The sequence below is a fragment of the Hyperolius riggenbachi genome, chromosome 10 (assembly GCF_040937935.1).
Source record: "Hyperolius riggenbachi isolate aHypRig1 chromosome 10, aHypRig1.pri, whole genome shotgun sequence".
NCBI lineage: Eukaryota > Metazoa > Chordata > Amphibia > Anura > Hyperoliidae > Hyperolius > Hyperolius riggenbachi.
Genome location: NC_090655.1, coordinates 63,639,294 through 64,694,924, shown reverse-complemented (window position 1 = coordinate 64,694,924; position 1,055,631 = coordinate 63,639,294). Strand labels below are relative to the sequence as shown.

The 1,055,631-nt window shown below is 44.3% G+C and overlaps 2 protein-coding genes and 1 long non-coding RNA gene across 47 annotated transcripts in view; 1 reads left to right on the top strand and 2 right to left on the bottom strand.

Moving 5' to 3' along the window:
• Window positions 1-11,730, bottom strand: part of HABP2 (hyaluronan binding protein 2) — a 211,766-nt gene extending 200,036 nt beyond the window's left edge. For all 5 annotated transcript variants that reach the window (XM_068257889.1, XM_068257891.1, XM_068257893.1 and 2 more), the window contains exon 1: window positions 11,680-11,730. The gene's annotated coding sequence lies outside the window, so the exon portion shown is untranslated. The remainder of the gene's footprint in view (window positions 1-11,679) is intronic.
• An 81,630-nt stretch (window positions 11,731-93,360) lies between these two features.
• TCF7L2 (transcription factor 7 like 2) lies at window positions 93,361-867,938 on the bottom strand. Of its 41 annotated transcripts, XM_068255158.1 has the most exons (18): window positions 832,944-834,057; window positions 830,627-830,693; window positions 830,360-830,487; window positions 719,654-719,710; window positions 657,770-657,871; window positions 558,247-558,379; window positions 553,864-553,966; window positions 548,354-548,440; window positions 527,672-527,812; window positions 524,938-525,097; window positions 523,373-523,492; window positions 519,976-520,024; window positions 519,364-519,414; window positions 512,644-512,716; window positions 488,374-488,443; window positions 266,385-266,497; window positions 102,985-103,100; window positions 93,361-93,554 (listed from the first exon to the last, which is right to left on the bottom strand). In XM_068255158.1, the coding sequence occupies exons 1-17, from the start codon at window positions 833,130-833,132 to the stop codon at window positions 102,986-102,988; spliced, it is 1,758 nt and encodes a 585-aa protein (XP_068111259.1). In that variant the 5' UTR covers window positions 833,133-834,057; the 3' UTR covers window positions 93,361-93,554; window position 102,985. The 41 variants fall into 41 exon arrangements, with proteins under 41 accessions (XP_068111259.1, XP_068111265.1, XP_068111268.1 ...); XM_068255164.1 differs by lacking the exon at window positions 266,385-266,497 and having other exon boundaries at window positions 93,365-93,554; window positions 488,388-488,443; window positions 832,944-834,055; XM_068255161.1 differs by lacking the exons at window positions 93,361-93,554; window positions 102,985-103,100; window positions 266,385-266,497 and adding exons at window positions 365,506-365,565; window positions 384,029-384,125 and having other exon boundaries at window positions 488,388-488,443; window positions 832,944-834,056.
• LOC137533888 (uncharacterized) lies at window positions 759,386-765,104 on the top strand. The gene is made up of 3 exons (XR_011024245.1): window positions 759,386-759,553; window positions 760,177-760,227; window positions 765,053-765,104. It is a non-coding gene; the product is annotated as an uncharacterized lncRNA (long non-coding RNA).
• Window positions 867,939-1,055,631: the final 187,693 nt, after the last annotated feature.

Genomic DNA, 1,055,631 nt, shown 5'->3' with positions numbered 1-1,055,631 from the left:
AGATAAGAAAAGGAGATACATGGCACTGACTGCAAGTCAGATAACTAGAGACTAAGGTGTTGGGGGCCCTGGGGTGCCTCTTAGTCCAATAGCAATCAGTGTGTGATGGCTGGGGTGGGAGGGATGGGGGGAGCGCACTTTGGTGTCTCAGCATTGGGTGCTGGAGGACCTTGTCCCGGCTCTGAGTGCATCTGCCCTGGGCTTCAGTCTGACTACGGCAGACCACCGGCTCCCGCTGGCCGTACATTGCCCAGGACAAGTTGGAACACAGCCTAAAGGCTCATACACACATCAGACCATAGTCTTTGGAAAATGAAAGATCACAGACCCCCTTCTATGTAGTATGAGAGCCATACCTACACAGTCTATTCTATGGAGCTGAACTCCCCATCAGACAGAAATCTTTGCAAGATGCTGGACACAAAGATGCTGTAGACATTCAAAAGATCAGTATCTGCAAAATACTGTTCCTGCAAAAGATCCGTTCCTGCAACATGCATTCATAGTCTATGATATCTGCAGATCTCATACACACCTTGTTTAACAGACATTCATCTGCAGATCAGATCCACCAGGATGGATTTTCAGATCTGCAGATAATTGTCAGGGCACTATCTGCATGGAGTTTGTATGTTCCTCCTCGTGTCTGCGTGGGTGTCCTCCGGGCACTCCGGTTTCCTCCCACATCCCAAAAACATACAGATTAGTTTAAAGTGGCTTCCCCCTGAAGCCCTAGACTATGTATGATACATACACTACAGGATACATATAGACATTTGACTATGGTGGGGATTACAGCAAAAACTCCTCTGAGGGACAGTAAAGTGACAAGACAATATAATGTACAGCGCTGTGGAAGATGTCAGCGCTGTACATTATATTGTGCTGAATGCCTAATGTGTCCTGACATTTGTAGTACATGCAGTGTTATTGTGTTATTAGAAGAGTGTGTGTGTGTGTGTGTGTGTGTGTGTGTGTGTGTGTGTGTGTGTGTGTGTGTGTGTGTGTGTGTGTGTGTGTGTGTGTGTGTGTGTGTGTGTGTGTGTGTGTGTGTGTGTGTGTGTGTGTGTGTGTGTGTGTGTGTGTGTGTGTGTGTGTGTGTGTGTGTGTGTGTGTGTGTGTGTGTGTGTGTGTGTGTGTGTGTGTGTGTGTGTGTGTGTGTGTGTGTGTGTGTGTGTGTGTGTGTGTGTGTGTGTGTGTGTGTGTGTGTGTGTGTGTGTGTGTGTGTGTGTGTGTGTGTGTGTGTGTGTGTGTGTGTGTGTGTGTGTGTGTGTGTGTGTGTGTGTGTGTGTGTGTGTGTGTGTGTGTGTGTGTGTGTGTGTGTGTGTGTGTGTGTGTGTGTGTGTGTGTGTGTGTGTGTGTGTGTGTGTGTGTGTGTGTGTGTGTGTGTGTGTGTGTGTGTGTGTGTGTGTGTGTGTGTGTGTGTGTGTGTGTGTGTGTGTGTGTGTGTGTGTGTGTGTGTGTGTGTGTGTGTGTGTGTGTGTGTGTGTGTGTGTGTGTGTGTGTGTGTGTGTGTGTGTGTGTGTGTGTGTGTGTGTGTGTGTGTGTGTGTGTGTGTGTGTGTGTGTGTGTGTGTGTGTGTGTGTGTGTGTGTGTGTGTGTGTGTGTGTGTGTGTGTGTGTGTGTGTGTGTGTGTGTGTGTGTTTTCAGCGAAACTTGGTTTTACAGATCCCTTACTACCTGGAAAGATATATGTTCTGGGGTAATGAGTTAACTGTAAAGAAATGATATTAAATAATATATGTTTAACTTTTTTTTTTGGGTGAACTTTTCCTCATTACTGCCACTAGGAGCAATATATCCCCCCGAGCAATATGTGAGGCAGTTCATATTTACTGAGACATCACAGGTCGTATTTGAGCTCTCCCTATATATCAGGATCACTGAGTACTGTATGTAATCCTAATTTCATGTGCACTAACAGTCACTTCTTGAAGGATAAACCTGCGAGAGTATTCCCTTTGTCAGATCCTGAGAACATGGATGGATTGAACTTTTATAATGTTTGTCTACATAATGTAACACCACAGTCTGAATGTAAGGATATAAACAGGGATGAGGAGTAACGGAGGAAGAATCATTAAGGTGCCTATTCGTTATTTAGGGTGCCAAGGTCAATACAGAGTTCTGTTTGCCTTGTATTAAACATAACACAAAAAGCAAACATGTGGAAAAATATTCGGTAGGGTGAAAGAATACCGCGATTCAAACAGTAATGCTCTGTTCCCACTAGAGCAGAGAACAGACAGTACACAATTAATTTTTTCTCTTGAGTTACATGGTCACATAGTTGTTTGGGTTGAAAAAAGACATACGTCCATCGAGTTCAACCAGAAAACACCAGCTTGCTCCCTCATATAGCCCTGTTGATCCAGAGGAAAGCGAAAAACCCTTACAAGGCATGGTCCAATTAGCCCCAAAAGGGAAAAAAATTCCTTCCCGACTCCAGATGGCAATTGTGAGAAAACGCGGAAAAGCCGCCGCGAGAACTCATAGTAAGGCGGCTAATTCCGCGTCCACCATGGCAGCTTGCGCACGTGGGCCTGCGTCCACCAGCCTGACGGAGCGCGGAGAAACCGCCGCATGCCCAGTGAACAAGGCGGCGGATTCCGCGTCCGACGCGGCGGTTTGCACGCATGGGCCTCCCACTAGCAGTGAGGCTGAACGCGGGGAAACCGCCGCATGCTCTGACAGCGGTGCGGCTGGCCCCGCGTTCAAACCAGCAGATACATTGCAACACATGTCTGGTGTGGCTGGGACTGATAGTCCACACAGGTTCAGAAGGACGCGCACGCGCGTTGAGAGGCAGAGCCTTTATGACAGTCAGAAGGGTGTCAGCTGATCCAGCCGGTCAGCTGACAATTCTACCAGGTTTCATTGGTCCAGCATTTAGGGGAGGCGCAGGAGAGCGCTGGTGTATATATACTGGGTGCTGGTCATTTCTCTGGTGTCTGGCGTTGCGATCACTACGTGGTAGCACTCAGACCTTGTCAGTATCTGTGATATTATCTGTTATTACTTCACACTAGTTCCAGGGTGTTGATGATCAAGGAACTCACACCCAAGACTAGGGAACTGTATTACCATTCTGTTATCACTTCAGACTAGTTCCAGGGTGTTGATGATCAAGGAACTCACACCCAAGACTAGGGAACTGTATTACCACTCTGTTATATTTCTGTTATGATCGCTTCTGCAGCGTTTACTGCTGACTGCACTGGTATTGCAAACCAAGCAGTTCTAATGTCATTACATGCATTTGCTTGCATAGTTTGGTTTGCACTTAAACTAGTTGCTGATTCCATCTGCAGTCGCTCTGAAGTTTATGACAGTTTAATATGCTTTTGTGTAAACAAACATTGTCTGCTGCAGTGGAGGGGCGGTCCCTTTCCTGCAGGCTGCATATCATTGTCTGCCTTTTCCTGCTATCAGCCTGTGATTAATTACCATTCACTTGTGTGGGAATCTGCAGGTCTGCTCCCATTGGATGACCTCAGTATAAAGAACTGCTTCCTGCAATGCCTCATGGGCTATCATAGTTTCAGACTCTATCTGTTACTCTGCTCGTGCCCCACCTCGTTCCTGGTCCGTGTGGACTGCGCTGACTCCTGCGAAGGGGTCAGCGAGTCCTCCTAGTTCTGCTCTTGTTCTAGAAGTTGCTACTTGCTTGTCTTGTGTCATATATTGGTTCATCGCCAATATATACGCATACTTGCGCATTTTGTTATTTTCCTTGTATTCGTGTTACGTTAATATATCAGTGTCGCTGATATATACGTACACGAACTGTTTATTTCCTGTGTTCAGCTAGTCAGTTTTCCAGCACGTTTTGGTAGTTTGCGCGTATCGTGAACACCCGTGCTGAGCTAGTTATCCTGTTCCTGGTCCTGTTTGTGGATTGCGTTCATCTCTGCGAAGAGATAGCGAATCCTTCTGAGTCCTGTTCCCTGTATTACTTCAGTCTTAGTCAGAGTTCCTGCTTATGTCATATATCGGTTCATTGCCAATATATACATATGTTAGTCAGACGTTACGAATAGTTTCATTGATAGCTGTAATTGTAATACGCTAGGAAAACATACTTATTGTATATTTATCTGTGTTACGTTCATCTATCTCGATCCTGCTATTTCCTGTCTCTCCTGTCCTGTCTTTGTGAGGCACGCCATCGCCGCAACGCATTGGCTGCCTCATTCCAGTCTGTCTGGTTTTGGACGCTTGCTGTCGCTAAGTAATCGCTAGCTAGCAAGCGTTCATTCTGTCTACCTGTCCTGATCTCCTCAGTCCTGGTTTATGCGCTCAGCGCTACCTTGCGCTGAGACGTTATTACGAAAGTGTTTGTGGCTGTTCAGATCTGCACCGGCTCTGTGCACCACAATCTCCTATTGGAGTCAGTCCTCTCCTCCACTAAACTGGGGATATCCTGATCCCTTGTGCTGGTGTGTGTACCTCCTTCACGTCAGCTTATGTGTTGTATGCTGACTGTGGAGATTACACCCCCAAGCTTAACATTATGATAGCCCTGTTACCAATCCCCATTGTGGGGGGGGTTCCCAGCAAAAATGACACTGTTTGTTATGGTTCCTGTTCCTTTAAGAAATTTGAGAAGCTCAATTCTGAAACAGAAAATGAGTTTTTTTCTGAATGTGCCAGGTTCCTGGCCAATCCTGAGCTCCAGGCTACTCCTGTTTCAACGTGGGCCCCCCAGCTAGTTTATGTTTTATTTAAGGGAAGATTGTTTCAGTGGGCCTACGATGTCTTGGATCATACCAATTTAAAAGAAAGACCATTGGAATTTCTAGCGTTTGTGATCCATAACTGGCTGCGCAAAACCGATTTGCCTAGCCCTTTTGATAAGCTCCTGGCAGCTTGTCAATCAGCTGCTCCTTCTACTGCCTACAAAAATAATCAACAAGCAGATAATTGTTCTGATAACTTTTCTTCTGCTAAGGCAGCAGGGTCTAAAGCCAAACGTAAACGCTCCAAAAGAAAAGCGTTACAATCAGCGGAGTCGTTGCCCTTGGCGACTGCGCATCAGATCTGTAATGAGACTCCACCATTAGCAGATAATGAAATTCAGTCACCATTCAGGGGAGTCAAATGGACCTATGAAACTACTAATGAACTTTCATTGCTAGCCAGGGAAAATAAAGGTTCTTGTTTAAATGAATTATCTGAATATGATTATGAAGATATATTACAGAGTATTGAACAGATCAATTTATTCGTGCAGCAAGGGAAATTTGCATACACTACAGTTCAATACTTGCTACAGGTATTGGAGATCCTTAGGAATAAGAAATCGGCCAATCACCTGCTAAATAACCCAATGTATGTTTCTGCCACTAACACATTTGCAAACTATGATCAGCCGGAATGCTCAGCTGTTAAATATGCATGGGATCCTCCATTTGAGAAAGGAGAGATGGAAGCTCTGGTCTATGAATGGAAGAAAGATGCAAGTTCATTTTGTCAGTTTTACAGTGCAAAAAGTGAATTAGTATTGAATGCATGCATTAAGTCTGCTTATAACCTAATAAAAACTGGTGTGTGTGGGTATGACTTTGTGGCTCCATTGATCGATGTGTGGAGAATGATTCTGGACGATTTTTATGCAATTCAATCAGTTGATACCAGGGAAGACACACTGTCAAGTGGAGATTGTTCCACTTCCTCAGTTCCTGAGGACTCGCCTGCTTCAGCACCTTTGGCTGATTCAGCGAGTGATTCTGAGCTCCTTTTGTGTGAAATTGAAGTTCCTGTAATTCCACCCTGTACCATGGATAACTCAGTGTTACTTCCCAGTAAGACAGAAATTACTAATACTTCCTTAATCTTGCCCTGCACAAATTTCTCAGCAGAGGACCCAGAGGTCCTGCTGACTTTCGAGTCCAGCCTAGCCAGTACTCATGACTCTTTGTTTAGTGAAACAGACACCAGAAAAATCTTGCCTGTCTCTGCAAACACTTCTGCAGAAATTACCTGTGTTAATAAAGTTCAACTCCTGTCTGATCCAGCAGATGCCAATAGATGCACTACATCAGTTTCCGAGTCCCAGCAATCCTGTCTAGTAAACTCAGAACCCCAGCATCTGAATTTTCCAATTTTACAAATGAATGGTGATTCAGATGTGCAAACATTGTGTCTTGATCTTCCTGTTTCTACACCTCGCTCTAGTTTCGTGAATAGCTCAGAGCATCTGCTATGTGAACCTGAAATCGCAGAATTATTACCTTGTTCAGAAAATTTTCCAATAAATTTGCCCTGTACCATGAATTGTGCAGTAGATCTCTCCAATGAAACTCAGGTCACAGAATCATTATGCTGTCCAGCAGGTGCTTCCATGGTTTTGCCCTGCAATATGGACTGTTCAGTGATCCTGTCCAGTGAAGCTGTGGTCGCAGAGTCTTATGCTTCACCCAGTACTTTGGATACTTTAAACCCTTTAGCAGAGGAGGCTGAAGCACTGCTTACCTCAGTTGGTGTTGCAGTAATATTCACTTGTCTAGCAGCTGTTTTGGAATTACAGTCTGCTCTAATAAAACTTGATGAATTTCTGCCCAGCGAAGCAGAAGCCATTGAAATATTGTCCTCGTCAGCAAGTGTGTTAGATACCTTGCCCTGTACACAGTCTGATTTAACCAATGTTGTTGAGTCCCTCTCCAGTGTTGTAACAGCCGAGGAACTCCAGCCCTGTCCTCTGAATGTTTCAAAAGTCTTGCCCTGTAACATGGATAATTCTGACTCGCTGGGAAAAATAATAGAAATCTCAGAATTTCAGTCCGGGTTAATGAGTGTTTCTGAAACCCAGCCCTGTATCCTGGAAAATTCTGGTTCTCTGGCCGGTGTGGCAGAAGTTCCAGAGCCCCCTTCCTGTCCAGTGAGTTACTCAGTTTTGCCTAGTTCAGTGGGGATTGCTGCAATATTGACTTGTTTTGCAGCCCTTCATGAGCTCCAGTCCAGTGTATTTGATGAGTCTCTGTCTAGTCCAGAAGAAGCTATGGGAACCCTGTCTAGTTCAGTGCATACATCAGAAGATTTGCCCTGTCTTGTAAATGCCCCTGAACATGATTTGTTAATAACCCTGCTGGAATCAGCGACATCTAAGTCTGATCCTGCAGTTTTTAGTGAGAATCCAGTAACTATGAAGTCTAGTCATGATGAATTTTTTTTGCCCAGTTCTGGTTTCGGTCCTGTCTTGACTGACTTTGAGGTTCGCAGTTCCTTGACATGCCCAGAGGTTTCTCTTGTGCCGGTGTGCCCAGATGTGCTTCGTATGCCAGACTGCCCAGATGTGTCTGTGTTAGCGTGCTCACGTGCTTCCCTAGTGGAGACATGTTCTGATGTTGCCGGTTGGCCTGCATGCCCGGAGATGGTTCTGGTCCCTAAAAGCCCTGATCTTGATGTTTGTCCTTGTGACCCTGACTCTGGAGTTGCCCTGGGTTCCATAGGGGTTCTTGATAGTTCTCCATGTGAGCCTAAGGGGCGTTCTGACCTGTGGGGATCTCTTTGGAGCTTCCAAGTGTTCTGGGAGATCTCTGAGGAAACTTGTCCTGGTACCTTGGACTGGTTCAACGGTGGGTTTTGTGTTGGTAGGGACAGTTCCGGTGGGCATTGCAAAGGCTTTGGCGTTTTTGGACAGTCCTTGGAAGGCGGTGGGTATCGCGCAGAGAGTTTCTTGGGGTTGTTTTCTGGAAGTCGTGGTTCTGATGGGTGTCACACTGAGGCTTGTAGTGCTGACGGGCATGGTTCGGTAGGTTCTGGTTCCAATTGGTCTAGTTTTGGTGAGACTGATTCGGGAATTTGGTTTTGTCGGACGGATCCGACCTTCATGAATTTTCAGTCAGATCAGTTTGCTGGATTTCCCACTTCTGATTTTTTGGTTTGGGTGGTTCAGGAGAAATATGTCAGTTTTCATAGGCGTCCAGAGGCCGCGTTTAAGGGAGGGGGTACTGTTATGATCGCTTCTGCAGCGTTTACTGCTGACTGCACTGGTATTGCAAACCAAGCAGTTCTAATGTCATTACATGCATTTGCTTGCATAGTTTGGTTTGCACTTAAACTAGTTGCTGATTCCATCTGCAGTCGCTCTGAAGTTTATGACAGTTTAATATGCTTTTGTGTAAACAAACATTGTCTGCTGCAGTGGAGGGGCGGTCCCTTTCCTGCAGGCTGCATATCATTGTCTGCCTTTTCCTGCTATCAGCCTGTGATTAATTACCATTCACTTGTGTGGGAATCTGCAGGTCTGCTCCCATTGGATGACCTCAGTATAAAGAACTGCTTCCTGCAATGCCTCATGGGCTATCATAGTTTCAGACTCTATCTGTTACTCTGCTCGTGCCCCACCTCGTTCCTGGTCCGTGTGGACTGCGCTGACTCCTGCGAAGGGGTCAGCGAGTCCTCCTAGTTCTGCTCTTGTTCTAGAAGTTGCTACTTGCTTGTCTTGTGTCATATATTGGTTCATCGCCAATATATACGCATACTTGCGCATTTTGTTATTTTCCTTGTATTCGTGTTACGTTAATATATCAGTGTCGCTGATATATACGTACACGAACTGTTTATTTCCTGTGTTCAGCTAGTCAGTTTTCCAGCACGTTTTGGTAGTTTGCGCGTATCGTGAACACCCGTGCTGAGCTAGTTATCCTGTTCCTGGTCCTGTTTGTGGATTGCGTTCATCTCTGCGAAGAGATAGCGAATCCTTCTGAGTCCTGTTCCCTGTATTACTTCAGTCTTAGTCAGAGTTCCTGCTTATGTCATATATCGGTTCATTGCCAATATATACATATGTTAGTCAGACGTTACGAATAGTTTCATTGATAGCTGTAATTGTAATACGCTAGGAAAACATACTTATTGTATATTTATCTGTGTTACGTTCATCTATCTCGATCCTGCTATTTCCTGTCTCTCCTGTCCTGTCTTTGTGAGGCACGCCATCGCCGCAACGCATTGGCTGCCTCATTCCAGTCTGTCTGGTTTTGGACGCTTGCTGTCGCTAAGTAATCGCTAGCTAGCAAGCGTTCATTCTGTCTACCTGTCCTGATCTCCTCAGTCCTGGTTTATGCGCTCAGCGCTACCTTGCGCTGAGACGTTATTACGAAAGTGTTTGTGGCTGTTCAGATCTGCACCGGCTCTGTGCACCACAATCTCCTATTGGAGTCAGTCCTCTCCTCCACTAAACTGGGGATATCCTGATCCCTTGTGCTGGTGTGTGTACCTCCTTCACGTCAGCTTATGTGTTGTATGCTGACTGTGGAGATTACACCCCCAAGCTTAACAATTTCAGACTAGTTCCAGGGTGTTGATGATCAAGGAACTCACACCCAAGACTAGGGAACTGTATTACCATTCTGTTATATATCAGACTAGTTCCAGGGTGTTGATGATCATGGAGCTCACACCTAAGATTAGGCATTGTTATTATCTGTTATGACTTTCTGCTTTCCTGACCACTCTCTTGATCTCTGATTTGGCACTTCGCTATATCTGATACTCTGTCGCTGAACCCTGCTTGTCTTAAAGATTCTGTATCTGTCTCCTGTCTCTGTATCTAAGCTGTTTGTCTGTTACCGACCTGGCCTGTCCGACCTCGAGAACTATCTTCCCCGTTGGGAGATAGTTCATAGACCTGTCAGTGACACTTCACCATTGGTGTCACTCACACTCTGGTCCTTCCCATTCTCAGCCTGGCTCTGCCCCTTGGGGAGCATCAGACCATTGGAAGGAACCTGTTCTCTGAGCAGTATCTCGTACTGCCTGGCACCCTCTATACGGGTGCTCTCCTCAAAGTATTACTGTTGCACCAAACACTCATATTACTCAGGTGTCCAGAGGTTAGAGATATATCTGATTATCGGTGATACTGCAGATCATCAATAATCGGGTATATATCTGTATTTTCGGTGATACTGCAGATCACCGGTAATCAGATCCTTTACACCGATCGTTACAGCAATCAGATAAAATCCCTGGATCAACATCACTGGGCATTACCTAGTAATTATAGCCATGGATGTCTTTCAATTCAAGGAAAGCATCTAAGCCCCCTTTAAATGCAGATATAGAATTTGCCATAACTACTTCCTGTGGCAATGCATTCCACATGTTAATCACTCTTACTGTAAAGAACCCTTTCCTAAATAAATGGATGAAATGTTTTTCCTCCATGCACAGATCATCTCCTCTAGTCCTTTGTGAAGGCCTAGGGACAAAAAGCTCATCCGCCAAGCTATTATATTGCCCTCTGATGTATTTATACATGTTAATTAGATCCCCTCTAAGGTGTCTTTTCCCTAAACTAATTAAACCCAGTTTATCTAACCTTTCTTGGTAAGTGAGACCTTCCATCCCTCGTATCAATTTTGTTGCTGGTCTCTGCACCTGCTCTAAAACTGCAATATCTTTCCTGTAATGTGGTGTTCAGAACTGAATTCCATATTCTAGATGTGGCCACTACTAGAGAGGTTAAACAGGGGCAATATTATGCTAGCATCTCGAGTTTATATTTCCCTTTTAATGCATCCCAAAATTGTATTAACTTTAGCTGCAGCGGCTTGGCATTGAGTGCGATTATTTAACTTGTTATCTCCTAGCAGATCATTTTTATACTCTTTTTAAAATAACTTTTAAGCATTTTACAAATAAAAAGTACCTAAAAGTTGGTGAAAAAGTACTATCAAAATTATTTGGACTATTGTCTTGTCTGCTGATGGATAAAAAGGCATATCATGACAAGGCATAAAAAAAAATAAAAAAAATTACCAAGCTGAAAATTCAGGAGAAAAAGTGAATTGCATTTGGGCCTAGGGGAATAGTTTTCTCCTAGGTGATATTTTCACAACTTGTAAATAAAATGCCCTTAACCACCAATCAGCTAACAAATACTCAAAATAATTTTGACAGTACTTTTTCACCTACTTTTTGATATTTTTTCATTGCAAAGTGCTTAAGGCCCCGTTCACACTGCACGCGTTTCCAGCCGCGTTTTGGAATCGTGTGCAGGTGGCCGACACGCACAACATCAGACAGTGCATAGAGTGCACTGTCTGATGTTCACACTGCATGCGTTCCGGACCTGTGCGGGCCGGGAACGCATGCTGCACGCATTTTTTGTAAAAACGCATGGCTGTCCCATTCACTTTTCAGTGATTAGATCAGGCATGCAACGCACACAAACGCGGATGGCTTGCGTTCGTACGCGTTGCGTTCCGCACGCATGGCCATCCGCGTTTGTGATGTGAACGGGGCCTAAACGTTATTTTAAATCGGAGAAGAAAAATTATCTCTTAGGAGAAAACCCAGGAGAAAAAGTGAATTGCATATGGCCCTATGTGTCCAATCATATGATTACAACCACTATGCCATGCCGCAATGTAGTTATCCACAATCCATTTTTTTCTGCAAGCCTGTCCACAAAAATTGCCCCTCGTGCCGCTAATTGGGCATCTCCGAGCACCCAAATTTACCTTCATAGCCGCATATCATGGCTTTGCGGAAGAGAGGGGGTTATCTTAAAGAGAAACGCCGACCAAGAATTGAACTTTATCCCACTCAGTAGCTGATACCCCTTTGTACATGAGAAATCTATTCCTTTTCACAAACAGACCATCGGGGGTGCTGTATGGCTAATATTGTGGTGAAACCCCTCCCACAAGAAACAAGAAAAGTACGTACTTTTGGTAGTTTCCGGTCTGTGAACCTTGCTGCATTGTGGGAAATAGCTGTCTCCAACGGTTTCCAACTGCAAAAAAAGCATGCAGCAGCTACATCACCTGCCAACAGTAAAAATGTCACCATGTAATAAATGTCAAAATGTAAATCAGGGACTTAAAAGATTTTACAATGGGCAAACACTGACTAAATAATTTACACATAATTATTGTAAAAATGAAGCACTTTTTTATTACATTATTTTCTCTGGAGTTCCTGTTTAAAGGTTATGTCCTTGGAAAATAAAAAAAACAAGATCTACTTACCCGGGGCTTTATCCGGCCCCTGGCAGCTGATGTGTCCCGGTGTCCCCCTCCGTTACAGATGCCGACTTCACCAGGCGAGCGCGCAGCTGTGCCAGTGGCATCTGCAACGGAGGGGATCCCGAGCAATGGGAGTCACCCATGTGAACTGGCACTAAACAAGACGCCCCCGGGAAGCCCTTGTGAACCGGCCCTAAAACAGTAACAAGTAATAGTAGGTTATTGGACTTCAGACTGACCATGGCGATACCTGCACAGTCTCATTACTGTGACTGGAGATACACTAACTTTGCTTTACTTGTTAGGATGAGAAGAAAAAACATCCTTAAACTTTTTTTTTACATAAACTTAGCATATAAAACACGATGGTGTCGCACTGTGCGGATCTGGCAGCTGTACAGCCTGACTGACTGATAATTAACGAATGATAACAATGCCTCTTGTCTTCAGCTTACAAAACAAATGCTAAGGAAGCGTATTCCCTGTGGAGGCTGAAGTTTGTACAATTCATAGAAAGTTTTATATGCAGGTAAAAGTATTCTTGCAGTTTATTCTGAGTAACGAATGCCACACAGTTTAAAGAGGAACTCCAGTGAAAATAATGTAATAAAAAAGTGCTTCATTTTTACAATAATTATGTATAAATTATTTAGTCAGTGTTTGTCCATTGTAAAATCTTTTAAATCCCTTATTTATATTCTGACATTTATCACATGGTGACATTTTTACTGCTGGCAAGTAGCTGCTGTATGCTGTTTTGGCAGTTGGAAACAACTGTAAACAGCTATTTCCCACAAGGCAACAAGGTTCACAGGAAACTGCCAGAAATACCTCGATACTCAGAGCTTCTTGTGGGAGGGTTTTTCACCACAATATCAGTCATACAGCGCCCCTGATGGTCTGTTTGTGAAAAGGAATAGATTTCTCATGTAAAAGGGGGTATCAGCTACTGATTGGGATTAAGTTCAATTCTTGGTCGGAGTTTCTCTTTAAGTTGGAATGGATCAAATTTCAAGCAAATGCAATTATTTTGAATTGAGTTGACCAGAAATGTATTATTCATCTGTTTGTGCTGAGTCTACTTCGAGGGCAGAATTAGGTAAGCCATGTACAAGGCATGACAACTGGCGTGTATTGGCACCCAATCCCCCAGGCAACATTGCACATCTAGGCTGAACAGAAGCGGCACTAGCCTTCAGAAAAGTGATGTGTTCTGTTGCTATGCGGTTTTGGAGCGTCACATGGTAGGTGGCGAGAACAATGCTCTTGGCCGGCAATCTGTATATCAATACACTAGCCTGATCGCTGGCTGAGGGCGTAGTGAGGAGCATTGGGAGCCACTGCACACGTGGGATTCTCGACAGAGGTGATTGGTATACACCAGCTTGGCCAAGTTTTATCAAGCATGTGTAGGGGGTTTTAAAAATACAATTGGGTCAAGGACTAGACTTGTAGTTTTGTGTTCTGTTGAGCAATATTCAAGCCTTGCAGGGTGGCAGTTTCTACTAAATTTGATAATGCTAAATTGGTTTTTGGAGGGTGTAGCGTAGCAATGCTATACATTATTTGCTCTAGCGGTGGTCGATGCAGTTAAATGAGGAGAGAAGCGTGGACCCAACTGCTGCAGGAGCAGGTAAAATACTGGCGTACGTACAAAAAGGGCGTCCGGACAAAAAAAGGGCGCAGGGTGTAAACGCTAATTAATAATTAATCATTAATAGCGTTTATAAAAATAGTGTGCTATATTTCGTTTACAAATAATGTTTTACAAAATTATAAATCATTAAATAATGTTTATGAAATCGGCAATTGTGAAAACGTTAATCTTCCCTGTTTCAAAAGTTAAACTTATAATTACGTTTATTAAAAAAACAATAATATATGTTTAATTGTTATAATTGTATAATATTGTGAATAACCTTAACCACTTAATATTTACAGTACAGTATATCTACTCCCCTAAAAACTTCATCTAAGCCTCAGGGGAGTAGATATTCGTAACTCTGCTACAATCGCCGCTGTGCGTGCTCTCACGTGCTCATGCACTAGTTCTCACTGCTACATGTTAGCCTGGAGATCAATGAATGGGAACGCAGTTCCCATTCATTTTTCTAGTTCCCAGTGTCCATGATCGCGCATCAATTAGATGCCTGCGGTCATTTGTAAACACTGTAAGTTACACTTACACGCATTAGTTCCTGTTTGTGTACTAAAAGCATGCGCAGGAAGCTAATAACTGAGGACATCTTGTGGCCAAAGAGTAAAATTACACCTACAATCATTTACTTTAATAAAGAGACCTACACATAATTTAAAATTAACCCCTTACCTCCCACTCTCTCCCATAAATGTCCAAATAAAACTTTTGCATTTAAAAAAATAATAAAAGAAAGTAATAAAAACAAAACGACAAATACTTACCTTAGGGACTGAACTTTTTTATATGTATGTCAGGAGGGTATATTACTGTTATTTTTTTTTTTTAAATTATGGGCTTGTAAATAGTGATGGAGGCAGAACTGAAAACCTGCACCTTTATTTCCAAATAAAATATTGGCGCCATACATTGTGATAGCAAGATAATTTAAATAGTGTAATAACCAGGACAAATGGGCAAATAAAATACGTGGGTTTAAATTATGGAAGCATGTATTATTTTAAAACTGTAATGGCTGAAAACTGAGAAATAATGATTTTTTAATTTTTTTTTCTTAATATTCCCATTAAAATGCATTTAGAAAAAAATAATTCTTAGCAAAAGGTACCACCCAAAGAAAGCCTAATTAGTGGCAGAAAAAACAAGATACAGATCATTTTGTTGTGATAAGTAGTGGTAATGTTATTGGCAAATGATTGGGAGGAGCGCTGAAATGTGAAAATTGCTCTGGTCCATAAGGTAAAAATACACTCAGGGCTTAAGTGGTTAATTTATGGTTTTTTCTTATAATAAAATCTGAAAATATTCTTTATAACGATGATATAAATATAACTACGTTCGTAATAAGTGTTATAAAGCATTAGTAAGTATTACTAAAATTTTACTAAAACTATACCTAAGCCTACTCTTACACAGAACCTTCCCTGTACCTATCCCTAACCCCTAGACCCCCCTGATGGTGCCTAAACCTAAGACCCCCCTGATGGTGCCTAAACCTAAGACCCCCCTGGTGGTGCCTACACCTAAGACCCCCCTGATGGTGCCTAAACCTAAGACCCCCCTGGTGGTGCCTAAACCTAAGACCGCCCTGGTGGTGCCTAACCCTAAGACCCCCCTGGTGGTGCCTAACCCTAAGACCCCCCCTGGTGGTGCCTAAACCTAAGACCCCCCTGGTGGTGCCTAAACCTAAGACCCCCCTGGTGGTGCCTAAACCTAAGACCCCCCTGATTGTGCCTAAACCTAAGACCCCCCTGATGGTGCCTAAACCTAAGACCCCCCTGATGGTGCCTAAACCTAAGACCCCCCTGGTGGTGCCTAACCCTAAGACCCCCCTGGTGGTGCCTAACCCTAAGACCCCCCTGGTGGTGCCTAAACCAAAGACCCCCCTGATGGTGCCTAAACCTAAGACCCCCCTGATGGTGCCTAAACCTAAGACCCCCCTTTATTATGTGGATAATAATGTTTTACTAATGGTGGCTGCAAAAAATATTTTGCAATTTACGTTACGTACTGATCGCTTTATTTTGTGAATAATAATGTTTTGCAAACAGTAAGGGATAAAACTTTAAATAATGTTTTAATTAGTTAAATAAGATAAATATGTTTAGTATTTTTATAAACGTTATTTGGCACGGGTGCATATTATAGAAACGTAAATCACCACAAGCACACTTATAAATCATTAAAAATCTCCGGGCGCCGTTTGTAAACGTTATTTATGTCCGGCGCCCTTTTTTCCTGCTCGGCGCCCATTAAACGTTATTTATTATGAGAGTGAATGGCGGCGCCCTTTTTGTCCACTAGCTGCCTTTTTTCCCAGCTCCAAAATACTGTGCTCTGCTGCTACTCTGCCATTTGAGTTACAGAGCAGCATTGGAGAGGAATGGAAAAGTCTTCATCAGTTCAGAAATGGAAAAAAAGATGATACACAAGGAAGAGAAACCAGATTATTTGGCCAGTTTTGAAAGTGCAATCTAGAAATCAATTGTAGCAAAACTATTCTTCTTAAAATGACAAAAACAGCGTGTTTAACAATCGTATATAGCTTGTATTCGTTTTCATGACAAAAGCATTCCTTCCACCTCACAAATGGCTTCTTTAAGTGGCAAAAACCATCTGCAACACCCAATTCCATCTTTACAGCCACCGAAATATGCAGAAGAGAGGTCATAATTATTATTTACCGTCTCGTATTTATAGAATGCTAACCTGTCACGAAAAGCCTCAGGGTACATAGATCCATTTCAAATGTCTTGAGAAAACAGGGCTTTATGCATATAGAAAAATAAGTAGCCTGCATTGTTTTTAATGTGACTGTTGCTGGGAAATACTGTCCAACTGGGACTCGAGAAAAGACTGGCAAAGTAAACCAGACTTGTTTGGGAATATAAATGTTTTCTGGAAGTTAGGTCCATTCTTCTCTGGGATTCCATAATGGGACAAGTCTAAGAAGGTCGATATATAACTTCTAAATCACATAATGCTCAGGCTGGGTGGTCCAATAAACAGTACTGGAAACTCACAGCACTTTCAAGGCACTTATTTATCAATTCCATTACCAGCATTCCTGGGGATCTCGTCTCTGTTTCTATTAAAACCTCCCTGAGTGATTCACAGGATTGTTTTTGGAGATGGAGAAAATACAAGTTGAGAACAGAACAAGAATATTCAAAGAATATGTATTCATGTTAAAGGGGCACTGTAAAATGTAAAACACATGTGTACACGCATATGTATAAGATGCACATTTGCCTAAGAGTAAAATGCACTGTAAATCACTTACTTTCTAGGTAGGTGTCGCTCACAGTAAGTGTTTTTAATCTGATAGTTAAAAAAAAATGCCGACAGGTTTTGGACCAGTCCATTTCCTCATGGGGGATCCTCAGCGGTTTCTTTATTCTGAAAAGCCCTTACTGTTATTTTTAAATCTACTAGGAGTATCTTATTTTTTATACAATAAGTCTAATTTTAAACTCTAGATCCAATTCTATACTGCAATCATTTGATAGTTAACGAGTTATGTGATTTATATTCTTAAAGTACCTCTGTTTTGTGTTAGTGAGTTGTTTATCCCATAATTCACACGTTTTACTTTGATATTGCAGTTAACAGCAGTCCTTTGTTAGTTTGTGACTGTTATGGCACTTTTGTACTTTCCCACGGTTCAATGGTTTGAATACTTTTTACAGATGTGCCTTATATTTTTTGAAAATCGTGGTTTTTGTAAGATGTTACGTACGCCATACAGGAGTAGTATCAATTTAATTGAGAAACAACCACATTAAAGGACCAGTATCGTAAAAAAAAGTAGGCAGAACCGACAGACTTTGGGCCAGTCCATCTCCTCATGGGGGATTCTCAGGTTTTTCTTTAGTTTTCATCAGCATGTCCTGAACATTTTCATTTCCTAATCAATGTGTCTGTTAGAATTTTCTGTAGTGTTACAACAATGCAAACAATTGATAACTATGTTTTGTATGATTTACTTGTATTTTTTGAAAAAACAAATAACTTAGAGGTCACTGACACTAAAAGTAATTTACTCAGAATTTTACTCTGGAACAAATGTAGACAAAACAAGAAACAGAACATTTATATTGTGCTTTTCTCCTGGCGGACTCAAAGTGCGAGAGCTGCAGCCACTAAGGTGCGCTCAGCAATTAGTGTTAGGGAGTCTTGCCCAAGGTTTCCTTACTGAATAGGTGCTGGCTTACTGAGCAGGAAGAGCCAAGATTCAAACCCAGGTCCCCTGTGTCAGAGGCAGAGCCCTTCACCAGTACACCTATCCAGCCCCGTACATTTTATATGCACGTATACATATATATTTTGCAGTTTTCGTCCTAGTGGCCCGGCAAAGCTACTTAACTTCTTTGCAACCACCTCACGCCACTTGGTAAGTCCTGGGGGTGGAGATTAGCAGGAAACGCGCGCACATGCGTGATCGTTCCCTGCCAAGACACGGAGCTCCGCGATCAGCCTGCCAGCCCGCGATCACTGTTAAGGAAAAGAAAAGGCATTTTTATTTTGTACAGCGCGGCAATCTAGATGTGGCTTACGCACTTACGCTGCCAGATGTCCTGGCAGCCTAGCCTTCGCCCTCCATGAACCTACAAACACCCGCCAGACCACACCACTTCCCTTGCCCATTACAGCTAGTGGTGCCCCTTAGTATCAGGTAGCCAGAGGTACCCTCAGTGTTAAGTAGCTAGTGGTGTCCCCGACTGAAGGGAGATCTTGTCAGTGGAATGCCTAGGAGGTGGGTGAGTAACCTCTCAATTACGCTCTCATCAGGACTCTGCATAGGGAAAGAGAGAGAGTCACTAGGAGGGGGGAGTGAGCTGTCTTTCCATCATCAGACGCCTGTAGGCACGTGCCTATAGTGCCTTATAGTAAATCCGGCCCTGGACAAGATTCCTTTGGGTGCTAAGTTGTATGGCCTTGCAGAGAACTGTTAAAGCTGTTAAAGAGTGTGAATTGTAAAAAATGGCCTGGTCACTAGGGGGTGTAAGCCTGTGGTCTTCAAGAGGATATACTCACACTAGATATTTGCTATGCAAGACAGTCTATCGTGGTTGTTTCGGTTACAAATCTAGCATGAAAACCGGGGTGCCATCATATCTAGGGATGGATCAAGAAAGGGAAGTCCGCACAGTTGTCTCCAATATCAAAAGTGTATCAAAATAATAATTTATTCAGGACGTATCCACAACCATCAGAAAGCAATCGACTAACATGTTTCGGACACCAGGTCCTTAATCATAGTTGTTGAACAGCTTAACAAGTGAGGTTTAAAAAGAAAAGAAAGGGGGATGGAGCAGTGGAGGGCAGGACAAGGCCACTCCCACCAATAGGCGGGAGAAGGGGAAAAAAGCCTCCCTCATGCCTCTACACATACCCCATAATAAAAAAGCATATTAAAAACCACACATGATCTAAAAAAGGAGCAAAATACATGTATGAGGAGTGCATTAGCAGATGTAGCTCTTAAGCGAAAACAGTAGAAATTCAAATAAAGAATATATGTACATATGACATGTAACAAACATGACAACATGTAAACAAAAAGATCACTATCAATACAAAATCATATTACATTGCACCAATTATCCAGTGACCAAAGCCAAATCCCACCTGGCGTTCATTCCCTTCGGAAATCTAGTCCCAAGACGAAAAATCCAGTATGCCTCCCTCTTTCGTATCATGGCATCTAGGTCTCCTCCCCTCTTGGGCAAAGAAACCTTCTCTATGCCCTGAAAAGAGAAACCCGACATGTCACCACCATGTGTGATACGATAATGTCTAGCGACATTGGAGATATTTTGGGTAGACCAATTGGCACCCAAAAAATGCTCCGAAATTCTAGCCCTGAGTGTCCTAGTGGTGCAACCAACATATTGGAGAGAGCAAATCCGACATGTAACCAAATAAATAACATTCCTGGAGTTGCAGTTAATAAAATGCTTGATGGTGGATCTAAACCCATTGGACAGGGACTCAACGACCTTAGTTCTAGTGTGTAGTTCGCAATAGTTGCAGGTCGGGGTTGCACACCTATATGATCCCTTAACCGCTAGCCATGTAGAGGAGTCAGTCGATGAACTAAACAGCGTTGGGGACAGCAAATTGCCAAGGGTAGGGGCACGTCTACTTACAAAGGCAACGCCCTCCCGAATAAAAGGCCGCAATTCGTCATCACCCTCCAATATTGGTAAATATTTGTTAATGATGCGCTTGACATCCTGAAATTCGGAGCTATAGGTGGTGACGAATGCAGGCCTCCCATCAGGATCCCGGCAAGTGGCTTTGGCCCTTATCAATTGGTCTCTAAACATAGAAGCTGCCCGCTGTTTGCCCCTCTCAATGGTCCACCTAGGGTACCCTCTATCCAAAAGGCGCTTTTCCACTAGCTCAAACTCACATTTGGTGGTTGAATCTTCCGAGCAATTCCGGCGTGCCCTGATGAATTCGCCCACCGGAATTGCCCGGATGGTATGTGTGGGATGGCAACTGGTTGCCTGTAGCGTGGAGTTACCAGCACAGGACTTCCTGTACGTCTTTGTATGGACAATGCCCAGAGTCGGGTTACCCACCAGGGTCAGGTCCAAATAGTCAATCGATGTGGGATGCCATTGATGGGTGAACTGTAAGTTACACCGATTGTCATTAAGATGAGCTATAAATGGCTCCACTGAACCCGAGTCACCCCTCCATACCACCAGGATATCATCTATGAATCTCCCGTACCACGCAACCTGCTCAAGATGGCGCCCCCCACCCCCAAAGATGTGGAACTCCTCCCACCAACCCATGTAAAGATTGGCTAATGAGGGCGAGAATTTAGCCCCCATGGAGGCCCCACACCTCTGGAGGTAGAAGGCACCATCGAACATAAAATAATTGCGGGTCAGGAGATATTCAGTGGCAGCACAGATGAAAACACGGAGGTCAGAGGAGTAGCTGGAGTATCTGGCAAGATGGTATTGGAGGGCAGTCAGTGCCAAATGGTGGGGAATGCAAGAATACAAGGCTCTAACATCTATGGTGAGCCAGCTATAGTCAGACACCCAACTGAAACTCTCCATGCTAGCCAGCAGATGTTTAGAATCCTTAAGATATCCCGGTAACCTCCTAACCAGGGGTTGTAGCATGGAGTCCACCCAATCGCTGAGGCGCTCCCCCAGAGAGCCGATGCCCGCAACAATCGGTCTGCCCTCGGGAGGAGCGCCCGCCTTGTGTATTTTAGGGAGGTGATGGAAAACTGGGACCACAGGCCGGGTTACCCCCAAATAATCAGCAAGTTTGTGGTCTAAAACTCCAAGGCTCCTACCATAACTGAGAAGACTAAAGAGCTGTGTCTGATAGTCCTGTGTCGGGTTCCCTGGCAACCTAATGTACGTGAGGGGGTCCTCGACCTGTCTAGAGGCCTCTGCCCTGTAGTCCTCAGCATCCAAGATAACTACCGCCCCTCCCTTGTCAGCATTCCGTATAACCACATTGCTATTGTCCCGAAGATCTCTTAAAGCTAAGGACTCAGCCCTAGTTAAATTTGACCTCAGTCTAGTGGGGACACTGTCAGCCAATCTAACTAACTCCCTCTCCACAGATTCCTGAAAAATCTCAACGGGAGATGATCTAGCAGTCAAAGGATAAAAATCTGGATTTCTAATCCTGACAGGCTCTACATCGTCTAGGGAAACAAGACTGTCGCCATCGGACATCAAAAAATCTAGAGTCCAGCGGGCGCATGTGTCCTGAAAACTCCCTATATCAGGCAATTCGGCCTTGATGTGGCTGCTACTCTCACAACGCTCACTGTTGGATTTGAAATGTTTCTTAAGTAAAACAGATCTAATAAATTTGTTAACATCTAATAACGTGTTGAAGATGTCGAAATGGAAAGTAGGAGAGAAAGATAGTCCTCTAGATAGAAGAGACAGTTCTGACTCTGAAAAGGTGTGGCTAGACAAGTTGACAACATTGGTGGGTAAAGAATTCTGACAAAGTGGAGAACTACCTCTGGTTCGATGTTTTATGCCCGCCCTCCGTGTCCTCCTCCTCCTTTCAGTTTCTTGTGGGTGGACTTGTTCCCCTTGAAGTAAGAGGGGTTGTGCGTCAAGTTTTTTGAGGGCTCTGGACGGGGGCTTATAACCTGTTGTTCTAGGCGGGGCTTATGCTCTGTGGGCCTAACAGTAAAGTTGGAGGTGCTGCCCGTAAGGTTCGGGCGGACACCCACAGGATCTCTGTCATCCGAGAACCCTACCCTCCTCCTATTCCTAGAGCGTGACCTCCTAGTATTGTTGCTAGGAGACCTATGTGTGGCCTCCCACCTTCCCCATTCATACACCTTATCATGTTTGTAATCGTTAGTATCACGCACATATTTGACCCTTTTAGTTTCTGCAATCATAGCTTCCAATTTGGATATATTATTACACAGCCTATCATGCAAAGAGTCATATTGTTCCAACGTGTTAAATTTGCTTAGATCCGACCTCAGTTCAGTAATCTTAAGTCGAATATCAACGAGTTTGTTTTCTTCGTATTTAATAATCAGCCTCATGAGTTTCAACGAACAGTCCGTGAGAATGGTGTTCCACTCCACCACAAACTCATCAGAATAGACCGTGGTGGGAATTTTCTTGATGCGCAGACCACGAGGAATTATCCCCTCAGCTACGTATTGTTTGAGAGTGGACAAATCCCACCAGACCTTAGTCTCACGATTCAAGAGGTTTTCTAGTTCCAAGAAGGCAGTTCTCAGTCCAACCTCAGGTTGAATATCACAGGCAACTGTCCTTTTGGAGAAAACTGCAGCAAATTTGTTATATCTATCCAAGTTGGAATCTAACTCTTGTATGGGGACAATATGTTGTTCATAATCAGAAAAAAGATTCTGCTGTTCCTGTAGTTCCTGGATGGCAATTTCCAGGGGATTAGGCTCAGAAGCAGGACCGGTGTAGGATGTGGAAAGGGGAGGTCGCCCCATATTAGTAGAAGAACTAACAGAACTCGGGAGCTGGGAATCTCCATGGATGTCAGGGGCAGGGATCACATTGTCAAGTGGGTGTTGGGAAATAGGCATAGAGTCCTGGACCCGATACTGGAGATCAGACTGGGTAATAGGAAAATGTAATGAGAGACGTTTTACCTCCTTAGACGCTCTGATCCCCCTGTTCAGGTCTTCAAGTAGACCCTTCACCAGATCCCTGCAATGTGGACGTAGAGCATCATCTGGCTGAGGCAGGTCGATAGATGGTGCAGCCGCTGCGCCCTTAGTTCTCGGGCGTGCACCTAGATCCATGCTGTGACGTTCAAGGCTCTCAGCCGTCAAGCGCTGACCAACTTCCGCAATAGTGACCTCTGACGTCACATCCGTCTCACCTCCCGCAGTATCCCGGCATAGTGTGTCCCTGCGCTGTGGCACCAAGGGGATCCCCGCACCTCCAGCATATGTCAGGCCTCTCCGGAGACCATCGCCAACTTTCCCAAACGACTGTGGGGCAGGCGCAACAGCACCACCGGGCATCAAATCCACAACATATTTCCCAACACCCACTTGACAATGTGATCCCTGCCCCTGACATCCATGGAGATTCCCAGCTCCCGAGTTCTGTTAGTTCTTCTACTAATATGGGGCGACCTCCCCTTTCCACATCCTACACCGGTCCTGCTTCTGAGCCTAATCCCCTGGAAATTGCCATCCAGGAACTACAGGAACAGCAGAATCTTTTTTCTGATTATGAACAACATATTGTCCCCATACAAGAGTTAGATTCCAACTTGGATAGATATAACAAATTTGCTGCAGTTTTCTCCAAAAGGACAGTTGCCTGTGATATTCAACCTGAGGTTGGACTGAGAACTGCCTTCTTGGAACTAGAAAACCTCTTGAATCGTGAGACTAAGGTCTGGTGGGATTTGTCCACTCTCAAACAATACGTAGCTGAGGGGATAATTCCTCGTGGTCTGCGCATCAAGAAAATTCCCACCACGGTCTATTCTGATGAGTTTGTGGTGGAGTGGAACACCATTCTCACGGACTGTTCGTTGAAACTCATGAGGCTGATTATTAAATACGAAGAAAACAAACTCGTTGATATTCGACTTAAGATTACTGAACTGAGGTCGGATCTAAGCAAATTTAACACGTTGGAACAATATGACTCTTTGCATGATAGGCTGTGTAATAATATATCCAAATTGGAAGCTATGATTGCAGAAACTAAAAGGGTCAAATATGTGCGTGATACTAACGATTACAAACATGATAAGGTGTATGAATGGGGAAGGTGGGAGGCCACACATAGGTCTCCTAGCAACAATACTAGGAGGTCACGCTCTAGGAATAGGAGGAGAGTAGGGTTCTCGGATGACAGAGATCCTGTGGGTGTCCGCCCGAACCTTACGGGCAGCACCTCCAACTTTACTGTTAGGCCCACAGAGCATAAGCCCCGCCTAGAACAACAGGTTATAAGCCCCCGTCCAGAGCCCTCAAAAAACTTGACGCACAACCCCTCTTACTTCAAGGGGAACAAGTCCACCCACAAGAAACTGAAAGGAGGAGGAGGACACGGAGGGCGGGCATAAAACATCGAACCAGAGGTAGTTCTCCACTTTGTCAGAATTCTTTACCCACCAATGTTGTCAACTTGTCTAGCCACACCTTTTCAGAGTCAGAACTGTCTCTTCTATCTAGAGGACTATCTTTCTCTCCTACTTTCCATTTCGACATCTTCAACACGTTATTAGATGTTAACAAATTTATTAGATCTGTTTTACTTAAGAAACATTTCAAATCCAACAGTGAGCGTTGTGAGAGTAGCAGCCACATCAAGGCCGAATTGCCTGATATAGGGAGTTTTCAGGACACATGCGCCCGCTGGACTCTAGATTTTTTGATGTCCGATGGCGACAGTCTTGTTTCCCTAGACGATGTAGAGCCTGTCAGGATTAGAAATCCAGATTTTTATCCTTTGACTGCTAGATCATCTCCCGTTGAGATTTTTCAGGAATCTGTGGAGAGGGAGTTAGTTAGATTGGCTGACAGTGTCCCCACTAGACTGAGGTCAAATTTAACTAGGGCTGAGTCCTTAGCTTTAAGAGATCTTCGGGACAATAGCAATGTGGTTATACGGAATGCTGACAAGGGAGGGGCGGTAGTTATCTTGGATGCTGAGGACTACAGGGCAGAGGCCTCTAGACAGGTCGAGGACCCCCTCACGTACATTAGGTTGCCAGGGAACCCGACACAGGACTATCAGACACAGCTCTTTAGTCTTCTCAGTTATGGTAGGAGCCTTGGAGTTTTAGACCACAAACTTGCTGATTATTTGGGGGTAACCCGGCCTGTGGTCCCAGTTTTCCATCACCTCCCTAAAATACACAAGGCGGGCGCTCCTCCCGAGGGCAGACCGATTGTTGCGGGCATCGGCTCTCTGGGGGAGCGCCTCAGCGATTGGGTGGACTCCATGCTACAACCCCTGGTTAGGAGGTTACCGGGATATCTTAAGGATTCTAAACATCTGCTGGCTAGCATGGAGAGTTTCAGTTGGGTGTCTGACTATAGCTGGCTCACCATAGATGTTAGAGCCTTGTATTCTTGCATTCCCCACCATTTGGCACTGACTGCCCTCCAATACCATCTTGCCAGATACTCCAGCTACTCCTCTGACCTCCGTGTTTTCATCTGTGCTGCCACTGAATATCTCCTGACCCGCAATTATTTTATGTTCGATGGTGCCTTCTACCTCCAGAGGTGTGGGGCCTCCATGGGGGCTAAATTCTCGCCCTCATTAGCCAATCTTTACATGGGTTGGTGGGAGGAGTTCCACATCTTTGGGGGTGGGGGGCGCCATCTTGAGCAGGTTGCGTGGTACGGGAGATTCATAGATGATATCCTGGTGGTATGGAGGGGTGACTCGGGTTCAGTGGAGCCATTTATAGCTCATCTTAATGACAATCGGTGTAACTTACAGTTCACCCATCAATGGCATCCCACATCGATTGACTATTTGGACCTGACCCTGGTGGGTAACCCGACTCTGGGCATTGTCCATACAAAGACGTACAGGAAGTCCTGTGCTGGTAACTCCACGCTACAGGCAACCAGTTGCCATCCCACACATACCATCCGGGCAATTCCGGTGGGCGAATTCATCAGGGCACGCCGGAATTGCTCGGAAGATTCAACCACCAAATGTGAGTTTGAGCTAGTGGAAAAGCGCCTTTTGGATAGAGGGTACCCTAGGTGGACCATTGAGAGGGGCAAACAGCGGGCAGCTTCTATGTTTAGAGACCAATTGATAAGGGCCAAAGCCACTTGCCGGGATCCTGATGGGAGGCCTGCATTCGTCACCACCTATAGCTCCGAATTTCAGGATGTCAAGCGCATCATTAACAAATATTTACCAATATTGGAGGGTGATGACGAATTGCGGCCTTTTATTCGGGAGGGCGTTGCCTTTGTAAGTAGACGTGCCCCTACCCTTGGCAATTTGCTGTCCCCAACGCTGTTTAGTTCATCGACTGACTCCTCTACATGGCTAGCGGTTAAGGGATCATATAGGTGTGCAACCCCGACCTGCAACTATTGCGAACTACACACTAGAACTAAGGTCGTTGAGTCCCTGTCCAATGGGTTTAGATCCACCATCAAGCATTTTATTAACTGCAACTCCAGGAATGTTATTTATTTGGTTACATGTCGGATTTGCTCTCTCCAATATGTTGGTTGCACCACTAGGACACTCAGGGCTAGAATTTCGGAGCATTTTTTGGGTGCCAATTGGTCTACCCAAAATATCTCCAATGTCGCTAGACATTATCGTATCACACATGGTGGTGACATGTCGGGTTTCTCTTTTCAGGGCATAGAGAAGGTTTCTTTGCCCAAGAGGGGAGGAGACCTAGATGCCATGATACGAAAGAGGGAGGCATACTGGATTTTTCGTCTTGGGACTAGATTTCCGAAGGGAATGAACGCCAGGTGGGATTTGGCTTTGGTCACTGGATAATTGGTGCAATGTAATATGATTTTGTATTGATAGTGATCTTTTTGTTTACATGTTGTCATGTTTGTTACATGTCATATGTACATATATTCTTTATTTGAATTTCTACTGTTTTCGCTTAAGAGCTACATCTGCTAATGCACTCCTCATACATGTATTTTGCTCCTTTTTTAGATCATGTGTGGTTTTTAATATGCTTTTTTATTATGGGGTATGTGTAGAGGCATGAGGGAGGCTTTTTTCCCCTTCTCCCGCCTATTGGTGGGAGTGGCCTTGTCCTGCCCTCCACTGCTCCATCCCCCTTTCTTTTCTTTTTAAACCTCACTTGTTAAGCTGTTCAACAACTATGATTAAGGACCTGGTGTCCGAAACATGTTAGTCGATTGCTTTCTGATGGTTGTGGATACGTCCTGAATAAATTATTATTTTGATACACTTTTGATATTGGAGACAACTGTGCGGACTTCCCTTTCTTGATCTGTCTACATTGGGCACGGCTGCCTGTGTTCCTGCACTGTCTACCATAGTGCGGTTGAGCGGTATATCCTACTGTTTTCATATCTAGGGATGGTCAGTGAGATGAAAATTGTTCTGAATCGATGCAGCTTTATGCAAATTTTCAGTGCAAATTTATGCAGCCTGAAAATGGATCAATGTAATTCCACCTCTGCAGCAGTTGATTTGCAAGCTGCATAAATAATAAAAACACTGTTAATAATGTTTAATATAGGAAGTATTAGCACACAAAAGTCTGAAAAAATGTGTTTATGGAGACAAAACACATCAAGTTTCTTTTCACAAATCGGTCCCTACCATAACCCTGTACCATGCATAACATTGCAAGGAGACAGTGGGCATGATTCACAAAGCTTTTTCACCTGTTTTCACCTTATTTATGTTACATTTTTAAGCTCCCAAAGAGCAAAAATATAATATAATTAAGGTAAGAAAGGTTATATTGAAATTGTAATAATCAGGCACATCTTACTTTGAGTGATTATTTTGCTTGTAAATGTGCTGAAAGGTTATTTTTTATCAATTAGGTTAAATAAGACATTTATGACAAGTATTGTGAATAGAGCCCATTGTCTACATTATTGGGAACATACATTTCTTAAAGGGACTCTGCAGTGAGGAGGATATGGGCCCTTATTTAACATTTTTTCCTAAGTTTTTTTCCTAGATAATTTTTCAGCTTTAGTTTAAAAAGAAAAGAAAAAGACTTTTCAGCACTCACTTAAAAAGTACCAAAAATTATGTACTGAATTTTTTTGGACTAGAAGACTGACTTTTTTTCTCCCAAAAGTGGAGAAAAAAAGTCAGTGTGTCATAGTCCAAATGCAGGGAGTTCCTGACGTGTGAATGTCTGCTAATACGAACCTCTAGCATCTTATAGTCCAAAAAATACAGTAAAAATGTACTGTCAGAATTATTCTTCTATAGTATCTTCTTTCTTGCTGGTGGCTTAATCAGGAATTGTAGTGAAAATAACATAATGAATAAAATTGATTAATTTTTACAATGTTCATTTAAAGGGACCCCGAGCGGTGCCTGAAATTAAAAGATTACACTTACCTGGGACTTCTTCCAGCTCATCGTAGGCGGCGAGGTCCTCCGGCGTCCTCCTGGCTCCTCCCCTTGTGCCTCCGCCAGCCCCCGTTACTGGCGACACCCAGGCCAGGTGTCGTGCTGGCTCTCCCTGGTTCCGCGCATGCACAGACTTGTCACGCCGGCCGCCATGATGACGCGAAGCGGCCAGCGTCATTAACCAGGAAGAGCCAGCACGACACCCGGCCCAGATGTCGCTGGTAACGGGGGCTGGCAGAGTCACAAGGAGAGGAGCCAGGAGGACCCTGGGAGACCTCGCCGTCTACGGTGAGCTAGAAAAAGCCACAGGTAAGTGTAATCTTTTAATTTCAGGCACTGCTCAGGATCCATTTAAACTTTATTTAGCCAGTGTTTGTCCCATTGTAAAATGTTTCCTCTCCCTGATTTACATTCTGAAATTTATCACTGGTGGTGACATCTTTAGTCCTGCCAGGTGATCTGTACAGAATGTTCGTTACTGAGAGTTTTATGCACAGAGGGAGATATTGCTTGCTTAACAGTTGGAAAAAGCAGTTATTTCCCACAATGCGACGAGGTTCACAGACAACAAACTGTCATGGCATTCACACGGTGGGGGGAGTTTCACTACAATATCAGACATGCAGACTCTCCTGACTCTCCGATGAGCTATTTGAGAAAAGGTAAAGATTTCTCATGGGAAAGCTATAGCTACTGATTGCAATGAAGTTCAAGCCTTGGTTATAGTTCCTCCTTAAAAGGTGTTATTTATTTTTAAACAATACCTAAACAACAGTTACCCCAATTCTGCTTTTCCTATAAGCTACAAAATATGCCTGCTAATTTCCTGTGGAAACCCTACTGTTTCCATGGAAATTCAGATGGAGCAGAAATCATCAACTCTGCTCATTCCTTATAAAGCCAAGTAGAAGAAAACAAACAAAACAAAACTGGATGACCCTGCAGTAAAACCACCTACATGCCTACATACTCAGTTTTATTCCTGTTTTCCTAATGGATCCAAGCAACTGCAGTTCTCCAGGCCTGCAGTATCGCTGTGTTCTCTGATGGTCCTCATCCCAGGAAAATCTTCCTAAACCAGACCCATTATATTATTTCCTTGTAAACAGATTGAAGCAATAGAAAGGTATCATGGCTCAAGGCCTGTATATCATGTTAATCTACCATCGCTGCTCCTTCGCTCATCACTGCCGCCTAATATACTAAACAGAGAGAAGGCCCAGAGGGGCGACAGCGCCAGCGCGGGACACCTCTCCAGCCGCCAGGCCCTTATCTCGCCACCACGGAAGCTGCTGTAACAAGATTTGTTTTTTCAAGCGCACAGATGTTGATTTGAAATATTAATAGCCCGTCTTTATCAGGACTTTGCCTGGGAAAAGTAATTTCTGCCTCGTCGCTCTCCCTCTCAGCTATCTCTCATCCCCACCAAGGAGGATTTTAGTTATAGAGGGAAAAAAAAAACTTCCATGTCATTCCTCAATTAGCCTAGAGCGAAAACAAGTGCTTTATGTAGATGTGCTTTACTAATGGCTGCTGTGTGTCCGGGGTACTCGAGTAAACATCAGTGAAACATCTGTAGCCCGAGGTACAGCCATTCCTTGTCCGCACCAGCGAGAGTGGGGGAGGAAGAGATGGAGACAATTTACTCTTCAATCGGTGGTGCTGAAGAAGAATGGGCTCAATTTACAAAACAAATGTCACGCAATTTCAAATTATTACAGCACTTCAGCAACCACTTTAAGAGCATCTCCACTTACCTCAGAAAAAGCAACCCTTATCTCGAGCTTGGTCACCTCCTCTCACTCCAGGACTTCTCACAAGCGTCACCTTATCCTTTGGATCTCTCTTCCACAGCCTGTCAGTCATGCTCTGAGCTTCAAGGCTTTCAAATGCACTCGCAAAACACACCTGGTCAGACAAGCCTATAATTGCCTAAAGGTAGCATTGGAGGCTCACTTCCTCATCCGCTAACCCTGTGTCTCCTCTAATGGCTCCAACACACTACCATCTAGACTGTAAGCTCGCAAGCGCAGGGACCTAGTGTTTCTTATTCTGCTGTAATTTATCATATGAACATGTACCAGTATTGGAGATATCTCAAACCACACATCAGCTATGTATACAATTGTATTGCTGTTTGTCCTGATGGTACAGAGTTTCAAACTTCTCATGTATCTATTGCTCACCGCCATTGAAGATGTTGGCACTGTGTAAATACAAAATAATATTCATCCAGGTATTTTTAAAAGTATTTTAACCAGTGGCGTACCTAGAGCATTGCTTGGGCAAAACTTGAAAGGAGGGGCAGACCCCCACCTCTCTCACCTTCTACAGCAGACAGGAGCAGTGGGCGGGGTATTACTCATCTGCTTCCCGCATTCCAGGCGCTGGGGCGCAGCAGATGAGTCTGGCCCCCCTACCCGCCACTGTCCCCACTGCCCAACCTTTTTTCACTGCTTCACCTTCCTTCTCGTGGCCTCTGTGGGAGGCCTGGGTGACACCCCTCCTGTCTGTCACCCGGTGAGCCACTCCCCCTGGCACTTAATGCCAGGAACGCTGCTGATTTTAACAAGCCCTAACACATAGACATACCTGTTTACTTCCATGGCTACATCTCTGAGGCTTTGCATATGTTTCACTGTAAAAGCTACATGGCTCTCAGCTGATACTGAGACTGGAGTGATTACTTCCCACTGCTGCATATGCAGCTCCAACATCCTTAAAGTCTGCAGAATCCCTTCTCTGGTGCTGGTTTTTTTATACAGGTGCAGGTGGAATGGAACTCAAATAAAGGAGATTCCATTAACCTCCTGGGTGATAATCCCGAGCTGAGCTCTGGGTAAGCCGCCGCGGAGGATTTCTCAGCTGCTGGTGGGCCGATTTCCACACTTTTTGCTTTGTTACACGCAGCTAGCACTTTGCTAGCTGCGTGTACAAGCCGATCACCGCCGCTCCGCGCCGATTTGCCGCTGCTCCGCGCCGATTCGCCGCTACCCACCGCGTTAGAGGCCCCCCAAGACCCCTGTGCGCAGCCTGGCCAATCACCGCCAGGCTGCGCTAAGGGGTGGTTCGGGACTCCCCCAGACACCATGACATCATCCTGATCATCGCCATGGCAACGGGAGAAGCCAAACAGGAAATCCCGTTTTGAACGGGATTGCCTGTTTGCTCTGATCGCCGGAGGCGATCGGAAGGGGTGGGGGATGCCGCTGCACAGCGGCTATCATGTAGTTAGCGCTAGGCATGTAGCTAGTTTTGCATTGTCCACTTTTGATGAGCCTGTGTGAACCATAACCTTAGCTTCCTGTTCTTATTTGACAGGTTTGGCACTGGCTGTGGTCTTCGGCTGCTTTAACCCATCTGCTTAAATGTTCGTTGAGTTGCAACTTGCGTGTTCAGAGATGATATTCTACATACCTTGGTTGGAACATGTGGTTATTTGAGCTACTGTTTTTTTTTCTGTCTTCTTGAAGCAGTCTGCTCATTTTCCTCAGACTCTGAGATCAAAAGGCATTATTGTCCACACAATTGCTGCTCGCTGGATATTTTGGTATTTGAAGATCATTCTCTGCAAATTCTAGAGATGCTATAGTGTGAAAATCCCAGTAGGTCAGCAGTTTTTGAAATACTCAGTCCAGCACTTCTGACACCAACAACCATGCCATATTTCAAGTCATTTACATCCCCTTTCTTCCCTCATTCTGATGCACTGTTTGAACTTCGGCAGCTTGGCTTTACCATATCTAAACGCCTAAATGCATTGAGTTGAGTTGATGCCATGCGATTAGCTGCTTAGCTTTTTGTGTTAACAAGCAGCTGAGCAGGTGTACCTAATAACGCTGCCAGCGAGTGTATGTTTTTCAGATTTTTTTTTCGACTAAAACAGAATAACCCTGTAAATGAAAAAGTCAACACAAGCCAGTAGCTGTTTCACCTTCAACCAGCAGGTGAACAAAAAAAAATCAGGCAGCAACTGAAGCTGATTGAAAGTTTAATTTGAATTTATGAGAGATAAAAGTAGAACTGTAAACAATCTTTCTTTTCTTTTTTCTAAACGTGTATTCTTATTTCAAAACATGATTAAAATTAGTTTATGCAACTCTTTGATGCACAGAGAAGAAAGTTATTAAATGCTAGCTCTGAAAATGCTAGTGATATGTTTCTTTTTTTTTTGGGGGGGGGGTTAACTCTGGGACACTACTTCAAAAAGGGGTTTAGGGGTAAATCCACGACTTACCGGACTTATGGGTCACTTAAGGACATGCGTAAAGAAAATGTCCTGGTGTCTCCATTAAGCCGGGTGCATTTGTGGCTAGATGATTTATGGCAACCATTAAAATAAACTTAAGATGGGGGGGGACAATTTTTATTTTAATGCATAGGCAAAACAGAAGCGCCAGAAGGATAAAAACTGCTAAAAAGTTTAAAAATAGAGGAGGTCATGGTGGACACAAGATACTGTTGATATTTTTCAACAAAAATATGTATTTACATACTCCAGAAAGTGCAACGTTTCGCAGGAATATCCTGCTTCCTCAGGCTAGGAGCATATACAGTGGGATGCAAAAGTTTGGGCAACCTTGGTAATCGTCAAGATTTTCCTATATAAATCATTGGTTGTTAGTATAAAAAATGTCAGTTAAATATATTATATAGGAGACACACACAGTGATATTTGAGAAGTGAAATGAAGTTTATTGGATTTACAGAAAGTGTGCAATAATTGTTTAAACAAAATTAGGCAGGTACATTTGGGCGCCACAAAAAAAATAAATTAAATCAATATTTAGTAGATTCTCCTTTTGCAGAAATTACAGCCTTAAACACTTCCATGTAGGTTCCAATGAGAGTCTGGATTCTGGTTGAAGGTATTTTGGGCCATTCCTCTTTACAAAATATCTCTAGTTCATTCAGGTCTGATGGCTTCCGAGCATGGAAAGCTCAGCTTTAAGTCACACGACAGATTTTCAATTATATTCAGGTTTGGGGACTGAGATGATCATTCCAGAACGTTGTACTTGTTCCTTTGCATGAATGCCTTAGTGGATTTTGAGCAGTGTTTAGGGTCTTTGCCTTGTTGAAAGATCCAGCCCCGTCACGATCACAAGATTTCCAGTCCCTGCACTGGCCACACAGCCTCACAACATGATGGAACCACCACACGCTATATTGTTCTTAAATGTATTCACAGTTTCAATAGATCAGAAAAAATCTCCAATAAAATACTCACTCATTCGTACCACACATACAATTAACTTGAAGGGCCCTTCAGTTTTCTTAATTTACATATCTCCGCCCAAAAAGGTTTTCAAAAATAAAAAGTGATAAAAATTGTATATGAAAAATAATCAATAAAATGTCCTTTTCCACTTTCTTCAAAGTCAAAAACATCAATAGTTCCTTTAGCAACAACTGCTCTTTACTGTCAACGTTATGAATGCAGTGTTCTCAGTAAAAGTTATCAGTCTTAAACTCATGTGTCCGTGCATCCGCAGTATACTTTCCTTACAGAAGGAAAAGAAGGGACGCCGAGAGCCCAATAGAGTGTAGTAAGTTGGGTGATGGGTAAATGGAAAAGTATATGATAGATATACTCACAATTCAGAGTTACCAATTAGGCAACCACTGAGAAGGCACGTGAGGAGATTAGGCCTGTCCTGACTCAGGATTAAGATGTCGCTCTCTGTAGATTAGGAGAAGAAAGGGAATTCAACCCCTCCACCAGGGGTGGATGCTGATATAGTAAGGAGAACAGAGGCACCAACAGAATAAAATATATCTAAAAACTTTAAAATTCCTCGGTAGGCGGTGGTGGACTCATCTCCCCGAAGCAGACATGATACTGCCAGTTTTAGTACAAACAAATTTATTTATATACTTCAACATACAGCGCAACGCGTTTCACGGGTATATTCCTGCTTCTTCAGGCAAGAACGAGTACACACAGTGCAGTCTTAAGGTCACGATAAGCGCCTCTGTCTCAGAGCTTACCAAGCCATTTTGAGTTCCAATAATTAGTTCTAAAGTTTTAGGAATCAATAAACTGACAAGAGTGCCCAAATTTATGCACCTGCCTAATTTTATTTAAACACTTATTGCACACTTTCTGAAAATCCAATAAACTTCATTTCACTTCTCATATCACTGTGTGTATCTCCTATATGATATATTTAACTGACATTTTTAATCGTAACAACCAACGATTTATACAGGAAAATCATGACGATTAACAAGGTTGCCCAAACTTTCGCATCCCACTGTATCTATATATGTGAGTGCAGTGTAAGTAAAGTACAACCAACTGCTGCGATAGGGTTTCTCCCCCAGCATGTACCACAGGGGCAATATAATGAACTAACATATCTGTATAGGATATGTATTTGTAGCTTTGGTGAACATTTTAATCAGATTGCTATAAATAAAATTGCGCGCAAACAAACCCTAAAAGTGAAAAGGGTGGGGTGATAGGGACTTAATGCCTGCACTATAAACCCTAAGGCCTCGTTCACATCTGCTGCGCTGAAAAACGTGTTAAAGCGCATGGTAAAAAACGCATGCGCTTGTGCGCGCTTTAGTCCGCGTTTCTATGCGTTGCGCTGCGCTTCTTTAAAGCACGTTTTGCTTACTGTAGCAGCAGCAGTTGTCAATAAAACTTTGTTTTTGTATGTAAATGTATTTTTTTCTCCAATTACGGGTAAAAAACGCATGCGCTTCTATGCGCTTGTACGCGCTTCTATGCGCTAAAAAAGCGGACCCATTCACTTGCATTGCTGTGCGCTTTACAGCTCAGCGCACAGAAATGCATGCAACCCTACGTTTCTGTAACGCTGCTCAGCGCAGCGCATAGATGTGAACCAGCTACATTTAGTTACATGGAAAAATGAATACCTTGCTGATCGCACAGGGCAGTGCGCTGTGGAAAGCGCACAGAAACGGCCCTGATGTGAACGAGGCCTAAAAGTGACCCTGTGGGGGGAGAGGGGGAATATGCATGATAGATCAATTCTGCAGACTGCTAACTAAACCTTAAAAGTGACCCTGTAGTGGGTTGATATAGGCTTCAAGTTCACCCTGCATGGATATCCCCAGCACCCCCCCCCCCTCCACCCACCCACCCACTACAGGGTCACTTTTATGGTTTATACAGCAGGCTTCAAGTCCTCACCCCCTGTCACTTTTATCTAGGGGGAAAATGACCCGCAAAATGCTGTTTGGTGAGTCAGGGCCCCTAGGGTGCATTTCTGTTTTCCTTGTGTCCTGTGCAAGAGTTCAGGTCAACTTTAAAGAATATCCCAGATTTCTGTCATCTTCTCTAGACCAAAAACTCAGCACTGAGGATATGACAAAGGGCATTCGCCTCACCCTCACAAATAATTTCTTTATTTTCTAATGTCATGTAGCCTATAGGGACAGCACCATAGTGTGCAGACTTGTTCATAGCTGACAGAGGAGAGATTTGTCAACACTGTACAGAGGAACTGTTTTCCATTACTGCAGAGACAATATTTGTTACATGGACTGAAGGAAAGGTTAATCTGAACAAAATTCACTAGCAATTTAACATATCTAACTTCTGTCTTATGTCATATGTACTACTGCCAATGCCATGTGAACTACCATTATTATTATTATATGGGTATGAAAATCATTGTATTTGGCTAATAAAGTGGATTCTGATTCTTAATGGTACACTCAGGGGCGTAGCAATAGGGGGTGCAGAGGTAGCGACCGCATCGGGGCCCTTGGGCCAGAGGGGCCCCGAAGGGCTCTCCCTCATCTACATTATTACCTCTCTATTGGTCCTGTGCTCATAATAATCATTTCTATAGATGCTGTGAATAGTAGTAATCACTAACAAACTGTTTCCCAGCCTCTTCTTGCACCTCTGACACTGTAGTTGCCATTGGCAGGTTTTGGCATGCCGTATCAATTGTTATGTATAGAGTGCTTGGGGGGCCCCATGTAAAACTTGCATCGGGGCCCACAGCTCCTTAGCTACGCCACTGGGTACACTTTGGGTGTAGCAGCAGTATCCTCCCATTCCATGTGCAGCCCCCTCATCCATATGAAATATCCATGCACAGCATTCCCTCTGTTTCATGTACAGCTTCCTTGTGCAGCAGCTCCCCACTTCTGTGTGTTATTCCCCATTTGCAAGCTTTCTTTGCAATTTGCAGCCTCCTCTTCAATATCCAGCCGCGCAAGGCCTGAGCCTTTGTGTCTTTTTCAGAAGACCGACCCTGGGGGCGTGTCAGCATAAAATACTTACCTGATCCAAAGTAATACGGTCACGGTTGATCCTCCACCCCCCTCCTAGAGACACAGTTGCCGGCATGTTTCCAAACTCTGCCAAAGCTCTACCTCTGCATGCATAGCTGAGGACTGCCCCCAGCTTAGCAGTCACCTATTAGGAGGGCAGTGCGATCACATGCCAAGAGGAGGTCGATCAGGTAAGTATAACCCTGATTCCCCCACAGACCTGCATCATTAAGACAGAGGCTGACATGACAAGTTTTATATTTTACTTTAGGTAGACTTTAAAAAGTCTCCAAAGACCTCGTTCCCCCCTTGACTGCACTGTACGGTTCCAAAATCAGTACTGCTGCATTTTCAAAACATTACCACTTTTAAGAAATCTATCAAGAAACAAAATATGACAGTTTCATCATCTTTACGTATTTTTTAAAGCCAGATTTCAGAGTAACAGCCACTAGAATTTTCTAGGAAGCAAGGCCGGATTTATATTTTTTTCTACCCCTAGGCCAACTTTTTTGCAGCTCCCCTTCCTTGTGCAACACCCCACTCCTTATCTTTGTGCAGCCCCATCTTCCATGTCTAACCTTCATGTACAGTAGCCTCCTCCTTCAGTTATATACAGATCCCCTGTGCAGTAGCTCTGTATTTCCATATGTTGCTCCTTATTTGCAGCTTCCATATTCCATCTGCAGCCTCTGCTTTCATATGCAGCAAATCCCTCTTCCATGTCTAGCCGCCCCACGGTCAGCTGCCGCCCAAAGCCCGGGCCCTTGTGGCCTTTCCGGCCCTGCTAGAAAGTGTTTGAGATAGCTGACCCCACACCGCTAATAACAGGTCTGCTTTAAAATGTGCTAAATACTTTTGCAAACAATTAGCTGCATTCTTATAAACGCGGGTATTTTGAGTTGGTCTGAGCGCCGCTTTAAATGAACACTGCACCCGCCACGCATTCCTTGAGCGAGCCTTTAATTCGGCGTCACCCCTGGAGAATTTAGTTTGGGGGAAGTTTTGATAACCTGTGCGGTCCTCCAGGCCGCCACTTTCAAACAGACAGAAGAACTCCGCGGCGGCCCTTCAATCGCCTGCTTCCTTTTTATTTCCATTCCCTTAAAACCCCTTTTTCTTAGTGAAAAGCCGGCGACAGCTGAGATCAAGCAGGGGAGACGATGTTGTCTCAAAAGTTTAGATAATATAAAAAGGGGAATTTTTCATTCCTTTCTGTTCTTCCCCGGTGTGCGGCTGTGATTACCATCAAATGCTCGGCGCCTGAGATTTTTGTCAAGCTTAAATAGATTTATCCCAGCCACACTTCTTTGTGTGCTAACAATGTGCGCGGCGGCCTGGTCGGTCGCATTGTTAAATGGAAGAACAGCTCGCTGCTTGCCGCAAAGGCTTCTGTGTTTGCTGTGAATGCTGGAGCTGAGGAAAGGCTTCTGCGATCTCTGCGTGCATTGTAATGTGATATGCGGAGGGGGGGGAGAGTTAAACGCACATTGGACAGTAGGAGAAGTCCGAGGAGACAGGACGGCAAAATGTCACCGTATGGATAAATTGTGTAACCCCTTCACTGCCCAGAAGGCGAACGCCGTTATTGTGTATTGTCTACGCTGTGACAACATGTCGGCCGGGAACTTAATCCCCTTCTCTACCTGTGTGCCCCCATGATGGTCTCATAGCCTCAATAAAGGCGTAGATTTGTAAGCATTTGTAAGATTGTAAATGAACTATTTCATAGAGAACCGAAAAAAAAAAATGTCATAGGTTCCCAGCAAAGTACATCTAGCAAGCAGCCGAGATAAGCCATCACTCAAGCAGGGGGGCAGGGCTTAACAAAACAAAGCAATGTCTATCTCCCTTAAAGTGATTTTGAGATGAGAGTGATATGGTGGCTGCCATATTTGTTTCCTTTTAAACGATACCAGTTGCCTGGCAGTCCTGCTGATCTATTTGTCTGCAGTGGTGACTGAAGTAAACCAGAAACAAGCAGGCAACTAATCTCGTCAGTTTTGACAATATGGTCAGAAACATCTGATCTGCTGTATGGTTGTTCAGGGTCTATGACTGAATTATTGAAGTATTGGAGGCAGAGGATCAGCAACACAGCCAGGCAACTGGTATTTCTTAACAGAAAAATAAATATGAAAGCCTCCATAAAGCGCTCACCTCAGGTTCACTTTAATGCCTACAGTACATGACTAAAGGAGGGGTGTTTCTGGCTGACTGGGTATGAGCAAGGCAGAAGTCAGTTGCTGAGGATACCAGAACTGGTGGAGCAAGTTTTTTTGCAAAACTTTTTTAAAACAAAGTTCAAAAATCCATCTTAGGGCTGGTGCACCCCAAAAGCAGTTCTGAGCATTTTTTAAAACACTTGCGCTTTAAAAATCGGTCAGCTAATGTATTAGAATGGGATGTAGTACACCAGAGCGATTCATTTTTTACCCAAACGCAAACTCAGGTCCTGCAGCATTTCTGCTGACTTCTGAGGTGATTCAGCCACAATGTTAAGTATAGGAAAGTGGAAAATTGCTCTGAAAAGCGCTAAATCAGAGCGGTTTTCCAAGTGTTTTTGTATAAAGATCGCTAGGCATGATTAGAAAATCGCTAGGCATGTGCTTAGTGTCGCCTAGAAAAATCACTTCAAAAAGCACTGAGCGTTTGCTAGAGCTTTTTGGTGTGCACTAGCCCTAAAAAGTGTGTTAGCTAAAGCCACACCTAATAGTTACATTATAGCATACCATAACTTAAAGGATCAGAATTGCAAAAACAAAATTAAACTTTAAAATACATACATATAAAATGTTCATTTCTCCCAGAAAAAAAATGCACTGTATATTACCTTTTTCCTAAGATGTTGTCACTTACAGTTGGTATCAAAAAGTTGACTGAACTGACAGACTTTGGACTAGTCCACACCTCACAGTAGATTTTTAGTATTATCTTTATTCTTTATCTGTCAGATTTGCATTATTTATTGTAAGTGGCAGCAACATAAGAAAAAAAGTAATATATAGTTCATTTTACTTTGGGAGAAATGTACATTTATATGTATGTATTTGAAATTTTACACTCTATTGCAATAGATGTCCTAGCTGCAGTGGTGGCTCCAGGAATCTTTTTAGGGGGTGCTATGCAGGTGCTGGACCAATTTTCACCGCGGCAAAACAATGGGCGTGGTCATGACCCCATGAGGGCGGGGCTAACTGTAATTTAAAGTGAACCCAGGGTGAGAGTGATATGGAGGCTGCCATATTTATTTCCTTTTAAACAATTCTAGTTGCCTGGCAACCCTGCTGATCTATTTGGCTGCAGTAGTGAACTGAATTACACCAGAAACAAGCATGCAGCTAATCTTGTCAGTTCTGACAATATTGTCAGAAACCCCTGACCTGCTGCATGCTTGTTCAGGGTCTATGGTTGAAAGAATTAGAGGCAGAGGACCAACACTGCAGCCAGGCAGCTGGTATTGCTTAAAAGGAGATAAATATGGCAGCCTCAATATTATTCTCACCTCGGGTTCCCTTTAAAAGTGCAACGCAAAGACAGAGGGCCCAAGTTTTGGTGACCCTTTCCCCAGAAAATTCACATAATTGTGCAGGTTTATTCAAAAAGATACACGTAATGTAAGCAGATTTGAACAAAAAACACGTTCAATAACCCCAATATGCACAATCGTTATCAGATATGACCCCAATATGCACAATCGTTATCAGATATGATCCCAATATGCACAATAGTTATCAGATATAACCCCAATATGCACAATCGTTAGCAGATATGACCACAATATGCACAATCCTCAGCTCCTGTCCCGACCTCCTCCTGCCCCGACCTCCTTGTGGCGCGCAGCTCCCACGATCCTCTTCCTTCATGTGACTTCCTGCCTGCAGCCTGCATTACCCGGCGAGCAGGGCTACGGGAAAATGGTCGCCCGAAGCCCTGCACTGCAGACTCCAAGTCTGCAGAGCAGGGCTTTCGGGCGGCCATCTTACCGTAGCCCTGCTCTGCTGCTTCGGGCTGTCGCTGTGAACTGACTCAGCGTCTCTTAGACGCCTGAAGTCAGTTCACGCCAGGGGGTGCTTTGGGGGTGCTTGGACAATTCTAGGGGGTGCTTGAGCACCCCCTTGGACCCCCCTGGCGCCACCCATGCCTAGCTGAGTAGGAAAGAAGTGAGCAGGTAGTTGTAGATTGCTGAGGATCTAAAAAATGGTGCAGCAGGTATCTTTCATTTTCCTTTGCAAAGAAGATAAAAAAAAATTGCCAGGATGTTACAAGGCTGTCACAACTGGAGTTTGGTTTGGCAACTCCCTCTGGTGGTTACACATGGTAAATATGTGACCTTGTATTTGTCACAATTACAACATTTATGCAATAATACTGAATATAAATAAAAATAAATTACTTTCAGGAGATATTCACACATTCACACCAGTCCTAGCACTAGTCTTCACCTTTCCCCTGCCATTAACACACTAACAGTAACTGCAAATATTTCCATGTTCATGCAGGATTGTGTAAATTTTGTATGCAAATATATGCAGCTTGAAAATAGACCAATCAAGTCCCGCCAAGGTTTAAATTGATCCCAGCACTAACCCCCCTCCCCCTCCCCTGCTCCCAACACTAGCCAATCCCTCTCCCCTGCTCCCAAAACTAGCCCCTCCCTCTCCCCTGCTCCCAACACTAGCCAATCCCTCTCCCCTGCTCCCAACACTAGCCAATCCCTCTCCCCTGCTCCCAACACTAGCCACCCCTCTCCCCTGCTCCCAACACTAGCCAATCCCTCTCCCCTGCTCCCAATACTAGCCCCTCCCTCTCCCCTGCTCCCAATACTAGCCCCTCCCTCTCCCCTGCTCCCAATACTAGCCCCTCCCTCTCCCCTGCTCCCAACACTAGCCAATCCCTCTCCCCTGCTCCCAACACTAGCCACCCCTCTCCCCTGCTCCCAACACTAGCCAACCCCCTCCCCTGCTCCCAACTCTAGCCAATCCCTCTCTCCTTCTCCCAACACTAGCCAACCCATCTCTCCTGATCCCCAAACTAGCCAACCCCTCTTCTCCTGCTCCCAACACTAGCCAACCCCTCTCTCCTGCTCCCAAAACTAGCCAATCCCTCTCCCCTGCTCCCAACACTAGCCACCCCTCTCCCCTGCTCCCAACACTAGCCAACCCATCTCTCCTGATCCCAAAACTAGCCAACCCCTCTTCTCCTGCTCCCAACACTAGCCAACCCATCTCTCCTGATCCCCAAACTAGCCAACCCCTCTTCTCCTGCTCCCAACACTAGCCAACCCCTCTCTCCTGCTCCCAAAACTAGCCAATCCCTCTCCCCTGCCCCAAACACTAGCCAAACCCTCACCCCTGCTCACAACACTAGCCAACCCCTCTCCCCTGCTCCCGAAACTAGCCAACCCCTCTCCCCTGCTCACAACACTAGCCAACCCCTCTCCCCTGCTCACAACACTAGCCAACCCCTCTCCCCTGCTCACAATAATAGCCAACCCCTCTCCCCTGCTCACAACACTAGCCAACCCCTCTCTCCTGCTCCCAACACTAGCCAACCCCTCTCTCCTGCTCCCAAAACTAGCCAACCCCTCTCCCCTGCTCCCAACACTAGCCAACCCATCTCTCCTGATCCCAACACTAGCCAACCCCTCTTCTCCTGCTCCCAAAACTAGCCAACCCCTCACTTCTGCTCCCAACACTAGCCAACCCCTCTCCATAGCTTTCAACACTAGCCAACCCATCTCCCCTGCTCCCAACACTAGCCCCTCCCCCTCCCCTGCTCCCAACACTAGCCACCCCCTCTCCCCTGCTCCCAACTCTAGCCAACCCACCTCCTCTGCTCCCAACTCTAGCCAACCCACCTCCCCTGCTCCCACCTCTAGCCAACCCACCTCCCCTGCTCCCAACTCTAGCCAACCCATCTCCCCTGCTCCCAACATTAGCCCCTCCCTTCTTCCAAGCTCCCAAATCTAGCCAACCCTTCTCCCCTGCTCCCAACTCTAGCCACCCCCTCCCCCCAGCTCCTAACTCTAGCCATCCCCTCTCCCCTGCTCCGAAGGCCCAATACAAAAAAAGTATGCTTAACAATCAACCTTTACCGCTAGACTAAAGTAACCTAAAGCAGTACATTAATTTAACTCTAAAACTAACTATACTAATCCTATTACTGACCTAACTGTTAAACATCCAAAACTATAAAAGTTGTTGTTTGAGTCGGAGTTCTTTCTAAAATCCAGCCTGTGAATATCTGTGGCAATTTCTTTTCCAGGGACTTTGGCTTAATGAGATGCCAAATAGGCTGGCGGTCCAAGTTGTGGGGAACATTGTGATTCTGCTATTAATAAAAGATATGTTTGTTTTAGAAGGAACAGATGGAATACTGAATAATTAGTCGACAATTAAGGACGCTAGGAGGGAAACTAGTCACGTAGCGCGGGTGACCTGCAACCCTCTAATTAATGTAATCATATGTCATTCGCTAATGTAACTGAATTAAGCGCACAGGCGAGAGGAAACAGGTAATGGCAATCTGTGGAGAGGAAGAGATATTAAAGGGGATTCCTGTATCTTCTAAAATTTTCAGCAGAGTTTATTATACCTTGTGGTAAAACTGAGGTGCTGCATTTTTACACTTACACTGGATCCACATCTGTGACCCCAAATAAACCATCACCGCTTGTTTAGAGACCCATACCCAAATATTGCATTACTGCTGTTAGGTTTAACCACTTGAGGACTGCAGTGTTAAAGACCAGGCCATTTTTTTTACTAATTGGGCCACTGCAGCTTTAAGGCCTACCTGCAGTGCCGCACAACTCAGCACACAAGTGATTCCCCCCCCCTGCCCTTTTCTCCCCACCAACAGAGCTCTCTGTTGGTGGGGTCTGAACGCTCCCCAGTTATTTTATTAATTTTTGAATAAATGTCCTTATTTGTTTATTTATTTTATATGTCCCCCTCCCTCCCCCCACCAGCCAATCAACGTGATTGGCTGTCATAGGCTTCAGCCTAGGACCCATGAGAAACTGCTAATTAGCAGAGACAATAAAACTAACTCTACTATGTAAATGTTTAACCACTTAAGGACTGCAGTCATAAAACCCCTTAAGGACCAGAGCCGTTTTTTCCATTCAGACTACTGCAGCTTTAATGGTTTATTGCTCGGTCATACAACCTACCACCTAAATGAATTTTACCTCCTTTTCTTGTCACTAATACAGCTTTCTTTTGGTGCTATTTGATTGCTGCTGCGAGTTTTACTTTTTATTATATTCATCAAAAAAGACATGAATTTTGTCAAAAAAATTACTTTTTTACTTTCTGTGCTGACATTTTTCAAATAAAGTAAAATTTCCTATACATTTGAGGGCAAAAGTTATTCTGCTACATGTCTTTGATAAAAAAAAAACATTCGGTGTATATTTATTGGTTTGGGTAAAAGTTATAGCGTTTACAAACTATGGTGCAAAAAGTGAATTTTCCCATTTTGAAGCATCTCCTACTTTTCTGAGCACCTGTCATGTTCCAGGATAGTATAAATACCCCCAAATGACCCCATTTTGGAAAGAAGACATCCCAAAGTATTCACTGAGAGGCATGGTGAGTTCATAGAAGATTTCATTTTTTGTCACAAGTTAGCGGAAAATGACACTTTGTGACAAAAAAAAAAAAAGGGAAAAAAAAGTTTCCATTTCTTCTAACTTGCGACAAAAAAAAAATGAAATCTGCCACGGACTCACCATGCCCCTCTCTGAATACCTTGAACTGTCTACTTTCCAAAATGGGGTCATTTGTGGGGTGTGTTTACTGTCCTGGCATTTTGGGGGGTGCTAAATTGTAAGCTTCCCTGTAAAGCCTAAAGGTGCTCATTGGACTTAGGGCCCCTTAGCGCAGTTAGGCTGCAAAAAAGTGCCACACATGTGGTATTGCCGTACTCAGTAGAAGTAGTATAATGTGTTTTGGGGTGTATTTTTACACATACCCATGCTAGGTGGGAGAACTATCTCTGTAAATGACAATTTTTTGATTTTTTTTTTACACACAATTGTCCATTTACAGAGATATTTCTCCCACTCAGCATGGGTAGGTGTAAAAATACACCATAAAACACATTATACTACTGCACTTTTTTGCACCCTAAAGCAGCCCATACACTCAGGCGATTTTCTGGCCGACCGATCGATCGATCGATCAATCGATTGCAAATCGGTTGGCCAATCGACCGATCGACGGCCGATTTCGATCGATTTCGATGGATTTCTATCGAACTTGCAGGGTGGAAAATTTAGGTCGATCTGATGAGATTGCTTATCAGTTTGCATTGGCCTTAATGGAAATCTGATGGCAAAAAAATGCCATCAGATCGAATTTCAATAGATTTCAAACTGAAATCTATTGGAATTCTATCCTGGTAAAAAATGTTCTAAAAACGCATCAGATAGATCATCAGATGCATTTCTTATCTATCTGCTGCCAATATGACGAGTGTATGGGCACCTTAACTGTGCTAAGGGGCCCAAAGTCCAATGAGTACCTTTAGGATTTCACAGGTCAATTTTGCGACATTTGGTTTCAAGATTACTCCTCACGGTTTAGGGCCCCTAAAATGCCAGGGCAGTATAGGAACCCCACAAATGACCCCATTTTAGAAAGAAGACACCCCAAGGTATTCCGTTAGGCATATGGGGAGTTCATAGAAGATTTTATTTTTTGTCACAAGTAAGCGGAAATTGATTTTAATTGTTTTTTTTCACAAAGTGTCATTTTCCGCTAACTTGTGACAAAAAATAAAATCTTCTATATACTCACCTTATTCCTAACGGAATACCTTGGGGTGTCTTCTTTCTAAAATGGGGTCATTTGTGGGGTTCCTATACTGCCCTGGCATTTTAGGGGCCCTAAACTGTGAAGAGTAGTCTTGAAACCAAATGTCGCAAAATGACCTGTGAAATCCTAAAGGTACTCATTGGACTTTGGGCTCCTTAGCGCAGTTAGGGTGCAAAAAAGTGCCACACTCAGGAGAAGTAGTATAATGTGTTTTGGGGTGTATTTTTACACATACCCATGCTGAGTGGGAGAAATATCTCTGTAAATGGACAATTGTGTGTAAAAAAAATTCAAAAAATTGTCATTTACAGAGATCTTTCTCCCACCCAGCATGGGTATGTGTAAAAATACACCCAAAACACATTATACTACTTCTCCTGAGTACGGCAATACCACATGTGTGGCACTTTTTTGCAACCTAGGTGCGCTAAGGGGCCTAATGTCCTATTCACAGGTCATTTTGAGGCATTTGGATTCTAGACTACTCCTCACGGTTTAGGGCCCCTAAAATGCCAGGGCAGTATAGGAACCCCACAAGTGACCCCATTTTAGAAAGAAGACACCCCAAGGTATTCTGTTAGGAGTGTGGTGAGTTCATAGAAGATTTTTTTTTTTGTCACAAGTTAGCAGAAATTGACACTTTGTGAAAAAAAACCCAATACAAATCAATTTCCGCTAACTTGTGACAAAAAATAAAATCTTCTATGAACTCGTCATACACCTAACAGAATACCTTGGGGTGTCTTTTTTCTAAAAAGGGGTCACTTGTTGAGTTCCTATACTGCCCTGGCATTTTACGGGCCCAAAACCCTGAGTAGTCTGGAAACCAAATGTCTCAAAATTACTGTTCAGGGGTATAAGCATCTGCAAATTTTGATGGCAGGTGGTCTATGAGGGGGCGAATTTTGTGGAACCGGTCATAAGCAGGGTGGCCTCTTACATGACAGGTTGTATTGGGCCTGATCTGATGGATAGGAGTGCTAGGGGGGTGACAGGAGGTGATTGATGGGTGTCTCAGGGGGTGGTAAGAGGGGAAAATAGATGCAATCAATGCACTGGGGAGGTGATCGGAAGGGGGTCTGAGGGGGATCTGAGGGTTTGGCCGAGTAATCAGGAGCCCACACGGGGCAAATTAGGGCCTGCTTTGATGGGTAGGTGTGTTAGGGGGTGCCAGGTGGTGACAGGAGGTGATTGATGGGTGTCTCAAGGTGTGATTAGTGGGGGGAATAGATGCAAGCAATGCACTGGCGAGGTGATCAGGGCTGGGGTCTGAGGGCGTTCTGAGGGTGTGGGCGGGTGATTGGGTGCCCTAGGGGCAGATAGGGATCTAATCTGATGGGTAGCAGTGACAGGGGCTGATTGATGGGTGATCAGTGGGTGATTAGATGGCAGAACAGATGTAAACAATGCACTTTGGAGGTGATCTGAGGGTAGGTCTGGGGCAACCTGATGGTGTGGGTGGGTGATCAGATTGCCGCAAGGGGCAGGTTAGGGGCTGATTGATGGGTGGCAGTGACAGGGGGTGATTGATGGGTGGCAGTGACAGGGGGTGATTGATGGGTGATTGATAGGTGATTGACAGGTGATTGACAGGTGATCAGTGGGTTATTACAGGGAAGAACAGATGTAAATATTGCACTGGCGAATTGATAAGGGGGGGTCTGAGGGCAATCTGAGCATGTGGGCGGGTGATTGGGTGCCCGCAAGGGGCAGATAGGGGTCTAATCTGATGGGTAGCAGTGACAGGGGGTGATTGATGGGTAATTAGTGGGTGTTTAGGGTAGAGAACAGATGTAAACACTGCACTTGGGAGGTGATCTGACGTCGGATCTGCGGGCGATCTATTGGTGTGGGTGGGTGATCAGATTGCCCGCAAGGGGCAGGTTAGGAGCTGATTGATGGGTGGCAGTGACAGGGGGTGATTGATGGGTGGCAGTGACAGGGGGTGATTGACAGGTGATCAGTGGGTTATTACAGGGAAGAACGGATGTAAATAATGCACTGGCGAATTGATAAGGGGGGGTCTGAGGGCAATCTGAGCGCGTGGGCGGGTGATTGGGTGCCCGCAAGGGGCAGATTAGGGTCTAATCTGATGGGTAACAGTGACAGGTGGTGATAGGGGGTGATTGATGGGAGATTGATGGGTAATTAGTGGGTGTTTAGAGTAGAGAACAGATGTAAACACTGCACTTGGGAGGTGATTTGATGTCGGATCTGCAGGCGATCTATTGGTGTGGGTGGGTGATCAGATTGCCCGCAAGGGGCAGGTTAGGGGCTGATTGATGGGTGGCAGTGACAGGGGGTGATTGATGGGTGATTGACGGGTGATTGACAGGTGATCAGGGGGGATAGATGCATACAGTACACAGGGGGGGGGAGGGGGGGGTCTGGAGGGGGGGGGGTCTGGAAAGAATCTGAGGGGTGGGGGGGTGATCAGGTGTACCCAGGGGGCAGTTTAGGGACTAAAAAAAAATAGCGTTGACAGATAGTGACAGGGAGTGATTGATGGGTGATTAGGGGGGTGATTGTGTGCAAACAGTGGTCTGGGGGGTGGGCAGGGGGGGTCTGAGGGGTGCTGTGGGTGATCAGGGGGCAGGGGGGGGGCAGATCAGTGTGTTTGGGTGCAGACTAGGGTGGCTGCAGCCTGCCCTGGTGGTCCCTCGGACACTGGGACCACCAGGGCAGGAGGGAGCCTGTATAATACACTTTGTAAACATTACAAAGCGTATTATACGCTTCCTATCCGGCGATCGTCGGGTTAACAACCCGCCGGCGCTTCCGATTGGCCGGCGGGTTGATGTCGCGGGTGGGCGGAGCCTATTGCCGGCGCACGATCCCCGGCAAAACAGTGCCCCCAGGACCTGACGCCATTCTGCGTTACGTGGTCCTGGGGCTGCCACTTTGCCGCCGCCAATATGAAGTAGGCGGTCGGCAAGTGGTTAAACATAAAATAAAACCATAGGATATCTAAAGGTGGCCACTAACAGTCCAATTTCTAGCGAAAAATCATTTGAGCGATCAGAAATGCTTATCGGATTGGTTGAAAATCTCAGTTGATGGGCACAATCGATTATGAACGATTTTTTAAAAAATCGTCCGACTGGATTTTTGTCAAACCAAAATTTGGATTTTCTTGCTGGTTGTGATTGATAGGAAGCAAAGATTGGTTCGTTGATGGTATAGTGAACGATTTTTCGTCCGATCAGAATTTCTGACCGCGCGAACGTTTTTTCACTAGAAATTGGACAGTTAGTGGCCACCTTTAGAAAAAGACATTTTAGGAGTAGGAGGACAGATACAATTGTTAATCTCTTTAGTTTATTTTCACCTCGGCTTTCCATTAAAGGGTACTTACTTATTACACGAGAATGCCAGTGACTGTAATATTATAGATGTCTCTTGCAAGAGTCTGTCATACTGAAGATCACAGCTAACTTCTAACAGACTGCCTAGATCAGCCGCTCTAATCTCATCACACTGATAGACTTTTCATAACTACAACAAACTGGTATAAATGGTCCGCAAGTTATAGGAGGCTGCTAAAAATGGTAGCTAAAGTGCTATAGTAAGGCTGCTATAGTGACTTCTCAAATGTCTGTATTCCAATTTACAACAAAGTGCTGTTTCAAATGGCTAGTGCTCTTCAGCGATTTTCTGATCGCAAGTGATTCAAAAAGTGGTTTCACTATGTCATTCTATAACCGTTTTTACACTAGAGTGATTTGTTTTACTTAAAGGATATATTAGCTGAATAACATAATAGCAGATCTACTTACCTGGGGCTTCCTCCAGCCCCTAGAAGCCTATGTGTCCCTCACCGCAGCTCCACTCTTAGCCAGTCTCCTGGGGTCCACTTCGTGGAGGTTGCTGACCTGGCCAGGACGGTGGTTTCTGTGCATGTTGGAGCGTGGAGACATGCCGCACATGGTCCCGTCCCAGAAGGGTTCTGTGCAGGAGCGTCCATGAGCTCTTACAGGAGCCACCAACTGTTACTGTATTAAACCAACACTTATCTGCACTATACCCAAAGTAATGTGTGCTTGGGCAGTGAAAATAACTGACCACAACAACCAAAGAGGATACCAGCCCTTAAAATACAAATGATTTATTAAATAGTCAATAACACTACTATATATGTTTAAAAACAATTAAAATTGCAGTATGCACCATACCGGAATAATATATGCAATATATGATATGCAGTGATAATATCATGAAACAATAAACCTCCAATTCATAAAGGATTAATGATCTATATATGTATTGACCATCAGGATGTTCAATATTGAGCTATCCTGGGTCTAAACCCAGGTTCTTGTATCAGAGCTATTAAAGTGCACTAGAAGAAATAAATATAGGTTAAAGTGAATATAATGCAATCAAGAGTGGAACATCCACAAGACAACCTATTAAAGAATAATAGTGAATATAACCCTATAGCATAGGGATAATAAGTGAGATCAGACGTGATATATAGGTGGACAACACAGAGTAATGTAGCAGAGATACTTAGCCAGGCCAGGATTGATGAAATCAAGGGTATGGTGCCAAAGAGAAGCCCCCGGTTGACTGCCCCACCGGTATCGCGGCCGTCACACCGCTTTTTCGGAGAGCGGGGGGATCTGCCGAGATACTGCAATTTTAATTGTTTTTAAACATATATAGTAGTGTTATTGACTATTTAATAAATCATTTGTATTTTTGCTTATATGTGGTGTAGTGCTATCTATTAAGGGCTGTATCCTCTTTGGTTGTTGTCAACTGTTACTGTAGGTGCCATTGCAAGGCCACAAAACATTGCAAGTGACAGCTGCTAAGTTGCAAGAGACTGGCCAAGTTATAATATAGTTATACACTGCTGCTAAGGCGATAGCTAGAGAGGCTCTCAGTAAGAAGATTGATGATTGGGATTGCATTGATTCCAAGAGATTTGTGGAAATGGCTGTTTACAATAGATTACTCCAGATAGCTGTAATAGTTACCATAGACGTCAAGGAACACGTACATGAATCTGCTAGAGATGGCTGCCAACATTACTAAGGATAGCTGCCAAACTTACAAGAGCCTGCTCGGAACAGGTAATAATTCCTTTTTTTTGTATAGTGCTTTTCTCCTGTCGGACTCAAAGCGATTGTGAGGCAGCCACTAAAGCGCACTCAGTAGGCAGTAGCAGTGTTAAAGAGTCTGACTTACTGAACAGGCAGAGCCGAGATTCGAACCCAGGTCTCCTGTGTCAGAGGCGGAGCCCTTAAAGAGAACCTGTACTGAGTAAAATTATTTAAAAAAAACACACGAGGTAACTTCAAATGGACATTACATAGTTACCTTGCTATCAGTTCCTCTCAGAAGCTCACCATTTTCTTCTGACAGTGATCGCTTCGAGTTCTGACAACATTTTGTCAGATCTGAAATATATCAGTTGCTGTCAGTTATATCTGAGAGGACAACTGATGTGCCAAGTAATGTCTATGTTTCCCTATGGCTCAAGTGGGCGATATGACAGTTTAACAGTGTGCTGACCAGAAAGCTGTTATGGGGTAATGGCCATTTTCAAAATGGAGGACAGAGAATTCCCTTGATCACAGTGGACAAACAGGACATGGGAAAGGAGAAAGAGATTGAGGAGTAGACTACAAGGGAGGTAAGTATGACCTGTGTATGTTTATTTCACTTTTAATTTTCAGTTCAGGTTTTCTTTAACAAGCTACAAGAATCTGCTTGCTAGCGAAAGTTGCTATTACAAGAGCTTGATTGGGATTGCTGCCATTGTTACAAGAGGCGTGCATGAAAAAAGGGCACAGTGAAAAAAGGGCCCGACATGATAACGATATGGCGCCAGTTATTAATGAAATCTGATAATGATAAACATCGTTGTCAAGCTTTGTTAACAATAAATACCGTTGTAAAAACAGATGAGAAATAACAACGAAAAGATATTAACATTAAATATCATTACGTTAATCAACAATACAGCTCAACCCAACCCTACTCTCACACAGAACCCTCCCCTAGTGGTGCCTTAAACTAACCACTCCCCTGGTGGCGCCTAACCCTAACTACCCCCACCCCCGGTGGTGTCTATTATCCCTAACCACCCGAAGTGGTGCCTTCCTCTAACCACCCCCCTGGTGGTGCCTATCCCTAACCATCCTCCGGTGTTGCCCAAAACCAACCGCCGCCCGGGTGGTGCATAACCCTAACCACTTCCGCTGGTGCTGCCCAACCCTAACCACTCCCACTGCAGAAACACCCTTTTACACATAGTAACGATAATATCTTTGATAATGTAAAATCTGTACATATAATCAAAACAATTTGACAAAAACTATAACGTTGCAAGCTTCTAAAATGATAACATACTTCAAAAACTATAATGTTCTAATTTTATTAACAATATGTATTGCGGCACACTTTTTTCTGCTTTTTTCGCCGTATTAACAATAATTGCATTAAAGTCTATTGCGTCAACCCTCAGCCGGCACCCTTTTTTCCTGCTACCATCTGTTTGGGATAGCGGTTAGGCCTCTTTTCCACAAACAACTAAACTGTTCGTTTGTCGAGCAGTCCAGCCACCCAGCTGCCAAGTACATGCAGCAATGGCAATGCCGGGTAACACTGGCGGCACCTGACACTCGGTGGCACTGTCTAGCAGTTGAAAAATGTCTCATGTTGTGTCTAAGCAGGGCATTTGCCATGCTCGGATGCAACTACATGGTAGGACACCTGTACACCGTCCATTCTCACCAAATGAGGTTGCTTTGTGGGTAACTAACCATAATGGCATGTGGAAAAAATCCATCTCCAATCGGATAAGTCAGATGTTCTCTTGGTCACACTCTCAGAAAAAAGTGGTTGGGATTAGTATGGTACAAACCAAAGCCCTACCCCTCCCAGCGAGGAGTTGAACAATGTGGGGGAAGGGGGAAACAGTCACCCAGGGGAGGATAAAAAAAAAATCAAAACAATCTAAAACTATGAACAAGAAGTGGCTTATCTCAAGGATGACTCAATCAGGTAATCTGAAAATGTTTTTAATGACACTATGGTGTCGCATTTTGCGGGAATCAGTGCCCACTTCCCTTTGGCAAATATTCCATGCCTACTGAAATGAACAGCCGAGTTGTACTGTTGCAAAAAAGCGTCCCCTGGGCCAGAGCAGGATCACCCACCAGGCAATCTAGGCAGATGGAGCCTAGTGGGTGTCAAGGGGGACCAGCTGGCACCTTCTCTGACCTCGCTCCACATCAGCTTACCAAAAGGACCTCAAGGGGGTGCCAAATCTACTACCTTGCCCATTGCATCTTAATCCATCTCAGCCAGAGCCGGTTTAAGCAACAATGGGGCCCCAGGGCAAAATAAACCCGGGGGGCCCCCCAACATATACCCCGGAACAAAAATGGGCATTAGGGGACCTTTTTTGCAGCTGGTATAGTCAGGGTGTGAAGTCCCAATCGGACAGAGCTCCACATTCTGGCTATCCCAGCCTGCATGGGGGACAAGGGGTTAAAAAGTTTCAGGAGGGGGGACCCGACATAATTTAAAAAAAAAAAAAATTCCCACACTTTAAACATAACAAAAAATTGGGAAAATAGGAAAAAATGCCAGGGATCTTCATGCAGCCATATTGCGGTTGTATAGCGATCCCTGGCCAAAGCGCTGCGGCTGCGTATAGACCCCCTGGAAACCCCGTCAGGAAATTTATTGCGCTTTCGTTTGATGCATGTAAAATTACACTACCATTAGGTTTGCTACTAAAAGTTACATTTGCCGCATTTAAAAGTATACTTTTTTCCTTCGAAACTTTAAAATCGATTTTCTCAAAAACTATAAGGTCTTTTTGAAAAATTGTTTTTTCCGCTTATTCCTAATGATCTCCTTAGCATATCCTGCACATTTAGGGTTTCTAGCATTTAGGGTGGATTTGCTATTAACCATTAAAGTCGGCAGGTTTTTAAATGTGTATTTTTTTTCCTTTGAAACTTTAAAATCGATTTTCTCAAAAACTATAAGGCCGATTTGAATTTTTTTTTCCTCTCGTAGCCACTGGGGGCCCCTACAAGCTCTGGGGCCCTGGGGCAGCTGCCTCCTTTGCCTCTATGGTAGTGCCAGCTCTGATCTCAGCCCTGGGCGCCTCTCCCCCCCACACCTAGTATAAAGTGAGGTTTAACAAATGTATGTTGCTATTGGTGAGGTCCTTTGCATCACTTACGCACTTATGGTTGGTGCATTTCAAGAAAACCACAAATAAAATACATAAAGGGGTCTGACGCAGAACAATTGTTTAAATATGGAGAACCCCTTTAATTCAACTTCCCTTGGGGCACACACAGAGTAAATGGTCACAAGGTAGTCAGTGCAGACATCCTCAGCAGAAAGTAAATAGCTGACTCTATCACACATAGCATTTAATCAATGGGAACAACAAAGCTCTGGGCTTGAAGTAGCAGTCGGTGCGGCAATCCTGCTGCGTGAAGCCGACCAGCAGATCCATCGATAACCCGACTCCTCCTAACACCAGAGTTTAAAACGCGGCCTTCTGCCCCTGGCGCAGCACAAACTCCCCCAGCTCTTCCGCCCAGCATTCCTCTGAAGGCTAGGAAACTCAGTAAGGCAGCTGCACAGATGAGGGATGTTGTGCGGAGAGAGAGAGAGGGGGGGGAAAAAAGGTATTGATTAAGTGTTCAATAAAAGGTCAGCGCTCCCTTTGAGGGTCAGCGCTGCCCTAGCATATTCCAGATCCATAGCTCAAGCTCTATTTGCTGGGCCGCTTGTACCTGGGGATAAACACACAATGCAAATGACCTAATCATCATCATCATCATTAGTGCAGAGCCACAAAAGCAAACGAGAAACCTGCCAATCTGACATCTCTTCTAATCGCGCAGAAATGTCAGGGTGACTTTTTTTTTCCTTACTCTGTTAATTGAATTGGTTAATTAGGTCCCAAAGGCCTAGCTAACTAATTACGAGTTCCTGCAACAGACAGTCTTCTGCTCTGACGCAGAGGCGGCTAAAACGAACGAACAAAAATAGCCAAAGCGCAGCTTTGTGTTCCTTTCCGTAGACTGAGCTGTAGATTGTTTTTAGCCTTCCTTTTTTTTCTGACCTGCCACATGTTCCCGCTTCCTTGATGTGTTGTTGTATTAATGTAAAAAAAAAATACGATGGGGAAAAAAATAAATTCCCAAATCTAAGGGATTTTTTTCCCTACACGGAGCATCTGCTGTGAGGCAGTACCAAATCATTAATTTTGTGCCAATTAGCAGAAATAAATATATAAAAAGCAGGAATTAGTTGGAAGTAGGGAATTGCATCGTTATGTGGCGCCTTTGCTGAAATGTTCGTAAAGTTTACAGACTTTTTTTTCTGGGACGCTGCCTTTCCGAGCGCGTAAAGGGGAGATGTAGTGTGTGCAGATTTGGAATTTTATCGCCTGGCTCTAGTTGTTATCAGATTAGGTGAAGTTGAGGTGTATAAGGGTTAAACTTTAACCATTAAAGGACCACTACAGCGAAAAAAGTAAGCAGTTAAAATCTGAGAGAATCCACAGGTTTAGGACTAGTCCATCTCCTTATGGGGTACTCTGAGGCTAGATTCACAGTAGGACGTTGTGTTGTGATGCGATGTTAAAGTCATAACAAAATTGCAAATAGGGATGCTAGCTGGATTCAGCGGAATTCTTAATTCCGCGATTCCGGCCGGAAATAGGTCAATTCTAATTCCGGAGGTCTGAACGGAATTGCTAAACCTGTTAAACGGAATTTCCGCAGAATAGAAAAATCCTCCTCCCCTCCCTCCTCCCCTCCTCCTCCCCCCCCCCCCCCCTCCTCCTCCTCCTCATGGAGAACTTTAGATTATCACATTTGCAGTATATCCTTACAGAAGCATTTTGTGATCTTTCAATACGGTAGTGCATATGTGCTAACAAATAATACAATCATTTTTTGTCCAATGTTACCACTATGTAACATGAGGAACTATGTACAGTACCCATTCAAAGTATATTCACTCAGTTTACCCTTCTACAACAAAGATTTAGTAAAACTGGACAAAAAAAAAGGATTGCATCATTAGTGGGCAGATTTATACATGTTCTAGATGAGGTGCATCCAAAGTGTAGATACTCTGGGAAATAGCTACCAAATATCCAATGCAGGGCCTGCAGTCTGGAAGCCTTTAAACACACATCAGAGACAACAATGTTTTCATTCTTTTTAGACTGAGGCAGGGGCATAACTACAGGGGAGCAAACTGTGAGGGTGCACCAACTACTAACCTTCCCTTCCTCCAATAAAGGGATCCATCCTTCAGATCAGGTGTTTGTGGCTACACATGTTATGGGTATGAAGATTATGATGGCCACTCTTGTTTAGTGATACAAGAAAAGAGGGGAACAGCACCCACAAAATAGGAGGAGCGTGCCATGACTACTGGTCTCTATGTCCTAAGACCACAATCCTGAAGAGAAGGAGCTACTCAGTGCCGCCAATCTTCTCTTCACACTTGCTAAGTGACCCTTGCAAGGTGGACCCTGAGGCCATGAGGTCAAGGGTAGACAAGGGAAAGGGTGTGTACATGGGGGGGGGGGGGGAATCAAAGTTTTTCTGGAGTATTTGCTAGGGGATCCCATGATTTGTAGTTCTGATCCTGCTCTGAGGGACAGGGAGTAGATCCTATGTAGGAGTTGAGCTGAAACGATCATTTCGGTTGTCTGCACTCTGCCTTTTCTGAAGGTTTCAGCTCATGCTCACCTCTTTTTATTTTGTCAGCGTTTAAGTCCCTATCCCAAGCTAACATGAAAGGTTATTTGTGTCATCCGGGAAGCTGAATTACAATGGAATCGAGCCAGAACAGCCAGGGGCGCAACTACAGATCATGTTGCCTCCCTGAAAATCTTTCATGGGGCCTCCCTGTCCTAGGTTACTGGCACTCCCCTATCTTTGCAATGGTCAGTCATCTCCCAACAGGTATCAGAGGGCCAGACTTCCTCCTTCCTTCCTCCACCAGGACACCCATTCCGATTTCCCCTGGCTGTGGCCACTCATCCTCTCTTTAATAGACCCATAGATCAGTGCACTTGCAGTGCTTAGAATAGCTCTTCCAATGTTGTGTCCCTGCTGCGCTCTCCCACAGCTGCCACTAGTTTTTCTCTACCTCCCTCTTGGTCTTCCACACGTAGCGTGCAAGGAAACTTGCACCGAGAGGAGGCAGAGGAGAACTAGTGGGGAAGGATGGAAGGAGGAAGTCTAGGCCCTCCTCTCTGCCAGGCCCCATGCAATTGTGGCAGCCACTTCCCCTTCGTTACGCCACTAAGGACAGCATCCATTTCCAGGGAAGCAGTTTGGGAAATAATTCGGAACCATGAATCACGTCTTCTTTGGCATCCAAATTCCCTAGAATTCAGTCCAATTGAGTATCTGTGAGATGTGCTGCAAAAATAATTCCAATCATCGGAGGCCTCACAACTTGAAGGACATAAAGGATCTTCTGCTAACATCTTGGTGCCAGATTCCACAAGACGCCTTCATAGTTCTTTTGGGGTCCTTTAAACCAATCTACAATAGAATCTCGGTTATCCTGCATGGATGGGGATTGGCTGATGCCGGATAAGTGGGCTTTCTGGTTGCTTCAGACCCTGTATTAAAAGTAGACCTGGCTAATACAGTCCTATACCACACTCTATATACATACAATGAACTCTGTATTAAATGGTAAACTACTGTAATTAAAAGTATATTAACCTTGGGAGAGCCATGGAACCCAGTCTGCACAGCAGAGCCCACAGCAGAGCCCTAAGATGTTGGCCTTCACCACTGTGAGTACTACTGTGATTTGGGCTGGTTGGTTGAGAATGCTGGTTAGTTGAGTTCTCGATATCCAGGACTCTACTGTATATACTGGGTGTAATCAAATACTACACTGCACGGGGCTCCTGGGATTGCGGTGTCTTTTTGTATTTTCCTGACCTACTCCACACACCTCCTTATATCTCAACACTGACTTTCCAGTGGCCTCAGTACAGTCTTTACACTGGGCTCCCCCTCTAGCAATGTATGTACAGTGGGATGCGAAAGTTTGGGCAACCTTGTTAATCGTCATGATTTTCCTGTATAAATCGTTGGTCGTTATGATAAAAAATGTCAGTTAAATTTATCATATAGGAGATACACACAGTGGTAGTTGAGAAGTGAAATGAAGTTTATTGGGTTTACAGAAAGTTTGCAATATTTGTTTAAACAAAATTAGGCAGGTGTATATATCTGGGCACCACAAAAAGAAATGAAATCAATATTTAGTAGATCCTCCTTTTGCAGAAATTACAGCCTCTAAACGCTTCCTGTAGGTTCCAATGAGAGTCTGGATTCCGGTTGAAGGTATTTTGGACCATTCCTCTTTACAAAACATCTCTAGTTCATTCAGGTCTGATGACTTCCGAACATGGACAGCTCTCTTTAACTCACACCACAGATTTTCAATTAAATTCAGGTCTGAGGACTGAGATGGCCATTCGAGAACGTTGTACTTGTTCCTCTGTATGAATGCCTTAGTGGATTTTGAGCTGTGTTTAGGGTCGTTGTCTTGTTGAAAGATCCAGCCCCGTCACAGCTTCAGCTTTGTTACTGATTCCTGGACATTGGTCTCCAGAATCTGCTGAAACTGAGTGCATTATCAAAATCAAAGTGCAGCACTTGAGTGGAGACCACAGAAAGTGCTTTCAATGCACCTTCTTATGTCCTTGCACTTTGCACTCTGCGCAAGTCTGCAACGCACGATGGTGGAGAGACCCTAAAATGTACCCAGGGCTGGGTCAAAGCAGGGGGGGGGGGGGGCGGGGGGCGCCGTTTTGAGTCTCTGCCTCTGTTGCTGGAAAACCTTGTCCCGGCACTGCCTATATGATATATTTAACTGACATTTTTTATCGGAACAACCAACGATTTATACAGGAAAATCATGCCGATTAACAAGGTTGCCCAAACTTTCGCATCCCACTGTATAATAAGTGCATGACATAGAACTACAGATTGGATTTCCAAGGACAGCCAATGTGTCAGAGAACTGTAAGCAGAGGAAAATTAATGGTTTGTTAATGATTACCATTATTCAAAGCACATACAGAGGTGACATAACACAACACCACCACTAATAAAGAGCTAATGTAGTAGGAGGGCCCCATATGGGCCCTTCGGGCTCAAAGTCCCTGGTGCAGTCACAACCCCTGCTTCTCCTATTGCAACACCACTGCTTTTGAACTGATAACTATCCTATCACTAACTTTCACCTATATTCTCCTCAACTCTCCATAAAACCCTCAAATGTTCTATTCCAATAGCTCAAGTCACCTTCCCCCAAAGAACAACAGTTTATGCCCCAAATATTAAAAAAAAAAAAGTCTTGGTATCATATTGACTCAGACTCTTGCTGTGTGCTTTTTGGCTACAGGAAGGCTCCTTGCCAACATCCCTCAGCAGCCTGCCTCAGAACTACTCCCCCCATCAGTCGTCTGCACCAATGGGAGATGATCTACTGTCAGGTGACTCACACATCATCTTCCCAGAAGGAAATGCACCTCCACCTGAGAAGACCAGAAGCAGCATGAGTCAAGTAGGAAATACTGCTAACATTTGTACAGCGTTTTTCTCTCCAGTTCAAAGTGCTTGAGAGCTGCAGCCAGTAGGGGCGCGCTCAGTAGGCCACCCTGCAGTGTTAGGGAGTCTTGCCAATAACTGCTTACTGAATAGGTACTGACTCCAGCCCTGGTCTCCTATGTCAAAGGTGACGCTTTTAACTAGTCCAGAAGAATGAACATAGCAATGCTGTCACGGCAACAAGCAGTGTTTCACCGCCAATCAGAATGTGATCAGGAGAGCTCAGTGCCCTAGTGCTGCAGTTACCCCTGTATTTACCTGCTTTAGATAACACCATACTTTCTCATGCTGTCAGCTTTGCACACATTTCTCTTAATCTCCTTGGTCTACCCTGCCTCCCTTATCCATTCACTTTCCTTCCCTGCTGAGATCATATTAATTTTGCATTTTATCTTTTCTTTGTACCTTGCGTCTCTGCCCCTTTTCCACCTTCCTGCTGTTTTTCCTTAAATACACACTTGGCAAATCAAAAGCGGAGTACAGTGATTATTGTGAAGGAAATGTATAGCGTTTTTCTCATATTTTAAAGGAAACATATTGTGATTGTTTTCAACATAGTAATTATCTATATTATCTATAGCTCCACCTGCTGGGCGTTGGACTGGTAGAGTCACGGGCCGGCCTTCAAGACAACCCTATACACATTTGCAATACTCCTCACTATCACTGGAACTTCCTCTGCGGACGATTTGGGTTTGTGTTTGGGTGGGTGGGAAGGGGGCAATGCAACCTTTGAGTTAGTGCTTAACCCTCTGGGGACCGGCAGCCTAACCCCCCTTAAGGACCAGAGCATTTTTTCACATGGGGGAGCACATTTAGATAGCCAGGCAGCATTTTCCCCAGTATAGATAGCTATGCATGTGTGTCCCCAGTATAAATAGGTGTCCCCTGTATAGCCAGCAGCCATTACTCACCTCACAGGCTCCAGCGATGAGCAGCTCTACTCCCCTCCGCTCTGCCCGGCATCCCTGCTGCTAAATTCCAGGTCCCAGCTTGATGACGTCATTCTGTGATTACTATGATCGGCCGGTGATCGTAGTGATCACGTGATCAGGAGCCAACCGCTATGGCTCCTGATTAGTGTTCAGGAAGATGCCAGCTGTCAGATGACAACGGAGTGATAAAAGCAGGTGGCGTAAATCCTATGCTGCATCAGGTTTAGGCAGCCACAAGTGGGGTCAGGTGTAGGATTTAGGCTCAGCGGTCCCCAGGAGGTTAAACAGAGCAATGTTTGTGGTGGTCTGTGGTCTTGTATTATTTTATGCCTGCATTTTGACCTCCTTGTACACAGAATATTGAAGGAAACCTGAGGTGAAAGGAATATGGAGGCTGCTATATTTATTTCCTTATAAACAATGCACATTGCCTGGCTTTCCTGCTGAGCCTCTGCCTCTTATACTTTTAGCCATAGACCCTGAACCAGCATGCAGATCAGGTGGCAGCCTACATATTCCCCTCACTTCATGTTCCTTTTTAGACGGTGCATTTGCAGGTCACAGCGAAACGTATGTCAAGCTGTGTTGTATTCAGCCCACTGAACCATTACTATGCTTTCAGCATTATTAAACAATCTTTTGTTTATTATTTTACTTTGTATTCCTGTTACAAATTAGGTTTTAAGATGACTCTGCTGAGACCCCGATACGATTTATCACATATACACACACAGTACACAGTATACAGTGCCGCCCATAATTATTCATACCCCTGGCAAATTTTGACTTAAAGTTACTTTTATTCAACCAGTAAGTAATATTATGATGGGAAATGACATAGGTGTCTCCCAAAAGATAATAAGACAATGTACAAGGAGCCCTGAGGTGGTCATTAGCAATTAGGCATGCCAGGAAGTCACATCCAGCCAGTATCCTTAATCCACAATTTCCACACTTTTCCTCCCTTTCCATTGGGCAGAACAAACTACTTGGCAAATAAACAAACAGCATTTTATAGCAAAAAAAGATGTATAAACCATCCACAATGACCATTTTGTTTACACTGTTTTTATTGGGAAAACCAAAAATAGAATAGAACAAAGCATAAGATAATACAGCCGAAGTCACCAAATACAAAGTGCAGTTGATCAACGATGACACAGCGGTCATCAGGCACAGGAAAAGAAGAGGGGTCAACAGTTCCTATATACCAGATACAAACGTATCTATTATTAACAAAGTTCACAGATCGGCTTTGTCAACCTCAGAAAACGTACTATTGCCGGGAGGCCTAATACAAATAAAAGTGAAGGAAAACTGCTAATCTGAGATGCTAGTCTGACAGAAACAGGTTCCGGTTAATTGAAGTGGGTTCCCGAATGTAAATAGATGATGAAATTAAACCTTCTTTACAGGGGTGTAGCTAGAAAGCAGCAGTCCCTGCGATTGCAGGGGGGGGGGGGGGGTGCTGGACAGAGCTGTGGGGGCCCCCCTAACTACTAACCTTCCCCTCCTCTGATACAGGGGTCTGTTCTGCAGATCAGGTGTTTTTGTGGCTACACTTGTTATGGGAATGAAGCTCATGATAACCACACTTTTTTATGGCCCTTGTGAGATGGCCCCCAAGGCCATGAAGCAGAGGCAAGGGGAGGGGTGTGAACATTGGGGGTAGGCCCATGAAAGTCTCGCTGGAGGGTCCCATGGGTTGTACACCACTGCTACTATTCCCATTATGATCACGAGATCGCGAGAACGGTACTTAAATCACACAATTCTACTAAAATAAGGATAAAAGCACAAGCAGATATAAGCAGAAGAGTGTGTGCAGAAACAGCATTACAATAGTAAGAGGCATCCCGACATCCCTTTAGATGTGCATCTTTTGTTATACTGTTTGTTGTACTGCCTCTGCTCGCTTTGAATCTGTCCATTAGTCTTTAGTAACAATTTATTTAATTGCCACAGCTTTGATGAACTTTCAGGAGACATTACACATGCCCTGCTTAGGCGATTTCCCTACCAGCTCCTCTGCATCGTCAAACAGGAACCTAAGAGGTTAAACTGCCGAAGGGAGGCAAGGGAAGCCTCTTTTGTTCTGTGATTTCTATGCTCAGAAAAGCTAGACCTGCTGGAGAAGCCTGCAGGTCCTATCAAAATGCATCATCAGGACTTGCAGGAGACGGGGCTGTTTCTATTGGCTTCTGCTCCTGTCAGTCATAGGTAATCGTCTCTGCTTCTGTAAGTTCTGTGAGCCTCGCACTGATTCCGCATGGATTCCAACTGAGGAGAACTGCCGGTAATAGAACTGTGTTTTACCACATGCTGTAACCTTGATGAATTGACATTTATTGACATGTGTTGAGGTATTTACCGCACAAGTCAGTAACTTATCACACTGCTCGTTAATTTCAGCTTTTCATGCAGTAACAACCTTGATGAATTGGCATTTTCCTAAGTGCTCAGTAAAATCAGCCGTTTTCAGCAATATCGAATACGGTAATGTTTGATGAATTGACACCATAATCCATTCCCTTGGAACGGTGCAGCATGCAACCAATCTTCTCCGCACGATTACAGGGAATAGATGCTCCGTAGCATATGACCCAATATGAAAGGAATAAAAAGTATTTAAACCAATCTAAGTGTAGATATAGATAGATTAGATTTATAGATTTGAAATACAGAGCTCATTTAGTTACATAAAAAAAAAATCTCCGCAACTTGTCTGATGATCATTCATAAAAATAAAAAAAGCTTACATCCAGAGCCAACACCACATGGACCTGAATGATTATACCAACGTTTTGTGCAGGAGCCTAACAATAGACCCTGCAAGGGATGCCTCTGCAGGGGGGCCCAGAAGCCACAGGGGGCCTGTGGGGGGGTTTGAGAGACTGACAGCTAAGGGCACGGAGAGAAAACAAAAAAATTCTGCTCTCCACCATTGTTATATTGACTGCATGTGTCCACCACACAGATACGGACTCATACGCACTTTGGAATTTATACACTGTCCCTGCTCCCTAGGGTTCGTAAAAAAAATCTGTCTCTCACTGCTGCAAAGTTCTGATGACTTCATGTACAACCTTAAAAACAAAGGAGTCACATTTTGAAAAAAAGTTGTAGACTTTCTCTTTTCAGCAAAGGATTCCTAGATTCTTATCACACACTCACAGGCTAATGACCTTATGGCCTCTAATTACTTTTACAACACAGTGGAGTGGAGATTGATGTCTTACTGTTGCTGCTTCATTGAGAGCTTGTTGTCTCAATTAAATCCAAGATCTTGTTATAACAGTATCAATCAGTGACATTCTGAATGTTTTGACAAAGTTAGAATGAAAACTATATCTTATGTTCAGCATGTCATTGTTGTTCCTCCATATAGGATGTGCTCTCATGTAGTAAAATAATACAGCTGTGTGTGTATGTAAGTACTGGGAACAGAGCTGCAATGAGGGACTTGTCGGCTGCAAGGGGCTGGAGGAAGCCCCGAAAAGTAGATCTGGGGGTAGCATAGATTGCCTGACATTTCCTTTAAGTCTAAGTGTTTTTATCTGCATGGGGAAAACACATTGGTCCTCAGTTTTCCTGTGCAGAAAGCGAGGGGGGTGGGGGCCCCTTCCAAAGTTTTGCAGGGGGCCCAGTGATGTCTAGTTACGCCCCTGGTTTTGGGCATAAACAACATCAGTGGCATCACCTCCTCACCCAACTGGTTTCGCAAATTGCTTCCTCAGGGGTGCGGGGAGGTACCACCACCAGTGAGATTTTATAATCTTACCTATTGAGTCTGCCGTCTCAGTTGGCATCTCTGATGCATGGGGCAATGCTCCACCCCCAGCCACCTGACCGACGCTATAGAACTGTGGTAGAAAACGTGCTTAACCAGCAGGTTCGGTTTGTAAGCGCCAACTATAAAGTTAAAATAGAAAGAAGAAAGAGTACATTAACATAACAGAACCATGGAATGTAGACAAACTAATTTATAGAGTTGTAACATAAGATCAAATCGATACAGTCAAGAGTTCTGGCTTAGAGATTCTGTGTCAGAACAATGGCCATTTTGGATTGACATCATTGCAGGTCTGTAGTAGGCTAAATGTCTGAGGACAATGAAAGACACTCAGTTGGAGGCACCCTGTATTTTACACGCACACGCATATGTATATGTATGTATGTATGTATGTATGTATGTATGTATGTATGTATGTATGTATGTATGTATGTATATATGTGTGTGTGTGTGTGTGTGTGTGTGTGTGTGTGTGTGTGTGTGTGTGTGTGTGTGTGTGTGTGTGTGTGTGTGTGTGTGTGTGTGTGTGTGTGTGTGTGTGTGTGTGTCAGTCATGCACTATAACACTGTGTAGCTTAGATTTGATAAACCCTAAGGGGTCCCTTATTGCAAACCTACGAGTTTTGAATAAATCCAAGAAGTGCGACCGACCAGAACTTGCCAAGCAGACCTGGAATACCAAAGGGGAACGGTTGTTTCTCCCGTAGGCTGTAACGGTGGTTGCAGGTCTTTGCAACCCACCCTTGTGAGTATAATATTTATATTTTTTACTATACCAACTTGTATAATCATTCTGCACCATTGGGCTCCTGGTCTCTCTCATATAGATACATGGAGGCACCTTTCAAGCACCAGGAATCACACCAGATCAGAGGACAATAAAGTGCACCGGCCTTCTTGCTAGTAAAATAGCACCAGGTGGGGGTACAAGTGCAGCAACAAATCTTATACCATGCAAATTTCTACCTACCCAGGAAGTGGACAGTAAGCCAATCAAACCCCAATGCTGCCTATGCTTTCACTGGCTGGTTACCAAGTAATTAGAAGCTTTCATTGGCTAAATTGAATTCCCTCCTTGGGTCAGCGATTTGCATACTAGGACATTTTTAGCTCATTACTTAGTCATTTTAAAACAAATAAATAAAATCGATATCTTATACAATGTTGATTTTATATTTAGAACCATAATAACTTTAAAAAAAATTAAACACTACTATACTGCTATTGGTTGCTGCCAAAGCCCCCCTCTGTGGAACACAATATTTTTTTGTAGATGCTCCAGCACAGAATGGATGAAAATAACCACAAAATGGCTCTTGTCATTTATATTTTCATGTTTTGATTCTCTTATTAACTGCTCAAGTTTGCCACGTTATAAAAGAAGAGAAATAAAGTTCCTCCAAAGTTTTGCCTGTGGCTGTTGAGCGTACATCGAAGACAGAGTATTGACACAACACCTGCAGAGTCCGCGCCAGCTATCGATAACTGGTGACACCGCGGCTCCGAGTTCAAACGCTGGTAGAAGGCTTTCATGTTGGTAAACAGTATTGATCTGCATAATCAACTCGCCATTAGGACGACGGATTAAATGAGGACGAAAAGAGAACATTTGGGAGATTAAATCCGGAAACAGTTAATTAAAGGAATGCCACAATCCAAGACTGTAAGCATCCAATTAGTGGCATGATGCAAAGATTGAGGCAAACTATTTTTTTTTTTTAATACTCTAAAGGGAATTAAGAAGGGAAAAAAAAAAAGTCTCATTGTATTCTGAAAAAGGTTTTCTACAACATGATTTTTTTTTCCTTTTATATCTTTAAGGACAAAGTAACCTCCGCGGGTCTATATTGCACAAAACAAGCCTCTACCGCCTCAAGAGCGGTTATCCTGTTCTCTAAAATGAATCATTTTATACTTCGTTTAAAATGTGAACAATAACAGAAAGAAAAGGAACAAATGAAAAGAAAAAGAAGAAAAAAAAAGGGAAAAAAAGCTGTGATAGGTCATTAAAGGCGATCACCATTGGATAATACATTTTGGGGGAATGATATTCTGTATACAAAATCATGCTTCCCTTTGTTAGGCTATACTTTACTTATAGCATCATATGGAATTAAATACGGGTACTACTCCTTCATTGTCAATACTACTATGCATGCCATTTTGTAGGTTCCCAGACTCCCCGTATGCAGAGCAGGTTCATTAGGCAACCTAGGCAGGTACCTGGGGCCTAGTGGGTGTTAAGGGGCCCACCAGCACGTATATATAATTAAGCCACCAGGAAAATTGGGTGATAAACAGCTCACACTGCTCCTGCAAAAGTCCCGGTCGTGTTAATTACCACGATGGTGGGGGACTAGAGGATGACGTGGGAAGCCTCTATAGGATCCAGAGACTTCCCTCTTCTTAAGTATTTACTTTTTTACCCAAGCTTTGGGTCGGGTACTCTTTAAAGAAGAACCTCAGCCAAATTTTTGTTTTAGGTCAGTGTCAGATAGAACATCTGTCAGCAGTGGAGTAGCTAAGGAGCTGTGGGCCCCGATGCAAGTTTTACATTGGGCCCCCCAAGCACTCTATACATAACAATTGATACGGTGCACCAAAATCTGCCAATGGCAACTACAGTATTAGAGGTGCAAGAAGGGGATGGGGAACAGTTTGTTAATGATTACCACTATTCAAAATATCTACAATATAGAAGTGGTTATTATGAGCACAGGACCAATAGAGAGCTAATACTGTAGTTGAGGGAGGGTACTTCGGGGCCCCGATGCGGTCGCTACCTCTGCACCCCTTATTGCTACGCCCCTGTCTGTCAGAATAGTACAGCTGTCTGGCTTTCAACTAGGAATATTTCTGCTCACTTCTTGCCCCCTACTGAATGGGTCACTAGGGCCTGACGTAGCACTAGGCTAGAGGCACCGGTGAGCTCATACTGTGGATGTCACGGATTCTTGTATCTATGCTCACCATCCTGGAATCGTGCTGATATCACCACTCTGGGAGTACAGAGAGATAAATGGGCAGCCTGGATGGGACAAGCCATCCTGCCCACCCATCTAGTTATCTGTGTTCCCTCACAAGGATGCTAACTTACATTTAAACACAGAGCTGGATGGCAGCTCTTTAAATGCTTTGAGGGTGGTGATCTTAGCATGGCTCCAGGTTGGTGAATACGGGCACGCCAGGCAGTGGAATGGGGAGAGATGATGGCAGGCCTACGTGCGTCGGGATTTGTGGTGTTGGAGGAGGGTGGAGTTTAGCGTGCCAGGACTTCTGTACATGTAGGCTCCCAAGATACAACTCACAGGTGCACAAAAGAGCAATGGATACAGTGGAAAAGGGCCCCAAGGCTTCCAGTTCTGACTAGATCTAGTTGGAACTGGAAGGGATCATTGTTAGAAAAAAGGGTGAGCTTCTGAGAGGAACTGACAGTGAGGAAAGTATGCAATATCTATTTACAAGTATATCACATGTTTATTTTAACCACTTTATGACATGCTGACTTATGAAAACGTCCTGTTTGAGCCGGTTAACGTCTCCAGGTCGTTTTAATAAGTCGCTCGCTCCCCCCGTCGATCTGCCCCCCCCCCCGCCGCCGTTAACCGTCGGGACACTGCGATCTGTGATTGGGGAAGAGGATCGAGCGGTCCTCTACCCAATCACAATGCCTGGAATGAATGGACATGACCCCGATCAGCGGCCATGTCCATTCATAAAACAGGAAACAGTCATAGTTTAGTCAAATGTAAAAAAAAATAAAAAAGTGAACACTTCCTATAAAACAGGAGCGTGCAGGCGCATACTGTACATAAACATACACCTATTACATATTAATACAATTGATAACTTAAATCAGTTAAAAAATTTACATAAATAGTTGCCTTAGGGACTCCGCTTTTTTTAATCTATATTTTATAAGGGGAATATTACTATTACTTTACTACATACGGGCTTGAAATTAGGGACCGGACAAAAAAAAAAATTGAAAACAACACCTATATTTCCAAATAATATATTGTCGCCATACATTGTGATAGGGACATAATTTAAACGGTTTAATAATCGGGACAAGTAGGCAAATACAATGTGTGGGTCTATCCACAGGAGAACGTTTTATTTTAAACCTATAATGGCCAAAACTGAGAAATAATGATTTTTTTTTATTTCATTTTCCCGTTAAAATGCATTTAGGATAAAAAAATTCTTAGCAAAATGTACTACCAACAGAAAGCCTAACTGGTGGCGAAAAAAACAAGGTATAGATCATTTTGTTGTGATAAGTAGTAATAAAGTTATTGGGGAATAAAAGGGAGGAGCAGTGACAGGTGAAAATTGCTCGTCCGTTAGGGTAAAAACCCCTATAGGGTGAAGTGGTTAAATAATTTTACTCAGTTTATATAAAAAAAACCTCAGAAATAAAAAAAACAAAGTATTCATATCAAAATAAAAGTTGACACAAAAGAAATAGTTTGTTCATGAGTTTTGCTAAACTTTTAGCCCCGCATGAAGCCTTTTTATGATTACATGAAACGTGTTTGAAGGCTGGAGAGCAGGACGGCGACTTTGGCCTTCGGTCAGCTACACACACCTCCAGAGCCTTCTCTTCTTCCAATCCCATGATGCACTACAGATGTTCCGATAATAAATTTAATAAACTCTTTTCCCCCAGTGATGCGCCGGAGTCCAGAAGATTGCACAGATTCTTCCACTGAACTACAACTGCTCAGTATGCGCTCACACTGCGCCCCTGTGTCATCCGCAGCACCCACCACCAAGCCCTGCCAAGAGCACTTCCACTAAACTGGAACAGATTAGCGCTTAGCTGTGGAAACACATCTGATAACATTAAAGAGCTTGGAGTCAGTCCAGGAACAGATGTTGCTGAATATAATACATTAATAAGAGATTGCAAAGCGATGCATTCTGAGTCTGGGATATGTCACAGGCCTTCCCTGCCAGCTGCTCTGTACTCTGCGCTTTCCTTAAAGAGGACCTCCCGCTACAATGACATTTCATAAGCTTCAATGGAACGTTAGGATTGCAAAAACTGTAGTATTATTTTGTCCAAAATACAGATTTTTAGCAGATTCGACCAAAAGACAAATTTCTCTCTGATCTAATCTGATTGGAGAGACATCTGTCAGCTGCCCATAACACCGCAGGCAATTTCAGACAGAAATCTCCGCATGTGCCACCTAGCCGCTGTTCCCTAGTGTATAAATGTGCAGTGTGCGTTTACACATTACCTGTCATGTGTCGCAGTGCCCATCCGTATTCTGAATCCACCGCTCTGCCATTAGCCCCATACACGCCACTGGCGCAACGCATATGTGGCATTACACACATGGCTGGCGTGCACACATGTGGGTAACAGCGCCGGGGTTTCCTAGCGTTCGTCACTCATCCCCATATCACTCACGGTTATTGTCGCACACCCTATCAAACAAGTTGGCATCTACAAACTTGGTCGCATCATCGATTGGGCATGCACTTGGGCAACGATTTTCATCTGATTTATTATAATAATCGTATTGGATGGTCGATCGGCCAAGTAGCCTGATGTGTAGATTTAAACATAAAATAAAACTGTGGAATACCTCAAAAAGTAATTTTTTAAGGAGAACAAAGATTGAGACAATCGTTTATTTCATTAGTTTATTTTCACCTCAGGTGTCCTTTAAAAGGAAATAAATATGGTAGCCTCCATATCCCTCTCACTTCAGTTGTCCTTTAATCAGTGCAGGGGTCAGTGTCACTATGGCCTTGAATATCGACCTATCTATATGCATGCGCCTACTAATGTTACCTATGCTCAGACTGTCTCTTACATCAGCCACGTCACTTTCGTCACAGCCTCTGTTACCTGCGGTGCCAGGCTGCTCCATGCTGCCCCGACTCTTTCACTACCGCAGCAATACACTTGACCTCCACTATGGCACTCCAACTGGACGCCCAAGTGAAAGTGCATGACACCAGCCTGCCCCCTCTCTCCTCCTGCGCTAACCCTGCACTTTGAACAGCCTCCTAGTGACTCTGATTCCAGGGAAAGATCAAGGGCGGTAGCATGATGTTAACCAGATTCCCCCTTTCATCTGAATGTATCTTGTGACACGGCAGTGGCTGGTAGACACGCCATTCGGAGAGAGGGAGAGGGAGCCGGCTTTGCATTCAGAGAGGAGAACGCATACCTGCGGCTGACAGTCTTGTCAAAGGAAGATGAAGAGCAATCGCGCTGGCTTTTGTGTCACTGAAAGGAGATGCGATCTCCCACAGACATCACATGAGGAACAATGGGCCTCCGCTTTGAATTGTGCATACAGAGTGGCACACCAGCCTGCATGAGGCTGTCACTAGATATTTATAAAGTAAACTGCAAACCAAACAAATCACTCATTAGGGTCCCGAGTTAAGGGGGATAATAGACAAATAACTTTTAGGTACACAAATAAAGCCTAATGCCCACCCTCCCCTACAACTCCAAAATATTCCTGCTGATCTGCCTTGCATGCAGTAAGATGAAGACAAATATACACTTACAGTACACCTGTCATACAAAAGACAGAAGTCTGTCAGTGGTCCGGAGTGGTCACGTGTTCTGCACAGCACCCCAGGAGTAGTCACGGGCTCTGCACAGCACCCCGGGAGTGGTCACAGGCTCTGCACAGCACCCCAGGAGTAGTCACAGGCTCTGCACAGCACCCCAGGAGTGGTCACAGGCTCTGCACAGCACCCCGGGAGTGGTCACAGGCTCTGCACAGCACCCCAGGAGTAGTCACAGGCTCTGCACAGCACCCCAGGAGTGGTCACAGGCTCTGCACAGCACCCCGGGAGTGGTCACAGGCTCTGCACAGCACCCCAGGAGTGGTCACAGGCTCTGCACAGCACCCCAGGAGTAGTCACAGGCTCTGCACAGCACCCCAGGAGTAGTCACAGGCTCTGCACAGCACCCCAGGAGTAGTCACAGGCTCTGCACAGCACCCCAGGAGTGGTCACAGGCTCTGCACAGCACCCCAGGAGTGGTCACAGGCTCTGCACAGCACCCCAGGAGTGGTCACAGGCTCTGCACAGCACCCCAGGAGTGGTCACAGGCTCTGCACAGCACCCCAGGAGTGGTCACAGGCTCTGCACAGCACCCCAGGAGTAGTCACAGGCTCTGCACAGCTCCCAGGGAGTGGTCACAGGCTGTGCTCAGCACCCCAGGAGTGGTCACATGCTCTGCAAAGTACCCCAGGAGTGGTCACATGCTGTGCTCAGCACCCCAGGAGTGGTCACATGCTGTGCAAAGCACCCCAGGAGTGGTCACAGGCTCTTCACAGCACCCCGGGAGTGGTCACATGCTCTGCACAGCGCCCCAGGAGTGGTCACATGCTCTGCACAGCACCCAGAAGTGGTCACATGCTCTGCACAGCACCCCAGGAGTGGTCACATGCTCTGCACAGCGCCCCAGGAGTGGTCACAGGCTCTGCACAGCAACCCAGGAGTGGTCACATGCTCTGCCCAGCACCCCAGGAGTGCACAGCACCCCAGGGGTGGTCACATGCTGTGCACAGCACCTTAGGAGTGGTCACATGCTCTGCACAGCGCCCCAGCCACAGGCTCTGCACCAGTTTTAAATTTAGGTTAGGTCACTTGCCCGGAGGTTTGCCTCACCGTGGCGCAAGTGTCTAGTATAATATACTTTGCATGCAAACCATATTGGAAGCTAAAGTTCCTCCTAGTTTAATAAATGTTAGCACTTGTCTTGGATGCAGGGCATGCATTTTTCAGTCTAGCAGAGGCGGTGTATGCCTGTGCGATTAACCATTCAATTGCAGCTTGTGTTTAGGGACGCGCAGCCTTTCCCCCCACTTTTTCTTCATTTTGTAATAAGTTTATGATTTTTCTGCGATTTTTCGCTTAAAAAAGTAATTTTTTTTCTTTAAAAGATAATTTGCTATAAACTCATAAACAGCAATTCAGGCACACATTTCTGGCAATTTTGGCAAAAACTACACCAGGGCCCATATGCAATTCACTTTTTCACCTGAGTTTTCTCCTAGGAGAAAATTTTTCAAATTCGATTTAAAATAACTTTTTAGCACTTTACAATGGAAAAAGTACCAAGAAGTAGGTGAAAACGTACTATCAAAATTATTTTGAGTATTTGCTTGCTTGTTGCTGGTTTAAAAGGGATTTTATTTACAAGTTGTGAAAATATCACCCAGGAGAAAACTCAGGTGAAAAAGGGAATTGCATATGGCCCCAGTTGAGAACAACTGATACAAAAAAAGAAAGACACCCATGCAGTATAATAATTAATGTATGGCACAATAAAATAATATGTTCAGAATAGTTTTTACTCATTCCTTATGTTTTCTGGAAGAGATAAGACAATTACCAAAATCATTTGATGAGCAAATAGGACCCTCCCCTGTTCAACTGGTGTACGGTGGTAGCGCCTTGTATGGTATGGTGTTGTACCGCACTCACTAAAAATTTCCTGGTACACAAAGAAAGGTCCCCACCAGGTGAAAAAGACAGGGGTAGAACAATAACTAGGGAGGAAAAAAGGTACCTGCAGAGATGAAAAAACAAACAAACCTGAAAAGTGATAAAAATGAAGGAAGGAAGAGAGCTTATCTCCTAAATAAAACATGGCCTGCAATGTATAAGTAGCAAGCAGGACTTCCATTGTACTTTATTCAAGAGTTACCTACTGCTTAGGGTTAAAGCATATCTATTTCAGTAAAATATATAATACAATATAGCACTTCCTAATAATAATAAAATGATGATAGTATCCATTCAGTCGTGTCCGACTCTTGGTGATTCTATGGGTTAGCTCTTTCCACGCTGTCCGATCTTGTACCATTTCTGCCAGTTGCCTTAAGCTCAATCCTGTGTCAGCTTTGATGGTATCAAGCCAACGCGTTCTCTGGTGGCCTTGTCGCCTTTTGCCACTGATCAGTCCTAGCATTAGGTCTTTCTCTAAGGAATTTGATCGCATTACGTGGCTGAAATATATGAGTCTGAGTCTGGTGATCTTGCCTTCCAGTGACATGTCTGGTCTTATACGTTCCAATACTTCTTTGTTCGTCATTCTTGTTGTCCAAGGAATGCGAAGCAACTGTCGCCAGCACCACAACTTGAAGGAGTCGATTTTTCTTCTATCTGCTTTTCTTAGGGTCCAACTTTTGCAGCCATACATGGTTATGGGGAAAACAATGACATGAACCAGTCTACATTTGGTCGTAATGCTAATGTCTTTGCTTTTCCATACTTGGTTCATGCTGACCATCGCATTTCTGCCGAGGGTTATCTGACATTTTATTTCATGACTAAAATCACCATTTCGATCGATCAAGAGACGAGGAAGGTGAATTTCTGCACACACTCAATCTTTTCATTGTCAACTGCTATCTTGATATTGCCGTCACCTACTGTTCTCATGATCTTGGTCTTTTTGATATTCAGGTGGAGGCCGAACTTTGCACTTTCATCTTTGATTCGATTAATCAGATGCTGCAGACCATCCTCCGTTTCTGAGAGAAGAGTTGTGTCATCAGCATACCGAAGGTTACTGATGTTTCGTCCACCAATTTTCACGCCAATTCTTTTTCCTCGAGATCCAATTTTCTCATGATCACTTCGGCGTAAAGATTAAACAGGAAGGGGGGCTAGGATACAACCTTGCCTCACACCTTTACCAATTTTTAACCAATCCGTGTCTCCTTAGGGTGTTCGCACTGTGGCTTCTTGGCCGTCATATAGTGATCTTATCAGCTTAACCAGATAGTAAATAAAAAAATTATAGTTGCACAAAAGGGATATATATATATATATATATATATATATATATATATATATATATATATATACAGTGGAGGAAATAATTATTTGACCCCTCACTGATTTTGTAAGTTTGTCCAATGACAAAGAAATGAAAAGTCTCAGAACAGTATCATTTCAATGGTAGGTTTATTTTAACAGTGGCAGATAGCACATCAAAAGGAAAATCGAAAAAATAACCTTAAATAAAAGATAGCAACTGATTTGCATTTCATTGAGTGAAATAAGTTCTTGAACCCTCTAACAATAAAAGACTTAATACTTAGTGGAAAAACCCTTGTTTGCAAGCACAGAGGTCAAACGTTTCTTGTAATTGATGACCAAGTTTGCACACATTTTAGGAGGAATGTTGGTCCACTCCTCTTTGCAGATCATCTCTAAATCCCTAAGGTTTCGAGGCTGTCTCTGTGCAACTCTGAGCTTGAGCTCCCTCCATAGGTTTTCTATTGGATTAAGGTCTGGAGACTGACTAGGCCACTCCATGACCTTAATGTGCTTCTTCTTGAGCCACTCCTTTGTTGCCTTTGCTGTATGTTTTGGGTCATTGTCGTGCTGGAACACCCATCCACGACCCATTTTCAGTTTCCTGGCAGAGGGAAGGAGGTTGTCGTTCAGGATTTCACGATACATGGCTCCGTCCATTTTCCCGTAATGCGATTAAGTTGTCCTGTGCCCTTAGCAGAAAAACACCCCCAAAGCAAAATGTTTCCACCCCCATGCTTGACGGTGGGGACAGTGTTTTGGGGGTCATAGGCAGCATTTTTCTTCCTCCAAACACAGCGAGTTGAGTTAATGCCAAAGAGCTCTATTTTGGTCTCATCAGACCACAGCACCTTCTCCCAGTCACTCACAGAATCATTCAGATGTTCATTGGCAAACTTCATACGGGCCTGCACATGTGCCTTCTTGAGCAGGGGGACCTTGCGAGCCCTGCAGGATTTTAATCCATTGCGGTGTAATGTGTTTCCAATAGTTTTCTTGGTGACTGTGGTCCCTGCTAATTTGAGGTCATTCACTAACTCCTCCCGTATAGTTAAAGGATGCTTTTTCACCTTTCTCAGAACCATTGACACCCCACGAGGTGAGATATTGCATGGAGCCCCAGAGCGAGGTCGATTGATGGTCATTTTGTGCTCCTTCCATTTTCGAACAATCGCACCAACAGTTGTCACCTTCTCTCCCAGCTTCTTGCTAATGGTTTTGTAGCCCATTCCAGCCTTGTGCAGGTCTACAATTTTGTCTCTGACATCCTTGGACAGCTCTTTGGTCTTTCCAATGTTGGAGAGTTTGGAGTCTGCTTGATTGATTGATTCTGTGGACAGGTGTCTTTTATACAGGTGACTAGTTAAGACAGGTGTCCTTAATGAGGGTGACTAATTGAGTAGAAGTGTCTAACCACTCTGTGGGAGCCAGAACTCTTAATGGTTGGTAGGGGTTCAAAAACTTATTTCACTCAATGAAATGCAAATCAGTTGCTATCTTTTATTTAAGGTTATTTTTTCGATTTTCCTTTTGATGTGCTATCTGCCACTGTTAAAATAAACCTACCATTGAAATGATACTGTTCTGAGACTTTTCATTTCTTTGTCATTGGACAAACTTACAAAATCAGTGAGGGGTCAAATAATTATTTCCTCCACTGTATATATATATATATATACACTGTATATATGTATTTCAGCACAAAAAGTTACCCCCTCGGCCCCTCGGCCTATATGCGAGTCAGTGGAGCGGGACGGATAAAGGAACAGGTTTTGTTACTGGCAGAGGAGTGTAAGGATCTTGCACTAGTAATCCTGCTCTTGCCAGCTGGCTTCCTGCTGTTTCTGTGCCTCCATCCCCTGCAGCATGGTGTGCAGAGTGCGCTGCTTAAGACTACCTGTGTCCTCTGACTTGTGGAGCAGAGCGTGCAAGCAATGTGTCAGCGTTGCAATGATCAGGGATTCTACCTGTGTGTTCATATCTGTGACACCATATAGTGGGGTCCTGAGACACAGCTGTATCATTCTTTGAGCACATCTGGCTATGGGTAGATGGGATGAATTGTGCTGGGGGCACATCTGGCTTCTGAGGAGGGGGCTATACTGGGGACGGGGCTTATATGTGAGTCAACCACTTTTCCCTGGTGTCTGAGGTAAAAGTGGGTACCTTGGCTTATGCGTGGGTCGGCTTATATGCGTATATATATAATATATATATATATATATATATATATATATATATATATATATATATATATATATATATATATATATATTACTAATAAAATCATATTATAATGTTAGAATGCAAAGATTGTAAGCTCGCAAGGGCAGGGTCATCCTCCTAATGTTTACTGTTTTGTAACAATATTTGTGCTGCTTGGAACTCTGTTGTGCATTTTGTTAGTGTATCTATGTTCCCCTTGTCGTCTTATTGTGCTTTGTAAAGCGCTGTGGAATATGTTGGCGCTATATAAATAATAATAAAAAAAAATAATATTATTATTAATAATAATAGTAATAATAATAAAGATGCACCCAGTGTAAGTGAAACTAGATAACACCAGTAACATGAGAAAGAGGAGGCTTATTTCAAGAATGACACGTTAAAAGTATAAAAAATAGACTTATTACACTAAAGGGCTCAAAGCCCTGCGGTAATTGTGGCTGGCTCTGAACATTAGCCTGAGGAAGTCTATTGTACGAAACCCAGATCTGGGGGGTGGGTCCCAACTTGGCTACACCAAGTTAGTAAGCCCCATTTTTTTTTTATTTTTTTTTTACAAAGTGAGATCACAACCCAAAGAGCCTGGTGCACCCGAATGGAGATTTTTACCATGTGCTACAATGGTTGGTTGCCCATTTTGTGATTATCCTATCTATTGTCTACTACCAACATCCTGAACTGCTAATGCTACATTATTTGAGCTCCCTGTGTCTCTGTGTTTCTTCTCAAGTTGCTGAGTCATCTTATCTCTCAAAGTTATATTAATCAGGACCTGGTACTTTGATTGGCATCAAGTCCTGGGACCGGCTACTGCAGGAGATCGCGCACAGGCTGCGTGCGCATCTCCTGCTTGATAGGCGGAGCTCCGCCTTCAGTCTCCCAGCAGTGATCGCCGCTTGGAGACTGCTAGATGGCGAAACCACTGTCTTTTAACATGGTACAGCGCTGCGATTCACAGCATTGCTGTACTGGGGCCAGCCATGTGGCACAAGAAAGCGATCGGCAGTAATAGGCTGAAGCCTATCACAGCCGATCGCTGTGATAGGCTGGCCAGGAAAATTAAAGCAAAAATACGTTTATTTATTAAAGAAAAAAAAAGAACAAATATTTGTGAAAATAAATAAACAAACATCTGGGGGGCGATCAGATCCCACCAACAGCAAGCTTTGTTGGTGGGGAGAAAAGAGGGGGGGGGGGAAATCACTTGTGTGTTGTGCGGCCCTGCAGCTTGGCCTTAAAGCTGCAGTGGCTCATTTCAGTAAAAATGGCCTGGTTCTTTAGAGGGGTTCAGCACTGTGGTCATCAAGTGGTTAACTTGCATATATTTGGATTTGGCACAGGATAGTTGGATGTCGGGATTTCAGCGATGCTGTTGCCGGTCATTACTCACCTCTCTATATCACTGCATGCAGGGCATTCACACCCCCCCCCCCCCCCCCAAAAAAAAAGAAACCCAGCTCCATTCACAGCAGATTATTAAAATACCATCAATAAAGCATAGATTGTTGTTCCATACATCCATTGATATAAATGTGAGCCTCAGAGCCAACATCAAGACCAATATCTGACTTCGGTTCCTACATAAACACATGCTATACAAAGAGTGCATCAGCACATCTACAGTGGGACACATATCAGAACAGTCAAAAGACGAAAAGAGTAAAGCCAACTAGGTTGCCCACTTCTGGCCACACAATTATTAACCGAGAGTAATAAATGGCCTAACCAATACACTGTTGCTGCCCTTTATAGATGTGTCCCTCGAAACTGCTTCCTGAGTTGAATATCACGTTCTTTTAGTTGAACCTTATACCTCCTCAGGGGTGCTGCTTGGCCAAGGCAAACCAAGCAAAAATCAGGGGGAAAATATATATATATATATACTAAACCTGGTGTGTCCATGTTCTAGGAGCGTCTTGTAAATGTTCTCCGCCATTGTCCTCCTATGTTCACTATGTGTCCCCTTCTGCCCCCCCCCCCCCCCCGTGTGGTCCTCAAGTCCCCGTGTCCACTCCTGCCCCCGTGTGGTCCTCCTGACCCCATGTGTCCCCTCCTGTCCTGTGTGTGTCCCGTTCAGCCCATCTATGTGGTCCTCAAGTCCCTGTGTCCCCTCCTATGTGTGTCTGTGTCCCCTCCTGATCCCCTATGTGTGTGTCGTGCCCCATTTAGCCCCCATGTTGTCCTCTCTGTGTCCGCTCTAGCCCCCCCCCCCCATGTCTCCTCTCCAGCCCTCTTCCCCCCATATTTCCGCTCCAGCCCTCTCCCCGCTTGTCTCAACTCCAGCCCCATCCCCCCCTCCCCGCATGTCTCTGCTCCAGCCCCCCTCCCCCCCCCCCCATGTCTCCACTCCCCCGGGTAACAATAACTGCAGAGCGACTCACCTCCCTACAGATTCCAGCTCTGGGTGGTCCTCTCCGCCTCCATCTTGTCAGCGCTACCCCTGTAAAAGATTCATTAGTGGCAATTCTTTTAAAGGGTTGGCGCTGACAAGATGGAGGCGGAGAGGACCACCCAGCTCTGGAATCCATAGGGAGGTGAGTCGCTCTGCAGTTATTGTTACGGGGGGGGGGGGGAGCAGGGGCCGGCAGACCACATAGGGGGACAAGGCAGGTAGTCCCCAACGTAGTGGCAAGTCGGCGGGTTTGTATCGACGGGCGTTTTTAAGTCAGGGATTCCCTGCCTTTGGAATATAAGACAGGGACTTTTTCTCCCCATTTTTTGGTGAGAAAAAGTGCGTCGTATATTCCGAAAAATACGGTAGTTTTTTCCTGCTTCCAGATGCTGCTTCACAGCAGAACACTCCCTGCTGCCATTCGCTGGTTCCCGATCACGTGCCCAGCATGGGGTTCAGGGACCAAGGGAGCCCATGCTATCATTTTTGCACAGGGGTCCTATTAAGTCTAGTTACGCCCCTGCTTTAGATGTCTATCTATACTGAGGGACACATTGGCTACCTATACAGGAGGTTGCTACCAATGCTGGGGGTGGCAATCTATATCAGGGGTGGCAACCTATGCTGGGGAAACACCTTGGCTACCTACAGTATACTGGAGGTGGCTACCTACACTGGGTGGTACACCTTTGTCTACCTACCTTTACTGGAGGTCTACCGTGGAGAGGACACATCTTTGGCTGCCTATTATTATTATTACATACAGGGACTCTAAATGGGGAGGCCACAAATTCGTTGCTGCTTGGGGCCACTAACACATTAGCAGCATCCCTGTACCTCCTTATCCGTTCTAAGAATAACATAAAAAAAAGCCTGTTCCAAGCAGCTGTTTGGAAAGAAGCATTTGTCTATCAATAATACATCAATGTAAACTGCCCACAAATGGACAACAAAGATGAAAAACCTGCTTTGAGACTATAGCTTGCTTTTCTCTTGGTCTGTTTAAAAGGTTTGCTGAAAATAAAAAACTTCCACTTTCAGAACAAAAGAGGGAACCCCCTGCCCACTCTTGGAAATAAAGTCACGACCAGTAGCTCAGTTCAAGTGAATATCTTATTGTGTAGCTTTGCTGATATCAAGACTGCAAAAGTGATTGAAGGAGATACAAAGGGAGGACAAGTGTGAGACCATTCTCAAGACAAAGGTGTCCACATTATTTCACATAAGTATAATGTGAAGATACGTAGCAAGACTACAACACTCAAGCTCTCTGTGCCATAAACAAAAGGCCATCTATGTTATCCCATCCTGCATAATTCTTGTTCGATTCTAACCAAGATGTTTCAAAAATAGAACACAGTATGATAGTACATGTCTATGTATGAAAAGGTGATTCATGTATGAATGTCCTACTTCAGCACACCACATGTTCACATATAAGAGGAGGAGGAGTGTCAATTCTCTTCATCAGGGGTGTAACTAGATGGTAGCAACACATGCAATCACAGGGGGGCCAAGAGTGGTAGGGGGCCCCAACCACCAACAGTCTCTTACTGGGGACTATACTTCAGATTAGGAATTTTTGTGGCTTTTTGTGGCTACACTTGTTGTGGGTGTAATGATCCTGATGGCCACACTTGTTTTATGACCCTTGTGAGATGGGCCCCCAGGCTGTGGAGGGCACCAAGGGGAGGCAAGGGAAGGGGTGTGAACATTGGGGCCCCATCAGTTTCACTGGGGGGATGGGGGGGGGAGAACATAAATTGTAGTAGTTGCACCAATGCTCTACATACAGGTGTAGTTACATTCATAGCCACACCAATCAGTTGTTTTGCTAACAGCATTGCCAATCTCCTGCAAGGCTGCCTTTCCTCAGTGCGATATTCTTAGAATCCAATTAAATACAATAGATTTCTAAGGCCAGGATGTACACAACAGAGCATGCAGTGAAGGTTTGTGAAATTGTGAGGGTGGCCCAGGTTGCTTCATTGAGAAGATGAGCAGCCCCACGATCAATGATAATTGGAGGGTGGAGAAGCCCAAAAATTATAAATAAAATAAATCAGCTTAAATTAGAGACATAATAGGAAATTAAAAAAAAACTAATCTAGTGTAGTATTTCTGTATTAAATTAGTGTAAGTAATCAAAGAAATGAGCACTTACACTCTTCTGGTTGCCCAACCTGCAATTGGTATAATCAAATGTGAGGAAGTACTGTCCTCACTCAGCCTTTCAGGTACAGGTCACTTCTCCAAAAGACAAAAATACATTTTTGGGGGGGATTTTGAAAACCCTAAAATCTAAAATTTCTGTGCCCTCCCCCACCCCAAACAGGGTGGAAACACATTTAGGAGCTCCTAAAAGGCAATATGAGCTGGATACAGCTTTGGACATTTACCTGAAGAAGTGGATTCAGGCCACAAAACACATTGTTTTTGTCCTTAACTGCTTCCCCACTGCTGCATTATGTATCTACGCCTCTCTGGACTTCACTTTCAAACCAGGTGCATAGATACACATATCGTTTTCAAACCAGGTGCATAGATACACATTTCGTTTAATAAGCAGCACTCGCGCATGCAGGTCCATCTGCTTGCGCCCGCGACCCCCACCTGTGGCAGAGTACTGATCGGTGGATGGGAACAAGTGTTCCCAAAGAGAAATCAAATTGCCTGTAACAAATGATCACTGGCATCAGCGAGATGCCTATGATCAAAGTGTAAGTAAAAATACACAGAAACACATTACTTTGTGTACAATTTAGTACACAGCCACGTATGAGGGACATCTAGTGGACAAAATATAAAAATACAGGCATACTACACAAAAATTACATAAATAAATAAAATCTCCCTTAATTATTAATCCTCTATTCCCATCTCCCCAATATTATCAACATAGAACACTTGTAAAAAATTACAGCATTAAAAAAATAATAATACATAAATAGTTACCTTAGGGTAGTATGTAAGTCATTACTGTATATTACTGTTATTTTTGCAAATAAGGGCTCAAAATTATTAATATAGTATAAAGAAACACAAAATGGAAAAAACACCTTTATTTCCAAACATAATATTGTCATCATACATTGTACTAGGGACATACTTGAAACATTTTAATAACCAGGAGAAATGGGCAAAATAAAATGAGTGGGCTTTATCTATTATAGCAGGTTTTATTTAAAAACTATAAAAGCATAAATGTAAGAATTTTTTTTTTTTTTTTTTACTTTTTTCTTATTCTTCCCTTTAAAATGCATTTAAAATAAAACAATTCTTAGCAAAACGTACCACTCGAAGAAAGCCTAATTTGTGGAAAATAAAACAATGTATAGATAATTTAGCTGTGATAAGTAGTGATAAAGTTATTGGCGAATAAATAGGAGGAGTGTGAACTGTGAAAATTGCTTTGTTGTTTTTTTATAAGGAAAAACCCTAATTTAGTGGGGAATTAAATTTGCATGAAAGCTGGAATTATTTGCATCTCATTCATCATCTTTACTGGGCAGGATGTGTTTTTTGACAGAACTTTAAAATATAGCGACTTTATTGTTGAAGAAAAATTAGCTTACAGGGCCCTTTCACACTTCAGATATTCACTGTTGACTGCAAACTGAAATTATTTTTAAGACATAGGATCCGATTCAATTAACTTTTTATCCCAGGAGATAATTTTCCATCTTCTGTTTAAAATAACTTTTGAACTTTTGCAATCTGCAATTAAAAAATTATTGAAAAGTAGGTGAAAAGGTACTGTCAAATTATTCTGCGTATTTTATTGCTTGCTGGTGGCTTAAAAGCATTTTATTGATGGTGCAAAAATATTGCCTAGGAGAAAACTAAGGGCCCATTCAAACTAGGAAGTACTTTGAAATGCATTAACATGCATGAATAATCCTCATGAATTGGTCAGTGAATTTGTGTGCATTTCCACACATTTCTAGCAAGAAGTTTTGAATCAGGATGATACCATTTATTGGCTAACTTAAAAGAAAAGCAGAAAGCTTTTGGCAATGAAGCCTTCGTCAGACTGATTCCCAAATAATGACAAACTATAGAAGAACACAGCTTATATACAGTACATTGGATATTGAAAAGGAGATACTGTACATTCTACTGCAATCAATGTTATTGGATAGTTGGATCAAGAGAGTCCCTCAGAGATGCTAAGTAATTTACTACAAAAATTGAGAAGACCACTTGTCTACTTGAACACCACATTCTACAAATTCAGTGTGGTAAGGAGACATCGTAACTCGTTCAAACATAACTAGGTAAGGCTACATACAATGTCTGTTATAGGCTAAAGCAAATTGTAGAATTTAAAAACCTTCTTACCTGTAACTAGACATCCAATGACATTTATTGAAGTACAGTGTATCTTGTTTTCAATGTCCAATGTATATATGCTGTGTACTATATTTTGACTGTATTCACGAATCAGACTGACGAAGGCTTCATTGCCGAAAGTTTACTCCTTTTCTTCTAAGTTAGTCAATAAATGATGGTATCATCCTGATTCAAAACTTCTTGCTTTTACTGATGACTAACACGGTACTAACACTCTACTGCCTTGCACATTTCTATGAGTTTCTATGTGTTTTACTTCATTGTCAAACCACTGTGAAGTGACATAGAAGGTTTATCTGCATAATCCATGTGCTTAAACTCATATAGCATGCATTTCTAGGAGTTTGAATCACTCCCGATTGAGTTGAAATGCACAGCAGCTCAGTGTTGTAGTGTGAATGATAAAATGAAAGTCTATTGACTTTCATGTTACCATGTTCTGGGCCTAGTGTTGGGCGAACATCTAGATGTTCGGGTTCGGGCCGAACAGGCCGAACATGGCCGCGATGTTCGGGTGTTCGAGCCGAACTCCGAACATAATGGAAGTCAATGGGGACCCGAACTTTTGTGTTTTTTAAAGCCTCCTTACATGCTACATACCCCAAATTTACAGGGTATGTGCACCTTGGGAGTGGGTACAAGAGGGAAATTTTTTTTAGCAAAAAGAGCTTATAGTTTTTGAGAAAATCAATTTTAAAGTTTCAAAGGGAAAACTGTCTTTTAAATGCGGGAAATGTCTGTTTTCTTTGCACAGGTAACATGTTTTTTGTCGGCATGCAGTCATAAATGTAATACAGATGAAAGGTTCCAGGAAAAGGGACCGGTAACGCTAACCCAGGAGCAGCACACGTGATGGAACAGGAGGAGGGCGGCGCAGGAGGAGAAGGCCACGCTTTGAGACACAACAACCCAGGCCTTGCATGCGGACAAGAAGCATGCGGATAGCAATTTGCTTTTTGTCGGCATGCAGTCATAAATGTAATACAGATGAGAGGTTCCAGGAAAAGGGACCGGTAACACTAACCCAGCAGCAGCACACGTGATGGAACAGGAGGAGGGCGGCGCAGGAGGAGAAGGCCACGCTTTGAGACACAACAACCCAGGCCTTGCATGAGGACAAGAAGCGTGCGGATAGCAATTTGCTTTTTGTCAGCATGCAGTCATAAATGTAATACAGATGAGAGGTTCCAGGAAAAGGGACCGGTAACGCTAACCAAGCAGCAGTACACGTGATGAAACAGGAGGAGGGCGGCGCAGGAGGAGAAGGCCACGCTTTGAGACACAACAACCCAGGCCTTGCATGCGGAAAAGTTCCCAGCAGAGACACAGAGTGGCAGTAAACACAATGCTATATAGTGTGGGTGAGCGGTGTACTACTGTTCCCAGCAGCAACACAGAGCACAATGCTATACAGTGGTGGGTGAGCGGTGTACTACTATTCCCAGCAGCGACACAGAGCACAATGCTATACAGTGGTGGGTGAGCGGTGTACTACTGTTCCCAGCAGCGACAGAGAGCGCAATGCTATACAGTGGTGGGTGAGCGGTGTACTACTGTTCCCAGCAGCGACACAGAGCACAATGCTATACAGTGGTGGGTGAGCGGTGTACTACTATTCCCAGCAGCGACACAGAGCACAATGCTATACAGTGGTGGGTGAGCGGTGTACTACTATTCCCAGCAGCGACACAGAGCACAATGCTATACAGTGGTGGGTGGGTGAGCGCCGCGGTGTACTACTGTTCCCAGCAGCGACACAGAGCACAATGCTATACAGTGGTGGGTGAGCGGTGTACTACTGTTCCCAGCAGAGACACAGAGTGGCAGTAAACACAATGCTATACAGTGGTGGGTGAGCTGTGTACTACTATTCCCAGCAGCGACACAGAGCACAATGCTATACAGGGTGAGCGGTGTACTACTGTTCTCAGCAGAGACACAGAGTGGCAGTAAACACAATGCTATATAGTCTGGGTGAGCGGTGTACTACTGTTCCCAGCAGCGACACAATGACTGGGGGGACCCTGGCTAGCCTGGCTGGAGAGAGAACTACCCTGCCTGCCTACCCAAAGCTAAACCCACAGACAAATGGCGGAGAAATGACGTGGATCGGGTATTCATTTACCCGAACCACGTGACCCGTTCGGCCAATCACAGCGCTAGCCGAACGTTCGGGGAACGTTCGGCCATGCGCTCTTAGTTCGGCCATATGGCCGAACAGTTTGGCCGAACACCATCAGGTGTTCGGCCGAACTCGAACATCACCCGAACAGGGTGATGTTCTGCAGAACCCGAACAGTGGCGAACACTGTTCGCCCAACACTAGTTCTGGCGACCGACGCAAGCAAATCCTACACCGCACTTGTGACTGCCTAACGGCCTGCTCTTTCCGTTCCCGCCACGATCGTGTACACCCAAGAAGGGAGATTAAGCTGTTATTTGGCAGCTGACATCTCCCCTCACTGATCAGGAGCTATGGCGATTGGCTCCTGATCACGTGATCACTACAATCGTAAGCCGAGCATAGTGATCACTGTTGAGCAGCAGAGATAGGAGGGGAAGAAGAGGATGGAACTCACCTTCCTAACATTCCCCCGGCTATCGTTGCATACCGCCGCTCTGCCCAGCATCCTGACTTGCTCTGACGTTAATGTTGGGTCCTAGTTTGATGACGTCATCAAGCCAGGACCTGGAGCGTCAGTGTGAGCAGAGATGCAGGTCAGAGCAGAGGGGGTTAGAGCTGCTCATCGTAGGACCCTGAAACTGAGTTAAGGCTGCTGGCAATACTGGGGACACTGATGCCTAGCTAGCTATACTGGGGATATGGCTGCCTTGCTATCTAAACATGCCCCCCCCCCCCCCCCCCCAATGTAAAATGCTCTGGTCCTTAAGGGGGTTCGGCAACTGGTCCCCAGAAGGTCAACGTACACTATGTGCAGTGCATCAGAACTCACTGCAACTCACATAGTGCGAATGAGCCCTAAGAGAAAAAGTGAATTGGATTAGGCCCATTATGTTACAAAATAGTATGTGATGCTCTGACGTGTTAAAACATTTTTTTGTTTTTGTAACAAAGTTTGAATATCACTTTAAATCTTAACATGGAGCCCAAAGGCACACCATTACATTAAAATGGGATTAAAAATAATAAAGCAAAAATTAAAGTGTTGTCAAAAAATGCCTAGATGTAGAACAAGATCAGAAGTTCATTTTCACAAACATTTCTGTATACGTTACGGCCAGAACCCAAAGTCTGGCCACCAAGGGTTCTGGCCGGCCAAAATGCGAAGTGGCCATCTTTCTGTGACTAATGTCAGAAATAACTTGATTCCAGCGGCTCCGGCTCCTCTCCTTGTTCCCCTTGCTGACTCTGACTCCTCCCCCTGCCCCCTCCTATAACCCCTGGCAGGTATCCCTACCCACCATCTATCTCCCCTCCGGAGTCGTTAGTCGCCGCAGAGAAGCACGTGGAGGAGCAGGCAGCGAGAATGCTGCTGACATTGCTTCTGCCAGCACCCATTCTGCAGTGCCTACGTATAGGAATGAAAGTTGGCACGAATCCCTGCTTCTCTCCGTACTTCCCTGCCGACTGCTGAGAGGAGGGGATAGGGGGAGGAACTGGAGCTGCTGGAATCAAGTCATTTCTGACATTGGCCACTGTAATCCGTCCACTTCGCATTTTGGCTGGCCAGAACACGAAGTGGCCAGACTTTGGGTTCTGGCTATAACATACACAACAAAAGTGACTATAAAGCACCAAATGAAATACACCTTGTCTGGCAGCTGCGATGATTTCATGTGTAGTTTCAGAGTCCATCCAATCCCTCTTCATTGCCGCAATGCAATCTGGCATTTGACAGCATATCTGTAGCAGAGAGCTGCTGGATAGGACAAGTTCAGTTTCAACTGCTATCCATTGCACTGGTCTCTTTCACATGGGCGACCGAAGGTGGTAATTCGCTGCCTGTCCACTGCTCCTGTGCACCATTCGGGCACTTGCTAAAGCTCGACAGGGGCTACAAATGCTGTCATTCAGCTAAATGTAACTGCAACTAAAACTGCACTCTAAACTGCCCGACAAGTGTGCAGTCCTTTGAAATAAACACAACAAAAGTAACACATTGTGTAAATTGTGAGAACATCCCTTAATAAGGCCCCGTTCACACTTGTAAACGAAAATCATGATTGCGATCTTGCATTAATTTTTCCAGTGATTTTTTGGCGATTGCAATTTGAGTTTGCGACGCAATCACCGGAAAAATGCTGCATGCAGCCCTTCTGCGACCAGTGATAATTGCAAATGTGACGTAATCATTGCAGTGAGAGTAACCCCATAAGATTACTTGTGCAGTGCTTGTGCAGCTGGTCATCAGCAAAGTGAAAATCGTGGGAGAAAAGCACCAGAGTTTGAAAAGGGCCCTAACACACAACAGCCCCTACCTCTATTTTTCCACGCCTACAATCTAACTCAGTGCTTTAGGGATACTGCAAGGCATCACAACGCCCCATGAGCACAAGCTCTCAGAAAGGCTCCAGCATGTTAAAATACATATACCTTATATATTTGCATATAAGCCTAATTTTACAGCACAAAAAATGAGCCGAAAATGTACCCCCTTGGCTTATATGCGAGTGAGTGGAGAAGGACGGATGGTGGAGCAGGTTTTGTTACTGGAGCATTGAAGCATAAGGATCGTGAACTAGTGATCCTGCTCTTGCCAGCTGGGTCCCTGCGGTGTCCATGCCCCCCATCCCCTGCAGCATTGTGTGCAGAGTGCACTGCTCAAGACTATTTGTGTCCCCTGGCTTGTGGAACAGAGCGTGCAAGCAAAGTGTCCACCCTGCAATGATTATGGATTCTTCCTGTGTGGCAATCGCTATGTCTCATATATATTATACCATACAGTGGAGTCTTGTTACACAGCTGTATCATCCTTGAGTCACATCTGGCTATGGGGAGAGGGGCTGACTTGTACTGGGGGCACATCTGGCTACTGTGAAGGGGGTTATAATGGGGAGGGTGTTTAACCAATTCAGCCCACGGAGATTTTTCACCTTATGCATCAGAGCAATTTTCACCTCCCATTCATTCGCTAATAACTTTATCACTACTTATCACAATTTATTGATCTATATCTTGTTTTTTCCGACACTAATTAGGCTTTCTTTGGATGGTACATTTTGCTAAGAATTATTTTTTTATAAATGCATTTTAACAGGAATATTAAGAAAAAATTGAAAAAAACAATTTCTCGGCCATTATAGCTTTAAAATTATACATGCTACCATAATTAAAACCTATGTATTTTATTTCCCCATTTGCCTCGGTTATTACACCATTTAAATTTTGTCCCTATCACAATGTATTGCGCCAATATTTTATTTGGAAATAAAGGTGCATTTTTTCAGTTTTGCGTCCATCACTATTTACAAGCTTATAATTTAAAAATTGTTCATAATATACCCCCTTCACATGCATATTTAAAAAGTTTAGACCCTTAGGTAACGATTTATGTTTTTTATTTTTTATTTTTTATTGTAATTTTTTTTTCATTAAAAATTTTATTTGGGTACATTTTTGGTGTTGGGAAATAAACAGTTAATTTTTAATGTTAGAATATGTGTAAAATGATGTGTAAAATGTTTTTAGATGTAGTTTTACTATTTGACCACAAGATGGCCACCTTGAGGCTTTTTTTCTCCTTGTGCTTCTCGCTAACCGGAAGCACAAGGCGGATGGGGAAACTTTTTTGTGCAGAAAGACTGAAGCCTCTAGTAAGAGAGCTTCGGTTTTTCTGTTGGGGACACGGATCGGTGATTGGGAACCATGTTCCCGTTCACTGATCCCAGGGCTACCGGGGGACAGCACAGGGGCACGCGGGAGCGCGCCGAAGCACGGCACCGCAGCAGAGCAGCCGCCTGGACATGAGGATCACATCCGGACGGCTGAAATGGTTATACACTTTTTTCTGGTTTGTGAGGGAAGAGTAGATACCTCGGCTTATATGCGAGTATGTACGGTAGGTGTTTTAGTTTCCACTCCGCTATACCTTATATGGGGGGTAAAGGGTTTACTGTCAAATATTCAGGAAAGCACTGGTTTAACCCCCACTATTGACTTGGTTCATTGTGCCTGTGTGAGTGTGACTGGCTAAGTCACAAATATCATTGGTTTCCAGGTGGGAAGTAGGAAAGCAGGTGGGCCTATCTTATTCTTTTCTCACACTAATCTTTCCTATGTATTTCCAAAACTAAACTATTCCCTAACTACACCTAACACTAACCTCCCCATCTATACCCAACACTAACCTCCCTACCTACACCTAACACTAATGCACTCTCCTACCAACACCTAACTCTAAACGTTCCCATCTATGCCTTACACTAGCCTCCCTACCTCCACCTAACACTATTGCACCCCCCAACACCTAACTCTAACACCGCTACTAGCCAGTGTTCTTGCCGCTACTATTATTTCTATCCCTGCTGCGAAACAGTTTGGCTACTCAGGTAACCAAACTCCAATGCTGCCCTAAGTGCAGTTTTACCCACTACAGAGTTCTGCAACAATGTAGCAGAACTCCACAGCTGCTATAATGCTGAGTACCATCACTACAAAGTTCTTCTACAATGTAATGGAACTTCCCCCTCCGCTATTTACTTGGTCGCGACCAGTGGCCAATTTACTGGCTATAGCCAGTAATTCTGTGATTTAACATGGACACCTATTTTTTTCAGCCGCATATTGCACTCAAATGACCTGCTTCGTGTAGAACTAGGGAAAACTGATCAATCATTCCAGCCTCTTGTTTGAATAATTGTCACTGATGAGATGGGAGTCTTCATTTGTCTGGTGAGCTCCAACTGTGAAAAGTTTGAGCTCCACAGTTCTAGAATGTTTCACTGCTATTATAAGTTCACTAAAGTTGACTGTATTCGTAACAGTGCATCTTCTTTTAGGGCCAAATAGGTGTCTAGTTGAAGCTACCTGATTTTATCTTTGGATAAAGAATGAGAACCAGACTATAACAAAAGGATTTTTTTTTTCTTTAATTTCTTAACCTGTGGAAACCGTTCCCGAAATACTTTACTGTACAACGGAACTCTAGGAAAATACTATATGAAATACAAAATCTCCTTCTGGAGGCCTAGTGGCCTTTCTTGACCCTTCCAATGGTTCCCCCTTTACAAAGATGAAATCGAAGGAAGTGCAGACTTTGTGTTTTGCTTAACGCGATCGGAATAAGAGAGAGAAAGGGGAAAAAAAGACTTTCTATGTAACCCCGAGGGGCCGGATAATGTGCAGCATAATTCATGACAGATATTAACCGCGATTCTTTCTCCATCAACTCCTTGGATTTACAGAAAGTTTGCTGATCGAGATTCTTTGCTCCTTTCCAGCGGAAAAAAAAAAAAGACTTTTGTGTCTTGTATCACACGAGGTTGACAGGAGCTCGGCGTTAGGTAGTAGTCCGCCACGGGGCTGCTTGCTTCTTGTGCTTTGTGAAGGCAGTCTTCGTGCCCTGTATTGGAACAGTCTGCGCGCCTCTGTTCTCTATCAAAGGAGGCATTGTTACAATGGCTTTTTTCTTCTAAAAAGCAGAGTTGAGTACTTTCTCTCTCTCCTTTTTTAACATGATCTGAGCCTTTTAAGGAAGAAAATGTTTTTTTTTTCTTCTTCATCTTCTTCAAACGGGCAAAATTGCTCTTTAGCAGAAATTAAACAAAAAGAGGTGCAGGGGGAAAGGTACTGGTGGCCCGGGCGTCCCTGTGAGTGATAAAATGTCACGTACAGAAAGGGAACCGTGTTCTGAGGAGACGCGGCACAACAAAAGGTCCTCTGCCATATTCCCATTTCCACACCTCCAGAATTTTTTGTGTTGAAAATAGGTTACGCACTGCCGTCCCGCTCCCCCCTCCCCCACAAGCCTTTTTCATTTCTGTTTAGTACCTGAAGAGTTTAAGGAGAAACATGTACCGTGGAAACACAAGCCGCAACAAGTCACATTGGGACTGATGCTTTAAAGAAGAAAAAAAGGAATTGCCCTAGAAGGCAGCTGTGTGCCGGCGCTTTTTTTTTATTAATGGATCTGAGCTCTCAAAATGAAAAGATAAAATCTGATCTTGTGTAAAGTGACCCTGTAGCGACAGGATATGATGGCTGCACAACATGACCAACCACACAACAAGTTGTTGTAAAAACACACACGCCAGCCAACCAAACAACCAACTCATTTAAAGAGACTTTCAAAAGTCTCTTTAAAAATCAGTTTTTAGATCTTATTTCTGTTAAGGATCTATGCCCAACCTAAAATGCCGCTATCCCGCGGCTGAATGAGGGTTTTATCACCCTCAAATCCCAAGGGCAGGAATGGGGGAGCATTTCCTGGAGGAGGCAGAGCTTTCTGCAGTAGCTCTGCCTCTCCTCGCATCAATCCCCGCTGATCGCCGCCCCCACGCCCCCCCTCCCTCTCAGTCTTCTTTCACTGAGAGGGGTGGGGGAGAGGCGGAGATCCACGGTGGAGTGACGCAAATGGAGGCAGAGCTACAACGGTAAGCTCTGTCTCCCTAGGCAGCAAAATCTACGACCAAGAAAGTCGTGGATTTTTACCCTAGGATTTGAGGGTGATAAATCCCTTGTCCAGTCGCAGGATATCAACGTTTTAGGTTGGGCATAGATCCTTAACATAAATAAGAGCTAAAAACTGTTTTTTTAAGAGGATTCAGAGTCTCTTTAAATACGATGCACACAAGCTAAATGACAAACTGCACAACATGTCTGCATTCAAAAACAACAAAGTTGTTCAAAAGACTTGTACACACATCCCAACCTGCCTGATAGTTGGTCAGATTGATCCACCGGTTGGATCTGACAAACATCCCGGTTTCAGTTAGTCAACTGGTTGTTTCTCAGCCGTACACATGCCCAACTTATCTTCCAACAGACATGTTTGGAAGATAGTTGGACAGATTGTTGGTGTGTATGAGCCTTTACTGTCCAGTTGAGCTTTTTGGCTTCAGAAGTGTCTGAACCCCACACCTGAAATAAGCAAGCATGCATTCAGTGTAGTCACACCTTGGTCAGAACACCTGATCTGTGTCCTCGTTCCGGGTCGGTGCGGTGGTGCAAATGGCTCTTATTCAATTCACTTTATCTCCTAAGTTTTCTCTTAGGTGAAGTTTTCTGACCTTATCAATAAAATGCTTTTTAAAGCAACAGCAAACAAGAAACTGCTCAACATGATTTTGACAGTACTTTCATTTTTTGATACTTTTTCAGTTGCAGAGCGCTGAAAAGTTATTTTAAGCAGAAGATGAAAAAATTATTTCATAGGAGAAAACTTAAAATAAAAAGTAAAATGAATACAGGCCAATGCCTGCAGATTTCAGGTGCTGAATACAACAACAGGGGGAAGAATAGTTTTATGGCCAAGGGGACATACATACACCCAATTTTGACTGGCCAATGATTGGATTAATTTATCATTTTCACCTAGTATGAGGGCCAATCAATTCTGCATACTGCATTGAGAAAAGAATGGCTCATCAGCACCACCTTGTTGTATAAATGTATAACAATATTTATTAGGTCAGCAAAATCAAACATATATAAAACTACTTAAAATGTTGTTAAATCATATCCTCCCCGATACATAAAAGCAAGTAAGGATCTCTATATAATTATGTACTTTGTATAGGTTCAATATTCAACCCACTTGCTTGTATTAGGGCTACAGAATGATATAATTTTCCATTAAACCTTTTGCCGACCGCATCACGCCAATGGGCGTGGCCGCAACCCCAGGACCGCCTAACGCCGATCAGCGTAAGGTCCTGCGGGCCTGTTTTGCAGGAGAACACGTGCGATAATGCACGCGCATCTCCGCTTGGTAGGCGGAGCTCTGCCCCACTTTAGTCTCCCCGCTAGGAGACTGTTAGACGGCAGAACCGATCAATGATGCATTACGTTTCAATGGGGCCCCAGGCAAGGTAGTAGCATGGGAGACGGGACAGAGAAAGAGGGAGTTGGGCCCCCTGGCACCCATTAGGCCCCAGGCACCTGCCTAGGTTGCCTCATGGATGATCCTGCTCAGATGCGATCATAAATACATTAGTCCTTGTATCATTTTTTTTTAATCCTTTTTAACTATTTTATCTTTTTTTAGAATTCTCCTTTACCCCATTAGTCTATACTCACCGTAGTGTTCATTTGCAGTCTTTTTTTTTGGGGGGGGGGGGGGGGGGGGTATGAATATCTCAGAAGAATGGAATTTTAAAAATGGTCTTACTGGCTACAAAAATAGAAGATCTTAAAATGATAGTGATATGATAAAGTGCAATATGTTTAGCACAGCACTCGGGAAAGGCCAGCCAGACCACTTCAAGTGTTATGTGAACAAACATTAAGGCAGTATTCACAGTGTGAACTGCAGTGGAGACTGGTCATAGAACTGTATGGGCAGTGAGTGGACAAGCAGAATGATTCTGCAACGCAACTGAGCACTGTGAACTAGCCCTAAATCCAATAGTTTTGTGCTGCTTAGTGTGCTCTTCACCGCACCCCACCATCATCAACTGGGTAAAGAACAGACATGCCCAATCAATATTTAATCATATATCAATCAACAAAATCCTAGTTTTCAATTGGCTCATTAGATTTGAGCAATAGAAAAGAACGGAGACGGCACACCAATGGCTCAGCAAACAACTGTATTGAGTATGCAGAGGCACAGACACGACATGTTTCGGGCGTAGCCCTTCCTCAGGTGTGCCCCACCCTACATCAGTGACACCTTTATACCCCACCCACAGGAAACCACCTGACCATAAATCTGGTCACATGGTGGACAACCATCATAGTGCAAATAGTAAACAATATACAAACAAATTCATCACAATCCTTACATTAATTGTCCATTAGTCCACATTTGGGGAACTACACCAAACGGTGTCTACCCCAGAAAATCACTGAGGAAATAGTTACCCCGACAACTAAATTCAAAATAGATTACAATACCATTCTTGACACATTCAGTTTTCAGATTTCAAAATCTTTTCTTAGGGCAGTCATATATAAAGCCTGTAAGAGAGAACATATTAAAGAAAACTCTTGAGGCTTACGTTTTTATTAAGACCTTTTGGTTAAATGCAATCAAATTTCTTCATCCACCTAGCCTCGCATTGCAAAAGGATTTTTTTCCTATCACCTCCTCTAGACAGGGCTGGTACATCCTCAATTACAAACCATCGCAATTGGGATGCACTGTGGCGACATTCTAGAAAATGCCTTGACACAGATGTCTCATAACTCTTTTTCCCTTTTGCAAAGTTCACAATATTTCTTTTATGTTCTTGTATTCGGGTTTTCACCTCTCTCTCTGTCTTACTGATATATATCTTGCCACAGGAACATTTGAAGCCATACACCATGTATGTACTTAAGCAAGTGTATCTACCTTTAACCAAGACCTTTTCACCTGTGAATGGGTGGGAAATACTGTTGCCTTTAATAATACCACTGCAGCAGTTACAGCTTAAAGGGAACCTTAACTGAACGGGGGGTATAGAGTTTTACTTACCTGGGGCTATTACCAGCCCCCTGCAGCAGTCCTGTGCCCTCGGCGCCGCTCTGGAATCCTCTGGTCCCCCACTGTCACTTAGTTTCGTTTTTGACGACTCACCAGTCGCCGGCCGCCATGCGTATTATTGGACGCATTCACCAATGCAATTAGCGCTATTGCGGACCGCAACGCGTACAAAAATACGCGTGCGGAATGCGGCAACGCGTATTTTTGTACGCGTTGCGGTCCGCAATAGCGCTAATTGCATTGGTGAATGCACAGGACTGCTGCAGGGGGCTGGCAATAGCCCCAGGTAAGTAAAACTCTATACCCCCCGTTCAGTTAAGGTTCCCTTAAAGCATGGTACAGTGCCTCTCCTCTGTTTAGGTACACTAACCTTAGGTTTAACGGCAACATCATTAGATTTGAGGTTTAATGAATCTTTTGTCTAATCTTTTAAAAACATTGCGTAGTGTATGTTTACTTTAATATTGTACACAACTTTACATAGAATTGCTTCACAGCTATGAGCCTATGGCTAGTAAATGGTACCAAGAAGAGAATTTTATTCTGAAAACTGACACAACTGCATCTATAAGATCAGACCGGTTTATTTATTTATTTGCCCTATGAGGGAGAATTTACCACTTATTCTAGAGGGATTTTACTCTTCACGTTCCTCCACATCAGAACCGCTGGAGTTTGTGAAATGCTGAACATGATACATTTGTGTCTTATGAGCTTAGAGAAATGCATATTGTGTGATTTATTTTCCCAACAATAAGACTTGGAAAGACTAGTCAGATATGTACACTTAGATTCACGGATGATATCTCAGGGCTGTTTCACTCTCAACTTGGGACAACCAAAGTAAATCTGATTTCCTGATTCCCCGTCCCCAGACTCCCCACATGCCCTCTTTTAGTCCAAAGTTCCAGCTAACCTAGCCCTAAACTCACTGCTTACTTTATAAATCCCCCTCCCATTCTCCTGCATTTATGCCTAACCTCTGACCACTACTTGTCCACCACCAAGGCTGGAAGTACACTTTTTGTGCCCCTAGGCCAACTTTCTTGCAGCTCCCCTTCCATGTTCAGCACTCCCCTCCTATTCCTTGTGCAGCCCCCTCTTCCATATGTAACATCCATGTCTAGCACCCCCTCTCCTATTTCTTGGGTAGCCCCCTCTCCCATATGTAACATCCATGTGCAGCACCCCCCTCCTATTCCTTGGGCAGCCCAGTCTTCTACTGTATGTGTAACCTTCATGTACAGCAGCCTCCTTTGATTATATACAAATCCCTTGGGCTGCAGCTCCCTATTTCTATCTGTTGCTCCTTATTTGCAACCTCTGTAGTCCATTTGCAGCAACGCCTCTTCCATGTCCAGCCGCCCCTCAGCTAGCTTCCGTCCAAGGCCCGGGCCTTGGTGGCCTTTCCAGAAATCCAGCCCAGTCCACCACATGTATATATATATATATATATATATATATATATATATATATATATATATATATATATATATATATATATATATATATATATATATATATATATATATACATACATACATTATGTTAGATGAAGTTGTTGTACCTTTCCTCATCTTTGCTTATCTGTATTTTCCTGCAGAAATTGCTCAAGATTTATATAATGATGGTGTTTAGGTGCTTTGGCCCATAGACCGCACTCCTGTGTGGTATGGCTACTGGACTTAGTTACTATGGTTACAGTGTGGTTACTGTTATTTCACTTTTCCATTGTCCAGCAAAGGCCAGCATAACAACAACAAACTGACATCTAGCCATTGGCATTCATAGTTATCTCTCTCTCCTGCACCACTGCCCAGCCAATGGGGAATTTACAGCTGTCAGTCACTACAAGGGCTGCTAGGAAGTTCAATCTCAAACAAAAAGCTTTACCAGGAGAGGGCATCAATCCACCCCTGTAACCTTTCTTCTAGGAGATCGCAAAATGGTTACAATGATGCAATCAGAATATGCAAAACTGATTATTTATCTGCACTTTTTTTAAGTGACCCTTAAGGGACAGAAATATATGGGGGGGGGGGGGGGGGATTCCTGGAGTTCCTCAGCATAGCTAAACCAAAGCTAAAGTTAGGTAGGTCTGTGGTGGACTGGGCTGGAGCTGAGCGTCCCACTTACCCCTTCCCTCTCCCAAATCCTTAAAGTGGACCCAAATTAAAAATACAAGATTTCAGAAATAAAATCTATTTTTTAAATTATAATAATAAATAGCAGCCTTTTTTCAGCTGCATGATGACAAATATAAAATATTTTACATTTATTGAAGGAACCCCTCCCTTCCTTTCATATTGCCGGGACAGAATCCGGCAAACTTGTGGAGTAGATGGTGTCTGGCAATGGAGGAATTGCTAATGGCTGCCCCCAGTATAACCCTAGCTATGAAAAGAGAAGGCTGAAAAGCATGCACTGAAATGATTATAGGTTTGAAGGAGTGTTTATTTATCTTTGTATGTGTCAGAGTGGTGCAACTAAATATTTTTAATTTAAAAAATGTTTGGTTTGGGTCCGCTTTAACCTTTAAAATAGCTTGTAACTTAGAGGAACTCCAGAGAAAATAATGTAATAAAAGTGCTTCATTTTTACAATGATTATGTATAAATGATTTAGACAGTGTTTGCCCATTGTAAAGTCTTTTAAATCCCTGATTCACATTCTGACATTTATAACATGGTGACATTTTTACTGTTGGCAGGTGAATTAGCTGCTGCTTGCTGTTTTGGCAGTTGGAAACAGCTGTAAAAAGCTATTTCCCACAATGCAGCAAGGTTCACAGACAGGAAACTGCCAGAAGTACCACAGTACTCAGAGTTTCTTGTGGGAGGGGTTTCACCACAATATCAGCCATACAGCACCCCCTGATGGTCTGTTTGTGAAAAGGAATAGAGTTCTCATTTAAAAGGGGGTATCGGCTACTGATTGGGATAAAGTTCAATTCTTGGTCGCAGTTTCTCTTTAAGTCCACTCTACAGTCTCTGAATTTGTCTGTGATTTATTAACCACCTTATCATTTAATACTCCCAAAAGACCTTAGACACTTTAGACAAGACAAAGAATTTCACTCATTGCTAGTATACAAGAAACAGAACATTGATTATGCTCTTTTCTCCTGGCGGAGTCGAAGCGCCAGAGGGCACGCTTTGTAGGCAGTAGCAGTTTTAGGGAGTCGTGCCCAAGGTCTCCTCACTAAATAGATGCTGGCTTACTGAACAGGAAGAGCCTGTTAGCAATAGGGAATCGCAAGTGCTGTGCAATAAAAGCAACATTGTTGCCTTTTTTCCCTACTGCTGCGGAAAACTACACAATGCTCCCAGTGCACGGTTATTGTGCATTGGGAAGCATTATGTGCATTTTGCATTATATTATCATTATGTGCAAGGCAAAAACACCGTGAAGTTTGCCGAGTGTGCTCCTAGCATTCTGAATGAGCAAACAGTGAATTTGCTTCTGTGCACATTTAAAAACACAACATTACCACAAATAACAAAGAAAACCTTTTAGAAAAAGCACCACTCCAGATATTTGAAAACATTATATAAATGATCTTTATTACAACATGATCCATAATTCAATATGAGTGACACTCATGATAATTCAAAAAAATATTAAAACCATTTAAAAGCTCAGCATATGCACAGTGGGTCGTTGTGTTTTAATACGTCATTAAAGTGGCAACGTGTCTGCTTTGAGAGGTAACGCACTGCAAGCAGTGAGTTACCACAACGCAACATTTTTTAACACGATTTTAACGTCACACTGTGAACGTCACATAGGATTATCATTGCAGTGTGGTAAGCTGCGTTATAAGACTTTATAACACAGCTCCGCAACGTGGCACTGTGAATGTGACTTCATAACATTCCTTTGCCAATAAATAATAATAGCAACCACAAAATATTCTGAATACGTATACATTTACTACACAGTTTTTAATGCACCAAACCCTACAGGCTTAATAATGAGCTTCCAGGATGGCTTAACCAGAGTTCAGTACCCTGCAATAAAGTGTAATATAATACAAGTGAACATATGCAAAAGTAACGCTCAATTAATGCAAAAATATGTGACCTTAAAATGAAGCTCAATAAATACAAAAATATGTGACCTTAAAAATGATGCTCAATGAATGCAAAAATATGTGACCTTAAAATGAAGCTCAATAAATACAAAAATATGTGACCTTAAAAATGATGCTCAATGAATGCAAAAATATGTGACTTTAAAAGGAATACAGTGAAAAAATACCATATGCTTCCATAACAATCAAATGCAAAAGTGCTCATGCTATGAGAATAAATATTAACAATTACAGTAATTAATTGCCTATGAACACCACCAAAGTTATGATAACAACCTCTGAAGTAACATGCAAGCAGACTATAGAGATAAAAGTGCACAAGTACTGTAGAGAATAGTGTAAAAGATACTTAGCTCAGCATGGACGAATGGTAAAGCAGGGCAGCTTGGCAAAGGAGAGACAGACAATCCCCTAAGGATAGACCTCACTAGTATCGCGGGCGTTACCCTTCTTTTTTAAAGGAGAGAGGACCTGTCCCAAGGTATTGCAGGTGATGCGGACACCTCCTCTTTTGCTTACAATGCAGCCACCTTACTAAAGGATTTAAATCTATATTTTTCTTTTTGTATGCATTGTTCAAATATTTAATTGCATAATAAATAGTGGGCTATATTGATTTGGGCAAAGAGACCACGTTCGCAGTGATGTATTGCGGTGCGGCATAAAAACCATTCTGTAGCGCAGCTCACCGCACTGCAATGCGCCACCAATACAACGTTCACAGTGGGATGGGTACATTGTGGTACAACGGAGTGCGGCACACTGCTAAGCCCATGTGTTAACTGCTACAGTAAGGCATACTTTTCAATGACCGTATGCTTCACTGTATGTGAAGATACACGGATAACGCATGGCAATGCTTTCGGGATCTATTGTGTTTATCGCAAATTTATCAGAAGAGTGAATATCCACCTTTAAAAAAAAGAACTAATAAAAAATGTGTTTGTATATTTTAACTGTTGATCTATGAAGCCCCAGCCTCCTCATTGACTAGCAGCTACTTACTCATACCCAGTCAACCTGACACACTCACCAACACAGACTTTTAAGAGCCTAATAAGAAGTTTACATAGTAAGGGTTCTCTCCTTTCCCTGCTTCTTGGCTGCAACAACTTAGTGATCTTCCAGACACATAGTGAAGTCCTCAGCATTAGAAATGTGTATTTGGGGTGAAGAGGAAGGTACAGGTACTTAGGAAAAGTGTCTGGGGAGGCAAAATCTGCACGTATTTTGAGAATGTGTGGCACTCAGTTTGTTTTTTCCAATTTCACGTGAGAGAAAAATAGGCTTTCAAGCCACAAGCGTCGAAAGAGTTGGAAGTTCTACAATGCTTTCTGAGGAAATGGAGAGTATGCATGCAGCATTCAAAAGGAGGAGAGGTCATTAGGGATCACCTCAGGAGGATAGGTCATTAGGGATCACCTCAGGAGAAAAAAGATCATTAGGGATCACCTCAGGAGGACAGGTCATTAGAGATCACCTTAGAGGGACAGGCCATTAGGGATCATTTCAGGAGAACATATCATTAGGGATCACTTCAGGAGGACAGGTCATCAGCACTGACCTCAGCAGCGGCACTAGAATTTTTCAGCCACACAAAATGGAATGAACAGAATGCGAATCACTGGCATTGTTGTCCATCTCCCGGAGTAGAATTCTGCATGCCTGACCAAACCCAGCCACTGCACACAGCCAGACTAAGACAAATGCTCTGCAACCTTTTGGGAGGAAGAGAAATTAGTATTAATGGCCTCCTCGGCTGCTTTTCAGGGGAGAGGAGACAGGAGGTGACATCTGAAGTAAATTTCATGTTCTTCTTTATGAGGAAATATGAGCCCAGACGAGTTTGCTACTTTGTCTTGTGAGACATAAATTAAAGACTTTGTCTAATTGCCTATCTCAGAATGAATGTGTGTTTACACTTTCCTTCAACAAGACTTCCTAAATAGACTTTAAAGTGTTCCTGCTGAATATTTAATCACAGCTAAAAGGTAAGTAAGGCTGCAGTTTCCAGCACCTCCGCAGCACTGAAAGCTGAGCTGCAGTGGGTTCTCAAATTCCTCTGTATTTCTTGACTCAAAGTCCAGCCATACTCGCCCCCAACCCAACCCAACCATAGTCTTCCTGCTCAACGGACCTTATGTACAACTCTCCTTCACCAGCAGTAGGTGGATCCAGTGGTAGGGTAGTCCCGAAGCTGGATCGGTGACTAGTGTTGCATTTACATAATTGGTGCATCAAAACCAATGGTACCCAAACTACATTGGTGCTCAACCATGATAAAATCTCATTGCTGAAGCTGCAGGTGCCAGAACCGCATCTCTGCTCTGTGATTATGGCACAGGTTTCTTAGCACCAGTTTTGGCATTGGACTTCATTAGGAAAGGATTTGGCTTTTCTTTTCACTTTGGGGTTGGGGGATACAAATTGGGTACAATGTGGTGAAGGTGGTGTGTAGCAGTTGGCTGATGGTGTAATGGTTAAGGGCTCTGCCTCTGACACAGGAGACCAGGGTTCGAATCTCGGCTCTGCCTGTTCAGTAAGCCAGCACTAATTCAGTAGGAGACCTTTGGCAAGTCTCCCTTACACTGCTACTGCCAATAGAGCGCGCCCTAGTGGCTGCTGCTCTGCTCTGGCGCTTTGAGTCCGCAAGGAGAAAAGCGCAATATAAATGTTATTTGTCTTGTCTTGTCTTGTCTTATTCATATTTGCTAGGGAGTCGCAATAGTTTTTAATGTTATAAACGTGTGTGTGTGTGTGTGTGTGTGTGTGTGTGTGTGTGTGTGTGTGTGTGTGTGTGTGTGTGTGTTCTCTCTGAAGGAAGGTGTGCAAGAATATTGCATGGAGAGGCTTTAACAGTAAGGAACTAAAGGGTAACAACTGATGGGGTTGGGTGGAGTGGAGGTTTCTAAGACATGGGCCCATATGCAATTTACTTTTTCTCCTGAATTATCTCATAGGAGATAATTTTCATAGTCTCTTTAAAATAACTTTTAACCATTTTATAATTGAAAAGTTACTCTTAAGTAGGTGAAAAAGTATAAGCCATAACTATTTTGAGTATTTTCTTGCTTGCTGCTGGTTTAAAAAGCATTGTATTATATTTTATATTTTATTACAGCAAGGTGTGAATATTTTACCTATTGCATATGGGCCCTGGAGTGAGAAGTCAGAGGCTTGAGGAAGCTGCCTCAGACCCGCGAAACGCGATGCCTGTGATATCACTAAATAAAATCTTTTGTTGTTACAAAGATTTTGTCATCATTGAGGTAAGCTACCTCATTACCTTTTAAACTGTTTTTAAAAGCTTTTTTCACATACCAGGGCACCTCTTTTACCAAAATAGTGCCTGGAGTGAGAAGAATATTTTGAATTGGGTGCTATTTTGAGAGAAACTGGACTATGGAAGGATTGTATTTTATCATGAAAAAGGGGAGGTGGCAAAATATGGTTGAGATGGGTGAGGGGGAGTAATTTAACTGTTGGCTTTTATGAACAATTCACAGCACAATGCAATGCACTTACAGCTCTGGCAATAAAACAATCCCTTACTATGCGCATTGCACAGCACGGTGGCGTAGTGGTTCGCACTCTTGCCTTGCAGCGATTGGTCCCTGGTTGAAATTCCAGCCAAGGCACTATCTGCACGGAGTTTATATGTTCTTCCCATGTCTGTGTGGGTTTCCTCTGGGCGCTCTGGTTTCCTCCCACTCCCCAAAAATATACAGATAAATTATATGGCCTTCCCTTAAAACGGCATTAGACTATGATACATACACTACACAATACATATATCGACGTAGGACTATGGTGGGGATTAGAGTGTGAGCCCCACTGAGGGACAGTTAAATTATAAGACTATACGCTCTGAACAGCGCTGCGGAAGACGTCGTCTCTATATACAAACTAAATAATAATAATAACAATACTACATGTGAACTCACATCCCATACAATTGTATGGGCATGTTCTCATCTCTGTATCTTGCAGAGAAGTGAACATGCCCATACGACTGTATAGGCAGTCAGCTCATATGCAGTATTATTAGCAAACACAACACGCACAGTGTGGATGTACCGTTGGAAGTCGGGCCCCTCCCACTGCTCAGGGCCTCACTGCAACTGCAGGGTCTGCTCCTCCTATAGTTCCGCCTCTTCAGGCTGGTAAAACATCTACATTAGATCATTTTGAAAGTAAAGGTTCAGCTTTTTGCCAAACACATATCTGTTGCTGAGTCTAATAACCAGCGTTGAAATGGGTTGTACATGAACTTGAAGTACCCAAATTTATTATCTAGCTAGGATAATAGTGAATGCATCCCCAGTCATGTATAAGCTGATTGTGACAGAGTATAATTGGAGGACCCGTCTCTGCTTCTACAATGTGAGCAGAATGACTGCCCTGTTGGGCTGCTATTTATTCCTAGAACACAACATAGATGCCACACAGCTTCCCAAACAAATTACAATTCACAGCTGGAGACAAAGGCAGCAACTGTATCTTAATTACTCTCATTAAATTGGTGTTAAATAGGCCTGTGCTCCTCTGATAACAACTGGCTGATTAAGCAGTAACCCGCTCCTCTCAGCACAGCCCGCTGGTTTAATTGGGTGGCCGAGGAATCCCACAGGCTGACAGGGAATTCCATCCACTAAAGATTACCACTTAAAGGGTGACTCCACCTGCAACAGATATCTCTGTGTTATAACTACAGACATCTTAACGAGGAACTGTAGACAAAATAACATATTTATAAAACTGCTTACTTTTTATTTATTTTACAATATTAGATTATAAATGCACAGTGGCGTAGTGGTTAGCACTCTCACCTTACGGCGCTGGTCCCCAGTTCACACCCCAGCCTAGGCACTTTCTGTACAGAGTCTGTATGTTCTTCCTGCATCTGTGTGGGTTTCCTTCAGGCACCCCGTGTTCCTCCCACATCCTAAAAACATACAAATAAATGAATTGGCTTCCCCTAAATTGGCCCTAGACCATGATACATACACTACACGATATATACATAGACATATTACTAAGGTAGGGATTAGATTGTAAGCTCCTCTGAGGGACAGTTAAGTGGCAAGACAATATATTCTGTACTGTCAACACTATATTAATACTAAATAATAATAATAAATAATAATAATAATAATAATAGACAGTGTTTGTCCATCACAAAATATTTATTCTCCCCAATTTATTTTTGAACAAAACTTATCACAGGTGGCAACACTTTTACTCCTGCCAGGTGCAGCTCTGTGGAATTTCCTGACAGGTCTAAAGCCAGTAGAAAAGATCGCTTCTGGTTTCCCAGCATGCTCGGGGAGGGGGGGGGGATGCCACTCAATCATCATGGGAGGGAAGGGTTACAAACCAATGTACAGCAATATATAACTATAGGAAGTGTTTCTGATTCTGAAACCAGGGTATTTAATGTAAAAGTGGTTATGATGAATACATTTACTGCATTCTACTATATGTTGTTACAGTTCTTCTTTATAGTGTTACCGTATTTCTACCTGTGTGTTTACAATAAAATGATGCTCTGATTAACTATACTTACATTACTGATTAACCAGTCATCCAGATAGACAGCGCTGTGGGCTATCTGTATGCTGAAACACTTCCCGTATTAGAGCGGCAGGTGCGCGTGCATGTCCGCCATTACCCAGGCGGCTTTTCCGTAGCGGTGATTGGGGAAGGGAACGAAGGGTTCTCCAAACTAATTGCAGTGCCTGGAGTGAATGGACATGACCCCGATCAGGGGCCATGTCCAGTCATAATGTCGCAACGTATGTAAAGTAAAAAAAAAAATAATGTATATATATATATATACACATACATACATATATATATATATATACATATATATATATATATATATATATATATATATATATATATATATATATATATATATATATATATATACACACACACACACACACACACACACACACACACACACACACACACACACACACACACACACACACACACACACTTCCTGATAAACCAGAAAAGTAAAATTGCATACACCAAACATTTTTAATAATTAAAATACTACAATGAATCCCTTCCAAAGGCTCCTCCTCTCCACCTCAGTTACCAAACAATCACGTTAAAAAACAAAACAAAACATTAATATTCATCTTAGGGACTCAACTTTTTTTTGTTTTTTGTTTTTTTACATGTATGCCATCATATTACTGCTATATAAGTACATAAGGGCTTGCAATTGACCAGACATAATTCCCCCCCCCCTCCCCCCAAGAAAAAAAGAAACAGAAAAAAACACCTTTACTTCCAAATATTATATTGCCCCCATACAATGTACTAGGAACGTAATTTAACCACTTCACCACTGAGGGGTTTTACCTCTTGAGCACCAGAGCGATTTTCACCCTTCAGCGCCCCTTCCATTCATTCGTCTATAACTTTATCATTACTTATCGCAATGAAATGAACTATATCTTGTCTTTTCCGCCACCAATTAGGCTTTCTTTAGGTGGGACATTATGCCAAGAATTATTTTATTCTAAATGTGTTTTAATGGGAAAATAGGAAACATGTGGGAAAAAAATTAATTATTTTTCAGTTTTCGGCCATTATAGTTTTTAAATAATGCATGCTACTGTAATTAAAACCCATTAAATTTATTTGCCCTTTTGTCCTGGTTATAAAACCATTTAAATTATGTCCCTATCACAATGTTTGGCGCTCGGACGCTCGCAGGAAGTAGTAGGAGGCTGTGAGTGTTTTGTTTTTTTTCACAGTGATCGCGCTGCCCATCGGAGAGCAGAGGATCATTGTGGGGCTTAGATCAACGAACGGGAATGGATTTTCCTGTTCATTGATCTCCAGGCGAGCGGGCGGCGGCGTGTTTACTAGCGGCGGGCGAAGTGTTTACGAGCGGGAGCGCGGGCAGCGACGGGAGCGCGGAAAGTACGGATTTCTCTGTCCCTGGGGGTTAAAGGATGGAAAAAGGGACGGAGAAATTCGTACGGGTGGGGGTAAAGTGGTTAAATGTTGTGATAGCCGGGACTAATGGGTTTTTTACAGTAGCACTGTTTATTTTAAAACTACAGAGGATGAAATTGGAGAAATAGTGTATTTTTTCTTTTTTTTTTTCTTGTTTTGCCTATAAAATGAATAGAAAATGAACAAGTATCACCCACAAAAAGCCTAATTTGTGGCAAACAAAAACTCCAACAAGATATAGATCATTCACATGTGAGAAGCAGTGATAAAGTTATGGCCAAATGAATGGAAGGAGCGCTGATGGGTAAAAATGGCTTTTGGCATTAAGATAAAATGGGCTGTAGGCTGAAGTGGTTAAAGGTCTCTGGTAAAAAGTAAAAGCTTGCACCATCATTGGCCACAATTCACTAAGATCATGCTGGTGATAATAAGGAGAGTGAAAACTTATGACCGCACATCGATGTGTATTTGAAGTGTTAAAAGGCTTGCCTTGTGATAAGTTTTCACAGTGAGAGTGTTATTTTATCATTCTAGTCCTTAAAGAGAAACTCCAAGCTAGAATTGAACTTTATCCCAATCAGTAGCTGATACCCCCTTATACATGAGAAATATAATGATTTTCACAAACAGACCATCAGGGGGCGCTGTATGACTGATTTTGTGCTGAAATCCCTCCCACAAGAAGCTCTGAGTACCGCGGTACTGTGGGCAAACTGCCACAATGTAACAATGTTCACAGACAGGAATTAGCTGTTTACAGCTGTCTCTAACAACCAAAACAGCTAGGAGCAGCTACATAACCTGCCCACAGTAAAAATGTCACCATGTAATAAATGTCAGAATGTAAATCGGGGAGAGGAAAGATTTTACAATCAGCAAACACTGACTAAATCATTTATACATAATTATGGTAAAAATGAAGCACTTTTTTTACTACATTATTTTCACTGGAGTTCCTCTTTAAGTTATTACCTCTGTAGTTATTTTCACACACAGTAAATAGGGAGGGGAGGAGCACACGCAGACAGAATGTAGCTCCACCCCTTCTGCTGCCTCCCCTGCCACTGAGATTACAGCCAGCCTGCAGCTTGTGTATGGCAGCCAGAGAAGGTGTGTGAAGGTGTGTGTGTAGGTGTGTGTGTAGGTGTGTAGGTGTGTGTGTAGGTGTGTAGGTGTGTAGGTGTGTGTGTGTGTGTTCATACGCTTGATGTCTCTCTTCTCCTCCCTCTCTGTGTACCTGATGTGTGTATTTCTCTCTATACAGAGTCCCCTTCTGCATAAAATGCTAAAAAAAAAAAAAAAAAAAAAAAAAAGCAAACAGCACAGAATCCTCCGTTTTACATTGCAGTCTCTAGTAACACTCCTCTTAACAGCTGAGGCCAGGTGATAATTCTTCACACACTTTATTTTATTTATATAGCACTGACATATTACACAACGCTGTACAGAGTATATTTATTTATTTTATTTATTTATTGTATTTATAAAGCGCCAACATATTACGCAGCGCTGAACATTAATTTAGGTTACAGACAATATTTAGGGGTGACATACAGCAATATGACAATACAGGAATACAAGAAAACCAGATCACACAGCACAGTATTAGTACAAGGTAATGCTTAGTCAGTCACTGGATGGGAGCATGGAGATTAGGCAAGTTAGGTTCACTCAGATGCCTAGCATGGGTGCACAGTAATGGAGGTGCATGATCAGGTTGGACACAAAAGGAGGAGGACCCTGCCCAAAGGCTTACAATCTAAAGGAAGAGGTAGGGACACGAGAGGTAGGAGACCAGAGTTCAGCTGTGGGTTTAGAGCACTTGTGAGGGGTAGTAGGCCAGAGTGAAAAGGTGAGTTTTGAGGGCTTTCTTGAAGATGTTGAAGGAGGGGGCTGCCCTAATGGGTGGAGGTAGGGAGTTCCACAGTGTTGGAGCAGCTCTTGAGAAGTCCTGGAGGTGTGCATGGGACTGGGTGATGCGGGGGGCGGTTAGGCGAAGTTCATTGGAAGAGCGGAGTGAGCGGCTAGGTGTGTACCTCTGAGTAAGATCAGAAATGTAGGTTGGACAGGTTTTGTGGACAGATTTGTAGGTCAGACACAGTATCTTGAATCTGATTCTGGACTGGATAGGAAGCCAGTGGAGGGATTCTAGGAGGGGATCTGCCGTGGTGGAGCGATGGGAGCAGTGGATAATTCTGGCTGCCGCATTCATGATGGACTGCAGTGGGGCTGTTCGGGTCATAGGGAGACCAGACAGCAGGGCATTGCAGTAGTCAAGGCGGGAAATTATGAGGGCATGGATGAGGAGTTTGGTGGTGGCAGAGGTCAGGAAAGGGCGAATCTTACAGATGTTACGAAGGTGGAAGTTGCAGAACTTTGTAAGGTTTTGGATGTGGGAAGTGAAGGAGAGTGCGGAGTCCAGGGTGACACCCAGACAGCGGGCTTGAGAGGTAGGGCGAATATGGTCTGTCTATATTGTCAAGGTTTGCATGAGGTAAACTGCTTAGTGAATACTAAATGATTAACAGCATGGTGAGAATAGCAAAACAGGACAGGATAGTTATTAAAGAAAGGAGATATGCTTAGTGAATTCTGGCCATTGTTTGTATGACAAAAAATAGTCATCACCAGCCTATTTACTGTACTTCGTGTGTATTGAAGTGCTGGTATAATCAAATCTACAGCTTATACTGTATGTCATGAAGTCAATAGGCTTATATTTTAGAGAAAGGAATAACATAAAGAAATGCAGTCATATTGCATTATTGATGAGGGTCCTGTTTTAAGCTCACTTAACTTCAAGTACACTAACCCTTTATAATGCAAAAATGCATTATACACTTCATTCTACTGATGTTTACAATAAAGTGTCCAAAAGGTTTAGGCCTTATTAATGGATTACTGCATGATAGAAAATTATCTATTTGTACTTATAAAGCATTAGCGTGTATCTGAAATGACATGTGAAATGATGAGATAAACACATACAAATAAATAGTTTAAAGTCCCTTTCTGTTTTCCAGTACTGCAATAGTTAAAAAAAACTTGAGATTTATCTATGCATAAAAACAGCTTGTCCAATTGAGTTGGTATTCCTAAAGTAAATAGAAGGTACACACCTGATATCGGTCAGGGTAAAGGGAGATATTGAACTTTTACTGCATGAAAGTTCAAATGGTCATTACGTCTGTATCTTTTTAAGCTTAAAAGGCAGAGTGTGGATTCTTAACAAGCACTGTGACAATCTGATGGAATCTTAAAAATAAAGCTATAAAACTGAAAATAAAAATATGAGAATCTTTTCTACATTGCTAATGTTCTATTAATCATCTGTGCTACACATACAATTCCTTATCTCATAACTTTATTTTCACTTCAGATTCACTTTAAGGAGAAGATTTATTCTGATTTAACCCTCAACTACATGAGCAGAAAAGTATCTCTAAACAGGTACCAGACCCGGATTTACATCACAGGAGACTATAAGCACAGATGTTTTGGCACCCTAGACTCCGCCCTCCGCTAATTCACAAACCCCCATCAAACCACACTGCAAGTGTGCTGGCCGGCCCGGCTTTAACCTCTCCCCTACTTCCCATGCCCATCTAAGGTAGCCACGGATGTCCCTTAGTATTAGAAAGCCAGAGGTACCCTGAATATTAATAAGTTTGAGGTACCCCCAAGTATTAGGATGCCACAGGCTGAAGGGAGATCTGGTCAGTGGAATGCAGAGAGCCGGATAAGTAACCTCTCATTTACACTCTGCTCGGGACTCTGCATAGGGAAGCAGCGATGTCCTCTACGTGACGCAGGCATGCAACGTCACATCAGTACGTCCATGCCTGCGAGGAGGGAGAAGGCGCTCAGGTGGATCGTATGGCGGCCAGAATGATTCGTGACTGCACGCATCTCGGTAAGAAGACAGATGTCATGCATGTCACGGTCGGACAAACTTTAATAATACTAATTAAAGCAGTGTGTGTGTGTACAGTGTGTGTGTTTGAAACTGGACTGTCGACTAGGGGGCCCCCTTGTTGTTCTTTGCCCCAGGGCCCCATTTCACCTAGAACCGGCCGTGAACTGTTCAGTACAAGCTGAAAAGTCTGTGGAGGACAGGCGTATGGAAGGAGCAAAGACCCCCAACATAAAACTCTGAAGTCCGTATTGTTCATCTGAATACGGCATTTTCAACGCTAGTAAAAACTTATTAGATAGCACTGGCTACTCATGACCTCTTTCTCAATGTTTATCTTGCACTTCAGGTACATCAAAAAAAAAAAAAATACAATAAGATAAAAGAAAAAAAAAATCACTCATTGAACTCACCCCTATATGTGAAAATTCCCCCGCCCTGCATTCACACAGAAAAAGTGTTGGGAGATTTGGGTGCCGGTTGAAGCCGAAAAATAGCTCACCCTGCTATTGCAAATTTCCCAGCGGCTTTAATGACTATTCCCCCTCCAGGCCGATGCAAGAATAGCTTTTAGGAGTATAAGTTCACTTTGCTAGACTAGTAGACAGGGCAGGGCCGGGGCAGAGGTGAGAGAGGCTCCAGCCTCAGGGCGCAGTGTAGGAGGGGGCGCAAAACTCGCTCAGCTATCATTCCTCTATTGTGTTTAAAGCAGAGAGAAATAAGAAAAGGGGATACATGGCAGTGACTGCAAGCCAGATAACTAGAGATGAAGGTGTTTGGGGGGTGGGGGGGGTTGGGAGCCCTGGGGCACATCTTAGTCTAATAGCAATCAGTGTGTGACGGCTGGGGAGGGAGGGAGGGGTGGAGGGGCACACTTTGGTGTCTCAGCCTTTAGCGCTGGAGGACCTTGGCAAAACTCTGCTAGCAGACAAAGATTTCTGCCAACTGTTCCCCTCCAAAAAGCTACAAAAAAAAAGAAAAAAAAAGCACCTGAAACCACTTCGTGTGAGGATGTTTGTATAAAGAAAATGTTTAACACAGTACTGCAGCTTCTAATTATTTTAATAAAGGAAAGCTAAAAAATTTTTTATTTTTTTTTTAAATCAGTAATGTTGGTTTAGAGTAATCCACTGGTCGTCTTTATTTTTATATGATTCTTTAATCAAAGCGTGTGTGTGTGTCTACACATTCTAGAAATAGATTTTTGTGTGTGTTTATTTTATATTTTATTATTATTTACTTATTTCTTGTAGTGCATCAGATTAAATCTACTTACACGTATCACTGCAGAGCCATAAAAAAAATCCAAGTTCTAATTTTAGAACATTGGGCCAGTGCCCATGCAGGTGCAATGCACATATGCGCACAAAAACAAAGAAGACAATGGCATGCATACCAGTGTAGTGCAGAGTAATGTTAGTTGATGCACATGCACAGCTGTGGAATTCTGTAGGAGTGAATATTTGGAACATAACAGATATGAGTGATAATCAAGAGAAGTAACATAAGGTTTATTGATGACCGAAATGGTTTGAAATGAAGTATCTAAATTCTCCTTGCTGGGATGTAGTAAAGAAAACATCAGGGCAGCAATCAGGGGGGTACAAGAGGGACAGTAGTATGGGGCCCAGGAAGGGTCTGGGGCCCAAACAGTGGCAGTGCCACTCAAGCCTCTGCTGGCAATTCTACCATGGCAAACAGGAGTTGTGTGGTCAGCTCCCTCTTCCCTGTTGTGCGATCGGTGAACACGCATCAATGCAGGGGGAGGGTGTTATGGATGTCAGGCAAGTTGCTATGACTCTACCCCACATACCGTGGTTCTGCCCCCACACAATCTACCTATCAGATTGTTATTTGGCGTGAGGTGGGGGCCCTGTAGGTTTGCTAAGTACGGGGCCCTGAAATTTCTGATGGCAGCCCTGAGCAAGCTTAATGTGCTGCTGCTTCTTTGCCCAGTACCAAGGTAATCAGTGTATGTATGGATGCAAGTGTACTAAGACAGCTACGGTAAATTCATATTACAGGTTACCTTGAAAACAAATTACTTTACATTGTTAGGTTAATAGGCTTCACGTTGGCCCACACCATAGTGGCTTCTCTGAGGGACAATTAGTGACATAAATTATTCAGCGTATTCTGGAAAGTGTTGTGGAGTATCTCAGCACTATATAAAAGCATAATAATAATAATATTAATAGGGATTAGATGTGTGAGCTCCTATGAGGACAGTCAATGACATGACTATTGACCCTGGGAAGTGCTGTAGAACATGTCAGAGGTATATAAATATATAGTAATGATGGTATCTTAGCAGATCAGGCATCTCACATGTACACATTTATGCAGGGGCTTTTCAAGGTGAAATGGGGCCTTGGAGCAAAAAAAAAAAAAAGAACAAGGGGTCCCCCATCCCCTCACAGTATTCCTAGTGGTTGTGGCCCAGTGATCCCCTGAATCCCCCCCCCCCCCCCCCCAAGAATTTAAATTCCAAGCAGGCAGCCTAATGGATCCCTCAAACCCACCACCCCCACAGTAATGTTTTTAGTAGTGGGTGGCAAGCAGAGCAGACAGCCCCCTCTCTCTCCCCTAGCACCATGCAGAGCAGGGCAGCAAATCAGATCCAGGCAGCTAGTCAGCTAATTAGGTGAAGAGGTACTGCCTCTGCATGTGAAGCATGAGGTCATGAATTCAACTCCCTGGCCAGACAAAAATTCAGGCAGTCGCGTGCTCCAACCAATTAGTAGCTGTATATTCATACACACATTAAAACAAGTAGACAAACTAAACTCATGTTTGCTATCTATCCTAGCAATGTTTAGGGCTGAAATGAAGGAAATGTTTATCTCTCAAAAAAAGTAAAGTTCAACTTAAAGGTCAGCTGCATCTTTAATAAAGGAGGATTCTTCCCTAGAAGGTTCCACCACACTAAAGCAACAGGAGTCATGTGATTGCATGCACACAAAAAATAAACAAAAAACATAAATTAAAAAAGCTATTTTGAGGATATCTTCTTATGAGTACTTTGACATCTGATGTGTAAGTATATGTGTTATGCTAGCACCGCTAAGTAGAGGTCACAGTGTCCCTTAAAGCGGTATCGTCACCATAAAAATCAAATTTCAACAGCAACTGGTCTGAGTGTATTAAGTGATAGAGATGCTAATCATGCATTCAAAACTTTCAAAACTTTTTCTGTTATTATTTGGAGTTATCACATACTTAAGGAGCACTGGCCCTTTAGTAGTCGTGCCAAAGAATTGCATGCTGGGGGTTCTTTTTATCTATAATATATTCCTCCTCTTCCCTTTATTTCCCTGTCTGCTGCTTATCTGAAACCTGATCCCCTACTCACTTGTGTTTACAAGCAAGGCTGAGGCGACTCAGCCTTAACTGTGGGCAAAAGACATGGCCCCCATCAGGAACAGAATTCTCATCATCTGTATAACATTCACTGAAATCAAAACGTGGACAGTATAATACATGTGTTATGTAAGTAGATCAAGTATTTATCTACTTATATATGTGGTTTTTTTTTACTGGCATAGTATGGCTGATCCTACTGCTTTAAAGAGCCTATTCAGTATTTAGTATTATTCAGTATAAGTTACAAGTTCATTGTATCATCTTGTCATGTAAAGGTATAATTACCTGCCGTCTGTGTTCCTCCCAAATATCTCCTGGAACCCCGTATCTGACGGATTCCGCACCACTGAAGAAACGCCATGGTGTTTTCTCTACTCGAGAAATAAAACACCATGGCATTTTTCCTGCAGTGGGAAGGGCTACATCCCGGAAGTTGGTAGACATGAGGTTTCGGAAGGGATTGGGGAGGAACAGAGCCGGCATGTAATTATAACTTTACATGGCAAGAAGACAGAATTAATGTTTTACTTACACTGAATAGGCACTTTAAACCAGCTCTCAGTCCCTTTATTTCAGTTCTGTACATTGCCAGGATACTATATGCAGGGCCAGGCCAAGGCAGAGGCGAGAGAGGCTCCAGCCTGAGGGTGCAGTGTAGGAGGGGGCGCACAACTCACTCAGCTATCATTCCCCTATTGCAGTGATGGCTAACCTTGGCACTCCAGCTGTGGTGGAACTACAAGTCCCATGAAGCATTGCAATACTCTGATAGCTCTAAGCATAACTCGGAGAGGCAGACATGATGGGATTTGTAGTTTTGTCACAGCTGGAGTGCCAAGGTTAGCCATCACTGCCCTATTGTGTTTGACGCGGAGAGAAATAAGAAAAGGGGACTGCAAGCCAGATAACTAGAGATTAAGGTATTGGGGGCCCTGGGGTGCCTCTAAGTCTAATAGCAATTGGTGTGTGTCGGCTGGGGTGGGAGGGTTGGAGGGGCGCACTTTGGTGTCTCAGCCTTGGGTGCTGAAGGACCTTGTCCCAGTTCTGACTATCTGCATGGAGTTTGTATGACCTACCTGTGCTTTACTGGGTTCCTCAGGTTTCCACCTATACCCTTAAAACATGCAGGGTCAGTGCTAACTGTTCCCTAAGAGCAAACTGGGCAATCGCTCAGCACCCTAAACTCCTTAGGCCCCCAAAAGTCAGTGACTACAAAGATTGTAAGTGTAAATTGTTAGAGACCCCACATTTTTTCCCAAACTCTTATTTTACCCCCCAAAAAGTAATTGGTTAATTAAATAGTTCTCCAAAACTGGCAAAGACTGTGGTAGGGAGGGACATCTTATTGATTGTGAGCCAATCACGGTCCCCGTAAACAACATCTGTTAAAGTGACAGAGGATTATGCTTTTTAAATAAAAAAAAAATGAAAAAACCCCCACAAAAAGCATCAAAACAATAGAAAACCAAGGAAAACAGCAAAAGTAATATAGAATCATTATCAATGGATTTTTTTGCTAGAAAGTTGAACATATTTTTGCGGAAAGGAAATCGGGATATCAACATTTTCACTCATCACTACTTATCAGGGGCGTAACTACAGGGGATCAGCCACCGCAGGGGGGCCAAGGGGTGTAAGGGCGCCCCAACTACTACTTTACTCCCTCCAATAAAGGGGTCCTCCTCCAGATCAGGTGTTTCTGTAACTACACTTGTTATAAGTGTGGAGAGTATGGGGGCCACACTTCTTTTATGACCCCTGCAAGATGGACCCCCAGGCAGTGAGGGCCAACAGGGGTAGGAGAAGAAAAGGGTGTATATACTGGGGGGGGGGGGGCATATGAAAGTTTTGCTGGGGGTGGTCACTGGTCACATCACATGATTTGTAGTTAAGCCCCTGCTAGGTACAACACTAAGGAAATAATGTTAGTGCTATATAAATGGATAATAAAAATAAATCATTTATCTACGCTCCATGACTTCTCTATGTGTGTCCCAGCTTTCAGCAGCAGATGGCGATAGAGTATAAAGAAACTATGCAGGCAGGGCGCGCAGAACGCGCAGCAAGAATGTTCCTGTCACTGATCTATACATTCATTGCTGCCTATTTAGTGTTTGCAAGGAGAAGTAAAATAATTGTCGAGCAGAAGGAGTCTAACCGGCTTCATCTGGTACAACAAAAGACAGGATCCTTCAGCGCTCTAGAGGAGCAGAACAGCGGCTCAATTAACAATAAGAAATACCAGCTTTCACTTTTAGCAGAGGGTAGCTGGAATTAGCCCGAGTTCCAGAGATTCATCTTCCCCAAACACCAAAACCGCATATCAGAATCTCACAGAGTAAAATTCTCCTCTCTCTGCCCTGGCTGTTAGCTGTGTAGTACTGTCACAAATCATGAGCATTAGCTTAGCGTTCTGCAACTTGTACTGTTAAAAAGTACACCAAGCCATTTCTAATATCAGTCCATAAAAGTAAACCCGCCACTCCATTCACCAAACTACAGACTCGTACACATGGGGGAAAAATCGTTACACTCATCAAAAGCAAAAATGTCGCATTAGTGGAACAATAAATGAATGTTCCAAAATGGTGATCGGGCATTCTGAATGACTGACCTAACGGGTCACAATTGGCAGGCAATCGTTCATCGTCAGCAGCGTGCAAAGTGCTAGGAGTGATCTCTACAAAATGTTTCCCACAAAGTCTATGGTACCTTGCCTAGATCCACCATCGTTTAACAATCCTGTTGGTTAACAATTGTTTGGCATTCTTTCTGATGTCGTTCACATCGCTTGACGTCTACTGTATTAGATCGTGGAACGGTTGCTTATTGGTTGTTTCACACGATTTAATCTTGCGATTTGTATGTAGCTTAAAGAGAACCCAAGGTGGGTTCTAAGAATCCAGTTAGCATACAGAGGCTGGTTCTGCATACAATGACCAGCCTCTGTTGCTATACCGTCTCCCCCAGTCTCCCCCCTGCGCTCTGCTGTGCTCCATAAATCAATTGCCGTGCTGGCGACGGCTGTTTACATATGAAGTGTCAGTCTGCCACTCCCCCGCCTCCTCCATTGCGCCGGTCTCCGCCCGCGTTCCTTCCGTCCCCGCTGATTGGAGGGAAGGGACGCGGGGGCGGGGACCGGCGCTATGAAGGAGGCAGGGGAGTGTCAGACTGACTCTTCAAATGTAAACAGCCGGCTGGCGATTGATTTATGGGGCATAGCAGAGCGCAGCGGGGAGACTGGGGGAGACGGTATAGCAACAGAGGCTGGTCATTGTATGCAGAACCAGCCTCTGTATGCTAATTGGATGCTTAGATACCACCTCGGGTTCTCTTTAAAGCAAGCCTGAAGCAAAAATAAACTTATGAGATAATGAGTCGTATGTGTAGTACAAATAAAAAATAGAACATTAGTAGCAAAGAGAGGAGTCTCCTACTGTTTTCCAGTACAGGAAGGAGTTAACTTCAATTATCTATGCAAAAAAGAACTTCTCTGAGCTCTTTGACCCACTGGGTCCACTAAAGTCGGGTTTTCTGAAGTTACTGCACCTCAACAGCCAAGAAACAGCGAGAGAAAGCATGTGACTGTGATGCTGGGAATACACCATACTTTTTTTTCATCAGATAGATGGTTTGATAGATCATTTCCGACTCGTCCGATCGTATTTTCGATCGTTTTTCTGATCGATTTCACATAGAAGTGAATGGAAATAGATAAGAAAAGATAAGAGAATCTAATCGGAAATCGATCGGAAAATCGAACCAGAATACAATCAGACGGAAAATCGACCGAAAAAAACGCATTGTGTATTCCCAGCATGAAAAAGTACACCAAGCCATTTCTAATAGCAGACCATACAGCTTGTGATAAAGTCTTATGCTGGGAATACACAATGAGATTTTTCAGCAGATCTACTGTCTGATTGATTTTCTTATTTTTCTAATTAATTTCCATTCACTTCTATGAGATATTTTCGATCGTTTTTCTATTCGATTTCTCATAAGATCGAATCTGACGGACATTACAGGGAGTGCAGAATTAATAGGCAAATGAGTATTTTGACCACATCATCCTCTTTATGCATGTTGTCTTACTCCAAGCTGTATAGGCTCGAAAGCCTACTACCAATTAAGCATATTAGGTGATGTGCATCTCTGTAATGAGAAGGGGTGTGGTCTAATGACATCAACACCCTATATCAGGTGTGCATAATTATTAGGCAACTTCCTTTCCTTTGGCAAAATGGGTCAAAAGAAGGACTTGACAGGCTCAGAAAAGTCAAAAATAGTGAGATATCTTGCAGAGGGATGCAGCACTCTTAAGATTGCAAAGCTTCTGAAGCGTGATCATCGAACAATCAAGCGTTTCATTCAAAATAGTCAACAGGGTCGCAAGAAACGTGTGGAAAAACCAAGGCGCAAAATAACTGCCCATGAACTGAGAAAAGTCAAGCGTGCAGCTGCCAAGATGCCACCAGTTTTGCCATATTTCAGAGCTGCAACATCACTGGAGTGCCCAAAAGCACAAGGTGTGCAATACTCAGAGACATGGCCAAGGTAAGAAAGGCTGAAAGACAACCACCACTGAACAAGACACACAAGCTGAAACGTCAAGACTGGGCCAAGAAATATCTTAAGACTGATTTTTCTAAGGTTTTATGGACTGACAAAATAAGAGTGAGTCTTGATGGGCCAGATGGATGGGCCCGTGGCTGGATTGGTAAAGAGCAGAGAGCTCCAGTCCAACTCAGACGCCAGCAAGGTGGAGGTGGTGTACTGGTTTGGGCTGGTATCATCAAGCTCAACTCCCAGTCCTACTGCCAGTTTCTGGAAGACACCTTCTTCAAGCAGTGGTACAGGAAGAAGTCTGCATCCTTCAAGAAAAACATGATTTTCATGCAGGACAATGCTCCATCACATGCGTCCAAATACTCCACAGCGTGGCTGGCAAGAAAGGGTATAAAAGAAGAAATACTAATGACATGGCCTCCTTGTTCACCTGATCTGAATCCCATTGAGAACCTGTGGTCCATCATAAAATGTGAGATTTACAAGGAGGAAAAACAGTACACCTCTCTGAACAGTGTCTGGGAGGCTGTGGTGGCTGCTACACGCAATGTTGATGGTGAACAGATCAAAACACTGACAGAATCCATGGATGGCAGGCTTTTGAGTGTCCTTGCAAAGAAAGGTGGCTATATTGGTCACTGATTTGTTTTTGTTTTGTTTTTGAATGTCAGAAATATATATTTGTGAATGTTGAGATGTTATATTGGTTTCACTGGTAAAAATAAATACTGTACATTCCTGCGTATAAGACTACTTTTTAACCCTTGAAAATCTTCTGAAAAGTTGGGGGTCGTCTTATCCGCCGGGTGTCATTGTTGCCGGGTGATACGCCCTATCCTGTTACCGCCTCTCAGATCTCCCTGCTGAGGGAGTGCAATCTATTCTTTCATACCGCTCTGATAAACAGGTAGGCAAGGAGCAAGGCTTGGTGTACAGAGGCGCCAGAGTAGAATGAAAACATTTAAAAACCGTCTAAAAGAGGGGGTTGTTCAGGTGGACTTACCTCCCTTTGAAAATATAAAACTCAATTGAGTCACAATATATCAATACAAAAATTATTTTTTTGAACTCCACTTAGTGCAACGCGTTTTCACAGGTGTGGTCCCGCCTCATCAGGCAAACAGGAGTATAACTCAATGGGTCTAAATGCAGAAGTGAGCCTCTGTCTCTGCATTTAGACCCATTGAGTTATACTCCTGTTTGCTTGATGAGGCGGGACCACACCTGCGAAACGCGTTGCACTAAGTGGAGTTCAATAAAAAAAAATTTGTATTGATATATTGTGACTCAATTGAGTTTTATATTTTCGAGGGAGGTAAGTCCACCTGAACATCCCCCTCTTTTAGACGGTTTTTAAACGTTTTTATTCTACTCTGGCGTCTCTGTACACCAAGCCTTGCTTAAATCTCGATTCCACCCTCGGTGGAGGGGTGCTACCCTGTTTCCTATCTACAGGGAGCGACATCTTAAAAACCTGAGTGGGGTCAGGTTCTAATACTCCCCTCCTGCACTTGAAGTGGTTGCCTATGGGTGACCCATGTTTGTGAGTATATCTAAATATTTTGCTTTTAACCACAACCAACTTAACAATACTACACCATATTGGGCTCTCGATTTCTCTTTGTTCTTTCAAGCAGGTAGACAAGGAGAGCTGACCAGTCTACTTAAGGAGAGTTGACCAATGCAATAAGTCAATTGACTATATACTGTTATATACTGGGTAACACATACAGTACAGCACCAGTATCTGTTCATACATAGCACCAGTACATGATTTTTTTTATTTTTATTTTAATTTGGTGTGCGTTGGAAGAGGGGTAGTCTTATACTGTGAGTATATCCTAAACTCTATATTTTAACTGGAAAAGTTGGGAGGTCGTCTTATACGCCCAGTCGTCTTATACGCCGGAATATACGGTAATTGAAATGGGTATATATTTGTTTTTTGTTAAGTTGCCTAATAATTATGCACAGTAATAGTCACCTGCACACACAGATATCCCCCTAAAATAGCTAAAACTAACAACAAACTAAAAACTACTTTCAAAAATATTCAGCTTTGATATTAATGAGTTTTTTTGGGTTCATTGAGAACATGGTTGTTGTTCAATAATAAAATTATTCCTCAAAAATACAACTTGTCTAATAATTCTGCACTCCCTCTATCTATCGAAACATCTATCTGCCAAAAAATCTAATGGTTTATTCCCAGCATTACTGCAGGAAAGTTCAAAGGGTAATTATTTCTGCTTTGTGTTGTTGTTTTAAAGACAGAGTGTGCTTTTAAAACTGCAACTGTAACAGAATGATGCAATGTAAAAAAAAAAAAAAAAAAAAAAAAAGCTATATAACAAAATAAAAATGAGACTTTTTTCTTTGCTACTAATCCGTACTACACATAAAACTCATTGGCCTCAATTCACTAAACTTATCTCCTGTCTTTAATAACTCTTCTAGAGTTATCACCATGGTGATAAGGCATGTGGTATTCAGGAAACATTTTACCTCAGGCAAACCTAAAGTTAACTCTTCTGTCTTTAAGTTAACTCTTCAATCCTTAAAATAACTCCAGAGTTAAAGGCAGGCTGTTTATTAACTGCGTGTGAAAATAACTACAGAGGAGGTAAATTAACTACAGAGGAGGTAAATTAACTACAGAGGAGGTAAATTAACTACAGGAGAGGTAACTTAAGGAATGAAGAGATAAAATAACTCTCTCACTGTGTGGAGGTAAGTTATCTCTTGCCTTATTATCTCCAGCATGATCTTAGTGAATTGAGACCATAATCTTATAGGTTTTTTTCAGCTTTAGATTTGCTTTAAAGGTCTGAAGTATACAGGTGTGAATAGGTGATTTGTTTTGTTTTTTTGTTGTGCTATACATATTGATTTTTGTTTTGCTTGTGGTGAACACCATAGAAAAGAAGAGAGAGAATTGGGGAAACTTTCTCAGACACTTCACTTTTGGTATTGGTCTACACTTTTTAGCCACATCAGTTCAAATCATTGGCTTTTTGTTTAACAACTTTCCATCCTTTCCATCACAGTGCTTTTCTTCATACAATGTGTTTTCTCTACTCTTCAAGCCTAGTCTACCAGCGAGAAATACAAGAAAATATGACAAAAGAACCACCACTTTCATAATATTCATGTTTTTTAATGTTGATACACACAGAATTATTTTATTCAATTCAACAGCCAAATGAAATATGTAACACCAACAGTTCCTATGACAATTCTGAATGTTCACTCAAAGCTCATACAATTCTATGGACCTATTCACAGTTCCTATGACAATTCTGAATGTTCACTCAATGCTCATACAATTGTACGGACCTATTCACAGTATAAGGTTGTAACTAATCAAGTTATTCTAACTCGCTCCGTGTATGCTCTGAAAGTCTACGTCCAGTCTCCAATCCCGTAATCATTCTAACGCCTGCGTTGTGCAACTGACCACGGTAAATCCAGCCTTAGCATAACAACCAATAACAATCAGCTATGGGTGGCAAGAAACTGTCAAGAGTTCTCAGGGACAAAGTTGTGGGCAGGCATAAGTCAGGAGACGGCTACAAAAATTTTGCAAGGCTTTATCAACCTCGTCTAGCAGCACAGTAAAGTCTAGAATTATGAAGTGGAAAGTGTTTGAATACTGCTAGGTCCTTTCCTACAGTAGACAATTCAATCAAATTGGATGGAAGAGCAAGGCGGAAACTGGTCAGAGAGGCTACTAAGAGGCTCATGACAGCTTTGACACAGTTAGAGGGGTTTATGGCAAAATGTGGTTGTTGTGTGCACGTGACAATCTTATAAGTACTCCATACATGTGACTTGTGTGGAAGGGTTAAAAAAAAAAATCCTCAAAAAAGCAGTAGACAAGACACAGAATATTTATATCATACTTTTCTCGCGGACTCAAAGCACCAGAGCTGCAGCCACTAGGGCACACTCAGTAGGCAGGAGCAGTGTTAGGGTGTATCGCCTAAGGTTTCCTTACTGAATAGGTGCTGGCTTACTGAGGAGAAAGAGCAGAGATTCAAACCCAGGTCTCCTGTGACAGAGGCAGAGCCCTTAACCAGTACACTATCCAGCAGGGCCAGGCCAAGGCATAGGCTGGAGAGGCTCCAGCCTCAGGGCGCCGTGTAGGAGGGTGCGCACAATTCATTCAGCTGTCATTCCTAATTGTGTTTGAAGCATAAAGAAATAAGAAAAGGGGATACATAGCAGTGACTGCAAGCCAGATAACTAGATATTAAGGTGTTGGGGAGGTTGTGGGCCCTGTGGCCCTCTTAGTCTAATAGCAATCAGTGTGTGACAGCTTAGGTGGGAGGGATGGAGGGGCGCACTTTGGTGTCTCAGCCTTGGGTGCTGAAGGACCTTGTCCCAGCTCTGCTATCCAGCCACATTAAAGAGAGTCTGAAGCGAGAATAGATCTCGCTTCAGACCTCATAGCTAGCAGGGGCATGCGTGCCCCTGCTAAAACGCCGCTATAGCGCGACTTAACGGGGGTCCCTGTCCCCCCAAACCCCCTCCGTGCAGCGGGGGAGCGCTTCCTGGTTGGGGCAGGGCTAACCGCCGCAGCCCTGCCCCATGCGCGTCTGTCAGACGCGTATCTCCGCCTCTCCCCCGCCCCTCTCAGTCTTCCTTCACTGAGAGGGGCGGGGGAGAGGCGGCGATGCGCGTCTGAAAGACGCGCTGGGAGGCAGGGCTGCAGCCGTTAGCCCTGCCTCCAGGAAGAGTTTTCCCTACGACCATTTTACGACCAACTTTTGTGGGGGGTGGGTTGGGGGTGAAGGGACCCCCGTTAAGCCGCGGGATAGCGGCGTTTTAGCAGGGGCACACGTGCCCCTGCTATATATAAGACCTGAAGCGAGATTTAGTCTCGCTTCAGTGTCTCTTTAAGTCCCAACTGAGCCTTACCTAAATGCACACTGAAGATTCTGATGCCAGAAGTAAACAGGTTTTATCGTCAAACTATTAGGACTAAACAGTATTGCCGATAAACAAACAAACAAAAGAAACCACACCACAATCCAAAGAACACAATGTCTACGGTAAAGCATGGTGGTTGTAGAGTCCCGTTGTCGGGGTTTTCCTCTGCTGCAGGAACTGGGCCACTTGGCAAGATAGAAGGATGAATGGATGGTGCAAAATACTATCATACTTTTGAAGAAAATCTGCTGGCTAGTGATGCTCAAATACCCCTTTTTAAAATTCGAGTTTGGTCGAATTCGAATAGTAAATTATTCGAGGTCAGTCGAATATTCGAGTCGAATAATTTTTACTATTCGATTCGACCTCGGACTTCGAGCTCACTATTCGAGTCGGTATTCGAGCTCACTATTCGAGCTGACTATTCGAATTGGCCTTAAATAGCTTCCAACACTTGTTTTGAGGGTGAATGATGCAAGAAACATCTTTTTTTCCAAGTAACAACAGCAAGTAATTATGTGGGGATGTTCCTTTAAAAAAAAATGTGGAAAGAGAAGTTGTGTCCTTAATTTTGTTCAGTAGTGTTACTGTATATACTTGTTCTTCTTCTTCTTTATCTTTCTTCTTCTTCTTCTAGATCTTCTTCTTCTATATCTTCTTCTTCTTCTTCTATATTGTCTTCTTCATCATCTTCTTCTTCTTCATCTTCTTCATCTTCTTCTTCTTCTTCATCTTCATCTTCTTCTTCTTCTTCATCTTCTTCTTCTTCTTCATCTTCATCTTCATCTTCTTCTTCTTCTTCTTCATCTTCTTCTTCTTCTTCTTCTTCTTCTTCTTCTTCTTCTTCATCATCTTCTTCATCATCTTCTTCATCATCTTCTTCATCTTCTTCTTCTTCATCTTCTTCTTCTTCATCTTCTTCTTCTTCTTCTTCTTCTTCTTCTTCATCTTCTTCATCATCTTCTTCATCTTCTTCTTCTTCATCTTCTTCTTCTTCTTCATCTTCTTCTTCTTCTTCATCTTCTTCTTCTTCTTCTTCATCTTCTTCTTCTTCTTCATCTTCTTCTTCTTTTTCATCTTCTTCTTCATCATCTTCTTCATCTTCTTCTTCATCTTCATCTTCATCTTCATCTTCTCCTTCTCCTTCTTTTTCAATATCGTCTTCTTCTTCTTCACGTATTTCTCTTTTCAATTTTTTTTTTAAAGAAATGCAGCTATTTTTGAGCGTAACAAATAGCTGGTGGGCGCACGCATGTTGGAAGCGCCATTGTATGTGCTCCCTGGCAGTGGAAACACAAAGACAGCAGGAGGTAAATTCAGCAGCAGGAGGAGGAGGATGAGTGTGTGGCAGCAGGCAGTCAATGAGGCAGGCAGCTCGCCGTGACATAATAGCCCTGGTACCTAGCGGTGATACCAGGGCTGTAAATAAACACAACAGGAGGTCCCAGACAGCGGTCGTGCAGCCCACATTGTGTCCAATACACAACTGGGACAACACAGTTTTCAACCCGGGCACCTCAGAAAAATTAAACCTTTTTTTTTTTTTAATGGTTTGTTTGGTTTTGGTTTTGCAACCAATATAGCTATTGTTTGACGTAATAGCTGGTGGCAGAGTGGCAGCAGAAGGTAATTCTGTGTACCCTGGCAGTGGGAAACACAGACAGACAGCAACAGCAGCAGGAGGAATGGAGGAGTAATGTGAGCAGCTATTGTTTGACGTAATAGCTGGTGGCAGAGTGGCAGCAGAAGGTAAATCATCTGTGTAGTGTACCCTGGCAGTGGGAAACACAGACAGACAGCAGCAGCAGCAGCAGGAGGAGGTATGGAGGAGTAGTGTGAGTGTGGCAGCAGGTAGGCAGCGTGACATAATAGCCCTGGTACCTAGCGGTGATACCAGGGCTGTAAATAAACACAACAGGAGGTCCCAGACAGCGGTCGTGCAGCCCACATTGTGTCCAATACACAACTGGGACAACACAGTTTTCAACCCGGGCACCTCAGAAAAATTAAACCTTTTTTTTTTTTTTATGGTTTTTTGGTTTTTGGTTTTGCAACCAATATAGCTATTGTTTGACGTAATAGCTGGTGGCAGAGTGGCAGCAGAAGAAGGTAATTCTGTGTACCCTGGCAGTGGGAAACACAGACAGACAGCAGAAGGGCAGTACACAGCAGCCCACTGTAGGTGTAAAATGTGTGGCTGCAGGCGACGTAATAGTCAAAGTGAACCAGGCTGGCTTAGTGAGCAGGAGCCAGGAGGTGGTAAAGGGTGGTAAGGCACATTAACGATGGTTCCGGCAGCCAGTTCATGTCCCCCTCTCGCCGACAACAGGGGCCAGGAACTCGCCTTCCACCCACGCCTGGTTCATCTTGAGAAACGTCAGTCTGTCCACAGACTTGTGAGACAGACGTGAGCGTTTCTCGGTGACCACGCCACCAGCTGCACTGAAGCAGCGCTCGGACAGCACGCTGGAAGGGGGGCAGGACAGCACTTCCAGGGCGTACTGCGCCAGCTCGCTCCAGATCTCCATGCGCTTGACCCAATACTCCATGGGATCAACAGGGGCATCGCTGTCAAGCCCGCTGTACGACCCCATGTAGTCAGCCACCATGCGGGTCAGGCGCTGGCTGTGACCGGAGGAGGATGCTGCTGCATGCATCTCCTCTCTAGTCACTGCTGCCGGAGCCTCTACAGTCCTGTAGAGCTCGTGGCTGAGAGACAGCAGGTCTGTGGGGCGCTTGCTGCTGCTGGATGCAGGCACCTGCTGCTGCCTCTGTGCTGGCTGCTGGACAGTGGGGGTGGAAGGCTGGGGGAAGGCTTCCTCCAAGCGCTCAACAAGGGCCTGCTGCAAGCTCCTTATTTGTTGCGCTGGGTCTCCTCCTGCAGGCGGCAGGAACTGGCTCAACTTCCCCTTGAGGCGTGGGTCCAACATCATGCTGATCCAGATGTCCTCCCTCTACTTCATCTGGATCACCCTGGGGTCCCTGCGCAGGCACGTCAGCATGTGCGCTGCCATTGGGAAGAGGCGGGCCACGTCTGCTGGCACATCGACGTCAGTGCTGTCCTCATCCTCCTCCTCTGCCGCCTCATCCTCTCTCCACCCCCGCACCAACTCAGCTGCGCTGTGCTGATCCCCCTCATCAGCAGCCAGGTCAGGGACCTCCACCAAGTCCTCCTCCTCCTCCCCCTCAGAGGTGGACTGCGCAGCTGGTTGCCGCTCCTGCTGGTCCAAGGCTGCCGCTCCCTGTTCCAGCAAAGCATCGAGGGCCCTGTTCAGCAGAGAAACCAGGGGCACCCACTCGCAGACCATAGCATGGTCCCTGCTCACCATGTTTGTGGCCTGCAGGAAGGGAGCCAGCACAAAGCACACCTGCTGCATGTGCCTCCAGTCATCATCGGGGACGATGGACGGGATGTTGCTGGTCTTGTCCCTTCTCTGAGCTGCGGAAACAGTGGCCAGGGCAAGGTACTGTTTGACAGCGTGCCTCTGTTCAACCAGACGCTCCAACATCGCCAGGGTGGAGTTCCAGCGAGTCGGAACGTCAAGGATCAGCCGATGGCGTGGCAGATCCAGCTCCTTTTGCACGTCTTCCAGGCTCGCACAGGCTGCAGCCGAGCGCCGGAAGTGACGCACAACATTCCTTGCCGTTTCCAGCAGTTCGCCCATCCCCTGGTAGGTGCGCAGGAACTTCTGCACCACCAGGTTCAGCACGTGGGCAAGACAGGGGATGTGGGTCAGGTTTCCCCTGTCTATTGCGGCAACCAGATTGGCCCCATTGTCGGCCACCACCTCTCCAACTCTGAGGCCTCTGGGGGTCAGCCAAATCCTCTCCTGCTCCTGGAGTTTGGCCAACACATGGGTTGCCGTCAGCTTGGTCTTCCCAAGGCTGACCAAGTGCAGCAGCGCTTGGCAGTGGCGGGCCTTCACGCTGCTGCTGAGGCGGGGGGTTTGGCCAGGTGTGCCGGAGGATGGCAGAGGATCGGAGGAACCTGCTGCAGTTCCCCTGACCCTGCGGGGTGGCACCACCCACTGTGTTGCTGCTGCTGCTGTGCCCGCTGCTGCTCTCCCATCCTCACCCCCTTCCACCAAGCTGACCCAGTGGACAGTGAAGGACAGGTAGCGGCCTGTCCCGAAGCGGCTGCTCCAGGAGTCCATGGTGACGTGGACCCTTTCACCAACCGCGTGCTCCAGCCCTCGCTCCACATTGGCCATCACAAAGCGGTGCAGTGCAGGAATGGCCTTGCGGGCAAAGAAGTGTCTGCTGGGGAGCTGCCAGTCTGGGGCTGCGCAAGCAAGCAGCGCACGAATGTCGCTCCCCTCCTGCACGAGCGTGTACGGCAGGAGTTGGGAGCACATGGCCCGTGCCAGCAAGCCGTTCAGCTGCCGCACGCGACGGCTGCTGGGAGGCAGAGCCCTAACCACCCCCTGGAAGGACTCGCTCAAAAGGCTCTGGCGTGGCCTTTTGCTGACACGGGAATCAGCAGACACAGCAGAGGAGGCCACTGAGGACTGGCTGCCAGAACAGGCCTCAGTGTCAGCGGCAGGAGTTGCAGAGGGGGGAGGAGCAGTGCGTTTCCGCACTCCTGCTGGTGCTGCTGGAGGAGCAGGAGGGCGGGTGGCTGCTGTTGCTGCTGCTGCTGCTGAAGGCTGTGCAGTGATGGGTGTGGTGCCACTGCCAGCAGCAGATGCCTTCAGCCTCTGGAACTCCTCATGCTGGTGGAAATGTTTAGCCGCAAGGTGGTTGATGAGCGAGCTGGTGCTGAACTTTAAGGGGTCTGCACCTCTGCTCAACTTCCGCTGACAGTGGTTGCAAGTGGCGTACTTGCTGTACACAGTGGGCATGGTGAAAAACCGCCAGATTGGTGACAGAAACTTCCCCCTACGGCATGGAAGCGCTGCTGCCTGTCTCCCTGTGGTGGTTGGGGGGGGGGGCTTGGGTGCGGCTGGTGGTGGTACTGGCTGATGCTGCTGCTGCTGCTGCTGAGCCTGAGACACCAGCAGGCTGTGGGACGCTGCCAATGCTTGCAATGATGCGCCTCCTTGCAAGGCCCACAAGCGCATCCTCCTCCTCCTCCTCAGAGCTGCTGAGGACGACATCCCCTGGAGGTGGTGGCACCCAGTCTCTGTCTGTCACCGGGTCATCATCATCATGCCCCTCCTGAAACATGTCCTGCTGGGATGATGACCCCCCAAACTCCTCTCCTGATGCATGGATGGGACGCTTGACTGTCGCCACAGTCTTGCTGTCCAATCCCTCCTCCCCCAAAGTGCCCATCAGCATCTCCTCCTCAAAATCGCCAACAACAGCAGACAATACCCTGATGGTGCCTGGGGTAAAAAGACTGCTGAGTGACAGGTCGGCGACTGATGGTGAACTGGCCTCCTCCCCAGGCCCTGCTGGGCGGCTGCTGCGAACAGGGGTGGTGGTGGTGGTGGTGGTGGTGAGGGTGGAGGCCTCGGATGCAGAGCTGATGGCGGGCTGCTCATCCTCCGTCATGAGTTGCACCACAGTGTCTGCATCCTTTTCCTCAATGGGACGTTTCCGACCCGGCTGGAGGAAAATGGGAGCAGGTGCTACACGCTGCTGCTGCTGTGTCTCTGCAGCGTGAGTTGCAGATGCTCCTGCTGGGCGGCGCCCAAGGCGTCCACGGCCAGTGGCTATGGGAGGAATGTTAGCCACTGACGCTGCTGCTGCTGCTGCGGAACTGTGCATGGTGGCGCGCCCGTGGCCGCGGCTTGCCACAATGCTGCTCCCTCTCCTCCTGATTCCCTTGCTGCCCTTCCCCTTGCCCAAACCGCGCTGGCTGCCACTTCCAGACATCTTAAATGTTTTGGGCGTATAGACAAAAGTTTTGTAAAAGGGCGGGTGAAAAGTGGGGTACTTTAATGGAGTGGGTTGGTTGGTGAGGTGACTGAGTGAGTGTCCCCTAGTACAGTAAGTAAGTAGTAACAGTCAGGAAGTACAACTAGCAGTTACAATAATCAGTAGTAATCACAAGTAAATTTAGTGTGTGTACACTCAGACAGTGAGTGCACGCACGCAGGAGCTAGTAGCCTATGGACAGTGACTGAGTGTCCTAGACTCCTAGTACAGTAAGAGTAAGTAGTAACAGTAAGTACAACTAACTAATTACGATAATCAATCAGCGATCAGAAGGAAATGGAGTGTGGGTGTGTGTACACTCAGACAGTGAGTGCACGCACGCAGGAGCTAGTAGCCTATGAACACAGTGACTGAGTGTCCTAGACTCCTAGTACAGTAAGAGTAAGTAGTAACAGTAAGTAGAACTAACTAATTACAATAATCAATCAGCGATCAGAAGGAAATTGAGTGTGGGTGTGTGTACACTCAGACAGTGAGTGCACGCACGCAGGAGCTAGTAGCCTATGAACACAGTGACTGAGTGTCCTAGACTCCTAGTGCAGTAAGAGTAAGTAGTAACAGTAAGTAGAACTAACTAATTACAATAATCAATCAGCGATCAGAAGGAAATAGAGTGTGGGTGGTGTGTGTACACTCAGACAGTGAGTGACCGCACGCAGGAGCTAGTAGCCTATGGACAGTGACTGAGTGTCCTAGACTCCTAGTACAGTAAGAGTAAGTAGTAACAGTAAGTAGAACTAACTAATTACAATAATCAATCAGCGATCAGAAGGAAATGGAGTGTGGGTGTGTGTACACTCAGACAGTGAGTGCACGCACGCAGGAGCTAGTAGCCTATGAACACAGTGACTGAGTGTCCTAGACTCCTAGTACAGTAAGAGGAAGTAGTAACAGTAAGTAGAACTAACTAATTACAATAATCAATCAGCGATCAGAAGGAAATGGAGTGTGGGTGTGTGTACACTCAGACAGTGAGTGCACGCACGCAGGAGCTAGTAGCCTATGAACACAGTGACTGAGTGTCCTAGACTCCTAGTACAGTAAGAGTAAGTAGTAACAGTAAGTAGAACTAACTAATTACAATAATCAATCAGCGATCAGAAGGAAATGGAGTGTGGGTGTGTGTACACTCAGACAGTGAGTGCACGCACGCAGGAGCTAGTAGCCTATGAACACAGTGACTGAGTGTCCTAGACTCCTAGTACAGTAAGAGTAAGTAGTAACAGTAAGTAGAACTAACTAATTACAATAATCAATCAGCGATCAGAAGGAAATAGAGTGTGGGTGGTGTGTGTACACTCAGACAGTGAGTGACCGCACGCAGGAGCTAGTAGCCTATGGACAGTGACTGAGTGTCCTAGACTCCTAGTACAGTAAGAGTAAGTAGTAACAGTAAGTACAACTAACTAATTACGATAATCAATCAGCGATCAGAAGGAAATGGAGTGTGGGTGTGTGTACACTCAGACAGTGAGTGCACGCACGCAGGAGCTAGTAGCCTATGAACACAGTGACTGAGTGTCCTAGACTCCTAGTACAGTAAGAGTAAGTAGTAACAGTAAGTAGAACTAACTAATTACAATAATCAATCAGCGATCAGAAGGAAATGGAGTGTGGGTGTGTGTACACTCAGACAGTGAGTGCACGCACGCAGGAGCTAGTAGCCTATGAACACAGTGACTGAGTGTCCTAGACTCCTAGTACAGTAAGAGTAAGTAGTAACAGTAAGTAGAACTAACTAATTACAATAATCAATCAGCGATCAGAAGGAAATGGAGTGTGGGTGTGTGTACACTCAGACAGTGAGTGCACGCACGCAGGAGCTAGTAGCCTATGAACACAGTGACTGAGTGTCCTAGACTCCTAGTACAGTAAGAGTAAGTAGTAACAGTAAGTAGAACTAACTAATTACAATAATCAATCAGCGATCAGAAGGAAATAGAGTGTGGGTGGTGTGTGTACACTCAGACAGTGAGTGCACGCACGCAGGAGCTAGTAGCCTATGGACAGTGACTGAGTGTCCTAGACTCCTAGTACAGTAAGAGTAAGTAGTAACAGTAAGTACAACTAACTAATTACGATAATCAATCAGCGATCAGAAGGAAATGGAGTGTGGGTGTGTGTACACTCAGACAGTGAGTGCACGCACGCAGGAGCTAGTAGCCTATGGACAGTGACTGAGTGTCCTAGACTCCTAGTACAGTAAGAGTAAGTAGTAACAGTAAGTACAACTAACTAATTACGATAATCAATCAGCGATCAGAAGGAAATAGAGTGTGTGTTGTGTGTGTACACTCAGACAGTGAGTGCAGTGCGCACACGCAGGAGCTAGTAGCCTATATGAACAGTGACAGTGAGTGTCCCTACGGGTACAGTAAGAGTAAGTAGTAAGTAAGTACAACTAACTAACAATAATCTATCAGTAATCAGAAGGAAATAGAGTGTGTGTACACACAGACAGTGAGTGAGTGCACACACGCAGGAGCTAGCTAGTAGCCTATAAACAGTGACAGTCAGTGAGTGTCCTACTCCTAGTACAGTATAACTACAATACTATTAGTAAAGGACAGCAGAAATACTGGTATAGATGAGAGAAATAAACAGAGGACAGCTGCCCACAGAGGCAAGGCCCCCCTGAGGCCTAAACCTGTAAGCTTGCAGCAGCTGCCTGTCTCTAATGTAACACACAAGCTACTAACTAAAATACAATGTCTATCTAACTAACAACAATATAGGTGTATATGGCAGGTGTAGGTGAGCAAAAACGCTAGGTAAATGATCACAATAGAGCACTTGCTAAGCCAAAGCACAAAGGAGCAACTCTCTCTCTGTACAAGTCTCAGGCAAGCATGGAGAAACGGAACATGGCGGCCGCTATTTATAGGGTAGGGGCTGGCCAGGGTCCCCCTCTGTGATTGGCTGCCGTCAGAGGGCCTGGGAGCCCTCTGATTGGCTCTAAGGACATCAATCTGGGCTATGACGCTATTCGAGCTCGGTACCGAGCTCGAATAGCGCCGGGTTGCTCGAATAGTGAATGGGCTATTCGAGTGTCGAATACCGAGCTCGAATAGCTGAAAAAGAGCTCGAATATTCGAGCTACTCGAATATTCGAGCTCTGCTGAGCACCACTGCTGCTGGCCTTTATCAGAATGTTGTCAGTGGGAAGAAGGTCCACCTTACAACAGAACGATAACTTTAAGCACACAGTGAAATTGAAAAAGGTGAATGTGCTTGTGTGGTCTAGTCAGGGACCAGACTTAAGCCCTAGTTGGAGCTGGAACAGTTCAGTAAGGAAGAGTGGGGAAACTCTTGCGCAGCCTAGAAGTACAATGATAGAGAAGTGTTTCAACAGACTCAAGGCTCCGATTAAAGTGAACCCAAGCTGGCTACAAATAAAAAAAGTTTCATACCTAAGAAGAAGAGGAAAGCCTCTGGATACCATAGAGGCTTCCCTTGACCTCCATGACAATGCTCACTGGGACCCTCCAGAACATTGGGGCTACACTCCTTCTCTGGCATAAGGCATTCCATACTTCAGGGGTTCCGCCCTCAGCATTGGGGGACCGGAAGAAGGTGTGGGAAGCCTTGGTGGGATCCAGAGGCTTTCCACTTCTAAGGTAAGTATGTTTTTTTGTACCAGAAGTTCACCTTGGGTACACTTAAAAAACAAATGGAGGTTGCACAAAATCAGGTGAGTGACCCTCTATCCATGCCAGTGATTGTTGTTTTTTTTTCTTAACTGTTATTTTTTTTTTCACTTGGCTGGTATGAGTGGCATTGAGTAAATATTGCTGGACATTTTTTGAGGGGGGTGTGCACCTATTCATTTCAAACTGTAGAGCCACAATATGTGAATATTTTAAAGGATTTGATTCAGGGGTGTAACTAGTCATCACCGGGCCCCCCTGCGAAAATTTTGATGGGGCCCCCCCACCTCCCTTGCTTTCTGCACAGGAAAACTGAGCATCAATGTGTTTTCCCCATGGAGATAAAAACACTTAGACTGAGGCTGCATTTCCACTTGTGCGGTGCGAATCGCCGCAGAAAAAATTTGCATGCGGATGCGAAATTCGCATGCGGGTCCATGCGAATTTTCATGGATGATGATGCATGCGAATTTAACCATGGCACTGCTGGTGTGCTTTTCCATTGTTTCTATGCGAATTCGCACGAAAATTCGCATGAAAATTTGCATACCCGAACTTCATGCGAATTTCCTATTAAATACATTGTATGTGATTCGCATAGCGGTATGCGGCATGCGAATTCTGATGGCTCTGCCATGCGAATTTTTTCTGCACAGAAAAACGCAAAGGAATCCTGACAAGTGGAAACAGTCCCATTCACTTGTATTGCTATGCGAATTTGCATGCGAAAAACGCATGCGAATTCGCGATAGTGGAAATGAGCCCTTAAAGGAAATGTCAGGCAATCTATGCTACCCCCAGATCTACTTACCCGGGGCTTCCTCCAGCCCCTTGCAGCTCTGCTCTCAGTACATACATACACACACAGCCGTATGATTTTACTACATGAGAGCACATGCTACTGTATATGGAGGAACAACAATGACATGCTGAACATAAGATATAGTATTCACTGTAACTCTGGCAAAACATTCAGAATGTCACTGATTGATACTCTTATTACGGGATCTTGGACTCAGTATGAGACAACAAGCTCTGAATGAGGCAGCAACAGTCAGACATCAATCTTACCCACTCTGCTGTGTTGTAAACGTAATTAGACACCATAAGGTCATTGGCCTGTGTGCGATAAGAATCTAGGAATCTCTTTGGAGTGATTGCTGAATAGGGACCGTCTACAACTTCTTTTTAATCTGTGACTCCTTTGTTTGTAAGGTTGTACATGAAGTCATCAGAAGTTTTCTGTAGTGTAAGACAGATGTTTTTTACGAACCCTAGGGAGCAGGGACAGTGTACAAATTCCAAACTGTGTATGATTCCTTATCTGTGTGGTGGACACATGCAGTCAATATAACAATGGTGCGAGAGCAGAATATGTTTTTTCTCTCCATGCCCTTAGTTTGTCAGTCTCTCAAACTTTTCCCCCCACGGGCCCCCTGTGGCTTCTGGGCTCCCCTGCGGAGGCATCCCTTGCAGGGTCTATTGTTACGCCCCTGAATTGATTCTTTGCTATACCGTATTTGTCCTCTTTCATAAATATGGCAATACAAACTGGCAAACATGGTTTCAAAAACAAAGGGAAAGCATGGCAATTGATGCACAGATCACTCGATTTTAACAAGCCCCATAGAGGATACTTGCTATGCATTATAGTCCACAGTATGTAGTAATACTGAACAGCTTGAAATGATTAAAGTACACCTTGTTTCAGAGGGGGGAAAAGTTTCTCAGATAAGATAGTCCGGAAGGTTGAGCATTTAGTCTAACAATGATCCAAGTCCTATGCAAAACAAAATCGCTAAACAGGAATAGGAAGATGCTACTCTTTGACAGTTAAAGTTGAACTGAAAGGAGAGGGAAACAAAAACAGATTGCATGAGGGGAAGAAGAAGAGGTAAGCAAAAGAGAGAAAATAAAAATGCCTCATGTAGCAGGGGATGAATCATATTTCCTACTGGCACGTAGAGCTAGAAGTTTTCTTTGTTTTATTATTATTATTCCTTTGGTTGAAGACACACCCTTTTTTCTTATCTAGATACCCAAGTTTATCCAGATCACTTAGGAACTGTTTTACCATGAAAATCACTGCAAACTCCCCACAATTTTGCCACGATTCCATATATTCTGAATTCTTGTTCAGGGAGCGATTGTTGTACTCTGAATGAGAATCGCAAATGCAATTGCAGCAATTTTCAGTGTAGTACAGACTGGTTTTCACACACTCCTTTTTTGCGATTTCTCTGCTCTTCCCTAGGCTGCTGTGCTTGACTGATTACAGACCGCATAGCAAGCTAAAATGCTGCAATAATCCCTATTAACCCTATGTATTGCTGACATTGCCATGCCTAATTGTGGACTCCATAAAGGCAGAAAAAAACCAAAACGATAAAAGGCAGCAGAAATTAGACATATTACTCATATTCACATATCCAATTTTGAATGGCCAGTTTTACCACGCAGTGCATTCTGTAAAGAATCGGGTGATTGCTGGTGATCCCTAATAGTAACTGTTAAAGTCCATCTTGGAGCAAAACAAAAAAAAAAAAAGAAAAAACCTGTGAGTAGAGAAGGTGATCCTTCCCACCCTAGGAGGATCTCCCCCAGCCTTTGCTGCTCCATTTTGCATCCAGGATCTCTATCCCAGTCCGGTGGCTAAGAACGTGGTGAGTGTGTGTATTCAGCAGTGTTCACTTGTCCTGCCCCATTTAGCCATCACTCTACTTAGTGGGCACATTGGTTTTTTGTTTTGTTTGTTTTTTAGCAACTTTATCAAGAAAATGCCAAAGATAACAAACAAGTAAAAGTACATCAATACCTTCATTTATCATTAGATAAGTCTAACATTTTTCTTTTTTTTACATTTTGCTTGCAGATCATCTTTAAAGCGGACCTGAATAAAGAACTTTCTCTCTGCTATAAAAGATAAGCAGCAGCATAATAACCTTTACAGAAAAACATTTCTTTGTTACATCTAATACAAATCTTTCAATAGATCTGCAGTGTGTCTACTCCCTGCTTTCACGGAAGCAGACATAGGGCTTGATTCACAAAAGAGTGCCAACTGATAGCACAGCCGTTTTCGCGTGAATTTTCGAGTTTCACGCGATCGCGAATTTTCATGCGCAATAATGGTTTTGCACTCAAACACGATTTTCGTGCACAAACGATATTGGTTTTGCACGAAAATGCGCAATCGCGCGGAACCAGCCATGCTATCAGTTAGCACTCTTTTGCGAACCAAGCCCCTAGTGTTAACATCCTGTGTCTACAAATTAGCTGCTCTGTCGAGGCAGCCAGCTGACACTGCTGAAAGATCAAATTACAGTTGCGAATACTCACAGATGAGGGGGAATTAGACAAGCTAAACTCTCTAAATACATACAGGGTGCATTTCTCTATATTTTGCTTCTGTCCTGTGCAAGAGTTCAGATCCACTTTAAGACTTCATGGTAATATGACGTCACTGATGCATAGCCACAAGTGTGCCATCCTATCTGATTACTGACCCGCCGCTGCTGCTGCACTTACAAGATCCCTCCCTCAAGGACTCTTCCCCTTTAAACAACACGAAGGGTCGGTGCACACCAAGAACCGCTAGCAGATCCGCAAAATGTTAGCAGATTTTGAAACGCTTTTTCTTATTTTTCTATGGCGTTTTGCTAGCGTTTTGTGGATTGCTGCAGCGGATTTCAGTATAGTACATTTCATATATTGTTACAGTAAAGCTGTTACTGAACAGCTTCTGTAACAAAAACGCTGGCAAAACCGCTCTGAACAGGCGTTTTTCAGAGCGGTTTGCGTTTTTCCTATACTTAACATTGAGGGAGAAACGCATCCGAAATCCAAAAAATGCCTCACCTCAGCATTTTTCGTTTCTGCAAAACGCCTCCCGCTCTTAGGGCTGGTGCACACCGAGCGGCTTTTTCAGCATTTCTGCAGCCGCTTGCGGCTGCGGATCCGCTTGGTCAATGTATCTCAATGGGGTGGTGCACACCAGAGCGGGAGGCGCTTTGCAGAAACGAAAAATGCTGAGGTAAGGCATTTTTTGGATTTCGGATGCGTTTCTGCCTCAATGTTAAGTATAGGAAAAACGCAAACCGCTCTGAAAAACGCCTGTTCAGAGCGGTTTTGCCGGCATTTTTGTTACAGAAGCTGTTCAGTAACCGCTTTACTGTAACAATATATGAAATGTACTATTCTGAAATCCGCTGCAGCAATCCACAAAACGCTAGCAAAACGCCATAGAAAAATAAGAAAAAGCGTTTCAAAATCTGCTAACATTTTGCGGATCTGCTAGCGGTTTTTGGTGTGCACCGGCCCTAAGTTCCTCCCGGCTCCGTATCTGTGTGTTCATTTTCCTCTCTTGCTATCATTTGTCAGATAACAAAATAACACAATTCAGGATCATTAAATAATAAATCTGCTTGCTGTGTCGGCAATCTGCGCAACAAAGAAAGCCTGTGATTGTGATGCTATGCATTTATTTTTCATATCACTGGTACTTGGTTGGTTTGCAGGAAATCAGGCTGACTCGTGAGCGTATTTCAGCAGCGCAGGGAAACAAGAGGCTGCTGCTTCTGCTGCTTGTGTTTCCCAGCAGAGCGGTCAGACGGCGCACTACAGAGGCGTTCTGTTACTGGCATGGTTAACAAGTGTTCTGGGTACATTTCGGACTTTTGCTCCTAATATTAGATCAGAAGCCCTTTGCAGCAGCCTGACTGACCACAGGGCCTCTAAATAAAGCACACGGCAACAAGAGATGCTGATGTACTGTACACATTATACGCTTATACCTTGTATCTATATTTCCTAAGATTTTATTTTACTAAAGCTGAACTACTGTTCAAAGAAGATAAATATGAAAGAACCACTTGCATAAAAACATTTTTTATGGTGTATTCTCCACTTGAAAAATAATATTTCCGATGCGTCACTCACACAAAGGCCACCATTTTGTTTACACTAAGAATGCAGTAGCGATGCTCATTTTGGATTCCGCAGACATCGGCGTTTCCGATCCACAAGGGAAATCTTATTTCTGTGGAAATACTGCACTACCACAACTCCGTAATTTTAGCCCGATCACAAGAGAATGCAGAATTTTTCTGTGTTATTCTGATTACCGCGGTAAAATTCTGCATTCTCTGATTGGTCCAGTACTTCCACATCAACTTCAGAATGCAAAAAATGACAAAAATATAAAAAAAAAAGACTCCATGGAAATCGGAAATTTGCAGACCTGGTAATCGGCTTTCAAGGAAATCGGAATTTACGTGGAATCGAAAATAAGCATTTCTGACCATCCCTTATTCAATATTCACTAGAATAGCATGCAGTCTACAGATTTATTAGAGCCTAGTCCCTTTATACACTAGAGACAGAGGGCATCACTGAAAATGCAGCCTATCCCGTCACTAGAGACCAAAGGCATGACTGAGAATGCAGCTAATACATTCACTAGAGACCAGTGGCATCACTGAGAATGCAGCTTATCCATCCACTAGAGACCAATGATATAACTGAGAATGCAGCCTTTCCATTCACTAGAGACCAGTGGCATCACTGAAAATGCAGCCTATCTATTCACTAGAGACCAGTGGCATCACTGTAAATCAGGGGTGCCCACACTTTTTCGGCTCGCAAGCTACTTTAAAATTTGTCGAGTCCAGGAGATCTACCAACATTTAGGTAGCTAGGTATAGGTGCCTTCAGTATAGGTAGATAGGAATAGGTGCCTGAAGTATAGATAGCTAGGTATATCGGCCTTCAGTATAGGTAGCCAGGTATAGTATAGTTAGGTATAGGTGCCTTCAGTAGATAGCTAGGTGTAGTAGGGGCCTTCAGTATAGGTAGCCAGGTATAGTATAGTTAGGTATAGGTGCCTTCAGTAGATAGCTAGGTGTAGTAGGGGCCTTCAGTATAGGAAGCCATGTATAGTATAGTTAGTTATAGGTGCCTTCAGTCAGGGATGCTCGGATGTGCCTCATCCACGAATTCGGCAATCCGCGTGGTTGCAAAAAAAAATCCGCATTCGGCCCCGCCGCATGCGGATTTTCATCCGCCTCCACGCAACCACGCGGATTTTCTGCCGTGAATGGCGTAATCATGCGTGGATTCCCGCCCGGAGGCGGATTTTCTTTTAACGTTAATAACAAAGCCCCCATACATGCTACAATCCCCCAAATTGCATGGATTATCGAGGTGATAAGGGGCAACATAACTTCAACATAAAAAATTCCCCAAAATTTTTTTTTTCTAGAGAAAATGGATTTTAAAGTGAAATCAACACTTTAATTGGGGCTATTAATTGGTAATAAGTGGTTTTAAAAAGGGATATACGCGTTAAGCAGTCAAAGAGGTGAAGGCGAGTTCCAATGGCACTTGGCGGCGAAGGTACCGCTGGAGGAGGATGAGTGGCTGACGCCAAAAAGGCCCCAGAGAGGTTTTTGTAATTTTTTTTTGTTTTTTTTTGCAGCAATTAGCAATGACATCGCAGCAGAGTGGTCAGTGGACACGGGCAGTGTGAACGCAGAGTGCAGTGGTGGTAGCGACTAAGTCAGGAGAAGGACTATGCGGGCGGTCAGTTCAGCAGCACAGAAGGACCACAGCAACATACTGGTAGTAGTAGTAGCAGCACAGCGTCATAGTGCTGGCCAAAAAATTAAATGCACCCGGTGACCCGGGCAGTGATAACGCAGACAGAGTACATTGGTGGTACCGTGGTAGCGACTGAGTCAGGAGGAGGAGGAGGACAAAGCGGGCGTTCAGTTCAGCAGCAGCAGCAGCAGCACAGAAGGACCATGGCAACATACTGGTGGTAGTAGTAGCAGCACAGCGTCATAGTGCTGGCCAAAAAAATTAAATGCACCCGGTGACCCGGGCAGTGTGAACGCAGAGTGCAGCAGCGGGAAGCGACTGAGTCAGGAGGAGGAGGACAATGCGGGCGGTCAGTTCAGCAGCAGCAGCACAGAAGGACCATGCCAACATACTGGTGGTAGTAGTAGCAGCACAGCGTCATAGTGCTGGCCAAAAAAATTAAATGCACCCGGTGACCCGGGCAGTGTGAACGCAGAGTGCAGCAGCGGGAAGCGACTGAGTCAGGAGGAGGAGGACAATGCGGGCGGTCAGTTCAGCAGCAGCAGCACAGAAGGACCATGCCAACATACTGGTGGTAGTAGTAGCAGCACAGCGTCATAGTGCTGGCCAAAAAATTAAATGCACCCAGTGACCCGGGCAGTGTGAACGCAGAGTGCAGCAGCGGGAAGCGACAGTCAGGAGGAGGAGGACAATGCGGGCGGTCAGTTCAGCAGCACAGAAGGACCATGGCAACATACTAGTGGTAGTAGTAGTAGCACAGCGTCATAGTGCTGGCCAAAATATTAAATGCACCCAGTGACCCGGGCAGTGTGAACGCAGAGTGTAGTAGCGACTGAGTCAGGAGGACAAAGCGGGCGGTAAGTTCAGCAGCTCAGAAGGAGGACCATGGCAACTTACTGGTAGTAGTACCATAACACCAAAAAATTAACCAAGGTAGGCACTAGGCAGGTAGTAACTGTCTTTATAAAGGCAGGCATAGTTAACAACAGCACATGCAGCAGCCACTTCATGTCCCCCTGTGTCCGACAATAGGGGCCAGGAACTCACCTTCCACCCAAGCCTGGTTGATTTTCAGGAAGGTGAGTTTGTCCACAGAGGCGTGGGAGAGCCGAGAGCGCTTCTCTGTGACCACGCCACCGGCCGCACTAAAGCATCTCTCTGAGAGGACACTGGAAGGAGGGCAGGATAGGAGTTCCAGGGCGTACTGGGAAAGTTCGCTCCAGATGTCCAGTCTCTTGCCCCAGTACTCCAAGGGGTCCACGGGGCTGTCGGTGTCATTGAGCTCGCTGGATGACCCCATATAGTCAGACACCATGGTGGTCAGTCGTTGCTTGTGCTGGTTGGTGGTGGATGCTGTGGCAGGCACCTCTGTTTTGGGCTGCTGCACTGCATACAGGCTCTTGCTGAGACTCTTCAGGTCTCCGGGGCGCCAGTTGCTGCTGCTGCTGCTGGTGGTTGTTGTTGTGCTGCTAGTGGCAATGGCAGGCACCTCTTGCTGGCTTGGCAGAGCAGTTACAGTGGGGGTGGAAGGCTGGGGGAATGCTTCCAGTAGTCTGCGCACAAGGGCCTCCTTCAACTCCCTTGTGCGTTGCTCGGTGGTGGATGGCGTCATTACCATCCCAGCTTCCCCTTCAGACGGGGATCAAGCATCAAGGTAATCCAGATGTCCTCCCTTGAACACATCTGGATCACCCGGGGGTCCCTGCGAAGGCAGCACAACATGTGCACAGCCATGGGAAACAAGTGGGCCCTGCCAGCAAGATCTTCCTCGTCCTCGCCATTGTCCCATAACGCATGCCTGTCCTCTTCCTGTGCCATGTCGTTGTCCTCCTCAAACCGCCATCCACGTACAACGCCTGCTGCACTCTGCTCCTCCTCCTCCTCCTCATTCAGGTTAGGGACCACCAACTCTTCCACTACCTGCTGTGAGCCCTCCTCTGAGCTGGACTGTGCTGCCATCTGCTCCTGTTCTTCCAACTGCCTCAGGGCTTCATCCCCACGCTCAATTAAATTGTCCATTGCCTGCTCCAGTAGACAAACCAAGGGCACCCACTGGCACACAGAGACCCGCTCCTCACTGACCATCTTGGTTGCCTCCAGGAAGGGACTCAGCACCAAGCATACTTGCTGCATCAGTGTCCACTGAGTGGCAGTAATCATGGGGACTTGCTGGTTGCTGGGGACACTTGGGTCTAGCATGTAGGCCCTAGGAGCCAGCTTGTGCTGACACAGCCGCTCCAACATGGCCAGAGTCGAATTCCAGCGAACTGGCATGTCGATGATCATCCGGTGTTGTGGCCTTCCATATTGCTGCTGTAAGGTGGACAAGAGTGCAGAGGCAGTGGCTGACAGGCGGAAAAAGCGTACCACCGCCCGGGCATCCTGCAGCAGCTCGCTCATCCCCTGGTAGGTAGTGATGGGCGAACACCTGGATGTTCGGGTTCGGGAAAGTTCGCCGAACATGGCCGAGATGTTCGGCATGTTCGGGCCGAACCCCGAACTTCCCGAACATCCCTATTTTGGGGGCCCTATGGGGTCGCAGGCATAAGGGGGGAGCATGCCCCGATCACGGGGGGGGGTCGGAAATTCCCCCCACCCCCTCCGCTAGCGCTCCCCCCTCTGCCCGCTTCCCCATTCAAAAGTTTCAAGAAGTACCTGTATAGCGGATGGCCTGGCAGTGGCACTGTGGAGTGAGGAGGAGGAGGAGTCCGGAGAGTGACGAGTTGAGGGAGGCCGGGCAGCGGGCGTGAGGTCAGAGAAAGGGCGGAACTCGCCCTTTCTCTGACCTCACGCCCGCTGCCCGGCCTCCCTCAACTCGTCACTCTCCGGACTCCTCCTCCTCCTCACTCCACAGTGCCACTGCCAGGCCATCCGCTATACAGGTACTTCTTGAAACTTTTGAATGGGGAAGCGGGCAGAGGGGGGAGCGCTAGCGGAGGGGGTGGGGGGAATTTCCGACCCCCCCCCCGCGATCGGGGCATGCTCCCCCCTTATGCCTGCGACCCCATAGGGGGGCCGTATTGCGGCCTGTTCGGCCGAACAGGGCCCTGTTCGCCCGAACAGGGGCCCTGTTCGGCCCTGTTCGGGGGCATACAGAAGTTCGGGGCGAACCCGAACTTAAAAGGCCGAACACCATGAGGTGTTCGGCCGAACTCGAACATCACCCGAACAGGGTGATGTTCTGCAGAACCCGAACAGTGGCGAACACTGTTCGCCCAACACTACTGGTAGGTGCGCAAGAAGCGCTGCACCACAAGATTGAGCACGTGGGCCAAGCAGGGGATGTGCTGGAGGTTTCCCTGCTGCACTGCTGCCACCAGGTTGGCCCCGTTATCGGCTGCCACATACCCCACTTCCAGGCCTCTGGGGGTCAGCCACCTCCGCTCCTGCTTCCTGAGGGCGGCCAGGACGTTGGTGGTCGTAAGCCTCTCCTTCCCCAGGGTCACCAATTTTAAAAGGGCTTGGCAGTGCCGAGGCTTGGCGCTGCTGCTGCCGAGGCGGGCTTGCTTTCCGGGTGCAGAGGGAGTGTCGTGACAGGACCCTTCTGCATCCCCCCTGATCCCGTGTGGTGGCACCACTAGCTGGGCTGATGCGCTCTTGTCCTCCCTCCCTTCCATCAGTGTCACCCAGTGGGCCGTAAAGGACAGGTAGCGACCTGTCCCAAATCTGCTACTCCACGAGTCCATGGTCACGTGGACCCGCTTGCCCACAGAGTAGTCCAGGGAACGGGCCACGTTTTCCACCGCAAACCTGTGGAGTGCAGGGATCGCGCTCCTGCTGAAATAGTGGCGACTGGGGACTTGCCACTCGGGGATGCCAAATTGGAGCAGCGTCCGCATGGCGCTCCCCTCCTGCACCAGGGAGTAGGGAAGCAGCTGTGATGCCATGGCCCGGGCCAGCAAGCCATTTAGTTTGCGGATCCGCCTGTGGTTTGGAGGCAGAGGCTTGGTCAGACCCTGAAAGGTATCGCTCAGCAGGGTCTGACGACGCTGGGATGCAGGGGAGACAGAGGAGAGAGACGAACACTGGCTGCCAGCCTCAATGTCTGTGTCCTGAGTAGCCGAGGTGGAAGAGCGCTTGCGTGCTACTACTGCTGCTGCTGTGGGGGATTCACGACCCTGAGGGAGGGATGATGCTGCTGCGCTGGTGGGCCTTCTGCTCTCAGGAACCCCTGCCAGCAGTGCCTGCTTCCTCTTAAAGTCCGCATACTCGCGGCAGTGGCGGCTTCTCAGGTGGCCCAGGAGGGATGAGGTACCCATCTTGCTCAGACTTTTCCCACGGCTCAATCTTTTGCTGCATAATCTGCACACCGCATACCTTTTGTCATCAGTACATTCCTCAAAGCAATCCCACACTGGTGACTTTAATTTACTGCGGCCCCCACTAGCAGAAGGTGCAGCGGAACAATGTGTGGTAGTAGTTGCCGGGGGTTGCATGGTGGTGGTGCCGGCTGAAGCAGTGTCCTGTCTACTTCCTCCACGCCCACTGCTGCCGATGCCCCTGCCCCTGCCTGACATATGGCGATATCCTTGTCTAGGCCGAGGTGACTCGTCATCCTGCTCTGCCTCTGACCATTCTTCCACGGACTCAGTAGGCTGCACATAGTTAGGGTCCACAACGTCGTCATCATCAGCAGCATCATCATAATCCAGCTCTTCCTCTGACTCCCCCGCCTCCTCTTCTGTCCCTACATCCCCAGACACAGACCCCTCTTCTTCATCACCAGAACTCAACAACGCTTGTGATTGTGGCCCGATCTCAATCTCTGCCACATTAGTCCCCAGTAAGTCCTGAGCTTCTTGCATCAGCAGGTTCCCAGAAGCCGGACTGAGGGACAGAACGCTGTCATCCTGGGAGGGCTGCTGACCAGTGGGTGCTGGGGTGGATGTCACAACAAGCGTGGGACGTTGGCTGCTGCTGCTGCTTGGAGTGGTGCTCACAGTAGAGGTCTGGGAGGAAGTCATGATGTCCATGAGTACGTCAGGTTCCATTTGCTCAACCACCACACGGGGACCAGAAACTTTAAAATATTTGGACAATGGCGTCCGCTGACTCGGCCCAGGCTTTGCTGCCCCCCTTTCTGCTGCATCACGACCACGTACAGCTGGGCGTCCTCTCCCTGGACGTGGAGCAGTCCCAGAAGTGGCTGAGGCAATTGAACTCCCTTTCCTCTCACCCCGCGAAACCCTGCCAGACATGTTGCTAGTAATGAATCACTGGATGCAGTGGGCACAGTACAAGGTCACTGAAGGATGCACCAGGCACAGTACAACGGCACTGAAGGATGCAGTGGGCACAGTACAAGGTCACTGAAGGATGCAGTGGGCACAGCAGTGGGCACTGGATATACAACTAGGTCACTGAAGGATGCAGTGGGCACAGTACAAGGTCACTGAAGGATGCAGTGGACACAGCAGTGGGCACTGGATATACAACTAGGTCACTGAAGGATGCAGTGGGCACAGTACAAGGTCATTGAAGGATGCAGTGGGCACAGCAGTGGGCACTGGATATACAACTAGGTCACTGAAGGATGCAGTGGGCACAGTACAAGGTCACTGAAGGATGCAGTGGGCACAGCAGTGGGCACTGGATATACAACTAGGTCACTGAAGGATGCAGTGGGCACAGTACAAGGTCACTGAAGGATGCAGTGGGCACAGTACAAGGTCACTGAAGGATGCAGTGGGCACAGCAGTGGGCACTGGATATACAACTAGGTCACTGAAGGATGCAGTGGGCACAGTACAAGGTCACTGAAGGATGCAGTGGGCACAGCAGTGGGCACTGGATATACAACTAGGTCACTGAAGGATGCAGTGGGCACAGCAGTGGGCACTGGATATACAACTAGGTCACTGAAGGATGCAGTGGGCACAGTACAAGGTCACTGAAGGATGCAGTGGGCACAGCAGTGGGCACTGGATATACAACTAGGTCACTGAAGGATGCAGTGGGCACAGTACAAGGTCACTGAAGGATGCAGTGGGCACAGCAGTGGGCACTGGATATACAACTAGGTCACTCAAGGATGCAGTGGGCACAGTACAAGGTCACTGAAGGATGCAGTGGGCACAGCAGTGGGCACTGGATATACAACTAGGTCACTGAAGGATGCAGTGGGCACAGTACAAGGTCACTGAAGGATGCAGTGGGCACAGTACAAGGTCACTGAAGGATGCAGTGGGCACAGCAGTGGGCACTGGATATACAACTAGGTCACTGAAGGATGCAGTGGGCACAGTACAAGGTCACTGAAGGATGCAGTGGGCACTGGATATACAACTAGGTCACTGAAGGATGCAGTGGGCACAGCAGTGGGCACTGGATATACAACTAGGTCACTGAAGGATGCAGTGGTCACAGTACAAGGTCACTGAAGGATGCAGTGGGCACAGCAGTGGGCACTGGATATACAACTAGGTCACTGAAGGATGCAGTGGGCACAGTACAAGGTCACTGAAGGATGCAGTGGGCACAGTACAAGGTCACTGAAGGATGCAGTGGGCACAGCAGTGGGCACTGGATATACAACTAGGTCACTGAAGGATGCAGTGGGCACAGTACAAGGTCACTGAAGGATGCAGTGGGCACAGTACAAGGTCACTGAAGGATGCAGTGGGCACAGCAGTGGGCACTGGATATACAACTAGGCAGGGCCGGGCCGAGGCATAGGCTGGAGAGGCTCCAGCCTCAGGGCGCAGTGTAGGAGGGGGAGCACAATTCATTCAGCTGTCATTCCTAATTGTGTTTGAAGCAGAGAGAAATAAGAAAAGGGGATACATAGCAGTGACTGCAAGCCAGATAACTAGAGATTAAGGTGTTGGGGAGGTTGTGGGCCCTGTGGCGCCTCTTAGTCTAATAGCAAACAGTGTGGGACAGCTGGGATAGGAGGGATGGGGGGGGCGCACTTTGGTGTCTCAGCCTTGGGTGCTGGAGGACCTTGTCCCTGCACTGCAACTAGGTCACTGAAGGATGCAGTGGGCACAGTACAAGGTCACTGAAGGATGCAGTGGGCACAGCAGTAGGCACTGGATATACAACTAGGTCACTGAAGGATGCAGTGGGCACAGTACAAGGTCACTGAAGGATGCAGTGGGCACTGGATATACAACTAGGTCACTGAAGGATGCAGTGGGCACAGTACAAGGTCACTGAAGGATGCAGTGGGCACAGCAGTGGGCACTGGATATACAACTAGGTCACTGAAGGATGCAGTGGGCACAGTACAAGGTCACTGAAGGATGCAGTGGGCACAGCAGTGGGCACTGGATATACAACTAGGTCACTGAAGGATGCAGTGGGCACAGTACAAGGTCACTGAAGGATGCAGTGGGCACAGCAGTGGGCACTGGATATACAACTAGGTCACTGAAGGATGCAGTGGGCACAGTACAAGGTCACTGAAGGATGCAGTGGGCACAGCAGTGGGCACTGGATATACAACTAGGTCACTGAAGGATGCAGTGGGCACAGTACAAGGTCACTGAAGGATGCAGTGGGCACAGCAGTGGGCACTGGATATACAACTAGGTCACTGAAGGATGCAGTGGGCACAGCAGTGGGCACTGGATATACAACTAGGTCACTGAAGGGTGCAGTGGTCACAGTACAAGGTCACTGAAGGATGCAGTGGGCACAGCAGTGGGCACTGGATATACAACTAGGTCACTGAAGGATGCAGTGGGCACAGTACAAGGTCACTGAAGGATGCAGTGGGCACAGCAGTGGGCACTGGATATACAACTAGGTCACTGAAGGATGCAGTGGGCACAGTACAAGGTCACTGAAGGATGCAGTGGGCACAGCAGTGGGCACTGGATATACAACTAGGTCACTGAAGGATGCAGTGGGCACAGTACAAGGTCACTGAAGGATGCAGTGGGCACAGCAGTGGGCACTGGATATACAACTAGGTCACTGAAGGATGCAGTGGGCACAGTACAAGGTCACTGAAGGATGCAGTGGGCACAGCAGTGGGCACTGGATATACAACTAGGTCACTGAAGGATGCAGTGGGCACAGTACAAGGTCACTGAAGGATGCAGTGGGCACAGCAGTGGGCACTGGATATACAACTAGGTCACTGAAGGATGCAGTGGGCACAGTACAAGGTCACTGAAGGATGCAGTGGGCACAGCAGTGGGCACTGGATATACAACTAGGTCACTGAAGGATGCAGTGGGCACAGTACAAGGTCACTGAAGGATGCAGTGGGCACAGCAGTGGGCACTGGATATACAACTAGGTCACTGAAGGATGCAGTGGGCACAGTACAAGGTCACTGAATGATGCAGTGGGCACAGCAGTGGGCACTGGATATACAACTAGGTCACTGAAGGATGCAGTGGGCACAGCAGTGGGCACTGGATATACAACTAGGTCACTGAAGGGTGCAGTGGTCACAGTACAAGGTCACTGAAGGATGCAGTGGGCACAGCAGTGGGCACTGGATATACAACTAGGTCACTGAAGGATGCAGTGGGCACAGTACAAGGTCACTGAAGGATGCAGTGGGCACAGCAGTGGGCACTGGATATACAACTAGGTCACTGAAGGATGCAGTGGGCACAGTACAAGGTCACTGAAGGATGCAGTGGGCACAGCAGTGGGCACTGGATATACAACTAGGTCACTGAAGGATGCAGTGGGCACAGTACAAGGTCACTGAAGGATGCAGTGGGCACAGAAGTGGGCACTGGATATACAACTAGGTCACTGAAGGATGCAGTGGGCACAGTACAAGGTCACTGAAGGATGCAGTGGGCACAGTACAAGGTCACTGAAGGATGCAGTGGGCACAGCAGTGGGCACTGGATATACAACTAGGTCACTGAAGGACGCAGTGGGCACAGTACAAGGTCACTGAAGGATGCAGTGGGCAAAGCAGTGGGCACTGGATATACAACTAGGTCACTGAAGGATGCAGTGGGCACAGCAGTGGGCACTGGATATACAACTAGGTCACTGAAGGATGCAGTGGGCACAGTACAAGGTCACTGAAGGATGCAGTGGGCACAGCAGTGGGCACTGGATATACAACTAGGTCATTGAAGGATGCAGTGGGCACAGTACAAGGTCACTGAAGGATGCAGTGGGCACAGTACAAGGTCACTGAAGGATGCAGTGGGCACAGCAGTGGGCACTGGATATACAACTAGGTCACTGAAGGATGCAGTGGGCACAGTACAAGGTCACTGAAGGATGCAGTGGGCACAGCAGTGGGCACTGGATATACAACTAGGTCACTGAAGGATGCAGTGGGCACACTACAAGGTCACTGAAGGATGCAGTGGGCACAGCAGTGGGCACTGGATATACAACTAGGTCACTGAAGGATGCAGTGGGCACAGTACAAGGTCACTGAAGGATGCAGTGGGCACAGCAGTGGGCACTGGATATACAACTAGGTCACTGAAGGATGCAGTGGGCACACAAGGATGTTACACTGTGTAATGAGATGCTCATATGCCAGCGAGCGGGCACTGGGCATGGCACAAGGTCACTGACAGAATGAATGAACAGCGCTGGCAGAGAGTGGCGGCGCCGGCGGTGTGACTGGCTGCCTGCAAATAGTACAAGTGTATAACTGTCACTGGAATATACAAGTGAACACTGCAGCTGCACTAACCTGCCTGCCTGCACTACACACAGATAATCCCCACTCCCACTACACTGACTACACAACAACAACAACAACAACAACAAATAACATTTGTAAAGCGCTTTTCTCCCGTGGGACTCAAAGCGCATAAGCATGGCTCCGACCATCGTGGTACAGAGGAAGAATTTTATAAATCTGGAAATGCCAGGCTAAACAGGTGGCTTTTCAGTCTGGATTTGAATAGCTCCAGGGATGGTGCTGTCTTTACTGGGTGTGGTAGGGAGTTCCAAAGAGTAGGGGCAGCATGACAGAAGGCTCTGTCTCCAGATTTTTTGAGGTGCACTCTGGGAGTGACCAAGTTTATAGAACTTACTGATCTGAGGTTGTGAGAGGTGTGGTGCAGCTTCAGCAAGTCCTTCATGTATCCAGGGCCCAGATTGTGCAGGGATTTGAATGTCAGCAGTCCAATCTTGAAGAGTATTCTCCATTCTACTGGTAGCCAGTGCAGTGAGCGAAGGATCAGTGTAATGTGACAGTGACGAGGCTGGTTTGTTAGCAATCTGGCAGCAGCATTCTGCACTAATTGCAGGCGACGCAGGTCTTTTTTGGGGAGGCCAGCATAAAGGGCATTGCAGTAGTCCAGCCGTGATGTGATGAAGGCGTGGACTAGGGTTTGAAGATCCTCTGGGGGAATCAGATGTTTAATCTTTGCAATGTTCTTCAGATGAAAGAAGGAAGATTTAACTACAGATGAAATTTGGTTTCTGAAACTCAATTCCCCATCGATTAGTACGCCAAGGCTGCGCACAAGGTTGGAGCTGTTTATGTCTGAATTCCCAATCCTGATTGGTGTTGCTTTAGGATAGAGCTGTTTTGATGGCGAGCACTGGCTTTGGACAAACAGGACCTCAGTTTTGTCAGCATTCAGTTTCAACCAGTTATCATTCATCCATGCCTGAAGCTCAGCTAAGCAAGAGTTTATTTTTGGGGTAGGGTCTGTTCCACCAGGTTTGAAGGACAGGTATAGCTGTGTGTCATCGGCGTAGCAGTGGTACGTCAGGCCATGTCGTTGGATAAGTGTACCGAGTGGCAACATGTAGATTGCAAACAGCAGAGGGGATAGGATTGATCCTTGTGGCACTCCGAATTGTAGAGGTGCAGGTTTGGACATTATAGGTCCTAGGGATACTCTCTGTGTTCTGTCAGTCAGGAATGATCTGAACCACTGGAGGACTGATCCACTGATGCCACAGTACTCCTGCAGTCTGTTAAGCAGGATTTCATGGTCAACTGTATCAAAAGCAGCTGAGAGATCCAACAGGATTAGGATGGAGCATTCCCCTCTGTCCCTTGCCATGAGCAGATCGTTGCAGACTTGGATGAGGGCTGTTTCACAGCTGTGGTGTTTCTTAAAGCCAGATTGTAGAGGGTCCAGGATGTTGTTTACGGACAGCCTGGTTTCAAGTTGCAGATAGACAGCCTTTTCAATAACTTTACCTAAGAAGGGGAGGTTGGAGACAGGTCTGTAGCTGCTCATAGCATCTGGATCCATGGAAGGTTTTTTAAGAAGGGGCTTGATGATTCCTTCTTTTAGAGAGGTAGGAAACCTCCCTGCTTGCAGAGAGCAATTTACTATTTTGTGAAATGCTGGACCAAGCAGGTCAGGGCATTTCAGCATATGTTACATATCAGCATATATGACTACACTGCAGCACTGAACCTGCCTGCACTACACACAGTTAAATAATCACTAGACTCCCACACTCCCACTACACTACACTGACTACAACTAACTACAGCAATCACTCACTGACTAGCTAACTGTGTACAGTATAAGAGCAGTGTTAGCAAAAAAAACGCTTTGTTTTTAACACAATAAATGCACTTGCTCAAACAACAATGGCCTGGAGATAATCCTCTCAGCACCACAGTCTAGCAAGGACAGAGCTTTTCCATCATGGCCGCCGTTTTATATTCAGGAGGGGAGGGCATAGCTCCCCTCCTGTGATTGGTTGCTAGGGCCTGGCTGGGGCCCTCTGATTGGCCTGCAATGTGTCACTTCCGCATAGTTTGACGCATTTCCGCAAACCACGACTTCAGCGCCGGGTTTCACGAGCGTGAATGCGGATTTCTGTCCGCATTCACGCGAAGCCGAAGTAGATTTTCGTGGTTGAAAATCTATTCACGGCTTAGCGTGTCCGAGGCGGAATGCGTCAAAATGGTCGTGAATCCACGCGTAAGCGTGATCATGACCTGGCGGTGAGCACCACTGCCTTCAGTACAGATAGCTAGGTGTAGGGGCCTTCAGTATAGGTAGCCAGGTATTGTGTAGTTAGGTGTAGGTGCCTTCAGGATTGTTAGCCAGGTATAGTGTAGTTAGGTGTAGGGGCCTTCTGTATAGTTAGCCAGGTATAGTGTAGTTAGGTGTAGGTGCCTTCAGTATAGTTAGCCAGGTATAGTGTAGTTAGGTGTAGGTGCCTTCAGTATAGGTAGCCAGGTATAGAGTAGTTAGGTGTAGGGGCCTTCAGTGTACAGGGAGTGCAGAATTATTAGGCAAATAAGTATTTTGACCACATCATCCTCTTTATGCATGTTGTCTTACTCCAAGCTGTAAAGGCTCGAAAGCCTACTACCAATTAAGCATATTAGGTGATGTGCATCTCTGTAATGAGAAGGGGTGTGGCCTAATGACATCAACACCCTATATCAGGTTTGCATAATTATTAGGCAACTTCCTTTCCTTTGTTAAAATGGGTCAAAAGAAGGACTTGACAGGCTCAGATAAGTCAAAAATAGTGAGATATCTTGCAGAAGGATGCAGCACTCTTAAAATTGCAAAGCTTCTGAAGCGTGAACATCGAACAATCAAGCGTTTCATTCAAAATAGTCAACAGGGTCACAAGAAGCGTGTGGAAAAACCAAGGCGCAAAATAACTGCCCATGAACTGAGAAAAGTCAAGCGTGCAGCTGCCAAGATGCCACTTGCCACCAGTTTGGCCATATTTCAGAGCTGCAACATCACTTGCCCAAAAGCACAAGGTGTGCAATACTCAGAGACATGGCCAAGGTAAGAAAGGCTGAAGGACGACCACCACTGAACAAGACACACAAGCTGAAACGTCAAGACCGGGCCAAGAAATATCTCAAGACTGATTTTTCTAAGGTTTTATGGACTGATGAAATGAGAGTGAGTCTTGATGGGCCAGATGGATGGGCCCGTGGCTGGATTGGTAAAGGGCAGAGAGCTCCAGTCCGACTCAGACGCCAGCAAGGTGGAGGTGGAGTACTGGTTTGGGCTGGTACCATCAAAGATGAGCTTGTGTGCCCTTTTCGGGTTGAGGATGGAGTCAAGCTCAACTCCCAGTCCTACTGCCAGTTTCTGGAAGACACCTTCTTCAAGCAGTGGTACAGGAAGAAGTCTGCATCCTTCAAGAAAAACATGATTTTCATGCAGGACAATGCTCCATCACACGCGTCCAAGTACTCCACAGCGTGGCTGGCAAGAAAGGGTATAAAAGAAGAAAAACTAATGACATGGCCTCCTTGTTCACCTGATCTGAACCCCATTGAGAACCTGTCGTCCATCATAAAATGTGAGATTTACAAGGAGGGAAAACAGTACACCTCTCTGAACAGTGTTTGGGAGGCTGTGGTTGCTGCTGCACGCAATGTTGATGGTGAACAGATCAAAACACTGACAGAATCCATGGATGGCAGGCTTTTGAGTGTCCTTGCAAAGAAAGGTGGCTATATTGGTCACCAATTTGTTTTTGTTTTGTTTTTTAATTTCAGAAATGTATATTTGTGAATGTTGAGATGTTATATTGGTTTCACTGGTAAAAATAAATAATTGAAATGGGTATATATTTGTTTTTTGTTAAGTTGCCTAATAATTATGCACAGTAATAGTCACCTGCACACACAGATATCCCCCTTGTCACACTCACCATCCTGGGTTGCTCAGGCGTTCTCGTGCGCGCGTCTCTACACGCGCGGGTGCGCTGGGTCTTATTGCCATCTCTAGTGGTCTGGCGCGCACAGCGTTGTGCGCGCAGCGCGCAGGGTCATGCACCTGCGCAGTGCGCGCAAGAGGATTCGCGCACACGCGCACTCCGCACTGCGCACAGCGCGCATGCGCAGCGCTAATCTTGGCACCAAGACCTGTATTTAAACAAGCCTGCCCTTCCTAGAAGTGCTGTCTGTTCATACAGCTTGTGCCTGAGCAATTACTTGTGATACTCTGTGATTCCTGTTTAGACCTTGGCTTGTGACCCCGACTACGTTTGATTTCTGCCCGTCCTGACCCCTGGCTTATGTTCTTGACTACGATTTCGTCTGCAGCCTGCCTCGACCCTCTGCTTGTCTACGACCTTCCAGATATCCGCCTGCCCCGACCTGTGCCTGCACCTGACTACGCCTTCCAGTTCTCGGCTCTCCACACTGAGTTGTTTCCTGTTCTCCGATCCTCTGTGGAATCATTCCAAGCGCAACCTGGTGGGCACTAGGCAGCGAAGTACCCGCTTCCCCCTCAAGGGGTTGCGGTCCTGCTTCCCCCTCAAGGGGTCGTGGGTGAAGACCCGTGGTCACTTAGATCCTGTGCTTGGGTGGTTCATACCACAGTGGAAAGGTCAACAGCACCTGAACTTCCCCGCAAGCCTAACAGTAACAAACAGCCACGATGGACGGCTCCGGAGAGCGCACCCCGTTTGATGTACTATGTGACCTGGTTCATCAGCTGACAGTTTCTGTACAAGAAGTCCAGAGGGATTGTGCCCAGATCTGTGGACAACTTAATGTCAATCCTGCACCTGTAGCGGCCCCTGCATTATCAGCTCCGGAATTACCCGCTGTTCCTGCTTCTGCTCCTTTGGCTGCTGCGGCCGATGTTGGCTCCCCTGCTCCTGAACCCAAGCTGCCACTACCGGAACGTTTCACTGGTGACAGGAACAAGTTTCGTCTCTTCAAAAGTGCCTGCTCCTTGCATTTCTCCCTGCTGCCTCGGACTTATGCGAGTGAGGAAATTCGGGTGGGAGCCATCATTTCCCTGCTCCAGGGATAACCCCAAGCTTGGGCCCTCAGACTTGTAGAGCAAAGACATGCCTGTCTACAGAATACCGCTACCTTCTTTGAGGCCATGGCAGAGCTTTACGATGACCCCAGTAAGGGAGCCTCTGCTGACGCCGCCTTGCGCGCCCTTCGCCAAGGTCGGAGGTCCGTTGAAGATTACGTTCTGGACTTTCGTAGGTGGTCGGGCGATCTAGACTGGAACGACTCCGTGTTGAAGTCTCAGTTCCGCCTTGGTCTATCTGATGCCATCAAAGATGAACTTGCCCGTATTGGTGTTCCCGATACTCTGAAAGAACTCATTCAAGTGTCTATCCAGATTGACAGGCGATTGAGAGAGAGACGTCAGGAAAGACTTGGATTCAGCCGAAGTCCCTGGCCCCCTTCTTCTGTCTCTCCTCGCACCGTTCCGGCTCCTGCTCCGATTCCCAGTCCCCCACCTTTAGACGAGCCTGAACCGATGCAACTAGGCCTTGCCAGACCGTCATTAACTCCTGAGGAGCGACAGCGTCGTAGAAAGGCAAATCTATGCTTGTACTGTGGAGCATCTGGACATTTCCTGCAAGACTGCCCTGTCCGTCCTTTGAGTAAGCCTGACTCCCTAAATCCCTTTGATATGTCTCTTCCGACTATTTCCACAGCTCACGTACCTCTATCTCTTCTTCTGCAGGGGATTCCAGGAGAGAACCATAAGATTGAAGCAATAATCGATTCTGGCGCCTGTTCCTGTTTCTTTGATTTACAACTTGCCTACAAGCTGAATCTGCCTATACGTGAGAAGAGGAGTCCACTTCTGATTCAGCTTGCTGATGGGTCCTCTATCCACTCGGGACCCATTACATTAGAGACTTTTCCTTTGCTTGTCACCACCTCAGAGGAACATCAGGAATACCTTGTGTTTGACCTCATACCCTCTCCTCTGTTTCCTGCCATTCTGGGAATGCCCTGGCTCAAGAGTCACAATCCTCTCATTGACTGGCTCACTGGGAAGGTCGTCTTCAACTCCTCCTACTGTGCCCGATTCTGTTTTCCGAAGATCGGTCGCCTGCTCTGCCTCAGCTCTGACACCTCTGCAGTCATTCCAGCCGTTTATCATGATTACTTGGATGTGTTTGATAAGAAGAAAGCTGATTCTCTCCCTCCTCATCGTATCTACGACTGTCCAATAGACCTCCAACCTGGAGTGGCCATTCCTTATGGAAGAGTGTATCCCTTGTCTGAACCCGAATCCCAGGTGTTGAAGGACTATATTCAAGAGAATCTTGAGAAGGGTTTTATCAGGCCATCTTCCTCACCAGCAGGTGCCGGAATATTCTTCGTAGAAAAGAAAGACGGGTCTCTCAGGCCCTGCATTGACTACAGAGCATTAAATCAGCTCACAATCAAGGATCGCTACCCTTTGCCCTTGATGCCTGATCTGTTCCAGAGACTACGCTCTGCCAGGGTCTTCACCAAGCTTGACCTCCGAGGAGCCTATAATCTGGTCAGAATCCGAGAAGGGGACGAATGGAAGACCGCCTTCCGATCGCGCTACGGACACTACGAATACATGGTCATGCCGTTCGGCCTCTGCAACGCCCCTGCCACTTTCCAGCGCTTTATCAATGACGTGTTGCGAGACTTCATCGATGATTTCCTGGTTGTCTATTTGGACGATATTCTCATCTTCTCCTCCTGTCTTGAAGAGCACCGAGTGCATGTGAAGAAAGTCCTGGCCCGCCTGCGCACTCACGAGCTCTATGCAAAACCCGAGAAGTGTGAATTTGAACGCGAAAATATCCAGTTTCTTGGCCTTCACATCTCCGCCAAAGGAATTGAAATGGATCCAAAGAAAGTATCTGCTATCCTCAACTGGCCGGTACCCATTGATCGCAAGGCTGTCCAACGATTCATTGGGTTCGCCAATTTCTATCGAAGATTCATTAAAAACTTCTCTAAGATCGTGGCCCCAATTACACACCTGACCAAGATCAACCTCCCATTCAGGTGGACTTCTGAAGCCCAGACTGCTTTCGAGCTACTCAAGTCCCGTTTCACCTCTGCCCCTGTTCTGAAGCATGCAGATCCGTCACAATCCTTTATCGTGGAGGTGGATGCATCCAAAACTGCGTTGGGAGCCATCCTTTCTCAACGTTTTGGTCCTAAGTCCATCCTGCATCCTATAGCTTTCTTTTCCCGGAAACTCAATTCAGCTGAGAGAAATTATGACGTTGCCGACAGAGAACTTCTTGCTATCAAGGCCGCCTTAGAGGAATGGCGTTACCTGTTGGAAGGGTCGTTGCATCCAATTCTTGTCCTGACCGATCACAGGAACTTGGAGTACTTGCGTTCTGCTCGAAGGTTGAGGCCACGTCAGGCTCGCTGGGCCCTATTCTTCTCCCGGTTCAATTTCCACCTGACCTACCGCCCAGGGTCTAAGAACTTGAAAGCTGACGCTCTTTCTCGAATGTTCCCTGAAGAATTGACTATGGAATCTGTTCCAGACACTGTTTTATCTGCCAATCATTTCCTGCTGCTGCAACCCGCTGTTCTGGAGCAGATAAAACAAGCTACTTCTACTCTTGCCACCCAAGAGGTCCCTGCCAATCTGGAGGAAGGTGAAGGTGTTCTTCTTCATCAAGGGAAGGTGTTTATTCCTCCTCAAACTCGCCAGTTAATCCTTGCGTGTTGTCACGACAACAAGTTGACAGGTCATTTTGGAATTACCAAGACCCTGGAGTTACTCCAAAGAGACTTTTGGTGGCCAGAGATGCATAAGGACTGTTCTAACTTTATCCTTTCCCGTGAAGTTTGTGCTAGGTCCAAGAGTCCCAGGTCCAAACCTTGTGGTCTTCTCCAACCTCTACCAGTACCTGAACGTCCTTGGGACAAGATTGCTATGGACTTTGTGGTTGAACTACCTTCCTCAGAAGGGTTCACTGCCATCATGGTGGTGGTGGACCGATTTACTAAAATGGCGCACTTCCTACCTCTGAAAGGGGTACCATCTGCAGCAGTAACTGCCCAAGTCTTCCTGAAAGAAATTGTCCGTCTTCATGGTCTTCCTTCTGAAATAATCTCTGATCGAGGAACTCAGTTCACATCCCGATTCTGGAGGGAACTCTGCAGATTATTGAATATCAACTCTCTCCTCTCCTCTGGTTACCATCCGCAAACTAACGGACAAACTGAAAGGACCAATCAAACGCTAGAACAATATCTTCGTTGCTTTTCGTCCGCTTCTCAAGATAACTGGTCCATCCTCCTGCCGACAGCTGAATTCGCATACAATAACTCGGTCCATTCTGCTATAAAGACCTCTCAGTTTTTTGCCAATTACGCTTTCCATCCCTCCTATTTGCCTGGTCAGATTACAGAATCCAATGTGCCCACTGTTCAAGACAGGATCCTGTTTCTTAATGAAAGTTTCAAGAAATTACAGACTATCCTGTCAGAAGCATAACGGAAAGCTAAGCATTGGGCAGACAAGAAGCGCTCCAAAGGTCCTGACCTCTCTCCTGGTGATCTGGTATGGTTGTCTACCAATAATCTGCGGCTACGTTGCCCCTCCAAAAAGCTGGGACCCAGATTTATTGGGCCATTTCCCATCGAGAAAACAATTAATTCTGTAACCTTTAGATTGACTCTTCCTAGTTCCATGAATATCCATCCGGTGTTTCACGTATCCTGTCTAAAGAAAGTGATGCCTGATCGTTTTAACAGATCTGTCTCTCCTCCTTCTCCTATGTTGATGGATGACCATGAGGAGTATGAAGTGGAGAAGATTTTAGATTGTAAGAAGAAAGGAGGTTCTCTTTACTATTTGGTTAAATGGAAAGGTTATGGAGTGGAAGAGAATTCTTGGGAGCCACTTGAGAATATACATGCTCCAAGGCTTATCAGAAGTTTCCACTCAAAATTCCCTGATAAACCTATGTCAAGGGGCACCCAGAGGTTGCCCGTAGGGGGGGGCATTGTCACACTCACCGTCCTGGGTTGCTCAGGCGTTCTCTAGTGGTCTGGCGCGCACAGCGTTGCGCGCGCAGCACGCAGGGTCATGCACCTGCGCAGTGCGCGCGAGAGGTCCCGCACGCGCGCAAGACGATTCGCGCGCACTCCGCACTGTGCACAGCGCGCATGCGCAGCGCTAATCTTGGCGCCAAGACCTGTATTTAAACAAGCCTGCCCTTCCTAGAAGTGCTGTTTGTTCTTACAGCTTGTGCCTGAGCAATTACTTGTGATACTCTGTGATTCCTGTTTAGACCTTGGCTTGTGACCCCGACTACGTTTGATTTCTGCCCGTCCTGACCCCTGGCTTATGTTCTTGACTACGATTTCGTCTGCAGCCTGCCTCGACCCTCTGCTTGTCTACGACCTTCCAGATATCCGCCTGCCCCGACCTGTGCCTGCACCTGACTACGCCTTCCAGTTCTCGGCTCTCCACACTGAGTTGTTTCCTGTTCTCCGATCCTCTGTGGAATCATTCCAAGCGCAACCTGGTGGGCACTAGGCAGCGAAGTACCCGCTTCCCCCTCAATGGGTTGCGGTCCTGCTTCCCCCTCAAGGGGTCGTGGGTGAAGACCCGTGGTCACTTAGATCCTGTGCTTGGGTGGTTCATACCACAGTGGAAAGGTCAACAGCACCTGAACTTCCCCGCAAGCCTAACACCCCTAAAATAGCTAAAACTAAAAACAAACTAAATACTACTTTCAAAAATATTCAGCTTTGATATTAATGAGTTTTTTGGGTTCATTGAGAACATGGTTGTTGTTCAATAATAAAATTATTCCTTTAAAAATACAACTTGCCTAATAATTCTGCACTCCCTGTAGTTAGCCAGGTATAGTGTAGTTAGGTGTATGGGCCTTCATTATAGTTAGCCAGGTATAGTGTAGTTAGGTGTATGGGCCTTCAGTATAGTTAGCCAGGTATAGTGTAGTTAGGTGTATGGGCCTTCAGTATAATTAGCCAGGTATAGTGTAGTTAGGTGTAGGTGCCTTCAGTATAGTTAGCCAAGCAGTTTTCAAACAGCTAGCCTTTTTAAAAAACGCTCCAGAACCGCTCTGGTGTACACCAGCCCTAACAGAGGAAACTGTGGTCCCATGTATACATCAGCAATTTGGGTTTTAATGGCTGAAAAAAAAATGTAGTGCTCTTTTATACTACAAATGGTTTTGCTGAGTTTTCCAATAGCATGCAAATAACAAAATGCAAGGACATCAGCAAAGTAATGCAAAATCACAGGAACCCTTCTATACTAGTGTGATGCAGTAGTGATGTGTCCAGCAGCTGCAGCAGCAACATTGCATCAAAATCGCACTGCGTTTGCATTTTGCAATTTTCAGTGTAAAAGGGCACTTACTTAGCTCCATTTAGCATTGATTTTGTATTTTTTTGCACTTTGTTGGCAAAATTAAAAATATCAACTTTTTATCCTTTGCATAAGAATAAATTGTTATTTCATTCAGTTTACTAAATGTTTTTGTATTAAAAACTATATTTTTGTTGATCTGTGTCAGTGAGGTACTTCCTGTTTGTTTTTCTATTTTCACATCTATTCTATATACAGGAGACCGCACTGACTTTCTACAACAGTTTGTATTTAGTTACCTTGGGAGCCCTCTACTCCTCCCTGCTGAAAAATAAGCTTTAAAATATGAAACTATTCCAAAAGCTTTAGAAAAGTATCCCATAAAACATGACAATTTAGATGCTAATCTATATGCAGTTATCCTGTCGCCACTAAATGGACACTGAAATTTATGTGGGTCCACCTCTCCCCCCTTCCCTCGGCAGAGCGTGGAGCCATCCTACCAACACTATTTCTACACAAAACAATGCTTTTTTTGGCCTGTGTTTACTCAATTTCCACTGCAGTGTATGATTTAGAAATTTTGCAATATAATTATCAGTTGGCAGCTGGCAATTAAGGATGGACGAACCATTAGGACAGACGTTATTTAGACTGGGTTTTTTTCAAAATGGCAAGCACACAGTGTTCCTGAGGACCTGAGGTTACCTCTTCCTGCCTATCTTTTTGTTAACCTTTACTTCTTAAAGAGCAAAATAAACTCCATGTTGACTGTACATCAGAATCGTTTATTCCCCAAAGACAGGGTCCTGCCCGGAATTGGGTTTGGCAACATTTGTACCTCTAATGCAGAGAGCTTGCTCAGACTCAGCTATAGAATTGCAGGTACTGAAATTCAGGCAGAGGTCAGAGTTCCAAGATCCCTGGCTGCCTGGGTATTACACGTCACTGAAGATGCTGCTCGTTTTAGTGGTGAAATGTCGTCTACAACACACAACCTTGTCCAGGTGAAAAAGCCTTTTTACTTCTTAGGTAAGGAGTTTTGAATCAGGATGATACCATTTATTGGCTAACTTAGAGATGAATAAACAGTGAGCTTTCGGCTTATAAAAAGCCTTCGTCGGACTGGTTCGGAACCAGTCTGATGAAGGCTTTTTATAAGTCGAAAGCTCACTGTTTATTTATTTCTAAGTTAGCCAATAAATGGTATCATCCTGATTCAAAACTCCTTGCTTTTACTGATGGCTAACATGGTACAACACTGACTCCACTGCTTCCTTCTTAGGTACAAGCTACATTAATCTAACATTTGCCCAACCCAGCTACAAAATACCAATGATCGTAAGGCTATCAAAGCACAAGGATGATGCAGAAAGTATAGTAACTTCAGGAAATAGTTTTGACTGAGCTAAACATTTTGTTCACCCTCTCAGATTTCTCATTTTCAGTCAGAGGCATTTTGGGGATTATGCCAGTTCTCACAAACTTTTTGTTCTTGAGAATTTCTCTTTGGAAAACTCAGTTGCATAACCCAAAGATGTATGCAAAAAGTTTAGAGATGCACAGCTAAAAGCAAAAAAATAAACAAACAAAACCCCGTCATCCTTGACAACATGGGGTGCATTAGCATACACGACAGTGACAACTTTCACATTTGGATAGGCACTACAGTATAATTGCTGAACAATATACCGAGGTTATGGAGAAACATATGCTGCCATCCGGGCAAGGTGTTTTTTTCAGGGAAATCCTTGCTTGTTTCAGCAACATCTGCATACTACACGTATTACAACAGTATGACTCCTTAGTAAAAGAGTCTCATAATAAACTGGCCTGACTAAAGCCCATACCTGTCATCCACTTAAAAACATTTGTTGTGTTATGCAATGGAAAATATGGCAAAATAAACCCCCTCCAAACCTTTGAGCAGCAGTGGTGGTTAATGATGTGAAAAGAAGTCCATCTTACATACAAATCATATGCAAATTATAAGCAGCTTGGAATTGGAGCAGGCACATGCACTTTGTTATTGATTGGCTTTACGTCAATCTGCATACAAGCCAGAAATATTTGCATCTCAATGACCATCTCTGTTGAGCAGCTAATATCATATAGTGGGCAAAATCGGGATAAAACTTCACTTTCAAAACTACAGCAATTGGTCCCCTTAGTTCAGACATGTGTACCCCCCCCCCCCCCCCAATGTTAATAACCAAGTGGGCTGGTATTGCTCAAAGAGGAGCCCTTACGACTTTCGTGGGTAGCTGAAGACTGAATTCACCGGCTGTCAGCTGCTCCCTTCCAACCGGCCAGGTGCTTGCTAGTGTTCAGCATACAGGCAGCCCCCTCATGGAGTTGCATCTGAGAATGGTGGATGCTGTCCTCAGAGGTGACAGGAGACTTTTCTTTTTACCACCACATGTCAAACATTACTTGACACTCAGTGTTACCAAGCTCTGCGATTCGGCTGCATATAATTGCAGCCAAATGGCACTTTCGGCTGGCAGCAAGGAGACTGAACTGCCCAACAAGCAGTTTAGCTGGAGTCCATTCATTATTAGTACAGGCCAATTTCGAAAGGGCTAACCCTTTGTGCGATATCCGGCTCAAACTCTGGGTGCCAAAAAAAGAAGAGGAAAAAAAAAAAGAATGAATAGAAAAAATGAACAGACCATTGAAAGCACCCTTATTTGTGGTAATTTATACACTTTTATATGCAATATTTTTGCATGTCACTATTATTAGCATTGTATCAAGCAAAAAAGAAAAAAAGAGAAAACAAACATATTAATCTATTTCATTCCTCTTCTGTCTCCTTCACTCAGCTGGACTCTCTTTTTCCTTCCTTCTCTCAGTTCCCCATGACCTCACTAATGTCTTATGCCCCAGTGAACAGAAAGTCATCCCAACACAGCCTCCTCCAGCCCTCCACCAGTCTCAAGCAATTTGCATCACATCCACCAATAGTGAAGGTGTCACCTCTGCCGCGATGGGACCTCTCTGCAGGTGATCAACATTCAGTAACTGAGCAGGTCAGGCCAGAGACCTTTGCCCAATTCACAATAAGCAATGAATGACCAACTTCCTCTCCTGTGCAAGCATTGCAGCTCGGAGGAACAGTTCAATTGGTGATGCAGTGGAGGTACCTCTGGGACTGGCGTCTGTTCCGTGTCATTCTCAGCGTTATTGCTTGAATTGTGCTGCCTGCCATAGCCTGATGGCTTCCCCCTCCACGCAGGCTGCCCCTAGATGCTTCCAGTCTCCAGGCTTATTCCTCTGGTAGTGCTGAGAGGACATTACATCCATCTGTTTCCAATAAAACAAAGGCACACAGGTCTTCTATAACCTCAACAACATGTATTGTTTTGGACAGTCAGGGGCCCCCAAAACATATCTTTGGTGGCAAAGCAATGACTATACATATCTGAAGTAAGTATGCTGAGAATAAACAGACATGTCCAAAGCTGTCATGATCAGCAAATGCTCAGCCTATGTGAACAGGGAAACCGTATAAGGTTTTGGTGTTTAACCCTCTTAAAGTGAAACTCCGCTATGATTTTATGTCAAGTAAAATTGTCTTTCCATTCCAATTTGCAGAGCTACGAATTGTCAAAAATGATGAAGGGCCCTTTTACACTTAATGCGTTGCTATGCATTGTCATTGCATTGTGTTTTAATGTGTTTTTTTTTTCCTCCATAGCAGTGCATTGTGAAAACGCTTCAGTTTTTCGGCATATAGGGCTTGATTCACTAAACCGTGCTAACTCATATCACGGCCGTGCTAGCATTTTGCGCAATCGCGAATTTCTGCCCCCGATTGCTCAAAAACACGTGCAAAAATGCTAGCGCGGCCATGCTATGAGTAAGCACAGTTTAGTGAATCAAGCCCTTAGTGTGAAAGAGGCCAGACATGGACAAACATTACCTTGCACATCAGTTGTCCTTACAGTTACAACTGACAGCAACTGATACAGTGTAAAAAGACCCTAAGGGCTGGTGCACACCAGAGCTGTTCTGAATTGTTTTTTAAAACGCTTGCAGGGGGAAAACCGCTTGGCTAATGAAAATTCAGTAACAGATTTACTGTAACAATATTTGTAATCTACTACACAAAAACATTCCAAAAAACGCTAGGCATGTTTAGAAAACATGCCTAGAATCGCTCTGAAATCTGCTTCAAAAACCTCTAGTGTTTTGCATATCTGCTAGAGGTTTTTGGTGTGCACTGCACTGGGCTTTCGAGACCATTTTGACTACAATGTTCTTTTAACATGTTTTGACACGTAAATTCCCATTAGAAGGCATGGTATATGGGAGTGTATGGGCTAATTTCTAACACACGCAAATTTTCCATGCATGAAAGAAACGGACAGCATGATTTTCCAGATGCAACTGCATTCCTAGGTGAATATGCGTATAATGTATTCCAATGGGAAATGTATGTGTACTTAGGTGTGTGCATTTTATCGCATGCGATTTTAGGGAAAAAAAGAACATACTATTATATACCATATATATAATATATAAAATTGCTTGGCAGGAGAAAATGCAAGTCATTCAAAAAGGCACAAAAGACAAAAGGAAGTGGATTTATAAAACATGCATTTTTGAGTGCAGGTTTAAAACGAATGCGTTTTCTGGGATTTGAAATCCACAGTGCAGACTGCCTAAAGGCTCATACACACATCAGACCATAGTCTTTGGAAAATGAAAGATCACAGACCAATTTTACCTCCTTCCATGTAGTATGAGAGCCATACCTACACAGTCTATTCTATTGAACTGTACTCCCAATCAGATAAAAATCTTTGCAAGATGCTGCACACAAAGATGCTGTACACATGCAACAGATCAGTATCTGCAAAAGATCTGTTCCTGCAAAAGACCCGTTCCTGCAAAATGCATCCATAGTCTATGATATCTGGAGATCTCATACACACCTTGTTTAACAGACATTCATCTGCAGAACAGATCCACCAGGATGGATTTTCAGATCTGCAGATAAATGTCAGTTAAACAAGGTGTGTATGATGATCTGCAGATCATCATACACACCTTGGAGGCTGCCATATTTATTTTCTTTTAATCAATACAAGTTGCCTGGCAGCCCTGCTGATCCTCTGCCTCTAATACTATTAGCGCGTAAGCGTTCCCCTCACACAGACCACACGGAAGTGCCGGCTCCTGATGAGACACAGAGTCCCATGCATCTTGCAACAACAAGGTCCATCGAGGCCGCAGACCCCCGGAACATGACAGGACCGCCAGACCATCAGACTGTGGTAAGATTCTTGAGTGATCCTGACAGAAATGTGTCAAAATGGAACAAATTCCTCACAATACCGGATTTAGAACTAAGAATCTTAGATGGTAATAATTGTGTAAGACAAGTAATCGTTAGTGAAAAGTGGAATCACACCTACTTATGATATTCAATGCTAAGTATGCATTCAACATTAGCGATATCAGTCCCCCAGACCAGGCTATATAGATTACTGTCCGAAATGTAAACTCAATCAAGCCGATATGTTTCACTGCATATGGAGTTGTCCGGTGATATAAAACTACTGGGATAAGGTATTGAGATATGCCAATAGGAATGGTCATACCACTATACCAAAAGACCCTATGATCTTACTGTTCAACTCGATTCCGAAAGAAGACACCACAGTTAAAATATCTACTTTAATACATGTTTTATTTGTAGCGGCCAGAAAGGTAATATACAACAGATGGATCTATCCTACTCCACCGTCTATTTGGGATTTACAGGAGGAATTAAGGCACTTAATGTTGCTGGAGAAACTGGATGCCAGCCTTAAAGAGGAGCTGTTAGGTATAAGGTCTCAGAGAAAATAAACACATATATCAGTAGCTAAAGATTGGCTGTACTTACATTACATATGCATTTCACTGTCCACGTTTGGATTTCACAGAATTTGTATATAGTATATGCAGAGATAGATGCTCCTGACAGCTCATGGCAGGCTCCATGTTTTTCTGTCAAATGTGTCGTCATGTCCTGCCTGCTTCCTGATCACAGATAAGCTCCTACTTGAACAACACAGTGTGCAGTGAATATTAATGAGCCATGTGGTTAGGAACAATAGCTGATTCCTGCAGAGTACTCTGCCCCGAGATTTATCAGTGCTACACGCTGGACTGATTACAAGCTTCTGTAACGTCTCATTAGCAGCCGAGGGGAGGGCCCCAGAATGCTTTGCAGTTTAGTATGCGGCTTGCGTCCTTATGGGTCTATAACAGACTTGCTGATAAGCACACATCAAAGGTAACTGAGATTTTTATCTTCACTAATAGCTTTTGGGCTTCCTTCTAAACTGTTTAACACAGGAGAATAGAGGTTTAAATTAGCTTCTGCAGCCTGACAGTTACTCTTTAATAAAGAAAATGGCACTAAGAAGTTTTTCACGAAATGGAAACCCTTTATGTTGGATTTCTTTTCTGCTGCAGACCCCTTTAAATACACCACATGGAACTTGAAAGCGCATATATCTGACACTTTAGGACGTTTGGACTTTGGTGTATGACCTACAATCCAGTACATGGGACTAGCAAATACTAATCGGTTTGAGGAGTTAAACAAAATTTCATTTAGTATTAGTAATAGTATGATCAGAGAGTGGTTGGGGAGGGAGGGGGGGGGGTGTATGGGATTGGGGAGCTGTAATGGGTTGGTAGGGATGGGGATTTTGGCACATTAGATAATCTAGTGCCTGTTGCACTGATAAAAACTGCTTGATTGTTATAGTCAGATGTGGAAAATTTGTTTGAAATTTAATAAAAACACGTTTAAAAAACCCAAAAAAGCAAAAACAAAGGCAAGTCAAATAGGTTTCTTCTGAACTCAAGTGCAGCCTTGGTAGAGCACAACGGAACTGTGCATGTGCAAGTAAGGTCAGTGCATGCCCAGTAGAACAAAGCACTCGTTCACAAAGAGGGCTGTATGAGGGGGAGCAGAGCACATATTTCAGGAACCCCTACAACATTAGGACACTGCAGGGGGATCGTGGATGTTCTAAAGTACTGGTGGGGTCCTGGAAAACTGGGATGTACCACGTGGAGACATTACAAAACTGAAATGCCAGTTGTTGAGTATGACCTTCCCTGCATTACAGTTAGATATGCCCATGAGGGATGCCTACATAAGTCAGGCCCTGTGTCACCAACGTTTTCCAGGTGGGACTCTACAAAACCCCCCAAAACTCAGTACAACAGTTGGGCAACTGTCAAAATGCAGCCAACATATTCTTCACCTTTCCTAATAAAGACCAGGACACAGAAAGTAAGCCAGATACAACAGCAGTGAACGCATCACTAGGCCATCGCTCTGATTGCAAAGTGCTAAAAGTGCTAACATTAAACAGATCGGATGAGGGAAAACGAGGAATGTGATGGTTTTACCTTAAATGCCTCTGGAGAAAAGAGTTTCCAAAATGATGAGCTTGCAGGGAACACTGTCATGCTTCAATCACGTTGTGCTGAGCACGTCCCTAGCAGATGGCTCCATCATTTACTCCTTCAGGAGAGTTTTGCAGCTCCAGTACTTTTACGTGGTGTCAGAAACAGGGACGTGCGACTCTCACCAGGACAGGGGAAAATACGGCTTTAGAGTTGACTTCTGGCCCCCTGAGGGAATTATTTACTATACCCCAAGCGGGTGTTTAAAGCGCAAACAGGATCTGTCATAAACGGCAGCCTCTGCTCTCCACAGTGGCGTGGAGGACGTTTATTAGGGAAAGCAGCACACCCGACACTCTTCAGTTATAACACCTAGGACTCTGGGATGTTCATCTCAGTGACACAATCTTGGCAGTGTAGGACTTCAGCATTGCAAGTATCGCTCTGGTCAAAATATTACTTTTCAATTCTGGTTAGCTTGGAAAAGGATAAGAAAGAAAGGGCTTTTTTTTTGTTAGTGTTTTTTTTCATTGCCTGCACTTCCCACTAGAGCAGGGATGTCAAACTCAAATACAAAGTGGACCGAAATTGAACACTGGGACCAAGTTGCAGAACAACCTCAATGTCTTAGTGGCCATCTCCCTCTCTTATACAGTTCCCTGGTGTCTAGTGGCCCGCCTCCCTCCACTACACATTTCCTTGGTGTCTAACGCCTCCTCCCTCCCCTATACAGTTCCCTGGTAGTTAGTGGTCCTCTCTCCCTAAGTGGTCCTCTCTCCCTCACCTGTACAGTTCCCTGGTATTTAGTGGTCTTCTTTCCCTCCCCTATACTGCTCCTTGTAGTCTAGAGGCCCTCCCCCCCCCTATAAAGATCCCTGGCATCTACTGACCCCTCCCTCCAATATACAGCTCCCTGGTGCCTAGTGGTTGCCTCTCACACCCCTAAACAGTTGCCTGGTGAACCCATGTCCCTCCTTAACCTCCTGTGCATTGTTATTTCAATCAGCATGAGACCAAACTGAACCAGTAAAGACCAGTGACCCACTAGGTGGTACCCCACATTGTCCTAATGTGTTCTCTAAAGTATCTAATTCTCCACTGAATTTTATGTTATTTTATCCTGTGTGTTATCTAATGCTGCATAAGCATTGATGGTTTACTGTATGCTTATACTTTAATGCTCATAATAAAGATTCTTTTAAAAAACGAACCCGGTGCCTAGTAACAGCCTCCCTCCCCTGTACAGTTCCCTGATTTCTAGTGCTTTCCCCCTCCCTCCCCCATATGACTTCCCTGGTGATGTAGGGTTTCACCCCCAATATAACTTCCCTTGGTACTCTTGAGTGGGCCAACCGTAATGTGATGTGGGGAAACCACTTGAGGGCTAAATTTGACGTCTATTCCTATTTTCAGTGATCCTGTCACTGTGATAGGAAGTGAACGGAATGAGTTGGAGAAAACACTGACAGATATAAAGACTGCACAGATGTTTTAGCACACGCTAATGATACAAGTGTACCTAAGACCAGAAGAATCTCAGGTACCATATTTACCTGGGGCTTCCTTAAGCCCCCTTAAGACCGCTCATCCTTCGCCGTCTCCCCAGGTGGCTCCCCTGACAGATCTGACAGGTTTTGGACTAGTCCACCTTCTCATGGGGTATTCACAGTATTTCCTCAATTTTTGTGGGGGCTGACTACCTATACTAGGAGAGCCTACCTGGCTAGCCCATACTGGGTGGCAACTTTACCGGGGTGTCTATACTGGCTACCTGGCTACCTATACTGGGGGCACATTTTCCTGGCTACCTATAATGGGGGCACTTATACCTGGCTACCTATACTGGGGGAACCTATAGCTGGCTAACCTATACTGGGAGCACCTATACCGGGCTACTTATACTGGGTGGCAACCATGGGCGTCGCTAGCCATATTCTAGGGGGGGGGGGGGGGCGGGCCCCCAGCATTGTCCTGGGGTGCCCCCAAATTCCAAGGGTTCCCGCTGCCCCCTCCCGGCTGCTGCTTTCCCCCCCTGCTGTCCCCGCTACCAGAAAGCCAGCAGCGTCAGACCTCGATCAGCGGGTGACTAGTTAGAGCAGGCACTGGGACCTAGTGGACACCGCTGATATGTGGAAGTGACATCACTTCCGCATATACAGCGTGGTGCGCCCGCTCTAACTGGTCGGGTCGCCCTCTGATCGAGGTCTGACACGCTGCTGGCTGTCTGTCAGGTGAGGGGGGCGCCTGTCACTCACTACCTAACCTGGGGGTCCCTGTCACTCACTACCTAACCTGGGGGTCCCTGTCACCCACTACCTAACCTGGGGGTCCCTGTCACTCACAACCTAACTTGGCGGTCCAGGTCACTCACTACCTAACCTGGGAGTCCCTGTCACTGACTACCTAACTGGGGGTCCCTGTCACTCACTACCTAACCTGGGGGACCCTTTCACTCACTACTTAACCTGGGGGCCCTGTCACTCACTACCTAACCTGGGGCTCCCTGTCACTCACTACCTAACCTGGAGGGCGCCTGTCACTCACTATCCTGGGGGTCCCTGTCACTCACCAACTAACCTGGGGGGCGCCTGTCACTCACTACCTAACCTGGGGGTCCCTGTCACTCACTACCTAACCTGGGGGTCCCTGTCACTCACTACCTAACCTTGGGGTCCCTGTCGCTCACTACCTAAACTGGAGGGTGCCGGTCTCTACCTAAACTGGGGGCTCCTGTCAATATATACACGGGGGGGTCCCTGTCACTACCTGAACTGGGGGGCACCTGTCACTACATACACTGGGGGGCTCCTGTCACTAAATGAGCTGGGGGGCTCCTGTCACTACCTTAACTGGGGGACTCCTGGTGCTACCTTAACTAAGGGGCACCTGTCTTTACCTAAACTATCCAGGCCAGCAAGCCCAGCATCACCACCAGCCAACCAGTCCAGAATCACTGTCAAAAAGGCCACAGCATCACCACCAGTCAGGCCAGCATTTACTTCAACCAGCCAAGCACGGCTGCATTACCGCCAGCCAACCCAGCCACAACTTCTGCTACAGCATCACCGCCAGCCAGGCCACGGCATCACTGCCAGGCCTTTCAGCTCACACACCATCCCCAATCCAGCCAAAAACAGTATTGCCAGGTACAGCAGCCAGTAGAGGAGAATTCAGAAGCCAAGTGAGAGGTGTCTACCATATTAAGGGGGCATTCTGCCTATTTATGTGAAATGCTGTCTATTTATGTGCCTCATGACTGCTGAATTTGTCTTGTTGGGTGCCTCATGATTTGTTGGGGGCCTCATGATTGCTGAATTTGTCTTGTTGGGGGCCTCATGATTTGCTGGGGGCCTCAAGATTGCTGAATTTGTCTTGTTGGGGGCCTCATGATTGCTGAATTTGTCATGTTGGGGGCCTCATGATTGCTGAATTTGTCTTGTTGGGGGCCTCATGATTGCTGAATTTGTCTTGATAGGGGCCCCATGATTGCTGAATTTGTCTTGTTGGGGGTCACATGATTGCTAACTGCGAGACTATGGGAAAAGATGAATCATCATCATTAATAGCATCAATAGCATTAAACCTACTTTTTTAGCTTTTTAAAACAGAAAATAAAACTGGGAGGTTCTAATAAAAAATGAATACATTTTTCAAGAGTAGGATGGATGAAATTGTTTATCTTTACAGTTTATTTTCAACTTGGATTTTCCATAATGATCATGTATGTGTTAAAACGTTTGTACAGTATTTAGTTTAAATTGCTGTTGCCACTTTGCGATAGATAAGTGACTTATGGGTTGCAGTTTGGGCCTCCAAAAGGTTCGCCACCACTGTCCTAATCTAATGTCCCACCATTGCTAAATTCATGTAAAATTTGTCTCTACCCGTGACCACACCCACATTCTGGTCCATGGCCACACCTATTTTTCAGCGCACAACGCAACCCTCATATTTTTCGGCGAGCTAGCTGCAGTGTGTTGATCTCTGCTGCCTAGAGTATGTACAGTATAAGCTGTCCTCCAGTGCCTGCACTGTGTGCTGATCTACCTCCAGTGTGCACAGTATAAGGTGTTACTCTGTGCCTTTACTGATTGTAAACCAGCTGTATTGTATGCTGATCCCTGCTACTTTCAGTATGTATAGTATTAGCTGTAAAGCCTGGTACACACATACAATTTTGATTAGCCAATTTTAGCTCTGTTCATCAAATTCACTGTCTGTTGGCTTACCCACTTACTGCATGTGGGTGGTAAAATTGGTCAGTGATTGACCAATCAAAATTGTATGTGCGTATACATCTTGTCTCGGTCTCAGTATTGCTGAAAACTGTGGTCATCCTTTGGTCCTCTGTCCAGTTTTTTAACAGCATGTTTTTGGCCTCTTGCACACTGCAAGCAATTCAGATTCAGATTCCGCTTTTTAATCAGTTTTTACCTCCGATTCAGATTCAGATTTGCAGTGTGCAAGGAGCAAACTGAAAATCTGAATCGGAAGTAAAAACAGATTAAAAAGCGGAATCTGAATCTGAATTTCTTGCAGTGTGCAAGAGGCCTTAATGAGTCCAAGTATCTTGATTGGATGATGCCAAATATTTTAAAGTGCTTGGTCAAAAGCCCCATATGACTTCCTAAATTTTGCTTCATAAAAGATTAAATAAAGGCACGACTGCTTATCGATCAGATGTGATATTCAGATCTGTTGCCCGGAGTTGTGCTCAACACTACTTTACCACCACCAGATAGAGTATCTATGCCCCTGTGTTTACACAAATATAAACAAATAATAAACACTTGGTTCTGTTTTTATTTTAAGAACACACTAACTCTGTATCTTGTGGCCAAAAAGTAAAACCATATCCAAATACCCTATTATACACCTTCCCATAGAAAAATGAAATACATTTTCATCATTATTTGTAAAAACCCTTGGAGGTCAAGTGGTTAAATTACAAGGCCATGCTGAAGACACAGCTAACAAGTCTGAACAAAATATTCCACCAGTAGAAAGGGAATTAAGGTAAAACGGTTGTTCATTAATGCAAATAATTCCTTGATTTCCATCACAACCATCTCTAAGCCACACTTGTTAAGCCTCCTCCTAGGCAGCCGGACGGCATGGAAACTTGACTGGTGGGGTCTCCGCAGAAACTTTTCCCACACTAACGATGGTGGCTGAGATGTAAAACAGAGACACAGGCTCAGAACAGCAATGGTTAAAATCAAGACCTGCTCGCCAAGGTAATTTAAGAGCCTTGCAGGCCAAATTACGTGTAATCCTTCCCAAATGGCTGTCAGCCCATAAATATATTTTAATGAGTATTCCAGGGAGCCGAAAGAACGAGCTAAACGCAATGACACAATAACAGCGAAGGATTCCACGCAATTACATCCGTAGCGATGCAAAGAGGACTGGAAAACACAAAGCAAAGGGAAATCACTAAAACCGGCAAACTAAAAAAAAAGTCAATATCACAATGCAGCTCTATAGATTGGCGGTGGGACTGGCCAGCGGTCTGTGGAACGCTAGCGGAGAGAATGGAAAGCATGTTTAGGGGTTAAGCAGAGGAATAAATCAAGGTTTGCAGATGTCATTTAGTTTTTCACCTGTCCCCAGTATCAGAATTACTGGCTTGTGAATGGGAAGCACATGTTGGGCCTCTTGTCTGCGGGACGGTAATGAGGTGAGTTTAACACTCTCCAGCCCGCCTCTGGCAAACTGTCTTAGAATTTTTTTTGCTTCTATTTTTTTGGTTTAAGTTTCCCAAGGAGTAGAAATACTGGCTGTATACTGCATATTGGGGTGAGAACTTCTACACGTTGACTCTTCCAGTGAGCCTCTTGGGAGGAGGCTGTGATTTATGGCCGATCGCCGTGTCCAATGTGATGGATGACATCATTTAGGCTGTTCAGTGAATTCATCTGCAACTTCCAGGGGGTGTTTCTCTGTCTGCAGAGTTGGATGCTACAACTGAAAAAGACTACAATGATAATTGTCTACTTAGTGTCTGGTATAGGAAGGCTATGATGCATTATGGTTAACTGCAGAAGAGAGTAATTGGAAGATGCCCCAGCTCCCCATCCCTTGTCAAATCAACAAGAACTAACCCGTTAAATAAACACTGGAATTCCTTACGCTTTGTGTAGAATGGGGATGGGTTGTAACATTCATTCATTTTTTGTTTTTACTGTCTGTAGACCCGTTATTCATCTCACTTCCTTTAGGGTTGACAAATGGTGACCACCAACACGAGGCCACAAAGATGGGGAAAAAAAGTGGAAAAATATTTGGGGCTTTAACGTTCCCATTCCATTTAAAGTAAGAATTTTCCATGTTGGCATTGACTGTAGTAGATCTACTATTGCCAATAGAGAGGATTCCCCAATGCCGACACAGACAGCAATAAAAAATACTATAAATTTTTCAGCCTTTCCTACTCTTGGCAATAGCATGGTGTGCCCTAAAGGCCTGTTTTTGATGGTGCGATGCGGTGCGCTGTTTTTGACGGTGCAACGCTGGTTTTCAGTCTGAAGCCAGCCTGAGAGTCCTAGAATCAAATCTCATTCAGGACACTTTCTGAATGGAGTTATGGTCCTCCAATGTGTGTGTGGGTTTCCTCTCACAATCTCAAATAGTAGAAATTAGAGGAAGGTTTACTTTGCCCCTCCAAAATTAGCCGTAGAGTGTAATAAAGTCATCAGATGTGCTTGGTGTGCACTAAAGTAAAGCCACTGTTGAAAATGTGTCAGCACTATACAAATGTGTAATGTGTAATAAAACAAAGTTTAGCAGGTGTTAAATACATAAGGAGTACCTACACATCACGATGGTCCTCAGTGTGGTGCGTTGGCCAAGAAAGGCTTAATACCACTACTCTAAAAGAGAAGTCTAGTGGGATAACCTATGGCTTGTCCTATCTCTTTGGTAGAGAAGTCATTATTGTTCTAAACCTGGTACAAAACTCGGCCAGGACACTAAGTGCATGGGTTTTGTATTATTTCCCCATGTTTGCATGAGTTTCCTCCAATATATCAAAACCATACTAATGAGTTCATTGGTTTGCCTCTAAATCGGCCTCAGACTATGTTAGAGACAACAAATATGACAAGTACTAATTCTACTACTACTAATAATAAACCAGAAAGGCGTGTGGCTAGCAGTTTATACTTTAGGCCATTGATACATTAAAGGGTGCCCAGTTAAATTACAGAGAACCCGAATCACACACACTTTTTTTTAAGCCTTAAAGAGACTCTAAAGCGTAATAAATAATTGCTTTTTACCCTATATTCGACATGGGCATGTTTGCCCCTGCTAAAACGCCGCTATCCTGCGGCAGAACGAGGGGTCTTTACCCCCTAAATCCCCCACTGCAAAATCCACAACCAACTTGGTCGTAGATTTTGCTGCTCATGGAGGCAGAGCTAATGGGCGCAGCCCTGCCTCTTAGCGAGTCTATCAGCCGGCGGATCTCCGCCTCTCCCTGCCCCTCTCAGTGAAGGAAGACTGAGAGGGGCGGGGAGAGGCGGCAATCAGTGCTGATAGACGCGCTGAGAGGCAGGGCTGCGGCCGTTAGCCCTGCCTCAAGCAGGAAGCTATCCCCGGACACTACGGAGGGGATTTGGGGGGTAAGGACCCCTCGTTCTGCCGCGGGAGAGCGGCGTTTTAGCAGGGGTAGACATGCCCATGTAGAATATAGGGTAAAAAGTGTTTTTTAATAATGCTTCAGAGTCTCTTTAAGCAACATTCCCCAACCCTGTCCTGAAGGCCCAACAACAGTACATGTTTTGCAGGAAACCACAGACATTCACAGGTGAGGTAATTATTGTGAATTTCCACAAATCATGTACTGTTGGTGGGCCTTGAGGACAGGGTTGGGGAACACTGGTCTGAAGGAACCCACAAGCTCCAACCCCCTTGAAAATTCACTGCAAGGTATGATTTTGCATTATTAACAATTGAAGGAATTTGCAAATTATATCAACCTAAACCTTGGTTTTGCTTTTTGCCTACGTGGAGGTGAAAAATGCAAATAGCTTTTAGGTATTTGCAAGATAATGGAAATTCTCCTTCTGTTTTATAATGACCATCAACACAGATATTTGCAGCAGGAGTGTCTTTATAATTTAACTAGGAACAATTCCAGGGGATGTGTTACTTTACAGAGATTCCTGGGGCTTGACAGATTTGCAGTGTGACTGGTGATTGTAGTTGAGTTAGTACAAGTAGGTCTTGTCATTTACTTGCATGTGAAACTTAATTATAAAGGTCTTTAATTGACAATGAGAAATGTATTGTTCATAATATTAACATTCTCAATTACTTGTAGGTTTCTTGAACACAGTCCTGGCCCAATCTGAGAACGTATTATTTATATAGTGCCATCTACTGTAGCGCTGTACATATTACAAAAACATACAATGAGATCAACACACCATGCAATCAGGACATCCATGTACACAGGTACAAATAAATATAATTCATGTGTAGTTTGAAAACAACACTGGTACATGTTCATTTGGTAAAGTAACAGAAACAAGAAACACTAGGGGGACAATTATAAGATTGTCTGAAAATGTGTGTCTTGTGGAGGGCTTTGAAAATTTCTAGGTTTGGAGCATTACGGAAAGGCTGTGAGAGAGAGAGTTCCAAAAGCGAGGTGACACTCATGAGAAGTCCTAGATGCAAGAGTAAGAGGGGGTGACAAAGCTGGACAACAAGAGGGTGTCATGGAAGGAGCTAAGGCTCCAGGAAGGATGTTATGTGGAGATTCATGAAGAAATGTATGGAGTGGATAGCTTATTTAGAGCTTTAGATGATAGTGCTAGGAGTGTGAACTACATCCTTTGGGTGATTGGCAGCCAATGGAAGGATTGGCACAAGAAGAGCAGGAGGACAGGTGGTTAAGACCAGTGGCAGAGCAGACAAGACAAGACACAGAACATTTATATCATGCTTTTCTCCTGGTAGACTCAAAGCACCAGAGCTGCAGCCACTAGGACGTGCTCTATGGTTAGTAGCAGTGATAGGGAGTCTTGCCCAAGGTCTCATACTGAATAGGTGCTGGCTTACTAAACAGGAAGAGCCGAGATTCAAACCCTGATCTCCTGTCTCAGAGGCAGAGCCCTCAACCATTACACTATCCAGTATGGAGGCTGATTTTTTTTTTCATTTAAAGAGAATCTGTATTGTTAAAATCGCACAAAAGTAAACATACCAGTGCGTTAGGGGACATCTCTTATTACCCTCTGTCACAATTTCGCCGCTCCTCGCCGCATTAAAAGTGGTTAAAAACAGTTTTAAAAAGTTTGTTTATAAACAAACAAAATGGCCACCAAAACAGGAAGTAGGTTGATGTACAGTATGTCCACACATAGAAAATACATTCATACACAAGCAGGCTGTATACATCCTTCCTTTTGTATCTCAAGAGATCATTATACACAGGCAGTGTGCATAGAGGGGCCAGGAGGGGGGAGATGCATCACAGAACCACAACACTGAAGAACTTGGAAGCCTTCCAGACACAGGCCGACAAGTCTGACAAGAGAGAGATAGTTGATTTATTACAGAGACGGTAATAGTATAAAGTGCTGCAGTAAGCCAGAACACATTAGAATAGCTTTTGGAACTTGTAGGATGATAAAAAACAGGATGTAATTTTTGTTACGGAGTCTCTTTAAATACGCTGACCATACGTCCCGCTTTACCCGGGACGCGTCCCTCCTTCAGGGGGCGCTGTCCCAGGCTGCATGAGGTCCCGGGAAACATCCCACTTTTAGCAGCGGGATGTCCTGGCCTCGGGACTCTGGCCACCGTACTGAATGAACTAGCCGCAGCGTCTCATAGACGCTGTGCTAGTTCATTCCCCGCAGCCCCGCTTCAGCAGCCTGCATTGCCCTCCGGCAGGCACAGGCAGAGCAGGGCTACGGGAAGATGGCGTCCAGAGGCGGAGCCCTGTACTGGACACTATTTGTGTCTCCAGTACAGGGCTTCGGGCGCCATCTTCCCGTAGCCCTGCTCTGCCTGTGAGCACGGGAGATTGGAGGATGATCGTCCGGGGGAGCTGCGCGCCAGAGGCGGCCCGGGAGTGAGAGAAGACTTCTGTCAGGTGAGTAAAAGCTTTTTTTTCCAGGTGAAATGTGCCCACATTTTTGTGCTGACAGGTTTGCCCCCATTACGTTTATTTTGTGCTAACATGTTGCCCGCAATGCGTTTATTTTGTGCCGACATGTTGCCCGCAATGCGTTTATTTTGTGCCAACATGTTGCTCGCAATGCATTAATTTTGTGCCGACATGTTGCCCTCAATGCATTTATTTTGTGCTGAAATGTTGCCCGCAATGCGTTTATTTTGTGCTGACATGTTGCCCATTGCGTTTGTTTTGTGGTGTCTGGGGTAACTGTTGCTGCATTTATTATTTAATGGTCATTGTTGGCTATGTTTGCTGCTTTGGGGTTACGGTATACTATTAAATAGCATCATACAGTTTCTGCACACCCATGACGCGAATCCTCGTTTGACCACATCATGGCGTAAACACTGCTTTCTTATGCCTCGCTGTTACATCATTATGTTAGCCCCGCCCATACAATGTCAAGGCCACGCCCATTTTCCGGCGCGTCGCAGCCACCACATTTTTCGACGCGGCAGCCCCAACAAAGGTGGAAAACAACTGGAGCAAATATAAGGGCTGGAACCCACTAGAGCGATTTTGTGCTTTTAGGGAGCAATTGAAACCACTAGCGATTTCCCTACACGCTCAGCTAATGTTAATGGATGGGCTAAATTCCACTGGAGCGATTGCGATTACCAAATCGCAGGACATGCAGCATTTTTCGCGCTAGCGGTTCTGCACTGTAAAGTATATAAACGCTGGCGCAATCGCTCATCAAAACCTGCACAGAACGATTTTGCTAGCTATTTGAAATTACTGCACACTGTAAACAAATTAAAATTAACTGAAAAAGGACCAATCAGAATTAAAAAAGCTAATCGCTAAGCAATCGCTGGCAAAACGCTTACACTTTTTAAAATCGCTACCCAAATCGCCAGAAAACGCTCTTGAACTCGCTTACAAAACGCTAGCAATTGCAATTAGCAATTGCGATTTGTAGTGGGTTCCAGGCCTAAAGCAGTAGCCCAGAGCAGCCAGTCACAATTTTTTTAAACAGCTAACCTCATTGGTGGCACTTAGTAATTACCTCACTTCTGCACAAGCTTTGGTTGTTCCTGTCTTCATACTTCAGGCCCTGCATATCCAACTAGGGAAAATATAGTGTCCATATACAATGACCCGCCAAAACATTACAACCACCTGCTGTATATTGAATAGGTCTGTCTTGTGCCCCTAGACAAGTCCCGTGCTTAGGAGAACCCATGAAGAAGCATGTGATCAGTTTGAGCAGCTGATAGATTTGTAAGGCTCCGATTTGTTGGTCCTGATCATGCGTTAAACCAGGAAGTCATCTCAGAAAATCAGAACTTTACAAATCTATCAGCTGATGAAACTGATCCAATGCTTCTCTGTGAGATAATATCTCCTAAGCATTGCCATCCCTAGCTGTGAGGTGAAGCCTCCATTGATATGACATGTTCTTTCAGCACGCCCATCACATGCTTGACTGAGGAATTTTAAGGCCAATGAAAATGGGATTTATCAGACCTAGCCACCTTCTGCCATTGCTCTCTGGTCCAGTTCTGGTGTTCACCTGCCCATTGCAGGAACTTTTCATTGTGGAGATGGGTTACCATGGGCACAATGATTGGTCTCGCCGTGCATCAATGGAAGCTTTGATGCACCGTGTGACACTTTTATTTAATGGCCGGCATCATGTTTTTTAGCAGTATAAAAGCACAACACTGAAAAAGATGCTGAATAAGTAAATAATATAAATTGCATGCATGTTGTATACAGCTTGGAATTGGACCAGATGTACTTTCTGCCAATTTTGACTGGCCCTATTCTATTTTCTATTAAAGGACAATTGAAGCGAGAGGGATATGGAGGCTGCCATATTTATTTCCTTTTAAACAATACCAGTTGCTTGGCTATCTTGCGAATACTTCAACCTTCTTAAACTATGCCTCACCTTAACCAATAACCTTATCATATACTCACGTTTTGCTGTCCTCCTCCCACCAATGATCTCCTGAAACCATTGAAAGTGGCAATGCCAGGCACCTGACCATGACATGGCACCCAATCCATACACTGTACCTGCAGAGTGATAACTTGGGCACTTGGTGCCAAATCCACCTGCTTCCATGTGACAATATCCTACCCTTTAAAACTCCAGATCCGAGCATGCAAAGTCCCTTTGCATTTCATCTTGTTGTCCCCCCAGACATTATGCAACTTAGGAAAGTTATTTCACTCCACCAAACAAGGATGCGGATATTGTTAAAGGTATTTAAAACATCACATTGAATCAAGGAAAACATCTGACGAGCTCCAACAGCCCACAGTCACATGGATGCTCTCGGCCTGTGAGATAAGCTGTGTTTTCATAATGAGAAAGTAAGGTCACCAGCAGCTATTTAGACAGTATATTGTTTTACACGGAGCCCTCTGCCTGGCCTCGCACAGGGACTGTTTACTTTGTATTAAACTCTAATAGGGTCCAGGTGCGCCGGACACATCGAATAATTTAAACCCGATGGCCCCAAATAGAAGAAGGATAATGTGGTACGTTCCGGGATCTCTGGGTTTAATTTAACGTTCACCTTGGATCCCATTTACATTTATTGCCTTGTTTGTGGGGATTTATTAGGGACTGCGCTGAGCTGCGTTATCGCTTGTAACTGACGGCAACGGGGATGAGAAACATATTTTACAAAAATACTTATTTCATTAGTGCTGTGGGTCGGAAATAGAGCCCAAAATTATGAGAAGCTTATGCAGAAGGGACACAGCCCCAAATTTAAACACAAATTCAGGCAGTATTTCTTTTTACATGCGTTTAACAGAACATTATTTGACAGTGTGTGCATGAAAAAGTTTTGTAAACTTAAAGCAGTTTATGTACAAAAAAACCCTTTTTTTTTTTAAAGGACAATAACGTTATTTTTTATTTACGGTATCTTTTTATTTAGTATGTATATGGCGTTGACGTCTCCTACAGGACCTTACATATATACTTATATAGCCTTCTCACTAATTATGTTTCAGAGGGGCTTACAATTTAATCCCTATCATGGTCATAGGTCCATCATAATCTATTTTCAGGGGAAGCCAAATAACTTATCTGTATATATAGATCCCAACATCTGACCGCCTGCTCACTCCCTCCTCCCAGTCAGTCTGCAGCCATGTCTTCCTTGTAGACACAGACAACGAGGATAGGCTTTTAGTGAGAAAGGAGGTGTGGCTTACGCAGACAAAGCAATTACTGTGCCCTGCATGGATGCCTCTAAACTGGGAGTGTTTCAAACTAACTAGCAGTGAGAAGACACCTGGGGGTTTCTGAGGAGGAAATTAATTGGTGCCTTCCCTCAACTGTTCACATCCTGTGGGAGTTTCCCACTCTTTGGGGTGCTTAGCTGTGGGAGTGACCATTACGCTATTCACTCCTCGCCCTTACATAGCTAAAATCTTAAACCAAACCCCTACAATACACTATTATCCACTCTCCCCCTCGTAAGTAAAACAAAAGCAAAACAAACCATTAACTTCACTTACACTTAACCTCATATCACTTTCACCCCACCCTCAGCTCATGCCTCCACCATACACAGTGTGCGTGTGCCGCTACCCTCCGTTCACCCAAATGGCTTTCCCTCCCAGGTGATCTAATGCCTCCCCCATTGCCGTCATTCCCCGATGTATGCAACTTGCATTATTCAAATATTGCAAAGATCCAGTTTTGTATAATTTCTGAAGAAGAAATTTAATGTTACGAAAGTTTGCAAATAAACAATGTATAGTTAGTCATTAAAGGTATTACATGAAACAACATTTGTTAGTTTGATACCTGCATAATAAAGAGCCCTCATTCTTATGCTGGTAATACACGGTTAGATAGTTTCTTATCAATCGAGCCGCTGATGGCTCGATTGATAATTTCTGACAGGTCCGATCAGCGAGGTGCTCGATTCCCCGCTCGATACCCACGGGCGGACAATGGAAAGGAAACGAGCGGAAGATAAGGAGCGCCCGCGGGGACGAGCGAGGATCGATCCAGGCGCCGGCGGGGACGAGTGGGGATGCGCCGGGACTTCTTCTCAGTTTCTATGCTTTCTGGCTGATGTTTTGCTATCTTTTCAATACTGGTGGTGCTTTCACTCTAGTGGTAGCATGAGACAGTCTACAACCAACACAAGTGGCTCAGGTAGTGTAGCTCATTCAGGATGGCACATCAGTTTGAGCAGTGGCAAGAAGGTTTGCTGTGAACTGCGGTTGATGACCTGAAAGCGGGAACAACAGGCTCTGAGGTCGGGCTCCAATGGCTGCTTAGTTTCCTTTATCACGCTGCAAAGGGGTGGAGCAGAGACTGAAGCCTCAGAGAAGATTGCAATCTACAAATTTAGAGGTCTGAGCTGCAGGAAGCGGCTGGTGTTTCGGGGGCTCCTGACCACACCAGACCACACCAGATACTTTTAAAAGCACTTATTTAACATTAGCTGATCAAGGAGCTTCTACACAGTCAAACAAGCCCTGCACAAGTCTGAGGAAAGATCTGTGCCAGATGTTGGGCTTTATATTGTCATGCCATATCCAAATAAAACACCTCTCTCGACGTTTGGCTGTTTGCAGCCTCTTAGGCTTGTGACAAGTCCTCATTCGTCAGAGAGAAAACAAAGCACAGAAAGACAGAGGCGTCCAAGTCGATCCTGGCCCACTGCCTTCTGTTGTTTTCACATTTTTTGTCTAAACAAGATGATTTGATGACAAAACCAAGAGCCGGAGCTGCTTGCTGCTATTCCAGCGAGAATAGAGAGCAGATGAGCACAGAGGAGGCTTCCGTCCAACATTCCCAGGACTGGAGCGAGAGACAATAATCAGATGCTCTGGAAGGCTCCGGCTCCCCTCACTGCGCCGTTCAGAGACACGCTGCGCCTCTAACACAGTGCAGGCCACTCGACTCTCGGTTGGGGAGGCTACAGGAATTTTTTTCGTATTTTTCGTGGAACTGCACAATATCAGGAGGGTGGAGGAAAAAAAAATGTTCGCACTTTTTAACATGTGGAATCTTAAACAGACACAGTGCAGATACTAATGTCAGAAGTCTAATCTGTTTAATTTGGCCTTGTTTTCGTTATAGGGTGGCCTGGTTTGCAAGTTCACCACATTGAATGGTTTAGCTTATACAGTTTGCTTCTAATGGGAGATGGAACCAGGAAAGGGTCAACAAGAAATGACCTGAAAGTATTTTGGGACTAGAACCAACAGTTCTGCTGCAGGGGGGTAAAATGAAGAACCTTTATATTGAAGAGAAACAGGTGCGTCGCAAATGCAGCAGCCAGTGTTAACAGCACCAGCACATCAGCTCAGGTCCTGAGTGAATGTGCTTACAGCACCAATTACACATAAGCTGCATATGCAGTGTAGTGTGAACCCAGCCTATCTTTTCTTTTGTGGCAAGGTTTAAAACTCTGCATTTTATCAAGCAATTCTCTTATACCCAATTGGTTAGTGTTGGTAGGTACCACTTTGCGTTTCAGTGGGGGTTGTTTGAGTGCGCTTTGCTCTCTATAAAATGTATCTGCTGATCATCGACTAGGAGCTGTACTACAAATTGATGCAGACTCCCAACAGCAGCAGGCTTATCTGGTGATAGGCTCTCTTCAAATGGGGTTTCCGCTCTGACAGTCAGCAGGCTTGTGGGTGAAGCTGGAGGCAGTAGTGACTGACAAGGTGTTGTTTCTTTCTGTGTTAGAAACTTTGTTACAAGTTAGAACTTTGTATTCTTAGTAGAATAAACAGGCCTAACATTCAACATAGGGCCTCATGCAGTAAACGTTAGTAAAACATTACCATTACTAGCGCAGGTTGAGCACCGGTCGCGAACCCATAAGCGATATGCGTGTTATCGTGGTAACTCACTTGGTGCTAATGGGTTAATGGCCGCTGTTCCCCCCCCCCCCCCCCCCCCACGCTAGTAACAGCAAAATTGCTGTGCACTCTCTGCACACCTCAACTTTACCAGATTTTACTGCATCAGGCCCTAAGCCTTGAACACAGATTGAATAATTTCTTATAGAAGGGATTCCTAAGAATCGAGATGAGAGGTTTGAGAAATTAGAGATCCTTTTAGGATCCAAAACTGGAATTCAAAGACCTGGCTGCAGACAGTATCATTGAAGAACTATGAGAATGTCAAACAATTTTCAGTCACAATCTCAGGCTAATGCGTACAGTATGTGTTCTTGCAGACTCGCATATGTGCAAAAAATGTGCTAACCAGGCATTGCACCAAATCTTCAAGAAGACAATGGCCACAATACACAAAGCTCACCCCCTGTCTTTAATAACTATTTTGTGCATTTTTTTTTACTGTTCTCACCATGGTGATAAAGCATGTAGCATTCACTAAGCAATTTACCGTAGGAAAACCTTAAAATTAGGATGCGGTCTTTAAATTAAGGATTTATTTTTAAGGTTAAGGTTTCAATCCTTAAAATAACTATAGAATTCTAAAGTTAAAGGTAGGATGTTCATTTACATAGAGGAATACAAGTGTAAAGTGTGTGAATAGATATCACCTGGCCTGAGCTGTTAAATGGAGTGTTACTACAGACTGCAATGTAAAGTGAAGCATTCGGAGCGGTCTGCTTTATTACACATACACACAAACGGAAATTTACTGAGACACAGAAACACACAGGCTCTCTCTCCCCTTCCTGTCTGAGGACCTGTTTCTACTAGAGCGAATCTGCATGCGTTTCCTGCATACAGATTCGCATTGACAATACAAGTGGATGGGACTGTTTCCACTTGTCAGGATTTCTGAGCATTTTTCTGTGCAGAAAAAATCTGCACGGCAGAGCCTTCAGAAATCGCATACCGCTATGCGACTTACATACAATGTATTTAATACGGAATTCGCATATGGTTTTGGTATGCAAATTTTCATGCAAATTCGCATGGAATCAATGGAAAAGCACACAGGTACTGCCATGGTTAAATTCGCATACATCGTCATCCGTGCGAAATTCGCATGAAATTTGCATACATCCACATGCAAATTTTTACCTCGGTGATTCCCACCGCACAAGTGGAAACGGGTCCTGACAGGCTAGCTGTTATCGTCCTGGCAACAGGAGGAGTGAAGCTACATTCTGTCTGTGTGTGCTCCTCCCCTCCCTACCTACTGCATGTGAGAATAACTATAGATGATAACTGTGATAACTTCTTTAGTGAATTAACACTTAAAATGTCAAATTAACACTTAAAATACCGATCGATGTATGGGAATGAGTTTTCACTTGCCTTATTATCACCAGCATGATGTTAGTGAATTGTGGCCATTATTTTAAATAAATTGTAGGCATGCATGGCAAAGCAAGTGATTGCTGGCAATAGATGTGCAATACTGAATTAGGGCTCAAACCCACTAGCAATGTTTTTTTCCCAGCATTCTGCACTTTGAAAACGTTCTCCCATTCACTTAAAAGAGAATCATAGTGAAATCATGGCAAAATAGACGCAAGCAATTTTACTGTGATGTTGAAATAAATCACTTTAGGTTTCCTTTAAATTTTACCATTTTTTTGCGATAGTGGTCCTTTAAGTACCCGCCAGCCACAATTATCTGTGGATTTAGTAAATCACTTTTAAGGACTTGAAGATGACTTGACTGTAGCAGGGCAGCCTGCCTACTCAGTATTTCCGATTAGAAGTTTGCTGCAATGGTCTGTCCAGGGCCGGTTTAAGCAACAATGGGGCCCCATGGCAAAATAAACCTGGGGGGGGGGGGGGGCCCCAACATATACCCCGGAACAAAAATCGGCATTAGGGAACCTTTTTTGCAGCTGGTATAGTCAGGGTGTGAAGTCCCAATCGGTCGGAGCTCCACATTCTGGCTATCCCAGTCTGCATGGGGGACAAGTTTCAGGAGGGGGGGACCCCACATAATTTTTTTTTTTTTTAAATTTTCACACTCTAAACATAAATTTTTGTTTGGGGAAAATAGGAAAAAATGCCAGGGATCTTCATACAGCCATATTGCGGCTGTATAGCGATCCCTGGCCAAAGCGCTGCGGCTGCGTATAGACCCCCTGGAAACCCCGTCAGGAAATTTATTGTGCTTTCGTATGATGCATGTAAAATTACACTACCGTTAGGTTTGCTACTAAAAGTGACATTTACCGCATTTAAAAGTATACTGTTTTCCTTCGAAACTTAAAAATCGATTTTCTCAAAAACTAGAAGGTCTTTTTGAAAAATAGTTTTTTTCCTCTTATTCCTAATGATCTCCTTAACATATCCTGTCCTGCAAATTTAGGGTTTCTAGCATTTAAGGTGGATTTGCTATTAACCATTAAAGTCGGCAGGTTTTTAAATGTGTATTTTTTTTCCTTTGAAACTTTAAAATCGATTTTCTCAAAAACTATAAGGCCGATTTGAAATTTTTTTCCTCTTGTAGCCACTGGGGGCCCCTACAAGCTCTGGGGTCCTGGGGCAGCTGCCTCCTTTGCCTCTATGGTAGCGCCAGCCCTGGGTCAGTCTCAGTATCAGTACAACAGGAGCAAGAGGATTTTTTTCTTCCTTAAGGTAAGGGGAGCTTTCGCTTTAAGGACAAGTGATGTAAAATTCACAATTCACAAGTGACCACAGAAAGATAGGAAAGGTCGCAGAGAGACGGGAAGACGAAAAACAAAATTCAGACAAAAGGCTGCGCTCGCTGCTGGATCAGACATAAAGGCCGGACACATACAGCCTCATACATAGCAGCTGCATTCAGATGAGGCCGCAGAGCGGAGGAGGGGAGACCCAGGTTATACCCAATGCACATCCATCGTACAGTTCAGAGACGGACACGCTGCAGGATCAAGCGGCATTACACCGCATCCTACAACAGCTTCCAAAGTATTATTGTTCTTCAAAGTCAGACTCAACTCACATCTTGCTTTGTTCTTTCCAAAAAATAAAATCACTGTCCAGACAGAAATAGCAAAAGGGCCTATTTACAAAAGAGCGATACAGACATTTCACCACTTTATTGCTCTTTTTTTGTTATCATTGCTTCTTCCTGTACATAAGAAAATATTTAATAGAATGCGAAGGATTCTTTCTAGAAAACACATTTTATCGGTTCATATTTAATTCACTAAGTTTTCTCGTAAAAGACAATTTTTGCATCTTTTGTTTAAAATAAACTTTTAACCACTTCATACTAATCTGGACAACTATAGTCTCCAGATACTGTAGAAGCTGGTAAAATCTAACTGGAGGTGTATCCACTTTCAGGCTTTGTTCACATCTAAAATCGAAATTGCTGACGGCCATGTTTTGCACGATTTTTTTCCCCTTCCCGGCGCTCCACTGTGCGCTACAATGTTGTGCAAAGCGCTTTTGTAAGCGCTTCTGCAGAGCGATTCTGTGTTTTTCACTTCCTGACGCCAGTCAGGAAGTGAACTCTGACCCAGAAAAGAATAAATACATTGTATTTATTTCTTAAAAACGCGAACGGAATCGCCAGGTTATAGAAAAAAAAAATTAGTTTTGCGTTTTTTCTATACCTTACATTGTAGCAAAATCTCCCCGAAAATTGCCCCGAAAATGGAACAATCACTTTGCTGAGTGGTAAGCGGACACAACGCGCCGATATGAACTATCCCATAAGGATTCATTGCACAAGCGATTTCAAAGCGTTTTTTTTAAATCGCCGGTGTTTAAAATAAGCACAAAATGCCCTAGGTGTGAACAAGCCCTCAGTGTTACTGCAGCAAGTGCACACACATGCACACGACAACCGCTCATTCCCAGCGGCATTTACATGGCAGCGATTGGTGAAGGTGTTCCCTGAATCCCTGAGCCAATCGCAGTGCCTGGAATGAATGGCCATGATCCCGATCGGGGGCCATGTCCATTCATAATAACCAAAGTGAAAAAAAATGAAAGTACAAAAAAAAAAAAAAAAAAAAAAAAAAAAAAAAGGATAGTGTTTGTAGCACCATCTAGTGTTGAAAAATGAAAATTACCAGCTACCAAAAAACACTTGTAAAAAATAAAGAAGTAAAATAAATAAAACAAATATTTGCCTTAGGGACTCAGCTTTTAGTATGTATTTCATGGAGGGTATATTACTGTTATTTTAGTAAATAAGGGATTGTAATTATTGGCCGGGTACAAAGACCCAAAACAGAAATAATACACCTTTATTTCCAAATAATATATCATCGCCATACATTGTATTCGAAAGTTAGAAACATAATTTAACTTCTTCACACAAACTGGACATATATACAGTGGGATGTGAACGTTTGGGCAACCTTGTTGATCTTCATGATTTTCCTGTATAAATCGTTGGTTGTTATGATAAAAAATGTCAGTTAAATATATCACATAGGAGACACACACAGTGATATTTGAGAAGTGCAATGAAGTTTATTGGATTTACAGAAAGTGTGCAATAATTGTTTAAACAAAATTAGGCAGGTGCATAAATTTGGGCACCACAAAAGAAATAAAATCAATATTTAGTAGATCCTCCTTTTGCAGAAATTACAGCCTCTAAACGCTTCCTGTAGGTTCCAATGAGAGTCTGGATTCTGCTTGAATGTATTTTGAACCATTCCTCTTTACATAACCTCTCTAGTTCATTCAGGCTTGATGGCTTCCGAGCATGGACAGCTCTCTTTAACACCACAAATTTTCAATTATACTCAGGTCTGGGGACTGAGATGGCCATTCCAGAATGATGTACTTGTTCCTCTGCATGAATGGCTTAGTGGATTTTGAGCAGTGTTTAGGATCGTTGTCTTGTTGAAAGATCCAGCCACGGCGCAGCTTCAGCTTTGTCACTGATTCCTGGTCTTCAGAATCTGCAGATACGGAGTACAATCCGTGCGTCCCTCATATTTGACAAGATTTCAAGTCCCTGCACTGGCCACACAGACCCACAGCATGAAGGAACCACCAACATATTTTGCTATAGGTAGCAGGTGTTTTTCTTGGAATGCTGTGTTCTTTTTCCTCCATGCATAACGCCCTTGTTATGCCAAAACAATTCAATTTTAGTTTTATCAGTCCACAGCACCTTATTCCAAAATGAAGCTTGCTTGTCCAAATGTGCTTTAGCATACCTCAAACGTCTCTGTTTGTACTGTGGGCAGAGAAAAGGATTCCTCTGCATCACTCTCACATATAGCATCTCTTTGTATGAAGTGCGCCGAATGGTTGAACGATGCACAGTGACTCCATCTCCAGGAAGACGATGTTGTAGGTCTTTTGTGTTGGTCTGTGGGTTGACTCTTGACTGTTCTTACCATTCGTCGCTTCTGTCTATTTGAGATTTTTCTTGGTTTGCCACTTCGAGCCTTAACTTGAACTGAGCCTGTGGTCTTCCATGTCCTCAATATTTTCCTAACTGTGGAAACAGACAGCTGAAATCCCAGAGATAGCTTTCTGTATCCTTCCCCTAAACCATGAGGGTGAACAATCTTGTCTTCAGGTTATTTGAGAGTTGTTTTGCGAACCTCATGTTGCTACTCTTCAGAGAAAATTAAAAGAGGAGGGAAACGTACAATTGACCCCCCCCCCCCCTTAAATACTATTTCTCATAATTGGATACACCTGTGTATGTAGGGCAGGGGTCACTGAGCTTACCAAGCCAATTTGAGTTCCAATAATTAGTTATAAAGGTTTTTGAATCAATAAAATTACAACAGTGCCCAAATTTATGCACCTGCCTAATTTTATTTAACCACTTGACGACCAGTGGATTTTCGTATGATCTGTGCTGCGTGGGCTCTCCAGCCCGCAGCACAGATCAGGATAGAGCCAGGGCGATCAGACTTACCCCCTTTTTTCCCCACTAGGGGGATGTCCTCCTGGGGGGGTCTGATCGCCGCCAGCTTGCTGCACTTTGCGGGGGGGGCTCTTCAAAGCCCCCCTCCGCAGCGTTCTCGGCGCTCCGTCCCTCTTCCTCGCTCTCCCTTCCCCTCTGAGCTGTAGGATAGGCTTCAGCCTATCATATGCCGGTGATCCCCGGCCAATCAGAGGCTGGGGATCGCCGATCTGCCTTACACAGCAGCGCCGTATGATGTAAACAGCGGGAATTTCTTCCCCGCGTGTTTACATTTTGCCGGCGAGCCGCGATCGGCGGCTCTCCGGCTGTTCACGGAGACACCCTCCGTGAACTGACATGGAAAGGCCGCTCGATCTGGTAACCCGCAGACGACCAGTTTATGCCAATCGGCGTTAGCTGGTCGTCAAGAGGTTAAACAATTATTGCGCACTTTCAGTAAATCCAATAAACTTAATTTCACTTCTCAAATATCACTGTGTGTGTCTCTACTATATGATATATTTAACTGACATTTTTTATCGTAACAACCAACGATATATACAGGAAAATCATGAAGATTAACAAGGTTGCCCAAACTTTCGCATCCCACTGTATGTGTGTCCAGTTTGTGCCTCTCCACCACGATTAGGACGTAAAGGCGCGCTTGTCATTTTGCGGTGGTGGCACGTACCTGCCGCACCCGCCACACTTACCCAGCAGACGGGGGGATTGGTGAAGGGGATTGGTGTTCCCCCCCGAGCCAACTGAAGTGTCGATAATGAATGAATGAATGAAGTAAACTCGTTGTTAAAAAAAAAAAAAAAAATTGGAATACTTCCTGGTAACTTCCAGGAGACTTTTTAGCACCATCTAGTGGCCAAATAGTATAAAAGTAAAATAAAAATAAATTTCATTACTATTAAAACCTTAAAGAGAATCTGTATTGTTAAAATCGCACAAAAGTAAACATACCAGTGCGTTAAGGGACATCTCCTATTACCCTCTGTCACAATTTCGCCGCTCCCCGCCGCATTAAAAGTGGTTAAAAACAGTTTTAAAAAGTTTGTTTATAAACAAACAAAATGGCCACCAAAACAGGAAGTAGGTTGATGTACAGTATGTCCACACATAGAAAATACATCCATACACAAGCAGGCTGTATACAGCATTCCTTTTGAATCTCAAGAGATCATTTGTGTGTTTCTTTCCCCCCTGAGGGGGGAGTGCATAGCAGAACCACAACACTGAAGAACTTGGCAGCCTTCCAGACACAGGCTGACAAGTCTGACAAGGGAAAGATACATTGATTTATTACAGAGACTGTGATAGTACAAAGTGCTGCAGTAAGCCAGAACACATTAGAATAGCTTTTGGAACTTGTAGGATGATAAAAAACAGGATGCAATTTTTGTTACGGAGTCTCTTTAAGATATAACGCCTCAGTCTGAAAGTTGGCTTGGCGGAACTGTTAGCTCGCCAGCTGTTTCCATACCAGCTGGTGGACTCTGAGGCCTTTCAAAAATTTGTGGCCATTGGGACACCACAGTGGAATGTACCAGGCCGCAATTATTTCTCAAAAAAGGCAATACCCAAACTATACCATGAAGTTAAAAGGCAAGTGGTGTAATCTCTGGCACACAGCGTTGGGTCAAGGGTCCATCTGACCACGGATGCCAGGTCTGTAAAGCACGGTCAGAGCAGGTACATTACTTACACAGCCCATAGGCCTGCTGCCACCTTCTCCTCCTACATCCTCTTCGCTGTCGTCCTCCTCCTCGGCTGAGTGGAAGTGCTACTCTACTGGTGCTGCAATCTCCTCTCCAGCTACACAGCCACAGCTCCCCAGGGCCTATGCTGCATGCCAGGTACGATGGTGTCACACCATCTTGGACATGTCTTGCCTCAAAGCCGAGAGTCACACTGGAGCAGCTCTCCTGGCTGCTCTGAACAAACAGGTATATCAGTGGCTGACCCCGCACCAACTGGAGATTGGCAACGTGGTGTGTGACAACGGCAGCAATCTCATTTCGGCTTTGAATTTGGGAAAGTTGATACATGTACCCTGCATGGCACATGTGCTGAATCTAATAATTCAGAGATTTGATTGTAAGTAGGCTTACAGGACTTCCTGAAGCAGTCCAGGAAGGTGTGCGGGCATTTCAGGTGGTCCTACACGGCCATGGCATGCTTGGCCGATATTCAGCAAAGAAACAACTTGCCAGTGAGGTGCTTGATTTGCGATAACCCGACTCACTGGAATTCAATGCTCTTGATGTTTAACTGCCTGCTACAACAGGAGAAAGCCGTCAACCAGTATCTGTACAACTACAGTAAAAGGACATGCTCTGGGGAGATGGGGTTGTTCTGGCTGAAGTACTGGGGACTCATGCGAAATGCCTACAGGCTCATGTGACCATTTGAGGAGGTGACAAACATGGTGAGTCGCAGTGAAGGTGCCATCAGCGACTTGATCCCATATGCTTTCTTCCTGGAGTGTGCCATGTGTAGAGTGGTGGATCAAGCTGTGGAGGAGCATGAACAGGAACAGGAGGAAGAGTTGTGGGATCAATTATCAGCAGAACCAGATGTTTCCTCAACACCTGCGGCAGCACAGAGGAGGTGGGAGGAGGAGGAGGAAGAGTCATGTGGGGAAGGTGTTTTTTTTTTGTTTGTTTTTTAGGAGGAGGAGGCACCGCAGCAGGCACCACAGGGGGCTTGTGCTGCTCAACTTTCCCATGGTATTGTTTGTGGCTGGGGGAGGAGGAGAAATTACCTGACATCACTGAGGAAGAGCAAGAGGAGATGGATAGTACGTCTGCATCCAAATTTGTGCAGATGGCGGCTTTCATGCTGTCCAGCCTGTTGAGGGACCCCATATAAAAAACCTAAGGGGAAAGAGCTGTACTGGGTGGCAACACTACTAGACCCCTGGTATAAGCACAAAGTGGCGGAGATGTTACCAACTCACCAGAAGGCAGAAAGGATACAGCACTTGCAGAACAAGCTGGCATGTATACTTTACAGTGCGTTTAAGGGTAATGTCACAGCACAGCGGAATAAAGGTGCCACTACCAGTAATCCTTCTCCCATGTCCACGCAGGCAAGGACAGATGGCTCTAGCGATCTACCCTCCACCAACGCCTCGACTGGCAGGTTGTCTTGCCCTGCCTCAAGCGTCCTGTCAGAAAGGACCTTCAGCGCAGCTGGAGGCATTGTCACTGAGAAGAGAAGTCGCCTAGGTCAAAAAAGTGTTCAGTTTCTCACCTTTATCAAAATGAATGAGGCATAGATCCCGGAGGGCTACTGCCCACCCGAAGACTAAGTCAGTCCCCACACACAGCATCTCTGCCTGCCCGCCGTGTGACTGCTTGTTCCAAGACTAAGTCGGTCCCCAGTCCCCACACAGCATCTCTGCCTGCAGGCCATTTGACTGCCTTCTCCCACACCAAACAGGGTCCAGGACTCCAGGTGGATTCCTGAATTTCTAAGGCCGCTGCTAGCAGCAGCCGCTATAATAATTTTTCTGATGCGTGTACATGCCTGCCTAATTTTTCTGGTTGCACTGCGGCTGCAACAGCAAAACAAAAGGCATGTACATGTGCCAATTCCCCTTCGTGATCGTTACCTTGCCGCAATAAAGGGGCTTGCGTATCACAATGAAGCAATGACCGCCGGCTATATGAAAGTGTTGGGGGCACACCCAAGATAACACAGTAAGTTTGCGTTACACAGTAAGTTTGGTCTGTCAGTGTGAAGCAGTACACTAATTACACTACCTGGTTGATGTATACACATGCAAGATGTTTTAAAGCACTTTATGCCTCCAATTTAGCATGCAATGTGATTACTGCCCTTAAAACGCTGCTGTGCGTCAAATCCTGATTTTTCTCTGGGACTTTTGGCATGTATCCCACTAGCCATGCCCCCCTCCAGGTGTTAGACCCCTTGAAACACCTTTTCCATCACTTTTCTGGCCAGAATTAATGTTTGACGTTTTAAAAGTTCGCCTGCCCATTGAAGTCTATTGCGTTCGCAAAGTTCGCACGAACGCAAACTTTTTTGGAAGTTTGCGTTCGAGGTTAGCGAATCTAAAATCAGAGGTTCAAGCCATCTCTAGTTCTCTAGTCCTTTGTGAAGGCCTAGGGACAAAAAGCTCATCCGTCAAGTTTTTATATTGCCCTCTGATGTATTTATACATGTTAATTAGATCCCTTCTAAGGCGTGTTTTCTCTAGACTAAATAAACCCAGTTTATCTAACCTTTCTTGGTAAGTAAGACCTTCCATCCCTCATATCAGTTTTGTTGCCCATCTCTGCACCTGCTCTAAAAAATCGGCAATATCCTTCCTGAATTCCATATTCCAGATGTGGGGTTACTAGAGAGTAAAACAGGGGCAATATTATGCTAGCATCTCAAGTTTTTATTTCCCTTTTAATGGATCCCAAAATGTTATTAGCTTTAGCAGCGGCTTGGCTTTGAATAGGATTATTTAAATTGTTGTCGATAAGTACTCCTAAGTCCTTCTCCAAGTTTGATGTCCCCATCTGTATCCAGTTTATTTTGTATGGTGCTAGACCATTGGTACGACCAAAATGCATGACTTTACATTTTTCAACATTGAATTTCATCTGCCATCTATGTGTCCATATAGCCATCCTATCCAGATCCTGTTGCAATATGACACTATCTTCCTGAGAGTTGATGATTCTGCACAATTTTGTATCATCTGCAAAAATAGCAACATTGCTTTCTACTGCATCTAGTAGATTATTAATAAAATAAATTAAAGAGCACTGAACCCAGAACAGACCCCCGTGGGACCCCACTGTTAACAGTCTCCTATTTTGAATAAGATCCATTGACCACAACTCTTTGTTTTCTGTCCATCAGCCAGTTCCCTATCCATGCACACAGACTCTTTTCCAGTCCTTGCATCCTCAACTTTTGCACCAGACTTTTGTGGGGAACAGTGTCGAAGGCCTTTGCAAAGTCCAAGTATATCACATCTACAGCATTCCCAATATCCACATTAGCGTTCACTACCTCCTAAAAGCTGAGCATGTTAGTCAAAAAGGACCTGTCTTTAGTAAACCCATGCTGATGCAGAGAAATAAGATTATTTTCTACTATGAAGTCTTGTATAGTATCTCTTAGTAACCCCTCAAAAGTTTGCATACAACTGATGTTCATCACACAACATCTTCCTGCACAAGCCCATAATTCTTCTCAACACTGGTTTTCCCCAACAAGCAATGGCCTCTTCCTTTGTGTTAGTCAGAACCAAGGTTACACCGGTATTGGTGACAAGCACATGAATAGTAGCTTTGCACATACATTTCCCTACTTGTTCTCCACAAGAAACATGATCGTACAACCCAATTTACAAATATATTTTTCATAAAACAATAACATTTCTCAGATTCAAAACTTGATATTTTGTCTTTGTACTATTTTCAATTAAATATAAGGTTTCAATGATATGCAAGTCATACCATTCTGTTTTTATTTACACTGTACAAAGCGCCACAACAGTTCTGCAAATGGGGTCATAGGTGGGGCTGTAAGCTAAAATAGCTTCTGTAACCAGAGCTAATACATTCTTGTACCGGGTTTCTTAACCTTATTTCATTTGGCCATAAAAATTCCCAAGAATTTGAAGCTTGCCATTCTTTCATTCTTTTTATTATTTACAACAAAAGAATCATGTTGTCTGTCAGTTTGAGGTGTCATTACCATGAATATTTAGTGTTTCCATCATTAATGTATAATCCAGTTGTATAGGAGTACATGGAAATGAGTGTTAGCGGGGACTGCAGTGTCTATGTAGCCAAGCCTACATACTAAGAAATTACAAGTATCACAAAGTAGTAGCAGTAGGGTATTGTACCGTGGGTATCTTAAAGCATAGTAGTAGCAGTAGGGTATTGTACCGTGGGTATCTTCAAGCATAATAGTAGCAGTAGGGTATTGTACCGTATTATTCATTTTTAGTTAGCCAATAAATGGTATCATCCTGATATAAAACTTCTTGCAAGTATCACAAAGTCAATGTCTCTTAGGGCGGGTTTCCACTTGCCCCGGCCATCCGTTTCAGAGATGAACGCTGGCTCTCCTGCACTCCGATTACCCATCCAAATCCCTGTAGCCATGCTATACACGGCTATGGGGAATTGGCCGGGTCGGCCAGAACTCTGGACAGGGGACAGGTTGGCCCAGAGCTGTAAGGGGGTCCCATCTACTAACCTATCCTTCCTCCAATAAAGAGGTCTATCCTCCAGATCAGGTGTCCTTGTGGCTACACTTGTATGGGTGTGAAGATTATAAAGTTTGTATGACCCTTGCAAGATGCACCTCAAAACTGTGAGGCTCACCAGGGGTTAGACAAGGGAAAGGTTATAAACATTGAGGGGCCCCAGTCAAAGTTTTGCTGAGGGGCCACATGATTTGTAGTTTCTCCTCTGTTTGCAGTTTGAACTACGGAGGTTCCACCTGGCAGCTTATAGGACTTCAAGAGAACCCAAATGATTAAAGTAAAAAGGCAAGCTACTTACCTATGAAGAGGAAAGCCTCTGGATTGTCCAGAGACTTCCCCCATCCTCCTGGAGACTACCGCTGCTGCCTGGAACCCACCGTAAGATGAGGCCACATTTTTCTTTGTGCACAAATGCGGCTGTACTGTGCCTACACAAGTACAGGTGCGACTGAGAAGTAGCACACAGCGGCTTGACTTATTGCACAGGGACGGCCATACTTTTGCAAGCACTGCATGGTTGCGCCTGTGCTCAGCGGGGAGTGCGACCATGAGAAAAAAAATCTGACAACCTTTTGTCAGATATGTTCCGGGGTCCGCCCCCAGCAACAGTGGTCTCCAGGAGGACGTGCAAAGGCTCTAAAAGATTCAAAGTCTTTCCTCTTCTTGGGTAAGTAGCTAACTTTAATTTATTTTTTAATCCCCTTCAGGTACACTTTAAAGGGTCTGCTGGTAACATCTTGGTAATACCAATATTCTACTCAGAGTGCAAATGACGATAGTAAAATATTGGTAAGAAATACTGATATTTTACTAAAGCTCAACATAGCCCTATTCTCACACTAAACCCCCTTCCTCTACCGCTGCCTAACCATAACCAATCCCCCTCAAGGCAAACCTTATCCACCACTCCCACCATGGCTTGCATGACCCCCCCACACACACACACGCACACACCACTAACTTTAACCTCAGTGCCTCCGGCTCACAAATTTCTAATCAATGCCAATATTTGTATAGGCGCCTATGGCAGCACCCAAACTTCTGCCGCTAGCGGGTGCCCACATTTCCTGTTTTTGGAGGGACGGGTCACAGATGTATTGGTGGCACAAGGGGGATCTAAACAATATTAGTCAGGTGGATTTAACGTTTTGGTTGATCAGTCTATCTCAGCTATCTGACAAGCCTGTTGAAAAAGGATAGTGGTATATTATTTAAATACATATTTAATAAACCCTTTAAGACCTTATTTAACTGCAGACAGCTTCCTTTCAAATATCTCAAAATAATTAGGGAGCGAGGATAATATTTAAGCAGCGCTTAGTGATGGAAATCTTTAGGCATTCTGCCCACATTTCCAGCCTTTCACCGTCTTTAATAATGTAACGCGTGTCTTACTCTTGGCATCGTGTTACAATTGTTCCAAGTTGTCTGACAGAGAATAATCAGGATATGCAAGAAATCTGTTCAGAATAATTTCAGTGCCAAACAGGCTCCCACGTTCTTTTTCTTAACCCAATCTTATCACTGTGGACTTTCTCTGAATGTTGAAAAATGGAGAGGTGTTCAAGAGAGGAGATGTGTAACTAACCAACGCAAGTCCACATCATATTCTCCTATGCAAAGTATAGCTATAGTGGATTTCTCAGAACCAACTTTAAATCAAATCTGTGAGGTGTGCCTCAATAGGCTTTCCTCATCCTCCTCAGACAGACTGTTCCAGTGATGAGACCCCCACAGCACAGCGGCAATGGGCTGTACCACAGACCCACTTGGGCAAGTTGAGCGCGGTCAGATCTAAATTCTCCAGTCCTGTCAATCCTTTACTCTCCCTCCAATGCCCAATCACAACATTTGGATTCTTTTTTTAAAGGAAAAGAAAAACTCAAAAAATGTGTAGAAACGGGTTGGTTCAGATGGTGACAGGAAATTTGGGCGCTTGCTAGGGACGGAAGCGTGGGACCCGCCACAGGTGCCCATTGAAATACTGGCACCGCACACAGCAACAGAGGTTTCCCATCAGGTCCACTCCTATAGGAACTTTCACCTGATGAGGCCACGTAGCTCCTCTGTTCTGATTGGTTGGCGGCTAGACGAGTCTATTCGGGCCGGCGGAGAGGGACGTCCTGCCCTCTGACTGCGCACCCCCATTGGAGAGGATATCTACGTAGCAGACACTTCATAGGTATGTGTGCAGAAGTTTCCCATATGGTCCGCTTGCCTGGACGGAGGGGGAGTGGTCGCCAGAGGCGACAGCTTGAAGTATATATCCTCATTTCAATCCATATTGAAATGAGGATATATAAGACGATGTTAGGTGATTTGTATTTGAGACACAGACATAACTTGACAAAGGAGGTTCGCCTCTGAAACTTATCTTTTATGTCTGTTAGTCTTTATATAAACTAAAAAGAGCATGATACATGGATGCTGCTGGCCTGCAATTTGTTTGATGTTTTACCATTGTCATTTTCACTGTAATAGTAGAATATCGTTAAATTTACCGATATTCTATCTGCTTTTCTGGATGCCCAAATTTCCCTGGCGTTCTTTTTGCATAAACAAATAACCCTGTTCTATAGTATGTGCGTGCGCATAAAGCCTTTTCCTAGGAGTGGTATGTGACTCCCTCCACGTATTGCAATTTGCACCCCAGAACGTATATATATCACATGTTAATACTGGTCTTATGGGGCATCAGGTTCCTAACTCACAAGAACAAATGGTTTTGTAAAAAATTAAATTTTGTTTCTTTGCAAAATAAAACAGTATCGACATTTGTAAATTCCAGGATGATCTACATTTTTTTTTCTTATTTTACAATATAGCCTCATTTGGAGTTTTTGTCATCTTTAATGTCATCTGGACTGTCTAAATAAACAAAAAACAACACTTACTTGGGGCTTCTATCGGCCCCCTGCAGCTGTCACGTCCCACGCTGTCCTCGTAGGAGCCTCCATTGCCCGCTGTCCTCGTAGGAGCCTCCATTGCCCGCTGCCAGTCCCAATCTAATCAGCAGTCTGATTAGACTGCGGTTGCGCGGAGCTTACTGCGCAGGTGTAGTACAAGAAAACTTCGTACTGCACCTGCACAGTAGGAGACGTTGGGCAAGACTCCCTAACACTGCTACTGCCTATAGAGCCTAGTGGCTGCAGCTCTGACGCTTTGAGTCCGCCAGGAGAAAAGCGCGATATAAATGTTCTGTGTTTGTTGTTTGTTGGTAAAGAACAAGCCATTTTTCAATAAATAGGCCACTGCAGCTTTAAGCCCCCCCCCCCCTTTTCTCCCCACCAACAGAGCTTTCTGTTGGTGGGGTCGGATCTTGGCTCCCCCAATTTTTTTTTCTTTTGTAAATATTTTTTTTAAATAAAAACATACATTTTTTTCTTTATTTTATATATCCCCCTCCCTCCCTCTCCCCGTCAGCCAATCACTGTGATTGGCTGTCATAGGCTTCAGCCTATGACAGCGGATCACCTCCAAGTCTACCAGGGGATCAGCCAAGTACATCACTGCCTTAGATCGTAACGCTGTATGGAGTGAATAGACGACGGTTTTGCCGTCTAACAGCCTCCTAGCGCCAATCGCTGCTGGGAGACTAAAGGCGGGGCAAAGCTCCTCCATACCAAACAAAACAGTCCCACAGGACATTACACCAATTGGCGTTAGGCGGTGCTGGGGCTGCCGCCATGTCCACGCCCATCGGCATGACGCGGTTGGCAAGTAGTTAAAATCAGTAATAAATCAAATCCAATTGTTTCTTTACTTCTCATATTCCTGTAATTATGGTTTATCCAAACATCCAATTTCTTCCTTAATCTGTGTTCATATTTTCAATTCATATCCCATTTGGCAAATTTCTAATTTTGCTTGGATCAGAAACATGGCTGCAATTTTTAAAAAATGATAAAAGTTTACATTCCATGGTTAGGTTTTATCTGCAAGGGTGATGACAACTATTCATCATTATGTAGCTGTTTCTGTCAGTTGGTTTTATAAAAAAAAGGGTCTTAGTATTGATTACACTTTCTTGAATAAACACATTTAAAATTACAACATAGCCATAGTTTAGATTTCAAACATGACTGAAAACGAAATATTAATCATATGAATTAAAGCCCAATTTAACCAAAGTTAAAAGAGGCAATATCTACTGAAATCGTGAAGATACACAAGCTCAGAGTACAGAGGTAAAGTGCTGAATAGAATATCAGTTCCATGAGAAATTTTTGCTTGGAAATGAAGCACTCGTTACAGTCATGTCTGGAACCAGGCCGGAATTTACCTCACAGGAGCCTATAGGCACAGAGATCCTGGCACCTTAGACTTCACCCTCCATTAATTTACAAACCCCCGACCATACTGCACTGCAAGTGTGTTGGCTGTCCCAGCTGTCACTTCTCCCTTACCAGTCATACATAGCTACAGGTGCCCCTTAGCATTAAGTAGCCAGAAATATCAACAAAATTAAGTAGCTAGAGGTGCCCCCAAGTATTAGGTAGCTAGAGGTGCCCCTGACTGAAGGTAGATCTCCTCAGTGGAATGCCGAGAGCTGGTTGAGTAACCTCATTTACACTCTCATCAGGACTCTGCATAGGGAAGGAGGGAGGGAGGAGCTCTGGGAAGGGACTGAGAAGCCTTTCCATCATCAGGCGCCTCTAGGCACGTGCCTACAGTGCCTTGTGGTAAATCCGTCCATGTTTGGAACTCTGCTGGTAGGAGGGTAAATCAGGAGTGATCACATAAACGTTGAAGTAGGTAGAAAACAGAAGCCAGACCATCTTTTCCTGTAGAAAGGTTGTTGCATAACGCAGTCACACAGGAAGTGACAAGGAGGTGATGCCTGTAATATTTTGCTGGATCTTGCTAAAGGAGAGGGCAGAGCTTTTATGTGCACCTCCTGGGAAATTTGTGGTCCCAGAACAAATGCTAAAATACGTTAAAAAAAAAAGTGCATTCCTCTCAGAGAAAAATTAATTATTAATTTTTACTATGTTGCTGTCACCTACAGCAGGTAGTAAAAACAATAACAGATCATGGGACACTCAGTGTTACCCTATTCTTTATGAAAACACATCCTGGAAAGGACGTTTACAAAGATGTCCCTACTTTGTAAATTAATAACGGAGAATCCCCCATGAGGACATGGACTAGTTCAAAACCTGTGCATAAAACCGAATATGAATGATGTGGGTGATGAACAGAGTAGGTAAACAAAGACATACAAAGAATTGCCCACGTATAACAAGCTCTTATAATGACTGGTATATAAATTGTCCCTATTCTATATTTATCATCTCTTTCTTTTACAGCTATTACTTATTAATTTAATTATTAAAATGTAAATGAGAAAACTGAAATGTATAAAGGTGCGTACACACATGCGACTATATTCGTTTGAAACGATCGTTACCCGATCATTTTAAACGACAATCGTTTGAAAAAAAGCAGCCAACGACCATGAAGTCTAACGACGGACGAGCTAGATCGTTCAAACCGAATGATCTAGCTTGGCGGATTTTTCCCAACGACGATCGTTTGCAAAAGTAGTACATCATTGGAAACGATCGTTCGTACTAGGCTTGCCATGCGCATTTCACTATTTCTCCATGGAACTTTTCATTTTTATGCGCAAGCGCAATAGTTGCTTTTACGTGATGTAACGTTCGTTCTAACGATCTGATCGTTACACATCTTTTAAAACTAACTTTATTTAGGTTGTTCTTTCATCAATTAAAAGTTCGTTCGTCGTTTACAACGAACGATCGTTGTCGCATGTGTGTACGTAGCTCAAGCTATAGGCTCCAGCAGCTCTGAATATAAACTTGGCTTTTCCGGGACATAAAGGAACAATTTGCATATCAAGGGAGTTCCTTCTTGCTCAGAGGGACAACAGAGTGGTGCATGTGTGATGTCACACAGCGGGAGGAGGAGTTTCTTCAAAGAAGTTGGCTGTCCATCGGGGGAGTTTATCCACTGGACAGAAATCTTGCGAGTTGGGTGTCAGGGGTTGCCATACACACGCAATGATTATCGTTACTTGGCCACCTCAACTGACTTTAGTCAAGTGTGTACAAGCCTCTAGGGTGGTTCCACCAAATAGTGATATTTAGATCACCTTGGGTTTTACAAACGGATGGTTTTTTTCATTTGGAAAGAAAGTAGCCAGAAGTTATGGGCATCAGATCTGCTCTAATAATTTAGGAACCCTGTGTCCTCTTATGACAAGTATTAGCATGAAAATCTACCCAAGAAGTAAATGTCCTTGATTTGTCTATGTGCTTTACAATACGTGGCAGAAAGCAAGTTTCCCTTTAAGAAGAAGCATGCACATAATCTAGAAGTATCTGTACTTTAACTTTTAAGAGTTTTTCACCATAAAACAAACAAAAACAGCTTACTCAGTTATTGTATTGTCGAGAGAGTGATAAGACATTGGAGAGGAAGTGGACACAGGAAAGAAACAGAGTAAAGAAACCTTTTTTTCCGATAATTCAAAATACTGCCTGCATGCATTATTGCTATGCAAATGGTAGTTTTGCTAATGGAGGAGGTATTAAATACATTCATTTATATTCATGATCATTATTAAACATCACCTCTCCTGTTCCTCACCTGCCCACCCACAGTCTATCCATCTACTCCCCATGTCACCTCTCCTACTCTGATCTACTCATCCATCTCTCATTTATTGTTCAACACAGTGGCGTAGCTAAGGAGCTGTGGGCCCCGATGCAAGTCTTACAATGGGGCCCCTCAAGCACTCTATACATAACAATTGATACGGCGCACCAAAACCTGCCAATGGTAACTACAATGTCAGAGGAGCAAGAAGGGGATGGGGAACAGCTTGTTAATGATTACCACTATTCAAAGCTATCTATAGAAGGGATTATTATGAGCACAGGACCAATAGAGAGCTAATACTGTAGTTGAGGGAGGGCCCTTCGGGGCCCCTCTGGCCCAAGGGCCCCGATGCGGTCGCTACCGCTGCACCCCCTATTGCTACGCCCCTGGTTCAACACGTCACTTCTTCTGACATCAACCTATTCACCCACTATTTATCAATACTTTTAACCCCCATATCACCAAGGCTGGTTGGGTAAAATGGGCACAAAGCGCGGCTGGTGTTTTGGGTGCCGCTATAGGCTGCTATGTAATGAGTGGCTATAGTGGTTCTTAGTGTGTAATTGTGGTGCTGGCGTTAGATGATAGTGAAGGTGAACGGCAGCTACTGGTGAAGTGGCAAGGGAGCAGAAATAGGCACTGAGTGGGCAATTTAGGCACAAGGTTCTCGTGCAGGCTCCACATTATTGTAATTTAGCAATGGGGGGGGGAGGGACCGGTGTTAGTGTTAAAGGGACTCCGAGCAGTGCAGAAACTATGGAAAGATGCATATCATTTTAAAGCTCTCTTTCTCCTCTTTCCAATGATATATAAACCACCACCCTACGTCTTTTAGTTTTCGCTATTTTCGCGATTGAAATTGCCGCGACCGCGTCAGAAAGAGGAGAAAGAGAGCTTTAAAATGATATCCATCAAGCCATAGTTATATTGTATTACACAGGCCGACACTTTCCCCAGTGTCAGCAGCTCCATTCTGCTGAATGCAGCTGCTGACTTTGACAAAAAGTCGCCCTGTGTAATACAATATAACTATGGCTTGATGGATATCATTTTAAAGCTCTCTTTCTCCTCTTTCTGACGACACCTAAATCTTCACCCTACGCCTTTTAGTTTTCTCTATTTTCGCGATCGAAATCGCGGCCGCGGCAATTTCAATCGCGAAAATAGCGAAAACTAAAAGGCGTAGGGTGGTGGTTTATATATCATTGGAAAGAGGAGAAAGAGAGCTTTAAAATGATATGCATCTTTCCATAGTTTCTGCACTGCTCGGAGTCCCTTTAAGAGTAGGTGGGGGAGGTTAATGTTAGCCATAGATAGGGAAGGGTTTGTGTGAGTATTAGGTTGCAGAGAGGGATAGTAGAATATCGGTAGAATTACCAATATTCATGTATTAAGGATAGTGGAATATCAGTAAGAGAAGTAATATTCTACTATTGGCATTATCTCATTTACTGGGCACCTTTATAAAATGTACATAGTTATGACTATAGTTCTCTGCTGAAAACCAAACTTAGTTATGCACAGCCCTCCCCGATGCATCAGCAAAAGGATCAGAGTGCTAGAGTATCTCAGCCAGGAATATAGTTCTCTTTTTATCCCACCTGCTGTAAACCACGCTGTTGGCTCTCCTCGCCCCTACATAGCAACAAAATGCATTTTGTGGTTTTAGCCTAGAGATGCATCTGTAGGGCAATCTGACCCAAACTGTCTCCCGAGATATCAAGTCCCGATCCTTGTGAGCAACAATCATCGTGCGTGTATGCAACTTACAGAGGAACTCCAGTAAAAATAAAGTAATAAAAAAGTGCTTCATTTTTACAGTAATTATGTATAAATGATTTAGTCAGTGTTTGCCCATTGTAAATGTTTTCCTCTCCCTGATTTACATTCTGACATTTATCAAATGGTGACATTTTTACTGCTGGCAGGTGATGTCAGTGGAAGGAGATGCTGCTTGCGGGGTTTTTTTTGGCAGTTGGAAACAGCGGTTATTTCCCACAATGCAACAAGGCTCCCACAGTGTAATGTCAGAACCATGGTCCTGGCATCCCACTGTGGGAGGGGTTTCACCACAATATCAGCCATACAGAGCCCCCTGATGATCTATTTGTGAAAAGGAAAAGATTTCTCATGGGAAAGGGGGTATCAGGCAGCTACTGACTGGGCTTCTTGGTTACGATTTCTCTTTAACTCTTACTTAGTCATCCATCCACCTTTCATCTATTCTTCCATTACATTAAACATGTCACCTCTCCTTTTTAAGGTACCACTCCTCAAATTTCCTCCTGAACAAAATGGGCATCCCCAAAGTGAGCTATGCCCTAATCCATCTCACCACCCCACTATATCTACCTTCTTGCTCTCTTTTACTCGGGCAGTTTTTAATCATAGGCATTCCAGGTCATTTCCTGGTGTGCCATTGGTCCTGGGGGCACTATGCCCCTGGATTAAGCCCCACCTCCATGCCCCTAGATTAAGTCACACCCCCAATTGAATCTCCACCTCCCATGTGTGTTAGAACATCTGCTTCTGCTGCACGTGTGCATGTGTAGCAGCAGTAAATTCAGTGTTCTGAAGAGCAGCAGCAGCATCGCCAATTCCAGGAGAGCAGACTTCACAAGGTCTAGACAGTGTAAGTTGCACGCAACCTCCACTGTTTCCCTCTCTGGCACCTCCACCCCTCTGGTGCATCCTTCTGTCCCACTGGCCTCCTTCAGTTCCACTGTGCCTTTTTCTGCCCCCTGCGCATCTGTAAGCGCTGCCAGCGCACGTCAGCGGCGGAATGCCGAGACCCGAGCTGCGGCTCCGACTTCCAGACTTCCTTAAAACGGTGCTGTGCATAAAATCCTGATTTTTCCCTGGGACTTTTGGCGTGTATCCCACTCCGCCATGCCCTCTCCTGTTAGACCCCTTGAAACAATTTTTCCATCACTTTTCTGGCCAGAATTAATGTTTGAAGTTTTGAAAGTTCGCCTGCCCATTGAAGTCTATTGTGGTTCGCAAAGTTCGCACAAACGCAAACTTTTTTGGACGTTCGCGTTCGAGGTTCGCAAACCTAAAATTGGAGGTTCGAGCCATCTCTAGTCCTCTAGTCCTTTGTGAAGGCCTAGAGACAAAAAGCTCATCCGTCAAGTTTTTATATTGCCCTCTGATGTATTTATACATGTTAATTAGATCCCCTCTAAGGCGTATTTTCTCTAGACTAAATAAACCCAGTTTATCTAACCTTTCTTGGTAAGTGAGACCTTCCATCCCACGTATCAATTTTGTTGCCCGTCTCTGCACCTGCTCTAAAATGGCAATATCCTTCCTGTAATGTGGTGCCCAGAACTGAATTCCATATTCCAGATGTGTCCTTACTAGAGAGTAAAACAGGGGCAATATTATGCTAGCATCTCAAGTTTTTATTTCCCTTTAAATGCATCCCAAAATGTTATTAGCTTTAGCTGCAGCGGCTTGGCATTGAATATGATTATTTAACTTGTGTGTGGGTTTTTTTCATTTTTTTATTTGTGGGGGTGACACAGGACTTTCTGACTGGGGTGACAATAAGACTAGAAACGGTCCTGCTTTTACTGACCTTTACCTTCTTCACTCTGCTTCACAACTCTAAAATATTTACCTGCTTGTTCACTTTTTCTGTTCATCTTCAACCATCTTATACAGTGGGTTGCAAAAGTATTCGGCCACCTTGAAGTTTTCCACATTTTGTCACATTACTGCCACAAACATGCATCAATTTTATTGGAATTCCACATGAAAGATCAATACAAAGTGGTGTACATGTGAGAAGTGGAACGAAAATCATACATGATTCCAAACATTTTTTACAAATAAATAACTGCAAAGTGGGGTGTGCGTAATTATTCGGCCCCGAGTCAATACTTTGTAGAACCACCTTTTGCTGCAATTACAGCGGCCAGTCTTTTAGGGAATGTCTCTACCAGCTTTGCACATCTAGAGACTGAAATCCTTGCCCATTCTTCTTTGCAAAACAGCTCCAGCTCAGTCAGATTAGATGGACAGCATTTGTGAACAGCAGTTTTCAGATCTTGCCACAGATTCTCGATTGGATTTAGTTTTGGACTTTGACTGGGCCATTCTAACACATAGATATGTTTTGTTTTAAACCATTCCATTGTTGCCCTGGCTTTATGTTTAGGGTCATTGTCCTGCTGGAAGGTGAACCTCCGCCCCAGTCTCAAGTCTTTTGCAGTCTCCAAGAGGTTTTCTTCCAAGTTTGCCCTGTATTTGGCTCCATCCATCTTCCCATCAACTCTGACCAGCTTCCCTCTCCCTGCTGAAGAGATGCACCCCCCGAGCATGATACTGCTACCACCATATTTGACAGTGGGGATGGTGTGTTCAGAGTGATGTGCAGTGTTAGTTTTCTGCCACACAGCGTTTTGCATTTTGGCCAAAAAGTTCCATTTTGGTCTCATCTGACCAGAGCACTTTCTTCCACATGTTTGCTGTGTCCCCCACATGGCTTGTGGCAAACTGAAAACGGGACTTCTTATGCTTTCTGTTAACAATGGCTTTCTTCTTGCCACTCTTCCATAAAGGCCAACTTTGTACAGTGCATGACTAATAGTTGTCCTATGGACAGAGTCTCCCACCTGAGCTGTAGATCTCTGCAGCTCGTCCAGAGTCACCATGGGCCTCTTGACTGCATTTCTGATCAGCGCTCTCCTTGTTCGGCCTGTGAGTTTAGGTGGACAGCCTTGTCTTGGTAGGTGTACAGTTGTGCCATATTCCTTCCATTTCTGAATGATCACTTGAACAGTGCTCCGTGGGATGTTCAAGGCTTTGGAAATCTTTTTGTAGCCTAAGCCTGTTTTAAAATTTCTCAATAACGTGATTCGTGACCTGTCTTGTGTGTTCTTTGGACTTCACGGTGTTGTTGCTCCCAATATTCTCTTAGACAACCTCTGAGGTCCTCAAAGAGCAGCTGTATTAGTACTGACATTAGCATACACATAGGTGCACACTATTTAGTCATTAGCCCTCATCAGGCAATGTCTATAGGCAACTGACTGCACTCAGATCAAAGGGGCGCCTAACAATTATGCACACACCACTTTGCAGTTATTTATTTCTAAAACATGTTTGGAATCATGTATGATTTTCATTCCACTTCTCATGTGTACACAACTTTGTGTTGGTCTTTCATGTGGAATTCCAATAAAATTGATTCATGTTTGTGGCAGTAATATGACAAAATGTGGAAAACTTCAAGGGGGCCGAATACTTTTGCATCCCACTGTATCCACCTCTCAAACAGCCTAATGCCCCACTATGAGTTCAAACTTCTTTGCATGACCCAACCTAACCATTACCACTGTCTGGTCTGACCTGTTCTGTGGCCAATGGGCATTTATATATTTGTAGTTCCTTAAATTCAAGAATGCCAAAGCAGCACCATTTCTACGACCGGGACGCTGGATTGAGCAGGGGGCGCAGCTGCGGGGAGAGCAGACCTCTATCTCCTTCCTCTCCCAACGTCTGTCACGTTGGTAACAGCGCCCCCTGTGATGACGTGATCGCATGTAAGCACAGCAGGGAGTACTTACCAACGTGACAGATGACAGGAGAGAAAGGAGATAGAGGCTGCAGGGGATCGCATGAGTGAGGTGAGTTGTAACTAAGCTACGTCCGCTCCCACCACCACTACGCCCTTTACCCTGCCGCTGGAGGGAGACACCTATCTAACCTATGCTGGGGGCACCTACCTATCTAAACTATACTGGGGGCACCTACCTATCTAACCTATACTGGGGGCACCTACCTATCTAACCTATACTGGGGGAACCTACCTAGCTAACCTATACTGGGGGCACCTACCTATCTAACCTATACTGGGGGAACCTATCTAACCTATACTGGGGGCAACTATACTGGCTATCTATATTGGAGGCACCTACCTATCTAACCTATACTCGGGGGAACCTACCTATCTCACCTATACTCGGGGCACATACCTATCTAACCTACACTTGGGGCACATACCTATCTAACTTGTACTCAGGGCACCTACCTATCTAACCTATACTGGGGGAACCTACCTATCTAACCTATACTGGGGGAACCTACCTATCTAACCTATACTGGGGCACCTACCTATCTAACCTATACTGCTGGCAACTATATGGGCTACCCTATACTGGGGGCACCTACCTAACTAATCTATACTGGGGGCAACTATGCCTGGCTACCTATATTGGGGGGAACAAGACCTATCTAACCTATGCAAATGGTGGGACACAACAGTAACACATCAGTTCTAACCTCGGTATACAGAGGCGCCAGCGTAGAGTAAAACGTTTTAAAAACCTTTTAAAGAGAGTCTGAAGCGAGAATAAATCTCGCTTCAGACCTCATAGATAGCAGGGGCATATGTGCCCCTGCTAAAACGCCGCTATCCCGCGGCTTAACGGGGGTCCCTTCACCCCCAAATCCCCTCGGTGCAGCGGGGGAGCGCTTCCTGGTTGGGGCAGGGCTAACTGCCACAGCCCTGCCCCACGCACGTCTGTCAGCACGTATCTGCGCCTCTCCCCCGCCCCTCTCAGTCTTCCTTCACTGAGATGGGCGGGGGAGAGGCGGCGATGCGCGTCTGATAGACGGCGCTGAGAGGCAGGGCTGCAGCCGTTAGCCCTGCCTCCAGGAAGATAATTTTACGACCAAATTTGAGACCAACTTTTGCGGGGTGGGTTTGGGGGTGAAGGGACCCCCGTTAAGCCGCGGGATAGCGGCGTTTTATCAGGGGCACACATGCCCCTGCTAACTAAGAGCTCTGAAGCGAGATTTATTCTCGCTTCAGAATCTCTTTAAAAGCAGAGGGGGATGTTAAGGTGGACTCACCTCCCTCTTACAAAAAAAGAAAACTCACTTGAGTCTCGATAAAACAGAATTGACTGATAATTTATTCAACTCCACAAATGCAACGCGTTTCGCGAGCGTGACCTCGCTTCTTCAAGCAAAAATGGGATCACAACTCAGTGGGTCAAGCAAACGGTTTGACAGAGGTGCTCAAACCTATTGCTTGACCCACTGAGTTGTGCTCCCATTTTTGCCTGAAGAAGCGGGGTCACGCCCGCGAAACGCATTGCATTTGTGGAGTTGAATAAATTATGTGTCAAGTCTGTTTTATCGAGACTCAAGTGAGTTTTCTTTTTTTGTAAGAGGGAGGTGAGTCCACCTTAACCACTTGAGGACCACAGTCTTTTCGCCCCTTGAGGACCAGAGCCTTTTTTTTCATTCAGACCACTGCAGCTTTCACGGTTTATTGCTCGGTCATACAACCTACCACCTAAATGAATTTTACCTCCTTTTCTTGTCACTAATACAGCTTTCTTTTGGTGCTATTTGATTGCTGCTGCGAGTTTTACTTTTTATTATATTCATCAAAAAAGACATGAATTTTGTCAAAAAAATGACTTTTTTAACTTTCTGTGCTGACATTTTTCAAATAAAGTTAAATTTCCTATACATTTGAGCGTGAAAGTTATTCTGCTACATGTTTTTGATAATGATAAAAAAAAACATTCAGTGTATGTATATTGGATTGGGTAAAAGTTCTAGCGTTTACAAACTATGGTGCCAAAAGTGAATTTTCCCATTTTGAAGCATCTCTGCCTTTTCTAACCACCTGTCATGTTTCATGAGGTGCTAAAATTCCAGGATAGTATAAATACCCCCCAAATGACCCCATTTTGGAAAGAAGACATCCCAAAGTATTCAGTGAGAGGCATGGTGAGTTCATAGAAGATTTTATTTTTTTGTCACAAGTTAGCGGGAAATGACACTTTGTGACAAGAAAAAAAAAAAAAAAGTTTCCATTTCTTCTAACTTGCGACAAAAAAAAAATGAAATCTGCCACGGACTCACTATGCTCCTCTCTGAATACCTTGAAGTGTCCACTTTCCAAAATGGGGTGATTTGTGGGGTGTGTTCACTGTCCTGGCATTTTGGGGGTGCCTAATTGTAAGCACTCCTGTAAAGCCTAAAGATGCTCATTGGACTTTGGGCCCCTTAGCGCAGTTAGGCTGCAAAAAAGTGCCACACATGTGGTATTGCCGTACTCAGGAGAAGTAGTATAATGTGTTTTGGGGTGTATTTTTACACATACCCATGCTGGGTGGGAGAAATATCTCTGTAAATGACAATTTTTTGATTATGTTTACACACAATTGTCCATTAACAGAGATATTTCTCCCACTCAGCATGGGTATGTGTAAAAATACACCACAAAACACATTATACTACTTCTCCTGAGTACGGCGATACCACATGTGTGGCACTTTTTTGCACCCTAACTGCGCTAAGGAGCCAAAGTCCAATGAGTACCTTTAGGATTTCACAGGTCATTTTGCGACATTTGGTTTCAAGACTACTCCTCACGGTTTAGGGCCCCTAAAATGCCAGGGCAGTATAGGAACCCCACAAATGACCCCATTTTAAAAAGAAGACACCCCAAGGTATTCTGTTAGGTGTATGGTGAGTTCATAGAAGATTATTTTTTTTGTCACAAGTTAGCGGAAATTGATTTTAATTGTGTTTTTTTCACAAAGTGTAATTTTCCGCTAACTTCTATAAACCGTGAGGAGTAGTCTTGAAACCAAATGTCGCAAAATGACCTGTGAAATCCTAAAGGTACTCATTGGACTTTGGGCCCCTTAGCGCACTTAGGGTGCAAAAAAGTGCCACACATGTGGTACCGCCGTACTCAGGAGAAGTAGTATAATGTGTTTTGTGGTGTATTTTTACACATACAGATGCTGGGTGGGAGAAATATCTCTGTAAATGACAATAGTTTTATTTTTTTTTTACACACAATTGTCCATTTACAGAAAGATTTCTCCCACCCAGCATGAGTATGTATAAAAATACACCCCAAAACACATTATACTACTTCTTCTGAGTACGGCGATACCCAGGGCCGGCCCTAGACTATTTGCAACGCTGCAGGAAGTGACGTCAGTGGAGCGCACGCTTGGAACGAGGAAGAGGTGAGTCCTACCCGCCCGTGCCTCTTACACATAGCGGCTGCTTGTATTTAAGGCTGGAGGGGAGCGGAGCACGGGGGACCCAGGCGAGGGAGGGGGGGTCCGACCCCCCTTCCCGCCACTAGGCCCAATACCCCCGTCCTGCCAGCTACCCCTCCAGCTCGGCGGGTGCCGCCCCTGGAATTTTGCCGCCGGAGGCAAAAGTTTCACCCCGCCTCATGAGCGGGCCGGCCCTGGCGATACCACATGTGTGACACTTTTTTGCAACCTAGGTGCGCTAAGGGGCCTAACGTCCTATTCACAGGTCATTTTGAGGCATTTGGATTCTAGACTACTCCTCACGGTTTAGGGCCCCTAAAATGCCAGGGCAGTATAGGAACCCTACAAGTGACCCCATTTTAGAAAGAAGACACCCCAAGGTATTCTGTTAGGAGTATGGTGAGTTCATAGAAGATTTTATTTTTTGTCACAAGTTAGCGGAAAATTACACTTTGTGTAAAAAAAAAACAATACAAATCAATTTCCGCTAACTTGTAACAAAAAATAAAATCTTCTATGAACTCATCATACACCTAACAGAATACCTTGGGGTGTCTTCTTTCTAAAATGGGGTCACTTGTGGGGTTCCTATACTGCCCTGGCATTTTAGGGGCCCTAAACCGTGAGGAGTAGTCTGGAAACCAAATGCCGCAAAATGACCCTTGATTGGACTTTGGGCCCCTTAGCGGAGTTAGGGTGCAAAAAAGTGTCACACATGTGGTATCGCCGTACTCAGGAGAAGTAGTATAATGTGTTTTGTGGTGTATTTTTACATATAACCATGTTGGGAGGGAGAAATATCTCTGTAAATGACACATTTTTGATTTTTTTTTTTTACACACAATTGTCCATTTACAGAGAGATTTCTCCCACCCAACATGGTTATATGTAAAAATACACCACAAAACACATTATACTACTTCTCCTGAGTACGGCGATACCACGTGTGACACTTTTTTGCAGCCTAGGTGCGCTAAGGGGCCTAACGTCCTATTCACAGGTCATTTTGAGGCATTTGTTTTCTAGACTACTCCTCACGGTTTAGGGCCCCTAAAATGCCAGGGCAGTATAGGAACCCCAAAAGTGACCCCATTTTAGAAAGAAGACACCCCAAGGTATTCCTTTAGGTGTATGGCGAGTTCATAGAAGATTTTATTTTTTGTCACAAGTTAATGAAAAATGACACTTAGTGAAAAAAACAATACAAATCAATTTCCGCTAACTTTTGATAAAAAATAAAGTCTTCTATGAACTTGTCATACACCTAACAGAATACCTTGGGGTGTCTTTTTTTCTAAAAAGGGGTCACTTGTGGGGTTCCTATACTGCCCTGGCATTTTACGGGCCCAAAACCGTGAGTAGTCTGGAAACCAAATTTCTCAAAATGACTGTTCAGGGGTATAAGCATCTGCAAATTTTGATGACAGGATGTCTATGAGGGGACACATTTTGTGGAACCGGTCATAAGCAGGGTGGCCTCTTAGATGACAGGTTGTATTGGGCCTGATCTGATGGATAGGAGTGCTAGGGGGGTGACAGGAGGTAATTGATGGGTGTCTCAGGGGGTGGTTAGAGGGGAAAATAGATGCAATCAATGCACTGGGGAGGTGATCGGAAGGGGGTCTGAGGGGGGATCTGAGGGTTTGGTCAAGTGATCAGGAGCCCACACGGGGCAAATTAGGGCCTGATTTGATGGGTAGGTGTGCTAGGGGGTGACAGGTGGTGACAGGAGGTGATTGATGGGTGTCTCAAGGTGTGATTAGAGGGGGGAAATAGATGCAAGCAATGCACTGGCCAGGTGATCAGGGCTGGGGTCTGAGGGCGTTCTGAGGGTGTGGGAGGGTGATTGGGTGCCCTAGGGGCAGATAGGGGTCTAATCTGATGGGTATCAGTGACAGGGGCTGATTGATGGGTGATCAGTGGATGATTAGATGGCAGAACAGATGTAAACAATGCACTTTGGAGGTGATCTGAGGGTAGGTCTGGGGCAATCTGATGGTGTGGGTGGGTGATCAGATTTCCCGCAAGGGGCAGGTTAGGGGCTGATTGATGGGTGGCAGTGACAGGGGGTGATTGACAGGTGATTGACAGGTGATCAGTGGGTTATTACAGGGAAGAACGGATGTAAATAATGCACTGGCGAATTGATAAGGGGGGGGGGGTCTGAGGGCAATCTGAGCATGTGGGCGGGTGATTGGGTTCCCGCAAGGGGCAGATTAGGGTCTAATGTGATGGGTAACAGTGACAGGTGGTGATAGGGGGTGATTGATGGGTGATTGATAGGTAATTAGTGGGTGTTTAGAGTAGAGAACAGATGTAAACACTGCACTTGGGAGGTGATCTGATGTCGGATCTGCGGGCAATCTATTGGTGTGGGTGGGTGATCAGATTGCCCGCAAGGGGCAGGTTAGGGGCTGATTGATGGGTGGCAGTGACAGGGGGTGATTGATGGGTGATTGACAGGTGATTGGCATGTGATCAGGGGGGATAGATGCATACAGTACACGGGGGGGGGGGTCTGGGGAAAACTGGGACCACCAGGGCAGGAGGCAGCCTGTATAATAGGCTTTGTATACATTACAAAGCCTATTATACTATTTACATGCGGCGATCCGGGTGCTAGTAACCTGCCAGCACTTCCGAACGGCCGGCGGGTTACAGTGCGAGGGGGGCGGAGCCAGTTGCCGGCGGCTGATCGCGTCATGAATGACGCGATCGCCGCATAACCACGCCTGCCGCCGCCCTGCGGCGATGGGCGTATTGCGGTCGTTTAGGCCCAGTCTTTGCCGCCGCCCATCGGCTGGGGGCGGTCGGCAAGCGGTTAACATCCCCCTCTGCTTTTAAACGGTTTTTAAAACATTTTACTCTACGCTGGCGCCTCTGTATACCAAGTTTTTGCTGATCTTCTAGTCCACCCTGGGTGGAGGGGTGCATCCCCATCTACTATCTACAGAGAGCGACTTCTTAACCTGAGTGGGGTCAGGTCCTAATGCTCCCCACCTGTATTTAAAGTAGTTGCCTATGGGTAACCCATGTTTGTGAGTATAGATACATAAAATTGTATTGAACTCTTCATTTTACCTGACAATACTGCACCATATTGGGCTCTCGATTCTCTTCTTGTTTTTAAGCATACATCAGTTCTAACCCCTTTCCTATTTTTTATTTTTATATCGGGACTGTAATGGAAATCTTCAGCAGAAATAACATAACAAATAGCCATTGAATCAGAGGCTGTGATCCTCAATGCAAGGCACATGCTTAAATGTTTGAAATCACTTCCACTTCTGAAAGCCGAACAAGTCGCCATGCTACAGATTATTCCGGCTCTGCCGGGTCCTTTGTACGCAGTTCATACAAAGCGCAGATAATGCTGGGACACAGCCTGGCTGATTGGGACCAGGGAAAGGAGAAAGAACTTAAGCTACCTAATTACAGACAGCATCAGCAGAGTTCAGTGTAAGCCAAGCCTGCGTTCTCCAGCCAGCCAAATGTGTTCTGCATTGTGGTTTGGATGGACGATTGGTTAATCTACATCAGTGCTGCTGAACCAAATGTTAACAACACATGGTGGGCAAATGCATTCAAAGGGTTTCTCTGGCCGGTTAGAGGATGGCGGCTGGGCGAATACAGTGGTTTCTCTGATAGCCTCACAAACGCTGCAACAAATCCTCAAAGCACCAGAAGTTATACACAAGACCAACATGCTAGGGAATGAAGCTGCTACACTCTTCTATCTAATGTTCCCATACCTCCCCAACTTTTTAAGTTAACATACCATAGAGGGACACTTTAAGACACGCCTCTAGCCACGCTCAGCAAAATACGTTGTGTTATTCAAACCATGCTGGTCCTGTCTATCATCATTAGTTTTATTTCATAACAACATTTAAAAGTAACAAATGTATTCATTTACAGGATGAGACTACATTTTTGAGTCAATATAAATCATTTTAGGAGAAAAATACATATCTTTACACAGATGTGATCCTGAAAGAGGGACAAATGAGGAAAAAGATGGACAGAGGGAATTGAGTCTCAAAGAGGGACTGTCACTCCAAAAAAGGGACAGTTGGTAGCTATGTGCTTCTCAACCAATGGATATGCATCATAGTGTCATCCATGCCACTGTCTATTGTGCTTCACAGCTATAACCAATAGGCCCCACATGGGATATTATCTGTGCATTGTGGCTAGGTGCTGTAATGAGCCCCTTACTTCAGACTGGAGTTAATTAAGAGTCAGTAACATAGGCTTTGTTAACGCACAGCGCTAAACGAATGTCAAGAATATAGTTCAATAGTTTTCAATAGTTTTCCATTCAACCTGCACCGCAAATACGGCTCTCGATGTCTCACCATCACTGGGTACAATAGATAAAATCATAATCTGGGATTTCAGATTAAAGGCGAGTATACAGGAACTGGGTCTGAAGAAGGCTTGTTATAAGGAAGCTTACTCTTTCAAGTTAGCCAATAAATGGTATCATCCTGATTCAAATTTTCTAGGTTTATTTAAAGAAATAGAATATATCTGCTAAAAAAGAAAAATCTTACGTGTTTCGCAACATCCAAACTTGCTTCCTCAGAGGTAATGCATGAAAAGTAAAATAAATTAAAGTATATACTACACTTAGAGGGGCTTGTACATCTTCAGACCAATTAGAAGAGAGGATTAGAAAAATGTTGGTGTGACATGGTTGGTGTAAGGGCTAATGGGCAAGGTTGAGTCATGAATACTCAAAGTAAACCATCATCAGTAATGGAAGTAAACCGTGTATCCAGTAACAGAATCTTCATTGAAATATAATGAATGGAATACCTGGCAGATCTCCTGTTTTCTTTCAGCTACTATACCCCAATCTTTTGCCGTAGCTCTGAGCTTGGCCCACGTCTTCACCTAGAAACAAGCCCCCATTTGAACAGGACACGGAATAGGTCTCCTGACTTCGGCTACCCACAGGTTTACCGTGCAAGGTGTAGCGGCTGAGGCCGAGAAAACTAGAGTACCACCAAAGCAAACAAGACTATGCAGCTGGGTGATATTAGGTAGTAGAGCAGAATGCTGTTGTGGAGAAGTACACAGATCACACCAGGAGCTATGAACAGGGAAGCAAGATTGTTCAGGGCGACCACAGCTCTGAGCTTCCGATAACCGCCACAATAAACAAAACACAATGGTTGCTCAGTGTGACCGCAGCACTGAGTATCTGATGTTCACCACACTGAGTAACAAAGACAGACAACAGACAGGAAAACGGAATGCTTGCCAGTTAACAAGACACAATGGTTGCTTAGTACAACTGCAGCACTGAGCATCTGATGTCCACCACACTGAGTAACAAGGGCAGACAACAGACAGATGGAATGCTTGCCAATCTAATCGCTGCCCCAGCGATAGCAAACATCCACACTGGCACGGACAAGACAAACAAGTAGGAGCGTAACTAATAGTAACCGCAGCCTATAGTTACTTTCACAGGAACAGGACAAGCAAGAATCCTACCAATCACCAATGCGGTGAAGGAAGTCTCCAAACTGTCAGAATAGGAAAATACTTCACTGTACCCCCGCGGGTGCAGTGTTCATCCAAGCAGACAAAGCAAGGTAATGCAATACAATATTCAAACTTTACACAAGGAACCTAGCAATCAACTATGGCAAAGCTGAATGGTATGACAGGCAAAGTGTGTGAGGAGAAGCAGGCTTTTCTATGGACATCAGCCAATGAGAGCAGACATGCAATTTCCCACACAGCTGAATGGTAATCACGCAATACTGTGTTAGGGCCCATTCACACCGAAAATCTAAGTGATTTTCTGGCGTTTTCCAGCAATTTTTATGAGCGCTTTCCAAGCGATTTTTCATTGTGCAGAAAGCGTTTTTTTCAGTGATTAGGAAGGAGGATTGATTCGCAGGATCAGCTTGCGACAGACCACGCCTTCCAGAGTAGATTCCCCTGCTCAGGGGTTGCAGATGCATTCATCCTGCTGCCCCACTGCCTGCAGCCACAGATCCAGTACCAAAACCACAGGCTCTTTCCTCCATCCCTAAGTGAAGCTTAGATAACCTAGGAACATGTGAAAGGGCAGATTGTTGGCTGTGCACATTCTAAGGATTTTGCCCCACTTACCCATCATATATGCTGACGCTGCGCTCCCAGTTTACATCTCACATGGCAAATCCTCCTGCATTACATACATTTCTCCTTCCAGGGTGAATGCCAGACTACCCTGAAGCAGGAAGCTTTAGGTCTTTAAAAGAACTAACAAGGTCTTAATTTTATAGGGTTGGTGTTCTTTCCTGCTCATGAGGAGAACCCCACCGTCACAGCATTTGTACAGAAAGATTACTGGTGAAAAACACATTTTCCTTGAGGCCCCTTTCACACATCGCATCGCAGTATGCTCTCCCACCGCAGTGGCCACACTACCTGCACTGTGACGCAATGTGGTGGAAGTGGTTACGACAATGTAGAGGGGACGCAGACTCTGAAGACAAGACACAGAACATTATATATCGCGCTTTTCTCCTGGCAGACCCAAAGCGCCACAATTGCAACCACTAGGGTAGAGCTCAGTAGGCAGTAGCACTGTTAGGGAGTCTTGCCCAAAGTCTCCATACTGAATGAGAACCCTGGTCTCCTGTGTCAGAGGCAGAGCCCTTTACCAGTACACTATCCAGCCACCCTCTGCAGTGTGTTGCCGAGCGATACGAGCAATCATGGCAAAATCAGTTCTGCAGAAATTCTCATTTACATGAATGAGAATCGCAAAATCGCAGCAATTTTGCCACAAATGCATTTATGATTCTCTTTGAAGCAAATGAGATTTGCTGCAGAAGCAATTTTGCTGCATTTTCGGTTGCAGTGTGGATTGGCCCTGATGTGGTACAGGCAGGCGCAGCTACCATTTTATTATATAGGATACCTACACACTCACACAATTCTAATACATAGGCCTTCGGTTAAAGGGAAGTAGCAAGATCACAGTTTAAACTGACTTAGGAGTTTAGGAATAAAAAAATATGTTACAGCAGATAGAAATAAAGGTTTCTCAGATATGTGCATTGCTTCGGCGGGGGAACATCTGAGGAAATACATGTATCACTGGTGGTGGGTCAGCCGTGTAGCCAGGAGTGAGAACATTCTGCACTCATCATTAATGTCTTAAGATGTCGAGTTTTTTAGCTTTGCGAGTTTGCCTTTGGCAGTGCTTCTGAGAGTGTGTACAAAGCAGTTTTGCCTTCACCTATCAAGCTCATGGCGCAAAAAGAAAAAAAAGAGAGATAGGAAAAAAAGATGCAATATTGACACATCCTCCTCTACAGCTCCTAGGGTCATTTATCCCGGCTCTGTCTTCTGGCAGGCCGGTTCTGAGCATGTTAATATTTTGTCTGAAGAACGTATTTACTGCCTTGCATGATCTGTTTGTACCCCGATGGGGCATCTTCAGCAACATTCTACTACAGATCAAAGCCGTACCATTGTTAATGACAGACGGGGCCGTGCCTTACTCATCTGGAAATACAACATGTACCAAAACAAAGTTGCAGTAGCTGGAGAAGTGAAAATGTCACCTATGCAACATGAAAACTAAGTTATATTTGATTTGATTTCAACAAGAGTCTGGATGTTATTACGGAATTCTCAACTCAGGCGTGTAAATACAGGAGATCAGTCCCTGCGATTGCAGGAGGGCCCAGAGGTGTGGGAGCCTAAATACCAAATTCCCCTCTCTCCGATACTCCAGATCAGGGCCCATACACAATCAACTTTTTCTCCTGAATGTTCTCCTAGGAGATATTTGCAAGAAATAAAATGCTTTTAAACCACCAGCAAGCAAGAAATTACTGGAAATAATAGGATAGTAACTTTCTGGTATTCTTTCAGTTCCAAGGTGCTGAAAAGTTATTTTACATTTTAAAGATGGAAATTATCTCCTAGGAGAAAATGCAGGAGAAAACGTGAATTGCATATGGGCCCAGGTGTTTTTGAGGCTACACTTGTTATGGGTGTTAAGATCAAGATAACCACATTCGTTTTTACACCCTTGTAAGGCCCAGTGCACACCAAAAAGCTCTAGCATAATCGCAAACGCTCAGCGCTTTTTGAAGTGATTTTTCTAGGCGATTCTAGGCACGTCCCTAGCAATTTTCTAATCATGCCTAGCGATTTTTGGAGCGTTTTGGTGTAGCCTTTTTAATTTTTTTTGTTACAGTAGAGCTGTAAGTGAACAGCTTCTGTTACAAAAACGCAAAATCTCTGATCTAGCGCTTTTCAGAGCGATCTTCCACTTTCCTATTCTTAACATTGCGGCTTAATAGCCTCAAAAATGCTGCAGGACCCGAATTTGCTTTGGGGGAAAAAACGAATCGCTCTGATGTGCTCCATCCCATTAAAATATAAAGCCAAGTGCTTTTCAAAGTGCAAGCGTTTTTTAAAAACGCTCAGAACCGCTCTTGGTGTGCACCAGCTCTAAGATGGGCCCCCAGGCTGTGAGGATCAGCCAAGGGAAAAGTTATGAACATTAAGTGGCAGGGGCGTTCCTAGGGTCCTTGGAGATCAGTGGCACCTGGGGGCACTAGGTGGGGGCTATGTGCGCCGCGGCAAAAAATGGGCATGGTCATGCAGTGAGTGGGCGTAGCAATGGGTGGGGCCAATCATACATTAGATTAGGACAGTGGTGGCGAACTTTTTGGAGGCCCAAACTGCAACCCACAAGTCACTTATCTATCGCAAAGTGGCAACAGCAATTTAAACGAAATACTATACAAACGTTTTAGCACATACATGAACATTATGGAAAATCCAAGTTGAAAAACTGAAAAGATAAACAATTTCATCCATCCTACTCCTGAAAAAAATATTCATTTTTTTAGAACCTCCCAGTTTTATTTTCTGTTTTAAAAAGCTAAAAAAGTAGGTTTAATGCTATTGTCTCATATGATGATGATTCATTTTTTTTTCCATAGTCTCGCAGTTAGCAATCATGTGACCCCCAACAAGACAAATTCAGCAATCATGAGGCCCCTATCAAGACAAATTCAGAAATCATGAGGCCCCCAACAAGACAAATTCAGCAATCATGAGGCCCCCAACAAGACAAAGTCAGCAAGCGTGAGGCCCCCAACAAGACAAATTCAGCAATCATGAGGCCCCCAACAAATCATGAGGCACCCAACAAGACAAATTCATCAATCTTGAGGCCCTCAACAAGACAAATTCAGCAGTCATGAGGCACATAAATAGACAGCATTTCACATAAATAGGCAGAATGCCCCCTTAATATGGTAGACACCTCTCACCTGGCTTCTGAATTCTCCTCTACTGGCTGCTGTACCTGGCAATACTGTTTTTGGCTGGATTGGGGATGATGTGTGAGCTGAAAGGCCTGGCAGTGATGCTGTGGCTTGGCTGGCGGTGATGCTGTGGCCGATGTTGTGGCTGGGTTGGCTGGAAGTGATGCTGGGCTGTGCTTGGCTGGTTGAAGTAAATGCTAGCCTGACTGGTGGTGATGCTGTGGCCTTTTTGATAGTGATTCTGGGCTGGTTGGCTGGTGGTGATGCTGGGCTGGCTGGCCTGGATAGTTTAGGTAGCGACAGGTGCCCCCTAGTTAAGGTAGCGCCAGGAGTACCCCAGTTTAGGTAGTGACAGGAGCCCCCCAGTTCAGTTAGTGACAGGAGCCCCCCAGTGTAGGCAGTGACAGGGACCCCCCAGTTAGGTAGTGACAGGGACCCCCTAGTTAGGTAGTGAGTGACAGGGACCCCCAGTTGGGTAGTGAGTGACAGCAGGGACCCCCAGTTGGGTAGTGAGTGACAGCAGGGACCCCCAGTTGGGTAGTGAGTGACAGCAGGGACCCCCAGTTGGGTAGTGAGTGACAGCAGGGACCCCCAGTTGGGTAGTGAGTGACAGCAGGGACCCCCAGTTGGGTAGTGAGTGACAGCAGGGACCCCCAGTTGGGTAGTGAGTGACAGGAGGAACCCCAGTTGGGTAGTGAGTGACAGCAGGGACCCCAGTTAAATAGTGAGTGACAGCAGGGACCCCCAGTTAAATAGTGAGTGACAGCAGGGACCCCCAGTTAAATAGTGACAGCAGGGACCCCGTTTAGATAGTGAGTGACAGCAGGGACCCCCGTTAGGTAGTGAGTGCCAGGCACGCTCCCCACCCCACCTACCTTGCCGCTTCAGACCTCAGGATCAGCGGGCGACCCGACCAGATACAGCGGGCGCTGGGCACAAATATGCGGAAGGGATGTCACTTCCGCATATCAGCGGTGTCCGCTAGGTCCTAGCGCCCGCTCTATCTGGTCGCCCGGTGCTGATAGAGGTCTGAATGGCAGCGCAGCGGGGACAGCAGGGCAGAGCGGGGCAGCGGCGGCCGGGAGATCCGTGGCACCCCAGGACAGATTGGGGGCACGGGCCCCCCCAAAATAGGGCTAGCGATGCCCCTGTTAAGTGGCCCCATCAAAGTTTTGCTGGGAGGCCCCATGATTTCTAGTTAAGCCCCTCCCAATTAATCCTAAAATTTGTGGATTCTGAGTTTGCATTGAGAAAAATTGCAAAACTGTGCTTTACTGCAAGTATATTTTCACAATCCCCATAAGATTAAATATGGGCATTGCAAACTTGCAAAAATATTTTCACAATAGATTACAATTTCAAAAACCTTCATCCATTACTCAAACATAATTTTGTGCAGCTTTCAGAATTTATCAATTATAATTCAATGAATTCTGACTTTCAATAAAAAATTCAGATGCCAACAGGGCCAGATTTAACATGAGGCACTGTAGGCACGTGCCTACAGGCACCTGCTGATAGAAAGGCGGCTCAATACACTCCCCAAGCACCTCCCTCCTTCCATTATGCAGATTTCTTGATGAGAGTATAAATAAGAGGTTACTCACCAAGCTCTCTGCATTCCACTGACAGGATCTTCCTTCAGTCAGAAGCACCTTGCTATATCTGCTATAGCCCTAGCTATATAATACTGATGTTCCTCTAGCTACCTAATACTTGGGGCACCTCTAGCTACTTAATATTGATGGTACTTCTGGCTACCTAATGCTAAGGGGCACCTGTAGCTACCTATGACGGCCAAGGGACATAAGCAATAAGTGACAGCTGGGACAGCCAGCACACTTGTGAAGCAGTTTGACGGAGGTTTGTAGGTTCATGAAGGGCGAAATCTAGGTTACCAGGACATCTGTGCCTATTGGCTCCTGTGAGGTAAATATGGGCCTGGAAAGTTGGAATTCGGAGCCCCGCTGTCAGGGTTGGAACCCACAAGAGCATTTCTTTGAGCGCTTTACATTGTTAGAGAGTTCCCCCAAAACTTTGTCAATGTAAATGGATGGGACAGATTCCACTAGAGCGATTAGCTAAATCACAATCATAGGACATGCAGCATTTTGGGAGCGTTTCCATTTGAATGAATTGTATAGGAGCAGGAAAATCGCTCCGAAAAATGGCTTGCAAAGCGATATCACAAATTGCTAGCTTTTGTGATGGTGCCTTCTAGTGGGTCCCAGGCCTTATTGCACTGTTGCAGAGCAGTCTGTAGACGCTGCACGCATAATATGCCTTATGTACATACATGAGTCTGGGGTAGAGATGGTGGTCAATAATATGTCAAGTTGATGCAATTCTATGTTAATTTAATGCACATTTCTGTAGCATGGAAATATATAATTCAAATTCATCAGCTTCAGCAGTTGATTACTCTGAATCCAATTCAATACTTTCACATAAAAAATCTTCTTCAGCTTGAAATTATTAGCATTGACCATCTAGGATGCTATTCAGGACTAGCGGTGGTACTTCTCCGTACCTCTGCTAGTCCTGAATGTAAGGAGCAGTCGGCTAATGCCTTGTAGTTTTGACAGGTGATGCGGTTTGACAGGTGATGACCCCATCACTGTTACCCATATGTGGAAGCAAGCTTCTACATGGAAATGAGCTGAGGTAGGATCAGATCAGGCCTGGATTTACCTCACAGGAGCCTATAGACACAGATGTCCAGGCACCTTAGACTTCACCCTCCATGAACCTACAAACCCCCACGAACAGCACCACAAATGTGTTGGCTGGCTAACTGTCACTTCTCCCTTACTTACCTTGCCTGCCATAGGTAGCTACAGGTGCCCCTTAGTACTAGGTATGCAGAAGTACCCTCAGTATTAAGTAGCTAGAGGTGCACTCAGGTATTAGGTAACTAGAGGAACCTCATTATTAAGTAGCTAGAGGTGCCCCTGACTGAAGGGAGATCAGTGGAATGCCGAGAGCAGGGTGAGCAACCTCTCATTTACGCTCTCATCAACTCTCATAGGGAAGAAGGGAGGGGAGTGAGCCGCCTTACCATCATGAGGCGCCTGTAGGCACGTGCCTTATGGTAAATCCAGCTCTGGGTAGGATTCACTATCAATCGCTGCAATTTATAGAATTGAAATTAATCCTACAGTACAGGCAACTGACTCAATTGCCCCAGGGCCTTAGAGGTCATAGGGGTCCCCCCCAAGTGACCACCAGGTACTGAGTTGCAGTGTGTGGTGGGAATGGGACAGGGAAGGCACTAGAAAGTAGCAGCGGCAACCAGCAGGCAGGGCAACGTTGTTTATAAATATATTACCTGTATATCGCCACTGCTGCCAGTCTTGCCTCCTGTTCTAATCCAGTCAGTCGTTACCATGGTTCCCTTCTTCCTTGCACTGTCACATGACACAGCCATGTTACTTCACGTCAGTGCGTGCATGCCTGTGAGGAAGGAAGAGGTGCTGTGCTGTTGCTGAAGGGAGAAGTTTGACAGAACATGGCAAGGGAAGAAGAGTCCTAGGCTGGCTGGAGCATGCCGCTGCATCTTTGGTAAGTGATGCATATGGGGCCCCAATATAGCTAGAACCGGCCCGGCATCCAGTTCAGGCACAATTCTGTTGATTTAGTTGAATATTATTTTAAAAGGTAGCTGGAGGTCACAACACGGGGACAGGATTCATGGATTGGTGTAAAAGGAGTTTCCTTTTAAAAAACGCAGCTTTCTTTTATTTAAAGAGAACCCGAGGTGGGTTCTTAGAATCCTATTAGCACACAGAGGCTGATTCTGCATATAATGCCCAGCCTCTGTTGCTATACTGTCTTCCCCAGTCTCCCCCCTGCGCTCTGCTGTGCACCCCAAACTTATCTGCCGTGCTAGCAACACACAGCGTGTCGCCAGCAGGCTGCTTACATGTGCAGCGTCACTCTCACCGCTCCCCCGCCTCCTGTATTGTGCCGATCCCCGCCCGCGTTCCTTCCGTCCAATCAGCGGGGAGGGAAGGGACGAGGGTGGGGAGCGGCGAGAGTGACGCTGCACATGTAAACAGCCTGCTGGCAATACGCTGTGTGTCGCTAGCATGGCGGTTTAGTTTGGGGGGCACAGCAGAGCGCAGGGGGAAGACTGGGGGAGACAGTATAGCAACAGAGGATGGGCATTACAGGTATATGCAGACCCAGCCTCTGTGTCCGCCACCAATTAGGCTTTCTTTGGGGGGTACATTTTGCTAAGAGCCACTTTAATGTAAATGCATTTTAACAGGAAGAATAAGAAAAAACGGAAAAAATTCATTATTTCTCAGTTTTCAGCCATTCTAGTTTTAAAATAATACATGCCTCCATAATTAAAACTCACGTATTGTATTTGCCCATATGTCCCGGTTATTACACCGTTAAAATTATGTCCCTATCACAATGTATGGCGACAATATTTTATTTGGAAATAAAGGTGCATTTTTTCCGTTTTGCATCTATCACTATTTAAAGTTTAAAATAAAAAAAATATAGAAATATTTCATCTTTACATTGATATTTAAAAAGTTTAGACCCTTAGGTAAATATTTACATGTTTTTTTTTATTGTAATGGTTTTTTTTTTATATATATTAAATATTTTATTTGGGTATTTTTGGGAGGGTGGGATGTAAACCAAAGTTTTTTTAATGTCAATGTGTGTTGATTTTAATTTTTTTTTACTTTTTGTTGTAGTTTTACTTTTTGGCCACAAGAAGGCGGCCATGAGTTTGGTTACATGACGTCACTCTAAGCGTAACACACGCTTAGAGTGACGCATCGAGGAGGGAACGGCCAGAAAAAGCGAAGCTTCCGAGAGAAGCTGTCGCTTTTTCAGCGGGGGAGAGGAATCAGTGATCGGGCACCATAGCCCGATACATTGATTCCGTGGCTACCGAATCCGCGGCCGGGAGTGCGCGTGCAGGATCGGCCGCGGGAGCGCGCATGGTTCCTGGACGTAGTTTCTATGTCCAGGAACCAAAATAGGTTAAGCATGCTTAAAGAGACACTGAAGCGAGAAAAAAAAAAATTATGATATAATGAATTGGTTGTGTAGTATGGGTAATTACTAGAACATTGGTAGCAAAGAAAATATTCTCATTTTTACTTTCAGTTATATAGTGTTTTTTAAAACATTGCATCATTCTCTAATATTTGCAGTTTACACACTACTCAGCATTCCAAATGATTTTACAGAGCAGGACAGTTAACTATTAACCTGTCCTCTGCAGGAAAAAGAAGATACAGTGACTGACAGTTGAGATAACAAGCTTCAGGGCCCGTTTCCACTTGTGCGGTGCGAATCGCCGCGGTAAAAATTCGCATGCGGATGCGAATTTCGCATGCAGGTCTATGTGAATTCTTGCAAATTTTTATGCAAATTCACATGGATGACGATGTATGCGAATTTAACCATGGCAGTGCTGGTATGTTTTTCCATTGTTATTATGCGAATTCGCATGAAAATTCGCATACCAAAACCGCATGCGAATTTCATATTAAATACATAGTATGCGATTCGCATAGCGGTATGCGGCATGCGAATTCTGATGGCTCTGCCATGCGAATTTTTTCTGCACAGAAAACCGCAAAGGAATCCTGACAAGTGGAAACAGTCCCATTCACTTGTATTGCTATGTGAATTTAAATGCGAATTAGCGATAGTGGAAATGGGCCCTCAGAGGACAGAACTCTCTGCGACTTTCAAAGTCGTGGAGCTCAATGGCTCTTTACATAGATAACAACTGGAGTTTCTTAACTGTTACTGCACTGGAAACAATATTAGACTTATGTCTCTGCTCCTAATGTTATTACTTAGCTGTACTACACATACAAATCATTATATCATAAATGTTTTTTTCACTTCAGTGTTTCTTTAATTTAACATAGTGTATCATTAAATGTAAAAGAACAGTGTCTTAACCTGGCTCAGCTTTTAAACTGCCTATATATGGAGATAATTTAATAAGATCATTCCAGCGATCAATCTGAAGCCGCTTTTCAGAAGTTGTGAACTTCTTTCTGAAGATACGATCAAAAGATGAGAACTTCGTTTTCTAGCATGACGGATCAGTAAAACAATTACTTTTTATGCAAAGTCAATCAAATCCTCTTTCCAAGCAGTTCCATACAGTCAGATTCTGTCATCAATCCCATCATGCCATGCTCTTTTAAAAACAAAAGAATGACACCTTTTGGTGTATGGCTAACATTTGTACGCCGATTCCAAAGACGCTCAAACGCTAGCGCTTTTTAAAAGTGCTAGTGTAATGAAACCTTATGGGCCCGTTCTTACTTGGGCGATTTGCACTAATCAGCACAAATCTCCCAAAAACGCGAAACGCAAATGCTTCGCTGGCACCATTTTCAGGCGATTTCCCGGCGATCACGTTACAGTGCTATAGAAGCGCTAAACGCGATCGCGGCAAAATCGCCGCAGTGTTCGCGTAAAAATCACTCCTGCAAAACGCCGGAAAAAATCACCAGCGTTTTGCATTTTGTAAGTGTGAATGGGGCCTTAAAGGACACCAGAAGTGAGAGAAATGTGGAGGCTGCCATATCTATTCCCTTTTTAAAAATGCACATTGCCTGGCTGCTTCTGCTGATCCTCTGCCTCTAATGCGGTTAGCCATAGACCCTGAAAAAGCATGCAGGTCAGATGTTTGTTTCAAGTGTGGCAGGATTTGCCACATGCTTGTTTCAGGTGCTGGGAAATTTGGGCGCAGAGTGAAGCTGAAAAATGGCTCACTCTGTACCTGCAATGGCGTTATTTACTATTCCCCCTCCAGACCGCGATGGACTGTGGGATAAGACGTAATTTGTCTGCCAGCTATAGCTGGTGGCTGAATTGGGAGTTGGAAAAAGCTGTTACTTCCCAGAATGCAGAAGTTCACAGACAGGAAACTGTCAGGACCATGGTCATGACAACACACTGTGGGAGGGTTTTCACCACAATATCAGCTATACAGATCCCCTGATAATCTACTTGAGAAAAGGTAAAGATTTCTGGTGGGAAAGAGATTATCAGCTACTGATTGGCATGAAGTTCAATCCTTGGTTAAAAGGTACTCTTTAACCACTTCACCCCAAAGGGGTTTTTATACCCTAACAGACAAGAGCGATTTTCACCTTTCAGTGATCATCCCTTTCATTTGCCAATAGCTAAATCACAATGAAATGAACTATATCTTGCTTTTTATCACCGCCAATTGGGCTTTTTGGGGTTGATATTTGTTTGCAGTAATTACTTTATTTTCTATGCATTTTAAAGAGAAAAACAATGAAAAATACACTATTTCTCCTATTTCATCGGCTATAGTTTAAATATTATAAACACTGCCACTGTGCATAAAACCCACACATTTTATCTGCCTATTTGTCCTGGTTATCACAAGATTTTAACCTCCTTAGTGGTAACCCCGTGTGTGACACGGTGTAAGCCGCCGGAGGGTGCCGCTCAGGCCCTGCTGGGCCGATTTAAATAATTTTTTTTTTTGCTGAACGCAGCTAGCACTTTGCTAGCTGCGCCAGCACCCCGATCGCCGCCGCCGCGCGCCCGATCGACGCTATCCGGTGCGGCGCGCCCCCCCCCAGACCCCGTGCGCTGCCTGGCCAATCAGTGCCAGGCAGCGCCGAGGGGTGGATCGGGTCTCCCAATGACGTCCCGACGTCGCTGACGTCATCCCGCCCCGTCGCCGTCTTTGAACGGGATTTCCTGATCAGAGATCGCCGAAGGGGGCGGGGGAATGCCACTGAGCAGCGGCTATCATGTAGCGAGCCCTGGGCTCGCTACATGATTTAAAAAAAAAAAAATTAAAAAAAACTGCTGCGCTGCCCCCTGGCGGTATTTTTAATACCGCCAAGGGGGTTAATTAATTATGTCCCTAGTACAAAGTATGGTGACAATATAGTATTTGGAAATAAAGGTGTATTTTTTCTATGTCCCCCCCCCCCACACACACTAATTTCACGTGCACAGGAATGCATGTGCACGCGTGGGGGTGAGCACGTGAACACGCACAGCGGCAGCAGCACTGTTTGACTTATAAAAACGTACTGTTAAGAGGCTCTAGCAGGATGTTTTTAGAAGTCAGCTTGTCATTAAGGGTACGTTTCCACTCGAGCGAATCTGCATGCGTTTCCTGCATGCAGATTCGCTCAACCAATACAAGTGGATGGCGCCGTTTCCACTTGTCAGGAATTCTGTGCGGCTCGCTATGCAGAAAAAATCTGCACAGCAGAGCCGTCAGAATTTGCACGCCGCACACCCGCACGCGAATCATCGGTAATGTAACTAAATAGGAAAACCGCAAGCTCTTTAGTCTTGTGGTTTTCCCGGCGTTTCCACGTGCGATTTCGTCTAAAAACCCATGTCAATGCTCACCGGCATTGACATGGTTAAAATCGCGTCGTTAAAACCGCGGGCGATTCCGCGTGAAAATTCGCATGGAAACGCAAACCGCGAGCAAATCGCGTTGCTCAAGTGGAAACGTACCCTTAGGGCCCTTTTCCACCAGCGCTGAATCGCAAAGTCGCAAACCGCTAGCGATTTTACAATCGCTACGGTTTGCTTTTTAAACATAGGAATCGCGGTAGGTCATTTCCACTACCGCGATTCGTTTTTTACCCGAACGCGCGGCGGAGCGATATTTGCCGCGATTTTGCTATGCAGTGCATAGCATAGCAAAATCGCGGCCGCAAAACGTCGGGGAATCGCCAGTTTTGCGATTCAGCAATCGCTAGCGTTCAGCGTGAACGCTAGCGACTGCAGGTGGAAAAGGGCCCTTAGTGTTTAAAAAGACTGAAGCGAGTCAAAATCCAGGCTTTTAACTTTTATTTAAAGAGACACTTAGGGCTCTTTCACAGTGGGACGTTAAAATTGCAGGTTATAAAATACTTTAACGCAGAGTAACGCACAGCAATGCAAAGTCTGTGCGACATTCACAGTGCACACGTTGCGTTAGTGTGTAACGTTCTTAAAAAGTGCTGCATGCTGTGCTTTTAGCAATGTATATGCTCAGTAATGGGTTTGTTTGTTTTTTTAAAATGTAACGCGTGCGCCGTTTTTGTTCCATCAGCATGCAACGAAAATGGTGCACCAAGAGACACATAACAGTGCAAAATAACATCCAATTTCATAACCTACATGCGCTGCGTTAGGGGCACGCACGTTGTGCGACTTTAACGTTGCATCAAACGCAATGTCCCATTGTGAAAGAGGCCTAAAGGCTAGCTAAAAAAATGAGTTTTACTCACCTGGGGCTTCCACCAGCCCCCTGCAGCTGTCCCGTGCCCACGCAGTCTCGCTCCGATCCTCCGGTCCCCGCCGGCGGCTACTTCCAGTTTCAGCGTCAGGCTGGGAACGCGAGCGATTCTTCGCATTCCAGGCCGCAATAGCAGTAGAATTACTCGCGTTCCCAGCCTGTCAGCGCCTGTCGCCGAAACCGGAAGTTGCTACCGGCAGGGACAGGAGGATCGGAGCGAGACTGCGTGGCCACGGGACAGCTGCAGGGGGCTGGTGGAAGCCCCAGGTGAGTAAAACTCTTTTTTTTAGCTAGCCTTAAGTGACCCTTTAAGTTAAGCAATATAGCTAGTTTATAACTCCCAAATCCCCTATGCTAAATGCGGGGAGCGCTTCCTGATTGAGGCAGAGTTTAGGGTTGTAGCTCTGCCTCTCGTCGCATCAATCCCCGCTGATTGTTGCCTCTCGCCGCCCCTCTCAATCTTCCTTCACTGAGAGGGGCGGGGGGGAGGCGGAGATCCGCGGTGGATTGACGCGAATGGAGGCAGAGCTGCAGCTCAAAATTTAATAATTTTGTGTAAAATGTAATAAAATGAGAGTTTGGCAGCGTTTTGCGGACATTGAGGGGTTAAGTAAAAGTGTACTTCTCTGTGCTGGAAAATGTTCTGTGCGTGTTATATATTCCTTCTAAATCACACACACTGCATGCTGGAAGCCTGGGGCAAAATTACAAACCATATGAAAGGACTTGAAAGTTAAAAAATAAAATCGAAAAAGTTCTGAAGATTTCTCATGTTGTAAGAGGAGTCGACCTGCGGGATGTCAGGGGAACAAATTATTGCAAAACAGGGCAAATTTATTCATGTTGTCTTTTCTTATTTCCAGCACTGGATGAATTTGTCTCCATTTTTCTTGTTAAACTGAGTAGTTTGGCGAGTGTGAATTGGTCTCGCGGATTATTGCTGTGCAGGGCGTGTTGCTATCTCCTATTAAACATGTATACGTTTACCCAGCGTGCGGATGATGGGTGTCAGCAGCGCGCCGACAGCCAAACACCGCGTCTGCAAACTTACAGAAACCAGAGACGCCGGGTGGAATAAAACCAACAGCAACCGGTTACTAAATTCTATAGGAAAGTTATATTAAGCAAATTGGTATAATTAAGACACTTGCTACTATAGCAAATAGCAGTAATGCCTTATCAGAACAGAAAGTAACTGCATGAGGTCATCTACTCGTGTCAAAACGCTACATCCATAAAGCCTCACTTCACCGCTATGGGCAAAATCATGCAAAATATTGCTTGTTGCCGGGTTTGCAGTCAGTTGATCAGAATAATTATTTCAAATTGCATATACCGGTAGTTTATAGTATCTGCAAATATGCCCTACAGAAGTAAGGCCAGCAGCCCTTTTAGAGCAGTGCAAGCGCTTTGTGCAGCATTTTTTTTTGGCAGGATTTGCAAGAATTTGCAAGTTCTGTACCGCACTTGCGATTTGTGTTCTGTTATTTTCTGTGGCTGGAATAAGGTTTATCTACATGCCGGATCCATGTGCCCCGATGTCTGGAGCGTAGCCCCACCCCCTTACAGAAATGGTCACGGACAAGACAAAAAAGCATTTATATTGTTTTTCTCCAGGGCGGCCTTAAAGCGCTTGAGCTGCAGCCACTAGGATGCGTTCTATAGGCAGTAGCAGTGTTAGGGAGTCTAGCCCAAGCACTCCTTACTGACTAGGTGCTGGCTTACCAAACAAGAAGAGCCAAGATTCAAACCCAGGTCTCCTGTGTCAGAGGCAGAGCCCGTAACCAGTACACTATGCAGCCACCATCGCTTCTGTGTAGAGGGGTGCCCCAGAATCCGGAGCACACAAAAATGGAGAGACTCGGCAGGTGGATAAATCTTTATTCAAACCATAATTGCGGCACACAAAACTGCGTTACCGTGAGCTGGAGCACAATTACTCCAAAAATGCGGCAGGACCAGCAATTGTAATTTGGCTAAATTGTAATTGCGGGGTTGGGTTCCCATCCATTGACTTTCGTTTGCAAACTGATTTTTGGAAACCCTGGAGATTGTAGGCGATCCAAAAACGCTGCCAAAAAGTGTGTCCCTGGCCAGAGACATGATGGCTTCAGGCCTGATGCAGTAAAGTTTGGAAAGGTTGCTGCTGTAACCTGTGCACTAATTACCAATCTTTACAAGGGATGATCAATGAGAAGCAAATAATTTCTCCTTGCATTAAATTTTGATTGTAAATTGTATTCAACTTGAAATTGAATCAATCAGAATAACGTTCGGACAGTTTTTTTTTGTGTTCAAGTTCATGCTGCAAAACATTTACATGAAATTTGAATGCAAGGAAAAATTATTTGCACCTAATTGATCATTCCAAATCTTTACTGCAGCTTAAAATGAAACTTTAGCAAAAAAGGGAATACAATAAATTGATACATTGCAAAGTTAAAAAAAGAGAGCTCAAGAAATGATTGATTTTCACCATATAATTTGTTCATATTGTTTGATCCACAATCGCCCTGCACGTTATCAACTTTACTACTTGCAGGCAGGGCCGGCGCTACCATAGAGGCAGAGGAGGCAGCTGCCCCAGGGCCCCAGAGCTTGTTGGGGCCCCCAGTGGCTACAAGAGGAAAAAAAAATTCAAAATCGGCCTTATAGTTTTTGAGAAAATCGATTTTAAAGTTTCAAAGGAAAAAAAATACACATTTAAAAACCTGCCGACTTTAATGGTTAATAGCATATCCACCTTAAATGCTAGAAACCCTAGATTTGCAGGATATGTTAAGGAGAACATTAGGAATAAGAAGAAAAAACAATTTTTCAAAAAGACCTTATAGTTTTTGAGAAAATCGATTTTAAAGTTTCGAAGGAAAAAAGTATACTTTTAAATGCGGTAAATGTCACTTTTAGTAGCAAACCTAACGGTAGTGTAATTTTACATGCATCAAACGAAAGCGCAATAAATTCCCTGACAGGGTTTCCAGGGGGTCCATACGCAGCCGCAGCCCTTTGGCCAGGGATCGCTATACAGCCGCAATATGGCTGTATGAAGATCCCTGGCATTTTTTCCTATTTTCCCAATTTTTTTTCATGCTTAGAGTGTGGGAATTTTTTTTTTTTACAAAATTATGTGGGTTCCCCCCTCCTGAAACTTTTTAACCCCTTGTCCCCCATGCAGGCTGGGATAGCCAGAATGTGGAGCTCCGACCGATTGGGACTTCACATCCTGACTATACCAGCTGCAAAAAAGGTCCCCTAATACCGATTTGTTCCGTGGTATATGTTGGGGGGGCCCCCCAGGTTTATTTTGCCCTGGGGCCCCATTGTTGCTTAAACCGGCCCTGCTTGCAGGCATGAAAAAAAAAACAACTAGATGTCATCAACTGCCATTATGTATAACCACACCCACTAACAATGCGATAGGTTAAAAGGTTTGGGTCTTTTTTTTTAGATATACATATGCACAGAGGGATTTTTTTATTATTATTATTATTTAGTATTTATATAGCGCCGACATATTACGCAGCGCTGTACAGTGTGTGTGTGTATATATATATATATATATATATATATATATATATATATATATATATATATATATATATATATATATACACACATACATATATATATATATATATATATATATATATATATATATATATATATATATATATATATATATATATATATATATATATATATAGTCTTGTCGCTAACTGTCCCTCAAAGGAGCTCACAATCTAATCCCTACCATTGCCATATGTCTATATTATGTAGTGTAAGTACTGTAGTCTAGGGCCAATTTTAGGGGGAGCCAATTAACTTATCCGTATGTTTTTGGATATACTGGTTGTTTGGCAGTTGTAAAAATCTTATTTCCCACAATGCAACAAGGCTCACAGAGAGGAAACTGTCAGGATCTTGGTCATGACATCACACTGTGGGAGAGGTTTCACCACAAAATCAGCCATACAGAGCCCCCTGATGATCTATGTGAGAGAAGGTAAAGATTTCTCATGGGAAAGGGGTATCAGCTACTGATTGGGATGAAGTTCAATTGTACAGATGCCCTTTGGAGAACTTTTTCTCCCACGACAGGTTTACTTCATAGTCTCCATAGACTTGCATGGCCTATGCAGCGGGGAGGAGTCCCGCGGTGCGACGCATCGTGCTAGCGTGCAATGGGCCTTAATCAGGCTAACTCATACAACCCCATTTCCTGATGCAGTGTAAATAAAAATAAATGCAATGATTTTCGGTTCAGGTAAATCTTATATTTAACTGAAACTAGCACAAAGACAACATACCAAAAAATGTCAAAACTGAGAAATATTGATTTTTGAAAAATATGCTAGTTCTGAATTTGATGCCAGCAGCAACACATTTCAAAAACAAAGTTGTGACAGAGGCATGTTTACCACTGCATTGCCTCACCTCTTCCTTTGACAGCTCACTGTAAACATTTTGACACTGAAGAAGCCAATTCCTGTAGTTTTGAAAGTGAAATGATGTCCTATTTCTTGCCCGATATCAGATTTCTGCTGCTTGAGGTCTCTTGCATTACACTTTGCGATTCATAATGCTCCAAGTGTTTTTAATTAATGACAGGTTTGGACTGCTAGCAGTCCTGTGTTTGGCTCCATAGTAGCATTTGGATACTAATCTGTTGCAATACGTGAATGAGGTCTGGAACCCACTAGCGCGTTTTGTTATTTTGAGCGGTTAGGGAGCGCTTTCTCTAAACGCTCTGCCAATGTAAATGGATTTGACAGATTCCACTAGAGCGACTGCGATTAAGGAACTCACAATCGCAGGACATGCAGCAGTTGGGGAGTGTTTCCATTCTAATGAATTGTATAGCAGCAGGGAAATCGCTCCCAAAATGTTATCGCAAATTGCTAGCGATTGGGATAGCGTTTTGCGCTTTGTAGTGGGTTCTGCAGGGTGGCCATTACCTTGTTGTAATAAGCAAGGTGTTATGTCTCACCTGTTCAACAACAAAGCATTTGTCAAGCGATTTTTCTCCTGTAGGACCCAAAGCCCATGAGCTTGTCTCAGATCAGTATGTAGTGATGTGTACAGGGGAAAACTTATGTGATCATAAATGCCAAACTAAACAGGTGGATTTTCAGTTTTGATTTAAACGTGCCCTGGGTTGGAACTGCGTTGATTAAGCTTGGCAAGGCATTCCACAAGGTAGGGACAGCATGACAAAAAGCTCTGGCTTCACACGTTTTTAGTTGGACCAGGGGCGTAACTAGACTTAATAGGGCCCCCCTGCAAAAATGATAGCATGGGGCCCCCTTGGTCCCCGAACCCCATGAAGGTCACATGATTGGGAGCCAACGGATGGCAGCAGAGAGTGTTCTGCTGTGAAGCTGTGTCTAGAAGGAAAAATGACAGATGCTCTCACTATTCGCTACTCTTCATAGCGGGAGGAGGTGGTGGGGATGGCTTTTGTGAGCAAACAGGAGTTTTTTTTGCTAATTGCTGCACATGTGATAGGGAGGAGGAAGAGGGTGCCCAAAAGCCTCTGGGGTCCCCCTGCGATGGCAGGTGTCACAGGTTTGATTGCTACGCCCATGAGTTGGACTCTGGCTGTGGTCAGGTTATTGGGTCCTTTTGATCTGAGGTTGTGAGTCATGTAACACAGTTGCAACAAATCCTTCAGGTATCCAGGGCCCGGGTCGTGTAGGGATTTGAAATGTTAGCATGCCAATTTTGAAAAGGATTCTCCATTTTATGGGTAGCCAGTGTAGTGAGCAAAGGATTGGTGTTCTGTGGCATTGGCGGGGTTGGCTTGTTAACAGCATTCTGTATTAGCTGCAGCTGGTGTGGGTCTTTCTTTGGAAGACCTGCATAAAAGGCATTGCAATAGTCCAGCCATGATGTGATGAAGGCGTGGACTAGAGTTGGAAGATCCCTGGTATCATGGCCCTTCTTGCTATGTAGCAAAAGTAATCTGCACATCTCCATATTCAGTCAGCTCCTCCAGTGCACCCATTGGCAGTAGAGAACAGGTGCCCCCCAACCCCCATGGAATAACATCTGAATTACAGCCATGCTCAGATGTGACATGTCACTGTTCATTGCAGCATGTCAAGTGCTTACATGCGAGTTGTTACAAATGCTTCCATTGAGTTGCATTTACCATAAAAACTCAAAAGTCTAGAAATTTAAGTCTGATTTGTAAAAGCATGAGGGGACGACTTATACAAGGGTCAGACCTACATTTCTGACTTTAAGTCCTGCAAAATGCAGGCTTTATTCTACTATGACAGTTTGTATTACTAAACCCTGCCCCTTCCCACAGTACCACCTCCCATTAGTGTGTCTTCCTGTCAGAGCTGCTGGTACCTGAAGCGTCTGACAGCGTCAGTGCAGACAAGGCAGCCTAGCAGGTTACCTCCATGTGCTGCTGTATAGAGCTCTGCTCAAACAGTATTGTTAAAGGTTTAGTGCTCGTAAAGTGTTATTACATATTCAAAGTGCTACTATTAAAAGTTCCCAAAGTGCAAGGGACGCTTTTGTCTAGAGGTGAACCTCTATATATGTTAAACTCGCACTTGTGCAACCCTTTCCCCTTTTTACACATGCAGTATTATCAGGCTGTTCTGTTGTATTGTTCTGCTGTTACTGGCTGTGATAAATGGTTGCACTTGGGGGCCACAGGGTTCTATGGCTGCTTTTGGGGACTTAAAGAGACTCCGTAACAAAAATTGCATCCTGTTTTTTATCATCCTACATGTTCCAAAAGCTATTCTAATGTGTTCTGGCTAACTGCAGCACTTTCTACTATGACAGTCTCTGTAATAAATCAATGTATCTTTCCCCTGTCAGACTTGTCAGCCTGTATCTGGAAGGCTGCCAAGTTCTTCAGTGTTGTGGTTCTGCTATGAACTCACCCTTTCTGGCCCCTCTATGCACACTGCCTGTGTGTTATTTAGATAAGAGAGAAGAGAGAAGCTGCTCTAATCAGCTGGATAAATCGTCCTCTGAGCTGGCTGGGCTTTCACATAGGGCTGGTGCACACCGAGCGGCTTTTTGGGCGTTTTCAGATCCGCTTGCGGCTGCGGATCTGCTTGGTCAATGTATCTCAATGGGGTGGTGCACACCAGAGCGGGAGGCGTTTTGCAGAAACGAAAAATGCCTGGGTGAGGCATTTTTTGGATTTCGGATGCGTTTCTGCCTCAATGTTAAGTATAGGAAAAACGCAAACCGCTCTGAAAAACGGCACTTCAGAGCGGTTTTGCCGGCGTTTTTGTTACAGAAGCTGTTCAGTAACAGCTTTACTGTAACAATATATGAAATCTACTATACTGAAAACCGCAGCAGCAATCCGCAAAACGCTAGCAAAACGCCTCATAAAAATAAAAAAAAGCGTTTCAAAATCTGCTAGCGTTTTGCGGATCTGCTTGCGGTTTTTGGTGTGCACCAGCCCATACTGAGGAATTACAAACAAGGGCAAAGCTGTTTGCAAGAAGAAAAGAGCAGCCTGAAACTTCAGTGCATGGGGGAAAGAAACACACAAATGATCTCTTGAGATTCAAAAGGAATGCTGTATACAGCCTGCTTATGTATGGATGTATTTTCTATGTGTGGACATACTGTACATCAACCTACTTCCTGTTTTGGTGGCCATTTTGTTTGTTTACAAATAAACTTTTTAAAACTGTTTTTAACCACTTTTAATGCGGCGAGGAGCGGCGAAATTGTGACAGAGGGTAATAGGAGATGTCCCCTAACGCACTGGTATGTTTACTTTTGAGCGATTTTAACAATACAGATTCTCTTTAAGTCCTTAAAGGCACACTTTCAACTTATACTTGAGTCATCAAAAAAAAAAAATCCGCTTAAGAGGATCAAATATTTGGGTCAACATATATTTGACTATATACAATAAATTACTCCCAAATGGTGTTTGTGACTGGCCGCTGAACTCCCCGACAAGCGTGCAGTTCAGCCACCTGTGTGAACAAGGCCTTATTTTGAAATGTTTTGTTTCACTGAAGGGTTACAGGATAAAAGACTATGCAGTACATCAACTTTCCATACATGCAGTCTGTATTTAAAGGGACTCCGAGCACCTCTCATGGGCATACCTTTAAGCCAGACTACTTCCAACAAAGTCATGCTATGACCTCTCCGGAGGAGCCTCTTGCAATGACCATGCGTGTCACTTCCTCTTCCTGCTTCATTCAGTGATGCACTTCTCTAACAGAGTAGACAGTGGTGACCCGCAAATTATAACATAGCCAAAATGGCAGCCGCGATTTTTAAATTGAAATCAAACAAAAACTACTTGGTGTAGAAGGGTACTGGTCGGAGTCTTAGGGCCTGTACACACTGCTGCGCTTGCGCTGCGCTTTTCAAATCGCATGCGCCTTTTAATTGCAAGGTCTTTTGAAAAATAATGAAAATCGTGAAGACCTGTACACACTGGTGCGATGCGCTTTTCCTATTCTCATGAAGGCTTGCGATTTTAAAAGCGCAGCAGTGTGTACAGGCCCTTAAAGGCATACCCATGAGGTACTCGGAGTCCCTTTAAAATGTGAAAATTGACAAAAAATGACTTGCTCTACCTGAAAATGCTTAAAGTTATCTCACATGATGCAATGCATCCACATGAAGTTTGTTTCTGCTACACTCTACAAGTTAAAGGGAACCTGAAATGAGAGGATATGCAGATTGCCTGGCTGTCCTGCTGATCCTCTGCCTTTAATACTTTTAGCCATAGACCCTGAACAAGCATGCAGATCAGATGTTTCTGACAAAAATCTGACAAGGTTAGCTGCATGCTTGTTCCAGGTGTGCGATTCAGACACTACTGACGCCAATGAGATCAGCAAGATAGCCAGGCAGCTGGTCTCCATATCCCCCTCACTTGAACTTCAGGTTCCCTTTAAAACAAGTTGGCAATGGCTCAGTCCAGAGTCTTGGAAGATAGCGGATACACACAGTATAGTAAAGTGAGCAGTAAAACTATTATGCATGAAAGTATTCACATTAAAGAGTAAGTGCTTAGGAGTGTTCTCACCAGTGGTTTCTGGAACACTAAAAATAAGGGCAAAAACTACACTGCGTACAAAGCCTCCATCTGTTCTGCATTAGAGGATGCTGGATTGTAGGTTGTATAAATAAAACTAAATTTGCGCAGAATAAAAAAAGCAGTCTATGGGGAACCTAAAAATAGCAGCGTAGGCCACAAACGCTTAAAGCTCATTCCAGAAATGACATCAGAGGCAAGATGGCTTCTCGCAGGCCCATGGAATCCCAGCGGGAGTTTGTTTGGAAACTGTTTGCTTTCCATAACCTGTACAAGGCAAATATTGTTCTTATTAAGTCGCAGCCACGCCTTTAACACTTTTCCTCCCTGCTCTCCCCGCCGCGGAGGTTACAAGAGAAGCGTTTGCGACTTTGCCACAATAAATATTTACAATGGAGTAATATAAACGGCAAGCTCTGGCCAAGGGCTGGAGTTAGGAAGGGAAACATTGCAACCGCCTTAAAAAACAGCAGCAAGTCGTGCCAAAGGGCCTTGAGTCTACCAAGCAGAGGTTGAAGCAATTTCCTGCCAAATGTTTGGTGTAGAGCGTCTGTAAATACAATGTGACGTTGGGGAGAGCTTAAAGGGGAACATTAACCAAGAAGTAAATTCTCAGTCTACCATACCAATCAGTAGCTGATATCCCCTTTACCACAAGAAATCTTTACCTTTTCTCAAGTAAATAATCAGGGGGGTCTGTATGATTGATAGTGTGGTGAAACCCCTCCTACTGTGTGTGATGTCATGACCAAGGTCCTGACAGTTTGCTGTCTGTGGGCCAGATTTATCAAAACATTACTGACAGTTTTTTCTTCTTAAACTGTTCTAACCAGCATAGGAACTGTTCTGCATGATAATAAGAAACTTCTCAAATCCTATGTAATAGCGGCAGTTTAGCCTGGATTTCTAGAGCTGCACTGCAGTTATGGCCCATACTCACGGGCTACATTTGTGGCCTGTCGCTAGCACACGGGAGCATGTGCGCGACAGGCCGGCGACAGCTCGTCGCCAGGTCCCTCCGCATACACACGGCGGAGGGACCTGGCAACTGATGCGGCGGAAGCTGTCGCTTTTGTTCCTCCCCCCGCGCAAGGTATTCCCTGCTTGTTGCTGTCGCTAGTCCGCATACTCACGCGGACTAGCGACAGTTGCGGCGGCAACTGTCGCCAGGCGATTGACCGCGCCAATTGCCTGGCGACATCAGCAACGAGCGACGGTTCAGGATGTGCACCCGTGCAACGCCTCATACTCACGGGCGACAATTGTAGCTCGTGAGTATGGGCCATAAAGAAAAGTGCAAATCCATCCGTAAACTGCCACAGATTAAGAAGTGCTTAATAGCAGGCTAGGCATGATTTGTGAAGTGCTCCTTCCTCCTGCTACCAGGCGTCTTTGTGAAGCTGTTTTGTGCTTAAAGGACTTCCGAGGCCAAAATTAATAAAATCACACTATACCTTTTTTTTGCAGAATCCACGGAGGACGTCCTGCCCGTCCTCCGCTCTGTTCCGCCATCAATGCACGTCTTATTGTTCCCCTACGGCTCGGCCCGACCCCACCGAACGGGTCGCATGGATGCCACCTCTAATATGGCCGCCGCCTTGCTCCGCGGCTGCGCAGTACGCTTTGTCGCTAGCGCGACTGCGCAGCCTGTGTGCGCCCGCCCGACGTACGCTTGGGGAGCATGCCGAGACCTAGTACGCGGCGGGAGGCGGGCAATAGGCTGCACAGTCGCGCTAGCGACAAAGCGTACTGCGCAGCCGCGGAGCAAGGCGGCGGCCATATTAGAGGTGGCATCCATGCGACCCGTTCGGTGGGGTCGGGCCGAGCCGTAGGGGAACAATAAGACGTGCATTGATGGCGGAACAGAGCGGAGGACGGGCAGGACGTCCTCCGTGGATTCTGCAAAAAAAAAGGTATAGTGTGATTTTATTAATTTTGGCCTCGGAAGTCCTTTAACGCTTCCAGTGCTGGGCATTGATGCAATACAGCAGATGTACTGGTTACCTCAGCAACAGCAATTTCCCTCACACACTGCACTGTCTGAGAGACCTTCCTAGCTCCTTCTATTCCTAAAGGGGCCCATACACCTAACGATTTTCCCGCCGATATACAGCCGTTTCGATCACAGTGATCGAAACGGCTGTGAAATCGCCACGCACACCGCTGACAGAACGATCGATTTCCATCTGAAATCGATCGTTCCCGTCGACCCATCCATGCAGAAGATTTCGCGCCCTCTACTGTTTAAACTTCCCCTGGACAGGAAGTTCAGTAGCCGGAGCCGAAGCGGAGAAAAGACAGCGGGGACTTGCGCCGGCTGGAGCAGGTAATGTATGCAAGGGGGGCGGCAGCTCCACAGATTGTGATCGGTTTCAGGCTGAAATCGATTCACAATCTGTTTGCAGTAAAGGTGGCCATACAATCCCTCTCTGATCAGATTCGATTAGAGAGGGATCTATCTGTTGGTCGAATCTGATGGCAAATCTACCAGTGTATGGCCACCTTAAGAAGGAACCTGCACTATTAGTGATTTCTTAGGATGTCTGAGGCAGTTCTGCACGGATTTCTAAAAACCTACTAATAATTTGTCTCAGACACTCTTGATAAATGTCCCCCCGTGAACCTCGTCGCATTGTGGTAAATAACAGGTTTTTCCAACTGCCAAGCCAACAGTATCTCCCTCTGTGCAAAGAACTCTCAGTAACGAACATTCCGTACAGATCGCCATTTTATTCATTATGTTATTTTCTCTACAGTTCCTCTTTAAAGCAAACTTATACAATGAAGGTCCCAATGAGCACAGTGGCCTCCATCATCCATAAGTGGAAAAAGTGTGAAACCCCCAGGACTCTTCCTAGAGCTGACAGACAATCTGAAATGAGCGATCGGGGGAGAAGGGCCTTACTCCGGGAGAACCTTACAGAAGGACAACCATCTCTGTAGAAATCCACAAATCAGACCTGTACGCTACAGTCCTGGCCAAAAGTTTTGAGACTGTCAAAAATATGAGTTTTCACAAAGTTTGCTGCTACACTGCTTTTAGATCTTTGTTTCAGTTGTCTATGTGATGTACTGAAATATAATTTATAAGCACTTCATACGCTTCAAGGGCTTTTATTGACAATTACATGAGATGTATGCAAAGAGTCAGTATTTGCAGTGTGTTGGCCCTTGTTTTTCAGGACCTCTGCAATCCGACTGGGCATGCTCTCAATCAACTTCTGGGCCAAATCCTGACTGATAGCAACACATTCTTTCATAATCACTTCTTTGAGTTTCTCAGAATTAGTTGGTTTTTGTTTGTCCACCCGCCTCTTGAGGAATGACCACAAGTTCTCAATGGGATTAAGATCTGGGGAGTTTCCAGGCCATGGACCCAAAATTTAAAAGTTTTGGTCCCCGAGCCACTTAGTAATCACTTTTTCCTTATGACACGGTGCTCCATCCTGTTGGAAAATGCATTGTTCCAGATACCCCAAACAATCGGAAAGGGGCTTCATTGGAGAATAGGACTTTGCCCCAGTTCTCAGCAGTCTATTCACCATATTTTCTGCAGAAGATCAATCTGTCCCTGATGTTTTTACGGGAGAGAAGTGGCTTCTTTGCTGCCCTTCTTGACACCAGGCCATCTTCCAAAAGTCTTCGCCTCACTGTGCGTGCAGATGCGCTCACACCTGCCTGCTGCTATTCCTGAGCAACCTCTGCACTGGTTGCACTCCGATCCCACAGCTGAATCCTCTTTAGGAGACGATCCTGGCGCTTGTTGGACTTTCATGGACGCCCAAAAGCCTTCTTAAAGGGAAGATCCGCGCTGCACATAAAAAAAAAACTGCACTTACCTGGGGCTTCTTCCAGCTCCTGGCAGTCGATCTGTGCCCTCGTAGCAGCTCCTCTCCCTCCTGGCGTCCAGCAGTGAAGAAACCGACCTCGCCAGGTCGGCTTCCAGGTCGGTGTCATGTGCGCTCCACGGCGCGGGTCATGTAGTGTACGTGACGTCATCGGGTCTCTACTGCGCAGTCACAGTAGTTCTTTGCATGCGCAGTAGAGACCCGATGACGTCCCTACACCACGTGACCCCCCGCCGTGGAGCACACAGAAGCCGACCCGGAAGCAGACCTGGCGAGGTCGGCTTCTTCACCGCTGGACACCAGGAGGGAGAGGAGCTGCAACGAGGGCACCGATCGACTGCCAGGAGCTGGAAGAAGCCCCAGGTGAGTGCAGTTTTGTTTTTTTTGTTTTTTTTATGTGCAGCGTGAACCTTCCCTTTAAGAAGAAATTAACTTCTTTCCTTGAAGTTCTTGATGATCCTATAAATTGTTGATTTAGGTGCAATCTTAGTAGCCACAATATCCTTGCCTGTGAAGCCATTTTTATGCAATGCAATGATGGCTGCATGCATTTCTTTGTTGGTCACCATGGTTAACAATGGAAGATCAATGATTTCAAGCATCACCCTCCTTTAAACATGTCAAGTCTGCCATTCTAACCCAATCAGCCTGACATAATGATCTCCAGTTTTGTGCTCCTCAACATTCTCACCTGAGTTAACAAGACGATTACTGAAATTATCTCAGCAGGTCCTTCAATGACAGCAATGAAATGCAGTGGAAAGGTTTTTTTTGGGATTCAGTTAATTTTCCTGACAAAAAAGGACTATGCAATTCATCTGAACACTCTTCATAACATTCTGGAGTATATGCAAATTGCTATTACAAAAACGTAAGCACCAACTTTTCTAATTTCCAATATTTTTGACAGTCTCAAAGCTTTTGGCCAGGACTGTAGAGTGGCCAGAAGGAAGTCACTCCTTACTAAAAGGCACATGGCAGCCCACCTGGGAGTTTGCCAAAAAAAAGGCACCTGAAGGACTCTCAGACAATGAGAAACAAACTTCTCTGGTCTGGTGAGACAACGATTGAACTCTTTGGTGTGAATACCAGGTGTCACCTTTGGAGAAAACCAGGCATTGCTCATCACCAGGCCAATAAAATCCCTACAGTGAAGCATGGTGGTGGCAGCATCATGCTGTGGGGATGTTGTTCAGTGACAGGAACTGGGAAATTAGTCAGGATAAAGGGAACGATTACTTCAGCAATGTACAGAGACAGCCTGGATGAAAACCTGACCCAGAGGGTTCTTGAACTAAAGGCTCATACACACATCAGACCATAGTCTTTTGAAAATGAAAGATCACAGACCAATCTTACCACCCTTCATGTAGTATGAGAGCCATACCTACACAGTCTATTCTATGGAGCTAAACTCCACATCAGAAAAAAAATCTTTACAAGATGCTGCACACACAGATGCTGTACAGACACAAAAGACCAGTATTTGCAAAAGATCTGTTCCTGCCAAAAATCCATTCCTGCAAATTGCAATGATATTCTATGAGATCTGCAGATCATCGTACACACATGATTTAACTGACATTCGTCTGCAGATCAGATCCACCAGGATGGATTTTCAGATCTGCGGATGATTGCTTGATCTGCAGATGAATGTCAGTTAAATCATGTGTGTACGATGATCTGCAGATCTCATAGACCAGTGCTGTCCAACTGGCGGCCCGCGGGCCGCATCCGGCCCGCCAGGCCACCTGCTGCGGCCCGCTCGTCTCCCTGGGATGCAGGCATGGCTTGCGCTATGGGCGCCATGCCTGCTCCCTCTTATTGTGTCCCCGCTGGCCTCTCCGGTGTCCCCGCTGGCCTCTCCTATGTCCCCCTGCTGCCGCTGCCTCTCCTATGTCCCCCCGCTGCCGCTGCCTCACAGATCAGACCTCACAGATCGCGGCGACTGATGTAAGTAGAGGGCGCATGGTACCCGCACGGAGTACGTCACATGCGGAAGTGAATCATTAGTCACTACCGCATGTGACGTTCTGCCGCGCGGGTGTCATGCGCGCGCTCTGCTTGCTTCAGTCGCCGCGATCTGTGAGGTCTGATCTGTGAGGCAGCGGCAGCGGGGGGACATAGGAGAGGCAGCGGCAGCAGGGGGACATAGGAGAGGCAGCGGCATCGTCAGCGGGGACACCGGAGAGGCCAGCGGGGACACCGGAGAGGCCAGCGGGGACACCGGAGAGGCCAGCCCCAGAGGTAACGGGCTCGCTACTGGTGGGGGCACCTGTCACTAGATGGGGGGGCTCCTGTCACTATCTAACTGGGGGGGCACCTGTCACTATCTAACTGGGGGGGCTCCTGTCACTATCTAACTGGGGGGGCTCCTGTCACTAACTAACTGGGGGGGCTCCTGTCACTATCTAACTGGGGGGGCTCCTGTCACTAACTGGGGGGGCTCCTGTCACTATCTAACTGGGGGGGCACCTGTCACTATCTAACTGGGGGGGCACCTGTCACTAACTGGGGGGTCACCTGTCACTATCTAACTGGGGGGGCACCTGTCACTAACTAACTGGGGGGGCTCCTGTCACTATCTAACTGGGGGGGCACCTGTCACTATCTAACTGGGGGGGCTCCTGTCACTATCTAACTGGGGGGGCACCTGTCACTAACTGGGGGGGCTCCTGTCACTATCTAACTGGGGGGGCACCTGTCACTATCTAACTGGGGGGGCACCTGTCACTATCTAACTGGGGGGGCACCTGTCACTATCTAACTGGGGGGGCACCTGTCACTATCTAACTGGGGGGGCACCTGTCACTATCTAAGTGGGGGGCACCTGTCACTAAAGGGGCATTCTGCTTATTTATGTGAAATGCTGTCTATTTATGTGCCTCATGACTGCTGAATTTGTCTTGTTGGGGGCCTCATGATTTGTTGGGGGCATCACGATTGCTAAATTTGTCTTGTTGGGGGCCTCAAGATTGCTGAATGTGTCTTGTTGGGGGCCTCATGATTTTTTGGGGGCCTCATGATTGCTAAATTTGTCTTGTTGGGGGCCTCATGATTTGTTGGGGGCCTCATGATTGCTGAATTTGTCTTGTTGGGGGTCACATGATTGCGAACTGTGAGACTATGGAAAAGCTGAATCGTCATCATGAGACAATAGCATTAAACCTACTTTTTTAGCTTTTTAAAACGGAAAATAAAACTGGGAGGTTCTAAAAAAAAAACCACATTTTTCAGGAGTAGGATGGATGAAATTGTTTATCTTCACAGTTTATTTTCAACTTGGATTTTCCATAATGTTCATGTATGAGTTAAAACGTTTGTATGTAGTTTAAATTGCTGTTGCCACTTTGCGATAAGTGACTTTTGGGTTGCAGTTTGGACACTCGGCCTCCAAAAGGTTCACCACCACTATCCTAATCTAATGTCCCACATTGCTAAGTTCATGTAAATTTGTCTCCACCCGTGGCCACACCCGCATTCTGGTCCATGGCCACACCCATTTTTTGGCGCGGCGCGCTATGCGCGCCGCTCAATGGAACCCTCGTGTTTTCTGGCGCGCTATGCGCGCCACACAACTTCACCATTATTTTAAATTGCATTTTGTGAAAAGTGCTGCCAATCTAATTATCCTTTAATTGCATTTTTTCCGGGGGGGGGGGGGCAGCGGCTCTAGCGAGAACCTTCGGCCCTCCACCATGGGGTCTGAAAAAAAAATGGCCCTCCATGCCCATGAAGTTGGACAGCACTGTCATAGACTATCATTGCAATTTGCAGGAATGGATTTTTGGCAGGAACAGATCTTTTGCAGATACTGATCTTTTGTGTCTGTACAGCATCTGTGTGTGCAGCATCTTGCAAAGATTTCTGTCTGATGGGGAGTTCAGCTCCATAGAAAAGACTGTGTAGAGTATGGCTCTCATACTACATGAAGGGTGGTAAGATTGGTCTGTGATCTTTCATTTTCCAAAGACTATAGTCTGATGTGTGTATGAGCCTTAAGACTGGGGTGACGGTTCATCTTTCAGCAGGACAGTGACCCTAAGCACACAGGCAAGATTTCAAAGACGTGGCTTCAAGGCAACTTTGTGAATGTCCTTGAGTGGCCCAGCCAGAGCCCAGACTTGGATTTAAACATTGCTGGAGAAATCTTAAAATGGCTGTGCACCGATGCTTCCCATCCAACTTAAAGAAAACCCTATAACGAAGAAAACCTCCTCGGGGGGGTACTCACCTCCGGTGTGGGAAGCCTCCGGATCCTATTGAGGCTTCCCCCATCTTCTTCGGTCCCACAGCGGCGGCAAAAATGCTCCCGGAACAGCGGCGATGTAACTATTTACCTCCCCGGCTCCAGCGCAGGCGCAGTATCGGCTCTCCGCACGGAGATAGGCAAAAATAGCCGATCTCCGTCGGGCCGGTCTACTGCGCAGGCGTAAGTCTCCTGTGCCTGCGCAGTAGAGCGGACCCAACGGAGATCGGCTATTTTCACCTATCTCTGTGCGGAGAGCCGCAACAGCGCCCCTGCTGGAGCCAGGAGAGGTAAATAAATCAGCGCTTATCAGGCTTGTCGAGGGAGGATTCCCGGACTCTTCGGGGGAGCCAGCGCTGGACTGCCTGCAGCTACAGAAGTGGGGGAAGCCTCATTGGGACCCTGAGGCTTTCCCCTCTTGGGGTGAGTACCGGTGTGACAGTACTGCGCATGCACGGTTTTACCGCGCATGCGCAGTACTGTCACGCTGGACATCGTGATGACACATAGCGGCTGGCGTGATGACGATGAGTGTCATCGTTCAGGAAGTGTTAGCCCGACACTTGGCTCCAGTGTCGCCGGTCGTGATTCTTGTGGAGGGCCCGGGAGAGGAGCCAAGAGGACGCCGGGGCACCTCCCGACCTACGGTGGGCTGGAGAAAGCCCCAGGTAAGTTACGATTTTGTTTTTAACTACTCCTCGGAGTCCCTTTAACCACTTCCGGATTTCTGGTACGTATATACACGCCCCTTTAAAGTTCACATGCAGATCAGGGGCGTGTATATATGTACCGCTCTGTTTTGATACAGTACGGGCGATCGCGCGCGTGCACGCGCGTGCACGAGGGGCCGTCTCGTCGGCCAGCTATTGAGTAACGGGAACTCTGTTCCCGAAAGTCTATTGTGCCCCCAGTAAAGGATGATCGCTGTGAAAGGCAGCAGCAGCGATCATCCACAAAAATAAAAACAAAAAGTGTTTGTATCGATCGCGGGAGCGATCGAGAACGCGCATGCGCGGGCAAGCGTGGCCACAACTCCGGCAGGCTGCTGGTGGACTGTGTTCCCTAAAGCCAGTGAAGGGCGATCCCAGTAAAGAATGATCACAGCCAAAGGCAATGGCTGTGATCAATTACAAAAATAATAAATAAGTGCATAATTGCGCGCGATCGTGCACGAGCACGATCGTGCACGCGCAGGCACATATGGGCACCCGCCGGGCTCTGATTGGTGGATGGGGAACTATGTTCCCTTCAGCCAATCAGAGTGCCCACATAAGTGAGTGATTGCTGCCAAAGCCAATGGCAGTGAACATTCATAAAAAGTTTGTAAACAAGTTACAAACTATCTTTTGCTGTAACAGTTACTGAGATCACTTGTGAGAGAGATCTCAGATAACTGGGCCTGTGTCACAGTGAGTTTTAGATTTGTATAAAAACCCCTGATAAGCCAATTAACCCCTTCCCTTCCGTGCCACTCCAATTACACCTCCATTAACCCCTTCTCTCCCTTGCCACTCTAGTTACGCCTCTCTATTAATTGGGTTTATATACCCTATATATATACCGTAGAGGTATATACAATATATTTTATATATCTACCTAGCTCTATACTTTATATACACACTTTATAGGTTTATATACCCTGTATATACACCGCAGAGGTATATCTGTTATTTACAACCTATTTGGCTTATTGAAAAAAAAAAAAAAAGTTTTATTTTGCTCCCCTACCTGACTAGCCACTTACGTAGCCCCCAAGCACCTATATTGATAAATATGGCAAAGAGGCTTTACACTGCAGAACAGGCAGCCATCATGCTGCAAGATGACAGCAGCAGCAGCAGCGAAGGCGAAGAAATTGAGGAGTCAGATAGTGACTGGCTGCCTTCAGCGGATACAGACTCTCTTTCAGAGAGCGACTCAGAATCTGAATCTGAGTATGATGATGAGCAACAAACACCCCAGCGTGCCATCAGAGAGGGGAGATATGATAGTGACACCGATTCTGCATCAGAAGGGGAATCAGAAAGGGAATCACCAATACCTACCACCAGCCATGAGAACGTCAGAGGTCAGAGGGCTGCCAGGCCAAGGCAGAGCATGCCAGCGAGGGCAGCACAGCTACCCTATGAGCTCAGTCACCCCCAGTGGTCACCCTCTAATATGGATGTCCCTACTCTCCCTCCCTTTGCAGCCAGGAGTGGAATTCTAGTGGACACTGCCAATATGCAGCCAATAGATGTTTGGGGTCTGTTCATGCCAGAGACCTTCCTTCAATATATTTCGAACAGACAAATATATACGCCCACCAAAGCATTGTGGAAAAACCCACCTCACATTTTGCAGCAAACTGGATACCCACAAGTATCCCTGAACTAAAGGTCTTCTTTGGCTTGACCTTCAACATGGGCCTTTGTCATAAACCAGAGCTACACCACTACTGGTCCAAAGACCCCATTCATTGTATGCCCATCTATTCTGCCACCATGCCTAGACGCCGGTACCAAATGTTGCTTACTTGCATGCACTTCGTCAACAATGACGAGCAACTCCTCTCTGACGACCCAGCCTATGACCGGCTATTCAAATTACGGCCCCTCATCAATCATTTTAATAAAACCTTCCAGGAGATCTATATGCCAACACAACAAATTGCAATAGATGAGTCCCTAGTCCCATTCCATGGAAGACTAGGGATCAAGCTATACATACCCAGCAAGCGGTCACGTTATGGAGTGAAGCTCTACAAGCTGTGTGAGAGCGGGAGTGGATACACCTTTTCATTTAAGATCTATGAGGGAAAGGACAGCTTGATCGAACCCACTGGATGCCCTCCCTACATGGGTACTAGTGAAAGAATAGTCCTTGACTTGCTGAACCCTCTGCTCCATCAAGGGTACCACCTGTACGTGCACAATTTTTACAGTAGCGTCCCTTTATTTAAATATTTATTTTCTGCTCAGACACCAGCCTGTGGAACTGTTAGGGCAAACAGGAAAGGCCTGTCACCGCAGGTCCTGAATAAAAAGTTAGCAAGTGGGGAGACCTACAGCAACCGGAATAATGAGCTGCTAGCCCTAAAATTTAAAGACAAAAGGGATGTCTACATTTTGACCACAATCCACTCCGAGGCTACAACACCAGTCTTATCTCGTAAAGTGACCGTCAACAAACCAGTGGCAATTGTGGACTACAATAGATTCATGGGGGCAGTAGATTTGGCCGACCAGGTGCTTGCTCCATACAGGATTGACAGAAAAAGGAAGGCCTGGTATAAAAAAGTGGCATGGTATTTAATGCAGGTTTCCATCCATAATGCCTTTCTCGTCTACAAGAAAGCAGGCAACGGGGGCACTTTCCTCAGATTTCAGGAGCAGGTGATAACATCACTCATATTCCAGTCTGGACAATCTGCCATGAATCCAGACCTACTCGTTTCTGAAGATGTGATCCGACTTCACGCTAGGCATTTTCCTGCCCCACTTCCTCCTACTACATCAAAGCAGCATCCACAAAAACGATGCAAAGTTTGCCGCAGAAACGGAGCAAGAAGGGACACAAGATACCATTGTCCTCAGTGTCCATCAAAAGCAGCACTGTGCCTTGTTCCCTGCTTTGAACTGTATCATACAGTTTTCCGCTATTAGATTTTTCTTTTTGTTTTTTTCTTAACTTTTCACTCTGCAAGAGCTTTTTCTAAGCAGTGGTTAAAGAAAACCACAGCTGTATTAAAGTAAAAGTTTTAGACATACCTGAGGCTTCCTCTAGCCCCCTCCACATGGATTGCTCCCACGACGCCGTCCTCTGCCTTTTCCCTCTTCTGTACCGGGTCCAGTTAGTTAAGCCAGTCATGGCCAGTCGGCACAGGAGAAGTGGCCCCTCTACATAAGTATCCGGCGGCTGCTGGAGAGATACGCAAAGAGCGCACTTCACTCAGACTGGCCGCGACTGGCTGAACTAATGGGGCCTGGTACAGAAATCAGAGAAGACTAAGGATGGCGGCGTGGGAGCGATCTGTGCGCATAGGGCTGGAGGAAGTCCCAGGTATGTATAAAACCTTTACTTTAATACAGCTCTGGTACACTTTAAAGCTCTTGCTAATGTAATACTATATGTGTGTTCTCACTTGAGCAGTGTGATTTTATAAAAATCATCCATAGCACTACATTAGCAAGATCTTTTCAAATCACTCAGCTTTTCAACCAGCATTTAAAAAAGCCTTGCAGTGTGAACCAACCCTTTGGTTTACTTTTTTTTTACTTATTCACTGGACATTTTTTTTACTGGCCTTTACTTAACCTCCCGGATGTGACACCTGGCATGACTGACTGAAATCTGACCACTCGCATGGCTACCAACCACCTTATGACCAATGGCATGGCTACCAACAACCTTATGACCAATGGCATGGCTACCAACCACCGTCTGCCCACTGGCATGGCTTTACTTAACCTTCCGGATGTGACACCTGGCATGACTGACTGGAATCTGACCACTCGCATGGCTACCAACCACCTTATGACCAATGGCACGGCTACCAACCACCTTATGACCACTGGCATGGCTACCAACTACCTTATGACCACTGGAATGGCTACCAACCACCTTATGACTACTGGCATGGCTACCAACTACCTCCTGACCTCTGACATGGCTGCGGAACACACTCTGACCTCTGGGATGGCTGCCGAACACCCTCTGATCTCTGACCACCTTCTGCCTTCCACATGTCTATAGCTTCTTCAATGGTGAGTACCACTGTGTTTGTTTTTATGTTTAGAGACTGTACTCCCATGTAGTATGAAAGCTTGCCTACGCAATCTGTTAGCCTTCGTACTGGATGTGGTAAAAGTGGCCAATCATTGGCCTTGAAAACTCCAATGGTGCTACTTGTGGTTAACAATGTGCTGTGTGCCCAAGAAGCTATCTGACTATGCACATGATATATCATTTTAACTGTGACAAGCAAAAGAATAGAATTTGGGTTATATTATTGTAGAGGCCTATGTCATATGCATTTTTTTTTTTTGCGCCGAAGTGAAAAAAACTGTAAAAAAAATAGCATTTTCAAAGTTATGGCGCAATTTCAGCAAAACCAAATTGGTCCAAATGTTACACAGTATGTATATCTAAGTAGGCCTGGGTGTCTAGTTTTCAGAATGGTGACATTTGTGGCCAGTATTGAATGTTCTGAGACTCCAGGGGCTTTGCTAAGAATGAATGACTATTACTTTTGGTACAAAAAATGGCCTTGAAAACTCCAATGGTGCTACTTGTGCTTAACAATGTGCTGTGTGCCCAAGAAGCTATCTGATTATGTATATAGGGTATCATTTTAACCGTGTGAAACTAGAGAATATAATTTTGTATATATTATGGCTGAGGCATATGTCATACAAATTCTTTTTAGTCACAAACTGAATCAAAATTAGTAAAGTTGTTATTTTCCTATACTGTGTACCAAAATAAAATACTTGTAAAAAACAAAACAAAAGTGACAGAATTGAAAATAGAATGCAAAAAGTTACCTCAGGGACCCTGCTTTATAAATATGTATGCCATGAGGTGTATTACTGTTAATTTTGCAAATAAGAGCTTGTAATAACTGATAGAGTACAATGAGAAAACAAAAAACACAAAATGGAAAAAATGCACCTTTATTTCAAAATAATATATTGTCACCCTACATTGTACTAGGAACATAATTTAAATGTTGGGATAGCCAGGACAAATTAGCAAATAAAATGTGTGAGTTTTACCTATGGTAACATTGTTTATTTTAAAACTATAGCGGATGGAAATTAAGAAATACTGTATTTTTTCATTTTTTTCTCTTTTTCCCTTTAAAATGCATACAAAATAAAGTAATTACTGAAAACAAATACCACCACCAAAAAGCCCAATTGGTGGCAAAAAAAACAAGATATAGATCATTTAGTTGTGATTAGTAGTGATAAAATTATTGTGGAATGAATGGGAGGAGTGCTGACAGGTGACAAATGCTCTGGTTTTTAAGGGAAAAAACCTGTGGTAGGGAAGTGGTTAAATAGGCACGTGTATTTGGCAGGACTTTCTACACAGCAGTATCACTATTACAGCTGTACAGTGATCCCTGAAAAAGCATCGCAACTTGTCATGGGGTTAGTAAGTAACTGCATACTGACCAACAGAGTAAGGCCCCATTCACACTTACAAAACGTGATCGATTCTTGCCAGCATTTTGCAGGAGTGATTTTTCTGCAATTTCACATGGAAAAATCACTGGACACTGCGGCGATTGTGGCGCGATCGCGTTTAGCGCTTCTATAGGACTGAAACGCGATCGCCAGGAAATCGCCTGAAAATGGTGCAGGCGACGCGTTTCGCGTTTTTGGGTGATTTGCTGCGACTAGCGCAAATCACCCAAGTAAGAACAGGCCCATAGAGTTTCATTACACTAGTGCTTTTAAAAAGCGCTAGCGTTTGAGTGTTATGCCGAAATTGCGGCAAAACGCTCTAGTGTGAATGGGCCCTCACTGCATACTGACCAACAGGAAACTCTGTCAGCAATATCACTGTTATTTCTCGGGATATGTGGAAATGTTCAATAACGATGGGTATCTATCTATTATCTGTAATTCATCTGCATTTAAAAAAAAAAGAAAAAAAATACTACAAGGTCTTTTTCAAAAACATTTTCCCTCCTGTTCCCATTATTCTTCTCAGTTCCAGAGGGGTGCCAAGTCTGTTTCCAAAAAGGACGCAGCACTCATGCTGTTGCAGCTTTGCATCTGTATTGCTCTAGCCAGGCCATGCACTGCTATGGGGATTCGGATACATTCTACGGAAATCTGCAGCATGCATTATTTTTTTCCTGCTTGTGCTTCGGATGCAGCTTATTGATTGGTTTCTGCATTTGAAATAGTGTATGGAAACCGGCCCGATTCTGGTCTTATTGTAATGGGCCCTTTGCGTCCCTTGCAACTTTGGCAATAATAGCTATTAACCTCTAAAGTCGATACCATTGACTTCAATGGCATTTGTGATAATGTTTCAGCAAAAATTCGCAGTACCAGCCGGAGTTCGAGGAAATTCTTGCACGACTGCCGGAGACATTCTTGCTCATCCCTAGTTAGCATATCTCCCAATTTTTTGAGATCAGAAAAAGGTACACTCAAGCTACACCCCTGCCACACCTCTAACCACACATACTATAAAGATTTCATAAGAAACATATGTTGTTTTATAATTCTAAACACATTGGTCCTCTCTATTCTAGTTCATTTTCTTTCATATTAACATTTGAAAATAAGAAATGTGTCAATTTAAAGGATAGGAATGAAGTTTAGAGTCAATTAAACATTTTTTCTGATAAGGAATTAGTGTTGGGCGAACAGTGTTCGCCACTGTTCGGGTTCTGCAGAACATCACCCTGTTCGGGTGATGTTCGAGTTCGGCCGAACACCTGACGGTGCTCGGCCAAACCGTTCGGCCATATGGCCGAACTAAGAGCGCATGGCCGAACGTTCCCCGAACGTTCGGCTAGCGCTGTGATTGGCCGAACGGGTCACGTGGTTCGGACCCGAACGCGCTCTGATTGGCCGAACGGTCACGTGGTTCGGGTAAATAAATACCCGAACCACGTCATATCTCCGCCATTTGTCTGTGGGTTTAGCTTTGGGTAGGCAGGCAGGGTAGTTCGCGCTCCAGCCACGCTAGCCAGGGTCCCCCCTGTCATTGTGTCACTGCTGGGAACAGTAGTACACCGCTTGCTCAGCCACACTATATAGCATTCTGTTTACTGCCACTCTGTGTACCTCGCTCAGCCACACTATATAGCATTCTGTTTACTGCCACTCTGTGTCTGCTGGGAATAGTAGTACACCGCTTGCTCAGCCACACTATATAGCATTCTGTTTACTGCCACTCTGTGTACCTCGCTCAGCCACACTATATAGCATTCTGTTTACTGCCACTCTGTGTACCTCGCTCAGCCACACTATATAGCATTCTGTTTACTGCCACTCTGTGTCTGCTGGGAATAGTAGTACACCGCTTGCTCAGCCACACTATATAGCATTCTGTTTACTGCCACTCTGTGTACCTCGCTCAGCCACACTATATAGCATTCTGTTTACTGCCACTCTGTGTCTGCTGGGAATAGTGGTACACCGCTCGCTCAGCCACACTATATAGCATTCTGTTCACTGTTCTGTGTCTGCTTGGAATAGTGGTACACCGCTCGCTCAGCCACACTATATAGCATTCTGTTTACTGTTCTGTGTCTGCTGGGAATAGTGGTACACCGCTCGCTCAGCCACACTATATAGCATTCTGTTTACTGTTCTGTGTCTGCTGGGAATAGTGGTACACCGCTCGCTCATCCACACTATATAGCATTCTGTTCACTGTTCTGTGTCTGCTGGGAATAGTGGTACACCGCCCGCTCAGCCACACTATATAGCATTCTGTTCACTGTTCTGTGTCTGCTGGGAATAGTGGTACACCGCTCGCTCAGCCACACTATATAGCATTCTGTTCACTGTTCTGTGTCTGCTGGGAACAGTAGTACACCGCTCGCTCAGCCAGAGTATATAGCATTGTGTTTACTGCCACTCTGTGTACACCGCTCAGCCAGACTATATACCATTGTTTACTGACACTCTGTGTACACCGCTCAGCCAGACTATATACCATTGTTTACTGACACTCTGTGTACACCGCTCAGCCAGACTATATACCATTGTTTACTGCCACTCTGATTCTGCTGGGAACAGTAGTACACCGCTCGCTCAGCCAGACTATATAGCATTGTGTTTACTGCCACTCTGTGTACACCGCTCAGCCAGACTATATACCATTGTTTACTGACACTCTGTGTACACCGCTCAGCCAGACTATATACCATTGTTTACTGAAACTCTGTGTACACCGCTCAGCCAGACTATATACCATTGTTTACTGCCACTCTGATTCTGCTGGGAACAGTAGTACACCGCTCGCTCAGCCAGACTATATACCATTGTTTACTGACACTATATAGCAGACTATATAGCATTGTGTGTACACCGCTCAGCCAGACTATATACCATTGTTTACTGACACTCTGTGTACACCGCTCAGCCAGACTATATACCATTGTTTACTGCCACTCTGATTCTGCTGGGAACAGTAGTACACCGCTCGCTCAGCCAGACTATATACCATTGTTTACTGACACTCTGTGTACACCGCTCAGCCAGACTATATACCATTGTTTACTGCCACTCTGATTCTGCTGGGAACAGTAGTACACCGCTCGCTCAGCCAGACTATATACCATTGTTTACTGACACTCTGTGTACACCGCTCAGCCAGACTATATACCATTGTTTACTGCCACTCTGATTCTGCTGGGAACAGTAGTACACCGCTCGCTCAGCCAGACTATATACCATTGTTTACTGACACTATATAGCAGACTATATAGCATTGTGTGTACACCGCTCAGCCAGACTATATACCATTGTTTACTGACACTCTGTGTACACCGCTCAGCCAGACTATATACCATTGTTTACTGCCACTCTGATTCTGCTGGGAACAGTAGTACACCGCTCGCTCAGCCAGACTATATACCATTGTTTACTGACACTCTGTGTACACCGCTCAGCCAGACTATATACCATTGTTTACTGCCACTCTGATTCTGCTGGGAACAGTAGTACACCGCTCGCTCAGCCAGACTATATAGCATTGTGTTTACTGCCACTCTGTGTACACCGCTCAGCCACACTATATAGCATTGCGTACTCTGCCAGTCAGTGTGTATATTGCTGGGATCAGTAATACTCCACTCACCGTCAACCACTATATGAGCTCAACATGAGTTCCCCAGAGACCTCCGCTGTGAGCAGCACTCCCAACAACAGCAACAGCCAACGCCCCACGCAAGCTATAACATCCACCCCAGCAGCCAGTGGTCAGCAGCAGCCCTCCCCGGAGGAGAACGTTGTGTCCATCAGTCCGTCGCCAGAGCGATTAATGAGGGCTGCCATTGAGGAGATGATGGGGCCTGATGTGGAGGAGGAGGTCTGGCTCAGGCCAGCATCCCAAGTTAATGTTGAGGACGATGAGGGGTCTGTGTCTGGGGATGTTGGGGTGGCAGAGGTGGTGGGTGGGTCAGACTCAGGAGAAGAGTTGTATGATGAGGATGATGATCGGGACCATCTGTATGTGCCTCAGAGTCCGACCCCGGAAAACATGTTGTATCGTGTGTTTAGGTACTAAAATCTGCGTTCCCTCCCAGTAGTGTTGGGCGAACAGTGTTTGCCACTGTTCGGGTTCTGCAGAACATCACCCTGTTCGGGGTGACTATATAGCAGACTATATAGCATTGTGTTTAATGCCACTCTGTGTACACGGCTCAGCCACACTATATAGCATTGTGTTTACTTCCACTCTGTGTCTGCTGGGAACAGTAGTACACCGCTCACCCGCCACTGTATAGCATTGTGCTCTGTGTCACTGCTGACAATAGTGGTACACCGCTCACCCACCACTGTATAGCATTTCTGTACTGCCACTGTACTGCTGCCAGTCAGCGTGTACTTTAAGGATAAGTGAAATGAGGAAGAAATCCGGTGAAAGAGGGAGGGGCAAGGGAAGAGGTGTTTCCCCTGACGGTTCACGTACAGGCCACAGGGGAGCACCCAAGAAAACCCACTCAATACTGCCCATGTTGTCCAGGACAACAACCCTCACAGATCCAAAAGAACAGGACCAGATAATTACTTGGATGACCTCTCAAGCGTCCAGCAGTGGGTTAAGCAGCACCAGCACATCACGCACGAGGTCCGAGTCCTCAGCCAGTTAAAGTCTGGGCTTTCTTTGAAGACTGCACTGAGGATGTTACCATGGCGATTTGCAAGGTGTGCAAGACCCGCCTGAGCAGGGGGAAAAGTATTAACAACCTCTCCACCACCAGCATGAGCCGCCACATTCTATCCAAACATCCCACTCTGTGGGCAAACGCGGCAGGACAGGGTACCACCAGCAACACTGCCTCCCTTGGGTTCACCAGACTCACCACCAGACCCGCCTCAGCAGCAGCAGTAGCCCAGCCATTGCGTGGTTCACAACATTCACAAACATCAGACGATGCTGACACTGTCACTTTCCGGACTAGTGCTCTTGAGGTCTCCCAGTGTTCATCAAACACAACAACCAACAGCCCTTCGGTGTGCAGCGCTACGGTTGAGTTGTCTGTCTCTGAGATGTTTGAGCACAAGAGGAAATTGCCAGCAAATGACCCCCGGGCCGTGGCAGTAACAGCCAGCCAGCATAGCCAAGCTTCTGGCCTGCGAAATGCTGCCATATCGAGTGGTGGAGACAAACAGCTTCAAGGGCATGATGTCAGTGGCCATCCCACGTTACGTTGTTCCCAGCCGCTACCACTTTGCGCGCTCTGCAGTGCCTGAGTTGCATGAGCACGTGGTCAGCTAAATAACCCGAAGCTTGAAGAATGCCGTTGCCTGCAAGGTTCACCTCACCACTGACACCTGGACGAGTGCGTTCGGCCAGGGTCGATACATCTCCCTTACCGCGCACTGGGTGAACCTTGTGGAGCCTGGCAGCGATTCCTCACCTGCTACGGCGCGGGTGTTGCCCACGCCGCAAACAGCTGGATAACAACAGCAGCACCTACCTCTCTGACTCCTTCTCCTCCAACGCATCTCAAAGCTGTACCTCATCCGGAAATGCTAACCCAGCACCAGCAGCAGTAGGATCGTGGAAGCAGTGCAGCACAGCTGTTGGCATGCGTCAGCAAGCGTTGCTGAAGCTGATCTGCCTTGGGGATAAGCAGCACACAGGGGAGGAAATTTGGAGGGGAATAAAGGAACAGACGGATTTGTGGCTGGCACCGCTGGACCTGAAACCGGGCATGAAGCTAGACACCTGGCACGAACTGGCAATGTACGCAATAGAGGTGCTGGCTTGCCCGGCAGCCAGCGTTATGTCGGAACGCTGTTTCAGTGCTGCCGGAGGCATCATCACAGATCGGCGTATCCGCCTCTCCACAGAAAATGCAGACCGTCTGACTCAAATTAAAATGAATCAATCCTGGATTGGAAACGACTACGCAACACTCCTGGACCCCAACCAAGTAACATGACCGATGAACATCTGGGATGGTTTAGCGTTTCCGGTCCCTGTTTATTGAACCTCTCATCTGTATTACATTTATGACTGCATGGCGGCAAAAAGCATTGCTGCTATATCCGCACGCTTTTTGTCCTCATGCAAGGCCTGGGTTGTTGTGTCTCACAAAGCGTGGCCTTCTCCTCCTGCGCCTCCTCCTGTTCCATCACGTGTGCTGCTGCTGCTGCTGCTGCTGCTGCTGCTGCTGGGTTACCGTTGCCGGTCCCTGTTTATGGAACCTCTTATCTTTATTACATTTATGACTACATGGCGGTACAAAGCATGCTATCCGCACGCTTTTTGTCCTCATGCAAGGCCTGGGTTGTTGTGTCTCACAAAGCGTGGCCTTCTCCTCCTGCGCCTCCTCCTGTTCCATCACGTGTGCTGCTGCTGCTGCTGCTGGGTTACCGTTGCCGCGTGGTCCCTGTTTATGGAACCTCTTATCTTTATTACATTTATGACTACATGGCGGTACAAAGCATGCTATCCGCACGCTTTTTGTCCTCATGCAAGGCCTGGGTTGTTGTGTCTCACAAAGCGTGGCCTTCTCCTCCTGCGCCTCCTCCTGTTCCATCACGTGTGCTGCTGCTGCTGCTGCTGCTGCTGGGTTACCGTTGCCGCGTGGTCCCTGTTTATTGAACCTCTTATCTTTATTACATTTATGACTACATGGCGGTACAAAGCATGCTATCCGCACGCTTTTTGTCCTCATGCAAGGCCTGGGTTGTTGTGTCTCACAAAGCGTGGCCTTCTCCTCCTGCGCCTCCTCCTGTTCCATCACGTGTGCTGCTGCTGCTGCTGCTGCTGGGTTAGCGTTGCCGCGTGGTCCCTGTTTATTGAACCTCTTATCTTTATTACATTTATGACTACATGGCGGTACAAAGCATGCTATCCGCACGCTTTTTGTCCTCATGCAAGGCCTGGGTTGTTGTGTCTCACAAAGCGTGGCCTTCTCCTCCTGCGCCTCCTCCTGTTCCATCACGTGTGCTGCTGCTGGGTTAGCGTTGCCGCGTGGTCCCTGTTTATTGAACCACTTATCTTTATTACATTTATGACTGCATGGTGGTACAAAGCATGCTATCCGCACGCTTCTTGTCCTCATGCAAGGCCTGGGTTGTTGTGTCTCAAAGCGTGGCCTTCTCCTCCTGCGCCACCCTCCTCCTGTTCCATCACGTGTGCTGCTGCTGGGTTAGCATTACCGGTCCCTTTTCCTGGAACCTCTTATATGTATTACATTTATGACTGCATGCCGACAAAAAGCATGTTACCTGTGCAAAGAAAACAGACATTTCCCGCATTTAAAAGACAGTTTTCCCTTTGAAACTTTAAAATCGATTTTCTCAAAAACTATAAGCTCTTTTTGCTAAAAATTTTTTTCCTCTTGTACCCACTCCCAAGGTGCACATACCCTGTAAATTTGGGGTATGTAGCATGTAAGGAGGCTTTACAAACCACAAAAGTTCGGGTCCCCATTGACTTCCATTATGTTCGGAGTTCGGGTCGAACACCCGAACATCGCGGCCATGTTCGGCCTGTTCGGCCCGAACCCGAACATCTAGATGTTCGCCCAACACTATAAGGAATCCTACAAAGTTTTGCAGTCAAAGGCCTCAATTCACTAAGATCATGCTGGAGATAATAAGGCAAGAGAAAACGTATCTCCACACAGTAAGGGCTGGTGCACACCGAGCGGCTTTTTGGGCGTTTTCAGATCCGCTTGCGGCTGCTGATCTGCTTGGTCAATGTATCTCAATGGGGTGGTGCACACCAGAGCGGCAGGCGTTTTGCAGAAACGAAAAATGCCTGGGTGAGGCATTTTTTGGATTTCGGATGCGTTTCTGCCTCAATGTTAAGTATAGGAAAAACGCAAACCGCTCTGAAAAACGCCTGTTCAGAGCGGTTTTGCAGGCGTTTTTGTTACAGAAGCTGTTCAGTAACAGCTTTACTGTAACAATATATGAAATCTACTATACTGAAAACCGCAGCAGCAATCCGCAAAACGCTAGCAAAACGCCTCATAAAAATAAAAAAAAGCGTTTAAAAATCTGCTAGCATTTTGCGGATCTGCTAGCGGGTTTTGGTGTGCACCAGCCCTAAGAGAGTTATCTTATCTCTTCATTCCTTACGTTACCTCTTCTGTAGTTAATTTACCTCCTCTGTAGTTAAGTTACCTCCTCTGTAGTTAAGTTACCTCCTCTGTAGTTATTTTCACACGCAGTTAATGAACAGCCTGTCTTTCACTCTGGAGTTATTTTAAGGATTAAAGAGTTAACTCAAAGACAGAAGAGTTAACTTTAGGTTTGCCTGAGGTAAAATGTTTCCTGAATACTACATGCCTTATCACCATGGTAACAACTCCAGAAGAGTTATTAAAGACAGGAGTTAAGCTTAGTGAATTGAGGCCAATGACTTGTATACAGTCACTATTCCGTTTTCTGCACACCATGGGCTTCATTCACTAAACAGTGATAATTCATATCACGGCTGCGCTAGCGTTTTGCACGCATCTCAAATTTCCGCACGCAATCACGAATTTCTGCATACATTTGTGTGTGAAAATCCACGATTGCATGCGAAACTGCTGGCACGCCCATGATATGAGTTATCACGGTTAAGTGAATTAAGCCCTGTGTGTGTCTGCATGTGTGGAAACATGAACGTTTTATCACAGAAGCTTATGTAATTGATAGAGAAAATGCATTCAGTGCTTCACTGCTGTCAGTTTTTATCTGCATGGGGAAAACACATTCAAGCATGCACTAGCCAATCGAATTACACTGGTTCTTAGGTTACATGTGCAGAAAGTGAGAGGGGGCGGGGGTGTAGAGGGGCCCCATCCAAAGTTTTGCAGTGGGGCCCAGTGATTTCTAGTTACGCCCCTGGTAGCCATTTCGCCTTCACACCGCAGCAGCCATCACTGTCCCTCATTTATTCTATTATATCTCTAGTGCAGAAGCTTCCTCTTCCCCAAGTCCATAGCCGCCGGCCACAATGCAAACGTGCACAGAGCAGACTACCGTGGTCAGACGCTCATCTGATCTTCCTGCATTGCAGCGTTTGCAAGCTTGCAAATGGTGCACCAGTTTAGCCTGCTGATTTGGTGGTCAAAGAGTTCACTTCATGACTGACGTCAGGAAGTGAAAAAACGGAATTGCTCTGTAAAAGCGCTTACAAAAGCGCTTTGCACAAAATCGTACTAAGCAGTAGAGCGCCGGGAGGGGGGGGGGAAAAACGCTAAAAAAAATTGCAAACTTAGGGGCTGCAGCAGTTTGTAGATTTCTGAGGCGTTTCTGCCTCAATGTTAAAGTATAGGTAAGTGGAAAACTGCTCTGGAAAACACTATATCAGAGCGGTTTTGCAGACGTTTTTGTTACAGAAGCTGTTCAGTAACAGCTTTACTATAACAAAATTTGCAATCCGCTACACAAAAATGTTCCAAAAAACGCTAGGCATTTTTAGAAAACCTCCTGAGGGCCCATTCACACTTGCTGATCGCAAAACGCTAGCGATTTTGATTGCAATTTGCGTTTGCGCTTCTATAGCACTAAAACGCAATCGCCGGGAAATCGCCTGAAAATGGAGCAGGCTACGCGTTTGCGTTTAGCGTTTTGGGTGATTACTGCAAATCGCCCAAATGAGAACGTGCCCATAGACTTTTACTACCCTAGCGCCTTGAAAAGCGCTAGCGTTTGAGCGTTTTGCCAAAATCGCCGGCAAAACACTCAAGTGTGAATGGGCCCTACACATGCCTAGAATCACTGAAATCTGCTTCAAAAACCTCTAGCATTTTGCTGATCTGCTAGAGGTTTTGGTGTGCACTGGGTCTCAGGGAGGACAGTATAACAGGTGTGAAGCTATGACACAGGCAAAGTTTATGATGCAGCCTGGATGCAGAAGTGTGTAACAAGGATCAGCTGTTTCACACAGTGGAATGTTCCTGGCATTTTCCTGCCAATAACAAATGCTTACCTGACAGCTGATAAATCAACCCTAAACATGCAGAGGAGAAACATGTATACCAGCTAATGATAAATAAGATAGCAGCTTTGTGATTTAAGGCCTCCTTTCCACAGACTGTTGATAGGCAGTGAAATGCCTCTCAAACTCTCAAAAATGCTCACTGCTGCCTGGTAACTGCCCACTGCTGCCTGGTAACTGCCCACTGCTGCCTGGTAACTGCTTGCTGAGCACACAGCTCAACAGTCCGTGGAAAAGAGGCCTTACCTGCTACTTGTAAGGCCTCGTTCACATCATGACGCTATTCCGTGCACATTTGGAATTGCGTATGATGTGCAACACGCAAGAATGCTGGAAGGGCGTAGACAGCCCTTCTGCTGTTCACATCATAGGCACTGCGCAGCAGTACCATGCGATACGATGCACATGCGTACTGCTGCATGCATACCTTCCGCAAGCGCAACGCTGACCCATTCACTGTAATGAATGGAATCAGCAGCGCAGCAGCACAGATGGCGTGCGATCGTACAAGTTGCGTTCCAATCGCACGGCCTTCTGCACGTCATGATGTGAACGAGGCCTAAGGCCTGGGACCCACTGGCAGCGTTTTTTTATCGCCTGCCTGTCGCCAGAAATCAGCAAAGCACTGCAACAGTAGAACTGTTGCGATCGTGAAGTGATCACAGATCACTGCATGCAGCATTTTGGGAGCGATCGCATCCAAGGCTGCCGAGCCAAATTGCGATAGCTCCGGGAAACGTGAGCGTTCTGTGATTTCCCAGAAAGCTCTAGTAGTGGGGTCCCGGTCCTAAATATGGTTAGTCCATGTAAATACTTAGCATATGTAACACCTTTTTATTTGTCTATATTTACTAGCTGACATGCTGTGTTGGAATAAATGCAGAACATGTTGATTTACAGTCAGAGATGGATAATCCACTAGGCAAACCTAGGCAGCTGCCTAGGGCCAGGAGAGACTCTTGGGGCCTGGTGGATGCTAGTCCCCACCAAATCTTACAAAAAAAAAATAAAAAAAAAATACAGGTGACCATAAGCAGTAGGCAACAATTGCTATCTTGCCTAGGGCCCCATTTCATCTTAACCCCCTTGGCGTTATCATTCTTTCCGGATTTTAGGATCTAAAAGCGGCGCAACTTTTTTGCACCCTTTCAGACCCTAAACCATGGGAAAAAAATCATGCTGCCAGGGAGATCTGCAGCAGTTCCAGCAATCACTCACCTCCCTGGCTCCATCGCTGCAGTTATGCCTCCATCCTCTGGGTGGCTCTGCAACTCTAAAGTGAAATTTCCAGCTGTCGTCATGATGATAGCCGGCGATCTCACTAGGAGGAAGCAGAGCCCCGGAGGAGAGGAAGAAGAATGGTGGCCAAGATCCCACGGGAGGTATGTAGAAAAGCTCGCTGAACGCTACACTCTGCACATAGCCTCCGGCGGCTACTCCGGGCAGAGGTCGGGATTACCGCTCTTAGCTGCGTTTTTACACTCCGACCCTAGCTCGGGATTACCGCCAAGGAGGTTACTCCTTTTCTGTTTACACCAGAGATGGGCTTTCGAGTAGAAGCTTGATTAACCACTTGAGGACCACAGTCTTTTTACCCCTTAAGGACCAGAGCCTTTTTCTCCATTCAGAGCACTGCAGCTTTCACGGTTTATTGTTCGCTCATACAACCTACCACCCAAATGAATTTTACCTCCTTTTCTTGTCACTAATACAGATTTCTTTTGGTGCTATTTGATTGCTGCTGCGAGTTTTAGTTTTTATAATATTCATCAAAAAAGACATGCATTTTGTCAAAAAAAGGATTTTTTTTTTTACTTTCTGTGCTGACATTTTTTAAATAAAGTAAAATTTCTGTACACATTTTTGTCCAAATTTATTGTGCTGTCTTTGATTAAAAAAAAAATCCATTCAGTGTATATTTATTGGTTTGGGTAAAAGTTAGGCCTAGCGCACACCAAAACCGCTAGCAGATCCACAAAACGCTAGCGGTTTTGGGTGCGGATGACAGAGTTTAGTCCCAGTGCACACAGGGCGGATCTTGATGCGATCCGCCGGGTGTTCACCGGCCGCATCAGCATCCGCATGGCTAATGTATCTCTATGGGCTGGTGCACACCGGCGGTTTGAGGTTTTTAGCAAACGCAAACGTACAGCAAGAGGCATCCGCCGGGTGTTCACCGGCCGCATCAGCATCCGCATGGCTAATGTATCTCTATGGGCTGGTGCACACCGGCGGTTTGGGGTTTTTAGCAAACACAAACGTGCAACTTGTGACAAAAAATAAAATCTTCTATGAACTCACCATACTCCTAACGGAATACCTTGGGGTGTCTTCTTTCTAAAATGGGGTCATTTGTGGGGTTCCTATACTGCCCTGGCATTTTAGGGGCCCTAAACCGTGAGGAGTAGTCTTAAAACCAAATGTCGCAAAATGACCTTTGAAATCCTAAAGGTGCTCATTGGACTTTGGGCCCCTTAGCACAGTTAGGCTGCAAAAAAAGTGTCACACGTGGTATCGCCGTACTCAGAAGAAGTAGTATAATGTGTTTTGGGGTGTATTTTTACACATACCCATGCTGGGGGGGAGAAATACCTCTGTAAATGACAATCTTTTTTTTTTTTTATTATTTTTTTTTTTTTACACACAATTGTCCATTTACAGAGAGATTTCTCCCACCCAGCATGGGTATGTGTAAAAATACATCCCAAAACACATTATACTACTTCTTTTGAGTACGGCGATACCACATGTGTGACACTTTTTTGCAACCTAGGTGCGCTAAGGGGCCTAACGTCCTATTCACAGGTCATTTTGAGGCATTTGGATTCTAGACTACTCCTCACGGTTTAGGGCCCCTACAATGCCAGGGCAGTATAGGAACCTCACAAGTGACCCCATTTTAGAAAGAAGACACCCCAAGGTATTCTGTTAGGAGTATGGTGAGTTCATAGAAGAATTTTTTTTTTTGCCACAAGTTAGCGGAAATTGACACTTTGTGGAAAAAAAAACAATACAAATCAATTTCCGCTAACTTGTGACAAAAAATAAAATCTTCTATGAACTCATCATACACCTAACAGAATACCTTGGGGTGTCTTCTTTCTAAAATGGGGTCACTTGTGGGGTTCCTATACTGCCCTGGCATTTTATGGGCCCAAAACCGTGAGTAGTCTGGAAACCAAATGTCTCAAAATGACTGTTCAGGGATATAAGCATCTGCAAATTTTGATGACAGGTGTTCTATGAGGGGGCGAGTTTTGTGGAACCGGTCATAAGCAGGGTGGCCTTTTAGATGACAGGTGGTATTGGGCCTGATATGATGGATAGGAGTGCTGGGGGGGGGGGGGGGTGACAGGAGGCGATTGATGGGTGTCTCAGGGGGTGGTTAGAGGGGAAAATAGATGCAATCAATGCACTGGGGAGGTGATCGTAAGGGGGTCTGAGGGGGATCTGAGGGTTTGGCCGAGTGATCAAGAGCCCACACGGGGGAAAATTAGGGCCTGATCTGATGGGTAGGTGTGCTAGGGGGTGACAGGAGGTGATTGATGGGTGTCTCAAGGTGTGATTAGAGGGGGGAATAGATGCAAGCAATGCACTGGCGAGGTGATCAGGGCTGGGGTCTGAGGGCATTCTGAGGGTGTGGGCGGGTGATTGGGTGCCCTAGGGGCAGATAGGGGTCTAATCTGATGGGTAGCAGTGACAGGTGGTGATTGATGGATGATTGATGGGTAATTAGTGGGTGTTTAGGGTAGAGAACAGATGTAAACAATGCACTTGGGAGGTGATCTGACGGCAGGTTTGCGGGCGATCTGATGGTGTGGGTGGGTGATCAGATTGCCCACAGGGGGCAGGTTAGGGGCTGACTGATGGGTGGCAGTGACAGGTGGTGATTGACAGGTGATCAGGGAGGATAGATGCATACAGTACACAGGGGGGGGGGGGGGGGGTCTGGGGAGAATCTGAGTGGCGGGGGGGCGATCAGGAGTCCCCAGGGTGCAGTTAGGGACCTAATTTAAAAAAATAGCGTTAACAGATAGTGACAGGCAGTGATTGATGGGTGATTGGGTGCAAACAGTGGTCTGGGAGGTGGGCAGGGGGAGGATCTGAGGGGTGCTGTGGGCAATCAGGGGGGGGGGGGGGATCAGTGTGCTTGGGTGCAGACTAGGGTGGCTGCAGCCTGCCCTGGTGGTCCCTCGGACACTGGGACCACCAGGGCAGGAGGCAGCCTGTATAATACACTTTGTATACATTACAAAGTGTATTATACACTTTGTAGCGGCGATCGTGGGGTTAACAACCCGCCGGCGCTTCCGAACGGCCGGCGGGTTGTCAGCGCGGGTGGGCGGAGCCAGTTTCGGGGGAAGCGTGCGTCATCAATGACACGATTGCTCCCCCGGCATGCCGAAAGAACGCAAGAGTGCGATAGTGTGTCCCGCATTCCACGACTCACTACCACACTTCCTCTTTCCAGCTCCTATACCTATGGGACATAGGTCGCGTGCGAGTGGAGTGATACGCATAGGAGCCGACGGACTTCTGGGTAAGGAAAGCCTCGTCTCCCATGCTCACACCTGACTCAAGCTTCATTACAATTTCGAATTCCAGTGGCTTTCTACTCGAAAGCCCATCTCTGGTTTACACTGTATCACAGCATTTAGTCACCATGTAGCGCTTCCCTGTGACACAGACCACCCCTCAACATAATCATCACAATGCTACATTACTTACAAACTGTTTTTTGGTTCTTTTACATATTATGCTAAAACATTTACTACTGGATTGTGGCAGCTGATTGGTTGTTTTGTTAACCGCTCTGCGACCGCCCAACGCAGATTAGTGGCCACAGAGTAGCTCTGTTGTTCCTCCTGGACGCCATATGGCTTCATCTCGTGAGAAGCGAGATTAGACCGGAGCTCACACCAGTGCAAGCTCCCGTCATTGTAACATGCCGCCGCAGTGATCAGCCTGCAATCAGCCTGAAGTAATTTCCTTCCTGTGAGGCTTTCACACAGAAAATGCAGCAGATTCCAACAGAACAACACACACCATACTGTGCATTATCCAGATAACATGCATGTTTATAAGACAGTTAGAGGCAGTAAGGTATTATTTCACTGTATAGCGATAAAGCGATACAATTTTTCATCTCTGTTGCATTCTTATCGCAACACACAGTGTGAACGGTCCCTAACAAAAATCAGGTGTGGAACCAAACAACAGAAACAATTACTCACTGTTTTGATGAGTCTCTGCAGAGGATCTTATATGGTGTGAGGCAGGTATGGCCACTTTGTGGATTGGAATTAGCTCCACCCACTGACATCACAAGACCTACTCTAGATCCTTCCTAGGTAAATACAAAGGTGAGGAGGGAAATATCATAAGCAAAGTTGGCTAGTGTGAGATGCTGCTTGATCTGGCGGTTTGTATGCAACTTGAAATAGACAGTCCAGACAGGCAGAAAAAATATTGATTTCTTTAGCCCAATTCCAGGCTCCATACAAATTAACCCCTCATCGATGATCTTTGATCGTGTGTAAATGAGTGAATCTGGACCAGGTTTTTACTTGTGTAATGCCCACACGTGAATTCGGATGCAATTTAAATGAATAGGGTGCATCCAAATTTGCGCGTGGGGAAAAATGGTCAGCAGCATAATATTGTGTCACACATCTGAGTCCCATAGCTGTGCATGGCATGGCTAGAGGGATTCAGATGCATTCTTGCATTGCACAAGTGCAGGCATTGCGTTTCACAAGACGTATGCCGCCAACCTTGGTGAGTGTAACAAAGTTTGGTACTTATCCGTTAGCCGGGCGCATCCGGCAGGTGGCGCTAATTACTATTCCCCCTCCAGGCCGCCATGGATAGTAGGGAAAGATGTAACTCTGGTGGAGTTTTGTCGCCACCTAGAGGATGCGCCCGGCTAACGGATAAGTACCCAAAGTTTATTTAAGATGTAATTGCTCAGACCCCAAAGTGGGGAAAATCGCTTTTTGAATCAATTTTGCATTGCTTATACTTAGCATTGAGCGCAAATGCACTCAAAATGCTGCATGTCCTGTGATTTCGATTACCCCTAATCGCAATAGCACTAGTGGGGTCCCCACTACACACTTTCATTGGCAAAGCGTTTTTGGGATCCCAAAATGCTGCCAAAATCACCCTAGTGGGTTTCAGCCCTAAGGTCAGGTTCACAGTAGTTTGGTATATAGCCGCTTTGTAAGGTGGTTTGCCACACTGCAATACACCTCCTATCCGACATTCAAAGTGCGGCAGGTGCGTTGCAGTATAACAGCGTGCAGCACTGTAACAAAAAGCAAGGGTTAACATTTACAATGAAGCTCACTGTTCTTTTCATTGACTGTAATGTGAGGAAAACGCGTGACTCGGCTTTCCCAATCCATTGCATTGCGTCTCTTGCTGTGGCAGGGAACGCATCGCAACGGCCACTGTGAACCTGGCCTCAGTGGTAGTCATGATCATAAACATTTAGGCCTAGTTCACATAATAAATCGCTAGCGCAAGCACTGAGTGCTTTTGTGATTGCGATTTTAGAGTGATTAGCGATTTTTATTAAAAGCTTTTGAGTGGCGATTAGTGTTTTTTTTTTTTTTTTTTCCAATCAATCAAAAAGTGAACTCGGTACTTATCCGTTAGCCGGGCTCATCCGGCAGGTGGCGCTAATTACTATTCCCCCTCCAGGCCGCCATGGATAGTAGGGAAAGATGTAACTCTGGTGGAGTTTTGTCGCCACCTAGAGGATGCGCCCGGCTAACGGATAAGTACCGTGAACACTTTGAACTGGGACTTTAATCCTTTTAGGGCCCATTCACACTAGAGCGTTTTGCTGGCGATTTTGGCAAAACTAAAGCGTTAGTGCAATAATACCCTATGGGCCCATTCTTACTTGGGCCATTTGCGTTAATCGACAGCGCAAACGTGTAGCCTGCACCATTTTCAGGTGCTTTCCCGGCGATCATGTTTAGTGCTATAGAATCGCTAATCGTGATTACAGAAAAATTGCTGCAGTGTCCAGTGATTTTTCCACGTTAATCACGGAAAAATCACTCCTGCAAAACGCCGGTGCTAATCGCCGGCATTTTGCGCTTTTAGGTGTGAATGGGGCCTGAATGTTATCTTCAATGTTATATAAAAATGTTATTTTTTTAAAAAAGCACTCCCAAAATGTCTTTTCCAAGCGCTTAGCAGTTTTCATATACCTTGCATTGAAGAGCAAACGCTCAGGAAATGGTGCAGGAGCCGCATTTGTGATTGAAAAGAAAGCTCATCATTCATGTGAGAACACTCACATAAGAAATAATTGCACAGGCGCTTTTAACCTTCCTGGCGGTAAGCCCGAGCTGAGCTCGGGCTATGCCGCCGGAAGGCACCGCTCAGGCCCCGCTGGGCCGAATTGCATAATTTTTTTTTTGCTGCACGCAGCTAGCACTTTGCTAGCTGCGTGCAGTGCCCAATCGCCGCCGCTACCCGCCGATCCGCCGTTATCGTCGCGCCGCAGCCGCCCCCCCCCCCCCCCAGACCCCGTGCGCTGCCTGGCCAATCAGTGCCAGGCAGCTCTATGGGGTGGATCGGAATCCCCTATGACGTCACGACGTCGTTGACGTCGGTGACGTCATCCCGCCCCGTCGCCATGGCGACGGGGGAAGCCCTCCAGGAGATCCCGTTCTTTGAACGGGATCTCCTGATCGCCGGCGGCGATCGGAGGGGCTGGGGGGATGCCGCTGAGCAGCGGCTATCATGTAGCGAGACTTTGTCTCGCTACATGAAAAAAAAAAAAAATTTAAAAAAGATTTGCTGCCCCCTGGCGATTTTTTAGCAAACCGCCAGGAGGGTTAAAGCACTTTGAGGGCTCGTTTCCACTATAGCGAATCCGCATGCGGGCACTGCATGCGGATTCGCATAGTCAATGTAAGTGGATGGGGCTGTTTCTACTTGTGCGGCGGCGGGAGTGTTTTTCGGTGCGGCAGAAATCTGCACAGCAGAGCCGTCAGATTTCGCGTGCGGGAGGAATGCGCGCGAATCGCCGCTAATGCATTTAATAGGGAAATCGCATGCGGCTTTGTCATGCGGATTTCCCCGCGATTTCGCATGGTTTGCTATGGAGCTTTACTAAGGCAGTGACATGGTTAAATTCGCCTGGCTCCTTGCCATGCGAAATCGCGGCTAAATCCGCATGTGGAAACGCAGCCGCATGCGATTTCTTCTGCGGTGGAATCCAGGCGATTCCGCACCGCAACAGTGGAAACGAGCCCTTAAAAATCACCAGCGCTTAAAAAAAATCCAAAAGCCCTGATAGTATGAACAAGCCCTAAGGCAGTGTTCCTTGTGAATTCCACATTCAGTTTTTAACACTATTTTTGTGTTTTGTTCTTTTGCATGTACCATTCATCATTTTGTGCCCTTTAAGCTTTTTTTTTTTTTTTTTCACATTTTCTGTGCATGCTTTTTTAAAAAATATTTTGCACACCAATGAAGTTAATTTACATGAGAATCTAATTAAAAATCGGATGCAGTTTTCCACACACAACTGTAATGTGTAAATGTGATTCATAATGGAAAAAAACAGCACCGTTGCATTTAAAAATGCAGAAAAATCGCAAAATGCACACACAAAAATAAAATGGCACAAACGCAGGTCAAATGTGATGCTAATAAAATGCGTTCTGAGAAAGTGCAGCATGCTGTGCGTTATATGCGGTTTTAGCCGCGTTAGACTGTTTGCACATGCTCAGTTATGTTGGAGGAGGAGGGGAGAGTCCACTAGTGCCCCTAGCCACATGGCTAATTAATATTCACTGCACTGTGTGACGTGCAGTGTTTACTTCCTGGAGCGGCCGCTCTGTGCGGCGATTGGCTGGCGGGACCACGTGATGCGGAGTGTTCCGATCACGTGGTCTCCACAGTCCATATAACAAAAAAAGGTGCACCAAGAGCTGCATAACGCGGCTCTATGTAGCGTCCTCCTTCAACACCACCAGGCGTTGCGTTAGGAGCACGTTATGCGACCTTAACGTCCCCTAAAACGCAACATCTTGGTGTAAAAGAGGCCACAATGTATTTATTCTTAAAAATGCTCACACAATCGCTGCACAAAACGATTTTGTGAACGTTTTGCGTTTACCTATACCTTCCATTGAGGTGCATTCGCCTCAAAAATAGTCCCTGCACTGCCGATCGGAAACGAACCACTCAGATGTGAACACTCTCATAGAGAATCATTGCACAAGCACTTTAAGGGCGATTTTAAAAATCGATGTGCTTAAAAAAAATCTAATAAAAACCGCCCCTAGTGTGAATGAGCCCTCAATGATAAAAAATCATTAACAAACTGTTTCCCATCCACTTCTTGCACCTCTGACACTGTGTTGTCCTTGGCAGGTTTTGGTGCACCATATCAATTGTTATGTATAGAGTGTTTGGGGGGGCCCATGTGAAAGTTGCACCAGGGCCCACAGCTCCTTAGCTATGCCACTGCTGAAATGTTAATTACACAGGAATGGTCATTTCCGAGGACTGAGCTAGAACTGGGGCTAATCAGATTTGGGAGCTGCTGTTTAACCAGCAGCTGGTTGATGAAGTTACTGGTTAATTAATCACCTCCTTGCACCAGCTGCATTTCATCTGTCCATTTCCAAGCTACCTATATTTGCATAGACTTAGCATACCATTCACTGAGGTAATGGGAGACATTATTAAAAAGCACTCAGAAAGCTAATCAATCGCAAGTGCTCAGAAAAGCGCTCAGGCCTGGAACCCACTGCAAAACGCTATCGCTAATCGCAATCACTAGCGTTTTGTATGAGCAGTTTGTAAGCGATTTCATGAGCGTTTTAGGAAGCGATTTTAAATAGTGTAATCATTGGTACTTATCCGTTAGCCGGGCGCATCCGGTAGGTGGCGCTAATTACTATTCCCCCTGCAGGCCGACATGGATAGTAGGGAAAGATGTAACTCTGGTGGAGTTTTGTCGCCACCTAGAGGATGCTCCCGGCTAACGGATACGTACCTAATCAATTTGCCAGCGGTTGTGTAGCGATTAGCGTTTTAAAGTCTGATTGGTCCTTTCAATTTTAATTTTGTTACTGTGTACAGTAACTTTAAAACTCTGGCAAAATGGCTCTGTGCAGGTTTTGATGAGTGATTACGCCAGCGATTATATACTTTACATTGAAGCGCAAACGCTAACAAAATGCTGCATGTCCTGCGTTTGCGATTTTGCTAATCGCAATCGCTTCTGTGGAATTTGCACCATCCATTTACATTGGCAGAGCGTTTAGGGAAATCTCTAGTGATTTATCACGCTCCCTGAACGCTCAAAAAATCGCTCTAGTGGGTTCCAGCCCTTATAGTGTGTCTGAGCCATTACTCAAGCTGCATCAGCCCTTGACATGTGATGAGGTTATTTCTGCTGATGGTGGCCGCACTCAGATGTGACTCAGTTTAGTGGTAGTCTCTCCAGTGCCCATACTAAGCAGTATCAAAACACATGTATACTATTGATTGATTGATAATCGGGGTAAATATGTGTAACGGGCGTCTTGGGTGGTCAAATTGGGAGGTGGTTATTAGGGTTAGGTGTCAGGAAGGGTATTTGTGCAGGGGAAGAGGGGTAGTTAGGCATCAGGTAGGGTATTTGTTGGGGGAGGGGGGGTTGCTGGTTTGAATTAGGCCTCTTTTCCATGGACTATTGAACTGTGTGCTCAGCAATCAGCGACCAGGGCATTTACGAGGCAGCAACAAGCAGTTACCAGGCAGCAGTAAGCAGCTGTGAGAGTTTGAGTCATTTCACTGCCTATCAATAGTCGGTGAATAAAGAGGCCTTAGGGCCCATTTACACTTGCTAAACGCAGAACGCTGGCGGTTTTGCTCAGGCAATTTTTTTTTTTTGATTTTTTTTTTTACGTTGAACGCGAAAAAAATCGCCATTCACACGTGGCGTATTTTTTATTCAATCGCGTTTAGCACTTCTATAGCACTGATCGGTGGGAAATCGCCTGAAAATGGTGCAGGCTACACGTTTGCGTTTGGAGATTTTGCCCAAGTCAGAACGGGCCCATAGGGTATTATTGCACTAGCACTTTAAAAAGCACTAGCGCTTGAGCGCTTTATCGACATCGCCGGCAAAAAGCTCTAGTGTGAATGGGCCCTTAGGCGCCAGGTAGGGGGATTGTGTGATGGGCGGAGGCGTGTTTACGGTTAGGCATCAGGAAGGGTATTGGTGGTGGTGGTGGTGGTGGTGGTGTGGGGGGGGGGGGGGGGGCGGGTTTAGGCATTAGAGTGTTCTGTGTGAGGCCCAGTGCACACCAAAAAGCGCTAGCGTAATCGTAAACACTCATCGCTTTTTGAAGTGATTTTTCTAGGCGATTCTAGGCCTAGTGATTTTGTAATCATGCCTAGCAATTTTTGGCGTGTTTTTGTGTAGCATTTTTTATTTTTTGTTACAGTAGAGCTGGAACTAAACAGCCTCTGTAATAGAAACGCTTGGAAAATCGCTCAGAAATCAGCAAAAATGTTGCAGGACCCAAGTTTGCGTTTGAGGAAAAAACGAATCGCTCTGTTGTGCACCATCCCATTCAAATACTTTAGCCAAGCGCTTTTCAAAGCACAAGCGTTTTTAAAAACGCTCAGAACTTGGTGTGCCCCGGCCCTGAGAGTAGGGTGAGGCTGGGAGCACACATAACATAACATGAAAGGCTGCGTTTTATGTCATGTTTTTATTCTATGTTGTGTGTGTTTTTTGTGCGTTTTTGGTGCATTTGCATTATTTTACCAGGTACTTATCCGTTAGCCGGGCGCATCCGGCAGGTGGCGCTAATTACTATTCCCCCTCCAGGCCGCCATGGATAGTAGGGAAAGATGTAACTCTGGTGGAGTTTTGTCGCCACCTGCCGGATGCGCCCCGGCTAACGGATAAGTACCTTTTACCACAGATGCGTTTTAATGCGTTTGCGGTTCGCATTAAAACCGCGTTTTTCCATTTATGCAAATCACTAGGAAGACAACAGGAAGTGAAAATGCATCACAAAACTATTTTTGGGGAAAAAAACACATATAAAAACACATGGAAAATACATAAAAAACGCATACCATTGTGTTCCAATTGAATTTCATTATGTGCGTTTTTGATGCGTTTTTGCACATTTTGCAACAAAACAAGCGTTTTTGAAAAAACAAGCATATAAAAGCATATGCGTTTTTTCCTGCAGCGCATAAGCTTCCATTAGCAGCAAAAACCACTGCGTTTTCCGCAACGCTAGCATTTCTGCTATGTGTGCACCTAGCCTAAAGGTGCCACACACCATACAATTTTCATGCAATCTGACCGTACAAATTTTATACAATGTTACCAACATTTATGTAGTGTAGCACTTGGTGGTTGATTGTACAGCCAGATTTCATGAAAAATGTATGGTGTGTGGCCACCTTCAGGCCTCGTTCACATCTAAAATCGTAATTGCAAGTGTTTTGCGATTTTGTGCGGTGGTTTTTTTTTCCCTCCCGGCACTCCACTACGCGCTGCGTTTTTGGTAAAAGTTTTTTTTCTAGGCACTTTTCCAGTGCGTTTTTTAATTCCCTCCCTGACATAAGTCAGGAAGTGATCTCTTTGACTCGGAAAAGAATAAATACAATGTATTTATTCTTAAAAAACCGTGAACGCAATCGCTGCATAAAGCTGCACATTCTGTTAGCGTTTGCATTTTTCCTATACCTTCCAACCTTCCATTGAGGCAAAATCACCTCAAAGGTGGTACATGCAGCGCTTTGCTGAGCGGATCATAAACAAACTGTTCAGATATGAACTCTCTCATAGGGAGTCATTGCACAAATGTTTTAGGGCAATTTTGAAAATTGCCTGCGCTTGAAAAAAGGGCAAAAAAACACCCTTAGTGTGAACGAGCCCTTAAAGAGGAACTCTAGTGAAAATAATGTAATAAAAAAGTGCTTAATTTTTACAATAATTATGTATAGATGATTTAGTCAGTGTTTGCCCATTGTAAAAGCTTTCCTCTCCCTGATTTACATTCTGACATTTATCACATGGTGACATTTTTACTGCTGGCAGGTGATGTAGCTGCTGCTTTCTTTTTTTGGCAGTTGTAAGATTTTCCCACAATGCAACATGGTTCACAGACAGGAAACTGCCAGGAGTACCAAAGTCCTTAGAGTTTCTTGTGGGTGGGGTTTCACCCCAATATCAGCCATACAGCGCCCCCTGATGATCCGTTTGTGAAAAAGAATAGATTTCTCATGTAAAAGGAGGTATCGGCTACTGATTGGGATAAAGTTCAATTCTTGGTCACGGATTCTCTTTAAAGAATACCCGAAGTGACTTGTGACACGATGAGCTAGACATGTGTATGTACAGTGCCTAGCACACAAATAACTATGCTGTGTTCCTTTTTTTTCTTTCTCTGTCTGAAAGAGTTAAATATCAGGTATGCAAGTGGCTGACTCAGTCCTGACTCAGACAGGGAGTGACTACAGTGTGTCCCTCACTGATAAGAAATTCCAACTATAAAACACTTTCCTAGCAGAACATGGCATTTGAGAGCAAGAAAGAGTTAAAAGGGGAATTTCTTATCAGTGAGGGTCACACTGTAGTCACTTCCTGTCTGATGCTACGTACACACATGCGACAACGATCGTTCGTTGAGAACGACGAACGAGCTTTTAATTGATGAAAGAACGACCTGAGTAAAGTTAGGCCACATACAGACATCAGACCATAGTCTTTGGAAAATGAAAGATCACAGACCAATCTTACCACCCTTCCTGTAGTATAAGAGCCATACTCTACACAGTCTTTTCTATGGAGCTGAACTCCACATCAGAAAAAAATCATTGCAAGATGCTGCACATGCAGATGCTGTACAGACACAAAAGATGAGTATCTGCAAAAGATCTGTTCCTGCCAAAAATCCATCCCTGCAAATTGCAATGATAGTCTATGAGATCTGCAGATCATCATACACACATGATTTAACTGACATTCATCTGCAGATCAGATCCACCAGGATGGATTTTCAGATCTGCAGATCTGCAGATGAATGTCAGTTAAATCATGTGTGTATGATGATCTGCAGATCTCATAGACTATCATTGCAATTTGCAGGAATGGATTTTTGGCAGGAACAGATCTTTTGCAGATACTGATCTTTTGTGTCTGTACAGCATCTGTGTGTGCAGCATCTTGCCAAGATTTTGTCCTGATGTGGAGTTCAGCTCCATAGAAAAGACTGTGTAGAGTATGGCTCTTATACTACAGGAAGGGTGGTAAGATTGGTCTGTGATCTTTCATTTTCCAAAGACTATGGTCTGATGTCTGTATGTGGCCTTAGTTTTTAAATGTGTGTAACGATCTGATCGTTAGAACAAACGTTACATCACGTAAAGCAACTATTGCACCTGCGCATAAAAATGAGAAGTTTCAGGGAGAAATAGTGAAATGCGCATGTCAAGCCTAGTACGAACGACCGTTTCCAACGATGTACTACTTTTGCAAACGATCGTCGTTGGTTAAAATCCGCCGAGACAGAACTTTCTTTAGTAGCGATTTGGCTCGTTCGTCGTTTGCCTTAATAGTCGGTGGTTTGTTTTTTGTAACGATCGTCGTTGGTAAAGATCGGGGAACGATCGTTACAAACGACTATAGTCGCATGTGTGTACGCACCTTGAGTAAGGACTGAGTCAGCCACTTACATACCTGATATTTAACACTTTCAGAAAGAGAAAAAATAAAGGAACACAGCATAGTTATTTGTGTGCTAGGTACTATACATACACATGTCTATCTCATCATGTCACATGTCACTTTGGGTATCCTTTAACCACTTAACGACCGCCTAACGCCGATAGGTAAGTGGGTTTCCATGGAAACGGGCGCTCGTTCGAGCGGCCGTTCCATGTCAGTTCACGAAGGGTGTCTCTGTGAACAGCCTGCGAGCCTCCGATCGCGGCTCGCAGGCTAATTGTAAACACCCGGGGAAGAAATCCCTGGTGTTTACAGCGTACGGCGCTGCTACCGCAGCTGTGCTGTAAAGGAGATCGGTGATCGCCGGCATCTGATAGGCTGAAGCCTATCAGAGGTGGTACAGGACGGATCGCTGTCTTGTACCGCCCATAGAGAGAAGGGGAGGGAGGGAAGGAGAGGGAGGGCAGGATATCGCTGAGGAGGGGGGCTTTGAGGAGCCCCCCCCCCCCCCCCCCCCGCAAGGCACAAACAGGCGGCGATCAGACCCCCCCAGGACATCCCCCTAGTGGGGAAAAAAGGGGGGGGGGGTCTGATCACCCTGCAGCAAACATGATCTGTGCTGGGGGCTGAAGAGCCCCACCCAGTACAGCGCAGGGAAAAATCCCCTGGTCCTCAAGTGGTTAAAGAGAAACTCCGACCAAGAATTGAACTTTCCCAATCCCAATCAATAGCTGATACCTCCTTTTACATGAGAAATCTATTCCTTTTCACAAACAGACCATCAGGGGGTGCTGTATGACTGATATTGTGGTGAAACCCCTCCCACAAGAAGCTCTGAGTACCGAGGTACTTCTAGCAGTTTCCTGTCTGTGAACCCTGTTGCATTGTGCGAAATAGCTGTTTGCAGCTGCCAAAACAGCAAGCAGCAGCAGCTACATCACTTGCCAGCAGTAAAAATGTCATCATGTAATAAATGTCAGAATATAAATTAGGGGTTTAAAATATTTTACAATGGGCAAACACTGACTAAATCATTTATACATAATTATTGTAAAAATCAAGCACTTTTTAATTACATTATTTTCACTGGAGATCCACGTTAAGCCTCTTTTCCACGGAAAGTTGAACTGTGTGCTCGGCGAGCAGTTACCAGGTAGCAGTGAGCAGTTGTGAGAGTTTGAGAGGGAGGGAGATGCCTCAAACTCTCACAACTGCTCACTGCTGCCTGGTAACTGCTCACTGCTGCTTGATAACTGCTTGCTGAGCACACAGTTCAACCGTCCGTGGAAAAGAGGCTATAGTAAAATATTGCTATTTCATTCTGATACTTTAGGATCCTTCTTTACACTTTAATAGTAGAATATTGGTACATTTACAGATATTTCACTACCTGCTTTCCCAGGCGTTCTTTTATTGCATACACCTTAGGCCTACACACACAGTTGGCTGATGCAGTCATGAGAGCAGCTAATTATGTTGAAATAGCTGTATAAGTACTTGATATTTATAATGTATTGGTATATTATAAAGATTAATGTATGTACTGTAAGCAATATCTCTGTCCTCTTTCTCTCTTAAGTGGTCCCTTTGTAGCCTGAGCTCTTGTCGGTTGGTATAATAATTGGCAATCCAGCTGCAAATTTGCCTAATTCCGCCTTCCTTTTGCTGTAACAAGTGGCCGCAGTGCTGCGCTGTGCAGCATCTGTTTAGAAGTCACTTTCAGTCAGGCCGCTGCCTCTCTCCCCCCTCCTGCTGAGCCCCGACTCTCTGATGCCAGCCGGGCTCTGTGAGCCTCTTGCCATGCCAGCCTCGAGCAGTAAATGAAAGCCCTTCTTTTATCACGCTGCTCTCTTCCTTTCAATTTTTTATTATCTATTAAGGCTCAAGACACTCGCAGCTTAGTCTTCAAAAGCCCTGAATATTAGTCAAAACAGAGCCAGGCGTGTTGCAGCCGTGAAACAGGCCTTCACCGCTACCTGACAGTTCTCGGCCTGCTTAATAATGGAAACCAGAGAGGAGACATTTGCAGCTTTCCCCCATTGGCAGAATTAATAGTTGCGGTGGCCTTTTTACAGTATACAGTATATGGGTGGAAACACACACACTTTACACCAGAGCTTGCAATCTATTTCCTTCAGACAGGGTCATAGCAAGATTACACATGGAAAACCAAGATTTTGCAATAATCTTTAAGGACAGAAATAATTAGGCCTATTACAGACGGATATCTAATTGGCGCGTTCGGCCAATTAGATGTTCGTCCTCGGCCACGCATGCACCTCCCATCGTGCTCCTGTTTTTTGGGAGCGTTTTGCACCTTTGCAGTAGTACTGCGCAAGGCGAATGCGGCAAGGGCATGCTCGCGGCCGAGCCGCGCATGCTCAGAAGACCTTGACTGGCGGGCACTGACCAGATTACCGGCAGTCATAGCGCCAGAACGGAAGGGCCAAGGAGGACGGCGAGGGACTCAGCGCTGCTCGTGGGGCTGGAGGAAGCCCCGGGTAAGTATAAATAAGCGCTAGTGAACCATCTCTGATGCACTTTAAAGGACAGCTGAAGTGAGAGGGATGTGGAGGCTGACATTTATTTCCTTTTAAACAATACCAGTTGCCTGGCAGACCTGCTGATCTATTTGGCTGCAGTAGTGTCTGGATCACACCAGAAACAAGCATGCAGCTAATCTTGTCAGATCTGGCAATAATGTCAGGAACACCTGATCTGCTGCATGCATGTTCAGGGTCTATGGCTAAAAGTATTAGAGGCAGAGGATCATCAGGACAGCCAGGCAACTGGTATTGCTTAAAAGGCAATTAATATGGCAGCCTCCATATTCCTCTCAGTTCAGTTGTCCTTTAAAAATAATGTTGGGTAAAAATGACCTTTAGGGCTCTTTCACAGTGGGACGTTAAAGTTGCACGTTATAAAATACTGTAACGCAGAGTAACGCACAGCAGTGCAAAGTCTGTGTGACATTCACAGTGCACATGTTGCATCAGTGTGTAACGTGTAGCGTTATCAAAAGTGCTCTATGCTGTGCGTTTAGCAATGTATCTGCTGCGTTATGTGTGTTGCATATGCTCCGTATTTTTTTTTTTTTTTTAAATAACGAATGCGCCGTTTTCGTTCCATCAGTATGCAACGAAAACGGCACACCAAGAGACACATAACGCAGTGCAAAAAAACGTCCAATTTCATAACCTACATGCGCTGCGTTAGGGGCACGTTGTGCGACTTTAACGTCGCATCAAACGCAACGTCCCACTGTGAAAGAGGCCTTAAAGGATACATCCACGCTACATAAAAAAATCAAAATCCACTTACCTGGGGCTTCGTCCAGCCCCTGACAAACATCCTGTGCCCTCGCCGCAGCTCTGTGGCTCCCTGTCTCCTCCGCTGCAGAAGCCGACCTCGCCAGGTCGCCTTCTTGTGCATTCCACCACGCGGGTCTCATCTAGCCGACGTCGTCAGATCTATACTGCGCAGGCACAGTTGTTCTGCATCTGCGCAGTACAGACCTGATGACGTCGACCAGAGCACGTGACCCGTGCGGTGGAGCGCACAAGATGCCGACCAGGAAGCCGACCTGATGAGGTCGGCTTCTGCAGCGATGCAGGCCGGGAGCCACCTGAGCTGCGGCGAGGGCACAGGATGGCTGCCAGGGGCTGGAGGAATCCCCAGGTAAGTGGATTTTACATTTTTTATTTAGCTTGGACCTTCCCTTTAAGTGTAGTGGAAGATCAAGAAAAGCTGCATGTTTCAGGATATGTGTGCAGGTGGGACTGGAAGCTGTGAAGCTATATTGGCTATATAGTGGGGTTAATTACAATGACTTTTTCTCCCTCTCGTCCCCCCTTTTTTTTTTTTTTTTGAGTTGTCTCAGTGAACAGATATTGAGTGTGACATGGAAGTGCCGCAGTAATGGCTGCTCTGCGCTGACATGACTCTTCTTGGCCCTTGATGTTTGGGATGTGCGTAGAAGCCTGTCTACCCCCTGGGACAAACTTCCTGGCAAGATAAAATAAAATTAAAAAAAAAAGATTGTCATCATATTTCATAGGAAGAGAAAAGAAGGAGAATTACACTGGGGAAAAAGTTGAGAAGTGAGTGTTGCAATAATTAAAGTCTTGCCTTTGATATCTGGAGCCTAAAGAGGGAAAAGAAAGGTTACCATGTTTACTGTCTGTTAAAGCATTCCAGCGGCGCGGCGATCATGCTGATAATTTGGCTTCAGTCTTCCAGAATTACACCTGGAAGAAGCGCGCAGCCTGGGGAAGCTGTATACTCTCTCTGGGTCAAAGGCCTGATTCACTAAAGCTGGGGTCAGCTGTGACCCTTATGAAAAAATACTCTTCACATTTTTAATTTAAAAAAAAAAAAATGGGCCCACAAATGATCATGTGACCGCACATTGTGTATTTATTAACTCTTCATAATCCAGCACTATGTCCAAATATGACCTAGGCGAGGGTTGCCAGACAATCAGTGAAGGGTGGTAATGGGTGACAAGTAGTTGCTAACAAGCAGTGGCAGGTGGTAGTAGGTGATGAGTAATGACTGACAAGCAGTGATCGGTGATGGTGGTGGGTGACAAGTAGTTGCTGGCAAGCAGTGACAGGTGATAGTGTATGGTAAAGAGTGGTTGACAAGCAATTACAGGTTTTGGTAAGTGATGAGTAGTAACTGGCAAGCAGTGACAGGTTTTGGTAAGTGATGAGTAGTGACTGACAAGCAGTGACAGGTTTTGGTAAGTGATGAGTAGTGACTGCCAAGCAGTGACCGGTTTTGGTAAGTGATGAGTAGTGGCTGGCAAGCAGTGACAGGTTTTGGTAAGTGATGAGTAGTGGCTGACAAGCAGTGACAGCATTTGGTAAGTGATGAATAGTGGCTGGCAAGTAGTGACAGGATTTGGTAAGTGATGAGTAGTGACTGGCAAGCAGTGACAGGATTTGGTAAGTGATATGTAGTGACTGACAAGCAGTGACAGGATTTGGTAAGTGATGAGTAGTGGCTGGCAAGTAATGATCGGTGATGGTGGTGGGTGACAAGTAGTTGCTGGCAAGCAGTGACAGGTGATACTGGGTGGTAAATAGTGGTTGACAAGCAATGACAGGTTTTGGTAAGGGATGAGTAGTGGCTGGCAAGTAGTGACAGGTTTGGTAACTGATGAGTAGTGGCTGGCAAGCAGTGACAGGTTTTGGTAAGTGATGAGTACTGGCTGACAAGCAGTGACAGGATTTGGTAAGTGATGAGTAGTGGCTGACAAGCAGTGACAGCATTTGGTAAGTGATAAGTAGTGGCTGGCAAGTAGTGACAGGATTTGGTAAGTGATGAGTAGTGGCTGGCAAGTAATGACAGGTAGTGGTAAGTGATGAGTAGTGGCTGACAAGTAGTGACAGGATTTGGTAAGTGATGAGTAGTGGCTGACAAGCAGTGACAGGATTTGGTAAGTGGCTGGCAAGCAATGACAGGTTTTGGTAAGTGATGAGTAGTGGCTGACAAGCAGTGACAGGATTTGGTAAGTGATGAGTAGTGGCTGACAAGCAGTGACAGCATTTGGTAAGTGATGAATAGTGGCTGGCAAGTAGTGACAGGATTTGGTAAGTGATGAGTAGTGGCTGGCAAGCAGTGACAGCATTTGGTAAGTGATATGTAGTGACTGACAAGCAGTGACAGGATTTGGTAAGTGATGAGTAGTGGCTGGCAAGCAGGGACAGGTTTTGGTAAGCGATGAGTAGAGGCTGGCAAGTAATGACAGGTAGTGGTAAGTGATGAGTAGTGGCTGGCAAGTAATGATCGGTGATGGTGGTGGGTGACAAGTAGTTGCTGGCAAGCAGTGACAGGTGATACTGGGTGGTAAATAGTGGTTGACAAGCAATGACAGGTTTTGGTAAGTGATGAGTAGTGGCTGGCAAGCAGTGACAGGTTTTGGTAAGTGATGAGTAGTGGCTGGCAAGTAGTGACAGGTTTGGTAAGTGATGAGTAGTGGCTGGCAAGCAGTGACAGGTTTTGGTAAGTGATGAGTACTGGCTGACAAGCAGTGACAGGATTTGGTAAGTGATGAGTAGTGGCTGACAAGCAGTGACAGCATTTGGTAAGTGATAAGTAGTGGCTGGCAAGTAGTGACAGGATTTGGTAAGTGATGAGTAGTGACTGGCAAGCAGTGACAGGATTTGGTAAGTGATGAGTAGTGGCTGGCAAGTAATGACAGGATTTGGTAAGTGATGAGTAGTGGCTGGCAAGCAGTGACAGGATTTGGTAAGTGATGAGTAGTGGCTGACAAGCAGTGACAGGATTTGGTAAGTGATGAGTAGTGGCTGGCAAGCAGTGACAAGATTTGGTAAGTGATGAGTAGAGGCTGGCAAGTAATGACATGTAGTGGTAAGTGATGAGTAGTGGCTGGCAAGCAGTGACAGGTTTTGGTAAGTGATGAGTAGTGGCTGACAAGCAGTGACAGGTTTTGATAAGTGAGTAGTGGCTGGCAAGCAGGGACAGGTTTTGGTAAGTGATGAGTAGTGGCTGGCAAGTAATGATCGGTGATGGTGGTGGGTGACAAGTAGTTGCTGGCAAGCAGTGACAGGTGATACTGGGTGGTAAATAGTGGTTGACAAGCAATGACAGGTTTTGGTAAGTGATGAGTAGTGGCTGGCAAGCAGTGACAGGTTTTGGTAAGTGATGAGTAGTGGCTGACAAGTAGTGACAGGTTTGGTAAGTGATGAGTAGTGGCTGACAAGCAGTGACAGGATTTGGTAAGTGATGAGTAGTGGCTGACAAGCAGTGACAGCATTTGGTAAGTGATAAGTAGTGACAGGATTTGGTAAGTGATGAGTAGTGACTGGCAAGCAGTGACAGGATTTGGTAAGTGATGAGTAGTGGCTGGCAAGTAATGACAGGTAGTGGTAAGTGATGAGTAGTGGCTGGCAAGTAATGACAGGTAGTGGTAAGTGATGAGTAGTGGCTGACAAGCAGTGACAGGATTTGGTAAGTGATGAGTAGTGGCTGGCAAGTAATGACAGGTAGTGGTAAGTGATGAGTAGTGGCTGACAAGTAGTGACAGGATTTGGTAAGTGATGAGTAGTAGCTGGCAAGCAGTGACAGGTTTTGGTAAGTGATGAGTAGTGGCTGCCAAGCAGTGACCGGTTTTGGTAAGTGATGAGTAGTGGCTGACAAGCAGTGACAGCATTTGGTAAGTGATGAATAGTGGCTGGCAAGTAGTGACAGGATTTGGTAAGTGATGAGTAGTGGCTGGCAAGCAGTGACAGCATTTGGTAAGTGATATGTAGTGACTGACAAGCAGTGACAGGATCTGGTAAGTGATGAGTAGTGGCTGGCAAGCAGGGACAGGTTTTGGTAAGAGATGAGTAGAGGCTGGCAAGTAATGACAGGTAGTGGTAAGTGATGAGTAGTGGCTGGCAAGTAATGATCGGTGATGGTGGTGGGTGACAAGTAGTTGCTGGCAAGCAGTGACAGGTGATACTGGGTGGTAAATAGTGGTTGACAAGCAATGACAGGTTTTGGTAAGTGATGAGTAGTGGCTGCCAAGCAGTGACCGGTTTTGGTAAGTGATGAGTAGTGGCTGACAAGCAGTGACAGGATTTGGTAAGTGATGAGTAGTGGCTGGCAAGCAGTGACAGGTTTTGGTAAGTGATGAGTAGTGGCTGACAAGCAGTGACAGGATTTGGTAAGTGATGAGTAGTGGCTGACAAGCAGTGACAGGATTTGGTAAGTGATGAGTAGTGGCTGACAAGCAGTGACAGCATTTGGTAAGTGATAAGTAGTGGCTGGCAAGTAGTGACAGGATTTGGTAAGTGATGAGTAGTGACTGGCAAGCAGTGACAGGATTTGGTAAGTGATGAGTAGTGGCTGGCAAGTAATGACAGGTAGTGGTAAGTGATGAGTAGTGGCTGGCAAGCAGTGACAGGTTTTGGTAAGTGATGAGTAGTGGCTGGCAAGCAGTGACAGGTTTTGGTAAGTGTTGAGTAGTGGCTGGCAAGCAGTGACAGGATTTGGTAAGTGATAAGTAGTGGCTGGTAAGTAGTGACAGGATTTGGTAAGTGATGAGTAGTGGCTGACAAGCAGTGACAGGTTTTGGTAAGTGTTGAGTAGTGGCTGGCAAGTAATGACAGGTAGTGGTAAGTGCTGAGTAGTGGCTGGCAAGTAGTGACAGGTTTTGGTAAGTGTTGAGTAGTGGCTGGCAAGCAGTGACAGGTTTTGGTAAGTGATGAGTAGTGGCTGGCAAGCAGTGAAAGGTTTTGGTAAGTGTTGGGTAGTGGCTGGCAAGCAGTGACAGGTAGTGGTGGGTGACAAGTAGTTGCTGGACAGTTGGTGGTGGATAGTGAGTACTGGACGACAGGCAAGTGACAAGTGGTAGAGGATATCATGTAATGGCTGATGAGCAGTGAGAGGTGGTAGCTGAGGCTAGCTGAGAAGATGGACTAGTCCAAAACCTGACAGATCTGTCACATTTTAACTACCTACTGTAAGTGACAGGAACATAGTAAATTGGTAATTATAGTGCATTTTACTTTGGAAGAAATGTACATGTATATGTAAGTAGTTTAACCACGTCCACAGCACAGATTACTTCCCCTGAAAAACCAGAGAAATGTTCACATTTCACGCTCCTCCCATTGGTTTGCCAATAACTTTATCACGCCAAAATGATCTATGCTTTTTTTCGCCAAAAATTAGGCTTTCTTTGGGTGGTACTTTTTGCTCAGAATTATTTTAATTTCTGTGCATTTTAAAGGAAGTAAGAAGAATAAAAATGAAAAAAAAAATCATTATTTCTCCGTTTTCAGCCATTATAGTGTTGACATACAATGTGCTATGTTAGATAAAACCCACACATTAGGCTTGATTCACTAAAGTGTGATAACTGCTATCACAGCAGTTATCATGGCATCGCGTGAAGGTTTGTGCGCGTAAAGGGTTACTCCGCGTGATAAACAAAGGTTTGCATGTGAAACGCGCACGTGACGCGTGCAAACTTTCGTTTACACGCGATCGTAATCCTTTACGTGCGCAAACCTGCACGTGCGGCAGATCGCGTGATAACTGTTGTGATCGCGGTTATCACGCTTTAGTGAATCAAGCCCATTGTATTAGCTACTATGTCCCAGTTATTACAACATTTAAATTGTGTTCCTAGTACAATGTATTTTATTTGGAAATATTTATAAATATTTTTTTATACTATATCAATAATTACAACCCCTAACTTGTAAAAATAATAGTATAACCCCTCCTTGGTGGTGCATTTCTCTCTGGATCTATGGGTCTAAAAGCGATAAATTTTTTTCAAGAATTTTAGGCCTCCAAGAATTTTAGGCCTCCAATTCTTAAGTCATAACTCACCAAAATATGTCAGAATAAAGGCCTTAAAATAAAAAAATATATATTTTAACAATTTTTTGTTCTAGTCATTTATTATATGCGTGATGCATATAATAAATGACTAGAACAAAAAATGGTTGAAATAATTACATTTATGAATAAGCTTAAAAAATAGTGAAACTGTACAAATAAGGGACCAGACTATATAGTATGTACATACAGTATATATCTAATACACCTCCTGCGTGTGCTATATTTTGAAACGGGGAATGGCACAGAAGGCGACATCACAATTGGGGAAGAAGCATGATTCCTTTAGGACTTTATTCCCTTTGCTATCAGTCTTAGGCGGCAAGCAGCGAGTAGTCAAAATCCAGGCAGAGGTCGGTGCAGGCGGCCAGCAGAAAGTAGTCAAAATCCAGGCAGAGGTCGGTGCAAGCGGCAGAGAGAGATTAGTTAAAATCCAGGCAGTGCAGGCGGCAGGCAGAGAATAATCAAAATGCAGGCAGAGGTCGGTGCAGGCTGCAGGCAGAGAATAGTCAAAATCCAGGCAGAGGTCGGTGCAGGCTGCATGCTTGTAGTGTAGTCAAAATCCAGCAAGGCAGAAGCACCTAGCTCAGAAGCATTTGGGAACCAAATGGCTATATTGTTAACATCCCGTGCTTTCAAATGAGCTTATCTGCCATCTCTGCCATAGCAGTCAGGAGACACAGAGGAGAGATCAAATTACAACTTGTTATTAGAGACAAATGAGGAGAATTTAGACAGGCTAAATTCCATATACAGGCAGGCAGCATTTCTCTCTGTTTATCTTCTATCCTGTGCAGCAGATTGGGGTCCAGATGGGGGGATTAGACAGGCTAAACTCTCTATTTACGTACTGGGTGCATTTCTCTGTTCTCCTTCTGCCCTGTGCAAAAGTTCAGGTCCACTTTAAAATTTTGTGCCGCCCCGCGCATGACGTCCCACAGCTCCACCATCCTGATTGGCCACCGGGATCCTGGAACAAGAGCAAGGTAAAGGGGATCCCGGCGGCCGGGGAGAGAAGCCTGGGTCCCGCTGGCCAGCGCTGATTATGTGTGCGACCCTGGACAACAATGCGCATGGCAGTTTTAGCCACCCCGAGCTGAGCTTGGGCTTACCGCTCTCAGCTCCGTCTCAACACGCAGCCCAAGCTCAGCTCAGGAATACTCAGCTCAGGGGTTAAAAAAGCTGGTGTCTATATTTTTTTTTTTAATGCCGTCAGCTTATTTTTTCCCCAAATGTTTTATTTTGGTAACTATAGAGGAGGGAGGGACAGGGGTTAAAATTAATGGGGGGGGGGGGTATTAATTTATTTATTTTAACATATGTTAGTGTATTTTTATTTTTTGGCTACTAGATGTCTCCTCACTGTAAACTGCGAGATACATGTATCTATGCCCCTGGTGCTGAGGGGAAGTCCAAAGGGGCTGTAGATACATAGTACAGGAGTGCTGTACCGGTTAATTCTTAAAAAAAAATCTAATGATAGTTTTCCTTTAAGGCACCAGAAACAAAACTTAGATCTGCTTTTGTAATCTCATATATTCTCTATGTTATTTCTATGGTGGGGGGAGGGAAGTTAAGGTACAAACATCTTGGAACTGGTTATGCACTTTAAAAGTGGGAAGGCAAAAACAAAACAAAAATGAGCCAGAACATAATTTGGCGATTACCATGTACAATGAAGGGAATTTAAACTGCTTTATCAGCAGGCAAATAAAATAATTATTTCACTACAGAATAATGTCAGGGAAAGACACAAGCAGCCCTGCTGGTATCATTTCACATATGGAGTCTTCCTACAATAGCATAACTGGATTTGTCAGATAGTCTCACTCTGTACAGACGACACACTTTCCACACTGTCACTAAAGTCGTGTTTTCAGTCAACATCGCTCCACGGTTGTCAGTGCCTAAGTGTAATATCCAGGGACACAGCCGCAGAGATGCCCTATCATTTATCATTATCCTCACTGTGCTTATATACAAACAAATATACAATACATTACTTATATACCTCCAAATATGAAAAAGGCCAAAAATAGTGCCCCTAAATATATGTAACCCCAGTTTCTATTTCTTTGTTTTCCTGGACTAGGTGCCTTTTCCTAACTGCAGGAACTGTGCGGTGCCAGTGGATGTTTTTTTTAAGCTACAGTAAGTAATAAAAGAAAGCTTCCCATTTCCGATACAGTAAGGGCACCATGACCAGAAGGAAATTGGAACCCCCCCCCCTCCCCTCCCTTTGAAGACAATCCATGCCATGCACTGATGAGGATCAACCAATCTGAGACAGTTTGTATGCATGGTGGACAACAAAGGATGATTTGCATATTCATCAGTGATGCATCGTGGGAGACATCATATGCTCACTCCAATCTTAATAATCGCAAATACCTTTTGTTTTAAGAAGGCAAACTTTTATTTTGAGGAGTTTACAAAGTGATATAAGCCTGTTGTCTAGGCCGGTGATGTTTTCTGTTGGACAGTAAGCTGTGGAACTAGGGAAGGAAAATGATGAACACTGAGGGCTAGTTCACAGTGCCCAGTGGCCCCTGGTAAACGTACCAGCAGGGAAGCACGTCCCCTGAGGACGGTATAGTGCGAAACTAGTGGGGATGGAGACTGGCGGCACCATTACCTCTTCCCTGCTGGGACTTTTACCGGGAACATTCCGATTGCGGGGTTCCCTGGGTTATAGAGTCCTTCATGTGAGTCCAAGATTCATTTTTATTATGTCTTTCTATGCATATTTTATAATGAAAACAGTCTGCACTTGGAATTTTTTTGTTTTATCCCTCTTTTGCCACATTGATTTTAAATACTTGGAACGGGGGGGCATACACAGTGCACTTGTGTGAGGATGCAATCCTAGAGTGCTCCGTTCCTGTACAGTCTTTTGGAGCAAATTTCTTGTTTCTACACCCGCAAGATCTACCCCCTCAGCCTGCCTTGCCCACGGGGATATGACAAGGAAGTCCAAAAAGCAGAAACAACTCTTCTCAGCCTTTTTCAACTACTATTACCGGATTCATCAAGCGGCTCCACGCTGAACAGGCTAGCATAGCCACCAAGACCCAACCACCTGGCGCCTCCGGCAATAACCGCCCACATTACGAGCCAGCTAGTGCCTCTACTTCCTCGGGCTCCTCGACTACTTCAGCTAAACGACCCTCTGTCTAATGTGGATTGATCCATATATGAAATTGGAGAAGACACCCACTGCAACCAAGAGACCACTCCTAGGGATATTAAGGGACTTCACTTCTGAAACCATATACAGCCTTATAACTCGGGCTGGTAAGCCTTGATTTTTTCCTTACTGGTGGAATGTCACTGAAGTAATCCTGCACACTGGCTGAATTTGTTTAATACCTCAAGCACTGAAGTAATTTGATATCAACATTAAACAATTTGACCTATGGACTAAAAACGCATATAGGCATAATAGCCATTAACCAGGTACTATTGTAATTCATCAAAATGCATCACATAGAAGAGGATATCCTAACACATTTTATATTAAAAAATACCAGCTTCATCAGAGGACATAAATAACTATGTTATATTGTGGACCATGCGGGATGGGATAGCTCAGGGTGCTGAACCCCACTCAGCCCAGGCTCCTAATTCCAGCTACACGAGCCTGCATAGGTGACAAGGGGAAGACTTGGGAGGGGTACCCCAAACTATCTATTCTCTTAAAACATATATAAAACATATATAAAACCCAGGATTCTGTGTATTTTAACCACTTAATCCTATCTGGATGGGCGTCTATTTGAAAAGGGCGCCGGGAAAAAAGGGCTCCTGGTGTAGCCCATATATACCAAATTCGGCTACAAAAATGGCGCCTAGTGTAGCCCATATGCCAACTTCAGGTACAAAGGGCACATGGTGTAGCCCATATATGCCAACTTTGGCTACAAAAAGCACCTGGTTTAGCCCATATGCCAACTTCGGCTACAAAGGGCACATGGTGTAACCCATATATGCCAACGTCGGCTACAAAGGGCACCTGGTGTAGCCCATATATGCCAAATTCAGCTACAAAGGGCACCTGGTATAGCCGAAAAAGCTAGTTTTAGCTTATAAAAAGGATGCTGTTATAGGCAAAATTTGTTGGGCTATAAAAGGGCTCTAGATATAGCTAAGAAAAGTGATTATTATGACCTAACTGCTCCCTACACAGAACCCTTCCCTGATGGTGCCTAACCCAAAGACCCCCCAGGTGGTGCCTAACCCTAAGACTCCCCAGGTAGTGCCAAACCCTAAGACTACCCTGGTGGTGCCTAACCCTAAGACCCCCCCCCCCCCCCCCCGCTTGTGATACCTAATCCTAATCTCCCCTGCATCCTCAAATCAAAAATCTCGGCTGTAAAAGGGTCCCCTTTTGTAGCAGAATCTAAACCCTTGTAGCTGAATAAAAAATATGGGCTACAAAGTGGCGCCCTATTGTAGCCGAAAACCTTGTCGCCGAAAAAAAATATGGGCTACAAAGGGGCGCCCGCTTGTAGCCTATATCAAAACTCGGGCGCCCTTTTCACCACCTTGTAGCCCATATTTGCAGCAATAACATTGATGTCTATGGAGGCGCCCTTTTCATACAGGCAGCTCAGGAGCCCTTTTCAACAGATCCCCTGGACGGATATATCCGTACAGATAGGCTACACTGCTGCTCCTGCCTGGGGCGAGCGCTCGCACTCCCCGCCGCATTACGTTAGCCCAGAGATCATTGAATGGGAAACAAAGTTCCCATTCATTGATCTAAGTCCCGTATGAAAGAACGACACTGTCAGCGAGGCGGCTCCGTCTTTCACAAAGCCCCTACTGTCTCATCCTCGCATCACTTCCATATTGCGTAGTAATACTACGCATTTAGAAGTGAGCTGCGAAGACATCTTGTGGCCAAATAGTAAAATTTCATCTGGAAATAAAAATTTCCAGATAATGACATTTTTTTACTTTTAAAATTAGCCCCTTACCTCCCACTCTCCCTGATAGGTACACAAAATCTTTTTTGTAAGAAAAAAAAATACAGGCTTCCAGTATCCATAGTTTCAGGTGCTGCACATCTCGTATCTTCACAGCATAGACAATTGCCTTCAGATGACACCAAAGATAAAAGTCTAAGGGGGTCAGATTGGGAGACATTGGGGGCCAGCGAAATTGCTACATGATGATGTGTTTCCCTCTTGATGCACTGAAGCTGGCACGTTCCCTGAGTTTTTCCAGCAAGGTGGTGCACCACCACATTATGGGTGTCAGGTCCGAGCATTCCTAGATAAACAGTTTCCTGGAAAGTGGATTTGTCATTGTGGGCCAGTTGAATGGCCCCCAAGGTCTCCCGATCTGACCCCCTTAGACTTTTACCTTTGGGGTCATCTGAAGGCAATTGTCTATGCTGTGAAGATACGAGATGTGCAGCACCTGAAACTACTGATACTGGAAGCCTGTGCTAGTATTTCTTGCTATCAGTGTGTGAAGAGTGAGAGAAGAGGGTTGCATTGACAATCCAACACAATGGGCAGCACATTGAACGCATTGTATAAGTGGTCAGAAACTTGTAAATAACTCATGAAAGAATAAAGTTATGTTAAAACCAAGCACACCATTGTTTTTCTTGTGAAATTCTGTGAAATTCCCAATAAGTTTGATGTGTCACATCATGACCCTCCTCCTATTGAAAAAACAAAAGTTGGATTCAAAATGGCCAACTTCAAAATGGCCGCCATGGTCAGCACCCATCTTGAAAAGTTTCCCCCCCCCCCCTCCCCCCTCACATATACTAATGTGCCACAAACAAGAAGTTAATATCACCAACCATTCCCATTTTATTAAAGCGGAATATAACCCTGCATTTCATCTTTGCTCTAAAAAATTATTTACAGCATATTATATGCAACCAGCATTTTTTTTTACTAGACCAGCATTTGAAGGGTTAAACACAGAGCTTGAAAGTTCAGTGCAGTGAAATGTGGATGCATCCCGAAGTTGTAGATAATGTTATCTTGTGTTTACTTAAATGTGTCAAGTAAGGAATGTGACACATTCTCTGACTGTGGAGAAGCTGCTCAGCACAGACAGAGTCAAAGCATGTCTGCCTTCAATACATAATGAATAAAACCAGTAATTAACCTCCTTAGCGGTATGCCTGACACTGTGTCGGGCATGCCGCTGCAGAGGTTTTCTGGCCGATCGGGACATGCTGGAATCCATTTACTTGTTGAATTGTAACTATTAGATACTAGCTAGCACTATGCTAGCTAGTATTGTCTTCCGGCACCCCTCGATTGCCCGCAATTCCCATAACCCCCCCCCCCCCAACCCCCCCGATCGCTCGCTGGATACATTACCACGCTGGGATCCAGCGATCAAGCAGCCTCCAGCTCGGCTCCGGTCCTCACTATGGGGAGGATCAGGACTGCGCATGACGTCGGTGACGTCAAGACATCATGACGTCATGTACGATCCTCCCCATAGTGAAGATTGGAGCTGAGCGGGGAGGCTGCACCTATCGCAGGATCCAGGCAAGGTAATGTATCAAGCAGGCAATCGGAGGGGGGGATCGGAGAGGTCCGGAGGTGCCGGTACACAATACTAGCTAGCCTAGTGCTAGCTAGTATCTAATAGTTACAATTAAACTAAAAAATTAGCGTGGAGGGGGGACTAATAGTGCAAATCTTCCTGAGCGGCGTAACGCTCAGGAGGTTAATATAACGCAAAGTCAGCTAACAAAGCAAAAAACTGTACTTTTGTGAACCTTTAATTTCTAAATGAACAGTCATACTTATGCACAAATGCAAATATGATAACCGTATGACATATAAAAAGTAGGAAAACTTGTTTTTATTGAATATTATGTCAGGGTTTTAAACCGCTTTAACGTATATCCATATAAATGGCCCACCCTGTATATTAGTGTTATTTTTTAAATTATGGGCTTGTAATAAGTGATGGATGCAAAACTGAAAAAATACATCTTTAATTCCAAATAAAATATATATTGGTGACATACATTGTGATAGGGACATAATTTAAATGGTGTAATAACCGGCATGAATGGGAAAAATAAAATACATGGGTTTTAATTACAGTAGCATATATCATTTTAAAACTATAATGGCCGAAAACTGGGAAATAATGAATTTTTTCCATTTCTTAATCTTCCTGTTAAAATGGATTTATAATAAAATAATTCTTAGCAAAATGTACCACCCAAAGAAAACCTAAATGGTGGTGGAAAAAGAAATATATCGATCATTTAATTGTGATAAGTAGTGATAAAGTTATTGGCGAATGAATGGAAAGTGAAAGTTGCTCGGATGCATAAGGTGAAACGACACTGAAGGCTGAAATGGTTTTTAAACTCAGTAAAATAACATTTTGCTGTGGTACTCTTTAACCAGTTTTTTTTTCCCAACAAGCTTTTTATTGAAAGTTAAAACGGACCTGAACTCAGAACTTCCTCTCTGCTCTAAAAGATTTGCAATGGCATAATAACCTTTTCAGAAAAACATTTCTTTTTTTTACAGCTGATGTAGTTAGAAAGTCTTGTAAAAGTAAAACCTTTTAATGGCTAACTGATTTGCAACAAATCTGCAGTGTGTCTACTTCGTGCTGGGCAGGTCCCAGCACGGTAACCCACTGCAGTGCATTTTTGAGCGACTTGCGCATATACTCTGGAAGTGAGGCATACTTTCAATGGAAAGAATGCTTGACTGATTTAGTCACAGCACAAGGTTGTTTGACTTGTCTGGGCTGTTGTAGTGTTACTGACTAGCAATCACATCGCAATGGCCACTACCAAGTGTAAAAGGGGCCTAAAGGACACCTGAAGTGAGAGGGATATGGTAGCTGCCATATTTATTTCCTTTTAAACAATACCAGTTGCCGTGCTATCCTGCTGATCTCTTTGGTTGCGGTCATGTCTGACTCACACACCTGGAACGAGCATGCAGCTAATCCATTCAGACTTCAGTCAGAAATATCTAATCTTCATGCTTGTTCAGGATCTATGACTAAACGTATTCGAGGCAGAGGATCAGCAGGGCAACCAGAAAATGTGCGTTGATATGAATATGGCAGCCTCCATATCCCTCTTAGTTCAGGTGTCCTTTAAAGGGAAACGTAACTGTCATTAAAAACAAAAAGTTTCACCTACCTGGGGCTTCCCTAAGCCCCCTGCAGCCGTCCCTTACCTGTCCTCGACTATCCTCCGGTCCGGTTTTTGGCCTCGTGTCTCCTTGTACACTGTCGTCACACACGTCCTGCCAGAGCCGGGACAAGGTCCTCCAGCACCCAAGGCTGAGACACCAAAGTGCGCCCCTCCATCCCTGCCACCCGAGCCATCAAACACTGATTGCTATTAGACTAAGAGGCGCCACAAGGCCCACAACCTCCCCAACACCTTAATATCTAGTTATCTGGCTTGCAGTCACTGCCATGTATCCCCTTTTCTTATTTCTTTCTGCTTCAAACACAATTAGGAATGACAGCCGAATGAATTCTTCGCCCCCTCCTACACTGCGCCCTGAGGCTGGAGCCTCTCCAGCCTATACCTCGGCCCGGCCCTGCGTCCTGCACAGGTGCAGTAAGAGAAACCTAGTACTGTGCCTGTGCAGGAGGTGCTTGACGACAGGAACGCGTACAAGGAGAGGTGTGGACAAAATTAACCCGTTGTGGGGGACCAAAGGATAGTCGAGGACCGGCGTGGGACAGAAAGGCTGCAGGGGGGTTGGGGATGGAAAGCCCCAGGTAAGTCAAACTTTTTTTTTAATGACAGTTAAGGTTCCTTTTAAATAGCTTCTACAGAGACATAAGCTATGCATCTGAGTTGCTACATAGACAGGGGTGCAGCTAAGGTTTTTGTGGCCCCAAGCGGACTGTAGCAAGAGGCCCTAAAAATGGGTGTGGCTATCCCGCATAAGTGGGCGTGGCCATGACATGTGGGTGGAGCAGGAGGGCGGATTGGGGCGGGGCTGTTTGCGGGGAAAAAATGGATGTTGGGGTGATTGAGGCGCGCGTAGCGCGCCGAAAGATTGGCGCGGCCATGACATTGTATGGGCGAAGCTTAACCGTAGCACAGCAAATATAGCCAACTATGACCATTAAATAATAAATGCAGCAACAGTTACCCCAGACACCAGAAAATAAAAACGCAATTTGGGCCACATTTCAGCAGAAATCAAACGCAATTAGGGCACATTTTCAGCAGAAATCAAACGCAATTAGGGCACATTTTCAGCCGAAATCAAACGCAATTAGGGCACATTTTCAGCAGAAATCAAACGCAATTAGGGCAGAGTTCAGCAGAAATCAAACGCAATTAGGGCCACATTTTCAGCAGATATCAAACGCATTTAGGGCACAGTTCAGCAGAAATCAATCGCAAATTCGCAATTAGGGCTGCGGCTGCAAAAAGAAAAGAATTTACTCACCTGGCAGGCTGGCACTGGCAGAAGTCTTCTCTCCCTGGTCTCCTCTCCCGGCCGGCTTCTCAGGCGCGCAGTTCCCACGGAGCTCCCTCCCTGGCTTCCTCCTCCAATCTCCCGCGCTGATTCATGCAGGGCTACGGGTCGGGAAGATGGCCACCCGAAGCCCTGTACTGGAGACATAGTCTCCAGAGCAGGGCTTCGGCGGCGGCCATCTTCCTGTAGCCCTGCTCTGCTCTGCCAGCCCGGCGGGGCTGCGGGGAAAAAGTGACGTCACGCCGACGTCACGGAGCCGCCGAGGCCCCTAAGATTGTGAGGCCCCAAGCGACCGCTTGGTTCGCTTTATGCCTCGCGGCGCCCCTGTACATAGATGTAGAAAAACATTTGAATTGAGGTTTTAATTTTCTAGCTTATCAAGCAGTTCATTTAATCTCTCATATTTATTTGATTTTATTAATCTTAACAAAAATAGGAAATTAACATTGCACATATTGGAAATTTAAGTTACAAATAATCAATGAGCAAAAAAGCAAGAGAAGCAAGGTCTGACATTTGATTCATACGGAAAAAAAAACACCAAAAAAAACAAAAAACAAAACAAAGATTATTGGATGATACTAATTACACTCATAGATACTGCAATATCTGTCATGCGTGGTACACACCATGCAATTTCTCTTCAGATAGATGGGTTTAACTGATTATTGCCGACAGGTCCGATCTGATTTCCAACAGTTTTTCCGATTGATTTTCCGATCACTTCTGTACAAAATCGATTAGAAAAATGATCGTAAATTAAATCAGACCTGTCGGAAATGATCAATTCGACCCATCTATTTGATAGGGAATTGCATAATGTGTACCAGGCATAAGATACTGAGCTGTATCGATAGGCGCCTGTGGCATAATTTTATAGCATTATTCATCTTACAAATCAGATAAAACCTTTGAACCTTGCCTAATTTCAAGGCTAAAATCAAAATAAACTTGTAAGAAAATGTGCAGGTGCTTATCCCCTCCAAACTCTAACGTACAGACATGGACCCTCAGCCATGTTCTATGGAAATGTGACATGTTACACACTCTCTAAGAGCTCTCTCAAAGCGCAGGGAAACCAGGACTGAATTTTTCTGCATGGCATAAAAATAAAAAATTCTAATGTATGAATACTGAGAGGCCGAGAAGAAAAAGAATACGGGATTACTTCCTGCAGCTGTGGCTCTATTTATTCTGCCATGGAGAAGACAGAGACGGGTCCCTTCGCCCCGGTGAGCTCATTATCGGTATAACCTGCCCGCTCAGGGACGCTGGCACAGTACCCGCCATCACGCTACATGTTGTTTTTTCGTATCACTAACAATAATTATAGACTTATCGCATTCTAATGCACATCCCTTATTTGCATTATCCGCCAGCCAGACTGAAGAGTGTGCTATGAAGACTGGATTGAGTGGAAAGGGAATGTACAGATTTTATTTCTATACATATTTGTTTTTATTATTCATTCATTAGATCTAGCACTAAATAAATGTGTAGCTGTGGAGGATTTCTTTCATGCAGGTTATGGTTTATTCAAAGAAAAATAAGGAATCTTCAACTAGACAGATTTTATTTTTCCCTTACAGAACCAAAAGAGGTGTCTATCGGAATTTACCTTATTTGTCTTTTGGCTAAATAAATTAGTATTTATTAATTATTTAAGTAAAATAAAAAAAACAGTTACAAAGTGAATATTTACATTTCTTAAGTTCCATGAACTGCATTGACATTTTGTAAATTCTAATGCATGTACTTTAATTCTGCAGTGAATATCTGTACATTTTTAAATTAAAGTTAAATTCCATTTTTAGTAAAAAAAAAAAAAATTTTTGCAAGCCATTTTGTAATTTAATGTTCTTAAAAGTTTTTTTTTTCTTTTTTTTTTAAAAAGAAAGCTCGAGGTGGGCTAAAAAAAAAAAATAGGCTATCTGGTCCATGAGGTTGAGTGGATCAGGTAGCCACAATAACCACCGCTCCCCGCTGCCACACTGGCTCACTTTCACTTTCGTGACCTATAGGTTTACAATTAAATTGTACATACAACATTGAAACTTAAAACACACACATATGATAGCTTTTCCTGCATAAATAAACCTCTAGAATTTTGACTGGGAGGTGGGAGAGCAGTAGCGGGTGTGGCAAGGGAGAGAGAGCTGCCCAATGGCAGCTCTGCAAACCCTATTGGAACACCCCTGGCAGGCGTTTTGAACAGGGAATTCCTCTCCTCAATGTTTACCTCTGAGATAGCGACAAATATTGTCGCTAATCTTGGTAGGCTATAGGGCGGTAGGGGGGGGCAGAGAGCAGCAGTGTGGGGACACAGAGACCTGTTATGAGGCAGAGAACATGCCTCTGTGTCCCATCTGCTCACCTCGGGTTTTCTTTACGCTCATGTGTTTACTTTTAATTGTCTGTTATCTGTTTTGTTTTTCCTTTGCTGAGGTTCTGAAAAAAATCAGTATGACTGTACTTCCTGTGTTAGGTTGATGACAGCACTGAGGTACTGTAATTGGACAGCGGTGAAACGACGGAATAGAGCGGGGACCAGGAAAGTTCTATGGTATCCAGAGTCTTCCCTCCACAGAGGTAAGTATCTAACCTAAAGCAAGTTTCCTCCTTTCAGGTTCCCTTAAAGTTTGAATTTGAAATGATCAATACTGACATTTTTACAATTAATTTTAGTACTAAGCATAAGAAATAGAACAAAAATTAAAACAATAAATAAAAATCATTTCTTGGGTCCAATATCAATGATTGATTTTTCCTTGTAATTTACTAGAAATATTTGAAACAGTCTTTGGCCTGGAACTCACTAGAGCCTTTTTTTGAGCGCTTAGGGAGATCTTTCAATTGCTAGTGTTTCCTAAACGCCCTGCCAATGTAAATGGATTTGACAGATTTCACTACAGCGATGGCGATTAAGAAAATCACAGGACATGCAGCATTTTGGGAACATTTCCATTCTAGTAAATTGTATAGGAGCAAGGAAATCGCTCCCAAAATCGCTTGCAAAACGCTATCACAAATTACTTGCAATTGTGATAGCGTTTTGTGCTTTCTAGTGACTTCCAGACCTTACAACCATAAAGTATTTTTCCTTGATAATTCAAGGATAAGTGCTAACAGGATGTAGCAGCTGGGGTGTGTCTATAAAGAGTGAACAAAAGCTTCTGAGCAGAAGTTTAGAAACGTTATACCCCTCTAGATGTGAGTATTCCATACCCTTGTCAAAGGAAAAACAAACTTCAGAAAAAAAAATATTTTCCTAAAAGCTGTATAAAGAGCCAATCACAACATTACAGATATTTGAAGTTAGAATGTGGACTTGTTGTGTCCACTAATGATGACCTGTTGACATGGTTGCAAAAACAAAACCAATAAGCTCAATAATTTGGAAAAAAATTAAAATTACAGCTAAATTTGGTAAATCTCACAAGGACAAGGCCCTTCTCTTTGTCTATGCTGTGCTTGTACCAAAATAACATTTACTTGTATTGTTTATTATACTAGTAGTTATGTATTCTGTTGGATGTCCCTATTGTAATAGGCATAAGCTATGCATGTAGAGGATCTGAAACCCACTATAACAAACCATCGGCCATAATGAGGCCTGCTCTAAGTGGAACCTGTCCTGTTAAATTACTGTATGGTCTGGGCCACCATGCTGCAGCTCAGTTTCAATGTGTTGGAAATCTTCTTATAGCCTAGGCCATCTTTATGTAGAGCAACAGTTCTTTTTTGAAGTTCTCTGCCATGAGGTGCCATGTTGGACTTCCAGTGACCAGTATAAGAGAGTGCGAGAGCAATGACACAAAAGTTAACACATCTGCTTCCCATTTACACTTGAGACCTTGTAACAACAATGAGCAAAATGACCTCGGGGGAAGGGGGGAGGTCTAATTGGGCAGAATTTTGACATTCTTCACTTAGGGGTGCACTCACTTTTGTTGCCATTGGTTTAGAAATCAACCACTATGCAAGCGCGTGTTGTTTTAAAACGTCCTGTTGGTCCCTATTAACGAACCACAGGACATTTTAACCCCCCCCCCCCCCCCCCCCCCGTTGACATGCTTACCATTGGAACACGCAGAGCCCCGACTGGTGAAAGGCAAGATGGCAGTGAGTGTGAGGACATCTAGTGGTAAAAAAAAAAATACATACAAAAAAGTACACACTATTATTATTATTATTTATTTATAAAGCGCCAACATGTTCTGTGGCGCTGTACAATGTAAGAGAACCAACAAGGGATACATAATGATACAGACAATGATATACATCAAATATAAACACTGATACAACATACAGCACTGCTGATTACAATTTGATTTAACATGATGACTAAAATGTATAAATGTCTAACAGTGTGCAAGCAATTAAATTAATAACAGTCCATGACACAAAAGGGTGAGAGCCCTGCCCTTGCGAGCTTACAATCTAAAGGAATGGGGTGGAAACAAGAGGTGGGGATGTATACAGAATATGTACAGGCAGTGCGTAATTAGGTTATTTAGTGGGTGCATGGCCTAAGGCTCAACACACACCATACAATCTTGGCCGCTCAATCTCACCACTTTCACGTAGCATAAGAGCTTATCCAATCAATCATTCAAGGTATTTTCAATCTCTTGGCCCTTATACTACATAGATTTGGCAAATCTGTACAACCAAGATTGTATGGTGTGTTGAGACTAAGCTAGAGAATATGCTTGTCGGAAAAGGTGGGTTTTGAGGGAGCGTTTAAAGATTTCAAAGGTGGGAGAGTGGCGGATGTGTTGTGGAAGGGCATTCCAGAGGAGGGGTGAGGCACGTGAGAAGTCTTGTACACGTGAGTGTGAGGAGGTAATTGTAGAAGAGGATAGAAGAAGCTCATGTGCAGATCTGAGATTGCGGTTGGGTTGGTATCTGGAGACTAGTGAGGAGATGTACAGGGGAGAGAGATTGTGGAGAGCTTTGTAGGTTAGAGTTAAGAGTTTGAACTGAATCCTTTCATTAATTGGTAGCCAGTGAAGAGCTTGACAGAGAGGGTCAGCAGAGGAAGAGCGAGAGGAGAGATGAATGAGTCGAGCAGCAGAGTTCAGTACAGAATTGAGCGGTGTTAGTCGGTTAGTTGGAAGTCCACCAAGCAATATATTGCAATAGTCCAATCGAGATATAATAAGAGCATGTACTAACATTTTGGTTGTGTCATGGGAGAGAAAAGGTCGGATACGTGCTATGTTTTTCAGTTGGAAATGGCAGGAGCTGGTTAGGGAGTTAATGTGAGGAGTAAATGAGAGAGAAGAATCAAATATTACCCCCAAGCACCGTGCTTTGGGAACTGATGTTATAGACGTGTTGTTAACACTTATTAAAATATCAGGCAAAGGGGTGGACAGGGATACACTACATTTTACACATTACACATTAATTAAAAATAAATTAATACCTCCTTTATAACTCCCCTCCCCCCCCCCCTAGTTACCAAAATAACTTGTGAGAATAAAATGACAGCATTTAAAAAAAAATACATAAATAGTTATGTTATGGACTCCGCTTTTTTACTATGTATGGCATTAAGGTATATTACTGTTATAGTTGCATATATGGGCTTGTAATTAGTAACGGACGCAAAACTGAAAAAAATGCACTTTTATTACCAAATAAAATATTATCACCATACATTGTACTAGGGACATAATTTAAATGTTGTTATAACCAGAACAATTGGGCAAATAAAATATGTGGAGTTTATTCACAGGAGCCCACTTTATTTTAAAATGATAATGGATGAAAGCTGATAAATAATGCATTTTTCCCATTTTTTTTCTTATTATTCCAGTTAAAATGCATTTAGAATAAAATAATTCATAGCAAAATGTACCACCCTAAGAAAACCTTATTGGTGGTGAAAAAAACAAGATATAGATCATTTTGTTGTGACTAGTAGTGATAACGTTATTGGCGAATGAAAGGGAGGAACGCTGACAGATGAAATTTGCTCTGGTCCATTATGGTAAAAACCATTGGGGGTGAAGTGGTTTATGGCTACATATTGAGTTGTGCACTCACTGGATTAGGCCATTAAAATATCAGAAAGCTTGCCCTTGCCAATATTGTACTCTACAGGCTTTGTAATAGAAGTTTCATAATTTTTTTCAGCACTCACTATCCCTAGCCTATTTACTTCTCCTTCCTTATGCCTAACTCTCTCCCTCAAGGAAAAAGCCTATTCCGGTGCCTAGCTCTAAAGGTGGCCACACACGATACAATAAAATGATCCGATTTTACAGCAATTCGATAAAAACGATCAGATCTCCCGAAACAATCGAAAGCTTTTTTTTCATTCGACTGAAAAATCTGATCGGATTTCCCGTTTTCTTAGATTTTTATTGATCCGGAATGCCAGATATTTTTCTTCAATCCTTCTAAAGATTGTATGGTGTGTGTTAGATTGTCAATTTATTAATATACACACCCTAGCAATTTTGTCTGAGTTTACAATCATTTTTATCATAATTGAGGAACAATTGAACATATGTGTGTGGTACATTGGTCATATTTTTGAAATGTTACAATCAGTCAGAAAAATTGATTGCAATTCTTAAATTGAACAGATATTTAAAAAATTGTATGGTGTGTGGCTACCTTAAGGATAAGCAAGCAAACAGTGAAACTGAACCAGCTTCTGTGGAAGCAAGGGACCGGGACATAGAGAGTTAATTTACCTGTCTAAGAAAAGAGTCTCATTGTTTTACAGTACAGGAAGAGTTAATAGCTATTATCTATGCAAAAGAGCTTCTTTGAGCTATTTGAACTAAGAGCTCAGACACACACCTTTTGGCCATCAGAGCTTTCTGAGAGCGCTACCATTGACTTACATCAAAATTGTGGTAAAATCGCTGCAAATCATGCGCTTTACCACGATCACGATTTTATAGTTATTTTAATGTTAGTCAATGGGAGCGCTTTTTAAAAAGCTCTCAGAAAGCTCTGATGGCCAAAAAGCACTCAGAAAAGCGCTTATAGTGTGCCTGAGCCCTAACTTAGTCAAAATCAGTCCAGTTTTCTGAAGAGCTTAAACAGCCATGAAACAGTGAAAGACAGCTTGAGAAACGATTATACAGCAGGGAAGTTCAAATGGTCATTATTTCTTCTTTGTTTTACAGCTAGAAATACAGGGTGTAGATTCTAAATTTAAACTGTGTCAGAATGATGCAATGTTATAAATAAAGCTATATAACTAAAAATAAAAATATGAGACTCTTTTCTTTGCTACTAATGTTCTATTTATTATCCGTACTACACATACAGTTCATTATATCCTAGGTTCTCAACGTGTGGTACGCGTACCCCAGGGGGTACTTCTAATGGTTCCAAGGGGTACTCGGGCTTGATTTACTTAACCAAGAATAACAATTTTAAAGTTTTAGAAAATGATAAAGCTTATTTAAACACCACCACATTAGTGTTTTAGCTGATTAAAAGCAATAGTGAATGCTTAGAAATTGTTTAGAACCAATTATCATGTACTAGGATTAAATATATATTTGTCAAGGGGTACTTGGGATAATGTTTACTATGCTAGGGGGTACTTGGTGAGTACAGGGTTTTAAAAGGGGTACAGACCAATAAAATGTTGAGAAACACTGCATTATATCATAAGTTTGTGTTCTCTACAGATTTGCTATAACTACTGCCATAGTTAGGACATTTGATAGGACATTTACATAAAATGACATAACATAAAAACTGTTTAACCACTATCAAGCACAGTTATAGTTTCAACATCAATACTTCATGAAGAAAGCTCTTTCATATTTGTGTTCATAAAGCATCATCATTATCTGGATCATTAAGGCTGGGTGCACACATACCAGAGACGCTAGCGTAGCATTAAACGCTGCGTTTTATTCAGAAATGTTAGTCTATGGGTTGCAGAAGATGCTGTGTTGCACTTTGTTTTTACAGTATGCGTTTTGCATGCTGGTAGTGTTGCATATTATGCAGAATGGCTGCCAAAAAGCACATAATGAAAGTCTATGGTAACGCATATGCATAGCGTTTTGCATGCATTTTTTTTATGCATTTTTGATTAAAAAAATAAAGATCTCTGATGTTTTTTCCGCTTCCTGTTGTCTTCTTAGTGATTTGCATAAATTTATATAAAAAAGCATACAAAATGCATATGCGTTTTACATTAGCGAACCGCAAACGCATTAAAACGCACACAAAACGCATCTGCGGTAAAAAAACTAACGCAAAAAGCACCAAAAATGCAGGTAAAACGCAATAGAAAATCGCAAACGCACCATCCAAAACTTTTTTCACGCTGAACCCAGCCATAAAGAAAAAAGCAATCTTGCATATATCTTGTATCTATTATAAAGATTATTGACACATTGCAGTGGATCAGTGCTTTAGTAAATCAGGTCCACTGTGTTGCCTTAAGGTGCGTACACTATACGACTATACGACTATAGTCGTTTGAAACGATCATTCCCCAATCGTTTCAAACGACGATCGTTTAAAAAAAAGCAGCCAACGACCATTAAGTCTAACGACAGACGAGTTAGATCGTTAAAAACGAACTATCTAGCTTGGCGGATTTTTTCCAACGACGATCGTTTGCAAAAGTAGTACATCGTTGGAAAACGGTCGTTCGTACTAGGCTTGACATGCGCATTTCGCTATTTCTCCATGGAACTTTTCATTTTTATGCGCAATAGTTGCTTTACGTGATGTAACGTTTTTTCTAACGATCAGATCGTTACATACTTTTAAATACTAACTTTACTTAGGTCGTTCTTTCGTCAATTAAGGGTGGTTTCACAGTGGAACGTTAAAGTCCAACGTTACAGCAGCCAGTAACGCAGCTTAACTCACAGCACTGTAAAATCAATTGTGCTGTTCACAGTGCCCATGTTGTGTTACATAGTAACGCAGCACGTTTAAACAAAGTGCTGCATGCTGTACGTTATACTGGGCTAAGCAGCGTTAGACTGCTTGCACATGCTCAGTAATGTTGGAGGATGAGGTCTCCCCTCCTCCTCAGCTGCCAGCCACATGGCTAATTAATATTCACTGCACTGCAGAGACTCGTGTTGTCCGGATCATGAACGAATCGTTCATTTGATCCGGATCTTTTTTGTGAGTCGAATCATCCGGATCATCACAATGAAAGATTCGGTTCACAGTGGATGTCTGTCTGGAAGAAACAGGAACATACAGAATGTACAGTGCAGGGAAAGTCCTGTCCTGCTAGACATTTCACCCCCAGTCTGCTTCCCTAGTAAAATGATTCAAAAATTCAGTTCAAAGATCCGGATCTTTTCAATGATCCGATTCAAATGATCCGAATCTTTAAAAAGATCCGGACTTCCTATCACTAACCTGGAGCGGCTGCTTTGAGAGCTGCATAACGCAGCTCAATCTGACATCCAACTTCAACACCACCACGCGTTGTGTTAGGGGCACGTTATGCGACCTTAACGTCCCCTTAAAACGCAACGTCTTGGTGTGAAAGTAGCCTCAAAGTTTGTTCGTCGTTCACAATGAACGATCGTTGTCGCATGTGTGTACGTAGCTTTAGGGAGGGGTTACTCTATCCTTATAATATTATTCCTCCGACAGCAACAAGTGAGTATGGGAGCACACTAGGCAGTGCAAAAAACCATGTGTTTTATATTTTTGGTGCGTTTTTTATTTGTATTAGCCTTTCGTGTGTGCCTCTTTCATACATCTTTTTGTGCATTTCATATTTGTGTATTTTTTTATTAATCTCCCTAAGCAGTTGAGTAAAATACTGTAACATATTTAAAAAATCAAAAACGCATGTAAGGGCTGGTGCACACCAAGAGCTCTTCTGAGCGATTTTCAAATCGCCAGCACTTTGCGCTTGGCTAATGTTACCCTATGAGGGTGTTCCCACAGCAGCGTTGTGATTTTTCTAAAATCGCAAACATGTTGCATGTTGCCATATTTTGGAACCATTCAGCTTGAATGAATGAGCAAAAACATTCATTCATTCATTCAAAAATTGCTCTGAACATTGCTTCACAATATCGAAATTGCAAATTGCTAAGCGCTAGCGATTGCTATTGCGATTTTGGTGTGCACTAGCCCTTAAAAGGCATTCCTCTGCATCTCCATTGAGATATGTTATGTGAGGTTTACATACATTTTTGAAAATTATGCAGCAAGTTGTGCGTTTTCAAAAACGCACAATGTAAAACACACCTATAGAAGTGTTTTTACATGCAGCCTCTTTCATTAGCAGTGAAAACACTAGCTTTTTCTGCAGTGCTAACGATTCTGCCTAGTGTGTTCCTAGCCTCAAAATAATTTCTCTAATAAGGAAACAGACAGCATAATTATCATAACAAAGGTGTAAACCATTATATATTAATAATAATTTTGGTTTAGACTGATGGGATACGCTTTTGAATCTCTGTCAGATTGAAAGCTTGCAAGGGCAGGGACCTCCTCCTATTGTTTCTTTTTTCCTTGTAATTTATCAAATAACCATGTACCAATTTTAGTAATATCTCAAACCACACAATAACTATGTATGTATTGTACTTGTATTGCTGGATGTCATGGTCGCACAGTGTCTTGAACTTCTCATATATATATATATATATATATATATATATATATATATATATATATATATATATATATATATATATATGTGTGTGTGTGTGTGTGTGCCCCAATATTTATTTTACTTTTATTATTATTATTTTATTAATCTTAATATTAGAGGTGGGAAATGAGATGCAAATAATTGCAAGTTGATGCAAGATACTGCAAATTTTATATGCAAATGTATGCAGCTTGAAAATGGACCAATCAAATCCAGCAGAGGTGTGAATCCATCAGTCCATTTTCAGGCTGCATGTATTTGCATACAAAATTTGCACAATCCTGTATCAACTCGGAATTATTGGCATCTCACTGACCGTCCATATATTGTTATCAATGTCTGTCTGTGTATGGGATTTCCGGTTGATTCTTGTTATGGGAAGGAAATGAAGGAAATCTTAAAGTAAGGACACAAAAAGAAACAAAAAAACCCCATAGATGTTCTATTTTACAACACTACTTAAAGCCGAATGAAACCCAACATTCAGGCCCCATTCACACTTACAAACTTGCAGGAGTGATGTTTCCACGATTTCACACGGAAAAATCACTGAACACTGCAGCGATTTTGCCACGATCGCGTTTAGCGCTTCTATGAGAATGGTGCAGGCGACGCATTTGCATTTCGTGTTTTTGGCCATTTTAGTAAGTAAGAACGGGCCCATAGGGTTTCATTACACTAGCACTTTTAAAAGCACTAGCGTTTGAGCATTTTGCCGAAATCGTGGTAAAACGCTCTAGTGTGAATGGGCCCTAAGGCTTTGTTCACATCTAAAATCTCAATCGCAGATGCCAGAAATTTACGATTTTGTGGGTGATTTCTTTTTTTCCCCTCCCGGCGCTCGGGTGGGTGCTGCATTTATTTTTATTTTTTTTATGCCCTTTTTCAAAACGCTTTTGCAGAGCCATTCACCTTTTTTCACTTCCTGATGCAAGTCAAGAAGTGAACTCTTTGACCCGGAAATGAATAAATACAATGTATTTATTCATCAAAGCGCTTTTTCTGGGCTCTACCAAGCACTTTTTCAAGCGCTTTGCGACTTTCCCTATACCTTCTATTGAGGAAAAATGCTCAGAAAATGGTACAGGCAGTGCTTTGCTGAGCGGATCGGGAACGAACCGCTCAGATGAGAATACTCTCATAGGGAATCGTTGCACAAGCTTTCTAGGGCGATTGAAAAAAGGGCAAAAACTCCCTAGGAGTGAATACAGGGACAGATCTAGACCAAGTGGCGCCTGGGGCAAGGTCAGGTTTTGGCGCCTAAAGGTCAGGTTTTGGCGCCTAAACTGCCATTCCCCATCCAGATTTTGCTGCCTTTTTAAGAATTCAACAAACTGCGCCTGGGGCAAGAGATCCGCCTAAACCCTCCCCCCCCCCCCCCCCCCCCCCCGAGATCCGTCCCTGTGTGGATCAGCCCTGAACAAGGCAAGTTTTGAAAAAAAAAATGCTGATTAAGAAAATTGCATGGTGTGTACCTAGCATAAAATATCCCACCTCCTCATTCAGAGACATGGGCCCTTATTCAATTCACTTTTTTCATAAGTTTTCTGCAAGAAGATATTATCAAAGCTTGGCAATAAAATTCCATCAAGCCACCAGCAAGCAAGAGAACGCTTAGGATATTTTTGACGGTATTTGCTCACTTACTTATTGGTACTTTTTCAATTGCAAAGTGCTAAAAAGTTATTTTAAACAGAAGATGAAAAATTGAATTGAATAAGTGCCACATTTCTACTAGGGCAAGGATAATGGGAAATGTAGTCAGGCATCTATTATTTTTCCTACCTGGAGGTCACTCCTGATTGACCTACCCAGCAGCCGAATCCACAGCGGAAAAGAAGTACGAAGCACTGCAGTGGCAACACACATTTGACCAAAGAAAAAGGTATTTTGTATCACTTTGCTTCTGTATACTGTTCATATTCACTAAGGCCTGGGGCCCACTAGCAGTGCTTTGCTAAGCCTTTGGGATTTGAAAAGCTCTTGCTAATGTAATGCTATGGGTGATTCTTAGAAAATCACATCCCTCAAATGAGTTCACACACATAGCATTGCATTAGCAATAACTTTTCAAATCACAAGTGCTTAGAAAAGGCTTAGAAAAGACCTGCAAGTGAATTCCAGGCCTATCCTGACTGAAGAACTGTCGTTGTTCAATGCTGGGTATAGCTGGGCCTTTAAAAAAAGTGTTCCTGTTGCTGTTAATGCCTTCATTGTAATGGTGTCACTATATCTCCTGTTCTGTTTAACTCTGTAAATGGAACAGGGAAGTGAGGAGAGGTTTAACCAATCAGAATCTCAACAGTATCCAAAGAAAAACTAAGGTAGTTTGAACTGAACCTATTGTTCTGTTTTAGAAGTTTTAGAAGTTGTCTGTAATGATCGCTGCTGCAGCAGCTATTACTGGAAGTAGTAGTGCTGCAGCTCAGGCAGTTCTGATCTATTTCCATGCAAGCTGCATAGCTTTGTCTGTCTTTCCCTGCTGTCAGCTTGTGACTGATTATCATTCACCTGTGTGGGAATCTGCATGTCTGCTCCCATTGGATGACCTCAGTATAAAGATCTGCTTCCTGCAGGGTTTCCTTGGGTTTTCATAGCTTCAGTGTAAGCCAGTCTTGCTGTCGCTTTAGCCCCCGATCGTGGTTCTTGTTATAAAGATACTTTGCTGGTCTTTGCATCATATATTGGTTCATTGCCAATATATATGCATACCAGCACGTTTATTATTTTCCTTGTATTTGTGTTACGTTAATACATCAGTGTCGCTGATGTATACGTACACGAACTGTTTATATCCTGTGTGCAGTTAGTCAGCTTTCCAGCACGTTTTGGTAGGTTGCGCGTACCGTGACCACCCGTGCTGAGGTAGTTACCCTGCTCCTGGTTCTGTTTGTGGATTGCGTTCATCTCTGCGAAGAGATAACGAATCCTTCTGAATCCTGTTCTGTTACTGTTTGTGGATTGCGTTCATCTCTGCGAAGAGATAACGAATCCTTCTGAATCCTGTCCTGTTACCGTTTGTGGATTGCGTTCATCTCTGCGAAGAGATAGCGAATCCTTCTGAGCCCTGTTCCCTGTTTTGCTCCAGTGTTAGTCAGCGCTCCTGCTTATGTCATATATCGGTTCATTGCCGATATATACATATGTTAGTCAGACGTTACAAATAGTTTCATTGATAGCTGTAATTGTAATACGCTAGGAAAACATACTTATTGTATATTTATCTGTGTTACGTTCATCTATCTTAATCCTGCTATTTTCTGACTGTCCTGTCCTGTCTTTGTGAGGCACGCCATCGCCGCATCGCATTGGCTGCCTCATTCCAGTCTGTCTGGTTTTGGACGCTTGCTGTCGCTAAGTAGCCGCTAGCTAGCAAGCGTTCATTCTGTCTACCTGTCCTGATCTCCTCAGTTCTGGTTTGTGCGCTCAGCGCTACTTTGCGCTGAGACGTTATAACGTAAGCATTGTTTGTGGCTGTCAGATCTGCACCGGCTCTGTGCGCCACAATCTCCTATTGGAGTCAGTCCTCCCCTCCACTATACTAGGGATAGCCTGTTTCCTGGTGCTAGTGTGTGTACCTCCTCCACGCCAGCTCATGCGTTGCATGCTGACTGTGGAGAATACACCACCAAGCCTTACATTATGAAAACCCCATTACCAATCCCCATTGTGGGGGGGATTCCCAGAAAGTATGACACTGTTAATTATGGTTCCTGTTCCTTTAAGAAATTTGAAGAACTTAGCTCTGAAACAGAAAATGAGTTTTTCTCTGAATGTGCCAGATTCCTGACCAATCCTGATCTCCAAGCGACTCCTGTTTCAACCTGGGCACTCCAACTAAGTTATATTTTGTTTAAAGGGGAATTATTCCAGTGGGCATTTGATGTTCTCAATCATTCCGATTTGAAAGATAGACCGCTGGAATTTCTAGCGTTTGTGATCCATAACTGGTTGCGCATAGATCCATTGCCTTTTCCTCTTAATGAACTCCTGGCAGCAGGCCAATCAGCTGCTCCTTCAATTGCTTGCAAGAATGAGCAGCAAGCAGAAAGTGTTAGGCCTGGTGCACACCAAAAACCGCTAGCAGATCCGCAAAATGCTAGCAGATTTTGAAACGCTTTTTCTTATTTTTCTGCAGCGTTTCAGCTAGCGTTTTGCGGTTTTGTGTAGCGTTTTTGGTGTAGTAGATTTCATGTATTGTTACAGTAAAGCTGTTACTGAACAGCTACTGTAACAAAAAACGCCTGGCAAACCGCTCTGAAGTGCCATTTTTCAGAGCGGTTTGCGTTTTTCCTATACTTAACATTGAGGCAGAAACGCATCCGCAATCCAAAATCTGCTGCAGCCCGGGAGTATGCGTTTCTGCAAAACGCCACCCGCTCTGGTGTGCACCACCCCATTGAAATGCATTACCCTAGCAGATCCGCACCCGCAAGCAGATCGCAAACCGCAGCGGAAACGCTCCGGTGTGCACTAGGCCTAACTGATAATTTTCCTGCAGCTTTGAATAAATCACCAGCAAGGTCAAAGGCAAAACGCAAACGTTCTAAGAAACGTGTCCAATCTGCAGAATCGTTATCCTTAGCGACTGAGACCTATAATGAGATTCTGCCATTAACAGATAATGAAATGCAATTGTCTTTCAGGGGAGTTAAATGGACTTATGAAACTACTAATGAACTTTCCTCCCTGGCTAGGGAAAATAAAGATTTTTGTTTAAAAGAATTATCTGAGTATGATTATGATGAGATATTACAGAGTATTGAACAAATCAACTTATTTGTGAACCAAGGGAAGTTTGCATACACTACAGTTCAACACTTGCTACAGGTATTGGAGATTCTTAAGAATAAGGAATCTGCCAATCACCTGCTAATTAACCCTATACATGTGCCTGCCACAATCATATCTGCAGACTGTGATCAGCCTAAATGTTTCGCTGTTAAGTATGCATGGGATCCTCCATTCGAGAGGGGAGAGATGGAAGCCCTGGTCTGTGAATGGAAGAATGATTCAAGTTCATTTTGTCAATTTTACAGTGCAAAAAGTGAAATGGTATTGAACGCATGCATTAAGTCAGCCTATAACCTAATAGAGGCTGGTGTGTGTAGGTATGACTGTGTGGCTCCTTTGATTGATGTGTGGGAACTGATTTTGGATGATTTTTATGTGACTCCGAATTCGCAAATTTGGCGTTCTGACCCGCCTGCTTCAGCACCTTTGGCTGATTCAGCAGGTGATCCGGAGCTCTTTTTGTGTGAAATTGAAGTTCCTGCAATTCCACCCTGTACCATGGATAACTCAGTGTTACTTCCCAGTAAAACAGAAGCCACTGATGCATTCTTAACCTTGCCCTGCGCAAATTTCTCAGCAGAGAATCCAGAGGTCCTGCTGACTTCCGAGTCCAGCCTAGCCAGTACTCATGACTCTTTGTTTAGTGAAACAGACACCAGAAAAATCTTGCCTGTCTCTGCAAACACTTCTGCAGAAATTACCTGTGTTAATAAAGTTCAACTCCTGTCTGATCCAGCAGATGCGCAAACATTGTGTCTTGATCTTCCTGTTTCTACACCTCGCTCTAGTTTCGTGAATAGCTCAGAGCATCTGCTATGTGAACCTGTAATCGCAGAATTATTACCTTGTTCAGAAAATTTTCCAATAAATTTGCCCTGTACCATGAATTGTGCAGTAGATCTCTCCAATGAAACTTAGGTCACAGAATCATTATGCTGTCCAGCAGGTGCTTCCATGGTTTTGCCCTGCAATATGGACTGTTCAGTGATCCTGTCCAGTGAAGCTGTGGTCGCAGAGTCTTATGCTTCACCCAGTATTTTGGATACTTTAAACCCTCTAGCAGAGGAGGCTGAAGCACTGCTTACCTCAGTTGGTGTTGCAGTAATATTCACTTGTCTAGCAGCTGTTTTGGAATTACAGTCTGCTCTAATAAAACTTGATGAATTTCTGCCCAGCAAAGCAGAAGCCATTGAAATATTGTCCTCGTCAGCAAGTGTGTCAGATACCTTGCCCTGTACACAGTCTGATTTAACCAATGTTGTTGAGTCCCTCTCCAGTGTTGTAACAGCCGAGGAACTCCAGCCCTGTCCTCTGAATGTTTCAGAAGTCTTGCCCTGTAACAAGGATAATTCTGATTCTCTGGTCAAAATAATAGAAATCTCAGAATTTCAGTCCGGTCTGATGAGTGTTCCTGAAACCCAGCCCTGTATCCTGAAAGATTCTAGTTCTCTGGCCGCTGTGGCAGAGGTTCCAGAGTCCCCTTCCTGTCCAGGGAATTCCTCAGTTTTGCCTAGTCCAGTGGGGGCTGCTGCAATACTGACTTGTTCTGCAGCGCCTCATGAGCTCCAATCCAGTGTATTAAATGAGTCTCTGTCCAGTCCAGAGGTAGTTGTGGAGTCCCTATCTGGTTCAGTGCATACATCAGAAGATTTGTCCTGTTTTGTTGGTGCCCCTGAATCTGATTTGTTACTGACTTTGCTGGAATCAGCGACATCTAAGTCTGATCCAGCATTCTCGTGTAAAAGTCCAGTGGTTGCGAAGTTTAGTCATGATAATTTTTTTTTGGCCAGTCCTGGTTTTGGTCCTGTCTTGGCCGACCCTGAGGCTCACAGTTCCTTGACATGCCCAGAGGTTTCTCTTGTGCCGGTGTGCCCAGATGTTCTTTGTGTGCCAGAATGCCCAAGTGTGTCTAAGGTGTTAGCGTGCTCTGATGCTTCCTTAGTGGGAACACGTTCTGATGTTGCCAGTCTGCCTGCATGCCCAGAGATGGTTCTGGTCCCTGAAAGCCCTGATATTGATGTTTGTCCTTGTGGCCCTGACTCGGGAATTGCCCTAGGTTCCATAGGGGTTCTTGATAGTTCTCCATGTGAGCCTAAGGGGCGTTCTGACCTATGGGGATCTCTTTGGAGCTTCAGGGTGTTCTGGGAGGTCTCTGAGAAAACCTGTCCTGGTGCCTTGGACTGGTTTAACAGTGGGTTTTGTGTTGGTAAAGACAGTACCGGTGGGCATTGCAAAGGCTTTGGCGTTTCTGAACGGTTCCTGGAAGGCGGGTATCGCTCAGGGAATTTCGGAGGGCTTTCTTCTGGAAATCATGGTTCTGATGGGTGTCACACTGGGGCTTGTGGTACTGATGGGCGTGGTTCTGTAGGTTCTGGTTCTGATGGGTCCAGTCTTGTGGGGACTGATTCTGGAATTCGGTCTTGCCGGGCTGTCCCGGTCATCATGAATTATCAGTCAGACTGTTTTGTTGGGAATTTCGGTTTTGAAAAGCGTCTGGAATCCGCTTTTAAAGGTGGGGGTACTGTAATGATCGCTGCTGCAGCAGCTATTACTGGAAGTAGTAGTGCTGCAGCTCAGGCAGTTCTGATCTATTTCCATGCAAGCTGCATAGCTTTGTCTGTCTTTCCCTGCTGTCAGCTTGTGACTGATTATCATTCACCTGTGTGGGAATCTGCATGTCTGCTCCCATTGGATGACCTCAGTATAAAGATCTGCTTCCTGCAGGGTTTCCTTGGGTTTTCATAGCTTCAGTGTAAGCCAGTCTTGCTGTCGCTTTAGCCCCCGATCGTGGTTCTTGTTATAAAGATACTTTGCTGGTCTTTGCATCATATATTGGTTCATTGCCAATATATATGCATACCAGCACGTTTATTATTTTCCTTGTATTTGTGTTACGTTAATACATCAGTGTCGCTGATGTATACGTACACGAACTGTTTATATCCTGTGTGCAGTTAGTCAGCTTTCCAGCACGTTTTGGTAGGTTGCGCGTACCGTGACCACCCGTGCTGAGGTAGTTACCCTGCTCCTGGTTCTGTTTGTGGATTGCGTTCATCTCTGCGAAGAGATAACGAATCCTTCTGAATCCTGTTCTGTTACTGTTTGTGGATTGCGTTCATCTCTGCGAAGAGATAACGAATCCTTCTGAATCCTGTCCTGTTACCGTTTGTGGATTGCGTTCATCTCTGCGAAGAGATAGCGAATCCTTCTGAGCCCTGTTCCCTGTTTTGCTCCAGTGTTAGTCAGCGCTCCTGCTTATGTCATATATCGGTTCATTGCCGATATATACATATGTTAGTCAGACGTTACAAATAGTTTCATTGATAGCTGTAATTGTAATACGCTAGGAAAACATACTTATTGTATATTTATCTGTGTTACGTTCATCTATCTTAATCCTGCTATTTTCTGAGTGTCCTGTCCTGTCTTTGTGAGGCACGCCATCGCCGCATCGCATTGGCTGCCTCATTCCAGTCTGTCTGGTTTTGGACGCTTGCTGTCGCTAAGTAGCCGCTAGCTAGCAAGCGTTCATTCTGTCTACCTGTCCTGATCTCCTCAGTTCTGGTTTGTGCGCTCAGCGCTACTTTGCGCTGAGACGTTATAACGTAAGCATTGTTTGTGGCTGTCAGATCTGCACCGGCTCTGTGCGCCACAATCTCCTATTGGAGTCAGTCCTCCCCTCCACTATACTAGGGATAGCCTGTTTCCTGGTGCTAGTGTGTGTACCTCCTCCACGCCAGCTCATGCGTTGCATGCTGACTGTGGAGAATACACCACCAAGCCTTACATTGTCCAGTTAAAACTACTTTATTTTCCCTTGGTCTTACAATAACCTGGAATTGAATTGAATCTGACCTCCTTTTCTTGTCCTTAATAAGACACTCTTTTGAAGGACTGTGATCGCTGCTGTGATCCTTTGTTTTTTGTTTGATTAAAAAAACAAGCCTTTTCACTTCCTCCTTCCTCCATCCCCCCTTTGCCGTCTTAAATCGCCATAGTACGGCGATCGGCTCTCTTCCCCGCCTCTTATTGGCATCAGCCTATGAGAGGGCACACATTACGAGCCTCTCTGAGGGACAGCCGAGTGTCCTCCATACAGCGCTGCAGGAGATAGCAGCACTGTAAGAAGGTAAACAAATGTTTTTTTATTCCCCTTTCGGCTAAAAACGGTCTGCTGGCCGCGAATGTGGCTAGCAGGCTGATCACGGAGCTCCGCTTGGTGACGCGGCAGGGAATGATCGTGCATGTGAGCCTCTTCACTGCTAAACTGCAGCTCCAGGACTTGACGCCAATAGGCGTTAGGCTGTCCAGGGGCTGCCAACTGGTGTTAGGCAGTCGCAAGGTAGTTAATTAGTATTTATATAGCTCCGGCATTTTCCACAGCACTAAACAGAGTATATTGTCTTGTCACTTACCGTATTTTTCGGACTATAAGACGCTCCGGACTATAAGACGCACCTAGTTTTAGATGACAGAAAAACAAGGAAAAAAAGATGTATACTGAACCTGGTGCATCCATATTCCAGGAGTGACTTACGGACCTTCCCGCCCAGTTATTGTTCCCTTTGTGCTCCTGTTTCCTCCTGTGTCCTCCATCCCCCTGTGTTCTGTGTTTGTTTCCTCTGTGCCCCTGAGTCCTCTGTCTCTGTCTCCCTGGGTCCTCTGTCTCCTGTGTCCCTTTGTCATACTGCGTCCTCTGTCAGGAGAAATCGTTCAGTGTCTGGCCAACTTAAGTCACTGCTGGGTGACAAGGTACAAGGGTTCATGAGCAAAAAAGTAATGCAAATGCAATTTACAATAAAAACAAGGTGGAAATGATAATTATAACTACAGTACATACAATGTCACAGTTCATAGATCCCTAGGGATAATACAAAGTGCTACAGTGCAATAAATCTGTACAAAAAAGTGCTGATGTGCGGAGTTTCCCTGCAGTCACAAAATGATTAGCTGTGTCAGTGAAAAGTGCACTAATGCCACAAATCCTATGAACTGTAATCCCTGCAAATCACATTTGAAGAGATGCCTGCCTCACAAATGCATAGAAAAATGAGAACGGACACACCAAGGGGCAAAGATTACCTGGTGCATGGAAGCACAGCAGCTCTCAGGTCAAGATGTGAAGTGTGCGTGGATCAAGCTCTATCACTCCATGCGGCATAGGAAGAGGATGACCACAAGCACGAGCGTTGCCACGGGAAAGCCGGTGATGGGATGAGTGGGCGGAACCCGAGCATCGCCGCGGGCAGAAACAATGGAGAGGCCGGTGATGGCAGAGGGTGGGGGGGAAGACAAGCATGCCACGGGAAAGCCGGTGATGGGATGAGTGGGCGGAACCCGAGCATCACCGCGGGCAGAACCAATGGAGAGGCCGGTGATGGCAGAGGGCGGGGGGGAAGACAAGCATGCCCACAAGCCAAACCATTGCCACGGGAAAGCCGGTGAGGGGAAGAGAGTGGGCGGAACCCGAGCATCACCGTGGACCAAACCAATTGAGACGCCGGTGATGGGCAGAGGGCGGGGGAGAAGACAAGCATGCCCGCAAGCCAAACCGTTGAAGAGCCCGGTAATGAAAAGAGGGCGGGTGGAACACGAGGACAGCCGCAGGTCACAACAATGTAGAAGCCGGTGATGGGCGGGCAGAACACGAGCGTGGCACAGCTTGGGAATACATCTGCGTATCAGGTGGTGGGCACTGCCTCAGCCAACCAATCATGGCCGCCCACAGCTCCCTGCTACTGAGGAAGTGCAGTGATTGGCCCCAATGGTCCCGCCCGCGGGACTAGTGCATCCTGTAAGGAGAAGGAGTTAGCTGTGGACGCCCATGATTTGCGGGCTGAGGCAGCGCCCCCCGCCTGATTCGCAGATGCACTCCCAAGCTGTGCTGACGTTTAGGATACAATATTTCCATAACCTGCGGCGTGCAGCATATGGATATGTAGGGTATATCAAAGGAGGAGGGGGTGGGGGACAGCACATCGGATGGGACAGGAGGAAGGAGAATGGGAACAGCGCCAGTGAAAATGTTGTATTCGGACTATAAGACGCACCCACTTTCTCCCCCTACTTTTGGGGGAGAAAAAGTGCGTCTTATAGTCCGAAAAATACGGTAACTGTCCCTCATATTGGCTCATAATCTAATCCCTACCATAGTCATTTGTCTATGAATGTATGTTGTAATTTATGTATCGTAGTATAGGGCCAATTTAGGTGGAAGCCAATTAACTTATCTGTATGCTTTGGGATGTATGAGGAAACCGGGGGGTCTGGAGGAAACCCACACAGAAACGGGGAGAGCATACAAACTCTGTGCTGATAATGCCCTGGCTGGGACTTGAACTGGGGATCCAGCACTGGAAGGCGAGAGTGATAACCATCTTTTCCCCATTCAATCTAAAACTAAATTTTAAGGGGGAAAAAACTAAATTGCCATTTTTAATGACTACATATATTGATTATATGACGATCTTCTTATGTTTAAACCTCCCTGGAATTCAATAAATAATTGTCCTTCACCGCTCTCAGCGAAATAGTCTCACCTTGTTTACAGGATATTACAAGAGACAAACTGCTCATTCAAGATCAGTCTATAGAACCTTCTTTAAGAATGCCGCGTATTATTCCATTACCCTGAAGAAGAAGAATAATTCCTCGCTTCGCCAAATGAAGAACAGCCTGCATTTCAACTGTAAACAAAGCGGTAAACTCTGCACGTTTAGCATCAGTGCTGCGACTTTCAGTGTCCTTATCAATCTCGTGGCGAGGTAGCAGCCCGGCGATGGGGGAAGAAAGGGCCGCATGGCGCACACTGAGATGGAGCGTGTGATCTGTGATGCCATTTATTCAATAACCTTCACACAGCACAAAAGATGAGATGCCTGTTTCATATTTGCATCTCGTACTTTGTTTCAGGTCAAGAATAAAGATCTTCACAGATCTTGCTGGATGTTTGTTTGTGTTTTGCGCGCCGCAGGAAGGTCACGGGGAGACGGGAATAAATTAAAGAGCAGAACAGCAGTTTGGGACTCGACAGGGTAGGAGATGTGACAAATTGCCTCGGTGACATTGGAAGACGCTATTTTCAGGGCACAGCCGAAAGTTAGATGTTTGGGAAACTAAGCTGGTAGAAACGGAAGCTGCAGCACCTGGAGGATCCAGATTATCCGTGAACTATCTACAATAATTATAGCTGGTATTTGAATAAGATGCTGAAATTAAACTCCATGTCCAGAGAAAGTTACTACTAAACCTAGTAATCCCAAAGATCACACACCAACGTCCAGCAAAGGTGGTGGGTGCAAGAGCAAGTAGCCAAAGTCCATACAAGTATCCAAAGAAGGTGCGCACACCACTTTAACAAAGAGGACCCTGTGTGGCCCTGAAACGATCCTCAATTTTACGAGGATAATTGTGTGTGTATATAGTGATGGAGCAATAAAAAGTTAATGTTAAAATGGTGTGCGAACCTTCTTTGGATACTTGTTACTACTAAACCTTTGACCTCCTACCTATTTCCATGGAGTATCAATAACATTATAACAAGTCCATAAATACCTCAATTCAGAAGTGACATGTGGTGGCCTCTGTTGTTCTGTCAAATAACATGACCCCAGGGAGGGAAAATGTCTAATTGGGCAGTATTTTGACATTCTTCACTTAGGGGTGTACTCACTTTTGGTGCCTGGGGTTTACACATTAATGGCTGTATGTTGAGTTATTTTGATGGGGCAGCACATTTATATTGTTATACAAGCTGTCCACTGATTACTTTACAGTATATTGTATTGAAAGTGTCATATATTCAGTGTTGTCCCAGGAAAAGATAGAATAAAATATTTACAAAAAGTTGAGTGGTGTACTCACATTTGTAAGACACTGTACATTGTAGGTATTTCAGCCACCAAATGCACAGGGGCATAACTAGAAATCACTGGGCTCCCCTCTCCCCATAGGCGCTAAATAATCATAATGGGGCAGCGTTTCACTATAAAATAATCGTAATGGGGCAGCGTTTCACTATAAAATAATTGTAATGGGGCAGCGTTTCACCATAAAATAATCGTAATGCAGCAATGTTTCACCAGAAATTAATCATAAAGTGGGCAGCATTTCACCATAAAATAATCGTAAAGTGGGCAGCATTTCACCAGAAATTAATCATAAATTGGGCAGCGTTTCACCAGAAATGAATCGTAAATTGGGCAGCATTTCACCAGAAATTAATCGTAAATTGGGCAGCATTTCACCAGAAATCATAAACTGGGCAGCATTTCACCATAAAATAATCGTAAAGTGGACAGCATTTCACATTTTACCATAAAATAATCGTAAAGTGGGCAGCAGTCACCAGAAAATAATCGTAAAGTGGGCAGCAGTCATCAGAAAATAATCGAAATGTGGGCAGCAGTCATCAGAAAATAATCGTAATCTGGGCAGCAGTCACCAGAAAATGATCTTAAAGTGGGCAGCAGTCACCAGAGAATGATCGTAAAGTGGGCAGCAGTCACCAGAAAATCCTAATGTGGGCAGCAGGCACCAGAAAAAAATGCACCTGTGAAAAAAAAAAAAAAACAATTCACTCACCTGGCAGAAGTCTCCTCTCCCGGCCGGCCTCTTGCATGCAGCTCCCCCGACGATCCTCCAGCAGCCCATCTCCCGCGCTGACAGGCAGAGAGCAGGGCTATGGCAAGATGACGCCCGAAGCCCTGTACTGGAGACACAAATAGTCTCCAGTGCAGGGCTTCGGATGCCATCTTTCTGTAGCCCTGCTCTGCATCCCGGGAGACTGCAGGCTGCAGGGAATGAACTGGTGCGGCGTCTATTAGACGATGCGGCCAGTTCCACACCTGGTTGGGGGGGGCCACAATCGGGGGGCATCAGCGCTCCCCCCCCCCCCCCCCCCGCACACAGCTGGCGGGCCCCCCTGTGGCCGATGGGGTTGCATCCCCAGTACTTACGTCAGTGCAAATGCAGCTTTCCTTGGGCTTAAGGTGAGTACACACATTCAATCTTGATTAGCCAATTTTACCACTTTCATTTAGTATGGGAGCTTAGATACACAATGGGCCTGATCCAATTCACTTTTTCGCGTACATTTTCAATAAGGAGTTTATTTTTCATCTTCTGTTCAAAATAACTATTTAGTGCTGCAATTTATAAAGTACTAAAAAGTAGTGATGGTCAAGTAGATACAAATAACTTTGAGTTGATGCAAACGTATGCTAATTTTTATGCAAATTTGTGCAGCTTGAAAATGAACCAATCGAATTTTACCTCAGCAGGATTTGATTGGTATATTTTCAAGCTGCATACATTTGCACAAAAAATTGCATACATTTGCATCAACTCAAAGTTATTTGCATCTACTTCACCATCACTACTAAAAAGTAGTTCAAAAGGTACTGTCAAAATTATTCTGAGTATTTTCTTGCTTGCTGGCGGCTTAAAAGAAATGTTATGACTAGTTGTGAAAAAATAACCTAGAAGAAAACTCAGGAGAAAAAGTGAATTGCATATGGCCATTTTATTGAAAGATGTGATAATATCACCTAGGAGAAAACTTGGAGAAAAAGTGAATCAGACCGGGCCTACTGATCTTTATTCAATGGGCTTTTTCTCCTCAGTTTTCTCATGGGCATGGACATTTTCGCACCTCTTGTGCCATATGCAATTAACTTTTTCACCTGAGTTATCTCCTAGGAGATAATTTTATATATTCTCTTAAAATACATTTTTTTTAGCATTTTATGATTAAAAAAGGACCCCAAAGTTGGAAAAAAAAGTACTATCAAAATTATTTTGAGCATTTTCTTGCTTGCTAGTGGCTTAAAAATAATTTTATGACAAAGTGTGTAAATATCACCAAGAAGAAAACTGGTACCTTGGCCCATATGCAATTAACTTTTTCTCCTAAAATAACTTTACTCCTAGGTGATATTTTCACAATTTGCCAATAAAATGTCTTTTAACCACTTCAGCCTTCAGTCGTTTTTCACCTTATGCATCCAAGCAATTTCACCTCCCATTTATTCGCCAATAACTTTATCACTAATTATCACAATGAATTGATCTATACCTTGCTTTTTTCCGCCACCAATCAGGCTTTCTTTGGGTGGTACATTTTGCTAAGAATTTTTTTTTCTAAATGCATTTTAACAGGAATACTAAGAAAAAAAAATTGAAAAAATGCATTATTTCTCAGTTTTCGGCCATTATACTTTTAAAATAATACATAGCACCATCATTAAAACCTACGTATTTAATTTGCACATTTGTCCCAGTTATTACAGCATTTAAATTATGTCCCTATCACAATATTTTATTTGGAAATAAAGGTGCATTTTTTTAGTTTTGTGTCCATCACTATTTACAAGCTTATAATTTAAAAAATATTAGTTGTATACCCTCTTCACATGCATATTAAAAAAAAGTGCAGACCCTTAGCTAACTATTGATATTTTGTTTTGTTTTTTTAAATTGTAATTTTTTTTTTTTAGCTAAAAATTTTATTTGGGTATTTTTGGGTGTGGGTCTGTGGGAGGTAAACAGTTAATTTTAAATGTAATTTATTGTGTATTTTTGTAATAAAAAATGTATGTGCATGTAGTTTTACTACAGTGATTTTTTTTTCTGTTTTTCTATCCTGTGAGCGGGCACGCTCGCTTACAGGAAGTACAAGGAGAACATGATTTTTTTTTCAGAAAGACTGTGGCCTCTGAAAAGAAGCTGCCAGTTTTTCTACTGGGGACATAGATAAATGAATGGGAACAATGTCTCTGGGCTAACGGGGGGCAGCACGGGAGCGCGCAGCACTGCAGCAGCAGCAGCTTTTTGGATGTAAAAGTCACGTCCAAAAGGCTAAAATGGTTAAGCCACCAGCAAGCAAGTAAATGCTCAAAATAATTTTGGCAGTGATTATTCACCTACCTTCTGGTACTTTTTCATTGGCAAAGTGCTGAATTATTATTTTAAAGAGAAAATGAAAAATTATCTCATAGGAAATAACTCAGGAGAAAGAGTTATTTGCATATGGTCCCTTATCAATAAAGTGCCCTTTAAGCCACCAGCAAGCAAGAAAATACTCAGAATAATTTTGACAGCACTTTGTCATCAACTTTTTGATACTTTTTTAATTGCAGAGTGCTAAAAAGTTATTTTAAATAGAAGATGAAGAATCATCTCCTTGGAGAAAACTTAGGAGAAAAAGTGAATTGCATAACGGCCAAATCTTTTTGCCCTAATACTACATAAAAATGGTCTATGCATATCTAACAATCATCTGCACATTAATGTCTGTTAAACAAGGTGTTTATGAGGATCTGCAGATATCATAGACTATGAATGTATTTTGCAGGGACGGATCTTTTGCAGGAACTAATCTTTTGCAGATACTGATCTTTTGTATGTATACAGCATCTGTGTGTGCAGCATCTTGCAAAGGTTTTTATCTGACGGGGAGTTCAGCTCAATAGAATAGACTGTGTAGAGTATGGCTCTCATACTACATGGAAGGGGGTAAAATTGGTCTAAGATCTTTCATTAATCTTTCAAGTGTGTACAGAAATCACAGGTGTGCCTTGGCTAGAGTACTAAGGAAATGGTAAATGTATGTATTTGGAAATGGTCAGACCAGTGCTCATTTCCGAAAGGCTGGGAGCACACTCGATTGCGCAGTAAGTGCGGTGCTCACGCTAGTACAACACACGCAATTGGCCCTAGTAAGCACCAAGCCTAAATGAGAAAACTTTCCACCTTTATAATTTAAAGACTCACTGTGGACAATCTAAGGATACTTAAAGTGCACCTGAAGTGAGAGGGGTATGGGGGCTGCCATATTTATTTCCTTTTAAACCATAGTAGTGGTGTAATTGCGCTCTTGACTTTAACAGTTTAAACATCCACCTTTCCCCCCCCCTTCATGGACTCACTCACCAGATGCTGAGGTCTCAATAAGACCAGTATGCGCCTTCGGGATGTATGGCCCCCCGTCACCATGCAATCTCACTGTCCTCCTTATTGGGTGCAAGCTTGATCCGTGCCTGGTCAGGTCCTTATGGTTATAAAGCATGTGGGGAGAAAAACACAGGAAGACCAGCCTCCTATAGTGTAATTCTGATTTATTGATAAAAAGTTTCCAAAGTTAAAAAAACAATAAAATGTGAGCCAGCTCTGGTTGGTAACATGTAGGTTTGAGTGGAGTCAGATCCTGGATGGCCACCATTGACCCTCGTATCCCCTCAATGTAAACCGCCATGCACCGCTCAACAGCTGGGCCCAGCGTCTCGGCGGTGTTGAGCGGTGCACGGCGGTTTACATTGAGGGGATACGAGGGTCAATGGTGGCCACCCAGGATCTGACTCCACTCAAACCTACATGTTACCAACCAGAGCTGGCTCACATTTTATTGGTTTTTTAACTTTGGAAACTTTTTATCAATAAATCAGAATTACACTATAGGAGGCTGGTCTTCCTGTGTTTTTCTCCCCACATGCTTTATAACCATAAGTACCTGACCAGGCACGGATCAAGCTTGCACCCAATAAGGAGGACAGTGAAATCGCATGGTGACGGGGGGCCATACACCCTGAAGGCGCATACTGGTCTTATTGAGACCTCAGCATCTGGTGAGTGAGTCCATGAAGGGGGGGAAAGGTGGATGTTTAAACTGTTAAAGTCAAGAGCGCAATTACACCACTACTATCTATATATTGCTGGCAGTAATCCAGAGACTTAATTGCAGCACTTGACAACTGTCAGTGCAGAATCTATTGACCATTAAAACCAATCAGAACAAGCATACGGACAGTTGTTTTTGATACATGTGAAGCGAGCGCTTTTATCACTTATTTGTTATTACCTTTTAAACCATACCAGATGCCTGGCAGCCCTGCAGATCTTTTTTGGCTGCAATGGTGTCTGAATCACACACCAGACTTCAGACAGAAAAACCTGATCTGCATTCTTATTCCGGGTCTATGGCTAGAAGTACTAGAGGTGCCGCTCAGCGTCCACGCAACAATTAAATCTCTGTGATTTGGGTGCTGGCAATAGCCGGACCCTGAATCATGTCCAGAGATGGAGAAATTAGGTAATCAGTAGGGGGATACATTTTTTTATATTCTCTTAGATTGCCTCATGCAGGGAGAGCCATTAGTAGGACAGTCAGGCAACTGGTATTGTTTAAAAGGAAATAAATATGGCAGCCTCCATATTCTTCTCACATCAGGTGTTCTTTAATTTGGAAAGAGGTGCGCTTTTGTGTTTGTGTTATTTGGTATGAGTGAGGATAGTGTTAGGGCCCTTTTAGACCTAATCAGTTGCTCTCAGTTACAACTGAAAGAAAACTCATTTTAAAGGTAATGCCCATGTTTTCCTATGGCTCATTTCACAATACAGGTAGTCCCCGACTTACGAATGACCCAACGATACAAACGGCATGATTTCAAATTGGACTTGTAGTTTGTGAAAAAAATCAATTTTAAAAAATTCAAAGAAAAAATAGCTTTTAAACTTGTATAAGCAGGTACAGAGGGCAGAGGTGACACAGAGAGGGACACTGGAGGCACAGGGGGGCCACAGAGGAGGTACAGGGGACAGAGATGGCCCAATGTTCCCACTTAAGAACAGATTCAGGTTAAGAACGAACCTACAGTCCCTATCTTCTTCGTTAACTGGGGACTACCTGTATATGTGTTTTAACTGAAAACTATCTCAATGCACTGCTATGGAAAAAACGCATACCAACGTGTACTAACGCGTAAAAGGACCCTAAGTGTCAGTCATGGCTGTATATAAGAAAAAAGTGTGGTTGGTTAATAGTGAAAACTTGGCTGGTTGGATGGGAAGTATAGGTGTTAGTGGGTGAGTTATGAATGCTGCCGGGTCATGTAAAAGGGATAGTTTCTCATCTTAAACCACAATGTTTTAGCTACAGACGATACGTTTCTTTTTTCTCACCCTGAGAAGTATTAAGTCTAAAAACAATGCAAACTAATTAGCTGCTTACTTTTGCACAGGCTATGGACAGAAACTAATCTCTTCTACTGTGTATTCATTGTTGCTGCTGTCTTTCTTTGAGATTTTTTTTTCTTGTGAGGTGTACTAAATTTATGGCAAGTTGACGAGTTTTAAATTCTAAGCTATTTTTATCCTAACACTAATGGGTCCTTTAACTTTAGGCCGACCAGTGAGAGAAATGTACATTATTAAGAGGAAAGTCGCTTACACAGTCTTCTCTTTGCACAGTTGTGCTTGCTATGCTGAAAGTAGAAGCTCTGTGAACATACAACAGACAAATGTACAATTTTCTATCCTCCTTGTTTCCGACTGCAAAAATAAACCTTTAATAATGGCAATCTACCTGGCACGTAGTTTGCAGTAGCCCTGAGCAAGATCCAGGCCCATAAAGTGAAATTAAGTGAGTGTGAAGCAATAAAGAGACTTGGTGGGGAAGATGAAAGGTGTTTGACAGTTTCTGCACAGTGCAGGCACAAGTCAGAGGAGAAGTCACCAAGAACTTCATTCTCAGCTCAGATCAGACTTCTCAAACCCCAGTCACAAGAAATTGCTGAACTCAGGCAGGTTGTGGATGTCCAGCTGTCCCTTCAGGTGCATCGAGGTTTATATTCCTTTACCCGCTGTTCCTGTATCCATCATGCGTTGATGTCACAGTCACTTTGATCAGGAATTTTAAAACAAGACCTTTGTAGGTCCCAATTAATACAGCCACCTAGCAGCGCTCCTGTCTCCAACAGTCCAAGAATCTAAATGTGGGCTTTGGTCAGTTTTAGCTAAAGTGATAGCGGACTTATACTTAAGGCCTCTTCCGCAGGGATGGCTGAACTGCGCGCTTGTCAGCTTGTCACAAGCGCTTCTCGGCTGCAGTTTCATACAGCTGAATGGCAGCATTTGCAGCACCACACGTTGGACACTGTGGTGTTATCCGATGGCAAAAATCACAATTGGTCATAACTGAGCACGGATATGACTTCATAGGGGTGCTGCCTATTCAACGCCCTGCCAAGGACCTATCTGGAGCTTTAAAATCAGCTGACGGGCAGTGAATTCAACGCCTTCAGCCTCCCATGAAAAAGGAGCCTAAATGTTTGAAAAAGGCATTAAAACGGGGTACTGACCAATAATGCAATATAGAGGCATTTTTGATCTTATCGCTATTTAAAACACTGGGGTGTCATCCTCATTATATGCCCCATTGTGGGATTTGTGCTCTTTGAGCTGTCAGCATATTGCAGTGCAATGCATAATGTTGCTAAAAACTGATTATTACCACACCCAAACCATAATATATATATATATATATATATATATATATATATATATATACCAGGGGTCTAGTCCTGGGAAAAGAAGTGAGTGGACTCACTTGGAGAACCCCTGCTCCAAAAAATGGGCGTGGTCAAGCACACCGTGGGCGTGGTCATGGGTGGGGCCAAATATACATGACCTTAGCAGTGATGTAAAAGGTCTGCCGAGGAAGTTTGAGCTCTGCCGTAGTGTATCCCCCAAAATAGATGTAATCTGACAGCATTTCACCAAAAAGTCACATAATCTGGTAGAAGTTCCTCCAAAATACAGATAATATGGAAGTGGTTCCCCCAAAATAGACAATGTGGCAGCAGCAGTTCCACTAACATACACATAATTTGGAAGCAGTTCCCCAAAATACGCGAAACCTGGCAGCGGATCACCTAAAATACACGTAACACCCAAAGGATATATAATCTGGCAGTAGTGGTTCCCCAAACATACACAATCTGGCAGCAGTTCCCCAAAATACACGTAATCTGGCAGCAGCCGTTTCCCTAACATACACATAATCTGGCAGCTGTTCCCCAAAATACATAACAGCGATTCCACAAAAATGCAGATAATCTGACAGCAGTTCCCCCAAAATAGGTACCCCCAGGTAGCCAGGTCTATAGGTGTCCCCAGTATAAGTAGCCATGAGTATAGTAGTCCCCAGTATATGTAGCCAGAGGTATAGTTGCCTAGTATATGTAGCCAGGAGTATATGTGCCCAGTATATGTAGCCAGGGGTATATGTGCCCAGTATATATAGCCAGGGGTATATGTGCCCAGTATGTATAGCCAGGGGTATATGTGCCCAGTATATATAGCCAGGGGTATATATGTCCAGTATATGTAGCCAGGGGTATATGTGCCCAGTATATGTAGGCAGGGGTATATGTGCCCAGTATATGTAGCCAGGGGTATATGTCCCCAGTATATGTAGCCAGGGGTATATATGCCCAGTATATGTAGTCAGGGGTATATATGCCCAGTATATGTAGTCAGGGGTATATGTGCCCAGTATATGTAGGCAGAGGTATATATGCCCAGTATATGTAGCCAGGGGTATATGTGCCCAGTATATGTAGTCAGGGGTATAGTAGTCCCCAGTATATGTAGCCAGGTGTATATGTCCCCAGTATATGTAGCCAGGTGTATATGTCCCCAGTATATGTAGCCAGGTGTATATGTCCCCAGTATATGTAGTCAGGGGTATATGTGCCCAGTATATGTAGTCAGGGGTATATGTGCCCAGTATATGTAGCCAGGTGTATATGTCCCCAGTATATGTAGTCAGGGATATAGTAGTCCCCAGTATATGTGGCCAGGTGTATATGTCCCCAGTATATGTAGCCAGGTGTATATGTCCCCAGTATATGTAGCCAGGTGTATATATCCCCAGTATATGTAGGCAGGTGTATATGTCCCCAGTATATGTAGGCAGGTGTATATGTCCCTAGTATATGTAGCCAGGTGTATATGTCCCCAGTATATGTAGCCAGGTGTATATGTCCCCAGTATATGTAGCCAGGTGTATATGTCCCCAGTATATGTAGCCAGGTGTATATGTCCCCAGTATATGTAGGCAGGGGTATATATGCCCAGTATATGTAGTCAGGGGTATATGTCCCCAGTATATGTAGTCAGGGGTATAGTAGTCCCCAGTATATGTAGCCAGGTGTATATGTCCCCAGTATATGTAGCCAGGTGTATATGTGCCCAGTATATGTAGCCAGGTGTATATGTCCCCAGTATATGTAGCCAGGTGTATATGTCCCCAGTATATGTAGCCAGGGGTATATGTCCCCAGTATATGTAGCCAGGGGTATATGTGCCCAGTATATGTAGGCAGGGGGATATGTGCCCAGGTAGCCAGCAGGACTCGACCCGATATATACGTCCAGTGTAGTTGTGGAGAGTGCACTACCAATCTGTTACTAAATAAGGCACATATGGTATAATTTTAACTGTAACGAGTTGTAGAATACATTGTTTGAAGTTTGTGTTTGAAGCTTGGACCCACTTCACATAAAAAATAGGTAGGGACAAACTCAATCCAAACTCAATCCAAAATAAAAAGTAATTTTCAAAATTATGATCAAACTTGGGAAAGTGTTAGCAAAACTACATGAGACATACATGGTAACATTTTAGCCAGGATAAGTAGTAGAATAGATTTTAGGGTGTTTTAGGGTTGCTGCCCATGTCTTGTGTATTCTTTTTAGTGACTGAATCAAAAGTAATAACATTTTCGCACCTTCTGTACCAAAATAAAAGACTTGTAAAATTAAAACAAAGGGACAGAATATAAAAGAAAATACATATATTGTAAAAACCAGGGTGGATAAGCAAATAACATTTGTGGGAATAACGATTAGTTAGCACTGTTTATTGTAAAGCTATAATGGATGTACATGGAAAAATAGTGTGTTTTTTCTATTTTTTTCCCTTTAAAATGCATAGAAAATTGGGTAATTATTTAACAAAAATATCACCCACTAAAAGCCCAATTTGTCCTGAAAAAACAATGTACGTGTGGATCATTTAGGTGTGATAAGTAGTAATAACATTATTGGCAAATTAATGATATGTGAAAATGTTTTGGGGGCTTAAGTGGTTAAAGAAGAAGATAATATTTTATGAAGATTTAGATAAGACTAGCGGACCCGCGGCATAGCATACGCCGCATAAGAGGGTAGCGGGCAGGAAGGGGGTATTGGGCACAGCGGCGGGGAGGGAGGCTGGACCCCCCCCCCTCCCTCACCTGGGTCCCCCATCTGTGCTCCCCCTCCTGCTTAAGCTCAGCAGCAGCCGCCACCGCTATTAGTAAGAGGCAGCGGGCGGGGATGACTCACCTCTTCCGCGTTCCAGCGTGTGTTCCACTGTCGTCACTTCCTGCAATGCCGCCTACTGTATTGTAAGTGGACGGCATTGCAGGAAGTGAGGACAGTGGAACGCATGCTGGAACGCGGAAGAGGTGAGTCATCCCCGCCCACTGCCTCTTACTAATAGCGCGGCTGCTGCACTTAAGCTAGAGGGGGTGCACAGATGGGGGACCCAGGTGAGGGAGAGGGGTCCAACCCCCCTCCCTGCCGCTGTGCCCAATACCCCCTTCCTGCCCGCTACCCCATCCAGCTCGGCGGCAAGTCTAGGACCACTCCTGGGGGCAGGGCACTACTACTTCTTCTTGCTTGGACCGGCCCCTTCTTCTTGCTTGGACCGGTCCTGGGGGAAGGGCACTACTTCTTTTTGTTTGAAGGTTGATATATAGATTTCAATAGTGAAGAAGAAGGAGATGTAAAGAACAGAGATTTTTTTCATAAAATTTAAAAAATCTGTTTAAATGTGTAAAAAAATATTATTGTGTAGTGTTTTGTTCACTTAATCCTTGATGGTGAATAGTTTGGGCTGAAATAGGATCACATTTACCCAAAGCGGGGGGGGGGGCGGGGGGGGGGAGGTGATATCTGAGGATTTCCTAAATATTACATTTCAAATAATGCTATAAATCAGAATCAATTATTTTGGGCCAAATAAGTTTGCACTTACAATGAATTTGATGTGCCAGCTGCTTAATGGACACAGACAATATCATACAAGGACAGACAGTACAGATGCCCATTAGGTAGATCGCGATCTACCGGTAGATCGCGAAGGCCGTCATGGTAGATCCCGACCCCACTACATTTTCCATGCTGTATATACAAGTGTGCTCCTAAAATTGTACATAAGTAAATCATTTTGACTTGCTAATTTTTTTTAAAGTAGCTCACAAGGCGAAAAAGTGTGGGCACCTCTGAGTTAAATGATGGCACTAGCAAACAGGGTGAGAAGTGTTCTTTTTTCCATTCTGTGCTGTAATCCTAACAGTGTTAACTTTGCTATTTGCGCTGGATCAATTAGTGTAGTACTGTATTAAAGCAAACCTTAAGCACAAAAAAAAAAGCAACCTTATGATATAATGAATTGTATGTGTAGAACGGATAAGGAATAGAACCTTAGTAGCAAAGAAAAAAAAGTCTCATACTTTTATTTTCAGTTATATAGCTTTTTTTTTTTTCTCACCACGGAAGGCATAAGCTGGAAGATGGAGTGGGCAGGGTGACAGGGGTCAGAGGTGATCTTGGTCACTCTCTTTCTTCACCTGCTAGTGTACAAACAATCACACCACCTCTTGGGTCTGCATGTAAGGATAAACCCCCTTGTGCTATGATATAACTGCCCCTCATTGCTAAATACCATTTAATGTTATGAAGCATGTGGGCTGGTATTGCTGGGAATTAAAAGAGATAAAAAGGATTGGAGGGAGGTGGTGTTTATACTAGAAGCCAACGAGCACCAGGACAGGCAGGTAGTCAGTTCTCCTGACTAGGTCCCATGCTAATGGGCGAGGACAGGCCGCAGACAGTTCCTCTGATAAGGCCCCATGCTAATGGGTGAAATGGCTGTAAGGACACAGCAGGCCATGGACACTCCCCATTGTGTTGCCACTCATGTCTCTGCTTAACACCAGCATGCCACCATTGTGTCTGAACACGCAAGTATCTCATAGCCTGAACTTCTCCATGTCTAACCATGCATTCCCATGTTGCTGTCAATTGGTCATATCGTGCATTTGCTGTGCAAGCCTACTGAAGATAGATTCCTGGAATCTCGGAATAGTGTCATTTGAAGGACTGCCAGTAAAGTGGTGTCAATTTTTACCCAATTGTGTGTGCCTGCCTATTTTTTTCCTTCAGTTTCTTTGTTTTTATTTATATAAAAATATATATTTTGCCCCTATATTTGCCTGATGAAGCGGGATAGAACCCGCAAAACGCATTGCATTGTGGAGTACTTCATAAATGTGAATTTATTTTTAATAGATAACTAAGTTTACCACTCCCTCCTTTTTAAATGTTTTTTAAAATGATTTTATTTGTTCAAGATCTTTCGTCATATATCTATTTATATTCCCCACTTTTGGCATGCTCATACACAAATATACACACAATACATGTGCACAGTACATTTCAAGCCCCTTTCACACTAGGATGGTTTTATTGTGGTGCATTACCCTTTTTTACCGCAGGGTGACGCTAGGGCAATGAAAATCGATTGGGCCTTTCACACTATATGCGATGTGATGTGCCAATAGCGTCACATTTAACGCTAGTGATGTGCGGCGGACCAGAAGTCATGTAAGTTTATGACGATTCAGCTTCTTTAAAATGGTTTTCACGTTGGCGTTGCCGCGCGCATGGGTGGAAGCATATTTTTTCAATACACTTCTGCGTAATTCGTATTTCCGCCAAAGGAAGTGAGCGCTACAGAGCCTCACTTCCTGTTTGTCTTTCAGCCAGAAGGGGAAGTACTGTGTATTAATGCGGCAATCCCAAAAGGCTATTTTTAGCATTACGGTGCGATGTGATCATCCAACCATCAATGGTGGTCACCAGTATGGCTGTTACACATGTATTTGATACATGTGCAGCCTGGCCATCATCTTTGGCCTAACACACGTGCTTGCGCTGTTTTCCTATTCATTTCAACATCTGCAGATGCTGCCAGGGATGGCTCCAGAAGTGCAATGTATACTACTTAATCTATGAGCACATGATGTTTTTCTAGCAGAATAATGTTAGAGAATATTTTATTTTGCAACTATATGTGCTTAGCCAAAATTTGTTGATACCTCTTAGTTGCTCCTATGTTTGCCTGATGAAGCAGAATTGCACATGCGAAATGTGTTGAATTGCAGAGCATTCAAATTAAGCAAATTGTTGACCAAAATCAACAGAATCTTGTCTACTTTTGGGAATGTAAGTCCACTACTACCTCCCTTTTTAAATGGAGATTAGCATATTTTATTCTTGTATTGGCGCCCCTGTTCAAATTTAGAAGTGCAATATTGTTCACTTTCGGTATTCCGATTGTGACAGCACAAGACCAGAAATTTCACCGTGCAATCCCTTGGCTCAGTATTTAGGTGGTAAGAGTGACTTTCTATTCGGAAGCTATTACTTATCCCTGTGGAGATTATTGTTTATCTGAATCTACTGAACATTGCTGCTGTGCAGGTGGACTCATTGCCCCCTATGGGGAGTATATTTCCAAGCACTGACATACTGCATAAGAGCTGAGCAACGCTTAGGAGTGAGTGGGCGCCATTGTATGGATGTATGAGTGGACGTGGCTTAGATTAGATAGGCTGCTATCAAGGCTAGAGCATCTTATCGTGGTACCTAGACGCTCCGCAAGTTTTTACTGGTCATTTTATGAAGCTGATTTTTGCATGTAATCAAGCTATGGATTTTTGTCATTTGTGTATTTGTATAATAAACTACTACTATCTGATTTATACATCTTGAGCCCTAGCCAATTTTTCTTATATAATTGCAATATTTGAAGGGTGATGTATAGCAGAATAACGCCTATTCAGGAGTAGTATTGGTAGGCTTATTTTGCTTATCTGTGCAGCCACCATTTTTTAGAGATAGTATTTTTCTTATTTTGATTCAGTATTTAGGGTTGCTGTGATACATCGGTTTTTGCACTAAAGTGGCGTAGCCATTCAAGGTCTTTCATGTTTCCTGTATTCCAGAAAATATTGAGAAGATAGAGTGTGCCCAACATAATTTTCTGCTCTGAATCTCAGCAGTATTCACTTCCCCGATTTGGCAAAAGCCCAAATGAGGCACAAACAGACCTCCGCGGTGATGTTGTCGCCCTGCCTAACATTTAACCTTTACGGAGCACTTTGTCTCTCCGCACAAAGCGGCTGCTGCTTTCTCAGGTACTTCACGACCTCGTAGCATAATGCCAGAGCCCTCAGCCCTTTTCATTTCCTCTGAATGACATCAGCCTCTTTTCTTATTGTTAACTTATGGCCCCATTCATCAAGAATAATGATCTCCACCCTGCAGAAGCCCCCTGGCCGCTTATACGCTGCGGAGCAGAGGATCTGCTTGGGCTGCAGGTGGCCGTCTGGAAAGAAAAGAGCCTCCACAGCAGAGTTCAAGGAGGCTCGCTGCCAAGACAAGACGTTCGACAAACCGAAAGACATCTGTACGTGGTAAAGACAAGACAAGGACTAGAAACGGAGAGGAGTAGGAGGAAGTGCACCCTGGCAGATGAACATCTTTCACGATCCAGAGGGAAAATGCTGAGAGCAGCTCTGCAGTCTCGTCATTGTTGTGTAGGTATATATCATGTCATTGAGCTGCAATCCTCACAGGAAGAGGAATTTTTGAGTCTGCAAATATATTAAGATTTCTGTAAGATGGACCTTGCTGTGAATAAATAATAAAATGGAAAATGTAAGGTTTCAGAACACTGGGCCTATTTGTTAGGAATGTTAGTTTAAAAGCAGTGACATAACTACAATTCATGGGGCCTCCCAGTGAAACTTTGACGCCCCTCAATATTCACACCTCTTCCCTTGCCTCTCCTTGGTGCCCTTCACAGCCTTTCGGCCCATCTTACAAGACCCATAAACAAGTGAGGCCATCTTGATATTAACACCCACAACAAGCATAGCCACAAAACACCTGATCTAAAGTATAGTCCCCTGTATAGAAGGAAGGGAAGGTTAGTAGTTGGGGGCCCACCACAGCTCTGGGCTCCCCTGCAAGCCCATGGGCTAGTCCCCTCTAGTCACACCCCTAAAAGTGTACTTATAGCACTGAGCATTTTATTATGAACAATTGTACACCTGTTTATTCATTCAATTACCTAATCAGCCAAATAAATGCCAGCAGTGCAATTCACAAACTCGTGCAGATACATGTCAGAAAATGTTTTTGGTGCCAATGGGCTTGTTTAGTCTATCTGAAACTGTTGATCACATAGGATTCTCATACACAGCAGTCTCTAGACTTTAAACTCTTCCGAACAAAGGTAGTTGAAATCTACACCCTGTTTACTTTCTGTTATTCCTGCCAGGGCGTAGGCTTCTCTTGCTGTGCAGTCCTGTTGTTCTCGCCATTCACGCCGCTGTAACCCGCTCGCTCAGCTGTCAGACAACTGAGCTCTGTACACCAGTCAGGAGCTAATCAGTGATCACAGCTCCGGTTTTAAGAAAAAAAGTATTTGCTCCTTAAGGGGCCTGAGGTGTCCTGTCTGGAACAGATTAAACAAAATGATGTCACACCAAAAATAAAAAATAACAAAAATAAAAAATCTTGTGAGTGGCAGTTCTACAGGGTGAAACATTTTGGTGATGATAGAGTGGTCAGATGGTTTTGAGCTGACAGAAGGGCTATGGCTTCTCAGACATCTATTCTTTTCAACTGTGGTAGGTAAAATTCTCAGACCATACATAATGTCAACCTATGTTGGGTTCCGTTGCTGTCATCCAAGAACAGAAAACTTAAAGCGGCACTACGGCAAAAAATGTTAAAATTTAAAATATGTGCAAAGATATACAAATAAGAAGTATGTTTTTTCCAGAGTAAAATGAGCCATAAGTCACTTTTCTCCTATGTTGCTGTCAGTTACAGTAGGTAGTAGAAATCCGACAGCAGCGACAGGTTTTGGACTAGCCCATCTCTTCATAGGGGATTCTCAGGGATTTATTTATTTTCAAAAGCACTTAGTGAATGGCAGTTGCTCTGTCCAACTGCCAAAAAACTGTGTAGCAAGCAGGGAAGCTGGCCAGCATCATTGTTTAAATCCTTTTTAGGGAATATCTTTATCTATATATATAATAGAGTAAGTGCCTCAACCTTCGAGCAAGAAGAAGAAGTACTTTGCATGAGAAAATGTATGCGTGCTCAATCACCAAGTTTTAGGCTTCTTTTCCACGGACTGTTGAGCTGTGTGCTCAGCAAGCAGTTACCAGGCAGCAGCAAGCAGTTACCAGGCAGCAGCAAGCAGTTACCAGGCAGCAGTGAGCAGATACCAGGCAGCAACAAGCAGTTTCCAGGCAGCAGCAAGCTGTTACCAGGCAGTAGTGAGCAGTTGTAAGAGTTTGAGAGGCATGTTACTGCCTACCAACTGTCCGTGGAAAAGAGGCCTACCCTAGCAAGTCTGGCTTTGCAAATCTGGCCTAATTGGCTATTCATGAGGCAATGCTCATGCAAATATGCATTTGCTTTTGCATGCCAAACTATGCAGGGTCAAAAAACCAATACTGCAAAGCGGTCTCCCTGCTACATGCCAGTAATGAGCGAAAATGCAAAAATTTGTTTCGATAAATTTTTACCGAATTTTCGCCTAATTTCGTTTTGACAGGCAAATTTTCCATCTAATTTTTTCACGTTAATTTTCGCCTAAGGCCAGTCATTTTCGCATTGCGTATGATTGCGGACATTTTCCACATAAGGGCATTAGCGCCCGCATTCAGAGAAGTTTCTTGCGCATTATTGCGGGCATTTTTCCGTATAAACGTCCGCATAGATTGAATTTCCATGCGGATTATTGTGGACATTTTTCCGCATAAGGGCATAAGCATCCGCATACAATGAATTTTCGATGCTGGTCGAAAACGCAAATATTTCTGAAGATTCTCGTGAAAATTCGCCAAAAAACGAAAACGGGATTTTCGAGGCGAAAATTCGCAAGCAACACTGCTACATGCTACATTAGCACTATCCAGGAGCGCCACGGGGAGGATTCCCAATGCCCCCCTTTTATACAACCGGGGGGACCACAGGGTCCCAGGCTCTCTCACTGCCTGGGAACCACAGCGACACCCCGGAGGGGGAGGCGCAGGCGACCCCCCCAAGCGTGGCCAGCGTCGGGGAGAGCCGTCCACACCCACCTCCCAATATTAAAAATAGGCACTTACCTTAACGTCCATTGCGTTCTGCTACATGCGCATTAACTTGGGGGCACCACATGAGAAAGGAGTGAAGCATGGGTCACCCTGAGCTTTAGAGCTCAGGGCTGGCTCACATACAGCACTCCAGAGGGGGGGGGGGAGGACAGGTGCAGACAACTCACTCCAGGGCTCACACCACCGGAGCAAGCCATCCACCACCTGCCTCCAAAGGATACAAACTGCAAAAAATGCTTTCCATGAGAAAATTAATGCGCATGTAGCAGAACGCAATGGACGTTAAGGTAAGTGCCTGTTTTTAATATTGGGAGGTGGGTGCAGACGGCTCTCCCTGGCGCTGGCCACGCTTGGGGGGGGGGTCGCCTGCGGCACCTAGCCTCCCCCTCCGGGGTGCCGCTGTGGTTCCCGCGGTCCCTCCGGTTGTATAAAAAGGGGGCATTGGGAATCCTCCCTGTGGCGCTCCTGGATAGTGCTAATGTAGCATGTAGCAGTGTTGCTTGCGAATTTTCGCCTGTCATTTTCGCATCGAAAATCCTGTTTTCGTTTTTTGGCGAATTTTCACGAAAATCTTCAGAAATATTTGTGTTTTCGACCAGCATCGAAAATTCATTGTATGCGGATGCTTATGCCCTTATGCGGAAAAATGTCCACAATAATCCGCATGGAAATATAGACTATGAATGTATTTTGTAGCTACTGATCTTTTGCAGGAACGGATCTTTTGCAGATAATGATCTTTTGAATGTGTACAGCAACTTTGTGTGCAGCATCTTGCAAATATTTCTATCTAATGGGGAGTGCAGCTCAATAGAATAGACTGTGTAGGTGTGGCTCTGATACTACATGGAAGGGGGTAAAATTGGTCTGTGATCTTTCATTTTTCCAAAGACTTTTATCTGATGTGTGTACCCACCTTTATTCTTCTTGCTTCAAGGTTGAGGCACGTACTCTATTAGATAGATAGAAGATGCGGCGTATGCTACGACGCGGGACAGCTAGTACAGAATAAAAGCCTTGCTGAGAAACCCCTATGAAGAGATGGACTAGTCCAAAACCAGTCACTTCTGTCAGATTTTTACTACCTACTGTAAGTGACAGCAACATAGGAGAAAAGTAATGTATGGCTAATTTTACTCTGGAAAAAAACGTACTTCTTATTTGTCTATGTTTGCACATATTTTTAATTTTACAAGTTTTTGCCATAGTGCCCCCTTTAAGCTTCAAGGTCTACAAGATCACCAAAACTGCACAGTTGAGCACTGGAAGACAGGAAAGGTGTAGCCTGGTGTAATAGAACGTCATTTTCTGCTGACAGGAGGATCAGAATTTGATACCAACAGGTTGAATCCATAGATCCATCTTGTGTCAGATGTCCAAACTAATGGTGACTTGGGAAGGACAGGAACATTAATTCATAGCATGAATGTGCCCCTAACAAATATGCAGAAATTGTTTGACACTCACAATCACATCAATTTAATGCAGAATATCTAGGGGAATCCATGGTGCAAATAAGTAAAGGCAAAGAGTATAGCCTAACCAATCCGTAAAGACACATATGCCAGATCAGCTACAAATCAGTAATGTAATTATAGGTTATTTTTTGCCCTCTGAAGTGATCTGAGAGTTTCAACTTTGAAATAGGTATCCTAATGCAAAGGAAGTTAGAGATACCTCTAGTTAGGAGAAATAAATAAATGCCAATTCTGATTCCATGGAAATGAAATTGGATTACAGAACTCGGAAACAGTGGACCAATCAGCGAAAGCTGAGTCATCTCGGAAGTATTTGGCCAATCAGAGAATGTAAAAAATGACCATAAAAAAATACTACTCCAAAACCAGAAATCGGAAATCTGCAGAATCGGTAATCAGCATTGTCGGAAATTGGAGTTTCCATGGATTCGGATATTGGCATTTCCGACCATTCCTACTGAGGAGCAAAGAGAGTTTTTGGTTCAGAAATATGGACTGTTCTTTCAGAAGAGGGACGGCTAAGAAGCGTCAGCAGCTAGTGGCTTTCAGTTAAGAGCAAGACTTCCACTTTCTGGTCCTCTGAACATTAGGAGAAACCCTTGCTCACCCCGTCTCACAGTTTACCTGGTGCAATATGTAGGTGGACACCAGTCATGCTGACAAGCCACCCAGCAGTGCATACAGTCAGTCAAATAAAAGAAAAGACATCAAGCTTCTCATACAGGGTGAACCACAAATATCGGTGATTGCATATTTACAAAGGAAACAATGGCCACAAGCATTATTATTTCCTTTTGCATTGTTGGATATATTAACTTTATATCCTTTGCAAAATAATGCACATTGTCAATAAGAAAACCAGAAACAGGCTTCAAAAACTCTCTACACATAAAAATAAAAGATGTAGAAAAGTCAACATGGCATTTTCCACTTTTGTGTCAGTTGTCACAGCCCATTGATTACAGTAAATGGCAGAAAACCACCACCACCAAATCACATCCGCAGTGTGGTTTAAAATCTGAACACTCTAATCTCATCTGGTGAGTAAAGTCCCACTAGAGTGTGTTTAAAGAGACTCTGTAACAAAAAAAAGTTCCCCTGGGGGGAACTCACCTAGGTAGGGAGAAGCCTCTGGATCCTATCGAGGCTTCCCCCGTCCTCCTGTGTACCACGGCGGTCTTGCTGCTCCCTACGGAACGCAAAGCCGACAATCTGTCCGGCTGTGCAATACTTCTCCAGACTCGAGATGTGATTCTGAACAGCTTTAGGCTGGTTTCACAGTGGGACGTTACAGGCGCACGTTAGAGCAGCCTGTAACGCACCCCCACCGCACAGCAATGATAAATCAATGGGCTGTTCACAGTGCCCACGTTGCGTTACACAGTAACGCTTCACGTCTAGACAACGTACTGCATGCAGTACTTTATACGCAGCTAAGCCGCATTAGACTGTATGCACATGCTCAGTACGGGTGTTTTTTTTTATTTTAGGGGCGGAGAGGAGGCAGGGAGAGGCCGCTATGTAGCCAGGCACATGGCTACTTATTATTCACTGCACTTGCAGTGTTTACATCCTGGAGCGGCCGCTGATTGGCTGGCGGGACCACATGATGTGGAGAGCTCCACTCACGTGGTCTCCGCAGCGCCTCCGACAGAGCAGGCGCACCAAGAGCTGCTTGTAACGCGGCTCTTGGCAGCGTCCTGCTCCAACACCACCAGGCGTTGCGTTAGGGGCACTTTATGTGCCCTATAACGTCCCCTAAACGCAACGTCCTGGTGTGGAAGAGGACAAGACAGGTCGGACAGACCGAAACAGCAGGGCTGTCACTGTTACAGATTGCTCATCATGCTGCTTTAATAAAAGAGCTTTATTACAATGGTGCCTACTCCACTGTGGACTGCAGGCTGTGCAATACTTACCTTTTCTGGCTCCAGCGGGGGCGCTGTTGCGGCTCTCCATGGAAAAAGCCAATCTCTGTCGGGTCCACTCTACTACGCAGGCGCAGGAGACTTGTGCCTGCGCAGTAGAGCGGGTCGACAGCGATCGGCTATTTCCGCCAATTTCTGAGCGGAGAGCAATACTGCGCCTGCGCTGGAGCCCGGAAGGTACATATTTACATCCCCACTGTTCAGAGGGGCACAGCAAGACCTCCGCGGGACACAGGAGGATGGGGGAATTCTCGAATAGGATCCAGCAGCTTCCCCCACCCGAGGTGAGTACCCCCAGGGGATTTTTTTTTGTTACAGAGTTTCTTTAAAGGACAACTGAAATGAGAAGAATATGGAGGCTGCCATATGTATTTCCTTTTAAACCATACCAGATGCCTAGCAGCCCTGGTGATCTATTTGGATACAGTAGTGTTTAGATAACACCAGAAACAAGCATGCAGCTAATCTTCTTAGATCTGACAATAATATCAGAAACACCTGATCTGCTGCAAGCTTGTTCAGGGCAGTGCTGGGCCGAAATTACGCATTAGCGTAATTACGCATCGTAATTCACTACAAATGCACCGTAAGCGTTACGTGTAAGGTTACGGTATTACGCGTAATTAATTACACGTAGACCGTAGGTTACGTTATTACGCGTAACAAATTACGCGTAAGACAGTAAACTCCCATTGAAATTACACAGTCTGCCGTAATCGCGTAATATTACGCTCCCGTATAATATAAAAAAGCCGCCGACTTTAAGGGTTAATAGCAAAGCCCCCTTAAGTGCTAAGAGCCTCAGATTTGGAGAATATATTAAGGAGATCAGAAGGAATAAGAGGAAAATTTTTTTTTCAAAAAGACCTTATAGTTTTTGAGAAAATCGATGTTAAAGTTTCAAAGGAAAAATATATACATTTAAAAACCCGCCGACTTTAACGGTTAATAGCAAAGCCTGCTTAAAATGTAGGAACACCAAATTCACAGGGTATATTAAGGGGATCAGTGGGAATAAGAGGGAAATTTTTTTTTCAAAAGGACCTTATAGTTTTTGAGAAAATCGATTTTTAAGTTTCAAGTGCAAAAATGTCTTTTAAATGCGGAAAATGTCAGTTTTTTTTGCACAGGTAATAATAGTGTTTTATTTTCATAGATTCCCCCAAGTGGGAAGAGTTTTACTTACTTCGTTCTGAGTGTGGTAAATATTAAAAAAAACGACGTGGGGTCCCCCCTCCCAGACCTCTTTAACCCCTTGTCCCCCATGCAGACTGGGATAGCCAGAATGCGGAGCACCGGCCGCGTGGGGCTCCGCACCCTGACTATACCAGCCCGCATGGGCCATGGATTGGGGGGTCTCGGAAGGGGAGGGGCAGCCAAGCTTTCCCCTCCCCCTCCGAGCCCTTGTCCAATCCAAGGACAAGGGGCTCTTCTCCACCTCCGATGGGCGGTGGAGGTGGAGGCCGCGATTTCCTGGGGGGGGGTTTCATGGTGGCATCTGGGAGTCCCCTTTAAAAAGGGGTCCCCCAGATGCCCACCCCCCCCTCCCAGGAGAAATGAGTATAGAGGTACTTGTACCCCTTACCCATTTCCTTTAAGAGTAAAAAGTAAATAAACACACAAACACATAGAAAAAGTATTTTAATTGAACAAAAAACATAACCACGAAAAAAGTCCTTTAATATTCTTAATTAACCATTAATACTTACCTGTCCCTTTAAAAGCCAGTTCCCACGCAATATCCTCGGAAATATACTAATCAGTTACAATGTAACAAAGTTGTTACAATGTAACAACTTTGTTACTTTGTAACACCACCGCACCCGACGTCACTCGCCGCTCACCCGCCGGCCGCCGCATACACGCTAAGTCCCCGCCGGCTCCCGCCGTCCACTCCGCCCACACCTGTCACCCATATACATGCTGGCACCCATGGGTGCCAGCATGTATATAGGTGACATGTGGGAGAGGCGGGGAGGGCAGCGGAGCCGGCGGGGACTTAGCGTCCTGCACGGACCGACAGAGCTCTGAGCTATATAGCTCAGAGCTCTCTAAAGCATCTTTGTATTTGGGCTCCAAGGAGCCCCATTGGTCCTTAGCAGACCAATGGGGTTCCTTCTGATTTAAAGGAATCCCATTGGTCTGCTAAGGACCAATGGGGCTCCTTGGAGCCCAAATACAAAGATGCTTTAGAGAGCTCTGAGCTATATAGCTCAGAGCTCTGTCGGGTGTGCAGGACGCTAAGTCCCGCCGGCTCTCGCTGCCCTCCCCGCTTCTCCCACATGTCACCTATATACATGCTGGCACCCATGGGTGCCAGCATGTATATGGGTGACAGGTGTGGGCGGAGTGGACGCCGAGAGCCGGCGGGGACTTAGCGCGTATGCGGCGGCCGGCGGGTGAGCGGCGAGTGACGTCAGGTGCGGTGGTGTTACAAAGTAACAAAGTTGTTACATTGTAACAACTTTGTTACATTGTAACTGATTAGTATATTTCCGAGGATATTGCGTGGGAACTGGCTTTTAAAGGGACAGGTAAGTATTAATGGTTAATTAAGAATATTAAAGGACTTTTTTCGTGGTTATGTTTTTTGTTCAATTAAAATACTTTTTCTATGTGTTTGTGTGTTTATTTACTTTTAACTCTTAAAGGAAATGGGTAAGGGGTACAAGTACCTCTATACTCATTTCTCCTGGGAGGGGGGGTGGGCATCTGGGGGACCCCTTTTTAAAGGGGACTCCCAGATGCCACCATGAACCCCCCCCCCAGGAAATCGCAGCCTCCACCTCCACCGCCCATCGGAGGTGGAGAAGAGCCCCTTGTCCTTGGATTGGACAAGGGCTCGGAGGGGGAGGGGAAAGCTTGGCTGCCCCTCCCCTTCCGAGACCCCCCAATCCATGGACCATGCGGGCTGGTATAGTCAGGGTGCGGAGCCCCACGCGGCCGGTGCTCCGCATTCTGGCTATCCCAGTCTGCATGGGGGACAAGGGGTTAAAGAGGTCTGGGAGGGGGGACCCCACTTCGTTTTTTTTTTTTTATATTTCCCACACTCAGAACGAAGTAAGTAAAACTCTTCCCACTTGGGGGAATCTATGAAAATAAAACACTATTGTTACCTGTGCAAAAAAAACTGACATTTTTCGCATTTAAAAGACATTTTTGCCCTTGAAACTTAAAAATCGATTTTCTCAAAAACTATAAGGTCCTTTTGAAAAAAAAATTTTCCTCTTATTCCCACTGATCCCCTTAATATACCCTGTGAATTTGGTGTTCCTACATTTTAAGCAGGCTTTGCTATTAACCGTTAAAGTCGGCGGGTTTTTAAATGTATATATTTTTCCTTTGAAACTTTAACATCGATTTTCTCAAAAACTATAAGGTCTTTTTGAAAAAAAAAATTTTCCTCTTATTCCTTCTGATCTCCTTAATATATTCTCCAAATTTGAGGCTCTTAGCAATTAAGGGGGCTTTGCTATTAACACTTAAAGTCGGCGGCTACCTAACATTGATCCATGCGTCAACTTTTCCGCTTGGCAGCATGACCTTACGCATTAATTGCTAGTAGGATTTTACGCGTAAGCCTATAACGTAACAAACTGAATTACGGTATTCTTACGCGTAATTGCGTAAGGGCTATGCGTAATTACAGACATGTACCGAAATTGAATGTCTACGCCGTAAGCGTAATTCCGTAATGCGTAATAGCGTAAAATTACGCGTAATGATCCGTAAGCGTAGCTTTTTCCATTACGCCCAGCACTGGTTCAGGGTATATACACTCACCTAAAGGATTATTAGGAACACCATGCTAATACAGTGTTTGACCCCCTTTCACCTTCAGATCTGCCTTAAAGAGGCACTTAAGTGAGAAAAAAAAATTTAGTTTTACTCACCTGGGGCTTACCTCAGCCCCCTGCAGCTGATCGGTGCCCACGATGAGTCGCTCTGATGCTCCGGGTCCCGCCGGCGGCCACTTCCGGTTTTGCCGTCAGGACCCGTCAGGCTGGGGAACGCGGCTGATACTACGTGTTTCCAGCCAAAATAGCACTCCTATGCGGCCATATGTCCGCATAGGGGTGAGTAAAACTCAATTTTTTTTCTCACTTAAGGTTCACTTTAATTCTACATGGCATTGATTCAACAAGGTGCTGAAAGCATTCTTTAGAAATGCTGGCCCATATTGATATAATAGCATCTTGCAGTTGATGGAGATTTGTGGGATGCACATCCAGGGCAACAAGCTCCCGTTCCATCACATTCCAAAGATGCTCTATTGGGTTGAGATCTGGTGACTGTGGGGGCCATTTTAATACAGTGAACTCATTGTCATGTTCAAGAAACCAATTTGAAATGATTCGACCTTTGTGACATGGTGCATTATCCTGCTGGAAGTAGCCATCAGAGGATGGGTACATGGTGCTCATGAAGGGATGGACATGGTCAGAAACAATTATAGGTAGCCCGTGGAATTTAAACGATGCCTAATTGGCAATAAGGGGCCTAAAGTGTGCCAAGAAAACATTCCCCACACCATTACACCACCACCACCAGTCTGCACAGTGGTAACAAGGCATGATGGATCCATGTTCTCATTTTGTTTACGCCAAATTCTGACTCCATCGAGACTCATCAGACCAGGCAACATTTTTCCAGTCTTCAACTGTCCAATTTTGGTGAGCTCGTGCAAATTGTAGCCTCTTTTTCTTATTTGTAGTGGAGATGAGTGGTACCCGGTGGTGTCTTCTGCTGTTGTAGCCCATCCGCCTCAAGGTTGTGCGTGTTGTGGCTTCACAAATGCTTTGCAGCATACCTGGGTTGTAACGAGTGGTTATTGCAGTCAACGTTGGTCTTCTATCAGCTTGAATCAGTCGGCCCATTCTCCTCTGACCTCTAGCATCAACAAGGCATTTTCACCCACAGGACTGCCGCATACTGGATGTTTTTCCCTTTTCACACCATTCCTTGTAAACCCTAGAAATGGTTGTGCGTGAAAATGCCAGTAACTGAGCAGATTGTGAAATACTCAGACCGGTCCAACAACCCTGCCACACTCAAAATTGCTTAAAGGGAACCATAACTGAGAGGGATATGGATGTTTCATTTTAAGCAATACCAGTTGCCTGGCAGTCCTGCTGATCTCTTTGTCTGCAGTAGTAGCTGAATCACACACCTGAAACAAGCATGCAGCTAATCCAGTCTGACTTCAGTCAGATAACCTGATCTGCATGCTTGTTGAGGGGCTGTGGCTAAAAGTATTAGAGACACAGGATCAGCAGGGCTGCCAGGCAACTGGTATTATTTTTAAAGGAAAAATCCATATCCTTCTCAGTTTAGGTTTCCTTTAAATCACCTCTCTTTCCCATTCTGACATTCAGTTTGGAGTCCAGGAGATTGTCTTGACCAGGACCACACCCCTAAATGCATTGAAGCAACTGCCATGTGATTGGTTGATTAGATAATTTCATTAATGAGAAATTGAACAGGTGTTCCTAATAATCCTTTATATGAGTGCAGCTACAAGTATTAGAGGCAGAGGCTCAGCAGGGCTGCCGGGCAACTGGCATTGTTTAAAAAAAAATACACATGGCAGCCTCCATATCTCTCTCATTAAAATTGTCCTTTAATGTCCTTTCATCGGAGGTAAAGGATGAGAAATCACAAACAAAAATATCCTATATAGTCTTCCTATGGGAGCATTCACATTTGTAAAAAAAAACGCAAACACACTGCATGCAGTATTTTCAGAGAGATAATGCTGCAACTCTTGTTCCCCAAACCAAAATGGTGATCACAATCACAGAAAAATCTATTTTCAAAATCACAATCACTAAGTTCTTAGGAAGTGCGTTTTCCAGTGTGAAGTAGGGCTAAAAATACTAAAAAGCCATCAGCTTACTCACAGGCCCCACAAATAAAATATGGTATGATATAAACAATTATGGGTGGTCTCAGTGTCTTACAATCAGACCTGTAGTCCATACACTATTCTTCTTACTACTTAGTGATGTGTAATTAGGACACCCCCCACCTCTGGTAGATGAAATATGATGTTACATCTACCACGGCTTGCCCTGGCCCGTCACAGTTACCTCTTGGGTAATATTACTAGAGCACTGATGACAATCATTCCATTCTAGGCATCTGTATGAAATTAAGCCTAATTAAATGGTTAACATGATAAGTTGTTCCCCAAGGTGCATTGCAATCAGCAGGACACCATCAGAAGACCACATTTATCTCACCATACCTTAGCTAGAGCAAACAACTTTATTAAAAGGACGACTAGACTACAGACAAAATGAGAACTTGAGCTTTCAAAGGCATCCAGTGGACACAGTCTGCTATCCCTGAGCTTTTCATCCAATAATATCCCCCTCCTCCAACCCCTTTCCCCTAATTCCCTATCATGTTGTTGCTGGGAATCTAGTGCTTTAGAAATGTGCAGGGCAGGTATTCTGCTGAATAGCCCACTGATAGCAGATGATTTGCAATAGCAGTTCCACCTTGTAAAATACATTTTTAAATAACCCTAAATGTTTTGCTGAAAAATATAGTCACATGACATGCAGGAAGACTCAGGAGCCTGTCACAGGTACCTACAAACGATAAAGAGGTGTGAGCACAGGCCAGGTATCACCGGACTTATACACTCACCTAAAGGATTATTAGGAACACCTGTTCAATTTCTCATTCATGCAATTATCTAATCAACCAATCACATGACAGTTCCTTCAATGCATTTAGGGGTGTGGTCCTGGTCAAGAAAATCTCCTGAACTCCAAACTGAATGTCAGAATGGGAAAGAAAGGTGATTTAAACAATTTTGAGCGTGGCATGGTTGTTGGTGCCAGAGGGGACGGTCTGAGTATTTCACAATCTGCTCAATTATTGGCATTTTCATGCACAACCATTTCTAGGCTTTACAAAGAATGGTGTGAAAAGGGAAAAACATCCATTATGCAGCAGTCCTGTGGGCAAAAATGTCTTGTTGATGCAAGTGGTCAGAGGAGAATGGGCCAACTGATTCAAGCTGATAAAAGAGCAACGTTGACTGAAATAACCACTCGTTACAGCCCAGGTATGCAGCAAAGCATTTGTGAAGCCACAACACGCACAACCTTGAGGCGGATGGGCTACAACAGCCGAAAACCCCACCGGGTACCACTCATCTCCACTACAAATAGGAAAAAGAGGCTACAATTTGCACGAGCTCACCAAAATTGAACAGTTGAAGACTGGAAAAATGTTGCCTGGTCTGATGAGCCTCGATAGAGTCAGAATTTGGCGTAAACAGAATGAGAACAGGGATCCATCATGCCTTGTTACCACTGTGCAGGCTGGTGGTGGTAGTGTAATGGTGTGGGGGATGTTTTCTTGGCACACTTTAGGCCCGTTAGTACCAATTGGGCATCGTTTAAATGCCACAGGATACCTGAGCATTGTTGCTGACCATGTCCATCCCTTCATGACCACCATGTACCCATCCTCTGATGGCTACTTCCAGCAGGATAATGCACCATGTCACAAAGCTCGAATCATTTCAAATTGGTTTTTTGAACATGACAATGAGTTCACTGTACTAAAATGGCCCCCACAGTCACCAGATCTCAACCCAATAAAACATCTTTGGGATGTGATGGAACGTGAGCTTCGTGCCCTGTATGTGCATCCCACAAATCTCCATCAACTGCAAGATGCTATCCTATCAATATGGGCCAACATTTCTAAAGAATGCTTTCAGCACCTTGTTGAATCAATGCCACGTAGAATTATGGCAGTTCTGAAGGCGAAAGGGAGTCAAACACTGTATTAGTATGGTGTTCCTAATAATCCTTTAGGTGAGTGTATACTGGCTGCTAATTGTCCATTGATTAACCACTTGATGACTGAGGGTTTTTTCCCCCTTGTGGACCAGAGCAATTTTCACCTGTCAGCACTCCTCCCTTTCTTTCGCCAATAACTTAACCACCCTGGCGATCTATTAAGATCGCCAGGGTGGCTGCGGGAGGGTTTTTTTTAAATAAAAAAAAACTATTTCATGCAGCCAACTGAAAGTTGGCTGCATGAAAGCCCACCAGAGGGCGCTCCGGAGGCGTTCTTCTGATCGCCTCCGGCGGCCAAAAGTAACACGGAAGGCCGCAATGAGCGGCCTTCCGTGTTTTGCTTACTTCGTCGCCATGGCGTCAGCGTAAGCCGCCTCCGATCCAGCCCTTAGCGCTGGCCGGAACTATGTGTTCCGGCTGCGCAGGGCTCAGGCGGCTGGGGGGACCCTCTTTCGCCGCTGCTCGCGGCGGATCGCCGCAGAGCGGCGGCGATCAGGCAGCACACGCGGCTGGCAAAGTGCCGGCTGCGTGTGCTGCACTTTATTTCATTAAAATCGGCCCAGCAGGGCCTGAGCGGCACCCTCTGGCGGTAATGGACGAGCTGAGCTCGTCCATACCGCTAAGGTGGTTAATTACTACTAATCACAGTGTAATGATCTATATCTTGTTTTTCTTGCCTTCAATTAGGCATTTTTTGGGAGGTAAAGTATGCCAAGAATTATTTTATCCTAAATGCATTTTAACATGCATAATAAGAAAAAAATTGAAAAAATGCATTATTTTTCAGTTTTTGGCCATTATAGTGTTAAAATAAAACGTTCTACTGTGGATAAAACCCACACATTTTATTTGCCCGTTTGTCCTGGTTATTGCAACATTTAAAAAATTTCCCTAGTACAATGTATGGCGCCAATATTTTATTTGGAAATAAAGGTGCATGTTTTTCAGTTTTGCCTCCATCACCAATCACAAGCCCATAAATTAAAAAATAAATAGTAATATACTACCTTGACATAAATTTTTAAAAAGTTCAGTCCCTAAGGTAACTATATATATATATATATATATATATATATATATATATATATATATATATATATATATATATATATATATATATATATATATATATATATATATATATATATTTATGTAAATTTAAAAGTTTGGGTACTATGGGAGGGTGTGGGAGGGAAATAGTTAATTATAAAAGTCAGTGTGGGGATTTTTATTAAACAAAAATGATTTTTGGTGTAATATACTATTTGGCCACAAGATGTCCTCAGTCATTACTTCCGATTCACGTACGTAAGCACGTGAATCAGAAGTAATGTGCAGCAGTGTAACAACAACAAGATACAATGAATGCCGGCATCTCGTACACGCTGGTATTCATTGAATCGGGGACTTAGATTTATGAATGGGACCTGCGGTCCCATTCATTAACTTCCCCTCTAAGCGGCAGTAACAGCGGTGCACGGGCAAACGGGAGCAAGCATCGGCTGCATGCCGCTGCAGACTTGTATTCACGGCTTAGTGCATCCTGTCAATTTTGCAGGGCCGTGAATATACTGCACGGCGTGCATCAAGTAGTTAATTAAAATGGCACAAAAAATGTATACTGTATAAGCTTGCCAGAATGAGTTGAGTCTAAACTAACTCACTGCTATGCCCTGCAGGAGTTGGCCCACACAAAATTCTTTGCATCTCAACAGGAGTGACGATCAGAAGCAGTTTGGATACAGATAATAATGAGGACAGCCGACATTGGTAATGAAGGGGAAGTGAAACATTCACCCAGCAGGGCACAGGCTGTGCTCATACCTGACACTGTGCTCTACTAAGTTCCCCAGAGCTGCTCCATGCTCTGTACACACACTATTGCTCCATGCTCTCTACACACACTGCTGCTCAATGCTCTGTACACACACTGCTGCTCCATGCTCTGTACACACACTGCTGCTCCATCCAAAGTCAACTGTAGCAGGGAAAGAAAGGGGGCAGTGCTGTGAGCTGCAGGATGCCTGCAGATATCTGGTGTCTCAACTTGTGCCTGTCTCCAGACACTGCACTGCCCTGGTCTGAGGGGGGATTCTGGGCAGCTGTAAAACCCCACCACCTGTATTTTCCTATGATAATCCACCATGTCTATATCATTACTACTATAGCAACAATAAAGAGCTAATGTAGTGACTGAAGGGGAGTTCCATGGGGGCCTTTGCATCACCAGGGGGAGAAGTGTTAGTGGCCACACTTGGTTGGGGGGTGTAAAAGGTCAGATCCTAGAGAAGGAGCCCCTTAAAATTTCCACTGCAGGGGCCTAATAGCTTGTTGAAGCATTTTCTGATCATATATTTCTTACATTGAGTATTTTTATTATCAGTTATATAGTGTTTTTTATAACATTGCATCATTCTCTAATATTTGCAGTTTACACACTACTCAGCATTCTAAATTATTTTACAGAGCAGGCCAGTGAACTATTGACCTGTCCTCTGGAGAGAAAAACAAAATACTGTGAATGACAGTTAAGATAACAAGCTTCATAAGATAGACCTCTCTGCGACTTTGAAAATCATGGAGCTCAATGGCTCTTTTGCATAGATAACAACTGGAGTTTCTTAACTCTTCCTGTACTGGAAACAATATTAGACTTAATATTTATACTAGCTCCTAATTTTTATTTCTTAGCTGTACAACACATACAAATCATTATATCATAGTAATTTTTTTTTTGCTTCAGAGTCTCTTTGAGCCTGTTTAGGACTGTTTTTGCTTGCACTCCCTGTAATTTCCAGTTTGTTCAAACACATTATTAATTAAAGTGGCACTATAGCAAAAAAAAAAATTTAAAATTTAAAATATGTGCAAACATAGATAAATAAGAAGTACATTTTTTCCAGAGAAAAATGAGCCATAAATTACTTTTCTCCTATGTTGCTGTCACTTACAGTGGGTAGTAGAAATCTAACAGAAGCGACAGGTTTTGGGCTAGTCCATCTCTTCATAGGGGATTCTCAGCAAGGCTTTTATTCTTTATAAAGATATTCCCTAAAAAGGATTTAAACAATGATGCTGGCCAGCTTCCCTGCTCGCTACACAGTTTTTTGGCAGTTGGACAGAACAACTGCCATTCACGAAGTACTTTTGAAAATAAATAAATCCCTTAGAATCCCATATGAAGAGAAGAACTAGTCCAAAACCTGTCGCTTCTGTCAGATTTCTACTACCTACTGTAAGTGACAGCAACATAGGAGAAAAGTAATTTATGGCTCATTTTACTCTGGAAAAAATGTACTTATTATTTGTATATGTTTGCACATATTTTAAATTTAATTTTTTTTTCGCCATAGTGCCCCTTTGAATAAGGCATAAATGTCTTAGTTTGTCTGACCACACTGTTAAGACATGAAAGTCGTAAGTGAAATTCAGGTTCCAATTTTTAATAAATATAATAGTAAATTATAATTGTAATAATGGTGATAATATTACAGTCTGGTGTAAAATCTGCTATGTTGAGCAGCAAAACAAACAGAAGTAATGAGCCTATACATTTTTCAGCTCTAACATGTTATCAGCTGCCTTATAAGAGTGTTTTGCCTTCTACTGTATTCTATCCTTTATTCTATCCAGAATGAATTTGACAAGCTGTTTGTTTGCAAATTTGCAAGGATAACAACAACAATATTAACAACAGTTTTTAACACTTCCTTTCCAGGAAAATTAAAAGAGAGTGCAGACTTTCTTAGTTAGACTAACTTAACTTAACACATGTCATTTTAGGTACCTCTTAAAGAGAACCCGAGGTGGGTTTGAAGAATATTATCTGCATACAGAGGCTGGATCTGCCTATACAGCCCAGCCTCTGTTGCTATCCCAAACCCCCCTAAGGTCCCCCTGCACTCTGCAATCCCTCATAAATCACAGCCACGCTGCTGACAAACAGCTTGTCAGAGCTGGCTGTGTTTATCTCTATAGTGTCAGTCTGCTGCTCTCCCCGCCTCCTGCAGAACTCCAGTCCCCGCCTGCATCCCTTCCCTCCCTGCTGATTGGAGGGAAGGGACGGGGGCAGGGACCGGAGCTATGCAGGAGGCGGGGGAGCAGCTGAGACTGACACTACAGATGTAAACACAGCCTCACAGCATGGCTGTGATTTTTGAGGGATTGCAGAGTGCAGGGGGACCTTAGTGGGGTTTGGGATAGCAACAGAGGCTGGGCTGTATAGGCAGATCCAAATACACAATGAGCACACACACGACCTGTCTACCACTTGGAGGATGTTAGTTTCACTAACAATTTGCAATTTGTTAGGTACTTGTCCCTCCCACTGTCGAAGAAGTCTTTCCTCCATGGGAGGGGACCTAACACTAACTAAATTCTACCTATGCATATGCATAGCCTGGGCGCGCTACCAGTAAAATTGAGAATTGCGCAAAAAAAGTGGGATCAGCGCATCACCAGGCCGCCTCTGAATGGCCTCAGCTCAGAGATGCGCTGAGCCCCCCCAGAAACTGCAAACGCACCTTGAACCCAAACAGAGGCTCTGCATATACACCAAAGGAAAACTATTAAGTGGGAGCAGCTGACCAGAAATAAATCAATCATACATAGCAAAGAAATGAACAGCGCTACTTAAAAACAGATGAGTGCCTACCTGCAAAAAAGTGCACACCCCACTCATGGGATTCAAATACACAATGAGCACACACACGACCTGTCTACCACTTGGAGGATGTTAGTTTCACTAACAATTTGCAATTTGTTAGGTACTTGTCCCTCCCACTGTCGAAGAAGTCTTTCCTCCATGGGAGGGGACCTAACACTAACTAAATTCTACCTAAGTACCTAACAAATTGCAAATTGTTAGTGAAACTAACATCCTCCAAGTGGTAGACAGGTCGTGTGTGTGCTCATTGTGTATTTGAATCCCATGAGTGGGGTGTGCACTTTTTTGCAGGTAGGCACTCATCTGTTTTTAAGTAGCGCTGTTCATTTCTTTGCTATGTTTGATTGATTTATTTCTGGTCAGCTGCTCCCACTTAATAGTTTTCCTTTGGTGTATATGCAGAGCCTCTGTTTGGGTTCAAGGTGCGTTTGCAGTTTCTGGGGGGGCTCAGCGCATCTCTGAGCTGAGGCCATTCAGAGGCGGCCTGGTGATGCGCTGATCCCACTTTTTTTGCGCTATAGGCAGATCCAGCCTCTGTATGCAGATAACATTCTTTAAACACACCTCGGGTTCTCTTTAAAGAGAAACCGTAACCAAGGATTGCACATCATCCCAATCAGTAGCTGATCCCCCCTTTTCCCATGAGAAATATTTTCCTTTTCACAAATGGATCATCAGGGGGCTCTGTATGGCTGATATTGTGGTGAAACCCTTCCCACAGTGTGATGTCACATCACACTGTGGGAGCCTAGTTGCCTTGTGGGAAATAATAGCTGTTTCCAACTGCCAAAAAAAGCAAGCAGCATCTCCTACCACTGACATCACCTTCCAGCAGTAAAAATGTCACCATGTGATAAATGTCAGAATGTAAATCAGCGAGAAGAAAGATTTTACAACGGGCAAACATTGACTAAATCATTTATACACAATTATTGTAAAAATGAAGCACATTTTTTATTACATTATTTTCACTGGAGTTCCTCTTTAAGCCCTATCTAGTGAACACAAGGAATCCAGCGCAGGAGATTTGGGCGCAGTTGATGCCACCATAGACAGTAATAGGAAGAAGACGGAGCTGAAGTTACTTTTAAAACACTGTAATTCGGCTGCCAGCAATAGCTAGAAACCAAATTACATCATTCCCCACCATCCAAGTGGACCTGGAGGGGGAATCACGCCACCGGAACTTGTGCAGCAGCAGGATAAGCCATATATCGGCTGTATCCTGCGCCCAAGTCTCCCAGCGGTGATTTCTCTCGTACGCCTATCTAACGGTGTATGACTGTATTAGATAATCTTGGCTATACTAGAGAAAAGTATCCTGATGATTCTGGTTGCCACTGTTCTGGGGAACCATTTGCGACAACTTGATGGGAATGTCTTTATGTTGGGTCATTTGCTCTATGGAAGAAAAATTGCAAATACTACCGCATGTGCCCCCAGAATCATTCAAATCATGAGAGAAAGATGGCAAAAAAACTCATAATTTAAAACTCTCCTTCTTTAGGTAAATAATTTTAACTGCAAAGCAGATGGTTTTGACGCAGAGTTCTGGCCACATGGGGCCGGAGTTGGGCACCACTATAGCAGTAATACTATAGCCCGCGGCCTGTCCTGTTGCTACGACTCGGAAGGTGAATAGTATTTAATGCTGCCTGGGAATTTAAGCAGCAGAAGGATGAGACGTGATTCGGCCCACCCTGCGCCCAACTCACCGGCGGCGTACACATACATATGCTTTTAACTGGCATCTCTCTAAGCACTACTTGAACCATTACATTTTATAGAATTTAATACAGTTTATTGTAAGTGAATAGCAATAAGCAATTTGGTTCTAAAAAGAACAGTAAAATCCTCTATTCTCTCTAATTCTAATGTATTTACTTTTTGCTTCCAGCCATTCTGCTATTTATATTAATTCCCACAAAATATAATTGCTAAAAGCATGCTAAAATGACTTCCTGTGGAACAGGAGGAGAAGAATGTTTTTGTGAAATGCTTTGCATACTTTCTTTTTTTGTTGTAATTGATTCAAGAGGTACGCTTCCCTTCTTTTAGTATTTTATATTAAGCGCCACTTTCACAATGGGAGATTTTGATGTATTACCTTATACAGTTTTGCCTTATAGACCCTGACTCAAAGCTATGCAAACTGGAGTAAAGTTAAAGCAAAAATAAGGAGAGAGCCGAGAGCCCAATATAGTGTAGTACGTTAGTGGCAGTGCAGTGTCTCAACATTATTTTGATATGCACCCCTTTTGAACGTCTGTTCCTGCCTAGTAGGGATGCTGATTCAACTTCCGCAGAACCCAATCACAGAACTCTGAAGCATTGGACCAATCAGAGAATGCAGTCAACCTGGAAGTATTTGGCCAATCATAGAATGCAAAAAATGACCCCCCAAAAAAAGACTCTTTGGAAATCGGAAAACTGAAATCCTTTCAGTGGAATCGAAAATCACCATTTCTGACCATCCCTAAGTACCCCTAGATATAGTACCCTTGATATGGGCAGCACGGTGGCATAGTGGTTAGCGCTCTCACCTTGCAAGCGCTGGGTCCCCGGTTCGAATCCCAGCCAGGTCAACATCTGCAAGGAGTTTGTATGTTCTCCCCGTGTCGGCGTGGGTTTCCTCCGGGCACCCCAGTTTCCTCTCACATCCTAAACACATACAGATAAGTTAATTGCCCCCCCCCCCACCTTCCCCCCAAAAAATTGGCCCTAGACCATACATGCACTACATGATACATACATATCACTATGGTAGGGACTGGATTGTGAGCCCCTAAGGGACAGTTAGTGACAAGACAATACTCTGTACAGCGCTGCGTAATATGTCGGCGCTATATAAATACTTAAATAAATAAAATAAATATAGTAGAGATTATCTCAAGTACCCCTTCATTTATTACAGAGTATTCCTTGACATAGATATATTTAATAGTAGTACACTGTAATTGTCTAGACACAGTTTCCAGGCATCTACTATTGCTTTTAATTAGCTAATATACTAATTGTTATACTTAATCAACTACATCAAGCCTAATTACACCCTGGACCCATCAGAAGTACCCACTGGGGTATACATACCACTGGCTGAGAAACCAGGGGCTTGATTCTTCAATGTATTTTGTGCTGCTCAGCGTGAGATACATTGATGACCGCATTGTAAAAGCAACTCTGCATGGTACCTGCGCTGGCAGCGGCGTAAAGTGCGCTCTTTGACGTCCGCACGCACTTTGCAAAGTACGCACGCTAGTACAGGGCAGCGGCCATGATAGTCAAGTATAGTTGCCCTGCACTAGCGTACATACTTTACAAGTAGCACACGGACATCAAGGAGCGCATGTTACGCTGCCGCCAGTGCCGTACCGTGCAGAGTTACTTTTACATTGCGGTCATCAATGTATCTTGCGCTGAACAGCATGAAATACATTGATGAATCAAGCCCCAGATGTTAGTAGACAGAGGGTGTAAGAAAATGTTGGATGGAAATATACGTACAAGTCAGGGTTACCGCCAAGGTAACCACAGTAAAGGCAAGTCCCCCACTTGTCCCCCCGAATATCCCAACCCCAGGTTAGAAAGTTGCTCTCTTTAGTGAAGATGAAGAAAGGGGTGACACCCCTCCACCAAGGGTGGACAACCGTCAACAAAAACAATGTAACAGAGACACCAACAAGTATAAAATATATTTTTTAAAAATCTGGTTAAAAGAGGAGGCAGTGGTGGACTTACCTTTTCCAATAATGACCATAATAGTCAATTTTAGCGAAGACTTTTGGCGCAGCCGGTGCCTCCATAGGCCAAAATAAAGCGGTTTTCAGACAGTAATTTGGGCACCGTCAAAAAACACCCAAATTACTTGAAAAACAGCATAGTTTGACCGCCAGCAATAGCTGGCAGCCGAATTACCTCTAACCCCTGAGTCCATGGTAGCCTGGAGGGGAAATAGAAATTAATGCCACCAAGACTTTTGCAGGAGCAATCGTGGTTGGGGTGTCTTGGCACCATGGAAAAAAATACAGGAGACAAAAAAGGGAGCCCAATAGTGCAGTATGTCAATAATAGGTGTGTGGAGAAATCAATTGATTGAAAGGGCTACTCACAAAGGAGGGTTGCAAGGGGCAACCGACCACAGGAAGCAGGTGGAGACCATAAACCCGACTCCACTCGGGGTGGTCCTGGACGGACCTGGTTGCGGTCGCTCTCTTAGACGAAAAAGGATGGACAAAACATTAACCATGGTAAAACAACGGGTGTTCTGTCACCACCCCTCGGACAAACATGTACGGGGGTAAAACTATGCACAATAAGGGAAAGAGGCGCCCTGATTTGAATAAAAGCTTTTAAAACCAGTTTAAAAACGAAAAAGAAAAATGAGGTATCTTACCTCAATGACGAAATCTCTGTAAACTTACAAAAGATTTTTATTTGAAATAAAATAAAAATCTTTTGTAAGTTTACAGAGATTTCGTCATTGAGGTAAGATACCTCATTTTTTTCTTTTTCGTTTTTAAACTAGTTTTAAAATCTTTTATTCAAATCAGGGCGCCTCTTTCCCTTATTTTGCAGGAGCAGGATGAGCTTTTTCTCGGCTTTAACCTGCACCCCAGTTTCCTGAGTGCTTGATTTTATGTACACAGGAGAACAAAGGGGAACGAAGGAGAGGTTAGGATATGAAATAGAGGAAAGAAAGGGACAAAAGAGAGGTAAAGCAGAAGAGTAGAAGGGATAGTAGAGATTAGAGATGAGCGTAATGACTTAATTACGATTTCGCGAAATTTCGCGTAATTAGTGTAATTACGATTATGGCCGTAAGTACATAATCGTAATGAAGAAGGATTTCGCGAAATTCCGCGTAAGCGTAATTTTCGCATTACAGTGGGTATCGCGAAATTACGTTTGCCTTGCATGCAACCGTTTGTAAGCGTAGTTACATAACGTAATTTCGCGATAGTTCATATTTCTGTAAGCGTTAATTTTCGCATAGTTTTCGCGTTACGGAATGCTGAGTTGTTTTTTGAGACAAGTTGTACTGTCTACATGTGCTATTTCGCATATAAAATTCGCCATGTAGTGATAATTCGCATCAAAATTCGCCATGCAGACTAAAACGCGAAAAAAATAAGCTAAATTTTGCGAAAATTAAGCGAACCCTTTGGCGAAAATTCGCGAGCAACCCTGTTAACAAGTAATTACGAAATTCGCGAAATTACGAAGAAATGCGAAATTACGTCATGGTTTAACGCGAAATTACGGTATGAACGAAATGCGAAATTACGCGTTGAAAATTACGCTTACGGTATTTTCAATTACGATTTTAATGGCAATTACGCTACCATAATTTTGCATCGTAATAGCAAATTTCGCATGCGTAATTATAGTAACGCGAAATTTCGAAAATTTCGCCTCAACTCTAATAGAGATGAATCAGATGAGAGGAAAAAAGACATAAAGGAAGGGAGAGAGAAAGAGAAATGTTTTACTACCCTGCAGGACACACTATTTTACGTGCAATAGTTTAGTGAATGCAGGGCCGTAACAATAGCCCCTGCAACTGCTGGGGGGCCCGGGGCTGTGGGGGGCCACTCCTCCTCTCTCCCTCTCCTTACCCACATGCAGAGTAGCACAGGTAGTGGAGTAATGTTTACCTGCTTCAGCACTGTGTGTCTCCTCCGTGCATCATAGCTGCACACTTTCTGCTGCCATTCACTGTCTTTCGATCACATGACCAATGCAAGTCACGTGATTGGGAACCGACGAATGGCAGCTGAGAGTGTGCGGCTACGATGCATAGAGGAGACCAGCCGCACTGGAGCAGGTAAATGTTACTATGGTCCCTACACTATTCTGCATGTGTGTCAAAGCAAGGCGTGTGCGTTGGAGGGGGGGGGGGGTCATGTAAGGCAGGAAGAAGATTAGATTTCAGGGGGCCCTGTGGGGCCCCATGGGCTGTTATGTCCCATGGACATCCATGGACATGGATTATTGTATTTATAAAGCAACAACATATTAGGCAGCATACATGCAATGATACAAAGGATGAGAGACGTAACAATGTAATACAACATAGGAGAAAGCTAGACAAGACAAACAGGGTACAGAACAGGGGCGTAACAATAGGCCCTGCAAGGGATGCAGCTATGGGGGGGGCCTTAGGGGGAAATGCCTGAGAGGGGGCCCCTGGCTCTGGGGCCCTCCAGGGCCATTTTTAAGGGCAGGAGGGGGCGCAGTGTAGGAAGGGTGAGCAGCAGGGAGGGGGCCTGACTCCCCCTCTCCCTCACCTGTGATTTCTAGTTACGCCCCTGGTACAAAATACATGCTCATGCGATTTTGGGCTGGTTTGGTAGTTCCAGTGATACAAGTACGAGGCTGTCATAGGAAAGGAGCACACGATCATGTAGAATACACTCGGGAGGACCCTGCCAAAGGAGCCACAACATTATATATAGCATAACGGGCAAGCCAAGTGTATTGCTGTCCTACAAGGAGCGAACCACTCCAACAGATAATTAGAAAATGACTTGAAAATGACTTTATATAACCAGCAAAAGTCACGAGCTGACAACTGGAAAACAAAGGCGAGAGAAACTGTCAGGGTTGATTTTCACCACAGCTTGTTAGTGCAGCGTAAGCAATATGAAGCCACGATCCGAACCCTGCTACATCTTGCCAGTCAAGCACTGTGCAATCCACAGACCTGGCACAAGTACAATGCTGTCAAAAGCCAACCACGGCATCAACGTTTATTTTTTTTCAAATTCCAAAACAAAAAGTTTAAAATCCCCAGCAATTGCTTCTAGCCTGCAGGAGGGATGCAGACAGCCAACTGCCACTTGGGCATGCCCACAGCTGGCATCCCAAGTCACCCCTCTGCATTCCTGCCTATCTACAGCTGTTATCATCCCGCTCTCAAGTGTTGTAAGCACTCATGCTGATCAGGAAGACATCAAAAGACCTGACTTGACTTTATCAGATCCGCACTAATTTTTGCATTTGGAATCAAAAGAGTTTCTCTTTCAAGTGCTGTCATGTTTATCGGAACATTACAGGCAGTTAGGAATCGAACTTCATATAATTAATGAAGACCTAACTTTTTTTTTTCCGTTCAGCTATTTTTTTTTTTCAGCACCTCATGTCAAGGCTGACGAGTAAACGTATTACAGCAGCCAGTGGCGAAACTACAAATCATGGGGGCCCCCAGCAAAACTGAGCTGTATGGGGCCCCAACTTCTAAGCTTCCCTTCCTCCTATACAGGGGACTGTGCTTCAGATCAGGTGTTTTTGTGGCTACACTTGTTATGTTTTATGACCCTTGTGAGATGGGCCCCACCCCAAATGTTGGGAAGGGCACCAAGGGGAGACAATGGAAGGCATGTGAACATGGGGGGCATCAAGGTTTAGCTGGGGGCCCCATCGATTGTAGTTACTCCACCAGAGTGTACATCATAATCTTCACATCCATAACAAGTGTAGCCACAAAAACATCTGATCTGAGGAAGGAACCCTTTATTGGAGAAAGGGAAGGTTAGTAATTGCCCCCCCTCCCCCGCACACACACACAGCTCTGAGCCCCCATGTGGTTGCAGTGGCTGCTCCCCTATAGTTATGCCCCTGCTTACAGCTTCAAACTCCTTCTGCTGTGCACTATCATTCTCCATCCACTCTGCTCCATTCATAATTGTCACATTGCCACTGTCACACTAAAACTGCTAATTCCTTACAAGTACAACACATGCTATAGAAAAGTTGGTTGAGACAATTGGCTCTGCTCAGAATCTAGTGTGTATACATCATTCCCTTAAACGGTACCTGCTGCTTGGATATAGCTAAACAGCATGTCTGTACAGTGCTTATTATTGAAATGTCACTCCAGTGTGTATAGTAAGCTTAATGTGAACCTCCAAATTAAAAATCTACTCAGCAGCACTGAAAAGGCTTGGTGTTTCTTTAACATTTTCACAGCATCAGAACTTTGTTTTTCTTATCAAAGCCTCATTTTTAGCTGCACAGAAGCTAAGCTCCACCTCATCAAATAAAACTGCCCGGGCATTTTACCCCTGATGCTTTGCAAAGCATGATGGAATTTCTGATGTTGTTGTTCTCGTTGCTTAGCAACTGGGAGGGGTGATCAGGACACTGTGTCTCATGCTCCCTGTCACCTCCTTTTAACCAAAAAGATGGCTGCCCTCATGAAATCACAAAAATGTGCCTGTTCTTTTAAAACAGGGTGGGTATGAGATTATATTATCTATCTATTTTAATAAACATAACTAATGTAACTTAATGACAGTATGTTTGTTTAGGCTGAAGTTCCTCTTTAACATTTTAGCAGTGACTCTGGATTATGGCCTAACTCCACCCAAAATACATTTTTAGGTGTAAAGTGAGTGTGGAAAAGGTTATGGTGAAGCAGTGTTATTAAATAACAACAAACCTATTAGCTGTAACTGATAGCATACATGCAATTTTGGAAAACTGCATTCATGCTGGCATTTGCGAAGCTAAGGAGCTATGAGCCCCAGTGCAATATAACACTGGGCCCCCCAAGCACTCTATAAATAACAATAGATAAGGAACATCAAAACCTGCCAAGGACAGCTGCGTTTCAACAGGAGAGGGTAACAGTAATCATAACTGCTATTAAAAGTACACAAGGGGTAATCAGTACTACCATCTAAAGACCAATACATATAATCAATGTCGTTCGATTGGGATCAAGACCCTAATTGGTGGTGGTGGTGAGGGAGGTAGGAACTAGGAGGGAAAGGGTTCAAGTGAAATTTACTAGCGGCTCCACCCAACTCATGTAGGAGTGGTGAAACAGGTACTCTGAACATCTACCATGGCCAATATAGAAAGTGGAACCCCTCCCTGCAAGAATTTTTCACTATACCTGATCCCATGATATGGGTTTATTCTGGGATTCCTAAAATTACAGAGTAGACAAAAACTCTATCAAACCATTTATGGTTCTTAAAGCAACTCTGAAGTGAAAAATTATTCAAAAACAGATACTCTCCAATGAAAAGGGAAGGCTCTGGGTCCTACACAGCACTCCTGTTCTTCTCATGGTCACCTCATTCAGGTGTTGTCTCCCCAGTTAACCGATGGGTCAAATACTGCTTTCTGCCACCTCGAGAGGTTTTGGAAGGCTTCAGGAGTGCGGCGCCGTACTGCGCACATTCGTGCCTATGCAGTATGGAGCCTCCCATCTTTGGGAGCACTCAGCGTCCCAAAGCCTACTGAAACCTTATGTGGCAGCAGATTCAAATGGGGGTGACAGAGCTGGAACGAGGGGACTGTGAGAGAAACAGGAAGGCTCTATAGGACTCAGAGCCCTCCCTTTTCATAGGTAGGTCTGTTTTTTTATTTATTTTTCACTTCGGATTTGCATTAAACCAGTGTTTAACCTCCCCAACCATATGTACTGTAGATACATGTAGCTGTGGGATGCGGGATGCCGCAATTTCTGTCAGGGGGTGGGTCTCTGCTGGTACAGTCCCATGCCACTGAAGAAGAAATAGCAAAAAGAGAGCTGGAGTATGTAATATCATGTCTTTATAAAATCTCCCCCCACACCCCCCCCCCCCTCCACCTCAGGGGCCAAAACATAGTGGACAAACCTTTCCAAAAATGGCAAGCTACAGCCAATGTTGCAGCACGTGACAGACTTATTGCACTGAAGTTCCTACACAGGAGCTATAGCTCAACTGTCAGGTTGCAAAAGATGGATCCTCCATCTTGTAACAGATGTCAGCAAACATGGGCCGACTTCTTTCACGTGGTATGGAAATACCAGCATGTCCACCACCAGTATTGGCTTCAAGTACATGCTGAGCTACAGCGAATATTTGGGATCTCATGTTTTCACCAGAGCCAAAGCTTTTGGGCAACCTTGGGGACAAGCCATCTCTCTATGCAAAAAATGCAGGTCTTTAGAGCCCTGATAGCCTATACCCACAAAATGATAATACCCAGATGAAAGATGGACTCAACCCACACCTCCTAAAAAGGAGGTTGAGTCTCTTATGTGCATAAAGAGCTGACACTCCTAAAACGTGTTTATTTCAAGCGGCATTGTTGCAAAAAATTTAAAAGAAATGGTCTATTCTATAACTTTCTCACTATACCAGTTCTTAAGATACGGGCTTATTCTGGGATTCTTAAAATTACAGAGTAGACACCAACTCTATCAAACCGTATACGGTTCTTAAAGCAATACTGAATTGAAAAATAATTAAAAAAAGCAGATACTTACCTATAGAGAGGGAAGGCTCTGGGCACTATAGAGCCTTCCCATTCCTCTCAGTCACCTTTTTCAAGCACCATCACCCCCGTTAGCAGTATTCCGATGGGTTGAATAGTGCCCTGTGCCACTATGGGAGGCATCGGGAACCCGAGTGCTCCCAAAGACGGGCGGTGCCATACTGCACACGCGCAAACACACACGAGAGTGCATGCTCGCGCCTGTGCAGTATGAAGCCTCATGTCACCTCTTCTGAAAACTGGATGATTAGCTTCTAAAGGTTGTACCAAAATGAACTGACACTATGGATTTTTATTTTTGGGGTAACCAAACCAGGACTTTTTTGGGCCTCTGGGCAACTTAAGATATACAGTATGTGTTATTTTCATTAATGTTGATATGTGTTGTGCTGGCTGCCTGACGTTGCGAAAGCTATTAGCCGCAGTTAAGGGGACCCTGAGCAGACAGCTAAAATTAAAATTTGGACTTACCTGAGGCTTCCTCCTGCCCCCCGTAGCCCGCAAGGTGCCCCAGCGTCCTCTGGGTCTCTTCCACGGTGTCGCTGGTGGCTCCCGCAATCCGGAGACCTTGGCTGAAGTCACACGTGCCCGCCCCTGGCATGTCATCACCACAGTCGCCGTAAGAGCTCTGTGCATGCGCAGTTCAGTCTTTAGAGAGGGCGCCAGATTATCAGACACACCAGAAAAACCACGGCAGGTACCCAGAGGATGCGTGGGCAACGGTGGGCTGGAGGAAGTCCCAGGTAAGTCCAGATTTCCTTTATTTCTAACTGCTCAGGGTCCCTTTAATGTCAATATAGTGTTACAAAAATTCTATCAAATATTTATTTAAAAAAAAAATAGAAAGTTAAGGTACCAGGGGAACAAAGTCAAACATTAGTGGGAGCATGTAATATCATTTTTTTTTTTAGTGAGATCTCATGGTTATGACATCCAAGAGACAAAAAATGTGTTACTGAGCATTGCACAGTAGTAGAGAGGTACTATAAGTGGGACAAAATAGATGGGAATCTAAAGGGGAGCACTGCATAGTAGAAGGGAACCCTAATTAAGCAGCACCATAAGGGAACACAGTGTCAAGGACACCTGTAACGATTTGTGTCAGCAAATAACAGAATTCTGATTATAGGTGATATGCAGTATCACCTATAATGCAGATGTATACCTGATTATATGGTGATCTGCAGAATCACCTATAATACTGGTATATCAGAAGCTGAGGTGACAACTAATATATAGTGATTTGGTGCAACAGTAGTACTGATAGGTTTAACAATACCTCACCAGAGGAGCTGGTGGGTACTAACAATACAGCGTCCCTCACCAGAGTCAAGGGCCCTCTGGTGAGAGTAGAGAGGTCAGACAGATCGGGTTTGGCAACAGACAGACAGATGCAGTACAAAATCGGAAGGCAGAGACTGAAAGGTATAAACAGGCAGAGTCAGCAGCAAGATCAGATGGGCAAAGGTACAGAATCGCTGAGCAGAAGAATAATCAGAACGAGCCAGTCATGCACAAATAATACAAAGTAGTATAACGATTAGAACTATCAAACAATTCCTATCTTGTGCGAAATTTCCGGTTTCCTCCCGGATCAAAGCACACCGGAACTATCTAAGGGTCTGAGCGCTAACACGAAGTATTCGCAACGGCAGACAAGTTGCGAGTGAATCAGCTAGGCTTTTGAAGCAGAGGAGACCCATCAGGCACGCCCCCTCTTATCAGCCAATGAGAAGCGGCGAGCGTCTCCTCTGACGCCAGCCGACCGGCCGGTCAGCTGGCGCACCTCCTCCCCGCATAAAGGTCCTGTCTATGCACACGCGCACGCGACAAAGCAACCCTATGTGCAACAGACAGACCCGTCCTCAGTGTACTAGACGCCTGAGGCACAGATACAATGCTAGACAGGGAGCTGGAGGCAGCCACGGAGGTAGCACTATTCACCGCGGCTGCCTCTCCAACATTTGTTACAACACCAAAGGGGAGTACTGCACATCAGTACAGGCAATATTAAGGCTCCCTGTGCTTGTGAATACAAACCAGTGGCAGCATTTCTTAATAGGATGGGGCAAGGGAAGAGCAACTTTAGATACTGTATTACAATGTGTGGGTAGCAAATCAGTTGGTGCGGAAAGTATCGGCAAATAGGGTTAGATGGTAAGGGGGGGGGTGTTGGGGTCTTAAGGGTTAAGGACCAGCAGCGGGTCTTCAGTGTCAGGTGTGTGTGTGGGGGGGTTGAGGTTAAGAGTCACCAGATGAGCTTTAGGATTAGGCAGCGCTAGGATGGCCCTTAGTATTAGGCACCACCAGTAGAATTTTAGGGTTAGGCTGCGCCAGCGGGGTCCTTAGTGTTAGGCACCACAAGGTGGGATCAGTTAGTGGGGCAGTTGCAGCACTCATGGGCAATGGATGCCTTGTGGGGGTGTCTGCACTGCCCTTCATTTCTTGGGGGTACAAGGAGGCCTACACGCGGCACCCCTGCTGAGATACAAAATATTGCATGGGCCAACTCCTGCAGGAAGAGCAGGTGGATAGTTTAGATCCTGCATATTCTGATGGGCGAATGCAACATGCAAACGCTTTGCCATTATAATTAGTCAGTTGACTTGAGGCAGCCAGTATTTAAGTCAGGAGTTGACTGGTCAGAGCACACCTCCCTTTTTCTTGTGCAGCATACTCTTTTTACTAGAGGCCCTTTTTACATGCATGCAGGTAGGTAGATATGGCACACTTGCAGAGAATGGGTAGGGTGTTTCCGTTTATGCACCCTATAAAATGACTACGTCTCAAATTAGGAGTAGACCGTGCCCACTAATGAAGTTTCCATGCAGGTTATTCAGGAGAGAACTGACAGCAATATTAAATAATTAAATAAATCGCTGGTTTCTAATAAGCCCTACCTCCACCCGAAATATTTTCTGTGCCCCTGTGTACCTCACAGGAACACCTATCCTTAAAATTCTATTACAACTATGAATTTGCTTTGACTTTTTGACTGCCATACAAACCCCCATACTACACTGTTTCCATGGCAAGAGGATAATTATGAAATGCAGGCTTCATCATAGGCAGTGAAAGGATCAATAAAGTTTATACGGTTCTAAACACAAACACTGTAAGATGCAAAACACTTTTTTTTCCTTCTGCAGTTCACTGAACGGGCACACTTTAGCGAGTTCTAAGTATGAAATTGTTTCAATTAATGGACAGAGGAAAACGACCTTCAGCAGAACATCTGCAGAATTATCTCTTAAGGTTAAAAAGTTGAGCAGACTTACAGCCGTTAGATAACTGTGCTGACTCTGAGAGATTAATCCTTCCCTGCTAACATTATTGCAGGTAGAGCTTATTTTTTGCAGCCCTGAGTCAAGGGAAGATGGAATGCAAACAGCTTAATACTATAAAGAACCAGCTATTATAAATCCTTATCAAAATAGATGATTATGCCCAGGCAATGTTTTTACTTAGCTAAAATTCAATACATCACTATACAGAAAGAGCATGTATACCGTTTTAAAATGTCTGTTTTTTTTTTTTTTATTATGGTTACTACTGTTTTTTGCTTTTTTTAATGCGAAACTTCGGCAATGCAAATAATGGCTGCACTTTTTAGGGCTCAATCTGTTGGTTGTATTGGCAAATTTAGTAATTGAGGAAAAACATGGCATAATATTGCTTTAAAAAAATCTTTACAATTACCAGAGACAAGTCTTCAAACTTAATGACTGATAATTAGGTTTCCAGTCATCATTACTGTATATTGCATTGTATATTATTTACAGTATCTTTTCCCATACTACAATAAAACAAGGATCAAACTAGGATCAAAGTAGCATAAAACCTGCCCAGCAGATGACACTGCAAAACATTAATTTGTAATATTTCATATCTTAATAAAACCATGTTGTTAACTTATGTTAGTACTAAACCTAGAATACAAATAACAACAATAAAAAGTTATAGTCAAAATAATAATTACAAAAATGCAGAATCTTTTTGCATCCTTTCCAATTCTGGAATTTTTAATTGCACTTGGTGAAAATGGAGATCGGAGAAGGAAGGCAGAATCTGCAAGCAATTATTAGACATGTAGGACCACAATCACTTCCACTTGTTTTTTCACTTCAGTATTACAGAATCTTTTGCATTCTTTCCCGTTCTGGACTTTTTTAATTGTACTTGGTGAAAATGGAGATTGGAGAAGGAAGGCAGAATCTGCAAACAATTATCAGACATGTAGGACCACAATCACTTCCACTTTTTTTTTACTTCAGTATTTTTAACTGAAAGGCAATTTTGTTTTTATTTATTTCCAATGTAACTACAGCTTATATATTCTCAATATATGAGTATTTGGTAGAAGTTTAACAGTTTGTGCTTGTAGGATGGCAGTAACAATCTTCTTTCAACTTATTTTTATAAGCAGACTTTTTAAATTTAACTCAAAAACTAAAAGAAAAACAAAAAAAAAGTAGAAGGTAAAGGAGGAGGTTAGCCAGTAGTTTCAACCAAATCATTAAAAAAATCTTTCAATTATTTGTTTCACAATTTCAAGTACAGCTAGTTGTAAATTCTTTTTCATTTGTCAAGCTTACCATTCTTTGGAATGAAAAAAAACAAAACATTATGACAATAAATTTAAACATTGGAATTTTATAAAAACTAAAAAATCCACACCAAGTATTGTCTTATTAGGAAATGAAGTTTTGAAGCCAATCATATTTACATTATTCTACTTCCTTGACTGGCATGTCAATCATTGTGCACCTGAAGCTGCTAACGTTGAAAAACAAATAAATTACTTGTTGAAGAAACGTGGATTTGTGCAAGAAATTGTAATTTTTTAATATATTTTCTTTTAATGTTCTGTTGAAATAAGTAAAGAGAAGTTGCATTTGTTGTTAAAAATTAGTCAATCCAGTTGCAACTTATTAAAGTGGCAAACATAAGTTCTTGTTATACTAGGCTCCTCTCCTTAAGGCATGTGTGATTTTGTTTTTATTTGTTTACACATGCTTCATGCTTTATTTTAGTTTGAAAAAAACACAAAATATTACAATTACGGCGTGAATCCATTTTTACAGCTTCCGGAAGTAATTTGTTTTCAACTTTACCAGCTTCTAGGTGCAGTAATGACTGACATGACCTTCAGGAAAATATGACAATTTAAAGATGATAACCTTCACAACGTAATTATCCTAACTAGACAATATTGGTGGGGATTTTTTTTCAGTTAATATGAAGTTCTTATGCTCAAGAGTGTAACCCTCATTCTGCATCTTTATTTATTTATTTATTTTTAAACAAAAATATGCATTTTTAACCACTTCACCCCAAGGTGGTTTTTACCTTAACGGACAAGAGCGATTTTCACCTTTCTGTGCTCATCCCTTTGATTTGCCAATTGTAATGGATAGCGGAGATACCGCCGCAACATCAAGCGGCATGGCGGCTATCTCCGCGTCGCAGCCGAGGGTTTCCGCCGCACAGTTACATGCTGGTGCTTTGCCTGGTCCTTCTACCGCTCATAGACTAAGGGCTACGCGCGCGCCGAGCGACAGGACCTTTATGCATCTAGAAGGGTAGTCAGCTGATCACTCGGTCAGCTGACTCCAGCTATGCTCTGGATTGGCTGAGTGATCAGGGCGGCGCTATAGAGCGCGTTTAGTATATATAGGACCTGACTGTCAGTTGTTCCGCGTCTGCTGTTGCATATGCTACGTGCAGTGGCGTAGCTAAGGAGCTGTGGGCCCCGATGCAAGTTTTACAATGGGGCCCCCCAAGCACTCTATACATAACAATGGATACGGCACACCAAAATCTGTCAATGGCAACTACAGTGTCAGAGGTGCAAGAAGGGGATGGGGAGCAGTTTGTTAATGATTACCAATATTCAAAGCATCTATAGAAGTGATTATTATGAGCACAGGACCAATAGAGAGCTAATACTGTAGTTGAGGAAGGGCCCTTCGGGGCCCCTCTGGCCCAAGGGCCCCGATGCGGTCGCTACCTCTGCAACCCCTATTGCTACGCCCCTGGCTACGTGTTAGCACTCAGACCTAGTCAGATCCCAAAGTGTGCTAGAACCAGCTGGTGCTGGGGATCCACACTTAGCCAGATTCTGTTGATAGCTTAAAGTACTAATTGAATTGTATTATTTGTTATGACCTTCTGCAAGTTTGACTATTCTTCTGCTCTCTGATTCGGTACCTTTGCCTATCTGACAAGTTGCCGACTCTGCCTGAACTACTACTCTGCTTTAGCTTCCTGTCTCTGTACCGTATCTGTCCGTGTGTTGCCGAACCTGCTTGTCTGACTCTTCTGTCCTCACCAGGGAGCTTAGTCCTGGTGAGGGACTCTCAGTTTAGGAATCACCTGCTCCTCAGGTAGATAGCTGCAGTATAGTCTGAATCACATGCTCCGCAGGTTGATAGTTGCACCACAGTCCTAATCACCTGCTCCTCAGGTTGATAGCTGCAGTACAGTCTTAATCACCTGCTCCTCAGGTTGATAGCTGCAGTACAGTCTTAATCACCTGCTCCTCAGGTTGATAGCTGCAGTACAGTCTTAATCACCTGCTCCTCAGGTTGATAGCTGCAGTATAGTCTTAATCACCTGCTCCTCAGGTGACTAGCTAATATAACAATAACAATAATATTTATATAGCGCTTTTCTCCCTGGGGACTCAAAGCGCTGTGACCCTGCATTATGCAGTCTCAAAGGCTAGGGAAAAGAGGTGAGTTTTTAGCCTTTTTTTAAAGCTGTCCAGAGAAGGAGCCTTTCGTACTGATTGTGGAAGTGAGTTCCATAGAGTAGGGGCTGCATAGGAAAAGGCCCGAGCACCAAATGTTAAGTGTATCCTGGGAATAACCAGCTTCATCTTGTTGGCAGAGCGGAGGGTGCGTGGAGGGGCATAAAGTTCCAATAGATCCGCTATGTATTTGGGTCCCATGTGGTGTAGAGCCTTGAATGTCAGCAGGCAGATCTTAAAATTGATTCTCCATTTTACTGGCAACCAGTGAAGAGTTTGCAGTACTGGGGTGATGTGTGAGCTGCGGGGGGCATTGGCTAGGAGTCTGGCTGCAGCATTCTGCTGCAGCTGTAAGGGGCGCAGAACCTTATCTGTAGATCCGATCAAACAGGGCGTTGCAGTAGTCTAGGCGGGAGGATACAAATGCGTGAACCAGGGCAGGTAGGTCTTCAGCTGGGATAAGGTGTTTGATTTTCGCTATATTTCTTAGATGGAAGAAGGAAGACTTGACGACAGCTGATACCTGCTGTCTGAGTTTTAGATTTCCATCCAGGATCACCCCAAGGTTTCGCACAGAGTCTTTATACTGTACAGTATCTCCCCCAATTGCTAGTTTGAGGTGGTGAGCATTTTGAACTTTATCCATCATGTGTGGACCACCTACCACCAACACCTCTGTTTTGTCAGAATTCAGCCTCAGCCAGCTGGTGTTCATCCAATTTTGTAAATCCACTAGACACGCATTTATGGATGCTGAAGGGTCTTGGGTGCCAGGCTTGAAGGACAGATACAGTTGTGTGTCATCTGCATAACAATGGTATCCTAAACCATAGTTCTGGATTATTTTGCCCAGTGGGAGCATGTAGACTGCAAAGAGTAATGGTGATAGTACAGAACCCTGTGGAACTCCATAGGCAAGTGGCACTGGATTAGAGTAGTGTGTGCCCAGACATACTTGCTGTGTCCTGCCAGATAGGAAGGTCTGAAACCAGCTAAGAACAGTACCCCTTAGGCCACAGTAATTCTTCAGTCGCTGGATTAGTATTTCATGGTCCACAGTATCAAATGCTGCTGACAAGTCAAGAAGAATCAGAATTGAGCAATCACCCTTGTCCCTTGCAGTAAGTAGATCATTCATTACTCGGACTAATGCTGTTTCAGTGCTGTCTAAGATCTCCTGCCCCTCAGGGAATCACCTACTGCAGTACAGTCTGAATCACTCGCTCCTCGAGTGATCACTCTACATTGTGTCACCAGGCATCACCCGCTCCTCAGGTGAAACTATCACTATTCCTCTGTGTCTCCAGCCAGCTGGAGTACTGATTACTGTGTTCTTTAGAGCTACCCCCTTCTACCAGCCCCTCTGGGATAGTGGGTATTATTATTATTATTTATTTATAAAGCGCCAACATATTCCGTGGTGCTGTACAATGTAAGAGAACAAACAAGGGATACATAATGATACAGACAATGATATACATCAAATATGAACACTGATACAAGATACAGCACTGCTGATTACAATTTGATTTAACATGATGACTAAAATGTATAAATGTCTAACAGTGTGCAAGCAATTAAATTAATAACATCCCATGACACAAAAGGGTGAGAGCCCTGCCCTTGCGAGCTTACAATCTAAAGGAATGGGGTGGAAACAAGAGGTGGGGAAGTATACAGTATATGTACTGGCAGTACGTAATTAGGTTATTTAGTGGGTGCATGGCCTAAGCTAGAGAATATGCTTGTCGGAAAAGGTGGGTTTTGAGGGAGCGTTTAAAGATTTCAAAGGTGGGAGAGTGGTGGATGTGTTGTGGAAGGGCATTCCAGAGGAGGGGTGAGGCACGTGAGAAGTCTTGTACACGTGAATGTGAGGAGGTAATTGTAGAAGAGGATAGAAGAAGCTCGTGTGCAGATCTGAGATTGTGGTTGGGTTGGTATCTGGAGACAAGTGAGGAGATGTACAGGGGAGAGAGATTGTGGAGAGCTGTGTAGATTAGGGTTAAGAGTTTGAACTGAATCCTCTCATTAATTGGTTTCCAGTGAAGAGCTTGACAGAGAGGTTCAGCAGAGGAAGAGCGAGAGGAGAGATGAATGAGTCGAGCAGCAGAGTTCAGTACAGAATTGAGCGGTGCTAATCGGTTAGTTGGAAGTCCACCAAGCAATATATTGCAATAGTCCAATCGAGATATAATAAGAGCATGTACTAACATTTTGGTTGTGTCATGGGAGAGAAAAGGTCAGATACGTGCTATGTTTTTCAGTTGGAAATGGCAGGAGCTGGTTAGGGAGTTAATGTGAGGAGTAAATGAGAGAGAAGAATCAAATATTACTCCCAAGCACCGTGCTTTGGGAACTGATGTTATAGACGTGTGGTTAACATTTATTGTAATATCATTCAAAGGGGTGGACAGGGATGGTGGAAAGACTATTAGTTCAGTTTTATTCATATTAAGTTTTAAGAAGCGAGAGGACATGAAAGAGGAAATAGCGGACAGGCAGTCGGGAACCCGTGTGAGGAGGGAGTTAAGGTCTGGGGCCGAGAGGTACAGTTGTGTATCATCTGCATATAGGTGGTATTGGAAACCAAATGAGCTGATTAAGTTACCAAGACCGTGCATGTAGAGGGAGAAGAGGAGGGGACCGAGGACAGAGCCTTGAGGTACCCCTACAGACAGAGGATGTTAAGAGGAGGCCTGATCTGAATAAGAGACAGTGAAAGACCTTCCAGAGAGGTAGGAAGATATCCAGGAGAGAGTGAGGTCCTTTACTCCTATAGATGAAAGGATCTGTAGGAGTAGAGTGTGGTCGACAGTGTCGAATGCTGATGACAGATCTAGAAGGATGAGTATGGAATAATAGCCTTTGGATTTAGCTGTGAGGAGATCATTAGCTACTTTGGTGAGGGCTGTTTCTGTGGAGTGGTTTGGCCAGACTGGAACTGATCAAGCAAGGAATTTGCAGATAAATACTGACTTAGTTCAGCATGAATGTGGCGTTCAAATAATTTACATGCAAATGGGAGAAGTGACACTGGGCAGTAGTTAGCAAGTTCGGTGGGGTCTAGACATGTTTTTTTAAGTAGTGGTGTTACAAAAGCCCTCTTGAGTGAGGATGGAAAAATTCCAGTGGAGAGGAATAGGTTAAACAGCGATGTTAGGGCAGGGATGAGGGATGTGGATAGCTGTGGAATGAGATGTGATGGGATAGGATCCAAAGAACAAGTGGTTAGATGGGATTTGGAGATAAGGGAAGAGAGCGAATGTTCGGGGAGTGGTGAGAAACTGGAAAGAGAGCAGTCAACAAGAGGAGTGGAGATGGAGTTTGATGTCTGCGTGGAAAACACACTACGGATTTTTGCAATTTTATCTGTAAAGTATGTTGCAAATTCTTCAGCTGATAAGCATGAAGAAGGAGGAGGAGGTGGTGGACGGAGAAGGGAGTTGAAAGTACTGAACAGGCGCTTTGGATTGTGCAAGTGGGAGGATATGAGGGAGGAAAAGTATGATTGTTTTGCAGAAGAGAGTATCTCTATCAATATTTACTATTGCACCAAACACTATCTTACACCTGTGTGTCCTGTGTCTTGCTATACTTGTATTATAAGTGATTCTGCAGATCATAACATAATCAGGTATAACATCTGTATTAGGTCCGCAGATGATGCAAGTGAAGTTAAAACACCTGATCCCACTTGTTCTGGGTCCACAGATGATGCAAGTGAAGTTAGAAGACATGATCACACTTGTTCTGGGTCCACAGATGATGCAAGTGAAGTTAGAAGACCTGATCCCACTTGTTCTGGGTCCACAGATGATGCAAGTGAAGTTAGAAGACATGATTACACTTGTTCTAGGTCCGCAGATGATGCAAGTGAAGTTAGAACACCTGATCACACTTGTTCTGGGTCCGCAGATGATGCAAGTGAAGTTAGAACACCTGATCACACTAGTTCTGGGTCCGCAGATGATGCAAGTGAAGTTAGAACACCTGATCACACTTGTTCTGGGTCCACACATGATGCAAGTGAAGTTAGAACACCTGATTACACTTGTTCTGGGTCTGCAGATGATGCAAGTGAAGTTAGAAGACATGATCACACTTGTTCTGGGTCCACAGATGATGCAAGTGAAGTTAGAAGACCTGATCCCACTTGTTCTGGGTCCACAGATGATGCAAGTGAAGTTAGAACACCTGATCACACTTGTTCTGGGTCCGCAGATGATGCAAGTGAAGTTAGAACACCTGATCACACTAGTTCTGGGTCCGCAGATGATGCAAGTGAAGTTAGAACACCTGATCACACTTGTTCTGGGTCCACACATGATGCAAGTGAAGTTAGAACACCTGATTACACTTGTTCTGGGTCCGCAGATGATGCAAGTGAAGTTACAACACCTGATCACACTTGTTCTGGGTCCGCAGATGATGCAAGTGAAGTTAGAACACCTGATCACACTTGTTCTGGGTCCGCAGATGATGCAAGTGAAATTAGACAACCTGATCACACTTGTTCTGGGTCCGCAGATGATGCAAGTGAAGTTAGAAGACATGACAACACTTGTTCTGGGTCCGCAGATGATGCAAGTGAAGTTAGAAGACTTGATTACACGTGTTCTGGGTCCACAGATGATGCAAGTGAAGTTAGAACACCTGATCACATTTGTTCTGGGTCCGCAGATGATGCAAGTGAAGTCAGAAGACATGATTACACTTGTTCTGGGTCCACAGATGATGCAAGTGAGGTTAGAAGACATGATCACACTTGTTCTGGGTCCACAGATGATGCAAGTGAAGTTAGAACACCTGATCACACTTGATCTGGGTCCACAGATGATGCAAGTGAAGTTAGAAGACCTGATCCCACTTGTTCTGGGTCAGCAGATGATGCAAGTGAAGTTAGAAGACCTGATCACACTTGTTTTGGGTCCGCAGATGATGCAAGTGAAGTTAGAAGACCTGATCCCACTTGTTCTAGGTCCACAGATGATGCAAGTGAAGTTAGAAGACATGATCACACTTGTTCTGGGTCCGCAGATGATGCAAGTGAAGTTAGAAGACCTGATCACACTTGTTCAGGGTCCGCAGATTATGCAAGTGAAATTAGAAGACCTGATCACACTTGTTCTGGGTCCACAGATGATGCAAGTGAAGTTAGAAGACATGATCACACTTGTTCTGGGTCCGCAGATGATGCAAGTGAAGTTAGAAGACCTGATCACACTTGTTCTGGGTCCGCAGATGATGCAAGTGAAGTTACAACACCTGATCACACTTGTTCTGGGTCCGCAGATAATGCAAGTGAAGTTAGAACACCTGATCACACTTGTTCTGGGTCCACAGATGATGCAAGTGAAGTTACAACACCTGATCACACTTGTTCTGGGTCCACAGATGATGCAAGTGAAGTTAGAACACCTGTTCACACTTGTTCTGGGTCCGCAGATGATGCAAGTGAAGTTACAACACCTGATCACACTTGTTCTGGGTCCGCAGATGATGCAAGTGAAGCTAGACAACCTGATCACACTTGTTCTGGGTCCACAGATGATGCAAGTGAAGTTAGAAGACCTGATCCCACTTGTTCTAGGTCCACAAATGATGCAAGTAAAGTTAGAAGACATGTTCACACTTGTTCTGGGTCCGCAGATGATGCAAGTGAAGTTAGAAAACCTGATCACACTTGTTCTGGGTCCGCAGATGATGCAAGTGAAGTTAGAACACCTGATCACACTTGTTCTAGGTCCACAGATGATGCAAGTGAAGTTAGAAGACATGATCACACTTGTTCTGGGTCCACAGATGATGCAAGTGAAGTTAGAAGACCTGACCACACTTGTTCTGGGTCCGCAGATGATGCAAGTGAAGTTAGAAGACCTGATCACACTTGTTCTGGGTCCACAGATGATGCAAGTGAAGTTAGAAGACATGATCACACTTGTTCTGGGTCCACAGATGATGCAAGTGAAGTTAGAACACCTCTGATCACACTTGTTCTGGGTCCGCAGATGATGCAAGTGAAGTTACAACACCTGATCACACTTGTTCTGGGTCCACAGATGATGCAAGTGAAGTTACAACACCTGATCACACTTGTTCTGGGTCCGCTGATGATGCAAGTGAGGTTAGAACACCTGATCACACTTGTTCTGGGTCCACAGATGATGCAAGTGAAGTTAGACAACCTTATCACACTTGTTCTGGGTCCACAGATGATGCAAGTGAAGTTAGAAGACATGATCACACTTGTTCTGGGTCCGCAGATGATGCAAGTGAAGTCAGAAGACCTGATTACACTTGTTCTGGGTCCACAGATGATGCAAGTGAGGTTAGAACACCTGATCACACTTGTTCTGGGTCCACAGATGATGCAAGTGAAGTTAGAACACCTGATCCTACTAGTTCTGGGTCCAAAAAATAATACAGTACTGGCAGATGATCAGCAGCACCACAGCTGGGCACAGACCACTGTCCAAACCTTTCTGTGTACATTGGACAAACAGCTGAATTTATGAAACTGAACAAGCACACACCTACTGTACATCTAAAAACTTTTTACCGAGTTCAGCTTAAAAACGGGAGTATTAGAATTAAAAAAAAAAAAATTAGGTAAGTCTACCGTTATTAGCGGTAATCTTTTTATTATTATTATTGATAATTATAATAATGCTGGCATGGCTTCCTAGCAGAGCAAGTTCTTACAGTCCTCTGTCTTCATCTCTCTCCCCACCTGTCAAGCTTCTCTTCATCAAGTGTATTTATTATAATCAAACCCTGTCAGCTGTCACCACTTACATCTCTGCTGCCGGTAAATATGTCTTCCCTATCATTAGCCATTCCTTGCAGTCACCTTGGGATTTCTACCTTGTCTGTCTCACTCCAAAACAACTTTTGTTCAGAAGTATTAGGCTCCCACAGAGCTGTGTCAGCTTGGGGCCATTACTCGAGGAAGTGACAGCGGAAACACTGGCCTGTCACTCATTAGAATCTGGCTTTTTCCGAAAATTGATGTAAGCCTGACTTTGCCCCAAAACGAATCATGATTTATTTAATATATTTGCGCCTACAAGTGTCAGCTCATCAGCTTAAAATGTTTCTCCTTTTACTCTATCGAGGCCTGCGCGCAGAGCCTCCTTTGAAGGCTCTTTTTTCGCTCTAAGGCCGAATAATTAAATCGGAGCCGCGTGGAGGTGCCGAGACTCAACACAGTGGCCTTTGGATTACAGAAAGGAGTACAAAGTAGTCGCATTAAAACACAAAGACGCGCTCTGCTTTCTTCATTCATTTATTGGGAGAAATTATGTAATGCGAGGGCTTGTAGGTGGCTGTTGTCAGGCTTGACGGCTAAGACAAAACAGGAGGTTTAATAAGACGGCGCTGTGATCAAAGACGAGCGGGAAGAAGGCTCCCTCTTTCAAGAGTTGCTACTGGTTTTTCAAAGGAGAAGCAACCTACTTTCCAAATGACAATCCTTGTGTCGTTTCCCACAATGGGGATTTGTTAGCTGGTGAATTCAGATACAGCAAGTGCTGGCACAGACAGGCTGTGGGTGCCAGCGCCTGGTTATTCATCGCTACAAAGCTGAGCGCTTTCGCTCCACTCCTGGCTTAAAGGAAGTTTTTACCCTTTTTTGCAGAACAGACGCCTATGTGTGGGCTATGTCGGAATGATTTCACTGTGCTTTTACTAGCAGGAGACTTCAGTCGGTGTACTCACTCACACCAGCAAGTGAGGTTAATTGTCTTTTTAATTGTCTTAAAGGGCCGGTTCGCTTAAAAAGGAATATTACAGTTATGTCTTAAAGGGCCGGTTCGCTTAAAAAGGAATATTACAGTTACAGATAAAGTCTGGTGGGTAGAGTTGTCCGCTGGCACATGAAAGGTCTTGAAGTCGTCATCAGTGACATCTTATTAATGCTATAGTTCTAGACTTTGTCCTATCCCCCATGAGACAGTACCACTACCCATTTTGGGTTCTCCATAGTATAAAGTAAAGTTATGTACACCGGATCAGTGAATAATGGCGCACAGCGCCTATGCATACAAATGGCACCGCATTAAAAAGATACGCTTATCGCTATTTATCGTTAGTACTGCATAATAATGGCGCACAGGGAAAAAAGAAGAAAAACGGCACACAGTAACGTTATTTATCAATAGTGCCGTTCATATGCCAAACAGCAGACGTTATTGTGCACAGTAACGTTATTTATCAATAGCGCCCTACATAAGCCAAACTGCAGAAGTTATTTAACTGCAAAACAGTGAATAGATTTAATGTAACACTGTCAAGGTTAGGGTAAGGCACCACCAGGGGAGATTTAGGGTTAGGCACCTCCAGGGGAGATTTAGGGTTATGCACCACCAGGGAGGTCTTAGGGTTAGGCACCACCAGGGGGGTGCTTAGGGTTAGCCACCACCAGGGGGGTGGTTAGGGTTAGGCACCACCAGGGGGGTGGTTAGGGTTAGGCACCACCAGGGGAGATTTAGGGTTAGGCACCACCAGGGAGATCTTAGGGTTAGGCACCACCAGGGGGGTGCTTAGGGTTAGGCACCTCCAGGGGGGTGGTTAGGGTTAGGCATCACCAGGGGAGATTTAGGGTTAGGCACCACCAGGGGAGATTTAGGGTTAGGCACCACCAGGGAGGTCTTAGGGTTAGGCACCACCAGGGGGGGTGGTTAGGGTTAGGCACCACCAGGGGGTGGTTAGGGTTAGGCACCACCAGGGGGGTGGTTAGGGTTAGGCACCACCAGGGGGGCCCTGAGCTGTTGGGGGCCCCAACAACTAACCTTCCCTTCCTCCGATACAGGGAACTATACTTCTGATTAGATGTTTTTGTGGCTACACTTGTTATGGGTGTGAAGATCCTGATGGCCACACTTGTTTTATGACCCTTGTGAGATGGACCCCAAGGGGCACAAAGTAGAGGCAAAGGAAGTGAACATTTGGGGGCCCTATCAAAGTTTTGTTGGAGGGCCCCATGAATTCAAGTTACGCCTTCGTTTATATTGAGAAGGTTGTGAGAGGATGTATGGGGGATGTCCTGCTGCTTGGACAACAACAGAATAACAATAGCATTTTTTATTCAGGACAATGAAATACTGGCAACCATGCCAACATCATCAGGGGATACGTGTATTTATGGTAGATTTATGCCTGAGGTAATACTGAACAGTTGTCTTGGATAAGACAATGCTTAAAGTGGAACTAAACTCAGAACATTCTCTTTGTTCTAAAACAGGGGTAGGGAACCTATGGCTCGGGAGCCAGATGTGGCTCTTTTGATGGCTACATCAGGCTCACATACAAATCAGTAGGGGTTGATTTACTAAGCTACACTGCTCAAGCAACGCAGTGACAGAGGTGCCTGGCTCTTCTACTGACCACATATGCTATTGCTCCGTTGTTATTGCCTGATGAAGCGGGATCAAACCTGCGAAACGCGTTGCATATTTGGAGTTCATAAATAAAATATATTGACTGTGTTTACTACAGTCGTTGTGTGTCTACTTGGAGGAGGTAAGTCCACCACAACCTCCTCTATTTACCAAGAATTTGGTTTTTAAGCTCATTTAGCTTCCTTTTATCCTTTTGGCGCCTCTGTTCTCCTGCATAATATTGAGTCCACCCTGGGTGGAGGGTTGAACCCCTTTTTCTCATCTACAGAGAGCGACTTCTTATTCCTGAGTGGGGTCAGGAAAATCTCCCCACCTGCCTTTACAGTGGTTGCCTAATGGTAACCCTGGTTTGTGAGTATTAATATTTACTCCATCTAGTAACCATTTACCAGTACATATTACACTATTGGGGCTCTTGGTGTTCCTTGTTTTTACAAAGTAAATCAAATTGCTGATGTTGCTGAAACCCAAGAGAAGCTGATGATGTGTCTGACACTTCCGCTGCCCGGCGGATCAACTGTATACACAGCTCCATAGCAACAGGGACGTGAGCCCTGTGCTGCCCATGCGCACTGTGCCAGTTTGAAACATATTGTATGGCTCTCAGGAAAATACATTTAAAAAATGTGGCATTTACGGCTCTCTCAGCCAAAAAGGTTCCTGACCCCTGTTCTAAAAGATAAGTCACAGCATGATCACATTCATGAAAAAAATGTCTTCCTTACAGTTTCAAGAAATCCTAACAAAAAACCCTGAAGATTAACTTGGTGTCACTTTTGCAGAGGACACTGAAAGGTTAAAGCCTCAGTGTTTACTGTTATGAGACCTGCCTCAGCAGACCTCTCCTGCAGTCTATTCACAGCTGCTGATAAGACAGTTTGATCTGGCTAAACAAACACAGAACACAGTACATTTCTTTGACAACTATTTGTAGAAAAAAGACTTTTCATTATGTGCTGTGCAATAAATCAGGTCCGCTTTAAGGGTTGCTGAACTGATTTCAAAAGCAGTGTGGACTTCTGAAGCATCTCAGTGTGGAATATGCAATGACATCAGGCACTGACTGTCCCTTGTGCACTGTGCATTTTGACAAGCATTGCTAAGTGCATTTCTGAGCCTGATGCACAAAATGCCGGTAAATTTGCTGAATTCACACTGTAGCATCCACTGTACTGCTATGGACAGCCACTCACAGTGATGATCACTGTAATGCTCCCCATATATTGCACTAAGTAGGTCAGCAACCAGAATTGCAGACTGCAGTGTGAGGTCACATTTCACTGCAAAGCACAACCCAGGTGTGAAGAACTACTGCTGATCTCTATACATCTAGTATTTTGCGCATTGGACACTATGGGCCTAATATATTAAAGCATCTTTGGTGATGATATCATAAGAGATCCAAATTTTATTATAAAATACATTTTATTGTTAACCTCCCTAGAGGTATGATTATTTATGGATTTAGGGTCTAAAAGCGGTGCAGTTGTTTCCCAAGTTTGAAGGGCTTGTTCATACTATGAGCGTTTGCGTATTTTTTAAGCGCTGGCGATTTTAGAAATCGCGGTAAAAGCGATTGTGCAATGATTTACTATGAGACTGTTCACATGTGTGTTTCGATTTTATTAAAATTGCAAACACGCTGCATGTACCATTTTCTGAGCGCTTTGGCTCAATTGAAGTTATAGGGAAATCGCAAAGCACTTGAAAAAGCTCTTTGTATTGTGATTTCCTGAGCGCTTTTATGAACAAATACATTGTATTTATTCATTTCCGTCAGGACGTGAAAATCGTAATCGCTCGGCAAAAGCGCTTAGAAAAGGCTTTTCTAAGTGCAAAGCACAGGGGAAACGCTTTAAAAAACGCTCAATAAATCGCTCAGTGCTTGCGATAGCATTGGCAATTTATAATGTGAACAAGGCCTTAGACCCTAAAAACAGGAAAAATAAAACATTTATAACTCACTCAGGCACAAGATTACCGCTCTGAGCTGTGGATTTCCATCACAAACCTGACTCGGGGTTCCCGCTAAGGAAATTAAAGAGGGCCTAAACTCTTTCACAGGAGTGAAGGAAAACACAGATAAACTCACCCTGTGTGTATTTAGAGATAACAGCCTAATGCTCCTTTAGCTAGAAGTAATGAGCTACTATAATTTGAGCTGCCATCTCTGAGCCGAGGTTTGTGAGATTCAGACAGGCTATATGTTAAACACAGGTGGTTAACCATTTCTGTGCTCCCATGAAACCAGGAAGTAACTACTCTGCTGAATCTCAGTAGGAGTTTAGTGGGCTGTAACAAAGAAATGTTTTTCTGTAAAGATAATTATGCTGCTGCTTATTTTTTGGGAGCAGAGAGGAAGTCCTGGGTTAGGTCCGCTTTAAGTAGTAAAAGACTGCAGCCATCATCTTGTTCATATTGAAACATAGTAGGGGTTGCTGAATGGTCAGTAAATTACAATCTCATGCAGGTACCATTTTTTTGTTGTTGTTTCATTTAACAAACTCAGGTTGTCCTGGTTTTAATAAAAAGAAAAAAATAGGTTTATCTTGCAGTGGAAGCTACATGCAGCTGTAGTCACATAGCTCCTAGTTTACAAACCTCTCAGAAGCCCAATTGATGATCTGATATGATGCCTATAAGGTTGGTAAATCCTTTGTTAGACACATGCAAAGCAATTGTGCAACAACTCAAAAAAGGGACTGTAGAGATAACAAAAATTACAAACTGCCTACAACGGTCTACAATGGTCCCCAGACTAATGCTGGGTATACACGGCACGTTTCTGTACTGTGTATCGAACAGCTGATCCGGCCAGCTGATAATATTCAGCTGGCCCGATCATGCCGCTCGACAGCCGCCCGCTCAATCCCCGCCGGCGGACAATGGCAGGGAATCAAGCAGCTGATTAGGAAACGCCGGCGGGGACGAGCGGCAATCGATCCGCGGGGACGCGGCGGGGGTCGATCCGGCGTCCGATTAGCCGCCGGATTGACCCATGTATGCCCAGCATAAGTAGACAAAAGCTCCTGTAACCCTTGTCATCATGGAGGGGGGTGGGAACTAAGGGGGCCTCTGTTAGCAGAGTTAAATGCAGAGCAGCAGTAGCAGAGTGTTCTACATTACCTGCTTCCGGTCCTCCTCACACCTCTGTGGCAGCCAATCACCATGCGGCTCACAATGCCTAGCACGTGATGGGAGCTACATGGTGATTGGCTGAACAGTGCACAGCTACAGTACACAGAAGAGGGGACTGGAGAAGACCTGTCCTGCCGCCGAAAGTAGGTAATGTATATTGCTCCGCTGCCTCCGCTCTGCATTTAACTCTACATTCGATGACTCCCAAGGGAGGGGGGCTTGAGTATGGGGGCTGGGGGCCCAACCAGCAGATCATTGCAGGAGGGGCTGTCAGGTTGTAGTTACACCCCTACCCTAGACGCAAACCCTGACCCAGAAATAGCTGTGCGCAATAAGCAACATTCCCCCTAACATCAAAACGGCAGTAAGCTCAAAAAAAATCTGTCCCCGGGAAACCCCTTGCCACTAAATAACATTGACCATTCCAGATCTTCAAAATCCCTCTCATGGGATGCAATGACAATTGTGCAATAACTTCAATACACATAGAAAAGAAGAATGTGATAAATCCATTCCCAATGTGGAGAGTAACTAGGGATGCTCATTCAGATTTCGTGGAATTAAAATTTCCAAATTTCCGATCGGAACTCGGAAATCGGAAGTGACAGGAAGTGAAAAAACACAATCGCTCTGCAAAACCGCTTGGAAAAGCGGTTCACAAAGAAAACCAGTGCGCAGGTAATTGCCGAGAATCGGAAATAAAAATCAAATCAAAAACCGCCAAACGTGGACGGATACGCGAACCGGATGCAATGTGAACAAGGCCTGAGGGTGTTCCCACAGCTCTGAAATCGCTTCACAAAATTGCTATCGCAAATCGCTAAGCGATTTTGGTGTGCACTGGCCCTTTCATGGACTGTAGACATCATTTACATGTAGGCATTTTCTGAGATCTGAAACATTTCGGAAGGGTTCCTCCACATAAAAAAGACTGTGAAAGTAAAGCTTTATTAACAAGTGGCTACACTCGATACATCCAATTTGTATTTGTTTTTAGGTTGATTTGAGAAAAATGATTGACTGTATGGAAAAATAGTTTAAACATTTTTTTTAAATCAATATAAAAATGTCCAATAAATTCCTGACCAGATGTGACAGAAAATGTAATTTGTTTAAACTATAAAATTGTGCATTCTTATAATACTTTCCCTCCCAAAAAAACAACAAATTAAAAATCAATCTATGTTTGGTCACATTTAAAGAAGAGGTCAATGAAATGACATTGGATTGGGACCTGCATTTTATATAATTTGTAATTTATGCATTTAAAAAATAGACAGCTCTATTTTAAATATTCTTACAAGTATGTTTCTATAGTTAACGCCAGATAGCTGAGTCAGGCCGTCTAGCAAAAATATCTTAGAGTGGTGTGTGAAAAAGTAAATGCCCAGTTTTATTTATTTTATTTTTTAAGGAGGTTACAGACAATATTTTATAATTTGTTTTAAATTTGAGAATAACAATTTGATTTGATTGATTTTAACTTTTGAAACATTGGACCAACGTATTCTACGTGACTTTTTTCTCAATTATGAAAACAATATAAAAACTCTAAAACAATTATTTGGTTCTATAAATCAAGAAATTGACAATCTATATAGACATATTACATCATTCAATTTTCTAGAAAAATTGATCTGAATTCTCCACCACGAAAAAAGGGAAATTTGATCACTAAAAAAATAAAATAAACATTTTGATTTTTATGTACAACTGTTTTTTTTGTTTTTTGTTTTTTAAAGATGAGGCAATTGAATCTTTTTACTGTACTGTGTGTGGCCACTTTAAAGCTGATTATAGATTTGCAGGAGATTCGACCATCAGATAGATTTCTGTCAGATGCCTGTCAAGTCGAATCTGACAGGAATCTATCTGATGTGTGCCACACACTAGAAACAGATTTCCAATAGATTTCAGAATGAAATCTATTGGAAATCTTTTAAAAGTCGATCTAAATTCATTATTGCACCATTAGATCCAATGCAACTCTATGGGTCATCGACCTGCTGCCAGCAGCAGATTGACCTAGATTTTCAATCTTGCCAGATAGATCAAATCGATCAAAACTGATCAAAATCAATCGATTTGCTGATTTGAAAGAATTGATTTCTGATCGATTGACTCTATAGAATCAATTGATCGATCAATGGCTGAAATCGACCAGTGTATGGACCCCTTAAGAGTTTGTTCACACTATGCGTCTTGCATTGTTTTATGTATCCACATATGAGCACACAACTCATACAAATGTATGGACATAAAACAACAAAACGGGAAGAGCACTCCATAGTGTGATACCTTTTAACCACTTGCCGACCGCACGCTTATACCGTGCGTCGGCAAAGTGGCAGCTGGAGGACCAGCGACGCAGTACTGCGTCGCCAGCTGCAGGCTGATTAATCAGGAAGCAGCCGCTCGTGCGAGCGGCTGCTTCCTGTCAATTCACGGCGGGGGGCTCCGTGAATAGCCTGCGGGCCGCCGATGGCGGCTCGCAGGCTAAATGTAAACACAAGCGGAAATAATCCGCTTTGTTTACATTGTACGGCGCTGCTGCGCAGCAGCGCCGTAAGGCAGATCGGCGATCCCCGGCCAATCAGCGGCCGGGGATCGCCGCCATGTGACAGGGGACAGCCTGTCACTGGCTGCACAGGACGGATAGCGTCCTGTGCAGCCCCGATCACCGGGGATGAGCAGGTAGGAGAGGGAGGGGGAGGGAATGTCGCCGCAGAGGGGGGCTTTGAGGTGCCCCCCCCCCGCAACATGCCTGCCCACCGGAGCGATCAGACCCACCCTGCACACCATCCCCATGGGGGGAAAAAAGGGGGGCGATCTGATCGCTCTGCATGAAACCTGATCTGTGCTGGGGGCTGCAGAGCCCACCCAGCACAGATCACAAAAAATAACGCTGGTCCTTAAGGGGGGGTAAAGGGTGGGTCCTCAAGTGGTTAATAAAAGTTAAAACTGTGCAATAAAATTGCACTTACTGGATACATGAGGTAAGCAGGCATTTACTTTGGCATATAGCCCAGAAGCGAACAACCCATCTGAAGAACAACCTGAGGCTGCAGTGGCCAGCGGAAGACGGAAGATGGAAGACTGACTCCAGGTGTCTCCTGTGGGGTAACCATGTACGGGTGACGTCAAGACGCATTTTGGCGTATCCATGGCTTCGTCAGTTAACGTCCCTGCACGCACACTGGACCAATATAAATAGCTAGGGTCAAAGGAATAACTTCCAGGGTCAACCTGGAGTTAACGGGGGTGAGGGGCGGGTGCTTAGCCCAGGGGGAGGAATGGTGTATAAAAAACCTTTTTTATGAACACGGTTCCATCATAAACTGACACAGCCCTAGTGCGGGCTGTCTTGTGCATGAAGGGGAATGGTGTTTACCTGTTTGAAGTGGCAGCGTCTGATGGATGAGCTGGACACGCTGTCCGTGTGTCAGGGAAAAACAGCGCTGGGCGTTGATATAGAAGATAGATCCTGGCTAACCAGAAAAAATAATAAAATAAAAATAATAAAAGAAAAGAAATATAATAAAAAAATAAAATTAAGCTCTTTTCAGATCGCTTTTCACATTATTCTAATATGGCTGTGTAAAGAACATTTCTGGATAACGTGTGTGAAAATAAGCACATTTCATAGCTATTGATGATTTTTTTATGTGCAGAGTGTGAGGCATACACATGTTGCAGGTAATTCTTGATAATTAAGGGGACACTGTGGGGACAATCTCCTTAAGATAGGGTGTCCCCAGGGCCGGATTTACAATAAGGCATTGTAGGCACATGCTTACAGGTGCTTGATGATGGAAAGGCAACTCAATCCCCTCCCCCAGTCCTCCCTCTCTCATTCCCTATTCTGATGAGAGTGTAAATGAGAGGTTACTCACCCAGCTCTCGGCATTCCACTGACAAGATCTCCCTTCAGTCAGGGGCACCTCTAGCTACCTAATATTGAGGTTCCTCTAGCTAGCTAATATTGAGCTTTCTATAGCTACCCAATACTTTGGGGCACCTCTAGCTACTTAATATTGAGGGTACTTCTGGCTACCTAATACTTGTAGCTACCTATGACAGACAAGGGAAGTAAGGGAGAAGTGACAGCTGGGGCAGCCAGCACACTTGCTGTGCAGTTCAGCAGGGATTGTAGATTCATGGAGGGTGAAGTCTAAGATGCCAGGACATCTGTGCCTATAGGCTCCTGGGAGTTAAATCCAGGCCTGGGTGTCCCAGTTGCATCTATTTTATTTTGGCGTGGGTGAATTGGGAGCAGGGTGAGCCGAATGACGGCTCACCCTACTGCCGCTAAAATCCCCGGCGATGTTAAATTATATTCCCCCTCCAAGTCATGGCAGCTCAGAAGGAGAAGTAATTCGAGGTCCGGCAATAATTACCTGTTCGCGGGCCACAGGCTATAGCATTGCTGCTACAGCCACGGCAAACTCAGATGCACTATGCGCCATAGGTTACCCGGTCCCAGTCTTCTCTTTAAATAAAGATTATATGCAGTTATAGAGATAGTCAGGTATACCTATACTGTATAATGAAAGCTTACTTTTTGAATTTTTTAAAGGATACCTGAGGTGACATGTGACATGATGAGATAGACATGGGCATGTACAGTGCCAAGCACACATATAACTGTGCTGTGTTCCTTTTTTTCTTTCTGTGCCTGAAAGAGTGAAACATCAGTTATGTAAGTGGCAGTTCCTGTCTGAGTCAGGACTGGGTCAGACTACAGTCACTGATAAGAAATTACAACTATAAACACTTTCCTAGCAGAAAATGGCTTCTGAGAGCATGAAAGAGATAAAAAGGGTCAATAATTCACAGATTTTAACTCCGGCATACTTCATTGAGCAAAAACAATAAAACTGTAAAAACCTAAAAAGTAGATTTAAATCTAAAATAAAACTGTGGAATATCTTAAAAAGTCCTTTTTAGGAGAAGGAGGATAGATGCAATTGTTTATTTCATTAGTTTATTTTCACCTCGGGTATCCTTTAAGGAGAGCCAATATATGGTCTCATCCTAATTCAAATGTTCTGTCCTGATTAGTAATTGTATGTAATTTATTATCACAGCTTACTTCTCCCAACTCACTGAGTCACATTACTCCACAGTCTTCTGCCTCTTCCTATTTTGCTCCAGTGACTGTATGTATGTTTTTTTTTTAATTGTCTCTCTGATTTTTATTTCGGTCTGCAAAGGCCCTGATCACATGACACATTGCTACAGAGGAACTGTAGCGAAAATAATGTAATGAATAAAATTGCTTTTTTTTTTACAATATTAATTTACCTAATTTACCAATTATTTAGTCAGCGTTTGCCCATAGTAAAATATTTCCTCTCCCTGATTTACATTCTGAAATTTATCAAAGGTGGCGTCATCTTTACTGCTGGCAGGTGATGTCTGTGCATTGAACTCTCAGTAAACAACACATTCAAACAAAGGGAGATACTGCCTGCTTGGCATTTGGAAACAGACAATATTTCCCACAATGCGACAAGGTTCACAGAAAGGAAACTGTCAGGACCATGTCATGATGACATCACATTGTGGGAGGGGTTTCACCACAATATCGGCCATACAGACCTCCCTCTGATGATTTATTTGAGAAAAGGTAAAGATTTCTTGTGGTAAAGGGAGTACCAGCTATTGATTGGGATGAAGTTCAATCCTTGGTTACAGTTCTTCTTTAAAATAGCACCTCCCAAAGGAAATCCCAGGGCTGCTGGTAGAAAATATATAGTTCAGTTATCACTGCTGCTAGCTAGTCACAGTTACAAGACAAGCTACAATAATTATATGGTTAGCCTGGACCTCAAATCAATTACAATGAGAAATATAGGCATTTATGAAATTAATGACTAACAAAACATACTGAATACAGCTTAATGGTATTTTACTTTAGATGGGCTTCCACTGCTGTAATAACCTGCTGTAGCAGCAGTGCTGGCCACAAAGAGTTAATTTGTAAGCAAAATTGTGAGATGTGTGGGGCAGCTCTGCAGGGATGGCCAATGAGATTAAAATAATTCCACCTTTCATTCAAATGTCATGCATATTGCATGCAGCTTGAAATTGGATCAATTAAATCAAATCGAAATTGGATCAATCAAATCGAATTCTTCTTGGTTTTGTTTGGTCCAGTTGCATGAAATTTGAATGCAAGCTGGGATTATTTGCATATCATTAATCATCTCTCTGGCTCTGTGTTCAGCAGTGAGCGCTGCTGCCTAGCTAGGGAACACTCACACTATGTGAATGGATGCTGGGCCACATGACTGGCTTTTCCAAAGGGAATTTTTCTGAAATTGGTGCATCAGATATGGAAATTGTGTAAGTAATGGCACAGACCCCTATTTACCTTTTCCGGCAATGGCATATATGGACGAGTGAACTAGGACTTTAAATTATATTAATAATCACATCTCCCCTCAAAACAATATTTAGTCTTCCAGCCCCTAGAAGTCTGGGGCCCGTATGCAATAAACTTGTTCTCCTAAGTTTTCTCCGAGCAGAATTTGTCATCTTCAATTTAGAATAACTATTCAGCAATTTTCAAAAAAGTACCAAAAAGTATGTGGAAAAGTACTGTCAAAACTATTTTAAGTATTTTCTTGCTTGCTGAGGATTTAAAAGGCATTTTACTGACATGTTTGAAAATATCATTTAGGAGATAACTCAGGAGAAATGATTAATTGCCTTTATTCAATTCACTTTTCTCTCCTACATTTTCTCCTAGGTGATATTTTCACATCGTAAATAAAATGCTCTTTAAGCCACCAGCAAACAAGAAAATACTCAGAATAATAAAAAAAAACCTTTGTACTGCAGAGTGCTGAAAATGTATTCTTAACAGAAGAATCTCCTAAGAGAAAACATAGGAGAAAAAGTTATTCGCATATGGGCCTGTGTGTCCCGCGCTGAAGCTCTCTCTTCTAGGTCCCACTGTTAGTGCCATAGAGGGTCAGCGGCTTCTACACATATGTGCACCTCTCATGATTGTGCTCTCACTGAAAGGTGCATTCTCCACATGTGCAGAAAGGAGCTGAGGAGCACGCCTACATTCAACCACAAACAAAATCCACAAAGACAAAATACTAATACCAGGGGCGTTTCTAGGGTCCTTGGAGATCGGGGGCACCTGTGGGCACCAGGCGGGGAGGTATATGCGGCGCGCACAGCGCGACGCGGCAAAACATGGGCGTGGCTATGCGGTGAGTGGGCGTGGCCATGGGTGGGGCCAAATGTACATGAACTTAGCAGCAGTGTAAGCTACAGATAACGGGCCTGCCCATCAAAATATTGGATGGAGCCCCCTGTCCTTTATTTGGATAATTTACAATCAGTATAGGCATAGATCAAAGATGTATACGCACATACAATTTTGATTGGTCAATCACTGACCCCCAATTTTACCACCCCCGTGCAGTAAGTGGGCCAACAGACAATGAATTTTATGAACAGAGCTAAAATTGGCTAATCAAAATTGTATGTGTGTACCAGGCTTTACAGCTAATACTGTACATACTGAAAGTAGCAGGGATCAGCATACAATATAGCTGGTTTACAATCAGTAAAGGCACAGAGTAACACCTTACACTGTACACACTGGAGGTAAATCCGCACACAGTGCAGGCACTAGAGAACAGCGTATACTGTACATACTGTAGGCAGCAGAATTCAGCACACTGCAGCTAGCATGCCAAAAATATGAGGATCACGTTGTGCGGCGTGCTTATCGTGCCGCACCGAAAAATGGGTGGGCCATGGACCAGAATATAGGTGTGGTAACGGGTGGAGACAAATTTACATGAACCTAGCAATGGTGGGACATTAGATTATGACAGTGGTGGCGAACCTTTTGGAGGCCGAGTGCCCAAACTGCAATCCAAAAGTCACTTATCTATCACAAAGTGGCAACCGCAATTTAAACTAAATACTGTACAAACGTTTTAACTCATACATGAACATTATGGAAAATCCAAGTTGAAAATAAACTGTGAAGATAAACAATTTCATCCATCCTACTCCTGAAAAATGTATTCATTTTTTTAGAACCTCCCAGTTTTATTTTCTGTTTTAAAAAGCTAAAAAAGTAGGTTTAATGCTATTGTCTCATATGATAAGGATTCAGCTTTTCCCATAGTCTCGAATTTAGCAATCATGGGACCCCCAACAAGACAAATTCAGCAATCATGAGGCCCCCAACAAATCATGAGGCCCCCAACAAGACAAATTCAGCAATCATGAGGCCTCCAACAAATCATGAGGCCCCCAACAAGACAAATTCAGCAATCATGAGGCCCCCAACAAATCATGAGGCCCCCAACAAGACAAATTCAGCAATCATGAGGCCCCCAACAAATCATGAGGCCCCCAACAAGACAAATTCAGCAATCTTGAGGCCCCCAACAAATCATAAGGCTCCCAACAAGACAAATTCAGCAGTCATGAGGCACATAAATAGACAGCATTTCACATAAATAGGCAGAATGCCCCCGTAATATGGTAGCCCCCCAAGTTAAGTAGTGAGTTACAGGGACCCCCAGGTTAGCTAGTGAGTGACAGGCGCCTCCAGTTAGGTAGCGAGTGACAGGGACCCCGATAGTGAGTGACAGGGAGCCCCTTCAGGCAGTGAGTGAGTGCCAGGGAGCCCCTTCAGGCAGTGAGTGAGTGCCAGGGAGCCCCTTCAGGCAGTAAGTGAGTGCCATGGAGCCCCTTCAGGCAGTGAGTGAGTGCCAGGGAGCCCCTTCAGGCAGTGGGTGAGTGCCAGGGAGCCCCTTCAGGCAGTGAGTGAGTGCCAGGGAGCCCCTTCAGGCAGTGAGTGAGTGCCAGGGAGCCCCTTCAGGCAGTGAGTGAGTGCCAGGGAGCCCCTTCAGGCAGTGAGTGAGTGCCAGGGGGAGCCCCTTTAGGGAGTGAGTGAGTGCCAGGGGGAGCCCCTTTAGGGAGTGAGTGAGTGCCAGGGAGCCCCTTTAGGGAGTGAGTGAGTGAGTGCCAGGGAGCCCCTTTAGGGAGTGAGTGAGTGCCAGGGGGAGCCCCTTTAGGGAGTGAGTGAGTGCCAGGGAGCCCCTTTAGGGAGTGAGTGAGTGCCAGGGAGAGCCCCTTTAGGGAGTGAGTGAGTGCCAGGGAGCCCCTTTAGGGAGTGAGTGAGTGCCAGGGAGCCCCTTTAGGGAGTGAGTGAGTGCCAGGGAGAGCCCCTTTAGGGAGTGAGTGAGTGCCAGGGAGGCCCTTTAGGGACTGAGTGAGTGCCAGGGAGCCCTTTTAGGGAGTGATTGAGTGCCAGGGAGCCCCTTTAGGGAGTGAGTGAGTGCCAGGGGGAGCCCCTTTAGGGAGTGAGTGAGTGCCAGGGAGCCCCTTTAGGGAGTGAGTGAGTGCCAGGGAGCCCCTTTAGGGAGTGAGTGAGTGCCAGGGAGCCCCTTTAGGGAGTGAGTGAGTGCCAGGGAGCCCCTTTAGGGAGTGAGTGAGTGCCAGGGGGAGCCCCTTTAGGGAGTGAGTGAGTGCCAGGGGGAGCCCCTTTAGGGAGTGAGTGAGTGCCAGGGAGCCCCTTTAGGGAGTGAGTGAGTGCCAGGGAGGCCCCCCCGCCGCCGCCGCTGCTCCCCCCTACCCCCCTTACCTCGTAGCAGACCTCAGGATCAGCGTCGACCCGACCATTAGAGCGGGCGCTGGACGCACCCGCTTGATATGCGGAAGTGATGTCACTTCCGCATATCTGTGCGGGCGCTGGGTCCTAGTGCCCGCATGATTGGTCGCCAGCTCACCGCCTGATGCTGAGGTCTGACTGCGCTGACAGAGGGGGTGAGCGGCGGAGATCTGTGGCACCCCAGGACAGATTGGGGGCACGTGCCCCCCCAAAATAGGGCTAGCGACGCCCCTGACTAATACAGGTAGTCCTCGGTTTACGAACGCCCGACCTATACGAACGACCCGCCGATACGAACGGCCCGATCCATCCTGATGACGTCATTTCCGGCTGGGGGAAGTTTGAAGAAATGGCTTCAAACTTCCACCGAGTGCCCGTGCCTGTCCCTGCAGCCGCACCAGCAGTGTCTGTCCTCCGCTCTCCGCCTCCTGATCCCAATAGCCGCGTACAGCCACCGCTAGATGCAGCATCCACTTGCTTCCTGTGTGTCATGTGACATACAGGTTCCTGTATGTCACATGACATACAGGCAGCGGTGCATGCTGCATCTAGCAGTGCTGTACCTGGCTATTGGGAGGCGGAGAGCAGAGGACAGACAGCATTGGACTTAGGCTGGAAGGTGAGGTAGAGGTGGAGATTGGACAAACGTAGGCACAGGGGGTGAAAAAAGAGGGGGGTACAAAGGCACAAGGGGTAAAAACCAACACAGAGGGTAAAAACTGAGGCAGTGTGTGGGTGGCAGAGGCACGGGGGGTACAAAGCGGTAAAAACAGAGGCACAGAAGGGGTAAAAACAGAGGGGGGACATAGAGGCGCACAGAGGGGGAACAAATGAGCACAGAGAGATAACAAAGGAACTGAAGGGGACAAACAGGCACAGAGAGAGAGACAGAGAGGCACAGGGGGGAACACTGGAGGCAAAGGGGGGCACATAGGATTCAAAGGGGACAGAAATAGCACAGCGTTCCGACTTAAGAATGGATTCAGGTTAAGAACAAACCTACAGTCCCTATCTGGTTCGTTAACCGAGGACTACCTGTATTTTGCAATCTAAAGTACAATAGTCCATCATTAAGAGGTCATTTTCTTGATCTGTCACTTTGAAGATGTTCTACTGTGAGATTTTATGTAATCTTTATTATTTTAGATATCATGGATAAATTCAGCGGCGTAGCATTAGGGGGTGCAGAGGTAGCGACCACATTGGGGGTGCCTCGACCAGAAGGCCCTTCTTCATCTTCATCGTATTATCTTTTTATTGGTGCTATGATGGTAATGAACACCTCTATATGTGCATTGCATAGTGGTAATCCTTAACAAGCTATTTTCTTACTCTGATTGCACCATTCGGACAGAGCAGCTGTCCTTGGTCGGTTTTGGGGCTCCATATTTATTGAGTGCTTGGGGCCCATTTAAAACTCGCACCGGGGCCCCAAGCTTCTTAGTTACGCCACTGGATATGTCATAAGGGGACAGAAAAGCAAGAGTGAGTCTTCTGAATAAAGTGAGGGATGTCAGAAGTAGCAAAACTATCCACAAAATGAGAGGCCAAGTCACGACTGTGATGATAATCTGTCAACAATCTCACCCAGATCCTCCACATCTCAAACTCCTGTAGAGGCTCTTCAAACAAAAAAACAATATTGTCATGATAATTATTAAAAGAAATATGGGTTCTATTAAGCAAATCAAATTCCAGTGTGCTTCATTTGTGAACAAAAACTTAGTAAGAACTCCATGAAACCCGGTATGCTGAAATGACATTTTGAAAAAAATCGTTCAACTATAACAGACAAACCTCTTTCTTTTTTTGAGGACCTAAAGAAACAGTAAATACAAAAGACCACAGCAATGAGATCTGTGCTTCTGAGTGGAAACAAAAAAATAATAGAAGCCTCCCTCAAAGTCAGCTACTGCATTGCAATGCAAGGAGAGGCCCACACAATTGGTGAACACTCAGTAAAACATTGTACTGTGGATATACTGTATGTGAAACTCCATTTGGCTCAAAAGAACCAGAAAAAATAAAAGAATAGCCACTTTCCAATGACACCATAAAAAGAAGAATCACACTTTCTGCGGGTTACATAGTTACATAGTTATTTTGGTTGAAAAAAGACATACGTCCATCGAGTTCAACCAGTACAAAGTACAACTCCAGCCCGTCCCCCACATATCCCTGTTGATCCAGAGGAAGGCGAAAAAACCCCCACAAGGCATGGACCAATTAGCCCCAAAAGGGAAAAATTCCTTCCTGACTCCAGATGGCAATCAGATAAAATCCCTGGATCATCATCATTAGGCATTACCTAGTAATTGTAGCCATGGATGTCTTTCAACGCAAGGAAAGCATCTAAGCCCCCTTTAAATGCAGGTATAGAGTTTGCCATAACGACTTCCTGTGGCAATGCATTCCACATCTTAATCACTCTTACTGTAAAGAACCCTTTCCTAAATAAATGGCTAAAACGTTTTTCCTCCATGCGCAGATCATGTCCTCTAGTCCTTTGAGAAGGCCTAGGGACAAAAAGCTCATCCGCCAAGCTATTATATTGCCCTCTGATGTATTTATACATGTTAATTAGATCTCCTCTAAGGTAGAGTGACCAGATTTTTGTGGGTCCAACCTGGGACGGGGAGGGGGGTGTGGGGGGGGGGGGGGGGGTTCGCCGCGGCGCGCCCCCGCGCCCCCGGTCTTTGGCGCGCAGCGCCAAAGACCGGGGGCGCGGGGGCGCGCCGCGGCGAAAAATGGGCGTGACCATGACATTGTATGGGCGGAGCTAACGTAATGATGTAACAGCGAGGCATAAGAAAGCAGTGTTTACGCCATGATGTGGACAAACGAGACTTTGCATCATGGGTGTGCAGAAACTGTGTGATGCTAATAGTATACCGTAACCACAAAGCAGCAAACATAGCCATCTATGACCATTAAATAATAAATGCAGTAACAGTTACCCCGGACACCAGAAAATAAACGCAATAGGCAGCATGTCAGCACAAAATAACCGCAATGCGGGCAACATGTCAGTATAAAATAAATGCAATGCGGGCAAACATGTCAGTATAAAATAAATGCAATGCGGGCAAACATGTCAGTACAAAATAAACGCAATGCGGGCAAGCATGTCAGTACAAAATAAACGCAACGTGGGCAAACATGTCAGTACAAAATAAACGCAATGCGGGCAACATGTCAGTACAAAATAAACGCAATGCGGGCAAACATTTCACCAGAAAAGAAACGCAATGCGGGCAAACATTTCACCAGGCAAGAAACGCACTGCGGGCAAACATTTCACCAGGCAAGAAACGCACTGCGGGCAAACATTTCACCAGGCAAGAAACGCACTGCGGGCAAACATTTCACCAGGCAAGAAACGCACTGCGGGCAAACATTTCACCAGGCAAGAAACGCACTGCGGGCAAACATTTCACCAGGTAAGAAACGCAATGCGGGCAAACATTTCACCAGAAAGGAAACGCACTGCGGGCAAACATTTCACCAGGCAAGAAACGCACTGCGGGCAAACATTTCACCAGGCAAGAAACGCAATGCGGGCAAACATTTCACCAGGCAAGAAACGCACTGCGGGCAAACATTTCACCAGGCAAGAAACGCAATGCGGGCAAACATTTCACCAGGCAAGAAACGCACTGCGGGCAAACATTTCACCAGGCAAGAAACGCACTGCGGGCAAACATTTCACCAGGCAAGAAACGCACTGCGGGCAAACATTTCACCAGGCAAGAAACGCACTGCGGGCAAACATTTCACCAGGCAAGAAACGCACTGCGGGCAAACATTTCACCAGGCAAGAAACGCACTGCGGGCAAACATTTCACCAGGTAAGAAACGCAATGCGGGCAAACATTTCACCAGAAAGGAAACGCAATGCGGGCAAACATTTCACCAGGCAAGAAACGTAATGCGGGCAAACATTTCACCAGGCAAGAAACGTAATGCGGGCAAACATTTCACCAGGCAGGAAACGTAATGCGGGCAAACATTTCACCAGGCAAGAAACGCAATGCGGGCAAACATTTCACCAGGCAAGAAGCGTAATGCGGGCAAAGTTCACCTGGAAAAGAAAGCATTTACTCACCTGGCAGAAGTCTCCTCTGGCGCGCTGCTCCGTCCCGGGACCGTCTTGTTCCTCCTGCTCTGGTCTCCCGCGTTGACAGGGCTACGGCAAGATGGCGCCCGAAGCCCTGTACTGGAGACACATAGTCTCCAGTACAGGGCTTCGGCAGCCATCTTGCCGTAGCCCTGCTCGCCTGCCGGTGTCGGAGCAGACACCAGAAGAGGAGGCTGGAGCGGGGCTGCAGGCAATGAACTGGCACGGCGTCTATAGACGCCGCTGCCAGTTCATGCGGAGAGAGTGGCCAGAGTCCCGCTGCTGAAAGCGGGATGTTTCCCGGGACCTCATGCTGCCTGGGACAGCGAACCCCGAATCCGGGACACGTCCCGGGCAATCCGGGACGTCTGGTCACTCTATCTAAGGCGTCTTTTCTCTAGACTAAATAAACCCAGTTTATCTAACCTTTCTTGGTAAGCGAGACCTTCCATCCCACGTATCAATTTTGTAGCTCGTCTCTGCACCTGCTCTAAAACTGCAATATCTTTTTTATAATGTGGTGCCCAGAACTGAATTCCATATTCCAGATGTGGCCTTACTAGAGAGTTAAACAGGGGCAATATTATGCTAGCATCTCGAGTTTTTATTTCCCTTTTAATGCATCCCAAAATTTTGTTCGCTTTAGCTGCAGCGGCTTGGCATTGAGTACGATTATTTAACTTTTTGTCGATGAGTACTCCTAAGTCCTTCTCCAAGTTTGATGTCCCCAACTGTATCCCATTTATTTTGTATGGTGCTAGACCATTGGTACGACCAAAATGCATGACTTTACATTTGTCAACATTAACCACTTCCCGACCGCCTAACGCACAGGGGCGGCCGGGAAGTGGAGCCCTGAAGGACCGGCTCACCCACAGAGGCGGCGGTCCTTCTAAGGGCATGGGCGGAGCGATCGCGTCATCCGTGACGCGATCCTCCGCCGGCTACTGTCACCGCTCGCCCGCCGCAACATCCCGCCGGCTATACGGAAGCGCCGGCGGGATGTTAACCCCGCGATCGCCGCATACAAAGTGTATAATACACTTTGTAATGTTTACAAAGTGTATTATACAGGCTGCCTCCTGCCCTGGTGGTCCCAGTGTCCGAGGGACCACCAGGGCAGGCTGCAGCCACCCTAGTCTGCACCCAAGCACACTGATTTCTCCCCCCCCCTGCCCCAGATCGCCCACAGCACCCATCAGACCCCCCCCTGCCCATCCCCCAGACCCCTGTTTGCACCCAATCACCCCCCTAATCACCCATCAATCACTCCCTGTCACTATCTGTCAACGCTATTTTTTTTTTATCCCCCCCCCCTGCTCCCTGCCCCCTCCTGATCACCCCCCACCCCTCAGATTCTCCCCAGACCCCCCCCCCCCCCAGACCACCCCCCCCCTGTTTACTGTATGCATCTATCCCCCTGATCACCTGTCAATCGCCTGTCAATCACCTGTCAATCACCCGTCAATCACCCCCTGTCACTGCCACCCATCAATCAGCCCCTAACCTGCCCCTTGCGGGCAATCTGATCACCCCCCCACACCAATAGATCGCCCGCAGATCCGACATCAGATCACCTCCCAAATCCATTGTTTACATCTATTCTCTCCACTAAACACCCACTAATTACCCATCAATCACCCATCAATCACCCCCTATCACCACCTGTCACTTTTACCTATCAGATCAGACCCTAATCTGCCCCTTGCGGGCACCCAATCACCCGCCCACACGCTCAGATTGCCCTCTGACCCCCCCTTATCAATTTACCAGTGCATTAATTACATCTGTTCTTCCCTGTAATAACCCACTGATCACCTGTCAATCACCTGCCAATCACCTATCACCCATCAATCACCCCCTGTCACCCCCTGTCACTGCCACCCATCAATCAGCCCCTAACCTGCCCCTTGCGGGCAATCTGATCACCCACCCACACCATTCGATCGCCCGCAAACCCGCCGTCAGATTACCTCCCAAATGTATCGTTTACATCTGTTATCTTCTCTAAACACCCACTAATTACCCATCAATCACCCCCTATCACCACCTGTCACTGTTACCTATCAGATCAGACCCTAATCTGCCCCTTGCGGGCACCCAATCACCCGCCCACACGCTCAGATTGCCCTCAGACACCCCCCTCCCTTATCAATTCGCCAGTGCATTAATTACATCTGTCCTTCCCTGTAATAACCCACTGATCACCTGTCAATCACCTGCCAATCACCTATCACCCATCAATCACCCCCTGTCACTGCCACCCAACAATCAGCCCCTAACCTACTAGATCACCACCCAAGCGCAGTGTTTCCATCTATTCTCTACCCTAAACACCCATCTACCCATCTATTCTCTACCCTAAACACCCACTAATTACCCATCAATCACCCCCTGTCACTGCTACCTATCAGATTAGACCCCTATCTGCCCCTAGGCCCCTATCTACAGCATTCCCAATATCCATATTAGCATTCACTACCTCATAAAAGCTGAGCATGTTAGTCAAACAGGACCTGTCTTTAGTAAACCCATGTTGGTGCTGAGAAATAAGATTATTTTCTACTATGAAGTCATGTATAGTATCTCTTAGTAACCCCTCAAATAGTTTGCATACAACTGATGTTAAGCTTACAGGTCTATAATTTCCTGGATCTGATTTTTTGCCCTTCTTAAATAATGGGAAAACGTGGGCTGTACGCCAATCCACTGGGACTCTGCCCGCAAGAGAGTCACAAAAGATAAGATAAAGGGGCTTAGCTATAACTGAACTTAATTCTCTTAGGACCCGAGGATGCATGCCATCCGGGCCAGGTGCCTTGTCTATTTAGTTATCTAAGTTATCTATCTATAAATTTTAATTTATTTAGTATTGCCTTTACTTCTTCCTGCGTTAAGTATTTAATATTATAGTTAGAAGATTGAGATTCTTCTGCCTCTGTAATTTGCAACAGTGCTGTTTCCTTTGTGAAGATAGAAGCAAAGAAAGCATTTAATAACTCTGCCTTACCTTTGTCATCCACCATTGAGTTCCCACCCTCCCTTTAGGATTCCTATACAGTCAACCTTTCTTTTTTTAGAGTTGATGTACTTGTAAAACTTTTTTGGGTTACATTTGATATCCCTAGCGATTTGATTTTCAGCTTCGATCTATGCCAGCCTAATTTCTTTTTTACAATTTTTATTGCACTCCTTATAATTGCTTAGTGCAGCCTCGGTCCCCTCCTGTTTTAGGACCTTATAGGCATTCCTTTTCCTCTTCATTTCATCCCTAACCTTTCTATTCATCCATAGAGGCCTTTTTTTATTCCTAGACATTTTGTTTCCATATGGGATATACATACTACAATATTCATTGAGAATAAGTTTAAAAGCTTGCCATTTCCCTTCAGTGTCCTCCCCTTGTAGTACATTATCCGAGTTCACCAAACTTAGTGCCTGCCTAATTTGATTGAACTTTGCTTTTCTAAAATTCATAGTTTTAGTGGTCCCGCTGCCCCGTGGCCTATCAGTCACCAGATTAAACGTTATCATGTTGTGATCAACATTTCCCAAATGTTCTTGAACCTGCACATTTGATACATTATCTGGTCTATTAGAAATGATCAGATCCAGTAACGCATTCCCCCTAGTTGGTTCCGTTACCATTTGAGTCAAGTAATTGTCCTGTAGTGCTGCCAGAAATCTGCTGCTTTTACCAGAATGGGTAGCCTCAATACCCCAGTCAATGTCTGGAAAGTTGAAGTCGCCCATAATTATGACCTCATTTTTACTTGCAGCTTTTTCAATCTGCTGTAGTAATCGCAGTTCTGCAGCTTCATTAATAAGGGGTGGTCTGTAGCATACCCCAATAAGCAATTGGCAACTTTTATTTCCACCATGAATATTTACCCAAACGGACTCCACATCTTCGCAATCTTCCTCCATCTCATCGTTGAGGACAGCTGTAAAAGAATTCTTAACAAAGAGACAAACCCCTCCACCTTTTTTCCCTGTTCTATCCCTCCTAAACACATTGGGCTCGATTCACAAAGCGGTGATAACCCAGTTATCACGCCTAAAAGACTTTAGGCGTGATAACCTTTGCACCACTGAGGTATCACCAATTTTTGCTCTAACTCGCGCGAAGTTTCCGCGCGTACGCGCGTATGTGCGCGCGCAAAGTCCCATAGGGCTTAATGGGAGCTTCGCGCGAAGCGGGGACGCTGCGCGCGCGCGTGCGTGGTTGCGCGCGCAACACTTTGCGCGCGGAAAATTCGCGCGAGTTGCTTCTTATCATGCCTAAAGTGAGTTTAGGCGTGATAAGGGGCTTTTCACTGGCATGCAAACACTTTGCACCGCTTTGTGAATCAAGCCCATTGTATCCTTTTAAATTAGCTATCCAGTCATGGCTTTCATCCATCCATGTCTCGGTTATTCCCGCAATGTCATAGCCTTTGTCATTCAGAATGAACTCTAGTTTGTCTATTTTATTTGCAAGGCTCCGAGCATTGGTTACCATGCACTTTATATTTTTACCACCACATTTACCAATTTTGTTTACACGAAATGGGCTACTTGAAGTTTTACCAACCTCCTTAATCCTTACACTGTCCCCACCCCCCTCTCCACCCCCCATCATGTTAGGCTCCCACTGTCTCTTGGGTGACATTTTAAATCAGCTCATTGCCAGGCTTAACCTATTAATGGCAAACTGACTTATTAAAACGTCCTGTTTTACCCTGTTAACGGCAACAGGACGTTTTAATAAGTCGCTCGCTCCCGCCGCAGTTACCCGTCGGGTCTCCATGTTCCATGATTGGGGAAAAGGAACAAGCAGTCCCCAATCGCAATGCCTGGAATGAATGGACGTGACCGCGATCCATTCATACTGTAAAACAGGAAGCCGTCACTGTTCAGTAAAATGTAAAAAAACAAAAGTGAACACTTCCTAAACACATACACTTATACACAATATTAATAAAATTAATAACTTACACTTCCAACCTCCCCCCCCTCCCCCTCCCCCCCCCCCCCCCCCCCCCCCAAAAAAAAAACTTTTGTAAAAAATCCTGTGTCCCGATCACCCCTTTCAGCTGCGCGCGCTAGGCTTTAAATCTCATTTTCAAAATTAAAAAGTAAACGAATTTGCACCAAAACAGCAGAAGGAGGACAACAACATGTGAAATCCCATCATGCTTTGCACAGCATCAGGGAAAAAATGTGCGGGCAGATTTCTTCTGTGCAGCTAAAAATGAGGCTTGGATAAGAAAAACAAAGTTCTGAAGCTGTGAAACTGTTAAGCTGTCCATACACTGGCCCGATTTGCGCCCGTTTCGACAGCAGATTCGATTACTGGGATCGAATCTGCTGCCAATCGTTCACGCTAAACGCCCCCCGCCGATCCGATTTCCTCCCGAAATCGGATCGGTCCGTCGATCGCGCCGTGCGGGAAATTACCATCGATCGCCCGCGGGTAGGGAGCGTGTCGTTAGCAGCGGCCGATCCGATCAAGTATACATTACCTGATGCTGGCTCCCGGGCATCTTCTCCACACTGCACCGCTCTGTTCCTGCTTCCATCCCAGCGTACATGAACTTCCTGTGTCACTCTAGTGACCAGGAAGTTCATATAGAGGGCGCTCTATTTGAACTTCCTGGTCACGGAGTGACACAGTGTATGCTGGGATGCGGTGCGGGATGCGTTGCAGCGCGGAGAACAGGACCCGGAGCCAGCTTCAGGTAATGTATCCGGGGTAGGGGGGACAGGCGGCAGGAGCAGCTTAACAGATTGTGATCGGTTTCAGCCTGAAACCGATTCACAATCTGTTTGCAGTAAAGGCAGCCATACGATCCCTCTCTGATCAGATAGGGATCTGTCAGTTGGTCGATCTAATGGCAAATCAACCAGTGTATGGCTACCTTTAAAGAAACACCAAGCCTTTTCAATGCTGCGGAGCAGATTTTTAGTCTGGAGGTTCCCTTTATGCTTTCACTAAGCTCTGTACTAGGATCTGGCCAAGAATGACGGCTAGTACAGGTGTTCCTTTGTGGTAAAGTGTTGGTGCTGTTGTCAGAGGCTCCCACTCCACAGATAGATGTACTAGAACTCCAACAATGGAACTTCAGTGACGCCAACAATAGGAAACCCCCAATCTGACATTTCCTGCAACTACCAAGTGCTCAACAACAGTCAGGGCCGGTTCTAGTAACAATGGGGCCCCAGGGTAAAATTAACTCGGGCCCCCCAACAGATACCCACCGACCAAAAAGCGGCATTAGGAGCCCTTTATTGCAGCCAAATTTCGCTAAGCCGTTTGCCGACCCTCCCTCTCAATCACTTCCCAACTTAACTATGACCCCGGGGGCCCCTGCAGAGTCTTTTGAAGTGTAGTGTCTCACCTGCCCACCAGCACAGGTGAGAAGCTACTCTGTCAAAGACTAAGCAGAGGCACTGGGGAGCAACAGTTAAGATGGGAAGGAAGACACCTTGGGGGCCCCTACAGGCTATGGGGTCCAGGGACGATTGCCCCTTTTGACTATATGGTAGCACCGGCCCTAATAACAGTACAAGGTGACCATCACCACATGAAGCAGAGAACATGATCAGTACTCCGAAAAATCCAAGCTGTAGTAGTACCCACTCTCATGACGGCACAAGGATAAAACAGATCAAAAACTGGAGTGGGCACTATTACAGCTGACTACCATTGCAGTCAATCTACCTTTATGTGCATTTTATGCATGATTTTATTTGTAGGGTCCCTGTTGCACAGGATCCACTATGTGAGAATCTATCTATTGCTTTTAATTTAGTTCTCTAATTTGTTGAATACAATTTTCCTGTGTTTTAAGAACTACTGACTACATTCTCTGCTTTATGTGGAGATGGTCACTTTTGTACTGCTTAGCACTTTGTGGGTGCAGATACATACCTCCCAACTTTTTGAGATGAAAAAGAGGGACACTTAAGCCCCACCCTTGCCACACACCCTAATCACGCCCCTGTCACACCCCTATTCACGCATACGATAAAGATTTCATAAGAAAAATATGTTGTTTTATAATTCAAACGACACTGGTCCTTTCTATCCTAGCTCATTTTCTTTCATATTAACATTTTACAATTAGCAATATATCAATTTAAAGGATGGGAATAAAGTTTAGAGTCAATCAAACACATTTTTTAGTAGATCAATATATATATTTACATAGAAAGAGGGACAAAGTCCTGAAAGAGGGACAAATAAGGAGGAAACAGGGACAGAGGGACAGGGCTCCCAAAAAGGGACTGTCCCTCCGAAAGAGGGGGACAGTTGGGAGCTATGCAGATACTGTCAGACTGGAGGTTTCCTATTGGCTGAAGGTGAATTGTTTGAGGATCTCGACAAAGCCAAGTAAATGTGCAGCTCGTCAAATGTTGGATACTTTCAACATTTTTAACATGGTTATAAAGTACACACCAAAAGTGTGACTGGAATAAATACACCACAGCTTGTTTTGTTTTAGCCAGTGTTGGTACTACTTCCCTCTACACTCGTTTGTAACAATAAAATAAACACAAAATGAGCCCTCAGCGTGGATTATTTCCATCAATGTCATTACAACCAAAGAGTTACTGTCAAAAAAAGGCCTGCGCCATCTGGCCAGGCCTAATGTGGCTTTTGAGTCCTCGCTGTTTTCTGTTCACCCGGGGATATAGTTCAGGGGGAAACAAAAGCCCATTTCACTCCAATGTTATTGTCTTTCTGTCAACTATAGAGCAGCACAAATGTATACACAGCTCCACAAAGGAATTCAAAGCCATTGCAGGTAGGGAAGGAACGGAACCTGTAGGAAGCTTCAAGGTTAAGTGAGCAATAGGGCAGAGCACAAAACAAATATAGGAGAAAAAAAAAGGAGTCTTTCAGTGTTGGGTGAAAGGAAAGGGGCGTCGTGCAGGTGTACTGTAAGTACTTTGCTCTATTATTCACTACCATGCTCTTATGCTCATTCCCCTTTGTCTGAAGGTCTTTGATTGAGGAGACAGTTGCTTTCCAGAAGGAGAGAAAAGAAAGAGGGGTGAAACTGAGTGTAAATGGTTCTATTGGTGAATAAGGATGGCAGCCTCTTAGAAGCACATTGGAAAAGAAAAAGCTAAAAGGCAGAGGAATTGATGGGTGTACTAAGTAACACACGCAAACAATCGCAGACAATGGCTTGAAGCTGCAATCCTGACACAGGTGTAGAAGCGGCCTCACTTGATGCGGCAAAGCTGTGACAGCTCCACATTATGTAACATCCATTTTTCCATTTTAAGTTTCATGTTTTTTATTTGTCGAGCATCGTGACTTCCTAAGATGATGTTTCAGTTCTAAAAGATTATTAATTTTTCTCGGCTTCACATGGCTCTGTGCTAATCCACAAGAAGTCCTTTAGTTTGTCTAATATCAAGTCAGGGATATGGAGGACCACATCTGGAAGAAAGTGCAACATAATTAGAATATGATCACTTGCAGTGGCGTAACTACAATTCATGGGGCTTCTAAATGAAACTTTGATGCCCCTCCCCCCCCTTTCAAAAAAATGTTCATACCCCTTTCCTTGCCCCTACAGCCTTGTGCCATCTCACAAGCACCATAAAACAAGTCTGGCCATCCTGATCTTCACACCCATAACAAGTGTAGCCACAAAAACACCTGATCTGAAGTATTGTCCCCTGTATCGGAGGAAGGGTAGGTTGGTAGTTGGAGCCCTCCACAGCTTTGGGCCCTCCTGCGATCACAGGTGTTGCACCCCTCTAGTTACATCCCTGATTACATGTAGTACCCCGGGCATATTGTGGACTTTTTACATATAGAGAGTATAACAGAATGGTATGGTGATCATGACCAGCAAATCATGTTAAAGGTGTAGTATTCTATGAACAGATTATAGTAGAATTCTGTTATTATCATGTCCTGTGCTTGGGCCTTGTTGGTGATATAGTATCCTACATAACAGTATTGTATTATGGTCCTGTCCAGTGGTTGGGTCCTGTTGAAGATGCAATGCTCTCTAGAGTTTAATAAAATTATTGCACGGCTATGCCCAGTGGCCAGGATATGTTGGGGCTGTAACTTTTTCGATGAATAGGGTGTAATAGAGAATGCTCTTCTCTCTCCCCTTACGTGGAAAGGTACTTTATGGACCCAAAACCTCCTACCTAAAGAGACGAGGCTTAACACAGGCCATGACTAGAGATGGCCTGAACTGTTCGCCGGCGAACGGGAACCGGCGAACTTCCTGGGTTCGCGATCGCGTAGAACCGTGAACTTTTCCAGAAGTTCGATTCGCCCTCATAGTGCATCATTAGGGTCAACTTTGACCCTCTACATCACAGTCAGCAGACACATTGTAGCCAATAAGGCTACACTCCCTCCTGGAGCCCCCCCACCCCCCCTTATAAAAGGCAGGCAGCGTCAGGCATTGGAATCACTCGTGTGCCTGCAGTAATTAGAGAAGGGAGAGCTGCTGCAGACTTCCCAGAGGTGCTTAACTTGAATCCTTGATACTCCTCCCTGTATTGCCTGATGAAGCGGGATTGAGCCTGCGAAACGCGTTGCAATTTTTTGGGAGTTTCTAATAAATGTGTTTGACTGTCTGAATTGCAGTCGTTGTCGTGTCTGCTTGAGGGAGGTAAGACCACCACTTCCTCCTTCATCTTTGCCAATTAAGTTGGTTTTTAAGCTCATTTAATTTAATTTTATACTTTTGGCGCTTCTGTTCATTATATACAATTTCGAGTCCACCCTTGGTGAAGGGTTGCTACCCTTTTTTCCTGTCTACAGAGAGCGACTTCTTAAACCTGAGTGGGGTCAGGACAATCTCCCCACCTGCCTTTACAGTGGTTGCCTGCTGGTGACCCTGACTTGTGAGTATCTAGCAATACGAATTTATTGCCACCTTATCCAGTACGTATTACACTATTGGGGCTCTTGGTGTTCCCTGTTTTTACACCCCAGGGGGGCTCAGCGGTTTGGAAATTTTTTAGTGTGTCTGACGTAGATCAGAGCAATGCCATCTGTTCTCTCTGCCTCCATAAATTGAGCCGTGGAAAGGCCAACACCCACGTAGGGACAACTGCCTTACGAAGGCACATGCTGAAAAGGCACAAACTGCAATGGGAAGACCACCTGAGAAAAAGCAGCACACAGAAGAAAAGCCACCCTCCTTCTCCTCTTCCTCCTTCAGGTGCATGATCTTCAGCCGCTTTCTCCCTTGCACCTTCATAATCACAGCCACCCTCCTCCACTCTGCCTCTCACCTTAAGCGGTTCCTGCTCCTCTGCCCACAGCAGCAGCCAGGTGTCCGTGAGGACAATCTTTGAGCGGAAGAAGCCAATGTCTGCCAGTCACCCCCTTGCCCGGCGTTTGACAGCTGGCTTGGCGGAACTGTTAGCTCGCCAGCTGTTACCATACCAGCTGGTGAACTCTGAGGCCTTCCGAAAATATGTGGCCATTGGAACACCGCAGTGGAAGATGCCAGGCCGCAATTATTTCTCAAAAAGGTGATACCCAAACTGTACCGTGAAGTTGAGAGGCAAGTGGCGTCATCTCTGGTACACAGCATTGGGTCAAGGGTCCATCTGAACACAGATGCCTGGTCTGCCAAGCACGGTCAGGGCAGGTACATTACTTATATAGCCCATTGGGTCAACCTGGTGACTGATGGCAAGCAGGGAGTACGTGGCTGTGCAGCAGAACTTGTGACACCTCCACGGCTTGCAGGCAGGCCTGCTGCCACCTCCTCTCCTCCTGCTACATCCCCTTCGCTGTCGTCCTCCTCCTTGGCTAAGTGGCAGTTCAACTCTACTGGTGCTGCGATCTCCTCTCCAGCTACACAGCCCCAGCTCCCCAGGGCCTATGCTGCATGCCAGGTATGACGGTGTCACGCTATATTAGACATATCTTGTCTCAAAGCAGAGAGTCACACTGGAGCAGCTCTCCTGGCTGCTCTTAACAAACAGGTGGATCAGTGGCTGACCCCGCACCAACTGGAGATCGGCAACGTGGTGTGTGACAATGGCAGCAATCTCATTTCGGCTTTGAATTTGGGAAAGTTGACACATGTACCCTGCATGGCACATGTGCTCAATCTCGTAATTCAGAGATTTGTGTCTAAGTACCCAGGCTTACAGGACGTCCTAAAGCAGTCCAGGAAGGTGTATGGGCATTTCAGGCAGTCTTACACGGCCATGGCACGCTTTGCTGATTTTCAGCGGAGAAACAACTTGCCGGTGAGACGCTTGATTTGCGATAGCCCAACTCGCTGAAATTCGACCCTCCTGATGTTCCACCGCCTGTTACAACAGAAGAAAGACGTCAAACAGTATCTCTACAACTACAGTCAAAGGACACAGTCAGGGGAGATGGGGATGTTCTGGCCGAAGTACTGGACATTGATGGAAAATGCCTGCAGGCTCATGCTGCCATTTGAGGAGGTGACAAACCTGGTGAGTCGCAGTGAAGGCGCCATCAGCTACTTGATCCCATATGCCTTCTTCCTGGAATGTGCCGTGTGTAGAGTGGTGGATCAAGCTGGGGAGGAGCGTGAATAGGAACATGAACGGGAGGGAGAGTTGTGGGATCAATTCTCAGCAGAAGCAGATGATTCCTCAACACCTGCGGCAGCACAGAGGGGGAAAGAGGAGGAGGAGGAAGAGTCGTTTGGGGAAGAGGAGTCAGATGATGAGGAAGGTGTTGTTTTGGAGGAGGAGGATGAGGCGGAAGAACAACCACAGCAGGTGTCGCAGGGGGCTTGTGCTGCTCAACTTTCCCGTGGTATTGTTCGTGGCTGGGGGGAGGAGGAGAACTTAGCTGACATCACTGAGGAAGAGCAAGAGGAGATGGATAGTACTTCTGCATCCAACTTTGTGCAGATGGCGTCTTTCATGCTGTCCAGCCTGTTGAGGGACCCCCGTATAAAAAAACTCAAGGGGAATGAGCGGTACTGGGTAGCCACGCTACTAGACCCTCGGTATAGGCACAAAGTGGCGGAGATGTTTCCAAATCACCAGAAGGCAGAAAGGATGCAGCACTTGCAGAACAAGCTGGCAACTATGCTTTACAATGCGTTTAAGGGTGATGTCACAACACAACGCAATAAAGGTACCGCTGCCAGTAATCCTTCTCCCATGTCCACGCAGGCAAGGACAGGACGCTCCAGCGATCTCATGATGATGTCCAACGCCTCGCCTTAGCGCTTCCGGATACACCCTCCACCAACGCCTCGACCAGCAGGTAGCCGACTACCTGTCCTTAAGTGTGGATGTAGACACTGTGAGCAGCAATGAACCCTTGGACTACTGGGTGCACAGGCTTGACCTGTGGCCAGAGCTGCCCCAATTTGCCATCCAACTTCTGTCTTGCCCTGCCTCAAGCATCCTGTCAGAAAGGACCTTCAGTGCAGCTGGAGGCATTGTCACTGAGAAGAGAAGTCGCCTAAGTCAAAAAAGTGTTCAGTACCTCACCTTTATCAAAATGAATGAGGCATGGATCCCGGAGGGCTTCTGCCTGCCCGAAGACTAAGTCAGTCCAGCATCTCTGCCTGCATGCCGTGTGACTGCCTGCCCCATGAATAAGTCGGTCCCCACAAAGCATCTCTGCCTGCAGGCCGCTTGACTGCCTTCTCCGCCACCACCAACAGGGTCCAGGACTCCAGGCGGATTCCTGAATTTTTAAGGGCGCTATACTAATTTTTCTGGTGCGTGTACATGCCTGCCTAATTTTTCTGGCTGCACTGCGTCTGCAAAAACAAAACAAAAGGCATGTACATGTGTCAATTCCCCTTCGTGATCGTTACCTTGCTGCGGTGAAGGGGCTTTCGTATCACAAGCAATGACCGACGGCTATATGAGTGTCTCGGGGGGTGGCACACCAAAGATAATAAGGTCGTTGTTTCATTGTGGACAGACCAAATTCGATCAGCTGGACAGTCACTGTTGTTCTGTCATTGAGCTACCTCAGCCTGGCGACCATATGGGCTTGAAAACCGATATCGCCTGCACTCTCGTCATGGTGCGCACAAGTCCAGTACGGCCGCCACAACACAAACAGCTGTTTCCGGTGCGTTACACAGTGAGTTTGGTGTGTCAGTGTGAAGCTGTACTCTAATTACACTCCCTGATTGATGTATACACATGCAAGATGTTTTAAAGCACTTTAGGCCTCCAATTTAGCATGCAATGTGATTTCTGCCGTCAAAACGCTCAAAATCCAGATTTTTCCCCAGGACTTTTGGCGTCTATCCCACTCATCCATGCAAAAACTCAGATGTTAGATCCCTTGAAACATCTTTTCCATCACTTTTGTGGCCAACATAAATGTTTCTAGTTTTCAAAGTTCGCCTCCCCATTAAAGTCTATTGCGGTTCGCGAACCGTGAACGCGAACGTTCGCAAAAGTTCGGTTTACGCGAACCGAAAATCGGAGGTTCGGGCCATCTCTAGCCGTGACCTGACAGCCTTCCAATGGTGGCTGACTAACCACAAAGTGTCCCTTCAAAACTTTTTGACTAGAGACATCTGTGCTCGCCCTCTGATTTCCAACAGGAACATTAATTGCCATCGTCTGAGCTGTTCAGGGAAAAGCAAATCTTTCACTACCTGTGAAGCATGGCTGTACCTGGCCAAGAGGTGTTTTCCACCTCCTTCAAAAGTCTCTGTCCTATTGACCCTCTTAGGAAAGGTACACTCTCCATGTTATATTCCTTTTTTAACCTAAAAATTGCTGGAAGTTGGAATTATTTAATTTCCTACCATCCATTGCAGCCTTGAGGGGGAATAGTATTTAAAATCAATGAGAATTGGTGCAGGAGCAGGATAAGCCATACAGGCTGTATCCTGCGCCCAAGTCTCCTGCGCCGATTCCTCTCGTACGCCCAGTGGAAGTATCCAGCTCTCAAACTTAGAATCCTCTTTACGTTTACTCCATAGGGCCTATCTACAACCAATAAATATCCGCAGACTGGACCGAGCATGCTTAGCCTGCTTACTGACACACCATAACCCAGACACTGGCTACTTCCTGCCTCACTGACTGTTACTGTCACAACATAACCCAGACACTGGCTACTTCCTGCACCACCGACTATTACTGTCACAACATAACCTAAACACTGGCTACTTCCTGCACCACAGACTGTTACTGTCACAACATAACCCAGACACTGGCTACTTCCTGCACCACAGACTGTTACTGTCACAACATAACCCAGACACTGGCTACTTCCTGCACCACAGACTGTTACCGTCACAATATAACCCAGAGACTAGCTACTTCGTGCACCACAGAATGTTATTGTCACAACATAACCCAGACACTGGCTACTTTCTGCACCACAAACTGTTACTGTCACAACATAACCCAGACACTGGCTACTTCATGCACCACAAACTGTTACTGTCACAACATAACCTAGACACTGGCTACTTCCTGTACCACAAACTGTTATTGTCACAACCTAACCCAGACACTAGCTACTTATATGCCCCTCTAGAGCCGCTGCAGCCCTACCCAAAGGGGTCTGAAACTGACCCTGCATACTCTTTTGGGGCTGTAATAAAAAATGCAGGGGTCTAATCCTGGGAAAAGAAGTAAGTGGACTCACCTTGAAAAAATGGGCGTGGTCAAGCATAATGTGGGCGTGGTCACGGGTGGGGCCAAATATACATGACCTTAGCAGTGATGTAAAAGGTCTGTCGGGGAAGTTTGAGCTCTGCAGTAGTGTATCCCCCCAAAATAGATGCAATCTGACAGCATTTCACCAAAAAGACACATAATCTGGTAGAAATTCCTCCAAAATACAGATAATATGGCAGTGGTTCCCCCAAAATAGACAATGTGGCAGCAGCAGTTCCCCCAACATACACATAATTTGGAAGCAGTTCCCCCAAATGCGCGAAACCTGGCAGCGGATCACCCAAAATACACGTAACACCCAACATACATATAATCTGGCAGCAGTGGTCCCCCAAACATACATAATCTGGCAGCTGTTCCCCAAAATACGCGTAATCTGGCAGCAGACGTTCCCCTAACATACACATAATCTGGCAGCTGTTCCCCAAAACACATAACAGCGGTTCTACAAAAATGCAGATAATCTGACAGCAGTTCCCCTAAAATAGGTACCCCCAGCATAGGTAGCCAGGTCTATAGGTGTCCCCAGTATAAGTAGCCGTGAGTATAGTAGTCCCAGTATATGTAGCCAGAGGTATATGTGCTTAGTATATGTAGCCAGAGGTATATGTCCCCAGTATATGTAGCCAGGGGTATACGTGCCTAGTATATGTAGCCAGGGGTATATGTGCCAGTATATGTAGTCAGGGGTATATGTCCCAGTATATGTAGCCAGGGGTATATGTGCCCAGTATAAGTAGGCAGGGCAGGTGTATATGTGCCCAGTATATGTAGGTAGGGGTATATGTGCCCCAGTATATGTAACCAGGGATGTATGTGTCCCCAGTATATGTAGCCAAGAGTATATGTGCCCCAGTATATGTAGCCAGGGGTATATGTGCCCCAGTATATGTAGCCAGGGATGTATGTGTCCCCAGTATATGTAGCCAAGGGTATATGTGCCCCAGTATATGTAGCCAGGGCTATATGTGCCCCAGTATATGTAGCCAGGGGTATATGTGCCCCAGTATATGTAGCCAGGGGTATAAGTGCCCCAGTATATGTAGCCAGGGGGTATATGTCCCCATTATATGTAGGCAGGGGTATTTGTGCCCAGTATATGTAGCCAGGGGTATATGTGCCCCAGTATATGTAGCCAGCGGTATATGTGCCCCAGTATATGTAGCCAGGGGTATATGTGCCCTAGTATATGTAGCCAGGGGTATATGTGCCCCAGTATATGTAGCCAGGGATGTATGTGTCCCCAGTATATGTAGCCAGGGCTATATGTGCCCCAGTATATGTAGCCAGGGGTATATGTCCCCAGTATATGTAGCCAGGGGTATATGTGCCCAGTATATGTAGTCAGGGGTATATGTGCCCAGTATATGTAGCCAGGGGTATATGCACCCAGTATATGTAGGCAGGGGTATTTGTGCCCAGTATATGTAGTCAGGGGGTGAATGTCCCCAGTATATGTAGCCAGGGGTATATGTCCCCAGTATATGTAGCCAGGGGGTATATGTGCCCAGTATATGTAGTCAGGGGGTATATGTCCCCAGAATATGTAATTATGTCCCCCCAGCATGAGGGGAGCAGCGGAGTGGAAGGAGAGCTGTGAGCAGCGGTGGGGAGGGTGGACATCTCCCCCCCCCCTCCCTCACCTTGGGGCTCTCCTTCCCTCGCTCTCCCCTCCAGAAGTAATGTGCGGGTAGCCGGCAGCGGGCGGGACTTACCTCTCCTCGTCGTCGGAACACCGGATCTGCGTGCAGCAAGTCTGGTCTGGACCAGACCAGAGCAGCAGCACGCAAATCCGGCGCCGGAACGAGGAGAGGTAAGTCCCGCCCGCTGCCGGCTGCCCGCACATTACTTCTAGAGGGGAGAGCGAGGGAAGGAGAGTCCCAAGGTGAGGGAGGGGGGGGGGGAGATGTCCGCCCTCCCCGACCGCTGCTCACAGCTCTCCTTCCACTCCGCTGCTCCCCTCCACAAATGCCAGGGGGGACGGCGTCCACCCTCGGGAAATAGTAAGTGGACGCCATCCCCCCGCGTCCACGTCTCACTCGACCCCTGAAAAAATGTTATGATATGACTTTAAAGAGAACACGCGACAAGACTCGCGTTCAGAAACACATACTTACCTAAGAAGAGGGAATCTTCTGGATTCTAATGAAGCTGCCGTTGTTGTCCCCTGTTGCCGCTTGTGAACCCTCGAATTGAAAATTAGCATTAACCACCTTTTGTAAAAAATTGTTATAAAAGTGTTCATTGATCCCCTTGGCCTATTTTTTGTAGCACATTCCAGGAAGAATGGATTTGATATAATGTCTAAATCAGCAGTAAAACACTGCAGGGGCACAAGAGGGCCACCCACCTGTCTTTAGCATTACATGGAAACTATTGACACCACTATCAATGAAACAAAGTAGGCATTGTGTCTGTAACAATTCTATGGAATGCAGTGTAGTTCTCAGTGTATTTCTTCAGTTCATCTTGGCTCCAGTAAAGCAGGTGCCATTATCTCCCATCCATATTAGTTTCCTGATTGAGTCTCTAGATACATTGTTTGTCCCCTGCAGTGGAATGTGTACTGAATCTGTCTCTATTATCATTTATTTGTGCCTATTTAGAGTAATCCTGTATCATGTCAGTGATCGCTACTCCAATAGCAGTCTCCATTGTTACTTACAGTGACCCCCGTCACCGGTCACATGCTGTAGAGGCAGGAGCATGTTGTTACTAATAACCTCAAAATCAAAACCGCTGTTCTCTGTTTTCACTGAGTGGAATGCTTTTTTACTAGTGGCTTAGCTAGAGAGTGATGAGTGCCAGCATACGGTTTACACTACCCCCATCACTGTATGTACAATCATGGGCAGAATTGTTGGCACCCCTGAATTATTTTTCCAGTTAATCAAGTATTTCTCACAGAAAAGTATTGCAGTAACACATGTTTTGCTATACGCATGTTTTTTCTCTGTGCGTGTATTGGAACAAAACAAAAAAAAGGAAGGCTAAAAAAAGCAAACTGGACATAATGTCCCATAAAACTCCAAAAATAAACTGGACAAAATGATTGGCACCCTTAACACTTATTTGGTTGCACACCCTTTGGAAAAAAATAACTGAAATCAGTCACTTCCTATAACTATCAATAAGCTTCTTACACCTCTCACCCATAATTTTGGACCACTCTTCCTTTGCAAACAGCTCCAGGTCTCTCTTATTGGAAGGATGCCTTTTCCCAACTGCAATTTTAAGATCTCTCCATAGGTGTTCAATGGGATTTAGATCTGGACCCATTGCTGGCCACTTCAGAACTTTCCAGCACTTTGTTTTCCTCCATTTCTGGGTGCTTTTTGATGTATGTTTGGGGTTATTGTCCTGCTGGAAGACCCAAGATCTCAGGTGCAAACCCAGTTTTCTGACACTGGGCTCTACATTGCGGACCCAAAATCCTTTGGTAATCCTCAGATTTCATGATGCCTTGCACACATTCAAGGCACCCAGTGCCAGAGGCAGCAAAACATCCCCAAAACATCATTGAACCTCCACCATATTTCACCCCATTTCATCTTAATCCTTTCTGGGCCGGATGTGTGGTAGAGGACTGGCAATCAAAAGGATCATTGTACAACAAGATGTAGGTGTGGGGTAAGCAGGATTATGCTAGACAGGCTGTGGTTGGGGCATATAGCAGTCAGAAGGAGACAAGTTGAGGAGCTGGTGTCAAAACAAACATTGATCAGTGAGAAGCCAGTAGACAGGCTGAGGTAAAATGCAGTCACTACAATCTGGTCTGTAACAATGCTAGAGCCTTGCTATAAAAGGGCAGCAATACGTTAAGTAAATGTGTTCCATATACTTACCTGCTCTAAATGTGAGCCAAATGTGTGAGTGCCTCTATAGGTTGCTCCATGTTCTAGTGGTTCAATAAAGTTTACATTATACCATATGATTTTATTCCTTATTGGTAGGGCTGGATTTCTGGAAAGGGCACAAAGGCCCAGGCCTTGGGCGACAGCTGGCCAAGGGGCGGCTGGACATGGAAGAGAGATTGCTGCAGATAGAAGAGATTGCAAATGGAATACAGAGGTTGTAAATAAGGAGCAACACGTGGAAATAGGGAACTGCTGCCCTAGGAACCTGTATAGAACAGAAGGAGGCTGCTGTACATGAATGTTAGACATGGGAGAGGTTGCTAAACAAGGAACTGGAGGAGGTTGCTGCACATGGCAGGGAAGCTGAAAGACAGTTTGCCTAAGGGCAGAAAAAGAATAAATCTGGCCTTGCTCATTGGTAGGAAATTAACTACCATCTGCACTCCTACTTTATCACCTGAAGCTACTCCTAAACTTCATCCTAGGACTCCCCCGTTGAGAAGGAGATTAGTTCATGGCTAAAAATAAACCGTGACCAAGAATTGAATGCCATCCCAATCGGTAGCTGATACCCCCTTTCCCATGAGAAATCTTTCTCAGGGGGCTCTGTATGGCTGATATTGTGTTAAACCCCCCCCCCCCCCCCCCCCCCACAGTGTGATGTCAGGACCATGGTGCTGACATCACACTGTGGGAGCCTTGTTACAATGTGGGAAATAACAGCTGATTCCAACTGCCAAAAAAGCAAGCAGCAGCTACTTCCACTGACATCACCTGCCAGCAGTAAAAATGTCACCATGTGATAAATGTCAGAATGTAAATCAGGGAGAGGAAAGATTTTACAATGGGCAATCACTGAGTAAATCATTTATACATAATTATTGTAAAAATTAAGCACTTTTGTTCATTACGTTATTTTCACTGCAGTTCCTCTTTAAGCTGTATACACATTCTAGATTGGAATTGTTTGAAACAAATGATAAACAACGGATCATCCAATAATTGTTCAAAAAGAACCTCAAATGTATCAATTGCTTCATTGATAAATTAATTTGTGATACTATTTTGGTGAAAATTCACAGAACCCCCCGAAGTTTGAGTAAATTGTTGTGAGTCTGCCAGAGGCATTCCCGCTCATACCTACTCATTACCACAAATGAGATGAATGTTATCTAATATAATAATTGTTCAAAAAGAACCTCAAATGTATCAATTGCTTCATTGATAAATTAATTTGTGATACTATTTTGGTGAAAATTCACGGAACCCCCCGAAGTTTGAGTAAATTGTTGTGAGTCTGCCAGAGGCATTCCCGCTCATACCTACTCATACCTACTCATTACCACAAATGAGATGAATGTTATCTAAAAGTGGGCTATTGTTCAGGCAAACACTAAAATAAAATAATGATAATTCACTGAAAGAAATAAGTCCAAAACACTATGGGCCTGATTCACAAAGCGGTGATAACTCAGTTATCACGCCTAAAAGACTTTAGGCGTGATAACCTTTGCACCAGCAAAGTTATCACCGCTTTGTGCTCTAACTCGCGCGAAGTTCCCGCGCGTACAAGTCCCATAGGGCTTAATGGGCACTTCGCACGAAGCACGATACACTGCGCGCGTAGCGCACCGCGCTACGTGCGCAAAACTTTGCGCGCGGGAGTTTGCGCGAATTCCTTCAGATCACGCCTAAACTAAGTTTAGGCGTGATAAAGGGCTTTTCACAGGCGTGCAAAGTGTTTGCACCGCTTTGTGAATCAGGCCCAATGTATGTTTGCTTATATTATTATTGAGATAAAGGATTCAGAGTAATACTGCATATTTGTATGTAGCAAAATTTTGTGAACCTAAATGAATATAAATTAATTTGGTAAAACAAAAAATACACACTCCGCGCTGACCTGGGAACACACTGAGTGACCCCGCACTGGCTCGCCCCTCTGTTTGCAATAGTAGTTAACACATAAATCAGAGGTTGGCGCTCACAATGCCACCTACCCTCCCACCTCAATTCAATAAAAAGCCATGTTTCCCCTTTAGAAAACAAACATATGCTCAAAGTCCACCTGGCAGTTATACAGTAGGCTAAGATTTAAACCAATTCCAGTTTCAACATCAACAGTCTGTGTGTATAAGAGAGTCCTATCACAATCAATGTTCAATCAGGGATTATTTCTTAAGTTGCTAGCAGACTCAAGATTCCAAAAGACAGTAGCCCGTCACCACACCTCTGTGAGATACACTCACCAGATGCTTAGACCTGCTGATAGGTCAAATGGCACTTTGGGACAGTCACAGGGTCGTCCCTCACCACCTCTGGCAAGATCCACCCGACTTCCGAAAATCCGATATGTTCTATTTCCTCCTCAATGCACCTCAATAAAAATACTCCACATAGCGTAATACTGTTACTTTAATTAAAATTTTAAAATCAGTTGCACTTACAATTTCCACAGTGATAATTCGCACAGAGTAATTTATCCTGCGGGCTCTCCCCCGCCAGGGTGGCCGGCTGGCTTGGGTCTCCCTTCGCCTCTGGTGGACTTCCGACCGCCGCGCGCTCGGTCAGCTTTGCCCTCCTATAGCGTCCCGGGTCCCGCCGTAGCCTCGTGTGTCCAGCTGTCTCTTCCGCGTTAGGCCCCGCCTTACATGTTTCGTCACACCGTGACTCATCAGAAGCCCTGATGAGTCACGGTGTGACGAAACATGTAAGGCGGGGCCTAACGCGGAAGAGACAGCTGGACACACGAGGCTACGGCGGGACCCGGGACGCTATAGGAGGGCAAAGCTGACCGAGCGCGCGGCGGTCGGAAGTCCACCAGAGGCGAAGGGAGACCCAAGCCAGCCGGCCACCCTGGCGGGGGAGAGCCCGCAGGATAAATTACTCTGTGCGAATTATCACTGTGGAAATTGTAAGTGCAACTGATTTTAAAATTTTAATTAAAGTAACAGTATTACGCTATGTGGAGTATTTTTATTGAGGTGCATTGAGGAGGAAATAGAACATATCGGATTTTCGGAAGTCGGGTGGATCTTGCCAGAGGGGGTGAGGGACGACCCTGTGACTGTCCCAAAGTGCCATTTGACCTATCAGCAGGTCTAAGCATCTGGTGAGTGTATCTCACAGAGGTGTGGTGACGGGCTACTGTCTTTTGGAATCTTGAGTCTGCTAGCAACTTAAGAAATAATCCCTGATTGAACATTGATTGTGATAGGACTCTCTTATACACACAGACTGTTGATGTTGAAACTGGAATTGGTTTAAATCTTAGCCTACTGTATAACTGCCAGGTGGACTTTGAGCATATGTTTGTTTTCTAAAGGGGAAACATGGCTTTTTATTGAATTGAGGTGGGAGGGTAGGTGGCATTGTGAGCGCCAACCTCTGATTTATATGTAATAAATTAATTTGGAGTGGAGCATTGGGTGTTTCAATCAAGTCAGTATTAATCAGGTGTGATTTTGGCCAATTTAAAGAAGATAAAGTCAAGTTCTTGCTATCCAAGCCTGATCTTCACGATACACTGGTGTATAACACTACTTTTTAACCGTTGAAAATCATCTGAAAAGTCTTATACGCCGGGTGCCATTGATGCCGGGTGATACGCCCTATCCTGTTACGCACATGTGTGAGATATGAGAGGCAGAGAAGAAGTTAAATAGGATACAAGGATGGGCCAGAAGGGTGAGAGAGGCGTGTTTTATGGGCACAGCGCAATCTATTCTTCCATACCGCTCTGATAAACAGGTAGACAAGGAGAGCTGACCAATCCACTTAAGGAGAGGGAGAGGTGACCAATCCAACCAGTTAATTGCCTATATACTGGGTACCACATACAGTATAGTGTCAGGATCTGTTCATACATAGCATCAGTATATAACTTTTTTTTAATTTTTATTTGGTGTGCATTGGAAGAGGAGTAGTCTTATACAGCGAGTATATCCCAAACTCTATATTTTAACTGGAAAAATTGGGGGGGTCATCTTATACGCCCAGTCGTCTTAAATGCCGGAATAAACGGCATATAGAATGTGTCATGGGTTTATTTCTGAGACCCTCCGAGAAACACTTGTTGGTTTCCATTGGTTTAATGAGCAGAAACTTCAATAATCTGCTGTCATGTGTACAGAGTACAGATGGAAGGAACTCAAAACCACTGTTACCATCCTCACGAATAGTCAACCAAGAACGATCACACCAGGGATAAAGCTATGTATGCACTCAAGATGGAACTCGACCAAGAAGACGTTCGTTGCCACCTTGGCCAAGAGTCCAGAGGGCATTTAAGTGGCTCCAAAGCTGGTTTAAACAGTAATGAACTCCTTAACAAACCCCAACCAGACCACCTGGAAGTCATTGATATATTGTAACCACAACATGCTTGATCTTAAGAAAGGGTTGCTAAGATACCCCCCCAAAAATGATCCTCCCATTCTAACAAGACATTGAAATATGTGAGGGCTACTGGTGTCCCCATACCAATACCAAACGCCTGATGAGATTAAGTGCCAATACATAGGAAAAACCAAAAGTAAGCATTGGCAGATAAACATGTTAAAGCCTGTTGATCTATCATTCCTAGCAGGAATCCTCTGTGTTGCCCACAAGCCCCTTTGGTGAAGTGTGCAACTGTATAAACTAAGGAAATCAGTGAAGACTAGCAGAAAATCACATTGCTATTCAACAATCAAAACATCACCATCAACCCAGGGAGGGTTTCACCTGATATAATTCAGAACTTAATAACATAATGTAAAGGGACACTTAAGCCAGAAATAAAAAAATCAGGTTTACTTGCCTGGGGCTTCTACCAGCCTCCTACAGCTGTCCCATGCCCTTGCAGTCACTCACGGATCCTCCGATCCCCCGCCGCCAGCTTAGTTTCATTTTCGCTGACAGGCCTGGCCATGCCCATGCCCATTTTTCTTTGTGTTCTCATCCACAGTAGCGTCCTGCACCTGGGCAGGACGCTATTGAGGACGGTAACATGAAGAAGGATACGCATGGCCAGGTCTGCGCAGGCGCAGAAAGACCACCGACTCCCTGTCAGCAAAAATGAAACTATCTGGCTGCAGGGGACCAGAGGCCCCGTGAGTGACTGCGAGGGCACAGGACAGCTGGAGGAGGCTGGTAGAAGCCCCAGGTAAGTAAAACTGATTTTTTTATTCCTGGTTTAAGTGTCCCTTTAAGTATTTATACTGTACATTGGTCCAGTTAATGAACCTAGCCCAGAGACAATGGTGTATTATTGTTATTAGGTACATCTTCCAAAGCACTATACAGAGTCTATACTCATGCCACTAACTGTCACTCAGAGGAGTTCACAATCTAATGTCCCTATCACAGCCTGATAAACTACCAATCAACTTATCAGTCTGTTTTTGAGATATGGGGGAACCAAAGTGCCTGGAGGAATCCCATCAAGACACAGGAAGAACATAGTATCTCCATATAGACAGTGTCCTCACCAGGGATCAAAAATGTGATTCCAGCAAGACACTCTGCACCAAGACAAAGAAGATGCTGGTGCTTAAAGGGGATTTAAAGTGTAAGTGGGCAATTTAACTTACCTGGGGCTTCGTTCAGCCCCCTGAAGTCCTCCTGGTTCCTTGCAGTCATTCCACTGGCCCCCTCTGAACATTGCATGTGCGGCCACATGTTTCCTCCGTCACCCTCTTGTGACCGGGAGCATTTTGCACTTGCACAGTAAGTAAAAATTGCAATTAAGCATGTGCAGAAAGCTTCCGGCAATTGGAGTGTGATCGAGGAAGCATACGCAGTGGCCTGCGACAGGCCAAGTGCCCAGATTTTTTTCAGTTTAGGTACCCTTTAAAAATAAAAAAGGAGAATATCTCATCTCACAGCAAAACCTAATGATATATATATATATATATATATATATATATATATATATATATATATATTGTTTTTGGCTGCAAATCTGAAGAACCAAAATTAATTAAACAACTTTTTAACACTGTGGGTATAATGTATTTACATGCCCCCTTGTCTATTTAAATATAAATGTTGTAGAGCATGGGTATGTCTATGTTTTTTGCCAAAGGGCACAAGTTGGGTAGGAAAGTCAGATATTTGGTAGTTTGTTATTTCTCATTTGTTCATTTTTATGTAATTTCTATGATGTTTTTAAGTGGTATGAAACTTAAATCTCATCCATGGTCTAAATCATTAAACACAGCATAAACATAATTTTCAAGTGACTAGAAGGGTTAATATGGAAATTTCTACTTTACTCAAAAGCTAATTGATAGTATTTACATACTAAAATAATGAGATTGACTTGAGCTATACTAAGCAGTGTAACCAATGCAGAATAGCTTTTGCTGTACCTGCAGAGAGTTTTCTCTAGTTTGTTTGCACAATAATTACTTAATTACAAGATAATCTGATAATGTGTCCTATAAACCAGCAATATTATAAATTAGCTGCACTGAAGTGTAAACATGCCTCGGAGTGACATAATATCAGTCTCTTAATGGTTTGTGTTGTTTTTTTGCTGTGTTTAAAGAGGAACGTCAGCCTAAACAAACATACTGTCATTAAGTTACATTAGTTATGTTAATTAAAATAGATAGATAATATAATCTCTTACCCACCCTGTTTTAAAAGAACAGGCAAATTTTTAATTTCATGAGGGCAGCCATCTTTTTGGCTGAAAGGAGGTGACATCGAGCATGAGACACAGTTCCTACTGTCCTGTGTGCTGATCACCCCTCCCAGTTGCTAGGCAACGTGAACACCAACATAGGCAATCCCACCATGCTTTGCACAGCATCAGGGAAAAAAAGCCCGGGCAGTTTTCTTTGATGGGTGGAGCTTAGATAAAAATGCAGCTAAAAATGATGCTTTGGTAAGAAAAACAAAGTTCTGATGCTGTGAAACTGTTAAAGAAACACCAAGCCTTTTCAGTGCTGCTGAGTAGATTTTTAGTCCGGAGGTTCACTTTCATGTTTTAGAGCAAAAATGCAATCTTTGTATTTCTTCTTGTGAATATGACTATTAACATGTTAATAGTCACAAGGCCAACAGATAATAGCACATGTTGAAGAGCCAAGCATATGAAATTTCTCCTGATATGTTCCCTGCCACAGCTGGCACTATACCTACTTGCTATATGTCTTTTATATTCTTGTTGTTTTTTCTTCTTCTTGCGCTTTGTTGCATGAAAGCAGCGACTGCTCAAGGTGATTACACCCTTCTGTAAAGCAATCTATTCTAACCGACGCAATAATAATCTGGATGCCAGATTGCTGTTAATTCATTTCCAGGCTGTGTACTCAGTTGCGCGTGTATTGCAGTTTAGTATTGATGTCTATAGCCTGTGGTATCTTTTACTGTATAAAAAAAATTCTGCTACCTTTTGTTCTGAGAACGCAATTCAGATAATATACAGAAAATATTCAGGTGGGAAAAAGCACACATTTTCTTTCTATTGCACCAATTTTATGCAGCTGAGAGAAGTGACAGAATAACTACTCAGAGTTAACAAAAACATCAAACTTACACTTAAAAAAGTATTAAAATGCTAACATTTTTACTGTTTTACTGTACTATTGATACCAATGAAAAACAACATAACTCAGTTATTGCAACCAGCTTTTCATTCAACCTGCACTGTAAAATAGTGTTTAGATGTTTTCTGAGGTGCTGTAATCGCTCCACACTGCCATCTGTTAACATAGAAGTTTAGCCTGTAGAAGGTAATGTATAGTATATTTTTAAACATATTTGTTTGATTTGGTGTATTGTGTATTGCACAAGACATGGGATGTTAGTTAGAAACAAATAGAACATTACAAAATCTTTTCACTAATTTTGACGTTCCATCCAGTAGGTTTTGTGACCAGAAGGGTGTTTCAATAAAGACTCTAATTTTACAAAAACCAAGTCTCCAGACTTGGCAACTTTAACTAGGCCCTATTATTCTTTATCGAGCTATCTCGTCCTTACTGCAGTGCAGCAAAATGCGGCCTTTCTTGTTCTCGTTTGATACTTACTCTAGCGTTCACTTCTAGGGCTTGAGTCACAAAGCGGTGCTAACCTACTTAGCGCGTCTAAAGTCTTTAGACGTGCTAAGTAGGTTAGCACCGCTTTGTGAATCAAGCCCTAGAAGTGAACCAGGGTGCTAAGTAGGTTAGCACCGGATTTCCCAATCAGATCGCACGCTAACTTTGCGCAAAGTTTTATGCGCGCTAAGTCCCATAGTCTTTAATGGGCACTTCGCACGGAGCGCCCTGCGCTCTGTGCAGTACGCGCGTAAAGGTTTATGCGCGAAAAGCTTGTTTAGATGTGCTAAGGGGGTTTTCCCAGGCGTGCTAACAGTTAGCACCGCTTTGTGAATCAAGCCCCTAGTGTTTACCTCCTGTTACTGTCTCCAAATTGTCTGATATGTATCTGCTATCAACTACCTGTCCTGACTCTGTCTTGATTATTGATAACTTGACCACTGCTTCCTGTCTGCCACTTCTATGGACATGCTCAGTAGACACTAACATGCTTATGGCAATCCACAAACATTTTTTTACAATTTATACAAAAATGTGAACATACTGTACGTTCACATAACTTTTGGAATTTTTCAGAATTTCATAAATTCCGACCTATAAAGAGAACCCAAGGTGGGGTTCTAAGAATGAAATCTGCGCTCAGAGGCTGGGTCTGCTTGTATTGCACAGCCTCTGTTGCTATTTTAATCCCCCCTAAGTTCCCACTGCGCTCCGCTCTCCCCCATAAATAACAGCTTCGCTGCCTTCGCGCAGCGTGTCACAGCGGGCTGTGTTTACTCTTGTCCTGTCACTCTCTGCCACTCACCCGCCTCCTGCATAGCGCCAGTCCCCGCCCGCGTCCCTTCCCTCCAATCAGCGGGGAGGGAAGGGATGCAGGCAGGGACCGGAGCTCAGCAGGAGGCGGGGGAGCATGCAGACTGACAGAACAAAGGTAAACACAGCCCGCACAGCGTGGCTGTGATTTATGGGGGAGAGCAGATAGCGGGGGGAACTTAAAGGGGATTGAAATAGCAACAGAAGCTGAGCAATATAAGCAGACCCAGCCTCTGAGCGCAGATTTCATTATTAGAACCCCACCTTGGGTTCTCTTTAACTCAAAATTGTGAGATTCAAATGCAAAATTTGGAATTTCTGCAAAATTGGTACACTCATCCCTACTTATCCCCTGTCTTTTGTTTGCCTTAACCACCGATTTGTTCTATTTCTACTGTTCCTGTACTACACACCAAGTCCTCCTGCTGTCAACTGTCACTCAGATCACAGAAGTAGGTGACACCAGGGTCCACCTTTCTGATCCATGACACAGAGGTAAAGAGAGATGCGGAAATATAAGCAAATCTGAACCCTCTGCATTCTTCCCTCTGTAGCTAATAAAAACAGCCAGAGCAAAATCCTTGCTGCAGACTTCTGATTGGCCAGTGTAAGGCCTCCGTCACATTGTCCAATACAGATGGCCAAACATTCGCAATGCAACATACGCAATCGCATGCCATTTGCACTCCTGTGTGTTGCTTTGCTGATCCCATTTACTACAGTGAATGGGTCAGAACTGTGCTTTGCCGAAAAATGCATGCAACAGTTCAATAGTGCATTGCACTGCTGTACAGCACATGTAGTCTGAACATCAGACAGTGCAGTCTATGTACTTCTGATGTTCTTGCTGATCGCACACCATACGCATTGCTGAGATGAACATCATTCATTCCAATATATGGATAAATAAAACCAATTAAAAGCACAAAGCCACCTGGGTGTGCAAGGTAAACATTAAAGCACACCTGAACTCAGAACTTCCTCTCTGCTCTAAAAGATAAGCAACAGCATAATAACTTTTAAAGAAAAAATATTTGTTACAGCTGATACAAACCCTGCAATAAATCTGCAGTGGGTCTACTTCCTGCTTTCATAGAAGCAGACATAGGGTTAACATTTTGTGTTTACAAATTAGCTGCTCTGCCGAGGACTGCAGAGATTCCTAAACGAGCACAGCTCAGAGATCAAATAACAGTTGTGATAAGTCACAGATGAGGGGGAATTAGACAGACTAAGGTCTCTAAATACATACAGGGTGGATTTTTCTATGTTTTTCTTCTGTCCTGTGCAAGAGATCAGCTCTACTTTAATTTCAAGCCAAATGCTAGGTTTATATCATGCTCCTGCACTGAAGCCTATATACAGGGAGTGCAGAATTATTAGGCAAGTTGTATTTTTGAGGAATCATTTTATTATTGAACAACAACCATGTTCTCAATGAACCCAAAAAACTCATTAATATCAAAGCTGAATATTTTTAAAAGTAGTTTTTAGTTTGTTTTTAGTTTGAGCTATTTTATGGGGATATCTGTGTGTGCAGATGACTATTACTGTGCATAATTATTAGGCAACGTAACAAAAAACAAATATATACCCATTTCAATTATTTATTTTTACCAGTGAAACCAATATAACATCTCAACATTCACAAATATACATTTCTGACATTCAAAAACAAAACAAAAACAAATCAGTGACCAATATAGCCACCTTTCTTTGCAAGGACACTCAAAAGCCTGCCATCCAAGGATTCAGTCAATGTTTTGATCTGTTCAACATCAACATTGCGTGCAGCAGCAACCACAGCCTCCCAGACACTGTTCAGAGAGGTGTACTGTTTTCCCTCCTTGTAAATCTCACATTTTATGATGGACCACAGGTTCTCAATGGGGTTCAGATCTGGTGAACAATGAGGCCATGTCATTAGTTTCTCTTCTTTTATACCCTTTCTTGACTCCATCCTCAACCCGAAAAGGCCCCACAAGCTCATCTTTGATGATACCAGCCCAAACCAGTACTCCACCTCCACCTTGCTGGCGTCTGAGTCGGACTAGAGCTCTCTGCCCTTTACCAATCCAGCCACAGGCCCATCCATCTGGCCCATCAAGACTCACTCTCATTTCATCAGTCCATAAAACCTTAGAAAAATCAGTCTTGAGATATTTCTTGGCCCAGTCTTGACGTTTCAGCTTGTGTGTCTTGTTCAGTGGTGGTCATCTTTCAGCCTTTCTTACCTTGGCCATGTCTCTGAGTATTGCACACCTTGTGCTTTTGGACACTCCAGTGATGTTGCAGCTCTGAAATATGGCCAAACTGGTGGCAAGTGGCATGTTGGCAGCTGCACGCTCGACTTTTCTCAGTTCATGGGCAGTTATTTTGCGCCTCGGTTTTTCCACACGCTTCTTGCGACGCTGTTGACTATTTTGAATGAAATGCTTGATTGTTCGATGATCACGCTTCAGAAGCTTTGCAATTTTAAGAGTGATGCATCCCTCTGCAAGATATCTCACTATTTTTGACTTTTCTGAGCCTGTCAAGTCCTTCTTTTGACCCATTTTGCCAAAGGAAAGGAAGTTGCCTAATAATTATGCACACCTGATATAGGGTGTTGATTCTCATTACAGAGATGTACATCACCCAATATGCTTAATTGGTAGTAGGCTTTCAAGCCTATACAGCTTGGAGTAAGACAACATGCATAAAGAGGATGATGTGGTCAAAATACTAATTTGCCTAATAATACTGCACTCCCTGTAAAAAAGAGGTACATATTAAAAATATAAAAGTTAGAAGTTCCCTTTCTTCATGATCTACTCTATAGTTTCTGTGCTGCACATTTACAATTTTACATTTTATATTAGCAATCTAAATTGCTTGAGTGTAACTCTCTCTCTTTGTGGTTATTATTGACCTGATGAAGTGGTTTATTTTCTGTGAAACATGTTGTCTTACCCTACTTTGTGCAATTAACTCTTGAAATCTCAATCAAGTTATATTTGATGTTTTGACTGCATTGAAACCCACTGGAAAGGTAAGCCAACCATACCTCATCTTTTAAAACATTTATTAATTATTTTAGCGTTTTTGAACTCCTCTATCTACCAATAGAGTTTTCTCGAACCTCCGATTTTAGGTTCATGAACCTCGAACACGAACTTCCGCAAAAGTTCGAGTTCGTGCAAACTTCGCGAACCGCCATAGACTTCAATGGGCAGGCGAACTTTCAAATCTACAAACACTAATTCTGGCCATTAAAGTGATGGAAAAGATGTTTCAAGGGGTCTAACACCTGGAGGGGGCATGGCGGAGTGGGATACACGCCAAAAGTCCCGGGGAAAAATCCGGATTTGACACACAGCAGGATTTAGGGGCAGAAATCATATTGCATTGCTAAATTTGGAGGCCTAAAGTGCTTTAAAACATCTTGCATGTGTATACATCAATCAGGTAGTGTAATTAGTGTACTGCTTTACACTGGCAGACTAAACTCACTGTGTAACGCAGGGCAAACAGCTGTTTGTGTAGTGACGGCCGTGCTGGACTGGTGCGCACCAGGGCGAGAGTGCAGGCGAGGGTGGTTTATAAGCCCCTATGGTCGGGCTGAGGTAGCTCAATGACAGAACAGTGACTGAGTGTCCAGCTGATCGAATTTGGTCTGTCCACAATGAAGCAACGACCTTATTATCTTCTTGGGTCAGGTGTGCCCCCCAACCCCAACACACTCATTTAGCCGGTCATTGCTTCATTGTGATACGCAAGCCCCTTCACTGTGGCAAGGTAACGATCACGAAGGAGAATTGACACATGTACATGCCTTTTGTTTTGTTGTTGCAGCCGCAGTGGAGCCAGAAAAATTAGGCAGGCATGTACACGCACCAGAAAAATTATTATAGCAGCCACTATAATCCACCTGGAGTCCTGGACCCTGTTGGTGGTGGCAGAGAAGGCAGTCAAGCGGCCTGCAGGCAGAGATGCTGTGTGGGGACTGACTTAGTCTTGGGGCAGGCAGTCACACAGCGTGCAGGCAGAGATCCTGTGTGTTGGGACTGACTTAGTCTTCGGGCAGGCAGTAGCCCTCCGGGATCCATGCCTCATTCATTTTGATAAAGGTGAGGTACTGAACACTTTTGTGACCTAGGTGACTTCTCTTCTCACTGACAATGCCTCCAGCTGCACTGAAGGTCCTTTTTGACAGGACGCTTGAGGCAGGGCAAGCCAGAAGTTGGATGGCAAATTGTGACATCTCTGGCCACAGGTCAAGCCTGTGCACCAAGTAGTCCAGGGGTTTATCGCTGCTCAGAGTGTCTGCATCCACACTTAAGGCCAGGTAGTTGGCAACCTGCCGGTCGAAGCGTTGGTGGAGGGTGGTTTCCGGAATGGCTAAGGCTCAAGAATTGGAATAAAGAATGTCCGCATGTCCGACATCACCAAGAGATCGCTAGAGCGTCCTGTGCTTGCCTGCGTGGACATGGGAGGAGGAGGAAGATGACTGGCAGTGGCACCATTATTCCGTTGTGCTGTGACATCACTCTTAAACGCACTGTAAAGCATACTTGCCAAATAGTGTTTCAAGTGCTGCATCCTTTCAGCCTTGTGGGTATTTGGTAACATCTCTGCCACTTTGTGCTTATACCAAGGGCCTAGTAGTGTTGCCACCCAGTACAGGTCATTGCCCTTGAGTTTTTTCATATGGGGGTCCCTCAACATGCTGGACAGCATGAAAGACGCCATCTGCACAAAGTCGGATGCCGCCGTACTAGCCATCTCGTCGTGCTCTTCCTCAGTGATCTCAGTTAGGTTCTCCTCCTCCTCCCCCCAGCCACGAACAATACCACAGAAAAGGTGAGCAGCACAAGCCCCCTGCGACGCCTGCTGCGGTTGTTCTTCCACCTCCTCCTCAAAAAAAACCCACCTTCCTCATCTGACTCCTCTTCCCCAGATGACTTCTTCTCCTCCTCCCCCCTCCACTGTGATGCCGCAGGTGTTGATGATGCCGCAGGTGATGTTTCCAAAAACTCTTCCTCCTCCTGTTCCTGGTCACGCTCCTCTACAGCTTGATTCGCCACTCTACACACGGAACGCTCAAGGAAGAAAGCATATGGGATCAAGTCGCTGATGGCGCCTTCACTGCGACTTACCAAGTTTGTCAGGCAGGCATTACGCATGAGTGTCCAGTACTTCGGCCATAACATTCCCAGCTCCCCAGAGCATGTCCTTTCACTGTAGTTGTAGAGATGCTGTGTGACGGCTTTCTCCTGTAGTAGCAGGCGGTCAAACATGAGGAGCATTGAATTCCAGCGAGTCGGGCTATCGCAAATCAAGCGCCTCACCGGCAAGTTGTTTCTCCGCTGAATAACGGCCAAGTGCGCCATGGCCATGTAGGACCGCTTGAAATGCCCACATACCTTCCTGGACTGCTTCATGACCTCCTGTAAGCCTGGGTACTTAGACACAAATCTTTGGATTATAAGATTGAGCACATGTGCCACGCAGGGTACGTGTCAACTTTCCCAAACTCAAAGCCGAAATGAGATTGCTGCCGTTGTCACACACCACGTTGCCAATCTCCAGTTGGTGCGGGGTCAGCCACTGACTCACCTGTTTGTTCAGAGCAGCCAGGAGAGCTGCTCCAGTGTGACTCTCGGCTTTGAGGAAAGACATGTCCAAGATGGCGTGACACCGTCATACCTGGTATGCAGTATAGGCCCTGGGGAGCTGGGGGGTGTAGTTGGAGAGGAGATTGCAGCACCAGTAGAGTAGCACTGCCACTCAGCCGAGGAGGAGTACGACGACAGTGAAGAGGATGTAGCAGGAGGAGTAGGGCGAGAAGGACAGGAGGTGGCAGCAGGCCTGTCTGCAAGCCGTGGAGGTGTCACAAATAGATCCGCTGCACAGCCACGTACTCCCTGCTTGCTAGCGGTCACCAGGTTGACCCAATGTGCAGTATAAGTAATGTACCTGCCCTGACCGTGCTTGGCAGACCAGGCATCCGTGGTCAGATGGACCCTTGACCCAATACTGTGTGCCAGAGATGACACCACTTGCCTTTCTACATCACGGTACAGTTTGGGTATAGCCTTTTGAGAAAAGTAATTGCGGCCTGGTATCTTCCACTGCGGTGTCTTAATCACCACAAATCTTCGGAAGGCCTAAGAGTCCACCAACCGGTATGGTAACAGCTGGCGAGATAACAGTTCCGACAAGCCAGCTGTCAGACGCCGGGCAAGGGGGTGACTGACAGACATTGCTTCTTCCGCTCAAAGATTTCCTTCACGGACACCTGGCTGCTGCTGTGGGCAGAGGAGCAGGAACCGCTCAAGGTGAGAGGCGGAGTGGAGGAGGGTGGCTGTGAAGGTGCAAGGGATAAAGCGGCTGAAGATGCTGCAACTGAAGGAGGAAGAGGAGAAGGAAGGTAGCTTTGCTTCTGTGTGCTGCTTTTCCTCAGATGGTCTTCCCATTGCATTTTGTGCTTTTTCATCATGTGCCTGCGTAAGGCAGTTGTCCCTATGCGGGTCTTGGTCTTTCCACGGCTCAATTTTTGGTGGCAGAGAGTACAGATGGCATTGCTCTCATCTGAGGCAGACACACACAAACATTTCCGTAAAATGTGCAGTCACAGGTGCAGTTACAGATATGCATGGACTGGTATTACACAATACAATGTGCAGCTGTCACACACACAGGTCCAGTGACAATGAATGCACTGACTGCTGGTATATAATAAAATGTGCGGTCACCGGTGTAGTTACAGGTATGCACGGACTGGTATTACACAATACAATGTGCAGCTGTCACACACACAGGTCCAGTGAAAATAAAAGCACTGACTGCTGGTATATAATACAATGTGCGGTCACAGGTGCAGTTACAGGTATGCACGGACTGGTATTACACAATACAATGTGCAGCTGTCACACACACAGGTCCAGTGAAAATGAACGCACTGACTGCTGGTTTATAATACAATGTGCGGTCACAGGTGCAGTTACAGGTATGCACGGACTGGTATTACACAATACAATGTACAGCTGTCACACACACAGGTCCAGTGCCAGTGAAAGGTATACACTGAATGTGTTGGGCCTGGCACAGTATAGCAATTAGCAAGGGCCAGCTGCGATACACAGGGCTGTATAATGCAGTGTCAGTGGCACACACACAAAAAAAATCACTTTACAAGAACATTAGCTCTGAAAAGAGCTCTTTTTGTGGTGCTTTGTAACAACAAATATCAGCTAGGAGCAAACTATAAGAGCCTAACTAAGCTTTCCCCATCTCTGCAGCAGGTTCCTCTCCCTTCTCTCACTACAGCAGCAGATAGAGTGAGATCGTGGCCGACGTTGCTGCCTTATATGGGGGGGGGGCTCCAGGAGGGAGTGCAGCCTGATTGGCTGCCATGTGTCTGCTGACTGTGATGTACAGGGTCAAAGTTTAGCCCAATGATGTAGTATAGGGGGGCGGGTCGAACTCGCATAAAGTTCGCATTCGATCGCGAACGCGCGATGTTTGTGCGAATAAGTTCGCGTGCGAACTGTTCGGCACAACTCTATCTACCAATTGTTTCTCACGACACCTCTGTTCAGAGGTTGTATTCTTAGCATAGCTCTCGTCCACAACACCTAATCACCAGAAGTGCAACCTTCAAGGACTCTTGCAAGCCTGAAGGGGGCGGGAATACCTTTGAAAGCCTTATTGGTGGTTGTAGTCCATGTGCAACCTAAATTGCGTGAGTGATTCGCTTGACATATTTTATCCTGGCTGTATAATATACTGCACTATTGGTTCCTGGTATTTTGTCTTTATTGCGTTTTCTCGGTCCACGGATTACCTTGGCCCTTTCCACAATTATATGTTAGAGGTCACTATTGTTTTTTGACTCGAAGGTGGTGCTAGCAGCCTCCACCCACACTTCCCCTTTCACTGTACTTCCTCTACCCTTTTTCCTTGAACTTGACTCTTATCTGTTGTGAACACTTATCTTGTGCTTCCCTAGTTACCCCCATTACTAATAAATTGTACAGTACTGCACAATACCTTGGGCTTTATAAATAAAAGGTAATTATGAAAAATTATATAATAATAATTATAGGTTTGGCAGGAAATAGTGAAAGGTGTAAAAAAACAAAAACAAACAACAAACAACCACAGACAGAAATTTCCCAGGACTAAAATGACATGGTCAACTCAAATGCAGTGTGGTCAGATGAAGTGTAAATATACCATACCACGCTTCTTTTTCAATTTACTTTGCCTGTTATGTCAGCTCTTATTTCCAGAAGCTTCTGACATTCCAGTAAGTAGCCTGTATTTGTTACACTGAAGATAATACTCCAATGTAATAGATCACATACATGACCTTCAAGTCACATCTCATAAAATCTCTTGCGTTTCATCATTTGACTCACCCATCCCTGGAAGGACGGATTGATGAGAGACATTGCTGACTAGGTTTTGTAATGGTCAAAGCAGGACAGGCAGTGGAACCAAAGAAGATTTAAAATCTCCAACTGTTCCCTCAAAACTCATTTTTTCCAATAAGCATACATATTTAAGCCAGGTAGGTAGAAACAAATAGATTTGTACCAGATGATTGGACAGACTACAGAGGGAAACAGGTGGAATGCCATAGATATAGATAGGTAATATAATCTCTTACCCCCACTGTTTTAAAACAGTGCTGTCCAACTTCATGGGCATGGAGGGACATTTTTTTTTCAGACCCCATGGTGGAGGGCCGAAGGTTCTTGCTAGAGCCGCAGCCCCCCCCCCCCCCCCAGGAAAAAAATTGCAATTAAAGGACAATTAGATTGGCAGCACTCTCCACAAAATGCAATGCAATTGGTAGCAGATCCCCACAACATGCAATTCCAGACTGTGGTGAAGTTGTGTGATGCGCGTAGCGCGCCGGAAAACAAGGGTTCCGTTGAGCGTAGGCCGAAAAATGGGTGTGGCCATGGACCAGAATGTGGGTGTGGCCACGTGTGGAGACAAATTTACATGAACTTAGCAATGTGGGACATTAGATTAGGACAGTGGTGGCGAACCTTTTGGAGGCCGAGTGCCCAAACTGCAACCCAAAAGTCACTTATCTATCGCAAAGTGGCAACAGCAATTTAAACTACATACAAACGTTTTAACTCATACATGAACATTATGGAAAATCCAAGTTGAAAATAAACTCTGAAGATAAACAATTTCATCCATCCTACTCCTGAAAAATGTATTTTTTTTTTTAGAACCTCCCAGTTTTATTTTCCGTTTTAAAAAGCTAAAAAAGGTTTAATGCTATTGTCTCATGATGATGATTCAGCTTTTCCATAGTCTCGCAGTTCGCAATCATGTGACCCCCAACAAGACAAATTCAGCAATCATGAGGCCCCCAACAAGACAAATTCAGCAATCATGAGGCCCCCAACAAGGCACATTCAGCAATCATGAGACCCCCAACAAGGCACATTCAGCAATCATGAGGCCCCCAACAAGACAAATTCAGCAATCATGAGGCCCCCAAAAAATCATGAGGCTCCCAACAAGACAAAATCAGCAATCTTGAGGCCCCCAACAAGGCAAATTCAGCAATCCTGATGCCCCCAACAAATGAGGCCCCCAACAAGACAAATTCAGCAATCATGAGGCCCCCAACACAACAAATTCAGCAGTCATGAGGCACATAAATAGAGAGCATTTCACATAAATAGGCAGAATGCCCCTTTAATATGGTAGACACCTCTTACCTGGCTTCTGTATTCTCCTCTACTGGCTGCTGTGCCTGGCTGGCCTGGCAATAGTGTTTTCGGCCAGAGTGGTGATGATGTGTGGGCTGAAAGGCCTTGCGGTGCTGCTGTGGCTGGGGTGGCGGTGATGTTGTGGTGTGGCCGGATGAGGTCGTAACAGGTGTCCCCCCAGTTAGATAGTGACAGGTGTCCCCCCAGTTAGATAGTGACAGGTGTCCCCCCAGTAAGTGACAGGTGCCCCCCCAGTTAGATAGTGACAGGTGCCCCCCCCCCCAGTCACATAGTGACAGGTGTCCCCCCCCCAGTCACATAGTGACAGGTGTCCCCCCCCCCACTTAGATAGTGACAGGTGTCCCCCCAGTTAGATAGTGACAGGTGTCCCCCCAGTTAGATAGTGACAGGTGTCCCCCCAGTTAGATAGTGACAGGTGCCCCCCCCCAGTTATATAGTGACAGGTGCCCCCCCAGTGAGTGACAGGTGCCCCCCAGTTATAGTGACAGGTTCCCCTCCAGTTAGAGTGACAGGTGCCCCCCCAGTTAGATAGTGACAGGTGCCCCCCCAGTTATAGTGACAGGTTCCCCTCCAGTTAGAGTGACAGGTGCCCCCCCAGTTAGAGTGACAGGTGCCCCCCCAGTTAGATAGTGACAGGTGCCCCCCCAGTTAGATAGTGACAGGTGCCCCCCCAGTTAGAGTGACAGGTGCCCCCCCCCCAGTTAGAGTGACAGGTTCCCCCCAGTTAGAGTGACAGGTGCCCCCCCCCCCCCCAGTTAGAGTGGTTAGAGTGACAGGTGCACTGCCCCCCCCAGTTAGATAGTGACAGGTGCCCCCCAGTAAATGACAGGTGCCCCCCCAGTAAGTGACAGGTGTTCCCCCAGTCAGCGTCCATTGCCTCGCTCCTGTGTCCCTGCTGCCTCACAGCTCAGCTCAGACCTCACAGATCGCGGCGACAGAGGAGGCAAACAGAGCGTGCGCATAACACCCGCGCGGCAGAACGTCACATGCGGAAGTGACTGATTTCACTTCCGCATGTGACGTACTCCGTGCGGGTGTTATGCGCGCGCTCTGTTTGCCTCCTGTCGCCGCGATCTGTGAGGTCTGAGCTGAGCTGTGAGGCAGCGGGGACACAGGAGAGGCCACGCAAGAGGGAGCAGGCATGGTGCCCATAGCGCACGCCATGCCTGCATCTCGGGGAGAGGCGCGGGCCGCAACAGGAGGCCTGGAGGGCCGGATGCGGCCCGCGGGCCGCCAGTTGGACAGGGCTGTTTTAAAAGAACAGGCAAATGTTTGATTTCATGATGACAGCCATATTTTTGGTTGAAAGGAGGTGACAGGGAGCATGAGACACAGTTCCAACTGTCATGTGTCCTGAGCACCTCTCCCAGTTGCTAGGCAACATGAATAACAACATAGGAAATCCCATCATGCTCTGCACAGCATCAGGGAAAAAAAGCCTGGGCTTTTTTTTCTTTGATGGGTGGAGCTTAGCTAAAAATGCAGCTAAAAATGATGCTTTGGTAAGAAAAACAAAGTTCTGATGCTGTGAAACTGTTAAAGAAACACAAAGCCTTTTCAGTTCTGCTGAGTAGATTTTTAGTCCGGAGGTTCACTTTAACTACTTTAGGACCAAGCTAATTGAAATCTACTCCCTGTTTTGGTGGTCACCTGGCTGGCAGGGCGTAGATTTCAATCAGCCGCCATTGCGCACATCCGCGGTTTCCATCGTTTCTCACAATCTCGGCGTTGAATCCCCGCCGTCTCTCGCCGCAGCTCACTGGCTCTGCCTGTCTCTATAACGGCAGAGACCTGTGAGTGGGTCAGGGGCAGATTTCATTGGCTCCTGACCCTGTCTATCAACTTAAGCCGCTCCCATTGGCTTGCTTTGATAGGCAGGGTCAGGAGCCAATGAAAGCGGCTCCTGACCCGCTCACAGGAACTCTGCCCTCATAGAGACGGCAGAGTGGGTGGCCCAGGTTCCTGACATGCGGCGGAGACGGCTGAGGTGGGTAAGTGCGGCGATTTGTCATTATCCATTCTGTACCAGCGGTCTCTGGCCCTTATGGGGGCGGAGACCGCTGGTACTTAAGTGGTTAAAGAACTGATTGATTGGCGTGAGTTTTCCATAGATATGATCGCAACTGATTTAGAGATCGGAACTAGGTTGGATCCCTTAATGCTGTGGATCAATTAAATATGATCTTTTCTTTTGATCAGGTGATCCTATTGAAACTACTACAACTTACTAAAAATCACAGTGTAAATAGGCATCTTTATAGATGTCCACTCAAAACCTCATGCCCATTAACTATATAACCCATAAAGTGGCTAATTCACAAAGCTTTTCTGTTGAATTATCTCAACTTTCTTATTAACTCACAATTTACAATTTATCTATCTACTACTTAACTCATGGTTTCTCTCTCCTTATTTGGCTTAACTCATGAGTCATCTCTCATTTTTGTATCTCATGCGTTCGCTCTCCTTACAGTTAACCACTTGATGACCCACCCTTTACCCCCCCTTAAGGACCAGCGCTGTTTTGAGTGATCTGTGCTGGGTGGGCTGTGCAGCCCCCAGCACAGATCAGGGTGCAGGCAGAGAGATCAGATTGCCCCCCTTTTTTCCCCCCTATGGGGATGATGTGCAGGGGGGGTCTGATCTCTCCTGCCTGCCTGGGTGTTGCGGGGGGGCACCTCAAAGCCCCCCTCCGCGGCGAAATCCTCCCCCTCCCTCTCCTACCTGGCCCCCCCGGCGATCGAGGCTGCACAGGACGCTATCCGTCCTGTGCAGCCAGTGACGGGACGTCCCCTGTCACATGGCGGCGATCCCCGGCCGCTGATTGGCCGGGGATCGCCGATCTGCCTTACGGCGCTGCTGCGCAGCAGCGCCGTACAATGTAAACAAAGCGGATTATTTCCGCTTGTGTTTACATTTAGCCTGCGAGCCGCCATCGGCGGCCCGCAGGCTATTCACGGAGCCCCCCGCCGTGATTTGACAGGAAGCAGCCGCTCGCGCGAGCGGCTGCTTCCTAATTAATCAGCCTGCAGCTGGCGACGCAGTACTGCGTCGCTGGTCCTGCAGCTACCACTTTGCCGACGCACGGTATGGGCGTGGCTACCGCAGGAGTGCTCGCGCGGTGTCCCCACGTGTGAACACCAACACACGCCGATCCGGCTCCTAGCAAAGGAGGTGAAAGGAAGCTGCGCTGAGGCCTCAGTAGAAGAGAATCATACACAGTACAGCAGCGGAGACAGCTGAAAACATCCAGTGCACTGCGGACAACGGAAGGGCCCTGTGAGCTGGAGCTCACCAACTACTGTGCGCAAGTATCTTAGGCTGCCAGCCAAACGATAACTCCATGTTGTGGAGGCTCATTTGCTAGTTGTGACCCCCTGTCTGCGTATGCCTTTGCCGGGACTGACTGCAATGCTGACTGTCATGCTATAATTGTAGTGGAATTGGAAGGCCTCATATGGTGCAGCTACTAACCAAACCAGCTATGGGAAGCCAGAAATAGAAGCATTTCACAGTGTGTGTGGTGATCTGGTGGTGGCTGAGGACCAATAGATCGAGGTAGCTGGGCGTTTTCTGCATGAGGCTACGGCTGGGCGACTACACCATGCATAAAACCTGATCTGGTCCCATTTAGAGTTAAGCGCGCATATCCTGGCCAGGTACACTTGTTTTTAAGTTGTGGGGTTTTTTTAACATGTTGTGCGAATTTCATGTAGCTAAGGCTTCTAATTAAACAAGATTTTGTATGTGTATTGAGACAGTAGTCCTTTGTGTTTGATCGTGGACCATAATTGAAATTAGGCTACAGGCTCCTTGCTAATGTGAGTTGCACCTATCTTCATTAAAGGGGCGGCTCTCCATATAATCGTTTTAGCCAATTGTGATAATTTTTGGATGAGACGCCCTTCATGAAGCCTGAAGCCATCAACATGGTTGGATAGATATCCCAGAAGAGAGGGAATGTTCCCCTGTGGATCATGTGTCAACTGTGGGTATGTGGACAGGAGTAGGACATTTACAAACTTTGACGGTTCTAAAACGTTTGAGATAAGAGCCAATATTAATTGCAATTCAACACGTGTAGTGTATGCGATCACATGTCCTTGCAATCTCTTATATATAGGAAAGACAAAAAATTGTTTGAGTAAACGGATTGGAGATCATATTGGAAATATCCGAAATGGCGATCTAGATAGCCCATTGGGCAAACATTTTATGGAACACCATAGGGGGAAACCAGATGGTCTGAGGTTCAAAGGAATTATAAAACAACAAATCCCCTTTCGTGGTGGAGATATAGAAAAAGAACTCTATAAAATCGAGCAGATGTGGATCTATCGTTTGGGGACCCTCATCCCAAGGGGTCTAAATACTGATTTGAACCTAGTATATTTCTTATGACTTTTCAACAGTCAGTGTGGAAGGTGAAGTGTGTGCTTTGATCACATTCATTCCCTGCTTGTGTGCGAAATATAGATGAACCATCCAAATAGATCAACGTACATATGCGACACAATAAGCAAACAAATCACTCTGAAATCTCTGACAAGTGTCTGATAATGAAGCAATGCTTAGGCAGTAATGTGTTTCCTATCAAAATCCAGCCTCCCTCAGTGTTATGTACAGAGTGTACAACAAGTCCCAGCAGTGCTGAGACCAAGTGGGCGTGAGCTGTGAGTAAAAAGTATAATAAGGCAAGAGAACGACCTGCTGCCACTCAACACCTTGAGAAAGCCCCGTGGGCGGGGCGAAACGCGTCGGTGGGCGTGGCTACCGCAGGAGTGCTCGCGCGGTGTCCCCACGTGTGAACACCAACACACGCCGATCCGGCTCCTAGCAAAGGAGGTGAAAGGAAGCTGCGCTGAGGCCTCAGTAGAAGAGAATCATACACAGTACAGCAACGGAGACAGCTGAAAACATCCAGTGCACTGCGGACAACGGAAGGGCCCTGTGAGCTGGAGCTCACCAACTACTGTGCGCAAGTATCTTAGGCTGCCAGCCAAACGATAACGCCATGTTGTGGAGGCTCATTTGCTAGTTGTGACCCCCTGTCTGCGTATGCCTTTGCCGGGACTGACTGCAACGCTGACTGTCATGCTATAATTGTAGTGGAATTGGAAGGCCTCATATGGTGCAGCTACTAACCAAACCAGCTATGGGAAGCCAGAAATAGAAGCATTTCACAGTGTGTGTGGTGATCTGGTGGTGGCTGAGGACCAATAGATCGAGGTAGCTGGGCGTTTTCTGCATGAGGCTACGGCTGGGCGACTACACCATGCATAAAACCTGATCTGGTCCCATTTAGAGTTAAGCGCGCATATCCTGGCCAGGTACACTTGTTTTTAAGTTGTGGGGTTTTTTTAACATGTTGTGCGAATTTCATGTAGCTAAGGCTTCTAATTAAACAAGATTTTGTATGTGTATTGAGACAGTAGTCCTTTGTGTTTGATCGTGGACCATAATTGAAATTAGGCTACAGGCTCCTTGCTAATGTGAGTTGCACCTATCTTCATTAAAGGGGCGGCTCTCCATATAATCGTTTTAGCCGCACGGTATAAGCGTGCGGTCGGCAAGTGGTTAATGTGAACCAACCCAACCCAAGGTGAGAGTGATATAGAGGCTACCATATGTATTTCCTTTTAATTAATACCAGTTGCCTGGCAGTCCTGCAGATCTATTTGGCTGCAGTAGTGTCTGAATAACACCAGAAACGAGCATGCAGCTAATCTTGTCAGTTCTGACAATAATGTCAGAAACACCTGATCTTCTGCATGCTTGTTCAGGGTCTATGGCTAAAAGTATTAGAGGCAGAGGATCAGCAGGACAGCCAGGCGACAGGAATTGCCTAAAAGGAAATAAATATGGCAGCCTCCATATACCTCTCAGACTCAACATCTTAAGGTTTGGATGGAAAGACTTTAGGTACATAAACTGTAATGTAAACTAGATTGTAAATTCAGGCTTTACATCATAATGCTGTCATAATGGCTGTATCTGCAAAGGCTCCTTTCACACTATGTCCGTTGCATCATGGCACAACGGACAATATAATCGCATTAAAATGCCATGCATTTAAATTTCAATGTGGCTTTCCCACTGACATGTTTGCGATCTGATCCATTTTGACAGGATAAGGCACTAAAAGTGTATTACTGGATGACATGTATGGTTCTGGGTGCAGTGCAAGCAAAAGTCTATGGTCTGTATAATATACTGTATGTGTTGCCTCACATTGAAAATGTGTGAGGCGACTTTCCATCATCATTGTGTTGCGATCCTTCTTTTCTGAATTCACAACTCAACGGATATAGTGTAAAAGTGGCCATAGTTTGAGTAGTAATATGTACAAAAGGAGCCCCAGGATACTTACCTCGGGAGAGGGGGGCCTCTGCAACCTATCAATGCTCCCCTTGTCCTCTTCAGCAGAGGGGATCCAGCGCTGGCAGCCCCCGAACAGCACAGACACCAATATTTACAAACTGAGCTCCTGCACAGGTACAGTACAAGCTTCCCCTTGGGCTCCAGCGGAAAAAGTCAAGCCCAATCGGGTCTGCTCTACTGCGCAGTCTTGAGGCACCTGATTGGGCTCCCCTATATCCAGCGGAGCCCGAGGGGAAGCTTGTACTTCACCTGTGCAGGAGCTCAGATTGTAAATATTGTCCACTGCAGCCCGTGGTGTGCCTGCATGCACAGCCAACTAGCTTGTTGGTGGATTTTTGGGGGCCGCTAGCACTAAATCCCCAAAGCTTAAAGAGGAATTTTCGCGAAAATCTTAAAATTTAAAACACAAACAAATAAGAAGTAAATTTCTTTCAGAGTAAAATGAGCCATAAATTACTTTTCTCCAATAAAAAAAGAGACACCGAGAGCAAAAATATAGTGTAGTATGCGGAGGGTAAATGGTATAATAAAAGGTGAGATTATTATACTCACAAACACGGGTCACCGCTAAGGTAACCACTGTAAATGCAGGTGAGGAGATTAGGCCTGTCCTCACTCAGGGTTAAAATGTTGCTCTCTGTAGAAAGGAAGAAAGATAGAGGTCGGTCCCCCTTCCACCAAGGGTGGACGCTTTTGAACTTGTGGGTAAACAGAGGCACCAGCAGGATAAAAACAATAATTAAAGCGGACCCAAACCAAACATTTTTTTAATTAAAAATATTTAGTTGCACCACTCTGACACATACAAAGATAAATAAACACTCCTTCAAGCCTATGATCATTTCAGTGCATACTTTTCACCCTTCTCTTTTCATAACTAGGGTTATACTGGGGGCAGCCATTAGCAATTCCTCTATTGCCAGACCCTACCTACTCCAGCATTTTGCCGGATTCTGTCCCGGCAATATGAAAGGAAGGGAGGGGTTCCTCCAATAAATGTAAAATATTTTATATTTGTCATCATGCAGCTGAAAAAAGGCTGCTATTTATTATGATAATTTAGACAACAGATTTTATTTCTGAAATCGTGTATTTTTAATTTGGGTCCACTTTAAAACCTTTAAAATATGCTGGGAGGCAGTGGTGGACTTACCTCCAAAGAGCAGACTAGACAGCTGTCTGGCAAAAATAAATACTTTATTGGTACCCCAATAGATGGGGTACCTATTGGGGTACCAATAAAGTATTTATTTATTTTTGCCAGACAGTTGTCTAGTCTGCTCTTTGGAGGTAATCCACCACTGCCTCCCAGCATATTTTAAAGGTTTTAATTATTATTATTATCCTGCTGGCGCCTCTGTTTACCCACAAGTACTTTTCTCCTATGTTGCTATCAGTAGGTAGTAGAAATCTGACATTACCGACAGGTTTTGGGTTAGTCCATCTCTTCATGGGGGATTCTCAGCATGGCCTTTATTCTTTATAAAGACATTCCCTGAAAAAAGATTTATACAAAGATGTTGCCCAGCCTCCCTGCGCACTTTTTTGGCAGTTGGATGGAGCAGCTGCCATTCACTAAGTGCCTTTAAAATGAAGAAAACCCTGAAAACCCACCATGAGAAGATGGGCTAATCCAAAACCTGTTGGTAATGTGAGATTTCTACTACTTACTGTAATTGACAGCAACATGGGAGCAAAGTAATTTATGGATCATTTTACTCTGGAAGAAACTTACTTCTTATTTGTATATGTTTACATACATTTTAAATTTTAAGATTTTCTCGATAGAGGTTCTTTAAGAGGACAGGGAAGCCTCAGCAGGATCCAGAGGCTTCTCCCTCTCGAGGTAAGTAACCCCAGGGGCTCTTTTTCTCCTTACGGTATACTTTAAAAATCACTGAACTAGCTGCGTACCGATATTCTAGCAGTTGAAACACTATCATTCAATGAGAGCTTTTGAAAATAATAGAAGGCTTGAAAATCCCCCATGAGAAGATGTCCTTGTCCAAAAAATTGATTGCCTATTGGTGACCCATGTTTGTGAGTATAACAACTATTACTCTTTGTCATTACCCCCTTTGTCAATACATACTACACTATTGGGGCTCTTGGTGTTCCTCTGTTTATCTTGTCCAAAAAATTGTCAGTAGGAAGTTTAGACCTGTCAAATTGAGGATACATCCTTTAATGACAGCTACATAGGAAAAAAGTAATTTACAATGTATTTTATTCTGGCTGGGACAAATGTTTATCTTTTATGGATGGGCGCATACTGTATGTATTGTACAATTTACAATTTCATTACAGTGGTCCTGTAAAAACAACTTGGTTTATAAGCTATCTAATTTCTTCCTTTGGATAACAGTGCAACGGCATCTCCGTCAAGTGTCTTCAGCGCTGCCGAACGTATTCCCTAAGTGATCACTTAGAGGAAAGAGTAACACTGACAACTGCAGCATCCAGTGGCCTTCTCGTTATCTTTTAACCACTTGATATTTGCTTTAAAGCCAACTAATTTAAAAAACTGAACAACGAAAATTCTCAAAGCAGCAAGATCCATCGGTGTAAATTGCAAGTATTACCTTTGGAACCACATTTTTCAGCTAAAAAAATCCCTTGGTGTGGATCTGCTTCCCTGTAGCTGCGGACGATTACCCTGAACAAGGCAAATTATCAAAGCAGCAATGCAAATCAAGTTCCATTTCAAGTAATAACTTTGGAATTAAGTTTCTCCTATCAAAAAGTGTGACTCTGCTTGCCTGCGGCTGTGCATCTATCTGCTGTGCCTGAGTAATTTCCTGTCAGCAGCATGGGTTCTTACAACTGTTCTGTACTTAGTTCCTGTGAGTTACGCAAACAAGATAAACAGAGGAACACCAAGAGCCCCAATAGTGTAGTATGTATTGACAAAGGGGTAATGCCAAAGAGTAATAGTTGTTATACTCACAAACATGGGTCACCAATAGGCAACCACTGTAAAGGCAGGTGGGGAGATTATCCTGACCCCACTCAGGAATAAGAAGTCGCTCTCTGTAGATAGTAGAAAGGGTCGCAACCCTCCACCAAGGGTGGATACAATATAATATAAGAGAAAACAGAGGCTCCAAAAGGATAAAAGGGGTTTTAAAGGAGCTTAAAAGCCAAAACTTGGTAATTAGAGGAGGCAGTGGTGGACTTACCCCCTCCAAGCAGACACAACACGACTGTACATTCAGTCTATTTATTAACGAACTCCAGATAAAACAAAGCAACGTGTTTCACGGGTCAGCGCCCGCTTCCTCAGGCAATAGAAAAAGGAGTTACAGCATCTAGCAAAACAAACGGCACTCAGCGCCTCTGCCTGTGAGTTACGCGTTCCACCTTTTCATGCAAATGGCACATGGTATGTACACTAATGTGGGGAAGCTGGGACATGTAGCACTTGGTGTTCTTCCTACTTTGGTACTTTGTGTATTATTGCTAAAGATGGCCCGAACCTCCGATTTTCGGTTCGCGAACTTCCGCGAAAGTTTAGTTCGAACCGCAATAGATTTCAATGGGGAGGCGAACTTTGAAAACTAGAAACACTTATGCTGGCCAGAAAAGTGATGAAAAAAAAGATGTTTCAAGGGGTCTAACACCTGGAAGGGGGCATGGCGGAGGGGGATAGACACCAAAAGTCCCGGGGAAAAATCTGGATTTGACGCAAAGCAGCATTTTAAGGGCAGAAATCACATTGAATGCTAAATTGCAGGCCTAAAGTGCTTTTAAACATCTGGCATGTGTATACATCAACCAGGGAGTGTAGTTAGAGTTCTGCTTCACACTGACACACCAAACTCACTGTGTAACGCACCGCAAACAGCTGTTTGTGCAGTGAAGGCCGTGCTGGACTGGTGCGCACCATGGCGAGAGTGCAGGCCGTGGCGGTTTTCAAGCCCATATGGTCGCTGAGCTGAGGTAGCTGAATGACAGAACAGTAACTGTCCAGCTGATCAAATTTGGTTTGTCCACAATGAAGCAACGACCTTATTATCGTGGATGTGCCCCCTCCCCCCCCCCGACACACTCATATAGCTGTTGGTCATTGCTTCATTGTGATACACAAGCCCCTTCACCGTGGAAAGGTAATGACCACGGAGGGGTATTGGCACATGTACATGCCTTTTGTTCTGTTGCAGTGCAGCCAGAAAAATTAGGCAGGCATATACACGCACCAGAAAAATTATTATGGCGGCCGTTGCTAGCAGCAGGAATCCACCTGGTGTCCTGGACCCTGTTGGTGGTGGCGGAGAAGGCAGTCAACTGGCCTGTGGGCAGAGATGCTGTGTGGGGACTGACTAAGTCTTGGGGCCGGCAATCACACGGCGTGCAGGCAGAGATGCTGTGTGTGGGGACTGACTTAGTCTTCGGGCAGGCCTGAGTGTGCTTTGCAGACCCGGCATCCTTGGTCAGATGGACCCTTGACCCAATGCTGTGTGCCAGAGATGTCACCACTCGCCTTTCAACATCACGGTACAGTTTAGGTATCGCCTTTTTTGAGAAAAAATTGCGGCCTGTTATCTTCCACTGCGGTGTGTGGCTTTGCTTTTGTGTGCTGCTTTTCCTCAGGTGGTCTTCCCATTGCAGTTTGTGCTTTGTAATCATGTGCCTTCGTTAGGTAGTTGTCCCTACGCGGGCCTTGGTCTTTCCATGGCTCAATTTTTGGTGGCAGAGAGTACAGATGGCATTGATCTCATCTGAGGCAGACACACAAAAAAATTTCCACAACGCTGAGCCCTGGGGTGATGGCACTTTGGTGGTGGCGGCCGACTGAGTGTTAAGTGGGGTGCCAGAATCAGAGCAGGAGGAGGAAGATATGTCACGCTACGTCTTGACAATATTGGGGGTTGATGGCACGTGCCTTCTTCTGAACACTGTACTTTGGTCGAGGGCCGCACAAATCTACGGCAGCGCAATCTCGAACAGACCTGCCAGGCGGCCTGCCTCTGCCTTTTGTTTTGTCGATATTGAGGGGGATGAAGTTAAAGGTATGCAGTGACTTGACTAATACAATGTGCATTCACACAGGACTAGGGTGGGGGACCAGGGGGGGGCACACACATGGACATGCACAGGAGACATGGACATGCACAGGAGGGGGCTGGTAGCTATTCAGCTACCAGCCTTGTTGCTCTGGGTGGTAAAAGTATAACCCCCAAGCATTACAGGGACACAGACACACACACAGGGGGACAGGAGTGGACACAAGGGGACTGGAGGACACACACATAGGACAGGAGGGGACACATGGGGCAGGAGGACCACACAGGGTGGCAGGAAGGGATGACACACACAGGAGGACAGAAAGGGACACATAGTGGACACAGTAGGACAATGGGGGAGAACATGTACAAGACGCTCCTGGAACATGGACGCACCAGGTTTAGTATATACTGTATACATTTTTTTCCCTGATTTCTGCCCTCTAAACCTATGTGCGTCTTATATTCCACAACGTCTTATATTCCGAAAAATATGGTAAAAGCTTGAAATATCTTGCTTTGCATGTAATGAGTCATTTCAGAGAGTTCATATACCGGAATCTGTTTCACCTTTTAAGCTGCATTACTGAAATAAATTAACTTTTGCACGTTATTCGAATTTTTTTGAGTTTCACCTTTAACTACCTAACGACCGAGTCACGCCGATGGGCGTGACCGCGGCGGCAGCTCCAGGACCGCCTGGAGCTGTGGTTTCCCAGGGAACGACCGCGTGATCGTTCCCTGCTGGTTCACGGAGCTCTGCTCCGTGATCAGCCTGCTAACTGCCGATCGCGGCTAACAGGCTGTTTGTAAACAAAAGGGGAAAGAAATCCCCTTTGTTTACATATGTACAGTGGTGATTGGCCGGGGATCGCCGTCCTCTCATAGGCTGATGTCTATGAGAGGCGGAGAACAGGACGGATCGCCGTCCTGTTTAATCCTGAAGGCGGAGGGGATGGAGGAACGAGAGGGATAGGGACGAAGTGAGAGAGAGCCTGTATGAGGCAAAAAAAATAATAATAATCAAGTGCAGCAGCGATATGACACCTCCCGCGGCATGTCCCCTTAGGGACAAAATAGGAGGGGAGTCCGATCGCCATGCTCCTTAGCTGGGCTGTGCGGGAGGCTGAAAAGCCTGCACAGCCCCGTGCAGCAAAAAAGGGCCTGGTCGTTAGGGGGGTTTAAGGCCTAGGTCCTTAAAGAGTAACTGTCAGGCTGCAGAAGCTAATTTAAACCTCTATTCTCCTGTGTTAAACAGTTTAGAAGAAAGCCATAAGCCATTAGTGAAGATAAAAATCTCAGTTACCTTTGATGTGTGCTTATCTTAAAGGCTGTTATAGACCCATAAGGACGCAAGCCGCATACTAAACTGCAAAGCATTCTGGGGCCCTCCCCTCGGCTGCTAATGAGACGTTACAGGAGCTTCTAATCAGTCCAGCCCGTAGCACTGATAAATCTCCGCGGCAGAGTACACTGCAGGAGTCAGCTATTGTTCCTAGCCACATGGCTCATTAATATTCACTGCACACTGTGTTGTTCAAGTAGGAGCTTATCTGTGATCAGGAAGCAGGCAGGACATGACGACACATTTGACAGAAAAACATGGAGCCTGCCATGAGCTGTCAGGAGCATCAATCTCTGCATATACTATATAAAAATTCTGTGAAATCCAAACGTGGACAGTGAAATGCATATGTAATGTAAGTACAGCCAATCTTTAGCTACTGATATATGTGTTTATTTTCTCTGAGACCTTATACCTAACAGCTCCTCTTTAAGTGGTTAAATAAATAAGTGTTTATGTCACGTCTGTAGTATGACAGTCTATGGGATCCAGTGCTCCTCAAAATGCCAATTTCCTATTCTTCAGATTTCTGCTTTCCGATAATTGAATTTCCGATGACCAATTTCTGCAGTGTATTCATTTTTTTTTGTCAATAAAGTTAGTTAAATTAAAAAACAAATATTTGCGGGCGTACGCTATTATGTGGCAACCACAGTAAATTTTTGAATTCTCTAATTAGCCTAATAGTTCCAAGTCTCCTGATTGGCCTAAAATTTCCATAGTATTACGGTTTCTGCACAATACTAATATACTAATACTCTGTTTGGTCCACTGCTTCTGTCTTGTGACTGACCTAAAGTTTCCGAGTCTCTGTAATGCAGTATTTCCGTGGAAAATCAATTTCCGCATTGCCGACTTTTCATCACGGAAAGGTTGATTTCCAATTGAAAGCTCGGAAATTAGAATTATGCAGAAATTGGAAGCTCATCCCTAGTAAATACACAATTTTCGAATATTCATTTTGATTAATGAATGATTCATTTGAATAGTGAAGGTTTCTATCTTTAGCAGCAAAAACTGCAATCATGCACTTTCAGTAACAGAGGATCGGTCATTGGTATGACCCCTTTTCTCAATGGTTGTAATTTGACCACAATGGGCTCTAGTCACAAAGGGCAGTTCGGTAAAATAATTTTGTTCGATAAAATACCTTGTTCGGTATTTTACACGGTTTTTTTTTCCAAATTCTCTAAAGTTTTTCCACATGAGACAGAAGTTCGGTAATTTACCGAAAAGACATGCCTCAATTCACTAAGCCCTGCTCAGTAAGTGTCACTTACCAGGGTGGAGCAGGTCACCGGTAAGGCAGGGTGCTGCATGTATGACTAGGAGTTTTTTCTGCAGTGTATCCCATCATCCCTTTAGATGTGCTGCAGCCACCAGGGGAGCTCTTCTGTATGCCAGAATACAGATTTTCACATCTAAGGCTGCTTTCACAGTTAGACTTTACAGGCGCACGTTAGTGCAGCCTGTAACGCAGCCCCCTGCATAGTAATGAAAAGTCAATGGGCTGTTCACAGTGCCCACATTGCTTTACATTGTAACGCAGCACGTCAAGTTAAAGTGCTGCGTGCTGTACGTTATAAGCGGCTAAGCCCTGTTAGACTGTTTGCACAAGCTCAGTAGTGTTGGAGGAGGAGGTCTCCCCTCCTCCTCGGCCAGCCACATGGCTAATTAATATTCACTGCACGGTGTGACGTGCAGTGTTTACTTCCTGGAGCAGCCGCTCTGTGCGGCGATTGGCTGGCGGGACCACGTGATGCCGCATGCGTCCAAGAGTACGCATCACGGCATCACAGACGCCAGAGTGAGCTGCACAACGCGGCTCAGTCTGACGTCCACATCCAACACCACCAGGCGTTGCGTTAGGGACACGTTATGCGACTATAACGTCCCCTGAAACGCAATGTCCTGGTGGGAAAGTAGCCTAAAGGGATGCAGAAAAGTCCTCAAAAATGTCACCTTCCTCTGCTCTGATACAGTGAAAGACCCACCTGATACCCCATCACATCAAAACAAAATTGAGAAGCAGGGCTGTGTAGCTCTCCCTATTGGCTGCCTGGCTCTTTCTAATGTTGGGCGAACACCTAGATGTTCGGGTTCGCGAACGTTCGCCGAACATCGCCGCGATGTTCGGGTGTTCGCGCCGAACTCCGAACATAATGGAAGTCAATGGGGACCCGAACTTTCATGCTTTGTAAAGCTTCCTTACATGCTACATACCCCAAATTTGCAGGGTATGTGCACCTTGGGAGTGGGTACAAGAGGGAAAAAAATATTTGAAAAAGAGCTTATAGTTTTTGAGAAAATTGATTGTAAAGTTTCAAAGGAAAAACTGTCTTTTAAATGTGGAAAATGTCATGTTTCTTTGCACAGGTAACATGCTTTTTGTCGCCATGCAGTCATAAATGTAATACAGAGAAGAGGTTCCAGGAAAAGGGACCGGTAACGCTAACCCAGCACCAGCAGCAGCACACGTGATGGAACAGGAGGAGGCGCAGGAGGAGAAGGCCACGCTTTCAGGCGCAACTCAGGCCTTGCATGAGGACAAAAAAAATGCGTGCGCAAAGCAATGCAATGAGTAGTTTTCAGGACACAATGGGCTATTCGGAGGAGCTATTCCCACCCCCACAATCTTCTACCTGTGAAAGGTCAATGGAACAGCCACAAATGTTGTGCCCATATTCACAACCTTTTTCTGTGGAAAATGCACCTCGCACTGAAATGCAAGGCGAGGCCGAGGATGAACATGACGTCAACAACTCAACATGACGCAGAATGGGGGCGGAACAGAAAGCTGCTTTCAATGTTTTGAAGGCCTTAATTGCCTCCGGTGGCCAGTTAGATGCATCATTCATCACACCCAAATCCCAGAGCAATGTGTGCAGGAATTTGAATCGCAGGAGGTGTACCGAGATCATCTGGACAAGTGACCAAGTGACAAGTGACCAAGTGACAAGTGACAAAGTGAAAAGTGACAAAGTAAAAAGTGACAAAGTGACCAGTGACAAAGTGACTGACAAAGTGACAAAATGACAAAGTGACAAGTGACAAGTGACAAAATGACAAAGTGACAAAGTGACCAGTGACAAAGTGACAAGTGAGAGGTTGTTCTGGGGAGCTCTACTCCACTGCACACAGTCACATATGAGGAGAGGTCTCGTCGGGACTGCTGATCCTCCTCAGCTTGCTCAAAGCCTTGAGGGTTCCTGAAGATCCTCTGCTTGGAGTTCGCCGGGGTTCAGCTTGGTGTCGGGGTTGGCGGCGTCCTCCTCACTCCAACGTGGCAGATCTTCTGTTGAAGGAAAAAAAAAAAAACATTTTTTAAAGTCCAGTACCGCTTCTGAAGGACTCACCAAGAGATGCAGGAGCGCTTCAATCTAGCGCACCATCGCTCGCTGGGTGAAGTCCCTCCCTACGCGCTGGAATTCTACGCTGCACATGCTAGCACGCTTTTGCGCAGTGCCGAGGCGCATTCCAGCAGCTAGCTACCAAGCTTCTGTGGATCTGATTGGGCCACCATGTTGGATCTCTGCTAAGTCCTCCAAAATTTTAAGCAATCCACGTTGCTTGTGACTGAGCAGTGACAACTCTACAGTCAGCATTACAATACCACTGCTGTGTTTACTGAAGAAATCAATGTTGAAGATGGAAACCGCTGGCATGATGCAAGTGGGGGAATCTGAAGATGAAAACGATCAGCGTGATGATACCAACATCAGGCAACCTGCCTCAGGAAACGCTGGTCCCAGCTATGACAAAGAACAGGACGAGGAACAGCTGGAGTTGGAGCAGGAATTGGATGCCCCCACTGCCGAGGGACAGAGCGGTGCACGTTGGACTTCCACAATTTAGCGGGAATGGACAGCAGAAGAGGAAGAAAGTGATGCTGGTGACGAATATGGTGCATCACAACAATCACAACGCTCACAAGAACATGAAGACAGAGGAGTCTGGCAGGATTCTCTGGCACACATGGCTCAATTCATGCTAGACTGCATTAAACGCGGCCCGCGCATTATTCACTATTCATTATTATTCATTATTCTGGACAACACCAATTACTGGGTTTATACCCAGTTTATACAAACACAATGTTAAAAAACTGATTGAAGAAAGTGTCAGACAGGTCAAAAATGGAACAATTCCAGCAGGCCCTTGAGGATGGAGACTTTAGAGAGGAGATTGACATCCTCCTCCTTCTCTAGCCAGTTGTACGCCGACAGACTGACTTCATCAAACCCAGGAGGACCAGGAGGGCAGCAAAGAACACAAGCTGCTGCTGGTGCCCAAAAGGGAATGGTATTGGCAGTGTCCTTGGAGTGGGAACATTTTCTGACACCCATGCAGCAGCCCACAGAACAGCAATCGGGCAGTTCCACGTCCTCCAACACCAATCGCCTGGAGAAGATGGTCAAGGACTACATGTCAGATGGCGTAGCTGTGTTAAACAATCCATCTGCAGAAAGACGGTGAGTGTGACAGCACAGAAGGACCATGGCAACTCACTCATAGTACCACAGTTTGATAGTGCTGCCCAAAAAATTATATGGATCCGTGGACCCGGGCAGTATTGGGAAGTGGGAACGCAGATTTTAGTACCTAAACACACGATACAACATGTTTTCCGGGGTCGGACTCTGAGGCACATACAGATGGTCCCGATCATCATCCTCATCATACAACTCTTCTCCTGAGTCTGACCCACCCACCACCTCTGCCACCCCAACATCCCCAGACACAGACCCCTCATCGTCCTCAACATTAACTTGGTATGCTGGCCTGAGCCCGACCTCCTTCTCCACATCAGGCCCCATCATCTCCTCAATGGCAGCCCTCCATAATCGCTCTGGCGCCGGACCGATGGACACAACGTTCTCCTCCGGGGAGGGCTGCTGCTGCTGACCACTGGCTGCTGGGGTGGATGTTATAGCTTGCGTGGGGCGTTAGCTGTTGCTGTTGTTGGGAGTGCTGCTCACAGCGGAGGTCTCTGAGGAACTCATGGTGAGCTCATATAGTGGTTGACGTTGAGTGGAGTATTACTGATCCCAGCAATATACACACTGACTGGCAGAGTACACAATGCTATATAGTGTGCTGGGTGAGCGGTGTACACAGAGTGGCAGTAAACACAATGCTATATAGTGTGGCTGAGCGAGCGGTGTACTACTGTTCCCAGCAGACACAGAGTGGCAGTAAACACAATGCTATATAGTGTGGCTGAGCGAGCGGTGTACTACTATTCCCAGCAGCAACACAGAGCACAATGCTATACAGGGTGAGCGGTGTACTACTGTTCCCAGCAGACACACAGAGTGGCAGTAAACACAATGCTATATAGTGTGGGTGAGCGGTGTACTACTATTCCCAGCAGCAACACAGAGCACAATGCTATACAGGGTGAGCGGTGTACTACTGTTCCCAGCAGAAACACAGAGTGGCAGTAGACACAATGCTATGTAGTGTGGGTGAGCGGTGTACCACTATTCCCAGCAGCGACACAGAGCACAATGCTATACAGTGGCGGGTGAGCGGTGTACTACTGTTCCCAGCAGACACAGAGTGGCAGTAAACACAATGCTATATAGTGTGGCTGAGCGAGGTACACAGAGTGGCAGTAAACAGAATGCTATATAGTGTGGCTGAGCGAGCGGTGTACTACTATTCCCAGCAGACACAGAACAGTAAACAGAATGCTATATAGTGTGGCTGAGCGGTGTACCACTATTCCCAGCAGCGACACAGAGCACAATGCTATACAGTGGCGGGTGAGCGGTGTACCACTATTCCCAGCAGCGACACAGAGCACAATGCTATACAGTGGCGGGTGAGCGGTGTACTACTATTTCCAGCAGACACAGAGAGGCAGTAAACAGAATGCTATATAGTGTGGCTGAGCGAGGTACACAGAGTGGCAGTAAACAGAATGCTATATAGTGTGGCTGAGCGAGTGGTGTACTACTATTCCCAGCAGACACAGAACAGTAAACAGAATGCTATATAGTGTGGCTGAGCGGTGTACCACTATTCCCAGCAGCGACACAGAGCACAATGCTATACAGTGGCGGGTGAGCGGTGTACTACTATTCCCAGCAGACACAGAGTGACAGTAAACAGAATGCTATATAGTGTGGCTGAGCGAGGTACACAGAGTGGCAGTAAACAGAATGCTATATAGTGTGGCTGAGCGAGCGGTGTACTACTATTCCCAGCAGACACAGAGTGGCAGTAAACAGAATGCTATATAGTGTGGCTGAGCGAGGTACACAGAGTGGCAGTAAACAGAATGCTATATAGTGTGGCTGAGCGAGCGGTGTACTACTATTCCCAGCAGACACAGAGTGGCAGTAAACAGAATGCTATATAGTGTGGCTGAGCGAGGTACACAGAGTGGCAGTAAACAGAATGCTATATAGTGTGGCTGAGCGAGCGGTGTACTACTGTTCCCAGCAGCGACACACAATGACTGGGGGGACCCTGGCTAGCGTGGCTGGAGCGCGAACTACCCTGCCTGCCTACCCAAAGCTAAACCCACAGACAAATGGCGGAGATATGACGTGGTTCGGGTATTTATTTACCCGAACCACGTGACAGTTCGGCCAATCAGAGCGCGTTCGGGTCCGAACCACGTGACCCGTTCGGCCAATCACAGCGCTAGCCGAACGTTCGGGGAACGTTCGGCCATGCGCTCTTAGTTTGGCCATGTGGCCGAACGGTTTGGCCGAACACCATCAGGTGTTCCGCCGAACTCGAACATCACCCGAACAGGGTGATGTTCTGCAGAACCCGAACAGTGGCGAACACTGTTCGCCCAGCACTAGCTCTTTCCAAAGGCTGTCTGTCAAATCTACAGCACAGAGAGATGTAGAGAGTGAGTTATCAGCTGCTCTGAGCTGGAGAAAAATACTGAACACTTTTGCCCAGCAAACAAAATGCAGAAATGTTTGTAAATTGCAATTTCTTTACATTTTCTGAGGCAGTTACCGCACAAGTCGGTCGGCAATTTACCTCACTAGTTGGTGACTTCAATGTTTAGTGCGGTAATAGGATTAGCGAATTGTAATTTGGGAAGGTGATCAGTAAAATCAGCTGTTTGCAGCATTACCGAATGCAGTAATGCTTTGTGAATAGAGTCCATTGGAGGGGATTCTGGGAGACCAGGTATATTTTGTACTAGCTTCGGAACTCCCAGTAACCAATTCTGCAGAGATCACCTGACAGGACTAAAGATACATTTCAGAATCTAAATGAGGGCAAGGAAAGATTTTGCAATGGGCAAACACTGACTAAATCATTCATATATGAATATTGTAAATCTTTGCTACAGTTCCCATTTAATAACACCTATAGGTGGTTTAGTCCACAGAGGAGGTAAGTATTTCAGAGTAAACCTCCTTTTTTATGATTTATTCTATTTTATTTCCTGGACACCTGCTTAACTTATGTGTGCCCAGAGTTGAGCTTTAATAACCAATATAGAAAGGCCAGTATTATTGGTCTCCTATCCAGCAGTAATATGTTTTTTCCCACAGTTGTAATTCTGACCTCGCTTCACCCGTGAAACCCAATCGAACACGCTAAGTATGGTGCCTGGTAGGGTTCCAATTCCATCGCCAAAAACAGCTTCTGAGTCAGGTGCTTTCCACCATAGCATTAGGATCCGCAGCTGCGAGTATGCTGTGTTTATGGAGATATTGGGGGAAGAAATATGCCATTTGTGGCAGCCTGACCCAAGAAAAGAAACACATTACCTCTCGGATTACTTCTCTCCTGTCTTGGCCGGAGGAAGGGACCATGGCAGAGACCAGCAGCCAAAGCTGGGTCCTACAGAGACCAGTGTGCCTTATAATATATCTGCTGTGTTCTCTTACAGAACAGCCATTGTCTATTCAGCAACGTACACAGATGCCAACATCTGGAAGGATGATCAGTGCCGTCATGAGCAGCACCCATAAGCTGCTGAGCTGTCCCAGCGGTACAGGAAGCTAGCCTGCGAGAGCTTACAGCTGCTAAATTGGGGACAGGAGAGGTATTTACGCACAGGACCTTGAGAGATATGCTTATACTTCAAGAATAGTTTTATCATGAGGCTTCTATCAGATCTGGCATGTGAAATGTAAATACAGCCCACAGTTTCCTGAAGAAAAGTTGAAAAGCAAACAAAAAGTTATCAACGTATCCTGAAATGTTTAAAGAGAGCCTGTAACAAAAAAAATTCCCCTGGGGGTACTCACCTCAGTAGGGGTAAGCCTCAGGGTCCCAATGAGGCTTCGCCCTCCGCTGTAGCTGCAGGCAATCCAGCGCTGGCTCCCCCAAAGTCTCTGGTAGTCCAGGCTTGACAAGCTTGACAAGCTACATTTATTTACCTTCCCTGGCTCCAGCGGGGGCACTGTTGCAGATCTCAGCACGGAGATAGGCGGAAATAGCCGATCTCTGTCGGGTTCGCCCTACTGGGCAGGCGCAGGAGACTTGCGCCTGCCCAGTACTGTGGACCAACAGCGCTCGGCTATTTCCGCGTATCTCCGAGCGAAGAGCCGATACTGCGTCTGCGGCGGAGCCGGGAAGGTAAATATTTACATCCCCGCCATTCGGAGGGCCAGAGCGAGACCGCCGTGGGACACAGGAGCACGGGAGAAGCCTCGATAGGATCCGGAGGCTTCCCCCTACCGAGGTGAGTAACCCCCAGGGGAACTTTTTGTCGTTACAGGTTTTCTTTAACTTGTCTGCATACAGTATACATACAGTAGAGTCCCAGTTATCCAGAACTCAACTAACCAGCAGTATCGACCAACCAGCACAAATTGACGGCAGTACTCACAGTGGCTTTTTGTAGGTTCTGCTGTGCTTAAAGAGGACCTCCCATACAAAAAATAAAAATCAGTCAGCGCTGCTGTAATGAAAAGTTATATTTACTTGTGGTGTCTTGTCCCACAAAGCTGCCCTGATACTCCATATTTTAACCCTTACTGGTAGTATAATCTACTTTTTCCCCTACGCAGATCATGTCCTCTTGTCATTTGTACAAACCTAGAGGTAAAAATCTATTCCACTAGCAATCACAATCACAAACTCCCGCGATTGTGATTTTTCATGAATTTTGTAATGCGATTGCGATTTTTCATTTGCATTGCATTATCTCTCTTAAAATCGCTCCAGAAAGCGATTGCGAATCACCATAGTGGAAAATACTACTCATGATTTCTATGATAAAGTAGCAAACCTACTATCACTAGCGATATGTGATTTTGCGATTCAGCTGTGCAGTGGAAAAAGGCCCTTAGGGCCCATTCACACCAGAAGCGCTTTTCTGAGTGGTTTGCGATTGATTCGCCTTTTTTAAAATTGCTCCCATTGACTTTCATTCTCTCTTTGATGTACAATGGATACCTTTAACCGGAGGCACAGTGAGGAGATACCAAGGACCCGCCAAAGAGTCTGACCAATCCAGCATTTGGTGCTGATTTTTCTTTCTTTCTATTTTGATGAATATATATCACTTTCATTAAAATCACGATAAAAACTGTGTAAAAATCACAGCGATTTCGCAATCATGTACGCGAAACTCATTGCGATTTTCCCGCGATTTTAATGAAACTGAATTGGAGCGATTTTAAAAATGCTAATCAACCGCAAAACGCTCAGAAAAGCGCTTCTAGTTTGAATCGGCCCTTACATGTGTTGAGTTATTTACACCACAAGTCAGTAATTCACCTCTATGCTAGGTAATTTTAGCTTGCCATGCGGTAAAAGCCTTTACGAATTGACATTTTACTTGGTAAAATCTGCCAGGGTCATTATGTTGGAATACAAAGTTGACCATTTGGTAAAATCAACACTTTTCATGCAAGTCAGGAAGCTCTGTTTTGTAGGCCATCTACAGGACATTTTTAACGGGACGCTGACGCGAAAATAAACTTATGATATAATGAATTTTATGTGTAGTACAGCTAAGAATTAGAGCATTAGTAGCAAAGAAATTATTCTTATATTGTTTCCAGTACAGGAGGAGTTAAGAAACTTAAGTTGTTATTTATGCAAAAGAGCTTCTCTGAGCTCTCCGACCCAACTTGCGTTGCTGTTTTCTGTAGCACTTAAAAATCAAAGAAACAGTCAGAGACAGATTTAGATAAGAGTTTTACTGCAGGGAAATTGAAAGGGTCACTGCTTGTTTTATAGTTTAAAATACAGAATGTGGCTTGTATTTGAGATTATGACAGAATGATGCAATGTTATAAAAAAATACCCTATATTACTGAAAATAAAAATACGAGACTATTTTCTTTGCTACTAATGTTCTATTAATTATCCTGACAATGGACTCATGCACATTTAATAGACTTAATGCAAAAGATACCTTTAAAGGCCAACAATGTCAGGAAGCACCTGTGCTCATAATTTATTTTCACAAACAATCGACTTGGGAGACAACAATCAAGTGTGTGTTCTCAGCTTTAGACCTTAGCTTGGGTTGTTTTGAGATCTATGAGTGTATTACATGTCTTGCTCTTGTTGTGTACTTTGTTGGTTAATCACTCCTGAGGAGGGTAGAATTGTCTCCATTTATACACAATCTGTTTGACATTGGATTGATGCAGCTCCAGCTCTTTAGAAATTGTACTAAGATTTTTTCAGTCCAGTGAGCTTTGAGGTTCTCAAAGATCTTAATTCCAGCCATGACATACAGTGAGGGAAAGGAGTATTTGATCCCCTGCTGATTTTGCTCGTTTGCCCTCTGGCCAAGAAATAACCGGTCTATAATTGTAATGGTAGGTTTATCGTAGCTGTCAGAAACAGAATATCAACAAAAGAACCCTCAAGTACCCAGTGTCCCAAAGTCAGAGCTTGATGTATATTGTATTGAGGGAAACAATTAATTGATCCCTTATCAACCAGCAAGATTTTAGGCTCCCAGGAGTCTTCACTGGGAGGGCAAACAAGAAAAATCAGCAGGGGTTCAAATATCTCTTTCCCTCACTGTACTCCCTCTGGCCTCCATTGTGAAGATCAGACATGGATGATGAAGATCTAGTTTAATTTAAACAAAATGGAACAGCTGGAGTCCTTGATGACCACTTTCAAGGGACAGGAAAAGAATGGGCAAATGCTAGTATTTGCAAATATATATAGACAAGACAACACATATGCATGGTCAGAAATTCAGATGGAGTTCCGCATTCTGACAAGCGTTTTTCCGTTTTCCGTGGAATTCCATGGAAATAATGAATCTCGAATTTCTGACTTTCCAAAGAATTTTTTTTTGTCGTTTTTGTAAATAAAGTCTGTTAAATGTAAAAAAAAAAAACAAGACTTTTTTTTGCGAAATCCGCTATTTTTTGTGGATGTACGCTAGTATGCATAATCCGAATTTCCTATTGGCAACCGCAGTACACTCCTGTATTCTCTGATTGCCTCAATACTTCTGAATCTTGAGATTGGCCTAAAAATTCTGTGGTATTCAAATTTCCGCAGTAAAATACTGATTCTCGGATTGGCCCATTCCTTCAGAATCTTGTAATTGGCCTAATGTGGGTAATGTGGTATTAAGCAGAATTACGATTTCCCCAAACCGGTTTCCATCCCGGACAGCAAATTTCCAATCAGAAATCGTAATTCCGTTGAATTCAGAAGCTGATCATCCACAACAACACGTTTTAAAATGGCAACTATCCTTTTCAGACCACATGATTGTCCATGAACCCAAATATCATGAGCTAAACTCTTCTAGCTTTTCTTTGCTTTTCAAAACTTATATACTATATATATATATCTTTGAAACTAGAAATAAAAAGTTATGGAATTTTTTTATTATTATTGTTATTATTTCACATAAACGTGAATAAAACAGAGGGGGATAAAAGGCCTTGTGTAAGTTTAAAGTGGTTTTACCGCAGCCGTTGGCCATTGTCCCTCGTTATCAGAGCAGAGTAATGTTCCGGCCCGGACAGCGCTTGTTCCTAAATTTACGTCTCTGTGTGTGACCATCACAATGGCCGTTTTGTGCCTCTCTCCCTGACACACTGACACCGGTGACACCTCTCCCTCTGTCCCTTTAATGTCTATCACCATCTTGAGAAGATCCCTGCTGACAGATTCTCTTCCAATGCTCAAATAAGGTTCTAACCTGCTCTTCTCTTTCTTTTTCCTCCCTGTTACCTGTAATCTTGATTCTGACTTGCACAAAAGGGTCACAGCGAGAAGCCCACTCCAGAAGACTTTCATGGAGAACAATTGGAAAAAAGCAACCTAGATGGGAGTTAAAAAGCCAGCATTTAAAGGGGGGGGGGGGGGAGTAAAAAAAAAAAGTCTATTAAAATTTAAAGATGCTGCTGATGTGGCCACACATAAGATGTCGAGTTTTTATGTGTCCGCACAATGGAAATACACCGCAGAGTTATATTTGTTACGGGAGGAAGGTAAAATAAAGTTCTTTTCATCCACACAACAGCCGCAATAACAAGCCCTGGACGTACTGTGGGGGATTAGATAATTCTTCAATTGTCGCTGCGCCTGTCACAATACTGCCAACAGGAGTACGGGGCTCTAGGAACGGCTGGCCGGAGAACATGAATGGCCATAGAATCAAAGGGAACATTAACACTGAGATCACAGCCAGAGGAGATGGTGCTGCTGCCTTTTGTCGCCCCCCTCCCCCCCCCCCCTGAAAAAAAATACAGTTAGCTTAATGGCAATGGAATTATTTGGTGATCTGATAATTTCCAATTATCCCTCAGCAACCAACAAGAGTCTATTTTTAAACCCCAACTCCAGGCACTCCTGACCCGCAGAGGTTGGTTCAGCTTTCAGCTACAGAGCTTGTATTTTATCTGAGTAGATGTAGAAGGCCTTCATCAGCTGATATCAAGTAAAGAGTGTGATTAGGAATGCCCTCATTAGCTGAGGCTTTTAGCACAGTCTCACAGAGCTGCAGGCTGCCATCTTCTCAGATGCCTCTGTTTTTATCCCATCTGACCCCTCACAGTCTTAACAGCAAGGTGAGGCAGAGCCAAGCAGGAGCAGCAGCTTTGCCCTTGGTGTGCCCTGGTCAATGCTTTGTTGAATAGTTTCAGGTCAAGGCATCTTATTTAACCACTTGAGGACCAGAGGTTTATAACCTCCTAGTACAATTCAGCACTTAACTTTAAGGGTTTATTGCTCTGCCATACAACTTTGCACCTTAATGATTTTTACCTCCTTTTCTTCCCACTAATAGAGTTTTCTTTTGGTGGGATTTGATTGCTGCTATTAGTAGTTTTTGTTTTTTTTTTATTAAAAAAAAAGACCAAATGTTTTGCCCTAAATTGGCCCTACCCTACGATACATACACTACACTACCCTTACACATATATATGCCTATGGTAGGGATTAGATTGTGAGCCCATCAGAGAGACCGTTAAGTGACAAGGCACTACTCTATGCAGATCTGTGTTAGATGTCAGCGCTATATAAATACATTCAATCTGTTTAATTGAAAAACCAGCCTGACAGCGCTGATCAGCCACTGGCAGGCTGATTGCTTCGGCCGTCTGTTTACAGTGACAGGAGCTCGCGTCTAAATTCGCTCCTACCGAGATGACACCATATGGAGTCCTGGAGGGACAAGAAAGGCACTCTGTGGCCGCCGATCGAGGATCGCAAAGTGGTTAAAGAAAACCTGCAATTAAAAAAAAAAACCCTGGGAAGTATTTATCTTAGGAGGGGGAAGTCTCTGGATCTTAAAGAGGCTTCTCCTGTCCTCCTCCATCACGATCCTGCGCCAGGACCCCTGAACCGCCGAGGACCATAACAATCCTGTGAGAGCCTCGCGCAGCTTTCAGTTGGGCTTATGCAAATAGTTGAGACAGATTGGATCCACTCTGTTCTGCGGGCACCACCGATTGTCACCCCCTTGACCATAACCAAGTTTAGCCAAGTAAAATCCTTTGGGATATGGGGTACACACACTCTTATTATACTTACTAGTTCCTACGCTGTATATTATTATAATCCAAATAGTCTATCATATATTTCAGCTTCGCTTTTGGCCTGATGTCTACAGCCTCCCGTTCTTTCTCTAGGTATGCAAAAAAAAAATGCCTGTTTTAAACAAACAGCTGAAGACAGTGAATTGACCACCTGCCAGCTGCTCTCGTGCACCAGCTGGGTGCATGATAGTGCTCGGTCCCAGCGGTCGGCATGCTGTCCCCAATAGAGTTACATCTCAGCACTGACATGGATGGTGCTACAGCCACTGCCATTTACCTGCACCGGGATGCCGCTCAACAAATTCTCAGTTCAGCTGTCTGTCTGAAAGAAGCCTTCGTCAAGTGGCACCTGCTGCACTACGGGCTCATTATTTCTCAAGAGTGCCAATGCTGCTCTGCTTTCTGGTTGGGGAAGCATACCTGAGCTGCATCTACATCTACATCTTTTGTCCAATTGGGGGGGATGAAGTGAAAGGTATGCACTGACTTGTATAATACAATGTGCTGTCACAGAGATGCAGTGAAAGATACTGACTGCTGGTATAATACAATGTGCAGGCACACAGATGCAGTGAAAGGTATGCACTGACTGGTATAATAATACAATATGCAGTGAAAAGGTATGCACTGACTGCTGGTATAATACAATGTGCAGTCACACAGGTGCAGTGAAAGGTATGCACTGACTGCTGGTATAATACAATGTGCAGTCACACAGGTGCAGTGAAAGGTATGCAGTGACTGCTGCTATAATACAATGTGCAGTCACACAGTGCAGTGAAAGGTATGCACTGACTGGTATAATAATACAATGTGCAGTCACACATGTGCAGGGAAAGTTATTCACTGACTGCTGTTATAATACAATGTGCAGTCACACAGGTGCAGTGAAAGGTATGCAGTGACTGCTGCTATAATACAATGTGCAGTCACACAGGTGCAGTGAAAGGTATGCACTGACTGGTATAATAATACAATGTACAGTCACACAGGTATGCAATGACTGCTGGTGGTATGATACAATGTGCAGTCACACAGGTGCAGTGAAAGGTATGCACTGACTGCTGGTATAATACAATGTGCAGTCACACAGCTGCAGTGAAAGGTATGCACTGAGTGGTACAATAATACAATGTGCAGTCACACAGGTGCAGTGAAAAGGTATGCAGTGACTGCTAGTGGTATGATACAATGTGCAGTCACACAGGTGCAGTGAAAAGGTATGCAGTGACTGCTGGTGGTACGATAAAATGTGCAGTCACACAAGTGCAGTGAAAAGGTATGCTGAATGTGCTGGGCCTGGCACAGTATAGCAATTAGCAAGGGCCAGCTGCAACAGGCAGGGCTGTATATTTAGTGTCAGTGGGTCACAAAAAAAAAACACATCACAAGAACATTAGCTCTCAAAAGAGCTGTTTTGGTGGTGCTTTTCAGCAACTAATATCAGCTAGGAGCAAGCAAACAAGAGCCTAACTAATCTTTCCATATCTCTGCAGCAACCTCTCTCCCTTCTCTCACTAAAACAGCAGCACACAGAGTGAGAACATGGCAGACGCTGCTGCCTTTTATAAGGGTGGGGAGGGGGGCTCCAGGAGAGATTGCAGCCTGATTGGCTGCTATGTGTCTGCTGACTGTGATGTAGAGGGTCAAAGTTTAGCCCAATGATGTGGTATAGGGGGCGGGTCAAATTCGCTAAAGATTTGCGTTTCCCCGCGAATGCGAATCCACGTTGTTCGCATGAATCAGTTTGAATGCAAACTGTTCGGGCCATCTCTACTGGTAGAATGGTCCACACATTGTGAGGATTCTTGTCTGCAGAAAATCACTCTTGCCCAGACCAGTATTGGGCTTAAGAAACTGCCCACTGTTTATCAAGATTTTGCTGATGTTTTTTCTCCACATGCTGCTGATAAACTTCCACCACACAGACCTTATGATTGTGCTATTGAACTCCATTCTGGAACTATGCCCCCCTCGTGGCCGTCTTTATAATATGACCAGTCCTGAAGACAAAGCCGTGAGGGAGTAAATTTTCTTGAATATACATTCAAGAAAATTTGCAAAAAAACTTTATTAGATCTTCCTCCTCTCCAGCTGGTACAGGGTTCTTTTTTATCGAGAAAAAAAAGATGGTGGATTAAGACCCTGCATTGACTATAGAGGATTAAATAAAATTACAGTAAAAAATCGATACCCTTTGCCATTGATTGATGATTTGTTCTCCCAGGTAGCAGAGGCCAAGATCTTTTCCAAGTTAGATCTGAGGGCCGCCTACAATCTTATTCGTATTAAAGAGGGCGATGAGTGGAAAACCGCTTTCAATACTAAAGATGGTCACTACCACAATACAAAAGATGGTCACTACCATCTAGTTATGCCATTTGGTTTGTGCAATGCTCCAGCAGTTTTTCAGGATTTTGTTAATATTTTTCGAGAATTTTTGGGGAGATTTATGGTAATTTATCTCAATGACATATTGATTTACTCCTCTTCTCTAACAGAACGTCGTGATCATGTCAGGAAGGTATTGTCTAAGCTCAGAGAGAATCATTTGTATGCCAAACTTGAGAAATGTGTGTTTGAAACCAATCAAGTTGCCTTTTTAGGTTATGTAATATCTGATACAGGTCTGACCATGGATAATATTAAGGTCTGGGCTGTGATGGATTGGCCTCAGCCAAACAATTTAAAAGCTCTGCAACAATTCCTAGGTTTTGCTGATTTTTACAGAAAATTCATTCAAAACTTTTTTCCAAGGTGGCAATTCTCACTGATTTAACCAAAAAAAGGAGCAGATCCATCCCAATGGGAGTCATCTGCTGTTTTGGCCTTTCAGGAGCTGAAAAAAAAGGCCTTTTGTTCAGCTCCTGTATTGGTTCATCCTGACGTCAGGAAAGCATTTTTGTAGAGGTGGATGCATCCGAGGTTGGTGTAGGGGCAGTGTTATATCAGTATTCTGGCAATCCAGAGAGTTTACATCCATGTGCCTTTTTCTCTCTGAAGTTTTCTCCAGCTGAAAAGGATTATGACATTGGGAATAGAGAACTTCTAGGGGTTAAACTTGCCCTGGAAGAATGGAGGCATTGGTTAGAAGGAGCTAAAAATCCAGTGACTGTCTATACAGATCATAAAAACCATGAATATATTGAAAATGCTCAGAGGTTAAATTCTCGGCAGGCACAGTGGGGCTTTGTCAATTTTATCATCACTTATAAACCCGGTTCAAAAAAATATCAAGGCCGATGCTTTGTCGCATTGTTTTGAAAAGGAAATCTCTGGTATTGATCCTGTTCCTGTGATTCCTAACAAATGTATTCTTGCTGTCTGTGAATTGTCACCTGATCTATGTACTCAGTTGTCTGAAGCCCAGGTTGATTCACCTCAAGGGAAGTGAAAGCCACCAGAGAAACTTTTTGTTCCCCAAACTCTGAGACTCCAAGTGTTAGAACAATTTCATGAAGTTAAGTCAGTGGGTCATCCTGGGGAAAAGAAAACTATTGATTTGTTAAAAATAAATGTCTGGTGGCCTTCCTTGAATAAAGATGCTATTACATTTGTTAAGTCTTGTTCTGTCTGTGCTCGCAGTAAGTTTCTGCGTACTGCTCCTCAGGGTAACTTACTACCACTACCCATTCCTGAGAGACCTTGGACTCTATTGTGGATTTACCACTCTCTCAGGGAAAAACAAACAGTCATCTTGGTAGAAGTGGATAGATTCAGTAAGATTACTCATTTTGTTTCTTTACCCATACTTCCTTCAGTTAAGGAATTAGCAAATATTAGCAGCAAAGAAAATATTCTCATACTTTTATTTTCAGGTATATAGTGTTTTTTCTAACATTGCATCATTCTATAATATGTGCACATTACACAACACTCAGCATTCAAAATGAGTCTTTCAGAGCAGTCTGTGAAGTAATGACCTCTCCTCTAGCAGAGGAAAAGTAAATAGTCCAGGAACAGTTGAGATAATAAAAGTCAGATAACAGCCCTCTCCAAGACTAACTTAGTCGGAGAGCTTAATGGCTTGTTTGCATAGAGATAACAACTGGAGTTTCTCAACTCTTCCTGTACTGGAAACAATTACACTGATGTATCTGATCTTAATGTTTTATTTCTTAGCTGTGCTACACATACAAATCATAATATCATCATTTTTTTTTCGCTTCAGTGTCTCTTTAAGACTGCTGTTAGTAACCCAAAAAATGTTTCAGACTTGCACCGATATGTTGAGAGTTTTCTCCTGGGGTTTCTACTCGACATAGTTTCCTCCGTCAACAATCTGCAGAATTGGGTCCTAAGTTTATTGGTCCATATCCCATTCTGGAGAAAGTTAATGAGGTAACTTACAGACTAAAATTGCCCAGTTCTATGAGAGGTGTTGACTCATTTCATGTTTCATTATTGAAATCTGCTGCCAATTTTGATCCTTCAAATACTCCACCAATTGAAATTGATGGAGAACAAGAATATGATTCTTGATTTGTTCGTAATTCTCTTCAGTTCCTTATTGACTGGAAGGGGTATGGACCAGAGAAAAGATCTTGGGTTACGGCCAAACAATGCTGATCCAGCTGTTAGGGAATTTTATTCCAAACATCCTGATAAACCTAGGTTGGAGTGTCCTGTGTGCACTCCTAGGGGGAGGGGTACTGTAAGGAACTTATCTGTGTCTGGTGCAGATTGCACTGAGAGCCATCCTGAGAACTCCACTTCCGGGTCTCGGCGCTTGTTCCCCGCTGATGACGTGAAGGCTGGGACACAGGCCGCACTTCCTGATAGGCGGAGGATGCGTTCTGAGTATGCCCTCCGCAAAGGTAAACAGTAGTCAGCTGACTGCGGTCAGCTGATCTTACAGCTGACACTTAGGCAGGGTAAACTGCTGTTTGATTGGATGTGCGGAGTGTGGCCGGCCACTGATTGGATGAGAGTTGTATTTAAAAGTTGTGAGTGCTCCCAGTCATCGCCCGTGATAGCATAGCTGTGGCTAGTTGCTGGGTGCGCACTCTGCCTAATGTTGTTATCTGGAATTGACCCTTGGCAATATTGACCATTCTTGTTTGTTGCCTGAACTGACCTTTGCTTGTTACCTGGATACTCTTGTCTGCTGCTTGAACCGATCTTTGCTTGTTACCTGGATACTCTTGCCAGCTGCCTAGACCGTCCTTTGCTTGTTACCTGGATACTCTTGCCTGCTGCCTGGACCGACCTTTGCTTGTTACCTAGATACTCTTGCCAGCTGCCTGGACCGTCTTTTGCCTGTTACCTGGATCCTCTTGCCTGCTGCCTGGACCAACCTTTGCTTGTTACCTGGATACCCTTGCCTGCTGCCTGGACCGACCCTTGCTTGTTACCTGGACATGCTTTATTGCAACCTGGACTGACCCTTGCCTGTCACTTGGATCCTCTGACACACTGCTGCCTGTCACCATTGGGGGCCTCATCCTCATCACCAAGGTATTGCTACAGTTTGACACTTGTGAACTTTTGAACTCTGTTGATCTTTGCCTCAGTGGGGCTCTGGGGGGTTATTGTCCACTCTACTTCAGTCTGTATGCCTTGCACGTTAAGACCTGGGGTAAACGTAGTCAGGAGACAAATAAAGTGTCCTGTTCACACGGGGGCTTGTCTATAGGTGAAGTCCGTGGGCCGAGTCACGGCATTAGATTGGGGCATAAAGATTGATTGTGGACATAACCTGTCAAGCCTTATACAGTATCTTCCTCTGCGCATAGAACTCTCAGTAATAAACAAACATTCCACAGAGATCCCCTGGCAGGACTTAAGATATCACCACCTATGATAAATTTAAGTATGTAAGTCATGGTGAGGAAATACTTTACAATGGGTAAACACTGACTAAACAATTTATAATGAAAAATAAGAAAGCAAATCTGAACTGAAAATTAAAAGTCAAAATAAACATACACACGCCATACATACCTCCCGTGTAGTCTACTTATCAATCTCACCTCTCTCGAGTTGTGTTTGTTCACTGTGGTCAGTGGATATCTCCGTCTTCCATTTTAAAAATGGCAATAACCCTGTTACAGCTTCTGGGTCAGCACACTCTTAAACTGTAACATTGCCCACTTGAGCCATAGGGAAACATGGACATTACCTTGCCCATCAGCTGTCCTTTCAGTTGTAACTGACAACAACTGATATATAACTGACAGCAACTGATATATTTCAGTTCTGACAAAATATTGTCAGAACTGGAAGAAATCATTGTTAGAAGCAAATGGTGAGCTTCTGAAAGGAACTTATGGCGAGGTAAGTATGTAATATTTATTTGCAGGTGCAGTTCAGGTTCCCTTTAAGTCATAAGTACTGCTATCTCTTGAGGCTGACTAACTGCAGCCGTGAATCGGGCATCTCCAATGTCACCTTTCTGCTCCCCTAGCAGCTCTTCATCCCTCCGCTTTGCAGCGTTTTTTCCCTTTGAGAAGGAAGAGATTGTATGTGACAACCCAAGCTGGGCTCATTCCACTTTCTCCTCAATTACCTGCTAATGAAAAAAAGCTGGCAGCATGTGAATGGAGGGAGGCATGAGATCACTTTCCTAGAGGCCTCATTTGTCAGAGGCTCCTGCAACAAGCGGAGCATTATCAGAGGTTTCTATGACCCTTTTCAGGGAGAGGCTGCAGGAACACGGGAGTCGCAGGGGCCTGGAATCCGCTATAGGCCTCTGCTCTCCCCCGGGAATAAGGGTAATGATTATTGGCAAGCCAGGCCGGCTCCAGGACCCCCGATCCTCTCCCTGACTTACTAAGCTAGGAATGTGGCGATAATTTAATATCACAGCTCTGCACGCCTGCTGGAGGTGGTCTGCAAACAGCTTTTATTACCAGTAATAAGTGCGCACAGTTCTCTCTAATCACCGGCATCTGGATCTTCCCAGTCACACTGTGCAGCCATACTTATGAAGTTTCATTAGTTGGAGATTGTTACGCTCGTATAATTTTGTTTGCAGAGATCTGGATTTAAATGAAAGCTTAATTGAAACCAATCTACACATTGTTATTATTCCTTACTCCCTCCCTCCCGTCATGTCACCTAACACTGTGGAAGGCCCTCCACCAGCCTAATCATCCCCTTATACTTACAATAAATAGGCTAGGTCTGTCACCACTCCGCTGCGCGAACGCCCGCCCTGCGCACACGCCCTTTTTGGCCCTGTCCTCCCTCAGCTCTCCACAGTGTCTCTCGTCCCTCCCTGCACATGCGCAGTAGCGCAAAACACGGGACACACACACATAAGGAAGTGCAGGGACGCAGAAACACTTCAACATTATTATATAGGATGAAACCCGCCCAAGAGATGAATTAAGATGTAATGGGGCCCTAGGAAGTAGATTTGGGGCCCTCTGGTGGTCTTTTAGTAAGATGAATCGGAGAGAGGTCAAAGAAGGTGGCAGATGGGCCCCTTGACACCCACTAAGCCCCAAGCACCTGCCTAGGTTGCCTGGTGGATGATCCTACTCTGACCCTCCTCCCATCCTGAAGTACCAAAAATGATATTAAGCCCTTCCCGACCGCCTAAAGCCGATAGGCGACAGGACACCAAAAGGCGTTAAGAGCAGTGGGCAAATGTGGGCGTATCCCCACTTGAGTGATGGAGCAGAGCTCCGTCAACAGTCTGCTAGCGGCGATCGCCACTAACAGACTGCAAAAAACAAACAAAAGAAACAGCAGTTTCTTTCAATTGTACAGCACTGCAATCTAATGCATCACTATACTGGGGAAAGCCCTGTCACTTGGCTGTCTCCTTGGAGGGGAAAAACAAAGGATCGCTCTGATAGGCTGATGCCTATGAGAGACAATCCTGCTGATTGGCTGTCAGGGGAGTGAGGGTGAAAATGAATTAAAAAATAGCGCATTTTTTTCAAAATAAAATACAAATAAATTAATACGAAAAAAACCCTCTGCAGCAGCGATCAGAGCCCACCAACAGAAAGCTCTGTTGGTGGGCAGAAAAGGGGGGATCCATCTGTGTGCTCAGTTGCTTGGCTCTGCAGCAAGCTATTAAAGCTGCAGAGCACTGAATTGTAAAAAATAGCCTGGTCACTGGGGGGGGGGGGGGGGGGGGGGGCGGGGTCCTAGGCTGTAGACCTTAAGTGGTTAAGCTAAGGCTCCATCATCATCTGGGGCCAGTCAACAGGTCCAGCCCGACACAGTCACTTCTGGGAGGGAGCATGATGCACGCGGCAATCATCCCTTCCTCTCATTTCAACTGGAGTGCGTCATGGCTATTGCAACCCCTAACCTTTTCCATTCTCTACAGGGGGACTTTCATCTTATTTAATCCTGAGGAAGCAAGGTAGTTTCTTGCAAAATGCGTTAATTGTAATAATCTGAAATCAATATACACTTTAAAGGGGTATGAAACTCAGCATTTCCTTGTTCTAAAAGATGATTTACAGCATAAAATCTGCTACCACAAAAAATGTGTAGCAGAACAGCATTCAAACAGTTTAACACAGCACTTTGTTCTTCAGTGGAAAGCTCCTTGCTTCAGTGGAAACCGTCTGGCTGCATCCGAAGAGGTGATAACATTATCTTTTGTTTACATTCCTTTGTCAGATACATTTTGTAAACACTGAAACTGAGCTGTATTGAGCTGAGAACGATCACTACATATATTTTAATATATAAATACAGCAGTTATGCAATATGGAGCTGGTAATCAACAACAAGAGCAAGAAGAGTCAGCGCAAAACAACCTGCAATCCTCAACTGCACTAATAAAACATGCATGTATATCCTTAGAAATCAATAATGGCCTCAATTCCCTAAGATCATGCTGGTGATAATAAGGTGAGAGAAAACTTACCTCCACACATCGATCTTGCCTTATTATGGTGCAGAGATAAGTTTTCACAGTGAGAGAGTTATCTTATCACTTCAGTCCTTAAGTTACCTCCTTTGTAGTTATTTTCACATGCAGTTAATTAATAGCCTGCCTTTAACTTTAGAAAGCTGTAGTAATTTTAAGGATTGAAACATTAACTTTAGAGATCTCTCCTTAACTTAAAGACTGAAGAGTTAAGTTTAGGTTTGCCTGAGGTAAATTGTTTAGTGAATGCTACATGCTTTATGTAGTATATCACTGGAAAACACTGGACACAGCTCAGAAACATTATTAAAGTGGTCTGAATCTCTTACATAACATTCATTTTCTACTTTTTATTACTCATAGTTATCATATTTGCTTTTGTGCGCAAGTAATATTGTTTGTCTACAAATTCTAAGTTTCCAAAGTGTAGTATTTTTTTGGCCTGAAAGCTTCTATTGTATTTTATTCCAACTGCTTTTTATTATATATTAAAATCTTCTAATGAGTTGTTCTGAACTGTGTGTGTGCCTGAAGCAGAGACAGCTTCTCAGAAAGTGATTTTTACTTGTTACAGACAAATGTATACATTGGAAAGTAAACAAAGATACTGTTATTTTCAGTTTGGATGCGGATTTGAAGCTGAATAGCTGGACAAAGTGCTTTCTTTAACCATCTCAGTGATGTTCTGCTAAAAAAAAAATTCTGCAGTAGTAGCTTTAAAGCTGCGAGGAATATTTTAGAGCAAAGTAGAAATGCTGACTTTCACACCACTTTAACCCTTTCCACTCATATGTCCCGCATATTATTATTATTTATTGTATTTATAAAGCGCCAACATATTACGCAGCGCTGGAAATTAATTTAGGTTGCATACAATATTTAGCGGAACATCGCAAAATTCCCGTTCCTGTCGTATGTCCCGCTATGCGGGAATTTTTTTCAGCGGCGGTTTGCAGCGCATCTGGCTGCACGAAAAGCCTGATCTCTCTCCCTATACTTAGTGGGCATGTAAAACTACATTCCCACACAGGTGGTACCCCCTCTCCTAAACAGGAAGTGGGCGATCAGCGCTGGCAGGAAGTAGCAGCATCAACTCTGCTTTGTTGTTGCTGATTGTTCCTGCTTTCCTGCATGGCCTTTTTTGCTTTTTCCTGGCAGATTACTTCTGACAGATTCCTGGCTGATCCCTTGCAGGTTTTTTCATACAGATTTCTTGCAGATCCCTTGCAGATCCTGTGCATGTTCCTTCTTGCAGATCCCTTCCGTTTATTCTTTTGAAGATTCCTTGCCATGAAAAATGACAGCGGCTGAGGTGGTACAGCGGATTATGGAGGACAGCAGCACAGAATCAGATGTGCAGGACTCTGGTGATGACAGTGACTATACTTCAATTTCTTCAGATTCACACCATCTAAAATTCTTTATTAAGTATTGCTCTTTAAAAAGTTACATCATCTTAAAAGAATATATGTGGGTATCTGTAAAGTAGATGACGCACAGGCGTTTCGGGCTGCCTCAGTCCTTTTTCAAATCATGACAGACCCACACTGACACACAGAATGTGGGTCTATCATGATTTGAAAAAGGACTGAGGCAGCCCGAAACGCCTCTGCGTCATCTACTTTACAGATACCCACATATATTCCTTTAAGATGATGTAACTTTTTAAAGAGCAATACTTAATAAAGAATTTTAGATGGTGCGAATCTGAACAAATTGAATTGCAGTGTCTTGTGACTCAAAAGACGATTTCAGCACATCTAGTGAAGTCCATTGGTGCGGTGACGATTGTGGATTTTAGACAGTGACTATACTGTCACTGATGATGATGATGATGATTATTGCTACAGTGAAGACACTGATATTGACGAGGCTGATGAAGGTGGGCAAACTGATGAAAGTGGGGAGGGTGATGGTGATCACAGAAAATGGGCAAGCTTCTCTCCTACCAGTGACTGCTTGCTGCAGAATTTTCCCTTTACTGTGTGTAATGCAGGGGTACAACTGCCTGCAGCTAATGTTCCAGAAACTGTCAGTGGGTTTTTTGAGCTTTTTATTTTTTACACCGGCTCTTTTAGAAGAAATTATTAATGAAATAAATGATTATGCCAAAAGGAAGTTAAAAAATAACCCTCCTTCACCCAGATCCATCTGGAGGAGCTGGACTGTTGTTACTATGCAGGAAATAAATAAAGACATACTGTACTTTGGAGTAATTCTTAGGATGGCACTGCAAGAAAGGGGATCTATCCAGGATTTTTTTCTCAACTCGGTGGATAAATTACACCCCCTTTTTTGGAGATATCTTTTCTCGTGAGCGATTTAGTCAGATCCATTGGATGCTACATGTTTCACCACCCATCAGTGGTCCTGAAGGCCCTCAAACTAGGGGTTGGAAGGTCAGGAACTTGACAGAGCATATGAAAGAAAGATGCAGAAGTCTGTTTATACCCCATAGGAATGTAGTGATTGATGAGAGCACAATTAGTTTCAAAGGAAGATCAAAGTACAAGATGTACAATAGTCAGAAACCAACCAAGTGGGACCTACCAGTGCTCTCTATGGCTGATTGTGAGACTGGATACCTCTTTGCGTTTGACTCGTATTATGGATCTGCAACTACGGAAAGCTTGCCAAGGCCAGACTTGCCATTTTCAGCTCGCATTGTCCCTCATCTTTGTACAAATCTGAAACAAGCCACTTGTGGACATGAATACCATTTATTTACAGATCGATTTTATACCACTCACATATTGGCACAAGAGTTACTAAAAGAAAAAAATCACATAACTGGAATGGTCATGCCCAATCGTAAAGGTCTACCAAGTGAAATAAAAAAATTAATACTGAAGAGTTGTGAAGTTCGTGCTTGGAAACTTGACAGCGATGAGATGGTATTGGCATGGAAGGATAAGCGTATTATACACATGCTTAGCACTTTCTACCCTGCTACTACAACAACACAGCAGAGAAGAATGAAAGGTAGAGTGACTGAAAATGTTGAGAACCCCACAGCAGTCGTACAATATACTAAACACATGGGAGCGGTTGACCGATTTGATCATTATAGCAGTAGTTACTCTTTTAACAGGAAGTAACTGAAGTGGTGGAGGAAGACTTTTTTTGGTTGTTGGAGCTGGCAGTAGTGATTAGCTTCATAATTTACAACCAGTTGCATCCACATGAACCAAAGGATCATATCAGCTACTGCAAGAACCTGATTCTTGAGTTGGTTTGCGAACAACGAGCCTCTAGGCCTCAGTGGAGATATGGCCGCCCTTCTTCATTGGACGTGGAGGAGCGTCTAAATGGTATCCAGCATTTTATTGCTTATAATCCCAATCAAAACACCAAAGATTGCACAGTGTGCAGTGACAGGAAGACACCAGGTGGCAGGCGAAAAAAAACACCTATTATTGCAAAAGTTGCTCACGCAGGCCATCATTACACCCAGTAAATTGCTTAAAAATTTGTACCATACTTTGGCCAACTTCTCTGCTACCAGCCAATAGAAGACACCAAACTGTCCAAATAAGGTTGAAATTAAAAGTTAGAATGTGTTCTTTAAAATATGATATACCATGTTACTGTGTTACGTTCCATGTAAGAATGGGAGAGAGAGTAAGAGGGAGAGTGCATTTCTGTAAAAAAAACTCAGAGTAGAAACGACTCCCTTTAGGAAAAAACTCAGAGTGGAAAGGGCTAAAGACAGGAGATAAGCTTAGTGAATTAAAGGCCATGTCCATTGTATATTTTCAGTTGAAAGTGATGGGGACAGAGCAAAGGGTAATATTTTGCATATTCATCAGATTAGATCAACAGAGGAAGCCTAGAAAGAGGGAGAATGCCCCTTTACCTTACAGCTGTTTCTCAGAATTCCTCTGCATCATCGGAGGTACAAATGCAGAAGCAGGGAGGCCCGTATGTCTGCTAAACTCATTACTCTTTTTTAAAGCTCATTCTTTATGCACGGCACATTCATACATGTCTCCCATGCTCTTCCCATAACACACCCACCGCAGCTCCTTCTCTATTCAAATTTCCCGCAATTGTCTCCCAAACTTATTCATGTCACGTGACTCTACTAGGGTGATTGTAAGCTCGCAAGGACAGAGTCCTCCCCCTAGTGTCTCCTATTTTTGCTGTACTTTACCAAATGATCGTGTTCCCATATTGGTGATGTTTCATACCAGACATCAACTATGCATGTATTTGCACTTGCATTGCTGGCTGTCTTGATTGTACAATGTGCTGAACTACTCATGTATCTGTTGCGCCACACAATTGTCTGTTCTGTCCTCTGTACATTGCTGTGGAAGATTTTGGCACTATATAAATAAAATAATAATTATAATAATAACTAAATGAGATTCGTGACTCCAGACCCAGCTGGGAGGTGGTGATGGTGAGAGCCTGTGCAGGCAGATGGGGGAGGAGCAGAGGATCTCTGAGGCTTCTTTCACATTACATGGCGCTTGCATGAGCTTATTTCCTGCAAGCGTTATGATCTGCAGCGTGGATGTCGGGATGTAGCAGATGCAACGCTGATTAACGGTGGTAGTTATATTTCACCCGATGGGAAAACGCAGGCTCCGGACGATTAAAAGCTCCCGGGTGCGTCGAACCGCAATGCTCCAAAGCGCAGCGTCGGATGTGAAAGGTAAAATGAAAGTCTATGGACTTTCATTTTACCTTGGTTAACACAAAGTATTGACTTTGCGTCAAAACGCAAGAAATGAGCTCTGGCGTGAAAGAGCCCTCAGTTGATGCAGAAGGTATTTTCCATTCTTAATTTGCAATAACAGCAATTTTGTTTTTACAAACCTTTATTGTACAATCTTTTAATGAACATGAACATGAACTGCGCTTTGGCTTTAAGAAGAGCTTCAGAAATATACACAATCAATTCTATTTAAAATTATCTGTTTACCTCCCCACTCAAAAAAAAAAACCCCAATAAAATGTTTAATAAAAAAAAAAAAAAATTACAATAAAAAAAACAAACAACATAAATAGTTACCTAATGGTCTGAACTGTTTTAATATGCATGTCAAGAGGGTACATTACTAATATTTTTTAAATTATACGCTTGTAAACAGTGATGGACGCAAATTGAAAAATTGCACCTTTATTTCCAAATAAAATATTGACACCATACATTGTTATAGGGACATTGTAACGATCGGTGTCAGCAACCAGAGAGAGAATCTGATCCTTGGTGATCCGCAGTATCCCCAAGAATACAGATATACCCGATTATTGAGGATCTGCAGAATCGTCAACAATCAGATATGTCTAACCTCTAGACACCTGAGAGAGTGTAATGGCCCATACTCACGAGGGACCTTTGTCGCCTCAACACGCGGCGCGCGTGTGTTGCGGCGACAGGTCGCCCGTGAGTATGGGCCGTCGCACGCGCGCGCACCCCGAACTGTCGCCCGCCGCTCATGTCGCCATGCGATTGAAAGTTTCAATCGCATGGCGACAGTCGCCGCCGCACCTCCCCCGCAACTGTCGCTAGTCCGCGTGAGTACGCGGACTAGCGACAGCAACCTCCATTGTATCAAATGGAGCTTCCGGCGGGGGGAGGAGGAACGTCGGCGACAGCTTCCGCCTCGCCGCTGGTCCCTCTTCCGCGTGTGTACGCGGAGGGACCTGGCGAGAAGCTGTCGCCGGCCTGTCGCCCACACGCTCACGTGTGCTGGCGACAGGCAACATTTGCAGCCCGTGAGTACGGGCCATAAGTGTTTGGTGCAACAGTAACAACTCTGAGTGGGGACCACCAGAGGAGCTGACAGCCTAAGACTCCTGAGGAATTCACCCCTGACAGTGGGTGATATTCCTGTAGCCTGTGGACCCCTGGGCGAGGGACCGAGACTGGGTGCAGGAAGCCCTGCTGCTAATATGCAAGGTATTGCCCTGAACTGGGCTAACGTAACACAGTAATAGCAATACTAGTCTGAGGTGTGAGGTCCGTAGTCACAACACCCTGGAACTAGTCTGGAGTATAACATAAATGATAATATAATTCCCTAGTCTTGGGTGCGAGTTCTGTGATCATCAACACCCTGGAACTAGTCTGGAATATAACACAAAGACAATACAGTTCCCTAATCTTGGGTGTGAGGGCCTTGATCTCAACACCCTGGAACTATGCTAGAGAATACACAGAAGATATACAGTATTCCTAGTCTGGGGTGTGAGGGCCTTGATCTCAACACCCTGGAACTGGTCTAACAAATAAACAGTACAAGGTAATCTGACTCAGTGTGAATTCCCAAGTCCTCTTGGATCAAACACACTGTAAGGATCTGACTATGGTCTGAATGCTTCCACAAAGTGTTTGCAATGGCAGACAGCCAGCAACTGACAAGCAGCAGAATATATAGTAGCTGAACTCTGCTGCCCCGCCCGAGCCAGTCATGAGTCCTGCAGGAATCAGCTGATCTTCCTGATCAGCTGACACTTCCCCTGCTGGTATAAAGGTCCTGAGTTCAGGCCCGCGCGCGCGTAGCTCTTCCATCTGCCTATGTGCACTAACAGACCCAGCCACACCAAGCGCACGCCGCTGCATGCAAACCGCCGCGTTGGACGCGGAAACGGCCGCTTTGCTGTCAGGACATGCGGCGGCCTTTCCGCATCCCACCATACTACCAGACACGTGTCTATGCGTGCAAACCGCCGCGCTGGACGCGGGGTCAGCCGTCTTGCTCTTGACAGACGCGGCGGCTTTTCCGCGTTTTCTCACAAACATATTTTAAATGGTGTAATAACCGGGACAAATGGGCAAATAAAATACGTGGGTTTTAATTATGGTAAGGAAAACAAAAGTTTGCTTTCTTAAAACAGAAAGAATTTGCAATAATTCAGGTTGGAGTGAGCCATGAGCTTGCTGGTTAGTCTGTACCTTTTAATTAAGGTAGCATTAATCTAAAGCTATAATGGCTGAAAACTGAGAAATAATGAATTTTTTTCCATTTTTTCTTAATATTCCTGTTAAAATGCATTTACAAAAAAATAATTCTTAGCAAAATGTACCACCCAAAGAAAGCCTGAGGCTAGATTCACAGTGGGACGTTGCGTTTTGATGCCACGTTAAAGTCGCACCGCAAGCTTACAACGCAACGCGCCCAAAAAGTGGCAACGCAGCGTTACTGTCGCATACAGCAGATACAGTAAAAAATACAGGTGATGAAAAGTATGCTTCCAAGTTATTACTGAGCATGTGCAAACAGTCCAACGCAGCTAATAACGTGTATAACGCACTGCATGCAGTACTTTTACTTAACGTGCAGCGTTAGGCACCAACGCAACGTGTGCACTGTGAACAGGGCATTGATTTTTCATTGCAGTGAGTTATTCTGCGTTAAGTGCTTGGAAGAACAAAGAGAAATCGAGAGCCCAATATGGTGTAGTATTGTTAAGTTGGTTGTGGTTTAAAGCAAAATATTAAGATATACTCACAAACATGGGTTACCCATAGGCAACCACTTCAAATGCAGGTGGGGAGTATTAGAACCTGACCCCACTCAGGTTATTAAGATGTCGCTCTCTGTAGATAGGAAACGGGGTAGCACCCCTCCACCGAGGGTGGAATCAAGATTTCAGCAAGGCTTGGTGTACAGAGGCGCCAGAGTAGAATAAAAATGTTTAAAAACCGTCTAAAAGAGGGGGATGTTCAGGTGGACTTACCTCCCTCAAAAATATAGAACTCAATTGAGTCACAATATATCAATACAAAAAAAGTTTTATTTAACTCCACTTAGTGCAACGCGTTTCGCAGGTGTGGTCCTGCTTCATCAGGCAAACAGGAGTATAACTATAAAACAAACAGAAATATATACAAACATAATGACCCATAGAAATAGCTTAAAGTAAAAGGCGCAGTATAAAAACATGAGAAGACACGGTTAAATTGTAACATTTTTGTTCGCAGTGTAGTAAAACTCGCTCTATGTCTAAAAATCGCATCTAATTAATCATAAAATGTCCACAAGAATCCAAAATGTAGACAAAAGTTAGTAAATCTCCATAATTGTCCATTGATATGTTAAAGTTCATCAGCTTCTAGATTAAAGGATAGTCAGTTTAGTGAGTATAACATATAGTACTATTTTATGGCCCTAGAGCTAACTTGCAAGAAAAATTGCTAACAGTCTATATTGATATAAAAAAAATAAAATTAAAATTTCGACACCTCAGCAAGAGTGACTTACCTCAATGGGTCTAGATGCAGAAGTGAGCGCCTCTGTGTAGATGTATGAGGAGGCTCTGCTTATATAGGGAGTGTAGTTGCACTAATTGATCCTAATGAACCAATCAAAAACTGCCATGTCAGCAAGGTGTGTCAATAGAGGCACACCTGGAAGTGGTCATGAGGCAGGAATGCATACATGGACATTAAGAAAGCACGGTAGCCTAGTGGCTAGCACTCTCGCCCTGCAAGTGCTGGGTCCCTGGTTCTATTCCCAGCCAAGTTAACATCCAGTATTAGTTGTTAAAAATGTTAAAATAAATATCATATTACACTGGAAGAGTATATACATTAACACCATTTTTTTGTGGTAATCAGGTAACAGTGTCACCATCTAGTGGTGAAAGTATATATGATTGCCCAGGTTATGTGCAAATAGCAATGCTGGAAAAATTTTAATAAGTGCTCTGAATTTGATAAAAACAACATAGGAATCAAACACAAGTTAACATAGCAATTATAAAAAATATAAAAATATATAAAAAACAAAACAAAAAAAAAATAAAATATATATATATATATATATATATATATATATATATATATATATATATATATAAAATATTATTAAACAGATTAAATGGGTGGAGTTAAGATCATAAATTTAATAAGTAAAAGAGAGGACCATTAAAATAGTAAAAAAATTGTGAGTACTAAAAATCAGGTTTTTATAGAATTATGTGGGAGGTTGGATCAGAAGATTTTCTCAAGAACCTCATTTAACCCCATGGGTACTAAGGTCTTCAGAATTTGGATCCAGTACATCTCCCTATGCCGCAATGTCTCAAAAGCATTGGTGGTATTGGTGGGTAGGGCTTCTATTAGGGTGATCGTGAACAGGTGGGTTTTTTTTTTGTGATGGGTACCAAAGTGGCGGGACACGCTGTGCAGTGCGTAGTTGTTGATTATATTTCTCTTGTGTTGCCCAATGCGGCTCCTGGTGGTCTGGGTAGTACGTCCGATATATTGTAATTTACACGGGCATGAAATTAGATAGATTACATTCCTTGTTTCACATGTTATAGTCTGTTTTATTGTATACTGGGTATTGGTTATGACTGATTGGAAAGTATCTGTTTGAGTAATGAAGGTGCAAGCCTGGCAACGGGGCTTTTTGCAGGTATAAGATCCTGGGCGTGTGGTAGATTGTCCTGGGGTGGTGGAAGGGGGGTTCTTTAATCTACTGATGTACTGGATCCAAATTCTGAAGACCTTAGTACCCATGGGGTTAAATGAGGTTCTTGAGAAAATCTTCTGATCCAACCTCCCACATAATTCTATAAAAACCTGATTTTTAGTACTCACAATTTTTTTTTACTATTTTAATGGTCCTCTCTTTTACTTATTAAATTTATGATCTTAACTCCACCCATTTAATCTGTTTAATAATATTTTATATATATATATATATATATATATATATATATATATATATATATATATATATATATATTTTTTTTTTTTTTTAATATATATTTTTATAATTTTTATAATTGCTATGTTAACTTGTGTTTGATTCCTATGTTGTTTTTATCAAATTCAGAGCACTTATTAAAATTTTTCCAGCATTGCTATTTGCACATAACCTGGGCAATCATATATACTTTCACCACTAGATGGTGACACTGTTACCTGATTACCACAAAAAAATGGTGTTAATGTATATACTCTTCCAGTGTAATATGATATTTATTTTAACATTTTTAACAACTAATACTGGATGTTAACTTGGCTGGGAATAGAACCAGGGACCCAGCACTTGCAGGGCGAGAGTGCTAGCCACTAGGCTACCGTGCTTTCTTAATGTCCATGTATGCATTCCTGCCTCATGACCACTTCCAGGTGTGCCTCTATTGACACACCTTGCTGACATGGCAGTTTTTGATTGGTTCATTAGGATCAATTAGTGCAACTACACTCCCTATATAAGCAGAGCCTCCTCATACATCTACACAGAGGCGCTCACTTCTGCATCTAGACCCATTGAGGTAAGTCACTTTTGCTGAGGTGTTGAAATTTTAATTTTATTTTTTTTATATCAATATAGACTGTTAGCAATTTTTCTTGCAAGTTAGCTCTAGGGCCATAAAATAGTACTATATGTTATACTCACTAAACTGACTATCCTTTAATCTAGAAGCTGATGAACTTTAACATATCAATGGACAATTATGGAGATTTACTAACTTTTGTTTACATTTTGGATTCTTGTGGACATTTTATGATGAATTAGATGCGATTTTTAGACATAGAGCGAGTTTTACTACACTGCGAACAAAAATGTTACAATTTAACCGTGTCTTCTCATGTTTTTATACTGCGCCTTTTACTTTAAGCTATTTCTATGGGTCATTATGTTTGTATATATTTCTGTTTGTTTTATAGTTATACTCCTGTTTGCCTGATGAAGCAGGACCACACCTGCGAAACGCGTTGTACTAAGTGGAGTTAAATAAAACGTTTTTTTGTATTGATATATTGTGACTCAATTGAGTTCTATATTTTTGAGGGAGGTAAGTCCACCTGAACATCCCCCTCTTTTAGACGGTTTTTAAACATTTTTATTCTACTCTGGCGCCTCTGTACACCAAGCCTTGCTGAAATCTTGATTCCACCCTCGGTGGAGGGGTGCTACCCCGTTTCCTATCTACAGAGAGCGACATCTTAATAACCTGAGTGGGGTCAGGTTCTAATACTCCCCACCTGCATTTGAAGTGGTTGCCTATGGGTAACCCATGTTTGTGAGTATATCTTAATATTTTGCTTTAAACCACAACCAACTTAACAATACTACACCATATTGGGCTCTCGATTTCTCTTTGTTCTTCCAAGCACATTCCTTCCTCTACGTCACACTTGGGTCACGTTAGAGCGACAGATCGATTGCAGTCCCGATATGGAGTTTATAGAAGACCGAGCCATACACAGAAACTGCCTTCTGGCACAGTTCAAAATACACACATCTGTTGATAATACTGATACCCCTGCTGAGCCGGACAACAACCCACCAATCCCTGAAATCGACCTGAAACCTATATTTCAAGAACTAGAAACTTCTCTAAAAGATGAATTCTTTAACTTGGCCGACATTGCCATGCAGCAGACATATATAGAAGAAAAAATATCACCGGATGGCATCAGAATCAAAACTCTCTCCACCTTTCCCAAAGACCTTGTGTACAGTGATGAGTGGTACATTTACCTTGAGGTTTGCACAGGGGGGATGATGGAGAGAATTATTGCTAAAAGAAAGACCATTATTGCTGGCTTACAGCCTATCATCAATAGCCTCAAATCTACTATTGCCCTTCACTCAAAAAGCAAGCAATACCCAGCACTCATGTCCAACCTTGTATCCAAAATTAAAAAATTTGAAATTGAAACAATAGACACAAAGCTTAAAAAATTGAATCGAGATAGGCTGGCCTATGCCGAGCATAGAGAAAGGGAAAGAAAATCCAGGTTCCCCCCAGCCTATCCGACACCTTTACCAGCACCCCCTGCACCTTCACGCCTGCCACCTCTTATGAGTCTCTCAGTCCCGGTACCCCAATCACGGATTTTCCCACCCTACCCACCTCCACATCCAGTACCGCCACCCACATTCCCACCACCCACACAGGCACCAACCACACCAATCCCCCCTCCACCCTCCTACAATCCCCCTAAGTTCAGTTTTGCCCACACCACTATGTTGGAAAAAAACGCTTTTTAAAAAAACACCTATGGTAGACATCCCCACACTGTCCATCAATAATATCTTGCCCTCTGTGGCTCCAACCATCTCAATTCAAGACCGGACTCTACCACCAACCAACCCACCTGTGGTCAAAGCCAAACCTCCAAGGAACCCCAACACCAAAACCAAAAGTAAAAAAGCAGCGGGCCTTAAGCCCACAAAAACATTTTTTAAAATCAATGAACTCCCTATGTACAAATTTCTCAATGGCGCCCCCCCAGCTTCTCTCTCCCAAGGTCACAAACCTACTGGTGGAACAGAAACATGCAACATTCCTCAAGTCCAACATTCAGAGCCCCCTGATGATTTAAGAGCCTCCCAACTGAGCATTTACGACTCACAGACACAAGCCCAGGACAACATGTCCACTCCCCAACCAGCTGTTCCCAGCCCCAACGCTCCTGTTGTGGATACACTCCTTGGGGCGGACATTACTAATGATCAGTTCAATGCAATTCATGAGACCAGCCCCACCTCCGGGGGGGATGAAAATCTTGATACAACCATCACAACCACGGTCTCTTTTTTAGACCTTCCCTCTACCCTCTCCCAGAACTCCCTACTGCTCCCCATGCCCAGCCCCACAGGCAACAGGGTTCTTTTGAAACCGAAGATCACTCTGAAACGCCCCCCCCCCCCCCCCCAAGCCCAGAAAGAGAGGATGCAGGGGCAAAAGGAGAAAAGAGAAACCGATTCTGAACCAAGATTACCCAGCCAATAATATGAAATCTATATTCAATCTGTCCACCCACACGCTCACTTCGCATGAAACTGAACTACTCCAGAAGGGTTTGTCTTTTTGTCCCACCAACAATTCATACATGTCAGAACTTTTTTCTGACTTGAATGCCTATATACGGAAACTGACATTAAAGCGGCATTTTGCCATAAAAAACAATCTGTTCCTGTTCCCGATACAGCCCTTATCATCACTAACAATGAGAACATACCTACCTGTACTCTAGTCCCAGGTGAACTAGCTCTAGAGAAATACATCACTACTCAACTGAAAGGAAAGTCTAGATTCTACCCCACGGCATCCAAAGGCAACTTCATCTCTACATTTTATTCTCTGGTACTTGAGGATCTACAAAAACTGGACCTTGAAACACCCATCCATACTTCCAACCTTAATCGTTTAGAAAACAGAGCCCTCAAAACCCTCCAACACAATCATGACATAATCATCAAACCAGCAGATAAGGGCGGAGGAGTGGTCCTGCTCAATAAATCTGATTACCTAGAAGAATCATTTAGACTACTCAACAATACCGACCATTACACACCCCTCGACTATGACCCTACCCTGGAATATAACAACAAACTAAAAACTTTTATCAATACAGCATACCTCAACGGCATTTTAACTAAAAATGAAAGAGCATTTATCATTAACCAACACCCCAAGATACCGTTTTTCTATTACTTACCTAAAATCCACAAAACACTTAACAAACCACCAGGTCGACCAATCATCTCCGGAATAGAATCAGTTACCAGTAATCTATCTCAGTTCCTAGACAAACACCTACAAACCCACGTACAGACCCTCCCCTCATACTTAAAAGATTCACAACATCTCATCCATCTACTGAAAGATATCAACTGGCAATCCAATTACATATGGTTGACTTGCGATGTGACCTCCTTATATACCAATATACCGCACCCCTTTGGACTTACAGCACTAGAATTCTTTTTAAGGAACAACCCCAACATGCCAACTGCACAACAAGCCTTTTTGATTGGTTGTGCTGAGTTCATATTGAAACATAATACTTTTGCTTTTTCAGATAGATTTTATCATCAACAAACAGGTACAGCTATGGGAAGTTCTTTCGCACCCTCCTATGCCAACTTAGCAATGGGCTATTTAGAGCATTTAAAATTCACCCATAACAACCCCTTCTCTTCCAATATAATTTTCTACCGTCGATACATTGATGACCTGATATTCATTTGGCAAGGCGATCCATCACTCATAACACATTTTGTAGAATTTTTGAATATAAACCCAGCGGGACTACAATTTACCTCCCAATACAGTCACACTTCCATAGAATACCTCGATCTCATCCTGTTTATAGATTCAAATATCATCAAGACCAAAACACACTTCAAGAAAGTCGATGCTAATAATTACATTCATTTTGACAGTCATCATCACCGCCCCTGGACCACCAACACTCCATATAGCCAATACAGACGAATATTTCGCAACTGCACAGACAGGAAAGATTACAACGAACAATCAAAAACACTTACAGAAAAATTCAGAGAACGTCAATATCCACGTAAACTAATCAGAGATGCCAAACAAAGAGCCACCATCCCCAACCCACCATCCACATCACAACCCACCCATGCAACCACCTCCTCTGCCCTCTTTCCAAGATTCATTACAAAATTCAGCTCCCAACATAAGAGCATCAGAACCATACTCAATTCCAGATGGGAAATACTGCTACAGGACCCTTATCTAGGGAAAACCATTCCCAAGAATCCCACATTAACCTTTAGGAGAGCCCCCAACCTCCGAAATTTACTGGCCCCAAGTAGATTAAAGAACCCCCCTTCCACCACCCCAGGACAATCTACCACACGCCCAGGATCTTATACCTGCAAAAAGCCCCGTTGCCAGGCTTGCACCTTCATTACTCAAACAGATACTTTCCAATCAGTCATAACCAATACCCAGTATACAATAAAACAGACTATAACATGTGAAACAAGGAATGTAATCTATCTAATTTCATGCCCGTGTAAATTACAATATATCGGACGTACTACCCAGACCACCAGGAGCCGCATTGGGCAACACAAGAGAAATATAATCAACAACTACGCACTGCACAGCGTGTCCCGCCACTTTGGTACCCATCACAAAAAAAACCCCCACCTGTTCACGATCACCCTAATAGAAGCCCTACCCACCAATACCACCAATGCTTTTGAGACATTGCGGCATAGGGAGATGTACTGGATCCAAATTCTGAAGACCTTAGTACCCATGGGGTTAAATGAGGTTCTTGAGAAAATCTTCTGATCCAACCTCCCACATAATTCTATAAAAACCTGATTTTTAGTACTCACAATTTTTTTACTATTTTAATGGTCCTCTCTTTTACTTATTAAATTTATGATCTTAACTCCACCCATTTAATCTGTTTAATAATATTTTATATATATATATATATATATATATATATATATATATATATGTATATATATTTTTTTTTGTTTTTGTTTTGTTTTTTATATATATTTTTATAATTTTTATAATTGCTATGTTAACTTGTGTTTGATTCCTATGTTGTTTTTATCAAATTCAGAGCACTTATTAAAATTTTTCCAGCATTGCTATTTGCACATAACCTGGGCAATCATATATACTTTCACCACTAGATGGTGACACTGTTACCTGATTACCACAAAAAAATGGTGTTAATATATATACTCTTCCAGTGTAATATGATATTTATTTTAACATTTTTAACAACTAATACTGGATGTTAACTTGGCTGGGAATAGAACCAGGGACCCAGCACTTGCAGGGCGAGAGTGCTAGCCACTAGGCTACCGTGCTTTCTTAATGTCCATGTATGCATTCCTGCCTCATGACCACTTCCAGGTGTGCCTCTATTGACACACCTTGCTGACATGGCAGTTTTTGATTGGTTCATTAGGATCAATTAGTGCAACTACACTCCCTATATAAGCAGAGCCTCCTCATACATCTACACAGAGGCGCTCACTTCTGCATCTAGACCCATTGAGGTAAGTCACTCTTGCTGAGGTGTTGAAATTTTAATTTTATTTTTTTTATATCAATATAGACTGTTAGCAATTTTTCTTGCAAGTTAGCTCTAGGGCCATAAAATAGTACTATATGTTATACTCACTAAACTGACTATCCTTTAATCTAGAAGCTGATGAACTTTAACATATCAATGGACAATTATGGAGATTTACTAACTTTTGTTTACATTTTGGATTCTTGTGGACATTTTATGATGAATTAGATGCGATTTTTAGACATAGAGCGAGTTTTACTACACTGCGAACAAAAATGTTACAATTTAACCGTGTCTTCTCATGTTTTTATACTGCGCCTTTTACTTTAAGCTATTTCTATGGGTCATTATGTTTGTATATATTTCTGTTTGTTTTATAGTTATACTCCTGTTTGCCTGATGAAGCAGGACCACACCTGCGAAACGCGTTGCACTAAGTGGAGTTAAATAAAATGTTTTTTTGTATTGATATATTGTGACTCAATTGAGTTCTATATTTTTGAGGGAGGTAAGTCCACCTGAACATCCCCCTCTTTTAGACGGTTTTTAAACATTTTTATTCTACTCTGGCGCCTCTGTACACCAAGCCTTGCTGAAATATTCTGCGTTAAATGCTGTTTTTACGCGCGACTTTAACGTCCCACTGTGAACTTAGCCTAATTGGTGGCATAAAAAATAAGATATAGATCATTCATTGTGATAAGTAGTGCTAAGTTATTGGCGAATGAATGGGAGGTGAAAGTTGCTCGGATGCATAAGGTGTAACGACACTGAAGGCTGAAGTGGTTAAAAAATGTTTTTTTCTTTTTATACTTTAACGTTATACTATGCTCTGAACTTCCCCTACTAGTCTGGCTTATCTGTGTAGATGTTCTTAAAACGTTATATAATTCTCGCAATGAAAGATACTGTTGCCCATAAACCATGAAATGCTCCTATAGGTGAAATGCCCAAAAATTAGAATATTGTTCAAAAGTTCATTTATTTCAGTAATTCAACTTAAAAGGTGAAACCAATATATGAAATAGACTCATTCCATGCAAAGTGAGACATGTCAAGCCTTTATGTGTAATAATTTTGATGATTATGGCTTATGGGAACCCCAAAGTCAAAATCTAAAACCATTAGGATATTGTGGAAAGGTTCAATATTGTTGGCTCAAAGTGTCAGATTCTTACTGAAATAAATGGACTTTTTGCATGATTAAAATTTTTCGCGTTTTACCTGTATGGGTAAAATATGTGTTGTAATGTTTAGCATATTGGCTATGAGCTCCTTTCTAATTTTGTTTCCTAGACACTTTTTATTGACCTGAAGAAGCAGGGCAACAGTAACGAAACGAGTCATCAAGTGACTAATAAACATTTGTATTATTATTCCACCTATTGGCAATTGTCTGTCATTGAGGTAAGTTATACTTACCTTTTAAACTATTTTAAAGCATTTTATCTCTGCTGGGGTGCCACCTCCAAGTACACTAATCCCAACAAAGGTCGACAAGGTTCTTCAAACAGCAGCAATAGCCAAAGAGAAACTTGGTAGGCAAATTCTAGTACCAATATTTTTTGTTTATGTAAAATGCTGATGATAATGAAAGCGCTATATAAATACATAATAATAGTTTGATTATGGATGACTAAATCTGATTACTGATTGCATAATGAAATAAATGAGCTGGGCCCATTCTACTTGTTAATATAACCATAAATCCAGGTTAATTCCTTGATAATAAACCACCAAATATATTTCCGTGGGCCTATGTGATTGCATGCAATTTAAGTCTTTTTTTTTTCTTTCTGATATTCTCATATTGTTTTCCAGTACAGGAAGAGTTAAAAAAAAATCAGTTATCTATGCAAAAGAGCTTCTCTGAGCTATTCGACCCAACTTGGTTGAATACAGTCCTGTTTTCTGAAGCACTTAAACAGCCAAGAAACAGTGAGAGACAGCTTGTGATAAGGTTTTACTGCAGGAAAGTTCAAAGGGTCATTATTTTTTGTTGTTGTTTTATAACTTAAAAGACAGAGCGTGATTTTAAAACTGCACCTGTGACAGTATGACACAATGTTATAAAAAATAAAATAAAAAAAAAAAAAAAAAGGCTATATAACTGAAAATACAAACATGAAACTCTTTTCTTTGCTGCCCATGTTCTACTCAGTATCCGTACTACACATACAAATGAACCCTGACAGGTGACCATACAGAAATCTGAAAGTTTTTTTTTTTGTTTTTTTTTGCTTGATAGTAAAGCAAACTCTAACCAATATACCATATCTAATAAAACATTTAGTATCTGTATTGTTCCATCTGATTTTTTTTTTCTAAAGAGATATTTACCCCCAAAATTCAGGAAGATTGATTTTTTTCCTGATCGAAGTGATCATTTTTATTTAAAAAGTGTGAATATTAATTGATTTTATAGATTTGTGTTTGGCCACGTTCACAGTGGTGCATAGCGGAGTACCGGGCGCTTTGTAATGGGGCGTACCACACTGCAATGCACCACCTATGCAATGTTCACAGTGCGGTGGGTGCATTGCGGTATTATTATTATTATTATTTATTGTATTTATAAAGCGCCAACATATTACGCAGCACTGGACAATAAATATATACAATGTTACAAGGATGACATACATAGGGTTATACACATAGAACAAAGTTATACATACAAATTTTTACAAAATACATGATCATGCAATATGGGCTGGTTAGGTAGGCCCAGTAATACAAGTACAGGCTGTCATAGGACAGGAGCACATGATCCTGTAGATTACACTAGGGAGTGGAGGACCCTGCCAGAGGCTTACAATCTAAAGGGAGAATCTTTTATTTTGCCAAGCACGACTGGGTCGTGGCCGGAATTGGGCTTGGTATACACAGGGCTGAGTGTAGAAATACGCAAAAATACAACAATCACAACAAATATAAACACAGAGAGTTAAAAACACAGATAGTATAAAGTTCACAGTGCATCATGGACAGGCTTTTACAGGTAAGCCGGCGTGTAGGGGGGAGAATGAGAATGAAAAAGATCAATGGATGGGAGTAGAGTGCATAGCGTTCAGTGAGTTGACGGCAGAGAGGAAGAAGCTGTTCCGGTGCCTTGAGGTCTTGGTGGCAATAGACCGGAATCTCTTGCCCAAGGGGAGCCGACTGAAGAAGCGGCAGCCTGGATGTGAGGGATCACTGGCTATCCTCAAGGCCCTGGAGCGCAGTCTGGAGTTGTAGAGGAGGTCCAGAGGGGGGAGTGGTTTGCCAATGTTTCTCTCCGCTGATCTTATGACACTCTGTAGTTTGTGACTGTCGCCTTAAGAGGAAACGACATACCAGACCAGGATGGAGGTGCAGAGGACAGATTTGATCGTGGCGGAGTAGAAACTTATCAGGAGTTTCTGGGACATACCAAACTTCTTCAGTTGGCGGAAGAAGAATAGTCTCTGTTGGGCTTTTCTCTGGATGGAGGTAGTGTTTGTTTTCCAAGTTAGATCGTTGGAGATGGTAGTGCCCAAAAGGCGTGCACAAGGGACTCTTTCAACTACTGTGTTTGTCAATGCAGATTGGAGGAGGGGGGGGGTGGCGTGCCGACGACCAACTCGACAGATTTTGCGGAGTTGAGGACCAGGCCATTCTCCCTGCACCAGTGGCAGATCCTGTCTACCTGGTTCCCGGTACTCTCGCTCATCATTTTTGGTTATGAGACCCACAATGGTGGTGTCGTCAGCAAATTTGATCACTTTGACAGAGTTTGCTGTGGATCTGCAGTTATTTGTGTAAAGGGAGAATAGAAATTGTGACAGTACACATCCTTGTGGGGCACCTGTGTTGGTGGACCTAGGTTGCGAGAGTATAGTTCCTACCTTCACGACTTGGGATCTGTTCGTGAGGAAGTCAGTGATCCACAGTCGTAGGGTAGGGTGGACTTCGAGCGCAGTAATTTTCTCCTGAAGTATTTGGGGGCTGATAGTGTTGAACACCGAGCTGAGGTCTAGTAGGAGGACCCTGGCGTATGAGCCCGGCCTATCCAGATGGTCATAGACAGACTCCAGGTAGGTGCTTATGGCGTCATCGGTGGACCTGTTTGCTTTGTACGCAAACTGGAGCGGGTCTAGTCAGGCCTCTATGGAGTTTCAGGAGAGGCAGAACCATGCTCTCAAAGGTTTTCATGATGACAGATGTGAGTGCCACAGGCCTGTAGTTGTTGAGGTCGGAGACCCCCTGTTTTTTGGGGACAGGAATGATAGTGGACCTCTTGAAGCACGCGGGGACTCTCCCTTCCTGAAAGGATTTCGTGAAGATAGCAGAGAGGGTGGGGGTGAGCTGCTGTGCACACGTTTTCAGGCAGGCCGGTGACACACCGTCTGGGCCAGAGGCTTTCCTAGAATTTAGTCTTAACAGGTGCCGCAGAACCTCACCCTCATTCACAGGTAGAGGCGCTGGGCTTGGTTGTTGGGCAGCTAGAGCAGAAGAGGAGGCAGTGGGCTCTGGGGGATGTGCAGGTGCCCCCTGGTTCTCAAATCTGCAGTAGAAGTCACTTAGCGAGCTCAATGCTGGGGGTTACGTGCTGAGGGGGTGGCTTGTAGTTAGTGGCGGCCTTAAGCCCCTTCCACACTGCCTGTGAGTCCTTTGAGGAAAGGTTCTGTTCTAGTTTCTCTGCAAAGTTCCTTTTGGCGACTCTAAGTTCCCTGTTTAGGATGTTTTTAGCTCTCCTGCAGTCCTCCTGGTTGCCCGACTTGTATGCTGCTTCTTTGCATCTCCGCAGTTGCCATAGTCTGTTGGAGAACCACGGTTTATCGTTCGGGTAGAGTTTGAAGGTTTTCCTTGGTATGCCGTGGTCCTTGCAAAAACTGTTGTACGAGGCAACGTTGTCCGCCCACTTGTCTAAGGTTGGTGCTTCCAGGGCCTTCCAATCTGTACTGTCGAAGCATGCTTGAAGCTGTAGTTTAGCATCGCTTGACCATACTCTGGTGGACTTAAGGACTGGTTTTGCGGTTTCCAATAATAGGTTGTGGTATGGAGATTAATGCACGTGTTAACAGTAAAAGTGAAGCATACTTTTCATTGACTGTGTGCTTCACTGCACCCAATGCAACAAGTAGATTGCGTGCAACATTGCTCTCCCAATCCGTTGCAATGCAACACCCATTGTGAACGCAGCCTTAGCCCCATTTACACCTAATCAGTTGGTACACATTTTTTTTTCTTCTTCTCCATAGCAGTGCACTATGAAAAATCTTTCAGTTAAGTGTTAACTTAACTAATCTTAAGTGTATAGTGTGAACTGTGCCATAGGAAAACATGGGCATTACTTTGAAAATCAGTTGACCTTTCAGTTATAACTGAGAGCAACTGATTAAGTGTAAATGGGGCCTAGTAGTTTTGTAGATTCTTAGCTGGCTGCAAATTTGATTAAAAAGATAATTTTAATGACTTTAAAAGAAAGACCAGGAAAAGACAAAAACAATAGTTACAGCAATTATATAATAACAGCAGAATTTGCAAAGAACAGGCCTCAGAACTAAATCTTATGGTATGTGACTTCTAAATCCATCAACAACTAACCTTTGACTTCTCACCTTTAACAATTTCTACATTGTCCTGAAGGTTGTGTATCTTCAGTTTCTGTATCAAGCTATTATGAAAAACAGAATCAAATGTTTTTACAGAAATTAAATACTATCACATTACTTTCATTTTCTAACAGTCAGGTGTAAACCTCATCAAACTTAGGCTGCTTACACACTAAGACGTTACAGGCGCACGTTAGTGCAGCCTGTAACGCTCTCCAACGCACAGCAATGTAACGCTGCACGTTCTTAAGAAGGTGCAGCATGCTACGGTGTTAGAGCGGCTTAAGCCGCGTTAGACTGTCTGCACATGCGCAGTCATGTTGGGGAGGAGCGGAGAGCGACCAGGCACATGGCTAATTAATATTCACTGCACGTTGTGAGTGACGTGCAGTGTTTACTTCCTGGAGCGGCCGCTCTGTGCGGCGATTGGCCGGCGGGACCACGTGATGCCGCATGCACACAAGAGTACGCATCACGGACGCCAGAGTGAGCTGCACAACGCGGCTCACTCTGACGTCCACAACGAAGAGCACCAGGCGTCGCGTTAGGTGCACGTTATGCGACCTTAACGTGGCACCTAACGCAACGTCTTAGTGTGCAAGTAGCCTAAATCACTTTAATTAAGCATAAGCTACCTGAAATGAAGCCATGCCGGTTCCATAGATAGATAGATAGATAGATAGATAGATAGATAGATAGATAGATAGATAGATAGATAATGAAAAACATGAAATATTCCAAATAACAGTTTCTGGTTTTAGTGCTCTACCCGCACTTTTACCCAGTAATGTTGTTAGCAGAAGGAAGAGACACTTTACTGCAAAATACAAACACTGCAGCAAAGAAAGACTATTCTTGTACTTGTATCTGAGCACCTACTTATTAATAAAATATATAAAACAAACCTCCCCCTAAAGAAAGTTTGTAATTAGTGTGGGGCATTGGGGGAGGGAGGGGGACCAGGCATTACTTACATTCGAGGGGCTGCTCCCCCCATTTAAACTCTCATGTGCCGCAGGTTGATGTGCACGTGGCAACGTTGAGCATTCCCAGCCACCACACTGCATGCTGGGAGATGTAGTGCTTAGATATGAGTACATCTGACTTTATTTTAATTTTACTATATATTTTCTTTAAATAGGTGCTGAATTGCCTTTTAAAAGCTGCCAGTCCAGCCAGTAGGTAAAACTCTATACAATAGCAAAACTACCATATATACTCGGATACAAGTCGACCTCGTGTATAAGTCGACCCCAAAATTTGACCCGCTTAACCACTTAAGGACCAGGCTGTGTTTTAGAGATCTGTGCTGAGTGGGCTCTGCAGCCCGCAGCACAGATCGTGAATACAGCAGGGCGATCAGACTTCCCTCCCCTTTTTTCCCCACTAGGGGGATGACCTGCTGGGGGGGTCTGATCGCCGCCGCTCTGTGTGGCCGAGCTAGGGGCCTCCTCAAAGCCCCCCTCCGCAGCGTTTTCCGCCCTCCCTACCTTCTCCGCCCTCTCGCTCTGGCTGTGAAGTGCGCAGGACGGATATCCGTATGCCGTATGATGTAAACAGCGGGGATTTCTTCCCCGTGTGTTTACATTTTGCTGGCGAGCCGCGATCGGCGGCTCTCCGGCTGTTCACGGAGACACCCTCCGTGAACTGACATGGAAAGGCCGCCGTTTCCATGGTAGCCCACTTAAGACCTGCTGACGCCTATGGGCGTTAGCTGGTCGTTAAGTGGTTTTAAGCTGATATTTTTCAAAGTTTCAAGTATAAGTCGGCCCACGAAAGTTGATGGCTGCAGGTGGGGACTAGGAGGGTTACTGGTTCTGCACTTGGGAACCAGGAGAAGTAATGTCTGCACTTGGAAACTAGGAGAGGTTAATGGCTATACTGCATAAAGTACTGCAGCCATTAACCCCTCCTGGTCCCCAGGTGCTGCTATTAATACCTCCTGGTTCCCAAGTGAAGATATTTACACCTCCTCCTCCCCAGTTGCAGCCAGCACCTGCCCAACATTGATCCCCTGTGCCCTGTATGGCTGCAGCTGTGTCCTCCCTTCTGTTTGCCTTGTGATTCCTTAGTTTGCCCACCTATAGACCAATCCCCAACTCCTCTCTCTCTCCCTCCCCCGCCCCGAGTGCCCCGTAGGCAGAGTGCACATTGCAGCACAGCAGGCATATGTTCCTAGGGCAGAGTTTCCCCTCAAACCTCCCCTTCCTTCCAAGCCGCTGTGATGTCTGCCTGTCTCTCTAGCTCCAGGTGCCCGCTGCTCTCTCCCTCCTGATGCCCGACTCTCTCTCCGTGTTACTCAATTTGGTGTAAGCAGTGCTGACATACATTACTTAATCCACCGCTGCGCGCTGTGTCCTTTGATCTCCTCTTCGCTGATGCTGGTAAGCGTACTATAGCGTCTCTCCCGCTTCCGGTACCATGTGACCTTGGGAGTCAGGTGGTACCAGAAACGGAAGAGACGTTATAGTACGCTTTCCGGCATCAGCGAAGAGGAGATCAAAGGACACAGCGCGCAGCGGTGGATTAGGTAATGTATGTCAGCCCTGCTTACACCAAATTGAGTAACACAGAGAGAGAGAGGCGGGCATCAGGAGGGAGAGAGCAGCGGGCACCCGGAGCTAGAGACAGGCATGCACCACAGCGGCTGGGAAGCAAGGGAAGGTTTGTAGGGAAACTGGCCATAATTATTAGTAGGAGGAGGCAGGAGGGAGGGAGAGCCAGAGTGGGGGGCAGTTTAGTATAGCATAACTAAGAGAAAGAGGCACCAGACCCCAGCTATAAGTTAGGAAATTTAGGTCTGACTCGACTATAAGTCGCCCCCCCCACACACTTTTACACTGTGAGTCAGTCCTAAATTTCTCGACTTACAGCCGAGTATATACGGTACCTGAGTCACTCAATCCACCAGTGGTATTGGCTAATATAATTTAGAGAGCCAATATACAATCAGCAAGTCAGTAAAATAACCGGCGTATATATCCGTGAGAGAATCCAATGACAAATAAATGCACAAGGAATATCAATAGAATGTCAGATAAAATGTCATAAAACGGCACAAACTATCTGCTTTCTTTCTCAGGATGTACCAAACTGTAGATTTTGCAATTCGTCATATTGTAGCAATATCTGAATGGGTTTTTTCCCCCCTGTTTTTGCAGCTTAAGGATAGCTTCTTTCACCTTCATGGAAACCTCCTTTGACCGCATGTTGTCTGTTCACAGCAAAATTTTCAACATGCAAGCACCGCACCTCAAATCAACTCCAGGCCTTTTATCTGCTTAACCTATAATGACAGAACAATGGACTTGCCCACACCTGCCCATGAAATAGCCTTTGAGTCAATTGTCCGATTACTTTAGAGCCCCTGAAATGAAGGGATTGTGTTAAAAAATGTTTTAGTTGCCTCACATTTTTAATCAATCATTTTGTTTACCCCACTGAATGAAAGTTGAAAGTCTGTAGTTCAACTGTATCTGAGTTGTTTAATTTAAAATTCATTGGGCTTGATTCACAAAGCCGTGCTAACACATAGCACGGCCGCACTATGCTTCACGCACGGTTTATCTCGCATAAAACTTTATGTGCACTATAACGTTTACGTGCGTTCATGCAGCGCAATGCATACTTTTGCACACGTTGTGCCGCATGAATGCGTGCAAATGGTTGTTATAGCGAGCGTAAAGTTTTATGCGCTGTAAACCGAGCGTGAAGCATAGCGGGGCCGTGCTAGGAGTTCGCACGGCTTTGTGAATCAAGCCCATCGTGCTATAATACAGAACCAAAATTAGAAAAAAGTTGTCTCTGTCCAAATATTTATGGACCTAACTGTCTAAAAAGTCCACCCAACTAAGTATATGAAAAGGAGAGGTAAAAAAAAAAACAGCATCCACAGTTGCAAAGAAAAATACCTTAAATTCAATCCTGTCCAGGTTAAGTATGAATGTCAGAGGTCTTAATTCCCTGGCAAATACCTCACAAGTCACTATATAAGAGGAACCCAGTGACCACCATACATCCATTGCAGAATTCCTAACTACTAAGTTTGTGACATTGCAATACCTTGCAGTTGGGAGAGGACACTTATGTACAGCTGTGCTGTAAGCACTCATCATCCTCCTTATATTGTTTAGTACTGTCTGTCAGTGGGGCTTATTGTAGGACTAGATTATTTGCAAGTTCATGACATAACATCAGGCACTGAGCAGCACTGCTGCTTTTCTGTACATTAGTAGCCTGACTACCTTTACCTGTCTATTATCAAACAATTTTAATTTGCTCAAGGTAATATTCTTTATTTAAATAGTCCATCCAGTTATACATGTATTGTCTCACTTCTGAGTTTTTTTTTATTATTTTCTTCAAAGGAACAAAAAAGTCTCTGCAGGCCAGTGGGGAACAGCATATACTTTAATGACCTCTGCACCACTCACTGTACCCTCCACGTTTATGAACAAACACGTGAATCTCTGTTAACTCCAAAGGATCACATAGGCACCAGTAAAATACATATAGGTTTAATTCAGACGTGTAGCAGCAAGTACAGCATTACATATATACATCATATTGTGCATAGGGGCTATTCGGCCAACAATTGTTTCACAATACGCATGCATCATCACGGACCACTGTATAGCTTCCATGGCGGAAAACGGCTCAATGCCATGAAGTGGACATGAATATTTAAAGGTTAGCAAAGCACCCTACTGTCCAGCCTACCTCACTCTGCTTGTAACTGCATACGAGCGTGCAGCACATCCGTGTGCACAAGCTCAAAGTGTGTGCATTAACCATGGTGCGTTCAACTCCAAACCTTGTAACAGCACACAAGTGCCAACACTTACTATGGTAACCGGGATAAACAATCCAGATGATCTGAGGCAGAGTAAGAAAACTGCCATTTTTCTGTCCTAGCTCTGTACAAAACAACAAAGCAGAGTGGGCACCATGGTGACGTAGTGATTAGAACTCTCACCTTGCACCATTGGCTCCCCGGTTCACATCCCAGCCAAGGCATTATCTGCACAGAGTTTGTATGTACCCTCTGTGTCTGCATGAGTTTTCTCTGGGTACTCCAGTTTCCTCCCATGACCAAAAACATACAGGTAAGTTAAATGGCTTCTGTGAGAAAACGCGGAAAAGCCGCCGCGGGTGCTCAGAGCAAGGCGGCTAATTGGGTTGCGCGCGTGGGCCTGCATCTGTTAGCATGACTGAACGCGGAGAAACCGCCGCATGTCCTGAGAACAAGGCGGCGGATTCTGCGTCCCATGCGGCGGGTTGCACGCACAGGCCAACATCTATCGGTATGGCTGAACGCGGAGAAACCGCCGCATGCTCTGATAGCGGTGCGGCTGGTTCCGCGTTCAGCACAGCGGATGGGTTACAACACATGTCTGGTGTGGCTGGGACTGATAGTCCACACAGGTTCAGAAGGACGTGCGCGCGCTGAGAGGCAGAGCTTTTATGACAGCCAGAAGGGAGTCAGCTGACCAAGCCGGTCAGCTGACAATTCCATCAGTTCTCATTGGTCCAGCACTTAGGGGAGGCGCTGAAGAGAGCTATAGTATATATACTGGGTGCTGGTCATTTCTCTGGTGTCTGCCGTTGCGATCACTACGTGGAAGCACTCAGACCTTGTTGTCATTATCTGTGTTATTCTCTAGACCAGTTCCAGGGTGTTGATGACTACGGAGCTCACACCCCAGACTAGGAATACTGTGTATTTTCTGTGTTATACTTCAGACTAGTTCCAGGGTGTTGATGACTACGGAGCTCACACCCAAGATTAGGAATTAGCTTTACCATCCTGTTATACTTCAGACTAGTTCCAGGGTGTTGATGACTACGGAGCTCACACCTAAGATTAGTAATTAGCTTTACCATCCTGTTATACTTCAGACTACTTCCAGGGTGTTGATGATCTAGGAACTCACACCTATAGACTAGACATTGTTGATTATTTGTTATGACCTTCTGCTTTCCTGACCTTTCTTCTGATCTCTGATTTGGTACTTTGCTATATCTGATACTCCGTTGCCAAACCTTGCTCGCCTTAAGACTCTGTATCTGTCTCTTGTCTCTGTATCTGATCTGTCTGTCTGTTGCCGACCTGGCCTGTCCGACCTCGAGAACTATCTCCCCTGTTTTGAGATAGTTCACAGACCTGTCAGTGACACTTCACCATTGGTGTCACTCACACTCTGGTCCTTCCCACTCTCAGCCTGGCTCCGCCCCTTGGGGAGCATTAGGCCATTGGAAGGAACCTGTCCTTTGGGCAGTATCTCCTACTGCCTTGCACCCTCTATACGGGTGCTCTCCTCGAAGTATTACTGTTGCACCAAACACTCATATTACTCAGGTGTCCAGAGGTTAGAGATATATCTGATTATCGGTGATACTGCAGATCATCAATAATCGGGTATATATCTGGATTTTCGGTGATACTGCAGATCACCGATAATCAGATCCTCTCTGTGTTACACCGATCGTTACAGCTTCCCACTAAAATTGCAAAACATACACTACACGATACATACATAGATATATGACTATGGTATAAATTAGATCGTGAGCCCCTCGGAGGGACAGTTAAAGAGGAACTTTAACCAATGATAGAACTTCATTGCAATCAGTAGCTGATAACACCTTTCCCATGAGAAATCTTTACCTTTTCTTGAATAGAAAGGGGGGGGGGGAGGAGGATGGGGGGTGTCTGTACAATTTATATGGTGGTGAAACCCCTCTAACAGTGTGATGTCAGGACCATGGTCCTGACAGTTTCCTCTCTATAAACCTCCATGCATTGTGGGAAATAACAGCTTTTTCCAACTGCCAAGCAAGCAATCTGCCTCTGTGCATAGAACTCGCAGAGCTAAAGATGTCACCACCAGTGATGAATTTCAGAATGTAAATCAGGGAGAGGAAAGATTTTACATTGGGCAAACACTGACTAAATAAACTACAAATCAATATTGTAAACAATAAGCAATTTTATTCATTGTTATTTTTAAAGGACCACTTTTGCGAAAAATTGTAAAATACATGTGAACATATACAAATAAGAAGTATTTTTCTTCCAGAGTAAAATGTGCTATAAATTAATTTTCTACTATCTTGATGTCACTTACGGTAGATAGTAGAAATCTGACAGAACCCACAGGTTTTGGACTAGTGGGGGTTTCTTAGCAAGGCTCTTATTCTTTATAAAGACAATCCCTGAAAAGTATTTATACAATGATGCTGACCAGTCTCCCTGCTTGCTGCACACTGTTCTGGCAGTTGGACTGAGCAACTGCCATTCACTAAGTGCTTTTGAAAATAAACAAAACCCTGAGAATCCCCTTGGAGGAGATGGGCTAGTCGAAAACCTGTCGGTTCTGTCAGAATTCGACTAACTACTGTAAGTGACAGCAACATAGGAGAAAAGTAATTTATAGCTTGTTTTACTCTGGAAGAAACGTACTTCTTATTTGTATGTGTTTACATATATTTTTAATTTGATTTTCATGATAGTGTTCCTTTAAGTGACAAGACAATATACTCTGTACAGCACTGCAGAAGATGTCAGAACTATATAAATACTACACGATATAAGCCAGACGAAGGCTGCAAGGCCGAAAGCTTGCTTATTTGTATTCATTTTTAATGGTATCATCCTGGTTTAAAACTTCTTGCTAATTATTATTAATAATAATAGACAGCTAAATGCCTAAAGCAGTTGTTGCGAGCAGATCATAGATCCAACAACGTATCGAAGAACGTTGATCCCATAGAGTTTTGATATCCAAGACAAACGCTATGGGACCCCTAGGATTCAATGACAAAAGTGCCCTGAAGACCTTGAGTATTGATAATAGAAATGTTCAAAATTACCTGATGTGATGTAATTAATGATGTTATTAGTGATGTAATTAATTCCTGGAGGTTTGAAATTATAGCTAGTTGATTAACTCTAATAGGAATGTGTATATAGAACTTTATCTCTTTTGGGTGTACTGCCAATGACTTGCTGACTTGAGTCTGACTTTCAAGTTAGTGGCTCGGATCTGTTATTCCTTGTTGTGTCTATGAAAAGTTAATGTTACAGCTGATAAATAATAAGTAAACTTAAAGGATACCCGACGTGACATGTGACATGATGAGATGGACATGGGTATGTACAGTGCCTGCCTAGCATACAAATAACTATGCTGTGTTCCTTTTTATCTTTCTCTGCCTGAAAGAGTTAAATATCAGGTATGTAAGTGGCTGACTCAGTCCTGACTCAGACAGGAAATGACTAAAGTGTGACCCTCACTGATAAGAAATCCCAACTATAAAACACTTTCCTAGCAGAAAATGGCTTCTAAGAGCAAGAAAGAGATAAAAAGGGTCAATAGTTCATAGATTTTAGCTCTGGCATACTTCAAGGAATGTGTCATTTAGCAAAAACAAAAAAACAGTTAAAACTTAAAAGGTAGATTTAACCACCCTGGCGTTCTGATAAGATCGCCAGGGAGGCTGCGGGAGGGTTTTTTTTTTAATAAAAAAAAACACTTTCATGCAGCCAACTGAAAGTTGGCTGCATGAAAGCCCACTAGAGGGCGCTCCGGAGGCGTTCTTCCAATCGCCTCCGGCGCCCAGAATAAACAAGGAAGGCCGCAATGAGCGGCCTTCCTTGTTTTGCTTACCTCGTCGCCATAGCGACGAGCGGAGTGACGTCATGGACGTCCTGACGTCAGCCGTCTCCGATCCAGCCCTTAGCGCTGGCCGGAACTTTTTGTTCCGGCTACGCTGGGCTCATGTGGCTGGGGGGACCCTCTTTCGCCGCTGCTCGCGGCGGATCGCCGCAGAGCGGCGGCGATCAGGCAGCACACGCGGCTGGCAAAGTGCCGGCTGCGTGTGCTGCTTTTTACTTGAGCCAAATCGGCCCAGCAGGGCCTGAGCGGCAGGCTCCGGCGGTACTGGACGAGCTGAGCTCGTCCAGACCGCTCAGCTGGTTAAACATAAAATAAAACTGGAATATCTTAAAAAGTCATTTTTAAGAGAAGGAAGATTGATACAATCGTTTATTTCATTTGTTTATTTTTCGCCTCGGGTGTCCTTTAACTTGGTGACCATCCTAGAAGGAAGTAAATTATAAGGTTGATGACACAATATGAGGTGAATAAATGGATCAGCACAGATACAGGAAGGGTGAGGAGGACAAGGATGTTGCACTGCGACTGCATCCCGGGAGATTATGGAGCACAAAAAGCACAGGACCTCTGGCATTCAGGTGTTTTTAAAACCTAGTCTTCTGACCAAACCATGGTCACCTGCAAGATTTGAAAGCAATTGAAATAGGGCAGGAACATTAAAAACCCAGAGTATCACAAGAGTAACCATATGATGGTTCACCACACAGCTAGTTGGACAGCCCACTTTGCCCAGAGGAAAAAGCAGTAAGCTCATCTCAGTTCTCCGCATCTTCCTCCTATAATTACCACGCACAGGAGACCACAGCCAGAAGCAAAGGGCTTGGGTCCAGTGACAAGGAGGAGGAGGTAATCTTATTTGATGGCAAGGAACATGACCCACCAAAAATGTTTGAATGCAGGGACCAGCACAGCAGGAGAAGGAAAGTTGGTACAGTATCAACATCCTGAGAAACAATAGGGTAGACATATAAAGGACTAAATTCATCTGCCTCATCAGTTTTATGTGCATGGTTCTAGGAACCAGCCCTGTACAAGGTCCATTTGGACCAGAGGCACAGGCCAGAGCAACTGACTAACCCAGCTCCCTTTACTGCTGCTCTATCTTCCTCATCACCTGCTTTTCCTATGTGTGCCACTAAAGTATCTTCTACTGAGCAAGTGGCAAATCCTGACATAGTTCTTCGTTTCTCCTTCCAACCAACCATCCACTTGACACAGACTCTTTCCCTCCCCACACACACATTCACACCAAAATAATGAAAGCCCTAGGGTGTGTTTGTGTTTTTGCTTTCTCACGAATTATTTCTTAGGAGACTTGAGGCCTGTCTAAATTGTTTAGACTGCTGAGACTTGGGTAGTTATTTCAGTGTTCTCCCCGGGCTCTTTTAGCCGGGTGCTCCACCCAGCTAGTTTTGGTGAGCACCCGGCTGTCATCGGATCGCTTCCTCTTCTGCTGTAAGCAGAGTTGTGCAGAGAATCACTGGCCCTGCATTCTATCATCTTGCTCCACCCGGCTACTGTTCATGCCACCCGGCTGAAAAACATTTCTAGGGAGAACACTGTATTTGTTAGGAAGAAACCGCCAGAGACTCCCTGCCTCGGTTATGTAAAGACTGCTTTTTTCTTGTGTTTTTTTTTTTTAGGAAGACCCCTCCAAGATAATTTTTTCTTTTCTCTGAAGTTAGGATTACTAATTTTTCAATTTTTTTAGGAAGACTGCTGCCTAAATTTGTAGAAAAACCACACCAAGGACCTTCTGATGCTACTCCGAGGCCTCAGACTACACCAAAAGCATTCAACCTCTGCTCTGAGGAAAGGCTAAATATGTTAAAGGACCACTGTCACGAAAATTTTAAAATATAAAATATGTGTAAACACATACAAATAAGAAGCATGTTTTTGGGCTAGTCCATCTCTTCATGTGGGATTCTCAGCATGGCCTTTATTCTTTATAAAGACACTCCTTAAAAGAGATGTTTTAAAAGATGCTAGCCAGCCTCCATGCTCGCTGCATACTGATTTGGCAGTTGGATGGAGCAAACATGTCGGTTCTGTCAGATTTCTACTACTTACAGCATGTAAGTAATGTATGGCTCATTTTACTCTAGAGGAAACGTACTTCTTATCTGTATATGTTTACATTAATTTTAAATGTTAAGATTTTCGTGACAGTGGTCCATTAACCTCCCGAGCGGTATGCCCGATACTGTGTCGGGCAAGGAATTCTTGCTGAAAGCGGTATGCCCGACAGTATCGGGCATGCCGCTCAGGGGGTTTACCTTGCTACAGGAGCCCCACTGTATAAGTTAGGGGGGATCGGGGGGTGAGGGGCACTATGCCTTACATGACTAATGCTGCAGATAGTGTACAGAAGCCCCTGCACCTAGCTAAATTATACTGTGGGGCTCCTGGTAGCTAGCTAGCCTATACTGGGGGGGCACCTATCTATCCTATACTGGGGGGCACCTATTTATCCTATACTGGGGGGCAGTGGCGAGGCAACGGGCGTGGCCGATTACTGAGCGATTTCATGTTGACATTTATCGGGAAGCAGACTGCGGAGTATGGGCAGCCGACCAATCTCTCTCTAATCAGATTTGATTATATAAAGATCTGTCTCTTGGTCGAATCTGCCCATCATCTTTATTGTATTAGTGCAGGTTGAGCAGCTGCAGCTTGGAAGTATAAATGATCAGAGATTTTGGGGAGTAATTTTGAAATTTAGTTTAGATTTTTTTGTTTCAAGCTTTTATTGGACTAAATGTACACTAGACCCTTTCTTGACACATTTTGTTAAGTTACAGGAAAAAAGGTTATGAAAATTAATTGGATCACTTTTTGCACAGAAATCCAGCAGAAACTGAATGCCAGGGAGGTTAAGAAGACGCCTCTAGGGCCTTCAGTCTCTTCTGTCAATAAAGTGAAGCATGTTCCATTTTTATTGTTCCAGGTAGACAATGTGAGGCCTGGCTAATTCTTTAAGTAAGGACCCTTAAAGCGCACCTGAACTCAGAACTTCATCTCTGCTCTATAAGATAAGAAATAGTATAATAACCTTTAAAGAAAATTACATATCTTTGTTACATCTTACAGAACTACTGCAATAAATCTTCAGTGTCTACTTCCTATTTTCATAAAAGCAGAGAAAGGGTTAACATCCTGTATTTACATATTAGCTGTGTCTGCAGAGATCTGACGAATTTCTGTGCTGACACAACTGAGGTATCAAATTACACATGTGATTACGTGAAGTTGAGTTCTCTCTGTTTTCCTTGTGTCATGTGCAAGAGTTCACGTCTACTTTAAAGGGCTTAGTTTATACTCACTGCCAATGCAGGAATACGATTCTTTTGGGGAAGCATACCAATACACCTCTAAAACAATTTGATAAACAGACACCAGTTGAGGCATACTGCAAGAAAAACTGCCTTTTAAATTGAAAGAAATCTCTTGAACATGTTTTTGGGTTGCTCCTGATACCAACTTATGGTGTTGCTTTTAGGGGTCTCGGAAATGTGCCTTAGTGATTACATAACAGCATGCAGGGACCTCAGTATGTGCTTTGGATTATATCTATGATCCCATATTGTTATCCAAACCACACAAAATGGCCTCTTCTTACTTATGTACACATATTCCCCCTCCGTTGTTAAATGGCCCAGTGTTCCTCATGCCATTTTGGTGCATTTGCCTGCTGTAGTTGCTCTCCTGAGACCCAAGCAATCCACTGGGGGAAAAACAAAATAGTTCACAATTACTGCAAAGAGGGGACATGTGACACAGTGCACATACTAAGTTGCTTTTATTAATCCAGAACTGCATGCTACAGATACTGTACAGCATGAACATGTATTCATTACAAAAAAAATTTTTTTGCATGGTTTTAAAAACCATCTTGAAATTAATCGGAATAAGAGCATAGAACTGAACGGTAACATCACAGCTGTTAGGAAACATTCAAAGTATTCACAAAAATGTTATAGTTATTAATGAGCATCTTAATAAACCAGCGTAAACCAGAGACAGATTTACAATTGAGTCATGTCAAATACAATGGCACTCGATGAACGGATGAACAGTTTCTCTGTTTTGTTCAGTTTTTTGACGTTTTTCTTTTTTTTCTTTTTTACTTTTTTTTTTTCATTTGCAACATCAACATGCCTATTTCTGATTTCATTTTTTTTAACACTTGCTACCTACTTATATGTAGCAAGCAAGCAAAAAAGTGGCAGTCTTTTACCTTCTGAGTAATCTAGCGTACAGGATTTTGGCCCGTAGGGGGGGTGTAATTTGTTTTGTACCTCATTTTTTATTTTAATGCTACCCAGCCACCCTCCTACCAAAAACACCTGTTAAGGATGACAGAAAACTACGTACGAATCTAGCTATGTAACATCACATCAAAACATGAGGAACAAAAATACGGCATCAAAAAACAAAGGGGGGATTCATCACCAGGAATTTTGGCACATCAAATTTTTTTTTTGTTAATTAATGTACAGTCTACAGTCCTATTGGCGCAGGCGCGTCTCCTGTTCCTTGAGTCATTTACAAAGTGCTGTTGTTGAAACAGCGGCGGGTGGATTTCCCATGTGAATTTCAAGTCTTGGTATAATGGCTTTTAAAGCAAAGGTGTCATTTTGTTTGTACAATATTGATCCTTTTTTTAAAATGCAGCTACAAATGTCCATTTGGTGGCAACTGAATTTCATACAGCAAAATGAAAAAAAAATATATAATATATAAATTTATATATAAACTTAAAAACCTTGTACAAATGATATATATATATATAAGATGCTTACACTAAGAAAACAAAAAAAGAAACTTTGTACAATGCATCGAAGAATGGAGAACAGACTTTTTTTTTCTTTTGTTGAAAAGGGACGACATAGAGATAGGACACAAGAGATTTCTAGGTAATAAATACTACTTACTGGTCCAATGGCTCTGAAATAAGTCAACGTACCCACCCAAATTTCCCATGAAGCATCCCTTCCCCCAGTGGGGGGAAAAATATATAAAAAAAAAGGGAAAATCTACCACCGTTGAACAAGGCATATTAACACATTTGTTCATGTTTTTAACCCTTTTGTGTTCTGTACATTTCAACAATAACAAGAACATCACAATAAAAGTTGTTTCACAAGAGGGCACTGCATTCACCGTGCCTGGGAGGGTAAAAATGATTGGTTCAGCAAGCTCGTATGTGATACAAATAATCAAGAACCAACTCCTTATGTAAGGGCTGCTCCGAAATTGCTTGTTTTTTTTGTTTTTGTTTTTTTTTTCCTTGTTTTGTTATTATTCTTTAAATCAGTCTTTTGAAAGTAACCTATCAGAACTACATAACAGTTATTTATTTTTTGTAATTTTCATATATTTATATATATATATATAATTTCCCCCTTCTTCCGATGCTAAAAAGACTTTAACGTTGATGATACAAATTTTTGGCAGAACCTTTAGGCTCATAGAGGCCTGCGCAGTCAAATCGGAAAGGCGGAGATAAAAAGACAGGTCAAATATTGACCAATGAAATTCATAAAACATCTACTAAAGTAGCCGCTTGGCACAAATAAAAAAAGAAATAAAAATCATGGGGGCAAAAAAACAACAACAACAAGATGGACTAATTTTAAAAAAGGCGAGGCAACAGTGCTGGAGTGAACTACTCTAAGGACTTTGTGACGAGGGAAAGGGGCTGAAGTTGCGTTCCAGCCAGGGATCGATGTGAAGGAAGGAAGGACGTTGATGGCTGTGCTGTTGACAAAGAGTATGGCGTTGAAGACGATAATGAACCAGGTTGGTGATTGTGGTCTGTTCCATTCTGACAAATAGTTGACAGATTGCTGGACTTCCGGACTGGGCTTTCTGTCAGAGGTGACTGAGGCATGCACAGCCGTGCCAGGGGGTCAGGCTTCAAAGTTAGAGAGAGAGGTTGTGTTTGTTCAGTATGTGGTGTTGAGTCTCTTGTAGGGGAGTCTAGCATGTTGGGAGAAGAAGGAGGAGAGTCTAGTAAGCTTCCGTCTGAAGAGGGCGGGCTGACGCAGCTGCCTTCACCTTGTATGTAGCGAATGCACTTCTTTTTTCTCCTAGAATAAGGGAAAGAAGGACTTTGTAAGCACCATCCAGGATCACTGTTGAGATTCATCAGAAATGGAAACATAGACAAGGTCAGACTGGGCTCTTAGTGATACACAACGTTCTTTAGTAAATTTTAACTAGCTGAGATTCTCTTTGAATATTAATGTACATACACAACATGTTTGTGTATGTGGTAGATTCCAAAAAAATCTAGATTAAATGGCAGGGACAAATGTGGCTAAAAACAAAATAGTAGCAATTCCTAATTTTTGGTAATTGTGATATCTGATTGGCACTCGGTACAAATACCTATACCTAGTGCAAATACCTATAACCAGTGCAGATTTACTAAGCACTGGCCTATGCTTTAACAGATTGTCAAGAGAGAATTCCTAAAGAAAAGAAAATCCAATTCACAGATCTACAAGCCATCCAAGGTCCATAAATAGGATGCTAATTCTATAAGCAATCAAAGTAGGTTTTATCGAAGTCTTTTAAAAGCCACCTTGTGTGGTAAAGTAAAGTCTTAGTTAGCTCCACAAGGTGATGTTAGTAAGGACCTGTATTCAAATGCCACCTCGTGGTACAGAAAAAACAGCTCCAAAGAGCATCTAGAGAGGTATAAATGATATATCGGTAAATATAAATGCCCTGCTGTTTTCACATTGAAATATCATAGAACTGGATTCTTGGCAGTTTGATTCCAATAAGTTCTTCAATGTTAAGTAAAAAGTGGAACAAAGTTTTAAAACGGGGAACTGTGAAAATGGCTAGCGAATTCAATTTTCTACCTAATTTTTTCTGCAGAGAGCAAGAAGGGGCCCATAACTTGATACCCTGAAAAGTATCGTGTCTGTGTCCACTTTTTTTTACTATATCATGCTGACAGCCTAGTTTACACAGAACAAACAACAAAATGCATAAGCAAAACATATTAGCCAAGTATTTTTTTTTCAAGTCTTGTTAAGATCTTCTCAACTATTACATATTGAGAAAAAGTAACCATTTAGGTCTTTATATTTAGGACTACTCCACAGGTGCCCCTTTGGGACGCAGGAACCTCAAGAGTTAATTTGGACTATTTTAATTTAGTTTTTCATCAAAAGCTTTGATTTTAAGAATTGCACTGGGGACATCTAAAAAGGCCATATGCAGGAAAACAGTACTCATGGGTCTAAAATATGTACTGACATTTTTTTGATTTATCCTTTCCTTTGTTATAGCTTAAAGCAGACATCTGTGCGCATAAAATGTTATATGCTTTAGCTTCAAGCTAAATTGAAGTTAAAATAGAAAATCCAATTTTTTGTGTGGAAAAAATAGTTCAAGCGCTCATGTGACTACAGCTGCTGTTGCTTCCTTTAATTCTGATAGATGGAAATGATGTCATAGTCTAGTGACGTATAAACCTCACAGAGTCAGAGAGGGGGTGTAATCTGGGCCACTGCAGCAGTTTTTATTGAGAAAGAGATCTGAAGTCTAGGAGGAAGCTGTGGTAGCAATCATGTGCTAGTGAATTTAGATGTATTATCATTGTTCATGGAGATACAGTATTTTTTTATTTTAGTTGTGTTTCAAAACTGTGCTGTGGAGTGGATGATGAGGTTTGAAGAGGTATAATAATAATAATTTGAATAATAAATTGAAAGAACCAAATCTTTGCGGTTCCTAGATCTGGTCAACCTTCTCCAAAGTCCTGGCACTATAAATTATGTTTCCTGCAGACCCTAGTTTCAAAATATTACAGATTTTGCATCATGGCTAGTCACAGGACATGGCTATATTGCCACATGTAGGGATATACTAGGAAAGTAAATTGTACTTGCTGATGCCACATACATTGGCCATCAGAGCTGCCTCTATACACAGCCTTCATGAGTGGCAAACTGCATCAAGTTAGGAAGGGATGATTCATATTAACACAGCCAGTGATGTTGTTCATGCAGGACTGAAGTGCTCAAGCAGAGAATGACTTGCGGGATGAAGAGATGAGGTGAAGACATGCACTTATCATACACTATGCAATGTCCAACACAGTTAGTATGAGACAATTAAATGGGTTGTTTGAGGCTTGGATGACTCGTGGGAGGTTTTTGGTCAACGGGGACTCTAGAACTGTACCTGAGCTAAATGCAAGATTAGTAGTAAAGAGAATAGGGGATAACATATATGCATACTTATGAGAATAATATGCTATAGGAAGGCTGAGACATGCATCATTCTAAGCAAATAGCAGCCCTACTCAGTGCTCAGTAATAACCCAACCCTCTCAGTTTTTTTAGGCGTGACGAACAAGACTTTGGCTACAGAAGACTATGCAAAACTTGAGCTTAAAGAGCATATTTTATAATCCCAGCAGGCTTTCCAAACCATGGGCCCTGATAGCCGAAGGGCCACAGGCTGTCTATGCCTTGGATGGAGAATAATTTGAGAAGCTATATTAAATCATGTCATGTGGCATTTAAAATTAAGACTAGACTGCCTTGAAATAGGGTCCGCTTTCTAGCCAATTTTGTAAAAAAAAAAAATGATACTCGGTGCTTACATTAATGACCTCAGGGTTATACACTAAAAATCATGGAACACAAGATGGAGTGACAATGGTAACATACAGAGAGGGAGGAAGCAATACCTACCATCGTTACATTCCAAATTCAAAGACTGCTTGCATCAGAATAAAGAAATAACAGATTTAACCAAAGGATCATTGAGAAGGAAGAGAATGAAAATTTGTAGCCCCTCCACCAAAGTTTATCTCAAGTGACTGACATGTGTTATCTACCTAGAACTATTCAATTACTTATGGTTGAATTACAGTGTGGTTCTGGTGCCTGAAATCTGCATAACTACTGACCACTTACTGACGCTATGCTCTCAATGCAAGGTTCTTATTTTGTTTTCCACATAAGAAAATAATGTTTTCTTAAGTGAGAACTTCACTTAATTCCTAGGCTATCATACAAGTCATGAAGTTTGATTAATATGTTCTCTGCTTTTACAAGGTATGTGCTAACTGGGCAAAATTCAGACTGTGCCCTATGGGGTAAACAAAATCATTTGCAACCCATAACGTAACGTAACGTAATGGTAATGGGGCTCCCAAAGGTTTGCTTAATCATCATGGGTGGATTTTGATAATTCTTGTCCTCCATTTATTACCTGACTGGTAAGTTGCCAAGTTCATCCCTTTGCATCAACATGCAATACCTTCCATAGTACTAAGTCCATCCATAGTACTAAGTCTGGTCATTGTTTAACCCTGGAAGGAACTGGGGGAGTTGTTTTCGCAAATAACAGGTGCAATAGCTCCTGCTATTGGCTGGCAGTAAGACTGCTTGTCTGCTTTTGAAACTGTATTGTACATTTTACCAATTCTTTCCTGAGATCATGCAGGCAAGTCCAACCACCCTCTAATATACTATTAATTCAGGGTTCAGGCTAGTGGGCGTAAATATAGTTTATACAGTTTATACAGTATCTCTATCCTACATGTGTAAGGCCCTTGATAGAGTATACAGACCTATTCACATCTGATACAAACTGGGGATAGAAATGAAGCCTTTTCAAATATGACCTGTGTCTTTGATGGCAATTCTGATTATAACTGTACAGTGAGAGCATCTACCAGAATTGTAGTCAGCCATGCACAAGGACATGCATTTAAGGACAGATGCTTACTATTAAATGGACCGTGTTATTGAGAGAACAGTTCTTGATTATTCAGCAGTTTCTGGGTTAATGCAAATGTTTTTTGTTAAATTTGTTATTTGATTAAATCGCTGTGACTGTGTAATGTTAAGTTCCTCATGGGCGTGGCCTTTCAGAATAGTCTGTAAATTATTGTGGACATGTTCCACCATAAAAGGGCAGAAAATCTTACAGCTGCATTAACTGTAACCCTTAGAAGTTCACTGCAAAATTGGATTTAAAAAAAAATCCTTCACCAAATATCGCAGACTTTTGCATAGTGAAAGTCAAAAGCCCCAGTTCTGAAACCTTCTATTGCAGTCTATTATTATGGGCTGTAATTAGAGTATCCATAAGATTATTTCTAAGTTTATATTAAGCTCTGACTGTCCACTAATGGACCTCTGACTGTCCACTACTGGGCCTCTGACTGTCCACTACTGGACCTCTAACTGTCCACTACTGGACCTCTGACTGTCCACTACTGGACCTCTGACTGTCCACTACTGGACCTCTGACTGTCCACTACTGGTTAATGTGATTAGTGGACCTTGGCAACATGGCTGTTACAACAGAATCAACAACCTGTAAGCATTGTTTACAACCATGGGCTAGCCACGAAAATACTTGGCTATTTTATTTCTTGGTGAACAAAATGAATTTCAGCTCATTATTCAGAAGACGTTAACTGTCTACTAAGCCTACTCTATTTTCAACTTCATGTTTGGCCTAACTTGTTAATGTGCTATTTTAATACAGATTTCATCACCAGGAAAAAAAGGGTATTTTCTGGTCTTAATTATATGAATTAAGAGAAGATCAAAGAAGTCCAACCACCAGGGATTTCTAGAGGAAAGGAAGAAGGAATTTCATTGGTCAGAAGTGGGTGCAATCACAGAGAGGCTCCAGGAAGGACAGAAGGGATGTCATTGTTCCCCAGGGTCCCTGTCATGTTATACCTGCACGGTTTGCACCACAGATTCTGTCTGTCAAGTCCGAATAATGCCCGACACTTCTTTGGAGCATTTGCATCTGTCAGTACAATGTAAACACATAGAAAACACAAGAATATGGTGTATACTGCTCACTGGAAGGAGGCACTAGCTAAGGATACCTACATAACATCCAGTATGATTTTAGTTGGTAATTCCCCCTCCATGCCATTGCCAACACACAGAACATCTAAAAATATCTGTCTTAGGAGTCCATTATATCAAGGCAGGTTGGTGGACTGAGAAAATAAATAATGATCTGGCCTTCTCTATCTCAATATATGTGAAACTCTCAACAGCCAGAGCCCAGAAGCAAACAAGGCTCCCGTTTTATAATGCGTGCCAGTTAGTTGGATCAGGAAAATGTACAAAAGTAGAAATGTGACTGTAAAGAAAGAGAAAGTTGGTGTATACAGTGAAATGTAAAGTCCACATCCAAACTGCTCTGCTCATTAACTGAATAGAAACTGAAAGTGGTGCTAAAATCCTAATGTGTGCAAAAGGTGCTGCTCCCACTCTCGTTCTGCTGCTGGTCACGTGACCAAACGTGCTCCAACAGGCTACATGATCTTAGCTAAAAGAGCATCGTGGGCTGAACTCTAACCTTCTCTTTCAGTTCTTGCATTGGGTCACATAACTGACAGCAGACAGTGCCCACAGCAAATGTTGTTTCAGAAACACTGAACACATTTTTTTTTTTAAAAAGAACACTATCGCAAAAAATGTTAAAATTTAAAGTACATGTAAATCTATACAAATAAAAAGTATGTTTCTTCCAGAGTAAAATGAGCTATAAATTACTTTTCTCCTATGCTGCCGCCACTTACAGTAGTTAAAATAAATCTGATGGAGCTGACAGGTTTTTCACTAGTCCATCTCTACTTTGGGGATTCTGAGTATTTTCATTTATTCTTTACAAAAGTATTCCTGGAAAGGATCTATATAAAGATGCAGGCTGCCCCCTCCCCACACCTGTTGCACACTATTCTGGCAGTTGGACTGAGCAACTGCCATTCACTAAGTGCTTTAAAAACAAAAACAGAGAGTCCCCATGAAAATATGGGCTAGTCCAAAACCTGTCAGCTCTGTCAGATTTCTTCTACCTTCTCTAATTGACAGCAACTTAGTAGAAAAGTAATTTATAGCACATTTTACTCTGGGAGAAATGTACCTTTTAATTACCGTATGTGTTTTCATGTATTTTACATTTTACAACTTTAGTCAATTAGAAGTATTAAGAGGGAAAGATGGACGGGATGCAGTGGTGTAATTTTATTTTAAAGCTGGCAAGTCATAAGTGCCTGAACTAGCAATACTAAGGTTCTGCACCTTCCATAACCCTGAAATTAGTAGCTGTGTATCCATAGAGCACCCTGCTCTCCTCTTTACAAGTACCCTTCAACGTTTCCTTTTTAGAGTTAAACCCTGACTAAACCTGAACCCGAAATAGAATAAGGCAAATTCTCAAAGCAATCCTGTTGTGTAAACTATACCTTTGGATATTAACTTTCAAATCAAAAAATCCATGATGTAGCTAAGCTTGCCTGGAGCTGTGCGCCCATCCATCTGCACTCAGGACTACAGTTCCTGTGGACAACCAACTACTCGCCACCACTTCCAGTGAACTAATAGTCTGTATCTGTACAAAAAGGGCACAGGTTTTCTACTGTCGTGAAGGGATGCTGGGATGTGTTTCCTGCAATTTATCGCTCTTTCTCATGTGGGTGTCCCATGGTTACACTTGAATGGCCCACCCATCAGCTGCCTCTATAAGTGAATAGGATTAAAGCTGCAGTTGAGCCACATCTGGTTCATGACTTGGGTATTCTGACCACCACTTTGCCTCTACTCACTGTTCATATTACTCTGTCTGATAACTGTTAAAATTTGCCTTGTTTAATTCACGGTTTGGTTGGGGGTTTAGGCCTACCCATTCTGACTCTGAACATTGCTTCTTACAGCCCAAGACCCTCCTCAACTGTTTGACATTCCCAGAGATTCCCACTGAGACTCTGCAACTGGACTGTCCAATGGCTGAGGGTCTGTCTTAAAGGGTCAGGAAAAGGCAAGTCGATAAAATTGGTAAAGTTGAGGCCTACTTAAAGGGACACTTAAGTCAAAAAAAAAAAATGAGTTTTACTCACCTGGGGCTTCCAATAGCCCCCTGCAGCTGTCCGGTGCCCTCGCCGTCTCCCTCCGATCCTCCTGGCTCCACCGGCAGCCACTTCCTGTTTCGGTGACAGGAGCTGACAGGCTGGGGACGCGAGTGATTCTTCGCGTTCCTGGCCACAATAGCGCCATCTATACTGCTATAGCATATATCATATACCATATAGCGGCATAGAGGGTGCTAATGTGTCTGGGAACGCGAAGAATCACTCGCGTCCCCAGCCTGTCAGCTCCTGTCACCGAAACAGGAAGTGGCTGCCGCTGGGGCCAGGAGGATCGGAGGGAGACGGCGAGGGCACCGGACAGCTGCAGGGGGCTATTGGAAGCCCTAGGTAAGTCAAACTCATTTTTTTTGTTTGACTTAAGTGTCCCTTTAAACAGTGCCACTGGGGTTGTTCCAGGGGTGCTCAAAAACTCATAAGGATTGCCCTATTAAATGCAGAAGCTACAAAATGCTGCACTCATGCAATTCCTCTAGGTTGGCCTTCTTATATGTATGAAGTTCACCATAAAGTTTCGTGTAAAGTGTCCTTGAGATGTACCGAATAAAAAAGTACTAAACATAAAATATTCTTTGTTTTGAGAAATAAGATGTACATTTTCAGGGTGCAAAGGCACAGCAATGGGGAGGGGGGTGCGGGTCAAATCCCAGTATGGGAGGAGGTAGACAGCACATTACTGTATTATATAAACGCTCACATACATCAGGGCTTGGAACCACCATTCTCTACACCACACAATGCCCACTGATGGAGATGCCTGGCATCATAGCATGCTCGAGAAGTATGATATGAAATGTAGAAGCAGCAGGGAATGACCAATGCTTGAACTGTTAGAAGCCCATCGATCCTCAGATGCCACAAAAAATATATATAGTTATGATTTTTGTGAATCTGCAGTACTTGTGCTCTTTTCTGTAAGATTTATAGGATTGGGGGAGGGGCTGATTTTACTTTCATTGATATGGCAAAGTTTAACATCCAGGTTTGTTAATCAATGTCAGTGACATGTGGATGAGAAGCAGGCAATGAATGATTGTGACTTTGTTCAATACAGAGATGGTTAAAAAGGTCATAAAGACAATAGAACAACAAAGAATGGGAATACGACAAACTGCACCTGGACTTACCCCACATGTTCCAAGCTACACATATGAGTGCAAAATGCACTGGCTGCTTTCTCTGAGTGCTCCACGGGAAGCCCCTAAAACTGGGGCACTCTACATGCAAATACCACCGCTGCCCAGGAAAGCAAAGCTTGCCTCTAAGCCTTCCAAGCCTCTTTATTACGCCATCTCTATGTCGGGAAGCCCCAACAGGCATTATGAGGCTATCAAGAATGACAGTACAAGGCTAAGCCTGGTTTCCTTGGAAAAGTCAGCATTTACACTTTAGGGTGCATGGGGATAAAGACTCCCTGACCCTCTCAGAGGAACCATGCCTACACTGCACACACACACATGCAGCTTAGAAAGTCTGAGGTGATTAAAAGACTAACCTAGACTTCCTTCTGCTCCCTTGAAACAGGATTTTACTTTGATTTTCATTTATTTTTTTGAGAATGTGGGCCAGTGCCACTCACAAAACTATAGCCTACAAATTCCCAGGGAACCAATAGAAATATAGATATGTAACTAGGAAGATCTCAAAATGTTTGCTACCTCCGTGAGCACGACAGTGTCTGATCACTATCCCACTGCAAACACGCTCACGAGTGTGGAATTCAGTGTGTGTAATGGTTTTTACCTTCTAAGGCATGTGGAATCATTGAAGGAATATTCCACCTAAAACTGATCATTCAGTGTTACATGTTGGCATATTATCTCCCCTGGGCACCACAGGAATGGGATCTTCCTGATATAGCACCCCAGAGTGAGCAGGGGCGCCCAAAATTGCAAGGTTCCCACCTTGCAATTTTGGGTGCCCCTGCTCACTCTGGGGTGCTATTGCTCTTCCTCCTGTACTGTTCATAATATAAAATTGAAGAAAAATCAGCAAGGGAACTTGAGACCCTTGTAAAGGCCAAGGTAAATGCGTACCTTTAGTGTGGATAGCACATCTGCTGCATCCTTATGCATCTTGGAGGCTTCATTAGCTAGATATCAATGATTCTGTCCACCCTGGGACGTTCCTGTTGCCTAACTTACAATTTTCTTCGTATTAAAGAATTTTGAAATCCAGCACTGGGAAGGGGAGCTTCTTGTAATTGTCACACGAGCTGTACAGGTCGGAGAACTCATGGCAGAGTTATCTCCACCAGAGTCGCCAAAGAGATACAAGGAACTTCTAGGTCATTTTACTCAACAGCACCTACACTGAAATTTTGGTTTTGGGTGGACCGTAGAACATTAACAGTTCGGCTATCGTATGTACCTGACATCTGGTGATAGTTACCAGCTGGAGTGAGATAGGTCTCATTCCATAACATGATCAGACGCTGCCTAAGACATCCCACACTACAGAGGAAGAGCAAAGGCCAGAGATTTGTTTAGGCCATTTGATGTCTCCACCAATGAGTGGCCACCAACCCTTTGAGGACAACTAGGCGGTTAGCTTCAGGCAAAGAGTGGGGGAAATTACCAAGTAAAAAAAAAATTAAATAAACAATGGTGAAACCAGCCATATCTTTATCCAGAATAACCATACACACCTGCAGGGACCGCACCAGTTATTCTGCTGATCAAGGCCAAAGCGCGCTCGACATTTCTTAGGGGCGCTCAGGTCTGAATGAGTTCAAGAGAGCAGCGAGCAGAAAATAGGAACAGAGGAGAGATAAAAAAATAAAATAAAAAGAAAATCAATGTACTGTTACTAATTGCAAAAAGCGCAGAACTTTAATTGAAAAAAAATCACAGAGTTAAACAAAGTTCATGGAAAGGTAACTGATTGTTGCATATTTTATCTTCTGTTGGCAGATATGTCTAAAGCTGCAGAATCTCCTTTTGTAGAGGTTTTCCACACTTAGAAGACAACCCCTGTTGTATGGCAGTTTTAAAGGTTCGGTCCACCCAAAACTGACAATTTGATTACTAGTGGAGCATGAGGGGTCAGAGTCACCTGCACCTTATACCTTGCGAGGGCAACAGTAACAACCATAGTTTCTGACACTATTTCTGTCCAACTAGGCAGTTTGCATGTCACATCCACATTGGGCATTTCACATTCTTCCCACTTATATATTAAAATATAAGAGGAAAAGTGGAAAGCCATTATTGAACCAGATGAGCAGACCTGAGCACTTAGGTACACAGCTTTTATTTAAGAAGTACTCTAAATACCAGAAGTAGCCAATAAAAAAGTTAATCTTTTCCACACCCAGGAATAGCTAAAATATCAGATTTGGGCGGACTAACCTTTTCAATGAATTTATTGCTATTTGTAGCCCTCTTCTATGCTTTTCAGCCAGGTCTCTTTGTTCTGCAGCAGAAACAACTATATATACTAGCCCGGAATATGGAAAAATGATATTCCTGGCAGTTAGTCAAGACCTCTGCCACGAGCACAGAAGAGCAATCACCTTCCAAGGTAAAAGACAACTCAGTTGGAACGTATATTTTATTTAAAGAGAACAATGGAAGGAGAATAAGACATTTTGGAAGGAATGCTGTAATAGTCACAAGATGGTATGAACTATCCACCAGACTACTGGGTCAGTCCAGGGGTCAGTACTAATTACCGTTAATGGGCATGCTATCATGATTGTCTACTGGCCCCTTTCTTGTTGATCTCAGCCAATCTTTTGGCAAGACCTCTGAGTACCCAACACCACCTACCTGCCCCACCCGCTACAAACTGAACCAATATTTTTGTTCATGTCAAGGAGAGTGTAGTAATAGCAATAATTCTAATGGGGGTACTTGGTTAATTGAGTACCTTAAATTACACCTGAACTGAGAGGGGAATGGAGGCTGCCGTATTTATTTCCTTTTACACAATACCAGTTGCCTGGCTGTCCTGCTGATCTCTTTGGCTACAGTAGTGTCTGAATCACACACCTGAAACAAGCATGTGGCTAATTCAGCCAGACTTCAGTCAGAAACACCTGACTGACATGCTTGCTCAGGGTCTATAGCTAAAAGTAATGGAGGCAGAGGATCAGCAGGTAGGACAGCCAGGCATTGTTTCAAAGGAAATAAATATGTCAGCCTCCATATCAATCTCTTGTCAGGTGTGCATTAAAGATGTAAGAAGACAGAAGGTGATTCAGGACAAGAATTCGCTCATATCTGAAACATCCGTTTTTGGTGGACCGATCCTTTAAAGTCTTCTGAAGATGAAAAAAAACCTTGTTAACTGACTTAAACAATTAGCCATCAAGTAAATATTGTAAAACTGGCTTCTTGTTTTGTAGGTGAACGCCAAAACGTAAACCATTCCTCTTTCTGCGGTGTACAAGACTGGAAAGTGTCTTCCCACCCCCCCAAAACATGGCTTGTTGAATTTATTGTTTGGCCAATCACAGCAAATTTTGTTCAGTTTCTCCAGAATATATAAAGCCTGGAGACAGTGCAGCTTTATGAAATGCTCATCAGTCATGTTTATTTGTAAGATACATCTTGTGTAAAGAAAAAAGACAGAGAAAGAGAGAGATGGAGCGGAGAAGCGAGCAAGCAGCGGGATGGAGGGGTTAGCGTTAGCTATGAGGCATGCCTTTGAAGCAGTACGCTAGCATGATCGGGAGAAGCAAACACAAGTGGAAGATACAGCATGCTGCAGTGGAAACAACTTTCTAAAAGCGATAAAACAGATTAAGGAGGTTTTTCTATGAATTCTTTTTTTTTTTCAACAGTCTTTTCTTTTTTTCTTATTTTGCAGAAAAAGAAATACTGCAAGTCCCATTGGCACAGTTAGTGTCTCGCCAATAAGTCTGGTAAGAGCTCTGAAAACAGACTGTTGTGAAGAAACACATTGTTGTGTAACATACAGACAAATAATTAGGATGCATTATAGAACGTGCTGGAAGCTGAGGCATGGAACTCTTTTTAATGTCGGAAAGATGATAGGAAATAAAAAACAGGAAACATTGGTGTAGCCCTGCACAGGTTCCAGGGTGATGCGTTAAGGATATACCCACAAGGCACTGGGGGAGGCTCGAGTGAAACTGCTCCCCGCCCAGTCCGCGGGGGTATGAATATAGTTCTCCGTCCTCACACAAATGCTCTGGCTTGAAGCGTGTCCTTTTCAACATTACGCATGGCTTGTACAGCACACTTACATGCTACCGACATGCTACATGAAACCTTTTCCCAACATCTTTTTGGTGTCACCAGTCCAGAAGCTGCAAAGCACATTGTACAGACAGACAACAGACTTGGACCTGGTTCCTTAGAGCAAAACTCTGGGTACTCCAGCACAAATACATCTTTGGGGAGAAAAAGTGATACTTACCTCCTCAGAAAAGCTCCCTCTAGACCCCAGGCCTCTTCCTCTTAGCTCAGCAGGTCCCTTCGCTCTGCCACCACTGTGACAGCAGTGAAGGATCTGCAGATGCACTTTCAAAGATTGCCACCAGTCCTGCCCCTTGTAGTACTCAGTCATTATGGTAAAGTAAGTGGATAGCTTTGATTGACAGGACTGCTAGTTGTTTTACATTCCTATGGCTAGAAGTTGTAGGGCAAAGCGATATCAGTGGACACTCACCACAGACCTCATTGCTGTGTGGAGTGAGAGGCGACCTGAAAACTAAAGAGAGCAGGCCTGAGGAAGCGGTACTGGGCAAATGACCATAATGTTTTCTCCATACAGCAAGTGTCTTATTATTGACCTGAGACAGAGATCCTCTCAAGGTTGACAGATCTGTTTAAATGTGGGAACTTCAGGTTTCCATCAAGAAGTCTTGGTAGACTCCAAATTATTCTCTGACCAAGGAGGGAGTCCTCCCAATCTAAAGCCTACACTGAGCTTCTTCTGACTTATCTCATCCACCCCTGCCTATTATGGACAAACCAATGGGAGCACCCTAATTGGGAATAACATTTTTCACTACCTGTTAGAACGCGGAAAGAAAAACAACTTCCAAGTAGAAGAATTCAGACCTTTAGTGAATCTTCCCCTTAGACTGGGGTGCTGCCTAACATAGAAAATAGAATTTGGGACCTGTTCACATTATATATACTGTGTATATGCATGATGACGTTATAAAGCGGTGCACATGATGTCCGACATGCAGGAACATCAGACACTATGTTGAAGTTAATGCACCAGTGCAGTGTATTGATGTGGTGAGATGACACACTGCTTCATGCATTTCTAAGTGCTGTCATAAAGTGATCCATTCAACTTAACCCACCCACGGCCAGAGTCACTGTGCACAGCAGTCCATAGGTCAATACAATGCATGGCCACATGCATAATAGTGTCAGTGTTCCCTTAGAGTATATCGGTGGTACTTGTACGCCTCCTGTGATTGTGTTGGCTTACAATTTATTAAAAATGTCAAGAAGTATTTCTAGTATGCCTAGTTTAGCTCACACTGGTTACACTAAAAACAACTATAAATTTGCCAATACACTATGTGCTGATAAGGTCTGTTTATATGGTATGGCAAGTGTGGTCAAGGAGAATCATTACTAACCATATCAATATTCTTGATGATTAAACAATCTACATGTGGGCAGCTGGATATTTCTTTTGAGACTACTTTTAGAGCAGGACTTCAGCAAAGTTGGAGGACACAAAAAGACATTCAAATGGATGGAGTGACAGATCAAGTGTATCAGGTTGCCCCTTCATCGAAAGCACAGGAGTGTTTTTTATTTAAATGTCTGTAAAGTTAGTTCTATTATAAGGCAATGTTTTGCATAATACTTTTTGTTAAAACTTCATTTGACAAATAAAACAGTTGAATTCAGACATCATAGTCAATTTGTGGGGGTTGCTTCATAAAAGAGACCAGCAACGTAACACGTAAATGGAAGGGGGGGGGGGGGTGTTTGTGGAGAAAGTGAGAGAGCATGTGAGAGACAGCAAAAGAGAGAAAGAGTGTGTGTGTGTTTCTGTATTTGTGTGTGTTTCTGTATTTGCGTGTGTGTCTGTGTGTGCGTGTCATCAAGTTTCGTGAGAGTTAAGACACCAGTTTGTGTAAACTGGCTTCAGAGAAATACAGAGTGATTGAGATGCAGTCTCTTTACTTGGTACAGTCCCCGCCCGGGTAGAAGAGGTTATTTTGAAATATTGATTGATATTATATTTATATTTCGTTGATTTAAAGAAGTCTATTTACCGTATGTTTAACTATCTTACAATTTAAAAATGTGTTCTGTTTAAATCTAATTTGTGGCTTTTAGAACCTTTTCTAACTCTGAACTTCACAATTTTTGAGGGCTAGAATCACAAATTTCAACTGGAGCTTATTCATTTTAACAACATCAAGTTTTTAACTCTATGAAAATTCAACTTCAGGGAAAATATCTTAACTTGAAACCCCGTTTTAACATTTTTATTTCTATTTCCCCATCTGGGACTTCCTGACATGCAGGGAATGGATCTTTCCAGAAATAAAGCTACCAATAAAACCCTTGTAGATAAGAGTAGTATTAGAATCACTAACAAGGTTTTTTATCGCTGTGCATTTTTTCCTGGCACCAGGGCTACCAAGGTTCACATTTAAAGCCATGAAGGTTATTGGAGGTCATTGGAATAGGAAGTCGAGGAAGGTTTCCGCAATATGGCAGAGATAACGAGATAACATTAAAGATCTAACAATTTTGTCCAAAGCTCAAATATCTTTAGGCTTACAGACCTCAGTTTGGGCACAATTTTTATATGCAATCAGTAGAACATTATATTCAAATATTAATGCATGGAGATCCATTTTTTAAAAGTTTGTTTTTCAGTAAAAAAGAAATAAAAATAAGATAATACTTGCTGCCCAAAAATCACAGATCCTGATCTCCTCAGTGATTGGCATCAGCCTACTCCCTCCCATGGGGTCTGAAACAATTCTGTTTTTAGGTACCAAGCACTGCAGAGCAGTGTGATTGGTCTGTCACCTGAAGCCACGCCTCCCTGCTGGCTGATGATACCCCATTGTGGCTGTCAGTAATGTAAGGAGGTGAGGTTTCTAAGTACTGCAATGGTGTTGCTCAGTATCTACAGTATGAATTGGTACAGTGGATATTATTATTTTTTTTTTTGTAGAAACTGCAACTTTTGAAATGATTATGCATAATCAATTTAAAATAATGTTCTTTTAAAGAGAACGCAAAGCGAACCTCCGGAAAGAAAAACATACATACCAAAGAAGTGGGAAGCCTCTGGACACTGTAGAGGTCTACCATGTCCTACTTGCCGCTGCTCGTCGGGAGCCTTTGGAAGATCCGGGCTGCGCTCCTCCTCCTGGTGCACAAGCTGCTTCGGCTTAGTGTGCAGTTGTAGCCGCACTCGTGCAGGCGCAGTGCGGCTGCGCTCGTCCCTGAAGAGGAGCGTGGCCCCGATCTTCAATCCGACAAGTCAGATTCCTACGGGGGGTCCGCAACACAGGACAATATGGGAAGCCTGTACAGGATCTGGAGGCTTCCCTCTTCTTCGGAAAGTATTTGTTTTCTTACCTAAAATTCACTCGGGTACACTGTAAATGCCCATAAAAAATTGTTCTATCCATATAACATATAAATAGGAATCATACTTCTAGGAAAAAAAATATTCAAGGCGCCTTTCACAATGCTACCTTCAGATCTTAATGTTTATTAGATGCAGAGGACATTAATCTATTTAAAAGCAAAGCAGCAGCACCTTATTAATATTTTAGCTATCCTGCTGTAGGCATCTTCAGAGGAATAACACACAGGCAGGCATGCGCCAACATTAGCAAAGTGCCCCTTACCCACAAAAGCAGCCTGTAGCTTGCACACTGATGTGGACCTATAATTAGGATTAGTGTTGGAATTCGAAACCATGTGGTTTGGGACCCAAACAGCCGCGTTCAGCACCATTTCAGCACCGGACAGCAGGATGGGGTTCGTTCCATTTAGCTCTGATACTTTCTCCTCCCAGCTTGGAATCAGGAAGTATCAGAGCTAAATGAAACTCGAACCACATGGTCCCGAATTCGAACACCAACACTACCTATAATTACCACCACTCCCCGGGCTCCACAAAAGCATCAGAGCGCCAGGCTTTCAATGCCTACTCTTCATACAGATCCCGCCCACTGCCAGCAACGCTTGAAGCCAGAGCAGCCATGTTCTAGGACCGTGGAAACCTTTCCTGTTTTAATTCCTTTTCCCATCCTCTCTCGTAAGAAGTGGTTCATGTTAATAATGGCAATAAAATGCATTTTCGGGAAAAATAATACAAAAATAAATAAATAATAAAAGAAGGAAAAAACAAAAAAAACTATAGGAATAAGTCCAAAAAATTGGCTAAGCACCTGTAATCGGAGGAAGTGAAAGGCAAGGATTTAGGTAACATTCGTTGTGTTCTGAAAAAAAAGAACAAATTATACAAAGTCTGGACATAGGAATAATAGAAAAGAGAAATATGTCAGATTGCCTAGGCAGACGTTTCAAACCTCCTTAATATCTGAATCGTGGAGGGGTGTGGACAGGGGAAATTACCCAATAAAAGCATGCAGCAAAGACCCCCGGGGATCAATCCTTGCACACCCACACACAACCGACACACTCATGCGCACACAAGATAAACACCACACAGGCAAGTCATCATTAAACTAATGGCTGGTTGTACATCTCTTATAGCTAAATATTAAAATATAACAAAATACACATAGAATATCTAGCATGGCATGCACATTCATGAAACAAAACAATTCTAAATTTGACTCAAAGTCCAGAATGGAAGTTAAGTGTACTAAGGATAAGTAAAGGGGATCTGTAAGAATCTATTGGGGGTCCAGTAATCACTAATATAAGAGTATTAGAGTCACCGTAGTGACATCAGCAGATTAACACCAGTCCCTGCTACAGTGGTTAGTGGACCCAATGCTATTAGAGAGGGGCGCTACTGTGGGGGTGTTACTTACCGTTACTTTCTCCAGCCTGTTTTTCTCTTTTCCTCTTCTTCTTCTTGCCCTAGAGAACAAGCACAGAAGAGACAGGGGTCTTGAGTAACATTATCAAGAAATGTTAAAGGCAAAATGGCAGCACCATGGAAGATGATGGCACTAAATAAATCATTAATAATAAAAGCTAATTTTTAAAGACTAACTCCAGCACCCTAAGCGAATTTAAGCAATCACAGGTTTCTCACCTCCCCCTGAGACCTTCGTAACACGACAGCCTCACAGAACTTTTCAATGTCTGCTCCTCAACAATAGAGGTACCTACTCTCAACTCCTTATGCTGCTAATCCATTTTTTTGTATTGACCGAAGGAAGTGAGCCATGACCCATGAAACACCTTGTCAATTTTTTGAATAAATATTTTTCCATTTGAACTGGTGGTGTATGTATCTTCTGGACAGGTAAGTGATTACCTCTCGTTTACACGTTATGTTTTAACACCCATCTATTTTGGGCGCCTTCACCCCACCCTTCTACCAGTCAGACCTCTTTTGGAGGTAATAACGTTAGAGTTTTCTGGAAAGTGTATTGACCTACAGAAGAGTGACCGCCCAGTATCCTGCAGGACTAGAAGCACAGAGCACGGGTAGTGAATTCTCCGCAGGCTTATACGGTGGTTGCAGGAACTACAGCTCACCTTTTTGAGCATATGATCATATTTATGTTAGTGCCCCTATACCTAACAATACTGTACCACTGGGCTCCTGATCTCGCTCTACTTCTTGTTTAGGTGCTCTTGGTCCCTAAAAAAACCCACCGAACCCCTTCTTCTGCTCGTCAACTAGGCGTAAAGAAGTGTCACTCATTACCAGTATACACAAATTACTCTTACAGCTGAAGTCTAATCTAAATGTTATTTATGCAATGGATGGTATGAGGAAGGCCTACCAACAAGTTTGCATCATAGTCCAGGTAAGCAAGAAAAACATCTTTATTTTTTATGACTGGTCTCTTAACTACTGCAGCACATTTCAATTTTAATAAGGTAGCCACAAACCTATACTGATTAATTATTTTTTTTTCTTTACATGATGCCATTTACGAGAAAGCACCATGTGTGCATCCAACAGGTGGTTCCTCCATTTACTTCCTGCTGGAAAAGGGGCGGGGTTTTTAGACTGTTGTACAATGTCAAGCACAACACTGGCCTCTGAGTGAAGCTGCTTAAGTTTGTCTCACAAGAACCCACCACTACTCAATAGATAAATCCGCCCCACTACACTTTGCAACATAACTCTAGAAAGCCTGATCCACAGTCATATACTACACAGCCGTTTACTGGTGTCAGAAGTCTAGAGGTCTAGGAGTGGGGGGTTTTATTGAAAACTTTGCAGTCCTAAAAAGACACTGAACAATGATGACAACATAATACATAATTCATATTTTAAGTTTTGCTTCTGCTTGGACTTGGGCCTTAAAGAGAAATTGTATTTTCATTATAAATTCCCATTTAAATTCTCATTTCAATGTGCATCCACGTTGACTTTCCAAAATTGCCATTGAGCTGGAAGAGTTCTATTTTGGAGTACAGATTTTCTAGGAACTTCCACCCTGCTACATGAATAATTAGCAGGAGCCATTGCTTCTTTTAAAAAACATTACAGCAAAGTGACTGTTTTACAGTATATGTCGGTGAACACAAACTAAGCAAGCCAAGGGTTTTCTGTTAACCCATGTAATATATAGAGCAGAAGAACGGACTGTTCCTCTCTTAAAAAAAGGTGGAATTTCCGTTTAAGAGCACTGCAAAAAAACTCACAGGCAGTCTTTGAGGCTGGAGAAGAAAAGACCTGAATCTGTAACTACAAAAAGGGTTCTTCACTGTGAGAGCTGTGGAAATGTGTGATACTCTTCCATCAGAACTGCTTCTAGCAGATACCAAAGATAGGTTGAAAAAGGACCAGATATATTCCTAAAACTACTCAAATGTTCAAAATAGAAAAAATGTTAAAAGAATTTTATGTGATTGCCACGTGGAGCTAAAACTTAAATGTAAAAAAAAAATATCCCTATTAGTACATTGGCCTTCGCTCTCCGAAAGTTTTTGCCCTTGTTCAGCCTGGGGTTATGTCAGCTGAACTCGTCAAATTCTTCCTCTTTCAATTTAACTATACAGCTGTGTAGTCTGTTTTACATCGGCTGAAGCTGGTGGGCATGTCTTTATTTCATCCTAAGCAGCTGTGCTGGCCCAATGTTTCCACGTTTCCTCTTCCTGTGGGACGTGTCGCTGGTGTCATGATGCAAGTGAAGTGTGGTCCTGTGTTAGTCGAGGAGCAGAAATGCAGACATCAAACCAACAAAGGTTGATTCTGGTGATACTTTTAATGACTAACTGGACATGGCTTATTGCAAGCTTTCAAAACATTCGGTTTCTTCTTCTACTGAATTATATCCGTACGGCTCTGATACACTCCTCACAGAAGATCTTAGAGTCAGAGATAATTCTTTAGCTGCCAGATATCAATCGCTAAGGCAAGGCAATTTTCCAGATTTTTGCAAAATGTAAGCCGGGGCACCCAATAAAGAAAAACATGCGGTTTTAACCAGCAAGGTGAAAGGAAATTCTGCATTAGTAAGGCAAACTTATTTGGATATGTAAAACAAGACAGAAAGGTGGAAGTCATGGAACGTTTAGTTCAGATTTACTTCAACTACTGCTTCACTGGGTCAGCAGTTTCAGTATCTAACCAAAAACAAAATATATTATGAAATAGAATTAAAAAAAAGAAAGAAAATAAAACTGCTAAGGGGCATAAGACACAAAAACAAAACGCAAGACACAGTTTCATAAGAAAAAAAAAAAAACGGGCCTCAGGTATAAAACTTATCTAAGCGGGGAAAAGGAGATCTCACCCATAACACCCAATCAAATCCCAGAAAAATGAAAAAAAAACAAAATCTGACTGGTTGGCATGGGTGAAACCTGCTTTTCTTCATATTTATACAAAAGGCTCATCAAGTTGCAGCATTTCAGCAAAGTGCAATAATCTGCCATTAATGTACTTTACTCTCGACACCAACATAAATATATATACAAGACACTTTTGGCGGCTGGGACACTAGAGGGAATTTAGCAAGATAATAATTTGTATTATCTATGACGTGTTAGCAATTGCTCGGAGTCAACCCGTCAAGAGATTCTGCTATTCTCCTGATGTAGTCCGCCTGAAGAATCTGGCAGTGCCACAGTAGGCGGAGCTAGAAGCCTGGCGGAGAATGTGATGGTACGTTTTGGAGGATCACGGGAATATTTTGCGCCTGGCTGTGTCTCAATAAATACCATGCAGTGCTTTGTTCGCTCCAAATGGAAAAAATAATATGCTATTGTGTCTATAAGTGGGGAAAAAATATCACCTACATAGCCACCTACATAGTTATCCCTTGCGGACCAGCCAGGGTAGAGCTGCATGTGCAGCTGTCGCTCCTTCCTCGCCAGCTCGTAGTATTTTGCTTGCTCCTCCCTTGATAGCGCGTGCCACTGTGAGGAAGGAGAAAGAATCATTACATATTGCTAATGCACGTGATCGCAATTGCACTAGAGTTCTTTCAATCTGGAGACCACTGGAGGATGTACGGTAAGCATTCCTTCGCACCAAACCTGGATATGTTAAATATTATCTTCTATAGGGTTATGGAAATAAGCCTTTCACCGGGGTCATTCTAGACTATAGAGAGGACTGCTGCAAGGTTTGGCAGTCATGTAACTGCTCCACATGCAGAATATCCTTTTATAGATCCAGACAATTCCAATACTAACCGTTCAACCATCCTCGCGATTGTCAGATATGTCACAGCCAATAAAACTGCTTGCCACCTACCAGAATGGAATTGTTTACCCTTCCCACCTAACAGAAGATTACTTTATAATCAATCTTGAAAAGGTCACATGTAATCTCATATGATTTACAGCTTGGAAATGCCAGAGCCAATTCACTTTTTCTCCTAGGAGGAAATTTGTCATCTTGTTTAAAGATTACTTTTCGGCAAAAAGCAGGTGAAGTACTGTCAAAATTATTCTGAGCATTTTCTTGTTTGCTGGTGGCTTGAAGGGAGTTATATTGATTACATGTGAAAATATCACCTAGGAGAAAACGTAGGAGAAAAAGTGGATCTGGCCCATATGCAATTGAAAACTTAGGAGAAAAAGTGGATAAGGCCCACTGGCCCATATGCAATTTTCACACCTTGTCAATAAAATGCCTTTTAAACCCCCAGCAAGCAAGAAAACACACAAAATAATTTTGACAGTCCTTTTTCTACCGGTACTACTTTTTTGTTAAAAGCTGAAATGTTATTTTAAAGAAAAAATACACAATACTGTAGATAATAACTCGTCTTTGAAATCCTTCGTTCACTTCCCACTATAAACATTTTCGGCAGGTTACTGATATAATATTATCCCCATGTTTCAATAGGTTTCCTCCCACATCTCACTAAAATATTGTAGATTAATTGGCTTCATCCTAAAAACTGGTCCTTCGGTGTGGTTGAATCATTAGACTGTGACCTCTTCTGAGGGACTCATTTAAATGGTTCAACACCCTCTGTAGAGTAATATAAGATACTGCATATTGTTGCTTTATATAACCCTTAGGAAATAAATAAAAAGGCAGCCTAACCTCCACCCACAAAGAACATATGGTACATATTGTAAAGTTTTAAATTGGGTTTGCTCAGCTGAGTTGTGGATTTTCACCAGGGGACACCAACACTGAAATCTGCCCATCATTGTTTATGCATAGGTCACGGTCACCTTGGACTGTTCCCACCCAATTTGAGATTTTCTTGCTCCTCTGGCTGCATTCTCCATAACAAAAAGTTAAACATCCACCATAACTAAGTGAAACTCCCTGAAGTAGACACAGTAGATATAATTCTGTCTCGTAAAGGAAGGAGATCCGTTTGCCTTGTTAATGGACTTACCCTTCGGCCGAGGATCTGGTTAATGGCTGCACTCTCTTTTAATGTACATTCTGCTACAACTTTTGCTCGCATTTCCTTCATATACAACATAAATGCATTAAGAGGCTTCTTTATGTGAGGTTTCTTCTTTTCTTCTTCCTTTTTGGAGTCTTGGTGTTTTCTGTAAAAGAGAAATAAAAAGAGTTATAATTTTATAAATGAAAGTTTCATTATGTAAAGGGGTATTTTTATATGGATGAATACATGTGCAATGTCTGCAAGAATTAAAGAGGATATCTACATGAAATGAAACAGTGAGGAAAGGAGATCTACATGGATGAAAGAAGTCAGGATGTTTCCTTCACAGATGGAAAAGTGATTAATTTATTAAAAAATATAAGTCTAGGTGAGGATATCCACATACACCAATGACAGAGAGAGATGTCTACATTAGATGACTGGTGGAGGACAACTTCACGGACAGAATTAGAACATACAAATGTGGTTAGAAGACAGTGAAATGTCTACTTAGGGAAAACAGAGGGCGATGTCTATACAGACAGGATGTGGATGGATGAAAGATTAGAAAACTAGGAAGAATGTGCCACCATGGACAGAGGACTACGTGTGAGGTGTAGATGAAAGACTCATAGACATAGATGTATACATGGATGAGGAATGCTTGGATGATGAGTACATGTCCACAAAAACTAGGTGGAAGATATGCACATCATGAACTGATGGCTGGTTGTAGGAATTTTATGTGGACTGGAGACATTGTAAAGTTACCTGGAATACACTAAATGTCTATATTGATAAGATAATTTTAACTTTAGATGAATGGGTGTGGAAATCGATGGAATTATTTGGCAGAAGATTTTTATGTTGCCAATGGATTGTGTAAAGGATGTTTACATGGACAAAGGATGTGAAAGTTGTCTAAATAGGGCTAGAATGGGTGGACGGTTCATGCTTGGATGGTAGCGTGAATAGAGGTGGTGTATATGGTATGAGTATAGTGTGGGACTATCACGCTTGGTATAAGGCGTATATACTGAGGCTCAGATAAGTCGTAGTCGAGAACGTAAGCTACTTTCATACACGTGAGATCAGATAACTACGGTACAGAAAGCTGAGACAAAGGCTAGGTCGTTTAACAGGCTGGGGTCAGTCACGAGATATCAGATGGCTGCGGTACAATAGACTGAGACAAAGGCTAGGTCGGTTAACAGGCTAGGGTCATACACAGGAGATCAGATGGCTGAGCTACAATAGGACTAGGCGAGAGAGTGGTCAGTAAAAGCTGCGGTCGAAACTAAAGTCAGTCAGGCAGTCGCATTAATATACAATAATTGAGTAGTAAAGTTGCATTGAAATACAATAACAAGTTTTATCACAAAGTGACAGAGTGCCCAGCAGACCAGCGTACTGATTGCTATCACGGGCAAGGACTGAATGAGAGACAGGGATTTAAATACCCTAAAGCCCGCCCAAGCCGGCTCCAACCTACAGCAACCAATCAGCACACAGCATCCCGCCTGAGTGTCAGATGAGCAATCATTGCCGATGTCTGGGGCATAAGAGCGTCTCTGAGCCGCGCGTGCCCGCCAGGGATGCAGGGGAAAGGCACAATCCCAGTCACCGCCACAGGAGAAATCGGAAGAGGAAGCTTGCGTCCGTGCTCCGCCATACAAGCCGTCTGAGCCAGCGCTGGAACTGCTGACAGGTGAGTCTCTTACAGGGACATGTCTAAATCAATAAGTGATTCTCAGCTGTCTATATAACTAATTAAAAGCAGTATACAATATCGAAGCCGTGACGTGGCTGCATAGTGCCTAATATCAGCACTGTTGTAGCTGCAATGCTGTAGTCTGCGCCTGCGTACCCGTAATTCGGGTGCCAGCGAATTACGTCTCTCCCCCTGAGTTGCTACGGCTCAGAGGGGGAATAGCATTTTACGTCACCGGAAATATCAGTGGCAGCATGGTAAGCCGTCATTTGGTGAGCCCAACTGACCGGCGGCGTACATATATGTATGCATACAGCAATGGATGTTATCATTATTAAGAATCTAATTGGGAACAAAAGATATCTAAAGGACACAGAAAGCCTGCTTGAAGTCTAAAAGTGTGCACATAGTGCTTTGATTATCGCCTTGCAGGTATCGGAACTCGATCCCCCACATTTTGGGGCCGAGTACCATACTGTTCCTATAGAAGGGGGATGTGGGATGACAGCATGGTGCATGAAGATGCAGCTTCTGGCTGGTGGGATAAGGAGTAGTGTCTTTGTTCAAATTCGGCCAAACACTGCACTTCAGCACCCATGATGGTGGACAGGGCCACTCATGCTGCACTCCACTTAACTCTAATGCTTCCCTCTTCAGCTTGGAAGGAGGTAACATTGGAGGGGACCACAGCCCCGTGAACCTCTCCACTAGCTTAGGTGCTGAAGTGCAGTGGTTAGCATAATGGGGGCTTCTGGTTGCAGGAAACATTCAAACACCAACACTAGTGAGGAGGGGGGAACAATGCTCAGTGATACAACGGGACAGCTGTACACAAGCTAGATTCTCTGCAGAGATGGCCCTATACGGCTGTCTCAGCCAGGAATACTCTCGCCTGTTTACTGGCCTTAAGGCTTCCGGCACAGATCGGAGAATTTCAACTAAGGAATCCTGTTCATTTGCCGATGTACTATTTACAATCAGTTTGTGTTTAGAGATAGCATCGAATATAATAAATTGTAGACTCACGAGCTATGCAGAGATCCCATGTCACTCTGGGAAGATTCCTGTTTGACGGTTGGGTTCACTATGGCGGGATGAGGAATTCCAGTTGTGTGTAAACTGTGATGTGGCGGCACCATGTGTGGAGGGAATCTGGAGGAGAGAAAGCTGTGTAAATTGTCAGAATAAACATGAATGAAAGGGGAGTGCAGTCACAAACATTTCTACAATTTACACTGCAACACATTTCTAGTACATTCTCTGCTCCCCATTGTCACATGACAGCAACATCGGTCCTGACTCTACGGTAAAATGAATCCCACACTATCCCAACCAGGAAAGCAGCAAATCACCACTAAAAGGAGATTCTACTATAATTATAAAAATGTATAGAAATTATAAAAAGTATAGAAATTTAGCATTGTTCATATCATAGGATGTAGGTTTTGCATGAAACAAATAGTAACAAATACTAATAATCTATAAGAAATCCATATCGGCAAGAAAATACATTTGAAAAAAGTTTAATCCCTGTTAATATAATACATTGAAATTATTCAGTCAGTGTTTATGGCTCAACATTATCTAACACAGGAATTTATCTATGGAATTTCTCCTTGAGGAGACTTCAGATAAAATCATGTGATCCTTTTGATCAGGTGATTGCTTTGCAAATCTCTGAGTGGCTGGTCATGACCATGTGATCACGCCTCACATCTGACTTTTGTTTTAGCATACAGAAAAAGCAGAAATAAAACATGAGACAAATCAATCACCTGATTAAATCAATTAGTTGTTTTACCATGAATTCTACTCAGGAAATGTTCTGTAGACCAAACTCATCATCTCTACCCTCCACATTGACATTATTCCTGGACTACTAATTTGTCATGACTGGTCATCTCTCTTGTTTACATACTGGAGTATACAGTACAATACCAGTAAGAATTAAACAAACATAGAAAATATGGCCCAAAACTAAACTGAGTGCAACAAGAAGTGGGTCCCTGCCTCACGCCTATCTAGCCAATAAGTTATACAACCCCCATGCAGACTGACAAACATGGACAATAAACAAAGATTCCAGTGACAACAATTTTTGATTAGTAATTTTCTGTAGTCCTCTTCCTTACATATACTGTAATATTCTTGCTTTCTGACTACCACTGCACGATATTCATACACTTTTGCACAGGTGGCTAATCACAGCAAAAACAAAGCTAATGTAGTGCTAATCATAAAATGCAGCGATTTTGGTTTATTAAAGCAAACTTACGAGATAATGAATTGAATGTGTAGTAGAGCTAAGAAGTAGAACATTAGTAGCAAAGAAAGTAGCCTCCTACGGTTTTCAAGTACAGGAAGAGTTAAAGAGAACCCGAGGTGGGTTTGAAGAATATTATCTGCATACCGAGGCTGGATCTGCCTATACAGCCCAGCCTCTGTTGCTATCCCAAACCCCCCTAAGGTCCTCCTGCACTCTGCAATCCCTCCATAAATCACAGCCACGCTGCTGACAAACAGCTTGTCAGAGCTGGCAGTGTTTATCTCTATAGTGTCAGTCTGCTGCTCTCCCCGCCTCCTGCAGAACTCCAGTCCCCGCCTGCATCCCTTCCCTCCCTGCTGATTGGAGGGAAGGGACGGGGGCAGGGACCGGAGCTATGCAGGAGGCGGGGGAGCAGCTGAGACTGACACTACAGATGTAAACAAAGCCTCACAGCACGGCTGTGATTTATGAGAGATTGCAGAGTGCAGGGGGACCTTAGTGGGGTTTGGGATAGCAACAGAGGCTGGGCTGTATAGGCAGATCCAGCCTCTGTATGCAGATAACATTCTTTAAACACACCTCGGGTTCTCTTTAAGAAACTTCAGTTGTTATCTATGCAAAAGAGCTTCTCTGAGCTGTTCAATTTAATCTTGGGTCGAATACAGTCCTGTTTTCTGAAGAGCTTAAACACCCACGAAACAGTGAGAGACAGCTTGTGATAAGGTTTTACTGCAGGAAAGTTCAAAGGGTCATTTATTTCTGCTCTGTTTTATAGTTTAAAATGCAGAGTGTGGTTTGTGAACTGCAAATATGACTGAATGATGCAGAGTTATACAAAAAAAAAAGCTATATAACTGAAAATAAAAATGAGACTATTTTCTTTGCTACTTATGTTCCATCCATTAGCCATACTACACATACAATTTATTATATCATAAGGGGTTTTTTTTTTGCTTCAGGTTTGCTATAACTGGCAGCTGATTAATCAAACATCGGGTTATCGTCAGCTCTCAAATCTGATTAACTTCTTGCAAAAATTAAGATCAGCCTAGTGCAAAGTCTTCAAGTTAGTATGAAAAAAATAGCCTTTTGGTTATATTCTATTATTATCCCTACTCATTCACAGTAATGATCAAGTCTTCTAGGAGAGTTTCTCACGCGAGGAGAATTCATGAAGATGCATGTGATAGATGTATCAGGTGATTGATTGTAACTTTTCTCATTGGCTGGCTACAACCATGTGTTCATTTCTCCCTCTTGCTTCCTGTGAAGGTTGAACGTGACCAGCCAGTGACAGAAACACAAACTGATCACCTAATAAATTGAGCTGGGCATTCTCAGGAAACTGGTCGTCTCTACTGAGGATGATTTTCCTCTAGTTCAAGTGATCACAACCCCATTGGACATCATTACATGTCCATGGGCTAGTCTGCCCTATAATCTGTACAGTAACCTCAAGACTCATCAGTCTCAGGGAAATAAATGGCTGGTTATCATAGATTTCCGGCTGGTTATCATAGATTTCCGGCTGGTTATCATAGATTTTCCCAGTTGATTGGTCAGGCTGGTACTGAAGGTGTCTATAAGTGATGGTCATGTCTAGGAGAACTCGTGTAGAAGCAGGAGGTCAGTTTGGTCAGCTGATAGATATGTAAGTTTCTGATTTGCTATTCATGATCATGTGCTAAAGCAGGATGTGATCACAGCAAATCAGAGCTTTGCAAATTATCAGCTGATCAAACAAATCACATGCTTTTTATTAGAGACAGCCTCTATTAACGAGTTGGTCCACCTTTAGCTCTGATTACAACCGAAATTCTTATTGGCATGGACTCAACAAGATACTGATACCATTGCTGAGGAATGTTGACCCATGCTGACATAACGGCAGCTCTAAGTTGGGTCCGATTGGAAGGTGGCGTGCTACTCTCCTTTCCCCTCTCTCGTTCACCAGCCACTTTCAATCAGAATAGTCCTTATAGCTTGAAGTTTTTTTTCTCAACTGCCACTCTCTACCACCCGAGATAGTTGGAGAGATGCTAGCACCAGCTCTTCTTGCACCAATGATCATCCCTTGTTCAAAGTCACTTAAATCTTTTGCCTTACCCATTTTGACTTTAACTACGTTGCCCTAAGCTTAGCATCCCTTGTATAGCAACTCTGCATTGTTACATCGCTCTATGTCACTGTAGGACTGGTTTACGAGCAGTGGCTGGATAGCGTACTGGTTAAGGGTTCTGCCTCTGACACAGGAGACTTGGGTTTGAATCTCGGCTTTTCCTATTCAGTAAGTCAGCACCAATTCAGTAAGGAATTCATTGGGCAAGTCTCATTAACACTGCTATCGCCTATTGAGTGCGCTCTTGAGGATGCCTCACAAGTGCTTTGAGTCCGACCGCGGAAAAGCACTATACAAATATAGTAATTATTATTACTTTCAAATAAGAGCTGTCTCTAATTTTTTGGCCACTCAATGTATGTGTAGTGGCCATATCTTCCAAATACAGCATCCTGTCTGTTGCTTGCCAACATAGGTAACACTCATCTTTCACCCTCAATATACTGTGCGTGTGTGTAAGGCTGCAATGGGGACATTACATTGTTAGCCCATTTGGAAGCAAACAATAATTTCAATGAACTGCACTGATAACTCTTTTGCATCAGTGTCACATACAAATAATGTGAATAAAAGCAATGTTATAAGAGTTTCTCTTGCAAAAAGAAAACTACATAAATACCTAACAGGGCCAGGCGTCATTCGTACAAAAAGGCCTCCTGCTACCAAGGACTTTATATTCAAGCTGGCACACAATACACAAAGCAATATAGCATGATCTGACTTTCCGAAGGGTATATAAGTTAATGGTTATTGCTTTGTTTATATAATAGCCATCCTTGGTTGCCATGTAATGATAGAGAGCTAGAACCAAAGTAAATGTTACCTTGGACTTCACTTTTATCAACTATGTTTGCTGCTCTGCAAACAGAAGTGACAACTTCCACACAATCTCTTTATGAGAGATTGAGCGGTTTGCCATACAAAGGTAGATGTGATGAGGGGGGTGGACTGCAGTCAGTATTGCCCAAAGGTAAAGTGGCTGATCTGCCAAAAGGTAAAGTGGCTGATCTGCCAAAAGGTAAAGTGGCTGATCTGCAAAGAAAGCTACAACAAAAGTAATGCGGTTTCTTCCAAGCAACCATTTAGAATTCTTACGGTGAAACCTAATTCGCTGCTCTTTCCACTCTGATTGTTCTGATTGGCTACAGTTTCCACTGCACCTGTTTTTATCAATTATACCTATTCCTGCCTAAATTATCAACACTGGTGCATAGAAAACTGCAGGGAGGGTGGAGTCATTTCCCAGAGTAATTCCTAAATAAATTGTAAAGAAACTAGCACATCTTGGTTCAAAGGTGAAGGCAGGTGTTTCATACAAAGTCCAACATTTAGATCAACTAAAGAGAACCCGAGGTGGGATTTAATTATGTTACTGGGGCACAGAGGCTGATTGTGCACACTAAGACCAGCCTCCGTTGCCCCATGGTGTGCCTCCATGTCCCCCCTGCGCGCCGCTATACCCCCCGCAGTGCTGGCGACACGCAGCGCGTCGCCAGCACAATGTTTACCTAATCGCTGTCAGTCAGCGCCGCTCCCCGCCTCCTCTGCATCGGCGCTACCCGCCCGCGTCACTTCCCTCCTATCAGCGGGAGGGAAGGGACACGGGCGGGTAGCGCCGATGCGGAGGAGGCGGGGGAGCGGCGCTGACAGACAGCGCTTAGGTAAACAATGTGCTGGCGACATGCTGCGTGTCGCCAGCACTGCGGGGGTATAGCGGCGCGCAGGGGGGACATGGAGGCACACCATGGGGCAACGGAGGCTGGTCTTAGTGTGCACAACCAGCCTCTGTGCCCCAGTAACATAATTAAATCCCACCTCGGGTTCTCTTAAGGACCCCTTTCTCAGTGTACACTAGTGACCAGAGAAACATTTTATGGCCACCTCATTTGTACCCTGTTTTAAAATAGGGATTCTTTAACCTCCCTGGCGGTAAGCCCGTGCTGAGCACGGGCTATGCCGCCGGGAGGCACCGCTCAGGCCCCGCTGGGCCGATTTGCATAATTTTTTTTTTGCTACACGCAGCTAGCACTTTGCTAGCTGCGTGTAGCATCTGATCGCCGCCGCTACCCGCCGATCCGCCGCAATTCCTCTCGCCGCGGCCGCCCCCCCCCCCAGACCCCGTGCGCTGCCTGGCCAATCAGTGCCAGGCAGCGCTATGGGGCAGATCGGAGTCCCCTCTGACGTCACGACGTCGATGACGTCGGTGACGTCATCCCGCCCGTCGCCATGGCGACGGGGGAAGCCCTCCAGGAGATCCCGTTCTTTGAACAGGATCTCCTGATCTCCGATCGCCGGAGGCGATCGGAGGGGCTGGGGGGATGCCGCTGAGCAGCGGCTATCATGTAGCGAGACTTTGTCTCGCTACATGAAAAAAAAAAAAAAAAAATTAAAAAAAAAGATTTGCTGCCCCCTGGCGGATTTTTTGCAAACCGCCAGGGGGGTTAAGGGGAGCTGAAGTAATAGGTATACGGAGGCTGCCATATTTATTTCCTTTTAATTAATACCATCAAATCCTCTGCCTCTAATACTATTAGCCATAGCCCCTGAACAAGCATGCAGCAGATCAGGTGTTTCAGACTTTAAAGTCAGAACTGACAAGACTAGCTGCATGCTTGTTTCTGGTGTTATTCAGATATACTGCAGAGAAATAGACCAACAGGGCTGCCAGGCAACTGGTATTGATTAAAAGGAAATAAATATGGCAGCCTCCGTATACCTCTTACTTCAGTTCCCCTTTAAAGTTCATCGTTTAAAGAGACTCCGTAACAAAAATTGCATCCTGTTTTTTATCATCCTACAAGTTCCAAAAGCTATTCTAATGTGTTCTGGCTTACTGCAGCACGTTCTACTATCACCATCTCTGTAATAAATCAACTTATCTCTCTCTTGTCAGACTTGTCAGCCTGTGTCTGGAAGGCTGCCAAGATCTTCAGTGTTGTGGTTCTGTGATGCAACTCCCCCCTCCAGCCCCCTCTCTGCACACTGCCTGTGTATTATTTAGATTAGGGCAGCTTCTCTCTTCTCTCTTATCTTTTACAAGCTGGATAAATCCTCATCTGAGCTGGCTGGGCTTTCACATACTGAGGAATTACATACAGGCAGAGCTGTCTGCACTCTGCAGGAAGAAACAGCCTGACACTTCAGTGGAAGATAGCTGCAGGGGGAAAGAAACACACAAATGATCTCTTGAGATTCAAAAGGAAGGGTGTATACAGCCTGCTTGTGTATGAATGTATTTTCTATGTGTGGACATACTGTACATCAATCTACTTCCTGTTTTGGTGGCCATTTTGTTTGTTTATAAACAAACTTTTTAAAACTGTTTTTAACCACTTTTAATGCGGCGGGGAGCGGCGAAATTGTGACAGAGGGTAATAGATGTCCCCTAACGCACTGGTATGTTTACTTTTGTGCGATTTTAACAATACAGATTCTCTTTAAGAGCTGCTAAGGACACCTTTGTCAAGACATAGTACTAAGCTGATAGTCACATCATGGTAAGCTTCTTTCTTTTATGTTTTGACACAGATAGTATTTGAATCACATCTTGGCATTATTAAGGTATAGGTATAGAAGTGAGTTGATGACCATCATTGGCTGCCCATTAGCTTGCTATGATAAAGTGTTGTTCCCTGACTATATACTGCTGGACTTTGTTTCTGTGTCTCCAATGGACTAAATCTACCTTCCTTCATGAATCCTGGTGTGTTGGTCTCTGTACAAGTTAATTTAGAACTGCCTCATCAAAGTCTTGTGCACTTTAAAGTGAACCTTAAGTGAAAATAAACTGATGTATCTATCTTCCTTCTCATAAAAATTACTTTTAGATATCCCACAGTCAGTCCCGTGTCTCACAGAGCTAAAATATAAGAACATTTGAACTTTTTAATGTATCTCCTGCTCTCAGAAGCCCAGTTCTCTGCTTGGAAAGTGTTGTCTAGCAGTGGTGGCTCACAAAATATTTACGGTTCTGATCATGGTTCTGTACTCTTTAAAGGACTGATAAGAGTCATACTATAAGGACTATAAGAGTCATGTATCCGTTTCATTAAACAGATCAGACCGGATTGGTTGCTCTGATCATTCATTTCCCTTTTGCTTTAGCTTCTTCTACACCTTACTTTGTACATCAGCCTCACTTAAGACGAATTTTTGAAGACGGAAGGACAAAACACACGAGCCACACAAGCTGATGCCCAGGACCACCAATCAATCCTTGGCATTGAATTCTGACTAGCTGCTCCTGGTATCTCCTCTTCTTATCCACTGGTTGTCTTTGAGCCTAACTTCCCTTTAATTATTTTCATTCTGGATTCCATAAAGGTGTTTTCTTTTAGTGATTATGCCTATCTTTTTATTGTACATGTGATGTCTATACCTGGGATGTGGTGCAATGATCAGAATGAAAAATATGACCTCAGCTCGAAGTCTGCACCAACTGAGACACAAGCAAGTTATTTTTTTCCCCCACTAATTACGACACATACAGAGATGCTATTTGGATAGATGGAAATAAGGAACAGCCTTGTGCTCATTACAAAAGGTGAGTTCTGAGTCCCATACACTAACGGTAAACACCCCGAAAACAGCTCATTAGAGGTCCCTGTCTGCTGCTGTGGCTCCGAGCCAGAATATAATGATGAGAGTGAAGTTATTTAGGACAACTAATTTTTTTTTGTTCTGGCTTGTCTCTGGGGCCTCCGCTTCCCTCAGTCTCACTCTGCGCGCTTGTTGACACGCTTCTGTTAAGAGCGTGTCATCTGCCTGCCTTGATTTTATGCACAAGCTGTGGGACGCACGACGTTCGGCAGCCATCCGGCTTTGAATGGCATTGGATTTGTCATTATCCTCTTGCACTTGTAACATTTCATCTATTTCTGCCTGGGTCTCTCTCTCTTTTTTTTTCCGCGTGAGCCCGATGCGCCCACTTTATGGTTTATACATGATGTGGCTCTCTTTGAAGCCAGACGGTTTCAGAGATGCCCTCGTCAGGGAGAACTGCCTTTCACCAATTTAGCATGCTGAGGGCCCCCAAGCTCCAACATCTCAATCGAAAGGGGGTCACCGGGTGGCACCGGCGAGTGTCAGCAAGTGCTGTTTAATTGCCAATCTAGGCATCTCCACGGTGTTTAAAGTATAATGACCCTTCACTTAATTCTGAGAATCTCTGGACCTGGCGCTGCATTGAATGAATATCAAAGACGACGACAGAACAGGGTGCAGAGCCTGCATTTCTATAACTGTCATAAGACTAATGGACCTGTACTTATGTCAGCCCATTATCACAATAATGTATTTAATTTGCTGTATACGCTCTTTAACTAGACACCTTTCATACAGCCGAGTTTGGATGGAAGCCCGAAAAAAAAAAAAAAAAAAAGATCCCAAGGTGGCCCTGCGCTCGCTAATAAGCATGCCAGCAGCCTGCCTCGGCTTTGTTCGCCCTCGTCCATTTGCATTAACCCTACGCTTGCTGACACTCGTAAAGAGGATCTGCCTCTCCATCAAGGAGCTGTCACGGCTGTCAGAATCCTCTGCTGGAATGCAAGGGGCACTGCTCGCCTCGCAGATTTCAGCCCTCGCCCCGTAATAACCTGCAATCATTAGGCTAGATTGTGACATCTTGTTCCTCCAGCGCTTGCCGGGCTGCATGGCCAGGAGTGGCTTTTACGTGACCCTGTCACCAGCCTAGAAGAAAGCTGAGGACAGGCATCAGGGGGTGGCTGAATATGAAGATGTCATAGAGCCACGCTGGCAACACCTGGTCCTCCCGCACTGCTCCAGATACAGGAGCTCAGCTGTGCACCTCTGTTCTGTCTTCTGATTGGACGGGGAGGAGGATGCACCTCTATCGTTTTTTGCTATGACAAATGAAACAAGCGTTCACTCTCCCCTCTCCTAAAATGTCGGGGTTGTTAAGGTACCCATACACTTATTGATTTTGCTATTCGATTCCTGGCAGATTCGATCGATCTGATGGGAATGGATTCCCGCAAATATCCAATCGATCGACTTTTGATCAATTTCAATCAAAAAGCAATCTAAAGTATCAATCGGACAGGATGGGAGATTTAGGACGATTTTAGGCAGGGCAGTAGCATCAGTAGATCCTTCCATTACATCAAACAGTGCAATGCAGGAGTTTAATCGATTTTGAATAGATTCCCCATGGGATTCAATTGAAAATCAGTGTGTAAGGAATTGATTCTTCTCTGCATGCAGGAACCCTATAAATGTGAGAGTACTAGCCAAAAATACTCAGATAAGGTTTATGCCTACACGGGTTACCAACAGACTTTAGGACTGGAACATGTGAGCCAGACTTTTAGGTTATTGATCATAGTAATTGACTGATCAGAATTGCAAAAAACAGCAAACACACATTTGATTACTCCTCCAGTATCTCCTTTGTTGGAAGCAATCTCCTGCAGGTTCCTGCAGTATCGACTGGTTGTTTGCACACTCATACAGCATGTACAGGACCGATCAATATACACAAGTACATTTAATCACTCAGTGACCAATTAAACAATTGGTCTTCAGAAGAATTCACTCTTCAATAAACAAACAATATGATCACATTGATTGGACTGTCTGTCATTTGTGAGTAAATATTGGCTTTAGTGTGCAAGGCCTAAGACTGAAAGGACGCAAACTGATATGGGATATGGAGGCTGCCATATTTAGTTCATATTTAGTACCAGTTGCCTGGCAGTCCTGCTGATCACTGCTGAGCATGAAGCATTTTGCAGGTGATCATGATGTGATTCTCGTTCTCTTGAACAGGAATCACAAATCGCAAAATTTTGTGGAGCAAAATCGCAATCGCTGGGTGATTGTGATTTGTGCTCCAAGTGTGAACCAGCCCTATTACTTTTAACCACAAACTTTAAACAAGCATGCAGATCAGTTGGTTTACTTCAGATCATGAAGTTTTACTGGGTGTGCCTCCTGCTTGCTTTAGGTGTGTCATTCAGACACTACTGCAGCCAAAGAGATCAGCCGGACAGCCGGTCAACTGGTATTATTTAAAAGTAAATAAATATGGCAACCTCCATATCCCTCTCACTTCAGGTGTCCTTGAAGTCTTGAGAAATGTGGTCTATGTAGCTTGGAAAGATGTAATAAATTAATTTTAAAGCTTAATTTCACCCTGTACACCCATCGGAGGCATCCTCTACCCTACTGCATCCTATGTTTCCTCACCTCTTATACTGTAAGCTTGATGGGGAAGGGTATTATTTCTATTCTTCCCCTGCCCCATAATCTTGTAGACTGTAAGCCTAATGGGGCAGTATCCATTTCTACCCCTACTGTTTCCTGTGTTCCCCATCTATTAAGACTGTAAGCCTGATGGGGCAGGGTTTTCTTTCCCAGGGAATAACTACAAGGGAGAAGGGGGGGCAGATATGTAAGGGATTAGTGACATTATTTGTTGTCATCTCGGCGGTAAACACAGGGAGAGGGGTTCCCTGTTTAAAACGCCCGCCAGGGGTGTTCCTGTAGTGTTCCCAGCTCTCTCCCTGGCCGCGCCCCCTGCCGCTCCCCCGCCTCTCTGCACGCTGTGAGAGAATCAATCTCTCCCCCCAGCGTCGTGACCCAGAGGTCTCTAAAGTAAAAGTGGACCAGTGGGCCAGTGTGGCCCACAGGAGCGGCGCTTTTTGCCCGGATCAGATAGCCTACATGTTTTTTACTCTATGAGCCCACCTTGGGCTCTATTTAAGGGACAACATTATATATAACATAATGGGCCATTTGTGCAATTCCCTTTTTCTCTTGAGGTATCTCCTAGGAGAAAATTTTCATCTTCTCTCTTAACTCAATTTTCAGGATTTTACACTTGAAAAAGTACCTACAAGTTGGTAAAAATGTACTATCAAATTTATTTTGAGTATTTTCTTGCTTGCTGGTGGCTTAAAATATATTTTATGACTAGCTGTGAAAATATCACCAAGGAGAAAAGGTGAATTGCATATGAGCCAATATTTGTTAAGTTAGCCACTCAGTCAACCAGTTGAGCAAATGGGACTGATTATTACAATCATCTGAGTATATGCAGCCAGCACCAATGAATGAAAATCTCACTTCTATATACATCACACCTTGCTGCAGTGCAGCAATAACCACAAAGATTCGGGATGGATACTGGATCATCATCATCAAAGGAAATTCCAGCAGAGAGAAGAAAAAAGTTCTTGAAATACATTACTTTGGACAGTTTTACAAAGCCATTTTCAAAGGCTGGTAGAAGCATTAGACAATGTCAACAAAACCACCAATGAATGATAATTTTGGCCAACAGTTTCATGTCTGTGCAGACACCCCTAGTCCTCTACACAAGACCAGATGAACAGCAAATGGGTCAGATGTTTTATCTGGCTGCTTTGCTCTTTACTGCTCCTCCACCCCTTATCTCAATGCAAAGGTGGCCACACTCCATACGGGTCCTTCTAATTTCTTTTCAATGCAAAAATTACAAAACACTTTTCTGATAGTTTGTAACATTTCAAACATCAGACCAATGCATCACACGTGTTAAATTGTTCTCCAGGTTTAAAAAAAATAAAAAAAATAAAAATAAAAGATTGATAACTCTGAAAGAATTAGTTGGGTGTATACATCAACAAATGGACAATCTGCCCTACAGCATTCAAAAGGACGATAAGAAAAATCCACCACTCCTGATCTTTTATTGAAAAAAAAAACAACCCTCAAAAAATAGGAAATTTGCGTGGATTTCTCGAACAAACAAACAAAAAAAAAAGCTTTACATTTTTTGTGCATCTGATAATTTTTTTTTAAACTGGAACATTAAATTGTATCGTGTGTGGCTACATTGAAGGACAATTGAAGCAAGAAGGATATGGAGGTTGCCATATTTATTTCCTTTTTAAGCAATACCAGTTGCCTGGCAGCCCTGCTGATCCTCTGCCTCTGATACTTTTAGCCATAGACCCTGAACAAGCATGCAGCAGATCAGGTGTTTCTGAAATGATTGTCAGATCTGACAAGATTAGCTGCATGCTTGTTTCTGGTGTGATTCAGACACTACTGCAGCCAAATAGATCAACAGGGCTGCCAGGCAACTGGTATTGTTTAAAAGGAAATACATATGGCAGCCCCCATATACCTCTCACGTCAGTTGTCCTTTAAGACAGTAAGTGGAACTTGGGCGAGCACAACAGGCATGTATGTTGCAGACTGCTGAACAGATTGTTGCCTGAAACGATTACGAATGCCTAATCTCTTAAGTCAATTTAACTGGTGAAGCTCAGGGACTCCACTGAACCATAGTGTGATCTAAAGTCTCCAAATAGGGAAGTTGAACCTCAACTAGTGTGCAGGGCCGGTTCTAGGTGAAATGGTGCCCTGGGGCAGAAAAACCCCAAGGGGCCACCTAGATGATAAAAATGATAGGACATGATATGAGAAGCATCTCAGGTACCATACTTACCTGGAGCTTCCTTAAGGCCGCTCGTCCCTCGCAGTCTCCCTGGGTGGCTCCTGTTCCCCTCAATTCGGCCTGAAAGCTTAGCTGAGTCACGCTTTGTCACACATGAACGGCAAAGTGCGACTTGGCCAGACGTTCGGGCCAAATTGAAGGAGACAGGAGCCACCCAGGGAGACGACGGGACGAGCAGCCTCAAGGGACTTAAGGAAGCTCCAGGTAAGTATGGAACTTGAGATGCTTCTTGTCCCAGGAAAACTTTAAAGCATGCTATATAAACCCTAACTGAAAGTGACCTTGTGGAAAAGGGGGGGGGGGGGGGGCTATGTACGCAAGATGAACTGGCAGCGTACCATCTAAACACTAAAAGTGACCATGAAGTGTGTGTGTGTGTGTGTGGTGTGGGGGGGGGGGGGGGGGTGTGACTGGATGAACTTGAAGCCTATCTAACCAGTCCCATCCAGTCCCCCACTACAGGGTCACTTTAAAGTTTAGATAGCAGGCTGCAAGCTCATTTGTCATGTATTTCACAAAATGTTGACATCATTCACCACAATGCTGATTTGCACAATTCAATAATGATATAAAAATGACAGTACAACCATTAATTCAGAAACCTTCTAATTAAGAGATGCCAAGAAAATTCACCTCAAATTAATTTAACAGCATAAGCACAGCAGTATACAATAGGGAGCTGGGAAAAAAGGGCGCATGCCGCTAGTGGACAAAAAGGGCGCCGCCATTCACTCCCATAATAAATAGCGTTTAATGGGCGCCGGGTAGGAAAAAAGGGCGCCGGAGCTAAATAAAGTTTATAAACGGCGCCAGGAGCTAAATAAAGTTTACAAACGGCGCCCGGAGCTGTTTAATGATTTATAACTGAACTTGTGGTGATTTACGTTTATAAAATGCACCCGTGCCGAATAACGTTTATGAAAATACTAAACATATTTATCTTATTTAAATAATTAAAACATTATTTAAAGTTTTATCCCTTACTGTTTGTAAAACATTATTATTCACAAAATAAAGCGATCAGTACGTAACGTAAATTGCAAAATATTTTTTTAATCCACAATTAGTAAAACATAATTATCCACATAATAAAGGGGGGTCTTAGGTTTAGGCACCAACAGGGGGGTCTTAGGTTTAGGCACCAACAGGGGGGTCTTAGGTTTAGGCATTAACAGGGGGGTCTTAGGTTTAGGCATTAACAGGGGGGTCTTAGGTTTAGGCACTAACAGGGGGGTCTTAGGTTTAGGCACTAACAGGGGGGTCTTAGGTTTAGGCACCAACAGGGGGGTCTTAGGTTTAGGCACCAACAGGGGGGTCTTAGGTTTAGGCACCAACAGGGGGGTCTTAGGTTTAGGCACCAACAGGGGGGTCTTAGGTTTAGGCACCAACAGGGGGGTCTTAGGTTTAGGCACCAACAGGGGGGTCTAGGGGTTAGGGGTAGGTACAGGGAGGGTTACTTAGGCACCAACAGGGGGGGTCTTAGGTTTAGGCACCAACAGGGGGGTCTAGGGGTTAGGGGTAGGTACAGGGAGGGTTACTTAGGCACCAACAGGGGGGGTCTTAGGTTTAGGCACCAACAGGGGGGTCTTAGGTTTAGGCACCAACAGGGGAGTCTAGGGGTTAGGGATAGGTACAGGTAGGGTTCTGTGTAAGAGTAGGCTTAGGTATAGTTTTAGTAAAATTTTAGTAATAATTACTAATGTATTACAACACTTATTACGAACGTAGTTATATTTATATCATCTTTATAAACAATATTTTCAGATTTTATTATAAGAACAAACCATAAATGACGGTTATTCACAATAATATACAATTATAACAATTAAACATATATTATTGGTTTTTTTATAAACGTAATTATAAGTTTAACTTTTGAAACAGGGAAGATTAACGTTTTCACAATTTCCGATTTCATAGACATTATTTAATGATTTATAATTTTGTTAAACATTATTTGTAAACGAAATATAGCACACTATATTTATAAACCCTATTAATGATTAATTATTATTTAGAGTTTACACCCCGCGCCCTTTTTGTCCAGGCGCCCTTTTTGTACGTACGCATACAATAGACCCTGCACCAGTGTGCTATTTATACTGTAAAAAAAAGTTAATGCTCTTATGTATTGGTAATTGCCTGACTCACCAGTCAGTCAGGCACATTCCTCCGGCAGCCAGCAGCAGCAACAGTGCTCTCCTTCTACTCTGCTCACAGGCATGGACCCGAGGATGCACTGATGTCCATGCCTGAGTCACATGGGGGGCGGGGCTACAGCTGGCAGGCATGACCACGTGTATTGAAGAGCTGAAGACGCAAGGGAACTATGGAGACCAGGATGCCACCGCTAGGAATAAGGTATGTGTATAGTAGATAGATCGTCCCAGTCTCTCCCTCCCTGGGCCTGCTCGATCTCATCACCGCCCGCACCGGCACCCAGCCCCGGGCATTCAGACCACACACGGAGAATAGCATCCGGCAGCTGCCGCAGACAGTAAGGAGGACATCTTTGGCTGCCAAAGGGGGCTTGGGGCCCCTCAGGGACTCTGGGGCAATTGCCCCCTTTGCCTTAATTGTAGCGCCGGCCCTGCTAGTGTGCTCAAACTTATCCCAAGGTGACATCTCCTCCAAGATTTTGTAAAAGAACACCTAGGGAAACACAGGCCTTCCTAACTTTTCAGTGTGACTTGCAGAATAAAAGCAAGGCAAAATCCAGGCTGCACAACTTTTTGCTAATATATTGGTAAAAAACACCTGGAGGACCTGCCTGTTGGGACGATATAGTCAAAAATGGAAAACGCTGTACAACAGAGATCCCATGCCTAATGTAAAACAAACACACCAGTCCACAAAAAGAACATTATGCCAAAGGTCAAACATAGTAGTAATGGCATGGGGATGCTTTACTGCCTAAGAGCCAGGAAAACATGCCATTACTGAAGGAACAATGGATTCTGCACTTCTATAGGAAAATGTCCAGGGTGAGGGCGAAGTATAACTAGGTTTTCTAGAAAGCCACGAAAACAAACCTCCTTGCTTTATTTTCCTATTTTATCTCCTTTTTATGGATTTTTCTGTCTATACCTTATCTCCAAATTCAAAAAATCACAGCCCTGAGCAGAGGTTTGTGTTAAACTAGCACCTAACCCTGCACATAAATAAGCACATTTGTGTAAGGTGCACATAAGCTGATTGGGCTCTGGCTCCTTTCTTGTTACTAGAAGGCTTTACCCATTTTATTTGCAGTTATGTTGCTTGAAGAGCCTCTAGAGAAGGTCCATTCTCTTCAGGCTCTTCTGTGGAACTAAATTCCTGCTGCCAGGTCCATCTGTATTTATAAATTCAGCTGGTGCTTGTGGCCGGCTGATATGGCTGGCAGTGGCAGAGCCCACCACAAGCTGAAGCTAAGTCTATGAATAGAGGCAGAACCATTAGCGAGAAGCTAGATACTTGTAACAGCATGAAGAGGACCGGCCTCTTCAAAAGCTCTTTAAGCAAGGCAAAGTCTTCTATTATTCGTAATCCATCGTTCCCATCAATGGAGATTATTTACAACCAATCTGAACACAATTTCTGATCGCTCAAACAATTTTTTGATAAATATTGGACCAGATTCAAGATGAAAAAATAACTATAACAAGTAACTTGTCTATATATCTTATCTAAAGTTTAGATAGTTCACACAGCTGCAAACAGCTTCAACAGTATATGATTATTTCTTCCTGTGATACAATGAAGGCAGCCATGTTCTGCTTGTGATCATTACATCATTACAGCTGCTCTGTATCGCCAACCCTCAGCCTGTGAGAACTTCACTCCTCTCTTCTCTCTTCTCCTCCCCTCTGCCTCTAAAATCTCTGGCTAGTAACACCTCCTCCTCCTGCCCGGACTGAGCTCCCATAATCCCTTGCTACATGGGTCTGAGAGTGCTAAGGCACTTGAGGAGCTGTGGGTGAGGCTTGTTTACTTTATAGGAAGTTAGAGTATTAAAACAAAAAAAGTATTTGGCTTGAGGAATGCCCTTTAAACTATATGAAAGGAACACAATTATGCAATGAGTAAAAGTTTATCTCCGATCCGCTTTAAGACAATTTTTAAAATAATCCAGCCCAGGATTACAGAGGGGGTCCCCAGTGCTCTCCACCCTTAGTAAATCGGGGCCATAGTGTCCCAGAGAATGGAGTGTCTGACACTGTCCAAGTGCTTAACTTGATATATCATATAGGAGGGTTCCCTCTCTGGTAGTTGGTATTTTTGGTAGCATTTTGCAGCCTACTCTCAAAGCAGCCATGGTGCCATAGGTCTGCCTTCATCAGCTGTCATGGCTTCCTGACAATTGTGAATGCCTGTGAATGCTAGTGAAGGAGGAGTAGAGGGAGGCTCTGGGTCACTGGGTGGACAGTTGCACAGATGCAAATGTCATGAAATGCCAGATTCTTAGTTAGATTATTAGACAAGACACAGAACATCATATCATGCTTTTCTCCTGGTGGACTCAAAGCCCCAGAGGAGCAGCCACTAGGGTGCGCTCTATAGGCAGTAGCAGTGTTAGGGAGTCTAGCCCAATGACTGCTTAGTGAATAGGTGCTGCTTACAGAACAGGGAAAGCCAATATTCGAACCTTGGTCTCCCTGTGTCATGCCCTTAACCAATACATTATCCAGCCACTTTGTTATTGATTATTACACAGTGCCAACATTTTCTGCTGCATGGTAGAAATAATACATAATCCAAACAGATTACGCAAACAAACAAAACTAATCCAAATGACACACAGTATGGAACACTTTGTACAAAGTCGGGACAGCAAAGGGGATACAGTGAATTCAAATTCAGTTATATTTAGTAGAAAAATGGCAAGAACTACATACAAGAGAACTAACATGCCACAACAAATCTGTCTTCATTCGGAGAATACAACACACCTTCTGTAGGGGACTCACAGTAACTATCAGTAGCACTGACTATCATTCAGTACAATAGATTTTATATGAACTGTATCCTGGGTTGCACGGACACATAGTGGAGGGTTGCTGAAAGGTTGCTGAATTAACTAACACCAAGTCTATTTCAGGGGCATTTACATACCCACATTGCTATTTAAGGGCCGGTTCACACGGACGGCAGGCGGCGTTGGGGCGGCCAGGAAGTCGCGTCGTCCTGTGACGTCCCGTTCGGTGGCGGCGGTACAGAGATCGTCGCGATCGGCGTTTCTCGCCCTCCGCAGGGGGACATGAAGCCGCGCCAGCTAGCCGTCCCTGGACGTTGCATGCGGCTTCTAGGGACGGCCGAAACGATGCGTTAAATCGGGATCAGAACGCCGCGTTTATGCAATCGACGGTAATCGACGGTAACCGCGCAATGCTAAACGCTCCTATTCACTTGAATGGGAGAGTTTAGCCGATGGGTCCCGAACGCTTGACGGTAGACGCCGCCAAGCGTCCGTGTGAACCGGCCCTTAAGCTTTTCAACAATCCTCACTATAATTTAATATAACACAGATGAGAGTTTAACCACCTAACACCAAACATTGGTCTAAAAAAAAAAAATAACATCCAGATTTTGTTTGCCCATCTCCGCTCACCCCCTTAGTTTTACACACAGTACAGCATAGGCTGCTCAGAGGGGTTTCACTGGACCCCACAGACAGCGCTTAGGGAAAAAAATCCACCAAAAGGAATCAGCGAGACCAAGCTTTCAGTTCCAGCTAAAGGCCTTGAGACTTTACATACACACATATTGTGAATTCCAGTTTTTGTAAAGGACACTTTTAAGCAATACCAGTTACCTGGCTATCCTGCTGATCCTCTGCCTCTAATACTTTTAGCCATAGCCCCTGAACACACATGCAGCAGACCAGGTGTTTCTGACATTACTGTCAGATCTGACAACATTAGCTGCATGCTGGTTTCTGATGTGATTCAGACACTGCTGCAGCTAAAGAGATCAGAAGGACTGCCAGGGAACTGGTATTGTTTATCAGGAAATAAATATGGCAGCCTCCATATACCTCTCAGGGCACCTTTAATAAACAAAGGAAAGTGCAGTTATCCTTGTGCCCCAAACAGTTCTCCTTAATCCTAACAGTCACTTCTCACTGTGGGATATATTCACTTAACTGTGGCTAAGTCTTACGCAGTAGAGCAAAATGCAGTACTGTAAAATGTGTTATCATGCTCAACTCATCGTGCATAAGACTTGCTATTCTATATACTGCAGTTAAGTGAATAAACACCTTAATTCCTGCTATGTCTAGAACAGGCAGTGTGGCCTAGCATCACATGGCAGGGGTGGCCTGTCAACACAGTCAACTACATCCCTCCCATTTTAGAATTAGCAGTGAAGTATGCCGGAAGAAAAGGGGGGGGGGGGAGGGCATGGCACATCTGACATTTTGGTCATTTATGAATTTGGCTATAGTGATAGAAGCTCAGGCATATGCCTTATCTCTCTGCTACGTCCACAGATGGGACAATGTCAGTGATTTGATAGGCCAATCTGCCATATGACATCAAGCCACAGTATTCTGTTCTATATATAACACGAACGGGGTGTGAGTAGCAGCTATTGTGATTAAAGGGGGACACCGGACAATGGCACGAGGATAAGGCTGGCTTAACACATAAAAGGTGTCCAGTCCTGTCAGTTTTTGACAGTTAGCATCAGTTTAGTATGAGGTTTCTATGGCTTGGTACACACATAAATCTATACATTTTTCCGGTCCAGTCCTGTCCTGTCTTGTCAGTTTTGTATGAGATTTCTTTGGCTTAGTTCACACATAAAAGGTATACATTTCCGGCCCAGTCTAGTCCCGTCGCATCAGTTTTGTATCAGTTTTCGCTGGGTGTGTTCACACATAAAATGTGTACAGTCACAATCCTGTCGGGGAAAACTGATGCACAACTGACAGGACTAGACTGGACATGTACAGATTTGAGTGTGAACCAACCCTAACTTTACCCATTTTTGTAAGTACAGTCTTTCCATTCAATCCATTTTTATAAGGCACAGAAGGAAAACAGCTTTTACAGTTTCAAATAATTCATACCCATTAAAGTACACCTGAAGTGAGATACACATGGCGGTTGCCATATGTATTTCCTTTAATCAATACTAGTAGCTCGGTAGTCCTGCTGATCTCTTTGGCTGCAGTAATGTATGAAGCACACACCTGAAACAAGCATGCAGCTAATTTAGTCAGACTTCAGTCAGAGACACCTGATTGGCATACTTGTTCAGGGTCCATGGCTAAAATTATAGGAGGCAGAGGGTCTGCAGGACAGCCAGGCAATGCGCACTGTTTAAAAGGGAATAAAAATGCCAGTTTCCGTTTTTCCCTCTCAGTTCAGGTTTTCTTTAAAGAACAACTGTAATGAGAGGGATATGGAGGCTGCCTCGTTTATTTCCTTTTAAGCAATACCATTTGCCTGGCTGTCCTGCTGATCTGTTTGGCTGCAGTAGTGTCTGAATCACAGCAGAAACAAGCATGCAGCTAATCTTGTCAGATCTGACAATGTCAGAAACACCTGATCTGCTGCATGCTTGTTCGGGGTAAAGGCAGAGGATCAGCAGGACAGCCAGGCAACTGGTATTGATTAAAATGAAACAAATATGGCAGCCTCCATATCCCTCTCGCTACAGTTGTCCTTTAAGCCATATGTCAAACCTTTATAAGTATGTAATCTATATGTACACATATAATACATACAAAGTAATCTATAATTACACATATAACAATCCCAATAGGGAGGGCAGAGATGGAATATCGCCATGCAACAATCGTGTTTACTAAAATATCTTAAAAAACTCCAACCCAACAGCAGTAGACTTTGATCAAGAAGAGAGGCATCAACTCACCTTGACATGGAAGCATTGACTGTAAGAGCTGTAGGGTAGGGATGTCGGAAGCCCCCTGTTGTGATTGGGTAAACTGGTTGACCTTGCCTTGTGGAAGGAGAGGAAATAGAGAAGGAAGAAAAGTTTAAAATATATTTATATAAATGAATAGAAAAAATTTCCTGCATTCTCATTTAATCAAGACAAAAATCTTGGGGATTGTACAGCTCAGATCAAAGGAGACAACGTGAGCGCCATAAATCTGACGCGAGCGGCTAATTAAATTTTATAACCTCAGCTTATGTCAATATCGGCCCGCTCCCCAAGCTGGAACGAGGTGTTTTGTTGTGATAATTAAAGGCGAAGCCTTGGCTGCTTTAATGGAGCCATCACACTAATTGAGGGCTACGCTTGTGTAAGAAAACAATAATGAATGGAAATTTATACCAAAATAAAGTGCAGGCAATCAAAGAGCTTCAGCTGCGCTCGGGGTCCCTCTCGCTATTTAGATCTTGGTGAGAAAACATTAAATTAACAGAGCTTAATTTGTAGCCTTTTGTCACCTTAATGAGACTTGACAAGACTTACCGGGGGAGAGTCCCCAAATAGGATTGTGGGGGAACCAATCGACAGTCACCGCTCGTTACAATAATTAATAATTACAACAACTTGCACTGGGGGAAAACTAGAGAAAGACTCCGTCATTGCTGAATAAATTATTAGTCCCAAAACTCGCAAGAAGACATGGGCCACGTTACGTGATCGCGGCTCTGGCAGCTGGGGACAGGCAGGCCGGCGTGCAAGAGATGACTGGATGCTAATGGTGCTTACTTTTCATGTCTGGAAAAATGCAGAGAACTGCCTAGAAGGAGCATGTGTCTGCATATACGCTACACTGCAAAAAAGTTTTAGTTGTGTGTAAATAAGATTACACACTACTTTTCAGGTTGTTACTGCTGTTTGTGTCCCCATCTAGAAACATTTCCTTCACTTCCTGTCCTGACAGGATGCAAGGAAATGTATCCATCAGATAAAGTCTGTAACAGATAAAAGGGGGTGCTAGTCTAGTTTAGGGGACACAGCAGGAAACCTGATAGGGAAATTCAGCTAATGTGATTGGATGGACGGCATCCTCTTGAACTGCTAGGGATCAGATAGGTTGTAGTAAACCTCCCCACACTACTCAGCCAGTCGCAACACTTTGTGTTATAGAGGGTGCTGTGATTGGAGAACTGTTCCCTATGGGGTAACCTGCTGGGGCACCTAAACTACAGTAGACTAGCACATAAAAGGGTTTGTTTTGGTGTTCTTTTAATTTTTTTCTTGTGGGGAGGCGGAGAGCAATGCTGTTCCTCATTTCCTGTCTCTCGGACTATCAAGCTGTATAGGTCCATAGAGGTCTCAGGAACAGGAAGTAAGAGGACATAACTCTGGTGGGAAAACATACAGCACTATAAACCTCAAATCGTTCGTAAGCCATTTTGACAGTACTGATCAATAATATATTATATATATTTGTTGTAAGAAAAATATTTTTTTGTATTTAAAGATCAGGGAAGAGTTACAATATACAGTATGTTTTCCTCTTGAAGATTTACAATCACTTCCTGCTTTTGGTGATTAAAGTGTTAGTGAAATCTCTTCATCAGTAGGGACGCACAGATAGATCTTTCCCCATTCTAAAATGTCCCCTCATTTCCTGCTTGTAAACACTCATGATCAGTCCGGGAAAAGCAGTGAGAAATAGATGGATATACAGGCCCAGGGAGGAGAAACAACTGCATATATACAGGCCCTAACTCGTGCTCCAGTGGCCAAGAGTGTTCTGTGCAGCCAGGCGCAGTAGTTCTGCGCTTATGCAGAATGGTACATGAGCACGATCGTGAGCAGCGCGGACGCGCAGTAGATGCTGACCTGGTGAGATCAGTATCTGTAACTGAGGGGACCCCGGGACAGCAGGAGGAAGCCCTAGGTAAGTAGATCTTGTCAGTATCCTTTAAGTAAATAGAGGTTATGACTGTCAAGCAAAATTGTAAGATACATTTCTCCTGGAATAAAATTAACTATAAATTACTTTTTTTCCTATGTCACTTACAGTAGGTAGTGAACATCTGACAACTCTGACTAGTTTATCTCCTTATGGGGGGATTCTCCATTATTTAATTTCCAAAACCACTTACTGAACTTCATTAGCTCAATTCAACTGCCAAAATAGTGTGCAAATTAGTAGGGATGCTGGCTGACCTCTATCCAGGGAGTGCTTTTGTTTTTTAAAGAATAATGGTTTTACCGCGAATCCCCCATGAGGTGATGGACTAGTCCGAAATCTGTCAGCTTTTTGCTGCCCTACTGTAGGTGAGAGCAACATAGAAAAAGGTGTATTTTACTGTGGGAGAAAACTACATTTGGCAAAGAGTCCTTTGGCAAAGAATTCCTAACACTGCAAGATGGCCTACTAAGTGTGCACTTAGAGGCTGCAGTTCTCAAGTGCTTTGAGTCCAACAGGAGAGAAGCGATGTATGAATGTTAGAATTATTACATGTATGTACTTTACAGTTTTACGTAATAGTGGTACTTTAAGGTTACCGCAGTGGTTACATTAGGGTAAGGACAGTGCGAGGGTCAGAGTAAACAAAACGGATTTGTGCTAGTGTTATTCTAAGTAGTGTTTGTTTACATTTGTCCTTGGTAAAAAGCTATGTGTCTGAATTTTCAGAGTTTAGCTATTGATAAAGGGAAATTATTAACTGATAAATAGAAAACTTGACTTTTTTGACTCAAAACTCTGTCCTGCGCCTTCCTGTCTTCCAGTATTCCAGTGAGACACATGAAAAGCCAATAGCAGTGCTATCATTGGTTTGAAGACAACAGACATGGGAGAAGCTCAACTACATGTCTGAGGAGTCAACCCTCCTCTTCAGCAGGTCCACTACCCACGGGGTACAGCTAGCCCCCGAGTACTTGGCCTATAAGAGTGAGAGGCCCAGTATTTTAAATTTCAGCAGGACCCAAAACATAAAAAAAACAAAAAAACTGCTATGCTAGCGTTAAATTGACCTGTAAAACAACTCAAATTCTCAATCTGTTTTCAAGTTCACTTGCTTAGCAGAAATTTGAATCAACTGCCAATCTCTCTCTTAGCTTTCTATAGTGCGTTCCTGAGTTCCTGTTGTAGCAGCTACAAGTCTGTGCAGTTAGAAATCCCTGACGGTTGCCTTGTGGAAAGTCAGCAGCTACCAAAGCTGGCAATTCTGCTCCTGCATTAAACAATGAAGTGTGGGATTGATTTCCAGCAGAGCTACAAATCATTACCACCAAATCACTTGTGTGCCATGACCCTGATTCTTGTCATGTAAGCTCCTATTTTACATCCAGCTTCTAGAAATTCAACCTCTATGTCAATCACACTAATGAAGTGCTTTCAGCAGACGGCTTCTCCATTCCCTTTGGTTTCTCCATAACCTAACTGTTGGTTTTCCATAACCTAACTGGCTACCCTGTGTGGGTAACCAGACTAATGAAGACACCACTTTTTGATGTGTTACCCACATTTTTCTTTAATCATTTGTTCCGATAACATTATAACTTACATAATACAACCTAAAAAATATATATATATATATTGTATGGGTGAAGAATAGAAAACAAATAAAAAGGTCAAATGAGATAGTTGGTATGTAACAACACTGAAGGGTATCTGATTTTTTGGTAATGTATCATTTGTCGCTTTTCCTATTCAGTCTGTAAGTTTGATTTTTTTTTTTTAAACGAGGTATTTCGATACTTCAAGATATCTGACAGAAAATCCAATGTAAAAATCAGCGCTAGCAATAAAATGGAAATATATACGGGTAATACTGAGACAGGTAGATGTTCAATGACGGTTTCACTTACAGTATTACTATCATCACTCACTGAGATAAAAGACATGCATGTGCTCCAGGCTCAGCATGCATGTTCACTCCCATGGAGCAGAGAGGGGCTCAGGAGACTTGATTAAAAAAAAAACAAAACCAAAAAACAATGATTGGCTAAAATATGCAGTGTGACTGATTGCTGTTTAGCTGGAGATCAAGGGGGGTAAGAGGCACCCAGTGATATGTAAAATTAGGAACAAAAAAATTAGGAACAATAAGAACAACTTGTCAATAAAGACCACTTTATATAGAAATGAAATGTATTGTGCACTGGCAATGGGTTTCGTGGGTATACGCCCACTTCCTCAGGCCAAATAGTAGTACCAAAAACGAGAAAAAGCCAAACAAGAGGCCCCCCTTGTTCACCCATTTTTAGTGTTTGGCACTACTATTTGGCCTGAGGCAGTGAGCTTAGACCTACGAAACGCATTGCCAGAGCTCAATACAATTCATTTCTATATGAAGTTGTCTTTATTGAGGTAAGCCACCCCTTTCATTTTATTTTAGCTGTTCTTAACCTAATTTGACATATCTCTGGGCTTCTCTTACCCCTCTTGTGCTTCTCACCGTCCATCGGAGGAGTGCTCTTGGTCCCACGTGCTGCTGTCACAATCGTTACCGCGTGTTTTTTCTATAATAGAGCGACCGCATCCAGCACCGTCTGGACACCTTAGTGGCGTCAGGGTTGTGAATCCACACCTGCCCTATGTGGTTTTTGGATATCACTATTTTTGCTTTTCTTTAGAGTTTTCCCTTTGGTGACATATTGCTCTATTTGGGTTCCCGTTGTCTCTGTGCTTCCCTTTCTTAAGGTGTACAGTCATTTATCCTCTTCATTTAGCTGGAGATGGCAGGCAAGGCTTTTACAGTCATGTGATCACTGCTAGACCATTATTAATATGATCAAACTGTACATCTGTTTGTAGCTGTTTTGATGTTACTTTGAGGCTTCTAAACTATTCCAAACAAATTACTATTGACCAAGTTTGCTACCATTACTCCCCTCAAACAATCAGCATATTTTTGCTGTACCTCTCTTATTCCTCTCCTGTGTTCTCTCTTCCATATTGAACCCGATTCTATGAATCAGACCTTGCCTGTTCTCACTACAAATAACCATATAAATGACAATAATGAACATTTCTGTATTTTTAGAGTGTGTGCATCACACACTTTAATTCTCTTGAACATAATTGGGTAATGGAAGGGGAACCAATCAAATCTAAATGTTCTCTGTGTATAGCATCAGAGTATTTTAGAATATAGCACAATAAGGCCCAGGGAGGGCTTTAAATCCATTGAATTGAAGCCTCTAGCTGCTTGTTTATTAATTAGCTGCAAACTACAGTAATTGGTTAGGGCTGGATAGGCTAAATTTAAAATTATGCAAATCAGCATGGAAGTTTTTTTTTAATGAATAATTAGTTGAGGTGATTCATTTTTCAACATTGAATCATACTTCACACTGTCTGATGATTATTCAGTGTCTTGTAGTCCATGAAAGCTACACTATATGCAGGAGACCCAAATTTGCAAAAGTTGTTTAAGAGCTTTTCAGTCATAAACAGATTATAAAACAAACAAACAAGCAAAAGAAATACTGGAACTGCTTACTGTGGTACTAACCATCCTAGCGGATGGGGGATCTGTCCTACGGTACCCGGAGATAAAGGGTAATAGGGAGATATATCCGGAGGGTGTGGAGGCCGTGGGATTCCTGACAAAGAAACAAAAACATCTTGTGTTAAAAGCAAAGAATGGAAGGTTAATTGATAGATTCCAGTCCAATAAAACCACCAGCCTCTTATAACTCTTGGAGACTGAAATCATGCGTTTCTGCACCACACCACAGTGAATGTCTTTCCTTATATCATGAAGAATGACATCATGAAATGCATCATGAAGAATGGGGTGAGGATGAAACCATCTTTTTAATGACCATTCCAGTTACTTAGAATAGGGTATTCTGAAAGTCAGATCTCACCACTGGATTCTCCGAGAGTTATAAGAAGTTGACAATGGATTCAAATTGCCAGTAAACCACTGTGGACCGAAGAATCAATTCTGGGTGGTGCTGGTCTTAAAAGCCACACTCCAGAATTTTTTAAACATCTGTATGCCTTCTAACCCAACTGAACCTCAACATAATTATTCTCCCATTTTTCAAACTACCGGCTGTTCCCAAAATATCTGGTGGGAATACAACTTGTGTGGGAGAGTTTCAAAGGGAACTAGGCTGAAGGCCTAAAACTAGACCATCAGCTTAACTGTATTATATACACATTTTTTTTTTTTTACAAATGTATTGGCTAGAGAATTTGAGGTCACTAGACCACTTTGTACTTCCTGTGACTCAGAGCTCTCTATATCAGCTGTCAAGGTGCTGGACAGGGACTTCTCCCCTTGCAAATCCTTAGGAATAATTGGGACAAAGTATTTAAGATATTTTACTTTATTATTATTATTTTTAAATACCTATTAGCAAAATAAAGGTTGGGTCAACACTAAAATAACAACAGGAAACAGCTCACATAAATCTCTTTCCCAAAGAAGATGTTCTCACTATGCACTTATGGCACAAAAATAAGCTATCGACAAACACTAAGCTAACAGGCAAACATAATACAACCATCAAGATTTTTTTGTATTATTTATTTATGCATTAAAATGTTTTTAAATTATTATTATTTTTGCAAAACACAAAAGTCCAGTAACGTATATACTCGCATATAAGCTGACCCGCATATAAGCCGAGGTACCCACTTTTCACCCAGAAACCAGGAAAAAGTGATTGACTCGCGTATAAGCCCCATCCCCAGTATAGCCCCCTCCACAGTAGCCAGGTGTGCCCCCAGTACAAGTTAGCCCCCCTTCCCATAGGCAGATGTGCCCCAAGGATGATACAGCTGTGTCTCAAGGCCCCACTAGATGGCGTCATAGGTGTGATACACAACGATTGCCACACTGAAAGAATCCCCGATCATTGCACTGCTGACACGTTGCTTGCATGCTCCGCTCCACAAGCCAGGGGACACAGGTAGTCCTAAGCAGCGCACTCTGCACATCATGTTGTAGGGGATGGGAGGCACGGACACAGCAGGGAGCCACTAGAAAAACCTGCCAGTAACAAAACCTGCTCCACCATCTGTTCTGTTCCACTGACTCCACTGATAAGCCGAGGGGGTAACTTTTCAGCACATTTTTTGTACTGAAAAATTAGGCTTATATGCGAGTATATACAGTATCTGTTACACCAGCTCACTTACCCTTAGTGACCTACAGCTGCTTTCTAACATGTAGACAGTCTGAAACAATCCTCTTTAAACACACGGGTGAAGAAGAATGAATGTACTGTCATTTGAAGCCACGCCTCCCCTCTGACTCATAACCTATCATTAGGCATGGCTTCACGCTGACTAGAGGGTGGAATGAGCAGACAAATATAGGCTGCTAAGGAGTTATGAACTAGCCAAACACATAATTTCCTTTTTTTTGTAAAAACTACCAATTTTACTACACAACTTTTTCAAGCACAATTGTTTACTTTTTTTAATTATCAAACACATTAAAAAAATGTGCTTAAACTTGGCTTTTAAAGGACAACTGAAGCTAAAGGTATATGGAGGCTGCCATATTTAGTTCCTTTTACAAAATACCAGTTCCCTGGCTGTCCTGCTGAGCTTTCTGGCTGCAGTGGTGTCTGAATCACACACCTTGAACAAGCATGTGGCTAATCTTGACAGATTTTTTTTGTCAGAAACCTCTAAACTGTATGCTTGTTGAGGATCTTTGGGTCTATGGATAAAAGTATTAGAGGCACAGGATCAGCAGGACAGCCAGGCTGCTGGTATTTGTTTAAAATTAATAAAATATGTAAGTCAGTCCTCCTCTAAATAACACACCAAATCATGGCCAAGGGCATAACAAAATGAAATTGCTTGGTGGAACTTTTGGTTATCTTTATTAATTGTCAAGTCAACTTTCATATGGCTGAATAAACCTCCTGATTCCAGGTATGTACTGCACAGAGGAATACATTTCTGCACTGACTCTGAGGCCCATTCTAGTGGGAGCCAATCGGTGTGGCTGTAAATGTGCCATGATGGTGCATGGGCAATGACTCTGTATAGGATCCAGGAACTTTCCAAGAGCCTCGATACAACTCAGAGGCTTACTACATTAGCATTAGCTCAATTTTCTGAATATGGCAGGTTCTGTGAAATGAGCCCCAGCATCTCTATGCTATAATATGCAGAGGCATGAATAGCCAGGCCCAGCTACAGGGTGACTGTGTTCTCCAAAGGGAAAAGGCATACAGCGAGTACTGGGAGGAGACGGCTGCCAGCGCTATGAATAAATGATGAAGATGCACACAAAAGACAGGTGGGAGTGGGTGAAACTAGGACAAAAGCCTGCTAAAAAGCCAATTTGTACAACCTCGCGGCTGGGAAATAAAGGATGGCATGAGAAGCCTTGCAAACAAATCTTTCAAGATGTGACTCCGGTCATAGAAATGGGAAAGTAAATCTTCCACTGTTTCCAGGAAGAAATCCAGCAGCCTATTATTATATTTAACAGTTTTCATCAGATACTGTAATTGTTGTCCAACATCTGCTATGAACACCTCTGTACCATGGCCAGATTTATGCAAAAGCTTTGATTTACAGTGGCTGCTGCTCAAGGGGGCAACTGGAGACAAAAGAGGGGGATACAGCATATAGAAAAGGAGACTGCAAGTGGGAGCGATATGTGGCTGTGGAGACCCTCCACCCAAGAAAGAGGTGCAAGAAGGGGGCTGTTGTACATGGATGTTCTACGCCAAGGATGGGCAAACTTGTGCAGGATGGGGCCGCATTCCTCTGGAATGCAGATCTCTCCCTCCAGAGTTTGTGCGGGAGTAGATGATTGGGTTAAACTCTTCCAATTGCTCTTTCCAGGAGTGATCTCCATGGCAATGGAGGTGTCATGTGACACGCTGGTGCGTAATGATGGCATGTCACATGATGCTGCCACTGCCATGGAGAACACCGCTGGAATGAGCGACTGGGTAAGTTCCTTCTGTTGTTGCTTGTTGCAGGCAACTTTGAAAGGTCAGCGGGAGGGAGAATATGAGGGTCATCTAGCAGAGGGACGACTTTACAACGGGCCACAGTTTGCCCAGGCCTGTTCTACACAGAAGAGGGGGCTACACAGGGAATGGAAGAGTGGCTTCTGATCAAAAAAGGGGTGGTTTCTCTATAGGTGGGGGGGGGGGGGCTGCGAATGGAAGCAGAACCAAAAGAAAAGTACCAGGCACAGTCTCCAGCATAATATCTTTTGCTTGATTTTTGATACTGTCCCTATGAAATGGGCTGAATATGCCTTCATCAGCCATGATTCGCCCAGGAATTCCCACATACGTAGGCTGGGGACAGAATTTTTCATACCACTCAAAAGTTGTCACTTTAAGACCCTTGACATGGCAAGAATAGAAAACTGCTGAATCCTGCCATGTCTCCCTGTATGCTAAAGTAATAAACACTCCAGTGTCTTGGTCTACTGAATTCACCCTTGTTTCTTCATTTCACCCAGTGAGCATGGAGGAAGCACGGCTACAAATGGGTATGTTTGTAAACCCCAAATAGAAATATCAAGTGCCGGCCTATCTTTGGTTCTTTGTTAAATATACAATAGAATGATGCAGAGGTCTTTATGAAGGCCCTACACCTTATATAATTTAGAGACTGCACTATGAGAAACCCAGTGTTGCACCAACAGAGCTTAACAAAAAAAGGGGAACATGGTGGACAAATGTCATCTCTACACAAGGAACCAGCGGGACACTAAACCTATCTGAGAACACCTACAGCTGAAATATAATTTTTGTGTGACAACAAAATTTGCTCCCCATTCCACCTCTTTCAGAAGTGATCAAAATCTCAGCAGTGTCTCTATCGTAGACTGCGGATAAAACTGTATCTGCAACCCAATAAGCAAAGAGATATGGAAGAATCTTACCTGTTTTGGGGTCCACATCTCCCTGTAAGTGTGGAGGGGGATTTCCGGGTGTGAAGTGCTCGTTGCTGTAGGTGATAAGCGGTGTGAGAGGGTGGACATGGTGGGGGTGCTGCACAACTGGCACTTTATTAGACTGCGGAGACACAAAAGACAAGAGGTTTCCTCAAACTCAAATTCTCATGACACAGATTAGGGTAGAAATACATCAATAGAGTTGCACCAAAGTTACAAAAAAAATGCAAAAATGCAGAGAAAGGTCGTAAGGCTAATAAATGACCCAGTAAACATTGACTTCATGTTTAGGTATGTTTTTGCCCTTAGGCAGCAAATAAAAGTTGAAAACAGAATGGGTCATATCACATCAGAGTGAAGATCAAATATACATACATCTACAGCGAGAATTGGCTGTGACTGCAATGATATCAAATCTAATTTAGTAGCTCATCATCAGTAATTCTCAATGTTTTCTTATATGACAGCAAACTTGCCACCAAGCGCTAAGTTACTTTTAAAGCAAATCTGAAGTGAAAATAAACTTATGAGATAATTAACTGTATGTGTACTACAGATAACAAACAGAACATTAGTAGCAAAGAAAAAAGTCTCATGTTGTTTTCCAGTACAGGAAGAGTTATATAGCAAAGTTAATAGTGATATTGGCCTTCCCTATAATATATAACCAATACAATAAAGAAGAACATCAATAGGGAGGGTTTATGGGTCAGTGTATAGATCTAGTGAGTAGATAGTAAAATGTAACATTTATTGAACAATTCTAAAAGTCAGGTACATGCACATCAATAAAACATGGATTCCATGATCATGTCAAGATAAACTGTACAATCAGCTGCCTAACGCACGTTCCACAATAGCATACAGACAAAGCACTATAGGCAGAGGAGTCACTAGGGATGGTGTCACCCGGTGCGGAAACTCATGGTGTCACCGCCTCTTTTACCCCTATGTACCTACAACCTCACCAAGTAGTAACGTTGCTTGTTATAGGGGGATGTAAAGATGATCACCATGTGGCCCTGGTGGCCTCTGAACTCTGTGATCAGCTCAACACGAAGCAGCCAGAAGGGAGAAGAGCAGGAGGGAAAAGTACATTAGGCGATAGCCTGGTCTGTATTTACATAGCCCTCTCCACTCTCCCTTAGCCTGGAGCTTGGTGTCACCCCCTCTGCTGGTGACACCTGGTGCGGTCCGCACCTACAGTAGCCCCCTAGCAACGCCACTGCTATAGTATCCACCCAAATGCTCAGAGTATCCACATAGAGTAGGGTAATACAGTCTGGGAACACAGACAAAGTCCTGTATCCAGATATCGACAATATTCATATTGGCAACCTGCTAAAGACGGTAAACAGCAAGTGTCCATTGGGGTGGCATGTGGCGGGTGTGCAATTTAATTAAAACAATCAGTTGTACCAAAAAATCAAAAGGTTTTTTTTTCTCATTTTTGATCAATAAATCTGATCGAATTTCACATTTTTCTCAATTTTTTGAGATTGGACATGTTGGAAAATTCAGACCAACTTTAAGAATAATTGAATGGTGTGTAATACATTGTCAAATTGTATTATACCGGAACAACTTGTGCATAACTATTCAGCACATACCAAACTTTATTTGCTGTATAAACAACAACAATTTGTTGAATCAACTCACAATAAAAAAAAAAAAAAAAGTAACGTGTGTGGCCACCGCAAGTCTGATGACCTGAGACCATTTTCAACAGTTTTTCAACTAGGAAAGCTGGAGATTTTTCATCAGATTGACTCAAGCCACTTATTTCTAAAGCAATTAAATGATTACTGTGGATTCCCCTTTTCAGATAAACAACTCACTGTGCCAGCCAGCATCACATCTGTGCACCCTGCGAGCATAACCTGTGCCAATCATGTCCAGTCTGGAGAACTTTCCCATTACATATTAGTGGGGAGATCAGGCTACTCAACTGGACTGCTATATGTATGGTTAGCAGTACAAAAACAAAAAGGGTTTGTATTATGCAGTCTTTTATTATCCAGGAGCATTTTATTTGTTTTCTAATCTAACCACTGATAGCTGAATATATCAATAATTGGATGTCTGTAGGGGTGCCAAGCCCAACTCTGAATGAGTGCATGGGAAATACAGAGATTGGCCAAACTGGATTTTCTCATGCGTATTGTTTGAAGCCTCCCCTCTTCATAGTGTACATAGGCTTAGTTGAGTCAATCCATCCTACTTGTACAGTGATCTCTTATAAATAAAACTGGCAATTCACTGTTAAACTATCACTCGATTTTGTTTCCGATCGATATTAAAAATTGAAATGAAATACTAAAATCAATCGAAAGTCAGATCTGCAATTTTGCTTCTACAATCATAGATCTTAATATCAATTGTAATATGTATCATAGTTACGATCATAATAAGAATACATTTTATTCAGTCAAATAAGTTTGCACTTACAAGGAATATGACTTTGCAGAATATCAATAGAAAACAAAAAAATAGAGTGATAATTGAATAGTGTGTGGCCAGCCTAAGATCTAGAGTAGTTATCATGCCTGATACCACTAATCCATTTGTATCTAACTTGGAATGACATCTCAAGGTCGCTCCATCATTAATAAATATTCAGAAAAACTAAATACAATCTGTAAAAAAGGCAATCTGGCACAATGCAAGAAATCTGTTACATGACTCACTACCAGACAACAGCACTAAGGCTTCAAAACAAAACCTATTTAGCTTCACTTCAAGTCTTGTAAACAAAGCAAGTCATTTGGGAACCAGAGAAGTTTTGGCACCACAATAGTGACATTTTAATAGCCGTAAGTAGCAGGTTATAACTGGATCTGAAGTTTTCCACAGGACAGAAGGAAAACAGAGAGAAATGCACCCTGTATGTATTTACAGAGAGTTTAGCCTGTCTAGTTCTCCATCTCCTGTGACTAATCACCACTGTAACTTGATCTCTCAGCTGTGTCAGCTCAGGAATCTCCTCTGCCAAGGCAGAGCTGTTAATTTGTAAATACAGGATGTTTCATTCTTGGAGAAGTATGCCCACTTCCTGTCTGGACAGGAAGTGATGGAAGTTCCAACCGACAGACACGGCTGTGTGAAAAAGTTCAAAAGAGGTCTTCTTAACCACATTATCCACATATAAAATATTGTAGAGCGTGAATCTCTTCAGAGATGTCTCTTTTTCTTTCCTAAGAGCTTGATTTGCTAAACAATTCCAACTATGATACTCTGGGCACTGCAATATCAGAGCATCACTTCATGTGATGCTGCATGGATACACTGATGCAAGGTGTGTTTATTGTAAAACTTTTATCTGTGTTTTACAAAAGTGAAGTTTCTTCACTTTGAACATTTCATGAAACGGAGACGTGTCTGATTTATTATTATTGACTTATATAACACCAGCATGCCCCTTCCCTCTGTTCAGCAGACAATGCATGGCATATACAGAAAATAAACAGCTCAGCTTGTAAACTATACATAGAGATGTAATGGTACCCAAACACCTCAAACACCCCCAATATGGCAAATCTATTCACAGCATTGCACTGTTCAATGAAGTGCAATACTATGGCCTATGGATCCACCTCAGCTCCTGCACCATCCCTGATCAACCGGATTTTTCCACACTGTCCAATCAATACTTTCATTTTATATAAGTTAAATTCAATCAAACATGCTGGTACAACAGATTCTCGTGAGATTTCGATCACTCTGGATCATATGGGAAAATCATTGATGGGTGTGTGGCCTGTTTATAAGGAGCCCAAGGTGAGAGATACATGGAGGCTGCCATATTTATTTCCTTTTAAACAATGCACAATGCCTGGCAGCCCTGCAGATCCTCTGCCTTTAATACTTTTAGCTATACACCCTGAAGAATCATGTTTCATGTGTGTAATGCAGACACTACTGGCCAGAAAGATTAGCAGGACAGCCAGGCAACTGGTATGGTTTAAAATAAATATGGCAGCCTCCATATGTCTCTTGCCTAGGGTTCCTTTTAACCACTTGAGGACCTCAGTGCTAAACCCCCCTAGTGACCAGGCCATTTTTAGTAAAATAGGCCACTGCAGCTTTAAGGCCAAGCTGCAGGGCCGCACAACACAGCACACAAGTGATTCCCCCCTCCCCCTTTTCTCCCCAGCAACAGAGCACTCTGTTGGTGGGGTCTGATCGCTCCCACATGTTTATTTTTTTTTTTATATACAAATATTATCATTGTTTTTTTTTTTTTTTATAAAAAAGTGTGTTTCTTTAAATATTTTCCCTCCCTCCCCACAGCCGGCCAATCATGGTGATCGGCTGTCATAGGCTTCTGCCTATAAGAGCCGATTGCTCTCCAGTGTCCCAGCCGTGTCACACGGCTGTCCCCAGTACAGCATTGCTACAGATCGCAGCGCTGTACAATGTAATGAGACGGCGATTTCACCATCTAACAGTCTCCCGAGCGTCGGCGCCCGCTTAGAGACTGAAGGAGGGGCGGAGCTCCACCCTTGAACAGGAGATGCGCACGCAGCCTGCGCGCGATCTCCTGCACTACGAGCCCCAAGGACTTTACGCCGTTAATATATATATATGTGTATACACACACATTAAACAGCAGTACTGGAAAACACTAAGAGGATCTATAATTCTAAAACTATATCAACTTAAGGAAAAAAAATAAAGTAATTCATTTTGCACTTTGTTTTTCTATCTGGCGACACATTTAACACGCTATACTTTCCAGCATCAGGTCTGCATCACCTCCACTGCACATAAGCTACAATTTAAAGACTAGCTACATAGCGGGAAGTCCACTAAACATATACAGGTATTTAGGTGATAATTAAAGCACAAATTAAGGTATTATTCAAGGTAACTTTTGCATTTCCTGTATTCATAGGGCAGACTTATGCAGGAGGGGTACATTCTTCCCTCTGTCTCAACAAAGGAACAGGAGACCAGACAATGGCCACTCACTCACTACGGACTGACAAAGACAGGGAACCCAACCTCACTTTGTTTCTTCCACCTGACAAGCTTATGCCCTCAATGGTGTGAATAACAGGCCCGAAGCTGTATTCAGATAAGTTAAGTCTTCTCAGGTGGTAAAGACAAAGTGAAAACTAGGGATACCTGTCCTCATGCCCTCATGAACATCTTTAGTGACAGAGGAGGAGCAGTCAAGATATTTAAAGGAACCAGAAGCTAGCAGTATATGGAAGCTGCCATATGTATCTCCTTTTTAACAGTACCAGTTGCCTGGCTGTCCTGCTGATCTCTTTGTTTGCAGTATTGTCTTAATATCCCACCTGAAAGCAGCATGCAGCTAATCCAGTCAGACTTCAGTAAGAAACATCTGATCTGCTGCATGCTTGTTCAGTGTCTATGGCTAAAAGCATTAGAGGCAGAGGATCAGCAGGACTGCTAGACAATGTGCATTGTTTAAAAGGAAATAAATAAGACAGCCTTCATATCCCTCTCAGGTCAGGTTCTCTTTAAAACTGACTTTTAGAGCCCCCTGCTGTGGAGCCAACAGTAAGTACCCTCTCTAAGGCAAAGTACCATTCCCTTGGTTGTAAACCTAACTCTTTTGTCATTGATGCTGTAATGATTTTTTTTTTAAATCTCTTGATTCATTCAAGCAGATGAGTCAGCCACAGTCAGTGTTTACAAGTTTGCATTGAATAACTTTCAAAGGAAAAAAATACAACTTTTTAAGCTATACATTAAAACGGTTATCCCTATTACATACCCAATGCATTGACAATTCATGGTGTTTTCTCATAAATGAGGGCACACAGGTAGCAATGAGCTTCATAAGCAAACTCAGAACAGAAAACTAATGTGTTAAATGGCAGCACAGTGGCTTAGTTTGAATCCCAGCCAGGGCACTATCTGCACAGAATTTCTATGTGCTCCCTGTGTTTGTGCGGGTTTCCCCCGGACACTCTGGTTTCCTCACACATCCCCAAAAACACACAGATAAGTTAACTGGCTTCCCCCTAAATTGGCCCAAGACGATGACACACATATGACTATGGTAGGGATTAGATTGTGAGCTCCTCTGAGGGACAATTAAGTGACAAGACTATATACTCTGTACAGCGCTGCGGAATATGTTGGCGCTATATAAATTCTAGATAATAATGATGTTTATGGAGGGGACTTTGGTATAAAAAATATGAAATAATAAAACTAATAAATATAAACATGCTTTTCCAGTATGTAGTAAACACACTTTGACAAATGTTTATGAAGAGACTTTCAGTACCAGCTGAGACTGGCATCTCCCACATCCTGGTCCCTTCTCGCTGAACGAGGCCGCCTCCTCTCCCCTCCCAGCAATTTTCTGCCACGTTGCCATAAAGGCGATCCATGCTGAGGTACGAGCCCAGCCAACACGCCTCTGACTCCTTGTCATTCACACCCTTTTGTGCTGTAAGTCGGCACAGCGGGGCACCTCGCCTTTCATAACGTCCTTGGCCTGCCCCGTGCAACCTGCGGATTTGTTAGCGTGCACCGTATCTCCTTCTAGGAGTCAGCAGCCCCCTTTATATGAGCAGGATCTAAAGACCTGCCATGTCCACGATATTTTTTCCCCGCTATACAATCATCCTAAAATACTTTTATCACAATGGCGGGAGACTGCTCTGAAGACCAGAGAAGACTACAAGCACCTTTCCTTTGTGCAGAAAACCTTTGCGCAAATACTAAGGCCTAGCGGTTGGCTTTCACTGCAGGCCACGATTTCCCATCATCCCAGGAGCAGACTGCGCCTAAAATCCATATTCCCCAAGGTGGAAATCAACACCACTATTACAAGTAAGAACGTTTAACCAGATTAGGTGGCCGGGCAGATAAAGAGCACTTGTTCAAATGGATGAACGGATTACAAGGCCGATATTGCCTCATTTCCATAAGCAGCTTGTATTAATGCCAGGGGAGAGCATGCCTGCAGAAGAGTTAAATAGCTCTATGTGCTGTTTGCTCTCACTTCTTCTTACCATCAAAATGAATTCTTCTGCCCATTAAAACGCTTGCATTCCTGTTTCAATGTGGAGCCTGGGGTCTCTGGAAAGACTACTTGCCTTATTTACGATACTGTCGCATAGGGCTCCTTGGAATGCAGAGCATATGAAGTTCTAAAAAGTCAAGCCAGCCAAACGATGAAACATAACCACTGGCTTTGTTTTCTATTTATTTTTTTACATACATATGTGGGCGGGACCAACTTAAAGGGGATTTAAAGTGCTGTATTTCCAGTTTTGTATTAATTTGTTTAGTTCCAAAAATAGACCAAAAAATGTTGTTTTTTCCTCTTTTTGTTTAAGGAAAGTTGTTATTGATTACAAATGAGAAGATGAATTATTTTTTTATAGCTCCCCCAACCCAACAAAAATCAATATAATTCCTTCAAAGTTGTAAGGTGGCCATGTACTGGTCGATCTTATTCATCAACATCTAGCCGATGCAATCATTTGATCGGATTTGCTAGAAATCAATGTCACAAATGATTACTGGGAGAACTGAGGACACGGCAGGCAATGCGCACAGATTTTCAAAATTTCATGCGAAAATCAGCGTACATGGTGTCAATTGGATAAATCACTCTCTGATCAGATAATGATCTGAGAGCGATCTATCTGATGACCACATTGACCAGTGTATGGTTAGCTGTGTAATTATGCCTAAAGTTTTAAAAATGCTGATAATGAAACATATATTTAAAATTGTTTAAAAAATGAGTCTCTCATCAATAATACAGTACAGTTACAGGACTGATTTTAGTTCTGTTTTAGGATACTGTCATGTCACAAACTTTGATTACATTAAGAAACAACTCATAACCAGCCCTGAGCTAGAGAACAGAATTATTTAAAAGGTGCTCAAGATGGCAGCCTCCGCAGTTCTCCAATGATAAGTTTACTTTAATATGTATCTCTGGAAAACACGTCAGCTTTCAATGTATATCCCATTATTGCTAGAAATAATTGATTACAGCTTGAAATTTTGATTCACAAATTGCTGCATGACTGTCCTCTTTCCCTGCCTGTCCCTGAATGCATTTCCAGTTTCTCAATAAACACGTTTGTCTATCAAGCTTTTGCTTAGACTGGATCATCCTGCTGGTCACATCACACTGTAGGAGGCTATGTACAGACTGAATCTCTTTGAGAAGACTGTAACAGTGACAGTACGTAGTACACAAAGTGGCCATTGTCTGGGCTCCTGACCAAGTACTTTACTCATCATTTATTTCACATTAGCCAATCCAGGAGCTCACAGACAGATAAAACAACTTCTGTAACTGAATGCCACACAAGTCTAGAAAAATATTCTTGCTCTGAATGGGGCTTTAATGATAACAATGTAGACTAACAGACATGAGTGTGGCAATCAAAATCAAATACGTTAATAATAAGCAATAGTGTTGGTGTTTGAATTCAGCACAGTCGATTCGAAACACCTGAAGGCTGCCAACTGCCGCTACTCAGCTCTGAACGAGCCGACACGGTCAGGAGGAGATCACCTATCAGACCGGAAGGAGGAAGTATCAGCATCACGTGAAATAGAACATGACACTAAGGGCAGTGAACTTCTCCTGAACCTGTCTGCTTGTTCGGTGCTGAACAGCAGCATTTGGGTAGTGTTCAGGTGCTTCAAGTCTCCAACACTAATGAGCAGTGACCAGAGTTTGTGAACCTTATGCCTACATTTGAATATTAATAATATATGGACTCTTAAACTGGAATCCAAATTTTATAGCCTGTCCACACTTTGAATTAACCAAGATTTGATGGCCACTACAACATTTCCATTAGGGAAGAGATGGCTGACCAATAGAAATGGGAGATATTGTCCAAAATCGTTATCATTAGAAAGTGAATCTCTACAGACAATAGTGGGTAGGAGACACCCAAAAATAATAAAACACTTAAAAACTGATGAAAAGAGAGGAAGCGGCTTGCTTACCTCTCTCGATGGAAAGAGCCAAGCGTATGACAGTTTAAGACACTTTTATTGCACAAAAACAGAAAATGCATTTCGCAGGATAGCCCTGCTTCCTCAGGTGACTGAAAACTGCTCCTGATGGCTGCAGTGAACAAGAACAAGTGCTTCTGTATCACTAATTCTCTACAGTCTTTAGATAAACAAAATTCGTACAAACTAGAAGTTATCTGTTGTCAGAGGGAATGTATTAATGATTTAATCCATATATAAACACATATCTGTCTCTACAGAACTAATCCTTATATATTTATTAGATACATATATGTATTAACTTTATTGACTTTTACAAAGCACAAACTATCTTTTAGAAAGCACAAACTACCTACAGCACATTATTGACCATCTAAAGTACAAACAATAACCACCAGTAGCAGGGTTAGGTAGTATGTAATATGAAATGACTGCAAATATCTGAAATCATTCTGCAATACTTCTCTGTCTCGGTCTGCACACCTGCAGCACTTCTTGCCACCATGTACTCTACAGCCTGCTCCTTGTCTATTATTTGTCAATGTGAAATTATTTTACATTTACAAGTATTCGGATAATGAATATTCTCCCTGCCTTTGGCAATCCATCTCACTCTCTCCATCCCTATGCACTGTGATAGATTCCTAGACCCGAACCTTGGCTTTGTATTGCTGAATATGGCTGTACTCCTCTTTCCATGTTTATCTGTGGTCAACCACAATTTATAAACATAAATAATTATCAGCAGTCCCCTAAGGAACCCTGCCAGGAATTACGGTAGCTTAATGTCAACGAGTGGGAAGACTCGTGTCCTATTCCACCACTTAAATTAGTGATGCATATGAACTAGGCCCAATGCTAATGTGTGGTGAATCTCGGTGCTACAGAGGTCTATCCGTCAAATTAACCCTGTCTTCATTGGAAACATTACCATTACATAAAACAAACATAAAATACAACAAAAAGCACTGGGAAAGGGGACAACAAATGTCCTTCCTTTCTGACACAATATCCAAAGATTGGCTTTGGTCTCTCTTGTTTTGAGGATGTCAACAGTTTTTAAAGATTAAGTTAGCTTCATATATAATCCCCAATCAGAAAGGCTAGATTATCTCTCTTTAGGTAGCCATAAATGGGTTGGCTTTCTTTCAATCATCACAGAGCTATCGCTTTTCCCCTTCAAATGATAGCTATCAATCAATTTGTAAAATCTAATTGAGAGAAATGTTGCTTGGCTGGGGTGCAAACTTTGGGCCTGATTCACAAAGCGGTGCTAACAGTTAGCACCCTGGTGAAAAGCCCTTTATCACGCCTAAACTCAGTTTAGGCATGATAAGTTTAGGTGTGATAAGTTTAGGTGTGATAAGTTTAGGCATGATGAGTTTAGGTGTGATAAGTTTAGGCATGATAAGTTTAGGTGTGATAAGTTTAGGCATGATAAGTTTAGGTGTGATAAGTTTAGGCATGATAAGTTTAAGCACCAACTGCGTTAGCACCACAATGCACAGCTGATCAAAAGTTTTGCGCTAGCAAAGTCTGGTGCACTTTGCATAGAGTTTAATGGCGCTGCTTTGCGTGCGGGGCTTTGCACGCTATCTACACTTATCTAAACTTGCATGCCTAAACTTATCACACCTAAACTTATCACACCTAAACTGGCTTTTCACCAGCATGGTGCAATGGTTATCACGCCTAAAGTCTCTAACTGGGTTAGCACCGCTTTGTGAATCGAGCCCTTTGAATCAAACCAGTTAAAATTGAACTGTGCAGGTTTCAGCACCTGATTAAAACTGATCTATAAAATAGGCGATATTGTAGAATGTTGGCAATAAAACAAACAAACAAAACACTTGTGTATGCCAACTTTTAGCCCCCTCACATCCTTACACCTGCCTGCCTTAGGTGACTCTAACAGAACCTTAAAGCACACTTAGGCCCCCTGCACACTGTAAATCCGATTTGCAATTCCAATTTTCCCTGGATGCTATCAATAGAAAAACGCAAAAAAAAAAACCGCAGCATGCAGTAAATGATTAAAAATCGCATCAAAATCGCATGTAGTGTGCAAGAGGCCTTAAAGTGAGAGGGATATGGAGGCTGCCATATTTTAATTCTATTTAAACAACACCAGTTGCCTTGCCGCTAATACTTTTAGCCATAGATGTTTCTGACTGAGATCTTACTAGATTTGCCACATGCTTGTTTCAGGTGTTTGATTCAGACACCACTGCAGCCAAAGAGATCAGCAGGACTGCTGGTATTGGTTAAAAGGAAATAAATATGGCAGCCTCCGTATCCCTCTTAGTTCAGGTGTCCTTTAAAGAGTCATTCAACTTCAGTACAAGACTTCTCTAACATATATAATCACTATACAAGCTATTTTGTAACTGAACGTCATTAAATATCTTTCATCTTCAGTCTTCAGCTCCTATACCTTGCTTGGAACTCTTGCTGGAAACCATGGCAACAGTATACAGCTCGATGTTTAAGATACCCTGAATTCTCTCCTTATCTCGCAAGTTTTCACAAAGCAAGACGTAAGATGTTTCGCTCCCCTTGCACCCCTACGGTTTGGCTGTTTTCATGCAATGAAAACGTCATTCCACTGGGTGGAGGTATCCCTATATTCATGGGGCTGCTGGCATGCATGCTTGTTATAGGAGAGTAATAACTCCCATCTCAGTTACAGATACACCATGTAAGGTAGTTCTCGCAGTGACTCACTGCGAATCACAGAGAGGAGAATTAAGGGCAAACACCAGAGTAATCCCAGGTGTGACATCTTGTTAAAATACTAGAAATGAACAGAAATGATTTGATGAGGATTGATTTTTTCCTTAGGGAAAGTGGAGAGGAGCTTTAAGCTCCCTCTGGCATACCTCTGAGGATCATTTCGGCTATAAGCTTTCACAAGGTGGAAATTCCATCTTGGAAGGTGGTATTATTTATTCCATTCATTTATACAGTGCTAATGCTGTACAACACTGTTTTACAGATTAAACTGGATGAGCTACTCCAGCCTCTGCCAAGGAACAATATCGCCTCCATTATGATCACAACTGTTTCTTATTGGCCAAGTAATTGCTTCTTATTGGCCACATAAATTCACAATTTAGATGAATTAGGCTTGGCAGTTGTTAAATGAACACAGATCTAACGGAATAATCAAATTAAATTATCTAATGGAAAAAAAAAAAAACACGAAAAATTGTACCATGTATGGGCACCTTAACCCTCTTGGCGGTATGAAAAATACCACCAGGGGGCAGCGCAGCAGTTTTTTTTTTTTTAATCATGTAGCGAGCCCAGGGCTCGCTACATGATAGCCGCTGCTCAGCGGCATCCCCCCAGCCCCGCCGATCGCCTCCGGCGATAGGCGATCAGGAAATCCTGTTCAAAGAACGGGATTTCCTGGAGGGCTTCCCCCGTCGCCATGGCGACGGGGCGGGACTCATTGGGAGACCCGATCCACCCCTTGGCGCTGCCTGGCACTGATTGGCCAGGCAGCGCAGGGGTCTGGGGGGGGGGGGGGCCGCGCGCCGCACCGGATAGCGGCGATCGGGCGCGCGGCGGCGGCGATCGGGGTGCTAGCTGCGTCCAGCAAAAAAAAAATTATGAAAATCGGCCCAGCAGGGCCTGAGCGGCCCCCTCCGGCGGCTTACCCCGTGTCACACACGGGGTTACCGCTAAGGAGGTTAAGAGCCGCTCCAACACCTTAAAGGGAACCTTAACTCTAAAAAAAAAACCATGAGTTTTACTTACCTGGGGCATCTACCAGCCCTCTGCATCCATCCTGTGCCCTTGCAGTCACTCATGGCTCCTCCGGTCCCCCTCTGCCAGCTAGTTTCGTTTTTGCCGACTCGGAGTCGGCCGGCCGCCATGCATGCCTTTTTATGCATTCCCGCTGGTGCAGGAAGCTATCGTGGGCAATAACACACCCATTTTTAGGCGTTACAGGTGCAATGCGTAAAAATGTACGCATTGCACCTGTAACGCGTAAAAATGTACTTGTTAATGTCCGCGATAGCTTCCTGCACCAGCGGGAATGCGTAAAAAGGCATGCATGGCGGTTGGCTGACTTCGAGTCAGAAAAAACTAAATAGCTGGCAGCGGGGGACCGGAGGAGCCATGAGTGACTGTGAGGGCACAGGATGGCTGCAGGGGGCTGGTAGATGCCCCAGGTAAGTAAAACTCGTGTTTTTTTTTTTTTTTAGAGTTAAGGTTCCTTTTAATCTCTAGTTATCTGGCTTGCAGTCACTGCCATGTATCCCATTTTCTTATTTCTTTCTGCTTCAAACCCAATAGGGGAATGATAGCTGAGTAAATTGTGTGCACCCTCCTACATTGCTCCATGAGGCTGGAGCCTCTCTCGCCTCTGCCTCAGACCTAGTTGAAGTATTATTTAGTGCTGGAGGGATTAACACGTGCATACAAGCAAGGTTATTTAGGCTGATTACAGCCTACAGATACTGTGGAGTTGAACGTAGGATGACAGCACTGCAAAGAAAGTGTAATAGCCATTTATCCACCAAGCTGCCCAAGAAAGTATCCCCTGCTTATTCTCTAAATGAAACAACCAATTAAAGGAGTATGGATCAACGTGCCTAACAACTGTGTGTCATGATATAAATGCGTGTACATTAAGTTATGGTCATGTTGTCAAATATTCTATTGTATTTTGGTGAATTTTATTTTATTTCACAAGATGCCCATTTCATGATTGAATATGGCGTTTGTTTTATCTGTTATACAGTAAGTGCAGTAGTTAGTGATGCTAAGCCTACCACAGCATTCACACAGGCCTACTAAGATCTTGCCATAGTATAAACTGGAGGTTCCTCCTTAAAAAGTAGGCATTTTTATGTCATTATTTTTTTATTACATTTACCCAATTGTGGCTTATATGATCACCTGCTAAGCACCAAACCCTTGTAGTTCACTGATAAAATAAAATAAACCTAGTCTTACATGGGTCGATAACAGCCCGATAAAGCAAGCTAGTCAAACCCTCCTTGATCACAAATCAATAGTTAAGTGAACAATTGCTTCCACATTGCATTCTCGATCTGAGCTTAGATAGAGCCACTAGTGCTGTCCTGTTCAGTGCAGTGTAGCAAGTGCAACAAAACTTTCAGTTGATAACAATCCCCGAAAATTCTCCCGATTAAACAGAGGGCCACAGACATCCAGTAGATTCAATCAAAGTGACCAAGTTGTCCAGAAACAACAAAAAAGTATGAACAAATCTATTCAGTTGTGTCTTTAATGCATGTTTAACTTAGTATTATGAGACTTTCATATTAACTAAATCTGTAATTATTTTTTCTCCTATCGGTCTAGCATTATCGGCGGTAATCTTGCATTTAGGCACAGCTACTCAATAATGTCACATATAACAGAATTCCCCCCAAAATGATCCCATATGTTTTTTTTTTCAGTACTTCTGGTGATTGATTTACTGAATTCATACTGATTGCGCGACTATATTTAAAGTAGTTATCTGATACAAACAATGAAAACATAATTGGTGATCTGAAAACTTTCTGAAAGTCTTTGCATGCCAGATGGCATCTATCCAGTTCACAAACTGAACTCTATTTACCTGTTTGGCCAGTAAAGCAAAACATGTTTCCAGTACTCTTAACTGGAAATTTCATAAAATTATACCAAGTTCGGTAATATGTCCCAGAAGAGGTGGAAATCCCAATAAGTGATAGATCGTTCTTGATCCTGACTGATGTAGACCTAAGCTATCTTGTGATGAGCAAAGGCTCAGTGGCCAATCCCAGAGTTCTCAGATGTCTGGAAGAGACTTGATCATACTAGAGACAATTGACCAATGCTGAGATGATCAACTGCCACATGCTTCCCACCCAGGGTCTGTGAAGGTTCTCATTTATCCAGAACAGGGTATATCCAAGAGAAAAGGCTGGATTCTTTCATTTTGTATTCTTAAAAGCCTGTATCCACTTTCCAAATGACTATATCAGATCAAAGGAAGAGAAATGCAGACATTTTTCCACACTCCAACATTACTGGACCAGCATTGCATAAGGTTCCTTAAAAGTGTGGACCAAATCTTCACTTATTTGTCCAGCTTTACCTAGGTAAACTCAACTCTACGAAACACTACCAAAATATATACATTGCTGACCATTTCCTCACCTCGCCTATAAGTGATGAAACCCCCAGGCCAACTGCTGAAGACTTCCGAAAACACAAATTGGGTAACAGTCCATCAACTTACAGATTTTGTGTCCACGCATTGTTTGTAAAAGCTATTATTTCACAAACTTGCTTTACATATCTGAAAATTCATTTTTAGAAACCAGGTCTCTCTTTAGCCTGTCGCCATGTTTGTATTTTGGATTATGCTAGGCCGAAGGTTGGTAATTGATTCTCTGGCCATTTCTTGAGAAGTTCAGCAGAATAGTGCATACCGCAAAAGCATGACATTACAAAATACTAGTGATGGTCAGTACAATTACATCTCTGCTCCTAGAGGCCTGAGGCCCCCAAAACTTTCCTGGAATGACACAGAGATTTGGTCCTAGTATTTGGTTGCCTCAGTGGAGGGTGCCCAGTTCTCCCATTTTACTATACAGCTGCCCTACTTAAGTGTATTGTGATATGTTTAGATGGCTACAAATAAAAATAGATTTTTTTTGTCCGTAAAGCATGCCATCACTCAACTTTTCCACCCACTATTCATATACATAACACTCGGATTGAAGCAATGGTGTCAAATGCAATACCAGCTAATTTTTGCTATAATTTCTGATCCATTAAACAATGTGGCCTGGGAACATGACCTTGAAGACAACACGTTGAGGGCGCCAAGGGTATAAGATCAAAGCAGAGCTTCGCAAAAAGCATCTGGTTGAGTGGTTCCGAAGTTAACGGAAGGGGCCAATAATAACTTTGGTACACATTACAGCATTGAAAAGAAAAGTATGAGTTCTAGAAAACATAAAAATGACATCTTGAATGCTCGCAGTAATCCAATCCTGGAGATGGCTCACTGGTATGGGAAGGATGGCAAATCACAGCATCCAATCAACAGCACACAACGGTGGCAGCTGCTGAACCCTGCTTGTTGTCAGTTATTACATTAATATGGGCTTGCTGTACGCAGGAAGACAACAAGAGATACAGCATCTAAATATAACCTCCGCAAATATCCCTGCAGATAATGAGAGCGGTAGCGCTGACATACTGACACGCATTATTTAGAGGCTTCTGTAAAATTCATAGGCACAAGTGCGAAAAGCTAGAGATGGTCCGCAAATATTTATGGCATAGACTTTGACACACTTAGAATGCTTTTCTTGACATTACAATCACATCTCTGGCCTAGACGTGCCTCCCCCTATTTGTGAACAAATGTAAAAAATATCAGGTTAGACCTTTAATGCGATAATGTGTGTCTCACTGCACCCTGAATTTTTTGTTGCCCTGCAATATGTGAATAGGGAATTTTAAATACCTGTACTTCACGTCCTCAAAGAGCTAATTTTAGGTGCTTAAAGGAGGACTCCGGAATGTACTAAAGGAAAGCAGTTGGTTTTACCAAGGATTACAATCTATCTTTCATTACTGCTTCACCCTGGCTTTATAATATGTTTTTAAAATTGCATTTCTGCTATTGAAAATTATGCACATAACAGACTTTAATGCTGAGAATACACCATGAGTTTTTTCGGCTGGATGCATAATTTCCGACGGGTCAAAACTGATTTTGATCTGATCGTTTTTCTGATCGATTTTCTCATAGAAGTGAATGGAAATCAATTAAAAAAACTATCGGAAAGTTAATCTGCCAAAAAACTCATTGTGTATTCCCAGCATAAGAAATGTTATCACATTCATGCTGTCTTAATGATAAGCAGCTACTGCCAGGCATTATGTTGTGCTTAAAGATAACACTATTGCCATTGAAACTGTAACGCAAATAATCGGTATATCTGCTAATCTACTGGCTCATTTAGATAGGGGGGGGGGGGGGGGGGGGGTCGGCCATCTGGCTGAAGAAACTGTTAAAAGAGTCTGAAACTATTTTTGATGAACAAAATGATTTCAAACAGGTATTTACTGCAAACACTATTCCTATTAAATGACCAATCAAATGAAATGATAGTTCTTTTTCAGCAGACCTACAATAGAAAGTGATGTCCTAACTGAGATGCATAGAAAGTGTTTCCAGCACTACTATCTTAGCTTACCATGTATACTTGAATATAGGCTGATCAGAGTATAAACGAGGTTCTTATTTTCAGCTTCAGGTACCAGAACAATTTGTATAAACCTAGGGTACATTTCCAGGTTGCTACTTTTAACATCACCATACCCATATCGTTTCTCTGGTGGTCCATATCCTCATATAGCATTCCCTGGTGTCTAGTGGTCTCCCCTCCCCCTCATACAGCAATCCCTGATGTCTAGTGGTTATCCCAACTCCCCATGCAGAGTACCTGGAGTCTAGTGGTCCCCCTCCCCACACATTGCTCCCTGGTGTCAAGTGGTCCCCTTACTCCTCATACAGCACTCCCTGATGTCTAGTAAACTGGGGTAACCTAAAACACATTGGTTTAGTGCTTAGTAAATACCTCACACGATCTTTTGGTTACTCTTGGGCATTGTAAGTTATGTTATATACTGGTGATACTTGAAACATAAGAATATCAAGCAACAGTTCATTTATTTCAGTAATTAAACTTAAAAGGTGAAGCTCATATATGAAGTAGACTCAATACATGCAAAGCAAGATATTTCAAGCCTTTATTTGTTATAATTTTGATGATTATGGCTTACAGCTTATGAGAACCCCAACATTAAAATCTCAGAGCACTAGAATATTGTGAAAATGTTCAATATTCTAGGCTCAAAGTGTCAGACTCTAATCAGCTAATTCATCCAAAACACCTGCAAGGGGTTCCTATATTAGTTTCACCTTTTAAGTTGAATTACTAACATAAATGGACTTTTGCACAATATTCAAATTTTTCACTAGTATACTCCATTTTAATCATTTTATTTTTTCACAAATGCCTCCTACCGCAGTGGATACAAATGGACTTAACATCGGATAACAGGAGCGGTCCAGCAGACCTGGACTAGTTTTTTTTTTTAAACTGTCTATTATTAGGTGCACAAGGATTGAAACCTTCACCTGGGTTATAGGATTACATAGTGGTGGCTGCTGGAAGGTTAGGAAATTACATGTTGTGATCATGTTATCAATATCATGTACAACAGCCAAAGCAAGAACGTCTTAATAAAGCCTTGCTGTCTCCTATATTTAATGACGACAGGGCCTTGCTGTGGGTGCGGCGTGCAGCTGAAATACCTCAAATAGTGATGATCAGATCTAGAAAAACCCATGGAGAATCATGTGATCAGTTTGATCAGGTGATAGATATGCAAGTCGCTGATTTGCTAGTCATGATCATGTGCTTAAGCAGGTTTTACTCAGAAATTCAGATTAAAGTGGACCTGAACTCTTGCACAGGACAGAAGGAAAACATAGAGACATGCACCCTGTGTGTACTTAGAGTGTTTAGTCGGTCTGATTCCCCCTCATCTGTCTAATCATAAGTTGTAATTTGATCCCTCAGCTGTGTCAGCTGACAGGATGTTAGCAATATGTCTATTTTCATGAAAGCAGGAATTAGAAACATTGGATTTTTATTATAGGATTCAACTGTATCAACTGTAAATAAAGAAATGTTTTTCTTTAAAGGTTATTGTGGTGTTGCATATCTTTTAGAGCAGAAAGGAAGTTCTAAATTCAGGTCCGCTTTAAGGAGGGGCTTTCATTATGCAGTTGGTCAGTTCTGAACATCAGGATTAGAAAAAAGTCATATAGGATAAGCCTGTTTTACAGGGCAGAATGTTAAAAGAATATCCTACCGAGTGCCCCACAGAGTTTGTCCTCATATGTCTTTATTGAGATGGAAATTACAGTCCAGCTGAAATCTATAGGCATAGATATTTTCTTTACAAAATGGCCTCTAATCAGGCCTATGTGATGATGGCCTCAGTCTTCTGACTATATCTGCAGCATTGATATGAATTGCAGTCAGCTAAATGGCCTCTAAAGCAGGCCCGTGTGATGATGACTGAATGTGAATGAGAGTCAGCTCCTAGGTCGGCCTGGGTAGCATACACCTGTCAGTTGCCTGCCTGTTCCCGTCTGTGGTGGAATGTGAGCTCTGGTGTCAGGCTGCCTCTCCCACATTGTCCACCAACTGGGCTGCGGATTATTTTACACAAGTATCGAGTGTCCACCGAGCTGCTGAATATCTGGCAATTACGGCATTTCTAGTAAACAGCTTAACCCTCACAGGGCTGACAGAACAACAATACCTATTAACAATAAACACATAAGAATGATATGGAGTGGGTGGGCTGAGGGGCCTGTCCTGAGATCTTCTCTACAATACTCTGCTGATAACAATATCATAGCTCTGATTCTTGTAGGCAAATCTTTGGAGTCTTCTACTGGGGGCAAATTCCTTTGTCTCTTTTAGGCCAGAGTAGTTGGAACTCCCCATATTAGGTGACCCTAAGATTGATTACACTATGATGCCACTTTCAATGGCAGGAAAGAAGGGGTTGTTAACAACAATAATACTCAAAGTTACTGTCATACTGAATGATGTGCCATCTTGGCTGTTTAAAGGGCACATCGTCTACGTTTCATCTTACTATGCTGTTGGATGAAGGACAGGCTATACACAGCACTTTGGGGAAAGTGTTTTGGGTACCTCATGTTATTATCCACACAAAAAAAATTCACTATACCCAAAAATGTAAAATAACTCAGAAATGCATTTTATGTAAATGAAACGACTTTAACCTGATCTATGACCCCCTCCCCCATTCTAAAAGCAAGCTAAAAAGTGACCTTCAACTTAACTTGACCTTTTAACTTTAACTAAACTAAACCTTAACTAAACTTGACCCTTAACTTAAATCCTTAACTATGTCCAATTTCTTATTCCAACAGAGCAGACCTAACATTAACCTATAGCCCTTACGTTCCAACATTAACACTAATATACTAAAATTACCACAATGAATAATATACAAAAAAATCATGCCAACATCAGAACAAGGCCTGTACCCTCATCATTTATAATTCAAATTCTCACAATGAAATGACTGCAACAAAATTCTAGTAGTGAGAAGAACTGATCTTCTGACCCACCCTCCTGAAAAGAACAAGATGGACGTTGTAAACCAAACATCTCAGGTGATCTGGTCACATGCTCCGGAACAAGAATCTGAATTTGTATCCCAGATTAAAAGGCTATGATATATAGATCCAGGTAGATACCTTATATTGGTCACACGGGGTCCAATTTTTTTAATTTTTTTTTATTATTATTTACAAATTAAGTTAAAAAAAAAGTACTTTTTATATTTCCTTTTGACTGGCATTAAATATATTAAAGGTTTTATACACATTGAAGTTACATGAAGTTGAAATAATAAGTACTGCTAGAGTACCCATTCTGTGTAAAATAACACCAGTTAGGCATTTACAGTGTCGGCATCAGACATTCTGAAGCTATTGGCTTTCCTCTCCACTGCAGTGCTATGTTTAAAAAGTTTCAGAGATCTGATGCTCTGCAGAGATTGTCTGAGAGCATTTTATTCTAGACAGATAGGCTTTGTACGATTCAGATATTTACTAAACTTGGGTTAACCTCCACATCTCCAGCAAGATTTACTAATCTACAAAAATTTGGGCCTGCAATTTAGAGCTTTGCTGGCAGCACATTACACGGATTTCCTATATAATCTGACCTGCAATGTGACCTATGAAGGCAGACGCCGTTGAAATAGATTTAGCAATTCCCATCACTGCTTTCTATAGAGCCCAAATATGGATGAAATGATGGAACACCAGTTTACATTCTTTTAAATGGGGATTTGTCCAAAACTATGAAACGTGGGTTAGACACATGTGACTAGTGCACAACCTTGCTTTAAACTAGAAAACTCCCTGTGCCTTACAATTCAATTTAAAAAAGTGTTAGGCTTTCAATAAGACTGTTGTAAGTAATGTGAATTTAGACAATTGGACTATATTGTGCATGTGTGTGTTGAAAAGACAGTGTGATGCAGTGTGGTCACATAAACATCTAAAACATTAGTAGCATTTCAGAACAGTGACTAAATGAGTATATTTATTTAAATATATATATTTATATATATATTATATAAAAAAAACAGCAATGTGAAAAGAAGCAATTCAAACACAACTCTGTTTGGGCCAGTAGCTCAACACAGAGACTTCAGAAGCTGAACATTTGTCGAGAACTGCAAAGGTGCTAAAACTGCCCTTTTTTGGGTGTCCGGCTTCTAGTCTGTTATACATTAATGTACTCTTTTAAAGTGTACCCGAGGTGACATGTGACATGATTAAGGAGTTGGTTTTAGTTTGTTTATTTTGCTACCTGAAAGAGTTAATTTATAGGCATGTAAGTGGCAGCTTCAGCCTTGCTGGCACTTTGTGTGGAATATAGTAAACCTCAAGAGTTTTCCTGGCAGATAACAACTTCTGAGGGCAGGGGAGAGATAGAAAAAGGTCAATAGTTCATGTATTTTAACTCTGGGACACTTAATAGGCGGCAATTGAGCAAAGACAATAAAACATGCAATCTACTTTTTAAATAATTATAATTAGTTATAACATAAAACCATGGGATATCTAAAAAAAAGGGCATTGTAGGAGCAGGAGGATAAATACAATTGTTTATCTGATCAGTTTATTTTCACCTCAGGTTCACTTTAAGGGTTGCTATTATATTTTATTGTAGCTGGTAAGTGGTCAATTGCTTGTTTTAATTTGTAAGTCATTTTAAAATACAATGGAACCAGGTTTCTGGTGGAAGCATTTTTTTTCTATTTATTGTTTTTGGTGTATTGCTGTATTAAGCCAATTGCAAGACTATGTAACTATGTTTTCAAAAACCCACACTGGGTAATATAGGCTGTGGTGTCTGATGTTATTTATTATATCCCTGCTTTTTTTTGTTGATAAAGGTGCTATTGCCGCCTGTACATAAAGGCCTATGCATGTATTGCAAATGCTGTGCTGATGGCCTGCCACCCCCCTCCCCCAATCTAAAATAATAAAGGATAAAGGGGTGTGGCAAGGGTGGGGCTTGGGCCTAAACATTTTGGTTGTGAAAGGCTCTTTCTCCTCCAATGACAGAAGAGCTGGGACATGTGATTGTTAAGTTAAAGTACAAGCATGTTTACAGGATGGTTCTGGCCTGCATACATTCCTACGTAACAAATTAAATGAAAGTAAACATACCACGAGAACAATATGGCTCCTGCCACAGCTGACCTCCTTCTGTCAGTGCTGGTTTACCTGGCTGTAATTCTATTCTTCTGCCTCAAACACTGCCGCTCACGTGGAACACGCATGACCATCAGAAAACTGCCAAACAAGCGCAGTAACACCTGAGCTGCATAGTTATTCCAAGTGAGCGACACAAATGGCTTTATTATAGCTAGAGGATCAGGATAACAACCGTTCAATCCAGTATGTTCAGGAGGATGTCAGTAACAGCTCCATTCATATTTCTCTAAAGACAGGTTTACTATAAGCCTTTAAAGGGAAGGGATAGGGAGGCTGACATGTTTATTTCTTAATAATGCACATTGCCTGGCTGTCCTGTTGATCCTCTGCGTCTAATACTTTAAGCAACAAATCCTGAACAAGCATGCAGGTCAGATGTCTATGACAAATCTAGACCCTGAACAAGCATGCAGATCAGATGTCTATGACAAATCTAGACCCTGAACAAGCATGCAGATCAGATGTCTATGACAAAGCTGACAAGATTAGCTGCATGCTTGTTTCAGGTGTGTGATTTAAACCCTACAGACCAGAAAGATATGCAGGACTGCCAGGCAACCGGTATTGTGTAAAAGGAAACAAACATGGCAGCTTCCACACGTCTCACACCTCGGCTTCCTTTGCACTATCTAAGTAGATTATTTGTAAGTTAGTAAATATTTTGACTTATCTGTTGTCAGCTTACTAACTTCAGATATACAATTATTTCATACAATTTACTATGTTGCCTTTAACAGCAAGTCCTGCCAAAATGATGTCAATAATTATGACACGCTTGTACCTAATTAATTACCTGCTGTACCTGAACATGTAATTTTAGCCAGATTTCTGGTATGCCAGATGCATGTATATTTTATGTAGACCGACAGGAAATATTAGCAGGTAAATATCCTAATGCTTTTCAGGTTAGAATAAAAAAGCATTATTAAAAAAAAGTTGTAACTTATAAAGTAAAAAGTACTATTCAGGAAAAGAGGACAGTATTAAAATCACTAAAATCTCTAAAAGATGCATCATCCTCAATTAAGTAGCATATAAACATTTTTTGATGGCCATTTAATGATCCATGATGCAATGCAGTTCAAGCTGCATTGGTTTTACCTAACCTTGAGAATCTTAACGGGTAAAACTTGCAAAGGGCATTTTATTACTGATTTTCTCTTTTTTTAATTAAACGCAGTACTTGTACCATAATCAGGCTGAAAGATTAATATTGGGAATTGTAAACATAACAATAAAGAGATGTAAAAAAAGGAGAACTCTTGACACAGAAGTTAGAGGGCTGACCCTGAGATCTAACAGCCTGGGGCATCCCTCAAACCCCTTCTACTTAGTGCTGCAACCTAAGAGTTCCCATATTGGTTTATCTCTCTATCACAGGGTCAACAAAAAATAATTTTATACGTAAAACCAGATAATCCCACTTGTATAGGAGGGATGGACTGAGAACAAAGCAGCTTTTGCTTGCCCAGCAACGGAGCTCAACATGCTGTTGAACAAGCCTGTTTTCTATAGTACAGAAGCAGCATAATAATAAACCATTAACTCCACTCTCCTGAGTCCTGAGCCTCCTGCCAAATCTCACATTGTCTATAGTTAGAGGTGTCAACGCTTCCTATACAGGTATGTCACACTAAACATGCTGCAGCAGACGGGGCTGAAGAGGGATCACTTTGTAGTGAATTAATTATCACGTATAAATTGACATCTGCGTTCCGTGGGCCAGCCATTATTTCCTAATCAATTTGTCACTAGCTACAAGACGGAAACAATTAGACATTGTTGGCCAGTACCCTCTGACCCCTCCTGTCATGCTGCACAACTATTGTTATTTAATAACGGAATATCGCAAAACTTCTTCCAAGGCCCATCAACGGGGAATAGCCAGCGCATGCAGGAGGCTTGTGGGCCTTCAGCTACCAAGACTTGAAATATTAATAAGTAAAATGATAATAATAACACTAAGCATCTGAATAACATAGAGGACTAAGAAGAGTCAAGTACACAGATGACTGATTTTTTTTTTTGAATTGGAACTTGAAATGCCTGTGTTCAAACTGAACCAGGGCCTGTGTAAAGTTGTAATTAACAGGGTCTTCTGCTGTGCTGTACATTTTTTAACCCTGAAATGGCTGGAGCAGCCGAAGGATCCTTTCAAACAATATATACAAACTCTTCACAGAGTAAGTTCCCCAGGCAGTCCTCCGGAACGGTACATCTAGTAAGAACTGTAGTAAGAACTGCAGGTGTCCATACAACGCGCAAAGGGTTAAATTATTTTTAAAGGCGCGGGAGGAGGAGACAGTTATTTACACAAGACAACATACGACCTTAGACGTGGAGGGATAGGTGCTACTTACCCAGCAGCTCAAATTGGCATGCCAGTTGCCCAGTTCTTGTAGCAAAGATAGTCCACAGGCTGGCAAAGTCTTCCGGTCACAAGGTACATCCATTCCAACTAACGCAGCATCGTGCATGTCCATAACAGATGCCTCGTTCTCCCACTTCAGGTCAAGAAAACCTTCCAGACAATTTCACTGCTGACTTACTGTTTCCCCGGCTTGATGTCCAGACTTCTCAGACCATCCGTCTTAATACTCTGCTAAAAATGCTCCGCCGGCCTTGCATGGTAGAGACTGTAAAAAACTGTTGACAGTAATGGGCAACTGTAACTACCTAAATCCACCAGACCCAGCCATGGCAAAATGTGTGTCAAGCTGTCACAAGCTCATATATCTAAACAAAAAATTGTAAACCATCATTAAGTACTCACAAAGATAAATGAGATTTCCCTAAAATAACAGCAAAAATGTAGCAACAACAGACCTGACTGTACAGAGTATTTCAGAAAAAAGAGAAACACAGCTCAGCAGCCTGTACCTAGAATAATATTATCTGGCAATGAGTCAAATGTCCACAAATTTCTAGGGGAACTCATCGGCATAAAGGAAAAAAAAATCAAAGATCTGCTGTCACTGTATCGAGAAGTGACAAGGTTTGTGTGGCCTATTCAGTTTCCTTCTATCTCACCTTCACTCAGCATTAAATATCAGTCTGCCTTTAAACAATGCAGAGGAGAGCTTTTGTTAAACTGGACTCCCAGTGGCCAAACAGCGGCTCTAAGCCCCCTATCCCACACACGAACATCTCTGAACTGCAAATGCTTTCCGGCTGCTAACTGAATAGGCAAGAAAGCTTGCAAGAGGTGCCCTACCTTGCCAAGCAATACATTACTTAAGCCTTTGTGTTAAACCAAGGCCATTAGCTGACGTTGCCTTTAACAGCCTCAGAGTAACGAGAGGAAAAAAAAAAAGAAATAATCAGACTTTAAAAAAAATGAAGAGAAAAAGTAGCAGTAAAGTTTGTGTTCACTTAAATTTGACACATGGAGCCCAATATGAACTCAGGAATGTGATGCATTGTATTAGAAGGCTGCTGGCCACCGGAGAGTGGTGAAAGTCATTGGGCAAGGCAAATGTCAGAGACAGTTAACATTCTCGACCATCTCCATGCTGCTTAGGGTGAAAAGCTTACTGACTTCATTAAATCACACACAAAGCAAAATTATGAACTGCACTCCTAAGTTGACAGCCTTCGTCTGGCCTCCAAGTGTCAGGAAGAAACCATCAAGGCCCGTAATACCAAAACAAAACCCAGCGATTTTGCTTTACAAGGGAACAACAAAAGCAACGAAGCTTCCGCTTGACAAGTTAAAAAGCCCCAAGAACAGAGCAGTTAATTGCCTTTCCCTCCCTCTATTCAGAGCAGCCACCACACTCCAGTGCCTGCTTTTGTAACAGGGGCAATTTCTTAAGTAAACTAAAAGTACTGCCTGCTGATGGACAGTTCCCAATCAGTTTGTAACAATAACCTAAAATAGGGGAACCATATGGGCAGGCAGTCCCAGCTGAGTATTGCTTATGTCAGGGATCCCCAGCAGGGCCACAAAATGAAAACAAAACGAAGGGGGGAAAACAAAATCAAGGTGAATAAATGCATCCAAAAAAGACGGTTCCGTTTTGATCTTGTTCTTGGGACAACGTCTGGAGGCAGTAAGACAATGTTAGTCCCATCATTAGCTGACAGAGCCCCCAATGTACAACGGAGCTGGAAAAAAAATTCCCTTGGTTCTAGAATAATGAATGAATGAATGAAACACCTGCATTCAGTATGGAGATAACAGCCAAATCAAGAGCACCTCTGTGATCATGGAAACATTTCTTTGAAAGACAAAAAAAAGGCAGCGGATAAAACAAAAGCATTCATGAAAATTAAGGTCCAATCATCAGCAAAGTAATCATACGATAAGTCACAGAGAAAATGAATGTAAGCCTAGTAAATATTCCTATTACGGCTGGGAAGAAAGAAAAAAAAGCACAGCTAGAGCAAAGGCAGCGTGCATTTAGAACAGTTGCATAAATATCAACTTTTAAAAGGGAACAAAAAAATAATAAACAGAAAAAGGCACTAAACATTTTAAAAAAGCTTAGCTAGAACCTAAGATGCTTGAAAAACCAATAGCTGAATGTTTGGCATGAAAACACTGATGTTTAGAAAGCAACAACAAAAAAAATAAAAGCTATCCTTACCATTTAAAAGTATTATTTGGGTTGCTTCAATGTGCCTGCTTTGTAGCATGCTGCCGATCAGAGTATTCCACACACCGACATGATGAGTGACTCTAAAGAAGTGAGTGGCTGGATGATCCACTGGAGGGCAGCACCCTACTCTAAACCATTCAGAGCAAGCGAGCAAGCAGCTGATGCAGGCTTCCCAGCACAGATCCTCAGTCGAGATGCTTAAGTTCAGGCATTCAGAGAATTATCGCGGTCGGTAGGGAAGAGTATAATTATTAAGATCTCTTCAATTCAATGACGGTTCTCTAATAAAAGCATCTTCTTTTTTTTCTCTGTTATTCTTTGCCTCTCCTAACCCCCTCCCCAGCTTTCCAATCCTTAGTTCAATGATAAGAACAAAAGCCAATATTTTGCTTCTCGACTTGGCAAATATAATAGGCAAATCCCTTTCTCTATAAAGTTCCTAGGCTAGCAAGGGAGATACTGTTTCTGTCAGGCAGACCTAACAGCAAACAATAACAAGAAAAAGCAAAAAAAAATATTTCCCACCTTCAGTGAGAAATAAGAAAAATACCACTTTAAAAAAAAGCAAAAAAAAAGAAATTCCAAAAACATAAGATTCCTACTTTAAAGGCTAGCAAAAGCCCATGCCAGCGGGCAGCCTCTTTCGCCAAACTAACAAGGATCGGGGAGCCCTTGTCCTGAGCAAATTCTCTCCCAGTTCCGAACGGCAAAATAAAGAAAAAGACTCGCAGAAACTTGAGATTGTCTTCTGTAAAAGCGATGGGCATCCAACTAAACTGCCGCTGCGCCATCAAGCAGAGGGGGGAAAAGAAATGACTATTGATCTTCAAATAGCGATAATTGAAAAGATCAAAAAGATTAAACAAAATCAAAAAATGTGCTGACTTACCATGCTATGCTTTTTTGTAGCAACTTTGTAGAAATTTCGCTCAAAGAAGCTGCATCGGATATGTCAAATTTTTTCGCGGGCTGTGATCGTATTATTTCCGCAGCCCTGCCTTCCAATGCTTCAGAACTTTTCCCCTTCCTCTTTTTTGTTTGTGGTACCTAGGTTTTTTTGCGAAAGACTTTAAAAGCCTTCAGCTCAGCAAACCAGCACAAATTATCTTGCCACCTTGCGCAGCTCTGATGCTTTTGGCCGCTAACTTTCGAAGGGCCTTTACTACTGCATCAAAATTAGCATTGTCAAAGCACTTAATGAATATTAATATTGTATTTGTCATTGGAGCTAGTCCGTTGCTGAACTCCGAGTCATCCATCAGGGACAAGATTAAGAACACAATTATTTCTGACTGACAGGGACCAAATCTGCTAGATTTTTTTTTTTTTTTTTACAATTCGGGGGGGAAAAATACAATATCATCATCTTAAAGGTGTCTCCCAGGGGAGCGGGGACCAGATTAATATGCTTTTAATGAAGTAGAAATCTTTATGTGTGAAGTGCTATGGAATAAACTGAACAATTTCGTTATGGCTGTTTTTCTCTAGATAGTAATAAAAAAAATACTTTTTTTTTCTAAAGACGCCTGGAGTTTTGGTCATGCTGTGTTTTTCTGTGGAGTTTTTTCATGGTAGTATGTGCTTGTTTGCGTATGCGTGTTTGTTTTTTCTTATTATCAGAATCGATTGCAAAAAAAAGTCTCTCCATTTGTCAAAAATAAAAAATACAAGAAGCAACAGAAAATTCCCATCTGGGTTAATTTTCTGTGTCCTGTGTTTTTTTTCCTCACAGTGCAGATACAAGAACACAGTAAATAATTCCCACAAAATTTGACAAGAAACACCTTTATCAGCTCAAATTCTTTTGACTCTCATCTGCTAGTTCCCAAGTGGGGTCCAGGAGACTTTCTTCTAGATGAAGAGCAACATTTAAAGAACTCTTAAAACACATTATTTTGCTTTACAGTGACAACCCCTACTAACAAACCATGACAAAACATGTCCACTCGTGAAGGTGCATGGAAATACAAGAAAGAAAAACAGAAAGACTATTTGGTATATACCTTAGTGATCTCTAATTTTTTTTCTTTTTACTGTACTTAGTACATAATCTGCAAGGCGAGAAGTAAAATGGCCAGATTATTCTTCAACTAGTACACAGCAATTACGAAAGTCTCCTACAAAAATAATAATAAAAAAAAAATGGAAAGACCAACAGTTTACAGCCAGAAAATCAACCTATGAGCAAGCAGCATGAATGTATCCAGCTTTATTAATTTCTATTTCTGTATTCCACACCGGTAAAATGTTTTTTTAAATTATTACTTTATTTTTTTACTTTTATCCATTCTAATGGTAGACAATACGTATTAAGTAAGGAAAATAACAGATGTTTTAGTTAATCTTCCCAAAGAATTGTGAGTTTAAGTCTTCTGTGGCTAATCTTCTGCTCACACTGTCCAGACCAATAGCCTCTAATACCATTAAGAACCCTTAGATGAACATTCTAAATCAAAGGTTTGTTCCAAAAGGGTGTGAATTTGACCCATAGGAAAAAAAAAGAAAAAAAAAAAGAAAAAATAACAAAAACGAAAATACAAAAACCCGCCCTCTTTTACTTCACTCATACAGATGGCTTTAAGATGGCAGAGGCAAAAAGTGCACACAGAATTAGAAGCTAAGGATTTATCTCCTGTGCTCAGCCATTTTTACTGCTGCATCTCCCATTTTGCTTATTGTAAATAAAAATTAAAAGCCTTGGAAAAATTACAATTTAGGAAATGTACGATATTTTTCCTTCCACACGACACACATACCCTCTTTCACTGACACCTGTTTTGCAAGCAAATATCTATTTATTTATATCACATGTTTATTTGTTGAGATTTGCTGATTTTTTTACTTATTGCCTCCTGTTACATGGGATTAGCATCATTTTATTTGCAACACCAGGTGCAAAAAAAAAAAAGTGAACTTTTTTGGAGTAGACTGAGGCTACGTGTTGTTTAGCTAAAATTATATGAACATAATCTGTAATCATGATACATATCCTGTTGATTTACTTCCCTAACAGCCGACAAAAACAAACATACAGGGGCTACTGAATGGTATAAATTAACACTGAAAGGTAATTAAAAAATGCAGTTCTACTTACAACCATTACTAGCTTATACTAATGTATATCAACCACTGCCATTAAATACTTCGTTATATATATATATATATATATATATATATATATATATATATATATATATATATATGCACTCCAATATCTTAAACCACTGCCATGATCTGTTCTGAAGATCCTCTAATCAAGTGCGGAGGAAAAAAATGACACTAAGTATTTCTGAGTACTGACTCTTTCCTGCACATGCAGAGGTTAAAAATTTTAACGCCTTAAATCTGATTTTGAGAAGTACAATAACGGTTATTAAGAACACATCACACTCATGAGTTTTAAATAGTCTGCTTTTTCTCCTCCTCGCTTTCCCTGCTTCCCCAGCACGAACGCATCAGCACCACTTTCAAATTAACTCTCCGACTTTGAAACTTATTGATCTGCTATTAAGACACTAGTGAACTTGATGAAATGAGTGCTGTAGGTGCAGTCAAGACTTCAAAGTCTCACACAGCCATATAATACAAGCTCCTTTGATCCTAACTCCGATCTGCAGAGGGTTTAAAGCCCAATTCTCTCTAAGCTGCCCTTCACTCTCGTCGTGTCTGATCTGATGTCTTACCAGTCACAGGCTTGATAATGTTAATAAAGCAAATTTTAGCAAATGAATTTTACAATGGAAACAAATTAATTATATAAAATGTCTGGCTCCTTTGTAATTTTATTTCACCACCAAATGGGGGTGTGGTAAAAATTCTTAATTGTACCAATTACAGCTTTCAAAACAAATTACAGACCCGGCATGCCATGAAAATGAGACTCTTTTTTTCAACAGTGTTTTTTTTTTTGTCAATCACCTCAATGCAAGCATAAAAAAGCATAAAAAAAATAAAAATTATCATTTTTCTTTTTCTATTCGCTGAGGGGGAGAATGGCACCTGACATGGTAAGATCTCAATAGCATTTTGAAGCACGTGGGTTGTATAAATATTTTATAGCATTTTAAGCGAACCACAAAAGCAAATTGTTAATGTATTTACAACAGCTACAAAAAAAACAAACATGAGTGGAGTAAAAGATATAAAGAAAACGACTAAAAGGGACTGTTTCCATCGTTATAAAAAAGAGCATGTTATGCTATCTATGGCTCTTACTGATTACATCCATTCCTAAATGCTTTGAAAAGCTGTGCAGAAATAAACAGGATGTATCTTTACAGGTAACATTTATTTTTTTCTGGAGAAATTCGCTAAATATCATCCAAATCAATCTGATTAATATAAAGAATTGGGGTTTTTTACATTGTAAAGTGAAATAATATAATAAAAGAATATATATATATATATAAATATTTGGGGGAATGTTCTTAAGCTATATAAAATAATATTGCTATACGAAATGCAAATTAATCATTTCAGAATGATGTGAGATGAATATATATATATATATTTTTTTTTTTAAATAAGACTTTAAATAACAATCACAGCCTACTGTGAAAGCTCATATCATTTTTGCAGAATTCCTTTATCGTGATAAAGGAATATAAAATATACATTAGAAATTAGCTAATCTAGAAAAACAAGGAAATCTAGTGGTGATGGGTCACAGCCTTTGTTGCAAAAAGTAGGTTTTTGAGAACTCAATCAGCCCATATTCCCAGTCCTAACGTTAATGCATTTTTAAGCATGATCCCTTTTTTTGTGTTTAACGTTGATACTTAACCTACTTGCAATTCCAAAGAAGTCAACACTCAATTGTGACAATGTTCAAAAGGATTTCTTATGCCACAAGCACAGTAAAAACTTTCCCCAATTAGTGCAGGAAAAAAGGAGGGAAAAAGGCATGCAGCCCGTTCTCAAAGACCTAGGCCTTGCGGCAAAGCTGTCACGTACAGAGGATTGATCAACAGGACTGCAATTTCTGATGGCATGTTGTCATGAAAATGGAGCCACGGGGAGTCACCTGCCTCACTCTTCACAGACAGCTCGAGAATAAGGAGGAAGCAAACTGGGTAACCGGCTTTGCCTGTCCCTTCAGCAAGCGGATTTGGTAGGGGTACCAATGTTTCCAGTGAAACATGTCAAGACTCCAGCAGAATTATCCAGCCTCCTACATTACAGGGGTTTGAAGCTGGGTACTCCCTCCCCTTGCTTTTTTACACATGATACGGCTGTTAAAAAAATACTTTTAGAGATCAAGAAAGGGGTAAAAAAAAAAATACAGTCTATTAGATCTTTAAATCAACAAAGAATGCCAAGCGTTTTTCTGCATTCAGCTGAGATATTTGGGAGTTTAAGGCAAGATCACCTAAAGTGCACTGTGTGAATCGGCCAGATAGATTTCAGTTGTACAGCGATTAATATCATATTTCCTGCATTGCATCCACCTAGTCCTGAATCCGACAACAACACTAATTCGTTAAGCGATTTCTAAAGAATAAGATTCAACGCTTATGTATTTTTCAAGCACTTAGAGTGGTGCAGAATTCAACAGTTTTTTCTGTAGATGCAGTGATCACAGCTTAACCAGTATAACACTTCTGAATGAAGGTTTTATTATGTAAATTGTCTTTCCAAACATTTGAATAAGTGGCCATATACAGCTGACAATCAACAGTTGTATTGTATGTTCCGACTAATACATACTAGTACATACTGATGTGAACATTGGAATGACATGTAAAGGTACCGAATAATACAACAAATTACAAAAATTTCTAATTTCTACAGACACTCTTCCTCAACCCCCTTCATACGCACACACACGACCACCAATTCAACCCCCTTCATAGATTCAAAGGAAGAGAAGTTGACTAAAAGTTAATAAACTTTTACATTCATAAATCCAAAGATGATTTTCCATGCCAATCACGTAGTGTAACCTTTCATCGGCTCAGCCTCTGGACTCAGAACTCGATAAAATTCTTAGCTCGCGGCAACAGCTTAACCGAGGGACGGGGACCAATGGCAAAAAATTCATTGTGTTTGCATTTCAAATGGCGAGAATGGGTAAAAAAGAGGCGCTAACTGATCATTGCCTATGAAATTAATTGGATATTCTGAGAATAGTGTCTGCCTGATGATCCTTGGGGGCCAGGCGCTAGTCAAGACCGCATTTGAGCGGTGGCTTCAAAGACCGACCGCTTGGGGGTAGTGGACATATTAAGGCTTTAGCGCTTCTCCCTGAAGGCCCAGAAATAATCAGATGCGCTGAACCAAACACAGCTAATCTTTCCCATAATTATACCGGCTGCAAATCCAATAAACTTCCCAATATTAGTGCGGAATTAAGCTACAAAAGTATGGACTTATTTTTAAAAGTTTTTTTTCCTTTCCAGCCTTTTCTTGTTGGAAAGCAGATTATCTTGAGATTTTGAAGCCTTTATTTTACTCTTTGCTAAAAATACCACCTTTAACATTCTTTTATTCATTTTTAAAGATCGCGTTGAAGACCCACTTGGGCTTCTCTTTAGACTTGCTAAGGGATTTGCAGCCCCCAAGCCAAAGCCTGTGAAATAACCCTCACCAATGTTGGTATATCTTTGCTTGAGATACCCCATAATCTAACCTTTTCAAGGTTTTTCTCTTTCAAGCTCAAAAGAGCATAAAAAATTTGCATTGTTGGTGGGCACTGGGAGACCTGGCGAAGGCTTTGGCTCAGCCCGGAACGAAAGCCCTCTGGATAGACAGATGCTTGGGCCAGAACATAAGCTCTAAAGACCAAAGTTGGAGGGGGAAAAAGAAGATGAGATTAGGATCCTTCCCCAAATGTTCCATCTTTCTATCGACCGCCGGCCTAGCGTGAGGTGTCAATTTTGACTCCAAAGAGAGCACACAAATTCGCAGCGGTCCCATTATACAGTCTCTTCACTCATTGTAGATTCTGTCAACGAAGTCAATCTTATTAACTTCCGCACTGGTTCACACATGACATTTCCTTCAATTTTCTTGCTGACTTCAAAAACATCAATTAGCAGCTTGAAAATAGGAAGGAACGAGTGACAAAACCCGATAACGTCAACCATTTGAAGCCAAGGGTAAATCTATTCTCCGGTTCTGAATGTGTTCATTACAATTGCATTTTCAAAGCAGGCTTCCAAATAGCAAAGAAAATTAAATTTATCATCTAGAAATGCCTAGAAATTGTTTTTTTATAATCCCACGTCTATCTCTCCATCCCAGAGTGTAATACAAAGTATCGCCATGCACTAACGTGATAACACGCCTCAACTTTAATACAAGTTTCTAATATTCATTCTGAAATCCCAATTTAGGGTGCATGGCCAGTGTTTTTTTTTGTTTTTTTTTTGCAAATGTCACAGGCAACATTGGGGAGCAGAATATGAAAAGCTGTCTTTCCAAAACTGGGGGTAATTCATTGAAAAAAAGACAACAATAAAACAGTAGTAGACAAAGCATAAATAAGATGCATATTCATTAGGGTTGTAAAAATAAAAGGACATTATGTGGTGTAAAAAGCATTAAGATTGACCACAGAAGCGAAGACTCATCAATAGCTCTTCTTCTTCCCAATGCATAGACATGATGAATGCTATTTGGAGTCTTTCCGAGATTAAATAACACTAAACTAACTAAAAAGAATAAAAGACATTCATAGCTGACATTCTGCAATGGAAAACGGAAGCTCCAATAATCAGATCACCTTCCACTAACCCATTGATTTTTTTGAGCTTCTGACATTTTTGGGTTTTCCCCCCTTCTTTGTATTTCCTTCAATGTCACCGAAGACAGAAATAGCTAAACAACAGATGACGGGGATATCTATTAGCTGTCAGGGCGAAGGTTTCCCGACACTGGATTAATAGAACAAAGATTGCCTACAACGGGCAAGATATATTGCCAAATTATCTTCTTGATAGCTACCTTCCGAGTTATGATACTGCCTGAGAAGAACAAAAGCCAGGTACACGGGAATGAAACAAGTATGATAGAAAAATGATATGCTAACACATGGAGTAAAAAGGAGAAAGCTGGCAAAAATAATTACGTTTTCTTTTTTTTTTTTATTGAAAAATGTTACTCTTACTTTTTTTTTTTTATTTCATGCGTTCATACAGAAAAATGTGGTTGCAGCCTGAAACTTCTTCATGAAGAATTAAGACAAACTTAATTCAGAATATTGTTGGCATTAGCAGATACTAAAGATAATAAAGTAATCTTTTAAAAAATTATGAAAAATGTCTGCACTGTTCGGAACAAAATGACAATGCTGTTAAATGAGCTACAGAAATGTTGTAATAAAGCAAGGAGACACTTGGTCTTCTAGACGTAAAGTGTGGGAGTAACAGTTCAGAGAGAGGAGAAAACAAAGATGATGGATATATTTAGTCAGGAATTAGATTCTACCCTCAGGTGAGAAGGGTAAACCAAGCAACAACAAGCAACCCTGCTTATTCTGGCAAGGTGGAGGGGGTTATTTTTAGCACAAGAAAAAAATTATTATAGACATGCGACATGCCAAAATTTATAAACAAAAACACAGTTTCCCAAAAGCAATTTTAAGTTTTCACATTTTTTCTTTTTTTTACTTCTGATGGTGTTTTTTGTCAAGAAAACTTCAATGAATATATACTACGCAGTAAATAATTCTTTACATTATCAATCTCTCTCTCTCAATAAAAAGCTTAAAATATGAAACGTTTTAGCATTATAGCACAGAAAATGCCTATGAACTATGTGCATCTCATAAAAAACAACAACACAGTGTGTATATATAGAATGAATAAAAGATACTAAGATGCAAACTAGTCCGAAAATAAAAATCTAACTATACAATATAGTATTGTATGCACTCTCTATAGAACATTCTAATCTGCATTATTAATGGGTCACTTGCTCCTCTTTTTTGGGGAATATTCAATGAACCAGTAACACTTTGCTGAAATCCCACCGACAAAGGGGACAAACATTTTTTCTTTCTCCTCAGGTCTGATAGAGCAAAGAAGCATGGAGCATGAGAAACCAAAGGCGGACATACAGGACCCACGCGGGCCGACCGTACTTTTGCTGGCAGGGGACCTCTGGTGGAGTTTATTAGCCAGCAGACGCATTGCGTCCTTGAATCAGAGATGGCAAGCAGCACCATTAGATCTGGGTGCGGGACGAGTGATCTATTATTTACAAAGGGAAACCCATCATTGTCTAAGGGGCCTGCAAACATCGACTGCATAAACCAGGGGAGGGGTGTCCTAGCAGTATTAACGTATGGCGTAAATAGGAGGGTAGTGTTTATAGAGACATAATCTGGAAAATACATTCTATAACGTCATCGGTTATCACAGGAATCTATACTAAATGTGGGCACTGACCATAACAACATAAGAGAATGAATGCCTCGGTTTTCTTGCGTACGCTAAGATATATGTAAGTATATAATATCTCTGTGTCTTGCATCTTTATCCATTACATGCCTGTCTATATTATTATTGCATGCTTATCAAATGCAGGTATAGAAATATGATGCCGTCCATTAAATTCTATGATATAAAATAATCAGCGATGAGTTATTCAAGCATCATTTCTGTTCTCATTTACAATTTGTTATAGGGGGGGGGGGGGGCTATTTACCCGTAAAGCTTGCTAGATAAAAGTAATGTATAAGAATGCATCAGGTGTGTGGATTCACAACAAAAGATGTAAATGTGAGATTATGAGAGATGTCAGCATATATTATGCATCTCCCTGGAATCCAAAGAGTTAATCAGCTTTTCCTACGCTAACCGATGCAATAAAAACATTTACGTACAATTTTTTTTCCGCCCAGACAGGCGAGTATATTTTCTGATTTCAATATTCCTTGTAAAACAGACATACAAATATCGTCTGCTAATCTAGCAACGTGGAAGTAAATGCCGTCACATTAACATCAGGAAAGGTCAAATAAATATTATCAAGCAATGAAGGTAAGTCAGTGTGGCGCAGGATGCAAAACTCGCACAATTAACGGCGTAACAAATCTTTGGGTGCAGTTCTAGGAATTGTGACTGTGTAATGACATCAAACAGCCCCGTAAGTGTAGGCTCTATTCCTCTCATTTATCTTCATTTAAAGCTACATGAACTGATGGATAGTTATCATTACAGATGACAGCAGACAATGCAGGACAATGCCACATTATGGATGGAGAGCCCAGAAAGGTTTTAATGGCTGTGGGTACGGCTGCTCCGGCCCTGTGCACATCATTGCCCCGTCTAAGGGTAGCTACTAGTTATCTCGGTGACATCTTCATTGTCAGAGGCTGCTGAGGTCGCTGGTACTGACTGTGCTGCAAATGACACCAACTGATGTGTTTCCAAAGCCCCACGTAGCTAATGGCACGTGAACGGCCAAGAGGAGGGCATTGAGGTGGACAGCAGACCCCCAAATCTTATACTCCAGTCTGTGGCAACCAGTATATTCTGCGATGAGAAATGTAAACATATTCATATTCAAAGAGCTTGGGTAACACTCACATGCCACAATTTGGCAACATTTGCCCACACCTGTGGAAGTCTCTGCCAGTATTAACAGATACAATACTGACCAATATTGCCAGTGAACGCAAATGAAGCAAGTTAGGCACAAACAGTGGTTCGTGGAAGAGGTCTCCATATGAACACTCTGTAGTGAGGACAATAAATAATGTTGAGCCAAAAGCTTATTTGCAAACAACGACTCAATGTTTTTCTCTAACCACAGCAAAAAGAAGGGGTCTCTTAACCCCTTCCATGCTGCTGTTCATGCAAGCTTCGACGTTGGTAGCATTAAAGAACTCCACAATATCTAAATAAACAAACAAACAAACAAAAAAGGAAAATACATGTTTTATCTCTTTATGTGTAAAGCTAAATAAATATATTGTGTATTTGCTTAACTGCCATCACTTATTGTTCTCCCTGCAGAGGTGGCTGAAAAAAATCAACATAAAATGTGTTGCGTTGGCAATTGGATTGGGTTAATGTGATTCTACATTTTCCATTGTCAAACATCAGGATTCGGCGCAGTATTAGCAGTTTTGAGTTAGTACAAGGGCTCATGGGAAGTGTAGTTCCGTGCCCAGCAGATAGTTGGCAGAAGAGCTGCAGATATGGCTTCCCATGCAAAGTGCATGAAAATGTACACTGATTTTAAATAGAGCCAGCTGCCAGTTCATTAATGAGCAAATATTGGGCTTGATTAGCTCAATTTCAAGTCAGTACAAATTTGTAAAGAAAGCCAGAATTGAAGTTTACCTGATGTGCATTGAAACTTGGAAACTGTCCATACACTTAAAGCGGATCCGAGATGAAAAACTGACTATGACAAGTAACTTGTCTATATATCTTATCTAAAGTTTATACAGCAAATCGAACTGCAAACAGCTTCAACAGTTTATGATTTATTCCAGTGATACAATGAGGGCAGCCATGTTCTGTTTGTTACATTACACAAAGGCAAGATGATAGCATCTACAGCTCTCAGCTCAATTCCCTCTCCTCCTCCCCTTTGCCTCTGAAATCTCTGGCTAGTAACCTCCTCCTACTCCTGCCCAGATTGAGCTCCCATAAGCCCTTGCTACATGAGTCTGAGAAATGCCAAGGCATTCGGAAGCTGTGGGCGAGGCTTGTTTCATTTATAGGGAATTAGAGTATTAAAACAAAACAAAAAAAGTATTTGGCTTGAGGAATGCCCTATAAACTATATGTAAGGAACACAATTATGCAATGAGTAAAAGTTTATCTCGGATCCACTTTAAGCAAGAAAAAAAAAAGAAGAAGATAAATGTGGTGACAACTATGTATGAATTAATGAAAGGGACAACTTCAAACCTACGTTGTGGTCCAGAATTTGTACTCTAGAACAAAGATACCATCCCCAGTGAGATATATTATTGTCAGTAAAGGTGTATAGGCTCATTGCTTTCACAATGTTGATATCTAATGCAGCCATTTTAGAGAAATTCCTTATGGAAAAGACAATCATTTGACCCAGGATCCATTCACAGAAGCTTGCAAATGCAAGAAGTGTGGGTCTTCCCAAGCTAGCAAGCAGTTCTCACTGGTGAGTACGGAGCCATCCCACCCACCAGGGACGTAACAATAGTCCCGGGATGAAGGCACTTGCTCCTGTATGTAATGCAGCAGGGGAATGTTATACATTACCTCCTTCCAGTGGCAGGACAGGTCCTCTTCACACTTCAGTGTACAAGCACCGGACAGCCAATCACTATGTTGCTTGGTATGCCACGTGACATGCAGGAATGGAAGCTGCATAGTTATTGGCCTTAAGGCGCTTGCACACTGCAAAGTGAAAAGTACCTGCCACTCCGCTGGAAGGTGGCAAAGTAAGACACCATGCTGTCGCTACTGCTGTGCATTATGTAGAGAAGCGGCCCGGCAGAAAGATCTCTCTGGGGGAGCGGGGGGTGCAGTGTAGTTATGCCCATGCCACCCACTTGCTAACAGATGAACTGTTTGTGGCCAGCAATACACCTGCAGCAGATATTCATCTGTAGTTGTAAATCTGGCCACAAAATAGTTAATCTCTTACCAGTAGAGGGAGGAAAGGGGCAGGCTCAGTGATCTGAAGCTGCCAAGACTCCTCCCTCAAATCCATCATCCTCCATATGAGGCAGTCTGGAAGGGAGCACAGACCATCCATCATGTGGATGATGATGGACTTGGGGGAGGAGTCTGGACAGATTTCTCTCAAATACCGGTAATACAGTACTGCACTGTTGTCTAAACAGGAAATAAAAATATAAGAGTCAGTAAGGTAAATGTAATATATGTATAGGAAAAAGTGCTGTCTGACAATTGTATGTTTAATAAAAAAAAAATAGTTTCAGCACAGACTAATTTTGTATTCCTTTACCCCAATCTAAGGTATGATGGCCATATTTTGGATTGGTGCTTTTCATTTGATTTGTGCAAATTTGGATCCATTCAGTTCATCATAGATCAGTTTTGTTTCCATTTGGCTGTTTTATGTTTGGCCACCAACATTAAAGGAAAAATACAAAAAATCCCACGGGGGTTTTCGTGAAGCAGATGCCAGGAAGAATTTAATACTATCGGTATTTCCCCACCCCCAACAAACAAACAAATAAACAGTAAAGACTCCCCGATGCTCCGGCCCCGCCTCCGGGTCACTTCTGGAATTCCAGACTTTAAAGTCGGAAAACCACTACGCCTGCATTGCCGTGTCCTCGCTCCCGCTGTTGTCACCAGGAGCGTACTGCACAGGCATAACCATACTGGGACTGTGCAGTACGCTCCTGGTGACATCAGCGGGAGTGAGGACATGGCAACGCAGGCGCAGTGGTTTTCAGACTTTAAAGTCTGAAATTCCAGAAGTGAACCGGAGGCGGGGCCGGAGCATCGGTAAACGGCTGCTCGGGCACAGGATGTCTGCGGGGGACCTTTAGAAGGCCCGGGTAAGTTCAACTCGTTTTCCCCCGACCCCCTACAGTATCCCTTTAAGCAGCTTTACTTTTACTCTTCATTGTCTATAGCAGTGCAGGGAGATGTCTCTGTAATTCAGGTGTGTGGCAATACCCAGACTGCAAAACTACATTTGTGTCCCCCCCTCCCCTTCTTCCCCAAGTTGCTACAACGTCTGGCTCACCCTCCGCCAACAAGATAATATGTACGCCTATGTGCGCCCCCCCCGGTCTTTTTCAGTGGGTGTGCACACGTGCTCCAAACATCATCATGTGCACACACTCTGATACTGCCAGGCTACGGCCTGCCATGCATGAGAGGGGTGGAAGCGGCAGAGATGCAGTCAAGTGGAGAAAGGTAAAAGGACCTTGCAATTCAGCTTGGCCACACTTTGTAGCATCGGGAACAGCAACTTGAGGGATCCAGAAAGGTGAAAGCCATGGAGGAAAATTGCTTTTATTAGGCAAGTATGCATTTCCCCCCCTAGGTTTTATATTTCACACCTATGAGCATCTTGCTTCACAAGAAAACCAGGCAAGTAACATAAGAACATGGCCAACTTTCATCTAAGTTCAGGTCCACATTAAAGGTACCCACAAACAGAAGATGTGTCAGTTCTCTGTAAAAGTCAAATTTCATATGACAGATCATTCCAGAAATGGTAACAATTTTCTGAGCCAAAAATATAGCAAGTTCAGTGTTCAAGTGATGGGGCTAGAACAGTTCAAAATGTGCTGGCTTTGGGTCATTGCTGTTCATTTAACTTTTGGATTGAGAAACAGAGAAGAGAAAAGCTCTACAGATCCATCTTGTGGTCATGACCACCTGCTCCATAGATCACTTCACAAAAAACACCAGCAATCTTTTGTAGATAAAGGAATGTGAAATCCTACATTCCCTTACATTAATGTTTTCTACCTGGAAGTGTCCTAAAAATGTCCATTGACATCTGAGGACAATCAATAGAGCAGGAACAATATGCTTTCCTTAGGGCACCATTTTTCATGCATTTTGCACGATTTTCCATGTGATTGTCGTTATCTATGTTGTAATTTCAATTTTCCTTCACTAGTAAAGGGTTTCAGGCAACTGGGGGAAATTGCAAGAAAACTGCATAGCAACATACTTAACATGCAATTTTTATGCGTTCCCAAAGATTTAAGCCTAAACGCAAACACCACAAAACGGTTTAGGTTAAATTCACATAGCGTCAAGTCATCACAGCTGGCACAACAATTACATTGATAATCACAGGGCCCCTTACCACCTGCCCTGAAAGTGATAAAACAGCATTTTTCTGCTTCTGTAAACACTGGATATATAAGTCTTCTTGACAGAATGCAAGTGTTCTATTGTCTTTATAGAGACACTGAAGCGGAAAAAAAATTATGAAATAATAAATTGGTTGTGTAGTACTGATAATTACTAGAACATCAGTAGCAAAGAAAATATTCTCATATTTTTATTTTCAGTTATATAGTTGTTGTTTTTTTTGTTTTTTTTAGAACGTTGCATCATTCTTTAATATTTGCAGTTTACACACTACTCAGCATTCTATATGATTTTACAGACCAGGCTAGTAAAATTTTGAACTGTCCTCTGCAGAAAAAAAAAACAATACATTGACTGACAGTTGAGATAATAAGCTTCAGAAGACAGAGCTCTCTGCAAATTTGAAAGTCGTGGAGCTCAGTGGCTTTTTTGCATAGAAAACAACTGGAGTTTCTTAACTCTTCTTGTACTGGAAACAATATTAGACTTAGGTCTCTGCTCCTAATGTTTTATTTCTTAGCTGTACTACACATACAAATCATATCATCTTTTTTTTTTTTTTTTTTTTTTTTTTTTGCTTCAGTGTCTTTTTAAAGGGAAATTTTTACAAAAAATGCAACCCACCCAGTTTAACATTAGCATGAATGAAAAATTTATTTGAAGAGAACCTAAAGCGAGGCTATCATATTTATTACCTTTTAAGTAATACTAGTTGCCTGGCAGCCCTGCTGATCTCCTTGACTGCAGTAGTGTCTGAATCACATGCCTGAAACAAGCATGCAGCTAATCCAGTCAGCCTTCAGGGCTGGAACCCACAGGAGCGCTTTTGGCAGCATTTTGGCAGCGCTGCGATAAGCTAGCACTTTGCCAAATTGCTGGGCTAATGTTAATGGATGGGGCAACTTCCACAGGAGCGTTTGCGTTTCCCAGAAACGCAAACGCAGGACCTGCAGCATTTTGGGAGCGTTAGCGCTTCAATGTAAAGTATTGAAACACTAGCGGAAACGCTCAGCAAAACCTAAACTGAACGGTTTTGCTAGCGTTTTGCGGTTCAGCACACTGTAACAAAATGAAAAATCATTCACAAGACCAATCAGGATAAAAACGCGAAACGCAAAACGCTACGCAACCGCTGAGCAAAAAAATACAATGTTGCAAAACGCGTCCGAAAACGCGCATTAATCCGCTTGCAAACCGCTAGCGGTAGCGTTTCGCGTTTGCTGATTTCAGTGGGTTCCAGGCCTATGTCAGAGCACCTGATCAGCATGCTTGCTCAGGATCAGTGGCTGAAAGTATGATCAGCAGGACAGCCAGGTAATATACATTGTTTAAAAAGGAAATAAATATGTCAGCCTCTGTATCCCTCTCGCTTTAGGTTCCCTTTAAATATGATATGTTTGCATTTAGGTGCATATAAAATACAACCATTCTGAAGTGTTTTCAACCAAAACAAATATCGATGTCAAAGACTGCATAGTCAATCAATGGACTAGCACAGGTGCTGAAAATAATTAAAACAAATTTCTGCCCTGAATTGTTTTAGCCAAGTATGAGCCTCAAGGCCAGGGGCGCCCATTAGATAGATTGCAATCTACCGGTAGATCGCAAAGAACTTATGGTAGATCCTGACCCCACTACATTTGCCATTCTGTATATAGAAGTGTGCTCCTAAAATTGTACATGGGTAGATCATTTTGACTTGCTAATTTTTTAAAGTAGCTCACAAGCTGAAAAAGTGTGGGCACCACTGTTCTAGGCAAACTGTCATCCAAACAGAATACCGTTGCCACGGTTGCAAAGAAATGCTATTTGGACTTGAGTTTAGTTTTAGAAATTATTAGCTGGCTGAAAATTGAAATGGAAAGATACTTTTTAATAACGTTAAATAGGGGGGGGGGGGGGGGGAACTTGCGCAGCAGCAGTCATTTTTTGGGGTGGAAAACCAATTAACTTACAACCTCATACAAATATAGGGAAAACACACAAAGCCTTGCAGATAGTGTACTGGCAGGGCTGAGATCTGGCACTCTAGTGCTGCAAGGTGACAATCCTAACCATTCAGCCACCATGCTGCTCTGTTATTCCAGCCTTCTTTTTCTCTGATTCATTGAAACGGCATAGAAACTTGCTAGAAACTTCTGATAACTTTGATAACTTTTAAAGGATAAAGTAAAGTTAAAAAAGTGAAAATTGTGATTCCAATGACACTTCAGGAGGTGCCTCTTTAACCATTTGTGATCAGTTTTACGGATTGTGTATGGACATTCATGGTCCCTAAATGGGAAGAATTTCTTCGGGAGCAGGGGAGGACTCAACTTGTCCCTAATCTGTTCCCCGCTCATTTCTTTTTATTTCTCCATAGATAACTGGACTTATATCAAGTAGCAAAGCAAAAGGAAAATGGTGCAGAAAGTCTTGAAACGTACCTGAATTGACACGTGAGATGAACATGGATACATACAGCACTAGGTCTACTTAGACCTGCATATGTCCACCTTTTATTTTTATTTTTATTTTTTTGCATTAAAAGAGGAAATAGAGCAATTTTATCTGCATGCAAATAAAGCAGTCAAACAGCAAGTTGAATGCAACCAGACGACCTGAAGAGCAAACGGAAGCAAATTAGTTTTATCTGGGAAAGCAAGCACCACTGGTAACAAAAGAGAGATTAAGGCCACTTTCAAACCAAGACGTTGCGTTTTAGGGGACGTTAAGGTCGCATAACGTGCCCCTAACGCAACGCGTGGTGGTGTTGAAGTTGGACGTCAGATTGAGCCACGTTATGCAGCTCTCAAAGCAGCCGCTCCAGGTTAGTGATAGGAAGTCCGGATCTTTTTAAGGATTTGGATCATTCAAATCGGTTCATTGAAAAGATCCGGATCTTTGATCCGAATCATTTGAATCATTTTACTAGGGAAGCAGACTGGGGGTGAAATGACTAGCAGGACAGGACTTTCCCTGCACTCTACATTCTGTATGTTCCTGTTTCTTCCAGACAGACATCCACTGTGAACCGAATCTTTGATTGTGATGATCCGGATGATTCGACTCACAAATGATCCGGATCAAATGACAACACTACAAGTCCCACCACTAGTCATCACAGTGCAGTGAATATTAATTAGCCATGTGGCTAGACACTGAGCATGTGCAAACAATCTAACGCAGCTCTATAGGGGTATAACGTACAGCATGCTGCACTTTCATTTAATGTGCAGCGTTATACCCGAACGCAACGTGTGCACTGTGAACAGCACATTGATTTAACAGTGCTGTGAGTTAGGCTGCGTTACTAGCTGCTGTGACGTGGGACTTTAACGTCCCACTGTGAAACCAGCCTAAATGTTATGTTTCATTATTTCTTTGTTGTTGGAAGCTGAATGAACCAGATTGTATGTCACACTGAAAGGGCTGATTTTCCAGGGTAAAAATGTAACCCATTAAATTGAAATAGCATTGTTAAACTGTGGGGAAATTTTATAAAATATTATTACTTCAAATACTAATAATTATCTTCAGTTCAGGTTTGCTTTAAGTATGCAGATTAGGAAAAGAGGGAGTGCTCGCAGAAGTAGAACCAAGCAGTAAACTGAGCTGCGTATTGCAGCGTCTTTTCTGAATACTATAACTGACAACATGTGGCACCTCCCTATAGAAAGGAACATCACTGGTCACAGGGCCCTGCAGAAGAGATAGCCCTTAACATAGGTGGTGAAGAGACGTTCATCACTTGGAATCACATCTGTACTCAGACACAACATGAGGCGTTATCTTGCTGCTGGGTAACTACACCGCCTGTCCAACCGCACCACATGGGCTAACACACATAGGGCTACAGATACTGCTATTCAGAATCAGAATCAGCTGCATTACATTGTAGCCAGAAGGTGCTCAGTGGCCAGCGGGTGAGAAGCTGAACTGCCTGACAAGCTCATAGTTCATACTCACTTGTGAAAGAGGCTTTAGAATGCTGAAGGAAAATTAGATTGCAAGTTAGATCAGTTATTGATTTGCCAGGGGGGTCCAAACATTTTAGGGCAAAGGCCAGATCGCTGTTCTTGAGAGTGCTATGGAGCCAAACTTGCAAAATTAAACACAATTTTTGCTGACTGCTGTTAGCTACATTGTACCATTTTGTCAAATAAAACATTTCCAAACAACCCATATCATGGGCTTGATTCACTAAACCGTGATAACTCAAACATCGCACCTTATCTAAGATATCACACCTTATCAAAGTTAACACAGTTTATCAGAGTAGCATAGCGAGCGCTACGAACTTATGCCTGCTAATTGGCAATGGCATTCGTCCTGCCCTGAGCCCCTGCGAGTTAAGAGCGCTCGCTATGCTACTCTGATAAGGCATGTTAACTTTGATAAGGTGTGATATATTTGATAAGGTGTGATATTTGAGTTATCAGGGTTTAGTAAATCAAGCCCATTGTGTGCAGTTAGCACAGTGGCAGCTGCTGATCAGTGTCTTCTGACTCCTGCATGCGGCACCGCAGCTACGGTCTGTAGGCCACATGTAATTAAAGCGGATCCAAACCAAACTTTTTTTTAATTCAAAATATTTAGTTGCACCACTCTGACACATACAAAGATAAATAAACACTCCTTTAAGCCTATGAGAATTTCAGTGCATGCTTTTCTCCCTTCTCTTTGCATAACTAGGGTTATACAGGTGGCAGCCATTAGCAATTCCTCCTTTGCCGGACACCACCTACTACACCAGTTTGCCGGATTCTGTCCCGGCAATATGAAAGGAAGGGAGGGGTTCCTCCAATAAATGTAAAATATTTTATATTTGTCATCATGCAGCTGAAAAAAGGCTGCTATTTATTATTATAATTTAGAAAATAGATTTTATTTCTGACATCTTGTATTTTTAATTTGGGTCCACTTTAACAACTGTAAAAAAGCTTTGAGGGGCACTAAAAATGGATCGGCAGGCCACATTTGGCCCCCAGGCCAGACTATGGACATGCCTGCTCTATGCACTGTGTTGAAAATCGCAGTACATCACATAACACTATTGTCACTGTAAGCAAAATCATTTACCTGTCCCAGCTTTTGGGAATAGCCTCCCCTATGTGACACATAGGTGCAACCCAGGAAACTGCTGCAAACAGGGGCATAACTACAGGGGAGCAGCCAGAGCAGAGGGGCCCAGAGCTGTAAGGGGGCCCCAACTACTACGGTACTTCACAACCTCTGATATAGGGGTCCATCCTTCAGGTGTTTTTGTGGTTACACTTGTTATGGGTGTGAAAATTATGATGCCCACTCTTGTTTTATGACCCTTATGAGATGGAACCCCAGGCTGTCAGGGTCACCAGAGAAGGGGTGTAAACATTGCGGGACCCCATCAAAGTTTTCCTGGGGACCCCACGATTTGTAGTTACGCCCCTTGGTGCAGGACGTGTAGTTCTAATGAGTTGCTAACTACCTACCGTTACAGCTGCTATAAAATGAATGGGTTTATATTAGCATTGCCTGAGCAGTAAGATAATATCAGCGGTACATCTTTGCAGGCTGAGCATGTCTATGAAGCATCAATGAAGCTGGCGGTGTGAATTCCCACAGGACACCCACCCACCTCTTTCTCCTACCTATAGAGAGTCTTTCATGACACAGACCACCCTGCAATGCTTCGTATGTCGCACTTCCCTCAAGTTCCAGGACAAAGCTGCCTTCCTGCTTTCTGCTAACTTTATTGTTGAGTGAGCATTCTTTTATATTACTCTTTATCTTGTCCTTGGAGCATCATCTGTGTCTACTGTGATCATCTCTCTCCTTTGGCAATCATTCTCATGTGGGTTTAATGTATCACCATACAGGTGAAGTCTGGGAAATTAGACTCAATAATGGCCGCTGTACACTGCAGGTGATTGGCTGCGTTTTGGAAATCTGCTTCCAATTCTTTGTGAATCGCAAAACACAAGGACAAGCAAGGCCTACAATGTAAATCTTGTGAGTACATACCCATTAGTATGATGCAAATGCGACATGAACTGTTCATGCTTGTGTATAAAGAGAGCAGGAAAATCGCATAGCAAGTTGCGGTGTTAAAGCGGAATATAACCCTGCATTTCAACTTTGCTCTAAAACATTATTTACAGTATATTATATGCAACCAGCATTTTTTTTTTTACTAGACCAGCATTGGAAGGGTTACACAGGGCTTTAAAGTCCCTAGAGATTTCTGCAACCGAATCCGAACTTGAGTTAGATACTTTTTGTTTACAAATATGTGTTTATTATGACTCATCTCTCTCACTGAGAAGGAGCTTGGAGGACAGCCAAAGAGATGTATCTATTGATAAACAGTTACACACTAACTAAATAGAATGTAACCATCTGAATGTCTGCACGGAACTTAAAACCTCTGTGTTTAACCCTTCCAATGCTGGTCTAGTAAAAAAAAAATGCTTTTTGCATATAATATGCTGTAAATAATGTTTTAGAGCAAAGTTGAAATGCAGGGTTATATTCCGCTTTAAGTAGTTTTTTCCCCTTCTCCATAAAAGGATCGTAAATCAGAATCATGCCGTGCAACCCAATACATGTGACCCGATACATCAAACTTGTGATAATTGTGTTGCATAACGAGTGGTGTGAATAAGTATGATGGCAGCTCATTAGCAATTTCTATCGTGGATAAAGGCCCATAAGCCACTACACAATTAAGCGGCCGATTTTGCATGAAAAATGATTTTCTTCCCGATACTGCGCAACATCGTTTAATGAAATTTTGCTAAATAGTGTTTAACAATGCACGCCACCCATGGCGATCGTTCGCTTTCAACAACTGACATGTCCGATTAAGTCTTTGAGGATCGGAACAATCCTCATTGACTTGTGCGGGTTTGGCTGCGATCGTGTAAACGATTGTTCATTTCCAACGTATGTGGCATACAACGCTTACCTATTTGGCCAGATCCCTGATCCATCTGGCTGCATCTGCCCGTGGGTAGGTATCTTTACAGTGTCAAACAGCCAAGTGCTCGGCCAAGTTGCATAAACTGTTATAGTTCTGCAAAGGTCATGTATGTCAGAGTTCCCCAACCTTGTCCTCAAGGCCCACCAACAGTACATGTTTTGCAGAAACCCACAAACATGCACAGGTGAGGTAATTAGTGTCTCAGCAGAGAAGATTATCTACCTCTGTGGATTTTCACAAAACATGCACTGTTGGTGGGCCTTGAGCACAGGATTGGGGAACACTGAGTAGGTGACAGCCCAGGGCAGATGAATATGGAAGATGAGGGTGCTGCACATGGAAGAGGCTGCAATGGAAAGAGGGGAGCTGTAATGAAAGACAGGGGCTCCTGTATGTCAATCTTACACATGGAAGAGTTGGCTACACATAGAATGAGAGAAGGCTGCAGCACATGCAAGGCTATTACACATACACATGTGGATGGTGGGCTGCAAATACCAGGGCAACCACTAGAAAGTTGGCCTAGTGGAGGAAAAAGGATACATCTGGCATTCTGTACCATTTTGGGGTAGGCAGAAGAAAAGCTAGAGGCTCCCCACTTTTGGGAGGAATAAAGCGAATGACCAGAAATGTAATCATGACCAACTGCTACAGAAAATAGGGATTGCCTCGACAAAAATATCGGAATATCAACATTTACTATGGAAATTTGTTTCAGTCATTGAAGTTCTAATGTCCTGGGCGTTACATGACATACAGATATGCAACTTATGCAAGACGAAGCAATCATTCATTACTGTTTCAGCTGACATGGGAAGGTCCAAAGAAAAGGTGTGTTCTAGTCCAGTATAACAGATGTGATAAGTGAAATAAGGGAGAAATGTTTATTTACACAGTAAGAAGCCCAATAAGGGTTGTAAAGCAGAGTGGCCCGTTTTATTGTTTGTTTGTTTTAAAGAGGGAAGCAAATAAATATTAGTTCTTTCAATAATTTGCTCTTTTTCATGAGAAGAGAGAAATAATAGCAGAAATACTGATTTGGGCCTCGGTCAGTGAAAATCTAGTACTTGGAGGAAAGAAGATGCTGTAAGGGGGGGTGGGTTGTGGGGAACCAGTTCCCCATCACATAACAAGCAGAAGATGTTAGTGAGATCTGAATTATATTCTCTTGTCTTCCTCCGAGTGCTCTCCAACATAAGAGACAGAGAGAGCAGAAAATGCCTCTGATGCAGCTCTTCAATTCAAGCACTCGCGTTCACACAGGGAAAAAAAAACAGACTGAAGCTACTGGTAATAAGGTACAAGGTGAGAGACAAGCGAGAGAATCCAATAGGTATCACCGCCGGCGAACGCCATTATCTGATGACTGGAAGTGATCGCCGAACGCTGTCACTATTTCAACACGATCACTCTGAGAGATAGTCCGCAAAGAGGAAGAGCCGCTGCTGTTCACACTGCTCGAGGGAATGAAACTGCTTCCGCTCTGTTCCACTGAAGCACATCCAACAATGCCACTAAACACTAAAACCGTTAGAGATCTAAATGATAGCATATTGATACACTCCATCATGTTCATAGGGAAAGTAGGATAGCTTAGCATTTCAGGGGACTTCCAGAGCTGTGTGCTTCTCTGTGGCCTTACTGACCTGTAGTTTATTAGTAGTTTATTGTAAAATAAATAAAAGCATCCTCTTCCAACAGATGACAAAAAATGTTGCCGCTGAGATCTGGCCTACAGCCCAGGCAGAAGAAAATATGCTCTCTGGCTACCATGAGCCAGAGCAGGATCATCCACCAGGCTCCCTAGGCAGGTGCCTGGGGCCAAGTGGCTGTCAAAGGGTCAGGCACCCACCTTCTCTGACGTCTTTCCACTTTAGCTTACTAGAAAGACCACAAGGGGGCCCCAAATCTACTACTTTGTCTAGGGCCCCACAACATCTTAATCCATTTCTGCCAGGAGCTCAGTAGGTGTTTCCTACCACTAGATAGTTATCATTATTAAAAGAGAGCTAACCCTTCTTCACTTGGAAGGTATTGGGTATGGGTCAGTCTCCAAGAAAGGAAATGTGTAGAGCAATGCGCTGGTGAGAACTACACTAACTACCGGACCTCAACTAATGAGGACCATATGAGACTGGAACGGGAAGAGGTGACCCTCTTAAAACTATAAAAATGTAAGAAATGACAAGCTTACCTCAGAGTGGCACGAAAATTTATATTTATCAAAGATGCAAATGACAACGCGTTTCTTGAGTTCTACTAACTTCATCAGGTCAATGCTGTGTCAAAAAAGTGCAAAAATCTGGCACAGGAGCACCTATCTAATACAGTATAGACCAGAGGTTCCCAAACCTTTTTTGGTCAAGTGCCGGGTCAACATACTTTAGACTGTCGGGGGGCCAGAACATACATAAAATGATGTTTAAAAAAAATTACATTGAATCTAGGTATTGATTCCCCCCAGTCATGCCCGGAGGAGAGCTCCAAGCAGCAGCCATTCAGTCATGAGGCGCCCCAAAGAAAGTCATTGTTCACCAGTGAAGCATACCCAGGTGACCACCTGCCATCCAGTTGGACAGCAGTGTCACCTGATGCAGAATTGGATTTGAAGCCAGTGAATGACTGCTCGCTGGCTTCTACGGTATGAGGATGGGTGGTGCCAGCACTGCTATTCTATATGTGGGCCGCTGATATTTAAGGATGCAGTGGTCTGCATCTATAAGTTATACATTTGGTTTGGGGAGCCAGTGAAAAAGCCTCAGGGGGCCGCATTCGGCCCGCGGGCCTTAGTTTGAGGACCACTGGTATAGACCATCTGATGAAGTAGGTATAATCTGAGAACTTTCCTTCTGAAGTAATCTAGGGAATAAGCACTGAATGAATGTTGTGGATGGTACTTTATTAAAGTGTTGGTATGTGTTTTTTCCATAGCAGTGCATTGTGAAAAATGAACAGTACCATAAGAAAAAATGGGCATAACTTTGAAAATCAGTTTTCTTTCAGTTATAACTGACAGCAACTAATTAAGTGTAAAAGGGGACTAAAGAGAAAAAAAAATTGAGGCTGCAAAAAGGGTCATTTCAGCTTATGGGCTATTTTGGAAATTCATAGCTAAACAACTTGAAATCGAATGACGATTTGTAATAGCATTACATTTTCACGCACACTAGTGTAGCACTGACATACAGTACACTACCTTAAATTATGATTGGCTCTTGAGTATGTTATTCCATGCTTCAGGGTGCAAGAGACCTCAGACTGGGGCAAAGAATGGGCCAGGAGGGACCAAAAGTTGAAAGATCCAAATGAGAAAAGCAGGTAAAGAACTCGCCCTTATAGCGCTGCAGCTGTGATGGCAGCCAGAGAAGTGGTACACTATTGGCTTAGGAAGTGAATGCTTATAAAAACAACAAACGTCTATTGTTCTTCTTTAATTAACTTTCATGTCACAATGAATAAAATAAAAAATGTCGGTCTTCAAAGTAAAGTGGATCTATACCGGCTTTGTTTACTTTGTACAAGTAGGTCCACAGTATTGGGTCTGGCACAGCTAACAAGAGAGGGAGGACAGGTGAACTTTTATTTTAAAAAAATGCATTATTATGTGAAACAAGGTCTGCTTTTCCCTTTAGGCTCTGCTCCATCTTTAAAGGAAATAGGAGTTGAAAAAAACCTGAAGAGATAAAAAATTGCATCTATCCTCCTCCTCCTAAAAATGACCTTTTTTTCAATATCCCACAGCTTTATTTTTCTTTAAAGGGACTCCGAGCAGTAAATACAATCAAAATCTGAACTTACCTAGGGCTTTCTCCAGCCCACCATAGGTCGGGAGGTCCCTCGGCGTCCTTCTGGCTCTTCTCCCAGGCCCTGCTCAGAAATGGCTCCCGGCGACACTGGGCCCGAGTGTCGGGCTCCTTCTGTCGCAAAGATGACGCCAGTTGTCATCACGGTGTCCGGCGTGACAGTACGGTGCATGCGAGATTAAACCGCGCATGCGCAGTACTGTCACGCCGGCTGTCGTGATGACGCAAGGCGGCCGGCGTAGTGACGACTGACGTCATCTTTGCGAAAGAAGGAGCCCGACACTCGGGCCCAGTGTCGCCAGGAGCCATTTCTGAGCAGGGCCTGGGAGAAGAGCCAGAAGGACGCCGAGGGACCTCCTGACCTACGGTGGGCTGGAGAAAGCCCCAGGTAAGTTCAGATTTTGATTGTATTTACTGCTTGGAGTCCCTTTAAATCTACTCTTTAGATTTTTTGCTATTTCATTGTCTATGCTTAATGACACATTCATTGAAGTATGCCAGAGCTAAAATCTAATTTGTAAACAGAGGATGCTAACTCTAGTTCTGCTTCCTTGAAAGCAGGAAGTAGACACACTGCAGATTTATTGCAGGATTTGTATCAGCTGCAACAAAGGAATGTTATTTTTTTATTATGCTGTTGCTTATCTTTTAGAGCAGAGAGGGAGTTCGGAGTTCAGGTCCACTTTAGTACAGCGCATTTCCAGCAGACTGGGGTGATGCTCCCTCCCTCTGCCCTGGTGCCAGGATCTCCCATGCGTTGCAGTGCTAGTTGGCAGGACTGACTCAGCAGTTGTCTGATATGGCAGGCATCCAGGGAACTACAATAAGGGGAGTTGGGTTACGCTGGAAGCTACCTGCACTCTCCTGTCATGTAATAGCTTTGCCCTTCCAGACAGCAGTGAGCGAGGCTTAGTCAGCCATGACCACCTGTGGATGGGGGAGAGGCGCAGAACAGTAATTAATTCCTGGTAGAGATTGGCAATTAGCATCTATTATTACTCTGCTTAACAGGCGTTACCTCTATACCTGCCAGCATCGGTTATCTGTAAAAGGACTTTACATTCCTTTTTTTTTATTTAGCGAGAAAGCAAAAACGTCTTCTGTTTAGTTTTATATATAAAAAGGGGTTGTGTGGGGTGGGCACTGGCACAAAGGAGAAACCACTTAGTATAAAACTCAGCTGACTGTGCTGAAGCTGCTGAGCTCACACATGCGTCCCACACACAGTAAAGCCTCCTGTACACGCTAGAGTGCACTCGCCTGGAGTGGCTGTTCTGGGCCATTTCAGATGAAAGGGTAGCATGTGTTCAGGTGTCCCATGAGGTTGCTTAAAGAGGAACTGAATCCAAGGATTGAACTTCATCAGTAGCTGATACCACCTTTTCCATTAGAAATCTTTACCTTTTCGCAAATAGATCATCAGGGGGGTCTGTATGGTATGTATTATATTGTGGTGAAACCCCTTCCACAGGTCCTGACATCACACTGAGGGAACCTTGTTGCATTATGGGAAATAACAGCTGTTTCCAACTGCCAAACAGCCTGTATCTCCCTCTGTACATATGTATATAAAAAAACATACTTTTAGCCTATCACATTTTAAGGGGGTGGGGCTATAGATCATGGCAGTTGACAGATCTGTCAGGTTCTGGAGTAGTTCATTCCCTCTTCGGGGATTCTCAGTTATTTCTTTATTTACTAAAACACTTACTGCCAAAACAGCATACAAAACAATAGGGAAGCTTGCTGACGTCTTTGAATAATCCTTTCCAGGGAGTGTTTTAGTAAAGCATAAAGTTAGCATTAACCTCCCTGGCGGTATTATTTCCGGATTTTAGGGTATTTTTAAAAGGTTTCAGACCCTGAAATCAGGGAAAGATCATGCCGCCAGAATGCCTGCAGCAGCCCCTGCTCTCACTCACCTCCCTGGGCTCCGGCGCTGCAATTTTACCTCTGTCCTCCGGGTGGTGCTGTAACTCTGTAGTGAGATTGATGACGGTGATCTCACCAGAGTGACTCAGAGCCTCAGAGGACAGGAAGGAATACGGCTACTGACGTCTGGATCCCCCGGGAGGTGAGAAAAAGAGCCTGCTGCGCGCTATACTCTGCATTGAGCTCCCGGCGGCTACCCCGAGCTACACTCGGGATTACCGCCAGGGAGGTTAAGGACATGGGCTAGTCCAAATCCTGTCAGATCTGTCAGATTTTTACTACCTACTGTTATTGACAGCAACATAAGGAGAGATGTACAATTTATATGTATTTTCAATTTGGCCCTTTAAGTTATGGCCAAATGCAACGCTCCCCTCCATACCCCACTCATTGGCAGCTGCAATGTGTGCCAACCCCATTGTCCCTCCTCCCCTTCCCATAGTAATGATACTATTGCAGAGGCCCCTTTCACACTGGAGCGATTCATTGTGTTGTGTTACCCATTTCTAACGCAGGGTAACGCTGAAGCAAGAAATGTCTATTGGACATTTCATACCTGATGCCCCAGGAAGCATCCGATCTGATGTGAGGGCAACAGTGCATTATGGGTCAGCATCGGCGGTGACGTGCATTGACAGGAGGTTATATAAGTCAAAGGTGCTGCAGATACTTCTCAGCGTTCGTGATGCGGTGCGCATGCGCGGGAGCATATTTGCTTGCAATGCCTATTTCCGCCACAGGAAGTGAGCGCTAGAGAGCCTCACTTGTGATTTGATGTGCTGCCAAGAATTACATTACCACAGGTATCTACAAATCTTGTTTTTAGCATTGCATTGCGATCCTCCGATTGCACCACAATTAAAACGCTGGTTGCTGGTGTGAAACTGGCCTGAGGGTTACACCTGTATGAGCTTGTGCCCAGAGCTGTTGCCCCAGAGATTAAGTGCCGACAATTAAAATGCAACTTAAGTAAGAAAATAAGTTGCACTTTACCAGGAACTTTTGTACTGTATGAAGACGCTGACGTTCTGTACAAAACCAGACTCCGTGTATGAAAGGCTATTATATTTCTTACACAAAGCTTATTTAAAACCAGTGTCTGGCATCCAGCTTTAGAGACAGCATTCCTTCAGCATGGCTTCAATAGCAGATAAGTGGCATCGTCGCAGTACAGCTGCATCATCTTGTAAGTTTTGAGACTGCTAAAGAAGAACAATGTGTGGATCCATCCATCGTCCTTCACCTCTTCTCAGTCCTCTTTGTGCCGTGGTGACAAATGACGCCCTAGCCTCTCAGCTAATGGGGTGATTGTCCTGTGATAAAGGCCATGGCATGAATGACATTCCTGGGAGCCAGGCCTATGAATGAGAGGGATCCAGTGACAGCTGAGCCTGCCGGACTGGCTGCAGGGCCACCGCTGGAATCCAAGTGGAGTGGGATGGAGCGATACAGGACTGAGTGCTTCAGCCTATAGCTTCCAGGACACATTCTACAGAAAGACAGTGGATTCCCCAGAGAAGGGGCAGACATTAGCTATGTCTAGAGGAGAAGAAGAGACGACAAGGAGGAAGAAAAAGTTCCAGTCAATCATAGAGCCAATTTCCATAGGCCCTCAGGTCGGTCTGATCGCTGCTTTATGAATATGGTGATTAGCACTAAAGTGACAGGAAATAATGGTAGTTTTAATTGCAGTAATCCCACAGAAAATGTTTTCAGCTGATAACTACTTTTATAAATGTGGTAAACTGGAAGAAAAATAAATAAATAAGTGCAACAGATGAATATTTGTCCTTTTATAAATAATCTTCTATCACAGACAAACCCAAAGTATGGGATCCATTAAGGGACACCCGAGGTGAAAATAAACGAATGAAATAAACAACTGTATCTATCCTCCTTCTACCAAAAATGACTTTTTAAGATATCCAACAGTTTTATTTTATATTTAAATCTGCTTTGTAAAATGTTTACAGTTTTTTTGTTTTTGCTCAATGACACATTCATTGTAGTATGCCAGAGCTAAAATCTATAAACTATTATCCCTTTTTATTTCTTTCCTGCTCTCAGAAGCCACTTTCTGCTAGGAAAGTGTTTTATAGATGGAATTTCTTATCAGTGAGATTCACACCCTAATGACACATACCTAATGTTTCAATATTTCAGGCAGGGAAAGAAAAAAAGGAACACAGCATATATATTTGTGTGCAAGGCACTGTACATACACATGTCTATCTCATCATGTCACATGTCACCTCGGGTATCCTTTAAGGCTAGTGTTAGGCAACAGAGAGGTAGGTGCTAAGCAAAACGACGGAGGGTGGGGTTAGTGTTAGGCAGAGGAGCGGGGAGAGGTAAGGGTTACCCACAGCTGACCTGGACTCAGAACTTCCTCTCTGCTCTAAAAGATAAGCAACAGCATAATAACCTTTAAAGAAAAAATTTCTTTGTTACAGCTGATACAAATCCTGCAACAAATCTGCAGTGTGCTTACTTCCTGCTTTCATGGAAGCAGACATAGGGTTAACATCCTGTGTTTACAAATTAGCTGCTGTGCCTAGGCAGCCAGCTGACACAGCTGAGAGATCAAATTACACGTGTGATTAGTCACAGGTGAGGGGGAATTAGGCTAAAATCTCTAAATACATACAGGGTGCATTTCTCTCTGTTTCCTTCTGTCCTGTGCAAGAGTTCAGGTCCACTTTAAGATTAAGCCATAGCGGGGTGGTAGTAATAGTTATGCAAAGAGCACAAGGTTAGGTCAGGTTTAGGCAGAGAAGAGTGGACAGGCAGGGGTTAAGCACAGTGACTGTGCAGAATTACAGCATATTGAAATCAATAGGCTACATCCAACTTGCATGCGGGGGAGAAATGCATTGGCACGGCACGGGGATTCAAATGCGAATTCACATCAGCACGAGTGCAGCACCCCTCTCATTCATGGACATTGGCAGTCAGTGAAACGAGTCTTAGGCAGAGAAGAGGGTAGTGGTAAGGGTTAAGCGAAGAAAAGGGAGTAAAGTTAGGGTTAGGTAAAAGAAGGTAGAAGGGAGTAAGGGTGTGTACACACGTCCAATTTTGATTGGCCAAATCACTGGCCAATTTTATCACCTCTAAGTAGTATGAGGGCCTACAGATTTTACAGATGAGGGCCTACATATTTTTGAATACTATTACTATAAATTGGATGTGTGTTCCAGGCTTAAAGTGGATCCAAACCAATTTTTTTTTTAATTCAAAATAATTAGTTGCACCACTCTGACACATATAAAGATAAATAAACACTCCTTCAAGTCTATGAGCATTTCAGTGCATGCTTTTTCACCTTTCTCTTTTAATAACTAGGGTTATACAGGTGGCAGCCATTAGCAATTCCTCCTTTGCCAGACACCATCTACTCCACCAGTTTGCCGGATTCTGTCCCGGCAATATGAAAGGAAGGGAGGGGTTTCTCCAATAAACTTTAAATATTTTATATTTGTCATCATGCAGCTGAAAAAAGGCTGCTATTTATTATTATAATTTAGAAAATAGATGTTATTTCTGAAATCTTGTATTTTTAATTTGGGTCCACTTTAAAGCGGAATATAACCCTGCATTTCAACTTTGCTCTAAAACATTATTTACAGCATATTATATGCAAAAAGCATTTTTTTTTTTTACTAGACCAGCATTGGAAGGGTTAAACACAGAGGTTTTAAGTTCCGTGCAGACGTTCAGATAGTTACATTCTATTTAGTTAGATGTATCTATTGATAAACAGTTACACACTCTTTGGCTGTCCTCCAAGCTCCTTCTCAGTGAGAGAGATGAGTCACAATAAACACTTAAAAGATACATATTTGTAAACAAAAAGTATCTAACTGAAGTTCGGATGGTCTGCAGAAATCTCTAGGGACTTTAAAGCCCTGTGTAACCCTTCCAATGCTGGTCTAGTAAAAAAAAAATGCTGGTTGCATATAATATACTGTAAATAATGTTTTAGAGCAAAGTTGAAATGCAGGGTTATATTCCGCTTTAAGAGCTATGTGCAGGACAAGGAATTAAGTTAGGGTTAGGATAGGCAGCTAGGGTTAAGTATAAGTCAGGGAACTCAGCGATTCTAATACTTAGATAGAGGAAGAACACCTTTGTTGCGATAGCCAGCACTACACTGTACACATACTAATATTAGCAGCACCTACATTCCACAGATCAGCTGTGAAAGCGGTGAGAATGTAGAACAACGTTCCACGGTTTCCCGAGTGAGCAAATCACAAGGAGCTAAAATTTCTAAAAATATACTGCAGCATGTTGATCTTGGGACTTATCCATCCGCCACAAGGATCTCTACCCCTATTAAAGCAAATTGGGCCACACATTTTAAGGAGGGGGGTTTACTTCCCTCTGGCTCCGTTTCTGGGGGTTTTCTTTTCTTGATGGACATGTAGCTTCCCCCTTCCACCACCACCTACAAAGCTATGCGACTGTATACCTTCACCTGCTGGCCTGTCATCCTACACATCACAGCAGCTAATGCCAGCCACCATCAGAGTGCCAGCGAATCACAGTGGCCACATTAGCAGAAGTCAGACATGCGGTGATGAGCGTGCAGAGCGCCGGTGATCAATTAGCGCTGCACCGTGCTGCCACAGGACGCTAGATAAAAAAGGATGCTCATTCCTCTTAGCCTGGGGCTGACAAGTAAGCTTTGAGGGGGAGAGATTTGCTTTGTTCTCCGCCTTCTCCTCGGTCATCATCAAGACGACCTTGCTGTCCTACCTACTCCTACTTTCCTCGTTACCGTGCATATTAAATGATGTGAGTCTACAGCCTGCGCAGCCCCCCAAACAGCAGACACACAGCACCCCCAGTGTGCAGAGGATGGGACACAACGCTATTACAATGATGGGGAAATGGCAGGTAAAGGCTTGTACTATAGGACTGAAGGTGGGTAAATCACAGACAGAAAAACACAGAACTTTGCTACAATTTAAAAAGTTGTGTCAGTTAAATTTAGCAAGTAAGAATCAAATACGCATCATCAATCCAGGCACGACTGAATACTCAGGCTAGTCACATGCTACAAGACATTTTTAACGGTGTTAGGGCCTGTACACACTGCTGCGCTTTTAAAATCGCATGCATTTTTTAATCGCAAGGTCTTTTGAAAAATCATGAAAATCACAAAGACCTATACACACTGGTGCGATTCGATTTTTCTATTTACATGAAGGCTTTGTGATTTGAAAATTGCTTGCAATTTTAAAAACACAGCACAAGTGCAGCAGTGTGTACAGGCCCTTAGACAAAAGGGATGAACGCAAAGAGTTTTCGGAGTTCCGAATTTCGCAAATTTTAGAGGTCAAAGTTAGAATTCATAGAAATCTGATACATAAAGGCTGATTTATGAAATAGCGGTAATATTAGGGTGCAGACACAGCGCACAGCAATATTACAGTTACTTTCGCACGTAAGTACCGCGAGATAGTAGCGTGACCCACAGTACTCTAGTAGCGTAACTCTTAGTATCGAAAAGGGTCACGAATTAGAAAATTTCATGCAAAAATGTAAAAATTATAAGTGAAATTGTAATCTATTGTCCACATATTTTCGCTAAATTCACCCATAATCATCTTATAGAAATGCAAAAAAATATGTTCACAATAACTTAATATTTTTGGATTCTGCTATGAAAACTTGGAAGAATTAGTTTTAGAATTTTGTTGGATTTTGAATTTAGCAATTTAAGTTATTCTTATTGGACAATACTTTTGGCAAAAACATAAAGCTGAACAAAAATTAATTAAAAAAATTCAGGCCTGAAGCTGGCTGTGCACTTATGGATTGCTATCCGATGTGTGATTTATTCCTCTCAGACCGGAACTAATTCAGGGAGGAATCGATTCCTACCACACACACAGCACATCGATTTTCAATAGATTTCAGCATAGAATCTATTGAAAATTGTTCAAACGGCAGTGCTGCACTGTTCGATGCAGGGGGCGCTATGGGCCATCAATTTGCCGCCGCTCCTGCCCCGCCCCCAATCCGCTTAGATTTTTTGCCCTGTATGATAGATACTTTCAATAGATTTTTGGTCAAAAAAGATCAAAATTAATCGATTTGACAGTTTGAGGGAGTCAAATCCTTGGAGGTCCAATCTGATTTCCAATCGTTTTTCTGATTGATTTTGTATAGAAGTGATTAGAAAATCGATGGATGGGAATCAGATGGGAAATTGCATGATGTGTACCAGGCATTAAGCCCCGTACACACGTATAAGGCATGTCGCCCAGGCGTGGGGATCGGGCCTGCAGGCCATAGACGTGTATGCAGGTGCGGCATCCGACAGAACGACGCAGAAATAACATCACGCAGCAGCCAGTTAGGAGTGGAGACCAATGCTCATGGCAAGCGATTGGTCGAATAGGTCTGCTGGGCTGATCACAGAGGGCTAATCTGATCTTAGAGATGTAATGTTATTGTACAGCGTGGGAAGATGATGGCGCTATGTAAATCAATAATAATGATTGAGAATATTTGTCTAATAACTGATGATGGAGAAAAGAAACATTTGGTGATGATCTTTCATAGTGTAGACCAGTCAGGGAAGGGTGAAGAGAGATGTGACTTCTGTTGTTGGCTTCAGCAGATTTAACTATCTTTAGCTGCTATCAATCCTGCCTTATCACACAAAGTGCTTCACCTTTGAAGTCGACTAATTAGATTCCAAACACTTTGTCAAACAGCTTAACATGCCAGCCAATAAGCTCCTGTTGCCTAAACTAAGCTTTAAAGCCTGTGTCGCCTCTTGCGTAAAAGGGAACTTGTGGAGTATTTTCAATGAGGAGGCCGGTTCTCTTTACTGGCAATGTGACGTTATGAACAGAAAGAAGATAATTTTTCTTGCAGGCATTACTACTTAAAGAGGAACTGTAACCAACAATTGAACTTCATCCCAATCAGTAGCTGATACTCCCTTTCCTTTTCTTAAAAAGATCATCAGAGGGCTCTGTATGGCTGATATTGTGGTGAAACCCCTCCCACACTATGATGTCAGGACCGTGGTTCTGACATCGCACTGTGGGAGCCTTGTTGCATTGTGGGAAATAACAGCTGTTTCCAACTGCCAAAAAAGCAGGCAGCATGTCCTTCCACTGACATCCCCTGCCAGCAGTAAAAAGTCACCATGTGATAAATGTCAGAATGTAAATCAGGGATAGGAAAGATTTTACAATGGGCAAACACTGACTAAATCATTTATACATAATTATTGTAAAAATGAAACACTTTTTTATTACATTATTTTCACTGGAGTTCCTCTTTAAGGCAGCCATACATCTAACATGATGGGCAGATTCAGCCAAGAGACAAATCTCTCTCTGATACAATCTGATAAGAGAGATCTCTTTCGGCTGCCCATACACAGCAGGCCAATTCCCAACCGATTTCAACATGAAATGTCTGGAGAATCATCCGAGTCCGCTGCTGCACATGTGCCCAAACTATATTCTGGCGGTGTATATAGCGCAAATGGAGATCCACTGTAAACCCTGAACAAGCATGCAGATCAGGTATTTGACTGAAGTCCACCCCCTACTCCCCCAAGGCTGTGGAGTCGGAATAAAAGAGTCGGAGTCAGGGCAATTTTGGGTACCTGGAGTCTGAGTCAGTGGTTTCAATAAACTAATGGTGCCCATACATGGTACAATTTTTTTCATCCAATCTTACCATTTCTATGTAGTATAAGGGTAAAGTAAGTGAATATACTGAAAGGATAATGTAGGTAAGTTCCCTTATATTACATAGAAATGGTAAGATTGGATAAAAAAAAATTGTACCATGTATGGGCACCATAATGGTAAAATTGGATGAAAAAAATTGTACCATGTATGGGCACCATAAGGCCCTGTTTATACTTAATCAGTTGCTCTCAGTTATAACTAAAAGGTCAAATGATTTTCAAAGTAAGTCCCATGTTTTCCTATGGCACCTTTCACACTTAACGCGTTTCAACTAAAATCTTTTTCACAATACACTGCTATGGAGAAGAAGAAAAAAACACGTACCAACTGATTAAGTGTAAACGGGGCTTTAGAATTAAACTAGGGTGTCGGAGTCAGAGCAATGTTGGGTACCTGGAGTCAGAGGTTTCATAAACTGAGGAGTCAGAGTTGGAATTGTAGTCGATGATTTTGTACCGACTGCACAGCCCTGCTACTCCTACCTCCACATTCCAACCATCCAGGATTATTCTGGACTACTGTGGTGGTTACTACCACTAGGTCCATTAGGCCAGGGCTTTTCAACCCTGTCCTCAAGTACCACTAATGTCCCATACTCACGGGCTGCAAAAGTGGCCTGTCGCCAGCACACGTGAGCGTGTGCGCGACAGGCTGGCGACAGCTCGTCGACAGGTCCCTCCGCATACACACGACGGAGGGACCTGGCAACTAATGCGGCGGAAGCTGCCGCTGTTGTTCCTCCCCCCGCCAGAAGTTGATGGTATTCCCTGGGTGTTGCTGTCGCTAGTCCGCATACTCACGCGGACTAGCGACAGTTGCGGCGGAGATGCGGCGGCAACTGTCGCTGGGCGATTGACCGCGCCAATCGCCTGGCGACAGCAGCGACGAGTGACGGTTCGGGGTGCGCGCTCGTGCGACGGCTCATACTCACGGGCGACCTGTCGCCGCAACACGTGCGCGCCGCGTGTTGCGGCGACATTTGTAGCCCGTGAGTATGGGCCATAACAGTGCATGTTTTGTGGAAATCCACAGAGGCAGTTAATCAGCTCTGCTGAGACACTAATTACCTCATCTGTGAATGTTTGTGGTTTCCTGCAAAACATGTACTGTTGTACTTGTAACATGTACTTGAGGACAGGGTTAAAAAGTCCTGCATTAGGCCACTGAAGGAATAGCAAGAGGCGGTAATTTTGGTAACGCTCAATTAACCAAATCTGAAGTAGGTTTAAAAACAGGCTCCCAGACCATGTGACAAGCAATATTTGAGTTCTGCGAAAAGGTACTATTTAAAGTATTACTTATCTCTGCAGCTGTGGGTAATTTTTTATCATGTGAGTGGTGCAGATAGGCTTAAAAATTTGAAAACTGCCCAAGCCCTTTATTCTGCAGTCGTCCAGCTGCCAACAGACAAATGAGAATGGAAGGTTTAAATAACGTCGCTCGTTAACGTGCGAAGGAACGCACACCGAAATGGATTCCATGAACAGCGGTTCTCGACACCACGCGCCCGTTTACACTGTAAGAACCAAAGGGAGGATTGTAAAAATATTTAATAAGACATCGTCGGCAGAGACTTTGATGTAATATTCCCGCCGAAAGATGTCTGATAAGAAGAGTTTTGTGCAAAATGAAGGGAAGCCCCTCATCTAGGAAAAAAAACAACAACAAGAAAACACAACATAAAGGAAGGGATTTTACAGGGAGAGAAATGCATACAATGCCAATAGCGATGAGGCTTTCATCTGATCCGCCTCCACTGAAGACATGACAAGGAAAGGGGGGAATGTGTTTTGTTTCTGTCGACTTTTTAAGAGTAAAAAAAAAAGGCAACCGTGTGATTAAAAATGTATAAATCGTGAAGTTCAATGCAAACAAAACCTTTTTGGCATTGTGGATTATGATGTTTGAAGCGCTTAGAAGCCAGGGAGCGGGCAACGGTGGCCTGGATGTAGTCAAGGCTGGATTTATACTTTTTGTGCCCTAGGCCAAGTATGTTTTGGCTCACCTTTCATGTGCAGCAGCCCCTCCCATTCCACGTGCAGCCCCCTCTGCCATGTGTTTCATTCATGTACTGTAGCCCCTCTCTTTCCTGAATAGCCCCCTTGAGCATCATTTCCCTTTTTCATGTGTTGCTCCCCATTTTCAGCCTGCTTTTTCATATGTAGCAACTCCTCTTTAATTTTCAGGTGCCCCCTAGGGCAGCAGCTGCCCAAGGTCCAGGCATTTGTGGCCTTTTCAGCAATCCAGCCCAGGACGTAGTACATGCCAGTGCTACAGGTGGACAATAAAGTGTATCTTTTGGCAAAAACTAAAATCATTCTGTAGACAGTATTTATGTATGTAATGTAATGTATACATATCCTAGTGTCAGAAATCCAGCAACAAAAGAGCTACAGTCAGCTCACCACCTTGGTTCCTGCCTATTTGATCTGCAAGTGTAAACTATCAATTAAAGCCTGGTACACATTCTAGACCATTCTCGGCCAAGATGTTGATGAGGGCCATCTCTGCTAAGAATCTTTCGTGTTCTTGGTCCCTGGAAGTTAAGTCCTTTGCTCCCGTTTTGTTACCCTTGTTTGGAACATCAGTGCATGAGAACATTGCTTAACCTCCTGGGGGATACAATTATATCGCCCAGGAGGTGGCGCAGCACTATTTTTAAATTTTTTTTATTTTTTAAATCATGTAGCGAGCCCAGGGCTCGCTACATGATAGCCGCTGTGCAGCGGCATCCCCCCACCCCCTCCGATCGCCTCCGGCATACAAAGCAAACAGGAAATCCCATTCAGAACGGGATTTCCTGTTTGGCTTCCCCCGTCGCCATGGCGACGATCGGGATGACGTCATCGACGTCGTGACGTCAGAGGGAGTCTCGATCCACCCCTCAGCGCTGCCTGGCACTGATTGGCCAGGCTGCGCAGGGGGTCTTGGGGGGGGGGAGCGGCACGGCGAGTAGCGGCGAATCAGCGCGGAGCGGCGGCGATCGGTATATACACGCAGCTAGCAAAGTGCTAGCTGCGTGCAACAAAAAAAAAATTATGCAAATCGGCCCACCAGGGCCTGAGAAAACCTCTGTGGCGGCTTACCCCGAGCTCAGCTCGGGATTATCCCCCAGAGGGTTAAACTACTTGTTGTGTTTTTATTGCTGGGTAATGTCGCTTAGGTGACATCGCTCAATTGTGTGCACCGACTCTAATCTAGCGTGTGTACAGACCTTAAAATACATGGGATTGGAGGAGGTTCCTCCACACATAATTTAGCCCAAGTTTTAAAATCAACACAGAGCAGCAAGATTCACCAATAAACAAGATGGGAAGGTCTTATTCTCTTATGAAAATAATTATATTTGGACTGGATCAGAGTCAAATGGTTGCATCTTAAAGGTACCCATACACTACTTCTATTTCCCGCTGATATACAGCAGATTTGATCACTGTATTTTAATCTGCTGTGAAATCATTAGCTCAAATGTTGACCAATCGACTGGTTTTCACCCAAAAACGATCGATTCAGTCGATCTGTCCAGGTGGAAAATTTTGCTAGATCGTTGGGGCGGATTGGGAGCGCACTGTTAGTGGTGTTCGATTTGGCGCCGACCGACACAGTAATACATTACCTGTCCGCAAGCGTGAGTCTCCAGGTCCGTACTGTCCCTTTCTCCGGATAGCCTTCTTCTCTATCTCCTCTTCACTTACTGTCCCGTCCTGTGAGAAGGGGAAGTTCAAACAGTAGAGCACCCTCTACTGTTCGAACTTCCGCTCAGGACAGGAAGTGAAGATGGAGAAGAAGGCCAGCAGGAGAAAGGGACAGCACGGCACCCAGGGAATTGCGTCGGGGGACAGGTGATGTATTGCTGTTGGCCGGGAGAGCAGGGGAGGTGAGGCAGGCAGAAGCAGTGGCAGCTCCACAGGTTTCATGCTGAAATTGATTCAAAATCTGTGTGTAGTTTACGGGCAGCCACTAGATCCCTATTTGATCAGATTCGATCAGAGAGAGATCTATCTGTTGGTCGATCTGGTGGCAGTCGACCAGTGTATGGCTACCTTTATGCCTAGTACACACCATACAATTTTCTGTTCGATTCTTCTGTTAGATTTTCTGTAAAGTACTGTAGAGACTGGTCATTATCTCTGGTGCATTGTCTTCTGGTTATCTCCTGCTGAGTAGAACAATGCCTAATTGCTAGGCAGATACATGATTAGATAGATAACTTCCAACATGTTGGAATTTATCTATCTGTCAGGTAAATCTAACGGAAAATCTTACAGAAAATTGTATGGTGTGTACTAGGCATTATGTCGGGAATACATTGAACCTTTCTGCGGCTCGATTATGCCGCCAGATCGATTCCCGCTCATTCCCGCGGGTGATTCCCTTATCTTCTGCTTGTTTTCCTTATCTTTTTCTATTGTCCCGCCTGCGGTATCAAGCACAGAATCGATCTGGCGGGTGATCGGACACATCGGAAATTATCAATCGAGCCATCTAATGGCTCGATCGAGCTGCGGAAACGCACCGTGCATTCCCGGCATTACACTTGCCTTTGAGTGTTATCTCTTGTGTAAACAATCCCATTTACACCTCTTTAGCTGTGACTGACAAAGCCTCAGTAATGGCTCATACACACGGGGCACAACTGTCGCCACAAACACGTGGCACGAAAAAAAGATTGAACATGATGGAAATTATTTATCAAACCGTCTATCTAACAGAAAATTGTATGGTGTGTACCTAGCATAAGGCCCCATTCACACTGGGGTGTTTTTTCTGGCGATCAGCAAAGAGCTGCCTATGGGACTACTTTCATTGCAGTGATTCTGGCGCATTTGTGATTGTCTATGATCACAAATGCGCTGCATGCAGCATTTTCCCAGCGACTGCATCTCATTCACTGGAGTGAAATCGCAAAAAGCTGAAAAATGTCACACAAAATCACAATTGCAGTCACTAGGCAGCCATACATTGTACAATTTCTTTGCCCAATCAGACGTTCGGTTAGACAAAACATCTGATCAATCGTTAATTGAAGTGGATTTAAGTATTTATGATCATAATTATGATCAATATTACAATCGAAACACTGAACCGCAATGTTGGTTATTGGTCAGTAGATCGTCATGTCAATCATAATGTCGATCCTAATTATGATCGAAAGTAAAATTGTATAGTGTATGGCCAGTTTTATACCGTGATCTTCGATTATTTCAGTACAGTAGTTTCTGCAAAGTGCTGTAAAGAATGTGTTAGTGCTGGATGATGGAAAAAACAAATGAAAGTTTTGTGTTGGTCTTTACTGCATGTATCAGCTTGTATCGGCAAACACAACTCAGTAGAATCCTCCTTTAATGTGCTAAATCATGAGCTTTAAGCGAAAAGCCAGAAAATCAGTATAAAGAGAAAGAAAATTCACCATAAGACTATTGCTCAGTAACGCATGGAGCCTCTGTTCTCTACATATCTCCATATATTAAGCATTAGGATTTGGTTTATTGATTGCTGGAAAAACATCCGAACAAAGCAGCTTATTAATTCAAAAATATTCCTACTTCACTCAAACTCACTAAGCGATAGCGGCCTGATGTAACGCCGAGGCGTCCTGACCTCTGACCATAGGCAAGGCACCCCTGCGTCTGCGATTATCTGTAATCTCCTCCATCCTCATTGTAAATAACGCCACAATTATTGGGCACTCAGAGGTCAGAGGTCACAGGGGCAGGCCAGCAACATTATGTAACTCCCAGGGGGCGGGAGACCTGAAGATGGCTATACAGTACAACCCCCATAGCTTAATCCATCAGTTTAGTCCATGAAAAATGTTCTGCGCGAAACAATATGCAGCATTCCATTTGATGAAGTATGAGAACCTAGACTTTCTGCTGGAATTACGTTTAATCTGTTAACCCTGAAAGTTAGGATGCAGCAACAGCCATAGAAGCTGCTGTAAGCTTCAGAAGAAGTTGAGGGTCCAGTTTGTCTCCAACCTACAGTTACAGAACAATTCCTGGAATTACTTAATTCCAACGACTCCCTCCTGTCCACCCTACCTTGGTGTTGTACCCCCAACTCCTCCTCCATACACGATTATGAGGATCCTCAACATTGGTAGGTACGCAGACGGCAAAGATCGTCAAAGCTCCTCTGACCTCTTCCACTAGCTTCCGGACCATGCCGCTTCCCACACCACATCCCTGAAACCTCTGTGGCGATGCAACATTACTGCCACAGCCACACTGATATGATGGGGGACTCTGCATGCTAGACAGCCATGCTTCCAGGCACTGAAGGAAGGAAGCAAGTGGAGCACGATCACCATTCCCTTCCAGAAGTGACCACTAGTGGGCAGGCAGCCAAGTCCTTACCTATCAAAGCCAACAGAGACCTGGGTGATGGCTCCAGCACAGCTTCCCTGCTGGATCTTGAGGGATCCATATAAGATGTCACTACTTAGTGTTAGAGGGATGGGAAAATGTAAAAAAAAAAAATGAATTAGTGTGGACAGGCTTTACTTCAAGCCGTGGTGCAGTGCTGGATCCAGAGCCTACTGAACATTTCATTCAATGCATATCCAATCTGTTTACCCTGATTCTAAATAGTTGTGGTAGGACTGGAAAATATTGGGCAAGCAGGGTTATATTTGGCATTTGGTAAGGCTAGCACAGTAGTAAAGAGCATGGAAAGAATGTAAACGCAGAATGAACAGCATAAGCTTTACAATCTGTATCAATCTAAAAAGAAAAGTTTCACAGTGTACAATTTTTATAGTTTTGTTGAATTCTGTAGAAAACTTTAGATTTCCATACAGATGAATCGGCATATAAGGGCAGGATCACACTGGGGTGCACTGATTTTATACATGTATTTTCACACTTGGGTTTTCAATACGTGTGCAACTGTCCAAAGCAGCACAATAGAAAATAAGGGTAGAATGTATTCAATATCAAAAGCACTGCCTTGGCTGTCCGAATTTAAATCTCGCACACAAAGCAAGCACGATTCTGCACATGCACTGCCCATTGACTTACGTTGTGTATGCATCAGTCTGTGTTTTCCACTGAGGAAGTGTGAACTTTGCCTATCAGATTATACAATCCAGCTGGTATGCATGTGGCTATTTCTTGGGGGATAGTAGTGTTTTAGCTGAGATTTTGTACAGTATGTGTTCTCCATAAAACGTATCATATCTAACAAGCGTCTCTATTTACAACAGTTTGAATATTTGTGTGTAGCATAATGGTAGCCACACACGATACAACAAAATGATCCAATTTTATGGCACTTCAATAGACAAACATCAGTTTGCATTTCCCTTTTTTTTTTGTTTTTTTTTTAATAAAAGTAGCTCAGGAGTGGTGGGTTTTCTGATAATATTTTTTATGAAAAATGATCTGAGGTAGCTTGTCACTTTCTTGCTTTATATACCAGAGACATTTGTTCAGCCTTTTTATTTTTATTTCACAATTGGGGAAAAATTGAATGTGTATGTGTGATACATTGGTCAGATACAGATTTTTGAAATGTTACAATCAAAATCACAATTCTGTTGTAAAAGTACCAATAGAGAGTTACATTTGAAAAAAAAAAAGGATAAATTGATTGTAATCCTTGAATCGAAAAGAAATGTTAGATTTCAGCAGCTTGAGAAACTACATATTTATTACCAAACACAGGCATTCTCATGTTATAGAAAAACAAAAGTTTGCTTTCCTAAAACAGAAAGAATTTGCGATAATTCAGGTTGGAGTGAGCTCGAGATGTCTCCCAGGCACCACTGCTGAATATATGCAAATTAACCATCATGTTATAGATATACCGTACAACACAGTGATTTATCTGCCATTGTAGTAAGGCAACATGACCACTAGAGGCCCCATGTTGTTACAGATCAGGAGAGACCCTGTCGCTGCATAACAGCTGCAACTTGTGCCAGAACTGGGGCTGAGACACAGATTACACATATGGGAAGACACTGCTAGGTGAGGAATGGACAGCTCTCAGCATCCAGCTGCTGAGGCACTACATGTTCCAGCCAGGCTCAGCAGCAAAAGTTCCATATCACTTTACATACACACAAAAATAAATGTATATTCTCTGTTAAGAAATGGGGCAGCAGGAATCTTATAACGATTGTACCAATGCCACTGCTTGATGAAGTATAGATCTATGGCTCTTATTTAATTCATTTTTCTCCTAAGTTTTCTCCTCTGTGATATTTTTATATCCTATCAATAAAATGCCTTTTAAGCCAGCAGCAACCAAAAAAATACTGACTACTTTTTCAACTATTTTTTGGTACTTTTTCAAGTGCTAAAAGTTATTTTAAAAGGAACCCACGGTGTGAGACCTATGGAAGGGGGCATAGCTACAGTATATTCCTGCGCAGAAGACTAATAAAAATCTTCTGAAAAGCCGGGGGTAGTCTTATACACTGGGTGCCATTGATGTCAGGTGATACGCCCTATCCTGTTATGGACTCTCAGATCTCGCTGCTGAGGACTGTAGTGAAGCGGCGCAGGCGCACATGTGCGAGATCTGAGAGGCAGAGAAGGAGGTAAATGGGATACAAGGGTAGGCCAGAAGGGTGAAAGAGGCGTATTTTATGGGCACAGCGCAATCTATTCTTCCATACCGCTCTGATAAACAGGTAGACAAGAAGAGCTGACCAATCCACTTAGGGAGAGGGAGAGTTGACCAATCCAACCAATCAATTGACTATATACTATTATATACCCCCGATCTCTCATCCACCACCATAAACAAGGTCTCCTCGTGTCTCTCAGCAATTTCCTCCTGGATGTCAGCTAGGTTCCTGAAGCTTAACCTAGACAAAACTGAGCTCCTGATCTTTCCACCCCATGCTGCTGCACCCATCCCAGATTTCCACCTCACAATCGACAACACAACCATTCTCCCTACCTCCCAGGCCCGCTGTCTGGGTGTCACCTTGGACTCTGACCTCTCCATCCCACACATCCAAAACATCACCAGAGCCTGCAATTTTTACCTCCGTAATATCTCCAAGATCCGCCCCTTCTTAACCCCGGACACGACCAAACTGCTCATCCATGCCCTCGTCATCTCCCGCCTTGATTACTGTAACTCCCTCCTTTCTGGCCTCCCCCTGAAACGCACTGCCCCCCTTCAATCAGTGATGAATGCGGCAGCAAGACTCATCCATTCTTCGCACCACTCTGCATCCACATCTCCCCTTTGTGAATCCCTGCACTGGCTCCCTATCCGTCTCAGGATAAGTTTCAAGATTCTATGCCTGGCGTATAAATCTGTGCACAAAACATGCCCTACCTACATCTCGGAGCTTGTTCACAAGTATACACCAGGTCGCCCCCTCCGTTCCTCCAACGACCTTCGCCTCACCACCCCGCGCATTTCACACTCCCATGCCCGCCTGCAAGATTTCTCAAGAGCTGCCCCCACCCTCTGGAATGCCCTTCCACCACCCATCAGACTTGCTCCCTCTTTCAACACATTCAAGCAAGCCCTCAAAACCCACCTCTTTATGATGGCCTACCCACCTCCTACCACACAGTAACTCTCTAAGGAATATTTAACAGCCCCCCCCCCCTAGTGTTTCTACCCCTCCCTTTAGATTGTAAGCCTCTGGCAGGGTCCTCCACTCCCTAGTGTAATCTACAGGATCATGTGCTCCTGTCCTATGACAGCCTGTACTTGTATTACTGGGCCTACCTAACCAGCCCATATTGCATGATCATGTATTTTGTACAATTTGTATGCATAACTTTGTTCTATGTGTATAACCCTATGTATGTCATCCTTGTATCATTGTATATATTTATTGTCCAGCGCTGCGTAATATGTTGGCGCTTTATAAATACAATAAATAATAATAATAATAATATACTGGGTAACACATACAGTACAGCACCAGTATATGTTCATACATAGCACCAGTATATGTTTTTTTATTTTAATTTGGTGTGCATTGGAAGAGCGGTAGTCTTATACGGCGAGTATATCCCAAACTCTATATTTTAACTGGAAAAGTTGGGGGGTCTTATACACCCAGTCGTCTTATATGCCGGTATATACGGGTATTTCCTTTTAAGAAAATACCAGTTGCCTGGCAGTCCTGCTGATCTTTCAGGTCAGTTGGCTCCAAATCACACACCTGAAACCAGCATGCAGCTAATCTTGTCAGATTTGTCATCTGATCTACATGCTCGTTCAGGGTCTATGGTTTAAAATATTAGAGGCAGATGATCAGCAGGGCAGCCAGGCAATGTGTATTATTTAAGAGGAAACAAACATGTCACCCAACATATCCCTCTCACCTACTAGTTTCCCTTTAAAGCGGAACTGTAAACTGGGAAAAAAACAAACAGTTTCATTTACCTGGGGCTCCCTCAAGCCCCAGCAGCTATCCTGTCTCGCTCCGGTCTTGCACGATCCTCCTTTCTGCCGCCAGCTAGTTTTGTTACCGATCGACTTGTAAGTTGACGGCAAATGCGCCTTCGCGCCGCGGGCTACGCAAAGCTTTCTTCGCGTTCCAGTCTGCAATAGCGTCCTGCAGAGGACCACGAAGAAAGCTTTGCGTAGCCGGGGCACTCAGGTGCAGTTGCCTTCAACTTACAAGTCGACGGTAACAGAAGTTGCTGGCGACGGCAGAAGGGAGGATCGTGCAGGACCGGCGCGGGACAGGAGGGCTGCTGGGGGCATGGGGAAGGCCCAGGTAAGTGAAACTGTTTGTTTTTTTCCGAGTTTACAGTTCCGCTTTAAACAGAAGATGAAAAATTAACTCCTAGGAGAAAAAGTGAATTGAATAAGGGCCTATGCGGCCATTAATCACATATTACTCCCACATGTAACACTCTCCCCTCCCCATCTCCTGTCGCGCTCAATTAAGATATGAACATCCTTCCTTGATCAATGTTCAATCAATAAACTGATTGATAATTAATCAAGGTGTTTTTTTTATTTTTTAGAAACACTGTGAAACACCACCATTTGATGTGCATGTAAAACCAAGTAATCAAACTGAATTTGCTATTTTCCTCTGCAATAATTTTGGGGCCGAGCTGAATAGATTGTATTTCCCTCAGTAAAAAAAAAGGGGGCTAAATTATGAAACCCTGTGGGGTTACAACATATTGAAGAACAGAGGCGCCAAAATGATAAAATCAGATATTAAAAAGTTTAAAAATCCTTAGGAGGCAGTGGTGAACTTCCCTTCTGCAAGCAGACATATGAAACTGTGCAGTAAATAGCTTGGCGTTTTTTTCTCCAAGGAGAGAGGGGAGGCGGGGCCAGGGGCCGGAAGTCGAGTGATGCAGGGACTTTGGGACGACACTCCGCAGGTAACTATAACTTTTCTTTGTAGTCGCACTGACGGATTTTTATTTTAAGGCTGGAGATTCACTTTAAAGGAGGATAGGGCTTAAAATATAACTTTTAATGTAAATCGCTAAGAACTGAGTAAAGAGCAGAGACAGACAACATTGAATGGTGGCTGGCTGCATCTCTAGTCATTATGCTGTTACTATGTAACTGAATTGTATATATTTTCTACTGGTTTTTTTTGCAATGCACTTTTTCACCCCGACGAAGCCTCCAGCTTTAGCAGGCGAAAGATGTAGAGTTATTTTTGGCTGAGCGTCACAGTTTTTGCATCTAGCGTTTGTCTCTGCACTTAAGTCCGTTTTTAGAGATTTAAATTAAAAGTTAAATTTAAGCCCTATCCTCCTTAAATAAGTGTGTGTTATTTAAGTTGAAGTTATTGTGTTTTCTTAATAGTTCCTACTCTGCAGAGGGAAGAGATTTCATGCTTCCAATGCATACAGTCAATGAGACTCTGCAGAGCTGGCCACAAAGTGTTAATCACTGTCAACAGCACAGAGGAAGTGGGCGGGTACACTTCCTACCAGCTTCTTCATGACAACAGACGGGTACTTAGTCCGACCAAGCTGCCTCTCACATTCAAACAGGAAGAACGTTTTGCAACCCCAGCATGCCAGTTTATTGAAAATATATATTGAAATGGCTTATGTGCAATGTACAAAACTTTGAGCTTTGAGAATCATGATATATGCCACACAATACATATTTAAAAAAAAAAAAAAAAAAAAAAACACCCCGCCAGTCTGAATGAGGCCTTTAATAATATGAAATTACAACAAAAATGAAAAAAAAATCTTAGGCAGCACTAATGCATGTTTACAGCAACTTCTTAATGAACTTCACTTTAAACAGTTCCTGGGGCAATTGCAGCTCCCTGGAACCTGAATAGTTAGGGCGGAGGCGGGACGCGCGGAAACCAATTATTACTTTGCTCAGGAGATTACAAAGAACTTACAAGTGTACTTTTAGAGCCAGGAAGAGAAAACAAATGACAGGTGAGTCAGCCTGTGATCGCTGCACAAACAAGGGGAGATCCTTATCTGTCTACAGTCGCCAATGTCTCTATAAAGACAGGGCAGTGATAAAGCCTTCATCAAGATGGCAGACAGGAATTGTGCCAATGCGGGGAGGGGGAGAGGTTTACCACAGTGACCAATAACCTGTCATTATCTGCTTTAGCACATATGCAGTGGGGATTTCTCTTAGCAATTTTTTTTACTCATCATATAATGGCAGCAAGAGAAGATCCTTGAAAAAAGAGAAACCTAAACCTTTTTTTCAGCCCTGCCTGAGTAGTCTTGTTTTAGACAACTCATGGCAGGGCAGCGGGGGCCAGCTAAACTCGACTGCCTAATGCAGCCATGCAGAGGGGGCGGCAGAGAGCTGTCATACTTACCTGTCCAGATGCTGGATCGGCTTCTCTTCTCCACCCGGCGCACTGCATTCCCGACAACCTTCTAGGTTCTGATCACATGATATGACATGTGATCGAGGCTCAGAGGATAGTGTCAGCATTGTTAAAGAGTCTCTTCCATCACCCCTTTTTCACCACCAGGTGGTGCTACAACGCTGACATCATCCGAGCCTCACATCATGTGATCGGAACTCAGAAGAGGATGTTGGGAGTGCAGCACTGCTGGTGGAGGAGAGGAAAAGTGATCTAGTGTCTGGACAGGTAACTATGACAGCTCCCTGCTGCTCTGCATAGCCTGCCAGGCTGGGGAAGGCACACTAGTTTTACTATATGTGCTTGCTAAAGGGTTGATTATCCTGTGATATTCCGCTTAGGCTATGATGTCACGCAGCCTTTCCCCAGAGCACTTCAAGAATCATGTGATTTTACTGCTCACTTTGAAAAGGGAGAAAGCTGTAAAGATGACAGCATCTTTGATAAATAAAAAGTAAATCGGGAGAGCTAAAATTTTACAACTAGAGCTGGTTTAAAGAGAAACCGTAGCCAAGAACTTCATCCCAATCAGTAGCTGATACCCCCTTTCCCATGAGAAACATTTTCCTTTTCTCAAATGGATTCTCAGGGAGCTCTGTATGGCTGATATTGTAGTGAAACCCCTCCCACAGGAAACCGAGGACCATGGTTCTGACATCACACTTTGGGAGCCTTGCTGCATTGTGGGAAATAACAGCTGTTTACAGCTGTTTCCAACTGCCAAAAAAGCAGGTAACATCTCCTTCCACTGACATCACCTGCCAGCAGTAAAAATGTCACCATGTGATGGATGTCAGAATGTAAATCAGGGAGAGGAAATATTTTACAATGGGCAAACACTGACTAAATCATTTATACATAATTATTGCAAAAATGAAGCACTTACATTATTTTCAGAAAAAACAGAAAAAGACAGAAAAATTAATAATAGCTTGTTCAAATGCTCGCCACCACTTTTAGGCCGCTATATTAATAAAAGTGGGGATGGGTTTACGAGCATCCACTTCTGTAAAATGCCTCAATGTGGGGAGCAGAAAGACCATTCACCAGTAAATTTGGAGATTGGAAATGTCCTACAATATTCTGGCGTTACTTATACACTACTTAAATGTGCTTAAAATAACTTAAACACCGAAAGGACACTAGTGGATTTTTCATTGTTAGTAAACAGGGAATAGGGTATTATTACTAACACAATTGTCTTATTTGATGCAGCTACTGTATTACAGAGGAATTCCCCTTGAAGATGTCAGTCACATGACTCCAATATCTGTGCACTATATATGGAGATGCATGGGTGTAGCAATCACACTTGCCATCACAGGGGGGCCCAGAGGCTTTGGGGGCCCCTCCTCCTCCCTCTCCCCGGCCACAAGTGCAGCCAATTGGCAGAGAAACCTCCCCATTCACTCACAAAAACCATGTGAAGGCGCATGTGTAATTATTTCCTACTTCCAGTGGCTGCTTCAAAGCAGAACACTCTCTGCTGCCATTCGCCGGTTCCCAATCTCGTGGGGTTCGGGGACAAAGGTGCTCCATGCTATCATTTTTGCAGGGGGCCCTACTAAGTCTAGTTACACCCCTGTAGAGATGTTAGCAGTGTAGACGTTTCTTCTTCTACTTTCTACTCCAACTATGGCTTTGAGGCTCTTTGGTGCCCACAGGAGCTCCTCTCTATTTCTGAAAGGGGGTATCAGCTACTGGATGAAGTTCAATCATGGGTTAAAGATCCTTTGATCCTGGGACGCAGGAGAGCAATCCGCTCTCATTGGCTGAAGCCTATGACAGCCGATCGCTGTCATAGGCTGGCAGGGGGAGGGAGGGGTAGGGAAATGAATAAAAAATACTGTTATTTATTTAAAAAAAAATTAAAACTTTTTTTGTCAAAAATAAACAATCCTGGGAGTGATCAGAGCCCACCAGCAGGGGGGGGGGGGGGGGTGTCACTTGTGTGCTGAGTTGTGCGGCCCTGCAGCGAGGCTTACAGCTGCAGTGGCCTATTTTTTATAGAAAATGGCCTGGTCACTAGGGGGGTTTAAGCCCGTACTCTTCATCTTCCATGAGATTCTGAAATATTAGCTATCTGCGGGGTACTCCTTTAAGCAGATGTATTGTAAAGCTGACAATAAAATGATGTGATGCAGGATGGTAATATATTATATAGAGAAATATTCAACTTGTCATCACATGTCAGGAAGATAAGTGGATGGAAGTCCAGCTGCAATTCCCCCATCTGCGCACAGCCTGTCTGGAATAGAACCGTGTCGTACTTGGCACAATGCAAGCCGTGTAAACACCACGTCCCGGCCAAGAGACACAGCCGCACATCCCCAGCGGCAGGCTGTGCCCTGCGACACGCAGCGGGTTAATGGGTACAGGTTGTCTTGGCTTGTACTCTGCAGGGATAAGATAACACATGGCCCAGCTGGCAGCAGACCAGCAGCAGAGATGTTAAGACGATAATGAAAGAAGTGAAATCCGCAAGGTTTATCAGAGCGCCAGGCCAATGCCTCGGGATCAGATCTGTGGCACAGAGCAATGGACATGACTGCTGGAATGCTGCACTGGCAGCCACTGAATGTCAATAGGTTATCTAGACCACTAGAGGGTGACGAGCAGGGACAGGAAGAGGCGAGCGCAGCACATCCTGCCTATTCACAGACAGCCAGAGTACAATATAGGAGTTACCTGAACCTAAAACGCTAATGATACAGAGACACAAATGGTCAGGTCTGCAGCAGTCACTTAGAAGAGCTTTAAATCCAAGTTGGCATGTAAAAATGCTGCTTGATCTTACAGGCCATTTTAGATATCCATAGATGAATGGAAACTGAAATGGAACAATCATTTTTAGGAACATTACATTTAAAAAAGAAGACTTACATAGTATTTATTGAGCTGGGGCTTATTCACACTATGGGCCTGATTCACGAGCCTCTGGTAATACTGCTGTGCACAGACAGTGCATGACAGTATTACCGGTACTGACACCAGCAGGATACTGTGCATTGTTAGCGCAACCCAGGGTACCTGGGTAATGCAGTACTTCCTTAATGGCCATTACCATAGTAACGTTCACGTTACCCCAGGTCGCATTCATTGCCCCACGCGTGGTTCTCTGTTGGAGTTAGTACAAGTAATATTGAATGAGATCCAGAAAGGCAAGCTAGGCTTTCTTATAACAAAACCCAACATGCTTTGCAAACTATCAAAATGGAAGTACACTGTGTTTGAGGTTTGCTAAACAAAGCTTAAACATATAATTAAAAAGAAACTTAATGGAAATAAGTCAATTTGTAAAATTCTAGAACTCCAAAAATAAAATAAAAAAAAATAATAACTCTAGCATAAAACATTATTATTGTGCCTTAATGCGCCAGCCTGACCGACAGCCTAGGGAGAAACCTTATGCAAAATCCAGGAAAAGCACACAAGATCAAAACCAACATCTTATGCAAATGGCACTAATTGCCGTCCCCATCTGTCACTGACAACGTTTCGTTCCCTAACAAGCGGCACACAAACATAATCATTCAGCGTTCACATTGTGACTTTTCTGTCTGGAGTAGAAGTGGTTAAATAATGAACATATCTGCTTCCCGAAAAAAGTTGCATTTTGGCGTTACAAATACTTGGAGCAAACAATATAAGATTCACAGCATATCAGAAAGCACTAAATTATGGAGAAGAGCTTTTACTGAGACACCTGTAAAAGTAACAGAAATTTAGGTTTGCGGGAGGGGGAGCCATGTGTCATTCAACTAGGGAAGGACAATAGACACTGGACTACATTTATTGAATTCCCTGCATTTCAGTAGAATCCATGTTTCTACATGAGCAGGTGGGACTTCCACAGGAAGTATTTCATAGGAAGTAGTTCTAAGCATTTCAAAGGAAGTAGGTGCAAGACCTCATCTCTGTTAACAGGAAATAAGCACTAGAGGTCTTAAGGTGCATACACTTCGGATTTTTTCAAACGACCGGTTTGGACGTCAAATCGGGCGTGTGTACGGTCGGTCGTTCACCTGATAAGACTGGTTTTCACGAATCCGCTCGGCGGATCGTTCAATTCCAGTCTTATCAGGTGAACAACCGACTGTACACTAGCCCGATTTAACGTCCAAACGACCGGACGTTCAAACGACCGGTCGTTTGAAAAAATCCGATGTGTGTATGAGCCTTAAAGCCTGATTGTAAAGGTGCACAGCTGCAGCATGCACAAGTGCACAAAGGGGTTTTCAATCTTAAAAGTTCATCTTTTACTTACTTTTTCTACTAACATGAATTCTTTCTGACTTTTTCTAGTTAAATCTGGGTTTATTTGGGCTTTAAATGCGTATGTAAAAAAAAAAATGTGCCTGACCTAAACGTTTAAAGCCTTTCTCAAAATTGGCAGAAGACTGACTTTTTCAGTCTTCCAAAAAATAAAACAAATAAATAACATAGTATCTCACTGCCAATCAGGAAAATGCCCCATGGCGGGTCTATCCAGCGTTTGGAACTGGAAAGCATGAACCTGTTTTGGCTGCGAAGGGTTAAACATACACCTGAAAGTGGCACCGGCATCAAGATATATTAAGCAAATCTCACCTAACACTAATATTCCCAAACAGGCTAAAACAATGGCATAATCTGACTCCAAAACAATGTAACCTCTTTCACAAGACACCTCACTTCTGTAAATATGTACACAAGGCTAGAAGCTAATTTGGTCTCTGACAGAGTCTTACTCGATCGCAAAGAGAAGAATACAATATTGTAACAAAAGGCACAGAGGGAGCTTTCACCGGCGCTGAATAGTCATTGCATTGTATTACATGTGCTACGCAAATTGAATGGAGTCAATGCTCAGAGCAGACTAGCGGCTCTTAACCGCGGGAATCAGTTCAAGGCCCTACAATGACTGCAGAATGGTGTTGACTGATTTGCGCATTATGCGTCTAAACTGGGCAGACAATTGAATCACATTTATAACAGAAAAAAAACCAACTTCTTGCAGAATTCTCCGTTCTTCCAAAGGAAAGAGGCTCCGTTAAGCAGGCCACACAAAGGCACCAAACTTTCGGAGTTTAGAGAAACACCCCGATGGTTCTAGGAGGACGAAGGGCAAGACCGAGCGGGTGGAGGTGGCGTGGTGCCAGCAGAAGGGTAAGCTAGGTGCTTTGAGGCTTGCAAGTTAATAATGACTTGGGAGAAACATGATTCCTGAAGCCAGATGCTCACAACTTTCAGTTCTGGCCTCCGGCTCACAGCATAGCCCTAAAGACCAACACCCAAAAAGAATGAAGAGTTCTAATATAACGTCACTGGTCTCCTCTTCAAGGATTCGCTGTGTTTGGATTCATTCTAAGCATCCCCTTAAGTGGTTCCTGCAATGGGAACTTCCTATTTGTTCCCTAATATTCCATAACGCCACTAGACTAGTATAGAAAAGCAAATGTGCAGTGAAAATCACTTCAAAATCACTTGCCAAAAATTGCCCCAAAATGGCTATTTGGTGTGAAACATGTACAATGTATATGCTGGGTCCACATACCTCCTTAGTATGTGTGAGGAAAAAAAGAGGCAATGGGAGTATTATAGGAGAAAACATAGTGGCAAGCCTGGCTCTTGATGATTGAAAACAGGTCTGTAACATGCATAGTGCAGACAAGCAAACATTCATTGCATTAAACCTATCTAAATATTAGGAGCACACATCCTGACCTCCTCTACTGGGACTGATAGTGCATCAGACTAACCCCACAAGGGAGCTAATATGCACTATGCATGTTACAGGGCCAGAGTTAGGACATCTACGAACACTGGGGTACCTCTGCGCAGTGTAGGTGACTATGCAAGAGAATGTAATATTTTGCACTAAGACGTTTTCCTTAGCTGTAGGGATAGCAGTGGTTCCCAGATGGTTGATTTCTGTGAATGCATTGTATGAACATTTGCATGTGAGTGAGCAAAGGGTTAACTGTCTTTGCCATTTTGCTGGCCACACCCCCTTTAGCATCTTCCTAATAACTTTTTATTGTCCAAACATGAGGCAATGTGTCTGGATTTATGTGGTTTTTCTTGAAAATCTGACATTAACTGCAAGTCAGATTTTTAATGAAGTGATTATGGGGACCAGGGCACAGCTCCCAACTGTCCCTTTTTTGGAGTGACAGTTCCTCTTTGGGAGCCCGGTCCCTCTTTCCTCCTTATTTGTCCCTCTTTCAGGACTTTGTCCCTCTTTCTATGTAAATAAATGTATTTTTCTCCTGAAAAATGTGTTTGATCGACTTTAAACTTTACTCCCATCCTTTAAATTAATATATTTCTAATTTTCAAATGTTAATATGAAGGAAAATGAACCAGGATAGAAAGAACCAGTGTGGTTTGAATTATAAAACATCATATTTTTCTTATGAACTTTTTATGGTATTCATGACTAGGGGGTGTGTCGGGGGGTATCAGGGGCGTGGCTCAAGTGTCCCTCTTTTTCATCTCAAAAAGTTGGGAGGTATGCCGGGGGGGACAAGGAGAGGAACGGACAATGCACAGAGGTATATGGATCCAGCATGAGCATACCTCTTTCCGTACCTTAGGCAGGTTTGCTTCGGGTCAGCTTTAAAGAGGTACTTCAGCCTAAAAAAACATACCGTCATTAACTTACATTAGCTATGTTAAAATAAAATAGGTAGGTAATATAATCTCTTATCCATGTTGTTTTAAAAGAACAGGCAAATGTTTGTGATTTCATGAGGGCAGCCATCTTTTTGGTTGAAAGGAGGTGACAGGAAGCATGGCAGTTCCAACTGTCCTGTGTCCTGATCACCCCTCCGACTTGCTAGGCAATGAGGACAACATTAAAAATCCCATCATGCTTTGTGCAGCATCAGGGGAAAAATGCCCAGGCGGATTTCTTTGATGGGGCGGAGCTTAGCTTCTGTGCAGCTAAAAATGAGGCTTTGGTAAGAAAAACAAAGTTCTGATGCTGTGAAACAGTTAAAGAAAAATCAAGCCTTTTCAGTGCTGCTGAGTAGATTTTTAGTCTGGAGGTTCACTTTAAGAATTATTTTATCACGTCAGCTAATGGAGAATCTCCTACAAAGAAGTCCTACACTGCACTGGACCAAGTAAAGTTAAGCAATATTTCCTGTGAACCACTTTAGTTTGCTGTGTACACTTCCTTTCCTGCAATAAAAATGCTCACTACATTGCTAGCAATAATGCCATATCCACATTCCTTTCACTGGTGTCATTATAATACCACGGCTTTTGTATTGCAATAAGCCAGTTAATTACATCCTCACGTAAAGCTCGTTTTCTCAGTCAGACATTCCTGAATGATTCTGATCTGCCTCGATCTGTACTTTCATTGCAATCCTGCCCCTTACCCCACCCCATGTCGCTGCACAGAACACGAATGTCTCAAAGAAATGTTCCAACCTTCCTGCATGAGTGTGCAGGAGACGCCAGGGAAATGTGGTGTATCTAAATCACATGTGAGGAACACAAGTCTGCATACCAGCTGCAAGTCACATGGTGAAACTTCAGCCAAAGCGAGCCAAGAGGATTCTGCTGCATTACACAGTCTTGCCCTGTAATCACACTGCCAGGCAGATGCCAACCTCCTAAACACACCACAGATTAGTTAAAGCCCAATTCCAGACCTAACTGGGTCTCTACTCCTGTGCAGAAGTTCACTGGCATAGCCTGGATTTATCTGTATAGAAAGTAAAGGGCCTCTGCCAGTCACTTCCTGGAGCACAGACTTCCAAAGTTCCAGGCTGCAGCCTACTCAAAAACATAAGTCTGCGCCCCACCCACTTGCAGCAGCATGATGATTTCCAGGAAAGCAGCAGTAATAGACCCGCCCATAGGGCCTCCTTCTCCTCACTTTTGCAGCAGGATTGCTTGAAGTCCTGTAAACAACTTTTTCAATTTGCATTTTAGTTGCAGAAGCCTTGTGTGACTTAAAAAAAAAGTGACTAGCAGATAGAAATCTTTTATGAATTTTGAATTAAAAAGTGACATTGTTTCTGATAAAAAAAAAAATAGGCACTTCAATACGGACCACCGGTTCTTCCTGCCTAACATTCTTTGCAAAGTGCTTATAACATGAAAAATTACAGATTTTGAACACACACACTACTGCTCTCCACTTTCCAGTGGGGTTCTCCCAGTGGCATAGCAATAGGAGGTGCAGAGGTTGCAACCGCATCGGGGCCCTTGGGCCAGAGGTGCCCTCTCATCCACAGTATTAGCTCTTTATTGGTCCGGTGCTGCTGGTAATGATCACTTCTATAGATGCTTTGAATAGTAGCAATCATTAACAAACTGTTCCCCATTGCCTAATTGCACCTATGACACCTCTGCTATCCTTGGCAGGTTATGGTGTGCATTATCAGTTGTTATGTATATAGTCCTTGGGGGCCCAATGCAAAGGTTGCACTGGGGCCCATAGCTCCTTGCTACGCACCTGGGTTCTCTACTACAGAAATGCTGATCTCTATGGTCTCTTGTAATACCTCAATACGGTTTTGCCCCCTTTTTATATTAAGTGCTCATAAATAATCGAAAAAAGCTTTTGTTTCAAACGAGGCAATCAAGTTGAGAAGATGTGATCTTTTCAATTGATTGCCACTTTTATTAAAGTAATACTGAGGCGAATAAAAGAAAAAAAAGTTTAATACTCACCTATGGAGTGGGAAGGCTCTGCATCCTATAGACCCTTCTTAGTCGTCGCTCGGTCCTCTCATTCCAGTACCGTTACCCCGGTAGCAAGTATTTTACCAACTGCTCAAATACACCTTCGGGGATCCTCAGAAGGCTGTAGCACTTGTGTCCCTGAGTGCATTCGAAGACAGGCGGCTCTATACTGCACATGTGTGAGCACACAATTGCGCATGAGCAGTACACAGCAAACCGTCTTGGGAAGCACGTAGGGACCAGAGGAGGCAAATTCAAATGGATGATAATGCTGGAACGAGGACACCGGGAGAGGAGAGGGAAGGCTCTATGAGATCCAGAGCCTACCCTCTCAGCTGGGGTCAGCTGGATAGCGTATTAGTAAGGCTGTTGCCTTTGACAAGGGTTCAAATTCCAGCTCAAGCCAGTATGTAAAACAGTAAGGGCTGGTTCACACGGGCCTCTGCCTCTGCGCCACATGCAAATGCCGGCGTTTAAACGCTAGCTTTTGAACGCTTTTGGGAAGCTTTTTAAGCTAGCGGTTCGGGTCCCTACACTGGTTTCCCGTCGTTTACTGCCTCTGAAAGCTGCATGTTGCTTTCAAGATGAGACGCAACGCCGGGATCAAGCACCAGGTTTTCATGAAAGCCTGCAAAAGCCAGCCATAAACACTCCCGTTCACTTGAATAAGACGGTGGTAGATCCCACAAAATGCCGCGCCCGAAATGCAGCGTTTAATGCTTCAAAAGAGTCCGTGTGAACTAGCCCTTGCACAAGACTTCCTAATGATCCTGGCTGTCTGTGAAGCACTCCTTAACCTCCGCAGCGGTAATCCCGATTCAGGCTCGGGCAGCTCAGAGCGGTAAACCCGAGCTGGATCCATGGGAAGTGAGCAACGTGCAGGGCTGCTGCAGATCTATCTAATGGTATGGTTTTTATGGTCTGAAAGCATGTGAAAAATGTCACCGCTTTCAGACACTAAAATCCAGAAATAATCATACTGCCAGGGAGGTTAAAAAATTCCCTTATAAGCAGCACGCTGCAGACCACTGCTCTGCATACATTGGGGACACACCCTAAGTCTACATTTGGGTCAAGTAACCAAAAGAGTAGAAGAGCAGTTCAGCCTCTTACAAGGAAGCACATTTGTCTGCCAATCTCTGAGACTTCAGCAGCCAGTGAACAGACTTCCTAATGGCTTGTGTGACAGGAGGGTCATGACCCCGTCATCATCAGAATGACATAAGGACATCCAGGAAGTTCCCTTACAACAGGGCAATAACCTTCCTATGACATACAGATGACCCTCCGCAGCACAAGAAGAGATCCTGCTAAACACTTCAGGTGAAAGTTCACTTTCTTTATAAAACTGGTACACATATGGACTGGAGATGAACAAATCTTTTTGTCATTTGATTTTAAGGTCATTAAAATGATCCTTCCATTGCAAATTTGTATTCCAAATTGACAGCAAAAAAATGAGCAGAAAAGTCTAATTTACTAACTTTTCTTGGAGTGCAGACTGTCTGTGTAGTTTCCATTTTCATGCATGAGAACACAGGAAGTAAGCTCCTCCTGGGTATGGTACTTCACACCTCTGAGGGCTGCCACTAAAACCAATGTCCCCGTGGTAGCTTTATCACCAATTCCTGTCTTAGTTAAAATAATGCTGAGAATAGAATGTGCTGGGCCAGAATCTCACCAATCCTAACATGTTATTCTTGATCATGCCACTTCATTCTCACAGCTGGAGATGGATCCAAAATGAACAGGAACAGGCGGAGTCTGGGGAGGATTCTGTCCCAGCGCACACCTCTCACTCCCAGCTGTCAAAAGTACAGGAAGTAAAGTGAACACAGACAGCAAAACAAATCTTATAGGAAATGTAACCATTTGTTACAACTTCTGAAAGTGAAAATAAAAACTGTTAGGCGTTAAACTCCGCCACTTTAGAGTCAACCTTTACTTTACCCATTTTTAGGCTTTGATAAGAGTTGTATTACTGGGGTAACTATCTTGATTTTGCAGTCAACTTGCTTCCTGATTTACCACACAGGGGGAATATCTTTTGATATTATACATAAATGTATTATACAGAAATTATAATGGGTTAAAGGACACCTGAAGTGAGAGGGATATGGAGGCTGCCAAATTTATTTCCTTTTAAACAGTACCAGTTGCCTGTCTATCCTGCTGATCTTTTTGGCATCAGTAGCATCTGGATCACACACCTGAAAAAAGCATGCGGTTAATCTAGTCTGACTCCATAAACACCCAGCTGTGTAGCAAAGGAGCTTTGCGCCCCAGTGCAAGTTTTACACTGCCCCCTTCCCCCCAAGCATTCTATACATAACAATTCATATGGCACTACATAACCTGCCAATGACATCTACAGTATAAGAGGTGTAAGCAGAGGAGTAGAACAGCTTGATAATGATTCCCACTATTCAAAGCATAGATAAAAGTGATCAATACCAGCATAGCACCATTAAAGAGCTACCGTAATATTGTGGTGGAGGGAGAGCCCCTAGTGAGCTCCTCCGGTCCAAGGGCCCCAGTGCAGTCGCAACCTCTGCACCCCTGATTACTATGCCACTGGAAACACCTAATCTGCATGCTTGTTCAGGGTCTATAGCTAAAAGTATCAAAGACAGATGATCAGCAGGACAACAAGGCAACTGGTATTGTTTAAAAGGAAAAACATATGGCAGCCTCCATATGCCTCTCACTTCAAGTGTCCTTTAAAAGAGTACAGAAACATATATGAGCTGCACTGTGATGGGACATTGTACCTGCTTGTTTTCCTGTCTTTACACAGAACCCACAATGAAGAGAATAGGCTAAGCAGATACAGTGTCCAGTCTGGAAACATTGTACCATGGTCACTGTGACTGATCATGTGACTAGGAATCACACAATACCATGGTCACTGTGACTGATCATGTGACTAGGAATCACACAATACCATTGCCTCTGTGACTGATCATGTGACTAGGAGCTACACAATAAGCCCCAGGTCCTGCTCCTCAGCATCCCAATGTCTACTGTAAAGTCAAAAGTCTATGGCCTCAATTCACTAAGATCATGCTGGAGATAATAAGGCAAGAGAAAACTTACCTCCACATAAGAGAGAGTTATCTTATCTCTTCATTCCTTAAGTTACCTTCTCTGTAGTTATTTTACCTCCTCTGTAGTTATTTTACCTCCTCTGTAGTTATTTTACCTCCTCTGTAGTTATTTTCACATGCAGTTAATAAACAGCCTGTCTTTAACTCTGGAGTTATTTTAAGGATTGAAGAGTTAACTTAAAGACAGAAGAGTTAACTTTAGGTTTGCCTGAGGTAAAATGTTTCCTGAATACTACATGCCTTATCACCATGGTAACAACTCTAGAAGAGTTATTAAAGACAGGAGATAAGCTTAGTGAATTGAGGCCTATGAATGTTTAACTAAGCAACTGGAATGTTATAATACTAGCGTGGATGGCTCAAGCAACTACAAGTTCTACTCCGCACATCAAATTTACTGTGGGAAAAATAGACGACTTCCGTATATTCCAGCCAGGCTAAGCTTCCAAGGCGGGATCCCGGCTACCGGAAACTCAAATCTATGAAGTAAAATTGAGAAGGAGAGGTGTAGACGGGAGGGGGACGTGAGCTGAAAGCCAACGTTAACCACAAACCTTAAGCCAATCGGACTGGCTCGGCAGGGCTGATGAAGGGGGAAATATGTCAGTCGACCACAAATAGTCCCTATTTGTAAGCTTTCCCCTCACAAGTCAAGAGCTGCCTTCGCTCACACAGGCGGGATCACACTATTGTGTTACCAGACCACCGCGGTTCTAATATCAACGAATGTTGACTTTTTCTGCGTGTGTGTCAGCACGCCGCTTCTCGCAAAAGTACTGATTTATGGCCATTGGTCAGGATTTCAGCAGAGCTTCATTCTATCCTCTGCCAAAAAACACTAATGGCAGCAGCAGAAGCGCCATCTGATTTATCTGCTTTGCAGCTTTGCCAGAATAGCAGCGCACAACTCTCTATGAAAAGACCAGGTCTGAAGACAGCTTAAGAAACCGCTATAAGGACCTATTTCCACTACACGCAGATTGGATGCAGAATGGATGCAGAATGGATGCAGAAAAACTGACTCCAATGAATGCCTATGGGAAAATCTTCCATAAGTAAAACTGCGTTTAGTGGAAACAGGCCCATAGGCATTCATTGGAGTCAGTTTTTCTGCATCCATTCTGCATCCAATCTGCGTGTAGTGGAAATAGGCCCTAAGAGGAAAGTGCTGCAACAAGAGGACTCGGCTGATACTGGGACAACAAGGCCCGAACTGCTGCAAGAACGAGCACACAGCAAGAGATCTTGGAGTTGTCCTCCAATTCCAGTTTCTGTCTCTTGTCTCGTCTAAGGGTGAATATAAGAAGGATAGCCTTCTTATATTCACCCTTAGACGAGACAAGAGATAGAAAATGTATATTGCACTTTTCTCCTGGCAGACTCACAGCGCCAGAGCTGATAACCGCTAGGGTTATTCAATAGGCAGTAGCAAAGTTAGAAAGTCTTGACCAAGGTCTCCTTGCTGAATAGGTGCTGGCTTACTGAATAGGAAGGGGCGTGATTCAAACTCTGGTTTCCTATGTCAGAGGCAGAATCCTTAAAGTGGATCCGAGATGAACTTTTACTCATTGCATAATTGTGTTCCTTTCCTATTGTTTATAGGGCATTCCTCAAGCCAAATACTTTTTTGTTTTTGGTTTAATACTCTAATTCCCTATAAACTAAACAAGCCTCGCCCACAGGTTTTCAGAGAGCCAAGGCATTTTCAGACAGTAGCAAGGGCTCATGGGAGCTCAGTCTGGGCAGGAGGAGGTATTACTAGCCAGAGATTTCAGAGGCAGAGGGGAGGAGGGAGGAGGAGGGGGGATTAGGTTTTTTCACAGGCTGAGTGCTCAAGATGCAGATAAGCTTGCCTCTGTGTAATGTTTACAAACAACATGGCTGCTGTCATTGTATCACAGGAAGAAATAATCATATTCTATTGAAGCTGTTTGCAGCTCAATTTGCTGTGTAAAACTATCCAATCTTTAGATAAGATATATAGACAAGTTACTTGTTATAGTTAGTTTTTCATCTTGGATTCGTTTTAACCAGAAGCCTTAAAGAGTGTTAAAGGGCACCAGAAGCAAGCAAGATATAGATACTGACATATGCATTTCCTTTTTTTTTTTTTTCCAAAAGTGTTTTCATCAGAGATTTGTCAGGCAGATCAATCTAAGTGAAAAACAAAACAAAAAATACTTCTCAACCCAAAAATGTATTTCTCTTTAAACAATACCAGTTTCCTGGCCGTTGCACAGCGCCTGTTGATTAGCATGAGGCTAATCTGATGGTGTAATGGTTAAGGGCTCTGCCTGACACAGGAGACCAGGGTTCGAATCTCGGCTCTGCCTGTTCAGTAAGCCAGCACTAATTCAGTAGGAGACCTTTGGCAAGTCTCCCTTACACTGCTACTGCCAATAGAGCGCGCCCTAGTGGCTGCTGCTCTGCTCTGGCGCTTTGAGTCCGCAAGGAGAAAAGCGCAATATAAATGTTATTTGTCTTGTCTTGTCTAATCTAGTCAGATTTCAATCAGAACATCTGATCTGCATGCTCGTTCGAAGTCTATGGCTTAAAGTATTGTCAGCAGGACAATTTGGACTCACTTCAGGTGTCCTTTAAGGTGGTCCAAATAAGCATATAGGACACAACTATAGCCTGGACTATGATTTTCAATGGGAAATCACTGGTTAATGGAGATTAGATGTACACATACTTTTTCTTGGAGAACAAACCCCGGCATACATTAGGGATTGTCTGTATACTGTATTTATCTTATGCAGGGGAGAGGAGAGAAGAGATGGAAAAACTTTAGGAAATAGTTGATGTACCTTAATGGTGGCACCATGACTCACAGATATTTCCTCTGTATTAGCAGCAGACACACATGGCACACAGACACAGTGAGGCACAAGCAAACTAATAGCAGCTGAGAAGGTAGACATGATTAATAAAACTATCAGCTGTCTTTTCTCAATTGTTACTATTCATTTGTCAGGAAGGTGCAACTTTCCTCTCTTGCATGTAATTTGCTTCGAAAGATCCCCAAGAACAGCTCATGCTGCCCCTGTAATGGCTCTGTGCCACTGAATCCATTTGTTCTTCCAGAACCCTCTTTCACTGACACTGACAAATTTAAACATGGCAATCTAATACCCGAGAACACTGATTAGAGTGCTGACCACAAATACAGTTTATAATTCACCTTTGCTACCGCTAACCTTTGGAAATCACCCAAAATGTGACGGGTTGTAAATTACAACTAATGTTCAAAGCCCAGTCCAAAAGGTCCCTACACATGCACAATTTCTGTCACTCGCAAGGATCGGGACATAAGCGACACATCAGTGCTGTGCTAGAGACTGGCAACACATTTTGTTGGTATGGAGGGGGGGGAGGACTGACAATGGAGGGGTTTGGGTGGGATCTGGGGGGGGGGGGGGGGGGGGAGTTGGGTCCTGTACATAATGCAGAGTGGAGTGTTATACTTTGCTTGCTCCTGTTAGCGATACAGGATCTTCATCACTTCCTGTTCAGTTTGCAAGTGCTGTGCAGCCAGCCAATTACCATGAGGCTTCAGTCCCATGTCATGTGACACCAGGATGGATGTCACATGGCGATTGGCTGGCTGAACAGCACTAACTCCTGAACAGAGTGAAGAGTAGCCCTCTAAGATCCTGCTCCTGCCCCAACTTCCCCCCATGGCAGGGGTTGCGGGGCTTCTGTTATGCCCCTCCTCCAGTGCTGCAAGACAAAACTGTGACTCACACTGAGGTATGCCACAGCCAAGATATCTAGGGGGTACTAGGGTACAGGAAGTCAGAAGAGCCGATGTTCCATTGGTTATTTGTGTATTGAGTGTTGCTGAACCTCGTGCATCAGCCCTCACCGACATGTACCCTGAATGCTGTTTTCGAAAGAACAGTAAAAAAGGGCTGAGAAGTGCTCCTCCGGTCATTCAGCACAACAACAGGTTATTTATAGGCAGGAAAGCAAAACGTGGCCTGGAAATCAAGGTTATACTATTCCAGTATAGTATTCATAAACCAGAAACCAAGGCTGAACCTCAGCGAACAATAACAGCACAGCGAAAGCAAAAAGACTCCAGTATTGCAGTCCGCAAGCCTCATATTCACTATATGTCTGCAACTATAGAGTACTGGTTAAGGGCTCTGCCTTTGACATGGAAGACCAGGGTTCGAATCCTGGCTAGGGTCAGTACCTATTCAGTAAGGAGTTCAGGGCACGACTCCCTAACACTGCAGGGTGGCCTTCTGAGCGTGTCCCAGTGGCTGCAGCTCTTGAGTGCTTTGATTCCAACAGGAGAAAAGCGCTATATAAATGTTCGGATTATTATTATTAACTAAATTCTGAATACTCCTATGCTCTGTTTGAGAAAAGGCAAACAACAACAACAACAACAAATAACATTTGTAGAGCGCTTTTCTCCCACAGGACTCAAAGCGCATAAGCATGGCTCAGACCATCGTGGTACAGAGGAAGAATTGTATAAGTCCGGAAATGCCAGGCTAAACAAGTGGCTTTTCAGTCTGGATTTGAATAGCTCCAGGGATGGTGCTGTCCTTACTGGGTGTGGCAGGGAGTTCCAAAGAGTAGGGGCAGCATGAAGGCTCTATCTCGAGATTTTTTGAGGTGCACTCTGGGAGTGACCAAGTTTATAGAACTTGCTGATCTGAGGTTGTGAGAGGTGTGGTGCAGTTTCAGCAAGTCCTTCATGTATCCAGGGCCCAGATTGTTCAGGGATTTGAATGTCAGCAGTCCAATCTTGAAGAGTATTCTCCATTCTACTGGTAGCCAGTGCAGTGAGCGAAGGATCGGTGTAATGTGACAGTGGCGAGGCTGGTTTGTTAGCAATCTGGCAGCAGCATTCTGCACTAATTGCAGGCTACGTAGGTCCTTTTTGGGGAGGCCAGCATAAAGGGCATTGCAGTTCAGCCGTGATGTGATGAAGGCGTGGACTAGGGTTGGAAGATCCTCTGGGGGAATCAGATGTTTAATCTTTGCAATGTTCTTCAGATGAAAGTAGGAAGATTTAACTACAGATAAAAGTTGGTTTCTGAAACTCAATTCCCCATCGATTAGTACACCAAGGCTGCGCACAAGGTTGGAGCTGTTTATGTCTGAATTCCCAATCCTGATTGGTGTTGCTTTAGGATGGAGCTGTTTTGATGGCGAGCACTGGCTTTGGACAAAGAGGACACTCACATGTCAGATATTAGTACCTGGACTTAGGTTACCCGAGGTGACATGAATTGATGAGATAAGCATTTGTAAGTACAGTGCCAAGCACACAAATAACTAGGCTGTGTTCCTGTACTTATTTTTCAGCCTCAAAGAGTCAAACATCAGGTATGCAAGTGACAGTTTCTCTAAAGTTGGGACCAAGTCAGACTATAGCGTAACCCTCACTGGTAAGGAAATACAACCATAGAAGTCTTTCCTTGCAGAGAATAGTTTCTGAGTGCAGGGGATAGATAAAAAAAGGTCAATAGTCCACATATTTTTGGCTTAGAACTCTTATTGTGAGAAGGACTATATCCTCCTAAAATCATTTTTAGCTGATACACAGAGTCTAAAACTGTGGGATCCAAAAAGGGGTCATTTTTTGGAGTAGGGGGATATATAAAGTGGTTCATCTGATCAGTTTATTTTCACCTTGTTTCCTTTAACCTCCCTGGCGGTACGCAGTTTCTGAGGCTGCGTCCGCTGGAGGGATTTTTTTGAATTAAAGTTGTTGTAGCCTTTGTAGCTAGCACTAGGCTAGCTACCATTTTCCCCCAAGCCCCCCCGCACCCTTCTGATCCCCCAGATCGCCGCCACTATACGTTACCTAGCCGCGATCCTGCGAGAGCAGCAGCCTCCAATGAGCTTCGCTTCATGACATCTGACGTCATGCGCAATCCCGATCCTCCACATAGTGAAGCCTGGAGCTGATTGGAGAGGCTGCACAATCGAAGCCCGGGGCAGAGAAACCCTCTGGGGGGGGGGGAGGAGGGGTTTGTACGTATAACGGCGGTGATCGGGGGCGATCAAAAAAGAGCGGAGGGACTTGGGAGACAATGGTAGCTAGCGAAGTGCCAGTGCCAGCTACAAAGGCTACAAGTTTTATTCAAAAAATCCCTCCCAAGGCAGAGAAATCCTCTGCGGCGGGCCGGGGGGGGGGGGGGGGGGGGGATGGATTGCAGGGGAGTTTGTACGTATAACGGCGGTGATCGGGGGTGATCAAAAAGAGCGGAGGGACTTGGGGGACAATGGTAGCTAGCGAAGTGCCAGCTACAAAGGCTACAAGTTTCATTCAAAAAATCCCTCCCGGGGCAGAGAAATCCTCTGCGGCGGCTACCCTGATTACCGCCAGGGAGGTTAAAGTGGACCTGAACTCAGTCCTCTCAGTTCTAAAAGATAAGCGACAGGATAATAACCTTTAAAGAAAAACCTCTCTTTGTTACAGCGGATAGAAATCCTGCAATAAATCTGCAGTGTGTCTACTTCCTGCTTTTATGGAAGCAGACATAGGGTTAACATCCTGTGTTTACAAATTAGCTGCTCTGCCGTGACTACCAAAATTCCTGAGCTGACACAGCTGACGATCAAATTACACTTAAGATTGGTCACAGATGAGGGGGAATAAGGCTAAACTCTCTAAATACATACAGGGTGCATTTCTCGATATTGTGGGGAGGTGTGTAGTCCAGAGGAGTCCTAACACTTCCTAGGGATACAGGAAAAACACAGAGAGAGACCAGGAGCCCCTTATGGTGTAGTATATTAACGTCAGGTTCTGGATAAATACAAAGTGATGAGGCACTCACAAAGGTGGGTTGCAAGACCAGCAACTAGAGTATAAAAACAAGTGAGGAAATCCCATCCCCACTCGGGTTCTTTGTCTTCAAATGTGTGGGTCGCACTCCAGAAAAAACGATTGTTTGGTTACACAAAACAAACAATTGTCAGCAACCTCTAATAGCTAGGGGGCTGTAAACAATATCACTGGGAGGGAGAAGGCGCCCCAAAAAATAATCATGAATGAAATAATTAATGTAAAATGTCTTACCTCTAAGAAGAGGTAACACAATTGTTTTTGTGTCTGATTATTAAAATGTCTTTCTTATATTGGCGTTGCCCCTTCTTCTGAGAGGTAAGCCATTTTATGTTTATTACATCCATGATTATTTTTTGGGGCGCCTTCTCCCTCCCAGTGATTTCTCTAAATTGTCCTTCTGTCCTGTGCAAGAGGTCAGGTCCACTTTAAATGTGCTGTATAGTTTCACCATAATGTAGATTAGATATGGATAACACCAACCATTGCAGAAGACTAGCTAGAAACATACCAGGATGTACTAGCCAATGATGCGTTGGGATAACTGGAAAGTTTGCTCACCCCTAGCAGTGCTGTGCAGCTTGCAGGCGGATAATGCGTAGACGCAGGGTGAGAAGCATCTTCACAGCACTGACAGACACACAAGGAATGTATAAAGAATAGTGATTGAGAATCCCCCACAACACATCTAATAATTAGAGCGCGAAGCTGACCCCTTGGCCCGTGCCACCTAACAAACACAGGCCTCTTCCTGAGAAAAGCAGCAATCCCTTTCTCTCCTTTCTGAGTCTTGCTGCAGGCCGCTCAGTAATTACAGTGCCTTATTGCAATTATTTCTCATGTCTGAAGCCTAAAATGCTAAAAAATGCCCAGGGTAGATGAGAGAGGCCTTCAAAAGCTGGGCTCCTCCGGGGGCCGGGGCTCTAGTAGCTGCACAGCGGCTGCAGCGCTTGTTTTAGGCATAATTTTAATGATGGCCTCGGTCTCCTCAGTCCGCGGCCCCCGAAGCTGGTCATTAGAAGGCAGGAAATGCCCTCCCCAGCAGTCATTACCACTTAATTATGGATCTTGTTTGTAGCGAAGGCCATTGCCTTTATGGGAACACTTCCTAACAAGAAGCAGCTTGTGTTCCTTCAGGTTCAGCATCCGTTCACCTGCTGTGGAGATATTTGGCCAGCCCCAGGATTTGCATTAGAATAGGGTCACTCTCTGCTCCGTCTGCTTCCCTTCTATTAACCACTTGGCAGGCGGAGAACGGCGCTAGTCAGAGATTCCAGAGGAGAATCACAATGCGGAACTTCTACAGGAAAAAAGGGTCCATTTTAACCACTTCAGTCCTGGCAAGTTTACTACAATAAAATTGCTTACAATCGTCATTTATAGATTATTTAGTCAGGGTTTGTCTGTTGTTAAATCTCCCCTCTCCCTGATTTACATTCTGAATTGTATCACTGGTGGTTTAGTCCTGTCAGATGATCTGTACAGAATGTTCGTTTACTGAGAGTTCTCTGCAGAGAGGGAAATATTGCTTGCTTGACAGTAGGAAAAAGCAACAAGATTCACAGACAGCAAACTGTCAGGACCATGGTCATGACATCACACTGTGGGAGGGGTTTCACCACAATATCAGCCACACAGACCCCCCCCCCCCCCCCCTGATAATCCGTTTGAGAAAAGGTAAAGATTTCTCGTGGGAAATGACATAAAAATGATGGGTTCACACACAAGGACACACTTCCTGTGACCAGACACAAAGGTCAGAGGTTTCAAGCATGGACTCTAAAGCTTACAAACAGCAAAGTATGAAAACAACAAGCAAGCTCTTAGGTAGGGTTCACACAGTGGACATTGTGATGCATTCCCTGTAACAGCAGAAATGCAATGAAACAGTAAAGTTGTGCTGCATGTTATGTCAGATTCGCTGTCACTGGTAATGCGTATGCTTTGCGGTAACGCAGTGCATTGGGATGCTGAACGCTGTTGAAAAACAACAGACCAGCTGCACTGTGAACGTCGCATATAGGTAATGCATTGCAGTGCAGAGAGCTGTGTTACAATGCGTCCGTCATGCTGCAACACTCCACTGTGAACGTAGCACTATTGAATCTTTTTATGCACTGTCATGACCCCCCCGATTACATGTATGGATTGTAATGCACTGCAGCTTATGCGTTACCCTTCCCAAAGTGCTGCAGTGGGGGAGAGGGCCGCAACATGGCTCCCCGCCGTAAATGTAAAAAGGGCCTCCGTTTATGGTCATCCTACAAACACAGAGGTAGTCCTGCATGTACACACTTAAAGAGAACCTGTACTGAGCAAAATTATTTAAAATAAACACATGAAGTAACTTCAAATGAACATTACATAGTTACATTGCCATCAGTTCCTCTCAGAAGCTCACCATTTTCTTCTTACTGTGATCCCTTCCAGTTCTGACAATATTTTGTCAGAACTGAAATATATCAGTTGCTGTCAGCTGAGAGGAGAACTGATGTGTCCATGTTTCTCTATGGCTCAAGTGGGTGATATTACAGTTTAACAGTGTGCTAACCAGGAAGCTGTTATGGGGTAATAGCCATTTTCAAAATGGAGGCCGGAGAATTCCATTGATCACAGTGGACAAAGAGGGTGCAGGAGGAGAAAAATAGATTGAGGAGTAGACTACACAGGAGGTAAGTATGACTTGTGTATATTTATTTTGTCTTTTAATTATCAGTTCAGGTTTTCTTTAAGCTATGTACACACGCTCGGTAACTGCCCCTCGAAAATGAATGATCCCAGAACGATTCACATCTGATGACGATATGACACATTTGAGGTCACTGGCGGCATAACGCTGGTCTAACGATGAATTGCTAGCAAACATTCAAAAATTAGGTTCCGTAAGTACCTAGAATGAAGGTTTTGAATGGAATGATCGTTTATCATCGTCTAATACCAGTGATTTCTGCCGATTACCATGGATTATTGCCTGATCTCATCCGTCAGGATAGACCGGTCTATTAGACCGATAAGCATGGTTTGGCCAGGTCAGTCAGTGATAATTTTGTAATAACATTTCAGTGTTCTCCCTAGAAATTTTTTTCCAGCCGGGTGGCATGAAATACTAGGCGGGTGGCATGAAAAAGTAGCCGGGTGGGGCAAGATGAGAGAATGCAGGGCCGGTGCTTCTGCGCGCAATTTTGCTTACAACATAGGAGGAGGAGAGCCGATGACAGCCGGGTGTTGACTAAAACTAGCCAGGTGGAGCACCCGGCTAAAAGAGCCTGGGGAGAACACTGACATTTGAACGATCATCAGTCATTCACTGTTCGTTTCCAACAATTTTATTTGAGCACAAGAGGCTTTACTCTTTATGAGGTGACAAGCTGAAAAAAAAAAAAAAAAAAAAGCAAAAATCTGTGCAGCAGAGCATAAATGTATAGACCCCAACCTGAACTCAACCTTATTCAAGCGCAAGTTAGCCTGACACAAAAAAATCTGCTGAATAAGAGGAAGCAGTCCAGTTATCACGGCCTGTTCAATTAAATGTTCATTAAACGTCAGGGCTCGGCCTACCTCTCAGCCGTTCCGTGACACACCTGTCCGGCGATTAATGATTAGCTACAGCAAACACTCTGAGATTTCAGATGATTACGCTGGAATCAAAGAGAGTGTGAGGCCTGAGGAGGACGCTAATTAAAACGCATCCGGCCGCATGAAACGGCTTCAGAGAGGGGTCGCAGGTAGCTACAGAGGCACTTTGATACCTGGGTGGAAATCTGGTTCATTTAAAATACGCAGAATATTCAAGGAAAAAATCCAGGGAAAAAAGACCCAAGAATGACAGTACAATATGTCTATTTTCAGTGGGGCGCTGAGCCGTACAGCCGGGGTGATCTGGGCTCGTTAGTGCAGTGGGATTGAATTTATTCAGCATAGGACGCTGCAAGCAGCTTCATCATGTAGAAAAGGATAACTAACGTTTAGCCTAGGACAAGACCTTACAGCAACCCTAAGGTGTGAAAAATATACAGTATATAGGTAAAGGAAACATAGCATGTCATAAAAAGTTACATAACTATAGGTCACCTACTGTGACAACTACATGTATAGACTTTCATCACTTCCAGAAGTAATCAAGCAATATGGAACGGAGAATGGAGTTCCTGATCATCCGTCACTGTCCGCCATCCATCACATGAATGGACCATATGATTTATCCTTTTTTCATCTCAAAACTTACTATAATGGATTGACTAAGACCAGTTTAAGTATCCTCTAAGACCAGCCAAAGCCTCCTGCCTTGGGTCATACTGTGTGCTGAAAATCTAGGATATGGGGTACCAGAACTCAACATACTACTGAAATTTAAAAAGTTCTCTTTGGCCCACAGAAGGGCATTACAAACTTGGCCAGTGGTCACCATAGAATTTAACTTAGCTCGTAAACTACTAACGCACTATGTGCACCCCTTTCCTACAGGCACCTGTATTGCATTGTGGGATGCTTCTGAAGGAGCCCTTTCATTGGTTCCTACAATTTCTCAACAAAGGAATCCAAAGCAGATTATACCAACTAACCAGCATAGTGCGTGATCCCTAAGGATAATATAGATCTCGCGGTGCCAGTACTGGAGGAAGTACTTCTAAAGATACCCACATATGAACACTAGAAAGCAATTTCAACATTGTGCATCGAACTTTATTGTGGGTGCTTACAAATGTTGGCAGAAAAGGAGTATGAGAATGAGAGAATTTGAGCTCTCATTTAAACATTATCTCTATGCAAGGTGTGTGAGCAGTGATGGTTAATAATGCAGTTAGTTGGGCATGGTTAGAGGGAGGTTTACCACATTTGATGTGCAAAGACTACCATCTTTCAGTCTTAAAAATACTTGTTGTAAAGGCATACATGCTCCAACTGGCTAAGGGAATGTGTTATTTCGCATGGAAAGGGCTGGGGGTGAACCAAACCTCCCAGTGCAGCCTTGTCTTGAGTTAAATGCAGTGGTAATTATAAAGACAATTTCAAGCTATCAAACCCATTGGGCACAAATGCAAGGATTCGATTGTTGCCCAATCCAACTTCTGAAATCAGAATAGATGATAACCATTCAATATCTGCAGTTCGCTTTAAAGAGAAACTGTAGTGATAATAACGTAGTGAATAAAAAGCTAATTTTTCACGCTATTCATTAATAAATATATATTTAGTCAGTGTTTGCCCATTGTAAAATCTTTTCTCACCTGGATTTAGATTGTGAAGTTGATCACAGGTGGTGACATCTTTAGTGCTGTCAGGTGCATCACTGCAGAATATTTGTATATTACTCAGTGTTCCAAAGCCAGTACAATAATACCTGATCTCACAGAAGGCTCTGAGGTAGAATTCAAAATAGTTAAAAAGCCTAGGCTGTGACATCACTGAGAGGCCCACATGCCAATTTACAGCAATATACAGCTATAGGAAGTGATTTTGATGCTGAAGCCAGTACAATTCATGTAAATGTGGGTACCCTGAATAATTTGGGAATAAAGTGGGTATCCTGTATAAATTACTACATTCTAATGTTTGTCACTACAGTGGCTCTTTAAGTTCATTGCTAGTGTTGGGGTTAGTGTTATTGGCTAATGGTTTAGTTATGGGTTAGTTTTACATGATGGCTTATGGGATAGTGGTTAAGCGGATTAGGACAACAGTAAGAACTAGAATGTCAATAATGTCAGTTACTTAGAACTTGAGTTATGGATATGGATGTTGCCCAACCAGTTCTTCAGCAGCGGCCATTTCTTTAAGGCATCAAACTTCATTTACAAATTTATTGCCATTTCTTGTGCAGTGCATGGAAGCACAGCAGTGTACATGATCTCTGATACAGTGTGCCGACATGCGTTAGAGACAATATCCGTCAAGTCAGGCAACTACGTCAACCTGCAAAGTCCTGCCTGTAGGATGACATGCAAAATTGGAATGCGTTTCATGGTGGTACTTACAACGATGTGACCTGGAGACGGAGACCTGGCGTCTTTCATTGCTTGCCTGCTCTGTAAACCCCCTGCCTGGACGTCCAAAAGGGGCCATTTCATCTGCAGATACTGGAGGGGAGGCAAAACAGAGGACAGAGTTATTTGTCTAGAAATGGAGTGTACACATATTGCAAAGTACAGTTGTATATAGTGAATGACTGGGGACAACAGGAAATACATGCAACCAAACACTGAGCGTACTACTGCGATAAAAGAGAGAGAAAAAGATGAGATATTGTAAATATTCTATTAGATTGCTGTATAGTTATATAGCATCCCAGGAGCATCCAAGCCAGGAGACTATCTGCATGGAGTTTGTATATAGCCCTCCCTCAAAACTCACTTTTTCTGTCAGGCTTAAACTCTAACTTAGGCCACTCCCCCTTCAACCTCTGGCCAAGTTGTACTTCTTACTAAATATAACTTTAAAAACATACTGCCTTTAGCTATACATATTGTATACTAACCCCACCTCTTGTTTCCTCCCTATTCCTTTAGACCGTAAGCTTACAAGGGCAGGGCTCTCTTAAAAAAGAACCTGAGGTGTGAGACCTATGTGTCATAGACATCTGATCTGCATGCATTTTCAGGGTCTATGGCTTAAAGTACTATAGGCAGGGCACCAGCAGGACAGCCAGGCAATGTGCATTGTTTTAAAGGAAATAAACATGTCAGCCTCCATATCTCTCTCACCTCAGGTTCCCTGTAACCTTTTGTGTCTTGGAATTTTCTATACATGTGCTCATCATGTTACATTTGTCACTGTAATTACTATGTTTACCAATTCTGTAATATGTGCCAGTGTCTATATTTTGTGTATACCATTCTTTGTACTATTATGCACCCCATGTTACACCGCAATGCAAAATTGGAATCGCTAGGCGATTGTGATTGCCAAGTGTGAATAGGGCCGAGGGAACCATTACTGAACTTATCTAACTTATTTTTAAATGCACTCATTCTGAGACATTAAACTCATCTTGCCTTTCATTGGCCAGAAAAGAGCAATGAAGTCTGGAACTGAATCAGGGCCCTTTTCCCCTGCCCTGTGTTTTGCATTCTGATTCCGATTGCCAACGGATCGCAAAAAGGAAGGTACAGTAAAACGAATGGAAATGGCAACGGCCATTTCCATTAGTGTGCGATCCGATTGCATTGTGATTTTGGGCCGAGCACAAACGTTGTCGAGCCTCATTTTGGACGTGACTGAGTATACCGAAGTAGCTCAATCGCATTAGTGGAAATTGTTTTGAAACAGAGGCGCTAAGCTAATGACCAGAACACACGAGTTGTCTTAATCCTGATTATAGCCTGATGAAGTGGGTAATACCCGTGAAACGCGTTGCACTTGTTTGGAGTATGTAAATAAACATTTTTTGTTGAAAAAAAATCAACAGCATCTTGTGTCTACATTGGGTAGGTAAGCCCACCACTTACCCCCTATTTTTTTAAGTTTTGTATCTATTTTTAGACTACTGGCGCCTCTGTACTACTGTATGATTGTTTTGAAACACGATCAGGATTCATAGTGGAAAAGAGCGCCGATTTGTGTTAAAACCACAATGATATTACAAATCAATCAAATCCTTAAACCAACCAGATTAGTCTTGAGACACGAACACTCCAATGATTTCAGTGTATCGTTAAACACAGCCACTTCAAAAGCACTTCAGTGCAAATAGGGTAAAGCCCGCTATACAAGCAAAGTTACGTTACCTATTAGGTAATTTGCTTAACACTCTGTAAAATTGATGTGCACTATCTGCTCATAGGCTTTACAGAACTTAAAGTGGATCTCCAGTTAAAATAATGTAATTAAAAAAGTGCTTAACTTTTACAATAATTATGTATAAATGATTTAGTCACTGTTTGCCCATTGTAAAATCTTTCCTCTCCCTGATTTACATTCTGACATTTATCACATGGTGACATTTTTGCTGCTGGCAGGCGATGTTTGCTGTAATGTCATAGTGACAAATGTGCAGAAATCTTTTCAGTGTCACCTGAAGAGGAATATGTTTGTAAGTTGGTGTTTATCCAGCCTGAAAACATCCAGCAGATTTATTTAGGAATTAGCTGATGGGAAGCAAACTGACTGAGAAATGTGCACAGACCATGGAGAGGTGTCCTGCGGTGGCTGCGATTCTAATCTCCGGCCCGGCGATGCAGGTCACTTAGGCGGTGGAGGTGCGCGGGAGCCCTCGGCGGGGCCAGGAATGAGGCTGCCCCCGGACAGAATATACAGGCAGTAGTTTATAATTCTTGCTCTACATAAAAGCTTCATTGTCTGCCAAATCCAATCTCCACAGGCTACCTGAACCGCAGCTCTTTACGAGTCTACATTTCAGCGCTGCTAGTCTGCAACATGCATAATTTTCAATTACATTAAGACGGAGCAGGATGGCGGCCTGTATAACGTTACGGCCTGGCGGATATGAGACTCAGCTCAACTGCCGTGAGAGCTAACTGAATCCAGATGCCACAGCGGAGCTCTGAGCTCTCTATGCGGGTCGAAGTCATGGACTGCGCTCTATGTGATGCTCTTGGCTGTGTCTCACATGGGACGTGCCCGCTGCTTATATCCCTGCAATGCAGAATCTATTGAGGTAATGCTGCTATAGGAGAACTCCAGATAGTTCTGTTGGATTGGGCACTATGTGAAAATAAGATTTTTTTAATTACGCCCTTCAAAAATGTTTTGTCATTCAAAAATGACCTGGTAAAAAAGTGACATATTTTTGTCAGTAGGAGGGAGGCCTTTGGATGCTCTGGAAGCTTCCCCGATCCACCTCAGCCCCTTCCCTGCTGGATGGGACCCTCTTCATCTCTGCGGTCGTGCTACCCGCAGACGCCAGTTTCTTCGGGCCTGTACAGTAGCATGGAGCACAGAGAAGAAAGCAGTGTATGAGTAGCTCTGACGGGTCTTACTTCTCGCCTGCGCACTGTGGCCACTCTCATACATGGCAGGAAGATCGGATGCGAGCAATCTTTAACAATAAAGTTGAAGATGTTTTTAGAGGGTTCCAGCCGAGGAACGGAGGGGCGAATGTCCGGAGAAGCCAAATCTAAGAAGTAGGCCACAGAAACCCTACACTATGGAAAATAGCTGCTCTGGCAAGGATTCCATGCAAGGAATCCCTACTGTCTATTTGTTTCTCTTAGCCTCACCCTCTGCTCTCTACTGTGGAGCACAGGGAGAAGATGCAAAGGGTCAGCTCTGTGCTCAAACTAAGCTGGTACCTGCATCTATATTTAGCAGGGAATGGTTTTGTAAAGAATAAAGGAAATACTGCAAATCCCCCATGAAAAGATAGACTAGTCCAAAATCTGTCAGATCTGTCAGCTTATTATAACCTACTGCAAGTGACAGCAACATAGAAAAGAAGTAATTCATAGTTGATTTTACTATTAGAGAAATGTAGATTTTATGTGTATGTATTTTAAGTTTAAGGGCCTGTTCAGATCACAAATGCGGATGGCCATGCGTGCGGAACGCGTGCGGACCGCAACGCGTACGAACGCATGGCCATCCGCGTTTGTGTGCGTTGCGTGGCTGATCCCATCACTGAAAAGTGAATGGGACAGCCACGCGTTTTAGCAAAATCTACGTGCAGCATGCGTTCCCGGACCGCACAGGTCCGGAACGCATGCAGTGTGAACATCAGACATTGCACTCTATGCAATGTCTGATGTCGTGCGTATCGGCCACCTGCACGCGTTTCCAAAACGCGGCTGGAAACGCGTGCAGTGTGAACAGGCCCTCACAGTTTTTCCATTATAGTGGCCCTTTAATTTTGTTCTTAACCTTCTGTAAAGTTCAGGGCCAAAGTATAGGTTCTATTTTAACACTGCACAACCCTAGAGAAAAATGCACCAGTATTTTCTGTCTCTGACCTTTTCCCTTTAATGTGCAAAGATAAATCGGTTATTACCGATGGAGCAAAGTCCCCCCCTTTAAATGAGTTCTCTGAGGCTGGAATGTGTCAAACACCAAATAAAAATCAGGTTCCTTTTTTGAGTTAGTGGCGTTTGAACATGTTATTAGAGGGAGCCAGGCTCGTGTTTGCAGTCAGACGCATGGCTGCTTTGCGTTGAAGAATGCAGATATTTAGGGTGAGGCAAATAAGACACCTTTTTCTAAAAAGGGAAAAAAAGAGCTTTCTGGAGGGATCCGATGTCAGCTGCGATTGTTCCTGAAACCCCATTTTCTCAGCTACGGCTCCCACACCCATCGCCGCCTATCCATCCCCCCAGATAATGGAACCAGATGTTTGAGTGAAAGGGGTGTCACGCTGTTGATAACGAGAGGGATAAATGAAATTCATACACTCGGTCCCCTCATTGCCCCAGGGCTCCTCAGCAGAAAACTTGTTTAAAAACAAATGATGAGTGACAGGCGGGGCTGGAGGTGCGAATTTCAACACACTGATCAGAAAGAAACCTTCCTAATAAAACAGGGGGGATTTGCGACAGAGACACTCCAATCAAACGCCAGCTGCTAGGCCCGGGAGGGAGATCGTTAGCTCTGCGGCCCAGTCTTTCTTGCTCAGGGCAATGTGGAGCTCCGCAAATTAAAGCAACTGTCCCTGGGTAGCGTTGAACTTTGTAAATGTTAGGCTGAAAATGTATTATTATTTATATTGCTTTCGCTATAAAACACCAACATATTAAAGCACACCTGAAATGAGAGGGATATGGAGGCAGCCATATTTATTACCTATTACAATACCAGATGCCTGGCTGTCCTGCTAATCCTCTGCCTCTAATGCTGGGAATACACCAGGAGATTTTTTGGCAGATAGATGGTTCAATACATAATTTCCGACATGTCTGATGTGATTTTCGATCGTTTTTCTGATCGATTTCTCACAGAAGTGAATGGAAATTGATCAGAAAATCGATCGTACAGTAAATCTGCAGAAAAATCTCATTGTGTATTTCCAGCATAATACTCTTAGCCATAGACCCTGAACAAGCAGATCAGATGTTTCTAACTGGATTAGCCGCATGCTTGTTTCAGGTGTGTGATTCAGATACCACTGAAGCCAAGAAGATCAGCAGGACTACCAGGCAACTAGTATTCTTAGGGCTCGTTCACACTAGAGGCGGTTTTCTCATTTTTAAAGTGCTGGCGATTTTTCAAAATCGTCCTGAAAGTGCTTACACCATGAATCTCTATGAGAGAGTTCACTACTGCACGACTACTGCAACGCCCTCTACACAGGTCTGCATAAGAAAGACTTACGCCGCCTGCAATTAGTACAGAATGCCGCCGCAAGGCTGTTAACGAGCCAACCCCGCCATTGCCACATAACACCAACCCTGAGCTCACTCCACTGGCTACTGATAAAATGGAGAATTCTGTTCAAGATTGGCTTACTGACATTCAAATCCTTGCACAATCTGGGCCCTGGATACCTGAAGGACTTGTTGCAACTGCATCACACACCCCACAATCTTAGATCAAAAGGACGTAACACCATGGTCACCCCCAGAGTCCACCTCAAAACCTTTGGAGAAAGAGCCTTTTGTCATGCTGCCCCTACACTTTGGAACTCCCTGCCACACCCAATCAGGACAGCTCCATCCCTGGAAGCATTTAATGCTGGGAATACACGTTAAGTTTTTACTTTAGATAGATGGGTTCGATAGATAAATTCCAACCTGTTGGATCTGGCCGATTCTACTTTCGTTTCGATTCTCCTCATTCAAGTGAATGTAATTGATAAGAAAAGATAAGGAATCTAAAGGAGAATCGAGCAGTGAATCGAGAGTAGAATCGATCGAAAGCGAAAACGACGGCACAAACGAACGCAAAAACGCATCGTGTATTCCCAGCATAAGTCTAAACTGAAAACCTACCTCTTTAGTCTGGCATTCATGAACATCTGACTATCTCCTCTAATTCTGGGAATACACGTTTCGTTTTTGCCTTCGTTTAAACCTTCGTTTCGATTGTGCCTTTTGTCCTTTTCGATCCCGAAATAATCGATCGTACGGTTAATATCACCACCCACGGTTTCGTTTTTTTTTTCGATTCTGATGGTTTCGTTTTTCCAATGATCGAAGGCTGCAAAGAAACGAAACGTAGTACAGGGACGGACGGCATAAACGAATATATAATCGATCTGAACAGCCATCAAGCCTACCAATGGTTCGATTAGATGGATAAAGAGAGATAATATCAAACATGTTCGATCACTAGTCGTTCGTTTTTGGAGTCTATTAATCGAAACTATAATGAGATTATGACTATTTTCACATACGTTTTCAACACTCGATTTGTTTACCGAACGAATCGAAGGCTAAAACGAAGGCAAAAAACGAAACGTGTATTCCCAGCATAACACAACCCAGCCTGCAAGCCTGTATTAATTTGAGACACAACTATGCGCTTTGAGTCCTATGGGAGAAAAGCGCTTTACAAATGTTATTGTATTGTATTGTATCTGAGCGGTTCCTTTCCGCTCAGAGTAGCGATGCATGGGCCATTTTTGAGGCGATTCCGCCTCAATGGAAGGTATAGGAAAACGCTAAAAGCTCACAAAACCTATTTGTGCAGCGATCGCGTTTTTAAGAATAAAATCTCTGGCAGCAGGTGGGGTAGTGGTTAGCACTCTCACCTTGCAGCGCTGGGTCCCCATTTCTAATCCCAGCCAGGGCACTATCTGCAAGGAGTTTGTATGTTCTCCCCATGTCTGTATGGGTTTTTCGCCAGGCACTCTGGTTTCCTCCCACATCCCAAAAACATACATGCAAGTTTGGCTTCCCTCTAAATTAGCTCTAGACATACATACACTACACGATACAGACATATGACTCTGGCAGGGATTAGATTGTGAGCCCCTCTGAGGGACAGTTAAAGTGACAAGACAATATACTATGTACAGCGCTGCGTAATATGTTGGCGCTATATAAATACTAAAAAATTATAAAAATAATAATCTCTGTGCAAACAGGAAGGCATGATTAAAACCATCTGGCGGACTCAATTTATAGAATCTCTAAAATTCTTTAGAAACCTTTTTTAATGAATTATACCTTTTTTTTTTTTTTTTTGCAGTACATTTAATATCATTTGCAAATCAAAACAAGATGTGTAAAGTACTTGCGCTGCATATTTTAAAAAAAGCAACCACGAGAGTGGATTGGCTGGCTAGTAGCGTGTGTATTCCTCAAGTGATTTGCACATAGACAGTCTGATTACAAATAGGGATGATCCTGAGCAGAGTGTCTGGGAAGCCCTGCGCTGTGGGCGGGGAGACAGGATGGGACGGAAGAGATGCAGGAACGTTAAGCGTCCACTGGCGATCTTCCACCTCCTCAATCAGCACTGCTGGAATCTCAAATTCTTACTGGGTCACTGAAACTCGCCTGATGCCTGTATAATAGAATGTGAGAGGAGGAAGGGAGCCGGGCCACCAGCTACGTACCTCTGTGCTGCTGCCAGGCAACTGCAAACAAAAGCGCCACAACACACCAACGTGGAAGCTGCACATCCTCCTGGAAACTTATCCCGTGGCAGGTGGAAAGAGATAGGAAGAGAGAAATCTCTAACGATCTATGGTAACTAAGCTACCCTCTAATATTGCACTTGTAGCCTCATGCACTTTTAATGAAACTGTTCACTGTAAAACACACACCAGGGTATCCAGTGTTTGTAAACTCATACCGCTGTTTAAAGTGTGTGGATTTTTTCCAAGCTTTTACGCACATCTGCTGATCCGCCACCCACACACACGTTCAATAATCCACATTCGCTGTACTAATGATAATAAGTATCTTTCATAGTTACATATAGTTACATAGTTATTTTGGTTGAAAAAAGACATACGTCCATCGAGTTCAACCAGTACAAAATACTTTCTGCAGACTCCAAAATACTGGGCATGTGGGGTTAGTCTGATGCCCTATCTGTCCCAGGAGAGCACATCAGGATATGTGTTCCGAATTTTTAGGTTTGATGCAATGAATGTCTGCACTATGCATGGTATAGGGCCAGAGTAAGGACACCTACGAATACTGGGATACCTCCCAGAGGGGCAGCATGGTGGTGGTGGTGTAGTGGCTAGCCCTCTCACCTTGCAGCGCTCGGTCACCATTTCAAATCCCAGCCAGGGCACTATCTGTACGGAGTTTGTAAGTTCTCCCCATGTTTGTGTGGGTTTCCTCCAGGCATTCTGATAGATAAGTTAATTGGCTTCCCCCTAGTTTGGCACCTAGACTACAATACACACATTACACGATACATATATAGACATAGTACTATGGTAGGCATCAGATTGTGAGCCCCTCACGCAGTTAACTGACAAGACAGTATAATCTGTACAGTACTGTGGAAGATGTTGGTGCTATATAATACCTCTGCGCAGTGTAGGTGATTATGCAGGAGAATGTATTCTTTTGTAACTAAGACCCCAGCTTTTAACTTAGCCGTAGGGATAGCAGTGGCTCCTGGATGACTGATTTGTGTGAATTCATTTGTATGAACATTTGCATGTGAGTGTGCGAAGGGTTAACTGACTTTGCCATGTGGCCAGTGTGTCTGTTTCCAGAACTATTTTGGATCAACTCACTTGGATAGTCCTAGGGGGGTGACCTCCCCCAGCCTTATGTGCTGCTCTCACACTCCATCCTATTTGGGGAATTCAGTGTGAGTGAGGTTATGTAAAGGTAGCTCAGGCCAATCCCTGTACTCAAGTTGAATTTATAAACAAAAGCATGTCATCCACGGGGTCTTCTGACCTGCTCTTCTGCGCCTATGCAACCTTCAGTTTAGTGTTAAGCCCAATCTACGCGATACAATTCTATTTATGATTCGATTACGATTCTATTTACGATTCAATTACATCCAACATGTCCGATCCTGATTTGATTCGATTCAATTCGATTTGCCATTGTTTTGCAATGCCAAATCGAATTGAATCGAATCAAGATCGGACCTATCGGATTTAATCGAATTGTAAATAGAATCATAATTGAATCGTAAATAGAATTGTATCATGTAGATTGGGCTTTAGGGATGGAAAACACAAGGAATTGCGGATCGCAACTGCAAACGCTAAACATGTGTGATTTGTTTCACAAAATGCAGAGTTATTTTCACAATCAGTGCGACCCATGGTACATGAGTAATGCAATCATTGTTATGGGGACGTGCATTAGCGTACGTTTTAGTATGCTGCCCGGTCAGTTGGGCGCAGGGCGAGTGACAGCTCACCCTGCTACCGCTTAATCAATGGGCGGCGTTCAATTCTATTCCACCTCCGAGTTGTAGCAACTCAGGGAGGGAGAAGTAATTTGGGGTCCGGTGTTCGCTGGAACCCTGAATTACCCTAAGACAGTGCGCGGACTATAGCATTGCAGCTATAGCCGCATTGTCATCCAGTTTCTCTTTTCTTCCCTTCAGTAGTGGTGGGAGTGCACACAGGAAAAAGTGTAATTTGGTGCCAGGGGCTTAACTAGACTTAATAGGGCCCCCTGCAAAAATGATATCATTGGGCCCCCTTGGTCCCCGAACACCATGCGAGTCATGTGATCGGGAGTCGGAGAATGTCAGCAGAGAGTGTTCTGCTGTGAAGCAGCATCTATAAGTAGGAAAAAATTACACGCGCTCCTGCACGCTGTTTTTGTAAGTGAACGGGGGAGGTTTTTTTTGCTAAATGGCTGCACTTGTGATTGTAGAGAAGGAGGAGGAGGGGCCCCCAAAGCCTCTGGGCCCCCGTGCGATGGCAGGGGTCGCAGGGGTTTGCTACGCCTATGCTTGGTGCCCAAATCTCCCAACCATGCAAATCCTACTTTTACCACTTAATCTGTTCCCTAGACTAACCTGTCCCCCTTACTCATTAACCCTAATTCTCTCATCCACTAACACAAACCTAAAACATCTAAATAGTCTAACAGCTGCTTAAACCTGTGTAGGTGCCTAAACTGGCCTTAACCTATAAATCTCACATTCACCTTACCCCCCTATACGAACAATACTCAACCAAGTATGACATTCCATAATACAGGTGCCGCATTACTACAGCGCTAAGATGAACCCACAAAAACAAAACCCCCACGCCTAAATCACACATTGACAGTGTGTAACCCTCAATGCTGTTCATCTCAGCGTTGGTAGATCTCAGCTAAAAGCCTTCGGGGCATCACTCATTTTTATAGAGACCTGCAGGACAAGGATGGGAATTAATAGGTGGAAATGGCAACCCATAGCCAGGGGGTTATATCACCCAGGAACAATGAAGGGAGCAGCTTACAGAGACTAAAGCTGTATCTGCTGAGCTCTTCCTGCAAAGAGTTTGCCCTGCGTTTCATGAGCGGGTGAGCTCAGGTCTGGCCTTCGGGCCCCCTGCTCGGTGTTTAAACAATAAACAGTGTTGAGAAAGCTGGATGCCCAGCCGTACAGCGGAGTGCGATAATTTACTTAATAAGAAGCAGAAGAGAGGAGACCGACGCACGTTGCGGGCTCTACGCCCCATTCCCTGAGGTTCAGCCTGAGTTTTCATGTTCACACGTTTGATGTTTTCCGTACGTAACAAGAATCGAGAAGAGAACCGGCTGAAATTTATATATGCTTGGGCCGGCCTGGGATCAGACGCTCGCTCTCTGACAGAACGTCAAGAAAGCACATAATTACAAATTACTTTATTGCATGAATATCGATCTTCAGTTTGGTACAATTTATGTGGACAAGGCTGCTTAGAGAACTCCTGATGGAATTCTGAACTTCAAACAACTTGTATGTCTGTCAGCATTCAGCGAGATCTTTCAATTTGATCTGTTTTCCTGGTCAGCTAATCTCTGATTCAGGGTGGGGGTTGTGGGTAAATTGGTTACAAGCTTGCACTGTGTCTAGAAGATAAACTCTGCTTAAATATATCAGGCATATTTTATGAGCAGAGTCATGCACGGCCCTGTTTCTCCATGCTAGGAACCCACAAATGGACCTCATTGTAGGACCCTCTGCGAATCTAATTGTGGATATCCACTCCTGACCAGTTGGCTGCCCTTGAACTGATGACCACTTCCTTTCCTGGTCCCATTTGCAACTGCTTTGCTATGCCTGTCCTCACCACATTCAATCTGCAGACAGGTAAGCCCACACCCAACATTAGATCCACAGGGTCTCATCAGTTGAGATCAGGGCCGGCCCGCCCATGAGGCGGGGTGAAACTTTTGCCTCAGGCGGCACTTCTGGGGGGGCGGCACCCGCCCGTCAATGTGTGTGGGGGGCCGCCCGAGCTGGAGGGGATAGCGGGCAGGAAGGGGGTATTGGGCCTAGCGGCGGGGAGGGGGGTCAGACCCCCCCCCCCCCTCCCTCACCTGGGTCCCCCGTCCTCCGCTCCCCTGCAGCTTTAAAAGTGAAGTCGCTGGCTGCAGCTATGTGTAAGAGGCAACGGGCGGGGATTACTCACCTCTTACTCGTTCCAGGTCAGCGTGCGCTCCACTGACGTCACTTCCTGCGGCGTAGCTGTTTTATCACCTGGTAAAAGTTTGCAATCCACACATGGGTCATACCAGACAGTGGGAATGATTGCTGAAGGGTTAGTGTTATGGCAGTTGTGCAATTGCAGCAGCAGCAGCATATGTGCACCTGCAATCTTTGAAAATTGCCTCAGGCGGCAAAAAGTCTAGGGCCGGGCCTGGTTGAGATTCCCCCACATCACATGACCTCTTCCAACAACACATGATCATATCACATGACAGCAACCAGTGTAATATATTTTACAGGCCCACAACCAATTGATCAGGTATTTAGAAAGCTGAAGGACATCTTTCATAGCTAGTCATAATAGTGGTGGTGGGAGTAGCCCTGAAGGTTGGAGAGCAGTGGTAGCCAATATGAGCAAAGCTGAAGTGGATCCTTGTTTGCAACCCTCCCCTGTGTCAGATCATAGCAAGAATTGTTAAAAGGCAATTGAAATAGTACTCATGCAATTGTAGTCACGTTTAGCAACATCAAAGAAATATTCTCATAAAATATTAAGGAACTTCTGGATTTATTAGAAAAGGTTTACATTGCAGGTGCACATATGCTGCTGCTGCTGCAATTGCACAACCGCCATAACACTAACCCTTCAGCAATCATTCCCACTGTCTGGTATGACCCATGTGTGGATTGCAAACTTTTACCAGATGATAAAACATAAATTATTTATTCAAAGAAAGACGCATAGGGGCATCTGATGAAGGGGGAGACATCCCCAAAAGCATAGTGACCTTTGCATACTCTTAATGGGGGAGATAGGACCGCTGCCCCTCCATCTCATTCTCAAACTTTATTCCACTCATCATAGGGTAGATTTTACTTGTACTGTATGACTTTCTATTAATAAAATAAATATCATGCCATAGTGGTGTTGTGTTTTTATCTTTTTCATTTTTTTTTTGTACTGGTTGCATCGTTACCTTCCTGGTTTGATTCGTGGACTGATTGCCATGATCGGAACAGACACTTTTCACTACAAATTAATCAGCTGTGAGCAAAGTGCATAATTTTTTATAGGACGACTTATATAGCGACGACTTATTTTTTTTTTTAATTTTTGGTTTTACTAGCTGATAACAGATGTTCAGAGCAAATGCAAGACTGATATGCTGGATTAATCAGGCACTACAGAGCTCTTCAACCTCCAGTGTGTGTAGGGATAGGACTACTAATAGCCAGATTACTGGAACTGCTCAGGACTTCCTCTCTGCTCTAAAAGATAAGCAACAGCATAATAACCTTTACAGAAAAACATGTCTTTGTTACTGCTCATACAACTCCTACAATAATTCTGCAGTATGTCTACTTCCTGCTTTCATGGAAGCAGATATCAGGTTAACATCCTGTGTTTGCAAATTAGCTGCTGTGCCGAGGTAGCCAGCTGACACAGATCAAATTACAGTTGTGATTAGTCACAGATCAGTGGGAATTAGACAGGCTAAACTCTCTAAATACATACAGGGGGCATTTCTCTCTGTTTTCCTTCTGCCCTGTGCAAGAGTTCAGGTCCACTTTAAATGGAATAAAAATGGCAGCCACCATCCACGTCTCACTTCAGCTTCTCCTACCCCTCAGTACCATTAGCTAAGAAAATCATTACTGCAAATGTTTTTTTTTACTCCTCTCAGTGAACGGCGGGCACAGCAGTGGGCCTTGGGGGCCGAATCTGACCCCCAGCTGGGCGACTCGTGATGAATTGCACACGATATCACTTATTTAGTGCTAAACCAACAATGCCATTAACGACTGAGCAAAAACCTCCATCGGAGACAGAATGAGTATAGTCAGAGTAATTAAATAAATGAAGGATGTGGAGGAAATTCTAACGGAATATTTAATGCGTTCATTACAAATAAAGATTAAGAGGGGGAAGAAAAGGAGCAATTCAGCAACTGTGCATTTTTATTTTTTTCTTCGCCAGCCCTGAAATGTCTGTTTACTGCAGCTTCAGCAAGGCGGCCGAGGCTCCGTCAAGCCATTAAGTTGAGCGTTGAACTTCATAACGCTGGCTGTCTTTCCCAGGCGTCCTTTTGATGTTACCTCCAAAGGAAGGAGATCAAAGGCTCGCAGTGCGGTGAGGGAAAGTCCCCGCTCTTAGCCCGGCTGCTTGTGATATGTGTGCTAAAAATCCTGGCCACAAGCGCAAAAAAAAAAAAAAATATATGACTTGCATAGGTAAGTGCTAAAACAAAGCCAAATGGAGGAAATAGGAAATAACAAGTAGCACGAGGTATTGTGTATATCCCGTATTATCATACGGCTGGTGTCTGCAGCACCCCAATTATCTGTGCAGTGATAATTAGAATTACAAAATGCGCACTTGTCATAGTCCTAGGCAATTTAAAGGACCACTATCGCAAATAATTGTAAAATTTAAAATACATGAAAACACATACGATATATAAAAATTACATTTCTCCCAGAGTAAAATGTGCTATAAATCAGTGTTCCTCAACCCTGTCCTCAAAGTCCCCCAACAGTGCATGTTTTGTGGAACTCCACAGAGGTAGTTAATCAGCTCTGCTAAGACACTAATTACCTCACCTGTGCATGTTTGTGGTTTTCTGCAAAACATGTACTGCTGGTGGGCCTTGAGGACAGGGTTGGGGAACTCAGCATTACTTTTCTCCTATGTTGCTGTCACTTTCAGTAGGTAGTAGGAATCTGACAGAACTGGCAGGATTTGGACTAGCCCATCTCCACATGGGGATTCTCAGTATTTTCTTTATTTTCAAAAGCACTTAGTTAACAACTGTTGCTCAGTCCAATTGCCAGAATAGTGTGCAGACAGGTAGGGAGTTTGGCCAGCATATTTGTATAGATTTTCATTTTTTCCCGATAGTGGTCCTTTAAGTCCCGGTTTATGACGTTAAAGGAAACCTGAAGCAAGATGTATATGGAAGCTGCCATATTTATTTCCTTTTAAACAATACCAGTCGCCTGGCAGTCCTGCTGATCTTTTTGGCTGCAGTAGTGTCTGAAACACACACTTGAAACAAGCATGCAGCTAATCTTGTCAGCCAAAAATGCCAACACCTGATCTTCTGTATGCTTGTTCAGGGTCTATGGCTAAAAGTATTAGAGGCAGAAGATCAGCAGGATAGCCAAGCAACTGGCATTGTTTCAATGGAAATAAATATGGCATCCTCCATATCCTTCTCATTTAAGGTGTCCTTTAACTGTATACAATAATGCCACTAAAATGCTTGTGCAGGCACTAATTATATAATGTTTTCTGCAGTACCTTCCTCTGTGGCCCACAAAAACACTGTTGATTCTCCAATCCCTATCGAAGTCAGCTGCACACCTCATCCCTCTCCACTTGTTCCTATGATGCTGCCCCTCTCTTTCAGTCCTTTCAATGGCAACCAATATCCTGGGGAATCCAGTTCCCACTCCTGACCCTTGCCTGCAGACTACCCATAACCTGACGCCCCCCCCCCCCCCCCCCCCCCGGGTTCTCTTATCTTCCGCTCGTTTTTCTTAGCTTTTTTCCATTCACTTCTATAAGAAATCTAGCAGTAAAAGGATCGAGAGTAATATCAGAGATGACGGAATTTATCAAACGCATCTATCGAGCGGAAAAAATGAAACGTGTGTACCCAGCATTGTTGCTTCCTTGAAATTGTAAAAGAAACTTCTTCAGTTCAATTGAAGTCAAGGAATTTGGGTGATAATTCTAACTACAAATAATTTATTATATTCCGATGAAAACTCATTATGCAAATTCCAGTTGTTCATGCTATCAGGCAAAAGGTGTGTGCAGTCATTAAAACGTGGAGAGAAGATGAGAAGTTCTCGTTTTACTTTCACTTTCATTTTCCCTTTCACTGTATTCCTGCCTCTACTGCTAGCTTGTTTTTCAGTAAAGGCGACATTATGTTTTGTTTTCTTTTACTCATTCATTTTACCCAGATTTGTTTTATTATTCTGTATTTTATTCTATTATATAACAAATGTTGTTTCTTTTAAGCTGTACAAACTCAGCAAAAATGAAAAAATAAAAATAAAAAACCCAAAGAATACAGGAGTCATTTTTACAAAACAAAAACAGCGAGCAACAACAAACCCAAAGCTGTAAGCTCGCAAGGGCAGGGCCCTCTCACCCATTTGTATCTGGGAATTTGCTATACCTTTGATTATCTTGTTAATTTGTCACTATAATCACTACTTTTAACTATTCTGTATTATGTATAATGTCGATATTTTGTGTATATCACTGTCTGTATTATTATGTACCCCATGTTTGTATGTCTGCACAGTGCTACATAAAGACATTCAGCACAGACTACTGCTAGACCACAAGATAATGGACTCGGCGGAGAAGAAGGAAAGCAGCAACACAAATTCAAAATTGGAGAAGGGGAGCCACATTTTAAAGGGGTTCTGTGTGTGTGGGGGGGGGGGGGGGGGGGGGGGCTGAAGATAAAAAACGCCACTTACCTGGGGCTTCTATCAGCCCCCTGCAGCAGTTCTGTCCCACGCCATCCTCCTCCGATCCGCCGTTCCCCACCGCTGGCACCGGTCTAGCGCGGCATGCCGTCCAACTGCGGCTGTGCGCCTGCTCACTCCCGCGTCATCGGAAGCTTACTGTGCAGGCGCAGTACAAGAAAACTTCGCTATTTGTCAGACGCATAATTGCCCGGGCCTGGCGGCAGGGAACGGCGGATCGGAGGAGGACGGCGTGGGACATAACTGCTACATGGAGCAGATAGAAGCCCCAGGTAAGTGGTGGCTTTTATCCTCACCCCCCCCCCCCCCCCAGAACCCCTTTAATGCAGTGTGTCAACAGGTAAATGTCCAAAAATAACCCAACCCCAGGAAGTACGTATTGTAGCGGCACTGCTTGAGTTGGGTGCTGGAATGGACCACTAGTACTAAAATACTAGTAATTAACCACTTGCCGACCGCGCACTCATACCGCGCGTCGGCAAAGTGACAGCTGCAGGACCAGCGACGCAGTTCTGCGTTGCCGGCTGCAGGCTAATTAATCAGGAAGCAGCCACTCGCGCGAGCGGCTGCTTCCTGTCAATTCACGGCGGAGGGCTCCGTGAATAGCCTGCGGGCCGCCGATCGCAGGTCGCAGGCTAAATGTAAACACAAGCGGAAATAATCCGCTTTGTTTACATTGTACGGCGCTGCTGCGCAGCAGCACCGTAAGGCAGATCGGCGATCCCCGGCCAATCAGCGGCCGGGGATCGCCGCCATGTGACAGGGGACAGCCTGTCACCGGCTGCACAGGACGGATAGCGTCCTGTGCAGCCCAGATTGCTAGAGGGGAAAGGTATGAGAGGGAGGGGGGGAATTTCGCCGCGGAGGGGGGCTTTGAGGTGCCCCCCCACAACACCCAGGCAAGGCAGGAGCGATCAGACCCCCCCAGCACATCATCCCCCTAGTAGGGAAAAAAGGGGGGCGATCTGGTCGCTCTGCCTGCATCCTGATCTGTGCTGGGGGCTGCACAGCCCACCCAGCACAGATCAGCTAAAACAGCGCTGGTCCTTAAGGGGGGGGTAAAGGATGGGTCCTCAAGTGGTTAAGTTTACCAATATTTTACTATTCCCTACCCAGCACCCATTCTCACTTGAATCCTCCCTTCTAAATGCCCAAACCAAAACCTCCCCTACTAATGCCTAACCCTAACCCGACCCCCCCCCCCCCCACACACACACACACACAAACCTCTAAGTGCCTAAAATGAACTATGTAACCCTGGCCCCCCAACCAACTCCCCCACCCTGTCTGTCCTTCTTGCAACCTTACTAATGACACCCTTCCCATGGACCAACTCAGACTTAAAGGGAATGTCTGAGCTATTTAAAAAAAAATAATCTACGTACCCCCCCCCCCCCCCTTGCAGCCGACATGTCCCACGCCGCAGCTACGCTCTCAGTTGCTGACTCCTGGTCCTCGCACCGGTGCAGAGGACGACCTCTACTGCACTTGCGTGAACACCGCTGTCAATCAAGTCAACGTGAACTTGATTGACAGCGAAACTCGCGCATGTGCAGTAGAGGATGATCTAGTGAGGTCGGCCTCTGCATCGACGGGGACCCCAGGCCGGCAGCTGAGAGCCGAGCTGAGGCGTGGGACATGTCGGCTGCAAGGGGCTGGAGAAAGCCACCCGGGTAAGTAGATGGGTTTTTTTTTTAATAGCTCGGACATTCCCTTTAAATTGCTGGGTCTATGTAAAGTCGCATGGTCATGTATCTTATACCCTGTTTGCGTGTATAACCTTTGTGTTATGTTATATAACTGTTGTATAACTGTTTGCTTCCTCTCTATCTGTCACACCTAGTTACATTGTATGGATCTCGATCTATTGTCCAGCACTGCATAATATGTCGGCGCTTTATAAATACAATAAATAATAACAACCTTTTTTCAGTGTGACTGGAGAAGGCAACGATCTCCTTTTCTCCCCACAGTTTGGTTTGTTGTTTGTTTTTTTGTTTGTTTTTTTGATTGTTTAATTTATGGTGGTGGTAAAGGAAGAGGTAGCAGGGTTCTGCCTTAAAGAGAATCTGTACTCTAATATTCTTACAATAAAAAGCATACCATTCTATTCCTTATTTTCTCCTGTGCCCCTCTGTGCTGTTTCTGCCACTCTCTGCTGCAATCCTGGCTTGTAATTAACAGTTTTAGGCAGTGTTTACAAACAACCTAACCAGCTTGTGATAGGCTCACATAAACAGAGTGTGTGAGTCATACAGAGTGTGCAGGGGGCCTGCAGAGGGTGTGTATCGCTTCTATCCAATCACAAGCAGCCCTGCACATTCCACACATTCAAGCCTTAGCCCGACAGACACGACAGAGGAAAGGAGATAAGATTTATTACAGAGACAGTGCATTTAGGAGAGGCTGCAGTAAGCCAGAGCACATTAGAACAGGCATAGGAACTTATAAGATAGAAGAACTAAGGCTGAAAAATTTGTTACAGAGTCTCTTTAAATACAAATGCATTCTCAAGTTACAACGTTAATTTTGCTTTTTGTTGCAAACACTTTTCTGTTGTCAATTAGTTCATATTTGTCCGCAGAAAAAAAAATCAAGGGAAAGAAGCAATTGATGTTGATGAAGCCGTTTGCTCTAACGTGATACTTCAACTGGAAACGACACATAAAAGTGACAAATAAAACAAACAAACAAATGTTTGATATGCCACATGATTGCTTTCTTTTTTATTTGACCTGGAAACAAATAGATCCCAAAGATGGAGGAAGACGCCTCAAAGTTTAATTCTTCTTACATGCAATTAAAAACGTGAAAAAAATGAAATGGAAGCCTAATTCCAGGAATAGGTTCTAATATTAGGAAACTTTGGAGGATTTTATTGCTGGCAGTGAGGGTCCTTTTCCACTACAAAATGCAAAACGCAAGTGTTTGCGTTTGTGTTTTTGACCAATTTTGATGTGCATTTTTTGTGCATTTGCGTTTGTGTTTTTATGATTGGCAAGTGTTGTCTTGATTTTTTAAAATAGATACTAGTGGTTAAATCAATACAAAAGCATTTCTATGCGTTTTTCATGCGTTCCAATACTTTACATTAAAACGCAAAATGCATCATAATCGCACAGACATGCGTTTTTTTTTTTAAATCGGAACACAGCAGTGGAAAAGGCCACCCAAAATTCTTATTTTAACTACTTAAAGACCACCCCACGCCAATGGGCATGGTCGCGGCAGCAGCCCCAGGACCGCCTAACGCCAATTGGCCTCAGGTCCTGGAGCGACCCCCCTCCGTCATCAGCCCGCCAGCCAATTAGCAGCACCGGCGGGCTGTTAGTATATGATCTGCCCAATGCAAAGTGTATAATACACATTGTAATGTAAACAAAAATTAAGATGCTTACACCCCTGAACAGAACATCTGCATAGACGAGTCCCTCATACATTTTACCGGGCGCCTTGGCATTAAGCAGTAGATCCCAAGCAAGCGCGCTGGTATGGGGTCAAGCTGTATAAGCTCTGTGACAGGGCCACAGGCTATACATATCGTTTTAGGGTCTATGAGAGAAAAGACTCAAAATTGGAGCCGGTCGGATGCCCTGACTACCTGGAAAGCAGTGGCAAGATTGTTTGGGACTTGGTGTCACCCTTGTTCCAGAACTGTACCATCTTTACATGGACAATTACTACACAAGTGTGGCACTCTATCAGCATTTACTGATAGTCGGAATTCGCTGCTGTGGCACCGTGCGGCCTAGTCGCCGGGGCTTCCCCCAATGGCTCACTAGTATCCAACTTGAACGGGGGGACAGGGTTGCCTTGTGTAACGAAAACATGCTCATGGTGAAATGGAAGGACAAGAGGGACGTTTACCTTCTGTCCACCATTCACGCAGACACGACAGTCCAAATTCAACGAGCAACTGAGGTTGTTGAAAAACCCCTCGCCGTCCACAAATATAACCTTAACATGGGAGGGGTGGACTTCAACGACCAGATGTTGGCTCCCTATTTGGTTTCCCGCAGAACTAGACGCTGGTATAAGAAAGTGTCTGTTTATTTGATTCAGTTGGCAATGTACAACAGTTTTGTTCTCTACAGTAAGCTGGGAGAACTAAAGGATCCTGCCTTAAATTTCAGGAAGAGATAGTTTCGGAACTCCTGTAACCAGAAGGAGCCGTGGCCCAACCCCAAAATGTAGTTAGCCGGCTACATGAAAGACACTACCCGTATGTCCTTCCAGGTACCCCATCTCACCGTTCCCCAATAAAACGTTGTCGTGTCTGCAGCAGGGCTGGAATGAGGCGTGACACCACTTTTTATTGTCCCTACTGTCCTGACCAGCCTGCCCTATGCGTAGGGGACTGTTTCGAGGTTTAGCACTGCAGTCCTCAAGTGGTTAAAAAGGCTGCTCTTAAGAATCAGCAAACGCACGCGTTTTGCGTTTTTGGCAAAAACGCAGCTAGTGGAAAAGGACCCTGACTCAGCGGTAGTGTTTTCTCTGACTAACTGTCCGCGTGACCTCCATGGAGATATGTGGCATTAATATAAGTAATCCAGGGAAAGAAAATGAAGGAGAATTAAATACAGCAAAGTCCCCAGTACCTGGCACCGATGGGGACAGCATGATGAATGATACATAGGTTTGCTGGTTGCTTGAGCAAGCGGTCGAAAAAGCACAAACCTCCCCCACTAAATACCAAGCCTGCAGCAACGTTGTGTAGTCTTCCTATTGGTCCTAGTGGCTTTCCAGGGTCCTCCCTGCACGGAAGGCGGTATGTCACCTTACCTGAATCGGGTCACGTGACACCCCAGGCGCCATGCACAGATACCAGAAGCTCTAGTAGTTACAGGAAGGTTACAAGACGTCGCTAGAGGCTCGGTGAGTATTTTAATGCCTGCAAATACCCCTGAAAACCGTTATCCCCTAAATATTGACCTTTTAGGCGTCAGATTTTGGGTTGATGTTAGGAACTTACTTGGTCAGACTTTTACTGAGGGTTAGAGTTAGGCATCTGGTAGTGGGTGTTCTATTTAGTCACCTACTGTGGAGGTTAGGGTTAGGCATTAGGTGTGTAAGTATGGTGGGGGAGTGGTACCTACATGGGAGGCACTTAGAGCAGAGGGTTAAAATAAGTGCTGGGTAGTGCATAGTAAAATATTGGTACAGTAAACCTGCATTATCCACAACTAAGTTAACCAGAAGTCTCAAGAAAAAATCCTGACCTTGCAGGATGCATACATCTACTATTACACTTCTTTATAAAGTAATAGATATCTGTTACATTAACCACTTCAGCCTTCAGTCGTTTTCACTTTATGCATCCGAGCAATTTTCACCTCACATTCATTAGCCTATAACTTTATCACTACTTATCACAATGAACTGATCTATATCTTGTTTTTTCCGCCACCAATTAGGCTTTCTTTGGGGGGTACATTTTGCTAAGAGCCACTTTACTGTAAATGCATTTTAACAGGAAGAATAAAAAAAAAAAGGAAAAAATTCATTATTTCTCAGTTTTCAGCCATTATAGTTTTAAAATAATACATGCCTCCATAATTAAAACTCATGTATTGTATTTGCCCATATGTACCGGTTATTACACCGTTAAAATTATGTCCCTATCACAATGTATGGCGACAATATTTTATTTGGAAATAAAGGTGCATTTTTTTCCGTTTTGCATCTATCACTATTTACAAGTTTAAAATAAAAAAAAAAATAGAAATATTTCATCTTTACATTGATATTTAAAAAGTTTAGACCCTTAGGTAAATATTTACGTTTTTTTTTATTGTAATGTTTTTGTTTTGTTTTTTGTATTAAACATTTTATTTGGGTATTTTTGGGAGGGTGGGATGTAAGCCATAGTTTTAGAATGTGAATGTGTCTTGAGTTTTATTTTTTTCACTTTTAGTTGTAGTTTTACTTTTTGGCCACAAGATGGCGGCCATGAGTTTGTTTGCATGACGTCACTCTAAGCGTAACATACGCTTAGAGGGACGCATGGGGGACGTTACAGCCAGAAAAATTGCAGCTTCCGAGAGAAGCTGTCGCTTTTTCAGCAGGGGAGTGGAATCAGTGATCGGGCACCATAGCCTGATTCACTGATTGCCAGGCTAGCGAACCGCGGCCGGGAGCGCGCGGACGCGCACATGGCCTCCTGGGCGTAGCTAGTACGTCCAGGAGGCCAAAGTAGTTAAGTGAAGTCTGTCCTCATTTGGTTTTGATTATTGTATTTCAACATTAATACTGAATTTTCCGCCACAGACAAAGAAGTGTGATTAAAGGACAACTGAAGTGGGAAGAACATGGAGGCTGTCATAGTTATCTCCTTTACTACAATACCAGTTGTCTGGCAGCCCTGCTGGTCTATTTAGCTGCAGTAGTGTCTGAATAACACCAGAAACAAGCATGCAGCTACCGGTAATCTTGTCAGATCTGACAGTAATATCAGAAACACCTGATCTGCTGCATGCTTGTTCAGGGTCTACGGCTAAGGCTGGTTTCACAGTGGGACGTTGCATTTTAGGGGACGTTATGGTCGCATAACTAGAGCTGAGCCGAAATTTTCGTAATTTCGCATTACTAAAATTACGCATGCGAAATTTGCGATTACGATGCGAAATTACGGTAGCGTAATTGCCATTAAAATCCTAATTGAAAATACCGTAAGCGTAATTTTCAACGCGTAATTTCGCGTTTCGTTCATGCCGTAATTTCGCATTAAACGCTACCGTAATTTCGCGTTAAACCGTAATGCTCCGTATAATATAAAAAAGCCGCCGACTTTAAGGGTTAATAGCAAAGCCCCCTTAAATGCTAAGAGCCTCAAATTTGGAGAATATATTAAGGAGATCAGGAGGAATAAGAGGAAAAAATTTTTTTTCAAAAAGACCTTAGTTTTTGAGAAAATCGATGTTAAAGTTTCAAAGGAAAAATGTAAACATTTAAAAACCCGCCCGCCTTTCTCCTGGGAGGGGGGGTGGGCATCTGGGGGACCCCTTTTTAAAGGGGACTCCCAGATTCCACCATGAACCTCCCCCCCAGGAAATCGCGGCCTCCACCTCCACCGCCCATCGGAGGTGGAGAAGAGCCCCTTGTCCTTGGATTGGACGAGGGCTCGGAGGGGGAGGGGAAAGCTTGGCTGCCCCTCCCCTTCCGAGACCCCCCAATCCATGGACCATGCGGGCTGGTATAGTCAGGGTGCGGAGCCCCATGCGGCCGGTGCTCCGCATACTGGCTATCCCAGCCTGCATGGGGGACAAGGGGTTAAAGAGGTCTGGGAGGGGGGACCCCACGTCGTTTTTTTTTTATATTTCCCACACTCAGAACGAAGTAAGTAAAACTCTTCCCACTTGGGGGAATCTATGAAAATAATACACTATTGTTACCTGTGCAAAAAAAACTGACATTTTCCGCATTTAAAAGACATTTTCGCCCTTGAAACTTTAACATCGATTTTCTCAAAAACTATAAGGACTTTTTGAAAAAAAAATTTTTCCTCTTATTCCTCCTGATCTCCTTAATATATTCTCCAAATTTGAGGCTCTTAGCATTTAAGGGGGCTTTGCTATTAACCCTTAAAGTCGGCGGCTTTTTTATATTATACGGAGCGTTATGGTTTAACGCGAAATTATGGTAGCGTTTAATGCGAAATTACGGCATGATACGACTGTAATGCGAAAATTATGCGAAAATTACGCTTACGCGAAATTTCGCGAAATCCTTCTTCATTACGATTATGTACTTACGGCCATAATCGTAATTACACTAATTACGCGAAATTTCGCGAAATCGTAATTAGGTCATTACGCTCATCTCTACGCATAACGTGCCCCTAACGCAACGCCTGGTGGTGTTGGAGCAGGAGGCTACCAAGAGCCGCGTTACAAGCAGCTCTTGGTGCGCCTGCTCTGTCGGAGGCGCTGCGGAGACCACGTGAGCGGAGCTCTCCGCATCACGTGGTCCCGCCAGCCAATCCGCGGCCGTTCCAGGATGTAAACACTGCAAGTGCAGTGAATAATAAGTAGCCATTTGCCTGGCTACGTAGCGGCCTCTCCCCGCCTCCTCTCCGCCCATAAATCGAAAAAAAACCCCTTCTACTGAGCATGTGTAAACCGTCTAACGCGGCTTAGCCGCGTGTAAAGTACTGCATGCAGTACGTTATGTAGACGTGCTGCGTTACAATGTAACGCAACGTGGGCACTGTGAACAGCCCATTGATTTTTCATTGCTGTGCGTTGGGGTGCGTTACAGGCTGCTCTAACGTGCGCCTGTAACGTCCCACTGTGAAACCAGCCTAAGGCTGCTTACACGCTGCACGTTAGTGCAGCCTGTAATGCTCCCCAACGCACAGCAATGTAACACAAGTGGGCTGTTCACACAGCCCACGTTGCGTTACATGTAACGCACGTTCTTAAGAAAGTACAGCATGCTACGGCGTTAGAGCGGCTTAAGCCGCATTAGACTGTCTGCACATGCGCAGTCATGTTGGGGAGGAGCGGAGAGCGGCCAGGCACATGGCTAATGAATATTCAATGCACGTTGTGACGTGCAGTGTTTACTTCCTGGAGCGGCCGCTTTGTGCGGTGATTGGCCGGCGGGACCACATGATGCCGCATGCGCACAAGAGTACGCATCACGGCATCACGGACACCAGAGTGAGCTGCCCAACGCGGCTCACTCTGACGTCCACAACGAAGAGCACCAGGCGTCGCGTTAGGTGCACGTTATGCGACCTTAACGTGGCACGTAACGCAACGTCTTAATGTGCAAGTAGCCTTAAAGTATTATAGACAGAGGCAACAGATATTGCTTAAAGGACCACGATCGCAAAATAAATAAATAAATAGGCAGTTAAAATCACAGACAGGCAGACAGAACAGACAGGTTTTGGGACAGTCCATCTCTTCATGGGGTATTCTCAGAGTTTTCTTTGTTTTCAACAGCATTTCCTGAACACCAGTAGCAAAGTCTAATGCTGGGAATACACGGTACGTTTTTTGAGCCATTAAGATGGCTCGATTGATCATTTCCGACATGGCCGATTTCCCGCACGATCGATTCCGCGCTTGATTTCGCATAGGGAACAATGGGAAAAGATAAGAAAAACGAATGGAAGATAAGAGAATCGGGCGCGAAATCGAGCTATGAATCGATCGGGAGGCAGAATCGAGCCGCAAAAACACACCGTGTGCAAGTGAGTAGGGAGGCTGGCTGGTATTACTATTTTGGTAGTTAAACTGCTATTCAGGAAAAGCGGTTGAAAACAAAGAAAAGAATCCCCTATGAGGAGATGGACTGGACCAAAACCTGTCAGTTCTGTCAGATTTTAACTGCCTACTTTTTTTCACGATAGTGGTCCTTTAAAAGGAAATAAATATGGAAGCCCCCATATCCCTCTTGCTTCAGTTGTCCTGTAAGTGCTAGCACAGTGATCTGCAAACTTGGCTCTCCAGCTGTTAAGGAACTACAAGTCCCACTATGCATTGCGGGTCTGACAGTCCCAGTCATGATTTATAAAGGCAAATGCATTGTGGGACTTGTAGTTCCTTAACAGCTGGAGAGCCGCGTTTGCAGATCACTGCACTAGGGTAACCGGTCACAAGACCCAGAATATTGTAGCAGCCACCAGTTGCTGATGCGCAGAGCAAGAAGCTGAACTAATGTTATGTACGATCCGAGTCATTTGGGCTGCAGCATCTGCTGTAAGAGAAAGATCCTGAAATGTCACCATGCCCACTGGCGCGGCTCATTATGCTGATTGCAGGCTGCAAGCTGATTTCACTGCTAATTGCTCCCCTGATAATTTTTCTGGGTATTTACAAAGGATTCCCATAGCCATGCATCTCCCTGCACATTCCAGCCGTATTGACCGCCTAGAGACCGCTAATTAACTCTTTCCATGTACCAGGCGAGATCTCACAGCCAATACAAAGCAGAGAGCTAAGAAGCCATCCATTTATAACGGATATTGTGGTAGAGTAGGGAAAAAAAAAACTCCAATAACTTTCATAAACACAAAATTATAGCTCCAGCCCTCAAAACAAGAAAATAAGAGCTGCAGCAAATATCAGCCATGGAGATCAAAGTTCATAGAGATGATACAGATTTTGCTTAAAGCACACCTGAAGTGAGAGGGATATGGAGGCTGCCATATTTATTTCCTTTTAAACTAGGCATGCCCAAAGTCCAGCTCGGGGGCCAAATGTGGCCCGCTGAGCCTTTTCTGGTGGCCCCAAAGCGATTTACAGTTGTTAATTCGATGTGGCCCGCAGGCTGCAGCGCCGCATGCAGGGGCCACCTTGTGTTGCCGCTCTGCCTCATCCTTTGTTTGCCTGTAGGTTATCAGCCACCACTGTAGCAGTAACAGCCACTGATTTGCAGCCGCCAGTATGCCAGCCGCAGTAACAGCCACTGATTGGCAGCCGCCACTGTGCCAGCAGCAACAGCCACCACTGTGCCAGCAACAGTAACAGCCACTGATTGGCAGCCGCCACTGTGCCAGCAGCAACAGCCACTGATTGGCAGCCGCCACTGTGCCAGCAGCAGTAACACCCACTGATTAGCAGCCGCCACTGTGCCAGTAGCAGTAACAAAAACTGATTAGACACTACCACTGTGCCAGCAGCAGTAGCAACCACTGATTAGCAGCCGCCACTGTGTCAGCAGCAGTATCAGCCACTGATTAGCAGCCGCCACTGTGTCAGCAGCAGTAACAGCACCTGATTAGCAGCCGCCACTGTGCCAGTAGTAGTACTGATTACAGCTGCCACTGTGCTAACTATACACTGTATATATGTTCTTTCCCATGGAAATGTTTTGACAAAATGTCACAGACATAGTGTACCTTACGGCAATAAGCAGAAATTGCGTGTTTAATTTAACTAGTTCGGCCCTCCAGCACTCTTAAGAATGACCATATGGTCCTTGGCCTAAAAAGTTTGGACATCCCTGTTTTCAACAATGCACATTGCCCGACTGCCCTACTAATCCTCTGCCTATAATACTTTTAGCCAGAGATCCTGAAAAAGTATACAGATCAGATATATGACTCAGGTTTGACTAGATTTGCCGCATGCTTGTTTCAGGTCAGTGACTACTGAGGCATGAAAGATCAGCAGGATGCCAGGCAACTGGTATTGTTTAAAAGGAAACAAATATGGCAGCTTCCATATCCCTCTCACAAAGCTAGCAGTACAAGGCTAGCAGCTGCAGCAATGTAACCTCTATTGAAATCTCACCTAATATCTACTTAGCACAAAGTGGCGGGCCAGATAAATAATCAATATCTGGAAAATATTGATTGTTAACCTGATCTGCCATACATTTAAATAAAGTATTCCTTAGGCCTGGGAGCCACCAGCAGCGCTTTGGTAGCATTTGTGGATGGGCAGGGATTGGCAAAGCACTATGGCAATGAAACCTATAAGGGTAGTTCCACTGCAGCGATTGCCCTGAGTGGTCACACTCAGCGGTTGGGCAGCAGCATTTATGGAGCGATCCTGGAGTGATCGCATTGAAGGAATGCAGTACAAAATTACAGTCGCTGTAAAATAGCGGACTTCTGCAATTTTGGAAATTGCTAGCACTTTTGCAATCCCCATTGCAAAGAGCAGCCAGTGGGTCCCTGGCCTAACATTATCACTCTTAGCACAGGTGACATTGTAAAACACCTTTCCAATGTTTATTTATGCCTGAGCTGTGGCACACGAGAGTTATAAATCCTGCGTTTTGCAACCCTTAAAGCAGATTATAAGGACAGCAGAATTAGTTGCAATACCCAATTTCTTTAATTCTTCTTTAAAGAGGGGCCCCCAACAAAGATTTTTGGTTAGAGTGGTATTTATACTGGAATTTATTTACTTGTATCCAGGTTGTACAGAGCCTCATTCCTTGTGTCACTGATGAAGTGACAGGAAAATCTGCTGAGCAGGTACAGACCGGTATAAAGTTCAATCACCACCCCATCCACAATAAAAAAAAAAAGATTTTATTTGAGTTAAATTTCCACTTTCAAGGCAAACTATGCTGGTCTATATACATTTTTTAGTCAGAGTTCTATACAATGTGTTTTGGTCGGAGTTCTGATTTCTCTGTCCCCTTCAAGAGGAACTGGAGGATTGAACTTCATTCCAGTAAGTAGTCGATACCCCCTTTCCCACAAGAAACCTTTACCTTTTCTCAAATAGATCCTCAGGGGGGTCTGTGTGGCTGATATTGTGGTGAAACCCCTCCCACAATGTGATGTCATGACCATGGCCCTGACAGTTTGCAGGCTGTGAATCTCGTTGCACTGTGGGAAATATCATCTTTTTCCAATTGCCAAGCAAACAGTATCTCCCTCTGTGCATAGAACTCTCAGTAACGAACATTCTGTACAAATCATCTGGCAAAACTAAAGATGTCACCACCAGTGATACATTTCAGAATGTAAATCAGGAAGAGGAAAGATTTTACAATGCGTGAACACTGACTAAATAATCTATAAATTAATACTGTAAACAATAAGCAATGCTATTCATTACGTTATTTTTACTACAGTTCCTCTTTAAGGTTTGTGGCCTTAGCTTGCATTACAGCGCAGCAAGTGTCAGCGATTTCCAGGATCCCATCACATGCAGGCAATGACATCTAGGGATATGTAAGAGACTTGTAGAGCAGCTGTTGCAGTGAGAAAGATAGAGAGGACTTCCTTGTAATGCAGGACCTGCGCATTACAACCCAAGCAAATGTCAGGCGGAGTGGAAAGAGCATGACCCTGTGACAAGGCTACAAATAGGAACAGCATAATGCAGAGCTGAGCCGCACATCCTGTCCATGGAATTTGTCACTGTGTACTGGGCCTGCTGCTGGAATCACACAGGAACCAGTCACTGAGCTCCCTCCGTAATCCACAAACATGCCGAGACTCGCAACTTCCTCCTGGAAACTATTCCATCACTTCTAGTTAAAGCACAGCTCTACCGAAAACCAAACCCAAAACGGCAAAGATAACACAATGCATAAATGGGTGAAGACAGCTGGGCCAGTAATGGAATTTATTCAGGTTGGGGAGTAAAAGGTGGGTGAGTCATTTTAGGCTACGGAACTCGTACTCTCCCCACCACTGCCCATACGCAGAAATTGCTGGCTGTACTACAATGATAAACTGTGATGTGGCCTGGTGATTACCAGGCTGTACCTGAAATTTGTCACAGGTGGTGATACACTTTAGTCCTGTCAGGTGATCTCTGTGGAATGTTTATTGAGAATTCTAAAGCCAGTAGAAAATACACCTGGTCTCCCAGAATGCTCAGGGAAGGGAGGGGGGAGGAGGTTGGGGGATTTCGCATATCTAATAAGCCTAGGCTAAGCATCACTGGGAAGGTGGGGTTACATCTGATGCTGAAACGAGGAAAATTACCATAAATGTTGGTATCCTGAATAATTTACTGCATTCTACTATATATGTTACTACAGGACCTCTTTAAGTGCTCACAATTGAATATATTGAAAAGATCGATTGCATATCCATCTAAAATAATAGCTTGATCATGGCCATAGCATGTATGGGTGTAACTAGCATCCCCTGATATAGGGGGTCTATCCTTCAGATCAGGTGTTTTTGTGGCTACAGCTTTTTTCTGCCTGAGGCAAACTTGTGAGGATGCGCCCCACACACACAAAGTTTGGAATAATCACATAGCACATGACAAACGCCCTCCCCCCTCCCTCTTGCCTTCCCCCCTCCTCACTCACTGTCAGACTCCTCACACAGCACAACAAGCTGCTTTTCCCAAATGACGACGCCTTCATCTCGCTCTCCTCTAGCTCCTCCTCCTACTCTGTCTGCATGATGTAGGTGTAAACACACAGTGCAAACATCCTGCCCCTGTAATCTTTGCGCCTGATGCAAATGTTTCACCTTGCTTCATGAGAGAACCGGCCCTGTGCATTTCTGGCTGATGTGATCTCAGAGCAGAGAGTTCATTACCTCTGTACACTCCAAGGGTGTGAAAATTGGGGGGCTAATCAAAGTTTTGCTGGGGGGCCCCACCATGAGTTGTAGTTATGCCGCTGACAGCATGCACACATTGCACAAAGTAAACAGAAAATGACATGACAGGATCTGTGGATCATCTGCACAAAACATTTCTCCCTTTTTCTGTGAGCAGATGGAGTCCTTTGATAGTTGGAAGAATCTGATTGCAGCCCAATCAGGAGCACACTGTTAGCCACTCCTGTTGCACAGAAATGACAGCACCAGAGTCCATCCTCCTGAAGCAGGAAAATAGAAGAAACTGTAATGCATTTGGTATGACAGTCTTCTCACATCTAAATCCTGCTAGTTAGCCTTCTGGCCAATTTCTAATTTGTAAGCTGTCAACTTGTCCAGCACAGACACTACTGCTCTGCTGTCAGCTTACAGTCTAGGGAATGCAAAGGGGACCTGTCACCGCCCTCTGTCATCTTCATTGCCAGGTAGTGCCTGGAGCTGTGTGTAGTAAGGGAAGATACAGCGGCCAGAGGCGAGGTGTGTCTGTATCATGCTCGCTCCTGGACTGGCTCACTCTCAGACTCAAAGGGCCGACATCGTTTGAAGAAACTGTGTAGTCTTTTGTTGTGATATATGAGTCATTCATCACTTTCGGTTCTACATAGAACAGTCAGGTAAATATGAAATGTTACTTATGATTATTTCGTGTTTACCACTTGGAGTGTACAGAGGGCATGAACTCTCTGCTCTGAGATCACAGCAGCCAGAAAGGCAGAACAGGGATTTAGCTCAGCCAATGTACAGATTTATTTCCGCTACATGCAGGGGCGTAACTGCAAATCATGGAGCCCTGCAGCAAAACAATGATGGGGCTCCCTCAATGTGTACAACCCTTCCCTTGCCTCCCCCTGGTGATCCTCACAGCCTGGCAGCCCATCATAGAACAAGTGTGGCCATCATTATCTTCACACCCATAACAAGTGTAGCCACAAAAACACCGGATCTAGAGCATCGGAGGGAGGGTAGGTTAGTAGTTGGGGTCCCCCACACCTCTAGGCCCCCTGCAGGGGCTGTTCCCCCTTAGTTACACCCCTGACTACATGGTAAGGAAAATGCCTCTAAGGACTCAGCTACTGCTGCCCTTAACTAACCCTGTGGTTTGGACTTGTTTGGGATTCTTAGTAACCATGTGACCTGTGTCAGCAACTAGAGCAGTATCACCCACCAGGCAACCTAGGCAGGTGCTTGGGACCCCTGTGGGTGTCAAGGAGCCCACCTGCCACCTTCTTTGACCTCTCCCCACTTCAGCTTACCAAAAGGAACACAAGGGTCCCCAAATCTACTGTCTTACCCAGGGCCCAATTACCTCTTAATCCATCTCTGGGTTAGGCCTTGTAGTTTTCCTATACAGAAACAGTTGATTCGTGTCTGGGAAATAAATAAGCGCCATAGTGTTCTATAGAGCAGGGATGGGAAACCTACGGCTCGGGAGCCAGATGTGGCTCTTCTGACAGCTACATCTGGCTCACAGACAAATCAGTCGGGGTTGATTCACTAAGCTGCGTTGCTCAAGCAGTGCAGCTTAGTGTGGCAGTGCAAGTAACATTTTCAAAGTAGGCACGCTACTACTGCAGCATGCACTGCTAACTTACTTGCACTATCCCAAAACTAACGGCCGCGCCAATTGTCCCACCCTGGATCCTGTCAGGTCCAGTGACTTTGTAGGACGAGATCCCTGCATTTTGATTGGCACAATAGGCTGCCTGTCACTTGACATCAGCAAAACCATGCAGCACCAGAACTCGCATTAATGGTAAGAAGTATTTTATTAATCATTGGTTAGCAACAGCATAACAAGGTTATTAAAAAGAATTCAGAGACTTATTTTACTTTAAAAGTGTTGGTCGTATATAAAATGCACGCATTTACTTGTATTTAGTTTGAAACATATTGTATGGCTCTCATTGAATAACATTTTACTAAAATATGTGGTGTTCATGGCTCTCTCAGCCAAAAACGTTCCTGACCCCTGCTGTAGAGCCTTCGAGTAACTCAGGCTTTTATTAGAGGTGTTCACTTGAGCTGCAGTTAGTGAGCAGTCAATAATTGCTGCAGATAGTGTCAGGCCCCGTTTCCACTTGTATGTGGCATGGGTCTTGCTAGATGCGATAACAGCACAGCTGCTCGTGTCTCGCAGCCGATTCCCTCGAGCCGCGCTATGCCCGGCTATGGGATTCGGGTGGGTGACGCGCAGAATTATGCTGCAGGGCATCAGATTATTCACCCGGCCACAAATTCGGATGCTCTGCATAGAATTCTATAGGCTGCCAAATTCCATCCAAATTCATGGCCAAGGAATCGGCCCGAATTCGCACAAACGGAAACCTAGCCTTAGGCAATAAATGGTGCGCTATTTTCTGCTGCAGTGTTTGGTGGATTTCTGGCTTTAAAGAGGAACTGTAGTGAAAGTAATGTAATAAATAAAACTGCTTACATTTTACAATACAGTACTCACTTGTAAATTATTTAGTCAGTATTTGCCCACTGTAACATCTTTCCTCACCCTGATTTACCTTCTGAAATGTATCACTGGTGGTGACATCTTTAGTCCTGTCAGGTGATCTCTACGGAATGTTCAATACTGAGTGTTCTATGCACAGAGGGAGATATTGCTTGCTTGGAAGTGGGAAACAGCCGTTATTTCCCACAATGCAATAAGGTTCACAGACAGCTAATTGTCAGGACCATGGTCCTGACATCACACTGTGGGAGGGGTTTCACTACAATATCAGCCATACAGATGTCCCTGAGGATCTATTTGAGAAGAGGTGAATATTTCTCATGGGAAAAGGGGCATCAGCTACTGATTGGGATGAAGTTCAATCTTGGGTTAAAGTTCCTCTTTAAAATTAGCTGAACTTTTGAGAGCTGGTCAAATGCTGAGACCAAATTCAAGCCAAGCAATGTTGAGAACAATGCAGTGAAAAGTGAAGACAAACGTCAGGCCAGCCATCTGCCTAACAAATTCCTTATCTTAAAGTGTACCCGAGGTTATATGTGACATGATTAGATAAACATGTCTATAGTGTACAGTACCATACAATACATATTAAAAACCAAGCTTTCCCCCTTTTTTTTACTGCCTGAAAGAGTTAACCTTCAGGCATGCAAGTGACAGTTTTTCTCTTGTTGGACCCTTTTCAGATAATAAATTAGCCCTCACTGACAAGGAATTACAGCCATAAAACTTTTCCTGGCAGAGACCAACTTCTGAGAGCAGAGGATAGATAAAAAAAAAGGTCAATCGATTATGTACTTTAGCTCTGGGACACTTGAGAGACGGCAAATGAGCAGAGAAAATAACACATTAGATCTACATTGTAAATATTTAACCACTTTACCCCCAGCTGTACGGATATCTCCATCCCTTTTTCCATCCTTTCACCCCCAGGGACGGAGATATCCGTACCTCCCGCGCTCCCGCTAGCTTGTGTGCGCGCCCCCGCGCTAGTGGACGCCGCCGCCCGCTTGCCCAGAGATCAATAAATGGGAAAATCCATTCCCGTTCGTTGATCTAAGCCCCGCAATGGTCCGCTGCTTCTACGAGAAGCAGCACAATCATTGTGAAGGAAAAAGTCGCATAAACAAAAAGTTACTATGGCCATCTTGTGGCCAAATAGTAAAACTACACCCTAAAGCATTTTTCATATTCAAATACATTAGTTTTACACAAAAAAACTCATTACATCCCACACTCCCCAATTATTATTTTTTTGTAATTAAAAAAATAAATAAAAAAAATTACAATAAAAAAAAAAATACATAAATAGTTACCTTAGGGACTGAAATTTTTAAATATTTATGTCAAGACTATACCACTGTTACTTTATAAACTATAGGCTTGTAATTGGGGATGGACGCAAAACTGAAAAAAAAATCACCTTTATTTCCAAATAAAATATTGGCGCCAAACATTGTGATAGGGACATCATTTAAACGGTTTTATAACCGGGACAAAAGGGCAAATACATTTCATGGGTTTTAATTACAGTAGCATGCATTATTTACAAATTATAAAGGCCGAAAACTGAAAAATAATACATTTTTTCCCACATTGTTTCCCATTTTCCCATTAAAACACATTTAGAATAAAATAATTCTTGGCATAATGTCCCACCTAAAGAAAGCCTAATTGGTGGCGAAAAAAACAAAATATAGTTCATTTCATTGTGATAAGTAATGATAAAGTTATAGACGAATGAATGGAAGGAGCGCTGAAAGAGAACCCGAGGTGAGGATCTTAGTAAGAAATCTATACACAGAGGCTGGGTCTGGCTATAGTGCCCAGCCTCTGTTGCTAGTTGAATCCCCCCTAAGTGCCCCCTGTGCTTCGCTCTAGCCCATAAATTATGGCCGCGCTCTCGGGCATTGTTTACCTTCCTAATGTCACTCATGCTGCTCCCCCCGCCTCCTGCAGAGCGCTGGTCCCTGCCCACGTCCCTTCCCTCCAATCAGCGGCGAGGGAAGGGACGTGGGCGGGGACTGGCCTTCTGCAGGAGGCGGGGGAGCGGCGTGAGTGACACTAGTGAGGTAAATACAGCCCGCTGCGACACGCTGCGTGTCGCCAGCGTGGCTGTAATTTATGGGGGAGAGCGGAGCGCAGGGGGGACTTAGCGGGGATTCAACTAGCAACAGAGGCTGGGCACTATAGCCAGACCCACCCAGCCTCTGTGTATAGATTTCTTTCTAAGATCCCCACCTCGGGTTCTCTTGAAAGGTGAAAATTGCTCTGGTGCTCAAGGGGTAAAACCCCTCAGTGGTGAAGTGTTAAAACTCAAAACAAAACTATGGGATATCTTAAAAGTCATTTTTAGGAGTAGAAGGACAGATACAATTGTTTATCTCACTAGTTTATCGTCTGGGCTAGGCTGTGCAGCACTGGTAAGGACAACTGTGCAGGAAAATTCCTTTTTTCATTTACTCTAAGCCCTGGTGCACACCAAAAACCTCTAGCAGATCCGCAAAATGCTAGCAGATTTTGAAACGCTTTTTCTTCTTTTTCTGTAGCGTTTCAGCTAGCATTTTGCGGTTTTGTGAAGCGTTTTTGGTGTAGTAGATTTCATGTATTGTTACAGTAAAGCTGTTACTGAACAGCTACTGTAACAAAAAACGCTGGCAAACCGCTCTGAAGTGCCGTTTTTCAGAGCGGTTTGCGTTTTTCCTATACTTAACATTGAGGCAGAAACGCATCCGCAATCCAAAATCTGCAGCAGCCCGGGAGTATGCGTTTCTGCAAAATGCCTCCCGCTCTGGTGTGCACCAGCCCATTGAAATACATTACCCTAGCGGATCCGCACCCGCAAGCAGATCGCAAACCGCAGCGGAACCGCTCTGTTGTGTACTAGGCCTTATAGAATATTAAAGGGGTCATAACATGCATATGGAAAGCTATAGGTTTCATCATTATTTGCAATTGGAGCAATTGTTTTCATTTATCGTAAATGAAATTTAAGTTATACAACCATCCTTGGTTTAAAGAATAGCTGAAATGAGAGGGATATGGAGGCTGCCATATTTATTTATTTTTAAACAATTCCAGTTGCCTGGCTGTCCTGCTGATCTATTTGGCTGCAGATGTGTATGAATAACACCAGAAACAAGCATGTGGCTAATCTAGTCATACTTCAGTCAGAAACACCTGATCTGTATATGCCTGTACAGGGTCTATGCCTGAATGTATTAGAGGCAGAGGATCAGCAGGACAGCCAGGCAACTGGTGTTGTGTAAAAAGGAAATAAATACGGCACCCTCCATATCCCTCTATCTTCAGTTGTACCCCCTTATAACCGAGGGAAAAATATATTCAGAAATGAACTCCAACACCTGACACAACTAGGGGAATGCACTTCTATTTAGCACATTCTGAGGTCTCCTTTAAGTGGACCTGAACTCAGAACTTCTTCTCAAAGAAAAACATTTCTTTGTTACAGCTGATACAAATCCTGCAATAAATCTGCAGTCTGTCTACTTCCTGCTTTCATGAACGCATACATATTGTTAACATCCTGTATATACAAATGAGCGCTCTGCCATGGCAGTCAGTTGACACAGCTAAGGGATCAAATTAAAACTTGTGCTTAGTCACAGATGAGGGGGAATTAGCCTGACATACAGTGCATACAGGGTCCATTTCTATGTTTTCCTTCTGTCCAGGGCAAAAGTTCAGGTCCGCTTTGAATAATGTTGACCAAAAAGCACAGTAGCGTCCTGTAAGTGGGTGTTTTCTTCGAGGTGAAGAGAGGGGGCGCTGTGTAATTGCTGGGAACGGTATGCATGTGTTTGTGAGCTAAACCAGCAGAGCAGACCACAAATATTCCTTGTATGTGTTTGGAAAGTGCATTTCTGCAGCTGAGTGCCGGGAAAAACAACAAGCAGCCGGCAGGACAATGGAGGCTGGGGAGCAGAACATGTGCAAACAGAGATTTTTGGAAGTGAATCAGTTTCCTGAATGGTGTCTATTTGCGGTTGACAGGCGATGGCTTATGTTGCCGGAAGTCAGCGATGATAAGTCAGTGTGAGGAGATGCAGGATGCCGGGGCTGCAAAGGCTCAATGCAGCCAAAAACCTGCAATAAAACAGAGAGGCTCCGTCTCTGAGCCCTTCCCCGGCTCCCATAGAGTGCTGTGCGTCACCCTGTCCCATCCTCTCCCTCCTGTCTGTATCTGCCACTGCGCTGAATATAATGACGGCCTACACAATGCTGGGACTTCTGCTGCCAAGCCAAACACGGCTACACCCATGTCTGTAATGGGTTTCATCCAAGGCGCTCCAGTGCCAAAAAAGCACACTACACATTTTATTTTTAAACAGGATACCTGGAGTGAGGCGAATATGGAGGCTGCCATTCTTGTTCCTTTTTTTTTTTTTTTGATTGGCTGTCCTATAAGGAACCTAAAGCATAGCTCCCAACATTCCTTCTTTTGGAAGGACAGTCTCTCTCTGGGAATCAAATTTAAGAACAGTCCCTCCTTCAGGACTCATGTACAGATCTATGTGAATATTTGTATTTTTCTACATAAAAATGTGGTTAATTGACTCTAAACTTTACTCCCATCCTTTAAACTGATGCATTACTTATTTCCAAATGTTATTGAGGTAGAAAGGCTAGACAAGGCTCCCTTTGCTGATTGGCTATTTGCAATTGGCACTGTTCTTGGCCTGAGGAAGAGGGCTTAGACCCATGGAACACGTTGCCTGTGCTAAATAAATATTTATTTGTCTTTACAAAGATCTCGCCCTTGAGGTAAGCCACCTCAATTTTTACGATTTTATCTTGTTTTTAATCCAATTTTATTCACACTTGGGTGCCTCTTTACCCAAATTGTGCTTTTGCTTATGGATTCTTTGTGGTATGCACGACTAGGGGTGGGGCAGGGGCGTGCAAGGAGCTGTGGCATAGGCGTAGCTTAATGTGTCCCTCTTTCTTATCCCAAGAAGTTGGGAGGTACGCTGAAGTGAGAGGAATATGGAGGCTGCCATCCAGGGCTGTGGAGTCGGAGTCATGGCAATTTAAGGCACCCGGAGTCGGAGTTGGAGTCATTGATTCCATAAACTGAGGAGTCGGAGTCGGATGATTTTGGTACAAAATCCACAGCCCTGTTAAGTATAAGACTAAGGAGTCGGAGTTGGAGTCGTGGTTTCATAAACTGAGGAGTCGGAAGATTTTTGTACCGACTCCACAGCCCTGCTGCCATCTTCATTCTCTTATTTATGCCTAGTACACAACATACAATTTTCTGCTAGATTTCACCATACAATTTTCTGTTAGATTTTTCTGTTAGATTTTCTGTTAGATTATTTTATGTAGAGACTGGTCATTATCTCTGATGCATTGGCCTCAATTCACTAAGCTTATCTCCTGTCTTTAATAATGTTTCTAGAGTTATCACCATGGTGACGAGGCATGAAGTATTCAGGAAACATTTTACCACAGGCAAACCTAAAGTTAACTCTTCTGTCTTTAAGTTAACTTTTAAATCCTTAAAATAACTCCAGAAGTTAAAGACAGGCTGTTAATTAACTGCCTGTGAAAAGAACTACAGAGGAGGTAACTTAACTACAAAGGAGGTAATCCTATCTCTTCATTCCTTAAGTTACCTCCTCTGTAGTTAATTTACCTCCTTTGTAGTTAAGTTACCTCCTCTGTAGTTCTTTTTACACGCAGTTAATTAACAGCCTGTCTTTAACTTCTGGAGTTATTTTAAGGATTGAAGAGTTAACTTAAAGACAGAAGAGTTAACTTTAGGCTTGCCTGAGGTAAAATGTTTCCTGAATACTACATGCCTCATCACCATGATGATAACTCTAGAAACGTTATTAAAGACAGGAGATAAGCTTAGTGAATTGAGGCCATTGTCTTCTGGTTATCTCCTGCTGAGTAGAACAATGCCTAATTGCTAGACAGATAGATGGTTAGATAGATAATTTCCAACCTGTTGGAAATTATCTATATAGCAGGTAAAGGTGGCCTAAAGGTGTGTACACACGCACTACAAAAGGCAACAACGGGTCTGCCGGACCCTCCCGCTGGGCGGTCTTTTAGCCGACAGTAGCGCGTGTGTACGCTCTCTCGGCGGACTGATAAGGCTGTTTCTGAACGATCCGATGAGCGGATAGAAGACCGCCCAGCGGGAGGGACCCGTCGTTGCCTTTTGTAGTGTGTGTGTACGCACCTATACACTCGTTAGATTAGCAGCAGATAGATCATCAGATAGATTTTCTGATCTATCTGATGTGTTTAGGAACATTTTTTACTAGGAACAGATTTCCAATAGATTTCAGTATGAAATCTATTGAAAATCGATCTGATGGCATTTTTTTGCCATCAGATTTCCATTAGGTCCAATGCAAATTGATAAGCAATCTCATAAGATCGACCTAGATTTTCCAGCATGTCAGATCGATTGAAATCGATTGAAATCGGCCGCAAATCGATTTTGATCGATCGATCGCTAATCGGCTGAGTGTATGGGCCCCTTAAATCTAACAGAAATTCTAATGCTGGGAATACACAGCTCGATTTAGAGCCATTTAGATGGCTCGATTGATAATTTCCAACACGACCGATCTCCCGCACGATCCTTTCCGCGCTCGATTCCGCATGGGGGACAATGAAAAAAGGTAAGGAAAACGAGCGGAAGATAAGAGAATCGCCCGCGGAATCAATTGGGCGGCAGAATCGAGCCTCAAAAATGCACCGTGTATTCCCAGCATAACAGAAAATTGTATGGTGTGTACCAGATGCCTGACTGCTATGCCTATAGATGCTCTGCCTCTGATACTATAAGTCACTGGCCCAGAATGAGCATGCGGCTCAGATGCTCTGACTCTGGTGTGACTCCACTGGCTGCATGCTTGTTGCAGGTGTAACTTAAACACAGCTAATGCCTACAGCGCCGCATGAAAGGACATATACTCTGCATAATGGATATAAGTTAGTAAAAGTTATACCTGACGTACTGCTTACGAAAAACTAAAACACACCAGCAGAAAGTATTTCTATGTTATGCAAAGAAAAACCAAAAAGCTGCAAGGAGGAAGTTTCGGAGTCATGTGAAGTGCGATATGGAACGCAGCTCTGTGACCCTCTCCGAACATAAAGGTGCTGAACTGCTATGGACGGCATTATCCGGGTTTTACAAAAAAAGAAACCCAGAGGCGAATAACAACACTAGTCACGATAACAAAAGTTAAGAACAGGTTCGCTTCACATTAGGGTGATCAGGTTCAAATCTCGCCTCTTCCTGTTCAGCAAGCCAGCACCTGTTCAGTAAGGAGACCATGGGCAAGACTCCCTAACACGGCTACTGCCTATAGAGCGTGTCCTAGTGGCTGCAGCTCTGGCGCTTTGAGTCCACCAGGAGAAAAATGTATTATAAGTATTCTGTGTCAATTCACAATTTTGGGCATAATTTGTTTTTAAGCCATGCACTTACTGTAACATTATTTACATTAAATATGCATACCACATGGATTTTGTAAGACAGTACAATCAAGACTGAATAGTGTATAGCCACTTTACTACTGATCATTTCATATGATCTATCACCTTGCACCAGCAGATATTAGACCTGATTTCTGACCTAACCTAATTGTAGTGGCAAAGCTATGTGACTGTCCATCCCACACAGCTCTCACCCACTTTTCCTCTCCCCACCCGTGTTCCCGCCCCTTCCAGCCCTCCTGCTGCCACAGATGAATAGTAGTCATTTCTTACTGATGTTTAAAGGACAAATGCATTGAGAAGAATATGGTGGCTGCCAGATTTATTTCCTTTTAAGCAATACAAGTTTCCTGGCAGCCCTGCTGATCTGCTTGGGCCTAGTAGTGTCCGAATAACACCAGAAACAAACATGCAGCTAATCTTGGCAGAAACCCCTGATTTGCTACATGCTTGTTCAGGGTCTATGGCTAAAATTATTAGAGGCAGTTGATCAGCAAGATAGCCAGGCAATTGGTACGGACATCCGAGGCAAAAATAAACTGATGAGAAAAACAATTGTATCTATCCTCCGTCTTCTAAAAATAACTTCAGATATCCCACAGTTTTATTTTATATTTAAATCTAGTTTTTAAGTTTTTACTGTTTCATTGTCTCTGCTCCATGATACCTTCTTTGAAGTATGCCAGAGCTCAAATCTCTGAATTGTTGACCCTTGGTATCCCTTTCCTGCTCTCAGAAGCCATTTACTGTCAGGAAAGAGTTTTATGTCTGTAATTACTTATCAGTGAGGGTTATGCTATAGTCTGACCCAGTCTGACCCAGACAGAAACTGTCACTTGCATACCTGATGTTTATCCTTTTTAGGCAGAGAAAGAAAAAAAGGAACACAGCCTAGTTATTAGAGTGCTAGGCACTGTACATACACATGTCTATCTCATCATGTCACATGTCACCTCAGTTGTCCTTTAAAAGGAAATAATATGGCAGCCTCCATATACCTCTCACTTCAGTGATACTTTGATCAAATAGTCTTTGGGTATACCCTACTTTAGGAAAATGCGTGCATTAAAACTTTACTGGAGTTTGTCAAATAAATCCCAATATTTGTATTAAATCTAGCATCTAATCTACTAAAAACATTATAAAGTGAAATGGTGATGAAGTCCACCCACAATACAAATACTAGACATGTTTCTGACACTGCAGAAATGGATATACTAATGTTCGGGGTCTGTCACGCATTGCAAACAATCACAACATTCACACATGAAAATAAACAAATGAAAATGAAACAATAACACATTATTTACACATATAAACAGCACAAATTGCAAGTTGCTAAACAATTCTCAGCTGGGCCTTCTGGACATGTTAGCCTCATAAAATGAGGTCATGTGGTTTTTTAAATGACAAACACAGGTGTTAAGCTAAAGAAACATTACAATGCCTTGAAATCTGCAATCCTGAATCAACAATCAGCTAAAGCCATGTGGAATATTCGAGTATTACACCATGCCAAATATTTATGGTTCGTTTGTCACAACACTGCATATTCAGGTGATCTAATGTATCTACATAAGGGCTCATTCAGACTATACGCGCTGTTGTGCACATTTTGGCAGCGCGCATAGTGTGCGACAAGCAAGAACAGTAGAAGGGCATAGACAGTCCTTCTACCGTTCCCATCGTATGCGCTGCGCAGCAGTGTGATGCGCTATCGTACTGATGCATGCTTCTTTTTGGAATCGCAGCGTTGACCCATTCACTGTAGTGAATAGTATCAGCAGCACACAGTAGCGCAGATGGCATGCTATTGTACACGTTGCATTCTGATCGCATGGCCATCTCCTATAAATATTTGTTCATGAGATTTTCCAGTTCTAAGTCCTACTTCAGGTTGGATATCACAAACAACTGGCTTTTTAGAAAACACTGCAGCAAATTTGCTATACCGTTCTAAATTAGAATCTAAATCCCTCACAGGGACAATATGTTGTTCATAAATTGGATGACCTTACTGCTGTTTATGCATTTCCTGGACAGCGATCTCCAAAGGGTTAAGTTCACAAGCATAGCCAGTGGATGATATGGGCAGAGGAGGCCAGCTAGCAATTTGTGCAATCCCCCCAGAATTCTGGTATTCAGAGTCTAAGTCAATATCAAATTTTCTGGCTGTATATTTAACTATGATAGTCATATCATTCGGTGCCTAAAGATAATATTGTGCTCTCCCTTCCATTGCTTCTTTGTTTTAACTTTGTTGCTTTGGTTTTTAAATGCAAATGTATATTTTTAGGAGGTGACAGTCTTTGGTGGGATGTGGTACCTATGTGTTTACCCCTCCCCCTGGAGGGTTGGGCCATGCCCTGCCTTTCACTGATCTATCCTCTTTTTAAACCTCACACAGAGAGCTGTAAAATGACTATGATTAAGGACGTGAGGTCATAAACATGTTAGTCATGTGCTTTCAATTGTATCTGGATATGTCCTGAATAAATCTTTTGACTGTGAAGACAATCGTGCGGACCTTCCTTTTCTACCCGGATTTCTTGGGCCTGCCTGCCTGTGTCCCAGCACTGTCTCACGGGGTACAGTTGAGCGGTTTTCCCTGCTTTCAACTACCCTAAGGGCCTGAGCCCACTAACACAGTTGTATCCGCTTCTGTCCGCTTTTCAGCATCTCTAACATTGGAATGTGAAACTGAAAAGCGGACACAAATGCATCAGTGGGCTCAGGCCCTTACAGGGAAGCAGTACAGCCTGGACATCCAGAAACCTCCCCTAGAGATGACCGGACAATGAAGGAGAATCTCAACTGAGCGGATAATCTCTATGTCTTCTCCTTAAAGAGAAACTCCAACCTAGAATTGAACTTTATCCCAATCAGTAGCTGATACCCCCTTTTACATGAGAAATATGCTTTTCACAAACAGACCATCAGGGGGCGCTGTATGACTGATTTTGTGCTGAAACCCCTCCCACAAGAAGCTCTGAGTACCGCAGTACTCTGGGCAAACTGCCACAATGTAACAAGGTTCACAGACAGGAATTAGCTGTTTACAGCTGTCTCTAACAGCCTAAACAGCTAGGAGCAGCTACATAACCTGCCCACAGTAAAAATGTCACCATGTAATAAATGTCAGAATGTAAATCGGGGAGAGGAAAGATTTTACAATGAGCAAACACTGACTAAATAATTTATACATAATTATGGTAAAAAATGAAGCACTTTTTTTACTACATTATTTTCACTGGAGTTCCTCCTTAAAGTGAACCTAAAGGTGCGTACACAGGCACTACCGCCGGCAACGACCCTCCCGCTGGGCGGACGTACATGTGTATGCGCTGTCGGTGGACTGATAAGTCTGTTTCTGACCGATCCGTTGAGCCTTATCAGTCCGCCGACAACACGTACACACGCGCATACTGTCGGCTAAAGACCGCCCAGTGGGAGGGTCCGGCAGACCCGTCGTTGCAAGTAGTAGTGCATGTGTACGCACCTTAAGGGGAAAAAGGGCCCCCTAAAGAGGCTCCCCTCCATCCAGTGGTGGTAGGGTTGCCACCTCATCCCTTTAAAAACTGGCACATATGAATTATACCTGCCTTGTGACTAGTTAGATGCAGTGAGCTGCTACTGTGCTGCACATGTAGACCACTATTATTATTGGTTGTTCTGGGGTGCAAGAGCTGGATTGGGCAGGTAAAGTAGGATGGGGGAAGACTCATTAGGATCCAGAGGCTTCCCCCTCCCGAGTTAAGTATGTTTTTTTTTGTTTTGTTTTTTAATAAACGTACAGATTCTCTTTGAGGCTTCTTGCACACTACATACGATTTTGATTTCTTTATACAATCTGGTTTTTGATTCCGATTAAAAAAAGTACCGTATGTTGCTACGTTTTTTAATCAGAATCAAAAATCGGATTGTATAAAAAAATCAAAATCATATGTAGTGTGCAAGAGGCCTGAAGAGTACCTGTAGTGAATGTAAAAGCTAGACCTTACCTAAGTAGAGGAAAGCCTCTGGATAGTCCAGAGGTCTCCCCAGTGTCGGACTGGGAGCTGGGAGAGCCGAGTTAATCCACTTGCTGGCCAAGCAGCAGTAATCAGGTGTTGCTGCTTCGCAGTGAAGGTTTCTATTGGGACATGGTAACACAGGGTTTCTGCTGCTTGGCCAGCAGGAGGGTTTCCTTAGCTTTTCCACCTCTCAGTCCAACACTGGGTCTCCCAGATCTTAACACCCCCCCTGACCCTGCGCTGGGGCCCTCTGAAAACATCCCACATTAAAGTGTACCAGAGCTGGAATAAAGTAAATGTTCTATACATACCTGGGGCTTCCTCCATCCCCATGCGCACGGATCGCTCCCACGCAGCTGTCCTCAGTCTTCTCCATCTTCTGTACCGGGTCCCGTTACTTCCACCAGTCGCGGGAGGGATCGGGACTGCGCATGACGTCATGTCCGATCGTCGCCATAGCGTCGACTGAAGCGGATTGCGGAGGCTGCGGCTCTCGCGGGATTGCGGCTGGGTAAATATAAGCGGTGGCGATCGGGGGGATCAGAGAGGTGCCGGGGACTTGGGGGACACTGGTAGCTAGCCTAGTGCTAGCTACAACTAGCTACAACTATTACAACAAGTTTTATTACAAAAATCCCTCCCGCGGATGCAGCCACCAAAACTGCGTACCGCCAGGAGGGTTGAGCTGGATTTTTTTTATCGCCTCAAGTATAAGTCTATCCAGCAAAGTTAATGGCTGCTTTCGGGGCTCTGGAGGGGTTAAAGACTGCACTGCATACAGTATTGCAGTCATTATCCTCTCCTGTCCCTTAAGTGCAGTCAATACCTCCTACAGGTCCCCAAGTGCTGCAATTATTCACTCCCTTTTATGCAGCCCAGTATTTCCCCTCTGCCCCTTTCCTTGTTAATTGTTGTGGCCAGGACTTTCAGACCTGTGCTTTCTTGGTATTTCCTTTCCTCGAAGTATCACTTACCAGTGGGTAAATAGCTGCAAATGGGACTGTCACTTTTAGTACACACATTACTTAGTGTGCTCAGTGTTGCCAGTGACTCGTGTATAAGTCGACCCCTATACTTTTGTAAAGAGAATCAGACCTAAATTTCTAGACTTATACTCGAAGTATATACAGTAATCTGCGCCCTCTGTGTATTTAGCCTTCTGTTTTATTTTGAAGTTTTTTTTATTTCTTGGGCAGCAAGGTGTAAATTAATTCTTTTTTAATTATTCTGTAACTGGATTAGAAGGTATTGTACGCGTTTGCCCGAAGTTTCTCTTAATACAGAATTTTCCTAGTGGCATGGCACAAATTCTTTTATTTCTGTAGTGCAATATGGGGAATCTTGGCTCGCAGTCTGTGCAGCATTCATTTTCTCCTGGAGAAACTCACTTCACCCTCCAAGGTAAACAGAGAGGGAGAGAAGTGTGCACAGTGTCATGTTTACAGAGGTGCAATTAAATTCACAGCTAAATTATAGAATGTCACCCGAGCTGCGTGCTACGGAATGCCGGCGCAGAGTCACGGGGCGTGCGTGCCAGCTGTGAGTGGTGGCTGACACTTAAGACCTGCGTTTGCTGCCCCCGTGATTTACAGGGGCTCTAGAGGTCCTTTCAGAGCTTTCTTTCTTGGACCTCACGCCTCTCCTTTAAGTAGAATTCCAGGGAAAACAAAACTTCGCTTTTCTTACACAGGAGATATAACGTATGTAATAGCTTTCAAAGCCAATAGATAAATCTGAATCCTGCAAATGTAAATTTAGCCTTTCTGTAAACTATAGTAATTGTATAGGTTTGTGCGCAGGCTGTTACAAAATTCTCCACTCCGTTGGTTTAATTGGCTGTCTGCTTTTCCCCAACACCTGCACCAAGCACATTGTTATATATTGTTCATGTGTCATGGGGTTCTTTGCAATGAGGCTTTAAACAGACTGCAAAATATAATCTGCTTACTTAAAATATAAGGTCCTTAAACATGTTTTATCCACATGAGTGGAGTGACAACGGCACCTAAAAAGCATTATTTTGGGACACTGGGTAGAATATGAAAAATCATTCTATCATAACCTCCAATCTGAAGTAATATAGTTTGCATTGCTGCCGCCATTGCCAATGCAGTACAATGCTAATACATCTGTTGCATGCCCACCCTTTCTCCTGAATAAATAAAGTCACACTTCCTGTGTTGGCATGACAGCGGGGCCTGTTAGGCCTGTTTTCCACGGACTGTTGAGCTGTGTGCTCAGCAAGCAGTTACCGGGCAGCAGTAAGCAGTTACCAGGCAGCAGTGAGCAGTTACCGGGCAGCAGTGAGCAGTTACCGGGCAGCAGTGAGCAGTTACCGGGCAGCAGTAAGCAGTTACCAGGCAGCAGTAAGCAGTTACCAGGCAGCAGTGTGAGAATTTGAGAGGCATTTCACTGCCTACACACTTGAAAGATTAATGAAAGATCACAGACCAATTTTACCAAATTCCATGCAGTATGAGAGCATACTATACACAGTCTATTCTATTGAGCTGAACTCCCCATCAGATAAAAATCATTGCAAGATGCTGTACACATTCAAAAGATCAGTATCTGCAAAAGATCAGTCCCTGCAAAATGCTTTCAGTCTATGATATCTGCAGATCTCATACACATCTTGTTTAAAGCCAATGGGTACCGATTTAAAAAAAAAAAAGTCAGATACTCACCTAAGGAGAGGGAAGGCTCGGTCCTAATGAGCCTTCCCTCTCCTCTCCCGGTGCCAGGTGGATCCTTCGTTCAAATCCCCTGCCGCGAGGGACTTTGGAAGTCTTCGTGAGCACTCAGGCTCCCGAAGACGGGCCGCTCCATACCACGCATGCGTGAGTGCGTCATAGACCCGCGCGAGTGCATCATAGAGGGCACTCGCACATGCGCAGTATGGAGCGGCCCGTCTTCGGGAGCCCGAGTGCTCCCGAAGACTTCCGAAACCTCCCTTCGGCGGCCGAAGTGGCAGTATTTGACCGAACTGGTCGAATACTGCTACGGGGGATCCTGAGCGAGACCGGGCACCGGGAGAGGAGAGGGAAGTCTCATTAGGACCGAGCCTTCCCTCTCCTTAGGTGAGTATCTGACTTTATTTTTAAAAGGGTACCCATTCACTTTAACAGACATTCATTTGCAGATCTGACAATAATCTGCAGATCCATCCTGGTGGATCTGATCTGCAGATGAATGTCTGTTAATCACGGTGTGTATGAGATCTGCAGATCTCATACACTATAAATGCATTTTGCAGGAACTGATCTTTTAAATGTGTACAGCATCTTTGTGTGCAGCATCTTGCAAAGATTTCTGTCTGATGGGGAGTTCAGCTCCATAGAATAGACTGTGTAGGTATGGCTCTCATACTACATGGAAGGTGGAAAAATTGGTCTGTGATCTTTCATTAATCTTTCAAGTGTGTATATAGCATTATGCTGATTCTACTCCTTCCATCCAGGGCTGTGGAGTCGGAGTTGAATGATTTTTGTACCAACTCCACAGCCCTGGTAAGTATCACACTAAAGCCCAATACACACACTCAACAGCGGTCTACACGATACGATTCTTTGTGTGATTCAATTACGATTCTATTTATGATCCGATTAAATCCGACATCTCCGATTTGCCACTGTTTTGCATTGGCAAATAGACACGAATCCCGATCGGACATGTCTGATTTAATCGAATCGTAAATAGAATCGTAATCTAATCACACAAAGAATTGTATCGTGCAGATTGGGCTTTAGGCTCTCACAACTTTTCTTGTGGAACACCTAAAAAAAAAAAATCTCTTGCTATTGTTCAAGCAGCTGATAAGACTGATAAGAAGTCAATCCAAATGTTGAATTGAGCGGATCATTCAGAAACAGCCTTATCAGTCGGCCGACGGCGCGTACACATCAGTCCCCAGTGGGAGGGTCCGGCGGACCCGTCGTTGCCGTTGGTAGTGTGTGTGTATGCACCTTAAAAGACCACTGTTGAGTGTGTGTATGGGGCTTAAAGTGAACCTCCAGACTAAAAATCGACTCAGCAGCACTGAAAAGCCCTGGTGTTTCTTTAACAGTTTCACGGCATCAGAACTTTGTTTCTCTTATACAAGCCTCATTTTTAGCTGCACAGAAGAAAACTGCCCGGGCATTTTTCCCCTGATACTGTGCAAAGCATGATGGGATTCTGATATTGTTGTTCTCGTTCTGCTGTTTTGGTACATTTTTTTTTTTTTTTACATTTTTAATTTGACATTTGAAGCCTAGCGCATGCAGCTGGGAGGGGTGATCAGGACACAGGACAGTTGGAACTGTGTCTTATGCTCCCTGTCACCTCCTTTCAACCAAAAAGATGGCTGCCCCCATGACAAAGATGGCAGCCCCCATGAATCACAAACATGTGCCTGTTCTTTTAAAACAGGGTGGGTAAAAAATTAAATTACCTATCTATTCTAATTAACATAACTAATGTAACTCAATGACAGTATGTTTGTTTAGGCTGAAGTTCCCCAGTCGGAGTAATTTTGGGTACCTGGAGTCGGTGGTTTCATAAACTGTGGAGTCAGATGATTTTTGTACAGACTCCACAGCCCTACTTCCATCGGCACCCAATAGCCATACAAACTACAAACTCATGCCAGCCACTGAGATTCCTCATTCAGCTAGGTAGGATTATTGATGATTTAGCAGCTAACAGTTAGGAATAGGGATCATGGGAAGTGTAGTCCTTCCAAGAAATACAACACAAAATACCATGAGGCCTGGAACCCACTACAAATCGCTAGCGTTTTTAATAAGTGTTTTGTAAGCGTTTTCATGAGCGTTTTCTGGCGATTTTGGTAGCGATTTTATAAAGTGTAAGCTTTTTGACAGCGATTGTGTAGCGATTTGCGATTTTAATTCTTATTGGTCCTTTAAATTTTTTTTTTACAGTGTGCAGTAATTTAAAAAAAGCTAGCAAATCACTTTGCGTAGGTTTAGACGAGCGATTACGCCAGCGTTTATATACTTTACATTGCAGAAACGCTAACGCTCAAAAATGCTGCATGTCCTGCGTTTGCGATTTGGTAATCGCAATCGCTCCAGTGGAATTTGGCCCATCCATTAACATTAGCTGAGCGTTTAGGGAAATCGCTAGCGTTTTGAAAATCCCCCTAAACGCTCAAAAAAAAATCGTTCTAGTGGGTTCCAGCCCTGAGAGTTTCAGGCCTTCCTGTAACTGCTCCTCACAATACAAAGTAACGCCGCAGAATATAGGAGACACCAGCAGCACCCAGCATTCACAAACAAGCACGCACTTCTCCAAGTTCCATTGCTAATGATGAAAACATTTGGTTTTATTGAATTATCAGCAGCACAGGTGTATGGTAATCGTGCAGCTGCAAGCAGGCGGCCACTGGACGCTTTCCAGATGGGTGGGGTGAAGGCAAGACTCATGTTACTAATACACAGCTCATGGGAATAAAGAAAAAAGATTCAAGAAAACACAATTCCAGGCTTGATGTTAACTCATTCGCTGCAGGCGTTAGTCAGGTCAGGGCTCACAGTTTACACTTGTAAGAAGCTATCACAGTACATTCCAGCACATATCTACAGCTAAACCAGATATACAGTAATAGAAAGTGAATTGAAACCAATTTCAAGTCACAACTCACAAACACATTCATATCACAGGCAAGAAAATGTAGCTGAAAAGCAGCAGATACAGTACAACCACAATGCAATGCATCACAGAGCTCATAGTAGCTGAAAAGCAGCATATAGGACAACCACGATGGAATACATCACAGAGCTCATAGTAGCTGAAAAGAAGCATACAGGACAGCCACAATGCAATACATCACAGAGCTCATAGTAGCTGAAAAGCAGCATATAGGACAACCATGAGGGAATGCATCACAGAGCTCATAGTAGCTGAAAAGCAGCATATAGGACAACAACGATGGAATGCATCACATAGCTCATAGTAGCTGAAAAGCAGCATACAGGACAACTATTATGCAATACAGAGCTCATAGTAGCTGAAAAGCAGCATACAGGACAACCACAATGCAATGCATCACAGAACTCATAGTAGCTGAAAAGCAGCATACAGGACAACCACAATGCAATGCATCACAGAGCTCATAGTAGCTGAAAAGCAGCATACAGGACAACCACAATGCTATTCATCACAGAGCTCATCGTAGCTGAAAAGCAGCAGATACAGGACAACCACAATGCAATGCATCACAGAGCTCATCGTAGCTGAAAAGCAGCAGATACAGGACAACCACAATGCAATGCATCACAGAGCTCATAGTAGCTGAAAAGCAGTATACAGGACAACCATGATGCAATGCATCACAAAGCTCATAGTAGCTGAAAAGCAGCATACAGGACAACCATGATGCAAAGGATCACAGAGCTCATAGTAGCTGAAAAGCAGCATACAGGACAACCACGATGCAGTGCATCACAGAGCTCATAGTAGCTGAAAAGCATCATACAGGACAGCCACAATGCAATGTATCACCTAGCTCATAGTAGCTGAAAAGCAGCATTAAGGACAACCACGATGCAATGCATCACAGAGCTCATTGTAGCTGAAAAGCAGCATAAAGGACAACTACAATGCAATGCATCACAGAGCTCATAGTAGCTGAAAAGCAGCATACAGGACAACCACAATGCAATGTATCACAGAGCTCATAGTAGCTGAAAAGCAGCATAGAGGACAACCACAATGCAATGCATCACATAGCTCATTGTAGCTAAAAAGCAGCATACACGACAACCACAATGCAATGAATCACAGAGCTCATAGTAGCTGAAAAGCAGCATACAGGACAACCACAATGCAATGCATCACAGCGCTCATTATCAGAACATGTACATAGGTCTGGGAATGCCAGTACAAACATCAAATGTCAAAACTGCTCTCAAAATCTCTTAAAGTGAGATTATACTCTCAAAACTAAAATTTCAGTAACTACTCTAATGGTACATTAAAGAACATTTACCAAGTATTCCTTGTGTGTTAAACTGTTAATTTTCACTGCAGAGAGCAGTACAGGCTTGGTTCTTTCTGTCTGATCTGCAAATGTAATCACTGCAGGCCAGGAGACATGCTCTGCTTGTGTCTTGATTCTGCCTACTCCTCCCTCCCTCAGCTGAATAACCACATCGCCCTGGCAACTGTCAGTTCAGCAGGGGAAAGAGAGCAGTGTTAAGACACAGACAGAGAGGTTCTTGCCGGCAATAATTACATTTGCCAATTAGCCGGAAATAGGCAAGCCTATACTGCTCTCTGCAATGAAAAAATAACTTTTTTACACACAGGGAATGCTTGGGAATGCTTTCAAATGTACCTAAGGAATAGTTACTGAAGTTAATGTTTTCAAAGTATAATCCCACTTTAAAAATGCTTTGGCTACACATCATGAGCAAAACACAATGTCCCTATGTACTGCCCTAGACCAGTAAATTATCTGCACTGTTTTATGTTTCCAACATAGCTCACACTCTAATGTTTGAGGTATTATGTTGGTTGAAATCCTAGCCAGGTAAGTAAATGCATTGAGTTGGGATATTCTAGTTGGCAACATGAACTGGCCTTCCCCAACTCTCTCCTGGGCTGTGGTAGGGAAATGGATGCCTGTAAGAACGTTAGGCTTGATTCACACATAAATCTGTACATTTCTGGTCCAGTCCTGTGAGTTTTGCAGCAGTTTTCTATCAGCGTTACCTGACAGGATTGGAACTGTACTGCTCTTTCACCAGTGATTGAAACATACAATAGTAAATGACCACAGAGACTTGCAGAGAACAATTCCAGGATGTCATTAAAACTATTTGTGTAATAATAATCTACTGGATTTAATCTGGCCTCACTGAGAGCTTTACAACTCATTTCTTTATTGGGAGACACACTTAAAACATAAACTTTGGTCTAACTAACGGCTTGTGCCTACCCTGGGATAACGGAACTGTCACATCTCTAAACATCACTGTATATGACCTCTATGTAGGTGTTTTTCCATGTGTATGTGTAATGCTTGCTCCATGTATGGTGACAGCAGCAGTAAAGTACAGCACAACAGCACATTCCCGGCATCCCTGTGGCACAGATAGCATCACCCATGTCTCTCCGTGTGTTTGTTACTTTATATCCACACTACAGGCTTATTTTAACTGAAAAAAAAGTGACATAAAAAACCACAAGAGCAGAAGTGCATTCCGCAGTCAGAAGAGAGCGTTCTTCCTAAGCACACAGATGGAGTGACGACAGCCAAAACAAATTGTACCCCAGCCCTTAATCCAACTTAGGATGCCGTTACAGAATGTTCAACAACCAATAATCATTTTTACCTCCATTTCCTGCAGTCAGTCTGCAGCTGAGAGTTTGGCAGATTCAGAAAGGTAATGCCTTTGCCTGCGACAGCTAGTACTGCATCATGGCGGAGTATGATAGAGTATCCCTCTATCCTGACATGGTGGAGTATTATCTGTCAGGCTCAGTTAGGACTGGCTCCAGAAAAAACAGACTCACAATAGTGTGCCTTTTATTTACTTCATTCACGTGTGCCCGATTGACAGAGTCTACTCTCTAAGCTGACTGACAGCACAGCTTCTGAAAAGGACAATTTTCCATTCACAAGGGCCCATTCACAGGGTCAGCTGGGGAGTCGCGTAATCACCGCTTGCGAAAATAAACATTTGCGATAATGAATTGTAGGTGTAGTACAGCTAAGAAATAAAACATTAGTGTCAAAGAAAAGAGTCTCATATTGTTTTCCAGTACAGGAAAACCCCTTCAGTTGTTATCTATGCAAAAGAGCTTCTCTGAGCTCTGACCGATTTTTTTCTGAAGCACTTAAACAATAAACAGAGACAGCTTTAGATGAGGTTTAAGTGCAGGAGAGTTCAAAGGGTAATTTTTTTCTGCTTTGTTCTGTAGTTTAAAAATAGAGTGTAGTTTCTAAACTGCAAATATGACAGTACTAGGCCTAGGGCCCGTTTAAAAATGGGCACTAGGCTCTTTACGCATAAGCCGCGCGCACCAACGGCCACCCACCCCCTGGCCCCATCCTCCTGTCAGCTTCAAATGCGCAGTAGCCACAAAACACGGACACACGGACAGGAGGATGATGCAGGGACAGTTAGGTATTATTACGTATATGACAGTATGATGCAATGTTATAAAAAAAAAAAAGCCATATAGCTGAAAATAAAAATATGAGACTCCTTTGCTACTAATGTTCCATTTCTTATCCCTACTACACATACAATTCATTATATCATAAGTTATTTTTCGCCTTAGGTTTGCTTTAAAAAGACAGAAGATACTATTTTTCATAAACCACTGAGAATGATAACGATCTGTTAGATTGGGGGGGGGGGGGGGGGGGGGGGGAGAACTATTTCTTGTCTGTGTTCAGTTGTGTCCAGCCCCTGGAGCTATACATGTGCTTGTAGAACCATGAATATTGCTAGCAGACTCCTTCCCATGTCTCTATGCTGTCAGAGGCCTTTAATTTATGAGCGGTATATCAGGCTGACTCAGCATCCATTCACACCATTCACTAAAACTAGTGACATCACTGCGACAGCACTGTTTAGTTTTGTAGGCCAAAGAATTTCAGCCTCAACAGGGTTGCTTCCATAGACACATCTAGACTATAGACTTAAGGTGGCCACTAATGATACAATTTGCCGAACGATTGTTTACGAACGATTCTTTGTATGAATGATCGTAAATGAACGATTGGGACCACTATTGGACAGAAAACTCTCCTAACCAATCCGATCAGATTCATGTCCATTAGTGGTCCCAAATGATCATTTCCGATCGATCATACGAAGAATCGTTCGTAACTAATCGTTCGGCAAATTGTATCGTTAGTAGCCACCATTAGAGGTATAATCCACTGTCTGTGGCTGCCCAGTAGAGCAGACCTGATAAGGCTCAGAGCCCGAGCAGCTACTGCGACTGTGCAAGGCGCACAATGTTCGGGTGTCCCAACATTGAAAGCTGTTAGTGCGCCTGTGCGATCTGCCGACAAGCCTTTGTCAATGGACTATCCGGGGGGGGGGGGGGGGGGCAGTGCTGGATCAGGGGTGCTAAGGAGGAAAGTATGCAGTGGTCTGCAAACTTGGCTCTCCAGCTGTTAAGGAACTACAAGTCCCACAATGCATTGCAGTAGTCCGACAGCCATAGTCATGATTTATAAAGGCAAATGCATTGTGGGACTTGTAGTTCCTTAACAGCTGGAGAGGCAAGTTTGCAGATCACTGCCCTAGGGACACATTTTTCTTTCCAGTACAGGTATTTCTTTATGCGTTCTTGTAGTTCATTCTGATCTGGAAATTCAATCGTAAAGCTTGCTGCAGATTTTCGCACCACGTATCCACTTCCCATGTAATGATTGTCAATTACGCTAAAGGTATGCAAAGGTTTACATAAAATAACATGAAAATCTGCATATGGAAAACCACATGCATGATTTAATATCCTTGTGGAAACACAGCCTTAAGGGACTAATTCATATACTGTATATTCAATCTATATCAGGCTTACTATAAAGTAATTAGTGACACTGTACTAAGCTTGCCCAGTCATGTTACTGCATTTATGTTCAGTGTGATGCAAGCCATTTTGCATGCTTGAAAGTCTAGTCCAGGCTTTCTCAACCAGGGTTCCTTGAGTTACTCTGCAGCGGTTCATTGGCATTTGGGGGGTTGGGAGTATGATAGGGAGTACATTATAGAAGGGGTTACTGTAAAAAGCATTATATTCAGAATAATAATGAGCACATTAATAAAAAGCACTAGAATAAGGTGACATTATAATGAAGGGCACTGTAATAGGGGGTAGTGACATAAACAGCCACCTGCAAAAAAAATGGGTTCCTTGTGATCCAAAACGTATTTGCAAGGTCCCTCCAGGGTAAAAAGGTTGAAAAAGGCCGGTCTAGTCCATTATATACTGCTGCAAAGTACCGCGATCAATTGACTTCCCGTTCATGCCCATCGTGTGATGTCACATGTACCCGCCAGCAGGAGGTTGGATCGGGAAACGCTCGTCAGAGGAGGACGTCACTGGGATACACCCTTCCAGCGTCATCAGGTGAGTGTTCAGCTTTAGATCAGGGTGCTGCATGAAGAGATGTCAGTGTTGCCTTGTGTCTGTGCGGCCTCTTTTCCACGGATAGTTGAACTGTGTGCTCAGCAAGCAGGTACCAGGCAGCAGTGAGCAGATACCAGGCAGCAGTGAGCAGTTGTGAGAGTTTGAGATGCATTTTACTGCCTATCAACTGTCCGTGGAAAAGTGGCCTTATTATTACATCCCTGGGACTGGCAGTGTGTTACAAGGAAGTTTCTCCCAGCCTGCACTTCCTGTTAACAGTACACTGGGATGGCCTATCTCAGGCCTCTTTTCCATGGGCAGTTGATCTGTGTGCTCAGCAAGCAGTTACCAGGCAGCAGTGAGCAGTTACCGGGCAACAGCAAACAGTTGTGAGAGCTTTAGAGGCATTTCACTGCCTATCAACTGCCCGTGGAAAAGAGACCTTTATTTTAGTATGTTCAAAACTGAAGCAGGAGAGAGTATGCAAAAACAGTTTGCTGAAGACTTTGCAGAGTACACAAGCGACCTGCAGCAGATTGTTTACTTATCAAACAAACATTTTACACAAAGTAATCTTTTATACAACTGTTTATTGACTGCTCCAAAAAACCCACAAAACTTTCCAGTTATCCAACCTCAGGAATGTTTCTTTGTATTTTGTACCCGGATGTAAAATCGTACTCATGCTAAAATTACCCACATGTCAGTCTCAGCTATATTTAGATTGTGATGATGTGGTTTATAAGGGGCTATTATGACCAAAAGGCACCAAATGAGTCATTATAGCTGAACACACTTTTGTTAATGTGGTGAGGACAAGAAAAACAAACAGGGTAACAGCGTAATTCAACCGGAATACATAAAGTGCTAGCGCAGGATTCCAGGCATAGGGCTATGAAAATCCTGACGCTCTGCACAGCTATGAGGCAAGAATTTCCAATGATGTGAAATACCTTGAAGTACAGCATGAAGCAGGGGTCATGTGACTGCTCCTATTTAGTCCATGCACCTCCACTAAAAAGTATTATTAGTATTATGCAAGAAGCCACACAAAAGCCAAAAAAAAGGACAGGACAGAAGCAGCCTAAAATGGTCATATGACCCTCTTTTAATCCTTAATCATCTGCAACCTCGAAGTGATACTGTAGTGAGAACGATATGGAGGCTAATGACCTTTAACAAAAACATGTCTTTATCACAGCTGATTTATAATTGTATAACTAACTTATGAATTATATAACTATTTAAACATCATAGAATTATACACCTTTTTGTTAGCATCTCCATGCACATCTCCATAATACTAGTCCAATTCCACTAATGAATCATAACCCTTAAATACAAAACAATATATAATATAAACAGAAATAGTTTACCAACTATTTTGCACCTGGATCTACATTTTAATTGAAATAGCAAGCTTTCTGTTAGAGAAATGTTTCTGATTTGTTTCTGAGAATTATCTTTATGAGGCTCCCTGCACACTGCAAATCCGATTTGCAATTCCGATTTTCCCTGGATGCTATCAAAAGAAAAATGCAGCATGCAGTACCGATTAAAAATTGGAAATCGGAATTGCATTTGAAAACTGATTAAAAATCAAAATCAGAATCGCATGTCGTGTGCAAGAGGCCTAACTCAGCTTCACAATTGCGGTTCACATAGGACAAAGGGGTCCTAAACTGAATCAAGCAACAACTGATAAGCCAATCGAATCAGCATGTGGGGTTTTTTCTTTTATTATTATTATTGCTATACCCAGAGTTTAGGCTTTAGGCTGGCCACACACTCACCAGATCATTCTCTAAGGCTAATTCACACAAATACCAATTCCGGACAGGAGGCCAGTGGGCAAACAGACATGTGGATGGATTCAATGTTATAAATAAGTATGTAGTTTGGTGTTCGGTTTGTTTCACCTGGGAATCCTAGTTTACTTCCAGGTCCCAAACACATAGGGCTCGATTCACAAAGCGGTGATAACCCAGTTAAAGACTTTAGGCGTGATAACCATTTTTATCATGCCTAAACTCAGTTTACGCATGATAAGTTTAGGCATGCTAAGTTTAGGCATGCTAAGTTTAGATAAGTTTAGATCGCACGCAAAGTCCGGCACGCAAAGCAGCGCCATTAAACTCTATGAAAAGTGCACCAGACTTTGCTAGCGCAAAACTTTTGATCAGCTGTGCACTGCGGTGCTAGCCCAGTTGGTACTTAAACTTATCACACCTAAAAACTTATCACACCTAAACTTATCATGCCTAAACAGAGTTTAGGCGTGATAAAGGGCTTTTCACCACGGTGCTAACTGTTAGCACCGCTTTGTGAATCAGGCCCATAGTGTGAGTATTATGCCTACATTTGCTTAAAGGGAATCTTGAGCCTAAAAAAGGGGTTTAATATACCTGGAGCTTCTTGCAGCCCCCTCTGCAGTCATCCTGTGCCTTTGCCGTCACTACACGATCCACTTATCAGCTGTGTCGGCCTTCAATCTTATAGAGAACCCGAGGTGGGGTTCTGATACTGCTATCTGTACACAGAGGCTGGGTCTGCCTATACAGCCCAGCCTCTGTTGCTATGTAGTGTCCCCCCAGCCCCCCCCCCCTGTGCTCTGCTGGCCCCCATAAATCACAGCCGCGCTGTTGACATGCAGCGGGCTGTGTTTACATCTGCAGCTGTAACTCTCGCCGCTCCCCCGCCTCCTGCATAGCTCCGGTCCCTGCCCGCGTCCCTTCCCTCCAATCAGCGAGGAGGGAAGGGACGCAGGCGGGGACCGGAGCTATGCAGGAAGTGGGAGAGCGGCGAGACTGACAGTACAGAGGTAAACACAGCCCGCTGCGACCCGCCACGTGTCGACAGCGCGGCTGTGATTTATGGGGGACAGCAGAGCGCAGGGGGAATTTAGGGGGGATTGAGATAGCAACAGAGGCTGGGCAATATAAGCAGGCCCAGCCTCTGTGTGCAGATAGCATTGTCAGAACCACACCTCGGTTTCTCTTTAAAATTCCCTTTAAAGTGCACCAGAGACCTTGGAAACTAAAGATTTGATACTTACCCGGGGCTTCCTCCCGCCCCATAAACACGTCTGAGTCCTCCCGCGGTCTGCTGTTCAGCCCCGGTAACTGGCTTCGTCGGGTCCAGTCTGGATCTTCTGCACATGCGCATACCTCCTGTGCATGCGCAGTAGACCCGGACTGACGCAATTGAGCCTGTTACCGGGGCTGATCACGGCTGAACGGCAGACCACGGGAGGAAGGCGAGGGACTCTGATGTGTGTATGGGGCAGGAGTAAGCCCCGGGTTAGTATCAAATCTTTCATTTCTGAGGTCTCTGGTTTACTTTAAAGCGGAACTTTAAAGTGTTTTTAAACACATTGTTTCACTTACCTGGGGCATCCCCAAGCCCCCAGCACCCGCCCTGTCCCGCGCCGGTCCTGCCCGAGCCACCGTTCTCCTGCCGCTAGCTACTTTCGGTTTCGCCGCCGGGCCACTGAGCCTGTGCGGCTCTGGCCACGCTTATCCTTTCTTCGCGTACCTTGCTATTGCAGAGGGGAACACGATGAAAAGATACGCTTGGCAGGGCTGCGCTGGCGTCAACTTAGAAGTAGACGGCACGGCGGCGGGAGAACGGAGGCTCGGGCAGGACCGGCGCAGGACAGGACGGCTGCTGGGGGCTTGGGGAAGCCCTAGGTAAGTGAAACAATGTGTTTAAAAACACTTTACAGTTCCGCTTTAATGGCTCATACTCACGAGGGACTTTTGTCGCCTCAACACGCGGCGCGCGCGTGTTGCGGCGACAGGTCGCCCGTGAGTATGGGCCGTCGCGCGCGCACCCCGAACTGTCGCCCGTCGCTCATGTCGCCATGCGATTGAAAGTTTCAATCGCATGGCGACAGTCGCCGCCGCACCTCCCCCGCAACTGTCGCTAGTCCGCGTGAGTACGCGGACTAGCGACAGCAACCTCCATTGTGGTAAATGGAGCTTCCAGCGGGGGGAGGAGGAACGTCGGCGACAGCTTCCGTCTCGCCGCTGGTCCCTCTTCCGCGTGTGTACGCGGAGGGACCTGGCGAGGAGCTGTCGCCGGCCTGTCGCCCACACGCTCACGTGTGCTGGCGACAGGCCACTTCTGCAGCCCGTGAGTACAGGCCATAATGGCCCGTACTCACGGGCTGCAGAAGTGGCCTGTCGCCAGCACACGTTAGCGTGCTAGCGACAGGCCGGCGACAGCTTCTCTCCAGGGCCCTCCGCGTACACACGCGGAAGAGGGACCAGCGGCGAGACGGAAGCTGTCGCCGACGTTCCTCCTCCCCCCGCCGGAAGCTCCATTTACCTCTATGGAGGTTGCTGTCGCTAGTCCGCGTACTCACGCGGACTAGCGACAGTTGCGGCAGAGGTGCGGCGGCGACTGTTGCCATGCGATTGAAACTTTCAATCGCATGGCGACAAGAGCGACGGGCGACAGTTCTGGGTGCGCGCGCGTGCAACGGCCCATACTCACGGGCGACCTGTCGCCGCAACACGTGCGCGCCGCGTGTTGAGGCGACAAAAGTCCCTCGTGAGTATGGGCCATAAGGCTACAGTGTTGCATCCTCTGCAAAAAGAAGAACTTAATAGAGAGGAGAAAAACTGCATTGCAAATTTAGCTTACGGCACAACGCCGTCCCATTTGCACTTTTAAGGTGCTGAAGTGAATGTACCATTTCCATATAATTGCATTGCATTAGCAATACGATTATATTGTCCGACACAGCTTACCACTGTGAATGCAGCTTTAGATTGTTGTAGGGATATTAGACTGTGAACAATTCAGTGACATGAATAGTGACATGAATAGTGACATGAATTGTGCCATGTATTCTGTAACATGCATTGGAAAATGTGTCTGTGCTGCATGAATACATAATAATAACAATACTATCTCTATGTTGACAATCTATTGGTGAAAACCAACAGCCTATCTATCTACAGGTGTCCATTAACGGTACAATTTTTCCACAGATGTGATCATTTAATAAGATTTGCGGGAACACAAAGTAATCCTAAGGTTTTTATCAATTGTTCCCATGAACAGTTCAATTGTACATACGTTATCAAAAGAGATGTGGTTGTATGTGCTCGATGGTAAGTGATGGACAAAACACAAATTTGAGGGTAAATCTGAAGATAAATGCCGATTGTTCCCATAAACGGTTCAATTTGAGCACTTTTTCACTTTAGATACGATCAAAAAATCCAACATATTGGGTTGATAAAATTCTTCAAATCAATCGACCAAAATAATCGTTTCAGGTCGATTTTCTCCACATATGGTGTGATTTTCCATATAATTTGATTGAAAAAAATCTGATCAAATGGTCGCATCTGTGGAAATATTTTACCGTTTAAGTGGACCTGAACTCAGAATTTCCTTTCGCAACAGCATAATAACCTTAAACATTTATTTTTTTACAGCTTATACAAATCCTGCAATAAATCTGCAATGTGTCTACTTCCTGCTTTCACGGAAGCAGACATCTTGTTAACATCATGTTTTTACAAATTAGCTGCTCTGCCATGGCAGTCAGCTGACACAGCTGGGAGATCAAATTACAACTTGTGATTAGTCACAGATGAGGGGGAATAAGACAGGCTAAATGCTCCAAATACATACAAGGTACATTTCTCTACGTTTCCCTTCTGTCCTGTGCAAGAGTTCAGATCCACTTTAATTGGCACCTTCAGACAATCTTGTAATGATGGTAGCAGCATACAATCAAGCAAGCAATTCATGTCAAAGCAACTAGACTTCCCACAAATATATGCAAAAATTTGGGCAAATCTGCACAGATGATTTTTTTTTTCACACTTGTGGTGGATTTACTGAATGGTTTTGTGATTTGATGAATTGGAGTGTGGTGTGTGTGTGGCCAGCCTTAGTAAGCCTTTCTGGGCTGGGACTGGATAGTGGATAGAGTGCTCTGCCTCTGAAACAAACAGGAGACCAGGGTTTAAATCTTCTTGTTTAGTAAGCCAGAACCTATTCAGTAAGGACTACTTGGGCTAGACTTCCTAAGGGCCTCTTCACACCAAAAATCGCAAAAACACATTTTTCTATTTTCACTATGTTGACCGCAACAGAAATGCAGGAAAAATGAAGCAAAGCTATGATTGCCATTTTGGAACATTGTGACAGCACTCAGTACGAATGCATTCCCACGATTCCAATTGTAACTTTACTGTATATGCGTTTGGAAAATCGCAAGCCTTTTTTAAAACCGCTTAGCTCATGATTTGCTATGGCAGTGTTCTCACGTTTTGCGATTAGCGATAATCCCAAACGCATTACATGCATTGTTTTGGCGGCGATTCTTGAGCGATCGTGATAGAGCTGCTAATCGCAATCTCTCCCAAAACGCTACAGTGTCGAGTGATTTTTCCATGTTAATTGCGGTAATCGCTAGCGTTTTGCGATTTTAGGTGTGAACGGGGCCTTACGCTGCAACTGCCTACTGAGCGCCCCCTAGTTGCTGCAGCTCAAGCGCTTTGAGCAGGAGAAAAGCGCAATATATATCTTATTTGTCTTGTCTTGGGTGGCGTTTCTGCCGTGTAAGTTTACTCTGTTTTTTTATCATGTAAAATACAGCCATCCGTTTCCCTCTGATGACAGAGCGGAGAAAGCGGGAGCACATGCACATACACAGCACACTGGCAGCCTGTGATCACAGTCATTTGTTTATAAGAAATGGCAGTGTCCAGGGAGCAGATAAAGGTTAGCTGCAGAGCAAACATCGACTTCTATTACTTCCCATAGCAACAAGCCTATTCAGAATATGTCCTACCTGCATCAAAGGACTGCAACAAGAGGCTAAGTGCAGGTCTAGAGGCACATTCACGCACTAAGATGAAGAAGAAACTCCCATCAGCAAGTGAATAAAAAAACGCTTCCAGTTACATTACATGCACAATTAAAAGCATTTACACTCAACCCAACCCCCAAATCTTATTCAGCTAAACCAGTAACAAAACTGAAAACAAAATAAAGAAATAAAATAATGTGAAAAACAAATAAAAAATAAAGAAAGAAAAGAACAAAAGAAGAGGGGTGGGGGTCAAGCAAAAAAGCAGAATGCAAATTAAGCAGCCGTGAGTTCATTTTTTATTTTTGTTTGTGTGGGGAGAGATTATCACAGAGCAAGGGGTGATGTATGCCCTCTTGAGTACAAGAGGACCAGGCGAGTCCACAGACTCCGAACGGAGGGGTGGGGGCTGGATGGATCGTCCTTGGTACCATACTCAAGTTCAAAGTAAAGGCAAACATAAAAGTTAACAACGGAAACATAAACGAAACAAACAAAAGAAAATAAAGAAATGAGCCTGATGTCATGTGACTTCTCTCACCGCACTCAGAAGAAAGTAAAAATGGAGAACGACTCGCCTGGACCAATACTCTCTACAACGCCAAGCAAGACGGGCTTTACCGCAGGCACTGCCCCAGATACAAACTCCAAAGAACAATACAAGTCACAAAAGCACTAAAGAAAACAAAAATACATTTCTGGTATTTTTATTTTCAAAAATAACTGTTTATGGAACAATACTCTGTTGTATTTGTTTTCTTTCTACAAATAAATATAGATAAAAGGTAAATTGAAGTTCTAGCATTAAATTTAAATTTACCACCTGAAAGCTCAGTAAGCAAAATACCCAAATGTAATCTGTTGTGTGTCCACTATAGTTACAAATCCTGTGTTAGAAATGCCATGAGACCTGACACAGCAGGCACAGACAGAGATGTCTACGTAAACCACACTGCTGTTTCGGGGTTCTGTGGTGCAGGAAACTGCTGGTGATGTGGCTTTTGATAAGGTACTTAAAAAGCAAGTTATTAGATTAGTGAATGAAAGGCGGAGCTGCTCGTGTGCAGCAGAAGTCATGGGGAAGCATGTGATCAGTAAGACCAGATGTAGGATTTGAACAGTTCTCAGTGTTCTCCCCAGAATTTTTTTCCAGCCGGGTGGCATGAAATAGTAGCCGGGTGGCATGAAAAAGTAGCCGGGTGGGGCGAGTTGAAAATGCAGGGCAACTGTGCTTACAGCATAGGAAGAGGTGAGGAGGTGAGCCGATGACAGCCGGGTGGTCACCAAATCTAGCCGGGTGGAGCACCCGGCTAAAAGATCCTGGGGAGAACACTGAGTTCTGATGGTTGTGTGGCCTAAATCATGAAGTGGCCACAGCAAATCAGAACCTTACAAATCTATCACCTGACCTAACTGATCACATGCTTCTCCAGGACTCCTGCTACACATAAATGACTATACAGGTAAATAACCCAGTGAAAATGTGCATGTTAAAAACCCCATTTGCTGATCATCATCTCCTCCCCTAACACAACGCAGCCGCAGTGAGCTGTCTCTACACTAAAGCTACATACACACGTTGGATTGAAGTTGCTGGAAACAAACGAGGAACGAGGATTTGCCCAACTATCATTCAAAATAAGAATTGAAAACAACAGTCAACTTAAACGATTGCTGAGAGTTCTCAGGCATTTCAAGCAATCTACCCGATGGATCTCTTTGGGAGATAGTCGTGGGTAATAAGCAGTCTGTGCAGAGCTTGTTAAATGTATATATATGTGTCTGAAGCAGGGCTGTGTGTAAAGAAGAAAGTAGTATATCCACCATCGTTTCACAATCATATCTTGAACTGTCAGTTACAGTCTTCTAGGCTTGGTGCACATCACTCATTTGATATCCAGGGCTGTGGAGTGACAGTCGTAATAATTTTTAGGTACCTGGAGTTGGAGGATTCATAAACTGAGGAGATGGATGATTTGTACCTTCTCCAACCCTGGTAATTATCAGACTTAGGAGTCGGAGTCATTTTTAGGTACCTGGAGTTGGAGGATTCATAAACTGAGGCGATGGATGATTTGTACCTTCTCCGACCCTGGTAAGTATCAGACTTAGGAGTCGGAGTAATTTTTTGGTACCTGGAGTTGGAGGATTCATCAACTGAGGAGATGGATGATTTGTACCTTCTCCGACCCTGGTAATTATCAGACTTAGGAATCGGGAGTTATTTTTAGGTATCTGGAGATAGAGGATTCAAACAGAGTCGGAGTTGGACGATTTTTGTACCAACTCCACAAACCCTGTTGATAGCTGCCCTTGAACACTGATCTGTCGCTCATTGTTTCTTTCAAGTGTCTTCAATCTAGGGCAGTGATGGCTAACCTTGGTACTCCAGCTGTGGTGGAACTACAAGTCCCATGAGGCATTGCAATACTCTGACAGCGGAAAACTCGGGGAGAAAGAGACATGATGGGATTTGTAGTTTTGTCACAGCTGGAGTGCCAAGGTTAGCCATCACTGATCTAGGGTGTGTGCATAGCTATATACTAGTTGCTCTATCCAGCTCAGCGTATGAATTGGAACACAAAGGGGAATTGGAACACAAAGCATCCCCCAGCATGCTGCAATCTCTGATATGACCCAGGTGAAGGTTGCAAACCTTTACCTCCCAATAGCAGAAAATTGTTATTACATCCAGTCCAGGTTTACAGGATCGCTTATCTTCTCCACAGGTTTTCAATCTTAGTAAATGAACCCAAAAGTGATGTAGTGACTTTGCTCTAATACAGAGGCATAAGATGAGGATAGACACCTTTGACTTATTGCTGCTCAGTTTATATAGGCATACTGTATACGGCACATTTTTTTTGAGTATTTAAACTAGATGACAAGATAAAAGAGAACAAACCATAAGAAATGACAGCTAAATACTGAGAGACATTAGAAAGCCACCACAATGTACTCGAGCTGCTGACTCGGTGCCCCTGGGGCAAGTGAGGGTGTTACACAAACAAGAAAAACATTTTCTTAGAAAGACGCTTTTAAACCCTTAAAGGAAAAATACTTTTGATCATTTTATTCAATTATGTTTTTGAAAGCTTACAAAGCAAACTGATCTCTTATTTCAATGTCTGAAAACCAAACTCCAGTCAAAATTCTTCGTTTTTTTGAATGAAAGTTTAAAATCATTCTTAAAACCTTAGTACAGCTTCCCTTTCTTTAATTGATGATAGTAAGTCTGCATCAATTAGCAATACACAAACGTTTGTGCATTGCACGTCTGCGTTTTTTGCAATAAATATATTTAAAATACCTGGCTGGTGGCTTCTATCTTGGTCCTCTAGCCGCTTCTCCTCACCTGGCTCCACCCATAATCTCTCTGTGCTGAAAGAGATTAACTCTTTGTGGCCAGCACTTCATCTATAGTTCTTACTGTTCACAGTGCAATAAAGAATTAAACCCTTCCTACACCATTCCCAGTGTGCCCATTGCGGAACACAGGAGTATTCCTCTCATGTTCCCCTACAATGTTAGCTTCACCCCATGAGTTTTAGGGTCTCTGGTAGGTGAGTTTGCCCCCAAATCTTTAACCCCTGTGCATATACTTATTGTATGTGCAGAGGGACCCTGAAAAGAGATTGGTCTTGCTGTGGCGTTCACAATCTCGGGTTTATACTAGGTGACATGTGTACCGGCTGGCTTCAAGCATGTTTCAGCCAATCAAATTAGGCTATTAAGACAATGAAATACACTTCCTACCAATTAGATTGGCCTAGTCCTGAACTGCAAGTAATCTGCATTAAACTTGCGTGCAAGCTGGAATTTCCATTCTTTCATTGACATCTTTACACCTCACACGCTAGTTATTATACTGAATGCATGAACTACCCCTTTTCTTGGATTCGTTAAACATTTTTGATAAATAACAGCAAACGCCAGCATCCCTATGCTGGAGAATCTGCCCAACTCCATCATTGTTTTATAAATAGACTCTGTTGATGAACTGTCAGTAGAACACACCAGTAAATCCTTCTGATGAAGGAGAAATAAATATAACCAGATTGCCTGGCTGCAGAGAGAATCTTCACATCAGGTCCGCAAGAATTCAAAGCCGGCTAGCTGCACCATTCAGAGATGATGTTGTGCATTAGAGCAATCAGTGTAAGGCAGCAATCAGTGGGCTCCTAGGTGGAAACAGTTGTAGATCGAGAGAGAGAAGCAAAAATAAGCGAATGTCTGCGCTCCACAACCGTCCAAAGTGAATAAGTATTATTACTATTGATTTATAAAGAGCCAGCATATTCTGTGGTACCCTCTGGATAAATAGGTTACAGACAAGTCACATAGACAAACAGGGACAGTGTGGATCAAAGCACAGTTCTGCAGCATATCTTGAGCTAAGTCAGTGATCTGCAAACTTGGCTCTCCAGCTGTTAGAGAACTAGAAGTCCCACAATGCATTTGCCTTTATGAATCATGACTGTGGCTGTCAGACTCCTGCAATGCATTGTGGGACTTGTAGTTCCATAACAGCTGGAGGGCCAAATTTGCAGATCACTGTGCTAAGTAAACATAAAAGGGTCAGTGAGCACATACAGCGATACCAAGATACAATAGGAGAGAAGGAAATCTCTGTATTTAATTAGAGAGATTAAAGCGTCGCCTGTTTATATTTACGCACTCAAAATGGACAGACTGGGGTCACAATGTGAAGCCTTTGGGCTGTGGTAATGAAGACAACCTCAATGCTAGTGAGTAAGGGACTTTCTCCACCGGTTTCGTTTCCCATTGCGGTTTTTTGGGGATCGCCTGCTCCTAAGGGCACCCTGATTAAAGCGGACCTGAACTCAGAACTTCCTCTCTGTTCTAAAAGATAAGCAACAGCATTATAACCTGGAAATAAAAACATTTCTTTGTTACATCTGAGACTATTCCTGCAATAAATTGGCAGCGTGTCTACTTCCAACTTTCATGGAAGCAGACATAGCGTTAACATCCTGAGTTTACAAATTAGCTGCTCTGTTGTGGCAGCCAGCTGACACAGTTGAGAGATCAAATTACACTTGTGCTTAGACACAGATGAGGGGTAATTACACAGGCTAAACTCTCTAAATACATACAGGGTGCATTTCTCTATGTTTTCGTTCTGTCCTGTGCAAGAGTTCATGTCCACTTTAAAACTTAACGACCAGCTAACGCCCATAGGCGTCAGCAGGTCTTAAGTGGGTTACCATGGAAACGGCCGCTCGATCGAGCGGCCTTTCCACGTCAGTTCGCGGAGGGTGTCTCCGTGAACAGCCGGAGAGCCGCCGATCGCGGCTCGCCGGCAAAATGTAAACACGCGGGAAAGAAATCTCCGCTGTTTACATCATACGGCGCTGCTGCGTAGGGCAGATCGGCGATCCCCGGCTTCTGATTGGCCGGGGATCGCCGTCATTTGATAGGCTGAAGCCTATCCTACAATGCGCAGGACGGATATACATCCTGCGCACTTCACAGCCAGAGCGAGAGGGCGGAAGAGGTAGGGAGGGCGGAAAACGCTGCGGAGGGGGGCTTTGAGGAGCCCCCCCGCTCGGCCACACAGAGCGGCGGCGATCAGACCCCCCCAGCAGGTCATCCCCCTAGTGGGGAAAAAAGGGGGGAAGTCTGATCGCCCTGCTGTATTCCCGATCTGTGCTGCGGGCTGCAGAGCCCACGCAGCACAGATCTCTAAAACACAGCTCGGTCCTTAAAGGGAAGGTTCAGGGACTAGCTAAAAAAAATAAAAATCCATTTCCACTTACCTGGGGCTTCCTCCAGCCCGTGGCAGGCAGGAGGTGCCCTCGGCGCCGCTCTGCAGGCTCCCGGTGGTCTCCGGTGGCCGACCCGACCTGGCCAGGCCGGGCCTCTTCTGCGCTCCATGGTGCGTTCCACGCCGGCGCGCTGACGTCATCGGACGTCCTCCGGGTTGTACTGCGCAGGCTCAGACCACCGGGAGCCTGCGGAGCGGCGCCGAGGGCACCTCCTGCCTGCCACGGGCTGGAGGAAGCCCCAGGTAAGTGGAAATGGATTTTTATTTTTTTTAGCTAGTCCCTGAACCTTCCAGTGGTTAACATGTTAATCGCCCCTTTTCCACGACTGTGCTTTTTGTATATTGTATTTTTGTCTGTATAAAATTTTTCAATACCTGCTGCATTTTGCTGCCACAGAGGACACTGGAATGCTGTTAGAAGCCTGCTAGGAGCTGCATAAAGGCTAAAATACGTCGCTGGAGGTTTGGCAAGTATTTGGGGGGGGGTTGTGCTTTTTCAGCCAGTTGCAACCGGGAAGCACATGTATCTGGCATCAGGCAATCCCTGCCAGTGCCAGATATTGGGGACTCTATGTATAACCTAAGAGAAAAGGGAATTGCACATGGCCCAGGTCTCAGATAGAGCTCAGTGGATGACATCGCATGACTCCTCCCCCTAACCTGCTGGTGAACCACCTCATGAAGGTGCAGTGCACTGTGTGAGAATCACTTTCACAACACTTTCTGGAGGTTTTTCAAATAACAAATAAAATCTATGACCTAAGAAGAGCTGATGTACAGCATAACTTTTTAAATGGAAGTTCTTACATTCCAATGTAAAGCCTTAAAGAGGGACTGTCAGCCACAAAATCAAATTCCATTTACCTACTCACTGCTCTATGTTTAATATGCAGTCTGAAACCTTACCCTGCATTGCAAGCACTCCACTCTAATCATAAATGTTTCTGCTGTAATCAGTCTCATCTGTCAGTCTGGCTCTATTTGGTACATTGCCAATGAGAAGGAAGCTTGTCACCACCCCTCCCACATTCCTGCTCCTCACTGATTGGCTGAGGGCAGTTCAGTGTGACATGAAGCTGAAATCTGATCTTGATGGGCTCATGTTTACAAAGCAAGCAAGCTAGAGCAGATTCTAGGGGGGAAAAAAAGAGTAAGGGAGGAGATTACATCAGGATTGGCTTCAGTCATAGGGAACCACCAAAATGGCAAATACCAGAAAAAGAATCATTTATTTACTATATAAAATTCACTGAAATCAAAACGTGGACATCAGCTATGTAAGTAGAACAAGTAGTTATCTATATATGTGTTTTTCCCTGGCATAGTATGGCTGACCCTACTGCTTTATGGCATCTGATAAGATTTATAGACAGCCTTCTTAGGCTCAGAAAATGTTTTAATTGTGCCTGAACTGAGTATCTCTTCTAAGCAATGGGTGGGCTCCCTTCACAAAGACAACTCCACATTTAAACGCTACTTTCCCAAGCTATTTATGTTTTACCACAATTTAGTCTCCCCGTGAGTGTCTGTGAATGTAGCTTCTTGCCAGTTTATCTATCAGACTGGAGACAGACTGCTGTTTTTGCAGGGCTGTTTATTCTCAGGGCTGTTATACATATAGGAAGATGGGAATTTGGTGGCTTTATGTACCGGTACACTAAACAACACACAGCCATCCCAGTTGCAAATAAATTCAATCTCTGCTACCTAGAAATGTTATAAATAACCTAACTGAGAAAACTGAAACGGAAATGGTATTTCTAATACAATGGCCTCAATTCACTAAGATCATGCTAGAGATAATAAGGCAAGAGAAAACTTACCTCCACACGTGAGAGAGTTATCTTACCTCTTCATTCCTTAAGTTATAAGTTACCTCTCCTCGTAGTTAATTTACCTCCTTTGTAGTTATTTTCACACGCAGTTAATTAACAGCCTGTCTTTAACTCTGGAGTTATTTAAGGATTGGAGAGTTAATTTAAAGACAGAAGAGTTAACTTTAGGCTTGCCTGAGGTAAAATGTTTCCTGAATACTACATGCCTTATCACCATGGTAACAACTCTAGAAGAGTTATTAAAGACAGGAGCTTAGTGAATTGAGGCCATTGACTAGCGTAGCCATGATATGTTATGCTACTTTCCATGAAAACAGACATACATTTTATTGTAACGTAACCGAATCCCACAGGAGAGAGGCTATAGAAATCATGTTGTAGCCCATCACTGTGGCTGATGTTTTGTGCTTCTGTCTGTCCCAGTGTTTCTAGGAGAGAGCTTTTCCTGCCATGGAGGTAATGTACCATTATTAACTCTGCCTTATTAAACTCTGCATGCCAAAGTAATCAAAGCAAGTTTGTTTTCTTTCTTTAGATTAAGTTTACTTTCCTTTTGCCCTTTTGGATTCTACGTAAGCCCTGCAGGATTAAACAACTGAAACCTAAAGAGAGGAGAGGGAGAGAAAGAGAGAGGGAGACAGACAAAGGGCAGATTTATTAAAGGGTCCACATGCTGGAGATGAATAGAAATCACATAAAGTGTCCTGAAACCTTGACCTGGATTTATTTTAAAAAAAAATCCCAGTGCTGCAACCACCTAGTAACATCACTAACCTTTCATCCACCCTCATAGTGGTCCACTAGGACCCAGGAAGGCTGCAAACTCCTTCTAGCTGCTCAGACGTGAAGGATCACGAATTTCCTTTCAGGACCTCCAGACCAGTGGTCCTAAGGAAGAACTCTTCCACACAAGCAGGGCCCATCATTTTGCTCCACCTCTCCCACTGAACCTCACCCACCAATGCTTACCACTCAACATTTTGGTTATGTTTCACTGTTTTGAACCAAAAATGAAGTGAAGGTGACAAGGAGTCTGCCTGATGTTTGGCCGGACCTTCCACTTCTGAAGTCCCGCCACATGTATCCCTCCCATCATGCCTTCGCCTAGCCCTAGCCAAGACACCACCTGTTGTTACCATGTCCTCCTATGCTGGCCATGTTCCTTACCAGCCCCCTTTGATATCATCAGCTTGCCACTGCACCAGTACTGAGGCCAGTCAGCTCTCACATGTGGAGGGAGAGGAATATAATAGTCCATAGTCGGACTCTGATCTATGGTAACTGTAAGGTCACGTTTGTGCCGGGAGCAACGCTCAATGCAGACCTGCAATAATGGTTATTTTAAATGATATTGTCATGCAACCTTTTCCTGTATAACACGCTGCACAAAAGGGAGGAGGAAGAGGACACACAAGAGAAAGTTACCCAAACTATGAAGCTTTTAAAATATATATTTTATGGGACACTTAAAAATACAACCTGTTTTGCAGCTCTTTTCCCGTTTATTCAGTTTAAGTAATCAGTGTCTTTAAAAACTGCGATCACCTGTAGGAACCAACAGGCGCTTGGGTGCTCCAAGTTACAGAGTCCATTTTCAAAGACACAAATTACAGGTAGTCTGTCGTTGTAAGTCGGGTGTTTGTAAGTCAAGGACTATCTGTACTTGACCTAAAGAAGCTCTGTTCTCCATATTTTTGGACTTTTCTTTGAAAGGGCCTTTGGACTACTCCAGACACTGTCTTTAGTATTGCATGTATGTAATATCTGATTTCACAGACACTAGTTGATTGTCACCCTATGGTGGTGGTGGTGATGGTGGTGGTGGTGGTTCTTATTTTTCCAGTTATTGTATACCTCCATGGAAAACAGCTTCTCTTCTTCCTTCCCTCTCCATATGACTGTACAGAAAATCCAATTCAAGGAGAAAAGGGGCCCAGGGGGCTTCAGGCCCCACAAAAAAAAACTATCCTTCCAAATATGGATAGCTTGAAGCGATGAATAACGGGAGACGTAGAAGGATGTGATGGCGGATAACATGGCTGTAAGGACAATCTGAGCCCTGTTCTGCAGAGAGAGAGCGTGCAATGGGGGCGAGGGGGAGGGATAAGAACAGAAATCCAATTTGAGGAATTATGGTGTCTTCATACTGTTCTGAGGAAAGACAGGCCCTTTTGTCCCTGGAACGGGCCCAGCAGAAACTGATTTTGGTTGTTACAGAGAAGCAGTGTACGTGAAACATGAGTTCAAACTTGATTAGCTGGTGTTGGAATTATACTGGGGCAGTTCCAGAAAGAGTGTAATATTCAAAATTAGGAACACATGGCCCTTCTTTTCCCTGCAAACCCAGGGCCGCTGCTATCACAGGGACATGGAAACGGGCTCCGGCGCTGGCTAAACCCACTACTAATAAAGCAGCGCAATAAACAAACATAACAATGAGCATGCAGCCTGTGATTGATAAAACCTCGCATGAGGATAATGTAAGATTAGCAAGATGGGCCTGGATACTGTCAGATGTAAATTCACCAGGAGTTCTCAATGGGTTTCCAGGCTGCAGGAAATCTTCTTTAGACAGGCCTGTCTGTAAGCTGCATTCACTAAAGTCACTAGATGGGGTATATATATATATATATATATATATATATAAATTATATATATATATATATATATATATATATATATATATATATATATATATATATATATATATATATATATATATATAATATATATATATATATATATATATATATATATATATATATATATATATATATATATATATATATATATATATATATATATATATATATATATATATATATATAAAAAGCATATGCTAGACTCTGCCAGTACAGCTTGAGTTTACACGTGTTTCACGTGGGAAAATGTCCCTTCTTTCATAAATCAATGGTACATTCAGCCCTTCTAAAGAGATGTGCCAGAATATGAATTAGTATTTCATTCTATGATAATGGATAAGGATACTTATATTATACATATGCTAAACAAATGATAATAATAATAATAACAAGGGGTCTCTGGACTACGATACCCAGAATGCTCTTGCTGCCTCATGAGCAACACAGACCTAGAGCCCATTTTTAAACGGGCTTAGGTCTACTAGTATAATATAATGGTCTACAAGCTGTATGTCTAGCTCTGCACTTTAACTAGGGTGACAGTTGTCACAATGTAAAATTATTGTCCTAATGACCTCTTAGAACAATGGGTCTAGCCTGGCCACAACACAGGAGGAAAATACAATGATATACCGGGCTAGCAATGGGAAACACAAACTATACCCATGCACATTCAATTACCAGCAAAATACTCTTCTTTTGTAAATAGTTCAAATATTACTAATACAGTAATGGTTGTCCAAACTACTGCAGCGATATATCACCACTGTGGGAGGGCAGGAGACACAAACTACTGCAGGGGCATATCTCCAATGTGGGAGGGGAGGGGAGGAGACACTAACTACTGCAGGGATGCATCACCACTGTGAGAGGGAAGGAGACACAAACCACTGCAGAGATATTTCACCACTGTGGGAGGGCAGGAGACACAAACTACTGCAGGGAAATATCTCCACTGTAGGAGGGGAGGAGACACAAACTACTGCAGAGATATATCACCACTGTAGGAGGGGAGGAGACACAAACTACTGCAGAGATATATCACCACTGTAGGGGAGGAGGAGACACAAACTACTGCAGGGATATATCACCACTGTGGGACAGGAGGAGACACAAACTACTGCAGAGATATATCAACACTGTGGGAGGGGAGGAGACAAAAACTACTGCAGACATATATCACCACTGTAGGAGGGGAGGAGACACAAAATACTGCAGAGATATATCAACACTGTAGGAGGGGAGGAGACACAAACTACTGCAGAGATATATCACCACTGTGGGAGGGGAGGAGACACAAACTACTGCAGACATATATCACTACTGTAGGAGGGGAGGAGACACAAACTACTGCAGAGATATATCACCACTGCAGGGGAGGAGGAGACACAAACTATTGCAGGGATATATCACCACTGTAGGGGAGGAGGAGACACAAACTACTGCAGGGATATATCACCACTGCAGGAGGGGAGAAGACACAAACTACTGCAGAGATAGATCACCACTGTGGAAGGGGAGGAGATACAAACTACTGCAGGGATATATCACCACTGTGTGAGGGGAAGAGAAACCAACTACTGCAAGGAAATATCTCCATTGTGGAAGGAGGGGAGACACAAACCAGTTTCTGAAAAACTGTATGTATTCACACACTAGTGTCACAGCACTCAGAGCAAATTGGACTGACAATAGATGAGGAGCTGCCAGTACCCAAACCAGATAAGTGTTTTAATAATATATGCAAACAGAGTGAGGTATTATATAAAAAGGGAATTACAAGACGGAAATAAACACACAGCTAAAGCAGAACTCTGGGCAGCTATCCAAGCACAGATACAGATAAGTAGATTCCCTTGAATCACTTGTTGAAGCACTTTGGGTTCGGGTCACATGATCTTTGTCTGCTGCTTCCTGCACAGTTTCTTCCCCCACACGCCGCCGTATGTCCCTACCCAATAATTACATCAAAATATTGGGATGATGTTATGGCCCATTGTGAGCAGCCTGGTGCATACATAGAGGTAAGCATGCTTAAGGGCTCGTTCACACTGGAGGCGTTTTCGGCCTTTTTTTCACACGCAGGCGATTTTAAAACCATTAAGAACATTTTACTATGACTATGGTAGGCATTAAATCAGATCCTCTGAGGGACATGACTATGTACTCAGCGGAGAGCTTAGGGAGATATTGGTGCTATATAATTACACAATAATAATAACTGGAAACCTAAATTTGTGTGGAAGCCCCACTGCGATCTCATCACTGGAACTTCAAGGATCTGTGTGAGCAGAAACGAGCCCATACATTACTCGATTTTCCTATACGATCAACCATTCCATTTGATCATTTTATTGGATTGGTGGAGAATCAATTATGTTCCATTCCGCTTAATCAATGGAAATTGGCCGATGTCTGGTCGAATCGACCAATTTCATCGATCGGGCAGATTGGAAAATATCGTAAAGGAATCGCCTACTGTTCACATGATTTCGATCAACACAGAATCAGAATTGGTTTAGGTTTCAGAGCATGAAGGCACAACATTGTTCAGATCAATTAGAGAAGGAGTATTGCCAGGATCCCACTTGTAGTGCATCAGCCACTAGTCAATTGACTTTTGGTCAACCACACTGTACTTGATCACCCAATAAAGTCGTTTGCTTAAAGAGGAACTGTTGCAAAAATCTTAAAATGTTTAACACATACAAATAAGAAGTATGTTTCTTCCAGAGTAAAATGAGCCATAAATTACTTTTCTCCTATGTTGCTGTCACTTACAGTAGGTAGTAGAAATCTGATATTACCAACAGGTTTTGGGCTAGTCCATCTCTCCATAGGTAGGGGATTCTCAGCACGGCCCTTATTCTTTATAAAGACATTCCCTGAAAAAGATTACAAAGATGCTGCCAGCCTCCCTGCTCGCTGTACACTATTATGGCAGTTGGACGGAGCAACTGCCATTCACTAAGTACTTTTAAAAATAAAGAAAACCCTGAGAACCCCCCTATGAGAAGATGGGCTAGTCCAAAATCTGTCGGTAATGACAGATTTCTACTTCTTATTGTAAGTGACAGCATCATAGGGGAAAAGTAATTTATGGATCATTTTACTCTGGGAGAAATGTACTTCTTATTTGTATGGGTTTTAAATTTTAAGATTTTCGCGACAGTTCCTATTTAAGCACTCAACTGAGAATCTAGTAATGTATGGGTACCATTAGGGGTGTAACTACAGGGGAGCAGCCCCTGTGACCGCAGGGGGGCCCAGAGCTGTAAGGGGGTCCCAACTACTACTTCACTCCATTTGATAAAGGGGTCCATCCTTCAGATTAGGTGTGGTTACACTTGTTATAGGTGTGAAGATCCTGATGGCCACACTTGTTTTATGACCCTTGTGAGATGGACCCTCCAGGCCGTGAGGGGCACCAGGGGTAGGCAAGGGTAAAGGTGAGAACACTGGAGGGGGGCCTCATAAGTTACAGTTACACCCCTGAGTACCATAACAGGTGAGTTTTTGGGGCTCTTCTTAGTGTAAGGTGGGTGGGGGGGATAATCAGCGTAGATGGGTTTAAAGGGCAGGGATGGAGTTGGGTATTAATCACAGTCCGGGATTCTGCTTTAATCCCATCAGCTCCAGACAGGGCAGCCTCTCTTGCAGACATATTGGCAGTATGCAGACGCTCAGTGCCGCTCAGTGCCACAGCACACCCTGCCATTCCTTGGGAAAAATCAATCTACAATATAATCTGCTCTTAATTAGCCATCAGTATTGGATGCGGAGAGGGAGAGGGAAGAATCAGCATTCTTCATTTACAAATTCTCTTTCTTTCCAGCTGAGAGACGCACGGCATCACAATGCACGTAAATAGATATTACGTACGTTACTCTCTCTCTATACCATACGTATGAGGAGGGACAACGCTTTCTAGAAAGAATTCAAAGTATTTAATTTTTTCTCCCTCTATTAAAAGATTCTGCATTTGTGTTCCAGTGTTGCACTGTGAATACATCTGTCTTCTATATAGATACATTACAGATGGGCCATAAATTCAGCGTTTTTCCACAGCAGACATGCACGTGCGATGTCTATAATAGTACAGGCCTACATCCCGTGAACATTCCAGTAATAGGACAAGTTCACTGTAAAATATTATTTCAGCAAACTTTTAATATGGATCGCAATGCAGTTATGAAAGCCAAGGAGTGATCGGCGGTCACCTGGTGGTCATGAACTATGTACCTCGGTTTGGACCAGCCACCCGAATATCGATGGAGTTTTTTAATTTTACATTATTTTCACGAAAACGAATGCGAAAAGAATATCGACATTTTCGCATTACCACTGATTGCTACGTCCTTCGATTTCCATCAGGACGCAATCAATAGCTCGCCAGATTATGCCATTAATGGTTAGTGCAGATGTGGAAAACAAGGAACAAAGGTTACTGCTTTGTGCAGCCACATGACTTGTGCAGGAAGAGGAGATTTACTAGGTTGCTTTCCCTGCACAGCACATTTATGTCATGCTTTTTTCCTTTTTTTAAAGTGTAATATTGGCTCATGATATTTTTATCTAGGGTGAAATTTTACTTTGGTTTATTTGATATGGGCTTATCACGGAGCCTGTACATAAATAAAAACAATCCCAGCCTCTGAGCACAGCAAAGGAACACACAAGTGCTTGGAGTGGGGTGTTGTTTAAAGAGACCCATTAGTGAAAGGCTAGGGGAAGTAAAATGGCAAGATGAAAAGGCAATGGTGGCCTAAAAAGCCACACGCAGCTGCAGGCGATAAGAGGAAGCTTGTGATGTGGCGGTGCAGCAGGCATGTGGCTTTCTGCACCCAGCCCAGGACTTTATCTTGCAGCTCACTCACATTAACCATGGTGGTTTGAATTGCAGTTATCTCACTTATGACTCATGCCAGCAACACAAGGGCAATGCTGTGGCCTGTGCAGAAAGTGCTGCTGACACCAAAGCTCAGAATCCCAGCATTCAGTAGTAAGGCTTTCTATTCACCAGCCTGCACAGATATGCCAACAGGGGGTGCAGATTTATTAAAGTGAATTGCCCCCCCCCCCCCCATGTGATTTAGTGCATTTTGTACTTGCGGTATAACCTTCACAGCTGTGGCTAAAGCTTTGCATGCATACTTAATAACTGTTGCCTAAAGGGATCATTAGTGATTATGTCGGGTGACGAGCTAATAAAAATCCCTCTAGACAATTGCTGCTGAGTATGCCAGTCCTGTTGTATGGTGACAGGAGGGGAGAGGACAAGCAGTCATCCGTGCAAAATTAAAGATAAAAGTACAATAAGGGCCCTTTCACACTAGAATTTTACCGCAACCCAATGAAAGTCTATAGGGCCGCTCATACCGACGCAGTGCGGCGCAATACGACAGAAGTGCTGTTTTCGCTGCATCCCCTATGCAAGGACAAATCTACGTTGCTGCGCGGTCATGTAAGTCTATGGCGACGAAGGGTGTTTAAAAAATTTACGCAGTGGCGTTGCAGCACGCATGCGGCATCACACAACTTACACAACGCTTCCTGCTGTTCCATCATAGTGTCCCTAGGGGGACACGGGACTGTGAACACAGCTGACGATAGTAGCGTCCGGGATCAGACAACGGGATCTATCACAATGTTTACACAAACCATATAGGAGTCTATTTACAAAACGAAAATGTTTACAAGTCCTTATGAATAAAAGTGGTTATCTATGGCAAAGGTGGTGCATGAGGTGCTTCGAGCAAACTGTTCCCTGTGGCAGTCACACCTACGGAGGTCTCCATGGTTCCTTTTGTAAATTGAAGGTCAGGTCGGCTCATCGCTTTGTGAATATGGTGATCAGCAGAAAAATGCTGTTAAATGATGGTAAGGTGGACATCAAGCTGAAAAATATAGTGATCTTTTTAGATGATCACTACTTCTACTCATCCACCAAGATGATGCTGCATAGGCAGCCACGGCCACAGGGCTCCGGCCTCTTCTTCTCTTTACTAAGATTTTCACTCCCTAATCCCCCCCTAATCTAAAGGGGAGGATGCGGGGATGCCGTGGGAGACAATCGGAGACGTACTGATCCAGGCACAGAGCTCCTGGGTCTGAGCTGCGAGCCTCCAGCTGATCATGCGATCAGCTGTTCAGGCCCTTGTGCTCTCCCATCAGCTGGCTGCTCCTCACGCTGCCGCTCTGTCTGGGAGGAACGGAGACCCACAGAGGTGCAGCCACAAATCTGCTGCAGGGGCAGCAAGCCAGCCAGCCAGAGACATGCGGATGCTCTGCCGTGATCGAGGGACTCGTAGGCTGTCTGACCCACACTACGGCTCCGGAGCAACCAGACGCCGCCGGAGACATACGGTTGCCCTGCCGCCATCTGAGGACTTGGAGCTCCTTAACGAGAGGACGCTACACTGCCGCTGCCAGGGACCATCGCAGGGACATGCGGACTGCTCCACCGCCGCGGCCCAGAGGGGATTGGTGCACCTCTGATGGACTGTTTTTGAGATGAGGCGGTCAGTGGTGGGGAAGGAAGGCACTGGGGATCGTGCACATGCCTGACTTGCAAGGCGTGATTGCACCAGCAGCTGAGCGGCCCCTGCCACCCACGTGGAGGGACCATAGGCCCAAGCACTGCTCTACTTCGCCCTGCCCCCGATCCACCACCGCAGCTGCCAGGAAGCCACTCGGCACATGCAGGACTCCTCCACATCTGTCCAGGCCGCAGGGGATATTTCATCAATCTCTGGTGGCACATCACCGCTGCCCTACCCAGGTGAGCCTGATATCCTCGCTGTGCCCCCATCTCTGTCTCCTGGAGGGATTAGCCATCCACTTCTGGGCTCCTAGTGGCCAGGCCACTCGGCTGCCAGTCCTCCTCCACCAGTTCAGCCACCAGCTCCATCGGCCTCGGGCTCTTTGTTGCTCCCTGAAGCACCGGGTCCCCTCTGCCTGCAACCACCATCGGACTGATTGGGACTGTTTGTTGCACTGTACCCAGGCGTGATCTCGATCGGCAGCCCTAAGGGACTCTCTGCCTCTGTCTCTCACCTCTTGCTTTGGTTCTCTCTTTCTTTCCTCATTCTCTCTTAGCTATCCCTTCTTGCTCTCTCTTTCTCTATCCACTCTTTTCCAGGACACACTGCGGGGCATCTGGAACTGCTGCAGAGCTATGCGAGCGCCGTCGGTAGTCGGCAGGCTGCTCCCCTCACATAGCACTCCAGACTTCCCCACGCGTCCTTCACTATAGTTATGTGCCGTATGTGCACATAGGTATACGTTTACTTTGTACTATACTGTATATGATTGTATGTGTTGTAGTTCGCATGTATGTGTTTGTACCATCAACGACCCTGTATGAGCCAAAAACAATTCCGGGTACAACCCCCCGTTGTACTTGGCGAAATAAAAGATTCTGATGTTCTGATGTTATAAGCATGGTGATCTGAAAAAAGGTTGTTCATCCCCAATAGGCAGTATGAGTACACCCCGTAGATCTGTATTATCTTTTATGCCTTTCATCAGATGACTAAAAGATAAATGTGGAAAAAAAATAAACTTCTATGACTTCAAATGCTTTCGTTTGGCACCAGGCTGGGGACATTTGCCTCACTTCTCATATAAAAAGAGGATTCCAGGACGGAGGTGTTGTTCGGGGTGGGGCACTCCTTCCAGATTAGCCTTCACTATAGCTGACTCTACAGCACAAGGGGGAGCCTGACTTTCTTTTCTGGAAGTTACAGAAACTATGACTATGCGTCTTGAAACAGGAAGGTTATTTTTATAATAGCATCAAATTACATAATGTCTTGTGCTGCAATTGTATTTATAGCAAATTCTGATACCAGAATTTCCTCTTAAAGGAGAAATTCTATTACCGGAATTTCATCTTGATGGAGAAATTCTAACCCACAGCTACAGTATAGCTTCGTCCTCTGTGACTTCATCTAAGCCACGAGGACGTAGATATTTGTCTTGTAGCTGAAGCACAGCTGTGCACGATCGGGCTTGCTCCTGTGCACACCTCCAGCACTATCTGCTGCAGCACTAATTGGTGAAAGGGAATATATGTTCCCTGAGCCGATAAGACTGATTTTCACCATTAAAAATACTTTTATTTTCTTAGTTCATAGTGAAAAATACACACTGAAGCATTTTTTCCAGAATCAAATATCCTCACCATAAATTGTGACAGGAACATAATCTAAGTTTTGGTGTACAGGACCCAAACTTACTCACCAGAATGGATCTGTTAAAACAGGGCTGTGGAATCAGTACAAAATTCATCGGACTCCGACTTCTCAGTTTATGAATCCAACTAGATACCCAAAATTGCTCCAACTCTGACTCCTTGACTCCGACTCCTTAGTCTAATTCTTCTCAGGGCTGTGGAATTGGTACAAAAATCATCTGACTCCTCAGTTTTTTGAAACCATCGTCTCTGACTGCAGGTACCCCAAATTGCTCAGACTCCTCGACTCCCCACCGCTGGTTCCAAATGCACTAATGTGAGTGGAACATATTGCTTTGCATAGGATCTGTTTGCATCTGTCCTGTTTCGTTCTGATAAACGGAACGTCTTGTGCTAATGTGAACCAATACTTAAACTTGTACAAGGGAGTAGGGCAGATGTGCAAATCCTTATAAAAATAAAATACATACATTTTATTGCAATCTCCCTTTATCTGCATGTAGTATGGGTTGGGTTAGCTGCCTACAGTCCAGTTTTAAATAGAGGTAGTACAAACAGTACAAAGTACAAAAAAAATGACTGCTCTTCATCAAGCAGCCAATGTGCCCAAAGCGCTGAACCTCCCCACAGCGTACAATTCTGCCGTCCAGATGATGATCATCAGCACAGAATAAAAACAGATGATGGGAATTACACACAGTTCACTGAACAAGAGTCCGGTTACTGTAAACACAGCATAACAAGTGAGCAAGCAGCATTACATCAATACAATAAATGAAACCAGGGGGTCCAGCGCTTTAATCACATCCAAAGTATCAAGTATGGAAAGCTAAACGCAGCATTAAAAGCATCACAACACTGCAGGACTCCAGCTGAATAGTGAAACAATAAAGCTGAATCCCATACTGAATAAAATACAGAGCCAGGGTTGCTATTTTCAGCCCGTATTTCAGCCAAATATTTTTTATTTAAGTTTCCGTAAAAGAAAGGAGGGCTAGAAACTCCAACAAGGATGTTACTGCTGTCTCTATCTCTGCCTCACTTCCTGTAGCCCTGACATAATTTACATTAAAGGGAAACTCTACTACCCTTCAGTTCATCTCTATAGCTTGCAGATATTCAGTTATTAATATGATTTATCCATATTATAATCTTTTTTTCATAAAGCTCCAACATATCATACAGTACAATAAATACGGGTGCAATCGTCAAACCTGCGTATTGATTATAAACCAAGGAAGCGGAGGAGGAGAAGAGCTGCCCATTCGGGGCATAATCACCGCATGGACCCCTTTATGAAAGGTTACATTTGCCAAGTAACTCCTATTTGTGAATAACATCATCTCATTTACCCCTGACATGTATATATTTCTTAGGAGTGCTCAATATTGGAATACACATGGTTTTAAAAAATAAGAGCTGGTTTAGACAGACGCTTACAGGGCAAGTCAGAAGCGTTGTTTAACCACTTCGCATCCAGACCTTTTTTCCCGCTTATTCCCTACTTAGGACACAGAAATGAAATATATATTGTTTTTTTCAAGACAAACTAGGCTTTCATTGTATGCCATTTTTTCCCTCGAACAATTTTGTTTTCTATGAATTTTAATAGCAAAACAAAGAAAAAAATAGTAAAAACATTTCTCAGTTTTACCAATTCCAGTTTAAAAATAAAAAGTGCTACTGTAGATAAAAACACAACTTTTGTTTAGCTATTCTTACTGCTTATCACAAAACTTAGATTATGTTCCGGTCACAATTTATGGTGAAGATATTTGATTCTGAAATAATGCTACAGAGTGTATTTTTCACTATGAAATGAGAAAATAAAAGTATTTTTAATAGTAAAAATCAATCTCATTAGCTCAGGAAACATATATTCCCATTCACCAATTAGTGCTGCATCAAAAAGTGCCAGAAATGTGCACATGAGCAAGCCCAATCCTGCACAGCACTGCTTCTGTACAAGTCAGTAGATTCTACTGACCTGTGGCTTAGATGAAGTCCCAGAGGACGTATATCTACTGCCCTGTGAACAAAGTGGTTAAAGTGATCTACCGTCATTCCATTCAATTGAATCGGAGCAGATTTTTTGGAAGCATTTGCAGGCTTTCAAAAAGCTCCACGGTTGATCCTGTCGTCTCATCGCCTCTTGGACGCTACGTGTGGCTTATACAAGTCTTTCTGCCACGTCTTCATGTCCCCCTGCGGTGGTGAAAAACGCTGATCGCTGCCTAAAGCCGCCAAATGCTTTTCTACACACTTGCAGAAGAGCATTTGACCGAGATGCCGCAGTACGCCCGGCAGTCGACCTTATGAACCAGCCCTTACTTTATTATTTTACTTAAAGGGAGCCTAAAGTGAGAGGCATAAGGGGGATGCCATATTTATTCCCGTTTAAACAATACTAGTTGCCTGGCTGTCCTGCTGATCTCTTTGGTTACAATAGTGTCGGAATCACAAACTTGAAACACACATGCTTCTAATCTAGTCAGACTTCAGTCAGAGCACCTGATCTGCATGCTTGTCCAGGGTCTATGGCTAAAAGTAATAGAAGTAGAGGATAAGCAGGACAGCCAGACCATTTGCATTGTTTAAAAGAAAATAAAAGTTAGCCCCCATATGTCTCTTGCTGCAAGTTCCCTTTAACTAAAACACTTATTCCAGTGTATTTATCTATGATTCATCATCTTTTCTAATCCCCAAAAGATTTGACTATGTCAAGTTCAAGCAACCCCCGATACTTATCCCAGGAGTACGTGTGCCATGTGTTCAGATCCTAGGCATTACACCATTCCTGTTATTACTGGCAGCTGTTTGTTTCATTAAATACCCCAATATGACTAGGAAAGCAAAAAGCTATTATGTGAGGACTTTATTAACCTTTCTCTGTAGACTTTCCAGCACTAAGGTGCCCACAGCCTGCCTACTACACTAAACGCTAAGCCCTGCCTCTCCCCCTGTGAGCGGAACGACAGTGCGCCCCTCAGCGTCATCATCAATACACGTTACGGAAAATGTGGCGATGCCTTTCTGCCTGGTGGGTTTTTATTGGTTCATTTGCAACGTCCCGGCTCCACAATAGGAGTCAGTACATCTTTTTGTCAGCCTGGCTCAGTCGAGTCATTAGTAAAAGAGCTGAAAGTGGTGAGCGTGGCAGCCGGCTATCTGTCAGCCCCGCGTCCGAAGACTAATGTGCGCTGGCAGTCGTACATCATTCACAAATTGGTCCAAATGAATTAAACACGGCTCTGCTTAACATTACGAGGTTTAAATGGATTTTCTCGCTGCAGGTCTGCCCTGTAATTGTGTTTATCCATCTTGTTGGAAGGGGAGTTCGCACTAGTGAACATCATGCTCGTCCGGGCTGAGTTTTCTGCTCGGCTGGCACTTTCACCGCTGGATCATAACAGGTAATTCAAACAACAATTAGGCTGATGACAGGTTATATGTCAACGTCTGCCCCCGTTACCCTGGTGCTGCCCGGGATGAATTGCTCTCGCTGTCCTGCGGTCTCAATTGTCAGCCGTCCCTTTGTGCACATAGAAGAGACTCCCTCCTGCATTGACAATAAGGCCGGCCAATGATGCAGCCATCATGTCAATTTGGCAAATGTAAACTTCCTTCAAATAACTCACCCTCTAAGATATTGGAAGCTCATAAGCATTAAAGGGAATCTGAAGTGAAAATAAACTTATGAAATAATGAATTGTATGTGTAGTACAGCTAAGAAATAGAACATTACTGGCACTGATATGAGTCTCAAATTGTTTCCAGTACAGGAGCTCTCTGACCAAGTTTGGTTGGCTACAGTGCTGTTTTCTGAAGCAATTATCTCAACCTATCTCTCACTGTTTCTAGTTTCTGTAAGAAAGTTTATAAGGTCATTAGCTCTGCTCTGTTTTATCGTTTAAAATACAGAGTGTAGTTTGTAAACTGAAAATATTAGAGAATTATGCAATGTTATTAAAAAAAAAGCTATATAACTGAAAAAAAAATATGAAACTCTTTGCTACTAATGCTCTATTAATTATCTGTGCTACACATCCAGTTCATTACAATAAGTTAATTACCATATCAGAAGTTTTTTATTTTTTGCTTCAGTGTCACTTTAAAGCGGAACTGAACTCAGAACTTCCTCTCTGCTCTAAAAGATAAGCAACAGCATAATAACCTTTACAGAAAAACATTTCTTTGATACAAATTCTGCAATAAATCTGCGGTGTCTACTTCCTGCTTTCATGGTAGCGAACATATTATTAACATCCTGTGTTTACAAGTGAGATCTCTGCAGTGGCAGTCAGGTGACACAGCTAAGACATCAAATGACAACTTGCGATTAGTCATAGATGAGGGGGAATGTTTTCCTTCTGTCCTGTGCAAGAGTTCAGGTCCACTTTAAGGCCGCGTTCACATTACAAACGTGGACAGGCACGCATGCGGAACGCAACGCGTACGAACGCACACCATCCGCGTTTGTATGCGTTGCGTGGCTGATCCCATCACTAAAAAAAGTGAATGGGACAGCCACGCGTTTTGGCAAAAAATGCGTGCAGCATGCGTTCCCGGACCGCACTGGAACGCATGCAGTGTGAACATCAGACAGTGCACTCTATGCACTGTCTGATGTCGTGCGTGTCGGCCTCCTGCACGCGTTTCCAATACGCGGCTGGAAACGCGTGCAGTGTGAACGGAGCCTAACTTTTCATTAACTGAACAATAAATTGTTGTAAAAAATGTATTTAGATTTAATCACTGGCATCAAATCTGAACTCTATTTACTGCCACCTATGCAATTATTATTTAGCATTTTTATAGCGCTGACATCTTCCACAGTGATTTCCGGAGTATATATAGCCCTGTCCCTCAGAGGGGCTCATAATCTAATCCCTACCTTAGTTATATGCCCATTGTAGTCTAGGGACAATTTATGGTGAAGCCAGATAACTTATCTGTATGTTTTTGGGATGTGGGAGGAAACCGGAGTGCCAGGAGGAAACCCACGCAGGCACGAGGTGAAGATACAAACAAGTGCCTGGCTGGGATTCACGCTACAAGGCAAAAGCGCTATCCACTACAGTGCATTGCTGGGACTGATTTACATTCTGGAATGTATCACTGACATCTTTAGTTCTAACAGGTGAACTGTACGGAATGTTCATTACTGAGAGTTCTGTGGTAGTTGGAAACAGCCGTCATTTCCCACAATGCAATGAGGTTCACAGACAGCACACTGTGAGGACCATGGCCCTGACATCACACTGTGGGTTGGGTTTCACCCCAATATCAGCCATACAGACCCCCTGATGATCTTTTTGAGAAAAGGAAAATATTTATCATGGAAAAGGGGGTATCAGCTACTGATTCCTTGGTTAAAGCTCCTCTTCAAGGTAGTGAAAAGGATGTCACTCAGGAATATACTGCTAGTTTGCTGCTCCATAGTGTTTGGCTAGCATTGTAGAGCAACCTCTTCAGATCAAATGAAAACTGAAGAGTTCACTCAGTGAGAGCGATGAAACGTACATCTAGAATGTGGAAAAGGGCTCCAGCTAAAGCTACCTCATATTACCTTATATATAGCATTTTCAATTCATTGTGTTTGAATTCCAGGAATTTGGAGCTGGTGCACAAGGAAAGCGGTTGTTACGGATTCTAAATGCCTCACCTTCCTTGTGATTTGACCCCAAAGCCTCGTCCCAGCCAGATGCACTGAACCATCAACTGGAAATCCTTCCTATACACAGCAACACAGCATCTCAGGAACAACTGTCATTACTGAGAGGAAGAGAGGTGTATTGACATTTCTACAGCTGTACAAACAGCCGGTAATGAAGGAGCTATTTACACACCCCAAACACTATCTAGTCAAGTGACAATCCAGTAAAATGGCCAAACACAAAGACCTCTTTATAGAGGTGCTTTACAATTCACCGTGTACCGTTCATCTATATCGTGAGCCTGGTGACAGAGGATGCGTGGATGTGTTCATTACTTTTCATCTATCTCAGAAACTCACGTGCATTGCTTCTTTCATTAACACTTAGGGTCCTTTTACACTGAGCACGTTGCGGTGTGACACCATCACACACATACACACAAACACCACACACACACCACACGTACGCATGCACACGGAGGGGCACACCCACACACCCACACAATGTTCTCCCCTGAAGCACGATTAGCAAGAGCTTTTACTTTGTCTCTGTGAAGTCCCATTCCTAAAATATTCCCATTTTCTAACTTTAGACTTTCAGGAAGTCTACATAAAAGAAGTGGGAATATCTGAAGAACAGACTACACAGAGACAAAAGCAAAAACGTATTATGTTTGAGAGGAAAATATGCAATACAAATACCGTACTGTTAATTAAAAAAAAAAAAAAACATTTGGTGTTCGGACTCTTTTTCCACTAGTTGGCACCCGTTTCAAAAAGCAGATTGCAGAAGTTTTGCTGATTGACATGAGAACCCAATAACATGTAAATCGAGTTTCGTTTTTTTGCCCGAATGTGCTTCTAGCCTCGATTGCGTTTCATTCCTGAGGGCTGCACGGCATTGTGCTTGCTTGTTATTGGAAAAGGGCTTTTAGAATGGGCCGAGTTACATTGTGCCGCACAAAAACTCTGCATCCTGTTGCAGAAGCAGTGATAGCTTTATAAGGGGATCACATTGATCGCAATGCGGAGCAGTGGATCCTGTTGTGACAAGGCAAGAGTATCAGTGTGTTTCACCCAGGAGTGAGGCATTCTTCCATTGTAAAGTATGTCTCACTGTGTGGTCATTGGGCCTTACGGGGCCGGTGTGGTGCAATTGCAGAACAATCACACCACAATGGAATGTGTTACGTGTAAAAATAAAAAAATAAAAAAACAGGCCTTAAAAAAATATTCCTGTCGTCAGGTGCTATTTGAGACTCCATAAGCATGAACTCTATTTTACTAATCTTTTAGCAACCCATACTTTAATCTGATATGACCCAGGCAAAGACTACAGACGCCCATTAATAACTGTAATAAAAAACAAAACAACCCATGTTTGCTGGATCGGTGTCGAAATCATTTCATTTGAGTTCCATATTGTGTGGCTACGTTAAGACGGCGCCGAGGACAATCTCCAGCAGGAGGCAAAGGGCAGAGGGAGTATTCCTGGGCCACCGGCCATTCTGACTGCAAATATCCCAAAGTAAACAGCTGATTAGCAGCGCAGTGACCTCATCAACACCCCACAGCGTGATAAGTGTACCTGTGCTTCCAGTGACAATATGACTCACGCCTGTGTAATGCAGATAGGAGTGCACACTCACCCTCCCTCCCAGGCCTTGTGCTGAGCAGACACCCGCAGCACAGGGAGGAGGAGGAGGGGAGGACAGTCCTCTGTGTTCAGCAGAATCCCCTATCTGACATGAATCAGCTGGTCCAAGAGCAAGTTTATATCACCAAACACAAATGTGCCTTCCTAAAACAGACAGCATTTGTGATTATTCAGGTTGGAGTGAGCTTGAGGTGTCCCACAATGCATCGCTGCTGAATATGAAAAATCAAAGAGATGATTTGCATATTCAGCAGTGATGCATTGTGGGACACCTCAGACGTTCACTCCAACCTGAATAATCGTAAATACCTTTTTTTGTTTTAAAGGAAAACTGGAGTGAGAACAATATGGAGGCTGCCTTTTAAGCAATACCAGGTGCCTGGCAGCCCTGCTAATCTATTTGGCTGCAGTAGTGTCTGAATAACAGCAGAAACAAGCATGCAGCTAACCTGGTCAGATCTGCTAATCATGTCAGAAGCACCTGATCTGCGTTTGCTTGTTCAGGGTCTATGGCTAAAAGTATTAGAGGCAGAGGATCGGCAGGACTGCCAGGAAACAGGCGATGCTTAAAAGGAAATAAATATGGCAACCTCCATATCCCTCTTGCTTCGGTTGTTCTTTAGGAAGAAATTTCTGTTTTGCAGAGCATTTTAGTAAGGAGGCTTTTTGTTCACCATAAACTTACAGTTACATTAACATGGGCCACACAGTCTCACTAATTACTCTGTTCAGTGACCAAGCTTCGAAAGGCCAACACCTACTCTGCCCTAGGCCAGGCACTGATTAATTAGTTATCAAATTAATATTAAAAGAGGGCACTACACCTAAAACGACAGCTAATATGGCATGAAAATGGCTCATTTACAGGAAACCTAAAGAAAGAACATCTCAAAAAGGACACAAAGGGAATAAATAAAAACTAGATGGTGTGATCCTTCCCTGCTGCATAAAATATACAGGCCCATTTCCACACAAAATGCATTTTAAAAACTCAACCCCATGTGTAGAAAGGATACTTGCCTCCTGGGGAAGACGCTCTTCCAGGGGAGGTGAGTATGAGTTTCTTTCTCCACTTTTTTTCTCAGCAAAGAATAGTGGCGGAGCAGACTGCAAAGCATAATGGAGACCCAAAAGTATCAGGACATCTTTGTAGCAGATCTGCCATTTAAATGCAAAGCTATCTGTTTCATTTTCTTAAAACTACTTTTTAGGTTCAGCCTCCATTCTAGCTAGGCAAAATGAATTTGCTTCTCTGGCAGACTGGACTTAATGTATTTTGTGGGTTTAGCTGCTCCAAAATTTCATTTCATTTCACAGAGGGAGATACGGCTTGCATGGCATTTAGAACCAGCCGTTATTTCCCATGATGCAAAGAGGTTCACAGACAGCAAACTGTCAGAGCCTTGGCCATGACATCACACTGTAGGAGGGGTTTCATCACAATATCAGCCATACAGATGTCCCTGATGCACTATTAGAGAAAAGGTAAACAGCACCAAATAGATGAAGTCTATCAATCAGATATGCAGAAACAATAGATTACTGGCATACTCGATCAAAATGATTAAAAGTGTCAATACACCTCTAGACCCGCTGCCAGATTTACCATCAGATAGATCCATCTCTGATTGAATCTGATCAGAGGGATCTATTACCTGGCGACACACTGCGGACAGATTTACTACTGATTTCAGCATTCACTTGGGGGGAGACCGAACATGTTTCGGCAGTAATATCTTTCAGATTGAATCATTATGATTGTATCGGCTGGGTATTGATGCCGAAAACTGAATAATGGACGGGTACTTTAAAGTGTACCAGAGATGAATGTTTAGTCATAATCGAAACTTACCTGGAGCTTCCTCCCGCCCCATAAACACGTGTGAGTCCCTTGCCGTCCTCCCGGGGTCTGCCGTTCAGCTGTAATCAGCCTTGGTAACTTGCTCAGGCGCATCCAGTCTGGGTCTTCTGCGCATGCGCAGACCTACTGCACATGTGCAGTAGACTCAGACTGACACAAGCCAATTACAGGGGCTGATTGCAGCTGAAAGGCAGATCGCGGGAGGAGGGTGAGGGCCTCACAAATGTTTATGGGGCAGGAGGAAGCCCGGGGTAAGTATCGATTCTGACTAAACTGTTGATCTCTGGTTTCCTTTAAATCTCATAGATCTTGATTAAAAAAAATAACTGATACTTGCATGGCCCCAGCTCAGACAGACAGCAGAAGAAATAGGTTAATAATATTTGCTACATCTTTGCAATGCATTTGCATATACTGAAGGTATTACTATTTTCTTCACAAAGGTCAACACTTACATGGAACTTGCAGGTGGCAGCTTCAGCCTCTGCTGTATAATAGTACATAAAAGATTTTTCTTCTTTTCATCAGTGTCGGCATTTTCAAACTTCAGGCAAGTACATTAGCACTCTGGCGGGTAAGTGAATGCCTTTGTGCCACACAAGTCAAGTACTGTATCTAATTGTATGTATGTCTTCTCTCACATTCATCTGTAACTATACAGAAAATATGTGGTCTTTAAAGAATAATTCCCAGTAATTAGATTATGCCAAAGCCTACAGTACAGGGACGGGTTTCTATATACCACCTGACAGCTTTGTGAGCAGACAGTTCAAATATCACAACCTGGCTTCTGCAGCTAAAAATGTGTTCCTGTGTCCGGAAGCAGCAAAGATGAAGGACTAAACAGCAGCCTTTGTGGGTGGATCTGCTGCAGCTTGGCTGGATATCATAATGCCATGCAGAATGAAAGGCTGCATTGTGTAGACCAGCCTTTTGGATCTCAAGGAACCCCTGCAAACAATGTTTTGATCTTGAGGAACCCCTGAATTTATTTTGCAGGAGGCATGGTCTTTAAAAGTATGTGTGGCTGTTTATTTCACTACTCCCTATTACACTGCCACTCATTATACTGTCTCCTGACCCCCCAATTGGGTGCTTCTTGTTACAGTACCACCTATTATAGTGTGCTCTATTACACTTCCCCCACGATAGGGGAAAATGCCAAGGAACCCCTGCAGAGTACTCAAGGAACCCTGGTTGAGAAAGCCTGGTGTAGTAGACGGCGGTATCTGAGGATATCATAGCCTGCAGTTATGAAGCTTGTGTGGTAGGAAGTGGCTGGTGATAGGGTTCCTGATCAGACAGTGAATCTGAAGTGAATGTGAGAGGGATAAGGTATCTGCAGTGATTATTTCCTCAAGGCCAGTTGTCAGACTGTCCTGCTGATCTTTGTGGCTTGAGTGGCATTTAAATTACAATTCAAACAAGCATGTGGCTAGTGTGGCAACCAATCTGTACACTCCTTCTAGGTCAGTGGTTTAAAGTGCAGAGGATCAGCAGGACAGACAGGCTATTGGCATTTTTCAAAAAAGAAAATAAATACGGCAGCCTTCGTATAATTCTCACACTGGGCACTCCGGTTTCCTCCCACACCAGAAAAACATACAGATAAGTTAATTGGTCCGCTTACCATGCCCCCCCCCCCCAAATTGGACTTAGACTACACCACATGATCCATACATAGACATATGACTATGGCAGGAATTAGTTTGTGAGCCCCTCTGAGGGACAGTTAAGTGACCAGACTATATACTCTGTACAGCGCTGCGGAAAGTGTTGGCGCTATATAAATACTAAATAATAATAACAGGCTGAAGGTGCGTACACACACACACACACCACTGTTTTTTCCCGAAGGGATCATAACTTTAAATGTTTGGTGACAGTTCGGGGGCCGAGCGCTGTGCAGACACTTTGCTCTCCTTTAGCAGAGTGATGCATCCCCTTGCTATATAGGGGGAGGAGGGACGACGCGCGGGACAAAACAGAGTGGCTTTAGGCATAGGGGCGAGCAGTAGAACATTTTCCTCGGGTGCTACTGTTGTTTAAAGCAATACTGAAGCTGTGCAAAAAAATGAGCAAGATATTCCCCTATGGAGAGGGAAGGCTCTGGATCCCGGAGAGCCTTCCTAGTCTTCGCTCCGTGTCTTCGTTCCAGCGCCTGGCCCTGGTGAAGTTTTTCAACCACCTTGGTCAAATACTTCTTCGGCTCTCCTTGGGAAGTTTTCGAAAGTACTGGTTTTCCCGAGTGCTTCCAAAGAGGAGCAGATCTGTACTGTGCACAGGCGAGTCTCCGCTCCCACATGATCAGTACGGATGTGCCCATCTTTGTAAGTACTTAATTTTTTAATTTTTTTTGCCACGCTTCAATATTGCTTTAAAGATCCACCACTCCAGATCTTTAAGTGGGCTTGGGCACACCTGTACACAGGCTAGATTCTTGCATAAGGCAGCTGCGAATGGCCAGCTCAGCTGAGCTTAGTAGAACGTGGGATTACACTGTTCTACTTTCATAACTTGAATATGAAAATCTGCCTTCATAAAACAGAAGGGATTTGCGATAGTTCAGGTTGGAGTTAGCATATGAGGTCTCCCACAATGCACCACTGCTGAATATGCAAATCATCTCTTTTTTTGTCCCTGGTAGCTAACCACATCTCCAGAACCCCTGGAATGCAATGATGTGTCAACTTTTTGATTGAAATAACAGCTCTGTAGGTGAAGTCGCACTCTCTGGCCAGCCATCCAAGGTGGAATGGCAGGTGTGCAGGAAAAACTGATCCCGGGCTCCACAGGATCCAAAAGGCTGCAAAAGGACGTGATGATCCGCACTACCTTTAGCAATGAATCTTCATTTATTGGTATAAAAAACAAACAATTAAAACATAGAACTATAGGGCAAGACAGTCCACTGTTTCAGGCTCCTGCCCATCTTCAAGTTGCCCAGTTCTAAACGTTGCACACAACAATACAGACATATATACACAGTGTATCCAATCAGGAAAGACATGCAAATGCGAGGACCTGATGGGGAACTGCTAATTTAAATATATAAGCCAGGCCCATTACACAGGTAAACCTTTTGATTGGTCACATATATTCCAATGTTTACACACAATAGGAAACTTCCCCACAGCAATCAAAGTGCTGTTATGATCAAAATAATCACCTGCATAGCATCCCGTGTTGTCGTAGATCAGTAAGAGGCAAAAACCGGCACCAAAAAGTATTTATAACTATGCCAGATCACGGAGCAAAAAACTCCTTCCCAGAGCCCTCTACTATGGAGCATCTCGAGTGAGGAAAGACGCCGACCAATCAGCGTCACTCGAAGGATACCACGCGGGAAGGAGTTTTTTGCTCCGTGATCTGGCATAGTTATAAATACTTTTTGGTGCCGGTTTTTGCCTCTTACTGATCTACGACAACACGGGATGCTATGCAGGTGATTATTTTGATCATAACATCACTTTGATCGCTGTGGGGAAGTTTCCTATTGTGTGTAAACATTGGAATATATGTGACCAATCAAAAGGTTTACCTCTGTAATGGGCCTGGCTTATATATTTAAATTAGCAGTTCCCCATCAGGTCCTCGCATTTGCATGCCTTTCTTGATTGGATACACTGTGTATATATGTCTGTATTGTTGTGTGCAACGTTTAGAACTGGGCAACTTGAAGATGGGCAGGAGCCTGAAACAGTGGACTGTCTTATTATTATTATTATTTATTGTATTTATAAAGCGCCAACATATTACACAGCGCTGATAAAATGTCTTGTCCTATAGTTCTATGTTTTGTTTGTTTTGTATACCAATAAATGAAGATTCATTGCTAAAGGTAGTGCGGATCATCACGTCCTTTTTTCAACTTTTTGATTGTACAGAGCCACAATAATCCAACATGCATGCAGACTGTTTCAGACTGGTTGATCCTCATCAGTGCATGGCATAGATTAATGTGGAGTTCTGGTTCACCATGAGCTTACTGGGCCATCTGTAACTCTGGGTGTTTCAGAACTTGAGTGAATAATTTGTCTGATTAAGTAGCTTCTAAATGGACAAAGGCAAGTTTTGCCACAGATTGCTGCATGGGGCTAGGAAATCATTTGTGTCTTCATTTTTTTACAGATATATCTAGAAAAACATCTACATACACAAACAAAGCCAACTGCCGAACACAGATAAACAGCAGGGATGCTCTTGGATTTGTAGCAGGCTCCACAGTGATGTTGTACAGTAGAAGATGACCTGGACTCTGCGGACTGTGTGATTGCATCCGCTGAACTCGTCTCCCCTCTTGTACTCAGGCCTTGTTTATGTGAAACATGTAATCAACTCGGAGAAGGGAAGCCAAGTAAGATTCTTTCCAGGCAAAGTCTAAGACAATCATGGGGGTTGTGATGAGCAGATCATAAAATGATACCATCACCATGCAGATCATAAACATGCAGACGTCTCTCATCAGCTGTGTGACTGCCATGTGTCCCCAGATCACCAGGGTGTGCTCATCCCTGATTCCCTGACCTGACCTAAGCGCAAAGTGTGACACAAGTATCTTATGCCTAGTACACACAATGAGATTTTCATGCAGATTTCCTGCCAGATCGATTATTTTCAACATGTCTTTCAATCCATTCACTTCTACGGAAAATCGGTCAAAATCAGATGTTGAAAATAATTGATCTGGCAGGAAATCTGCGTGAAAATCTGATTGTTTGTACTAAGCATTAGAGTTTCAGATTGCCCAGCAAGCTCATGGTGAATCAGAACCACTTGGAGTGTGTAAGGGGCTGAAAAGGACCAAAAAGCCCTCTGACTAAAATGCTATGCAAAACACAATTCTGCCTTCTTAGAACAGAAGGTATTTGTGATTATTTAGGTTGGAGAGGGCATATGATGTCTCCCACAATGCATCACTCGCATACGGGGAAATGTTGCAAATCTGTATATAGTGGAAACAGACTCTGAGGACCCTCTCACACTGGGACGTTTTCATTGGGGTGTGTTACCCTTTTTTTACCGCAGGGTAACGCTAAAGCAATGAAAACCCATGGGGCATTTCACACCTGCTGCACTGCCATGTGCCAGAAGTATCCGATGTGATGCAACGACAACAGCGCGTTATCGGCAAACACGCGCAGCGCAGGAAGTTATATAAGTTAATGGCGCCACAGATATTTTAAACTGTTTCGTGCTCACGTCACGCAAACGTATTTTGTCAATGCACTTCTGTGCACTTTGTATTTCCGCCACAGGAAGTGAGCGTTAGAGAGCCTCACTTATAGATTGGATTAGTGCCAAAAGTGACATCATTGCGCATCAACATTAGTGTCTACGAGGGCTTTTTTTAGTGTTGTGGTGCGATGTAATCATCCAATCGCGCCGCAACCAAAACGCAGGTTAGTAGTGTGAAACCTGCCTACATTACAGGCCCAGAATGAGTATGCAGATCAGATGTTGTGACTCTGGTGTGACTCCACTGGCTGCATGTTTGTTGCAGGTGTGTGACTCAAAAACACCTAAAGACAACAGCTCAGCATAACAGCCAGGCAACTGGCATTATTTATAAGCAAATGAAGATGGCAGCCTCCATATTCCTCTCTCTGCAAATTCCCTTCAAAGAGAGTCTGAAGCAGAATGATTTTCCTCATTTTATTGTGCAGCCATCTTCAGCATTAAATTCTAAGCTGATTTGCTGCATCCCAGTGGCAGAATGAGCTATTTATGCCCCTGAAATAGCTAAGCAAAGTTCCACGACTTTCCAGATTTTGCTGCCATGAAGAGGCAGAGCTGTGTGTAGTAGCTCTGCCTCTTTTCCAGTCGATCTCTGCCTCTCCCTGCCCCTCTCAGTGCAAGAAGACAGAGGGGTGGGGAGAGGCAGACTGGAAAAGAGGTGGAGCTACTGCGCACAGCTCTGTCTCTCCTAGGAAGCAAAATGCTGCAATCCTAGACAGTATTCAGGGCATTTCCGGGGGAAATAATATTTGTTCTGCTGCACATAAAAAAAATAAATTAAAAAAAAAAAGGTAAAAAAAAATTCCACTTCAGACTCTCTTTGAATCACCATGGTGTATATTTTATAGCTGGTTAGTAAGCTCAGCGCATCACAGTCATATCATATGCTGCTTTATATCAGGCATGAACAAAAATGGTCTCTATTTATAATTTCTGCAATGTTCCCACCAGGCCAACAGCTATTTTCAGATGGGCCTGAAAGGCACCCGAGGGTGCAGAGATGGATGCGGTTACTGGGCCTGTCTTAAACCCATAACAGGCTGCAATAGCTGTCAGTCACTGCTGGACTCTGATACAATTATAAGCTTCTCTCAAAGAACGCATAATGCCATAGCAATGCATGCCAGCCATAGCAGCACAGCTAGAGACAAATTCAAGTGGAATTCCAATTTCCTGAGAAATAAGCAACCTTCAGTCCAGCTTTATACACTGCAAGAATCAATGGCAAACGCTATATCAATATCAGCTTGATCACTTTGTATTGTATGCAAATCCAGCCATTCCACAACAAGAGACTGTCAGAAGAACTTGTCAATGCCTGCTGCCAGTTGCTGAATATTGATATACTGCACTGAGCTACTCTCATCCTAGTTAGTACGCTGATTGTATTAGCTTCGTCCCGGTGCTAGGTTCTTTTTTTTGTTTACATGTCTTATTCTATTGTAAAATGTGGAGGAATATATACACCGACATTTTAACATGCTGATATATTTTCTTTCCTCAAAAAAAATATATTAAAAGCATAAATCCAGGTACTAATAATGCTAAGTACTAAAATTTCCTGCTTTGCCCATGAGGAAAAATGGCAATGTCTAAGCAGTCTGTACTGCAAAGAGCACTGATTGAAGACTTCTATAGAAGTGCAAATTGAGAATAAAGTTGCAATTACAACTATAATAAAACAATGGTTTGTAAAAACATTAAGACTTGGTTCACACATAAAAAGGTGTCCAGTTAGCAATAGCTTACAGAATTGTTTAAAGGGGTGCTGTAGTGACATATAGACATTTGGTAGAATGCAGTTCATTATTTAGGATATCCACTTTTACAGTAATTTTCCTGGTTTCAGTAGCAGAAATCCTTCCTATATTTATAAACTGCTTTAATGTGGCTGGAAAGTATAATGGTTAAGGGCTCTGCCTCTGCCACAGGAGACCAGGATTCAAATCTCAGCTCTTCCTGTTCAGTAAGCCAGAGCATATTCAGAGAGGAGTTCTTAGGCTAACACTGCTACTGCCAACGGAGTGCGTCCTAGTGGCTGCAGCTCAAGCAATTTGAGTCCGCCAGGAGAAAAGTGCAATATAAATGTTATTAGTCTTGTCTTTATTGGTATGCAACCCCATCCTTCCAGTAATGTTTTGCCTAGGCTGATTAGCTATGAGGAATTCCTGCCCCTGCCCCAGAGCATTCTGAAAGACCAGGTATATTTTGAACTGGCTTCAGAACTCTCAGTACCCAAACATTCCACAGAGGTCACCTGACAGGACTTAAGATGTCACCACCTGTGAAATATTTTAGAATGTAAATCAAAGAGAGGAAAGATTTCACACTGGGCAAACACAGACTAAATCATTTATAAATTAATATTGTAGAAAAATAAGCAAATTTATTCATTACGTTATTTTCACTACAGTTCCTCATTAATATACATTTCCTGAAACTGGACTTATAGGGTTCCGTCTTTTCAAGTTGAAAGTGGCACATAGTTAATTTTTCTCACTGTTAACTTTGCATGAGTAGGATCAGTGCCTCCAATGGGGAGGTCATCTTGCCTGCTATTCCTGAGGCAGCAGTGAGGAGGCCGAAGTATTACAGTTATCATCAGAGTTGCAGTTGACTAATTCTCTGAATGGGGGCACAAGATACTCCTCTTTGAAGACATTTTCTCTAGCTTTCTAACTTTTCTCTGGGATAGGAGGGGAAATGTTTCCAGACACAGGTGACAACAACAAAAGCCTAAACAGTTGCTTACTCCTCAATGTAGACCTGAACTCTTGCACAGGACAGGAAGAAAACAGAGAAATGCTCCCTGTATGTATTTAGCCTGTGTAATTCCCCCTCATTTGTGTCTAATCATAAGCTGTAATTTGATCTTTCCCCTGTGTCACATAACTGCAGAGATGGCAGAGAAGATATTTGAAAGCACCGCGGCTGTTAAAGGACAACTGAAGTGAGAAGGATATGGAGGCTGCCATATTTATTTCCTTTTAAGCAATACCAGTTTGTTGGCTATCCTGCTGATCCTCTGCCTTTAATGTTTAGCCACAGACCCTGAACAAGCATGCAGCACATCAGGTGTATCTAACAATTCTGTCAGTTCTGACAAGATTATCTTGCATGTTTTGTTGTTGCTGTGATGTATACACTACTGCAACCACACAGACCAGCAGGATAACCAGGCAACTGGTATTGTTTAAAAGCTTTCAAATCTCTGTTGTTACAGTTGTCCTTGAACAATAGGTCTGCTTGCATGAATCAGGAAGTAGAAATAGTGCAGATTTATTGGAGGATTTGTATCAGCTGGAACAAAGAGATGTTTTTTTGTTCAAAGGTTATTATGCTGTTGAGTATCTTTTAGAGCAGAGAGGAAGTTCTGAGTTCAGGTCCGCATTAAACCAGTAAAAACAAAGGTGTTAGGCTCGGTGCACACTTAGCAGAAACGCAAGCGTTGCAGAAAAAAACTGCGTTTTTGCCGCTAATGGAAGTCTATGGGCCACATGAAAACGCTGGTTTTGTTGCATAATATTCAAAAACGCATCAATACATAAACGTACATAATGAAAGTCAATGGGAACGCAATGTATTGCGTTTTGTATGCGTTTTTTTTTTTAAAAAACAGAAAATAAAAAAAGATTATCTCCTAGGAGAAAACTTGGGAGAAAAGTGGATTGAATACTGACCATACCGTTTTGTGATGTGATTCAGCTTCTTGTTGTCTTCCTAGTGATTTGCAGGAAACGCAATATTAAAACGCATTGAAAACGCACTGTATATGCGAACTGCAAACACATAAAAACGCATGCAAAACGCTAGAAAATCTCATATGCGGGAAAAAAGGCACTAAACGCATACAAAAACGCACATGACAGTAAACTAGACCTTTCACGCTCTGTTCTGTGTGCACCCAGCCTTACTGCTGTTGATAATGCCTATCAAAGTTTCTTAGTTCTTCATTATACCGAATGTTTGATGCAAGAGTTTGATACTTTGGGGAGATCATTTCTACTTGCACGCTGGAATTCCTGTTCGGGAACTTGGTTGATTGTGATGGGATGTAGAGAAGTATGGAGAAGTCTGTAGCTGCAGAAGAAGACTATGCTGCAGCTTTGCCAGAAAGGGTTACATTTATCCCAAGGAAAGATAGGCCCAGCTACAGCGAATGCCTGCAAATTAGCATAAAACTATTGTTCTGCGGCTTCTGACTCGTGCCTATATAAGGCAGACAACAGCGTCCCGTGCAAGCTGGAATTATTTGCAGCAATTTATGGAAGAACAATAAAGAACTTCCAAGAAAGAGGTCATGTTAAAGAGCCAGCAGCCTTGTATAAAAAGAACCAATATTACAGCTCAGTAAAGAGTATGGTAAACTTTTCTACATCTGTTATACGAACTGTAATTGCTGGTATTAACTTTTGTACACTAGCTGCGATTGTGTGTGTTTTGCCGATTATGGCAAAACGCACAGAATGCCACAGGCTATTGAAGTCAGTAGCCTCGCTTGGGAAACGCTCGTCATGACCGTTCGTTTGTGTTTTGCGCTTGCAATTTTGCGTGTTCTTAAATAGCACAGCTTTTTCCAACACGACACATGCGTAGGCAATTACAGTATATGTCGCTGCAGGCAAAAAATTGTGGAGCGATCATGGCAAAACGTTTGCAGAAACCGCAATCGCAAAAGCCAATGAAGACCCAGGAAACACAGGGGAAAACAGCCCTACAATTGTGTATTATATATGTGTGTGTGTGTGAGTGTTTATTATTGTGTGTTTATACAGTGGTTTGCAAAAGTATTCGGCCCCCTTGAAGTTTTCCACATTTTGTCACATTACTGCCACAAACATGAATCAATTTTATTGGAATTCCACGTGAAAGACAAATACAAAGTGGTGTACATGTGAGAAGTGCAACGAAAATCATACATGATTCCAAACATTTTTTACAAATAAATAACTGCAAATTGGGGTGTGCGTAATTATTCAGCCCCCTGTGGTCTGAGTGCAGTCAGTTGCCCATAGACATTGCCTGATGAGTGCTAATGACTAGAGTGCACCTGTGTGTAATCTAATGTCAGTACAAATACAGCTGCTCTGTGACTGCCTCAGAGGTTGTCTAAGAAAATATTGGGAGCAACAACACCATGAAGTCCAAAGAACACACCAGACAGGTCAGGGATAAAGTTATTGAGAAATTTAAAGCAGGCTTAGGCTACAAAAAGATTTCCAAAGCCTTGAACATCTCACAGAGCACTGTTCAAGCGATCATTCAGAAATGGAAGGAGTATGGCACAACTGTAAACCTACCAAGACAAGGCCATCCACTTAAACTCACAGGCCGAACAAGGAGAGTGCTGATCAGAAATGCAGTCAAGAGGCCCATAGTGACTCTGGAAGAGCTGCAGAGATCTACAGCTCAGGTGGGGGAATCTGTCCATAGGATAACTATTAGTCATGCACTGCACAAAGTTGGCCTTTATGGAAGAGTGGCAAGAAGAAAGCCATTGTTAACAGAAAAGCATAAGAAGTCCCGTTTGCAGTTTGCCACAAGCCATGTGGGGGACACAGCAACCATGGATGGAGCCAAATACAGAGAATCTTGGAAGTAAACTTCTTGGAGTGTGCCAAATACTTGAGACTGGGGCGGAGGTTCACCTTCCAGCAGGACAACGACCCTAAACATAAAGCCAGGGCAACAATGGAATATTTTAAAACAAAACATATCCCATGTGTTAGAATGGCCCTTTCAAAGTCCAGATCTAAATCTAGAAATCAAGAATCTGTTGCAAGATCTGAAAACTGCTGTTCACAAATGCTGTCCATCTAATCTGACTGAGCTGGAGCTGTTTTGCAAAGAAGAATGGGCAAGGATTTCAGTCTCTAGATGTACAAAGCTGGTAGAGACATACTCTAAAAGACTGGCAGCTGTAATTGCAGCAAAAGGTGGTTCTACAAAGGGGGTTGAATAATTACGCACACCCCACTTTGCAGTTATTTTAGTTTTATATGTTTGGAATCATGTATGACTTTCGTTCCACTTCTCACGTGTGCACCACTTTGCATTGGTCTTTCATGTGGAATTCCAATAAAATGGATTCATGTTTGTGGCAGTAATGTGACAAAATGTGGAAAACTTTAATGAATACTTGAATACTTTTGCAAAGCACTGTATAATGGTGACATCTTCCACAGCTCTTTTCAAAGTACATAGTCATGTCACTAAGGAGAAATAGCAATGCCCGACTGACACCCACACCAACTGTTCACCTCTTCACCCCTCCCAGAGGAAATCACTCCTTCATGCGCCAAGCCATCACTCCACTTTCAACTATCCACAATAACAGAACGGGATGCGTCTGTACAGTGTTCACCACTGAACTGTTGTCCGAGTGATCGAGTCCTTCCAACTAAGGTGTCCTAAAAAGTCTTTTGAGATTTGTTGAGATTTCCAAGTTGCCGGAAGAAACAGACATGGGGAGAAACCCACACAGACATGGGGAGAACAAAGAAACTCTGTGCAGATAGCCTCCTGGCTGGGATTCAAACCAGGGACCGAATGCTATACGGTGCGAGCACTAACCTGTATGCCACCGTGCTGCCCAATTATATTACTGCTACATGTGGCACACTGCTGGTGGTAGTAACGGTAATATTGCCTTGCTCTACTTGCGCACTAAATTATTACCGGCAGTTAGTGCATCAACCCCCATGTCACTAACTGTCCCTCAAATTAGTTCATAGCCTAATTTCTACTAATGGACCATTTTTTGTACCAAACCAATTAATTTGCCATGGTGTTTTTGGGCTATTAGAGGAACCAGGAGTGCTTGAAGGACACAAACTTGGGGAAGACATAGAAGCCATGCACACATCTCCAGACAACACCGCTAACCACTTTTTCACCATGCTAAATTGTGGGCCCTTTCATTTGTTGCTGTGATCGTCTTCTATAGATGCCACTCAAGTCGCTGACATCTGTGTAGCCTGTGCTTTGTATGCAAATACAGTAACAGAGGTTTGTGTACATCCCCATCCTCCCCCCCCCCCACTCACCATCCCCCCATCCCCCCCCCAGTCTCAAGTTATTACTGTCTTCAGGCATTGTGCCCAAAATCCATTTCCTCTCCCAGAACAGGCGCTTCAACACAGACAGCGAGCAAACAGTACTATGAGCTGAAGTGGCCCTGGCATCTGGCAACAGAAGGGTTAAGAGAGAAAAAAAAGTTTAAAAAAAAAAAAAAAAAAAGAATGAGAGAAAGAAAAGTAGGGGATGCTGCAGCCAGAGCAAGCCTACGGGCAAACATAGATTTTATTTACAGCATGGCCTAAATAGTAGCATGATAAAAGCAGGTGATTGCCGGATGACATTTGGCTTTGTTTACTGCGGTATAACCCATCAGCTCACTCAAAGGGATCAATACGGAGAGAGATTCGGATTGCGCGGATCAAACAGAATACCTTTGTTCAGCCACTTGGGCTTTGGGTCTGAGCAAACAGGAACGCAGCGCAACAATCCCAGTTTAGCAAAGAAAGGAGGGGAAAAAAATGTACAATGCTTACTTTTTTTTTTGTTTATCTTAAACTAGTCCACAAAAATAATAGGAAGAAAAAAAAAAACTTTAACTTTTTACTTTTCAGAGAATCACAGCTCAATCCACACGTCTGGCCAGCAGTCAAGACAACCATTATGTAAGTTCTGCTTCCTGATTGGCTGAGTGTTTTCATCATATCCAATCACTCTGAATTCTGTCCTGATGCAGTGTGTGCTGCTCTCTGCTTGAGTAATGGTAAAAATGGATCCTTCTTTCTCTTTATCTTTCTGTCTTCCTTTTTTTTTTTTCTTTTTTTTTTTTTTAACCACAGCTTAGCAGTTCTGTGCAAATTTTATCAACACTTCTGCACAATGGGTATGGTACAGAGAAGTGATAATTCATAATGTAAGTTACATGTCAGTATTTTAAAACAGAAATGAGGAGCTATGCTTTCTGACTGACTATGCATTATTGCTGTATTTAAATGCATTCACACCTTATGTACTGGGCACTTTCACATTACCATCCCCTGACGAAACCCCATGGCAGAGGTGAAACGTGTTGGATCAGTTTTCCATGTGTTTAGTCATCCGTTATGCAAGGGACCACAGACTAACATGGTTTTGTTTTTTAACATGAGCTATATGACACACACACACTCTCACACACACACTCTCACACACACACACACACACACACACACACACACACACTCTCACACACACTCTCACACACATACACACACTGACACACACACACACACACACACCTTTGCTCAACAAACTAAAGAAAATCCCGAGGTCGTAATTACTCAGCGGTGACATCAAATATGGCATCTCCAGAAGTCCTATTAAAAAGAATTGTAAGTTCAAAACTTTCTCAAAACTCAAATCTCTCTAAGTTCATATTTTTATTTGTAAATATTTTTATTTGTATCTTGTATCAGTGTTCATATTTGATGTATATCATTGTCTGTATCATTATGTATCCCTTGTTTGTTTTCTTACATTGTACAGCGCCACGGAATATGTTGGCGCTTTATAAATAAATAATAATAATAATTTGCACTACAGGAAGCTGGTTTATTAGAAGAGTTTACAACACCTCAGATGGGAAATGCTTGCAGTCCACACCTCAGCTGGTCTTACAATGTTTCATACCGTTCTGACATTAACCATGTGCTTACTACCATGAGCCCGTTTAAACACACAATGTAAGACCAATCCCGATATAGTAAACTTCTGATATAATAATCTACTTGGCCACGTCCCTTGAAGTTTACTATAAGGGATTATACTGTTTGTTTACTGTATATCCCTGTTCCTAACTGTCCCTCACGGGAGCTCACAATCTATTGTCCCTGCCATAGTTATAATCTAATATCCCTTCCATATTTTATATCACTTTGGGGAAAGGTCAATGTACCTACCAGTATGTTGTGTAATATGGGAGGAAACCCACAGAGACAACTCATAAAAACTCCAGTCCAGATAGTATTCTGACCAAGAATTAAACCTGGGACGCTGGCACTGCAAGGCGAAAGCGCTGATGTATGCTTATTCTGAAATATTCCAGAAGTAACATGCTATTGTCTTGTTCTGGCGCTTACATATTGTAATTCTTGAGATAAATGTGCAACAGTTTGCTTTGAAGATGTAACATAAGGTGCTAGAGTTTTCTTTCCCACTTAAAAAAAACTTGTACTCTGAAAACTAAACCTCTTCAGCAAAATATTCCCCTAAGCAATTGTCAGAAATAAAACCAAGAAAATAGACAAACTTAGCTTTCTTCAGAATGCCTTTCAGCAGAGCCTGCTGGCTCTTATCATGTGACTAATGCTGCAGCCCAAAGAAGAGGAGGGCCCTGCAAATAAGAGCCAGCCATTGCTATTGGGTGCTGATACAGCTGAAGCACCCCTGGGGAAAGGTAAGTATGTGTGACCTAGCTGCACTGTTTTAAGTTCAAAAGAACATTATTGTCAGAGCGCAGGTCACTTACAGGGAAAAATAGATTTAAAAAGAACTAGGGTTTCACTTTACAGTGTAGCTCCAGACACGAAAAGGGTCTGGAGCCACACTTTTGGTGTGATCAGTTTGGGTTAAAAAAAAACGATTATGAAATGTAACTCACTAAATGCTTACTATCCATAGCATCCCGGTGTTTAGTTCATTAGGAAGCATTATGGCCTTATCTTATCTTCTCATATCCTATGTGCGACTATTTACAGTAATCAACTCTCCTGATCCACTCCAGCAATACTCTCACAGATACACCTACACATGAGCTAGGGGAAGGAATTGTAACACACAGCAAAGATTGGAAAGAAAGGAGGTGGCATCCAGGCACTACTACAACACTTACTTACATAAGTCGTAAACAGCTGACCAAAGGTCACATGACTAGTCTTTTAAAGAAAAATGAGTAATATGATTGATGGGAGCATCAGACAATAACTGTCTATGGAAGGAATTAGATTGTGAGCTCCTCTGAGGCACAGTCAGTCTCAGGACTACTTACACAAAGTGAAGTGCTGCAGCCAATGACAGCGCTTTATAAAACACACAATCATCATCATCATCACAATCTGCTCAGATCCACAAGCGTAGAAGTGGAGTGTACGAGACCTGACTACTTTACTTTAACGTAAACCTGTGAGTTTGAGTTAACAAAAATGATACTTACCTCGGGATCCTCCAGAGGTCTCCCCGTCCCTCCATTCCAGCGCTGTGTGCTGCCGAAGCTTGCCGGACTGTGCGATTCAGTAGCATCAACCCACCCGGGCTTCAGCAGAGAAATCCAAGCCCAAGCGGGTCTGTGCTACTGCACAGGCACAGACATCATGTGTACCAGCACAGTCCCCATTGAGCTCTGCTTTTTCTGCAAAAGCTCAACTAGGTCTGTAGTACTGCACATGCGCGCGCCATCCACAAGTGATCTTGCGGAGGGGACAGTGGAGGAACGGCGTGGAGAAGGATTATCCAAAGGCTTCCCCCTACCTGGGTAAGTCCTTTTAAGGACAACTGAAGTGAGAGGTATATGGAGGCTGCTATATTTATTTCCTAGTAAACAATACCAGCCCTGATGATCCTCTGCCTCTTATAGTTTTAGCCATAGACCCCGAACAAGCATGCAGCAAATCAGATGTTTCTGACATTATTGCCCGATTTGACTGGATTAGCTGAATGCTTGTTTCTGGTGTTATTCAGACACTACAGCAGCCAAATAGACCAGCAAGACCGTCAGGCAACTGGTATTATTTAACAGGAAATAAATATGGCAGTCTCCATATCGCTCTCGTTACAGTTGTCCTTTAACAGCCCTGCAAACCACAGCAATCTCCTGGCTGCTGATCAGGGCTGTGGAGTCGGGACAAAAATCTTCCGACTCAAACTCCGACTCCTCGGTTTATGAAACCACGACTCCGACTCCAACTCCGAATCCGGGTACCCAAAATGGTTTCGACTCCGACTCCTCGACTCCGACTCCTTAGTCTATTACTTAACGGGGCTGTGGATTTTGTACAAAAATCATCCGACTCCTCAGTTTATGAAATCAATGACTCCGACTCCAACTCCGACTCCAGGTACTCAAAATTGCCCCGACTCCGACTCCACAGCCCTGCTACTGATAAATGTTTCTAGAAGCTTACTGCATGCTCAGTTATGTAAAACCGCATGAATCCTGGAGGTAAGACTGTTCTTTTTGTAACAAGATGACATATCAAATAATATTTATTTTGTATCTTGTGTTTATCTCTATGACTGAACCAAAGACACGGTTAAGCTCTGGCTCAGTGCTGTCACATGGTTTCAGAGTACAGGGCACATTCAGTTCAGGATTCTGCACGTTAGCCTCATAGGCTTCTCTGTGAAAAAGAAAGTGGCCGATATTTGGGAACTGGTGGACGTTCCCTCCGCTCTTTCTTTCAGCCTTCTTTTGTGTGAGGGTAGGAGATTCCTCATGGTGCCCAGACAAAGAGCAGAGAGAGTGCTATGTCCGCGGCCGAGCTTTTAGTAACTTGGAGACAAGCTCTGGCTCCTCTACACCAGAGTGCACCTATTTCCTGGCTGACGGGGAGGCCGCTCTCCACACAAACAATGAACACAAAGCTCTTGTTTCTCTTGCACAATTCAAACAAAAGGCCTCGCAGGTCACCGACTCAGTCTGTGTTCTGGCTCTGCAACAGGCAGCTAAGAAAGTAACTAAACTCCATTCTGTGTCTGAGAACTGCAATTCAAAGTTATGATTCACAGACTGTTACTAAACCACAGGTAGGACGACGCGGCGGAGAAAACTTTCCTCATAGCTGCACTGCAGTTCACCTTACAGGGAGCACGGCGAGGTCAGGAGATCTGCCCCCAAATATACAAAATCTCTAAAACTAAAGAGGAACTTTAACCCAGGATTGAACTTCATCCCAATTGGTAGCTCATACCCCCTTTCCCATGAGAAATCTATTCCTTTACTCAAACTGATCATCAGGGGGCTCTGTATGGCTGAAATTGTGGTGAAACCTCTCACACAGTGTGATGTCTGGACCATGGTCCTGACAGTTTGCTGCCTGTGAACAGCGGTTGCATTGTGGAAAATAATGGACTTTTCCAACTGCCAAGCTAGCTATATCTTCCTCTGTGCATAGAACGCTCAGTAACAAACATTCCGTACAGATCACCTGTTTGAATGAAAGATGTCACCACCAGTGATACATTTTACAATGGGCAAACACTGACTAAATTATCTATAAATAAATATTGTAAAATATAATAATAAAAATAATTCCATTCATTATGTTATTTCCACTACAGTCCCTCTTTAAATGGGTATACATTGTTTTACCCACTTGAACCTGAAAGAGCCAATAATATGAAGTGGAAATTTAATGAGGAACTTTATTGAATGTAGCATAATGATTAAAATTGCTTGTATTTTACAATATTTGCCCAGTGTAAAATCTTCCCTCTCTCTGGTTTACGTTTTTAAAGGTATCACAGGTGGCAACATCTGTACTGCTGGCAAGGTGCACAGCTGCGGAATTGTCGCGTGTGAGCAAAAAGTGAGCATTGGAGAAGTAAAGAAAATACGGAAGTGGTCGTATCATCATTATGTGGTCTAAATTTAAATAAGGTCCAAGAATGCAGATGTGTGGTCACAAACTAGACTAGTATCCCAGGTGCTGGACCAATCATATAATGCAAAGTAAATCCATGGGGTCCGCACACTGTTCAAATCAAGCAAGTGTCTTTTATTGATACATCAACCAGTATCATCCGATCACCAACAATCATTTCGGAGCCGCGCAAGGTCCCCTTTGTCGGGGTACGGGACAGAACAAATAAAGGCATTTCTGGGGATTTATTAATAAAAAAAAATTAAATAATGAACTGCAGCATACGGGGATTTGGAGCTGCACATGGCTGAGCATTACTGTACGCTAACTTTGCTTGTATTTCATATTGAGGCCTCATTCAGTGGGACGTTGCGTTGTAATGTGACGTTAAAGTCACAATGCAGCATTAACGCTGCGTTACCGTTGCATACAGTAGGCACAATAAAGCATACAGGCAATGACCATAGCCGCATCACACCGCGGGTGTGCTGAAACACATGCACGCCAGTGGAAGAGTTTCCACTGCGTGCATGTTGTGCGGTGCCTTGCTGCAGATTTTCGCACAGCCACATCTGCCCGCAGCCGCGTCCCATCTCCTCAATTCACTTCCGCATCAGGAGATGCGAAAGTGATGCGGCCAGCGGCGGAAGTGATGCGATGCGGCTAGGCAGCCGCATTCGCATCACTTACTAGTGGAAACGGGCCCTTATTTGGGAGACGCAAATATACATTATCTTGTGCAGAAACCATGAATCACATTGATGGAGGACGTGGGCGGTGTCCAAAGTGCAGCAGCTTTCCCTCTGTTGCAGGACAATGTGCACTGCCGGGCTAGTACTGCTGTACTGCTGAGTCACACCTTTCTAGGAAACGCTGTATAACAATAATGACCAAAGGAGCACTTTCCTTCCACTCTGCTCACTCTCAGGTTTCCCTCTGGGCAAAACTTTGAACGCTGACAAGAAATCTACCTTCAAAATACTACATAACAAGCAGGGCTGCATTACTAATAGCCCTACTTACCCTCAGTGTCTTCTGCAAGTCAGGTGATTCCCACTGAAATCCCTATAATGGTTTTCTCAGTGAACTGAAAGTTGGCTGCATGAAAGCCCACTAGAGGGCGCTCCGGAGGCGATCTTCCGATCGCCTCCGGCGCCTATAATAAACAAGGAAGGCCGCAATGAGCGGCCTTCCTTGTTTTTGCTTATATCGTCGCCATAGCGACGAGCGGAGTGACGTCATCGACGTCAGCCGACGTCCTGACGTCAGCCGCCTCCGATCCAGCCCTTAGCGCTGGCCGGAACTTTTTGTTCCGGCTGCGCAGGGCTCAGGCGGCTAGGGGGGCCCTCTTTCGCCGCTGCTCGCGGCGAATCGCCGCAGAGCGGCGGCGATCAGGCAGCACACGCGGCTGGCAAAGTGCCGGCTGCGTGTGCTGCACTTTATTTGATAAAAATCGGCCCAGCAGGGCCTGAGCGGCGACCTCCGGCGGTGTTGGACGAGCTGAGCTCGTCCAGACCGCTCAGGTGGTTAAGCTGGTTTCACAGTGGGACGTTGCGTTTTAGAGGACGTTATGGTCGCATAACGTGCCCCTAACGCAACGCCTGGTGGTGTTGGAGCAGGAGGCTACCAAGAGCCGCGTTTCAAGCAGCTCTTGGTGCGTCTGCTCTGTCGGAGGCACTGCGGAGACCACGTGAGCGGAGCTCTCCGCATCACGTGGTCCCGCCAGCCAATCCGCGGCCGCTCCAGGATGTAAACACTGCAAGTGCAGTGAATAATAAGTAGGCATGTGCCTGGCTACGTAGCGGCCTCTCCCCGCCTCCTCTCCGCCCATAAAATGAAAAAAAAAAACAACCCCTACTGAGCATGTGCAAACCGTCTAACGCGGCTTAGCCGCGTGTAAAGTACTGCATGCAGTACGTTATGTAGACGTGCTGCGTTACAACGTAACGCAACGTGGGCACTGTGAACAGCCCATTGATTTTTCATTGCTGTGCGTTGGGGTGCGTTACAGGCTGCTCTAACGTGCGCCTGTAACGTCCCACTGTGAAACCAGCCTTAATGACTAACTGTACAAGATTTCCTAGCAAGCATTCGAAACTTCCATTTCTTATTCAGGTGTGATACACAACTAGATCAGATATGGTTCTGATCCAGTTCTGTATTATGGCCGGTTCACACTTGTTAAAAACGCAGGAAGTGGATCCTATGATAAAAATAGGACCCGCTTCCACTTGTGCAGCAACACTGATCGCACACGGATCCGTGTTGCATGGAAAGAAAACGTCACGGAGAGTCCGGGCTTGACACAGGAAACCTGTATACGCAGGAACCAAGTCCTAGGAAGGCTTATTATTAGCCGAAAGCTTACGGTTTATTCATCTCTAAGCCAATAAATGGTATCATCCTGATTTAAAACTTCTTGTTTTTATCTTTTATAGCAGAGAGGAAGTTCTGAGTTCAGTTTAAGAGCTTCTCTGTCTGTTATTTGTCTGCAGTGCTGCACTCACAAACCCGATGCCATTCACATAAAACAAGATGTTCTGTCCGCATATACCGTACACTTTTCCCAGCTCTCTATTTGCTGCTATCAGTAAGGCAGAGGGATTAAGTACCAGCATTAAAGTTTTCAGCGAGTTTCTCTCCCACCTCTTGAAGCGTTTTGTTTGGCTGATGCCGGGTGACCTGCCCGCTGCGTACCGCTGGGATTGCCTGAGCTTAGCATTCCTCTTCCAGATACAGAAAAAACAGGGCAGCTGCGACAAGCTCTCCGGGGGCTCAGAAAATAGTTTCTGACCCCTGACCCCGCAGTGCCTACTCAGTAAACAGCATCTATGAAAAGTCCCCTGGCCTACAAATCAAATTGAGAATAGCTGGCAGAGGATATTTGTTGCCCCTGAAACTTCCGCTGCACACTGGCTGGACAGCTAGCCTCTGGATCCAGGCCCGGAAAACAGGAGTGCAGCAGACAGCCACTGCAAAAGAATCTGCTTCTGCAACCAGCTGCGAGGAGGAAACAAAATAATAACTTGCCTTCACTATAACCTAATATGAGATTTATAAATATACAAAGAATTGGCATAGAAATACCAATTTGTCTTCTAAGGCCTAACAAGATAGGTTTCTGCCTGAAATCGATCGAAATTACTGATTGGCGAAGACGGAAGATCTTGCTCAATCAGCAACGGGACTGGGGCATGCCGATATGTCATTTCCCAGGGCCCCAGTTCTTCCTCCACATATGAATATCCTGGGGCTCCTGCAGAGCGTTAGGGCCTGAGCCCACTAATGCAGTTGTGTCCGCTTTTCAGTTACACATCATCATCATCATCATCATCACAGATGCTTAAAGGGCACTATGGTGAAAAATTGTAACATTTAAAATATGTGCAAACATATAAACATATAAAACATGCAAACATAAAAAAGTACATTTTTTCTAGAGTGAAATTAGCCATAAATTACTTTTCTCCTATGTTGCTGTCACTTACAGTAGGTAGTAGAAATCTGACAGAAGTGACAGGCTTTGGACTAGTCCATCGAAGAGATGGGGGGATTCTCAGGCATTTATTTATTTTTAAAAGCACTTAGTGAATGGCAGTTGCTCTGTCCAACTGCCAAAAAACTGTGTAGCGAGCAGGGAAGCTGGCCAGCATCATTGTTTAAATCCTTTTTAGGGAATATCTTTATAAAGAATAAATGCCTTGCTGAGAATCCCCTATGAAGAGATGGGCTAGTCCAAATCCTGTCATTTCTGTCAGATTTCTACTGCCTACTGTAAGTGACAGCAACATAGGAGAAAAGTAATTTATGGCACTTTTTTACTTCTTATTTGTTTATGTTTGCACATATTTTACATTTTTACAATTTTTCGGCATAGTGCCCCTTGAAAAGCAGACACAAGCGGATACAACTGCGTCAGCGGGCTCAGGACCTTAGTAGCAGCGGAGCGCACTCACTACTCACCTGTCCAGCCAGCACACTCCCTCCAGTCTGCGCCCTTCTGTCTTCATCTCCCTGATGCCTCTGAGTGACCAGGCAGCACATGAGTACGTACATGTCACTAGGTCATGGAGAAGACGCATTGAAGAGATGAAGGCCGAAGCACACAGGAGGGAGCACGCCAGCCGGACAGGCGAGTGCGTTCTGCTGCCACTAAAACTCTGCTGGGACCCTGGGGGAGCACTATCAGTTGGGAGGGAGACCTGGGAGGCCAATAAGCCGGACCTAGGGCCCCCCAGGGGCAACAAAGGAGGATTGGAGGTAGCAGCGGTCCTATAGATTTCATGCTGAAAATCAAAATCTTTTTTCAATGTGTGGCAGTAAAGACCCATACAAACGAAACAATTTTCACAACCGATTTTGCGCAACAAACTAATTTTTTTGTGATATCGCGCAACATCGTTTAACGAAAATTTGCTAAATGTTTAGCGATGCACACCACTCACGGCAATCATCTGTTTTTTAATGACTGACAGGTCCGATGAAGTCATTGAGGATTGGAACGATCCTCGTGGACTTGCGCAGGCTTTACAGCGATTGTGTAAATGACCGTTTACGTGCTTTTTTTCTTTTCCGACACCGCAAATGCCGCTTACTGGTCTGGCCATGATCTACTGGTGGGTATTTACCTTAATAGATCCCTCTGAACTGATTTCAATCAAAGAGGAATCTATGTTTTGACTAAATAGACTGGCCAGACCATCGATTCATGTATGACCTCCTGTAGATACCTCAATGTTCCCCAATCATAGTAAATCAGGCCCACTGTCTATAAATGTAATTAAAGAATATTTAAGAATATTGTCACCAGTTAATCTTTAAGCTCCTTTAGCCCCAAAATGATGTAAAACATGAAACAAAATGCGGCACAACAAAAGGCACCATTAAATGTCAACTATCGTATATTCTGTGAAGCCATAAGACGTTTTGCATACGTAGCTGCGTATGTCATTAGCAGCATATTAACATCAAAAGATGTCTTTGAAGTTACACTATTTAAAGGGAATCTGTCACATTGTACAGCACCTTTCTGAGAAACCTCAGATGGAAGGGGCATTTCTCCAACCCTCCAGGCAGCCAAAATCGAGTTTCCCTTGCCCTAGGCTAGACTTTCACATTGTGACTAGTTCCCTTTAACCAAGCAGCCAAAAACGTAACATCAAAAAGGGGATACCACCATGAAAAATGCACAGGACACTACTGCTACAGTATGAAAGTGAGGCAAGCTTATAGACTGCCACCCAACATGGAAAAACGATTGATTCCTCTCTAATAGGAATTGATTTAGAAAATAATCAATTTCTACCACACACACCACATCAATTGTCGATAGATTCCAATCTATTGAAAAATCGAAATGTAGCATTCCACTATCAATCGACTACCCCACCCCCTATTGACTTAGCTTATTCATCATGTCTTTTGTTCGATTTTTGGTTAATTTGTTTGATTAGACATTTTGGGGGGAATTGATCCCCTTGCAGGTAAATCAAATCTGTAAGGAATAAAGCGGAATTTGGCTGTTCCGCTCACACAGCACTCAGATTACCCCCTCTGGACCTTCCACTACGCTCTTTGTATTGTGGATATGCCTGTGTATATTTAACTTTATGCTGTTTTGCTGATCTACTGTACCATTACCAACCCTGGATGTGCCAAAAATAATTCCAGGTACAACCCCAGTTGTACTTGGCAAAATAAAGGATTCTGATAATTGATAAATGATTGGGTACCTCGAGACTCTTATTAATATAGACTGCAATATTCTCAGAGGTATTCAATATGTACCTTCTCTGCTGCAAGACACCTGAAGAGGACTGTTGATTATGAAATATATTTAAGTGCACTCAATATATTTAATTGGACAACATATTCAAATGAACTCCTCAAGTAGTTGATGTTGATGGTGGAGCCTTATCTGCTGGGATTCCAGTCATTGTTTTTAACATCTCTTCCATTGTATACTGTATGCATGGGACTTATGTTTGTTGTGTATAAGCAGTGAGCCTGCTCTGGGGTGCTGGCCTGTAAACATGTAGACTCGGTTCCCACTTGAGCCGGACCACAAGCAGCCAGCTGGAGGGGACAGTGTAGTGTCTGCTCTGATGGTCCACCTGTAGCCCGGGGTAGATGCATTACCCAAATAGGCTATATGGGGGGACGCATCCACCTGCCTGGGATTATTGTGGACTGCACAGAAGTGCGGCCTGCTCACCACAACAGCTGTCAGTTTAGCAATGAGCGGAGAATGGACAAAAAATGACTATTCTCAGCCTAAAGAGACACTGAAGCGAAAAAAAAATTATGATATAATAAAAGAAATAAAACATTAGGAGCAGAGACATAAGTCTAATATTGTTTCCAGTACAGGAGGAGTTAAGAAACTCCTGTTGTTATCTATGCAAACGAGCCACTGAGCTCCATGATTTTCAAAGTCGCAGAGAACTCTGTCTTCTGAAGCTTCTTATCTCAAGTGTCTCTAACTGTATTGTTTTTTTTTTTCCTGCAGAGGACAGTTCAAAAGTTCACTAGCCTGCTCTGTAGAATGATTTTGAATGCTGACTAGTGTGTAAACTGCAAATATTAGAGAATGATGCAATGTTATAAAAAAAAAACGATATGACTGAAAATAAAAATATGAGAATATTTTCTTTGCTACTAATGTTCTAGTAATTATCCGTACTACATAACCTATTCATTATATCATAATTTTTTTTTCACTTCAGTGTCTCTTCAAGTGGGAACACAGCCTTACTGTACCTTATCATACTTAATATTCAGTAATACATTTATTGAGCATATCATTTTACGTTTGGGTGTGTTTTAGGTCTAACAACTGTGGCTGTTTTCACATAGTTTTACATTGTACTGAGGAGAGTGATGGGTTCAGCATATGGCAACTAGAGATGTTGCGAACCTCCGATTTTTTTCTGTTCGCGAACCTCCGCGGAAAGTTCGGTTCGCGAAAAAGTTCGCGAACCGCAATAGACTTCAATGGGGATGCAAACTTCAACATTTTCTACTGGCTGAAATAATGTTAGGAAACATGTTTCAAGTGTCCCGGGCAGCGTTGCCAGCCAGCTCCAGGATCTCAGCTAGGGAATTCCAGTATTTCAAAAGCCAGCTAAGCCAGCTAACATACCATGGCTGGGGATTGAACCCAGGTATCAGTGTATGGTAGGTAACTAACATATCCATTATACCACCAACACTTCTAGCTGAAGCTAGCTGCAGCTAGCCTAGCATGTACAATTTATGCTCAGTCCAAAAGAAAAATAACATTTATATCATGCTTTTCTCCTGGCAGACTCAAAGCACCAGAGCTAGGGATTGAACCCAGGTATCAGTGTATGGTAGGTAACTAACATATCCATTATACCACCAACACTTCTAGCTGAAGCTAGCTGAAGCTAGCCTAGCATGTACAATTTATGCTCAGTCCAAAAGAAAAATAACATTTATATCATGCTTTTCTCCTGGCAGACTCAAAGCACCAGACCTGGGGGTTAAACCCAGGTATCAGTGTATGGTAGGTAACTAACATATCCATTATACCACCAACACTTCTAGCTGAAGCTAGCTGCAGCTAGCCTAGCATGTACACTTTATGCTCAGTCCAAAAGAAAAATAACATTTATATCATGCTTTTCTCCTGGCAGACTCAAAAGCACACTTGATACCTGGGTTCAATCCCCAGCTCTGGTGCTTTGAGTCTGCCAGGAGAAAAGCATGATATAAATGTTATTTTTCTTTTGGACTGAGCATACATTGTACATGCTAGGCTAGCTTCAGCTAGCTCCAGCTTGAAGTGTTGGTGGTATAATGGATATGTTAGTTACCTACCATACACTGATACCTGGGTTCAATCCCCAGCTCTGGTGCTTTGAGTCTGCCAGGAGAAAAGCATGATATAAATGTTATTTTTCTTTTGGATTAGTACATAACTAAATAATTAGTGTAGGCAGACAAGTGAGTCAAATAATATAAAGACCTTGCTTGGAGGAGGGAGGGGGGGCGGGCCTCCAGCAGTGTGTTTGGCAATAATGTGCCTGCTGACTGTGATGTAGAGGGTCAAAGTTTTGCTCAATAGAGCTTATGGGGAGAATCGAACTTCCGCAAAAGTTCGCCTGGTGCAGGCGAACGCGAACCCCCAAAGTTCGCCTGGAACCGTTCGCAGGCGAACCGTTCGCGACATCTCTAATGGCAACATGACAGAAAGCTAAAGATACTCAGCCATTCTTATTTGTTGAACCTCAATAAAAGTTTATTGAGCCAGCCCCACAGAGAACTACACAGAGGACCAACAGGAAGAGACAATGACTGCAAAAGGCATGCTTGCTCACTAATAGTTTTAAAAACAATACCTAAATAATAATATAATTTTCAAATGTAGGACTTTATTTTGATTCATTTGACATCCTATAACCTTATAGGAAAATTGAACATTTCTACACAATTACCAGTACCTGACAGTCCTCAGTTTAGACCAAGGTTTTGTTGTAAGAACATTATGCAAGTCAAGTGTTATGAATATTAAACTATTGGTAATAGAAAATTATATAATCAGGTTCCACAAAACAACTTATGGGATCTGCTTTCATCTAACTCATCTGTGGTTTCCAACAAAGGTGTCATTGCTGACCAGATTCATTTGGGAAGCCCTATAATAAGAAGCCAGCATAGGTCCAATACAGGTCAGAATCAGAACACCAAATCTCTGTAACTATCTGTAGAACATCAAACCTCACTGTATCTCTATAGAACACCAAATCTCATCTAAGCTGTTTAGTGTACCAAATCTCACTGAATCTCTCTAGAGTACCAAATCTCAGCAAATTCCTCTACAGTACCAAATCTCCATAAATCTCTCGCACGTACCAAATCTTGGTAAATTTCTCTAACAAATCTTAAATCTCCCCAGAGTGCCAAATCCTATTAAATCTTTCTAGAGTACCAAATCACAGGAAATCTCTCTAGAGTACCAAATTTCCATAAATCTCTCTAGAGTGCCAAATCCTACTAAATCTCTCTAGGGTACCAAATCTTCATAAATCTCTCTAGAGTGCCAAATGCCAGTAAATCTCTCTGGAGTACCAAATCTCAGTAAATTTCTCTTGAGTACCAAATCTTCATAAATCTCTCTAGAGTGGCAAATGCCAGTACATTTCTCTAGAGTACCAAATCTTCATAAATCTCGCTAGAGTGCCAAATCCCAGTAAATCTCTCTAGAGTGCCAAATCCCAGTAAATCTCTCTAGAGTGCCAAATCTCAGTAAATATCTCTAAAGTGCCAAATCTTAGTAAATCTTTCTCAAGTGCCAAATCTCAGTAAATCTCTCTAGAGAATCAAATCAGTGAATCTTTGTAGCATATCAAATCTCAGTAAATCTCTTCCGAATATTGTATCTCAGTAAGTCTTTCTACAGTTCCAAATCTTACGAAACCTCTGCAGAGTGCCCCATGTCTGTATAGAATATTTGTAGAATATGAAATCTCAGTGATTCTTTGAAAAACATTGTACATTCATAACAAACTAGACCTTCATGCCTCATGTACTATTGTTAACACGCCCACCATCACCTCCAACAGTCCATTTATTCAATATTTTACTGGGCTCATGAATCTCAATCAATCCGGCTGAACTGGCAGATTGTGCTCTTTCAAATCTATGTAAAGGTGCCCATTAAGGGTACACTTTTTTTTCATCAGATTCGATATTTCGATGCACTTTTTATGATCAAATTGTACAGAAAACTGCTCAGTGTGTGGTGAAAATCGATGTAAAGCAAATCTTTGGTCGATTGTAAAAGAAAATGTAATCAATCCAAAAGTTGGATTTTACGAACATATCTGAAGAGAGAAAATGCCCCCATTGACACATTTATGGGAACAATCGATAATTGCCTTCCGACTACTTACAATCGTAAAAAGTATATTGAAAGATCACATCTGATGAAAACATTGTACTGTCAGCCATACTATCTCAGGAAAAAAAAACACATATATAAGAAAGATACTTGCTCTACTTACATAACATATGTATTGCACTGTCCACATTTTGATTTTAGTGATTTTTCTACAGTAGAAAAAGAGAAAATCCTTCTTAGCATTTCCCATTTTAAGTATGGCTATTTTGAAGCCATTACTGATGTAATTTCCTCCCTTACTATCCTCTGCCTAATTTGCCCGCCCTTCACTATAAAAAGTGCATTGTCTCAGCATGAGAAAAACTGGCCAATCAGAGAGGAAGAGAGGTGTGGGAGAGGAAAACAGGAGTGAAAGAGGTTTCAGCCAATCAGGCAGCATTAGTTAAAGAGAACCCGAGGTGTGTTTAAAGAATGTTATCTGCATACAGAGGCTGGATCTGCCTATACAGCCCAGCCTCTGTTGCTATCCCAAACCCCACTAAGGTCCCCCTGCACTCTGCAATCCCTCAAAGCCGTGCTGTGAGGCTGTATTTACATCTGTAGTGTCAGTCTCAGCTGCTCCGCCGCCTCCTGCATAGCTCCGGTCCCTGCCCCGTCCCTTCCCTCCAATCAGCAGGGAGGGAAGGGATGCAGGCGGGGAGAGCAGCAGACTGACACTATAGAGATAAACACAGCCAGCTCTGACAAGCTGTTTGTCAGCAGCATGGCTGCGATTTATGAGGGATTGCAGAGTGCAGGGGGACCTTAGGGGGGTTTGGGATAGCAACAGAGGCTGGGCTGTATAGGCAGATCCAGCCTCTGTATGCAGATATTCTTCAAACCCACCTCGGGTTCTCTTTAAGTCTGAGCAGCAAAAAAGGATAACCCAGCATGCCCTGCAACTTCCTTTTTGTGTACCAAATTTTATGTGTACCAAATAAGAGTCAAGTAAACTGGGGAATGATGATTTATCAACAAGAAAAGCCCAGTTACAATTTGAACTCGAAATTTACGATGTCTCCCCATCACCAGAGTCTACTTTATGTTATGTTGAGGGAACTGCTGATCTTATCAATTTAGTCAGGATGCCTGGGAAAGCCTCCTGAGTAACAGTTAAGGCATCTAATTACATTTATGTTTGCTAAAGAATGTTTCTCCTCTGTATGTCAGTATACTGTATATAAGTTGTGTTTTTCAGTTTTTGTCAGGAACCAGTCCGATAAAGGCTTTTTATAAGCCGAAAGCTCACTGTTTACTCATCTCTAAGGCCCGGTTCACATTAGCGGTCGCCGTCCGGAATCGCCGTGCCGGAGCCGGACCGCATGCAGAACGGACGGAACGGACGCACGGCATAGCAATGAAAGCCTATGCGTCCGTTCACATGCGTCCGTTTCGTCCGGACCGGATCCAGACCGGATCCGGACTCCGGCATAAGACCCAACATGCACTATTTTTTGGTCCGGCTCCTCCGGCAGCCGTATCCGGAGCGGAGCCGGACTGCACCATCCGGCCAATACAAACCAATGAGAACCGGAGAGCGCACAACACACTGGCTAAAAATCCGGATGTTCTACCCCACTTCCTATGCGTATTGAAGCGGCGATTTTGGATGGGGACACATGGGCAAGCATTTTGGAGTGGAGCAGCAGTGACTTTTAACGTGCTGGAGATGTTGGCAGTATGTCGGAGGTGGAGGTGAGTGCTAAACAGCGGAGGGCCTGATTCCACAGGTCCACCTTCTGCTGACCTCCCAGACCCCAACATTTTTATTCCTTTTCTACTATCTTTTGCCAAACGGATCCGGATCGCATCCTGATGAACACCTGATGCAAACTGACCGGATCCGGATCGGATCCGGATCAGAACAGTACGGTTCCGATCCGGATCCGGTCCGGATCCGGTCAGGTCATCCGGTCCGTTTGGCAGAGAACCGCAAGTGTGAATGGGGCCTAAGTTAGCCAATAAATGGTATCATCCTGATTCAAAACTCCTTGCTTCAACAAGAAAAGTAATAGTGATTTTAATTTTTGGATTATCTGGTTAGCATCCTGATTACTTGTTTACCAGATAAAAATAAAGAATTGATTTTTGATTTTATGCCCGACCGTTACACTTTAAGGGCCAACTTTAGATGAGAACCACCACATGAAAATTTGTACACTCAGTTTGTAAGGCAGGTGGCCATTATGCAGTAACGTAAGTCTATGGTGGCCGTGTCAAGCATAGACATGAGACTGGTTGCTACTGGAAATATTGCTGTTTTCCCCTCTGCTGGCTGCTCTTATAACTGAACCTGAGCAAGTCCATTTTACCGAGTCTATATTTATCTCCACTCTACCGCAAGAGCTAAAAACATCCCTGCACAGCGCTATTCTGCAAGCTGCGGCTGGACACAGACTGCACAGAGACAGCCTGTCTCTCGCATGTCCTCTAACAAGTCAGGGTGACAGTGTGACAGCAGGAGGCGGAAGCGTCAGTGTGGCCCTAGCAACAGTGCTGGGTAATACTCCTCAAGGTGTGAAATTCCCAGCGTGGCTGAAGAGGCAGGAGATTATTCCATGCTATGTCTATAGATTCTATTCACGGGCCCAACAGAAGTGGCTTATTTTAGACCTGGGGCAGCACCTGCTTGCCACACTGCGCATTCATAGAAGGGCATCTGTCTTTAGTTGAGCTACGTGCACATAAATCATGCTAAGTAAACAGGCAGGTTCTGTCGTGACGTAACGTTATACAGCAAAGGAGGAAGAGTTCACTCTGAACCTGAGAAACTTTACCAAGTGGAGTTTCAAACAGTTCACAAACTAACTGGTATCTTCTGCATGTCATCCAGATAGCATAACAAAGGGAAAGGTATACAAAGAAAGTACAACCCTATGGGGCACAAGAGACTATTGTGGGATAATTTAAAGAGAACCCTAATTCCAATCAGTAGCTAATACCCCCTTACCCACAAGAAATCTTTAACTTTTCTCGAATAGATCATCGGGGGGGGGGGGGGGGGGCTGTATGGCTGATATTGTGGGGAAACCCCTCCCACAGTGTAAGGGGCACTGACAGTTTGCTGTCTGTGAACCTTGTTGCATTGTGAGAAATAACAACTTTTTCAAACTGCCAAGCCAGCAGTATCTCCCTCTGTGCATAGAACTCTCAGTAATGAACATTCCGTACAGATCACCTGGCAGAACTAAAGATGTCACCACCAGTGATACAAATTTCTGAATGTAAATCAGGGAGAGGAAGGTTTTACAATGGACAAACACTGACAAAATAATCTATAAATTAATATTGTAAACAAAAAGCAATTGTATTCATTATGTTATTTTTACTACAGTTCCAATTTAAAGCAAGCTTTAAGTAAGTAAAAAAAAAAAAAAACTTATGAGGTATTTAGTTGTATGTGTTGCAGTAGTAAATTGAACTTTCCTGCAGTCTCACATTGTTATTTTCAGTTTAAGAGCTGCAGTCAGGGCCGGCCCGCTCATGAGGCGGGGTGAAACTTTTGCCTCAGGCGGCAAAATTCCAGGGGCGGCACCCGCCCGTCCGTGGGTGCGGGGAGCCGGCCGCCGAGCTGGAGGGGTGGCTGGCAGGACGGGGGTATTGGGCCTAGCGGCGGGGAGGGGGGTCGGACCCCCCCCCCTCCCTCGCCTGGGTCCCCCGTGCTCCGCTCCCCTCCAGCCTTAAATACAAGCAGCCGCTATGTGTAAGAGGCACGGGCGGGTAGGACTCACCTCTTCCTCGTTCCAAGCGTGCGCTCCACTGACGTCACTTCCTGCAGCGCTGCAGGAAATTTTTTTTTTGCCTCAGGCGGCAAATAGTCTAGGGCCGGCCCTGGCTGCAGTTCTAATGTGAAGTGTAAACCGTAACCATGGCAATGGGAGGCAAAGTCTGGTTCAATCAGCTTTCATGGGAGGAGAATGAATAACCATGTGACCTTATCAGTACTATGTTGGGCAGGAGAACCACTGTTGCATTTGACTGCTTCTCTTACATAGATAAAAGGACTGGCTGTGTTCCCACTAGAGCAAAGAACAGGCATTTTTTGCCTTCTCTCCGTTCATCCCTAAGCGGACAGTAAATGGCTCCTATTTTATATATAGGAACCATTCTTACTTGTCACGCTGCAACGGATCCGCGAGATGCATTGTAATAGGTGGGCTGCACTTCTGTGCAGTCCGCGATAATCCTGGACAAGTGGATCTGCCCCAGGCTCCAGCCGGATTCCTGTTTTTTTAGAGGGGGTTTAAAAAAAATTGATCGGAAGTTACAACATTTCTGTAAAATTTTTCAGAAGATTTAGGATAAATTGTCAATTTCTTGATTTACAGACGCAAGCAATTTTTCATTTTTTTTTCCATAATTGGGGAGAAATTGAAAGCAGGAATGTGATACATTGGTCAGATTTTTCAAATGTTACAATCAGAAAAATTAATAGTACTGCTTGAATTGAAAATAATTCTATAAATTATATTGTGTGGTCACTTTAAAGGTGCCCACTAATGGTACAATTATTTCAAATGCGATCTTTCAATGCAATTTTAATGATCGAATTGTATAAAAAATTTGCCGTTTATGAAGGCAATCGATAAGGAACAATTCTTTATTTGATTGTTACATCGAAAGAATCGATCCGAAACTTGGATTTTATGTCTGTGGGATCTCCTCATTTCTTGTGCAAGTGACTGGGTCACAGAGAACAAGAAATGAGCACAGATATGACTTAAAAAAAAAACATGACCCAAGTTTAAAGTGAACCCGAGGTGAGAGTGATATGGAGGGGGCCATATTTGTTTCCTTTTAAGCAATACCAGTTGCCTGGCAGCCCTGCTGTTCTATTTGGCTGCAGTAGTGTCTGAATAACACCAGAAACAAGCATGCAGCTAATCTTGTCAGATGTGACAATAATGTCAGACACCTCTGATCTGCTGCATGCTTGTTCAGGGTCTATGGCTAAAAGTATTAGAGGCAGAGGATCGGCAGGATAGCCAAGCAACTGGTATTGCTTATCTACTTAAGGACCATGCTAATTAAAATGTACGCCCTGTTTTGATGACTATCTGGCTGCCAGGGCGTAGATTTCAATACACAGACGCTGCGCGTTCTCGCTGCTTTCGTCGCTCCTGACAATCTCACCGCTGTCTCCCCACCGCAGCTCACTCGCTCTGCCGCCTCTATAACAGCAGAGCCCTGTGAGCAGGCCAGGAGCCGATTTCATTGGCTGCTGACCCTGTCTATCAATGTAAGCTGCTCCCATTGGCTTACATTAGTAGGCAGGGTCAGGAGCCAACAAAAGCGGCTCCTGACCGGCTCACAGGAACTCTGTCATCACAGAGATGGCAGAGTGGGTGGCTGAGGTTCCTGGAATGCGGCAGTGATGGCGATTGCGGCGGGTATGTGCGGCGATTCGTCTGTATTTGACGTTATTCTGCCGTTTCTTATACCAGCAGTCTCTGGTCCTTAAGGGGGCAGAGACCGCTGGTACTTAAGTGGTTAAAAGGAAAAAAATATGACAGCCTCCATATAACTCTCACCTCACATTCACTTCAAAAACCTTAGGCTGGGTTTCCACCGTAAAGCGTTAAAAAAGCCCAACAATGATGCACTTGTGGCTTCAGCAACTATGCGGTCTCAAAAGCTTGGAATAGATGAAGAGAAAAAATAAAAAAAACCTCTCTGGATCTGATTACAACCTTGGCTCAGAACACAGAACTATATATTTTATTTGTTGCCTATGAATAACATTTTGTTTCCAAGCCAAAAAAACTGAGCGAAAAGACAGTTACAAAATACGAGAAGAAGCCAAAAAGGTTGATACACCTCACTGTTTTTGGACACCGAGGCTCGAGTATCGGCCCAGAATGATCTGTTTACTGGAAAGTTGGACGGCTATGGAATGGCACTGCGGGCAACAAAAGGACTTGGTGTGGCAGCGGCCAGGGATGGAGGGGATGAAAGCCAGAAGCACATGCCAGCTCTGCTAAGATTGTTGTTCATGTGCATATCGTTAAAAGTGCATTCTTCATGCAGCAGACTGGTGTGGAGGATTGCGCAAGAGGTGCCTTCTTCCCATTTATTGACACGTCTGTCATGCAGGAGCCCAACAAGACACGTGGGAGGAAAGTCTCTCTCTCTCTCTCCCTTTCCCTCTCCAATCTTCCACCTCCACTAATCACAGGAACTTGCTCAATTTACAGCTGCAATTCTGAGCTAATAGCAAGGTGAGGCTTACTGGGACATCTTTCTAATGAAGGATGGATCAGGTCTGTTATTCAATGGGCAAGGGATGTCTATGGTCAAAGTTCAACAAAGAGTTTCCTGTCATCTGATAAAAAAGTTAGCTGGATGCAAAAAAGTTATTGAAAGTTATATTGTCTAATGTCGCTTGGCTCCAGCCCTCAAAAACTTTACTGCTAAACTCCCTGTAAAAAAAGTGAATACTGGTGCCACGTGGGTATATCAGCAAATGGTTTCTGACTGAGCAAACACAGGTCATTCCAGCAAATGAAGCGTGGTACTGGGACAAACATAAGCATTAATCCAAATTCAGTACGTTTTAGAAAAGTCTTTAAAGAGGAACTTCATCCCAATCAGTAGATACCCGCTCTTTCCCACAAGAAAGCTTTACCTTTGCTTGAATGGATCAAGGCTTGTGTGGCTGATATTGTGGTGAAAGCCCTCCCACAGTTTAATGTCATGACCAAGGTCCTGACAGTTTGCCGTCTGCGAAACTCACTGCATTGTGGGAAATAACAGCTTTTTTCCAACTGCCAAGCAAGTAATATCTCCCTCTAAGCATAGAACTCTCAGTAGACAAGACAGGACAAATAACATTTATATTGCGCTTTTCACCTTGCGGACTCAAAGCGCCAGAGCAGAGCAGCAGCCACTAGGGCGTGCTCTATTGGCAGTAGCAGTGTAAGGGAGACTTGCCAAAGGTCTCCTACTGAATTAGTGCTGGATTACTGAACAGGCAGAGCCGAGATTCGAACCCTGGTCTCCTGTGTCAGAGGCAGAGCCCTTAACCATTACACCATCAGCCAACAGTAACGAACATTCCATACAGGTCACCTGGCAGGACTAGAGATGTCACCACCAGTGATAAATATTAGAAGGTAAATGAGGGAGAGGAAAGATTTTACAATGGGCAAACACTGACTAAATAATCTGTAAATTAATATTGTAAAAAAAGAAGCAATTTTATTTATTATGTTATTTTCACTACATTTCCTCTTTAAGAGAACGCCCCCAAAAAACATGAAAAAGTATTCCCTACCGGTTTTAACCATCCACTTTTAATGATTTATCCACTTTGGAAAATGCTGCAAAAAATGGCTCCACCAGCCTGGAACAATCAGTGAGCCGGGTGCCAGAGTGGAAGAGGCTTCCATCACTGCGGCAGTGTACAATAACAAGGAAGGCCTGCCAGGAATACCCAAATAAAATTCAATACCTTTTACTTGTTACTCGTAGCAACCAAATACAACTGCTGGTTAAAGGGTTCTGAAATAATGCAAGCACTTCATCATATCCCCTTTGGATTGTATCTGGCTTTGCATGGTAATGTACATTTTGAATAGTCACAGATAACTGCTTTTATCTGACCCTAAATGGTTTGTGTCTTATGCTGGGTACACACAATGCGATTTCCTGTTCGATCAGCAGGATCGATTATTTTCGACATGTTCGATCGATACAAACCGTCTGACGTCGATTTTGCATGTTAAGTATGCAAAATCGAATTGAACATGTCGGAAATAATCGATCGATCCTGTGGATCGAGCGGGAAATCGCATTGTGTGTACCCAGCATTAGCCTGTGTTTACATACTGTACATTTCCAGAAGGCATTTCTACAGCTCCTGCTGTGCTCAGAAACATAAATGACGTGTCCCTGGTCAAAGCAGTTTGAATTGGTGTACTGGGTACTGACACTCGATAAGAGACTCAGAAGGGAGGGGTAGCCATACAGATTGGACTATCAAATAGATCTCTGTCAGATCAAATCAAATTTGACAGGCCAGCTGTGGCATCGACTCCTAGCATATTCGATTGAATTGGCTGGATTATGAAGGGGAAGAAAAAAATCGATAAGTGTGGGGCCACCTTTAGGCACCTGGCAATGAAGATGGTAAGACTTTACCACAGGAAAAATTGGGGCCTATATCACACATGGACCGCAGTAAAATGCTGCTCTTTATCACCTCCAAAACTGCTAGGGTAAACAGGTACTTATTAGCCATTTCTAAAGCTAGATACATATGATGCCATTTCCCCTCCAATAGAGGGGTAATCTGATGGAAAGTTGTATCGCTTTTCCAATCATTAATTCACAAAATCGATCCCATTATCGACCAGGAGCAGATTAAACATTTCAGAAATAATAATAATAATTATTATTATTATTTAGTACTTTTATAGCGCCCAAATCTTCCACACTGCTGTACAGAGTATATTGTCTCGCCACTTAACTGTCCCTACCGGATCCCTATCTAATCCATATCGGAGTCATGTCTATGTATGTATCATGTGGTGTATGTATCAAAGTCTAGGGCCAATTTTAGAGGTAAGCCAATGAACTTATCTGTATGTTTTTGAGATGTGGGAGCAAGCCGGAGTGCCTGGAGGAAACCCACAAAGACACAGGGAGAGCATACAAGCTCTGTGTAGATAGATTTAAACTGGGGACCCAGCGCTGCAAGGTGAGAGTGCTATCCACTACGCCGCTATCGGACAGTAAGTTGCATCACGTGTACCCAGCATTAGTTGTGAAAGATACCGTAAATTATGCCTACATGCAGAGCACACAAACACTACACAGACAGTGACATTGGTAGGTTTTGAATCCAGGACCCCAGAGCTTGAGAGGCAGGAGAGCTAACTGCAGCACAAGAGAGAACCTTGAACTCTTAACAAACTTTATCAGTCAATGGCTAATTCTGTCTCTGCCTACTCCTATTCACCACAATCCTGAAGACTGTCTGGGTTTGCCACAGTGACTGCAGCCTGCTTTGTATTTTTCCAAAGCAGCATGGAAAATGAGAGCAAAAAGTGATTGTTTGCTGAAAGACCTTTGTCCTTTTCACACACTTGATAAATGAGGATACTTGTTTTTATGGACTTATTTGTAAGCAGAAAACCAAGCAAACTTCTACAAGGGGAGGGGGGAAAAGTTTTCACATTTATTTAGCAAACTTTTTCCACTTTCATGGCTCATAACTGTGTGTGTCTTAAAGGGAACCTTAACTTTAAAAAAAAATGGAGTTTTACTTACCTGGAGCATCTACCAGCCACTTGCAGCCATCCTGTGCCCTCGCAGTCACTCATGGCTCCTCTGGTCCCCCGCTGCCAGCTAGTTTCGTTTTTGCCGACTAGCAGTCGGCCGGCCGCCCGCCATGCGTACGTTTTTACGCATCCCTGCTGATGCAGAAAGCTATTGCAGACATCAACAAGTACATTTTTACGCGTTACGGGTGTAATGCCTAAAATTTTACGCATTACACCTGTAACGCGTAAAAATGTACTTGTTGATGTCTGCAATAGCTTCCTGCACCAGCAGGGATGCATAAAAACGAAAGCATGGCGGCTGAAAACGAAACTAGTTGGCGCCGGGGGACCAGAGGAGCCATGAGTGACTGCGAGGGCACAGGATGGCTGCAGGGGGCTGGTAGATGCTCCAGGTAAGTAAAACTCATTTTTTTTTTTTTAGAGTTAAGGTTCCCTTTAAAGGCCACCTGAACTGAGATGGATATGGAGGCCGACGTATTTATTTCGTTTTAGGTCGGTTTTACACCTGGCCAATGCGTTTGCAGTGCGATGCTCCACCCCCATCGCATCACAATAAACTACATTCATATGATCCTGTAGCAGAATGCGCTGACAGGGTCATATGGATATACATAGCACCGCCCCCTCCTCCAGTGACGTACTCTGCTGGACAGGAAGTACATAACTGGGATTCCTAGGTTTCCCCATTGTATTTACATCGTTCAGCACCTATGCCGCCACAATCATATTTAGAATCCCTATGTCGCCCACTGACTTTCATTACTTCCGTTGCCGTGGAAGTCCGGCGGTAACGCGCTGTTAACTTTGCACCTGCTTGGTGGCTGATGGGGCACTTTGGGCGCATTGCGACATGACAAGTGTGTTTGGTCCCATCGCCTTCCATTGACGTTGCATTACCATGCAGTAAAACAAAGTAACACAACACACACTTTTGAGGCAAGTTTAAAAGAGGCCTTAAACAATACCAGTTGCCTGGCTGTCCTGCTGATCCTCTGCTTCTAAACCTTTTAGCCATAGACCCTGAACAAACATGCAGATCAGGTACTCTGACTGAAGTCCGACTTAAACTAGTCAGACTTCAGTTGCAAGCTGCCGTATGCTTGTTTTAGGTGTGTGATCCAGACACTACTGAAGACAAACAAATAAACAGGACTGCTGGGTAACTGGTATGGTTTAAAAGGAAATAAATATGGCAGCTTCCATATCCCTCTCAGTTCAGGTATCCTTTAATGTGCTTATTGATGCAAAGTAGACCAGTGTATCACGTCTATCAGCGCTGCGTAATATGTTGGCGCTTTATAAATACAATAAATAAATAATAAATGTCTATGGCAACCCTAAAGGAGGCCATTAACAATACAATTCTCCAGACACTACTGAATGTATATCATACATTTACATTTTCTCTCATACATACTCCGGCTGTATTTTTTTCAGACTGATTCCTTTAATCTGATCAGATTGGTTAGCAGTTTTCCTTCTTTTAGTGGGCCTAATCAATCATTTTGATCGTTATTATGATTAAATTGTACGATCGATCGTCTGGAGAATTGTATCATTAATGCCCACCTTAAAGAACAAGTACAAGGTAAAAAAAAAAAAACAAGATCTACTTACCCGGGGCTTCTTCCAGCCCCTAGCAGCTCATCTGTCCCTCAACTGCAGCTCCGCTCCCAGCCGGTGTCCCCGGTCCCCTCCGCTACAGGTGCCGACTTCGGCCCATAGCCTGGAACGTTCTGCTCGCGCAGTCGCACAAGACATCTGCAGCGGAGGGGACCCCGGGTCCCAGGCTGGGAGCTGAGCTGCAGCGAGGGACAGATAAGCTGCCAGGGGCTGGAGGAAGCCCCAGGTAAGTAGATGGGGGGGGGGGAATATCCCGGATGTATCCTTTAAGACTAGCAACCAGTTAGGTTTTATCCTTCATAATTTCAAGAAAAAAAGTTGACACCATCCAGGTAAGTATAATGCTCTTTTATTTTAAATGAACATCTCAGCTAAACTGCGACGATTCGAAGCAACTGCTTCTTTATCAAGCTACTGTATGCTGTGTTTGGTACATGCACAGCAGAGCTTGATAAAGAAGCTGTTGCTCCGAAACGTTACAATTAAGCTGAGATGTTCATCTGAAATAAAAGAGCATTACACTTACCTGGATGGTGCCGGTCAACTTTCTTTCTTGGAATTGATATGGTGTGCTGCCAGATGGCACATCCCAACTTCATTACAGAGCAGTGCTTCACCAACTTTCTTAAAGTTATCCTTGATAATTACACACACACACACAAATACACACACACACACAAACACAAAACACACACACACACAAAACATACACAACACACACACACACAATGAAACTAGAATTTTAGTTTGTTACTATTGGCAGCTGCTGAACTACAAAAAACAAAAGACAGCTGGAGTCAGTTTGATTGCCAATTGCAACCAAATACCTCCACTCCTTACAAACACAACATTTACAAGGCTGTCACAGACTATAGTTTTTTGATCATGTAGATTTCTGCAAACCACAAGGGGCCAAGGGGTCAGCTCGAGGAATGGCTAATTGGAATTGGGCAGCCTGAAACATCACCAAGTTGTTCAAAACCATTACCAGAATAAAAAGTAATTTGAGGGGTAACTGTGAGCGACATGAAGACGCACAATTGTATGAGATATGATCAGTAGCTAAAACAAAGCATACATGGAATGCACCGCAGATGAGGATAACCATCACAAGTACACACTGTCTGCAAGACTTGTATTCACATGGATTGTGAATCTATCTGGTTTTACCCTAACAAAAATACAGAACTTTCAGCATGTCAATGCAAAAATGGAACTAAAAGTGAATAAGGTTCTCAATGCTGCATCAATCAATAACTATACTCTAGATCCTAGGTATGGCGTATGGGAACCCCTGGGGAAACCTAAGCTGGACTCACAGGTGACTTCAAATTGTTGCAGTCAATTTATTATATACAGTAGGTACAGTAGAATCTCTTTATAGTAAACTCCAAGCAGGGACCAGGAAAAGTACCATAGTTTACAATATCAGAAGATTACTTTATCAGAATTGGTCATACATTATATATTTTCTACAAATGCATTTGCTGGGACCTGAGGGCTGAGTTTACTATAGATTCTACTGTAGTAAGCTTTTGACATAAAAAAGATACACAAAATCTAAAGAAACCTGCATAAGTAGTTTATTAATCAAAGACATGAGGATGTTTGAATAGGTTTTGCACATGCATATGGCGAACTAGTAAAATAAGAAAGAACTCGTCGGGGGTGAAGGGGATGTTAGTGTGGATTTAGGAAGGCTTTAACATTGAGGGAAAAGGTTAGATATCAGGAAGGAACAGGGAATTGTTATGGGACAGCCAATAGATGGTAGGAAGCACTGAAAACCACCAATGAGAACTCCATCGCCAAGCCAAGAATTTAAGTTTGGTTATTGCACCTTACCACTGTGTAAAGTGGTACTTGAGATTACATTGTCCACAAAAAGACACGCTTTGGAAAAAAAGAGACAAATTCTGTATAACTCTGCTCTAGGTTGATCAGGAGTGAGGTTATCAATTGGGGGTGGAGAGAGATTAGTCCCAAACACAACATACTGAAATCAAACAGCATGTTGTAAGATGCACAGCCGCTTGCGCACATGTGTGTGTGTTAAGTCTGACAACAATGGCTAACAAGTACCTCTACTGGTTCTTTGTTGGCCAGACAAATCCAGCAAGTTTGGAAACTGTTAACACTATCCATCCTTATCATCAAACTTTTGTCCGTGTGCGAAGAATCTGCCGATATTGTCAGACTATGCTTCAAAAATATATTGGGAAACTAGGTAACCCAAAATCTGAATTTATGAACCTTAATGAGTTATTGTTAGATCTTTGTTCATGTGTATGGTCTGTTTAAAACAGCAGGGATCGATAGAGACAGTGAAAAAAAGAGATAAGAGTGAGCAAGTCGGCAAAGACAGAGACGTGGGCTGAAGTGGAGAAGAAAGAGGGAATGCATATAGGGAGAAAAGTAGTATGAAGTGATAATGAATGGAGTGCATGCGTGTGTGTGTTTGTGTGTGAGAGAGAGAAAGAGAGAGAGGAGAAGGGGAAGAGAGAGGGAGAGAGAGAGAGGGAGAGGGAGAGAGAGAGAGGAGAAGGGGAAGAGAGAGGGAGAGGGAGAGAGAGAGAGAGGAGAGAGAACAGAGAAAGAGAGATAGAGATAGAGAGAAAGAGAAGGAAAGATGGAGGAAGGGAGAAGAGAGAGAAATAGAAGAGAGGAGGGAGGAGAGAGAGAAAGATAGAGAAGGAAAGAGGTAGGGAGGGAAAAGAGAGTAAGAATTCTCTCTACCATATACTTCCACTCTACTCTGTAAGGGCTGGTTCACACTTGAGCGGATGCAGAACGGAAACGGTAAGAATATCCACAGGGCAGAATTGTTCAGTCCGTTCTGCATTTCTGAACCTTAATGAGTGCAACGTTTAAACCTGTTCGTTCTGCATCTGTACGTCTGCTCCTGTATCGGTCACATCTGCCCATACGCAACGCCGCTCACCTGTCCCGCAGCCGCTCGGTCCCTTCAACAGCCCTGAGGCCAGCAGAAGCATGGGGCTCTCCACAGGCTGCAGCAGGCCAATTTTCCCTAGCAACAGGGAGAATTTTCATTGGTCTAGCCTAATGAAGCCCAGTGGTGATCCCCCGGCCACCGATCTGTTTAGAAGGGACCGAGCGGCGGCGGGACACGTAAATATCACGAGACGGACATCATGGATGCAGCACATAGCCTCATAGACTTTCATTAGACACATTTTTTCGTCCGGTCCGGAAAAATGTGCCAAGTTGGGAGTCTGTGTTCCGTCTCGCGTTCCGCAGCACATGGATCAATGTACAATCTGTGTTTTTAACAAGTGGAAGCGGATCCTATTTTTAACATAGGACCAGCTTCTTGCGTTTAAACGGAGCTTAAAAAACGTCCCTTCTGGGTAGTGTGAACCGGCCCTTAGAGTAACAACATTTACAAATTATATAATGTATGTAAAAGAATGAATATGCCTGGAGTTATCTCCACACTTCAATGCATAAATAAATCTCAATAAAATATAAAAGCAAAGTATTTTACAAAAAAAAAATATAAAAGCAAAAGTAATAATAGTAGTTAAGAAAAATATTAAAAAGTGAGCTGTTACAAACGGCCACAGAATACGATGGAGCAATAATAACCACAACCATAACAACAGTCTGGTTTCTTATTTTCACCGGCCGGCTCTCACATATCGAGTCAAAGTTCACGGCACGGTTCCCCCAAGTTTCCGCTGCAGTGTCTTCCCAGGGAGGACAAGCCACCAGCATCCCATGTTGTCCATTGGCATGTGAATGGACACCTGTTGTGTCCTGTGTTCCTTGACAAACACATTCAGTGTAACAATAAAAAAAAAATGTCATGGGCAATTACTGCTGCATTTCATGGCCGAGCTGGGGAAAAAAGTCCCCCATTGTGAGGCAAAATGCTGCTCTGTATAATGGTTACACCATGTGCGACCCTGAAGAATATTTCTCTTTGTGGAGGAGGCCTGGGGGATGGGGAAAAGCCATGTTGGGGCTCTCAGCACCTTGTCTGGAGCGATGAGTCTTTGTCTGTGATGGGTCGTTCCTTTTTGGAGCATAACGAGATGCATTCCACATTCTGTTATGGCAATGTGTATGCTGTTCAGGATTCTAGGCAAGGTGGGAAAAAAAACAACATACACAAGCACAAGGATCACACTAAAGCATGAGATGCACAACAACAAACACTTTAGCAAAGGAGCATAACAACACACACTGGGCAACATTTGCATGCACTGGCTGCACGAGAAGCACCAGCAGACAACAGTCACAAGATGTACACTAACATGCATGGTACAAAAAGTAACACCAACACACTGGAGTGCAAATTACCCCAACACACTGGAGCGCAAATTACACCAACATACTGGAGCGCTAATTACACCAACACACTGGAGCACAAATTACACCAACACACTGGCGCGCAAATTACACCAACACACTGGCGCGCAAATTACACCAACACACTGGAGCACAACACCAACACTCAGAGCCGTTTTAGAGCATAGGAAAATAAATCAGTTGCCTGGTATGACAGCACCTGGAGGAGGTAGCACAGAGCTATTCTAAAAGGGAAGATCCGAGGTAAAAGAAAAAAAAATTCTACTTACCCAGGGCTTCCTCTAGCCCCTGGCAACCGATATGTCCCTCGCCGCAGCTCTGGTGTTCCCGAGGCCCCTCCGTTGCAGATGCCAAACTCGCCTACACAGAACACTCCAGACCACGGAGCAAGGTCGGCAGCTGCGCGAGGAACATATCAGCTGCCAGGGGCTATAGAGGAAGCCCCGGTTAAGTAGAATTTTTTTTTCTTTACCTCGGATCTTCCCTTTAAAGAGAACCCGAGGTGAGAGTGACATGGAAGCTGCCATATTTATTTCCTTGTAAACAATGCCAGTTGCCTGGCAGTCCTGTTGATCTTCTGGCATATGTAGAGTCAAAATCCTGGAACAAGCACATGGCTAATCCAGTAAAACCTGAATCAGCTGAGTCAGAGTACCCGAGCTGCATGCTTGTTCAGGGGCTATGGCTAAAAGTATTAGAGGGAGAGGATCAGCGGGACTTATTGGCAACTCGTATAGGTTAAAAGGAAATAAATATGGCAGCCTCCATATCACTCTCACCTCGGGTTCCCTTTAATGCATTTTGCTTTATGAGATTCTTATAAAGCAAAGGGTGGCTTCCCGGGGGCATCAAAATAGCCAGAAACCGCCCTACCAATGCTAGAGCACCAGAAGCACAAACATTATTAGCACACAGATCCATAAGAAGGGCCAACACACTGGAGTACATGAAGCAACAACACATTCCAGCACACAAAATATCAACACACTGATGCTCAATACGTTCAAAAAAAGTGGGGTACATAAAGCACCAATAAACTGTGGACCAAGATACATGATAAAAACTTATGTTAAAGCGGAATTGTCAGCCACAAAATCAAATTCCATTTACTGATCGCTCTGTGTTTATTATGCAGCCTGCAACCTGACCCTGCATTGCAAGCATTCCAATATAATCATAAATGTTTCAGCTGTAATTAATCTTATCTCAATCAGTCTGGCTCCTTTCTGGTACATTGCTGGGAAGTGGGAAGTTTGTTATCTCCCCTCCCACATTCCTGTTCCTCACTGTTTGGCTGAGGGCAGTTCAGTGTAACAGGAGGCTGAGAAAGGAAATAAACCTCACCCCTCTGCAGAAGCTGCTGAAATACAATCTATGCTTGGCTCACATATGTTTACAAAGCAAACTATATATATGACAGTGCAGTTTCTAGGAGAAAAACAGTAAAGTAAAGGAGTAAAGGAGGAAATGACATCAGCATTAGCTTCAGTCAGAGGCAGTAAAGATGGAAAATGCCTGGATCAGTTTTCTCTTTGTTAACTATATAAAGTTCACTGAAATCAAAATGCTAGCAGTACAATACATATATGTTATGTAAGTAGAACAAGTATTTATCAACTTATATGGGTGTGTGTGTGTGTGGGGGGGGGGGGGGTGTTGTGGGGATAGTATGGCTCTCCCTGCTGCTAGATAACCCCTGTGAGAGACATCATTGTCAGGAAATTTCCATTGCTGAAAGGCAGAAGAAATTTCCAAAACCAATTCAAGTTAACCTGTGAAAACTCTAAAGCCACAACTGCATGATGCCCAAGTAAATACAAAATCATATTGTTCCAATCCAAATTCCACTTTACTTCACATTCTAAGGGGATCAGACTACACATCAGATTAATGTGGAACAAACTCCATGCAAATAGTGCTTTGGCTGAGAGTGCTATCCACTATGCCACCGTGCTGCCCATAGCTAGAAAAATAGCAAGCACCATTTTTCAGATCTCTAGTTTTAAAAAAAAGATGGCCACTTTTACAAAGGATAGCCACATGTTAGCAATGATAACCATGTTTATCATGAATTGGCATTTGCCACTTTCATTGTGGCAAAGACCAGTGTATACAACAGAGAACAGTGCTGTTTATTTCAAACACTCCATATGTCACATTACCACCTTAAAGGGACACTTAAGTCAAACAAAAAAATGAGTTTTACTCACCTGGGGCTTCCAATAGCCCCCTGCAGCTGTCCGGTGCCCTCGCTGTCTCCCTCCGATCCCCCTGGCCCTGCCGGCAGCCACTTACTGTTTCGGGGACAGGAGCTGACAGGCTGGGGACGCGAGTGATTCTTCGCGTTCCTGGCCACAATAGCGCCATCTATGCTGCTATAGCATATATCATATACCACATAGCAGCATAGAGGGTGCTAATGTGTCTGGGAACGCGAAGAATCACTCGCGTCCCCAGCCTGTCAGCTCCTGTCACCGAAACAGGAAGTGGCTGCCGGCGGGGCCAGGAGGATCGGAGGGAGACGGCGAGGGCACCGGACAGCTGCAAGGGGCTATTGGAAGCCCTAGGTGAGTAAAACTCATTTTTTTTTGTTTTACTTAATTGTCCCTTTAAACAATAGTGGCACAGGGCCATAATACACATTAATTAGCCGTTCAATGCTACATTTTTTGACAAATATCCACCATTTTGGCTGTTCTAACCATAGGGTGACAAAACCTGATAGCCTATTGAGTAATATGACATTAAAAAGCTGGCAAGCTGAAGACTACAAGTGCATGCACACACACAATTTTTGTCGCCTGCAATATCAGGACTCGATCTCTAAGACAACAGTTTGGGGCTGGATACTGTACATATGAGTCACTAGTCTAGAGGCTAGCTACACGTTCTGTTGCTATGGAGGGAGGAGGAGGGATGATAGCACGCATCACCAGACAGAGCGGCATGGAGAGGGAGGGGTAAGACGGAGGCTCTGCCTGATTTTGGCTGAGTTGATCTAGCACTCAAAATCTCTTGGTGACGCATCAGGTTTGATGTACTCACACCAGGCATCCCACATCGGTCAGGAACCATCTAGCGTGCATACACGGCTTTAGAAAATGATTTCTAGCTGCAGAAGAGGATGAAAGAGAGGCAGGAGTGAATTTCCTACTAATTATCAGAGGTGGGTTGTGAGATGCAAATATTTTTGGTTAGCATAAAAGCTGCATGCAGCTCAGGGATCTTTGCAGCATTTCTTTGGAAAAAAAAGTGTAAGTCCAGGCTTGCACACCAAGTTCAAAATGCAACAATCTTCTTTATTGCTTCATCAGCACAACATTGTGACAATTGTTTCGGGGCCAATCAGGTCCCCTTCCTCAGACAGTGCAGACAAAACTGCTGCATGCAGCTCAGAGATCTTTGCAGCATTTCTTTGGATAAATTCCAAGCTACATGCCATGTGAGTACCTGGAATATTTGAGTCTCATCGCCCCTCTCGGTTAAACATAAATCTGGCACTTCCTTCAAAAATATATTTATTCCAAGAAAACCACCAACATGACAATGTTTCGTGACCGTTCCAGGTCCCTTTATCAAGGCAGAACTTGCTCAATGGCAACAAAGTGTCTGCCACTCAAAGATGTCATGGGCAATTAGCTGTCCTCACCTCAATGTACTCACTATTGTGATGTGGAGAGTGTGAGCAGCTGCTGCAATCCATCTCAACTGACAATACATGATATTTCTGAGAACATGGAAGAAGTGCATACTGAGTTCAGGACCACTTTAAGGCCGCTTTCACAGTGCGACTTTAAAGCCGCACGTTAGAAAATGTTTTAATGTGGACTAACGCACAGCAATATTAAGTCTGTGCAACATTCACAGTGCACACGCACTGTGTGTAACGTGTAGCAATATTTAGGAAGTGCTGCATGCTGTGCGTTTAGCAATAAATCTGCTGCGTTGTGTGTGTTACACATGCTCAGTAATTATTATTATTTTTTTTTGTATGTAACGCATGCGTCATTTTCGTTCCATCACTGTGCAACGAAAACGGCGCACCAAACGCAGGGCTAAAGAATGTACTATAACGTCCAAGTTATAGTCTTTCAATGTGCATTAGGGGCACGTTGTGCGACCTTAACATCGCATCAAACGCAACGTCCCATTGTGAAAGAGGCCTAAAGGACAACTGAAATGAGAAGTAAATGAAGGCTGCCATATTTATTTCCTTTCAAACAATACCAGTTGCCTGGCAGCCCTGCTGATCTATATGACAGCTGTAGTGTCTGAATCACACCAGAAACAAGCATGCAGCTAATAAACGCCTCCTAAATAATCAACATCTAAAAAAATCAGATTGCATCTTTGTCCCTTAAAGGGAACCGGAAGTGAAAAGTATATGGAGGCTGCCATATTTATTTCCTTTTGAATGATACCAGTCGTGTGGTAGTCCTGCTGATCGATTTGGCTACAGTAGTGTCTGAATAATACCAGAAACAAACATGCAGCTAATATAGTCAGATCTGACAATAATGTCAGAAACACCTGATCTGCTGCATGCTTGTTCAGGGGCTAGGGCTAAAAGTGTTAGAGCTAGAGGATCAGCAGGATAGCCAGGCAACTAGTATTGCTTAAAAGGAAAATCATATGAAAGCCTCCATATACCTCTCACTTCAGTTGTCCTTTAAGCACTTTGCTTTAGGCATGTTGGCACTTTATAAACGCAGAACGATAACGCTGCTGAACAAAGCCCCAGGAGTCGCCCACGTGAACCAGTGTGGGTGCACAAAGACAATTTCCCATGCTCTCCGTACAATGTGTCGCAAAATGAGCTTTTGTTTCGATGGTGCCGAAATGGTACAGTTGCGGTTTCCCAGCATATTTCTGTCTTCTTCATGATAAGTAATGCTTCCTCATTAAAGGCAAACTAGGAAGTGGTTGAAAAGTTGGGTAACTTTTTCTGTTAACCCCACAAAGTCTGGGAACCTGAGAACTCTTTAAATCCCTGGCTTAGCATATAATGGAGACATACTCATGCATACGGTATAAGGAGGTGCCAGCATAGAAATAAGTGGAACTGTTAAAGTGAAACCCCACGCAGCAATTCAATCACTAATTTTTCAAATTGAAGTTCCTATTCCTGGAAGGTTTTTTTATATGCACTAAATAGAAACGCATTTTATATAAATTGTGCACCAGTTGATACATGTATATAAATTATGCTGCACCAATTCTTTAAGTTTTGCTTCACTTCCCAGATTTTTCATTTCTAGTTAAAGCAAATAGGGGTCTATGTCATTACTCACACTATTTTGATGCAGCTGTTCCAGAGAAATCCCCTTTGGAAAAGTCAGTCACATGACTCAAGGATCTGTGTACAAAGAATAGAGCTGCAAGCAGAGTGGCAATTTCTTTCTCTGCAGAGCTGATAACCTGACTCCAACCACCTCCGACCTCTGCTCCTTCCTATGTAGCACCGAGAGTAAATGGGCGGGGCCAGCTCTGTATTCACAGTGAAAGACTAGCTGGCTCCCCCGCCCAATTCAGACAAATTATATCTGACATGAGTGCAGGAAGAAAGCACGCCAAACCTAGATAGCCAGGTTAATAAACAAAAACCAAACAGAATTATGCAGAAATCATTTAGGCTCTCTGAAAAGCATTCCTCTATACAGGGTTGCATGAAATCTGCATGGATATAGATACAGTCTATGGGCAGTTTGCAAAGTCTAGACAAAGCAGCTCCCCCATCTGCTAAACACATTAAAAAAAGTTTTTAAAAATCAATAACTTTTTACAGAGCTGAAAATGCTGCTGACATTGCCTGTTTGCATGTTAACAAAACTCCTTTGGATAAGCTTATTAGAAGTGCCCTTTATCATTGTTATCATTGTTGTGGGCTTACTCCACCCATTTGGGCATTTTCAGGCGCATGAGGGAGGTGAAGCCAGTTTAGGTTGCTCCTCTTGCTCAAGGAGTATATGTAAAGAAATACACATATAGGCCTGGTGCACACCAAAAACCGCTAGCAGATCCGCAAAATGCTAGCAGATTTGGAAACGCTTTTTTTTCTTTTTCTGCAGCGTTTCAGCTAGCATTTTGCGGTTTTGTGAAGCGTTTTTGGTGTAGTAGATTTCATGTATTGTTTACAGTAAAGCTGTTACTGAACAGCTACTGTAACAAAAAACGCCTGGCAAACCGCTCTGAAGTGCCGTTTTTCAGAGCGGTTTGCGGTTTTCCTATACTTTACATTGGAGGCAGAAACGCATCCGCAATCCAAAATCTGCAGCAGCCCGGGAGTATGCGTTTCTGCAAAACGCCTCCCGCTCTGGTGTGCACCAGCCCATTGAAATACATTACCCTAGCGGATCCGCACCCGCAAGCGGATCGCAAACCGCAGCCGAAACGCTCTGGTGTGCACTAGGCCCCTCTGTGGGGAGGGAGGAGAGGGATTTTCTGACCTGCTATTTCAGCAGCTATGCCTAGGTATAGTTTGGTGTCAGGTTGAGCGCCCACTACAGGCTGCAATCGCATTGCGTTTTTAAAAAGCGTTTTGTGCAGTGATTTCCAGCGTTTTTTCAAGCATTTTTTTAGGGCATGCATTTGGAAAGTAATTGCAATTTCTGGAGGTTTTTTGGTCTCGAATAGTGACATTGCTGCAAAATTGCTTTTGCGCAGGAATTGCTAAGTGATTTTACAGCACTCCTATATTTTGTATTGGAGCGCAATCGCTCAAAAAAAGCTGCAGGACCCACCACGATTGCGATTTCCCTAATCGCAATCGTTCCTGTGAGCTCACTACCACTGACTTTCATTAGCCTAGCACTGATTCCAAAGCGTGGCTAAAAGCAGCCTAGTGGGCCATAGCCCTTATGCCTGGTACACACCATGCAATTTCCCATCAGATAGATGGGGCAAATAGATAATTTCCAAAAAAAGGTCCGATCTGATTTTCAATCGTTTTTCTGATCGATTTGTATAGAAGTGATCAGAAAATCGATTAGAAAAACGATCGGAAATCTGAACAGATCTGTCGGAAATGATCTATCGACCCATCTATCTGATGGGACATTGCAGGGTGTGTACCAGGCATTTGAGAGCATCGATGTCTGTAGCACTTTTCAGACAACAACTGCAGGATCTAATTAAAACAATTACGTGTAATAGTAGGCTATTGAATTTTAGCCTGCACATTCTGGGAGATGTAGAGTCTCATTTCTGTATTCCTGAAACAGATAGTAAGACTTTCTAAAGCTACACAAGTCAGTCACGGTGCCATTGCTGAAACATTAGAACATCTTGGGATGATGGCCAAATTCCAAGGAATAGGTATGAAGTTTAAGGGGGCAGGAACTGACACGAGTGCGGGCGCTGTCATGTTCAGCAAGTTCTATCAGGGAGCAGGAAGAGGGGTGCAGAGGCAAAACTAGGAGCAGCTTATGCACCATAAGGGGAAACAATATGAAACTTTCAGAGCGCATACCCAGTCCGTGCCAGACACAAATAAGCAAATAAAAAGTTTGTGGTTGCAGTTCCTTTAAAATAGCTTTATTTCATACCAAACTCCAGGCTAACAAACTCTCCATTGAGCAGTGGAGGGAAGAGCAGCCAGCAGCTCCCCTCCCTGCGGTTAAGCCTCTCTTGGAGTGAAATTAATTTCAGAATCACCACCCACAACCAGAGACAATTATGTCACCGCAAAACGAGCAGATTGTTTCAATTCTACACCCATTTTCTATAATAAGCTGCAGCTCGTAAACTCTTTACACGCAGCAGAGAAAATACACACACAAACAAGCACAACAAACACAACACAGAGTGCAGAGAGCAACAAACTCTTCCCAAACAGAAGTAAACTCAGGAGAACTCTGATTAGAGTAGGGGGGGAAATGTACTTTAAAGGAAACCCACGGTGAAAATAAACTGATGAGATAAACAATTGTATCTACCTTCTTACTCCTAAAAATAACCCGTCTGCAGTTGTATTTTCTGTGTATCAGCCAAGAAAATAATGTTGAATGTTGTATTGTCTCATATGCTGATACAGTCTTCCTGTGTCCTCGAAGCTAGAACTATTGACCTATTTTATCTATTGCCTGCTCTCAGAAGCCATTCTCTGCCAGGAAGGGTCAGTGAAACTGTCACTTGCATACATGGATGCTAACTCTTTCAAGCACTGCACATACACATGCATCATCATGTCACATCTCCTAGGGTATCCGTCAAGAAAATGAGGCTGTTTTAAATAAAACAACAACAAGAAAACAGGAGAGATAAAAATAAAAGTTAAATAAACTTCAGCTCAGTATAAGTCTCACATAGGCACACATGTCCATCCATATTGTTACTGCTGCATCAGAGACCCATACATACCTTTTGTGTATGGGCCTCTGGCGAAGCGGTAACACCCTGCAAAATGGCTGTCAGGCCATGCTGTTCATCTCCACTGGTAATCACTGTATCTTCCACTCAGCTGAAATCAAGGTGTATTTAAGCACACTGTGTCTAATCTACTCTTTGCTAGGGATTCAGATGTTGTTCTGAGTGTACGTAACCTGCTGCACATGATCAGCTGTACATCTCCCCTGCTACCATAATATGCCAGACTCTCTTGCTCTACCTAAAGTGCATTACTTTAGCTATGTTTACAGGTAAGTACAGGTAAGTATAAACTGTTTGCACCTCCAGCCAAGCCATAAATACAGTGTTAGGTTGTGGTTTCCTTTAAAGGACTGATGTAGTGAGAGGTATAGTGAGGCTGCCATATTTATTTCCTGAGGCACAGTGCACACCAAAACCGCTAGCAGATCCACAAAACGCTAGCGGTTTGTGTAGCCGATTTCAGAGCGATTCTAGGCATGTTTAGAGACGTTTTCTAAACATGCCTAGCGGTTTTGGGTGCGTTTTTGTGTAGCAGATTACACATATTGTTACAGTAAAAGATGTTACTGAACAGCTTCTGTAACAAAAACGGCTGGCAAACCACTCTGATCTAGCGTTTTTCAGGGAGGTTTGCGGCTTTCCTATGCTTTACATTGAGGCAGTAACGCTTCTGCAACCTGCAAACGTGCAGCAGGAGGCACGTTTGCGGTTTGCTACAAGCCTCAAATCGCCGGTGTGCACCATCTGATTGAAATACATTAGCCAAGCATTTTTACAGGCGGATACGGCCGGCGGATCGCATCCAAAACCGCTCGGTGTGCACTGGGCCTTATAAACAATACCAGCTGCCTGGCAGTTCAGCTGACCTATTTGGCTGCAGCAGTGTCTGAATAACACCAGAAATAAGCATGGAGTTAATCTTGTCAGATCTGTCAATAATATCAGAAACACCTGATCTGCTGCATGCTTGTTCAGGGTCTATGGCTAAAGGTATAAGAGGCAGAAGATCAGCAGGACCGCCAGGCAACTGGTATTGCTTAAAAGGAAATAAATATGGCAACCTCCATATCCCTCTCACTTCAGTTGTCCTTTAATTATGGATGTCTCTCCAGAGTGCATCTCAGTTGGCAGCTTCTTGGAGACACAATGGTGACCACAGCGAATGGACAATGAAAGGAACAGCTTGTTCCACAAAGTGCGGTGCAGTTGCAACCCAACAAACTGCACGCGTCTGACATGCAAGAACATTAGACATTACATAGAAAGCAACATGAATGATTCCTGCTAGAGCAATTCCTTTCTGTATGATACGATACATCGCACTGCAGTATGATGCGCTGCCCCATTCAGTGGTTGTGCAGTGCTGTACTATGCCATCTGCGTTTTATAATGTGAAGTACCCTGAGGCTTTTTAGTTTCAAAAACAAAACTTACTTTTGCAATGCTAAATATTTTATGCTGCAACAAGTGAACGGCATTCACTTGAGACAGAGTGTCTGTGGTGACTGTACAGTAGTTCTGCTGTCAGAAATCCCCGCCTATGTATTCACAAGCTAGGGAACTGGTGCACCCAAAGCTTCACATTCCAGGTAACAAGGCAATTTTAGTGTGGAAGTTGCCAATACTTGCATCCAGTTATGAAATGCTACTTGTCTGACTGTCGTGTTGATCCTCTGCATTGAAATCATTTTAATCACTGGCGCAAAACGCACTAGGTGAGCGATTCAAAACCTATTCAGGTCAAGAGATCAGCGTATCAACTATGAAAGATGCCAGGTGGATCACGCAGATGCCACGATGGGATTCAGAGGCCCTGAGTTTATACATTGTATGTATATTCCAAGTCAACAACAAAAGTTGTATAGGTTACACCTTTAATGACTTAACTGTACAAGATTTCTTTGCAAGCTTTCAAAACTTTAAGTTTCTTCTTCAGGCATGTTTCAGAATGTATGGTTCTGATCCAGTTCTGAAACATGCCTGAACAAAAAACTTCAAGTTTCAAAAGCTTGCAAAGAAATCTTGTACAATTAGGCTGCTTTCACAGACGTTACAGGCGCACGTTTGTGCAGCCTGTAACGCAGCCCACCGCACAGCAATGAAAAATCAATGGGCTGTTCACAGTGCCCACGTTGCGTTACATTGTAACGCAGCACGTTTAAATAAAGTGCTGGGTGCTGTGCGTTATACGTGGTTAAGCCGCGTTAGACTGTTTGCACATGCGCAGTAATGTTGGAGGAGGAGGTCTCCCCTCCTCCGCGGCCAGCCACATGGCTAATTAATATTCACTGCACTCAGTGACGTGCAGTGTTTACTTCCTGGAGCGCCGCTCTGTGTCTCCACATGCATGGCACAAAAAAGGCGCACCAAGAGCTGCATAACGCGGCTCTTGGCAGCGTCCTCCTACAACACCAGTGCGTTAGGGGCACGTTATGCGACCTATAACGTCCCCTAAAACACAACATCCTGGTGGGAAAGAAGCCTTAGTCATTAAAGGTATCACCTAAAAAACTTTTGTTGTTACGTGTTCGTATTCTCTCCATGACTAATAACGGGCCACACACAACATTGTATGTATGTCAGCCTAAAAGGGTCAATATGACAAAAAATGGAAAGATATACATTTGTCCAAGGCTAAAATGGACTGTAAATTAATTTTTTCCTATGTTAATGTCATTTACAGTAGGTATTCTAATCATATGGCTCTCTTGCAAGTTTTGGACTGCTCCATTTCCTCATGGAATAGTCTCAAGGTTTTCTCTATACTTTTCAAAGCATTATTTGAATGGCAGTGGCACAGTCCAATAGTCAGAACAGAATTTGTGCAGGCCAGCCAGCATCTTTGTATAGTCCACTGACACGGAGGGGTTTTGTATAATAGCAGAAATATTGAGAGTCCTCAGGGAGGATATGTACTATTACAAAAGCTGTTGATAGTAGGTTCAGAGTCGTCAGGTTAAAATGCCTACTGTAAGTGACAGTTACATAGGAAATAGTAATTACAGTACATCTTACTCAGGGACAAATATACACCTTATATGTATGTGTACACGTGTACTGATTAATGATTCAGAAATTCATCAATGTGTGACCAACATTACAAAAGTAAAGCCCAACTGAAGCCAAAACTGAACAAGTCACAAATTCTAACAGCAATCATGATGATAAGTATTATGAACCAAAGCCAAGTGGAGAATACCTCTTCATGGGTCAAAAAATCATTGTCACACTCCATAGAAAGAATTTTCCCAGCATCTCTGCATAACAGTAAGAAAAAAAAAAGCCTATCCTATTCTAATGTGAGGATGGAGACTAGTCCATTGTAGATGGGTGGCCACAACCTGCTCACAGGAAATTGGTCAGGTAACAAATAATTTAAAGAGGGACTGCAGTAAAAATAACATAATGAATAAAATTGCTTATTTTTTACAATATTCATTTATAGATTATTTCATCAGTGTTTGCCCACTGTAAAATCTTTCCTTGCCCCGATTTACATTCTAAAATTTATCACAGGTGGTGACATCTTTAGTCCTGCCAGGTGATCTGTATGGAATGTTCATTGAGGGCCCTTTTCCACTTGCAATCGCTAGCGTTCACGCTGAACGCTAGCGATTGCTGAATCGCAATTACCGGCGATTCCCCGACGTTCGCCGCCGCGATTTTGCTATGCTATGCACTGCATAGCAAAATCGCGGCAAATATCGCTCCGCCGCGCGTTCGTGTTCCTGACAAAAACGAATCGCGGTAGTGGAAATGACCTACCGCGATTCCTATGTTAAAAAGCAAACCGTAGCGATTGTAAAATCGCTAGCGGTTTGTGTTTTTGCGATTCAGCCAGCGCAAACGCGCTGGTGGAAAAGGGCCCTACTGAGAGTTTAATGCACAGAGGGAGATATTGCTTGGAATTGGGGAACATCTTTTATTTCCCACACTGCAATGAGGTTCACAGACAGCAAACTGTCAATGCCATGGTCATGACATCACACTGTGGGTGGGGTTTCACCACAATATCAGCCATATAGAACCCACCCCCCTCTCCTGGTAAATGGGGTATCAGCTACTGATTGGAATGAGATCCAATCCTGTGTTAAAGCTCCTCTTTAACCCATGCATTATTGTGTACATAGGTGCATAGCTGCAGGCAAGCACTGCTACCGAACGGTTTATTGAACCAAAAAGTCAAGAGCAAAATTTAAAGTGAAACTCCACTTTTTAAAATAATAATTGTGGCAAGTATACAGTATTTTAGTGCTCCAAACTTCCAGAACATTCTGGAGCTTAAATTGAGCATATTTGCAAACCTGGAATTTGTACCCTCTGTGTGGAATACAGACTGCCTAGAAACCTCTTATCCCTCACACTGTCAATAGTGTTTTGTTATTGACTTTAAATACAATAAAAGGATTCAAAAAAAAAAATCTCTTATCCTGCTGCATGTATAACTAGCTGCACAGAGGAGAAGCTTGTTACTTATTCTCCACAACTGGTGTAATCTATTGACAGGCAGCAAACTTGGACACTGCCTTTCCGCAGTCTCTGCTAGGAACTTTTTACATGCCTATTGATAAGCAGGTTGTTATAAATTTACCAATTATTACATCAAATGGCTGAACTGAGCCTTTTTTTCAGTAATAGCAGAGTTTCACTTTAATACTTAAAATACTTTTTGATACTAATCATTTACATTACTCAATAGGATTGTTTTAAGAACTTGCCAAATTTGGGTATACGAAGGCCGCTGATGGAGCATCTGAACCTACCATTTGCTAAATTCTTGATGGCAGTTTCCAGACGCCCCTGTGAAATCAGGTTAGTCACCCAATAATACAATATGGAGAAAAACTGAAATAAAGATGGTAAACAGAGCTCACAGAATCCTCAGAATTCAATTATTAGACGTCTCTGCCATGCTGCACTGTCACATTGCACTAATTCATTAACCACACATTGTCCCCAAAACAAGGTTATGACCATAACCGGCGACAGGCCGACCTATTTGTCAACAGTTTACACCCCATGGAAGAGGATTACAGTGGTGGAAAAGAGAATGTTACAGACAATTTATAGAAAATAGTTTCATTACACAGAACTGCTGCAACAGACAAATCTAATCTCCTGTTTATGGGACAGATTAACATCATACTCAAAACAAACGTAAAGCAAACCTGAATAAAGATAAAAAAAATAATAATCATTTGATACCTAATATGAGGGGAGGTTCTGGATCTCATAGAACCTTCCCGGTCCGCTCTCTGCTCCTCATTCCCACCCCCCTTCAAAATTGACACTTTTGGGAAACGCGGCAATAACAGCCATCATGGTCGTTAGCTGTAAGATCCCCGGCGACTCTGAGCAAAGTACCGCATTCACTTGACTTCATGTTTGCGCCGGTCGTGTGCTGTCGCATGTATCCACCCGCAGGAAGATGGAATGGGGAGCGCTAGTCATCGAGGGATGTCTCTGGGATCCATCTTCCTGGGTCATCAGGTGAGTATTTAGCTTAAGGCCATTCAGCAAGGGTACAGTTTTTACTACCTTACTTTGGGGCTTCTTCTCCACAAGTGGCTGAACTGCTTATTTGTCGAACTGGCCACAAGCGAATGGAAGCATTTGGCAACACCGTGCGTGTCCAGGTTGACAGCATTACCTGGCAGCCAAAAAAAGAGTCTCATGTCGCATCTGAGCACGGCAACCGCCATGCTCAGATGCAACTCTGGTGGGGGGGGGGGAGGGGGGGAGGGGTCGCTCCCTGTCCAACACCCAGCGGCTGACGAATGGGAACAGCTAACAGACGGTGAATTCACTGCCTTCAGCTGCACATACAAATGTGAAACATGACCATGAAAACATGGTACTGCGGCCATAAAAAAAAAACATGAAAGTTGCATCAAAAAGAGGCTTTCAGTTAAACTTAACAATAGTAACTCCAAGCAAAGTACTGGCTGAATACACACTTTAGTCTCCTTTTCACTATGTGTTTGAATCTATAATAGCCATACCTTGAAGAGGTTTCTTCGTCATTCAAAATAAAAGCCAGGCTGCCTATACAAGCTGCAATAATCGTATTTGGCCTTGTAAAAGTCCTCTCAGGCACCTCATTGGCTGTGCAGTACAATCCGGGGAAGTGATGGGGGGAGGGGGGGGGGAATTAGATAAATAGCAATGTGAGGGCAGCACGGCCTAGGAAATTGACACATAAAATAAACAGCAGTGAGGCCTAGCTGCAGAGTTTGTGAACTTCTACTTGTATACACAACTCCATCAAGCAATGTGTGGCTGCTGACACTGAAGGTATCATTTTTCTTTCCGCCTGGCTAATCATTAACCAGCGCCGCTCTCTCACAGTCACATTCGCTGGAGTCCGCAGCCAGAGCAGGTAAAAAATAAAACCTAAGGGGGGAGGAGGCTCGGATCTCCAGCTAAAAAACACAGGTGGGAAATCTCCACAGAACAGGCCTCTCAGCTGCCCCTGACCAGATGTCTGTTTTATGAAGTAGTAAAACCACTGAATTAAATCTATCTGGAAAACAAAAGCTTTCCTTGTCGTAACTCTGTCCATTATACGCAAGGAACAGCTCGACAATAAATCACCCAACAGCCCGGCTTACGTGGGGGATATGGCTTAAAAACGTTACGCTAAAATGCATTTAGAGAGTAAAGAGGAAAAAAAAAGGCGAGTTGCATTATGGTGGTTGGCTGGGTTTTTTAAGATAATGGATAGGAGTTCAAATATTAACTCGGGAGTATCGGTGTGTCTTCAGAATGGGACAGAACCATTAGTAAACTTTAAAGTTATCACAGCCCTGTGCAAAAAAAATTCACAGCTGGGGATTATATTCTGTGAAAACGTCCTGTCAGAATATACAGCCGTACCAGAGATCGCTGATTATGGTAAATGTAAAAAGAAAGTGACTGGAACACCTGAGCGTCCCAATTAGTCAGTGGAGTTATCCATCATGCTAAGGACCAACAGGGAGGCTTGGAAGATGGAAGGGTCCAAGATCGACTTTTACAGGAAAAGCCAGAATCACATATGATTCAATGAGAAAACTTTTTAAAGGGGAACTTCAGCCTAAACAAACACCGTCAATAATGCTGGATACACACGTTGCGTTACCGCATCAATGCGGCGATTTGATTATTTCCAACTTGTCCGATTCGCGGTTTGATGGATCGTTATGTCGATTTGCCATACTTTACATGGCATTCGACCTAAAAATCGAAATGCGCTCGGAAATAATCGAATCGACGCAAATCGAACGCCGCATCGAACGCGGAAACACAACGTGTGTATCCAGCATAAGTTACATTAGTTATGTTAATTAAAATAGATAGGTAATATAATCTCTTACCCACCCTGTTTTAAAAGAACAGGCAAATGTTTGTGATTTCATGGGGGCAGCCATCTTTGTCATGGGGGCAGCCATCTTTTTGGTTGAAAGGAGGTGACGGAGCAAGAGACACAGTTCCAACTGTCCTGTGTCCTGATCACCCCTCCCAGCTGCGCGCTAGGCTTCATATCTCAAATTCAAAATAATAAAAAAAAAATTAAAAATTGCAGAACGAGATCAACAACATCAGAAATCCCATCATGCTTTGCACAGCATCAGGAAAAATATGCCCATGCAGTTTTCTTCTGTGCAGCTAAAATTGAGGCTTGGGTAAGGAAAACAAAGTTCTGATGTCTGTTAAAGAAACACCAGGCCTTTTCAGTGCTGCTGAGTAGATTTTTAGTTTAGTGGAGGTTCTCTTTAAGTGGTGTAATCATAATTTATGGGGCACCCCAGTGAATCTTTGATTGTTTCTAACCCCCCCACCCCCCAACAATCCCCCCTCCCCCCCGCCTCTTTTCCTCCCCTTGGTGCTCTTTATGGACTTGGGTTCCATCTCACAATGGTCATAGAACAAGTGTGGCCATCATGATCTTCACACCCATAACAAGTGTAGCCATAAAAACATCTGATCTGAAGTATAGTGCCCTGTATGGGAGGATAGGAAGGTTAGTAGTTGGGGCTCCCCACAGCTCGGGGCCCCCTGAAATCACAGGGACTGCTCCTCTCTAGTAATGTCTTTCTTTGACTGTATTCATTTAAAGCAAACCTAAATCAAGTTAAAACAAATAAATATTCTGAAAGGTGTACACAGAAAAGGGCACCAGGATAATTTGGGTGCAGGGTTAAGCCGCTAGTAGAATATTGAAAAACTGCCGAATTCTACTATTGGACACTGGTAGTAGAATATGGGTAATTTTACCTATCCCTCTTCTCACACCACCCCTACCTACGCCTAAAACTAACCTACCCACCGCCAGCATTTAGATCCAAGCTAGTTGCGAATGTCTAAAATTTGAGATCCTGAGTAATTTTATTTCACATTAAAATACAGAATGATTTGTGTAGCACTAATATAGGTCATGCCATTTTTTCTTTAAGTATACTGAGCACCTGGGTGTTCCCAAGTGCAAAAAACTTCTTAAATGAACCTCCCCTTTAGGGCCCGTTTCCACTAGGGCTGATTGTGTCCAATTTCACGCACGCGAATACTGGTCCGGAGTCTCAGCCTACTGAGACAAATAGGCTGCTTCTGAATTTGCATGCGTGAAAAAAATCTGAAGCAATGCTTCAGAATTCTGGACAATGTGTCCAAACCTCCATAGGATGCATGGCGCGGCTACAGGGATTTGCATGTGTAATCGCAGTGCACAAGCGCCAGTATCCGTCTTGGAAATGGCCGGATGGTTCCCTAAGAGGTTCACTAATTGTGTGGGTTATTGGGGGCAGTGTGCATTTACTTATCTATGGGAGGCCGCTACATAGCCTCCCTGTCCACATGGAAACCTCCATCTTCTGTGTCCCTGTGCCGCAGGTTGAAATTTCCACTGTGACTTCCTGTGTCCCTGACAGCCACAATGCACGTGTGAAGCATGCCAAGAGATGTAGTTCTTTGATGTGGTTAAAACTCCTGGCTAGGGGAAGTAATCACAGCAATGGGAACTACATCTCCCGGCATGCATTGTGGCTGCCAGGGACATAGGTCATTGCTGTGGTTCTGCGGCCTAGGGAGATAGAAATTGAGGTGTCCCTATTGGCGGAGGGGGCTACTGAGTAGCTCCCCCATAGGTAGGTAAATCCATGCTGCCTCCAAAAGCCCACAGAATTAATGACGCTTATGGAAATGAGATTTAAAGGACAGCAAACAGTGCATAGACTGCACTGTCTGATGTTTCCATTCATGTGCGACGATTCCCCCCCTCCCCCCACTATCACCACCATAGTAACACGCAACACAGAGCCACACGGCTCTGCGTTGCAATGAAAACGAGCCCTTGGTGTGGAGGTTCATTTAGGAAGTTTTTAAAAAATTGGTGCATAGTTAGTTCCTTTTAACAAAATTTAAATTTAAACTGTTTTGGGAGTGTGAATAAATGTGTTTTTTTAATGACTTAAAAAGACACTGAAGCGAAAAAAAAATATTATAATTATTATTATATAATGATTTGTATGTGTAGTGCAGCTAAGAAATAAAACATTAGGAGCAGAGACATAAGTCTAATATTGTTTCCAGCACAGGAAGAGTTAAGAAACTCCGGTTGTTATCCTTGCAAAAGAACCATTACGCTCCACGACTTTCAAAGTCACAGAGAGCTCTGTCTCCTGAAACTTGTTATCTCAACTGTCAGTCACTGTATTTTCTTTTTCTCTGCAGAGGACAGGTCAAAAGTTTGCTAGCCTGCTCTGTAAAATCACTTAAAATGCTGAGAAGTGTGTAAGCTGTAAATATTAAAGAAAGATGCAATGTTATAAAAAAATAAATAAATAAATAAATATATATATATATAACTGAAAATAAAAACATGAGAATATTTTATTTGCTACTAATGTTATAATGTTATAGTAACTATCCGTACTACACATACAATTCATTATATCATAATTTGTTTTCGCTTCAGTGTCTATTTAAATTTCTTGAGAGTTCTGAAAAACATATTTATGAAATTATTTCTGTTCAAGATCGTGAAATTATAAGGTTAGCGTAAAACACCATGAAGAAATTCCTGAGATAGATTTATATCTATATTATTAAAAAAATTATATTTTCAAAAACTTCTCTCCAATCCCAACAGAGTCATTCCAGCTAAATAATTGGCCGGCTAATTTAGCTTTTAGCTACAATTGACAGTTCATGTCACTGTTGACTAAGGCTTTAATTGCTGTCACACTCAAATCCTGTGTTCAAGTAACAACCGCCATGATTAATTCATTAGTGGAGACGTATGGCTCCTGCTCGCGTTTCACGGCCGCTCTTGGGTTACACCACAACTGACCACCAAGACCACTTGTATTGGCATTTGTCAGTTATGTAAAACTTTTACCTCCATCATCTCTAAAGATCGATGTACCTCTTGTGTAAAATCAAAGGATGTCAGAGCTCACAGAGTTGTGTAACCAGAAATGGTCAAGCTGGGGGGCTTTGTAGAGGTCCAGGAACTGCAAGGTGACCTTTGACGGATGACAGTTTCCCATAAAATAACAAAATATATGTGATGGAAACACAGGAAAAAATGCCACTCTCACAATTTAACCTACGCTATTTATGAAGGACTGTTATAAATACAAATATTCCAATGAATATAACCAGAAGCAAAAGTGATATGGAGGCTGCCATATTTATTTCCTTTTAAAGAGACACTGAAGCGAAAAAAAAATTATGATATAACGAATTGGTTGTGTGGTACGGATAATTACTAGACCATTAGCAGCAAAGAAAATATTCTCATATTTTTATTTTCAGTTATATGTTTTTTTTCCATAACATGGCATCATTCTCTAATATTTGCAGTTTACACACTACTCGGCATTCTAAATGATTTTACAGAGCAGCAGTGAACTTTTGAACCCCTTTTCTGCAGAGAAAAAGAAGATACAATGGCTAATAGTTGAGATAACAAGCTTCAGAAGACAGAGCTCTGTGCGACTTTGAAAGTCGTGGAGCTCAATGGCTTTTTTGCATAGGTAACAATTGAAGTTTCTTAACTCTTCCTGTACTGGAAACAACATTAGACTCGTATATCTGCTGCTAATGTTTTATTTCTTAGCTGTATTACACATACCACTCATTATATCATAATTTTTTTTTTCGCTTCACTGTCTCTTTAAGCAATACCAGTTGCCTGGCTGTCCTGCTGACCTCTTTGGCTGCAGTAGTATATGAACAACACACCTGAAACCAGTATGCAGCAAATCTAGTCAAATTTTTGTCAGAAACATCTGATCTGTATGCTTGTTCATGGTCCATGGCTACACGCATTAGAGGCAGAAGATCAGCAGAACAGCCAGGCAACTGGTATTGTTTAACCCTCCTGGCGGTAACCCCGGTAAGCCGCGCAGGAGGTTTTCTCAGGCCCTGCTCGGCGGATTTTCGTAATTTTTTTTTTGCTGGATGCTAGCACTTTGCTAGCTGCGCCAGCACACCGATCGCCGCCGCCCCGCGCCCATCGCCGCGCCCCCCCCCCCCCCCAGACCCCGTGCGCTGCCTGGCCAATCAGTGCCAGGCAGCGCCGAGGGGTGGATGGGGACTCCCAATGACGTCACGTGCCATGGCGACGGGGGAAGCCCTCCAGGAAATCCCGTTCTTTGAACGGGATTTCCTGATCGTCTATCGTCGGAGGCGATCGAAGCGGCTATCATGTAGCAAGCCCTGGGCTCGCTACATGATATAGGAAAAAAAAAAAAAAACTGCTGCGCTGCCTCCTGGCGGAATTTTTCATACCGCCAGGATTGTTAAAGGGAAATACCTATTAGAGTCTTAATATCCCTCTCACTTTAAGAATGCAATGGTCTACTGCAAGTGCAACATTGTCTCTTCTCACAAGAATAGTTTTGCTGCCTACAATATTCATGATTATGGGATCACAAAGGAGCTTGCAATCATCAGTGAACTCAAACCCCTCCCACTCACGGTACGGATCCTCGCTTAATAGTTTTATCTACTGTGCAAGCGCCAAACCCTCTCGGGTACGGGGGCGTGATCAAGAGGCACGCGGTTCAGGGCCATGCATACAGCTGACCAGAGGATCGTGGAATGACGGAGTGGGCACAGAAGGACTGCAGGGGCTGGAGGAAGCCCCAGGTAAACTGCTCTTTTAATTTTTAGATTAGGTTTCCTTTAAAAGGCATTTCATTGATAAGGTGTAAAAATATCACCTAGGAGAAAACTTCGGCGAGAAAGTGAATTGAATAAGGGCCATTATTATTATTATTACCATTTAGTATTTTTTATAGCGCCCAAATCTTTTGCAGTGCTGTACAGAGTATATTGTCTTGTCACTAACTGTCCCTCAGAGGGGCTCACAATCTAATCTCTACCATAGTCCTATGTCTATGTATGTATCGTGTAGTGTATGTATCATAGTCTAGGGACAATTTAGGGGGAAGCCAATTAACTTATCGGTATGTTTTTGGGATGTGAGAGGAAGCCTGAGTGCCCTGAGGAAACCCATGCAGAAACGAGGAGAACATACAAACTCTATGCAGATAGTGCCCGAGCTGAGATTCAAAACCGGGCACCCAGCGCTGCAACCACTACGCCACTGTGCTGCCCTTTATGTTTATTTATATGGTGTCATCTTCCCTACAGAGAGCAGTGGGCAATGAATATATAGTTCACACATATCCAGTGATACAAATACAGGGAGCTGCTGCCTGTACTCTCTGGCTGCACTGCATTACTCATCAGGTAAGGCATATTACGTATGCTATAGTCATCATCCATGCATTGTAATGTTTAAGTTTTCAACATAACGGCCACTCAGGCATTTGCCTATAGTGGACCCCTTCCCTAAGGACTCCATCTTTCCAAAGTAAACACGCCCAGCTTGAGTAATCCTTCACATACCTCTGTACTCCAAATATGAATGATTGATGACATTACTGCTCTCCAAACAGATGTTACAAGTGATACTACGGCTCTACAAATAGAAAATTACATTTCACAGAATAAACATCACACCTCTGCTAATCTGAGGACATGATGATACCCGGATTCCAGTCTCTGGGTGAATATGACATCCCTGAGATATCGTGTTTGCCCAGAGGGTGGGAATTTGGTTCTCTCCTGCATAAACAGTCACAGAGTGCTCCTTTCGCTGTGTCTTCTGCATGTAGGGCCGGGTCTATCTGCTCCATGCATCTGCAAGCCATTGACATTACCGCACACCACATGTCAGCCTGGGAGAGGCCTGCGCTACACTTGAATCACGACACAAATATGCCAGTGATTTACTGTTTGTGAACTCACATCTTCTCTAGCACGGTGTGTTACGAGCCGCGGAAAGTGCTCTTGTTAAAAAATAAATTTCCATTAAACTGTTACGGAATTCCAGCATGGCTAGGAAATTAAAATCTCTTTTCTTTCCAATCGTGGCAACAGTTTGATATACGGATTTCCCACCCATTCCCATCTGCCTCTATTAGCAATGAGCTGTACAGAGGAGAAAGTCTTGGAATTCTTTATCGCACGCCTGGTCAAATCAGGTGATTGTAGTCAGCATGACACTCCAATCGAGCATCAAATATTAGGCCCGGTTCAGACAGGCGTCCCACATCGTCTCGTTCAAATGCTTTTCGGCAGCTGTGCAGAAAAGCATTTGACATCTTCTGGCGGCTTTCAGTGGCATTTGCTGTTTTTCACCGCTACAGGGGAAAACGGAGGTGTGGTGGTAAACGACGGGACAAATAGGGACATGCAGCGTTTACACAAGCAACTGTAAACGGCGGTAAAGTCATTTGAATGTGAGCGCTTAGACGACAAGCGCTGTGGCTGTCTGTGTGAACTTAGTCTTAAGAAACAAAGGTAAGAACCTGGAATTATGGGCTAATTCAACATTTTCCCCTAGGACAGGCATGTCCAAAGTCCAGCCCGCGGGCTAAATGCAGCCCACCGAGACATTTCTGGTGGCCCCCAAAGCTCTCTATAGTTAATTTCATGCCACCCGCAGGCTGCAGCTGCAGTAACAGCCACTGTTTCGCAACCGCCACTGTGCTACCTGCACACAGTATATGGTGTGGAACTGTTGACAAAATGTCACAGTGTACCTAATGGCAATCAGCAAAAACTGTGTTTAATTTTGCTAGTTCGGCCCCCAGCACTCTCAAGAACGGTGATTTGGCCCTTGGCCTGAAGAGTTTGGAGACCCCTGTCTTAGGAGATCATTTTTCATTGTCTGTTTTAAAAAATGTCAGCACTCTACAACTGAAAATGTACCAAAAGGTAAGAGAAAACCTACTGTCAAAATTATTGTATTCTCTTGCTTGCTGGAGACTTAAAAGGCATTTTATCGATAGGAGAAAAAGTGTATTGGATCAGGCCTACTGTTTGATAAAATCCTTGAAATACATACAACTGACCTACAGAGTACAGTCATTTTCTCACCAAATAGAGAATATCAAAACTCCCCAAAAACTGCATTTAAAATTACATTTCTGTTGGAAAGTGCAGTCAACTATAGTTTGCTAAATCTGTCAAAAGATTCCAATTTCACTTCTTGGTAATTATGGCAACGACACTTAATTTTTTTGTTACAGGAATTCATAGGGTACCAATCTCCCTGTTTGTGTAACTGTCGCTTTAGTTTCCCAGAAGCCTGCACACAGCTTATATTAGGTTTGTTTCCCACTAGAGCCGGACCACCAAGGACAAGCGAGAGCGGACAGTGAAGTGTTGGCTCCGCTGGTCTGTTGTGGTCTGGTTGGAGTCTGGAGCAGAGTAGTTTCCAACTTTCCATCATAGGTTTCTATGGAAAACAGATCAGCTGTCCCGGTAATTATCATGCAGGTTCAGGGCCTGAGCCCACTAACGCGGTTGTGTCCGCTTTTCAGTATCTGTAACATTGACGTGTAACTGAAAAGTGGACACAACTGCGTTAGTGGACTCAGACCCTAAAATTGTATATTCTGCTTACCGCAGCACATCCGTTGCAGACTGACAAGTGTGAACAATCCTATAATAACTTTAGGATCCGCCGACTTTCAGTTTTCTGATGTGGCAAAACAGACAGAAAAAAGAAAAAGGTCCGTATTGCGCTGAAGTGGGAATGGTGCCTAAATGTTTTGGAACCCCAATCTGCTGGTTTTACTGCCCTGACAATGTATTCCATACTGACAACAAAGCTGCACATTCACATGAAAGATACCAAGAATGCCATTATTGTCTTTCCAATTTGAGGATTTCTCATCTGCCAACATCTAACCAATAAAAGTTGGCTTAGATAATAATACCTACTAACTAAATATACGGTAGTTTTCTTGTAATCACTCAAAACTGTAGGTCTCTTCTTCAGGCATAATACATAACAGTCAGGATCCTTGACTAACAGCAGACAGTGCCTCACAGGAGCTCTCGTGTGACAATAGTGTGGCTACCATCCAACTTATAGCACTTCCTGTCACATGGATGACAATAAGAGTGAATTACTGTTATTCCTGTCGCCACTTAATGGACAGAACAACTACAAAATGACATAAAGATTTAGTGTGTTGTGTGTGATTAAATCCCAGCCCAGATTATTTACAAAGCTTAAAGGGGCACTATGCCGAAATTTTTTAAAATTTAAAATATGTGCAAACGTAAACAAATAAGTACGTTTTTCCAGTGTAAAATTATCCAAAAATTACTCCTATGTTGCTGTCACTCACAGTAGGCAGTAGAAATCTGACAGAAGTGACAGGTTTTGGACTAGTCCATCTCTTCATAGGGGATTCTCAGCAAGGCTTTTATACTTTATAAAGATATTCCCTAAAAGGGATTTATACAATGATGCTGGCCAGCTTCCCTGCTCCCTACACAGTTTTTTGGCAGTTGGACAGAGCAACTGCCATTCACTAAGTGCTTTTGAAAATAAATATATCCCTGAGAATCCCCTATAAAGAGATGGGCTAGTCCAAAACATGTCACTTCTGTCAGATTTCTACTACCTACTGTAAGTTAATGCAACATAGGAGAAAAGTAATTTATGGCTCATTTTACTCTGGAAAAAATGGACTTCTTATCTGTATAGGTTTACACATATTTAAAATTTTACAGTTTTTCACTGTAGTGCCCCTTTAACTGCTATGAAGTAGTTGCTATGACAACTACTACAAAAAAATAAATGTTAAACTACAAACACAAAGTTTCTACCAGAGTAAAAAGTATTATAAATTACTTTTTTCTGATGTTGCTATCAGATAGTAAGAAGCTGACAGATTTTAGACTATTCCAACTCTTCATGGGAGATTCTCAGCATTTACTTTAGTTTTTGCAAAAGCACTTCCTGGAAAGTATCTATGCAAAGATGTCAGGGAGATCCTTTACTTGTTGGCACGCAATTTTGGCAGTTGGAGTGAGCAACTGCAGCTTAGTAAGTGCTTTTGTAAACAAAGAAATGTGAACTGTGAGGAAATGAGAACTGTGAATCCCCATGAGGAGATGGACTAGTTCAAAACCTGACAGATCTGTCAGATTTTTGCCTATCTACTGTTAGCGAGAGCAACATAGGAAAAAGTAATTTATAGGGCATTTTACTCTAGGAGAATTGCACATTTATATGTATGTATTTAAAATTTAAAAAATGGTCATGACAGATGTCCTTTAAAGGACAACCGAGGTAACATGTGACATGATGAGATAGACATGTGTATGTACAGTGCCTGGCACACACATAACTAGGCTGTGTTCCTTTTTTTCTTTCTCTGCCTGAAAAAGTTTAAACATCAGGTATGCAAGAGACAGTTTCTGTCCGGGATGGGACCGGTTCGGACTGAGTATGACTATAGCATAAGTCTCACTGATAAGTAATTACAGCCATAAAACACTTTCCTGTCAGTAATGGAATCTGAGAGTAGGAAATATATAAAAATGATCAATAATTCATAGTTTTGAGCTCAGACATACTTCAATGAAGGTGTCATTGAGCAGAGAAAATGAAACAGTAAAAACTTAAAAACTAGATTTAAATATAAAATAAAACTGTAGGCTATCTAAAAAAGGTAATTTTTAGGAAGAGGAGGATAGATACATTTGTTTTTCTCATTGGTTTATTTTCACCTCGGATGTCCTTTAACCGCTTCCAGTCAGCACTAGAGATCATGGGAAGTTCAATCCTGTATCAAAGAGGAATTTAGTACAGGAGGCAGCACTGCTCGCTCCCAGTAGCCCTTCTGCCAGGAGCGGGTGTGCTGGTCAGCTGGGAAGACCAGAAGCAGCAAGGAGAAGGAAATGCAGTCAGAAGGATACAATCAGCATAATTTTCAAGCGGACCTGAACTCAGAAATTCCTCTCTGCTCTAAAAGATACACAAAGCATAATAACATATAAAGAAAAGCATTTCTGATAGAAATCTTGCAATAAATCTACAGCGTGTCTACTTCCCGCTTTCATGGAAGCAGACATAGGGTTGACATCCTGTGTTGACAAATTAGCTGCTCTGCCGAGGCATCCAGCTGACACAGCTGAGAGATATAATTACAGCTTGTGATTAGTCACAGATGAGGGGGAATTAGACAGGCTAAACTCTCTAAATACTTACAGGGTGGATTTCTCTATGTTTTTCTTCTGTCCTGAGTTCAGGTCCACTTAAAAGCATTTGCAAACTACGTTTTAAGCGGTTGAACTAAATCAGAACCTAATCAGTGGAGTTCCTCTTTAGTAAGTTGCTGTAGGATCTCTGCTGAACAAACAGCTGTTTTTGTTTTCCTTACTCCACAAATAATGTGAAAGATTACTGCACTTTTGGAGAACATTCTTAGTCTTTGGTTATTTACATTGTGCTGATTGTGGTGTTCACAGACTCTCACGCTTTGTTCTGGAACAATGTTTATAGCACCATGATGAAAACAATAACAAGATTTACTTGGGGGGAAGCAAAGTCTCTGCAGAATTTCCAGGAGCAAGCTAAAGAAAGATGGATCTATAGAAAATATCGGCCATGGAACTATATTACATGTTGCTGATAAGGATTATGGGTTCATTCCTCAGTTATGCCATTTATGTTACAAACATCTCTTTTTATTATTAGTTACAAAGATGGACAGAGTAACCAAACATGCATAGACTCAACCTACACAAGCAGACAAAGCAGTGCAATACATACTCAGTGATACTAAACTCCATAGAGTCAACCAGGTTACAAGACAGCCAGCAAGCCCTGAATATCCTGATACTGATAGTAGCGTTCTTACAGAAAACTATAAACAGAGTGTTATCTTCCCATTGTAGGTGTGTGTCACAATGAAGATGGGAAGGACAGGGAAGGGGCAATACAGAGGAAAGCACGTTTTTGGGGAGGGGGTTAGTGAGTGGTAGTGAGTGGAAAAGAAAGATGTAGGAGGGAAAAAAGTAAAAAAGAAAAAAAGAAAGAGGGATAGGGCAGTAAAGGAAGGGAATGAAGGCATGGGTAGGGAAGGAAAGGAAAATAAAGGACCCAGAAATTAATGAAAGGGAAAGGAAAGAAGGGAAAGAAAGGGAAGTAAAATGGAGGAAGGGAATAAAGGTAAAGAAAGGGAATGGAGAGGAAAGAAAGAGAAAAGGAAAAGAAAGTGGAGAAGGGAATGGAAATGAAGAAGAGGGAAAGAAAAGGGAAAGAAAGGGGGCAGAAAGGGAAGGGAAAGAAAGGGAAGAAAATGAAAAAAAAGGAAACAGAAATGAAGGGAGGCGAAGGGAATGAAGGGAACGTAAAGGAAAAGAAAGGAAACAGACAGGAAGGAAGGGAAAGGAAGAAAGAGTAGAGAAAGGAGTAGAGAAGGGTAGAGAAAGGAAAGAATTGGAAAAGAAAGGAAGAATGGAAAAGAAAGGGTAGAGAAAGGAAAGGAAAGAATTGGAAAGGAAAGGAAGAAAGGAAAAGAAAGGGTAGAGAAAGGAAGGGAAAGAATTGGAAAGGAAAGGAAGAAAAGGGAAGAGAATGGAAATTAAATGAAAGGAGAGGAGGAAAAAGAAAAGGAAATAAAAGAAAATGAAAGTAAGGGAAAGAAAAGGATAGTAGTGGAACGACAGGAAGGGAAGGGGGAACATGGAGAACAGGAGTATTTGCCTTTAACAACAATTAAGTCCTTGGTAGAAAAACAAAAAAAAAGTAAAGTATTTGGAATTACAGAGGAAAAAGAATACCAGGGTAACATTTTCCTCCACTAAGCATTAAAACTTATATGCATAGAGGGGAAAAAAATAGAAAGGTGATCAGAAAGACAGACAGTTTAAGTCTAAATGATAAGGAAATATTAGGCTTGGCAATCCTATAAATGCTGGGGATCCATCATGGCCGCACTCACACAATATCCTCCCAGGCTTTCCCTTCTATATGAATCTCATGAACGGCCTGCTGACATTAATAGAACAGCAATTTCTCTGGAAATGTCATTATTTGTTGACACATCCTCCGCTGCAAGTCATCTACAGCTGCAATACGTTTAATAAGCGTTTAGCACAAAGGTGCCTTTTATACCAAGACCTGTTTGTCGCTTTTAGTATTGGAATCAACTGCTTATAATTACTAAAAGTAACCTGAGCCACCCCTGCCCGATGTGCGGAGCGCAGGGCCAGCGTGGCGTCAGGTATCCGCGGTTATAGCTTGTAAATAAACCCCCGGGATTTATGGCCTGTGCCGTTCTCCTGACACAACCCCCCCTGGCCATACTTTTCTCTCGCAGGCCTATTAAGGCACAACTTGTAAAATTAACCATCTTATCCGCAAATGCGCCTAAATTACAGGTTTCCATTGACTGCCTGCATTTCACAATGACAAATCCAACACTGTAAACTTTTATAAAGTAAAGGATATTCCTGAAAGACACAGAAACACAGTGAGGTTGAGAAAAGACATGTGTCCGTGTTCAGCCGAATGGAAGAAATAAGCTGAAAGCTCACAAACCCCAGCTGATCCAGAGGAGGACAGAAAAGCCTTAACCACTTCAGAGACAAGCCTTCAATCGTTTACTTCCCTGTCGTACAAAACTATTTATCAGGCTTTAGAGATATTGCTGTATTATCTGCTCACTGTACTTTGGTGATGTCTCCCAGCCAACATATATATATATATATATATATATATATATATATATATATATATATATATATATATATATATATATATATATATATATATATATATATTTTAGAGTGGGCTCATTATGTTATTTATAAAGTGTACCTAACTATACCTATACCAGTAAATGTAGTATGATCAGCTAGAACAGCTCCTGCCTAATACTGGGTACATCCTCCTTGCGTCACCGAAATAACTCCAACCCATAGAGGTCTGGACTCCACAAGATCTCTAAAAGTGTCTTATGGTGTCTTGTACCGAGATGTTAGCAGCAGATCCTTCAAAGAGTACCTGGGGCAAACCTGGGGTGCAAAAACACATACTGTAGGTACCTAAGAAGAAGCTAGCCTCTGGATCCAATAGAGGTTTCCCATGCCGTCCTCCAGTTCCCTGTTGTTGGGCGTGACCCTCCCAAAGAATTCTGACAAGGGCTCCTTGGAAAGTCACCTCAGGGACGCGCTCCTCTTCAGATGTGTACACACGCGGCTCTGTGCTACTGCGCATGCACGCCCATGCTCGCATGGGTGCGGCAAGGCTGCATGTGTGCCAAAAGAGGAACGCAGCCTTGATGTTCTGAAGAGTCCCATGCAGCATCAGAGGTCTGGAGGACAGCATGGGAAGCCTCTGGCGGATCTATGTTACAGTCCCTGTGGCTGGACCATTCCTTGCCATTCCCATGAATACCCTAATCCAATGATGACACTCAAGGATCAATGGATCTGGAATGGACTGTTGCCATCACACTGTTTACAATTATCAGTAGATACACATTATTCCTTGTTCATCTAAAAAGTGTGGTAGAACTTTATAGTATAGTGATATACCACATAAATGACTTATTCACTCAAAAAGTTCATGATCTTAAAGAGAAATTGTAACCAAAGACTGAACTTCATTCCAATCAGTAGATAATGCTCCCTTTCTCATGAGAAATCTTTACCTTTTCTCAAATAGATCATCAGGGGGGTCTGTATAGCTGATATTGTGGTGAAAACCCTCCCACAGTGTGATGTCAGGACCTAGGTCCTGACATCAAACTGTGGGAGAAAACGATCACACTGTGGGAGCCTTGTTGCATTGTGGGAAATAATGGCTGTTTCCAACTGCCAAACAACCAGATGATGACATGCAGGCTGATTGTGGATCAAACAATATGAACAAATTACATGGCGGATATCAATAATTCCTTGATCTCTCTTCTATTTTTTTAACTTCTTAAAGGGACACTGTAAGGGGGTCAGGGGAAAATGAGTTGAAGTTACCCGGGGCTTCTAATGGTCCCCCGCAGACATCCTGTGCCCGCGCAGCCACTCACCGATGCTCCGGCCCCGCCTCTGGTTCACTTCTGGAATTTCAGACTTTAAAGTCTGAAAACCTCTGCGCCTGCGTTGCCGTGTCCACGCTCCCGCTGATGTCACCAGGAGCGTACTGCACTGGCCCAGTATGGTCTGTGCCTGCACCGTGTGCTCTTGGTGACGTCTGGGGAAGCGAGGACACGGCAACGCAGGCGCAGTGGTTTTCAGACTTTAAAGTCTGAAATTCCAGAAGTGAACCGGAGGCGGGGCCGGAGCATCGGTGAGTGGCTCCACGGGCACAGGATGTCTGCGGGGGACCATTAGAAGCCCCGGGTAAGTTCAACTCATTTTCCCCCCGACCCCCTACAGTATCCCTTTAAGATTTTTCCATTTTCACGATTTTTTTTAATTCAATAGACATAAATACCATAAAAAAGAACTCATTTGGCTCTGCTATAGGTATATGATAAGGAAACAACTTTCAATCAGCCAGCAGAGAAAGTGTCTGAGAAAGTGACTAGCAAAACAGTGCATCCTACAACCCTAAGCATTTGGCCACTACTGATTTGCTCTCAAAGCTTCTTTTGGTTGGATGGAACCTACAGGAATGTGACAAGCTTTATTGCAGTACTACCCTTCTATGATGGTGTATACACTGAACCAAAGTGTATTAACAATGGAGAGATCTAATCACATCGCTGTGAAAGATGCTCTTGTTACGGACAGCTGTCTGATTGCCAAAGCAATGAAGCCATTGTTCTGTCAATAAGGAAACGGTTAGAGCAAATACAAGGTTGGTGAGCACCCAAAAAATCTCCAGTGAGGCTGAGCCGTAAAGTACAGCTGAACTGAGAGGGACGTATTTACGCTACTTCCTTTTAAACTGTGCACGTTGCCTGGTTTTTCTGTTGAGACTCTTTTCTAAAGCCTGTGTATACACCATGCAATTTCCCGTCAGATAGATGGGTCCAATCTTATTTCCGATCATTTTGCATAGAAGTGATCACAAAAATCCGATCAGAACTGTCGGAAATTATTTATCGACCCATCTATCTGATGGGAAATTGCGTGGTGTGTACCAGGTATAATACTCTTAAAGGACAACTGAAGAGAGAGGTATATGGAGGCTGCCATATTTATTTCCTGTTAAGCAATACCAGTTGCCTGGCAGCCCTGCTGATCCTCTGCCTCTAATACTATTATCCATAGCCCCTGAACAAGCATGCAGCAGATCAGGTGTTTCAGACTTTACAGTCAGATCTGACAAGACTAGCTGCATGCTCGTTTCTGGTGTTATTCAGATACTACTGCAGAGAAATGCTGGTATTGATTAAAAGGAAATAAATATGGCAGCCTCCGTACACCTCTTACTTTAGTTCCCCTTTAAGGTGCATACACACCTGTGATGTTTGTTGCCAATCGAAAATCTGGAGAAGCTGCGCCGTCCAGTACAGACACGTGTCAGCTGTGTAGCGAACAAAGAGTTCTGTAGCCATAGGGACGACAGAGTGGCGCATGCGTGACATCATGCGGCGAGTGGGGAAGCAGTGTTTTCAAAGGGGTTGGCCGTCCATCGGGTGAGTTGATCCACCGGGCGGGCTGGGGCTGCCATACACACGCCTGATTATCAGCTGAGGTGGTCATTATCGGCCGCCTCAGACGACTTTCGTCAAACATGTGTATAAGCCTTTAGCTATAAACCCTGAACAAGCATGAAGATCAGATTTTTCTAAAAATCTGACTGGACTAGCCACATTCTTGATTCAGGTGTGTGATTCAGGTACTACTAGAGCCAAAGATCAGCAGGACAGCTAGGCAACTGGTATTGTTGAAAAGGAAATAAATATGGCAGCCTCCATGTCTCTCTCAGTTCAGGGGAACTCCGTAACATTTCATTAAACTGGGCCCTTAAAGACAAAAGAATGTCTGGGTTCTATATGGGACAAGTTATTATTGTTATTACTATTATTATTGATTTATAAAGCGCCAACACATTCTGTGGCAATGAATGACCCCAAATCTACACAGCAGCAGGGATGAAAAACATCTCCCTGAAGGAGATGAATACTTTAGGGTTTTTTCACAACGTGGGTGATTCCATGGTGTTGCCAACTGACGGCGATCAACATATTCCTAGTGCAGTGGCCCCCTTTCCAATATCCAAAACAAACTATTGGTTGCAGATGGTTTCAAGAAAATGTAATATTTTGGCTTTGAATAATGGGGAGGTATTAAAAGGTCTTTTGGGCTCTTACTGCTATCTGTGTCTGCAGCTTTCTCTGACATGGACTGGTCACAGTTAAAGTGGACCTGAACTCTTGCACAGGATAACAGAGAGAAATGCATGCTCACAAATATAGATTGATCTCTTGGCTGTGTCAGCACAGAAATGTGTCAGTCAGACACAGCAAATATGAAAACACAGGATGTTAAAGGATACCGGAAGAAAGAGATAAAAGGGGAATTTTTTATCAGTGAGGGTCACACTGTAGTCACTTCCTGTCTGAGTCAGGACTGAGTCAGCCACTTAAATACCTGATATTTAACTCTTTCAGGCAGAGAAATAAAAAAAGGAACACAGCATAGTTTTTTGTGTGCTAGGCACTATACATACACATGTCTATCTCATCATGTCACATGTCACTTCGGGTATCCTTTAACCCTTTGGCTCCTTCCATGAAACCAGGAAGTAGACGCACTGCAGATTTATAGCAGGAGTTCTGTAAACCGTAACAAATAAATGTTTTTCTTTGAAAGTTAATATGATGTTGCTCATCTTTTTGAGCAGAGAGGAAGCTCTGAGTTCAGGTCCGCTTTAACCGTAAAAGTAAAACATTTTTTTTACAATGAGGAAGATTTTGAGCATCCATCAAATTTTATTGCTGTCCTTCATTTCCTGTCCCCACGACCACCCGATTTCATCTCAAATCCACGGAGGTCCGACAGACAGGAAGTGAGGTAGAAAATCTAACCAATTGGGACACAGGCAACAGTAAAATCTTAAAATAGGTTGTAACCCCTTTCCCATTGTCCAAAACAACAAAAACATCTAAATGCCGGCACTTTGAAACACGCACTTGGTGTGAACCAGCCCGCTACTGGTGGCTAACAAAGCTGCATGGCATTGTTCAGACATTGACCAATAACATCAGCCTGACTTCTTTTTGTTTCAAGCATCTAAATGTGAGCATAATATGAACCCAAATCAGATTACAGACATTGGCTGGAGGAAAAGGACTCCATTCTGGCTGTGCTTTCTCAAAAACCAAGTCAACATTACACAGGCCGAAACACAACTGTGTAAACTGATGATACGCATGGGGGGTGTCAGATTTCTTGGCAGATTACTAAATTGGGGCCAGTTTATAAAGATGGAAGATCAATTTATAAAATGTGTACATCTGAAAAAAAGTTCTGTACTATTATTATTACTATTTTCTATGGTGTGAAGGTCTATGCTTATGACACAGGAGACCTGGGTTGGAATCTCAGCTCTTCCTGTTCAGTAAGCCATCACCTGTTCAGTAAGGAGAGCTTGGGCAAGACACCCTAACACTGCTACTGCCTACTGAGTGTGCCCCTAGTGGTTGCAGCTCTGAAGCTTTGAGTCCGCCAGCAGAAAACCACAATATAAGGCTTCTTGCACACCAAGACGTTGCATTAGGTGCCACGTTAAGGTCGCATAACGTGCACCTAACACAACGTATGGTGCTGCAAGAGCCGACGGTAGAGTGAGCCGCGTTAGGCGGCTCGAGTCCTATAATGTCTCCCAGAGTGGCGCTGATTGGCCAGCGGGACCACGTGATGCGGAGCGAGACACTCCGCATCACGTGGTCCCGCCGGCCAATCAGCGCCCGCCAGTGCAGTGAATATTAAGTAGCCATGTGCGCGGCTACTGTAGCTGGCTCTCCCCGCCTCCTCTCCACCGCCCACTGCGCATGTGCAAACAGTCTAATGCGGCTATAGCCGCTCCAACGCCGTAGCATGCTGCACTTTGCACAGAACGTGCAGCGTTACATGTAACGCAACGTGGGCTGTGTGAACAGCCCACTGGTGTTACATTGCTGTGCGTTGGGGGAGCGTTACAGGCGCACCAACGTGCGCCTGTAACGTCTTGGTGTGTAAGCAGCCTAAATGTTCTGTGTCTGTTTGACCATAATCACTATAAAGGGGTCATCACAGCTGCTTGACCCTTTACAAGGGCAGGTTCACACTAATAACCCTGCGTTTTTGCTTCCCAGAGCAGACAGTATCGGACCAACAGAAATGCAGAGAGTGTCCATAGCTCCCTATGGGTCTGTCCACACATACCTGTGTCTGTTTTTGTCCATTGCGGTTGTGCAACAGAGAATCCTCATCAGTTTCTGTTTTTCTCAGACAGTGGACTGCATTGCCATTCATGGATGCATCCATTGCACTGAATCCTGCAATAGGCCACAGAGCAGTAAAGTGTCTCTGTACAATAATAATAACAAAGTACTGTTGCGTCCATTGCAACATGGCAGTCAGCACAAAAATGTGTCAGAGAAAAAAAAAAAAAAACACCTATTCTCACAACTCTCAACAATCCTCACTGTGATCTGACCTGTTGCAGGTGAACAGTACCCAATGAATAGTAAATTATTTTAATTGACCCAGTCCAGATTTGCTCTATCACTGAGGCCCTTTTTCCACTGTGTGCCAATTTGCGGACACACAATCTACATAAGCAACACATTAGAACTGACAGACCACTGAAAATCAATGGGCTATTTCTACTTAATGTGTATTTCAGTGCATGTTAGGGCAAGTGCACACCAAAAAGCGCTAGCGCAAACGCTTAGCGCTTTTTGAAGTGATTTTTCTAGGCGATTCTACGCATGTGTCTAGCGATTTTCTAATCATGCCTGGCGATTTTTGGAGTGTTTTTGTATAACTTTTTGTGCTACAGTAAAGCTGTAACTGAACAACTTCTGTAACAAAAAAAACTGCTCTGATCTAGCGCTTTTCAGAGCGATTTTCCCTTTTCCTATACTTAACATTGAGGCATCAGAAATCAGCAAAAATGCTGCAGGACCCACGTTTGCGTTTGAGAAAAAAATCTCATCACTCTAGTGTGCTCCATCCAATTCAAATACAATAACCAATCGTTTTTCAAAGCGCAAGCATTTTAAAAAGCACTCAGAAGCGCTCTTGGTGTGCACCGGCCCTTAGTGTCTGGGAAAAAACAACGGCATGCAGCAATTTTCCGCATACCACACGTGTTCGTCCATAGGCGAACATAGCACCCTCCCGGGGCAACACTTGTGTGTAAGACATACAATCGTGTGTGTTGTCCGGTGAACGCAGCCACATCTGGAACCACCACTGCAAGTAGAAACAGGCCCTTATGATAGTCCAGCCCCACTGTGAATTCTCAAGGATAACTGGAGATGCCTTTGTAAGTCGGGCCCTATCAACATGGAGTTTACAACATGTGCTCCTTAAATCTGGTTAGGATCCCTCATGCAATCCAAAATCACACAAATAAGATAAACTTCAACTGAGTGGGATATGGAGGCGGCCATATTTATTCCTTTTAAGCAATACCAGTTGCCTGGCTGTCCTGCTGATCCTCTGCTTCTAATACTTTTAGCCATAGGCACTTGAACAAGCATGCAGCAGATCAGGTGGTTCTGACATTTTTGTCAAATGATACAAGATTTGCTGCATGCTTGTTCCTGGTATTATTCAGACACTACTGCAGCCAAATAGATCAGCAGGACTGCCAGGCAACTGGTATTGTTTAAAAGGACATAAATATGGCAGCCTCAATATACTTAAGGTGTTTTTTAAATCGTTTCTAGGTAAAGTAGCCCTATTTTCAATGATAGTGCCAGACACATATTTTGACTTCCTTTATGAGTCAATAAGAGATGAGCATGGTCCTTTGTGTTTTGCAATATGCTGTATCATTAGCTCTTTAAAAAAACAGGGATTATAAGGAAAAAAATAAGGATTTTAAACAAACAAGTTCATAATCTACTGATGAGTATAGGTTGTATATGCCATGTCAAGCTATAGATACTTAAAGAAGAACTCCACCAAGAGTAGTTGGCTTGTTTATGGTATAGTAATAATATTTATTTTTCATCAGTCTGAAGATGCCATCAGAAAATACCAATGTCTAGAAATCGACGTGGTCCCCCTCAACACTTCATTAAAAAATGTATCCCAGCTGCTGAAAGAGGTTGCAACAAGGTGACAGCCATTCAGTTTAGGTTAACCTGTCAGCTAGACAGGGAAAGCCACACCCACCAAAAGCTAACTGAAATAAACGAGAGATGCCTAGACTGTTTCCGAGACTATCTTTCTGACAATACAAGGGCCCAATACGCCCAAGTCACACAAGGCAATTACAAAATGCTAACATTTCACGCCACTTATGGTATCATCTGCTATAGAGGCCCATTACCAGCAAACATAATACAAATGTGCCTTCACACATCTTTCTATCTGCGAATAGTAGGAGACACTCAGGCCAGAGGAGTCATCAGACAACAGAATAAGGCATGTATAGAGGTACAGAAGGTGTAGGATATACAGATAACTATGCATTGGCACTAAAGATTGACCAACATCAGCTATTAACTCAGGTACATAAGGAATTTTATATATTATGGGATTTAATCAGTTTCACATTAACATGAAAGGAGTGGCAAATGTAATCTTTTTTTATTTTTAATTTCTTAATTTATTTATTTTTACAGAACTCATATATAGACAAAATGTAATATCTTAATTTGATTATTATATTATAATCTTTGGAAGTTTTGTATCTGATTATTAATCAGGATCAGGACAGGCTTAAGCATACGGGTTGAAGCAACATTACTGGGAAGGCGTTTAGAGGCCTAGATGCGAAACAACATCATGCCCAGTGCTACAACTCAAGTGCCAACTGAAACGCATTAGGTTCATTCAGCTATCCAAAAACTGCATAGGGAACAGTTCTCCTCTAAGGGGTACACCCCCCCACAAGAAAGACTCTTGAGAAGGCAATTTTCGTTTTGTGGACGGAAATCATGAGGTCGAGGGACACCTGTTCTTATTACCCGGTGATAAACATAAGACTGCTCTCTATTTAAAACGTAATGGGCTGTGTAATTACAGTAATGTCACGTTGCATTAGGGGAGGGGGGGAGTTAAGATTTCACACGCATTTAGAAGTGTTTAAAAAACACTTGGCTAAGCTGGAGGCCCGAGGCTAGTGGGTTAAACTACTCCATCCCAGGGAGGTCTGAGAGACAAACCGCAAGCGCTTTAACCCCTAAAGAGCTGGGCCGCACTCCGAGGCAGCCGAGCGATAGACTGTGTCCAATCCTTTTGTTACTAGGGTCTTTTTTTTTTTTTTAAAGAGTTGATAAAACAAAAAGAGAGAGACAGAAAAGGAGACTAACGACCCCCTTATTGTCCTGACGCTCGTGCCACACAATACGCGTCACGCAGATGAGCGGAAACTCTAGGAAGTCATACACATTTATGTATTGAGCCCTAACCAAAGAAATGACTTAAATTCGAAGCGTTTGCGTGATGCTTTTCCCCATGTCTGCAAGCCTCAAACAGCATCCAAATGATCTCAATCCTGCTGCACATCTGCAAACAGGACGAGCTCGGCTCTTGCGCAGGAATGCAGCCACAGCGGCCACAAAAATTCACGCCATTAAACGACCCCCCACCCCAAACTGTGAATTAATGGCATGCAAAAACCTAGACGACACACCGACTCTCTAAGGCATTGTAAGACCAGCAATTTACGTGGGTATACTTATATAATGTATTATTCATGGGAGCCTGTCACAATGATATTCAATAATTTTCCACTTCCCTTACAAAAAAAAAAAAGAGAAAGAATCAATGATTCTGGGTAGATCATGTCAAATGGAAATTCAAAGGTTACGTCAAAATTCTCTGTAAATAAAATGAAGAAGAGGAGGACTGTATTACGGCAAGTGTATTAGCTGTACAGATTCATTATAGAAGAGAAAATGCAATATTCGTCAGTAGGTAAAGCATCGACTACTGCATAGTCAGTTTTGGGTTTCTTTTGCTTTGTTTTTCTTTTTTTTATGCAGCATGTTTTCATTGTGCAAAATAGATACTGTTGACAAGAGATAAGCGATATAGGATGTCAGATCAAAAAAATAATAATAGATAAGGCTACAAATAAGACAGTCCAAAATTCTGCGCTGTTCTTGCAATGATCCGAAATGCAGACATAAGTATTCTAAAGCAACAAGACACCCCTTGGCAACTCGCTCTCAACAAACAGCAAAAAATGAATATTGATACTACGCTTTACACCGGCAGGCTCCCCGAGCCGACGCACATGCTAGGAATCACACGCCTGTACTGCAGACATTTTTTTACCTTAAAATCTTTACGGCAAACGCAGTATTTTATTAACAATGTCCAATACCGCCCTTGTTCTGCTTTTACCAACAGAGAATCTAAAGCCAGTGCCAGCCCAGCAACTGGACCTGATAAGGACTTTTTCTTCACACATGGGGCAATTTGATTGAGCAGCCCCTTGTGCGATCTTACACTCACCGGTGCAGTATGAGGGTCAACCAGAAAAAATGTAACTGGCATAGATTATTTAGGTTGGCGTAGGCATTATACAAATATCTGCAATACTGCTCACTGCTTGCTCAATCAGATTGCATTGTGTGTGGCCAGCATAATTTACGTTAATAAAAGGTAAAGAATATTATCCAAACTGGTTAAAAAAAAAAAATAGGCTCACCACCTGCAAGTGTGACAATGTGAAGCTGATCACAAAATACCATCGCCTTAAATATACAGAATTATTTTCCCTCCTTGTACAGAGATATAAAATGTTCTTTCAAACACACACACACACATCAGATTTATTTCTCATTTAAGAAAGATACAAATTATACACACAATTACACGTCTGGAAGCTGTATGAAGGACCCACACATAAAGACTCCCAGACCTTGACATCTCTAGGCTCTCTCTATAGCGACAGACACATTATTTCTGAGCATTCACAGAAGAAAGAAGCCTCACTTTTACTTTGAACCAGAGTATGAATCTTTGGTTTTCAGGGGTGCTAGTGAAGGTACAAGCAGCACCCATGTCCAACAGATCAATGAGGGGGGGTTATGAATACTTTTTGGGGGGGTGGGGGGGGGGAGAGGGAGAATGAGCAAGAAAGACATAACGCCATTGAGCAGGGAACAATGCCATTTTTTCCCCGACCCACTAGTGAACTGAAAGTAGCACTGACTAATAGAGAAAGCAAAAGCTGCCGGCCTGACAAAGCAGAACAAAAAGTACACAAACCAACAACAGCCCCAGGGGAAAGAGGAAAAGAAAAAAAAAAGAAAAAAAAAAAAAAAAAAACTTACAAAAAAAACATAAGAAACTGAAAGAAACAAAATTAAATCAATATTGCATCAAACTCTAAGAATAAAACACAAATGGAGTAAACAAAAGCACAACAAAAATAAAACTCAATAAAACAAATGAGCAGGTGAGAGAGAACACAAGATTGTTGATTTGTTTTACAACCTGTGGGCTGGGCGAGAGATTGCAGAACCACTAGTTTCAGCATGCCCCGTGGAGGGCCGCAGGCTGTAAAACAAATGCAATTTAAAGGGCCACCATACGTTAAACATGCCACCATCACAAACTGGTTGATGTAAAAAAAATAAAAAAATGAATAAATAAAGCAATAAAAGACACTTGTGAAGAAATCAGTGAAGATATCAGACTGTCAGCTCTACGGGGCAGGCCTATACGTGTGTTTTATGTTTTTATGTCACGGCTGCAGCCTCTGCCTCTGCTCACACACCGTACACCGCTGCAGAAGATACCGCCGCTGTGTAACACTAATGTAAATAATATTTTCTGGAGGCTGATGGGAGATTATCAGAAGAGAAAATATTTATAACCGAGGCATCGTTGCAGAGGAGAGCTGTTTCCCATTGCACAGCTGACTTCCTGTGCAGTAATCCCATAGATTAGTGTCCAGCAACAGACAGCACTCCCAAGTTACAATAAAAGTGAAATATCTCAGCCTCTGTACAGGTGTGGGAACTTTTCTAACATGGAGCTGTGCATGTTAATAGGCTGCCCCTTTCACCAATCGTGGTTTGTTTTTGTTTTAGGGTATAGTGGTCCTTTAAATACAGCAAGAAGAGCAGCAGCTGCAGTCTGAAGACTGGCAGGGAGCGTGTGCCTCTGCCAGCACAATGATAACATTGTATCCACAGTCAGTGTACAGTTCTGGTAGCAGCCATAGGGCGACACTTACTGTCCTGGCGGTCGGGGAGAGGGAGCCGTTGGGCAGATAGGGGTTGCTGAGATCTGGGATCATGATGAAGGGGTATCCGGGGTAAGCCGGGCTCTTAAACAGGCCTCCTCCATCTTGCCTCTTTGCAGCTATCATGGCAACAAAACAGAAAAAAAAGAAAAAAGTTTAACAAACTTTCTAGGAAAAAAGTTTAAGCTCTCCCCCTCCCAGCAACCCCAGCAGCGTGGGGAGCCAAGGGTTAAGGCACACACACACACACACACCCACCTTCTTCTAGGCTGTCCCGGCTTTTGTCCCGGAAGGTCTCAGTCCTGGTTGCAGGCCGTCGCTCCGCCTGACACAGACAACAAGGCACATGTTACTAGAAGCTTATAATCATTCTTTATATGATATACACAGATAATACGGTAATAATAATAATACAACAGGATGTGTCCGGGCTTGTCAACCTCGCTGATGCCCTAACAGTGCCTGCCAAGCAGAATTCTCAGGCTACTACATACATATCTGTAATATTTTTAACACAAGTCACCATCATCTACTCAACACACTTATACAGATCTAAAGGTAATGTGGCTACTCTGTGTTAAATATTATTTTATTAGAAACATGACAATATATACACACACAGCAAGGCTCGGGATGCTGTTTGTGCCTGTCATATATGACTTAAAAACAACACTGCAAATACTAACAAATATTACACTAAATTGTGTATTTTGCTTCCGCATGGCAATCTGCTCAAAGCCTGTGTATTCTTTTATTCTGTATTTTAATCTGAAATTACACGGCACATGCTAACACTAGATATATAGATTTATCTATCTAGCTATCTTATACAGTAATTAATTGTACCCATACATTAAATATTTTGTGTTTGCTTTAATACAAATATATTTATGTAGACTAAAAATTCCTAAACACACAAGTGTGCTATGTACAGAGACTGAGGATATCTAGAAGCATATTTATATACACAGAGGGGAATTGACCAGTGGCAGCATGTCATACTGGCGTTTTAGAAAGGATAATATAAATATTGATAGCAATAATAATAATGATAGCTCTGTAAATGTGTCATACTCTGCCAGCATTTGTGTTTGGTAAATAATAAATACTAACACTAATGTAACGATAAGTACACAGCAAGTAGGAAATGACTGAACGCACTAGTGTGTTTAGGAATAAAGTTGTGTTGTGATTGAAGATTTGTAGCAGCCAGTCGATGACAGCGGCAGGGAACCTCCAGTCAAAAAGGGCAATAAAGTTTATTTCAGCACTTTGGGTCAGAAAACTGGCACCTCTGTTGTGAGGAATACAGGTCTGGGTAAATGTTTGTGTTCTTTCAAATCATACATTTCCTCTGTGTATTTTGTAAGTACTTTGCAGCTAAGCTACAACTGTGACACTTCTTCACCCAGTGGCCCATTCAGTGTCAGCCTGCTTCATACTGCTGTTTTGAGCACATGCTGTGTCTCCATGTGGAATAAACATGATCCATAACACCCTGCTGTGCCCCAATAATCATTTGCCAGGCTGTTCCCCTATACTGTGTGATGGCCCTTAATATTGGGAACCTGAACTCTGTGATATTTCTTAATTCTTCACCATGCTGTGACTGGTAATATTTACCCCCTGTACCATGCTGTCCCCCAATACTGCACATGCCTCCCATAATATGCCACCATGCTGTAGCCCGTGTTGAATTTATGTAGTGTTTAGTCTGTGCCCCAATCAAGATAGCTCTGCACCTAAAAATACTTCATTACCCAAGTAATATATCCCAATACCACATTGTCCTATGCTGTATCAATTATACCTCAATATTGCACTGTATCATTTTTATGTACCCCAATAATGTGCTGTGCCCTTCTTCTGTAGCAACTATAGTACGCTGTGCCCCTGCTTTGTTACTACTATACAACAATAATACACTGTGCCCCTGCCCTGTTGCAACTACACAACAATAATACACTGTGCCCATACACTGTTACTACTATACAACAATAATACACTGTGCCCCTGCCCTGTTGCAACTACACAACAATAATACACTGTGCCCATACACTGTTATTACTATACAACAATAATACACTGTGCCCCTGCCCTGTTGCAACTACACAACAATAATACAGAGCCCCTTTTCTGTGCCAGCTATACATATTGTACTTTGTTCTATACTGTAGCAACCATACAATAATGAAGTGTGTTATTATTCTGTAGCAACTATATAACTCTGTGTGTTTCCCTCTACACTGTACCAACTGTACCCCAATACTCCTCGGATCCCCTATTCTGTACACCATCATTGTACCCATGCTCCTATTCTGTATTAACTGTACTCTCAAACTGTAAATAAAATACTAAACAGTGGCAATTTCCTCAGTAGGGTAGTGTACCCCCCTACAACACTGTGACCCCAAATATATTGTGTTTGTAAAAGTGCCCTCACACTGTGCCAACTTTACCCGGTGTTGTACTGCGTGCCTCCTTTCTGGGCATGTTGAACCCCAACATTTGCCCACCAGACTGTTGCCACTTAACCCCCTCCCCCCCCCAAAAAAAAATTACAACCCCCCCTCACCTCCGAGTCTGACGAGCTGTTCTGGTGAGTCTCCGACTCGTTGACCAGCGACGATTTTACATCGGCCAGATCCCTCTCGGCCGAAGAGTTGTCGGAGATCTTCTCCTCCTGCTCCCCTTCGTCCTTGAAGGCGATCATCTCATCGTTGGCCCCGAGATCGTCCCCTCCACCGCCATTCAGCTGCGGCATGGTCGCTGGCAAGCCCAGCGCAGATCGCGAAAGTGCGGAAGAATTAAAAAAAAATATATCGAGCCGATCCCCCCCCAAAAAAAAGTTTTACCTCCTCTCGGTGCCCCCGCCGCTCTCCGCCGGGAGGGAGGGGGGAACTCTGTGCAGAAGTGGGGGTGAGGGGGGGGAGGCAGGGGGCAACGGGGTGCAGGCTGTGCCCTCTCTTTGTGGCTCTTCTGCTGCTGCTTCTTCTTCTTCTTGCAGTACGGGGCCCCCCCTCCCCCCTTCTTTTTTTCCTTTCCAGCCAGAGGAGAAGGGAAAATTTACGTGGCAAAGTCCAAAGACAGCGATCCCCCAAAAAAGGCAGAGCCCCCCAAGCCGGGCTGAGATGAAGCAGCGCCCTGGATTCAGCTCCGCTCGCCCGAATTGAGTCGGTTGAAGTTGCACTGGAAGGAATCCAGTTCAAAGGCGGCTGTGATTGACAGCTGGAGAGAGGGGAGGGGGGCTGAAGGGTGAGAGGAGGGGGGGGGGAGTCTGGATCCAGGAGGGGGGAGTGAGAGAGAGAAACTTTAATTTCATGCACGGGGGAGGGACCAGCCCGGCTGACGTTGGACTAAATAAATGTCAGCAAAGAGAAAAAAAACGTAGCGAAAAAAAAAAAAGAAACGAGAGAATGAGCAAAACTGGAAGACTGAAAAGACTGAGCTTCCACCAAGAGAAAGAGAGAGAGGGGAGGGGGGACAAATATTAATACAAAGCACACAAGACTTTACAAAGTGCTACAGGAGGAAGGGGAGGCACTGGGGCAGGATCTGGGGAGGGCACTGGGGCAGGATCTGGGGAGGGCACAGGGGCAGGGATCTGGGATTCGGGAAGCCCATGCTGCTGTGGGCTGGAAATCTGCAACAAGCAGGAAGGGTTGACAGTCCCTGGCAGACGCACACTCACTAACTAGAAGGGAAAGTGGTCTTCAGTGTCCTGACAACACTCGTGTCACTGGGGACCGCCCCCTTCCTCCAGAGGGAACTCTGTACAACTTCTGCAAACTTTTCCCGCAGCTTGCTGTGCTGCCCCCCTTCACTGATCTGTTTACAGTCCCGAAGAAAAAGTGGAATAAGTGAGATGTACTCCAGCACAGCAGCCAATTCAGAATTGTAAAGGATTTTTAGGTCAACAACATCTTCATTTTTCATTGAACTTGTCATAAGGTGGTCATCATCTAGGATACAATCTTGATTGTACAATCTTATCACACTGATGTAACTATCAGGAACTACCTACGGCTTTGTTCACATAGGGGCAAATGCTGGCATTGGGGGATGTCGTTTGCCCCTGGGATCGACTGACGCCGGCAGTGAGACGAATGGGAGAATCAATTTCAATGCGTTTATCATTGTTTGCTGGCTATTGCGCAAAATGTTGAGGTCGATGGAAATTTCTTTGACATTTCAGCAGTTCTATGCCCCTCATGGGTCTCAAAGCACTAACACTTTTTTACTTGGTTGCAGAAAAGCGTTTAGCATTGGCTAAACGCGCTGCCCACAGAAGCACACGTAAACCAGCCCCAAAGTCTGTTCATTTGCTTAGTTTATCCTTATAAATAGATTTTGTAGAATTGTACAATCAAAATTGCATTGTTCATTCGCCCCTAAACACTACACAGTTTGTGGTAGACCAGGTAAACAATTCAAATCTACTTGAAATTGATTGTTTACTTAGTCTCAATCATAGTTTACACAACCATTATTGGCTTTGTCATGCCCAATGCAGTACCAAGCTGTCAGGCTGTCACTCCCATACCCCTCCTTCTGTCATTAGTTGTGTAAAGAGCAGGTATTCCCAATCAATGGTCAATAATTTGATCAAAATATTCACTGGGAATCCTCAGGCTAATATAGTGCAAATCTGATTTACTTACCTGGGGTTTTCTCCAGCCCCTCGCAGCTGTCTGTCCCACGGCGAGAGCTCCGTTCGCAGCCGCTGGCAGTGGTCCCCGCACGGTGCAGAAGCCGACCCCGAGGTCGTCCTTACTGTGCCTACGTGAAGCGCCGATGTCAATCAAGCCCACGTTGTCAGCGGCGTACTGCGCAGGCACAGAATTACTACGCCTGCGCTCTACGCCGCGGACAACGTGGGCTTGATTAACAGCGCCGCTTCACGTAGACGCAGTAAAGACGACCTCGAGGTCGGCCTCTGCACCGTGCGGGGAGCCCGGGCCGGCGACTGCCAGGGGTTGGAGAAAACCCCATGTAAGTAAATCAGATTTGCACTATATTAGCCTGATAATTCAATCAAGCCCACGTTGTCAGCGGCGTACTGCGCAGGCACAGAATTACTACGCCTGCGCTCTACGCCGCGGACAACGTGGGCTTGATTAACAGCGCCGCTTCACGTAGACGCAGTAAGGACGACCTCGAGGTCGGCCTCTGCACCATGCGGGGAGCCCGGGCCGGCGACTGCCAGGGGTTGGAGAAAACCCCATGTAAGTAAATCAGATTTGCACTATATTAGCCTGATAATTCCTCACGGAGAAATAGTATATTTCACGGAATAATAGTCACGGAGAAAGAAGGTCTGGCCTATCGACCATGAGACAGATGTCTCTCTGATCGAGGAGAGATCTGTTGGCCGCCATAAGCCGTAGGCCAATTCCCGATTGACTTCAGTATGAAATATTTCAGGAATCGGACTTGTGAAGCCTTCCCTGACTGCTGTCCTCCTAATGTTTCATGTAGGCTGCTGCGGTGTGAAGGCGAGCTGGCTGTCTATACTGAAAGGTATGTGTGTGTGGGGGGGGGGGGGGATGAGGGATTAAGGGAGTCATCTGGCTACCTATACTGGAGGGAAAGGGGGAGCAGTCATCTGGCTACATATATTAAAGGGAAGGGGGAGGGGTCATCTGGCTACCTATACTGGAGGGAAAGAGGGGAGGAGTAATCTGGCTACCTATACTGGGGTAGTCATCAGGCTACCAATACTAGAGGGAAGGGGGAGGAGTTATCTCGCTACCTATTGAAGGGGGGCGGCTGGTGACAGTGGCCTAGTGCAGTAAAGAGTAAAAATCCGGCCCTGGGTGCAGGAGAAGACTTTTTAGACTCTTTTGGACTGTGAGAAGATCCAATCAGTCAAATCTAAAGAAATGAACCCTGACTGATCATTAGAAGGAACAATGATGAAACTGAAATAGTTTGGACACATGCTGGGAAAGATCGAGGACAAAATGAGGAGTGAACAGCAGAGAATGAGATGGCTAGATAGTATCATGGAAGCAACAAACATGTGCTTGTACAAGCTTCAAGAGGCAGTCGAGGATAGAGGGGCTTGGTGTGCTATGGTCCACGGGGTCACGAAGAGTCACAAGCACAACTGAATAGCGACTGAACAACAACATTTGCATAAAATCTCAGCATTAAAAGCTAAGGGGTTCCAAATTTATTTTTGCTCAAGGCCATATATGACTAAAAAAGGTCCTTGTTTTTTCCTTTACTAACCGGCAGGATGTTTGTTTAAATTCCATCTTGGTCCCCCATGCCATATCCCCTCTATGGCCTTTGAGGAAGAATGACAGGTGAAGCACAACAGGTCTGGCCTGTGGACAGTTTGCAAGCACAGTACAATGACAGAACGGATATGGTAATTCCTTCTCTGCAGCAGTGCCGGCGCTTCCATAGGGTATTTTCCCAGGGCTCCCCCCGAATGAACAGTAGTCCTCCAGGCCCATCACAGAGTTTTTGCAGTGAAGCGAACTCACCTGTCTGGCCGACACACTCCTCTTTCGGACTGTGCGCATCCATTTTCATCCTCCTTGGAGTGCCGCTTCTCCTTCCATGACCCAGCGGCATCTTATGTGAGTACATACATGCAGCCAGGTCATGGAGAAAGAAGAGGCATCTTTAAAGAGGCCCTCCATACAAAATAAAAAAAAAAATCTGTCAGCGCTGCTGTAATGAAAAGTTATATTTATATTTTGAACGCAATGGACGTTAAGGTAAGTGCCTGTTCTTAATATTGGGAGGTTGGAGCGGACGGCTCCCCCCGGCACTGGCCACGCTTGGGGGGGTCACCTGCGCCACCCAGCCTCCCCCTCCGGGGTGAAGCTGCAGTTCCCAGGCGGTGAGAGTACCTGGGACCCCACGGTCCCCCGGTTGTATGGGGGCATTGGGAAGCCTCCCCATGGCGCTCCTGGATAGTGCTAATGTGGCATGAACTAATTCCCGCAGGGCGACCGCTTTGCGGTATTCGTTTTTTGACCCTGCATAGTTTGGCGTGCGAAAACAAATGCATATTTGCATGAGCATTGCCTCATGAATAGCCAATTGAGCCAGATTTGCAGAGCCAGACTTGCTAGGGTTAAAACTTGGTGTTAGAGCACGCATACATTTTCCTCAGGTAAGCAAAGTTATATTTACCTCCAGAGTCTTGTCCCATGAAGCCGCCCCAAAAACCCTGCATTACTACACTTCCGCCGCTAGGCTCCGCCTCCCCTCTCTCCTCCGAGAAAAACGCCAAGCTATTTACTGCATTATATTGCTGGACGAGGAGGAGGGGACAGCAGAGAATGAGATGGCTAGATCGTGTCATGGAAGCAGCAAACATGAGCTTGGACAAGCCATTCACGCTAGCAATATTAAAACACTGTAGTCTAGGCAGCAATATCTGCCAAAATGATAACAGCACAGTTTCAAGAAAAACTTCAGCAGCACATGCAAAAACGCACCAAAAAATACATACATTTAAAAAAACGCATGTCATTAGACATTTTTGTAGTGGAAATTGGCCCAGGCCACTCATCTTCCACATTCTTCAGTTGCAACTGTTAGCAGTCCAAACTCCACACCCAAATCAAGCTTCTGCTATCGCATGGCTGTTTGCCTGTAGAATACTATTATTATTGTTGATTTATAAAGTGCCAACATATTAGTGATACAGCGCCAATTTCAGATAGTGTAAAGATCAACTGGTTTATTGTCATTCATGGGTGTTGCTTCTTAAAGGAGTCATCAGGCAAACTTAACTACAGCCCATTTACTTACCTGAAGCTTCCTCCAGCCCCTTGCAGCTGACTGTCCCACGCAGACTGTTATGTTCGCAGCCGCCACGCACGGTGCGGAGGACGACCTCCTTACTGCGCAGCACGCTGCGGACAACATGGGCTTGATTGACAGCGGCGCTTCGCGCAGGCGCAGTAAGCACGGCCTTGAAGTCGTCCTCTGCACCGTGTGGGGGACCCCGGGCCGGCGGCTGCGAACGGAGCTGTCTGCGTGGGACAGTCAGCGGCAAGGGGCTGGAGGAAGCCCCAGGTAAGTAAATAGGCTGTAGTTAAGTTTGCCTGATGACTCCTTTAAGATGGCCACTAACGATACAATTTGCCAAATGATCGTTTATGAATGATTGTTCGTATGAACCATCAGAAATGATCGTTTGGGAACACTAATGAACAAAAATCTCCTAACCAATCCGATCAGACTAATGAAATTGATCCAATTTTCGGATCGATCTCACTAATCTTAGGGGAAATAAGACAGGCTAAACTCTCTAAATCCATACAGGGTGCATTTCTCTCTGTTTTCCTTCTGTCCTGTGCAATAGTTCAGTGATACAATCCCCTAACACAAGCATGCAAAGTTCATTTCACTGACTGCATGAGTGCTCCAGGCGTTGACTAATAAGGTTTTGTAGTGAGGAGCAGCTACTCCTTGCTGCAGGTCCTATGTCTGTGAGGTTGTAACACTACGTTTTCCTTAGGACAGATATCTTTGTCATGGTCAGCGCAATGGTTAGTTATCTGGCCTTGCAGCACTAGAATTGCAAATCTTACTTCTGACCAGGACATTTTCTGCATACAGAGTAAAGACCCTAGGAGGCACCTAATAGAACAATTAAAGAAAAATGTAAATATGACTGCTAAGGGCCGTTTGACACTGGCATTTTCAAGCCAAATGGATCAAGTAAAGCGGATCTGGTTTCTGCTTCACCGGATCCGTAAGGCTTGTTCACACTGGCAAATGGATCCATGAAAACTGATCTGATCACCGGTCGATCGGTTCCTTTTTTTAGTTAGTGTTGGCCTACCTCCAATGAAGTCACACATGGCATTCACCAAAAAGGACCTTTAATTTTGCACATAAGACAATTTGTTTAATGGGCTCAGATAATAAATACGTCCCTGCCCGACAGGCAGTATTTCTTTATCTGAGGAAGTTGGTAAAGTTCACAAACTAGTTTGTCTTTTCTGTGTGGAGTAAAAAGGTGCTTTTTGGTGAAAGCCAGGCATGGCCTCATTGGAGGTGGGCCAACCACCTCCTGCTCTGGCCCCTTCTATAGTTTCTGAATGAGCAGGCTTGCAGAACACATTATAGCCTTTTGTACTCCTGTATTATTGAGCACATAAACCTCTGTGGCGAGAGTTGAGCCTGAATTTTCCTCCCATGAACTAACCAGCAATACCCATAGACGAATAGAGGTGGACTGACAATGCAGCTGGGGGAGGGAATTACAACACACAATAAATCACAGATGTTTTCAAGGATTGGTTATATTACATGATTGATTCTCTGCACTCCTGGTGGGTCAATTAGGGATGAATAGATGAGCTTGCATCCAAGCTGCAATAAGATCATACTCTTGTTAGTGGCTTCACGGAAAGTAAGAAGGTCACCATTGTATGTAATGTGTTCAGAGTCTGTATGTCCCCTTGTAGCCTGTAGAAACTCATCCAGCGGGTCTTAGTTGACCTACTAAGGTCAACACAGGGGCCAGTATACAGGGAGAGTGTACAGATTCTGCAAAATTTCAAATTTCATAACCAAATTTCAAAATTTTCAAGTTGGAATTTTCTGAATTTTCACTAGCAACTTCCAAAATGTTTGTGGAGTGCCGTAATTATTTTGCGATTTAACAATGGAAACTCAGAATCTGCAAAATTTGGTATTAATTTGTAATATCGTGTGGAATGTTGGTGAATTCATCAACTCTGACCTTCTCTACCAGTGTATTCCCTACAGGGTATGATAAAGATTGTGTTCACAGGAATATGAACAGTTCTTGGACACAGCTCTTATGGACTATGGCATAATGTATTGACAGAAACAAAACATGTTCTTCATGTTCTTATTTTGACAGCAGGGCATCACCTCCAGTTATTAAGCCTTTACTTTTTTTTGGGGGGGAAGGGGGGGGGGGTTAAGTGGACCTGAACTCAGAACTCCTCTCTGCTCTAAAAGATACACAACAGAATAATAACCTTTAACCACTTAAGGACCACAGGCTTAAACCCCCCTAAAGACCAGGCCATTTTTTACATAATAGGCTACTGCAACTTTAAGGCCAAGCTGCAGGGCCGCACAACTCAGCACACAAGTGACCCCCCCCCCTTTTTTTGCCCACCAAAAGAGCTTTGTTAAACAAAAAACATGTTTTTGTTACAGCTGATACAAATCCTGCAATAAATCTGCAGTGTGTCTACTTCCTGTTTTTTTATGGAAGCAGACATATTGTTTACAGCCTGTGCTTTCAAATGGGCTTATCTGCTTATCTGCCATAGGCAGTCATGTGACACAGGGGGAGATCAAATTATTGATTAGACACAAATGAGGGGGGAATTAGACAGGCTAAACTCTAAATACATACAGGGTGCATTTCTGTTATGTTTTCCTTGTGCCCTGTGCTAGAGTTCAGGTCCATTTTAATTAATGCAGTTTATTAATTATTGGTCTTTCAAGTAAACCTGAGAAATTAAAACCAAAATAATTTATAATTTCCTGGGACTTCCTCCAGCCGCCTGTAGTCCATTGGCTCCCTCCGTGTCCATCCGGTCCCCTCCTTTCCGCTGCTGTGGAGTTCGCGATCCAACTGGGTTGCGGGTCACTGTGTATGTGTGGCCCCGGGAGCACACACCTCCTGATCACGCTCCTGTGACTGGGAGCATTCTGCACAAGCACAGTCAGAGTCATAACATACTGTCAGGCCCGGATTTACATCACAGGAGCCTATAGGCACAGATGTCCTGGACCCCTCGACATCACCCTACATGAACCTACAAACACCTACCGAACTGCACTGCAGATGTGCTGGCTGGCCCCGCTGTCACTTCTCCCTTACTTCCCTTGCCCATCATAGGTATCTACTGGTGCCACTTATTGTTAGGTAGCCAGAGCTATCCTCAGTATTAAGTAGCTAGAGGTGCCCCCAAGTTTTAGGTAGCTGGATGTGCCCCGATCTGAAGGGAGACCTGGTCAGTGGAATGCCGAGACCCTCCCATTTACACTCAGCTCAGGACTGCATAGGGAAGGCAGAAGGGAGTCACTTGGGGAGGGGAGTGAGCCGCCTTTCCATCATCAGGCGCTTGTAGGCACGTGCCTACAGTGCCTTATGGTAAATCCGGCCCTGCATACTGTACATGCGCAGAAGGCTCCTGGCCACTGGTGCGCGATCTGGGGGTGCACACGGCTGGGACCAGGCATGCTCAGTCAGGGACTTTACCGGGGCCGACAGCGGCACTTTGGGGAGAACTGAGAGGATGGTGAGGGATCGAAAAGACTACAGGGGGCTGGAGGGAGCCCCAGGTAAGTATAAATCCCCAAGTAAGTATAAAACCTTATCGTAAGAGAACAGAGGCGCCAGCGGGATAAAAGGTAATAAAAAATTTTAAAATTTGCTGGGAGGCAGTGGTGGACTTAACTCCGGAAAGCAGACTCAAAATACTGTCTGAATTAAACAAATACGCTTTATTATTGGTACCCCAAAAGATGCAATGCGTTTTGCAGGCACAGCCCGCTTCATCAGGCAATAAGATAGGGGACAAACTGTGGACAAAGACAAAAGACGTTGGTGTAGCGAGCCACATGAAATAAACTATGTAAAGCCCCATCTACACGATACGATTCTTTATACGATTCGATTACGATTCTATTTACGATCTGATTAAATCCGACATGTCCGATCGGGATTCGATTCGATTCAATTCGATTTGCCATTGTTTTGCAATAGCAAATCGAATTGAATCGAATCGAATCCCGATCGGACATGTTGGATTTAATCAGATCGTAAATAGAATCGTAATCGAATCGTATAAAGAATCGTATCGTGTAGATTGGGCTTAAGTATTATCATGCAAATTGTATGCAACATTTTCACAATATGAACCCTGGATATGAGGTTGCACAATTAAAAGAAGGTTAGCAGACCCTAGCAGTATAAAATCCACAAAAAAGTAAGTGCATCTTGCAGTGATGCTCGAATATACCCAAATTCTATTCGAGTACATTCAAATTCGGGTCTGGGTCAAATTCGGATTCCCCCGATTCGAATGTGTAACGATCGGTGTCAGCACACAGAGAGAATCTGATTATTGGTGATCTGCAGTATCACTGTAATGATCTGCTCAGCTGCCTGTGCAGGCAGGAAGCTTTTTGACCATTGTTCAGGTCTGCATTCTGCAGGTCTCTGGAAGAGAGACCTTTTGTCAGTTTTTCAGCTTGCTGTTGCTGAGGAATTTGCATACGTTTGTCATGCAAATTGCCTAGCCACATCCCTTGTAGGCCTGCTCTATATATACCATGTGATATCACAGACCTTGGCTGGTCATAAGGATTCCTCCTGTGAAGCACTCTGGAGAGTGTCAGCCTTGCTCATTGTTTGAATATCAGCTTAGAGTAATCCCTGGAAACTTCACTGGGCAGGTTTCCTTAGTGCAGTTAGGATTGCTTATCTGTTTTGTTTGTCTGTTGCGATTGTCCTGTCCCAGCGGTGGTCGACAGGAAATCGTTCTGTGTGTCTGGGTGCTAACCGGAACAGCGGTTGTTACTGGTAGCCCCTTCTGATCTGTTTCCCTGGATCGCACTAGCATCCTGCGCTAGTGCTGTGGATCCTTCTGTTCTGCTACTCTGTACCTGGATCGCACTAGCATCCTGCGCTAGTGCTGTGGAACCTTCTGTTCTGCTACTCTGTACCTGGATCGCACTAGCATCCTGCGCTAGTGCTGTGGATCCTTCTGTTCTGTCTTCCTGGATCGCGCTAGCCACTTTCGCTAGTGCTGTGTATCCTATCGTTCGCTTATTCATGTTTTCGTGTGTCTGTCTTGTCTGCTACGAACGCTTGCTGGGGGCTCGGTGAGGTAACTGTTAAGCAAGCGCTCGCGTCCTCTGTTTCATGTTTGTCTGTCGGTGGTTAGTTAGGCGTGTTTGTCTCTATTGTGCTTATCACGTGGAGACCGCGCATAAACGCGTGCACTGTTGCGAATGAGTGCGGTGTTCGCGTTTAGCTAGCGTTTGTTATTTTCCGTATCTCCTCATTGTATGATTTGGCTTTGCTACTTTCGTGCTCTGCCTTGCTGTAACCTTGTGTAACGTCTGGCGATCGCACCTCTCGCGATCACGTTCCTACTTCATATCTGCTGTGGTGTGTGCACCGTCGCGGGTTGGCGACTAGTTTGGTGCACACACATACAATCTGTCTCTGTGCACATTTTCAATCGCCTCTCTTGCTATTGCGTTCCGTCCCTTCGTGCAATTCCTGTCTGGCGTGTGTGGTAGGGCAGAGGAGCCGTTCCTCTGCACTCCACAGCTCCCCCTGTCGACAGGAATTTCCCTCTACAGGTGCATTGCACCTTCTGCTGGGTTTCCGCAAATTATACGTTTGTGGAGGATTTCCGCAGTGTCAGCGCACACGTCTTGTGCGCTGATCACGGAGAGAATTCCACAATCGTTACAATCACCAAGAATACAGATGTATAACCGATTATTGATGATCTGCAGAATCACCGATAATCCAAGTATGACTAACCTCTGGACACCTATATAGTGTGAGTGTTTGGTGCAACAATAATGACTTAGAGTTGGACCACCCGAGGAGCAGGTGGTCTTTGGCAGTATGGGCGATACCGCCCTTTGGGAAGTGCAAGAACCTTCCAGCAGCCTGAGACCTCCAAAGGGGTGGAGCCCCAGACTGAAAGTAGGAAAGACCTGTGAGTGAGTGACACCTGAAAGGTGGATGTCACTAGCAGGTCTGGAGACTATCTCTAATGGAGAGAGATAGCTTTCAAGGTCGGGCAAGCCGGGTCGGCAACACACGGACAGACAAGGTACAGAGACAGAAGGCTGATTCGGTATCCAAAGGCAGGCAGGGTTGGCAACAGATAATCAGATATGCGTAGGTACCGAATCAGAAAGCAGAGGGATAGTCAGAAATGCAATAGGTCATAACAGATATCAAAACAATGCCTAGTCTTGGGTGTGAGGTCCGTGGCCTCAACACCCTGGAACTAGTCTGGAGTATAATATGATGGAACACAGTATCCCTAATCTTGGGTGTGAGGTCCGTGGTCTCAACACCCTGGAACTAGTCTGAAGTATAACAGAATGATAACACAGAGTCCCTAATCTTGCGTGTGAGGTCCGTGGTCTCGACACCCTGGAACTAGTCTGAAGTATAACACAATGATAACACAGAGTTCCTAATCTTGGGTGTGAGGTCGGTGGTCTCGACACCCTGGATCTAGTCTGAAGTATAACACAATGATACACAGAAGTAATCTGGCTCAGTGTGAATTCCCAGGTCCTCCTGGTTCTAACACACTGTAGGATCTGACTAAGGTCTGAGTGCTTTCACGTAAGTGTTCGCAATGGTAGACAACCTGAGACTGACCAGCAGTTACTATATATAGAGCGGCGCTCTCCGGCGCCACCCATCAATGATCAACCAATAGTCACTTGCTCTGAGGTCAGCTTGCTCTGACCAACCTGGTCAGCTGATCCCTCCTTGGTTGTCATAAAGGTTATGCCTCTCAACGCGCGCGCGCGCGTATTCCTCAATCTGTGTGAACTAACATACCCAGCCACACCAGACCGCTGGACGCGGAATCAGCCGCCTTGCTGTCAGTACACGTGGCGGCTTTTCCGCGTTCTATTACAGAATGGACTCGAATGCGATTTGGGTGCATTCATTCGGATCCAGGTCAGGGGAAAATTCGGCCGTGATCGAGAATTCGTGATTCCAAACCCGCCTAATTTAAGGGTTAATTGCAAAGCCCCCTTAAATGCCAGAATCACCAAATTTGCAGGTTATGTTAAGTAGAAAAGTGGGAGCAAGGGGAAAGGTTTTTTTTTCAAAAAGACCTTATACTTTTTGAGAAAATCGATTTTAAAAGTTCAAAGAAAAAAACGATACATTTAAATGCCTGTCAATGACAGATCGTGGTAAATACCAAATTTGCAGGTTATGTTAAAAAGATAGTGGGAAACAATATTCAAACAAAAAAAAAAAAAAAAATATATATATATATATATATATATATATATATATATATATATAAATAATCTGAAAAAAAATGGCGTGGGGTCCCCCCTCCCGAGCCTCTGTAACCCCTTGTTCCCCATGCAGGCTGAGATAGCCAGAAAGTGGAGCCCCGGCCGAGCTATACCAGCCCGCATGGTCCATGGTATGGAGGGGCTCTTCCCCACCTCCAGTGTACCAGGAGGAGGTGGTGGCGACAACTCCTTGGGGGGGGGGGGGGGGTTCATGGTGGCATCTGGGAGTCCTCTTTAAGAAGGGGACCCCAGATGCCCACCCCCCTCCCAGGAGAAATTAGTATAGGGGTACGAAGTACCCCTTACCAATTTCCACAAAGAGTTAAATGGAATAAAAACACAAAAAGTCCTTTAATAATCTTAATTAATCAGAAATACTTACCTGTACCTTTAAAAAAATGTTCCCAAGAGCCTCGGTATATGATCCAACGTATACAGTATCCTCTATCTTGCGATCTTCAATTAAGTTGATTGAAGATCTCCCATGGCAATTAGCTATATTATACCTTAGAATGCGTCCTGCCGACGCATAGCGCCGGCTCCCGCTGTCCTCCCCGCCTCCTCACCTCATCGAGCCGGTTCTTTTTTTATTGAATTAAATGAATCGGTTCAGAGCCAATTCATTTGATTCAATACAAAAAGAACCGGCTCATTGATGAGCCGGTTACTATACCTTAGAATGCAGGGCTGTGCAGACGCGTAGCTGCCAGGACGTATTCTAAGGTATAGTATAGCTAATTGCCGTGGGAGATCTTCAATCAACTTAATTGAAGATTGCAAGATAGAGGATACTTTATACGTTGGATCATTTACTGAGGATATTGCAGTGGGAACATTTTTTTAAAGGTACAGGTAAGTATTTCTGGTTAATTAAGATTATTAAAATACTTTTCGCGTGGTTGTGTTTTTATTTCATTTAACTCTTTGTGGAAATGGGTAAGGGGTACTGTGTATCCCTATATTCATTTCCCCTGGGAGGGGGGTGGGCATCTGGGGTCCCCTTTTTAAAGGGGACTCCCAGATGCCACCATGAACCCCCCACCAGAGAGTCGTTGCCCCCACCTCCTCCTAGGGCACTGGAGGTGGGAAAAAGCCCCTTGTCCATGGATTGGACGAGGGGCTCCAGGGGGGGGGGAGGCTTGGCCGCCCCTCCCACACAGAGCCCCCCCCCCCATACCATGGACCATGCGGGCTGGTATAGCTCAGGGTGCGAAGCCCCAGTTGGCCGGGGCTCTGCTTTCTGGCTATCCTAGCCTGCATGGGGGACAAGGGGTTACAGAGGCTTTGCAGGTTTTTAACATAACCTGCAAATTTGGTGTTGCTAGGATGTAAGGGGCCTTTGCTATTAACTGCTGGGAAATATTTCCCACGATCTGTCATTGACTGGCATTTAAATGTATCGTTTTTTTCTTTGAACTTTTAAAATCGATTTTCTCAAAAAGTATAAGGTCTTTTTGAAAAAAAAAATGTATCCATGCTCCCACTTTTCTTCTTAACACAACCTGCAAATTTGGTGATTCTGGCATTTGAGGGGGCTTTGTTATTAACCCTTAAAGTCGGCAGGTTTTGGGACAGTAGCTGAATCCGAATTCGTGATCATGGGTTAAAACCCATGATCACGGCCGAATTCGAGAGGCACTATTCGGGAAAATTTGACTTCGAATTTGGGAGCAGGATCGCTATTCGAATTTGGCAAGCATGAAAATCTACCCGTGATCACGGGTAGAATTCAAATTCGCGAATTTGGAGAGCAACCCTAGCATCTTGTAGCCTAAGGAAAAATTCAATTTTGTGCAGGAGGCAAGAAAGTGCAGAGTGCTCACTATGTAGTGCAAAATATTGCTAATAATAAGGTGCCGTAGTGTAGCAGCACAAAATGAGTGACCGCAGAAAAAATAATTGTAAAGTGCAGCAGTATAGGGCACATTTAAAGGACACCCGAGGTGACATGTGACATGATGAGATAAACATGTGTATGTACAGTCCCTAGCACACAAATAACTATGCTGTGCTCCTTTTTCTCTTTCTATGTCTGAAAGAGTTAAATATCAGGTATGTAAGTGGCTGACTCAGTCCTGACTCAGGAATTGACTACATTGTAACCCTCACTGATAAGAAATTCCAACTATAAAACATTTTCCTAGCAGAAAATGGCTTCTGAGAGCAAGAAAGAGATAAAAATGGGAAATTCTTATCAGTGAGGGTCACACTGTAGTCACTTACTGTCTGAGTCAGAACTGAGTCAGCATCTTACATACCTGATATTTAACTCTTTCAGGCAGAGAAAGAAAAAAAGGAATACAGCATAGTTATTTGTGTGCTTGGCACTGTACATACACATGTCTATCTCATCATGTCACGTCACCTCGGGTATCCTATAAGTAAAAATACATTGCATAAAAGTCAATTTGCAATAGTGCGGCAGTGTATAGTGAATATAAGCAAGGAATTGTAAAATATATATTAGGATAAAATAGTAAAATAAAAATAGTAGTAGTCTTACCAGTAGCTCATCAGTAGCACGAATAGCGCCTCTGTGATGAAGTGAGAACGCTTTGTGCTTTATATATGGTGCCTGGGGTGTGTCTGCCAATGGAAGGAAGCAGAGTGTGTAGGGTGGGCGGGGCGGAGATACATTGAGGGGGACAGGCAGCCAATCGGCCAATAGTATGATTCATACTGACACTGTGCTTCATATGGACAAGTTCCAAGATTATTTCCATAGTTACTCCTCTACACCAGTGATCTGCACAGTACAATTAGCACTTCCTCTTTTTTGTGTGGGTTTTCTCCTGGCACTCTGAGTTGCTTCTACATCCCAAATTGGTTAACTTTCTTCTCCCCAAAATTATCCCTAGTATAGTCCCAGTGGAGACATTAGATTGTGTGCCCCTCTGAGGGGCAGCTAGTGACAATCATATTGAAATGTTCTCTGTAAAAGGATTTCAGAAATGTTGTCAGTGCTATATAAATATTGTGCAATGATAAAAATGCACTCTAAGGCTGCTTTCACAGTAATACGTTACAGGCACACGTTAGCGCAGCCTGTAACGCAGCCCAACTCACAGTAATGAAAAATCAATGGGCTGTTCACAGTGCCCACGTTGCGTTACATTGTTCCGCAGCACGTTCAAACAAAGTGCTGCATGCTATGCGTGCTACGCGGCTTTAGCTGCGTTAGACTGTTTGCACGTGCTCAGTATTGTGTTGTTTTTTTTTAATTTTGAGGAGGAGAGGAGGAGGGGAGAGTCGCTATTGTTAGCCACATAGCTAATTAATATTCACTGTACTGCCCTGTAGTGATGGGAAGTTCGGCTCGATTCATTGAATCGATTCATTGAAAAGAGCCGGATTTCCTATCTCTACTGTTCAGAATCGATTCATTGAAAAGAGCCAGACTTCCCATCACTAGATTCAGTCCTGCTGCTCTGAATCGATTCTGAACAGTAGAAATAGGAAGTCCGGCTCTTTTCAATGAATCGATTCATTGAAAAGAGCCGGACTTCCCATAACTTCTGCTGTGTTTTCTTCCTGGAGCGGCCGTTGATTGGCTGGCGGGACCACGTGTTGCGGAGTGTTCCGATCATGTGGTCCCCGCAAGGTATGAGACAAAAAAGGCGCACCAACAGCAGCACAACGCGGCTCACTCTGGCGTCCACCTCCAACACCACCAGGCGTTGCGTTAGGGGTACGTTATGCGACCTTAACGTCCCCTAAAACGCAACATCCTGGTGGGAAAGAGGCCTCAAATAAGGAATTTATTAATGACAGATAGTTTAAAGAGGTGCTTTACTGAAAGATAGCAGTAGGGGGGAAAAAAATAAATCAATACATTACAAGTCAGAAGTTGAAAATTAGAAGTTAGATCACGAAATGATCGATTTTTCTCCATGTAATTCATTCAAGTTGTTTGATCCACAATGAGCCTACAAGTTATCAGACAAAAAAACACAAAAAACACAAAAAAACAGCACCAACTGCCATTATCTACAAACATATATATATACAGTGGTGTGAAAAACTATTTGCCCCCTTCCTGATTTCTTATTCTTTTGCATGTCTGTCGCACTTAAATGTTTCTGCCCATCAAAAACCGTTAACTATTAGTCAAAGATAACATAATTGAACACAAAATGCAGTTTTAAATGATGGTTTTTATTATTTAGTGAGAAAAAAAACTCCAAATCTACATGGCCCTGTGTGAAAAAGTGATTTCCCCCCCCTTGTTAAAAAATAACTTAACTGTGGTTTATCACACCTGAGTTCAATTTCTGTAGTCACCCCCAGGCCTGATTACTGCCACACCTGACACAGAGAAGTAGACTAAAAGCACCTCAAAAGCTAGACATCATGCCAAGATCCAAAGAAATTCAGGAACAAATGAGAACAAAAGTACTGTAATTGAGATCTATCAGTCTGGTAAAGGTTATAAAGCCATTTCTAAAGCTTTGGGACTCCAGCGAAGCACAGTGAGAGCCATTATCCACAAATGGCAAAAATATGGACCAGTGATGAACCTTCCCAGGAGAGGCCTGCCGACCAAAATTACCCCAAGAGCGCAGAGAAAACTCATCCGAGAGGCCACAAAAGACCCCAGGACAACATCTAAAGAACTGCGGGACTCACTTGCCTCAATTAAGGTCAGTGTTCGAGACTTCACCATAAGAAAGAGACTGGGCAAAAACGGCCTGCATGGCAGATATCCAAGGCGCAAACCACTTTTAAGCAAAAAGAACATTAAGGCTCATCTCAATCTTGCTAAAAAACATCTCAATGATTGCCAAGACTTTTGGGAAAATACCTTATGGACCGATGAGACTAAAGTTGAACTTTTTGGAAGGTGCGTGTCCCGTTACATCTGGCGTAGAAGTAACACAGCATTTCAGCAAAAGAACATCATACCAACAGTAAAATATGGTGGTGGTAGTGTGATGGTCTGGGGTTGTTTTGCTGCTTCAGGACCTGGAAGGCTTGCTGTGATAGATTCTGTGAATTCTACTGTCTACCAAAAAATCCTAAAGGAGAATGTCCGGCCATCTGTTCGTCAACTCAAGCTGAAGCGATCTTGGGTGCTGCAGCAGGACAATGACCCAAAACACCCCAGCAAATACACCTCTGAATGGCTGAAGAAAAACAAAATGAAGACTTTGGAGTTGCCTAGTCAAAGTCCTGACCTGGATCCTATTGAGATGTTGTGGCATGACCTTAAAAAGGTGGTTCATGCTAGAAAACCCTCAAATAAAGCTGAATTACAACAATTCTGCAAAGATGAGTGGGCCAAAATTCCTCCAGAGCGCTGTAAAAGAAGCGTTGCAAGTTATCGCAAACTCTTGATTGCAGTTATTGCTGCTAAGGGTGGCCCAACCAGTTATTAGGTTCAGGGGGCAATTTCTTTTTCACACAGGGCCATGTAGGTTTTGAGTTGTTTTTTCTCACTAAATAATAAAAACCATCATTTAAATTTGCATTTTGTGTTCAATTATGTTATCTTTGACTAATAGTTAACGGTTTTTGATGAGCAGAAAAATTTAAGTGTGACAAACATGCAAAAGAATAAGAAATCAGGAAGGGGGCAAATAGTTTTTTTACACCACTGTATATACTGTATATACATACACACACACACACACACACACACCGGTATATGCACAAAGGGGGGTGCTGCTTGCTTAGCAGTTGGAAACAGCTGTTATTTCCCACAATACAACGAGGTTAAAGGTGCGTACACACGTCATATTGTTACAAACGACGGCTCCATCAGACCCTCCTGCGGGGCGGTCGTTCTGCCGACAGTAGTACGTGAGGAAAGAATTAGATGGTAATTTTTACACCTAAGACCCAAGCTGTACATAAATTGTATAATTAATTATAAAGTGGATACACACCCCTCAAAATCGTTATAGGTGCGGTCTGTAATGTGTGTTCAGTGAGTTTGGGCCAGTGAGATGTATATGGTCTGGTAATTATTTGTGCATACTTTACAAACTTATTTTGAGAATCATTATTTCCATGTAAACTATCATATTGGTGCCCAAAAAACTAATTGATGTAGTTTATGTTCTTCCAGATTGGGATAGGGAGACAACTTATGCCTTGCTTGGGTGCTAAAAATGGCATGATACGGCCCTGAGAACTGCCTCGCTCGTATACAAATGGGAGCATGGCCACAGGCTTGCAGAATATTTTCAGAGGGATCCAGTGCTGGTGGAAAGCCGCTGCACTACCCCTCTTCTAAAGGTGCATACACACATCAGACTATAGTCTTTGGAAACTGAAAGATCACAGACCAATCTTACCACCCTTCATGTAGTATGACGCCATACTCTACACAGTCTTTTCTATGGAGCTGAACTCCACATCAGAAAAAAATCTTTGCAAGATGCTGCACACACAGATGCTGTACAGACAGAAAAGATCAGTATCTGCAAAAGATCTGTTCCTGCCAAAAATCCATTCCTGCAAATTGCAATGATAGTCTATGAGATCTGCAGATCATCATACACACCTTGTTTAACTGACATTCATCTGCAGATCAGATCCACCAGGATGGATTTTCAGATCTGTGGATGATTGCTTGATCTGCAGATGAATGTCAGTTAAATCATGTGTGTACGATGATCTGCAGATCTCATAGACTATCATTGCAATTTGCAGGGATGGATTTTTGGTAGGAACAGATCTTTTGCAGATACTGATCTTTTTTCTCTGTACAGCATCTGTGTGTGCAGCATCTTGCAAAGATTTTTTTCTGATGGGGAGTGCAGCTCCATAGAATAGACTGTGTAGGTATGGTTCTCATACTACATGAAGGGTGGTAAGATTGGTCTGTGATCTTTCAGTTTCCAAAGACTATAGTCTGATGTGTGAATGCACCCTAAGATAGGAAGCTTTTCAAAAAGGTATACTTTAAGCTTGCATGCAAAAATGAGGATCTTGGGCTGTTCATTATCAATTAGTGTACTATTGTCATCACCGTAGGTAAGTTGTAAACAATGCACGTTAAATGTACATTTCAGCTGTAAAACCAAACTTTTATTTATTTAGTGATGTCAGAGGCTATGCACATAACAAGGAGAAGTCACCTCAGTTTTAAGCCTAGCTTTTTACTGCTTCAATCAATACAAGCTAATGGCGGCAGTAGTGTGATCAGTGTTAGATGAAATTCCTGCAACAATCTGATCTCATATCCTGTGGTGCAATTTGAAAAGCAGGAAAGCTATAAACAGCTATTCATGGTTGCCTGGTCTAATAGAAAATGGGCATCTTTACAGTGTACCCAAACTGAAACCTGCAAGAAAAAAAAAAAAAAAAAACATACCGACCTAGGCAGAGGGAACTCTCTGGATCCTGCAGAAGCTCCTCACGTCCTTTTGTCCCTCAATGTTGCTGCCAGTGGACTCCCGAAAGAACTGTACTGCGCCCGCGCAAGTTTGGGTGCACCTGCGCAGTAAGCTGGAGCCCACTAGCTCATGTGGGTGCACCCTGACCACACTGATGCATAAGGAGGAGTACAGCCAAGATCTTTCAGAGGTGGCGCTAGGGGGGAGGAGGACACAGGAATCCTCTGGAGGATCCAGAGGCTCCTCTCTACCTATATATCTCTCCTCTCTACCTTGTATCTGGCCGTAGTAAAATTGGCCAGCTTTTATCCCTCTCAGGTCAATTGTCCTTTAAAGAGGAACTCTAGTGAAAATAATGCAATAAAAAAGAGCTTCATTTTTACAATAATTATGTATAAATGATTTAGTCAGTGTTGTAAAATCTTTTAAATCCCTGATTAACATTCTGACATTTATTACATGGTGACATTTTTACTGTTGGCAGGTGATGTAGCTGCTGCATGTTTTTTTGGCAGTTGGAAACTCCTGTAAACAGCTATTTCCCACAATGTAGCAAGGTTCCCAGACAGGAAACTGCCAGGAGTAGGTACTCAAGAGTTTCTTGTGGGAGGGGTTTCACCACAATATCAGTCATACAGCACCCCCTGATGGTCTGTTTGTGAAAAGGAATAGATTTCTCATGTAAAAGGGGGTATCAGCTACTGATGGGGATAAAGTTCAATTCTTGGTCGGAGTTTCTCTTTAAGGCCCGTACACACCCTCAATCAATGTCAAGGATCCTCCCGGCACCCCAAGGCTGTGCAGAAGCGTAGCTACTTTGTGAGCAGGGGTGGCGCAGGAGTGACATCATGTGGAGGGCGGGGTAATTGATGAGAAGAATGCTCTCAGCCATTGCTCTGTCAAAGTGATCCACCAGGATGGGTCACTGGCTGTGCAGTCAGGAGGAGCCGTGGCTGCTGAACATACGCTACATTCTCGCAAAAGGCGGTCATTAATGGCCACCTTGGCAGAGTTTCAGCTATCATGTGTACAGAGTTTAGAAAAGACCTGTCATTGTCTTGGGAAAGAATCTAGTATTCCATTCAAATTTACTGGGCAAGATGTATTTGCCAGCTTTTACAGTAAGTAGCATATGCGGTTCTGAAATTACACCAGCCTAACATCCTGTATTTTCCTAAACTTCATAAACAGACCCCCGAGTGTCAAGGTCAAACCTAGAGATTCCCCCTGAATGCTAATTGAGAGAAGGGAGGGGTCGCCGGCCTCCAGATTTTCCACTCAGCTTTTTGTCGCTGGAGGTGGCATAGATCTAAAATGATGCCTGGCAGAACAGGTAGTGACAGTGGAAAGTTTGTAGGCCTTTATTTCTCACATGAAAAGAAGGGACCTTGGGATTGTGAAGTGGCATTAAAACAACGGCCTCTGTGGCGTCTTCTGCGGCAGCCGTGAAGCGCACACTTGAACTTAAACCATTTTTCATGAACAGAATAGCACCTGATTTACACTAAAGAAAAAGAGGAAAGGTTTTTTTTCCCCCTCACAAATACCTGTCACATGCAAAGCGAGGGTGGCGAGTGTATAGCAGGCTCTAGACATAAGCACTTGCTACATTCATATGTATATTTAATATGCTTGACCTTGTACTTTATGTTGTGCATAATCATTAGCATTATGTGCTTCTGCTGCAGCAAGAGGCGCATTTCTATAGGTGACTTACCTTGACCAAAACAGGCCTACGAGAGCCACTTCAACCATGTGCGCCCGCCCAGTACTTTAGGATTGTGGTCACAGGGCGTTTTAATTTTCTCATTTTCATTTTTTTTTTTTTTTTTTTTTTTTTTTATAAAGTCATGACGGGGAAAGGGGGATTCTCAATTAAAAGGGCAAAATGTCAGATTTGCCCTTTGTTTACTACAAACTCGGTAAAGCCATCCAAAAAGATTCCCTAGCGTTTGTCTCATTGGTTTGGGTTAACTGTTGGTTTTTGTGAAATTTGCACTATTTGTATTGAATGTTACAAGTGCCCCAAAGGCTTGGCTCTGACTGACTAAAATCTCTGCCTGTTCAGTAAGCCAGCACCTATTCAGTAGGAGGCCTTAGGCAAGTCTCCCTAACACTGCTACTGCCTATAGAGCGCGTCCTAGTGGCTGCAGCAACTACCAAAGATCTTTTTTCACCTTCAACGTATACACATTCAACACAGCTGAGCAAACACATCTGGCCCATTCCACGTTTTCTCCTGTTTTCTCTTAGGAGATATTTTTGCATCTGCTGTTTAAAGCGGGCCTTCTAATCATACTCAGAACTTCCTCTCTGCTCTAAAAGATACACAACAGCATAATAACCTTCAAAGAGAAAAAAAATATGTCTTACAGCTGATAAGAATCCTGCCATAAATCTGCAGTGTATCTACTTCCTGCTTTTATGGAAGCAGACATACTGCTAACATCCTGTGCTTTCTAATCAGTCTCTCTGCCGTAGCAGCTGTCAGCTGACACAGGTGAGGGATCAAATTACCCTTGTGATTTGACAAAGATTAGACAGGCTAAACTCTCTAAATACATACAAGGTGCATTTCTCTCTGTTTTCCTTCCGTCCTGTGCAAGAGTTCCGGTCCACTTTAAAATAACTTTTGCACTATACAATTGAAAAAGTAACACAAAGCACTTTTTTTTTGCTTGCTGTTGGCTTAAAAGTCATTTATTTCAGAATGTGAAAATATCACTTAGGAGAAAAAGTCAACTGGATCCTGCCCATTCTCCTATGGTGAAGGGTATAAGGAAAAGGAACAGAAGACCTCCCACAGGACCGTATCTAGGCAAAATACAATAACGATCAGGCAAGAAATTCTAAACCTGAACGCTTTATCAAACAGTCATGAACAGAATACTGGGCCACGGAACGTCTGCATAAAGCTCTACAAATACCAATTTATTTTTAACCAATACAATGACTGACTATTATGTCCTTTTATTTACACTAAATACCACATGGAGTTTGAATGTCTTGTGTTGAATTTACAGAAAATTACAATAAACAGAGCAAATAAAATCAAAAAGAATGTACGATTAGCAAGCAACCTCCCAATAATGCATCGTGAATGGATTTGAGGCCAGTCCTGATATTTGCTTCTGCTAATTAACATACTCTTTATCTATTTCCAAGCCACTAGATCAATAATAACTATTGACAAAGTGTCCTTGAACGCACAGCCTTGGGGTAACGGCCCCTCCAGAGGCCCACGGTGCGAACAGGGCTAAGCCAGCACAGGAGGAGTTAACATCCATCTAACACAAACACACACATGCAAAAATGACAATAAATAATTGTGGCGGTCTCTTAAAATATTTAAGTGGTGCATAAACATCTTGGAGCCACATTCCCTAGCCGTGGGGGGGGACAGCGGGGGTGAAAATCTCTCCTCACCCGCCTGCTGAAATAGTTGTCTGAAACTTATCGCCTCGATTTGCATACTAAAGGCCGGCAATGTGGACAAATACAAATTTAAAACAAAATTGCTGTAAATGAAAACGTACAGCTTCAATATTAATCAGCGGAGCAGAAATGGTGTGAAAGGCAGCATGAAAAGGAGCGAAATAGATGTGTACGTTTAATCAGACAGACTTGCGCAGGACACAAAGAGCCAGGCTAATTAATCTCAGCAGGTAGGCGCTAACCTTCAGACTTCATAAATAAATAAGTCGGAGAACAATGTCTGGCATGACTGCCAGTGGAAACAGGGATTATTTCTCAAACTGTTGTTTTGGGACACCCTGAAAATTAGCATGCCGGCTGGTGTAGGGGTAATAATGAGGGTGGGGGGATATACTGTATGTAAAAGCAGCCATTCTGTAATATGCTTTGTAAGAATATTCCTTTAAAGTAATCTTGTAGGAGAACTGGTGATAACAAGGAAGTATGCCAAACAGCTTCATCATGGTGCCTGCAAAGCGGCTCCATTCATGGGTTTCTGTAACCATTGTAGAAATCTGGTCTTGGTCTTGAAGCATCAAAATTGTGGTCTAGATGGGTTGGACTTGAGATGCTTGAAGTAATCATCAGGACGCTCCATCCCAAGGGGCATCAATAAATATGGGGCTTAGCATGGCCAAGAAAAGTTGAGGTTAGGGTGGTTGGAGGATTTTAGGTTAGTGTAAATAGCAGTGGAGAGATGGCAGGGCTTCCCAAGACAGGCTGCATCTAAATGACAATGAGTATAGGTGTGCAGAGCCTCATTTATAGGCAGGATACACATCTTGCATTCAAGACAGAAGCACCAAATTGCCATTAGTGGAGAAAGTTGGCTTCCACATAACAATATGCATGCAGAGTGTTTCTGTACTGGACTCTTCCACCGCAATAAGACCATCCTTAGGGAATGGACCCTAACTTCTACCTAATTACCAAATAAGCATAGTGTGAACCTGGGAGCAACTGGCCATTAAATAGTTTACATAGTTTCTTAACATCATCAGAGAGATGGCAGAGAATGACTACCAATAGAGGCATGCAAAGCCCCCTAGAGGAAAATACACACCTTGTATTCTAAACTTATGCTAAACCATGCACTACAGCACTAACATCTGAATAAAAACAAAATGCATTCACAAAACATCAAAGGGGTGCAGCTAGCCATAAGGTAAACTCACATTTCTTATGGCGCGTACAGACGCCATACCGCCGCAAACGACAGGTCCATCAGACCCTACTGCTGGGCAGACTTTCAGCCGACAGTAGCTCATGTGTACACGTTGTCGGCTGACTGATAAGGCTGTTTCTCACGTACACACATGCTACTGTCGGCTGAAAGTCCGCCCAGCGGGAGGGTCTGACGGACCCGGCCTTTGCGGCAGTATGGCGTGTGTACGCGCCTTTAGACAGCAGGGGTTAGTGTAAATGTATTAGGTTGGGTTTAGGTGAGAGATTCAGGTTACCTTTGAATGTACCTATACTCACCCTGATTACTTGCCTTTGCTATCAATTAAAGCACACCTGAAGCAAAGTAAAAAAAAAAGATTTAATGTACGCTAATAATCACTTAGAAATCTCACCCCTGACACCTCTCAGGCTGTTCATTGTGTTTGGGGTCCCTCCTGTTTATGGACAGTCAGAACTGGCACATCAGTCGAATCCTCTTCAGCAAGTGCCTGTGGCCATCCACAAGCGATTCTGAATGGCTTATGGAATGGGGAATGGGAGAGACCCCAAAGACAACAAGCAGGTGAAAAAAAAGTAATCTGATTTCCCAGAGATTTTAAAGTCCATATCCAGTCAAGAATACAACTTTTCCAGATCCTCTCCTATAAGGCTATTTATATGTGGCTAGTTTTCTTGTTGTAAAATAGTCCTGGGGATCTGTGTCCCTCGGACATCCAACACATAGACCCCCCCCCGCTGAAAAACCAAAGAAGGTGCTTTCAGCGCAGGAAACTCAGTGCCAAGTGATCAAACTAGACACCGCTGAAGCGCTAATGTTATAGTGTGCGGGGTGCGTAGGAGTAATTTGGGGTTCCGGTACCCCGAATTACATCTTGGAGGGGAAAAAGTATTTAACGCTCCCGGGGATTTGAGCAGCAGCAATGTGAGAGGTGATTCAGCTAACCCTGCACCCAACTCACTGGTGGCGCAACAACACGTACGCCTGAAAAACACCATCGGGTTGATTCATTAAGTTGTAGCCTAATGAATTCTGGAGTGTAGGTCCCTGCCGTGATCCCCACACCGTGAGTGGCCCAGCAGCCAAACTATTGGGCCAATCTAGGTGTGGGGATCACGGCCATTAAAGCCACTGGACCCGCCAGGGCTCAGGGTGGGTTAAGTGGAGCGGCCTTTACGTAGGATTGCGAGTAAGTTAGCAGCGCACGCTACGCTGCACTACTGCACGTAGCATGCGCATAACTCGCGCTCCTCTCATTAAGCTTCAACCCCCATCTGTTTTCTGTACTGGAGATGGAGAAGACAGATGGCGGTTTTCAGCAGGAAGGGGTGGACCTACGCCCTGAAAGTCATTAGGACACAGACCCCCTGATCTAGTTTTCAACAAGAAAACCAGCCTGGTAGTTATAACGTTATAGAGGAAGAGGATTCTAATGATCTATTTGTGAAAAGGTAAAGATTTCTTGTTGGAAAGGGGGTATCAGCTACTGATGAAATTCAATACTGGGTTAAAGATCCTCTTTGTCATGCTCAGTATAGAGAAGCACATAATCAGATGGGAGCGCGGCCACAAAAACAAGAAGGTCCTGGGCAGCAACCGAGGGCAAGAAGAGGATCTAGACAGCCTCTGCATCATCCAGAGGCTTTTTAACTACCAAGGTAAGTATCCAGTTTTTATCTCCTTCCTCTTTACAGGTTTGCTTTAAAGTCTACCCAAGGTGAATATCATCTAACAAATGAGACACAGAGGCATGTACCCTTCCCCATCTCATATCTCTGTGTCCTCTTGGCGCGCTCTCAGTCCCCACTGGCCTCTGCAGTGGCCTCCCCCATTCAAATTGCTGACAAGCAGTGTGTCAGTAGAAGGGGTGTTGCTAGGATCATAAGACATCCGGGGCACTTTTGTGCACTCCAGACGAAAATGGGTGTGGCCATGCACCAGAATGTGGGTGTGGTCATGGGTGGAGCAAAATTTACATAAACTTAACAGCCTTCTAAGTAGACCTGCCCAGAAAAATATTGGGTGAAGCCCCCCTCTCCATTAATAAAAAAAAGTGCATGCTGGGTGCTGTGTGGGGCCATGCTGGGTGCTGTGGTGCCTCTATGGGGCATGCTGGGTGTTGTAGTGACATGCTGGATGCACAGCGGGAGGAACTACTCGTATCCTCCATCTACTCTCCAAGTCTGGAGAGATCCTCTGTAGCTGGCATCTGAGAATCAGATGCTAGCAGCTCTGTCTGATTAATTCTCAGAAACGTCAAGAAGCCCAGAGGAGATATCTGCAGAATCTGGAGACCAAGTGGCCAGAGATGGGTACTGCCGCCTGCCTCTGCCTGGTGGACATCTGGGGCAGACCAGAATAGATCCAGGGCACATGCCACTGATCTTTGGGGCTTGCAACGCCCCTGGTTGGTAGCCTGAAATAGGAAGTGGCATCATTTGCAGGAAAGGCACTCCTGCACAACACCTACTCTGGCGTTGAGAACGCGCACTTTTCCCGCCTTTCAGAGAAAAAAAATGCATGAGAGGACCTACTGAGCATATCCGGAGCTCAGGCCCTCTCGTGCACCACTCTCATACATTTGCTGTGACCCAAAAGTACATTCGGGTTCCTGGCCATTGTGAAAGAAAATACTCAAATATTTGTTGCGACCCGGTGGACAAATGGAGCGACATAGAACGTTAAGAAGCAGATCGTTGGGCTCAAGGAGTATGTTTTTTTTTTTAATGCTTTAATTCCACCTCAGTTTCTCTTTTAGATACAAAAAATGATGTCTGTGCTGCAGGGCCGGCGCTACCATAGAGGCAAAGGAGTAAGCTGCCCCAGGGCCCCAGAGCTTGTAGGGGCCCCCAGTGGCTACAAGAGGAAAAAAAATGTTCAAATCAATGTATTTTTTTTCAAAGGAAAAAAAATACACATTTAAAAACCAGCCGATTTTAATGGTTAATAGCAAATCCACCTTAAATTCTAGAAACCCTAAATTTGCAGGATAGGTTAAGGAGATCATTGGGAATAAGAGGAAAAAACAATTTTTCAAAAAGACCTTATAGTTTTTGAGAAAATCGATTTTAAAGTTTGGAAGGAAAAAAGTATACTTTTAAATGCGGTAAATGTCACTTCTAGTACCTAACGGTAGTGTAATTTTACATGTATCAAAAGAAAGAGCAATACATTTCCTGACGGGGTTTCCAGGGGGTCCATACGCAGCCGCAGCGCTTTGGCCAGGGATCGCTATACAGCCACAATATGGCTGTATGAAGATCCCTGGCATTTTTTTCCTGTTTTCCCCCCAAAAAATTTTATGTTTAGAGTGTGGGAATTTTTTCTTTAAAAATTATGTGGGGTCCCCCCATCTGAAACTTTTTAACCTTGTCCCCCAAGCAGGTTGGGGTAACCAGAATGTGGAGCTCCGACTGATTGGGGCTTCAAACCCTGACTATACCAGCTGCAAAAAAGGTCCCTTAATGCCAATTTTTGCTCCGGGGTATCTGTTGGGGGGGCCCCCCAGGTTTATTTTGCAAGCAAACAAAGGAAAGCAAGAAAGTTGGCACTGCTGCAAGTGTTCGGTTTATTATAGCATGGATAAAGTGCAGACGTGCAATATCTTGCCAAAATAGCATGGAAAAACACATACCCTGGTGAGAGGAGGCGTAGGTGGTGGTGGGTGCTGGGCACAGGATGCCTGACAGCCGTTTCGCGCTGAATAGCGCTTCTACCCAGGCTGCTCAGGTTTATTTTGCCCTGGGGCCCCATTGTTGCTTAAACCGGCCCTGCTGTGCTGCCATTTGGACTTTCTGACGAACGCAACTAGAATTGTAGGAGGCAAATGCAAACAAGAACAAGGGCTGCATTAACTTAATCCACAAACAATACTTTTACATGCTCAGCTCATCAAGAAAGCACATTATTTCTTACATATGTTCCTGTGTGGTCCGTTGCCTTGTTTTTTAACCTTGCAAGAATCTTGGATGACAATGCTGGTATAGCTTTAAGTTATTTTTCCACTTATATACATGAACAATACGTACTTTGCATTGTACTTTTATGGACTTTGCATTGTACGTTTATGGATAAAAACCTACTTTGCATTGTACTTTTATGGATAATACATACTTTGTATTGCACTTTCATGGATAAAACTTACTCTGCATTGTCCTTTTACTCGACTGTGGATAATGTAGAGATGGTGACATCAAATATCTCAATCTAGAGATGTATGCTGTGGTCCATTCCACAATTATTCTCCAAGCTGAAAAAGTATGAGACATAGAAGTGGGTTACTCCATGTCAGTATATAAAACCTACATTATATATATATAATCAGTTTTTTGGGGGGTTTTTTGTAACTGAATGCCGTTAAATATTATCTTCCAACTTCAGTCTAAAGCTACTGTACTGTAAAAAAATGTGAAAGATTTGTTGGAACAGTATATGGCTTAGTGCTGAAGGTAATAAGAATTCCCCTCTCTAGTGTTGTCTCAGTGGTTTATAAGGCTGCACAAAGCAGGAGGTGAAACCTTTTTGCTCACTTTGCACTTCTACTGCACTGACACATGCATTCCACAAGGTAGTGGGATCCTCCCCTCTGTGAGAATACTGTCAAGAATATTTGGATTCTGGGAGTAATTATGCCTATTATAATAAAAATTAAGAACCATGCAAGGCAGCCGTTTTGTTCAATCACTGTGAAGAAAATGGATAGGATCAGAGGAGAGATCAAAGAAAGCATAATACAGGTAAGTCAGTGTAATGATATGAATGCCAACTGCTCCGTTAAAAGTGGAGCTGACTTCTAATCTATCATTTTTATAGTAAAAAATAACCTCTTGGCTTGGCTAAGCTTCGGGTAACTACCTGCACTCCTAGATGTCTAATCTGGCCTTGCTGTTGGCACACAAATAATACAATAAGCCCCTGTGCAATCATTGAAATGGTCTGTCCCAACCCAAGCACTAACCCCACTGTAGCGCCACATTGCCCTCCTTCCCAATACTAGCCCCCATATCAGTTCCACATTCCTCCCCAGTACTGCATTTTCTCTTTATATTGCCTCCCCAGGGCCCTGCTCCTTTGGGCAGAGGTATTAATTATTAAAACTGCCACCCACTTATTTATTTATTTTTATTTAAAGAGGAGCTGTTAGGTATAGGGCAGGCATGGACAAACTTGGCCCTCCAGCTATTAAGGAACTACAAGTCCCACAATGCATTGCAGGAGTCTGACAGCCACAGTCATGACTCATATAGGCAAATGCATTGTGGGACTTGTAGTTCCGTAACAGCTGGAGGGCCAAGTTTGCCCATGCCTGGTATAGGGTCTCAGAGAAAAAAAAAACACATATCAGTAGCTAAATATTGGCTGTACTTACATTACATATGCATTTCAATGTCCACGTTTGGATTTCACAGAATTTTTAAATAGTATTTGCAGAGATTGATGCTCCTGACAGCTCATGGCAGGTTCCATGTTTGTCTGTCTTGTATGAAGCCAATTGTGATGTAATATCCTCCCTTACCATGCTTCCTGATGATTCGACTCACAAAAAAGATCAGGATCAAAGATCCTAATCGTTCATGATCCGGACAACACTACTGTGCAGTGAATATTAATTAGCCATGTGGCTAGGAACAATACCTACTCTAACGGAACATGTGCCCTGTGAACAGCACATTGATTTTTCATTGCTGTGAGTTGGGCTGCAAGTTACAAGCTGCTGTAACATGAGCCTGTAACTTCCCACTGTGAAAGCAGCCTTAGGGCAGGATAGGGAAATGAAGGGGAGGACCAAGGGAGTGCAGTGGGGAGAAGAAGCAGCCCCAGCATGCTTTGCAGTATCTGTTATGCGGCCTGCTGGCCTCCTTAGGAGCTTGGGAATAAAGAGGCTTGCTGTTCAGCAAATATCAAAGTAAGAGAGATTTTTAACTTCAGTATTGCCTTTTTGGCTTCCTTCTAAACTGTTTAACACAGGATAATAGAGGTTTAAATTAGCTTTTGCAGCCTGACAGTTACCCTTTAAGTATTTATATATTACGCAGCGCTGTACAGAGTATATTGTCTTGTCACTAACTGTCCCTCAGAGGGGCTCACAATCTGATCCCTACCATAGTCATATGTCTATGTGTGTATCGTGTAGTCGTGCATGTATCATATTCTAGGGCCAATTTAGGGGGAAGCCAATTAACTTATCTGTATGTTTTTTGGGATTTGGGAGGAAACCAGTGTCCGGAGGAAACCTACACAGACACAGGGAGAACATACAAACTCTTTGCAGATGTTGACCTGAGTGCTAACCTCAATGCCAAGAGCAAAGCGTACCTGCCAGCCACAGAGGAGTCTTTGTGTTACACGGGGAGTCCAATGCGGTCAGAGGCCCATCACACCTCACATATAGTCCAAACAATCAGCAACGATCCACAAGGACTCGACCCTCCAAAGTGAATTACAGCGAAATATTTATTTTTATATAGCGGTGTTACAGCACACTAAAAAGCAGTGTGCTGTAACACCGCTATATAAAAATAAATATTTCGCTGTAATTCACTTTGGAGGGTCGAGTCCTTGTGGATCGTTGCTGATTGCTAACCTCAATGCCACCGAGCTGCCACTTCCTTGTTTAGACACATCAGATCAAACATGTCTCTCCTCTGCAGGACTGGGGGTGCGTACATATAGTTATGACGTCAGTGAGCTGGGCCCTGGGTGAGATGAGCTCAGACTACTGACATTCAAACTCCTGGTAGCATTAAATACTATTCCTCCTTCGAGTCGTAGCAACTCGGAGGGAGAAGTAACTTGGGGTCCTCGAATTACCCTTACATGTCCCACGCACATTATAGCATTTCTGCTGTAGAGGCGCCATGCACCAAAACTGCCTGCTTCACTGGAAGTAGGAAGGTCCTCAAGACTAACATATATATACAGTATGTTAAGGTTTTTTTTTTTGTTTTGATTTTCCGGATTTGAGACAACCTCACAAATTTGACTTTTTCTGTGAATGAGGCAATCACGCCTAATCACGGAATAGCGTTTAAGCTATTCTTAAAGCCCCCATACATGCTACAATCCCCCAAATTTAACTTAATAATCACTCACTGGCTAGCTAAATACAAGTATACAGTCAAAGCAGTAGTAGATAGAATCAGTGAGCTTCCCCGTGCATGCACTCACGGGGGGGGGAGGTTCGGGGGGGGGGGGGGGCAAGTGGGGCCCCGCACCTGAAGAAGGCCCCGCATGTCATGCCCGCCGTTCCATGCTCATTTTGGTGGTGGTGAAGGAAAGGTCTCCAGAAGTCTAGCTGTTTGTGTTCTGAGCAGTGTGTCATTTACAAATACTCAGATCTTCCAATTTTGTTTTATGCACCTTATATTTTGCACCAACCTCCCTTTTATTGCTTAGGTTTTTGTCTTCAGCATGCTTTACTGTACTATGCCGTTTTCATTTTTGTAATGAATTTCTGCACTGACATGAAGCTTGCCAAATGTCAAATTAAGGTAACCTGCAAGGGCCTGATGGCCCCAGGGGCAATTAGGTCAGTCGAGCATGGACTGGAGCCGGAGGGGGCTCAGGCTGGAGCCTCCAGACTGGCTGGGGATCGGTGCTAGGTTTGATGGGGAGCTAGGGATAGGTAGAGGCTGGTTGGGGAGCTAGGGATAGCTACAGGCTGGCTGGGGAGCTTAGGGTGTGTGCCAGACTGGCTAAGGATGGGTGTTAGGCTGCATGGGGAACTGTGGATGGGTGGTAGGCTGGCTGGGGAGCTGGATGTGGGTGCTAGGCTGCCTTGGAGAGCTGGAGATTGTTGTTAGAATGGCTGGGAAGCAAGGGATGGGTTCTAAGCTGGCTGAAGAGCTGGAGATGTGTACTCCGCTGGCTGGTGAGATCGGGATAGGTACTACTAGGCTGTCTGGAGATGGGTGCTAGGCTGGCTGGGGAGCTGGGGATGGGTACTAGGCTGGCTAAGGAGCTGGGAATGGGTGATAGTCTGGCTGGATAGCTGGGGATGGGTGCTAGGCTGGCTGGGGATGGGTGCTAGGCTGGCTGGGGAGCTGGGAATTGGTGCTAGTCTGGCTGGAGAGCTGAATATGGGTGCTAGGCTGGCTGGGGATGGATACTAGGCTGGCTTAGGCGGTGGGGATGGGTGCTAGGCTGGGCTGGGAAGCTGGGAATGGGTGCTAGGCTGGCTGGGGAGCTGGGGATTGGTGCTAGGCTGGCTGGAGAGCTGGGGATGGGTGCTAGGCTGGCTGGAGAGCTGGGGATGGTCAGGGACGGATCTAGACCAAGTTGCCCCAAGTTGCGCCTGGGGCAAGGTCAGGTTTTGGCGCCTAAACTGCCATTCCCCATCCAAATTTTGCCGCCTTTTTAAGAATTCAACAAACTGCGCCTGGGGCAAGAGACCTGCTTGCTCCCCCCTAGATCCGTCCCTGGGGATGGTTGCTAGGCTGGCTGGAGAGGTGGGGATGGGTACTAGTCTGGCTGGGGATGGGTACTAGGCTGGCTGAGGAGCTGGGGATGGGTGCTAGGCTGCCTTGGAGAACTGGGGATTGGTGCTAGGCTGGTTGGACAGCAAGGAATGGGTTCCAAGCTGGCTGAGGATGGGTACAAGGCTGGTTGAGGAGCTGGGGATGGGTGCTAGGCTGGCTGGGGAGTGTGTGTGTGGATAGAAATAAAAATTTGGAATCCCCATTCAGCCTAGCACCCATCCCAGGCCAGCCTAGAACCCATCAGTTGGTTAAAGGCCACTAAATCAATATAACAATAATTACAATACGTAATGTAATCAAACAGCGAATGGTAGTACCATTGGCCATTTGTTTACATTACATATTGTAATTGTACCTATATTGGTTATCATGGCCGAATATCTGTAATCACGGCATGCCCTGTGACCAAATTCCGTGATCGAGAATCGATCACGGAGTTGAATACCGAAGCCGAATAGTGGAAAAATGACTCTTCTGTGAACGCAGAAATTATCCGAGCACCACTGCTGTGGGGATAAAAAGGCCAAAATTGACTCTGGGTGAATAATGAATAGCTTTGCCACACATTGGGCTTGATTCAATAAGACAAATAATATGCTTTATCAAAGTTAACAAGCCTTCTTAGAGTAGCATAGCGAGCGCTACAAACTTATGCCTGCTAATTGGGAATGACATGAGCTTTACTCATCCTGCCCTGAGCCCCTACGGGTTCGTATGCTACTCTGATAAGGCTGGTTAACTTTGATAAGGCTTGCTATTTGTCTTATGCCGGGGATACACGGTACGTTTCTGTACTGTGTATCGACCAGCTGATAATATTCAGATGGCCCGATCATGCCGCTCGACCCGCGCCCGCTTGATTCCCGCCGGCGGACAATGGCAGGGAATCGAGCGGTGATAAGGAAGTGCCAGCGGGGACGAGCGGCAATCGATCCGCGCACACACGCGGACGAGCGGGGATGCGCCGGCATCGAGCCGCTGGCTCGATCCGGCGCATAAAACGAGCCGTGTATGCACGGCATTAGTGAATCAAGCCCATTATCTAGCTCACACTGCACCCTATGTGACTGATTCTCATTACCAGACTTATTATTAAAGATAAGGTTAAATAGTTACCAGATCTGACCTAATCAGAAGATCTTCCTGCCACCAATTATGTTCCGACTGTCTAGATAGGGGTGGTCAGAGCCTTGGTAGAAATTGGAAAAAATGTCCAGGGCTGCAATTCCAGGTAAGTATTTTACCCCTGTCCTGTAATTAATGGTGCTCATACATGGTACAATTTTGTAATTTTTTTTTATTAGATCATTTCGTTCGATTATTTCATCAAATATAACGATTTTTCGAACATGTCCAATCAGATTTTTTGTTTAAAAAACTGGATAATTCTCATCAGACATGTTGGAAAAATCTTTATATTCGCGGAATAATCAAAATAAATTATCTAATCGAAAAAAAAAATGAAAAAATTGTACCATGTATGGGCACCATAAGACAGAGCATGTCATGACAGGCTCTGTCTTTTCTTATTTATTGTTATAACTTGTAACATTTAATAATTACTATGAGGAGTACGAAAACAATTCCAGTAACAGGGTCATACAAATAGAGCAATAATAACAGGACAGTAATAGTAAATAGTGATGATGAGAATAGTATGTATTTTATAATATTAACAGTTGATAATGAATACAAATATGAATAACGTGGTAATTACACTAATACTGTAATACCACTGCTATATAATATGTATGCTATAATAATAGAAACCCACATTATACAGTAGCACGGGATAATGCTAGATATGGAGTCCCCTCATGGAGGCGCTGCAGAGAGCGCTCCAGTCACCGCCCAGCGCGGCCAGTGGTCACATCACACAGACTTCCCGCCAGAAGCTCTGAGGTAAAAGGGAGCACGCGGAGGGGTGTCACGTCACGTGCCTCCTCTGCGTTGCTCCTTCTGCGCTCCCCTCCGCCAGGTACTGACGCTTTCTGTCCCCGCAGAGGTCTCTGTGGTAAGCGTGACTGTCTGGAGATCTGTGCAGACAGCGGGAAAACGTGAGTGCACAGATTGGGGCGGAGCTTTGGTAGAGGTCAAGTAGATGGTAATATGGGTGGAGCTTTGACTGCACAGATGGAGGAGAGGTACTGTATCAAGCATGGTAGTCTGCCATTGAAATAGTATATAGTGGGATATTTTGAACCCAATTTTTATTAGGAAAATAAGTACCTTACATCCAATTTTGGTCAAGTGGCCAAATATTTTGTTATGTACCGAACCCATAATGACATTGATGATGAATAACTCAATATTTAATGATTGCAGCTAAACTAGGTGTGAATGTGCTGCATAGCTTCCAACTGTCCCTCTTTTTAAGGGACAGTCCCTCATTGGGAACCCAATCCCCCTGTCCCTTTTTTTCTTTCATCTGTCCCTCCTTCAGGACTGATGTACAGAATTTGTGTAAATATATGTATTTTTCTATTGAAAATTGTGTTTAATTGCCTTTAAACTTTATTCCTATCCTTCAGTTTGTTATGTTTCTTATTTGCAAATGTTAATATGAAGGAAAATGAGTCAGGATAGACAGGACCAGTGTGGTCTGAATTATAAAACATCCATATTTTTCTTATGCAATCTTTATAGTATCTTTGACTAGAGTTGTTTCAGAGGCGTGGCTAGAGGTGTGATAGGGGTGTGGCTTAAGTGTCGCTCTTTGTGATTTTAAAAAGTTGGGAGGTATGGTGCTGAACTGTACCCAACTCTTATCAGTTCGCTTTTTACCTCTTCCTATTCATTGCTTATTGTTTTTACAAAACCTTATTAAACCTCCTGCACTCATACAAGGATTGTTGCCCACTGGGCAAATTGTACAAACATTTTGTTGCCCACTGGGGCCGACTTGTACAAACGTTTTGCTTACCTAGAGGCTAGCAAAGCATCTGTTACTACACAGGAGGGACAACACGATAAATCAATAATAATAATTAATGACAAAGCAGCTTCTGGGGGTAGGGGGAGAGCAAAACACTCAAGGGTTGCTCAGACGTCACTAAAGATCTGGCATGTTAAATCTTTAGTCGCTGCTGCTGCTGCTGCTGCAGTATAGATTTCATTAGCTCCTGACCGTGATCACTTTGAGCCAATCCCGGAGATCACATGGTGAAAATTGAAAAATATGGTCTGATCCTTAAAGTGACCCTGTAATAAAACAAAACGTCCCCTGGGAGGTACTTACCTTGGGAGGGGGAAGCCTCAGGGTCCCAATGAGGCTTCCCCCATCCCTGTAGCTGCAGGCAATCCAGGGCTGGCTCCCCCGAAGCGACCTGCAAACCTCGCTCGACAAGCCTGACAAGGCTTGATTAAGTTACCTTCCCTGGCTCCAGCGGGTGGCCGATCTCTGTCAGGTCCGCTCTACTACGCAGGCGCAGGAGACTTGTGCCTGCGCAGTAGAGCGGTCCAACAGCCATCGGCTATTTCCACCTATCTCCGAGCGGAGAGCCTATACTGTGCCTGCGCTGGAGTCGGGAAGGTAAATATTTACATCCCCACTGTTCGGAGGGGCACAGTGAGACCGCTGTGGGACACAGGAGGATGGGGGAAGCCTCAATAGGATCTGGAGGCTTCCCCCACTCGAGGTGAGTACCCCCAGGGGAACTTTTTTTAGTTACAGGTGTTCTTTAAAGAGAGCCCGAGGTGGACTCAAAAAAATAAAAGAAAATCTACGCTACCTGATCCGGGGAGTTCTGAGGATCAGGTAGCCGCAAAAAACGCCGCTCCCGTGGGCTGCAATGGCCCACTTTCACTTTCGTGAACTATAGGTCATGACACTGCACTGAGTGTGTGTCTCTCATAGCATGCAGGGAGGCGGGGAATCGTCAGGGGGCACGGCCAGCTCTGGAAACCCTGCAGGACGCCCCTGGTGGGCGTTTTGAACAGGGAATCCTTCTCCCTGTGTTTACCTCCGAGATAGCAAATATTGTCCCTAATCTCGGGGGGCTATAGCGAGGCGGTGGAGGGTTATAATGCGGTGTTGTGGGGACACAGAGGCATGTCATGAGGCAGAGAACATGCCTCTGTGTCCCATCTGCCCACCTCAAGTTCTCTTTACAGTGAGTCTGAAGCATTAAAAAAAAATACAGATACTCCTAAGGAGAAGGAAGACTCTGGGTCCTATAGAGCCTTCCTGCTCCTCTCCTGGTCCCCTCTTTCCACTGCAGGATCCTCCATTTAAATCTCCCGCCATGAGAGGCTTCAAAAGTGTTCCGGGCTCAAGGAGTGCTAATGGGGGAGCCAGCGGTGGAACGTGGAGGCCGAAGAAGGAACAGGAAGGCTCTATTACTAGTATCCAGCAAACAGGCAGCGGTCAGTCCAGGCAGTAGACAAGAGTGTCCAGTAAAAGAGGCAGAGGTCAGTCCAGGCGGCAGGCAAGGGTATCCAGTTAACAGGCAGAGGTCGGTCCAGGCGGCAGGCAAGAGTTTCCAGTAACAGGCAAAGGTCAGTCCAGGCAGCAGGCAAGATTATCCAGGAATCAAAGCTAGGGTCAATAACAGCAGACAAGAATAGTCAAATACAAGCCAAAGGTCAAGATCCAGTAATACAACAATGTGAGTGCGCACCCAGCAACTAGCCACAGCTATGCTTATCACAGGCGATGACTGGGAGCACTATGCAGATTTAACTATAACTTTCATCCAATCAGTGGCCGGCCACACTCCGCACATCCAATCACACAGCGGTACACCTACCTAGGTGTCAGCTGTAAAGTCAGCTGACGCCCGCTCTGTCAGCTGACCAGAGTCAGATGACTTGTTTACATCTGCACAGTACGCCTTCCGCCTATCAGAATGTGCAGCCTGTGTCTCAGCAGCAGCATCATCAGCTGGGAACAATCGCCGAGACCCGGAAGCAACGGATTCCGCCCGGGTCTCAGCGGAAACATCATCAGAGACAGGCAGGTTCCTTATAAATATGTTAAAGAAATGTACGGTTATTTCATTACATGTGAGAAGGGAGAATGATTTCTATTAGAGGATATGTACCCCAACTCCATACCATGAAATGAAATCAATGCAACTTTTCTGCACCTATCACTAAACTCCTTCCCTACCGCTTTGTCTCAGCTGGCCTGGCGGACAAAGTGTTACCAGCTCTTTTATGAATAAATCTTTTTCAAGGGCTTGTTCCATCTTCTCTCCTGACAGGATAGGCCTTCCCAGCATGCACTGCAGTCTGGAAGACAAAGTAATACGGAAACATGGGGTCACAAAGGTGGAACACTCAGGGGAAGTAGTAGGAAATACTTGTGCTCTAGGAGTGTGTTGGATGTAAAAATGTCCTTCCCAGGAGAGAAGGTAAACAGAAATAAAGGCGATGTGCATCCTTAGATAAACGCCGCGTCCAAAGTCCAGAACTCAGACTGAAAAAATAAGTTGGGCACGGACAGAGAATGTTTTTCTGAATCTCAGATATGACTTAAAAATTTGAGGGAAGACTCCGTATAAAGCAAAGCACCTGCTGAGCTCTTTGGAGATATGGACTCATTGTTTACTCCTTTTTCGGGCCTGAGCCCACTAACACAGTTGAGCGCAGTTGTATGAAGTTCTATCTGCTTTTCAGCATCTGTAACACTGATGTGTTTCTGAAAAGCAGACACAACTGCGGACAACAGCGTTAGTGGGCTCAGGCCCTTAATGATTAGTTTAGTCTTTTTTCTTTAGTCACTTATGACGTCACGCACATGCGCAGAAAGTGCCCGGCAACAGGAGCGTGCGCGTTCTAGGACGCGCACCGCAGGGCCAGCGCACGTGTACTACTCCGGGTCGTAGCGACCCGGAATTAGTACAGGGCACATAGAGACAGAGATGTTCGCTGGCCAACGGTTCGGGAACCGTTCGCGACATCTCTAATCTACAGCAGCGCTGTACAGGGGACACAGAAGCGATCCGCTGTGATAGGCTGAAGCCTATCACAACCGATCGCTGTGATAGGCAGACGGTGGGAGGGAGGGAGGCTAATTTAAATAATAAAAAAACTGAAATAAAAAAAAAAATATAATAAATATTTATTTAAAAAAACAGACAAACCTGGGGGCGATCAGACCCCACCAGAGAGCTTTGTTGGTGGGGAGAAAAGGGGGGGGGGGGAACACTTGTGTGCTGTGTCGTGCGGCCCTGCAGCTTGGCCTTAAAGCTGCAGTGGCCTATTTAACAAGAAATGGCCTTGTCGTTAGGGGGGGGGGGGGGGGGGGGTAAAACCTGTGGTCTTGAAGAGGTTAAAAGGAAATAAATATCGCAGCCTTAATATCACTCTCACTACAGTTGTCCTTTAAAGTGAATTGAAACTGAAAATAAACATGTGTCAGTTAAAGCATATCACACTAAAAAATAAATAAATACTGTAAACATATGCCCATAATACTTACCCTAGGGGAAACTTTGGGTCAGCACTTCTTCTGTCTCCAATGAGTTCTGAGCAGAGGTGCGCAGGGAACAGAGGCACAAGTTTAGTGTAGCTGTCAAGGGGCATGACTGGGACTGACTAATGCCACAAGCCAGCTTCTTCCAGCTCTCTGAAAGTCAATTTTTTCTGCGGTAGCAGGAGGAGCAAACAGGACAACAAAGGTATGTACCAGTAGGGCTGCTCAAATCCGGATCCGGGAGATACCCAGATAGTTGCTATCAGTAAACCTGTGCGGGGGTGTCAATCTTACCTGTCTGACGTCTTCTTCATCCGTCCCTCGGCGCCTCCCACAATGCGGTCCACGCACGTCTTGTGATTACAAATACTTTCTCCTTCAACTCGGAAGTGTTTGTAATCACGTGACCGCCGCTTGGACCATATCGTGGGAGGCGCCGAGGGACGGACCGAAGAAGACGTCAGACAGGTAAGATTGACCCACCCCGCACAGGTAACTGGGAGATATCCGAATATAACTATCCGGATATCTCCCGGATCTGGATTTGAGCAGCCCTGTGTACCAGCCATCTGGTTTTACTGTGTTTACGCAGCTGCTGTTCGGGTCAGCTATGCTTTAATTGTATGTGTGGTAGTAAGGGCAAATTGAACTTCTCTTGAGTCCCATATTCTTTTTTTCAATTGAAAGCAAACCTGAACTGATAATAAAAGTAAAAATAAACATACACACGTCATACCTCCCATGCAGTCTGCTTATCAATCTCTTTCCTCTTCCGCGACTTGTGTGTCTATTGTGATCGATGGGATTCTCCGTCCTCAATTTTAAAAATGGCTATGACCCTTTAACAGCTTCTACGTCAACACTCCATTAACAAGTAATATTGCTTGGGCCATATTGAAAGAGGGATATTACCTTGCACATCGCTTGTCCTTTCAGTTATAACTGACAGTAACCAATGTAGTGGAAAAGAACCCTAATGCCCTGTTTACACTTAAAGAGATTCTATAACGTAACGAAAAAAAGTTCCCTTGGGGGTACTCACCTCAGTAGGGGGAAGCCTCTGGACCCTATCGAGGCTTCCCCCGTCCTCCTGTGTCCCACGGCGGTCTCGCTGCAGCCCACGGAACGCACAGCCGACAATTTGTCAGGCTGTGCAATATTTACCTTTTCTGGCTCCAGCAGGGGCGCTGTTGCGGCTCTTCACACGGAGATAGGCGAAAATAGCCGATCTCCTTTGGGTCCACTCTACGGCACGGGATACTTGCGCCTGCGCAGTAGAGTGGCCCGACAGCGATCGGCTATTTCCGCCTATCTCCGAGCGGAGAGCCGATACTGCGCCTGCACTGGAGCCGGGAAGGTAAAGATTTACATCCCCGCTGTTCGGGGAGCTTTATCGCCGCCACCGTGGGACACAGGAGGACGGGGGTAGCCTCGATAGGATCCGGAGGCTTCCCCCACCCGAGGTGAGTACCCCCCAGGGGAACTTTTTTTGTTACAGATTTTCTTTAATCAGTTTGTATGCGTTAGTGTGCGTTAGTTCGCGTTTTTTCCATAGCAGTGCATTGGGAAAAAGATTTCAGTTAAAACGCGTTAAGTGTGAACGGTGCCTAAGGCTTTCAGCTTACAGAGAGACAAGTCTGACAAGATCTAGTCAGAACTGGAAGAAATCGTTGTTAGAAGAAAATGGTGAGCTTCTAAGAGGAATTGATGGCGAGGTAAGTATGAAATATTAATTTGCAGGTGCATCATGTACTTATTTTAAATACTTTTAGGCCTCTTTTTTACAGTAGGACATTGCGTTTTGATGCAACGTTAAAGTCGCAACGCAAATTACAACGCAACGCCACAAAATGCCCTGTTATCGTCGCATACAGTAGAGCATACAGGCAATGAAAAGTATGCTTCCAAGTCATTACTGAGCATGTGCAAACAGTCCAACGCAGCTAATAACATGTACTGTATAACGCACAGCATGCAGCACTTTCTAATAATGCTACATGTTACACACAAACGCAACGTGTGCACTGTGAATGTCGCACAGACTTAGTATTTCTGTGTGTTAGTCTGCGCTGAAACATTTTCTAACGTGCGACTTAAGCTTGGCTCTGTGAAGGAGGCCTCACTAGGTTCAGGCTCACTTTAAGGGCTTCTAAATCTGAAGTGTGAACAGCAGCCATGTCAATGTGATATAAAAAGTGGTTTATTCAGCACCCACACAGAGATGTAATGACTTTTGAACTGTTCAACACTATTCTGTTGTCAAACATGTTTGTTCAGCCAGATACAAAAGTTTTGGCTTCCAATTACTTTTCAGGGGAGCTGAATTTCGACTTGCACAAATGCACAAAGCTCCCTGGCGGTGAGGACGACCCTGACTCGTCTAGTTAAAAGATGTTGATAGCGGTAAGGGTAAGTCCGGCTCGACCATGCCGAGAGGGAGGTGGAAAACATTTCTGCTTTTTTCTGCTTTTTTACTTATATGGCATTCCCTAGGATGGCTGGATGCCTGTCCGCACACTGTGGGTAGCGATCTGTGCTACCCACTGTGTGCAAACATCCATCCAGCCATCCTAGGTAATCCCATATAGGCAGAGCAGAGAAGTTGCAACTGGAGCCTCCTTGCATTGATCCACCCTCCTTCTTTCTCACCCTTCCTGCAGCAATCCCCCCCCCCCTCCCTCGAGATCTCTGGCTCTGTGCAGCATGTGAGTATTACTCTCCATCGCACCATCTACTCTGCCGTACAGCTGCTGTCTACTGTTCACAGCACTGGAACGTGGCTTGATGACGTCATCAAGCCGCATCCCGGTGCTGTGGAAAGTAGACCGGAGCTTATGCGGACAATTAGTGGGTAGTATAGGGTTACAGACATATGGCAAAATGGAAAGAGCTTTCAGACGGTATAAAACCAGGCGTGACATTAAGGTTAGTTACTTATTTAGTATCATATTTATAAGGGAGCAATGGGTGAGCTGTCATGATGACATGCTTATATTTTATATTGACATTACTGCATTCCTGAACTCTCTTATCACATGTACTTTGAGTCACACTGCATGGGGATTATACAATGATAAGGCTGGGTTCTGTTTTTAATAAGGATACAGTTAAAGGGGACCTGAACTCATAACTTCCTCTCTGCTCTAAAATATAATCAGAATTGAATACAGTAGAAAAAAGTCTATGAGTGGCACTCCTGATGTGATTGTATGAGCTGATGCGAGTGTATAGAGGCTAAAATATATCTCACCACTTAGCTGCCATCTGCTGTCGTCCTCGTCCTTTAAACGTGTGCCATCAGATAATTGTAAAGAAGGAAGATCCATGAAATTCTTTGCGGAAGAAAAAAGACAGAGATCCGGGCACCTTCCGTTTATGTTTATTGTGCGGGCTCGAGTTACAGCAGACCTCAACACATGGATGTATCCATCAACGGTGGTGGTGAGGTGGAAGTGGGGGGTGTCGGGCACCAAACGGGGCTTGCGACGGCCGCTTCGCGTCTTGCTAGACGCTTGGTCGCTGATGTCTGCATTTTTGGTTACCGGCTGCCATTTTCTTGTAGCCCTCTAACTACAGAAGGAGCAAAGAATGAGGCAAAGCAGAGAAGCGGGGTGGAGGACAGAGGAGAAACAGGGGACACGGCAATCGGCGACACATACCCGAGGTCGTGGCACACGGGCTGGGAAACTACCTTAAGTATTCGCCTATCTACTACCTCAAATCATGTCTCGTCTTTCCCACACAGAGTTTATTGCAAAGACATACCAACATATACAAAGTCAGTGAGGCAATTGATTTCATACTTTTTAATCCCTCTGTCTTTGTAAAACTCTGAAGACCTATCCTCGTGTCAACACACATGGCAACGGCCACATGGAAACATTTCCTTTCTCACCACAAAGGGTTTGTTTAGGCTACTTTCACACCAAGACGTTGCGTTTTAGGGGACGTTAAGGTCCCATAACGTGCCCCTAACGCAACGCGTTGTGGTGTTGAAGTTGGACGTCAGATTGAGCTGCGTAATGCGGCTCTCAAAGCAGCCACTCCAGGATAGTGATGGGAAGTCCGGATCTTTTTAAGGATTCGGATCATTTGAATCGGATCATTGAAAAGATCCGGATCTTTGAACCGAATCATTTGAATCATTTTACTAGGGAAGCAGACAGGGTGAAATGACTAACAGGACAGGACTATCCCTGCACTGTACATTCTGTATGTTCCTGTTTCTTCCAGACAGACATCCACTGTGAACCGAATCATTCATTGTGGTGATCTGGATTATTCGATTTACAAAAAAGATCCGGATCAAATGAACGATTCGTTCATGATCCGGACAACACTACGAGTCCCACCAGGAGTCACCGCAGTGCAGTGAATATTAATTAGCCATGTGGCTAGTCACTGAGCATGTACAAACAATCTAACGCAGCTCTGTAGGGGTATAACGTACAGCATGCTGCACTTTCATTTAACGTGTAGCGTTATACCCTAACGCAAGGTGTGCACTGTGAACAGCACATTGATTTTACAGTGCTGTGACTTAGGCTGCGTTACTGGCTGCTGTAACGTGGGACTTTAACGTCCCACTGTGAAACCAGCCTCAAAGTGGACCTGAACTCTTGCACAGGACAGAAGGAATACAGAGAAATGCACCCTGTATGTATTTAGAGAGTTTAGCCTGTCTAATTCCCCCTCATCTGTGACTAATCACCAGTATAATTTGTAAATCTCTTCAGCTGTGTCAGCTCAGGAATCTTCTCTGCCATGACAGAGCTGCTAAATTGTAAACACGGGATGTCAACAATATGTCTGCTTCCATAAAAGCAGGCAGTAGACACACTACAGATTTATTGCAGGATTTGTATCAGCTGTAACAATTACATTTTTTTTTGTAAAGGTTATTATGCTGTTGCTTATTTTTTAGAGCAGAAAGGAAGCTCTTAGTTCAGGTCCGCTTTACCCTTTTGACATACCACTTAGAGAGTGTGTCTTATCGTTACCATTCCATTCCCCAGTTATTGTATTGACTAAATGGTCTCTGAGTTTGGGTGCCCTCTCAGCAGTCAACGGAGGTCTAGAGCAAAAAACATTGGCCAATATGGGATCCATTAAAAGGATATTCCAGTGATGACCTCAGTTGACCCCAGTGGGATCCCAACCTTGTGATTATTCTGGGTGTATTGTCCTCTGCACCTTATTTCCTTCCTCTAGGGGGCCTTTGCGACTCTAACTCTAACAATCCTACTCTGACTTATTGTTTAGCAGTCTTCAGAGATTTCTTTGTTCTAGCTTGCATCCACTAGGCCCCTAGACTCTCTCCAGGCCCTAAGCAACTGCCTAGGATTGCCTTGTGGATGATCCAGCTCTGCACTTATAGGGATCTAAAGAAGATACTCTATGTAACTTGAGTTCTAGTTTTTATTTACCTTGTAGACTGCAGTAACACACACAGCCTTAACATGGCGCTGCAGCTTCCCATAGTATTACATACATGTAACTATTGTCTCTGCTTTTAATATGGATTTTTTTCCCTTCATTCTTGCAGATTTGGTGGCTGTATGAGTTTGGGTAACCCTTTTGTCTTTTTATTTCTTGCTCAGTCCTCCCAGAAATAATGTTAATCTGTATGTAACATTTGCCCGGGGAGCCACGCTCTGGCTGTCAGCGATGGCATTGGCAGAGTCCGGAGGTATTTATGGCCTGTTATGATGTTGCAGTGAGCAGATTATCACATGGGGATGATTGGCAGGTAAACACAACTCCCGGGACCTCTTCATTAGCACAACAATGGCCACTGACATGCTGCTATTATGACACATTGTCCCTCTGTTTATCCTCCATGTTGCAGGAGTCTGGGGAGGCATGTTATCTCCGCGTCGGCTTCTTGTCTCCTCTTGTGCCCAGGGCGGGAGCCAACCGAGGTTTCCCTCCGCTCTTCTCCTAACCCCGGCATTCAGACAATGCCACAGACACCAGTGTTATGTGATAGCGGGGAAGCGGCCTATTTTAAGGCTTAGGGGCACACCAGCTGCCAAAATATGCAGTGACGTTGACCAGTGCTGGGCTCATGAAAACAGTGTGTACATCTGCGAGGGCACATCACTGAATGCCTACAGTTATGGTGAATGTCTGTTGCTCATCCTCCATGGTGGGGCCAGACTGTGCTGCAATCCAGCACAGAGGAAGCACAGTGCGGCGCCTAAGTGATGTCATTAAAGAGGGACTTTACCGAAAGCTAGTGGTAGGGTGAAGAAAGATAACTCAATACTTTGCAAAGGGAGAAGTACAAGAATACCTACATGCTGTTTGGTCCACTGTGAGCCTGCAGGCCATCATCTTTACTACTGGCAGTAAAGAGGGGGGGGGGGGGGGGGAGCAGACAGCATTGCCATTATCTATAAATAGTGATGGTCAAGTACATGCAAATAACTTTGAGTTGATGCAAATGTATGCAAAATGTTATGCATATTTATGTAGGTTGAAAATGAACCAATCAAATCCTGCTGAGGTAAAATTCGATAGGTTCCTTTTCAAGCTGCATAAATTTGCATCAACTCGAAGTTATTTGCGTCTACTTGACCATCACTATCTATAAACACACCCACTATCAATGCGATAGGATAAAAGGTTGAGATATACAGGGTGGGCCATAAAATGGGGATGGCTGGCGATATTAACTTCCTGTTTGTGGCACATTAGTATATGTGAGGGGGGAAACTTTTCAAGATGGGTAGTGACCATGGTGGCCATTTTGGCAAACTTCAAAATGGCCCCCATGGTCACCACCCATCTTGAAAAGTTCCCCCCCCCCCCCCCCCTCACATATTATATATATAAAAGTTTTTTTGTTGTTGCGTTTTCTCCAATTTTTCACCACTTCACTATTATTGAAAGAGCACCAAAAAGCAGATGGAGAAGTACTCTCAAAATTCTTTTGAGTATTTTCTTCCTTGCTGGTGGTTTAAGGCATTATTTAACTAGTTGTGAAAACTTCACCTAGGAGAAAATGTAATTGCATATGGGCCCATGTGCTTCAGCCAAATAATGTTATTTAAAATAACGTTTAGTTCAGGTTTGTTTTCAATGCATTTTTTTCCAAACAGCGAACAGCACAGACTGCAGTCAGTTTACTATGTGTAACCGCAATTCGAATACTTCTACTGTACATACAGGGGATGACATAATTGTGCTGTATTGTATAAATAAAGTGGTACAACCAATGATCCAGGTATACTGCATTATAAATCAAGACGGGAGGCTGCCATATTTATTTCCTTTTAAGCACTGCACATTGCTTGGCTGTCCTGCTGTTCCTCTATCTTTATTACTTTTAGGGCTGGTTCACACTGGGCGCTTTGGTAGCGTTTTGCTGAGCAAAAAGCTGTTTTTTCACTGTACAGGAAAGCGATTTAGTAGTGATTGCGTTTTGTAATTCTATAACATTGAAATGCAATCGCTCCAGAAATGCTGCATGCACCATCAGCAAATCGCTAATCACTGGCGACCGCTACAGTGGGAACGGGGGAAGGTGGGGGGATACCCAGATCAGGTAGCATCCATTTCTGCCTCTCCGCGCCGCTCCTATGTGCTGTATTACAGCACATTTGGTGCTGTGACCTTTGAAGTCATGATGCTGCCATTGCAGCTCTGTGCTCTCCTCTGAGAGCAGAGATCGGTGATTGACATGGAGGAGGCGGGGACAGGGAGAGGAAAGCCAGTGGGAGGCTCTTAGAGGTGGGGAAGGGGCGTTACGCATAATTTCCTCTCCTGCAAAGGATGCCCCTTCCCCATTAGTCTGCCGACAAGCTGCTAGCACCGCACGGGTTGATGGGGTTACAGCAGAGGGCACACAGAGGCATGACCTTCAGATGGGAACATGCCACCGTGTCCCTTTTTTTACTTTAAAAACCGCCTCGGGTACACTTTAAGCAGAAGCACACTGCCGCTTTAAAACTTGTCTGCAGTTTGCATCAGTCTGAGTAGATGGTACAGCGTGATTGCCAGCTTTAGCTACTGGTGTGAGGGCTGAGGATAAGAAACTTCAGTATACACATATATCACTCTGGTTATTCACGCCCCAGGTAATGTGCTTCTCACGTGCTCAGCCTTCTTGTAAATTAGAGCCAATCTATCCTTCTCGCTGTCCTAACAAATATGACAGAACACAGGAGCCCGTGTGTATCTATAAAATGCTAAAGGGCACGTCCAGGAATAGATTCCAGGCACTGTTCTGCCCTAATGATGCCACGTGACCCCCTTCACTTCTCTCTAATCTGGATGTTAATGTTACAAGTGCCAGTCTCAGCACTTCCTCACATCCCCTCCTCTACAAATACTCTCTTATTTTCACAACCGCTCGCCCTGACAAGACGTCTCTTCCTATCAGTCTGACGTTTCCTGCGGATTGGGAACAATAAAGTGTACCTGTCACTCGCATTCCACAATTTGCCTGCGCCATTTATTTTTTCTACTCTAACAAAAATATTGACTTTTGTTTAAAAGCTGCTCCAGTTTTACGGTAATGCAGAGCTGTCCGTGAAATCACAAAGGTTCCTATTCCTGCCGTGAATAGAAAATGCTGTATCCGAATTCCGCAAATCTTTGCACAGCCAGACAGTAGATCCAGTAACAACCTTGGACTATTTTTGAGCAAAGGTGGTCAGTTTTTTACTGCTATTCTTACCGGTTAAAAGGAACCCAAAGTGTGAGACCTATGGAAGCTGCCATATTTATTTCTTTTTAAACGAAACCAGTTGCCTGGATGTCCTGCTGATCTTTCTGGTCAGTCGAGTCTTTAAATCACACACCTGAAACAAGCATGCAGCTAATCTTGACTGATTTGTCATAGACATCTGATGTGCATGCTTGTCCGGGGTATATGGCTTAAGGGCACATTCACACTGGAGGTGTTTTTGTTTTTTTTTAAGTACCTGGAAGCGCTTACAGCATGCTATCCTATGAACTAGTTCAGATTAGGGCGATCCGTCCGCTTTCTGCTCAGAGAAGCGCTGCATGGACCATTTTCGGGGTGATTTTGCTACAATGGAAGGTGTAACGATTGGTGTCAGCGAGAACAGATTTCTCTGATTATTGGTGATCTGGAGTATCACCAATAATACAGATGCTATACCTGATTATGTGTGATCTGCAGAATCACCAATAATACTGGTATAGCCAGAAACAGGACAACCAATGTAAGGGTAAGTGTTTGGTGCAACAGTAATGATAGAGATACTCGCTTTCCCAGAGGAGCTGGGAGAGAGGAATATCTCTATATAACTAGAGTTGGGCCGAACGGTTCCACGCGAACTTCGGTGGTTCGCGTTCGCGTCCCGCAGGCGAACCTTTGCGGAAGTTCGGTTCGCCCCATAATGCACATGGACGGTCAACTTTGACCCTCTACATCACAGTCAGCAGGCCCAGTGTAGCCAATTAGGCTACACTAGCCCCTGGAGCCCCACCCCCCCTTATATAAGGCAGGCAGCGGCGGCCATTACGGTCACTCGTGTGCTGCCTGCGTTAGTGAGAGTAGGGCGAGCTGCTGCAGACTGTCTCTCAGGGAAAGATTAGTTAGGCTTAACTTGTTCCTGTCTGGCTGCATACCTGTTCTGTGAACCCACCACTGCATACCTGTGCTGTGAACCCACCACTGCATACCTGTGCTGTGAACCCACCACTGCATACCTGTGCTGTAAACCCACCACTGCATACCTGTGCTGTGAACCCACCACTGCATACCTGTTCAGTGAACCCACCACTGCATACCTGTGCTGTGAACTCACCACTGCATACCTGTTCAGTGAACCTGCCACTGCATACCTGTTCTGTTCAGTGGACCCGCCACTGTATACCTGGTCATTGAACCCACCACTGCATACCTGTGCTGTGAACCCACCACTGCATACCTGTGCTGTGAACCCACCACTGCATACCTGTGCTGTGAACCCACCACTGCATACCTGTTCTGTGAACCCACCACTGCATACCTGTGCTGTGAACCCACCACTGCATACCTGTTCAGTGAACCTGCCACTGCATACCTGTTCTGTTCAGTGGACCCACCACTGTATACCTGTTCATTGAACCCACCACTGCATACCTGTGCTGTGAACCCACCACTGCATACCTGTTCTGTGAACCCACCACTGCATACCTGTTCAGTGAACCTGCCACTGCATACCTGTTCTGTTCAGTGGACCCGCCACTGTATACCTGTTCATTGAACCCACCACTGCATACCTGTGCTGTGAACCCACCACTGCATACCTGTTCTGTGAACCCACCACTGCATACCTGTGCTGTGAACCCACCACTGCATACCTGTTCAGTGAACCTGCCACTGCATACCTGTTCTGTTCAGTGGACCCGCCACTGTATACCTGTTCAGTGAACCCGCCACTGCATACCTGTTCTGTTCAGTGGACCCGCCACTGTATACCTGTTCAGTGAACCCGCCACTGCATACCTGTTGTGTTCAGTGAACCCGCCACTGCATACCTGTTCAGTGAACCCGCCACTGCATACCTGTTGTGTTCAGTGAACCTGCCACTGCATACCTGTTCTGTTCAGTGGACCCGCCACTGTATACCTGTTCATTGAACCCACCACTGCATACCTGTGCTGTGAACCCACCACTGCATACCTGTTCTGTGAACCCACCACTGCATACCTGTGCTGTGAACCCACCACTGCATACCTGTTCAGTGAACCTGCCACTGCATACCTGTTCTGTTCAGTGGACCCGCCACTGTATACCTGTTCATTGAACCCACCACTGCATACCTGTGCTGTGAACCCACCACTGCATACCTGTTCTGTGAACCCGCCACTGCATACCTGTTCTGTTCAGTGGACCCGCCACTGTATACCTGTTCAGTGAACCCGCCACTGCATACCTGTTTTGTTCAGTGGACCCGCCACTGTATACCTGTTCAGTGAACCCGCCACTGCATACCTGTTCTGTTCAGTGGACCCGCCACTGTATACCTGTTCAGTGAACCCGCCACTGCATACCTGTTGTGTTCAGTGAACCCGCCACTGCATACCTGTTCAGTGAACCCGCCACTGCATACCTGTTGTGTTCAGTGAACCTGCCACTGCATACCTGTTCTGTTCAGTGGACCCGCCACTGTATACCTGTTCAGTGAACCCGCCACTGCATACCTGTTGTGTTCAGTGAACCTGCCACTGCATACCTGTTCTGTGAACCCGCCACTGTATACCTGTTCTGTTTAGTGAACCCGCCACTGTATACCTGTTCTGTTTAGTGAACCCGCCACTGCATACCTGTTCTGTTCAGTGGACCCGCCACTGTATACCTGTTCATTGAACCCACCACTGCATACCTGTGCTGTGAACCCACCACTGCATACCTGTTCTGTGAACCCACCACTGCATACCTGTGCTGTGAACCCACCACTGCATACCTGTTCAGTGAACCTGCCACTGCATACCTGTTCTGTTCAGTGGACCCGCCACTGTATACCTGTTCAGTGAACCCGCCACTGCATACCTGTTGTGTTCAGTGAACCCGCCACTGCATACCTGTTCAGTGAACCCGCCACTGCATACCTGTTGTGTTCAGTGAACCTGCCACTGCATACCTGTTCTGTTCAGTGGACCCGCCACTGTATACCTGTTCAGTGAACCCGCCACTGCATACCTGTTGTGTTCAGTGAACCTGCCACTGCATACCTGTTCTGTGAACCCGCCACTGTATACCTGTTCTGTTTAGTGAACCCGCTACTGTATACCTGTTCTGTTTAGTGAACCCGCCACTGCATACCTGTTCTGTTCAGTGGACCCGCCACTGTATACCTGTTCAGTGAACCCGCCACTGCATACCTGTTCTGTTCAGTGGACCCGCCACTGTATACCTGTTCAGTGAATCCGCCACTGCATACCTGTTCTGTTCAGTGGACCCGCCACTGTATACCTGTTCAGTGAACCCGCCACTGTATACCTGTTCTGTTTAGTGAACCCGCCACTGCATACCTGTTCTGTTCAGTGGACCCGCCACTGTATACCTGTTCAGTGAACCCGCCACTGCATACCTGTTGTGTTCAGTGAACCCGCCACTGCATACCTGTTGTGTTCAGTGAACCTGCCACTGCATACCTGTTCTGTGAACCCGCCACTGTATACCTTTTCTGTTTAGTGAACCCGCCACTGTATACCTGTTCTGTTTAGTGAACCCGCCACTGCATACCTGTTCTGTTCAGTGGACCCGCCACTGTATACCTGTTCAGTGAACCCGCCACTGCATACCTGTTCTGTTCAGTGGACCCGCCACTGTATACCTGTTCAGTGAACCCGCCACTGTATACCTGTTCTGTTTAGTGAACCCGCCACTGCATACCTGTTCTGTTCAGTGCACCCGCCACTGTATACCTGTTCAGTGAACCCGCCACTGCATACCTGTTGTGTTCAGTGAACCCGCCACTGCATACCTGTTGTGTTCAGTGAACCTGCCACTGCATACCTGTTCTGTGAACCCGCCACTGTATACCTGTTCTGTTTAGTGAACCCGCCACTGTATACCTGTTCTGTTTAGTGAACCCGCCACTGCATACCTGTTCTGTTCAGTGGACCCGCCACTGTATACCTGTTCTGTTTAGTGAACCCGCCACTGCACACCTGTTGTGTTCAGTGAACCTGCCACTGCATACCTGTTCTGTGAACCCGCCACTGTATACCTGTTCTGTTCAGTGAGCCCACCGCATCAGTGCGCATACCTGTGCAGTTAAGTGAACCCACCTACCTACGTGAGTGCACGCAGTGTGATATACCACTCCGTGCATACCCGATATGGACAAAACAGGTAGAGGAAGAGGTAGTGCCAGAGCCAGAGGAAGGCCACCCGGCAGGTCTGCGCGAGGTCGTGTAAATGTAATTTCATGTGGACCTGGCCCACAGTACAGTGCTCGGAAGAAGGCACGTCCCATCACCTCCCAAGATTGTCAGGACGTGGTTGAGTATTTAGCGACACAGAACACCTCATCTTGCTCAGCCACCAGCGCTACTACTAGCACCACTTCCGCTGCATTTGACACTTCGCAAGAATTATTTAGTGGTGAAATCACTGATGCACAGCCATTGTTGTTACAGCCAGATGAATTTTCACCAGCTCATATGTCTGAGTTACGCGGCAACACTATGGATGTAACGTGTCAGGAGGATGAAGGACCTACTGATGGTGCAAGTTTGGATTTGTGTGAGGCAAGCGAAGCTGGGCAGGATGACTACGATGATGACGGTAATAGGGATCCTCTGTATGTTCCCAATAGAGGAGATGAAGAGGGGGACAGTTCAGAGGGGGAGTCAGAGAGTAGTAGGAGGAGAGAAGTTGCTGAAAGAAGCTGGGGCAGCTCTTCGTCAGAAACAGCTGGTGGCAGAGTCCGGCACCATGTATCGCCACCTATGTACAGCCAGCCAACTTGCCCTTCAGCATCAGCTGCTGAGGTCCCCATAGTGCCCACATCCCAGGGTGGCTCAGCGGTGTGGAAATTTTTTAATGTGTGTGCCTCAGATCGGACCAAAGCCATCTGTTCGCTCTGCCAACAAAAATTGAGCCGTGGAAAGGCCAACACTCACGTAGGGACAAGTGCCTTACGAAGGCACCTGGAGAAAAGGCACAAACAGCAATGGGATGGCCACCTGAGCAAAAGCAGCAGCAGCACACAAAAGCAAAGCCACCCTCCTTCTCCTCTTCCTCCTCCATCAGGTGCATTATCTGCTTCTGCCGCTTTCTCCCTTCCACCTTCACAGGCACCCTCCTCCACTCCGCCTCTGCCCTTGAGCGGTTCCTGCTCCTCTGCCCACAGCAGCAGTCAGGTGTCCGTGAAGGAAATGTTTGAGCGGAAGAAGCCAATTTCGGCCAGTCACCCCCTTGCCCGGCGTCTGACAGCTGGCGTGGCGGAACTGTTAGCTCGGCAGCTGTTACCATACCGGCTGGTGGACTCTGAGGCCTTCCGTAAATTTGTGGCCATCGGAACACCGCAGTGGAAGATGCCAGGCTGCACTTATTTTTCGAGAAAGGCCATACCCCAACTGCACCGTGAAGTTGAGAGGCAAGTGGTGTCATCTCTTGCGAAGAGCGTTGGGTCAAGGGTACACCTGACCACGGATGCCTGGTCTGCCAAGCACGGGCAGGGCCGCTACATTACCTACACAGCCCATTGGGTGAACCTGGTGGTGAACGATGGCAAGCAGGGCGCAGCGGACCAAATTGTGACACCTCCACGGCTTGCAGGCAGGCCTCCTGCCACCTCCTCTCCTCCTGCTACATGCTCTTCGCTGTCCTCCTCCTCCTTGGCTGAGTGGCAGTTCTCCTCTCCAGCTACACAGCCCCAGCTCCGCAGGGCCTATGCTGCATGCCAGGTAAGACGGTGTCACGCCATCTTAGACATGTCTTGTCTCAAAGCGGAGAGTCACACTGGAGCAGCTCTCCTGGCTGCTCTTAAGAAACAGGTGGATGAGTGGCTGACCCCGCACCACCTGGAGATAGGCAACGTGGTGTGCGACAACGGCAGTAATCTGCTTGCCGCTTTGCATATGGGGAAGCTGACACACATACCCTGCATGGCACATGTCATGAATCTAGTGGTTCAAAGATTTGTGGCAAAGTACCCTGGCTTAGCGAATGTCCTGAAGCAGGCCAGGAAGTTCTGTGGGCATTTGGGGCGGTCTTACACAGCCATGGCACGCTTTGCGGAAATTCAGCGCAAAAACAACATGCCGGTGAGACGCCTCATTTGCGATAGCCCGACTCGCTGGAACTCGACCCTGCTCATGTTCTCCCGCCTGCTAGAACAGAAGAAAGCCGTGACCCACTACCTCTACAACTACAATAGAATGAAACAGTCTGGGAAGATGGGGATGTTCTGGCCCGACAACTGGACACTGATGGAAAATGCATGCAGGCTCATGCGGCCGTTTGAGGAGGTGACCAACCTGGTGAGCCGCAGTGAGGGCACCATCAGCGACTTAATTCCCTACGCTTACTTCTTGGAGCGTGCTGTGCGTAGAGTGGCGGATGAAGCTGTGAATGAGCGTGACCAGGAACCGTTACGGCAGGAACAGGCATGGGACCAATTTTCATCAGACCCAGCTGTTTCCTCAACACCTGCGGCAGCACAGAGGGGGGAGGAGGAGGAAGAAGAGAAGTTGTGTGCAGAAGACGAGTCAGACTCAGAGGATGATGAGCAAGGTGTTTCTTTGGGGGAGGAGGAGGAGGAGGAGGAGGAGGGGACAGCGGCAGGAGAACAACCTTAGCAGGCATCGCAAGGGGCTTGTGCTGCTCAACCTTCCCGTGGTATTGTTCGCGGCTGGGGGGAGGAGGTTGACTTACCTGACGTCACTGAGGAAGAGCAAGAGGAGATGGAGGGTACTGGATCCGACTTTGTGCAGATGTCGTCTTTTATGCTGTCCTGCCTGTTGAGGGACCCCCGTATAAAAAACCTCAAGGGGAATGAGCTGTACTGGGTGGCCACACTACTAGACCCTCGGTACAGGCACAAAGTGGCGGACCTGTTACCAACTCACCGGAAGGTGGAAAGGATGCAGCACATGCAGAACCAGCTGTCAACTATGCTTTACAATGCCTTTAAGGGTGATGTGACGGCACAACGCCAGCAAGGTACCACTGCCACTAATCCTTCTCCCGTGTCCACGCAGTCAAAGACAGGACGCTCCAGCGATCTCATGGTGATGTCAGACATGCGGACGTTCTTTAGTCCAACGCCTCGCCGTAGCCCTTCCGGATCCACCCTCCACCAACGCCTGGAACGGCAGGTAGCCGACTACCTGGCCTTAAGTGTGGATGTAGACACTGCTGTGAACAGCGATGAGGAACCCTTGAACTACTGGGTGCGCAGGCTTGACCTGTGGCCAGAGCTGTCCCAATTTGCCATCCAACTTCTCTCCTGCCCTGCCGCAAGCGTCCTGTCAGAAAGGACCTTCAGCGCAGCTGGAGGCATTGTCACAGAGAAGAGAAGTCGCCTAAGTCACAAAAGTGTTAAGTACCTCACCTTTATCAAAATGAATGAGGCATGGATCCCAGAGGGCTGCTGCCCGCCCCAAGACTAAGTCAGTCCCCGCACTCACAGCATCTCTGCCTGCACGCCGTGTGACTGGCTGTCTGGCCTGCCCCAAGAAGACTAAGTCGCTCCCAGTCCCTCCACACAGCATGTCTGCCTGCAGGCCGCTTGACTACCTTCTCCGCCACCACCAACAGGGTCCGGGACTCCAGGCGGATTGCTGAATTTTTTAGGCCACTGCTAGCAGCGGCCGCTGTAATAATTTTTCTGGTGCGTGAACATGACTGCCTAATTTTTCTGGCTGCACTGCGGGCAGCTGCAACAACAAAAGAAAAGGCATGTACATGCGCCCATTCCCCTTCGTGATCATTACCTTGCCGTGGTGAAGGGGCTTGCGTATCACAATGAAGCAATGACCGGCGCCTAGATGAGTGTCTCGGGGGGCACACCCACGATAATAAGGTCGTTGCCTCATTGTGGTCAGACCAAATTTGATCAGCTGGACAGTCACTGTTCTGTCATTCAGCTACATCAGCCAGGCGACCATATGGGCTGTAAAGCCACCAAAACCTGCACTCTCGCCATGGTGCGCACCAGTCCAGCACGGCCGTCACTACACAAACAGCTGTTTGCGGTGCGTTACACGGTGAGTTTAGTGTGTCAGTGTGAAGCAGTACCTTAATTACACTACCTGATTGATGTATACACATGCAAGATGTTTGAAAGCACTTTAGGCCTGTCATTTAGCATTCAATGGGATTTCTGCCCTTAAAACGCTGCTTTGCGTCAAATCCAGATTTTTCCCCGGGACTTTTGGCATGTATCCCACTCCGCCATGCCCCCCTCCAGGTGTTAGACCCCTTGAAACATCTTTTCCATCACTTTTGTGGCCAGCATAATTATTTTTTTTTTTCAAAGTTCGCATCCCCATTGAAGTCTATTGCGGTTCGCGAACTTTAACGCGAACCGAACCTTCCGCGGAAGTTCGCGAACCAGGTTCGCGAACCTAAAATCGGAGGTTCGGCCCAACTCTATATATAACACAGGAGTACAAACTCCAGCAGGCTGGAGATGCAGACAATGGTGAGATAGTTCACCCGAGGAGCGGGTAGAAATATGTTGAACAAGTGTACTGATCACCCGAGGCGCAGGTGATTCAGACTGTAGTGTAGCCACTCTCACCTGAGGAGCAGGTAGAGAGGATAGTACTGTAGTGACTATTCACCTGAGGAGCAGGTGATAAAGACTGTACTGCAGCTACTGACCACCTGAGGAGCAGGTGATTCAGACTGTACTGCAGCTACTGACCACCTGAGGAGCAGGTGATTCAGATAATACTGCATCTACTGACCACCTGAGGAGCAGGTGATTCAGATAGTACTGCAGCTAGTAGTCACCTGAGGAGCAGGTGATTCAGACTGTACTACAGCTACTGACCACCCGAGGAGCAGGTGATTCAGATAGTACTGCAGCTAGTAGTCACCTGTGAAGCAGGCGAAGCCAGCAGAGAATCCCTCACCAGTGACTAGGCTCACGGTGACAGGAGCTGGCTGGGGACGCGAGTGATTCTTCGCGTTCCTGCCACAATAGCGCCATCTATGCTGCTATAGCATATATCCTATACCATATAGCAGCATAGAGGGTGCTAATGTGTCTGGGAACGCGAAGAATCACTCGCGTCCCCAGCCTGTCAGCTCCTGTCACCGAAACAGGAAGTGGCTGCCGGTGGGGCCAGGAGGATCGGAGGGAGACGGTGAGAGCACTGGAGAGCTGCAGGGGGCTATTGGAAGCCCTAGGTGAGTAAAAGTCATTTTTTTTGTTTGACTTAAGTGTCCCTTTAAGCTATCAACAGAATCTGGCTAAGTGTGGATCCCCAGCTCCTGCTGGTTCTAGCACACTTTGGGATCTGACTAGGTCTGAGTGCTAACACGTAGCATTTGCAACAGCAGACGCGGAACAACTGAAAGACCTGTCCTATATATACTGCAAGCACTCCACAGCGCCGCCCCAGTCACTCAGCCCATCCGGAGCATAGCTGGAGTCAGCTGACCGACTGATCAGCTGACTCCCCTTCTAGTTGCATAAAGGTCCTGTCGCCTGGCGCGCGCGCGCGCGTAGCACTTAGTCTATGAGCAATTGAAGGACCAGGCAAAGCACCAGCATGTAACTGCGCGGCGGGGACCGCCGGCTGAGACGCGGAGATAGCCGCCATGCCGCTTGCTGTTGCAGCAGTATCTCCGCTATCCATTACAGAAGGTATAGGAAAAATGCAAAATACTCACAAAAACGCTTTGTGCATCGATTGCTTTTGCGTTCTTAAGAATAAATACACTGCATTTATTTTTTTCCGGATCAAAGAGTTCACTTCCTAACTGACCTCAGGAAGTGAAAAAACGGAATCGCTCTGCAAAAACGCCTACAAAAGCGCTTACCAAAAATGTCCAACGAAGAGAAATCACCGGGAAGGGAAAAAAAAAATGCTTAAAAAAAGTCCAACGCTAACGCGATCAGAACGCATTGTAAACGAGGCCTAAAAGTATTAGAAGCAGAGGATCAGCAGGGTTGCCAGGCAATGTGTATTGTTTAAAGGGAACCAGAGATGTGGGGGAAAGCTTTTATACATACCTGGGGCTTCCTCCAGCCCCATACGCACAGATCGCTTCCACGCCGCCGTCCACTGCTGCCTGGATCCGCCGGTACCGGGTCCCGTCATTGCCGCCAGTCGGCCGGCAGACGCGGCCAATTGTCCGCATCACACGGGGCTCCCTCCATATACGTACTCATGAGGCTGCCTACTGCGCAGTCTCATGCGTACGGGTATGGAGGGAGCCCCTGTGATGCGGACAATTGGCCGCGTCCGCCAGAAGTGACGGGACCCGGTACCACCGATACAGGAAGCGGAGGATGGCGGCATGGGAGCGATCCAGGCTTATGGGGCTGGAAGAAGCCCCAGGTATGTATAAAAGCTTGTTCTATTTTTTATTAAGGTTCCTCTCTGGTTCCCTTTAAAAGGAAATAAACATGGCTGCCTCCATATCCCTCTCACCTCGGGTTCCCTTTAAGCTCAATGACAATCCCAGTTTTTAAAAGCTTTAGTTTATGCTATTTTATAATTTTATTTTATGCATGTTGGCCTTTAGTCAATTCACCTTATCTTCTCAGTTTTCTCCAAGATCATTTTTCTACTTCTGTTTAAAATAACTTTTCAGCACTCTGCAATTCAAGTACAAAAAGTGGGTTAAAAAGTGCTGTCAAAAGTATTCAGAGTATTTTCCCGCTTGATGGTGGCTTACAAGGCATTTTATTGATCAGGTACGAAAACACCTAGGAGAAAAACTTAGGAGGAAAAGTGAATTGAATAAGGGCCATTGGTCGTTATCCAATTAACTTTTTCTCCTGAGTTTTCTCCATATTGAGGATTTTCACCTTCATCAAAAAAAAAATAACTTTTCATCACTTTGCAATCAAAAAAGTACTAAAAGGAAAGTAAGAAAGTAGTAATTTCTTGCTCGGTGGGAGCTCTAAAATTATTTATTGGTAAGGTTTCTTCTGCAAAGGCCTGACAACGTCACATTTCTCTTTGCTGCTTTTGCTGCCATTGGCCCATTTGCAATTAACTTTTCTCCTGAGTTATTTCCTAGGATATAATTTTAATAATCTCTTAGCAGTAAATTCTGTACTGTAATAAAGAGCTTGCTGTTTTTTCGCCAGGGAGGTGGGGCCAGGCGCCAGAAGTCGAGTGATGCGGGATCTTCAGGACGACGGACAAGATACTGGAGGTAACTATAACCTTTGTTTTACACCAAGGCGGCAAGATTTTGTAAGTTAGGATGAACATCCGCTTTAACCACTTAAGAATCAGAATCATTTATTTCGCCAAGTACAACGGAGGTTGTACCCGGAATTGTTTTTGACACGTACAGGGTCGGTTGGTGGTACAATCAGGTACAGGATAATATACATAAATAGACATATATATGATACATAACTATAGCGGAAAGGGACGCACGGGGAAGTCTCTGGAGTGCTATGTGAGTGGAGCTGCCACATCTACCTGCGGCGCTCAACTGATCTTCAGCCGTTTCCCGATGCCCCGCAGTTTGTCCCCAAAAAGAATGGATAGAGAGAAAGAGGATAGGGGACAAGAGAAAAACAAGAGGAGAGAGTCAGAGACAGAGTGTCCCCCTGGGGCTGCAGGTTGAAGCACCCCTGCGTAGAGTCAGATTTGTCCATAGCCCCGACTTGCTGCCTAGGCTAGACCAAGTTGATCAGAAGGCCTCGGGTCCTTTTGATGATGTTACAGCAGAGGGGGCCCCCGATGCTCTAAGGAGGACTGCTGGAGGAGTGCAGAGTGGACCCTGGGGCTGCACTGTGCTCTGATAACTTGTGGCCAGGCATTGCTGCAGGGCCCACCGCAGGCAGCAAGCTCCCGTTTGCTGGCTCAGCAGATAGGCAGGAGACTGTGGGCAGCAGCCGCCACGTGCAGTGAAAAAGCTCGGTGGAGGAGAACAAACGTTACAGTGGCCGAGATAGAGCAGGAGAGGGAGAACAGAGCACACATACCCCCTCGGGCCGCGGTGGTGAAGGTTTTTCCTGTGGTTGCATCCAGCGACTCTAGTCAGTGGGCATCCCCAGGCTTGATGCGGTGGCCAGGGTGGATCAGGGGATGGAGCGAACATACCCCTTCGGGACGCGGCAGTGGCATCTCCTGGCAGCGATGGTGTAGAGGCCTAAATGCTGAGGAGCCGGTGCAGTGAGCAGTGTGGATCGGCCCGCATCTGGTTGCCCCAGCAGCGGAGTTGTAGCTGCCCACGTGGGATCCTGCAGGTCTCTATTCCGCCCAGTCGCGGCGGTCATGGCCTGTGCAGGCAGCAGTGAGAGTTGCCGATGCGGGCGGTGGAAGCAGGGACAGTCCGGGCAGTGGTGATGGATGGGCACGAGGGCCTGATCCAACAGCCGCCCACAGCCCGATGTCTGCACCCGGCTGGGTGCACTGGACCCGCACAAGTTTCTACGTGACTCCTCCTGTGTCAACCGCATCTTCCCCTGTAGATTAGGGGAGATTGGGGAGTAAAAGCATGAAGAAAAAGATAGTAAGGAGAAGAAGAGGCTGGAGCCCTGTGGCCGTGGCTACCGGTGCGGTGCTGTCTCTTAAGGACCATAGGCTTACACCCCCCTAGTGACCAGGCTATTTTTTACTAATTAGTGCTCTACAGCTTAAAGAGCTCGCTGCAGAGCACTACATCTCAAACACACAAATGACCCCCCCCCCCTTTTCTGCCCACCAACAGAGTTTTCTGTTGGTGGGCTCTGATCGCTGCTGCAGGCAGTGTTTTTTTTTCTTAATTTTTTTCTTAATTATTTTATAATAAAAATGTCAATTTTTTTATTCCTCCCCCGGCAGAGCTCCATCATTCAAGCAGGGATGCTCGCGCATCGGCGTTTGCAATCCCTTGCCATCTCCGCCCCCTGGACTTCACACCAATTGGCGTGGAGCGGTCGGCAACAAGTTAAGGATAATAATAAGAAAGTTCTCTATTTAAACTATTTTGCATTATTTGGAATGAGGTAGCATATAATGTACTTTGCGCTGCTATGATAATGGCTGGACCAGTGTACCTGTTAAGGGCTCTGCCTCTGACATAGGAGACTAGGGTTCAAATCCTGGTTGAAGCCAGTACCTATTCAGTAAGGAGTCCATGGGCAAGGCTCCCTAAGACTGCAGGGTGGCCCATTGAGTGTGTCCTTAGTGGCTGCAGCTCTCAAGCGATTTCAGTCAGACAGGAGAAAAGCGCTGTACAAATGTTATATATAATATGCAAATTATACATATACAAAGGCTGAATGCAGTCATTTAGCAGAGCTCTGTACATTCCCTGGAAGCAGACGGATGCTGCGGATGCACAAAATGCTATATATTGTCATTGCATTGTGGTTTTGATTTTCAAAATAAAACGCTGTAGCCTATTAGCAAGGCCGGTGAACTTGTCAGTGATATCACAGATTGCCTAATGAAGACTTTGCAAAGCTGGGCTAAAAATAAGCCGGAATAAAAGTTTCTTCAGCAGCAAAGAGAAAATGTGACGTTGTCAAACCTTTGCAGAAGAAAGACGTCTTTTTAGCAAGACAGGGGGCCCAGTAAATGAAACATTTATGGCAGAGTCTTCCTGTTTCGGGTGTCTTCTGATTCCTGGCTGCCTGTCTCTCCAGAAGACGGTTTTAGTCTAATTTGCTCCCTAGGAACTAGCGCTGTGCATCTGTGACGTCTCATTGCCTGAAGCCAAGTCTGTAGACGGGTTCTCTTCAGCCTCAATGCCGTGATGCCTGTACCGGGGAAGATAGTGAACCTGCCGTCTGTCACTGATGCCGGTCAACACCAGGGCGACTTGCTCAACGCCCAGGCTATTAAGCAGCACAGAATGGCCAGAAATCACATTTCTCCAGGAAGTGAAACTCCAAGAGAACATAATTAGTGTTCACCAACTTTATAGCAAAAAGTAAGATGCAGGCTTAGAAGAGGTAGAAATTGATATTTCTTTTTTACTTGGGAACTATCGATTGTGACAGTCTTGCCTATTTATAAATGTGCTTCGGGCAATTCCTCCACTCACCACTACCATATTCCAAGAAAGAAGTCTAAAGGGCGACTTGTCAACTCTCCACACATACACCCTTGATTCACCTCATAGACATAAAAAAATAACCTGTATTAATAAAGCACATTTTATACTATTCACCAGCTGGTTAACTGCATTTAAAAATGCTGGTAAAATCTGCAATCATTTTTTCCCCATGCTACAGACTGTGGAGAGTCTCCTAAGTTTTCCTACCTCTGCTCCACCTCTTTTCACCGTATGCGGCATAGCACAGGGTCAGACTACTGCCAAGATCACATAGGCCACAACCTAGCGAAGCTGCTACTTAAGAGAGGAGGATGGACGTGGAAAATTACAACCAGGGGCGGTTCTTCCATGAAGCAATGTGAATCACGTGCTTCAAGGCAGTAACAATTAGAGCGCAAGAGGCGGCTCCCCTCCCCAAATGTCCCCCTCCTCGCACTCCCCGTCTCCCCCTCAGTAGATGGATGGTGCCACTTCAATCACCTGCTCTCAGCGTTCCAGCAGTGGGATGTCCATCCGCCTGTCCTGCGCCAGTATCCATGACTACAGCAGTGCCTCATGTGTCCTGTTACATGCTGCCGGGTCACATGAGGCGCCGCTGTAGTCAGAGAGGAAGCAGGACCTCACATGTGGCTGGTGATCCCATCACTAATCTGCTGATAGCGGGTGAGTGATGTGGCACCGGAGCAGCACATTCCCGGCATCCTGGTGATCAGATGCTGCGGGCCAGCAGGGAGGAGATGCTGTCATGGAGGAAGCAGAGGGAGGTAAGCGTAGTGCCAGTGCCTGCAATGCACAGTCCGATGTATCTCTTCTCGCTGGTCCGGCTTTGCGTACACACGTCGAGGGGGGGGGGGGGGGGGGGTATCGTCCTCACAATGTATTGCTTCAGGCAGCAAAAAAGCCTAGAACCGGTGTTGGCTCCAGTGCCTGGTTCTCCTGCATAGTGTGTTTACACGACATAAGGAGACTGAGTAGTGATATGTAGTAGGTGGACAGATATTGTTTGATCACCTAGAGGAGGTGAGACCACCCTCTGTGTGATATTTTCAGCCTTTCTTGTCTACAGACAATGGCTGAACAAAATGCAGATGAATGTTCATATTTGGAGGGGGCGTTGCGGCGTCCTCACAATGTTTGCTTCAGGCTGAAAAAAAATCACGCAAAAAGACCCCCCTAGTATTGCCGACAATGCCTGACGCCCCTTCCCCAGCTGCCAGGGGGCAGCTCAGTCTCGTCGGTTGCCACATCTCCCTGCACGCTGCTCTGTGTGAAACGCGCAGAGCAGCTCTTCCAGCATTGTGACTCCATTTTTTCAATGTAGGGAGGTTTGAAATAGGATGTGCTGTTGGGGGCGCTGAGGTGAGCATCATTTGTTACCTATGGCAATTGTCATGCACTTGCATGCCGGAAGATGTAGTCCGCGGATGCAACTACAGAGATGGTAATGGGAAGGGCCGGCTTAGACTGCACACACATAGAAATGAAACACTGCCCGTAAGAAGAGGCTGTATGTGGATAATGGGATACATTTTTATGGAAGGAAGGCCTAGTACATATGGAGATTACAGGTATAGAGAGAGATGAACGGCATTAGATGCTAAAAGGCAGCCTTTTGGGGGGGGGGGCGGGGGGATAACTCACTTTGCCTCGGGTTAAGCAGGCAACAGTATGCAATTGAAGAAAAAGATCCGGGCACCAGGTGCATTGCAAAGATCCCACCGTTTATTTCATCCTCACCAGACAGATACAAACACCAGGCAAAGGCCTGACAGCTGTTTCGCAAGCAGCAAGTGTCTAAGGAAGCAAGCGTTTGCTCGCGAAACAGCTGTCAGGCCTTTGCCTGGTGTTTGTATCTGGTGGGGATGAAATAGACGGTGGGATCTTTCTGGTGCCTGGATCTTTTTCTTCAATTGCATACATATGGAGATTACACGGGGCTTAATATGGCGTGCGAGAGTGCAGCACTCAGAAGTTAAGCTCCTGTAGGCTCATGCCTAGGGTGCTTAGTATAAGTGAGGCCCTGGTGGTTCTGTTCACAATTTGACCATGACTTGTTCTGCAACATAAACACAGTGAACCTTGTTTCACCTTCACCCATAGCAGCCAGAGAATCATTTCGCAGTGCTGGGCAATCAGGTGATGGCCTATTATAAGGAAATGTTTGATCAACCACTGGGTGTGTGATCCTGTACCTTGGACCAGTCTCCCTAACACACATATAAAATGAGTCAAATGACAACTCTGCATATTACGTTTCACCTTTGAGCAGCTGAAATGTAGCAGAAATTGTGACTTCATGAACCTGTGGATAATATCTTATTTAAAGAGGAACTGTAGTGGAAATAACATAATGAAATAAACATTGTTTTACAATAGTCCTTTATAAATTATTAACCCGCCTGGTGGTCTATTAAAAACCGCCAGGGGGCAGCGCAGCCGTTTTTTTGATTTATTTTTTTTTAAAATCATGTAGCGAGCCCTAGGCGGCATCCCCCCAGCCCCGCCGATCGCCTCCGGCGATAGGCGATCAGAAAAACCTGTTCAAAGAACGGGATTTCCTGGAGGGCTTCCCCCGTCGCCATGGCGACGGGGCGGGATGACGTCACCGACGTCATGGACGTCGTGACGTCTAAGGGAGTCCCGATCCACCCCTTGCCGCTGCCTGGCGCTGATAGGCCAGGCAGCGCAGGGGTCTAGGGGGGGGGGCTGTGTTGCGACGCGGATAGCGGCGATCGAGCGCGGGGCGGCGGCGATCGAAGTGCTGACGCAGCTAGCAAAGTGTTAGCTGCGTTCAGCAAAAAAAAAAATTACTCAAATCGGCCCAGCAGGGCCTGAGAAAACCTGCGCGGCTTACCCGAACTACGTTCGGGGTTACCGCCAGGAAGGTTAAGTCATGGTTTGCCCATTGTAAAACCTTTCTCCTCCCTTATTTACATTTAGAAATTTATCCCAGGGTGCAACATCTTTAGTTCTGCCAGGTAATCTGTATGGAATGCTCGTTACTGAGAGTTCTATGCACAGAAGGAGGTACTGCTTGCTTGGCAGTTGGAAATAGCCATTATTTCTCACAATACAACGAGGTTCACAGCAAACTGTCAGGACCTTGGTCATGACATCACTCTGTGGGAGGGGTTTCACCACCATTTTGGCCATGCAAATTATTTATTTGAGAAAAGGTAAATATTTCTTGTGGGAAAGGTGATATTATCTACTGATTGGAATTAAGAAGTTTAATCCTGGGTTAAAGTTCCTTTTTAAAACTTCAATAGTACATCTTCACATGTATAGCTACCATATATATGTTTTATTTTGTGAATGTGCACAAGACATCAGACATCACTACTTTTATTTATTCTATTTATTTAAGTATTTTAAGTATTTATATAGCACCGACATATTACGCAGTGAGTATATTGTCTTATCACTAACTGTCCCTCAAGAGGGGCTCACAATCTAGTCCCTACCATAGTCATACGTCTACGTATGTATTGTGTAGTGCATGTATCATAGTCTAGGGCAATTTTTTTTTCTTTGGGGGAAGAAACCAGAGTGTCCGGAGGAAACTCACCCAGACATGGGGAGAACATACAAAATGCAGATGTTAACCTGGCTGGGATTCGAACCGGGAACCCAGCATTGCAAGGCGTGAGAGCTAACCACTGCGCCACCATGCTGCCCATAATTTCAATCCTGTTAGTTGTGCTCCAATTTTTTTCCCCAAAAAATACATACTGTATATACTGGATCATGGAGTAGCTGTTTGACTAGGAAAGGAGTAATGTGTAAAGAATTGTGGCAAGTTCTTCATGGGCTGGTCCTTCCAGCACGTCGAGAAAGCACAACGTTTCTCACCTGAAGGTGCAGGAAGACTTCAAAGTTTGGGGGTGCAAAAGCCAAAATTTCCAAATGTTATAACTCTCATTAAACCCAACTGGATCTTCAAAGTATGCTTTTAATATAAAATATACTAACCCACCCGTGCATTACACTCCTGAATGCCTGAAGTGTCATCTGTCCAACGCAGATCTCTTACATTGTGTGTGTTCCTACCGTCACACAGCAGCTGCTGCTTAACCTGTGGCTGTTGAGAGAGAGTTGGGCCTCAGCAACAGGGGGCGAGGTTTACAAGGGAGCGGAGCTTCAACAGTGGCCCTGTGATGTTGGATCATGATGACACCCCATCCGTGTCATCGAAAGACAGAGCCTGTCATTTTTACTGGAGTTACTCTTTAAGAGTACTCAATATTTCTGTATAATTGCTTTTCAAGCATTCATTTATGCTAGCAATTAACTGAAAATATGTAGTAGTGCTGTTTTATATATGATTCATGATCAGTTAAAGGAGAACTGTAGTGAGAAGTTTATGGAGGCTGCCATATTGATTTCCTTTTGAACAATACCAGTTGCCTGGCTAGCCTGCAGATCCTCTGCCTCTAATACTTTTAACCATAGACCCTGAACAAGCATGCAGCAGATCAGGTGTTTCTGACATTTTTGACAGATCTGACAAGATTAGCTGCATGCTTGTTTCTGGTGTGATTCACACTAATGCAAGCAAATAGCTCAGCAGGGCAGCCGGGCAACTGGTATTGCTTAAAAGTAAATAAATATGGCACCCTCCATATACCGTTCACTACAGTTCTCCTTTAAATACTCAAAGCCTGTGAAACAGACTCACTATGACAAGTTTAGGTATCTCCTTGACCCATCCAAAATACCCCCAGGAGAAGGCGGCATAATGCGTGTTGAGAGCCTAGGTTTTATGAGAAAGATACACCTCAGCCAGGAGCCCCATTGTCACCCAGTTGAGTCTCAAGGGGATCGGGTGAGTATGGAAGGGGGGGGGGAGGTACTCTATAGTGTCATATAGAGGGGGAGAAAGGGGGGCAGGGGGCAGGAGTCAAAAAAGAGAAAAATTATGTACAGAGGACTTTAAAGGACTGATTCGGGTTCTGTTTTGGACAAATGGTTCAATAGATGTAGTTACATTTTAAGTAAGGCCTGAAAGTTCAGCAGTTTTTGTTAATTATTTCAGCTGAGCATCAGGATTGTTAGTCTGAAGGTTACAACAATGGTTAGTTGTTTGTGAAAATGTTCTAAGATGATAATTGTAGATATTGATTTAATAGCTGGAAATCGAATGTTCTGATGTTTGTACCATTGTTATTCATAACACTATAACATACAAAATAAAAAAAAAACATACTCTGTTACTGAAGATTAGGAAAACGTTTGGGCCTGGAGATCTTCTAAAGTCTAAGTTCACGCATGTGGCGGCTGATGTCTACATAAGCTTGTTTTAACACACTGACAGCCATGATGGGATGGATCCCGACAGTGGCTGTGAGCGAAGGGTACAGTCTGAAAACCATCTTGATAATGGTAGTCAAAGGGTTAAATATGAAGAAACTTTACAGAGAAATATGAGCCATTGTTAATAATATTGGTGCTTTGAGGGAAAAAACACAATCATATCAGCCTTATAGTGGAAAATACATGTGTTTCTTTATGTTTCTGAGAAGCCAGGGATATCACACCTTTAGTCTTTCAACAAGACAATGACCCTAAACACTGCTCAAAATCCACTAAGGCATTCATGCAGAGAAACAAGTACAACGTTCTGGAATGGCCATCTCAGTCCCCAGACCTAAATATAATTGAAAATCTGTGGTGTGAGTTAAAGAGAGCTGTCAATGCTCGGAAGCCATCAAACCTGAATGAACTAGAGATGTTTTGAAGAGGAGGAATCCACCAAAATACCTTCAACCAGAATCCAGACTCTCTTTAATTAGAACCTACAGGAAGCATTCAGAGGCTGTAATTTCTGCAAAAGGAGAATCTGCTAAATATTGATTTAATTTATTTTTTGTGGTGCCCAAATTTATGCACCTGCCTAATATTATTTAAACAATTATTGCACCCTTTCTGTAAATCCAATAAACTTCATTTCACTTCTCAAATATCACTGTGTGGGTCTCCTATATGATATATTTAACTGACATTTTTTATCATAACAACCAACGATTTATACAGGAAAATCATGACGATTAACAAGGTTGCCCAAACTTTCGCATCCCACTGTATAACACAACTTGTAGACAGCTGTTTCAGGCTTTTCCGACCTTCATCAGTGCAAAATTTGGCTGTGGACCATAAGGAAGGATGAGCACCAAAGAATTGGCGCCTTCAAATTGTGGTGCTGGAGAAGACTTTTGAAAGTCCCTTGGACTGCAAGAATATCCAATCAGTCACTTTGGACACATAATGAGAAGACAGGAAACATTGGAGGAAGACCCTGATTCTGGGAAAGATTGAGGACAAAACGAGGAGGGGACAGCAGAGGATGAGATGGCTAGATAGTGTCATGGAAGCTACAAGCATGAACAAGGACAAGCTTTGAGAGGCAGTAGAGGATAGAGGAGCCTGGTGTGCTGTGGTCCATGGGGTTGCAAAGACTGAATAGTGACTGAACAGCAATGGCACTATGGGTACGACTTGTGAGAGTAGTGTCATTGTAGTGGCAGTTTACCATACTTCTTTTCAGGGTAAGAATAAAAAAAACAAAAACCCAATAGATGCTCTAGCCGTTTTAACCAATGCTACAACAACAAACAACATTTGTTTCTCCCGTGGGACTCAAATCACATAAGCAATGCAAATACCAGGTAGTCCCCGGTTAATGAACGAGATAGGGACTGTAGGTTCGTTCTTAACCTGAATCTGTTCTTAAGTTGGAACACTGCCATCTCTGTCCCCTGTACCTCCTCTGTGCCCCATGTGCCTTCAGTGTCCCCCTCTGTGTCACCTCTGCCCCCTGTACCTGCTTATATAAGTTTAAAAGCCATTTTTTTCTTTGAATTTTTCAAAATTGATTTTCTCAAAAAGTACAAGTCCAATTTTTTTTTCTACTTGTTCACGCAGAATCATAGAATCCATGCTGTTCGTATCGGCGAGTCGTTCATAAGTCAGGTGTTCATAAATCTGGGACTACCTGTATTTGGTTGATTGGTAAATATTGGTACAGAGGAAGAATACTACAAGTCCGCAAATGACAGGCTAAACGGGTGGCTTTTCAGTCTAGAGTTGAATAACTTCAGGGATTGGGCTGTCTTCACTGAGTGTGGTAGGGAATTCCAAAGAGTAGGGGCAGCTCTGGCTCCAAAGGTTTTGAGGTGCACTCTGGGAGTGACCAAGTTTATGGATCTGGCTGATCTGAAGTTGTGAGAGGTGTGGTGCAGTTTCAGCAAGTCATTCATGTATTCAGGGCCCCAAATTGTGTAGGGATTTGAATATCAACAGTCCAGTGCTAAACAAAAATAAACAGTTTGAATGGAGTTGGTGTTTGTAATGGGCAAAACCAGTCCAGTTGTCTAAATGTTTACAACTGAATGGGACAAGAAAGAATCTGTTTTGCTATAGCCTCCGAGACTGTTAAAAATCAATGATAATAATAAAAAAAGATGATATTTCTTTTCCTCACTATCAAACTAAAACTTTTTGCTGGAGTTGGACTTAAAGCTTTTATTTAAACTCACTGGTGACTTTAATTCATGCAGAGATGGAATGGAAATTGTGGGAACCACAAAACAGATGATGTCATTGCTCAGGCATCTGGAAATACTGTAAATAGGAAAATACATAACATCTGTAGGGTTGATTTATGAAACAAAACAGTTTAACACAGGTCCATTGAACCTGTGATCACTTCAACTTCGACTTTGCTTGAAGTGTAGTCCTCTATGTGGAGAAAATATAACAAATTCTTCAGGGCACATATCAGCTTTGCAAAGATTTGAGTAGGCATTTTTACAGTATGTTCTACTTTTTCCTTTGCTCGGTTCGCACCTACGCAGTAGTGAAGGTTCAAGCCGTCTGCTCGGTAGCACGGACCTGATCCGGTCTGGCTTTTTTTGAATGACAAGCAATCATTTCTGTGATCTGTTGACATGGGTACAGGCGTGTGACTAGGTGAACGTCGTTTAGCGACGCACAGCAATAACGACCGTCACAGCGGATCTTTAAGATCCCAGCACAAAACGCTGCGATCATTTGGGCTTGTGTTCTTGACTGTCGTGTGATGTTGCGTGTTCCCACTGGCAGGAACATGGATCAGGGGAACTTCGTTCATCGGGAGGTGTAGCTGCGATTCATCGTCAGGTGAGTATTCAGCTTAAAACTGTGCCATGCAAACCTCACAGGTTTGCTTGAACCTCTTCCAGACCGCGTAATGTAAATCTTACGCCGTACTTGTGGCTGTCTAGACCTGATGCGGCATAGGATTTACGCCGCCTGCCGATTCCGCTCCTGATGAGATCGTGCACACCCGAGAGGGGAGATTAAGTTGTCATATGACAGCTGACATCTCCCCTCAGTGATCAACAGCCATTGCGATTGGCTCCTGATCACGTGATCACTATGATCGCCGGCGGATCGTAGTGTTCACTATTACAGCAGCGGCGGTAGGAGGGGAAGAAGAGGATCCCCCCAACGATCGGCACTCCCCTCCTCTCTGCCCAGCATCCCCGCTCGCTCTGACGCAAGTGTCGGGTCCTGGCTTGATGACATCATCAAGCCACGACCCAAACTTAACTGCAGTGTGAGCGAGGACACTGGCGAGAGCTGAGGGGGTTACAGTTGCTCTTCGCTGGAGCCTGGGAGGTGAGTAAAGGCTGCTGGCAAAACGGGGGACACCTGCCTACACTGGGGACACCATACCTACCTAGCCATACTGGGGACCCAGCTGCCTGACCTCCGCCCCCCCCCCCCCCCCGCATCTAAAATGGCCTGGTCCTTAAGGGGGCGGGGGCTAGACATCCGGTCCCCAAAGGGTTAAATACAATTCTCTTGACTGAAGTTATTTGCCCGTCAAGTATACATTTTCATTTAATATTCATGAAGAGAATGACTGACTTTTTACATAAAGAATTGCCATTGTATTTTTAGTTGTTTTAGCGTCAGCAATTAACACCACATGCGGCACATCCTTCTACTGCGATCTCAAGTAAACTTAATACTCCCGCACCGCATTCGTTGCTTATTTAACCCAGAGCTGTAGAAACAGCAGAAAAACTCTCTTACATTCAACAATTTTTTTTCTCTTTTTTTTCTTGTATTTTCTGCTGTGTGTAGTTGAATTAAGTGGATTGGAAGGGAGGATAGGAATAAATAGGTGCCTAAGCACTGAATATCCTGGCGCTTTATAAATAAATCATAGGGTTATTATTAATAGTTGCTCAGTTTTATCCCTGTTCTCCTCTGAAGATGGGGAGGATAATGACGGGCTTTCTCTCTTCAGGCCTGACTGAATTTGGGAGACGTTAGGAGTTAAGAGGAATCATCTTCACTCAGAATATAAGTGATAGGAGACAGACAGCCCTAACCTGATCTCCAATGGACTGAGGATAATGGCTGCAGGTAAAATTTCACGTCTTCTCATGGCCCGAGGCTATGGGGAGAGATGCTGGATAGAAGTAGAGGATGATTTTCTTGAAGGCTCGTAAGTAGGTGGCAATGCAATCTCCATGCAGTTTGGCTCGATATCAATGGAACATTCTGCTGCTTTTTTGGTATCGACACGGGTCTTTAAAGGCGCAGTCAGTCAAGGCAAGAGAGGCGCGCGTATATATGAACGAGGGAATGACAAAAAAAAAGCAAAAGTTTTAATTTAATTTCCCCTCGGAGCTCATTTTATACATTACACCTGCAGCAGTATTTCCTGTGGCGCTCTATGTTCGACATCCATAAAAAAAAAATCTCTGAAAAGTTAAAATGTAACTGGGTTTGTCGTTGAGAGTAGAGACTGGCATCAGTGCAAGAACTTCTGAAAGACTGCGAAAAATTGTTGAGTATGGTGTGTTTACGGTTTGCAACCCAAAGACAAGGGCCTCAATTCACTATGTGCAGTTCGGGAAAATCATTTGGGTTGCTAAAATACATCATTCGGTATTTTACACTTTTTTTTCAAATTCACTAAGATTTCCCGCATGCGGTAGAAGTTTGGTAACTTACCAGACAAATATGATGCAGTTCACTAAGCCCTGCTCGGTAAGTCTCACTTACCAGCAGGGCAGCGTGGAGGCAGGAGGCTGTGTGCATGAGTTAGGGTTTTCTGTCCAGTGCATTCCCGGCATCCCTGTAGATGTGCTGCAGCCACCAGGGGGAGCACTTCTGTATAAGAGACATCTAAAGGGATGCAGAAAAGCCTTATAAAAGGTCTCCTTCCCCTGCTCTGCCAGAGTGAAGTCCCGCCTTCCAGGGTATCGGACCAAATCAGGGTGAGAAGCAGGGCTGTGTGGCTCTCCCTATTGGCTGCCTTTCTCTCCCTATTGGCTGTCTGTCGATATGTTACTGCATGGTCAGAGCTTGAGGTAATTACCGAACACTTTTGCTTGATTTACTGAATATGTTAATTTTTGTGAATTGCAATTTCTTGCATTTCTTGAGGTATTAACCGCACAAGTCGGTTATTTACCTCACTAGCATGTATTTTTAATTTTCTGTGCAGTAATAGGTTTGGTGAATTCGAATTTGGGAAGGTGATCTGTAAAGTCAGCTGATTTTACCGAATGCAGTAATGCTTTGTGAATTGAGGCCAAAGTCTGTCATCTTTTAGTAAACACAAAGATGTCCGAGAGCAGCATGGTCCGGGGTGTCATAATCTTGGCTGTGAAGCATGTGTACTTCACTAGGGATGAGCTTCCAAATACAGTGGGATTCTGATTTCCAAGTTTCCGATCGGAAATCGGCTCTTTGCGTTGGTAAAGGGAAATTGAAATTCCACGGAATGCAGCAGTTCCAAGAGCCTGCTAAAATTGCTCAGGAGGCAGTGGTGGACTTACCTCGCGGAGAAGACACTAGAACTTATTGACATACTCCAAAACAAAGTTGCAACGCATTTCGCAGGTTTAACCCCGCTTCATCAGGCAATAAACTAGGAGTACATGGCAGTACAAGGTCAGGCTTTCACTCAGCGCCTCTGTCAATAGAGATTTGCAATTTGTAGTGGGTTCCAGGCCTCTGTCCAGCCCAAACAAATAACATATTGACTCCTGGATAAGTCCATCCAAGAAAAAAACAGCCTTGAGTTTTTCATTGTAAGTAGCATAAGTATTGAAGCACATGGGATTTAGCACAGTATGTATCTTCATGGACCTCCCCATTTATAGAGATGGCTAATGAGATGCAAATAATTATGGTTTAGATTTCATGCAAATTGTGTGCATCTTGGAAACAGGCCAATCAAAATCAGCAGGAGGTGCTGATGTAAAATCTGCTCTATTGTGTTGCAAAACAGACAGAAGTAGTCGTCGAACTGAAACCTTATCATTAGTCTTTTCTTAGCCAGTAGGGATGATCAATGAGATGCAAATATTTCCAAATTCATGTAAGATTATGTACATTTTTTATGCAAATATACTGTATGCAGCTTGAAAATTGACCAATCAATTTAAACCTTGGTGGGACTTGATTGGTCTGTTTTCAAGCTGCATAAATGTGCATACAAATGTACATAAGTTAGGGTTAAGGGTTTAACTGGATTCTCTGGTTAATTGGTAGCTAGTGAAGAGCTTGACAGTGAGGAGCAGCGGAGGAAGAGCAAAAAGAACGATGAATTAGATGAGCAGCCGAGTTCAGTACAGATTGGAGCGGTGCCAGTCTGTTAGTTGGTAGTCCACAAAGTAGTATGTTACCATAGTCCAGACGAGATATTATAAGGGCATTGTGAAGAAACGCGGAAGAGCCGCCGCTTTAAGTCAGCGTGGGCCGGCTCTTTCCGCGGAGGGCATGGCGGAACGCAGAGAAACCGCCGCATCGGACGCGGCGGTTAGTGTGCATGGGTCTGTTGCTAACAGTCTGACCCAGCGCGGGGAGGCCGCCGCCTGTGCCGTTGGCGGTGCGACCAACCCAGCGCGCAGGTCAGCAAACCCATTACAAGACAGTGCTTTCCACTAAGACAAGACTGTACCCCGCACACAATGAGCCTCCACTGGGACAACAAAAATTATATACACTCTGGAGTAGCTTCTATTACTGTGCCTCCACATTAACAGGTCAATACATTAATTCAATTAGAAAAAGAGCGGTGGGCACCAGATCATTTGAGCTTCATTTAATCCAGATGTATTACAGTACAAAAGATGATGGAACTTAACAATACATCACCGTTCCAAGGCAGCAGCAGATGTTAACAGAGAAGATGGTAGGTGGTCGACAATTGTTTCGCGCTCTCAAGCGCTTTTTCCTAGACACGCTCCATGGCGGGGAGAAGCTCACCGCCATGTAGATCTGCCCGGCATTAAGAAGACGCCAGGCCATCCTCCACTCTTCCGGCACGCCCCCTCCTCCTCCGGCAGCGCAGGCGGAAGCATGTCCGCGCTCCAGAATGGAGCGCATCTACGCCTACGTCACATCCAGGACTCAATGTCTCAGGGCGCACACACCGCGCGTCATCTCGCGGTGGTGCGTTACCTAGGAGACGTTCCGTGGTTACGGAAATGCCCACTTACCGGCTTGCCCTAACAAAGAGCACCCAGTTTTGGCAACTTGAGGAGTCAGGGGTTACACCACAGGAGGTGAGGGAGCGAACCAATACGACTGGAGCATAGGCTGTAATTCAAGGCAAAGGTACATAATTAAATAATACATTCAGAAATATACAGCAGACTGCCGATGTAAAGATGGAAAGGAAGATGTTATGGAAATATTGAGAGAGATAGAGTGAAGAACACCAAAAAAGGGGGGGTGACCCATATATCCAAAGGGAGGTGAAGGAGATTAATAATTTTCTAGAAAAACAGAAAATTCATTTTTATCATTAAATCCAGAAGGGCCCAGAGCATCAGTCCTAGAGATCAATAAGGATTCTCTTTGTGAGAGTAGTCTTTTCTTATCTCCCCCACGTCGGGGGGTTCTTACCACTTCAAGGCCAACCATTTTGAGGACATTAGCATCAGCGTCATGGACTTCTCTAACATGATTAATCATTCTTAAAGCTCCCTCACCCTTTTTGATAGATCTGCGATGTTCTACCAATCTTTCACGCATTGGTCTGGTTGTCATTCCTATATAGTAAAAGGAGCAGGGACAGAGAATGGCGTAGACAACAAAGCCTGTCCTACAAGTGATGAAATCTTTAATTTGGTGAATGTACCCTCCCAAGCGTATATTGTCTGTCCTAATCATATATTCACATGTGGGACAATTTTTACACGGAAACGATCCTTTGATCGACATTTCACTTAACCAAGTTGTTGGACGTCTGGGGATAAACTCGCTTCTTGTAAGATGGGATCCAATTGTGGAGCCCCTCCGAAAGGTAATTAGGGGTCCCCCCACAACACGTGGGGAGATGTCTTCATCCCTCTCTACCATTTGCCAGTTACGGGAAATTATTTCTTTAATTTTACTCGACATAGGGGAATGGTCAAAGGTAAAGACAAACTTATCTAAATCTTTTGGTTGGTTGTCTATTTTGTTAATGAGACTAGACCTATCTAATTTACGTACCCTTTCTAGGGACTCATCTACCTGTACTTGATTGTACCCTCTATTAAAAAACCTTTTTCGCATCTCAGACGATTGGGATTCAAAGTCCTCATTTTTTGTATTGTTTCTTTTTAAGCGCAAAAATTGGCTATAAGGAATAGAATTTTTAACATGGGCGGGATGGTAGCTATTGTTATGTAGGACAGAGTTTGTTGCCGTTGCTTTACGGACTGAGCCCCTCTCTAGATACCTGGACCACGCCCTTAGACCACTCCTTCAACAGATCCCGTCGTATCTTAAAGATACATTACACGTATTACGCAAGTTGGAGGGAATGAGATGGTGTGAGGGGGATCACTTGGCAACAATCGATGTAGTGAACCTATATAATAGGATACCGCATCGGTTGGGTGTCAATTTGATCTTTGACATCCTCATTGAAACGGGACATCGTGATCTCCTGGAAAGTGAGTTCTTGTGTCGGTGTTTAAACTTCGTGCTTGAAAATAATGCGTTTAGGTTTGCGGACGAGTGGTTTCAACAGATATCAGGAACTGCAATGGGAACTTCGGTAGCTCCCACATTTGCAAATTTGTTCCTGTCCAAATGGGAAGATATCTACATCTATGGTGAAAGAAATCCCCATAGATGTGATTTGAGGGCGTGGTCCAGGTATGTGGACGATGTGCTTGTTATTTGGGGATCCACCAGGGAGAGATTTGATCAGTTCTTGTCTTACTTGCAAACGAATCATATGAATATGCAGTTTACTGGAGAATGGGGGGATAACAGTGTCTCCTTTCTTGATCTTACATTAGTGGTGGAGGGTGATAGGATAATCACGAAGGGTTTCCGTAAAGCAACGGCAACAAACTCTGTCCTACATAACAATAGCTACCATCCCGCCCATGTTAAAAATTCTATTCCTTATAGCCAATTTTTGCGCTTAAAAAGAAACAATACAAAAAATGAGGACTTTGAATCCCAATCGTCTGAGATGCGAAAAAGGTTTTTTAATAGAGGGTACAATCAAGTACAGGTAGATGAGTCCCTAGAAAGGGTACGTAAATTAGATAGGTCTAGTCTCATTAACAAAATAGACAACCAACCAAAAGATTTAGATAAGTTTGTCTTTACCTTTGACCATTCCCCTATGTCGAGTAAAATTAAAGAAATAATTTCCCGTAACTGGCAAATGGTAGAGAGGGATGAAGACATCTCCCCACGTGTTGTGGGGGGACCCCTAATTACCTTTCGGAGGGGCTCCACAATTGGATCCCATCTTACAAGAAGCGAGTTTATCCCCAGACGTCCAACAACTTGGTTAAGTGAAATGTCGATCAAAGGATCGTTTCCGTGTAAAAATTGTCCCACATGTGAATATATGATTAGGACAGACAATATACGCTTGGGAGGGTACATTCACCAAATTAAAGATTTCATCACTTGTAGGACAGCCTTTGTTGTCTACGCCATTCTCTGTCCCTGCTCCTTTTACTATATAGGAATGACAACCAGACCAATGCGTGAAAGATTGGTAGAACATCGCAGATCTATCAAAAAGGGTGAGGGAGCTTTAAGAATGATTAATCATGTTAGAGAAGTCCATGACGCTGACGCTAATGTCCTCAAAATGGTTGGCCTTGAAGTGGTAAGAACCCCCCGACGTGGGGGAGATAAGAAAAGACTACTCTCACAAAGAGAATCCTTATTGATCTCTAGGACTGATGCTCTGGGCCCTTCTGGATTTAATGATAAAAATGAATTTTCTGTTTTTCTAGAAAATTATTAATCTCCTTCACCTCCCTTTGGATATATGGGTCACCCCCCCTTTTTTGGTGTTCTTCACTCTATCTCTCTCAATATTTCCATAACATCTTCCTTTCCATCTTTACATCGGCAGTCTGCTGTATATTTCTGAATGTATTATTTAATTATGTACCTTTGCCTTGAATTACAGCCTATGCTCCAGTCGTATTGGTTCGCTCCCTCACCTCCTGTGGTGTAACCCCTGACTCCTCAAGTTGCCAAAACTGGGTGCTCTTTGTTAGGGCAAGCCGGTAAGTGGGCATTTCCGTAACCACGGAACGTCTCCTAGGTAACGCACCACCGCGAGATGACGCGCGGTGTGTGCGCCCTGAGACATTGAGTCCTGGATGTGACGTAGGCGTAGATGCGCTCCATTCTGGAGCGCGGACATGCTTCCGCCTGCGCTGCCGGAGGAGGAGGGGGCGTGCCGGAAGAGTGGAGGATGGCCTGGCGTCTTCTTAATGCCGGGCAGATCTACATGGCGGTGAGCTTCTCCCCGCCATGGAGCGTGTCTAGGAAAAAGCGCTTGAGAGCGCGAAACAATTGTCGACCACCTACCATCTTCTCTGTTAACATCTGCTGCTGCCTTGGAACGGTGATGTATTGTTAAGTTCCATCATCTTTTGTACTGTAATACATCTGGATTAAATGAAGCTCAAATGATCTGGTGCCCACCGCTCTTTTTCTAATTGAATTAACCATTACAAGACAGTGTTGGTGTGGCTGGGACTCATAGTCCACAAAGGTTTAGAATGACGCGCGTGCGCGCAGAGAGGCAGAGTTTATATGGCAGCCAAGAGAGGGTCAGCTGACCAAGCTGGTCAGCTGACATTTGCTTCACTCCTCATTGGTCCAGCACTTAGGGGAGGCGCTGGAGAGCGCTGGTGTATATATACTGGAGCCTGGTCATTCCTCCAGCGTCTGGCGTAGCGATCATTTCGTGGTAGCACTCAGACCTGAGTCAGATCCTTAAGTGTGCCGGGACCAGCAGAAGCTGTAATCCTACACTTAGTTAGATTCTGTTGATAGTCTAAAGTACTAGTTCGATTGTTATTATCTGTTATTACCTTCTGCTTGCCTGACTATTCTTCTGAACTCTGATCCTGTACCTTGCTATTTTTGATACTCTGTTGCCGAACCCCTGCTCGCTCCTAGACTCCGCATTTGCCTCCTGATTCTGTACCTTGATATTTCTGATTCCCTGTTGCCGAACCCTGCTTGTTCATTAGTCTCCGCTTCTGTCTCCTGATTTTGTACCTGATCTCTCTGTGTGTTAACGACCTGGCTAGCCCGACCTCGAGAACTGACCTTACTGTTAGAGGCAGTTCCCAGATCTGTTAGTGACACTACCTCATTGATGTCACTCACGCTCTGTCCTTCCTACGCTCTGCCTGACTCCTCCCTCGGGAGAGTCTAGGCCTTTGGAAGGAATATGTAATTGCGCAGTACTCCTTACTGGCCTGTACCTGCTCTCGAGGTGAAGCCCTCGAAACATTACCGTTGCACCAAACACTCGTACTCTACTCAGGTGTCCAGAGGTTAGAAAGTATATTTGATTATCGGTGATACTGCAGATCATCAATAATCCGGTATATATCTGTATTCCCAGTGAATCTGCAGATCACTGGTAGTCAGACCCTCTCTGTGTTACACCGATCATTACAGGCATGTATTAACATTTCAGTAGTGCCCTGAGTAAGTAAGGGCCGGATGCGAGATATGTTTTTGAGTTGAAGATGAGCTGGTTAGGGAGTGAATGTGAGGAATAAAAGACAGAGGAGTCAAATATTACCCTTAAAGTGAACCTCCGGACTAAAAATCTACTCAGCAGTACTGAAAAGGCTTGGTGTTTCTTTAACAGTTTATTGCATAAGAACTTTGTTTTTCTTACCAAAGCATCATTTTTAGCTGCATTTTTAGCTAAGCTCCATCCATCAAAGAAAACTGCCTGGGCTTTTTTCCCTGATGCTGTGTAAAGCATAATGGGATTCCCTATGTTGTTATTCACGTTGCCTAGCCACTGGGAGGGGTGATCAGCACACAGGGCTGTTAGAACTGTGTCTCATGCTCCCTGTTATCTCCTTTCAACGAAAAAGATGGCTGCCCTCATGAAATCAAACATTTGCCTGCTCTTCTAAAACAGTGTGGGTAAGAGATTACATTACCTATCGATTTTAATTAACATAACTAATGTAACTTAATGACAGTATGTTTGTTTAGGGTGAAGTTCCTCTTTAAGCACCGTGCTTTGGGAACTGAAATTATGGGAGTGTTATTAACAATTTTTGTTATATCCGTCAGAGAGGTGGACCGAGATGTTGGAAAAATGATTAGTTCTGTTTTACTCACATTACGTTTTAAATACTGTAGGCTTACAATCTAAGGGGTGGTGGAGAGGGACACAAAAAGATGACCTTAAAATCGGCAGGGCTCTAGGTGACTCCATAGTTGGGATGAGGGGTGAGAGTCTTCATCCCACTTTGAAACAAACAGTCATTTTATTATTGTAAGCTAATAACCAAGATCATCAGAGAGAATGTGTAAGGTTAAACTTTAGGTTGTTTTGTTTCCCTCCATGAGAGGGTGGAGTAAAAAAAAAAAAAAAAAAAGGTGAAAGAAGGAAAAGGAGGGGGGGGGGGGGGGGGGGGAGGGGGAGAGAAGCTCGCTTCAGGTACCATAGGTGGGCAATATGGATTGAGATAAAGCTATCACCTTTTGTATATTGTCTACTTGTGCATGGGTTTGTCTTGTTCCCTTTTCCCCTACCTCTCTCTTTACACATTGTCTACAATATTAAGGAATGCACCATCAATATACACTGTATAATGTCATCTTATATGCAGAGATATCCTCCTTATATTACTTATTGTGACAAATGCATTTTGTACCTATTTTTCTATTTCTCCAATAAAAATATTTTTTAAAAAATTGACAAAAAAATGCCCTTTAAATAAAAATAAAAAAAAGGATGACCTTAATTCATCCCAGATAGTTCTAATAGATATAATTTCCAATTTGTATGTATTTGATAGATGATATTACTTTTTTCCACAAGGCTGCTGTGATACTGCTTCAGCAGACAATATTCACTTGTCCACGTATGGCGTTCTTCAGACATGATGACATGCATACAGGGACCACAGTGGGAGGGGCCCCAAAATACCACCCGCTTGGGACCTCCTGCCTAATGGCCATTTCGTCCTGCCTGGCTTTCTCAGAGGCATCCGATTTCAACAATACCTCCTATCATAAAGTTAATATCAGCTGTGGACTCAGTGGACTGAATTTTAAAGTGGTATGAAACTCAGCATTTCCTCTTTGTTCTAAGAGATTATTTACAGCATAAAATTTACTACCATAAAAAATATTGTAGCAGAACAACATTCAAACAGTTAAAAACAGTACTTATTTCTTCAGGGGAAAGCTCCTTGCTTCAGTGGGCAGCTTCTACATTCCCTTGTCACATACATTTAGTAAACTTTAGCAAACTGCCGAAACTGAGCTGAGAAGCAGAAAGAGCTGAAAAGTGACCACAAGTTTTTAATATGTAAATACAGCAGCTATGCAATACAATGCAATGGAAGCTTTCAGAGCAGATAAAAGATACTTTGGGAATTTGTAAACAGACAATATTATTTGTGCACAAAAGCAAATATGATAACTGTATGGTTAATAAAAAGTAGAAAAACTTATTTTTATTGAATCTTATGTCAGAGTTTTATCCCAATTTAAAGATAATTTGTAATGACATTCTGTTACAGATTCAGTAATGATTGCTGCTATAGACTGTCATACTAAAGAAGAGAAACCCTTTAATAATAAGTACACTAACAACTTTACAGATCTCAGGCCAGCTTGTCTTGTACTGAACTCATCGCAAGTTTAAAGGTTTTCAGCTCTTGTGCGGTTGTGAAATTTCCCTTTAGAGCTTTGGCATTCGGCTCTTCAGCTGAGTGTTCTGGGAAAATATGATGACCCACAGGCATGCAGTAGCCATCTCCCCTGTGTCCTATTATTGTTAAAAGGTTAGTGGAAGAACTGTTGTGCGACTGTAGTCACATGTACACACCTACAGTGACTTTGTTTGGTAGGAAATTCAGGCTGACCTAGATTCATCCCAGAAAGTTCTCGCTACAGGTGCGTGTGCAGGACTACAATTCCACTACTGCCATGTCCTTAAGCTTTTACAGATCCTCACAGTGAGCTGCCATGATGCAGGCAGCTACTCCAGTCCAGGTTTGTTGGATCATTAAGGCAACGTTCACACTGGTGCTTTGTGTTACATTATAACTTCCACATAATGCAAGAACAGCATTTGCTGTGGAATGTGATGCAGCGCAGGCAAAGAGCCAACTGACCAGTGTGCACCTTTATTGACTTAACCACTTGAGGACCGCAGTGTTAAACCCCCTTAAAGACCAGGCCATTTTTCAACAAAAGGGCCACTGCAGCTTTAAGGCCTCACTGCAGGGCCGCACAACTCAGCACACAGTGATTTCCCCCATCCCCCTTTTCTCCCCACCAACAGAGCTTTCTGTTGGTGTGGTCTGATCACCCCCAGCATTGTTTATTTATTTTTTATAAGTATTTATTTTAATTTTTCTTAATATATGTCCCTATATCTTTGAATTATTTCCCCAGCCCTCCCTCCCTATCACAGCGGATCACTTTTGTGCCACCAGAGGGAACAGTCGAGTGACACAGCTGTCCCCTGTACAGCGCTGCCTTAGATCGCAGCGACGCACCGAGTAAATAGACGGGGAGCTGAGCTCTGCCATCAGAGTGGGGATATGCATGCATTGGCATGCGCGATCCCCTACAAACTCCGCCCCAAGGACCTTACACCAATTGGCGTTAGGCGGTCCTGGGGCTGCCGCCGTGTCCACGCCAATTGGCGTGGAGCGGTCATAGTTAACATTGTGTGCGCCAAGTTCAACGTGTGCGGTTCTAGCAATGCACTGCGTGTTCTTGCATTACAAAGGATGAGGTGTGAACTGTTAATGGTCTTTAACCCATTAGCAGCTACATACAGCAAAGCTATATGTGTGTTTTTTTGCAGCCGGCGAAATGCATTTTCCCCAGCCTGGCAGGGTAGGCAGAGCAGCGCAGGGAGATGTCATATTTATCTGTTCCAGGTGGCTAGATCGGCTTCTTCAATGCCGACATCCTCTTCGGAGTTCCAATCACATGATATGACATGCAAGAAGTTTTAAATCAGTATGATACCATTTATTGGCTAACTAAAAATGAATAAGAATAAGCAAGCTTTCAGCCTTGCAGCCTTCGTCGGGCTTACATCCTGTTAGTTTGCAGGCGGGTGGTACAGACAGCTATATACATGCAACAAAAGGGAAAACAGATTTTTTTTTCAAGCATAAATACATTCATTAAGATGCCTTAAGTGAAACAGAACATCCAAATGGGGTGAGATAAGGATCCTTGTTTACTCCATGTTCACAGACCTGGGAGTTGGACTGACACAGAGGTATCGTAAATTCTGAGTTCACAAGTTCAGTTATATAGGCTGAGAAAGAGTTTTTAAATATCATCAGCTCATACCAATATGAAAAGTTTTTGTCCTTATTCAAGCCCTTGTCCACAGCTTTGAACCAATTTATTAATTTTGTTTCTGCTATTAATCGATCATTTGACGTTTTAAAGCCACCTTTCAGGGCAGTGACACGAAGATCATACATGCTGTGTCCGTTGGACCGAAAGTGTGTAGCAACTGGAAGTTCAGATTGGGTATCGTTAATAGTGTGCCTGTGTCCATTCATACGTTTGCGCAGAGTTTGTCCAGTTTCTCCCATAACATAACATTGGGGCATTTAGCACACATGATCAGATATACCAGATTGGTGGAACCACAGGACAATGTTGTCTTTGCATGATATGACATGTGATCATAGTGTCAGCGGTGCAGCACCGCCCAGTGGCGGAAGAGGATTGATGGACAAGACTCTTTCCAATTAAAGTGAACCTGAAGTGCAATTAAAAAAAAACAAAAAAAAAACCAGATACATACCTAAGGAGGGGAGAGGCTCTGGGTCCTATAGAGCCTTCCTGTTCCGCTCATGGTCCCTTGTTCCAACGTTGTCCCCTCTCCCCCCATAATCAGTCTACGACTAATGGGTCGTGATCTCTCATGCATTCGCACATGCGCAGTACAGAGCCACCCGTCTTTGGGAGCAGTCGATTTCCAAATGCGCCCACGGTGGGAGATTTAAACAGGGGAGACAGCGTTGGAACTATGGGACCGTAAAAGGAACTGGAAAGCTCTATAGGACCCAGTGCCTTCCCCCTCAAGTATCTGGTATCTGTTTTTTTTTATTTTAATTACACTTCAGGTTTGCTTTAAAGCCCCAGCGGTTGATTAATTAATTTTCTGGTAGCCAATGAGTAGCTACTGGACTAGAATGGCTTAATTTCATATGAGTGGATCTGCACGTTAGGCTTCAGATAGGTTGTAGTCATGGGCATCCGCAGAAATTTTTTCAGGGGGGGGGGGGGGGCAAAAAGGGGGGAGGAAAAAGAAGCCGCAGCGTAAATTTGGGGTGGTGTTGTGTGGTGCATGTAGCGCGCCAAAAAATGGAGCTAAGCCGAAAAATGGGTGTGGTCTTGAACCATAATGTGGGTGTGGTCGTGGGTGGAGACAAGTTTACATGAACTAAGCAATGGTGGGACATTAGATTAGGACAGTGGTGGCGAACCTTTTGGAGGTCGAGTGTCCAAACTGCAAAGTCACTTAACTATCACAAAGTGCAAACAGCAATTTAAACTAAATACAAACGTTTTAACTCATACATGAACATTATGGAAAATCAAAGTTGAAAATAAACTGTGAAGATAAACAATTTCATCCATTCTACTCCTGAAAAATGTATTCATTTTTTTAGAACCTCCCAGTTTCATTTTCTGTTTTAAAAAGCGGAAAAAGTAGGTTTAATGCTATTGTCTTATATGATGATGATTCAGCTTTTCCCATAGTCTCGCAGTTAGCAATCATGTGACCCCCAACAAGACAAATTCAGCAATCATGAGGCCCCCAACATGACCAACTCAGCAATCATGAGGCCCCCAACAAGACAAATTCAGCAATCATAAGGCCCCCAACAAGACAAATTCAGCAATCATGAGGCCCCCAACAGGACAAATTCAGCAATCATGAGGCCCCCAACAAGACAAATTCAGCAATCTTGAGGCCCCCAACAAATCATGAGGCCCCCAACAAGACAAAGTCAGTAACCATGAGGCCCCCAACAAGACAAATTCAGCAGTCATGAGGCACATAAATAGACAGCATTTCACATAAATAGGCAGAATGCCCCCTTAAAATGGTAGACACCTCTCACCTGGCAGCAGTTCCCCAAAATACTCAATCTGACAGCAGTGGTTCCCCCAAAATAGGTAGCCCCAGGCCTATAGGTGTCCCCAGAATAGGTGGCCAGCGGTATAGATGTCCCCAGAACTGGTAGCCAGGGGTAGAGATGTCCCTAGAACAGGTAGCCAGGGGTATATGTGCCCAGTATATGTAGGCAGGGGTATATGTGCCCAGTAAATGTAGCCAGAGGTATATGTGCCCAGTATATGTAGGCAGTGGTATATGTGCCCAGTATATGTAGTCAGGGGTATATATGCCCAGTATATGTAGTCAGGGGTATATGTGCCCAGTATATGTAGTCAGGGGTATATGTCCCCAGTATATGTAGCCAGAGGTATCGATGACCCCAGTATATGTAGTCAGGGGTATGTGTGCCCAGTATATGTAGCCAGGGGTATATGTGCCCAGTATATGTAGCCAGGGGTATATGTGCCCAGTATATGCAGTCAAGGGTATATGTGCCCAGTATATGTAGTCAAGGGTATATGTGCCCAGTATATGTAGCCAGAGGTATATGTGCCCAGTATATGTAGGCAGGGGTATATGTGCCCAGTATATGTAGGCAGGGGTATATGTGCCCAGTATATATAGCCAGGGGTATATGTGTCCAGTATATGTAGGCAGGGGTATATGTCCCCAGTATATGTAGCCAGAGGTGTATGTCCCCAGTATATGTAGTCAGGGGTATATGTGCCCAGTATATGTAGGCAGGCATATATGTCCCAGTATATGTAGGCAGGGGTATATGTGCCCAGTATATGTAGCCAGGGGTATATGTGCCCAGTATATGTAGGCAGGGGTATATGTCCCAGTATATGTAGGCGGGGGTATATGTGCCCAGTATATATAGCCAGGGGTATATGTCCCCAGTATATGTAGCCAGAGGTATATGTGCCCAGTATATGTAGTCAGGGGTATATGTGTAGTATATGTAGGCAGGGGTATATGTCCCAGTATATGTAGGCAGGGGTATATGTCCCAGTATATATAGCCAGGGGTATATGTGCCCAGTATATGTAGCCAGGGGTATATGTGCCCAGTATATGTAGGCAGGGGTATATGTCCCAGTATATGTAGGCAGGGGTATATGTCCCAGTATATATAGCCAGGGGTATATGTAGGCAGGGGTATATGTCCCCAGAATAAGTAGCCAGGTGTGCCCCAGCAGGAGGGGAGCAGCGCAGAGAAGAGAGAGAGCTATGTGCGGACAGTGGGGAAGGGCGGACGTCTCCCCCCCTTCCCTCACCTTAGGGGGCTCTCCCTTGCTCTCCCCTACGGAGTCCGGAACAATGTGTGCAGCGGCTGGGCAGCGGGCGGAACTTACCTCGTTGCAGGCGCCGGATGGATTAGCCGCTACTCTGGTCTGGTCCAGGCCAGAGTGCGGCACCAGAACTTCCGGCGCAGGAGCGAGACGAGGTAAGTTCCGCCCGCTGCCCAGCCGCTGCACACTTCGTTCCGGACTCCGGAGGGTAGAGCGAAGGAAGGAAGAGCCCCCTAAGGTGAGGGGAGGGGCGGGGAGACGTCCGCCCTTCCCCGCTATCTGCACATAGCTCTCCCTCTTCTCTGCGCTGCTGGCCGCACGGGCACATGGCCGGGGGGGGGGGGGCAGCGGGCGGCCAGGGTCGGGCAGATGCCCGATTTTGCCATATGTGCGGACGCCCATGGTTGTAGTAAATAACGCCCACACTATTCGGCCAATCACAACACCTCATGCTGTAGAGGGTGCTATGATTGGAGAACTGTTCCCTACAAAGTTTCCTTCTGGGTCCCCTAAAGCAGACTAGCGCCAAAGAAAACTGCTTATTTGGCAAATTTCCTGGTTAGCACAACTGATGAAGCCCCTGGTTTGTTGGCGAAACCTTTTTTTATTACTATTATTTTTTTTTTATTAAACACATCAAAAAGAAAACATCCAATGCATTGTTTTCCTGTGGATATAGTATATACGTCTCTCGGTTTGGTAGTTCTGACACGTTCGCATTGGTTGAACGCTACTTGCTACAAGACAGAATCCCCCTTTGATTTGGATGTCAGCCAGGCTGCTCTGTATTATGTAAATGTAAATATAAGAAAGAAACGTAAAAGGAGAAGATGTGCAGAAGTCATACAACACCTCCCAGAACAGGCTGGACTGGAAAATGCCAGCGGGATTCATATTTCGTATTGAAACGATCACAACTGCCTTAGGACAGCCATGAGTTTGAAATAAGGATCTGTCTGGCCAATGATAGATGAGGTTTAAAGACAAACAAAAGCTGAGCTCCCATTCTTTCTGGCCTTTCTTTCCTGCTGCTCTCAAGACTCCTCAGTGTAAATATTTAACTGACTGGAATGAAGTAGCTGGATTTTTAACACCTGGCTTGAATTACCCAGCGACTCTGTCCATCATCCCTCCTCTTCATCCCAGCCACAAGCGTTGTGTTAATAAACAGCTGCACTCAGGAAAGCAGGCTTGTAGGGGGGGGGGGGGGGTAGGGGGGGGGGCGCTCACGCACTGTGTGCCGCTACAGTATTATTCTGCGTCACCCAGGGCTGCTTATGGGATATTTTTTGTTTTAAACTCCATGTAATATTTCTCGGGGCTGCAACTAGCTTTCCATTTCAGGCTGCATCCAGTTTTCACTTTATAAAACTGATTGAGAATCTATTATTAATTATTATTACTACTACAATATAATCTTGTTAAAGAAAACCCCAAGGGACCAGGAAAAGTGGTTTACTATATCAGAAGTTTACTAGAATCACTTATTTTGCCAAGTACAAACGGGGTTGTACCGGGAATTGGTTTTGGCTCATACAGGTTCTGGAAGGATGGGGGGATAATGTCCGAAAGCCAAGAGCCGAGGCTGCCGTGGTACGGTGCCACCAGTCGCACTTGGCAATCATCTGTCATCCCTAAGGAGACATGGGGGGGGGGGGGGGGAGGCGAAGGTACAGCAGCGATGACCCAGTTCTTCATGGCCGATGCTGCTAAGGATCCCGATTGCTGGCATCTGGCAGTGCTGGCCAAGGTGTTCCAGTTCACAAGGGGCAGTAGTGTTCATTATGTGGTGGGCCCCGACACCTGGGCAGCATTCAGCAGGGCTGGTCAAGATAATCTGGCTATCACAGAAGCATCCGGCTGCGATGGCCCTTACTTCCAGTTTAGTGGTTGGCATCATGGAGGTGTTGAACCTGAGGTGTCCCTGCTGCGGTGGAGCAGCAGCAGCAGCCAATGGATGGAGACGGTATCCATGGAGGCCAAAGGTTTCCCGATCAGCGCAGTATCTTCCTACCTCAGTGAAGCCCTGATCTCCTGGGTAGCAGCGGTGGACTCCACAAGGCCTGTACCTGGACAGACAAAGGATCCAGGCAGCGGCAAGGTGGAACAAACTTCATGTCCCGGACTCCCCACGACCTGCACCAGCATCCCAAGCTACACAGGACCACACTACACACCTTCAGGGGGGGGGAACAAGGTAAATTGGTTGGGAAAAGGGAAGAAAAACAAGAAAAATCCAGAATCCTGTGGCCATGGCTGCCAATTAAGGTGCCAGCTTCCTTAACGGCAGTTTTTATTTGTTTAAAGTGAATTGTCACCATAATAATAACATTTCAACAGCAACTGGTCTAAGTGTATTAAGTGATAAAGATGCTGATCCTGAATTCAAAGCTTTCAAAACTTTTTCTGCTGTTATGGTTTGGAGTTATCACATACCTTAGGAGCAGTGGTGCTCAGCAGAGCTCGAATATTCGAGTAGCTCGAATATTCGAGCTCTTTTTCAGCTATTCGAGCTCGGTATTCGAGCTCCGAATAGCTGTAGCTATTCGAATGGGCTATCCGAGTACACTCGAATAGCCCATTCACTATTCGAGCTATTCGAGCAACCCGGCGCTATTCGAGCTCGGTACCGAGCTCGAATAGCGTCATAGCCCAGATTGATGTCCTTAGAGCCAATCAGAGGGCTCCCAGGCCCTCTGACGGCAGCCAATCACAGAGGGGGACCCTGGCCAGCCCCTACCCTATAAATAGCGGCCGCCATGTTCCGTTTCTCCATGCTTGCCTGAGACTTGTACAGAGAGAGAGTTGCTCCTTTGTGCTTTGGCTTAGCAAGTGCTCTATTGTGATCATTTACCTAGCGTTTTTGCTCACCTACACCTGCCATATACACCTATATTGTTGTTAGTTAGATAGACATTGTATTTTAGTTAGTAGCTTGTGTGTTACATTAGAGACAGGCAGCTGCTGCAAGCTTACAGGTTTAGGCCTCAGGGGGGCCTTGCCTCTGTGGGCAGCTGTCCTCTGTTTATTTCTCTCATCTATACCAGTATTTCTGCTGTCCTTTACTAATAGTATTGTAGTTATACTGTACTAGGAGTAGGACACTCACTGACTGTCACTGTTTATAGGCTACTAGCTAGCTCCTGCGTGTGTGCACTCACTCACTGTCTGTGTGTACACACACTCTATTTCCTTCTGATTACTGATAGATTATTGTTAGTTAGTTGTACTTACTTACTACTTACTCTTACTGTACCCGTAGGGACACTCACTGTCACTGTTCATATAGGCTACTAGCTCCTGCGTGTGCGCACTGCACTCACTGTCTGAGTGTACACACACAACACACACTCTATTTCCTTCTGATCGCTGATTGATTATCGTAATTAGTTAGTTCTACTTACTGTTACTACTTACTCTTACTGTACTAGGAGTCTAGGACACTCAGTCACTGTCCATAGGCTACTAGCTCCTGCGTGCGTGCACTCACTGTCTGAGTGTACACACACCCACACCCCATTTCCTTCTGATCGCTGATTGATTATTGTAATTAGTTAGTTCTACTTACTGTTACTACTTACTCTTACTGTACTAGGAGTCTAGGACACTCAGTCACTGTGTTCATAGGCTACTAGCTCCTGCGTGCGTGCACTCACTGTCTGAGTGTACACACACCCACACTCCATTTCCTTCTGATCGCTGATTGATTATTGTAATTAGTTAGTTCTACTTACTGTTACTACTTACTCTTACTGTACTAGGAGTCTAGGACACTCAGTCACTGTGTTCATAGGCTACTAGCTCCTGCGTGCGTGCACTCACTGTCTGAGTGTACACACACCCACACTCCATTTCCTTCTGATCGCTGATTGATTATTGTAATTAGTTAGTTCTACTTACTGTTACTACTTACTCTTACTGTACTAGGAGTCTAGGACACTCAGTCACTGTGTTCATAGGCTACTAGCTCCTGCGTGCGGTCACTCACTGTCTGAGTGTACACACACCACCCACACTCCATTTCCTTCTGATCGCTGATTGATTATTGTAATTAGTTAGTTCTACTTACTGTTACTACTTACTCTTACTGTACTAGGAGTCTAGGACACTCAGTCACTGTGTCCATAGGCTACTAGCTCCTGCGTGCGGTCACTCACTGTCTGAGTGTACACACACCACCCACACTCTATTTCCTTCTGATCGCTGATTGATTATCGTAATTAGTTAGTTGTACTTACTGTTACTACTTACTCTTACTGTACTAGGAGTCTAGGACACTCAGTCACTGTGTTCATAGGCTACTAGCTCCTGCGTGCGTGCACTCACTGTCTGAGTGTACACACACCCACACTCCATTTCCTTCTGATCGCTGATTGATTATTGTAATTAGTTAGTTCTACTTACTGTTACTACTTACTCTTACTGTACTAGGAGTCTAGGACACTCAGTCACTGTGTTCATAGGCTACTAGCTCCTGCGTGCGTGCACTCACTGTCTGAGTGTACACACACCCACACTCCATTTCCTTCTGATCGCTGATTGATTATTGTAATTAGTTAGTTCTACTTACTGTTACTACTTACTCTTACTGTACTAGGAGTCTAGGACACTCAGTCACTGTGTTCATAGGCTACTAGCTCCTGCGTGCGTGCACTCACTGTCTGAGTGTACACACACCCACACTCCATTTCCTTCTGATCGCTGATTGATTATTGTAATTAGTTAGTTCTACTTACTGTTACTACTTACTCTTACTGTACTAGGAGTCTAGGACACTCAGTCACTGTGTTCATAGGCTACTAGCTCCTGCGTGCGTGCACTCACTGTCTGAGTGTACACACACCCACACTCCATTTCCTTCTGATCGCTGATTGATTATTGTAATTAGTTAGTTCTACTTACTGTTACTACTTACTCTTACTGTACTAGGAGTCTAGGACACTCAGTCACTGTGTTCATAGGCTACTAGCTCCTGCGTGCGTGCACTCACTGTCTGAGTGTACACACACTAAATTTACTTGTGATTACTACTGATTATTGTAACTGCTAGTTGTACTTCCTGACTGTTACTACTTACTTACTGTACTAGGGGACACTCACTCAGTCACCTCACCAACCAACCCACTCCATTAAAGTACCCCACTTTTCACCCGCCCTTTTAAAAAACTTTTGTCTATACGCCCAAAACATTGAAGATGTCTGGAAGTGGCAGCCAGCGCGGTTTGGGCAAGGGGAAGGGCAGCAAGGGAATCAGGAGGAGAGGGAGCAGCATTGTGGCAAGCCGCGGCCGCGGGCGCGCCACCATGCACAGTTCCGCAGCAGCAGCGTCAGTGGCTAACATTCCTCCCATAGCCACTGGCCGTGGACGCCTTGGGCGCCGCCCAGCAGGAGCATCTGCAACTCACGCTGCAGAGACACAGCAGCAGCAGCGTGTAGCACCTGCTCCCATTTTCCTCCAGCCGGGTCGGAAACGTCCCATTGAGGAAAAGGATGCAGACACTGTGGTGCAACTCATGACGGAGGATGAGCAGCCCGCCATCAGCTCTGCATCCGAGGCCTCCACCCTCACCACCACCACCACCACCACCACCACCCCTGTTCGCAGCAGCCGCCCAGCAGGGCCTGGGGAGGAGGCCAGTTCACCATCAGTCGCCGACCTGTCACTCAGCAGTCTTTTTACCCCAGGCACCATCAGGGTATTGTCTGCTGTTGTTGGCGATTTTGAGGAGGAGATGCTGATGGGCACTTTGGGGGAGGAGGGATTGGACAGCAAGACTGTGGCGACAGTCAAGCGTCCCATCCATGCATCAGGAGAGGAGTTTGGGGGGTCATCATCCCAGCAGGACATGTTTCAGGAGGGGCATGATGATGATGACCCGGTGACAGACAGAGACTGGGTGCCACCACCTCCAGGGGATGTCGTCCTCAGCAGCTCTGAGGAGGAGGAGGAGGATGCGCTTGTGGGCCTTGCAAGGAGGCGCATCATTGCAAGCATTGGCAGCGTCCCACACCCTGCTGGTGTCTCAGGCTCAGCAGCAGCAGCAGCAGCATCAGCCAGTACCACCACCAGCCGCACCCAAGCCCCCCCCCCAACCACCACAGGGAGACAGGCAGCAGCGCTTCCATGCCGTAGGGGGATGTTTCTGTCACCAATCTGGCGCTTTTTCACCATGCCCACTGTGTACAGCAAGTACGCCACTTGCAACCACTGTCAGCGGAAGTTGAGCAGAGGTGCAGACCCCTTAAAGTTCAGCACCAGCTCGCTCATCAACCACCTTGCGGCTAAACATTTCCACCAGCATGAGGAGTTCCAGAGGCTGAAGGCATCTGGTGCTGGCAGTGGCACCACACCCATCACTGCACAGCCTTCAGCAGCAGCAGCAGCAACAGCAGCCACCCGCCCTCCTGCTCCTCCAGCAGCACCAGCAGGAGTGCGGAAACGCACTGCTCCTCCCCCCTCTGCAACTCCTGCCGCCGACACTGAGGCCTGTTCTGGCAGCCAGTCCTCAGTGGCCTCCTCTGCTGTGTCTGCTGATTCCCGTGTCAGCAAAAGGCCACGCCAGAGCCTTTTGAGCGAGTCCTTCCAGGGGGTGGTTAGGGCTCTGCCTCCCAGCAGCTGTCGCGTGCGGCAGCTGAACGGCTTGCTGGCACGGGCCATGTGCTCCCAACTCCTGCCGTACACGCTCGTGCAGGAGGGGAGCGACATTCGTGCGCTGCTTGCTTGCGCAGCCCCAGACTGGCAGCTCCCCAGCAGACACTTTTTCTCCCGCAAGGCCATTCCTGCACTGCACCGCTTTGTGATGGCCAATGTGGAGCGAGGGCTGGAGCACGCGGTTGGTGAAAGGGTCCACGTCACCATGGACTCCTGGAGCAGCCGCTTCGGGACAGGCCGCTACCTGTCCTTCACTGTCCACTGGGTCAGCTTGGTGGAAGGGGGTGAGGATGGGAGAGCAGCAGCGGGCACAGCAGCAGCAGCAACACAGTGGGTGGTGCCACCCCGCAGGCTCAGGGGAACTGCAGCAGGTTCCTCCGATCCTCTGCCATCCTCCGGCACACCTGGCCAAACCCCCCGCCTCAGCAGCAGCGTGAAGGCCCGCCACTGCCAAGCGCTGCTGCACTTGGTCAGCCTTGGGAAGACCAAGCTGACGGCAACCCATGTGTTGGCCAAACTCCAGGAGCAGGAGAGGATTTGGCTGACCCCCAGAGGCCTCAGAGTCGGAGAGGTGGTGGCCGACAATGGGGCCAATCTGGTTGCCGCAATAGACAGGGGAAACCTGACCCACATCCCCTGTCTTGCCCACGTGCTGAACCTGGTGGTGCAGAAGTTCCTGCGCACCTACCAGGGGATGGGCGAACTGCTGGAAACGGCAAGGAATGTTGTGCGTCACTTCCGGCGCTCGGCTGCAGCCTGTGCGAGCCTGGAAGACGTGCAAAAGGAGCTGGATCTGCCACGCCATCGGCTGATCCTTGACGTTCCGACTCGCTGGAACTCCACCCTGGCGATGTTGGAGCGTCTGGTTGAACAGAGGCGCGCTGTCAAACAGTACCTTGCCCTGGCCACTGTTTCCGCAGCTCTGAGAAGGGACAAGACCAGCAACTTCCCGTCCATCGTCCCCGATGATGACTGGAGGCACATGCAGCAGGTGTGCTTAGTGCTGGCTCCCTTCCTGCAGGCCACAAACATGGTGAGCAGGGACCATGCTATGGTCTGCGAGTGGGTGCCCCTGGTTTCTCTGCTGAACAGGGCCCTCGATGCTTTGCTGGAACAGGGAGCGGCAGCCTTGGACCAGCAGGAGCGGCAACCAGCTGCGCAGTCCACCTCTGAGGGGGAGGAGGAGGAGGACTTGGTGGAGGTCCCTGACCTGGCTGCTGATGAGGGGGATCAGCACAGCGCAGCTGAGTTGGTGCGGGGGTGGAGAGAGGATGAGGCGGCAGAGGAGGAGGATGAGGACAGCACTGACGTCGATGTGCCAGCAGACGTGGCCCGCCTCTTCCCAATGGCAGCGCACATGCTGACGTGCCTGCGCAGGGACCCCAGGGTGATCCAGATGAAGCAGAGGGAGGACATCTGGATCAGCATGATGTTGGACCCACGCCTCAAGGGGAAGTTGAGCCAGTTCCTGCCGCCTGCAGGAGGAGACCCAGCGCAACAAATAAGGAGCTTGCAGCAGGCCCTTGTTGAGCGCTTGGAGGAAGCCTTCCCCCAGCCTTCCACCCCCACTGTCCAGCAGCCAGCACAGAGGCAGCAGCAGGTGCCTGCATCCAGCAGCAGCAAGCGCCCCACAGACCTGCTGTCTCTCAGCCACGAGCTCTACAGGACTGTAGAGGCTCCGGCAGCAGTGACTAGAGAGGAGATGCATGCAGCAGCATCCTCCTCCGGTCACAGCCAGCGCCTGACCCGCATGGTGGCTGACTACATGGGGTCGTACAGCGGGCTTGACAGCGATGCCCCTGTTGATCCCATGGAGTATTGGGTCAAGCGCATGGAGATCTGGAGCGAGCTGGCGCAGTACGCCCTGGAAGTGCTGTCCTGCCCCCCTTCCAGCGTGCTGTCCGAGCGCTGCTTCAGTGCAGCTGGTGGCGTGGTCACCGAGAAACGCTCACGTCTGTCTCACAAGTCTGTGGACAGACTGACGTTTCTCAAGATGAACCAGGCGTGGGTGGAAGGCGAGTTCCTGGCCCCTGTTGTCGGCGAGAGGGGGACATGAACTGGCTGCCGGAACCATCGTTAATGTGCCTTACCACCCTTTACCACCTCCTGGCTCCTGCTCACTAAGCCAGCCTGGTTCACTTTGACTATTACGTCGCCTGCAGCCACACATTTTACACCTACAGTGGGCTGCTGTGTACTGCCCTTCTGCTGTCTGTCTGTGTTTCCCACTGCCAGCGTACACAGAATTACCTTCTTCTGCTGCCACTCTGCCACCAGCTATTACGTCAAACAATAGCTATATTGGTTGCAAAACCAAAAACCAAACAAACCATTAAAAAAAAAAAAAAGGTTTGTCACGGACGATTGCGGGGACGCAGGCGCGTCCTGGAACCGCCCGTGAAGAAAAGCGATCGCACTCGATTCTCTGCGTCGATTGCGCTTCAAATCGATAGAATCTGGATTGAGTGTGTAGGAGGTCTGCAGTCCTTTCTTAGCAGAGGAATAGCATCACCTTAACTGCAGGATGGCTCTTTTGATATGCTAATGAGCCTGGGCCCAGAGAGTCCCTGGCTTCAAGCTGTGCTGATGGCCCATCCATCAGGTATAAGGTGACAAGCAGCTGGCAGGAAGACTGGCCCTGTGACTGCTGATCAAGCCAGAGGTGTAAACTCAAAGTTGTCTAAGCAGATTTCACATTCAGATGTTAATTGAAGGAGCCAACAGGGCCTTTTCATAGACAAGAAGCAGACACAGCTGGACTCCAGTCAGGCTGACTCCGGCCTTAGCAGGAAGAAATGAATGTACAATATAATCTTTTGCCCATTTACAGAATACAATAAATAGGGTGGTTATGAGAGCGGTATCTTTGGATCCGTAGGGTCATGCTGGATCTCTTGATACCAGTCGAGAGGGGCCCGGGGCCCCTACCACCCAGGTATGAATCTACTCAGGACCCTGATCTGATGCACTAGCCATGTCAGGTATCATATTAATCTGTATTTTCCTCCAAGTATGAAGCTGTTACCCCCCTAAATGTAACGTGTATGGTTCAGGAGTTACAGCAATTCATAAGTTTAGCTCTAAAATCTCTCAGAGGGAATGAACTGTCATTTGCTGGTAGCTCAGAGGGGGCTGGCATTGCCACACCCCCAAACCAGCTTCATCAAAAGCACAGAGCCAGCAGGCGGGCTGGGTCCTCCACACTGAACCATCTTGCACTCATCAGATGCCAGCTTGAGGATATGCTGGTATCCACCTGGTCTGAACTCTGGACTTTGAAACCAAGGACTTTATGATTCTTCCCACAATAAGGACATCTTTCCAGGAACTAAGTATTTTTTCTCCCTTCTTTTATTTTTCATACTGGCTATTACTGTTTTCATAATTGTTGATTTTCATAATTGTCTGTATATATTAATTATTTATATTGCGTGAATAAACGACTTTCTCCAAGTCATTCACTTTCCGCTACCCTGCTTATCAGCACACACAGAAATGATCCCGGGTCTCTGAAGATACGCTACTGTTTGTTTGTTGTTGGCTAGACAGAATATCGTGTGTTTAACCGTTTTATTCGCAGGATTAGTCAGTCAGTTAGTGGGCCCCACGGTCCCATAGTAACCGCGGTGGTGGCAGTTTACTCTGAACCAGTAGGTGACGTTGTAATCACCCGTGTCTCACAGGCTCCCTTCTGAGTTGTCTGCGGCTAATTCTTAACGGTTCCTGCGCATTGACTGCGACCAGAGTTCGCACGATCTGTGCGCTGGCACCGTTTAGAAGGCTAAGTGCGGTCAGCCACTGAGGGCTCCTGTGACAAGGTTTAATTTTTCTGAGGTGCCCGGGTTGAAAACTGTGTTGTCCCAGTTGTGTATTGGACACAATGTGGGCTGCACGACCGCTGTCTGGGACCTCCTGTTGTGTTTATTTACAGCCCTGGTATCACCGCTAGGTACCAGGGCTATTATGTCACGCTGCCTACCTGCTGCCACACTCACACTGCTCCTCCATACCTCCTCCTGCTGCTGCTGCTGCTGTCTGTCTGTGTTTCCCACTGCCAGGGTACACAGATGATTTACCTTCTGCTGCCACTCTGCCACCAGCTATTACGTCAAACAATAGCTGCTCGCCTACTCCTCCATTCCTCCTCCTGCTGCTGCTGTCTGTCTGTGTTTCCCACTGCCAGGGTACACAGATGATTTACCTTCTGCTGCCACTCTGCCACCAGCTATTACGTCAAACAATAGCTATATTGGTTGCAAAAACCAAACAAACCATTAAAAAAAAAAAAAGGTTTAATTTTTCTGAGGTGCCCGGGTTGAAAACTGTGTTGTCCCAGTTGTGTATTGGACACAATGTGGGCTGCACGACCGCTGTCTGGGACCTCCTGTTGTGTTTATTTACAGCCCTGGTATCACCGCTAGGTACCAGGGCTATTATGTCACGGCGAGCTGCCTGCCTCATTGACTGCCTGCTGCCACACACTCATCCTCCTCCTCCTGCTGCTGAATTTACCTCCTGCTGTCTTTGTGTTTCCACTGCCAGGGAGCACATACAATGGCGCTTCCAACATGCGTGCGCCCACCAGCTATTTGTTACGCTAAAAAATAGCTGCATTTCTTTAAAAAAAAAATTGAAAAGAGAAATACGTGAAGAAGAAGAAGACGATATTGAAAAGGAAGAGGAAGATGAAGATGAAGATGAAGATGAAGATGAAGAAGAAGAAGATGAAGAAGATGAAGAAGAAGAAGAAGAAGAAGAAGAAGAAGAAGAAGAAGAAGAAGAAGAAGAAGAAGAAGAAGAAGAAGAAGAAGAAGAAGAAGAAGATCGAGAAGAAGAAGAAGAAGATCGAGAAGAAGAAGATCGAGAAGAAGAAGAAGAAGATCGAGAAGAAGAAGATCGAGAAGAAGAAGAAGAAGATCGAGAAGAAGAAGAAGAAGATCGAGAAGAAGAAGAAGAAGAAGAAGAAGAAGAAGATCGAGAAGAAGAAGAAGAAGATCGAGAAGAAGAAGAAGAAGATCGAGAAGAAGAAGAAGAAGATCGAGAAGAAGAAGAAGAAGATCGAGAAGAAGAAGAAGAAGATCGAGAAGAAGAAGAAGAAGATCGAGAAGAAGAAGAAGATCGAGAAGAAGAAGAAGAAGATCGAGAAGAAGAAGAAGAAGATCGAGAAGAAGAAGAAGAAGATCGAGAAGAAGAAGAAGAAGATCGAGAAGAAGAAGAAGAAGATCGAGAAGAAGAAGAAGAAGATCGAGAAGAAGAAGAAGAAGATCGAGAAGAAGAAGAAGAAGATCGAGAAGAAGAAGAAGAAGATCGAGAAGAAGAAGAAGAAGATCGAGAAGAAGAAGAAGATCGAGAAGAAGATCGAGAAGAAGAAGAAGAAGTATATACAGTAACACTACTGAACAAAATTAAGGACACAACTTCTCTTTCCACATTTTTTTTAAAGGAACATCCCCACATAATCACTTGCTGTTGTTACTTGGAAAAAAAGAGGTTTCTTGCATCATTCACCCTCAAAACAAGTGTTGGAAGCTATTTAAGGCCAATTCGAATAGTCAGCTCGAATAGTTAGCTCGAATACCGACTCGAATAGCGAGCTCGAAGTCCGAGGTCGAATCGAATAGTAAAAATTATTCGACTCGAATATTCGACTGACCTCGAATAATTTACTATTCGAATTCGACCAAACTCGAATTTTAAAAAGGGGTATTTGAGCATCACTACTTAGGAGCACTGGCCCTTTAATTGCCATTGCACAGCTGTATGCTGGGGTGACTTTTTATCTAGAATATATTCCTCCTCTTCCATTTATTCCCCCCCCCCCTTTCTAATGACATAAGACAGTGCACTTCCTAGTATAGACCTCAGTGAGAGTGTCTGAAGACTCTGGGAGGAGGGCGAATACGCGATTAGCAAGGAGAAAAAAAGAGTGAGTGAGGAAATGATGTCAGGAGGTAAAGTTAACCAATATGGAAACTGTCTAGAATAGGATTCTCTGCTTTTCCTTGATAAGATTCACAGGAATCATAACGGGACAGTGCAATATATCTGTTATGTAAGTAGAACTAGTATTTATCTACTTATATATTTGTTTTTTATTTCTAGGTTAGCATGGGTGTCATTTGTTCTTCAAGTTAGAAATGGCCCAGCATGCCCTGGTACATTCTCTGCTGCAAAGGATCAACTTTGTCCTCCCATTGGAGGTACAGTACAAGCACTTGATCATTTGATGGACTCCAGTTCAAGTATACCTTAGGGCTGCATAGCCAGGCTGGACAAATTACTTGTACAGTATCCAGGGCTCCTTAAAAATTACACCTGTTGCTGAATAGAGGCAGCCACTCGCTTCCTGTCAGTGGCTCTGATACCACTGTGCAGTGCCCACTTTTCACTATGTCCAGAGTCATCGTCACGTAGAGCCAAAACCCGAAAGTTTTTTTATTTCCAGGTTTACTATACCAGGCGTTGCTCTCATAGATTTATAATGGAAATTGGCTGGGACCTGAAGAGGAGTTTACTATACCCGAGTTTATTATAACGAGATTGTACTGTATTGATTTATAAAGCACCAACATATTTCGTGGTGCTGTACAAATTAAGAAGCAAATATGGGCTACATAATACAGACAATGGCATACACCAATATACAAAATACAGAGTACATATTGTGTGGGCGCCACTCAGTTCGGCCGCTAAACTCCGAGGCGGCGTTAAATACTGTTCTCCCTCCGAGTTGTCACAACTCGAAGGAAGGGAGTTGTAAATCAGGGAGACGCGGGATGCTCATTATAGCATTGCTGCTATTATGGCGCTGAGTGCCATGCGCCAAAATAACCTGCTTCACAAAATACAGCATTGGTAAATACAGTGTCAAAAGTAACATGATGAATAAAATGTATAACAAAATCCAAGACACAAAAGGGTGAAAGAGCCCTGCCCTTGCAAACTTACAATATTACCTACAGTCAGTGTATTTTTAGGAAATCTAGTAGGAGTGCAACTTGGCCTTAGGGAGAAGGGGGAATGGCCCAAGTTACAGCACATGCTTGAAGGAAAAAGTGAGTTTTGATGAAGCGTTTAAAGATATGAAAGGTTGGAGAGAGACGGATGCATTGTGGAAGGGCATTCCAGAGGAGGCGTGAAGCATGTGATAAATCTTGTTGTCGTGCTCAGACGCGGCATGTGACTGTTTGCTGCTGCCATGCGTGGCTGTTGACATTCGGCTACATTTAAATTGCACCCTAATGGCACTCGTGGGCAGCAGACAGGACACTGAACTGCCCGACAAGCCGTCCGCCTGAAAGAGTCCTCAGAGTTACCAGGTTTGCATATGACCCCATGCATCGTGCACGACAATAAGATGGTGAGAATCTGACAGCACATGAGATACATTCTATGTACTGTGTTTTTTGTGCTCATGTTAATTTTAATGAGAAAAATTTGCATCAGTTAACAATGGCCAACGTTTTGTGCACTTCATTTGTTTTGCAACAAATATATTGAAAATACCTGGCTGGCTGGGCCCCATAGCTCTGTATATTGTCTATACAACAGTGCAGTTTTGTGGACAGAAAGCTCTGCAGACTCCTCCCCAAATCTTCATCACCCCTGTGAGGTAGTAAGGAGGAAGCTGAAAGGGGATGCTAGTCACTCTTTCCCAGTCAGCACAGATGACTTGACCCTGCCTTTCTCCTTCCTGTGCTGATGAGATATTACATCTCTGTGGCCAGCACTACAGCTCAAAAGAGCATGATAATGATAAGATTCTTCTGAGCTGCGGTGCTTTACACAAATAGTTTATCTGTAAGATGGAAGAAGTGGGTGGGGTGGCTTAATGCTTAGCATTAGGGATGATCAATGACATACAAATAATTTTGAGTTGATACAGCATTATGCAAATTTTGTATGCACATTTATGCAGCCTTGAACATGAACCAATCAAATCCCACTGAGATAAAGTTTGATTGGTCCATTTTCAAGCTGCATAAATTTACATATAAAATTTGCATAATTCAGCATCAACTCAAAAATATTTGAATCTCATTGACTATCCCTACTCAACAGTAAGGGCCAGTGCACACAAAAAAGCGCTAGCATAACTGCAAACGCTATTTTCTTTTTGAAGTGATTTTTTTCCAGGCAATTCTAGGCATGTGCCTAAAGATTTTCTAATCACGCCTAGCGATTTTTGGAGCGTTTTGGTGTAGCGTTTTGTTATTTTTTGTTACAGTAGAGCTGTAACTGAGCAGCTTCTGCAACAAAAACGCTTGAAAAATGGTCTGTTATAGCGATTTTTCACTATACTTAAAGGGATCCTTAAGCCTAACAAAAAAAAAATATTTTTACTCACCTGGGGCTTCTACCAGCCCCCTGCAGCTGCCCCGTGCCCTCGCAGTCACTCGTGGATCCTCCTTTCCCTTGCTGCCAGCTAGTTTCGATCCGCTAGCAGGCTTGGTGACGCGTAGTCTTCTTCGCGTTCCCGTCTGCAATAGCGCTATTGCAGACGGGAACGCGAAGAAGGAGATGCATGGCCAGGCCTGCGCATGCGCAGTGAGCCTGTTGGCCGAAAACGAAGCTAGCGGGGGACCGGAGGATTAGTGAGGGGCTGCGAGGGCACAGGAAGGCTGCAGGGAACTGGTAGAAGCCCCAGGTGAGTAATACTATTTTTTTTTTGTTAGGCTTCAATGCCTTTTTAACATTGAGGCTGAATCGCCTCAGAAATCAGCTGAAATGCTGCAGGACCCGCGTTTGCGTTTGGGAGAAAATCACATCGCCCTGGTGTGATCCATCCCATTCAAATACATTAGCCAAGCGCTTTTTAAAGCACTGGCATTTTTAAAAGTGCTTAGAAGCGCTCTTGGTGTGCACCAGTCCTTAGGCTTTAATCACATATAAAATCGCAATGGCTGAGGCCAGCATTTTGCGATTTTGTGAGTTGTTTTTTCCCCCTCCCGGCGCTTACCTTTGCACTACGATTTTTTGTAAAGCGCTGTTCTATGCGCTTTTGCAGTGCAATTTGTTTTTTCACTTCCTGACGCAAGTCAGGAAGTGAACTCTTTTTTTTGTAAAATACGTTTTTATTAAGATTTTAAGCATACAGACAAAACATTGCTCATTTTGGTAGAAGGCGGTTTGACTTACAGACAGTAAAATGTCAGGAGAACTATACTTCTCACAATGCATGCATAGATCACATTGATGATAATTTATCTACTCAATGAGGCAAAGGTGTGGGGGGGGAGGGTGAGGGGGGGGGGGGGAAATGAGGGTATGGGATACGTGGAGAGGGGGTGGTATTGGGGGTATGGGAGGTGGGGAGGAGGAGGGTACATAACCAACATTGAACAAGGGGGATATGGCAATATACCATGATTCATTATAACTGATGCGGTTGATTCTCACTTTTCCACACAGATAAAGGTTGAATCCTATGGGGACTATCACTTTCTTTGAGTATGATGCTGTAATTGTAGATAAGTATAGAGGTGGCCAGTAATGCATACACTACCCAATGACCATGTTAATTAGTAGGGACCCTCAATTGCTCTCCCGATGTTTTTAGGAATGATTTGGCCTTATCCGACTCCCTGTAATCAACCCATATGGCCCATCTGTGTACAAACTTTTCTTGTCTGTCTTGAGCTGTTAGGCAAAGCTCATCCATTCTCATTAGTTCGTTCAAGTGTGAACAGAGATCAGTGACTGTAGGGGTGTCAGTAGATCGCCACTTTCTAGTTATCAGTGTTCTGGCTGCAGTAAGAATGAATCTGAACACAGAACTTTTGATAGTAGAAAATGAGCCAGGTAAAGCGGATAGCAAGGCCACTGCTGGAGATGGGGATAAGGTACATTTCTTTATGTAGCTCAAATACTTTAGTCCAAAAATGTTGTAATTTACTACATTCCCACCATATATGTAGATACGTTCCCTTATGGTTGTTGCATCTCCAGCAGAGATCAGGGGTAGAAGGTTGGAATTTGCTCAGTCGTTCTGGATCCCTGTACCATCTTGAGAATATCCTGTAGTTTCTTTCCTGATGTTTGGTGGATATGGAGAGTTTGTGGGAGAGTATGAAAATTTTCTCCCAGGTCTCTGCAGGGAGGGGGGAACCCAGGTCTCTGTCCCATGTATCTGTGATTTTTTGGAGATGTTGCTCAGACCCTCTAGCGATGAGTAGGTTATATAATTTGGATAGGGTGTGTTTTACCCGCTCTGATTGTGAGCAAAGGTTCTCAAAGGGTGTCAGGGATCTGTGGATGTTTGATTTAGGATGTAGGGAGTTATAAAATTTGTCTAGCTGGAATTTGGTGAGCCATGTGGGTTTGTAGTTAGGGATTGTAATGGGCCATTCAGACATGTTTTTAACACCGTGTTGAGTTAGGTAGTGTCTAATTTGTGGCCATTCTGTTCTGTTGTTTCCTAGGATTGATGGGGATCCTAAACCTGTTTTGAAATTAGGGTTGTCTAACAATGGGGTGAGAGGGCTGGGCATGGTGGTAAGATTGTAGGTTTTGTGTAGTTTATCCCATATGGTGAGAGTTTTTCCCGCCCAGAAAGATAATTTCGCACTTGAGGGTCTCTTTGTTTTGGTTGTCCAAAGTAATGAGCGGGGGTCCATGCCCAGTTCTCCCTCCTCCAGCTCTATCCATTGTTTTTGGTTTCTGCCTTGAAACCAGTCTATTATTAAGAGTAGCCTTGCAGCTTGGTAGTATTTTGTTAGGTCAGGGAGTCCTACCCCCCCCCCCCCCCCTGCTTCTTTAGGTCTTGTAAGTAGACTGAAATTGGTCCTTGATTTCTTTCCTGCCCATATAAATTTGAGGAAAGTCATTTTAATAGATTTTAATATGGAGCGTGGAATTTGTATTGGGATGGCTTGTAGTACATATAGGAGTCTGGGGAGGACGTTCATTTTTAGGACGTTTATTCTACCTAACCATGACAAACGGAGGTTGTTCCATTTAGCCAAGTCTTGTTGTATTTTAAAGTATAAGTGGGGTGTGGTTTAAGTTGAGTAATTTTGTTAGGTCTGTGGGGATGTTGATCCCAAGGTATTTGATATGGTCAGATTTCCATTTAATAGGGAAAGATTGCTTCAGAGTCTGTAGTGTTTTATTTGGGAGAGATATGTTTAGGGCCTCGGTTTTAGAAAGGTTCATTTTAAAATTACTAATGGCAGAGAACTTTTCGGCTTCCTGTAGGAAGTTTGGGATGGAGATGAGTGGGTTCGTTATATATAGTAGTAGGTCGTCAGCGTATAGGGCTAATTTGAATTCTTTGCTGCCAGATTTGAAACCTGAGATGTTAGTGTTTTTCCTTATGGCCGCAGCAAAATATTCCATACAGAATACAAATAATAATGGTGACAGGGGGCACCCCTGTCTCGTTCCGTTGTGGATATTAAAGGCACTCGACAGGACCCCGTTTGTTTTGACCCGAGCAGAAGGACCTCGGTATAATCCCATAATTCTGTGTAAGGCTTTCTGGCCTAATCCCACATTTTCTAATACCCGACTTAGATAACCCCAATATATCCTGTCGAATGCCTTCTCCGCATCAACTGATAGAAGACAGGGGTACCCCCTGTTTTTGTGCCCTAGCCAACAGAGATGTAGTTTTAAGGGTATTATCTCTTGCTTCCCGAAATTGTGTGAACCCAGGAAGTGAACTCTTTGACCCAGAAAATAATAAATACAATGTATTTATTCTAAAAAGCACGAACGCAATCGCCGCACAAAGTGATTTTGTGAGCATTTTGCATTTTTCCTATAACTTCCATTGTAGTAAAAACGCAGTAAAAATGGTACAGGAAGCGCTTTGCTAAGCTGAAAGCAGACGGAATGCGCTGATATTCTTACAAAGGGGATTTCTCTGGAGCAGCTGCATCAAATATGAAAATGATATAAGTAATGGCATAGTCACCAGTCCCCATTGCTAGCAGACATTGGGCTCTATTCACAATAATATGTGCGGTAACTCTTTTTTGGGTGAAAAATTACCTCCACTGATAATCACCGATTTTTTTGAGTATTCACTAAAAAGTTACCGAGTGTGATAAATGTTTGATAATAGTGTGGTAAAACAGGTGATAAAACAGTCAGTAAATGTACGGAAATAAAGCTTTTTTGACCACTGTAGGGCATCCCATATGCTTGCCACCCATTACACAGAGACGACCCAGGAAAGTCACATTCAACTCTTGCACAGGACAGAAGTAAAATATATAGAAATGCACCCTGTATGTATATAATTTAGCCTGTCTAATTTCCCTTCATCTGTGAATAATCACAACTGTAATTTGAGCTCTCAGCTGTGCCAGCTGTCTGCCTCAGAAGAGCAGCTAATTTGTAAACACAGGATGTTAACCCTATGTCTGCTTCCATTAAGCAGGAAGTACATACACTGGAGATTTTTTGCTGGATTTGTATCAGCTGTAACAAAGAAATGATTTTCTTTAAAGAGACTCCGTAACAAAAATTGCATCCTGTTTTTTATCATCCTACAAGTTCCAAAAGCTATTCTAATGTGTTCTGGCTTACTGCAGCACGTTCTACTATCACCATCTCTGTAATAAATCAACTTATCTCTCTCTTGTCAGACTTGTCAGGCCTGTGTCTGGAAGGCTGCCAAGTTCTTCAGTGTTGTGGTTCTGCTATGAACTCCCCCATCCAGGCCCCTCTCTGCACACTGCCTGTGTGATATTTAGATTAGTTCAGCTTATCTCTGTTCTATTATCTTTTACAAGCTGGATAAATCCTCCTCTGAGCTGGCTGGGCTTTCACATACTGAGGAATTACATACAGGCACAGCTGTCTGCACTCTGCAGGAAGAATTAGCCTGACACTTCAGTGGAAGATAGCTGCAGGGGGAAATAAACACACAAATGATCTCTTGAGATTTAAAAGGATGGCTGTATACAGCCTGCTTGTGTATGGATGTATTTTCTATGTGTGGACATACTGTACATCAATCTACTTCCTGTTTTGGTGGCCATTTTGTTTGTTTATAAACAAACTTTTTAAAACTGTTTTTAACCACTTTTAATGCGGCGAGGAGCGTCGAAATTGTGACAGAGGGTAATAGGAGATGTCTCCTAACGCACTGGTATGTTTACTTTTGTGCGATTTTAACAATACAGATTCTCTTTAAAGAGGAGCTGTTAGGTATAAGGTCTCAGAGAAAATAAACACATATCAGTAGCTAAAGATTGGCTGTACTTACATTACATATGCATTTCACTGTCCACGTTTGGATTTCACAGAATTTGTATATAGTATATGCAGAGATAGATGCTCCTGACAGCTCATGGCAGGCTCCATGTTTTTCTGTCAAATGTGTCGTCATGTCCTGCCTGCTTCCTGATCACAGATAAGCTCCTACTTGAACAACACAGTGTGCAGTGAATATTAATGAGCCATGTGGCTAGGAACAATAGCTGACTCCTGCAGTGTACTCTGCCCGAGATTTATCAGTGCTACGCAATTACAAGCTGCTGTAACGTCTCATTAGCAGCCGAGGGGAGAGCCCCAGAATGCTTTGCAGTATGGTATGCGGCTTGCGTCTTCTTAAGAATAACAGCCTTGCTGATAAGCACACATCAAAGGTAACTGAGATTTTTATCTTCACTAATTGCTTTTGGGCTTCCTTCTAAACTGTTTAACACAGGAGAATAGAGGTTTAAATTAGCTTCTGCAGCCTGACAGTTACTCTTTAAGGCCTCTTTTCCACGAACTGTTGTGCTGTGTGCTCAGCAAGCAGTTGCCAGGCAGCAGTGAGCAGTTACCAGGCAGCGACAAGCAGTTACCAGGCAGCAGTGAGCAGTTGTGAGAGTTTGAGAGGCATTTCACTGCCTAGAAACAGTTCGTGGAAAAGAGGCCTTAAGGTTATTATACTGTTGCTTATCTTTTACAGCAGAGAGGAATTTCCTCCTCGGCATCTGTTAAATCATCTAAAAGACTGTACGAGGTCTGTCTTCTCTGCCTTCTGTGTAAAACTGACAAACTCAAGCAAACAAAGCTCAAAAGGCTCCATCCTAAGGCCTCTTTCACAGTGGGACGTTGCGTTTGATGCAACGTTAAAGTCGCACAACGTGCCTCTAACGCAGCGCATGTAGGTTATGAAATTGGACGTTATTTTGCACTGTGTTATGTGTCTTTTGGTGCACCGTTTTCGCCGCATACTGATGGAACGAAAATGGCGCATGCGTTACTTTAAAAAAAAATTACTGAGCATGTGCAACACACATAACGCAGCAAATGTATTGCTAAACACGCAGCATGCAGCACCTTCTAAATATTGCTACACGTTACACACAACGCAACGTGTGCACTGTGAATGTCGCACAGACTTTGTATTGCTGTGCGTTAGTCTGCGTTATAATTTTTCATAACGTGCAACTTTAACGTCCCACTGTGAAAGAGGTCTAAAGGCCAACAGCAGAGAAGTGAAAATTATCACCTACCATTTGTAGGTGATAAAAAAAATCCTTCATTAACACCAACTATTCAATTGAGAATCTCAAATTGGAGATAAATTTTGAGGTAATTACCACACTTTTACCTCACTTTTGCCACATGAGGTAATTTAGGCCTCTTTTCCAGGAACTGTTGAGCTGTGTGCTCAGCAAGCAGTTGCCAGGCAGCAGTGAGCAGTTACCAGGCAGCGACAAGCAGTTACCAGGCAGCAGTGAGCAGTTGTGAGAGTTTGAGAGGCATTTCACTGCCTAGAAACACTGCCCTTAGGGAGAAAAAAATGTGTGAATTTCAAAATGGAGATATTTTGGTCGGCATTTATCTTTACCTAAATTACCTCATGCGGTAACTGAATAGAGCCCTTTGTCAATAAGATGCAAATAATTCTGGCTTCCATGTAAATTTCATGCAAATTGTATACATTTTGAAATGGGACCAATTAAAAAAAATAATGCAAATAATTTCCAGTTGATACAGGATTAAAGGAATACTATCGATGTATGCATTTATTTTGAAATGCTGTATGTTGTAGCACACATTAGGACAAGTACTAGGAGCAATTTGATTCCTCACACAGCTGTTCCTCTCAGCTGTAATATCCTCCATCAGTTTTGGCGTCAGTGTTGGATACAAAATGTATCTAAATACTGGGCTCCCAGAGGGCTAGACCATGTCTTTGCACAGGGGAGTTGCTATCAACTCTTCAGTTTATAGTTTAATTATCACCTTGCTGAAAGAATCTTGTTGATATGGTGGTAAGGGGTTAAAGATTCTAGCAATGTGTGTTTATTATCTTTGCTTCTCTTGACTGATAAAGATACTAATAATGCTAATTGTAGACAGTGGTCTGCCCCTCTCAGCAGCTTGTAAAGTGGATGCAGCCTGGAGTGAATCACCTCAAGCAGGCAGCCAGTCTGAGTGTAAACACAGACTACTGTGAGGGCTGGAACCCACAGGAGCGCTTTTGGCAGCGTTTTGGCAGCACTGCGATACGCTAGCAGTTTGCCAAAACGCTGGGCTAATGTTAATGGATGGGGCAACTTCCACAGGAGCGTTTGCGTTTCTCAGAAACGCAAACGCAGGACATGCAGCATTTTGGGAGCGTTAGCGCTTCAATGCAAAGTATTGAAACGCTAGCAGAAACGCTCAGCAAAACCTAAACTGAGCGGTTTTGCTAGCGTTTTGCGGTTCAGCACACTGTAACAAAATGAAAAATAATTCACAGGACCAATCAGGATAAAAACGCAAAACGCAAAACGCTAGGCACCCGCTGGGGAAAAAAATACACTGTTGCAAAACGCGACCGAAAACTCGCATGAATCAGCTTGCAAACCGCTCAGGCAAAACGCTAGCGGTTGCGTTTAGCGTTTGCGGTTTGCAGTGGGTTCCAGGCCTTATAGCTTGTTATATTCCAGCAATATTACAGCCTCAGATCAGCCTGTTTCTCCTCATGTCTCCTGCATGCTGTGAGTGACACAGTGAAATATATTTGTGAGCTGTGTGACAGTAACCAAGCAGCTCAGGGTGACCCAAACTACTATGACCTGGTTGAGAAATGAATTTTTAAGCAGGGATAGCGAGAGAGAGACCTGGGTGAATAAATAAAGTGCCCCTAGCACTAGTGGTAATGTGTACACAAATATAGAGAATTAAAAAAAAAAAGTTGTTTCAATCGATAGTATTCCTTTAAGCAATTTTTCAATACGAATGTATGCAGCTTGAAAATGGACCTATCGAATTTTACCTCTGCAAGATTTGATTGGTTCATTTTCAAGCTGCATACATTTGCATAATGCTGCAACAACTTGAAATTTTTTGCACCTCATTGACCATTCCTAATTGCAAAAGGTTTGTGTGTATAAGGCCTCTTTTCCATGGACTGTTGATAGGCAGTGAAATGGCTCTCAAACTCTCACAACTGCCCACTGCTGCCTGGTAACTGCTTGCTGAGGACACAGTTCAACAGTGCTTGGAAATAAAAAGGCCTAACATTCTTACAAGCTTGTGGAAATCCTACACTAAGATAAACTTCATGTAAAACACCATGGCCCATATGCAAATACATTTTTCTCCTAGTAGATATTCTTATAATTTGTCAATAAAAACATTTAAAGAGACTCTGTAATAAAAAAAAAGTGTCCCTGGGGGGTAATTGAAGCTTCTGGATACTAATAATGTTTCCCCCATCCTTCTGTGCAGCACTGATCCAGCACTGTCTCCACCCCCCAACAGCAGCAGCAGACGGCAATATTTACCTTTATGATCCAGTGCAGGTGCAGCAGAGCCATCTTCCCCCTCGGGCCCCGGGGAAATAGTGCAGGTGTCTTGCGTCTGCGCAGTAGAGCACACAACGCGGCTGGGCTATTTCCGCTGGAGCCTGAGAGGGAAGATGGTATTGCGTCTGCGCTAGATCCCTATGGTAACGTTTGTGATGTGCTGCGGGCGCTACTACGATTTTCGGGGGAACCAGCCCTGGATCTGTGCTACACAGGAGGATGGGGAAGCCTCTTTAGGATCCAGAGGCTAATCCCTCTCCTGAGGTAAGTACTGTACTAGTAATAGTAGTGGTACTATTTTTTTTTTTTTTTTAATAAGTTACAGATTCTCTTTAACCACCAACAAGTAAGAAAATGCTGAAAATAATTATGGTAGTACTCTTTCACCTACTTTTTGGTACTTTTTTTAACTGCAAAATCTTAAAAAGCCAGTTTAAAAAGAAGTTGAAAACTCAAGAGAAAAAGTGAATAAGGGCCCATGTGGCAGCCATCATGAAGCATTGCTGGTAACAGAGCAACCTTTCTAGCCTGGCTGTCTGCTCTATGGTATCTCCATAAAGTTTATCTCAGTGGAGGACTGCAGTGTGCTGGTCTGTCATTTCTTATTTGAAACATGATCCTCTTCTGAGTCTGCATGAGCAAAGCTACTGAATAAACACTTTGGTAAGTCAGTCTTATTGATAAGTTCAGGTTGTGCCACTGTGTCCATCAGTGGTGTAGCAATAGGGGGTGCATAGGCATTGACTGCACTGGGACCCTTGAATCAGAGGGGCCCACCTTCAGTGGAGTACATTTGAAAGCGGCGCCGGTAGACTTGGGCGCAGGATACAGCGGTATATAGCTGATCCTGCTTCTGCACAAGTCCGGGCCGATTTGATTACTATTCCCCCTCCAGGCCGACATGGATAGTAGGGGAATGAAATAATTCGGCTTCCAGCGATTGCTGGAGGCCGAATTATTATGTTTTTAAGCAACCTCGGCTCCGTCTTCTGACGGAGCCGACGTTACTCACTGAGCGCTTCAATAGGAATGATACCTATTGAAGTCTATGGAGGCGCCGACTGCGCCCAAATCTAGTAGCGCTGAAAAGCACTGCTCCGCTTCAGTGACCTGTATTAGCTCTTCATTGTTCTGCTTAGTTCTGTAGTAATTATCACCTCTATGGGCTCTATTCATAAAACCTTACCGCAAGTTTTCCGCTCAAAACAGCGGATTTTCCCGTCCATTTAGCAAAGTGGGCATTCATAAAAGCTGTTCCCGCATGAAAATCTACAATCCCCCAGCAGAGCGAGAAATTTCCGCCTTCTCCAGTGTTTTTCTAGATTTATCTAGAAAAAAGTAACAAAATGGCCATTCATAAAGATTAGAGGAAGCGGTATGTGGACGGGAAATACCGCTTCCTCTGATTTTGCGGATTACATACAAGTGAATGGGACAGACCTCCCAGAGAGAGCAGTGCACGGAGGGACTCTGCCGGCTGAAGTGTTTCCGCATGCCTTCCGACAGCTTACCGCCAGCTTTCAGCGGGAGATCTCCGCTCTTGCATCGCAGTTTTCAAGATTTTTTTGAATGACCACCCAGAAGTGTAAAATACCGCTGCGGTATTTTACCTCCAGGAGTTTTTTCGCCACATCTTTTTTATGAATAGAGCCCTATATGTGCTTTGAATAGTGGTGTGTGCCCCTCTCGGTTACACTTCTCTGACACTGTGGTTGTCCTTGGCAGCGTTTGCTGCTCTAATCAATTGTTCTGTATAGAGTGCTTGAGGGGGCCCTATGTAAAACTGGCATTGGGGGCCCATAGCTCCTTAGCTAGGCCACTGGTGTGCTTGTTTTGATCTGAAGGCTGCAACCCTATATGCACCAAGTTACTAACCACCCAGCAATGCTCACTGCAGTGCAGAATTCTCCAGGAAAGGCTATGTTCACAGTGGGCTTCACATTCACTGTAACAGCAGGAACGTAACACATTAGAATGGGAAAGCTGCAATGCGTTATCCGGGCATTGCATGCAATGAAGCATGCTTCGCTGTTAATGAGCCTGTTTTGCGGTAATGTACTGCGATGGGACGCAACATGCCAATAAATCTCACTGCACCAGCTGCACTGTGACTGTTGCATAGATGGTGCATTGCAGTTACAGTGCGTCTGTTACGCCACTCTGCAATGCACTGCAGGAAACACAACAGCTGTCGACGTAGCCTTACGCCTGGTACTTACTTTCAATCATGATTGGCCAATAATGGAACTGCAGCAAGGGACACACAGCCGAGGACATTTGAAATCGGCGCCGGTAGACTTGGGCACAGGATACAGCGGTAAATGGCTGTTCCCATTACAGTCTATGGCAGCGCTAGCTGCGCCCAAATCTAGCAGCGCTGAAAAGCACTGCTCCACACACAGCCTTCTGTGGGCTGGAAGAATCCCCAGTTAAGTAAAGCTGTATATACTTTATTCACCTCAGATGTCCTTAAAGGAGAACTGTAGAGAGAGGTATATGGAGGCTTCCATATTTATTTCCTTTTAAGCGATACCAGTTGCTGATCTATTTGGCTGAAGTAGTGGCTGAATCACACCAGAAACAAGCATGCAGCTAATCTTGTCATATCTGTCAAAATTGTCAGAAACACCTGATCTGCTGCATCATGCTTGTTCAGGGTCTATGACTGAAAGTATTAGAGGCAGAGGATCAGCAGGATAGCCAGGTAACTGGTATAGCTTAAATGTAAATAAATATGGCAGCCTCCATACACCTCTCTCTACAGTTCTCCTTTAAATCCAGAAACAGAATTTGCAGGACATTTGTAGTATTGTTTTGCACACACTAAAGGAACAAACCCATAGCCTGCTGCTGTTTATCCCAGATGAATTCACATCGCTATCTGCGAGTGTCTAGAGGAGCCAGACTCCCACTTCCTCTGCAGGAACTTTTTGTACAGCAGCAGACAGATCTTTGCCTCTAAGCAAACCTTGCCTTGATAAAGGGGTCCTACATGGCTCCGAAACATTGGCCATGTTCTTTTAGGCCCGGTTCACATCTGCGTTTGGAGCCAAAAGAATCCGGTGAGCAGATCCGGTCTCCGCTTCAGGGGATCCGGATGGCTCTGTCCGCGGCCCGGTTCACATAGTGAAAACTGCTCTGATCAATGAATGATTGGATCCGTTTTTCACTCAGCAAATACATACCTAATCTTCAGTAGCAGCCGGCGGTAGAGGCTTCCTCTTCTTCCGCTGTGACTACACAGCGCAACATGTGGCTAGTCACATCACACGGAAGAAGACGGAAGCCTCTATCGCCGGTTGCTACTGAAGATTAGGTATGTATAAACTCTCCCTCACCCACCCGCTGGCTGCTGCACCCTCCCTCAACACCCTATTGTGAACTGGGCCATACATTGATCCAACAAAGATAACCTTGGATGTGCCAGCCCTTTTTTTTTTTGTTTTATACAGAATTTGTAGGGCCTGGACAAGAACTTTGCTGTGGACAAATATGGGAAATGTCAATCAACAAACTGCCTGTCTAATTAAGCAACAGCTCCTGAACAGGATGGAAGGCTGGTGCACACCTAGAGCGCTTCTGAGTGCTTTGAGAAGTGTGTGGCTAATGTATTTGAGGCCAGGAACCCACTACAAATAGCAAGTTATTTTTAATTAGCATTTTGTAAACCATTTCATGAGCGTTTTTCAGGGCTTTTGGGAGCGATTTTAAAGAGTGTAAGCTTTTTGCCAGCGATTGTGTAGCGATTTGCATTTAGTGATTTTAATTCTGATTGGTCCTTTCAATGTATCATGATTTTATTTACAGTTTGCAATCGCACTCAAATCGCTATGTGTAGCGATTCATGAGCAGTTTGCCAGCGTTTCAATACATTACATTGAAGCGCAAACGCTCCCAAAATGCTGCATGTCCTGCGATTGCGATTTTGCTAATTGCAATCGCTACTGTGGAATTTGTTACATTGGCAGAGTATTTAGGGAAACCGCTAATGATTTAAAGCGCTCCCTAATCGCTCTAGTGGGTTCCAGCCCTGAATGGGATGGACCACACCTGAGCGTGAGCGATGTAAATTGAAAGCAAACGTGGGTCCTGGAGCATTTCTGAGGTGATTCAGTCTCAATGTTAAGTATAGGAAAGTGGAAAATCGCTCTCAGTGGAAAATCACAGCAAATTCGATTTTTCCCTGGATGCTATCAAAAGAAAAAATGCAGCATGCAGTACCGATTAAAAATTGGAGTCGCATGTGAAAATCGATTAAAAATCTGAATCACGTAGTGTGCAAGAGGCCTAAAAAGTGCTAACAAAGCGATTTTCCACCTTTTTTTTTACAAAAGCTGTACAATTCCAGCTCTACTGTACAAAAAATAAAAAAAACTGGTACACCAAAATGCTCCAAAAATCGCTAGGCATAACTAGAAAATCACTAGGCACACGCCCAGAATCACTTAGAAAAATCACTTCTAAAAACGCTGTGTACCGGTACACACTTTCAATTATCATTGGCCAATCACTTACCAATTTTACCACCTCCATGTAGTATGAGGTCCAACAGGTACTGAACACTTCAAGCTGATTGTGTAGGTCAGTGCTGTCCAACTTCATGGGCATGGAGGGCCATTTTTTTTTCAGACCCCATGGTGGAGGGCCGAAGGTTCTTGCTAGAGCCGCAGACCCACCCCCCCCACCCCCCCCCACCCCCGGAAAAAAATGTGATTAAAGGACAGTTAGATTGGCAGCACTTTTCACAAAATGCAATTTAAAATAATGGTTAAGTTACGCGCGCCAGAAATCACAAGGGTTCCGTTGAGCGGCGCGCTTAGCGCCCCGCGCCGAAAAATGGGTTTGGCCATGGACCAGAATGCGGGTGTGGCCACGGGTGGAGGGAAATTTACATGAACTTAGCAATAGATTAGGACAGTGGTGGTAAACCTTTTGGAGGCCGAGTGTCCGAACTGCAACCCAAAAGTCACTTATCTATCGCAAAGTGGCAACAGCAATTTAAACTACATACAAACATTTTAACTCATACATGAACATTATGGAAAATCCAAGTTGAAAATAAACTCTGAAGATAAACAATTTCATCCATCCTACTCCTGAAAAATGTATTTTATTTTTTTTTAGAACCTCCCAGTTTTATTTTCCGTTTTAAAAAGCTAAAAAAGGTTTAATGCTATTGTCTCATGATGATGATTCAGCTTTTCCATAGTCTCGCAGTTCGCAATCATGTGACCCCCAACAAGACAAATTCAGCAATCATGAGGCCCCCAACAAGACAAATTCAGCAATCATGAGGCCCCCAACAAGGCACATTCAGCAATCATGAGGCCCCCAACAAGACAAATTCAGCAATCATGAGGCCCCCAACAAATCATGAGGCTCCCAACAAGACAAAATCAGCAATCTTGAGGCCCCCAACAATGCAAATTCAGCAATCGTGATGCCCCCAACAAATGAGGCCCCCAACAAGACAAATTCAGCAGTCATGAGGCACATAAATAGAGAACATTTCACATAAATAGGCAGAATGCCCCTTTAATATGGTAGACACCTCTTACCTGGCTTCTGTATTCTCCTCTACTGGCTGCTGTGCCTGGCTGGCCTGGCAATAGCGTTTTCGGCCAGATTGGTGATGATGTGTGGGCTGAAAGGCCTTGCGGTGCTGCTGTGGCCGGGCTGGCGGTGATGCTGTGGTGTGGCCGGATGAGGTAGTGACAGGTGTCCCCCCAGTTAGATAGTGACAGGTGTCCCCCCAGTTAGATTGTGACAGGTGCCCCCCCCCAGTTAGATAGTGACAGGTGCCCCCCCAGTTAGTGACAGGTGCCCCCCCAGTTAAATAGTGACAGGTGTCCCCCCAGCTAGATAGTGACAGGTGTCCCCCCAGTTAGATAGTGACAGATGCCCCCCCAGTTAGATAGTGACAGGTGCCCCCCCCCCCAGTCACATAGTGACAGGTGTCCCCCCCCCCAGTTAGATAGTGACAGGTGCCCCCCCCCCAGTTAGAGTGACAGGTGCCCCCCCCAGTTAGAGTGACAGGTTCCCCCCAGTTAGAGTGACAGGTGCCCCCCCAGTTAGAGTGACAGGTGCCCCCCCAGTTAGAGTGACAGGTGCCCCCCCAGTTAGAGTGACAGGTGCCCCCCCAGTTAGAGTGACAGGTGCCCCCCCAGTTAGAGTGACAGATGCCCCCCCCAGTTATAGTGACAGGTTCCCCCCAGTTAGAGTGACAGATGCCCCCCCCCCCCCCAGTTAGATAGTGACAGGTGCCCCCCAGTAAGTGACCGTTGCCCCCCCAGTCAGCGTCCATTACCTCGCTCCTGTGCCCCGCTGCCTCACAGCTCAGACCTCACAGATCGCGGCGACTGAAACAAGCAGAGCGCGCGCATAACACCCGCGCGGCAGAACGTCACATGGGGAAGTGATTGATTTCACTTCCGCATGTGACGTACTCCGTGCGGGTGTTATGCGCGCGCAGTGCGCTCTGTCTGCCTCCTGTCGCCGCGATCTGTGAGGTCTGAGCTGAGCTGTGAGGCAGCGGGGACACAGGAGAGGCCACACAAGAGAGAGCAGGCATGGCGCCCATAGCGCACGCCATGCCTGCATCTCGGGTAGAGGAGCGGGCCGCAACAGGAGGCCTGGCGGGCCGGATGCGGCCCGCGGGCCGCCAGTTGGACAGCAGGTAAAGCCAACGTTGACTGAGGGCTGGTGCACACCGAGCGGCTTTTTCAGCGTTTCTGCAGCCGCTTGCGGCTGCGGATCCGCTTGGTCAATGTATCTCAATGGAGTGGTGCACACCAGAGCGGGAGGCATTTTGCAGAGACGAAAAATGCCTGGGTGAGGCATTTTTTTTGGATTGTGGATGCGTTTCTGCCTCAATGTTAAGTATAGGAAAAACGCAAACCGCTCTGAAAAACGGCACTTCAGAGCGGTTTTGCAGGCGTTTTTTGTTACAGTAGCTGTTCAGTAACAGCTTTACTGTAACAATACAGGAAATCTACTACACCAAAACCGCTAGACAAAACCGCAAAACGCTAGCTGAAACGCTACAGAAAAAGAAGAAAAAGCGTTTCAAAATCTGCTAGCATTTTGCGGATCTGCTAGCGGTTTTTGGTGTGCACCGGGCCTGAAAGTGTGTACTGGTATTTTTGCATTGCTATAGACTTGCATTAGGGCTCACACCCACTAGAAGCCTTTTCTAAGCACTAGTGATTTGAGAAAGCTAATGCAATGCTATGGGGGATTTTTATAAAATCAGATCCCGCAAGTGGGTTCACACCCATAACCTTGCACTAGCGAGCGCTTTTCAGATCACAGGCGCTCAGAAAAGCGCTCCTAGTGGGTTCCAGGTCTTACTGCATAAACTGTGGTATACACAGATCATACGGTAACAGGATAATGATCTTGTGATAGGATTGCAGCCATTCGACCTCTTCCGGCACAACGCATTGTGTAAGTAGTAATGTCTCCTCAAAGTGGAGCTTGAAAAAGAACCAGTCAAGTTCCACCAAGGAGAAATTGGATTTGTCATTTACATTCTGCATAAATTTGCATACATAATTTGCATAATCTTGCATCAAACTCAGAATTATTTGCATATCATGGACTATCCTTTGTGAGCAGTGATGACTAAATAGTGAAATGCTAATTTTTGTTCAACAGTATCTAGAATTTGTGGGGACAATTGAAGAATATTCGAGGTGAACCCCTTTGTGCAAATGAAGGCTCCAGGCATGTATTGGTAGGAGTCCTCATGCTGCCGCTCCCTCTTTCTCTGCCCCCTCTGTTCAGTTGTAAAAGCAGCTTGCATCCTTGATTGCGCTCCAGTAGCTGCGAGTGCTCTGTGCTTGTGTACTATGAGTCATTACCAGGGCTGGGGAGTTGGAGTTGAGGAGTCGGAGCAATTTTGGGTACTTGGAGTCGGTGCTTTCATAAACACAGAAGTCAGATGATTTTTTTTGTACCCTGTCCACAGCCTTGGTAACTATTAGGCCTGGAACCCACTACAAATCTCAAATCGCTAGCACAATCACTAGCATTTTTAATAAGTGATTTGTAAGCGATTTCATGAGCGGTTTCCGACGCTTTTAGGATAGAGTTTAAAAAGTAAGCTTTTTGCCAGCGATTGTGTACCGATTTGCGATTAGTGATTTTAATTTGCTTGGTCCTTTCAAAGTATCATCATTTTATTTACAGTTTGCAATCGCACTCAAATCGCTATGTGTAGTGAATCATGAGCGATTTGCCAGCGCTTCAGTACATTACATTGAAGCGCAAACGCTATCAAAATGCTGCGTGTCCTTCGATTGCGATTTTGATAATCGCAATCGCTACTGTGGAATTTGTTACATTTATTTACATTGGCAGAGCGTTTAGGGAAAGCGCTAGCGATTCAAAGCGCTCCCTAAATGCTCAAAAATCGCTCTAGTGGGTTCCAGCCCTCAGACTAAGGATTCAGAGTCAGAGCCATTTTGGGTGCGTACGTTAAAAAGGGGCGATGGGAAAAAAGGGCGCCGGGTTTTTAACGATAAGCATGGATTACGTTTAAAAATGTATTTCGTTTAAAAGTAATGTTTTTAAACGTTATAAATCATTAAATAATGTGCATTAAATCGGCAATTGTAAAAACGTTAATCTTTCGTTTAAATAGTGAAACGTATAATAACGTTTAAAAAAAAAATTACTAAGTAACCCTCCCTGTACCTACCCCTAACCCCTAGACCCCCCTGTTGATGCCTAAACCTAAGACCCCCCTGTTGGTGCCTAAACCTAAGACCCCCCTGTTGGTGCCTAAACCTAAGACCCCCCTGTTGGTGCCTAAACCTAAGACCCCCCTGTTAGTGCCTAAACCTAAGACCCCCCTGTTGGTGCCTAAACCTAAGACCCCCCTGTTGGTGCCTAAACCTAAGACCCCCCTGTTGGTGCCTAAACCTAAGACCCCCCTGTTGGTGCCTAAACCTAAGACCCCCTGTTGGTGCCTAAACCTAAGACCCCCCTGTTGGTGCCTAAACCTAAGACCCCCCTGTTATTTTTTTCGTTTAAAAATAATGTAAAAAAAAAAAAAAAAAAAAAAAAAAAGTAATGTTTTCCGTTTAAAAATAATGTTTGGGAAAAATATTGTACTGGTTTTCGTTTAAAAATAATATTTAAACATGTATAAATCATTAAATAATGTGTAATCATGAGAAACAGTAATAAAACATTAAGTCTCCGGGCGCCGCTTTTTAAACGTTAATTTTCTCCGGCGCCCTTTTTTCCTACCGGGCGCCCATTAAACGATATTTATTATAGAAGTGAATGGCGGCGCCCGATTTGTCCACTAGCCTCAGGCGCCCGAATTTACTGTTTCCATTTTGGGTACCCGGAGTCAGAGTTGGGAGTCGGTGGTTTCAGAAACTGAGGGGTTGGAGTTGGATGATTTTTGTGCCGACTTCACAGCCCCTGTCGTTACATAGTGCGCATGCTCGGAGTGCTCCCAGCCACAGGATCCCAATCAAGGACGCGCCCCGCTGGGCTAGCGCTTGTGCAGTATTTTGCGACTTACAAGGCCTTTTACACCAGGATGAAGGGGGGGGGGGGGGGGAGGTAAATGGGTGGAGCAGTGGGCTTGAGGACTCCTACCCATACATGCCTGGAGCCTCCATTTTCACAAATGAGTTCAGCTCGGATATCCTTTATGATTCAGAGACTTGTTATGAATTTACAGGCACCTGTTTGCTGCCGGTTTAAAGGGGATTACAGTCTGAGGGCTGGTGCACACCAAGAGCGCTTCTGAACACTTTTAAAAATGCTAGCTTGGCTAATATATTTGTATGGGGTGGATCACACCAGAGCGATGTGACTTTTTTTTTTTTTTTCCCCAAATGCAAACGCGGGTCCTGCAGTACTTCTGAGGAGATTCAGCCTCAATGTTAAGTGTAGGAAAGTGGAAGAGCGCTAAAACGGCAATTTTTTCCAAGCATTTTTTTTTTGTTTTTTTTTTGTTTTACAAAAGCTGTACACTTCCAGCTCTACTTTACAAAAACTGAAAAATTACTACACCAAAATGCTCCAAAAAATCCCGAGACATAGCTAGAAATTCTCTAGAATCGCGTAGAAAAATCACTTCTAAAAAACACTGCCCATACAGATTTTTACCCAGCTTATATTTGAGCAAAAAAGTAATTTTTACCCATCTCACAGAACAGCACTGCTAGTTGTCATTGCATGGAAATGGTACATAATTACATTCATCTGTCATTTGTTTTTGGTGAAAAACCTATTTTCTGTGGATACGCAGAGCTGTTCAGTTACTGAATTTTGCAGAATCGTACACTAAAGTTAAAAAGAAAGAATAAACACAGGACAGTTATAGTGTTCAAGGAATTAGGGGTGCTGTTAAGGTTTTTGTGGCCATAAGCAGCACCTAAGTATAGGTAGACAGTCTCCTAGTATAGGTAGCCAAGGTGTTCCCCAATATAGGTAGCCACTCCCAGTATAGGTAGCCAAGATGTCCCCCCTCCCCCACCACTACTTTCTGAATACTTTTTCTACTCTTCATATCACTCGTACTGCTTACTGAAGGTACTGCTCCAAAAACTACCTCTTTGGTGTCCCATACACGCAATTAACTTTGCAGTCGATGGCATAGACAGAAGATGGCTGCCGTGGTGCAAAAATAAACTCCCTTGCTTTAACCATCCTTTTTTTTTCCTCACTGATATGCTAATCAGTAGGGAGGCGTGGCTTCCCAAGGGCAAAGTAGCCACCCCTTCTCCTCTGTCCCTGACTGCATGGATTGCCTCACTGCAGGAGCCACCTATGGTCTAAATAGAGTTGCTACCTGTTCTGAGGTTAAAAAAATGCATTATTATATGCTTCATACTATAGAGCAGGGGTAGAGAACCTATGGCTCAGGAGCCAGATGTCGCTCTTTTGATAGCTACATCTGGCTCACAGACAAATCAGTAGGGATTGATTCACTAGGCTACACTGGTGTGACAGCGCAAGTAACATATTCAAAGTAGTGCACACTACTGCTGTAGCATGCACTACTAACTTACTTGCATCCCCCCCCCCCCCTTCATTGGCCCAATAGTCTGTCTGTCTGTCACTTGACAGGCAGCCTGTTGGACCAAAGTGTGGGCTCTCGTCCTACAAAGTTAATCAACTCCCAAGTCAGATAGCTAATTGTACAAGCTGTAAGTCGGTATTTCTCCTGTCTGTCTCTCTGGAAAATTGCTGATGTTGCTGAAACCCAAGAGAAGCAGAAGACGTGTCTGACACCTCTGCTGCCCGGCGGATCAATTGTATACACACTACCATGGCAACAGGGACATGATCCCTCTGCTGCACATGCACACTGTCCCAGTTTGAAACATATTGGATGGCTCTCACAGAATTACATTTTAAAATGTATGGAGTTTATGGCTCTCTCAGCCAAAAAGGTTCCTGACCTCTGCTATAGAGGATGAATACTACTTACAAAGCTCAATGTAGAGTGTCAGTTATATGAAATTCTGAGGACGCACTCCAGGGACTGGAAAGAAAAAAGGGAAACCGAGAACACCAGATTATGTATGGTGTATTAGGATTTCAGTTATTCAAACCAACAGGGTCGGTGCAACCATAGTGGCAAAGGAGGCAATCCCCCAGGGTCCCAGAGCCTGTGGGGGCACCACATGGAGTCTCCCCCCCCCCAACTTAATTTGCTCCCTGGGGCCCCTGCAGAGTCTTCTGCAGTGTAACTCCTCATCTGTCCCAGCAGATGCGCTCCTCTGTCAATTAGTGGCACTGTGCACTTCATCTTCATTCACCTCTGGCTGCATCTTTTCTGTGGCATGATGTTACGTAATAACATGTCAAGTCACAGAGGGATGCGCCCCTGTAAGGATGGAGTTGGGAGGTGCATTGAGTTATGGGTTGACAGAGGCGCATGCGTGCCGGAACAGATGAGACACTACTCTGCCAAAGACTCTGCAAGGGCCTCAGGGAACAAAGCTAAGTTGGTTGTCGGTGGGGACAGCAGCCGGCTCATGGGCTCTGCGGGGAAATTTGGCTACAACAAAAAACGCTTTCTGGTTTGGAGATGTCTGTCAAAGGGGCCACAGATTTATTTTGCCTGGGGGCCCCATTGTTACTAGAACCGGCCCTGCAAACCAATAATACTAATTGTGCTTTGCTAATAGACAACTACTGTAACCAGCATGTGGAGAATACAATCACACGGATCTGATGTCTTCCTTCTGATCTGGTGGATCATGGTAAAAAAATGTTTTTAAAAAGGGAACCATTGGATATTTCGCCACAGGGGGGTAAACCCGGTAGGAGGGGTTTGGACTATAAGAGGTGGGATGAGGCTCCCCAAAATGCAAAGGTCAGTATGTATATGGAATGGAATGAATCAAAACCGTTTGCCACAACGTAGAAAGTTGAACATAAATTTATTGGACTCCAAAAAAGACATTGTGTTTTGTGGGACTCGCCCACTTCCTCAGGTCAATACATTGGTGTCTTAGGGGATAGTATACTTACTTAGAACTTTGGCCCAATGTGGATATGTTGTCTCCTTTAGAATCTGATGGGTCACACTCCAGGTACAAAAACAAAAAAGCGCTGGCTATGAGAACCTGGCATACCCCTATTCTAGGAGGGGTACTAAATGAGGTGGGAGGAGGAACCCCAAAATGTAATGGATGAGGTATGAATAAAATATCTCGCCCCCGTCCCCCCTTAGGGCTGCAGTTGCTGTTATCGACAATCTGTCTATTGAATCACTGCCTCTTGTGTACATTCTAGACACCTGCATTTTGTGTGGGCTTGGTATACTGTAATGTATGTCGTGTCCTATATTACTCCTACTTTATTCCTGTATGTGCCAAATCCAATTCCCGGCATGACCAAGTCGTGCTTGGTGAACAAACTTAATCCTGATTTCTGATTAAATAGTCTTATTTCAAATAAATAGTCTTACTTCAAAAAAAGAGGGCAATGCATTTTGCGGGACCTTCCTGCTTCTTCAGGTTAATAAGTGTCTCCTGCTGTAACACGCACAGTCTCGGAGGCGTCATAATATTGTGTCCAATAAATTGCTATTCCTTAATAGTTTTAGGGTGCCTCCCCATTACATATTCAAACGAATTATAAGAAAGCAAGAATAGTTTCTTTTTGTTACTGTCTGTGCTCCTGTTGAGAATTTGTACCCAAGAAGTGATAAATTATCCTATATAACTACTAAACTACTTGGCTGCCAAACCCCTCTTGATTAAGAAGCTGTAATTTTTCTCTTAATGGCTTAAACACAGTATTAAAACGGAGCTCTTGTGATTTGGCAGCCGTTCCCTCTATAATGCCAAGACTCTGTTTGTTTTGTGGAAAGTATATTTATGTTCATGTTTAGACATGAACAAGAGGTCCCCCATCCCCTCCGAGCAAACGAAAACACAAGAGCCCCCTGACAGGGAAACTGTGCTACTCCGATGCTGCATTTTATCACATTTATTGCTTTTAATTGTTGTTGTGATGAGCTTGGTGGACAGGCCGCTAGATAAACTACTCCCAGCTGTATATTAACAGATGAGAAACTTGCTGCAGAGAGGATAATAGAAACAGCCAATTAAATTAAAATTTAGAGTTTCCTAAAAGGTCTTTTATGTATAATTACAATTTAAATTTCCTGTCATGTCAAATCTGTCCATTGGTTTGGATGTATTGCTGCCTATGAATCCTTCCCTATCAGGGCCGGCGCTACCATAGAGGCAAAGGGGGAAATTGCCCCAGGGCCCAAGAGCTTGTAGGGGCCCCCAGTGGCTACAAGAGGAAAAAAAATTCAAATCGACCTTATACTTTTTGAGAAAATCGATTTTAAAGTTTTTCAAAGGAAAAAAGTATACTTTTAAATGCGGTAAAGTAAATGTCACTTTTAGTAGCAAACCTAACGGTAGTGTAATTTTATATGCAGCAAAAGAAAGAGCAATACATTTCCTGACGGGGTTTCCAGGGGGTCCATAAGCAGCCGCAGCGCTTTGGCCAGGGATCGTTATACAGCCGCAATATGGCTGTATGAAGATCCATGGCATTTTTTCCTATTTCCCCAATTATTTTTTTTATGTTTAGAGTGCGGGAATTTTTTTTTTTTTTAATTATGTGGGGTCCCCCCTCCTGAAACTTTTTAACCCCTTGTCCCCCATGCAGGCTGGGGTAGCCAGAATGTGGAACTCCAACCGATTGGGGCTTCACACCCTTTCTATACCAGCTGCAAAAAAGGTCCCTTAATGCCGATTTTTGTTCCGGGGTATCAGGTTTATTTTGCCCTGAGGCCCCATTGTTGCTTAAACCGACCCTGTTCCCTTTGCATTTCCATGGACAAGGCTCCCAGCACTTGATGCCCTGCACAACATTATATCTGTACAGCACTTGATGTCCTCTTTCCCTGTTCATCTTTGCGCTGACATTGGAGCACCTACTTAGCACTACCAGGACAAATCCTGATATCCAAGAACTTAGTGGCTGGATAGTGCACTGGTGAAGGGCTCTGCCTCTGATACAGGAGACAAGGGTTCAAATCTCGGCTCTTCCAGTTCAGTAAGCGAGCAGCTATTCAGTAGGAGTTCCTGGGCAAGACTCCCTAACACTGCCACTGCCTAATGAGTGCGCTCTAGTGGCTGCCTTCCAAGCACTTTGAGTCCAACAGGAGAAAAGAGCTATACAAATATCAGAATTATTATTATGAAGTTCCTAACCACATAGCACAAGATCACGGTGTATGCAGACTATTTGCTTTTTTCAAATTTCACAAATCCTCATGTGTCCGTCCCAAACTTGCTGAAGGAATTCTCTGCGTATGGGCAATTGGCAAATTTACTCCTTGGCATGAGTTTGAGGAATCTAAGCGGCTAATGAGCTCCTGATTTTATAGGTAGTGCTCATTGCATTTGTGTTAGATTCATTTTTTTCTTTTCTTTCTTGAGATAACCATATGGCTGTGTTTGGGCAATAGGTTCCCTGGACTCCTGTGCTCTTCTGCTAGAGTGTGCAGGCTTTTCCTCTTTCTCACTCTCACTTATACAGTATATTCTTCTTTTTCCACATTTCCTATTCCTCTCTTTGTGTGTAAATTCTGTCTCTTGGTGATTGGATATACCCAGTCGATTGGCATTTCCTAGCTTCCTCCAATGTTTCATATAGCTGAGGAGCCTGGGTGATTGATCTCATTGGGCACTAGGCCCTAATCTGGCCACTCGTTCCTGAAAGGGGAGGGATTAGGGAGCAGTTATGGGGGCAGCCATGTGAAACTTTTGACTTATGTAACTTATAGATGAGGCTTTTGATGCAAGGGGGTATTTATATAGCACAGATACTTGAATGTTTGTTGAGATCATGTTTTGGAGGTTGGCAGTTCTGGTTAGCTGCTACTTCATGCCTCACTTGTACGTATGTATTCTTATAAAATTCTTGTTTAGAAAATAATCTTAAAAATACAATTTTAAAAATGTGGAGATCATATCTTTAAAGGGACTCCGAGCAGTGCAGACACTATGGAAAGATGCATATCATTTTAAAGTTTTCTTTGTCCTCTTTCCAATGATATATAAACCGACGCCCTACGCCTTTTTAGTTTTCGCTATTTTCGCGATTGAAATTGCCACAGCCGCGATTTCAATCGCAAAAATAGAGAAAACTAAAAGGCGTAGGGCGACGATTTAGGTGTCGCCAGAAAGAGGAGAAAGAGAGCTTTAAAATGATATCCATCTTTCCATAATTACTTGTATTACACAGGGCGACTTTTTCTGCTGAATGGAGCTGCTGACTTTGAGAAAAAGTCGCCCTGTGTAATACAAGTAATTATGGAAAGATGGATATCATTTTAAAGCTCTCTTTCTCCTCTTTCTGGCGACACCTAAATCGTCGCCCTACGCCTTTTAGTTTTCTCTATTTTTGCGATTGAAATCGCGGCCGCTGCAATTTCAATCGCGAAAATAGCGAAAACTAAAAGGCGTAGGGCGGGGGTTTATATATCATTGGAAAGAGGAGAAAGAGAGCTTTAAAATGATATGCATCACCATAGTTTCTGCACTGCTTGGAGTCCCTTTACAAAGGAGATGAAAACAGCCTCCTCCATACATAGTGCTCCTGTCTGGAGCTTGCTGAATTTTGGTCTAAAATGTGTTCACTCATACAGGAAGTCCTCCATTGCAAGATGTTTAAAGACCCCAAGATACTTCTTGGGTACAAACCTAGTGATTGGATTTTTTGCATCTAATAAACTTGCACAGTTTATCATAGTGGCGCTAAACATCTAATTGCTTCCCAATGACTAAAACCAGATTTGTGCTACAATCGACTTCTAGTGGCTTTTAATGCCATCTTAGTTAGCAAGAAGATAGCAGCGTTATATGATACTGTGCCCCGCTTTCTTAAGGTATGGACGCCATGTATTGACAATATGGGGAGTTTGGGGGTTCACTCTCTTTTGCAGGTAATACTTCATAACCGGGTCCTGCGATCTATCCCCCAGCCCAGTTCTCAATGGGCTGAAAAGATAATGTTTACCGTATAAGACATTGTATTAATATATCTTTTCAGCAATTCATATTGTTCCCCTACCCTTGTTTCCACGGCCGGTGCTTCCATAGAGACAAAGGGGGCAATTGCCCCAGAGCTGCAGGGGCCCCCAAGGTGTGTCCCCTCCCCTCCAGCTATGGTGACCCCATACATAACTGCAGGATATGAGGAAGAGAGGTGCTGTGGGGAGTGTAGAGCATGGTGCTCCCTCCTGTGTCCTCCCTAGATTAAGTAAGACCACAATGTGTGTACGCTCTGCATTTGTAAGGGAAAGAAGGAGGGAAACAATGTTTTTGGGGTCATGTATTGGACACCCAATGATTTTGTGTGGCTGAGTTTGTGGTAGGATGGGTCCGTGTGGAAATTGGCTTGGAGGCTGGGGGGGAAGGGGCATTGCTCTACCCCCACCCCAAGTTACTTTTGCCCTGTTGTAGCTACTACCAGCCCTGCTTGTTTGTTTTTCTTTTTGTTGACAAATTATTTTTTTACAGAACTGATATTCTCTATTATTGAACCTGAGATACTCGAGTTATGTTGCGGCCTTATCAGGCCTGCCTTGATTTTGGGAACTAAATAAAAACCTTTCGTACTAAAAGGATATGGTAAAAGTGGATGTGTCGCACGTCATGTGACTCTAAGCCCCTAGCTCAGGCTGACGTCACATCGATGTTTTTGTTGATTAAAGATTGGATCAGAAGGCCTTATTTTAGGATATCCTGTGCTTTTCCTGGATGCTGAAAACAGCACAGCGGGCGCGAGGCAGTGACCTTAGCGCAGCAGCAGTGTAAAATACAGCTCGACTTTAGCAGTAATTCTCTGTAGCAGAACTTCATGTTAGAGAGACTCACAACCCTTCCTTCAGTCCGCAGCTTCTTCAGGCAGCTAATAATACCGCACAGGACCTGCTCCTCTCGGCATTTGATACAAATAATGCTGAATATCCCTTTTTCTTTATCAACAGCAACTTGAGGAAGCAGGCAATTCTTGTTCCAAACTGTTTTGGAGTAGCTGTATGACATTTGATGATGAGGATTCAGACAGGGTGACACATAGCAGATCGCTGTGCTGACAAGGCCTGGGGGGCAATGCATAAGCAATAGCAAGATAGGAACGGGGAAGGCAAGGAGAAAAAAAAAGAAAGAAAGCATTCAGTCTATTTTTCATAGAGCTCTGCTCTTAGAATTGATTTTGATGACTATATAACTCGTACAGCCTCGTTCATCATCTCGTTTTAACATTCTCCGATGGATACTCGTAAGTGATGGACTACAAAAGACAATAGAGGATAATAATGCGTATTGTTAACACAAGCCGGCCTTGACTATTAAATGTGGCATAGCGGGCGCTTCTCATACAAAGCGTTACATACGCCAAATTAAATCTAACCCTGTAGTCAAGAGGGGCACATATATTTTTTTTAAATCGTAATTCTAAACGGTGTGGAGGTTAATTGAGTAGAAACAGGAATCGACAAGTACTTTTAAAGCCTGATTTGGGGCTTTATTATAGTTGCATAAATAAAACCTCTGTCCTTTAAGGTTTCTACACCAAAAAGTTAGGCAAATACTTGTTTTATTTCCGTAAACGCCACAGTCACATGACCCTGCTTCTTATTATGGGCTTAAAGAGACACTGAAGCGAAAAAAAAAATATATAGTGAATTGGTTGTGTACTATGAATAATTACTAGAAGATTAGCAGCAAAGAAAATATTCTCATACTTTTATTTGCAGGTATATAGTGTTTTTTCTAACATTGCATCATTCTATAATATGTGCAGATTACACAACACTCAGCATTCAAAATGAGTCTTTCGGAGCAGTCTGTGAAGTAATGACCTCTCCTCTAGCAGAGAAAAAGTAAACAGTTCACTTACAGTTGAGATAATAAAAGTCAGATAACAGCCCTCTCCAAGACTAAGGGCTGGTTCAGACGGACGTCTGCGTAGCGTCGCGTCTGGGGGCGTTGCGGCAGCTGCGCGGTCAGGCTTTCAGTAGCCTTCGGTCGCGTTCTGATGCGGCCGCGTTTTTTTTTTCCCCTAGGGGAACATTAGCCGTCGCGGTTGGCCGCTCCCTGGAAGCTACATGTTGCTTCCAGGGGCAGCCCGAACGCTCGCGAAAATCGGGACCCGAACGCCGCGTTCGGGTAAAAGCGTGCAAAAGCTCGGTGTAAACGCTCCCATTCACTTGAATGGGAGCGTTTACCGCGACGTTCCGAACGCTTGCGGTAAACGCTCCGCAAGCGTCCGTCTGAACCAGCCCTAAGGGTACGTACAGACATACGATAACGATCGTTCGTTCTAAACGACGAACGATGTTAAAGGAGGTATCGGCCGATGATCGTTTGAAGAAAGGCTACTTTGAACATCGTTCGTGTACGAACGATCTTGGAACGAGCGTTGCGTGCGCAACATGATGTATAAACTGATTTCAAACACAAGTGTCAAAAAGAACTGTTTGAGCATGTGCAAAGCTTTGAGAACGAACGATCAACGACCGATCGTTGTACAGACATTACTTTTTGAACGATGGTCGTTGGAAAAGATCTGGCAGAATGGATCGTTCTTTACCAACGACATATCTTGTTGGTCGGTCGTTTTAATGATCGTTCGTGCACTTTTTACGAACGATCGTCGGGCAATGCCGTCGGTAACGATCTTTTTAAACGTTGAGGGCTGGAACCCACAGGAGCGCTTTTGGCAGCGTTTTGGCAGCACTGCGATACGCTAGCAGTTTGCCAAAACGCTGGGCTAATGTTAATGGATGGGGCAACTTCCACAGGAGCGTTTGCGTTTCCCAGAAACGCAAACGCAGGACCTGCAGCATTTTGGGAGCGTTAGCGCTTCAATGTAAAGTATTGAAACGCTAGCAGAAACGCTCAGCAAAACCTAAACTGAGCGGTTTTGCTAGCGTTTTGCGGTTCAGCACACTGTAACAAAATTAAAAATAATTCACAGGACCAATCAGGATAAAAACGCAAAACGCAAAACGCTAGGCACCCGCTGGGGAAAAAAATACAATGTTGCAAAACACAACCCAAAACGCGCATGAATCCGCTTGCAAACCGCTCAGACAAAACGCTAGCGGTTGCGTTTTGCGTTTGCGGTTTTCAGTGGGTTCCAGGCCTTATAGTCGCATGTCTGTACGCACCCTTAGTCGGAGAGTTAATGGCTTGTTTGCATAGAGATAACAACTGGAGTTTCTTAACTCTTCCTGTACTGGAAACAATTAGACTGATGTATCTGATCTTAATGTTTTATTTCTTAGCTGTACTACACATACAAATCATAATGTCATATTTTTTTTTTTCGCTTCAGTGTCTCTCTTTAATTAGTGTTAAAACTTTTTATGCTACGCTTTGCAGAATAGATCAGACAATTCACATTTCTTAAGGCCAGTTCAGATGGGCAGTTCTGCAATGTGGTCGGTGTCAGTAGGTGTATGATACCAGGTGTAGATTACTACATGAGTGCAATAGCCTTAAAATGTACCTGAGGGGACAAACAATCTAAAAAGGTATAATTTATTCTAGTATTTGTACAGCGTGTTTCACCCTGGCGGACTCAAATCGCTTATGAGGCAGCCAGTAGAGCGCACTCAGTAGGCAGTAGCAGTGTTAGGGAGTCTTGCCCATGCACTCCTTACTGAAAAGGTGCTGGGTTACTTAGTAGAAAGAGCCAATATTTAAACTCGGGTGTCTTATGACAGAGGCAGAGCCCTTAACCATTACACCATCCAGCACCATACTTGTCGCGGTAGCTCCAGTTTGTAGCCTTGCTAATCACGAGTAACCACGGTGGTTACTCATGCTTCAAATGAGCAGTAATTGCTGTGGCTGTATGCGGCAGGGTTAATTACCCATAATGCCGCCGTCCGCCTTGCATTTCATAGAGCTTGCAAGCGACCAATTGGTCTCGTTGCAAGCCTCCCTATGACGCACTTCCTCCTTCAAGCGCTCGTGATGAGCAAGGCTACCAGTTTGTAGCTTCAATTGGGATCATTTGGAACCCAGCGCTGTCCACTCAAGGATTGGGCTTTCTAATTGCTGTGCACAGCAACCATCACCGGGAGTGTTTTACTTCTGTTTGTTTCGCAGCTGAATGAAGCAGATTTTATATAAGTGTTTATGAGCCCCCACAATATATAGTCCAATAAGGTATCACTCTATTCTTGCGTAATCTTTTCTGAATAAAATTTTGAACAAATTCAGGCTTAACAGCATAACGGCCTAACGTGTTTCACAGTGAAAAGCTATTTTCTTAGAGGCTCACGATATATATAAAATCAACTGTGAGACATATAGAATGACACCAGTTGTGTGATACCGTAAGTGATAGAAATTCACGACGAGTGCGTACACCATGGAGAAAATATGCCATAGTGTACGCACTCTACGTTCAAAAAGTTATTTCCCACAATGTAATGTGGTTCACAGACAGCAAACTGTCAGGACTATGGTTGTGACATCATACTGTGGGAGGGGTTTCACCACAATATCAGCCATACAGATCTTTTTGCGAAAAGTTAAAGACTTCTCATGGGAATGATTGGGATGAAGTTCAATTCTGGGTTAAAGTTACTGATCGCATAACAGTTTATTAAAGGAGAACTGTAGTGAGAGGTATGTGGAGGCTGCCATATTTATTTCCTTTTAAGCAATACCAGTTGCCTGGCAGCTCTGCTGATCTATTTGGCTGAAGTAGTGGCTGAATCACACCAGAAACAAGCATGCTGCAAATCTTGTCATATCTGTCAAAATTGTCAGAAACACCTGATCTGCTGCATGCTTGTTCAGGGCCTATGGCTGAAAGTATTAGAGGCAGAGGATTAGCAGGATAGCCAGGCAACTGGTATTGCTTAAATGGAAACAAATATGGCAGCCTCCATATACCTCTCACTACAGTTCTCCTTTAAGGGAAACTCCCACTTATGGTTTATTCACAAAGCTATAACCTAGTTGTAAGGCCTGACAGGTTATGTCGCCAATTAGTCTGTATGCCCCAATCTGTTACCAAAGCTCTGAGCCCGGCCCACGGTTTTCACCTATAAACAAGCACCCGCGTGGACAGGACACGTTATTTGTCTCCTGTCTCCTGGTCTTGACGTGCAAGGCATACAGACTGAAGTAGAGAGGACAATAACCCTCCAGGACCCCAATGATGCTAGTAACACAGTTCAGTAGTTCATAAGTGTCACACAAGGCTGTTACCTTGATTTAGGAGGATGAGGCCCTCAGCGTCGATTGTCAGTAATGACAGATGTATCAGGAACAGGCAGTGAAGGTTCCAGGTATATAGGAGTTCATGCAAAGTCCACATGTAAGGTTATTCAACTGCAGAGAATGATCCAGGTTATGAGAGAGTTCATGCAAGGTCCACATGCAAGGTTATTCAACAGGTAATAGATGATCCAGGTAATATATGAGAGAGTTCAGAGTCGGCATGCAAGGTTATTCAACAACTGGCAAGGATTAGTTCAAGTATACTTAGCGTTCAGTCCAGCTCTAGGTTGCATGCAAGAGTATCCAGTAAACAGGCAGAGGTCGGTCCAGGTGGCAGGCAAGGGTATCCAGGAATCAAAGCAAGGGTTAATAACCGCAGACAAGAATAGTCAAATACAAGCTGAGGGTCAAGATCCAGTAATACAACGATGTGAGTGCGCACCCAGCAATTAGCCAAAGCTATGCTTATCACGGGCGATGACTCTGCTCTGCACTCTGCAGGTTTAAATACAGCTTTCATCCAATCAGTGGCCGGCCACACTCTGCACATCCAATCACACAGTAGTACACCTACCTAGGTGTCAGCTGTAACGTCAGCTGACAACACACTATCAAATGACCGGAGTCAGCTGACCATTGTTTACATCTGCGGAGTGCGTACTGGGAACGCGCCCTCCGCCTATTGGAATGTGTGGCCTGCATCTGAGCAGCAGCGTCATCAGCGGGGAACAAGCGCCAAGACCTGAAAGCAACGGATTCCACCCGGGTCTCGGTGGAAACATCATCAGAGACAGGCAGGTTCCTTATACTAGTACACTTGTTTTGTCAAAGCCAAACCAAGTTTTGGATAGTCTCGTAAATACTTAGACTCTTTCTTGTGTTTTAGTTGCTATGTCACAATTTTTGAGATTTTTCTTTACCTGACATGAAATTGTGTAAATCCTTCTGAAAAGGATTGACTGTAACGGGAAACCATATTCTTAGTAGAATGTACAGACTTTGAATATTAGGCAGGCTGCGCTGTGTAAATAATAAGTACATTTTATAAATTTATTTTTTAAAAAAGTAATTTTCAGACTGTTCTGTGACCTGTGTAAAGATGTGTGTATATATTGCACTATGAAGAGGGGAGGGAATGGCTGTCTAGTCATTTTATAGTGGAGTAATACAATATCAATCGGGATTAAGAATGCCTGTATAGATATATAGATATCAGACTATCACCTGAAATAGCAAACACTGATGAATAACCAATACTGCTGCATGCGCTAGAAAAATATCAAAATGTATTCTGTGACGGTTACCTCAACACTCATTGGTCAAAACAAGGACAAAACTTTAAAAACATGCCTAAAAAACATACAGATAAGTTAATTGGCTCCCACTAAAAATTGGTCCTAGACTACAGTACTTACACTACATAATATAGACATATGGCAATGGTAGGGATTAGATTGTGAGCTCCTTTGAGGGACAGTTAGTGACAAGACAATATATATATACACTGTACAGAGCTGCGTAATATGTCGGCGCTATATAAATACTAAATAATAATAATAAAAACATGAATCAGCAAGGTGAGCACATATGTTGGTAAATGTCTTTGACCTTAGATTGTGTGCAATTAAGCCCAAATCGCCTGGCTACAAACCTATGCAGAAAATGGACAGCACCTCCAATCTTCATCGGTCAAAACAATCTCTTATGACTACGTGAAACTTGCCACCGACCAACACATAGTATAAAGCCTGTCCAAATCGCCTGGCCATCAGCCTATGCTAAAAATGGACGACCCACCAATCTATATTGGTCATGTGTGGCCCCACCACCGACGCACACCGAGGCCTCAGGATAGAAAAGAAGTGTTATGGGGTAAAAGAAAGCAAAAAAATAATGGTCCTATTAGGTTTATAACCACTTATGGTAGCCATTGGTATGAGCTGCAGCCAACTTTACAGAAACATTGGAATGTCCTTTTATTGGATCCAAGAATTGAGAGATTAGTTGGGAATTGGCCCTATATGACGGCTAGGCGGGCCCCTAACTTGAAGAATTTATTGGTAAGGTCAGAGTTTAATTCAAAACCAAGACAAACGTGGCTTAGCAGTGCTTCCGCCAAGCTTGGAATGTTCCAGTGTGGCGGATGCAGTGTTTGTAAGTATGTGGAAAGAACTAAATACTTTAAAAATGCGAAAGGTGATAAACGCTATGAGATACGAGATACATAAATTGCAATTCTGAACGAGTGGTATATTGTATTACATGTCCCTGTGACTTGATGTATGTAGGGAAAACCAAAAGGAGATTGGGTGTCAGAATTGGTGAACATATAAACAATATCGAGAATGCTACAAAGGACAGTCCTCTTGGTCTACATTTTGAAAAATTTCACAATAGGGATCCCAAAGGTTTTAAGTTTAAAGGGATAATGAAACAAAATGTCCCAAGAAGAGGAGGCCATATAGAAAATGACTTATACAAGATAGAAGCAGGATGGATTTATCGTTTGGGAACAAGAATCCCATATGGACGGAATTCGGATCTCAATATGGCATATTTTCTGCAATAATTTTTGTGAGATGAATGTCCCTTTTAAGGGATTGCTTGTGAAGGCGAAGCACTGAGAAACTTTATTGAGAAATGTCAGTTTAATGTGTTAGCACAAAGTTTGTATGCTCATTTTGCATGAAGGAAAACTCCCACAGGTTTGGCAATATAAAGGAATGATCACAGGGAAGCCAGCGATGTCACTGCTTTGAGAAAGCCCCGTGGGCGGGGCGAAACGCGTCAGCAGGCGGCGGCGAATCAGCAAGGTGAGCGTTGACGCGGATGCTTGGACACATGGCTTGGACGCATGGCCGCATGAACGGCGTCTAACAGGAAGTACACACCACGATCCGGATCAGGAAGAGCCGAGGTAAGGGGAGCAGTGCGGATAGTAGGGACGTCTCTCCGCAAGCCCCCTGAAGTCTCTTGGGTCCTGGAGTGAGAGGTGGAACAAGGGTCCCGTCTGGCCGTTGCGCGTACCCAGGCACATGGAAGTCTCTTTACCACAGCCGAACGCCACATTGCCGTAAGTTAGCATTGAGCAGCCACAGCTATACGTTTCAGCACGTTACAGCACATTGCTAGCTCATTTGAATGGTATTCGTGGACATTTTCCATACAGTATGGGATCCAGGGATCTATTACATGGTTCTACTTATGTTTCATCAAGTCTCTAATTTGCAGCAAGTGATTTAACCCTCCTGGCGGTTTGCAAAAAAATCGCCAGGGGGCAGCAAATCTTTTTTTTTAAATTTTTTTTTTTTTTTTTTTCATGTAGCGAGACAAAGTCTCGCTACATGATAGCCGCTGCTCAGCGGCATCCCCCCAGCCCCTCCGATCGCCGCCGGCGATCGGAGATCCGGAGATCCCGTTCAAAGAACGGGATCTCCTGGAGGGCTTCCCCCGTCGCCATGGCGACGGGCGGGATGACGTCATCGACGTCGTGACGTCAGAGGGGACTCCGATCTGCCCCATAGCGCTGCCTGGCACTGATTGGCCAGGCAGCGCACGGGGTCTGGGGGGGGGGGCGGCCGCGGCGAGAGGAATTGCGGCGGATCGGCGGGTAGCGGCGGCGATCGGGCACTGCACGCAGCTAGCAAAGTGCTAGCTGCGTGCAGCAAAAAAAAAATTATGCAAATCGGCCCAGCGGGGCCTGAGCGGTGCCTTCCGGCGGCATAGCCCGAACTCAGTTCGGGCTTACCGCCAGGAAGGTTAAAGGGGACATGACCATATAAATTGAAGATCTATTTCGATCCCAAAGGGAGACATTACAATTCAATGGTGCACTGAAGCTCAAAATAGGAATAGTGGGCATGCTCTGAGGCCTCGGTGTGCGTCGGTGGTGGGGACACACGACCAATATAGATTGGTGGGTTGTCCATTTTTAGCATAGGCTGATTGCCAGGCGATTTGGACAGGCTATATACTATCTGTTGGTCGGTGACAAGTTTCACGTAGTCATAAGAGATTGTTTTGACCGATGAAGATTGGAGGTGCTGTCCATTTTCTGCATAGGTTTTTAGCCAGGCGATTTGGGCTTAATTGTACACAATCTAAGGTCAAAGACATTTACCAACATATGTGCTCACCTTGCTGATTCATGTTTTTAGGCATGTTTTAAAGTTTTGTCCTTGTTTTGACCAATGAGTGTTGTGGTAACTGTCACAGAATACATTTTGATATTTTTCTAGCACATGCAGCAGTATTGGTTATTCATCAGTGTTTGCTACAGTATACCAGTATTTAACCAGTACAGCGCCTCTTGGTGAGTAGTGCAATTTTTCAAATGGGTTGGACGCTCATATTATATATATTTTGGGGTTATCACCTGAAATAATTAGATTTATTTTGGAAAGATTTAAGTTGGAAACTTAACATTTCTTTGCAGAGCCGGGCCAAGGTCCTCCAGCACCCAAGGCTGAGACAGCAAAGTGTGCCCCTCCATCCCCCCCACCCCAGCCGTCACACACTGATTGCTATTAGACTAAGGCGCCCCAGAGCCCCCCACCCCCCAACACCTTAATCTCTAGTTATCTGTCTTGCAGTCACTGCCATGTATCCCCTTTTCTTATTTCTCTCTGCTTCAAACACAATAGGGGAATGAAAGCTGAGTGAGTTGTGCGCCCCCTCCTACACTGCGCCCTGAGTCTGGAGCCTCTCTCGCCTCAGCCTGGCCCTGTTTCTAGAACATCTAGTGTATTTCTATTGCAGTCCCTCAATTACTGTCAGTCAGGATTCACATCAGAGCCAAGGAGGTCCCAGGAGAAATGGATTTGGTGGAAAAGTCCTCAAAAGAGAGACCTACAAATACAATAATGAAAAAAAACATGAGTGATACCCCTTACACATATAAATATAAAAATGCATGAGATGGCCACCTCGCCATACAAACAACAAGCGCAACATACTCAGGTGCAACACAAGCACAAGGTCCCTGTTCGAATAATCATAAGTCAAGGAATTGAAGAATCAGCAAATAGTTGTCTCAGATTGCAGGGATTGTGTAAATAAATCAGTAAGTAGCAACACAGACTAGATATGGCAGACCCATAGCACCATGTCTAATGTACCACAGCAGTCATTACTCAAATATACTTGTAATATAAGCCATGCAGCACAATTATCAAAGTCATGCAGGGCATGCAATAAAGCAGGCAGAAGTCTCACCAATCCCCAACAGCAGTTGTCCAATCAAATCAGTCCTGTCCTGGCACAGAGTCTGTGATGGATCCATGCAGACCTGCTGAATCCTGTGGATGAGACCTATGCTCAGTAGTCTCTCTATCATGGAGGATACCTGGTGGGGTGCATGGAGCGGGGGGACATGGGGAAATGCAATAGTTGCCTGGATGAGTACCGCAGGCGACATGCTAGTCTTGATGGTAGCACCTTTTTACATCCCTGTTCCACAATGGTGCACCATCCCATGTGAGAAGCAGCTCGCAACGGTTTTGACCCCTTCCGCCTTGCTCGGGGGTATCTACAGATGCCCACTGTATTCTGCTGACGTAGAAGGGATTGTCTTCCCCTGTCACCACCATCAAAATGGCAGATTTCTGGCATAATACGTGGTCCACAAGAATGCTGCATAATGGGTGGGGCTGAACATGTAATGGGAAGGGCTGCTGCACATGGAAAAGAAGTGTATGCATGTAAATGCTGCACATGGAAGAGAGGGCTACCCTTCATAGGGGAACCAAAAATTAAATACAAGCCTATTACACATTGCAGTGGTAGGGGCTGTACATAGATTGGAGAGGGAGTAGTTGTACATTGAAGACTGCTTACAAATGAAGGCTACATGTACAAAAGTGGGCTGCAAATTGAATGGAAGAAGGCCTGCCATTCCTGGATTTGGGGCTACACAGAAAGTGGGGGATGCTGAATGCAGAAGAAAGGTCAGCTCTGCACAGCAGAAGGGACTACTGCTCATGGAGGACTACACATCGACCAGAAGCTGTTCCACATATGTGGGGGAGAAGAGTACAAGAAACTTGACATAGGGGCATGCAAAGTTTGAATATGCCCTCCACAACCACCACCACCACTATCTGCACAGCTCTGTCTTAAAAAAAAAAATCCTCATGATTACAAAGCTCCGCAGCCAATGCAGGGATACTGGTTTCCAGTTAATTGCTCAGAAACCCTTTAGTCCACACGTTTGGGATGTCATGCATTGGCATGAGAAACATGCAAGATCACAAGGCATCTGATGTTCTCCAGGTGACGTGTAGAGCTCTATTTACAGACAAAATGGATGCCCCGCAGGTATGTGCCGCCATCATCAAAGGACAAATGTAACAGATATCGGTGTCACAGGGCAAATGACAGTCACTTTCTAGTGAACTACAGCATGGCCTAAGCATGAAGGTATTTACATGTCCTGATGTCTATCGCAAATCCACTTTACTGTATTCTACCGCAGGGCATGGCTCCCTTTAGCCCTGACGCCATAACCTGACTGGTTATCCTGGTTTCTCTGTCTTGCAATGATATCATCTTGCAATGATAATGGCCAACAAGCTTGAAAATTGGACATAATGTGTATTATAAGGTTGTATCTGTGCTATAAGTCCGCAGTTTTGAGAGTACAGTTGGAGAAATAACTTGTCATGTGGTATTTTTGTGCTATGTGCCAGTGGTTCTGGGTGTAGAGTTGGATACCTTGTTCTATACTTTGGCTTCTTGCTATAAAATATAAGCTCTGAATGTACAGTTAGATAAATGGCGGCGTATAAAAGCTACATTCGTGTTAGTAGATCTAGACCATACAAGTCAAACTTTGGTCCACGGGCCAAATCTAGCCTGTAGAGCCATCCAATTTGGCCCACCAGTGGTTTCCCCACTTTGCATTATGTTTTGGCCCACTCTTGACCACCAGGGAAGCTATATTAGGGGTGAAGCCCTAGATCACAAGGGAAGCCATATGGGGGAGGAAGGGGGAACTACACCAAGGAACTCTATAGGGGAGAGGCTGGTCATTAGACACCAAGGAAATGTTTAGTCCTGGGAGGGGGTCCATTAGACACTCAAGAACTGTATAAGGGGGTTTGGGGGAGGGTTCACTAGATACCAGGGAACTGTATTGGGTAGGGAGGGGGCCATTAGATACCATCACAATTTATGAAGGAGATGGCCACTAAACATTGAGGTTGGCCCGCGACTTGGTCCCCGTGTTCAATTTCAGCCCACTTTGTATTTGAGTATGACACCCCTGATCTAGACATACAGTTAAATAAATGGCTACCATCCAAGCTATTGTGCTACAATCCTGCAGTGCCAGGTGTGAATTGCAATACATCTCTCCATAGTTTCTTTACTGAAACCAAAAAATAATCTAGATGTACGTTTTGGATAAATAGCTTCATGTTTAGGTTGTAATACCGTACAACAATGGTTGTGGATGTACAGTTGAATTGATGTCTCCATATTTAGGCTGTAATGACTTACACCAATAATTCTGGATGAACAGTTGGATAAATGGCTCTATAATAAGGATGCTTGTGTTGTATATGTTACGGCCAGAACCCGAAGTTTGGCCACTTCTAGTTCTGGCCGGCCACTTCGGGTTCTGGCCGGCCAATGTGCGAAGTGGCCGCTGCACTGCGGCCAATGTGAGAAATGGATTGATTCCTGTGACATTAAGGTATCTTCTGGCCGCAGCGCAATGGCCAAACGTAGAACAACTTAGTTAATTTAATGCAATTAAGCCGGCGGCAATGTAACAATTCAAGTCGCCGGCTTTTTCTCTGCCTCTCTCTCCTCCCCCTGCCTCTCTCGCTCTCCTATGGGCAGCCGGGCGGGGACACGCGTGTCCCCTCCAGAGTCGTTCGTTGCGGCAGGCTTCCCTGCCGTTCTTGCAGAGCGGGTGCTGGCAGAAGCAATGTCTGCAGCCTCCCCGCTCTGCTTTCCTGGTGCGACGAACGACTCTCGTGGACACGCATGTCCCCGCCGGCTGCCCATAAGAGAAGGAGGAGAGAGACGCGGGGGGGGGGGGGGGGAGGAGAGAGAGGCAGACCAAAAGCCGGCGGCTTGAATTGTTACATTGCCGCCGACTTAATTGCATTAAATTAACTAAGTTGTTATACGTTTGGCCGCTGCGCTGCGGCCAGAAGATACCTTAATGTCACAGGAATCAATCCATTTCTCACATTGGCCGCAGCGCAGCGGCCACTTCGCACACTGGCCGGCCAGAACCCGAAGTGGCCGGCCAGAACTAGAAGTGGCCAAACTTCGGGTTCTGGCCGTAACATATACAATGTTTATACGAGATAGCACCATATCTAGCCTAAAGCTGTGTAGACAACACACACACACACACACACACACACACACACACACACACACACACACACACACACACACACACACACACACACACACACACACACACACACACACACACACACACACACACACACACACACACACACACTCTCTCTCTCTCTCTCTCTCTCTCTCTCTCTCTCTCTCTCTCTCTCTCTCTCTCTCTCTCTCTCTCTCTCTCTCTCTCTCTCTCTCTGGTCATCTTGGCCAAGAACCCTGTAGTATGTGTACAAGGCTTTAGTATGTGCTAAAAAAAAAAACGCAGTACCAAAATAAACGTATCCCCATGTGAGCTGTTTCTGCCATAAAGCTGAGGTTCTGGAGGTATAGTTGTGTAAATACTGAAGCTCTATATTTAGTTTGTGTCAGTGGTACAGCTGGAAGTTCTAGATGTAAAGTTGGATAACTGGCTCCATATTGAGGCTATCTATAATAAAGTAGCAGGTTTGGATGTACTGTTGGATACGTGGTTTCACATTACAACTGTGAGTAATATAAACCAGTGGTCCTACATCTGCTGTTGGATGCATGGCTTTCTTTTTATTAAGGCAAGATCTGTACTGTAAACCAGCAGATTCAGAAGCTGAAGATCATGATGGCTACCATTGTCTTATGACCCTTGCAGGATGGGCCCTGAGGCAAGGGAAGTGGTGTGAACCTTGAAGGGGGGGGGGGGGGTAGTGGTTACATTATAGGTTTGTTGGAGAGTCTCATGATTTATAGGTACGCCATTGATAATGTGGCCTCTGTTTGTGTTATACAATTGCAACTCTGGATGTCTAGTTGGATAAATGGCAGCTCTATCGGTGCTGTATATCGGTGCTGTATTCCAGCAGATCTCGATGTGTGTGTTTCAGGAAGAACAAAAAGACTTGCACTATATGCTGGCTTGCAGTTTAGCCATGTGGCTGTAGCGGTGAGGATACCCGAGGTGACATGTGGCATGATGAGATAGACATGGGTATGTACAGTACTATCTATGCTGTGTTCCTTTTTTCTTTCTTTGCCTGAAAGAGTTAAATATCAGGTATGTAAGTGGCTGACACAGTCCTGACTCATTCAGACAGGAAGGGACTGCAGTGTGAGCCTCACTGATATGAAATTCCAACTATAAAACACTTTCCTAGCAGAAAATTGCTTCTGAGAGCAGGAAAGAGATAAAAGGTTCAATAGTTCATAGATTTTAGCTCTGGCATACTTCCGTGAATGTGTCATTGAGCAAAAACAATAAAACAGTTAAAACTTAAAAAGAAGATTTAAACATAAAATAAAACTGTGGAATATCTTAGTCATTTTTAGGAGAAGGAAGATCTATACAATTGTTTACTTCATTCGTTTATTTTCGCCTTGGGTATCCTTTAAGGATACTTGCACACTTGAATAAAGCTACAGTTTCTGAGAAATAGTATAGAGTGGCACTGTAATTCAATAACACACCTTTATTGCATACAATCAGGTACAAATAACGTGGTAGACAGTGGGGGTGGGCAGTGCCTGACAACAGTTTTGTGGTTACTCGCATCCTTGGAGGCTACGACACTCATCCAGATGTTTCCTTCTCCTTAGGTAAGTATCTGATTTTGGTTTTTTTTAACAGGTTTTGGCCTTGGGCTCTCTTCAAGCTGTCTGTGATATAAACCAGAGGTTCTGATGGTACAGTTGGATAATACTGTCCATACTTAACCTGTATTTGTGCTATAAACCAGAGACTGCGGTGTAGAACTGGAAACATTGCTTTATATTTCGACCTTTTCTCTCCCATGACACATCCAAAATGTTAGTACATGCTCTTATTATATCTCGATTGGACTATTGCAATATATTACTTGGTGGACTTCCAACTAACCGACTAGCACCGCTCAATTCTGTACTGGACTCTGCTGCTCGACTCATTCATCTCTCCTCTCGCTCTTCCTCTGCTGACCCTCTGTCAAGCTCTTCACTGGCTACCAATTAATGAGAGGATTCAGTTCAAACTCTTAACCCTAACCTACAAAGCTACAAAGCTCTCCACAATCTCTCTCCCCTGTACATCTCCTCACTAGTCTCCAGATACCAACCCAACCGCAATCTCATATCTAGAGTTGGGCCGAACCTCCGATTTTAGGTTCGCGAACCGGGTTCGCGAACTTTCGCGGAACGTTCGGTTCGCGTTAAAGTTCGCGAACCGCAATAGACTTCAATGGGGATGCGAACTTTGAAAAAAAAAATAATTATGCTGGCCACAAAAGTGATGGAAAAGATGTTTCAAGGGGTCTAACACCTGGAGGGGGGCATGGCGGAGTGGGATACACGCCAAAAGTCCCCGGGAAAAATCTGGATTTGACGCAAAGCAGCGTTTTAAGGGCAGAAATCACATTGAATGCTAAATGACAGGCCTAAAGTGCTTTAAAACATCTTGCATGTGTATACATCAATCAGGTAGTGTAATTAAGGTACTGCTTCACACTGACACACCAAACTCACCGTGTAACGCACCGCAAACAGCTGTTTGTACTAGTGACGGCTGTGCTGGACTGGTGCGCACCATGGCGAGAGTGCAGGTTTTGGTGGCTTTACAGCCCATATGGTCGGCCTGGCTGATGTAGCTGAATGACAGAACAGTGACTGTCCAGCTGATCAAATTTGGTCTGACCACAATGAAGCAACGACCTTATTATCTTTTGTGTGCCCCCCGAGACACTCATCTAGGCGCCGGTCATTGCTTCATTGTGATACGCAAGCCCCTTCACCACGGCAAGGTAATGATCACGAAGGGGAATGGGCGCATGTACATGCCTTTTCTTTTGTTGTTGCAGCTGCCCTCAGTGCAGCCAGAAAAATTAGGCAGTCATGTACACGCACCATAAAAATTATTACAGCGGCCGCTGCTAGCAGCGGCCTAAAAAATTCAGCAATCCGCCTGGAGTCCCGGACCCTGTTGGTGGTGGCGGAGAAGGTAGTGAAGCGGCCTGCAGGCAGACATGCTGTGTGGAGGGACTGGGAGCGACTTAGTCTTTTTGGGGCAGGCCAGGCAGCCAGTCACACGGCGTGCAGGCAGAGATGCTGTGTGTGCGGGGACTGACTTAGTCTTGGGGCGGGCAGCAGCCCTCCGGGATCCATGCCTCATTCATTTTGATAAAGGTGAGGTACTTAACACTTTTGTGACTTAGGCGACTTCTCTTCTCTGTGACAATGCCTCCAGCTGCGCTGAAGGTCCTTTCTGAGAGGACGCTTGCGGCAGGGCAGGAGAGAAGTTGGATGGCAAATTGGGACAGCTCTGGCCACAGGTCAAGCCTGCGCACCCAGTAGTTCAAGGGTTCCTCATCGCTGTTCACAGCAGTGTCTACATCCACACTTAAGGCCAGGTAGTCGGCTACCTGCCGGTCGAGGCGTTGGTGGAGGGTGGATCCGGAAGGGCTACGGCGAGGCGTTGGACTAAAGAACGTCCGCATGTCCGACATCACCATGAGATCGCTGGAGCGTCCTGTCTTTGACTGCGTGGACACGGGAGGAGGATTAGTGGCAGTGGTACCTTGCTGGCGTTGTGCCGTCACATCACCCTTAAAGGCATTGTTAAGCATAGTTGACAGCTGGTTCTGCATGTGCTGCATCCTTTCCACCTTCCGGTGAGTTGGTAACAGGTCCGCCACTTTGTGCCTGTACCGAGGGTCTAGTAGTGTGGCCACCCAGTACAGCTCATTCCCCTTGAGGTTTTTTATACGGGGGTCCCTCAACAGGCAGGACAGCATAAAAGACGACATCTGCACAAAGTCGGATCCAGTACCCTCCATCTCCTCTTGCTCTTCCTCAGTGACGTCAGGTAAGTCAACCTCCTCCCCCCAGCCGCGAACAATACCACGGGAAGGTTGAGCAGCACAAGCCCCCTGCGACGCCTGCTGCGGTTGTTCTCCTGCCGCTGTCCCCTCCTCCTCCTCCTCCTCCTCCCCCAAAGAAACACCTTGCTCATCATCCTCTGAGTCTGACTCGTCTTCTGCACACGACCTCTCTTCTTCCTCCTCCTCCCCCCTCTGTGCTGCCGCAGGTGTTGAGGAAACAGCTGGGTCTGATGAAAATTGGTCCCATGCCTGTTCCTGCCGTAACGGTTCCTGGTCACGCTCATTCGCAGCTTCATCCGCCACTCTACGCACAGCACGCTCCAAGAAGTACGCGTAGGGAATTAAGTCGCTGATGGTGCCCTCACTGCGGCTCACCAGGTTGGTCACCTCCTCAAACGGCCGCATGAGCCTGCATGCATTTTTCATCAGTGTCCAGTTGTCGGGCCAGAACATCCCCATCTTCCCAGACTGTTTCGTTCTACTCCAGTTGTAGAGGTACTGGGTGACGGCTTTCTTCTGTTCTAGCAGGCGGGAGAACATGAGCAGGGTCGAGTTCCAGCGAGTGGGGCTATCGCAAATGAGGCGTCTCACCGGCATGTTGTTTTTACGCTGAATTTCTGCAAATCGTGCCATGGCTGTGTAAGAGCGCCTCAAATGCCCACAGAACTTCCTGGCCTGCTTCAGGACATCCGCTAAGCCAGGGTACTTTGTCACAAATCTTTGAACCACTAGATTCATGACATGTGCCATGCAGGGTATGTGTGTCAGCTTCCCCATATGCAAAGCGGCAAGCAGATTGCTGCCGTTGTCGCACACCACGTTGCCTATCTCCAGGTGGTGCGGGGTCAGCCACTCATCCACCTGTTTCTTAAGAGCAGCCAGGAGAGCTGCTCCAGTGTGACTCTCCGCTTTGAGACAAGCCATGTCTAAGATGGCGTGACACCGTCGTACCTGGCATGCAGCATAGGCCCTGCGGAGCTGGGGCTGTGTAGCTGGAGAGGAGAACTGCCACTCAGCCAAGGAGGAGGAGGAGGACAGCGAAGAGCATGTAGCAGGAGGAGAGGAGGTGGCAGGAGGCCTGCCTGCAAGCCGTGAGGTGTCACAATTTGGTCCGCCGCTTTCTGCTTGCCATCGTTCACCACCAGGTTCACCCAATGGGCTGTGTAGGTAATGTAGCGGCCCTGCCCGTGCTTGGCAGACCAGCCATCCGTGGTCAGGTGTACCCTTGACCCAACGCTCTTCGCAAGAGATGACACCACTTGCCTCTCAACTTCACGGTGCAGTTGGGGTATGGCCTTTCTCGAAAAATAAGTGCGGCCTGGCATCTTCCACTGCGGTGTTCCGATGGCCACAAATTTACGGAAGGCCTCAGAGTCCACCAGCCGGTATGGTAACAGCTGGCGAGCTAACAGTTCCGCCACGCCAGCTGTCAGACGCCGGGCAAGGGGGTGACTGGCCAAAAGTGGCTTCTTCCGCTCAAACATTTCCTTCACGGACACCTGACTGCTGCTGTGGGCAGAGGAGCAGGAACCGCTCAAGGGCAGAGGCGGAGTGGAGGAGGGTGCCTGCAGGGCCGGCCCTAGACTTTTTGCCGCCTGAGGCAAGATTCGAAAAAATCGCCCCCCCCCCCCCCCCAGCCGTGGGGTGGGGAGTGCCGAGCTGGAGGGGTAGCTGGCAGAAAGGGGGTATTGGGCCTAGCGGCGGGGAGGGGGGTTGGACTCCCCCCTCCCTCGCCTGGGTCCCCCGATCTGCGCTCCTCCTCCAGCGTAAAGTACCAGGCAGCCAGCGTGCATATCATTAAGAGGCAGCGGGCGGGGGAATCACTCACCTCTTCCGCGTTCCATCGTGCGCTCCACTGACGTCACTTCCTGCAAGGCCGTCCACTTACAATACAGTGGGCGGCGTTGCCGGAAGTGACGTCAGTGGAACACGCGATGGAACGCGGAAGAGGTGAGTGATTCCCCCGCCCGTTGCCTCTTCGTCATATGCACGCTGGCTGCCTGGTACTTTACGCTGGAGGAGGAGCGCAGATCGGGGGACCCAGGCGAGGGAGGGGGGGGTCCGACCCCCCCCTCCCCGCCGCTAGGCCCAATACCCCCTTTCTGCCCGCTACCCCTCCAGCTCGGCGGGCGGCCCCAGCGTCCATGCAGAGGCGGGTGCCGCCCCCCCAGATTTGCCGCCTGAGGCAAATGTTTCACCCCGCCTCATGAGCGGGCCGGCCCTGGGTGCCTGTGAAGGTGCAAAGGAGAAAGCGGCAGAAGCAGATGATGCACCTGAAGGAGGAAGAGGAGAAGGAGGGTGACTTTTCTTTTGTGTGCTGCTGCTGCTTTTGCTCAGGTGGCCATCCCATTGCTGTTTGTGCCTTTTCTCCAGGTGCCTTCGTAAGGCACTTGTCCCTACGTGAGTGTTGGCCTTTCCACGGCTCAATTTTTGTTGGCAGAGCGAACAGATGGCTTTCGTCCGATCTGAGGCACACACATTAAAAAATTTCCACACCGCTGAGCCACCCTGGGATGTGGGCACTATGGGGACCTCAGCAGCTGATGCTGAAGGGCAAGTTGGCTGGCTGTACATAGGTGGCGATACATGGTGCCGGACTCTGCCACCAGCTGTTTCTGACGAAGAGCTGCCCCAGCTTCTTTCAGCAACTTCTCTCCTCCTACTACTCTCTGACTCCCCCTCTGAACTGTCCCCCTCTTCATCTCCTCTATTGGGAACATACAGAGGATCCCTATTACCGTCATCATCGTAGTCATCCTGCCCAGCTTCGCTTGCCTCAGACAAATCCAAACTTGCACCATCAGTAGGTCCTTCATCCTCCTGACACGTTACATCCATAGTGTTGCCGCGTAACTCAGACATATTAGCTGGTGAAAATTCATCTGGCTGTAACAACAATGGCTGTGCATCAGTGATTTCAACACTAAATAATTCTTGCGAAGTGTCAAATGCAGCGGAAGTGGTGCTAGTAGTAGCGCTGGTGGCTGAGCAAGATGAGGTGTTCTGTGTCGCTAAATACTCAACCACGTCCTGACAATCTTGGGAGGTGATGGGACGTGCCTTCTTCCGAGCACTGTACTGTGGGCCAGGTCCACACGAAATTACATTTACACGACCTCGCGCAGACCTGCCGGGTGGCCTTCCTCTGCCTCTGCCACTACCTCTTCCTCTTCCTCTACCTGTTTTGTCCATATTGGGTATGCACGGAAAGGTATATCACACTGCGTGCACTCACGTAGGTAGGTGGGTTCACTTAACTGCACAGGTATGCGCACTGATGCGGTGGGTTCACTGAACAGAACAGGTATACAGTGGCGGGTTCACAGAACAGGTATGCAGTGGCAGGATCACTGAACACAATAGGTATGCAGTGGCGTGTTCACTAAACAGGTATACAGTGGCGGGTCCACTGAACAGAACAGGTATACAGTGGCGGGTCCACTGAACAGAACAGGTATACAGTGGCGGGTCCACTGAACAGAACAGGTATACAGTGGCGGGTCCACTGAACAGAACAGGTATACAGTGGCGGGTCCACTGAACAGAACATGTATACAGTGGCGGGTTCACAGAACAGGTATGCAGTGGCAGGATCACTGAACACAATAGGTATGCAGTGGCGTGTTCACTAAACAGGTATACAGTGGCGGGTCCACTGAACAGAACAGGTATACAGTGGCGGGTTCACCGAACAGGTATACAGTGGCGGGTCCACTGAACAGAACAGGTATACAGTGGCGGGTCCACTGAACAGAACAGGTATACAGTGGCGGGTCCACTGAACAGAACAGGTATACAGTGGCGGGTCCACTGAACAGAACAGGTATACAGTGGCGGGTTCACAGAACAGGTATGCAGTGGCAGGATCACTGAACACAATAGGTATGCAGTGGCGTGTTCACTAAACAGGTATACAGTGGCGGGTCCACTGAACAGAACAGGTATACAGTGGCGGGTCCACTGAACAGAACAGGTATACAGTGGCGGGTCCACTGAACAGAACAGGTATACAGTGGCGGGTCCACTGAACAGAACAGGTATACAGTGGCGGGTTCACAGAACAGGTATGCAGTGGCAGGATCACTGAACACAATAGGTATGCAGTGGCGTGTTCACTAAACAGGTATACAGTGGCGGGTCCACTGAACAGAACAGGTATACAGTGGCGGGTTCACAGAACAGGTATACAGTGGCGGGTCCACTGAACAGAACAGGTATACAGTGGCGGGTCCACTGAACAGAACAGGTATACAGTGGCGGGTCCACTGAACAGAACAGGTATACAGTGGCGGGTCCACTGAACAGAACAGGTATACAGTGGCGGGTTCACAGAACAGGTATACAGTGGCGGGTCCACTGAACAGAACAGGTATACAGTGGCGGGTTCACAGAACAGGTATGCAGTGGCAGGATCACTGAACACAATAGGTATGCAGTGGCGTGTTCACTAAACAGGTATACAGTGGTGGCGGGTCCACTGAACAGAACAGGTATACAGTGGCGGGTCCACTGAACAGAACAGGTATACAGTGGCGGGTCCACTGAACAGAACAGGTATACAGTGGCGGGTTCACAGAACAGGTATACAGTGGCGGGTCCACTGAACAGAACAGGTATACAGTGGCGGGTTCACAGAACAGGTATGCAGTGGCAGGATCACTGAACACAATAGGTATGCAGTGGCGTGTTCACTAAACAGGTATACAGTGGCGGGTCCACTGAACAGAACAGGTATACAGTGGCGGGTTCACTGAACAGGTATACAGTGGCGGGTCCACTGAACAGAACAGGTATACAGTGGCGGGTCCACTGAACAGAACAGGTATACAGTGGCGGGTTCACAGAACAGGTATGCAGTGGCAGGATCACTGAACACAATAGGTATGCAGTGGCGTGTTCACTAAACAGGTATACAGTGGCGGGTCCACTGAACAGAACAGGTATACAGTGGCGGGTTCACAGAACATGTATGCAGTGGCAGGATCACTGAACACAATAGGTATGCAGTGGCGTGTTCACTAAACAGGTATACAGTGGCGGGTCCACTGAACAGAACAGGTATACAGTGGCGGGTTCACAGAACAGGTATACAGTGGCGGGTCCACTGAACAGAACAGGTATACAGTGGCGGGTCCACTGAACAGAACAGGTATACAGTGGCGGGTCCACTGAACAGAACAGGTATGCAGTGGCAGGATCACTGAACACAATAGGTATGCAGTGGCGTGTTCACTAAACAGGTATACAGTGGCGGGTCCACTGAACAGAACAGGTATACAGTGGCGGGTTCACTGAACAGGTATACAGTGGCGGGTCCACTGAACAGAACAGGTATACAGTGGCGGGTTCACAGAACAGGTATGCAGTGGCAGGTTCACTGAACACAACAGGTATGCAGTGGCAGGTTCACTGAACACAACAGGTATGCAGTGGCGGGTTCACTGAACAGGTATACAGTGGCGGGTCCACTGAACAGAACAGGTATACAGTGGCGGGTCCACTGAACAGAACAGGTATACAGTGGCGGGTCCACTGAACAGAACAGGTATACAGTGGCGGGTTCACAGAACAGGTATACAGTGGCGGGTCCACTGAACAGAACAGGTATACAGTGGCGGGTTCACTGAACAGGTATGCAGTGGCAGGATCACTGAACAGGTATGCAGTGGCAGGATCACTGAACAGGTATGGAGTGGCAGGATCACAGTACAGGTATGCAGTGGGCTGAGGGCTCACTGAACAGAACAGGTATGCAGTGGCAGGATCACTGAACAGGTATGGAGTGGCAGGATCACAGTACAGGTATGCAGTGGGCTGAGGGCTCACTGAACAGAACAGGTATGCAGTGGCAGGATCACTGAACAGGTATGCAGTGGCAGGATCACTGAACAGGTATGCAGTGGCAGGATCACTGAACAGGTATGCAGTGGCAGGATCACAGTACAGGTATGCAGTGGGCTGAGGGCTCACTGAACAGAACAGGTATGCAGTGGCAGGATCACTGAACAGGTATGGAGTGGCAGGATCACAGTACAGGTATGCAGTGGGCTGAGGGCTCACTGAACAGAATAGGTATGCAGTGGCAGGATCACTGAACAGGTATGCAGTGGCAGGATCACAGTACAGGTATGCAGTGGGCTGAGGGCTCACTGAACAGAACAGGTATGCAGCCAGGAAGAAGTTAAGCCTAACTAATCTTTCCCTATATGAGAGACTGCAGCAGCTCGCCCTACTCTCACTAATGCAGGCACACGAGTGGCCGTAATGGCCGCCGCTGCCTGCCTTATATAAGGGGGGGTGGGGCTCCAGGGGCTAGTGTAGCCTAATTGGCTACACTGGGCCTGCTGACTGTGATGTAGAGGGTCAAAGTTGACCCTCAGTGCATTATGGGGCGAACCGAACTTCTTCCGCAAAAGGTTCGCGTGCGGTACCCGCACGCGAACCACCTACGTTCGCGCGAACCACGTTCGCCGGCGAACCGTTCGGCCCAACTCTACTCATATCTGCACACAAGCTTCTTCTATCCTCTTCTACAATTACCTCCTCACATTCACGTGTACAAGACTTCTCACGTGCCTCACCCCTCCTCTGGAATGCCCTTCCACAACACATCCGCCACTCTCCCACCTTTGAAATCTTTAAACACTCCCACAAAACCCACCTTTTCCGACAAGCATATTCTCTAGCTTAGGCCATGCACCCACTAAATAACCTAATCCCGCATTGCCTGTACATATTCTGTATACTTCCCCACCTCTTGTTTCCACCCCATTCCTTTAGATTGTAAGCTCGCAAGGGCAGGGCTCTCGCCCTTTTGTGTCATGGAATGTTATTAATTTAATTGCTTGCACACTTAGACATTTATACATTTTAGTCATCATGTTAAATCAAATTGTTATCAGCAGTGCTGTATCTTGTATCAGTGTTCATATTTGATGTATATTGTTGTCTGTATCATTATGTACCCCATGTTTGTTTTCTTACATTGTACAGCACCACGGAATATGTTGGTGCTTTATAAATAAATGATAATAGTAATATTTAGGCTGTATCTTTGTTTTATAACCTAGAAATTCTGCACATACAGATGATTTTATATTTTAGCTGTCTGTAATATAATCTACTGGTTTTGGATGCAGAGTTGGATGTATGGCCAGGGGCGTAACTAGAGGAGAGCAGCACCTGTGATGGCAGGGGGCCCCAGAGCAGTAGGGGGGCCCAACTACTAAGCTTCCCATCCTCCCATACAGGGGACTATACTTCAGATCAGGTGTTTCTGTGGCTACACAGGTTATGGGTGTGAAGATCATGATGGCCACACTTGTTTTTTGACCCTTGTGAGATGGGCCGTAAGGCCGTAAGGGTCACCACTGGAAGGTAAGGGAACATTGGGAGGAAGGGGGGATAAAAGTTCTGCTGGTGGGCCCCATGAATTGTAGATACGCCACTGTGTATGGCCAGTGGCGTAGCTAAGGAGCTGTGGGTCCTGATGCAAGTTTTACAATGGGGCACCCCAAGCACTCCATGCATAACAATTGCTATGGCGCACCAAAACCTGCCAATGGCAACTACAGTGTCAGAGGTGTAAGAAGGGGATGGGGAACAGTTTGTTATTGATTACCACTATTCAAAGTATCTATAGAAGTGATTATTATGAGCACAGGACCAATAGAGAGCTAATACTGTAGTTGAGGGAGGGCCCTTCGGGGGCCCCTCTGGCCCAAGGGCCCCAAAGTGGTGGCTACCTCTGCACCCCCTATTGCTATGCCCCTGTGTATGGCCCTTTTTATTTAGGCTGGATTTGTGCTGTAAACTAGTGATTCTGGATGGATTGCTGGATAAAAGGCTGTGCATTTACTGTAGAAATGTTTTCCTACATACCATGAATTCTGAATGTACAGTTGCATAAATGGCCCCGTGTTTAACCTGTCCTGTGCTATGAACAAGAGATTCTGAATGTATGGTTGGGTAATTGGCTGTAGGTTTAGCATCAAAAGACACCTAATGTTATCCAGGTGACAGAGCTATTTTTGCAGACAAATATCGATGCCTCTAAGGTGTGTATCGCTGTCATCAAAGAAACGTAAAAGAAAACTGGTGTCACTGGGTAGACAAACACTTTCAAGTTAACTTTAAGTACTGTTTTCTTAAAAGAGAAAGCATTTTATGTGTCCTCAAGCGACCATGGCAAATACACTGTACTTTACAAACTGGCAGCTCTAGAAAGACAGCTGACAACAGGTCTGTATGTTTAAGCAGTGTCTGTGCTATTATTATTATTTATTATTTTCATCAGTGCTGCATAATATGTTGGAGCTTTATAAATACAAAAATAAAATAAATGAATACATTTTTTATTATTATCACCTAGGAGATAACTCTGGAGAAAAAGTGAATTGCATATGGACCCATGACTGTGCTTTGCATTATCTTTTGTTTACAATCCTTTGTCAGATACATTTAGTTAAAGAGACTCTGAAGCGAGAATAGATCTCGCTTCAGAGCTTATATATAGCAGGGGCATGTGTGCCCCTGCTAAAACACCGCTATCCCGCGGCTGAACGGGGGTCCCTTACCCCCCAAATCCCCCCCTGCAAAATCAACGACCAACTTGGTCGTAGATTTTGCTGCTGTTGAGGCCGGGCTAACGGCTGCAGCCCTGCCTCTCATCGCCTCCTCTCCCCCGCCCCTCTCAGCGAAGGAAGACTGAGAGGGGCGGGGGAGAGGCGGAGATACGCGCTGATAGACACGTGTGAGGCAGGGCTGCGTGCATTAGCCCTGCCTCAAACAGGAAGAGATCCCCATGAGTAGACGAGGGGATTTAGGAGGTAAGGGACTCCCGTTTAGCCACGGGATAGCGGCGTTTTAGCAGGGGATAAGAGCTGAAGCGAGTTTTATACTCACTTCAGTCTCTCTTTAACATTAGCAAACTGCTGAAACAGAGCTGAGAAGTGATCACTAGATTCATTTGACTATATAAATACAGCAGCTATGCAATGGCAGCTTTCAGAGCTGTGCCACACGGGAGTCAAATTCGTAGATAGTACTGTACATATACATATAATAAAATCTAATAGACTGTAATTTTTTTATTAATAAAACAGCTGAAGGCTCATAATTCGAAAACCTATTGCTAATTCAGCATTGTCAGGATGGGTGTCATTGCTTATCCCCCCCCACATACACACATGCATCGCATTGCTACCAACTGCGGGCTGAGTGCACGGTGAGTGAGGTGTAGCTGGCCCTAAAGCTGGCCACTAATGGTCCAATTTCTAGCGAAAAATCGTTCGAGCGATCAGAAATTCTGATCGGATTGGTTGTAAATAATCTCCATTGGTGGACACAATCGATTATGAACGAGTGAAAAAAATGTCGCCCGAATGAATTTTCTGTATTTTCTTGGTGGTCGTGATAGATAGGAAGCAATGATTGGTTAGTTGATGGTGTAGTGAACGATTTTTCGTCCAATCAGAATTTCTGATCGCTCGAACGATTTTTCGCTAGAAATTGGACCGTTAGTGGCCACCTTTAGACCCCAAACAATGAGCACAGGTCTACAGGGACGGATCTAGGGGGGGGGGGGGGGGCAAGCGGGTATCTTGCCCCAGGCGCAGTTTGTTGAATTCTTAAAAAGGCGGCAAAATGAATGGCAGTTTAGGCGACAAAACCTGACCTTGTCCTTGCCCCAGGCGCAACTTGGTCTTGATCCGTCCCTGCAGGTCTAGGACGCACAAGTGTGCAGTACTGACAGATATACTGCCAATGAGGTGGGAGACTTAGAGTACAACCACTCCTGACTGAGAGATGAGGTCAGAAAAGAGCCGATAATGTATCATTCCGACTCATGGTCAGTCTGAACCCTCAATGGTCACCTATGGCTTTCTCCCACACCACAAATAGGTTTAGGCTGCGAGAAGGTACATAGATAAGGGAGTGCAATACATATTTACAGTAACAGGTAAAAACAAAATCCCGCTGCACCAGTGTTTATGGTAAAAAGTAGAAAATCTTTATTCCATAATCCAGCATCACAGCATACAGATAAAAGCTCACGTGTATCGGAGAAAGAATGGCTCCTTAACCACTTCAGCCTTCAGTCGTTTTCACTTTATGCATCCGAGCGATGTTCACCTCCCATTCATTAGCCTATAACTTTATTACTACTTATCACAATGAACTGATCTATATCTTGTTTTTTCCGCCACCAATTAGGCTTTCTTTGGGTGGTACATTTTGCTAAGAGCCACTTTACTGTAAATGCATTTTAACAAGAAGAATAAGAAAAAAACGGAAAAAAATCATTATTTCTCAGTTTTCAGCCATTATAGTTTTTAAAATAATACATGCCTCCATAATTAAAACTCACGTATTGTATTTGCCCATATGTCCCGGTTATTACACCGTTAAAATTATGTCCCTATAACAATGTATGGCGACAATATTTTATTTGGAAATAAAGGTGCATTTTTTCCGTTTTGCATCTACCACTATTAGTGTTGGGCGAACAGTGTTCGCCACTGTTCGGGTTCTGCAGAACATCACCCTGTTCGGGTGATGTTCGAGTTCGGCCGAACACCTGACGGTGCTCGGCCAAACCGTTCGGCCATATGGCCGAACTAAGAGCGCATGGCCGAACGTTCCCCGAACGTTCGGCTAGCGCTGTGATTGGCCGAACGGGTCACGTGGTTCGGACCCGAACGCGCTCTGATTGGCCGAACTGTCACGTGGTTCGGGTAAATAAATACCCGAACCACGTCATATCTCCGCCATTTGTCTGTGGGTTTAGCTTTGGGTAGGCAGGCAGGGTAGTTCGCGCTCCAGCCACGCTAGCCAGGGTCCCCCCCAGTCATTGTGTGTCGCTGCTGGGAATAGTAGTACACCGCTCGCTCAGCATTCTGTTTACTGCCACTCTGTGTACCTCGCTCAGCCACACTATATAGCATTCTGTTTACTGCCACTCTGTGTCTGCTGGGAATAGTAGTACACCGCTTGCTCAGCCACACTATATAGCATTCTGTTTACTGCCACTCTGTGTACCTCGCTCAGCCACACTATATAGCATTCTGTTTACTGCCACTCTGTGTCTGCTGGGAATAGTGGTACACCGCTCGCTCAGCCACACTATATAGCATTCTGTTCACTGTTCTGTGTCTGCTTGGAATAGTGGTACACCGCTCGTTCAGCCACACTATATAGCATTCTGTGTACTGTTCTGTGTCTGCTGGGAACAGTAGTACACCGCTCGTTCAGCCACACTATATAGCATTCTGTGTACTGTTCTGTGTCTGCTGGGAACAGTAGTACACCGCTCGCTCAGCCACACTATATAGCATTCTGTTCACTGTTCTGTGTCTGCTGGGAATAGTGGTACACCGCTCGCTCAGCCACACTATATAGCATTCTGTTCACTGTTCTGTGTCTGCTGGGAACAGTAGTACACCGCTCGTTCAGCCACACTATATAGCATTCTGTGTACTGTTCTGTGTCTGCTGGGAACAGTAGTACACCGCTCGTTCAGCCACACTATATAGCATTCTGTGTACTGTTCTGTGTCTGCTGGGAACAGTAGTACACCGCTCGTTCAGCCACACTATATAGCATTCTGTGTACTGTTCTGTGTCTGCTGGGAACAGTAGTACACCGCTCGTTCAGCCACACTATATAGCATTCTGTGTACTGTTCTGTGTCTGCTGGGAACAGTAGTACACCGCTCGTTCAGCCACACTATATAGCATTCTGTGTACTGTTCTGTGTCTGCTGGGAACAGTAGTACACCGCTCGTTCAGCCACACTATATAGCATTCTGTGTACTGTTCTGTGTCTGCTGGGAATAGTGGTACACCGCTCGCTCAGCCACACTATATAGCATTCTGTTCACTGTTCTGTGTCTGCTGGGAATAGTGGTACACCGCTCGCTCAGCCACACTATATAGCATTCTGTGCACTGTTCTGTGTCTGCTGGGAATAGTGGTACACCGCTCGCTCAGCCACACTATATAGCATTCTGTTCACTGTTCTGTGTCTGCTGGGAATAGTGGTACACCGCTCGCTCAGCCACACTATATAGCATTCTGTTTACTGTTCTGTGTCTGCTGGGAATAGTGGTACACCGCTCGCTCATCCACACTATATAGCATTCTGTTCACTGTTCTGTGTCTGCTGGGAATAGTGGTACACCGCCCGCTCAGCCACACTATATAGCATTCTGTTCACTGTTCTGTGTCTGCTGGGAATAGTGGTACACCGCTCGCTCAGCCACACTATATAGCATTCTGTTCACTGTTCTGTGTCTGCTGGGAACAGTAGTACACCGCTCGCTCAGCCAGAGTATATAGCATTGTGTTTACTGCCACTCTGTGTACACCGCTCAGCCAGACTATATACCATTGTTTACTGACACTCTGTGTACACCGCTCAGCCAGACTATATACCATTGTTTACTGACACTCTGTGTACACCGCTCAGCCAGACTATATACCATTGTTTACTGCCACTCTGATTCTGCTGGGAACAGTAGTACACCGCTCGCTCAGCCAGACTATATAGCATTGTGTTTACTGCCACTCTGTGTACACCGCTCAGCCAGACTATATACCATTGTTTACTGACACTCTGTGTACACCGCTCAGCCAGACTATATACCATTGTTTACTGAAACTCTGTGTACACCGCTCAGCCAGACTATATACCATTGTTTACTGCCACTCTGATTCTGCTGGGAACAGTAGTACACCGCTCGCTCAGCCAGACTATATACCATTGTTTACTGACACTATATAGCAGACTATATAGCATTGTGTGTACACCGCTCAGCCAGACTATATACCATTGTTTACTGACACTCTGTGTACACCGCTCAGCCAGACTATATACCATTGTTTACTGCCACTCTGATTCTGCTGGGAACAGTAGTACACCGCTCGCTCAGCCAGACTATATACCATTGTTTACTGACACTCTGTGTACACCGCTCAGCCAGACTATATACCATTGTTTACTGCCACTCTGATTTTGCTGGGAACAGTAGTACACCGCTCGCTCAGCCAGACTATATAGCATTGTGTTTACTGCCACTCTGTGTACACCGCTCAGCCACACTATATAGCATTGCGTACTCTGCCAGTCAGTGTGTATATTGCTGGGATCAGTAATACTCCACTCACCGTCAACCACTATATGAGCTCAACATGAGTTCCCCAGAGACCTCCGCTGTGAGCAGCACTCCCAACAACAGCAACAGCCAATGCCCCACGCAAGCTATAACATCCACCCCAGCAGCCAGTGGTCAGCAGCAGCCCTCCCCGGAGGAGAACGTTGTGTCCATCAGTCCGTCGCCAGAGCGATTAATGAGGGCTGCCATTGAGGAGATGATGGGGCCTGATGTGGAGGAGGAGGTCTGGCTCAGGCCAGCATCCCAAGTTAATGTTGAGGACGATGAGGGGTCTGTGTCTGGGGATGTTGGGGTGGCAGAGGTGGTGGGTGGGTCAGACTCAGGAGAAGAGTTGTATGATGAGGATGATGATCGGGACCATCTGTATGTGCCTCAGAGTCCGACCCCGGAAAACATGTTGTATCGTGTGTTTAGGTACTAAAATCTGCGTTCCCTCCCAGTAGTGTTGGGCGAACAGTGTTTGCCACTGTTCGGGTTCTGCAGAACATCACCCTGTTCGGGGTGACTATATAGCAGACTATATAGCATTGTGTTTAATGCCACTCTGTGTACACGGCTCAGCCACACTATATAGCATTGTGTTTACTTCCACTCTGTGTCTGCTGGGAACAGTAGTACACCGCTCACCCGCCACTGTATAGCATTGTGCTCTGTGTCACTGCTGACAATAGTGGTACACCGCTCACCCACCACTGTATAGCATTTCTGTACTGCCACTGTACTGCTGCCAGTCAGCGTGTACTTTAAGGATAAGTGAAATGAGGAAGAAATCCGGTGAAAGAGGGAGGGGCAAGGGAAGAGGTGTTTCCCCTGACGGTTCACGTACAGGCCACAGGGGAGCACCCAAGAAAACCCACTCAATACTGCCCATGTTGTCCAGGACAACAACCCTCACAGATCCAAAAGAACAGGACCAGATAATTACTTGGATGACCTCTCAAGCGTCCAGCAGTGGGTTAAGCAGCACCAGCACATCACGCACGAGGTCCGAGTCCTCAGCCAGTTAAAGTCTGGGCTTTCTTTGAAGACTGCACTGAGGATGTTACCATGGCGATTTGCAAGGTGTGCAAGACCCGCCTGAGCAGGGGGAAAAGTATTAACAACCTCTCCACCACCAGCATGAGCCGCCACATTCTATCCAAACATCCCACTCTGTGGGCAAACGCGGCAGGACAGGGTACCACCAGCAACACTGCCTCCCTTGGGTTCACCAGACTCACCACCAGACCCGCCTCAGCAGCAGCAGTAGCCCAGCCATTGCGTGGTTCACAACATTCACAAACATCAGACGATGCTGACACTGTCACTTTCCGGACTAGTGCTCTTGAGGTCTCCCAGTGTTCATCAAACACAACAACCAACAGCCCTTCGGTGTGCAGCGCTACGGTTGAGTTGTCTGTCTCTGAGATGTTTGAGCACAAGAGGAAATTGCCAGCAAATGACCCCCGGGCCGTGGCAGTAACAGCCAGCCAGCATAGCCAAGCTTCTGGCCTGCGAAATGCTGCCATATCGAGTGGTGGAGACAAACAGCTTCAAGGGCATGATGTCAGTGGCCATCCCACGTTACGTTGTTCCCAGCCGCTACCACTTTGCGCGCTCTGCAGTGCCTGAGTTGCATGAGCACGTGGTCAGCTAAATAACCCGAAGCTTGAAGAATGCCGTTGCCTGCAAGGTTCACCTCACCACTGACACCTGGACGAGTGCGTTCGGCCAGGGTCGATACATCTCCCTTACCGCGCACTGGGTGAACCTTGTGGAGCCTGGCAGCGATTCCTCACCTGCTACGGCGCGGGTGTTGCCCACGCCGCAAACAGCTGGATAACAACAGCAGCACCTACCTCTCTGACTCCTTCTCCTCCAACGCATCTCAAAGCTGTACCTCATCCGGAAATGCTAACCCAGCACCAGCAGCAGTAGGATCGTGGAAGCAGTGCAGCACAGCTGTTGGCATGCGTCAGCAAGCGTTGCTGAAGCTGATCTGCCTTGGGGATAAGCAGCACACAGGGGAGGAAATTTGGAGGGGAATAAAGGAACAGACGGATTTGTGGCTGGCACCGCTGGACCTGAAACCGGGCATGAAGCTAGACACCTGGCACGAACTGGCAATGTACGCAATAGAGGTGCTGGCTTGCCCGGCAGCCAGCGTTATGTCGGAACGCTGTTTCAGTGCTGCCGGAGGCATCATCACAGATCGGCGTATCCGCCTCTCCACAGAAAATGCAGACCGTCTGACTCAAATTAAAATGAATCAATCCTGGATTGGAAACGACTACGCAACACTCCTGGACCCCAACCAAGTAACATGACCGATGAACATCTGGGATGGTTTAGCGTTTCCGGTCCCTGTTTATTGAACCTCTCATCTGTATTACATTTATGACTGCATGGCGGCAAAAAGCATTGCTGCTATATCCGCACGCTTTTTGTCCTCATGCAAGGCCTGGGTTGTTGTGTCTCACAAAGCGTGGCCTTCTCCTCCTGCGCCTCCTCCTGTTCCATCACGTGTGCTGCTGCTGCTGCTGCTGCTGCTGGGTTACCGTTGCCGGTCCCTGTTTATGGAACCTCTTATCTTTATTACATTTATGACTACATGGCGGTACAAAGCATGCTATCCGCACGCTTTTTGTCCTCATGCAAGGCCTGGGTTGTTGTGTCTCACAAAGCGTGGCCTTCTCCTCCTGCGCCTCCTCCTGTTCCATCACGTGTGCTGCTGCTGCTGCTGCTGCTGCTGGGTTACCGTTGCCGCGTGGTCCCTGTTTATGGAACCTCTTATCTTTATTACATTTATGACTACATGGCGGTACAAAGCATGCTATCCGCACGCTTTTTGTCCTCATGCAAGGCCTGGGTTGTTGTGTCTCACAAAGCGTGGCCTTCTCCTCCTGCGCCTCCTCCTGTTCCATCACGTGTGCTGCTGCTGCTGCTGGGTTAGCGTTGCCGCGTGGTCCCTGTTTATTGAACCTCTTATCTTTATTACATTTATGACTACATGGCGGTACAAAGCATGCTATCCGCACGCTTTTTGTCCTCATGCAAGGCCTGGGTTGTTGTGTCTCACAAAGCGTGGCCTTCTCCTCCTGCGCCTCCTCCTGTTCCATCACGTGTGCTGCTGCTGGGTTAGCGTTGCCGCGTGGTCCCTGTTTATTGAACCACTTATCTTTATTACATTTATGACTGCATGGTGGTACAAAGCATGCTATCCGCACGCTTCTTGTCCTCATGCAAGGCCTGGGTTGTTGTGTCTCAAAGCGTGGCCTTCTCCTCCTGCGCCACCCTCCTCCTGTTCCATCACGTGTGCTGCTGCTGGGTTAGCATTACCGGTCCCTTTTCCTGGAACCTCTTATATGTATTACATTTATGACTGCATGCCGACAAAAAGCATGTTACCTGTGCAAAGAAAACAGACATTTCCCGCATTTAAAAGACAGTTTTCCCTTTGAAACTTTAAAATCGATTTTCTCAAAAACTATAAGCTCTTTTTGCTAAATTTTTTTTTCCTCTTGTACCCACTCCCAAGGTGCACATACCCTGTAAATTTGGGGTATGTAGCATGTAAGGAGGCTTTACAAACCACAAAAGTTCGGGTCCCCATTGACTTCCATTATGTTCGGAGTTCGGGTCGAACACCCGAACATCGCGGCCATGTTCGGCCTGTTCGGCCCGAACCCGAACATCTAGATGTTCGCCCAACACTAACCACTATTTACAAGTTTAAAATTAAAAAAATATAGAAATATTTCATCTTTACATTGATATTTAAAAAGTTTAGACCCTTAGGTAAATATTTAAAAAAAAAAATTTTTAGTAATTTTTTTTTTTTTTATATTAACCACTTCGCCATATCTGGACGCATATATCCGTCCAGATAGGCAGTGGTGCTGCAGCCGTGTGGTGCGCGCGATCGGGCGCGCGCCCGCGCGCGCCCCCGCTGGCCCCCGCTGCCCCCCCGATCAGTGAATGGGAATATAATTCCCATTCACCGATCCAAGTCCCCGGCAGAAATACCGACGCTTTCTCATCAGAGAGCGTGGTATTTCTGCCCCCAGGAAACAACTTCTCTTCATTTTAGTTCCTAGATGCGACATCGTTCGCATCTAGGAACTTTTTGAATGTGGCCATTTTGTGGCCAAATAGTAAACTGCACCCACATACCTGTATTGAATAAAAAATACATTATTTTACATCTAAAATTGGCTATTTACCTCCCAAACTAAAATTACCTAAATACATTTTTGTATTAAAAAAAATAATAAAAAAAATTACAATTAAAAAAAAAAAAACTACATAAATAGTTACCTAAGGGTCTGAACTTTTTAAATATACATGTCAAGAGAGTATCTTATTACATTTTTTAAAATTATAAGCTTGTAAATAGTGATCGACGCAAATTGAAAAAATGCACCTTTATTTCTAAATAAAATATCGGCGCCATAAATTGTGATAGGGACGTAATTTAAATGGTGTAATAAGCGGGACAAATTGGCACATAAAATGCATGGGTTTTAATTACTGTAGCATGTATTAATTTTAAACTATAATGGCTAAAAACTGAGAAATAATGTTTTTTTTCCATTTCTATCTTAATCTTCCTGTTAAAATGTATTTACAGTAAAGTGGCTCTTAGCAAAATGTACTACCTAAAGAAAGCCTAATTAGTGGCGGAAAAAACGAGATATAGATCAATTAATTTTGATAAGTAGCGATAAAGTTATTAGCGAATGAATGGGAGGTGAACATTGCTTGGATGCATAAGATTTTCGAAGCTGTAGGCTGAAGTGGTTAAACATTTAATTTGGGTATTTTTTGGGAGGGTGGATGTAAACAGTACTTTTATAATGTAAATGTGTGTTGAGTTTTATTTTTTTTACTTTTAGTTGTAGTTTTTGGCCACAAGATGGCGGCCATGAGTTTGTTTACATGACGTCACTCTAAGCGTAACATACGCTTAGGGGGACGCAACAGCCAGAAAAAGCGGAGCTTCTGAGAGAAGCTGTCGCTTTTTCTGCGGGGGAGAGGAATCGGTGATCGGGCACCATAGCCCAATTCGCTGATTCATGGGCTAACAATCCGCGGCCGGGAGCGCGCGTGCACGCACATGGCCTCCTGGGCATAGCTAGTACGTCCAGGAGGCCAAAGTAGTTAATCATGATTAAGGAGCCATTCTTGCTACTTTTCACCATAAACACTGGTGCAGCGGGATTTCCTTTTTACCTGTTACTGATGTTGGCCAAGATTTCCTGCTCCCTTTGTTGGGTGAGTGTGTGTGTGTGTAGAAGCCTTCCTTTACAATTTTCTCTGAGGACATCTTTACAGTGTTAAAGTGAACCTCCAGACTAAAAATCGACTCAGCAGCACTAAAAAGGCCTGGTGTTTCTTTAACAGTTTCACAGCATCAGAACTTTGTTTCTCTTATACAAGCCTCATTTTTAGCTGCACAGAAGAAAACTGCCCGGGCAGTTTTCCCCTTATGCTGTGCAAAGCATGATGGGAATTTTGATGTTGTTGTTCTCGTTCTGCTGTTTTGGTGCAATTTTTTTTTTTACATTTTGAATTTGACATTTTAAGCCTAGTGAGTGCAGCTGGGAGGGGTAATCAGGTCACAGGACAGTTGGAACTGTGTCTCCTGCTCCTTGTCACCTCCTTTCAACCAAAAAGATGGCTGCCCCCATGACAAAGATGGCAGCCCCCATGAATCACAAACATTAGCCTGTTCTTTTAAAACAGGGTGGTTAAAAGATTATATTACCTATCTATTCTAATTAACATAACTAATGTAACTTAATGACAGTATGTTTGTTTAGGCTGAAGTTCCCCTTTAAACAGTGCTCAACATGTTTCATCTGAGTTAGATTTCGTCAGGAGCTAATAAAAGTGCAGAAAATAAGAACCCCACCACCACCAACAGCATCCCCCCAGCAGCATAACGCTCAAGTCAGAGCTGAGGCAGACATTAAACACATGGTATATGGTCTGCAGGTGGTGTAGGTTTCCCTCCCCTCTCGGGTGTGGCTGTGTGTCAGCCCAACCCCTATGTTGATTCAAGCCTGTTGCAAGACATATTGCACATATAACTTCATAGAGCAAGAGTCCTGTAGCCTACATGGTCACAAGCTGCATTATGTCCATCATTATAGCCGCCAGACGCTGGTGAGGTCGTCAGTGAGATGCGTTCTCCAACTTCCTGCAATGAGGACAGTTGTGTAATAGAACTGCATAGGATTGCATAACTGTTGCATCATATAGATAGATGATAGGCAATGAAGATGCCACCTTTATGGCTATCATAACTCCAACGCATTCAATCGCATATGATAATGCACAAATGGAAACCGTTGTATAATTGAGCTTCATAGGATTGCATAACTGTTACATCATATAGATAGAGGATAGGCAATGGAGATGCCCCCTGATAGCTACAACAACTACAATGCATTCGATTGTGTAATATAGTTGCATAAGATTGCATCACTGTTGCATCATATAGATGAACAGTGGGCAATGAGGATGCCACCTTTATAGTTATAACTCTAACACATTAAATCACATATGACAATGCACAGATGAAGACAGAACTGCATAGGATTGCATAAGTGTTGCGTCAGTAGCGTAGTGGGCAGCACGGTGGCATAGTGGTTAGCGCTCTCGCCTTGCTTTGCTGGGTCCGCAGCCAGGTCGACATCTGCAAGGAGTTTGTATGTTCTCCACGTGTCTGTGTGGGTTTCCACCGGGCACTCCGGTTTCCTCCCACATTCCAAAAACAGATAAGTTAATTGGCTTTCCCCTAAATTGGGCCTAGACTGCGATACATACACTACACGACACATACATAGACATAGGACTATTGTAGGGATTAGATTGTGAGCTCCTCTGAGGGACAGTTAGTGACAAGACTATATTCTCTGAACAGCGCTGCGTAAGATGTCTGCGCTATATAAATAATAATTATTAATAATAATAATATAGATGAATGATGGGGGGAGGGGGGTATTAGGGACTAAAGCAGAAAACAGGGGGAGGAGAAACCACACCATAATAAATGGATACAAGCACAAAGGAAGGGGGGGGGAACATAAAAGAGGAGAGTACACACAATACACGGTACCCCAAATTAGTGAGGAGCGCCTCATGCCGGAACTGTAAAAATGTGGATCTAGAGAAAACTTGCTAGTGCAAATTCTTCATTCAAACCCTTTGGTGCTAGGTTGTCTATACGAAAAATCCATTCGGACTCCAATTGCAACAATTTCTTATCGAGATTTCCCCCACGGATGCCCAATTTCCATTGTTGGACACCCCAGAATGTTATTTGTCTAGGATTAGATGAGTGCTTTTCTTTCTTGTGGCGAGCCACACTTGTATCCCATTTGTGGGTAATGTCACCCACATGTTTAAGCACTCGATCCTTGAGGGCTCTGGTTGTTTTACCAATGTATATTTTGTTGCACGTACATTTTGCTGCATAAACAACTCCTTTGGTGTTACAGTTAATACATTTTGGTCGTACCAATGGTCTAGCACCATACAAAATAAATGGGATACAGTTGGGGACATCAAACTTGGAGAAGGACTTAGGAGTAATCATCGACAACAAGTTAAAGAATCGTACTCAATGCCAAGCCACTGCAGCTAAAGCTAACAAAATTTTGGGATGCATTAAAAGGGAAATAAAAACTAGAGATGCTAACATAATATTGCCCCTGTTTAACTCTCTAGTAAGGCCACATCTGGAATATGGAATTCAGTTCTGGGCACCACATTACAGGAAAGATATTGCAGTTTTAGAGCAGGTGCAGAGACGAGCAACAAAATTGATACGTGGGATGGAAGGTCTCACTTACCAAGAAAGGTTAGATAAACTGGGTTTATTTAGTCATGAGAAAAGACTCCTTAGAGGGGATCTAATGAACATGTATAAATACATCAGAGGGCAATATAAAAGCTTGGCGGATGAGCTTTTTGTCCCTAGGCCTTCTCAAAGGACTAGATGATCTGCGCATGGAGGAAAAACGTTTAGCCATTTATTTAGGAAAGGGTTCTTTACAGTAAGAGTGATTAAGATGTGGAATGCATTGCCACAGGAAGTAGTTATGGCAAACTCTATACCTGCATTTAAAGGGGCTTAGATGCTTTCCTTGCGTTGAAAGACCTCCATGGCTCCAATTACTAGGTAATGCCCAGTGGTGTTGATCCAGGGATTTTATCTGATTGCCATCTGGAGTCGGGAAGGAATTTTTTTCCCTTTTGGGCCTAATTGGACCATGCCTTGTAAGGGTTTTTCGCCTTCCTCTGGATCAACAGGGATATGTGAGGGAGCAGGCTGGTGTTGTACTTTGTTCTCTGGTTGAACTCGATGGACGTATGTCTTCTTTCTACCCAAATAACTATGTAACTATGAAAGACCGTATAGAGAATTTGCGCCCATTTGAGGGAGATTCAAATATTTTAGTTGTTGGTATATTCGGGCAGGCCGTACACTGTCCGCATCTGTATGAACCGTTTAGTTTGGGAGGAATCCATGTAGGATTAGCAGGGACCCTTTCATTGAATGTGCTATGCACCAATATATGTTTCAGATTACGTGTGCGTCTGTAGGTAATTGCTGGTCTCACAGGTAGCACTTTTGAGAGTTTTTTTGTCTTGATGTAGTATGGGCCAGTAGTGTTCAACAATATTATAGATTCATGAGACTGATTCGAAAAAGTCCCAATCAATCTTGGGGGAATCTTTACCGGTGTTCTTTTTAGGTTGATCAATGAGCGTGGTTGTGCGATCAGTCGTTTTGGCTCTACTGTATGTCTTCTGTATGACACTATCTGGAAAGCCCTTCTCTTTAAACCTGCCAGTGAGGAGCATAGTCTCTTTCTCAAAGAACTCTTCTGTGGAGCAGTTCCTGCGAGCCTGCAGGAACTGTCCTGTGGGGATGCCTGCTCGGAGAGTTCTGGGGTGCGCACTGTCACATCTTAAAAGTGAGTTAGTGGCGGTTGGTTTACGAAAAATTTCCATAACCAATGACCCATTTTCACCCTTTGAGATGCTGACAACCAGAAATGTTATTTGTTGTTTGTTAATAATAACAACATTGGAATGCATTGTACTTATGAGATTAAAGATCTCTACGAAGTCGACAAATAGTTCCCTAGGCCTCTCCCACAGAAGCAATATGTCATCTATAAATCTCCCCCAAAAGGTGATGTGAGATGTATAAAAAGCAACGTCATCACAGAAAACATGATTGTCTTCCTACCAACCCAGGAACAGATTTCAGAGCTGGTAAACTGTACCTTGGGAATTTGTAATTTGTAAACAGATAATATTACTTGTGCACAAAATCAAATATGGAAACTACATGGTTAATAAATAGTAGGAAAACACATTTTTATTGAATGGTATGTCAGAGTTTTATTCCACTTTAACACTCCAGTGATGACTTTTAAGGTGGTTAGAGATTTAATCACCAAGGTTCTGTAATGAGAGAGACCAGGAGCCTATCAGTTAAGTATCGTAGGATTATGTGTAATTTAAAGAGACACTGAAGCGGAAAAAAAATATGATATAATGAATTGGTTGTGTACTATGAATAATTACTAGAAGTTTAGTAGGAAAGAAAATATTCTCATATTTTTATTTTCAGGTATATAGTGTTTTTTCTAAAATTGCATCCTTCTATAATATGTGTAGATTACACAACACTCATCATTCAAAATGATTCTTTCAGAGCAGTCTGTGAACTAATGACCTCTCCTCTGGAAGAGAAAAAGTAAATAGTTCAATAAGACTTTGAAAGTCGCAAAGCTTAATTGCTTTTTTGCATAGAGATAACAATTGGAGTTTCTTAACTCTTCCTGTACTGGAAACAATTAGACTGATGTATCTGATCTTAATGTTTTATTTCTTAGCTGTACTACACATACAAATCATAATATCATACATTTTTTTTTCGCTTCAGAGTCTCTTTAAGTAAGGTAGTAAGTTATACTCTCAAAGGATGGCTGTACACCTGCAAACACTGTCAGAGCCTATAGGAAATTAAACCGTACCGTTCAGTATCCCAGGTCTGCTGGACAGGTACTGGTTGTTCGCTCTCCCTCGAAATATGATGATTTGCAATACTCTACCCTGAAAGGTTGGACTGATACTAAGGATAAACTGTAGGAGGCACCCTAAAAAATACTTGCAATTTTATATAGCAATAAAATGAATAAGAGGCGCCCACATTTGTGACTGCTGAAACTTAGGCACTTTATATAGATCTGAAGAAGCGGGCCAGTACCCGTGAAACGTGTTGTCTGTCTTATGTGCTTCAAATACATTTTTACATTCTACCTCGTGGTTTGTTCCTAGAAGGAGGTAAGATTAAACTACTCCTAATTTTATTGACATACAAATTGCAGGTATTTTTAGGGCACCTCCTGCAGTTTATCCTTAACTCAACCTGCAGCATTTTGGTTTCTGGGCAGCTGACATTTATAGGACTAAATCCCAACGCTTCTGCTACCTGCATTGTGCTCTCCACCAGTGGAAACAAGATGAGCCACACTGAAAACAATGGGTCTGTTCTGCACTGTTTGCCATGTGCTGCATTGCGCAAACCATGTTTAAAGGCCCCTAAAGGTGGCCATACATCTAGCGATAATGAGCAGAATCGACTTAGAGCCAAAGCTCTCTCCCTAGTGGTATGGACAGATATATCCATCCATAAAACCATGCTGTGAACAGTATAAACGTGCATACACATCAATACTCTCCTGCACTGTATACTAGACCCTTCCTTGACACATTTTGGCAAGTTACAGGAGAAAAAAATAGTTTTAAAAGTAAATGTTATAGCTTTTTGCACAGAAATCCTGGGAAAATTGAACGACAGGGAGGTTAATTAAATCTGACTAGAGAGCCATCTGTTGGCTGCCCATATACAACAGATCGTTTCCCGATCAATTTATTACCAGCATGAAAATTCTCGGGAATTGGCTGAGCCTGCTGCGTCCGTTTTGTTTGTGTGTGTGTGTGTGTGTGTGTAATGTAATGTGCATTTATACATTACCTGTCCTGTGTCTGTCCGTCTTCTACCTCTTTTCAATTATCCACATACACGCTGCTGGCGTGGCACGTGTGCTGTCACGCGCCGGCATGCTATGCGCCATACATGCGCACACACACACACACACACATATATATATACACACACACACACACACACACACACACACACACACACACACACACACACACACACACACACACACACACACACACACACACACACACACACACACATATACACATATACACACACACACACACACACACTACACACACCACACACCACACACCACACACACACACACACACACACACCACACACACACACACACCACACACACCACACACACACACACACCACACACACACCACACACACACACACACACACACACACACACACACACACACACACACACACACACACACATATATATATATATATATATATATATATATATATATATATATGTATATATACACACACACACACACACACACACACACACACAGCGCCGGGTGTTTACCAATTTCTGCCTGAAATTGGTTGCATCGTTGATCAGGCATGCACTTGGCGGCACTGATTTTCATCCAACCATAATAAATCGGATGGTCGATCGGCTGCCAAGTCACCTGATGTATGGCCACCTTAACACTAAAAAAAAAATGCATAAATTAACAGATATATTAGATTTGAATAATATTTTACTAGGTTTGCTTGCTTTGCAGGCTGACAAGTGATTAATAAGAGTTTGATAATCACTGGATGTCACAATGTGCAAGGCCAGCAGACCTGCTCATTGTATTCATTACAGGTTACATATAGAAAGCGGTCCTGGCCTTGCCTTGTTTTCATAAAAGGCCAGCGCATCTCTCTTGCATTACCATTCATGGCGCTCAGCCTGGAGTTCACATCATAACCTTGCATTTCCTGGGAGAATGCCACGATCTTGACCTGTCTTTTCATTATCTCGCTGTGTTTTGCTGTATACGTCTGATGCTTAATGCTCTACGATAATGGAGGCTAAAGCAAACCCCTTTCAATCCAGACGATGTCTTAAAAATACATGCACGCGGGTGCAGCTTGCAAAGCGCAGGCTGTTTATTGGGCTTCATTGGAGACCGAGGTCAGGGGTCAGCGGTTGACAGGTTAAACACGCTCATTTATGCCTATTGCATCTGTTCAAAACAATAGAAGATCACCCTGCGGAGGAGGAACCGCCTGCATCAAAAACCGCTTCCTGCGCCTTCAGGAGAGTGGAAAAAAACACAATCCGCGGTCTGCATGCTTACACTTCCAGCACAGCAATCTGGGAATATTTATAAGCTGAGTGCAGGGATTTTATGGATGACCATCAACCCTTCAGCTAGCTATAGGTGTTGGAAGATCACCACCCTAATCTCATTATTTGTGGAAGGATCAGGAAGCAAGTGTGTGCATGGGAAGGTCACTTGCTCCGCCTCTGGAAAGCTCACTGCTGTTTTTGTAAGAGGGGATACCATTTCTTGATACCCCCGTGCTGCCAGGTCTCCTCGTTCCTTTGTGCACTTGGCATTGTTGATGTGCTGCCATGCCAGCTCCTTCAAGCCTGCTCCAATCAGCGAGCAGGTGTGGCCATGCTGCTTCCTTCTATCCTGCAGCTATTATTTTCCCTGTGCTGGTATGTCTCCTCCTTTCGGCCTAGCACACAGAGGCATACTGTGATCCTGGCGTGCCCCCCAGTAAAATACCACCAGACCCTTGCTTAACCATAAACTTCTCTTCCCCCCTGAAAGTTGGCAATGCTTGAAGAGAACCAGAGACAAAGCACCCTCATGTATTTTACCATATATATCAATGGGAACATGACAGTAAACGTCTACTCTGCTCTTTGTTTCATTCTTCACTTCTAAATCTGCCTGTTATCAGCTCCGATAAGAATCCCCGACTGAGCGTTCAGTCTAGCTTTGCTCGGAATGATTATAGCGGAGTCCGTCTTCTGTGATGTCTTTTCAAGTCCGCCTCCTTGTGGCTCTGCATTCCTGCCATGTATCCTCGCCAGGCACCAAAAGTAGGCGCCCCATAGCAGCAATGATATGCTGTGCAGGCCTCCGGCGATGGCTGGACCCCGGATTACACTTCCCTCTACCTTGGAGGGGAAATGGTATATAACGACACTGGGGAATTTAGCAGCAGCAGGGAGAGCCGTCATTTGGCTCTCTGTGCGCCCAACTCGCCCGTGGCGTACTAATACATACGCATCTATGAATCCTGTCCCTGAGCATGGGATATAGAACTAACACAATGTGCCTGAGAAAGTGGTACATCCTATACAAAATACGTTGCATTATTTCAAATATATTGGTGGCTGTTTTGTCAGCCATGATGGTGCGAGTGCATCCATAGCCTGTAGACGATAGAAGTGCTTATATGGTTGCAGTTCGTAGATCCAGCCCAGTATTACTGAAGAAGTGTAGTGAAGGAACCCTCAAAATCATTAACCACCCTATTTCATGTATGTGTTTGTTTTATAATTCACATACATTTAAGTACCTCCATAGTTAGTAGACTACAGTATAAAGGTGCTCTTACTGCTTTTAATTTTTAGAATGCCTTCTTAGTCTGTGGAGGCACTCGTTCATAAGCCCAGCATTGCTTACCCCAAGGAGGTGGCGCAATCCATGAAAATTAAGCGTTTTGCTACTACCTACTAAAGTGGTATTGTCATCAAATTTCACCTATAGTCTAAAGCATTAAAAACAGCAAAACCATCTGACTCATTTTCTAGGGTTAAAACTAATGCTTTAAAGGGATTCTGTGGATCCTATTAAAAACAAAAACCTGACCCTTACCTGGGGCTTCTATCGCCCCTTTGCAGCTGTCATGTCCCACGCCGTCCTCCTATGATCCTCCGTTCCCCGCCGCCGGCCCGCTCTAATTATTCGTCTAAATAGACGAATGGTGCTCGCTCCCGCATGCGTCATTGGGAGCTTACTGCACAGGCGCAGTACAACGTTTTCTTGTACTGCATTTGCGCAGTAAGCTACCGATGACAAAAGTGGGAGCGAGCACGTGGGTGGCCACGGCCGCGCAGCTGCAAACTGGCGGCGGCTAATGGAGAATCATAGGAGGACAGCGCGGGACATTATTGCTGCAGGGAGGGGGGGGGGGGGCGATAGAAGCCCCAGGTAAGTGTCAGGTTTTTGTTTTTAATAGTCTCCACAGAACCCCTTTAAAGGACCACCATTGCAAAAAATAGTAAAATTTTAAATGAACGTAAACACATACAAATAAGAAGTATGTTTCTTCCATACTGAGCGGCACATGCGTGATGTCAGACGCAGGCGGGGGAGCGGCTTGGGCAATGCAATCGGCCATTCTGGGAGTGAGTTAGTCCACTGGGCGGATTGCTTGGCTTTTGGCGGCTGCTGTACACACGCCTATCAGCTGAGGAGGACGCCATTGGTCGGACACCTTAGTCAGGCATGTGTACGGGCCTTAAAGGTGGCCATACATCAGGCGACTAAGGTGGCTGATTGACCATCCGATTTGATTATTATAATCAGAATCGGATGAAAATCAGTGCCACCAAGTGCATGCACGACGGACATGCTGCATGTTGGCCCGACTTGCTCGATCGGGTTTGCGGCGGTAAGGGCAAGCAATATTGGGATGAGTGACAAAACCACCACCCTGTGTGTGTATGTAATGTATATGTGCTGTAATGTGCATCTATACCTTGCCTGTCCTAGTGGGTTTCTGGCTTAATAATCTAGTTTCAGTTACGCTGGTATGGGTTCTGTGAACCACGAGTGTGGGTACATATGTAGACTATACATGTACTTGTACGGCATTGATTTATAGAACCACAACTGTTTACCTGAAAAGTGGGGCAGCCCATGAAAATGCATTGTTTTTGGTGCCTTAATACACTTATTTCAGTTTTGTTGGTATTTGTGAACCTGTAAGGAGGCGTGTTTTTTTTTTTTTGTTTGTTTTTTTGTTGTTGCTTCTCTTATATTTTTAATGCTTTCTTTTTATTTTATTTTTGGAGTGTCTCCTTTTTGTTTAGTGTGTTTTACTTATATTTTAGGTTTATTTGCCAGGTGTTTTTTGAAAACTGCCTTCTTTTTGAAGTGTGACCTTTCTATTGAATTTTCGGAGGGTCTGGATAGCAGAGTGGAGACGGGTTATTCCTCCACCTGCTTTAATAGGTTTTCTGACATTGAGGTGACCCACTTTTGTGAGGACCCATTTTACGTTTTAATCTTCATTCACCATATTTGATGTACTGACTTCTGGATATTTTTTTTGTTTGTATATTATTTCCAAGGTTCTTTGGATTTAATCCTGCAATTCTGTAACTAGTCTCTCTCCAAAAGACATTGGAATAACTTTTATATTAGTATATTATGAAAATGCTAATATGTATTTTTTTAATTTTTTTTAAACCTGCTTGTTTTCTGCAGTATGAAAATGTAAAATGTAGTCAACAAGCTGTCAGCAGTAGGCCAGTGGCAATTCTTGCACTGCTGGCTATGTACTGTTCCTTGACACTTGCCCCCTCTGCTCAAGTTTTCTCTCAGTCAACCAATCGCCCAGCAATGATGAGTATGAGGTCACAGTGACCTCCTACTGTCCTGATCCAGTGATTGGCTGTCTGTCACTCAGGAGCCTCGGTTACAGCTGGGATTACCGTTGGCCCCAGCAGTGGCGGCTCCAGCTTCAGATTTTTGGGGGGACTCAAAGGGGGCACAGGGGCTGGCAGGCTGGGCTTGGCGGGGGGGTGTAACGAAAAATTGGGCGTGGTCATGACGTCATGTGGGCGGGGCTAACTGTAATGTAGTTGTACCGGCTAACGTAGTTACATTAAAAATGACAGATAGCCTTTCACCAGTAAATGCACATAAGAGTCAGCTTTTCACCAGTAAATGCACATAATGACAGGCAGCGTTTCCCCAGTAAACGCATGTAAGAGACAACTTTTCACCAGTTAATGCACGTAATGACAGACTGCATTTCCGCAGTAAATGCACATAAGAGACAACTTTTCACCAGTTCATGCACATAATGACAGACATCATTTCCCCAGTAAATGCACATAAGAGACAACTTCTCACCAGTAAATGCACATAATGACAGACAGCCAGTGTCCCCAGCATAGGTAACCAGGTGTATAGCTGTCCCCAGTATATGTAGCCAGGCTGGTGGTGGTGGGCTAGGGGCCCCAGGGCACCTCAATCCTGACTGGTGGTGGGCTGGAGGCCTCAGGCCTGCGTGGCTGGTGGTGGTCTAGGGGCCCCAGGGCAGCTCAGGCCTGGCTGGTGGTGGTGGGCTGGGGACCACAGGGCAGCTCAGGCCTGGCTGGTGGTGGTGGGCTGGGGGCCCCAGGGCAGCTCAGGCCTGGCTGGTGGTGGTGGGCTGGGGGCCCCAGGGCAGCTCAGGCCCTGCTGGGGGTGGTGGGCTGGGGGACCAAGGGAAGCTCAGGCCTGGCTGGTGGTGGTGGGCTGGGGGACTCAGGGCAGCTTAGGCCTGGCTGGTGGTGGTGGGCTGGGGGCCCCAGGGCAGCTCAGGCCTGGCTGGTGGTGGTGCCGGGCTGGGCTCAGGGCAGCTCAGGCCTGGCTGGTGGTGGTGGGCTGGGTGGAAGGGCTCAGGCCAGGCTGGGAGCCCCAGGGAAGGGGGCCCCAGCGGTGGTGGTGGGCTGAGGGACCCAGTGCAGCTTAGGCCTGGCTAGTGGTGGTGGGCTGGGGGACCCAGGGCAGCTCAGGCCTGGCTGGTGGGCTGGGGGACCCAGGGCAGCTCAAGCCTGGCTGGTGGTGGTAGGCTGGGGGCCCCAGGGCAGCTCAGGCCTTGCTAGTGGTTGTGGGCTGGGGGCCCCAGGGCAGCTCAGGCCTGGCTGGCGGTGGTGGTGGGCTGGGGGACCCAGGGCAGCTCAGGCCTGGCTGGTGGTGGTGGTGGGCTGGGGGGCCCAGTGCAGCTCAGGCCTGGCTGGTAGTGGTGGGCTGGGGGCCCCAGTGCAGCTCAGGCCTGGCTGGTGCCAGCATCACATTATGTGTATATATAAAAAAAAAAAAAAAAAAAATCATTCAAGTTGGCAATGGCAGTTGGCTTGACTGCCCACCCCACCCACCTTGAGTGCTCGTCCTCCTGCCTGCTGAGCTGTCTCTGTCTGTGGCTGGCTGTCCGCAGTCTCTGGTGCTCTGGTGGTGGCTGCGGAGTCTCCAGTCCCAACTGTGCTGCTGCCGGCCTGCTGACACAACGGCCGTCGAAGCTGCAAGCCTCTCTGAACCTGTGCGGGTGGGTGGGCCAGGCGCGCTACATACTGGCTGCGTGCATGTCACGTGACAGACGTCATCACGTGACACAACGCCAGGCAGGAATGTTCCCTTGCGAGTCACTCTGTGCCTGCCTGCGTCTCTGACTCAGCTCTATTACCCGAGGCGGGGTTGTGTGTGTCACGTGACTGATCTGACAGCCAGGACATCCCTCCTCCAGCTCCAGTCCTCCTCCTTCCTTTCTGAACTTGCCGCAGGGGGGCTTTACAGGGGGCTGATTAGTTTACAGCTGGGGCTGAAGCCTGGGTAAGCCCCAGTGTGGCGCCGCCACTGGGCCCCAGCCTGCAGGACCTCACATTTTATCACTTTGGGAGCTAAGATTTTTCTGGTAGGCAGTAAGAGGGAGACGGAGAGAGGCTACAGCTGTTTATGTAGCAGTCAGAGGAGTAGCTATGGGTGGACAAAGGGGGACATATGTCCTCGGGCACAGCACTGTGAGGGCGCTCGACACAGCCATGGCACCTCCACGTGCATGAGAGGTGGCTCGCTGGCTGCCTGAAGAGCCCCTGCTTCTCTCCTTCTCTCCTTCTCTCTGCAGAAGCGTTAACAGCAGTAGAATAAACCTATCTAAATAGGGCACATCAGGCTATCTAAACAGGGTGAAGGGGGAACATCTGGCTAAGTAAAGGGGCACACATTAGGCTATTTAAAGGGGGGGGCACATCTGGCTGTCTGAATGGGGTAAGGGGGCATATATAGCTATCTAAATAACTTTTGACTCCATCCATGACCACATTCTGATGTGTGGCCACTCCCATTTTGTTCAGAGGGGGACGCAAAACTTCTTTGTCCCCGGGGACGGAAATCCCTAGCTACGCCTTTGGCAGCAGCTGTGACTGCAGAAATGTTTGCAGTCATAATTTTAGATTTTTAAATTGCGATCACTTCAAATCCATCTGATTCCAACCCAGAGAAGACAATGAAGTGTGCCCTCCAATGGTCCATTGTAGTGTGCTTGTGGTACAGATGCATTTCCACTATAGGTTTCTGTGGGAAGCGTGTCTGCTTGTCTGGAAAAATCATGGAGCTCGGGAGCTTGCATTGCACTTTCGGCAGCAGATCCTTTGCGTTGTGGGCTGTCAAGTGTAGACGGATCCTTTTAATAACAGAGAATCCGTCGACTGTCAGTTTTTACAAGCTGGCAAAACGGACCAAAATGTTCCATTTTGCATTCTGATGTGAACTGAACCTTATGAGATATCCCTTATCCCTATAGGGTAATTCTCACTGCTCCCTTTGCAGAAATCGCAAACCAGCACCATCTCTTCCCTCTGTCCCCATCCCCGCATGTCTCACTAGGGATGACGGATGATAGCCAAATGCGACTGGTGGCGCCGTAGTATGGCAGCCTCAGCTCTTCGCTTTCTGACATTACCCCCTCCCCCCCCCCCCCTTCCTTCCAGAACCTGTATGAGCCAAAACCAATTCCGGGTAAAAAAAAAAACATTTTTGTACTTGGCAAAATAAATGATTCTGATTTTGGGGGCAATTGCGATGTGATTCTTAATATTTTGAACAGGAATCACAAATGCAATTTGCTGGTTCACACTCTTAACGCACATCGGGAATCAGATCAGCCTGATGAAGCAGGTGAAATACTTGCAAAACGTGTCTTGTTTTTGGAGTATACAATAAAGTTATTGCCTGAGACAAGACAATTTGAGTCTTCAATGGGGGGGGGTAAGCCTACCGCTACCTCCCGTTTTAAACTGGTTTTAGTACCTACTTCCTGGCGCCTGTTACTCAGATAGACTACAGGGAAGCCTTTACCCTGGAAATCCCAGCCAGCACAGAGTCACAATTGGGCTATTTCCCTATAAAGGTGAAGGATCTCTGTTTGAAAACGTGTTCTACAGAAGTACCAAAAGCTCTCATAATAAACGGCTGCGACAAGTCCCCGGTTCAGTGCCGTCTCAGGTGTCCGTTCACAAGAGATTTGATTGCAGTTTGTGAAGTCCCTGGCTCACGTTATTAGCAAGCATTGTTCAGAGTGATGTCATCGTGGCACAATCGCTGTTGCTGTTGGCACCTGCAGAGTCCTAACTTGTGCCATGGGAAAGCAAAAGCAGGACTGGCATATCCAGATCTGCAGCCAACAACGTCTTCACACTGCCTGGAGCCAGCGAGAAAATTATAACTTCTGATGAGGAACTATGCTGAACACTAGCAGCTTCTAAACTGGCCACACTGCATAAACCTGTCCTTTAAATCGGGATTCTGGTACTGCAAAAGCATCTTGGGCCTAAGGCTGGGTTCACACTGGCAGAAAAAAAAACGTTCTAATTATCGGAATTGACGCAAAAGACATCCTATGCAAAACAATATAAGACAAATAAGCATGTACATTGCACTTTTCTCCTGGCAGACTCAAAGCGCCAGAGCTGCAGCCACTAGGAGGCACTCTATAGGCTGTAGCAGTGTTCTGGAGTCTTGCCAAAGGACTTCTAACTGAATAGGTGCTGGCTTACCGAACAAGAGGAGCTGAGATTCGAACCCAGGTCACCTGTGCCAGAGGCAGGCTCCTATTGGATCCAGCCATTGCCAATAGGATCCATTCACATGTGTCCATTCGTAACAGATCCATTTGGTTTATTCCAACAAGCAGAATGCAAGAATGGGTCCTTCACAATTTTTATTTTGGCGGATGGCAACAGAGGCCAACGGAATCGGTGGTAGGCGTTTCCTTCTCACTAGGCTGGCTGGCGTGTAGGTTTCGCTAATTTTTGCTCACCTGCCGCTGTCCATTTGGGTCCTCTGTCATGGCTTCTATCGCCACTTGGTCCTCTGCACGGAAGCACCAGTATACAGATCTGTGAGTCCCATCAGAAGCATCAGGCTACAACTGGTTTGCAATAGACTTATGGAAATCCTCTCTACCTAGGGAGGATTCTCATTGGTTCTGTGAATTATGGAATAATGAAAATCCTCCATGGTGCTGAGGGAGGATTCCCATTTGTCTTTTGGAAACCAATTGGAGCATGATTCTTCTGATGGGGCTTTTGGATATGTAAATTTAGCTTTTCTTCCATGTAGTGCAAAAATAATGCAGCAGCGACAGGTACTGAGCAGGTGGAAAAGCAAAAACAGAAATGAAAAAACGGATAAAAAACCATGCCATTGTAACAGACTGATCCATTTAAACAGGGTTGGAATTACAATAAGGCACTGGAGGCACATATCTACAGGCGCCTGAAGAGGAAAAGGCGTCTCACTCCCCTTCCCTAGTGTCTCCCTCCCTACTTCCTTATGCAGAGTCCCGGGTGGAGTGTAAATGAAGGGTTACTTACCCAGCTCTCAGGCATCCCATTGATGAGATCTCCCTTCAGTCAGAGGCACCTCTAGCTACTTAATACTGAGGGAACCTCTGGCTACTTAATGCTAAGGGACACTTGTAGCTACCTATGATGGCCATGGGAAGTAAGGGAGAAGTGACCAGACCAACTAGCACACTTGAGGTACAGTTCGGCGGGGTTTGTAAGTTCATGGAGGGTGAAGTCTAAGGTGCCAGGACATCTGTCCCTATAGGCTTCTGTGATGTGAATACAGGTCTGCGTTTAAATGGAAAATGGGTCAGTTTTCACCGGATGAGTTTTTTTCATCTGGTACAATATAAACCCAGCGTGTTCAGGGGAGAGGGCCGGCCTTTGCTGTGTGGGACCTATGTAACCACACAGAGCACCTTGGGCACTAACAAGCTGTACAGACTCCCCCTACAGGTGGCACAGGAGGTTTTTAACTACCATAAGAGCAAACTGTATTTTACTACTTTGTTTACTTTATTTCAATGCCTTGTCTCTGGACAGTCCTATGTGACACATAGACCTGTTGTCCCATTTCTTCCCTGGGCCTAGAGGAGAAATCTATGCCAAGACCAGGACTGGCGTGCACCAGCAGGGGTTGCTTTATGGCTCAAGAAGAATCCCCACTCAGATACTAAAATTGACTGAAACTGAGACCGATCGAGCTTTAGCCCCTGGTGAAACTGCGAGGAAAAGAAGAAGCCTTGAACTAGCATCATTCCTCACCATACCTAATATATATGTATAATTTATAAGCCACACACCGGTTGCTGTCAAATAGGCGATTGATCTGACTTGGATCTCGTTAATTATCTTCCACATACATTATGCGTTAACAGATCTTCAGTATGCTGTATTAAATCAATATTAATAAGATTAGAAAACACTATTGATAATTAGGAAGAGGCAGAGCCTTTGATTCTGCCTGTTACTAACGCCCCTGCATCTCTAGATTAAAAAGAGAACACTTTTCGTTTAATAATTTCAGATCAGTACATCCTTCCTGAAAAGAGGTTTATTAAGGAGAAAGCTAAGATCTGCATCCTCATACGCTCAGCTGTTTGAAACATGTTTTGGAGGCAGAAATGCCGAGCTTCAGAACCGGGTCGCTTTCTCCGGGCCATTGCTGGGGACACAGGAACACAGGACCACTTTCACCCGAGCGTGTATTGGGGTTGTGTGTCCAGGTAGATAGGACCACTTTCACCGGGCGGAGCTTGTATTGGGGTTTTGTGTCCAGGTAGATAGGACCACTGTCACCCAGGCAGAGCGTGTATTGGGGTTGTGTGTCCAGGTAGATAGGACCACTGTAACCTGGGCCGGGCTTGTATTGGGGTTGTGTGTCCAGGTAGATAGGACCACTTTCACCCGAGCGTGTATTGGGGTTGTGAGTCCAGGTAGATAGGACCACTGTCACCGGGCGGGGCTTGTATTGGGGTTTTGTGTCCAGGTAGATAGGACCACTGTAACCTGGGCCGGGCTTGTATTGGGGTTGTGTGTCCAGGTAGATAGGACCACTTTCACCCGGGCGTGTATTGGGGTTGTGTGTCCAGGTGGATAGGACCACTTTCCCCCGGGCGGGGCGTGTATTGGGGTTATGTGTCCAGGTAGATAGGACCACTGTCACCCGGGCGTGTATTGGGGTTGTGTGTCCAGGTACATAGGACCACTATCACCGGGTGGGACGTGTATTGGGGTCGTGTGTCCTGGTACATAGGACCACTGTTACCCGGGCGGGGCGTGTATTGTGGTTGTGTGTCGAGGTAGTTTGCAAAGTACACAACATGTAAGAGGAGCTGTAACGACCTGTAGTAGAATGCAGTAAAATATTCAGGTTACCTACCTGCCGAGCATGCGAGTGTACAGGTGCCCCATGGTTTTTCCATCCTCTCCACTCCTACCCCATATGTGTCGGTGAGCGTTCAGGACCGCCCAGGTCATCTTGTCTGTATGCTGGCCAATTCCATTATTCTCTCATCTTACCCCCCCCCCCCCCCACACACACACACACACACACACACACACTCTCTGTACCATGCTTCACCCCTCTACCACTCCCCATGGCAACAGAACGCATCGCAAGCTTGGAGGCTAGCAACCAATCTGTACAGCATCGAGCCTGAAACTTTTGCACGAGGGATTTACTTCCGCTCCTTGCAGGCAACAGCACTGTAGCGTGGAATAAAGCACTTTGCTCTTCCAACACTCACCTCATTGTCTTTGTAAATGGGTTAAATGAAACTGCAGTGACAAGTTGATAAGAGGTATTTATGGCTTTTATAAACACTCTGGGCCAGGGGTGGGAAAAATTAAATACTTTCTCATACTGAGTAGTGGGGAAATGTAGCCGCAGTGCTTTGCCCTGTAGAGCCAATTTCTTTACAGGAAAAAAAAATAGATACCAATTACATAAGCAACACAGTAACCAAACAGCTTGAGGTGACCCAAAACCACAAGGAAGGTATGGGGGACTAAAAGAGAGCAAAAAGCCCTCCTACTAAAAATCAATGCTTAGGCCTAGTGCACACCAGAGCTGTTCGGCTGCGTTTTGCGATCCGCTTGCGGCTGCGGATACGGTTGGGTAATGTATTTCAATGGGCTGGTGCACACCAGAGCGGGAGGCGTTTTGCAGAAACGCATACTCCCGGGCTGCTGCAGATTTTGGATTGTGGAGGCGTTTCTGCCTCAATGTTAAGTATAAGAAAAACGCAAACCGCTCTGAAAAACGGCACTTCAGAGTGGTTTGCCAGGCGTTTTTTGTTACAGCAGCTGTTCAGTAACAGCATTTACTGTAACAATACATGAAATCTACTACACCAAAAACGCTTAACAAAACCGCAAAATGCTAGGTGAAACGCTACAGAAAAAGAAGAAAAAGCGTTTCAAAATCTGCTAGCATTTTGCGGATCTGCTAGCGGTTTTAGGTGTGGTTTGCCTTCTTGAAACAAAAGAAATTTGCAATCAAGGGCATAAAGAGATAATTTGCATATTCAGTAGCAGTGCATTGTGGGTAACCACAGATGTTCACAAAATTAAGAATTATCGCAAATTCATTCTGTTTTAAGAAGGCCAACCACACTAAGCAATTACATAAGAAGTGATACATATTACTGCTCTATTAAAAATAAAGGAATAGATGTATTTTTTTTTCTTTTCAGATGTTGTCATTTTTATGTCTGCAGCCTAGTGGGGTGCACCTCCATATGCTGGTTGGCATGTGTCAGTTGCCAGTCAGCTCCTTCCTCCAGCCCCTCCCACCTGAATATGCTTATTAGCTGTGGGAGTGTGACACCTACGCAAGTGATTGTCTCCCTGAGACACTGTGTGGCCCTGAGCATTCCTGTCATTGATGAGAAAAAAGTCCAGCAGTGGAGCTTCAGAGGGGTATGTGAATCAGTGAATCACCAAGCATGACTAGCACTGCACCTGGTACCTTGCTTCAGCAGCCTGTAAAAGTACTTCCTTAAAGAGAAACTGTAACCAAGAAGTGAACTTCATCCCAGTCAGCTGATACCCCCTTTCCCATGAGAAATCTTTACCTTTTCTCAAACGGATCATCAGGGGGCTCTGTATGGCTGATATTGTGGTGAAACCCCTCCCACAGTGTGATGTCAGGACCATGGTCCTGACAGTTTCCTGTCTGTGAACCTCATTGCATTGTGGGAAATAACAGCTGTTTACAGCTGTTTCCAACTGCCCCTCTGTACCGGCTTGCAACCAAGCTGGTGCTTGCCGGGTGAGCAAACCTGCTGCTCAAAGTAGTGCTCCCTCCGCTACAGAGGCTACAGCAGAAGACTGGGTGAGAGCGGAACTGTGGCAAGGGAAGAAGCCCTGGGTAAGTAAAGATACATTCTTTTTTTGGCCTCTTATATACTTTAAGTGATCTACTCTATGCTGGATATGGAGCCCCCATAGTACTGGCAAAAAGGAGCTACAGAACCAGAGTAGGAGCCAGCTGCCAGGTATTTCAAATAATTTATTGCAAAAAGTGCAGACATTCAATACACAGAAGTTTGTGCGTTGCTTTGCTAGTTAATGCAAATTTGTAAAGTTATAATTTTTTTTTTTTTAAGATGCCCTTTTTTAATGGATGCAATGTATGGCTGTATGCTAGAATGTCTATATGATGTTAGCAATCCCGTAAACAGCTGGTGTGGACTCTGCGGTTCAGCCGTGCCAGAAGAGGTGTTAGCGTGATCCGTCTTTCAGCAACTCAGACGTTTGTCTTTTGTTGCCTCTCCTCTCCGGTTTATGGGGAAATCTGCATTAGTAACTTAGCTGAAGGCACAATTAAACGTAATATGATTGATTCCACCCACACCTGCAAACACTGCTCGCAATTTCCCCCCGGGCGATGAAGTGTAGAGAAGTTCGAAGTTGTTTCAGGTAGAGATTGGCTTGTCAGCAAGGCCCATAAATAACCTTCTCTGCAAACTGTGCCTATCAAGAATTTCATTCTGGGGGTAGAAGCTGCTCGCTTGTCAGACATCTCACCTGCTTAACACTGGTTGTATAAAGCGTGCTACAAAACTATTGTGTGACCTTCCCAAAAGAAGGTCCTGATTTACACTATTATATTGACTGGTAACGCTAACGCAGTTCTGTGTACCACTATTGCAAAAAAAAAAAAAAAAATACATGGTAAAATCAATAATACCTGTACATATGTACATAATTTTATGGTGTCTCTTTGTCCCAAAGTGAAATGCACTTGAAATTTACTCTTTTCTTACGTCGTTGCCACTTACAGTAGTAAGTAAAAATCTGACTAGTCCATCTTTTCATGGGTGGTTGCAACTAGGCAACCATTTTTGTGAGCGTGAGGAGAAATCCCTCTCCACTCGGATGGAAAGTCCTGTTCCAGACTTTGGTTGCACTCCAAAAATCGGTCCTCTGGAATAGAAATATACTGGGAAGTAGGAGGCGCCACACTGATGTGTCACTATAATGGCTGGTATAATAAAGAACAGTCTCACCACATCAGAAGTTTTTGTTATAGTTTTATTGGACACCAGAAACAAACAATGCATTTATCGGGGATTCACCACTTCTTCAGGTTAATAATACAGTGTCTTATTTTTGCTGTAGTCACTAAGACATTTTATTATTAACCTGAAGAAGGGGGAGAATCCAGAGAAACGCGTTGTTACTTTTTGGTGTCCAAAACTCTAAAAAAAAAAAAAAAAAAGCAAAAACAAAAAAAAAACCTCCTGATGAAGTAAGACTGTTCTTTATTATACCAGTCATTATCTATAATCGGGAATACCTTTGTTTTTGTTTTGCTGTGTTGAAAATAAATTTTATAGATAAGATCATCTTAACTCGTGAAAAAGGTTTGTGCATCTGGTCCCAATAAACAAAAGCACGTTAGCTCTGCAATGAGGCTTTGTACAATGCTTGCAATGAACAAAAATGACCTGAAGGAACTGTTCTACTTTTTTTTTGTTGTCTTTGTTAGATGCTGGGAGAGGAAGTCCTCTTTAGGGAGTTGCTTGATGAAGAGATTGGGAATAGCGGGAAGATAAGCAGCCCATGCATGCAGTCACAGCGCAGCATAACGATAAGAAAAAATCCCTTGCGCTCCAATGCGAGGGGTATAGTCACATGCACAATTCCTCCCCACTCCTTGGTATGCTGTACTGTGCTGCTCCAAAGGATCAAGGCAATGTAAATCTGAAGGAAGAAATGGAGCGCACTATAGTGCATTACCAGGGTTGGGCTTTATTCGCAAATAAAATGATTATACTCACAAGATTAAAAATGTACAAAACGCCTCTCAGTGGTACAGCCAACCGCTTCACTCACTGGCAGTATGGCGGCGGCGCGCTGTGGCCAGCAGCGCGATCTCCGGTGGACAGGGACGCCGTTGCTTGAGAGTGGGCGTGGCTTGAGGTCAGCGTGCGTAAGACGCCGCCATACTGCCAGTGAGTGAAGCGGTTGGCTGTACCGCTGAGAGGCGTTTTGTACATTTTTAATCTTGTGAGTATAATCATTTTATTTGCGAATAAAGCCCAACCCTGGTAATGCACTATAGTGCGCTCCATTTCTTCCTTCAGATTTACAGCGCAGCATAAGCCTACGGATAAAAGGTACGTGGCCTCCACTCTTCCCTGTGAAGAGTTTACCCAATACTGTCGGCATCGGAAGGAGAGGGATTTCACTAGAGTCTAGAGCAGGCCCAACACGCAATGATTTTAGAAAGATCCAATAAACTTTTGTCTTTGCAGTCGTTGAACAATGAATAGTTGTGTAGCAACATGAAAGTTTCTTGCAATATATGCTTTTTCATTAGATCTTGTCTGATAGAAGCTTCCAGACCAACGGGTTTTTAAAACATGCCTGAAGTGGGCAAAAAGTCTCTAAACTGAGCATATTGCCGTGTATTGGGGTGTGTGTGCTCGCCAGTGGACACATCTGTTTTTTCCTCCCTCCTTATGAGTATAGCCAAGTAACACTCATATGCTGGGGCATATCCAACGGTGGGGGCAGTTGCCTGGAGCTTAAAACCATTGCAATGCCAGCCTCTAACCAAAGTGGGTGAAACATAGGCTGCAGCAACATTTTGTCTGCAAGCACAGAGGAAATGATTTGCTCCCAGGATGCACAGCGAGCCCCAGCAGCCTATGAGAGTAGATGCCTCCACAGGCAGATATAAAGGGGGCTGGTGGGAGGGATTTATCACCGCATCTTGCTTTGTCTGTGTGCTAAGAGGAAGACAGACAGGTGGCTATATGCAATACATATTTTCTCCTGCGTTTTCTCCTAGGTGATATTTTTACAACTTGTCATAAAATAGTTTTTATGTCTCCAGCAAGCGAGAAAATACTCAAAATAAATTTGATAGTACTTTTTCACCAACTTTTGGGTGTTTTTTCAATTGTAAAATGCTGAAAATTTAGTTTACAGAGAAGATGTAAATTATCTCCTAGGAGATAACGCAGGTGAAAAAGTGAATTGCATATGGCCCAGGGAGAGAAGTGTATGCTTCAGAGAAAGATAACTGTAGTTAGGTCTGTTTTACCAACTTACAACTGAGATGTATAGGGTATATCAGAATCGTAAACAACTTTAATCGCCAAGTGCCAAAGATGCTGCACCTGTAATTATTTGTGGTACATATGGCACTCAGCATAGTGCAACTAACAATATAACAACATATGGTATAGTGCAACAGGTGAAAGTCAACATACGGACATTCGTACAAATGTTAGGATGTCAGGGAGACTGGGAGGGGACTTGAGTTAAGGGGGAAGGATCGTTTGGGGGAAGAAAGTGTTCCTGTGCCTGAAGGTTTTGGTGGGGATGGTGTGTTGTACAGAACTAATATATTTGTTTTTATTTTAGATTTATATAGGTTAAAATTGCACATGGTTAGTTACAAGTTACAGCAAGGGATCTATAGTCCTCCAGCTTGTTTACTACTAGTTGTACACTGCAGCTAGTACTAGTGCTGCTGTTGTGCTGAGTAACTTATGCTAGGTAATCACGATACAATTTTCTGACAGATTTTCCATCAGATCGATTATTTTCAACAGGCCCAATCTGATTTCCAATCGATTTTCCATAGAAGGGAACGGCAGTGTGTATACAAATTACCGAGTCACTGTACTACTGCAGAGTCACAGCATCCCCTTAGGGCTCTTTCACATTGATAGAGCGCACACACCCGATTTCATGCATGCGTTCTGACCAGTGGCCAGATGCCGGGAAGTTGCAGTTCGAAGCTGATCAGTGGCATTAGTTCTAATTCACCCAATGGGAAAACGCTGGCACTGGACAATTAAAAGCTCCAGGGTGCCTAACAACGTAACGCTCTTAAACGCTTTGTCTAAGGTGAAAGGTAACATGAAAGTCAAATACACTTTTTTTATGTTACCTTTCTAAATGCATCCTAGGAGCGATCTGTCAAAATGGGTGGTACAGCTCCTAGTGTGCAAGAGCCCTTAACGAGCTGTATTGTACTACCAACTGTCATACCTAGGAGTTATTGTATGCTGATTTAGTTGGTATTTTCTTAACCACCCTGGCGTTCTATTAAGATCGCCAGGGCGGCTGCGGGAGGGTTTTTTTAAAATTAAAAAAAAAACATTTCATGCAGCCAACTGAAAGTTGGCTGCATGAAAGCCCACTAGAGGGCGCTCCGGAGGCGTTCTTATGATCGCCTCCGGCGGCCAGAAGTAACACGGAAGGCCGCAATGAGCGGCCTTCCGTGTTTTGCTTACTTCGTCGCCATGGCGACGAGCGGAGTGACGTCATGGACGTCAGCCGACGTCCTGATGTCAGCCGCCTCCGATCCAGCCCTTAGCGCTGGCCGGAACTATTTGTTCCGGCTGCGCAGGGCTCAGGCGGCTGGGGGGACCCTCTTTCGCCGCTGCTCGTGGCAGGTCGCCGCCGAGCGTCGGCGATCAGGCAGCACACGCGGCTGGCAAAGTGCCGGCTGCGTGTGCTGCTTTTTATTTCATTAAAATCGGCCCAGCAGGGCCTGAGCGGCAGCCTCTGGCGGTAATGGACGAGCTGAGCTCGTCCATACCGCTAAGGTGGTTAAGGTACCCATTAATGATACTATTTAGTTAACAAATGACCTTCAGATCGATCAAATTGGATGGTGTTGGATGGTGCCATACAGCTGTGCAAGCCAGTTTTCTCACTTCTGCTATGCCTTTGCTTGAGTTTAAAGATCTCAGGCAATTTTTTTTAGTCTACCCAATCACATTTACTTTTGGGTTTTTCTCAGGATAGATAGGGATTTCTTTTGATATAATTTAATCATAATACATCTGGAGATTGGTTGTGTTTTTAAGTATGCTTTAAAAAAATGAAAATATTTTCTGAATATCTTAACCAAAGATCTGTAAATATTTCCAATTGCAGAAGTAAAACCTTCAGTAATGGCATATTCTATGTTTTCTATGTGGAGATGTCAAAATTATGCAGATTATTTATTTCTAAGATACACTGCAGGGGCATTAAATTGAGGTGGAAATTATGATCAGGGCTGTGGAGTCGGTACAAAAATCTTCAGACTCCAACTCCGACTCTTCAGTTTATGAAACCACGACTCCGACTCCGGGTACCCAAAATTGCCCAACTCCCACTCCTCGACTCCAACTCCGACTCCACAGCCCTGATTACGATTTCAAGAGTAGAGATGGCGCAAAAGTCTGCACACCGGAGAACTTGGTGAACCGCAATAGACTTCAATGGGCAGGCAAACGTTAAAGACTACAAACACTGTTTCTGGCCACAAAAGTGATGGAAAAGATGTTTCAAGGGGTCTAATACCTGGAGGGGGGCATGGGGGAGTGGGATACATGCCAAAAGTCCCGGGGAAAATTACGTATTTGACGCAGAGTAAGGTTATAATCCCTAAAGGGCAGAAATCCCATTGCATTGCTGAATTGGAGGCATAAAGTGCCAAAACATGCGTGTGTATACATGGATCAGGTAGTGTAAGTAGTGTACTGCTTCACACTGACAGACCAAACTCACTGTTTAACGCACTACCGCAAACAGCCGCAAAGGGTTGTCATTAGTTTTTGTTTTTTTTTTAAACTCAGCCGGTATGTGACCCAGATATGACCATGTGACAGGTGTGAAGCCATCATACGTGGGTCTCAGGTTTGCATCATAGTTTGATTTTCTTTCCTTTCCTCCCCCCTACCCTCATTCCATCATCACTACAATATATCAAACATTTCACCAGTGGCTCAGATCGAACTGATTCTAGTAAAAAAAAGAAAGGAAGAGAAAAAACAAAACACAAACACCAGGAAAGAAAAAAACAAAAAACTCCACCTACCCATCTTAACATTAAGTGGTTAATATTTTTTTCTGACTACCCACTTATTTTATGGGCATGCCCTCCATGCATGAGCCATCAGGGCCGGACCGAGCCCAGTGGGAGGGACAGGCCGTATGCACAAACAGGTCACATATCTAAACTGAGAGCATAAGAAGCAAAGCAATTACTCTTATTTCACCTTTCATACACATTCATATAAGTGCCTTCTATACCTCAACATATGTCCATGCAACTGCACATTCATTCATCCATCCATTTATCCATACAATTTCAGTTGGTAATATAGTGGTTATTTGGTTCTTTTCTCCTCATCTTTCCTACTTCAACTACTTAACTTCATATTATATAACATTTATATAACATATAAAAAGGGTTGTCATTAGTTGACACTCCCAGGACATAAACCGTCAGTCCTCTCGGTGGCAATGTTTGTGTAGTGATGGCCGTGCTCGTGTGCACGTTGGCGAGAGTGCAGGCCATGATGATGAAAATTGAAAAATACTTTTTTTTTCGATTAATTGAAAATTGACGTTCCTTATAAAATGTCACAAAAAAAAACACATCAGAAGAATATTGGCTCTCAAAAGAGCTTTTGTGGGGTGCTTGCAGCAACAAATTTCAGTGAGGAGCAAGCTAACAGCCTAACTAATGCTTTTCCTATTTCCAAATGTCTCTCCCTTCCTCTCACTGCAGCATCAGCAGACTGAGAACATGGCCAACGCTGCAGCCTTTTTATAGGGGGGGCGGGGGTCCGTGTGTGAGTGCAGCCTGATTGGCTGCCCTGCATGTGTCTGCTAACTGTGATGTAAAGGGTCAAAGTTTAGCCCAATGACGAGGTATAGGAGGCGGGTCGAACGCGCTATGTGTACACTACCCACCACGGCATCATGATGGCTAAGTAGCTTGAGAAAGAGCTTATCAGCTCGAAACAGCGGGCTGTCGCTACCATTGACATTTTTACTTTTTTGATGACCTGTATGTCATTTTTAATGACTTTTCAATAAAGAGCTGATTTTTCAATAAAGAGCTGATTTTTACTTTTGTGGTGCCAGCCTCTCGTATACTGGTTTGGAGGACCCTAAAGGTACTGGTATCCAAGGCTTGGGCACGCAGATATTCCTCTTATTTATGGGTGCTCCTCCACCCTGTGTTTGAAGGCTTAATTTTTACAATAATTATGTATACATGATTTAGTCAGTGTTTGCCCATTGTAAAATATTTCCTCTCCCTGATTTATATTCAGAAATGTATCAAACATTTTTACTGCTGGCAAGTGATGTCAGTGGAAGGAGATGCTGCTTGTTTTTTTGACAGTTGGAAACAGCTGTTATTTCCCCACAATGCAAAAAGGCTCCCACAGTGGGATGTCAGTATCACAGTGCTGTGAGACGCTGACATCACACTGTGGGTGGGTTTCACCACAAAATCAGCCATGCACAGTCCCCCTGATGATCCGTTTGAGAAAAGGAATAGATTTCTCATGTGAAAGGGGGTATCAGCTACTGATTAGGATGAAGTTCAATTTTTGGTTACGGTTTCTCTTTATTCCTTGGGTCACCTGGTCTTGGCTAAAATGAATAATATATGTTTAAAGGGAAATTCCACTTTTGCTGAGGAAAAACTCAGTGCTTTCAGTTTGGCTGTGTATATAACAAGGATTAATGGCTAATATTTTTTTTCAACCTGCTTACTTTGCATTTACGTGCTCATGTAACACAGTCATTCTTTAGTATCTCTTAAAGAGACACTGAAGCAAAAAAAAAAATATGATATAATTAATTGGTTGTGTAGTACAGCTAAGAAATACAGCATTAAGAGCAGAAACAGAAGTCTAATATTTGTTTCCAGTACAGGAAGAGTTAAGAAACTCCAGTTGTTATCTATGCAAATAGCCATTGAGCTCTGTGACTTTTGAAAGTGTGGAGAGCTCTGACTTTTGATAAGGTTATCTCAGCTGTATTGTGTTTTTCTTTTGCAGAGAACAGTTCAGGACAGGTCAAAAGTTCACTGCCTGTTTTGTAAAAACTTTTATAATGCTGATTAATGTGTAAACTGCAAGTATTAGAGAATGATTCAATGTTATAAAAAAAGCTGTTTAACTGAAAATAAAAATTTGAGAATATTTTTTTTTTTTGCTACCAATGTTCTAGTAATTACCTTTACTACACAACCAATTCATCGTATCATATTTTTTTTTTACACACACGACTGATGTTGCCCAACAGGGATCCGGATCCCTCAGGCAGGGCCGCCATCAGAAATTTTGGGGCCCCTCACACATCATCAGGCCTGGGCCCCCCTCTCTGGGCCCACCCACTGTTTGCTGTGCCCGCCCACTAGCCACCCCACCCCCGTGTCTTTATGCGAAGTGCGCTGCGGCAAAAAATGTGCATGTCTTCGACACTGAAGAAAGCAGCATGTACAAGGTGATGCAGCAAAAAGTGGGTGTGACCATGGCATGTTGTGGGTGGAGCCAAATACTAGCAAAATACAGGTAGTGCCTCGTTAACAAATGAGATAGGGACTTGTAGGTCCATTCTTATCCTTTATCCATTTTCTTTTGTCCCTCTCTGTCTCACCTCAGTTTGTGCCTCTTTTGTGTCCCTCTGTGTGACCTCATGTTCCCGTCTCATCTCTTTTCTCCCTGTGCCACTTTTGACCGCCTCTGTTCCCCCTGTGCCTCTTTTATCCCCCTTTGTTACCTCTTGTCCCTTTCTGTCTCAGCTCGTCCCCCTGCCCTAGTCAGGTTTAGGTGCCCCCAGTATAGGTATCCAGGCATAGGTGCACCCAGTATAGGTAGCTAGGTGTAGGTTCCTCCAGTATAAGTAGCCAGCTATAGGTGGTGCCCCGGTATAGGTAGTCTGGCATAGTTGCCCCCAATATAGGTAACCTGGTATGGATGGTGCACCAGTATAGGTCAGCCAGGTACAGGTGCTCCCAGTATAGGTAGCAAGCTATAGGCACCCCAGTATAAGCAGCCAAGTATACGTGGTGCCCCAATATAGGTAACCAGGTATCGGTGGTGCCCCAGTATAGGTAGCTAGATATAGGTGGTTCCAGCCCCAGTATAGGTGGTGGCCCAGTATGTTAGTTAGTGAGCCACAGGCCCACAGCCAGCACATACGGCCCTTCCAGTGCTTGGGGGGTTTGGGGGGCCTCACTGCAGTGTCAGTTGTCCCCCAAACCCCCCCTCCCCCCACTGATGGCTGCCCTGCCCTCAGGTGACCTCTCTGGGCTGGCCTGTACAGACGCATATTCAGCCTGTTTCAATGTGGGGAGGTGGAGGGCCTACAAAGTGGTGCAGAAGTGACATTATTTGGCAGGCGGGGCAGCGGTGTGTTAAAAGTAATTGTCCGCCACCCAGATGAGTTGACACTCCTGGTGGGTAGCTGGTCAGGTGCCACTGTACTCACGCTGGATTATCGGCTGAGGTTGTCCTTATCTGCCACCTCAGCCGACTTCAATCTAGCGTTTGTACGGGGCTTAACAGAAACTGGTGGCTAAAGCCTCATAAACACGCTCAACAAAGTCTTTTAAATGCACAGTTATCAAATAACTTTTGTTGTTAAAACAAGTTGAAACAACCAAAAAAAGTTGTTTGCTATTGTTCAAATAACTAATAAGATGCAGCTCAGGTCAATCCAACAGTTGGACTGTTATTATTTTTAGGTATTGCACTATATATTGTGACAGGAATCAGAATCAGAATTAGAATCAGAATTTATTATCGCCAAGTACAACGGTGGATTGTACCCGGAATTGGTTTTGGCACATACAGGGTCGTTGGTGAAGAGACAAGAAATAGCATACAGTTAAGCATGGCACATACATAGACGTGGGACAAGCATACATAGGACAACATGACAGCTGTGCGTACAATTAAGCAGAGTGCAGTATCACATGCAGTCAAGCATGGGTCATACGTATAAACAATAAAAGCAAAAATAAAAAGCAGTACAGAGCATTACAGCATACACGTACAGTTAACGTAATACAAACATAGCAAAGCATACATTGATAGCAGGAACAGAAAAGAGTGGGACTGGAGGAGCAGCCTGAGAGCCGATATGAGCGCTGCCATTTTCGGCACTGGACGCTACACAGCGACACGCTCCCAACAAGACAAGTGCTCCGATTTGTCCACGATAGTAGAGAGAAGGAAACTGAGAAAGCAACTGAGAAAGCGGAGGGGCATCATGATGGAGGCGGACAGCAGAGTTCACTCGAACCAGGTTGCCCGAGGAGCAGCACTCCCGATTTTGAGTCCGCCCGGCTGGGCAATGAGGGCGCAGACACAGTGGGGGCCCTGTGGGGCCAGGGTGCACCCGGGGGCACCCCTGGGTGGTGGATGTGGGGCCCGGGGGCACCCCGGCTGGGCAGCAGTGGTGGACAGGCCAGGGAGGTCTACCTTTGGTGGTGGGAGGACACTGATGCCCAGACTCGGCAGCCAGCTCCACTGTGAGGGGAGCAGCACCATCTCCGTCACTGGTGATTCCAGCCTGAGGTGTTTCAGGGGGCCCTGGGGGTGATGCCGGCCTGGGGTGCTTCAGATGGAGGCAGGCTGCGAGGCACACTGGCAATCTGAAGGGCCTGGAGGAGAGGAGCTCCACGTGGGTGGCCGAGCAGGCTGGAGGCCAGTGGTGGAGATCTGAGGTGGCCAGCCGATGGTGAGCCCTCCCCAGCTGCTGCGGCCAGGCTAATGGCAAAGCAGGGTGCAGCAGGCAACTGAAGCACCATCCGGAAGAGCGGTGGTATTCCTCTTCTGTGGCAGCTGTGGGAGCGCTGCAGGCGGCGACATCAGCGATGATGCAGCTCCGTTCCTGCAGTGGCTGAGGTGGCGACGGAGATCAGGCCTCCTCTATGTCCACGTTCTCCGCTCTGGCGTCCTGGGCTCCCAGGCAACGGGCGCAGCCTGGCGGACCACGTGGGAGGGCCGGAGCAACCCAAGCGATGGACTGAGGCGGGTGTCTGGTCCGGGGATGGGGCGATGGTGAGGCAGGCCGGACAAGTCCTCATCAGCTGCAGGACACGGCGCCGCCGGTGCATCCCTCCAGCGCAGCTTCGGAGGCAGCATAAACAGTGAGCAATGCTCGGCCGCATGTGCTCTTACTGCCCCTCCGGCTGCGATAGCCCCTACCGGGGCCCAAAACCTCTGCCTCCTCACTCTGCTCGGCAGCCTGCGATACCCAACCGCTCCCCAGATAGATAGGGGAGATCGGGTGAATGCAGCAAGGGTGGATTAGGGAAAAAATAAAGAAAAAGTCCGGAGCCCTGTGGCTGTGGCGTCCGAGTCCGGCGCCATCTTGTAGGTGTAGGTGAGGACAGGATTGGCTTATACATTTTTGTTATTCTTTACAACATATCTGTGTTCTGTTGGCTGTAAAGAATACTTTGTGAAAGAGTGTATGCATTAGTAATTTTATGTATGGGGTGGTGGCAGGAGGGCTACACATGGAAGTAGCTGCCTTTTAGATGAGAAGTAGTCAGTAACTTAATTTTTATACTATCATTGGAGTGGAATTTGTGGGGTTTCCTGGTTTGTGCTTCATTTGCAGTATTAGTAAACCCCGTGTCCTATACAGTAAGAGACCGAACCTCCATGTTTTTATTTTGCTTATGTCTGGTTCACAATGGCATCTAAATGCAGCCTTTGATGCTTTTGTCATTCAAATGTAATCAAGCACTGTCCATTCAAATGCATGGAAGCACTTTTTAAATGTCGGTTATGTCTTTTCACGTTGTTCATGTAAACGCCACACTAGATCCCGTCATCTCGTGCAACATGTAGTGTCCAGGATCGCTTGTCTGCACATTTCAGGGAGCTGTAGCAGACGAACTGGGGAAACTGAGCAGTGCTGAGGGGATACAGAGGTAGGGAATTAACGGATGAACATGTCTCCGTGTCCCATTTCATCGATTAATCTGCCTCAGATAATCTTTAGTTGCACAGGTTTGAAAGAAAATGTAAAATATGGAGCTGTTAAACCAAACCGTTGGGGAGGCCTGCGGTCATCCATCCCCGCGGTCCTCCTAGCAAACGTCCGCTCCCTCCCTAACAAGCTAGATGAACTGAGACTCCTCAGCGACAAGAGGGAACTCGGTAACAAAACCCCAGTCTTCTGCTTTACCGAAACGTGGCTTCATGACGACATCCCTGAGAGTGCCCTACAGCTCCCAGGTTTCAGCCTCATCCGAGCAGACCGTGACAGCACCCTCTCTGGTAAAAGGAAAGGGGGCGGCATCTGCTTCTACATCAGCTCTGTCTGGTGCCCAAACACCTCCGTACTGGCCAAGAAATGCACACCAGAACTTGAACTCCTCCTCATCAATTGCAGGCCAATCTACTCACCCAGGGAGTTCTCTTCCTACGTCCTCGTGGGTGTGTATATCCCTCCTGATGCAGAGGTAAATGCTGCCCTGCGTGATCTCAGTGATACCATCATGCAGTGGGAGACGGCCCTCCCGGACTCGATGTTCATCATCTTGGGGGACTTCAACAAGGCCAACCTCCGTATTGAGCTGCCCCGCTTCCATCAGCACATCACCTGCCCCACCAGAAATGCCAACACCCTCGACCATTGCTACACGGTCCTGAAAGATGCATACAAAGCGACACTGTAGGCAGCACTAGGCTCATCTGACCATTGCATCATCCACCTGATACCTACTTACAAAAGGCGCCTGGAAACCTCAAAACCTGTCACCAAATCCTTCAAAGTGTGGTCAAGTGAGGCTAAACTACAACTTCAGGCCTGTTTTGACTGCACAGACTGGAAGGCTCTGGAATCGCCTAACCTGGACGAGTGGGCAGACAATGTATCCTCGTACATTGGCTATTGCGAGAACTCCTGCATCCCTACAAAATCCTTCAAACTATATCCAAACGATAAACCGTGGTTCTCAAAAAGACTTAGACAACTGTGATGCAGCAAAGAAGCTGCACACAAGTCCGGCAACCAGGAGGACTACAAGAGGGCAAGGAACGACCTAAACAGGGAACTGAGGTCCGCAAAGAAGTGCTACGCGGAAAAGCGGGAACAGAACCTCTCCTCAAACGACTCACGAGCTGTGTGGAAAGGGCTTAAGGCTGCCACCAACTACAAGCCTCCCCCTCAGCATACTACACCCAGCACTGAGCTGGCAGAGAGTCTCATCGACTTCTACTGCAGATTCGAGACCCAGCCAACACCTGTGGGCCTCCCACAGCCGCCTGCACAATCCTCTGACATTGACGCCCTGGGCCTGAACCCGCCCCCACCGTCAGTGAGGGAGGCGGATGTACTGAAACACCTGCTAAGGCTACATGCTAGGAAAGCCTCGGGTCCGGATGGTGTGTCACCAGCCTGCCTGAAAACTTGCGCTCGTCAGCTTGCTCCCACCCTCTCTTCCATCTTCACGAGGTCCCTCCAGGGAGGCAAAGTACCCGCATGCTTCAAGAGGTCCACCATTATCCCCGTCCCCAAAAAGCAGGGTACCCTTGACCTCAACAACTTCAGGCCCGTGGCACTTACATCCGTGATCAGGAAAGCTTTTGAAAGCATGGTGCTCCCCCTCCTTAAGCACTCCACAGAGGGACTGCTAGATCCACACCAGTTTGCGTACAGAGCAAACAGGTCCACTGATGATGTCATTAACATCTGCTTGGAGCTAGTCTATGATCACCTGGACAGACCAGACTCCTACGCCAGGATCCTCCTACTGGACTTCAGCATTCAATACCATCAGCCCCAAAATACTGCAAGACAATCTTGCCGCAATAGGAGTCCACCCCACCCTACGCCTGTGGATCACGGACTTCCTCACCAATAGGTCCCAGGTTGTTAGGCTGGGCACTATCTCCTCACAACCTAGGATCACCAACACAGGAGCCCCACAAGGCTGCGTTCTGTCACCGTTTCTGTTCTCTCTGTATACAAATAACTGCAAATCCACGTCAGACTCGGTAAAAGTAATCAAATTCGCTGACGACACGACCATTGTCTGTCTCATCACCAATAATGATGAGAAAGAGTACCGCCACCAGGTTGAAGGTGTCTGTCACTGGTGCAGAGAGAACGGATTGGTCCTAAACACAGCGAAAACTATGGAGATGATTGTTGATTTCAGGAGATGCGCCTCCACCCCGCCCCCAATCTGCATCGATGGCAAGGAGGTGGAAAGAGTCCCCAGCGTCCGCCTTCTGGGCACAACCATCTCTAATGACCTGAAGTGGAAGGCCAACACTGCCTCCACACAGAGGAAAGCCCAACAGAGACTTTTCTTTCTCCGCCAACTAAAAAAGTTTGGTATGGTCCAAAAACTTCTGACAAACTTCTACTCCGCTACAATCGAATCTGTCCTATGCTCTTCCATCCTGGTTTGGTACGCCAGCTCCTCTGCCAGCGACAGACTCAAACTGCAGAGGGTCATCAGATCAGCGGAGAGGATCATCGGGAGATCCCTTCCCTCTCTGGACCTCCTTTACCATTCCAGGCTGTACTCCAGAGCATTAAAGATCACCAGCGACCCCTCACACCCAGGCCATCGCTTCTTTAGTCAGCTCCTCTCGAGCTGGAGACTCCGGTTCCGGTCCATCTTCACCAAGACCTCAAGGCATAAAAACAGTTTCTTTCCCTCGGCTGTCAACCTTCTGAACTCTCTCCACGTAACTGCCCATCCCCACACCAAACACCATGCCGGCACTGCGGCACTCTACACATAGATAGACGGCGCTCTAGCTCAAGCTGACTTTCTTTTGACTTTCTTTTGGTTGTTTTTTTGGGTGTTTTTTTGGGTTGTAACTTATGCTACATTGTCTCTCTCTGCAAATGTGTTCCTTTCTGACTGCTTGTTTTGTCCTGTATCTGTATCTATATCCTGCATCAGTACCATGTACGTGCCAAGCCCAATTCCGGGCATGACCCAGTCGTGCTTGGCGATAATAAAGATTCTGATTCTGATTAATTCAACCAAGCTGGTCCACCAATGACCATTGGAGAGGTATGGAGCATACCTACCTTTCATCACCTTGCAAAAAGTCACTGGCCTGTATTCAGTTCATTTTCTCCTAGGTTTTCTCCTAAGTGACATTTTCACACCGCTACAATAGCATGCCTTTTAAGCAAGAAAATACTCAGAATACTGTTGTTGTTTTTTTTATTTTTTTTACATAGTTACATTATAGTTATTTTGGTTGAAAAAAGACATATGTCCATCGAGTTCAACTAGTACAAAGTACAACACCAGCCTGCTCCCTGAAATATCCCTATTGATCCAGAGGAAGGCGAAAAATCCCTTACAAGGCATGGTCCAATTAGCCCCAAAAGGGAAAAAAAATTACTTCCAGACTCCAGATGGCAATCAGATAAAATCCCTGGATCAACATCATTAGGCATTACCTAGTAATTGTAGCCATGGATGTCTTTCAACGCAAGGAAAGCATCTATGCCCCCTTTAAATGCAGGTATAGAGTGTCCCATAACTACTTCCTGTGGCAATGCATTCCACATCTTAATCACTCTTACTGTAAAGAACCCTTTCCTAAATAAATGGCTAAAACGTTTTTCCTCCATGCGCAGATCGTGTCCTCTAGTCCTTTGAGAAGGCCTAGGGACAAAAAGCTCATCCGCCAAGCTATTATATTGCCCCTTTGATGTATTTATACATGTTAATTAGATCCCCTCTAAGGCGTCTTTTCACTAGACTAAATAAACCCAGTTTATCTATTCTTTCTTGGTAAGTGAGACCTTCCATCCCACGTATCAATTTTGTTGCTCGTCTCTGCACCTGCTCTAAAACTGCAATATCTTTTTGTAATGTGGTGCCCAGAACTGAATTCCATATTCCAGATGTGGCCTTACTAGAGAGTTAAACAGGGGCAATATTATGCTAGCATCTCGAGTTTTTATTTCCCTTTTATTGCATTCCAAAATTTTGTTAGCTTTAGCTGCAGCGGCTTGACATTGAGTACGATTATTTAACTTGTTGTCGATGAGTACTCCTAAGTCCTTCTCTAAGTTTGATGTCCCCAACTGTATCCCATTTATTTTGTATGGTGCTAGACTATTAGTACGACCAAAACAAATTTCAACATTGAGTTGAAATATAGTATAGTATATATATTGAGTATAATACCAGTGCTGGGTATTATAAGACAACCCCCCCCCCCCCCAAAAAAAAAAGGTAAAGGGGCAAAAAACGGGTGGGGATATAACATGCGGCGCGGCAAAAATGGGCGTGGCCGTGACCGGATGAGGGCGGAGCTAACTGTAATTTACCGTGAACCCGGGGTGAGAGTGATATGGAGGCTGCCATATTTATTTCCTTTTAAATAATACTAGTTGCCTGCCAGCCCTGCTGATCTATTTGGCTGCAGTAGTGAACTGAATCACACCAGAAACAAGCATGCTTGTTCAGGGTCTATGGTTGAAAGAATTAGAGGCAGAGGACCAGCACGGCAGCCAGGCAACTGGTATTGCTTAAAAGGAGATAAAGATGGCAGCCTCACTATTATTCTCACCTCTGGTTCCCTTTAAAAGTGCAACGCAAAGACAGTGGACCCAAGTTTTGGTGACCCTTTCCCCAGAAAATTCACATACTTGTCCAGGTTTTCTCAAGAAAATACACGTAATGTGTGCAGATTTGCCCAGAGAATACGTTCAATCATGTCAGCAGATTTGCCCAGAAAATACATGCAATCATGTCGGCAGATTTGCCCAGAAAATACATGCAATCATGTTGGCAGATTTGCCCAGAAAACACTTCAATCGTGAAGCAGACCTGGCCAGAACATAAACGTAAAAATATAAATTAAAAAAACCCCAAACATTTACTCACCTGCAGCAGAGCTCCTGTTCCGGACCTCCGTCCGGTGCGCAGCTCCCACGATCCTCTGCAGACAGCAACTGAAACTCCCAAAGTCTCCAGAGCAGGGCTTCAGACATTTTACTATAGCCCTGCTCTGCTGCTGCGGTGAACTGACACGACATCTATTAGATACCGAAAGTCAGTTCACGATGGGGGGTGCTTGGAGAATTTTAGGGGTTGCTTCAGCACCCAAAGCACCCCCCCCCCCCCCGGTGCCGCAACTGCCCCCAGTATAGGTAGCTAGCAGTTGCCCCAGTATAGGTAGCTAGTTGCCCCAAGTGAAGGTAGTATAGTTGCCCCAATATAGCTAGTATAGTTGCCCCCAGGATAGGCAGCATAGCTGCTGCCCCCAATGTAGGTAGTGTAGCTGCCCCCAGTGTAGCTAGTATAGTGGCCCCCGTACAGCTGCCCTCCAGTATAGGTAGTATAGTGGCCCCCATAGTTGCCCCAGTATAGCTAGTATAGTGGCCCACAGTTTAGATAGTATAGTGGCCCCCAGTGTAGCTAGTATAGTGGCCTCCATTGTAGCTTGTATGGTGCCCCCCCCTATAGGTAATATAGTGGCCCCCAGTATAGCTAGTGTAGCGACCCCCATGCCCAGTGTAGCTAGTATAGTGGCCCCCGTATAGCTGCCCCCAGTATAGCTAGTATAGTGGCCCCCAGTTTAGGTAGTATAGTGGCCCCCAGTTTAGGTAGTATAGTGGCCCCCAGTTTAGGTAGTATAGTGCCCCCCCAGTGTAGCTAGAAGGAGGGGTGACAGCAGGGATAGTGGTGGGGGGGCATATCCCCTCCCTCACCTGGCTCCCCTCCTTCTGCCTTCCTTCCCCCCCCCCCCTCCCGCCAAAATGCGGGCAGCAAACGGCGAGCAGGCGGGCGCGGAGAATACTCATGTTACTTCCGCGTATCAGTCTGGAACGCTGCGTCGCCGTCACGTGCCTCTTCTGCGCCTCCAATGATTGGAGGCGCAGAAGAGGCACGTGACGGCGACGCAGCGTTCCAGGCTGATACGCGGAAGTGACGTGAGTATTCTCCACGCCCGCCTGCTCGCTGCCCACTGCCCCCGGCCCGCTGCCCGCATTTCGGGGGGGGGGGGGGGAAGAGAGGCAGAAGGAGGGGACCCAGGTGAGGGAGGGGGGGGATATGTCTCCCCTCCCCGCCGCTATCCCTGCTGTCACCCCTCCTCCTAGCGCTGCTCTTCCCCACTCCTGCATGACTTGGGGGGTCGTGCCGACACCCCCCTGGCCGTCTGGCACCCGGTGCGCCACGCCCCCCTGCGCCCTGAGATAGGAACGCCACTGCCTGTTGCAATATGACACTATCTTCCTGAGAGTTGATGATTCTGCACAATTTTGTATCATCTGCAAAAATAGCAACATTTCTCACTACTGCATCTACTAGGTCATTAATAAATAAATTGAAGAGCACTGGACCCAGTACAGACCCCTGTGGGACCCCACTGCTAACAGTCTCCCATTTTGAGTATGATCCATTGACCACAACTCTTTGTTTTCTGTCCATTAGCCAGTTCCCTATCCATGCACACAGGCTCTTCCCCAGTCCTTGCATCCTCAACGCTTGCACCAGACTTTTGTGTGGAACAGTGTCGAAGGCCTTTGCAAAGTCCAAGTATATCACATCTACCGCATTCCCAATATCCACATTAGCATTCACTACCTCATAAAATCTGAGCATGTTAGTCAAACAGGACCTGTCTTTAGTAAACCCATGTTGATTCTGAGAAATAAGATTATTTTCTACTATGAAGTCATGTATAGTATCTCTTAGTAACCCCTCAAATAGTTTGCATACAACTGATGTTAAGCTTACAGGTCTATAATTTCCTGGATCTGATTTTTTGCCCTTCTTCAATAATGGGAAAACGTGGGCTGTACGCCAATCCACTGAGACTCTGCCAGTTGAAAGAGCGTTACAAAAGATAAGATAAAGGGGTTTATCTATAACTGAACTTAATTCCCTTAGGACCCGAGGATGCATGCCATCTGGGCCAGGTGCCTTGTCTATTTTTAATTTATTTAGTCTTGCCTTCACTTCTTCCTGCGTTAAGTATTTAATATTACAGTTGGAAGATTGAGACTCTTCTGCATCTGTAATTTGCAACAGTGCTGTTTCCTTTGTGAAGACAGAAGCAAAAAAAGCATTTAATAACTCTGCCTTACTTTGGTCATCCACCATTGGGTTTCCACCCTCATCCTTTAGGAGTCCTATACAGTCAACCTTTCTTTTTTTTAGAGTTGATGTACTTGTAAAACTTTTTTGGGTTAGATTTGATATCCTTTTGGGTTAGATTTGATATCCCTTTTTATTATTTTGTTTATTGTTCTTTTTGTTTGTTTGTTTGTTTGTTTGTTTGTTTAAATCAGAAAAATGTCTATTGAGCACTCTAAAGACAATAACCACTGATACAACAAGAAAAACCAAAGAAAGAAAAAAAAAGGATAAATAACAAAACACTGATCAGTTACTTAAGCCATTCCAGATGACCACCAATTCAAATAGACATATTCTTATAGAGATATCAAGAAGCACTTTAACCCCACAAATAGGAAGTGTCCCACTTGAATGCACATATTAACAAAGTAGACATTCAACAGAACCATCACCCAGGACCCGATGATACAAAGGACATAGAGTGGAAAGCACTCTCAAGCCCTCCCTTGTTTCATCCAGTGACAGCAACCCCTTGACTGAACACCAAAGACAACCTAAAATCCTGGTCTATCTTTTATTAAGTCCCAGTCTCCACAACATATGAACTAGGTCTCCTGTCTGAGAGTTACATCTCTGACACACAAAACCAGTCCTAAACCCGATAGGACCTATAGATTATGTGAAGTGGAATCAACTTATGTGTAGCATTGAGTGACACCAAAGGTACTGTCTCCAAGATCCCTTGCCAGTCCTGCGCAATCTGACCAACGTCTGCCTTCCATTTTACGTTGCTATTGAAGTGGAATGTTCCTAAATATCACAAAGAAACTTTCTGATTAGCATCCAAAATAAATCCTTTACAAGCCTTAGTGTTCAAAATTTGGTCAAAACGAGGGGCTGAGGCAAGATGCCACACAGCCCTCTGCAGACTCTGCACATGGATAGCATGGGGACTGTGAGGATCCGCTCGGCTGCCTGCGCAGGCAGGCAGCCTTTTGACCACTGTTCAGGTCTGCATTCTGCAGGTCTCTGGAACAGAGACTTTTTGTCAGCTGTGCAGCTTGCTGCTGAGGAATTTGCATACGTTTGTCATGCAGATTGCCTAGCCACATCCTTTGTAGGCTTGCTCTATATATGCCATGTGATATCACAGACCTGGGCTGGTCATAAGGGTTAGTCCTGTGTAACTCTCCTGGAGTGTCAGCCTTGCTCTTTGTTTAAAGATTAGCTTAGAGTAATTCCTGGGACTGCACTAGGCAGGTTCCCTAGTGCAGTTAGGATTGCATATCTGTTTTGTCTGTTGCGATTGTCCTGTCCCAGCGGTGGTCGACAGGAAGTCGTTCTGATCTTTTGTTCTTGGAGTATAGCTGGAGCAGCGGTTGCTACCAGCTATCTCATCTGCCTGTCTTGCTTGGATCGCACTCCCCTTGCGCTAGTGCTGTGGATCCTTCTGTTCTGTCTTCCTGGATCGCACTAGCCTCTTGCGCTAGTGCTGTGGATCCTATCTCTCACTTATTCCTGTTTTTCGTGTATCTGTCTTGTCTGCTACGAACGCTTGCTGGAGGCTCGGTGAGGTAACCGTTAAGCAAGCGCTCGCGTCCTCTGTTTCATGTTTGTCTGTCGGTGGTTAGTAAGGCGTGCTTGTCTCTGTTGTGCTTAACACGTGGAGACCGCGCATAAACGCGTGCACTGTTGCGAATGAGTGTGGTGTTAGCATTTAGCTAGCATTTGTTATTTTCCTTATCTTCTCATTGTATGATTTGCTGTGCCTTTGCTACTCTCGTGCTCTGCCTTGCTGTAGCCTTGTGTCACCTCTGGCAATCGCCTCTCTCGCGATTGCGTTCCTACTTCATATCTGCTGTTGTGTATGCACCGTCGCGGGTTGGCGACTAGTTTGGTGCACACACATACAATCTGTCCCTGTGCTCTCTCTACTTCAGGGCTATCTTGCCCTGCGTTTCTTCCCTTCGTGCAATTCCTGTCTTGCGTCTGTGGCAGGGCAGAGGAGCTGTTCCTCTGCACTCCGCAGCTCCACCTGCCGACAGGAATTTCCCTCTACAGGTGCATTGCACCTTTTGCTGGGTTCCCTCAAATTACACGCTTGTGGAGGATTTCCGCAGTGTCAGCGCACGTCTTGTGCGCTGATCACGGAGAGAATTCCACAATTGTTACAGGGACATTATAAATATTGATAAATGGCTTTATTACCCAAGGAGAATTCCTGATTTAATTCAAAAAATGATTTAAGTATACCACCCTGGAAAATCTGAAAGACCAGGACAATACCCCTAGCAACCCAAACCCTTCAGGAAAGTAATAATTATGCCACAGTGGGGTATGCACCGTGTACCCCGTTATCTTCTGAAGGACCTTAAGCTTATAGAATGAAGACCGGCACCTTAACAAAGTATTAAAGCTCTTTTTGTATTTATTTAAGACACATAGACATGTTGCAACAGCGATGTTTCGGAGGATGTCCCTTCTTTCCATCCTATGTCAGTGCAAAACACTGACAGAGGCTTGAGAAAAAAAGGGACTTCCTCCGAAATACAAAAAGGGCTTTAATACTTTGTGATGGTGCCGGTGATGGTATCCCTTTCGCTACAAGCGCTACAAGATTGGGTCTGAAGTGCTGTCTGACCAGCAGACCTGGGCACATCATCTGCTGAATATTACTGGAGTGCTATCCACTTGCAATTTTGTTGGACCTTAAGCTTAAGGCAAACTTTTTGGATCATAGCCAAAGTAGGGAAGGGGACAGTTGTAGAAGTGTACCTGCTTCCAAGCACTGGATAAAATTGGGGTGACATGCTCAGTAAGGGACCTACCTGAGGCTTCTAAACTCTGATCCCCCTACCTTGATCTTTGCTGTTTTAAAGGGTCTCAAACTTAATCCGTGCTTTTTTTTTTGTTCCATAGAATCTCTCTAAGTATAATATTTATGGCCTTAAACGTCTTTGATTTAATAGGGGAATTGTGTAGATTATAAAGCATCAGAATCCTCACCTACTTTTTGGTACTTTTTCAATTGCATAATGCTCAAAAGTAATTGTATACATAAGATGAAAAATCATCTCCTGGGAGAAAATTTAGGAGAAAAAGTGGATTGCCTATGGGCCAGTGTGTTCTGCTTTAAAGCACTTTTAAAAGAGAGTCAGTAATTGCATGTTAAAGTGCTTTGGGGTAGGAGGTGTTGAGTCACATTGGACTTTCAAGGAGACCTTATTTGCATATTCTATTTCTTCGAATATTAAAATTCTTCAGTGGTGGGAGTGATCAAGTCCTATTTGACTTTCCAGGAGAGAGTCGGTATTTGCATATTAAAGTGCTTTACTGGTGGAATCACTTTAACTTTCCAGGAGAGAGTCAGTATTTGCATACTAAAGTGCTTCTCGGGTGGAATCGCATTTGACTTTCCAGGAGAGTCGGTATTTTCGTACTACATTGCTTCACAGGTGTAATCACTTCAACTTTTCAGGATAGAGTCAGTATTTGCATACTAAAGTGCTTCACAGGTGGAATCATGTTTGACTTTCCAGGATAGAGTCGGTATTTGCATATTAAAGTGCTCTGAAATTAGAGCCACATATGTAAATCTTCCACAAAGTCTGTTTTTGCATTGCTTTTGCAGGCATCCGGCAGCGCATGTAGTAACCTGTAGGTGCATGTACTTTGACTATTCAAACACATCATAGTTTATTTTTGTAATGAAGCTATGCACTCTACTATGGGTGTTTTTGTTTTGTCATACAGTATAAAATGATAATACAGTCTAAAAATGATCACCGAAGAAGCTGTATTTTCCCCCTTTTAATCACCTGAATTCAGACAATGGGGTGTATATTGTGTGGATTCCGCTCTCCTAATGAGCAGTAGCACGCAGAAGACGCGCGAGGTGAGGCAGAATTAGGCATTCTCGGCTGCAGCGCTGTTTGTGTATGGCTGGTTTGGAGTTCTTGTACATTTATATATTCCCCCGGTTTGAACCCTCTCGAGCCTCTCTTGTCTCAGCCTGACGCTTTGATCTTCTCGCTACCAGAGAGTGTGCTGCACACAGAGAAGAAAAAAATGTCATTTCCTCTTAAAAAAATCGCCCGTTTCAACCTCAAGAATCCTTGCTAATAAAAAATAAATAAATAAAATAAAACAGAAAATAAAGAAATAAACCCTCCAATATTCTTGTTCGACCATGGAGAAAAAAAATAAAAAATCTTTTATAAAAACAAAACAATAAAACGCACGCATTAATCCAATCTCGGGCCTTTGAAAGGGAAATCAAAAAGCGGGGGGTTTAAACTGGCGCTAATAAATATTTCAGCCCTCATTGAGGCTAACCGCTCACTGTGTTCATTAAATAGACTCTCTTTTAATTCGGGTTATTCATTTTAATAGGTCAGGACTTGGCTGTGATTTAAATGGGCCGCCGAGGAAAGCGCCATGCTTAAAGCTTGTAACAATATGGATTATTATATTTAATTGGGCCGGCTATTACTTGTTTGGGCTGTGTGCTACCAGTTTCAGCCGGGTCTCGGTTGGCCCTTTAAACCACAAAGGTTACGACCCCAGCAGTCAGAAGAATGGGGAGAGAAAAGAGTTTATGAGGCAAGAGTAGAGATGCTGCGAAAGGAAGAGGGGAAGGCATGGAGTAGAGAGAGGCTGAGAGCATGCTGGAGGCAGCCCAGGGCAAAGGGGGATTTAAATAGCAGATCGGTTGTTGAACGTTCCCCCATCAGCCCTTCCTTGGACCTGAAGCTGCTTGCTAACTATACTCCGCTGAGATGACAGCAGAAAATTCCTCACCCTCGTAGATAATGATGCTCACAACACATTTAATAATGCAGTTAGTTTGTTTCAGAACTGTGTTTTTTTTTCTCCCCCCCCCCCCCCTCCCTCACTTTCCTCCCTGCAAAAGCAGCCACATCAAGGACAGTAATGTGTGTTTGTGTTTAATGCAGTCTACAGGGACCCCAGAGGATTGTGGCAGTAATTAGGCTAACCTGATAATCTTTAGGGACCAGATAAAAAAGTTGATTTATGTCTACGATGGAGCTGGCAAGACAAAACTTTAGAAATTAAAAAAAGGTAAGATTTGAAAAAAAAAAAAGTTTCGATAAGAAGGAAATGACATTGACCCGTTCGCTGCCATCGTTAGGTGGCGGGGTCATTAGGCAGGATAGAGCTCATTTAGCAAATGAGCCGTTCCAATCCTCTCGTCTTGTGAAGGTGTCTTCCTCTTACAAAGGCAGGCCTGACAGTGACAGCAGTGGTGATTAGCACATTTTAATTGTAAGAAACAATGGAAGTTCAGCAGGTACGTTCCCTGGGGCATACTTCCCTATAAAACAAAACAAAAGTACTCATATTCACATGGAAGAAGAGATTGGAGAATGCTAGACAGACTTTTGTGTCACCAACCAAGCATTGATTCTTGTATGAAATATCTAAATATCTTGAGAAGTAACCAGTGGATACTGCCAGTGCAAGAAAAGAAAAATTATTTTTTTGTCTGCCCCCCCGCCTCCATTTATTCAGTCTTTATTTAAGAAGTACTCAATGTTGAAAGGCATAGTCACATGATCAGCATCACAGAGGTACCGTACTTTGCTGGCTAAGAAAGATATTACGGCTCCCTTTTATTACAGTACAAATGAAGGAGGGACTCAAGAGGTGTATAAACTTGCGTTTATCAAATTAGTAGCAAACACGACATGTTTTGGGGTAATCCTCTTCCTCAGGAGTACATGCATGTACACCTGAGAAAGAGGATTAGCCCGAAACATGTCGTGTTTGCTACTAATTTGATAAATGCAAGTTTATATGCCCTTTGAGTGCTTCCTTCGTTTGTACTGTTGTATCTAATACTGTGGAGTAGTGACCCACGGAGGGATTGTGCACCGGCAGACCAGGTTGTCAGACCTGATGTGGGAGTCCAGCTCAGCAACCCCCTGTTGTAGCAGCTCCCTTTTATTGCCTGATGAAGTGGATGAGTACCCGAGAAATGCATTGCATTGTGTGGAGTTTTCAATGAAAGATTTTATTTTAAAATCGACTGCTTTAGTTTAAATGGGGAAGTAAGTCCACCACTACCTCCCTTTTTTAAATTGATTTTACTCTATTTTGACACTTCTCTTTAACGTATAACATATGATTGAAATTTTGGTTGAGCCACCCAACCACCATTTTTGTAGGGGGGACTATAGATCACAAGGGCTAAAAGGAGGAATCAAAAATGGTAATGCATAAATATTGTAATACAAATATACATTTCCAACTTTTAGCTAGTTTTTTTCTTTTTTTTCCCTTTATTTCAATGCAGTGGTACGCCAGTACAGTTGTGTAACTTAAAAACAAGAATCCAGACAAAGACCATAATTGTAAAACATGCACCCACTCGGTATTCATATGACTGTGCTAACTCAATAGATTCCACCTCCTCTGCGGTCTTGTACTTCGTCCAATGACGTATTCCTAGTAAATAAAGTGCTTCAGATGGTACTCCATGACCTGTTTGTCTTATCTACTAAACCATGCAGAATCACATTATGGCTAGGGAATCTTTCATAGTGAAGGAACCCTTCAACTTTGGAGCGGTTTCCCAGAGGGAAGAGGGAAAGCGGTGCTCTCCACAGGATCTCACAGGAAGACTGGTGATGAAGTTGCAGATTTACTTTTAAAGGACACCCAAGGCGAAAATAAACTAATGAAATAAACAATTGTATCTATCTTCCTTCTCCTAAAAATGACTTTTTAAGATATTCTACAGTTTTAATTTATGTTTAAATCCTCTTTTTAAGTTGTCACTGTTTTTTATGACACATTCATTGAAGCATGCCAGAGCTAAAATGTATTATTTATTTTATCTCTTTCCTGCTCTCACAGGACATTTTCTGCTAGGAAAGTGTTTTATAGTTGGAATTTCTTATTAGTGAGGGTCACACTGTAGTCACTTCCTGTCAGGACTGAGTCAGCCACTTACATAGCTGATATTTAACTCTTTCAGGCAGAGAAAGAAAAAAAGGTACACAGCATAGTTATTTGTATGCTTGCCACTGTACATACACATGTCTATCTCATCATGTCACATGTCACCTCGGGTATCCTTTAAGATGTAAGTATAACTCGCTTATTTGACTATCTCTGTTAGTGATGATCACAAAATCCAAGTGAAATGCACATTAGAGGAGAGCAGGAAATGGAATTTGCAGATGCTGAATTAAGTCTTGCAGGGGCATATTAGATATGAGTGCTGCTGATTAATTAACTGGCAACTTAATTAGCACAGTCTCCTAATCAGATGAACCCTTTCAAAGCTCCATTTTTGTTTTTTTTACACAAATTCTGCCTCCCATTGAACCATATGTTGAATCTTACTTGAATTTTGGTTACTCCTTACATCTAGACAAAGACAAGACAAATAAAATTTATATTGCGCCTTTCTCCTGGTGGAATATAAGCGTCAGAGCTGCAGCCTCTAGGACTCACTCTATAGGTAGTGCTGGGGAACTCCTACTGAATAAGTACTGGCTTACTGAACAGGATGAGCTGAGATTCGAACTTTGATCTCCCGTGTCAAAGGCAGAGCCCTTAACCAGTACACTCTCCAGCCGATACACTATCTAGCCACTATACTATCTATTGAAAGAGTATAGAAGTGCAGAATTATTATGGGACAAGACTCATTGCTAAGGCTGGAATTATACTTTTTCTTCCCCTAGGCAAAGTATGTTGGAGCTCCTATTCTATGCGCAGTAGTGTCCCTCCTATTCCACATGTAGCCCTCTCTGCCATGCGTTTCATTCATTTATTGCAGCGTCTCTCTCTCTCTCTCTCTCTCTCTCTCTCTCTCTCTCTCTCTCTCTCTCTCTCTCTCTCGTGTACAGCACCCTTAGGCTTCAGATTCCTTTCATGTGTTGCTCTCCATTTGCAGCCTTCTCTTTTCATATATAGGAACCCCTATTTCATGTCCAGGTGGCACCTTGGGCTGCAACCGCCTACAGCCCAGGCCTTTGTGACCTTCCCAGAAATCTGGCCCTGCCCATTGCGTGCAGTGCAAGGCGTACAGTGAAGCATACAGTACATGAAAAGTATGCCAACGGATTTGTTCTCTCCTATCACAGGGAGTGAGGAGGAGGTAATGGGAAGGTGATGGGAGGTAACATTGTATCAATCCTGTGCCTCTTTCAGTCCTAAAATTGACTTAAGCCAACAATCAACATTTTCAAGGAGTGATTATGGTAACTTCAAACTTCAATAAACAGCTTCGAGGTGTCTCCCCCCCCCCCCCCCCTTTCATAAAGCAACTCACCGGATGTTGCGGCCAGGATCGGCCCATAAACGCCACTGGGGTATAATGCCACCCAGGGGTGTAGCAATAGGGGTGCAGAGGTTGTGACTGCATCAGGACCCTTGGGCCAGAGGGGCCCTACATGGCCCTCCCTGAACTTCAGTATTAGCTCTCTATTGGTCCTGTGCTTATAATAATCACTTCTATAGATACTTTGAATAGTGGTAATCGTTAACAAACTGCTCCCCATCCCCTTCTTGCACCTCTGACACTGCAGTTGCCAATGTGAATTCTCCCTGTAGCTGAGGATTCCCATTGGTCTTTTGCAGCCCAGTGGAGATCCCCCATGCTTCTGCCAGCCACCAGGCTATGTATGGGGGCTGATAGTCAGTGGGACATGGGAGTATGGGCGGCGTCAGGGTGGAGATCAAAATGGATGAAGTGGATGCAGCGACTAGCCTAGTGAGAACGGATACTTTCTGCTCTCATAGGCTTTCATTGCATACATTTTCCCATCCAGAAAATGTGCAAGGTTTGGGCTCTGTGTTCTGCTCAATGTAATGCGGCAAGTGGATCTGTTTCGTTTTTTTTAACAATTGGGGGTGGATCCTATTTTTAACATTAGGTTCCAAACTGGTACGTTTTCTTAAGTAAGTAATTTTAAACTGGCCCTTAGTGCAGATTTTTTTTATCATACTGTTTAGTTTAGGTAGTCAATTTTTCCCTGCTGGAACAATTCATTTGTTTTGGTTCTCTCAGTAACGTTTCTGGAGTCCCACTCTGGACTCCAGAAAAACCTGATATTCATTAACCGCGCACCACACACTAAAAAGTTTTGTGATAAAGTAGAGAGAAGCTGGAAAAATTCTTCACTCTCATTAGTGAGCTTATCTTCTTTCCTTGGATGCGTTAAATCATTTACCCGCCATATATGCTGGACTGTGAGAGGCTATGGAGATGAGGTCACTGGGCGTGCAGAGATTAGGGTGCTGAAAACAGATGGGAGAAAGTGTAAATCATAAGACCGTGTCATTCCTGACAGAATATCGTCAAATAACGCTCACCTTCCCCATGTTTCTGTCATTCTCTCTCATCTGGCGGTTATCTGAATGGAAAAGAAACTTGTAATCGCTTATAGAAAAGTACAGGCAGGGATCTCACTAGTGTCAAGACAACAGCAAACTCTATAAATGCCTTATTCGGTGAGATCAACTTGGTACTTGCTGGCTTGTGCTATGTCACCAGATAGGTGTGGCGTGAGGGGATCACATTAGCTGCCCAGTGAGTTTTTCATGTTGATTCACTAAAATAATTGCGCTCTTAAGTTATGCGCATTCGTTGCATGAACTTGTAGCGGGACTGCAATACTCCACTAGTGAAATCTTGCAGTCACGCAAAAGTTAACTTGCGCTGTGTTCACGTGATAACATTCATGAATCAACCTGAATGTGCAGAACATCGCACTGCGTAAATAATAGTAAGACAGGAGAAAGACAGTTCAGTAAAGTCCAGGACAAATGTGTACATGGGTCCCTCAGCTCTGAGGCCATGGGGGTTGATTCACAAAGGGTTTCTTTTGAATTATCTCACCTTACTTATCAGTGGCGGACCCCAGGAATTTTTTATTGAGGGTCCTAGGCAGGTGCTGGATCCAGTGCTGGGGTAGTGGTCTACAAAAATGGTTGTATCCATGCACTGGAAAATGGGCGTGGTGATGACTGGTCATGGACAGCCAAATGAACTTAGCAGCTGTGTAATTCACAGACAGTGGACATCAACCGCACTATATAGCCAAATGTAGGCACCCCCAAACCCAGTATAGGTAGCTAGATGTCCCATAAGTATAAGCCCCTTCCCTAGGATTGGTGGACAGATGTGCCCAGTATCAGTAGCCAGGTAGAGGTGCCCCCAGTATAGGTAACCAGGTATAGGTGCCCCAAGTATAGGTAGTCAGGTATAGGTGCTCCGAGTATAGATAGCCAGGTATAGGTGCCTCATTGTAGGTTAGCCAGGAATAGGTAGCCACAGTATAGGTAACCAGGTATAGGTGCCCAGTACAGCCACTTAATGACCACAGGACGTATATATACTGACAGTGTAGTTGTGGAGAGTGCACCACCAGTTTGTTACTAAATGAGGCACATGTGGTATCATTTTAACCTCAACGAGTTGTAGAATGCATTTTAGTGGGTCTTAAATAGAGATAGCTCGAACCTCCGATTTTCGGTTCGCTAACCTCGCAAAAGTTCGGGTTCGCGCAAACTTCGCGAACTGCAATAGACTTTAATGGGGAGGCGAACTATGAAAATTACAAACATTTATGCTGGCCACAAAAGTGAGGGAAAAGATGTCTCAAGGGGTCTAACACCTGGAGGGGGGGCATGACTGAGTGGGATACACCCCAAAAGTGCCGGGGGAAAATTCGGATTTGACGCACAGCAGTGTTTTAAAGGAAAACTTAAGTGTCCTAAAAAAATGACTTGTACTCACCCGGGGCTCCCCTCAGCCCCCTGCTGCTGAACGCTGCCCTCGCCGTGAAAGAAGGCGCTATTGCGGCTGGGAACGCGGCTAATCAGCCGCGTTCCCAGCCTGTCGGCCGGTGATGGCGAAACCGGAAGTGGCCGCCGGCGAGTCCAGCTGCATCGAAGAGACACGGCGAGGGCACCGTTCAGCTGCAGGGGGCTAAGGGGAGCCCCGGGTGAGTACAAGTCATTTTTTTTAGGACACTTAAGTATTCCTTTAAGGGCAGAAATCACATTGCATGCTAAATTGCAGGCCTAAAGTCCTTTAAAGGGAAGGTTCAGGGAGGGGATTAAAAAAATGAAAATAAATTTCCACTTACCTGGAGCTTCCTCCATGCCTCCCGCCTCTTGAGCCGTTTGGTTGTATCTCCCCCTCTCTGTGCAGGCAAAACCTTCTCCAAGCCGTGGAAGGAAAAAGAGGACATGTCACCTTGATGGACTTGGCGAAAATGTTTCGCCACGTTGGAGACGTTGGTGCTAAGCCAGGCCGGACCGCAGTAATGTTCCCCTATTCTAGCACGTAACGGTCTCGTGGTGCATCCCACATACTGTAGGGCACAAGCCCCACAAGTAATGAGATACACCACATTCGACGTCCCGCAATTAATAAATTGCCTAATGGGGAAGCTGCGTCCATTCGCGGTCGACGTGGCAGCCCGGGTTCGGGTATGGACCTTACAGTAGTGACATGTTCTCACTCCACACCTGTATGAGCCCAACAGATTCAACCAGGCAGAAGACCTGGTTCGGGACTCATACAGACTAGGAGATAGTGATTGTGCCAAAGTGGGAGCACGCCTACTTGCAAAGCGTACCCCCTGTTGCAAGACACTGCGTAAATCCTCATCACCCTCCAAAACTGGGAGATACTTCTTGAGGATAGACACAATCTTATCAAATTCCTCACTGTAAGTTGTTACAAAGGTGGGTTTACAAACCCCAACATTTGCATCCAGATCTTCTGTATTTTTGAGCAAAAGATCTCTGCTTTTGGAGTTGGCCCTGAGCTGCGCTCTATTGATCATCCAGTCAGGGTACCCTCTCTCCTTCAATCTGGCCCCTACCGTTTTGAACTCATCCCCAAGCCAAGACCCCCTCGAGCAGTTACGGCGGGCCCTGGTGAATTCCCCCACCGGGACCCCCCCGTATGGTGTGTTTCGGGTGACAGCTAGTGGCCCGGAGGGTGGTATTCCCGCTACACGGCTTTCTGTAGGTCCTAGAATGAATCTTCCCCTCATCAGAATCTCCCACCAAAGTAACATCTAGATAATCTATAGAACCCACCCCCCAATTGGAGGTAAACTGTAAATTTAGGGTATTGGTGTTCAATTCCCTAATGAATAAGGGGATGTCCTCTGAGTTGCCCCTCCACACCAGAAGAAGGTCGTCAATGTACCTCCCGTACCACGCAACATCCCCCAGACGGAGAGTCTTGGGGCAGGCAGTCACACAGCGTGCAGGCAGAGATGCCGTTTGTGGGGACTGACTTAGTCTTCGGGCGGGCAGTAGCCCACCGGGATCCATGCCTCATTCATTTTGCTAAAGGTGAGGTACTGAACACTTTTTTGACCTAGGCGACTTCTCTTCTCAGTGACAATGCCTCCAGGTGTGCTGAAGGTCGTTTCTGAAAGGACGCTTAAGGTAGGGCAAGACAGAAGCTGGATGGCAAATTGTGACAGCTCTGGCCACAGGTCAAGCCTGCGCACCCAGTAGTCTAGGGGTTCATCGCTGCTCATAGTGTCTATATCCAGACTTAAAGAAAACCTGAACTGAAAATTTAAAGTCAAAATAAGCATACACAAGTCATACTTACCTTCCATGTAGTCTACTCCTCAGTGTCTTTCTCCTGTCCCGCGTCCTGTTTGTTCACTGTGATCAAGGGAATTTTCCGTCCTCCGTTTTGAAAATGGCCATTACCCATAACAGCTTTCTGGTCAGCACACAGTTAAACTGTGTACATCGCCCACTTGAGCCATAGGGAAACATGGACATTACCTGGTACATCAGTTTTCCTCTCAGCTATAACTGACAGCAACTGATATTTTATTGACAGCAACTGATATTTTATTGACAGCAACTGATATATTTCAGATCTGACATAATAGTGTCAAAACTGGAAGGGGTTATTGTCAGAAGAAAATGGTGAGCTTCTGAGAGGAACTGATGGCAAGGTAACTATGTAATGTTCATTTGAAGTTACCTCGTGTTTATTTTAAATATTTTTACTCAGTACAGGTTCACTTTAAGGCCAGGTAGTCGGCTACCTGCCGGTCGAGACGGTGGAGGGTGGATCCGGAAGGGCTAAGGTGAGGCGTTGGACTAAAGAATGTCCGCATGTCCGACACCACCATGAGATCGCTGGAGCGTCCTGTCCTTGCCTGCGTGGTCATGGGAGAAGGATTACTGGCAGTAGTACCTTTATTCCGTTGTGCTGTGACATCACCCTTAAAGAGAACCTGTACTGAGTAAAATTATTTAAAATAAACACATGAGGTAACTTCAAATGAACATTACATAGTTACCTTGCTATTAGTTCCTCTCAGAAGCACACCATTTTCTTCTGACAGTGACCCCTTCCAGTTCTGACAACATTTTGTCAGAATTGAAATATATCAGTTTCTGTCAGTTATTTATCAGTTGCTGTCAGTTATAGCTGAGAGGACAACTGATGTGCCAAGTAATGTCTATGTTTTCCTATGGCTCAAGTGGGCGATATGACAGTTTAACAGTGTGCTGACCAGAAAGCTGTTATGGGGTAATGACCATTTTCAAAATGGAGGACAGATAATTCCCTTGATCACAGTGGACAAACAGGACGCAGAGAGAAGAAAGAGATTGAGGAGTAGACTACACGGGAGGTAAGTATGACCTGTGTATGGTTATTTTGACTTTTAATTTTTAGTTCAGGTTTTCTTTAAATGCACTGTAAGGCTGCTTTCACAGTAAGACGTTACAGGCACACGTTAGTGCAGCCTGTAACGCAGCCCAACTCACAGTAATGAAAAATCAATGGGCTGTTCAGTGTCCACGTTGCGTTACATTGTAACGCTGCATGTTATTTAAAAGTGCAGCATGCTGTGCGTTCTACGCGGCTTTAGCCACGTTAGACTGTTTGCACATGCTCAGTATTTTTTTTTTTTTTTGAGGAGGAGGGGAGAGTCCGCTATTGTTAGCCACATGGCTAATTTATATTCACTGCACTGCCGTGTAGTGATGGGAAGTTCAGCTCGATTCAATGAAAATCGCCGGACTTCCCATCACTAGGTTCAGTCCTGCTGCTCTGAATCGATTCTGAACAGTAGTGATAGGAAGTCCGACTCTTTTCAATGAATCGATTCATTGAAAAGAGCCGGACTTCCCATCACTTCTGCTGTGTTTTCTTCCTGGAGCGGCCGCTGATTGGCTGGCAGGACCACGTGATGCGGAGTGTTCCGATCACGTGGTCCCCGCAAGGTATGAGACATAAAAGGCGCACCAACAGCCGCACAACTCGGCTCACACTGGCGTCCACCTCCAACACCACCAGGCGTTGCGTTAGGGGCACGTTATGCGACCATACCGTCCCCTAAAACGCAACGTCCTGGTGGGAAAGAGGCCTAAAGCATAGTTGCCAGCTTGTTCTGCAAGTGCTGCATCCTTTCTGCCTTCAGGTGAGTTGGTAACATCTCCGCGACTTTGTGCTTATACTGAGGGTCTAGTAGTGTGGCCACCCAGTACAGGTCATTCCCCTTGAGTTTTTTTTATACGGGGGTCCCTCAACAGGCTGGGCAGCATGAAAGGCACCATCTGCACAAATTTGGATGCAGACGTACTATCCATCTCCTCTTGCTCTTTCTCAGTGATGTCAGGTAAGTTCTCCTCCTCCCCCCCCCCCCCCCCCCCAGCCATGAAGTATACCACGGGAAAGTTGAGCAGCACAAGCCCCCTGCGACGCCTGCTGCGGTTGTTCTTCCTCCTCCTCCTCAAAAAAAAAACAACAACTTCCTCATCATCTGACTCCTGTTCCTCACACGACTCTTGCTCCTCCTCCTCCCCCCTCTGTGCTGCCACAGGTGTTGAGGCAGATTCTCGGATCACTCCGCACAACATGCACGCAGTGGAAACTCTTCCATTACCGTGCATGTGTTTCAGGACTATGTAGCCGCATCACACCGCTCCTTGTGGAAACGGGCCCTTAAAGCTTAGACACACGTCAGATAAAAAATAGGTAGGGACAAACCCAATCCAACATATAGAAGTCATTTTCAAAATTATGATCAAACTTGGGAAAGTTTTAGCAGAACTACAAGAAACATATGTGTTAACATTTTAACCGTAAGTAGTAGAATAAAGTTTAGAGTTTTAGGATTGAGGCCCATGTCTTGTGTATTCTTTTAAGTCACAAACTGAATCAAAGGCAATTCAATTTTTTGCATATTCTGTATCAAAATAAGACATGTAAAATGAAAACAAAGTGACACAATATAAAATAAAAAACATATTGTTACCTTAGGAACTTGGCTTTTTAAATATGTATACCATGAGGGTATATTACTATGAGTTTTTGCAAATAAGTTCTTATAATCATCAATAATTTCCAAATACAATATTGTCACCATACATTGTGCTAGGAACATAATCTAAACGTTGTTATAACCAGGATGGATACGCAAATAAAATGTGTGGGTTTAACTTATAGTTAGCACTGTTTTATTGTAAAGCTATAATGCATGTAAGTGGAGAAATAGTGTGTTTTTTTAAATGTTTTCCCTTTCTTTCCCTTTTAGGCCTCTTTCACAGTGCGACGTTACGGACGCACGCTATAAAAAGTAATAACACAGACTAACGCACAGCAACACAAAGTATGTGTGACATTCACAGTGCTCATGTTGCATTGTGTGTAACGTGTAGCAATATTTAGAAAGTGCTGCATGCTGTGCGTTATTAGCTACGTTGGACTGTTTGCACATGCACAGTAATGTACATAAAAACCTCTTGCGTAATAGCATTTCACATATCGCAATACCACATCGCCGCCAGCTTCGGTTTTGCCCACATGCCCATGCCGCGTCTCCTATGGTGGTTGATAGTACAGCGTGCGTCCTCCAAGCTCTGCCGTACGCGTTTCGTCACGTTATGGGTTGTGACTCATCAGGGGCTGAAGTGTGCACGTTCCCTGTAGCATTAAAAATGTATTTAATGCTACAGGGAACGTGCGCACTCCAGCCCCTGATGAGTCACAACCCATAACGTGACGAAACGCGTAGGGCGGAGCTTGGAGGACGCACGCTGTACTATCAACCACCATAGGAGACGCGGCCTGGGCATGTGAGAGGTGACCGGAGCTGGCGGCGATGTGGTATTGTGATATGTGATATGCTATTACGCAAGAGATTTTTATGTACGCAGTTTTTTACTTGGGGGCCATTGGGAGTTTATTAAAACGTTTTTACGCTATGAGAGGTTCCTTGATGTTTTTAAGGTTCCACAGCATGGATGTTTTATGATATGCAATACTGCCAAGAATTCCTCTGGTGAGCAGGAAAAGCAAGGGGGGTGTGTGATCCCCATCCAGCCCTGGTGATAGTAATCTTTATCCTCACGCAGTGTGTGTTTATGCACAAGGGTGTCACTGATGAGGCAATACTCACTATGAGAAGCTTTGGTTTGTTGTGCTTATATTTTTAAGGACCTTGGATCGCAAGAGTGGATGCGGACATTGCCGCGGCTATTGTGTAATCTATAATTGTGACTGGGACTTGTCTCTGTGTTTAGTCAGCAGCCTAAAGAAAGTGGGGACTGAGCGCAACATCACGGTGAATATCCAGGTATAGGTGTCCCTAGTATAAATAGCTAGATATAGTTGCCACAGTTTAGGCAGCCAGAGAGAGGTGCCCCAAGAATAGGTAGCCAGATATAGGTGCCTTCAGTACAGGTAGCCTATTATAGGTGCCCCCAGTATAGGTAGCCAGGTATAGGTGCCCCATTATAGCTAACCGGGGAGGGAGGAGTGCCGGGTTACCATAGTGCCTGAGGCAAAAAAATTAGACATAATGTTTCCAGGTCCCAACTACTGCAATCGCCCCCCCCCCCCCCTAATTTGTCATTTCGATCGATTTTGAACAGAAATCAAATTAAGTTACAATTGGGCAGCCATGTTGGGGCATCGATCTTCAGCAGATTCAAATCTGCCAGGGAAAATCCTAGTGTATGGGCACATTAAAGACCCTATTAGATCCTGCAGCCTTACACCCTGGGTTATAAGGCAGGCTACATATTGAATGTGAGCGTAGCACGCATCAGGGAGAAGGGCATCTGGGACAAACCATCGCATGCCAACACAACAGTAATGATTATCCAAGAGAATCCCACTTGGCCAGTTCTCCTAAATCGCTGTTGGGCACAGAGCTTGGCAGATCCCCGTAACTAAAGCTATCAGAGAGTTTCCTAATCTGATCATAAACTGTGGCTTTCATCTGACATCTCTGGGCAGCATCAGATTGTGAGCTATGTGGCTCGCCCAATGCCCCGTGCAAACATTGGTTTTGTCACCTGAATTTATTATTCATAATGATTTTGGCTGATAGTCTTAAATAAGACCCTTAATAAGTCAAAGCAGAACATACAAAATTATTCAGGATATCCGTTTTTATGTTATCAACATCAGAAACGCTTCTTATAACTATGCATTGCTGTATATTGGTATGTAACCCCCCCCCCCCCCCCCAAGTAATATTTAGCCCAGGCTATGATATCATGCAGCCTCCTGCACCAGAGCACTTTGGGAGATGAACTGCTGGAATCACTGATATATTTAAAGGGAACCTAAAGCGAGAGGAATTTATACGCCGCCATATTTATTTCCTTTTAAACAACGCATATTACCTGGCTGTTCTGCTGACCCTTTGCCTTTTAATACTTTTAGCCACAGCCCCTCAACCAAGCATGCAGATCAGGTGCTGTGACTGAAGTCTGACTGGAATAGCTGCATGCTTGTTACAGGCGTGTGATTCAGATATTATTGTCAGGCAACTGGGTATTGTTTAAAATAAATTAATATGGCAGCCTCCACGTGCCTCTCAGTTCAGTTCAGTTCAGTGTACTTTAACTCACCATTCCACCTATTGTATGAGTCATATGAGTGTGGGTACTTTTTGCCATTATTTATATATGTGCATTAATGACAATCAGCCATATACTAGATATATATATTCATATACAGTATATAAAGTTTTTTTCAAACAGACAGTAGTTGCTCTCAAGCTATTTAAACACAGTAGGGCAGCATAACGGCGTGTGTTAGCTATTGTTACTAGAGATGTCGGCAAACCCCTCACCCTGTACTACTTCCGGGTCGCTATGACCCATAGTAGTACAGTTGCGCTGGGCCGGTGGTGCGCGTCCTTGATCGCGCGCCTGTTGCCGGGCACTTTCTGCGCATGTGCATGACGTCATGAGTGATGTCACGCTCATGCGCAGAGAGTGCCCGGCAACAGGCGCGCGATCAAAGACGCACACTGCCGGCCCATCGCACCCGTACTACTACGGGTCATAGCGACCCCGAAGTAGTACGTCCACATAGAGATTCGTGGGCGAACTATTCGCTCACATCTCTAATTGCTACGCGTGCTAGTGAATCGGTGTGCCTTGTTGAGGGCTCCCTGCACGCAATGTGCGCTAGTGGCAGCGTAGCGTGCGTAATCTGGCTCAGTCAGAGGAGCGGGCACTCAGCGCACGCTATGCTGCTGAATTGCAGCTTAGTGAACACTAGTAACTTAACGTTCGCTCCATTTCTCCCACCCTGAGCTCCTTCAGGTCCGGTCACATTAAAGGACGTACTCCCCGCACTCTGATTGGCCCTGCTGTCTATCAACGGAGCCTCTGAAGACGCTCATCGAGCCAAGCGTACATTAGGCATACCGCTGCTCCCACACCACCCCACAGCCGCACGTCTAGATTGGGTGTGATCTGCATTTGTTTCTTACATGTTGATGAACCATATTATTGGAAATAACAAACCTGAATTAAAGCTTTTTTAAAGGACATTTAAAAGACATCTGAGGTAAAAATAAACTGATGAGAAAAGCAATTGCATCTGTCCTCCTTCTCCTAAAAATGACTTTTTTTTAGCTATCCTGATTCCTACAGTTTTACTTTATATTTAAATCTAGTTTTTAAGTTTTTACTGTTTCATTGTCTCTACTCAATGACGCCTTCATTGAAATATGCCAGAGCTAAAATGTATGAATTATTGACCCTTTGTATCTTTTACTGCTCTCAGAAGCCATTTACTGACAGGAAAGTGTTTTATGGCTGTAATTACCTATCAGTGAGGGTCATGCTATAGTCTGACCCAGCCTGATCCGGTCCCAACCCGGACAGAAACTGACACTTGCAAACCTGATGTTTAACTCTTTCAGGCAGAGAAAGAAAAAAAGGAACACGGCCTAGTTATTTGTGTGCTTGGCACTGTACATACACGTCTATCTCATCATGTCACACGTCACCTCGGTTGGGCTTTAAACAGTGCCAGATTGATTTTGTCTTCATATAAGAATAAAAATAATATGCAGTTTAATTTATTAAATTCTCGTCCATAAAGTTGGTCTGTATGTTGGTACAGGCATCCCTTGTTTACATAACTCTGCCTGTTGTATAAATACTGTGTACGTACTGTATGTAATAGCTTTGTTTATTACTGTGTTTTCATACCGCCAGCGTCTTGGTAACTCGGTACAGTTTTCTACCACACCTGTGAGCTCCTATCATTCCCCTTTAAACTTTTTGGCAGTTATTCAAGTGTGATTTCAGTTCCTTCACACTATAGCCGTTCTCTACAGAGCAGACCCCAGAGCAGTGATTGGATGCGTAGCGAGTGCAGAGGTTGCAGCAGGCGCTGACATCGCTTCGGGTCTGACATCTCTCTGTTAGGGACAATTGCAGCCATATTTGTTTTCTGTAACCTTTTCTCTGTCACATCAGTGCATGCCAGCAGGTGCCAGGTGGCGCTAGCCGCAGAAAGCCAATTCCTTCGATGATTAATGTCTAATTAGCGCTCCAGACAGATGGTGTTATGGAGACCTTAATTGGGGAGGAGGTCACTGTGTGTCTGGGCAGCATTGTGTCGGCTGAGAAGATGCCTTCACTGTACAGAGCCTTCACTCCTTTGCCAAGAGATGGGAATGCCTCACTCCTACTTAAAACTGATACTTCTTTTACCTGCCCACCTCTCTGTATTCAGGAGCATTGTGAAATCACCTGCCTGCACAGTTCCATCACAGAAGTTCCTCTACACCAGTGCCCATTTCTTCGATTGAGATCTATAAGTCTACCACAAAGGTCTACAAGGTAGATTGTGGTCGCACATACTGAAGTGGATAGATGTGAATGAGAATGGCGAGTGGAGGGCTGGCGCAGTGTATGCTGACCTAGAGTAAGCGAAAAGTTCTTCACTCACCTGTCAGTGCCGCCAGGATCATTGTTGAGACTGTTAAGACCGTCTCATCTCTGACGCCCCCCCCCCCAGTCTAGAGACTTTTATTTGGCTGAAGAAACACTGCTGATAACAAGGCAGGGCTATAAAATGTGTTCTAGAAGCTCTTGAGACCCCTCCAGACTACTTCTTTTATCTGACCTCCCATCCTTTTTCACCCCTGTAAGCACCATTCCTGGCTGCGACTGGGACCACCTGGAGCCCGGTGCATGCACAATACACTCTGTGCGCCCAGTGTACCGTGCTCCTGCACAGTTTGAAAAGATTCTGAACTGTGCATACCCAGGACGCAGTAGTGCGGGAGCAACTACAGACAAGACACGTGTATGGATGGAGCATATGCCCGGAAGATCTGGAGTTTCAAACTGGTCATACAGTGGAAAGACAGAGGGATGGCTGGTTGAAAGATGTAGCCTGGAGGGGTCTGAACAGCTTCTAGAACTAGAACACAGAGGTAAGTATCTTTTAAAACTTATTCCTCAGGTTTACTTTAAGGGATGCGTAACAGCGAGAGTTATCAGCTGTTATGAGCGCTATAAAACTTACATGCCTTAATTAGTTTCCTTGCATGCTATGCGCACTATCGGCAGCGTAGCATGCTTAATCTGGGAGCAGGCACTCTGCGCACTCTATGCTGCTGAATAGAATAACTAACGCGGCTCCACTCCTCCCTCCCTCATCACCAGCAGGTCCAGTCACATTAAATGATCTCATTCACGCACTCTGATTGGCCCAATAGGCTGTCTGTCATTTGACAGACAGTCACTTGACAGACAGCCTATTGGGCCAATCAGAGTGCGGAAATCAGGTCCTTAAATGTGACTGGACCCGCTGGTGATGAGGGCGGGAGGAGTGGAATGCAATTCAGCAGGCATAGCTTGCGCAGAGTGCCCGCTCCTAGATTAAGCATGCTATGCTGCCGATAGCGCACGCATCGTGCAAGGACACAAAGTAAGGCACTTAAGTTTTATAGCACTCATAACAGCTGATAACTCTCACTGTTACACAGCGCTAACTTTAGTGAATCAACCCCAATATCTGTTATTTTTTAGCCCTGTCTTGTTATCAGCAGTGTTTCCTAAGCCATATAAAAGTGCTTGGCTTTTTGTCTACTTTTTAGGAAAGTAGGGCTGCATTCCACTCCTGTTCAACTGCCTCATTTGCACAGATAAAAGTAATGGTTTATTAAACCTTGCAAAGAAAAACAAAAACAAAAAGGGAACTCAGACAAGGTATTAGAAGGAATAGTACTAGGTGTATATTTATTTCATCATATCATACGTCAGTTCATGTATGCTTTTAAGTAAGGCTGCCACAAGTCATGTACAATCAAACTGCAATCACCATCTGGCAGACACTTGATCCCCCTCATATACCAGGTTAATTATTACAATTCCTACACATCAAGTCTGAATCATACAAATGCATGTATATGTTGCATACAGAACTAGAAGACTGGCCACTTCGGATTCTGGCCAGCCAATACGGGAAATGGGCGGCTGATGCAGCCGCTACTCAAAATAATGGAAGTTTTTGGACATTGGCCTCGATTCATCATTGTCTTTGAGATAACTTTTTCCAGTTTGTTAAATTACCGAATTCGAAGTTTAGCGATTTCTAGTTGTATTCATCAAGGTTTTTCGGCATTCGGTGTGAATTCGATAACAATTCGGTAAACATTCGGTAACGTGTCGATATTTCCATTTTACAGTGGTAATTTAACACAAGGCCATAAGATTCCCATGGAATTGTGGGTAAAAGGCAGTCCTTTAAACACTTCGTAGCAACATTCTGAATAGGGCTTAACACCTGGACCAGGATTCTGGAAGTGGTTGGGACAATCCCACAATTTGATAGGAGCCTTTTCTAAAAAATTATAGTGCAGCTAGCAAATTAGTTAACCCTAACACTGCCTGTGTTCTCTTACAAGATGATTCAAGAGAAATGCAGATGTCGTGTTATAGCAAATAAATCTATTCTCTTACAAATTTATATGGTTCTAGACCTTATTCTTGCCCTTCTGCGCCTTTGAATCACTCTCAGCTGATACATAACCACTTCAAATGGCTCCATCTTCTCTGTCAGCAATGATCTGACAGGAATAACGACAGAGCAGTGAAGGAGATAACTAATCCTAAATGTAACGCTAAACCACGCCCACTTTCTTTTTCATGAATTGCATTTTCTTCGTTTTAGCGAATCGTTACCGAATCGTTAACGAATGTTCGCTAACAGCTGTAGATAACTTTGATGAATCCTGAAATGAAGTTAACAAATTCGGTATTTTACCAAACTGTTGATAACAAATTTGCTAAGTGTTGATGAATCGAGGCCATTGGCCGGCCAGAACGCAACATGGCTACATGTGGCCGGCCAAGTCCTGAAGTGGCCTCGATTCATCAACACTTAGCAAATTTGTTAACAACAGTTTGGTAAAATACCGAATTTGTTAACTTCATTTCAGGA

Excerpts from the sequence above, each read along its gene's own strand:
- TCF7L2 (XM_068255140.1), bottom strand. The coding sequence starts at position 833,132 with ATGCCGCAGCTGAATGGCGGTGGAGGGGACGATCTCGGGGCCAACGAT. Across the intron at positions 527,813-548,353 it reads GTCAATGCTTCCATGTCAAG|CTTTCTCTCCTCCAGATTCC; the intron begins GTGAGTTGATGC and ends CAATTTACACAG. Across the intron at positions 520,025-523,372 it reads ATAACTATGTAGGTGGCTAT|GGCAAGAAGAAGAAGAGGAA; the intron begins GTAGGTGATATT and ends CTTGTTCTCTAG.